Here is a 973,227-nt window from a genome sequence, read left to right on the forward strand (position 1 = left end):
AAAAAAGGAAGAGGGAGAAGAAGGAAAAAGAGATGGTTACTATGTGGATTTTAGGAGGTTTAAAAATAACTGACATTGATGGAGTGCCACCTGCCTCTGATATAATCATTGTTAGGTGTATGCACCTGAGGTGGTTAGAAATCCACACTTGAAGTCCTGACAACAGAAGCAACCACTCTTTTCTTCTTTCCCCTTTTAAAGAAGTTTACTTGTTCTCTGTCTCCTTCCTCCTAGTCTACTCCTGTTTGCCTCTTTTTCCTCAGCCTAAATACTCAGGCTTGTTGCAGAAGCAGAAGGAAAACGAGAGGGGGATGGCAGTGGCAGACTCACCATTAGTTTAATTGATGCTGCTTAGTTTCATATTCAGAATAAGTTTATTTTCCCAATTAAAAGATAACAGACCATTTTAGAGAGTGTAATCTTTCATTTGGATTTCAGACACATATAAAAATCCCACATGTAAAAATCATTTAAAGTTATGGAGAGGATTATTCTGGTGGATAATGAAAGGCAGTTAAAGAATAAAGTTGTTATCAGACGTAGTCAACATAGGTTCATCAAGGGGAACTCCTGCCTGAATAATCTGATCTTGTTTGATAAGGTCACCTGCTTGGTGGATGAAGGGAAGGCAGTGAACATAGCCTCTATGGATTTCAATAAGGCCTTTGAGCCCATGCATCCTTCTGGACAAATTGTCTACAAGTGAGGATGCATTCAACTCCTGCAAGTTTGCTGATGGTACTGAACTGGAAGGTGCTGTTGACTCCCTGGAGGGACAAGAGGCCTTGTAGAGGGATCTAGATAAATTGGAAAACTGGACAATCATCAATGGCATGAAGTTCAACAAAGGAAAATGCTGGGTTCTGCACCTGGGACACAGGTACAGACTGGGAGATGAGTGGCTGGATAGCTGCTCAGCAGAAAGGGATCTGGGGGTGCTGGTAGACAGCGGATTCAACATGAACCAGCAGCCAAAAGGGCAAATCATATTTTGGGTTACATTAAACACAACATAGCCAGCCGGTCAAAAGAGGTGATTCTCCTGCTGTATTTAGTGTTGGTGCAGTTTCACCTTGAATATTGTGTGCAGTTCTGGACTCCAGAATATAAAAAGGATGCTAAGGTCCTTGAAAGTGTCTAGCAGCGGGCAACAAAGCTGGTGAAAGGGCTGGAAGGCACAATACTGTGAAGAGAGGCTGAGTACACTTGGGTTGTTTGCTCTGGAGAAGAGGAGGCTGAGACGTGACCTCATTGCTTTCTACAATTTCCTGAGCACAGGAAGCAGAGAGAGAGGTGCCAGTCTCTTTTCCCTGGTCACCAATGACAGGATGTGCAGGAACAGCACAAAGCTGTGCTGGGAAGGTTCAGAATAGTTATAAGGAAAAATTGCTTTACCGTGAGGGTGCTCAAACACTGGAATAGGCTTCTTAGAGAGGTGGTTGATGTCCCATAACTTCAAAAGGCATTTGGACAATGCCCTTAATAATATGTTTTAACTTTCAGTTAGCCCTGAAGAGGTCAGAAAGTTGGACTAGATGATTTTTGAAGGTCCCTTCCAACTAAACTACTATATTCTAAATCTTGACAATTGCTGAGCACTGAACTCCTACTGAATTGTAGGAGCTTTTCTCTACCAAGAATTCACTGAAACAATTAAAGCCCAGCCTTCACAACAAGTGCTATTCTGATGTTTGATTCACAGAAGAAGGAAGGAATACACAAAGATACAAAATCAAATGAGTGCAATAAATAAACAAGATTCCCAAGCGAGCTTAAGGCCTGCAGAAATTTTGGGTTGCTTAATTTCTGACAGGCAAATGCAAGTAAGATGTTTCAAGATCTTATTTTACTCATTAAAAGCTGAACAAAACTTCCCTGAAGACAAAGGAGGTGGTAGCAGAAAAGGAACTGCATTTTTTTTAAATCAGCATTTCTTCCTGTGGCTTCATCAAGACTGATTGTTCTCTTGCTGTGATACACCATTTTGTTTGATCAAGATAATTTTACTGGCTACCATTTGCTCAGATACAGTGTATTAAAGAATTTAGACTGCTGTACCTAAGCAGTAACTGATTTGCACTGCTTTCATTTCAGTGAGGGAATGAACTTCAAAAGCATCTTGAATCGCTTGAGGTAAACCTTTTCTATCAATATAAATCAAGATCTAATGAACAACAATATGAAAAAGAAGTCAGCCCAAGAGAGAAGAGAGTTAGGATGTCACCAGAAATAAATAATTTTCCTTTCAGCAGTCAGCAGGTACTGAGAATTTTGTTTCTCCTTGTCAAGCTTATTACAATTTCCAACCCACTTCCTTCATCATTGCACTTTGTCTATTTTAAAATAATTTGCCCTCACACAGAGAAGCACTACGTGGTATGTCAGGTACAAACACATGTCCTGAGCGTGACTTAAGCAGGACACAAGACACCAGTCTCACAGGGCTTATTGTAAAAGAGTAGTTGGTGACAGATTGGCAGTGCCACGTTCTTGTTGGCTTCACCACAGTCCAGCAAGGGCAGAAGACCAGCCTCTTCCTGTGTTTGCCCACATACCTGCTACACCAAAAGCTGCTCCCACTGCTGGACAGAGTGCAGAGGATGAGGCAGACATCTTGCCTTCCAGCCATGGCACCTCAAAACACCCACCACAAAATAGCCGTGCCCTATCTCTGTCACTCATCAAACAGCCTGTAGAGAGACTCCATATGACTAATCCCATGCAAGCCCCTGTGAAAGGAGTTTTACAGTTAGTGAGATGATCAAGTAAAAGCTGGCGGTTGACTTGTAAAATGGGGAGTCCATTGATAGCCAACCAAGCTTATTTCACTCATACAATGACCTGAATTACATCCTTCTCCTTGCTCCAAGCCTATTAAATCTTATTGTTTCCTAACCTCTGACACATGCATAACCAGAAAGAATGTATATACTTCCTCTTGCTCTTCAATGAGACAAAATCCAAAACCTTTCCAAAAATAGGCATCAACAAAGGGATTCTAATCAGTTAGCACAGACCAGAGTAGGTCTTTGTGCAGAAAATTTTCTTCTTTGTAGGACACCCGCCCTTCCTTTCCCAAATCCTCTCTAAATCTTCCACAAGTAATAAGCCAAATTTACATTACACAATGACCAGGCTGAGATAAACCAAAGGGCTTTGTGGGCTGGAGCATCCCTGAGCTTTCAGTCCTGCAGGTTTACTCCTGTAAAACAGGCTGATGTTATGCTGCTCCAGTCCTTTCAGGTCAGGGCTGCATCTACTCCCAAACACGTAGGCTGGTTCAGTGTCAGGTTTACATAATGGGGTTATGAGAAACAACACTGAAACAGATCCTTAAGGGAATGAGAGAGAAACACAAACAAAAAGCTACCAGTGACATTCAGTCCTTACTGATTTTAGCCAGAGTTCAAAGGACTATCTAGCAGCTTCAAAAATCACAGTGAACCATATTCTGGCTCCACAGAGCTTTTCAGGTACAAAACGGGGCTGTAAGACCAGTGCTTAATACATAAGGCAGAGTTACAATTCCCAGTGTATACAAAGTGCCATTAAAAAAAGTATTGTCTAAGTCCTGAAAAAAATAAAAATCTCCCTAGATTAAACAGCTAACTGCAGATGACTAGGAGCTAGTCAGACACAAATCATTCTCTCTCATTATTCCTATTCCTTCCTCCCCTGGTTTTCATACTAATCTTACAATCTGTTGGATCATTAATTCCCTGTAGGCGGTCTACCTTCAGTAACCTCCAGAGAGCTGGCCTGCTCCAGAAACAGCTCAGAAGAGGGACCATTCTCACTCCTCCCACTGGAGCACATCCTGCCTTGCAGGCAGGCTCTTCCCACCTAGCCAGGCAGCTTTCCCAGCTCTCAGAAAGAAACAAAAAAGGTGTTCATGCAATGCCTCCTATGAGCCACATAGAAACAGCAAGGACATAGCCCAGTGCAGTCCCAAGCTGCAGCAGTCACCAAGGCATTTTTACCTCTGTCACCTTCTCATACAGGCTGAGACCAGAGTAGCACCTGAATCACTGCAGCTGCGGCCAGCGGAACCCACCCAGCTCCTTTGCTCCTGCACAGGGCTGTGGGCTCTTGCCTTCCCTTGGCCACTAGGAAATTGCTTCATCTTGGCCCCTTGAGCCACTGGGCACAACAACAGCACCCTCTCAGGTATGAACCAAGGCATGTACCCCAGTCTGTCAGGGTGAACCCTTCCTCTTGTGTGTGTCTCTGGCACAGCTAGACTGAAGACACAAATCCCCACTAAGGAACAATGAAGCAAAGGACAGCACTGACTACAACCTTGATGCTGTGAGACCACATTCTCTGTTTTTTAAAGCTGGAATCTACAGCTAGATTTACACACACATGTGGAAAAGTAGGAATTTGTTTGAAGGAAAGTTCACGCAGCTAATGAATTAGCTCTGAATTCAGCAATTCTTACACCCATGCCTATAATAATTGCTTTAAAAGTTATGTAAGTGCAAAAACACCTTGGCAAATCAGGAAGCTGCTTAAAAAAGTATTTAAAAACAAAAATATTAAAAATCAGTCCTTGAAAAATATCTCTCAGCAGCAGTGACTGAGTTTAATCCATGAAAAGGGACATCTTCCCGAAGAGAAAAGGTGAAAGGGAATGACCACGAAAGGAAGACATCATCTCCACTAAATGAGTGAAAGTAATTGTTAAACTTTGAATGCTAGGTTATATTTCCTTCTGTACAGAATAATACCTACAACTTGAAATCCTGCTTTGCATTTATTTCAATTGTTCTCAACAAGGTATTTCAGAAGACAGGTTCTGCCAGCCCAATCTCTGTTCCACATTAACATCACAACAGTGCTCAGGAGCACTAATGGTCAGATGCTTCCCTCCCTGTGCTAGGAGTGTCAACTGAGGCACCCCTTTTTTACCTACTTGTTGCAAACTATCATGCAAGAGATAACAGGCAGACACAAACACACAGGTGAAGTACATGTAAACAGATGACAAATGACCAGTTAGGACCACTGTCCTTCAACCTGCTTCTTTTCTCTCAGACCAGACTACCATCCTAAAAAATAAGTTTAGAACCTAACCAATCTAGCACTCCAAGCATGCTGCAAGAGATAATGTGGGGACTTCTGAGGAAAAATGTGCTTGAAAGTTATTATATACTTCAAGAATGTGCCTTGAACAAATATACTGAAGCAGATCTTCTGTTTGACTGACAGCTGGCTAGCACATACATCATGAACGTGGAACCCCTTTTGCTATTGCTTATGAACAAGTTTTCAAAAAAAAATCTAAAACAAACACACAAACACACCTATTTTTCCTGGTGGGAAGAAAGCAGTCCAAAGAGAAAGAGGACGTGCAAAGTTAGCCTCCAAGAGTAACCCAGAGATAAAGCAAACCGAACAGAAGGAGCTCAGTTATGTTCTTACATTGACATTAATGGCAGTTGAATTAGGTCCAGAAAAAAGTACAGAAAAAAGGTACAGAAAAAAGTAGTTCTTCAAAGCACTGGTAAAGCAAACACTGTTGCCATAACTACCTCTCTCCCAGAAGCATGCCATTCTAATTTCTACAGTTAAATATTTACAAAGTAGATTGCATATTTTCAGGAGTTGCAAGAACTGCTCATAGAATTTGAATGAGTCCTCACGGAGGGTTTCCAGAATCACACCCGGGTGCCCACAGCACCAGCTGGGAAGTGACCACATCAACACCTTGGTGCACTCAGGGTCTGGCACTACCCTTGCACCAAACTGCTCTGATGTGTGTCTGCTGTCACATCACTGAACGACTCTGTGAACTTTAGATCTACTTCAGCTATATGTGACTGCAGTAATTGATGTTTAACAGAGTCATACAAACATGTATATAACCACCAAATTCTTTCGTCCTGTTTTGGTTTTGTCCATCTCACAGCTCAGGCACTGAAGAAACTTGCACATAAAGAATCAAGACAAAACAGGCCTGTGAAGATCTTACATACCCATGGAAGGAAATTCTGTGCAATACCAGGTAGAAAAGCACATTTTGGATATCTAACCGGTTCCTGAAGACCTTCAGCAATGAGAAACAGCACAGGTTTGAAGAAAATCTGTTCTTCACTATCTATACCATTAAAATACATTTTGAATCTGAAACTGCTTATTGTACTTCCCCAGTACTTAGCTTTAAAAAGCTATGGATTCAGATGCATGTCTGCTTTAAATAAAAGCTATGGATTCAGATGCATGCCTGCTTCAAATAAGAGCCCATTCAGTTAACATGGCTCATTAGATGCACAGTTAACACCTGCAATGGTATGAAGTTGCACATTTCAGCCCTATATATAGTCTCTATCAACCTAACTGTGACAAGAATTATGCACATGTAAAATGTTTATTCAGCTTATTCTGCTTTGTCCCTTAGAAATAATGATATGCAGTCAATTTTATCAACATGAAGCCCTACAAAATTTTTCAGGGTAGAAACTTCCTAAATGGTCTAGTTCACATTTGTAAATAATGCAGCACAAAATCCATTAATTAAATTCTTAGGAAGGACTGAAGAGTATGAAATCAAGGTTCCTACCTAAGGCCTTTGCTCTCCACAGATCTCTACTTAAAGAAAGCACCCAAAAAACACAAAATCTCATCCACAATAAAAGTTCACTTTGGAATCATCAGTCAGAGGATATCACTCACAGCACCATGGGATTTAAGAGAGAAAACATATTTACTTTGACAGACAGTCATGTTACATTGAGGCGTATGGTAGTCTGACTCTTGTAAAGCTGCCATGTACTCCCTTGAATGTTGGGTGCTGACCATTCCAAATGGGTTCAGATGGAAGTTGTCCTAAATTAAAAATATGCTCAGTCCTACGAAACAAGTGTTGTTTATTAAAAAGTAAAATAACTTGACAATATTTTCACAAGCATACATGCAGATACAGACAGATACTACATCTTTACTATTTTGGTTTTAAAAATAGGCTTCTCTCTATAATCTTAGAAATAAAAAGGTAGTGTTTTAAATTAATCACACATCAGCAAAGTGACACATCAACAATAACATTTACATCATTACATTTGATGTAAATTTCAAGTGAACAAAAACAGTAAAACAGGCCTCAAAATTAGTTATTTTAAAATATATGCTCAAGTGAGAGGAAATAATAATCTTAGAAGGTTAAGATTGTTCTCTAAGAGGTTGAACACTATTTCAGAAAGTAAATTCGTCAAAGGAAACAGACTGACATGTTGGTTTTTGCTCCAGGATTGAGCTCGTATTTCCCCGAAATAATACTATAAATCTTACTCATCGCTAACTCCAGACATAACCCAAACTAGTACACTGATTATCTGAAACTAAAAAATTAATTTAATATTGCAGAAATGACAATGGTTCATTTATTTTGTTCTTGATTTCAACGAGACAGTGAAAACTAAGGGCCGTGGGGCTTGATCACTAAATGCTGGATTTAGATAATACTTTAGGCTAATATAAGAAAAAAAAAAAAAATCTCCATCATGTGCTTCTCTTGAAATGTTTGATCTGCCAGTGTATAATGTATTAGGGATACACTGAAACAACCAGAAGTTTCAGAACTTAATTCAGAAGTTCATTGCAAGATCCCAAGCAGGCTGTGCACAGCCACTGAAAAGAGTTTACATCTACTTAATGCTGTGCAAAGAAAATCCTTCCTTTAGATTGCCACATCCCCAAAAGAACTAATCCTACTACATATACTCACTGGTGGTCAGACAACATCTTTATTATAGGATAAGAGCAAACCCAACAGCTTTTACTCTTGACTTTTCCATCTGGGCTCAATTATGAATATTTTTTCCAACACAACTATCAGGTATATTCAATACATTTTACTGACAAGAATAAACTAAAACCTATAACTCCTTTGAGAGGTTAGGTAAGTCAGATTCTGTCCACTGAAAGAAAACTGAGGCGCAGTGCAGCTAAGTCCGTGTCACAGATTGAACTCAGTGCCTCCTCACAGTATTTTATTCTCATCAGCAGATCACACATAAAAATGGATGAAGTAATCACAGGTATACAAAGGGATCAGTATACCTATCAAAATATATAAGCTTCATCTGTAACAGTTTACTTCATTCTATTGAAACACTAGCCAAAAAAAAAAAAAACACAAACTCCAGTCCTGATACACCCAGCATGGGTCTGAAAAGGAAAACATTATGACTGTGGTTTTATAGGAACCTGACATGAATCCTTCTTGGACTTAATTCATTTGGCGAACAGAATCTCACAGTCAAAAACCAACCAACCAACCAACCAACACATGGAAAAGTAGATCATTCGGTAAGACAGACTGTGGCAGACGTTGCATTTGATAATGGGGCAGACTTGAAAGCAATTACTGTGCTGGCTGCAAAAATTCTGACGTGAACACAGCTTCTGCATAATCCTCACAAACATCCTGCAGCTCTGCTGCCACATCACATAGGGCTTCTTCTGTTAGTTCTTCTGCAAGACTGAGGGAGAAGGAAAGGAAAAAAAGACTCAGATCAGATTTCAAATTTCAGTCATTCATTCCATTGATATAAATGCTCTAATTTTAAAAGAACAATACTCTTTTTTTTTTTCTTTCTACTGCCTAGCTTAGGAAGAGATTCCACTACCACAGAAAAGTTATTTAGTAATATGTGTTGTATAAGATAGCCTAAATTCTTTCCTCAGTCTGCTTCATAGCAAAGGATAAACACTTCAGGCTTAGAGGTGTTAACAGATCTCTGTTGCTTCCTTTTTCTAACTATCAGATACTAATCCTGCTTTGGGAGTACAACAAAATACTACTGTGCTCATCCAAAGGCCGTTGAAGTAAATGGGAAGCTTCTTACTGATTTTAGCTGCTACCGAATCAGGCCTTACCGAGAACAATAGAATTTCAGGAAAAGTGAGATGAGAAATTTCCATTTTCAGAGATCTCTGGACCACAGTTGATGTCACAGAAAGGAAAATTATTTTAGTGTAAGAATACAGTTATTCACTGGTCTCTTGAAAACGTATCTTCAGAGTTTTGCAAATATTCTAAAATATCATAAAGTTAGCGTATCCAAGACCTTTTTAGCATAGTATGGGCATATTATAAACATTTTGTAATACTTATACAGCAAGATTTATAATGCCCTCTCGTGGTAAAAGTAAGTCAATGAAACATCTTGGATATCAGATTACATTTGTAGTTTGATTTCAAATAACATGCATCATAGGCAAAAGGCAGCAGTGGAATTCAGCTGTCAGAAGGGAAGATTCACTCCCATTTAATCCATGTGCCAGTCCCAAGAAAGAGCTGGTTTTTGAACTATCTATCCTCAATAGATGATTTCTGAAATAAATAATACAAATTTAAAACAAATTTAAAATGATTTGTAGAAAATCACTCAAGAAATGTGCAAGGAATGAAAACCAGTGATATCATTTAGTTGCTGTACCTCTTATTAAACAACGAAACACTTTTTCAACTGTGAATGCAAGGTGGGTATTCCATCTTTCACTGACGTGTTTGTTTAACAAACACTGAATGAATGTGAACCATTTTTTCTTTGCCAAGAAATGAAAAGCAATGTTTATTTCTTCTTCACCTCTTCTATTTCTACTAAGGGATGGTAAACCACCTATGTCACTCTTCTCATAGTGAGCTCCATGAAAGTGTCAAAATTTGTGGAAGAGGAAGCACTGAAATCTGCACTAAGGCCACTGGTCTCTTTAAGACTATCTATTGTTGTTCCATGAAACACTTCATAATCCCACACCACAAAGATTAAAGATTGCACAATAATTCCTAGTACTTTATTTCTTTCTTACTTAACAAAAAAAGTTGATTCTGTTTTCCTTCAATTTACCTGTTGATACTACTGACTTAATGAATGGACAAATGCAACTAGCTCCTTCTATCTTTAGATAAAACATCATGTTGTGTTCTGTGATACAATGAAAATGTCATGTTTAAGGCATTTTCAGAGTATGCTCACCAGCTAGATCTTTTACAAAGCCTCCCTACAGACTCATTCATGACTTCATTGTAGAAATGGATGAGGAAAGCTGTGTGGACAATTCTTTGCTGAGTTTTCTATAGCAATAGAATACCAATTTTTGCAAAATGAGGTCAAGTTAAAATTGACAATTTTCACTTCCACCGATTTAGACTTCCAAACGTAATTTACCTTATATTTCACACAGTTGCTCTGGTGGTAACACCATACAAAGATGTGAAAAATAATCACCCCTCCAGGACATTCTGCTTCCACATCCTTTAATTTTCTCTAAGTACCTTAAAAATCCATGAACACCAAGTACCAGTGGAAAAACAGTCCAATAGCTGACTGCTTCTGGCTTTCAATGTGGAATTTAAATGGCCCCTTCCCCACTCCCTTCCTAAATAAGGATAGAAAAAACTGTTCATCAGCCTATACATTCACTTCCAAAATACATGGATAGTTCATATACCTCTCAGCAATCTGCCATGGATTGAAACCACCTACTGCCTCATGAAAAATGAGCTTTAGGTGATGTTCATATCTGCTGTTATAATCCTTGATGCTCTGGAGCATATCCTTTGTAACAGGGAGAGAAATATAGCACTCCTTCTGTAGAGAATTCTGAGTCCAGGGATCCAGAATATCATTTCCAGTCGGCAATTTCTCCTTTGCTTCTTTGTTTTCATCAGTATCACTGGAAATATACAATAGTCATTAAATCAGAACTAGATTTCCAATTATCTTTTTGAAAGATCAGAATACCTCTTTAAATAGGAACCATAATTTCCTGCAATGAAAACGCTATAATGAAGATGCACAGCATAAATGCACCACAGTTTCTTTCATGTAGGGCCAAATATTCTACTTACTTGTCATCAAAAAGTTTTTCAATTAAAATGTCTGTTTCTGGCTCTACGTGCTGGGTTAATTTGGTTATGTGAATTGGATGAGGAGATGTAGGTGTTTTAGCTGTTAATGCACTTTGTTGATCTAGAAGGAAGAAAATAACATTAAAAGTGTTTTATTTGGAAAAGGAAAAACTACAGTTAATGCAATTAAGACTTTATAAAAACTTTTGCTTACTTTATAAGCAAATCCTTCAGGTAAGTGAAGTACTGAAGCTGACAACCCCCTAAAATGTAAACTCAAGATAGGATTTCCAAGAACTTGGTGTATTAAAGCTGAGCATTTTAGAAATCCTACCTTTAATATAGTTTGTTGTATCAGTGGATACTTCTAGAGAAGAGAGAAAATACCACTTGAAAACAAATGTAGGCTATTGAGCTTGGCAAGATATGGAAAAAACGCAACAAGATTTGGACTGTCTTCACCTGCCTTATTGTGAGACTTCTACCTGGTTTAAAACAACGTGGTTCCATTAAGGTTGGTATGTGATCAGAGCCTCAGCTTGGTAAATTGGTGTAGCTTCATTGTACTCAATCAAATAGTAGGATAAAGAACAAAGGTGTGCAGGGCAAATAACAAGAAAAGTTGTCTTTATTAGCATGTCACTGTGGCAAACAATACTAAAATGTGCAGGTTTATGTATGGGAAATATCAGCTATTGTTTGGAATGCTAGCTTTCACTAATGAACAACTTTCTTCTAACATTATTAGGGTCCCTCTCATTTAAAAAAAAAAAAAAGATCTGATGTAAAGTTAGGTATTATCTTTAGTCTGAGGGACTTTAAATTCCTCTACTTATTTTCCATCCAATAAAAACAAGTAGGTAAAATATGATTAATCCTAACTGGAAGCATCTGAGCTGTATTTTTTTTTTTAAGAATTAAATACTTACTGCTAAAACACATTGGATAATGAATTCTGTTCAAAAAAATCCAATTTTAAAAGAATTAAACTTGCATGTATGCTGGCAAGACCTAAAAACAGTATCAGCATCACTTGAAAGGAATAAGGAAAGAGAAAAAAACTTCTAAGCTTAATTAAATAATATTACCTTCTACATGCTGCCTTTCAGACTAGCCACTATATTAAAACTTAACTAACACTTACACTTGAACTTAAGTCATGTAAACTGATGATTTATTAAAGTACAGAAAAGAAAATGGGAGACACAAAAGCGTAACAAGAAAAAGAGTGAAGTGGTTTTAGGAAACCGCAAACTTAGAAAGTAAACTAACTTTCTTCTAGAGTAGAATCAAATAGCTCACAGATGAATTGCAGTGTACGTAATTCAGTTATAGACTGTAGAATATCATCTCCACTGCACTAAAATTACTACCTACAATTTGGTAGAAAAGAAAATATCTAAGTTAAGGAACGACAAGTGCCTAGAAAGGGACAGCAACATTCAAACTTAACATGATGATTGGTAGTATGTGTTAAACATTCAGCCAAGTTGCAGTAGCAGTCCTTTGCATACAAATACAAACCCAACAAAGGCAAACAGAAAATGACAGGCTTTTTACAGAAGAGACCTCTCCTCTTTTAAATACTGATTTTAGAACTGTATTTCAGAAACACTTCTCTGAAAGGAGCACCTATAATCAAAAATATGTCTGTATAGTGCTATTTGATCACACATAATCTAATAATTTTGATTTCAAAACATCTGAATTTAAAGTTACAGATTACAGGAAAAACAAGCTGCACTGAAAAAACACTTACCCATTTCCTGGGCCCAGAACTTTGAATCACTATACACAATCTGGGTGAATCTCCTGCATACAGCCGCCTGGTATCTCTGTTTTTAAAAAATACAAAAGTAATGAATCAACACATACTTAACGGTTCAGCTGTAGCAGTTATCACTCGATAGGAAACAGGTCACAGTCAAAGTAAGATTATTTCTCACAGTTAATATAACACAGAAAAGGGGTGGAGGGGTGAAATCACAGATAATAAATATTGTTCAAAATGCCATACCAGAAGACTCAACAAGTTGCCAGTACCATAGCAGCTCCTCCCATTTCAGATCAACAGCACTTAAAAAAAAAAAAAATGATGGGCCCTCATACCCTTCCTGTCTTACTGAAAGTGAATTCATATGCATGCTTAAGTGCCTCATATAGATACTGCACAATGTAAACTTCATGCTTCCAATTTATAAATAGATCTGTAGAAGTCAATGGCACGAAACTCAGTAGTTCTAATTTAGGAAAGATTTTACTGAACTGGAAATTCTGAAATGAGACTAGAACCAAAAATTCTGGAAAAGCTTATTAAAGAAAAGTTAAAAAAATAAATAAAAAAAAAATAAGCAACGTATGAGAAAGATCAAAGCAAGTAAATGACGAACTATATTTACATAGCAAGATGGATAATTAACTGCATTTATCTGACCTCCACATATTCCCCTGGAATACTTTTGATCACCGCTACGTTTTCCTGAGAAGCTTATGCTACTGGAATATTGGGATCACGTAAAAAAAAATAAATCACTGATGTTTACTTTCCAACTTGTGAGACAATCAACTACATTATCACCATACTGATTCTGATTCTTCTGCTCACATATGACGATCTAAGCCACAAGAGCTTTGTGGTTGTAAGCAAACTCAGGTCTACCAACTCTAAAGCTAGCAATAAGACCATTAGGCTAAACATCCTTCTATTCTTACACAATTTTTTGCTGAAGTGGAAACTTCTTCCAAGTCTTCCATTTCATACACAGATCCAGTCAGATCTTGCTTAATTGATACTGATATTATAATTTATGGTCAATAAACAAGAAATTGGCACTATTGAGACCAACCAAGAGATAAAAACTTACTTCAATTTCTTCCATTCTCTGCAACATTGTCTCTAGACTAGGACTGTCAGCCATGAACTCCTCAGCCTGGAGTTTCTTCTGCTGCTCCGTATTCCAGAGTTCTTGAGCAGTATCTTCTAAAAGATCATCCAATACTTTCTCACTCAGGATATCTGCATTTGCTGCAACCTGCTAAAACAAACAAACAAAAAAAAAGCAAAAATCACACAGCTGAGAGAAAGAGATAAAGAGAGAGAGATTCAGGAAAAAAAGAATGTTTATATATCTAACATTTCTTGTAGCAGCTCATGGTAATAATCTAAATGTCATTTCAACTTTTTCTTTTAATCAAAATCCAAATAATTTCCTATATTTTTTTCCCCACTCACACAATAAGCCAAATCAATAAAGACAGCCTGGTATGTTCCTAACAATAAAATCATTGAATATGGATAAAGCTTGCTACATAACTTCATTCCTAAACTGGGGCATCACAGGTTCAGAAATCACCCAGGATTCAAGGAAGTAAAGTGAAGGCCCTCACTTACAAAACAGTACACACACATTTAACTGAACATACAGGAAAAGTCCCACAGCAGCTCCAGGAAGTAATGAGTACATAAAGAGAAATACATAGCAGGTAAACCTAGGCCAAAGCTGTAGGTTTCAGTTGTGTACAATTTTACCGATTAGCCATGCTATGACATCACTGTTCATGTACCTGTACGATTTTATATGAAAACATTTTTTCCCCCTCCATCAACTTCATGCGTTCAAGGTCACATCAGACTCAACATATTAAAAATAAACGTTAGAAACAGGTTTCCCACGGTTTCATAATGTACATAGTTAAAACAGGAAAATACTTCAGAAGGCATGTGTGCCCACACAGTGACGTTGTTTTAAAGATGTATCGTATGCCAGTGGAAATGGCTAAGTTCAAGAAAACATTGTTACTTTTTTAGATGTATTCTGCCACATGTCAAAGATAAAAATTCATCATAAATTTCAAACACCTTTACTTTATAACATACAGATAGAATAAGCGTTCTCAGCTGCATGAGTTGAAAGATGGTTTACAAAAAAAGAATACTTCAGGTGACAGTTTGTTTCCAAGGAGAGATTGATCTGCTAACAAAACATAAATCTACTCATGATAATCGAGCTGTCTGTATTTTTAGTCATAAATATTACTAGTCAAAATACATTTAGTCATTAAATATGGTATTGTATAAATTATTAAAATAATCTTATCAAGTCCAGTCATGGATAGTGTAGAACTTTTTTGACTATATACTACTTGACAGGAAACTACCAAAAAAAAGATAAAAATAATTAATGCAGTTTTGCCAAACTTGGTTAAAATAACTCAAGACCCACATACTGAAATGGAAATACATTTGTCAAATGTCCAAAACCATAGTGACTACATAAATCATTTTAGATGTTTCTCCCCCAAACTGCTTACTTGCACTGTTGAAAAGAAATTTTGTATTGTCCCTTTACCCATGTATCCTTCAAATACTGCCATGAGCTTGAAAGTACTACCTGTGCCCTATCCAACAGAGGTTCTAGGCGTTTCTGTACTGCCTTCTCAACTTTGTCTACATACTGGGTTGGAGAAGCACCTTGTGACCTGCACATACACACACACAAAAAAGACAAAAACAAAAAACAACTAAATGACGATGTCATTCTGAAACTTGGTATGAAAATAATAATTTAAAAATATTTAAAAAAACAAACAAATAAACACATCAATCCAATTTTTCTGTAAGTGGGAAGATTGGAAGTTTTTAATATTAGTAGGGGGAATTAGGGGAAAGCCATATCAGATCTGATATTTATTAACTCTTCAAAGCAAGTCATTACCTTAACTTTTTTATTTTTTCCATTTCTCCTTTGCTGAGGTCAGTTAGAACCTTCATTCTTCTTGAAGTTCCTCCTTCAAGCCATGCTAGTCTTCAAAAATAATAATATACAGAGGGTTACAAAATTCACATTCTAACAACTGGAGAATGAAATCATCTGATTCTGGACATTAGGTTAGAAAATGCTGAAAAAACTTTAGAGAGAAAAGTGATACTGACTTTAAGATGGTATAAGTCAGGAAATTCATTTGAGAACAAGGGATCTTCATTTCTGCCTCTGCTACTGGCAAACAGGCAACTTCATGGCTGACCACAAATACTGCCTTGATAGACAAGCTCCTCATCTTACAATACACACTGCCCACTATAGATGCAACGTCTGGATCTGCTGGTTTCAAATATCAGAAACAGCAGTTTCAAGGCAAACTAAACCTGGGTAGCCCTGGTCAACAGGATGCTGAATATGATTTTAAATAAACAAACCTAGACTGTATTACCGACTAGGTCAAAAACATATATTTTGCTCTCATGGAACTGACTTTCTTTCTCAGTGCTGTACTGTGATAGTAGGTCAATCACATTTAAAAAACAGAGAACATTTAGCTGGAAATATTCATGCAAAATATAACAACAAACTGGCACTTTAAAAAACATAGGTAACATAAGTAATTAATGAAGTTAGTTTCACAAACAAGAACAAAATCTTGGGCAATGGAAGGAATATAGGTTGCTTCTCTGTTGCAATTCTAATAGTTCAAAACAACTTCTATAAAACAGAAAGCTTTCTACACACAAAAACATTAGTAAGTGACTCAAGTTATACATATAAAACGATTAGCCTTTTTTGAAATATTTTTCCTGTACCTTCAACAGTGCAGTGCCCAAATGCCTATCCTCATCATGACTATGATCTAATTTTATTTTTTTGTTAGATCTATGATCTACAACTATGATCTAATTGCTATCAAGGAAGCATGGTGGGACAAATCACACAAATGGAACATTGGAATGGAGGGCTAAAAGTTTTACAGGATAGATAGCCAAGCACGGAAAGGTGAGGGCATTGCCCTCTATGTTAAGAAATGGATAGATTGCGAAGAGTTGCCTCTGAGAAACACCCAAGAGCAGGTTGAGAGCCTGTGGGTAAAAATTAAGGACTAGACCAACAAAGGACACCTTGTGGTTGGGGTCTACACTGCAGGCCAACCGATCAAGGGGAGCCCACTGATGAAGCCTTCTTGCTCCAACTACAAGAAGCATCACACTCACAGGCTCTCATCCTCCTGCGGGATTTCAACCTCCTGGATGTTTGCTGGAAAAGCTATGTGGCAGGCAGTAAGCAAACCAGGAGAACCCTGGAGTGCACTGAGGACAACTTCCTCATTCAGGTATTAGACAAGCCAACTGGAGGAGAAGTGTTACTGGACCTGGTGCTCACCGATGTGGAAGAACTCATTGAAGAGGTTAAGACTGGAGAAAGCTTGGGTTGCAGTGACCATGAGTTGAGTTCGTGATCTCAAGGGATACAGGCCTCGCTAAGAGCAAAGTCAGGACCCTGAACTTTAGAAGAGCAAACTTCCAGCTGTTCAGAGAATTAGTGGATGAGATCCCGTGAGACATGGTCCCTAGGGACAGAGGAGCTGATCAGAACTGGCAACTCTTTAAGGATATTTTCCTTAGAGCACAAGAGCTCCCTATTCCTGTATGTAATAAACCAAGCAGGGAAGGCAGGAAACTGATATGGCTGAACAATGACCTTCTGGTCAAACTTAAGCAAAAGAAGGAAATGCACAGACAGGGGAAACAGGGCCATGTGCCCTGACAAGAATACAGAAACGCTGTCCGGATGTACAGGGATAGGATCAGGAAAGCCAAGGCACTGACAAAACTAAACTTAGCAAGGGATGCAAAAAATAATAGGGGATTCTACAGGTACATTGGCTGCAAAAGAAAGACCAAGAAGAATGTACTGCCTCTGACAAATGATGACGGTGAACTGATAACAACTGACATAGAGAAGGTTGAGGTACTTAACTTCTTTGCCTCGATCTTCACTAGTGGTCAGGCCTTCCACATCTCTACGTGGGGGCTGGGGAAGCAGAGTCCCTTCCACTCTAAGCGAAGAACAAGTTTGGGACTTCCTGATGCAGCTTAACAACTGCAAGTCTATGGGGCCTGGTAACATGCATCCCAGGGTCCTGAGGGAACTGACTGATATAGTCATCAAGCCACTCTTAATCATATTTGAAAAATCATGGCAGTCAGGTAAAGTCCCTGGTGACTTGAAAAAGGGAAACATCACTCCCATTTTCAAAATGGGTAGAAAGGAAGACCCAGTGAACTACAGACCGGTGAGCCTCACCTCTGTGCCTGGCAAGATCATGGAATGAATCCTCCTGGAGGCAGTGTTAAGGCACATTAATCATTTTTTTACTCACTGCAAAAACAGGAATGAGGACATCGGAGTAAAAGTAACCAGCAACTATAATAAAAGGAATAAGCATAAAGCAAGAGGAAATACATTATGAATATGGTCAGTTGTCATGTTTTAGCCAGGGAGATCTTGTTTTACTTCCACATTCCTGTTCTGCGAAAGGATCCTCTATCAATGAAGGGACATGAAATTGAACATGAAGGGGCATGGAAGTATTTAATCATCTGTAGCTCAGTTTAGCCATCACTAGAAGGACTCCATGAATCCTTCTTCACCTGTTCCTTGCTACTTATGCTGCTAGTTAATTTTCTGTATTTTTATACCACATGCAAATCAAGTGAACCAACCCCTAATGAAAGGAGTAGTCCCAAATGCTGGACAGGTTACACTTGGATTATAAGACTCCAAACCCTACAGAAGAGGAAGAGAGAAAGGAAAGTATCCCTCCATGGCCAAAAAAGGCTCAAATTTCTCTGAGAAAGGAAAGAGAGGTAGGAAAAAAAAAAAAGAAAAAAAAAAGCAAGCTTCATCTCATTAAACTAAGGGGACTTCATAGTTCCACATGAAGGGACGTGAAATAACTTAATCATCTGCAACTCAGTTTAGCCTTCACTAGCCTGGCCTTGATTCAACCCTTGCCTAACTACACAAAACACTGGCTATTTACCCTCAGAATCAAACCAGCTCCAAACAAGAGAAAAAAAAAAAAAGAAACACAAAAAATACTTAGTGTTTCCAATTGGAATATTCATGCCAACCTGAGAGCTTCTTTTTCCATGAGCCCTAGTCTTCTTTCTTCTGTATTCCCTTTCTGCAAAGCTGAATGCTTATGAATGAGCTTCTTGGAACTTGCAGTCCTGGATATCCTGTGAGCACTGTCAATGGTGGGAAAACACTAATGGCACAAAATACTATTTTCATAGCAAACATAATTATTGCACTAACCTTTGCTCAAATTATGCCTTTCAGACCATATTTAAGCTCTCAGTGGGTAACTCTTCTGATCTTAATTGGCTGAATTAGAGGCATAAAACTAAGCCCGTGTAAATGCAATGGTGGAAACATAAAGAGGAGGTCAATATGACATGTTTGGTAACGTTCACACTGAATTTCTTCCCTAGTCCTGCAAACGATCTTCCTAAGAGGTGTTGACAGGAGGATGTAGGGTCTAGCTATTTCCAGGTGTTTTAATTATTTCATTACCACATTATCTGTTTTTATTTTTTATTTCTTAAAAGATCTTAGAAGGAAGAGGGCAAATGATAACAAATATATTACTATGAGGAGACTTCCCTCCAGCATATAAGGATTAATTGGAACAGCCTTTCACTAATAACTCAATACTAATAATTATTTCAGATAACTCCATCCAATAAAAAGATCACTTTTAAAAGACATGTTCAGCCAATGTTGATTGAGATTTTTTCCCCTGATCTAGTTCTTTTAGCATTTATCCCTGAGCATTTTTCCACAGTGAAATAACCCTGAACACATTACTACAAATAATATTAAATGTGCACATCAGAAATGCTTACTTTTCTGACTGCAGGATTAATAAGTCTGATGTACTACAGATCAGAGATGCATGCCTAAAACAAAAATAAAGCCCCTAAAAACTTTCTTGTAGTGGTGCCATTTACAAAAGGCTTACAGGCTATATATATTCTCTGATCAGTAACACATTTTGATATGATCACATTACTCCCCACACAGAAGGCACTACTAGGAACTATTCATTTAGATGAATAATTAATTTCATGACACTTTACGGAACTGTCCTGGTTCCAGTTAGGACAGAGTTAAGTAGCTCATAGTAGCTGGTAGGGTGCTATGTTTTGGATTAGGATGAGAAGAGCGCTGATAACATGCTGATGTTTTAATTGTTGCAGAGCAGTGTTTACACCAGGCCAAGGACTTTTCGGCTTCTTGCTCTGTCCTGCCAGCGAGCAGGCTGGGGGTGCAGCAGGAGCTGGGAGGGGACAGACCCAGGACAGCTGACCCAAACTGGCCAAAGGGGTATTCCATACCATCTGACGTCATGCTAAACAATATATAGGGGTGGCTGGCCGGGGTGGGGGGGCCGGCTGCTCGGGAATAGGCTGGGCATCGGTCAGCGGGTGGTGAGCAATTGCATTGTGCATCACTTGTTTTCTTACACATTATTATTGTTAATACTATTACCATTATCACTATTATTATTATTATTGTTATTATTATTTTCCTGTCTTAATAAACCGTCTTTATCTCAACTCACAGGCTTCACTTTCCCGTTTCTCTCCCCCCATCCCAGAGAGGGAGGGGGGAGGGTGAGCGAACGGCTGTGTGGTGTTTAGCTGCCAGCCGGGTTAAACCACAACAGGAACATATTGCTGTTACTTTTACCTCTGTTAGTGTGAATTGAAATTAGCTTATGAGCTTGAAAACCATTATGGCAGGACCAACAGATACAAACAGCATAACAACATATTTTTTAGAGGAGAACTAAATCAGAGCCAGACCACAAGCACCAACATGGCATATGAACATCCATTCTGCATGCTATGTACACTGTCAGTGCACAGCACAGTTGCCTGCACAGTTTCAGCCTGACTCCCAGACAATATTGGGACGTAATCCAGGAAAAAGCATAAGGCAATGCCTTTTCCCAGGCTGTATGAATAGGGCCACTTTATGCTGAGTGAGAAAAGAATACAACCATCTGGTTGTGAGATATACTGTGCCACTTGCCTTCATGCTCTGAGAGCCAGACCCAATCCATCCTATTTACTATTTACACATACAGCAACATTTCCACAGAAAAGTAAGGTTAACACTAGACTGTGAACATACCGTTTCGGTGAAGCAGGTGGAGATGTAGGGTTTGGAGGCACCCAGGGTATTCTGCTCTCCTTAACAAGTCGTTTATTCTCTTTTAGCTGAAAAGCTATAGTTGTCTCTTGAAATTGGGCATGCTTTCCTTGAGGCTGTACCTGCCTTGGTTTTAGAGGTTTAAGCATTCCCTTAAAATTAACACAATCGTATTGAAAACATGCATCTTCTGTTGTTCACTTTTGAAAGTATTTTGTATTCTGCTTCAGAATTTGTCTTGAAGTCAGGTATGGTGGCTTTATTGCATAGTTAACATATGTGGAGGTTTTACAACTGATTTAAAGGGAAGTACAACTGTGCCCAAACAGAACGTGCTTAATTCTGCAAATACAATTTTTGCAAGGAGCTCTAATTTGTCCACTGTTGCTTTTAAGGGGAAAAAGCTTCTGTGGACTTTTTCATAATTAGACTCTGTGTTAACTCTGAGTAAATCCAAACAGAAGATTTCCAAGGTAACATTCCTCTCAGCAATAAAACTCTAATATTGCCATATCTGCATTTGTGGCAAAGACATTCAGACTAGTCCCTTCAGTATGAATTATTGAAATGTTTAGCCTTCCTTACACTGCTTACAGTTCTCACTGATATGGCAAGCAGTAAAATAGTTACATATGCATAAATCCACGTTACTAATACCAGAACTGGTTTTTCAAGCTGAAGGTGATATTTAGAGGAAGGTATTTAAAGGAACAAAGGAAGGATATAAACAAAGGAAGATATTTAAAGGAACAAAAAATGAACTATTCACAAAAATTAGCACTTGAAAATAGTTTTTAAACAACTCATTTGTTTGCAACACAGAAGCCTCCTGCTGACTGGAGGAAGGATTTATCAGAACCCAGAATTTGTCTTGCATAGTTTTATAATTTCTATAATCAATGAAGAAAATCTGCCTAAATTATATCCTCCAAAAGTTAGCACAACACTATCACAGAAGGCATCAGAGGATGACCAATAAGGGGAAAATACTTAATCTTTAATTCCAAGTTGAAAAATAACCATGTTAATTTCAAAAATGAAACTAGTTTTGGGCAAATATTTTTCCTTGTTCATTCTGTTACTCATTGTTCCTAGTTGTACAGTGCATTTTTAATGAGCAATAACATTACTTTCAAAAAACATTTGATAAAATAAAAACACCAGAAATAGTACAGGCACATGACAGAATTTATCCCCCTATGTCTCTGAGCTCAGAATAAAAAAAAAATGAGGAAGTACAAAGCTTGACTGTGCCTTACAATAAATAACAAATCCCAGGGGACAATTTGAAGAAAGCATAAAATTCTTTTATCACTTCCATACCTGTGATTTTGCAGGTAATATCACGTCTTTCTTTTTCAAAGGGCCACTTTCAAGGATGAGATCCTTTTTTACAGCTCTAGATCTCAACCGTGAATCTATACTTCCTTTTAAAACGGCATTTCTCTCTGGAGTAGGTAGATCATTTTCTTCTTGGAATTTATTGTGCAATATATGAGCATGACTGTTCACCTTCTGAACTGCTGAAATATTTGTAACACGTTGATGTTTATCTGTATCAAAAATAAAAAAGAAATTTTCAACTGGAAGTTCAAAGGGGCAAGAATCATGTTTGTCTGCATTTGACATTTCTGTTGTGCTAGGTATACCTAATAACAAAATTCAAAGCTTTACCATAATTCAAAAAAATCAAAATTAAAAACAAACAAACAAAAAAAAACCCGCTTGTATTTCCTGCCAACTATTAAGTAAACTGGCTTATTACATTGTTTCATTGAAAAGGAAATTTTGCTTTGTGTGTGTGTATATCTATGTGTACATGAAAATATACACACATTCTCTATATACATACACACACATGCAATCATTTGAAAGCCTTTGAACAGTCATTGCTATATGAGGTCTAGGCAATGATTTTAAAAAAACAACGTATTTTTCGCCACAAGATACATGAAAACCAAAAAATGCTTGTCAATATACTCTCTCTCTGGACTGCCAAAAAAAATTCATGTCATAGTAGTCTTCTCCCCCTTAACTTTACTCTTCTGATAAAAAGCAGCATAATGTATTTGAGAGACACCCCATATAAGAATAATCACAGAATCACCTAGGTTGGAAGAGATCTTCACGATCACTTAGTCCAACCTCTGACCTAACACTAACAAGTCCTCCACTAAACCATATCACATAAGGTCAATTACAGAGGCTATATAATAATGTAGTAATCTATAATGGTTTTCGTGAGGTGGCAAAATATGTCAGTTAGTAACCTTACTTCAAAAGATGGTGAGAAAGAATAAAGCTCATTTAATATCATATATGAGGTAAATGAACAATAAAGGAAACCAATTCCCAAAGGTTGCACGGCCATCTGGTAGTGAAAAACAAAGACTTCTATCAGTGAAAAACAAAGACAACTATCAATGTGTCTCTAGGTACTGAAAGTGTGACTACAGTGCAGAAGGGATGAATGCATTGTCAAGAACAAAATAAAGCCATGTCTCTCAAAACTCCTCAAAGGTAGAGAAACTGCACAAACTAATGAAACTCTGAGCCAAAGCTTCAGTATGCTATTCATTGTTAAAAGTCCTATAAACAATGATAGTTTTTTTGGAGACAGTCAATGACTCAGCATGTCAAAAGAATATATTTATACAGTCTTTTCCACATAGGCATTTGGATATGTTCTTTATGCACCATTAAAGTTAACTTCTAAACTGTCATTTAGGTATACACTGAAGAAAAGCAATCCAAGCATAGCCCACTGTAAAAGAAATGGACATGAGAATATGAAGACGATATAATTAGAAAGAGGCATATAAACCTGCAGGCCCATCATCTCATGGGAACTGCTGAAAAAAATGCCTACCAAGGCTATGTGTATCTGATGACTACATATGGGCTGTTATACACGTCTGTCCAGCAGTATGTAACATACTACAAAACTGAACTCCAGATGGTAAGTTAACTAATAAAGTTTATTTAAAAATGAAATATAAGCCAATCAAGAGACCTCTGGCAGCTGGAAATTTTCTAGGTTCTTGTCCATGTTTTCCCTTTAAGATGAGAGACTTTTTTTCTCCTTTTGGAGATGTCAGCTGCTTTCTGTCTGGAGATGTCTCAGTGTTCACTGGAGATTTGTGCTGAGATGCTGTAAGACATTTCTTTGATTTTTTGGCTGCTTGTTTCTTTTCCAGCAATGAATCCAGATCCTGCATGAAATATTTATAATTTTAATTACTCTCTCAGTAAACCCTATGAGATAATGAAGAATGATGAGAAGCAAATTAAAGAGAATCTAAGTAATTGGAACTTTTTAGTGTGGCTTTGTTTTTGTTTGTTTGTTTTCTTGTTGGTGTTTTTTTTTTTTGTAGTGACTATACTTGATAGCTTGATCATGCAGAAGCATCTTTGTGTAACGTGGAAAAGTTTTGCTTTTTTTTATTTACAGAAAACTCCAGCAAATTATCTGTTACAGCATATTCAAAAAGAAATGGACACAAAGACTACAGATAGTAAGAACACCCACATGACTACGATAAGACAGACGAACTCTTTTTCCAATGACAAGTCCAAACTTAATTCTACCTCCCGTCCTTTTCCAAGGCAATTTTCACTCGCTGTTAATGTGCTAATAAGCAGTTCAAAACAAAAATAACAACACAGCTCTTACAGTTAGAACAATATTTAAGTTAAATAAAATATCTTGTGGCTATTGTATCAGCTATTTTTATTCAAATGAATTAAATACTGGTTTCATAATAGTTCAGGTTATGTAGGTTCTTACTTAAAAAGAATCCTGGTAGTTAGAAACTGCATCAGGAAATGCAAATCAGAACTTTTCTATTATATCAACATGTTTTAAAACATCAGATATCACCGAAAGTTATTTGAAGGGCACAGAGCTTCAGTATCTCTTGTAGCTACAATTTTATCTTCTGCCTAGATAATTCTGCAGCCATGACTGTATGAAGCAGAGCCTCTACTAATCCTGATGACTAAAGCATGCATTTCAAAACAATCGACACGTAATGTACACCAATACATCAAATGCAATTCTTTCAATCCTGAAAATGGCAAATGAATCAGAAATTGGTGTTCTGTTACCACTATCACTACCAGTTTTCATTCTACCAGGACAGCCAATAAAGACAGGAAAAGCATTAACATGAACTACCACAGGTAGCTTCCGTGAATAGGACGCAACTTTATTTAGACCACCATTATTTTATGAACATTAGCAACATGCTAATATATTAGGAAAATGGCCTTTAAAAAAAAAAAGAAAATATAGATATTCTGCAATTTCATGAAGACACGATATAGCTTACACAGTCTTTTATTTCACTATTTCTCTTCTTCTTTAGCAGAAACAAAATGCTTATTCCTACCTCAATTTGCAGCAAAATATCTATGATAATGTCAGAAACTGAAGAATCCACTTCTAGTTTGGCAGAACAAAGAGACAGCTGTCGAATGAGACTGCCCAGTTCCTTGTAGTGGGTAGGAATAAGTTGCTCTGTTTGATCAGTAAACTGACTGGCAAATGCCTGCAAGGCTCGTATAGCTCCTCTGTGTGCTGCTGCCAATCTGGATACTGCTTGAGACTGAAAAAATGAAAAATAAATGCTTTAACAGCTATAATTTCTATGAATATGGACATAGAAACACTCAAGACTTGGGATAATTCTTCTGGAGATGAGGCCATTTTTGAAACAGAATAAAACAGGCGTTTATACAACCTACTAAAGGTACTTACACAGCAGTCCACATATCAAGAATCATGCTAGTGTCAGCTAAAATAGCATGGTTGTAACACTTTACAATGTTTCTACTATTCCATGCCTAGAGTCATAGGCTTGGCCCCAATGTACAACAGCACGACTGTAGAACATTCTACCTCCCCCAGAATTTGTGTTAGTGAAAAAAATACAGGTGATGGAAAAGTGCGAGAGAACCATGAGACAATACTCGCAGAACAGTAGGAATGATCGCAGCACTATCTTTCTGAAAGATAATGGATCGGCAAGAAAATCAGAAAAAATGGCTGATAAGAATGAGTAACATGAACAGGAAGTCAAAAATAATAGTCAAGAGTAGAACACAGTGTTACTCAGAAAAGGAAACAGAATGAAGGAGGAATTAGAAGCAACATTAAAGCACAAGACCAACAGCCTTCTCCTCTACAGTCTACTGCAGGCAGGCAAGAACTGAGGAGAGGAAAGCAGCAAAGGCAGCATGAAACCAAGTGAGACATATCTCTTTAAGAATAGAATGAAAGGTGCCAAGCACAAGGAAAATCATCCTTCTAGAGAGAATTCAGATGTACCTTAGACAAGGTGACATTTGGCAAACTGAATTAACTAAGAAGCTTTCTGTCAGTGAGTGACTGACAGCCTAAAGGATAATTCCATCTTACCTTTTTAGTGTGTTTGATTTCATGAGGACTCAGTTTCTCTAAATCATCCTGAATTTCTTTTACCTGTTTATCAAGAAAGGAGAGGGATTAGGGAAAGTCAGTTAGAATTAGCTCTATGTATATAAATGAACAATAAATCTTCACTGTAACATCTGAGTTAAAGTCCATATTTTCCAATAGCTTGTATCTCTAACCCGTCACGAGAAATTAGTCACCATTTCAGATCCAAACTAGAATGCCATGGAAATACAGACATATCCTGATCAAGTTCTCCTGTTTCAGTTCATTTCTGTCAAATTCATCATAATAAACATCCCAATTTGAAATGCTGGTTGTACCTGTTGCTGGAGTACATACAGCATCCGAGCTGACCGTGAAGCTTGTTTCTGTCTTCGAGTGCAAATCTGTTGCTCTTCATCACGATTTAAAATTTCTTCATCTCTCTCTAAAAAGCATGAAATGCAAAGTTATATATCTTAATTTAACCTGTGAAAACCCTGTTTAAGCCAAATGAATGAGCATAGGTTAGCAATAAGCCTCTTTCATGCAGGGCTCCCCTGAGCAGTAACGCAAGCTAGTTACTTTAATGCTACATCATATATCTACTTAGCATTTGACTAAATATTCTCATACAATATAGCTTATCAGATATAGTTTAGAAAATAACTCATGACTCCTTAATCTTATGACAAACTTGCAGGTAAAACACTCAGAGTTAGGAATGTTTAAACCACCAGATAGTTATTATAAAGGGATCAATACAATGTGTAGTGGAGTCTGGGTGGGATGGAGTTAGTTTTCTTCTTAGGAGCATGTATGGTGCTGTTTTGGATTGACTAAAACAGTGCTGATAACACAACCAACGGTGTTTTGGCTGTTGCTGAGGAACACTAGCACAGTGCCAAAGCTTTCTCTTTTTTCCAATTCTGACCACAAGTTAGTAAGCTGGGTGCAAGAAGTTTGGAGGGGACACAGCTGGAACAGCTGAACCAAACTGACCAAAGGGGATATTCCGTGCCATATAATGTCATGCTCAGCAATTAAAAAAAAAAAAAAAAAAGCTGTTTTGGTGGAAACAAATTTTTTTCCTTTTCTTCTTCATTTTTCCTTCACTTACTAAATTACCTTTACCTCAGCGCATGAATTTTCTTACTTTTGCTCCTCCAGTTCTCTCCCCTGTCCTGCTGGAGGAGGGAATGAGCATAAATGACTGTGTAGTGTTTTGCTGCTAACTGGACTTACCTCACAACACAGTGTCAGAAAGGACGCTAATCATGATACTGCACAGTTACAAATTAGGTGAGTCAGACTTGTGAAATGACGTTATCAACTGTTGGCCCATTTCTTATCACTGCTCAGGATGTAGTTAATTATGATACTGTTTTTTGCAGTCTGAAGATCGAGCCAATAGATCTACACCAATATCTTTCAACCAACTTATTAAATAGCCTATACTGTCATTGCAGGTTGGACTGGAACTCACTACAAACACTCAAATACATTAAACCTTATTATTGCCTAAGCTGGCTAGCCATTCTAGCTTTTTTCTATTTCAAGTATATCTCAAAAATTCCAGACTAAACACAGATTCTAATCCAAGCCAATAAACAAACAAATAAAAAAAAAAAAGAGAGAAAGAAGAACAAATTAACCAACTATCATATATTTATATAAAATAATTACTGTTCAGTCTTACACCTTTTTTAATCAGTTCTTCTATTTTCTGGATACAACTTCTCAATTCCTTTTGTAGCCGTTGGATTTCCTGCCTACTTTTATCTTCTTTTTTGTTAACATTTGGCTTGGGGTCTGGTCTCAAGTTATGAGCAGGTAAAGAGCCCAGAACAGCTGGTGTTAGCTTTCCCTCACTTGGTGTGTAGAGATAAACTTTTGCACCAGAGGTGGTAGTCTCCACACTGGAAGGCTGACCAAGTTTCCCTTGATATTTCAACTCAGTTTGAGACTTCAGCACATTTTTCTTTTCTGGACTTTCAAATACTTTATTCTTCTGCTGCTGTGACTTCTGAGTCAACAATGATTTATTGACAGCATCTGCTAATACTTTCTGTTTCACTTGCTCTTCAAGATGTTTTCGTTTTATGTCCCTTTTGGCTAGCTGAATGGCCAGTTTTAGTCTCTCTTCAGATATTATTGAAAACTTGCCAGAGCTTTTGATGCTGGAGTTGTCACTTCCAGATAGATTTCTCTGATCCTTGGATGACTTCAGTTTTTCTATTGTAATTGGACAGGGGTTAGAGAATCTGAGAGCCAAGTTCTCTGGAACTGCAGGAACATTTCTGTTAAACTGGAGCTGTTGCAAAGCGTAAACAGAAACTGATGTTATGGAGAACACTCTACATGGGTGATGCATCTCTAGTGTACAACAGTAAGGAAAACAAATCTTCATTCATATTAGAATGCATTCTGTCATGATGGTACTTCAACACATGAAAGGAGCCCCTCCAATCAGATAAATGCCAGTGCTCAAAAGTATTTTGAATTAAGCACATAGATCTTGTAAATAACATTATATATTTATCTGCACCCTAGTACGGGCACCCACAATGAAAAGTCTGCTCCAAAATGACTGGGTAATGGACAATGCCATTATAAAATTTTAAAGAGTTCTGACAATGAAATTAATGTTATAACAATTAAAATTAATAATATAAATTGCTCTTATTATATCACACTGATTTAAGTCAGCCATTATTAAACTTATAAATTATGAAGGAGGTGTACGGAGAAGAAGAAATGGAAAGCTAAACTACAGTAACAGAATAAAGTTTCTAGGTTCTGTTACCATGTGGTAAAGCAAAGGCTAAGGCAGGTAAATAGTATTTAAAGGCATAATTTCTGTTCTATACAGAAGAGAAGTGTTGTGATCATGTATGACAGCATCATGAAAACAAGTATGAAGATTTGACAGTCGCTCCTGTCTCAGGAAGTGCGTCATGATTATCTTTTTTGTAATGATCACAAATGAAAAGCAGTTCAGCATTGCTGCAAAAGTCAAACAATACCTGGGTTTGTAAAGTCTTTCCTTCATTCCTGTATAGCTGGGTAGTGGATGCAAATGGAGCACCAGACAAAGATGGTTTGCTTGGTCCCATCACATTGACTTGATGCTGAAAACTGAGTTATTTATTTTTTGCTTGCCATTACAGCTATGAGGATAACTGTAATTATAGACAAGTTATATGTTCTTTCTGCTTCTCAAAGGGAATCCCGGGTGTGATGTGAATAACAAGAGAACCAACCTGAGGAGACACAGAGAAATAGTAAATATATCATGTGCATTTATACAGGTGGTACACAGAATGGGAAGAATATTCCTACTGTTTAATGTGAAACTTACAGTTTGTATCCTTCTTTACACACTCCCAGGGAGAGCTGAGGAGCACCTTTACAGGCTCTGCGGCTCACACTATGATTCATAAGAACACCGCAGAACTTTTTTAGCTATTACTTACCCTAAAAAGAAATATTGTACTGTAAAAGTATGAAAACTGACCAGCAGGATAGACTAAGGTAGTGGTCATGACAGCAGCGCCCGTACATTTGTGTCAAAGAAACATTGATCAAGGGCACACTCACAAAGGATTCAAAATAGAAGTGATGTGCAGAGACGATCAGAAAATTTTCTCTCTTTCATTTGACTTCAAGAATTGAAAAACGAGGAGGATCTAGCGTCTAACGCTGTTGCTTCTTTCTTTAGCGACTGAATTAGGGACTTCGCCTCTGCTCCTTAACCCAGACCGCGTATTTCTTTCCTGTTTTCGCGCAACTCGAGAACCCCGACGCTTGTGTGCCCGCGCCCGTCCGGAGGTTTGGGTCGAGACGCGTGGGCACGAGGAGGGCTCCCCGCGGCGCAGGGCGGAGCGGGGCGGGGCGGCGCGGAGCAGCGCGACCTCCCGCCCGCCGCCCAGGGACGAGCGGCGGAAGGCGGCGGAACGCGGCGAGCCGCCCGAGCCGCCCGAGCCGCCCCCGCGCCCCAGCCCGCCAGACACAGCCCGCAGCGGCCCAGCTCCCTCCGCCGCGCCCTCACCTCACGGCACGCCCCGGGGCGGGCGGGCGAGACCAGCGCCGGCGGGAAGCCCCGCGACGCCCCGCGCGCATCGGCTGAGCCCAGGCCCCGGCCTACCGGGGTCGCGGTTCAAACCCGCTCCCGGCAACCGCCGCCGCAGAGGCCGTCGGGAAGCGGCGCGGCACTACGGCGTCCGGGGCGGGCCCCGCTCTCCGCCGCTCGCAGCTGCCGCCTGCTGCGGGCGCCATGGGCTGGGAGGAAAAGCAGGTCCGCGGGTACGGCGAGTTTGTGCAGACAGCGCAGCGCTACCACGGCCGGCCCATCTTCGCGCTCTTCTGCGGCGACAAAGATGCCGAGGGCAGGAGCTGGTGCCCGGACTGCGTGACGGGTGAGGCCGGGCGGGCACCCCGCGGCCCCCGGGGGCCGTGGCAGCGCGGGCGTGGCGCCGGGGGGCGGCCTCCTCCCCTCAGCCCTCGTGGGGCCGGTGCCGGCCGGGATGCGCCTGCCCGCGGGCGCTCGCGGTCGCTCCGGATTGTCTGAAGCGGCCGGAGCGGCCCCGGCTGCCCTTCCTGGGGTGAACGTGCCGGGGCGCCCAGCAGGTCCCGGTGCGGAGCTGTCGAGGGGCGTTCAGACAGCCCGAGTCCGCATCCTGCTCCGCGAGGGAGCTGGGAGGGGTTCGGGTCCCAAGCTCTAGCTGCAGATAACACCATGGTGAACCCAACTGGCGCTGCAGGCCGACGCGACTGGGAGCAGGCCAAAGCTGCTGCTTCAGAAACAAGCTGTCTGTGCTGGTCTTGGATTTGCCAGCCGTCCCACGGAATAGTGTGTAACGTTATATGCTGTTGAGTAGAGACTGGTATGAAGGATAGGTTTTTATCTGTCTTAGCAAACAATTTGATATGAATCTTACGATCAGTTAATTCACCTCTGCTTCACGTATCAAAAGGCAGAGATGACTCACCGGTGCCTAGCAGTAGAATGTGAAGGCAGCTTCTCAGTGCATTACAGTGAATTTTATGGATCATATATGCCAGATTACATATGACAACCACTTACTGCTGTTTTGCTGGGCTCTTATCCAGAGGAGACACTAATTAATTGTCTAGCTTGTTAAAGTTGAAATTGGCATTTTTGCAAAGGCCATTCCCTTTATTGTTGAACATCTAAGTTCTGCAAAGCTGGCGGATAACCAGATGAAACAAAATACAGATCTCTGCCTGAAACAAAGTGTTTATTAGCAACCTTGCTGGTTGTACTAGATCCACGTGATTCTATAGCACACTATTAACTACAAACATTTAAAAATTACTCTCTAGCTGAACCAGTTGTGAGGAAGGAACTTCATAACATGCCTGATGAGTCTGTGTTCATCTACTGCCTAGTAGGAGACAGAGCCTAGTAAGTAACTGTTTTAATGTCAACAACTGGTATTACCTTGCCACGTAAACCCACTACATGCTGTTCCTAGACTAGAGGTTAACTAACCTGTTGAAACTAATGACTGACTGTCCTTTTGTGAGTGTGGAGGTCTACACCATCCATAAAGTAACTATCTGCATGCTTGTTCTAAAGAGGAAGCTGGGGAGGTGGGAGGTAAAGATCTTCAAATCATCCTTTTGAAGTAATTTTAACAGAGTAATTTCAAACTGCACTTTTAACACATTTTTACAAGTTGTGTTTAACTACCATCTTCCTGAACAGCTGGAAAGATCCTAACAATGAATTCAGGAAGAATCTGAAACTAACAGGAGTGCCTACACTACTTAAATATGGAACAGTAAGTGATATATTGTATTGTATGGATCTACATGCATCCAACTGGGAAACTGGCAGGGGCTTATGGCTATAAATGAGTTTGCTATGCATGTTTTCTGATATCCTCTCTCTTGTTTTAAGGGAACAGACAATTAGGAACATCTCTTTGGCTCCCATCCATGCACTCTTCCTAGCTCTAATAGTTCCTTGAGAGAGAACCGATCTGCTTTTTGTAGAATATTCTCTGTAATAAAGAAAATATATACACGTAGCACATAGTGGTTTAGGGGTAGGCTAAGTTCTTAGCAATGTGGTGTTAGCTTCCTGATGTATGGCTCCTCAAATTTTAAGAAATCTAAATGCTGAATTATGGGAGTGGAACAGGATCATGTATAGTGTTATTTTTCATTGAAATACACTACAGCTCTCACTCCTGTAAACTCTTGCTTTATAGTTGAGGGCATTAAACATGTCACACCAAGTATTAACTTGTACACATTCTTTAACTTAACAATTACTTTCTCAGGAATGACTCTTCCCAGACCAGAAAACCCTCAGGCATTTTTCAGTTATCCTTACATTGCTCACGCTATCCTCCATCCCAACTCACACTTGCCATATAACAAAAAACAATTGCTGTAGTACAGCTAGTATTATGTGCAAATAGCTCTAGTCTAGAACAGATTTTTAATTGCTCCTAAAACATCTTAACTTCCTTTTTCAGCCTCAGAAGCTGGTTGAAGAAGAGTGTTTTAAAGCAGAGCTTGTGCGTATGTTGTTTACTGAAGACTAAATCCTCCAGTAGCCAATCATTTACGAAGATGTTCATCTCATTATTTTCATTGTCCTTTTAAGGAATCCTTACCTGTCGTGCCCTCCTATCCCTCCCCCCCCCTCCCCCCCCCCCCCCCGCCACAACGATCATGGTTAATTAATTCCAATTAGTTGAGGTAAATGTCATTATATTCTAAGTTCAAATCATCAACTAAAGTCTTGCAACAAAAAAATGTACTTCCTTGTTGAAATAAACTTGAATTTGCAAGCAGTATCTTTTCAAAGGAGCTGAGCTCATGTTATAAACCAAAACAACAGCCTACATTTACTGAAGAGTAAGACTTAATTGCCAAGTTATATTTTTAATAGTGAGTAAGTGTGTATTGGGGGGGTGGGGGGCAGGAGAAACAGAAAAAAATGTTTTTTCTTCCTAAAACTAATTTTATGCAGCTACTGAAGCTCTTATGGTAAATTTTCAATACTAAAGATGTTTAATAGTTTATCTGTTCAGCCTAAGCTAAAGGCTACCAGTCTGGTTCTGAACATGTTACAGTACCTCCTCCTACATGAACATGAAATATAGCGTGAATACAGCATGAACACAATCTAAATCATGAAAATTAAACCCCTGGCATCTGCCACAATCTGCATTCTTACAAAAAAACTATACAAGAATAAATGACAAATGCTTCTCCAGTTGTGCATTTATACCTTTTTTGTAACACAAACTGTTTTCAGTACACATACTGTAGAAAACAGTCTAAGAGCATCCTATATTTCACTGGAAGAACACCAAGATTAAAGTAAGCTGAGTTTAGAGGAATAGATACAGCTACAGCCTATTTCCTTTTTGGGTATTCACAAAGTTTATAACTTATCTCTGCTCTAATCTTGCAGCTCTTGTTTCTTCACACTTCAATTTTGGTCTCTAAAAAACGCTGCCAGGAAAGCCCTCTAAGAACCCCAGGAACAATGATTACCAGGTAAACAGAAATAACAAATAGTAACTCATCTCTGTTTCAAGGCAAAAATCCACAAATTTTGTGCAGCAATCACAATTATTTCAAATTTCTCTTCCTGCAGTTGTAGAAAGGGGTACATGAGGGAGCTCTTAGCCAAACTTCAAGACACATTGTTCTCCAGGGAACATGCCTACTAAGGAGAGACTGCTGAACTACACTTTTTGTTATGATACATACATGTTAGTGCCCTCAAAAACTGTTTTGTTTACAAAATCCATAGGAACAAATACCTAAAGTAAATGCATTTTCAAGATCTTCCACGATTCAAAATAAACTGCAGAAGTAGATATGTCAGTCTTCTATCTTTAAAAAGTCGGTACAGTAGGTGAAAGAAAAAAACTCATTTGACAAATACATACACACACAGCCAAACCTACAAAACCTACATTCCTCTCTTGTAAATACTTGAAGTACACCTTATCATCACTCTTCCAAGCATTTTTCATTTTACAGAGGTATTGTTTTGTTGCTGCTGCTCTGCCAGTGCCTGCTGGAGGCGCATTCTCTTCCGTGAATAGTGTTGCCAGTGAAGAATCTGTTGCTCATCAATAAACTTAGCACACTGAGCATTTACCAGTTCTTTGCGAAAGTGTTCATATTGAAGCAGCTCTAACATATGCAAACACTGGGGATACCTGGATAAAAAAAAAAAAAACCACAAATACTTTAATACAAGTTTTTACAAGTGACACTAGAAGTGGAGTCTCCAGTAACTCTGGAGTTCATTATTTTATTTATTTAGTGTTTTACTCAATATCAAACCACTTAAGACTGTCCATGTTCTACGCACTGCAACTTAATACCTTCGCTATTAGGCTAGGAAGCAAGGACTGTTATTAGCGCATATACGTACTTGCATAGAGTAACTTTTCTAATGGTTAGATTTCATTAAAACAAACACATTAACTAGAATGTCTGTTTCCAGGGCACATTTAAAATACACAGACAAAAACTGTTTTTCCAAAATGTGGAAGAGTATGAACACTAACAAAGAAATGCAAAATCATCCTTTACTTTGTATAGGCATCAACAAGGCAAAAAAGAGTTTAGCCCACTAACTACGTTAGAATGAAGTAGTTTTGTCCCATAATGCTAAACAGTTTTATTTTAAGCATATGTAAGGTAGAGATAAAGACTGCAAAATATAGATTCCGTGCACAACTTACTAACAACAAGTTCTATAATTTTGTCTATTACTGTTAAATCCAGGCTATTGGAAACAGGAAAATTTATATTACACATAAATACAGTGCAGGTTTTGGTTGCTTGCAGGGAAAAATCAAATTTTGAGATGCTGCCACACAGTGCATAATAGAAGATAAGTATCAAATCATTAAAATGCAGAAACCTAAGTGATTTTAATACTTACTTCAGGTATTTTGCATATTCAGGTTCTTTCCAGTATAGTAAATATTTAAGATAATTTACAAAAGCTTTGTCTTTGAAGTAGCCCCTTTGTGCAAGAACTGAAATAAAATGACAAACAAGGAATTGTCAGCTATAGAGGTATGAAGAAATCTGCCAAATTTGAACAATATGCATTCACAAAACTATACAGAGGAGACACTTCTGCAATAAATTTATAATTCCAAACATTTTTTTGCAACTCAGGACAAAATAAATACAAAGGACATAATATATATTTTATGTCAGCATTATAGGTATAATAAGCTAATCTCATTTCCCTTATAATGTTCCATTCGTACAGCAGCAAGGACGTGAACAGCTGTTTAAAACAAGAATTTTTGACTAGCATCAAAACGGGCGGTGAAAATCAGAGGTATTATGTTTAGTGCCTGAAACTATTATTAGCATTAGTTAAATTCTGGTTTCAGATAAACGAATAGTGTTAGCTTGAAATTATTATTTTCACTTGAACTTATTCTCTTCTGCACCAGATAGATGCATTTTATTTTATTTCAATAACATAAACATTTTGCATTTTAAAGGCTTCCTCCTCCTGCCATAAGAAATCTGGGTAAATGAAATTATTTAAAGACTACCTTTATGCTGGAAAAGGATCTATTCATCTTTCTTTGTTTAACCTTTTGGTCACTGTTTAGTCTAGTTACCAGTGATAATAAACACCATTAAATAATATTCATTCCTCAGGATCCTGACATTTAAGTACTTACAGTTGAGATAATTGGGATTTGCCAGACATTGAACAAATTCCAACTCCAGCTGGAACCTCAGTCGATTTCCTGTATCATCTGATATATACAAGAGAAACAGTAAGAACTGGACCCACGTGATAGACTCAAAAGTCAATTTCTCAATTTGAGTCATACAAATAGGAATAACATGTTTAAACAGGAGATGAAGCAGTAACTCCCCATAATAAATATGAACTCATTTGGCAAAGCCTTTTCCACAGATGAATCAGTGTTGGGCCTGCATTAATAAATAGGTGGGTGTTTGCTTTTTTTTTTTTTTTTAAACAGACAAAATGTAAAGAATGGAGGAATGCCCACTGACCCTTTGTTTAGTGAAGGAAAAGGTAAAAGCAAGGAACATGATTTATTTGTACAGGGAAAATTTAAGCAGGTTAAGAGAGAACAGCAAATGGCCCACCAAAATCCTAATTGAACATAACAATGCGACACACTGCACATTCAGCAAGACTGCATATGACAATATTGAGAGAAGTGACTGAAGCACCAGAAGGTTGCACTACCATTCAGAGTGACCTGACGGGAACCTCACAAAGTTCAGCCAAGAGAAACACATAGACCTGTATGTAGGGAGTAATAACCCCATGTGACAGTACAGACTGAGGGGCCAACCTTCTAGAAAACAGTTTTGTAGAGAACGACCTAAAAGTCATGGCAGACAAAGTCAAATATGACTTGCAACATACCTTTGTGGCAAAGAAGCTCAACAGCATCCTGAGCTGCGTTAGGAAAAGCATTGCTAGCAGATAAAGGGTGGTGATCCTTACCCTCTAATTACCACCAGTGAAACCCTATCTGGAGTGCTGCATCCAATTGTGGGGCTCCTCAGGACAAGGAAGATATGGATATACAGAAGCAAGCCCAACAAACCAACACAAAGATAAAGGATTACAGTATCTAATGTACAAGGAGACAAAGACAGCTGTGACTGTTCAGTTTTGAGAACAAAAGACTTGGGGGAAACTTACAAATGTGTATAAATACGTGACATAAGAGAATGAAGACGACAGAATCAAACTCTTCTCAGTAGTGCTGAGGAAAAAAGACTAGAAGCAATGGCTACAAACTGAAATACAGGGAAATCCTTTTAAAGTAAAGATTTTATTTTTTTTTAAATCCATAAAGGAATATGTTGCCCAGAAAAGCTGTGGAGTCTTCATCCCTGAGAGACACTGAAGACCTGACTAGACAAGACCCTTAGCAATCTGCTCTACCTGATCCTACGCTGAGGCATGCAGTAGCCTACGTGATCTCCAGAAGATCCTTTGAACGTTAACTATTCTGCAATTCTGCCAAATAGTCCCTTCCTGGGAGATGAAATGTGGAGGAACAGACTCACTTGAACACAATACCACATCAAAGCTCAGTAGTGCCAGTTTTCACTTGCTTAGCAATGATCATAAGAATTCCATGTAATTTCTCCATTTACACCCATGACAATATGTGGCAGGGCCTACCATACAGAAAAAGAGCAATGAGGAATCAACCTCCTTATTTTTAGAATCACTCCACCAAAGTACCTTCATTTTAAAAAGTATCTCTTTTTGAGTGTCACTGCATTGTTATTGGTATAAACTGTTACTTGATCCAGGTTGGTTATTACAGATTTATTCTCGCCTATTTTCACCATATCACCTATGTTTGTAAGCTATTAAATATTTCATTGAGAATATATGCTTAAGAGAATCCTGATAATCCGTGTACATTGTGATTATGCATATAAAACAATCTTTTACAAACTACTAAACAGATTTTAATCTGTTTAAAACAGCCCACACTGACCAAAGTTCTTTTAATTTCTTTGGCACCAACCGGGGCTAAATAGAACACTTTGAAATGTTAAAGTAGGTATAATTATTTGTGTAATATTTATAAAAACTTATAAAAATTCTGTGATAGTAATTTGATAAATTCTACTTGACATAGTATTTTCATGACAACTCTCTGATGGCTCCATCCTGCACCACTGAGCATTTCCATGCTATAGAGAAATGGCTATGTCCTTAAAAAAATAAGAAACTTGAACAGAGAATTCAAGAGCTGTGCAATGCAAATTGAGAACATAGGAAAAAAAAGGTATATAGAATGCTTAAATCTTAACAATAATGAACACATAGTAGACCCTTACTGATGGAAGACAGCTCAGTGCTCAGATGTCTGTTGTTATCACTAGAGATCACTCATTCACAGGACTGCGAGGCTTACTTTCAATTCCCAGCTGCGACCACCAACAGATTCTAACACCTGGATATACATGCCCCTGGAAAAGCTGCATCTAAGCACACGTTCATTTTTCTATAATGCTGTCAAGGCAGAGCTACTAGCCCAGGGCTCGTGCATCATTATGAAAACCAATGCATTCTATAGGAATAAAGACCAAGAACAGGATGCGCTTGACTGAAGACCCTGAGCTCCCCAACTTGCAGCTCAGACTCCTGAATTAAGGACAAACGTTAAACATGAAGTCGAGGCTGGCATCCGTGGCAAAAGGTGCAAAAACTATCCTAGAGTTTTGGGGTAGCGGGCTTTTGTTCTACGGCTATCCCCTCCCACGGCGTCTGAGAGGATGAGGGCCACAGACGCCTCCCCAGGAGCCAGCAGGGCGGCACCAGGGCAGGCCGGGTGCCGGGGGCGGCCTCACAAGGAGAGACCCGCGCAGCCCGGCGGGAGCAGCACGACTTTGCCCCTGGCCCCCTTCTTCCGGGGAAGAGCTCAGAGCACGCCCCCACAGGCACCCACTTCCGAGCCGGCCGCAGCTCTCCGCGCGGCCGGACTGCGGGCGGCCTCTCCCCGGCCCGCAGCCCGACCCCGGCCGCGCCGTCCCACCGCGGCAGCCCCTCACCTGCCTCCATGGCGGCCTGCCGGGCCCCACCCCGCCGAGGCACAAGATGGCGACAGGCACTCCCGGACGGGAGCCCAGCGGGGACGGTCACCGGGGCATCTTGGGAAGGTCGTGACGGTTGCCCGGCAACGGGCCGGGCGGCGCGGCTGCCCGCAGGGCCCGCCCCGAGGCCTGCGGGAACGCGCCCCGCCGCCGCCTGTTAGCGGGCGGGACCGCGCCAGCGCGGCGCCCGGCCCCGAGGCGCCGGCACGGCGAGCTCGGCCCGCCCGGCGGAGACACTCGGGCTGCTGCAGGGGGAGCCCGCTCCCGGCCGCACGCCTTCGCGGCGGCCCCCCCCCCGGAGAACAGCAGGGTTGGTGCCTGGGCACCGAACGGAGGAAACGGCCTCGTCGGCAGAGAGCGGGCGGGCGGGCCGGTCTGAGGCTGCGCTCGACTCATGCCGCGCAGCTCCCCCGTGGCAAAAAGGGCTCCCCACGTGGTAATTGTCATTCGTGGTCCTCAAACGTATGCTGACAGGATGCCTCATTCAGTATTAGTTTTTAAATACTGAGATAAATTCTCTGGGACAAGTTCCAATAAGTCATTTTTCAGGAAACAAAAAATTATGGCAGTTTCATGAGGGAAATGTACACTGGCAGAGGGAGATTTTTCCCCATAACAATATTACTCAGAAACACATACCCAGAATATAAATTCCTGCGTGTCTAATCTACTAGGCAGCCGTTCTCCTCCGTAGGTAAGCAGATACGTGCTACCGGTTTTTCAGTGGCAGAGCATGTAACAACCTGTGTGGCCAGAAAGAACATTTGGAGACTCCAAATAAAAACCCAGACTGAAGATAGTATTGGAAAAAATCCTCCCTTGCTGTCCTGTTGTGTTTTGTAGCTCACTTCAAACTTTTAAGTGCCAGAAGTCAAAGTACAAAGTCTGGTGTATTTTTCAAATAATCGAAATTCAGTTTCATAGCAATCATTTCACTCTGCAAACTTTGCCAGCAGAACAAACGGACTTCTGAAAACTTTGCTGCCACCTTCAGGTAGCAGTCGCAAAAAAATCTGCGAGCTTCTACCACATGGAAAAAAGGTCCCATATAAACTGTTTGAATGTGAAGCAGTGTAGGCATAAAGTTATGTATCATCCTGATGTCTAAGTCTTATATTTTTTTTTTCCTAATCAAAAGAGAGTATTCCTTCTAACAGCAATATGGCTGGAGAGGTTAACATTTTATTAATGTTAACCAGATAAAAATAAACCAGCCATGGTCAACCTATAGATGGGTGAGGAGGATATTTTAGGAGTGTATTCCCTATAGTTCTGTACTACCCCCAAAGCAATAGCAACAGAATTTCCGAAGAAGATCTGTAGATTAAATATAACAGATACTTCAAAAATAGTGGACTTGCTATAAAATGGGTGTAGAGGTCTTTTCCGAATGTGGAATCAGTTTGGACTGGGACATTGCAAAGCTGGTTAAAGAAAAAGACAGAACTACTAATTTCAGTAAGTAGTTTGGTGCTTATGATATAAAGAAAGTTCTCTGTACTTAAAATCAAGTGGAAATGATTTGCCATTTTGATTTCTACAGTCTACGTTAAGAGATTAATACTTACCTAACCGAACAAAGTATTTTAAGATGGAATTCAATAAAATCATTTTTAAATGCTTTATTAAAGTTAGGATGCTCCAACAGAAATGAAAATATACCATATAAACCTGTGAACAGCAGAACTTACACCATCTGGTTTCCTGTGGCTTCTGTGGAGGTTCTGTAACACCTGAGACTCTAGTTCAGTTTATGTTAGAGCCTCCCCCAAGTCGAACCATAGCAACACCTGCCTCTAGACAGAACCTTTGTCTAGAAAGCAGTATGCCTTAAATCTCAATGCTAGGATTTTTCATTCTATTTACCTGTGTTACCAATGTTCCATTTTTTTTTTTCCTTCCTCCCCCCAGATAGATGTAGGGTAACAGCTGGGAATGGTAAAAGAAGAGGACTGTGTTTGTATTTGCAAAACATTCATTTTAACTTTGCACTAGGCAAGCCGTTGATAAACATTTCCAAAGCTGAAGAAAATGGAAAGGAGAGACTCAAACCTAAAATATTGAACTACATTTTGATTTTTATTTTTATGTTCTTTCTTTCTGCATGTTGGACAGAAGTTTGAGCCTGGACCTTTTTTTGTCTGTTTGTTTTGTAGCAACTTTACAATGAGCCAAGTAGGTTTCAGACAACCTCTGCAGTTAATTCCTCATTCATTAAAAAGTTGTATCAGAGTGAAACCAGTTAATAAACAAACACTCCAAGAGTGCAAAGCAGAACTGCACTGTTGCATCAGCACCCTGGAAAGGAGTCCAGCTTTCAGGTTGTAAATTTATTCTAGAGGTTGCATTTTTGCCTGGGGTTACATCCTAGATTTTTAGAACTTTTTTAGAACAAAAGCCCCCATGGTTTAACACTGTCAAGTTAGCTTAGGTTCATTGCTACTACAATTGTATGATTAGGCACTTGTGTAACAGTACACTGTATACAGACTTACCTGAAACCTGACTGATTTTTATTTTTTAAATGCATGTGATTTGCTATTTTCATTTTTAAACTACTTTTAGTGTCTTACTTAGTGATTTTTCTATAATACCATCTCTTCCTATGCACTGTGATTCCTGCCCCCCCTCCCCCCCGAAATTGGGTTACAAAACAATCTAAACAGGATTTATGCATAGCTTTTCCTAATAAAATAGGGCTGTGCTTTTTTTTTTTAAAGCAAAAAAAAAAAGAAACCAAACAACAAAAAATCCAAGGTTTCAGTGGTTATGGAATACTACCATTACTACAACAAAATGTAACAAGTCACTCCCCAGTAAACACATACTTTGGGCTAAAAGCAGAGATCAAACAGATCCCATGCATCTGCACTGCTATTCTGGAATGCGATTTCTCTCCCAAAACTGACTTCAGAGGAGAGAATCCTAAGAAAGGCTTGGTCACGGGAAATAAATTACTATGTAGGTTTGCCAGAGAGTTAAGTCAAACAACTCAATTCTTGGCCATCAAAACTAGGAACAAAATTGAAAGTCAGGGTCATGCTAAAAAAAAAAAAAAAAAAAAAAAAAAAGAACTTTCTCTAGGAAAAGTTAGGTTTATTTATGCTTTTAAATATTAGCTTAGTCAAACTTCCAAACTTTTGGTTAATGACAGTTTTTAGCTGGATGTGCCTTCCACTGATTTAAGCTTCAGTTTTGCACTCATGGGTTTCAGAGAATATTAGAAGCTATAGGCTAGGTTCTGGCCTTTTTAATCATGCTGATTAGTACTGCATTAACAGTAATACTGTTTAGAAAGCAATATGGTTTATGATGTCAAGTACAATATAGCATCACTAGAATTGACAGGGAGACACAGTCATTAAATGAAACTATTTCTGGGATGTGAAGACACCAAGACTCCATTACACACAGGAGTCTTGTCTGAAGTGCTGTTAGCTCCTGAAGGTGGAAATGAGGGATGTGAAACATTTCTGAGTTTACCTATGACAAAGTACAATGCATTTCTGTGAGAAAGAAAAGTTTCAGCAAGGCTTCATAATTGATAACAGTGATCTTGTTAAACAAGAAGTACTTTATACACGATGCTTGGACCCCAAGAGATATGCTTTCATTTACCCATCTACTTCAGTATAGGATGCACTTAAATTGACATGGGTAATGACATCTTAAAGGATTTTAACCATAGAATGCAAGACAGAATTTTTCAGACTGGAGAGTAATCTGCTACAAATATGGTTAAATAACAGAGAACAGAGTATGCATTATGTTATAAATATACCAAGCCAGTACAGAGTCTGCAATTTTTTTACTCCAATGTTATAATTGTAATTGAATAGAAGCAAGATCATAGTTATCACTGACTGAAACAACTGTCAGAACATATTTAATTAAAGGCTTAACTGTTCAATTAAGTTTTTTTTTTTTTTTTAAGTTCAAGAAACTGGCAGGTAACACGCATTTCAAAAGCCAACCTATGATAATCATGGTAGAACAATCTTCATCTGAAGACTATTAAACACCATTCAGTGGAGCAGAAAATTTTGTGAAGGAGTGTAAAAAGACTTATAAGTCTGTGGCTTACAGACAGTGCAACATGTACTCATGTGACTACGATACTCGTCCAGGTTTAGATAACCATTAGGAAGTGAAGACAAATTTAAGATTAAATGTCAAAAGGTCACAAAGCATTTTATACTTTTCTTTAATAAGGTGGTTAAAAATATGTCAGTCTTCTGTTGTTAGGACACTGGGAACACAGCTGAGTTTGAGGATCAATATGCTTTGAACTTTAGAGTAACATTCCGGAAGGAATATCTTCACTAAGGTATTGCTTGTCATTTTAAGACATTTTTAAAGGTGCTTTAAAGAAAAAACTTTGAAGTGAGTCAATGGGCTTTATTTAGACTTCAAAGGATGCTTAGAACAAATGCTAAACCACATGCAATATTGAGTTAAAGTGTTATTAGGAGAAGCATTTCAGTTGTTCAATATTATTAGCCTGTCAGTCTCTTATTCCAGAGAGTAGGCTCTTTAATTCCATGACACATTTATATCTGCCACCAAGTCCATAATGCTAATAACCATGAGTATTAACATTTTGATAAAAATGAATCATGTTAGTGAAATCATTGGAGCTAAATATAAAAACAAGATTTTTTTTTGCCTTATCACCACATCAATTGCCTGACTTAAGAGAATTAGGCAAATTAGATTATCCTAGTCTTGTACAGGAACATATAACTGTACTTGAAATATCACTGCACTTACTTATGCAGCTGAAGAAAAGAGTGCTAGAATTGCAAGGCCCCTGGTAATGAAGATGTTATGATTAGTGAGATTCCTTCCTGCTGGCAAGTAAAACTTTAAATATCCTGTACAAACTCACCCACAAGCTCACCCACCCATGATGAAAATAACTTTAATTCTTGGTCATTGCAAAGGTGGTACACAAATAGTTATAGTTTCATGGATGCTTACATAAATATTTGGCAAAAATATGAACCTTCTCTTTAGTTGCATGCTAGCCAGTCTGTCAATGCATATAGTTAAGATTATATAGCATTCAGGCAAACAGAAGTGCTGAACTCCTTAGGAGGCAAATCTAAATATACCTTATGTAGACAAGTCTCTTAACCTCCAAATGTCAGTCCTACACTAGATTGTTTGGATTACGTCTAACATAGATACTTAAGTAACTTGAAGAAACCTAGAATTTATTGAATAATTACGCAACAGTGTAGAGCACAACTTGACATGTTCCTTGTGTTATATTCAACTTTTTTCTTGTTGTATTGCAGAGTTAATATCTTAATTCAAATATTTTGAGTAATTGCAATATTTTGAGCCTTTTCGTAGGCCACTTTATATACACTATAAATAAGAAATGTTAAACTACCTCTCACCATAATAATAATTGCTGAGCTGTCTGATCTTGCAGTCCTCCAGTTTAACCATTGCAAAAAACAATAACAAAAGAAGTCTCAGGATCAGATCCTAGATTAATTTTGCTTTCTCTTGAGATCAGTAATACTGGCTAGTACAGAACAGTACATAAAGCTATTTTTACCTCAACAGTACTACTGCACCTGGATTTCCTATTACGTGTCTGATAGTGAGACACAGAGAAAATCCCGATCACCTCTTAGATATTGGGTAGAAATCAAAAAATTGTTTCAGAGAAAAAATAATTACTGCAAATGAAATCCATGACTCCACAACCATGCTTAGAAAGTATATTATAAAAACAAACAACACCCCCCCCCAACCTGGATATTCTGATTTCTACAATCTATTCTTTCATGGAAATCTTTAGACTACCAAGCAGCCTTTTATGGAAATCTTTAACCACGAGCCACGTAATATGTACATGCTAACTACAAGGCAGATCATCATTCCAGTGTTTTAACCTCACATTTCCAAAGTTTGGAGGTCTTCTAATTATTTCTTTAGAGCTGACAAAAACACACAAAGCAGAGAAAATCACCCCTTTTGCTGAATATCAGGAACCTGTTTTCTTGGGAGTTATAGATCCCAGGATTCATGAATACCAGGATTCAGGAAATATTCAGACCTCAGCTTTTGTGAAAGGGCTACTTTTGCTATCAGTAGAAGCACAGAAGAAAAATAATAAGGAAGGCTATCTAAATGCACTCTCAGGGAAAAAAATAAAAAATAAAAATCCCCTAGACTCAAAGCTGAAAAAGTCTTTTGCTGGAAATGACAGTGTCATATCCATTCCTTGAGAACCTTACTTGAACAGAAAGGCTTATTTTCGGGAGGAAGACAAAGAAATCGTAACAAGCTTGATCTTAGATCACAAAACACTTGTGGCAGCCTCTCTGGCATTCTCTTGCATGCTATAACTATTCAGCAGCTTTTCCATGTTGTCTTTTACTTACACTTAATGAATGCCACCAAACAGTCCACGTGAAGCTGTAACAACTCCTGTGCAGAACAGCACAGCAGAGGGAAGATTTTATTCATAGAACATTTTTTCCATTCAGGTAACGTGCATCTCCTACACCAGGAACGTTCAACACTGACAACAAAAGACAGGAGGGTTCTGCCCACATTCTGGACAGCAGCATTCCTGGAATCTATTTCCAGTTCTGGAAGAATAGTCAGAATGGTCTTTGTTCCTAAAATTGCTCACCTTCTACTCCTGAGTGCAAGAGTTTCAACAGTAAGTATTAGCAGAGCTGTCCAGACATCATGCACATCTTTGCTTAATAAAGTTGAAAGGTTTCTAAATAGCTGAGTTAGCCTCTTTCTGTAGGAGCTTTACTTCAACGGCTCCAGCTCTTACTGCTCAAGTTTGTTATGTCAGGTAGTCTTCTACATATAGAGTGACCCTGCTAGACTGGCTTTATAAAGTATATGAACTTGGACCTCTCACCTGCATAACACTGATAAGGATAGGCATTCATGCCTCCCAGTACTTATTAGGGTCTTTTTCTGATCTTTTGGCTCCAGCTGCTACAGGGGACCAAGCCACAGAAGAAAAATGAAACACTTACCCATGTAATTTCCATTCCTTAAAGGTTTCTCAGGAGGCAGAGAATCCTGACCTTCTCCCTAACCTTACTTTATTGTGCAGACTCTAACCTACTGTGGGATCAATTAAAATACAGTACAGTGGAAGGACTCCACATAGCTAGGCTATGTATAGCTGCTGCAGGTCTTTGTATAAATTAGCAAAGACCTGAGAGGTGTTTCATGAAGGACACCTGCATCTAATTAACTCCTAGAATGCTGGCCATCACCAAGTTAAGTCTGTCCAAAATGAAAAACAAACAAACAAACAAAAAAGCACCAAATGCTAAGAGCTGGACCCAGATCACGTGCAAAAAAAAATTAAGATTTACTTATTTGAAGACCCTTTAGACAAGGGTGAATTTGTTTCCCAATATGGATTCCCCGATGGTTGATTTTAACTTGTGCATTTTCAGTATCCTGGGATACTATATTCATATTCGCTCTTATTGATTGGACTCACATCTGTAGTCAGTTATGAATGAAAGGAGTCAAAGGTGAGCTCTGAAATGAGGAACCATAAGACATTTGAGGGTAGGGGGCTGCCCTCAGGAAAGTTTTTTTTTTTTTCTTTTTCCTCAGCTTTTGTTATTAAGGAGATAAAACCTCCCCCACCTTGATAGAAATTCTATTTTTGACTGTGTAACCAAGACAAACTATTGAAGAAAAATAGATACTTGCTCCAGAAATAATCATTGCTTAATTGAAAAATTTATTAACTTTTTTTCTGATGGAAAATTTGATATTCAACCAGCCTGCTAAAATATTTGCAAAGACCCAACCTATATTATCGTTCACAAAGATTAGTTCACGCATGTATGTTGTTTTAGTATCCAGTACACTCAGTTCTGTCAAGTGTATGGTTTGCCTATAAAAATAATATTTTATGAAGTGCACATTCTGACCTGGAATGGTTTATGAAAACTCATTGAAAAGCTGTGTGCCAAATCAGGCCAGTGAATAATTTCATGTGGGTAAATAAAGTAGTGAAGTAAACACGGGAAAGATAAAACATTTTTTCTTACTTAAGAAATGGTCTCTTCCTTGTGACCAGAATCTACAATCCACATTTACACCACAACTAATAAGCAACTATTGATGTAGTGCTGCAGAAAAAAACCTAAATTAGCAAAAATACGTTCAGTATAATCAACTCATTTTCTAAAAAGCTAACAAACATCTTGTTAAGCAGTCCTTAATCACCTCTGAGCAGCGTGTTCTGCCTACCTTTTACTCTGTGCCTCCACATGGCTTGTGCTGCAGTTGCCTCTATTCCATATAAGACACTGGAATTCCTTAGAATTTGCCTTTGGAAGAAGCATGTTTTCCTTCCCCATAAAAAGTTACAAATATTGACTAGTCATGCAAAAGCACAGGATGAATAAGAAAATTGTTTTCAGTATATTGAGTTGACAGTTACTACACTGGAATGCTAAACCACTGATTAAATAACCAAGCAGTTGAGAAAAATCTACTACAAAGAAGAATTGTCTGTTGATAAATATAGTTTACTTTTTTATTAGGCTTACATTCAAGTGCAAATATAACAAAAGGAACTTAACAACATTTAACAACAAAGATTTAACAGCAAGGGGAAAAGCGGGGACCAACTGACATAATGGATAAGAAATACCACTTCCTGTCAGCATGGGCTCAGTTTTGCTATGCACTGCAAATTGCTGCACAAATTCACAAGCCAAACCCTCAAAATTGCAAGTCTGCATTTAAAACTAAGTAATTTAAAACTGAAACAGTGAGTTCCTGTTACTTGTTTTCATTTATTTTGAGCTAGAGTTGATATCCAAAGGCATTCCTGCCATTCTGTCACAGTTTCCAACAAAAGCTGGGATTCCCACATGACTGAAAGAGTTAGAACTTCAAGAATCACAGCAAATTTCATACAATTTGACTGAAATCAGAGCCTTCAGCAACATAACTTGTTCATTACTTAGGCAGATCACTTAATCTTTGTTTTCATGAATGAATTAGCAGGACATATTTCTAACCAGTGTTATAGGTTGATAAGCATTAAATACAACATTTAAAACTGAAAGAGAAAAGTTAAACAACTTGGTAGAAGTTTGAGTAGAGTCCAGAAAGAAGCTTTAATAAACCAGTCTCTGGCTTCTTGCTTTATACTTCCACTGTCTCTCTTTAACACACATACTTCCACAGTTTTCCTGACTCATTTACACACTCACTCTTAAGTAATCCTACAGCAGCCTAGACTCACATGAAAAAATGTGAACTTTTTGCTCTTTCTATATGTGTAACATATATATACATGCACATAAAATGCATACATACATACACACGCACACACACACATATATATATATAAACAAAGCCTGGCACACACAACTTGCTGGCAACAGAAAAGCAGTTGGCCTTAATAGCCCAAACCCAAGGATTGTCAGCTGATGTTAGTGTAATCCTACCAAAGAGTTCCTAGACATGAGGATTTCAATAGATCTCTGTCTGAAAAATAAAGGGGATGGTTGACCATTAAAACAAAACAGCTATGGGCACAAAGAAAGAAAGTCTTAAAAGCAAGCTTTCCTGTGAAATGAACGTTATTACTAGAGCTTAATACAGGGTCTTTTCATGCAGTCATTTACTAGCTACAACACAGTGCTGTAAAATACCAAGTCCAGGAATACTTTAAGCCAACTTTAGGTAACCACTGTCTAGATACAAATTTTTATGTAATGCTCATCAACCTTCTAGGAACTTTTTTTTTTTTTTTTCCTTGAGTAACTCAGTGTTCTGTTGATAAGCTGGATTTTCACAGCTGTCAGGATGAACATCCATGAAAAGTCTTCATACTAATTTTGCAGATAAAAGTTTTTGCAAGATAAAGTAAGACTATAGGATATAACTCTAATTGGACAGCAACAGAGTTATGCAGGAGATGTTTGAATCAAAATCTTCATAAACAATGAAACCTAATCGTGAATAAAACAGTGAAGGAAAAACTACCACCCTCCTCAACAATACCAACTTTTTACAATTTTCTCCTCTTTTCTATTATGGTTATTTAATGCAACTACATTATGATACCAGGTTTTCTAAGAAACTGTTTTTAGGCTTTGGATAACAATACTATTATCTGTTTTGCTTGTTTTGTCATTAATATTCACTTGTAGAAATAGGTGCTATCAAGTTGTTATATTCTGAAAATACTTCTGTGGAGTAAGCAACTGTGTATGATCGTCAGGCCCAGGGAGACTCAAGCGCTCTGCTCAAGGACAGGAACATCTTCTGTCATAGCTTGCAAAGCAGATGCAGTCTGTAGTGGATGACAGAGTCCTCTTTATACCACAAACTATGCACAAAGGGGCCAGCAGAGGTATATAAAAGTGAGGGTCCGATCTGATGCAGATCTTCCAGCCAGATGAAAAACAGCCTTTAAATCATGCAGGCAAATGCCAAGCCTTGCAAGTGCCCATTAGTGCATTGATGGGATTGTGCTCAAATGCACAGAAGTGTTGGGGACCTCACTGAGAAACAGACAGAGCACTGTCAGGAAGTCGTATGTTTATTCACCCACACTGGAAAACCAGTGTGAAAACAGTCTGTCACTAGATTCAAGTCACTTGATTTGCATCCACAGTAAGTTTGACTCTATTTCTGTCTGAGTGCTATTTTTAGCTTGGTGACTTCAAAATCACATAGGGAATGCTGAAAGTGGATGTAGATATAGATACAACATGGGCAAGAAATACACGATCATAAAATCATAGAATCATCTGGGTTGGAAAAGACCTTCAAACCATCAGATCCAACCAGCAATCTGACCAAGACCCATCACTAAACCATGTCTCTTGGTGCCACGTCCACACATTTCTTAAATACCTCTAGGGATGGAGACTCCACCACTTCCCTGCGCAGCCCATTCCAGTGCTTCACCGCTCTCTTAGTGAACAAATTCTTCCTAATGTCCAGCTTAAATCTCCTCTGGTGTAACTTGAGACTGTTTCCTCGCATCCTATCACTTGTCACCTGAGAAAAGAGACCTCCTCACTGCAACCTCCTTTAAGGTAGTTGTAGAGAGACATGAGGTCTCCCTCAGCATCCTCTCCTCCATGTTAAAGAACCCCAGTTTCCTCAGTTACTGCTAACTCTTGTTTTCTAGTCTCGTCACCAGCTTTGCTGTTTTTCTATGCACACACTTGAGAAACTCAATATCCTTCTTGTAGTGAGCGTCCCAGAATCGAATACAATATTCGAGCTGCAGTCTCAACAGTGCCATGTACAAGGGGATGATCACTTGCCTCATCCTGCTGGCCAGACTGTTTTTGATGCAGGCCAAGATGCCCTTGGTCTTCTTGGCCACCTGGGCACACTGCTGGCTCATGTTCACCTGACTATCAAACAGCACTCTCATTTTTTTTCTGTTGGGCAGTTTTCCAGCAACTCTTCCCTAAGCCTATACAGCTGCATGGGGTTGCTATGACCCAAATGCAGGACCTGGCGCTTGCCTTTGTTCAGTGGCACATGATTGGACTCTGTCCATCAATCCAGCCTACCCAGATCCTTCTGTAAACCCTTCCTACTCCGAAGCAGTTCAACCATCCCACTTAACTCAATATCATCCACAAACTTACTGAGGGTGCACTTGATACCCTCATCCAAATCACTGATAAAAATGTTAGACAAAACTGTCCCTAACACTGAACCCTGGGGGATGGAACTGGTGATCAGCCACCAACAGAATCAAACTCCATTGACTACTACTCAGAGCCTGTCCATCCACCTGGTTCTGTACTTGTCCAAGCCATCGGCAGCCAGTGTCTCCAGAAGAATACTGTGGGAGACAGTGTTAAATGCTCTACTAAAATCAAGGTAAACGACACACACAGCTTTTCCCTCTACTAAGTGGGTCATCTTGTTGTAGAAGATCAGGTTATTCAGGCAGGACTTGCCCTTCATAAACGCATGCTGGCTGCTTTTGATCACTTGATTGTCCCATATGTGCTGTGTGATGGCAGTCAAGAACAACCCTTTATCAGCCATATTGTAATTCTGCAGGTTTGAGACATTCACCATGTCAGTTCCAGCATTTGCAGACAGTATTAGCAATTTAGTATCCTGAGAGAAGAAAGGAAAAATCAAGGACCTTCTACAGAATGAAAAGAAAATAGGAAACCTTTAACTTTGCTCCTTACAGGCAGCTGTTATGCTAGCTGGACAACTGACATAGGCACTAGCAACTAAAAGTCATGCTCTGCTCACATACAATAACACAGGGATTATTTGCTTGTTCAACATGGCTGAGTAACCTGTCCTAACAAAGACCATGATAAGGATACTGCTGTGTTCTCTGTTGGCTTTGGTGGTACATGTTTTCATAGAATCATAGTTTTGAAGTGGGGGGGAAAAAGGGATTCATTTACGCTACAACCTAAAGACCATTTATATATAAAACTAAAACACTTTGATGAGAAGAAAAATAATGCCATACAAGATGAGTATCTCTAATGATACTTATCCTGTAGCGCTGTAAACGGATATAACCTAGCTCCTGTAACAAAGTAATTGTCCTTGCATTACCCAGTGTAAATAATACACTTATTTACTCAGTGCACAGGAACAGGACGACATGCATGCTTGATGCTGAAGAAAAGTCTGTTAGTGCCGATTATACTGGAGACTATGTACAAGACTGTTTCTTAAAAGCAAGTTGTGTTTGTTAGATTCCTATAATCTTTTACTCTGAAATGAACAAAATAGCTTGTAGAATTTGCCACCTGCTTTGGTCCTGCCTGAGCATTTTCAAAGATGGAAACTCACATTATCACATAGCTGAGGAAAGGAACCCTTGATATGTAGGTCTGAAGGTACTTAAAGCAGTGTCAAAATCTCTGCTTTGCACTGATTTTCTATGGTGTGTATCCACAAGGAGCTTCCTAGAACAGTACTATGCTACAGAGGAAGGTAATGCAGAAACAAGTGATTCACTGTGTCACACAGGAAACAATCCATGCCACAGAGACAAGTTTTTGATTTTGTCTTATATTTTATTTTCTTTTTATTTGCCAGGCTCTAATTCTGCAACTTTCCCATTTTAATTAAATATATATCACTTACAGGATGTCATGAAGGTACCTCAGAAGGAAATACTTGCAATTAACAGGACAGAGCAGTGACACATCAAATGCACCATATTTATAATAAAAACAGAGTTCTTTATTTCCCTATATATATGTTCCCCCGACCTGGCACTTCTGTCAATAAATCACCCAGTGTGACCATTCACGAAAATAGCATTTGTTTTCTACTTGCACAGCAACAGAGGAAAGCTCTTCTTTCTGCAAATGGGAGAGGGAACCGCCTGTCCTACAGCTTTTAGCTGAAACCATTTTTAAGGGAATTTGGATCTGCATGAATTGAGACAGGCAAGCTCAGTGTTACCCAGTCATGCGAGCACCATGCTTGATATACTGAAGAACAAGCAATACTGAAGAACAAGCACTGTGAAGTACCTGGCAATGGTGAAACGTCCTCCTATTGTGAAGTCCATCAGAAGGTAGAAAAAGTCCCTTTCTCAAGTACGTTTACATATATACAGATGCAAGTCGGCATTAAGTGGTGATTTCCAAAGCGTAGAAGGTGCTTAATGGTTTCTATTCCTTCAAACAAATACTGTGATAACCTTCAGGTGGTGACACGCCTGTGCCCAAGTCACTTCTTGGCACTAGAACTGGTCTCTTCCTTAGACATACTCTGCAAGCGGAATGGTGTTTATTCACATGCTCCATCATTCCACGGAAGAGGTATGAGGCTGCACCACATGCAACCAGCTGGCTAGACAGGGTGCTGTTGAAGGCACCAGAAACAACAGTTTATGGTTCCCAGCACCTTGAAAGAGCACTGAAGATAAAGGCACAGAAATCCAATCATTACTGAAGTAGTTTTCTGCTCAGAAAAATCACCTGGTGATTTTGTGGATATGTACATTACTCACTTTTAAAGGCAAAATGTGAATATTCTTCCAGTTCTGTAAAGAATATTCAAGTTAATGACAAAACTATTAAATATCCTACACATGTTACTGTGCTAGAGGCCAGATCGTGCACCCTTTTCCTTCACATTGGGAATCACTGAGGATGCAGAATTTGATCCTTACATCCTCACAACACCCTTGTGAGGTAGATAGGTACCATAACAACTTTTTTTCAGAATGGGAAAATGAGACAAAAAGAGGTGAATTGACTTGTCTGAGGCTGCACAGCAAATCTGGAAGCAGAACTCAGGTCATGGCTGTAGGTCTCTTCCCTGCAACACACTGCCTTCCCTCCCAACTTCATCTCCAGGGCTGAATAACCAGCATCCATGTACCACTGTCCATGCACCATGTCCAACAATACACCTAGTCCAACAAAAATCTTTCCATAGACTTTTTCTGCTTCAGAAATGACATGAACAGATGCTACAAAACACTTTTCTCATGGGACCTGAATTCCAAAGTACACAAGACAACTTCTGTTGCTATCAGCCAACACAAGCCCTACTATCTGGGCTATATTATTTACAAGGCCTTCGGTCAGAGCCTTTCTCATGCCTCGTCTCCACTTCAGAAGTCTAGAGTTAATTAACAACGTGCATCAGGGGCTACTCCAGGAGCTTCACCATAGGTGTGAAGTCCTATGGTTCACCAGTTGTTTCCAAGCTGTCAATAACAAAGTATTGTTTGGCATGTGAAACCACATCTACCTGCGGCCAAGAGATGGAAAGTCTCCTGGCCCTGCCAGTGCCACAGTGCAAGAAACACAAAGGCAACCTTAATTCATCATTGCCCAAGATATCATCAGAATCATGACCAGCATGGAGTTATGTTATTTCAACCCTCTAAAAGGGTGTCTAAATGCAGTGAGATTTGGGACTGAAAAGAAGGTGATGGAAAACATGGTTGGATGTTGACTTGGAAAGATTTCACCCCATGGCTGAGGCCAGACTAAAATATAATAAACCTTACACTAGATAAGTAACAACAGGTATTTCTCTGTACAGATGCTGACTTTTGGATATATATAGCTGCTAATGAATTGTCAGCCTTGTCTGGGTGCAGTGTTCAATTACAATGATTTAAAAGTACATACCAATGATAAAATAGTTCAAACCATCTGATATAACAGCTTGCCCTCTCTTTATTTAAATTTAGATGAATTCTAAATCTTGATGGTGATTGGAGGTACAATGGATCACTTGATCATACTTGTGAGCCAGACACATGATCCTTAGGGTTGTGAAATTAAACAGCACATTTGATGCCAGCATGATTGGAATGAGTTGGTTCATGCCCGATCTGATGTACGACTCCCAGAAGGTAGCAGACACCTAACACTGGATCTGAAGTGGTGACAAGACTTTATATAGGATTTCAGGCAATGCAGAGTAGGATTAAGGGTCCATTCCTCGTATAAAACATGAATTCTTCATTGCTCACTGGTTAGTTGTGCTGTTTGCCCAGGTTGGAAATGTGTCCAGCTCAAACAAAGGTCTTCCCCATGTGTTGATGGCCAGTGTGACACAGAAGACTCCAATGATGTTCATCACTATTCCAGATCTAACCTGTGAGGACAGAAGTCCAAGCCAACAATAACCAAATAGCAGCACAGCAAAATATGGAAGGACATTGTACACAAAGAAGAAAGAAACACAGTCAAATTAAAGCACAGAAATAGCCACTGCACCCACTACCCTATGTTCTTGCTTAGGTAGAAATACCAGGGAATACACTGTGAAAAGGTGAACAGTTTGCTATACAACAAATCTAGGAGCTGTAAGGGATTCAAAAAGAAGTTGCTCTTATTAGTTAAAGACCAGCTTCTGTGTCCTTCAAGTCTCCAGTTAGCAAACTGATAATATTTGGGTGTTCGGCACAGAACTTGGTACTGTGTGGTCTGGCAGGCAATCAATGGACCAGAGTCTAGGGCAACAGATTGTTACCTTCTGCTTTCAGCTCCAGTGGAAATAAGCCTTTAGCTATACTCACCAAAGCCCCAGAAGACACTGGAAAGCACTGGCTGCATTTTAACCCCTTGGCGTTTAAGAGGCTTTGACTTGTCAGTTTTTAATTTCAATTGGACTGGGCTGTATGTCTGCCAAAGCCTATGAGAAAGGTAATGTTGCTGCATAGATGCAAATCTTTACTACAATACTAATACCACATAAGAGAAGGATGTAAGGTGCTAGTTACTGCCCATATGAGCTTTATGATACTTTGGAAGTGTTAGGCTAAGAAAATTAAACTCTCATCATATTTCAGAATAAATGCAATGGAGAATTTTAGATAAGAGACCATCTTACCATATCCAAAACACGGATGTGGCCATAGGAAAACACTATTGCATTTGGAGGTGTTGCAACAGGTAGCATGAAGGCAAAGGAAGCACTGAGAGTACCAGGCAGCATAACATACAAAGGATGGATCTTGACAGATTCAGCCTGCAGTGTAATGAAGAGAATTATTATACTAGAAGTATAATATATACTAGAAGAAAAAAAGCAAAGAAAATTTTCCAGATCTTCGAGACACACAGGCTCAGTTCATTCCTTGGTATTACACCACCAGAGTAATTTTCAAGCATTTTATTCTGGAATCCACATGTGCTTAAACATAACTTTGGTCTCAATCTCCGTCCCACAGTACTGAAAACAATGCTTGATTTTTTCTTGTTGTTTGTTTTGCTCTATGGTATAATTTGGAGTTCTGGTCAAATTTATCCAGTGATCTTTTCTTTGACCTCAGACCACATTTTTGGAGTGCTTGCCAGGGTAACACAGAGATGGAACTATAATTACAAGACACGTGGAGTAACATTCTCAGACATTACATGAACTTTGTGGGACTCAGAACTGAAGTGACAAATAGATCAGCACCTTTATTGAGATAAATTGATATTTGCCCCCAGCACAAAAAAGGACATGGATGTATTAGAACGAGTCCAAAGGAGGGCCATGAAGATGATCAAAGGGAGGGAGTACCTCTCCTATGAAGAGAGGCTGAGGGAATTGGAGTTGTTCAGCCTGGAGGAGACTCCGGGCAGACCTTATAGTGGCCTTCCAGTACCTAAAGGGGGCCTACAAGAAAGCTGGGGAGGAACTCTTTGTCAGGGACCGTAGTGATAGAACAAGGAGTAATGATTTTAAACTAAAAAAGGGTAAATTTAGGTTAGTTGTTAGGAAGAAATTCTTCACTCAGACAGTGGTGAGGTGTGGGAACAGGTTGCCCAGAGAAGTTGTGGATGCCCCATCCCTGGAAGTGTTTAAGGCCAGGGTGGATGGGGCTTTGGGCAACCTGGTCTAGGATCCATGGCAAGGCGGTTTGAATTAGATGAACTTTAAAGTCCCTTCCAACCCAAACCATTCTATGATTCTATGATAATTTTACATTGATGAAATGATCTAGAATACAGTGGTTGTACTTTCCAAGTTACACAAGAGAATAGCCTGTTTTTTCCTTTGTGCTTCCATTTCAGTTCTGGTCAGAAAAGGTAGCTATTGCATCTGCTTTTAGAGAAGAACTTACCAGTTTTTTCTCCCTAAGGTCTAAAATTGTTCCATCTTAATATGGCAAATTACACATTTCTAATAATCAGGATTACCACTTTATGTATTCTAGTGTAAAATGATGAAGATAAAGGAACTGTCCAAAGGGATGAATAGAAAGTGGTGGATTTTTTGTTAATGTCTTGTTTTTGTGTTTCCAGTTCTGAGTTGATGGTTCAAATACAAAATGACTGGAAGTAATTGATGTTTGGTGATCTGTATTAAAAAAGTGACTCTCACTTCACTTTCTCTAGGGCCAAGGGACACTTCTCATGGCAGGCTTGAACTGGCTTCCTTTTCAGTGAGGTTGCTGTTGGATAGGCATCCTGAATTAGCTTCTTCCCCCAAGAAGTTGGTTTCTCCAGCTTCAGGCAAATGGATAGTGTAAATTGGATAAAATTTGCATTCCTACTGCCTATAAGTTTATGATGCTCTAAGCATAGCAGTGATGCTAGGGTCATAAATTTGATTTTGCCTACCAACACCAGATAAAGTCACTGTCCGTTATGGTACACTGTCAAATGGATTGCTTCATTACTGAGTTTCAGATTAACATTAGAGCAACACTCAAGACGGTAAATACGATATTGTTTTGCCACTAGAGACTGACAGTTTACCCCTAATCTCCCAGTTGATAGGATAGCAAGATGGAAGTAATCTTACCATGGATGAAAAGACAGGTAGGAAGAGGGCGGCTGTGGCAACATTACTGGTGCATTCGGTGAAGACAGCTATAATAAGCGAAAGTACTGTTGCAATGGCCCAGGGTGGAATAGATCCTAATGGAGTCATCTGATGACCCAGCCAAGCTGAGAGCCCAGAGTTCTGACAAGAAAAATGTTCTTTGATGAGGCTTAGAACCCATAGCTCATGAACAGAAAACTCATGTTATGTGTAATGTTCTTAACATATAATGCTAAATGATTACAAATGATTCCTGAATTATATAAATACCACCCACAAAAGTACAGAGTTCTGTCATAAACACTAAAGGGATTTCCTTGCCAACTACGCTAATACTCAGCCCCACTTTCCTGATTTTCCTGGAACACAAATACTTGCTCACACTTTGGTTACAAAATTAAATTTTCTGCTAAACAGAAACAATTATTGCTGAGACTACTGCAAATACTTAAATCAGTCACTCACAAGATTCCTAGCACGCGTTGCTAGTGTGTCTGAAGATAATAATGCTGTATGAGTGCTATATTATAAGAATACAGACAGCAATTGATTCAGACAGATTACAAAGCCTTCATGGCTTCTAATGCCCCAGAGCTTTAATAATGTATGCATGTATGATGAATGTAGATGAATGTAACAGTCCAGAGCTTTAATTTACCCCATGGCTTAAAAACTGCCTAGCCACAAAACTTAGATCTGAATACGACCTTCCTCAAAGCATGTCATTGTTGATATCTAAGGTTTTGATTTAGATAAGTCTTAGTAGCGATGAAGTAAAAAGCATGGCTTGACTCAAGATTTGTTCTTGTTTTTGGAATTCAGTCACCTTTACTATGAATTTATGAGCATAGGATCAAACCATGGGCTTATGGAGTGCAGTATATTGCCTGGCAACAGCCACTGACAAGAGACTGAAGAAACCCCACTGTATACAGTTTTGGAAAATATCTACTCACAATGATTTTTCCTAACCAGTTCAGAAATGGTTTGGTTTAAATCTGAAGTTATTTATCCTTTAAACAAACCTCAAATGGTTCTGGAAATCTTACAAGTGTTATTTATACTTCTATTTTTTCTAACCAGGGATGGGATTGGGATGACAACACAAATAAGAAGGACTGTTCTTCTGGTCTGTCCAGTCAACGAAGATCCCCAACGAACATCTTCATCTTGAGCCCTTTCAGGGCTCAGATAAATTAGAGAAACTTGGCCAATGCACACAAGTTCCTGAAAAAGAGGCACAAATATTCACCTTTCCTCCCATTTTTTGCTAATTTGGATCTACCTCCATATCTGAACATCTCCACTGGGTTTGGCTTTGGGTGCATGCCCAGTAATACATGACAAGATAACAAACCAGGGAAGTCCACCTTTGAGTCAGAGAAAAACAGATGTCAGAACATACTGCGCTTGCATCTGCCAAAGCAAAACCTCCTCCCAGCAACAGCACAATGCTCCAGGGCATCTTCCTCTGAACCACATTCCAATCCAGCAGCGGGGCTGGTAAAAATGGCTTTTTTATATCTAAAATGAGAAATCAAAAGCAGAATACGTTTCAGCAGAGTGAAGACATTTTGTCTCCAGTTCTATAAGATACTAGGGAAAGGTTCATCAGGCAGAGGTATATTACTGAGAAACCTACACAAGTCAGGGTAAGGGTAACATATATGAACAGTGAGCATGCTCCAGCCCTGCCCAAGAAGTGAGGGAGGTGAGCTACCCTGAAGAACTGCATGCAAATCCAATGTATGTTTCTGCCATGTTAGCTGGAGCTGGGTGACTTTCACAGTGTTACAACACCCCTTTTAAATACCTTCTTCAGTCTGTTCAGGGTCAGACATGCTTGAATTCCAGCCTACGAATTTGGGTTTGGTAGCAGGAAGGATGAACAATAGCAGGGCAATAAACACAGCAGGAACAGAATCAGTGATATACCTAAAGAAGAAAAGATAGCTTAGAAAATAAAACATCTTTCTTCTAGACTGTGGCTGCCTTCCAGCATTGCAATCACTGTTCCTTGCCATTCTGTTTGGGGTTTATACATTAGCAAAATACGTCATTAGTTCATGACTGAGGTGTCTCAGATCTATCACAGCACAAACGCAGTAATAAATGAAAACAGCTATAATACATACTAATAATCAAAATCATGATGAAATCAGATGAAAATGGCTCCTGGGGACAGGGTTCCTTCTTTGTGGGCAAGCCAAGATTCAAAGATTATGTTCTAATGACTTACAAGGAAATGGCCTGAATGATTATCCCATCACACATTTTATATTCTTAATTTGCCACATACTGTATGTGAAGAAGCTATTGAAAGCAACGAATCAATTTCCCAGTGGTTTCTACATATGCTGTTGTTTAGAGATAATAATGAATACTTATATAACACCACCGCTGATTGGAACTCATACAAACAAAATGCTAATGTGTGCTTGAAAATGACAGAGACCAGCACTGCAGAATTTCCTTTTCCTTTAGGAGGTTCAGCTTGCTCCATATCCCAGTCTCCAGCCTTCACTGCAGTACAAACTGTCAAGTGATATATCAGTTGATAGTCTTATGTGTGTGAGAGAGGATCCAGCCCAGCAAACATGAATTCAGATACAGTTGGAATCAATCAAAACGGTATCTAAGAGCAGGGGAATTTGATTCAAAACGGGGAGGGTACAGGGTGAAAAAAAAACCAGAACTTACTTTTCTCCATCTGGGAAGAGCCTGCTGGCCCAGCCTTTTACAAAGCCTGGGTGTCTGGAAAACCACAAGAGAACCAGCAAAACAAACATGATAAGGACATTGAATTCAGCATAAGAGATAGGGCCTAATTTCTTCATTTCTGCTTTCAGCACGTTGTATGCAGCTTTTTCTTTAGCAGTTCTCTCTGTCCCACAGCCCCAGCTTTTTTTAAAGCTTTAAGAAAAAGGAAGAAGAAAACATTGTAAGTATTAACACATTAGAAGGATTTAACATGCTTGCCACTCTGAAGCTGTTCCTTCTGGGGAGAGACACAGACTAAAGGAGAGGCCAGAAACAAAGAAGTGACAACGGTGTTGAAGTGTTTCATATGGACATGTCAGTTCTCACAGAACAATGGGGTGTATGAATGGATATGTCTCTGTCCAGTTTGGAGCAACCTAGTATAAAAAACTCAGTTTTGAATCAAGGGCAGCAAAACATAGGCTAGCTCTTCTAGGACCTAAATTCTCAGATTTTAAATTGAAAAAGGCAATTCTGCCTGAACATTAAGACTGCCTAGCACTTTTGGCTTAGCTTGAATCCCCCCAAACATAAAGGTTTCCAAATCTTAAAAGTTGCTGTGAAATGGAACTGCTCTCTTTTATAGCATGAATAACTTGTTGGTGCATTCATTTTATCCAGAAACTTTTCAGTGATCTGCATTAGCTAAGTGGTTTACACAATATCACATAGTTAAATACATACTTGAGTCCCATGAAGGAGCACTGTAGCCAAAGCCAAGCTAGTACCAACATCAGAATCATGTTTGGGAATGCAAACCCAAACCAGGAAGCAAAATTCACAATATCATTATTGTTGGGATATAACCTGAAAAAACAAATGCTTTCTGTATTAATACCAAAACATTTAGTACTCTACCCTCCCTCTAATATACCCTAGTGCTAATTAGACATGTAAATCCAGGACAACCATTACAAGTAATCATAGACAACATCCACAGCTTAACTGAAGTTAATAGGAAGGCAGACCTGGGTTTCAGAGCAGAACTTAAACAATCCTCTTAATTTTCTCTGCATTCTACTCTAAAGAAGACAGGAACAGATGTTGGTATTTTAGGTCTCAGTAAGACAAGCACTGCTGAAAGGTCTCCCGCATGTTCTGGGTATCTTTCACTTCCAAAATGTCTGCTCATTTATGCCATGACAGGATGTTTTTTCCTCCTCCCCATTAATAACTATAATAGGAGAGAAAGCATTGTCTTCTTCTGAAATTAATAGCTGCACTTCTGCCCACTTCAATAGAAGACAAAGTTGCTACTTAGCTTAAAAGACTGAAGCCAAAGTTTTAAGAACAGCAGCTTTTTGTTATTCCCTGCATCTACCAATAATGACTGCAGGACAAATAGCAAAAGCAAATTTCCAGCTGGTTGTTAAAATCAACAGATAATGAGAAGACTTAATGCTATGTTCTTCTCAAGCTCTTCACTGCAGTTGCCCTAATCATATGCTGCATTTTAATTGAAAAAGAGGAGGCAGAAGAACCACTATCTCATATCTCATAAGTTTCTCAGGAAACTTATAATACCAGCACGTACCTACCTAAAAAAGGGCGGAGCAGAAAAAAGATACCCTTCACTTCATACACATTTCTCACTTTCAGTTCATCAGTTGGTTATTGCTTAGAGTTTGCAACTGAAAGTGTCAACTATGACTTTAGTCTGTTGGCACAGAAACAGTAAAGTAGCAAAAGTAAAGAAACAGCAAGAACGACTTACTGATTCATCTGGCCTTTCAATACCATGTTTGGTCCTGTTCCAGTGAGTGTTGCAGTTCCTCCAATGCTGGCAGCGTAGCATACACAAAGTGTCATTCCCTTACATATACGTTTCTTCATTTTCTTTTCCTCAGAAGATCTGGGGTCATCAGGGACTTGTCCATTGCTTATGACTAGACACAAAGAACATGACTTGCTCAGGTACAGTTAGGGAGGCAGAAAGTTCAGGACCAGGTCTGCAGGCTCAGTGCTTCCAGTTTTCGTATGCCTCATTTTAATTGAAAAACAAAAAAACAAACAAAACAACAAACAAACAACACAGAGATATGTCCCTAAATATTTCAGACTTGAGTTCATGAGGGGCTGAGGAGAGAGGTTGACAATTTGGCTCCACATGACCCAAGGATGCTGTTTTTCATCTTGGTGCCACAGTTTCTCAAAAGCAATTCCCTACCTCACAGAGGGGCTTACCATCACCCAGATATTGTAGTCACTGGAACCCTTTCAACATCACAGTAAGAATTCAACTAGCTTTAACAGCTGTGAATATGGGTGAAAAAGCCCACCCCAAACAAAATTCTAGCCTGACACAACTGTTAAGGTTAATACATTACATCAGTTTACATCAAGTGTGAAATTTTGCTGCTGTGTTCATTATTCTCTGAGGTTAACAATCTAATCATGAAGTCTGACTGGACTAATTATGTGAGACAATGTATTTAGAACAATTACAACCAATTCAACAATACCAAAGGGTATTCTTCACATACATTTGTCACCTTTCTTGCATGTTAGGGATAAATTAGCAAAGCCAAGCAGTTCCTTCTAAGAGAACAGAAATCCATCAAAATTATTTTCTCTAGTCTTACCACAGAAGTTCATTTTTGAGACTCAAGAATCAACATTAAAAACAACATTTGTAAACATGAAATATTAACTTAATACAACTGTTTGGATGCTAGAAATGAGCAAACTTAGAGAGCACTGTGTGGCTGAGTAGCATTCTCTTGGGCTTGCAAGTCTTACATAAACACAGTGCCTGAGCTTTGCACAGTAATAGTGCATTGTCCCATCACTAGTGAGGTAAGAAATTAAACAACCAAAAGGCAGAGAGCACTGTTGTATCTAATTTACATTTCCGAAGTCCAGACAAATATGCCAGTTGTGAGTTAATATCTTAACAGGGCAATGACTGGCACATGTGAACTACCTTCTTCTACACTGGGTCTTCCACAGACATATAAGCTAGAAAATGGACATGATGTGTCCCAGGCAGAAGGCTTGAAGTGTGGGGACAGGCTTGAAGTGTGGGGACTACCAACATTTGCGCTCATGCTTGCACACAGTCACACAGGGAATCGTGGCAGATCAACATGCTAATTCAGTGAAATCACATCTCCAAGAAAATCCCCAAGAAAATCCTTCCTCCTCTGAAAGAGAAAGGTACCACAGATTTGATATTTAATAGCATTTCATAATATAGCCCTCTGTACCAGCACAATGGAACAGTCAGATCAGAGGAACTGAATATGTGTGTAAGTGTGTCAAATGAAACCTACAGCAGAAACACAGAAGTGATAGAAGAACCTTGTTGAGTCAAGCACCAGGGTAAGATCACACTAAAGTGTTCCAAAGAGTAGTTTGTCTACCAGGAGTCAAATGATGCCAGCTCTTTCCATGTATCTTTTCAAGTATTTCTCCTTTTTCTCCCTATCTCCACATTCAATCTGCTCAACAAATGAGTATTTATTACCCCACAACCAAAACAGATAGAGTTTGCACAATTTTTTTCAAACATTCCTACATGTCTTAGACTCTGAATACCACTGATAATTACAAGATTTAGAAAGTGTGATGCTGGGGTGGGTGGAAGATATTTCCCAGAAGGTATGCTTTTTACTTCCCTGAGCAGGCCATTAGTTCCAGGGAAACCACAGGTGGATGAGCCCAGCTTGAAGGAAAGAACATAACAGTCTGCACGGGATCTAGCACTAAGCATAACAAAATGACAGCCACCAAAATTGGTAAACATTTTGGAAAACCTGCATGTCATGCATTTAGAAGCTTTCAGTCATGTGAACATCCTCTTTCCTTGAAAAAGGTCCTTCTTGGACAGAGAGTTCTGAGTGTAACAAGTTAACTCATTCCTTAGCAGGCCCTTACCCTGCACTGAAGTGGGATCTGATACATTCTTTTCCTGCAGCTCAATCACTGTATTTGTTTGCCCGGTTGCTTGTTCCATCATGGTCACATCATATTCTGTGTTATCCATTTGCTCCAGGACAGCCTGGACAATGGGAACCATCATAGCAGTGGTGGCTGTGTTACTTATCCACATGGACAGGAAAGCAGTGACTATCATAAATCCCAACATGAGGCTGAAAGAGAAATAGGCAGATGAGAAAAGAGGAAAAAACTGAGACTGTTAGGCTCTGTAGTCACTGTAATTTTGAGAGCAGAGTCCAGACAGGGATGTGTGTAGCCTCCAATAATACAAAGCAGGGCTAGATTCCCTCCTAGCTCTGCCACCCTCAGTGAAGGAATCCCAGAAAGGCATTTAGTTCTCTGGTCTGTGCATGATTAAGTCTGAATCATCTTGTCTCCAGTGGCGAGCACCTAGAATTTATCCAGATTAAAAAATTTAAATGGCAGTTCTGTAAGAGTGAACCGTAAGTGTTGTTTCCCTGGTTATTGGTATTAGGATTGTAAAATGTGCTTTCGGATCTTGTAAAATTGGCTTTTGTATGTAGATGCAAAGTAATGGGTACTGGATGCTCTTCACCACCACCATCTTTGCTAGACTTATTGTAGCCACAGAACTGGCACCACTTAAGCATGCCAGAATGAGGATATGGCTTTTAGATGATGACCATGTCTCCATTCACAGAGATGGTGGTGGGGACCACAGATGGCTTGGGGTCATGATAAAAGGATTTCACATGAACTGTGAATGCCAGCACATACAATAATATGTCATATGGGTAACAATAGCACAGGTGCTCTTGGACTTACAGCTTCACGGCTTTACAGAGATTCTGACTAAAACAAGAAGCAAGGGTACGATTTATCTCACCTGACTGCAGACATGAACAACCCAGGTACTTTGATTCCACTCAAACACTTACTACTTTGCAGTTGATGGGCAATTCTTGGGCATGAATCATCTGCCCTACTGTAGATAACAGCTTCTCTCTTTTTGATGACAACAGCCACAGTCTAGCTATTTCAATAAGAAGTGAATGCCTGTTTTTGGAAAATTGAATTCCACCTGTACAGTGTCATCCAAGGATCAAACCATGGACTCAATGTGAAATGTAAGACACTATAGAGTCAGGGGCTGACATGGATATAGAAGTATTTTCAACCCATTCAAGTCATTTAGCAGTCTTGCAGTCACAGGTGTCCTCCCATGAGCCTGTGTTTTGGCTAAAGGACAAATAAACCATTCATGCAGACAGACTTCACCTCTGGAAACTCTACAAGTACAGCAAAAGAGGTTCTTGGAGCTTCCCTTCTCTGCTGACTCTTACACCATTCCTAGGTATCTGCTAAATTGACACAGGCAAGGAAGAGGTAATGTAATGTTCTTACAGTGCAGGCTTCACCCCAAGAATCAGCAGGACCCTTAGTGCAATCCTTTTGTGAAGATTCCACTGTTCAACAGAAATTGCAACAATCAGCCCTCCAACAAAGAGCATGTTTGTGTCATTTAGATACTGCAAGCACACCTGTAAGACAGAGAAGATAGGTCAGGGACCCAAATGTAGCCTATTGCTACTAGCTTCACTAGTACATGTTGCCTTCCACCCTCTCAAAGACATTTACTGCACCAGGCTCCATCCCAACATTGACAGAAAGAATAGTCACAGCGTCAGCTACCTCCAGTTTCTGGAAACCTTAATCCTCTGTTTCCCTCCCAGAAAGCTGTGCAGAGGAAAAGGATCTGGGGGTGTTGGTTGATGCTTGCCTGAACGTGAACCAGCAGTGTGCCCAGGCGGCCAAGAAGGCCAAGAACATCCTGGCTTGTATCAGGAATAGTGTAGCCAGCGGGACCAGGGAGGTGATCGTCCCCCTGTTCTCAACTCTGGTGAGGCCGCACCTTGAGTACTGTGTTCAGCTTTGGGTCCCTCAGTACAAGAAGGACATTGAAGCCCTGGAGCACGTCCACAGAAGGGCTACAAAACTGGTGAAGGGTTTGGATCACAAGTCCTATAAGGAGAAGCTGAGGGAACTGGGATTGTTCAGTCTGGAGAAGAGGAGGCTAAGGGGAGACCTCATTGCTCTCTACAACTACCTGAAAGGCAGGTGTGGGGAGCTGGGGGTCGGCCTCTTCTCACAGGTAATTAGTGATAGGACTAGAGGGAATGGCCTCAAGTTGTGCCAGGGGAGGTTTAGGTTGGAAATTGGGAGACATTTCTTGTCAGAAGGAGTAGTTAGGCATTGGATCACGTTTCCAGGGAGGTGGTGGAGTCACTGTCCCTGGGAGCATTTAAGGAAAGGTTGGATGTGACGTTTAGGGACGTGGTTTAGTAGGCAATACTGGTGGAAGGGGGATCGTTGGGCCAGATGATCTTGGAGGTATTTTCCAACCTTAATGATTCTATGATTCTAAGCGCTTAACTAGAAATAGCAGTTTCCTAAAAGACTGGTAGGGACTCAAAGTATTATGTAGACACCAGAGATACTAAACTCCAAAATAGGTTTACCAGCACCTTTAACACCCACACCCATCCTTACCAGCTGGCTGGCCAGTAGTAAACCTAAATACAGTCTCTCTGCCTTGGGCTAAAGCACCGCCCTTCTGCTAGCACAAACGGTCAATTATCCTTTCGCAGAATGAGCTTTGGAGGGGACACAGTGTACTTGCTGGCATTATGCTGTCTACCATCTCAGAGGAAGTTTGTTTCGTGCATTTCAAAATCTCCCAGAGGATATGTCAGGAACGCTCTCTAATGGGATGGATTATGAACACATAAGCTGCTGGTACTAGTGTGATGTTCTCCAGCAGGATCCAAGCCCAGAGAAGGACATTTCCCTCTACCATCCCCAGTCCCCCTCTCCCCGCCTTCTCCCCTTAACATCTTGGGCAAATATGTAGTTATTTCAGCATTTTCCCATACCAGAACCCAACTTCCTGCTTAACATGTTCAAAACCAGCATAACAGAAGTGGAGTGCTTTCCTATCAGGCTTGTTTGGTACATATCAATGGGGGATCAGAGCAATGGATTTCCCTTTTCCAGATATGGATTGAGCAGGAACTATTCCTTACTGATTTAGAGCTCTGAACTCCAAGCAGAGGGAAAAATACCACTGGCATGAGGGAAGTAACAGCCAGTGGGATAACTTCAGTGCACCAGTACACAGCCATGATGATGATGATATATGCACATTTGGCCTCCTGCAACACAATGGAAGATGTATTTAAGAAAAAAAAATACAAAAAAAACCAGCAATCCTAAACTTACAGATAAGAAAAACATTGCCATATTTTATAAGGGGACCAAACATTCCATTGTCTCTAGCCTAACAAGTTATGCAGAAATGGGTAGGAGGGACATGAGGATTTAAATTTGTACATTTTAAGTCTTGCTCAGAAGTCACTTGCATAAAAAGATCTTTTTGACTATGGTGTTTTTTATAATGCATCCACATAAAATGTTGGGCATGAAAAACAAACAAACAAACAAACAAACACCTTCTACAGCTAGGTACATAGTTTGCAGTGTGCAGTTACCTCTTGGCAGTTGAGGTAAGCAGATTTCACATCCAGGAGCCAAGAATTTTTAATAGTGTTTGGAGAACTGGGCATTTCTATTTTTAGTTAACTATTTTTAAATGTATGGCTGAATTTCCTAGTGTGGATGAGTAGATTTTCTGAAATTCACATTTATTTGAAGTGTGCCTAGTAACATGCCTGAGCCAAGAAACTATATCACTGAACAATTTAAAAGTTCTTAGGTAACTCTCTTACAATTTTTTTATTTTTTATTTTTTTTGGGGGGGGGGAGTGGTAGGAATGGCTAAGGACATATGAGGTATCAACTTGCTTTCCCAAGTCATACTGTTCCTATCTAGTAAGGGGATTCCCTAGCTTAGAAATGTTGTAACATTTTTTTATACAGTTGGTCAGGTATTTCCGTAACCTGGCTTTCCTTGTTTGTACTTTCGAAATTGTTAGGAGAAGTAAACATTCATAAGTCTACAGTAAACAGCATTGTAAAGCTTGAGTCAAAGTGTTCTGTTCAGAATTTGCTCATATTTAGAGTATGTGTTTATAGGATCCGATTCTAATGCACAAATGGGACTTTATTGCAAAAATAAATGAGGTTTCAGTGACATTTTAAAATTGCTGTAGGGTTATATTTATAAATATTATAAATAGGAGTGTGCTTTCCGCTTTCCTTTTTTTTTTTTTTTTTTTTTTTTTAAGGAAAGAACAGCTTAGGAACCAGAGAACAGTCTTTGCAGGCAATTTTCTTTTTTCTTTTTTTTTTTTTCAGATTTAGAGGAGATTAATTACAGCACAAGTTTTGAGAGAAATGTTTTTTTTCAGAGACTAGAAGCTATCAGATAGATCCTATTTAAGTCTCTTTCCTTAATGAATACAAAGTGAGCTCATGATACCATTTAAGCTGTACAACAGTAACTAAGTGCTAGAACTAACTGTGGTTAATTTGTTGCCAGTATGAAAGACATGTAAACAACCGTAAGAGAACATTACTTCGAATAAAACTCACAATACTGAAGAAACTGGTTTTGTACAGTGGACAGTAAATAATTTACATGAAGTTCAAAAACACAGCCATACTTATAAATTAACTTCCACACTTGCAGCCAATTCAAACAACTGAAGATTTGGAATTAAATAAGTATCTGTATCTACATCTATATATGTCTGTGATTTATGGGAATGGTCACAAAATGTTTCTTTGGTCTCTGGATAGTCCACAGCAAAAACAATGACCTGCCTTCTCACTGAGAGCTGGAAAAGCAGTCACTGATGGAAATGTTACTCTCCCATTGTGAAATATTGTACTTTTCCCAGATAAGACTTATGACACAATATTCCTACAATTACTGGAAAACTGAAAAGGAACTCTGTTTGGGGGGGAAATTATCTTTCCTAGTATTGATCATAGTAGAAATTCCTTTCTGTAAAGCACGGGCATTCAACTGAACCGCAGACCTGATACTGCTTAGACAGGTAAACCAGAAGTGCTGGCAATTTTGCTTATAAATGTGCATGATGTTTTTCCATATTTTAAAATACACTGAGCAATACAGATGACTCAGAAGAAAGACTGGTTTTAGCCCTGGAATAGACTCTATAGCTCTAGTAGGCTAGAATACTGTGAACAGAGGTTTCACATTTTGTCAAGAATGCTACAAGGTATTAAAGACAAAAGTCTTCAGTGGGTTATTCCAATTTTAGGCATGTGTAACTGCTCTGAAATCAAAGGAGTAGTGCCAACCCCATCGCTGGAGTAAGATGGATGTGAACTTCAGTATATTGTGTGTGAAACCGTCTTATGATCACTGCACATGGTGCATGGCTTCTTACTGCACCATTGGATGAAGAATGACACTCACCAACACTCCTTAGAGTATCTCTGAGCCTCAGCAGCAGAACTAGAAAACCCAGAAGTCCTGTATTTCAGTCCACTGCCAGTCATTTCTCGATAACCTGGGATGCAATTCTACTTGTCCAGGCCAGCTACTTATCTTTGGGCTGAAAAGAATTGCATCTAATTCGCAAGATGGGTTGGGTCTGTGGGAGGCCCAGGTCCTGGCCCTGGCCCATCCCTTTGGATGAATGGATTGGCACTGGGCTCCCATCTCAGGGCTTCTGCAATGAAGATCACTTGGGAGCAGAAGCTGTAAAACACGTCCCTGAGACCTACGGGTGGAGGACTGAGGTCCTTTCTGAGCTGCATTGAAATTCCTCTGGGGCAGGGTGGCATGAAGAAGATGTTTCAGCATACCGTCAGGGAGTAAAGTGCCCCGGTGGGCATCAGCCACTGCTCGCTCCGGGGGCGAGCGACGATGCATCGAGGGTAGACCTGGCGTGCAGCGCTGCACCGCTTGCCGGGTGCCGGGCCCCACACGAGCCGGGCAAGCAGGCTGGGCGCCCAGCACTCCTGGGCAGCGCCGGTGCGGCTGGCTGGGACGGGGCTCGGGGCAGCCCGGCCCGGACCTGGGGGCAGGAGGGCGGGCTCCGTCGGGCAGCAGGGCCCGGACCCGGGGGACCGCGCTCCCTGCCTGAGCCCCGCAGGCACTTACCCGTGTGGGCACAGTGACCGGCAGCGGCAGCAGCAGCAGCGGCGTGAAGAAGAGGATGGCGAAGGACCGGTACCTCAGCAGGGGCCGCAGGCACGTCGGGGCCATCTTCTGCGGGGAGACACGGTCAGGGCGCGAGCAGGAGCGGCGCCCGCCGCCGCCGCCTTAAGTACGGGGCGGCGGGGCCGCGGCGGGAGGGACATGGCGGGGGGCGACGCGACCCGCCCGCGCCCTGCCGGGGACACCGGGCCCGCCCGCGCCCTGCCGGGAGCCGCCTCCGCCCTGCCTGGGCCGGGCCTCCGCGTAGCGGTGCCGACGCGGATCCGGGGCGAGCGAGCCGGCGGATGAGAGCTGCCGGTCTGGCGCCAGCTCAGCACCCCCGGCCGGCGCCCGCCCTGCCGACCCGGGGGCGGCCCGGCCGTGCGGCGTCCCCGGCACCCCCGGGACAGCCGGCAGCAGCCCTGGAGGACGCGGGAGCAGGTGCCCGCGTCCCCGACCGACAGACACCTGGGAGATCTCGGCCCGGTCTAGAGCCAGGGGGCTCGCTCCACCCTACGGGCTCCGGTCCATAACAAGGGGCCTTTCCCCTTCCCTTGTTCCTCACGTCCATCTATCTCTGCACTGCTTCTTGCAGACACTGTGAACGAGGAGAGATACTCGATGGCCGCCTATCGCGTTTCCGCCCCAGCCGGGAAAAAGTTTTCTCCACGTTCATAGTGCTCACAGTGCTTGCCAGTGACCACAGATTCTCTTAACACACGTTAACCGTGGGACCAAAATGCTGACCCAGGCTTCTCTCAGGTGCTCTGGCTGGTGGTGCTGATGGCAAGGGAGGGTCATCTCTCACTCATTTACGTGGCGGGGAAGAACGGAGCTCCCTTGGGGAACTGGAGAGTTAAACCTGCAGGGGGGTCTCCCCAAAACATAGGTCTGTGAAGGCTTGCATGCATGGCTGTGTTTCACTGCCTATTATTTTGTGAGGGACTGTGTGTCTGTGATCCAAGTTAAAAATAACACAGACTGGTTAATTTGAAAGGTTATTTTCAATATGTGTCGTTTCAGAGATTTGGTCTGCAGTATAGCCACAGAATCGGAAGCGAGGGCACTTCTGAAAGGGTGGCAAGCACTGTTGACATGGCAGAAGGGAAAGACAGAAGTGGAGGACGGAGAGACTGGAAACCAGACTGAAGACAAAGAATTTTTTGATTTTTATGCTCTGCTTCTGTGATGTCAACAGCCACCTGAAACTGAAGACAGCAAAGACCACATCTTGACAATTTGATCCTGCAGACTTACCAGGCAGTGACCATGGAAATAAAGAATTTCAGATTCCACAGCAAGTAATGAGGGAGCTCTGACTACAACTTGCACTGTTTGTTCTATGTGGACCAGAGTATCTTGAGTGATAGAAGTTCAAAACAAGACACTCCAATGTTACTGTTCTGTTTGTAAAAGCAATGAATGTCCACTAAGGAAAACAGTAGCCAACCGGATCTGTACAGATTCCAAATCTTCAAACTTTTAGCAGCAATCCCTCTGGGTAACTTACCAACACAGAGGAAACTTCACAGCATCACAGAGCCTAGCAGAAAGTGGGGAATCAGCCAAAGCTTGCATTCCTGTGGCCAGTATCCAATGAAAAAATGCTTCCTAGTCAACAAAGAAAAAGCACTACAAGCACTTAAATAAGAAAATGCAAAGAGTTAGCTCCAGAGGATTTGTACTATGGTTCACTTTGTCTGACAGACCAGTGCAATATGATTTGCTATCTTTTGCTATTCATATAGCAACCGTCAAGCAGAGGGGGTGCTTTTGGGAGGAGAAAGGGACTGAAACACAGTGTTCCCTCGGGTTTCTAGAAATAAGTGATCTGGGTCAGGGATGGGAAGACAGTGCAGGCCTCCCAGGGGAGTAGAGAGCAGAAAGGAATGAGGAAAGGGGAAAACCAGGGAGGTGTCAAGACCAGCAAGTACCTGACCTTTAGAGATAAATACCCACTTTCCACCTCTTCCAGTGGAGCTGCTGGTCAGGACCAGTAGAATGAGAAAGGGAGATCCAGGAGGAACAACACTCAGTACCAATTTGAAAGAGGGCATGTCTAAATCTAAATCTCCTTTAAATCTGAGTGTGTCTTTATCTGATACCCCAGGCCCTAAAGAAGGCAGCTGTAAACTTTTCATGAATCAAGACCAGCAGTGGTAAACTGAGTTCAGAAGCCTAAATATAAGGCTGATCTCTCTCAGCAATATACTAAAGCAAAAGAAAAATGATAAATATGACCATACAAATGAAAGCAAGCAACTTTTTTTTTTTTTTTTTTCCCCCTAACTGGACTCCTTTTCTAGAGGTTTGCTTTAGGAAGAGAGCAGGTTGACTTGTATATTTGCGTGTGTGTGAAAAATGCCTGTGCTGACTCTGCTGAGAAAAAATTCAGCATATCAAGTTGAACATGAGACAGCAATGTAGCAGTGTGCTCTGGCAGCCAGGAGGGCCAACCATATCCTGGTGAACATCAAGCATGGCATTGCTAGTTGGTCGAGGGAAGTGATTGTCCTGCTCTGCTCTGCGTTGGTGTGGCCTCACCTCGAGCACTGTGTGCAGTTCTGGGCACCACGGTACTAAAAGGATGTGAAACTATTGGAGTGTCCAGAGAAGGGCTACAAAGATGGTGAAGGGCCGAGAGGGGAAGACGTACAAGGAGCGGCTGAGGTCACTTGGCCTGTTCAGCCTGGAAAAGAGGAGGCTGAGGGGAGACCTCATTGCGGTCTACAGCTTCCTTACAAGGGGGAGTAGAGGGGCAGGCGCCGATCTATTCTCTTTAGTGACCAGTGATAGGACCCAAGGGAATGGCGTCAAGCTGCGACAGGGAGGTTCATGCTGGATATCAGGAAGAGGTTCTTCACTGAGAGGGCTGTCGTGCACTGGAACACGCTCCTCAGGGATGTAGTTACTGCACCAAGCCTGTTGGAGTTTAAGAAGCATTTGAACTGTACTGTTAGTCCCATGGTCTGAATTTTTGTGTGGTGGCACCTGTGTGGTGCCAGGAGTTGGACTCGATGATCTTTGTGGGTCCCTTCCAACTCGGGATATGCTATGATTCTATAATTCTATGAAATTGAATTAGTGCCAACTACAGTCCCTTTGGAAGTCTGCTAGGAATTCAGCTAAAATCAAGCACAGCAGCCTGCTGTAGCAGAGTAGCAAGTCCTTCACTGATCTGAACCTGTAACACTGAAAGGTAAATTCTGACCTCATTCCCCCCCTTGCTCAAGACATCTTTCCACTGCACATTTCATATTTAAGATACCTCCATCACTATTTTATAATCCATTGAAGGTTTAAATGTGTCAATTCGTGCTCTACTCTAAGCACTGGGGGGGGCAAAAAATTGGACGAATCCAGATGTTAGAACTACACATTCACATGTCATCACAAACAGTAAAAACATGGACAAGATGAAGAATATTGAGTGAGAACAAGAGAGAAGATACCTACGTTCAGATAAGGAAACGCTTTGCAATGCATCACCAGGATGAAGGAAGGGGAGAGCATGATTGGATGAAAAGTGGGAGGAGAGCAGTTTACAATACAGGCCAAGGCTGGGCTCTGATCTCAAAGAGATCAGCATACACCAACAGAGAGAAGTACAGAGGCCCAAGTTTGGTTTGGCAAGTCTTCCAGCTGTTCTCTCTCTCCCTCAGTCTGTGCTCACAACTCAGATACATTTGGCACTGGCTGGATCAGAGAGTGCTACAGGAATGGCAGTTCTTTCACATAATTTGCTTCCTCATCAGTGTTCCAAGGGGAAGGACAAAGCTTTGGCTGCTTGCTTTACAGAACAAGTCTGACAGTGAGGCAAAGGAAGCTGCAAAGAGACCATCATACTTAAAAAACCTCCAGCAGGAGGGGTTATAGGTGGTTCAGAAAAGAGCAATCAACACCACCATCTTCCCCTTCCCCCCCACTCTTTCCCCCCAAAACCTACTCATCCACTCTCTCCTTGCAGCCTGAAATGCAATTCACGCTAATTAAGCACTAACTGCAGCCTTCAAGAAAAAAAAATACTTTACTACTCTGAACATAGTAGAAATTAGAGCAATACTGAGAAATGTATAAGTGATATGTATGGTTTCACAGTCTTAAACTATTGCTTTAAAGGCAGTAGGTAAAATCAGCTCTTTGTTGCAGACAGTCTAGAAAGTGGAGATTGTAGCAGCCTTTGGGCTAAATTTTGATACCTGAACATTGAATAATAATGTTGCTCTTGTTTTTCTTGGTAGTAAGTTTCAAATCAGTTTACAAAGGAACTCAAATCTTTATATTACAAAGGGACTTAGGCATGGGTGGTGGCAAGGAGTGGAACCAGGAGTTGAATAAGGTCTCTTGTATCTTAAACCCTTTCCATGGTTACCAGACATACTGCTCCCATTTACTGCCTTGTGCACTGTTTTCTACCCTGATAACCATGGGTATTTTAAAGCATATCAAGAACCAAGGGCATGATGTATTAACAGAGCCAAGCCCATCTAATGGCTCACAGCCACTGACCTGCCCTGACTCTCTTGCTGTTTCTTAGCCACTGGCACTAGGACTCGTTGGAGTCTTCCCTCTGATTGATCTAGCAGAAAACGAACTCAACAAAGAAAGCAGAACATTTTCTGCTGAGTTAGTGAGCTGAATAGATTCAATGAAGTGTTCAGTGACCTCCAGAGACAGCTCAAGGAACTAGGCCAGTTATGGCTGAGGTGGGAAGAGGAACAGCAGAGACAGTAACAGCTGGCTCTTTTCAAGACAGCAAGTTCATAGATGAGCTTAGCAGCATTGTCAACAACAAATAGAGCCTTTTGATCTTCCATTTTTTACTATAGATACCAGAATAAATGTATTTTCCATATGATGTGAGTCATTGTAAAGAGTTCCACTGAGAAGTGGGACACTACTGGAGACTTGTTAACAATCACTGACCTGCATTGTTTGGGTTAGTAGAAAGAGACTAGGAGTCCAGTCCTCTTGGGAGGTAAGAAGTCCAGGATCAGCAGTCTAAGCAGAAAAAAATGGAAAATTAAGATTCCAGTACAGCTTAATTTGTTCCCAATAAGCCACTTTTCTGATTTTTTCTTATCACTACAAGCCAATCATCCTAATTACTCTTGTTATTGCTGGATATGAATGGTTTGTGGCAAAGAGGCTTTGCAGGTACCAGTTGATTCACTGAATTTCAGAAAAACATACTGTCCTCCTCTAATTCAAATGCTGTCCAAGCACAAAAGTATAGTTTGCCTGTTTAAAAGCAGCCCATTTGACTTAGATAACTGTTACTCCTCTCAAAACAAAAACTCTTGTCAATTTCTTTTTAAAATTATTTCAGTGCTGCAGGCTCCACGCAACACCCAGAGGTACAAAAGTTTAACAAAATTATATTAAATGAGGAATGTAAGACCTCTGATACTTGACACTGAGAAACACAAATGAAAACAACTGACACTGAGGCATTCTAGGACTTAGCAGAAAAAGAACAGTCTTCTACCCAGGCTTTTGAAAGTCACATTTAAAAAAACAACCAGTTCAGAACTTACCTTTGTGTGATGCTTGCCTTAAAAAGATGTCTAGAAGAGGTCTTGTACAATAATATTAAGCACTGCAAGGTTTACACAGGATTTAAATGGAAAGAGTTATTACCAGCATTCAGAAAACATCACGGTCTCATTATTTTCTGTTTTCCCTTCAGTCACTACTTTCACAGCTACTGTCAGTCCACTGTGTTGCTTTAGGAATATCTTTCAACCAAGTTCCCAGTGGAGCATCTGATATTTTTCCAAGAAAAGCTTTTCAGACTCTGAACGAGCAGTCCTTTCAGTACAATCCCTGTGCCCAACAACTTTCTACAGAAAAGCCCTCATTATGAATTTTGAGTCAGTGGGGTTTTCTCAGTCAGCATGTGTTGCTGATCAGGCTTTCTTGAACTAGAATAGGTATTTCCTGTATAGTTTGCAGGAAACCCTAAAGCACATTAAAATGTGTTGCAGGCTAATGACTACAAAAGAAAAAAAATAAAGAAAATGACAATAAAAAACTTGATTTGGAATTGGCAACTCCGTAACCTTTCCCTTAGCTGCCATCTCATTAACATATTTGTTCAAAAGCCTTTTCTCTGCTTCATTACATAATTTGTGTTACAAAATCTAGATAAACACTCATTATTCCCAGTTCTAGATAATGACTTAATGGGCTTTTTTTTTTTTCCCCAGAGGGAAATAGGGGGACAGAAGGACAGAAGGTGTTTTTATTAGTGGGAAATGAACCACACCAATTTTTGAGTTAACATCTGGGACATCTGTTGCATATGGCATTACAATACATTATGCAATTACTAATGAATGATTCTTCCCAATACCTCTGCATAATAGACAAGTTAAATATTATTGTCCCATTTTACAGACTAAGAATATCTGTTCATATTTTCTGCATCTCCTGTACCTGCAGTTCCACACCTGGCAAGATGTATGACATCAGAGAAGAGCTCCTCACGTTGCACTGCTATAAGGGATCAGTTCTAGTAACAGGTATAAGAAATGCTAGGCCTTTATCAGAAAAGCCTGAAGATGTGGGTACTGGCATTGGAATAAAGATGTGATATTCTGTTCCTGTTTCTCTCTAACTTACATTTCGTCATAAGCTCCCCATGTAAAAATGTAGACCTGTATGACCCCCAGCTGAGATCTAGTGGCAGAACCTGCTGCACCTGTGGCTTCTTAATGCTGTCAGTCAGTCCTAGCCATGGTAAAATATCTCCAGGGACAAAAGATGAAATCAGTTAATGCAGGCTTTAGGTTTCACCTTGCACATTCTCGAATACTGAAGGGGTCCAAGGTTCACTGGGGGAACAGTAGGGCCTGGGAGGCTGCTGGAGCAGGGCTGAACAGCACTGCTGCAGGACTCAGTGAGGTGAGGCTGCAGGACCAATGCTGGGCTTCTACCCCATGGTGTCAGTGGGCAAATATTTCCCCTCCACTAGCTGGCAGTTCTCATTTGTGACATGAGCACTGCTCTGGCCTGGGTGAGCCAGCAGTGCCCCAGGGAGGTCAAGGTGGGTTCATGAGACTGGATGCTAGTGTAACCACTGCTCCAGAGGTGGAGGGGGACACAGTTCGCACCTGCCCTCCCTGCTCACTGCAAACCAGACATGCAGCAACAGCCCCACAGCCCTTCTGCCTGGGTGGGCTGTGAGAGCGATGGCCATGATGACACCAGCCAGGTGGTGGCAAGGGCTGGGGCCCATGGCAAGGGGTTGCTGTGGGCAGCCCTGTTTGCCAGGGGCTGCCCTCACTGACCGCAGAGCTTGAGGGTTTGTTTCATGGTGCTGCCTCTCCCTCTCTGCTGGCACCTGTTCGGACTGTGTCCTTGTAGACTGCAATGTCATGATTATCAGCAATATATTACCACGGGTGAGTTCACAGGTGGGCTGCTATGCTCCCTGCAGGTTTCTCTGCAGACAGGCGCTGGTGCTGCACCTGCTCTGCTGCCAGTGCAGCTGCTGGGCAGGAAGGGGCGATGTGGCCTGAGGGCTGCCCGTGGCTATTGCCACAGCAGGCACAAGGAGGAGATGCTGCCCTGCAGCCTTGTCTGCACTGGGCAGGAAGGGGAGGTGAGGCCTGAGGACCTCTCTCAGAAGCAGTGATGAAGAGAGCGTTCCGCTGCCCCTCTCATCCCTGAGGCACTGATGGTGGGTGTGTGGGCAGACTCCTGCTTGCCCCGAGCCACCAGCTTGCCCCGTGCCCTGTAGAGGGGCAGACATGCCTGGGTGTTGTGGGGTAGAGGCTGACCAGGATCAGCCCCCCACTGCACTGGGGCAGGGGAACACCCTGCCCCTGACTGCTTCAGGCATCCAGGCAGTGATCCTGCCTGCTGCATAAACCCAATATTGCAGATAAACTTATTTGGAAAAGAAGGAAAAAGAAACCTCATAGTTCCTCTAAGGACCACTGTATGTGGAACCCACACTAGAAACTCATGCTTGTCTAATAGTGCTGCAGTTTCTTCTTGAAAAATCTTTTGGGTAAGCAGCTGTTTGGGGTGGAGCTATTACAACAGATGCTTTCAGTTTGATTTCTTTTTCCCTTCTTCTCGTAGAAGAAAGGATACCCAGCAGAATAACAAGAAAAATCATGACAGAAGAGACCAGGTTCTGTGAAAACTGGTAAGAGATCTTTCTCGCTCTCCATTTTCTGTGAAAAGATTTTATATTAATTTTCACATTTCAAGGTTGCTGCTTTCTTGCTGCCTTCCTGTGGAGAGGTTTCTTCCATAGCCCTGTCCTATGCTGCAGGACAGCATCTGGCAGAAAAGTCATTGCACAGACACGCCAATCCGTGCAGTTGCCTCAGTTTTCCCTCATGTCTGATATTCCCTTCTGTTGCTATATTTGTAGATATGTGATACTATATATATATATTTTTAAAGATAAATAGCTATCTCTGGTAGGGCAGAAGGCTAAACGGGGCCATGAAGCATAGCTTGTTGTGTCTCTAGTAGTTGGGCCATTGGGTAGATTATGTGAATGAAGACTGTAAAGCACTGCGATTAAAAAGAGTCATACCTAACAAGGTCAAACGAGCTCAGCCTCAATTTTATTTGGCCACAAAGGAAACCCAACACTTAGCCTTGCATAAAGAGAGCCTGTGTATTTCATACTAAAGGGTTGTAGGGGATGCTTTGAATAAACTTTGTCTAAAACTTCTGATAGCTGTCTCTGTAACTTCTTAAAAGAACATTCTGACAGAAGATCCATTCCATTGTTCATCCATCTTGATCATGTGAAGCTCCTGCTGATGTCTAAAGCTGATTTCCTTGAGGAAACTTATCTTCCCTAAGAAAATTAGAAGAGCTGACCTTTTGCCTCTTCCTGGGGATTTTTATTTTATTTTACTTTTTTTTTTTGACTCCCCTGTTTTGATGTCATACTGTGCTAATTTATGTGCTCTTAACCTAGCCATTCCATCCATGCTAAGAAAACAGCATATGTGCTGGGTAGACTGGTTTTGTGGCCCAGGCTCGATGTCAGAGTTTGGAACGAGGGCCTGTGCAGAAATCCCAAATGGTATCAGCTACTCTGCCTCACATGCCTTCTATAAACAGCAGAACTGGAAGTATGCACACCCTTTCTGGCAGACTTCCTGCTCTTGTAGGCTAGAATGGTAGTGTGGGCTTGCCTTTAGCTGTTATGTCCCCATGACCATCACTATCTTGTGCCAGGCACCAGTACCTCCTGCCACAGGATCTGGGGCCCACTGCAGTGTGTACTGGGAAGCAAGCATGCAGCTGTGTGGGTGCTTGGCTGCTGGCCAGGGTCAACCCACCTCTCTCTTCCCCATTTTTGTTCTTGGTAGTAAACGAGGTGTGTCTGCTGCCAATTTCTCCCTCCACAAGACCCACTGCTTGCGGTTTTTCACTCTCTGTCCAGAATGTGATAAACCAGTTGCCCAAAATGATATGAAAAGTCATCAAACAGAAGCACACAAGCAGGTAAGGAATGCTATATTTTCTTCAGGGAAAGCAGCATAAAGCTCTGCCAGCCTAGACGTATGTTTATGGTACAGTGCTCTATATTAACTAGATTTGAACTTCTGTAATTGAACAGAAAATCTGTAAGGGTCTGAAATGACCCTTCAGTTTTGGTTACAGCACCTTTTGATCTCATTGCACATGCAGCTTAATGGAATACAGCTTACACTATGGTATCCCAGCTCTGCCAGCAATGCAAATTGCAGATCAGGTATCGATACATGCTCCTATTGCTCATGAATCAGCCAGAGCATGCAATACAAAGTTTATGCCTCCTGTAGGGTATTACACCAACATTATTTCAACCACAGAAGGATGAACAGTGCCTGCTCTAGCATAAAGCTAAATGATTTGAATAGAGGAAGACAGACAATAACTGATCTGATATAAACCTTGCTGGTACTAAGCTACATCAATAATCAACATTTTTTTTTATAAACAAAACCGAACTGGCAGGGTGAATATATCAGCTTTTCATATAACGAGGACATGACATGACATTTTTATATAGCGTTAAGAACCCTGTAGCTAGAGGTACCATGCTGACCAGTGAATACCCACGCATGACTTTTTATTCTGTCTTACTAGATTTATTGTTTTAGCACTTTCATTGATTTCAGTTGCATGGGAGAACACATGAGTAGCTTTCATGGCAAATTTCCAGAAAACTGGTATAATTCATATGTTTTCATAGGGACTGTTATAATTTAGACTAGCTGAATATCAGCACTATACTTTAAGTTAAACCTCAGTCAAAATTTTGAACACACACATGCATACAAACACACACAGACTTTGCATTTCATGTCACACTTTGCATTTCACATGGGGACCTTTGAGAACTGGATACCCACATAGAGTGACAGCTTCCTGCAGAATCACCAGGTATGTGTTCCTCAAAATCTCATCAACACAGCTCAGGCCTGAAGAGAAACAATAATTCACCAACAGCCTCTTGATGATGGGGATCAAAGTGACATGGAGATCATCTCAGCAGCTTGAAGTTGCATTGACATGTGAAAGCACTAACTATTGTCTTATGCTCCCAATGAACTGTTGTTTCACTTGCAGGTCAGATGTAATCTTTGCTGCCAAGGCATGCAGCAATATCAGCTGGAGCATCACATGGTAAGTATGGAGCGAAATACTTGTCACCCTCAAGGCTGACACCTTCGACCAGACACCAAGAATCACACTAATGGATTCAACAGCAAAAATGTATAAATCCCTGACTTAGTAATGGACTATGATAAAAACTTAAACCTCTCAGCAGTGGCAGTGTTTTGACCTACCTTTTTCTGCTTGTAAAAAAGTATATCCCATGGTAGTTGTTGTTGTGGTTTTACCTTGCTGGGCGGCTGAACTCCAACACAACTGCTCTCTCACTTGCCCTCAGAAGAAGACGGGGAGAAGAAAGTATGTTGGAAAGAAAAAAAGAAACAGTCACGTGTTGAGATAAGGATAATTGAATTAAAGAGAAAAGGAAGAGAGAAAAGACAAACGAACAAGCAAAGGCTTTGTGGAAGCAGAGAGAGAAAACAAAATTTCCCTACTTCCCATCAACAAGTGACGTTTCGCCACATCCTGGCAAGCTGGGCCTCAATACATGTAGCAGTTTTTTGGGAGGACAGACTATTCATAATGAGAGCCTCCCCTCTCCTTCCCCTTTCCCACCTTTTATTGCTGAGTGTAACATCATATGGTATGGAACATCCCTTTGGTTGGGTTAGGTCAGCTGCCCTGGTGATGTCCTGTCCCCATGTCTTGCCCACCCCCAGCCTGCTGGCTCTTGGAGGGGGTTGGAGGAAGTCTCGATGCTGTGCCAACGCTGCTCAGCAATAGACAAAGCATTGGTGTGATACCAATGCTGTTCCATCTAGAATTGCAGAGCACAGCATTATATGGACTGCTTCAGGGAAAGTTAACTCCATCCCAGCCAGACCCAGTACAGTTGTCTGCTCCAAGAGATAATGAGCCAGCAATACGCGCTTGCAGCCTAGAAGGCCAACTGCATCCTGGGCTCCATCAAGAGGCATGACCAGAAGGTGGAGGGAGGTGATTGTCCCCCTCTACTCTGCCCTTGTGAGGCTCAACCTGGAGTACCTGCTCCAGTAGTAGATGCTCAACCTGCATCTAGGTTTGGGGTCCCCAGCACAAGAAAGATGTGGACCTGTTAGAGCAAGTCCAGAGGAGGGCTACAAAGATGATCAGAGGGCTGGAGCACTTCTCCTGTGAAGAAAGGCTGAGAGAGATGGGGATGTTCAGCCTGGAGAAGAGAAGGCTCCGGGGAGACCTCACTGCAGCCTTTCAATACTTAAAGCGGTCTTATAAAAAAGATGGAGAGGGACTCTTTACTTGGGTAGAAAATGATGAGACAATGGGGCATGGTCTTACACTAAAAGAGAATAGATTTAGTTTAGACATTAGGAGGAAATTCTTCACTGTATGAGGCACTGGAATAGGGTGTCCAGAGAAGCTGTGGATGCTCCATCCCTGGAGGTGTTCAAGGCCAGGCTGGATGGAGCCTTGGCCAACCTGATCTAGTGGGTGGCATCCCTGCCTATGGCAGGGGCGGTTGGAGTTAGATGATCTTTAAGATCCGATCCAACCCAAGCCATTCTATGATTCTATGTCGATTCTATGATAATCTGTTACTTTCTCATTCTTGGCTATTCAGGCTGCTGTTCTTCAAGGGCCGCTTAAAGATATTTCTGCCCTACTCACACACTCATATTACCTGCTTGTCCAAAAGGGAGGCTGTACAAAGTGAGAATCTTTAGTCACACAGAAACTTTGCATTAAAACTGCATAAGGGTAAGGCCAAGGAAACAGCTAAGGATGAGATTCACAAAAGAATTGGCAGAGGCTGGGAGGTGAGAACAGCATGTCTATGCTAGCTTTAGTTTAACCATTTCATGGAAACAAATCAATGAAGACACAAAAGGCTTCCCTTAGTGGTGTTAGCTGAAGTATTAGAGTTTTCAGGGTAGGCTTGTGCTGTACTGACAACCTATACTGACATAGCACATGATTCATATTTTTCTTTCTAATGCCTAAATCCTCCTAAATTATAGCTAGCCTAGACAGGTGAACTCTTAATACAGCTATACCTTCATTTGCCTGTGTAGATACTCCTTAGGGAGGATATTCTTGAACAGTTTGTCACTGATGTCACCCAATGCCCCCTTTTGGTATTGATAGAAAGTTTGGAATAATTTCGTCTGTTTATGTGCAGGCCAAGCAATGCCACAAACGAGCAATGAAATGCAAAATCTGTGAGTTGGAAATGCCCTTCAGCAAGCTTCAGGAACACCTAAACACCTGTGCCAGTCGAACCGAATGGTGTTGGGAGTGTAACAATTATGTCATGTACAAAGACCAGAACAAACACAAAGATATTTGTCAGAACAGTGGTCTGTCCTGCCATAAGGACGTGAACTTTCAAATCAGTGAAGCATCTACTAATGCAAAATTTATTTACTCCACTGGTAAGCAAAATTCCTCATTGTTATGTACTGGGTCAACTCTGTTAAATGTTGATGAAAATCCTCCTGCCTTCTCTACAGTTCTCAGTAATGCAGGCTGAAGGATATTGTTGTTTAACTAACCACAGTGAAAGGGACAAATGTTGCTTTCTATTATGCTGGTTATTGTAAAGCCAGAATGATTCCACTCACTGCTGGCTTATCGGCCATGTTCTGTTATGCCGCCCTTATAGGCTGGAAGTGAAATTCCTTCTGTCAGAAAATAACTGGATCTTCCTCTTTCTACTTGTCACACAGAGCAAAAATGATTTAAAATTTCTGAATACTTCATATCTAAAGCCACTTATTTCTTGAAGTTGAGAACAGCTTTATTAGGCCTAAGGTATTGAACAGACTATGTCAAAACAAAACAAAACAAAATCATGAATCCTGTCAAAGGTTCCAGAAAAGAACAGAAACCACTTAGTGGTTGGTAAAATGAGCTGTAGAGAGCAAAACCCCTGGCTACAGGGATATACACAATCCTGGCCTAGAATAAGCTAGGCCAAGGCAGGAGTGAACCATCCTGAGCCACAAAACACGGTGCTGTAGTGGAATTTCAAATACTCTGAAGTATGTGAGAAGGGATGGTGGTTTAGTTTTGAGTGATGCCAAAAGCAAAATATAGTCACAGCTCTAATTCCTTCTTGGCTAATGGAATCAACATCATCTGTTTCTCTATCACCAGTGACCATACGTGGATCTGGGCAGCCTATGTAGATTACTTCTGTCTGCATTTTATTTCTCCCCTTTTACCCTTCTGAAGGTACCGCTGACAATCTTTGTGTGAGGTGCAATAAGTCATTCCCAGATGACCAGTACTCCCAACATCTGGTAAGCATATTTGAAACTGAACAAGAGAATGATCTGTGTTTAATTTCAGTCAGGTTATTTTTCCAAAAAGCTGTATATTAGATAAGAAAAGGCAGTGAATCTTGGCTCTTCAAATTATAGTTTCATGATACAACATATTCAGCTGCAGCTTCACTATGACATGGTCTCCACTGCCCTTCCCAAAGACTCATCTCTGTTGCAAACCACACGGTACCATGCAGTTGGGTGTAATGCAAATTTTTACTTCATTATTGTTTTCTTTTTAGCAGAATAAAACCAGTACAACTCATAAGCTGACAGAAGTTCTTGCTGGCCAGTCAACTTCAAAACCCAGCAGTGATCCACCACAGTCTTCTACCTCCCTGGCTCCTTCTTCCAGCTCTGAAAAGGCAATGGCATGGAAAGATCTCAGTCCCAAAGGGAAAGGAAGGTACCATCCATTGACCTCCAAAACCTTGCCCAAACCTTCAAAGAACAAAAAGATGGTTGGCTTTCCTTCTCCCACAAGAGGCAGACTTTCCACATCACCTCAAGCTCTTAAAGACACCTGGTCTTACGACTTGCTGGTGACCTGTGCCCACTGCAACATTCTTCTGCCACTTCCAACTCTTCAGAAACATGAGGTGAGAGGTGATGTATTGGACTCAGCCTCCTACATGCTTGAACGAAGAGCCACACCTACATATTAATAAGTATATGCTACTTATCCCCTCACTGCCCAGGGTCCATTTGCTCACATCTATACAAACAAGATCCATTGCCTATAGCCCACCTGATTTTTAGGGAAATACTAACCACAACTCAAGCCATTAATTTTAAGCTCAAATCCTGGAAAGTCTTCAGTGCCGCTCTTTTGTTCTGAAGGCTGGTATTGTTCCTGCTAATCAAACACTATATCTAAGCTGTATCAGAGATGGAGCTCTAGATAATTTTCCATCCCAACAAAGGGGCCTAGCTGCCTCACTACTGAATATGATTGTGGGTTGAATATAATGTTCTCCTCCAATATAACTATTATTTATATTTTAGATCAAATGTCTATGTTTGATGTCTTTGAGAAATGCTAAGATGAACCAAAAACCAAACAGTGGAACAAAAGGTATTGCAGAATTTCAGAAACCTAGAACAGGATCCATCATTCAGGATTATTCTGTACTGGGTTAATAGGAACAATTTTGCAGAGGAAGTGCATCTGGAAGATCTAATACTCGGAATATCACAAAGCTTTTTGGATTCCAACACACACTGGGTTCCCATGAGGACTGACTCAACAGAGAGTTTTAGTAACAATGTAATGCAAAAGGCTAGTTTTTCATTTTAGTACTGGAATTAAGAGGAAGCTAGTTCAGGTCAAGAGAAAGAAAAAAAGAATAATTTTGGGTTTCCTCAGCATTCTCTCCTACCCCCCCCCCACCCCCCCCGCCCCCGCCAGCAGAAAACATGTGTGAAGAATGCATTGTTGTGAAATAAAAAAGCTGATTTTGGCTTCTAAAAGTGTACATTTCACAAAATCACAAAATGGTTAAGGTTGGAAGGGGCCTCTGGAGGTCATTTGGTCCAACACTCCTGCTAAAGCAGAGATACCTAGAATAAGTTGCCCAGGACCATGTCCAGACAGCTTCTGAAGACCTCTGAGGAAGGAGACTCCACTACTTCTCTGGGCAAGCTAGTTTCCAGCAAGGTATTCACAAAATTCATGCCTGCTTGCACTTAATCCAAAAGTGCCTTTTTCAGTAAACTGTTTGAGCAAGCACTGCATCAGAGCCCTTATATTTTCAGTCTTTTGCCCCACACTTGCATATACATGTTGTACCTCTCAAATTATGCTACTCTGAATAGGGCTACTCTACTACAAGCGGAGATCTACACAAAGATTTCACAGAACAGATGTTCTGTCCCAGGTGTGTCTACTCCAACACTGAATGGAGCCTTAAAGAATTGTTTCAGAGACAAGAAGTAAAATTAATCTTTTCTCCATAGTAAAAATTGCATATTCAGTAGAAGCATTTATATAGTTATCCCAGACAATACCTCAAGCTGAGCTTGCACTGATCCATAGGTAGTGCATCTCTTTCCTTCTCCTGTCCCAGGTAGACTGTGAATCTTATTACTTATCTCTTTACTAACATCACTCTCTGCTTTTCAGTTCCTAAGCAGTATGATTTCCTTTCAGTCCAGTTAATTAAATGATCTTGTTCTTAGTCTGTCTCTTTCTGCTTTGTTCAGTAAATTAGGTATTATTTCTCCATCTAAAACTTTCCTCTCCTGTGAAATTAAAGAAAGTATCAAAGTGAGAGATAGGGAGTTTGTCTAGTTTTGAATTACAGGACATAAGTCTTGAAAAAAAAATCATGATAATTACATGGATTATTTGACTTGCACTGCATTTCTTTATATTGCGCTGCTGAGTGATGACTTAGAGACAGGAAGGCTGTAAAACTGTAACTTTAACAAGACTTATAACTGGGCTTTGTTTGTTTTACAGAAGACTCTTTCTAGAGTGCTCATGATTAAATTTGGAAATAGAGAAGCATCTTCAGACTGAAACTACAGCTCAGCTTTAGCAAAAGGTCTTGCAGGTGCAATAGGTTTATCAGTGAAGAATAGAAGTGTCTTGCTACACCAGATCAAGAAAAAAGAGTGACTCAGATTTTTATTCCTTTTTAAGAAAGGCACATCAAGGTTTCACCAGAAAACTCAAAAAGTGAATGGGGTTAAATGGTTGTTGTCTTTTCAAATATTTCTGTGTAAGCTTGCCTTAAAAATATACTTTTTCCACCCTGCATCAATAGGGAGAGTGCCTTATTTAAAAATGTTTGTTCTGGGAAAGCGGAGGAAATAAGACATTCAGAATTACTTGTCATGTTGAGTACCATCAATTCCTCTTGTACTCACTGAGGACTGAGACTTTAGTGTTTTCCAGGGTATGGCCCAGTGAAAATAAATAACATTAAATTCTGCTCTCCTTTACTTCAGTGAACCACTCACTGGACTTGGGCCCAAACAGCCTAGCCTTGGGAGATGTCAGATACATCCATAGATAACTGTCATTGTACACATTCTGACATGAAATGGTCCAAATGGAAACTGGTAAGAGGCCAATGATGGAAAGGTTAAACATGAAGAGTGAGTGGGTGTTTTATGCTAATCTCTGTGAACATTTGTGAAACAGCCTTCGTTGCTTTTTGTCTTCCATCAATAAACACATTAGCAGAACAGCTTTTATGACAAGGTTCCATTTTCTTCTCATCATATTTAGCAGTGTTTAATCTTAAATGCTGATGGCTGAAACTAATGTACATAAGCTTACCTATGATTTTAGTAACATCTCACTCTCAGATCCAAACTTCTTGATATCTGCATCATTTATGCACTAACAGACATAGGATGCAAAGTCAGGCTGAGTTTGTAAACTCTCTCAGCAATTCAACAAAGGCTCAAGCTCAGTTATGCATGTCCCAGGCATATCTACATGGTCAGGACTGAGCTGAAATGCAACAGCAGACATTCCAAAAGTAGACACTTCCAGTCAAATAACTACTGGGCTGGTGCCAGTATTGTGGATGGGACAGCAGCTGATCATGTGGCCTGGCAAGTGTTAGTGACTTCTGACTTAACCTTTGCAGCATGGGGACTGTTTGTAACAATCAATAACTTCTACATACATTTAGACCGCATTAATCTGAATCTGACTCTACTACTCAAAGGCCAGGAGTCCATAACTTCACTCCCTCTGCCATATATTTTGCTGATCAGTGTCTAGTGAATTGGGTTTAAAAGCTTGTGGGAGTACTCCAACCACATTTACAATGGGATTTTCAGACACAGTCTAATACAGTGCTCTCAGCGATGCTTACTTTAAGCTTTTAAAAATTGTTCTGAACTTCTGGTAACCGGATCTAAAGATAAACGTGATGTTACAAAAGAATTTTCTGTATTTGAGGACATAGGAAGGGCTATGAAAATATGTCTTAGAACCATACCATTCCATACACAAATTTAGCTTCTTTTGTTTTGCACTGGTTACACCTTCATATAGTTTACTATTCTTAATGTTCTTGGATATGTATCACAGCAATGGACCCATCTCCATACAAGCATAAGCTCTCTCTTAGTTTTTTGCTTTGGTGTCTCTACAGATTCCAGCAGTGCTGGACTTACCAGGCCTCCAAGGAACTCCTTCTTTATTGGTCTTTGAAGTCTGTTTGAGGACGGCTGGTAAACATAATATAGTCTGAAGAGAGTCCATGAATAAAACAAATTTGGAGAGGAACTGGGAAGGCAGCTCATGCTTCATAATGTAAATCTTTATACAGAGAAAGGAAAACATTTTCATCTCTTTTGAAAAGGATCTTCAAAAGCTTTGCTGCACACCTACAAAAAGTTCAATCAACCAGAGAGGGCAGCTGACAGGAAGGGGTTGCTGCTCACATGTGTGGTTGTCATCACAAGACAGCTGCAGACTGTTGTGCCCTGTCGTGCCCTGTCGTGGATCAGCCTGACAGCACAGGGGGTCACATCTTGTACTGCGAGACAGGAACCAAAGTCGTTATGTCTGAAAGTGTCATAAAACTGACGTTTGAGCTAAAGGACAGCTTTATCCTTGCAACAGTTTTATCTATCTGTCTAATCTATCTATCTATCTACATATTTGAGGGGGAGTGTGGAGGGAAGGCATAGCCTATTCAAAAAGCTGTATTTCCTTATTTCCTGTCCCTTAAAAAGCAACAGCTGGACTTATTTCGGGAAGCTTGTGCTGCAGTGTCACCTTGTGGCTGTTGATGGTACTGGCACGTGCTAAACGGATTTGGGACTGGAGACCTTGGCTGCAGAGAGAGGAGGACTAAGTGCTCCCACTCGCCTGTGTCCAGGTCCCAGGCTGCACAACGGCGCTGCGTGGGTTACTCTTCTGTTCTGAGGCGACAACGCTTTTGGCACGCTTATAATTCAGTAATAAATAACGTCAGGCTCCTAGCTAGGTTAAAGACAACAACATCTGGATGAACAAACCAGCAAGTTGAAGGACTGGAGCACTCCTAAAGTCTTACTGTGACATGCTTTGGGGAAGAGAATGTCCCTGTATGCAGATCTTAGTACCAGCTGCTAGGAAGTTGTCTCAGCAAAAAGAAGGCCACTTGTAAACCACCAGAAAATATGAGCCAAATGCAAATACTTCTCTGAAGGCTCTTGAAAACACCTGAAAACCTTCTGAATCCTTTCTCCCAGGGTGAGAGAATGGCTGTTACAACTACATTGAATGTTACCCTGCTTCTGGAGGTGCTGTGCTTACCCTATCCAGCACGGTGGTCACTTCAAAAATCACTGCAATGGTCACTTCAAAAGCTGTAAAAGTTTTTGTTTTTTTTTTGGTTTGTTTGTTTTCCACCTTTGTCCTCCCTTTCTCAGAAATGGTCGAGACTCAGTGAAAGAATGTTTTTACTACTCATGACACGAGCAGTAATCAGATAAATGGTGTTCTGCGCAAGCATGCCATCCTCTGATACCAGCGTGACAGTCTCAACTCTGGCAAGTGATGGCAGTGTTTTTCAGGTGCCCAGATGTTTTATTTTCAGCAAGCATTGAAAGCTTTCTGTGACTATGATGTTTTGGTGAAAGGTTCTGGTGCTCCATGTGAAGCAGAGGGTTTATCTGCCTGTGGACAACACTGGATCCTTGGTTAGGTGGAATCCCACAAACGGGTTATTGTATACTATTTTCTGTACTATTTTATGCATCAAAGGAAGCAAATTGTTCAGACTAAGCTGCTAAGAGACATCAGCACCATAATGTTAAGAGAAGCTCACCTAATTATTTTTTTTTCCTACCCCCAGGTAAGGTAGCTATAAATCAAAGGGCAACCATCATTCTTTTTAAACAGAAATATTACTCTAAACTCCATTGAGGATGGGTGGGTAGGATGTTTTCCAAAGTCTGTTATAGAATATACATAGATATATATATATTTAACCAATTACTCATCCTTAAATGACTGACTTTGTCACTGATGCCTGATGAAAGTATATAATATATTTAAACTTTGTCTCAGATATCAAAACCTGTAGGCATGCATTTCCAGTCTGGAGAGGGCAATGAAATGTGGCATAATAAAATTTTAAACTAAATTGCCTACATTTTTTTTTTGTCTTACTATACCAAGAAGATAAGTGTAAACAAACACCGTAACACATGAAAATGAATTCCATATTGAGTAGCTTATTGCTTCTGCAGTAAACCACACTAAAAATGATGAATGGCAAATATATTTTTATATAAACATTTATTTTAATGGCATTAGCAAATAGAAAAATATATAGAAATATGCAAATATATTCATGAAGACATTAAAATAAAATGAACATCAAGTTGCTCATCCTTCATGGAGATTTTATGCTTCAATATTGTGGGCATTATTAAAATACTTATAATGAGGTTGATGGAAACACTGGAAATAGTTTTAATTCTTCAAAAACCTGAGCTTTCACTACATTTCCATTTCCATGCTGAGTGCTGAAAATTTTTAAATGGGATAAATCTGCTTTATGCTCCTTTTATGACATACCTTTACATTTGCATATTTTATTATAAGAAGTGTAATTGGAACTTCTTTGTATATATTTTTATATGTATATATTTAAAAACTAAAAGAACTAGTATAAATTGTGATAACTAGAACCTTGTATTAAATAAATTTTGCCAAAGAATGATCGTTACCTACAGTGGGATTTTAAGCTGTTTATTATGCACTACTAAATACAAACAGAAAACCTTCCTGTTGCTGTCTGAATTTTTATTAGTTCTTAAACTTCTGTTTTGGAAAGGAGCTTGGAATTCTTCTGCAAATTTTGTGGGAATCTTTCCAATAGCGTATCTCTAATCAAACCTATTGGCTAGTTCTCTAGTCCTCTAACTTGTGTACTTATATACATGCTACTGAAATACATCTTCAGCTCATACAAGCCACTGCCATGCTATGTTTCTTCAGAATTTATCATTAGTTTGTGCAATCTTCACCTGACTCCTGGGAGAGGGCATGGATACAGGGCAAAGTGTCCTTAGTAGTGCAGCGGGATGGGGGAGTGGCTGAAGGCGAGCACTGTCTTGCACTAGGCAGAACAAGAAGGTCACCAGAGAAAAGGAGTGGGAAAGAGTCTACATGTAAAAGTGTGCTTGTTAATTGATGGGGATATAGTTTTGCATTATTCCAAGCTTAGGTTCAGTTTATTCTTAGAGGATTGCTTTAATGTTGAGATATTTATGTGCATGTAAGTACAGCGTTTTTGGTCTTTTATTAGACAGAAAATCAAATGTGATTAGCAAACTGAGGAGGAAAGTTTCTTCTTGTAGAAGTAATTATCAATCCTACAAGGCAAATCCAGCCTATCTGCCCATGTAAGGATCGGGAGGAATGAAAAATGAGTGATAACTGAGTGCCACAGAGTGAGGGAGTTAAGGATGGGAAGGGCCATAGTCTGGGGTGGTAGCTGGCATGCCATGCTTGGGGTTGGTGGCCAGTGGAACCCATGCTGTTGCCAGCATGGTAGCTGTGCCAGGCCCTCTCCTGAGCGCTGCTGGGAGCACATGAGCCTGGGCCACACCGTGTTGCTGCCTGTGGTGATAGCAATAGCTGCATGGTCAGTGGAGAAGAAAATGGAGCGTGACCAAAGGCATCACCTACTTGGGCTTTAGGATTCCTGGAAGGGGTCGGGGGGGTGGTGGTGGTGGGGGGGTGGTGCAGGATGGGGTCTAGCTTGGCCCATGGTGTGGGCTGCCTGTGCCACCACGGCGTACATGGGGCTGTCCAGCCTCAGCTGGGGTCATAACCACCCACAGTCCTCCACCCCGGGCCTTCTCCTCTCTGTATCTGGCAGTGACCCTGCTTAGGATGTGCCAACACAGTTGAGAAAGCAGCTGTATTGACAGCAGTGCTCAGGTGTCTCAGAAGAGGTGAGGGAGAGTGCAGGGAGTCACTCCAAACAATGATGAACAGTTAGAGTTTGGATGGAGACTTATTTCCTTTTGCCTGATGAGTTGTTCTTGCTGTGCTGTGACCCTTTTTAGACCATCTATTTATCATCCTTCAGGATTGAGTTCCCCTAGCTGGAAGTGAGAAGGATGGGATGGTTTGCTGTTTTATTAGCTTTTAGTATTCTGATTGCAATTAGTTCCAATGAGTTTGTTTACGTTTGTAGTTTACATTTTGACTCAGTGGAGAAAAATTAAAAATCTGTTTTATCAAGGCAGGATAACAATCCTGCCCAAGCAGGATTAAGGCAGGTGGAAGAGGCCATCTCCTCTGCTTTTCTTCCTTTAATTATCATTTAAAATGTAAAGGATAACTAATCTACCCTGTCATGCTGTTGGTGTGGATTATTTCACAGCTCTTCCCACTTGTGGTTTTAATAGTGGTATAAAATGCTAGCATTTCCTATTCAGTTAATTTGTGAGAAGAATCTTCATACCCATTTCTAGTTTGTCTTGGATGAATCTCACCAGATTGTCTCTCTCTGAAATCACCTATTTGATTTAATATTAGGCTCACACGACTGGATTGCACATAATTTACTAACTTGCTGTGGTGGGCTGCAGAGGAATGTTTACTCAAGCTAGGCTGTCAGTTATGAGTATCCCAGCCAGAGAGAGAAGTAAATGAGTCCTAATCTAGGAGATGCTACAGAAATCCTGTCACAGAGAAAGCTATTGAGGCATCAATGTTTATAAAATACATCCGAGAGTCAGTTTGGGTGATGGAAACAGTCATACAGCTTTGCCCAGAAGTTCAAAATAATAATTTGTTGCAGAATTATGATTTCCCTAGGAAAAAAAGGGCAGGTGAATATTGCATTCTATTCCTACAGAACTACGTACAGATAGATTTAAGTAAAAATCCTTCTTGTAAGTATCTAGATGTGACAGATTTTATTCTGGTGTCATTCATATACCAGATACTATTTCAGAATGAATGTTCACCTTGGAGAAACCATGATTAAACTTTTGAAAATGACATGTGACCAGAGGTTGTTGAAGTTCTTCCTGAAAATGTCATCATATAGCACTGTGTTGGCATTTGTGGCACAGTGACACTGAAAGGCAGATTTTGTGTTTTTTGAAACCTCTGCACTTATTATGCAATTATTTGTATATGTAAGTGTGTGCATGTATATATGAAATACTTACGTTGAAGAAGGAACATAGTCCATGATGGGCACACTTGTCGTTCAGAGACAGGGGAAAAGACTGCTTTTCTCAAGGTCTTGTCACTTACAGTGGCTGCTGCAAGTAGGTCACTAGTTATAAGGCCATTTGCATTAACAACCTGTGTATTTTGCAGGAGAGACATGCCAGCTTTTTCCATCCTCTTGACTATGAGAGTTTGGATATTGTGCAAGTTTATTTTTCAGTCTGTTCCCTGCTTCCCACAAGTCAAAACCAGCAGGATGCTCCCAAATGCTTAGTGATTGCACAGGATGTGGGGGTGAGGGTCTTGTTTTTGTTGTGTTTTTCAAAGACTTTAATTGCAACTGTGAGCAAAAGCCCTCTAAATTGGCCGAGAGGCTTCTCACCCTTCTGTAAATTTGATTTTTCATTGCTAATAATTCTTCAGCTTTATCTTGCAGTTTCTGTTCAAGCTGTATTTCTCTTTATACCACTATAATAATTAATTTATAAGCTCAGAAGTGACAGACAATATTTATTATGGAGATGACTTCCTTGAACAAGCTACTGGAAATAGCCCTCAAGGATTTGTAAGGAACCTTACATTTGATAATTAATTATGCATACTTACTTTTAACATATCTTTAGGTAATCAGAACAAAAGAAGACAGTTGTCTTTGTTAATTATCATGAAAATTTAGTTATGAATATTGTAATTATGCACATTAGTGTGTCTGCTGTCACTCACAGCTTGAATAACTTTAGGCAGTATTATTCTCCTCCCATTGTCACTGTAGCAAAGGGCTAATGAAAAGGGCTGAATTAGAGGTGCTGCTTTTTCATTTCAGAAAAGATTATTCTTCATGTGGCCTCATGTTTGTCTGTTTCAGGAAGTCAGATGAGTGTGACACAATTAATTATGGACTCAAATTCAGCTTCCTGGCACTTAAGGTGGCCAAGTGCCTTGCCCCTCAGCAAAAGCAAATGAACCACCAGAAAGAGCCAGCTCAACCTTTGGCCCTCATTTCTTTCCCATCAGATAGCTGGTGATTGGTGAAGGAAATTGTCATTAAATTAACCAAAGCTTAAAAGTCCACTTTAGAGTTGCCCTTTATAGCACAAAGAATGTCTTCGAATTTCTGTAACTTGACATTCATCTGAGGTCAATAATGTATCATTAAATATCTTTGTATGTGCTGCTAATATGCATTTCTCATCTTATCTAGTACTGGAAGCGTTAAATGTTTTTGATGCCTGATTACAGACATGCCCAAAGATCTAAGCTCTACCTTTACACTGTGCTTCCAAGACCCAGTTTTCAAAAATGCTCCTGAGTTAGCTTGGTTGAGTTAGCTTCAGTGACATAGTTAGCTGACGTTTTTTTTTTTCTTTTCATTATTTGTATGAATATTGTGCCTTCTGCTGAGTTGTGCTGATGGCCCTATCATTTTCAGGAATGAGTAAATGCAAGAGGAAAGTTATGCTGTAAAGTGTTTATCCAAATACATAAGGCAGGCAAAAGGTGAGAAGAGGGAAATTCTTTTCTAACTTTTGTAGAGGTTTAGAGCTGAGAGACACCAAGTTCACGTGCCTTTTCTGAGGTCAGTTAGAGGACCTGGCAGATAAGGCTTTTGGCTAATCTCTTTGTGCCAAAGGCAGAAAACAGTATGAGACCAGAGGTTAACAGTGAAACTGAAAACTGAATTTAATTGTCATGTCTGACATTTGTCTTGTGTTTCTACAATATGTTAATTTTTCAGAGATTTTGATGTGATGCTAACACATGCTGTTGAATTCAGTGTCTGGAGATGGGTAAGGCTCTCCTACCATGGAGCATGCCCATCCCTCTCACCTGTTTCAGATTGGCCTCAAGAAGCCAGTGTGGCTGCTCTGTGGAAAGGAATGGCCCAAGCAAGCAGAGTCCTTGACTATTCCAGCGGGGGAGCGGAGCTCACTGCAAGATGCAGGTAGGAGGCAGCTGCAGCTGCTCTTGCCGACCACTGATGGCGTGGTGGGGGATCCTGCCTGAGCTGGCCACAAGCATGGCTGGACGTCTGGTGGGCTAGGTGCAGCTGGGAGTAGTGGTGGCCAGGCTTATGCATAGGGAGAAAGCAGCAGAAGCACCATGAAGATTCCTTGGAGGCATCAAAAAGCTTAAGAGAGACTAAGTACTGTTAACTTTGCCAAGAGAGAAAGCTGTGAGATAGCCTTTTGAAATGCATGCTGTCTGTGATTCTTTGAATAATTAAAACAGGAATTATATCCTGCCTTGTGAGTCCTGCTGTGCTCAGGAAACAAGCTTTATATAAACTCTTTAGGCAGGAGCATATCCAAAAAAAAAAAAAAAAGGGCAAAAAGATAAGAAAAGAAAAAAGCTGGACTCCCTCATCGGTTGGTCCTCCTGATGGAAATAACCTGCAAGACCTCGAATTTTTAGTCACAGAAAGTAACATTCATCCAAATCACTACTCTGAATCTGTCACATAAATGTTTACCCTCATATTCTGTTCTCCAGCAGGAGGAAAACAAAACACAAAACACGGATAGCGTTGAAAGGAACACGGAACTCAAAAATCTAAAATTATGGTAGAGTGAACAGATAAATGTGTGGTACCTCTAACCTACATTAGATGTAAATGAAACTCTCCCTGTTTCTTGATGGTAATACCAACTGGTATTGGCTTCTTGACTTCAAGCCCATTCTCTTCTAATCCAGGTTCTGAGTCCAGTTATCTAATGGAAAGAAGGGTAGAGAGAGAGAACTGATAGAAATGCAAGAGCTGGTGCTGGTTCTTGATTTCAGAACCTGACCTAAATGACCTTGATCTCTGCTAGACAACCTGTTTTGCAGATATCTGCAAGTACAACTGCCATCCTGTACACACCATTTCACTGTCATGCAATTAGAAACTACAACTATGATGCCACTTCAGCTTTGTGGTTTGCCCTTTTAATTTTTTGTCTGTTGCTATGGTAGCAGCAAATGATTGCAATCACTGCTGTTTATATTGCAATCCAGGTCACATCAACAGAGATCTTGGAAACCAAACAAGAAAAATCTGACTTAACAGTATACTGCTTTTGTTATTGTACGTAATAGGTTGTTCACTATAATCGGAATTCATTGAAATCTTTTGTTACTGAAGCATTTGGAAAATTCTTTTAACTAGAGGGTTGTCAAATAATCACTTACTTTTGATACATGCTTAGCCAGTGCTCTTCACATGGCTGGACAATAATAATTTATTTTGCACTGTTTCATGAGTATATCCTTGAAAACAATTGTTTTAATAGCCTTTCTAGTGTTGAAATATTTACTCTTATTTTTTACCTTGTACCAATCATCGTAATATCTTAGGTCTAAAATACTACATCTTTAAAAAGAGAGTTCTGTACTTTCTCCCATGCTTTGTCCGCCTTGTCTATTTAGTCCATACAGGCTTTTTGAGCAAGGACTGCCTTTATTATATGCAAAGGCTTCTATAAAGGAACTTCTATGATCTGTAACATTAATAAGCCATAATATAAATTTCTGGTTTTGAATATTGTCTGCTGAGCTTTGAAGAAGTTGAGAACAGTAGAGGAGAGAGAAAGTGAGCACAGGTGTCTGTCCAGTGCTGCTCAGAGCAATGGGCAGCCTCAGTGCAGCTCTTCCTTTTGTCTGTGCTCACCCATTAGTATTGTGCTGCCTCAGAATTTGGTTTGGGGACACCAACACTGCCATTTGGAAAGCAATTTAGCTAATATTGTAGAGATACAGTATGAAATCCCATGTTTCTGAAGTCTTGGGTCTTTCTGCCTTTGATTTCAGCTGCCAAGTAGGGGCAGCAGTAGGCATGTGGGGCAGCATGGGTCTTGCATCTCTGCTATGCAGCGCCTGGGGAGAGAGCGCAGCCTCCTGGGCCCACCTGCAGTGATGGGCCAGGATGGAGAGTGGAGATTGAAGGATGTAAATTTTATTTTCTGTGTGGGTAAGCTCTAGTGCCTGTTTTTGTACACAGACCTGTAGCTGCCCTTCTCCTCAAGTCTGATGGCCAGACACAGAAGAGTCACTGGGGCTAATGTCTGATCTGAGCCCTGGGAAAGAGATCTGTGCTGAGACTTGTCTGCTGGGTGGTGCCTCTTTTGTTAAAGTTGAATCTAGACTGTCTAAATAGGAGACCAGTAAGGCAATTTTCTGTTTAACTGACCCAGTGCACATTGGGCATATTGAAGAAAAAAGCCATTTCCTAGTGACTAAATCTCATTAAAAAAACAATTTTCCAATCAATTACAATGCAATTTAGCTGTTAACTGTTAAATTATCAAAAAAGAACTATTTTGTTCTCTGTTCCTATATTTATGAGCTGTGCTTTAAAATTTCATCTAAGGAGTAGCCGTTTGGAGGAATATGACTGGTCTATTGATGCAATTATATTAAAGTTAAAATTTTCAGTTAATATATTGTGTTAGTTCAAGGGAATTTTTTGCACAGAAGCTTTTGGAATAGGAGAGACTTGTTGATTTCTACAAAAGCTCGAATCTTTATTGTTATTTTCATGCACTATAAAAATTGTGTTATGCAGATTTTATTACAGGAACATTATTTCTGTATGTTTTTAATCCTGTATGAGAATTGTACTCCTTGAAGCATATCCTGAAAATTGAGCAAAGTTCCTTTCAAAAGGGAGGCTTCTGCTTCCAAAGAGACTGTGAAACAGCTAAAATGCAGAGGTGATTTATAAGAGCCGGGAAGCTGGCGCCTGGCTGTGACTTCCTGCCTCAGGGTAAGCACAGTGGTGAAGGATGCACTATGGCTCAGTTCTGGGAAAGGAAGGCATTGAAACAGTAGTATGCTGGGTCTTGTAATTTTCATTAAAAATCTTGCAATACTCAGTGCTTCTTAAAGCCCCGGCTCCCAGTGTGATCCAAGACTTTCATGATTACTTTTCCTAATGCTGTTTCAAGCCCTTGTAGCTTAAAGGGAATGCCAAAAACAATTTTTTTCAGCCTTCAACACTGGATGAATATTTAAAAGACTGCAAACCTATTGCTTCTTCATAGTTGTGCTTTCTAATCTACTTTGGGTGTAGATCCTGCGTTGGTATAACTCATGTTATCTGGCCCTTTATTCAGGGACCCAGCTGGGTGCTCTGGGCTGAAAAAGTCCAGGCTCAGTTTAAATGCAGACCTTGGCAGCGCAATACTCACTCTTGCAAGCCTCAGGACACGAGCTATCAAGGACACATCTGAGACCCCTCAGCCTGCCCCAGCTGATGGGACAGGAGTGCTGACGGAAATGTTGGCAGCTCCTCATCTTTGTGCTGTGACCCGCCCTGGTAGAACAGGCATGGAGTGCTTGCTTTCCTCTTCTCCGACCACTGGGCGTCTTACCTGTTCCAGTGCACAATCAGCCTTGCCTCAAGCAGCAGACAAGCTGTCAGAGGGCCTGAGCTGCTCATCTTCCACTGAGCCTAGCAATGCTGGGAGGCTAAATGACAGTGGGAATCCCAGTCTGCCAGGAATACTTCTTACAAAACACCCAAGAGATGTCTGGTGAACTCCACGGAGTAGCTTAGCAAGCACCAGATTGTCTACTCTGAGCCCCAAAGTTCACTTTGGGGGGGGTGACAGCCTTCCTGCTGTTGGTGGATCCCCCGGCCTCAGTGCTTGCAGCCACCCAGCAGGTGACGTGTGAACTCCTTGGTGCTGTGCTGCTGCAGAGATGGATGGCTCCAGCTTGGTGCTGGCTCGCAGTGGCAGAGATGGTGATGTCCTGTTCCCAGGCGATCCTTAGCCTCACAAGTAAATTCCCACCCTGGTGAATTTATAATATTTGCTATATCCCCACTTGAAATAAATTTACATAATTGTTGAAACAATGCATCTTGTGCCCTTGAAAATGCCAATTACATCTTTGGAAATAGTTCCCAGTGCTCAGGCATGCTCAGCCTTTGATGAGTTCAGAGAATACCCCTGACCTTTTACAGAAAGCCTCTGAGACTACAGTAATAAGCACACATCCAAGCCATTATTCCACATTTTTCCATTTGTCTTCACCTAATGTGTTAGAACAGATGAAAACACATGGCTGAATAAAAGTATTCTGATCATTGACTCCCTTCCTGTCATGAGCATGGATATATTCCCCTTATCCATGCCTGTACAAGGAAACTGTGCAGAGCATCACATTTAGCTGTAATTTACCTCTCTGCTGCAAGGTGAAACCAGCCAAGGGCACGTGAAACATAGCCAGGTCCTGCCAAACACCAGCCTGCATTGTCTTGCCTGTGCATGTTGGGGCCACCTGCCCCTTCTGCTCGAGGGAGCTCAGGCTGGGGCAGCATCAAATGGGCTGATGTCTGGTGACACTTGCACAAGCAGGGAAGTAAGATGGACAGTGGACTTTGTTGCTGCTTGCATAGCACATCACATAATCTAGAAGGAGATGTCTTGTGAAGTCCATCCTCTGAACAGGGGGAACAGCACTGAGAGGTGAAGAAGTGGGGAGGACTCTTAATTAGTACATGATTAAGTAGTCATTCTCCAAGATGTCATGGGTACTAAAACGTAGACTAACGGTGATGGGGACTGGATGTCTACATTTTGTTTCTCCTTCTCTCATGACTCTTATTTTACTGCAAGGAAGTTGATACATAAAACTCCTAAATCGGTCAAGAGCCACTTCACTGCAGATTGGCCTGTAGTGATCACTTCGCTAATGTTCGCATGCCCTAGTGCATGTCCAATCAGTGTTTAAAATTATGGTGCAGAAATAATAGCAGATGAGGTGATTATGAGTCTGAGTTGATATAATGAAATTTTCAAAAGGTTATAGTAGATTTAGGAGGAAAGTATCAGTTTACAGCTCAGGAACTTTACAAATCTCGCTATGAACCATGTAGAAAAAAAAAATTGTTTGTTTGTTTGTAGAACAGCTGTTTTCTCTCTTGTATGGTTATTGTTCATTTCCAGTATGTTTAAGTCTGGAAAGTTCTGTTTATAAGCACAGTGGTATAGCACATATAATTATTTATTGATTTAGCTCAAGTGATTAATGATTCAGCTTTAACAGGTCTGCTTTATTGCTGTACATAAACAGTATTGAGGTAATTAAAACAGTTTGATTGCTTTGCAGGTTGGGTGAGACTTGGCACGCTGATACATAGTGCAGTGTCATCCTGGGGGAAAATGCCATGCAGTACAGCCGAGATACCTGGGAAACCACAGGGCTGGTACCGTGCTTTGAGAGTGATGCGGGGTGCGTGCACTGGCCTTTCCAAGGGGAGTTCTGTTAGCAAGTTTCTGAGTGAAACTCATTTGCTTGAGGTTTACATATTGACTAGGAAGACAACATGCTTTTGGTCACAATCCTATTAAGGCTTATCCTCAGGTTTTAGATTTCAATGTGGGAGTCCTGTGCTTAGCACAGAGATCAAGCATTGCAGATCAAAGATGTAGTGATTGGAGTGTTTGCCTTTCAAGCTGGAAGGAACAACTGTATGTGCTGATTCAGTTCGATAGCACTACACCTGCTTACAAGTGAGAGCAGGACTGTGGCTTGCAGGCTCAGACTCTGTCTCGGGTGAATGAGCTCCCCTTCCCCATGAAGCCTCTGCTTTGCAAGTGCTGAGTCCAGACCTGACCTGAGACAGGCAACAGTCGCTGTCCTCCCAGAGTGCGGGTGACACGCAGGCACTTGTTGGCTGCTTCTGGATCACCCCAGGCTTGACCTGTGCAGGGGTGAAGCCTGCAAGGACTGTGCCATGCTCCCCAGAAGCTCTTAGGGTGCTTTCTGATGTACAACTTGCAAAATACCAGAGTGTAATTATAAAGCTTTATGACTTGATCACTGTATGTGAAGACAGAGTTGGGAATCAGTTAGCACAGCAGAGATACAGCAGGCAGAAGGCTCAAAGTGTCTTTTCACTGAAATGCCATTCTGCTCAAGTTAAAAATGCAGGAAATATAATTTGTGATAAATACATACCTGAGTTAGATTTACAAAAACGTAGCTATTTTATGCATCGCTTAGGATGACTTTGATGAATTTGCTCATTTTTGCACTATCAATTTACAGAGGACAGGAGCCATTTGTTTATGAAAATTATCATAAACAAACAGTGAGACAAAACCTAGATTTATGGCTGAATATTGTAATTGGGTTTTGCTAAAGAAAAAAAAAAAGTATTTTGAAAGAGTGAGCTTATTGTTTGTGTACACAAAGGAAGTGTGGTTTACTGTAGAAAGCTTATAAACTGTCCATCGGCATATTTATGTGAGAACTGCATTCAGTGCCAAGCTTACCAGGGAGATATACAACTTTGCAAAAATCTACTGCAAATGATATAAAAAGATAGAATTTTGGAAAGGCTTCTGTATGCAGCTAAATACATGCATCCTCTGAGCCAGGTTTCCTGTAGAGGCCTCTGAATCTTGAGATGCAGACCTCCTGCTTTCCTGACCTGGCAATGTGGAGGAAATGACACTCCGATTCATGAAGGAGGCTTTTGTTTGTCTTGTTTTAAAGGCAAGTGCCCATACAAAGGGCCCTCTGTCTTGTGGCTTCCCAGCTTGGACCTTTGTGTTTATCTGGGCAAGCAGGTGTTCAACAATGGTAAAGCCTTTCTGAGGTCAGTGAAAGATGATTTTCAGTAAGTAGGGATGGCAGCAGAAAAGACAGAAAAATTGGGGTAACTGGATGGGAGATGGTCTTACAAGGAAATGATATTAATCTTGTCAGCTATCTCTGAGTAAACTCCACTTTTTATCCATTAAGTATGAAGAAGGAAGATATCTGTTGGACTGACAAGGAAATATTTAATTAAATGTTTAAATCATTACATATGCATCTCATAATGAAAACATTTTATCAGACTTTTTGAATCTAATGGATTTTTTCAGTTAGGCAAACAATACATTATTTGGAACATATCTTGGTAGATTTCTGATTTGCTATCAGGACAGAAAAATAAAATTCCCAGAGATTAATATTTGCTTTTAAGGTAATTTATCAATGATTAATGACCTAATGAATCCATTACATCTATTACTTTACTGGAGCAGGCATTAAAAAGACTGAGTTAGATAAACAGATAGTACTGTTCGAAGAAATTCAGTAGAAAATGAAAACAATTTTTAAGAGGACCTGCTTTGAAATTTACCTTGAAGCAAAAACTTTGTAGTCAAACTCCACTTCTGCACAGAAGTTATAAGATGATCTTGTAAGTCTGCCAAAGTGTCACATACTGGACACTGCAGATGGGTAACAGGAAAAGAGATTTGGAGACATTCAGAGTTTTAAGCTTCCCTTCCCTTCCCTTCCCTTCCCTTCCCTTCCCTTCCCTTCCCTTCCCTTCCCTTCCCTTCCCTTCCCTTCCCTTCCCTTCCCTTCCCTTCCCTTCCCTTCCCTTCCCTTCCCTTCCCTTCCCTTCCCTTCCCTTCCCTTCCCTTCCCTTCCCTTCCCTTCCCTTCCCTTCCCTTCCCTTCCCTTCCCTTCCCTTCCCTTCCCTTCCCTTCCCCTTGCAATCTCAGCTAGAGGTGAGTGCCTCCACAGCCAGAGAGTAGTACCCGGTGGTGGGTGCACAGTGGAAGTACAGCACTGGTGATGTGGTGTAACAATTGCTGGCATTAACACAGAAAGGGAGAAGTTGTGTGCTCAGCTACTGTATCTCACTGACAGGTTTGGGGTCCCTTAGGACAGAGACCATGAGCAGGGCCATGCTGAATCATCAGCAAGGATAGATCCTCTCTGGGTGGTAATGAGCATCTGATGATTGCTGCTTCAAAAGATATGTATCCAGCTTCATCTGCAAGGCACATGTATAACTGTCTGCAGGGTAGATGAAAATTAGTATTAATAGATTGGATCATGGACTCACACAAATGGGTGTTGTTCAGAGGAAGTCAAAAAATCTCCATAGATTTACATGGGCCAAAGATTTGGCTCAATATTTGTATTATTGTGTGGAGATTATATCAGCAGTGTGGGTATTAATTGTCCCATGACATATGCTAGGATGGGGACAGTGTTAGAGCACTTGGTGAGTGTTTTCAGTATTTTTGTCAGGTCACTGTTTTCTAAATTTAGCAAGTAACATGCACAATTCATCTTCATGAGCTGAAAATGTGGTCTTATTTTGTAACGTGACAGAAGGAATTTGTGTCCGCTACACGCTATGCTGTTGCAAAACTTTACATCCTCCTTCATGGATTTCTGTGCAATTACAGCCTACTGGGGAGCTAACCAAAGGAAGGATCTGACAAGTAGGCTGTAATCTGTGACTTAGATGAATGACAAAGTATAGAGTTTTTTCCTTTAAATTTATCCTTTATGAATTTTAATAAGGGCATAAGTTGCAATAAAAAGTGTGCTCTGTAATAAAAATCATGCCCTGGCTTTCATGGGAGGGTGATGTTTCAGGATAGGTATTTTGTACATGACAGTAATGGAAAGGTGTCCTGCATCTTAACTTTAGGGCAGAATCAGCATGAGTCGAGTTTTGGGGACAGATGGCATTGGGATCTGCTGGCAGCTAGTATTACCACAGGCTGCCTGCTGGGAGTGCAGTAAGTGGGTGGGTATGACCACAAAGGTAGGATTTTAAGGGTGCAAAAGTGAAATCGATTCTGATGTCAGGTAAATTAGAGATACTTGTAATTTTGTGGATCAGTAGTGTTGGTTGTATGAATGATACTTTGCACATCAGTGCCTATATATGGTATTTTCACCTGTGTATTAGGGCTTGATTCTGTGCTGTACCTCTTAAAGCCACACAGAAAAAGAGAACTTGCATGGTTTGTGCCAGTAACTCATTCTCTGGTTTCCAGGAGCTGCAGTAGCACTGTCTGGTCAATTTACAGGCAGGCATGTACATATGCTTCCTGGGCATCCATGTTTCAAATAGGTACACAACACAATAGGTTGGCTAGCTGGCACTGAAAAGGGTGTTTCAGGGGGTCCTACAGAGATGTAGTTGTGGACCACCCTGAACTCCAGAGCAGGACCATTGCTGATGCTGTCCTGTCCCAGTGACAGAGCTCAATCTGTATCGGGCATCCACTGTCCTTGCACAGCCCTCTAGCCATGGCAGTCACTGGAGCAGGGTCTGAGCATCATTAGCAGCTGCATCGCCTCTACTGGTGCAGCCACTCCTGAGTCTGTGGTCTGTTCCTCTGCCTCACCTGCTTGTGACATAATCCCTAGGGGACAATGGGATTTGGTCCTTCTCGCAAAAACGCCTGGAGCACCTTCTCTGGGGTGTGTCTGAGGAGCTGCCTGTGTGAGGATGGACCCCTGCCAGATGCAGTTCTCATACACAGCTGAGTCCTGAGCACCTGCTGGTGAAAAACAGAGGGTCTCAAGGGAGGCAAGCATCTGCAAAAGGACTTTGAAAATGTCCTTTAAAACTAGGAGAGGGGGAATCTTCTCAGAACAAATCCCTGCAAAACTTCATAACCTTTCTTAGCAGCTGAAAAAAGCTATTACTGTCTAGTGGTTACTGTATATTACAAATGTTATTTCCAAACACTTGGCTAGAACCTGGGGAGAAAATATAGGCCTTGTGGTTGACTAGCATCTGAGCACTTCCTTTCAGAAGATGTACAGCTCTAGTGTAATGAATACAGTAATCATCAGGTGCTGTGAGAAAAGGACAAATATTGTTACGATTAAATTTTGAAGGTTAAATGAATCATTTGGGAGGGCTGAGGTGTACTGATATAAGACCTACTGGGGAGCACAGAGGGAGGAAAATGCCTTTGTGAATTCTCTCTGTATATCTTATTGGTAGTGTTTTCTTCCACAAATAGAATGTCTGCTTTATGTATTTTGAAACTTTCTTAGCCCTTAAATTGAAAAGGATGTTGCTACATATGTGTTCCTCTGAAGGCTGACATTGCCCGTGGAGAGGAGCCCACGCAGGAGTAGGTGACCTGGCAGGAGCTGCTGCCCGCGGGGGACCCACGTTGGAGTAGTGTGATCCTGATGGATGGACCCTGTGGTACGGAGCCATATTTGATCAGTTCTTGAAGAGCTGCTGCCTGTGGGAAGCCCACACAGGATCAGTTCAGGAAGGACGGCATCCCATGGGAGGGACCACACGTTGGAGCAGGGGAAGAGAGTGACCGAGGAGCAGTGGAGATGAAGTGCTATAGACTGACCGCAACCCCCATTCCCCTGCGCTGCCCAGGGGGAGGAGGTGGAAGAGGTTAGATGGGGGGAAGGTGTTTTGGGTTTCTTTCCATTGTTTCTCACTTCTCTAGCTTATTAGTAATAGGCAATAAATTCTACTGTCTCCCTACTCTGGGTCTATTTTGCCTGTGATGATAATAGTTGACTGATCTCTCTGCCCTTATCTCAAACCTTGAGCCTTTTGAATTGTATTTTCTCCCCCTTTCCCTTTGAGGAGGCGGAGTGAGAAAGTGGTTGTGGTGGAGCTCAGCTGCCCACCTGAGTAAAACCACCACACGTTCATGGTTTGGCTTTCTAACGTGTTCTCTGTCACTGTCTCCTGGGTTACTTTGGGCAAAGCATTGTCCTGCGCGTTCCCCAGCTTTCCCAGCTGCAAAATGGAGATATCGAGACTGTTTAAAGCTTAGGGATGTATAAGTAGAAAGCAGTATAAAAGAACAGCACATTGTGACATACAAAGTTTCACCATGTCATGCAGTAAGGAAAATGGACCTACTAAATGTTTTTATGTTTCTACAGATTTCTCCAAGTTCAAGCTTATCTTTAACAGAGAAAGTGGCTATTTTACAAGCATGAGTTGCACTCCAGTGCACAGCTGTGCCTCTGAGAAGTAATTGGATTTGGTACTTAACTTCCTTTTGAGCCTTTAGAGTTATTGCCCCAGACATAGACCACAGGGGAAAAACTATTTTTAATCAGACTCAATCAGATCTCAATTCCACCTGCTTGAATTAAAAATTGTTTCACTGATCATACCTTGAAGTAAATCTGACAAACTGACCTTTTAATTCTCAGTTACCCTGCTGTCAACAGCAGGAAGACCAAAGCTTGTCTCTTATGGCCTAAGGAAAACCTCTCTGCCTTACCATGGACAGAGCCTGTATGAGCAGAATAGGGAAAGAAAAATTGCATCTGCTTAGAAATAGCTGGCCCACTTGTGTAGTCCAGTCTGCACTTGTAAGTAAAGCTACTGAGGCTCTGGGTCTTTTTCAGTCTGCACTTCATTCTTTTCTGCCAACTGGCTCTCTGCTGAGTTGCAAACTGTAATCTTCAAATTAGCTGGAAAACAAACACACAAACAACAACAACAAAAGTTATGGGAAAGCAACTACATGCAGTCTCTGTGATTTGGCTGAATCAGGTTTCTGTCATTTAAAGTCTAAGGTCTACCTTGAAAGATAGTTTCCCATGGTGCGAGAGACATCTTGATGTCTGCTGTTATGTTCCAGTAGATGAAATGTAGGCGGAGTGCTGCTGTGCTGGGCTCTTGCACTAACAAAAATCATTGTTTCAGTCATTCCCTGTTTTCCGCGTTGGACAAACTTGGCCATCCCTCTGGATGTTATTTTGTAAGCCCAGTGAAATTTTTCTTTCCTCCATGTATTCATTTTATTTTGTGTGGAAGATGTTAAGAAATCTCTCAAAGACCTTAAATCAAGCTCAGAATAATTTATGATGGGCTTTATGCCTGCATTTGCTTGAACTAGTCTCCTTTTTGAGCAGCTGGTAAACAGAAATGAACAAAGCTAGTGTACAACGCTTGCACAGGGTCCTGGCATATTGCTGCAGTTGTGTGTTGTTGCCTGACACCTTCAAGATGTTGCTGATGGTGGAACCTGAAATCCTGAGCATCTTTTCACTAGTGAATATACTTCTGCAGCCAGGTGGCATCAATACTAAAACCTATTGTCTTCTAGAAATTTGTGAGTTGGGTTATTTTTGAAGTGTTGCAGTAAGTCCTTAACCTCTAGCAGTTCTTGGGGGTTTCACTACAAATATCCTGCCTTCCTTATCTGCAAGAGCTTTACAGCTCAATCCTGACTTATTCTGCTGACACCCAATGAACAGAACCACTGTGATGTTTGGGAATAAGGCTCCATAAAGCAACATTTACTAGTGAAGTTATGGCATGGCGTTGCATGATGCAAATCTGAAACAATTTTTTGAAATCAGAAAGAAAGCATAGAAAGCAGGGGAGTGCAGAGAACAAGGAATTACATTTTGAAAGCATTCAGCCATCTATTCAGCTAATGCAAATTAGGGTTTGATTCACTTGCCTCAGTTGAAGATCTGGCTCTGAGTACTTTAGCATTCTTACTCTTTACCCAGAAAATGTAATAAGACTTTTAAGAAATAAAAAAGAAAGAAAGAAAACATTTTAAATTGCAGTTTTTCTTCTAGCTTTGCTAAAGTGACATTTCGTAAAGCAGATAATTGCAGAGGAGATAAAACATCTGGCATTTTTGAGAGGAGAGAGTGGGGATAATTTGCATATAGGTCAAGACATACCAACACTCATTGTTTAGTTTTTACAGAAGTGCCTTATTAACATCCAGTTGAATGCAGTAGCAAATCTGAAAGACACAGAGGGCAGAACTGACGTACTGCAGGTCTAATTAAATCATGACCTCTGGGGAATTTGGCCCAGTATAAATATCCCTACTGGATTTCTTTATTATTTTTTTTTAAATGATGCATTTAAAAAAAAAAAACCAACAAAAACACAATTCTGCCAAGACTTGTGTACAGTCAATCACACCTTACCAAAATGCCTCTTTCCAAATGAAATTATTGTATTGATTAGGGTTCTAGTTACTTTGTTGTCTGGGTCTCCTAAATGGATACAGAAAAAAAGAAAAAAATAAACCAACTCATGGGCTAATGACATTGGAGGAAGCAGACAAACACCTTTTCTTTTTTTAAGCTCATGCATGTAGTTTGTATTTCCTGACAGAATTAATAACTAAAATATATGGGCACTGGGAGCCCTACAAGTAGCATAGTTTTAATGATGACCCATGGAATGACTTCATTATCTGCTTACATTTTATTTCTTTTGCTTCTTTTGTGGACAGTTAAGAAATGGTTCCTTTATTAGCATCTAGGTATCATATATCCACACGGATATAAGCAAGGAAGAAAGTGTGTAAAGCCAGATACAGGATGGAGAAACACAAATGAGGAACGATCCTTCCCTACTAACAATGCGAGAATTGGAGGTGACTTAGGAAATGACTAGGCAGCAAGACTTTCCCCTCTGCCCTGGGCAAGGGACAATGAAGGTATGGTGCTCGCAGAGATCATAGAGAGCTGTAGAGTCCAAAATCATAAAAGCCCATCAGAGGAAGTAAGGGAAGCAATGTCTGTCACAGGCTCAAGAGTGCCTGGGCAGTTCCCAAAGTACTGCAGGGGTCCCAAGGGAGGGGCTGTGTCCTCCCTCCTGTCCCTGGTACTGCACTGGCCAGCCTTGCAGGAGCATTTGCTTGTTGGGACTACAGCCTGCTCTCAAACTCAGCTCTTGTTTAGTCTCTGAGTTGAGATCAAATGCCATGCACAAAGATTTATATGAGATTTCCAGAAAGGGGAAAATTAGGTACACTTATTCTCATTCATTGGAAGATTCAGCAATAAGTAAAAAATCATTCAGTCTGGATACTCATGTCTTCAGAATCTAGAATCATAGAATCATAGAATATCCTGAGTTGGAAGGGACCCACAAGGATCATCAAGTCCAACTCCTGGCACCACACAGGTCCGAACAAAAATTCAGACCATATGACTAAGAGCACAGTCCAAACGTTTCTTCAACTCCGACAGGCCCAATGTGACCAGAGCAATGGATTTGCTGCCTCGTGGCCCAGGTACTGTAGCAATGGCTACTGTTGTTTGTCTGTTTACTAACAATATCAAAAATATTTTATTCAAATGTTCCTAGATGTTCTTATGTAGTATCTGAGGCTTGTGCAAAAATTATATGCCAAGATGCCATAGTGTCCTCAATTACAGAAAAATATTGTATTTGGGACCTGCTGTGATTTCTCTTTCAAGTCGCTGGGAAATACCCATCTCCTGAAATTAATCTTTTTCTTGTTTTAGGAAGTGTAAAAAGTGAGCTACATTCACAAGCATATTAGCAGTTCTTTGATGGAAGGATTCCTCTGTGTGTGGAGTTTTTTTACATTTAGAAGTTACAGATGCAAAAAAAGCTAACAAGGAAATAAAGGAAAAAGGAAATGCGTGCTTGCAAACATAGAATAAGTGATGATAAACTGTCAAAGCAAATGCTGCCTACAGCACTGCCTCTTCTGTCCTCTTTTCAGTATTTACATAATCTCCATAATACACACACCTTAAGCACCTATGAGGAGACCAGTGTAAATTGTGAGATTGCAACATTAGAATACCTTGCCGTTCTTGGAGGCTGCTGGATTTCAATATGTTCTCCCATATGTTTTAACACTTCTGCATTTCTTCCATCTGTTTCTGGGAAATGTGAAGGAATTTAATGATCTTTTCTAGGGTTATTAAACCAACAGCTGTTGTCATTAATAGAGGACATTCTTTACAGCAGTGTGCAAATTCCAATGACAAATTGAGCCATGCCACCTTATATTTCTTTTTAATGACTACAGCATTTGTACTGAAACTGAGGTTATGAATACAGTGAGTTCTTAAACTATATTTTTATGATATAGCTCTGTCATAAGAATAGGACTTTTTTTTTTTTTTTTAATGCTGAGTGAAACAAAATCTTTGTTTCCATTTTCTTTCCTTCTTCCTCCCCTTTTTGTTCTTCCACCCAAAAATCAAACTGAAAAACTATGAAAAAGCTACTCAAAAGAATGGAAAACTTTACAGTAGAATAGACATTTTAAGTGATGTCTATTTGCAAAAAGAAATCAGCTTTCCCTGTTCATTTTAAAGGTTCCTCTGGTATGCAAAAATGATGGTGACTTTTTTATTTGGAGTTTACTTTTGCCTCCATTGACTTACTGTCCTACATAATAACAAATACTGTAAACATCTACATGGCTATACTTTATGTCTAACTACCTACTATCCAGTTTTTCAATACTGTCACTTAATAATGTATATCTTTTTTTTTTTTTGCTGGATCACTCTGATTTTCCTACTACTGTTCTTTTTTTTTTTTAAGGTATCCAGCATAGTACTTGTAATCTTGAGCAGAGTGAAATACATAATGTAGAGTCATTAAATTGTGTTTACTTGCATAGCAGCTCCATATCTAATGTTTCAATAACTTTTTTTGAATACGTATTATTCTCTGGTAGGCTGTAAGAGCAGTCTAGCACCTGCAAATGGGAAGAACAGAATATTCTAGGGCAGCAGAATCTTCTTTTTGCAGTCTTACTTTGTCATGTACCACTGTCATTTCAGACTTGTGAAATGTACCATGTATCCTTTGTCATCACTGACTTTTAAAGATGTTTTAGCCCTTGACAGTCTTCTTTCTGCATGCTTTGAATTATTGGGGGTGCTTCCAGTAATTCCAATTAGTGTGGGATCAAGCTCATAACTGGTTATTTTCTTGCCTTTCAGAAGGGTGTGATCAATCACTGACCTGTTGTATAGATGCAAATCTGATAGATGTAGAGCTTTTGACAGACTTTTCTTCTTAGGACACCAAGAAACAGAAGGACAATACAGAAGACATGATTCTGTGTGGTACACAGCATGATACTCTCTAGTATTTTATCTGGTAGTCCCAATTCATAAATGAAACCAAGCAGTTGTCTTAGATATCAAAAACAAACAGACAAGCAAAATGCCAGAATTTCTATTTTGCGCTGCTTACGGGCAGTGGGGTCCATTCTTCCAGTGACTTTCCTAAGCTGCTCCTACTGTGTTTGCAGGTGCCTCAGGTTGGACTCACAGAACTTACAGAAGCAAAATACAAAAAACAAAATGGGCTTCTGTGTGTGAAAATATGCATCCGAAAAGCTTGTAGAGCCATGCATGTTTCTGCATGCTGAGAGGGGGAAGGGAGCACTTGATGACTAAATCTCACATGGTGAACTCTGTTTTTCCCCATAATGGCCAGAAGTGAGACTCTGTCAGCAATTTGTCTGTCATTCAGTGATCGGGGTCTTATTCTTCCCCACCAACGCAGCAATAAAAAACAAACACCAGTTTTTGCAGCATTTTCATAGATTAAATATCTCATTGGTGGTCTGTTGGTCACCGAAGGTTTTTTGGAAGTTGCTGCACCTTCATGGACCAGGATATTTTGGACAATGAAGGCTACCCTGTGGGAGAGAGAAAAGTCCCGATTCACCCTGGTGTTTGAGTCCTCATTTTGAGTACCAGCCTTCCATTGCTTTCCTCTTACCATGGTGGTTGCTCTTTGTCTGATGGCTCTTCTCAAAAGCCAACGTGGGATTAGATCTTTCATAAAGAAAGGGTCCTCTGGGACATGCAACCTGCAGAATAGGTTTGCAGAAACAGTCCATAAATAGCCTTGAAAGAGTAGTGTAGGAGTGGGGATGAGGAAATTCACACCAAACTGCTTACCAAGTCAGTGGTGGACAACTGCTCTCTGTCAGGAGATGGACAGGGGTAAGGAGACAGAAATAGTTAATTTGCACATCCAGGTCTAGCTGAATATTAATACTGATGCTCAGTCAGTAAGCACCAAACACTGTCTTCTTGAGCTTGACATTTACAGCTGACCATTGGCAGAAGTTCTAAGGATGATTTTTTTATGGTATTGACATAAAACTGTGGGCTCAAAGTATTTCCAGTATGAGCCCTTAGTGTGTGAAATGTAGGATTGTTTTCTGAAGAGGCTAAAATTGAAATATCTCAATTTTCAAGTTACTTTCTTTTCCTGAAAGTATTTGATAGTTAATTTGAGACAGCTAGTCAAATTAAAGAGACATTTTCCTTCACGTGGTGGATTGACACATTCTGAAAACCTATCCATTATAGAATCTTCTTGTGATTAAATAAGAACATGGGAGAAAGCAAAAAGGCAATGGAAAACCTCTAAGTTCAAGCTCAGATTAAAGATCAAAAATTTCTATTTTATTTATTTATTTTTTTATTTTTTTCCCTTTATGAATCACTGGGAACATTTTTCCAAGCCAGATTTGACAGTAGTTTCCAGAAACATTTTATTCCTCTGGACTTGTTGTACTGCTGAAGTAGATGGTAGGACAGCTGAATGATACCTCTTATTACAGGCTTTGGGCACAGAGATGTTACTTGGGTCTCAGTGATATTGTTAATAAGCTTGCACCAGACAGCTGCTTCATTACTAGCCTGGAGTGAGTAAGTTTCTGATAATTTTTCTCACGGTATCTGTTCAAACATGGTTGGTAGAGGAACACTAGGTATCAAGTCACAAACTGCATCACAGGCACCAGGGTCACCATTACAAGCGGTAGTCAAACTTTCTGGTTAGAAAAGGCTGAAGGTAATTTTGCAAATTTCCATGAGGTAAGATTTGGTGTCCTTAAATCAGATTGAAAACTAGATGTGATTTGAACATATGTCCCACTTTGGATTCCCAGAGAATGAACATCTGGTTGTAGTACAGGAGAATAATTATGGTTTGACACTTCCATCTTGTTGGGGTGAAAATGTAAATGATTAAATAACAGTGAACAAGGAACTATAAATTGTACCTGTTTATTGTCAAATACTGTTTCCAACCAACTTTATTTCATGTTAGTGAAGGACAAATGGAGTCCTGATTTCTGCAGTTTGAGACTTCAGCAAAGACTATATAACACCCTGTCACCAAGGGACAAACAGTGGTTTCAGGTTGCTCCTGCATTGAGTCTGTGCTTGTAATTGGCTAAAAGTTATCTCTTAAAAACACTACCAGGGCTTTATACCTTTTCCCAATTTAGCTGAGTAACAATTCTTATTAAAACTGTATGCTGTATTTCTCATGGGTATGATTCTTGTATATTCTGAAACCCCTAGAGAAGAGGATAGAATCTCTAGTTTTATATTGCAATGATGTATTCCTCTGTGGATGATGCTTTAATGTGGGAAGTATTTGAATGAAAACAATTAACATTATACAAGTATTGTTTTTGACATTATTTTCAAACTATTTGAAATATTTAAACTAATGTTAAAGTCATATAGCCAGGAGAATTCTGATGAATTTCACTTGGGAGTAATCACTATATTTGTGTCATTAATAAATGAAAACAAGAAGGAAATATGTTTCTGTTGTCTTCTGTGACTTATTCAACCTGCACCTTAAAAAACAAAGCATAAAACAAAGCAATTTTTCATCTTGACTGAAATGCATTTTAAAATTAATTGTTTTACTGGCTTGAAAGCTTCATAAATCAGATTAGAATCCCATATATGTACCAGACATAGGTAATGGGTGATCTAGTCTGTTTGTTATCTTTCTAATGATTTTCTCACCTGGTGTTTTAATTAAAATAATCCCTGCACTGACATCATAAGCAGAGATGAGCAGGAGCTGAAATATTCTTCTGCTGTGGAAGAAGATTTGGGCTGAAATTATTAGTTTAAGGAGGATTTACCAAACTTGCACAAAATGCAGATATTGGAACCTGAATTAATTAGCATGGAAATGACTAAGCACAGTTAAATGCATATGTCTTATTAGTATTCAGCAATGCTACCATGAGAGGAAAGAAGAAGAAAGGGAAAAGAAAGGATAAAATGAGTGAAAACAGGAAAAGAAAAAATAGATGTTTCTTAATCTTTGGTAGTCCTTTCAGTAAACTTGCAGACCAATCCAAGGAAGTCATGCTAATGATTCATCATAAATAGTTTAATTGAAGGAAATCTATGTCCAAACACTTCTGGCTACATTTGAGATGATTAATATGATTATGCATCTATCAAAGGGCTTTATGCTGTCACTTAGCACAGCAGGACCTGCCCTCTGTGGGAAATAGAAAGCAACAACTGAAATTTATTGGTCTTCACAGAACCTTTAGTGTATACATATGTGTGTGTGTATATATATTTGTGTTGGGTCTGTCTAGGATGCAGTCACCTTTCCCTGCAGCAGCCCACACAGTGCTGTGCTCTGCACTCGTAGCTGGAGCAGCACTGGTATCACTCCAGCGTTGTGTCTATTGCTGCATAGTGCTGGCACAGCATCAGGACTGCCTCCAAGCCCCCAAGAGCCAGCAGGCTGGGGGTGGGCAAGTGATGGGGAGGGGACATCGCCAGGGCAGCTGACCTAAACCAACCAAAGGGATATTCCATAACACCTGATGTCACACTCAACAATAAAAAGGGGGGCTCTCGTGGGGGAGGGGGCTGTCCTCCTGAACAACTGCTACGTGTATTGAGGCACTGCTTCCCAGGACCTGGCCGAACATCGCTCATTGATGGGGAGTAGAGAATAACTTTTTTTTTCTTTCTCTCTGTGCTTCCGCGCAGCCTTATTGTTTCTTTTGTTTCTTTTTCTCCCCATTCCCTTTCCCATTAATTAAATCATTCTCACCTTAAACCTCGAGCTCTTTGTGTTGTATTTTCTCCCCCTTCCTCTTTGAGGAGGGGGGGGGAGTGAGAGAGCGGTTGTGGTGGAGCTCGGCTGCCCACCCGAGTAAACATATATATATATATATATAGGAGTCAAAACGCTGTGTTAAAGGTTGCAATCCATTTCCCAAAGAGCAGATGCTCAGATATTATGATTATGAACATCCTGTAACTTTACGTGTATGTAGATAATGGGACAGGTGTACAGTGACACTGATAGATGAATTAAACGCTTGACATTCACTGCTGCAGAGAAAGAACCTATTTTGATATATAAAATGCAACTGAAATAGAAGTAAGGCCTATGTGAAATCTCCACCCTGGTGTGCATAGATACTTTGAACAGAAATATTTGCCACTTTTTTGACAAGCTGGACTCTCCATCTGATTTTTTCAAAGTAGAGAGAAAGCAAAAGGAAAAATGCAATTTTTCTTAAAAGAGCAGTTGGAACTCTGGATCATTTATTGCTTGTGGTATTTCTTCTTGAACAGAACTCTTCTGTGTATGCTTCAGGCTGAACTTCTAAAGTTCTTCTGGGCCTTACGTTCTGCTTCCTGGTGAACTCATTTGGAGCAAGTTTTCTTTCCAGCTGAGCAACAGTTAGCTAAGAAGCATCTTTTGCATATGGAATTAAACAAATATCTTTGTTCAGGGGAAAATACAAGACAGATTAAAACTGTCAGCTCCAATGTGGAAAGAAAAAAGAAAGTGTCCATTGGGTGATCTGATTAGAGAAAACAGATCGATGAAGTTTCAGACTAATTTTTCTCTCTGATTAAAATCCTGACGTACAGAATATTATTGAGAAGTGCATTTCAGATCTCATCACGGTGAGTTAATCTCTTTTACCCCCTTCATACATCTGAAATGAGCGTGCAGCTCGAGAGACAATGAATATGAGAGAGAATCTGAAGGCGGGTGTTTAGAAAAGGAAAGTAATCAATGACGTGTTTTATCCCTTCTGACTTGCTGGTAACTGAGGGTGTGGAGGATGACAATTTGTGTGGCTTTTGGTGAGAAGACGTGGGGCTGAACCTCAAGTTTGGAGATTTTGATATCAATACATTTCAGATGGCTTCCATGTAGAGACAGAAAACAGAACTAGATTTGCCATCTGCAGGAGTAGACCAAAACATGCACTTTTTCTTGTCTATTTGGCTAAGAAGATCCTGTTAATCTAGTTGAAGTTCTCAATTAACCCTCTGGTCTCTCTCTGCCTGACCCTGTGTGCACCAAGAAGCGTTAATTGCCCTTATCAGCCTGCCCTGGGACCTGCGCCCATGGCCAAAAATTTCACATGCAGTCAGGCCAGTCCTCAGTCCTTGCTGAAGCTGTGCCACAGGTGCACCTGTGTCCAACCCTGTCCCCTGCTCATCCTTGCTGAGTCAACTTCTGGGGTTGACCTGGGCTCCAGTTTGTTGCCTTTCATGTCCTGGTGATGCCTGGATTGTCAATGGGACCTGCGAATGTCACAATCCTGTCTTGCTTTGGTGCTGTGGGACTGTCCTGTCTATGTGGCCGTTTCCTATCCAGTGTTGTGGGTACCCTTGGCTCCTGGCTTGTCCTCCCCCCAGCCAGCCCTGCTCCTGCTGCTCCCCAACATGCTGACAGTCCTCCTCTCCTTAAAGCTAGGCTTAATCTTCAATATCATGAGCACAGTGTGGAAAAGTTGCATAAAAATTATCGTATTTCAGAAATGAAGAATCCATCTTGAAAGGGGAGATTACATTTGAAATATATCTGGGCTTGGTAATGTTTTGAGTGTAAAGCCTCCAACATTTTTCACTTTCAAGGTGACAGTAATTGAAAGATGGATTTCTGCAGTTTTGATGTTTATAATTTGACTGAGAAAAGATCAACTTCTTCAGGAAACCTTGTTTAAATTGGTAGAAGAACAGCATAGAAATGTCACATCGTCTTTCTGATAGTGTCACCAGCACTTTGATTAATAATAGGTTCAATCTGTAATGCAGAATAAAACCCAAATGACACGAATAACTCAATGAGAGCGTAGTCCAAAGTCCTGAGAAATCAGTGGAAAGATTTCCCTTGATTCCACTAGTTTGGGGATCAGGTCTAAATTTAACACCGAAAAAAAGATAAATCAGGGACATTATTCAGTAACACATCAGTTGGCCCGGAGGAGTCAGGACCTCTTCCCTGTCTTTTTGTAGCCCAGGAGCTGGCTAGGAGCCCTCTGTGGAAAGACCCTTCAGGTGTCCTAGCCCTGGAGGTGCTAATGAGCCAGCTGGCCATGACCAGCCTCACCTGGACCCCCATGCCCTGTCATGGTCTCAGAGCATTATTTAAGCTCATCTCTGGGCTACATTCCCTTCCTTGTCTGTACTGCAGGAGCATTAATCCTAGCTCTGCTACAACCTTACTGTGGGGGTTATTGCTGCACTGCTAGCTCAGCCAGAGGTTTGCTATGATTGCCTGGTGAGTCACTAGGGTCTCCTACTGTTGATTTGTCATGTATTGGCTAATGTTTCCTCTAGTCAAAGTGGTACTGGGAGGATAAATCTCAAAGTAGCTTATTAAATCCTGTACTGGAGGTTAAAGAGGCCTATGGTCTAGAAAGCTGGTGCAATGGCCCCTGTGTGAGAAACCAATCATGGGGGTTGGGCTTCCATATAGAGGTCTTCAATGTTCATTTTAGCTTCATTGATTCTTCCCCCTGCTTTCCATTTCCTGTGAGGTTTCAGGCTCCATCTTTGTTTTTATGAGGAGAGTTCATGGAGGTGATTATACTTGCTGCCAGGTACCTCCACCACAAAAGACTTTTGGCCATACATACATTTCTTCAGATGTCTCAGTAAGCTTCTCCCCTGCAGCTCTTGCTTTGTCTGTATCCTCTGTGTCATTGCAACAGTGCTCTGGTCTTTCTTTATGCTGTCTGCCAATAGAATGCATGCTTGATTAACTCTTCCAGCTCATAATGATATTTGAAATGTGTCTCTACATTACTGGATGAAGAGTGTAGTGAAGTTGTTAAAGATTGTCTTGCTGTCTCTGAGATCAGAGATCTGATAAAATTCAATTGCTTGGATTTATATACTTATTTATTTTGGTGACTCTAGGAGGATGAGGCAGCTTGCTTTTCTTTGCTGTGTGTAACAGGCAGGCTGGAGGCTGTAAAGAGCAGTCTGTAAATTGGAGATGAACAAGACTTCCGTTGAAGAGCTGGGATCTGAGCCTGGGAAAGGGTTGGAGATTAATTGGTCAATAAAATGTGTTTCTTTCTCCTCATGGCACACCTTCTGCTACAGACCTGTCCTGGTTTCCCACTAGCCCTTGACCCTTAGGCACTGCAGATGGATGCTTGTTCTAGGGCTGATGGTGGTAGACAAGGGCATACAGATGGGGCTGATGCTGCTCCACACCTTCAGGATTTGCTCTTCCTCTGTTACTGGAAGCACAGCTTCCAGTCAGATGACCTGAATGGTGCCTTGCAATGCTATCACTGAAAGCAAGGGCTGAGGTTGGAACAGTTACTGGAAATGAGGGGAGATGTGAGTCTTTCTGGTCTTGAATGTGAACCAGGCACACAGGACTGTTCGGACAGTCTATTTAATCTGTAAGAGTGAGTGCTGAGAATGGGGAATAAATTACAGCTAACACTTGTGGAGGTGTTTCTAATCCCAGATTTTGTGTGCATGTAACTATTTCTTTCAATGCTGTCATCAGGACCTAGACATGGGACTGATAACTGAGCTGTCTCTACTGGGATTCATTGCATCCTAATGTATACCTTTACATTGGTCAAGTGACTTGTGCTCTTGTGTGGCTGTTTCTAATTATGCCCTTGGTTAGAAATCAAGTTGAGCTAACCAGCTTGGATGTAGGTTTGTCACATGTCTCTGAAGTCAAGTTTAACACCCCCACTCAAGGAGGAGCTTGGTGCAAAACTTACTGGTTAAAGGGGGATTCCTCTGGTGGGTCTTGGTGTTTGCTATGGCTCTAGTTCCTGCTCAGGTTCTTTTTAGAGACTTGTGGCAAGTGCATCAACAGTTAAAGGTGCAGTTTCTCCAAGAAAACTACTTGTGCATTTGCTAGCATTCACTTGAGAGTTTGAGGCTGTGAATCACTTCTAATGGTTTGGTGAACACAGAAATCTTTTAACATGCACTAAGTTATTGGTGAATGCTGTTGAAGTGGCTGGCAGTTGGTGCAGTGTGGGACTGACCAAAAAATTGCAGATACTAAAATAATGCTGAAATATAAACCTGTTTTCCTGTAATCATCCTAATTGCCAAATGTAATATTTATACACTTTAGTAATAGATGTGCTATGTAGACATGCCCATGTATTTCTGAACACTTTCTTACCAATCAGAAAAATAATGGTGTGTTGAGATGAGATACAAGAAGCTTGACCCTTGAAAGTTAATGTTTTTTGAATGAATTGGATGGTCTACTGGAGAATTTGAGAGGAAGGTAATTAAATATCTCTTTCAGTAAATTGTATGCTTCTCTAGTTAAGCAGAATTTTTTCCTAGGGAAATATATGGCAGAATTTGTTCTTTCACTGTTCCTATGAACAGAAGCTTGCTCCTTCTATTGAGATGCTTTAGAGCTTCTGGGAAAAGCTACTTTCTTGTATGGGCATTTAGACAATTTAAGACATACATTTTTCTTCAGTACTAGATTTTGTCTCAGAGCATTCTCTTGACAGTTTGATATTTATCAAGCATGAATGCCTTTAAAAAGACCTCTGCAATATTAAATGTTAGCTGTTTTTCCCTAAATACCTGTATGCTTGAGGAACAGTGTAAGATAAGAACTGTCTGAGAAAGCCAAGGTAGGAGTAAAGCTGTCTTTCATGGTACTGTTCCCATGGAAATTATTGGCAAAATGTTTTACATTTTACCAGTTAGCTTACATTTAGAATGGAAGGAATCATTTTGATTCATCATCAAGACTACCCTTGGAGATACTTGGTCTGAGTTATTGGTCTGGAAAAGATAGAGGGGACCATCTCATCCACTTCCATATTCTAATGGAGAACACCTGCACTGTTCTTGACAATGGATGTCCAACCTTAGACACTTATTAAAAAAACTTCTAAACTCCCCCACAATTGTTTATATTTTTACACTTTAAGTTTTTAACCAATATCTGTATAGAATTTCTGGTGTAATTGAAGCCCTGGCTTTAAGCTGGGGATGCATATTTATGCATGGACTCAGTAAAAAGACTGCTTCATTCCCCTTGCAAATTTATTTTCTATGTAATTTGTAGGATGTTAGCCTGTCCTCCTTAGTCTTATCTTTAGACTAAACTGTTCTTTCACTTGTCTTTCCCAACCAATGCTTTGAGAGCTTAGGTTATTCCTATTTTGACTCTGTTTTCACTCTGTGTGAATGAATAGCATATACATCTCTTCAGTTTGTTCCTTCCTCCAGGATAATGGATATTCAATTTTGATTTACTAGTAAGCAGTAAAAACTCTCATTGTGATGCAGAGTTTATGTATCTTCACAAGCTTATATAGCAGAATAATGTAGGCTCAGGGTATATGTCCCACGTATAGCATCATACACATCAATGAAGCAATTTTTTTAAAAAAAATCGCGTTCACTTCCAGCATCTGGCTTATTGTTGCTTTTCTGCATTTGTGAACAAGCAATCTGGGTAAGGTACTGCATGTATGTTTCTTCTGCAAAGTCAGGGGGCAGTGAAACACCACTTCTCTTGTTTCATGGCATCCCTATGATAACCTTAGTTTTTGCCTCTATGAAGGCAGAAACTGATGTTTGTGACTTGCATTTTAGGAAGCAGTTTTCCTTTTACAGCTCCAGAGAAGTGGGTTGGTTTTGGCTAAGCCTTCAGCTTGGAATCTTGCTGTGAAAACAGCCTTGGCAGCTGCTTCTCTTAGTAAAATGCTATGAGGTACCTCTCCGTGTATTAGGGTTGTAGCAGTATGTGAGCTTTTGCAGGGAATTGACTCTGATAAGCAAACCTTTTTTTTAAGCTAATCAATTGCATTGCTCTTTGCCTGGTAAGCTAAGTGTGATAAACAGAAGGACTACTGAAGCTGTCACTGACACCTGTGAAGAAATATTTTTGGTGACATTAACATGCAGTAGTAGGACAGAAGAAAAGGTCTGGAGATGGAGTTCCTCTGTCTTTGATCCAGCACTTTCCCATATGCAAAATGTGTGGAAATACTACCAGCTGGGAGGCTGGCATCTCCTTTTGCACTGAAGACCTGTAAAAGGATAAGTTAGACTATGGACAGAATTGGGAATTACATCTTTATCTCACCAGCTGTAGAGAAGAGATGATACAGCATGGAAGAGATAATATTGAAGAATACAAGGCCTGGTTAGTACTTTGAGTTTAATCAGGGATTTGCATTATTTGGTCTCTGCTGGCTGGGGACAGGTGTAACAGCAGTTTTTCCTGTATTTGATTTGTGGGCCTGGAACTGCAGCAATGTATTGGGCATTAGATTGCTCTGTTCAGTGAGCAGCTGGGTACATGAACAAAGAGGAGCCGAGCTATGTTCTGGACAGACAGATTTCTACATCCAGGCCAGAGGAATCATAGAACAGCTTGTATTGGAAAGGACCTTAAGATCACCTAGTTCTAACCCCCTTACATAGGCAGGGATGCCACTCATTAGACCAGGTTGGCCAGGGCCTTGTCCAACCTGGCCCTCCAACGCCGCCAGGGATGGGACATCCACAGCGTTAATCTGGGCAACCAGTTCCAGTGCCTCACCACTTTCTGACTGAAGATATTCTTCGTAACATCTAATTTAAATCTTGCCTCTTTTAGCTTAAAACCATTCCCCCTTGTTCTATCATCTGCCCAAACCAAAAAGCTGCTCTCCAGTTTTTTAAAAAGCCCCCTTAAGTATTTATGGGAAAGCTGCAGTGAGGTCTCCCTGGAGCCTTCTCTTCAGGCTGAGCTCTCTCAGCTGCTCTCAGCCTTTCTTCATAGAAGTGTTCTATCTGTCTGATCATCTTTGTGGTCCTCCATATCCTTGTGCTGGGGCCCCGGACCTGGATGCAGCACTCCAAGTAGGGCCTCACAGGGGGAGAGCAGCAGGGGACAGTCACCTCCCTCCACCTGGTGGCCACTGCTCTGTTGATGCAGCCCAGGGTGCTGTTGGCCTTCTAATATGCAAGCGCACTGTTGGTTCATGTCAAGCATTTGTCCACTAGAACACCCAAGTCTTTCTCTGCAGGGCTGCTTTCTATGAGTTCTTCACCCAGTCTGTAATCATGTCTGAGGTTACCTCAACCAAGGTGAATACATAGTCACTTAGAGTTAGTCTGCTGTGGAGTTCCTATTTCCCTGTAGATGAGAAATCTGAGTAAGTCAGCTGGGTTCCTGACACAGACCAGAGTCTTCGTTGTGAGAGTTCAGCTTGTCACATTCTTGAAGCAGATGGCCATTAAAATGTTGATATTCTTCACGGACTTCTTGTTTTAATAGTTAGTGTTTGAAGTTGTCATTGCTGGCCAAAGAGCTTGGATTTTTATTTAGGTGGGAGTTGAGACTATGTCCCTCTGCCTTTTCTTGCTATGAAATTGTTTAACTTGCAGGCTGACCTGCTGTCAGCAGGGTTGTCTGTGCTGATGCTCCCTGATCTCAAGGCAACTGCTACCACCTGGGCTTGCTTTCCCATGTTCTCACTGACTGCACTGCAGAATAAAGCTTGTAAAAGTTTCTTTTGTGGCTTTGGAAACAAATTCAAAACACTTGAAACATAACTGCAACCATAGAGACTAAGCACTGAATTTTATCATAAGAATATATTTGTATGGATTTCTGAAAGTGGAAAAAGGGCTGTTGGAAGTCTGGGAAAATGAAAAAACATCAGTTGTGCTGCTTAAGCCCATAGAGCCAGTCAACAAAATCAGTACCTCTGGCTCCTCCTTGGGCCTTTCCTTCTATTGTGCTCCACCCAGCAAAGAGGGAACACACCAGTCTTCAAAGCACATCAACCCTGATATGGAGACATGCCCCTGCATTGTAGGTGACTCAGGCTCTGCCAGAAGTGCAAAGATAAGATGGCAAAACACTCCAAGCGATGTGCTAGGAGCAAAATGCAGGTAAAGTCAGAATTTGGGCTTTCCACTGGATGTAAATCATGTCAAAAATTCATATTTTATTCCCATCACCTCTGCATAGTGCTGGCAATCTTTCTCTTTCCTTTATGGCACTATAAGGACATTAACCATTAACAGCCACTGATCATGGGCTGTCTTAGCCAACAAATAAAGCTGCAGCCAGTATTTTTTCTACAGTAGTCAAATTGTTTCTTTAGATAAATTAAGACCTTTGGCAATACATTAATATTGACTGCATAAATCTTTGAATGTCTGAATGGAAATAAAGTAATTGAATTTGGAAGTCCTAAGATGTATAGATCTCAAGTTTCTCATCAGAAGGACGATGATTCATTTTAATCTTTGGCTTAAGTCTCAGTCAATAATCAACAAAGTGAATTGGACATTGAACATAGCTAGTTTTGCCTATTTTATTATGCACAGATGTCTGATTCCATTTCAAGCCCCATTATGAGCCAGGTGCTAAATTGCCTTTGGCTGCCTTCATAGGCCTAAGGAGTTGTGGCTATCCCAAACTAATTAAATGCTTACAATCAATTAAATGAAAATTGTGTAGCTGCATCATGCTAAAAGCTGCTGCTACTTCCACTAAAATTCTGTTTCTTTATTCTTCAGACAAGTTTTAAAGTGGATATTCCATAACACTCAGGCATTTAGGTAGTAAGCACAAACTGAGGGAGGGAGTATATAAGTATGCCATGACTCCTTGAGTTGGTATTATTCTTAGTGCAAGATACAGCGATTAAAATACATTGAACTAAGAACTTTAAGCATATTCAGCTGTTCAGGAAATGAAGTCAAAAAACTGAGAGATAGCCCAGAGATTTCTGTTCAGATACATGCATTCAGTGAAGAAATCTTGGCTCTCAACACAATGGCAAAATTTCCTTTTCCTGAATAGCTACCTGAGCTTCATGTGGTTACTTCAGCCTCTGAACCTTCCAATAAAACAAATTCCTCTGCCTGTTTGGTATCTTAGCTCTCGTGACAGGATAGCACCTGTACAAGCTGTGTTTTGTGGTTCAGGGCAGCTCGGTGCATCCTGTGCTTCTTCCTCTGATTGGTACAATGGCATTCCTTTGCAATTAGGAATACCATGTACTCCTCACAATTAGTGGTCACAGTATGACTTAGCCATCATCCAGATGTGAATCATGCTTTGCTGATGTTGCTCTGTGAGTATGGTGAGAAATGTCTTCAGTTGAATTGGCAATTTCCTTCCTCTCAAAACCAAAGCACTTGTGCAGCTAATGTGTGAAGAGGAGTTCAGACTTCCAAACAAGCATGAGAAAACAGCAATCAAAAAGTTAAATAATGAAAAACAAGTTTTCTGGCACTTGGTCTTCTAAAGCTGCTTGGAACTAAGCCTTTTGTGGGCTTTTTCCTATGTCCTGAAATTTCACATTGCCCTTGCTGTTCAGTGGGGGAAGTCAGCTGAGCTCAGGGAGATGCTGTCACTACTTCTAAGGGGTAGAATGATAGAGTGTGCAATTAAACTCCTGTAGGAAGCTTTACAAGGATTTGCATGGGAAAAGAGCTAGAAATGATAGCACAACTGCACCTGGAAAATAAACTGGTCCAGTCATGTGAAAGGCTAAGAGGATATTATGAGAGCAGATGCCTTGGATGCAGATCTTCCACCTGGAAGGTGGCCTACATTTAACAGTTTGTTTAGGGAGCTGCTTGCACCTGTGCTACTGCATGGCACTGAAAATCTGCTATGGCAGGGATGTAGAAAGGCAGCAGCTGGCTGGGACTTGATGCCCTGTGGCAAGAGGAAATGGAAGCTTCATGTTCAAATAGGACAAGGCAGGCACCAGTACCTATGTTTGCATACAGACGGTTAGGAGTAACTGGCATTTGGAGGGCAGGGAGTCCAGAGGTGGGATGTCTAGGATTTGGGAGCAAAATTAGCCTGGTATATGGATGGCATTAGTTAAATACAATCCTTAGATTATATTTTTCATTTATTTATATGTTTGTCTGACATACTGTTGGTCTATCTTGGATTCCTTCAATGTGGAAAACTGCATGCGATCACAGAAGCAGTAAAGACTTAACTTTTTCTAATATCTAGGCAGTGACGCCTATAGTATGGGGGTCTGTGTGATGGACATCAAGATGATACCTTCATTTTTCTAAATTATAACGGCCAGGTGATAGCACAAAATGTTTACCCCAACATCTGTTTTGCAGTGTTGGCCAGTCCACAAATCAGTAGATTAAAGTGTTTCATATAATCTAGATTTTCCAATATCATGTAGATTTTCTAATAGCTGTTGGTGTGGGTTTTTTTTGGCTGAATGATTATCTAGCCATAGCTTACATGAGCATTTGCAATGTGTGCTGCTGTGTACAGCGGTGGCACCAGCAATTCTGAAAGTCTGAGAGAGGAGAGGCTGGTAGAGCACAGATCCTTGCTGATGGGGATTGGCTGTGCCAGTTGCTTCCACAGAAGGAAGGAAGAGTTAACACTTAGCCATTTGTTCACTTCTGCAAACAGAGATGCTTGGCAATGGAAGGACAACCAATTATTGTCTTCACTTCTGTGGAGAAGTGATATGAGGAGAGAGGTGAGAACTCACTGGAAGTCTGAGTGTTAGCACCAGTGTTAAAGCAATCTAGGTTTCCTCCAGATCACTTAGTGGGTGGATTGCTTTCTCTGGATGGGGTCTGAACTGTGCATACTAAGAGAGACTTTGCTGTTACTTCACATGACAGAGGCCTGCTTCTGTAATCTGTGTTAGCTTCACTGCTGCTATGAAGGTTTTGGCAACAATTATATCTAATGGACTGCCATGCTATACAGTACACATCTTTCTAGTATATTTTTTACTGATGTATTAGAGTATGTAGTCTGATTTCTTTACTGGACCTCACACCTAAGATATACTTCCATGCGTATCTACATAGTTATAAGCACTTAAGCCAGATTTATCTCTGGAGTATAATTCAATAGCTCTTTGAATTTATGCACAAATATTGCTCAGATGCTAACTGTTAGGGAAAAGATGCAAGGAAGTATGCAAACGCTCATTAAAATGTTTACCATTCTACATTATGCTTTATTTGCCTAAGTGCGAGAGGTTTAGCAGTATTTCCCTTAAATACACCTCGAAGAATTAAATAAGACCATACATCAACTGATGAGATCCAAACAAATCAAGAAGCACACAGATAATTGAATCATTTTTATTTTGACCAGTGCACATTTTGGGATTCTCTGAATAGCACTTCTGAGCACTGAATTTATTTAGAACTGATTTCATGTTTAGCTTTCTAGTCAAGAAGGATAGGTATGGGCTTGTTAGACACTTGGCTTTCCTACGTGACTCTTCCTTATTCCTAGACATTTTTCTGATGGTAGCAAGAAATCTTTCTCTAGGAAAAAAATAGTTTTGGTAATTTTGTTAGCAGAAAAGGTATTGAACAAAGCACAAGTGAGGTTTGTTTTCTTCATAGTTGTTATCTATGGTGTTATTGATGCTGCCCTAGTAAATGAAACCACATACTATGCCCTTCTGTTTTGTTGCCTACAGCTGTGTTCCATATCTGTGCTACTATGAACAAATGAGGTGTGATGCTACTGACTAAAAGTGTCTGAGACAGCAGCTGTTACCTGTTCCTTAATCAAAGGAAGTTTGATCTTAACCACCTGTTACAAGAGTAAGCCCATCTCCAACATTTGTATTGTTAACATCAAATTCAGTACTTGAAACTGTTAATGTACTCATTTTGCACTTATGAGATGAGAAGAATGCATGTTTCCAACTCTGAGGACTACAGAGGCATAGGGCATCGGAGAGCAAGGCAAGACTGTACAAGATAATCTTCTACATCTGGTGGCATGCACTCAGGTAAGGTCAGTGGTACTCCAGGAAGGAGGTGGGGAAGGAGGAAAGCTTGGGTCTGAGCTATGCTTAAATGTTGGTCTTTTTTATGTACACACTCTGCCTTTATCTTATTAGTCTTGTTTAGCTCATAGTTATTGGTGCTACTGACCAGAAGACAATTCCTAGATGAGCCTTGATTTTATGTACAGGAGTATGAGGTATGTATAGGCAGATTTAGCTACATGATCTGTATTTGCAAACAGTTGGCACCAACTGCAGACTTTCTGGAGCTTCCAGTATGCAGGCTTGAAGAAAGGTTGGTGTAGGTGAGAGAAGATTGAGGGGAGCATAGAAGTGAACCTGGGGCAAAGATATGCTGTCTTTTGCTATAAATGGACTGTTCTGTCTTGAAATAGCTCTTCCTATTAGTATTATTCCTATTAGTGTTCATAATTAACACTATGTGGAGAGGGAGTAATAAGTCTAACATCTTGCTCTCTGTACTGTACTGGGAAGCTGAAAGAACTTCCTAAGTAGCTGTAGGTATGCAAGAAGACTGCAAGCAGGTTTCAGCAGTGAGAAATAAGGGCCTGTCATGTCTTCCACTGTTGATAATTATTGAAGTTTTCCTCTTTTCAGTGCTTAATCAGAATGTATTTCAGTACATCTCTAGTGTGGTTGAAGCTGCCAAAATGAAACTCATCCAAGCTACTACTTCACAGCGCTGTTCCAGCTATGTTGTAGTGCACAGAAAAGGCTATGCAGAAATATTGCCTGTTGCTAACATAAAAATGCTATTCATAGATCAAGGAAATGTAATATGGCAGCTTCTTCACTTTTAATAGTGTAGTGTGAGAGGTGCTTTGTTCTTTTCCCAATATGGCAAGAAGCTTTACAAAACTAAACCTTGCAACCAAATGGCACCACTATTTTATAATGTCACTGGTGGTTAGGTGACGATACTCTTGGAGCTATCCCAGCTTGACTTTTTTCCAGTGTTTTTGGGAACAGCCTACATGGGATTAGCAAGTTTAAAAATGCTGAATAAGCACCATGAAGCTGCAGTTACTTAATGCCTTCATGGCCCTTAGGATATGAATGGAAGTGTGTTGAAAGGAGGTTTCTAAAAACTGTTGAATCGTGCTCTAATAAGAGGCTTCTTTGCTGATGTGTTTGGCTCCAGTATCACCATTGTTTTCTTTTTCCATGTGGTGATGTCATCTAGGTATATTGCTGCTGCACTCTCCACTCCCCCACCCTCCCCTGACTTTGTTCTGCCATGAAAGTAATGTTCTAGATATGGGCCACTGATCTTTAAACAGCAGAAAGGATATGCGAATGTTACATGTGAATGTCTGAAGCAGTAATTTAGCCAGTGTTCTTCAGAATGTCAACTGTGAAGAGTCAATGACCACCTGGTGGAGGACAGTGGTAATGTGCCAGTTATAGTATAACACGTTGTTTTCTTGGCTCTGTCCCAGAAAGGCTTGGTAGCCTAGGAGAAGGCTGACCAAAGGAAGCCAGTTGATGTAATATTGCTGGATTTCATTAAAGCTTTTGATACGGTCTCTCACAATATCCCTCTGGACAAAATGACCAGAATACAGTTAGATAAAAGCACAATAAGATGAGTGAACAATTGGCTGATGGGTTGGGCCCAGAGGGTTCTTGTAAATGAGGTTACATCAAGCTGGTGACCTGTCATTACTGAGGTTCCTCAGGGCTCCATTTTAGGACCAGTCCTCTTCAATGATTTCATAAATGATTTGGATTAAGGACTGGAAGTTTTTTTTGAACAAGTTCACAGATGATACCAAATTGATTGGAGCTGTTGAGTCTGTCGAGGGTGGTGAGGTCTTGCAGAGAGATCTGGACAAATTAGAGAGCTGGGCAATCACCAACAATATGAAGTTTAACAAGAGCAACTGATGGATTCTGCACCTGGGAAGGGGCAACTCTGGTTATATGTACAGACTGGGGGGACGAGATGCTGGAGGGCAGCCCTGCAGAAAGGGATCTGGGGGTTTTGATAAACAGCAAGCTGAACATGAGCCAGCAGTGTGCCCTGGCAGCCAGGAGGGCCAACTGTATCCTGGGGTACATCAAGAACAGCATTGCTAGTTGGTCAAGGGAAGTGATTGTCTCACTCTACTCTGCGGTGGTGTGGCCTTACCTTGAGTACTGTGTACAGCTTTGGGCGCCACAGTATAAGAAAGACATAAAGGTGTTAGAAAGTGCCCAAAGGAGGGCAACAAATATGTTAAAGGGTCTAGAGGGGAAGACACATGAGGTGCGACTGAAGTCACTTGGATTGGTTAGCTTGCGGAACAGGAGACTGAGGGGAGACCTCATCACGGTCAACAGCTTCCTCATGATGGGGAGCAGAGAGGTGGACACTCAGCTATTCTATGAATGCTTGCTAATTTGCTCAATTTTCTCCTCATGCTGGAGGGTCAGAAAAATGTGTGTGGCATCCAAGGAAGCTGTGTTTGTGTCTTATCTATACTGAGATCAGTTGCTTTACAGTGACAACACAATAAAAAGTCTTTTGTCAAATTCAAGTTTATCCTGTATCTGGTAATATATGTAACATAATCTGGTTTAAAAAAAAAAGAAATTAAACAGGGTGGCTTCAGGTGGTACATCTGTGGTATTGTTAGATCTGGGATTTGAGACCTTGTGTGGCTTGCATGATGCATATGCAGTAATATCATGATTGCTCTGGAAGATTGTATGCAAGCAAGAAGAGCTGTTTTCACAGCAGGGTTATACTGGTGCAGAAAAACGGGCACAGCAGGACTGCTAATAGCAGGCTCCAGTCTGTGCTGGTCCAGTGAATACCTCACAGCAGCACTTCTGCAACTAAGAAGTGAAGAAATAGGTGTGCCAACACTTGGAAACATCCAGATCTTGAGTGAACAAAGCTTTCTGGTCTTGGTTGCTGTCATTTATTTTTTTATGTGCTGGACTGTAAACCTCACACCACCCAAGAAGTATGCATGTCATCAGAAAGCTGTAAGGAGTCTGGGCATAGGCTTGACCATTCATTAGCAATATTACTGGTGCACTATTGTCAAAGGAGAAATAATTTTTCTCCCAGGAGAAGCTATTTCATGTTAAGGATTTTCATTTTTTTTGAGATTGCAGGAAATCAGTCTTAGAGAACTGTGCAAAAAACACTCAACCCATGGCTTGAAAAGCTGGTCCAAGCAATGTTTTAAAATACTCATTATGGTGCTCAAATGGATTTATGTAAAAGGTACATACCCGAAAGAAATGCAGTCTCTGGGAATCTCACTAGCAGCAGTTGAACCAGATGACAGTGACTGTTGTAAATTAAACAGCTGATCTTATGTTTCAATATCTTTATATCTTCAATGGTACCAGTTCTAATTCTATAAATTGAGAACTGAGGGTAAATAATGGGCTGTTATGGGTGGGTCCTGAGTTCTGGTCAGGTGTCATTACAAGAAACAGAACTTTGCCTTTAAGGTCACCTACTCCAAAAACTGTGTTCAAACTAAGTACTTTCAACTTGGTTCAGTTATCTTGGTTGGCACAGTGGGATAAAGCATGGTCTTAAATATATCGATTTCCTCACTGTCTGGCCACAGTTTTGCTATTCAGTAGTCTCCTGTGCCAACGTTATTTCAGTGCAGGTAATATCTCACACTTTGTCTTCTGATGGTTTCAAGACTTATTTTAAAAAAAAAGCAAACTTCTGTTTTGAGACCCAGACATTGTTGGTCTTTTAGAGCATAGTTATAGATGCAACAACAACAAAAAAGCTGGCTTCATGAACTGGAGAAGTTAACTAGAGATAATCCAGCTGTTGATTTTAAATGTTAGTCCCGCGTGGTTTAGAGACTGTGCACTTCCAGAGTACTCTTCCTCAGGATAAAATGAGATTTTCTTTTACTTGTTTGCTTTCCTTGTTTTCTTGATGCTCTTCCTCTTCAAGTCTTCCTAGAATGAGATTCAGCAGCCACAGCTTACAAATTTAATTGATCATTAAAATGTCCCTGAGGATATGTCAGTTGTGGAATAGACAGCCATTAAGTATACAGTGAGTCATTAATCTTGGTCAGCAGTGCTGCCTGAAAAGGTGGAAATGGGGGAGGATGGAATGCCTGATTTGATTGTGGCTTCTGCTTCTGAAAGCTGAAGTTCCCTTTTCATGGAAGGAAAGAATACAGGAGGACAAGAGTCTGTGTGTGTATGTGAGCATACATGCTTGCTTTTTCTGCTGGAGGCATTTGGATTTCAGATTATAATCTGTAACTTCAAAAAATTCCCTGGTAGGAATAATATAATAAGTTGAGAAATCAGTCCTGCTCATGGATTCTTAGGCATGTAACTCTCAGTAACAGAAACAAGAATCCAGTGTCCAAAATTACATCTGCTCTGGAGATGTCCCCTTTCTGTCAATTCACAGCACTTAATGAAATATCACACATGAAGGTTCATGTACAGCATGCATCTTTTTTCTGTTACATTTTTAGGACAATTTAAGACCAAGAGGATGTGGGTTGAATACTCTGGAAAATGCTTGCATGTACGTTTCCTTAAAATTCTATAAATTGAGGATAATTGAACACTAGGGTGTGTAATTTCATAAACAAATTCATTTCCCTTATGTAGAAGCTAAGCAGAAGTAGCAGTAATTACACTTTGAATCCAAGACTTCTTTCAAAAACCTCATTTTAAACATCTAATTTTTTTACCTGTAAGTAGGTCAATAAATATGTCAATCACATGTTCCTGGTTTAGCTGGTTAAATAATTGTTCTTTAAATTTGAAGGCAGGTGGTCATGCAATGATCCTATAATGAAAACATGCTGTAGCTCTAAATTATCTACTTTTTAATTCTGGAATGTGCCCTAAAGCCTTTGTTCAGTTTCAGTTCTCAGCTGAAACTGTTGCTGAATCTAGATGCCTGCACAGGACCTGGTAAAGATAGCATGGGATATGCTGGTGACAAGCACAGAAGTGGGCTTGGTGATTCTTTGCAATTCTTCTGAAAACAGTCTCTTTGGAAGCACTAACAAGACTAGCAATGTCTGTGGTGAGCGTGGGATGCAGAAGCTGTGTTTGTTGCCAGTGTGGCTCTTGACAAGCAACAGTGTCAAGACTCTTATGTTCTGTCCCTAAGCTATTCTCTGCCTCACTGTATGACTTGGTAAAACTCATGAGTGGGAAGATGATTTCCAGCTCTCTAGTGATGATCAAGGATTTTCGAGAAGGCAGGGAGAAGTGGCCTCTAGCTATTTATATAGGTAGATCTGCCTTCTCTTTCAGTAGTCACCATTGAGTCCTAAATTCAGAAATTTCAGTAACAATTATGTTTTCATTTGGATTAAAACTAGTTGCTAGCAGGAACTCTTCTCCTCTCATGTAGGCAAGTATTCTGAAACGGTTTGCAATGTTCGTAAAGCTTTTGGGATAAAAAGGACTTTCTCAACCTAACTTTTCTTAGTAATGACAAATGTTGCTAATGCATGAGGAATGAGGATAGAGATAATGCAGTGATAATTTAATAAATAAACATTCTTGCAGTCAGTGTGATGATTTTTCATATTTGTTTCATGATGTCGAAAATGCTAGAAAGCTGCTGAAATTCTCACTGCTTCATTTCTATGATGCAATTTACATTAGCTGAAGAACCAACACAGTTTTACTGAAACAAGATTTCCTGAGCTGACATATTTTTGCCAGTATTGCTGTCTTTAAATTTCATGAATGGTTAATGTTTTTTCTTTAGGAAAAGAAATGAAACAAAATGTGTGTATGTCAGGTAAACAGTGTGAAGGAACTGCATAGGTTGAGTGGTGAATGAGCTGATGCAGACTTTTCTCTTTACCTGTTCCTTCCTGATGTATTGCTGGAATGTAACTGTCATGAACATATTTGGAGTCACTTCCTGAACAGTCTTTTGGATAATGGGAAGTTGGAAAATTATTTGGGTCAACCAGTTGCTTTAAGTAGATATTACTTCTACATGACATTCAATCTTTAGGTCATTTCCCTAATGACCAAAAAACCCCACATTTTTCTAAGTATGAAGTATAACTCACATCAAGGCTAGTAAATGGGAGTACATCTGAAGTTCAGACTCAGTTTCAGAGAGCCCAGTTTTCACTGGGGTATTTAAGCAAGGAATGCTTTTTTTTCAGAAGTCCTCAGTACCCTCCTACTGTGTTAATTGACTTGAAAATTTGATGGCTTGACTTTGTGCTCAGCTGGGCATTGAGTGGTTCTGAAATCCCAGATTTCTTTTTATTCTTTGAAGCCCTGAGGAACAAAATCACAAAAAGCCCTAAGAAGATTAATAGCTTCCTCCATGGTTTAACAGATCTTGAACCATTGTATGCATCTGTAGCAAAGGCAGCTACCATCAGTTCTGACACTGTCACAGGCTCAGTAAATGACACAGCATCTGACTCTGGCAGACATGTTGTCAAGAAAGAGCAAAGGTAATCATTTTCAACTTGCATGTCTGTGTAAGCTGGAGAAACTGGTATTTACATTCTTATTTAGACCATATTGCATCAATGCCTTGCAGGGTGTTTAATGAGATGAATACTCTGTGGTGGGAGGAGGCAGGGAGTAGATACTAAGATGGCTCCAGCCTTCCAATGGCTTTCTTTTTCAACCATTAGCAAATGATTTGAGGTTGCTGTCAGCATAAGCAGGAAGCATATGATTTTCTTGTTAATATTTGCAGTAGACCAAAACACTTATAAATCTATCTGTGGTTGCATTTCCTTGCCTTCTCTCCCTTGGTTCTAGTTTCCTCCTCCTACTCTTGCCCAAGACAGGCAGGGAAGAATCTGTGGGACAGAGTAATGCATACAGAGGCCAGTAATTCAGAGTATTGCCTGGAAATAGATGTCTCGGCTCAGCCCAGTGAGGTCCTAGGACTTTCATTGATCTTGCTGGTCTTTGATTTGGGCTTCAAATTTCAAGAACTAAAAGTTGCTTCTATCTGCTGTCTCCCTGCTGACTACTTGGCTGATCCTTAGACCTGACCCTCACTTCTATGAACTAATTTTTCTTTTTCTTTTTCTTTTTTTTCTTTTGAGAGACTACTTGGCTTTGTGGAGAATTTGTTAGATTGCTTTTGTCATAGAGGCAGTTCAGTACTGCTATTGAAATATACCCAAGGCGTTAGTATATCTTTCCATAGATAACCATCTATGTTTTTTGTCCTTGCATCCATTAAGACATGCCTTTTTCTTTTTCTGGCATTTAAATCTAAACAACACTGCAAATCAGTAGATGAACCTGAGAAAGGACTGGTTTCTGCAATGGCATCTTATCCAGAAATATCTTCTGCCTTTGAATGATCTGTTTGTGCATATTCCAAGCAAAAAATGCTTCCTCCAACCATACCATGAATTAGAAGCATGAGGCAGAGCAATAAATCCTACACTCTGAGAAGCCAGTAGTGGGGGTATACCCATACCCATTTTACTTCATAAATTGAGATTCCTAACTATAGGAGAAAATAAGGCTTATACCTACTAATTTGAACATTGTCCTTTTTATTATTGGAAGGAGGCTCTACAATGTAGGTATTATCATTATATAATGCATACTGTGTGCTATTATGAGATTTATATGGCCACTGTGGGGTAATAATTCATACATTCCTGGGACTTCAAGTTGAACTCTAAGATGTAAGTTTTCTTCTGCAAATTAGAGAATTCGATGCCATATTCAGTTCTTGTGCTTAATGGATTGGTGTAAGAGGCAGATTATTGTGGTGTTCAGGCAGAGGACAGTCTTGTAAAGGCTGTACTACAGATCGGTACATGATCTTGAGCAAGACAATCTTGTCCTGTAAGGACGTTTTTCAATTCTTATGCATGCTGAACACAGGATAAGAGTTAGGATGGCTTCCTTCACCTGTGTTGTCATTGTCCAGGGCATGGACTAGCACTAATGGCAAAATTTGGACAGTGTGACCTCACCTAATTTAAGGTGTCCATGTTCTGACTGACTTCTAACAACCTTGAGAGGGTGCTCTTGCTGAGAGAGGGGAAAAAAAAAAAGCACCTTGCAAGTTATGACTTCTGAGCAGTGTAGGGGTATAAAACCATTTAATGCAGGTGTTTGCATTTTAGGAAAACAGAAGAAAAGAGATGACTATATCAGGAATGATTTCTTTCCCTTGCATGTTGCGTTTTCAAACTGAACTCTGAACTTCCTTAGGTATCTAAGCCAGAGCATATCACTGTATTCAATGCTTCCTACAAACCAAGCACCTAATTGTAGGCTATGTAATCAACAGTAATATATTTAATTGGCTTTGCACTAAGCAACAGGTGCTTTACTATGAAAGAGATAGAAAGGTTTTGATCTTGACTTTAAGTTAGACATCTGTACCCCACTCAGATGGTGATAAATAGCAAGTTCAAAGCTGACAGCTGGATAAAGTGCTGGAGTGAAAGCTCTTGTTAAGAAATGAATGGTTATGAAGTAAGAATTGCTATTAATATTCTTCCACTGATATAATTAACCAGAGTGTAGTGCTAAGATCTGACCCAGAAAGGTTCTTTACCAAAAGGGTTTCCAATGTAACAGTGCTTTTTGTGAGTAACAGACTATGCTTTCCAAATGAACCCCTTGCTGCTTCACATGGCTTATTTCCTGGAAGCATACTCAGTGGGCATGAGGCAGCTCATGACAGGTAGGGAAATATATATTAATCAGATGAAAAGCATTTTTTTTGTCTTCAGTTTCTCCTACTCTTTCACCTGCAGATCTTTTTTTTCTTTTAAGTAGCATCAGCTCTAACAATATTGTGACTTCAGCCAGCAAAGATAGACATTGATATTAGGTAGTCTGTTTCCAGCAAATTGGCACTTTTTTCCAAGGTATAAGGTTAGGGGAGAGATTTTATAAGTACCTTATGCATCTTGTATTGGCTGAGCAATCAAAATTGGGCTGTCTTGTTTTCTCAATGCTAGCTAAAGATTAGTTTTTTTTGCATGTTGCCTTAAAAGCAGCAGGTATACTTAGACAACGTCAACCCAAAGTAGTCTGCTCGATATCATGTCACAGCATTGAGATAATGTATATTGGACTATTATCAGGTAAATCTTGAACTTGCTTCTAGTAAACATGACTGACAGTTAATCTTTACCTTAATTAATAACAAAGGGCTTTGTTTGCAGAAGTAATTCTAATTGTCCTTTTGCAATTTCCTGTCCCACAGACAATCAGTACCATTGATTGTAATGCTGAATTCAATTACTTCTGAAAATTCATTAACATGTTAATTCTTAACTGCTATATAGCATTCAGCTTTTTCATCAAAGCATGGGCTTGAGTTTTAGTAGTTGCTAGTGGCTGGGGAAGCTGAAAGACAAATTATAGGAGAACTACTTGTCCCTCCTTACTGCCTTTCTGAAAAATGTTTGTGGATTCATATCAAAGGTTGGAAGAGAAAATCAAAACAAAGAGGTTTATTTTATTGGGCTATTGGCATTTAAAATCACTGACCCAGGGAAAGGTGAAAAATGTACCCACATGTTGTGCACAGATACGTGCTCAATGGTAGGGGTGTAAAACCAGAACAGTCTGGGAAGTGAAGACAAAAAATCCTTTGATTCTTTTATCTTTGCTCAAGCTGAATCCAGAATTACTTGATAGTAGACCACAATGAAGCCAGTGACATGCCTGAGAAAGTGAAGTGCACTTCATTGCAGGGCAACTTAGAAGATCCTTGACCATGATTGTTGGCATGTGGAGCAATTTATTAATTATTCTCACTTGCCATTTAGTTTTCCTTGTCATGCTTGATGTTTTCCTTGGATGCATGGATGTCTGTATGTAGAGTGTCTTGTGTAGTTTTCTGGAGAAAGTGCGAAAAGTTCCTCTTACCATGTTTAATGTCATTCTTCCTCATTTCTCTATGGTGGACTCTGACACCAGAAGGAAGATGTTAGCATTTTCTTTGTTTGATATAGTTTGTATTTGAAGATTCAAAGACGAGGAAGCCTTTGAGTATTATCTCTGCAAACAGCAGGTAGATGATGGGGCAGCACAGAATTAAGGAGTATTACCCAGATCTTGTGAGGATCTTTTGGGGTTAATTTTGAAGGTAGATTTTTGTCACTTCAGGAAATACTGAAGAGGTTCATAATAACGCTTTATGCTTGTATAAACAATGGCTCCCAACAAAACATGGATAAGCTCAAGCAGAGATGGGGAATCAGCAGTTAATTTTAGGAGTGCTTTGACTTTTATAAATTTTTGTTGACATAAAAGAACAGTGAGAATCAACACAGTTAAAGCAGAAAGTAGCTTCTACTACTTCTGTGAATTTAATGGCAGCATTTTTTTCTTTAGACATGTACTTCAGTTTTGTTATGTTGTGATTTCTTTATATTTTTTTTGGTGGAAGAGAGGGGTGTTTAGTTTCCTACCCACCAATATAAGATTTTTTTCTGGAGGAATCTTCTAGACTTACCTACCACCTGATCTGACTATGGCTTGCAGGTCATCTACTCTGTAATAGATCATTTGTACAATTTCAGACATATCTCCAGAAGGCAATGCAAAAAAGCAGCAATGTCTTTGTAAGACAATAACTAGAGCTTTCTTTAAAACAGCTTTTCCATTTTGCTTTAGTGGAACGAGCTCTGTACTCAAAATCTGTCTGGGAAGGGTGTTAACTAATTGTTAAAACACCATCCTGCTTTTCAGCCATTTACAGTTCCTTGGTAAATCTTGACTGCAGGAATTCAGCACTGTGACTTCTGGCTAGAGAGAATGAACACTATAGATAGTAAAATAGAGCCTGGCTGAGTTTCTGCTGAGTCAAGGGAATATGCAGTATACAGCTAGAAATTAGGAATCAAGCAACTTTCTATCTGCATCTTATATGCACCTCTTCATCTGTGTCTGAAACATCTTGTTATCTAGCAAGGGATCTGCAAATCAGTTATGCATCTTTGTGTCATGCTCACAAGCTACATCGGCTAACCTGCTTGTATATTACTAAAGTTTTTCCAAGATCTTGTAATGAATTGTTTGTGCAAAACAAAAAATAAACTCTATCTTATTTTTTTCTGGAGACTTTAAAAATTAAGTGTACGAATTCTTTTAAACATACAAGAGGTTTCTTACTCATTTTGTTCAGGAGAAGGAGTGAATACACTAAACTTCTAATATGAGAGAAATTCTTGGAGTTGAATTAATCAGAAGCAAATTTAAGTGCTTTTTTGCTTGATCTTTGCATTTATATATAATTGGAAAACTTTTTTTAAAAAAAAAAAAGGCAAAACTTCCCTGGGTACTTAGAGCTATGGAGGCTCATACAAATCTTTCATATAGTTGTGTTTTAAGCCTTGTGATTTTGTTATGCCAGCCCTCAAATCAGGTTATTGTAAGAGAACTGTAAATTTTACTTAAAACAGCATTGTCATAGCAAATGTCTAACCTCTAACCATGTTACTATAGTGAGTTTCTGTTGAGTTGGTTTCTAGTGATTGACTGCAGAAAATCCTGAAAATGACTTCAGAGTAGTTAGAAGGCATCAAAGCCAGAAGACAAGTTAAAATAGGCCTCAAATTTTACTTGCCAAAATCCCTCTTCTGTGACAGTTCACTATTTTACTATGTTCCTGATGAATGAGAAACTAAGTAAAATGTAATTGGCAAGCTTAACTTGCACTAAATTTTGTTGGCTCCTCTCTGTACATGCTGCTGTTCTCAGCCCTTCTAAAGTATGTCTGAGGATGAGCCACCTCCTCTGCAGCCCAAGCACCCAGCTTGTTGTGAGTGCAGTTAATGCTGGGTGTCATCCAGAAACTGCTGGGGTCTGCTCCTGGGTGAGCTTGAGTTAGCCTTGAGCATCATGTGAGCCTTGGGTGCTGTGGCAATCTGGAGGTAGTGCATTGCCTTCAGGCACCTGCTGCTTGGCAGATGTGTGCCTCACCTGTTTTTGATCTCTTCATCCTGTGAGTTAGAAAATGGCCCTGTTGTGCCATCATGTGCTCAGGTGTTTCATGACTCAGTTCCTATAAAAGAGCAGGGAACAGTCACTAGTGACTGAAGTACAAGCTAAACCTATTAAAATCAACAATGTTTTTAAGCTCAGAAGGAGCTTTACCATCCTCATCAGTGTTAGAATGGAGGTATTGTGTGTGCATGTGTCTCTGCTCTTTGCATCTTGCTTTATGCTGGGATGTCACAAAACTATCTGGAAATGGCTGTTTTCTATTCATGGATGTCTGATTTTAATCATGCTATGCTAGGAAAGATAAAAGTTCAGGAAAAATGGGATGCTAATTTATTTATGGGTGTGGGCGAAAGCATTTGCTGTTTTTTTCAAATGAGAGAAATATCTGTATTTTCTGTTGCCCCTCAAGTCAAGTAGTGGTGTTCTCTGTAGGTTCATGACCGGTGTGCCCCACCAATAAACACACAGTTGGAATCAACACAAAGGCCTTTTAATTAAATAATTATATGAACTTGGGACTATAGTGAGACACCTACTCTTGCATACTCTTTCCAGCCTAAATAGAAAACATAACTTCAGTAAGGCCATGTGTTGTCCTTGTTCTTTCTGTTGTGCCTTTCTAAAGCTTGTAAATAGTTGGTTAGGAAGATAAGGTAAAAACATTAAAGATTGCATCAGCTCCTTTTAGGATGCCAGCAGGTAAATAAAAATGTTTCTGTATACCAGTACTCAGACCAGGAGTGAAATTACAAGCAATAAACATTTGCAGCCTGCAAGTTAGGTACCATTATGCATTCTGTGCTTAACAAGGCTCTATGTCCTTCCTGTCTTGCTAAATCCATCTATTGTGGATTTGACTGGGAAGCAGTACAAATTTAAATAATAAAAAAGCACAGATTGTTGCCCTGAATTTTTAACATGCATTTGACAGCATCGTTAAAGTAAGAAAATATAAAGCTAGAAGAGAACTAATAAGCTTGGCTAGGACAGTAGGAAATACATAAATGCTTTTGAACAAGTCTTTTTAAAATTTTGGTTCCCTTCTGACCTGAAGAGCGTCTGTATAAACACCACAAATGAAGGCTTGGAAGGCATCTTGAAAAATTTAAAAACTTGATTGGCTGACTGCAACCAGTATGAAGCAAAATTCTCTTGATCAAGAATTGTCTCAATTTAAGCCTTTTAGAAATAAAACGTTATATTAGAGATCTTTGTTACTTATTTTCTCATGCCTTTTGGAAACAGAAAGGTGGGTGACAGAAGCTCTCTGGAAAATAAAATGCAAGGACTCTTGACACAGAAGACCAAAGGGCTTTTGCTCTGCCCTACATGAAATATATCACATCTGATTGTACCTCCTTGAAAGCATCCTTCTGGGAGAAGCTGCAGCTTCATCTATATATTTTTAACACTGCTTCAGACAGACCTCATCATAATGAGATTGGACTCCTCCAGCAATGTCAACTTCTGAATGGGATTGAAAAGCTTTGAGAAAGTGGAACATAATTTATTTACTATGTAATGGGAGAAACATAACTTTTTATGTTGAGTGGCTGCTGTACAGCTCTTGTACTAGATGTCTTAAAATATTACATTAGATGGAGAACTGTTGGATGGCAGGACTTGTAGGAAAACAGTGATCTGCGGAGTCGTTGGTGCTTAGCTGTATGGTGGCTGGCAACGGTGCTGGATGTTGATCCCCAGCCCACAGGGCTCAGCTGTGGTTGTGCAGGGAGCTGAAGGAAGTGCGCACCAGTCTGCTGCCAGTGCATGGCCTGGTGCTGGCTCTAAAGCCAATCCACTATGATGGGCTCGAACTTTTACCCACTTGTCTTGTTTTCTCTTGGTAACTTGTTAACCTGCTTGTCCAAAGCTGCCACTGTCAGCACAGAACCTGGATGAAAACCCAGGAGCATCTCTGCGTGTGAGCTGCACCACAAACTGGCTTTACAGTGTGCTGTGGTGCTGGGAACCAAACCCCAAAACAGCCTCAGATGAGTGTGCTTGACATTGAATTACGTCCATGTTAATAGAGCTTTAAAATGCTTTCTGTTGTAAAGACAAATGACTAGAGGTTGGTAGCACCACTTAAAATATTATAGAGAGTTATGGTTTGTTCAGGAGTGATGGTATGGACCACAAAACATGGAAATGAGTTGAGAAAACCGTTTTATAAACTTGAACCAGAAATCTAATGTTCAAAATCAAAAATGGTTGTAATTCACCTCAGTGTAATTTGGGAAAGGTTTTATTGTAAGTTTTGTGTATGTACAATCTTCTCCTTGAATTCCAGTGACTTCAAGCTTTCATTCACTTCTACTCTCCAGAAGGATACTGTGAGAGATGGTATCAAAAGCTTTAATGAAATCCAGAAAGATTACATCAACTGACTTTCTTTGGTCAACTGACTTGGTGATCTTGTCATAGAAGGAAATAAAGTAAACTTATTAAATGATCTAAAATCTTCTACTTTATGGTACAGAGTGTGAAAATACAGAAGATCTTTGCCAGACTGTAACATTTGAAGTTGTTGATGTCATATATTGGAAAATATTCAGTGGCCCATACTTTAGCTTTAAAATAGTGCATAGAAGGCATAATATTTTTGTTTTTAGTCCTGGTAATGAGATTTAATTATTGCTTTCAGGACATGATTTTTGTTGCTGCAGAAGGGCACTGTGTTATTATGCAATGTAATTGGTTTTAATTTCATGGTGATTCTCATGTGAATTTCAGGCACTTAATTATAGCCTGAAGGTTTTCAAAGTCATTGACCTACAAATCCTTGATTAACACAAATATCATGAATGCGTAAAGAATTTTCTGTAGAGGAATTGCCTTTACCAGATGCTTTGGAAAACTTACCTGCTTTTGCAAAGAAGAAGCTAAGATGAAGTTTGGCTTCTGTCTACATCTGAGTCCTACCTGGAGACAGCAGGTGGTTGTCTTGGTCTAAGATCTGTCAGCTTTCCAGACAACCCAGTTAGAGATAGAGAAGCAACTTAAGGATGAATATTTCAGTCGAAGAACAGCATCAAGAAGAGAGCATACCTCATTTCTACAGTCCTGGAAAGTCTTATTCATTGCCATTGCTCCTTTCCCCTCAGTGCTCACAGCGAGACAACTGAAAGTCCATACCTATGTTCAGAGGGTTTGACAGGTAACCCTGGAATCAATAGTTGAATTCAAGTATTCCAGCAAGAGAGTAAATCTGAGCCTCTTGGTAATCTGGCTTTCTAGATGATTAAAATTCTAGAGTAATTTCTGGTGGGACTTTTTTCCTTTGGGAATTATTTCATTAACACTGAAAATGAGTATTGTTATTAAGGAAAGTGCCAGGGTCAAAAGATATCGTCAAAATGTACATTTTAAAGTGTCATATTTCATATCGAAGTTTGTTTAGAGTTTGTACTGAAATGAAATTATGTAAAATGTCACTTTAAAAAAGGTAATTTCAGTGTAACGTACTTTTTTACCATTCTGATTTTGAATTAACTATCATTTGAAAATGCACAACATTCATAGAAATGGTAATTCTGATCTCTGTGCAGCTTTATTTTTACAGCTTAGATTCTATTTCCAATTTTTGTTTTACTTACTGAATCTTGCTGTACCATTCTGTGGACTATTCAGATATTCTTTTGTCAGATGTAATTCCTCTTATGTAGGTAGGGTTTGTGAATTAAATCTTTTTCTTCATTTTCCTTAACTGTAAGGGCAGCCTCTACATAATGGTGCTCATTTGGGCATTCTCAGCACAGAATAAATGCATGTTGTGAGTATGCTTAAACATCAGGCTCAGCTAGAGAAAAAGGAAAGTGGGAATGATGACAAACGTTCTGTGAGAAGTTACTTAGTTATCATACAGAGCAGATTGTCAAATGTGATTTGTGTTGGACTGAAAGTTTTTTCAAAGCTTTTCAAATGTTTAGGTTTAGGTAGAAGGTATTTTTAATCAAACCAAAGGTAAGATAAATAGTAGGAATGGTACTTGGGAAATGGCAAAGTGAAAGATACCAACCAGGTAATTTCAATTCAGAGCAATGTGCCAGTGAGTTCATGTGATCCCTGTAATTAGCCCTTTGTCTCTTGCATGCTGAACATTTCTACCCTCTCTCTCAGCTTGTCTGAGTGATGGATTCTGCATCCCAAATTCATGCCCATGGTGCAAGACATAATGACTCCATTTGTAATTCCATCTGCAGTTTGTAGATGATGAATGTACAAAGATCTTATTTAAACACAGCTGAGATAATTTGTGTAGTGCTTGTGTCAAAGGGATCATTTTCCAAGGCATCAAACTAATTTAACCTGCTAAAAGTCCTCTCTCCTTCCCCTTTATTTACAAAGGGGGGAAAAAAGTACAAACCTTAAAGTAGTGTGGAGCTGAATGAGAATTGAGAAAATTGAGAGATGTATTTCTTTGAAAAGGCAAGGTGGCACATATATGAAGGACATGCACCGTAGACTCCATATGCTCATAAACTCCCATGGATGGGTTCAATACAGAATTATAAAAACAAGCATGATTTCTGTTAATTTTGTTTGTAAAACATTACAATGAATGAAGCATGTGTAAATGTCTTGAAAGGATAAGAAATCTCACCTGCACAGGCAGGGTGAGAGAAGCTGGTGAGTTGGGTTTGCCAGGGAAACAGTGGCCCACAGACTGCCAAGCACAGTGTTTTCCTGGGTTGGAAAAAAATGAAGTGTTTGAACAGAAATTGTGTGTGCATATAAAAATAAAAATAGAACAAATAAGAAGAACCAAGGTAAGCTGGGATCAGTCTGCCAGGGAGGATAGATGCTTTTCCAAGTTATGGTCACTGTCTTCTGCTATTATCAGTCTTTCCAGGGACAGCAGTTTGTTCTCAGCCCAACAAGCAGATGTGCCAGGTTCCATGTCCAAAGTTTTGGCCAAACCTAGCAAATCTTCCCTGGGGAGGAGCTGTGGGAGGATTTGGTTATGTTAGTGACATGATGGACTGGAAAATAAACTACTGCTACTGTAAAACAACTATTGTTAGATTGCAGGCCATATTTTTTTTTCTCACAAGAATAGCTATCCAGAAAAACATGTGATTTAAGGCTCCTATCCTTCCGCTGGACAAGAACCAAAAATTCTCATGTTCTCTTAATTGCAAATATTGCCATGAATTTTCTCTTCCTTTTAACAGTTGGCATATAGTTATCTCTTATGTTGATGTTCATTTGTGACTGCAAATGAAAAACAGTTCAGCAACTTTTTTTGGTATATTTGGTGCTTGGGGAAAGATTGTTTCTTCAGTGTTAGCATCCAAGAGGATTTCCGTAAACTGTGCTGTGGTATCTCTTAGAGGCTTTCAGTACAATGCAATCCCTTTGCCCCCTTTTACTATCAGACTTAATTTCATGCTGAATTTAATTCATACCTTTTTAGGGGTATGAATTTGACAGCTAATTGAAATGGCTCCATTGTTTTTGCCATGGTTGTACAGTGAAGGTGTGTCACTGTTAATGTTCATTTCAGCTTTTCTAGGTCTTGAAAAAAATAGTCCTAGAAGCAAACCACAAATATATGATTTTGCATTCCAGTCATAACCCTGCAGAAATTACAGCTGTCAGAACTCATCACTGCAATTCTAACATAATTATTACAAATATAATCTATTTAATGCTGCAGGATGCCTGTTCTGACAGGCATTGAAATGACCCTATGGACATGCTATAGACTGCAATTTTGTGCCCCTCTTTTTCAGATATTGCTCTACAAAATCAAGAGGCCTGTCATTCAAAGCCATGCTTTGGGAATGTACTAAGGGTATAATTTTTCAAAATTAAATGGCATCGTTTGTGTCCACTAATGAGAAAAAAATGTGTATTCTGAATGCCTAATTGATCATCTTAAAAGAACATGTGCCACCATATTGGATACATGAAAAGTTTCTGTGTAAAGCTCTGATCATGGTGATGCATTTCCTCGTGGATTTTTATGAACAGACTATGATGATCAGCTATCAGATTGCACATGAAAGTGTTTTTAATTATAGCCAAAAAATGAAGTGCTTGAGATAATATTGGAGAAAGCAGCACACAGATGACACAAAAAAAGAGCTATAGTCCATGTTTAGTTGAAGTATTACTGGTAACGCTGATTTTCAATTGATATTCAGTGGTGACTGTTGCTATAAAGAAATACTGTAACACCAGCAACATACTGTAGTGGATTTGTTTCTTTAACAGGCCATTGATTTTTATTTATTGATTTTACTATGTGTGTGTTTTCCATTAATAAGGCGTACATGGAAATATTCTTCAAGGATTTGTTTCTCTCCAGTTCAAGGAGACAGTGTGTGAGAATCTATTTTCTCTGGAGATGTCCTATGCAACATGACATTATTTGTCTATTATGCACCACTCCAGTGTGCATAATACGTGCATTTACAGCATTGAATTTATTTAGTTTTTTTCATATTGGTGAAACAGCTGGACTCTCCAGTTTGCGGTGCTTTCAGGCTGTTGCAGATGTCTGTGTATGGTGAGAAGTTGGGCTGTTTTTTGGGCTCCCTTTTGGCCACTACCTTTGTCTGGCTAGTCCAGTTAGGTTGTTATGCCTGTAGTAAATACTTGTTATTAAGGTGGGAAATTAACAAAAAGTGTACTGTTAGAGGTCAGTCTGTAGCTGGCATATTTAAATAATTTGATGTAAGGAAACTTCATGTGATGCTCACAGAACAAATGGCTTTTTAGCTAGTCATATAAGGCTGTTTCAGAAAAGAAAACAATCTGAGATATAGGAGTACCATCCGATGCTTTTAATCCATTGAGAACAAGCAGTGTTCAGGTTGTATTCAGTGTTATGTTCTGACATGTTGAGATGCCAGGTAGGCTTCTTCTGACTATGAAAATACAAATCAATATATAGTGAAGAAAATCTTTATTGAATATGGTACTTTAAATGTTATTACAGGAACAGCTCTGGCAACGGCAAATCAGCACTTACAGTTTATTGCTAAATGCTGTAGGTCTCTCAGTGCTATGTTATAAAAATGATATTGTATTAAATGTATTGTAGCATGTGGCTTTTATAAAGCCCAAGAGTAATTCTTGGAAAAACTAGATCATTCTGTCCCTATAGAGACTACAATTTATGGCACTAGTACTGCAATTTTGTAGTGAGGGGGAATAACTGCACTGTTTGTCTTCATCATTTTCAGGTCTTTTACGGTATTCAGGCTGAGGAGAGCAACAGAGTAAGAAATCTGCAATGTTAAGTTATAGCCACTCCTGTGCTTCTCATTACACAACTACTCACATTATCACAACTCACCCAGGTCACTAACAAGAAGCTCAGAAGGCTCTTGTTCTTGTACATGCTTTTTGAAGGGCTGAAATGGTTCTATCCCCCTGCAAGCTTATGCTTCTTTGTTTGCTCATGAGTGGCTAGTTCTTTTTTCTGTGCTTACACACTTGCAAAAGACCTGAAGGAATTGTCAATGGTTGACCACGTATTTGGATGATTCATCTTCACTGGTGCCAGTAGATTTGCTTTGATTTATGCCAGTTTAAGATCTGGTTTTGTTTTGTTCATGTCCTGAAGGTATTGTGATTTTAAATCTTTTCATTCAACACTACCTTTGCCATAGAATTCTGCGACTAGATTTTAAAAAGGCTGTAACTTACTACTGTACTGCATAGGTTTTTACCGTAATTTATATGTATTCTATTCTATTGATTTCAAGTCTCTGCAGCTCATGAGCTCTGTCATGCTCGTGAAATGCTGGTGAGAAATGGCAATGTTTTGCATTGGTAAAAAGACAAGCTCACGTGGACAGGGGATGCCTGAGATTGGAGGGGAGGGATCCTTCCATTTACAGCCTCACCGTTGTATTGAAAAACTCTTCTAAAACATCTTTCTATATTTCCAGGATGGGGTTCATTTTTTTCGGAAGTGTTGCAGCTCATTGAAAGGAAATCACAATGAAAAAAAAGTTGACATAATTTTAAAAGTGAATATGACAATTACAGTATTTTTGGTAGTAGAGCAGGCATGGAATTTGAGGGTTACAGTCTCCTCCCATCATTTCTGTGGAGCAGCAATACTAGCTGCTAGCTCATATGTTTGGTAAATCAGCAGCTAATCACAACTGCTAGGCCCTCACGTGTTTTTAGGTTGAAACATCTCATCTTTGGAGGGAGCTTAGCAGTTCTGCAGCACTCAGAAGGAATTATATGGTGTTTGTATCTCTCACAATTAATTTGATTTCTTTATGCTATTTGATAGATCTGTGTCATGTGTTCTTTCTCCCCTCGCTGATGATTATATCTCGCATTCCCTCAGCAGTAACACATGCGATGCCTGACCTCAAATTGAGCCAGCGTCTTCCAGGCAATGTGTATTTGTGTCAGTCAGGAGGGTGCAGGAGCTCAGCTCACACATTCATGCTCCATTACTCACCCCTGCACTGTAAGAAGGAAAGTTGCTTCCCTCTGGGCAATTGTAATTCTTCAGCTCAATAGCTGAAATTCAGCTTTGAATTTATTCAGCCTAGCTGGATATTATCAGTTTATTTCCGTGTGGAGAAACGGAGCAAAGGAGAAAGAGGGAAGAGCAGAAACCCTATTGCTCTTGTAGGGCTCACAATGGGATTTACACTGAACCTCGATGTTTTTCATATAAATATTTCAAGACTCTTATCTCTATAAAGGTTAATCTGGGAAATGCAAGCTCTCTTGTTCTGCCTCTTCCTCCCCTCCTTCCCCAGGGAAGGAGAAAGCAGAGCTAAGAAAGGAGTGCAAAAACCATAGAAAAGAAGGTGCAGCCTACTTTCGTCTCTGAAGCATGACTGCTGTCAGTGAACTCGGTGCAGAAGAGTCAGTTATGCTGTGAAATGGTTCTCTTTTGGCATGCTGCACAGTAGCTCACTTGGTTTTCCTTGATCAGAAAAAGCTGTGCCCTTGTGCTGGGCTGCTGCAGCACTCTTGCTGTTTTTCTTTCCTGCTCTGGCACGAGGTCCTGTGTGCTTTTCTCACTGGGGGAAGGAGCTGGGTATCACTAGAAAGCATCTGCTTGTCCCTTGCAACTTCTTGGGGCAGGCTCTTTTGAGAACAGAAATTTTAAAATAGCCAGTGTTGGATCTGTGGTTTGCATCACAGGTACGGGAAGCTGCTTCAGTGAGCTGCTACCACAGTGGTGGGAGGCTCACCAGAGGGGGGAACATGGATTAACAGGAGGAGCCACAAAGGCTTCTCCTAGGGCTTTGTTGTCTTAACCCATTTCCTATGCTCTAGGGAGTACCTTTCTGGGAAGTGAGATGTTTGATCTCCTTCAAACCCCTACAGGTTATTTGTTTTGGGGCTGTTGGGAACAGAAACCTGTCAGCAGCACCGGTGAACTGCCTGTGGTGAAAGGCCCCTCTCCATCACTGCTGGTGAAATGATACCCCTGTAGCTCTGTATCAGGAAGGTCTTTCTCAGCTGTATTGGCTCCTTAGGCATGAATGTGGCACTGCTGGTGTCTGAATTGATATGTTACTTCCACAACTGGAAATGTAGCACTGAAATTTGAAAGGAAGTTTTAGCATTTAACAGAGCCTTATGGAAGCACCCTTGTGTGGAAATTCCACCTCAGGGTTATTGATGGTTCTGATTAATTCATGAATTCAATAATGTTGTCTGGGTCATACAATCAATCCAGCCACACCTCCAAGAATTCATGGTTCATGGCTGTATTCCTCACACTTTGTAAGAGGAGAAAAAGGAGCAGTGTGAGAAAGAAATCAAAAAATATTCAGGATTAGAATTTTTTAAGGTTTATTGAGTATTCAGAGCTTCAAGCCCTTCTTGCTTGAAAAGGAAAACTTTTGAGAGAGAAATGTAAAATGCCCTTTTGTACCCTCACAGTAGAATTAACAACTTGGATCAAAGAAATTTGGAAGTCAAGTGCTACAGTGTTTTGATGCTTTCTGTAAGAATCTTATTTCTAAACAAAAGGTAGAAGTTAAGATATAAGAGGATAAACAGAGTGAAGACCAATGCAGCAGATAACTGTATCACGAGGATCTGAGTTAGATGTGTTTATGTAGGATTCAAGTAATCTGATGGCAAATTGTAAAGGACCAAGGACAAACTCTTGTTTTTGCTGAAATAATGGTTTGTTCAGGATGGGTGCCTGGATTTCAGTGAAGCACTGCTGACTTGTATCAGCTGAGGATGAGAGGATTGGTTTCCTTTGTGTTATTAATACTTTCTGTTTAGAACTGTGCTGTTTAAGTATAAGCTCATTGCAAAGTACTGCAGTGCATGACAAATCTTACATCAAATTATCAAGATGACTTATATAAGTAGGATTAAAAGTCATTCATTCAGAAATTCAGACATTTCTTCCCCTGGGGCATATCAGCATACAGCACAACTTATTATTAACTCTGATAATGTTTGTAATGGAGAGGGAAATGTATGAGATATGAAGACCATGGAGTGCAGAACAATCATCTTCTGACTTCATAGTGGATGGGGTGGACAACCTGCAAGCACGCTTCTTGCATGTGTGGGAAATCTTGCCACAGAAGTCTTGCCCCTGGACTGTTCACTTAGTTGTCTGTCTTGGTTTCATCACAATCCCATCAACTGAAAGTGGGGAGTAAGAGGAAGGATGAAAAAGTAAAGAGATTAAAAAAAGTGGGAAAAGAGTCATGGGAGGAGGAATACTTAACAGATCTTAACAGGTCTCTCTTAACAGATTGAGTTTTGAGGGGTTTAAAGAAAAATAAAAAAGATTGTTGGCAAATGTCATTCAATTTTTATCATATTTTGGGTAGAACTTCATGAATTTTTGAATTTGTACTGATAATTTGAAGACATTCATTAACATTTTGAATGAAATGAAAGATAGATGTTTAATTCCCAAATATACTAACTGTGCTTAGGAAATTGCCTGGTCTTTGTTTGAGGCTGGAAGGTGCTGTTTACAGCTCTCAGTCACAGTAAACGTAGCAATTCTGTGCCATGATCAAGCAAGTCACATTTCCTGACATGAGAATGCAGGGGAATATTTGAAAGACTCTGACCTATTCCTACCCTGAGGCTGAAATCCTCTTTCCAGCTTGCCTCTGGAAAAGCTTTCTACCCTGGACTCCCAGTGGGTTGCAAACCAGGTTTATACATCTGCAACAATGGAGCATTAATGTTTGGCTGACGGCTTGCAAGACGAAAATGACTGCATTTCAGTGCAGAATTTCTCATGACAATAGTAATGTTGGATTAGTTTTTATGCTTTAAGTAATTAGGCTCTGACAGATGATGTAAAATTTATTTTCACTTATTTGTGTTAAACTGGATGATTTCTTTATTCAGATTATCAGTGCTGCAATATAAATTGAAAACCCATCCGTGCTACTGGGAAGTGGACATGGAACCTCAGATTTCTATTGGGGCTCCTCACTCAGGAGCTAGTCATTTCGTCTTTTGTGTTGGTCCATGGAAATCAGAAAGCTCCTTCAGTTTTAGATAGCCATTATAGTTCTATATAAACCTCTTGAAAAGGCACTGTATATATTGTTTTGTACGCTTAGGCAGAACAGATGCCCTCACTTAGGGAGAGCATAGCACTGAGATTAGTTAGCTGGAAAATACTGAACTTGGTGGTTCTTTACCATATGTTCTTTCAACAAGACCACTGACTTTGTGTGTGTCCATGTGTGAGATCCTATTATTTTAGTATGTGTAAGAAAATATTGGAAAATTGTTATTTTTAAATGTTGAGGCACTCTGTTTTGACCTTTTTATTACAAGAAGTTTGTCATTTTGTTTAGAAGCAATTTATTGTTTCAACACCTATTTCATCAGTTTTATAACAAAAAACCAAGCAAATATTTCAAATATACGGAAGTGTTCTGATTAACCCACCAAATGTATTTGAAGTGTCACTGAAAAATATTCTCTTAATGAAAATTTGTAATGGCTTTGCTTTTTAGTGTGATTCTGGATATTTTTAAAAATCTTATAGTCCAAATGAAATAGGAATCTATTTTCTAAGTAGCAAGAGAAGAAAAAAGGAGTGCAGCAGCTCTAAAGCTATTTGTGAAGGAAAAAGGCATTGTGACAGGAATTGGTCAAACTAAACAGAACTTTGGATGTTGCTCTACAAATTCACATTTTGAATATTGCAGGACAGTGATATGGTCAACATCCTTTGTATTTACAATGGCATAAGAGTCACAGTAGTCAGGACATATGTGCTTAGTAAAAACTTAATATGGTTTTATGCCCAGTTGATGCCCAGAGGATGGGGAGAACCCAACCTTACTGTCAGGTTCAACCCTGATCCTCACGCAGAGCAACTTGCCCTTATCAAGGCACTTATTCAATCTCTTGTCCTTATTCAAGGCATGTTATATCAGTCCAGTACGTGCAGTCATTAGTTTTCAAGTATACTCTTTACTATGGAAAATGTATATAAGAAGTGGTAAATACTATTAACAGTGTAGGAAAGCATGTGCTCTAGATTAAAGCTGATAGTGCTCATCAGTTTACTACAAACCTTGGCCCATATGATGCAGAGTATTGGTTTAAATTTGAGTTCATAATGCAAAAGCAAAGGATCAAGTGATAGGTTGTTTTTTTCTGAAGTAAACACTATAAATCAAACTGCAGGAGAACTATGATTTAATTCATTAACAGTTGGAAGATTAATTACAGTACTATTAAATATGTGATTAAATTAAAACTTAAGTATTTAAACATTGTTTTTTCAAATACCGTTTGCCCATTAATTAGATGGGCTAAATGTTTGAATTAATTAGAAGTGTAGGCTTGTAAGTTAGAAATAAATCCACATGCATTTCACTTCCTGGGGTGCTCTTGGCACTTTCCCACCATGCAACACAGTAGAATAATCACAGCTATTACCTTCCCCTGTCAGAGCTGGTTTTTGTCTCGGTCTGTATACACAGCTGGACTGAGAGGGCTGCATATGCCCTGGGTCTCTATCTCATCCTCAGATGCCCTACTCCCCTGTCCACTTGCTTATCAGTGATACTAAACACCTTCTGGAGTTAAAAGCCTGTTCTCATCGCTCCAGGAATTCTGTAGCACATGTATGAAGAGAGAATTCCTGACAGCAGTGTATTGGGTTTATATGGCAAGGTTTTGCTAGTGGGTGGCCTCTGTGAGCAGAGCCCAGCAGCTGCCCCATGTCAAAGAAGAGCCAACTCCAGTCAGCTCCAAAAGGGACCCACCACTGGCCAGAGTTGAAACGTGAGCGACGTTGTTTGCGTCTTTGAGAGCGTATTTAAGAAAGGGAGAAAACTGTGCAACAGCAGCTGGGAGAGAGCGGAGTGAGAAACAGCCTTGCAGACACCAAGGTCAGTGAAGGAGGAGGGGCAGGAGGTGCTCCAGGCGCTGGAGCAGCAGTTCCCCTGCAGCCTGTGGAGAGGCCCCTGGTGGAGCAGGCTGTCCCCCCGCAGCCCGTGGTGTACCACAGCGGAGCAGGTTTCCATGCTGCAGCCAGTGGAGAGGAGCGCAAGCAGGAGCAGGGAATCTGGGGGTAGCTGCTGCCTGTGGGGGACCCATGTTGGAGCAGTTTGCTCCTGATGGATGGCCCCTGTGATATGGACCCGCATGGGAGCAGTTCTTGAAGAGCTGATGAGTTTTTTGGTGTTGTAAACACTTCACAGTGCTCTAAAGAATCGTTAAAGTGGGATTAAATGCCACTTACACCTATTATTACCGACAGGATAAATGAGAACTCAGCGCATAAGGTGAAGTGCTGGTAAAGTTATGCGGGTAGACACTTTGCCCCATAATTTTTATTAGGAAGGGAGATATCCATCTTTCCCCAGGGACATGGAATTCCCAGTCATCTGAAATACCCTGTGGCGCAAGCCAGTAGTAATGAACATATTTGGGAAGCATTGCAGGTTACAGAAGGTAAATGTCAAGAAGAAAAGTTAAGAAAAAAATCTTAAACATCTCACATGTAGTGTTGTATGAAGCAAATAGGATTACCTTAGACCTGGTTCCATGATCTTAAAGTACAATTTTCAATGTAAGAAGGTAAGTGTGAAAATCTTAGTGATGGATACCTTCACAATAATCCAGAGCTCCCCTGCAGAAATCAAATGCAGGAGGTGGAAAACATTTCTCCACTTCTGTTGCATTATTTATCGTTATTATGACACCCTGCATCAAGAGTTAAGACTTGTATCTGTTCTGTCTGAACAGATGATCAAGAGCTAGACATGCATTTGCACATTTTGGGCTGAAGCAGTTTTTGAGCTCTGTGCTTGTTATCTGTAGGACTCCAAGCCTGCAACAGAGATGAAAGAGATAAATGCTCTTAAATTCTTTCCCCTTTTCCATTTATCAGATCCCTTCCTTCTGTCTCTCCACTGGCTTGCAACAGCAGGATAGCAAAGGCAGTCCTCTCCAAGGCATCAGGACAATGCAGCTCCCTGCCTGGATGTCCTCTCTGCTACCCTGATGCTGTGCAGCCACTGGAAGGGCATGGTTAAACCTTGAAACACAAAACATGTTGTTGTTCCATGTTACCAAATGAGTAACAAATGTTTGGATTTCTTTTGCATATATAAATATGGTCCCCAGGAAGAGCTCATTGCTCATGTAAATCTGAGTAAATGATTAAGTTTATTATATGATTAATTTTAATTCTAAATTTATTGTATGACTTACTAAAGATGACTGGAAGTACCAACTTCATTTCAGTTCCTTTCAAATGTCCTGTATTCAGTGATTGATGTGTTTGCCAGTGTGCTTCCTGCTACTGCTGTTATTTTTTAATCCCAGTACCAGGAGGACTTGTGGCACCTTAGATGTACTGCCAAGTCTTATCCCACAGGGGGATGGATTTCTTGTGTGAGCTTCTCTGTTCCTGAACACCAGCTTTGGATGTAGGACAGATCTGAAAGAGCAGCACACAAATATTCTGAAATGAATGCCCAGGGATTCTTCTACACTTTTCTAATCAGCGAGGGTTTCCTCATTTAAACTCCTATGCATCAGTCTAGATTGACCTATTATGACAGATTCCCTCCTAAGGCTTAAACATCTTGAGTTTATTCACCTCGCATAGCTGCAGGATAGGAATCCCCAGTCTGGCAACTGAAATGTTTTCTTTTTGTGTACTTTATCTGATACCCTCTACTGGTATGAAATTGTGGTTCCTGCTGTAACTCTGTGAAGACAACATGAAATAGTAATTGACTGGTGGAATTATGGATTTAACTGAGGGTAATGAAGAAATGCATGTGCCTAGATTACCAATCAGCTTTTCTTTGGTTTGAAATTAAACCAGTTTGATTAACCACCTCCTGCAAAAAGGTAGCAGCTCAATCTCTCCAAATGCCTCATGTAAATAACACATTAATCTTCATGGCAATGTGGTGACTCTTCTATGTACTCTGAAATAAAAGCAAGAAAAATAAGTTGGAGCTGGGGGTACACAACAGTTCTGAAAATCAGACAAACACATCCTTTTTAATTTCATCCATATATTTCAGTAGAATAGGTTTTACTGTCCGAAATGTTACTGAAGCCCATTAAGGAGGATGAGTTTTATGCATTATATGATCTGAATTCATGCCAGCAGTACACTAAAAAAAGGAAGAAATGAAAAAAGTATTTGAAAACCAAAAAGGAAGAAAGGCAACAGCATGCTTTGCCATGAAAAGTGTATTTCTTTTCTTTGACCCATTGTTCCTTCCTTGCTATGTCACTATGAAGTCGTGACAATAGCTATATTGAATTACACCATGTGTCACCAGGCATTTGGTTTTAATAGAATGAATTATTACCACATCATTTGGACTTTTCTGCTCTACTAATTTTGCTGCATCTTCTATTTTGGTCATTTGTCCTACATTTTAAAAAGCAAATTAGTGTCCCACATTTCATCTCCATTGGGTCAAAAGGGTTTGTACTGCTCTTCTCAGTGCTTCTACTGTAGGTATTCTATCTTGCTCTGTTCTATTAAGCAGCTAGACTGAGGGTCAAACAATAAACTATGTGAGGCTAGAATTCAATTCATTTTCACTTACATTTGTTAACTATTATTTATGTCTAGTAGTGTTTCCAGGCACCTCTTGATTAGATCTGCCAGCACCCAATGTACTTGTGGGACTAATATTGCAGTCCAGGTTGGGTCCTTGGAGGCAACCACATCTGTATCCATTCAGTAGCTACTTCTCTTAAACACCTCTGGAAAGTCCAGCTGGTGAAGTCTGTCTTGAAGAATTTGTCTTATAGAGAAAGTCTAAATATTTTGAGCTTTGTCTGTACCACGGAATACTACACTGAAACAGCAGAGCTAGCAAGCTGGAGCAAGCACAACAATTAATTGCTTTCACTCTTTCCACACTCACAAATTCAGCAGAAGTAAAATATACGGCTAAAAAACACAGCCAGTGGAAGTTCTTGCAGGAAAGGTGTAATGCAGTACTAATTGTAAATCTATTGAGAGACAGGAACCCTGGGGGATAAAAGGTTTCTATTTTACTAATGTATCCTAAAACATGGATATTTTAGTGTGATGCATTACACAACCTGAAGCCTAGATTTTCACTCAGTAATTCCTGCATCTAGTGCTGTTTAAACATCTTTTGAAAAGACAATGTGATCTTTGAAGAATCCAATGTTGATGAATTTACCATATCCCCTGCTTGTCAATTGCTACACTTAATTGCTTTCAGTGTTTCAAATTGGGTTTTGTTTCTATGCTTTTATCCATTAATGACATTTCACATAAACTGTCTATGAAGAAAACAGGTATTGTATATGTTATATTTGAAATATGTATATTATGTGCAGTGGGAATCACAGTAATGGGGGTTTCTGATTATAGAAGGGTGGGAAACTACTGTGAGCAGCTGGAATGTCTGAGGTGTACAAGCATGCTCATCCATAAATGTCAACCTCTGGCATATTAAAACGGCATTATTTTTAGCATTCAAAGAAAGTTCCCATGTAATTTATTCTAAAAGTTAAGACACAGTATGTTATTTTTTTAAGGGAAAAAAGGGATTTTTTTTCCAAGAAGGGTCAGTTCATCCCATTTCACTGGGCTTTCAGTGAACATGCAACACCAGGATGGCTGTGGTTTTTTGTCATGAGATGTCTCGGGTACTTTTTGTTTTGCTCTTTTTCTTTAGTAATTACATTTTATTTGTCTTAGATTTGCTCATTCCCAAATCCAAAGTCTTATAAGGGACTCAGGTTTGTCAGATATTTAAAAGCTTTTCAGGTTCTTCAGTGTCTGTGACTACTCTGTTATGCCCAGAGAACTCCAGCAGAATTGATGTGTTCCTTTCCAAAAGCTGTGTGTTTACTGTTTTTGGTTTCCTGATCAGCTAAATCTCAATAGTTCAGTTCTGATCATTAAAGTCCTAAGCATCTGTTCTGCAACTACTTAGGCCCTGGCTTCACCTAGCACTAGAATATGTGCTCAAATTCAGATTCTTCACAGTGTAATGATCAATAATGTAAAACTGCTAATGTTTTAGTGCTGTCCAAGAGACACCCCTGGCTGATAATGGCTTTGGTGAAGCCACCTCTGTGCTCATGTGATGATAATGGTGGATACCCATCACCTGTGGAGCTGGACTCTCACTGCAGCTGCTGCATTGCAGCAACTGACAAAGGGGCTTGTCTCTCTACATCTCTCCTTTATGAAATGAGTTATTAAGAGAGTGGTTTGGGGGGTGTGGTTGGACAATAAATAAACATGTACTTGGCTGAATTCCTTGTTGTGATTTCCCACAAACATAAGCTAATTGGCCACTTAACCCAGATTAGCAACTGTATACATGGATAAACCTGTAAAAAAAAAAAAAAAAAAAAAAAACCTGTGATGGTACCAAACAGGTTTGACTTTAAATTTTCATCTGCGCAACACAAATGCAATACAGCTGGGGTCTGTAGCAACACAAAGCTGCAATATAAAAATTTTCACTGTTTCTCACATTTGACTAAACCTCAACAGCAGTCATTACAGCTTTAACAGATTACATCTTCACTGACTCCCAGTCCTTTCAAAACAGGCAGAAAAGAAAACAGCAGAAGAGCAGAGCTGTACCCCACATAGTGCAGCATGCATTAGGATAGAAATGAAGCACAAACACGTTGGCATCTTCATTAGTGCTGCCTTGTACTAGTGGGGTGTTTTGCAGGATGCTGGGCTTTCTTCTCACCTTTCATGCATGTGCCCGCTCTCAGAGGTGAGGAGCTGTAGCACTGGTACAGGAAAGTTGTCTCCCTGGGAAAGTCTATGGGATCACTGTAAACTGGTTGACAAAACCAAGTCCTGGCTTTCACACTAACAAGTGGCAAATCTGTTTTTCTGTCAGGTCTGTGAATTATTTTTCCATCACCTTTCCGTAACTGCGTGCCCATATTGATTCGATGCAATAAGTCAGTTTAAAAAAAAACACTAAATGCTTAAGTGGTCTGTTCTGTTAAGGGCTATGGGGCTCTGCTGAAAGGAGCCGTTTCTCACAGACGGCTGTCTGTGATGGGCTTTGCTGAGAGGTGCCGCGTTCTCTTGGCATGGCGGGGGCTGTTGCATCCAGAGCCACTCTCCATGCAGCAATTCCACCAATGTCACTTCAGCTGTTCAGTGGCTGGGATCAGACGTTGGTCCTTGGAGAAATCTGATGGAAAGTTTCAATAAATAGCCCTGGAGCATTCCAATGTTTATCTTGTTTCAGAGTGATCTTGAAGGACAGGACAAGATTTCACGAGTGTGACTTTACATACCAGGTAGTTAAAGGCCATCTGATTTGTATTCAGAGTTTGCTTTTTCCTCAAGTGATTACATTGATTCATGCTTTTTCCTTTTATTTTAGTATTTTCTCTCAAAAAACAAACTCAGATTGAGCTTCATTATTCAGTCTTGCATGGACAACATTACATGATCTTGACAGAAACCCTTCGCATTTTAAAAAGAGTTGAAATGTTTATTTCCGTACCTTTTCTTAAGTGTCAAGGGTAAAAACGATTTTGGTTTCACTTAAAGAAAAACAGACACTCATACCTGAGCTGGTGAACAAGATGCTTCATTCAATATGAAATTATGCATTTTCCAACTTTTTGTGTTGCCTGGAAAAAAATGCTTGTTGTTACCATTTGGTTAGTGAGCCAGGAAATCAATTACTTGTACAGCTCCACTCTGTCGTTCTCTGGGGGAAATACTGGTCTCTCAGAAGTAATGGAATCAATGAAAACCTATGGCTTTTTATGGCACGTGTAGTCATTTTTCATTGTCTGGAGCTCCAGCAATCTGATTTCAGCCCCGGCACTTCCCTGTGAGAGCCTGAACCGGTGTCTCCAAACAGGAGGCTGGGGACAGCCAAAGGCTGGGTCTCATCGCCTCTCCTGGCACCTCAGTGGGAGCCCTGCTCTGTCCTAGCAAGTTGGGCTCTTGTCTGTGTTCATCATTTTCCCACACTTGTTATCTGTCTATCAGGGCTTTAGAAGTCTTAAATACTATTCTAATGGTATCTCTCAATGAAACAATTACTTCTGTGTCCATAACCCAGTTTGTATTTGATATGCCACTTCTAATAACTTGTAGACTTCTTCTTTTTGATACAAGAGACTATCTGTCACATTTCTAGCAGAAAAAATAAAATAAAATTTGTCACATTAAAAGCTGTCTTTCAGCGATTTAAAAATAGGAAATTGAATGAGCAAAAGAACAGAGTCTGTGCTGCTTGGCTCTGTTCAGCATAGTTGAGCTGAATGTAACATGATGGGCAGGACAGGCAGAGCCTGTTTTCCTGTCAGCTAGCTAAGGCTGGGAGCTGACAGCACCCAGGGCATGTCAGGTGGGTGTCTGGAGCCTCACGGGACATCAGCACGATGGGAGCCACCTGCACTGTTTTCTCAACGAGAGGTGTGGAGAAGCGTGAGAGCAGGACACCCTGGGATCAGTGAGGCCCAGGCAGGCTGGAAAGTCAGGTGGAGAGCCAGGTTTGATCATCCTGAATATGTGCTTCCAGAATGCACAACAAAAATGTATGCAAGTGTCTTGTTTTACGCTGCATTCACATTTGTTTAGAAATGTTGTGCACAGGTGAGTCAGAAGACTGCTGACGTGAGGGGGAGTATGGAAAAGCATGTATGACTAAGACATTTTCCATCTGTACTAGTGGATAATGTACTTATATGCAAAGTAACTTCCATGAAATAACAGTATCCAGATCATTTTGTGCACTCACGGCTTTCAGATCTGTTAATTCTGGGAATGGGTGAGGCTTGTAGAACCATTATGTAAAAATCAAGAGTGAATATTATGAACAGAAAACCATTAATGCAGGCGTTAAAAGAGGGGGAAATAGTTTTGGGTTTTGTGCATACCTTTTTATTGCTATCAGTGTCACTGAATATATAGCTTTTGAGAGAAGTAATGCATAGTAACTTTTGCTCTTAGCCTCTGGAGTTCCCAATACTTCTTTCCTGAGCTTGCAGACACACAGGCCACTGGTGCTCATGAACACTCGCCAATAACAAGGCTGAAAGGTGCTGAAAAACTCTCATACATGATGGTGCATGGTACCACGGTATATGCATAGCAGGGTAAGGGGCCTAGGGAAGAGAGGGCAGGATCTGTCTGCAGAGGGTGTAAATGCAGCATAACCATGTCCAGTTCTGCTCTTTTCCATACACACAAACGCTAGGTGGAATCTGGCCCTTACTCTTTCTGTGTTTCTCATTCATGCCAGCGGCTTTTGCATGAAAAAAGGAATGTTGTGTAATCATCTCTCATTGTTTGTTCCTTGTGGAATACCTAATCCTTTGGTTTTGATATCACAATTAGCAAAATAGAAATTATCGTGTCCCCAAACCAAAGACAGACAAGGGCAGGAAAAGAAAAACACATTGAAAACAACAACAACAAAACCATACCAGCTAGAACTAATAAATTCAGATGCATGGTTCTAGATTTATGCAAATGCACTAATTAAAGAAAGAATAGGACATGGTACCTGCAGGGCATAAATGCTACACAAGCAAAATTGTTATCAGACAGGCCCTTTTTTTCCCAGCCTTTCCTTATGGTACCAGTAGTTCTCAGAGTCCCTCAGGACGTGCAGCCTTTTCAGACTCAGCAAGTAGGCAGTGATGTATTCATGGTGGTAGTGGAACTGGCAGCGACACTGCAAAGAGTTGGAAATGTGTCTATCAAAGCTGCAAGGGCTTAAACAGAAACGATGAGAAACCTGTGTGTGGGAAGCTGGCTCAGCTGCTGTCCGTGTTGGGTCTGTCTCTAATAAATACACCAGTCCTTAGCTTTCATCTGCATCAAGCACCTACAAGGGACAAGTGCATATGCTGTCTAATTTCTACCAATTATCTCAGTGATTTATTCTGTCTTTACCAGTGTCCTAGTGGCACTAATTGCTGTGATGGTGATGATATAGTTTAGAGGCGATAGCGGTGACGTAAAGCCCTAAACAGAGGCAGTGCCTGCGCCAGGGAGCTTGCATTGCCAGCTCCTGCCGTGCGGAGACACAATGGCATTAACTCTGGGCTGCAGTGGCTCCTGAAGCATGAAGGGCTGCATGTTGGGTGAGATTTATCTCATTAAACTTTAGGTATCTGAAAGTAAACCAGTTACTCTAAACTAATTGTCAAGGGCTATAACCATTGCTAATGAGAGAACTCATTTGGAAGGAGATAGATCTGCATTGGAATGAGATGAATATGCAGCACTTTCTCAGGAGGGTATCATGAACTCTAAAATAAAATCAGGCACAGTAGAGAGCAAAGGCCACTGAAAGCCCTTAGGGTTGTCATATCTAAGATTTATTTTTGCATTTTTAAGTCACTATTCAATGCTCATCCCTTTCCTCTCCCATTTCCAATGAAACTAAAGGTCTGATTTAAAGAGAAAAGGAATTGCTGTAAAACCTGCTATGCTGAAAAAGACCAAAGGTGCTGCTACTCAATTTTTGTCATTCTGACACCTCACTAAATGTTGCAGTGCTGAACAGTGAGGGATTGGTACCCTGTTGCTTGCTAGAGACTGCCAGTGGAGTAATGGCACAAGAAACAGCAAGGAAGCATAGCTTCTACATCTACGTTTCTATCTTATGTTTTTCACTAAATTGTGCTGCCCCCACCAATTCAATGGAATTAGTAAAAGCAAGCAAAATAAAAGCTCAGTACAGTCCTATTTCTGTTCTCTTCCCTTTTTCCCTTTTTCCCTTTTTCCTTTGTCTTTTGTCCTTTGTCCTATTTTGTTTTTTCTTTTCTTCACATTTAGTGAATAGTCCCTTGGTCCTTTCAGCTGCAGGTCTCAACTTTATAAACTCCAAATCCACCTGCAGATGGGAGCTTATTTGCTATCGTTACAGTTTGTGAGCTCTGTAAGATGTGGGGGGGCTGGCTGTGGGTCTGCCGTCCCCTGCACCCAGGCACCCTCGTCTGCCCTGTTCCCTGCTGGTGCTGAGTCCACGGGTGTCTGCAGCATCCCTGATCTCCCCTAATTTTGAGTTACTGGCTTTTGCAGCATTTGTCCATGTAGTTTAGGGTACCATTTACCTCAGTGGGGGGTGCCTGCACTGTGAGAGTTTAGAGGTAACAGTGGGGACCTGGGCTACCAACCAGGTGGGACAGGGCAGCTCTGAGGGTCTGTGCATGTCCATGTTCCCATGTAGTGACAGTCACCTTAGCCTGAGACCTGTTGGGAGAGCCTGCAAGATTGGTGGCGGCTGGAATGCTTCAGTTGTGTATTGTGATCAGAAGAACTTGAAATACTGTATAACTGGTGGTCATCTGCACTAGATTTCTTTGGCTTTGGCATTTAGGGCCAGCTTTTCGCTATGCAAATCAGCCTGACATCAATTTCTCCCTGCAGAGTGATAGTAACTGGCAGCATTTCAGAACATGAGCTGCATTTACAGGGCCCTGCTGACCCTCTTTCAAGTGTGTATATATTTATTTAAATGATTTGTCTACTGATATATGGCAGCTTGGTAGAAAGAGTTGTTACCACATTAACCTTTAAAGCACTTAAGTCCAGTTTAAGTGATTATTAGATCAACTGTGACAGAGTATTGGCTATTATCACAGATTATCACACATCTGTAATACAGCATTTCATTTTTTTCCTGAAGAGCAACCAACATGCTACCATTACCATCAAAACCTCAGTTTTCTCACTCTGCTTTTAGAAATTTCTGCTCTCAAAACACTGCTATTATCAGACAGTCACTGAAATGTGTTTAAGAGCTTTCTAGCTCTAGAAGACTGCAGGTGCTGGCTGCAAAAATGTGAACCTAAATCTCTTCATGTAAGCTGCTAAATCTTTCTAGTGTTTGCCTTCCAGTGCTCTCCCCACCTGCTTCTTGTAAGTGATGTTTTCTGGAGGTGCAAAGTCTCCATGAATGCACATCCAATGCCCAGTGCTGAGTGCTATGGTGTCTGGCGCAGCCACTTGTGGAAATCAAGATTTGTGGTTGGTGGGGTGTAAATCTGCCAGGGGTTCACCCAGGGTGGCAGTGGGTGGCTGAGCACAGAGCTGCCCTTCTGCCTTGCTTCAGCAGCATCTTGCAGGCATGTGTCCAAGGAAACCTGTGATCAGAGGCTCACAGAAATATTTGTTGTCAGCATCTAAGGCTGAGGGACACCGTGTTTCTTCCAGATTGCTGACCTCAAGCTGCAAAGAATTAAAAAAAAAACAAAATCTAGCTTCAAATTAGTGGAAAAATAACAGATTCACCTGCTAAACTCCACCACATGAACATGATATAATGGTGTTAGACATAAACATTTGTCAATGTTGTTGTCCGTGCTAAGAAAACAATAATAATCTAGTGCACAGAACAAGGCTAGGTGCCAAGAAGTGTTTGATTAACAAAGGTATCTGCTCAAAACCTGCTCCGCAATGCCATATTCAATACGAGATGGGCATTTCGAAGAGGATATTCATCCCACTTAATTTAGTCCTCTTATTTATTTATTTATCATTTTTCCCTGTTTTCCTCTCTTGCCACTGACTGCAGTTACATGGAGGACCAGCTTACACAAGGCATTGAACTTCTGTCCTTCTGAAGGCTGGTATAGGCTCAGACTCACTTTGCATTCCCCTAAGCATTCTTGTCTGTGGCGGGTCGTGTTCCTGGCTGGTCACAGCATGCTGGTGGGGGACATGCAGCGGGGAGCGTTCACAGGCAGGAGCCTGTCAGGGTCTGGAGGTCAGTCTGCACATCCCCCGGACACACTGCTCCAGGCACTCGGATTCCTGGATCGGTAGACTCTCTTGGCTTATTTTTGTTAAATGATGCTGCACATACACCACAGCAGATGCTGGCAGCCTCTTGAAAGCAGCAGTACAGACTGCAGCAGGTCTGTTCAGCTCCTTGTTTTGCTACTGCAGTTGAAATGCTGAGACAGCAAGTATGCAGGGTAGGCAGCAAGTGGGGACAGTCATATGAACCCCAACATAGGAATCAAGAGCTGCCAGGGCTTTCCCTGATTTTGACCATGTTTTTAGGAAGAAGAAAAGTTTGAGAAGGTCTGCAGAGCATACCTGTCAGCAGGTGTTAGTCCCCTCCAGGGCAGACTGATCAGCTGCAGATGCAGCTGTGCTGTTAGAAAGTGTGACTACAGATGTCTGGAGTATCTTGTAGCTTTTTCTCCTCAGTGTGCAGCAGCCATGTGAAGTATTAGCTGGATGTGCATGAACCTTCCAGGTGCAGATAGGCAGCTGGGTTCGTCTGTGGTCTGCTTAGGGGTAGCATCTTCCAAGAAAGCAAAGGAACAAGCTGTTCTTGTGTGTGAAAGAGTCTGTGTGTAAATATGTACTAACGCAAACACCCCCAGCGTTAAGATTTTAACCAAAAGTTTCCTTTTTGAGGGTGGAGAATTAATTCTTTGACAAGGTAATGCACACTCTTCAATTTCTCTCTTTAGTTTCACCTCTTTCAGCGTAGACTCCTTTGCTTATTCATAGACTCTAAGGACGAAAGAAAACAGTAACAGTTTCTCTATGGTGGAAGAAACCACCTCTCCAAAAGGCACCCAACCATGGCAGGCACTGAGAGGTGGCTTGCCTCAGAGCCCGGGACTGCACTCCAGCCCTCCCTGCTAAAGGCACATGCCTCCGCGGGACACGCTGCTGATTCTTGTTGCTGTTTTCTTGGTTAGATTAAAAGTCATTCAGACCCTTGTATTTTTCTCCCTGTGAACATATTAATACCCTGTAATCAAATCACCTTTAGCCTTCTTTTTAATAAACTAAACTGATTGAGCTATTTAATCACCCACTGTAGAGCATTTCCTACAGATCTCAATAATTTTTTCAGGTCCTTGCTGAACTCCCTCCAGTATTTAAACCATTATCAAGCCTGAGCCTTTAAAATATATCTGACTATCATCTGAAAGCCTCAGCCACATTTCGTGAACTACACCTAGTGTTTAAGAGATGAAAAAATAAGAGAGAAAAAGATATGAAACTCCACACTTGCACATAGATAACATTAGCTAAGACATCTGGATGAATATCAGTGCTTGAAGCGATTTTCATACTATTGCTTCTGGTATCTGAGGAGCAAATAGCCTCTCATTTAATTTATACTGTAATAAAATCTACTATTGATTTTAATAAAATTGAAGGTGATCATTTTGAATGAAATCCCTAAGGCAGCTTTTCCATAAAAAGCTTCTCTTACTTTCTTTGCACATGTACACTGCAATTCACGTCTGATAACAGTGAAATGGGACTTTGTTTCTGGGAAGCAGGGACTATTTTTGAGTAAAAAGTGTGAGGAAGACCTTCATTAGAAAACAGGCGTTTGGAGAGTTTGGCATGAAGCCTAGCCCTGCCATTGTGATCACATGCTGCAGGGCTGACAGCGAAAATGCTGATTTTCCTCTTGTCCCCATAATGTTCCTTTTTGAGGTGACAGCATGAGGGTGACAAAAGGCAACAGAGGCACAGGCTGCCAGCTGGGGTGTTCTGCACTGTCCAGCCACCAGTGGGATGCAGTGCTGCTCCCCCGTGACAGGCACCACCACGTCCTACTGGGTACTGTGACAGGCACCACCACGTCCTACTGGGTACTGACAGGCACCACTATGTCCTACTGGGTACTGTGACAGGCACCACCACGTCCTACTGGGTACTGACAGGTGTGCGGGCAGCAGGCAGGCAGCCACCTCCTCAGCACGGTGCCACATGCCCGGCCCCAGCACCTCCTCCAGCAGGAGCCAAGCAGCGGGAGGCCTGGCCTGGAGGTCTGTAGGATGCTGGCTGGTGTGCACTGGTCAGCCTGACGGGAAGCAGGTGCCAAGATCCTCCATGGCACTTACAGAGGTGGTGGCAGCACCAACAGGACAGGGCCTGGGGACTCCGTGCCTTGCGGAGCAGGTCTGGCTGCAGCTGGATGCACAGCGGCTGCATGCCGGAGAAGGAGGAGAGCCTGAGGTGGCCGCAGGGCCTGGGCAGCTGTCATGCGGCAGGGCACAGGTGGCAGCACAAGAACCCCAGGGGCGCTGGGGAACCCTGCACAGAATCTGCACCCTGAGCCGCTGGCCAGGCTGGGCCTGCTGCTGAAACCAGGGTGCCCTGGACAGCCTCTGGGGTTCACATGTTACTTGTCAAACTGTCACAGGCTTTGCACTTCTCAGTTCTTCAGTATTTGCTACAGACCCCACACATGTAAAACTCATTTATGTTATTTTTCTGCTTGTACTTAGTTGTGCACAGGAATTTACAGAACTATGACTTAGAAAGGAGATTTGCTGAGGAAAAAAACAGCAGCAGCACAATTAATATTCACCTTGATGTTCAAGTTTAACTTTGAAATGCTCTTCTACAAGATGAACTGCTAAGCAGAATTAGGATTTCATTGTTGAATGAATATTCAATATGCATTTAATACTGTTTCCTTCTACTTCCCCAAACTGAAGTCTCTGATGAGACATCTCTAATTAGCTCTGTTTCTAAAGTGCTAAGTTGCAAAGAAAAAAGAAAAAAAAAAGCAACACAACAAGAGGAGGAATGGAATGCCACTTGGAAGTGGCAGCTGGAGCCCAGGCGACATGCTGAAAGCAGGCGGAAGCCCTGGGCAAGCGCCTGGGCGAGGCTAGAGGCACGGTGCTGTGGCTTTGTCCCCACAGTGGGGCAGGGTCTTCTGCAGCAGCGAGAGCACCTGGCCTCTGCTGAGCACAGGAAACACCCATGTTTTGCACATCTGTGCCTTTTGTAGCTGTTGGAGTTCAGGGGTGGGGAGATGGGAATTTCCAAATGAGATGTCTGCCACTGCCCAGGGGACTTGGCAAACTTTGGTGCCCTGCAGAGAGGAACCTCCAAAGGAGCAAACCACAATAATTGTTGTGATCACTAATCGTTACATTTTGGTACTTTCTAAACAGTTCCTTCTACAAGAAGTCTGTAGCATGTTCACCAGGGAGCTTTTTATCTTTAAATAATGAGCTGTGGTGTATAAAGTATTGAGGATGCCTATTGCTTTATAATATGGCTGTGGAAAGTCTCTGCATATGGCATGGTAAATGGAAAGGGAAAAGCATCTGCTGTCTGTGGGACTGGCACTTGCACTGGAAGCAGTGTGTTCAGGAGCAGGACTTGGCGTGGACAAAGGGAGTGGAAATGTTCAGACGTGCTCAGTGAATCACATTAGTAGTGTGTTGGGGTGCATTTGGATCACCCATCTAGGGCAGCTCTTTCAGTATCCGTTTTCTGCCTTTTCCTTCTGAATGTCCACTTTTTCTCCATGACTTACTGTGCTTCTGAAGCCTATTTGCGCATGTAATAAGCACTGGTAACAGTGGACTGAAAATGGCAATTTTTTCTCCCCCTTTCGCCTTCTTACCCACCTTCTCTGGCAGAGCTCTGTGCGGAGTTCTTGGCACGTTGTCAGGGACAGTGAAGCACAGTGAAGGCAGGATTTTTATATCAACTGCAGCATTGCCGTTGCAGGCAGGAAACAGTGTTCAAGAGATGTGAATGCTGGGTGATGTGAAGCACTGCAGGTTCCCAGTCCCTCCACGGAGCTGCCTCAGAACTGCCCACCTGGGGCAAGGTCCTGGCTTCGGGTGTGCTGGGTCCATTCCTCAGGCCTGGCACAGCCTGACACTTGCAGATGCACTTATAGAGATAGGGACCTACATGGCCAAGATATCTACAGGAATTCAGACCTATGGAATCTATAGGAAAACACATGCAATTCCCTTTGGCTCCTTGAAAATCTTGTCCTGAGCACACAGTGTCTCAAAGCCAGGGAAGGCTCTTCCTCATTTGCTGCACCTTCACCACCGAACCCCATGCGCCATGGTACAGCAGGGCCCTGGGCTTGTCCAAAAGTCACAAGATGTTTGAAGGTTGTTAGCTGTGAGTTAGGCACATGAAAATCAAAAGCGTTCCTTGTAAGCATGAGGGCAGCTGAAAATGTGCATCAATCACAGGAGAGACATGAAATGGGAGATGCAGATCACAGGGAGAGAAAGTTTAGGTACAGACTCCCATACCTTGTGGAGATGCACAAGGTCAGACTGCAGAGCACTGGACCTGCACTGGAGCAACAAAGCCTGGCTGATGGACTTCAGCCACCAGAGCAGTGCTGGCTGTGCAGCCCCTTGCATGTGTGGGAATGCTGCAGTCCACTGGCCCTATCCAGAGCAGAAACCCTAGCAGCTGCCATCACCTGGAAGCTGCTTGCAGTTCAGGGAGCACTGTTTGTTTCCTGCGCTTCTGCTCAGGAGAGCTGGGGCTGGTGCAGCTTTGGGTGGCCTCTTCAGAAAGCATTTGAATTAATGTACCACTTGCCTGAAAAGACACACACATACACACAAAATATCACTTAAAATTTTTGCTAGGACTGGCTGTTGTACAGGGTGTGCTATTTTCTCATTATGTTGCTATCTTAAGGGAAATATGGAATTATTTTCACATTAGATTTATACAGTCAATAAGATGTGAGTTGAATGGTGAATAAGCGCCCTGGAGGAAATTGCCTTGTCACAGCGTATAAGGATCTGGTGAGAGCATTGTATTATCTCTGCTGTGTGATTGCAAAACAGGGCAAGAAGAGGCTTTTCCCTCTCTCTCTCTCTCTCTCTCTTTCTTTCTTTCTTTCCTGCACTCTAGTTGGCTTTTTTCTTTCTCAATTTGTATGTTAATTATATATTAAAAAAAAACCACAAACATAATACAGAAACTGAAGCTATGATCTAATATGGTATTTAAATACATGCCTAACTTATGGCATGGAAATAGGTCAGCTGGCTTCCCTGGAACTGTATTTATTGGAAACCATATTTTTCCTGTGTAGGGTTCAATTGGAGAAAATCCATAGATCTCATCTGTGTTTATACAGATGAAGAATATCGAAAGAGGAGGGGAGACCCATCAGAGTAAACACATGGTCTGTTAGCTCTGACTATAATAGGAAGCCAGGATTGTGCTTTAAAATGAAATTTACCTCTCTTGAGAAAAATATCAAAATCAATTTACAACTTGGCTCTATTTTGAGAATTTTTTTCTGGAGCCTTCTGATGGCCTCTACCAAAGGAGGAAATTGACCCCTAAATAATATGTAAACTTCAGAGAAGATGCTCTACATAAAACATTAGCAGTTTGGTAAATATTTACAAGATTGAGATCAAAACAAGTACTTTTCTTAATTTTCATGAGAGGAAAAGTTTTAGGGCTCCCAAACCGAGTGGCTCCTACAGAGCTACCTAGTTGGAGAGCATTTGAGTACTCTGGGGTGCACTGTCTCCCTTGGGGTGCCTGCAGCACAGCTGCAGCCAGGCCCCCCTGCGGCAGCACTGCTGGAGCTCACGCAGCTGCAGTGCCAGCAGGTGAGTGGCTGGCAGGGGCAAGATGCCTGGCTCAGTGGAGGCACCCCTCTGCCTCCTGCAAAGTGAGTCCTGCCCGCAGGGAGGACACAGAGAGCAGAACAGTCTCAGGAAGAAATAGTGCTGTCAGGGGAAAGTACCTCTGTGAGCAGCGGAACCAGGGAGTGTGATTTCCTCCAATCCAGAATTGTTGGTCGGCCCATTCCACAGCCTTTCCACCAACAGGCTGATCTTGGGAGAACCTTGTAAGAACTTTGGCAACAGAGTCCTGGACTCCTTGTCCAACTCCATGGAAAATGGCCAACAGCTTAAAAAGTATTTAAAGACAAAGAGTTTGTGATGGAGGATGAAGAATTGAGGCTACAGGGTGATTAACCAACCAGCAAAGCTAAAGAAGAATTGTTTCCATGGGCTGAAAACTTGTAACATAATTGTTGAGAATTTGCACATCCCTCTCACGCTTGTCAAACCAGGAAAAGCTGTGCTAATTTGTGCCACTCAGCACCCCACTCTGGACACCCTCCCCAAGAATACCCCATGGCACCTTATGATGATGGCGAACAGTTTCTGCTAATAAAGACTTAGTTTTCTGAGTCAGGCTTTAATTCCTTGGAAATGTACTATCAGGTTGTTTGTCAGTGTGATGAACACTGAATGGGCAAGGTGATCATGTCCCTGTCCCCTGGCCTGTCTTGTAAATCAGGGAAGTGACAGGTTTTCCATCTCCAGGGTATAGTTTGTGGAACAGATGGAGGTTGTAGAGTACAGGTGACATTAAAAGACTTCTTTGAAAATCTCCCCCATATGAAGTTGGATGTTGATCCAGAGGTTGGCTGATTGTGCAACTGTGAGTGTCTCAGTGATTTAGGATCGTAAATGACAATTTAAAAATGCAGATATGGAGAATGCTACTTCACTGAGGCTCCTAAGAGACACATTTCCAGATGTCTGGAGTCACTGGAAAGGACTGCCAGATATTTTAGAAGTCTCATTCACAACCTGCTTGCACCTTTGCATATCAGTGAAGGAATGGCTGTAGATTAGAAATACTAAAAGATTTAGACTGGAAAATAAAGTTTAAGATCTGTAGCCACTTAGGCAGTCCTCCACACTTCACAATGAGTTTCAGCATGGTGAGATACCTGCACCTCCGTCTAGGTGTCTTCACCTCTGTTCTGCACCAAAGTGCTCCTCAGGCAGTGTGAAATGGGGCTGTCCCATGGCTCTCGTGGGACTGCCGTAGCTTTTCTGGACAAGAGCCTGGCTGCAAAACCATGCTCTCCCCTACAGTATGCACCACATGCAGCTCTGGGTTCTGCCTACCCCATGGAGCAGACAGCACTCTGCGGCGCTTGAGTGTTAACACAGGCATGACATCCGTGTCAGCTGAACAGCAAGTTTTATTGTGTTCCCAGAGCTGGGGTGATTTCATTTTGCTGAGATGCTCTGCAGGCTGCCTCTTCAACCCCAGCCACCCAGCCATTTCCACAAGCTGCATCTGTCACTTCTCCACATATGTATGATGTCCCATCTGGGTGCGATAAGCCCTGCTAACCACCAGCCAACAGGAACAAACGCCTTGTTTGGAGCTGCAAAGACGCTCTTGCTGCAGCCTGTAAGAGCAGCAAACCACACGCACAGCAATAAAAAGCACAGGGCAATGAATTAGCAAGTGCACCTTAGTGGAGCCATCCAGCCAACTGAAGAAGGCACAGACACACCTGACAGCTCCCAAACACATGCACAGCATCACTTTCGTCCATAGAGGCAAAGGTGCATTAAGAACAGAAATGGAAATTGATAACTTAAAAACAATGCATATAGTTACATACAGAAAGGAAGCATGAAATTCTGGCCTAAAGAATATCTTTGCTAGCCAGCTAGCTCAAGCAGGCAGTAATGCCCCACATCTATGGAAACAGCGTTCCTGAGAACTTGTCAGCATTTGTTTTTCACTGAGATTTGTCTGTGCGCAACCATGTTGTCATTGAATGCTGAGTAACCACAGTCAGTACTTTCTGCTCAAATTATGCGATCTTCCATTGGAGACCCCTCCGCGCTTTGCACAGGGAGAGGCTGCGGGTGAGGGGCCAGCAGCCCGTGGTGCAGGCAGGGCCGGGGTAGGTGTGCGTGGGACCGTGATGACACCAGCCTGCCTTCCAGTCAGACCCAGACCACAATGTCCCCAGTGCTCGTAGACATTGTGGAGACATCCTCAGAAGGAAGCATATGTCCTTCCTGGCTTTTGGATGACATGCTGATTTTAAAATATCCTTGAGTCTGTTTTTTAAAAATAAAGGTAAAGCTCTGACCAAGTTTCTTTTCCATATGTTGAGGAGCTAGAGGAAAGCTGGAGTGGTGCACGGTGCCCCTTCTTGGTCACTGAGAAATGTTGGACATCCCAAGAGTTCTGACAGAAGGTACATGAAAAATCCCTTTTAACAAAACTTGCTGTTACTGCACCTGATTTCCGTGGGGTACATGGTTGCATGTTGCTCTCATTCTAATATAAGCAACATCATTGTGGAAGCAGATGAAAAAAAAATGTGGCTTTGATGTGCACTAATTAGGATTTGTTTATTTATTTATTCTTTGGAAACCCATTCCCAGAGTCTGGCTGCCACCGAAATGGGGCCAGGGCTGGGCTGTGGCAGCTGGCACCAGGCAGAGCTGGAGGAGAGCTTCCATCTGAGGGAGAGAGTAGTTACGAGGGGAAATCATATATATGTAGAGACAGACAGAAGGGTGTGATTGGGAATGATAAACTGGAGTTGCACTCAGGGCAGGGGATTACCAAGAGACTGCTCTGTTTTAGGGTTGAGCAGAGTGTGGCTGATGCCGTGGTGTCCTGGCCGTGCCACCTCAGGTCCCAGGTGCCGCTGCTGTCTGAACAGGAAAGAGTGTGCAGGAAACAGGACAGAATTCACCCAAAGCTTTCATGGGAAATGCTCTGGGGCTGAGAGGCTGGTGTTCTCTGATGCAGAAAGGCACTGCTGGCAAATTTCTCATGGTGGCTTGGGAGGATGAGCACGCCAAAGCAGCTAAGGCCCCTCGGAGGCTGGGCTGCAGCTGCTGGCAGCTGGGTCCATCAGAGGCATGAAATGAAATATTGTCTTTTTTTTTTTCTCTTTCTTTTTTTTTTTTTTTTTTTGAGAGGGTTGGGGAGGGAGAGATTTAATTTTTCTGAAGAATGAGTTAGCTGTTTGGAAAGTGCCTTTCTTGGGCAGTGGTCCTGGCAAGGATACAGGTGTCTTGCAAGAAAACTAGGGAAATCCAGGCCACTTTCCATTTGTCTTATTCATGAAGGCCAATTTTCTTCTCTTCCATTATGTAATTGTCTTGTCCTCAATCTAATATTCCAGGTTTATGAGGAACAACAAATCAATACTCTCTCTTTTTAAAAAAAACCTGCTGATTAATTAATTGCTGGTATCTGCCTGCATGCTACAATTGTATTAGATGTCAGCGATAATTAATTTTAAACGGAAATTGTTCTTGCTGATTTTTGAACAGCGGGTCAGATCTCATCGTTACTGCATATTCATCTAAGGGAACATCAGGCTGCTTTGTGCAGGGGCACAGCTCCTGCCTGATGAGGTGAGGAATGGGCCCAGCTCACAGGACAGCAGGAAGGTGAAACATCTGCAATGCAGCTCCAGGGAGACTCTCACATTTTCAAATTAAGTGTGTTCTTTGGCTTCCAAGAAAGTTAAAATGCATGCTGAAAACTGAGACAGAGATGTATATCCCTTTGGAAGAAAAGTAACCATTTTAATCAAAATAGAAAAAAATCTGTAAGGTCCCCTTCTGCTGCTTTACAGAGACAATTGCTCTTGTATCATATATACTTTGAAGCAAAATCAAACCTCAGCTTTTCTGGCTGGCATACAAACTACTTCTTGTTAAAAAACAAACAGAGCCCAGCACTTGTAAGTTTTTTTGTTTGTTTTGGTTTTTTGAGAGAGACTACAGGATAAATAGGGAGGAAACAACCTGCCCTCACCAGTGATAAACATAATGTATTTCTGAAAGTTTTGCTCAGATCTCCTCTATCCCTTGAAGGTCAAGTGAGGCAGTTCACTTACAACTCACAGCCTTGTACCTTCTGGACCAGCTTCAAAATTATCTGTTTATTCTCCATAAAGGGGTCTTCAAGACTGAATTCTGTGCTATTAACGTTGCCTCTCCTTAACAGTACTGCTTGGAGCCATTCCCTCTCTTTTTGTTTATAACAGGTATACAATATAATTCTTCCATTTATATAACCTTTCATTCTGAAGCACATGCTTTAAGAAATCTCTGGTGGGTACATGAATGATCTATAGCCATCATTTCACCCACCACTGAAGTGCAGCCGCCCCCAGGACTAGGAGCTGCAGCTGCTCAGCAGTGCAGAGCTAGGTGAAAGCACAGTTACGAGCAGCTCATCCTCCCCAGCTAACAATGTGGGGTATTTGGGAACTCTAGGTTATAATTAAACAAAGTGGAATTAAGCCAGGACACCAGTGTTAATGCAAAGAGACAAAAATTCTCATATTCCAGGGGGTCCAAATTCACTGCAATTTTGCCAACTTTACAGCTTAATAAATGACACTAACAACCCAGAGGCATCCATACAGCACCAGCACGAGCTACAACCCAGCGAAACAGTTGCAGGTTGGCCTCATTATAAGCATGTGCTGAAGTCCTGTGGAATTTAAACAATGGCAGAAGGGGAGAATACTGCTTGTTGATTCACAATTATGCTTTAGAAATTGCCCTTAAGAAATAAGTTTAGAATGTACGTTGTTCAGAAATAAAGTAAAACACTTTAGGAAAAATTCTAGTGAAACCTCAGGTTTCTTAGTTGTTTCAGTGACATTGACTCAAATAGTTTCTTAATATGATAGGCTTTTTCCTCTTCCGTTACCTGTTGCCTCAGGGTTATTTCTGCAAAATCAGTAGAATTTCTTGGTGCATAAACATATCCTAATATTGCATTGCATTGATTTAGTACATTGTACTGAGAATTAATCGTTTGGCCTTAAGTTCCTGCTTCTTTCCCTGTACTTGCTTTTTTGTATACTTTTCTTCACCATGACCTTTTTGTGCTTTCAGCAGCATCTCTGCCACCCCATGAGGTGACAAGATGTCAGCTGAGCTAGCAGGTGCATCTCCTCAGGCTCTGGAAATGCATATCACCTGCTGCAGGAATATGAACACCACCGTTTACAGCTCCTGGAGGACTCCACAAAGTTCACCTCCATATTGAACCTCTGTCAAGGATGGAAGAAGGGAAAAGTCCCTAAATATTACAAGCAGCAGTCTCTCCTGATGTAGCAGTGTCCCTTTTATTCAAAGGGCTACCTCCACCCTGCCTGAATGTTCCTGTTGTCTGAGATGCTGGAGGTCTAGGAGTTTGGCAGATGGGGAGTGGGGTAAGCACAAGTAATCTATTCTGAGTTTTAGAGAATCTATAACGAAGGCAATTTGGGCTAAGTTTGTTTTCATCCAAGCTCTACTTGCAGCCACCTTTCTGCTCAAACCTTTGGAATGACAGAAATGTGAATCCCACTGCTGAAGGGGAAAATGCAGGATATTGATGTATGTGTATGGGATGGTGAATGTTGGTGATAAGTTTGCATTGGCAGATGGTCCTGGATTGTTGTCATTCTGCTGGGTGCCATATGACTATCCCATCAGGGACTGACACAGGCTCCTTGTGTGGCTAAGGTACCTCATCTCCTGTATTGCCCTTCTAGCCTTCAAGCTACACAAATACCTTCTATGTAAGCAGTAAGGCAACTCAGTCCTGCTGTGTGAGTGTCAGAGTAGTTTGGGCAGGATGCTCTAGTGCACCAGCCGGTTCCCTCCAAGCCTGGGTCATATGCGTCTAAGGATGGGTGGCTCTAGGGACTCATCCCTATAGCATTGCAGGTGTGACCACACCGAGTGTGGTGGCTTCTCCCTTGCTCAGTCTCCCAGCATGATTCTAGAAGACTTGCCTCCGTGTGCCCCATCCCTAACGTAGGCAGAGCTCTGTGGCCAGAGCAGTACCTTGCAGTGATGCAGGAGGGTGCAGGAAAGCAGCTTTTCCAGCAGATGCACGGGGTGGCTGCAGCAGCATTAGGAGCTTTAGGCATAAAGGAGCATTCAGGGTAACCATAGATCAGTTCTGCATGGTGTGAATGTCAGTTGGAGATCTGTCTCTCTATCAAAACCTTTTTGTACAGAGGAGGAGGGTAGAGTGGTGCTAACTGTTCTGGCCTATTGTTTAAAAGTATTTTGAATTGCAACATTCAAACAGGCTGGTGGAATATTTTTCAGTAAATTTTGAATGTGGCAGATACATTTTCTATACCATGGTGGGAAAAGGATTACGGTATTTGCTATGGAGACAGGAAGATTGATTCTCGCTTGGAAAATCTGCCAGATTTCTTGATTTAGAGAGCTGATGATTGGTTGACTGCTTAAACTTGATTTATATCAAGTTTTCTTTCTGTCTTTCTTTTTTTACCCCACATGTTCTTCTGATAACATCAGCTGGTCTTATTCAGAATGATTTTTTTTATTTGTTTGTTAATGAACATTATTTTCTTTGAGTGTTTTTGATATTCATGTCAAAACTCTTCTCTCTAATACCTGCTTGTTTGGAATAATGTGACTAAATTTCACTTGCATGAGGTCTGAATAAAGTCACCGTGCTTTAGAGAGAGACAACCCACATGTTTCTTGCTGAAGACAGAAGCACACTATTTCAAAAACATCGATCCCTCCTGAGGATCTAATCTGAAATCTTTAAAATTATGTAAGCAATCTAAGCTACTCAATACATTTCTTCTAAAGCACCTCATATTCATTCCTACTTTTCTGAATAACTTGGCACGAGAGGAGGCAAATAACCCTCTTACAGGGCTGTGTGAGCCCTGTGCAGCCCAGAGGTTTGCACTGCACAGCAGGAGGCAGGCAAATGGGAAATTCTGGTTCAGGTCTGCAAGCAGGCAACAGCTTCAGTCAGCTCCATGGGCAGCTAATCCCTCTCAGGAACTCCAAATTCATCTGAGTAATTTAAAATGGAGGCAAGGAAGCACAGAAAATGAACCCATCAGAGGCAAAGAAACTTAAAAGGATAATTGATGTCCTATTGTTATCGCTACTGCAAGCATCTCGTATCGTGAAAGTAATACATGACACTTCTATATTACAGCTAGTTCTGTGTCATTAATTATACTATGAGAAACTTCCGTGGTTTTTTTTTGTGTGCTTTACTTTCTGCCCTAGCCAGCCAGACTATTATTGCCTGTAAATAGCTTGAGCCAATGTGGATCTCTTCTACCCAACGCCTTTGCTGAGTACCCTGTGTGCTCTTTTGTCTACTCTCCTTCCCTTACTAATTAGTCTTCATTAAATTACTTAAAAATAAGATCTGTGACTTTCAAAAAATGATTTACTAAATCAAAATTTCATTAAAAAAAAAAAGTGATTGTTATTCCGCAGTACAATATTAACAATTAATAGTATTTACGAGGGGGTGCTCACAGTGATTAGAACAGTTGCAATTGTATCAATCCAAATTGTGACAAAGTAATACAGTTAGTTAAAAGTGAAAACAAGAGGGAGAGAAGGATTAAAGTAGTGGAGTATCTGCAGTAAGACTGGTTTTTTTCCTTTTTTTTTTTTTTTCTTCCCATCCTGCAGAGGGATGCTTTGTGAATGAAAAGACCAAATTCTTGCAATCCAGTTTTGGGCAAACTACAGCATCCTGGCCTGGGCTGTGCAGTCCTGCACCATTCCTTCCACTCTGTACCGTTGCATTGAGGTACTTCTTGCACAAAGCATCCCAAGCCAGCAAGACAAGGATTTAAATGTCTGTGGGATGGGAGCTCAAGGTTTTAGTCTGAAGCATGGGTGGTTACTTATTCCCCTGGCAGAAAAGTCTTCTTGGACCAGAGCGCTCTGAAATGGATTGTTTAGGGAGGGTGTGTTAATAGAAGTTGAGCCTAAAAAGTCAGGTTAAACAATATTTTCTGGGTTTAGCTATGGAAAGGAAGACAGATTATTGATCTGTGATTTCTCCAGCTCCTGTTCTTGTTTTCTGGGACTCTGAGCAAAGTCTGTCTTACAAGTGGTAATGTCTGATAAGCCTGTTTGCAAATGAACACACCTGTTAATGGTTTAAAAATGTCCCTCCACAAAATACCTGTTAAAACTTCACTCTTCATATTTTAAAGGGAAGTTTTGTTTTATGTTCTTCTGTTCAAACATCATGTGGCTGAGTAGCAGCAAAGTGAATAATAGTTGAGTGCATAATTTTGATCTAATTACATTGGTATTGAATTGCAGGTGAAGCATTAAATTGATTTGAAAAAAAATCTCTTTGCAAGTATCTGATATTGATGAAAAGGTCATTATGCATTTGTAGCGATTTTTGCTTTTGTGCAGTGAGGTCAGATCAAGACCAACATTGTACTTGTGCCTCCAGGGCTTTAGATAAATTCTGCATCGGTCTAACGCTGAGTGGCACAAGCATGAATTTCACCCTTACTTCATGTGGCTTTCAACTAACGAGAGAACATTTAGATTTATCTTATTAAATCTTTAGTGCTCTTTTAACAATAAATTGATATATAATTAACATAGACAATCTTATTAAATCTATATTAGGGAGCTTATTTCAGACAATTGAATTTTAAATTGAAGGTGATACAAAGCGCCTCTCCTCACAAGAATAATTGTGGTTCCTCACTAAATGTATCAGACCTGAAATGGGTAATACCCAACAGGGTGTTCCTTGGCTGGTGTGTCATCTGTGAAACCAAACGAGTAATTCATGTTGAATCATTTCACTTTTGAGTACCACTTGTGGTTTATCTACTAACGTGTCGAGTGTTTTGCAGATGTTTTTCCCATTTTCTGCAGGAATGGCCCCAGGGTGGGCAGTGGACTCTGCCTGGAGCCCGTGGGGCAGTGCCGAGCTGTCCGGCTGGCTGCGGGTGGGTGCAGGGGGATGCGCGGTGCTGGGCCGAGCAAAGACGGCAGTGCCCGTGGGCAGCCTGTGTGTGGCCTCGCACCGGGCAGCTGTGGGGGAGCACCGTGGACGTCCCCTGGGAGGCTGAATTCTCCCAGGGTCATTGTGGCTGTGTCAGTCCTCTCTGTTACTAATGAGGAAAGACTTGCTCCTCTTGCCAGCCTTAGTGGCTATTCTCACTTCTCCTGATTTAGACCTTCACTAGAGTCCCAAGACTGGAAATCTTGGTGTCATTTTGCTCTGAGCAGCTTGCTTTTACTCTTCTCTCTTGTATCTAAATCTGCCTCTCTCCATCTTCATTACTTTGACAGGATTTTGACTTAAATTGACCTTGTGCTGGCTGAATTTTTTTTTAAATCAGCTTTTTGTATCTAGTTAAGCTTTGGGACAACAACTCCTGCTGAGAGCAACATGGATGCCAGCCAGTCTTATTCTACATCTCTTCTCCCAGCACAGAGATTGCAGATATTCTCGGTTGTAGCTCTCTCTAAGTGCCTTATAAACGAGTCAAAGATTGGTAACTGCAGAAAAAGAAGTGCACAGAGAGGAGAAAATGTCTTTGTTCAAAGTCAACTGCTGGAATATTGACAAGTATGAGCAGACCTAGTGAACAAATCTCTCCATGGGAAAGATGTGTCCCTTACCTTCAACCAAGAACATCCTCCTCCGGCATAAAGTTCGTGTTACTAGGATCGCTAAACCAGGCGGTAGCTTGGTCCAAGAATTGTCCTGGTCCCTCAGCAGGAACACTCAGCACCATTTGCTCCTAGCCGCTGGTGATAGCGAAGCCTTAGGGGAGAGATGGTGCATAAGGCATTCAGAGAACAGAAGGACCTTTCCTCAGTGATACTTGAGGAAGCCATTGAATTGGCATGCACTGAAGTTCTCTGCTCCCTCGGTGGTGCCAGGCTTTGGCCTAAGGGTGATGTCGCCCCCCAGGACCTCTCAGCCACTGCTGGCGGAGTGGCACTGGAACCTCGGGGTGGGACCAAGAAGCAAAGGGAGGGGCTGGGGTGTGTGCGGCTGTCTGCAGCACACAGCTCTGGCTGCTGGCAGCCTGTGGCCGGTGCAGTGCTGCTGGGAGCACGTGCTGGGCGCTGTGTTGCGGCAGTGTGTATTGCCTGACACACCTCTCACCCTGCGCTGTGCTGCCTTGTTCTGCACTGGAGGGGCTGTGCGATTCTGGCACCCTGAATGATCTTGCCAGGACAACGACAGCTCAGGCAACAGGTCAGGGTAACTTGCTGCCTTCCGTGTTTTGCTTCATTTGCTTCTCTCTCCTTTCATTAATTCTGGAATGAGCAAAGCACAAAAAAAAAAAAAAGCTTGTCTAGGGCTTCAAGTGTTTATCCCAAAAGAAGGTTCCACGCTGACTTATTTTTTTTTCTTTGTGATGGCTGTGACTGAAACATTTAACCACCTATATTTGTTGTTGATGTTGTTGCTGCTGCTATTGTTGTGTTTGTAATTAATGTAATTTATTCTGTAAATATCAGAGTTATTTAGTAAACATGCCTATAGAGATTTGTCCTGAATAACAGTGTTTTATTAATATAATCCTTAGCTACTCAGCTCAAACAACTTCTCAGAGCTGGAAATCTCTCACAGAGAAACCAGTTGTGAATATTAAAAGGGATTTGGAGGAGGAGGAGGCAAGAATTACATTTTCAAATATTCCACCAAGCTGAAGATTTAACCTAGCAACATCACTGAATCCCTGCACAGGCTCACAACCTCATTTAGTTTTGTATTAGAAGACTTGGTTGCATTTTAATTGTGTACATAATATTATTGATATTTAGCAATTGTTTCTGTCACCTTCCACCTCAATCAGCATTGCAAAATACAGTTTGAACTAACTGGGAAGTAATTTCCTAGCTAATATTTCTTCTCATCTCATGAGAAAAGCTGATACAACAGCTAGCATATCATGGATCAAACAGCCCCCGTTTCATGGTTCTGCTCATTCTGTAGGCTCCATGTCAGCTCCACTTGAAATTGAAGCTATTTTATCTTGCATAATGACTGGACAGATTCTGAATTTTCCAAGCTAAGCAGATGTTCTCAGCAGTTTAAGCAAGACGTGCAATGTGACTCGTAATTAAGCATGAGACACACAGGAAGCAGCAAGATGCTGACCCAGCTTCAGAAAGACTGTTTTTTTGCCATGTGTTATTGCTCAGTTTTGGCTGCTCAGCACAGGCTGTCCCGCAGCCAGACTGAACCATGGTGCTGTGAGCTCCTGTTTTGCTGAGGGCAGAAAATGATGGGAGAGCTACAAGGGTGAGGCAGAGCCCTGTCCCTTTCATTTTATCTGTGGAGGTTTCCTTTTTAATTTGTTCCCAGGTAGTCAACACCTATGCTAAGGCAGCCTCTTGGCATGCAGAGGTCTTCATCATCTCACTCTTTTCTCCAGGATGTGTAAGCACAGTTGACAAGAGTGGAGAGATTTAGGTAAGCTCCTCCACTTTGCTTGGTGTGAATGAGAAGGAAAAATGTCCATTAAGGACTCCTGAAGTCAACCTTTATTCTCTGCCTCCATTTAGAAACCCGCCAGCCAGCCAGGCTTTCATCTCATCCTCTCATTTCACAGACGTGTTGAGGAAAGACGAGAAGCACCATCTCACTGATGGATTCCATTGCCTTGGAATTGCATTTTCCTCCCATTGAAATATACTAGCCCTTAATAAAAAATAAAATATTCCTGGGATTTAAATGGTCTTTACACACTGCTGCCCTATAACTTAGAGAGAAGCTAATTGTTTTGCAAGAAAATTACCTGCAGCTCAGTCCCTTCCACTACCACTTTATCCTTTTCCTGAAGCAGCCAAGAAATGTGTCAACTCTTTCAAACACAGATGATGTAACCATGTTGGAAAACATTCTGCCCTCTTGCAATTTTATTTTTTTTTTGTAATAGTGTTATCTTCACCTTAAATCAAACACACTCCACAACTCTTGCTAATTGATGCTATACTGTTCCAGGAGCAAATGTTGAAGCAAACAGCCTGAGTCTTTTATTTGCCTTTTTTTTTTTTTTTGTCTTCCTTATAGTACTTATATATGGCAAATTTTGTGGTTAATACAGTAATTGAATTGTCTGCTGGAATTCCCCAGTTGCCATTGATTTAATTACTTGGTTGGGAGCATGCTAATTGTTTATTGACACTGTTCAGATCCTATGCTGGGGTTAGACAAATCTTCAGACTGAGCTGTGCTGTGGGCTGACAGCTCAGACAAGTTTGTGCTCTGCAGACTATGAGAACGGTCCTTGCTGCTAAATGCCAACGAGGCTTGGCTGTGCTCACTTGTGGCACTGGATCTGCCCAGCCTATTATGCCAGTGCAGAACAGCAATGCATACAGTTGCTCTGCATAATCAGTATATAAATACCTACATTTTCTGAGTCCAGTTCATGTGTTGGGTCCATGAAATCTGTGTGCACCATGATGCATACTCAGCTGACACTGATCCTGACCCACACCCATGGGCTGCAGTGGCTGTGTGGTAAAGTGAGGGAAGTCAAGATTATCTCTGGAGGAGATTTGTAGTTATTGCTTGAGACACACAGCAGCCATACAGTTCTGCTTGTCTCCCTAAGTGCTCCTCCCTTTATTTTTGGCATCTGTTGCCATAGGTTCAGTCTGTCATGCTGAGCTGCACTTATGGTTATCAAACATAGAAAGTATAGAGTGGAGATGTTTCAAGGTTGGCCCTTGTATGGTTCTCAAAGCCTTTGCTCATTGCATTGGTCGATGGTGTCATATCCATGCCATAAATGGTATCTGTACTCTGTAACTGAAGAGATATGTCTTGAGGGCTTTTATTTTCCACCTTATTACCAGGCATTAGCTATCATTTTGCCAGTGTTCACAGTTGGACCTTCAGGGCCATCTGAAGCCTGTTTTTTGATATGAAAAGCACGGTTTCTTCAATGAGCTTTGAATCAAGCTCTAACAGTTTCAAATTCAGTCAGAAGTGGAAGAGAAGGCCATTTGGAGAGGGGAAGAGGCTCTATGTATTATAATATCTTTATGCCACACATAAAATCCACTGTGCTGTTCTAATTTAAGCATGCACAGCATGATAATGTAGCGACATTGCCCGGCCGTCTCCTGATTATACTGTAGCAGAGAAATTTTGATTTAACCTTTTGCTATTCTGAAGGTCTCAGAAGGACTGTTTCTGCTGGATACTGTAATAGTTTTCATATTGCTAAATTTTCCTAACAAGTCTGCACTTTAATAAGGAGCTAAGAGCTTCAGTCCCTCCTGGCTTTTAATAAAGTGTATCACTGCAAGTCAATAGCCTGTCAAGTGCTGCTCACTGTGTGCAGCTAAAACAACTGACTTGAGGCTGTGCTGGTCCGTAACTGAGGGCTGTATACAGAAAGGTTTATGTCCAGCCCTATGCAGCGAAGCTTTTGAAACAGACATGTGGAAGGGAGCAGCTTCTGTGTATGGTGCTGGGGCTGTTGGGCCAGGGCTGCGGCCAGGAGCTCTGCTCGGGGCAGCCCCTGCCACCTCCGTCACTCAGCTCTGGGTGGCCTGTAGTCAAGGAGGTCCTGCTGTCTGCGGGCAGCCTGTCCCAGCACTGATGTGGGAAAGGGAAATGCCAGAGGGGAGAAAGGAGCTGCTGGTTCTGAACATCTGCTGGCCCAAGGGGAAATATTGCCCAGCAGAAAGAAATCAATTTAATTTTGAAATTCACCACTGTCAGAATAAGTGAGCACACATGCCAGGAAATAATTTGAGATAACTGTAAATGAATAGGGAGATTTTCTCGTTGATAATGTTTATCTCCTACAACTCCTAGCACCAATCTCAAACTGTTTTGCAAGCACAGGGAGGTGGAAGAGAGGGAGATCAGCTGTGCATGAAAGCAAGAACAGCACAGATCCTACCCTGCCAAGCTCCTGCCTTCTGAAATGGTGCCGTGCCTGCTGGTCAGTGCTCTCTGAGGCATTGCTTCATACTTGCTTTATGCAAGAAACAATCTCTCATCCCCTTTAACTGTAAGCCCCATCTGGAAAGAAGAGGCAGCTGTGTTAACAGCACATAGCACCGTGGTCTATGGAAGAAGAGAGAGTTTAGAGTCTAATCAAAATTACAGGATAGCAAAACCTTCTTTCTCCTTTTCAACTGTCTTTCAGTTCATCAAGAGTGACACGTTCACAGAGCAAATGTTTATGCTCTACCACTCCTGCCCCACAGAAATGGGACCTTCTGGCATGGGCTGACTGTCCCTCATAAACACAACTGGCTGGCATTTTGAATGTCCTTCACCTTCTGGAAGTTTCTTTTCACTGAAATTAAAGCTTCTCTGAAATCACAGTTTCATCGCCTCTTGAAAGAGTCTACCTTTAATGTTTCTGATGTACAGCTTTTCAGCATTTCTACCTCTGAAGAGAATTTTCAGAATGTTAACTTCTCATTCCATCAAATGGATGTTGAATTTTCCCATGGAACTCTGAAAGGAGCCCAAAATTAAACAGATGATTTGACCTTGTGGTATTGACAATGCAAAACAAGATTTGCTGTAAAAGTGTACAAATCTGTCTAAAAGTGTTTTTTTTTTTAAAAAAAAACACTTTCTAATTAAGAGGTGTGAGAAGAGGATTATTTCCTGAAATCACTAGAAGCTTTCAAAACAACTTCTTGAGTTAATTGCTTGAAAAGGGCTTGGGGATATATACCCTTGAAATTGTAGTAAGAGCTATAGAATAAGCACATGACAAGTTTGTAGTTGTTTATTGTTACCAACGACCCAATATACGTAATATGCATTAGTATAAGGAATGTTTCTGTGTTCATCATGTTGTATCTGTAATTATAGCAGTGTTCACACATTCTGCTTTCTCAAAAGATTAGCTAAAGTAAAGCGTGGCTGCTCTCAATGGAAGGACATGTTCTGTCGTGGCAGATAGACAGACTGCCTGGCGAGCTTGACCTCTGCCAGGTGTTTTTCTGAGCCTCTGGTTTAGCAGCAGGTTTGGGCAGAGGATCTAATTATAAATCCTTTGGCAATTAAAACAACAGCTGTTATAATTAAAAGACTCCTCATTAAGTCACTATTAACTGCAGCTTAATGTGGGTTTTCAGTGAAATGAAAGCAGTGAAACCTTTTTTTTAAGCAAGCAAAGGTACTGGGGAACAACAGAATACTATTCAACAGAAGGTGAAACGTATTTAAAATTTGCTTTTCCCATTAGAATTTTTTTTAAAGTCCTCTATGGAAAAGTCAGACCAGGAATGCCAGGGCAGGAGCGTTTGCCTGGAACAGCTAAAGGCCCGGAGATGCAAGGAAGACACAAGAACCTTTGCTCTTGCAGGCCCTGTCTGTGGTGCTGGGGCAGCCGTCCCCACACCCAGCACCTCCCGCTGCCCCTGCGCAGTGGCACCACGGGCCACCCGCAGCCTGGCCCTGGGGAGCGCTCTGTTGCATCTCAGCTCTCGAGCCAATGAGCAGCACAGACCCAACTCACAGGCTGGAGTTTTTAGGAAAGCTTTGCTCTTCCTCAGCGTTCAGGGAACTGCTTCTTCTCTTCCTATGAAAACGAGCCCAGTGTGATACACTGAGCTCTATGTAGTGGAAAGCAACCCATAACTCTAGGGAGATAAAACCTTAACGGTGATGACTACATACGTGTGCAAGTGCTGTTACCATTCACTGCTGCAAGTGGAAGTCTTGGTTCATAATGAAGATTGTAATGTCTAATTAAAATAATGACTTTCAGCAATCTGATATCCTGGAATAGGTCATCAGGTGGTGGAAATTCCAGAGGGTGCCCCATAGAAAGGTACTGTTTTCCATGCCTGCTTGAAGATGAATTGCGCTCATCTCACAGATCCCCATGATTAATTGCAACTTCAGCCTTTTGAAATTGCAGTCACTGTCACTGGAAATTTTGTTGTGGTAGGGTCTCTTAGGTGAATCCTGTGAAGGGTTTCTTTGGCACTGCAATTCTTTTGGCTAGAGATGAGCTTTCTTTCTTCATTAACTACATTCATATTCTTATGTGAATGCTATAAAACCTGTTGTACTTCTGTGACGGGGGGCACAACTCCTGCATGCTGCCAAAACCAAGTGAAGCCCATCCCTGTCCAGAGAGTCAGTATAAGGAGCAGAGGAATATGTGTCGCTTGTCTTTGACATCTCATCATGGGAGGGTTTCAGCCTCTGTGATTTAATCAATTAGCCTTTCAGCTCTGTGATGTGCCAAGCAGTCTTAGTCCAAACCACCATCATTAAACAAAGCTGGGAGCATCCTTGTTCTTGCCAGGAATATATCTGGGGTCTACCTTTACAGAACCTACCTGGTACTGCATAGTCATGAGAATATGCTCCTGAATGTGTTTTTGTTTTCTTCCATTTCTGTAAAGATGTGGTTCTTGACATCAGCCCCTTGGATAGTGACCCAGAGGAAAAAAAAACACCGGGCTTCTCATCTCTCCCAGCTTCCACCAGCAGAGTGACATGCCTGCACAGCCAGTCTGATGGAAACCTAGGGCAATGTCAGCTTGTAAACCCGTTCAACCATAAGCAACCCAAAGAGGGCAGCAGCAAGGAAAATAAGCTAATCCTCCCAAGTTCATTCTAAGACAATGTAGCATTGAGTATCATAAAGCAAACAAGAAACCCAAATAAACAAAACATCAGGACCACTGTTGCAAGTTAGATTCACATTATTACAGTAACCTAAGAAATATTGTGAGTGGTCTAATAGATTTTTTAAGCTAATTCTCTGCTTTACAGGTGTGTATATATATATTTGCTGCTGATTAAACATTTTGCAGGAAGATGTACCACATAAGGGATTTTGCACTGGTATCCATGGAAACAATAGAATGTTTCCATCTAACATACATATTAATTTTTCCAAGCTGTTATTAGCTGTTCCTGCCAAAAGGGTTTAAAACAACATTAAGAAAGCAAAATAATGTGGCTAAAGATGTGAAACAGAATCATAGTTACAGGGATCATGAGGAAAGTATTTTTTTCAGTTATTTTTCAAACTATGCACATGTGCGACAATTTTAGGCCACATCCTTTATCTTCATGAGAGTTAAGTTTAAGTTTTTAGCATCAAAAACTGACAGTGGTTTAAGTCATATCTGAATTGGCAGAAGACTTATTTGTATTCTAAGAAAGAAAATCAATATCAGAGGAATTCCGTAAGGTGAATGAGAAAAAACAATTGTCTTGTTTGATTACATCTATGCCCCATCCTTTACATCTCCATAATATCAACTTTTGGATTTTGCTTTTAAGAAGAATTTAAAAAAAAAATCATAAAAAATCATAAATACTTCAGTTTCTAGTTGGCTTTATTCCTCAGTTACTCTTTCTAATAAACCATCCTAAATTATCCCTGTGCACAAAAGGTTGGTGTTCTTCCTATCTATTTTCTCCACCTTACAGAAGCCAGAAGTTCAAAGAGCAAGACCTTTCACTTTAGTGATGGTAAACTTAGAGGGGTCAAGTCAACACAGTTCTACAGACTGTAACATGGGCAGGTGGAAAGAGCTCTAAAGATGTATAGACTTTGATAAAGAACAATAGCTCTTTATTTTGTGACTTTTTAGCCATATTCTATAGCAGTGCTAAGAAGATACTTTGTGTAGAAAAGTTCTCTTTTTAAGAAAATTGTAGAATTTATTCCTTCATGGACCATTGTGGCACCTACCTACATTTTATGGATCTCTTTCATTTCCCTGCTGATACCTTCTTGTCTTGTCTTACACCTGATCCTAGGAACCCTGTAGTAGCATAGGGACAGCAAAGTATGCCAAGCAAATGCCCCTCCTTACAGCAAATCCTTGTCTTGATGAACCCATCAGTGGTGCTCAAGGGCTTGGGATGATCCTCAACATGTTTCCCTTTTAAACACTTCTTTATGAGGGCCTGGCAAGCTGGGATTCAACTGGGTGGTCTCAGAAGTGACTCTAGTTTTGCAGTTTTCAGGTATGCTTAACACAGTGTTTTTATTCACAAGCTTGCGTAGGAAATATGTATTAGTCATTTTTGGTTGCCTATCTTTTGTTTTATGAGACTGCTGTTAATTTCAGTGGGTGAACACACATGAATCTGGCTGATGTGCTCCAGCACAGAGCAAGGGACCCCTAAGGGGGCAGGTTTGGAAGGAGGATGGTTCCTTCTCATCCCAGGCTCAGTGGGTGTGTAGGAGCAGCAGTCAGCAACTCTCTCCAGCAGCCTCGTGTTAGCGGTGGGACACCCCGCTCACTCCACACTGGCAGCACCCAGCTCTTTGGGGAGCTTGGGGAGATACAGTGCCACAGATAAAACCTGATCACCTCCTCCAGCAATGTTTACATCTAAGTTTTGCCTTGGGACCATGCCTAGATGGTGGTATAGATGAGAGCTATCTGTCTGGAGAGAAACAGTGAGGAGTTGCAGGAGCAGAGGCAGGCTTGTGATCAGCAAAGACAAGCACTTCTCTCCTCTCCCTCTTCTCCAAATCTGCCTTTGTCTGTTGGCTGGTTTTGTTGACACTCATTACAGACCTAAGACTTCAGAAGGGACAAGAGGAACATGCTCATGTGCTGGTTGAGCTTATGAGAGCCAGTAACAATCCTCTGGAAGAAAGAGGAAAGACAGCAAAATCGACAAATGAAAAAGGACCTGGCATGATTTTTCAGCTGTTTTGCTTTCTGAAAAGATGTTAATCGACAAAGGCTTTAAGCTGTATGTTCACAGAAAAGCCATGAAGGTCTCATAAAAGTTAGACTTCAGTCAGAACGGTAATATGAGAGCAATGTCACATTGCCAGTGGTAGTAACTAATTCTTCGCTTTTGTAGAAAATAGGAAAGAGACCAAAATTACAGAGACAGGATTACGGCACAGTTGTAATATCATGATCATTACTTATTCCTTCAGCATTCGTTATTGTTAGATGAATCATAATGAACTCATCTGGCATTAATATAAATGTAAAAATGCAAATCCATGCAAATTCAGATGTAATTCAGCATTATTTAATGTACCGTTAAAGTTCTTCATGAGATTCCCCTGAAATGAGATCTTTCTTTGAAAGAGTCTAGCTATTACTGAAGAATAAAGAAGTGATAATTTGGCTATTGGGCACCTTATGGGACTAGCAGAGGTAACAGTTTATCATTGTGAGTGACTATTAAGAAGAGAGACTTCTTAATTTGGAAATTAAAGCTGAGCAATGTGAGGACACTGTAATTCCAACATCAATTAAAGGCCATTTATTTTCTTTTGCAGTTCAGTAATTGTGTCAGATCTGGGATGTTTTAATTAAGAGTCCATTTTATTGTTTCTCCTACTTCCTCAAGCTATTTATGCAACTTTGATCTACAATTTTTTAGGAAAAGGAGGCAGAAACTCTACAGGAGCTCCTCCAGCATGGCTAGCCTTCTTTCTTACACTGCTCCTCTTCCTGGGGAGCTGGCACTTCTGGAAGCCCCATGTCCTGTTCCTGGGACAGCGGGCACAGCCCTGCCACAGCGGGGAAGCTGGGCAAGCCTGTCAAGAGTTTTCAAGGGCTACAAGCTAAGCAGCTGAAGGAAGATCCACTCAAACATAATTTCAAATTGTCTCGTCTTCCCAAAGGTAGTGTGTTAGCATTTTAACTATTTTCCAGTTACCTTGCTCTAACAATCCATTCCAAAAGGCTTTGAAAAGCATCCTCTATCATGCTACCAGGGGTTAACAGGTTCAGCACTGACTTCTCTGGTCTTATTTCTGGTAGTATCTGCACATAACCCTACTTCGTGTTCCTTAGTATTTTAGCCACTCTTGCAGTTCTCCCTGGGTGGAGCCTCAAGCAGCTGTCATGGTTTAGACAAAATTCTCATTAAAGAAAAAACAACAAGCAGTGTGAGTGTCCTGTTTGCAGAAATCCAGAAAGTGTCTGCACTAAGAGAGGTGAGTAGAAAGAGCTTTTATGCCTTGCCTTTCACAGATGTACATAGGATACATTAATATATGATGGATGTGTAGCGTCCACTACACAGTAAGACTTAGCTGTGAAGAATGTCTTGAATTTGCCTAAGTTCAATTCAAAGGAAAACATAATGTTTTGTTCTTAATTGGAAGAACCTACATTAAAATTGTGGAAATACTTTTGCAATAGAATTTGCAGTTCTCACCCATGAGGCAAAGGTGCACTGATAAGTAGCTCTGCTTGGCTTTTCTTGCGTGGTTTAAGATCACTTCACTAATGAAACCATTCCCACTTCCATCTTCAAAATAGTGGAGCCACCTGCCTCAGAGGTTTGCCCAGGCCAGTCCCAGCTGTCCAGGAGGAACAGAAAGGGAGCCACAGGGAGAACCTGTCATTTTCTTAGAGCAATTTGCAGGTCTGCAATATTGCTGTAAGTAACTATTCACTGTCCTTCCAGTCAAAAGCTGTACAGAACAAAGGAATATACTCTTTTAGTAGGCAATGTCTTGAAAATCAAAATCCAACTTACAGCACACATGAGATTCCTGCATGATTATCATAATTAACTTAATTACAAGTATTTGCTCACTTTTGAAAGATGAAGAACATTAAATACCTGATGTCTCTTTCTTTAACAAAACATCACTAGCCACATTAAAGCAAGACATTTTGAAAGCAGATCAGTTCTTGTTTGAGCAGCCACCTTCATGCAGAGAGTGATGAATTCACTTCCTGCAACCTCTTCTGCATCAGTTCCAATTAACGTATTAAGCATGACAAAGAGCTGGACGTATGCGAGTGTCTCTGCCGTGGCTGTGGAAGGTGTCCACAACTAGCCAGAGTGGGATAGAGCTTAATCTGTCAAATGACTGCAAGCCATGCTCAGCAAACAAGTGTAATTTTTTCATGTTGAATGAGCAAAACTGGAACTTGAAGGCAATGAGTTCAGAAAGAGAAGTTTTTTTTCTGTTCTGATTTAAAAATAATAATAATAATAATAATTAAAAAAAAAGTTAAATTTTGCACAACCAGGGCCAAACTGACTCCTAGTACAGAAACACACTCCTGTGTCTCTTTCCACACCCGCACTGCTGATCCACAGCAGGGGCTGCCACGACACGGGCGGCGCCCACACAGCAGCCCCGCAGCAGCCGTATCTCTTCTCCAGAAAAGGAACCAGTCTCAGAGGGGCTGGAGCTCTGTACAGCTCTGTGTACAGCGCTGGGAGTTTTGTTCAACCCTGCAATGGATCATGAGAAAAAAAGTGTCTGTTTTACTTGGTGTCGGTGGTATTGATCTCTTCAAGCAGAAATTAATGGAAGTGTTTTCTTCTTTATTGCTTCAGGTCTTGCTGTCTAGAAATAAAAAGAATTTGCCTGTTTGTGATTCTCCTTGCAGTTACTTCTTACAACAATACATACCCAATGTTTCTCTGTCTTCCTTTCTTCCCATTTTTAAATGTACACATTTAAAGCATTTTGCCCACTGGGTATGGTTTAGAAAGAAAACTTCAGTACTTAATGCTGGGCAAAATGATTTCTGATAATACAGGCAAGCAGTGAAAGAATAAGGCTTAAATTAGCCTGCCCTCCAAGAAAGGGCACACATTTGCAATAGTAAGTAATGAATGAAAATTGTTGTTCTCAGTGTCTAGATATGATTCTCAACTAGTCTAACTTCTTTCAGACTGGAGAGATACATATCCTTTTGCTCAAAATGACAGGTTATGAAACTTATGAGCTTTTGGTGGCTGTTTTCGAAATGGAGTGCAACTTTTCATATTTAAGTGCTACCTATATAAATGTATAGTAAACATCTGGGAATATATATAGTGCGTGGTTTTTGGATCAACCCTGATTTGACATACTCAGCAGTTTTCTTGCCCTTACTCTATTTCCAGCTTTTGTTTAAATGCTTTCCCCTGATAATTGACTATGTAAAACTTCAACCTTGCAAGCAGCCAAGGATCAATGAGGGCTGACACTGAGCAGTGCAATATATGGGCTAATGGCTCCACTTTTATTGAACCAATTTAACACCCTGTGACAAGGGGCCCAGTCTTCCCCTTACTGGCACCCTACAAGTAAATCTGTCCCTGCTCCCCAGCAATATGTGCTTGATTTTAACATCAGCCATTAAGATTGTTTGTATGCTTATTCTTGCAGAGTTTGCTGAATCAGGGCCTCATCAAGGCGTATATCTAACAAAAGCAAGTACTAGGGGAAAAAAGGATAAAAGTCTAGCAGCAGAACCGTATGGAATATAATTGGCCACTTTCAGGGCCCTTTAATCAAACCGACACAGAGGAGGAGGATTTAGCCCAGCACTTCATGCAAACCCTTTAATTGCTCTGGATCCAAACCCACCATTGGTGTGGTGCCAGTGTCCCCCGCGGGACACCAGTGGTGGCCAAGGACAAGAAGCCAGCAGGTTCCCAGGCGCCTGCTCAGCAGGGTGGGACACTTCACAGAGATGTGGTTTAGGGCTGCATGAAGTTCCACCCTGCCTGGAACAGCTCCTGCAGCACCCACAGGGGATCGCCACAGGGCTGTCCTGACCCCCAACACCATCCTGCAGCATGGGGATGGAGCTGATGACCCTGAGGTCTGGGAGCACCAAGCCCATGTCCATTCACAGCCCTGAAAAAACTGGAACCCTCAAGTGGAAAGATTTAAAAAGTCAGTAGGTTAATATACAACTCCTGCTGTGTTAAGACAGCCCAGCTTTGTCAGCAGGATGTGCATGCTCTGCAGAACTCCTTCCCCTGCATCCATCTATTTTTCTGAGATAGCATTAAGTGGAGTTGTAATTTAATATTTAGGTTTGTTTGAGTTATGAGTTTGTTCTCATTTCTACCAACCGCAAACATATCACAGCTGCAGTCCTACCTTTCTAAATCCACCTGGTACTGTGCACACTGTGAAATTCTGGAAACTATTCTTTATTAATAGCATAAATCAAATCCTAATCTTTATTTCCTAACCCCTGGTGAGGTGTACATACTTCCAATATTTTTCCTGGCTATCTCCTGCACTTTTCAACCTCTCAACTGCAAGGACAGTGAGGCAGCAGCCACCCTGTGATGCTATCTAATTTTTAGCCATGTAGTTCAAGCCTTCCCTTGGCACAGAGCTCAGACCCTTAATCGTGTGGTACAACAGGCATTATGCAACTTTGATTTAGAGAGAACAAGGACGGTCTAGTACGTTACAAGCACTGACAAAAAGAGGCGTATTTTAGACTGGCTAAGTGCAGTCATACACAATCATGTATTTATAGTCATATTCAGTAAGGATTTGGTTCCTCTCCATTTTTTTCTGGCCTCCCTCCCAGACACCAGATCAAACTGATGCTCCAGGGTGCTCATGTGTAAAGCCTCATGGGATTTCTTGATGTTTTCTCCCAAAAGTGCATGGGGTTATTTTTTTTGTCCCAAGTTTTCCAGAAATTTGATCAAGTCTTGTATGCCCGTGCCATGTGTTTGTATGCATGTGTGTACACCACCTTGTTTTTCCAGATGTGGTAATTAAATTTGCCTCAGGCACTCAGAACAAGCCACTATGGATTTACAAAGAACTGTATGGCAGAGTTCAGGTTTTAGGTTTCACTTAATAAAGTTAATACGGGCTTCTCAATACAGTTTGGTGAAACTCTCACACTTGGGAGTAAGTTACCCTCCACTTGAGCATGAATTCACATAAATAAGTCAATGGAGATGGAGTACAAGTGTGGGAGTGATTTTAGATTTATAACTGAGACATATATTCATATGGTATCAAAATGTATGGACCTTGTGTTTCCCTGAGTTAGCTATATGCTAGTTTACATTGTAGGGTAGGTTGGCTATAAATTTTTGTGTCTGTTCAGTTACAGTCCTAACTCTTTCCTTTTGCATGCCTGTGTTCAAGTTACATTTCACATTTGTTCAGTTGTTCCCTTCCCAGCAATCCCTATGCAAATGTCAGAGCAGATTTTTTCAGCACTGCTCGTCAAGGACTTTGCCCAAGGGAGCAGAGTCCTTCTAAACACCTCTGGCCACCAACTACTCTTAGCTTAAATTTAGGCTCTTCAAAGACAAGATCACCTTGTTTATCATAGAATCATTAAGGTAGGAACCATCTGCATGTCTGAATGTGCAAGCTGAGGGTGCTTGGCTTGCCTTTTGTCTATTCACAGAGAGGCATCAATTATGGTGAGCTGAGTAATGTTTTCATTCCCAACCCTGCAATTATTGTGTGGCAGCTAGGATCTGGGCATGAGGAATGCACAGCCTGAATCATTTGGCGTGCAGAGGGTCTGTGTGAGAACAGCAGGCTAATAGCAATGATGCAGGGGATTGGGAAAGCCTGCCTCCCGGTTTTATGCAAAACAACTGGGAAATTACATGCTTTCCGCCTGCAGAGATTTTGAATGGTAAGAGGGTTTCACTGGGTGGCGATGAGGAAAGCTTTCCATCACTCAGCATTTTCCCTCCCAGCACAGCCTGGGATTTCGGGAGCAGTCACGGAACGGGCGCTGGGGCTGCCATACAGCAGAGAACTTGCAGCTGCTCCGCAGGGTTGCTCATCCACATTCACAGCAAGCAGCAGCAGCCAAATCTCAATCAGCAGGACCTGGCAGAGCTCCCCCAGTTTTGGAGCCATCGTGTCACCTGTCTGATGCCAAAATGGTGTCCTCGCCCTGGTCACTCCACCTTGTCCACTCTATCGAGGAACAGTGAGGAGAAACACCCCGGAGCTTCTCCATCTTCTTCCCTCCTGGACAAAGAAAAGTTTTCTTACTCAACTGTATTTTGTGACAACAAAACTTTCTCAGGAAGAACCTAGAGTTTTTCTGCAAGTGCTTGTGCACTGGGTTTGCCCCACAGTATCAAGTGAAAGGTTTTCTTCTAGCTTTCTTGTTGTCTGCTTGCTTGGCAGTCGAACTGAAGTAATGTGTTAAGTCCTTTCAAAAACCTCTTTTTTATCTGGGATTCTGATGGAGACAGAGATTATGGTCCACAAAAGTGTCTATGTGACTTAAAAGCAGAAATCCAGGACTTTCAGTAGGCTTTAGTTTGTTAATCATGTTTTGCTGCATTCTGGGAATAATAAGTGTTTACTTATTTATGCTGTCTTTCATTTGAGCTTCTCAAAACTACATGTAGAAATTCCTTGACAAATCTTCAAAACAGGCACAGAATTAGATAAAAAGAGTTCTAGCCTTATTTTACAGAAACAGTGATTAAAAATAACACTTCTGATGCATTTTTGTTGTTGTTTGTTTGTTTATTTGTTTGTTTGTTTTTGGTTTGGGGTTTGGTTTGGTTTTGGCTGAGTAGCCATTGAAGAGGAATCTCAGGCCTATTAGATATCAATCAGTGGCATGATCAGCACCTGGCTGTTATAAAAGCCAGCAGGCTCTAACACCAGCTGGTTTGTAGAGCTGTGGAAAGTTGGAGGGTGTCAGTCGTGGTACCCTCTTAACAAGGCTGGGGTCAGCTTGGTGGGTCACCTCTCCGTTTCTGGTATCACAGACCAGTACTCTCGAGGGCTTTCTGGATGGCACATATTTCTACTTTTTGCTTACTGTGGGGTTGGTTTTTTTTGGTGCTTAAAGCAAGAGCTAAGGATGCTAGCAAGAGAGGTCTGTGTTAGAGGTGGATGACCCAGTAGGTCCAGGTAAAGAGCAATAACTGATGGCTGTATTATGGCATGGTTTCCAGCCATCCTATAGGTGTTTTCTAGTCTGTTACTAGTTGCACAGAGTTTGCAGAAGCTTTTGGGAACTATGCTGCTTGCTCAGCTAGAAGGTATGTGGGGAGCTACGTGTGAGTCCTCCCATGATTTGGTATGGAATAGTCTGTTGCCATGAATTAATTGGATGAGGAAGATAGACCTGTGCAATGACTGTTCTGTGAAGGGCATAGATAATGCTTATGGCTTCGCTTGCATTAATTCAGGGTGTTTTAAACTCCCAGGGGCTCTAGGCTCAGGAAAGCGATGGAACAAAAGCCGCCTTGTTTTATTGCACTTAAGTACTTCTGTTAACTAATAAACCGCACTTCAGATGTGGCATGACCTCAAGTACTCTTATTCCTCCTTTGTCAATCCAAGCCCTACATCTGCAGCCTCATTAGATGGTAAAGCAGCTTCATTAAGCCCTGCATGTAGAAGCAGAGCTGGTAGGTTTGTGGGCGCTGTGCAGCAGCCACAGGAGTCGGGAAAACCTCACTGAAGAGCAAGGTGATTCTGCAGGTAGGTACTGGCTTCCGATATCATTAAAATGGGTGGTATCAGGCTTAATGAATTGAGGCTGGGGCCCTGCCCTGGCCTGCAGGACCTGTTCAGCTACTGAGCTCCATGTGCAGAAGATTTGTCATCCAAGGGATGGAGGTGCTGAACAATGGCCATGTGTTTTTTGGGCTGCACGGCTCAGGGGCTGGGTAGGCACTGCTCCCTACCACACTGGCAGGGGGCCCTGTGGCACCTGCCTGGGGTGCCCCAGCACACCTGAGTTGTTCTGCATCATACCTCAGTGCTCCCGTGGGACAGGAACCAGACTTCAAAGGTTCAGGGTGAAGAGCTGGGTAAATAACTGGGCACAACTTACTTTACTTCTTAGACCCCTAAGAAGGGCCTAGTATTCTCTGTTACCAGAGATGTTCAGGCAGATATGTGTCCTAGCCCCTAATTCACACCTGCAATTTGAAGCTCCAGCTCTTTTTGCTTGGTGCTTTTTGACCTCTTCAGGGCTGTCTAGTACTGAAACAAAAAGCTGACATGGGACTGGGTCCTGGTCACAGCACAACCTCTGTCAAGCTGCCTCCACTACTCTAGTGCTGTTAAAGTCACCAGGTGTCTTGGCAGCAAGTGTGAAAGGCTCGGCTGGTGCTTGAGTGTCTGGGTGCTGGGAGGTGGGCAGGGTCTACCCAGCTCAGCACATCCCTTGCAGCACGCTGCTGACCGCAGGCCTCTGCTGACGGGGCTGTGGCTGTTCCAGGGTCAGCAGCTCCTCCCTCCCTGCCCGCAGCGGCGAGGATGTGTACTTTGGGCAAAGCCCGTCTTTGACCGGCTGGGCTCATGCCCTGCTGTTGTACTGGCCCTGATGGCAGCTGTTCCTGCAGCCCTGCGCTGCCCTGGGACAGAGACGCCCTCCGGGAGAGGTGTGGCAGTTTGCCTGCCCTGCTGCTCCTGTGTGCCACAACCGTGCTTGGCAGGAGCCTTGTACTGCTCCGTCCTCCATGGGGAGGAAGATTTACCATCTGTGCAGAGCACGTCTGCTGTTACTGTTAATTTTCTTTTCCCTCAGGGAAGCGTGAGGGTATTTGAATGCATTCTGGACATTGCCAAATCATAGGCAAAGTACACTTTCAAACCCTGCCTCTCACAGACAAGGCTGGATCCTCAGCTGGCACAGGCACCCTTTTAAATTATACATGTAGAAACAGTCCCCCAAACTTCATCCGGTTTCCTTCATTTATGTCTAGAAACCTAGAATTATAATCAGCACTAAATTGTGGCTGGAATTGTATTACACAATAGCTTAGATCCTTGTTGCTGCTTTTGAATTTTCATTTTCTATTTTTTTTCCCACATAATGTTATATGTAGTCCTCAAATGTATTCCTATAGCTGGAAGGTGAATATCACCTTCTTTAATATAGTTTAATGGGACATTCTTTCCCCTTCTAATCCCATGGAAATAGGAGTTATACTGGATAAAACTGCACATGAATATTACCGTAATTTTGCTCTGTGTCAAAGATACGATCTCGTAAGAGTTTGACTGTACCACTAATTTGAGAAAAGGGCACAAGCATTAAAGCGGAGGTATGTAACCTTTAGGAGTCCTTCAGTTTGTATGGAAGGTATCTGGAATGCAAATTGTTGGGCATTATACTCTGAAATGTTCCAATAACTTTTGAACTGCAAAATTATGTAACTGTCACTACTGTGGTCACATATACCCCTCCTCCCCATGCTGCTCTTCTGTACCAGACTGCAAATCTGAAACACTGCTTGTAAGGGAAAGATGAATGCTATTAGTATTCAAATGTATTTCCTTGTCCATATGAAAAATGGAAGACTTCATTTCTAAAAGTAATTTTAGTGTTGTTACCTATTTATGGTGGATTCTGCACTCAGCTTGTATGAAGTAGAAGTATAAATATTCTCTCTAACCAATGGCTAAATCTTGGCCCTGGCTTTAAGACTGTGCACTGGGATAGGTCCATGTGAATAGATATATTTCTAAGAGGAATTTTGTCTTTCTTTGTTGGGTCCTAGGAGGTGCAAAATCATCTTCTGCAGTTGTTTGAGGCATGCACTGCTCTGTGCAGCTAATATATGACTGTTGAAACAAATTTCCCCCCTGCTATCTTGCATGCTTGAACACTCATGTGGGAAGAAAGGATGATTCTTCGTGTTTATGGAAGGCTGGGGTTGATCACAGAATGGCTTGGGTTGGTCACAGAATGACTTGGGTTGGAAAGGACCTTAAAGATCATCTAGTTCCACCCCACCGCAGGCAATGATGCCACCCACTAGACCAGATTCCCCAGGGCCTTGTCCAGTCTGGCCTTGAACGCCTCTGGGGATGGGGCATCCACAACTTCTCTGGGCAACCTGTTCCAGTGCCTCACCACCCTTACAGTGAAGAATTTCCTCCTAACCTCTAATCTAATTCTCCTCTCTTTTAGTTTAAAACCTTTCCCTATTGTTCTATCATTACCTGTCTGAGCAAAAAGTTGCTCTCCATTTTTTATAAGCCTTCCTTCAGTATTGAAAGGCTGCTGTGAAGTCTCCACGGACCTTTCTCTTCTCCAGGCTGAACATCCCTGGCTCTCTCAGCCTTTCTTCAGAGGAGAAGAAACCTAGCTGACTTCTGTTTTGCATCTTCTCTAGACTCTTTTGAGACTACTGTGAGCCCAAGAAAGTGTCACTTGACTTTTCTGTGTTTTTTAACCCCCTGAATTCAGTAAATGTGACAACTCATTACAACATGCTCATCTGGGCACTGGTGCCATATGCGAATGCTTTCATAGTACTTTGAGGAACCTGATGTCCATTTACAATGGAAGGGGTTATATGTAATTTCTTCAAAGGCATAATTTCAAATCTTAATTATTGGCTAGCTACAGTAAAATGCTTCTTCCACTCAGAGCACAGAAATTTTCTTCTTTGACATCCATCTTTTTAATTCACACTCTTTTCCAGTAAGTAACAGAACAGGCTCAGTGGTCAGAACTCACCAGAATACTCCTGCTGATTCCATTTCCAAAACTGCTGATGATTTGCGGTACCTAACTTCTGTCAACTTTAAAAGGGGGGCATTCTCAGGAACTGAATGGTGGAGCAGTACCAAACAATCCCTGGTACAGCATCTCCAGCTGGGTACTGAAAAAGTAGAGGGATCTGAAATTGTGACTCAGATTACATAGGCTATGTATTAATTTATTTAGGAGCTTGACTCTTAGTGGATAAAACCCTCTTTGGCTGTGACAGCTGCTGGGAGCAATTGGAGCTCTGCATCTCTCTGGCATGTGCTCTGGTCTAAGATGTTTGTTGCATAACATTGTCATCCCAGGGACTCCTAAGACATCTCTCCTAACTTCCATTTTGACCAAAGGAGTTGTTTTTTTTTTTTTTTTTTTCCCTGCAAAATCTCAGGCTTAACTTCATTGGAAATGCAAAAATGCCAGGAATAAATGCTTTTTACAAACCTTAATCCACCTTTTTATCACTTATCAGAGCCTGTCATTCTGCCCTCCTGATATATAAATCTGGCCAGGCACAACACAAAAGCTCATATGCCAGCTGTTCACCACTGCACATGCATCTTCTGTGCTGCTGTCTCTGATGCCTTGGGAAAATGCTAACATTACAATTATCTTATGGTGGGTTTTAATGGAATGGGCTTTAAATGCTGACAGGTTTACCAAGTATTACAGCTCACTTTGAATCCTCAGTAGCCAAATTCAGCTTGCAGATTGTCAAGCATGACACAATTTGCATTTTTCTTAAAGAAAAAAGAGCATGGAAGAGCATTTGTGCTTGGTTTACAGGTCCCGGTAGTCATACATGGCTGCAGCAGAGGAAGTTGCTGCGTCTGTGCAGGAGGCACCTGCCCCAGAGCTCTCTGCGCCCAGCACACACCGCATCCTTGTGGGCAAAAAGCTCCGACGTGCGGAAGGACTCGGGGACCAAATCCCACTGAGTGGCACAGGGTAGCTCCAGAACTGGTGGTGCTGTTGGCAGAAGTACTCCCCCCAACCATTCCAGGCAGATCTGGTCTCTGTCTCGTGGGAGCTGGATACCAGCCATTGCCCCTCTGCCTCCCTGTCCCACCAGGCAGGGCAGGAAGGTTTTTCTGCTTCTCTGTCTTCCCAGGAAAAACAGGACAAAAAGGCTATATGGAAATATAAACAAAGTTTATGAATGTGGCTAAATGTGATGGAAGAGATGCTTGTAAATGTGGATAGAACTTGTCAGTGGCTCCTTAAAAGTGAATAATACCATTTTAATTTTTATCCTTGCTGCTATAGATAACAATAAGGTTATGTTGATGGAACCATCAAGTATAGTAAATGTTATAAGTATGATATGTTACTGCTAATTGTAGGCTAATTTAATAACAATGCATATGAAGAGGGCAATATTGCACTTTAATTCCCCATAGTAAATTTAATTGTATGGAAGAAGTGGAAGGCAAAGTGTTCTCAATAGAGTAAAATGATAGATACTGGGTTGCTCTTTCGGTACTGATTGCATTTCTGACTCCTTATGAGTCACTGCCATTTCACCTAATTAAGCGTCTCATCTGATATTTGTATGTTTACAGGGCAGAAGAAATTGGGGACTGATTGCTGGACAACAGCTCTGACTCTTCTATGTCAAAACAAAAATAAGGTGTGTGTCCCCCCCCCCCCCCCACTGAGGGAGGTAAGTTGAGAGTTGTATTGATGTAAAATGTCAATGGGACCGTGCACAGGAATTACACTTCTGGAGGTCAGTGGAAAGATAAGCCCCTGGTTTTTCCTTTTCATCAGGTTGTGAGAAGTCAGAAGCTGCTACTCACTGAAACAATTTTTTTTAATAGCTTTTATTCCCACCCCCCGTAAATATTGTAATTTACAGACCTGAGAAAGGACCAAATTTAAGAGAAGTTTCATTGGTTTAAGTGAATTTCTATTGCTCTTTAATTCCAGTCTCAAATACTTTGTTCTTATTTGTACTGCAGTTGCCTTTAACAGTTCTGGGACGTTTGGGAATCTGCAAATGCCACTCGCGTTCCCCGCAAGGCCCCTCCAGGCTGTCGGGGCGTGGGGGTGCCCCAGTGCAGGTGAGCAGTCGGGCTGGGATGGGCTCCTGCCTCAGGGGGGGGACCGGGTGAGCCCCCTCCTCCCCAGACGTCGCGCCGGGGGTGCTCCGGGAGGTTATGAGCAAAAGTACCAAAATCCCACCAAGGGATCTTCCTGCCTGTTTTGAGGCCCAAAAAAACCTTTATGTTCAAACCTCATTTATGTTTGAATCTCTGTTGATGGGCACATCCTGTTGACACAGCCACTGCTCTGCGGTGGCACCTCAGCTGGCAGCACCCCAGCTGCTTTTGAGAAGACCTAAGTGACTACAAGAGAGCATTGTGGCTCAATAATATTTTGTTTATTCATTGATGATTCTGATTTTCTTCTAGCATGCTCTTTGGCTGTGTAAAAGAATTCAATTTGCAATTTTACATTATTTATATGACCATATTAAGCCATCTCTTCTGTGAAGGGAATTTTTCATCCTTTTGGAAAACCAAAAACTGATTTAGACTCTTAAATAGGAAAAAAATATTCATACTGACTGCCTTTCATCATTTGCATCAATTATAAATAGCAAAGGAGTTTTGAATACATTTATAATTTGATGAAAACACCTAACATAATTAGATTACTGTTAAATACAGCATGTGGAACACTTATTCATGTGTTTCTCTTTAAGCATGAGGTTGAATGCCACCTATTTTAACAGCATTTTTTCAAGCTGGAGCGTGGGAGATATTCCATTGTGCCCTGAAAAAGACACTGCTCTTGGATCAAGCCTCCTCCAGGGAGGAATGGCTCAACGCCCCATGCTGGGACCTGCAGGACTTCAAGTCTGGCTCTGCAGTTCTTGAGACACTAGCAATTGAACCTGTTTTTTACTTGCATATTCTTCCCAGAGGTGATTTTAACTTCCAGGTTCTGTAGAAAGAGATGAGGAAGTAATCAGACTCTGTACAGGATGGGGGACAGCCACTGGTAGATGTCTCCTTCTGGATGGAGCTTCCTGCTGGGAGCCCATGGGGAAGCCTCCCTCTCTGCTTTCTTCTCAGCTTGGGAAATGAGAGTGGAAACCAGTCCAGAAGGAAAGTAGCTCAGTGTTCCCAAAGCCTCTCCTTAAATTTATTTTATCCAAGAAACTCTTGGTTATTCTCCCCTTATCTCGCTCGTCTTACGTTCCACCACAAGCCATTTGGAAGAGATTTCCTCAGAGGCTACTAATTCTGACTGTTTCCTATTGTGTTTGCTAATTCTTCTAATGCCTTAAATCAATCTGATACAGATATTAGTGAGATAATGAGCATAGGCTCAAAAAACTTGGCTGCATCTCCAGTGACCGCAAGCATTTCATGGCCCTAATGGAGCATGCGTTCTATTGGGCACATCAGCTATTGCACATATACGTTTTTTTCTTGTTAAAGGTAATCTCATATGCTCCCTATTTGTTATAAAGAATGATTACAGAGAGGATTGCCTTTGAATAATGCAAATATTCCAGAGTCTTACAAAATGCAAAACTGTTGATAAATCAGTTGTAGCTGAAACAAAACTGAAACAAACTTAAAAATATGACTCCGGCCTTTTACCCAAGCTGAATAAATAATTTCTAGTAGAAAACATCGTAAGTGTATTTCCACTGAATGTCTGAGTTAATGCATGCAGTGGTGACTGTCCCTGACTAACGGGACAGTGCAGTGGCTGGCTGTGCTGGGGGTGAGGAGTGCGGGCGGGGGCGGCGCTGCCTGCCCTGGCGTTGCTGCATGCAGCTGGGGGGCAGCAGGTGGCCACGGCTCTGGGGGGGACTCCCTGGCTCCTGCAATGTGCAGCCCGTGCAAGTGGCTGAGCCGAAGGTAACTGGAGCACTAGAAGTTCCAACTCATAGATTTATTTTGAAAATACAACTTTGGAAAAGAAAAACAAAACAAAACACAGTGTTTTTAGAAGAAAATGGAATGTCTTGTGGATTTATACCTGGCAACTGCTGTTTACTTATTACACTCTAGTGACTGACAATGCTTTTCTTGGGTGCTATATGTCATCATCTTCAGAAAAAGAGTAAATTGTGCTTAAACCTCATTAAATTAGGCACAAACTGAAGAACTGATAAACAAAATGTTTCTGGAAAAAACAGGAGATTTTTCCTGGAAAAATTGAGAAAGTAGAATTGAAAGGAAGATTTTATTTTTTTATTTTTGAAATGTGGCAGAAACTCTACAGGCTCTTAGGTTCATCTGGAAATGTAAAAACTAATATATGAACAAAGTTATCCAGTCATTTATTATAGGTTTATTTCTCTCCTTTATATATACACTTGTGAACAAGACCACGTGTGCTTGTTTCGTAAGGGTGAAATGCAAGGGTTGTCGTTGCTAATTGGAAAACTATAGTTTCAGCTTAGTAACAATGAAAAAAGTGCACAACCCCACTTTTTCAATCAGACCAGTGTGTCTAATTAACACATGAGTGGGTTGCAGATTAGAAAACCACTTGTGTGTGTCTGTTTTCTTTCTCCAGCAACATGGCATTATGTCACTAGTAATGATTACTAGAATTTTTCAGGGTGCCAATGCTTATGCAGCAATATTAATATTCATTGTGTGGTTTATTTCTACCATTAAAATGGATCAGTGATGACAAGCCTGAGGATGCTGCACAGCTTGCATGTATTGGTAGCAATGAGCGCTCCTGTGCTGCTTAGATAATTCAGGAGCGTGCTGAGACTTGGGCAAACCTCCTGAGGATCCCTGACCCAAGGTAAAAGTAAAAATGTTTTCCTGTGGGACCTTTGCTATGACTTGGATGTATGTGACTGCTGAGAGCTTCAGAGTCTTGGAGTTAGCCTGGGTCATGATCATCATGTGCCTTGAAGATGGAGGCCAATGCCATCCCAAGACCAGAAATATAAATGAATTTTGGGTCTTAAGGACTTGAGAGCCTGCTGACTGCTTTTGCATGCTATATCATGGGGTGACAAAGTGATGCAGATATCCTCCTGTGGTTCAGGGGCCGTGGTCCCCCCTTTGAGCTCGAGCCAAGGACATTAACAGCCAGCATGGCCACAAGTGGAGGCTGCATCCCCTGGGCTGCAGGTGAGATGCACAGCCATGAGAGCCATGGCTTCCCCTGTAGCACCTGAGGTTTCCGAGGGCTGATGCTTTGCAACTCAAGAAATGACATTTAACGGCCCTCGAAAAGTAGGTTCACTGACTTCAGAGCCATGTAATGTGATGGCAGACTCATCTGAATTCAGTCCCATTTCAGAGGTTAAGACAGCTACTGTGTAATTTTTTCCCCATGAGGTGATAACTCTGCCCACCAGGTATACTGAGATTCACTCCTAAAGAAAGGTGTTTAAAAAAAAAAAAAAGGAAAAAAAAATGGCTTGGACTTGCAAAGCCTTCTGAGTAATCCCTGGTATGCTCTGCTCCTTGAGGGATTCCCGGTGTTTTGCAGAGGCAACAGCTCTCTTTCAGCAAAAGCAAAGTACTGCCAAATCCATGACATGTTGCTGTGGACAAGATTCCCTTCTGCTGCTGCTGGGGCTGGCAGTTAAAATTCTTGCTGAGCATCTTTGCCTTGAACCTGGTTCATCTCAGGCAACTTTGGTGACTGTCCTGCTGTCACCAACAACTCTGCATAAGCTTCCCAAAGGACAGTGGCAGCGGGGGCCCTGCCTGTGCCCCCAGCTACCACCTTGCTCCCTTCCCTCCCTGTGTTGCCCTGGAGCTTGGTGCTGATGCAGGTGTTCTCAAGTGACTTTGGAGCTGCAGCCAAGTGTTCCTGGCCAGCCAGGCATCCTTTGCAATGCATCCTTACAATTAACCTCACGGGGCAATGCTTGCCTCTCTCAGAGGGTGAGACTCCAGCCCAAGTTCTGCAGCCTTTTGTATTCTGTATCAGGCTTTCAAAGTTGCTGTTAGGATTCATTGTGGAAACTGTGCTAGGTTGTAAGGTAAAGCTGGACAAAATTTAAGTGTCAGGTGCAGAATCTGTAGAACAAAAAGCCTACAGAAGATAAAGGAGAACTAACAGTAGGCTTTTAGTTTAGTCAATTTCAGAGAAAACCGAAGAGACCATTTTTGGTCCTGGGAAGGTCAGGTTGTGTTTTTGCTTCTTTGATGTTGCCTATTAATGGCTGTTCCATTAGTTTAGTTCCAATAATGACTTGGTGCAGCTCTCCAGCTGGAGATTTCTTTCCCAGGAGTATTCTTCAAATGTGTTTCCAAATGCTCCTTCTACCCTTTAACGATCACTGGCTGCACCCTTGCACTTACCGTGGTGAAAATGGAGTTCCATGGCACCTTTGGACTAACGGAGTCACCATTTTGTAAGCTTTCTGGCTTCTTCCCAAAATCTATTTATGGACCACAGGATATTCAAAGTGCACGTGCCTGACTTGTAGGAAATCCAGCCTGATCATCTTGTGTGTTTGGAGTCTTTCCACAGTTCCAACAAGCTTGCTTTATCGATTGCTGGAGACACTTGTGACTTTTAAAAACCATTTATGGGTTTCATTAAAAGTTATTTCATTCAGGGGTTGACAGGATGATTCCTGGCTGTATTACCAGAAATCTAAGCACTGTACGGATAGGGAATAATAGGCACTATGGTAATGAAAAGCATCCTGCAAATATTCACATGTATGTAACTTTCACACTGCTAAACATGGTCCATTAGCTCTTGTGTGGATATACACATTACAGGGAGATGAAGATTCAGCAGGAAAGTGAAGGAGATAAAAATCTGCTGATTTGTGTCAGGAGACAGCCGCATACCCTGTCCCAGCACTACCAGGTACAGCAAGTGCTCTCAGCCACCCGAGGCAGTAGCTTGCAGTGGTGACATCTCCATCCATTCTGCAGCAAGCACATGCACGGTTTTAGGCCCAATTCTTGTGAAAAGAAAATACCACGTTCCCCTAAAACTGTGAAATGGTGAAGAAAATTGTTGCACATTAACACGAAATTAAGAGTTCTCAAAGATTTCATCAGGGAAGAATGTAATATTTTAAAGCAGCTTTCTCAACTGTGGTTTAAATTACATTTTAAAGATAAAGAGAAACATGATTAATTTTGGAAGCTGAAGAGGACGTGTGACCTTTTTTGTACAGTCTTGTTTATTTTGGGTAATAAACAGACATTCAGAAGATACACAGCACTACTTTATGAGGAAAACAGCGAGGAAGAAATCTGACTGGAGTGCAGATATAGGAGATTAGTCAATTAGCAGCACAAAGGAGAAATGCAAAGCGTGTACCAGTGCTGGAAAGAGACTGAATGGTCCCTTATCTGTCAGCTCATCAGATAGCAGTGCAGTTATTTCGAGACTGAGTTGTTAGAAAGAAAACGTTGTTCAGTAAAGAAAATATTCAGAAGGTTCTTTTTAATTTGGCAGAAAACGAGGCAATATGAGAAAGCTCTACCTGGCCTTATTACCTAAATTGGTACGTTTTCTTTCCTTAGGCTGGGGCTGTATTTTGTTTACGTTGCTGTTGAAAGCAGCTAACACTACGAGCTGTGTTTTGGCTTTGAGTCCCCTGGTTTGCAATGATTTTGGTGTGTGCACCCATGCCGGTGTGGGGCTGTTTCTCTCAGCCCCTCGGGGTGCCGGCAGGCTCCGCAGTTCTGTGGCTGTTGCCTGGCAGCTCTGCCCCCCACCAGCTGCACCCTGTCCCCCGGCAGTCAGCACAGTTGGGTATGTCCCAAAGGGCATTTGCTCGCAACTTGGCGGGATGTGTCATGGCTAAAAAATTAAATGCAGCAATGAAAGTGTCTGATCTATAACCATCGTGAGAGTATATGGCATCACCTCCCAGCTGATGTTAGTGCGCTTTGGCTTTTCGCTGAGAAGTTAACAGACTTGGCCACTGTCCTTTGGGTGAGTATGATGTAGCCAAGGGCTTTTCTTTGGCCCCAAGGCTCATCATCCTTAGTATCACAACCAAACTTGGTGTCGTTCCCGAAAGGGCCGCGTAACCTTAACAAAGCAGCGTCAGCATGAGTTACTCGTGTCAACAACACACCAAAAAGGAAGTCTTTTGTCTTCCCTTTCCCACCAGGGTTAACCAGCTTAGTTTAGAAAGGCTTCACCTGCCTGCTGGCACGTCAGCTGTGTCTCAGACAGGGTAATAAGGGGCTGGTGAGGGGGTGTTCCCGGGGGTGGGCAGAGTCTCCTCTCCTCAGTGAGGCGCTAGTTGTGCCCTGCCATGCTGGAGAGGTGCGTGAAGCGGTGGGCTCGGAGCCTGGCTCCCCTGACAGGAGGGAGTCCGGGCTGGTGGCCGGGGGGCAGAGGGGCTCTCAGCAGTGCTTCTGCTGTCGGCCTGTACTGAGGCTGAATGGCAACAGAGGAAATCCCTGACTGGATGAGAACTCTCAGCAGCTGCAGGCCTGCCCAGTCTTACAGGTTTATCAAATATCCATTTTTCTTGGTAAGTAAAATGCTCTCATTTGCTCTGCTTCGAGTTCTGGTAAAGGTTTCAGCTGGGGAAGGGGTTAAGATTCAGTAGGGGGAGCATACTGAGTTTTTTAATGGCTTTATCAAAAAGTGAAAACGTACTGTTTAGAAATCCAGCTGTCTTTGGGGGAAGTGCATTTACCTTAATGCATGTGCTGTGTCAGATGGCTTGCTGGCTGTTGAGCGTAGCCACCAGGCTGGTGAGGTGCTCAGCCCTGCGCATAACACCCCCGTACTCGGTGTTACCCTCCTTGAGAAAGCTGAGGCTGCCAGCCGAGCTGGGTCCCAGCCGCATGTTCTGCACGGCCCCTTCCCCTCTGACGTGCCCTGACGCTACGGGCCTGGTCTATCTTTACAGAAGAATGCGACAAGTCTGTTTAAATGTACCATAGACATTGCTTCTTCCTCCTCTGGTGAACGCAAATACCTGTATTTTTAATGTTTGCCTTGGTGTTAGTCGTGTTAGTGGTGTGGTATTGAAGGAATATGAAATGTGTTCGGTTAATATTGTATGTTCTCCTTTAAAACGCTTGAACCAGATGAGAACTAGGCAATGTGCAGCTGGGGCATTATTTAAATCGGTTTGGAAACCTCATGCTAATATTTAAATTACTTCTCAGTTTAATTGAAATATTTACTTCTGGGAAGGTAGAAGATAGAGTCAATACCATGAAGGTTTGGTTTGCAAGCAATGCCATTGCCACGTTGGGTGATAAATACCAACTTGCATAAAAAATAAATGTGTGGAAGCGTTTTCTCTAGAGGTTCAGCAATGAGAAAATAGTGAGTTAAAATGTTTCTTAGTTACGTGCTAGAAAAATTAGCAAAAGCCTGCATTAATTGAAATTCAGTTCTTTATGTATATTAGTTCCTTCTGGGATTCTTAGCAGTGAGAAAGAAACAGAGCAACAGATTAAACTAAATGTTGGCAATGACAGAGATAAATTGAGGGTTTAAAGCCTACATTGAGACAAATTACTAAAAACCTGCTTGCTCTTTTTTCTTGACTTCCTGTAAGAGCAAGTACTCGGTAACACAGCAGAACTGCTGTTTGTAAACTTGGCCGTGGTAGGTACAAAAGGGAATTTAAGCTTAGCGGATGCGACTCAGTGGCCCAGCTTTCCAGTGAGTGCATTAATGTTTTTTTCTGTAACTTGAAAGCAGGTGCTTTCAGCGTCCCTAGGCTGCCTCTTCTCGCAGTCTCTCCTCAGATTTCCTCTTTGCCCTGGTACCCTCCGTAACCCTGGGCAGGGCAGCGGTGCTTGTGGGCAGGGGCTGACCCGCAGCAGCCCTGGGTTGTGGTGCTGGGGCCGTGCTCTCACTGTGCATGGCAGAGCAGGGCTGCAACCCTGCGGGGCTCTGGGGCCTGGTGCAGTCACCAGGCTGAAAGCAGGAGATTTTCAGCATGTGTCAGCTTTGGGACTGGATCCAGAAAAGGTGTTCTTAAGGTCTTTGTGGTGCATTTGAAACAAAATGTGTATTTTATACATAGCTCAAGCAGAATAAGCCGATCTAGTATTTGGTAGTATAGTTCTGTTAGTGTCCATCCCCATTCCCCCTTACAGGTACTTAACTTAAGAATCTTCAACCGGATTAGTAGTAGTAGTAAATTTTAAATCAGCATAAATAATACAGAAATTAAAAATGAAGAAAGTTGGAATGGTTTGAAACATGGACACTATCAAAGTCTTTATCTGCCTTCTGAGGTTTCTGTATGTTGGTGATACACTGAAAATTATTTATAGAGCATGTGTGTACTATTGTTCCTAATTTAAATGTGTGCACTGACTGTTTTAAGACCCAGAGCCAGACCCACTGGAAGAGGATGGCTGTTCTGTGCTGTTAACAATGCTGATTGAAACGGGCATCTAGCCCAAATCATGCTGTTGTGGCACAGGAGAGTTCTTCATGGTCAGCACAGAGACATTTTTTACCACACACTGCAAAACAAGTGGAATTTACTTCTCTTGCTGGGTATGATTTTTCAGCAAGCTGTTCGGAAACTGTGTTATTGAGTTAGGATAAGCTAATTACTCCAAGATCTCAGCACTGATTAAGTTGTAGCTGTGGTATCCAGAAATTTAAGTGCAAGGTACAGTGAATTCAATGTCTGCAGTAGAGGGTGACTAATCTCTGGATGCTGTTGTTACTTCTGCACATTTTCTTGGTATTGGCTCAGCACCATCGATGTTCTCGTGGGATCAGTCCCCGCGCATAGAGAGCTGTCCGTGCGTCTCGATGGACGTGCAATGCTGGCAGCAGCCCTGGGTGGGCCAGGAGCTGGTCCTGCATTTGGGCTCAACATGTGGCTTCTGGGGTGAGCTTGGGCATCAGGTGTGGGGAAGGATGCTGGGGCTGGTGGCAGCTGCTCAGCAGTGCTGTGGCTGCACTGGGCCCCCACGCCTGGATCTCACCCACATGCTCCCTTCAAATTAAACAATGAGCACCTGCATTTATAAGAAAACAGTTGTTACTAAATTTGCTCAAATATTCAATTTGTTCCATTCCAAGGATTTCTAATCAATATTGCATTCTAGCAGAAAAATAATGTAATAAGCTGTTATTAGTATAATGTGTTTGTTGATGCTCACAACTGACAGTTAATCTTTATTTTAATTAATTCTCAGATTAGTTAAATAGAAAACATTCTGATTTTCCATTCTACTTTAAAAAAAAAAATTAAAAATTTACTATGCTTCCAGCACTGATAATGATGGGATAGACGAGACTTTTATGTTCTGATATATAGAGGAACAATTCTGGTTGCTCTAGTTCAAGCCATCCATAATCTAACAGCTTCTTGTAGAGGCTCAGTGGAAATGAGGTTTCTTGTGATGCCTTCCCAATATTTGCAGCTCCAGGCTGCAGGCATCAATCCCTGGTAGCTAGATTTCATTGAACAAAAAGCAAACACCTCTGTCCTGTCTTGTGCCATGTGATGTTTACTGAACGTTAGGTATCTGGGTTATCAATTTTTTCCACAGAGATAGTCTCAAACTTAACAAACAGGATTGTTACTTGCCCTAATTAAATGTATGCTTTTAAAATCAGTCCTCTGGTTTAAGTCCTCTACCTAAAACAACCTGAAATACTTTTATAGCTGATGAGAACTTGTTCTGCATTTTGAAGATGAGTTTGACAGGGGCACAGCAGAGCTTCTCTGAAGCTTTCTAAGTTGTTTGGTCTCCTGAATTTCTGTAAGGAGGTTAACAAAGTAGTTTTACACTACTAGTTAAACATTCTGTTCTACCGATGACTGGCCACATGTTTATGGTAATAACAAATAAAACGTTGTCAGCAATCCTTGGCAGAATAATGCAGAAGATACTTGGAAAATATTTTTGTTATACCTTCTGTATCTGGAGACTAAATAGAATTTCTGTAAGGGTTTGTAATGTTAAAAAACAAAAAAAATCAGAACTTATAGCTGTCGTGGATCTGAGTGGAAAACTTAGTTTGCTGTCCCAGAACAAATATGAGGTTTCAATTTGTTTATACTTCTTCATTTTCTTATATTGCTGTTACTTTAGATGAGAGATGAAAGGACAATTTGTGTGTGCATGAAAGTAATTAGTCTGAGCAAGAAAAGAGGCTGGTAAATGTTGCTTCACCTTCAGTCATTTCTCAAACAACCATAAGCTGAAATTGTAAACTTAACATACTTTGAACTAAAACAAAGCTTTTTTTTTTTTATAAATGCTACTTAGCAGTTGCATTCCCTGTCTCTCTCCTCCCCAGTCGACTTTCTTAATTTGGCACACTTTGCACGTTGCCTTTTTCCATAAGCAGCTTTTGACAAGGCAGGAGGAGTATGCAGCCAGAAATGTTCTTGTCAGCTTCTGATGTGAGGCACCACACCGCTGCCCAGTGTGCCTCAGTGACCTGCGCCAGGGAGCCAGAGGGTCCGTGAGATGTACTGACATTCCCTAGCAATGCAATTAGCTTGAGGTGCTACGTACTGGTTATGGGCATCAACACAAAACTCGAAGACAGCCTGAACAAAGCACTAGAAGCCTGGGGGAATATCCAGTGCTATCAAATTGCTGGACTGGATAGCCTAACAGGATTTCTGTCCCTGGCAATTAGGATTAATCCTGTTCACCCCTGGTAAAGAGTTGTCAAAGGCAGAACTTGCCTCTCCCCTTTCTGAATGAACCTAAGAAGAAATGAATGCATGCTGAAAGCCCAGGCCTGTTTCTGCCTTTGATAAAGCAGTTTAGTAATGACAGCAGTGGGTGAAATGGTATCTTCGACCAAAGAACACAGAATTTGCAGAGGCGTTAGGTATTTAGAATATTTGTCTAGTTGGTGTGTCACAGCATGAGGAAGACTTACCCTGATGAGTAATTTGTTTTTTGTTTGTTTGTTTGTTACAATCACATTTGAGAAAGCAACTTATTTTAGTTTCTATGAAACTTCAGAGTCTCTTTTCTCCACTGTATAGGTATTTAGCATTGGGAACTACTCCACCCACTCCAGGGACTTTAGGGACCTAGTATGTTGTGCAGCCTGCCATTACTACTCTGCTTTTCTACTGTGTTCCTGGCTTGCTTGCGTACAGTAGGAAACATGGACTCTCACGTTTAGTGTTTATCTACGTATTCTCCCTTGCAGACAATAGAGATTTTAATAGCAAGCCATTAGTGTTCCTCTTGCATGCTTCTCTCTTACACATGTTAGAGATCACTGGTGAGAACTATGTTGCTGTAGATAGAAAGGGTTAGAAAATGGCCATCAAATTTCATAGTGGAAGCTGAAAATTAGTCATGCTTAATTTTAATGTCATGTAATCTCCCAGTAAGCTCTTCTAGTTGAGGCAATTACAAGTGAACACCTTCACAGAAATCTCCTCCCGTGTGTGTCACTGCCAATGTTCCATGGTGTTTCTGCTATGTGAGTTGCTACAGGAACTTTTGGTTTAAAGGTGAGAGGCTTACTGGAGCCTCTCACAGCAGCCATTAAAATAAGCACATACGTAAGACTATCACTTTTTTGGAAAAGGCCCTTTAGGCAAGGAATGTTTGTGCTTGCTATGTCTCTCTCAGCTTGAGGTGCAATCTCTCCTTCAAGCAAGCCATGCACACTGGTGCTGTATCAGTTACTATGCTTGCTGCAGACTGTGGGGATGCTCACCTAGTTTCCATGCCTCCAGGCACTGCTGGTGGAACAGGTTCCAGCAATATATCCTGTAAGACAAGCGCTTCGGGTAATAAGGACTGTGCCTGCTTGACCATGTTGTTTGCTCTATGGAACCTTTCAGTAGCTCTGTTTCAAGGGGCTTGCCAGCAGCGTAACCTACAGCAACATCCCGGCCTGGCTGCAGCAGGAGCCCAGGTCCACCAGATGGGGATGGTTTAAAAAACAAAACAACAAAAAAAAGAAATTACTTTAATCATCACCTGATCTGCTCCTTGAGACAATTTTGTCTGAACTTCACAGTATCTCCAGATTTTTGTATGGTACATCAGGTCAGCAATAGAGGAGGACACAGCCTTAAGTTAGTCCAGACTAATGCATAATAGGTCCACTCCAGGTGCATCATATTTATTGTTGTAGTAATAAAACAGAGGCACTTAATTTGCTGTTTTCTAATTGGGATTAAATTGTCATAATTACGTCTAAAAACTAAAATGATACTCCTATTTGCTCCCCTCAGACTACTACTATGCCAGAAAAAAACTTGCAAGTAGACATTTTGGCAGACTGCATCCTTAGTCAATGACAAACCTGCAGCTACACAGTGTTAGGCAAAATTAAAATGCTTAACTTTTTTTTTTTTTGAAAAACCTGATGCGTGTTGTGGGTAATATTGGTGGTACGAAGGAGGTTGGGCTAGATGATCTTGGAGGTCTTTTCCAACTTTTATGATTCTGTGTTTGTGGTCTGGCAGATTTCTGAGTGATATGTACGTGTTCAATATTGAGGAGAAAAATACGTGTTTGTTTGGGGTCACTTTTTTTCCCTTCTCTGCTATTTAATATTTATGATGTAAGTTGCTCTATCAAAATGCTAAATAATTGTGACCTGTATAGGCAAGGAGTTTTATTTAACCTTTGAAAACTGTATTTACATGTTTTAATATATATATGAATAATGCATAAAGTTAGGCACTAAGGTTATTTTCAAAGCCAGTCATTTCAGAATCAAGCTGTAGGAAACAACAGAAGAGTGGTTTTTTTTTTTTTTTCCTTTTGTACTTTACCTTTTTTAATTCTCCAAGATTCAGGAAATAACATTGAAGTCTTATGCCATTGGGATTTCTCACTAAACTTCAAAGCTTAATTTAGTCTCTGCTAGAATGAAGAGAGGCATAAAACAGGCACAGTGGAATCTGTTTAACCGAGTGGCTGCAAAAGAAATATAGTTTAGAAGAAAACAAGTGTTCTGCACAATCGTTTAACAACAACAACAAAAAAAAAGGTGGAGTGCAGTTGCAGAGGTACCTGGGTCCCTTGGGAGGCTGCTCAGTGCAGGTACTGCTCCAGTGCGTGGAGGGGCGTGGGGCTGCCCTGGGGCTGGTCCCAGCCCTGCACACCCCGAGGCAGTGCGGTGGCCCCACACTGGCTTCTCCTTCCAGGGGACCAGAGGCAAGGCCAAACCTCCTGGTCCCTGCCTGAAGGACGGGACCCCGATGGTGCATGTGGCTATGTGCACACCTACCTGCATGTGTATAACAATTTTCTACAGCATCATTTTAATAGAGTATGTCAGCATGGAAGATTTGGCTTATTTTCCAGCATATTTGATGCTTCATGAAGGATGCAGTTTTACTTCAGACTGCTCCTTTATAAGCCCACTCGTCAAAGAAATGTTCTTGTCATTAGCAAGGTGTTTCTTTTAAATCATTCCCCTATCTGTATTTTTTATCCATTGTGACATGAATTTTCTTCTATGAAATGAGCTGTGTAATTTTGCTAAGGCAGTGCTAAGTGCTTTATTTTAGAAGCATTACAGGTTAATGCAGACTTTCAACCAATCTTACAAAAACAAAGGCTATGATCGTTTGTTCTGCCTCTGCAGTGGTTTTATGATAATTGCTTGTAATCCAGTCAATGCATATCTGCAGGAAGTGCTCTATTTACGCAGTATTTCTTCTGACACACCCCACTGATACAGAACTGACCTTGAAAAATCTCTCCACTATGGTCCACACGAGGAAATTATTCTCCCTTTCAATAATTTTAAGAGCTTGTGATTGCATAGCATCTCCAGTCTGAAAATATCGATGTTCCACACTTGGCACCACTGAAAGGCTGCAGCAGTAGCCAGGTGGGCAGCCAGATGTTACTCGCTGCACAAGGGCAGGACTTGAAGGATCACTGGCCAAGGCTTGGGTGAGCCTTGAACCTCAGCAAAATACCGAGTAGCGTCCCCAGGGTGGGCAGGAGATGGTTTCTGGCTGGGCTAAGTGATGCCACCCACTCCAGCCCTGGCTTTCTCCAGGGAATGGGGCTGTAGGATTTCTTGGCAAATGCCCTCACATGCAACTTGGTCGTACGGGAGGCACTTGGGTAGCAAGGAGGTCGTCCCCGCAGCGACTTGCGGCTGGCTGAGGTTCCCCAGATCTATTGCCAACCCACTCGTAACAGTGCAGCACTGCCGCAGCAGGCCCCTGCTCTGCTGTCTGTGAAGCGAAGTTAGCTTCGCTGGCAGGAATGAGCAGGCTTGATGCACGCCGCTGGCATGTCCTTATGCTTTAAAAGTAGGTTAAATATTGGCCTCTCCTGCCACTGGCTAGTTCCAAGGATCTGTCCTCTGCCTGGGGCAGCGGTAACTCTGAGATTCATGGCCCCTTCCTGTGCTGCTCATCTCCATGCTGGCTCTGCCTTTCTGGAGGTGCCGAGGGCTCGGTCCCCAGGCGAGGGCTGCTTCCTCTGCTGCTTCCATGGCTGGTCCTGGCGCGGGGCACAGAAAGGGATGGAGCCTTGGGCCATGGTCCGAGGAGCAGGCTCCAAAAATGGGGCTGAGACGAAGCTCTGCAGGGAATGGAGAGGGGAGGAAGTCTGGCTTGATGAAATGGGAGAGCATTAATGAGAATTAATTTCATTTAAAAATCTTTAGGCCTATCACAGCATTTTAACTGTTGCATAAAACATTTCATTTTAATAATGTACTTTAGTCATATTTCTTTTCATTTATGGGAGTGTTTGACACCATTTTATGTGACTAAGAGCAGGCTTTCTCTTTTTTTTCTTTGCTGCTGTTACAGATGGCTTGGTCCATACTGGATCCATTTACAACGCTTATGCCCCATGTGTGGAACTTCTGTAATTTCTGATAAGATTCTTGCATTTTCTTGAGCATGCGTGTGAGTTGCTGTATTTGTGAGAAGGTGCGCATTATGTCACCTTCTGAGAACCTGGTGGATTGGAACCAAACAGTGGCGTACAAGTGGCGGACTGAGTATTGCAATAAGAAAAACTTCTGAGCTAAGAGCTGTTAATTGAGAATAGAGATGCTATAAGGAAAAACAAATGCTGGGAAAAAGATGTTTGCTTGTCTGAGTATGAAGAAGGCTGAAAAAAAAATGCCTTTCTGTAAGACATTGTGGTTCAAAGGGCAAGAGCTGACTTATGGTCCTTTCTAATTTGTACATCTGCAAATTTGTTAGAGTAATTAAATGCTAATATAAAAATCAGATTAAAAGAGAAGCTTTCTTAAAGATTACTCTCAACTAACAAGGGTCAAAAGTAAATTATAAGTAACCCATAAATATCCAGCTTTTCAACTGTCTGCATAAATGTCACAACTGAAAAAAGCAGTAACTCAACCTTCTATATTTGAACATCTCATTATATTCAAGGCCATTGAAAGGCACATTAAGTTCCAGAGAGGTGACGCATAAGGTCTCTTGCTGAAAACCCATCCTTTAATTATTTTATGGAGGTTAATGTTGCTGTAGTAGAGTAGTAGCTTGGTCTTAGCAGTGAATAATAGGTTTCAGCAGAAATGGTTTTAATGGAAAATTAATAAAGCAATGCAGAATGGCTGAATTACATTTGAAGGCTGGTGATGATGTTTATGTTTTTAAGTGTTGCTTTAAAGGTTTTACCTTGCAGCTGGTTTCCAGGAAGCAAAGCCATTTCTCTCTCTCCTATTGTGTCCTCTTTTCCTGGGCAGGTTTACCTTTTTTTTTCTTTCTTTCCCTCCCTCTCTCTAGAAGAGTGCAAGTGCACTTGAGAGGTAAGCAGATCTTAAACAGATACCCACAAAATTCCTCTCTCTAGAGGGATTATCTCCCACCTCCGTGTAAAAGTTTTCCAGGATCTTGGCTTTGATGAAGGATGGTGGGGCATTCATTGCTTGTGTTTTCAAGTTAAGCCTTCCCAAAGTTATTAATGTTTTTGTGCTGTTACAGTGTGTTTATGGTAAGCTTATGCTTGTATGGATGTTTTATGTCGGGTCTGTTTGTTAGGGAACATGGCCATATGCCTATCATCTTTGGGGCTTTTAGCTTGAGCACCCACGGAACATTGCTCACTGACATAATGGACCTTGCACAGGTTGTAGCGGTGGGTGAGTGTCTGCAGATGTCTTGTCCTGTGGGTTCCAGCACTGGCTATTCTGGAAGGAGAGGGGGAATGCAGAGCATCAGTAACTTGTGTATTCAGAGAAGTAGGTTGAGCCCAGTGGGACAGCTGGAGGTTGATGAGCTCCCAAGACAATAGCCTGAGCATGAGAGCAGTCAGGGTCCAAGGGGGCTGCTCTGGGGGTAACCTGAACCCTGGTGGGCAGTGAGACAAAATGTAGCTGCAAGTTGATGGAGAGTCTTGATTCCAGCTTGTGTATCATGACAGTGGTTTCCTTGAAAAGTTCAAGTATTAAACTCCTTTAAAAAAAAAAAAAAACACAATTGCTTCAAATGTAGCATCTCGGCTTTGTTCTAGCTGCCTGCTTATGACTCATAGCTTTAACTCCTGAAGAAAGCTGAAAGCTTGGGGGAATTGCATGCATGTTTCTATTTCTAATATGCTACTGTTGAGTACAAAATAAAAATGTATGTGGAGTGAACATCAACATGGCTTTTAATGGCATGATAGCTTATTTTTTCTGATCAAAATATCCTGGTTAATTAAAGCTCAGTATGATAAGCATAGAGCTTGTTGAGTGTAGGAAAATTTGCCTTGCAGGGAAATTGCTTGTGTGTGTGTGGTTTTCTTCATCTGCTCCTATGTGTCATTAAAACAGATGCAGGGGGAGAAAAAAATCAATAAAACCTAACTTTCACTACTAGGCTTCTATTTGTGACAGACCTAGTTGCAAATGAATTAGACTGATTACAGTAGATTTGTTGCTAGTGTCATTCCCTGACCTGGCATAAAGCAGGGGGGTCCCAGTAAAATGCAGTCTGAAGTCTGCACTGGCTGTAGCAGCTTGCTTCTTTGGGGCCTTCTGTCCTCTCGAACCTGATGGGTTCGGGACTCAGAGCACCGCTTTGTCTGTCTGAATACATGAAGAGGTCCGCCTGGGCAACTTGCAGTGTACGAGGATCTGAAACATTCTGTTACTCTGGGGTATTCTCTATTTACAGGTAATCCCTTGGGAAGTGGAAAGGATGAGCAATCTCTAAATCAAGTTGTGGAAAGAATGGGAAAAATATATCTTTTTGTGTTGAGTTTTGCAAGTCTTAATCTGTCAGAAGTCCTTTGTGATCAGTGGTAGGTGGTCTTTTCGGGAAGGAAAAAAACCTTTCTTTATGACCTGGACAGCACTAGACACACGTGGTGCTTTGCTTTCTCCTTCTGTGTGTCTGACCAGAGTCCGTGCATCTATCAGTGACTAAGTGAAACTTGCACACTGTTTTTGTAAGAAATGCATATTTTCATATTGCATGGATTGGCGTAATACTTGTGTAAAATTCTTATGGTGCAGTGCAGCATGTGAGCATCAGTGTCTGCTGTGCAAACTTGCTGCAGTGCTGAGGTCAGCGGTGGCAAAGATCTCTGTCTTGCCAAATGCTGTTGAGCTGCTGACTTGGGATAACAGGCAAAAGCAAGGCAGGTTATTTACACCTGCAGTGCGGAGCCTGAGAGGCTATGTGATCAGTGTCTGTGAGCACACCTGGGGATAAATAAGAAGGGCGACTTAAACTGACAGATGATGCTGGGGAAAGAAGAAAAAAAGAGAAGCATGAGTTACAAATATGTATTAAGTTCTCAGTTTGTAGATGACTCCTAACCATTAGGTGACAAAAATTCTGCAGCCTTCGTAGGAGAGAAAGGGTTGAAAAATACTGCAATTCTTTTTAAGTTAGAAGTCAGTATATTTGTGAGTATAACTTACATGCGGTGGTGCAGGCAGCAGCAGGGATTGTGTGCAATGGCCCAAGAAGTCCTTGTCTACTCTTACATTCTGTGAGTATTCATTTAAGACAGTATAACAAACTAATACATACGTATTTTTTGTATACCTACGTATATAAAGTGAGTGTGTATGTGTTACATACAAAATGTAGATAAAGAGGCAGCCTCTGTACCTCGTTTATTGAGTATCGGTTAGCTACAATGAGCTGATTTTTGGCATGCACAGAGTTTATGAATATTCATGTTCTACAGTTCTAATTTTAGCCACCTGGAGCCTTCAATACAGGACATGCACATAATTACAAAGTCTTTTCGAGAGTTTGCAAGCTGTCTGTATCCTCACCAGTTACAGTGGTGAAACGACCTATGTATGTACTTAAATGATTCCATAAATTTAGACCAGGCTATGTAATGGCAATGTAATGTCTTTCTCACAATCCTCGTGTTTTGTGGTGGACCCACAGTTCTGGCCTGTGGTCTCGTGTGAAGAATTTGCACAACTGGCCTAGGCCTGGGCTCAAATTCCATGGGACATGGCCCAAATCCACTGACAGGAATTGGTGCCCAAGCATTTTAATGCCTATGTCCAAAAAGAATCTGCTCTTTTTTAAGTCACAGTAATGGTGGTGATAGACCTATTTTGCAGCTTCCAGATTTACCCGCTTTGTTGCTCGTTCTCCGCTACAAGGGGGCTGGCAGGGAGAACTCCGAAGGCGCGGGCCAGCAGCCCCAGGCAGGTGCCAGTGGGAAGACCTCACGCCGCCACCGCGTGTCCCGGTGCCTGAGTGCTGCGGTGCCCAGACGCTGCTCCCCAGTCAGTGAGAGCAAGCAAGGCTCAGGTTGGCTGAAATTTGTATTTGCTGATGTGAAGGCATTGTGCAGTGCGGTGTGCGTGTTGCTTTAGGAATATGAATGGTTATTCGCTATTTAAAGAAAGTGCTTTCCTCTCGTTGGATTTTAGGGATTCTACTTTTCTGTCAGTTGTCTGACTCTCAGTGATGTTTTACAACTACTTGGAGTGACATTCGTCAACGTTGCCTACTATTATCTTTTCTGTTAACGTTTTAGTGACAACCATTATATAGTGCAGCTTATGTGAAAAAGTAAAACGTTGGGTATTAAGTGGGGTCAGGTAATGGAAGCTGAATAAAGCTTTCCAAATCATTTGCCACAACCTCCTTTGTTCTGTTTTGTGTGTGTGTGTTTTGTTTTTAATTCTTCCCCACTTGCCTTTACCTGGATTTTCAGCATCAGAATCAAGCTGATTTTCTTCTGGCTGTGTTTGTCATGTAAATGGCAGAAGATTTTTGGCTTTCGTTGTAAATCTGCTCAGTTGTCTGTAACTGCAGCACTGTCAGGGTAGTTTGGTTGCTGGGGGAGAGGCTGGGGGGAAGTGCCCCAAGCACAAACAGGGAGCTGTGTGTGGAACGGGACTATTTACTTATTTTAAAGCACAAATGACACACGCAGAGGAAGCCCAGCTCCCTTTATACAAACTCCTTATTTTATTAAAACTACTGTTTTCAGGCAGGTTTTCAAGGAATCCTTTATTTCACACGAACAGAAGCATCTTGCAGTCCCTTAGGCTGTGCCGTTCGTAGGCTTCCACGCTGGTGGCTGCTGAGCACCGGGTACTCCCTGGCACAAAGCGGAGCAAGCGGCAGTAGCTGGGGCGAGCACCTTGCTGGCTGGCTCTGGAGAGTGGTGGCGCAGCCTTCAGCATCTGTCAAGACCACCTCGGTGCTCCCTGGGGGGCCTGATCCCCTCACCCTGCCTGGTAAGGGCTTGCTTCAGCTCCCACAGGGAGCCTGGAGCCCGTCCTGGCCAGCAAACCCGAAGAGGGAAGCCATGGACCATGCTGAGAAGAATAGAATTTATTGTCTTAAGTGCTCCGTTGAAAATCATTTGTCAGCGTTGAGACTTTTTTTCTCCCTTTACATATACCCATTTCCAACTCGGTAGCTGTGAAATCCCCAGCAACCCTGGTGGCAGATGCCTGCTGCAGGAGCAGCATCCCTTTGCTGCGGAGTTCTGGCCGTTTGTGCACAGAGGGGCACACGCAGGCAGACACTGGTAGCTTTGCCTTGGTTTCTATCCTTTGTTTTGTCTTTTGGAGCTCTTAGTGCCCTGAAGAACATCCAAGAGTAGAGAGAATTTGCACTACTCAGCAGATTCCACAAGTATCTTTGCTTTAGCTGCTATACAGGTCTTTTTTTTTAATGAAAAAAAATATATATTTCTAAACATAGCTGAGTGCTACCACGCTATCATCTTGGCACATACTCTCTGGGTAGCCCTGTGAAGTTTCTTCCCCTCAGGGCTTCATCCACTGTCAGGATGTATCTGTCGATAAGATCTTTCATTTCCTGGGTGAATGGCTCAAAATTCTTCTGCTTAGCACCAGACCGCTTGAAATTCCCATCCCTATTGTTCTCAACGCAGAGCAGCCGGTCCTCTGTCACTGTCATGTTGAGGAACTCCACCATCTCCTTCAGCTTGGGGATGAGGCTCTGTTTCAAGTCCTCATAGTGGATGACAAGGAGGCGTTTTCCATACTTCAGCCAGTCCAGGACGTGGGAGGCCCACCAGGAGGCATAGCTGTTCACAAAATCAGGCCACTCTAGATGATGGGAAAAGCAGAGAAATAAGACCATGTTAGCCGTGCTTTCCCCAGTTTTCTAAATTTTACCTTGGTGCAGGAGTAGAGGTGCTGGCCATGGAATGACACTGGTGGGCGGGTGTGCGCTGGAGAAGGCAGTGTGGCCAGCTGCAGAGGTACAGCAGCTCTGCTTCCAGCTTTGGGTATGGAGGCGGATGCTGTTCTTCCCCTGTTCAAAGTGGTGATGGGGTAGTGCTCCCAAATGTGGATGCCTAACCCTGCTGCCCCTCAGTCACCCGGACTGTGCAGGTTTGGGGCATTAACGGTGCTGGGAGAAACTCAGCTGTATGGGAAGTCCCTTGGGAGGGTCAGGACAAGGCCAGGCAGAGCTGCAACTTTGCATCTTTCATGTGTCTTGCATTTAGGGCTTGAGCTCTCCTCTGTGCATGCAAGCAGGCAGCTTTGTGCAGGGTCTGGGGAAGGGCAAAAAGAAGGGAGAAGTGACTGGAGGAAAGCAGTGAAGGGGCACCGAGCAGGTCCTGCTTGGACACTGGTTTGAGCAGTGCTTTGCCATATAACTTCAAGATTCTTTTGCCTCTGTAGTCTTCTACCCTTTAACCTCTATTTCAAATGTTGTTTGAGAAAGAGACAGGGCAATTCTATATTTACATATATGTGTATATAAAAATACACACGCATGCAGCATCAAAACCCTGATCCTCGCTGGGGCCTGAGGTGTTCCTCACTCACTTCCAGATTTGTTGAATAATATATCATTTTGATTGCTTCTGGGGAGATTGGATAAGAATATAGGATTAATTGGGAAGATTCTTGGGTTCCTGGCAAATGGGAGGGATTTATGGTCACTTACCAGGATCACCAGGACAAAATTTACTGAATTACTTTCCCGCTATTGCCTTGGGTGACACCTTAATCTCTTCTGGGTGGTTGTGATAATTTTCCGAGGCTCAGGATAGTCTGAGCTGAAGGTTTTGGGTTGGACAAAGAGCAATTGTGGCTGAAATATAACAGTTTGTAGTTCGTAGCACAGGAAAGCCATTCCCTCCAGTCTTTATTTTCTCTTTTCTACGGGCTATTTTGCCTGCTTTTTGATGAATCGGTCTTGAGTTGTGACTGATGAAAGGTGATATATGAACTTGGGAAAGAAACATGCTGTGACAAAGGACACTTCCCTGCCACCCCCAGAGCCCTGTTCTATGTGGTTTGCCAAGCCATATCTGTTATGTCTAAAACATACAAGAGGAGAAATGTGTGCTGAATCCTTTCTGTGCTGCAGAGTCTGTATGCAGCAGGGAAATCAGTCCTGCTATCCAGCTTGCTAGTCAGAGGCATGAAGTGTGGCAGTCATACTCTGAAGTCCTTTCATGTGTTCAAGGAATGCTGAATCTGAAGTCTCCTTATTGCTATTATCCTTATTTATCTGCAGCTCAGTAGCACCTGTGCAGTGCTGTAAAACTTCCTTCAGGAAAGTCATGCTCCATCAAATCCTCTAAATCTTAAATTAGATTTCTCTGGGTTATTACGTGCTGCAGGGGCAAACTTTCTTTGCGGCACGTAGCCTGGTGAATGGGCTGCGCAGCGGGCTCTTGTGCCTGGATGCGTTTTCTCTGCCACCCGGTACTTTGGTAGCAGTATTGCTGCTGCCTGCAGCCACAGTGCTGCTGCCACGCTGCCCTCCTCTCTGCAGCAGCAGAGGTATGGCCCCACAGTGTCCACTCCCAGAGTGCGGGTCTGAGCGCTTCAGGGCCTGTCCTGTGCTGTGGTGGGACTCAAGTCCCACTGAGCGTTTGCAGTGCTCTTTGAGGTTTCGGCATCCTGTCATGGCGTTACCCCTGTCAGAATGCCACAGCAGTAGGCTTCAGGCCCTGTCCACAGCAGCGCTGGGTGCCCCGACACACTACCTTTGCTCTTCCAGTTGCGGTCCGTGGCATAGCCTAGGTGCCCAGCGAATTTCCTGTTGAACTCAGCCATGAGCGACTTGTACGGGTTCCTTATCAACAGGATGGCAGAGTCAAACATTTCAATCTCTGTCTTGCCGCTTTCATGAGTTTTCACGCAGATGGTCCTTCTACTTCTCCAGTGGTCTTTTTCTCCTTTAAAACCTGTTTTACAAGACATGATATTTTTTGTTTTTGTTTACCCCACATGATCATATATCTGTGTCTTTTCATGTTCTTAAACCAATCCCTGCAGCGGTGTAAAACTGTTGTGAAAACACCAGTCAATTAAACCTGCCACCCAGTGCCTGAGACCAGGGCTGGCCACCTGCATGGCTAATTAACTTCACATGGGCTGGAGGAATTAGTAGGCACTCACGACAAAAGGGCTGCTCTCTGTGAAGCCAGTGCTCGGTGCATGATAAACATCAGGGTTACCCTCCTCAAGGTACTGGCCAGGGTTCTGGCCTCCCAGAAGAATTAGTGACATTTAAAACAAACAAAAAAAAAATAACCTCTTGTTTCATGTGCTACTGAAGTGTCTTGACCTCAGGGTTTAGTCAACTTTGTCTTTTGGACCATTCTTTTAAATGGGAGCGGCATGCTTGCAAGTACACAGCAACAAAACACGAGCCTGACTGCTGTTCAGGCCAGTATCTGCCCACTGAGCACGCTGCTGGAGCAGTCCCTGCTGCTGCCTGCACCACGAGGGACCACTTGTTCTAGGCACATGTTTAAATTGGACCAGATATGATGACAGTGACGCCCTTGTTGGCTCCAAGCAGAAGGACGCCGGAGCACGCAAGTAAAACCCTGTGCCTTGAAGCGCTTTGTGTGTCCCGTCCCCTGAAGCAGTACCTTTGTTGTAGAGGGCTCCATCGAAGTAATAGCTGCCTGTGTAGTAGCCCGTAGCATGCTCTATCAAATGGCGAGCCCATGTATTGCCAGCTCCAGGAAAACTTGACAAAGCAACAAACACTTTGGATTTAGTGGTTAAGAATTTTCTGTCTGTGCAGCGGGTGTCTGCAAGTATAGAAGATATTTCATTGTTAGCATTGTGGCTTTGTAGTAATTCCAATGGCAGCCCTTGATTACAGGGTTTATTGTTTCTTTCTCCCTTTCAAATATAGGATATCAATTTGAGTCCAGTTGTGAGTCAGCTACTTCCCAAAATTAATTCATCCATAAGAGGCCGAAGAGATTATCCTCAGAAAAGGTTTTCACTGGTTTTGTGTTAGGCAGTGCATTTTTGTTAGAGCTACAGCAAACCATTTTACTTGCCAGCAAGTTCTGATGAAAGTCCCTTGATGTCTGCCTGTTAATTGCTGTTCGCCTGGCAGGCTGGCTTTTCAGTGAAACCCTGAATGTGCCATTATACCTGAAAACTGCAAATTTTATAGCACAGGAAAAACCCCTCCTACTGAAAAGAGCTGGCACTCAGTTAAGCATCCAGACTATGATTCTTCTCCAGAAAAGGGCGTGAGGCTGTTAAGGTGCCTGTGCTGCTCTGATCTCTGGTGGGGCTAGAACCTAGCTCCTACATGTTTTTGTAAATACTGACTGTATTGCTTAACATGCCGGTAAAAGTAAGGGTAGGGGGTGAGAAGCAATCCCAGCCCTCTATGTCGGTACAAAAAGAAGCCAGGAAATAATTAGAAATCACTCCTTTTTCGTTCTTCAAAGTAGCCTACAGATGGATCCATGGCCTGAAAGTGCAGCATAGTCCAGAAAAAGTTGTCTTGTGCTACTCCTGATCTACACAGATGTGGTAGATGCTAGCAATTTCCTGAAAGTGAGTGTTCTTGAATGACCTTTTGACATGCTGTTACCTGCAGTATACCTCTGAATTGAAAGATGAAGGGGGGGAAAAAAAAGGTGTTGGGGGGAAAAAAACTGCACCAACCTAGCACAGAATTTAATTTTAAATTTGTGAATAGTTTTGCTGAACTTGGTGCAAATCACTGCATGGAAAAAGCTACAGGTTCTGCCGTGATAGTTTACAGGATTAGGGCCTCACTGTCTGCTTTGTTTTCTGGCTTTGACACACGTGAAGATTAATGTTTTGGAGGAAGGTGGGCAGAGAAAAATTAGAGTTTGCAGAGCTGTCTTGATGCCCCTGCTTAACAGGGGGCTGAGTGCGCACTCAATGAACAGGACTCAAGCCAGACTACAGGGTCCTTGTCCCCAGGTGTCTCGGGGTCTGGCTTCCCAGGCTCTACCTTCTCTCTCCATCTGCAAAATAATTTTTCCAGTGGGGAGGATGTACTGTTTAACAAGAGAACGGTTGGAAATAATACCTGGAAAGATGCATGTTTATGAACGTGACTACAAGAAGGGAATTTAGATTAGGGGTGTCTTCTAAATTCCTGGTGTGATGTTAGTCATAGAGGATAAGACTGCTGTAAACTGAACAATTCCAACCCGCTGCAGGAGGGAGAGGCAGAGGGGGTGCGGGGGGCTCTTTCCCGCAGTAGGGGGGTCCAGTCCTGGCATGGCAGGCCTGGAGCTGTACCTTGCACCGGCGTCTGGTAGACCAGGCAGTACTTCCCCCCGGCAGCAGTGCTGACGTTGAGCATCCCGCTGCAGAGCTGCCTGTCTGCGCCGCCGTGCAGCGAGAAGCGCCCAGTGGGGTAGCCGCAGTAGCACTCCCGCCCTCGGATGACTGCCAAGGGAAATTCCTATAAAGGAGAGAAAATAGATCAGTGCGTAAATGCCACGGCATCGACAGCCTGTGGGGAATGCTCCTGTTATGCAAAGGAAAAATAAATCTTTACGGGGCCACTGTCAAGATCAAAGCAGTGTTTGATGTATCATTGTAAATCTCGCTTCTTATATACTACTGCCTTTAACGTGGCAATTTCTTTAAAAATAGATTTCAGATCTTGTAAAGTTTGAAAAATCACGATATTATCTTTTCATTATTCTTAAATATATCATTTGATAATATTCCTGCAGTCTTAGTATGTAACTCCCCCTGAAACTTTAGTATGGGAAAAGGTGTTTACCCCCAAAATGAGCATTTTGAATTGTATCGTGTTCTGAACTTCCATTTATAGTCCTCCAAACTGAGGAGTCATCTGCTAAAAGGTTTGACACATTCAGTTGAATTTACCAGAGTTTGTACAGAAGAAACGTGACCTTAAAAAATCAAAAGGAAAAAGGAACTTAGACCCCCTAACTAACTGCTGCAGTCATGTTTAAAATAAAACAAAGCCATGAAGTATGCATCTTACTGTGACACCTTCACAGTTTGAAAAACGCTACTGTGTATAGAGGGGCTGGTGTAGGGCTTGAGTACTACTGTGTACATATTTTGGAAAAATTACTCGAACTGCCAAGTAACTTTTATGCCAAGTAACTACCACTTTCAGAGGGAAATGTGTGCTAGTTGCTTGCTGAAGAAATTTGGAAGTGTTTACATGCTCCATATGAAAAATTCATTCATTAGTTGGCAAAAATTTGCCCTAAAATTCAGTCTTCCTCCTGTTTACTGGGAAGACTGGGCTTGCGTTTTCGCAGACTTCGGAAGCCTCCCAGACAGCCCGCTGGGTGACATGCTGCGCATCAGCATGCAGGGAAGGGCCCAGCCTCGATGACAGTGGCTGAAGGAAGGTCAGGTTATTCGAGCACAGAGCATTCAATTCCACCTATTCCCTACCAACACTTTTTGCCTTTTAAAAGTCTCCTGGCCTCTGGAAGCACATGCCAGGACTGCTGAGCAGCTTATCTCTTGCTCTTCCCCACGTGTTCATTCTCTGATAAGGAGTCAAATACAACACACGTGCCATCTGTGCCCAAACAGCCAACATTTGCTTAGTGAATGAGATATGACATTGTCAAAAACTATTTACAGATTTGATCCAAGGGCAAGAGTTCTTTGCCTGCAAACAGATTTTTCCCTTTATTTTGAAGCAGCATCTCCATTGGAGAAATTAGTAAATGTCCTGGCCCTCAAGCACAGCCTAGAATAACAATGGGCCTTTTACCTCATGCCAAGTGGCACCTGCAAAGGATTTACTCTTCTGGAAGGTTGGAGATTTTTGACGGGACTTAAGCATGTGCATCTCTATACTTCTGCATCTTTGTGCAATCGTTTTTGTGAAGGCAAAAAAGCCTGGGACAATATAGTACTGTTTTGCAATCACTCTGCAACACAGTTTGTGACTAAATGTAGTTCAGGGAAGAGAGATTCGGGGCTAGCGTTTGGCCCTTGTAGAGGGCAGGGGTGGCCAGGCTAATCCCCCACGTGTGTGCAGCCCCTCTGCTGGTCAGGCAGTATTATGAGAGCAATCTCTTGCTGTTTTTCTATTTTGTGTTTCTTTGTGCGGGTCTTTCAATGTCTTTCCCAAGCTTTCCTGAAGCAGGGCTCTTGTTTTGGCCATAAACAGTAGCATCGACCTTTATCTGGATTCAGCTCCTGCTGTCTCCTGTAGCCTTACTACTGATGCTACGCCTCTTGCCTCCACTGTTTCTTCTTATCAGCGCCTAACTTCAAAGTCTGGTAATCCTAGTGCTATATAGCATATGAAGCATCTAGCAAAGAGTTATTTCTGGGATGGGGAAAGAAAAACATGGGTGTCTCCTACTTGTATCCCTCATTTAAATCAACCTTCAGGAAGAGGAACTGGAAAAGACCTCAAACAAATGAGTGTCCTGGTACCTGGCTGGCAGAGGGTGAAGGGCTCTCCTTACAAGCACAGATTAACCGAGAGAGAAGGATGTATTTGCCTCTGTCGTGTATTTGTGACCTAATGGAGCTGGCCGCGATATAAGTGGTGGGGGATGTTTCTTGCATCTCCTGCTGCTTGAGTCCCACGCAGCTGGAAGTGCTGACGCGATCTCACACCTGATGCCACCTCTGACACTTCTTTGCGGATACTTTGCTAACTGTGAGTGTTTAAGCACCCTGGTGTAAATTTAGCATAGGCAGTACGACCCTAACATGCAAACACAGGCACTAGCAAAACCTACTACCGATAAACTGGAAGAGTTCAGTCTATCTGCCTCCTGTTTCTGTGGTGTTAGGTGGCCTTTCAGACCCAAGGAAGGTCTGAAAATTGTCTTGAAAGGAAAAATCATGCTGTTAGCGCATTTCAGGAATTTTTTCTCCAGCAACATAAAATGTCATTGCTTAGGGTAAGAAGAACATTTTGGTCACTAATTTAGACTTAGGACACACGGTGCCTTTTTCCATTAAAGTGTCAAATCCTTGCATATTTGCCAACTGCAAACAGCAACCAACAACAACAAAGTTGCTTCTTTCACCTCTCTTTCCCTACTCCTTCAGTTCTGCTAGCTTTAATATGATAGCAATTTTTAAATCAAAAGATGATGATCTTACCTTCAGCAATTTGAATTGTTTTGTTTCATCAAGTATTTTAAACTGACATATCTGTACGTTTATGAAGTGACTGGAAAATTTCAGATGATAAAGTTGCTTTATTTACGACACTAAGGTTTCAGCAGCATGATTTGGCCCTGAAAAACAGGGCCTTTCTTGGTTCAGTAATGGACATTTACATTTATTTACATAAAAATTAACCACACAGGTGCCTTCTCTCTGAGCTTCAGCATGTGGTTGGGGAAAGGGGAGAAGCTGGGAGCTGGCGTGATGAGTAGCAGGTCTCAGATCATAGGGCGTGATGGAAGAAGTGTTATGGTATTTGCGGGGATCGTACCTGGACCCGCAGCATCAGTGCAAAGCACTGTATTCAGCAACTCAGTATTCATACTCTGCATCTAACTGAAGCAGCACACCGAATGATTGTAAAACAGTGTATTCAGCTTTGTCTTCCTGTCTGTGTTCAATCAGCAGCTACAAGTCATCAGCCGCACTCAGCCCCAAGTTGTGGTTGCTGCTTTAACCAACCACGCTTCTAAGTGCTTCTCTCTTCAAGACTTAGTGTACTTTCAGATTTTTTTATCATATATAACTATATACAGCATCTGAGAGTTAAAAGGAATGGTTATTTAAAAATATAAATTCAAGTGGGGATGGCTTATTTATTATGCATGTTGGCTTATAAAATAACATATATGAAAATTATGACTTCTGGCCGAGGGACCTGGCAAAGAAACACATTCATGGCTCTGTTACAGGGCAATAATAGGTTGCAGTTAAGACATGTCATCATTCTGTTAATTAAGAAAGAAATAGATAATTAAGGCTATTTAGCAGGTATCATCTAAAGTTGTTTCCTCAAATTCATATCTCATATGCTTCCAAAGGATGGAGCTACCATTTCATCTGCACAAAGCCATTTCTAAGGCTCACAAATTGATATGGTATGTCTGTTTGCTTTTATTCTGAGTCCCAAATAGCAAAAGACTTATTTATGTATTTAAATTTAGGCATCAAACTAGTCCTATTAAAAAGCCCAGTAGGTTTTCAGGTTGCATAGGACTTGGTGGGATTATTCTTTACAGCATAATAGCTTAGACTAAAAAGACAGAAATGACAGTGCTTTCCTAATTCCATAGAAGGCCTATAACAGCTGGGAAGTTGTCCAACTTATTTTGAAAGGAAAGGAACCAAAGTTGGGATGAATGTTTCCACTGTCATAATAGGACTTGCTTTGATAGCATTTAAAGCTGATACTGGTTTTTCGTGTTCCTTCACCAAAGGTGTAATTTGTTTTTTTTGTTGTTGTTGTGTAGTGTTTTGCTTGGGGATGAACAATCTCCTGCTGCTCTTCTGGTCCTGTTCAATTGCTAAGCTAACGAGGGACATTTGGTATTGGTCTTTTTCCTACACTTGTCAGCCAGCAGGAATTTCAGATGCTTCCACTTTTGGGCCAGAAAACTTTGAAGGAACATAAACTTCTGAAAATCCACTTCTTCAGAAAAGCCTTCTCCCAAAACCACAACATTATGACTATGCTTAAAAATTACTGACCTTGTGTATAAGCACATCTAGAAAAACTCATCCTGAGTTTTCGTATACTTTCGTAGGTAAAGAAGCCGTAATGGCACCTTATCAGTAAATATTAATAAAATGTTACCTGTGGGTAAACTTCAATACAGAAAGATTCAATGTTTTTTCCCCTGCAGTTACGGAACGCATCAGTGGCAGATCTTGGAAAGAATTGGTCACAAAGTCCTGCTTTACTAAATGTTTATGTGTATGGAGGGTGTGAGTGTGTGTGTATGCATGTTTGTGAGGCGCTGCGTGTAGGATATAAAGGTGATTAACTGCAGCTCACCGCGCAGCGTTAGTTCCGTGATGCATTCTCAAAACACTGTCCTGATGAGCTTTTATAGAGGATAGGTTGACTGGGAAAAGCTTTCCCACTCTGCACCATGGTATAAAAGCAACTAAAATTGCGTAGTAATTAAGAATTTTTGTTCTTGCCGTAATAGTTTTAATCAACTTTGTGATGCTAGAAGACAAAATAATTGAATGCTCAGCTTAGTACTAAGGCTGCACGTGGCTGCGGGCTAAGTCTGACCCCTGAGCAAACACTGCTCTGCACACACAAACAAGCCCAATGGGAGTTAGAGGGGGAGGGAACCCAACCACAGCAATAGCCACGGAGCAGAGACAGTCATGGGCCCAACGTTTCTTCCCACAGGGATACCCAAGTTCACCAAACTCCTCCTGTTTTCATGTCCGTGGTATAACACTGATAAATGGGAGCACAAACAAAGGTGATGCTGCAACCCCAGGGCGTGCACGAGGGCAGATGCTAGCATGTGCATTCACACCTGTCCAAAAGCCAATAGGCACCCAACTGAACTCATTAGTTGCTTTCTGGTGGTCTTGTATCTTGGAATGAAGCAGTTCTACAATGACTCCATTTTAAGTTAAAATAAATTAGATTTAAATTCTTTGGGTTACGGTGAAAGTGGCATAAATTCTTTTTGTGAGGAAAGAGATGTGCGTATTAAAGTACCTGGAAAGCCCACCTGCTCTTAGCTTATCTGCTTTTTTTTTCCTCCTCTGGCAGCTTTTTTTTTTTTTTTTTGTTAAATTAAGATTGTATCATTTTCCTAGCTGACACAGTTACACTGCTATAGAATACTGTGTGCTGATACCTCAAAACTAAAATCCTTGGTTTGCCCTCATAAGGGAGCAAATGGGGCTAGACTCCCACTGGGGGCACAGCGGGTGTCCTGCCTGCCTTGCACGTGTGCCTGGTGAGCCCCCCCCGAGCACTGGAGCCATGTTTCAGGTGCTGCTGGCCCACATCTGTCCGCTGGCAACGTATCTGCCACGCGAACCGCAGCTTCCAAAGCCTCTCTGGGGCCACATCCTGCTCTGGGCGTGGTTTGAATGGGACACGGGAATGGTACTGGTTTCCTTGGGGCTGAAAATTGTCACTTGGGATGGCTTCTCTGTGCATGATACAGAGTGGCATGGCTCTGCCGCTTGCCCTCCCACCTGCCCCACTCCAGAACGGTTGGACCAGATGCGTCACTGGGTATTTACCATGGTGAGCTTTGTCCTTTAGAAATTCATTCACAAATTCGGAGCTCTAAGGCACTAATCTTTGCTATTCTCTCAGTAGATCAAAAATTAAAATAACAGAAAGAAGAAAGGATGTGAAATGAGAACTGTTCTTACTTTCTTGGAGCAAAATTCAGAGCACATCTCCACCGTCAAATTGGGCTGTATCAAAGAGGCTGGAAAGGTGTCTGTTAAATTTTCTGGAGCTCTAAAACATCCTCGATAGATAACATTCCTCCCTGCAGGGATATGAAATAGGTTTCTCTTGAGAAAACAATGTCCATAGTATCCTGTCTCTATCACAAAGAACAATATTAGGTTCAGAAGCTAAAGAATAATGAAATAAATTTTATATTCCAACTGCTTTAGAAATAAGAGAAACCATGATATACACTAGAAAAATGTGTTGCAAATCCTGTGGTATTGAAAGGAGCACATGCCTTTAGCTTTGTACTAACCACTGAAAGTAGGGCTGCAGCAGAGTTTAAATTAAATTCCACCAGTGGAGGGCATTGCTATTGTTTGCAGCTGCCAGCTTTCTTTTGAAGACATGCTTTCCCCTGAAAGACTTAAAAGCCCTGATAAAAAGCTACAAAGCTTCACATCATCTGCACCAAAAAAGGAGAGGAATTTAAATGAATCCTGAAAGCCCCCACAGGGACTCACCTTCCTGCACATCTGCTCAGTTGCTGATATCCCTCTCGTCTTCCACTCACTCGCTCTCTTTTCAGGGCAAGGGAGTTTGCTGCAGTCTTCAGAATCTGAACTAGGCTTTTGTAAGCTGTTCAGGGAGAATAGCTTTCTTGAAGTCTTTAGCATCAGCCTCTGATCTGACCTGCTCCTGTATAAATGCCACAGAGCTTGGCAGAACTGCTCCAGTTTTTTTGCATCACTGTGAGTGAACTCAGGATTTGGCCCAAATACTTTTTACAAGCAGTAATACAATTTTCCCTCCTCTTAAGAGAGAAATGTCCCCTAAGGGAACCAAACAAAAACCCAAAGCTATCACTGTCTCAGGTGAGGCAATGCATTTGCACAGATGAACTAATGATAATGAAGAAAATAACATTGTGTGGCTGGGTTAGAAAATGGAAAATGTCTGCATGCACACATTTCTGTAATTCATTGGATTCTGTGCGGTTTACAAAGGTGGAAAATGTCTTTCTACCAACTCAACTCTATTTACATAATTTACTTAACAAGACTTAACAGGAAGAAAGGTCAATTTGGAAATGAATTTGGGTCTTCCAAATCCTGGTCCACACCCACTGGCTGCCCTAAATAACACTCACCAGAACTGATGCAGGAATGTATTGTGGTGGATGACAGGAGAGATGTAGTACAGTTTTGAGGGGAAAACTTGTGTATGAATTTTCAAGCAGAAGGGTCCAGGTTCTCTAGCATGCACCAAGAGCAAATCTATGGAGAAGCTGTCCAATAACTGTTGTAATAACTGTTCAAAGCAGTTACTAGAAGCAGTACTATATATTGGGATCACTTAGAAGATGTGCAAATAAAACAATTTAATGCAAGCTGGGGAAGGAACAGGAATCTCCCTGAGATCGATCAGGTCATTGCAAGCATGGCATCAAGGAATAAAAGAGCAGTTTTTCAGTTTTGCAGGATGCTGTTGGAAGACTTCCTGCTAAAATTCACACTAATATTTAATTTTGGACATATTTGTTTTATGAGCATAGAGTGATATCAGTTGGTCAGGCAGGTGACTTGACCTGCCCCCATCAACACGCAAGAGGGAGCAGGGCTCCTGGGGAACACGTGGCTCACGCTGGAAGCGGCTGCATTTGGGTCATCTCCCGCTTTCTGGTGGTGAGGACGGCCGTGTCCTGCCCCCAGGGAACGTCCCTGGGAGCTGCAGCCACTCCCAGCCTGCAGACGTGGAACTCTGTTGCGTTTAGGGTGAGGTGGAGCACGAGTCCCGCAGCACAGAGGCAGTGCAGCCCGTGGGGCCGGCTGGGGCAGGAGCCAGCAGAGCCCCTGTCTGCAGGAGGTTTGAACGGGGGCACCGCTGCATCTGCTCTGCGTTAGGAGCATCCGTGTGCCGGAACTGTTTTCTGTATTGCCTGTTGTAAATCACGGATGGTATCGGTTTCAGAGTTATTTTCCAATATATTTTCACAATTAATCATCATGATTAACGTTTTTGTTGGCCCCTCAGCTAACTTGTGTCAGTAGGATTCTTCAAACAGTCAAATATAAGGTATTACTAAGGGCAAACAAAATACAAATCTAGCTCCAGGCTAGACTAATTTGATGACTTATTCATTAATACTTGAAAAAAAAAAATGCCATTTACTCCTGTAAAATATATATATGTATTTTTACACTGAAGATTTAAACAGTGATGCATGTCCTGGGAAACTTGCCAATGTGCCTGTCAGTCTGACACTAGCAATTTAGGTCTGTGTGCCTTTGATATATAATTTATATGTAGCTGGGTAGGTGATTGTACAAACCTTGACTTGTCTTAAAGATGTGAAGTACCATCAATACTGGCACAACCTAAGGTCTTGGTGCTTGTTCTCAGCAAATAACAGCCGAAGGGTCTTGTGAGCCTGCCAAAAGACTGCTCAGCTGTTTGGGTATTTTATATGCCTTGTGTTGGCCCAAAGGTTTATCTATTGTGTCTCCCATGACAGCTAATTGAATGACAACCAGAGAGCAGATGACTATCGTAGAGAGTAGATGACAAGTATTGTCATCTAAAGATGAAACAAAAAATTCAGCTGCTGCCTGAAAGAAGTCCTTGGAGAAGCAGAACTCTGTGGTCTTGTTCCTGTCCCTTAAGAGAGGTACCGGTGCACTTCTCTCTCTGGCCTCTATTTGTTCTCCCGCTGCATTCACATAGTATTTACTTTGCTTAGGATCATGTCTGAGCTAAGGATGACATTGGTGGGTGTGATTTTCTGCCCTTCTGTTACGAGGCACCCCTTCTAGGGCTGCTTCTTAAACACGTGGTTTTGTGGCTTTGCAACAGGTGCAGAAGGGAGCAGTTTTTCCTCAGCTGAAATTCTGCTGCTCTCGCAGTCACTGCACTGCCCTTCCTCCCCTAGTGCCAGTAGCTTTCTGAGGTGGATGCTCCCAGGTGCTGAGCAGCACTGCTGTTTTGGGGAGGGAGCCAGGGACCGGGCCAACAGCAAGCGGGCACCGTGCCCAGCAGGCCCTTCATCCTCTGCTGCTTCCAGCGCTGGTGGCAAGTGGAACGAGGCGAGCCCAGGACATCACGCTCGCTCCAGCTGCAGTGCCAGCATCACCACCCAAGAGCAGCCTCACCCAGCGCCCACTTACGTCGTGGTGCCGCTGCCCACAGCTCCTCCACCCTGTAGACAGACAGCCGGTTCACCCCGCCACAGACGGAGCCCTTCTCGCCCTTGCACTCGCTGTTGCACTCCTCAGGCCTGGAGGCAGTGACGGGGAGCTTGTTCCCGCAGTAGCACTCTGCTCCGTACGCCAGGCCCGCGTAGGTGTAAGCTCTGCGGGTGGCAGAATGAGACACAGTCAGCATGGGCGCCCTGGGCTGTCCCCGGGCTCCTGCCTAACAAATGTGAGATCCTGCCCCTGTGCTCTGCCTGCCGCTGCTCCAGAGGTGCAGCCAGCCGCTGGGGACCAGCAGCAAGGAGCCCGTGCCACAAGTGATGGGCAGGGAGCAACGGTGGTCAAAGGGAGCCAGCCCGTGCCCTGGGGCGGCCTCATCCTCGGTTTAGCCGGGTGGCGTGGGCATCCACGTGGCAGCCCTGGCGTCTGTGGCAGTGACAAATTGGCGCTGCAGAGGTGACAGCCAGCCTTACCCCAAGCCACCACTTGGGGCTTTTGCCAGAAATATTTAGGACCGTTCAGAATGGCAGAGGAGAAAGGCCCATTTCAGAGGTTCCATTAACTGGCATTTAAATTTGGGCACTTTGGATACATTGGGCTGTTTTCAAGTGCTGAAAGTGAAGGCACGGCATGGGGCTCGCTGCCTCTCTTGGGGTGGTCAGGCCGTGGGCTGCCTCCCACCCGCCCTGACCCCAGCTAGCAGCTGCTGCCCGCCACCGCCACCCCCTGCTCCGGGGGGGGTCGGCTGGGGCCTGCCCCCAGCACCGCAGGACAGCTCCGGGCGGCTGCTGCTGAGGGGCTGGCATGGGGAGACCCAAGGTCGGGGGGGAGGCGGGGGTGTGAAGCTGCAGTGAAGCCCCCCGGAGCGGCAGGCTGCGTGGACGCTGCATTGCCTTGCAGAAGGAGGGAGGGAATGGTCACAGAAATAGCTCAGAATTGTGTTGCTGCTTCTGCTTCCTCTCATGCTTGGGAGTGACAGGAAGACATTTTCACGTGAGTATTCAGGCGGCTGTGCCCTGAGCGCCACTGTGGGTCCGTGGCCGATGGGCTGCTCCCTGGTGAGCCCCGCTGCCGGGGGCGGCCACCCTTTCAGCCGCGAGCCTGCTCCGCTGTGCAGCCCTGCTCTTGGGAATGCTGCGCTGCTCATGGGGTTATGGTTCAGACCAGGGGCCAAGGGGCAATAGCTAACAGCTGTCTAACAAAACACCAATTTTTGACCAGAACAGCAGAAAATACATTTAAATAGTCACGCTATAATAAAGAGCAATAGATAGGCAGCAGTGAAACAGTCTGCTTGAAGCAAGGTAGCAGAGCTGCTCCATGCCTGAAGGTACGAGATAATCACAGTTTTCACAGATGCTGGATGTTTAATATATGCACGCATTTCCATTTCAAATTCAGCCTCGCTTAGTGGCAGAAAAAAGTTGCAGTAAAAAGATATCACTCACCTCTCAGCACAAGCTTCCTGACAGTGAGATACTGTCATTTTTCTTAAGTCATAAAACACAGCACCCTTCAGTGTCCTCTCCCTCGAATCATCACTGAAGCATCCCATGTAGGTACCTGCGTGCATGCAAGACCAGAGTCAGCCAACGTGCACAGGCTACAGGAGAGGGGAGACTTCTGGTGGCGATTCACGGCCATAAATCGCAGGCAAGGCTGTGTTTGATCGAGTTGCAACCTGTCTGGAGCCCTGACTGCTCTGTTGACCTGTCTGCTGGTACTGATATGTGTATGCGCTGGAGAAGGGCAAGCTGGGCTGAGCGATGGAAAGGAAGGGCCGGGAAGCCAGGCTGCTCCCTGGGCTAGGTGCTGCCAGCACGCTGGGAAGCCTTCGCTGGCCCCGGTGCCCGCGGGCAGCTGCTACCTGCTAGGCTCCCTCCCTCTGGGGGTGAAAAATGGCCGATTTGTGCAGGGACAGAGCAGGCAATCTTTTAAAAAGAAACTTTGGGTAATCTTGATGTGTTTTTTCAAGAAAACCTGGGAAATCTCAAGTTGAGACTAAAATAGTGCAAGAAAATTGTTAAGAAAATCAATTTCCTTTGGGTATGTAGAGTTATATTAAAGCTATAATGGAAAGATAACTTCATCCTTAACTAGGCAGCACTGTCTAGCTATCGCATTAAACTATCTCTTTCTCTCTGGTGCAAGTGAATATTTTAGAATATGTCTTGCTTTAGTTAGCATATGAAAGGTAAGTATTTCTGTTAGACTGCATCCATGTTAAGCCTCTTTTTTGTTTTTTTTTTTTGTCTTGAACAAAACACAATAAAAACCTAGCTTTTTTTTTTTTTTTAGTATATGATTGGAAGGACAACGTGGCAGCCCACCGTTATACAGCAATTTTGTGTATATAAGTGCATGTTATCGTTAAAATATGAAGGAAAAGGGAAATTTGATTTTAGAAGTAGCAGTATTAAAGTAACAATGCTGGGAAATTAAATAATGTGAGCTGTGGGCAGAAAGAGAATATACAATGAAAACTGAAATTAAGAAGCATTATATTAAGAATAAAATAATCCACAAGAAAAAGAAAGTTCAAGCCATTCTAAGAGAGATTTTGCAGCTAGAAAAAAAAAGAAACAAAAAACAAAACCCAGACATTTAAACATCACAAACACAACAGAGGATTCAAAGAACAGCACATTGGTAATTTGCAAACATGCAATTAGAAAATTCAGAAGCTGTGAATATACACCCACAGTACTCTGTTAACGAGATGGGAGTTACACACCTGCAGTAAGGATGTTCTGCACTTTACTGGAGACTTGTGGTTTGGGGATGTCGATTCAGACCAGCGGCAGCTGAAAACTCAGTGCACGGGGCCAGGGTGCCTGGCCCAGGGGCAGGGGCACACCAGCTGGCACGGGACATCCTCCTCTGCCTGCATCCCCCGCCCGCTGCTGTCAGCGCACAGTCTTAGAGCCGAACGTCACATCAGTGGTTCCGTGACCAGAACCGGTGGTTCTGCCACCTCTGCCATCCTCTGCAATGGCATAGCTGCTTCTGGCCAGGTCAGGAGAAACAATATAAAATGCCCCACTAGCTGGACCATTCTTAACAGAATTATTCATTTTTTACCTCATGAAGTGCTACTTTTAGTTGTTTTACTGTTACTTGTTGCGCTGCTATTTGCCGCTGTATTTGCCAGTCGCCCTGGCAGGGTAAAATGTGATCCCTGCCCTAAGCGATTTGTGAAGTAAGCAAGCAAAATAGCTTAAAGTGAAGAAAATAAATAAAAAGTTGAATTTTCTCGCTCAAGGTCACTGGATGCTGGGTGAGCACGGGGCAAGGCAAAGGGAACTGGAGGTGATCACAGGGTGCTGGAGCAGATGTCGTCGTTTCTGTTTCGGGCTAAGGGTCTGCGCCCAGGGCTGGCCGCTGTACCCGTGTGGAAGTGGCGCGCTGGGGTGCTGCGCTGGGAGTCCCGCGCTGAGGAGCGGTGCCCAAGCACAGCTTCCATCGTAAGCACTGCCTTGCTCACCGCGCTGCCTTGCAGGGCGTGAATCGTAGGGCAATGCTGGAACTTCAGCAAGCATTACAGTCGCAGAGGAGTTCATTATATCTTGGAAGGGATCCATAATGAAATAACAAGCCTGTAAGTTTACTGGGAGAAGTGAGGGGAGGAAGATAACATGCTCTATGTAGGAAGTTAAAATTTTAATTGATCCTAATTTCCAAAGGCTTTCCAATGCTTGTTAACAATACCGTTATTAATAATGTCACTTCATGTTCAGTCAGATATTCAAATGATGCATATTTGAATCAACATAACTCAATGGCTTGTAGCAATAAATAGTCCTTCTGGCTCCCTTTCAGTCAGCAATTAGAACTTGAGCAAGGCACTAGCTTAATGACTGATATGGGCACTAGCCTTAACTAATTTTATGGATAGTTTTGAAAATTAATCCTTTTGTTTTTAATTGAAGCTTTAAAAGTCATTCATGAAATCCGTGGAAGAACAGGTTCATGCTCTGCCTCGTATTAGAGTAGCTCATAAACACACGCTGTGTTTCTCTACTTTTTATTTACTGTTACATTGACCACGGAAAAAATAATCCGAGCCCCAAGGGGGCTGAGAGCAGCCACAGGCAGTGAGAAGAGAAGCGGGCACACTGTCGTTGCACAGCCTTGAAGGGCTGCGAAGGCTCCCTTAAAGTAGGTGGTGGCCAGCACCAGGTGCATCTGCTGGGGGCGAGGCTGTGCCAGTGGTGCACGGTCAGATATCCCCATGGGAGCAGCACCGGGCTCCCCACAGCTTCCTGTGCCCCCACCCTGGGCTTGGGTTGGTGCCATCGCTCGTGTCAGCTTGGGGTGGCTGCGCCGTGCTTTCGTGCTGCCATCGGAGTCTGAGCACCCTGGCGGTGTGCTCAGGGCAAGCTAGGAAATGCAGCGGGGTTCTCTGAGACACCCCAGCTTTGCAGTCCTGGTTCTTTGCCTCCAGGCATGCTTTTTGCACAAGTAAAAAAAACATGCCTTTTGCATGTTTTTGGACAGGTAATTAAAAAACAAAACAAAACAAAACCCTCACTTTTAAAATTTTCTCTGTTCTGAGAAAGATAATCGGTGTTAAACAGCATTCATCTCTGCCTGCTGGAAGAGGAAATCCTTTAAATCAAGGAAGCAAATTCCACTGTCTAGGCATCCATTCAATCAACAGAAATATAGTTTTGGAGGAAGTTACAGCTCAGCGTGACTAGGGACATCAGAACGCTACTCTGGACTGTGTATGCATTTTAGGATTAGTTTGAAAGTGGTGCTGAGGCAGAAGGAAGGCGCTTCCACAGGCAGACTTTGTGATGCTCATGAGTCTGTGCCTGGAACAGACCTGGAAGGAGGTGGTTTACATGCACGCCAGAAAATGAGCCAGAGGGCAAATCCCTTACCTTTGTGTTCAGCAGTATGCTTCATCGCTTTGAGTCCTGCTGTCTGCATGGGCTCCTGATCGCTGATGAACCTGTGGAACCACCTTCTTCTCAGCTGCCTCAGCTCCGAGTTGCGGGACGTGAGCCAGTGCGGGCCGTGCCGCTGGGCCGGCGCCAGCTCCTGCAGCGTGGCCGTGCCCGCCGGCAGCCTGGGACGGGGGCTCTGTGCCGCCCGGGGGTCTGCCAGCCCAGCCCCCAGCACCTCCGGCACCAGCAGGGCCTGCCCGGCGGGGGTCCCGCGGGACCCCTGCTGGACCACCAGGCGGGTCCGCTGCAGCAGCAGGAGGCTGCCAGCCATTAGGTAAGCAGCTGTCAGGAAAAAGAGCAGAAATTGGGTCCGCCGAAGAAACTTCTGTAGCCTGAAGAAAGCTTTGGCCATGCCCTTACTGAAATGGGCCCTTCACGCTTCCCGGTGGGTCCCCAGACCCCTGCCTGGATAGGTGCTGGTTCCTCCCATCAGTTCAGCCCATCACTTCGGTGCCGTCTCCCGATGTGCAGTCTTCTCTCCGGCCGCCCGTGGCCGGACCCTTGTGGCCATCAGGCTCCCAGGCAGCCGCCAGGCTGGGCACAGCCCCGGGCTGGTGCCATCGCCAAGCTGCCCACGGCTGGCGCCCACACCTGCAACATCAAGGGGAAGAGGTTCAGAGCCGCACAGAAAATGCTGGTCTTCAGGGCGACTTCCTTCCCCCTGCGCCTTTTTCTTCAGCCGAGCATTTCTGCATCTGCTGTTTATAATTGTGCACTTTAATGACAACAATCCTGTGAGAATAATTGATTAAGCATAAGGTAGCTTCAGCTCTTCAGCATTACTTTTTTTTTTTTTTAAACTAGAAATGTGCAAGAAATACCTTTAAAATGAGGTTATTTCTCTTGGGGGTTTGGAAAAAAGTTCTTTATTTTCTTTTGTCAATTGCCGACATCACCATTCTTTGTCAGTGACTGGAACAGGCAGCCACAGTATAGGCATCTTTTTAGGAAAGTATTATCAAATTCTTTCCTTTCAGTTGAACAGTAGCTAGGCTACAAATGCAGGACAGAAGGAAGTGGGGGGGCAATTGCATCAACTCACAATAGATAAGATAATTATTAATCTCTTTCCAGCACAGTAAAGTCAGTCATTGTGTTGGAAGGCTATCTGAGGTTCTGCATGTGCATGCAGACCTGTGTGAGGTACTGTGTACATCACTTTAAAAGAAACCACAGAGATTCTGCTATGTTTAAAGTAATTTCTATTAACAAATATTGACATGTAGATGTGCATAGAAGAAAAAAATCAGTGAATGTCTGGAAAAAAATATAATTCAAGTATCACCAAATAGTCCTGGCTGTTTCTGAGCTTTGCAGGCTTTAGTTCTGCTGATGTATACCACGATGGGATTGTCTGGGCAAGAAAAGATCCTTTGTGCTCTAGGGAACCTTTAACCTCCGGTAACAAATACAAGCTGGCATCTCCCCATAAGTTCCCATTTTCCCAGTCAATCACTTCTCTGTGGAGCTAGGCAAGCATTGAGAAAAGATGCAATGTTTTCCAGAAAAGAAAATATTATGGCTTTTGCTTAACTTGCAATTGGGACACACTCTTGAAATTCCCAGTCCTGGCAAAGAAATATCTGTTCTCTGTATTCCTTGTTTCCACGTCTGATTTAATTTTTTGTGGATATTCACTTATACCTCTTTCTTAAATAGATGGCACCAATTAAAAGTCTGCACTCATTTTCTTTTTCATTTAGTTGTGCCATTTCTTTCTCACTTAAGCAGCAATCAGAAACAAAGCTCAGAAACTTCTAGGCCAAAAATACATTAAAGCCCAGCTGAATCTTTTGTCAGTTGAGCCTGAATTCCTTTTGTGTGACCTTTCAGCATTGATTGCTAGCGGAGTTGGCACAAGGCAGTTTGCAGTTCGGGTGGTCTTAAGGACCTGATTGAGGTTCCTTTTGTTGTTGTTGCTGTTGATTTATAGTGGTCTCAAATGTAGTATCAAAAAATATTTGATGTCTTTATCTCTGTTTCTACACTTTCTCCAAGAGCTCGGTCTGACAAGGACTTATTCTCCATCCACCATACCCGTGGATCTATCAGCAGCCGATAAACTCTAGGAAAGAGGCAGTACCAAAGGCTACGTGGCAGTAGTGTGCTTTAATAAATTAAGATCATTTTCTCCACTGTAAAAGTTACCACAGCTCCCTTCTGATCAGCTCCAAAGCCAAAGAAAATGAATTGATTTACACCAGCTGAAGAGCTGACCTGTAGATTTAAATTATTGAAAATCTCTGATCAACGTTGTGAGTGCTCAGGAATTACAGTAAAAGGGTCAGGAGTACCTAGACAGATGAACAGAAAATTAGCTATAATTAGACACTGCAGATTGTTACCGTGCTAATTTATCTGAAGAAGCAGTATCTATCAGCACAGGTACCATCTGACTCACTAGTTGCTCCTAACACAGGGCTACTGGAAACTTCAGAGCTACTCCCAGTAGAGCCTGTCTAATCTAAAAGAAAGATGGGTGCGTGTATCAGCCATTTGAGATTCTGATGGGAAATTATGGTGTTCCTGGAAGCATACAGTGTTTTGAAGTAAGGCTTGGCCAGTGGAGGAGGCAGCTGCATGCCTTGGTGGCTGGCGGCTGAGCGCACTCTTCTCATTTTGCCATCTACAATGCAGAAGTATGGTGCCTCTTAATCAAATGTTGCTGCAAAGTTTCATTGGGAGATAATGATGGCTGCAGTCACGCAGGTATTCAAAAGGTTTTTTTTTTCCCCCTAGCAGCAAGATGAGGGTAAAGTTAGCAGAGTTTCAATCATCTTTGCCCCATTGTAATTCCATATGTCTTAGCTCTTCTGGTTTACTCATAAAGTGATCGAGTTACAACATCAAGAAATGCTTACAGCCAAAGTTCCCAAGCGTGCCTAAGTCACTTGCATTAGAAAGGAAGTGCTGGAGCAGCAGGGCAGATTTTGTCTAAGAACTGGAGCTTGGCTGGAGAAGGACCATCAGAGCTGTGCGGTAGAGGTGGCAGTGTTACGCCTGAAACTGCATCAGCAGCCTGATTCAGACCCTTTTATAGCCACTGTGCACTCCAGTCTTTCAGCTGATTCCAGCCCAGTTTCTCCGTGTTCACAACGATGCACAGCCGAAGCAGCCTGAAGCTGCATCGTCCCCGTCAGGAGGGGGTTTGCTCAGCCGGGGCAGGCCGTGGCGCTGCCGCTGGGGCACTGCATCCCGGTGCCCAGGCAGGACCCGGCGCACGCCGCCCCCGCAGCGCGGGTGTGACGCCGCCTCGTGTGACCGGGGGGCTGGCGGCCCGCTGCGCGTCGGCATCGCTGGGTGACTGCCCGGGGCGTCGGACCTAGCTAAGGCACGAAGCAGGTTCTGTGTCCAGGCACCAAGAAATGTTTGGCGTAGCTCCTGCTGATCTGCCTGAAAGGAAGGGTTATTTATTTATTTACTTTCTAAGGAGAAACTGCCTCTGGGTCTCAAAAGGCTAACTTTGCCCTTGCCCAGTGGTTGAAAAAGTTTAAATGGTACAAGCCAATTTTACTGCAGTCAATATGACATATATAAATTACCTCCAGATGCATTCGCCCTCACTACAGTTGCCATGACAGTACATTGTAGTAAAAACCAACGAAATAAATAAGCAGAGTCTCCACCCACAGCAACTGCTGCAAATGTACAACTCAAAAATTAAATGTTGCTTTTTAGTGGTGAAATATCAAAGAGTGCTGCTGACATTTAAAAAAAAAAAAAAAAGTAATTTGATTTTTCCATAAACTACGTACTGCAGTATCATCAGAGTATGCCTGAAAGAATTCAAGTGCATCACTTTTGATGATGAGATTAAAAAGGAAAGAGTAAGGAGGACATGAAGTAGTATCTGGTTATAGAAAATGTATCATATTTCTTCTTTATACAAGTTTCACGTAAAACAAATGAAGTAAAATGGAAGAGAAGTAGAGTCTTCTATTCCTATTTATCAGTTCTTATAGCCAAAGGGTTTTTGAGGGCCATATTAATAGACAGTTAAGTTAAAGTCAGTAAAATAATGAAATGATTATAGGAAGGACTTTGAGCTGGGTAATGAGAACTGTTTTACAGCAGAAAAGACCTGTAGGTGAAGAGAGAAATGAATGGGTTAACACTGCAACAGGAGAAAATGGAAAATAATGAGCTGTGGAAAGGGTTGGTGGTTCGGCTGTGGAGGTGGCGAGCGCTGCTTCGGAAGGTATTTTGGGTGCTCTGCCTGTAGTGAGGGAAGGGTCCCACTAACGAAGTGGCGTGGCTCACAGTGAGGTGATGCCTGTTTGTGAAATGGATAATTACTTGCGGTAGCTCACTTCCATAAATTATTGAGGGCAAGAATCTGATGGAGTTCAGAGAAGCACTGAGTGATCTTATTTTATAAAATATGAATTTATTCACTTTACTAGCCACAGGTGAATTTTTAACCGTATGGAAGTCAGATAACCATTCATTTGTCTGAACGGTGGGTTTTAGCTATTTGTGCCTGGAAATTTTTGCCTGAAAACATCATTAGAAAGAATAGCATTTATGTTTTTCTGTGAGACCTCTAGTATTTCTTTTTATGGCACAGCTAGAAATACCCTGTGAGGAAACCTTACAGTGCTGTGTTTACCAGCAGGGCTAAATGCAGCGCTAAAAGATGTCTCTTACCCCAAATTCCAGAATCTCAAAATATGTATTTGTTCTGGTCCGTTTCCTAATACGGGCAATGCTCTGACTCCTTTCACTGTCTCTGGGACAGCCGACAACTTACCAGAAAGATTCCTCTAAATCTGATGGTTACCAGGGAGGCAGAAGGGAGGTGGCTGTGTCTGCTACTCACTGCAGACCGCTCTGGACATTCGCCCTCGCCTGGTGACTTTGCATGCCATTTTCCGGAGGCTCTGTTTGGAAAGTCAAGGCCAACATCGTACTGCACAAATGCACGTATGCGGGGCGGGAGGAAAAATGTTCAAGAAGACACGATTTAAAAGTTGGGATCCTGTCAAAAATTTGCAGTTTTCATTATTCCTAAAGTTAAAGGCACCTCAGTGCCTGCCAGTGCTGGTCCCCAGCAGGCCGGCCGCAACTGCTGATCATGGCTGTGCTTCTGTGCGTGGCCAACGCCACCTCAAGTTCTGGGGAGGCGGTTAGAAAAGCAGCCAGGGGTGAGCTATCTACAGTCTACACCCTGTACCTTGAATGGTCTCAGCAGAGAAATGCCACATTATCCCAGTTTCCAAATCACAAGGTATGAGAGCAAAATTAAGCTGCGTGTAAAGCAGCACGTGTTGAAAGTAAGGCTGAGGAGACATGTCCTGGTACTCTACTGTCTTAAGCCAAAATACACTCAGATCAAGATATACTTTGGTGTTGATGGATTTTGACTCAGCTCCATTGTTACTTTTTCTAGCTCCTTTAGGAAGCGTCATGCGGCATCATCTCACTAACTTAACAATGTAACTTAGAAATTTATGCGAGTGAAAGAAAAACAGGTAATTTCTGAATTCCATCACCCTTCTAAAGTTATTTTTCATGAAAAAAAAAAAGGATTCTTTCAATGAAAAGTTACTGTAATATTATTTTTTTCCTTTGCCAACTTAAAAACATTCTTTTCTGTGAGATAAGGTCTGTGGAGTACATAACCTGATCATTGATCTTTCTGGCAGCTACACTGCCTTGCTCAGATCAGCACCATCCAGAATCCAGTAATCCGCCCTGTGGCTTTAGACGAAGAGGCAGCAACGCCCCAGCCCTAGTACAGGCGGGCACACCTGTCCCAGCTCCACAGGGCCACGCAGGGGATGCTTGCCACCAGCCCCGGGAAACCACAGCCTGGCTGCCCAGCCTCACGCCTCTGCACCATGGCCAGAGGAAGCTTGGCCACCAGCTGCCGTGGGAGCAGGGTTGTGGGCTGAACTGCTCACGGAGGACGTGTGGCTGACTGGGCTCTAGGGTTGGGTCCAATCTTGCACAATCGTGTTGAAGGAAAACAAGCCGAATCTTGAGGATGCTTCTTTAACTCAAAAATTGCAGTTTAGGGATGTACCTGCCCAGCAGTATGGGAACAATCCCTTTCAGGGTCATTAGAGCCATGCAAAGGAGAGGACACCGCAGTGCTGCTGTGGAAAGGGACAGGCACTGTGCGGAGCGGAGGGTGCCGTGCCTTGGCCTTGCTCCCATGAGGCTGGGCTCCTGGCCAGGCACTTCTGCCAGGCCGAATGCGCGGTACCTGGCCAGCGACCGCTGAGGATGCGTCCCCGTCCCACACGGTAGCGTGCAGGCACCGTGACACCGCTCCCATGCACCCCACTCACCCCACTGTGGCTGCTCCTCACTCTTCTTGTTCCTGCCCTCCTGCCCATACAGCTGCGAAACTGGGGCGGCTTTTTTTCTTTTGTTCCAAGGCAGGACGTCTCACACACGGGAGGCAGAGGATGAGTCAGGGCCGATGCACATCCTGCATCGCCGTTCATGTGAAACCCGCCAAGTCATTCGGTTCTGCCTCTGCAGGACTTGCTGAGGGCTTGTATGAAACGCAGTGAAAGGGTTTCTTCCACATCTCTTCCCAATTGTCTGATTCAGAGCATAATTTGGCTTTTAAATATTTCTACGTACTACCCCTCCCACCCTTTCCCATCAAAATGAAGCTTATCCTCTTGGGATTTTCAGTAAAGTAATGAGGCGACCAATGAGGTTTTTCATGTTAACTTTCAGGCAGCATATCATATTTTAAAGGAATTTAACTCCTTTTATTAAAAATAAACAAAGAAACCACAAATACAAGAACACAGGTGAAGGGACCTTCAGCCTGTGCTGACCGCTGAGGCTCTCATGCGTCATGACATCTTCCCTAACGAGAGATCTGGCCTTGATATCTGGGCTTTCAGAAGCAATAAGAGCTTCTTCCAACCTAGGAAGTTTTACTTGCTGGAGGGTGGATCCATGCTGACCCTGTATCCACATGCCCCTGTTGTGACCAACTCTCTGCAGATGCAATGCTTCTTGAGCGTTGCTTCAAGCACAACGTAAGGTCTGTCAACAAACTGGAAGCAAGGAAGGAGCACCACAGTTTCTCCACAGGGTGTAGTGGCAAACATTGCAGCTTGAGAGGGCTTTCTAGCAAGTTTACTCTTTCTTCCCTCACCTGTCCTCTTTTCCTACACATGTGCTTACTACACGATTTATCAGATTGCAGAGTTGACTTTGATGCTGATACGGTGTTAAAACTGTTAAATAATGATGACTGTGATCAAGCAGAAAAAAATATTTATGCAGAAATGGCAGGGAGATGGCGAAAAATTGTGTAGTTCATAAACCATAGTCAAATCATGTTGAAAATATACACACCAACGTAGTATCCACTGCACACAGCAGCCTGTACAATAGAGGAGGTGTTCTACAGCTGATAGATAATTTGGCTTTGGAAATGAAAGGTGATACCACAGAACAGAGCTGCAGCCTGAGTGTGCTGGGTTGTCAGTGCTAACTTGTGCAAATTTGGTCACCGCATCTCTTTTACTAGATACGCCACTTGTTCAAGACCAATTTGCTAGCATATCTAGGTGTGAATCTAGAAAATAACATTGATGAACACTGTAGCCTATGGAGAGGGATGCAGAAGGGCCTGCAGGAGGCAGCTGGTCCAGGAACGTTTGTTGTGAGACAGCACTGACTTGGAAAGTACTCCAGTGACAGCTTGTAACAGCAAGCACATCACGGCGATATGGTATTTTTTCTGAGAGTCTAATACTTTTACCTAGCTCCATGATAAAATAATGAATCAGGAGGAGTGATTCCATGCCAGTATGGAAAAGATGCAAATATACACAAGCTTGCATTTTATCTGTATGTACATACACATGTATGCGTGTATGAGTTTTGTACATAGAGGGATGTGTACTCAAAAGATAACCGCAAGCACATGCAGTCTACTGTAATCATTCACTGACAATCTGAGCCTGATCAGCAAACAGTATTCTTGAACCCAGAATGTATTTTGAACAATGATAAACCATACATGTATAATGTACATCCCTTTGATATTAAGAACTCAAACACCCAGCAGATGATGCTGTGTGCACAATTAAAAACAAACAACAACAAACAGACAATATGGTTCTGTGGCTATAGGTTGAAGTTTTCCAAGAGCTTGTTGTAAAAAATATACTGTGTATTGATTTTTGCCTTATCCCATCGTAGCTAGAGATCTTATCCTGTGGGCAAGGTAATTATTGAAATTAAAATAACATGTAGATCTGTACCTAGAACATAGGTATTTAGGAAGTGTCTTTCATAAAACCCTCAGCCCCAAATCACTGCAACATCCACCCACTAAAAATCCTTAGTCTATTTAGCACAATGATGCTTCAGAAACTGTTTAGAGAAACAGCCTTCTAGTCTGCTTCAGCAGGCTCTGTGACACAAACACACACCTGCATCATCCGTTCCTACTTTTCAAGTCCAATATTTTGTGGATGCTCGGAAAAGGGCATCTCGACAGTAAACCGCAATCTTTACAAATAACGCAGCCAAGCCTCGTGTTCTTAGATGGCACGGGTACATGTAGCAGACCAGGCAGCCATTCAGACCGCAGCGTATGTTCACAGCCCAGCGCCTGCGAAAAGTTGTCCGGTTATCGCTCGCGTCAAGGCCGGCAGGCAAACGGCTCGCGGGAGCAGGTAACGCGACCGGGTACGAAAAAGAGGAGAAAGAAAAAAGCCTCACCTTTCTTTTGCGGCCAAGGAACTCCCGGCGTAGTGAGGCGAAGCCCCAGCCGATCCGGCGGAATATCCCCGGGAGCCGGGACGCGTGTCTGGGAGGCGGCCGAGCCCGGCCCCGCTCCTGCCCCGCGGCCGCGGCCCCGCCGGGCTCGGGGCTCCGGGGGCTCGCCCTTGGCCGGGCCGGGGCCGCCAGCCGCAGCCGGCCCCTGGCGCTCCGTGCGGCTGCCTTCCTTCCGTCTGCGGGAAGCGGCCCCTCTCCTACGCCTGCCTCGCGGAGGGGCTGTGCGGGCTGCGGCCGCTACGGGCGCTTGCGGCTCTCCCCGCAGAACGTGTCCGTGCGTCTGCCTGAACGCGCGGGTGGCCGCAGGGGCAGGGCGCTGAGCGGCGGCGCGACCCGCTGAGCGGAGCGGAACCGGTGTCGTTCCTCCGTGCCTCTTCCCGCTGGGGGCAGCCCCTGCCGGGGCCGCTCCTCCGAGCTCAGACCCCTTCCCCCAGGCCGGGGGGGGCCGGGCCACCCGTCCCGGCAGCTCCCGGCCCCGGCCGGCGGCCTCGGGCAGCGGCTCCTTAGGCTGGGCGCGGGCGGGGGGACGCGGATGGTTCGTAGGCGTGAGAGCAGAGCGGCGCTTCGCTCGCCGTCCTTAGGGCTGGCTCATCTGCCGCGTTCACGGCAAGGACGGGCTCCTTTCTGCTGCTGGTTCGCGTGGAGAGCTGTCGTTTTGTAATTAAAGCATCTGCACTTAAGCGGCAGTAGGCTACGCGCTTATATCTGCATGTGGTTTTTGAGGCACCTCGTAGTCTTTGTATGTTTAAATCCGACCTGCGGAGATACGTGTCTCCAAGCTAAATTCGGATGCAGTTATCTGGACCGTGGTTTACTTCCTGTGGTTAGGTCAGTCGTGTCACACTGAATGCCGGCGCTCTGCTTTGTTGGGATCTGAGAGGGAAGAGGGAGTTCAGATGCCTTGGGGGGCTGCTGCTGTTTCCCATCTGCATGCGGCACAGTGCTTACCTGTCCTGCCAGCCCGAGCATTTCAGTGACCGGTGGCTGGTGGAGTTGCTCAGATTGCTTTTCTCTCTCTCCTTGTTTGGAGGATGTCTTCTCTTACTTTCCTTCAAAAGCAAACAAATGCAGGAACTTCTATTTCTGGCTACAGAATGTGGGAGAATAATCTACAGTTGTAGTGGATGAAGGAATTTGCACTTCTGATGTGCTTTTTTTTTTGAGGGTCAGATCTGTGACGCCCACAGAAATACAGAAATCCCCTCTGGACGTGGCGTGGGACCAGGTGGCAGGCACTCAGCTGGGGCAGCGCCAGAGCCCGCGCCCGGCAGCGGGAGCAGAGCCCGGCTGCTGCCATGGGCCCAGCACCAGGCGGCCGCTGTCCGGGCATCGCCTCCTCGCAGGGCGAGCGGGGCGCTCCGTGCCTCGGCGCTGTTCCCGTTCCTCCTGGGCAGCGAGGGGAGCGGTGAGGCAGGGACCAGTGCCTCGGGCACACCCGGGCCGTGGGGGTCTCTTCCCAGCTCTGCCTGCAAGGCGCCAGCAGACCCCGGGAAGCCGCACGGTGCCTCGCACCGCGCACGCAGCCCTGCCCTGCGTGCCCCTCGTGTGCCCGCCTGCAGTGCGGCTCACGACAGAATTCGACAGTGTAAGATGCTAATGGTAGCTGCGAATACGTTTGGCCGCAAGCTATGCCTGTCTTTGCCTATGGAGAAAAAATGCCGGTTGCTGACAGAAGATCCTTCTGTGAACAAATTTGCAGTAGTTGCAAATAGTTGTCATATACAGAAATTCAGGAAGGAAATATAAAGAGTTTCAAGCTGTTACAGCATTCACGTAAATCTGATGATCCTTCAGACTTGATAAGATGTGAAAATGAATAGCTAAAATAGTTTTGCTCTTAGCAAACATTTTCTGGGACTTAATATGTTGATAGGACTTCAATTGTACAGTGATTTTTTATTGAATTATGAATAACAGAGAACCCTGGGATTTAGCAATGTAACACTGCAACCCATCCAACCTTTAAGTTGTGTATACAGCTTTAAGGTTGCAAAAGTCTGAAATTAATTTAATTTTACAGAAATAAAATTAATCAAATGCTTAATGTAATAGTATTTTTAAATGTTATGTTGGGTTGAGGCCTAAATCGATAGGACTACAGGAACCTGCCCAGGTGAAGCAGTGGCAGGAAATGAAGTTCAACATGATCAGTACAAATGAAACGATGCCAAAAATGTTCCAGACCCCAGATTTGCACTATGGAGTATCAGCAGCATGACACATGCCTCGAGGCAATGGCATTGGGCTGACCTTGAGCTGCATACAGCAGTGCTGTGCTAGTTTGTTCGAGACCCAAACCAGCACCATTGTTTTAGGATCTTCAAGGAAAGCCAAAGGAGGTAGGGCTGTAACCCAGGGCCGGAGGTAACACCCGTCTCCCTGGAGTCACTGCAGTGGAGCGTCAGGGAGCGTTCTGTGCCCCTGTTGGTGTTGCACCACGCCACCCACAGCAATATCCTGTGAGCTAAACAGCAAAATGCTTTCCCGGTGCTTTCCCTGAGCTCCCCAGCAGGACCCTTGTTGCTCTGTCATTCAAGTGCAGCCTTGGGTAGGTTTCCATTTGGCAAATGGCTCCCACAGCATAATTTTGGGAAAATTAATATTTTTATTTTTTTTTTCAGCAGACTTGCTTTTCAGTGTAAATATTTTCCCCCTTGTAGTCGAGAGCTGTCCTGCATGCAATGTTCTGCAGGCCCGGAGCTGGGCGTTCTGCTTTGCACCCACCCCAAATGCTGCTTACGCAAGACACATACAGCCACACCTTAATAGCATCCACTTTTTTTTTTCTTTTTTTTTTTTCCTAAAATATTTGACCTGGTCACAGCTAATTTCTGCAGCCTTTCCAAAGGTTTGTGATGCTCCACACGGCCCGATAGGAAGAGGCATAGGCAGTGCCCTGGGAGGTGGCTTAGGGATGGGCTCAACCACACTGCTCGCGCCGCTCAGGCGTGGTGCCCTGTGTGTGCAGGGGCTTTCTGTACACAGGTTCCTTGGTTAATTGAATTTAGTTACATGTGCAAAAGACAATTTCAAAGCTTATTTTATTGTTTCACTGTAGCTTACCTGTTGAGGGTAGACAAGCAGTTGGTAAACTCTTTGGAATTGGTGATGTTGATTGTCAGTGGGAGCCTTGAAATCTCAGTTCTGTGAAGATAGAAATTATAAAGTAGTTTCAGTTAAACAAAACAAGGCATTCATAACTTAAAGTGAGGTTGTCTACATAGGGCTTGCAAAAGGTTAATTAAGCCATCTGAATTGAACCAGTGTATGCTTTTTTTACAAGGCCACCAGATTAGATGCCACTGTGAAGTGCTTTCCGATCACCGTCCTCAGCACTGGGAAGACCTGCATTACATCGGACAACACTCTCGCTTGTTTTGGTTTTGGTTGTTTGTCTTTTTTTTACATAGAGTTGCTATTTTGTGAGCAGATAGTTAACAAATCTCTCAGTAATCTGCCTGGCAAATGACATTAATTCTACTCTCTTTTTGTACACGGGTAACGAATACAGATTAAATCCATGGCAGCTTTGGGGAGGCCATTTTAGCAAGAATGCTTTGCATCTTGCACAAAACATCTATATATCGAATCTGCAAGGTTTCCTCTACCCTTTGATGTGTTGGTACTTCATGTTTTCTGGAAGTCGCAATTATCTTTCATTCCACATTGCTCACGTCAGCTCTGTTTTGTTATTAATATGCTATTATATGGAAAAAATACTAATCAATAGAACATTCCAGTTGAGAAAAGAGCAGGACAGAATTCTGTGCTTTTTTTTCTATGCTCTGATGTAAATCTGAAGTGATTTCTATAAAGGTGGTGGGAACCACTCCAGATCTGCACCTTTGTATATGAGGAGAGCAGGCTGGTGAATTCAGGAATGTGGAGGTGGATGATGAAAAACATGAAGCTGTTTGAAAAAAATAAACAATCATAAGGTTAAATGTAATGGGAAAACGCTGTCTTTTCTGGTGGATGGAAAGGAAGCTGAGCCAATCAACTACAGAGTGAAAACTAGAGGTGGTCTTAGGAATTGAAAGTCTTTTGTAAACTCATCAACAGCACTTAGGTTTTCCTAACCTCAATTATGCTGGATACAAAGCCACCGACGTCTGAATTTCAGTTAAATCCTAAGAGAAGGTACTGTTTTTGGCTTCTTATCCTTGCACATGTAGCCTAAATCTTTATTTCTCACGGCTTCAATAAAAGGTAAGAGAGGACTTTCTGGGGCTGGGAACAGAGCTCTAACAGGGAAAAATTACTGTAGAAGACCTCTGCAGGAACCAGGAAAAGCATTTGAATTTTTATGAGGTGACTGGCTGAGATGAGCCTGTTTCTGCTGTTGATTATACTAAATTACACTCTCAAACATGGGTGAAAAAGACACACAGCATTTTGTCTGAGATGCTACCAGTAACTTGAGGGACCCAGGTTCAGATCTTAGCTTGACCACAAACTCATTATGTGATCCTTACGATAAGGAGTCTAAATGACTTCTAGCATCTTTTACAGATTTCAGAGAGAGAGGGAAGCCTAAATACCTTTTACAGTCGTAGTCATAATCTCTCCACTTCCTGTTTTCTCATCTGGTTAATAATACTGCTTTTCTCTCATTCCTGGGGATTTTTTTCGTGCTTTCAAGGAGCAAAGACAAATCTTGTGACTTGTTCTGCCTCAGAGTTGCAGAGGTGATCACCTCTGTTTTACTGCAGCTGGGTAATCCGTTGCGGCTGGAGGGATTGGTGGTTTTAACATTTTGTTTACAGGTACTGGTTAAATGCCTTAAAGGGAAATATCTGTTCTGTGCTAGCACAGTCTCGAGTATGGCAATGCAAACTCATCGCTCTAAAGAGTGAGCACTGAATAGCACGCCAGGCTTTAAGGTGATGGTGAATAATGGGCCTTCAGCATCCATCTGCATTAGCTCCGGTGTATTACCACCCTCTGCTCAGTCAAATAGGACTGCTGGGAATACATACTGTTCAGAAGAGCTTAAAAATATGACGTACTAAATGAGAAAAGGCATGTGTAGTGTTTATTATGAAGAATGATGTGTAAGATTGTTTCACGTGTTTTCAGGCTCAGATTTACAGTGCATTATTCTTGTGTTACTCACTATTTTCTCATCCCTGTCATCCCGTTGTCTATAGAAAAGTTGTACCCATGCAAATGCCTGTTGCGGCTCTTGTTAAATTAAGAGCGAAATGGATTGGGTCATAAATTCAAAACACAAACTGATGTTTTATAAGGGAAAAGTAGTGTGAAAAGGAGATTTAAAAAGCTAAGCAGGATGCACTCATGGGAAAAAAATGTTTAACAATGCTAAGAGAAAAGGAGCAAAAACTGGGAAAATAAAGCATATATCTGTTACGGTCACGCTGTAAAATCAGTCATTTGATGGAATGAGCAGAAGTTGGAGGCATTCTGCGTCTGAATAAAATCCTGAGCACTTTGCTTCTCTGCTTGATGGCTCTGCTTCATTGTTACACAAAATACAGCACAGAAATTGTGAAACAAGTGGCATTACTTTTAGAATCCTGTTGTGGAAGCAGTTCTTGTGCTAAATGACTCAAACTTTCAGTCACTTCAGAAAACAGTCTCAACTGTTCACGTAAGGATCAGTTCAGGGAAGACACATGTTTTGTTGGTGTCATTTCAAGAAATGATCTAAAACTTTGTGTGGTTTTGTAAATTAATATAATGTGAAAAATAATTTTCCTGTCCGTTTTATTTAATAATCATAAATGGTCAGGGATTAGGTATTCCATGGAATGCCTACATAGAATTTTCAGTTATTTCATGAAATGACTAAGCGAAACAGCCATTTATTGCAGTGGTTGACAATGTAATTCTTTTTCCAGAATAGTTGGTTTCATAATACAAATGCATTATTATGCATAGTATAGGGAAAACTATCAGGTTTAATAAAATTATTGGCAAACTTCCCAAAGATTTTGGAGCAATTGATATGACAACAGTCTTGCAAAGTATTTGTTGAAGACTGTGCAGATCAGAGAAGAATCTTACATTCCTAAGATGTCCGTCAGAATGTGTTTTAGATGTGAAGAGAAAGGCAGGTGCTACAATGGTGCTAATCTGTATAGCAATGCTGCATGGCTATAACGTGCAAAGCTGTAGCATAGGATGTTGTGCGGTTGCATCTGACCGAGGTCATGCTGCAGCGTGGTTCAGAATGGTGGCAGCTACTGGAAGATGCCGCACGAATCTGCCCATCTGGGTCCACAGTTTCCTCTTGCCTGCTATCCGTGCTGCTCAGGTGGGTCGCAGTTTTGGAAGCAGCTCTAACATTTGGGGTCTGAAAGGACAGATGCTGTGCCCAAAAACAAGTGCTGGAAGGAATGATCCCTTAACAGATACATGAATCATAGAAACACGGAATATCCTGAGTTGGAAGGGATCCAGAAAGATCATCAAGTCTGACTCTTGGGTCCCTGAAGGACCACACGAAAAATCAGACAATGTGTCTGAGGGTGTTGTCCAAACATTTCTTGAACTCCGGCAGGCTCGGTGCCATGACTGCTGCCCCATGGAGCCTGTTCCAGTGCCCAGCCACCGTTTTGGAGAAGAACCTTTTCCTGATATCCAAGCTGAACCTCCCCTGTCACAGCTTCAAGCCATTCCTGTGGCTCCTATCACTGGTCACCAGAGAGCAGAGATCGGTGCCTGCCCCTCTGCTTCCCCTCGTGAGGAAGCTGTAGACCATGACAAGGTCTCCCCTCAGTCTTTTCTCCAGGCTGAACAAAAAAAGTGACTTCAGCTGCTCCTCATACATCTTGCACTCCTCACACCTGTTGCAATGAACAGAACAAAAAGGATAAGACAAGGGTCTTGAATGTGTTCCTAGTGTCTAAGTGGAGGTGAAATAACATTGCAAATAGAAGAGATGTAATAAGGAATAGTCAAGTTAATTTCCAAATTCTGAAGGGATTTGAAAGGTGAAAGTAGACTTTCAGCATCAGTGAGGATTGCTGCAAATACAGCTGTTCCTATTGCTGCTCAATGTCCATTGAAAGACTGAAGTATGCCGTGAAAAATAAAAACAAACAGGAAAACATGATGATTTTTGTCAGGATGTTGCAGGACTAAAGGTCATTATTGTTTTGTTTCACAGCTTTAAAATGACATACCATAAAATAGCAAGAGGAAGCTTCAAAATAAACAAAAAGTGGTGGTGGTTCTTTGCGTGTGGTTAAGCTGTGCAGCTCCTTACTGCCTCAATGATCATCATCTAACACTAGCACAGAAACGTGGAACTGGTTTGGTTCAACTGAAAAGGGGAAAGATTTGTAGAAAGCAGCTACTTGTGTATATGGTTTAGGAGCAAATTTGCTTTGAAGCAAGCGGATGTGAGGCAATTGTAGCAGGCTGGTGGCAAGCTTTTGAAAATTAAGAGAGGGGGATTGTGTTGCACTTGTGAACTGGTTGATGTTCTCTTACTTCAGGCGTACATTATGTTGTGTTACGGTTTTTGTCATGTTTCATTTACACTCTTATAAGTTCCACAGATATTTAAATATTTTTTGATGAAGTGCCAACTACACAGATGGCAATTGCACATACGGCTGCACAAGGAAGCGATGGTGGTGTGGTTAGCATCCCTGGGAAGAGAAATACAACTGGTGGAACAAGAATGAGATGACTACATGGCTTTTCTGCAGCATTGACAAGGAACAAGACAGCTATGTGTTGTCGGTGGAGAGGAGAGGATTCAAGGGAATCAGCTGCAGGTGCAGTTTGGAGCAGATAGCCACATGAAGGTGATTTCTGGGATAGGACTTACTGTTAGCTTTGCAGTAAAAATCAACGTTTAGCCGATCTCTGCTGGTCTTCATGCTTGCAGCTTCATGCAAAAGCAACTAAATAGAGGGAATCACTTGAACTGACCTTTAAGAGACGATGGTGATGCAAAGGAATTATTTTTAAGTGGCTGTAAAAAGTAAATTTGCTAATAGCACTGCTCAAAGATTCAGACCCAAAGAACATAGCAATACTTCTGTTTTGGTAATCTATTGGACTTCGCAATATGTGCTTGGAAAACATATGTTTTTATGAACCCATAATCTTTGAGGTGATTTGAATGTGATTTTGGGGCTAACAACCTTAATCATAAGAGATTGTCTCTGGTGTAGCACAACCAAAGGGCAAACTATGAAGCAAGTTACTGGATTTAATGGTCTGTATCATACAGGAAGCCAGAATAAGTGGTCATCATTCTTCTGGGCCTCAAAATCTGTGCCACACTTCTGGTTACACCTCCTCTAGTCTTCTCTGTTCTGCCCACGTATTTCTGGTGGTTCATGACGTCCACCTCTCCTTGCCTCAGCAGAAGTGCTTTAACCTGGTAGGGTGGCCATGTGTCAGGGCAGCTGGGATGCACAGGGGCTGCGAGCCCCCTCCTGTATCGCAGCATCTCTGCACCGGGGCCAGCAGCACCAGCCACGCCTGAGCCCAGCAGGATCCCACTGCCGCTCTGCAGTGTGTGCCGGGGTCCTGACCATGCCTCGGCTCTGTGCTCAGCCCAGGTCATCCCGCTGTGGGCCAAGGAGCAGAGTGGGGGAGCTGAGGCAAAATGCAGGGCTCGGCTCGCTGGGAGTCCTGGTCTCGGATGGGTAAACACCCACGTTTGTGACCACACGTGGACTAGAAGAAAACCATGAATGTACATTTCTTCCTGGTGTTGTGTGTCTAACTGAAGGTTCCTTTGTGCTAGGCTCAAGGGAGATGGACAGTCCCTGCCCAAATCAGCGTACTGTCTTTGTCTGTCCTTGCAATTTGAGAGGTTTCCAGCCTCAGAAAAAAACATTTAGCTTAAAGTACTGAAATTTTCTTGAGTGGTTCCTTTTGATGTTCTTGACCTGTATTATCTTTTAAATGCAGCTGCTTGTTGAAAAGAGGAAAGGCCAAGGTACCTGCAGTTTCACCAGGAGCCTTACATCATTGCTGTCTTAGCTAGGTACGCAGTGGGTCCTGCACTGCCACCATGCTCTGGAGGTGTTGCTTCCCCTCTCCCACTCAGACCCAGAGCTGGATTTCAAAGGGGGCTATATTGGAGCTGTTCAGCCAGACTGTGTGAAGGAATAATGCGGATAAGACCTTACACTGTGGTAATCACAAAAGCAACAGCAGCTAAAGCCTTCAATCAAATAAGCCTGTTTTTATTTTCTGCCTGAGGGCTTGGTCTTTTTGACAAGTGTAAGTAATGTCTTGTTCTTTATTTTTAGTGGACGATAATAAACTTGAGTATATAGAAAGTCACCTGAGTAATAAACATTTGAATGTCCCAAATATCTGGCCGTATCATAAAATAACAGCATCAGCACGTCTCAGAAACCTTCATAGCCTCCCTTTACAGAGTCTATAGAGAAAAGTGAGATTGTTATAGCATTAGATCAGGGGGTTTTGACCCATGTTGACTCAATCATTCATTACCAGGAACTGACAGCAACAATTAGAGAGCCCTGAATGCCCAGTGCAACCATCACACTGATTCAGACTTTAAATGAGAGTCAGGATACTGTATGGTGCTCTTTGCAAACTGGCTTTGCAGTTAACACTCACCCCCTTTTTACAGCTCTGAAAAGAGAAATAGTTGAGTCATTGCAATTAGTCTGCTGTCTTTGGTGCCCATGAATTGGGTTGTCGTCTGGCAGCACTATTGAGTTGGCCAATTAGGTTTTCGGTGGCAAAAGCTGATCCCTCCCTTCAGTTTTAAGTGCATCACAAACAGCAGCTATGGCAAACCATCAGAGATAAATCCAAAGAGTTGGGGATCACAGAGGAAGGACAAGGGGCAGGATCACAGAGAAGTGTAGGAAGATGAATGAAAAAGGAATAGTGAGCTGGAGGTGCTTAGTTCATTTCTTCTGTAACATCAGAACAAGCAGGTGTTCAGTGATGCTCAAAGTGGGTTTCCAGACTGTTAAAGAGCTGTTTGCATAGCACTTTGCAGAGAGGGTGCAATGGATCTATGTAAGGAAATAACAACCCCATTACTAACAGCTAACAATGAAATAGAAGAGCGCTACTTAGGGGGGTGCAGCAAAGCCTTTCTTTTCCCAGTTATCCACCATACAATTTTCCTGGACCTCACAAAGTACCTGCAACTAATTAGCATCAGTGGTGGTAGGATACTGAATCCTGGACACCTCAGTTATGTCCCCATTCATCATTTTTTTATGTGATGAAGAGAGTGGATGTAGATGGGCAGTTTTTGGTATTGGTATCCTCAGTCATCTCATCGGACGTTCAATCACCATTCTTTTGCTAATGCTTCAGGCTAAGATGCTTGAACCCAGATGTCAGCTCCAGACCACTTGGGGTGTTGGGGATGCATGTTGCCAGGAAGATGCTTGGGGCAGTGTGAGGCTGTGGAGTCTGGGGGACAATTTTTGTCACCAAATGCATGGAAATAAAACCCCTCAGCCCTTTGTGTAGCTTGAACGTGAGCTTAGATTTTTGCCAGCTTAATTCAATTCAAGCTCTAAAATTAAGCACATGTTGTGCCTATTGTCATTTGGAATAGTAATGGAGGTAACAAAACAGCTAGTGGATTAGGTAACTGTAATGATTTCCTTCTCTGGAGTTACTGGGATGAAACAGCATGAAGCACTGGACCCAGCAGGAGCTGCGTGTTTTCAGCTGCTCACAGAATCAGCCTTGAAAAACAGGTCCCAGGAGAATCTGCTTTCTTCTTTCCATTGTTAGGTCCCTGAGCCCATGAAATCCTGAAGAAAGATATGCTTCAGTGTATCCGACACATGCGAGAACTCTTCACTCTAATTCAAAGTTGTTGGTTTTGGTAATACACATCAAGTTGTGCTTAGTTACACTCACTAGAAACTAGAGCTCTTCTGCTGCAGTTACAGGGTTTATTTCAGGTTTTCCTTTTGCCCGTGTTCCTCTGCCAGACTCTGTGAAATGCAACGCGTCGGTCAGTTTTCCATGCTCCTTACTCTCAGTGCCTCACTCTGCTTCTACCTCCCTGCGTGGAGGCTGGCCTGCTGCTGCTGCCTGGGCAGGGCTCAGATGGGCTCCCTGCACCGGGTGCTGCGTGCCTGAGCCTGCTCTCCCCACGGCCGCTTCCAGTGTTGGGGGGCAGAGCTGCCTGCTTTGCCCCCCCCTTTCCTCCCCGCTGTGCGGGCTCCCAGATTTGGAGGAGCGCGGCTGCTGGCAGCGGAGCCGGGGCTCAGCTGTTGCTTGGAAACTGGCAGCCACATTTCAGAAATGTACCCTTTTACAGCGAGCTTCCTAAACTAATGGCTTTGAAAGGAACAGTTGTTCTTTCAGGATCATTTTCATTTTGTTCTTTCTTTAAAAAAAAAAAAAAAAAAAAAAAGTCTTTCAGCTCCAGCTTTGCTTTTCTCCTCAGTTCTCTTTCCTCACATCTGGCCCCACAAAGGCGGGCAGTGTCACATGCCTTGGAGCAAAGCCCTTTCATCCTCTTCTCCTTCGGGTTTAGATGTTATTCCTGAATTTCACTCTGAGCGAAAGGAAACTGTGAGCAGTTCCCATCACGTCTGCATTGGTGTCGCCTCTGCTCTTCGCTGAGCAGAGTTTTCCTCTCCCATGCATTTCCTGCCCTTTGGAGACGAGGGGTCGGTGCGGCTGGCAGGCGCGGTGCCGCAGCAGCTCAGTGCCCGTCTCCCAGCTCTGGCGCTGCGCTGCCTCCTCCTGCAGCACCACCGCTTGCTCTGCGCCCCCGCTGCCCGCCCGCTGCCCGCCCGCTGCCCACCCGCTGCCCACCCGCGCTCCGGCCCGGGGCCTGGTGCAGCGCTGGGCTCCTCGCCGCCCCGCCGGGGGCTTCCAGCGCGACTGCGAGTCAGGCCCGCTGGGGGTGCGCCTGGAAAGGGGGGTTCAGTCGCAGACCTCTAGCAGACAGGAGGGTTAACTGCCCCGACACCAAACGTCGCTGTGCGGCTGTTGGCAGCCCTCTGGTCCCTCCTAGCCGAAGGGAGAGCTCTCAGCCCCGTGGGCCGTGTCCGTGCAAGCCACCACGTTGTGGATGGAGGCCAGCAGACCGACACGCGAGCCTCCACGGGCACGAATGGTCGGCGTGGCATCAGTCTTCACGTTCCTGCCTGCGAAGCACCTCCATCACAGGTGGTGCAAGGGCTTTGATCTAGTGGGAAGCTGAACAGCCAGTGTGTGTCACCCTCTGCAGTTATTCCCAAAGACACAGTAGAGAACTGTTGTTAGTAATTAGTTTCTACCCAATCTTAAGTTTTCACAGAATCACAGAATTGCAGGGGTTGGAAGGGACCTCAAGAGATCACCGGGTCCAACCCCCCTGCCAAAGCAGGTTCCCTAGGGCAGGCTGCCCAGGTAGGCGTCCAGACGGGCCTTGAATATCTCCAGAGAAGGAGACTCCACAGCCTCCCTGGGCAGCCTGTATGGCACTGATCCTCAGACATCTTCCACAAAATTACTTTTACAATATAATGCGGTAATAAAAACAAGGAAGATGATCCCTGTATCCTGATCTCTTTGTTAGGAAATAAGAAACTTTCCAAATTGTACACACACACAAGGGCACAAATTCTCAGACCCATTAAATTGCTGGGGGTGGAGAACTGGCTCTGCTAAATAACCAGAGTTCACGGGTTTAATGAAATATAAACTTTTATCACCAGAGGAGCAAGGAGGTCTGCTTGGTATTTTCATGCTTAGACAGGTTTTTCATGTTTTAATGGTAGTTCCACAAGCTGTAATGTTCCTTCGTTGTCCAAATGGCATTCTTCCTACCTCTGAAAACATCAAAGGCTGTTGCTGTTGTTTTGAATTTCCACCCAGCCTGTAGAACAGGATGTCACAGAGCAATAGGTGAGGAATCCAGCCACATTTCATGCAGAAGAAAATTGTTGTGAGTTATCTCCATGCTGCTAGTGGAACAGTCTCTAATTGTCTTGGCCAAATTCAGAGAGGCAAAGCAGGTTGTAAGCATCCTGATGAGCTGCACAGTGCCACAGCACCCTGTGACGGAGGTGTTAGCTATGCAATCGTATGGTGTAGGATGCCAGGACAATTGTGTTTGGGCCCCAGTCACTGCAGACTCTCGGCTGTGAGGGGGTGATCCCTTGCAGCGTGGGGACGGGTCAGGTTCTCCATGCAGATTCAGCGCCTGTTGCTCTGGGGAGGCGGGGGAAGAGCCCATGGTCATTGCTTGTATACGGGGCCACGCATCTCGCCAGGACACACAAGCAGCGGCGGTTCCAGTGTCAGTGCTGCGCAACTGAGCAGGCTCCTGAGAGCGGGTGCACAGCCCCCCCCGGCTGCAGCAGCACCCAGGTCACTGGCTGGCCGGCAGCGGTGTGAAGTGTTGGGTCGTCCCTTGTGTTTGAAACAACACTGCTACGTACTGGGCTCACAGGTCAGTTCCACCCATCGTGCTAAAGACATTTAGTGTGCCTGAAGAGCTGCATTCTGTGTGTGCCAACTCCAGCTCTTTAAAAAATGAAACAACAGCATCTTAAAAACACTCGGTGTGGACTGTCGCTTTATATTTCACAGCTGCTGTCCCAACACTTATAAATGTTCACAGCTGCAACGGAAGAAATGGCTAATAGTGCAGAGAACACATCTCTGAGCCATATCCCACCTTTGTAGTGCTCTGTAGACTAATTTAGTGCTGGAACCAGCGTTGCCCGGCTTCCTACATTCAGCCCACTGTGAGAATAGGAGATAATGCTGGCTTCAAATGTCTTTGTGAATCTGAGCACCAAGGTAGTTCCAGAAGGATGTCCCTCGTGGTTTGGGACCACCTGTGAGATGTTCTGAGTGCCATGAGCTGTCTTGGCTCTTTGGGAACTATTTCAGGGAGGAGGTGTAAGAGAGCCTTGTGCATCATGCCTCATCAGTCCTGCAGGAGGGCAGCCTCTCTTGGGAAATGCTGGGCTTGATGCTCTGGTGTTTGGCTGAATTGCGGTGGGTCAGGTTTCCACAGTGTTGGTGGGCAACAGAGTTTATTTTCTGTTTGTTGCCCTGCCTTTCTCCTGTTCGCCTCTTACAAGATACTCTGCTAATGTGCTGCTTGTGAAATATGCTTTAGACTCTCAAAGAAGGTAAAGTGAAATGAGAGATGAGATTTTCTAGAGTATGTTGCAGGAGAAGAAACATTTCCTTGGTAGTTTCCTTTCATTCATTTTGAATTTTATTTTTTTGGACTTTCACTGTGATAAACAACAAAACTATACAAAGTCTGTATACATCAAAAAAAAAATGCCAATAACTAAAACAAGTATGCAGTTCCATAACACAATTAAAAACAGGTATAATTCAAGAAATCAATATTCTTTCAGAAGATATTCCTGTGTTACAGGAGTAAGCATTACTCACGCATTTATAGACATCTGTCAGAATTATTTCCTGAGGTAAGTGAAAGCACAGGCTCTTTACTGAATTTATCTTAATTTTCACAGCTGTGTATGTGAATAGAAAATGCTTACAGCAAATATCATCTCTTACTGTAGTGCTTTGGTGGGAATTTGGCTGGAGGAAGGAGTGCTTACTTTGTCTTGACCCATGTGAAGGACTGTGATTAACCCCTCGTAGACCTCCTGTGGAACAGGTTGTTCTTCAGCCAAGCCTATTTTCTTGTGTCCCCTTCAGCTCTCAGTGAAGTCCCCAAGACCCTTCTACACTGGACCTTTGTGGTTCTTTATCAGATCTGGCTGGAGTATGATTCTTGAGGCAGAGGTGGCCTTTGCTTATGCCCCGAGCAGCACCGCATCTGCCTTTGAGATTATTATTCTTGATAATAATTATCATTATTTAGGTATCCTCACCTGGTTTTATATTACAGGATGGGACAAATAGATAGATCTCTGTATCCTTGGCAGCATTACTGACTCATATTTCCACCATACCATATTTATTCCAGAGCAGGTATTCAGGCAGCTGCTCATAGGCCATACTTCCCAGCTACCTTTTTTCACAGACATGTTAGCCATGGTCAGCTGGGTGGGGGAAAAAAAAACATAGTCTATATTACTCATGGGTTGCTTGCAGACATCCTCAGTCAAACAAACCAAATATTCAATGTCCTTGAAATGTTTAAAAAAAAAAGAGAGATTAGAAAACTACTTATCTTATTTTTGTCTAACAGTTGAAAACATCCAGAGAAAGGGGCTGTTTACACAGTGAGATTATACGACACAGAAAGAGCCAGGCAAGAAACCTGGCTGGACAAGTTGGGCAACATATGGGCACTGTGGAAGCTGGGCAGAGAAACTCAAAAGCTGTGATGATGAACATGGTGTGAAAACAGAGCTAGTGGAAATCACAAGGAGAGGAGTCAATGCTAATAAATATTGCATTAACAGCAAAACAGGATCACTCACATCATACGATGAATGTATGCTCACCTCCTCTTCTAATGGCAAGTTCAAACCCAGATTTTGTTTTTTTGTTCTGCCTGTTTGCTTTTAATTTCTGATTCTCTGTTCTGAATGGTTGCAGCCATCTGAACCTTTGGATGCATTAATATTTTAGCAAGATGGGCAACAGGAGGCTGTGAAATGTCAGTCGTCTTTGAAAAGCAGAAAGAATTTGGAAGTAGATGATGGACAGGTGGTTGTCTTAATTCAGCATTACAGCAGTGGTGGTAACGCTGACTCTCTCCTCTGTCTCCTCCCCCTCCCACACATACTCACACTGAAAGAAAAATAAAAGACATTTGCATTCATTGGCAAGCTGGTGATGCTCTCAGAAGGATCTTTATCCAGCCTGTAAGCAGAGTCATGATTTCCTCTCCTCTCCCTCCCCCAAATTCTGGGTTGATGACTAGTTTCCCCTTGCTTCTCAGATAGATAAGTCTATTCAAAACATAAGCATCAATGTAATCAATCAGAGAAAAGAAAACAACGCGCATAGCTATGTAGCTCAAAGGGCTTGCTCAAGGTAAGCAAAGATTAAATCAAACGACACACACCTCAAAGCTGGCATTTTCAGAAAGCTGGAGCCAGACTTTCCAAATTCACACTTAGCGTCCTTTTAGGAACTGTTCAGTCATCAGAATATTTCATATAACCTGACAGGAAATTATATTTACGATGCTTTTAGTTCCATTTGGGACATTTTTTAATACTGCCTCTGGGATGTAAATTATTTAAAAATAATCAATTTGGTCCTTTACACGATGGGATGAACGTTTAACCAAAAAGCTTTCCTGTTGATGGCAGTCTTAAATTCTGTGGGAGATCTGTGTATTTTTTTCTTAATTGAACACCTAAAGGAAAAAAAAAAAAAAAGAGCTTGGCCTCATAACATTTTTAGTGGAAATAAATGTTAGATTTATTTAGGCCTGTTGACTTTTGAAATACAACCACTAATAGCATCTGTTTAAATATTGTCCTCCAGAATGGATAAAGCGTTTTATCACTAGGCATTAAATTCACTAACGGAGCGTTTTATATACCTCTGCACCCCTTGTACTGTGTTTCTGGCCGCTCCGACAGCGTATTCCCAAGCGGTGGGTACAGGCAGGCTCCCTGAGGAAAAGGCGGTCGTGGTGCAGCCGCATGGGTGCAGCGGTGAGGCCCCAGGCCCCGGAGCCGGAGGGGCAGGCGGAGGGGCACGTTGGCGCTTGGAAAGCCCGTGTTACCGGAGACAGGGCAAGGCTCAGCAGAGGAGCCCTGGGGTCCACCTGCCTCGCCCCATCCGGGGACGGGAGGGACGCGAGGGTGTCACCTGGGCGCTTGCTGCTTGCGGAGCTGGGCATCCGGGACACGGGGGGCAGAGGTTCCCGACTCTCTGTTCTGGCCAGCTGGGCACGCCTGTCCTCTGATGCGTCCTTGAACTTGTGCTTTTGAGTGTGCCACAAGGAAGGATTTGTGCTAGCTCTGCGGCGTGCTTCTGACCCGTAACTGACCGACCTGCACATCAGTGGGCAGCCCTGTGCGTCACCTTCCACTCGCACACTGAGCTGCTCTTCCTTAGCTGATGTTTTGGTTCGTATCATTCTTTTGTCCTGGTATTTCTGTTAAAGAAATAATGGTAGCATTGTCTAATACTTCAGCTTGTGGCAGATACGTAGCACGTGTAAACAACATCAAAAGCTTAAATGTAATTGAAAAGTCTACGAACGAAAGATGTCTGTATAGAAACCATTTTGCTCTCTGAGCATTTCTAACCTCAAACTAATCCTCACTCAGGAAGTGGGTATGGGAGTCAGCTGCAAAACTAACTGCTCCTGGAACAGGGACTTTTCTAATTGCACAAGAGACATTCTTTTAAATCTGAAATACATCTGGCATGACTAAGAGTGTGAGAACTTGCTAAATATTCATGAAGCTGTGTTTTCTTTTGTGCCGGTTATGCATGGAGAGTATGGGATGTTTCCCCACCACCAATTATTGGCTGTCTGATCCCTGTCAGTGCAAATCTGAGGGCAGAAGGACACGTTTCATGTCAAGGTACTGTGCCTGATGTTAACCTTAAAATCAATATGTGAGAAGTCAGTGGTTGCAGGTGAATGTCACTACAGATGCAGCAGAGACACTGGGATTCCTCATCATAATTAGCATTGATTCCCATTTCATTTGGGGGCCGTGTTGTCTGTGAACTCATTAAATTGTGACCTGCATGTAAGACTAGCGTTTATGCTCTGCAAAAGTCAGCATATTTGCTATTTGTTATTATACTCCTGAGGCTGAAGTTGTTTAACGTGCGTGATGAGAAAACTGTTTAGAAATATTTCAAGTAAGAACTATAAAAACAGGTTCCAAGGGTACTTTTTTACAGCCAGAATCTGTTCTCTTGCCTAAATATGACATACTAAAAAGGCAGCACTCTATTTATGAATCCAGTGTGGAATCTCAATGCCCGCACTCATTGTTCCCGATGAATGGGCTGGGTGGCGACAGCACTGATGGAACCTACTTGGAGGTTGATTTGGCTCAGTTTTTGCTTTCTTTAGGAGGACTTGTCTCTTTTGTGATGCTTTCTCTTGCAAGTGATGCCAGAAAGCCTAGATCCAGCACACGAGTTTCAATACATCCAGTGGAGCTCTGCAGAAGCTTGGAGGAACCCTGACTGAATGCAGCCAGTGAGTGCTTGTCCTTGGTGAAGGCTGTCTTCAGACTGTACGCTCCCGTAACTGTGTATTTGGGAAGAAGCGCTGCTTGCACACAGCTCCGTATAAATAGGTGTCTTTGTCGGGAAGGAGTGAAAGTAAAGGTAGTTTTTATCAAATAATGGAGGTAAATAAGCTCATTTCTAAGACAAGAATCAATTTACAAGCCACCCAACATTTAGAAGCTCTTCTACACTGTAGGAGAGCAAGTGAAATATGTTTATTTTTAGAACACACTGCCTGGAAAGATATCTTCCAGCATATACTGCAAATAAATACACAAACAGAAAACATGTCTGAATGTGCCTAGAGATAGAATAGCACATACTGGCATTGCAACAAGAAATTTGTGGTCTGAGTATTTTCAATGGTACAGTGGACAGTGATAGCCCTGTGAGTAGCTATAGTAACACATAAAAATTTCCTTTGTAAGGAAGGCAGCAGTTTAGTGCAAAACCAGGTGAGCAACTCAGGGCATCTTATTCCCTGTGCTGAAAGGACACAGGGAATAATAATAATAATAATGAAGAATTAAAAGGGAGAAAAAGACAGAAAGCACAACAGGATTGTCTGAGAGCAGCAAGATGGTGATTAGGCAGTTGAAAAGTCTCCCCCTGAAAATAAGTATGATGTGAAAGTATAAATGACTTATGCAGAACAATTTCCTAATGCAAAATAAAAAGAAGCCCTTATTAAGAAGTGAATCTTGTTGTCCTTACATGTGTTAAGCTCCTGGGATATGACTGCCCTGTGTCTTCATTACCCTCCTGAACATCTTTATGTATATGCTTAACTTTCAGAATAGATGCAGTTCCACTGGGACCATAACTGCACTGTGCTGTATTAATCTACCCCATCCTCCTGTATCCTCTTTCCCCTCTCTTCATTATTAACCCTCGGTATTATGTTATTCTAGGATGATTTTTTTTTTCTGTAGAAGTCCTCCAATTTGTTTCAGTTGATGAATCAAGGACTCAAGCTTCCTTTTAAGCACTAATTGGGAATGTGCTTTGTCCTTAAAATGAAAAATGCACTGTACATCCTTGTGCTGCTGACTGGGCTAAAGATATTTACATGACTTGTGGTTATATTCCTTTATGTAGCTGCAGCACAAGTTTTGACCCAGTTGTCAGGGAGAGAGGGCAACAGCTACTAAACAAGCCAGTGCAATTTTAAATTAACCAAATGAGGGTCAGTTTTCATTACAATTATGGAGCCAGTTCCCTTGCTGCGGCCAACAAGCATCTCTCCATTCACTGCCTGGAGTGGGTCTATTCTGGTTCATGATAGCCACCTATCCCTGTTCTTTGTGCAGACTTCTTGCAGTGGTCTGGTGCTTTCCTGCACGATGCTTTCACTCTGCCAAAGAAATGGTCTATGTAGAAGCTAAAGTAATACCGTTTCCAAAAACTACTCGCATGAAAACTGGAGTGTTTTAGTCTTGAGCTCTCATACTTGATCACTGCTGCTTTTTTGACTGATAAGGCCAGTTGAGATTGCCTGCTGTGTGGCAGTTAGCAGTGCTATTTAGGCACGTGGTTGACTTTAAAGTATGGATGCTGTTCTCCCCGTGCCTCTGCTAAATATTCTACATTTTACAATTAATTGTGAATTTCAGAGCTGGACCAGATTTACCTGGTAGATTAGCTCCCCTTAGCACTGATCAGAGGAACAGGAGTTCTGTCTCACAGTTATGAAATTGCACAGAAAATATAACCCTGCACTAACTGTACCAGCATTACAAAAGGTGTAAGAGAGGAAAATTTTAATGCACCTGCATAAGAAAAGTCACTCTACCTGTGCATATGACCAGGGTCACCTTCCACCTGGACTACGCAGAATTGTCAGCTGGCATCTCCATCAGCAAGGTTGGGAAGAACATATCAGAGCAATAGGAAATACTGCATCTCAGAGTATTTGATTTCACCATGGATATTTTCCTGTTGTAAGAGAGGCACATGTACTGTGTCTGTTCTCAAATATTTCTACAACTCAATGAATGCAGCTCCAGAAGATCAAATGTGAGGAAGATGTAGAACTAGTGTGCAGAACTGGGGCTCATATAACATTAAAAACACCCCATAGTCTTACAGACATCAAAATTGTCATTGATGCTAATAATATTGTAACTTAATGAGGAGCTGCCGTACAGATATGGATTGTCATAGCATAGGTTGAGTTATTGCTGCATTGCTATGCAGACTGTTTCATCATCCATGGCATTGACACAAACGGCATCAGTAGATGGTGGGGTTTAGTATAAATAAGCACCTTTGACGGACTATGTCATTATCCTGATATCATACATTTTGATAATATTCACTTCCACTGATGTCTTAAACTCATAAGCTTAAATTTAAGTTAGTCCTGCTGCAATTCAGTCACAGCTGATTAGAGCATGGATTTTCAACTATGCAGACCACAGTAGGAAACTAAATAATTCATCAACATTTCTTTTCTTACAGTTTTTACACCATAAAAGCAATTAGCTAAGGTTCTGCTGGGATTTATCTGTTTACATGATGCCCATGAACTTTGTTCTAGACAAATTTAATTCTTCTTCATTAATAGTTTATTCTGAAGTGTAGCTTTTTGGTTGAGCAAAGTATGGAGTGCAGAACACCAGAGCCGTCACAAAGGCAGGTGCTGTAAATGCAGTTAAACTGGGACAGCTCTACACAAGATTCATGCCAAGGCTATCCTGTACTTGTTACTCTCTGACCATGAGAACTCTGAGCAGTTCTGTGAGCAATTTTAGCTTGAGCAGGGTGTAACTGCAGTAGCTTAATGTAACTCGCTCAAACTAGTAACAGCAAGGCAGGGACTATTACAGCAATCCACATGGAAGACACGCTACAGTATAAACTATTCCATATAAGCATACTGGGTTTGCTTAGTTCCTGGGCTTGCTGCAGCACCAGGGAACACCCTCAAATGCCAGGTTCTGCTGGAGAAACAGACCTGGTTAAAATAAATGTCATGCCAATGCCACAGAGTTGCCTGAATGAGGCCACGTATATCAGACAGCTGCCAAACAACCCATTACTGGAGTGTAAATGGCTTATATTTAATGTAAAGCTTCCATTCAGTCTCAAAAATATGAATTAGCCTATGCTGCAGGTCAAAGTTGGAATAAAAATATTTGGCATCAATTGCAACATTTTTTTCTTCTGTTTCCTAACCTAAATAGGAAACTGAATGAATGAAATTCAATTTTGTCCACATCAAAATAGCATGCACAAAGATTGACTCAAAAAAAACCAATAACATCTCTTCATCCTGATTCAGTTCCAGCTATCCATTGCATCCAGGGAGATTTGACTGTACCAATACTGGTAGCATTTTCACCAGTTTAGATGGGGGAAGTTAAAATCTCTAGGATTACACAATTTCCAATAGCATTTTTTTCTTTAATAGTGTTGTGGCTCTGTCTCTGTCTGTACCTTCCAGTACAACGCTTCCTGACTACAGCAGACTCCCAGCATCACTGCATTTACAGATTTTTGCCCCTAATCATTTTGATTGTTCTGTTGCCTTTTTACTTATTTAATTATTTTTTTTTTCAGTCTGTAGATTGCAGAAAACTTCAGATGTTTTTTTTCCAAACTAATGGCCTGGTTGCATGCCCTGGATTCATCCCCTCTGTCCTTGAAGGTGCCCTTTCCCTTCTCCTCCCTGACACCGAGCACGTGAGGGTGGCCCTGGCAAACAAGCCTTTTGCCCTACTTGCAGGAGCAGCTCAGCTGAGGCGTGTGGTTTCCATGCAGAGCACAGATCAGCCTGGGTTTTCCCAGACCTTGGCCTCTGCTCCGGATGCATCGGGACACCTGAGGAGGAAGGGGAACCACCACAGGAGTGCATAAATCCCTTTTCACTTACCCTGGCTAGAAAACAAGCATTGCTGGTTTGGTGACACAGAATTTAAATAGCATTGTTTTTTTTTGTTTGGTTTTTTTTTGGGTGGGGGGGCAGAGGGTGAAATTCAAAGCTGAACATTTTCATCTAAACTGGAGCTCTCAGGAACACTTGAATTAATTACACCTTGCTCTTCAAGATCTTCCTTTCAAACACAAGATGATGAACGACTTTGTTTCACTGTGTGAGCTCTGAGGGCTTCCCGAGTTCTGTGTCGGTGTAGTTGACAGGACGTCTGAAGAGCTCTCAACAGACCTGGTGTACTATCAGCTCTCCCCATGCGGTCTGAGAGAATATTATGCACGTTGGTGCTGTTTGTATCTTTTGGAGGCTTTTTTTACCGTTGAAGTCAAACAGAAATTTCACACAGTGAGGCAATTTAGTGTCCCCACTCTTAGGCCAGAATTCATCAGGGGGCCAATTAAAATAGTGCAGTGCTTGTTAATAATAATTCAAAGTAACTTTTCGCTTTGGCTTTGGTTTATTTAGTGGTGCATGCTGGGACATACCCAGCACGCTTCGAAGTACCGAGTGCGCTGCATGGCCCAGATGCAGCTCAAGTTTCTATGCTCTTTCACCATGACCTATCAGGGCACTGAAAGGCAGTTTTACTGACTCTGAGTGGAAATACTGAAAAGTTTAGGAGAAATTAGTACAGATTTTATATATTATGTCCCACTTAACTCCTGGGTGCTGAAGTGGAATTTCAGTTAAAATGTCGTTCTGGTTCTTTGCAGCTTGCGAACAGCATCTCTACGTAGTCATTACACTGCATAACAAACCTGTGGCATGATTTGGTAGATAAATGGCCACACGCCTATATGTCTCATAAACCAGCGAAGCTCCAGTGATTTCACTCCTACAGCTGCTGAGTTGCTGGAATTAATTACAAATTCGGTTGATGGTATTCACCTGCATATAGCTCTGTTTAACACACACCCTGAAAGTTAGCCTGTGCTTATGTTACTTGTCCTCAAGAAAACTGCGATGCGTTAAGTCTCGCCAGTCCCAGCACGCAGGGGGTTCCTTTGCTGAGGAGAGGCGTTGCCTTGAGGTACTTTTTAAGGTGTTTTCCTAACCGCGGGCCTCCGCGTATGGCGATATTTCTGTAGTAACCGTGTGGGATTAGAAAGGATGGAAGGGTTGGCGGCGGATCCGGCGTGCCCAGCCCCGCAGGTGCGGCTGGCTGCTGGGCGCCCTGGAGCCGCCGCCGCCCCTCTGCCTTCGGGGGGCCTCGCGCCCGCTCCGGGGGCTCCTGGAGGCTTCGCGCCGGCGGCGGGGCCGCGGGGCTCCCGGGCGGGCAGGTGAGGGGCGGGCAGGTGGGGGGCGGCCGCCGCGGGGCCGCGCCGGGGCCGCGCGCTGTGCTCGGGGGGCCTGCCTCCGCGTGGGCCTGCAGCGGGGGGTCCCCGCGACCAGAGAAGCGTTAACCGAGAAAATCCGCCGTGGTTTAAGGCAGGCGTGTGAGTCCCGAGGGTTCTAATTCGTTCCGCGTAACTCACGTGCAGTTGGTTTTCTGTCCTAAGCTCTGCTGCTGTTTCAAGTCCCTTAGGGAACACTGACCTCGTCAGTGTCCTGCCTTTCCTCGGCATCTGTGGCAGCGAATCTTCTCCTGGTTTTCTTATGCTTCCAGCAGGCCAGGGGAGCTGGGAATTTGGTGATACTGGTTTTGATTAGGCCTCGCTGGGTCACGGGGGCCATATGTTAACGTGAGAGCAGGCAGCGAGGGCTGCTCTGAGGTAACTGGCAGCTTCGCCTCACCCACGCTGAGCCGCGCGGCACCGCAGCACCGCGCACCGGGGCCTGCGGCTGTGGTGCTGCCCGGGGCTGCTTGGGCCGGGGGGCGAGGCACTGGGCCCAGGCTGGAGACCCCCAGCCCCCGCGGTCCGCCTGCGGTGCCCTGCGCAGCTGTGCCGTGTCAGCGGCTGCCTCCGCTCCTAGCAGGGGAGCCGTGCAGTGCAGAGGAGAGGAGCGACCAGGCGTTTCTAGAAATGGGTGCTTCCAAACCATTAGGCGGCCTTGCCGTGGGAAACCCCAGTGCCTGCCTGTCTGTGATGCTGCTGATGTCTGTGGGTACCCCCGAGGTGCTGGCTGCTGAACCTGCCCTGCCCTAACTGCAGGGTGTGGGGGGGAACCAACGCTTTATCGTCCTCTCACCCTTCCAATGCAAAGCACGGCTCTGCTCCCTGGAACCCCTCCCCTCCCATTTTTTTTGTTATCCAGGATTATCATTGCTTGATAAAATGAAAGCCGGTAGCAAGCGGTAGAATTATTGGGGGGGGGGGGGGGGGTATGACGCTTTGTTTTGTGCAGTGCCTTTTTTTTGGTGTTGTTGGTTGTCTACTCAAAAGTCAGAAAAGCAAAATGTAGTGTAAAAGAGACAGCAGGCTGGGTTCTGGCTACGGCTAAAGCAGCAGTGGAGATGTGTGGGCCTCTGGGTATCGACAGGTGCCCTTGTACCCAGGGACCTGAAGCGTGACGGTGAGCACTGCTGTCCCCGGCCCCTGGAGCCTCTGAACCCTTCCGCAGTGCGCGGGCAGAGCTTTGGGCACCCATCTCACGGGGTTAGCGCTAGTCCCATCCGTGGGACGCAGGCAAGGAGGGCTGCATGGGTCTGAGGTGCAGCGATGTGCTGGAAAAGCACAGGCAGACCCGCGTGCGCACAGGGGCAGCAAGGGCCTTGACTGGTGAAGCTGGGGGTGCTGATGAGCTAGACCTGACCGAGAAGTCAGCTGTGCAGCGGGAATTGTGCCCTCACATGTTAGGCCTGAGATTCAGATGAAACCTATGCCTAGTTTTTGCAGATCACAGAATTGCGGAATATCCAGAGTTGGAAGGGACCCGCGAGGATCATTGAGTCCAACTCTTTGCGTTCTGTGCTTTTGTGAAGGAAAGATAATATTTCTCTGTACCAGAGGAATCTCTGTATCAGGAGCATTTCTCTGTATTGGAGGAGTCTTGCTAAGATGGCTGTTCCCGCCTAGCGTTCAGGCAATAGAATTAAGATATGCAATAACTGGGTTCTATATCTATGAAATTCTGTGAGAAGAAAGTCAAGCTGAGTATATGCAACACACTGAAGTGTAATAAAGCCAACTTAAATGGATACAATATTGCAAAACAGACTGTTTAAATGCATAACATTTGTGCATCACCTGACAGTACAATCCTCTGAGAAATACAAGAATACCAGTCAAATATGACTTGCAAGAAGCGTGAATAAATTCCTCATCTCTTATCTGAAACCTGCAGTGGCTTGAAAAGACTCTGTGCATAAAAGGTCTGTCCTCCAGAGAACCTGCGATCGGCTCTCTGTGGTCTGTCTGTTGGTGTTGCAGGACTGCGTTCTGGACCTTGATGGTTGCATGGGGTGGTGTAGGCTGAGCGTGCGTGGCTGGCACGTTGCACCACTGGGCAGGAGCAGTGTGATGGACAGGAAACCGACGGTTTCCAAATCTAGAGACGGTAACACTTTGGGATAAAATTTCAGGTTTTTATGTTCCTGAAGAAAACTTGGGACTTTGCCGACACCCCAGCCTATTAAACTTTTAATACAAACAAAATACTGTTCTTGTATACTCAGTTATGACTATTTGATCAGCATGAGAAAGGAAAAGCAGTAGATTAGGATTTCCTTTCTTGTTTGTCCTACGTGCCCCTAAAATTTCTGTGCAGGTCAGATAGGTGTGTGTCATGTGTATATATGCACACACATATATGCTCTATCCAGTGTGTATTTGTGTATATGATAATATATATATTTCCCTCCCGCCTGCCATTGCCAGATGAAAGAGTCCTCGTGGTTCATTTGTTTGTGTCACACAGTGGCAGGCAGGTAAATGGAGCATAAAACAGTACTGTATAACCCATATACTTCCTAAAGCAGCCTCTGACTACAATTTCAGTGGATCAGTGTTTGAGGTGGATGAACTGAGATTGCACAGGAAGGTGACCATGTTTTTCATGGTGATCAGAATACTATCTAAACATGGCCTCTGGTAAGAAAAGTGGAGTATCCTGAAGATTTTCATTTTCTTTGCTAAACCATCTGTTGTCTAACAGAGCACACGAGGTCCATCATGGGAATAGTCTGCCCAGTGCGCATCAGCTTCTGTGGTTTTCTGCCTTCCAGGACTGAGAAATGCCAGGACACAAAGGTAATTATAGTGGTTCCAGCCCCTCTCTTCCCATGGAAGAAGTTCACGGTGAGAGAGCAGTCAGCCAAGTCCTAGACACTACATAAATTCTTATTTAACAGCATTCAGTATTTGGAATGCTGCGTGTGCTGAAAAAATTGTGGGCCATGGTTATGAGAGAGAGCTTCTGTGCACTTGCTATGCTGTATGACAATCAAAAAATAATCCCATCTTGATGTTTTTAGCTAAATATATTTCTTCCCTTCAGTGTGAATTTGTGAATACTTCATTTTTTCTTGTAGCTCTTTTTCAGATAGTTTGTCTCTATCAAAATAACGAGTTTTGTTTAGCTTCGTAGTCAGTTTTCTCATCAACACTGTGATTCAGACCCTTCAGAGGCCTGTGTTTGCAAGGCTAGCATTCCATTTACAGTAAGCTTGTGTTTAGTTAACTCCGTAAGGATGTATCATAAGCTCTACCGTTATGGTACAATGATAATTTTCTTTAAAAAGTAGCTGTAAGTGTGAATTTAGTCTACTTATTTCTGATGTCCAGTGGAGCTTTAGACAGCAATTTTATCATTGTTATTGCTATTGTACAGCTGCTCTCTGGAGGAGCTCAAACCTTGTCAAAAAAGGAACCAACATAATGAGTCTGATGGAATTTTTGGAAGGAACAATTAAATTTAGGATAATGAGTTCTCTTGAATTTTCAATGTTATTGTAACAATTCACTCTGCTGCAGCCTGTTCATGTCTGGGCTCAAAAGTGAAATGTGCAATTGGGAATTGGGCTGTACAGGTATGTCCTTTTCCAGGTCTATTCCTCTTTAAATAAATAAAATCAACAACAAAAAAACACCATCACCAAAAAAAAGAGAGACAAAAGGAAGCAGCAGCACCCCCAAGTTTTCTCTCCGTGTACAGTTTTCTCAGTCTAAAGGCTGTATCGCTGTTAGCCATCCTTCCCAAATTCAGTGCTTGTGATTTGCAAACTTCTAGCTCCAGGTGAAGTGAGGGTGTAGGTATCTCTGTCTTGTTTCTTTCCCAAAGCTGTAGAGAAGGTCCCAGACCAGTTGTCAGTTACATAGATTGTACTGCCTTTGATATATGGGAACTGAATGAGTAGAGGTAAATCAAATTTCATTGAATAGGCTTTTTTTTTTTTTACTGGATCTTTAGAAATACATAGTGGGAATTGAAATGTGACTAGCTGCAATGTCAGAAGGACAGTATTACTCAATTTTTATTTGCTCTGATGCATTCTGGGGTTTCTCACACTCCACTGCAGCTGCTGGAGTTTGCAGATTTGCAGGGAGAAGCTCTGATATCACGGTACTTACAGAACAAATTATCATCCAAGTCTTGTTGCTTTTGCTATGCTAGCTGTATTCTGAAGATTACAGCCTCAGTAAGCTGAGCAGGAGCCTTCTACTGTTGCAGTGCAAAATCATTGGTTAGAGGGATTTTGTTCTAGAGGTCAACAGATATTAAAAGATGTACTGATTTATTTATTTTTTAAATGCTGAAGAGCTGGAAATTTGTGCTGTTGCAGGCTGGTACCATTAAAAAAAAAAAAAAGACTTTCCAACACATGAACAAATACTTGAATTTGAGGTGCTCGTGTTCCACTCTGAGCTCTGCTGCATGCTTTAGAAAAGCTGCTTAAGCCTTACACCCTTGCTGCGCTCCTCTAAGTCACCATAATAAAAGGGCCTTCCCTCCTGTGTGTACGTGTGGCAGTCGGTGTTTGCTGCCAGAGCCAGGGCCCCCGCTGAACGTGGCGGGCGAACACCTGCATTTGCCTTGGGTGTTCTGGGCAGTGCAGCAGCAGCATCGGGGCTCAAAGACACCTCTAGCTCCTCCAGACGTGCTGCGGGTCCTACCTGCCTGCTTGACAATCTCTTCTCAGACATATTCAGGTTTCTGTATCTCCTTAGCAGCCTCTGAGCGTGACCTTTTATCTGTTCTTACTGGGGTTTGACTAAATTCAGACAACAACATACCAATTAGCTTTGCAAGTGCGTATCTGTGAATTTTTGAAACTCGATGGAGATTTTGAGACAGGAAAGCAATGGCTGTGTACGCTGATGTTGCAGGGAGAAATGGGTGTGAGTGAATACTTGCACATGTACATGCAGCATGGCAATGCCAGGATAGGAGTGGTGCCTGGGGAGACGCATTGCTTCTGCTGGTAGCAATGCATTATTTTATTGTCAGGGCTCTAAGCAGAGTTCAGAGCATAGAAGTGCTGATTAAAAAGGCATCTTTTACTGGCAAAGCCCCTGGTCTTGTTTATCTACTCCTCTCGGTCTCTCTTCTGATGAGAACTGTATCTACTTGTGTTTGGTACTGAGGACGGTAATCCCCTTATCTTGGGTGTTGAGCAATGTGATATAATTAATAAAAGTAATGACAGTTTCTTCACTGAATACCAACTGATGCTCAGCCTTCTAAGGGAACAAAGATTGGGAATGGAAAGCAGATGGGATGATACCACGTAAAGAAATGATTTCTTTGATGTAAAAGGCATTAAGAAAGTGTTTCATCCATGGCAGGATGAAAAATGAAGCAAGTTTCATAGAAACCATAAAAATGTTTAAATCTGTCAGTGGTTCATTCTTAAACTGAGCTCCCTCATGTCTCCATTAAACACAAACACCCCAGTGCCCATGGCCTTAAATGTCATTGCTTCATTCATGAGTTAACTGGGTTCTGGGGACAGTCACTGTAGCAGGATTTTTTTCCATCTGAAAAGATGCACTGGTGACAAAGGAGAAAGCACAAACTGTCTCAAACTTACAATGAAATGGAAAAAGCAGCCCCAAATGATGTTGTTACTCTGTTTTAATCAGCCCACCCTGCTGCTCCTGCCCACGCAGAACATCAATTGCTAAACCCATCTGTGAAACGCGGCTTTTGAGTTGCATTGGCTGAGAATGAGCAGTATATCTAATGGTTGCTTAATCTGTTGTGGTGGTGAGGTTGTTTTTTTTAATGGTGTGCTGAAGTTCCACAGTAAAATCTGAAATGCTCCATTTATTAGCTCAGTATTAGGAAAAATAAGGATGCAATTAGGATTTGGAAAAATTAGGTTAAATACTCATTTCCTCATACAAAGATGTTAAGGCTCCTCCTGTTTCACATTAAGCTCCGAACTGGAAGGCAGACTGGACGACAGCCCTGTAATTGGTGCAAATGGCATAGGGCATGCTTGGAAGCACCTTAAGAATCTGACTTCAGCTAATCTGATTCATAAAGATCTGCAGGAGAGTTGCATATTCTCATGCTCTTACTGCAGGCTGAATCGCCTTTGTCTTCGCTTCTCCTAGTTCAGCCTTGCTTCTCCTCGCAGTTTAAATCCTACCGACTTTTTGATAAAGGAGGTGATCTGCCAGTCCTGCCCTTAGGGTTTTCTGTTTCTTTTCCATCCCCCTTTCTCAGACTCTCACTTATGCCTCAAAACTATTCCTGTTCGTTCTCTGATACCTTGGCATGTAAAAAGAACTGGACATCTTGATGGAAGATGGCATACTGCTGAGAAATATCGGTTGTCTAACGCGCACCCTTCTCCCTACGCAGGGCTGGTTAAACTGAGTTGTTTCTGCATGTTTGCGTTCACTTTCCTGAAGACCCTGATTTTTGGAGATGCCATAACCTCTCTGGGCAGCAAATTGCATCGCTTGGCTCTCAGTCTTTGAACCTGCTTGGAAATGCATGTGCCTGGGATTAACAGAAACGTACAGGGCATAATTTCTTAAGCTGGTGCCACTAATGGTAGCCTGGTCGCTTCCAAGTGCTAAGATGAAATGGAACAACCCCCCAGTTCACCCGTACCTGTATTCCTCCCCACCTGTAGAATAGGGAAGTGGCTTTTAGGGTGGAGTCAGGTGCTACTGGTTTGCAACAGGTAGCAGCCTTTGTTAATCTATCTATACAGTTTGCTTTGAAATACTGATGGATTGACACGGCAAAGTCTCACTGATTAAATTCATTTAAATGGCCCCCAGATAAATGGCTTTTGCACAAGGTGAAGCTTTTGTGCTATTGTCCTAGATAGCACTCTTACAAAAACATTTTTTCTTGAAAAAATGAATTAAAAATATACTTACACCATGTGTGTCCCTGCCAAATGGAGCATGATGTTGTTTAAACGGTCTTTGAAAAGCTTTCTTGAGATAAAAACCATTAGTATATAAAAACGGTTTCTAAACAGAGGCAGCATTTGTTGGAAAAGATCTTCATTGGTGGTAGATTGGGAGTAATTAGGTGCAATGTAATTTAATGACTCAAAACAACAAACAAGCTTTGGCATAGCTGTTCAGGAACACACAGTTCTCCTGGGGAAACCTAATTTGAAATGAGTGGCAAAACGTGCATCGTTTTCAGGGGAGCTGCCACTCTGCCATGACAGAGACAGGAGGAGCGCTTCTGAACTGCAGAGTCGCTTCAGCTCGCAGGCAGGATCGGTTCTCTCCCCGACGTGTAAACCCTTCAGCGCCGCGCTCACAGACGGCCCGATGGCTTCACGTGCCCTCTGCGTCCCTGCTTTGCTCCTGTCCGTGTGGTTCCCAGTTGTCGCTCCCAGTCTGTAAGGTCAGTGGGACAGCGGCCTTCAGTTTGTTCTGGTTTTATGTATAGTTTTTGGTCTTAGTTGTTAGCCTGAGTTCTTGGTGTCATTAAAATTATATTTTCTCTGTGCACCTCCTGATCCTTTATATACTGCTCAATATGAACGGTGGAGTTTCTACACCGACGTGGAAAAACAGCGTGCAAATGAGACACAGGTTTTGCAATTATTTATACAGAAACTGAATCTCTACTGCACATTTCCTACTTCAACTGAGTCCTGGAGGTCAGTCAGTCCTGTGGTGATTTTTAGTATCTCTTAGAGACACATGAAGATCAGAAGTTAATTTTCATGCATCTTCTATAGCTGCTCTATAATTAATTTCTCTGAACCAGTTTGTTTTTCTGCTGCCAAGCACTTCAGTGCTTATATGTAAATTATCAACATCTAAAGTCTTCTTTCTTTAGAAAAGAATACAGGGCAATCATCAGATAAAAGTCATTACATATTCAGAGCTATTCTGCTCCGCTGATAATAAAACATTCTTAGGGGAAGGTGACCTTTTTACAATAGACTTATTAATGTCAGAACTTCAGAATTGTCTTTTTTCATTACAAGTCTTACCAAAAACATTAAAAAGAATGAAGTTTATGATCTTAAAGATGTGTCAAAGCACAACCATTAGAGAAATTTTCACAGAATGTTACTTATATAACCTATTTCTTGCATTTTATGTGGCAAGTATTCCGAGTCAGTCTTTGTTTGAAGAGAGCTCTACGTTCATGACTACTTCCCATTTCTGACCTTATTCTTGACGATTTCTGACAGGGTTTGTGACACCCATGTTCATAGCCTTGGAAGTCTCCCATGGCTGTGTGTGCAGTGTAAGGGAGCTGACCTCCAGATGAAGTGAGCTCCTCCAGACAGCTGCGCTCCTGTGAGGAGTAAGCATCAGGGGACAGGTCTCAGATGCGGATGCGCAGAACTCTTCTGCCAAGAGAAAAATTGTGTATTCCATTGTGTCATTTAAAACTAGATAAACAAAAAGTTGCTACTGCCAACTGTGAACGTGGGAGACGTGGGTAATTTCTGCTTGTTTAGTGCCCATCAACAGCTTCTGTCCATGGGCGCAGATACAGGGAGGCGGAGATGCATCATTCCAGCAAAGACTTAACTAAAAACCTTTCCTGCACGGCTGGCAGCGTAAGCCCGTTGGCCTAGGCTGAAGTTTTGCAAAACAGCAAAATCATATTTTCCTTGTGCTGGGAGCTTGTGTCTCCTCAGTTAGTCTCAGTGAAACCAAGAGGGCTCCAAGAGAAACGCGTTTAGTGACAATGAAATGCTGATGCAAAAAGTGTTTGACTTCTTTCTTTTCTTTCTTTCTTAAACGAACTAGTTCAGGAAAGGGTTGTGAAAGTGGAGAAGAAAATTTGAAACATTTTAACTGAAATGTGACAGGCTTTAGCAAAGGAGGAAAAAGAGGTAAAAAAAGAAAATCGGGCCTTAATTTCCTAAATGCTTTCAACATTCAGAAAGTTGAAAGGTGAGCTGATTTATCCAGTGGGTTACAGCAATAAGTGCAAGTGACAACTTGATAGGGCTCTGTCATCAAATACTCCTGTGCACAGGAGGAGAGCATCAACTCATTCAAATGTAATAACGTTTTTGTGCCATTCTGAATTTGTGCACTCAGCTGAGGGTGGGTGTACTGAAACACTAGCCTAGAATTTCCCTCTGCTCTTTCTGATCTCCATTGTGCCCTGGCATATCCAGTGATGCTCTCCTGAGCTGCTCTGACAGCAGGAATTGAGCCCCATATGCCTACGCTTTGGTATCTTTCCAAAATCAATATTTTAAAGAAAGTGAAATTATTCCTTCTACTAGAATCATGATTCACACAATGATAGCATCAATATTAATACAACAATCAAAGTTTAATTTCAGTGGCTAAGTAACCTGTCCTCCTGAGAGAGCAAACTGGACTTGAACCAAAACACCTGAAAAGGGGGGGGGGGACTCATGAAGAAGGAAAGGGGGGAGATCTTCCATCCAGTACCGTTTTTTGCAGAACCATCATCCTCTTGGCTGTTCTGAAGGCTGAGTTCTTCCTTCTGAAGTTTTTCTTGTCTTTTAGCCATGTCTCTCTACAGAAGCATGAGCCACATTCTCTCCTTGCTGCGTGCCAGCCATGGTCAGTGCTGGCGTGGAGGACTTGCAGCCAAGGTTTACAGCAAAGCTTCGTTCTTGGCTTTGTGGCTATTTAGATGTCCTACCACTTGGCATTGTAAAGGTAATCATTGTTAAGAAAAATAAATACAACCCATGAAGTTCATTCTTCTGCATCTGTATGTCTGTAAGGTTTTTCTGCTTGAGATGTGAGCCAGTAAGAATCTGAATCTGGAAAGGTCAAACGTTTCTCAGTCCAGGCAGCTTTCCCTTCAGAGGCGTTTAACTCCCAGCTCCCTTCTGCTGTGCTGCAGGCTCTGCTCCGAGCCCCGGGGGGAGCGGGCAGGGGCGCTGCCTGTGCTGTGGCGTCGTGCCCTGGGGGCTGCGGAGGTGAGCGCTCCCCAGGGGATGTCTCCTCCTGGAGGGCCAAGGTGAAAGAAGTGGGTCACTGTCCAGAAAAAGCTGAATTCAACTCTGTCAAAATTCAGTTGGCATAGAGAATCAAGAAAAAACAGTTAAAAGTCTGGTGTGGTTTTTTTTTTTGTGTGTGTGGTTTTTTTTTTGTTTTTCCCTGTATGTTTTTCAGAAGATTGATTCAGTGTTTTTATTCTGGTAAAAAATTTTTCATCAGAGAAATCCCACAGAGCCGCACTTCCCCCGTTTGAAGGTTATCTAATGGAATTCAGTGTGGCCAGTTTAGAAGGATGTGCAGAGAGATGGGATTAACAGAAGAGAGGAAAATGGTTTATTTCAATAGCTTTTGAAACAAAGGACTAAGTGCATTTAAAAGAGGAAAGGCCATGCAAAATATTTCCTTTATACTTTTTTTTCTAATTAAGCATTATCTCGAGAAACCCAAAGAAGTCTGTTTATCTAGGAAATAAGATTCTGTTTTAGCAGAGGATGCAGGCAGAGGTTGGGAAAGGGTATTGGAGCCAGCTGGTGCAGAAGGGAAAAAGAAAAGAGGTCATTCATTATAATTTTTCTCATGGTTGCCAGCAAAGCAGAGGAAGGAACATGTCCTCTGGGATTTCCCAGCTGGCAAGAACATCTTTGCAGGCTGACTTCCAAACACAGCAGCAAATGGAAAAGAAAATATAAATTCACTAGAGAACTGCAGCTTTGTGGATTGTATCAGTGTATTTGCTAGAGTTCTGTTTGTGTTTTTTTTAATCTGAAGAGTTGCATGATGATGTGAAGGAGAAAAAATAAGATCCCCATCTCTTGGAAGCTAGGAACATACTCAAGTTGCTTTAGTTTTTTGTTTTTGTTTTTTTTTTTTTGTTTTTTTGTGGGGGGGGCTTGTCAGTGTTTCTGTGCCTCTTCTGTTTCTGTCTTGCTGTGCTTTCCTCTTTCTAAAATTCAGTTCTACCTTCTGGCCTCATGTGATCCCTGTGCAGAGCAGGAGAAGCCTGGTGAGTCTGTCGTGGTCAACAGGATGTTTCTCCATTTCCAGACATCAGCTACCTCATTTTCCACTGACTGTAATTTCCTTCTTGTCTCTCTAATAAGCTCACCTAATGCGTTGGCCGCAAACAGCGACCCGGTCTGCTCTTTCTTCTCTTTACGTATTGATACATTATCTGCTCTGACTACTAATTTATGCAGACCCGACTGTCCTGCTCCCTTGTCTTTATATATACTCACTTGCTCGTTTATCCACCTGGGGTTTGGTGCTGCGAAGTGGGAAGCCTTCTGACAACAGGGCAATCTTCATGTGCTCGCTGTTAAATGCACATGTTCAGCTGGACCCAGAACAAGTACGTCTCTGGATGAGAAGCTGCTGAAGGGCATGAATCATCTCTGTGGCCTGCATTTGGGCAGTTCAGGCAATTCTCCACCATTCCTCTGAGTCCTCTGATGCTCCTGCAGAATTACTTTTAAATGATCATCATTTAGTCATTTCTTGGGAACCCTGACCCAGCTTGAATGCAGAGATCAGCAGGTTCTCTGCAATTTTCACTCAGATTTATTGCTGCTAAAACAAATAAAATCACGTTGAACTCTTCTCTCTCGCATACCATCATGTTGTTGATTAACTTTATGGGCGGCTGTCAATTTCAGGACTGTTTTGTGCTGATCATCAACAGATCTCACATGACTTTTTTCCCTAGTGCTTTTAAGCCTGTTCATACCATACAGGCACAGCATGGGCATTAGCTGGGGTGCTCAGTGTTGTCTCCTAGGTCAGAAACGAGGTCCCACAGCATGTGGAAATCAGCTATCAAGTGTGAATTCAGGGGGCTTGCCCCATTTCATATCCGTTCCCAGGTTGTTGAGGATGTTCTCCCTTTGAGCAACCACTGACAGGCTTTGCTTCATTACCTCACTGGCTCCCAAGCTGTTCCCCTGTTCTGATCTGATTTGATGTCTCCAGGTTGAGATGTGAGCTCAACAACAGGAGCTCATATTTTCTAGATCTAATTTATATTCTTTCCTTAAAGATGCAATGTATATTTTAGCACAGCAGAGGTGAGGTTATGAGTAGATGCTCCAAGCCCCCTCCCACCCTAAGGTGGTTAGTTGGGGTGGCACCTGATCTCAGTGGAGTGCCAGTACTTAACTGCAAATCCTAATCCTGTTTGTAACATCTGGTCCACAGAAGTGAGGACAGTTTGCAGAAATATATATTTTTTTAAATTTCTTTTTAACATCTTAAAATTCTGGAATTGAAATTGCAGCAGGAGGCAGGGGGTCTAAATCCACTTACTCTGGGCAGTGTCCTTTTATTTCTTTGTTTCACTTCATTTGGATGGTTTCTTTTCAAGGCATAGTCTGGGAGCACTGAAGTCAATGAATATTTCGCTGTTGACTTCAGCTGCAGAGAAATGATACCCTCGAGGCAAACTTTAGTTACTCAGGGCTGGAATGCAGAGCAGGGCTACTGTAGCACGCGCATCCTACTAGATAGCTGAGGAAGGGATTATCTCATGGCACTTGGGGGGGGTTTAAAGGGACTGTCTATTAAACGTGGTTGTTTAGGCAGGGGGACAGATCATTCTTCCTGTCAGAAGAGGAGCATCTCAGCTAAAATAGGTGGTGATGAAACGGGTGGCGGGGTGCTGACACCGCTGCCGAAGCAGTGCCGAAGGAGCCACCACCCCGCCTCAGCAGCAGCACTGAACGTATCGCGTCCTCGGTCGCAGAAGAGCCTGTTGTTATCTGAACCGGAAAGCTCACCGTCCTGCTGGGTGAGAGTTTAACTCGCTGAGCTTAATGTCACTGTTGTTAATCCTCTGATCGCTGTGTTTGTCCCGCAGTGATAAATGATGATGAAGTGAGCTGGGGAGCTCGCCCTGCGGTACCGGAGCCGCCTCAAGCTGCAGCGCAGGAAGCTCGCAGCCTGCAGAGGCCCCGGCAGCGGGCACGCGGGAGGTGCGGGGCTCTGCGGGTGCGCAGGCCCGCTCCTCTGGTGGAGCGATGCGCTGCAGTCTGCTGGCAGATCGCGCTCGTAGAAAGACTCATCTGAGGATCGTGTTAAACCCCAGGAGCCACGAGAAAGGCCAGGGTGTCTGGCCGTCCCGTGCCTCCCAGCTTTCTGTGCCCCACGGCTCCTCAGGGAGGGGTGGTCACTGCAGGGCACTCTGGGTGCACCATTCTCCACGCCGAGCCTCCGCACTGGGGGCTGCTGCTGGCAGCAGAGGCTCAGGGCCGTTCTGCAGCTTTTCTGGCAAGTGCAAGGGGACAGTTGAAGCTAGAAATGCGCTGGTGTTTCGAAATCCTCAACTACATCTGCTACCATGGATGAAACCAGCCGTCCACGCCTCCCAGAATCCCAAGAAGCGCGGGAAGTCGTAGCTTCAGCAGCGGAGCCTCTCCTTGCAGAGGGGGAACTCCTCGCTAACTGCCTGCAGCTAGATGTCAGTTTATGTCCCAAAGCTTGGGGCTGTATGAATTGTGTGAAGTCAGGTTCTCCAGTGCTTTGACTGCACCTTAATACAAGCACTTTTTTTTTTAATAAAAGGACCTTGATTAAAGCCATCGCAACAGAGAGTAAGCCAGGGCTTTGCAGTTGTAGGGAGATGACTTTGTCTTCTGAATATGCAAAGACTGAAGTTGAGGGCAAATTATCCATGGTAAATTGCTTTGATCGCTGCCTCCATTATTTAGTCTTAATCCTAACTCGATACCTTGAGGTAGACAATAAAACTGTCCCCCTGCAAATAAATTCTGCTTCCCAACCTCCCTCCTCCTGAGTTGGAGAGAGTTTTAGTTCTCACTGATGTGATTTCTTGGAGGTAAATTTCTCTCTCTGCTTTTCTGAAGTATGTATTTTTCATGCTTCCAATTTTTCTGCAGCTATTTTTTTTTTCCCTTTGAAGGAAGGTAGAAATCAGACCTGTAACTAATCTGCTTGATTTTTATCTGAGGCAGCTGTGCTGGGACAGAACCCATCATTCAGATCTGTTACCTTTTACACAAAAGAGATAAATTAATTACAGGGCTTTCCCCTGATGTCCAGGCTCTTGCCTGCAAATGTTCACATAAAAGACGAATGACAATGAGATTCTCATTACAGCCTGATGAATTAGCCTTTTCACTGCACTTACAGCAAAGCCTACTTCATGGTTAGCCATCTCGCTTAGGTTCTACCACTTTTTTTTCTCTTTGAATTCAAATCAAACCTTTCCTGTCAAACTACTTATCTTGGTGCAATCTATTGTTTTGCACTGCCCATTAGAATTACTCATTTTTCTGAGAAAATTGGCACACCGGGTGGCCAGAAAAAAATGTTATTCAGCAACAGCTTCTTCTTCCTTCTCTTTCGTGCAGCGTGTTGCGAACTTAAGACTGCTTTCAGAAGTGGAGACAGAAGTCATGTTTTTTAAAAAGCAAAGACTGACCTGACCAGAAGGCGTGCCTCTGTGGCCCCTCTGAGCTGAGCCGCGCCACCCCCAACTTCGTTCAGTGTCTCGGCAGAGAAAGCTGTCGAGGTGAGGTGGTGGCGGTGGCACTGGTGTCCCCAGCGTCACAGCGCTCCGGCGGCGCTCCCCAGACTGGCAGCGCAGATGCTGTGGGGCTGACAGCCCCGTTCCGTGTCCTGTAGCTCCACCTCTGCTGCTGGGCAGCCCGGGGGTAGGACTGAGCGGTGGGGCTGAGATGTGCTGAGATGACGAAAGGGTTCTGGAATCCTGCTCCCTTTTAGTACAGTCTCTCTCTCACCTCACAGGTTGCATTCGGGAAACACCCTTCACAGGCTTCAGGTGCCAAAGCCTGTTCTGCTTCATACCCTTGTTTCTGCACGTGGATGTTTTTATTCTGCTGGGTTTTATTTACTTATTTATTTGAAGTAGCAAAAGCTGAAAATAACAAACATTTGATTTGGCTAGAGGGGGTGTTGTAATACAAAAGCTAGAAGGGAAGAAGAACTACCCTTTGCTAAAGCAAAGTGCGGTAACAGCTGTGCTGTAGTAACCACCCTTCGGGTCCTCCCGATGGAGCAGAGGGCATGAGTCTTCAGCATGGTCCTGATCCCAGCGCGGCTGTAAGCGGTAAGAGCAATTTCTGCCTGTCTCTTCAAGGCTCTTGGGGCTGCGGTTTAATCAGGTGGATGTAGAATAAAGCACTGGGATTTGAGGGTAGGAAGGCCTTACGTGCTCACTGCGTACAAGCATTGGGAAGGAGTGAGTATAGATGCCTGGGGTCCCAAGGAACGCACGTGCTGGCATAAGGAAAAAGTGCATGAAGGAAATAGTTATTTTACATACCCTCTTTGCAGTATTCCGAGATAATAATCAGGAAGCGGACCTGGAAATGCTCGGTTCTTTCATACAAACCACGCATTTACACAAAATATGTTGAAGCATAATACAGTTCAGTTAAAATTGGAATATAAATGGGTTGGTCAACAATAGGAACAGTCTCTTCTGCTCTGATATCAAGGAGCTTTTACCTACCGCCTATCCGTGCCTTGGAAACATGCTAGTAAATGACACTCTTGTAACAGGAAACTTAAACATTTTGTTTTAGGAAAATATTTAAACACGTGAACTCCAGATATAATGACAAGTACCATTTTAAGTCACATCACATAGGTACTTAATCTGTGTTTAAGCTGAACTGTATTCCAGGCTACATTTAAGCACATTTCCTGAAATCAGGGTATTATCTGATATGGTCAATTTAAATCAATGATGTTCTTTTCATCGGCATTACTAGTCCCTGGATTGCCCACAATTGCAGAGTTGAATTAACTGTTATTACATCCGGATATCAGTCAGGCTGTGAAGTAGGATAATAACCATTATATCACATTGCTTTAAGTCCTAAGAGAAGCTAAGGGAAAAACACATTACTAAATATTCATTAAATTTGGGAAACCTCAAGTGAAAAAGCCTATTGCAATATTAAGAATGAACATTCAGATTGAAGAAAGAACCTTATCTTTGTTGATTCCATCATTGGAGTTGACTGGAGAGAAAGACCTAGTGTCTGAAAGGTTATTTTCAGTGCATGGTTGCTCTGAGACTGTTACACAAAACAGCCGTTAATAATAACTTCTCGTACAGATGGTTGTGTCCCCCCTTACCTGTCCAACTGGATGTGCAGAAAGTCAGAAGCCTGGACAATTCCAGAAGGACAGAGACAACAGTGGAAAGGGACTTGCAGCATGACAGAAAGGCACACCAGAGTGCTGCTGCTGCTTTTGCAACACCAGAAACTAGTGATCACGCCCAGGAAATAGTGACCACTGCATCGCACCTGCCAGGGGAAGTTTCCTGGAGCTGTGCTAAGCGCTTCCAAGTGGTTCTGGCATCTCATGCACAGCAAACTGACACGTGGCTGACAGGAGCGATTGAATGTTGCTTTGCATGAAATGAAACGTCAATACTATTATTTTTTTGGAGCAGCAGCCAAAATGCTTGTGATTTTCAAGGGCTTTTATAAAAGTTAATGTCTTTCTATCGATGGTAGTGGTGCGGAAAGGAATTTCAGTTGCTTACTTTTCAGTCTTAATTACATAAAATAATAATAATTTTATTTACAGTAAGTGCTTTCAAAAGCAGCTTTTGACATCTGTCAAAATTGGAAGTTTTTACTGAAATAGAAATTACATCAGAAAAATTGCTTCCTTCAAAAAGCATATAAAATATTTAAAATGTGTCAAAATTATAATTTACATCTGTTTTTAAATTATTCCTGAATATGTCAAAATCAAATGTAGAGTGGTATCATAAATGGATGGAAAGGATTATTACCTGTGGGGGTATCTGCTCCCCCCTCCTGCTTTTTTAGACTGGTGGTGTTCTGCTATATAGTCATCTTCAGTCTGAATTTGGAAATGCTTCGGTGTTGAGAAGCTGAGAGCCAGGGCTAGTACAAAGAAGAAGGGAAACAGAATCCCTTGAAGTTCAGCTGTTCAGCCCCGGAATGTATTTCCCCTTCCCACCCAAAGACAAAAGTGAAATTGGTGAAAATTTGTGTAGTATAGCACATTTGTCTTGTCTGTGTTTGGAGCTCTATTGTTCTTGTTTATTTGAAAGCCTTGGAGAATTGAGATTTAGTGGCACCAATGTTAATTAGAAGTCAGTTTTGGTAATCGCTCAAGAAGTGCTTGTATTCCCATCCAGACATGGAATGAAAGCAGTGCCATGTCACTTCGACAGCCAGTCTCAACAAGGTAATAACTGTTCTTATGCGGAATATTCAGAACAATTCCCAAGAGTACAATGTAAGAAAAAAAAAGTTGTAATTTGCTCTTGGGTTTTACACAAATTGGAAAATGAGCTGAATTTCAGAAACACCTTATTTTATGTGAATTCTTTACTGAGTAACAAGAACAAAACATTTATTTCAGCTTTAGATGTATCAGAGAAGTAAAAACCTCTGTCTTCGATGATAGTTTTGCCTACATAATGAGTGATAAACATAATTAAGTGTAACTAGGAAAGGGCCATCTTGCCCACAGCCTGTGTGCTGAGCAGGCAGTTAGCGCCTCTCCCCTGGACGAGGAGTTCTCCAAGCACGTCACTGGCTGAAAGACGTTTTTCCTCTGGGTCCTTAAACTGGAATATTTTCTGAAACCTATTACGTGGTTAATGTCTGCAAAGCTTCTGATTTCATTGTTTGATATAATTTTATTCAATAAAGCTGCCTCATTGCATAAAGGTCTTGGTATTTAATATTTAATAGCATAAATCCCACGTGAGTCCTAGGCAGAGGATGAAAATTACATTTTAAATTAATGTGCGCTCAAAGCCTTCTCTTGTTTCTTTCTGCATTTAAAGGCCAACAGCCATTTTCAAGCGTAACATCAGCTTCCAGAGATGATATCCATATTAGCCTCTTCCAAAATGGCTAGTTATCCTCAGAAGATCTGTGCTAGTAACTATTCACGTGCTGAAACAGAGAGCAAGTGGAAGGACAGCTTCTGGTGCCATTTGTGACATGCAGCCAGACGGACAGGCAGACAGACGGCTGCTCTGCGGGCCCAGGGCCCCGCCGCCCTGTCTCGCCCAGCGCGAGGCCCACTCCTTCGGCACCCGTGCCCCCTCGGCGCCGCGGGGGTGCTGCCCGCGTGAAGCTGCCCTTTAGCTGCTGACACCGGTAGCTTGTTGGTAGGACACCAGTGGGACTGCGTCCTTGGTGTGAGCGGGTCCAGCAAAGGCACTGTTATACAACGCCTTTGTATATACACGTTTGTATGCACACACGTACCTGACAGAATAAATACATGCACATACAGCCGAACTGCACGTACATGTAACACGTGACATTTTTAGTGTGAAAACTGTTCAGACAAGTTAGGATCCAGGCCGGACACAGCCCTTACAGGTCTCAGCCCATTTCGGTGACAGTTGTGGTGCCATGTGCTCTGGGGTGCTATCCACGGGCCTGCTGGCCCTGGAGACCCCGCAGGCGCTCCGAGAGCCTGTTGTGCAAGCTCGTCGCTGCTTCACCGTGCTGGCGAGAGGATGCGCCTGGTGCATGCCTGGCTGCTCCCAAGGCAGCGTGCAGGCACCTCCAGCTCCCCACAGACAAGGCTGGCAGGCTGCGGGTGGCACGTGTTCCCCGCCAGCGCGGTGGTGCCTGATGTGCTGCCCTGCGGGGCGCGGGGAGCCGCCGGCACCCCGGCACGCTCATGTCTCCTTGTGAACAAACAGGTCGTGTCGTGGGGTGACCAATAAGCCACGACAGGCTCGTTGCTGCCTAGGGCCATGGGGCTTCTGGGTCTGTGGCTTTTGAGTGATGTGATCCAGCTATTGGGCAAATCTTCAGCTGCTGCTATGCGTTATAACATACGTGGCTTTGGCGAACATGCTCAGCTCGCTCTGTTTTGGGTAACAGGTCAAACATCAGCACTGAAGTATGACATTTTTTCTGAAAGCATAGGTCAACATTGTTTTTTTCACGTATGAATTAAGACAGTTGCTTCCAGCTGGATGCCCCGAGTACCAAGCTGGCTTCAGCACGAACCTAAGATCCACGGTCCTATTGTTCTTCCTGGCAGTATATGACAAGAGACGCCAGCAGCAGCATCCAGGTTCTGCTCCTGGCCACCATGGATGCGGCGAACGCGCAACAGCAGGTTCCAAACAGTGCCCATCTCTCATCTCGGGCAGTACCTAACAGCTTACCCAGAACTGCAGCTACAGGTCTTCAGGCTAGGTTTTCAGAGCATCATCAACATCCATCAGGTTTGGCCACATTTTCCAAGGCATTCTGCGTGCAGTGGATACCTGGTATTTTGTACTCTTTTACAGATTTGGCTGTATGCATTGCTGCTTTCAAGAGAGCTCAACTCTGCAGTGATGCCTTACATCTGACCCCAGACATTTACTCATTGAAGTGTGCTATACGCTTACAAATGAAGCAAATGCTGTTTTATAGCCCAATCTGCCAAACACTCGGTGCATCACTAGGATTGTCCTAAAGGCTTTCAAAATAGTTTCCTGAGTAAGCTTCCTTTATCTGTTCTAAATAGCTGCTTGTGTCCAGGTCCTATAGAATTTCTTCTCTTCATCTCAGCGGCAGGGATAAAAGGTAAGGAAGGCAAGTGCTTGCTTTCTTGAAAGCCTGACGTGCTCCAAAAGGAAGGTCAAACAAAGCTTTTCTTCATGTTAATTCCTCGGAGTGGCATTTAGACCTAACCGACTGTGTTAAAGACTTTTATTAGAATAGCAGAGGCCACACTGGAAAGTTTGTGTCTCGCATGGTTTGTAGCTCTCGCACTACGCAGACCGTTTAAGAGCCGTGGAGCCGCCTAAGACAGTTACTGGATGTTCTCTGGGGCCTCCTCCTGCCGCGTGCCGTCGTCTCCTCTGGCGGTGGGGACGTGGCCGCGGTGTGGGTACTGCGTCCCGGGGAGGCTGGGCGGCGGGCAGCCCCACGGCCGCCTGCACGGCTGCAGGCCTGGCTGCGGCACCCGGAGCCGTGCCACGGGACTGGCTGCGGCGGTGCTGCCCGGCCCCTTCCCCGCACCTCTCTAGGGCAGGGCTGGCACCAGCCAGAGGTGCGGGTACTGGGAAAACCGCCGCGAAGCATTACAAGTGGGCCTGCAGCTGCTCTTGTAAAACTTCGTGAAACGCAGCGATAATGTCTTTGCTTTCCTTCTGATGAGCTTTAGCACAAATTATTTCCCTTTAGTTTCCACTGAGATAAGGTTCGAGAGCGAAATCTGCACCTAAGTTCTTTTGAGAGAGAGCATCCGGAAATACATTTAACTTGGTGCACAGTTCATAGACTCACACCGTAACTAGCAGTAGGCATTGTCCCTGCAATCTGATTTCCTATATCCTTGCTGAAGTTGATATATAAATATACATATGCATATATAACATCTAAGATTATGTAATTCCACCATCTGCTACTTTATATAAACAGTGCTCGTATTCCACCTCTGATGCTTCATGTAATGGTCTCCCCCATACAAATGACTATGTTCAGTGCGACACAGGGCAGCTGGTGAAGGGGTAGCTGGCCTTAACGTCCCCCTGTAACTAAACACTCCCAGTAAGGTCAAGGTAGAGAACTTGCAAGGCAAGAACACCCTGTGTTGTAATACTGCCCATTTGTTTCCCACTTAGCTGTCTTTGTTCTTACATATACAAACCAGGCAGATTGTGGTTACTTTGATGAGCAACTTTACAGAAGGCTCAAGTAGAAAAAGAAGGTTGACAGGAAAGGAGCAAATCTTCCTTAAACAAAAATGTCTGCAATAATTAGCAAACGTGGCAAGACAGAGTTGCTAAACAAGTGAGAGGTGAGAAGTGAAAGGTACGCTTCAGGGCAGTTCATTAATATGATAAGTGAAGAGCAAACCAAAATTTCTGTAAGCATTTGGCAGATGGAGGGTATTCTGGGAGCACATCATTTGTTCAAGCAGTGAGTAAAAAGCTAGAAATACATGGATTGGGACCATTTTTTAAAGGAATCTCAGGTTTATTTTTCGGGAACAAGCCACGAGGAAGGAAAGGCTGCATTTACATTTTCTTTGCCAGCATTTGTATTTCCTGCTGCTTAGGAAGCCTAAAAAATGGAAGTCTGCTTTTCACAAATGGTGACTCCAATCCCAGCTTTGCTTTTCAATCACAGATGCCAATGAAGTGATTTAATTAACCTGCAGCACAACACACGTGCAGCTGTTGTGGCCTGGGAGCTAACATGTCTCCTGGTGCACAGGGGTCCGTAACAGCCTTTACGGGAGCTCTTTCCACCTAACGTCAGCCCCCCAAAGGCAGATGCTGGTGACGTTGCTCCTTGTGTAACGGTGAAATCACGAGGCACCTCTCAGGGGCAAGTCTGAGCTCAGGTGGGCTCCGTTGCCCTCTGACGTGCCAGGGTCAGCAGGGTACTTGGGGTGAGGAGATGTGGGGGCGTGATGGATTTAGTGGGTGGGTAAAACGAAGGTGAGCGTGAAGGAGGTAGAAATGAAGGCGGGAGGTAAAATGAAGGAGCTGTCCTTGCCCCAGCACCTCCTGGGTTCCTGTAGCTGACTTCCCAGAGCTCAGTAGCTACAAGTGAGAGCTGGCTTCTGGCTGGTGACCTGGTTCTGCTTGGCAGTGGTGGGGGCTGTCTCATACCCTTTGGAGATCCTCTGAAGACTACTAAAAGGTTCGGCCTTGGGCTGCCTCCCGAGCATTCTTGCTCTTAATCTTAGAAGAAGAATTCCTTCTTTTAAAACTTCTTTGCATTGACATGTACTTGATGCCTTCAGGAGGGGCTGCTTTATAATAATTATTGTTAGTTTTCTCAGGCTGGGGGTTGGAGGGCTCCATAGAGACAGCATTGCCTTCCATATGTTTGATTCTTGGTGGTTTTATTTTTGATTAGGAGCAAGGGACTGATATATGTTATGAGGAAGTGATGAATTACCTGGCATATCTGGAGCACTGGGGATTTTCTCACATCAGAATGATAGTGATTGATTTTTTTTCTTTTTTTTTTTTTTTTAGATCTGCAGCAGAAGAATTTTTGGATGCCTGATTGCAGCTGACAGGTAAGCTGTGAAACTGGCTCACTGCTGACTGGGACAGGCCTTCCCAACTCATATCCCACACTAAATTTTAGACTTCAGTGGCTTGCTGAAGGCATGCTGTCAGGATGATGGAGGTGGTAAGATTATTAAATGTGGACTTCTACTTGCTAAATTGCTTTGAACTCAGAGGAGACTATATTAGCTCATTTTGCCCGTTCGTTTGTAGGTGTTAGAGGGGAAAAAAACAAAGAAAGATAGAGCAGGGATGGAGACTGGGGCAGGGGGGAGTGTGATTTCCTGAAAAGCTGCATCGCAGTCCAGGAAGCAAGGTGGGAATCACAGCCTTGCTTTTGCTGCACTGTTGTCACAATGCTGGTCAGAGAGGAGTTAGAAGATACATTTAATTTATCCCAGCATATGCTGGCTTCAAAGGACTATTATTAGATATGGTGTGTGTGAAGCACAGCACATCCAGCATCTTGTTCCTTGCTGGACATGGAAGTGGTGAAGAAGTTACTCTGTGTTTTTTACCTGTACTCTGCAATGTGGGTTTGTATCCTGCACAGAGGGTGAAGGCAGCGACGGCACGGGGGCTGGAATCTGGATTCAGAACTCGAGTATCTGTTTCTTTGGAAACTAGATTGCAGTTGTAATTTATATAAAATTGCTCTTTTCAAAAAGAAATGATGGAACTGGTTTGGACTAATTACAGAGTCACTCAGATATCTTGTTTGTGACAGCATGACTTGGAGTCACGTGCACTCCATTCGTTATCAGCTGGGGAGACAGAGGGCAGGAGGTGGAAAATATCAAAGGGAGCCAAACTAGGCTAAAGCAGGAAAGGAGAGAGCAAAGAAATGAAGTGAAACGGAAGGGGAAAGATCTATGTTACAGGGGATGGTAGGGGGCGAACCTTCCACTGTGCTGGGGCTGGTGTGCAAGCAGCAGCAGATGTACTTACCTGTCTCTGCCAGACCCGTACCTCAGATGGGTCTGCCCTCATTCGGGGGCGGGGGGCGAAACGGGGGAACAGGCCCTCTGGTAGGGGCCATGGGGGCAGTTCTGGTCTTCCCAAAGCGTGTCCAGGCCGCTGCAGCTGAAGAACTTGCCCACCAGAGCTGTTTTGGTGTTCAGCCACATAAGCATGAACACACGAGCATCCAGCTGGCTGTTGGGTGTGTTGCTCTGGGTTAAGGTAATCTCCCTGGTTATGCACAGCATTCAGTCGCGGTAAGCTGACTCATTTGTTTGCTGCTATCTGGCAATACTTTGACAGCTCGTGAATTGTGTAGGATCAGCTCTATCATTAATGCAGTTTGCTGTCGTCCAGCTGCATGGAGCTGTGCTCATCTGCCTCGCCTGAATTGTGGCTCAGGTAGCCACTAACATTCTGGTCCAGAGTGTATTTGCCAAGCCCAGGGAACTGACTGAGAGTTTCCTTAAAGCTTACAGATCCATTAAATTCTCTAAATCTGAGATTTCTGGCAAGACGGAGTGGTTACTACAGAAGTTTTCTTCCCTAACCACCTACCTCCCTTAGCTGTATGTCACTCAAAGCCGAGATAATTTTGTGTCACTGCAAGCAGATGTAGGAGGTAGACTGGCTTTTTAGCACTTAAAGCAGGTGTTTGCTTTATGCTGCTGTAGTTTTCCTTTCTGTGTAACATCTGGATGCAGTGGGCATGGTTATCATCATGGGGGGTTGTAGCCAGATCACTGAAGAGTGTTCTTTTGTCTTTCTTTACGTGGGTTTTAGGCCACATTTAATGTTCAGTAAATATTCTCACAAGAAAAAAAGGTAAATATTCTCAAAAAAAAAAAAAACCAACAAACAAGACCCTGCACAACACTGAACAACATTCTATAACTAGTCTGGAGTTAATCAAGCTGACTTTATTTAAGAAGATCTTAGCAACCAAATGAGCTGATTACCAGTAGGAAGAAACTTTGTTTATTATCTGATTTTTAAAAGCTTAAATAATTTTAGCCATTGACTATATTGTCAGCTGAAAGAACTATTCCAATTATTATCTTTAATAACTTTAGAGGACATCTTTAAAGTTCTTTAGCTTGACTCCTACTTCAAATGCTACTGCAGAGATGAAAGGAACAAGCTTAACCCAATGAATAACTGATAAAGCAGAAATATCACTGCCTTGCCTCGAAACATTACAGATCAGAGCTTGTCCCTTGAATATAATCATTGTGTATGCTATCTCTGGCCTTTATTGGAAGCGAAGCTCTTTTATGATATTCTGTCATTTATGACAGTTCCTCCAGAGAGTTCATTAGGATGAACATTAATGTGGCTGAATCTAGGAAACTGCTTTTCCTACATAATGCCAACATATATTACAATACTGTGCCAGTGCAGCAGGGGAGCTTTATGGTTGTTTTGTGTGTGTGTGAGTGTGTTGCAAATTGCATCACTTTTTAACTCTCTTTGTAAAGCTGTATCTTTTTTTCCTAAATTGCCACCACTATAAATATGTGTAATAGGGTGCCTGAACAGCTGTTTTGTTCAGCAGTTATCTATGATGATTATGTATTCAGGGGTTAGTTTTCAACACTGGAGAGCTGCAATTAATCTATACTGTGCTTCAAACCACCAGAGCAAGCAGTTGGGTTTTCCCTTCACTTTACTGGTGTTCCTTAGAGATCCTTATACATAAAAATCTATATTAGAAACCAAGGTAAAGGACAGAAGTAACGGCGAAGAAATAGCTGATGACTTCCCCTTCTGTCTGTTTCCACACCCCTACGTTATGCTGTATTAGCTAACTTAAGGTCCAAAGTTGTGTCGCTCCTTTCCCTACCCCACTGTTGTTCCCACCCCAAATCTGATATGGCATGATGGATAAATACAGAAGAAGGCTGGTTTCTTAAGTGGAGTAACATGGTAATTGTCCGTGGAATCATGAATGTATTTCTAGGACCCACTGAATGATACAAAGTTCAGCTACAGCGCGCTGTGACATTGCTTGGCTATTCTGAGGAGGTATCTGGGCTTAGACCACCTGAAATCACTGGGTCTGTCTGTGCTCACTTCAGCTTCTCCAACCGCAGAGGCAGGGAAGGGTGTTAAAGATGAGTGTCAAGAGCTCTTAGAAATCTAAATCTAATCTGAAAAATCTAACGCATGTATAGGAGAGAACACTATAAAATGCTGTTACTAAGAGGTTAAAAGGTTAGTTTTGTTTTGACTTATATAAGAAACGTACAAACAACACAAATAATTAGAGTTTCGTGTTGATTATCGCAGATTTGTCATCAAGTGCCTTCAGACACGGGTTTGTTAGCTTCTCAGTGTGACTAACAATCGCTGCACGCAAGTCTCCGTTTGATGTAATCCGGTGCCCGTAAGCTGTCAGCTGGTGGGGAGGGGCGAAGGCGAGCAACTACGTCTTCTGTATTGCTTTGTGCAGATGAGTGTGTTTGTTACTTGGTTTGGGATAAATGTCACCCAGATATAAATATTAGAAATGTTATCTAGATGTAAATATTAGCGCTGGGCATTCATAAAAGCACTAGACTGAATTCCCATATATGACAAGGACTTTTTACGTCATTCTGGCCCACTGAAAAGAGGGGTAAAGGATTCCTAAAATGACTGTATATCATATTGACAGCCAAGCAGCTAAGTGCCTGTCTTGTAAGTAAGATCTGTGCTTTCTCTGTCTAGTTTATCCTGCAGGGATGTACCAGAGGGAAAGGAAGGTTGTCAGTGCGGACAGCAACTTGCCCAACACAGTGGTGCAGTTTAAGCTCTCTCTCCAGAGCCACGGGGGCTGAGGTCAGGCCTCTGGAAAAGTAACTTCCAGTGGTGGGAGCAAGTAACAAACCAGAGGAGTGGAGCACTGGCTCTGGTACCTGGGGGTTGTGCTGCTGGTGTTGGCAGCTTCCTGGGGCTTGGCGCTTGGAGGGGTGGGATCAGTCTGAGGCTGAGCGTCTGTTCCCCACGTTTCATTCAGCTGGAGAACACTGAAGCTGTAAGCTGCCTTGTGCTTTTTGCTGTCTCCTTACTCTAATCTCCTTTCTGGGTCAATTCCCAGGTACAAGAGCCGTTCCGTTATGTTTTTAATTGTTTTTAGTTCAGTCTTCCGAACCGCCAGCAAGGGGCTGGCAGCGCTGACAGGACACACTGCGTCGCATCCTGCACAAGCATCTTATCTCGCTGGCGCTGCCGTGGGCAGCGTGCCTGGGAGACTTCCACAAGTAGGGGCACTTATCGTGGCTGTAATGAGCTCCTCGGCCCCCGGGAGGATGGCTGCTACAGGGCCAAATGGGCTTTGTCTCTGGCAGCAGCCCCCAGCCCCTTGGACTGAGCCGGGGGGGCCTGGGGAGCCTGGTCAGTGGGTGAGGATGCGGCTCTGGGGAAGGACTCCGAGGGCTGCAGGTAGGGTGCTGGGCTCGGGGGGACCCTGAGCCTGAAGTCCCGGCAGCTGTGTTCTGGGTGGGGGGGGAAGTATGGGGACATCCCATGCTTCGTGGAGCTGGTGTTACAGACTGCCGATCAGAAACTCCTCGTGTCCGCTGCAGCGGGAGGCAGGTGAACACAGTGAGTCCTGTAGGGTCGCCCAAGAAATGGGACTGGGAGGGAAAAGCTGCAAATCCCAGTGCAAGGCCATCAACCTGGGATGGCAGGATTATCCCCGCTCCTCAGCATCCTGGGTAAGATCACACATCTGCTGGAGGCAGCCCCTGTGTGGATGTGACTGCAGCTTGGACAGAGGCAGAGCAGCTGTGAATCTAGCATGGCAACAGACGGGGGAGTGAAAAACGGGGCAACATAGTTTTTCTGCCTGTATTTGGCAGAGCTGGGGCCTGAGACTTGGTTTCTGGTGTCACGAGATTCCTTGACTCTGGCAGCCCCTTGTTAACCCTGTTGCACACAAATCATGGCAGCAGAGCACTGCATGTGAACTGCTCTTCACAGGTGTGCCAAGTTAACGACCTGCGGTCGGGTTCCCTCCGCCTGCATCCGCTGGTGGCTCTTCTGGGAGGTCTGCAAGGTGTTCTGAGCTGACAGGACAGACGTCTTGCATGCTCAGGGCTAACTGATGTCAGAAGGAGGCAGACAGGTTATGACTCTATTCTTAATAATTGGGAAGATTGGAAACCCCTCCACAGTCCTGTACCAAATGGTTTTTAACAGCTAGTTATTTCCTTGAATAGCCTGCATTAGTATCCCATATAGCTGAGGAATATGCTGGAGTGGTGGGATTGATTGATGGTAATTTCAGGACGTGACTGGGAGTTCAATTGACTTTTAGAAAATGTTTAAACAAACAACCTAAAGAGAGTTGGTTTTGTGGAGGCTTAGCAGGCATGAAATTTTGTTCCGAACTAGAACAAAAGAAATGAAATATCAGATTTACAGAGCTATTAATGTTTTTAAATGATTTTGCTTTGCTGCAGTCAAGTCATTCTGTTCAATAAAATCAGTGCTTCATTGTATTTTGCTGTATTTTACATGAATATTGATATCTGACCAGAACACAGTACAGTTCAGTACCATCTTGTGTTCTCTAATGATACGAATGATAAATAACAGCATAATCAACTTCAAAATAATAAACTGCTTCAAGGCCAGTCCAAGCCCCCTCAGTTCTCCACTTCAATAAAGCCAAAGCAGAACAATTAGATTCAAGGATTTTATTTCCACTCTTTTTCAAAATACCATTTTTTATCAGTGTTAGTAATGTCAATGGATTTTTGTTTCCAGTAAGATGACATTTTCCAGCAGAAAATTTTTCATCGTTCTGATCAGTTGTAGTTGCCATCTTTCATTGCTGGCATCAGCTGCAGCTTAACGCTTGGCTCTGCAGGTGGCCTTGAGCCAGGCATAGCCCTACGTGGCCATCGTGTTTTGGGGTCCGTGGGGCAGCAGTGCCTGGTGAATCCTGTGCCCTGGAGCTGCTGACCTCCCGCCCCAGCCTTTCCCAGTGCGGTGCAAGAGGAACTCCACGTTTCTTAAATGATAAGCAGCAGTTGCTGACTGTGGCCTCAGGGTCTGAGAGGCACCTTGCTTGGTCTCCTCTGTGTGCCCTGCTTTTGGCAGCACTGGGGGTGTGCACATTTAGGTGTAACTCGCGTGCCGTCAGTGCTCACGGCTGTGCTGCAGGGGCGTGGGTGAGGAGGAGAGGTTCAGCCTTGCATTGCCCAGTGCGAAGTCCTTCCTATCCACGTGCTGAGCCCGCAGTTAACTGGAAGGCTGCTTAAAAGGGGAAGGGTGTGGGGGGGGAAATAAAGGAACTTTATTGGGTAATTGGTGAAAGCCTCTTTTTAGTTCGCTGTATTCATTTTGACAGGAGCCTCCCCCCCTTCTTCCCCTGAGTGCTCTGGCAAGTGAAACTCTTGCAAATAAAGCAGAGGATCTGCTGAATGCACAGCCATGCATAATTTAGTAATACTGGAGCCTTCTGCACGTCTCATCACAAACTTGCATTCAGCGAGTGCTAACACAACCCCTTTGTGGATAGGGATTTCTCTGTGTTTCTTCTTTTTGGTTAGATTTGGACATCAGACCTGCCAGGAATTAAAAATTGACCATCAGGAAGCTTGCTAGCAGGGATAGCACTTAATAGACGTGTCCATTCATATGTACATACATTTAAAATGAAGAAATGTTTGTGAATTCTTAAGTGGGTTGACTTTGAAGGATAGTGTGAATAAATAATGGAAGACTAGGTTTTCCTTGAATTCACGCTATTCACCCGTAAGTCATAAAAACAAACTTGATACTAAAGAAATAGCTCAGTGGAGAAAAAAAACAAAACACTTTAATTCTGAGCAAAAACGTTTTATGTCTCTGGACTAGGTGTTCTAGAGGAAAAAGCTATAACTTAGGTGTGTCTATCCCCGTGAGGTGGATGTTTCATGCAGGGGGGAAGACAAAAAAATTATTACAGCTAGTGTTAATATTTACTTGGATTAATAGAATGTTGGGCAACATCACCTGAATTAAAATCAAGATTGTAATTAGTAGGTGGCTCATCCTGTTCTAACAATGCAGAATATTTTTTTCACCTCGCAAATAGTAATTAAAGAGAAATATTACATAGCTGCACCTGTTTTTCATTATATGGTTGCCACAGTGAGTAAACCAAATATTTTATTGATGAGAACAGCCATAAGTTTGAAAACTGAGTGAAGAGCATGAAAAGCCCTCTGAGGCTCCCTGGAGACATGAGAAATCTGAAATTGTTAAAACATATGGTGGCACACACTGATTACCAATGGCTCCTACTGTGGTTGTGAGCCCTAATTTCTCTCTGACTTTCAGCTTTTCTAAGTATTCTCAACTTGGTTATTCCCTCATTTCCATGCTTCAGTAAATCTCTCGTGGCAGGGAATCAACACAACATTGCATAAATACCATTGCATGTTGCTTCACATCCACCTTTTGTCAATATTTTCACTCAATAAGGTATCTTTCATATTTTAATAGTCTAAAAAGTGATGCACCCAAAAAGAAATGTGAGCAATGTGCTGATGGCTTTTTTTTTTCTTGTGTCTGTACTTATTTGTCCTGATCTGGTGTAAATGTTACTCTGAAAGCAGATATATTTGATCAGCTGAGATTTTTTTGTGGCCGTCTGGGATGGATGCAGAACCAAGGGAAATAGCTCTAGGTAAGGAGTGGGTGATGGGAGATGACATGAGAAGTGAGGAACAGGTTTAGGTTACTGCCTTCTCCAGGATAGACAGACGCTTTGCAGGAGCCAGTAACGGAAAGGTATTCAATGACAGAGAAATGATAGAGGAAAGGTATTGTTTATTATGGTGAAAATAATCTTAAATTTAGAAAGCTGGTGGAAGCTTGAAGGTGCAAAAGGCAAATGTCCTACCAAGGGTATCACCAAAGGGTGGAGGGCGCTGGTGCCCTGTAGTAAACCTAAAGTACTGCCATGGCCATTCATTTGAAAGCAAGGAAAACAGAAAGTAACCCTTGGATATAGTTTTAATTAATAGTCAGAATAAGTTAAAGTGCATGTGTTTAATTGGATGCCCACTTCCATGCTTTGGAAGAACACGTACGACAGTGTTCCAGCAGGTGCCTGCACCGGTCTGCATGTGTTGGTCTGCAGGCACTTGTCGCAGCCCGCGCGAGCCGTCCCGGTCGCTCGGTTCCGTCGGGACTGTGGGAGCTGCCAGGATCTCCGGGGAGCCGCCACGCGCAGGGCGGCACAGCCTTGCTGTCCTGTGCCCCTCGTGTGCCACGGTGCTCGGGGTTGAGCCTCTCTTCTCCTGTCTGCGTGGGGCCGGCTGTTCTGGGTGCTGGAAACGCCGTGCTGCCCGCCCAGAGCAAGCCTGAAACTGCTCGGATGCAATTTCGGCAACGGCCCCCGAGGGCTTGGGGACAGGCAGCTGGTGCGGTGCCAGGGCGGCCGTGGGCAGCAGCGTGGGGGCTGGGCGGTGGGGAGCGGGAGCTGCTGCTGGGTGCCTGCACTCGATGGACCGGGCGGCTCGGAGCAACTGGTGGTGCTTGCCCGGAGCAGGCAGTTACGGGGATCAAAGATTCCTTGAACCTAGGGCAGGACTTTGGAAGCACTTTCTTCACGCTGGTAAAGAGCTTGAAAATTGCATTGTTGACAACTCAGTGTAAAAGGGCTGAACTTGTTTAGCTGATTGATTTGGTATAGGTGGACAAAACTGTAATCTGCTTTTCTTTGTTCCCTGTGGCATTTTATCTGGATGCCGCACTGTGCAAGTTTCACAGAACCCTTCGGTAATTACCAGAAAAACACTTGGCCTCCCTCCCCAGCGCGTAGAAGCAAGGGTCGTGCCGCGGCGGCCCAGGGGCCGTGGCCGGGTTCAGGAGGGGCTGCTCCCAGCCCACGTCACCCGTACCAGGGTGCAGAGAGGTTGTGCTAACCCTCCCTGAACTCGCCGCCGTCCGCGGTAATTGGGCAGTGATGACTAGAGCTGCTCTGCCTGAGGAGCAGCTCCTCGGGGAGTACTGATGCTCCTCGTATAATTTTGATTTGCAGCAAACAAAGACCGCGAGGTTATACACAAGTAAATATTTTTCTGTAGGAGGGTGAGACCTGGGCTGCACCAGCAGGGAAAAGCAGGTGAGGAGCTGCACCGCAGACCCCTGACGAACGGTGGCTGAGATCTGACCCCACAGCCCTGACCCAGCGGTGCCCCACAGCCCTGCCTGCAGGCGAGCACAGCCGGACCTACGGGCAGTCCCACTGCGGAGGAGCCCCTGCGTTGGTCCAGCGGCGTTCCCCGCACCCTGCCCCTGTTAGCTGTCAGAGGAAGTGGAAAATCCTGCTGCCTGAACAAACCTCGCAGTCACTAGGTTTTATTTCACTGTGGTTCTGAAAAACCATCGTCACGTAACTGATTCTAGCACTGAGTGTTTACACTTGGTGTTATATCTGGGCCCGAGAGAGAGAGTATATTTGTATACGTCTGGCTGACATATTTATACTGTTTGCCAAGTTCCCCAAGTGCAAGGTCATACTCTGTCACTTGTTGGCCATTATCTATTGCCATTCTCTTTTTATGTGTGCATGAATATTTATTGAAATTGATTAATATTTATTTCTCATAAATAATACATCATTTTGATTCTCTACGATCCATTGAAAACAATGCAGAAATACACCCAGCGTGCAATAAATACGGTAGAAAAACCTGCTCAGAATAATGCAGTGACCCAGGGGGTTTGCCCAGGGACCCCAGGAGCTCGGCTCAAAGGGGGCACGGCTACTGGTGCACTCGGCAAAGGTCTCAGCCAAGTGCAGCCCCAGCGGGTCGGGGCTCCAGCCCGGGGGGACCCGGCCCCCCCATCCCCAGGGGCAAGGGGCTTCCCGCGGTGGGGGCTGCCAGGAGGAGGCTGCGGCAGCGGCGAGGCTGGGCGCCGCAGCTGGGAGCACCCACGCGCAGCTGCTGCTTCCCCGCACGGCTCCGGTTCTTCACGTTGGTTGGTTTTGCCTCAGTAAAATCTGGAGAGTCTCGTCAGGTCCCACAGGCTCCTTGCACTAATCACAGCGCAGGTAAACAACATCAAAACGAAGCCGTGAGAGAGCCCGTTGTCCTAGGTTTAGTTAACTTGGGCGAGAGGGAAGGAAGAAAATAACGTTAGAGGCAAGAACAATTGCAGCTCCTCCACGGGCAAAAGTAGGTCATTTTGAAACACCAAACAGCTGAAACAAAGGAAAGAATAAACAGAGAGAAAAGAAAAGGGGGGTGGGAGTAGGTTAAAAATTCTGCTTTATGAAATTCCAGCTGAGCACCGTTCCCAGTTCTGGGAGCCCCATGGCAGATGATGGGCAGCATAGCCAGCGCTGCAGCGGGGAGGGGGCCCCTGCCTTCCCAGGGAGTGATTGTTTGTGTTGAGCTAGGAAATTCTGGAGAAAACAGGCTACAAATGGCCTTTTGGAGAGTTCACCTCCTCTAATGCTTCTAGCTAAGCCCTGTGCATCCCTGGAAAACGCTTAGATGATTTATTAGCTACCAACAAAACGCAGTCAGACAAACGCAACCCATCCCTCCACCCCAGTGTTTGTTACTGCAATGCAAACCTTGTCATTTATTGGAAGAGACTGATGCCGGAATGGTTGGCTCTCAAAAAAAATCCATCCCTGTTAATGGGACTTGCTCCCTTTTGGTGCAAAGGCAGGGCACAGAGGGTGGCACCCCCTGAGCCTTTCAGATCCCAGCAGCAAGGGAGGCTGACCTTTCTGCAAAGAGCAGGCTTGATTGCAGGCTCTTCTTTTCTGCCTTTTCCTTTGGTGAGCACACAAAGGGGTGGGGAACTGTATGTGAGAGCCGGGATGCTGAGCGTTGGGGAGTTCTGATTTCGGCCATGCAAAAATACTATTGATCTTTTTTTAAATATACGCTTTGATGTTCGAAAGGCAATTCTGTTATTCAACAGCACTTTGCTACCCTAGATCTCCAAGTGCATTTTAAAGAGGACAGTAACATGCACTGTGTCTTACAGCAGAGCCTTGGGGAGCTGAATTAATGCTAAAAGTCACAATGCAGACCTCAGGCAAAATGGGGTACTGAGCATGTACACGCAACAAACACGCTAAAATACCTTCTGGACTGGGGAGGAATAGGGTATTACAACAAAGGTTTTTTTCCTGGCGCAACCCAGGTACTGCACAATCCAGGTATTGTTAACATACAGTTACATGCAATAAACAGAGAGGGCCATACGTCCCTGCTTTTGGAAACATCTGTAATCCCCATTCTTGGAAACACCTATGGGGTCAACATACACTGACTGTCACTATCCTGTATTTATCGCATCTGATTATCTGCCACACCAACATGGGCTGGGAGGTTTGCCAGTATTTCCATTGCTTTTTGCAGTGATCTGCAGCATTCAGTCAAATTTTGTGGACCTAGATCAGTTTATACCAGCTGAGTACCTGGCCCACTGGCTGCTTGTCTGGGCACGTAAGTGCCCAGTAAAGTAAAACTTGGTGTTCCACTGAAGCCAAGCAAGGCAGTTGTATACCTTGCTCATCTAAAATAAAATGAAGGTTATAAAGGTGTAATGATGATTTTCTTCAGAGTCTGATTTTCAAAAAGAACGACGTGCCCAAGCTAAGCTAGGGAAATACATCATTTTCCCACTCCTGTTTGGAGGCAGCCCCCAGAGGACACCCACGGCCAGGCTGACGCTTCCTTGCCTTGGCTCCTCGCCCCAGCAGCCATGCACGTGGCTCCAAGATGGTCTCGGGCAAGTTTCTTAGTAGCATGGGGAGAAGTTCAGCATACCCAGATAATCTCAAGTATCTATAGTATAATCCCATACGACCCTATCTCTAATGCCTCTTTTTGAGATAGAGCTGTTGTCCCCTTTTTATGGGTATGAATTCAGCCACCCAGGCTCTCTCTTTGTAATGGTCAGACGGAAAGATTGTGGTGAGCCTTGATTTCTTCTGTTGCTTTTATTTCCCCTGATGCCTCAGCGTTTGGGATTTTGTCCATGTATACTCGTATTATGCTTTATAGCTAAGTAATCTGACCTAGTTTCCACTTTTTGTATATTTACTTCCTATGGCAAGGCTCTGAGTCCATAAGTCATCAAAGATGGTGCATATTCTCTTCCAAATTTATCTTGAAATGATTGTCTGGAGGCAAGTCATAATTTCCACAAAGACTACGAATGATTGAGAAAAATCCCTGTTTCAGATGGCAGCAACCTCCACGCTGAAATAATTGCTTTGTCTGGCTGCTCTTTACATGAGCTCCTAATGGTTTCTGCTTCTATAGTTTTTCTGAACCACTTGCTCGTAGTCACGGCGTGTCTGATCACATTATTATTTTGCAAGGGAAAAATGGGGTACACTTCTGCTTGTGTACAATGGATGTATGGTCGCGGTGGCGTGCCGGGGCAGGTACGTGATGTTTGCGTTCTGTCTCTGTCCCGTGGCCCCAGAGGGCAGATCCTGCCTTAGCAGAGGTGGGTGCAGAGCCCTCAGTGCTCCCTTGCCCAGCATTGAAAGCATTTTAATGGCTGGGTCAAGAGGGGTAACATTGAGTCGAATGAGTAAGAGGAAATTTTATTCCAGTGGGAGTCTCTTTACATATATGACATTATTTAGAAATGTATCCAGAGAAAGTTTCTTTGTCTTTAAATAGAGTGAAATATTTTATCTATCAAGAGAGAAAATCTGGTATGTAAGAATATGTACTTAACTTTGACGTGTTGGGTACCGCTGAGGCTGGCAAAAAAGATATTAAAAAAAAACAGAGATTTAAGTCTCTGGTTGTTTAATATCCTCTTTTGAGAGTCTCTTCCTCCTTATGAAATAAAACATATTTTGTAACATACTTAAAACTATCGCAGTTAAATCTAGGTTCAATACCTCTGGTGTCATGCTCCTGTATGTAATTTGGATGCTCTACATTTTCCTACTCATTACTTAGGAATGACAGTCTACAAAATCAAGACAAAAATCAATTTGAAAGTTGATTTTTTGCAACTTCTACAGCTTTATCTTTTCTTGTTAGCTCAAGTATTTTCCTGCAGGAAAAGTGCACTGACTGAATTGCTGTACTTCTTAGTTATTTCTTGTTTTGCAAATTCATAGCTGTTCCATGTTATAAGAGTAGAAATTTCATTAGGGAAATTTTGAGGGTTTTTCTTTTAATTAAAGGAGGTGTCATACGTATTTCGTCAAACTGCAGCTGCCGATTCCCAGATGTCATTGTGGCATTTGTTTAATTAAGAGCAAAATTATCTGCATGACTGCAGAACCATGAGATTGGCTCTTCCAGCATTTGCAGGGTAAGAGCTGTAGCTGGGTAAATCAGCAGAGTTCCTCTGCTGTCCACTGAAAACTAGCACTGTCTACTATCTGAAGACAGATTAGTGCAGAAGAGGATAGAAGCTATTGTGCATCTTCTTTAGCTCTGAGCTGCCACAGTTAAACATCGCTAATGATGCTGATAAGGACATTTTCCAACAGATCTCTCCCTTTCCAGGCTGCACTGTTCACCCTGCTCCCATTGTTCAAGACAAAAAGCAGCTGCCTGTCTTTTTTGCAGATATACTTTGCCATACTTCACACTTTTGCTGTCCGGTATACTCAACCTTTTTTTTTTTTTTCTTTTCTTTTTACAAAATCAGTTTTTAGGGGTTTACCTTACTTGCCTATCTTCTGGGGAACTAAATCTATGTGACTTACTAGCCTAGTATATGTGTTTGATGGACTTCTAGACATTAAAGTTCCCATCAAAAATGTATGCATTAAGACCAACTGTAATTCAGTTAATCAGAAAGATAGACTTCATTGTATTAGCTTTTTAAATCAGTATTATGGAGGGGAAAAATTCCCTGATGGAGATAAAACAGATCTCAGGCACTAGTGATCTTCTTGCTGACCTTCAAATGAGTTTGGAGCCCTAACCTATTATCATCCCAACGTGAATGAAATATCAAAGACATCTTTTAGCATCAGGCAGAATTAATGATTATTCGGCAAGGGAGCAATGTAAGGAATTTCTGTCTTCACAGAATGTAAGGATGGCTAATTTGTACAACAAAGATTAGAAGTAGAGAATTTATTATAGTTTGTTATAATAGTTTCATGATTTCCTTTTTAATTGGTTGAAGCAGCAAATGCTTGCGGGAGCACAGCAGAGACCCGGGGAACTCGCCCCTCGCGCTCCCTCCCGGGCGGGCGGGCGGCCGTGCGTTGGTCGCTGCTCTCGCCTTGCAGGTGGTCGGTGCTGGAGCGCTCTCGCTGCTTCCACCTCCTTTCACCGTGCTGTTTCTTCACGTGGGTTTGGCTCTGGTCCCTGCTGTGTGTCTGCTGCCCGCCCTGGCGGCAGCACTCGCTGCTCCAGCATCGGAGGGAACCAGAAAATGGGTGCACACGCACGCAGTCCTCTTGCTCTCGGGGTTGTGTACAGGGTGGCTGGCAGGTTTGGCTGCGCTGGTCAGGGTGCCGGGACAGTTGGGGATGTTCAACTAAGCCCTGTTAAATGGAAATTCATGAATGACCCTAGGTTACAATTTCCTGTAACCTTTCTTTTACTAGATGGATGAAATTGATGCATCTAAACCACATTTTCAAGCCTGCATCTGGGCAGAATGCTAAATTCACCTCGCAATACAGCTCACGTGTCGAGTTTGCCCAGACCTTCGTTCTCTAGTGCCTGAGTACAGTTTGACTTGAAATCCTCTCCAGTAAATTCAAGTCTGTAAAACTATAACAGGACCCCAGGGCAACCTCCAGTTTCTTGACCTAAAACACACAATTTCAACGATTTTCGGAAGATATTGATCTTTGGCATGTTTAATGATCATTATTAACTTCAGCATTGTGTAGGGAAAAAACAGGAAGTAAAAGGGAGGAGAGAGAAGGAGGCAGAAATTGTGCTGCTAGAGGGGAGAACTGGGTGCAGGCAAGGGGCAGCCCCTGCCCCGATCCAGCCTCAGGTCGAGCGGCAGTGGTGGCCGAGGGCCCCCCGGGGCTGGACCCGCTACGGAGGTAGCGGTGCTGCACACAGTGGGGACAACGGCTGGGAAGGCCAAGGGAGCCGCGCGGAGTCCCCTTTGCCTCTCCCTTTCCTCTCTTAGGCTTTGCTTCCCACCCAGCAGCCTGGGAACTGAAGCACGGGCCTGTCCTGTAAGCGCCAGCACGACGGCAGCAGCACAGCATCAAGGGTCAGGGTCCCTGGGAGGCTGTCTCCTCCTCCCTTAAAGAAATTTAAAAGCCTGGAAAGGTATAAATCCATTAAAAGTCTCGTAACAAGAGGTGGAAAATGGGGAGAAAATTTGACCTGTTAATAAAGGATTTAGTCAAACATTTATGTAAATATTTACACTGCACTATAGCGTTAGCTTTTCCAGTTAATCTGCTTTCTCTGTTAATGTCTCTGAGCAAAATATGTTCCTAGAGTAGTTTACAGTAAAAATTAGTGCCATATCTGGCCTATTACTCATCTCCCATAAATGATTAAAAAGGGGTAGATGCAAAAATCTATTTCTGAGAGGGCTTTTTTTTTTTTTTTTCCCTCTGACCACTGATCATTCTATTTTCTTATAGAAAATAAAGGAATTAAAAGATGACAGAAATTGCCGTTTTCTGGGAAGTCTGCTTTGCTTGTTTGTCATTTTGGAAGGCAACTTTTATTTGCAAATGGAAAAATGTTAAAAATTTAAAATGTCACTTACGGCATCTGCAGTTGCCCTGTGGAAGAGTTTGTTCACCCGTCAGCCTTTATAAGCATACACGCATGGATTTCTTTTACTCCTGGGAAATCTTGTCCAGTTCCTACACTTTTCAACACGGTTGGTGTAGGGGTAGCCTGGAGTTAAACACAAAAATATATTATTGCATTTGACAATTTTCACAAATGTGCTTAGTGTATTTTGAATATTGAACACAAACGATTGGCCCTTTAGCACCCTGGATAAGCCTGATCCATGCCAGAAGTCCAGTTACTACCAGGAGAGCAACATCTGGGTGAACATCTGCTGAGGACCAGCTCTAGGCTCCTGCATTTGAATAATACGATTTCACTTGGCGTGCCAAGAAGGCCTGCAAGACTGGAATTTTGACTTTTCTTCAGGTGCACACTCAGCTGTCTTATCAAGCCAATATTAACAGCCCTTCTGGTTTGTAAGCAGCTGCCCCGTACAGTAACGCTGACGATGAAACCTACTGAGGGCCAACATAAAACCCTTTCCTTTTCAAGATTCTGCTCTGTCAGCCTCGATTACTGGTTTAATGGGGGTAAATATTTTTAGAAATGCCAAGACGTAAGGAACACCCTGTATCACCAAGCAGCTTTAAATGGAGCGTGCCAGATCCCTGAAAGCCAAGGATGTTCACCAGGAGGAGACTGTGGCCCCAGGAGAGCAGGAGTGCCCTTGGGTGGCAGGGTGCACCCATGAGCACCCAAGAGCGAAGCAGGGGACCCCAAAACAAGAGGCAAGGACCTTTCTCCCCTTCCTGGCCAGCTGGAGGGACAGCCAGTGTAAGTGCAGGATGGACCTGGCCAGAAGGAAAGGTGCCTCTTGGTCTTCTCCTGCAGCTGAAGCATCTGGGGAGGGAGACAAGCAGGGAAGGATAAAGGCAGGGAGTCTGGGGACCTTCAGATTTTGTTCTGAATTGAAATGCGGAACTTTGAAATCTCTGAATATTCTCAGCAGCAATGCTGCCCTTCCCTTAGCTCTGCCTGCAGATGCAGTCAGGATCAGCTGTGCCCCTGTGTCTGAGCCTGGATTTTCTCTATAAACACCCACTGCAGACAGAAAGTGGCTTTCAATTAGACCTGTTGTTCCTGCAAAGGCTCAATCAGCAGATCTTAATGGCGAGAACACGCAGTAAAAACAAATGCTCAGCTTGAGTAGTCACTGAAAGTGAATATAAAAAGTCTGTATCTGACTGCAGAAAATACCCTTGCATGCTGTGCTGAAGGCATCCAGTTAGGAACCAGATAAACATGTAACTTAGCAACAAAGACCAAATTGTAAGTGTTTGCAGTGCAATGTCACTGTGATCTTTAGACCAGCTCATACTTGCACGAGCAAATACCCTGCCTTGCCAGCACCGAGCCCTCCTGCACGTGTGGCAGGGTTGGCCGTCTTCTGCGCCCCTTTAGCGGCCAGTTCCTGTAACTGCTGGTTTCCTGGGCCTGTCCAATCCATTCTGCTCTTCTGTGGGTCTTGTCAAAACCTGTTATGTCCATTTCCTGCCAAAGGGACCCCCTCATAGACAAACTAATCTGTGCTTTTATCCACCTCTTTCTCAAAGTGATAAACAGTTCGATGAGTCTGCAACATTACACCATATGTCTGCATGAATTCTTGTAACAGATGTGCTGAAGCTTGGAAAAACTTATTTTAGATAAGCCAAATAATCTTTTCAATTATCTTTTGCTGAAAATATTGTATTTTTGTAAGCATTCAAGAGCATTATGGCATAAAACGCTAGCCTAATTATCATTATCTTCTCTATTATGTTTGCTGAAATATTTTTTGGAGTTGTCAAATACACGTCTATTTTGTTATTTGGGAAGGGTTCTTTTAGACAGCTGTATACTTTGTTTCTCAATCATGCAATTTGATCTACTTGATTGCGAGAAGACATTCTCTGGAAGGATAGCTGCGGTGGCTCGCAGTGATGCAGGACCGCTGCGGTTGCAAGAGCAGGTACCTCGGGTCCTCCAGCGGTGTCCGTGGAGCAGCACTCCCGGCACAGCCCCGGGGCGTGCAGGCGTCCCCACGCAGAGCGCCGGCCGCCAGGGGACGGGTGGAGGGCAGGCTCGAGCATCCCACGGGGCTCTGCTGAGAGCTGAGCCCGTGATGGGTGGGAGAAGCTGCTGCCTTGCATCAAAGCGTGTGTTCGCATCTTTTACACGTTTGGGCTAATGCTCAGCTCCTGGCACGGATGAGCTGATAATGCTGAAATGCATTTATTTTTTTTCCCACAAGTTTGGTGATTAGGCCCAAGGTTGATGGAAAATCCCTCCAGCTGCTAATGTTGCAAAACACTATTTGTCTGAAATTAGGAGAAATTTTATTGCACCAGGGAGCCAGCAGAGGGGATACATTTACAGTTCATCTCAGTTCCCTCCAGAAAATGCTGTTTGGCTCCAGCAAGCTGCAGACGTGACAGTTCTCCTTGGCTGCTGAATAACCATGAGACAGGTGCTGGGAGTGCATGTGGTTACAGTCGAGCGGGGGGGGAGCATTGTGCTTCAAGCATCGGTATATCCATTTACTTAAATTATCGCTAAAGCTAATGTCACCCCGTCTACTCCACCACATATTATTGAGTGCTCCAGCTGAGTAATCTCATTAGAATTTGTCTCGTTTTCACCTCCGGCAGCAGCCCTGTACACAGCTTCTGAAAAGGTTATTCACACAATATTGCATGACCTTGATGAAAGGCTAATTTGATAAGAATTCAATTTAAAATTCCATTTGTACTGACAAACCAGGATTTTATTGATGTCACAAATTTTCAGCAGTGGAAACGACATTAGGTGTGAGACTGCATTGTTTGTAGGCCTGGAGGTGGAAAAGGCAGGGGATTTATAGGAGCTGCTTTGTCAAAGGGTCAACATACCTCCCAGCAGTTTAGTTTAAATGCTTCGGTAAACCGTTCTTAAGCTTTCTCTGCTTTATTATCTTATTTTTCTTTTTAGTTTACTTAAAGAGATCGTTACAGAGGCAGGGATGAAGCAGTGGGTGTTGAGCAGGGTTGTTTCCCAGTGCGTTGCCAAGTGCATTTTCTAGTCACCCTTTCATCCTGAGGTCTCTGTGAGGTTGAAACAAGACTGAACAGACAAACAGTGTGATTTGCCCTCTCGGACCTCAGTCTGTGCCGTGGGCAAGCGTCTGCTCCCTGCTGGCAGGAGCGCTGAGGCAGCTGCAGCGCTGCCCTTCGGTCCTGGCCCAGGTGCGGGGGCGTTTGCCGATGTTTGTGCCGGGGTGGCCCCTGCCCAGGGTGGCAGAGTGGTGGCTTTAATTATGTATGCAGGAGGAATTGCTTTTGTAATGGACTGACATCAACAAATGGGGAGTAAAGAAAAAATCCATGCTTGTTCAGCCACTTAAGTTGTTCACCAGTACGGCCTGAAGCTTGAAACCATTTTTAATGCCTCTGTGCCTGACCGGATGGGCGTGCAGACCACATCGTACCCGTGCGTCACACGCAGGAGCGGTCGCTTGCTAACCCCTCATAGCCAGAGTCTGCACGTACCGCATGGCAGCGCGAGGACACCGCTGCCGCACTCTGCAGGGGAAGGGCTGTGGCAGGGCGGTGAGAGCCCCGCAGGTGGCCAGAGGCAGTGGGAGTCAGCGTGCACAGAGGAAAATGGGGCTGAAGAGAGAGAAGCAGCATCCCATCGCTGTTTCTTCCAAATGAAAAGCTTAACAGCAACACAATCTGTTGTTTGTACAAAAACGTGTTAGAGTAAGGCAAGGAGCACCTGCCTAAAAAAGGCACTTGAAAAATAACCGTGCTCCATGGTGGAGAAACATCTGCAGGGACAGGGCGCTGTGGCCTCGCACGAGCAGCCCTCCGGCTCTGCACGCAGCGTGGTGGCCGGGCGGGGCCCCTCCTGGGCCCCCTCCTCTGAGATTTTCTATCTTCTTGGTTTTTTAGCCAAGTACAAGGAAGACAGGAATAGGTTGCTCCAAAAGACAGACTCCCAGTGGCTCGGGCCGCCTTGTTTTGACGGAAACGGGCCTCTCCCCCCGACCTCCTGAAGCTCACCCAGTCCTGCTGGTCACAAGGCCTGTGAGGCATCTGCCCGCGCCGCACGTGGTGTAGGCCTCCCGGTGCCGAGCAGCCAGAGCCTGCCTGTCTCTGTCAAGAGAGACATCTCTGAAAGCCGCTTTCCTGCTTGTTGTTGCTGACCTCTGTTAGAAGACCGAGACGTCATCCTGGAGATCCAGAGTATCAGTTACTTTGCTATTCTTCCAAATCTGATGTTCGCATGGATACTGCATTTCATCTTTTCCCCAACCAAGAGATCCTTCAGGTTCTCAGAAAACCCTCAGAGAAGCGTGTAATTACCGCTTCCCTGTGCATCTCCTCACGCTGTCGGTGATGGAGAAGGTGCTGCTGTGGTGTAGCCTGTCATTTTCCCCAGACAAAGCAGTAATCAAGAGGAGCTCAGGTTGAACAGGGGGTAGAGCAGTGTCATCTCTGTCCACATTTATAACTATTAATTTAACTCATCTTCTCCTATTGATTTCAGTCTGATCCTGCCGGCAAGGAACTTGGCTCTACAGCTCTCAATACACCTTCACTTTTTGCTTTTATCCATTCTAATCACGTACACTATTGCAGGTATTTGATTTTAAATTGCAAACTGATTACCATGGATCAGTTTGCTGACTGGATTTAGAAGCAGCTTGCTAAAATACCACAGGTTTCTGCCTGTTTTCTTAGATGGCTGCAGGATCCTGGGAGAACTCGGGAGTGATACAGAAGCTCTTCCGTGCGATGCTGAGGGTTGTTACTTAGGTACAGCAGGTGCTGGCTAAACGCTGTCGCTGCTGGAAGCTGCGCTTCAGAAGGCGGTGGGACGCAGGAGCGAGCGCGTCCAGCAGCCAAATCCCTGCACTGGCCCGGGACCCGCAGCCCCCTCCGGAGAGCCGCCTGCCCCAGCCCGCTGCGCGTGGGCGCTGGGCCGCGCTGTGCCGGTGAGGAGCCCCGCGCCCCCGGGGCTGGGCGCAGCGCACCCCGTGCCGAGCTGGGGTAGCATTGCTCGCGGCACGCAGCTGGGGCCTCGTGGGCTGTGCAGCTCAGCGAAGGTTGTCACCTGGAAAGCAGAGGGCTGGTTGTGGCCAGCATGAATAAAAAGGCAGTGGAGAAAGGGATGTGACAAATTGCTCTCTGAGTGTCAGGGATGACTGAACTGCTGTGGAGGTGCAAAGCAGAGCCAGGCCTCGCTCCAAGGCCCGAGCCCTTCTCGTAGACTTTACGAGAGTAGGAAGCGGTGCTGGTGGAGATATAAAATGGATTATACCCGGGAGTGGTGTCTGCTGGTACAGTTTCACCGACTTTGGTCTTGAGGGATTGTTTTGGGGGTGATATCAACCCTTTCGTCCAAAGACAATCATCCATAGCAAGCTCAACAGATTTTGGAGGGAAGTGCTAAAACAGCGGGGCTGTTTGAGGAGCTGAGCCAAGCATCGTGCAAGGCATTTCAGTACCTGCGCTAAACCCCTCTGTGCTCCAGCCCCCTGCCTCCGACCGCCTCATGCGCTGGGCATCGCTCTGCCTCCAGCCTGGGCTTGGCAGGCACCAGCCTGGCAGGGGGCAGCGGGGGACCCTCCTTCCCAGAGCCTCTGGCCCCAGGTCCCCCTGGTTTTGGGGTCAGAGATGACATGGCTCACAGCTGAGAACGACGATTATTGGCAATTATTACCATGAGCTGCTAATTAGCACGTGCCGCAGTTATTGCACCTGGAGTGTCACAGTGCTAAACCAGATCCAATAGTATAATTACTCTGAGCTAGTACCTTGGAAAAAATCAAATGTGCACTGAAAGTAATGATATCCTCTGCAAAATAAAACTGCAAAATAAAAAGCCAGCCTTATCTGACTTAATATCCTTTTGCTTTGATAGATTTTGCAATAAATTACTTACTTAATGGATAGCATGAAACATCACACAGTGATATTTCAAACATTCAGCTGCCTTGATCATTTAATACTATTTTCCCTTTTTTATTATGCCATAGGAAGAATTTTAATTATAATATTTATGCAAATTATGTTTGTATAATCGTATTTGAAAGACTGTGTGGATCAAATTTTCCGGCCAATTTATCTAAATACAAGCTTTAAACTTTCCTTTTATCACTGTCACAAATGCTCTTTCCATTAATTTATCATTTCAGGCACTTCCTATTACAGTATCATGTAAGGCTTGGTATCATTTGTGGCCTCCAAAAAAAGTAAGGTCTCTGGACCCAAGCACACATTTATGTATGCGGCGTGGAAAATCTCAGTGCTGTATTTAAGAGTATTTGTTTTTGAATGGCTGTGCTTTCTTTTTTCCCCCCGCTATGCAAGCGCGGCGCCGCTCCGTGTCCCTGCCGGCTGTGCTCCGTGCACCCAGCGGGGCCGTCCTGCAGCCGCGGCGGGCGCGGGGCAGCACAGCACGGGCACCACGAGTGACACGGCGCTGGGTTGGGCGCCGCGGAGCCGGGCGGCACTGCCCCTGACCGGTGCAGGTGGGTTTCATGTCTGCAGCTCGTTGTACCATGCTCAGAGAGGGATGGAGGCAGAGCCTACGGTCACGCCGAACTCTGTTCAGCGCTGAGCTTTGCATGGGGGCAGGAGGGCTTCCTTTAATTTTGCCCTGAACTCCCTCTGATGGGGCACCAAAATGCTTGCCCTAAATCATGCTTACTTATGGGTGTGATTGCTGTCCTTTGTATCCGTGGAACCTTGTGCGTTGTTTTTTCTGCTCTTCTGTGTCCGAACGTACTTGCCCCTTGTGCAGCTCTATAAACTGTGTGTGTACTGTGCAGGAGGAGCGAGTGCCCTTCTCCGAGTCAGCAAGCTCTGCAGCCTCTATCAGCACTTGCTGTTGTTGCATCTCTCCAGTTTATGTCACCCTCCTTGCACGTGAGTTTGAATGAGACCTTGTCTTGGAGCCTCTGGGATTTTCATTGACAAATAAGGCAGCCATCTCCTGAATTTAGCCTACAAGCTAGAGACATGAGCTTGGGCAGAATGAGTGCTCTGCTTGGAGTCTGGAAGCGTTTCAGTTTCCAGCAGAAGTTGTGTTTTTTGGGAAATCTTTTATACTGTGTATATCATACCAAATATTAGTAAAGGTTGACATGTGTTGCAATGATCTCCAAGGGACCTGCTGGCATGAAGGGAAGATGTGGAATATTCACAAATTCTTGAGGATTGGCAGAGTTTTAGATGTATTATGACAATATGAGAACAGAAGCCCAGAGTCAGAAAGAGATTAAATATTCTCAGCTTTCATCTTCCCTCAGAAAGCCTGATTTAGAGGGAGCAGAGCTTTCCCTTGTCCCTCTTGACCCCTGCCCTGGTGGGTGTGCGGCTGGAGGATAACTCACTGCTCTCCCAGGAGCGGGGGCTGCTTACGAGATGAAAGCCCCAGGCTGCAGCTGGCAGGAAACACTTGCAGCGAGGTTCTCTTGATTAAGGTGGATTTTTTTTTATCTGGACTTGCCTTCTTTTAAAAAACAGCCGGGTGATAAGACGCATGCCGGTGCATGTTGTGTCTCCTCCTGGGCAGTCTTGCTGCTTGTGGTGGAGGCGGTGTGGCACCGAGCTGCCTTCCTGGTGGGCTCACTGGCGTTACTCACTCTCCCTGTGCGCTTCCAAGGGATGTTAGGTCCGTGTCTCAGCAGTCACCTATTTCCCTGTCCCCGTGAGGCTTTGATTAAAGCATATCTCCTTGCAGGGGTTTCAGCAAGGAGAAGGTCACCGGTGCTCAGTGCTGCTACCAGGATGAGGGGTGGGTGCAGGGACGTACAGAAACCTTCCTGGTCTTCGCTGAGCCGCTCTCAAGCACTTCAGCCTGTCGCGGGAGAGATCTCCCTGCTCGAGCCACTCCTGCTCCCAGCCCCACGTCCTGGAGGCGCTGGACCTGGTGCGGGGCCCCGCAGGGCTGGGTGGCCGGGCGGCTGCAGGCCTTGGTGCCCCGCGGCTCTAAGCTGCTGAAGCCCTGGGAAGCAGCAGCTCTGCTCCCTGCGAGGGCAGGTCAGAGCCCGACAAATACACACGCTTCCTCCTGCCATCGGCTGAGCGGGGGGAAGCAGACCCCACTTGAGCAGCACTGGTGGCTGGCAGCTATCGCCAGGACATCTGGTGCTCCAGCTCTGCGTGCCACCAGCACGCAGCCCTGCTGTGGGAGAACGGCTTGCTGAGATAAATAGCTGTAAAGCCCCAGCTGAAAGCATTTGTCTCCGAACAAGGAGGCTGCAGACAAGCAGGAGATGGAGGGTGCGTGCCCTGGGTGAGCGGCTCAGCGCCCAGACGAGGTCTGGGGATGTTGCTGGGTGTCTGAACCTTGCTTTGAGAGGAGGCTGGGCACGGGTGTCGGGGGGAGGTGGCATCGCTGTTTGCAGGGAAGGGTCGGGGCGACCCGTGCCTAAGCCATCCCATCGCATAGGAATGCCGGTTCTTGGCCCGTGTGTTCCCAGCCCATCCCACCCCCACGGACGGCCCCAGGTGTGTGCGCAGCCCTGAGCCGAAAGGAGAGCTTCTTCCCACACCTAAACAGTCGCAAGGATCCAGCGGCCTGGCCACAGCCCGCATCTGCAGAACCTCAGGCCTGCGGCTGAGCTTGTAAGTGGACTGCTGCCACCGCTGGGCTTGAGAAGCTGCCTCGGTACAGCGGTGCTCTTGCTTTGGAGGCAACAGCAGCTTCTGCGTGGTGCGATTGGCACGGGGTTGGTGGGAAGTGGAGTCGGCCTTTAATTTCCAGGCCGCTATGCAGTAATTGTATGCTAATGGCTCAGGAAGGCTCCAGCACCTGTGATGACAAGCGCGGTGTCTTTCCCCTTCTCCTTCTAAATCTGCTTGGAGTGCCACATGTAAATCCTCCATGCCATATTAGTGTGACGATGTTCATTAGCAAATGACTCCAGCATTGTCTAAATGAGAAAAGCAATTAGGCAGATTTGTGGAAGACAAAATATGTATTGATTAATGTAATGATGACACATGCAGAATAATTTTGGACTCAAAGTAAAAATCAAAAGAAAAAAGGCAGGTGTCTTCCAATTAAGGCATAAATCAACAATTATGAGCTTTCTCTGACTGCCTTTGGAAACTGATGGTATTAATCACTAATGCTCAGTGCTTAACGCTCCAAAGAAAGGAAGCAACCAATATTTTCATATAATTAAAGGAAATTATATATCCAATACCTTTTAATGTGATTAACAACTATAGGGGGAAACTGTTTAAGAGCAGCAGTTAAGAGGAATATTAGAGTATCATTTAGACTGAGTTAAATAACCAAGGTTATATCTGCCCAACTGTGAATTTGGAGTGTCTGCCTTGTGGGTAAGATAAAACTGTTCACTCAGATAATGAAGCAAACACTACCTGGAAAAGATTATAATTGTGGCTGTGAAGCAGAGCCACAATGGTATTTATTTATTTGGCTTTCCCTGTGATGAATAGTGAATTTGCACAGAATCTCAGTACATCAAAAAGATGCCAGTATATAAAACAGGAATATTATTCCGCAATAAAAAATAGATACACTCCTAAATGCATTATGCAAAAGAGAAAAATTAATGTAGGGCTGAGCTTTTTACTTGGTCACAGCTCAGTGGTCTGCACTGATTTTTGAAAGCGGATGGAATGGAAGTGATTAAAACCAGCATGGAAGTGGTTTTCCAGCAAGGCCATCGCTCTGGGCAGTGTAGCTGCTAGCCCAGAAGCCCCGGGGACGAGGTGAGGAGCCAGGGATGGTGGGCAGGAAGGCACACGGGCGTACGGATGGACAGACGTCTGAGCTCCCGGGAGCATGGAGCTGCTTGCAGTGCTTGGGCACATCCCTGCGCCCCTTCCTGCCACCCGTGCCCCTGGTACAGGGCAGCCTGGGCATACTCGGGCACCCCGTGGCACGTCCCACTCGCAGCCTCTCCTGCTGCCACGCGCGGTGCAGCCCTGCACAGCCGCAGGTGCTTTGGCCCCCGCTGCAGAAAGCTGCAGAGAAGCTGGGAGCGGGGTTGGGCAGTGCCGCAGGTGCTTGCACCACGTGCTGCCAGCGGCTGCGGGGCTGGCAGGGCCCTGCTCAGCGCTGGGAGGCGTGCGCAGCTGACCGCTGGCAAATCTGGCTGCTCCCGTTGCCCTGAGCAGGCAGGAGAGGAAGCATTTCCCTAGATAAAAGCAGACTTCTCGAGGCTACATTTGTATTTACGTCTTAGCTGTCTACTTGAAATGACACATTACTTAGAGGAAATAGAGTACCAATATGCATAAGAATCTCTGTTAACGTAAAGCCCAAGACAGCATATATAAAGAGAGATGCTTTCATTACGCAGTGGGTATATTAAATGAAACAGTTATGTCCTGGCACCAGCTCAGTTTTCTCAAGGGATAATTTGTTTTGTGAACACAGGAACCTGTTAAATTAACTAAGACCCAGCAGATGAAGTATAAATTAAGACCTCTTCTACACCCTCCTGTTTTCTGTCTGCAGAAGGTACCAATGATCTGAAACAGGAAAGTGCTTTCAGAGCTCGTTACGCTTCAAAGTCAGGCAAGAGGACAAAAGTGCTGGGTAAATACCTGTTGGAGGCTAATCTCATTCCTGCCTCTAATGCTCAGCCATGTTATCAAAATCTTGGGTAACCAGCTATTCCCTGAGTGACCGGTGTGGAGCGTGCGAAAGGCTGGTCCTTAGCGCCGTAAAGGCAAGGAGGAGGTCTCTGTTGACTTATGGCAGCAACGGGATAAAGCCATGAACCTCCACGCTGGGAGGGCCGTGAGTTCAGGTCATCCCTGCCCTCCCGCTTGTGAACAAACCCATTGCTCCCTGAGCGTGGCTCTGCGTTGAGACACGGTCCTGCTGTGTGGGGGCTGCTGCCCAAGCAGCGGCGAGGCGCTGAGTCCTGCTGCTGCGAGCGGTCTGAAAGCGTGAGCAGCACTTGTGGTGTGCGCAGCGAGCAAGTCCTGCAGGAAAGAGAGGTGCAAAAAGCTAGCTCATGCAGAATTGCTTGTTAATGCTGCATCCTACTGACAGCAGCTTAAATATCGGTGTCTTTAGTTATTTCCTAGTTTAATTTAGCAGAACCAGACAGCTGATGCTTTTTATTTTTCTTCAAGCAGAAAGCCTGCCCCCATCCCTGAATTAACTGCTAGCACAGCAGGCTGTCCTCACAGATGCTGGAGTGCCTGTTTGTTTATCAGGACACAAAGCCTCCATATACTATCTATGGGTAATTAGCGACTGCAAATCTTCACTCTAAGAAGAGATCTGCTGTGCAATTTCCTGTTGTCCCCAAGAGTGCCTCTGACTCAGAGAGCCGTGGGGAGCTAGTGCCGGGCGCCAGCACCCCACGTCAGTAAACCTGCCTCGTGCCCCTGCCCGCTTACCCGTGGCACTCGTTCAGATGGATAACTGAGATGAGCAGCTGTGAGCATGGGATGTACAAACAATTTCCCTTCTGTTGATGAGAGAGGCATAAAGAAGGCTAATGCCTCAGTAAAAATCAAATGCGAATGACCTTGTATTCTCCATCTCTGGAATAGATGCAGACTTGCCCCTAAAATGTTATTAAGATTATGCATTGTAGTCTTACAGCAGTCACAAAGCACCTTGGCAGTTACCGACCCTGCCCAGGGACACCCTCTCCCCATAACACCTGTGCATGTGTATTTTCTATAAAGCTCTGTCTACAATGGCTAGATAGAAGAAAAGTGTCCGGTGTGAGGATGCTGTGCCAATTTTAAATGTTGTCAGTATAGTAGGGGGCCCCGAATGAGACATAAAGACAAAAAAAAAAATTCAGAGTGCTGAGGAGGGAAAGCAGTAAGAAGGAGGCCAGACCAGACTTCAGCTGCAGGCAAACAAGTGCTCTAGGCTTGTGCTTAAAATGTGAAAAGCACAGTTTGGGGAAGAAATGCTGGTAATGGCACAAGTTGCACACACAAGAGAACATGAAGCGGGGGTACGTGAAACAGGGCTCTGAAGGCGTCCTGCGGGCAGAAAGCCAGACTTGCACAGAGGGGAGCAGTGCGCGGCGCGTCTGGCTGCTCGCCCGGCTGGCAGAGCAGCGGGGAGCAGCGGGTGCAGGGGCTGACAGGGCAGGAACCTGCCGCCCCGCGCTCAGGGGTGCCTCAGCACGGCGCCCGGGCTGGGGAGGACGCTGTGGGTAACCTGCGGTCCCAAGTCGTGTGCGTCCTGCTGCAGCGCCAGGGAAAACGCCCGGAGCGCGGTGAGGAGAAATACCGGTTTTGTGATGGAGGTGGGGGTTGGAGGTGGAAGCGGTGTCCTTCGCTGTCACGGAGCATCCTTCCAGCCCTCCGACTCCACGTGCTGTGGGGTCCCTGTGCCCACAGTTCCCCGCAGCCAGAAGGGGCTGTCCCGGCTGCTGCCAGGGGACAACATGGGATTTTGAGGTTGCTGGGTCAAACCTGGTCCCAGCTCAGGGACTGTGGAGCTGCTGCCAGAGGGTGCAGGCTGTGTGTTGTGCACAGCCCGGGTCCCCATGGAAAACGCTAGTCTTGTCGGAACAGTTTCAGTCTGAGGGGAAGCTTCTGACTCCTGCAGGAGCAGGGCGTTGGTTGTCCCCAGTACCACCAGGCAGGGCCGCAGTGTGCAAGCACAGAGGGAGCCCGGGAACCCCACTTGGGGCAGAGTCCAGAAAACCTTGCCAGTGCACGTCGTGGATGAAAACCCATTACCCTGATTGAAAAAGGGTTCAATTGAAATGTTCCTGGCAGCCCTTGCCTTTGCGCACCGCCGCTGCCAGTGCTTGTGCACAGTGTGCCCAGCACGTCACCTCCATAGCTGGGGTGCTTCTGGCTGCCTGGCTGCAGGCTCTTTGGAACCGGGTGAGAAATTTCCGTGTTGGAAACAGTAAGGGAAGAATGGAGACAAATGGCCCAAGGCTCTACAAGATAAGCTTGGCACAAACATTGAAGCAAAAGGCTCGTTGCCTTCGGTTGTGCCTCAGCAGCTGCTGTAAGTCCCTGTGTCCCCTGGGCACTCGCAGGCAGCCGTGGCAGCTCACGGTGGGGCTCTGTGGCAGGGTTTGTGAGAGCAGCGGGGTCTGGGGGGGGGCAGAGGTGCTGGCAGTCCCAGAGAGAATCAGAGGGTGCCAACGCACAGAAACCTGGGCTGCTTCGCCTCCTTGTTCCCCAGATGCCCCAGGGACCCAGCCCCATGCAGGAACCGGTGCACCCAGAGGTGCCCACCTCTTGCCAACGTCTTGCACATCGCGGCCGCTGGCGCCCCACATCGCTGGGCTGGCTTTTAGGAGGGGTCCTGGGCTCTGCTGTCTCCATTGATTGGCTCCCGCAGCAGTGGTCCCGCTGCTTTGTGCTCAGGCAATGGCTTTGGCTTTGGTTTTATTCTTCCCTTCACCGTCTGAAACAATGCAGTTGTGCTTGCTTGCAGCAACTCAGCAACTGAAAAGAAAAAAAAGGGGGGGGGGGAGGAATACAGCTGCCATAAGCCTTCAAACACCTCTGGCTTTTCTAATGTGTTTTAAAGTACTGTGTCAGCTTAATGAACATTTTGATACATCCCACTAAATTACCTTAGCAAATCCTCCACTAAAACATAGCCTAAAAAGATGGAAATCAATGCCTCGATGGTGGAATTTGCCTGCTCCTCTTATTTCAAGCAGTTAAATGACTGAGTAATAGATCCATAAATGAACATCTTATTAGCCTAATCCTGAATGGAAGAATACACAAATCAGCCATTTGTTCAGTGGATATCATTTAAGCTTGCCATCCATCTTAGTCAAAGGAGATGCCTAGTTTAATTTATCAATGCCTAGACAAGAACTCCCGGAGAGGAAAGGGGGGGAGGGAGAAACAGCCTACAAGTAGCCTCTCCTGTTTCTGGTTAGCAAAGCTGCTGGCTAATTGCAGCACACCTCAGTGCAGCAGTGCCTGCAGCTGTGGGCTGTCCCATGTAGGCAAGGGAAGAGCCGGGGTCAGCGGGCACGCGTAGCCTCGCGGGGAAGCCAGCGCCAGGGCCTCTTCCACGCCTGCCCCGGGCCGGGAGCTGCAGCGGTGCCATGCTGCCCCGGGCCGGCTCCAGGCTTCCACTCCCATCGCAGACAGGTCCCCAGCACAGAAACATGTGGAGCCGCGTTCGTAAATGGTAGCAGGTGATGATATGCTGAGATAAGGCTAGGGAGGCAGCATGGAGTAAAAGGTCAGTCCCTCCTCCCCGAGACGGCTGGAGCCGGGGCACATCAGTACAGCCGGCAGACTGCCCAGGGCTTCCCTCCATGCACCGTGTTTGCCCCGCGGCTGCAGTGCCCAGCCCGGCTCCGTGCGCTCCCTGAGTTACTTGCCATGAGCGCCGGCTGAGCGTTCGGCCTTCTCCATGAAGAACGTGGAAGGGGACCAGCGGTCTTAGAGGCGGACAGTCTGCTGGTGGTGTGCTGGGTGTTCATTTAGCATTTCAGCCGATCTCCTCTCTGTGCCTTCGTTCCCTGACTTGGACAGCGAAGGTGAGACTTCACCCACAGGTAATGCCTTTACACTCCTTGCTAGCAAAACTGTATGAAACACAGCTGCCTGTTGTGCAGGAAACGTAACCAGTTTCAGCGTCAGCGGTGCCTAACGCTATAGAGTTTTGCTAACACTGTGGTTACAGAGCATTTGCCTTCATCACAGGGCTGTAGCATGCGTAAGTTCTAATCAGCTCAAAGTCAAACAGGACTGTTTTGTATTAATCTTACTGAAAACTTCACTCATTTATCCCTCCAGATCCGCTCAGTATGCAATCGTACAATCCCCAAGAAAACTTTGAGCACGGAAAGTCCTAGAACAAATTGCAGTGTTAATGCAATGCGAGTGCCGTAGGTCAGACACGTACGTCCCCAGTGAGACGCGGTGCTGCTGTGAGGAAGCGCTGATCTTCATCGCTTTCTCCCTGTGACAAGTCAGCCGCAGTGTCCCAGATTAACTGAGCCATGTGCCATAACATTGTGTTTAAGATTACTGTGACCTTTCAAAAATAAGTCAGTATCAACAGATTGATTCTGCTGTGGTTGGTGTTGGTGCACGGGATGCTGGGCGCTCTGGAGCTGTGCTTCCCAGCACTTCCCGGCAGATGCTGCTAGTTTCTTGCCACGTGCAATCTGCTGAGGTTGGGTGTAGAGGGGAGCAGGGTTTACACGGTGCTTGTACAGCAAGGCTGCACGCCCCTGGTGCCTCCTGTGCGTTCCAGAAAGGCCTTGCTGCCGTGGGCGCCTCTGGGCATGGCAGCAGCCCGCAGGACAGCAGCAGCACCTGGCGCAGGGGCTGAGCGGGCAGCGGGAGCTGCGGTGCCCGGCGGTGCCCGGCGGTGCCCGGCGGTGCCCAGCGGTGCGGGGTCGTGCTGCCTGCCTGCCCCAGCCCTCGGGCTCGGCTGCTGGGCAGCACTGTGGGGCCAGGCAGGAGACCAGCAAGCCCTGGCTTGAGCATGGTGGGTGCTGCCGCGCAAGGAGGCAAGATGCTGAGCTGTAGCTCCGGGAGGTGCTGCGGGACTGGCACCTTCCCCGCTCCCTTCTGAGACTCCAGGGAGGTGGGAGCTGCAGAGGGGTGGTTGCCTGAACCTTTACCTTGTCCTACAAGGAGCCTGAAGCTGGATAAGAGAGTTGTGCTCTTCTAAAAAGTGACTGATTAAGACATAATTTAGATGCAAAACTTGTCATCAGTATTCATGTCCTTTGTTCTCAGATGGCTTTTATTGAGCCAGATTTGAAATGATCGGAAATGGGAAATGGCAGATTTCTAGAAGAGACTTCTGAGGTCAGGCTGGGATTTTGCAGAGATCAACTGAAGATAACCTAAATAGTCACTCCAGACATATGGGAGGTTCCATGGTTTTCTGATTTCTGGGTCCCTATTAAGCTGTGTTGTCCTGCTTTCAGTTAGGACGGAGTTAATTTTCCTCCTAGTAGCTGGTAGGGTGCTATGTTTTGGATTAGGATGAGAAGAGCGCTGATAACATGCTGACGTTTTAATTGTTGCAGAGCAGTGTTTACACCAGGCCAAGGACTTTTCGGCTTCTTGCTCTGTCCTGCCAGTGAGCTGGCTGGGGGTGCAGCAGGAGCTGGGAGGGGACAGACCCAGGACAGCTGACCCAAACTGGCCAAAGGGGTATTCCATACCATCTGATGTCATGCTAAACAATATATAGGGGTGGCTGGCCGGGGTGGGGGGCCGGCTGCTCGGGGATAGGCTGGGCATCGGTCAGCGGGTGGTGAGCAATTGCATTGTGCATCACTTGTTTGTGCACATTATTAGTAGTAGTACTATTATCATCATTATTGTTATTATTATCATGTCTTAATCAGCTGTCTGTATCTCAACTCACGGGCTTCACTTTCCCGTTCTTCACTTCTCTCCCAGAGAGGGAGGGGGGAGGCTGAGCGAACGGCTGTGTGGTGTTCAGCTGCCGATCGGGTTAAACCACAGCACGTGTACTATAAGGAAACGTGGTACAAGATAGGAGGGAAAATCACCTTCAGTCAATGTTAGTTGCTCTGAGTAAATCAGCATGCAGTTGTTCTCCAGAATTAATATTTCGCTATGCATGATTTAAATGCTGCTGATTGATTTAACCCTAGAGCCGTTGCACTTAAAGACTGTTATCCTGTGAACAGGAGAGGCATCATTTTACAGCAATAAACATGACTGTGGGGCACTCCATGGCAAGAGCAGGCAATCAGCGGCTCCATAAAATCACGCACTCCTTTTATGAGGAGTTATTTCCGGAGCGTGCCCCCCTGCGAAGCGCAGCCGCAGCCCACCGGGCTGGGAGCAGCTCCGCGGAGGGCAGCGCAGCAGCGCCTGGCCGCGCCGCGGGCGGACGGAGCCTGCCGCGGGGCCGGGGCCGGGGCCGGGGCCGGGAGAGCTGCGGGAGGCGGCGCAGCGGGGCCGCGCTGCGGGTCGGCACCAGCCCCGTGCCCGGCGGTGGCGGCTGCTGCTCGGCTGCCTCGCGCCGCTTCCTCTGCTGCCCCCTCCCAGCCCGCGTGTTTCTCAGCACAGTCCTGAAGCATTTAAGGTTCGCGACGCAAAGTTGTGTTTCCCAATTCGTAGCGCTGGACAAAGCTACTGCTTGAAATGCGTGCTAGCCGTGGTTTTTACAAAGCTTTTGAAGTCGCGTGGTGCTAGTTAAGTTTGCATGCCCATTTAAAACCCAAATGAGAACAGCCTAACAAAACGCACTTCTGCAAAGGAACTGTGAGCTCTCTCCACGTACCGCCACGCAGTCTCACACGCAGTCTCACACGCAGACTGCCGTTCTGAAGCAGTGTAAATTGCTTCGGCTGTTAAAAACTGAGAGTCAAATTGAGCCTTCAGAGGTGTGTGCCGGTGGTCAGAGCCCATGCCCGTGCCTGGTTCCAGTAACTCTGCCTCCCAGCAGTAACGCCTGCGCTTCCTTGCTTGTTGTCACGCGGGGTTTCGTTCTGGTGTAGCTCAAATCATAGTACAGCTCCTTAATGTCGCTAACTGCGTGATTTAGGCTTTTGATCAGTAGAATATAGTGATCCAGGACACTTTTAATGAACTATGTATTTATCTAGGGAGTCATACCACTTTCATCCTAGACATAGCTAATAACCATAGCTCAAAAGAGGCCGCTGGCTCTGCATCTCATTTTCAACTCATGCCTTTTTAAAGGAGATAATCATGGAAAGAAAAATGCAGTAGCTGGGGGAAATGGGTTTGCTCTGTGCCACCACTTGTAAAAGAGGGGTGCGAGAGGCAGTGAGAGTGGACTGGGAAGAGCCTTTGAAGATCGGGCACATCTGTGTGCATCCTTGGCATGGGGGGAGCGCAGAGAGAGCAGATGATGGTGTTTGATACCCAGGCTCTTCATTGCATGAACCTTCACAGCTGTCAGCAGCAAAGTAATAGAGAACCAAGGGCAATTTATTTCCAAGTCCAAATACTGTGAAGAAGCTACTCAAGCAGGAGTGGAAAGGTCATTTCCTGAAGAAACAAACAAAAAAGCCCTGCCAGGGGAAACCTATCAGTGTAATGAATTGCTTTTTTGCATTAGCTTATCATATTTGTGGTGGATCTTATAGGCCTCTTCAAACATGAGGCAGCTCATTCTTTAAACATAAATTAGCTCTTGATTTTAACGCTTGTTTCCAGAAATTGATTAATTTCAGAAAATGAAGATATTAGATATCCATTTCTTATTTGGAAATACAGAGCAGCCCTGGCTTGTTGTTTTAGGTGCCCACTGTATGTTGTTACCACTGGAGACTTGGCAAATTGTCTCTTACAAAGAAGCATTAGACACAGTTATTCATTTGTGGCTTTATTAGCTATTTATAAGCATTCTCTAATACTGTAGGTGACAAGAATCGCCCTAGTTGTGCATAAATACACAGGCTTGGCTTGCTTCGTGAGTGTGCATGTACAAGTGCGCTAGGGCTGCGCTGTCTGTAGGCGGGTTCAAATGGACTTCTGAGTGTGTCAGCTGAGCACAGCCCAGGCATGGCCAGGACGGGCACTGGCGCTTTGTGCCTGGGTAAGGCAAGGCAAAGGAAAAGGCAGGAAGGCAAAATAGGTTCCTTTGTCAAAACTGATGCCCGATAAACAGAATCACAGAATGGCTGAGGTCGGAAGGGACCTCTGGAGATCACCTGTTCCACCCCCTGCCAAGCAGGGTCACCTAGAGCAAACAGTGCAAACTTTGCTGTGTTTTAGGCGTTGGACATCTCGGCTGAACGAGCAAAACTGAAGCACCTGGCTTGAAGCATACATACTCCAAGTTAAAACGAGGGAAGAAAAGTCTGCTTATGCACACGGTGTAGAAGCCTGTAAGTATTATTTCAGTACATTTACGTAGAAGAGAAGGGCCAGAGTATGAGTGCTACTGACTCATAGTAAGTGCAGCCACTGCCACAGCGATTGACCAGGAGCCAAAGTTTTGAGCTGTGTTTTCCCAGGGTTGCGGTGTCTGTGTGGGGCTTCAGCCCTTTACCATGCTGGGAGGTTCCCTCGTATTCCTCCGCCACTCCTGTGTAAGTGCTGGGGCAGACTGCTCCGGTGCCAGGCCGCTGCCGCTGGATTGCAGTGGAGATCGGTTCAGCCCATTTTTGTTTGGGTTTTAGTTTTTAATCTTGTCTTTATTTTCCTCTTTGCCGCTTATCAGTGCCATGTTCTTATGCTGTAAGAATAGGAATTCACAGAGCCACCGCAAGGCTTTTGGTTCATCAGTTTTTAATTAAATTTGAATTGAAGATTCTCTTTCCTCTAGGCTAATTTTCAAGTGACAAACAAAATCCCCTTAAGTGTCTTTTCTTTTCTACCATAAACTAGCAAAGCTGCTGTCAAATTCCCTCAGAAACCAAACTTCTCCAACCCCGTAAGTTTGGGTTATTGCTCCATCAGAAACAGAACGGTTCTGAGGAGCGCAGATGAAGCAGCAGCACTTCTCCCTTTGCCAAGCCTGGCTGCTGCAGCGTGTCCTGGGCGGGTGCCAGGCAGGGCACGTCCCCGGCGCAGGCAGCGCGGCGGGGACAGGGTTGCGCCGATGGCGTTGGACTGGCAGAGGCTGGGCTGCAGAAGGCAGTGCATGGAAGGAGTCTCAGCGCTGTCCTTACCACGCCTTCCGCTTTCCGTGTCCGTAAGATCTCAAGTCCTTTGGCAGCAACTGCGAATGTGCCAGCGGTGCGGCGGGTTCCGGTTTCTGCCTTTTTTCCCACTGGGAGCCGCAGCAGGGTACGGTGACCCGTCAGCCTGGCCAGAAGCAGCACGTTCCTTCTCTAGGAGCAAGAGCATCCCCGGGAAAACAAGCCGCAGTGCGGAGAGCGCGCGCTTGCCGCGGGCAGAGCTGCAGGCAGGGGCCGGGGAGTGCCCCGCGGGGTGCAGGCGTGGGGGGGGGCAGGCTTCCCACCCAGGAGGTCGGTGGCTGCTGCTGATCCAGGAAGCAGGCGTGGTGCTGTCAGGCCGAGAAGCCGAATTAGCAGAGCTGCCTTTAATGACACCGCGGGGCCCGGACGGCTCGGCGCTGCGGCCTGCAGGGACCTGGGGCTGCATTCAGGGCCTCCACGTGCTCCTTCTGCAGCGCCGCGGTCACGGGACCGACCCGGTGTTAATTGGCCACTCTGGCACGGCATCGTTCACTGGGTCCGTCTTCCTCTGACCAGTTTCCTATGATTAACTTCAATTAGAGAGAACAGGTTTGATTAGCCTGTGAGATTGACTTCTTGAGAGCTGCTCTCTATTCTTAATGGGGCAAGGGAAAAATACAGAGTTTAGTGAAGAAATCGGCTATGCAAAATTAACTTACCGTCTTTTCAAATGAATTTTCAGGCCCTTTAAAGCCCAGACTTGAAGTCTGCACTTCATCTGCACCACTTAACCTTTCTGAATGGATTCTGCAGCTCAGCTCTTGATTTTGGGTGAAGCATCCAATCAAACAAACAAACAAAACAAAAAAAGCAAAATGAAACAAACAAAAACATTTCACAGACTAGCCTTGCAGAGGGCACATTTAGGGGAGCCAAAGGTAATGACCAGACCCAACTTTCAGCCTTTTTTTTTAAGCTCTACCCTCTGTTGTTAAAAATTGCAGCCAATCTGGAAGCAAATTCATGTGCCACATTGCTCTCTTCCTTTTCTGTTTGTAATGCCACAAGGCTGATACCACGCAGCATCCTGGGCGGTGCATGATGTGCAGGTATCTCTGCGGGCCCTGGCGCATTATTTGTCAGCACATCTCCCTTGGAATTCATTCACAGAGTCTGAGGCTTTTGGAGGCAACTGCTCATCCTAGTAGGGTTGTCTTCCCATGTGCTCTTTTTGCCACTGCTGGCAAAGACAAGAGATGCTCAAAAGCCCTTCAGAAGTCTCCCTAGAAGAGGTACAGTTCAGCAGTGCCTATCAGCAGTGGTGCATTTCCTGCACTGTATGAAATAGTCTGCAGTTCTTTACATCAAACCATGAGGGGATGAATTGTTTTCTGATTAGTGTTATAAATTAATCCAGGATACTGTATAAAAAAAGGAGGGGACAGAGGGAAGGTATTACTTGGTTTTCATAGGGGTTTGCTAATAATAATGCTTCTGTAGCCTGTCCATGAAAAGTACAAAAATGAATTTTAGCCAATTCATGCTACTTGCTTTTATTCATAGGCCAGTCTTGTGGGCTTACAGTTAACTTTAAAGACTTTTTTTTTCCTTTCCCTGTGGTACCCGCATGGGAGCACCAACTGTCCTGCTTAAAAGCAGAGGCAATTTTTGCTTTCTTTTCCCTCAAACATGTTTTGTTTGTTTGTTTGTTTTTGTTCTTCAATTCTAAAAATAAGCAGCAGCTTTAGTCGGGGCATGGGCATGAGAAAGCGGTACTGCGTAGAGATGGCAGAAGTCAAACCACGTCAGAGTCAGGCTAGTTTAGGAGGTTGGATGCATCCATCTATGGTTTGTAAATCCTCCTGTCAGTTTACTCTGTGCAAAAGCTGTTAACAAATTTAGTCCCAGTCATGCAGCTGGTGGCGCAACAGGCGGGGAACCAAGCCCAGAGACAAAGGACCAGGACAGTCACCAGGCCGGGGGACTTCTCAGTGCCCCCAGCAGGTTCTGCCTTTCTCTCTCCCTCGCTGCAGAGATGCAGGTGCACCACCCCTCCATCCCTAGGTGTTGTTTCAGTACCATATGCCTGGAGCTGCGCCAGGGGCACAGGCACAGCGTGGCAGAGCTCCGCTGGAGCCTTGCCCGGCTCCCTTCCTCCCGCAGCTCCGCGCGTTGGGCAGGAGCGCCGCGGCGGAGCTCCCGGTCTGCTGCCGCGGTGGGCTCGGGGCTCGGTGCTGTGCCAGGCCGAGCGATGCACTTCACTGCGGCTCCAGTGGGAATTAGCGTAAGGATGAGTTCTGCATCCTTAAAGAGGAGTTCAGACCATGGTCACACCCTGCCTGGGAGGCTTGATTCTTCCGTATCGACCCCGATTTCCCTGTGCAAAGCAAGATAAAATGTCTTCATGGACTTGTGATCACCTTGCAAAAAGAGGCAGAGGAGGAGCCATCTACTCTCATTAATCCAACAAAAAAATTTCAGGGAGAGGTATCATGTCACTGTAAGTCCATTCTAGCTGTTTGTCCCTCGGATACCTTTTTTCCTATAATTTATTAAATGACCTAGAAAATTAATCTGCAGCCAGGAGATGGAGATCATTTGTCTCAGGATGTCACACACCCTAGTGATCCATCAAGCAGACAGTGTTTCAGTACATCATGTTCTGGTGCCATTCTGTCTTACAGTCCATCTCAATGTCAAAAAAAAGGATTTACAAAATATTTTGGGATGTGTTTCATGTGCTGACACAGACTTGATGTCCCCTTTTTGATCAGTCTGTACAAGTAGGGAGTTCCAGCCAAGGAGACTTGGGTTTTTGCTGGATAACTCTCCTCTGTGCTTTCTAAAATTCCTCCTGCTCCAGACTCGTCTCTTTCATCCCAGACAGCATTTTATTTGGATCCCTCAATGTGGAAGGTTTATTCCTTAAAGAGAGCTGGTGGAAGGGTACCTGGAAAGGTCTGCGGCAGATGGGAAGAACACAGATTTTTACATTTAGCACAAAAGTGCTTTTTTGTTTATTTTTTTAAATCAACTACTCTGACCGCCTTTTGTCTGTATTGAAGAGTTGCTAGCACCCATGTACTTCACTTTTTCTTCAAAATGTTGTCCTCTGAGCAGCTCTACATGGATCCTCTGAATGAAAAAATGAGTATACTTTTGTCTGAAAAACATGTTTAGTACTACATGTATCTCTTGCCCTCTTGAATGCAACGTTACAGCATTGCTGCATCTGGTATAGCAATGTTAAAATTACTCATAATTAAATTAATTTCATTGTGTTTTAGCCCCTGATAATAATGAGCAACTGTTTCATGTCATTTCCTTTCTTCTCTGTGCAAGACAATCTGTTAGATCCATATTTCCAGGGATACAAGTGAAAGATGATAAGTATAATTTACGATTCCCCTCTGGACTGGGGTTCATTATTAATAGCCATGTTCACTTAGACTGTCATCTAATCTTTCCTGTAAAGGGCTTATCGTTCTGCTTGTACGCAGAACATAAACTGTTTGCTGTATTCTTTGCTGATCATTGGAATGTCAGTGGGTGAAATGTATCGTGCAAAAATAGAAAACAGACTTTTAAGCTCCCATTTTGTTGTTCAAATTTGCAGTTTTGCTACAGACAAACAAAGCCAGACTTTCAAAACTCATTCTGTCAACATGGCCAATGACCCTTGCAGTTTCCGTGCCGGAGTCCACGCTTGTTTTTATGCTGCTCATACAGCCGATTCCACCACGGTGGCTGAGCACCTCCCAGGTTTCAGTTTGCGTTTCCTGAAGGGTGCCGCAAGGCTGGACAGCGCCGTCCTCCTCCGCTGCTGCGGGCAGCAGGCCGAGCACGGCGCTGCCCAGGGCTGAGGGTCGGAGCTGCAGCACGCCTGCGGCTGTGCAAGTGCCGCACCGCAGCGATGCAGCCGCCCCCGACATAAGGATCGCATTGCAAGTGCTGATCCTGTTCTGCACATCTCGCTCCTCACGGGTGTCTCCTATGGACACCGGTAGCTGCAGAAGCCTTGTTCAAGGGGAAGTCAGGGCCCGGCATCGTGCTGCGAGCCAGCCCCGTGTGCAGCAGCGTGGGCTGGGGCTGGGGGCTGGGGGCAGCGCGGGGCTGGCACACGTGGGGCAGAGGAGGCTGCAGCTGTGGGAGGCAGCGCCTCGCAGCACTGAAAAACAGGGAAGAAGCATGGGGAAGGCAGCTGGCCTTGAAATATTACTTGGTCAATACTTGAAAAAGAGCCCTCTTCCCCAGCAGCATCTATTCTTGATGTCTCTTTCAAATTGAACTGGTTAAGATTTTCTTTTTTAATCTGAGTTATTAAAGGAAAATTCTGTTTATCGGGGAAGAAATAAAACCAGAAGCATTTTTCCATGGAGAATATTGATATTTTTGTCACAGCTTTTCAGTGATCTGTCAGAAAAATGAATTCCCAAACCCTTTGCTGAGGCCGGCTTTGTAGCAAAGCCGTGCTTTGGTTTGCTGGAGCCGTGTGAGTGTTTAGGGCAGCGCTGGTGCACCGCCGGGTGGGCTCCTCCACTCAGCGCCTGCCCTCGGCTCTTCTGCCCCTCTGATCGCAGTGGCTCCAGGCTGACACCCACAGAGCAATGTTGAAATGTGTGAATAGCTGAGGCCCGGTTGCGTTTGCAGACATTTCCCAACACCTGCCGTAATAAATCTCCTTCCCTCCCTCCCCTTGCCCCTGCGAGAGGTTGTTCTTTTTATTTGCAAAGTAGAAAAGTGATTTTTAAAAGGTGAAAGAGTATTTCAAACTTTGATAGTGTGATTAGCTTGGCTCAGAATATTGTTATAGCTTATCTTGCTCCTCCGTGATAACTCAGAAAAACAATAAATGTCTTCTTACAGCAGACTGACATTCAGTATTGAAATTGGTCTCCTAATCTTTATGTGATTGCTTTCTCTGTGATAGAAATATTGCCTCTTGTAGAGTATTTATTGTCTAGTTCTTTCCAAAGTATTGACTTTATGTAACAGTTTGATATACATCAAATCCTTTATAGATTTAATAAACTCTTCTGGTCAGTCTTCTGTTGTAAACACATTGAGATTTATGGTCATCTTAGCGTAAAGCCCTTTTTCGCTGAAACTCTCTACTTCCAGATATCAAAAGATAAGAATGGGAGCATATATCACCGTGGAAATCTTACCCCTTGTCTGCCAAGCGTTAGTCAGAGGCTGTTGATGGTTAGGGAGCTGAAATACGAGCAATGGGCGACGGCAGGGCTGCCGAGCGTGGGGTGACGGCGCAGAGCCCCCCCTTGCCTCCCCCCCGAGCCGTGCTCCCCCGCAGTGAGTCACGGCAGGGCCAGGCCATCTGTCCACGCGGCAGCACAGCTCCCACAAAGAATCTATCACAGAGGAAAAATAAAAACGTACCATTATTCAGTTAGGCAAAAAAATAACGTATCGGAGCTACACAGGAGCGCTCGGAGTTGAAGCGCCCGCTAAGGCAGAAGGACGGAGCGCCGGCCCCGCGCTGCTGCGGCGTCCCTGCCCACGCCAGGGCTTCGGAGCCGGGTGGGCTTTGAGGTCCCTGCCAACCCGGGCTGCTCGGTGGTTCTGTGCACCCCTTCCTTTGGCACCTTCTTTCAGGGATGTGTTGGTCCTCACGCAGCGGTGCCCCGGCAGCCCTGCACAGCGGCGGCTGCGGCCGTGCCGCCGACCCTCGGCTCCGCGCGTCCTGCGCCCCCGTGCCCCCTGCAGCAGCGCTGAACCTCCTCAGGCCGGGAGCACGGCCATGGGCGTGCTGTGGAAGAGTCGGGTGCTTTGGGGGCCGGAGGAGGGAGCAGCGATCAGGAGACCGGGCTCCCTATAGCCAGCCCAACAGGGCTGCGTTACGCACGCTCATTTTTGAGAGGTAACTTCTCTCTGTACAGGAGTCAACTTTCTAGAAGCAGCCTTCAAGAAATCCAGCAGAGCTTTTACAAATCACTCATTAAATGCAAATACACTCTTTTTCATAATACGTTAACCTTCCTTTAGCAGCATGAAAGCATCTTTTCACTTCACTGCTAAGTTATTAAAAGACTGTACGGTGAGAGATTTTTTGAGTGACATAAATCAATACAAATCATGGAACACAGCAGATTCTTGTTTTCTTTGTGTTGGGGAGGGATTCATGTTTTTAAAAAGAATGCTTCATTTTTTTGAAACAGAAGCAATCAGTTCAGGCTGTGTGAAGTGCATGTGAATGCTGTGCTCTCACTGTCTGCTCAAACCTGCTCCTGGGGACTTTTTCTAGAAAAAAAAAAAAGTTCTGGATTAACGTTTTCCTCTTTTTCTGGGAGAGTGAGACGGGAGAGATGAATTTCCATTTCCCTTCTGATGATGTAAGTGGAGGAAAAATGAGTTTTGTGCACCTTTGAATGGACTTTGCATTTTTATTGTTGTTCTTTTTATTACTGCCCTTCAGATCTTAGACCAGGTGAGGATATTTGACAGTAGTCAAAGGTAAAGTGTTATTTTCTGCACACCCATTAAAGCATGTGCCTGTAGTGCTTCTCTAACTGCTTCATAGCTTGTGGGCAAGTCATTAGTTGGGTGGTGAAACTACAAATAAACTAGCGTGCCTCCCTCACCTCACTTCCAGTGGGAACACTTAATGGGAAACTTAATGGGAATGATAAAGTGCAATATTTAGGAACAGTGGAAGGAAAATGTGGGTCACATTTTGAGATAGGACGACAACGGACAGTCTGCTGGCATGTCCCTATTTCCCCACTCTGCAAACCTGTTCCTTAGAAATAAAGCACGGTGTGAGTGAATGGAATTGAGAATGGGCTTACGTCTTGTGTGCCGAGGGAAGGTCTTCCTGCCTACATATATTATTCATTATAGCTTATGTTCTATTTAAGATTACATTTTAAGTGCGGTGTTTTTTACAGTCATCTCAGAGGTACTTGAGCAAAGGCCGGGCTGGGATCTGCGCAGGGTTTGCAGCAGGTTTCACGGTGCCCCTGCCCCTTCAGCCTGGGTCAGACCCCTGCCCTTGCTGTGGCAGGGCATCGCTCTTGCCTCCTGTCTGTGCGCAGGGGGTGCCGAGGTCCAGGGGGTACCACAAAATGCAGCCCAGCGCAGCGCTGCTCTGCCGGGAGGTCCCACATCCACAGCCCCGGGGAGGTTATGCCGCTTGCCTCCTCTTCCCGTAGGACTGGTCTCTCCAAGCGCAGGCATGTGAGCGATGAAGATGGCTACCCAGTGCCAACAGAGGAAAGATAATTGCTTGCAGATTGCTCTCTCTATTACTGCAGGCAGTGTTGCACCAGGCTGGAATCCCCCTCGAAACACATTTCAGTAACAGCTTCCAGGCTAATTAGTGCTCGCAGCCACCACATTTGCTCCTTTTGTGGCACCAGGTTTGTTCCTAGCAGAGCATCAAGCAGAGCTTCCACATATAGCTGAAATCTTGCAGCATTATTTCATCTGTTATTTCCCCCTCCTGATCTATCAAGAAATAACCACTTAGTAAGACAGGGACATATTATGCTCATGGAAATGGCTTAGCTGGGACACAACTAGTCATTTTTCCTTGCTGATACTTTATTAATATCTGTTATTAACCTTGATTCTCCTTCCCCATCGTGCTTTATCATCTGAACTAATTAATTCTTCCTGCAAGATGTGCAGGGAAGGGCGGGCACGTCAGCGTTCGTACCCCAGCCCCGCTGCAGGTGGTGCTGCCTGGTGCCGGCCCACGGGTTGAGCCCGTCGTGGCAGGCAGGGCGCAGCTACCCACGGGGCAGCTGGATTCTCCTGCCCCTCGTAGGCCTGAGGCGCCGCCCTAAGAAATAATCGAGCTATTTTTCTCTTTTCTTCACGAGCGTGAAACGTCCGGGAAACCCCTGTTCGGTGCCTGGCCTCCTGCCGCGCTTGCTGCAGGTTCCCGGTGGCAGGAAGGGCAGGATGTGCCCGCGGCTGTGCCAAGCCCCCGTGCTCGTGCCCAGGCTCCGGCTGCTGCAGGCGGCGCTGCGGCTGCTCGTGCCCCAGCCCCTGGGCTCCACCATCCGCCCTGGGATTTTCCACAGCTGCCACTAACACTCCTCTCCCTTTTTTTATTTTTCTTTTCTTTTTCCCCTCTCTCGTTTTCTTTCTTTTATTTTTTTTTTTCTTCCCCACACCTTCGTGCTACAGGGCTGACATTTGCTAATAGCAGCAAGGTTGTGATAGAAGCAGTGAAAGTCTGGAACAAAATTCTGTGATTGGTACAGCCTGGCAGGGGAAAATGTAATCCTATTAGCAAGATGAAAACGCCATATGCCAGGGAGAGATGGAAGAAGATAAGAAGGGATGATTGTGCTTGGGGGGGGGGGGGGGGGGGGGGAAATATAGGAAAAACAAGTTCATTCAAAACTGAATGAAAATTGGCTGTATTTGTAAACAATGTCCAGAAAATTGCTCATCTGACTCATCTCTCCCAGATATCTCATTGCATTTGGTGACCTCTGCTTTACCACTGTGTTTTTGTTGCTGTTTATCTACATAGAGGATCGGTGCTGATTTGAAATGGCATTTCATAAAATGATGCATTCGCTTCTGAGTTGGGGCAGGGCTGTGAATGAGTCGTGTGGTCCCGTGGTCCTGCTGCCCAAGACCTGCTTGTTGGTTCCAGCACTGCTGGTAAACTCCAAATCTTGTGATTAACGAGATGTTTCTGAGGGGCAGACGTCATATACACAATTCCTTAGATCCCATTAAAAGATGAACATTGCGCATTTAGAAGACTACACACATTTTCCCTGTAGTAATGTGGAATTATGTAACCTTCAGCCATTACAGAGAACTTTAAATGCAGTGGTTTTGATCAGGTAGCATGCAGAAGTAGTAGAGTGCCTTGCAAAATTAAGGATTTCCATTGCCTTAGGGAATATTAGTATTGGGCACTAAGAAATACGATTCAGACAACCCTGTTGGGTGGGAAGGTTATGTTCCCTCTTACAGAGAGAAAAACAGTAAGACTAAACAGTTTATTAACAAAACGAAGACCCGTAGTTGTCAGAATTACAAAGATTTTAAGATGCTTGATTTTTCAAAAAGGAATACATTTCTATACTCAGCATAAAATGCTCTAATCATTTGTATGGATCGTTCTGAAAACCAAGCAAGGATATCATTTTGCTAAAATTCCTGGAAAGCGAGCATTGAATTCATCGTTTTGCCAGTTTCCTGACCTACCTTTCTGCAGTCAGAGGTAACGAGGCGCCCTGTGAGCTGTGTGCTCGGGGCGGATCGGAGGTGAGTACCTGTCACAAGTTGCTCCCTGAGAAGTGGTAATTGCAGCTTAGCGGGAGCTAAGCTGAGGGTGGAGGTGGACAGAAGCTGCAGCATATAACTTTAATTTCAAATGATTGCTGTACCAAGCTGGACTGCAGCATGTGGGACAGCAGAACATACAGCAATTAGGACACAGTTCTGAAACAAAAACCTTAATTGTATGAGCTGAAAGGGTTAATTCTAGCAGAGACGTTTGTCCTCTGTGTGACCAGCAGCTAGAAATGGAAAGCAGCAGTTTTATTCTCAGCCGTTATTGCTGTCCATATCCTACAGCAAGCAGTAAAAGAAATACATATATCTTTATTTATTTATTATGACTAAAAAGTCTGGTGCAGTAAAATAAACAAACAAAAAAAACCTCATTCAACAACCCAGAGTTTATGATGATGTCAGTCATTAGTCCTGTCCTGGGATTTTAGGGATATGGGTCTGCTATATTGTTTTCACACACTAAGAATGAAGTATCATTAACTGATTTTAACAAATGTTCACAAATTGCAAGACTTGTTTGTTGTATGTTGAGCCAGAGAATTTAAAAGGTGCTTAGATTCAATGGTGTGTGTCATTAAATTCAGTTTTATTATATTCACTTGGATACTTTTTACTGTGTGTTTTATGTGTGTTCATAATACAGGAGAACTCTAAGTAATAATGTCGACCAAAAAAAGTGTTTTTTTGCATAGTTCTTGCAGCTGCTCTGCGTGCTGCATTCCCCGGGGCTGGGGCTGGCAGGGTCCCTCCCAGGTGCAGGGACCGGGTGCTGTTGGGGACGACAGTAGGCTGGAAGCCCTCCTCGAGAAGAGCGCCCAGTCCAACTACAAAAGGTCTCTGCCTCCTGGGTACCAACAAGAAGCATCCGATTTTGCAGCGTACGCTGAGCATGCTGCCCGAAACTCACCTTCCCTCCCAGCGGGCGCTCCCCCCTCTGACGCAGAGCATCTCACAGCAATATGAAGAGGCAATTCAAAACCACAGTAAAGTGAGTTATGTGTTCACGTAAAGGAAAATGGATCTGGAGAACAAGAGGATCACAGCTGATGTACAACTCCGCCTGTGAATAACGGAACGGCACAGCCCTTGGGTGTGCAGCGTTGGTGCTGAGGCTGCTCCCGTGAAGGAAGCTCTGCTGGCGCGTTGCAGCACTGGCTGTGCCCCGACATTTTTGCCACCCAAGGGCTGCAGAGAGCCCTGCAGTTGCTGCAGGTTGCAGTCAGCACCGGCGGCTGTAACTTCTGCTCTCTGCTCCTTCAGAACCTGCGCAACACCGAAAGCCGCTTTGATGTGAGGTGCAAACGCAACTAGCATTCGCAAAGGAGAAGGCCGCCCTTGAAACTCCGGGCCCTGATGTCTTGGCTGCTGTCTTTTTCTGTCCCTCTGTTAATTTCTTTTTAGCTTAGAAATCAGTTAACTTCTTCTTAGCTATTTCTTCAAAAGTGACGTTGCTCGCTGGACAGGTTTTCCTGAGTTCCCTGCCTCTGTGTGAAATAGGGATGCGTTCCTTGTGAGTGAGCTGCCGGGTAGCCGCAGGGCCCCGTAGCCGATGCCGTGGCCGCTGGGCTGCCTGCGAGCGGGCTCGGCGAGCCGTCACGTCCCCAGGCTCCGCACCACGCGCCCCAGCTGCATCGGCCTTGGGCTCCCCCACGGCCACCCCCCGCTGCTTCGCTGGTGGTCCCAGTGCACCACAGAGAAACCCTGGCACGGCGAGGCGCCGGAAGGGGAACGCCACGCTTGGGTCCTCTTCTTTTCCTTTCTTCTTTCTGGCGAGAGGGAGTGAAGCGCGGCGTGGGGCGAGCGGTTCCTGGCGCGCTTCGAACTGGGCAGCACGCACATCGCTCCTGTTCGGTGCAGGTGCCGTGTTCTGAGGGTTTTAGCTCCCAGGTGTGAGGTCGTAGTGCTGTAAAGGAATGCACGCCTACTGTGGAAAGCAAATAGATAAGAAGCGTACTTTCAGCCACGCAGAAGCACGGGAGGGAGGGAAGGCCTGCACACCTGTGGTGCAGTGCTCGTTTGCAGTACTAATTACACTGATGAAGGGTGAGGAATGACGAGCCAGAAGCAGAGAAAAGTGCAAATCAGCATGGCATCCTCAAAGGGTAGGAGTCCAGTCTATGTTAGCCAAGTACCAAAAATTTCAAACTCCATTTAAGCTAATTAAGCAGTCAGCAGACCGCCAATGTATAGCTGATCCAAGTAGGAAGAACACAGTGCAAAACGCAGAGCACCTGGTGCAGATACCCCCAGCTGAAAGCAGAGGAGAAGGTGGGGCTTCGGATCCTGCCCCTCTGCTCTCCGGTGGGCTGCCAGCAACTGGGGGAGGCTCTGTCCAGGTTTCAGAAAGCAGGAATCTTGGAAGACGCACTGACTTTACGTTGATTTTACTTCTGAGGTAAGTTGATATGTTTGTGATATTAGATCATCTTTAATGACTTTAAAATAGCGCTGGGTTTTTGTGAACTTTTGAGTTAGCAAGGAGACTGGTGCAGGGAGAGGGTGATGCTTTGCAGCTGCTTACAGGTTTCTGCCTGCCTCTGCTGGTAGGCGGGTGCCTTCTGTGAGCACAGCGATGCTTTCTGTTGGACTCTCCTGTCAGTCGGGATCCTCAGATATTATTTTGCTTCTGCTTAGATTGAAGATCCTAGTAAATGGCCTGCAGGTGGGAGCACTGTGTTCCGAGTGTGTTGTTGATTTCTTCCTGGCCTTCAGCATTTGAAGAAAACTCATCAAATTAGCATAAAGAGATTTTCCCCCCCTTCCCTTTTTTTCTGAGTAATGTCTCCAGTTTTTTGTTACTTCTACAGTTGTGTTCTCAAACCTAAAGCAGTGTAAATCCAGTTCTTGCTGGTTCTCTTTGGTTTTGGAGTTACAAGTCAGTATAATCTTGTGCCAGGAAGCTGATGACTGTGTTCCCTTCTCCTGAGGGCTTAAATCCCAGGTCTGCTCAGAGTCACTGTTAAAACGAGCGTTTTGGGAACAAAAGCACAGCAGTGCCGTTTTCTTTCTGACTTTTTGGCACCTGTGCAGTTTCCAAGAGAACAAATATTAACAAGGTTAGTGCTCTGTATTTTCTTACCATAAGCTTGTGGCCTATTCATAAATTTATTGATAGGGCATGTGGGGGTTGAATGTCTTGGGGACTCTGAATTCCCAAGGTTCAATCTCGCGCCAGTTCCCTGGTGCTGGCCATATACTGTCCACAAAACCAGGCTCTTCTCCCAGCTCTGAGCCCAGTACTGCTGCAGGGGTTGGCTGGCGGGGCCGGGCTCTGGCAGCCTGAGCGTTTCATGCAGGGCTTGCGGTCGGTCCACGCGGAGCTCGGTGTTTGGTGGCTGGTGCTGGGGCAAGCAGCTGCGCTGTGGCTTCCTCTTGTGCCTGGCTGACTCCAGGGCTGGAGCAAGGACTGAAGTGGTCGAGAGCTGTCTCGGCCCTGGGTCCTGTGAGTGTCATCGAGCTTGGGAGGGGGCTACTGAGCAGGGTGAGTGCCTGGGCGTGGGGTTCAGCCCGTGCACGAAGATGAATGAAATCCTTGCAGTAGCCACCTCCAGTGCTTCTGGTGATGGTGCCCAAAGCATCGATGTTTCTGTGGTGGAGTTAACCTGCGTTCCTGGTCCTAGCGATGTTATCGGGAGCTTTTTCACCCTAATAGCCTGGGTGTTCCAGCCTTTGCTGTTCCGGGGTTGTATCCCTACTTTTATTCCAGGCGTTTCTGCCACCTGTGTGATTCAAATCAAACTAAAATAGATCTGGATTTCTATTAGCACAGTCATCTGTGCCAGAGGTACTCAGGGCATCTTACAGCACTGTATATAATCTACTTGGTATGCAGTAGTTAAACCTTCACTTAGACCAAGAAATGCGATAAGCTGTTCTAGGGGATGACTGGGGTGATGGGGCTGAGCGTGGCTGGCCGGTCCCAGCTCTGCCCCCGGCTGGGGACAGTGGCTGTCCCTCTCCCCGGTGCCTGGGGGCATCTGCGTGCAGCCAGCGAGCCAGTACAGCTGGAACGGGGGGAGTAGGAGAGTATTTCTCTTTATGCCAGGAAAGAGCTGAAAATCCAAATGTTGTTTCAGGAGATGGTTGCTGATAGCAGCCTGCAGTGTTTTACAGACATCTGAGCGCTCTTCCCTTTGAACTAAGCTGCAATTCATCTTTGTAGATGTCTCTAATACATTAATACAAATGGTGTAGTAGTAGGAAATGCATTATAATACTGCATGATGTTGCTCTTAGTAATTCTCCTCCTTCAGCAAGTGAACACTTCCTTGCTCGTTTGTATTCATTGTTTTGATGCTTAACTTGAAAAATGTGTATTATACAACAGGCTGAAATCCATGACAAATAAAAGAACCCAAGGGGATAATAAGCATCTCTGTGCTGCTGTGATGTCTCCTGCTGCTAACATCAAAGAAGCCAGAGACATCCCTGCTGCCCCAGCGGGGACAGGGCGCGGGGCGCGCTGAGGCCGAGGAGCGCGTTAGGCACCACACCTCGCCCTTCACACGTGGCACCCGTCCGGGGACTTGTGTGGCACTTGTGCTCCGGAGGGCAGCTCGAGTTGTAAGCTTCTTCAGGGAAGAATCGGACCTGTCAAACAGTGATGGAAATTCTCTGCTGTTTGTTTGCAAACAGAAGGGTTTTTTTTTTTTGTGAAAATAGTGAGCATTCCTCCATCCTTATGTGTAGATGTGGATACCACCTGGACGTGGGATCCAGCATCTTGATGGAAGTGGAAATCAAGTTGTTTTTGATTAGCAAGTGCAGGCTTTGACTCTTTGCATTCCCAGCATGTCGTATCTCACTGCGGCTGTTCGACAAGCCGTGGCACCAGTGAAACCTGGTTTCCTACGAAATCATCTTAGTGCTGTGCTGATGTGTCTTTAGTCTTTAAAAAGTGTCAAGCCTGTTCCTCAGGCTTCCTCTTAATAAAGGATTTCTGAACTCTCCAGCCACTTAGGGCCAGAAAACTTGCAGGAACTTCACCTCTTTGCCATCCCAGCCCTGGATTTCAGCCGGGGGAAGCAAAGTAGCGCAGATACGCGCAGGAGATGCACACGTACGTGGAGAGATCTCATGGGCTTTGTTTATGTACCAAATGAGACTAAAAATAAACGCTGAACTGGGTCAGGCCACAGCAGAAAGCAGTCTTTGGCAGGTTCCTCTGTATCATGTTTGGGTGTTTGTGCTAGCTGCTGTCTCAGCCTTTGCACCTCTGGGATAAACCTCTTCCCCTCCGAGAGTGCTGCATGAACGCTGCCTGCCAGCTGGGTCCCTGGAGCCTTCCTGCATACCTCCCGATTCTTTTTACTGCCCACCTCTACCACCACTTCCTACAGCTGCCTCTAGATAGCAGAGACTGGGAGCCTCAGGGGGCGGTCGTGTTGGGAGCAAAGGTACCCGGTGCCCTGCTCCTGGGGGGAGCAGCGGTGCCGGGGCTCCCACCGGGTCCCCTCGGCTGCGCCTCCCCGGCCCTGCCCTGGCGCCTGGTGGAGCTCTCGGGCTCCTCCTGAGCCCTGAAGGTGGAGGCCGGGCCGGGAGCTGGGCGTTGCTACCGAGCTCAGGCAGGAGCGTGCGTTGGCGAGGAAGGGTGAGGTGGTACCGGAGGGCCATGGAGTGCAGGAATATCGTGGCACTCGCTAAAAATATTCTGAAGTTCATAACCACGCTCCTGACGTCCTTCAGTCTCCTGTCGTTTGAGTTCATCTTTCTGACGCATCTCTTGACATATGCAATGAAGAGTTCCAGTCCAAACTGGGAAAAGCTCTCCGATCACTGTATGTATATACTGTAATGTATATTATTACATACACAGTTGTCTAGAATAACCTTACCCAAATTATGCCTTGTGATCGAAACTCGGGAATCCTCTAGTTCTGAGTTATCACCCTCATGGATTCTTACCGTGGAGGCATACCTGTAAAAACCATTAATATTCAAATAATTTTGCTAAATAAGCAACTATGCCAGAGTGGTTGTTTATTACTATTTGTGATGACAGATTTATCTTAGTGATTTTTCCAACACATTTCTCTAGAGGAAATTAGATAAGTACTTAGTTTAAGCTGTGCCAGGGAGAAAATGTTTCTATAAATGCTTAACAACTCATTTGGAGAGATGATAAATGCTGGTATGTCCTTCACAATGTCACGTTGGTCATTGAATCTGGTTTGAAATGCAGTTGTTTATTTTCTCCAGAAGGAAGGTGAGCTCATGGTTTAAAGCGGGGAAGAAAGTACAGGCAAAAATATCAGTCTTGAATTTGGAAACCTTGAATCTAAGGGGGGATTTTTTTTTTTTTTTTGTCCTTTTGGTAGAACGACTGGGGAACAAATTACCAGACCGGTTTTCAGACTTTAGAAATCTCTGTATTTGCATACGTGGGACTAGAGGACAAAGTGATCGTGCAGCCAAGGCGTATGTACTGCCAGTGTACAGTGAGACCATGCGTGCCCCGTGAGAGGCCAGCTGACCCCCCGCTGCATGCCTATAATGGTCAGGGCAGACTCTGTGTGGGAAGCTACAGCATCCTCCCGTTCTGAGGTCGGCACGTCACCTGTGCAGAAGAGGTGAGAAACACCCAGGCAGAAAAAGAGCGGTGACCGCAATGTTCAGTTCTGCACTCCCTGGCTCTGCCTTGGCTGCGTGTCGGGAGATGTTGGTGTTGTGTTCCCGGGCTTTTGATCTAGGCAACTGAGTTGGATGTATAAAATTAGACAGTAAATACCCTTCTGTATCTCCTAGGTTTTTAACAGGTCTGTTGGAATGAAATTAATTGCAGAATGTAAAATCCAGTATGCACACTTCTTGGATTTCACCAGAATCTTCTTCCAAAATATTGTGGTGGCTTTTATCTGGCGACTTGGTTTTATTTGGGCCCTCCGTAGAGATGCAATTTCATCTTTCATACACACAGTTCCATTTTTTTTCTCCTTGTTCTTTAAAGGCAACTCCTGAAAATGTCACTGCAAGTTGCACATCTGCATGGACTTGCCCGCAGCTCTCCCTGGAGCCTCATCCATCACTTCCTATCATGATGGGATGGCTTTCCCTTGGTTCCTATCCATGCTGGACAGGATTACCACAGGCAGATGTCAGTATATTGAACTCAGAGTGCAATCTTGGCTTTACCATGCGGTAGGAGATTGCCGTCGTAGCCCAGGTGTGCCCAACCTGGTCACTGCTGCCCCTCCCCTGGAGCAGCCGGGGTGATCCTCCCGCAGCTCGGTCTGCGTCGGCTCCCGGGCTGCTGCCGAGGGCTTCGGGGACAGGAAACCAGACGGAGCACAAGCAGCGGCATTTCCCTTGGTAGTGCAGCCCCTTTCTGGGAGGAACTAAACGACAAATGACTGGGGGAAAACTTAAATTATGTGGAAGCCTTGCTTGAGAAGCGAGATGAAGCACTTCATTAAAATACATTAGAATAGGCAAACAATCTGTTTAAATTTCACATTTTGCCAGCTATAAAACCTACTCTAGTTTACAGCAGGCCTGAGAAACTGAAACAGCTGGCAAAATAATGAAAAACATTCCTATTGCCTTCTGCTTAAATTGCAGGAGGGTTGTAGGGAAATTACATCCTGATTTACCTGAAATAATGCAAGAAAAACTGTAACGGGTGAGTTGTGTAGGAAGTAAAGCTTCCCCCCCCAGCACAGGGAGCTGTTCATTTCTGATGCTAGTTCTTGTTTAAGCTGACCCTTCAGGTTCCTTGCTGGTATTACTTGAGGCACCAAAGTGACCCAGAATCACCCAGGGCTCTCGTTTGCACATCGCTGATTGCTCAGAAGCGGGCTTGGATACCGCCAGGTGCTGGGTGGCTCAGTGCGGGCTGCCTGTGCTCCCGGAGTGAGCTGCAGGGCCCTTCTGGTGACATCTGGACTTGAAAAAATGATCCTTTCTGTTCACAGCTTAAGGTCCCTGGTTGGGGCAGCGAGCCGCCCCGCCTGCCCCGTGCAGCCGGCAGCGCCGTGTCTGTCCACACTCGCTCTGTCCGCCTGCTCCAGCGGGAAGGTGCAGAGGAGCGAGGCCATTGCTCGTGCAGATGACTTTGATTACGTGTTCATTTGAGTATCTTTCCTATCGATTTGTAAAGACAAGAATGTGAATGTTGCTTTGCTGCTGCAGACTCTGAAGTAATGTGGATTTTTTTGGCAGTTTACTTGAAGTTTGAGGTTGCATAGCAAGTTCTATACCTACCAACCCTTCCTTGGGTTACTAACTCCGTTACCACCTCTATCTGGTTTCAGAATAAACTCTAAAATTATGGCTAAACAAATAAATTACATCTAACCACTGAAGTCATCTGAGCTAATCCCTCCTTGTGCTTGGAAAAGTGTTTTCGCTGTAGCTCTCCTGACATGTCAGGTTATTTTTAGCCATAATTAAATCCTAACATACAATGTCATAGAGTCCACTCTATTAACTGATGTGCCAGCACTTTTTTTATTAAATAGACTATAAAAAGTTTTTAATTTTTAGTATTTGGAGTCTTCAAGGAGAAAGCACCCCTAACACTGATGCCTGATGACAGTTAGTCAATGAATTAAGAAAAAAACCCAGTGGTGGTTTTGTCTGTCTCCAAGCTCTTGCTAGCACTAAATTACAGAATTAATAGGCTTTTAGAAGAGACTGACACACAGTTACTGTGGAAAAGACAATTAAATGTGGAAAGCCACTTTTCTCACCGCATTTAATTTTAACTGGAGGCTTTGAGACTCAATAAATCTTTTTTCTTATTTCATCCTCACTTCTTCCGCAGGTATTCAGGTCTTCAAGGAAAGCACTAAGAAAGTACCTGTTATAAGTGACTTAAATTCTCCTTCCCCTGTATCTGTTTGGTTTTCTCAAACATTTTCCCCCCATACTCAACAAAGAGCAAGATGCTTTCCGACTGCCGGCATTTTGTGATTTTCAGGATCGCTGGTGCCGAAACAGGGGCTCGGGCATTGCGTGAAAGGGGTGGGCCAAGAGTCCAATCCCTCCTGGGTTTTCTTGCAGCCCAAAACAGGGCCAAGAGCAAATGGAGCCATTTCCCTGTAGAAGCTCGTGGGGCAGCAGGACCGGGGACTTCGGGTGTCTCCTCCATCAAGGGACATGGTGAGGGAGAAGTATGATTACTTGAAGATAGTGTGTGAACTGAAAAAGCGAACCTTTGGAGCTGTTTCTTGCAGCTCTCCACCCTGGTTTTCCTCACCCTCTCTGCCTCCCACCCATCTTCCTCACTGCACCGCGCCTCCAGCCCTGGGCGCCTGCGGCGGGCAGGGAAGAGGCGGTGTGGTGTCAGTCCCAGCATTTCTTCCTTCTCTTTCCTTACTTAAAATCCTGCTTATCCCAGTTCCTCACAGAGGGCTCTGGTCTGCTCACCTGCGCAGCTGTCAGTCACTATCCTTTGTCTAAATGACAGCAAGGAGTACATGATGTAGAATATTTTTTAATTAAAAAACGTGAATTCTATTTTTTTTTGATTCCTGATCCTTATTTGAAATGACAGCAAACTGTTTCATGTTTAGCTCAAAACCAAGCACACCTGAGCTGGAGACTGTGCTTATATTTGGATTATTGGGTTACCTTTCTCCAGATGTTGCTGGCTGTTGCCCGAGTGGTGTGGTGTGTGCTGCCCCCCCGCTCAGCCACGTTATTGTCAGGTGCATTGTGATGCCCTCCGCGAGGGTGAAATGAACTCTCAGCAGCTTAAAGCAAGATAGGTTAATTAAAAAAACCTTGATCAAAGCATCATAAACCACATAAAAGGTTCCATCTTTTAATTATTTTCAAATAGCCTTCCAGGCAATAAGGCCAAAAAAGAAGTCCCTGCTCGCCGGCCCCGTGAGCGGTGGCAGCCGTTGTCGCCCTTCAGGAGCCCCGCGGGTGTGCGCCCCATGCTGTGGCTTTGCCGCAGCCCCGCGGCAGGACGGCTGTCCCACGCGGCGCGTCCCCGTGCCGCTCCATCCCCCAGCTCGCTCTGCAGCTTCTGCCTACAACCGTACAACAAAAGCAGGCCCCCCTTGATTTCCAGGACCACGTCAACCAGCAGCACCCACAGCTCTATACAGAATGCCAGGGCAGGCAGCTCTGGAGCTGTCTACTGAGTCATCTTATTTCTGCCCTGTCGTATCTGTTGTGTCTGTCTGGAGAACGCGACAATAAGGGACGATTGAAAGAATGTCAGCCTGCAGAGGGGCGGGCTGAGGCCAAGGAGTCTGAAAGTACAGAAATTGCTCTTACAGGGAGGAAGAGAACAATGTGCTCCATGCTGATGTATTGTCTGGAACAAGAAATAAAGATCTCCGACTGGTGAGAAAGATTCAGGTTAGGCATTAACAAAAGCTGCCTTGCAGGGAAGCTGGTGAATGGCTGGCAGAGGTGACCTGCAGAGGAGATGAAACCTGAGGGCCTTTGAGGACCGCCTAGACAAACGTCTGCCAGCAGCGATGGGAACAGTTGGCCCTTCTTGGGATGGGGAAGGGGCTATGTGGCTTCCCAAAGTCCCTTCTTGCTCTTTCCGCAATGATGAGGTTACAGCTCCTGCTCTCTGTCCAGGGCTGCGAACGCTGCTGCAGTGTAGGCTGACCTCGGTTTGCCTGCTGTAAGCTGGCTGCCCGAGTGGCTGCGCTCCTGAGACCAGTCCAGCGGTCGGGAGCAGCCCAGGGAGCTGCACAAAAAACGCCCAAGCAGAAGAGCAGGAGCTGCGCCGCTCGGGGCGCCTTCCAGCTGAGCCGGGCTTCGTGGGCTTTGTTTCAAGCTGTGAATCTCACCTTTTAGGAATAAGGTTTCAGCACCTGCTGGATCTTTTACTTCTTGCAGATGTCTTCTGCTGTTGGATTAAAATCAAGCTGGTCAACCCTTGCTCTTTTCCAAACTTAAGGGCCCTCCCTGTTAATTAATTGACTTGATGAGAAATCATGTTAGTTGCTAAGCACGTGTGCTGCAAAAGCCAAATTGCAGAGCAGCTTGTGGGTTTATCTGTGATGCTGGGCCCAACCATGCAGCCAACACAATCAGCGCTGGGCTCCCTCTCCCCCATGCTCCAGCACACACACGCTCACACCCTTTTCCTTGTTTTCCTTACCCCTAAAGTCGTGCTTGTTTGGCTGCACCAGCACTCAGAACAGCTATCTCCGCTCCAGCTGTGAATCTGTGCAGCCCACTCACCTACCAGTTTTAGTATAATCTTTTATTACAGAGACGTCAAACATAGTATCCTCTGGAAAAAGGAGGGGAGAAAGGGTGGGAAGAAAATGTTTCAAATGTGCTGGCACGCAAGTTGTGGTTAGCCGCTTCCCGGAAAAATAATCTACCCAAACATGCGCTTAGCACTTAAATACAGTAGCGCACAGCAGGAACAGCTAAGGCTCTGTGCACAACATAATCTTATCATGGACTGTTTGGATTAGAAGCACAGCTTCATGCATTTCCCCTTCTACAGAAGAGATTTTTTATAAAAGTCGGCTCGCTGCTTCAAAGCACATCCATGTGCATAGGAAAACAGTTGGCTTCGTAACCCTGGGAAAAAAAATGGTAAATGAAGAATTCTCATGAGATACGTATGAGAACCCAGGAAGCATTAAAACATATGTTGGAACATATTGATCCCTGAAAGCTTCCTGCAGCAGATATGAATCTTCTTCGTTTCCAGCCACTCCGATACTTTAATGAGCACGCCGTGTGCCTCACCTGTGTAAATCACTTACGCAGGTTTTTGCAGAGCCCTGCCGCGGAGCTGCGGCGCAGCCTGCCCGAGGAGCGCGGCGTCACGCCTCGGAGCCGAGGAGCGGGGCTGCGGCCAGCGGTCTGGCAGCGAGCTCCGGGGCACGGCGCTGCTGCCCTCGGGGGGGCCCGGGGCCGGTGAGGGCCCCGAGCTGCATCTCACGTCCCTCTTCCCGGCGCTTGTCCCTCGTGTGATTTTGAGTGCTGCTTTCTCATGTGAGTAGCAAAGCACTAACCGTGTAAAATGGGCTGTGGTGGCAAATCCCAAGTGTGTTTCTGGGAGTGGCGCGTTCTGCGCGATGTTTCCCCGCGGTACAGGGGGAATTTGCCTCAGAAAATGCTAGAATTTAAAACCAGAGCAACTGTCTTCGACTGTGTTTGCATCCCTGTTATTTTCAATTCATCTGCCATCTAGCTAAGCGTTTTTGTACATGAGTCATTGAGGATATGATTAAGTTTTAAGTGGTAGCAGAAGAAGTATATTTAGAAATAGCAGAACCAGCCGTTCTAGGGAGAAAGATGCCTCAAAGACATCTGTGCACGGTGAGGAGCTGGGGCAGCTGGGCCTTCAGTCGGGCCCGCCGGCGGCCCCTGCCAGCCCTTCCCAGCCCAGAGGTGGGCCGCGAAGCATCGTGCGGCCGCGTGCGGGTGGCTCCTGCGGGCACGGAGCCGCGGCCTCCCCAGGGCCCTGGCGCGGCCGGTCCGGCCCCGCTCCCCCCGCTCTGCGCCCGCCGGCCCCCTCGTCCCACCTCATCGGCAGCAGGAGCGGAACGCCTCCGCTTGGCCCTTTTGTTCCTGTTTTGAATATATAAATCCATGTTCTTCTTCCTACCCCTGAAGGTTATTTGCAATAAACAGAGCACAGGCATAGGAAGATGAAAATATGAATCACAGCTATGAAAATATTTGGCTGCTTTAAATAAGACTCATAGCAGGTACGGTGGCAGCCGTCTACCATTGACACACTTCAGATGTATTAAAAGACTTTTTTTTTTCCACTGAGTTATCATTAATTATTCTTAAAATAAAGTGCTACCATGCAACATTAATTCAGGAGAACAAACTGTAACTTCCATCCTATTCTCCGAGGCCGGTTTTCACAATGAATTAATGGGAGTTAATTTAGCACCGCACAACAAACAGTACTGCTGAAAGAATACAAACTAGTTGCTTCCTAACTTCTTCCTCCTCTCCTTAGTGCCCTCTTTTGTGTTTTAATTCTGCATGATACAAAAGGTCTTAGTCTGGCAAATAGTAAATTTGCTGAAAAGGCGTGCGTCAGGAAGAAATAGTGTGTGATTTCCTCCTCTCATGAGTGCCAAGTTTCGTATGGATGCATAGCTCTCCCCATGGAAAAAGGGTGGCGGGGAACAGCCTGTGATTCCTTGCGCTTGGTTAGCATGAGCATTTGCAAACAGTTCGTGTCGCTCTGGCTGCGTCCTGCCCTTCGTCCAGGGCCGACGCGGGTGGCACGCAGCGAGCCCCAGGCAGCCTGTGGTGGTGGCCTGGCTGCGCTGCCAGGGTCCCCGCGAGCCGGGACGCGTCCCCCCGCCGGCCGTGAGCTCTGACCCGAGGGCCCGCTCCACGAAGCCGTGCTCCTGGGCTGTGCCTTGGCTGCTCTGCCTCGGGGCCGTTTCAGGCAGCAAATTTCCACGTGAGCGCTGCTCTGGTGGGGGTGACAGGCAGATGTGAGCAAGACAGCCGATGGGGAAAGGTAATATTTTTTCACGAGATTTCACACAGTTTGGATTTAGACATTAGCTTCTACAAGTTTGGGGAATACTCGTTCCAAAGTGGTTATTTTCCGTGTGTAACAAATTAGAAATAACGGAGCTAGCTGCAGATGCTCTGGCCTGTGCATGTAAGAAAGCGGTCTTTTCCTTCGGAGCTTTACCTGTACGTGAATACCCAAGTTTGTGAAGGACGGTTTGCTATTTCTGCAACCATTTCCACACTCCAATACAGCAGGCTACTGAGGTATTTTGGATACAAAGCAGTTTTCTGAATTGTGTGGATCCCTACATAAACGGAAGAAACAATACTGCTATAAAACATCTCTATTTTGTTCAGAAATGAGCATTTCATTCTGGTTGGGGGGTTCCTGTGCAGCTCTGCGGGCTGGGAGCCCCGTGGTTGTGCTTCAGGGCCAGGTGTCGCCGTGGCAGCACGGGGCTCGGTGCTTCTCCGTCACCTGCGTTTGCTTGCCTGGCCCAGAGGCCCTCAAATGTCCTTGTACTCGGTGGCCCGGGGCCCCTTGCAGGCTCGGTGGCTACGCGCAGCTCCTCAGCCCGGCTGGGGACCAGCCCGCAGCAGGGGTGGCACCGGCCGTGCCGCCCGCCGCACAGAGCCCGCCGCCGCTGTCACCACCCGCTGCCTGGCGCGCAGCCAGGGCTTCGGCTGTGCGAGCACAGTGCTTTCAGGGAAAATGGCTTTTAAATCGTAAGGGGGAACACAGCTTTCAGGGCTGCTGCTGTGCATCACACGGTCATTGAATTTGCATAATTTTCACAGTAATGTTATCAATGCTCTTTACAAACGCGACTTCTCCCTTGGAAAGTCACCACAATGTCTAAAAATGCAAGAGATTATGGCCCTCACTGAGACGGAAAACTAAAAGAGCCAATTTGGAAAACATCCTGAGTCATGGAGGAGCTTTATGTAATCCACTGAAATTCGGTTTGAGAAAGAAAAATGGTTTTACCTCAAATGTATTCAAAAATATGTAGTGCTAACACCCAGATTGCGTAGGAAAACAATCAGATCCCCCGAAGCTGGAGGTCAGCTGTGCTAAGGAAGGGCTCGCTTAGTGCTGCGGCTTCTGTGGGTGCTCGTGGGAGCCGTGTGCCGCTGCTGTGTGACTGCAGGGCTCTGAAGTCGTAGTTTCTGCAAAGCCTGGCCGCAATCTCCTGGGCTAGGCCAGAAGCTGGAGGGATTTGTATACGAGGGCAGCTTGAGAGCATTTTTCTTTATTCTGCACAAGGCAGGACACTTGTCATTTTTGTGTTGTTTCACTTTTTTATTATTTTTTTTTTCTATGGGAGAAAAGACCCTCTGCCAGGAGTATCAGGTGGGGAGATGCTCCCGTCCCTCGGAAGGATCGCAGATGGAGAAAGCTTTGGGTTTATTCGTATTGTGAAGAAAGCAAATCACTCCTGAAAATTACACCTAGTTAGTTCTAAAGATCTATACCAGCATTTAGTGGAGACTGGGGGTGGGGAAGAGCAGGGACGAGAAATGACACACAGAAAATTTCGTTCAAGCAATTAAAGAATCACTGCACTTCTGTGATTAACTTCGTGTTCACAGATTGAATGCAAAAGCTGTTATAGGGCATTGCTATTCCATACCTGACATGAACAATGGGAATATTTGTTCTGCCCGGGAGGATTACACCTTCCATTAATCTAAGTTTTATTGAAAGTTTAAATAACAGACAGACAAAATTTGATCAATTAGCAGTGTAATTCCAAGGAGATGTCACAGTGAAATTAAATCTCAGGCATTTTTAATGCAAAGAAGCCTAGCAGCTCCCTCCAGTTTTCTTTCTCAGTAATAATGTTTATATTTTAGTTGAAAGTTTATTCTGCTTTGTGCATCTTCTACTAAATTTTAATTTAACACTGTAATGAGAGCAGCTTTGTATTACAGTGTTCAGAGAGCTTCTCGGATAAGTCAAAAGGTGGCTCATAAGTGAAGGAAACAAATGGATTTGGGAGGATTCACAGACCTCGCCGTGGAAATCTGAAGAAAAGAGGTTTTGGTCGGACTTGAGGAAAAATTAGCAGGAACTGGTATTTGATAGAGAAAGAAGCCAAGGGGGCCGGCAGGCGGGCAGCTGCGTGAGCGTTCAGCCCGGTTGCACCGCGGCTGCTGTGTGGCCAGCAAGAGGAGCCCCGGGCAGGCTCGGGGCGAGGGCCCTGCCCCGGCAGCGCTGGCGCTCGTTCTCTGGAGCGCCGCGCGGTGCGTGTGTTTTCAGAAATACTGGTGTTGCTCGGGTGTCCTCAGCTCTGCTGATGAGAACAGCGTTGGCTGAGCTTCCTCCCGGGCTTCTAGCGGTTGGCACCTCAATTTCTACCCCGCTCCAGAGGACGCGCCTCGTGTTCTGGGCAGAGATAAAGGGGTTTTGTTGTGCGCGAGATGCAAGAGGGGAGGGAGCGTGGATTTCTGCTGCGTGTTGCTGAGGTTTGTCATTTGGTGTAAAAGCCAGGAGATCTCAGAGCTGCCGGATAAAGGCAAGGCAGAAAGCTACCCCGCGCCGTGAGGGCTGCCTGCGGGGCAGGGGCACGGTGCCTGCCCGCTCCGTGGGGCTCGCTGCGTGACAGGCCCGGGTCCCAGCGGCACGGCTGCATCAGCGGCGCCGCTCACGGCGCCCACGCGCCCCTTCCCTGCCCCGCGGCCTTGCTCTGTGCCCGAGGGCGTGGGGCAGGGACGTAGGCCGAGCCCCGCTCCCGTGCCACAGCAGGGCGCTCCTCCGCTCCTCCGCTCCTGCTCGAAGCGCCTGGCAGCGCTTCTGGTCCCTGGCGAAGCGTTACTGCTATCGCTGCTGTTCGGCAGTTCTGCCGTTTTTATTGCCAGAAATGTCATCCCTGTATGGTAAATACCAGCAGTGCCACAACCTTGCTGTGAATCTATTTCAGCTTTATCTCTGGAGAAATCCCTCCTCTGAAAAGGAGTCCTAAATATATATATATATGTGTGTGTGTGTGTGCGTGTCAGAGAGAGAGCTGCTTCCGTGGCTGAGGTGGCTTGGACCTACTGACACACACAATTCAGGCTTCGTTTACACAAGAGTTTCTGGGCAATGCTAGGCCTTGACACCCTTACAAAAAGTTCTCCAAAAAGGACAGTCACTCCAAATCTAACAGAAAATATTAATGGGAGTAGGATTGCTGGGGCTGTGGTCTCACAGGACAAAGCAGCAGGTACCTGAGTACCTGGTATGGAACACGTGGGCTTTGATGGTAAATCAGTTCAGAATATTCCCCTCCAAATTGCTATCAGAGAAGCAAATAGGAGGAGGAAGTGCTGCTTACTAAAACCACTAGATGTGGCTATGTGCGCCTCAGCATCTAATTATTTTTTAGCTGCATCTACAAGCGGACTGTTTGCCAAGTCCGCTTCATCAAGGTAATCGGGTCTGTTTTCCAGGGCATGCCAATTTCTTCTGCAGCATAAACCTGCTATTTGAGAGGGGTGAGGATTTCGATTTTTAGCTAGACTGCTTTTTAAGAAGCAATTTTGCTCAGTAAAAGCAGCAATACAATTAACCTCACTGCAGTCACGTTCAACAGTATTAAAAAAAAAAAAAAAGAAGAAGAAAAAAGGCAGCTTTCAGCTGCCTGTAGCTTGGCTCCAGAAGCCTCTCCTCCATATGGTGCGTTAAATGCCAGCGCATGAAATTAACTCTCATAAATAAGTAATAAGGGATGATTTGCCATGATCTGGATGGGCTGGCTTCCCGCTTACATAGCGTTTAACTCTCTCTGTACCGCGGCAGGAGGGATGTGGTGCATCTCAGAGCGTGTGCTGTTTTGCAAAGGCCACGAGAGCGTGGCCGCGCTCCTGGCAGTGGGGTCAGAGGGCTGCAGCACCACGAAGGGGCCCGCACCCCCTGGGCCAGATCCAGCCCTGCGCGTGCTCCCAGCCTGAAAGCGGCTGGTGTCGCTTGTTTTAATTCAGATCGGTGCTGTTTGGCACCACAGAAAATTAATCAACACTTTTGTGTGGTTTTACTGCTGGAGAGCAGCAGCCATCCTGCGGTCCTTTTTCTGTGTGTTCAGCACTCCTGGTGCTCAGCCAGCTCGGGCTGCCCAGCTCCGGGCACGGGGTCAGCACGCACCCCCAAAACCCGGTGGGTTCAGACACGCGAGCGCTGCAGCATGCAGGACGTGGCAGCGGCAAACCCGAGTGATTAAGGTGTTCTGCCTGACCTCCTGTCTTGCACCTGGCAGAGCTGCTGACAAAACAGAAGCGCCTGTAATTACAGGAGCCCAGAACAGTTCATTAAAACAATTAAGCATTAATGATGCTGCACCATAAAGGCTGGACTACAAAGAATACCAGTTCTAACTAAGGATGAGAGAAAACTGTGAGAAAATGCAGGGTATGGAAGCCCTGGGCATTCCTCATACTGAATATAAAACTCTGCAAATGAAAACTGGGAAGCGACCTTCGTGCTTCTGCATCTATTTGCGTTTTTAATTAGCCCCCGTCTGATTTATAATTCTGATAGGAAATGGGAATAAAATGCCTCAGCGCCACAGGAGGCCTCGGTGTTCTGCGTTCGTCCTCCTGAAGATCAAGGTCTGTCCAACCAGGAGAGCTTCCAGAAGCGCACCAAGGCATCCGCTCGTCCCTCCCGCACCGGTGGCCGCAGCAGCTCCGGTGGTGCAGCGCGGCCGCCAGGCGAAGCCGCCGCAGCCCTGCGGCTTCCCCGCCAGCACTCCCCGTGGCGGGGCGCTGCGCGCAGCAGCGCTGTGATCTGCGGCAGAGACGTGGGCACGGCGCTGAGCGTTTTTGGCTAGTGCCTGTCAGAATACTCAGCCAGTGATTTTTCCAATGGAGAACAACCGTGTAGCGCTAGATGTTTGAGGAAACACACTTCAACAAAAAATATTCTAGTAGTGCCTGGGAGAAAAAAGCACTTCAGGGAGGCTGAAGTGTTCAGGCGTGGTTACAGCTCGCTCAAGAAGCCATCCGGTTCTGTATTTCCAGAATCGGATGTTTCTGCTCTCTCAACATTTTCCAGGAACCAGGCTCAGGCCAAAAGTTGTTTTGTTCACACAGAACCTTTGAAATAACCTACATTTTCCCCCTTCCAGAGGACCTCTTTTACAGTAATTCTTTTTCATTTCATGGTGGTAAGAAAATCAAAATAATGAAACTTTCTCTGAAGTACAAGAACAATTTGTTGTACAGCACTCATCTGATTTTCTCTTTCACCGACAGTACGGGAGCTTCAGACTGAAGGTCCTGTCCGTGCTGGAACAGAAATTCAGCATCCAGAAGAAGGCAAGATTTTAAGCACAGCTCCAGGATACTCACCCAGTTCTTACGAAAATCAGCATAAAATTCCGAAAGACCCTCAAGATCAAGGACCGCAGTTTTTCAGTGCGTCTGCAGGGTGGCTTCCAAAGCAGCCTGGTGTCCGTCCACAGGTGTCAGTTCAAGCGTTGGCCCAACACAAAGGGCAAGGTGCTCACGTCTGAATCCCTGCTCCCGTCTCCTGCACCAGCCAGGGCTTGTAGCAGCCTGGCCGCTCTTTGTGCCAGTCTCTGACCCGATCTCCACAGGAAAGCAGCAGAAACAATTGGATTTTTCCTGTCACCATCAGTGCAAAGAAAGTGGCGTTTGTGCAAGTCATGGTGGATTGATGAACGTTATCTGAAGTGCAGCACGCAGTAGTGCGATGCGTCATAACTGAGGTTAATGAAGGAGAATGTTAAACAGCCTGTGACTGTATGTCCGACATAATTTGCTAAATTAACTGAAAATCAACTACCATTGTACTTCTAGCTACTCACTTAACTATCATTAACCCCAGTCACAAACTGCGGTGTGGTGATAGCAGCAACCTGGAGGAAGAACCAGGCAGCTGTCGGCACGGCTCGCGCTTGGCTGCAGCACGGCCTGGCCGCGGCCAGGCCCCGAGCTTCCCCCGGGCGGCACCGTCGGGTCTGTGTGAGCAGCAGGTGAGGCCAGGGGCTCTGCGTGACACCGAGCTTCGCTTCGGGACATCTGAACGTTTTGGCTCTGTGGTGCAATGCGATACAGATGGATGCAGGTTGGTTGGCCCCAGCTCTGCGGGACTGCCCTGACCAGGGGTCAGCGATCTGCGGTGAGGGTAGGGGAGAGGTGCGACGTGGCTGGAGAGATGTCGATTTGGACCTGGATTGCAGGTTTCCTGTCCTGTAGCAGCTGGAAGCCTGCTAAAGCAGCGTACAGACTCTGTGCTGTCGTGCACCTCTCGTTCAGCTCTTGCCTTTGGAACTGGGCTGGCACAGATGCCCAGCAGAGATCAATTCAAAAATACGAGGAGTGCATTTGCCACCTGACTGCAAAGTGACACCTGTGCTGGGGACCAAATGAAGCTGCAGCTGATAGGTGGGAAAGCCAGGCATTTAAGCTTTTAATAGCTTCAAATAACTTCCTACTAAATTCCTATTTGCAGCATAACCGCTGCAGGAAATCAAGTGATTTAAGAGCAAAAATAGATCCTAATTTCTACCAGTACCTTCTTGACTTGCTGGAAAGAAAGATGCACGTTTAGAGGCTGGGTTCTTTTCCAAAGGCCACTGTTCTTTGAAGGGATGTTCCAGCTCTTCCTGTTGGGGCCTACAATAATTCCCAGTTTTGAAAAGGTTTCTTCTTCCAGAAGTAAAATACAACATTAAAATTGCCAAGAGCAGTTTTCTTAGTTTGTGGTGACAGTGTGGTCTCTCCTGCCCTTTGGATGCTTGCCATCAATGCTTTAATCCCCAGCAAGAGTTTTATCTTAAGCAGATACCGTAAAGGATCTGAGAAGTAGGTCAGGAGACATTAAAAAGTATTTGATTCATCGTGAAGCGTGGGCACAGCACTGTTTTAAGCCTGAAATGTCATGACTCAGCTGCAGTAAGAGCTGCTCCTTTGCATTTTGTTTTAGAACAGTCAGACAAGTGGACTGATGGGTGAGAGAGGGGCGATGCGAGGGGCACTGCGATCCATCCCCTGTCACAGTAACTGCTCCCCAGCCACAGCCCCTGCCCGGCATCGCTCAGCTCTGGAGGTCGGCGCTGCCCCGTTACAGAGCCCGTGGCACCATCTCACCGCGGGCTGCAAGCTCTGGCTGTCCCTCAGCTGTCTTGCACCCCAGTGCAAGCTTTTTATGTATTTTCTTAAGTATAGGCAACATTTTTTTGCTCCTCCTCAAAGTGCTTTCCCTTCCTGTGTCTGTCCAGGGTATAGAGTTTTCATTTTTTTTAATGATTCTCAAGAAATTATTGAGAAATCAAAGTATCTTTCAGAGTTATCTTCAAGGCTTACTGTAGTTCAAATGGTTTCTATAAATCCACAGTGGAAATGCTATTTTTCAAAGCTTTACTGTTCCCTAAATGATTGTAATGGTGTGTTGACTGACTTTACTAGGGCCCTGGGAGTTTACCAAAGAAAAAACAGCTTAGTAAGCTGGAGCACTTAAAATATATATACAAAAGTTTTCAAAGTTCATCTAATCTATCTCTGTTTTGGGTATTTATAAACCAGACTCCATCATTAAGGCTAACAGCACTTTTCCACACGCAGGAACACTGCGGCTCTCGCCCAGCTGGAGCTCTGGCTGCCATGCCCAAGTGAGCCCCGAGGGTTTCTTTGTGAGCTGAGCCCGAGCACGACGCCTGCTGCACGCCACGCTGTGAGGAGCAAGCGCTCTGCCGTCCCACACTAGCTGGACGTTTTCAGGTAACAAATTATCTTCCAGCTCAGGGACCTCAAATCTTGAACTTCTCTGCAGTCTTCCTACAGCATTGCATCATTTTTATGGTGTTTTGCCCTTTTCCCCTTGTGCCCGCTCTTCGCTAGAGAGTCGTTGGGATGTTTTATGGCCTGTGCGGGCTGACCATGGATGTCCTCCAGTCTCTGGGCTGAGCATCTAAAACACATCTGTCCATGGTGCAGGCTTCTGACTCGGTGGCCCTCGCTCTGTTTTGCTGCACCTGGCATCGCACACGCGGCACGTGGAGGGAAGCCGCGTCTTCTCCTGTCGCCGCGTGCGGTTTGCAGGGTGAGCAGTGGGGGCTCTGCAGAAGGAGGGGGAGCATGCCCTGACCTGGGCCCCAACGCCCCCGTAGGTTTGTGGAGATGAGAGGCGCAGCCAGTGGGGTGATGGAGTGCCAGGATTTCTTTAGGAGTTAAGCAAAGGCACCTAACTTCATGTAAGAGATTGACTCGCTGAAACTTGCCAGACTGGAAGGAAAAAAAGTGCTATCAACCTGTCTTTTGTTACAGCTATTCTTTTCATTGATAATCCAGTAAAACTGTTCTTTATGGGAGACAGTGAAATCCTAAAGGCAGCCTTGATGGCAGAGGATATTACCCATTAAGGGCAGCAGATTGTAATTTGCTATTCAGAAAGCTGATTCAGTTGAAATTCTTTTTATATTTCTACAAAGAACTGAATGCCAGAAGATAAAGACAGAACTTCTATCTTTTGATAGAAAACAGAAGACATAATTGGTGCTTTTAGCACGTCTTCATCGTACCTTATACCAGACCCTATTACAGATACACTTAAGTATCATGGAGCAAGTCTGATTCCTCCGTGTGCGAGACGGCAGCACAGCCAGCCCGGCCGTGGTGACCCAGCCGCGTGAATTTGTTTTGCAAAGGCGAACAGATGGGTTGCATTTTGAGCATTCCCCGTGTCAGGCCCCACAGCGTGTGGGGAACCACCCCGGCAGAGGCTGCCCAGAGGGTCCCGTTTCTGCGAGCCCCAGAGCAGGAGGAGGGGGCAGGACGGCGCGCAGGGGTGCCCGTGCCCGAGGGGCACTGAGCAGCGAGTGGGGGCAGCCAGCCCGCAGGGAGGAGATCCTCTGGTTCTCTAGAAGCGCTGGTGGGGACGGGGCAGAGAGCGAGTGCGGAATGGAGACCAAGTGAGTGCTCATCACGGGCGCCCTGGTCCCATGGCACCTTATCGCTGATTTCCCTTGAAGTCAATGCACCTGGCAAATAAAAAGCTGTAGGGTTTATTCCTCTTCTGGTACTCAGTAACATTCAAGAGCAAATTCCCTAGAGCAGACATTCGCTATCCTGGTTCAACAAGCCTTTTTTTGATCTAGTGCCTGGTGCTACAATTTTCACAGATGACAAGCACATCAGCACCTACATTTTTAGTGTAACAAGGACAAACAGTGCTTTATTTTAACAAAATTCCTTGTGTGAGAGCACTTGCTGTTGCGTGCTGAGCAGGTATAAGCTGTAAACTTCCACTCAAGGACAAGTCTAAGGTAAAAGAGCATCCAGACCAAGGTGATCCCAGCACACACTGAAAGCACAGTGAGGAATAGCTCTTGGAATAGCTTTTGTCCAGAGAGGACAAAACCCTGCAATTTTTAGAAGACAGCACAGCACATATCATCCAGCCTCACCGCCCTCTTTTCCCTCCCTGTGCCCCCCCCAGCCCACAGCACCATGACAGCCCCATTGCCTGCAGGCTGCGGGCTGGGGGGTGCGAACAGCCTCTGCTCATCCTGTGGTTGCAGGAGCTCCTGGGATCCTAAAATGCCTGTGTAACTGCTCCAATGCAAGATGAATATAGCTCTATACCCTAGATATGTTTAACCTAATAAATAGTTTCAGTTAATGGACAGCAAAAGGAATGATGCTCAGTAAATTTGATTTTATGAGCCTTTCACTTATTTACTGTGCCCATTAGGTCGGAAGTTAGGTAATGGTAAGTGTCCATTAGTGCATTAGCTCAGTGATGAGGGAGTTGAATTTAAAAATAAATAAATAAAAAGTGGGGAGGAAAAAAAAAAGCCAAAGCCCCATCCATTTATTAAACCTTCAGTTTGTTAGCAGTGACTCAGTTAGCAGCCACCCACCTGGGAGGAGCAGAAGAGTTTGGACTTCATGGAGCACAGCTCCATAAGCAATGGGCCTCCTCCTGCCCTGCCATCGCAGCTGCTCTGGGGACCTCCCTGCCTGGGGCTGCTGCTGCCACCGCCAGCCAGGGACGTACCCGACCCTCGCCCACTCCCATGGACCGGGCACCCTGGTCCCTCCAAGTGGAGTGCCTGGGATTTCAAATGCTTCAGTTAATATTGAGTGAAAAGGTCAGGGCTGAGTGAATTCTGCAAAATGAAAGAATAGAAGCTCTGTTAAAATCTGGAAGGAGTGTTTTCGTCTCTCCAGAAATACTCTTTTTCTAATCACAAATACATGACCAAGCTCATAACTATCAAAATAACAATTTCATTGATAACGGGTCTTCTACTAATTTCCTTTTAAATTTTAACTCTACCCAGGCAAATTAGTTTTTAAAATGTCTTTTCCTAATTTCCTGGATACCCAGGGATTATTTACACACCCCACAAAGAGCTATTTACTGTTCTGGGTAATTCAGCGAACGTTCACTTGCTTTGAGTTAATATGCAGTCATTCCGAGTGCCAGCAATTTACTGATAATTGGAGCATTGGCTTACCCTGGAAAAAAATCCCGCCTTACAAGTTACTTTTCACAAGCCACATTATGCAGCAGAAGAGCCACATTTCCTCGTTTACGTGCTAGCAAGGAAACTTGTTCATTAGCAATTAGCAGGCAAATTTTCTTCCCTGCTGCTCTGACTGAACTTTCTGCATAGCTGCGATGCGGCAGGTTGGAGAGAAGCCCCCTACGCCCTCTGGCATTTCGGAGGCAGGCAGGTGACGTGCAGGTGGCTGCGGTGGCATCTGCAGCCTCTTGCACAGAGCAGTGCCAGGGAGTTCAGTGTGGCCCCAAAGTGGTGGGGGCAGCAGGCGTTGCAGCCCCCCGCCAGGTGCCTCCCCGTGCAGGAAGGTTGCTGAGCTCCAGGAGATGGCCCGGTCACCCCGTCTGGCTGCGGGTGGCGGCAGGGAGGTTGCTGCAGCCGTTGCAGGGTTACCCAGAGGTGCCTTGCAGACGCTGGAGCAGCCGTGGGTGGACGGGGACTTTGTGCAGGTGTGCTGCGGAGCGGTGCGGAGGCAGCCTCCAGCCGGGGGTGGCTGTGCCAGCACCCCCTCCCTCTCCCGCTCGCCTGTTGTCCGGTGTTGGGCTGCTCCCTATAAGCTGTTTGCAAACCAAATAGTCGTTATAGAGCACTTTTCTTCTGGTTTGCTTACAGGATCCAGTCAAAATATCTGTAAGAGTGGTACCTGATGAATTGCATTACACTTCACTCAGCTGGCGATTGATAGTTAAATCTAATAACAGTGTCAGCCTCATCAGCAGACACATTTCAATTCCAATTTGTCAAACGCACTCTGACCACGGACAAATGGTGGGTATAATAGAGACCTGCCTCTGAAACTAATAGACACTGATATATAGAAAATGATTCCTGTTTTCTCTGCTTGCATTGTCCGTTCGCTTTCCTAATCTGGTTCCACTTAGAATGGTTACTTGAGATGCTAACATTTCACCAGGGGGTTCTCAGATAATGAAAACAGCTTTGTTAGGGACTGCAAGACAGGAAAAAGACAGTAAGTTGCATTTGTTTGAGACAGTTCTGAGTCTCCAGCTGGAGCAGTTTCAGTCCATGCAGTCCAGAGAGGGTTGCCGTGAGTTCCGGAGTCTTCTTCCTTCCTGCAGTTTTCCATCTGCGTGTGTAACCTCCTGCCCAGCCACCAAACTTACTAACTAGAAGTTAAGCAAACTGTTCTGGGGTCAGTTAAAGTACTAGGGTATCATTTGCTGCTGAATTTGGGAAGCTGGGCCACTGTTCATCCTTGGCCTTTGCGTTTTGCTATTTCTGCCTCAGCAGGAAGCTTGTGCGCAATGCCAACCGCAGCTGTAACGCGGGGGTTTCTCGGTGCGTGGTAGATGCGTGTCACTGCTGGTTGCCAGAGGTCGTGTTTTTAGGATGTCGTGCAGTAACTCGGAGAGCATGCTCCCTGCTCCGGCCTCCCCCAGCAGCCTGGGCCAGAGCCCCCGCCCAGCAGCGCGAGCCTCAGGAGGAGGCCGGAGGGCTGCGTGCCGGGGCGCTGACCGAAGGGCACCGCGCTGGGTCCCCTCCCAGCGAGCGCCCGCACGGGGCCTGCGGACAGCACGGCCGTGCCTTTGCAGCACTGGCAGAGGGCGGGGAGCGAGGGCGAGGGGAATAGCGGTCATCATTCTGCTTCTTTCAACCTCCCCCCCGCTTTTTTTTCCTGATTGAATTTACCAGATGAAAATCTTCATGGTACAAACATTTTTGGTGATTTTCATGCTATGCTTTTGACCTGTGACAATGTGTTCACAGCAAAGATTGGGTAAACAGCTGTTGTAAATAAACAACTGCGAATATGAGACCAGTAGCGCTAGAACAAAAATTAACGTACGCAAATTTAACCACTTCTGAAGAATTTGATTTCATTGGGGAATTCGGTGCTCATGGAAGCTGGCAAACCGACAGGCCTAAGAGTTGAAAGTTTCTGGTGCTGTGGGAGAGGAGTGTTCAGGGCAGTGCTGCCGGCGTTCCCCGCCTCGCTGCCGCACCGAACCGGCTGGATTTTGTGGGGCTGAGCACGGCAGAGGACGGCTCTTCCCTTTGCAGTTACACTTCTAGCCGCTCCTTTCCTGTGTGAGTGAGTAGTAATGGGAGCCTGTGAGAGACAGTCTGCTAGGACCCAGCCTGGGACAATCACTCAGCTTTATTTCATGTGGGTCTCTAGATGGAAATAGCTTCCAGTCACTAGCACCAACCTGGGGACAATATAAACCCGTGATCTGGAGGAGAAATCCTTCACAGACAATTAGCGGTCTCTTGAGCTGTCACATACCCTTCAGCCTCCTTTGCATCTCCTCGCCGGGGCGCCGTGAGGACCTCGCTGTGCACAGCCGATGGCTCCGGGCCTGCAGCTCAGAGCAGCTCCCGCGCCGGGGGCTGCGAGGTGTCCCCGCGCCTCTGTGGACGCGGTGCCCGGCGGCATCGGCACCGCTGTGCCCGGGGGTGCCGCAGGCCTGGCTTCGGATGCAGGGGGACAGCGCGGGCTGACAGCCACGCCGCAGCCACTGCAGGGGTGGAGGTAGGAGCTGTGTCTTCCTTGGCCCCGACGTGGCCATGCATTCTTAAAGGGTGATTAATGTGGTGTTCAGGAGAGGACACTAAGCAAGACATCCTATTTACAAATGGCTTCCTGGTGGAGTGTTTTGAGAGAACAGGGATCCAGAGAGGGTGCAGCGTGTGTTACTGGTAATGTAAAGGGACACAGTTATTTGTATTGCATCACTGAACTCCATTAAGTCTTTTATTCACCTTGTTCTCAGGACAAACGCTATTTCATTTGGAGCCATCTACCAATCAGAACCTATCAGTAGATCGCTATTTCATTTTTTTATGCCTGAAAGGAAACGGGCTGCAGCTGAATCCTAAGGCTGTGCTGCTCGAGGAGCCCTGGGCTCAGTGGGGACGGGCGGAGGGAGCCGTGTGGGGCAGCTCCTTGAGCGGCTGCTGGCTGCCCGGCCTGCCCCACGGGGTCAGTGCCGCTGCTGCCCCTGCCCCTGCGAGCAGAGCGGGTGTCTGGGGGCACGGGGATGGGGATGGGGACGGGGACGGGCGGGCACAGCAGCGGGTGCGCCTGCAGGAACCAGGCCTCCTTGTGCTCAGGGCAGCCGACCCCGCCTGAGGATGGCTGCAGGCACGGCCCTTCCTGGAGGCCCCAGGTGCTCCTCTGCTCTCTGGCACCTCCACGTCTTGTCCCCAAACCACAGCACAGGTTGTCACCACGGAGGAGAGCGTGAGCAGAGCCAGCGCTGGGCTGCAGGGCAGGGGCTGGCTCAGCATCCCTTCTGCAGGTCCCCTACCCCTCGGTGAAACCCTGAGAGCAGCCTGCTTCCCTCTTTCCCTGCGCGAAGATTAATGTTTAAACAGCACTTGTCCTATAAATCTCTCTCAGAGGCTTTTCTCAGAACAAATAGCGGGAGAACAAGGCATCTATTCGAAAATGACAGGATTTCCAATCTATATATTAAGCAGGTAACCACTCTCTTGAAATGTCAGCGTGACTCTTCGTCGTCCACTGGATGCGGCTATGAGTACGATGTGACGGAAGGTGCCACCTCCTGTATTTATTTACAAGGAGAAAGAGTCATTGAGATTAATTGCAGAAAGGAATATGCAATATGGTAAACAGTTATTTAGAAATGATTGTTTGTGTTTAATTAAGACATACAGATGAGTTTAACAGTCATAAATTTTTCATTGGATTGTAAATGCAAATGCAGGCATTGAAATATGTCAACGAAATACATAACTTATGGGCCAGATTCTCTCTTCCTGCAATATAACACCCTTGATCCTTGCTAATACAAGTGCAAGATGCTGGTCTCTAGTTGGGAGCGGGTGCTGCAGGCGTAAGCCTGCTCTCTCCAGGCGAGCAGCGTCTGTGGGGCGCCCTGCCCTGCCCTCCCATCCGCAGCCCCTCGCCGGCGGCCGCCTCTCCTCCAGCCTGGGGCCGGTTGTGCTGCGCAGCCCCTCCGAGGTGACATCTCGCAGCTGCCCGGCTGCTGTGGCGCTCTGCAGGTGCCGTTGTGAGGGCGCGCTGGGACACCGGCTGCAGGGCAGGACTCGCTATCTCAGCAACCACCAGCCTGCGAGACAGGAGGCTGGAAGGTCTGGGCACGGCGGCTCCCCCGGGAATGTCGCCAGGGAGAGCACAGCCGCTTTCTCCCTTCCTCCTGCTCCAGGTTTCTGCCTGGAGGCTTGTGGTGCTCTTTGGGTGAGCTGCGGGGCGGCGGGCCCAGAATGGGGCTCGTGCTGCAGCCTCATGGAGCCGGCGGGTGCGGGAGCTGGCACATGCGCTCCTTGTCCTCCGGGCGCTGGCACCGCGCTCCTCGTCCTCGTCCCATCCGCCGCACGTGTCCTCTCGGGGGCTGATGCGGAGTTCGCAGACCAAGCACGTGGTTGACAGCACTTCTTCCCTTTCTCAGTGCGGCATCTGAAAATCTGTTACTGAAAGTAGCTTGAGAGTTGCTCAGAGAACAGAAATTACTTGGTTTTGCTTGTTTTCTTCTTGATAAAATAGGTCTTAATGCAGAGATGTGGCTTTAATTAGCGTCAAGGGATTAACTCCCTCTTAGACAGCAAGAGAGGAGAAAGGGCTTGTGCTTAGAATTGGTCCGTAGCAGATTCCCAACAAGACAGGACAAAAGAGGATTTTTATTTTTCATGGAAGTGACTTTTCAACCAATTTAGTTGGTCTTAGTGGTATGCTAAATTATCATTTTTTTAAGTCTATAATGAAACCCAGCATGTTTCCAGCAATTGCTCCTTATCAATGATTTTTCACACTTTTTCTATCTGTATTCTCTTCTGTTTCTCCTCTTTTCCTCATCGCTTCTTTCCCAACATATGCATACAGATACATGTTGCCCTTGGCAAACGAAGAAAATGAATAATAAATGTGTAGGGGAGAAAAAAGGTTAATAGTAGGAGAAAATGAGCCAGAAAGATGAAATAAAACAGAAGGTACTAATAAAGAGGAAATTTAATCAAAATGGAAAATTTCAATGGGAAAAAGGAAAGGGGGGGGGGGGGCAGGTGGGGGAGGTAGAACACTGTTTTCATCTAGTCTGCTCATTTGAGGAGTGAAGTTGTTTTTCCCTACTGTTAAAAACTGGTGTGGTAATGAAAGACGAGCGTTTTTCTGTCTGTGTGTTACTGAAGCAAATCTCTCATGGGACAAAACATATCACTCAGTGAATTTCATAATGTTTAATTTTGTATTAGGCAAAGAACAAACTGTTTCTGTGTTGTATAATCACATACTCAGGCTTCCTACGTGCCACTGAGTGATGACTTTTTTTTTTTTTTCACCATCTGCAATGCTGGAGAGAATGCTCCACTTCTGGTGAAAATTTTAAATGCGAAATATCTTTTTGACCAAGAAGATATAGGATAGATTTTCAGCAAAAAACAGAAGGATGTTCTTTTTAACATGGCCTCTTGGATGGTCTTGTGTTGGTGGATATCTTGTGTTTATGTATTGCAAAAACATACATGAAAAATGAAATGTGGCACAAGCCAATGCTGTGTTCAGTTTGCTGTGAGTACACAGCAGAGCACTTGCCGCCAGTCAGGGATGGTGCCTTTGTAAGATGATCCTAACTGTTTGCTCACATGGTTACAACAAAAAGCATCCTATTAAATTTCTGGTACTGGCTCCATTTCAGCAAAAGCACTTAGAGTTGGGTTTAATTAGAAATTGATAACGGCTGCTTGAAAGGCAGTCTGGTTTTAAAGGCTTGCAGTAATCTCGGGAAATGTTGTTCATTGTTCTGTTGTGGGTTTTTTTTTTTCTTTTTTCCCTGTGATAATTAACTAGCCTGAGTCATATAATTATATATGTAATTATTCTTGTTTGTCACATGCACTAACAGAATTAAGCAGTGCTGGCTGTAAAGTAGCTTTCAAGTGCTGTTCCTGTCACGCTGGGGCAGTCATCTCTGGTCAGAGCGGACAGAGGTCTCTGCAGGGGGACGTTCTTGGTGCCGTGCTCCTCAGCCTTTCCTAGTCAAAGGCTCACTGACATTGAAAAGGAAATATTTAGGACTGCCTTGTCTTTTTTGTTCTTATTTTTTGTATATCCTGCATCTTGGACTACTTCTTCTTAACTGTGATTTTTCTGCAGTAGACATCCAAATGTGGAAAACCATCTTCTAACCAAAGCAGTATGTCCGTGCCGGTAAGTGGTGGTGGTGGTGAGCGTTTCAGATGTTACAACTGAGGCATGCCTTGCAAGAAGTCAAGTAGCTTTATGTACATTGATTTTCCATTTACGTAAGAGGTGTGGTGTAACATGCTGTCTGACCTTGTTCTAAAATACACTTCTAATGTGGTACAAGAGCTGTCAGCTGGACTGCAGAGTTCAGGGCCCGATGCCCAGGCCAGCAGTATCCTCTGAAGGATTTCAAGACAGTGACCCTTTATGGGATGTTACACAGAAAACAAATCTGCCTGTGTTAGGCTCGGGGTCAGGGACTTACAAAGTGCTTTCTGCAGTGCAGGTGAGCACCAGACTCTCCTGCAGACACGTTGGTGTGCTGTGATTTAACGTGGTGGGCAGCTAAACGCCACATAGCCATTTGCTCGTTCCCCCCATAGTGAGATAGGGAAGAAAATTGAAAAGAAAAATGCCAGAACTCGTGGGTTGAGATAAGGACAGTTTAATAAGAATGAGGGGAAAAAAAAAAAAGGTAAGGTAAGAGGAAGGGGAAGGAGGGGAAAAAAAAAAAAACAAAACCCACAAGAATATGCAGAGCAAGCAATGCACAACCCAGTCGCTCACCACCCACTGACCGGTGCCCATCCCATCTCCAGGCAACGGCTGCCAACCCCCCCAGTTTTCCTGTTCAGCGTGAGGCCACATGGTGTGGGACATCCCTTTGGCCAGCTGGGGTCAGCTGTCCTGACTGTGTCCCCTCCCCACCCCTTGTGTACCCCCAGCCTCCTCGCTGGCAGGGCAGCAGGAGAAGCTGAGAAGTCCTTGGCTGTGCAAGCACTGCTCAGCAACAACTGAAACATCAGTGTGTTAACAGCATTATTCTCATTCTGAATCCAAAGCACAGCACCATACCAGCGAGTATGAAGAAAATACACTCTATCCCAGCTGAAACCAGGACACGGTGGTATTACAAAGTGGCATTTCAAGGCAATGCATGAATCCAGCAGGTCTTCAGGTGGCATTTCAAGGGCGCGGTGGGGCATGGAGGCTGGCAGTGGCAGGAGCAGTCATAAAACAGGACGCGCAGAAAGGATTGACCTGAGCTGAAGGATGCATTTAAGTGCTGCTGACCTTGTCATCAAGCCTTAAGATGAGACATCTGCCGAGATGAGCTCTGTTTATGGTATTTTCAAACTTTATTAATAGTGATACCGCTGCAAGTCCTGGCTGCGATTCACAGCCTCTGTCACAAAGGGTGTCATCTGGTAATTCGGCAGAACGGGCACTCTGCGCCAGGGAGCCAGCAGGCCGTGGAGCCGTGGGCCTTTCCCTGCAACTGCTTTATTGCCACCTGGGTGCTGGTGCCTGGGCTGCGGAGCAGGAACGGGCTCATTTAACCTTCGGGAGCGTGGTCACACGGACACACTGCGCTGTGGGGGGCGGGGGGAGCAGGGCATAAATTGCGTGGGGATGTTCATATTGCTGCATATTTGGCTCCATTTAGCTGTCATGTGCCCCACTGTTATTCTCAGAGACATATGCATTCATTCCTTTAGTCTGATTAATAAGATGTAAGGAGGAATGTATAGCCATTGTGAGGCAGTGAATCAGCTCTGAGGACAGCTAATTCGCCGGAGAGGAAATCCTGCACGGAAGAAGCAGTTTGGGGATGGGAGTGTTAAGCCAGAAGTGCTACTGCTTGAAATGTTTTCTGAGGCTCTACCTTTAGCTTACTCCTTGTTGTTTGTCGCTTCTCAGCTCTCTCCCAGTGTCCTGGTTGAAGGACACCTTTGAAATGAGGGATGAGCCATAATGAGAAAAGAGACAAAAATTAATCAAAGATGACACTAGAAATGATGTGAAATAATTTCTTTGGCATAGTATTCAGATATAAGGAAGTGTGTATATATGTGTGCGTGTATATGCACACACATATACACAAACTGTCATTGCTCATCACCGGTAATGCTCGTGAAGGACTACGCAAAGAAGAAAACTAATAAACGCTGAACAAAGGCAGAAGGTGACCTTCAGTTAAGGCTTTGGAGTCGGATTCAGAAGCCATGGATCCATGTGCTTGGTCTCTCGGGTTTCCTGGGGGATTTCAGGGCTCCCCTGGGCTGGCCCCTGGCCCCAGCTCCTCTTTTCTCCTCTCCTCAGGCAGTGGCCACCCCCAGCCCCAGTTTGCCCCAGCAGCACCGGTGCTTGCCCAGCACCAGGACCGCAGCCTGCTCCCAGAAGGGCAGAGCGAGACAATGATGGGTCACACCGGATGGGCTGGGGAAGAGAAAAGGAGAAAGACGACTTCCATCATCGTCCTGTCTGACTGGGACCATCGTGGAGACATCAGTGATGCCAAGCGACAGTCGGTCCCTGAGTTTACAGCACGCAGAGGCAATGAAGTTCTACACAGTGCCCAGCATCTCCTACTAAAATTGTGTCACCCTGATGATCACAGGAGTCCGGTGCACGTCTCGCTCGTCTGCGTGTCAGAAGGCAGACTGCTCACCGGCAGAGGGTGGATATCGGAATTTCCCTGTGAGGCCATTAAACAAGGCTGCTGATTTTTTTTATTTTTTTTTTTCCCTCAAGGAAAAGCTCGCAATGTATAGGTTTTAACTTGCTTAATGAAGCGTGAGAATTGAACGGTAATAGCTGTTCTTTGAAAGTCTGGAAAATGATGAAAATCTGTTAGGATCAATGTATTGTCTACTAGGAAATAATCTGTTTCTGAAAGAAGCTGGTGATTTGTTCTTATTGTCCTGTGAAATTAGAAAATATTACTATTTATGAAGTACATTTATAAAATGTGCACTCTACTTTTAAAGAGTTGGCTTAAGGGCATTTACTAAAAGCCAGATTTATCAAATAAGGCACATGTAGCTGCATTACAAACCAACTTCACTTAAAAACAGATTTGAGAAGTAATGTAGTATGTAGGTTGTAAAGCTCTACTGGAAGGGAAACATAGCTGCTTAAAGAACAAAATGCTGCTCTTAAGCCTGGGTGGGTGGTGGTTTAGCCTGTAATTCAATTGCGTTCCCATAAAATGTTGTATTGGAATGATGCTGGTCATGGAGGTGACTGACAGCGGTGGCTTTTGCAGAGACTCCCAAATTGTTGTTGTGATATCTGTCTTACAGTGCCATTCTGTGTAAGCGAAACAAGATAGGAAATTTTGTATTTTCTCTGCAGAGGAAGACAGCAGGATATTTCCCAAGCCTGTTGTGTGGTGCAAGAACAAGAGCAGGTATGAGTGTTTGGTTTTTGGGGGTGGGTGGTTTGCAGAACTGGAGGTTTTTTTCATAGTAAAATTCTGAATCAGTTTAGCGGAGGTGTTTACCTCTGAGCCTAGGTTTGCTTTCAGTGTTCTTCCATAGATACTCCTCCTCAGCTTGTTCCAGTGTCCCATGTGAGATCCTTCAAAAATCCTGGTTCTGGAACTGTGACTTCGCAGAATTTGGTCTGCTGCAAGTGAAGAGTGATAACTGAGCAGCTAAGCAGGAGCACACATTTTTTATGAGCGTTCAAAGGAGATCTATATCCTAATAGGAGATCAATGTTCAGGTCACAAGGTGGAACAGGACAATGGGATCTTAAATCACACGGGAAATAAAAATTAAAAGTCACAGTGGACAATGGGATATAATTTAGGATTTTGCTGCAGTCAGAGATGGTGTATCACAAAAATTGCTCACCATAGTCCTATGTCGTAGTGTCAAAATCCACGCCAAGCTCTTACATATCCAGTTGACTTCTATCAGGAGAAGAGTAAAATGGAAACGTTGTAATGGATTAGAGAAAGCCGAATAAGCTCATGCCTCTCAGTGTGAGCCTGTGACACGTCAGAGCTAGCAGAATATTTCACTGTGCAGGTTATTAAAAATGAGAAAATTGTATACAGTGTAAAGTTTGATCTTGATTGATTGTGTATGCTTAGAGCTAAGTCAGGTCGATCCGAGCCACTGCATTGAAAAAGCAGTGACTTGACAAGAATTGCGTGGATTGCCAACATGCTCAAAACTGTTTTCACTAGTTTACTAAAATAAATACCTCAGCCCTGCCAAAACGCATTAAAGGTGAAGTGAGTCAGCACTAAGGCAAATGCAATGAAAGCTGCCTCGCGGGCAGCGTGCGGCAGCCCTGGTGCAGCCGGGCGGTCGGCAGGCTTTGCCGTCCCCACGAAGGGGAAGCTCCGGCCAAGTGGCCGCAGCCCCGCAGCCGCCTGCCCCGCTCGGCCACCGCGCTGCCACCGCCGGGGCAGCCCGCAGAGCTGCCGGGGGTCTCTGCTGCTTCCCCGCACGCTGCCCTGAGCCGAGGTGGCAAAAGCACCGCACTTTCTCCTCCTCGGGTCGATTTGCTGTTTGCTTTTTTTTTTTCTTTTACTGAGTCAAGGCATCTGTGTCAAAATGATCCCGTTTGAAGTTTGTCGAATTTGCATCAGCTGCAGCTCCTGTGGGAAAATCACAGCTGCTTATATATGCGTATGCACACAGAGATATAAAAAATAATAGAAGTGCTGAGACACGGCAATGGGATTTTAATTCACTTGGATGGGGACCAAGATCTGTCCATGTCCATCTCCCCCTGATATGTCTATGTGTATTTAACGGGAAAGTGTGTCAGGGAGTCCTTTCATGGTTCAGCTGGGATTCTGCTTTGTACAAACACCTCTCATCACACAGAATACCGAACAATTTCTTAGAGAAACTCCCTCTTTGGAGAGGCAGGAAATAGCCAGTGTTGTATTTTAAATAACCTCCACTGAGGCTCTTTCTCACCTACGTGCTACAGATCTCTGAAGTGGAACAGATGGTGTCCAGTCCTGCAGTGTCATCTGCCTGCATGCACTCATCTTAAGTGGATTTGGGCTAGGCTTCTGTTTTCTTTTTTCCTTTCTTTGCATGCTGAGCAAGAAATGGGGAAGGGAGAAAAATGAAACATAAAAGGCAGATGCTGGTAACAGAGCAGAAGTGAGAGTTATAAAAATGTCACAGACATCTGCAGAACTGCACTTAGTGGAAAACTTCACCATTGCAGCAAAATTGCCCGCAAATGACCTGCGCAACAAGATGAAGTGCAAGGGGCTGCTCCCTGGAAGAGCAGCCCCATTACAGCCCCAGGACGCGGCGCTGTGTGTGTGGCAGGTCGGGATGCTGTCAAAGGGACCTCATGATGCAGGCGCTGAACTCCTACCAGGTCCAGGAGTATCAAATGGAGCAGGAGCAACAACCCTGCCCGTTCCTTGGTGCCGTTACGATTAAATCTGGTCAGGGCCTTTCTAGCTACTAGAGGGCAGGATTTCCATCAGGATTTGGTGGCATCGATAAAGCCATTTTTATGGTTGTATTTTGCTGCAGTTCTGACTCTGCAGCAGGGAAAAGAAAAAAATTCCTTGCTTCTAGAAAAGCTGATGAGCAGGAGTTAACTTGGGGTATCTACCTCCAATGAGACTAAATCCAAGGTAACTGTAAATACCTACAGGTCCTCAGGAAAAGAGAGGGATGTGAGGCTGCCCAAACGTCTCTAAAAAGTGAAGGGATCTGAAAAGGTCTATTTTTTTCTTTCAAGTTCTTTCCCCATATCAAATCAAGGAGAATAGAGAATGAATCTCTAAACCTCTAATCTCTGCTTTGTGAATACATTATTTTCATGTCTGAAAAGTTCAGTTATTTCCATTTCCAAGCTGGTCACAAACATAACTAAAATCTGTGGATTAAAGATTGAAATATAAAGTTAAATCCCACACGAGGAACAAGCTTTTCATTAGTAATTTTCCAGATGAAAGGCCCGTACACTGCATTCCTACCTGCACGAGCTGCCTTCTCCTCACAGCCCCTCCTGCGGCACAGCAACGATCCCGAGCTCACGCCCCCACCTTCCCACCCAGGGCTGTTGCAGACCCGAGGGAGGTTCGTGGGGGAGGCAGCAAAAACCTGTCACTGTAGTGTGCGGGCACTGTGCTGGCCCTTGCTCAGGCTCCCCAGGAGACCTCGGACAAGCCCGGTGATGCCTCTCGGTGGCAGCTGCCTGGCTGTGACCGTGGAACAAGAGCAGCTGCTCTGCACCGCGCTGCAGTGGCTGTGCCCAGCACCAAGCCCCCGTGCCTCGGCCCCGCAGAGCGAGGGCTGCCAGGCACGTGGGTGATGCCAGTGCCTGCAGCACTGCCCTTGTCCCCAGCCCTTGTCCCCAGCCCTTGTCCCCAGCCCTTCCTCTTGAGTTGCTCTTGTTTTTTGCCCTAATGCTGGAAACCCAGAACACCAGGGCACAAAACCACACAAAAAGCATTGATTTATTAGCTGCATTCCAAAGGGATGCGGCTGCGGCAGTAGCACAATAGCCACGCGTCTGGTGTGCAAAGTTGAGACCATTGTAACGGGCAGCTACAGCTGCTTTTGGCAAGAAAATAGTTCACAGAGCTTATTAAAGCCAGCAGGATATAATCAATGTGTTGGTTCATTTAAATGAGGAAGCAGAGTTGTACAGAATAGGTGGTAGATACAGCCAGCACATTGTGTATCGAGTTGCACAAAATAGTCTTTCTTTATCCCTGGTAAGAATCCCAGTACAAATTATATAGGGGACTAAACAGCATGTAAGCTTTTAAGTCTTGCTTGTTAAAGCTCGAACCACATTGCAGCCATCGCAGGATCCCAGCACGGGGCGTGATGAGCTGAGCATGCTGGAGCGCACGGTGCTGGTCACGAGCCTGCTGGGCCGGCCAGAGCCTGCGAGTGTGCGCGGCGGGGCAAGCAGCGCGAGGGCTGCGGCTGCTCTGCCAGCCCCTGGGGCCCTGCTGCCGCGGGGTCTTGCACGAGGTGCGCTGCCACTGCCCGCCGCAACGCTCTCACGGGTGCAGAGCAGAAACTTCGGTTACCTCGTTCATTGAGCCAAGGTGTCAGCCCGATCTGAGTCTGGGCGCTGTGGGCACTGCACCCCCCGCACAGTGGTGTGCACCGGGAGCACCTGCAGGACCCTTGGGCTGGGTACATGCAGAGCACCAAGAGCTACTGAGTCTTAGAAAAATGGTGTTACATCTTGAGCCAGCTAATCTTTGTCTGAAAGGACATCCGCTAATGATTTTAAATGAATTTTAACCAACTCAAAGCAAGTTTTAAAGCATTGGAAAGAATATGTGCAATCACAGCACTTGGGCAGCCAGATGCCACAATCTAATAATTTAATATAGTCTTAATTAGGTTTTGGTGATTTTTTTTTCTTATTTAAAAAAAAAAAAAAAGCAGTCTGTCCTTCACTGTTCAGAAGGCTGCTTCCTACAAACTGGGTCACGGTTTTGATGAGCCAAACCTGCGGCTGCCCGTCAGCTCCTCGCTCCTCAGCCAAGTTCTCGGTGCAGCACCCAGCGCACCGTGGTCAGGGGTGGCCCTCGGTGCCCTCCAGGGCCAGGCAGGTTTTTCATCTACTCCGAAGCCCATTTCTGGAAAACACATTTGAGCTTCAAAACCAGCTTTTTGGAGCATGAGTCTGTGCACTACCAATGCCAGTGTCTGTCCTGGGTCCATAACAGTGCAAATTCTTCTGATGATTTGTAATCCCAATTATCTGAAACTAATTCCGTCTGAGAGCCAAGAATACATCTGGAGGAGTTTAGCTCAGGTTCTTAGCCAGACAAACTAATCTCTCCTGAAATCCTGCTGGTTGCCCTGCTCTCTGCAGTGCTGGTACAGACACAGGTGAGTACTGTTTGACCCACAAAGGAGATTTAGGTAGGCTGGACAGAACAGGAGCTTTCTTTTCAGGCTTTGAAACATTTTGGTAGCTTCTAGAGGTGCTCAGGAATGAAAAAGCCGCAAGCTGAAGCTCGTAAGAAAAATGGTCAGCTATCTGTAATTGTCAGTGTCAGCTAAAAAAAATAGAATTGGCTCTTTTTATAGAGTTGTGCAGGTCCAGCAGTAATAAATCACTGCTGCAGACTGGTCCTCGGGATGGTGGTGACCTGTCACCAAGAGTAAGTGACAAAGTGACTTTGTGAAAGGATGAGAAGCGAGCAGAAAGTAAAGCTGGGGGCTGTTTGGAGGGGTAGCATCCTGCCGGGGGGGCTGACCTCAGCATCCCCCCGTGCCTGTGCAGGAGGCAGCCATCTGCACACAGGAGGAGGCGGCACCTGCCCCGAGAGAGCGTCCTGCGCGCACCTTGCAGCTGCTGTGCCCAGCTGCTGGCTGCCGGGGGGCTAAGGCGAGCTCACACCCAGACTGGAAACTGGTTTTGTGAAACAGAGGGCTGAAAAGCTTCGTTTGTTGCCAGATCTGCTAAGATTTCAGTGCTTGCATCACTGACAGAGGCAGGAGCTGTTGGTGGGTCTTGGTGCAAGGATGGCATTCCTAGTTTTGGATTAGACAAATAAAGATTTGGATTGGGACTGAATTTTATAAAAGAGAAGCTGAAGTATCCAAGCACTTTGTGCTTTTCAAAGTAGCTGAAACCGTCCTGTCCACTCCAGTGCTTGTCCAGAAGTGGTGGGAACATGTGTCATCTAGGGGAGAGAGCAGGGGACCAGGAAGGGTGGAGAGCAGCGGTTCTGAAATGACTGTGCCTTAGGTTTTAAAATCACACACGCAGTAGTCGTTTCCCACTCATTTCCAACTGGCTTTAAGCATCAGCTCATCAGGGCAATTCAATTTGATGTAACAAGTAATAAACATGATGTATTCCCTCTTTTATCTGTGGCATAGTCTTTTATGGATGTCCCATGCCTTCATTAAAACGTGTGCTGTGCTCGAGTTGTCCAGCACAACTACAATGGAAATCGTTTTGAAAAGAAAGAAAAGGAAGAGCCCATTAGAAAGAGCCACGGCACCAGAGGCAGGGCGCCGGCAGTGGCGCAGGCAGCAGCGTGCTGGCCCCGTGCTGCTGTGGGGCAGTGGCGCCTCGCACGTCCCAGGCACCTCCTGCCCAGAGGGCTCCGGGCGCACGGCAGCCGTTATTTAAGCGATGGCACCAACACGTCCCTGCCGGGTGGCAGAACAATGACGCTTCGTGCTTCTGGAGCACGTTTTCATCCTACGAGTGTTTTGCAAACAATTGCACCTCACAGATGAGTAAGTGGCAAAATTCCCTCGGACAGGATGATTTTTCCTTTATTTAAGGAGGACCTGGAGCCCCGGCAGTTGCCAGCCTGGCTCCGTGCCCTGCTGTGGCCCCGCTCAGTGCCCGCGTGCCCCCCCCGTGACGGGACGAGCCCACGGCCACCAGCACCGGCCCAGGGCTGACTGCACGTGGGAGGCAGCTGGGGCTTCGGTGGGGCCGGCATGTCTTGCTGAAACGGCTTCGGTGTTTCCTTCCGAGGGACAATTTTCAGCAGAGGGTGGCAATCCCTGCTTGCCAGAGCCAGCTTTTTATCTCCCTAGTTGATGAAGAAATTACATTTGTTCATATTTTAAAACCGGTCAAAGAATTATGTGTGTATTTTCCACCCAATGGCTTAAAAGCCCTTATCTACATTTTTTTCTGTGCTCATTCTAAAATGTGTTGGCCTTGGCAGTTGATTACTTTAATTTCCCCAGGCAGGCATTCATTATACTGCAGCACTCACATCTTTATGAAATAAGATGTTTTATGCAGCAAAATGACTCTGGTACAATTAGCAAGATATTGTTTCTAAAGAAGCCCTACACTTCTACTTAGGTAAAAGGGCATCCAGGGTAATCATTTAAAATAAAAGCAGATAAATCACTGAGGATTCAGTGCCTTGTCCCATAATATTTGCTTCTTGGCACTGATGATCCCAAGTGTTAAAAAACATGAGTCAGGCTTTAAAGACTAGCCTGAGCCTTCCTTCCCAGCAGTGAGCGTGGACAGCCGCCGGCGGCAGGGCCGTGAGCCCCAGCTGGGCTCGGTGCCCTCACCTCGCTGCGCTCAGCCAGGGCCGTGGGTTCTGCACCCCCCATCGGGCTCCCGGGGAGCCAGCCCTTTGGTTGTCCGCTTGCTAGCGAGGAACAGAAGAGGAAGAAAAACCTTTTATTTTTCCTCTTTTTTTTTTCTGCAAAAGCAAGAGACATTAATCATAGGAATGCTAAATACAGAGGTTGGTCTGTCTCATGCAAGGATTATTATGTAGCGACTGATTAAGGCAAGTCATTTTCTCTTATACAGCCTGTAATGGATAAGGGCCAGCACAGGGCTGCTGCAGCCCCGTTGTTCAGTGTGTGCAGCCTGTAAGGAAAGCCACCCACAGGGCTGTCTGCAGGCGGGGACCGGGCATCGCAGCCTCCTGGAGGCGGTGCTTTGCCTGCAGGTGCCCACGCATTTCCCCAGCCGCATTTCTCAGGTGTGACTTGCAGCACCCTCACCCACAGGTGAGGTAGAAAAGCCCAGTTGTTTGCTCTTCCCTGCTCGAAGCCCGCCTGTTGGTGAAAGCTCCCTGTTCGCTCTGGCTCAGGGGGACGGTGCCCTTTCCCCCCCCAGGAGGGAAGTGAGCCCTGACCGCGGTCACCGACAGCCGCAAGCAGCAGCCGCCACCGTGGTGCTCTGTGAGCTGGGGACAGCCCGCTGCTGAGCCTCTTCTAACAACAGCAACAAAAAGAGGTTTGCAATTCAAAATAAAACTTCAGAAGCGGGTTTGACAGCTTGTGTCAGCAGTGACTGTGGTGCAGGCGAACCAGCAGAAAGTCGCCAGCACCCTGCCTGTGCCGCCACGCCAGCACCGTCCCCGCTCCCCCCAGCAGCCAGGGACAAACCCACAGCCCCGCAGGCTGCTGGCAGAGCCCCGCCGCTCCCACCGAGGAGCTGTCTGTGTGCTCTGGGTTGTATATTTCGGACTTTTTCTGCTGTACTGCCGTAACTAAATGTTTGCCAGACGGAAGCTTTTTTTTTTTCCCCAATAAAGATTTATTTTCTTACTAGCCGATAAGTGTGCCGTAGCCTTTGTTCTGGTAGTCCCAGTGCTCAAAACCAGTGCCTGCTGCTGGGGCACGGGGACAAGGAGTGGTGGCTGTGGGGTGAGGGGACAGCTGCCCCAGCTCAGCCACGGGTTTCCCATCTGCTGGGTTTCATGGCAGGGCTCAGCAGCAGTGGGGGCTTGATCGTGCCAGGCAGTATGTATAGCCTGTGTGCGTATTTATATAGTGTCTGTGTATACATACACTGTGTGTAAGATGTTTGGTGTATATCTAGATACATGTTTTTGTGTATGTGTATATACTGTGTGCATATATGGTGTGAGCGTGCTGTGTGTATGTATATATAGTACGTGTATACTTACGCTGTGAGACTGTGTGTATATGCATGTACATCTGTGCGTACCTGTCTCTGTATATATTGCATATTGTTCGTGTATGTATATACGCTATATATAATTTAGACTATATTATATATAACTATATCCATAAAACTATATTTTTTTTAAATATATGTACATTTCTATAGCATATGTAAGCACGTCCGTCTGTCTGCGTGTACAGAAGTGTAGCTGTGCCTGTCTCTGCAGTTGGTGCACGTGCCCGCTCACTCGCCCCGTGCTCGCAGGGCCATGCGGGACACCCGCCGCATGGGCAGCCCCACAGCTCGGCACGGCTGGCGCCCGGCCAGCAGCACGCTTCTCGCTGCTGGCTGTCCCCTCGTCCCCACGCACGGTGACAGTGACAGGACGTCACCTCACCACCGCCACGGTGCTGGTGGGGTCGGCAGGCTGGCAAAAACACATATCACTCCTGCAAGACTGTGCTCTCTGGCCTTGTTACGCTATCCTGCTTAAGAAATTTCACATGCTTAGTCATTCTTTTTTGTGTAAATATCATGGTAAAAAGGCATGACATTTTCTGGGCCGTTCTTCAGTATTAATAAGATTCCAAGTAGAGGGTGACCTTTTCACAAAGGATTTGTAAATGCCAAAAACTGCATAAAAATCTCTCTTTCTGAGGCAGAGTGAGGCTTCATAATTTTGCATTTATTTCTTAAATGGTTTTCTTGCCTTTCCCCTTTGGTTTTTATCATCCCTTTCCACCGAATGGCCGTGATGAAACCTGTACCTCCAATAACAGCCACAAAAGAATGAGAAAATCCAGCAGTAAACCAACAGCTCACCAAGGCAATCATTTTGCTGCGGAGCAGAACGAATTAAAGCAAAGAAACAGGAAAAGGACGGGGCGCAGTGGGGAGGGTCCCACGGGGCTGCGCGCCCCTGGGGGAGGGACTGAGCACCACGCGGTGCAGCAGGGACCTGCGCCACCACAACGCCTGTCGTGCGTTCAGGACTGCATCAGCCGTGCCTGCGGGAGGGAAGATTTGGCTATGGCTTGGAGGTTGGATGCAGCATGCAGCATGTGTACAAAGAGGGCATATACTGCTTTTTAATCACTGAACCATTTACACACAGAGAGCACAGAAAACAAGCACAAAGCAAAGACTTGAGGGTTTTGTATTTCACTAAGGATACTTTATTTTTTCCTGCCTTTACAGAATGCTTTTTTAATCTCTGTACACATATTTCCAACAGGCCACAGCAGAGCTAAATACATCTAATTAAAAAAAAGGGCTGGTTTGTATTTCACCAGCAGCCAAGGCCTCACACCAGCACCATGCAGCATCTGTGAGCTGCGCCCAACACAGCGCGGCCCCAGGACCACAGGGCTGTAGCTGGAGGCTTGGGGTGTTCCTCATTCCAGCGGCCCCGGGAAGACATTTGCAGAGTGCCTCCTTACAGGTTTCATGCCCACATCATCTTTTTTTTTTTTTTTTTTTCTGGTACTTGCAGCAAAATACAGACCTTTTTGTAAACCTCAGTTCCTTTGAAGATAGACTCCAGGGGACGGTCCTCCACAGCCTCTTGGGACAACTTGAGTCAGCCTGGAAATTGGGTGAAGCTGGAGGACATGGGAAGGATCTGTATTGCTATTTTGTAAGTTCAAGACCTTCATATTAGAGCTAGTCTGTGCAGCAAACTGAGGGATGAATTTTTCCTTCACATCCACTTTTTTCTCGAAAAAAAGAGAATGGTATCTCAAAATCGTTATGTCCCCCCAGCTGGTGTGGCAGCAGGACCACCTAAGCCAAAGCTGCACTGTTGAGAATTTAGCTCTTCTGAAAGGCTGACTCTGTCAGAGAAACATTTGTAGGTGTCAGCGGGAGCCTATCAAAATGAATTCATTATCAAAGAGGCTGTAGCCGTCCCACTGCTTCCTCCTTGCTCAGTGACCCACTGCAGCATGGATAGCTACAACTACATCGCCTTAATTAACGTGTCATGTAAGTAGGCTTGCCTGCCGTTTTGTTTCAGCTACACTGCCACCTTCCCTGTCCTTTGACTTGTTTCAGCATTTTTCATTTCATCAAAATGTCACTGAGAAGCCCAACACCAGCACCATCAAATTTGTTCTCTTCTCCCTCTTGCAATATCCCAAAGACTTCACTCGTTACTGGCATAGAATCAGGCTTTTCATAAGCTACAGCTTAAAAAGGGAAAATTAAGTCTGGATCTGACTCAAATGCAAGTTCCATATTTTAATGTTTTATCACCTCAAAATATCATCCTCCTTTTAATTTCCTGAGTAATTCTTGTGCCCAGCTCACCAAATGCTAATGCACTCCATAGGATTCCTACCAAGATCTTCCAAAGGCTTCCACATTTTCACTTCCATTTCAGTGAGATGTCAGGTTTCTGATCAGAAGCAGCAGGAGCAACAGGCTGTAGCTTGGTGTCTAACGTGTCACTTGCATGTAATGAGGACGTATACAAGAACAAGAAAAATTTCCATAGTTGAATAGGAATCACCAGGTATACATGAACCCAGCAAAAAATTACCTCTAATGTACTGGTAAATTATCTGGAGTCTGGCCAGATGCTTACATTTTCCAGTTGTCTGAACTTTCCCAGGTTCTTCAGTCAAGGCCTCTGAAATCTGAATAGTTGCTTGCTTGGTAGGCTTATCATGTAATGATGCTTGGCAGGTTTAATTTTCTTCTTAAAAGCTCCATATTATGGCAAAAGAAACACTATACAGTTGTGACACGAGTTAATTGCTCGGTTATCAGACAATAAAAATGTTCTGCTGGTTGGTTTTCAAAGGTGCTAAGGGCATTTTCAGCCCTGCGATGGTCCAGTAGCAGCCAGTCTCTGTATTGCTTAAGGCTCGCGTTAGCACTGCTTCACTGGGATCCACAGCACGACTTCAGAGGCAGAGCTGGCAGCTCTCCCTCACAGGCAGGGTGCCTGGGCCCCAGCGGATCCTCTGCTGGCGATGGGAGTTGCCTTTCCACCTGATGCAGCTGCGGGCCTCTGGCAGACTCTGTCCTTTCTCCACTGCAGAGCTCACAGCTGCAGAGCGGGACCCACGAAGCGGCCCCTCCTCCCCGAAACTGCCTGCCCCTGCGGACTGCAGGTAACGAAGGCAAACAACAAAACTTGAAGCTTTTCTGCACCAGCACTAGGAAAAGAAGGAAAGGGAGCATTTAGCATTCGGAACCACACTTCCAAAATATTCGGCATCAACCTGCAGATGCAAGGCCGCTCTCTCACGTTGGTTTCTGTGCAAGTGGGACATCCAACATGCACGGCCACCGGAGAGCTCTCCAGGGACTGGGCCACCTCCAGAAAACCTCCTGGTGCAGCCTCAGGGAGGCAGGACCGATAACTCCCCTTGGCAGCTCGTTCCTTGGTGTTATCCTTACAACTTTTCTCTCATAATGTATACTTAGCTTCTGCAGGGTAAGCCATTACTTCTCGTTCAGTTCTCATTGACTAATGAAAGTAATTGGTCCCTGTCTTCTTTATTATGTCCCTCTAAGTATTTGTAAAGAGCTATCATGGCTCCCTTTAGTCCTCTTTTCTCTTCACTTGGAGAGTCCCAATTCACTTTAATCTGTCCTCCCTGACCCTCACTCCCACTCCCACCTTATACATCAAGTAACAAAGCCTAATTACTTTGCAGATGTGTCACGTCAGGATGATAAAATTAAGGGGGGAACAGCAAAATGCATTGTAAAAACAATCGTTTGTATTCCCTGCAGACCAAGAGCTTTCCCGGAGGGGTACCCACAGCTCGGGCAGGGGCAGGGAAGCTCTGCAGCTGCGTTCCACGTCCGCCAGACCCCCCCGGGACTGCAGCTTGCGCCAGGCATCGCCCCGCTGCGCCGGGCAGAGACGGGACGTGCCGGGCGGGGGGCGAGGCAGAGGTGCGAGCAGAGGCTCCGCGTTCCCTCTCATGCGCTATAGCATTAAGTCAGGGGTTGATTTGGATTTACAAAGTGAAAATGTCAAGCTTCATTTATATTCTGGCACCCAGCATTAATTACCTTTCCTTTTTTTAGCATCCATTCTTGTATTCTGTTTCTTCACTTAAAGCTGATAATAAGCTGTCCGTCTATATAACCATTCTGCTGACACAAATCATGATGGATATGAAAAGCAATAAAAAGCAAGTCTAATGAGACATTGCTCAGAACGAGAGAAAAAAATTGAACCACGTTCTTTAATCATCAATGTGCAAAGCCAACTGGAATAAATTTGTTTCAAGGAGGCTTCATTTCTATTTAAATGTAAAATACACTGAAGTGTTTTAAGAACCACAGAAAACTATGGATTTCTGATAAAGCATTATCCTTGTAATCCCAGCCAAATCAAAAAGAAAAGACAAACCAAAACAACCCTCCGGGCATTGCAAAGAGGCCAGTGGCTTCTCCTGCTTAGAGTTTCCAGAGTGAAGCATAGAAAACTGCAGGTACAATGAGGTCGCTGAAAACTTGAGTCACTCGTTTCCTCTGGAAGACAAAGGAAGCACTTCCTTACCGTGCAGGCGATGGGAGCCCTGGCACAGGTGGTGGCGTCTCCGTCTTTGGAGAGCTCCAGAAGCCACCTGGGCACCCTGCTCCGGTGTCCGGCTGGAGCAGGGCCTGGGCCAGATGGACCCAGAGATCCCTGCCAGCCTCAGCCCTTCTGTGATTCGGTGACTCGTAAAACTGCCGGCATCATCACAAACCTTGGCAGAAAAACCCTAGCGCTGAGCTGACATTATAAATAAGACTATCGCCACATAAAATCACGGAAAGATCACAAGCAGGTCAAAAGGTTCAGTCCTTTGCCCTCCCTCTGCAAAAGCAAACAAAAGACGAGATTTCAAACCACAAGCAAAGCGGGGGGGGGCATGAGGAAAGCCCCTCATCAGCCTCCCCCAGGCCCCCTGTGGTCCCGAGCCCCCCCAGCAGCACAAGGCTCAGCCCCGCACCCCGCCAGCAGCCGGCCCCGCTGCGGGGCTGGGCTGACCCCGCCGGAGTGAGCCCCCTGCAGCCGCCCGCAGTGGGGGCAGTGACCCCCTGCAGCGAGCCCCCTGCAGCCCCAGCACAGTGACCCCGGGGCAGCTGCAGCCCTCCTCAGAGCCGGGGAGCGGCGGGGGTCAGAGGGAGAGGACGAGCAGCCCTCCGGCAAAATGTTGGGGCACGGGGAGGGGGGGACTGGTCCTTCTGGCTCGAGGTTCTCTGCCTGCGGTCGTGCTCATCTGTTTACCTTTGCAAAGACGTTAAGCAGAACTCACGGCACCAGCCTATCCGCACGGCCTTGGAGCAGGCCACCGCGACAGATCAAACCCCTGTGCAAAGCCACTGCGAACAGTTCTGCACCTTCCCGCAGTGGGTACGTCTGAAATGGGTGTATGCCACAGAGCTAGCATGCCCTGAAGATTTCTGCTGGGCCTGCTGGAGGCAGTGAGCAAATTCCTCGTGATTTTGGCAATCCAATAAAAACTGATAATGGGCAGCAGTCCAATGTAATGAACAGGGAGGCTACAGGGACACAGACGAATGTGAGGAGTCTGCTACAGCAGCCAAACCAAAGGATGTGGTAATTCAGTCTCCCTCGAAGCCCCCGTTAACAGTGAGCTCCTCATGAAGAGCACCTTTGCCTTCCCAGAGGCCGCAGCCTGGATTTGGAGCCTGCTTTTTCCTTCCTGGAGCTGTGGCAAAGCCAAGCCATCCCTGTGACTGCAACCAGCTGACAGAGATGGGCTCAGAGCAGCCCAAGCTGCAATCTGTCTGCAAACCCCCTTCACCTTCAGCAGCCGCCCAGCCTGCCCCCGCTCCCCGCAGCGCAGTGCCAGCAGCTCCCCGCACCCTGCCCTGGTGCCTCCGGACCTGGGCACGGCTCCTGCTGAGCTCCAGACCAAGGCCCCAGCTGGAGGCCAAAGCAAAACCCCGCAGTGCCATTGCTGCCAGGCATTGCCCTCCCGAGGCTGCTGCCCGCATGGCTCCTCAGTCCTGCTTGCCGAGTCCTGAAGGGGCTCTGAGCAGCAGCTCCCACTGCTGTCTTGCAGCAAGCACTGTCCTAAAAGTGCCCCAGACAGACAGAACGCCCCATCTGGTGCACTCCAGATTTCATACCGATGAATTAGCCATCAGTCTTTTTCTTCTTAGACAAGCAGGCTCAGCTTCTAGTCAGTACTTTTTCTCTCCTCCCTCTTACCCTCCCAGTACTCATATTTTCCCACATCTAACGCTGAAGCTGTATCTCTAATTGCACCCATTGCAGAGTAAAACATAATGGCTAGCTATAACACCCAGCTCCGCTGCAATGATCCAAATGTTTCAGTGCAATATTCCAAATGCTGTGATCTTGAAGTGAGCTCTATATTAGGAAGAATTATGAAATTTAGAGTAATAATGCCAATCTTAGAGAAGAAAAAGTCAATTATACAGCTCAAGGCTTTTCCAATGATACCTTAAAATAAATCAAGATGCCAAAGTTTGTTCTATTTGCTCCTCCCCACACATCCACTCAGCACAGCATAGATCAAACCACTTTTACGTATCTGGCACCCACTCGTGTGGGCTGGGCAGAACTGGAATCTGCCCCTCAGGAGTTTCTCATTGCCATCGCCACAGCGGTCAAAGCACTGTTTGCAAACTGCTGTCGCTGCAAGCTGTGCCTTGTGCCAATGCCACCCCTCTAATCTGCGTACTGTTGCAGCTCGGGGTGTGCAGCTCCTAAGGCCAGTCCCGCCTAGGAGCAAACAGGTGGGCACTCCCCTCCTGAGCGCCCGCTACCCCAACTTTGTTAGGAACTGTTACACACTTCACCAACATAGAGGAGCTGTAATATACATAATAGTTCATAATCCCCCCCTTCATACAGAGTTCTCCCGTAACAAGTGACATCCCAAGCGTTTTAAACATGAAGCAGTCGGAGCAGTCACCAGCCCTACGGTGTGCTCTGCGCTGGAGCTTAGCAGAGCCCCCGCCCTGCTCTACCTCCACTAGCTCTGGTTTACGTGCCGCTAAACATGCAGTGCTTCAGTGAACAACTCCCTCCCCGCTGCCAAACTGTGTGAGATTAGTGTAAGAGTTGTAGGCCTTGAGAACAGAAATTCACCTGAGAGTCTTTGTTTACCTTCTAGATAGATCTTTTGGAACACGTTCTGAGCTCATTCTCCCCTGCTTTATGCACTAATAAAACCATTAAGAAAAAGAAACGAGATTCCTGACCAACATCTTCAGAAATCAAGGCATTAATAAGCATCGGATGGTGCAGAAACCTGCAGTGAGATTTTTGGATAAATGGTGTGAAGAAGGTGAGACTATGAATGGCCGTTTCTTATGCGCAGTACAATAGGAACAGGGCACCCAGTTAAATCATCAGGCACTGTGTAATTAAACTGTAAGAGGCATGACAGCCAGAAGGATAAATGGGTTCAAAAAGGATTCAATTAATTCAGAGAGGAGAAACCTATCTGTGGCTATTAACCCTTCAGTCCCAGTGCAACTTCTGGCTCAGGAAGTCACTAATCTGCTCATTACTAGAAACTGGGAGGCTTGTTTGCAGGCAGGGGGTCACTTGGTATTTGCCCAGTTCCTGCTGGAGACAGGGTACTGGCTAGATGATTTTGGATGCCCCAACATGCTTCATCTCTCATGTGGGTCTTCCAGCATCTTCTCACAAGACGTGCTGTGGTGCCCCCAGCCTCCAGCACCCCTCGTCCCAGAGGTGGCACTCGCGGGGAGCCGGGGGCCACCAGCTCGGTGCCAGGGACGCCCCCACGGCCGGGCCCTGCGGCTCCAGCCGCGCTCCCTCGGGGCAGCGGCCGGGCGTGCTGCAGGGCGCAGGCACGGGGTGCTCCGGCAGCCGGGCCCCCGCCGCGGGGCCATCGCTCACAGCCGCCGGCCCTGCAGCGGGCGCGGAGCACGGCCAGCACAGCACCCGCAGCGCTGCTCCCTGCAGCACTGCAGAGCACGGGCAGAGCAGGCGTTTCTGTAGGTCTGCAAGCCCTGTCTCGGGGGGCAGCCCGTGCCTCAGGAGCAGCAGCAGTCAGCACGTCAGAGCCACGATGGGACCGGCCAAGGGCAAGCCCTGGCACTGGCTTCTGTGTCTGATGCCACCAGAGCAGGATGAGGATAACCCCCTCCTGGAAGTGATGGCCTGAAACTCCCTCAGTGCCTGCACCACACGGGGTGCTCCATGTGCCCCAGTTCAGTTCTGAGTGGTTATGAATACAAAGCATCCCATGATCTGGGCCTCTGACACCGCAGAGACCCCCTGCTCCACTGCAGCCACAGCCACGACCCCACAACCTCCTGTAAAAAGCAGGCATTCGTGCTGTGGATACTTGAAATGCCACCCCTGAGCACTGTGCGCTTGCAGAACCCCCCAGGAGCCTCCCCAGGACGTCCCCTGCTGCCCACGTCCCCGTGGTGCCACCCCCGCGCCCAGCGTCTGCCCTGCAGACACCCGGAGTGTGCCAGCAGCATCCAGCACAGCTGCCCCTTCAGTGCTGTGGGCTCTTTTTCCCTTTGCATTCCTTAAATTTAGGTAATATTTTACTGTTCTAATAAAGTAACTGCATTGGCACAAGAACAACATTAACATTTGCAGTGGGGGGTTGAGAAAAAAACACCATCTTTAAACCTCCACACAGAAAATGATCCTGATCAACAAACGGTGGTGTCACAGCCACAGTTCCCTCTGCAGCACATATCATTGCTTCTCCTTCAGGTCTTCTGAACTTGAATGCCTCCGCTGCAAACAATAACAAACAACAAAATCAAACATTTTTTCCCCAACAAACACCCAGTCTTTGTGATTTCAGATGTTTTTGTTTCCTTGTTTTATCTGCATGAACAGTTTGAATGGTTTTATAATTTGCCTGCACTTCCATTTTATTATATCTGTCTTCCATCTGTTATTTTTATGGCTTATGTTACCATTCTCCTCTCTCTAATGCCAGCGGCTCTACTGTAAAATCGATGTTGCATCCTACAAACTTATCACCTCACTCCAAAAATATATCTTGTGCAAGAACTGCCTGGAGAAGAATGAATGGATCTTTTATTAATGATTTTCTTGTAGGAAGAGTTTACGCAATAGTTGTACTTGGTGCAAATACGTCTTCTCACTGCACTTTGCAAAATTCCCACTGAATGATACAGAGCTCATTCACCAAATGTGAAGAAAAATTTGGCTACATGGGAGTGTCTAGGCTTTAGATGACAATGCTTTCCACATTTTTAGTGTAAGCTCTTCACACGGAGGGAAAACCCTCTCCAAACAACACACCCTGGAAGCCCCAGCATTCCTGACACTGCTGTCACAGCAGGACATGCGCACCAATGCCAAGTTAGCGTCAGATGGGAGAATCAATATACTTATAAATATAGATACCCTTAATATTGCCTCCAGTACTAAAAGTTCTCAACTTCAATGAGATAATACAAGTACCTGAAGTGTCATAGTATATGACCAGTTCAAATTCTCACTTATTTGTGGGCAACACACTGTTTTTCTCCTTGTTTCATAATTTTCCAAGCACAGGTATAATTGACTCTGGCTTGCTACCAAGAGGTTTATTAAAATGGCAAGGGATTAAACTAATGATTGTTAGGAAGCTCTAATTTCAACTATATCAAGTTGTTCATTACACATTTATGGCTACTAACCAGCAGAGCTCAAATAAAGGCCTGTGGGTTTGTTTACCTTGCCAAGGCACTAAGATGCATCCAGTCACGAGAATTCAAAGGTTGAGAGCTACTACACACCTTGCTATGGAGCTGGAAGAGACTAAATTGATGATGAACCTGCAAGTCCAATAAATACGTGCGTAATTTAAAATGTATTAAAAAACAAAAACTACTAAAACATTAATATTTAAATTCCATCCCCTGCAGTGTCACCACAGATCTTGCTGGCAGAGCAAATATTTCTGAAGATGAGTGTGATGAAGTCACAAGAACTGCCTGAAACACTTCTTTGGCCAAATTCCTGACATGGATTGGAATAAAACTGTCACAGGCATAAATCTGGCCCCAGGTGTTCTCTCTCTCGCACTGTTAAGGAATACAGCAGTATGAGTTTCTAGCCCCCATGCAGGTGAAGTGGAACTCAGAGGACTGCAGGGAATTAATTTCAGTTGGAGACCTCAGCAAGGCGTTCATGCTGCTGCAAGCACCAGGAATGGCCTCGGAGCTGCAGCCAGTGGACACAAGAGGTTGGGTACCGCTTTGTGCTGCTGGATTATGGTCAGATAGGAATATCCTGCAGCAGGTCTTCCAAGCACCCAGCTGTGGGCTGTGGGGCAGAAGACTCAGGTTTTAACAGTCAGTGGAGGGAGGCTGATTTGCCCTCTGGCACTTACCTTTTCCAGTGGGACTCCTACTCAGAGCTTGAAGGTGAGGAGGTGAGGGATGCTCAGACCACTTCAAACGCACGTGTCACATCTAAACAGACTCAGGACTAGGTCACCTGAGCGACTCCGAAAGCTCCTGTTCCTGCTGATGGTCATATGTCAGTTCAAACACTGCTGGAGGGAACTGAAGGCTGCTTGAGAGAATGGGCTTTCAGTGGTCATTCCTAAATCATTTGCTTTTCAGCGTCACTTCATGCAAAAAGTGCTTCAAAACATCAGGATTACTGACAATGCAAAAAAAAATCCTGTGCATGGTCGCACCAGGAAACAGATGCTATGGCTGAGGAGTGTGTAGGGACAGCGTGAGCCTGAGTGCACGCAGAATTCCCACCTGTGATTTAGGGGGAGGGAGGCAGGTTTGCTTCTTACGAGGCTGGTACACACAGAACAGAGCTCCATGGACAGCAAGGGACTGAGGCTAGTGTTTTACTGACCGAGGACTTGGTTGAGGCATTCTCCGTTTTAGATGCTAGAACGCCGATCCTGCATCGCTCCCTAGTCACCTCTTCCAAAGCAGCCTTCCCTTCCAAAGGGGCACAGAGACCTCTTCCTAATGCTGCCAGGAACCACAGGAGGGTCAGTGAGTAGAAGTGCAAGCAGCAGAGCTGTATGCAAATGTTTTAACCCCCCCCCCCCCCAAACACACCAAATAGCAGAGCTCGTGGAGAACCGGATGCAGCACTAAGCTTGCCAAGAGCTGGCTCTGCAAAAGTGAAGATCTCAGTTCCCCATCTATTGATGATCCTGGGCTAAAGCACTTAGACACCCAGCACTTGTGCTGCCTCTGGCTAATTTGCACTTTAACTAGCTTACTGTTAGAGCGATCCTTGCATTAGTTAATCCAGAGGCCATCTGCTGAGGATAATGCATTTATTACCAAGAATCTACCTATCTCTGTTGTACTAAGCACGCACATGGTGAACCTCAATCATTTTAACTTAGACACTCTATTATACATACCATGAAATTTAACAAGGTATGTCCTATATGGGGCTGTAACATTGCAGCTGTGTGGACTAATTAGATAACACTCATTATTGTTCATTCAATTTGCGTTTGCAGATGCAGGGAGCTGAGTGCTGACTGCTCTCGAGTCTGATTGATTGCTCCCACTTTGCATTCATTAGGAAGGTGGCCTCAGCACAGTAGTTTTACAACATGTGTTTGCTACCACTTAACTGGTTGTGCCAGTCAAAAGCCTTGAACTGTGTCTCTTGATTAACAATATTTTGCAAATATGGTGCGGTCTATTTTAGCAGCTTGACAGGCAGACAGCGGAGCCAGCGTGCCTGGCGCACGCTACTCCCTGCAAAGCCGTCCCCTTCCCGCACGCCGAGTGGGAAGAAATACAGCTGTGACAGTAAAGGCTCGTGACAGCTAGCCAATACATCAGGTTCATAGGTGGCAGTGTCCATTGCTCATCTCCTCCAGTAGGACGTGAATTAAAGAAATAAATGGGCTTGTCAGAAGGTTTGACTTTGTCAGACAAGTACCAAACCCATAAAACTAGGACAAACATGGTTCACATTGACTGCTGCACTTTTTCCCTGATGTCTCTTCACAGCCGTCGGCTGGGCTTTTTGCTCTGCTTCTCAGCTCCTCCTGGCCACTGCCAGGCGCTGCTCAGGTGGACCGGCTCTCGCATGGCTCTGGCTCTGGCCAGCCCCACAGCACCCTGTGGTCCCCAGCCCAGGGAGCCTGAACCCGGCCCCAGGGGCTGACAGCCCCCAGCCCTCCCCTGCTCAGCCCTTTGCCTGGCTGGGAGCAGTGCTGTGTCCCTGCTGGGAGCAAGGAGCTCCCAGTCCAGGCCTTCCTTCAGATCATATTTTATATCAGCCGGGCAACCAAAGCTCTTTATGGAATCCTAAGTGTTCCACAGGGCTGAGATTCAGATTATGCCTATCTGTAAATTGTCAAGATTAGACTACATTTTGTCCAAGCCCATGATAAAGAAACAGTGCAAAAAGCAAATGACATTTGCTGAAAGTAAGTATCATCAGACTACCCCCACATCCAGGTGAAGCAGCAGACCAAGCAGTCAGACTGGAGCACCCCTGGGCGCCCACCCAGCCAGAAGAGCCCACCTCGGCAGCAGGCCGGCAGCGCTGCCGGAGGCTGCACCAGCCCGCACGGCACCATCAGTGCTGATACCGCGTGCACCCTCCCCTGCCCTTCTGGGAGGCCACGGTGGAGATGCTCCAGACGCAGGCCATCGCTGGCTCCGTGCACTGATTCCTTGCAGGAAGCTTTCACAGCTGTGCCTGCCAACCAGCCCTGCAGGGCACGGGGTGAATTCCAGAACAGCCTCAGCATGCAGTGCACAGGAGCAATCGATCTGCTGTTATCCCTCTACTTCTTTTGAAAACATTTATTCCAACTTTGCAGACATTAGTTTAGAGGGTAGAAGAAACTGGTTCAGAAGCATTTCATGCAGCCCAGGGGCTTGGTTTCCTGGGTATCTCCAGAGCAATTCATCAGCTCCATACACCAGCCCCGCTCCAGTGACTTCCAGCAGCGGGCATGAGGATCACTGCAGCGTTCTCCCATACATCAGGTGAGGGACTTAGGCATATGGTGGAGCATTGTGAAGTGGTGAATTTAGTGTGCTGCTGAAGAGGTAGGACTGGGTCAGCCCCGTTTGCAACTGGGTCAGCATTGGAGTACACATCCCCGAGGACCCAGCTCCCCACCGACCTGCTGCACTGCTAGCTCTAAAGCCTAAACCTGCCTTCAGCCCAAGTGTTAAGCCTTGCTGAACATGCAGGCAGTTCTCAGCCCCCAGGGGCCTCATGCTTTCTTTTTCAAAACAATGTAAACCCAAACCCAGGAAATAATTTTTTCTTGCAATTAAAGCTCCCCTGGCCCAGGGAGCTGCACAGCCCGCTGGTGCCTGGCCTTGGGGAACACCACGAGTGCCCTCACCAGAGCTGTTTGTCTAGCTGATGCAAGAAAAGCTGGCAAGGTGTCTGTGAGCTGATGTCTCACAGGCACTAGGAGTGGTAAAAGCACAGGGAGAAGAGAGGAACCCCACCGGGGATGGCTAAGAAACTTTAGCAGCCCTTTGTTAGGAGCTGGGATGCCCACACAGACGGGCACTGGCATCCTCCTGCGCCTGCTGTTCCTCCCCCAGCCAGCACACAGCTGGGCACCGCCGTCCCCTATCTGCACACTCCTGCGCCTGCTCCCAGGAGCTGCTCGGAGCGAGAGGCTTTGGTCCAACCTCACCACGCTTCTGCCTCGACCAAGAGACTTGTTCAATGTCACATCAAAGCCAGGCACAGGCTCTGAGTGGCAAGTGCAGTGTCACATTTATTAGCTGCAAAACCTGGATGTGACAGCACCTTTACACTGACGAGGATTGACTTTACTACCCTTTTCTCTCAATTTACCAAATTAGTAACTAAATTAACTCTTTACCTGTCTTTACCTTGAAGTTTTCTGTCTCTTTTAGATACTGAAGAATGGCACCTGTCTGACAGCTTGTATTTCTCTTCCATGCATTGTATCAATCTGTCTTAATTTAAAAAAGAAAAAAAGCTTTGCACACCGTACACCATCTTCCCTGAAAGCTTGTTTCAACTTCTGAGTGGAGTAAAGCCTCCTTGGTGCAAAGAAAAACATTTAAAGATGTTCCTGCAAGAAGTCACATATTACTACGAACAAACACAAGTGATGTCGGGAGACATTGGCATTTCCTCGACCAAATTAAGGTTGTGACTATGTGTTTTACAATCCAGAACGTGCTGCATGTCTCCTTCTATTTACAGCTTTGAAGGAGAGGCGCCTTGTATTTAAGATTTTGGATCAGCGTGTAATGGTCTTGAGTCAATGCCCTCTGAAATAAATTGGGAACTTGTCAACAGAGGTGGGTGGGTGGGCTTGGGATCAGAGCCACGTACCCCAAGCTAACTTCAAGGCTTTCACCGTGGGACCATCTAGGGGAGCAAGGCAGACCAAGAACAAGTAGTCCTGCCCAAGGACCACCCCTGCTGCCAGCCCACAGCAGGGCTCTGCCCCCGATCTGCGGCGGAGCAGCACGGGGTGCGGACGGAGGCTGGGGCACTGCGGGGCAGGGATGCTGCACCCCACGCAGGGGAGGGACGGATGCCTGCCAACAAAAGGAGGCTGCTCCATTCAGAGGGGAATCTCTCTATTGACACATCCCACATGACGTTTCACAGCTGGCTTCCCAGACCAGGCAAGTGCACTTTAACAGCAAGATGCTGCCATTCAGAGCTGAACTGATTCCAGAGGATTTTTTTCATCAAACTCAGTGTTGCTAGGCTGCTAACACAAGGCAGCTCCGCTGCCATCATGTTAGCCAGATGATCTGTCGCTTCAGCTCATTTCAGTGTGAAACACTGTCACTTTTTTCCTCTTTGCATATGCAATACTCACTGGATAGTTCAGGTCTACACATAACATATTTATTCAACAGTAATCGTTTCATTTCTGCAAAGGAAATATGTTCCACTATTCCTGCAGCTGATGGGCTCTGGCATAAGTAGGGAGCCAAGGCTCCAAAAGGAGGGAGAATATGTTTATAGGATGAACCACAGCTGTTTGCAGTATTCTTCTGCCCTAGCAGTTATTTTAATAGGAAGAATTCCTGGAGGGTTATTTGGCTTCTGCACAGTGCATGCTGTGTTCACAGTCTCTAGTTAGGGTATTAGACAAGTGAACCTCTGAAGGCACTCCTGTTCTTGTAAAGCATTTTTAAAAGAGAACAGGGTTCAATTCTGCAGCCTGCTCACACACCAGAAAATACTTGCTCCCATGGTAGCACAAGAAATGGTAGGAAAAATGGTACATTTACATAATCTGCATGATCACAATGCTCTTCATTAGCATTGCTGAACTGCCCCAACTCCCCCAAGGTACAAGAAGAAATTACCACCCAGCTTAAAGATGCAGAGCAAGGTGAGTAAGACACTTTCCTACAGACAGGGTGAATTGTCTGCCTTCATAGGTATTTACCTGAGGATGAAAAGCTGGAACACCTTGATCCTCTTGATCTCCATGTTGCACTGGGACTTTTGTGTGTGCATGCTCACACTGAGCCACAGAGCAGTTTCTGGAGGCAGCAACTCTGGCCAGGCTTTCTGCTGTGGTGCAACAGGGACTGTTTGCTCCATTGCCATACTTCAATAATAAACTGAAGTCTATTAAAAATTCAGCAGCTCCCTGTGAATCTGTTGCTGCTTTGCCTCAGAAATAGTCATTGTCAGGACAGTCCTCAGACAACACTGCTCACTAAATGCAAAACAAAACCAAAAAAAAAAAAAAAGGACAAAAAAAAATCCTTGCTGATGGGGAAAACCCCCTGGGGACTAGAATTATTTTAGCCTGCTTGTCACCCAAGGGTTTCAGAATGCTTATGAAGCACGTCTCATGACATGCCTATAGAGCAGAGGCTGTGTTTACAGAGCAGCAGGTAGCACCAGCACCTGCAGGCCCGTGGGGCTGCTGATGCTTTGGATCAGGTCTCTGTCAGTGCCAGCACAAGAGAGAAGGAAGCCCCCAGACCCCAAGGCTCCTGCAGCAGCCCTGGCTCGAGGCGATGCTGGCAACATGACAGAGCAGTGACAGCTTCGTCCCCCAGCAGAGGAGCAGCAGGTCCAGCCCACGCTGGCCTCGGCCACATCCTTGTCACCCAGCCAGAGCCAGGAGCCCCAGCCCGTGCTGCTTTGGTTGGAGCTGGCAAATGTTTGTGTCCGTCCCCGCAAGCCTCTTGCACAGCCATTGCGATTTGCTCTAGGTAGTTTAATGAGAAAATGAGTAAATCCCTCCCTGCATTTTTACTTTCAATTCAGCTGTCCAAAACACTGAATATTTGAATTTCTTGTAACTTAAAATGTTATGCTCTCATTTTTATTTTAAGAGGCACATGTGCTTCTACAGCATAGCAAATCTGTAGCAGTGCTTCCACCAAGAGGGCTTTATTCACAAACTTATGAATATGTATCACTGACTATTCATTTGGGGAGACTCATTTAATAGCCCTAGTTAGAAATGAAATCAAAGAGCAACAGAAGGACAGTGGCACGATGCAGCATTCGGCATGGCTCAGGCCCCTGCGGAAGGAGTGGCCCGGCTGAAGCCCCAGCTGAGCAGCCTACCTTGAGCCTGCTCGTCCCGCCTGAAGGATCGGCCTCCAGACCAGCTCCCGCTCAGGGCTGCCGATGGCAAACCATCAGTCTCACCTCACCCAGCCACTGCTGCCTGCCCTGTGAAGTTTGTTACTCTTGACCTTTCAGTTAATAATTGGCTATTTTGTAGAGATACTCCCTGTCATTTGTAACAGTTAATATGCTTGGGAAATCCACTACCATGCACAGACATCAAATGGCTCCTCTTATCCCAAAATTGCCCTGCACCCTCCTGTAAGACAGCCGAGGTAGACAGATGTGGCTTTTTTTTCCACAGACACGGTCGGGCAGTTCCCAACTTTAAGCACCAGCTATGGCGTGTTCCTCTTCAGCCAGAACCGTCAGCTTTGCCACTTTTGCAGAGAATTTGTTTTGCAAAGGTCTAGTTCATTTGCACGACGCAGAGGAAAATCACCTGTTCTCACCCTCTCAAAGACTGCAAACCATTTCATAACCGTGGCAACAATGACACCATGCTCTCAGGATGCTTCTTATCTTCCTGGGAAGAAAGTGCACATTGCTAACGGGGAAATCACAATGAGAAGAACTCCCCAGACTTTACCCCCAAATGAGACTTTTAGATTGCCTCGCAATGGAAGAAAACAGGTGCAAACACAACCAGGCCTGTGATTATAAACTCTAGATAACTATCTGGATGTTCCTAAACATCATGATTTGTGCGTGTCATGTTTAAGAAAGCTTAGAGCATCTGACAAGAGTTAAGTGATTTACATGCCTTGAAAATCTAAGCTTTTATGATCACACAACATAAAAATCAAGTCTCACCTCACATCCAACCCCATTTCTGGAAAAAGGTTGGATCCAACTTTTGACCGTGCTTCATCTCTCCAAAAGTGTCTGCTTGGGTAGATTTGCAAATCACATTCCAGATCAGAGGTTTCAGGTTTGGCACTCTTAGAGCCAGAAACTGCTGAAAAGCATCGCTGCCTGTCAGAGCTGAAATGTGCTGCAAACACTCTGTGCAGTAACCACAGTGCTGCAAGGATCAGCACAGAGACTCAGATCCTCCTAGGTATCCAGACGTGTTATTTCTAGCTGAAAGTAATGGAAAATCAGTGGCCTAAATGAAAGTTAAATGCCTTAATACTTCTGTGGAAAAAGATGTAAGAGACCAAAGCTTCGCTAAATAACATCTGCCAAATCGTGTTTCAGAAAGCTGGCCAGAAAAAAAAGAAAAGCCTAACAAATATCCTGTTACCCACACAGAAAAACAGATAACAGTTTGCTGTCACCAAATAACGTTTCTCACACACAGAAATGCCATCTTTTATCTAGATATTTAGATGAGAACAGAACTTCAGTGTTTCTTGTCAGTGCCATTAGTTTCTCTGGAGAGAATATTAGAGCGCTGCTACTGACAGAACATCAATAACATGGAGATAAATTCTTCTGAAGCATTAATTTTCTCAGCGTTGTGAAATCTAACTTATGCATCATCACTATACATCAGTGAGGGGATAATATGAGAAGGCACTGTAAGCACCCTGCTACAAATAAAACAATATAATTCAAGTGGAATTTGTTTTTGAAAGAGGTTTATGTTTGGTGCCAGACCCTGGGTTTCAACAGCTTCCAATTATAATGCTGCAGCCACACTCATTGCTGCCTCTATGTGCCCATTTCACAAAAACCTCTGCAATAAACACAAGTTAAAACAAGGGCCAGATCTGCTAGCTCTAAATCAGCACAGCCCTATGAATCCAGCAGTCCTGTAAGTGCCAGAAAGATAAAGAAAGGAGCAAGCGGGTAAACTAAATGTAATTTCATTATTATGGACAGTTACATGAAAATTCACCTTTAGTTTTGTTGAGTGCAATACCACGTGAAAGATCATTTTCCCTGCATTTCTCATGCAGGCTTGATCTTTTTCTCATCTGGGTGCCCCAATCATTTGGACTCTGTGAATATTTAACTCCCACATAGCTGATTCAGTGGCCAGCAGTTCTTCTCTTACTGTTTTCTGCACCCTGCAATGAGGTTTAAGAGAGAAAAGGACCTCTTGGACCATCAGTCGGCGTTCCCGTGAGCAAAGGACACAGGCTCCGTCAGGATAACACAGCTGGGTTTTGGCTCTCTGACAAGAACCGTGTATGAGATTGTGCCACTCTTTCCTTTTATCTGCTTTCCCTTGTGTTTACTTTATCTAGGCCATTACTAGCACCAGACAAATACCGCAAACATTTATGCATAAGTGTTCCTTAGACTTTTTTTAATTAGTCTCAACCATTTTCTCACTCCTTTTCTATGCTGTTCCTGTGACTTTATTCTAACAGATCTGTTTACTATCAGAGTATTCACCGAAGCAGCAAATTGCACATGATTATTGGAGATTGTTCACTGAGAGTGAAGTGATAAATTCATTATTAATTCTCATTATTACCTTCGCTGTCCTGCTGCCTAGGGACCTCACTGAAACCAGGACCCCATGCTTTTGGTGTTGTAGGAGCATATTTTAGGAGGCCTGGGTTTTAATGTCACTATCTGCAAATATCAAAAAAAAAAAAAAAAAACATTTTTCCACTCCCTAGGGGTCAACTCTAGGAATAAAATAACATATCCATACAACACGTGAGTGTGTTCAGAAAAGTGCTGCCACTTAAGCTCCTGACATCCTTTGCTAATGGCCAACTGTTTTTTTTGTTGTTGTTGTTGTTTGTTTTCCCTTCTAATACTAATCTTGAAATAAAAATGAAACCTGCTGTCTGCTCCTTTGCTACAACCCTTTAATGGTTTGCTTCTGCACTACAGACAGGCCTGGACTGAAGATGTTGCATCTTTGTACACGTACCTTAAATAGATGCTAGCGTATGTTCAGGCTAGGGGAGCATTTCAAAGCCTAGAAGATTCTGCAATGAAAAGGTGGCCACAAGTTTCCTCATTTATTGTGTTAGCTGAGTTGGAAGAATACTTCCTGGACACCTGGAGAACACACCATCCCTTCTTCAGTGCTCCTAAAATTACAACACCCAAATGACCACTCCCGATATTTCTGTCAGTAATAAACACCTCTTACAGCTCTATAGATTTAGGAGTGGTCATTTTATTTCTTTGGTATGTTCTGATCATTAGCTTAGAGGTTTTTTTGAGGCTCGTCTCCAACTTCCAGATCTGGAACCTGGAGAGCAGATGCTGAAACTGCTGAGGAAAGGGTAGGAAAGGAAAAAAGTACTGCAGAGGAACAGCTTCTAACACATCCACAGACTGCAGTTTGTAAAAATGGGATCAATACAATGTAAAAGTGCCAAAAAAACTCCATGCACACAAAAACAAAACAAAAAGGTGCTGTAAAATATGTTGGGTCAGGAAAATGAATGATCTCTGTCAGCTATTTAAAAGCAATCCAGTAATGTGAACAATCAGACGTGAAGAAAAATCAATACATTTCTCATGGTGCAGAAATGGAAAACAAGCTGGATCTTGCAAGAGCAAAATCCATGCAAACAAAAGAAAAACAATAGATTAATTTTTCTTATCAGTAGTGTGGTCATTTCTTCAGAGACAGAACCATGTTTAGAGCAGCACTGTTTAGATGCAATAACGCGTTTATCGATGTCAGTCAAAATCCCCACTGGGGTCAGTGGTACACAACCAAGTCTTTATACAGTAATTATGAATTATGAATAATTGTTTTATTCCCATCACATTTAACCGAAAGTCCACTAGGAAGACCTCAAGCAAAGATAGGAGAGAGCATGCCAAATTCAACCCACTCTCCACTCCTCTGCCTAATTTTCAGAAAGAGCAGGAGGGCAAAGAAGAAAAGTAATACTACTCCTATTAGAGAAACCAGACAATTAGGGGAATGATTGGAGTGTCCCAAAGCGGCCATTTCTGTATTCCAAACCGTAGCCAACTTCTAGCTTCAAGTAACAGAGGGAAAATTGCATCAGGAGGTGCAAGGAAGAAATTTCTGTAGGAATTGAGGTGATTGGCGGGGGAGCGGGGCAAGAAGGAGCTTGACTGAAACTGCAGAAGGGACTTGTTAATACAAGGGGAAAAACTCCAAGGGGAAACGGACTGGTGGACAGAGCAGAATGTAGCAGTCCAATTTTTCATGCTGTCCAGCACTCTACAGAGCTACACAATTTATCTCACAGGTCTCAGCACCATGTGTGCACAGAAAGACAGATCTATTAATTTTCCTTTCCAAACTTTCTTCTCCTATTGGACATATAGCTAGAAACATCATGGAAATTAAAGACTACAGAACCGTCTCTAAGACAATGGGAACTGCCAGACTTTAAGTCAGTTCTTGAACTTCAGCCAAACTTCTGTTTGTCGTTATTGGAGGTACACGATTATTCAAAGCTCTTCTCTCTGTATCTTTTGGTTGCAAATGCAGTGGCCAGCACTGCTTTTAATTCCTCTAGGCTTCTGAATGTGTTCACAGGCAGCCACCCTTGCCAGCAGAATTCAGGAAATCTGTACTTTCAGCAATCCAGGTTATATTTGGCCAGGACACCTAGCCCAGGCAGTGCAGGTGTCAAGTCCTCTAAAACGAGGAGGCAGCCTCTGTACATGACCCATACACCGTTTCCATTTGGTAACCCAACACAAGTTTACAAGCACAAAGACTGGGGATTTCTTGTCCCCTGCAGTTATCCCTGCACAGCACGTTTACTTTAACGCTGGTTTCCTGCAGGCAGGTTACAGCTGAGTGACCTCGTCTATCCCGGTGTGTTCCAGTTATTGCAACGGACGCTCCCACTTACTAACCTAAGTGATAGTAACTTCCAGAACAGCCCAGAACAGCTCCGTGCAACACAGGCCTTCGCAACACCCTCCACACTTCTGTGGTAGTGCTGCAACAGAAACTTTCCTTCCTTTCCTAACAGCTTACGTACAAACGCCTGTCTGGAAGGCGACAGAGCCGCAGCCCCGTGGTGGGCAGGGCTGGCAGGGCCCCAGCTGACCCCGCACGACCGTGGGGTCCCAGAACCCAAGCTCTTCCCTGAGCAGATTGTTTAAAAGAGTGACACAGAGGAATGGGTCTCACTGACATTAAAATGCAACACAGGACGTGAACGAGGGCCAGAGGGTATGCAAGCACTACAGGAACCAACCAAGGAACAAAATCACTACTGCCAAAGGGAATAAACTGGTCACTGCTCCCATTCCTGACCATGAAGGCACCACGTGTGCTGCTGGCAGATGCTCCCTCACTGCCCTGATTCTTCTGTACCTCGGGTGGGCCAGGGCATCCCTAGGAGAGCTGCAGGAAAGTTATCTGCCATACCAGCACTCAGCACAGCCCTTGGCCAGCACCACAGGATGACCCTGTTGTCCAGAATCTCAGCTCTCACTAATTCATTGGTTGCTGAAGTGGCAGAATAAAACTCCCCAAAAGGCCCATTTTGTCTTCATCACATGGTGCACAGGCACACAGGGCACCTGGATGCAAGCACAGAGCTCTTACTAGGAGAAAAGCATGGCTCTTGCCACAGTGTTACACAGAAAACTATGAAGCCATAAGGATCTCGACCACAATAAATACCTATCTTTTGCAGGAAATATGTTCCCAAGGTCCACTCTTCTGACCTCACCCCCATCACCTTTCTATTTTGCTGAGCTGCTTATGGGATCAGCCTCTAGATCAAACTCTTCAGGGGAAAAAAAAAAAAAATCTAAGTTCACACAAATCTGTCATCGATCTTATTCCAAACTGTGCGGGGGTGAAAAGCTTCATGAAACTACAAAGAGTTCTGCTCAGTTAATTGGCAGACAATGAAAAGAAATGCAAGGGGAGAAGGCTCTGGAAAGCTGTTTCAAAAAAAAAAAAAAAAAGTGAGATCAGAGCTTTAATCTTCACAGCACCACAGATGTTACACTCAAGAGTCAAGGCAGCTTTGCTGTTTTTTTTCTACAGTGGTTTAGGACTGTGTTGGCTCCAGTGGCCAAAGCAACCCCTTCGCCAGCAGACAGCTTCTCCAGGGCTCAGGGTGGCCCCCTTCAACCCCCTGACTTCAGCAAAGGCTCCAGGTCTTACCCAGCTAAGGGTGGGTGCAGGCACAGTCCCGCTCTTGGCCCTGCTGCCCTGTCCCACCACCAGGACAGAGATGCCACCGCGCTCCACACCGCCACCCCAACACAAATAGTTTCTTGCTCCCTTCAGCCTAACACAAACTGAGGCAGCCATCATAGGAAAACGTCAAGGATGGGCTTCCAGAAGCTCCCCGGTGCATAGAGGGGATGCAGGAACACCCCCCACACGCAAGCAGTTGTGGCTAGCTGTCCAGACACCTTTGAAAACCTGCCTTCCCTCTTCCAAAAGAGTCCCGGGGATGTCAGAACTTGCTTGACTCTAGCTGATTCCCAGCCCCAATTCACTCCTGAGGATTTAAGGCACTTCTGATAATACAGATCGAGTCATGAAAGTGCTTTTGCAAACACTGTGCCTTGTCCCCTGCTGTGGCAGGAGAGCAGAATTACTCCTTCACTTCTCTTCTGCAGGAGCACAGGGAAGGAATATGCATCACGAGCATGGTCACCATGGTGACAGCAGGGAAACAGTAGGAGCTTTCCTAGAAAACATTGGTTTGGGTCAGAATAAATGCAGGAAATGAAGCAGCTGCAGAAAAACCTTTTAAATTATTCAGCTGGAAGAAATTGTCAAAAGTGGTGTTTCTAAACCACCAGGCAGCAATCGGATCTTCCCTGGAAATCTCAGATAAGACACTGTCTCCTGAGGGCTGGCAGTGCCATAAGCAGTAGGGACCTGATTCTCTTTTAACGTAAAGACAACTTGTCCTTATGCTAATGACACAAACTGAAAGTACTAAGACTTCCACAAGTGTGCCATTTCCAAACCCACTGCGCTTTCTGATGTCACACCTCTCCACATATCCGCATCTTAATGTCATTCTGGAGCAGCAGAGACAGCAAAAATGGCAAGCACCATTTCTAGGAATAGAGCCAAACTCATTAAACTAAAAAAGTAGTGTAAATGGCATAACTACTGCTTTTTCTGCATATAACACCGAACTCCATAGCAACTCATCAATAACTATAAAACTGTCCTGCTTAGGACCTGTAAAGATGCAGTGTTATGGCACTGGAAACCTCACTTCAATTAAAGATAAAAAATTCTTTATCCAAGTATAGTTGCTAGCAGTACAACAGAATGAAAGCCATTATTTATCTCTTTCCTCACATTGCTGAAATCATTCATTGCATTATCAATTTTAATTTTATAGGAACTTCCTGCAGAAGGAACCCTCCATCATGCCACAAAAACGTAATGCATATGGAAAGCACAGGGAAGACAATTGATGCACGGCAGGAGAGACATCAAATTGCCACTTAAATGTTGCCCATGCAGACACATCGGGAGGTACTGTTGAACCACAGTCACTTCTGAATGTCTTTTCTCCTGAACTTTCAGAGCTATAACAATTTACATTATATCTAAATTAATCTCTGGAGCTCAGACATGTTTTTAAGATGCTGCGGTAATTTCCACTATTTTGTATTCGTTCTAAAGCTGTGTGCACATAGACTGGAGAAAAACAACCTTCCTTTTCACAACACAAGTCAGCTGTGCTGCTGCCTGAACGATCTGTGCAGATCATGCCAAATGAAAGTACTTAAGCCTAGAGCGAGTTGGGTGAGCCCGTCCCCAGCGACCTATTTCCAGGTCGGGACCCAAAGCACATCCCCTCCATTTTAAGTCTCTCTGAAGTCAGTACCAGTCAAATCATAGAGTGCGCCATTGCAAGAGGCTGAAGTGGACGCTTAACAGCCGCGCAGGGGACAATGCTCTCTTTCTGAAGGTGAGAATCGCCCTCCAACTCGTTATGCAAATGCGAGACTTGCAAAAGAAACCAGAGGATTGTGCTTTCATGCCCGTGCTTCCAGTGCCACCTGCTGTACGGAAGAGGCAGATTCAGAAGCTCCAAGGAAAGCCAGAAAATTCTTCCCCGCCCACCTGGGAGCACAGTAACTACCGAAATTAAACACTGAGACATTTACATTTTCAGTAGTTCAACAGCATACCGAGTTGTGTGTTAAAGACACCCACATGTGCCAAACACTTCTAATTTTACAAAGAAAGTACATCAGCTTCACTTTGAGTTTTCCATAAATTCATACAGCTTCTGGGATGACATTTAATGGATGAGAAAAACATCCATTGTTACAAAAAAAAACAGAATGGAAGTATAAAACAGGCTATAAATTTCAAAACATCTCATTAGATGAATTCACTGGACAATAATTAAAGTATTTGACCAGGCAAGTTATTCTTTTGTGTCATCCCAAACTCTTACCTAGGAAAGGTTTGATGGGATTTCCAGTTCCATTGGCCACCCTGCACTACAGTGCCACACGTCACGGCCACACCGCATGTGCCTGGGGGATGCACACCTTGCTCCCAAATAACTCTACCTTATCCAATAACACGTACAAATAACTGCTACAGACTCTTGCCAGGACTGTTTTTCTCATATTGTTTCAAGAGTTCACCGATATAAAATTCATAAAATGGATTTTCTTGTCCATAGGTCCAAACTCAAATGTTAAGACCAAATCTGCTTTTAATTAGCAGTCACCTTGATGGCTGCCAAAGTTACACAAAGCCATTGATCAGAGCTGAATTGGAACTGTTGACCTAGAAGAGATGCCTGGATTTCATTCTTCATTCTGTTTTCCAGCTATGGCTAGAAAGTTACTTGGTAAATTTCAGTTAGGGGGTTTCCAAGCGCTGCAAATCAGCATGATTATCTGGTACACGCAGACTTTCATTAGGCAGACAGACAAGGCCTTATCAGCGTCCCTAATAGATGTACAGCGCTGTTCTGCCAGATCTGATAAGCACTGCGGTGACAGAGAGGGGCCTCAAGTTTCAAGCAGCTTCCCCCTGCCGATGCCCGCACTGCTGGCCCCGACCTGTGCACGTGGAGAGCAGCTGCACCGAGCCAGGCCGGGCGGCCCTGCTCACCTTGCAGGCGGCTCTGGAAGGAGCCTTTGTCTAGCTTGACGGAAAATCGTGTTCCCAGGAAGGAGACGGTGCTCTGGTTTATCCCAGTCACATCCAGCAGCTGATCTCTGCTCCCTTCCCTGCTGTACCAGAGGCCAGCTGGAGCAGCAGAGCTGTTCTTCTGCTGGCTCTGCCACTTCCCCTCGTTGCACGTCCAGGTTTTGCTTAATTGTTTAGGTCAGGGGTTCCAAGCCAGGAGAAGCAGAATGTCAGCGTGGTGAGTTATGCTTGGCTATGGGCTCACCACAGTCAGCTGGCAGCCTGGAGGGCTGGCGGCTGACGTTTGCTTCTGCATTTGTGGTCAACCTGATTCAAAGTTTTAGGTATGATCTTGTGCTGCGGGTGTAGCATCAAAGCCAGCTTCCCATCTGCAGCTGCTTCTGTAACTGATCTCATTATTCTCTTCTGTGATCAGAACTAGAAGTCCATGACATAGTGAGCATACCTACAAGAAGCAGTGAAGGTGCTTGGACAGAAAAAATCCTTGATCATCTTTCCATCATTCCAGTCCTGCAACCAGGTGAGCAGCCCCGCAAAAGCCACAGTGTTCTCAGCTGTCTTTGTGCATCTGTACAGCCCAAAGGCAAGTCAAGTAACATGTCTTTGCTCTGCAGTCTGAGTTCCAAGGAACTTGTTAAAACTGAATTTTTCAACAAAATTTTCCTATTTGATGGAGGTTGCTGCTAAGAATTTTTGGACAGATATTCACCAAGAGAAGTTAAGCTAATCAGGCTAGCTTTCTGTTTTTCTTCAAATGAAACTATCTTTGAAACTAGGGAGATTAACAGGGAAGCTACCAAGGAATGAGATAAGTTATTCGTTGCATTCCTGATGTTTAATTTCAGTCTTCCTGGCTGATTTTCTCATATCAAACCCAAATCACTCAAGTCCATACAGGAACCCTTATGATGCTCTGTAGACTTTGTGGATAGTCACTCAAAGACAAAAATCTCACACATGGTTACATGAAATTTGCCTGCCTAGTGGCTGTGCATGAGATATTCCTATGTTTGGAGTAGTATAAGGAGATTTCTTGACTGTCGCTGTTGATGTGCTGTGTTATAACAGCAAGGGAGAGCCGGAACCAAATGAATTAAAGACCCAACCAAACCATTAATGCCTTCTGAAGAAGAGAAAAGGAAAGATCACTTCCAGGTGAGAAAACTAGTCAAGCCTATAAGCAGTTACATATGTAAAGAAAACAGCTTAATTTAGCAAAAAATCTAGTAATAAACTTCTAGGAGATAAAATGCTCTAATTACTATTTTTATTTTCCTCTTGTGCCTGGATTCATGTTTGATTAGATTTTCTGTAGTTCATAAGAAAAGGAAGAGCAACACAGTTTCCAAGTGCCATTCATCCTGTGCATCTCTGTCTATAGAGCCTAGAAAATTAGGATCCTGATTTGAGCAACTCAAGTTCAAAATTATATGGAGTAAGACTGAGCTGTAAATTTGTGTACACAGCTTATCATAATTGCAGCTACTTCTGGAATAAATTATGGCGAGTGTCTTAAACATGCTATGGCTGAACTGAAGAAGGTTCTTCAGCTAAAACTGGAAGAGCTTCCTGTCCAGAAAACACAACGCAAACTCGAGATCAGACTCAATGGCCTCTTGGGGAAAGGATTTGCAGTATTTGGTTTTACATTTCACCTCACGAGCAAGGCTTCCAGCAGTTGAACACTATGAAGCACATCATTTAAAGATTTGGTCAGTCTCAGCTGTAAAAGTGAACAATTGAGCTCAGTTGCTGCCCTCCAACTCCTGGACTTAAACGGTTGTTTCTACAGCCCTCACATTTTGAGCTATAAGAACTAGAGAAGCAGTTCTTGCAATGAGGTCTGTTATGAGAAGTTTTTCAAAGCTGTCTGGAAGTTGTTTCTCTCCCAACAGATTTTAGAGTCCAGATTCTTTGGGCAAGTTTCCAGATTCTGGCTGGAATATTCCTCCGTTAATTCAAAACTCACCCATCTGCTAGGTATACAAAATATTTATATACATCTTTAAAAGGTATACCTAAATTGCTTGTTTATCTTTAACTGTCATCATTGTCTCACACTACTTAAAGTTTAACTTTAAATCTCTTGGGGTTGATGCCTCTCTGTATGTGAGGAACTGTCAAGGATTTCACACTGCGTGAAAGACCTGTGCATAGATGGTGGGCTGCTTTTGCTGCACACTTAGTTTGGTCAGGACCATAACAAATCCATGCAAGTGTTTTCATACAGAGTCCTCAGTGGATATTCTGCAGCACACAAATAGGGTATCAACAAGTTCTACTGTGGAATCAGCCCTTACTTTACAGCAAACACTCAGATCGTCCACCCTGGGAGAGAAATCAGAGCCCATACCTTGGTGTCCTGGTTCACTTGCACCATAAAACACACAGCTAAGAAACACACAGCTACTGCCTTCCTTGTACAAGCCCGTGAAGAGAGCAAGACAAAAATCCACGACAGCTTTCTCAGGGCATCTCAGAGCAGTCTCATTTTAGGTAACAGAAAAAGAAACATTCTGCTAGGGAATCTCCTACGTCCCAAACGAAGCACAGAGGGGACAAGCAACAGTCAGGGTGCAGCTGCTGTCCAAAAAGGTAATTGGTGAGCAACTATCACTGTGATGTTCCAGTTGTATCCCAAACCACATCCCAAGCTTCAAGTCTGAGATATTAAAACAAACAAACAAAAAAAACACATCTCCAGCTGTGCTAGAGTGCTATGCGTTCACAATTTGGTTTTGTGTTGCACCAGTTGTTGCTTCATGTCACTTCCCAAATACTCATGAATTTGCAGATAGCTTAAACTAACTTTTTATCATACTGTAAGGCAAAATGCTTTTATTGAAAAGCATACATTCTCCCTTGTATTGAAGACTATGCATACATTGCAGAAAGTAGTAACTTTAAGCTTCCCAAAAGCATAATTGTTTTCTGTTTACCTAGTTCTGTGTTATCATCACTAAAAGCCCTAACAGCAAATACTTAAATCACCCAGGCTTTAATATAGCCACACACATTAAGACTTATCTCAGCTTTTCAGCAGGCGGAGCACTTGCACAGTATTTGCACTGAAGGGAAGCACCACAGCGTATGCTGCCTTTTCAAGGTCAGGGAGCAGTTTCAGGTGAAGAAACTGAAAGCAGTTGGTTAGCTGGCATCTGCAAGAATGCTACAAGCCAGCACCAGGTCAGGAAAATAAGTCTCCAGTTCCTGTCCGCAGGCCACAAACTTCTGTTACTGAACCCACAGCCCCGCCAGAACCTTGCCTTAACTAATGAGAAATACGCAGCTGCAGTGCTTAAAAATAGCAGGACCAGGGCTCCACGGTCACGCAGATGGGGCTGTGACTGCAGGGTACTGCAGGAAGGAGCAGGTACCCACGCGGGGCTGGTGACACCAGAGCAGGCAGCACCACACGTGTTAGAGGGAGCTGAGAGCACATCACAGGCACCCACCTTCCCAACATACACACCATGCTTACCAGGTTCTTCCACTGCCCTCGGCCTATATCAGCCTTCCCCCATCCCTCATGAAAAAACAAAACAAAACAGTTTTATGTTTATTGCTCACACCATCAGAAGGACTTCTCTGACACTGCTTCATCCAAGCAAATAAAATGCATGAGAAACTCAGTTGGGAAACCACGCCATCATTTGAGGAACAGCCCAACATAGCCCTTTCAGTCCAGCCTTTCTTCTGGCACCCGTCTGCCTCTCCTAGCCTCCCCAGCAGGTTAATCAGGCCATTCAGCTGACTTTGATTTGCCACCCAAAGCATGCAGATACTCCTTAGCTCTTCCCAGCTGGTGGCTGCCCTGTAGCCTATGTTGAGGTCACACAGTCCTGTGTACACGTTCCCTCTGCAGCTTTGAGGTTTGCAATGATTTCCAAAGCAACAGTCAGTGTGGTGGGAGAAGAAGCTGCTCCATTATATCTCCTGTTACAGTGAGAGTGACGGAGGGATTATGACTTCTGCTCTGTCACATAAGGCGAGGCGAGAACAGAGCTTACTACGACAATGGCTCAGAAGAAACGGAAGTTACAAAAAGGCCTGTTAGGCAGTAACAGAGCGCGGCCTTCCCGACCCAGCGGGCCCGCAGGGTGACAGCCCGGGGCCCTGCGGCTGCGCTGCGGGAAGGGCGAGGGGCTGCCGGGGGGGGACACGGCTCAGCGCCCCCGGCCACGTCCCGGCGGTGGCAGCAGGGCTGTGAGGCCAGAACCCACTCATGGCGGGTGGCACAGGCTGGGGGCACTGGGTGGCAGCCGGCACCCACTTGTGTCCCCCCCCCGTTGGCAGGGGGAATGGTGGGGAGTGCTCAGCCACCTAGCACACGGAACTGTGTTTAGTTATATTTGATGCTGGAGACAGAACTTATGTGTTGAGGAACTTAGCAGTGTAATAAATCTTCCCTCACCAGAAAAACAGCCAGCGGTGTGTCACCGTCAGTCCCCATCCCTAGTGGAAGGAGAGCAGCAGAAGCTGCTCTGTGGTGCCTGAAACTGCTGCCCCCGGACATCCAGGCTTAGTGGCTTCAGGGGCCGGAGGGCTGAAAGGGCCCTGTGTCATAACGCTGCCTGGGGCAGCCGCCAGCCGAGCAGCCGCGGCTCGTTCGGCTCCTCCAGACGCTTCCTGCTCGCCGTGTTCCCGAAGGACGCTGGCCACAAGCACACAGCTGGGTGAGCTACCAGAGCCCACAGTCCTCCGGCAGGAGAGGTGTGACCGTGGCACAGAGGCACACCGCTCGCCCCGCGGGGTAGTGCTGTCCCCTGAGGACCTAACCCCGAGGGAGAGCTGGTGGGAGGATTTCCCACTGATCCTTTTTCCTTTCTGTTTTCCCTTACACTGCTCCAATCAAAGAACAATCAATCAAACAAACAAAAATTAAATACAACTCAATATTAATTTTTATCAGAATTTTTAACATCTTGATGAAAAATAACAAAATAGATTCCTTGGCCCAAAATTGAATAAATGAGGCCACATTTTTTTGACCAGAATATTGATCTACCAGGGAAGAAATTTCTTGGCCAGTCCTAGCCCGTAACTAACAGTCTCTTTCCATACACAAAAGCAGTGTCCCTTTTGAAGCATCTGCCAGATGCCCTTAGCAAAACACGGAGAACTCCCTCAAGAAAACAAATTTGAAATGTGGTACTTTTTTTGTCCTGGGCAACAGAGGAGATAGTCTTTACAGGGGAGGTGGAATGAGGACATCATTTCAGACCAGGTGTCGATGGAAGCCTCGTGCTGGGGTGTTTGGGGTAAATCCAGCTTTGTCCTGTAACAGCTGTTGGCGAGCTCCAGGCGTGGTGGCTGCAGGATGGCTGCACACCCTTTTATTCAGTCTTTTTGTTTGTTTTTATCATTATCATTTATTTATTTTGCTTTTATTTTTTCCTCCTTTTTTGCGTGTCCTAGTGAGGAGCTCTACTAAGGCAGCTGTGCTTTATGCTTCCCATTTTTCAAGCATGGCTATTAGGAGCTTTCTGTCACACTCCACACTAACTCGCTGCCCTGTGCCTCCAGCCCAGACCTCGCTGGGGACAGAACCAGCTGCTGAAGCCAGGCGAGGAGCAGCACTGCCAGTCCCAGGGGGGCTCCGGGGGCAGCTGCAGGCTGCCAGGAGCCAGGTCAAGCCAGTGCAGCATATCCTGCAGTGCCAGCACTGCTGGTCTCTTCTGGCACACTAAAGCTTTCCTGACTCTGAGCAAGTCTCCACGTCCCCTGTGGAACCCAAGGGGAAGAGTGTGTGCCTGCACCTCCAGCTGCAGTGAGCTTCCACACAAAGCAGCTCCCAAGGTGCTTTCTGCTTCAGGCTATTTCCAGCTACTGTTAATAGAACAGCAGGGAAATAGTTGCTTCTCCCATTATGCTTTAATTTTCTGCTAGTCAGGTGATAATTTCACCTGCATTTTATGGACTAGATGCATATATGGTCTCTGTGCATGTACTAATGTAGGTAACATGTAAGAGGGGCTGTGTGGCCAAACCTCTGTTCACAGGAACCTCAATAAATGTTTCGTGCTCATTCATAACAACCCCCCTGCTCTTTTCTGTTAAATAAATGCACTTGAGTTTAGTTCTCATTTGAGTTCCCTGCTGTGAAAGCCCTCTGATTTCAAAAGCAGGTTGAGGAAACGTTTGGGGAGAGGCCAGCTTCTTGCCCACATTGCTCATGCTGAGCCGTTCAGGATGATGCTCGTGAGCCCCGAGATGCTGGCCAGGGACTGTGGGCAGACCGAGGCACCACTGGTGGCTGCTCCAGTTTGTGCTGGGCATGGCATGTTGTCCTTGGCCAAAAATAGGCTAAGTGGGAGGAATGAAATAGTATCTGTGTCTGACACGTGGAGAATGTCAACGGTTGTTCCCTGAGTTCAAAGCCGGGGCAGATCTGTCCCCTCTCCCAGTTTGGGCAGACAGTGGGGGCAGTGCTCAGAGGTCTCCCTGGCACCGACCCCCAAAGCCTCTTGCTCTCCCCAGTGACTTTGCAAAGTCACGCAAATTGCTCAGTTGTCATGTATTTAAATTCTGGCAGGAGGGAACCAAACCAAACCAACCAGGTTGAGCTTGTCTTGAAAAACATACATTTCCATCACATTTTTTTTTATAACAAACATAGATTTTTAGAAGGAAGGAAGAAGGGAGTGACTTCACCTTGGACTGCACTTTGTTTCAACCAGAGATGGGCTTTGGTGACACAGATACTGACTCAGGGCTGGCTCACCGCTTGCTGGATGAGAACAGAATTTCGGTCTGGTAGCTGCTCTGCACACTTCACAGCTGGCAGCAACCACCGTGGGGGGGGGAGGGGGGGCGCACATGTTTAACCAGAGAGCTGGCTGTTCTTGCATATTTTGCACAGATTTATTTCTTTTCAGTGGTGATGTGAAATAATAATCAGAGCTAACAACACTGCATGTACACAGGTCCAGTTAAAGCCACATAACGCATGTAGATAAAATCAGGAGAGAATCTGCCCTGTGACCGCAGAGTGCCTTACTGCCCCGAAAGTCATGTAATCACCTTTACCAGCAAACACCACTGTTCCCAGTGTCACCAGGGAGCCTCCTGGTGCTTGCTTCCCTGTGGCTCAGCTATGCTGCACCCAGAGCAGCTCAGTGCCCTGTGTCAGTGCTGCAGCCCTGGGGGCTGCCAGGCGCTCACCCAGCCCCAGCAGCCGTGGGCAGCCTCGGGCAGCCCCCCCGGGGAGCACCGCTGTGCGTGCGTTGCTCCGGCTGTCCCTGCATCCTCCCCCCCACCAGCTTTACCTCACCTTGTGATACCGTTCCTTAGGACACTTGGCACGCGGGCAGGAGCCACTCGTGTTCTGTGGTGCTTTGCCGTACGGTGCCGGCTTTTAGTGCTGGTAGGAGGTTGTTCACAATGCATTGCTGTGAGGTTTTGGTCCTGTTGGGGATGGGGGCACTGGGGAGGAAGGAAGGAAGAAGCTGGGAGGAATTAGTTTAGTAGTTATGCTTTTCAATAGCCTGTGGAGTACAACCACTGTCTTTGCAGCTATCCCAGATGTAAATGCCACGAGACCCCACAGCCGTGGTCAGAACGTGGCAGTTGTTTGGCCTCACATAGCAAGTCCAGTTGGCGTCCCACCTCCTGCAGCACAGATTCTCAGATCCCCCCTTAATGCAGGCTCACCTGAATGGTTTTGGATCTGGAAACTTTGCCTCGCTCCAAAGCAGCAAGTGGCTGTGGCTGAGGCTGGCTGCGGGGCTTTGGCTGGAGCTCGGGGCGCTGCACGAGATGTGGCCGGTGGCTGTGCACCCAGCAGCGCCACAGCTGTAACACAACCAAAGCAGGACAAAAGCAGGCTGCCAGGGTCCAGGCACCTTGCTGGTCGTGCACGGAAAGTCCTGGTGGGCAAGGGGACGCTCGAAGGTCTGAGGTTAGGGGGTGGGCAGAGAGAAGGGGCTTGAGCTGTGTCCACCTTGGTTCTCTGGAAATAGGCTCAGGGCAGGGGGCTATCATTTCATGCCAAAGTAAATGAAACTTGCCTTCCAGACTTCTTACTCTTGTTACTGACAAAGTGGGGAGCTGTGAGAATAATTTTTACAACAGTAAAGATGCATTAAGAGAACCTGAACTTTGTATGCTTTGTTTTGTTGCTCCTCTGCCACTCCTGGTGGAAGCAGGGGAGTCTGAGGAACAGCGCCTACGCTGCTCACCCATCGCTCCAGGGACCCCGCGCCCCTCTGCCGGGCTTGTTCCCTCCCCAGGACAAGCATTTTGTTCTCATGTGTGCCTGTTGATGGGTTTTCTCCCCTCATCACAAAATGTTAGGAAAATAACACTGGCGAATAGCTTTGTTTGTCATTCAGCCTGAGCTGTGGGGAAAAACGCACCAGACAGGCTTCCTCTGAACAATAATGGCTTTTTCTTAGTGTCCTGGGAGGAAGAGAGCTGGGAAATTAGAGGGATTTGAAATGGTGCCTGAGGAACTTGAGAGAGAAAATCCAATTTCATAGTTCACTCGGAGAGGATGTCCGTAAGGCAGCCAAGATGCCGGAGACTGAAGCTCTGTGGTAAACTAAGCTGTTTTAGAGAAACCAAATTGCTGCTTGTTCATTTTCATTTTATGAAATTGTTTATTTTCCACACCACACGTGGTCTGCGACTGACAGGAACAGGTTTTAGTTCTAACTCTGTCACTGCATGGCTTATATTAGGCATACACTGACTCCAACTCAGACAGCACAGGTCACTTGATGGAAACTCCGATGCATGGGGAACAGATGCTGGATCCTTGCCTGTTGACCTGGTCCTAGCGTCACTAAGACCAGCAGAGATGTCCTGATCTGCACCTTCTTACACTCTCGTACTCTTCTGCTTTGGATCGTAACTTTATTTGATTTTACCCTACTCGGTAACAGCTCAGCCCCGGCCTATGCCATTGCGTGGTTTTCACAGGGATATAAAGACCCCAGACTGTCCCCAAGGAGCTCAGCTAAAGCTGTCCCTTCATGGACATACACAACATAGTACACATACAGACACAAAATATGTTATTTATTGTGAATTTTGCAAAGACACATTTAAGCAACAAAATATACATTTGTGAACCTTTAGTTTTATACATAACAAATACAATCTGCTACCATAGCAATAAATTAAATGTACATTATTTACAACAGACATAGGCCACCAGGAACTACAAAGCACCGCCTCTCTACATAAAAAATAAACTTTTGTCAGATACATTTCTTCAAGATTTTTTTTTCACTCTATAAACTCTCTTCACATTCTAATGATATAAATTCAGCATTTTCCTTTGCAGGGTATACGCAGTGCTACATTCATTAAAACATAATGAAAGCATGCTCTAAGATTCAGAAATGAGAGCTTCTTGACCAGCTCTAGTGGACAGAGTTGGAACATAAGCAAAGCAGCATGAGTGCAAGGTGTGATCTGCAGAGGTGCTGAGCTCTGACACCAGCCACTGCCTTTAAGAGCAGTTATCAGTGCTAACCACCTCTTGCAGTCAAGACAAAGACAGCCGAGAAACCTCTGAGCCAGATCCTCAGTCGGGGTTAACAAGCCCAGTTATGTCAAGGAAGTAACCTGGCCCCTTCAGCTGCCATTCCTGAAGACCCCCAAAACCCTGGAAAGAAGCTGAATCTGTGCTTAGCACCCTCACTCTTTACCCAGAAAAAAAAAGCACTTTCACGTTGTGCTTGAGCGTAACTCTGTGCTTGGCTTGGGGGAGCCCTCAAGGAGGCTGGTGGTGCTGGCGCCTCCCGCGCACCCTCGCCCTTAGGACGGGCCCTGCAGTGCCCCGTGGGGCTGCGGGGTGGGCAGGGATGCGCACGAGGGACTGCGACACATCCCCGCAGGCTTGTGGCGTGCATGGCACAGCCCCGAGCCCCCACACTGGTCCTGGGAGGCAGACCTGGGCCTGGGCCTGGGCCTGGGCCTGGGCCTGCCCCTCAGCAGGGTAGCCAGCAAGTCTGTGCCAAGCAGGAGGCAGGGTGCAGCAGGAGTAACCAGGGCACCGAAACCCAGGGAAAAAGGGGAGCAAACACCCGGACAGCAGAGACCTGTCCTACAGAGCCGGGAACTCCCTCTGAGCCTCCCAGAGCTGCGGTCCTACCTCCGGCATTCGCTGTGCAGCATCATTTCTGAGTTTGGTATGAGCTGCGTGCATGTAAACAGTGCAGACGGGACAGGCAAACCGCTGCCCCGAGGCTCGGACACCGGGCATCCCCGCTGCAGCCCCGAGCCCCAGGCTGCAACTGCTGAGCCTGCGGAGCAGCGGCCCCGAGGCCTCCTGGGCAGCCCCCGGCAGCCCCATGCTGGGCTCCTCCGCGCCGCAGAGCACCAGCACCAGCAGCAGGCAGGAGCTGCCGAGCTCTGACGTGCATTGCCCCACCAGTTAGTGTCAGCGAGAGATCCTTTCTGTTATATATATATATATATGTATATGTATGGGTGTGTGTCACAGATAAGCACAAAACATTTTGCAATATATATGCAGGAACATCTTCACCCCCTGCTGGAGTGCAAATGCCTCCGAGGTTGAACACAACTGCTCAGCAGTCCCCAGCGCTGCTGCAGGGTGACCTAGGACAATCCCAGAACTGAAAGGGATGCTCAGGGCTGCAGGGCAGGGCAGATAGGCAGAAGCCGCACTAGAGCTTGGCTAGGACAGGAGCTTTAAAAGCCCATTGTTATTTAGGATCTTGCAGCTGGTTTTACAGCCAGTTCTGAGCAGCACTTTTGAAACTGTCCCAGGAAGAATAGGAGCAGCTGGCAGACCTTGTCTGCCCGGCCCTGCTGCCATCCCAGCCGGTTGGAATGGCTCAGGACACATCTAACACATTGCATCTCTCTCCCTGGAGCTTCAAACTGTCCTGCGTGCCTTTTAACCACCTTCTAATAATTCTACAAATTGACCTAGGTCAAAAAGGAAAGTCACAGTTTCAAGTGAGAAAAAAGAAAAAAAATCTCAAAAATGAAAAACCCAGACAAGAGTAGCCACTGCATCTTCTGCTGAAAGATCTCACAGAGATCAACACCCATGCGAATGATGACATCTATAGAATCAAGCAACTTCATAGGAGAAAAACAAACGAACAAACAAAAACAGACCCTCAAAACAAGGTTTTGCACCAGTCAGTATTTCACTGCAGGGCATAAGAAAACCAGACCAAAAGTTTCTAAGAGGAAGAACTGGGGATGGGCTTAAAAGTGCTACTGAAGCATCATCAGACAGCAGAACTGAACAGCAAAGTATCTGGAACCTGAGACATCCAGAGCTAGCTGCAGACCGGGCTAAATGCGTTGTGCTTTTCCTCTTTCAAAGAAAATCTCAAGATTTAAATGTTATTTAAAAGCAACTCACTGAAAGCAGGAGGGAGTGTCGCCATTGCTGGTTATTTGTATTTACTGATCCTCCACAGCACGCTCGATGCCCGTGAAAGCATTCTCTGCTTTTTCCACAATGTGGTTCCTTCTTTAACCTGATTCCTCTCCCATGAGGGCTACAGCCTTTTCTATTCAAATGTGCAAATCACACGCACAAGTGGGAGCACCCATTTGGAGGACACATTCCAGTTGTTTCCCAGTACCACGCAGAGCCTCATTCAGCACAGCCAGTTCGGATCAGCTCTGGCCCAGGTGGGAGGAGGTGGGGCAGGGGCGGTGGGTTTCTGCCACAAGCCCTTGCCCTGCGCATCACCGCAGCCACCAGCCCAGCTGCTCAGACACACTTGTGCCCCTCTGAGCTCCTGCTGTGTAAGATTAACTTTGGCACTCAAAGTTTTGTTTTCATTGGGAATCGTGAACTGACAAAACAGTTTTCACTTGAAATCAAGAACCTTATTTCATGGGGTGTTTTTTGCAAAGATTATGGATTATGGCAAGATGCAGTGCTGCACTTCTACAGCACTGCAGTGTATTATTTAAAAAAATCCATAAGGGAAATCTATGAGCATCCTGAAATTAGCGGACAGACTTCAGTAAACTTTAGACAAAGCTCCATAAGAGCAAAGGGAATTCTGTGGCATGATTAGAGAGGTATTTTTTGGAAAAGGGCGTTATAGGGAAGTCACCTTCCAGAATTCATAATCCTCTTCTTTTAAAGTAAACAAAAGCATGTTCAAAAGCAGAGGGACAAATTCTGCAAGGGGTAAAGCCCAATGCCATCAAAAATCACTGGCGCTTTATACATGTTTGCCTGGCAAGCTAACACACAGGATAAGGCAGAGCCCACAGGATAAATCCAATCCAAGTGCCAGTTTTAGTATTTAGTTATACTACAGCTTTAGCTTTGGTTAATCTTTTCCAGGCCCATGCTTGGAGTTTTGGTCAGGGAAAAAACACAGAGGCCACCTAAGCCATCTCCTGAGCTGCCAAGAGAGGACAAGTCAACCCCGGCTGCCTCCTGTGCCAGCACCTGAGGAGGCACGGGACACGAGGCTGCATTTGCCTTGAAAATTTGCAACCCAAGGAGCAGAGCTGGTCAGGAGGAGAAGAGAGGGCAGCTCATGAGGTCGCGTGCTGCTGCCCTGCCAGCCCTGTGCCAGGCAGCATTGCCCTGCTGCCTCCTGACCCTTGGCAGAGGAAAGCAACAATGGGGGGAAAGCCACCGCGACCGGCCGCCACTGAAACCCCTAACTGTGCCCTGACTGCCTGCCCTTCCAAAAGGAAAAATACAAAAAGAAAGTGTTTCCGCACTGATACTACACATACAGGGAGGAGACCCCCAAACCTCGTGGGGGGTCCGCCTGGCCTCCCTCCCGCACCCTGGGGTGGGCAGGCCAGCCTCAGGGGGGAGGCTAGTGCTGGTGCCCCAGCCACAGGGTGCGGGTCTCCCACTGGGGCAGAGGCATGGCACTCACCTGGCCCCAGTGCTGCAGCGCGCCCGGCACTGCAGGGGGGACGTGGGGTAGGTGGGCAGGAGTCTCCTGGGGCAGTGGGCAGGGTGCCCGCGAGCTAGCAACGCCATCGGCTGGGGCAGGGTGGCTGGGTCTCTGCCAGAGGACAGGAGCGGCTGCATGGTGATGGTGACGGTGACAGCTTCCTCCTGGCGCAGGGTTCAGCTGCAGCGGCGAGGGGACCTCGCTGTTAGTGCAGGGCGTGCGTGTTCCCACTGGGTGGTGAATAGTTTTCCCTTTACTGGAACAAAAATTCTCTGAAAACAAAGAAAAAGGATAAAAGCGTCAGAGGTTTTGAATATTCTCACTCTTAAAGATATCCCTGAAGTAGTGGCTATGATGTGCCAGCCCCAGGGAAGGAGCTAAAGCCATACAGTGGGGTGCCGGTGTGGCAGTGGCGTGGCAGTGCCCATCCTCTCAGAGGCACTAAGTGGCCCCAGGCAGGGAGAGGGGGAGACTCGGGTGATGGGTGAAAATTGGGGCTTTTTGAAACCAGTGCTTTTGGAAATGGAATTTCCTCTCCTTTTAAGTTTTGTGGGCACTTCTGCTCAGCTATGAACTTCCTAACAAATACCATGAATTGCATAACAAGACAGACTGCAGGAACCCAAGCCTGTGGGAGAACCAGGAAACAAACTTGTAAATGCCTCCAGGCACGAAAACTCGCACGGGCACTGGTGGAGCTGCAGGGTGGAAGCAAGGGGCTGGCTGCCCCTGTCCCTGGCAGGACTCAGGGCAGCCGCTGCAGCCATGCAGCAACGTCCCTGAAAGCAGGTGGCAGAACCGCCGTGGGGAACCAGAAGCACCCCAGAAAGAAATACATACTGCTACGTGGTGGCACTGAGGGGCACCAACCATTCCCATCATTAAACACTGCTGTTTTTCTCAGTCAGTGCTGCCTTCATCTTACAAAAGCATTTAGGATGCTTTAAGACATATTATTGATCACTTATTTAATAGAAAACACTGCAATTGGTCAATGTGGGCTATCACTAAAGGATACACATTTGACCACAGATGAGATGAATCACTGGGCACAACAGTGTTAGAAACACTTACCGCTGAAAAGTTCTTGACTTCTTTCTCCTGCTAGTGGCTCTAAATGAAAAACCAGAATACGGCTGAGTTGCAAAAAAAGGCACCAGAAGTCACCAAGCCCTCCTCCCCGCATCTCCTGTATTTATTCTCAGCAGGACGCACAGCAGCACCAGCGCCGCAGCAGGGGCAGGGGAGGTGGGACGCAGCACCCCAGGGGCTGCCACCGGCCGTGCCCTGCGCTGCACCCTGCCGGCACGGAGAGGCTGCCCCGTGCTGCACAGCCGTGCCCCACCGGCCTGGAGGAGCGGGGCTCTTCCTCCAGGGATGTCCCGTCTCTGTCACCCTCAGTGATCCCATGCAGACCTGCACGAGCCCGGCCCTGCCCCAGGCGGGCTCTGCCCCCGCCCCACGGCCGGGCAGGGCAGGATGCGGCCCTGCACACCCCCATGAGAGCCGCGGCACCTACCGTGCTGGAGCTGCCGTGGCTGAGCTTGTCGAAGCGGAACTTCAGATTTGACCTTGGAGAGTTTCTGTTCTTTATATCTGCTGAAGGGTGGGGAAAAGCAAAAATAGTACTAATCCACGAGCAAGCCCGTTTGTTGAAGCTGTAGTGCTGACTGCTGTGCTACCAGTGCAGCAGCCAGGCACTTTAATAGATTGTCACCAATGTTACAAATATTTAGTCTATCTTGGCTGAATGTTTGGCAAAATCTGTACATTAAGTGTTTTTGATGGAATAAATTGAGGCTTAATTACATTTCACAGTGTTTCGACTGGAAATGCCACTGAAAAGGCTACAACAAATGACTGATCCGTATAAGTATGGGTGGATTTCAATGCTCTTGGCAGGAAAAATGCAAAATAAACACTTTAAGCATTAAAAGAGGCTATTTTACTCATTCAGAAATTCTCTAATAAAATAAGGAGGAGGACTTGTGGGGTGCTGGGATACAAAAAGCAAGCAAGCCAGACGGCATTTTCCAGCTTAGTTTTTCTCCTGAGCTGTTCCCAGTTACTGAGCTGTTAACAGTGGATTTGCAGCTCTGTCTATTTCGCAAAGAGCTCCTAAATTTATGATGTGCTTTTTCATTTGAATCGTGGTTCCTTCCGGCAGGACCACAGTGCAGGGGGAAATTAAAGGGTTGTGATGCGCAGGCGAGGAGCAGACGAGACGCTGCAGACACCCCAGGGCTCCCGGAGCAGAGCGGTGTCATCACCGCCGCGCTGCACTAACAAAGGGCCTGATTTTGCTCATGTCGACTTGTGCCTCACTTTGCTAATTGTCTGACTAAAATGGATGGAATTAGTGCAGAGTTAAGTTAGCAGCAGGGGCAATAGAGCCAGGCCCAAGGAATGCTGTTCGTTTATTAAATAATTTGTGAGTCACGGCTCATTCCTTGGAGACAGCGAGTTTCCAAGACTACTGCAAATGTCTGTCAGGAGGGAGCGGAGTAAACAGAGCCACCGCAGAAGCCACCTCTGACTTGGCAGGGAAGCGAACTCCCCATGGAAGCACAGCACCCGCACCACAGCCATGTCCCCCGGCACGCCGGGCCGGGCTGCAGCCTGGGGGTGCTCAGCCACCCCTCGGTGTCCCGCAGCCGCTCCTGCTGCCCCTGCCCGGCAGCTGCTGCGATTCCGGAGCTGCCTCCCCACCCGGGGGGACGGCCCCCACACCCACCTGTGGGGCTCCTGCTCATGATGACCGGGGTGGCCGCGGCCCCCATGCTCGGGCTCTCGCTGCCGGGCGATGCGCTGTAGACAAACACGTCCTGCTTGAAGGGCGATGCCGTGGACGGCTGGCTTCCCTGCATGGGAGAGAGCGAGGCACAGCTCCATCTCCTGCAGCAAGCTTTTGTCCCAGGGCTCTGCTCACGTCTCGTTACAGCCGTGCTCATCAGAGAGCCCCCAGGAAGGCTTGTGCTCCGGAGCAGACCTCCTGCACGCCAGCCTCCTGCCCTGCCAGGCAGCACCCAGGGACCCAGGGCTGCCGAGGAACCCGCAGAGCTCCGGCTGTGCGAGCCCAGGAGCAGGAGGCGCAGGGGCTGGTGCCTACCACGCTGTCGTACTCCTCCAGCGTCTCGCTTTCCCCCGCCGTGCTGCTGAAGCTGCTGGTGCTCGAGGAGGAGCGCGAGATGTTTGACCTCCCGTTCTCCTTCAGCTTGATGAATGGCCTAGGAGACAAAGTGATGCGGAAGGAAATGACACGGCTGCTGCAGGCAGAGCTGAGCGCCTCGTGGGCACCGCAGGGACCAGCTGCTCGGGGTGCTGCCAGGAGCAAACCCCCCAGACGGTGGGACAAAGCAGCTGGCCAGTGTCACCCGCAGAAACACGAGGGCCTGGCTAACTCCACACCATGTGCCTGCTCCCGTGCCTGGTTTTGGACAACTCCTGTCAAATACCGTTCCTTGCTGCTGTTCTTTTTTAAAGATGGCTATTTTCAGACCATAAAGGAGCTGTGCGCATGAATCACCAGAATCTTTTTTTTATCCCTTAATATCAAACTTATTTATACTAAGACCTGAAGATTTTGTTCAACAGTCCCTGATGGCTGTTAGCTACACAGGGGCTTGCAGGAATTTGAGCTCAGAGGAGGACTGAGCTCTGTTCTGCTCACCTGTCTTTGTTGGGGCATATTTCAGGGGAGCTGGGGTTGGATGAGGTTTCAGATTTCATCTCTTGTGATGAATGTCCCATATCTGGTGTCTTCTGGGCTCCGGAAACACTGTCACTGAGGGCACAAAAAAACAGGCTGCGTGAGTTACACAAGAGACTTAAAATGGATGGTCAAATTATATTCCTAGCACCAAATGCTAAACTGTAAGAGTAACAGATGCTCTTTGGATACCAGTGCCTTGATATAAAACAGAGAGAAGGCATCCATGACACCATAGCTTTGAACATGGCAGAAGAAGCCCTTGTGGCTGGCTGGTGTGGAAAAGGGGGGTTACAACACCCCAGACACACTGCAAGGCCCCCAGCACCAGCCAACAGCTCCTGCAATGTTTAACACGTACTGGGCATTTCCGACCTCAGCAACCAGGACAATGTCGAACTTACCACCTTGTCCTGCTCTCCGACTGGCTCTCAGACCCCGTGTGCAGGCGGGGGAACAGCCCCGACCGGCGCTTGATGGGACTCCTCGACTGGTTCTTGGCTGTGGCTGCTGGAACGGGGGGCTGAAAGAAGGAAACAGCCCACGTTCAGGGAGCAGAGCTCCATCCTGGGAACTCCAGAGACCAAACATCCTACTACGAATTATGCTGCTCACAATTCTCAGCCTGCACATCTAGAAAATGTGTAATACCAGAATTTCTTTTACATCTTCTATGTACTTTGGGGCTAAAAAATAACAGGAAGCCAATCTTCTGGTTCTTCCACAAAACAAACCCGATTTGAACAACACACACAAACGCATGCTGTGCCCACATCCTCTCGCCCTTTTGTTCTCTGCCCGCTCAGGCGACTGCCACGCGACACCAGCAGGGTGCAGCGCCCTGCTGGGACCGGGACGGAGGGATGGACAGACAGACGGACAGCAGGACGTAGGGCCACGCGGCCGTGCTCACCGAGAAGGTGGTCTTGGTCACCTCGCCGCTGTTGTGCGCGATGCCCCCACTCAGGCTGCCCGGGATGCCACCGCCGTGGTGCTTCTTTTGGCTGCCCACCATCGTCTCCATGGAGTGGCTGCGCACCCGGATGGCTCTCTGTGGCCGCGAGGGACAGGGGACAGCGGGTCACCACCACCTGGGGGCCTGCTGCAGCCCAAAGCCCCCCCAGCCCCAGGCCCTGCCCCAGCAGAAGCACACCGGCGTGCAGCCTGCCTTCTGCTTCACCCCGCAGCGCCAGCACTGCCCGCAGCGCTGCCACGTGCCGGCACCGGCAGGAGCTGCGCGGGCACCGCGGTGGGGTTCATCCCGCAGTCACGGGCTGCCAGGGCTGAGTGCGGCGGCAGGGCCAGGACAAGCCCCGGAGCCCTGGCTCCTGCCCCACGCATGCACAACCTTCCAAAACTCCCCGAGGAACGGCAGCTGCAGCCCAGCTGTACAGCTGCATTCGGGTGCACACCCCAGCACCGCACCCTGGATTCGGAGCAGAAGGGTCTGCAAGGAGCCCCCAGCCCCCCCTGCTGCCTGCACTGCTGGCAGGTCCGTCTACCAGCCCCTAAACATCACAGTGGTGGAGGCTTCACATCCTCATCAGCACAAGTGTTTCTGGTCTTCAGCATGCTTATGCTTGATAAACACATCCCGCCCAAAGTGCTTCTGCTGCTCATTTGGCCCGCTCGTCTCTGCAGTGGTCATGGAGGAGAGCTGAGCCGTGTCCCTGTGGCAGCTGCCAGCAGCTGCAGCCTGTGGCTGCTCCTCAGCCTTCATCCCTCCAGACCCAGCAGTGCCCTTTCTGCGCTCCTTGCTCCCTGCAGCTCCAGACATGCTTTCTCCAGACATGTTTTTTAACCCGCTCTCGAGGCTGGGAGGCTGGCTGCATGATGATTAGCATGCAGCCTGCGGCACCATGCTGTTAGCAAACCACAGCCTTCCCCCAGCGCGCCTGAGACACCTGTGCCGATTTTGGTGTAGGCTGGTTATCAGGAAGAAGTTCCCAGGACAAGGTCTGGTGCCCTTGCTCTCTCCAGACCAGGTGCTGGCTTCAATCCGCTGACAGAGACCAGAGTGGTGCTGTGCTTGGTGTGAACACAAAGGGATGTGAAGAGTGTTCCAAGTCCGCCAGAAAAAGGACCAAAGGCACGGCTCTGTGAGCATGAACTGCACAAGCAGGGAATGAGGACAACTTTAATGTGTTTTGACTCAAAACTGTGGTAACCAGAGCTGCGCATACTGGAGGCAGAGACCTTTTGTAAATCTGAACACTCATTTTGGATGCTTAAACAGGACCTGAGCTATTTTTAAAGCCTTCTCTCAGTTGTTGTCCCAAGCACTTACAAATAAGACCACGAGATCTTTTGAAAGTCTGGCACACACTATGAAAAGCAACAGTGAAATGCACAAGTTAAAAAAAATCTATACACTTATTTTAATTACTGTAGTCACCATAGTAACTGGAGACCAAACTGGACTATGATACCAGTATGCCAATTACAGTGAAGTTTTCCTTTGCAGCTATTACCTTCTGAATTTCTGCTGTGCTATCTACCATGCCATGGCTACGTTCTTCTCCAACCCATTCAATGACAGCTCAAGGTAAAGAGACGTCAGAGGGAACTAGCCAGCACGGGGCATATTTCTGAAGGCATCCAGCACTGCATCCCATGGTGCACAGGCACCGCTTTGCCGCCAGCTTCAGCCAGTTGTAAAACCCCCCAGGTACCGAACTCCGCTGCACCCTGCAGAGCCCAGCTTGCACAGGGACCGCGGTGTCCCCAGCAGCCCCGCGCTCAGCCCCTCCTGCCCCTCGAGTAACGAACTGCAAGCAAGCGTCCATCAGACCGGATTTATTAGGATCAGCAACTCATACAAAATTTGTCAGTGTCTGCAGGTGAAAGCAGCAGGTCGTTCTGCTGCCAGCCGCCCTGGCTGCCCACGACATGCAGGCAGGAAGGTCCCTTCCTGGCACTGCCGATGCCACGGAGCCCTGTGGTGCTCCCAGCACCCACCTGCCGCCCAGCGCAGCCCCTCGCCCCGGCACCGCTTCGTGTACTGCGTGTCCCCAAGGGCCAGCACTCCGAGAGCCACGGTGCCCATGGAGAGGCCAGGAGGGAGCAGGCCAAGGGCTGGCTCACCGATGTGATGCAACAGGCAAACAGAAATGGAGCAGATCACGTCTTGCCCTGCTCCCAGCCCTCCGTGCTTGCCACTTCCCTGCCCCACGTTCACTCCAGGAACACCCTGTGCAGGAGGTAAGCTAGCAAGCAGCCCAGCAGTGCGGTCCCGACGCGGCGGGGCAAGCACAAGCCAGCTCCAGCAGCTGGATGCACCACACGCCGCAGGACACCCTGAAATGCCAAGAAAGCAAAGTGCACCTTCTCATACACAAGGGCGTGTGAGAAAACAATCATTTAACATCGATGTCTCAGACCGGGAAGTATGCTGTGACAGACGACTGCATGGTACCTCTGGTTCTGCAGCCCATCTCGTACCTACGCGGGACACAGCTGAGCCTCCACCCCCCTCCTCGGTGAGGGACCAGACAAAACCCCTCAGCACTGCTCATCCCACCTCCACAGCTGCCTGCGGTACGGTGAGGTTCGCCTCCTACAAGTGCCTCTTTCTCTATGATAAAGAGAAAGCTGTGCCTATAGCACAGCTCCAGGAGTTGTGTCCAGCACTGCACCTGTGCAGCCCTCCCTGCCCGCTGCAGCAAGGGACACCACGGCACCAGCGGCCATCCCTGCCGCAGCTGTGGCCAAAGCCACCTGGAGCGGGACAGGGAGAGGCGCGGAGGAGATGTGTGCCCAGAGCCAGGGCATGGGCATCACCCACCATGGGGACGGGGAGCCCCAGCCGGGCGCTCCATGCACCACCCCCTGTACACAGCCAGTTCAGGGGGCAAGTCCTTCCCAGCGACTCCCCATCACTGTCTTACAGAAGCCCTTGCAAGAGGCTTCTGGCCATGGCTCCTGCCCAGGGACATTGTTCAAAAGCCTTCCCTCCTTTACCAGGGCTGTTCCCTGCTAACCCACAGATCGGTGTCCGTACCTGGCACGGTCACCCAGAATTTCCTCCAGGTTGTTCATTTCTTTCTTCTCCTTTTTCCCAGTCCACTCTTCTGCTGTCCCCACTTACACCCATCCTACACCTTCACCCTGGCATGGCAGCACTTTCCCTCCCTCGGCACCCAGCACCTCTCACTGCGGCTCCTGTTGGGCTTGACACCAGCTGCCTCCCACCAGCTGCCCACCCGCAGCGCAGCACGCCCAGTGCTCAGCCCCGAAGATGTTTTGCCCATCCCCGGCACGTTTTAACCTTGCTTTTGGCTAGGGACTGGGGCTTACCTTGAACGATTCCAGAAAGCCTCCATGCCCTCCGTTCTCCAGTTTGTCCTCCTCGGGCCCCAGCCCCAGCATGGTCTGGGTGTGCCCGTGGAGCTCGTCGTGCAGGTTGTCCAGCAAGGCGGCACGCGTTCGGTCCTGGGGAGTGACAGCCGGCTCAGCCGGGGACCGGCCTCGGGCGCGAGGACGCCCGCCTGCTTGCGCTGCTGGCGAGTGCTGGCCTGGCTCAGTGCCAGGAAGAGCAGTTTGGGAGGAGAAATGGAGAGCCCTCTGCACCCTGCCGCACACCTCCCAGCCTTCGCACAGGGCACCGCGGGGTGGTAGGGGGTGGTTCGGGGTGGTACGGGGTGTTGCAGGGTGCTATAGGGCAGTTTGGGGTGGCACGAGGCAGAAGGCAGTGAGCGTTACCTCCAGCTTTGCAAACTTGTCTGACTTGCAGCAGGCGTTCTCAGCATTGATGAGCTTGGTCAGCAGGAACTCCCTGAACTCGGGGCTCTGGGGGAGCAAGAGAGGCAAGGCTGAATACCAGCCATCGTACTGCTCCTGGCAATTCTGGTAGCATAACCCTACGGACCCAACAACGAGCAGTGACCCGGGGAGCCGCAGCTGCCACCCTGCAGGGGTGATGCTGCACGATGATGCACCGTGCACGGCCTCCTGCCTTGCCACAGACCCACGGTCCTCCTACCAATAATGTGTAAAACTCACAAATCATGTTTCCCCCAACAGGGCACGCTTTGAAGCATCCTGGACACACATATACATTCCTCCTGACTTGGCACACGCTTTCAGACCTGTGTCTCACCTTCTGAAACACCGGCGGGCTCGGCAGCGGCGGGCCAAAGGAGGGGACGTCCTCGCGGGCCGTGACGGAGACCTGCAGGGCCAGGAGGAGCCGGTGGGGCAGGGGCACGAGGGCAGCACCCAGTGCGGCCCCTGCGCCCCGGGCGATGCTCCCAGCCTGGCAGAGGTGCCCCCGCTCGCCGACAGTGGCACCTAGAGCTGATGGGGCAGGACTGACTGCAGTGCTCTTTACATTTACTTCCTATAACTTTGTTTTCATTCGTGGCCCTAAGTGGTGTGCTTTCAGCTTGAAATATGATGTTCTACTGACCTGCTGATGGAAAGCGGAGGGAGAACAGGGTTTTTGCTACCCACACTTGAGTGCTGTGTTTAGGAGGGCATGAGCTGTCCTGAGGTTTATTCAAGTATTTAGTCAAAAAATCCTTTGTAAAAAGTCCAAAATTCTTAATAAATGAGCATGCTACTACATGTGCATATATTTTGTACATGCACTTGAGTATGTATACACACACTATGTAATAGTACATACATAAATATTTGTGTGTATACATATGTACATTCAATATATACATACTCCAGTTATGTATATATCACTGAGCACACATAAGTGAATGTGAAATTTGGAATTTAAATCTGTCCTACTACACAGTTACACACAAACAACACACATACAAGTGAGCTGGGCAAGAAGTGCTTGCAGATGAAGCAAAGACATCCGTGACAGTGAGCAGAGCTCCACGGGCAGCATCTCATGCCTGGGGCCAAAGCGAACATCGACATGTGCAAGTTGAGATTCCCCCTACCTTGTAGGATGTGTTATCTGCCTCGGGGTTTTCCACCTGTACAACAATGTAGGCGTGCAAGAAATTGGAGGCAATCATGTCTGGGACGAACGGCGTGTTCTCTTCTTGAAAGATAATTGCCACAATGTCATTGCCAATGTGTCTCTTCCTCTGCAGCTGAGCGGAAAGGGAAAACGTGGTTGGTAAAAGCAGGAAGCTCTGCCACATCAGTGCTGTGTGTGCAGGCTCCTGCAAATCGGGAGCACAGGCAGCCGCAGCCTTCACCAGGGGTCAGGGTGCTCTGGAGCACGGACTTCTGCGGTTGTGGCACTGGGTAGATCACAGCTCCTACACAGCTGTAGCACCTGCACATGACTGCTGGAAGGCGTCTGTACATCTCTTACCTGCTGCGTATCTCCTTCAGTAAAAGGCAGCTTTGTAGAGACGTGAAACATGATCTCCCTGTCCCTGAACACGGTGTACACGGACTCGGCCCCCGTCTGCCCGTGGCTGACATCCAGGCCTCCTCGAAAACTAGAAACGAAGACAAAGTCAGGGAGAAATGAAGAAATATTAATTGAAAGCTTACCAAAGCCTACAGGCGGTTTTCAGGGACAAGGTGATAGAACAAACCAGCTCATTTATCTTTATCTAGCAGCTAGCAAATGGGAAAGAACAAATCATGCGTCATATATTGTAACCGAGCATCCCAGTACCAGTCTGGAGCTCAGGGCAGGCAACGCGGTAACAGCGACGGGCTCAGAGCTGGCAGCAGCCGTGGGCATCCGCAGCGGCCATGAGGCCGAGCACCGTACGGCTGCTCCCAGCCCGAATCTGCTGACCCCGACCCCGCGGCACAGCGCTCAGCACGGCGTGTGCTTCCATGGAAGTCTCTCATTTACAGCTGAGTATCGCCAGATATCGCCTCCAAACTGCAGGAAAGGAAGATCTCTCATGGCAGTCCCAATTTTTCTGAAAAACTCCCCCAATTTTGAAAAACAAGCCAAGGCTATATTTGCTTCTTCTTTGTGCTGCTCATGAATAAGATGACTTCTGTTCTCGCATGAGAGGTACTTTACATACTATATGGTGTCTTGTTAAATTTATTTATAAAATCATTCTTTTTACTTACCCTTTAAAGTCCTGCAGCGTTATGGTGTCCCCCAACAAATTCAAGAAGTTCTTGAAGGCAGCGCTCTCCTCATTATTGCCAAACAACTCTTCCTCCTGGGTCTACAGGACACACGAGCCCATCTCAGGAGGGCAGCCAGCGCAAAAGGGCTGCGCTGCTCCCGGCAGCCCACACCTCCCAGCGAGGCAGGACAGGGCCGGGCTGCGGCCACACCGAGGGGGCTCCGGGGGCCGGGGACACTCCCACGCCGCCAGCACCCGCTCTGCACCACCGAACGTGCCATGTACCACCACTACGTGCTCAGCACCCGCTCTGCACCACCGAACGTGCCATGTACCACCACTACGTGCTCAGCACCCGCTCTGCACCACCGAACGTGCCATGTACCACCACTACGTGCTCAGCACCCGCTCTGCACCACCGAACGTGCCTCCCAGCTGCCAGCGCAGCATAAGCCACAGCGTGGGCAGGTTCAGAGCCCTTTCAGCCACCAAGAAATTCCAGCAGTAAAGCTGCTGAGAACAACTTCTGACCAAAAGAAAGAGACGTGAGGATAAAGCAGGGGTAATACTGGAACACAGATTAATATTTCATTGGAAAAATCTAAGTCTTAATCATCCTTTGTGTGGTATATTTCAAAACAACAAGACCGTAATTATGGTCTTCCATGAGTTACTCAATCCGAAATAAAATGCAATATGTAAGGATAATTAGGGTGCCTGTCAGAATAATCTTTGGTAAATTATAAGACTCAGCTGTCTCCGTGCTTCGCATCCAGTGTTCCTAGGCTAATGAAAGCATTTTCAGCAAACGCATGTCTGCATAGCCTACAGCCTTCCAAGACAAATGTAACGGTCTCACTGTCTAAACATACATCTGATTAAAACACCACGGCTGCTAAAATGCATTTTCACATCCATTTTTCCCTACAGCCGCTCGCAGGCTGATTTTAATTGATTTTTCTTCAGCTCATCATATTTTGAGTCAGGGAAACATCCAAGTAGTAAGAAATGCATTATTCGTAAGGACACCAGTGACACGGTGTGTCATACGTGCCAAAATTAACTACAGGGCCAAATTTCAGGCTCAGGGGTCCCACACGTCTCCTGACAAAGAAGCCCTGGTGCCGCAGGACACGCTCCGTGAGCACGATGCGGGGATTACTCACCTGCCTGAACTTCTGGTAGATCACACCAAACTTGAATGTGTTGTTGACTTCGTGTTCATCGTAAGACACTATCATCTGGGACGCCTGGAGTGAAACAAACCACAATTTCATTCAGTGGTCCAAACCAGCGACCACCACAGGGGCCCTGCCGCCATGAGCGCCGGCCCTGCCGAGGCCGCAGCAGGCAGCGACCCCGCTCTGCCGAACCGGTGCTTGCCGTGTGGGCACGCCTCTGAGGCGTCCGTCAGCCTCCCGCGGGCAGCGGCTGCTCTCAGACTTCCAGGTGATGGTTTGGTAGCAACACGAGTAATGAAAACGGATGAATGAATTGCCTTCATCTCGGCTACATCAAAGGGCGGTGAAACTGCCTCGTAACACACTGCTGGGCCTGCCACATAAAAAGTCTGCCACATAAAAGGTAGTTGAAAATGATGGATCTGCTGTATAACTTCCCCGTAATGGGTTTCTGTGGCAGCACAAGAGCACGCTCTAGGCCAAGCGATCCCGGAGTGGGGGGACGAGCTAGTCCCGGCCCCGTCACCAGCGAGGACAACCTGCTGTGCCCTGCAGGGACTGCTGATAAAACACCGTGCTGGTAAAACACCGCGTCCTGCCACGGAGCCAACCGTCCATCGCGGCTTCCCTTCCCACACAGCTTCTCAAGCACAAGCTCAACACTTTTCACTGGGTTTCAAGTCAACCTTAAGGCATCAAACCAAGGCTGTTTCACACCTCACAGCCTTTCCCTCCTTCTCCATGGCCTGGGGCAGGCGCTGTGATGCCTGGGAGGACAGCTCCCAAACAAGACCATGGTGGGTGCACGCAGGTCCTACTCCAGATCCTATAATGCTGAGCCCAGATAAAAACAGTATCTTACACCCTGCATCTGTACAAAGCACTGAGGGGAACTTTCTCAAAGGGACAGAGCTAGGAAGATGCAGTACAAGTGCCTATGCTCTGTATCAGAGCTTCTGGGTCATGGGAGAAAGGGAGAATTAACCCTACCTGTCCTTGGCTGAATGTGTAACCAACTTGGGTAAGATCCTCACCTTGGGATACAGAACTGGGTTAAACTTCAGTCCGGAGGCATCATCGCAGAAGGCCTGGGAGCAAGGGAGAAGTGTCATCAGCCCCTGCAGGAGCGCTGGGACCCTGCCTGGAGCCTTGCCAGCAGGCAGCCACGGGCAGCCCGGCCTGGGAAATCCAAAGGAATGGCTGCAAGTGTCTGATCAGGGAGCCAAACCCTGCACCGGACTGTGGGAGCTCCCCCTCTGCATCCCCCCTGCTTTGGGATGCCCTGTGGCCCATCGGCTGCCGAACTGCAGAAGTAGCAAGACAGCTCGCAGGTCTCCCCACGGGTGCCGCTTCTTCCTCCCCTTCCCCCTGAAATCACCCAGCCACCTGCCCGGGATCAGGCAGGAGCCAGGGGCAGGGCCGGCGGCACACCCCGGCAGCAGAGCCCAGGCCCCACAGGCCCAGCACCAGTGGCGCAGGCTTCGCCGAACGCTCCATGTCCGCACAGCAGGCACCCCGTGCCGGTTACCTTTGCAATCTGTGGGATGCTAGGCAGCTTGCTAAATCCTGCCAGAGGGATCCTTTCATGCAATGTCTTCACTTTGGACCTGGCAAAGAAAAAGAAATGAACGGATGCTAGGGAGGATCCTGCGATACCAGATGCACCGGAGCTTCCCCGCATGCCAGCCATGGCTGGCTCTGTGGCGTGCTCGCTGCAGGAGGCTCTGCCAGGCCCTGGGAGATGTTCTGCTGGACTTGCTGGGCTGGGTTAGCAAGCAAAGGGTCGTTTTTTCTTTTAATCTCTGCAGATCTTAAAATATTCATAGTTTGGAGGAGAAATGAGACAACAGTTCAGCCACCCTGGGCCTTGTCAGATTACAGGAAGGACAGTGACAGATATGACAGATATTACCCAGTGTCATGGAGAGTTCCACACTCAGTTTCAGCAGCATATCAAAGCCTTGTGTTCATTATCAGAAGTCAGGCAGTCACAACACAGGACGATGCCTCTGGCTTCCCACCCAACCCGAGCCCTTCCATGCAGGTGACACGTGTGTGCTGCCAGCACACCTACAGCATTTAGAGCGGAAACAAAGCAAGAGCCTTCCAAAGAGAAAACACTTTGCTAAGCACTGTGCTTCTTTTCTCCATACCTGAGTATAATCCTTAAGTATTCAGTGCCATCTGCCTCCTCACACTTAATAGAAAGAATCAGATTTCCCAGGCTGCTGGCCGTACAGTAAAAATTTAAATGGTCCTACAAATAGAGAAAGCAGGTTATGGTGGCTCAGCTTGCACACAGCAGGAGACTGCCCTGCACCCCCCGGGCTCCTGCAGGTGTCTGGGCACGGTGGCCGCTGCTGCACACCAGCCATCCCTTCTCCTTGCAAGAAGGCAAATTGTAAAATTTGCCTATTTTGCTCACAATTGTAGGATTACTTTTTTTCTCCTGGGCAGGGTGGGAGCATTTTTCAGCTGCCTCCTTGCTGCCTCTGGCACCTACCTTCCCCAGAAAATGCTTCCTGTAGGCTCTGGCCTCTCCTTTGCACTCCAGCTTGTACCCGTAGGTGCTGGGGCTGAGGTTTTCCTCCTCCTCCTCGCAGATGCTGCTGTCGGACGAGGTGGGCGTGCCAAGGTTTTCCGGGTCTTCGATCCAATATCCCCCAAACTGGGGCAGGATGATCAGTGGGTAGGGGCTGCCCTTCTCGAGGATCTGGGGAGGAATGGGGAAGCTGGGCAGCGCCGGGGTGCAGCCGTGCGGCCTCGTTGCCCCCACCCTGGCTGCCCCTCCCGCAGCAGCCCCTAGCCCCACGCTGCAGGGCAGATCCTGCCCCTCTCCAGTGCCTCTTCCCTCCCCTTGAAGAGGGCTCGTGTGCTGCCCGGGAAAAGCTCAGCCACACAGATGGAGCAAGGGGAGAGGAAATGGGGTTTGCACAGCTCCTGCTGGGAACAGGCTCTCTGCACGCTCCCCTTCTGTCGGCACTTCTGGAAAGGCATTGCCCCAGCGTGTTTCACAGCACCCACCTCATCGATGCTGGGGTACGGGATGTAGTCTTCCTGGAAAAAGGAATCACAACACCGCCTATGAGAGTTTGCTCCCTGCTAGCCGTCCCTTAAAACCACAGCCTTTCCCAGCACAATCGGGGAGCGCTGCCCAGCGAGCTGGTCCTGCCGATCCGCGCCCCAAACCTGACCCAGGCGCTGAGCGGCGAGGTCGGGAGAGGCGGCTGAGCCCCCAGCACGGCCCGGATCTGGCCTGTGAGCCCCCAGCATCCTGTCCTGCTGCACCCCGCTCCCCTGACCAGTTAATGGTACAAGCTTCTCCATGCCTCATACAAAACCCAACAATTTTAAATCACTCTCCACTGAAGTACACAGGTTTGGACACAAAGCTGGATTAGAGATTTACATGCACCACTCTCTTATCTTTGCAATTCAATCAGCGCCTTGCTTTTAGATAACACTTAAATCCTTTTTAGTCCTTACAGTGACTGTCTTTGGCTACAAACATTAAAGCCCAGATTTGTAGAGATAAGGGGGGGGGTGCTTGAAAAGATCCATGCAAGAAAAAAAAATTCAGCGAACCTTATGCTTTTGGCTTCCAGTTCTCTGTTCTTCAAGTTTTGGTGCCTGTTTGGAACAAAACCAACAGACAGAATAACAAAGATGTTTTCAGCAGCACCGGGGGTGCCGGCAGGGCAGGGCAGGACGTTTCACGACAGTCACCCTGAGGCAGCGGCAGGAGCGGAGCCGACTGCGGGGAGCCGGCACACCGCGAAACAGGGACGGACATGGGGAGGGCAAGCCTGGGAAACAGGCCTCGCTGACACACCGCTGCTCACCTGCATTTTCTCCAGCATTTCGAAGAATTCTGCAGACTGAAAAAGAAAAGAGAGACATCTCCTGTCCGACTGAAGCGGGCACGAGGTCAGGCAGCCCCAGCCCAGGCCGCGGCCGGCAGCCCCGGCGGTGCCCGGCGCCTCGGCGTGCCTCAGAGCCTGCCCTGCTCTCGTGCAGTTCAACCTGCAAATAACACTCACCCCGGACAAATTCCCAGCCTGCCTTGTGTAAAGTTTGATAAAGGCTCTTTAGTTATTTCTTTTTCTAATCACATCAGTGCTGGCACCACAGTTTGGACAACCTCTTTGGGTCCCTTTTGTTCCCAGTTTTTTCTCAGGCCGTTCAGTCCCACGTTTCCAGTTCCCTGCAGTGCCGACACGGGCTGGAGACGTGGTCCGGAGCGGCTCGGCTGTCCTGACCCCACGGCCAGGCAGCATATCCCGCTCTCGCAGCCTGTCACCAGCCCTGCCGCTGCCAGGGGCTTCCACGTCCCGCCAGCATCCCGCCCCCCCAGCACCTCTGGATGGGCTGAGAGCTTGGGGCAGGCTCGCGGGTGCACGACCACAGACAAGAGGGGGGATTTGAGGAAATGCTGCTCCTGTCTCGCCCTACGTGCACTTCTCAGAGCCCCTCACTCCTGTGCTGGTGCTGCCGGGGCAGCTGGGGCACAGCAGGCAAGGGCAGGACCGGGGCAAGGGCATGGGAAAACCCGCTCTCTGCGGCCAGCACCGGCTCCTCAACACACCGGCACCTGCGGGGCTGTCCCCTTGGCAGTACAGCCGCTGGGGACATCAGCTGCATGGTCCCCCACCCTCACACGGCCTGTCCTGCTCCTGGGTACGTGCAAATAGATTATCTAGGCAGACTCCAGCTGTCAATACTGGGGCACTCCCAGTAAACCAATATGTGGCTTTGCTGGAGATAGATACGGTGAAGCAGCTTCTTTCCTCCTCTCCCCAACCTCCTTTAATCCGCATTTGCTCCGGCTATCCATCGCTGCGTCTGCAGGAGGCTGGATGATGGTTCACACTGCTGAGAAGAGGCTGGGGTATGGCCTCCCTTCGGTCTGGGCAGGGAGAGCAGGAAGCAGGACCGGTAGCACCGGCACTGTTGGTTCTCAGAAGCTCTGTGCAGAAGAGGACTGCAGGACATAGGGCAGGACGTAGGGCAGGGGCGTCACGGCACCGCGCCAAAGAGCACGGCGCTGGGGTAAGTAACAGTGAACTCCAGACTAAACTGAATTTTTCAAAAGACAGAAAAGAGAGAAAAAAGAGAGGAGGAGGTGACGAAATGAAAAACACTGATTTTCTTTCCAATAAACATAGCAAGCCAAAGTGAGGCTTGCTGCATGAGCAGCCCAGTGGCTGCTCCAGTTCACAGCAGCTGTGGTGGAAGGAAGACACAGCAGCACAGCCAGGGACTAGCACACCCCAGCAGCAGCCTTGGCCATATTTCTACCCTTAGACTATGCCCCTTTTTTATCTCCTGCACCTGCAGCAGGAAAAAAATGAAACCAGGGTTCAAAAGAGCTCTGTGCCCAAACTAGTAGCACTTTAAAAAGGCTTTTCCTTATTTCAAGCTCCTTTTAAGGTCCACTTTATCTTCAGGTCTCTACAATGGACACATGCTCTTTGAGACAATTAAAATAGTTTTCAGGTCCCACTGCCAGCAGCTAGAACCAGGCAGGCAAAACCACAGGGCTAAACCTGATCCAACTTCTAAAGTGAGTTCCGGTAGAAAATGTGTACACACATTTAATAAACCAAACAGCAGTCTGTACCCATTAGGAATTTATGCATACTTGAAGCTAAGCTTTACTGGGCCACAAATATTTTGGTAATTACAGTTAAGACAATTATACCTTTGTGTTGCTCAGTCGGAAGTTATGTCACCTGCAGTGGATTTAGCCAACACAGAGTTTATCCTTACTCCAGTTGAGTCACCGAGCCTATCTGCTCCGAATTGCCATGACTGCATCTGCTTTTTAAATGCAAGCAAAGGCAACACGAGTGTGGAAAATCATTACCCCTGCCACCTTAGGCAGGGCAAACCTGTCCAGTAGCTTGTACTAATGACCTCAGGAACGCAAAATACTCAAGCCAAAAATGGTACAGTTGTTATTCCCTTCCTGCTCACATGTCCATGCTCCCTCACAGCTAAATGTGTTACCCTGACAGCACAGAGAAGGGATGCACAGCATCACATCCCAGCATTCCAGTACAGAAAAGTACATTTATTCCTCTCCTTCAGCACGGAGTCTGGCCCAAAGGCAGGTTAGCTGGGGCAGTGTCTGCAGAACCCCGCAGCACCCTGGAGGCACGTTTCAGCAAGCAGGTGCCTGTGGACTAGGAGCGACTCAGAGCAGAAGCAGCAGCACAGCCAGTAAATGCCCACGTTGAAGGTTTCCAAAGAAAATGACACCCAGAAAGAAAACTGAAAGAGATAAGTTAGAAGTTAGACTGCGCCAGGAGAGCGCGGCTGAGGACCAAGCACACGGAGGTGCTCGCAGCCAGGCGCCTGCCCTGCACCTCCTCCCTGCGCTCCCCGGGGGCGGCACGGCACTCACCAGCAGGCCCCGTAGGAAATCCATCATCTTCCCCACATCGCCCCTGCCGCATCAGCCAGGACAGCCGTCTTCACGCCCCGGGAGCTGCTGCTGCTATCACACGTCCTGACGGGAGCCCAGTGCGGAGCGGCAGAGGCTGAGTGCCAGCCTGGACACCATCCCCAGCCCCGACACCTCCCCTCGTTAATGTTTCTCCAAGCCAGAGGCACTGCAGGACTGCTGCTTTGTTATTTAAAAGGGTGGCTCCGCGGGGAAGTGCCTGAAACAGGTTGGGCAGGAAGCATGCAGAGGTTTGAACACTGGTGTGGCTCCAGGAGGGCCGGCAGGCATGCAGGAGATGCAGCAGGGGAGCCAAGGGGAGGGCAGGAGGTGATGGGAAGGGGAACGCTGGGTTTGCTCTCTCCAAGCCCACGTCCCCATCTCCCCAGTCCTGCTGCACAGCTACACCTGGCCCGTCTGGGCAACAGAGCAAGAAGAGCCCGGCACAGCCGGAGTTACCAGGCGGCAGGTACCCTGTCCCAACCACTGCCGTGGGGTCTGCCCCTCGCAGGGACCCCCCTCGCCCTGTAACAGCCACACTGTGATGCAGGGTCCTGGTGAGACCCCTCCGTGAGGCCACCGGGGCCGTGCCCCCGGGCTGCAGGATCAGCGCCAACGCTGCACGCACATCGAGCCACCACGGCCAAGAGCCATAAATAGCTTGGAGCAGCCTGAGCTGCAAGTGCAGATGAGCGGAGGACATTTTGCTTTTTCTTCCTCACCATTATTTATTTTCAAGCTGGCAAAGTTGCCACAGGCTGTCCCTTTGGAAGCGGGGTGCCCAAGCCGTGCTCCTACAGGCTCACAGCTCAGGACCCTCACCCCTTCCTGCAAAGCACTGGGTCTTTATCATTTAAATAAGCCAGGAGAGCGTGTGACCACTGGAGAAGGGCAGAGGGCTGCACAGATACAGCAGAACAGGCTGAAACACGTAACTGCATGCTAAGGATTCAGGAAAACCAACTCCGGTGACACTGCAGCCTCTGTAGGCAGCAAGGATGGCATCTCCACACCGCCCTGCATGATGCAGCACGTGCCCTGGTGACCAGGGCATCAGGAGCCAGCGGAGCCATCAGGCTCTGGCACACCTTGGTGCCTCCTGGGGGCAGCTGGCTCCACCTGCATGCAGCTGCGTTTGAGGAGGCTCAGCAGGTATTCACATCAGTCCGGGACCAGTTGGGTCTGGCATGTGGAGGAGAACCACACGGTATTTAACAGTCTCTGCAATTAGCTCGTATGTCCATAATTAGCGCAGGCAGCCGTGGTGTCGCAGGGCCCCTCTGGTACTCCGCAGCTCCTCGATCGGCAGCCCCGGCAGTTTGCTGACAGCGAACGGCGCTGCCTGCGAGGCACGGCGCGAAGCAGGAGGCTGCTGCCCTGACCCAGTGCCGCGGGGGCAACGTGTGTGGCAAGTCCTTGTGGTGCGAGGTCAAAGAGGGAAACAGGGACACCAGTGAAGGGGCTGGCAGGGGAAAAGGCCAAGGGAACACCAGAAAAAAAGTAATCCACCAGTTTTACACCGTCCACCAGGAAAACTGGTTTTGCAGGAGGAGCGAGCTATTGCTCACCGCCTCTGGGTGGCCAGCACCCAGCTGGACGGGCTCTGCCTGTGCCCAAATGGGTTTCAAATGCATTCCAAATACTTCCAAAACCCAAGCCCTCCTTTTAATGCTTACTCGAAGAAAGGTGACCCACAAAGCCTCAGGACACCCAGGACAAGTCAGGCCCATCGGTGCCTCGTCACTCACGTGCCTTTTCCCCTGTCCCCGATGGGAAGCAGCAAATGCCTGATGCAGAACACCCAGCCTCCCCAGCTTGGCATCTGCAAGCACAAAAAAGCCACAACTCTTCTGAGGGAGACAAACGAATCCCAACCATAAAACCTCACAGAATCAGCTATGGGCAACCCAGACTGCTGACCCAGAAGCTGCAGACTGGGCACTAGCACCAGCACCAGCAGGGCTTTCCTGCCCCAGAACCGCCCGGGGAGGAGGCAGCACACCACTGCTTTGGCCCAAACGCCCTTGTGGCTCCGCCAAAGAATGGACGTCTCAGCCACCAGGGACTCGCTCCTGTCCCTGCTCCCACCCCCTGCCTTTTATCCCTCGCTGTGACAAGGGACACCAGGTCTCACACAGCTCTCTGGGAAGCACTTTAAAATCCCTGAGGAACGGTGCCAGACCAGGATGAGCACCGAGGACACTGACTCGACTTACTCCTGCTTCCTAGCTTCTCAGCAGCAGCACGGCCAGATCAGCCCTGAGCGGCTGCCCAGCACCCCCTGTGCTGACCGTGGCGGTCACGGCGCCAAGCAAACACCTCTGGAAGGGCTGGGTGTCTGGCTCCCAGCCATGGAGTTACCCCACATTTCCCTTCCATAAGCTGAGGGCTCCCCAAATCTCCGGCATCTCCTCTCCCAAGCATCTCCCGCTCCATCTCTTAATTTTAAGCAGACACGGGTCCCAGCTCATGCCTTTCAGGTGCAAATGGCAGCTGAGACCAAAGCAGCAGCAGGGCCAGAGGCAAGTTCCAAACAGACACGTGCAGCCAGAACTCAGAGGCCCATGCACAGCCCCACAGCACAGGCCTGAGGACAATATGGTTTTTATTCGTGTTTGGCAACTCAGGGGCTCCCCTGCACTTGGCAAAGTGTCATCCATAGAAGAGCCCCAGCCCCACCACACCTTTCCAGAAGGACAATTTGTGCCACCTGTAAAAGATTTTGCAGCCCTTTAATCCTGCCATAGAGCAGAACAAGTCAGTAATCACCTTTTAATTGCTTTAATTACGTGATTATAAAGACGAAGAACAAGCAGTGAAGCAGGTGCTGCCAGCCTTGCCTGTGGAGCCTGGTCCCACAGACCGTCCTTCTCCAGCACCAGCCTCGTCCCCAAGGCCAGCATGAGCCAGGGCGGCGAGGTCCTGCGTGACGGAAGAAGGAACCCCCCACTGCCGAGATGCTGCCCCCGTAGCCCCCAGCCCAGCTCTGCTGGGAGGAGCAGACCCCTGCCAGCAGGCACCCCGCATCACCACAAGACAGCATTTCCATGTGGAACACCGTGAGGACAGAGCCAAAGGCAGAAGCTCTTCAGGACACAGGTGGTCCTGCACAGCGTGCGGATGCTCATGGCCCATCTGCCCCGTGGCTCCAAAATTAGGAAGCTGTGAGGGAGCTGCAGCAGAACAAGCACGAGGAGGCAGCAGGGGCTGCACGCTCACTGTCAGAGCATCCAACCTGAACTCCAGCAGCTGCTACCAGGCAGCTTAACACCTTCCTGCAAAACAACACAAACTGCACCAGCTCACTTCCCTGGCAGGGCAGAGGCCCGGCAGGACCGCGATGGAGCGGCAGCGCTGCCCGAGCATGGCACATGCAGGAAGCAGCCGCACGCTGCTGCCCATGGCACGGCTGGGCCCCTGGCTGCAGCAGGGCCAGGCTGTGGCTTGTCAGCTATGCAGCGGGTTTCAGTTTTGAGATAAGGTTCAATATGTTGAGGTCCTTCCACACATGGCAAGGCTGCAGTGGGGTCACCGTCTGTACCTGGCTGGTTTGTCAGGGCAGAGAAAGCTGCTCCCTCCTGCTGCCTGACCTCTGAGGATCCCCTGCGAGGAACAAGCAGGGCTCGAGCCGGGGGCTCGTTTCACAGTAAATGTCAAATATCTGAGAGCCGATAGGGAAATGGAGCAAACAGGTTTGGTCCCTTAGAGAGTCCACTCTCGTCTCACAAAAAGGAGAGAGAAAAGGAAAAGCACTGCCACTAAAAAGCTACCAAATTTAAAAAATAAACACTGGTAGATTTACAAAGAGAGTTAATTCCAGAAAGTTTAGGCAAAACTTCAGTACATCACCTGCAGTTTCCATGGTCAAATATCCATGCTGACCCTTCAAGCCTGCCTTCAGAGCCCCTGTGTAAGAAAGCTCCCAGCCTTTCCTTTCCTTCTCCAGAAGGAAAGCAGCCCTGATCCCTCAGAAGCCACACGATATTTTTTCTCCCTTAATTGCTCCGACATTCACTGGCCTCAGTTAAAACCTGGGATCAACACCTTACCCCTGTGGGACCAGCTGCTGCTGAGCCCAGGGTGAGCTCCTGCACAGCCACGCGGCAGGGCCAGGCACACGGGGCACGGGGCTGCCCTCAGCCGGGACCCACGGGGCACCACTGCTGCTGGAAACCCCCAAAACGGGACCGCTGCACTGCTCAGCGTCGAGCCACCCGGGGAAACGTGGTGTCCTCCGCGGATGGTAAACAACGCGGGGGCTTTGGCTTCCCCTTGCCGGGCGCCAGCCGAAGTCCAGCCAGGAAATCTGCTGGCTGTTCCTCTGCCTCGCTGGCACGAGGATGGGATGCACGCTCTGCTGCTGGCACGCGGCTCGGAGCGCGGGCGTTGAGCCGGCTGCACCCTGGGGGACGGCTGCCCCGTGCTGTGCCCCTGCCTGTCCCAACATGCTGGAAATGCCCGGCACGGCCACGGGGAGCAGGGCAGTGACCTGGCCACACGGGAGAGCCGGGGAGAGCCGTGCAGAGGGGACGCGGAGTTGGCTGCGGGGCCGCATCCCTGCCCGCCCCAGCTGGAGGGAACAAATACAGCACCGCAAACACCGAGCCCAGCAGCTGGAGCTGCATGCGCTGCCCCTCTCCTCTCCCCTCGAGACTCCAGGACCGACATCGGTGGAACGGGGAGAGCAGCAGGAGAGTCCCGGGAACAGATGGATTGCTTACCCCACAGCCGCTCAGTGCTGTGCCCTGCTGGCTCGGTCTGCGCGCAGTTTTGCTGCACAGCTATGCTGATTATGAGTGCAAGACAAATTCCTCCCTCCGAGGACTGATGGGAGGCAATCCTGACCATAGAATTACACCAGCAAAGGAGGTTTTTGCCATTGTAGCCTGCCTCATTCAGGGAATTTAAGCTACAACAGGAAAACACATTTTTGTTGGCAGAGCTTCCATGCTCTTAAGAGGAGTTTGCTCACACAGCTGCATTAGCAACGCATTGTACTGCAGGAAGACAGCATCTCCAGCAAGCTGTCTGCAGCCTGTGCCCGAAATTAAGCAGAAAGTACAAAGTGCACATAAGGATGAACCTTCTCGCACTGTACAGCTCAGCTGTGAAACTCGCAGCCGGGGGATGCTGCAGAGGCCTGAGGTGTCTCTGCCCTCGGGGAGGAGCGAGGCGAGCTGCCCCAGCTCTGCTCCCGCCCGGCTCCAGGCAGGACCCAGCTGCCAGGTCTCCGCCGTGCTGACGCTGGGCGAGCCGGTGTGAGGAGCAGCGGCACAAGGCACGTGCGTTGTGCGCTGCCTCCCTGTGCCTCTGCTGCGCCGTGGGCAGGGTCATGCCTCTGCCCCATGCCCTGAGGCCAATGTGCCCCACTGCCGCACCCCCATGTCCCGCTCCCCCCTGTCTCCCAGCACTGAGTCTTCTCCTCCTCTGCAATACCACCGAGGTGCCACACCTCGTGTCACCAGTGAACTTTGTCAGCTCGCTCCAACTTTGTGCACCCAGGTCATCAACGAAAGTACAAATGAACCAAAACTTGAGAAACTCTGCTAATACTCTCCTCCAGCTCAATATTCTATTTCCAAGCCCCCTTGCTCTTGACAACCATTTAACCAGGTTCTTAGCCATCACATAATCCTCTGATCGATCTCATCTTCTCCAGCTTAATGAGTAATTTCCCGGGTGGCAGCATATTGAATACTTTGCAGCAACCCAGGGAGAAGAGCTACCATTTCCTTTGTCTGGAAACTCTTATTGCACAGATTACTCAGGTTACTCCGACAGCAGCAGAAGAGTTGAGTCCCTTAACCCACCGGCTCCACTGCGGCCAAAGATCAGGGGCCAGCAGCCACGCTGGCTGGGTCCTGCAGGCACGGAGCTGGTGGTGGGCACGAAGCCAGCGGTGGGCACGCCACCAGCCCTGCCGTAGGGCCACGTGGTCCGCCTGGGCAAGCGGCCGCTCGAGCAGCACAGGGGAGCTTGGGGGGCTGATCAGAGGGGTAACAGCATTCAGGCTTTGCCCCCTGCCTGGCATCACTGCTCGGGATTGCATAACGTAACAGGCAGCGCAGGATCAGGCCCATTGGCACGCACGCCCCTCTGTAGCTGATGGTGTCTGAACATGCTGCAGGCTGATCTCCAGAAACCACCTACTTCTGCTCCGCTCGGAACAGCCCAGACTGGTACAGTTGCTGCGTTGGAAGTGCTGCTCTTCACTGGCTTCAGTTTCCAAAACCAGCACCCCGCCTGGACGGCGCACCCACGCGCCGGGGCCGCCAGCAGGAGGGTGCAGCGGCCCCCACGCGGCGCCCGTGCACTCACCTTCATGGTGGGGGGGGCGGTGAGCGGGGGGGACAGCGGCCGGTCCGGGAGGGTCACATCCGAGCTGTTCAGCAGCTCCTGTTTCCTGCAAAACAGAACAAGTGCCGGTCAGCTCTCCCTGCACCCGAAGTTTTGGGAGGCAAGTGAGCAGCAGAGGCAGGAGATAAGGAAACGCAGGGGACATTTTTGTTAAACCAAGAGGCCATAATGCTCTCTTTGAAAAATAATCTCACATCTGAGAAAAAAAAGGCGACTGCACAAAAAGGTGATACAAAAGTTCTCTGAAGAGCCCCGTGCCCTGCAGGGGCTGGGCTCCTCACACACAGCCCCACACCTCGGCACCACAGACCCCACGGACGGGGGAGCGGGCGCGCAGCTCCGTGGCGCTGGCATAAACCCGCCAGGCTCCACGAGACTGGGGCTTGGCGAGGGCCCACTGAAGGGACTGCCACAACAGAGCGGCACCAGGGCACTTTTGGGGGGTCTCACAAGGACTTGAGACACTGGGAAAGGCAGGGGAGAAGTACCTGTACCAAGATCCTGCCCAGAAATGCAACCCAAAACCCTCTTCAGCCTTGGTAAGGTGGACCCAAAGCCCTCCGCTGATTATTTGATAAAAATACACTGTGCCTTTTAAAAAAAAATCACTTCCCAGGCAGACAATCAAATCGTCACACGCAGTGGTAGTGCCAGATGCTACTCTGGGAGTCAGAAAATCTGAGATTTAATTTAGTTTCCTCTCATCCCTGCCAGGTTAGTCCTGCAGAAACTGGGCCAAAATGTCCAACTGTTTATCTCACAGTAACGAGGTTTGTTCCCATGGCAGCCCGCCCCGGGATGGCAGAGCGCGGCGCGTGGGGCGATGCTGCGTGGCGCCAGGCACCGGTGCACACCAGGCCCCTCCAAAACGCGACGGGGTGCCTGCACCCAGCACCGGTACATCAGCAGAGCCTCTTGCAAAAAAAAATGCTCAGAGAGCGCTCTGCAGTAGCCGTGCTTCACTCCCGGTGAAGAGCTGAAGGGCAGGCCCTGCCCTGCACTCCTGGCACAGCCGTGCCAGCCGCGGCATGGACAGGGCACCCCCGCACCCACAGAAGGTCCTGCTGGGGGTGAGGGGCCTGGAACAGCAGCTGCATTGCAGAAATCGCGCTTTTACCAAATCGGAACACGCTCACAGGTCGTTTGCAGGGTGCTACCAAATTGCTCCCAGAGCAGACCTGGTTTTCTACCAGACCCCTGAGGCAACAGCGAGTGCAAAGCCCTGCTGCCGCTGCGCAAGCACGGAGTGGCTGTCCAGATGTGTCCCTGCTAGTGAAAGAGACTGAGCCAGAGCTTGGCGAGGGCTGCTTTTTGCTCTTTCTGCCTGTATGTACAATTGCTTTTGCTAATAGACTTCTCCCAGTCTCGATGGACTTTAACTCCATCTGTTAAGACACATACATGTACACACGCACACACAAACGTGCACACAGAGAAGCGTTTAGCACCCAGCCTGTGCGTGCAGGGGTGGCAGGAATTACCACCTGCCTCCCCTCGGCCCAGCCCCCTGCCTCGGCATCGCCAGCACCCGCAGCGGGCTTTGCCCCGGCCCTGCCAGCACCCGGCCCTGCCAGCTGCCCCGCGCCTCCCTGCACCTGGGTCACGGCCCACACCTTTTTGCCCCCGTCACAACATAAATTAAAAGCCCCCACTCCAAATCTCCCATGCAAAAGACAAAGAGAAGCAGAGGATGCAAGGCAGTGGGTGAAGGCCTGTCCCTTGCGAGGCGAGCCGGAGCCCTCCGCCTGCCCTCATCCGGGTGGAGAAAGGGGAGCCAAGGAGCTGGAGTTACAGTGGCTGTGAACAGAGAGAGGGAGGGCACTAACAGGACGCAGATCAATAGTTCCCATTAGTTAACAACCAAGGAACAAGAAATAATGGACTTAAATTATAGCCAGGGACACGGCGGCTGGATATCAGGGGAAATTCAGGGCTCAGGTTCAAGCCCACAGCCCCGTCCCTGGAGGGGGTGGCACGGCCATGGACCATCACCGCGCGAGGCAGGGCGATGCTCGGCCGTCCCGGGGCAGTACTGCAGCCCAGCCCGGCCACCAGCACACGGGGACAGGGCCAGCTGAGCCCTGGGGGCCGGGGGACCAACCTCTGACACATCTAATTAATTGCTGGTTGCAGTCCTCAGAGCTCTTCCAAGAGCACCAGGTACCAGTGGCTGTGCCCAGGCTCGCCCCGCAGCCCCAGGTGGGACGCGCAGAGGCAGAGCCCCCCAGCAGGCTGCAGCAGAGCAGGGGCCCTCCTGCCCCGGGTGGCCGCTGCGAGATCAAGGCACAGCCCATCCCCATCTCTGCTGTGCTGCACAGCCATGTCTCTAGGCTGTTGGAGATCGTTTTAAAAATAAAATAACATTTTCCAGATTTGCAGGGCAAGAAACGAATTGAAATGCTGTAGGACTACATAGGGGCACCAGCAGAATTTATTCTCTGTCCGCCCGTATTGTCCATTGAGCTCCTTCCTAGTCTCCGCTCCAAAAACCCACCGTGACTCCACTGCTGAAAAAACACCCAGGATGACAGATTTTTACTATTTCCTCTTTGACTTTCTAGGGCACTACAGCACAGGCTGATCTGGAGGCAACCACTCATCTTTGCTCTCCTTCCTTTGAACCCTGTTCTCTGGCTGATTGCACCAATCTGTACAGTGACCTCAAAGGCATAAAACGTATCAGACCTCACAGAGATTAAAGTTACGGGGATGCATACAAATAATTTGACTTGATCTGGGATTTGTAACAGGTTGCCATAGCATCACATTTTAAGTATTATAAAATCACTCACACAACTTAACAACGTGTTCTTCTATCACATGTTGATTTCTTCTCTGGGGCCAAACTGCTGGAACTGCTATTGCACTTCCAGGGAGAGCAAAACAAACCCATTCACCAGCAGGCGTTTGTAATTAGCCTTGATGCTCTGGAAATACGTTATGTTAAATTGCAACCATTGGCCCACGATTCACTCTTCTGTCAGCTACAGGGTCAAGGGCCATCAGCCTAATTCCCGGGGAGATTACCCTCCGGGGATGACAAACGAACCATGAGGAAGATCAGCATGTCTTCATCTGTGCAGGGCGCACCTGCATGTCGAAGCGGCCCCCAGGAGCTCACATGAAGACTGCACCAGAGCGAGCGGGTGCTCGCCGCGGCCCCACCACAGCTGGCTGGGGGCTGGCAAAGGGCTCAGGTCCCTGCGGAGCCCCAGCTGCAGCACGGCTGGACCCGGACGAGGGATGCCGGGCAGCACACCAGCGCCCCACAGCCACCCAGGATGCTCATCCCCCAGGGATCCCTGCAGAGCTGGAGACCACAGGGTGGCCGGGGGATGCTGGCAGCCCCCCTGTCCCTGGGTGCTGCCTCACAGCTGGGCCCCATGTGCCCCTGAGCCCGGAGGGGCCAGGAGCCCCCCGCAGCACAGCACAGCCCGCTGCCACCCGGTTCTGCTCCAGGCCAGCACGAGAAAACATCTCCTGCCTGAAGCGCCTGCAGTCTGCAGCTGCAATTAGCAAACCGTGCAAGGATGGGGTGGGGAAGGACACAGTAATATGATTATGAGCTGAAGCCTGGGCTTGGCACGTCATGGCTGGAACAAATGGCCTCTGCAACCACTGCTGACCTGTCTCTCCTTCGCACAATGGGCACGCACACCCCGAGGGTCGAAGGTCGGTCACGCAACACGAGGTCTTGGAGGCAGCACCCGACTGGGGGGGGGGGGGCAGTGTGCGCCTCGCCCCGGCCTGGCACCCCTTGGCACTGGCATCATCGCAGGGTGGACGAAAGCATCCTCCGGAGCAGCACCTCCTGGACACGGGCTCCTCTGAGCCAGGCGGGCACAAGCTGAAGGACAGCCTGGGCGCCCCGCGGAGGGACAGCCTGCTGCAGGATGTGTCCCACCAGGGTGGCCCCGCGCCACTTGCTGCAGGGCGCACAGCGGGCAGGGCCTCGGCCGCGCCGCTCGCTGGCACCCTGCAGGGGCCGGGGCAAGCACCAGGCACAGCAGAGGCTTCCCGGAAAGCAATGCAGGCATGAGTTTAGTAATTCTATTTCTTCATTTTCCTCATTAGGCAAATTAAGAGAGAAGGCAAAAAGAAAAAAAAATAGAATCGTACGTACTTAGTAAATCTAATTAAGGAAATACCTTAATGCAGTTACACAGGCGCAACGGCAGGGATTCCTGACGAAGACGGGGATGAGCCCTGCCGCGCAGCTCTGGCCCCCTCCAGCTGGGGGTGCCAAGGGGGAGCAGGTGGGGACTTTTCCCCTCGTTCTGAGCGTTTGTGTATCGGCGAGTTCCCGGAGCAGTGATGACAGGTGAAGTCTCTCTGATCTTCAGAGCACTCCTTGTCACAGCCCTAAAGCACCTACAAATTCACGTCATGAACTTTGTAAACCCTGCTGATGTTCTGAAATTCTGATAAAGATGTCCCGTTCAGTGCCTCGATGTGTTGTGCTACCAATAACACAACCGCCCAGCAGTAGCCAAGCAGCCTGCGGTGCTGTGCCGTGAAGAGCGTTCTGGGAATCAAGCAGTCGGGAGGCCAGGCACAGAGCTTCACACGGCTCCTCTGCTGAGGAGAGCCCACAGCGTCTGTAAGGGGGAGAGCCCAGGAGCTCTACACCCTACATCTGTTTCATCAGCTCCCAGTTAAAGACGTCTCCACCCCACAGGGCAGCCAGGCACCCCTGCGGCGATGCTCTCCACCTCTCTGCGCCCTCCTGCAGCACCCAAAAGCACCTCGGAGCACAGGCTGACCGCTGGGCTGGAGCCCCTGGCTTGGGGCCGGGGGATGCGAGCACCCTGCAGAGGAGCAGCGGCCGAGCCAGGGCTGTGCGCACCCCGGCCCCACGCTGTGCTGGCCTCAGCGTGCACGTTTCCTCTCCTCTTCTCACTCTGAAGTGTAATGAAAGCTTGTAAATGCATCCCGCCTTTTTGTTTTGTTCGTCTGATTTACCAGACAGGTCCTAAACTGACACAGTGCATTCGTACGAATTACGCGTGGGAAGGGGAGATGTCAACATATTATCTGACACCGCGGCGTTCCGCGCTAAGTGGTGAGCTCTACCTTTTGTTATGCTGCGTAAACTAAACACTCGGAGCATCGCAGGTTACGTTTGTGCCTACGCTTAATTTTGCAGAAGAAACCTGGCCCAAGGAGACACAAATCTCTCGCAGCACACCCACTTGCAACAAGTTCAGCTGTCTAGATGCTTTATCCTTGAGAAGGACAGCAAAGATGTCCTGTAAATTAACAGCCTCTATATTTGGAACCGTCATTTTTTGTCCTTGATGGGCATCACCTTGCCAGCTGCTCCCTGTTTCTTTTATTTAATATTCAGTGCCCAGTGTCTGAAGTTTTCACAGGGGCCGGGCTCCTCTATTGCCTCTCATGCCCGCCCCAGCCCGACGCTCCCGGCAGCGCAGGCGCAGGCAGGCTCCTGCAGCCGGGGGGTGCCGGGCAGCTCCGGCCCCTGCCCCCTGTGCCGCACAGGAGCTGAGCCACCCGCACGGGCTGGGAACCCAGCACAGCGAACACATGAGGTGGAGCTGCAGTCCTGGACGTGAAAACTCCCCAGCATTTCAGCAGTAACTAAGGTCTGGGTTCCCACCTTAAGTTTGAGCCTCCCCTTTGGCGGGTCACAGAGGAGACACGGGGGAGCTCAGCACCCTCCAGCACAGGGCATGACCCTGCCCAGGTCCAGCTCCCAAGATGCTGGGGAGCTCCTGGCCGTGCCCAGACCTGTGGCCCTCAGTCGCCTGCTCAAAAGTCACCAAAAATAAAAAAAGAAAAAAAAAAAAAAGCTTTTTTTTGCAACAGCAGCAAGGACAATTCACTAAGATGTCACACCTGGAAATCGTCAGCAAGAGCTTAAGTGAGGCCCTGTAGCCTGACCGCACCACGCTCCATCCGTAGCCAGTGACCTGGCAGGGGTCCCCGCTGTGTCACTGCTCCCTGGGAGGGGACGGCCGCGGGCACGGCCGCTGTGGGGCTGCCTGGGCCCAGCTGCCACCCCAGGCACTCCCGCCACGTGCACACAGCTCTGCAAAGCTGCGGGTGCTCCGGGGCTTAGACCAGGTGCAGGCAGAGCCCCCGCAGTGCAACGCTTTCCCCAATAACCTGATTTACCTTGGCTGTATATTGGGCTAAGACTGGCCCTGACCTGAAACATTACTTTCTTTCACTGAAGTCTGAGAGTCAGCAAAGAAAAAGAATAGCATTTTCTGGTCTAGATTTCTTGCAATTAATTATGTATTTGTAAGTTACCAGCCCGCATCTGCGTGCACACAGAGGCTTCCCGACTGCACAGCTCACACAAGCAGGAACCAAAGCCCTGCTAAGAGCAAGGTGACATTTAACTGCAAATGAGTTTAACTTTAATTACTCCTCTGCACCAAGAATAAATATTGTTGAGAGTGTTTCAGGGCGTCCCGCACTGGTGCGGGCGCTGCCGTTGTGCTTGTTTCAGTAGGTCACGGCACGCTTCGCGCACCCGCCCGTCCTGCTCTGCGCTAAGGGAGAAGAGCAGCCTCCTGCCTGCAGCTGGATGGAATCTGGATCCTTTCCAACCCGCCAAGGACTTCCCAATTTGTCTCGTTAGGAAAGTAACGCTTGATATGCAAATAATGGTGGAAAGAGATTTTTATCGCTTACAAATTTTGTTCTCTGATCTCACTTCCAGGAGCAGAGAGGAAGCAGTGATTTCCAGCAGCAGTTGGATAAATGAGCCAAGGGACTCGCGGACTTTTTAAGACCAGAAGGATTGTCTGATCTGATTCCTGAAAACACACAAGCCAAGGAACCTTGGGCAGCCATTTCTGAGCTGATTCAATAATTTGTAAATTAAACAGAACAGCTCCCAGAAACCAGAGCCTCCAACCGCATGCAGAACCAGCTCCCAACAGCGGAGGGACACTGCTTCCGCCCAGGGCATCTGTGCCATGGGCGCACAGGGGACAGGAGCGCTTCTGAAGGTGGGGAGAGGCCAAAAACACGCGAGCTGCTGTCTTTGTGAACCCAAGCCCTGCTACCACCCAAAAAAATACGGGAATTTTAAAATTGACTTCACCAGTGCGAAGATTTCACTCCAAATGACTTCAGAGGAGGGAGTACCTAGGAGTATCCCTTGCTGAACTACCCAGTGAGCTGACAGCTGTGACAGCAAGCCTTTGCCTTATTTCTGGCTGCCTCTAACACCAGCAAAGGAGCGGCAGGGTGCACCCCGGCCTGAGGCTCCCAGCCCACCGGCTTTGCCCAGCGGGAGGGAACCACCATGGCATCACCTCACTGGCAGGGGAGCAGCTACGGGACCTGATCGGGTACGAGTGCCCTGAGCCGAGCCCGAGACTCCTGGAGCGGGGCTGGCGTCAGGAGCAGCCCCGTGCCCAGTGGGAGCTGCAGCCCCGCGCGCACCAGCTGCTGGTGCACACTGCTGCTCGTTCGCTTCAGCTCGAGTGAGCAGGGCAGGCATGGGGAGATTGATTGCCTGGGAAGGCTTGCGGAGGGAACAAGGTAAGCATCACCCCGCTCCTGCAAGGGGAGCTCGCTGAAGTCAATTTGTTGTGCTGCACTTTGCTGGGTTGCTAATAAGAAAGGGACATGGGCCACCAGGGACTCTGCAGCTGCCACTGATCCTGCCAGACTTGCATATGGCTCATGTAAAGCAAAATTCAATTGCAAACACAGAACAAAGACTGAATGTAGGAGGAAAAAAAGAAAATAAGAGCAGGTGGAGGAACAGAGTCCCTTTTGACTCTACCGCTAACAGTCCCTTCCTTTTCCTTCAGATTATGTCACTTTGATGGCCCTGGCAGCTTGCATAAGATGAAGCAGTCACCGTAAAGCACTGCCTGAATTCTCACAATCGCTCCCATGAAGGCTCCTCAGTCCACGGCAGACAGGAAAAAAAACTCCTCAGGGTCTCGTTCTCCCCTTAAGATGTCTATATGACTCTCACTGTCCTGAATAAACCCCACAGCAAGAACTACACTGGGAGGGTTTCTGCTCAACGTGATGGTGGGGAAAGAAAAAAAAAATCAGGCTCCCACATTACAGGCCAAATTCTGTGAGAGTTCAGAGCCAGATTTTTTTCTCAGCCTTCAAGTGTCATGCTGAGCTCATTCACAGAAATCTGGTACCTGGTGGAAAGGAGTCTCTTTGGGAAAAGCCTTCTCTGTATGACTGGTAAAGCACTATCTCCTTTTCCTGCCATATTTTGAGGTGAATGCAGGAATCACCAATGAGTTCCAGCAGAGACAGCCTTCAGAGGAGCAGTTCAGGACCTGGGTCCCTCCAGACCCCCGCTCGGGGACATGCCTGCTACAGGACACTCAGGGGCTGGCATTGCCTCTTCCTGCAGATAGCACAGCAAACAGCCCTCAGTCCCTCACCTCTGTGGAGGCGATGGGTTTGCTCCTCTTGCAAACGGCCCCGCTCCAGCCGGCAGAGCCCTCCTGCCTGCCGGGGCCAGACGGCCGGGCCGTGCTGGGGTGGGCACTGCTTGCCTCGCAGGGCGCCCGTGCCCTGAGCACCCGGTGCATGGCACAGCCTGCTGGAGGGCTCGGACCTCTCCTGCACAGGCATGGAAAAGCAGGAGAAGGGGCTCCAGAGCGTGGCAGCCCTGCAGCCCTGCTCCATGGCCAGGGCCTTCCACTGGTGACAGGCCAGTGCTGGGGAGGGCATGGGGACCCCGAGCGCACCAGCCCCTCCAAGACAGACAGCGAAGGCCTTTGGCCAACTGAGCCCAAACCCAAGAGGTGACCGTGGGAATGGGAAGCCAGCACCCGAAGGGGGCGGTTGGGCTGCTCACAGGGTTCAAATCCCACGATCCTGGCCCAAACTGACTCCGACACCCCTGACACAGCCAGCGCAGATGCCCACAGGACTCAGCTGAGCTCAGCAGAGCCCCTGTAAGCACGCTTTTCAAACCGCCCCACTACAGCACGCGGCTTCACCGCCGCCTCGCAGGGCAGCGAGGGGCCCCCACCAGGGGCAGGGACGGAGGGACGGGAGGGGGAGGACGGGGACTACACCTGCTCCACGGCTCAGTTCTGGCGAGCACCCTCCTGGGCTGTTCATTCACCACCAAAACCAGCGGGTTGTTTATTTCCATCCATTCAGCTTTGATGGTCTACCTAAGGCCCCAGCAATGGAGAAGAAAACGTCCTTGAACAGCAGCAACCACACAAGCTACGCAGAAAGCCCACCCGCAAAAGCATCATTGAAATCCTGCTCTCAACGCACCTGTTGTCCGAGGCAAAGCAACTACGGCAGCAGCACCAGAAAATGGGCCCCTGTGACCCAAAACTTATGGGTGAGACGGGGAACAACCAGGGCTTCTTGTTACGGGCTGTGTAGTTTACAACAAAGACTCCAAATAATCAATTCTTCGTTCATATGATTTTGTTACAAAATCACAACTTGAAAAAAATAAACAAAGAGAAGGAAGCCATCAACCTGCAGCAGTGCCCATGTTGTCTCCATCCCAAATCAGAAGTATGTATGCCTCTGAGATTTGGATGCATATTTCTTACTATTTTTAACAACAAAGTTGCCAGAGCAGCACAGTCCTGGAGGAGAGAGAAGTCCCTGACTGAGAACGCACAGAATAAATCAGAGCACGGTAAACCTTTGAAGCAAAGAGCCACTCACACTAATAAGTGCGGGGAGAAAGCAGGAGCCATGCAGAGCAGATGCCAGCTAACACAATATTGCAAACAGGCTATTTCCTCCAAACACAAAGTTGAACATAAAGTACAATCCGCGGCTTAGTCAATGAAAGATGAAACCATTTGTCAGCTGTTCCTCAGCAAAGAGACAAAGCTGTTAAGCTGAGTTAAAGCAGTTCTGCGAACACCACGATCCCCGAAAGAAAACAGTCTTCCTCGGTCTGGCGCAGCCACAGGAACGGGCGGTCAGGGTCCACCGGCGAGGCGGCGGCAGCACAAGCCGTGCGCCCGTCGGTGCGCCCGGCAGCGGCTCGAGAAGCGCCGCGGGCAGGCTGCGGTCACCCTGCGCCCGCCGTCCGGCTTCGGGGGAACCCTGCGGGCGCACCCCCCGGCTCTGTCCCAGGAACGGCGACGAGCAGGGCGCAGCCGACGCCCGCCCCGGCTCGCCCGGAGCCCTCTCCCCGGCGCCGGCACCTCGCCGGCGAGCGGCGAGGGCAGAGCGCGCCCCTCAGCCCGTCCGCGGGGAGCGGGAGGCACCGCGCTCGGGCTCTACCTTTTCTCCTTGTTCTGCCTCCTGGACTTGTGCAGCAGCCCGATGAGCACCACGGCCGCCCGGATCCCGGCCCGCCTGGAGTGCATCCTGCCGGCCGCCCGGGACATCGCCGCCCGCCGCCCGGCTCCCGGCCCCGCCGCGGCACCTGCGGGACGGCGGCGCGCCCGCGCCCGTGCCCGCGCCTCCCCGCGCCCGTGCCCGCGCCTCCCCGTGCCCGTGCCCGCGCCTCCCCGTGCCCGCGCCTCCCCCCGCGCTCCCCGCCCGCCGCGCCGCCCCCAGCGTCGGGCACGGCTGCGGGCGGCGGGTGCCGGCGGCCGCTGCCCGCTTTTCTCCTTTTTCCCCCTTTTTCCCCTTTTCCCCTTTTCCCCCCGGCCCGCCCGAGGCCACAGGCGCGGGACGAGCGCCCGAGGCAGCGGGGCGGGGACGCGCGGGGGGCGCCCCGGAGATGCCCCGAGGGACGGCGCCCGCTCGGCAGAACGGGCTCGGGGACCGCCGCCAGCGGGGCTCCGGCAGCGGGGCTCGGGGACACGCGGCGAGCGGGAGCCCTTTTCCTGGGGCCGAGCTCTAATGTCACAACTAGGCTGGATTATGCTGCTGCTGAGGTTTTGCTGAAAACAGCCCGTGTGGGCACCCGTACCGCGGGTTCCTCAGCATTTAGGGGGACGGAGTTACGTCACAGCCCCTTCAAAATCTGAATTGTGCGAAGGATTTTTTTCCTGCCTTACAAACTTTTCCTTCTGCCTTTTGCAGACATTATGTAGCCTTTCCCATATGGGACAGCTCCAGGCTGGTCCAAGCCAGGCTCCAGCCGTGCTCGTGCCAGGGATGAAGGTCCCTCTGCTGCAGAGCTGCTCAGAGCCAGGGCTGGGAGCAGTGCGACAGAGCACGAGCCCTCCAGCCTGTCTCTTATGTGGGGGAGCCGGCACACCACTTCTTCCAGGCAACACACATATATTTTTTTATTAAGTAAACTGTCGATGATCTACTTCACAAGCCCAGCACCTTTCCCTGGAAGTCTCTGTCACCATGGTGATGAAGCAGCCGGGTCTCTCTGCCCTCCTCCCCTTCACCTCCCGCCTCACCTTCCTCCTCGCTAGTGGGATTTTCATGGGAATTAGATGCAGGACCAGCTACAGCACTCTGAACGTGTTCCTTCTTAGAGGGATGAAAATGCAGTCCATGCTTTAGGCATATAGGGTACGAGAACACAGACACAAAACTCTAGTCCTCCACAGGACTGAAATATCAGCATCTGCCCAAAACCCACCGGTGCTCTGCATCTCTGCAGCCAGCCTCAGAGAAGTCATAATAATCCTATTGCACGTGTGGCCAAGCCCATGAAATCGTTCCTCTGGGTCTGTTCCTCAGCCTGGCCTTAAAGCAGGGAGAGCACAAATCTCCTGGTACCAGGGAGACCCGGACCCCCGGAGAGGAGTTCAGCAAATTGTCCCCAGCACAGGTCAGCACTTCTGCAGGGACCCTGCCACGGGCAGGCACGGCGTCCGATGGCCACCTCGACCAGGACACGGAGCACGAGCTGCCTGCAAACCTTCTCGGATGGGCAGTCAATTATTAACAGCACGTGGGGCTCTCCTGGAAGAGCCCCTGACAAATGTGTTTGCTCAGGAGCAAACAGCTCGCAAAGGCCATGGAGCACATCTGCCACTCTCGCTGCCTCCTCCTGCCTGCCACCTCCCTACCGCCGTGCTCCAGGTGATCAATACCACCTTAGCTCTGGCCTTTTCTATCTAAATATTTCTGCACAATCTCTAATCAGATGTGTTCTTTAAATTCAACAAAAATCCCCAACATCTTCATAGCCATTTCTTTATGCATTCCACTCTAAGGCAGATAAAAAGTACGTGGAACAATATTTCTGTCAGTATGCCACATCAATTCAACCCCAGAACAACCTGACTGCAGTACAGTCATGGCCACCCCATCTGTATTCACCTACACAGCACACAGCTCTGCAAAGCACTGAGATCTAAACTTATAGCAAAGATTAATACTTGAATATTTTAACAGATCTTGGGTGGGTCCCTGGGAAGGCTGGGGCAGCAGAACGGCCTCTCCTGCAGCAGCTGGAGATGCAGTGATTTCAACAGGTGTAGAGTTGTCCACTTTCCCAAAACGAAAAACCAACCGGTTCTCAAAGCACCCTGGAACGTGCGCCTCCTTGGGACAGCATCAGATGATGCCAAACCACGTGCAGTGGGTGAGAGGATGTGCATGGATAGGAGGAAAAAGGTACATTAAACCAGGATGCCGCCTTCATTCTCACTGAAAGAGCACTTAACTCGCACTGTGAAGCCTTTTAATAAAGTTTTTGTTGGACCAACAAATCCCTTTGTTCTTGCAGAAAATATCTGTCTGCTTCCTTTCAAGCAGAATCATCAGTCTGACAAATTTCTGAGACATAGTAAAAAAAAAAAAAAAAAAGAAAGAAAAGAAAATAGAACCCATTTCCCGTGCCAAATTATATCAATTCTGCCGCACCTCATTAGCTTTCATTTAATGGAGGGGGAGGGGTTTTAATTTTAAACCTTTTACCTCTCGCATTAAACAAGCAGCTTCAAATTTCATTGAGTCTCTCTCTGTCTCTGGAGACATCTTCCACTGTCTCTCTTCCCCATTTCCAGACAAGTTAAGTATTAATCTTCTCTTGTTTTATGCTGAAGTGGCTTTGTATTGATTTTTAAAGATGTTCAATTCTCTCATATTTGGAAATAGAGAATCACTTTAAGTAGACACACTTAGCCATATTTTCTTCTCCACCCAAATACTGCAAATGAGTCTTTGTTGTAATCAATTTCTTCTGGACTTTGTTTGCATCTGATCTGTAATTTATAGGAAAAGGGCAGGATAATTAATGGCAAGGGGCTAGACGGGGCTGCCTGGGGCAAAGGCTGGGGCAGGGAGGCAGCAGCTCACATCAAGCAGCTCACACCACAGCTTTGGCCGTGCCGGGGACTTGCGCTCCCTTGCGCAGCAGCAGCTGGGGTGGAGACCCTGGAGCCCCCCCTGCTGCCCTGCTACCCCAGGCAAAACAAGCTGCCAGTTAAAAGGTTAAAAAAGGTTAAACATTTTATTTCTAACTGGCTCTACCCTAAGAGCAGCAAAGGACCGGATCAGGAAGCAGCAGGTGCCACAAAGCCCCTTCCCCTGTGCCGGCAGCACAGAGCACAGCTCCGGCCGGGGCAGCCCCCACACCAGGAGGCGAAGGCACCCCCCAGCCAGCAGATTTATTTCCCAGAACAGCTTCTTTTACAAGGCTGAGTGAGCAAATGCCACAGTAAGCATCTTTAGGATGTGTCCTTGTGACCACAGCCAGGGGCAAAACATTAGCAAGAAAAAAGCGGCAGCACAGGCTCCCGACAGGAGCCAGGCAGCAAGGGAGCTGGACGCAGCCCCTGGGCTCCAATTCACCTCCAGCTCCATTCCCCAAGAGGGCTTCCAGTCATCCCTCCGGGCAGCGCACAGCACTTCACCTGCACAGCGCCTGGGATGCGCGTCCTTGGTAGCGATGGCCAGGGAAGCGAGACTGATGCACTCAGTGCTGCTCAGCCACGTGGATGATGCAGGTAAATGGGGACCGGGGAACGTCTCCCAAGAACAGCGCTTGTCCCTGTGGTGGCTGCGAAGCCGCCCTGTATGTCTTACATTCTGCTGTCTGATAAAAGGCTTCAGGACAGATTAGGGCAGGATAGCAGGGAAGCCTTCCTTCCCCAGTGCCTGCTGTTCTCACCCATCACCCCTGGCAGGTTGTCCTTGCAAAGAAATGGCACATCATGCACCCAGAGAACAGTTTCTGCTTGGCAAATGGGGGAGTAGCGGCAGGACCGGCATGGTGAGCCATGAGCACGGTGAGCTGCATGGCACGGGAGCCCCGGGGCACCCTGACCTGGGAGCAGAGCCAAGTCTCCTGCTGCCTCCAAAGCCGGAGCGTAGGCTCCTGCAGCGTACGGATGTGCTGTGTGTCCTCAGTTCATCCTTTACTCTTTTTAAGAGACGATCCCGTCAAACTGCCCTGATGGTGCTTCAGCCAGAGCTGCAGCAAGGGGCAAGTGCTCTGCCTGCATCCCGGTGAGATGCAGAAGCATTGCCTGCAGCTGGGGGCTCTATGGGGCCGGAGTGACTCCGGACACCTCTGTTTTATGTGCTGATGCAAAGACAGCATCACCCCCCTGAGGGTTTGGGACACCCAGTCAGGGCCAGCACCCAGAGAATACCCTCCGGCTGGTGTCTACACTACAACGAACAGACATCTTATAAAACGGGACGCTGCAGCTTGAGAGGCTTAGACTGGAAATTAGGAAAAGCGAGGAGGTTGCTTCAGCCCTGGAGCAGTCCTCAGGGAGGCTGCCAGCTCCCACCCACGGAGCTCCCCGGCCTTGGGTGGATGGAGCGGTGGCCGAGCTGACCTGGTGCTGGAGCTTGGAGCAGGGAGCTCGGGGATGCCTCCCAGCCCCAGCCGGCCGTTCTGGGCTCCCCCGAGCCTTTGTCCTTCCTGTAAGCATTCAATGTTACCTCGACAGCGACTAAATAACCTTTGAGTTAAGCAGCTGCCACTGTTTTATGAAGAAATAAATCTCTCTCTAAAATTGCCCTGACGTTTTTGCTTCAGAGAAAACAGTTTTGCAGCTAACTACAAAACTGAATCCCAAGGGGCTGGAGAGAACTCATTTCAGGTTGGAACAATTATACGCCATGATTAATAAATCACCTGGGTGGCCAGATCATTTATGCAACGCTTGGCATTTTATTCTGGACGCTTTGCTAAGAAAGAAGGATCTGAAAATACCAGACTGTGACAAGACCAAGCCTTCATTCCCAATATTACAGAACCTCCCCCTGAATAAGTTATATGATTAATATTATTGAAAAGCTGTACATTTACGGAATAGCTTTGGCTTTTGTGTTAATTCTTCAGTGAGATTGAATTGCCCAGGCTGCCCAGAGCCGCCTATCGACCTCCCGCAGCTGCTGATGAGCGCATTTGCAGCGGGGAACGCCGGCCAGGGCCCCGGCACCCGCGGCCTGAGCAGCCCAGCCCCGGTGACTCAGGGCTTCTGCAGGCAGGCCCGTGGCCAGGCGCTGCCCCGCCAGGCGACGCAGGATGCGGCCCGTGAGCCCTCTGCACCTCCCCAGCGAGGGATTTACGGCCGCCTCGCTCGCGAGGGGCAGCGCCATAAATACACGAGATGTGCCAAGCAGTGGTGGTGCCGCAGGAGGGCCGGGGGTCCCGGGCCCGAGCCTCCCCAGCACCCGCTGAGCCCCCAGCTGGGTGCTCGCCCCTGCCCATCGCGGGGAGCTGAGCGGGGGGTTGGAGAGCCAGGGAGGGGAGCGGTGGAGCAGCGGATGCCTGAGATCCTCACTGCCACACAGCTGCTACCCCTCAGCAAACAAGACGGCTTCATTTTACATCACGGTGTCAGAGCCTTCTCTTCCTCAAACGCGAAGCACAGCCTCTGCAAGCAAAGCCCCCTCAGCATCCCGGCCAGACCCTGCAAACACCCCCCTGCCCAGAGCCCCCCGGCCAGCCCTGCCCCGGGGCACGGCCACACAGCCGGGGCGCAGGACAGGGACCATGCACTGCCCCTGCCCTGCCCGCACCTCCAGCGCCACGGAGCAGAGGGACAAAAGGAGAGCACCAGCAGCGCAGACCGAAGGACAGGAATAGTAATCAATCTTCTGCAAAAGGGGCAGTCACATTCCTATTTTCCTGGCGTAAGAAGAAAAGATTTTGGAGCTTGCAAACTAGGGGGAAGGCGATTATAGCATTTCAAAATGTGCTGCAGAAAGAGGATAAGACTGCATCCAGGTTTAAGAGAAGTATCATGAGAAACAGAGCTTTAGATTATGTTACATCCAGCCCTAAGTAATCTGATTAGAGATTTATTTTATGGCTTCAGTTAGAAAGACATACGGAAAATACCAAGAAAACAGGAGGCAGATATATGTATTTTTCCCTTCAGATGAAGCATCCCTATGCATCCGGAGCTGACAAATCCCCAGAGCAACCATTCAGGCACTGACATATGCATCGAGAGCAGTAAAAGGTGACTTTGGGAAAGCTTAATTACTTTTCAAATTACAGCTGGATACAGAAAACCCACCAATTAGACAAGAAAACTTCCAACCTGTTTTTGTTCTGGGTATAGTCCCTGCCATTCTGATGCTCAATACCCTCTTCAAAAACCAGACGCGCATTGTTACACGAGGATCAAGGTCATCGAAGATCAAGACTTTTGCTGCAGCAGTCTTAGGCTGGCTGGAGCGTTTCACGTAGATGCCACGGCTGTAAAAGCACAGCCCCAGGATCTGCGAAGCAGCCCACGGGACTGGGGCAGCCGGACGGCATTGCACGGGGCACCGCGCGGCTCTTTCCGCGATTTTCCACCACTGGGGAAAAGATCTGCCCCAGTCCCTGGAGCAGGCGCAGGTGAGGCGCGGCCCAGATGAAGGCAAGGAGCTCCCCTTTGGCTCGTGCCAGCTGATGGAGCCCAAGGCCATGGTGCAGCCTGCACGCGAGTGTGACCAGCACCCACCCAGCACCCACCCAGCCCCGCCGCTCACAGCAGCCTGCACCAGAGACCGAGGCAACGCCATCCGGGAGTCACTGCTGAGCTCCGGGCCTGCGGGCGGCTCGGGCCGAGGCCTGCACCACCACCACACACCAGCCAGGCCGGTGTGCACCAGGCGCATCAAAACGCTGCCAAGTCTGCACAGCCCCTCGGCCCCCGGGAGGAGGCCGCTGCGCCCAACACCCAGCTGAGCCCTCTCCGAATGGAAAGATTTAATAAAAGCAGAAAACACAATTCAGTTGTTTTCTTGACACAAGGTCACCTGGTCAAAAGCAAGCAAAGAAAGCTGTGAGGGAGGGACCGCAGCCTCCGCGCCCTCCACTGCCTGCTGGTGAAAGGCAGCCCAGGCAGCGGGTGAAGACAAGGCGGCCTCGGCGTTTCAGCACGTGCGGTGCAAGCTAGCGTTTGCCCAGCTCAGAGCAGGGCACAGCCCGTGGCACCGGCAGCAGCCTGGGCCCGAGGGGCTGAGATGCCACCCGGCCCCCCTGTTCCACGGCTCCTGCACCGGGGCACCGCAGTGACGGGGAAACCAAACGCATCCGGCTGGCTGCAGCGGGAGCCGCGGGCAGCCCAGCACCCCCCCGTTACACGCGCACACGCGTTGACCTTTTGCCTGACTTCAGCTGAGCGGGACCCACGGTGTTTCATCTCCACAGCGCAATTATCAGCCTTCCCAGGAAATAAACAGGGAAAGCAATCAAAGCTGCAATGAAAGAACAAAAATTCATTACAAATGAACGACCTCTCATCTCGCAGGGAAGCCAAAGCCCGGTCAGATATCGGTACCCATTAAAAATAGAACAGGACTCGCATGAGCGCAGCGGCGGTGTTTGAAGATCAACAGAACTTCAGATAAGCTGTGCGTAAGTGCTAGGAAGCAGACAGGAGGCTAGATGGGCAGATAGCGACACTGGTGCACGCGGGCACCCGTTTGGTGGTTGCAGAGGCTTGGAGAGAAGAGACCTCAGTGGGAAAAGCAATCGCAAAAGACCTAAAACCAACGCGGGGATTAGAAGGACCCAGAGCTGGCATCGCTTTGCCCACACACCTCTGCACGCAAGCCACAGTTTCTCTAGATGTGGTGTACTTCTTTCACTGCACCTCATGAGACCCCTCTCCGTATTTGCAGGGCAAACAGGTGAGATGAGTGGTCGGTAGCACTGAAAGCACCTTCCTAACACCTCAGATCAGGCATCAGTTAAATAAATATAACAACAACAATAATAATAAAGAGCCATAGCAATGGCCAGCCCCCAGAGGTCTGCAACACCTGCATTTCCCTGCCCTGACCATCCGTGCAGGCTGGCTGGGCCCCAGCAGTGTCTGCCTGTCCCACGGCTGTGCAGCAGCCGGCCCGCGGAGGTGAGCTGAGCACCACGGAGGTGAGCTGAGCACCGGTGAGGTGGGCGCTGCTCCCGGCCGGGCACAGTGTGTTCCCATGCTGGCAGACACCCGAACTCACGCACAGACCCTTTGTGCCCTGCGGAGCAGAGTCAAGAAGCAATTTCAGCTTCAGCAAAGGACAAGAAATGGCACTTGATTAACCACAGGGGTGCAAATTGGTCCTTTCTGGGAACCCAGACGTTCAGCCCTCCTGGAAGTGCTGCTTTGTCTTTGTTTCTGCTCCACACAGAGAGCCAGGCAAGTCACTCGTTGGTGCTTTACTCAAGGCAATTAGCTGTTTTCTGCTGCTTGCAAAGAGATCCCAGCTCTTGCAAATCATGTAGCCATTTCCATGTGACCAGAGCAGGCACAGAGGAGCGGCAGCTGACAGCAGTGTCAGCAGCATCTCTGCCCTGTCCCATCCCTGCTCACGCCTGTACAGCCCCCAGCGCATCACGAGGAAGCGGATAATCGCTGCAGTGCGCAGAAGATTAGCAGCACCGTGCCACTGCTGCTACACTGCGCTATTAATCTGACTTTAAAATGCACCTGAAATGGGCTGTCATCTGCTGGAGCACTCAAACTGAGATAATCAGAACTGCTGGAACATGGGCCTGTATGCCAGGATGGGGTCCGACTGCCAGCACCAGGCAGGCTGGAAGGGGGATCAGCAGTTACGAAACCCAGCTGGATGCTTTCCCACAGGGGCGATCCCATGAGCCCTGTATGGTGGCTGCATATCACAAAGGCATGCAAAATACAAACTAAGATATATCTGTGTTAGCACAGCGATAAAAAATGAATTTGTCTTATCACCTTGGAATAAACTTTGAGCACAAAGGACGGGAAGTGGATTTCACAGCGTGTGGCTATCCGTGCCCAAGTAACACAACCCGTACCAGAGCCAGCAGGAGGTCGACTCGGTGGCTATTTGCCCAAGCACCGAGGTCGGTTCTGCGCCCGCTGCTCCAGTGCCAGCCACGACGTGCCACCTCCTGCTGTGCCACCCGCCGGCACCACGCCGCCAGGACACGTGCCAGGCCACGAGCAAATGCACCTCACTCGGTGCCGTGCTCTGGTCGCCCCGCTCGGACGCAGCCGCTGGCCACAGCTGCCAGTGGGGCCAGGGAGGCACCCGAGAAGCAAAAGCCGAGCGAGAAGGGCGATGGCTGCCAGCCCCCCCGGGCAGCCACGGCCCGTGCAATTAGTCCTGCGCAGGACGGAGCGTCACCCCAGGCACACGTTTCGCCTTTCTGGGGACTCATTAGTCACACGCAGCTGTTGTCTCTGCCCCAGGAGCCTCAGTGGCCTGTGGCGTGACAGGTTTGTGCAGCCCAGGAAGATTACCCAAATTACAATCACGACTTGCAAAGACAACCTTGCAGACTGAGCGAGGCCAAGCCAACGAGGGCAGAACTCTTCACCCATAGCTGCTGCAGCGACACTCTCCAGATCCGAACACCTCAGGGCTGGATGGGAGCATTCAGTTCTCCGGTCTGCCTTCAGTATAAAACCGTCCCTCAGAGTCCAGGGGCTGACAGCGGCGTCCGCTTTTATGTGAGAAGATCTATAGATAACTTTATATATCTGCAGATACCTGTATATTTTTATATATCTGCAGGTTCTCGTGACACTACTTTTGTAACCATTCCCTCTTCAGCAGCCTCCAGAAAGCCATGGCTTTGCTAAGAAGCTTTCAGAAGGCACCTTCCCACCACACATCCCAGGACCCGTGTTCTGGTGCCGAGGCCGCCTTCCAGCCTCTGCGAGCAGAGCCGAGCGCTGGCGCTGACTCCTCGGCACGTTGCAGTGCCAACCAGCACATCATAAATCAAAGCCACTCAGTGGACAGGGAAACGGCAGCACAGGGTGACAAAGCGAATTGCCGAGGGCCAGGCAGAGGATCAGCAGCAGAGAGGAGAAGGACCAGGTGCACAACGCGGGCTGGAGCCGAGACCCCGGGGCAGCGCCAGCCCCTGCCCGCTGCAGCGCCCGTGTGAGCGTGCCGCGTTAGCTCGGTGAAACGCAGCACAGCACTGTCATCCCCACAACAGCAGCGCAATTAAATGGAAATCATATTCTTGATAATTTGGGGTATTTTTTGCTATGAATGAAGGCTTTCTGAATAAACAAGTTTCAAGATTTCAGCGTTAAATTAAATTAGATCAGATTAGCAGAGGAAATAAGTCTTTACAGTACGAGCAGTTCCTTTGAATTTCACTACCAAATCAGTGAACTAAATGGCATCATTTATCATTAACATCATTAATAAAGCCAGATTCAGGATGCACAGCAAACAAACACCAGCAACGTGCCCAGTGCTTCCAGAGCCACCAGCACCCCTAGCCCTCGCGTCGGCCCTAGCCCCCTGGGCAGGACACGCACCCACCCTGGAGTCATTTTTCAGTCCCATCTCCGCAGCCCACGGGGGACCCTGGGAGACACGCGGGTGCTTGGTGATGGGGGGATTGCACCATGGGGAACGCAGCCAGCCCGAGCAGCGCTCCCCACTCCTCTGCGCCCCCCAAGGATCCCAGTAACTCAGTTACTGTCTCCATCTGACAATTTGTTTGATGTGAGCAAGTGAAAAGACGTAATTTGTGGAGGTAAAACACAGGTATTATCTCAATGACACATCCCCACAACAGGGAGTGCGCTCCAGTCAATCATGTTCAGAAACTGGTTTCTGTTGCTCTATGGCTTTTTCCTTGTCTCTTGCCCTGAATCAAAAAAAAAAAAAAAAAGAATATGATGTAGGTAGTAGCTAGAAAACTGCCATTTTCCTTGTTAAATGCCCTCACACTGCTCGACCTCATCAAACGGGAACAAGAGCCCTGGAGGAGGCATGCCTGGAGCACCGGGGGCAGCCCCAGGCACAGCCATACGTGGCAGGAGCTGCCCTTTCCCAAAGGAAGGAGCACGACTGCTGTACACCATTTCCCAGCCCGAGCACTGCCAGGGAGAGGAAAACGGACACAGACCCCCGGTTTGATCCTGGACTTGTTATCACCGCACCCCATTTCTCTTGCCTGGCAGTATACCTCCCTCTTGCTTAACACGCAGGTGAGGAGCAAACCATTCAGCTGGTACAGCTGCACTCGATTTTTGGAGCGCTGCTGAAGATCCGATGAACATTCTTCCCACTCCCGAGCTCCCAGTCAAGCCGAGACTGCTGGTCATTATTAACACGTCACCAAGAAGTACAACCCACGTCATCTCAGTGAAAAGAACATCGAGCTCAGCTTTCCAAATTGGAGAGGATTAACACCAAGTTGCTTCTATGAGGAAGGAGCTGTCGTAGTCCTTGGTGTGTGACACTGGTAACATTTGAGAGGAATAAGAGAGGACTGTGTTTGAAAGGAGTGACCTTTGAGTCTTCACAGAGGTTTCATAATACAACCCTAACCTATTCAAGTACCTGCCAAGCCTCTACATCTCTTCTAGGTAGGAGCCTGAGATGCCCCAGCCTTTTACAAGAGGCTTTAAAGATGTGAGGATCTCAAATATCATATGGGCTCAGCTGGCTGTTGCCTGTTTGCTAACTGAGGATAACACTGCACATTATGAGCCCCGCTGGAAATAACGCTCCGGAGATGGAGAGGGACATTTCCCGGCGTGGTGGCCACGGGGCCAGGCCCCGCGGGCTGCCAGAGGCTGGGATCCCACTCAGCAGAGGGAAGAGCAACGACCAGTGGGAGCAGTGCAGCAACTAACAAAATAATCGTCAGGAATAAGCCACACCTGCGTTCCCACACCCAGCGCTGCCCTAATCCTGCTCAGGACGCTGGGCACAGGAGGGCACCAGGCTTCCCGAAGTGCACCCACCCCAGCAGCCAAGCAGGCATGGGGGCACGGCCGCGGGGGCATGGCCGCGGGGACGTGGGGACACCGGTGGCGGTGCGAGGAAGCGGCGCCCCTGAGCCACGGGTGCAGAGCAGCAGGGCGAGGGTCCCCGCAGCACGCTGGGCAGGATGCTCAGCTCCTGCAGAACACCCTGTCCTTGTGCAAACCAGGACGCCTGGGAGCACACATCCGTAGCCAGATGGTGCCTTTATCGCTCCAGCCATTAAACATCCCTCCCCCCGTTACAACAATATTTGCTTTTAAAAGGCTGATACTCTTTCAATCCTTCTGATTGTCTGCAAACAGCTCCTATTTTGACAAGTTATAAATATAGCAGGAGGAAGGAGATATATAAACCAGCATGGTTTATTACTTCTGAAGCAGAGCTAAAAATAGACCCACGTGGGGTTGCTAAGTCCTCTGGGCAGATGTAATTGTGGATAATCTAGCTTTAAATATGTGAAGGTTGTTTTGATAGCAACAACAACATTTTAACATATGGGACTCGGCAGCACGCAGCAGCAGAGCACGCCACTGCGCCACGTCCGATGTCTCCTGCAAGCCGCATTCAAATCGCAGAATCCCAGCTGACTGCCTCCGCGTTATAGCTTGGGTTTTTGCATTAATAAACCCAAAAATAAACCCAAATATCTATGGCAAGCCACCAACAGGAAAACATCTAACCAAACACCAAGCCACGTCTCAGGAGCATCAGTGGAGCTGCGCTGGTTTCCCCACAGAAGACCTGCCCCTAACATTTTATACAAATTCAGCTTACCAGATTGAACAGCTGAAAAACCCCAAGTCCTTACAGCTGACAGCACCTCTCTCTTCCTGGGAAAGACTCCTCCGTCCCGAGCACGCTCTGAAACATGCTCAGAGGATTGCTGCGCGGGCGCAGGGCTGGGTGTCTCCGGGGGAGGCCGGCAGCGATAACCACCCTTCCCCGAAGGGGCGCACAGAGCCGTGTGCGCACCGCAGATAGGGAGCGGCGCTGGGGCCGGCTGGATTTGGTAAATCCGCTGCCAGCTCTGGGACCAGCCTGGCTGGCTTCTGCCCCGCTGCCGCCCTGCCTGGGACGGCCCTGGGGCGAGCACCCCCTGACTCGGCTGCACCCGCTCGCTGCCCGCCCACCCCCCTGGCTCGCCACCTCCCAGCCTCGGCGGTGCCACCCGCACAAGGCGCGTTGTGCAACACGACGCACAGCCCGCGGCTCTGCGATGCTGCTCGAGGCAGGGGACCCCGAGCCAGGCAACCAGCCCACGGAGAGATGACGAGCAGCGACCGACCCCTCCAGCCCGTCCTGCCCTGCAGCACCCACACACCAGCTGCTGGTCTCTGGCTGGCACGGGTTGGGACCACTCCAGCTACCAAGCAATGGTGGCAGCCCTGGGGCCAAGGGTGCAGCTCCCCACCTGCAAACACTTTGCTCTTGCACACGAAGTTGGTGCCCCCAGCCCGGGGGCAGCCCCCGCAGCCTTGCCCCATCCTCACTGCAGGGGCGAGGAGAACAAGGGGAGCACCGACCTCCGCCGAGCTGTGCCTCACCAACGCCCCTCAGACCCGTCTCGACTTTTCTTAAATTATAGGGTACCTCAGCAAGAGAGCAGCTCTTGTGCCCATTAGGAGTCATTTCTGTCCATAAAGAAAATAGGATATCATTAAGGCTCCCATCTCCCAGGTTGTTTTTCCCTTTAGAAAATGGATGTGATTTTTGACGGCGGCTCTGCTCTCAAACACGGTGTCAGCCAACGTGCCCATGCCCTCCCCGTGCTCCGTGGCACCGCGTGCTGGGCTCCGGCCGGGGGGGACACGCTGCCACGTTGAGCTGCCCCTGTCTGTCCCAGAGCCAGAGGTGAGGGCAGACGCTGCCTGCTCCAGCACAGGCCCTGCTCTGCCTTATCTTTAGGCACAAAAGAGAGAGAGCAAAGAAACAAACACACACACAATCCAAATCTATTTCTGGCTAAGGACATCCCGAGCACTGCTGGTGCTCGGACTCAGTGCAGCCCACCTGGGGCACCTGCTCGCCATCCCACCCGGCGCCGTGTGTGGAGTGGGCTTGGCAGCAGCGCCCAGCACGGCCCCAGCACGGCCGCGGGGAGCTGCAGCTCCCTGCTGGGGGACGGGGCCGTCCCTATCTCAGCCCCGCAGCCAGCGCTGCCGCGAGGGCAAAGCCCAGATTTCAGAGAAGCGACGGGCGGCTGGGACGGGCCATTTCCAACTACTGGCCCGCACAGCACGGGACCTGCGCCCACCCAGGCACGGCGCTGCCCTTTCCCTTTCCACAGCTCAGGGCACCCAAACTGGCAAGGAAAATGCAGCCGACACTAATTTCTTTGCATGAAAAGCAAATAAAGCAGCAGAAGTGAGAGTTGACTGATGATTCATTCGAGCCACCAGACGCTCTGTCCTACTTTCACCCCATTTTCACTGCTTTCTGCATTCCTCCCTTTAGATTACCAGCTCCCATCTCTGCTTCCTGGTGCTACACGAGCACTCCTCACCCTCGGAGGCAGGGCAGTGTGCACGCAGATACAGCCTGGCAGCACAGGGGCAGCGCTGGCCAGAAGGACGGGCAGGACCCCCAGCAGGAGCCGGAGCAAAGTCCCCACCTGGCTTCTCTTCTCCTAGAGGCCAAGGTGCTCATCCCCACCCGCCCTCTGCTAACATCCCCGAGCAGCCAGGACAGCGAGTGCTGGTGCACACAGCAGCGCAGGACGCGCAGCTGCCGGCTCCCGATGGGCAGAGATCCCCTGCGTGAGGAGGGACCCGGGTGGCCAAGCAGCAGCACCACCCACTGCCCGAGCTCGCTTTGCTTTTATCTGCTCGCAGTCAGAATAAACAGCAGAGAAAAGCCAAATGTTCATGTGTCTGCCGCTGGCCACACACGAGAGGAGGCACCGGGCACGGGCAGAGAGCCACGGCCTGGCCAAGCCTCACGGGCCGGCTCCTGTGGCTGGGCTCAGCCAACACCGCAGCAACCGCTGCATCTGGCTCTGCGTGCACCACGCACTGGGCAAGTACAGAAGGACATGCAAACATTTTCACACATGCCTATCTCCTCCCAGAATAAGAGGATTGAATCGTATTGCTTGGTTTTAGATACAAGCCCAAACCTGTTCAGAGTGGAGCTTTTTATTTTTTTTCTCTTCAAAATTTTGGTGGGTTTTTTGAAAGCACTCTGATTCAGCAAAGGACCCTGACCCTAACGCAGCCTCCCAGGAGCAAAGGCAGAGCAGCTTCTCCAGGGAAGTGTTAAACCAGGCACTGACAGCCAGGATGCTCGGAGCACGTTGCACCCGCTCCCCCACAGACAGCTATGGGCTGGAGACTCCGGGCCAGCACTTCACGTGCTGCGTCCTGAGGAAACGTGCAGGAGGGGAAGAGGGGAAGCACAAAGCTTGACAGAAAGCATCCGCCCCAGAAACCAGCTCCATCCTTTTTCCACAATCCTCATTAGAAAAAGATTCACTCAGATGCCGCGATCCCGAACACTTGGTTCCCAGCGACCAGACCCCATCCCCGAAGGTCCCAGATCTCACTTGTCAGCCGCTGTTAGCCCCGCAGCGGCCAGACCTGCTCGCAGCGGAGGACAGCAACACACAAGGGCTCCGACCCTGGGACTTGGGCCGCAGGCAGGGGCTGGCTCTGCCACCGACCCCAAGCAGCCACAGCCCAGGGGTGGGCGAGGGGACGGGCAGGTGTCTCGCCCACCCCGCAAGGGCAGGATGCGGCCCCTCCGCCGAGTTCCTCAGATTCAGCAGCAGCAATGGAAAGCAGCGATGCTGCATTCCCCCAAGGTTTACGCTGACATTTTTAAGGGATTGCTCCATTTCAGAGTGAAATCTGCTTCCTCACCCCTCGCTGCCATATGAGAGTGCACGAAACGCTGCAAGAACCAAACCAAACAATTGCAAGGGAAAACACAGATGAGTTATGGCTCTGCCGCAGACGGTTTAAGTTTCCAGTGAGACTTTACACAAAACCAGGGGCAAGATTACAGTGAGGTGACCAAAAGAGACGGCCCAGGAGAAGAGCTCGGAAGAGCTGGCCGTGCTGAGACGAGCCACGCGCACGCCAGCAGCACTTACAATAACGGCAGCGGGGCCGGCGGCAGCGGGGCCGAGACGAGCGCCCCGGCGGGACGAGGCGGTGCCCCCCGACCCGACCCGCCCCCGCCTGGCCGCGTGCCCCGTGCCCCGCCCCCCCCGCGCCCAGCGGGGAAGTTTGAGCCCCCCCCGCCCCAGCACGGACGGGAAGCCCGGGCACTGCCGCTGCCCCCGGGCCAGCAGCGGGGGGGCAGAGCCGGGGAGCGCCTGCACCGGGCGGCGGGGGGGGCCCGGCGGAGCCCAGCCCGGCGGAGCGGGGCCCGGCGCCACCTGGCGGCCGCTGCGGGCAGCGCCGCGGGACGGCCGCGGCTGAGCGCCCCCGGCCGGGCCCGGCCTCCCCCCGCCGCCCCTCTCGGAGCGCCCAGCGGCGCCGCCCGGCTCGGGGCCCGTCCGCCAGCCGCAGGCAGGGCCGGGGAGAGGCCGAAGGGCGAGCCCCGCGAGATTCCCGTGGAAATCCCAGCGATCTGGCGCTGAGGAGGGCGGATTTTGAAAACCACCGATCCAGCTGCGGCCGCCCCGCGGCGCACGGGCACCTGCCCCGGGTGGCCCGGGCTGCGCCGCCCCCGCACCGCCCAGCACCCCTCTCCTCAGCCGGCCACAGCAGAGCCAGAAGCCGCAGCAGACGCTGGGCAGCACGCCCGTGTGCGGAGCCCCCCGGGAGCAGGGCGCCCGGCCCGCGGCGTGCCACGAGCCAACGGGTGCTGCGCACACACGGCGGGGCGGGGACGCGTCCCCTTCTGCCTCGAGGCAGAGAAGAAGAAGATGTAAAAGGCCGACGGGCAAGTTGCAGAGGAGAGGAGGGCGGCAAAGCCGAGCCCTCGCGTGGCTCCTCGCCAGCCCCGGCGGCTGCTGCTGGCCCCGGCTGCCTGCCCGGCTCGGGGCAGGGTCCCCCCGCGGGGCCGTCGCCTCCTGCCGGGAGCCCGGCGGCTGGCTGCTGTATGCGAGACCTCGGTCCCGCCAGCAGGGACCGCACCGTGTGGGGAGGGGGACGGGGAGGAGCGGCAAAACGCAGAACAGAAATCGCCGGCGCCCTTTAAAGTCTGCCGCAAGCCCCGAGGCGCTGCCAGCCCCAGCGCCCCCAGCAATACCGGCCTCCCCCAGCTGGGCCCCGGCCCCGGCTTCCAAAGGCGTGGGACCTCCGGCAGAGCCCAGAGCAGCAGCACGGAGCTCATCCAGCGCCTTCCGCAAGCGCTCACCCCGGGCGCTGCAGAAACGCTTCGCGCACGCAGTTCGCACGCCAGCCCCACGTGATGGGTTTTTCTCTTTCATTTCCGCACCGCAGCTTTAATAATTTCCCCAGCAGCCAGGCTGCTGAGGGGATCACCTCTGGAAGCTTCACTCGGCAGATTCCGCAGCCCATAAGAGAAGCAGTTACAAAACAAAATGAAAAACAAAGCCTGCCTCTGTCTGCTGGAGACAGCTGCTTTTCAGGCACTGCTGGTAGTGTTTTTTTGCAGCGGAGTTGAGGCCCAGCTGTAATGCATGTACTACTACAGCCAGGGTGTAATTGCAAAGCATACATTTGCATGCAATTACCCGTCTTAAAGGTGGTAGTAAAATCAAAGGAATTTACTTGGACACAACCTGCTCTCCAGACCTTGTCCTCACAGGACCTAAGCACATACCTACAAGATTATTGCAATCATCAGTGCAGCTCCTGCCAAGAAACTAAATCACTGCCACATCTCCCCATTAACACAGCTCTGGCCCATCAAATATTAAAGAGCCTCAAGCTTGGACACAGCTCATTTTACGAAGGTCAGGGCAATCTCATCTCTTTGCACCTTCATATTCTGCCACCATTCCCATTATCAGATGAGCATCACATGCTCTTCCATGTGAGGTTTAGCTGTGCACGTGCTAACTCGCAGTGGTTGGTGTACAAGGCTCCTCTGTTCCACACAGACGTGATTGCATTGTGATTTTTGCTTTATAAGGATAAAGCAAGAAGTGATTCTTTGCCTGAAGGTGTAACTTAATTTATAGATTTTTTTTTTTTAAAATACTTGCTGGTTTCTCTTTACATCCTACTGATGATACCAAAGAAAAACTAATCAGAACCCAGAGGGCTGAGGAGAAACCAGCAGACGAAGGGTCTCTGAGTGAAGGACAGCCCCTGAGCAGCTCGTTGCTGCAGCCTTGGGAAGAACTGATGCTTATCCTCATCCTCATCCCACCGCAGCTCCCCACCCTGTGCTGGCCCCAGGATGTCCTGGTCCAGGGCAGCACCCAGACAAGGAGCTCGGGAGCCCTGGGGCTGGGGGGCATCTGCAGGAACCTGCCTGGCCCCTGGGAACCCTGCATTTAACCTGCACCTCAGGTGAGAGTGCAAATCAGCTGAGTAAGATCACCAGGCCCAGGGCTGCTTTTGGATATGCAAAGTTCCTTTGATATGGTTATTTTTTTGCCTGGGGTTACACTCAGGCTTCAGAAGTGGATTTATCTACAGTCTGGCTCTGCTCTCCCCTTCCTGGGAAGCATGACCTGCGCCGTGGAGCCTGAGCGTGTCCTACAAGCTCTGCTGGCAGCCGTACCCTGAGGGGCACCGACGGCAGCGCAGGTCTGGGAGCTGCTGCCTGCCCTCTGCAGGTACCGCAGGTGGCACGAGAAGAAACGGCAGCAGCGAGCCAACACACGGAGGGCTTCTTCTGGGCTCGACGCCCTTTTTGAGCTTTCACATGGAGTAGGTAAAGAGTAAAGAAAAAAAAATACAGAAAAAAAAGAGTGTGGTGGAATTGGCCTGTGCCAGAATCCCACGCCTGCACATGTCAAATCCTGCTCCCAGTCTCCATTTCGCAGCTCCTTGGTGCTGGTGCCGCTGCTGGCAGCCCCAGGCCCCGTCTCAGGCTCCCAGCAGCGCTCCCCTCCCCACGCTCCCCAGGGACAGGCGCCCCAACCCACACCCCAACACCTCCACAGCCCGCTCCTGCCCACCGCCAGGGCCGCCTCGCTCCCGCGCAGACTTCGCGGCACTTCGCAGACTTCCCGAGAGCAGCCCCTGGCCATGCACGGTGGGAATCTGAGCATCTGAGCTCCCTCCAGAGCAGCCCCCTGCTCGCCACAGAGCCACAAACCCCGCACTCCCCTTCCTCACCACGCCGAGCAGCCTTCGCAGAGCCGGGGCCCCGCTGCCAGGTGCGCTTTGCAGCGGGACCGCGGCACGAGGCGGGGGCACGGCGCGAGCTGAGCTGCCGGCCAGGAGGGCACAGCCATGCGGGCACGGGGCACGGCGAGACCCGGACTCACCAGAGCTTCCTGGGCATTGCGGAGGCCGAGCAGCAAAGGCGGCAGCTCAGAGCCCCCCCGCTGCACAGAGATGCTCGGTCTTCTGCGGCGCGTTTGCTCGCCAGTTGTACCTGCAGGTACGTCCCGGCGCTTCCTTCACCAGAATTAGGACGAGCGAATCCCTGGCCGAGATGCCAGGGCTATCAGTCTCCCTCCTCCTCCGATGCTCCCCCTCTGCAATGTCTACTCATGCTCTCCAGTTTCAAGTCCCTCAGACATATTCATGGTTGCCATAGGAACTAATGAAAACCAAATTAAAAAAAATAAAAGGGAGAGAGATAGAGGGAAGAACTGCTTTGAAGCTGCGGTGCCACCTGTGCGTTTGAGTTCATTATCACGACCAGCAGACGCAGCAGGCAGGCAGCAGCCCCGCAGCCCTGCTCCTTGCTCGCGCCCTCCTGCTGCCGCGCTCGGTTTCACCAGACGCCGGCGCCGCGGGGACGCAGGGACACGCAGCCGCCCTGGTGCTCCCCATGGGGGGCTCGCTGCCCCAGGAAGGCTGCCCGGGAGCCAGCAGTGAGGGGACCACGGTGGGGACCCTGCAGCGCCCCGCTGCACCGGGGTCCCCTCTGCAGCCAAAGGCTCCGGGCCACAACCAGCAGCCACTCGCTGTTCCGCCTCCGCCAGCTTTCCACAAGTCAATATTGATGTTTGCAGCACGCACGAGGCTTCTTGAAGTGCTCCTTGGCTTGTAGGAAGCAGCTTGTCTTTTTGTTAACAAGTTACAGAGCAGAGAAAATTGCCTACGCCTGGTATCCTAGCCAGAAGGCTGCAGTAATAAAAAGAGGGCGTTAGAAACCAAAACTACTTTTTTTATTTTAAGGGCTTTTACAAATATCTAATGTGGCTCTGGCTGGGCCCCAATTACAGAAACATTTAATGATGCAATCTGTCCACAAAGCAGAAGCGTTGAGAGGTTGTGGAAAGCATCAGCTGCAAATGCCGGGGATGGAACAACTCCAGGGGACGCTCAGCTGAGCAAACGCGCGGCTCGGGCTGGCAGGCGAGGCCGGGCAGCTGGCGGCCCTGCTCGCGACAGGGACCGGAGATGGGGGAAAGGAGCTCCTGCTCCACGGAAAAGCTTATCGCTTGGAGGGGTCACTGGTTTTGTGTAAGTGACAGCACTGGGACCAGAAGGGAAGACACAGCAGCCCAGGGCACGGCTCCCGGCTGCAAACTCACCCTCGCAGCAGGAGGCCAGGCCAAGCCAGGCTGTGCTGGGCTGTGCTGTGGGTCCCTCTGCAGCCACAGGCACCCCCCGCTCCCCAGGGGCTGCAGCTCAGCACGGCTCTGGCAGCATTTCATGAGCGTTTAAAATCATCTCTCAGCCATGCCTTTGAAGTAAGCGTTTTCATTCCTCTATCGTGCTCCGAGAGGCTTTGCAGGCACGCAAAAATCCATTTCCCCATGAGAAATTCATCTCCCCGCACTCCTGGGGGAGGAGAGAAGCACAGCTCCCGGGTCCTCTCGCTGCCGACAGCAGGAGCTGATGCGACCCCGGCCATAACTGAAGGCACCGGGAGAGGGGACTCTGGGCAGATGTCGCATTGCCGAGCGTGGAAAACAAAGCGAGTGCTGGAGCCTGCACAGACTTGTGTTATGTCATATCCGTGTTTGGGGGCAGGTGAGACACTTCAGCAGCAAAGATCTTTCTCTATCACCAAAAGTGCATTATGTAGGGAAAAAACTCAACATCAGCAGCTGCCCCAGATACCTGCTGGCCTCAGGCAGGAGCGATGCCGGCGGGGAGCAGCCGGGGCTGAGCATCACTGAGCTCACCGCGAGCTGCCCAGGCACAGCTCGCGGCGCAGCCCCAGCCCTGCAGCCCCCCAGAGCCACGGGTGCCCCCCAGCACCCCACACCTCGCCACCTCTCCCAGGGTTGGACCCCAGCACCCGCTGCGGGCAGGAGCTGTGGTGCACCACAGTCTGAGCAGGCAGCCGTGCATGGGCATTAATTGCCCCACACGGTTGGCAAAGAAGTTTAAACACATTTCTGCAGCAGAACTGCTGCACAGGCCCTGAAAAATAAGTAATAAATAAATAAAACAGGGCAGCAGCGTTCATGGCGCAGCTAAATCCTTCCCAGCACCATGGGAAAAAGAAAACTCACCAAGATGCCCCCCCCCATGCTCCTGAAAGCTGTAAACGTCGATTTAAACTTCTCATTAGTTCGGTGAAAACCTGAGCAATGAGCTTAGTAACAGCATTTCTGTTGTGCTATTTACAAAGGGCATTTTACAGGCTTATTCAAGCAGCAGGTTCCCCAAAGGCTTTCTGTATACTTTTCCATTAATGAATAATTTGCACAAGTAATGATTATAAAGGGAAACTGCATGAGCAGTTACCCACACGTATTACCTTGAACTCAAGGGAGGCTTGGCCAGAATATTTCTATATTAGCACACAGTAGCGTTAACAGTGCTGGGAGCCGCAGGAGTGCTTGCAATGGAAAATCCCTGGCTCGGGAAGCGGGAGGGAGGCACAGCATGGGCAGGGCCTGGCGTGAGAGGCATCCCTGGTGCCACAGGAGGAGGTTGTTTCCTTTAATGCTGAAACCTCCTGGAAAGCCACGGCTGCGCTGATAGAAGACAATTCCCCGGCAAAGCATCAAGTCACTGGGATGCTCAGGGGCTGTCTGGGTGGAGCTGGCTCAGACCCCCTGCTCTGAACAAATTCCATCTTCAAGCGTATTTTCTGGAACAAGCACAGCTTTCGCAGCCACGCTGCCCACTGCCCTCACACCTGCCGAGGGGCCGGGCAGCAGCCCCCTGCCGGGCGGGGGGTCCCGCACACCTCAGCCCACCTCCCTGCAGGCGCGGGATCTGCCCCGCGGCCGCTGTCCTGGGCAGCGCCACCCTCGTGCCGTCAGATCTCAGCAGGTCTGCGGCAAGCCCGAGGCAGCCCCGCAGAGAGGCACCACCACCCCGGGGACCCCCACGGACAGGGACAGCCGGCGCTCCCCCAGCAGCCCACGGGGAACAGCAGGGTAAGGGGCACCGCACACCCTATATCCCACCGGGAGCTGCCCCCTCCCAAAACTGTGAGATCCAAATCCCAACCAGAGCGAACCCAGACCTTGCTGACGTTACAGCCAGCAGCCTGCCCTGCCAGCTCCCATTCCCATCCCTCCAAGTCCAACGTTTTGTGAATTCCACCATGCGTGCCTTAAACCCGCTAAAAATACAGCATGCATATCATCCTGTTCACCATAACCACTCGCTGCATGCATCACCTCAGACTGTAAGGAGCAGGGGCTGTGTGACGCGCACAGAAACAGCCCCTCGAGCAGGCAGACAGGGAGGGGACAGACACACTGCCCTGCACGGCTCCGCTCTGCCCAGGCCGGTGCCGCGGGGACGGGCACAGGCACAGCGTGGGGCTGGCACCGAGAGCCCCCGGCCGTGGTACAGCCACCCTGACCTGCCCCGTGTATGGGGGTGGGTTCGGTTGGCTGCTTGGTTTTTAAGGGTAGGGCATCCTCCCTCTGCTCTAGGCCATCACTGGCCACCGTGCATGTCACAGGAGAGTGGCTTTATAAGAGAAAATTGTGGTACTCACTTCATCTTCAGGCTGGCGAGCATTGTCTTGTCGATCCTGGGGAGAGAGCAGAGCAGTGCGTTACTGGTGATGGTACAGCGACACGGGTTGTCCGGCCTCGGGACCCATCCTCCTCAGGTGTCCACGTTCACCTGAGGACCCGAGGAACGAAGTCCGTCCCTTGCCTCCCCGCCCAGCTTGTTCCTGTGTTTCCTCCTTAGCTCTACTCAAGGTCTGGCTCTCCCATCACACTCCCAAATTCATTTATCCACGTCCAAGCCCTTCCATGTAGCCCTGATCCCAAGCCTCCCAGAAAGCACGGATTTAATGAGGACAGACCCGAGACAACGCAGGTGCACCAGAACATCGCCCCTGACCCCGCAGCCCAGCCCTGCAGCCTTACAAGAAGCACAGTCCCACGGGTGAGGACTCCAGGCGCAGCAAGGCACACGACCTTTAGAGCTGACCGGGCTGCCCCACTGCGTGAGCACGGGTCCGTGCCTGGCCCCGCAGCGCTGCCCCGGCCCCGCACCTCGCCCAGCCCAGGTGCCCGCACTCGCTGCGAGCACCCGCAGCCGCCCCGAGCCCTGGAGCTGGAGCAGCGCAGGGCAGCCCGGCCGGCTGCTGCGGGGCTGGGATCCCGAGCCGCATCGCTTCTGTATTTAGCACTGGTAATAAGCGCCTGTCTCCACAGAATTATTATGGTTAAAAGCCATATTAATATTAATTAATGCAAATCATAGTAATGTCTCAAAATGCAAAATTATGTCTTTTGGCAGTAACTGCAAATTCTGTGTTGTCTGCTACATGGTGCACCAAAAAAAAAAAAAACACAACAAACCAAACCAAACCAAACCAACAGAACACTACTGGTTTCTGCATTGCGATCACAGAAAACACTGCAAGGCCGCAGAAATGCGTTTTCCCCTGCACCAGCAGCCGTACCTCCCCCTGCTCCCGGGCTGGGCGGGTGGCGCGGTGGGGCCAGGTCCCGCGCGCCCTGCCACAGGCTGGGCTGTGCCGGCACCGGGGGTCCCGCCTGGCACGCTCATGCTGCCCGTGGGCAAAGCCACCACGCTCCCCGTGCCTCCTGGCCCCTGCCCTGCTCTGTCTGCTGCAGGGGCAGAGCCCCAAACCTGTGGGAGCTCCTCTGTGGCTGAGGAGCACCGGGTGAGCCCGGAGGCACCCAGGTCAGCGGGGGGCTCTCTGGCCGCAGCACAGACTGAAGCTGTCGCCCCTTCCATCCTTGCGGGCCCCCCACCAGCATCTGCCCGTGCTCACGGCTTCCAGAGACCTGGCACGCTGCCGCTCGTACACAGACCCGGGTCAGCTGCTACTAGTGCTTAATATTTAACCAGCCTGCCTACAGATCTTGTTGAACATTAAGTCGGGCTGAACGCTGAAGCATGCTGCTGAGATATCTGCTGCTGAGCTCTGTAATGGGGCCAGCGAGCTGGGGGACGGGGGCACTGGGGATGGCTCCTGCAGGCCCGCGCCGGCAGCGGGGCTGTGCCCAGCGGTTTGGGTTCCGTCAGGAAGGAAGCATGAGAAGAAAAATCAGTTGCTGTTATTTTGCCTCACGGAGAGAGAAGGAAAAAAAAAAAAGAAAAAAAAAAAGAAGAAGAAAGAATACAAGAAAGAAAACCCTCAGCTGGGGAAACCGCAGTTGCGAGATGACTAAACTGAGCGAGCAGCGTGGTCAGGCCCTCGCAGCGCTCCCCTCCCGAGGTGGGGCGATGTGAAACAGCGCACGCCCCCGGCTCTCCTCCCCACAGCACAGACCTCGGGGCGTCTCTGCCCCCCGGACCCCGGAGCAGCGCCCAGGAGGACGGAGCTGCCGACGCAGCTGGGCCTCCCCGCAGAGGGGCTGAGGCCGTGCCGTGGCTGGGCACAGGGCCCGACGGCAGCCCCCCGCAGGCTCTGCGCTCCCCAGCCAGCGGCCCGGCACCTACCGGGGTGACACCGACCGCGGCACCACACCCCTGGCTGCCCGTCGCCACGTCCGCGCTGCGTTCAGCCCCGGCCACCCCGGGACAGGCATGCTGCTCCTGCGGCCCCGTGGGAACGGATGCAGCCGGCAGAGAGAAAAATAACAACAACTCACACGCAGCTCGGGGCTGGAAATAGCAACTACAGCCCATAGAAAGAGGTGCCTGGGTGTGCCCGGCCACCCCTCGTGCTTATTCACCAGGTTTCCACAGGAAGGGCGTGTCGGCCGCAAACCCGAAATGACTGTGAGAAGATGAAGAGATGCAGGTACACGGCCGCGGCAGGCTGCTGCCTTGCCAGTAAAAGTCCAGAAGGGCTGCGGGATGGCGCGGAGCTGGGGGACGCTGCAAGGAGAGGCTGGCACAGGCACACAGCATGCCCCTGCCGCGGCTGCAGGCCCTGCGCGCACTGAGGACGGCGGCGCTGCACGCACTGCGAGCCGGCCGGCTCCAGGCACCGCACGGGCACTCTGCAGGGAACACACGGCTGCGAGGGGCATCTTCCTGACGGGACCCCTGGGAATTTGTTTGCCAGCCTCACCTGGGACCTTCCCAGCAGCACATGGGGAATAGGGCTTCTCCCATACCCATAACCTTTATTTATCACTACACAGAACCCGATCCTGACATTTTTTTTAAAAAAAGTCAGCACCCTGCTTCCCCCATCAGCCAGCCCTCAGTACTCCAGCGGCAGCACAGCCGTGTAACAGCCAGCAGATGACACTTTTCCTGTGTTACTCTCTGGTTAGCTGTTATCTCTTCCCTGCAACTGCCACAGCAGAGAAGAACAAATAAGCGAAGCCTGGATTACCCCAAACTCCCTGCAAAGGTGAAGGTAAGGGCTCCAGTCTGCACTTGTGCCACTCGATTGCAGCTGAGGAAGTGGTCAGCAAACAGCAGCTCAAGGGATGAGCCCAGCGTGGTCAGGGCCCCAGAGCCGGCGCTCCGAAAGGCAGTGGCAAGGGGCCAGGCATCCCCAAAGCTGACGTTTCTTTGCACCACAAAACAAGCCCAAGTTTTACAAAACTGATTTACAAACAAGTTAATTAGCGTGCTTTCTTCCAATCTTTATACCAAGGAAAAAAAAACAGCAAAACGCTCAACTTAGGGCACACACATTGCCAGAAGACTTTGCTGACACTTGACAAGCTTGCTGCCGTCCCACATCACATCTCAGTTACTCAGCATTTCCCCCAGAACGTTTCGAGCAGCTCGGCTCAAAAGCCACCGGCACCAGCGCTCCTCCCAAAACCGCCGGTGCCTATCGGGCTGCCCAGCCCCGGAGCCAGCAGCAGCGGGCAGCCGCCAAACACAGCCTGCAGAGCCGCCGGGCACGGCGAGGTAGAACGTCCTCCTGCCCGACTGCAAACATCCAAATAACCTCCACGTTGTCAGTGCATCCTTCGGTTCCCAGGCCTGATCATACAGCGGAAAAGTGAAGGAAGGGCAGAGGAAGAAAAGTGCCATTTTCTTAAAATCTTTCCCTATAGATCAACACATCTCTGAGAAAAAGGGACACAAACACCAAACAGCCCTGCCGAGCTCAGGGTGCAGGTGGCCACCGCGGTGCTCTGTGCAAGGACGGGAGGTGCGGGGATGACCCAGGGAGGCACCGACAGCCCCGGCACCTGCCTTATGCCGGGTGAGAGCGCTCCATGGGCTGCAAGGTGCCGGAGGCGGCTGCAAGCACCGCTGCCTGGGCAGGGCAGGGTGGGCAGCGCGTCCCACGCAGCAAGGCAGGAGGAGAGGGAAGATCCCCGGGGTGCCCGTGGGGGTGCCGTGCCCACTGGTGCTCACCCACCACGAGTCCCACAGGTGCTTCCCCGGGCACCGCAGCACCCTCCCCTTGGCGCCGCGCTGGGCTCCCCAAGGGCACCAGGAGAAGCGCGTCCTGCCTGGCGTTCACGCGGTGTGCTCGGCCCCGCGCAGCGAGCAGGGCTGTGCCGGCAGGGCCCCGCAGTGCTTCCTCACCCAAATGGCCCCGGAGAAGCCAAAGAGGGAAGAAAAGCCGCGAGCGAGCAGGGTGCTGAAGCGAAAGCCACCCACCAGCCATAGCCGCCGAAGGAGACGCTGCGCTTTCTGTGGAACATGGTGGCTGCTCGGCGCCGCCGGGTGCCGCGGGCAGGGGGACGCAGCAGGGCGGGCAGCACGCCCGCACGGCACGGCCACCGCGGCGCTTCCCGGCAGCGCCTGCTGCGCCGGGGCGGGGGACCCCGACACCTCCAGGTCAGCCGCCTCTTGCCGAGGCGCATGCACACACACACCAAAAAAAGTCATTTCCTTTTTTTTTTTTTTTTTTTTGGCCTCAGGCTTTTCACAACCTTACGCTGCAAATATCGTATTTCTCCTAACGGCAGGAGCCGCACGGCACCACGCGGCGGGCCCCGGTGCAGGGCGTCCCGCTCACAGGCACCAACCAATGTCTCCCGACCACAGGCGGCTTTCGCACCTGCTGCCCCTGGAGCTGCAGGGCTGTCTCACTGGGGGATCCTGACCCACCTGTGCAGTTCATGGGAAATCCCACCAAAAACACTGAATCCGAAGAATTAAAAACCCCACTGCCTCTTCTCTTGCAGAAAAGAACTCCCCGGCAAATTCTGCTGCAGCTCCCACCCGGCAGCACCACCCATGGGGACTGTCCCAGCCCGTTCCACCTGGCCACCAGGCAGCTGCCACCTGGGTTTTCTCTCCTTGGGCTGCTCACCAGCTCCGGTACAACCGCAGCGTGCGTCTGCAGCCTGACCACTACCAAAAAAACACAGTCCTTGAACAACCAGGCTTTGGAAAAGCCATTTAAATGCAAATACTGACCTCTAGCTGGGTCGCAGCTTCCATAAATTACAAAGTCCCAAGAAAACAAGCGGCTGTCCTGACAGCACTCGGGCACGGCGGGCGCAGCACAGCCCGTGCTGGAGGCAAGACGGGTGGCTGTGCCACGGCCCCTGGGCACCCACAGCCCGCACGGTTGACGTGAGCACCCGCCCTGTACTGCAGTGAGGCAGCACAGCCCGATGCTCACAGAGAGCATCCCCTCGGCCTGGGGCGGCCGGGCAGTGGGGGCTGGCGTAGCTCCCAGGGACTGCCAGCAGTCAGGCTCTCCTCCGAGCACCCAAGAGCGTTACATCAAGAGGCATTTGGATTCTGTCTGATGTGTGAAAAAAGGGGGGGAACTAGAGGGCTGGAGAGAGAAATAACATCCAGGGAAAAAGCTATGATTGAAATCCAGCCATTCCAACTCCCACTTTCCTGCCCACAGCAATCTCTCCTGAAAGGGATGAAATATGATGGAAATCCTTTGCATTTTAGAGCTCTTAAGGACATTTACAAAAAAAAAATAATCCAAAATATGCTGCTTGCTTGAATGCTGCAATTTAGGTACCATGAAGCATTTGGAGAACACATTTGTGAGGAGCACATTCGCTTCCAACCTCATACCCCACATTAAACCTTTGCAACAGCAGCAGCAGCACGTTATCTGTTCCCTTCAGCTTCCCCTAGATCACGTCTCTTACACACACACCAGTGGATTTCTGCCCAGCTCTCCTCAGCTGCTCACAATTTCCACGCCTGAATATAACAGCAGGGAGCTTCCCCGCATGGCTGAGCTCTGCACTGCATCACAACAACACAGCTGCAGCAGCTCCAGCACACCCTGCAAATACCGGTGCAGCGGCAGGTAGTGACAGCAGCAGTAGGAAGCATCAACCTATAGCCGCGTCACACCAGAAGCAGCTTGGAAAGCAAGGGAAAGCAGGCAGCTCTTCATTTAAAAGCATGCTCTTGCAGTGCCGTAAGCACCAATTAGTGCATCTCGTCCTGCCACTTCAGTCCCCGTGTGAACTCGCTGGCTCAGAGCCGTAGGAGGCATCGCGTAAACAGCGAGGGCTGCAGGGAAGCGGTGCAGCGAGTGCCGGGCAGCCCAGGGGGGCCCGCAGCAGCCACATGTCATTTTTTTTTGAATATTAGTTTAGAGGCCTCTACATTCAGCAGTCAAACCAACGCCGGCAGGTCTTCGCCACACCTCCTCTGTGGGACAGCGCTCCCCCCGCACCCCCGGCACCGTGTCAGCCCCGGCCAGTGAGGACAGGGACAAGGAGAGCTCTGTGCAGGGCCCACCCCACCCCGCCTGCAGGGAGCCCCGGACCCCATGCTCCCACCCCAGGAGTCCTGTGAAAAATACAGATCCACGGAAATGGGCATTTGGGCCAAGCAGAGCTCAGAGTCATCCCAGCACGGCAATCCAAGCTGGCAGGGCTGCGCCAGCCGCTCTGTTCCAGCCACATCGCATCAGACCCGCGAGCATCCTGCGCCCCCACGGCACGCTACCCGTGCACGGAGCGGGGCCGCAGCAGCGCCTGCCCCAGGCAGGAGGCCACGAGGCACCTGCCAGCGCCGTGTCGCCTGCTGGAGCACGGCCAGAGCAGTTCGTCTGCAGTGACATTCATTCTCTTGCTTTGCCTCTTCCCTCCGAGGTATTTCACACAGTTGGGCTCAAACACCAGAGGAAAAGAAGGAAAACTCCTCCTTTCAGAGCAGATGCAGCCAAATCATAATTGATCAGCCAAACCTAGGAAACAAAAGCCTGGGGGAAGATGCCTCCTTGGTACCATCTGCATGAGACAAAATTAAAATTTCCCAAGGGGTCTCTGACAAAACCAGGAGAGCACATCGCGCCTGACTCACCACCGAGGCCCAGATCTGCTCCACTCCAGACTCGAGGCCGTGAGCGCTGCGTCCCTGCCCCCTGCCTTTGGAGAGGACGAGGGAGGTGCTGTGCAGCTGGCAGCAGTGAATCAAGTTGTTAACAAGCACACGAATAAAGCCAAGCTCTCCTGGCGCACCAGGCATCGCAGCTACCTGGCACGCACCCCGTCCTGCCCCCCCGAGCCGCTGCCATCTGCTCGGTGCCGCGGGGGCCTCGCAGGCAGGAGGTGCCCGAGGTCTGGGTGGCTCCATCGTGCACACCAAGCGTGCACAACAAAGGAGCAAGACAGGGGAGGGAGCAAGAGGCTGCAGTAATAACAGCATGCTGACAAGTGCGTGGCATTAAAGCTTTATGAGCACAAACTGCGGGGTTGCGGTGCTGTTTACAAGAGGCAGTACGCTGCCAGCGCGCGCTGGAGCCGATGGCCGCAGCAGGCAGCCCTCCCCGGGCCATGGAGCCGTGCCTCCCGTGCCCAGCTGCAGGCGGTGACGTGGAGGGGCTGCGCCGTTGAGGCTGAGACCTGTGGAGGGGGCAGCTCAGAGTGGCACCAGCCCCAAAACCTTCATGGATGGAGAGCCTGGGTCTGAGGGGCCTGGGGACAGCAGTACGGGGGCGCAGCAGCCAGGCCGCCTGGTTCCAGCGTGGCTGCAGCCTGCAGGGCGCTTTGCAGCGTGGGGCACAAACCCCACCAGCCGCTCCAGGCCCACAGAGAGGTGATCCGGCGGCTGCTGCAGGCTAGAGGCAGACCAGATTTTAGATACAAAAAATAGAAAAATAGGAACTGCGACTGCTGGTGAGATGCTCGGGAGGCAGCACAGGGTGCTCGTACGGCTCCTCAGCACGGACGGTGCTACCCGGGCGAGGGACGAGCACCCGGCGCGGGCAGGGCAGGGCTGGCACCGCGTCCCTGCAGGCATCGTCTCGGCAGCAAACAGCCCACGCAGCCAGAGACGAGTTCTGCCCAGGAAGGGCAGCATAATCCTTTCCTTTGTTGTTTGGGCTAAGAGAGACTGATTGCATCATTAGTGTTTTAATATTGTATGCGGTGCACTGAGGGTATTCATCTTTCCATTATGATTCTAAGGAAGGTTGTGGGCACCCAGAAATATTAGATTTTGCCCTGGCAGGAAGAACACGCTGTGCATATCATCAGCCTCGACATACACAGCAAAGGAAAACAGAGTCCGAATTAATTCTGACTCAGTACACGGAGTATTTTTAACAGTGTTTTCTCTCCTTTGTGATAAAGTAAAATGAAGAGAGGAACTCAAAGCCTAGAACAGCAGCTTCCCACAAGCCAGGGTTTTAAACCTTGCTTTCCAAGGTAGCTGTTTCCTGCTCGATAGCCCACAGGTCTGCACCATTAACCAGCTGCCACGGCGCTCTCGCTGCTGCTGAAACCAATGGCAAGCAGGGGGGGAGCGCTGCTCGTCCCCCCGAGGCGACCTCTGGTACCCGGCAGCCAGACACGGAGACCCCCGGGGGAGCACCGGCACCTGCGGCAGCCACGGGGCCGCTCGCTGCGGCCGTCAGGCGGAGCTGCCCTGTGCTCGTCGGGAGCAGAAGGCAGCGACCGGGGAGGGACGGAGCCGCGCAGCCTGTTTATCTAAAACCCGTTTGTTAAACTCATTAGAGAAGGCTCATTACGTCTGGGGTTTAACTGGGAGGACCAGCCTGCAAAACAGAGCAACAACTGCGCGCACACGCACACAGGAATGGAGAGCCGATTCCCAGCAAAATGCTCAACTGGCCGGAAAACAAAGAGGAAGTTCAGCATGTAAATTATTGGCTGCCTTTCTTACACGCTTAAAAGGCTGCTGTTTCGAGTACCCCCGGCCTAAGGAATAGACGACAGGGAGAAAACACCCGCTGGAAGTGCCCGGAGGGGGAGATGGAGGCCGTGCCGGCACCCCCCGGCCGTGCAGCCGGGGCCGCGTGGGCGCGCGAGCGGCCTGGCACAGGGCACCAGCCCCGGCACGGACGGAGGTGCCCAGGGCCGGGTTCGCGGAGCTCATTTTCCACCTGCACCATTCCCGTGTGGACAGCAGATGGAGTGCGGGGCGAGGCCCACGGGTCTCGCCCCTGCAGGCGCTGAGGCCCCACACAACTCGGCACAGCCCACGCTCCAGCACAGCTGCCACGTTTCTGAGGCCATTCTCTGCAGCTGACAGCTCAGAGGCTCGGCCCGGCACCCCGAGCGATGCGACTGCCTGTTGTCCGTTCTATCAAAGTGGCTTTGAAGTGCTCTTCGAAGCAGCCACCACCCAACGCATCGCCCTGCAGGCAGCTGCAGCAGCAGTGAGCTTGGCCTAGCCCAGAGCTTGCCCCAGGCACGTTCCCAGTGGCCCGGGCGGCTCCCCGGGCACTTGGCCGGTGCACCTCAGCAGCTGGTGTGTCCCAGCATCACCCGGCCCCGCTCTTCACTGCAGACGGGCGCTGCTCACAGCACCGTGATCAGACGAGACCCACACCATCGCACAGACCCCCGGTCTCTCAGTAATTAGTCCTGGTCCGCTATGAATTTGAACCTCTTGGCGCATGGAGTAGCTGGTTTTCTCAGGCTCATGCATTTCAGATCTCCATCTTGCTAGCGAGGAGATGAAATTCCCCACAGAAAGTCTCCCTTTAGGAAGGACCAGCTCAAGCACACGGACGTGCTGCGTGTCCGTCCCTACCCCAGCTGCAGCACCCCCCGCCCATCTCAGCCCCCAGGAGGATGCCTCAGACAAGCAGCAGCCCCCTGCGCCCACGGGCAGCGCCTCCCCGGGGCATCCAGCACAAAGCTTTCTGCGCCCGCACACGCAAGCATCGTGCGAGGGAAGCCCACGTGCAGGCTGCTGGCGGCGCCCGCCGGTCCCCGTGTAGGGCAGGGCAGGGCAGGGCAGGCACCGCTGCCACCACGTCCCCGCCGTGCAGCCACACAGTGGCCCCAGTGCCACAAGGAGCAGAGCTCCTCCATTTGCCCAGCGGTTCGTGGCCTTGCTGAGGGAGGAGGCGTTAGGGCAAAACCTGACAGACCCCAATTCCTGCTGTTCTCCCCCGAATTGTCCTGGTGCCCATAGCGCGGGGAGGGGCCGTGCAGCAGCACGAGAGCCGGCCGAGGGAAACCGTGAGCGTCCGGCCCCGTTCAGACAGCCGGCCAGGAGCGGGTGCGCCACCAGCCTGTGAAGAAACTGTGGCAAGACAGAAAACTGCTTACACTGAAAACCAGGACTGGCAAAATGCGGGGTGGGAGGGAAGCACAGGCTTAGATAGACCCGCGCGTGTTTTGGCTAGGAACGAGGAGGTTTATGAGCTTTAACACGAAGAACCTCTGGAACAGCTCCCTGCTAACAGAACTAAGGCAACGGCCCGCAGCAGCGCTCAGCACCCTCACGAAGCCGTCCCACGGGGCGCTGCCACAGCAGCGGGGAGTCTGCGGGTGCCCTCGCTCCGCACCGCCGGCCCTCGCAGCAGCCCCGCGCCTGCCGCGCTCCCCGAACCCCCCGAGCAGATGGTTAAGGAGCGACTGCCTGGAGCCAAGATGCGCTGGCACCGGGTCGGGTGTAGGCAGCAATCAGCACTCAGATTCAAGGCCAAACTTGTGCAGGGCTCCATCTAAACATTGCAAACAAGACACACCAGATTTGGACACAAGCTTGTCAAAACCTTGCTAGATCTTGCCAACATCACCTGTATTTTTCCACCATTTTGGGTGGGTTTTGCGATATCTGGGCTAGATTCAAATCAGAACCAAGAAACAGCTCTTTCTGGCTTGGCATCCAACTTGGAGGCAGATGTTAAGTCTGAGCAGGGATTCATCTACTCCCGTGAAACTGCAGAGAGGTCTGGGGAGAAGGAGCTGTTTTTAGCTCCTGGAAAAAATTCCTCTTGGTAGTGTTGCTGTTGAAGTCCTGTTCCTGTTTCCACAGCAGCCACTAATGACAAACAGAGCAGCCCGACGCCAGGTAGAGGAGAGGCAGCAGAAGCAGATGGGCTCTGAGCAGCCCCCAGGACCCTGCTACCACACAGATAGGCTTAGCGGTGAAGGAGGAAGGAAGGAAGGAAGGAAGGATGATAAAACAGATATCAGCAAAGGGGAGCAGCTTTGCTGCTACGGGCATTGTGAACTGCCCTTTGGGAAGAATCAGCAGCAAAGGGAGAAAGAAATATTTGTTAAAGCTGGTGCACGCCAAGAGTGAGCCTGCCGTCTGGAATCACACTTCTTGTTGAATCTGAATTTAGACTCACTGGCTCGTTTCCAACCCTCAATACATCACTCCGTGTGGACAGATATTATGTCCCTTGTGCTGCTAAAGCAACAAGCAATCTTTAATAAAACAGCAGAGGCTGGAGCCTGCAAAAGATGAGGAAATAAGACAGTAGCCAGCAGGATTCATCTCATGTCCTGCATACACCAGGGATGCAAACGACAGGCTCGCACAGCCCTTATCAGCCCCACTGTCAGCTCCCACACCGGGCTGCCACTCGCGCTCTGCCTGCAGAGATGAGCAGGATAAAGAGAAACGCGGTGCTCTGCCCCTGCCTGCTGAGCAGACATGGTGCTTTCTTGTCTGGCAGAGATAAGCAAGAGATCTTGCTCAAAAGCAGAGGGGAGGAGGGTTACCCCAGCAAAGGGTGCCCTGGGCTAACGAAGGGACGCGGTCAGAACAATCTCTTCCCATGTCCTATTTCTGTCAAATGTACAGAACATCGCGGGCTCCTTGGCAAATGAGGTGCCCTGCTGAAGGCAGGAGTGCAACCTTCCCCCCCAGCCCCACCAGCAGTGGGGCAAACACCAGCCATCACAATCCCCCGAAGACAGGTACAAGCAGAGCACTGGAAAGCTCTCTGGAGTTGCCTCCTTTGAATTTTCAGTATTTAACAAAAGCCCTGGCAGTCACCCCGCCGAGACACCGCCACACGCGGGCACACAGCTCGCACGTTCCTGATGAGCAGGATATTCCCCTGTCCCCATGCCTGACACAGAAAGTCTACGTGCCTGGAGTAGTCCTTACATATTTAAATGCGAACAGAAACCAAGAATTGTAAGGCATTTTAACAATAGATCTCCCAGCTGTGCCTCACATTTACATCCAGGCAAGCCCATCCAGGGTAAAAACAAGGACAAATACAGATTTAAATATTTTCTGTTACAGGCTCACCACGCTTGCCTATATTCCAGTCCCCACACGCTATTTAAACATTGCTGTACGTTGTGATGGCAGTTCAGATTTAGAGAGATTCAGAAGCATCTTACCTTGATTTTCTGGCTGGTCTCTCTGTGCAAGATTAACACGGCGAGCATCAGCGCCGGATAAACGCAGGGAAAGGGAATTTCTCCACCCCACGGCAGCCCCGAAGCGCAGCTGCAGCTATCGCAGCGCTGCTCCTGAGGACTGCGCCCAGCTCCGCTCACCTCGCGGCGAGGCACGGCCGCGGCCACGACCAGGAGGGGCTGGCGGCCGCGCTGCGCAGAGCGGGGTGCGGGGCACAGCTGCGCGCCCGCAGCCCCCCGGTGCCGCACGCCTCGCCCCCGCGGCACCGAGCTCGGGGCTGGGGCCCGGGGCCACGTCCCTGCCCCACGGGGAGGACGAGGTGCGGAGGCAGCGGGCTCTCGGCAGGGTTCGCAGCTGGCGCTCACCGGGGGCTTCTGCAGCGCCGCTGGGGTGACAGCCACCGGCGAAAGCTGGGGGTCGTACCATGCAGCCTCCCTGGGGCTTTCAGGGCAAAAGGGCTGGTGGGGGGGAGGTAGGGAGGTTACTGGAGGGGGAAGGAAAAAAAAAAAAAAAAAAAAGGAGAAAAAAACCTTTGGATTCAACTGCAAAACAGACTTCAGCCTTTATGCGTGAGCCCTTTCATCTGCTATGGCTGAATTGAAGACAGACACAGGCTGGGACCAGGCAAGAGTTTCCAGGGCTAAAATCTGGATCCACTGAACTGGAAGGCAGAATTCCTATTCCAGCCAATGGGGTCGGGTTTAGGGCCACCCTTCCTGCTTCGCAGGGCACTTGCCACAGCACCACATTCCTGTTACCCAGCAGAACCCATAGGATGCCCCTGGACCTTCATCACACGCTGCGTCACTCTGGTTCCACTGGGTTCTAAAGAGATTTAGTGAAGCCAATGGAAGTCCCATTTCTGGCACCACTGACATCTGTTTAACAGCAATAAATCCCAGGGAAGTGATTTCAGCTATGAGGCCGCTCAGCGCGGGGCTCGCAGCTCCCTGTGCCACATCCTGCCCCCGCCCCCCGCCGTGCCGGTTCCCACCGGGGCGCAGCAGCGACGTGTGGGGGGAGGCCCCTGCTGGCATCAGGTCAGCGAGAACCACGCCGCGCGTGGAAACCACAGCGGCCTCTGCCCCCCAGCTCTGCCCTCCGCTGCGAGCCCCATACCTAGCGTGGTGCCCCCCAGCAGCGGGCACAGGAACACGTCCAGCATCCCGGCCCAAATGAGCGCAAAAGATACAAGAGCGTGACATCAAAGCACAGCGTGGGCGTCCTGCAGCGTGCTGTTGGAGCAAAATGTCCCACAGGACCTGCCTGCAGGGCGCTGTGCTGCTGCTGCTCCGCACGGCGGTGTGTTTGTGGTACCAGGACAAGAAAAAAGCCCCCAGGGAACGGGCTGCATGCTCTCATCCCTCCTTAAGTGCTGCTCGAGTGAGACCGAGGAGCACACTAATTTGTACAAATAATAAAAATAATGAAACACCTGTTACATGAAGCCTTCCAATGGATCACCCATCCTCTCGTTCAGCTGTTCCACCATCATCATGCACGGAAAAAGAAGCAAATGCGACATAAAGACCCGGATCCGATTGACGTGACGATAACTAATGTGACAGCCTGCAGTGCGGCTGAGCACCCCGGCACCACTGTGCCACCCGGGGCACTGAGACACTCCCTGAGCGACGCCTCCACAGCAGTGCGTGGTGCACCGAGGCGAGCTTCTCGCTCCTGCCCACCAGAGAGGATGGCGGTGCCACCAGGCTTCAGCCGTGTCACAACCTCCCTCCCCTTCAGGGCGCTTTGCATGGCACTGCTGACTGCGTAACCTCAAACAAAACTTCTATTTCATCCTGCCAGAGACATCTCGAATCAGTAGCAGGCCCAATATCCCCAATAGGCAGCTGACTCCTCGCTCTTGTCCCAGAGCAGGCTCGCTGGGGCCACACCGTAAGCACTGCCCCGACGCAGGCTCGGGGTGGCCGCGGAGCAGCGCGGGACGCAGCGCAGTGAGCGGGTGGGTGGGGGGCAGAGTCCGGCACAAACGCTTTGGTACGTTGCCTCAGCCACCGTGGGAGCTCAGGCCAACGGGACGGGTATTTTGATTGTCAGTGTAATTGTTCGTTAACTGCTTATCGCTGGTGGGAACCTGCCTAAACCACTGCTCTAAGGGAGGAGCGCTGGACACGCCGTGCGTGGTTACCCTGCTCACCGTGGGCAGCCACCACCTCCTGCATTTCTCTGCCTTCCAGCTGACGTGACAGAGGAGAAGGTGAGAGCAAGCCCGAGCCCCACGGGCAGGTCACACTGGTGCCAGGGCAGCTCTGGCACCTGCTGCCCACGGCCCCCGCCCTGTACCCCCCACTCACCTCGCTGCCAGGGTGACGCTTTCCCTTGACAGGGACGCAGCCGCCACTTAGAGCTAGCCACTGGTGTCACAGCCACGGAATACCCCGAGCTGGAAGGGAGCCACGAGGTTCTCGAGTCCAACTCCTGGCTCCACGCAGCACCACCCGAAAATCAGACCCTGTGTCTGAGAGCGCTGTCCTAACACCTCCTGAACTCTGGCAGCTCGGGGCTGTGCCCACCACCCTGGGGAGCCTGTCCCAGAGCCGACCACCTCTGGGGGCAGAACCTCTCCCCAGCACCAGCCTGACCCTCCCCTGTCCCAGCTCCGTGCCGTTCCCTCGGGTCCTGTCCCCAGAGAGCAGAGCTCAGCGCCTGCCCCCCCTGCACCTCCCGAGCTCTCCAGGTAACTTCCCAGCCCACTGGGAAAATGAAACGGATCCGGTGGAATCAACTCCAGCAGCACTTAACACTAATTATAAATCACATTACACGCATTTAAGTTCCGCGTGATATACACACCTCAATGGTGAGATTAATGCGAACTTTGACAGCAATTTGCAAAAACCAGTTAAAAATCGATAGCCAGCACGGTAATTTGGATTTTTTTCACCAAGCAAAGGAATCACCACCTCAGGAGCCAGCTGGCAGCAGCAGCTCGCGCTGAGAGCCAGGCACCTCCTGCACCCCGTGCCCTGCTCCGCAAGGGCCCAGCCCTGCGAGGGGCCGAGGGAGCGGAGCCCGGGGGGCACCCACGGCCCCCCCGCTCCCCTCCGGCTGCTCTGGGCAGGTAAGTGCTTCGAGGCCCTTAAGGGCTCTGGTAGCAGAACTGCTGCTCAATACAGAGGGAAAAGCTTTCAGCCACGTAGCCACCCGGGGAGGTGGGTTGGATTTTTGTTTCTTTTTGTGTGTGTTTTCCAGTGCTCTTAACGAGCAGCAAAATAGGCGCTGCACTATAGGTTTCTGGAGGCCCACGAGGCTTTTATGTTAATGACGTTTTATCACCAAACACTCGGATCTAAGACGACAGCAACGCATATGCATCAGAGGCAGAAAAAGCCTTAGCACATACCCACAATGTGGCTCCAAGCCATATTTTCAATGAGTTTTGGAGGAAAGAGTTTAAGCACTGAATGAAATCGTAGTATCAGAACCGATATTTTTCAGAGGGGTCACTTACAGTCCAGAGCCCCTGGCTCCCAGTTGGTTTGTACAGTAACACCCAAGAGTGCTACATGCATAAAGCAGGTCCTCAGAAGGTGATGTGCCCGACCAAAGGCACGGGATTTGCAGAAGGGAGCCTGGGGAGGCAGTCAGCAGTTTGTCCTTTCCGCTGCTCCGAACCAGAGGTGTGCTCACACCAGGTTCCTAGCTCCTGTCTGCAACCTCCGCTCCCAGAGCCTTGTTTTGAAGCAGGCCCCAGCACATTCAGACACTTGCAGGGCCCCAGAACAGAGGCTGAGACCCAGGAGACCTCCGGCCGCGCTGCAGGAGCTTGCGGTGAGGGGCGGCCGGGGCCGTGCCCGTGCTTCCCGCGCCCCCGTTACCTGCTGGGCGAGCCCAGGTCCGCCCGGCTGACGATGCGGTGCTGCTGCGGCGAGTACAGCCACTGGAAAGCCGTCAGCGTCCTCTCCTCGATCCGAAACCGGCCCTCTCTCACGTACCTAAAAATAACAACAAGACAGACTGAAATATTCATTAGCGCAGGATGGTTGGGAGAGGGAGATGCAGGACACGGGGAGCAACTGGCTCAGAAATGCTGTTGAAGGATGCAAGTGAGACTATAATAGTAGTAATTGTGTGTTCCTTAATGAAAGCAGCAAAATTACTGCCCGTTTGACCACCTCCCTGTGGTGTCCCCCCCCAGCCCCGCAGCCGCTGTTCCCACGGGCACGCTGCCACGGCTCGGGCAGGGCTCTCCTCCCGGGCACCTTCAGGGACAGGGACCCCCCTGTCCTGGCCCTGCTGCCACCAGGAGCAGGGGCCCCAAGGGAAGCGGGGGCAGATGCAGCACGGGGCCTCGCAGGGGTTCCTGTGCCCCAAGCCAGGTGCCCATGGAGCTGCTGCCAGCTGCAGCCCCCCCCAGCGCCCCCCAGCCAGACCCCAGGCACACCTAACAGCCACGCACAGAAAAACAAAGAGCAAACAGCTCCAGAGCGGTGCAGGACATTTCACCAGGAAACCCTGGGAGGCCGAGGTGGTCTCAGCTCTCTCCGTGCTGCTCAGAGCCACCCGGCGCGGGGGCACGGCCGGCAGCCCCGGTACCACGCGTCCCCCCCGCCCTGCCCGCGGGCACGCCGAGCCCCTAGCGCCGTTACCAGCTCCCAGAGCAGACTAATGCCTTTCTAACATTGTTTTGAATGTCAGGCCAGATGTTGAAGCTTATTAAATAGTATTCAAGCGATGAATCAATGGTTATTATTTTGATTAAAGAAGTGTGGGTTCTCCATTACGTGAGCAAGATGTCTGTAACTGCAGTTGTTCCCATCTTTCAGTGGGAAACTCTGCTGCCTGCATCCCCACAGCCAGCTGCACCTCACACGCCTGCCTCTGAATATGAAATTTCATCAGCAAGTGATTAATTATTTAGAACCTCTGTAGCACTGGTTGGAGACACACACACACGCACACACACACACACACACTTGGAATTTCACTTCCTGTGCCCATTAATTGGGACAAACAGAAGCCGAGAGGAAAGGGCAATCAGGAGGGCGCAGCCCCAGCAGAAATAAGCCAGGGAGGCTCGCGGCGAGTCTCCAGGACAAGCTGACCTGCCGGGTTTCTTGGTATAAGGAACCAAGGGCAGTGCAGTCCCAGCACTCCCTGACAGCTCTTGCATGTAACAGTGCTGCAAAAAGCACTGACAGGAAAGCCAGAGGGATTTGGGGGAAGGAAGGAGAAGAAAAAGAGGGATGGCAGAACAGCCAAGCAAAGCAGCCATTACAATACTTTGTGTCTAAGTGTGCAAGAAGAGGCGTTCTGGACTGCCAAGGGGAGGAGAAAAAGAAAAAAAGAAAAAAAGAAAAAAAAAAAAACGCTTTAGAATAACCCTGCAATGACTCCCACTCTGGCTGTTGCCCAGGCTCGCGGGGCTCCCAGCCGCAGCTGGGACGTGGGGACAAGCCCTGGGCCCGCTCCCAGCTCCTGCGTCACCAGCAGGGCATTGTCACCCGAAGCCACTCCATTCACAGCCTGGCATGGCTACAGCGCCCTGCTCAAAAGTCACACGCTTTGGACGTCACAAACTACACAACTGAAAACAAAAAGACACAGAGAAAGCTTGTTTCCAATGTCAGCCTGTCCCAGCTGCTCCGAGCGCCCCGTCCCCAGCGGGAAGGAGCGGGGACCCACGCACCACGGCTGCCTCGGCACCCCTTCGGCCCCGCCACAGCAGCCGCGATGCTTCCCAAACGCCCGCGTGTGTCCCGAGACACCCCGGTGGCAGCCGCAACAGCCCGGTGTGCGTGGGACCAGGACGCTGCCGGTGTCCCCCACCTGCCCCGTGCCGGGCTGGGACGTTTCCGCAGGCAGCACACCTCGCCGGGGTGCGGCAGGTCCCCGACCCTCTTCCACCTCCGCCGCGCCCCAAACGCCGAGCGCCCCCCGCTGCAGCCCGGGGCTGCCCCTGCCCTGCCGGGGACGCGTCCCCGCCGCGAGCGCCCGGTGCCCCCCGCTCCTGGGGCTGCTCCGCGACCCCCGGCGTGCCGGGAGCGGCTGGGAGCCCCCCCCCAGCGGAGCGCCGGCCTGCCCCGCCCGTCCCAGCACCAGGAGCTGCCCCGCACACCCAAGCTGGGACCACCGCGCAAAGTGCCCCCCCCGCCGGCCGCGGGGACCCCCGGCCCGACCCGGCCCTGCGGGGACCCCGGGCACCTCCCGCGGCCCGCGGCCCGCCCCGGCCCGCACTCACCAGCGCACCAGCTCCCACCGCCGCTCCCCCGCCGCCTTGCCCGAGGCCATGCCGCCGCCGGGCCGCCCCGCGGGGCTCGGGGCTCGGCGCCGCACGGCGAGGCGGGGCGGGGAGCGGAGCCCCGGGGCGGTCCCGGTGCGGGTCCCGGTGCGGGTCCCGGCTGCGGGCAGCGCAGAGGCAGCGCCGGGCTGGGCTGGGCTGGGCTGGGCGGTGCGGAGCGGTGCGGAGCGGTGCGGAGCGGAGCGGTGCGGAGCGGAGCGGTGCGGAGCGGTGCGGAGCGGAGCGGAGCGGAGCGGTGCGGAGCGGAGCGGTGCGGAGCGGAGCGGTGCGGAGCGGTGCGGAGCGGTGCGGAGCGGAGCGGTGCGGAGCGGAGCGGTGCGGAGCGGTGCGGAGCGGAGCGGCCGGGCCCTGCGCGCTCCCCCTGGCGCCGCTCCCGGCACCCCGCGCCCGGCCCGGTGCCCCGGCGGGCGGCCCCGTTACGTAAAGCAGCCGCAGGGCCGCTCCCCGCCGGCCGCCCCGGGGCCGTGCGGGCACCTCGCGGTACCGGCAGCGGGCAGCGGGGGCGCGCACACGGCCCCCGGGGAACGGGCGCGTCCCGGCCCCGGCGCTCAGCGAGTCCCCAGCGAGCGCTGCAAAGCCCCGGGGGTCCCGGCTGTGCCCCCCCTCCCGGCCCCCCGAGCCCTCCGAGGAAGGGCTCCGTTCCTGTCCTAGTTCATCCTCGGAAACAAACGTGTGACCGACACAATTTGCATGTGTGAAGCCTGGGAACGCCAAAAGAAAATTACCCTCCCGTGGAATCAAGGCTAAAAACCTGCCCTGTGTCTGGTCCTGACGTGCTGCCTGAAGTCCCCGCGAGCTGCTGGGTTATGGATGGCCCCTGGTGCTTAGGAAACGAATTGGAACTATTTTTAGATATTATTTCAAGAAGATTGAAATCACACTAAAAGTGGTTTTACAAAAGGAGTGTTCTGGCCCTAAATCCTAACTTTTCTGATTTGTAAGAACAAAATTTTGCAAGTTATCATTTGCCAGGTGTTGTACATGATCCAGCAGCTTCATTTAAATTAAGCAACATTAGCAGCCCAAGTAAGTACCTTTTATTGGCAATTTCAGAGTCCCACTCCTGCAGGAGCTGAGCCCACCTGGAACACATTAACACCTTTGTCTCGGCTGACCCTCACTAAAGCAGTGCGGTGCGGCGCTCTGGTGGCTGCACAGGCTGTGGCTCTCCCAGGGTCACACACGGGGATTCAGCCGGGGTCTTGTGCACATGGGCAGTGACCCTCCCTCGGGGGGAGCCCAGAAGCAGCGCCCCCCGAGCAGGCTGCGTCCACCAGCCTGCAGTGAGAGGACAGCATTCAGCGGCTGGCAGCCTGCAGGGCTGCAGGGAGCAGCATCCGTGGCAGGGCCAAGAACTTTGTCCTGAGCTGGACGCTTTGGCTGAAATGATGACGAGGCAATTGTTTATACTGAAACCATCAGATTTTAATGAGCCCGGGAGCAAGCGAGCCCACTCCCACTCCCTCTGGCCTACGCAGCCCCCAGCAGGGCAGGGCCACAGCCTTCTCCGATCCCTTGGTGCTCCCTCGGCTTCTCTCCAATGCTCACTCCCTGGCAGGGGCCCAGCGGAGAAGCAGCGACGGGGCCATGTGGGACCAGAACGGGTGCAGGAGAGGCCAAGGCTCTCCCTGCTGCCCTGGAGCCAGGGAACCTGCCTGTCCTGGTTCAGCACACCTGGTTCAGCAGGCCTGGGAGATCCAAAGAGTTAAAACAAATTTTATTTTAGGAAAAAAAATCATTCTAAAATAATGAGGTTTAAAAATAAATAAATGGCACAATCTCACAGGAACCACACACTAACGTACCAGGCATCTTCCATTTGCCCCCTTGTGCTGCCAGCGCCATGCTGACCACAGGCGGGTCTCCCTTTGGGGCCAGCACACCCACGCGAGGCTGTTGGATTTGGCCCCGTTATTTCCCGACCCGAGGCCGCCCCAGGGAGCCCTGCTCAGCCCCGTGGCCGTCCTCAGCGAGCGGCGCAGAGCAGGAGCTCCTTGAGGGACAGCACATCGCGTTACATAGCTCGAGCAAATACCCCTGCAGGTGAGATACTTCCAAGCCCCCGTGGAAATGTTAGGCTAACGTTAAATGCACGGAAACCCTCTGGCTTTCAGCCCTCCGCCCCTCTGAGGCGCTCCTCGCTGGGTTGCTCAGAGCAGCAGGAGGCCCGCGGGTGCAGGCAGGCGGCACTGCGATGGGGCCGCAGGTAACGAGCACTGGGGGCAAGGGCAGCGCCGCCTTGGGGGGGAGCCGAAGCTCTCCCAGCGGGCCGGGCCGAGCCGCTGCCGCCCGCCGGGGAGCTCCCGGTGCCGGTGCCGGTGCCGCTAGGGGTCAGTGCAGGCCCGGCGCTGCCGCCGGCCGCCGCCCGCGGGGTCCGTCCCTGCCGCGGGGCCGGCGCTCGGCGCCCTCCTCGCCCCCGAGCGAGCGGAGGGGCCGGGGGCGTCCCGGGGGGGCGTCCCGGGGGGGCGTCCCGGGGGGGCGTCCCGCGCTCCCTCCGCCCGGGGCCGGGGGCTCGGTGCGGGCACCAGCGGGGGCTGCGCAGCCCGGGAGGTGAAACCCCCGCGGCGTGGCCGGGAGGCGCTGGGCAGCCCGGGGAGGCGCTGGGCAGCCCCGCTCCCCGCTCCCCGTCCCCGCCGCGCCCCCAGCACCGAGCTCGGCCAAGCAGGAGCTGGCTGCCCCCGAGCGCCCGACCTTGGTCGTTTGCAGGCTTGCGTTTTATCCGGCGGAAAATCGATGAAAGCTGTACAAATCTGGCGCAACACGACGCGCGCAGAATCTGCCTCCCCGTCTGTAACTCGGTACTACCAAAGCAAGCACATGAGCCAGGGGAAGTCGCAGTGAAATACACAAAGCAGCCCTGCCACACAGAGCAAACCACGCTGAGGTGCACCAAGGACATCGGGGCAAGTACTGACCTGCGGTTACGAATGGGGGCGAGATGACCCCAGCGAGACAGCACTTCCCTGAGCAAGCAAGTCTGCCCTCCTCAGCCAGACAAATATCCATCACCCCACAACAACCTGTCATTGCAGAATAACTCAGTTTTTTACGAGAAAAAAATATAGGAGGCCCACAGCAGTCAGTGTGAAAGGAGGAGTGCTAGGAAGCACCAAAGCTCTCAGCTGCACCCGCCGGGAGGCCTTAAGCAGAGATGTCTGAGTAGTTCATGGAAACCAGAAGCTTCTATGCACATTCATGTCTGCACGTGCAGACCTTCGGACCTCCCCGGTCAGCTTTTCTCCTGATTTGATGATTTTGGTCTTGGTGCGAATTAAGCTCACTCTCCATAGAGGAGTCCTAATTCCAAGCCCAGCTCCCCCTGCTAGCAGCTAGCACCAAGCCAGGCTGTGCCACAGCACTTTGCACCAGGTAAAGATCTGGTCTTCTGTCTGCTACAGCATGGGGACGTTACAACCCCGCCGTGTGGTACCTGGACGAGCATGTTTTCTGCCCGTGGGCAGCACGCAGGACTATTTTCCGTGGCAGGAAGCAGGACCGTTTCCTGTGGCACACCCCTGACCGCAGCGCATGGCACAGACGTTCGCTCAGAGGTCTGAAACATCCACGGAGGAGAAAGGATGCGGGATGACCGAGCGACACGGGGCCGCGTGCTGCGGGCTGCCTCACAACACGCTCGGTGCCGGCTGCGCGCTGCTGGCACGCTGAGGGCTCAGCGGCGGGCAGCAGCAGCTCAGGGGCAGCCCGGCCCAGCCGAGGGGCACCGCGCTCCCCGTCGCGGATTTCGGAGCGCGGGCCCTGCGACCAGCAGGCCGCCAGCTGACCGGGAGGGCGCTGCCGTGTCCCTGCTCCTTCCCCGCCGTGCGACACGGACAGGCCGCGCTCCGGCTGCGCTGCTGGAAGCACAACGAGCCCAGCCGTCCCCGCTGGGAGCCCCGAGCACACAACGAGCGGCGTGAGGGGTCAGCGACCGCACGAGCGGCCGGGGAGCCCTCCTGCGCCTTCCTGCCCCCGGGCTCCCCGCCGGGCCGCCCCACCTTTGACGTTCCCACCCCGGGCAGCCCGGGGGAGGCACGAAGGCTGCCGGCGCTCGGGCAGAGCCCCGAGGGCCCCCGGCTGCGCGGCTCCGGGCGCTCGGGGCCGGGGCCGGGCGGGCGCCGTCAGCACCGCGGACAGCGGCGGCGGGAGCGGGGCCGCGGCGGGGCCGGGGGGGGCGGGCGGGGTCCCGGAGCCCGGTCCCGGCCGCGAGGGGCGGCCCCGGCGCTGGGTCCGCTCCCCGGGGGCCCCGCGCGGCGCGGCCGGGCCCGGCGAGCCCCAGTTCCGGTCACGTTGCCGCCTGTTTACGGCGCGGCTGCGGGCGGGTGGCGGGGCCGGGCCGGGCCGGGCGAGGCGGGGCCGCCGCAGGCAGCGCGGGCGGCGCGGGGAGCCCGGCGCGGCCCCGGCCCGGCCCGGCCCGGCCCGGCGCGGCCGCCCCATGACGCCCAGCGGGCGCCCCGCGGGGCCGCGGCGCTCCCCAGAGGTAAGGCGGCGGCGGGGGGGGGGGTCCCGGGACGCCTCCCGGGGGGGGGGGGCGGCAGCGCGGAGCCGAGTGCCCGGGGGGGGCCCCGCGGAAACGCCGAGCGCGGCCCGCAGCGCGGGGACCGCCCGCCCCGCAGCGGGCCCGACCCCGCCGGCAGCGCCCGGGGCCAAGCACGGCCTGGCTTCCCGCAGCCCGGCGGGAGCCGCCGCTCGCAGCGGTTGCGTCTCGGCGGAGATGCCGTTAGGTAACGAGCAGCACAGCACTCGGTGTGCTTCTGCCTCCGCTGAGGTCAAGGAGAGCTCCCAGTGACTTTCCCAAGGCCAGGATTTCACCTCCGGTTTCTGTTCCCGGCGTCGTCACTCCTCTGTGACCTTCTGCAAGTTTCTTTGCTTCCCTTCGCCGCGTAGCCCTCACCTTCACAGCCATGCTTGCTTCACGGCATTATGGCAAAGTTTTACGTGCTTGCATTGAGACCATAAATTATCAGCAGCATACATTGCTGATATGTAGCAGTGAGCTTTCCTACGTACGTTGTACGTGATGGAGAGGGGGCTGCTGGCAGCCACAGCAGGATAAATTATCGACCTGTTCCTGCAAACCTTGTTTGTGCCCTCAGCCTCCCTAGGTAATTTGCCCTTTATGAGGAAAAATGATGTGAGTAGAGACTGGATCTTTGTATGATTGTGTTTGTGCTGGGGTATGCATATATGCGAAACCACATCTGCCTTTGGAAGGCATCCTCAGGAGCTGAGGTTGCTTTCTTAGGTCACAGTTCTGGGATTCTGACTGACGTGCACAGACTTCAGCACAGTTTTGCCTTGGAAGCAAATCCTCAGACAAGCTGTCCGTGCGATGGAGATCAGTTCTGAGCAGACTGGCAACTGAGTCGGCCATTGTAGTTATTTCAAGAGGTTAACTCATTTTGTTTTGCAAGAAATAAGAATTCTGATAAATTGGGATGAAATTGCAAACCTCACCAAGGTTTTCCAGCAGTACGTTGAAACATCCCAGTGAGATCAACATTCCCAATGCACTTTGTCCCAAAGACGGCAGCATAATGTTGAAGGGAAGGTAAAACATGCTCCATTTTGGAGGTGGAGGGCAGGACCACGAGAAGGCTCAGCTCTCAAGACCATACCCAGCTTGAGAAACTGATGGGGACTGAGCCCAGAGCCGCCGCACTCCCCGTCACCACCTTGCCCGGGCTTGGAGAGCTTTCTGAAAAGGCACGGGTTTGAGGTCCACAGGAAAGTTGCGGCAGGGTGGATGCACTCCAGTGGCACATTTTTCAGTGCAGTCCTGGGCGCACACGGAGCTGACTCCCCAACAAACCAGGGAGAGCTGCGCAGGCACAGCTCCACGGGGAAAGGGGCAGCTCGGGGGCGGCTGCCACTCCAGTGGGCTCAGCGAGTTGACGCCTCCTTTCCAGCTGTGCACTTGCATACAGCTATCAGAAACAAGGCACCGAGCATCCTTCAAACTAAAGGGGAGCATCGCCTACCCTTGGGCTTTTACAGCAAATGACTTCTGCTGGGGTTGCAATCTCTTACGTGACTCCTCCAAGCCCCGCAGTGCACGGCCCCGTGAGGCCTCCCACCACCAGGTGCTTTGGCAGCTTAGACCCAGCCTGGAAACACAAAGTCACGCTGAAGCCACGAGGGAGGGATCAGAGCGGCTCGCTCCCGGTCCCTCGCGTTGCTCGGAGCAGTGCAGCCGTCCCGCGGGGAGCTGTGCTCGCGAGGCCGGGCGAGGAGCTGGTGCTCAGCACCGCCGGTGACCGCGCTGGTCGCCACGCTCTGCCTCCCGTGTCAGGCGTGGGCTGAAGGCTCCTGCCGTGCTTCACCACAGAGCCGTGGTGCTCAGCACCTCCTGGGGGCTTCGAAGCCGTCAGCGCAGGGAGCCGCAGGACCATCAGCTGGCAGACAGGATGGCTCTGTGGCACGTTATTAAGTCAGCCAGCAGCAGCAGCAAATAACCCTTATTAACTCCCAACACCTCCCAAGTGATTTTGGTGTGTGAAACGACCAAAGGCACTGCAAGCTAAACACTCAAAATGCAGTTGCAATCTCCACGTAACTACAAAAGCAATGGAGGGAAAACAAGTTGCTGAGAGTTAGGTTTAGGAGTTCTTTTGGGAACTGAGTGGGGACCTCCCAGCAAGGCAAGGGTTCGTTCACAGCCGATAACATTGGAAATACTTGAACAGCTTACAGATGCTACTGAAACTCCACAACTAAATTGCAGCTTCGTTAATGGCTCTTGCATCATTACCTGTACCCTGCAGACACTGGGAGCTGCAGGGCGGCACCGTTGCTGCTCTCCATGGGGAGGCAGGGGCCGGAGGAGAGGCACCTCCTGCCCAGGGCACCAGCTCGCGCCTCGTGTCTGCGCTGCCTGCTGACGGCAGCTGGAGGGCCGCACGCACGTACCCCATGGCAGCCCCGCAGCTCCCCCAAGTCATGAAAGAAGCATTTAGGTGGACACTGAAGAAATTCCTGCCAAGGTATGGGCTCTGTAAAGCTCTGTAACTGGGGAAAACAGTCCACGGGAATTAGGATTTTCGAAGTTCAGGGCTCAAGATCCATGCGGAATGTTAAGTTAATAAAAGGATAATTTTCCACCTAAAGGAAGGGAGGAAAAGTTCAATGGAAAGATTCCAGCCATTTCTACCAAACACATCTCAACCAGACAGAACAAAGTGCTTGGAAATAGCACTACATATCCTCCAGGGCTTTGTCCAACCTACTTTCTGACACTCCCAGAGACAAGGGTCCACCACTTCCTTAAGGGAACTGCTCCAAAGCGGGGGCACACCTTCCCCAGCCCCTCCCCGCCACCAGGGCTGCAGAAGGGCACGCTGCGATGGCGTGAGCTGTCCCCAGGTAACTCTCACTGGCACAAGTAAGCTCCCCCTCCACCATCAGCTCCTGTCACTGCCCTCTCTCATCATAAAGAACAAATGCCAACTCTCTTGGAAGTCATCAGGATACAGACCTTTTAACTTTGTCTATTAATTAAGATGTCATCAGGAAAAGTCAGACGACCTACAAGGCTCCAAAATCATCACCTTGCCATTCAGAGGAATGGGAATGATTAGGATGTTAAGTCTAGAGCAATATTTTTTTCCCCAAAATCCACTTTGAAATGACAAATACTGAGGGACTACAAATCCCTTGAGGTCCCAGGAAATGCCCTGGTTGCTTTGAACAGAGCGCATGAACCTTACATCCAGACAGGCAGGAACAGGAGGGCCAGTTCAGGGCAATTTCCACTTACATAACATTGTTCCACAAGGAAGCTGTAAGCTGGTATAAATCATACCTCTCACAATAGGTGCTTAAATGGGGAGCAGGACCTCTGTATCTGTTGCTTTTATGTATCACATCAGCCTTTATGTGCTTTTCTATAGCATTCACGTGTTGAGCATTTGGAGCATTTCATTCCCTGAGGAGCAGATCCATCCTAAAACCAGGCATGTCATTGTTGTGCCACTAGAAACAGACCCCTGAGGCATAAAAATAGCCAATAACAATCCACCACATACGCCAAAGCCAGTTCACATTACAGTTTTCTTATGTCAGGCTTTAGCCAGATTCCTGCAGCCTCACAGACCACAGTGCGAGCCCCAAGCCCCTCACACAGCTCCGGTTTGACACCCTTACCCCCAAGGCAGGAGACAGCCACAGGAGAACCCAGCTTGTGCCACCTGCAGCTGGGTGTCGGAGCTGGCTCCAAGCACCCTGTCTGTACACCACCAGGACCCCGGCCCCGCAGCAGGCAGAGCAGCACCACTAGCAAGCCCAGGGCCAGCCGGATCCAGGCTGAGAAGCAGCCGGACACATGCAGGAGGTGCAGCACCCTGTGCAAGCAGAGCTTCCCCCCCAGCACCCCCAGGAACAAAGCAGCACTACTGTGCTGTGGGGTTTTTATACCAGGGCTGGGAGAAGGGGGCAGCTGCAGGACATCAGCACTGTTTCAGGCCCTGCAGCTGTTTCCTATAAATAAGGAATTTATAGGCCTGAATAAATTCAGCTGTAAATAAGCTAAAAATTCCCTGTGCATCTCTGGGTGGCTGTAGCTCTGTGCGGTGGGCTGGCAGTACATCACCTTCCGTGGGGGCAGGAGGAACAGGTCCAATGCCCCAGCAGCAGGGGGCGGTGGGGAAGGCGCTCCCAGCGCGCTGGTATTGCAGCCTCACTGCGGCCCCTTCCCTTCTCATGAAATACTGAGTGTGTGGAGACCTGATCCTAAGGTTTCCACAAACCTTTGGAGGCCTTGGCAAGAATAAAGCTTTGAGCTAGGACCACTGCTAAGATTGCTTACTTTAGAATCAAGCTTAAATGGGGTTTGATTTGGTTTAGGTTGTGGGAATTAGCTTAAAATGTGCTACATTAAAGGACTGGGTGTGCTTATAAACGTGAGCTAAAGCGCTTGCTTAGTTCTCAAGTTTGTATTGAGAGAAACATGAAATCAGATGCGAGTGAATGAGGAAGTGGAAGTAGCTTCCCAGTGGCAGGATGGTGTGTGCTGTCCTTAGGCTTCCTGGCAAAAAAATCCCAGCCTTTCCAGCAGCTTGCTGCAGGTTCCCCTTCCCCTAGGCTCAGTGCATGGGCTAAGGACAGATTCCACATCCGCACAAAATGGCATTTCCCAGAATTAAGGATTCTTCCAGAGGTTTATTTTTATCTCCCCGGTGCAGTAGCACAGGTAGGCAGCTCACGCAGCTGCTTCACCGGAGCAATCACCGCGCGATGAACTCCTGCACCCGGGGCCGAGCCTCCGGGCACAGAGCTGGCAGCGGCACGTCTGTCGGGTGAACTACCAGTGAAGGTGTTCCTTCTGCTGTAAGGCGACGCAAAGCTCCTTGCCACGTAACGCTGATTGGATTAGACTGAGCATATTGTATTTTTCATGTGCTAGGTCTCCTGCCGCAGTTGCTGCTTTGTAATATGTGCCTTGCCAAGTGACAGCCGAAGTCAGCGCTGGTGTGGCTCCCACCTGGGGACTGCGGGGGGAGCAGGGAGCAATCCTGTCCCAGATGTAATCCTGCTCAGCGATAAAACAGATTTCCCGGGGCCAAATTTAAAATAGAAACGAGCCGTTTCAACACGCGTCTGTACAGCAGCGCTTTCTGTTTATGCAGTATCAGAGCTCTCCAGCCCCAGCCCGCAGCGGGAGCTGGCAGCAGGGATGGGGCAGTGCGGGGACTCGGGGGCTGCTCCCGCGGGACCCCCGGTGGGGTCACGTCCCCTGCACGGAGCCGCCTTGCCTGCAGCCACGTCCCCGGGGAGGGACGGGGGAGAGCAGGCGCCCGTGGTGCCCGGTGGCTCTGCCTCGCGCTGGGGCTCCGGGACCGGCTCCGCTCCCGGGGTGCCGCGGTGCCGCTGCTGTCTGACAGCAGGCCGTCTCCTCTCCCCGCAGGCGTGGAGCGCGAGCTCGGTTGCGATGGAGACCGTGTCCCTGGAGCACCAGATCCAGAGCGTGCAGCGGCACATCGCTTTCCTGAAGAAGGAGCAAATGGAGTTGCTCCACGGCCTGCACCTGGAGATCCTCCGCTTGCAGAAGCACTGCTCAGGTGAGCGCCTGGTGCCCACGGGCAGGCAGCGAGCCCGGCACAGCCTCCCCTCCTGCCAGGCACCGTCTGCCCCCGTGTCAGGAAAGCCCTGACAGCATCCCCCTGCCAACGGGCACCGGCAGCTTCCTGTAGCTGCAGCGCTCTGAAGAACCGGAGCAATTCTTATTCTGGGCATCAGCTGGACGAGCGGGCAATAGGAGAGGAGTCCGTGTTCATAATCCATAATTAAGACCCTCTTCCTTAGTTTTAACTCAGTGCTTGGGGCAGGCTTCTGAAAGGGGATCAGCCCCACCAGCTCAGCGCTCTCCCCAGGCTGTGCACCCACACCCTGCAGTAGTTTGACTGCAGTGATCACTACCCTGGAGGGATTCACTGGTCTAAGGAAAGGAAAAAAAGCCCAAGCGTCAGCCAGCAAGGTGGTCCTGCCTTTTCTTTCCATGATTTGTGCCCTCAAAGATATTTTGGTTCTTAAAATGTAAAAGTAGTTCATCCTTTCTCCCAGATGCTGGTAGATGAAGGGAAGGAAAAGGGCTGAACTCCACCGATGATGGGGGTGCACGGGACTGTGCCAAAGTCACTTTCAGAACCGGGGGAATGTGATTTTCTTGTTTATATTCTGTTACTGTGCATTAGTGTCTGTTATTTGGAGCTGCGAAATCCACTCTTCCCTGCCAGCCCGGCCCGGAGCAGCTCAGCACTGGTGCTGTCGGCAGTGCCCGTGTCTGCTGCCCGGTGCTGTGTGAGCGCTAAAGCCACGGCACCAGCGCGTCCGCTCCCTGCCAGGAGCAGCTGCCGCCCTCCTGGCCCCCGGGGAGCCTGGGCTGGGGGCAGGTCCCCGCAGTGTGGGGGCTCTCCCATCACACCGCCTCGCCCAGCAGTGGCCCCGCTCTGCCTGCCACTGAAATCCATCCCGGCGCTCTCATCAATAATTCAGCTGCAGCGAATTACTCACTGTCTTCCAGCGTCTCATCCTCACTGATTCCTGGGAAAGAGACATGACGGCATTTCTAAAATTGTCGGTTTATTCCCCGTCCTTCCCCAGCTTTTTCTGTTGTGTTTCGTTTCTTTTAATATCTGAGAGGCTGTAGATGAGGCAATGTGGGACAGCAGGGTTCTCAGGCTTGAATCACGCTGCGAGGTTCAGAGCCACCCGCGGCAGAGGTGGCCCCGTCCGTGCTTCTTGTTTGCGATCAGCTCTTCCCAGCTGGGCCGACTGGCAGCACCGCGGGGCCAGACGGGTGTTGTGCCATTGGCACGGTGTGTAGTTCTGCGGTGCCTTTCTGCTAGGAGCGATGGGGGCAAACCTCCTGTCCAGCTCTGGGATGACTTTGGTCATGTTTTCCCTGCCATCACCTGAGATGCTGTTTGCATGAGAGGTGACTTGGTCACTCAGCACTTCCCCGTCTGCTCCAGGTGCGTAGCTCGTTGCTGCACCTGGATCTGCTGCTTTAGACCTTGGATTTTTGCATCGTGACCTCGGTGTCCGAGCAGCATCGCTGCCAGCCCATCCCCCTGTGGATTTCTGCATTGCTGCTGCCTTCTGACAAAGCCCTGGCAGCGTCAGGGTGCTGGGGCCCTGGGGGTGCCTCCCTGGGGAGGGAGCCGAGCGGTGCCACACGAGGTGGGGGTGCGCAGGGCACACAGCACCAGACCGGGCTGGATCTGGCAGCAGAATGGCTGTCCTCCTAAGAGACCTTCTCCAGGTAGATAAACACACAGCTTTTCTGCCCCAGGACCCAGGCTGGCACAGGCTGTGCTGTGTCCTCGGCAGCCTCCGCCACCCAGCACCGCTGCGGGGCAGCGGGACGAAGGCAAGCTGGGGAGGGGGCCCCGGCACCCGCTGAGCTCCGCACCGCTCCGCCAGCAGCACGGGCGGGAGGAAGGGGCCGGCAGGACTGCGAACACTGCAGCCTGTGCAGGGGGGCAGCTGGGAAGCTGGCCCTAGCGAAGCCCTGCAGTCCAACATCTACAGTTGTAGCGCTTACAGGAAGATAAATGCAGTGAAGAACAGCGTGGTATGATTCATTTATTGGAATAAACTTCACGTTACAGAGCAGAGTTGGCTTTCCTCCCACTCCCATTTTATTTGCGAAGCATAAACACAGCAGAAATAGCAATAGATTCTTTCAGACTCTTATGTTTCTCTTTTACTGGAAGATGAGCTCAACTCTTGTGGCAATAATTAGCATGTTCCCCAGTGTTAGCAGAACAACAGGAGGGGAAGCTCGTGCAGGAAGCAGAGCCGGGTTTCCAGGAGGGAATCCGTGGAGGCAGCGTGATGGATCAGCAAAGTGCAGCAGAGAAGGTGCTGGCAGCCCCTCCGCTCTCCCCCGCGTCTGTCCGAGCGCAGGAGCAACCTGGTGTCCAGAGGGCAGCGGAGGCCCTGCGGGCCCCGGCTGCTCCCGAGGGCGTGGATGGTGTCCCACGGCTGGGACCGCGTGGCCCCGGGTGCAGCGAGGGCGTCCTGGCCGCTGCAGAGCGCAACCGCAGCGCCCGGTGGGGTGCCAGGGCCCGGCCAGCCCAGGCGGCGGGGGGAGCCCCATGGAGATGTGCAAGGGGAGAGGAACACGGAGCTGGAGCGGGCTGCGGCCCCTCCGAGGCACGGCCACGTCCCACTGTGGCAAGGCCAGGGCAGAGCAGCCGGGGCAGGGCTGCCGCCGCACACATCCAGCCCGCAGCTGGGGGGGGTTTGCAGCACCCCCGCGGCTGGCACAGCAGCAAGGAGCCCGCTCTGCGCGTTATTCAGCAGAGCATCGCTGTCTTTCCAAACGGGAGACTGCTTTAGATCTCATTTGGAATATCTCTGAGACTCCAAACCCATTATTTTAGCTTCAGAAAAATAACGCAGCTGCCATTGATTTCCAATGGGGCAGTCAGGAGTGCTGAAAGCTTTCCAGAAATTGCATTACGTTCTCAGTTACTTCTGCATTCTCACTACAGATTTGTTTTCTAAGACAGACGGGCAGAGGAGCCTGAGCCAAGCGTTTCGCTTCAGAAGGATGGCAGTGATGAGGATTAGAGTCAACACGAAAGCAGATTAAAAGAAAAATGTAGGGCAAAGATTAACCATTTGAATTCATATTCAGAAAGAAAAGAGCTCCAAAATGACTGACTACTGCTGTTAGCTCTTTCCTTCTCCTCTCTTAGCTGCTGGTAGTCTAGTAGTCTGTGGTATTAATTCAAAAGAAATTGTAAATGTTCGCAGGTTAAAGGCGAGCTCCAGCAGGTCCCTGAGCTCGCCCTGTCGCTGTCCCTGGCGGGCTCGGCAGGGTGCTGTGGGCGCACGGGGGCCGTGGCCACGCAGTGTGCGCATCCCGTGGGGTGCTTCGGTGCCCGTTTGTCCGCGGGAACGCTCCGGCGGTTTGTTCCCGAGGTAGGGGGTGAAGTGCTTTCTGCACTGCAGCCACCCCGCTGTGGTGCCCCGGGGGCTGTGGGGGGCCCTCCCTGCTGTACGAGCCCTGAAGGGCTGGGTGCTGGGGAGCTGGGGGCCCTGGGGGAGCCTCGGCCCTTTGGCAGGAGAGCCGTGGGCCACCGGGCCGCGCACAGTGACAGGTTTGAAGAGGCTTTTGGAGGGTACGTAGTGCTGCAACAGTGCAGCAGCGTCCTGCTCCAGGCACAGCGCAGGGACAAGGACGTCCCACTTGCGTAATGTGCAGAGGCAGGGAGCGCAGGCTGGAAGCAGTACATTATGAAATACTTCAGGCAGCAGTTTACACTTTGGTCTATTTTCAGTCCCTTGCTTTGCTCTTTGTCCTGATTTAAAGCACCGAAAATGGTTCCAAAAAAAGAAGTCCCCATGGGTGTGAGGGAGCCTCTCCTGCCTGCGGTGGGGCAGGACCTGCGACTGCACCAGTCACATCCCAGGGGCAGGGGCTGCTGCAGGTCCCGAGGCTGCCTAATAACTCACGGATTGCCAGGCACCGGGCTCTGGACCAGCCGCGGCTGGGAGCGCTGGGGCGGGCGCCGTGGCCGGGCAGAGGAGCCAGGGCTCAGCCCCGGCAGGTGCCGGGCGAGCGGCAGCCTGGGCAGCAGGAAAGGGGAAGCAGCGAAGGCGCCGGGCAGGGGCAGGGGCTTGGGCTCATCCCTGTTTGATTTCTCTCCTAGAGCTGACCCACGACCTTGAAATGAAAGAGCTGGAAGCCCGCCAGCAAGGTAGGATCTCGCGGTTTGCATGCGCTAAGTGGGGTGTGTGGGGTGCGGGCTGCCCGCACGGGGCCTGGGGGCACGGGGTCCCCTTGCCCTCAGGGGTGGTGGGGCTGGGAAGCCCACGTGCACAGTTCACAGCCTCTTAGCACCGAGGTTAAAGGGCCTCAAATGCCTGTGCAAAAAAAAAAAGGGTTTTGCATGTGAAAGCAGGGATCCATAGGGTTTGCTTTGCTAATCCCCTTACACAGAGCCTTAGGGGTAGTCCACAGACCCCCAGGGAGCATCTCAAAGCCTGCAAAGCCTTGAGCCACAGGAAAAAGCAAACAAGGGGGTTATCGGTTACCCCCTGAGCTCCTCTCACCCCTGCAGACCATCCTGAAGGCACCACCAGTTCCTCACTATGACCCGCAAAATAATCTTCCACGTTCCAAAATAAGGGGGAGAGGATTGCTGGTGCACCCAGAATGTCTGCAAGCTGCTGGCATGAGCCTCGTGGGCCGGGATCAGCGCTGCAGAGCTGGCCAAGGCGCATTTCTCAATGTGCTGACCCCCAGGTCCCGGTGTGGATCGGTGGCGAGGGAGGTGCCCGTGCTGCCCCTGCCCAGGCCCTGCAGAAATGCATCCCCCAGAACCACCCTGGGCTCCCCTGCCCGGCGTTACTGCCCCATCCTCACGGCCACCGCCTCTCCCGGGGCCTGGCCGCTGACCCGAGCCCAGCCCCGCGTCCCTGCCTGTGCTGCAGGGACCGTCTGCAGTGAGCACTGCCCGCAGGCCTCTGCCCATCGTTCAGCCTTTTAACAGCTTAGGAGTACGAGCACATTTGCTACATTTATGGGGCAACAACCTAAATTAAGATGCCATCAAATGATCGCTCTTCAAATGCCACTCATGTAATAATTACCGTGTGCAGCTGCCTCCCTTAAGATCTCATTAGAAAGCATTTTTCCTCTGCAGAAGACACTTAAGAGCTGAAGCTATAAAGTGGTTGCAAAGCGTATCATAAAAAGCAGAGCTTTTTCACAGCCACGGGAGCGCGCCTGGGCATGCCATGTGCGCTGCGCTGGTCCCCAGTGACGGGCGCTGCCCTCCTCGGCCCCACGGGAGGGCTGCGTGGGGGGCTCGCGGCCCGGCCTGCCGGGGGCACCTCGCCTGGCACAGAGGTGGGTCCCCACAGGGACACACGTGGCCGTGGGGCAGGACTTGTCCTCATACTGGGCACCCTCGGTGGGCCGGTGCGTTTCCACAGCAGGCTGAAGGCTGCCTGGAGGAGCCCCGAGAGATGGGCCGCTGTGGCTGCCGTGCTCCCCAAAGCCCTGTCCCCAGCCCCTCCGCCCTTTCAGGATCATTGGGCAGAAGGGAGTAGGGAAATGCAAAGTTTTGTTACCCAAATTGCTCTACAGATGGACAATTAAAAAATGCAGTCTCTCGATGCTACTACGGCGGGGTAGAAGGCAGGATGGGTGCGTGGCTCGGTGGCCGGTGCCGTGCCCCCGCAGGCAGGTGAGGGAGCCGTGGCTGGAGCTGCCACAGGGCCCACGCAGGCTGGCTGGAGCGGTGCAGGGTGCTCGGGAGCAGCGTGCAGGGCTGGTGTGAAATCACGCGTTTTTGGGTGCCACCGGCGTGACTCAGCAGGGCCGGGGCAGGGAGGGCACCCGTCACTTGCGGGGTGTAGGGAGAGGTGGCGGGTGGGAGCCGCGGGGAACCTGCCACTCGGAGCAGCGCCTCTGCTTAAACAAGTCCTGTCAGCGCCCTGTCGCTGGCAGCCAGCTGCTGCCGGGAGCAGAAAGAAGACGAACAGGTCAGGCGTCAGCAACCAGGGGTGACGGCGTGGTGAGTACATCGCAGCCGCGAGAGGTGCTGGCCGCCTGCCGCCGCGCTGGGCGGTGCTGCCGCAGCCCCGGCTCAGGAGCCCCGCTGCTGGGGGGCTGCCAGGGGGCGCCCCCGACCTCCGGGGCAGCGGTGAGCCCGCGGCCCCTGTGGGGGGTGGGCAGCCAGAGGCGGCGCAGCAGTTCCCTCTGAGCACACGCCGCCCTTCTTGGGAGCTCTTCTTGGGAAAGGTTTTCCTTCCTGAGAAAGGCTGCGACACGGGGAGGAACTGGGCGTAGCACAGCAGCGGCAGGGTCCCTCTCCTCCTGTCCTCTGCCTCACGCCCAGCCTGGGGCTGCACCCCAGCTCCCGACCCCACGGCTGCCTGTAGGCAGCTGCGGCCGCATCCTTGTGCTGCTGGTGCCGCCAGCGCCGGGGTGCTGCGTGCCAGAGGGATCGCTGCTGCTCACCGGCGCTCTCACTCGCACCTGGAACCGGGCCGCCCCTGCAGGGCCCTGGCGTCACCAGGCGGAGGCCAAGGCGCGCGGCTCAGGCGAGGGTGGGACAGCGAGGCGAGGCGCTGGGGACGCTGGGGCAGTGCCTGTGCGGGGAGCACCCGGGGCAGCCTGGTCCCACCCGCACCTGCACCGTGGTGCAACGAGAGCAGCTTCAGCTGCAGCGCCTGGCTTCTCTTGGGTGTCCGTAAATAAATGAACACATTTACGTGCCCCTAAATAAATAGCCACATGCATGTACGTCCATTTCTCCCTAGGCCCTCAGCTGAGCATGGCTCGACTGCCTGGTAATCCTGGATTAGTATTCTCTATCCTCTCTAATCTGGCTCTGCAGTCTCTTGGCATGAGGGCAACAGCACTCGATAAATTGGGTTGATTGCTTTGCTGTTGGGTTTTTCTCCTCTGTCCCAGCCTGTACACTAGCCCCATCGAGAGGGGATCCCGTGCCTTGCCCCAGAACACAGGGAAGGGTTGCATGTGCTGGTGGGCAGCCCATGGGGAGTTTTTGGGTCACGGTTTCCAAAAGCACTTGAGCAGCCCGGTGGCACAGCATGGACGTGCCAGCATCCCGCTGAACCATGCCCCTGAGTCTGGTGCCCTCATGGTCACCTCCACGTGCGGAACTGCTCTGTCTGCTGGGCAGAGCCACTCCTGCCTCTTCCTAACCCCCCGTGCCTTGCCCTGCAGACGTGCTGGACCGGGAGCTGGAGGAGAGGTGCCGGGCGATGGAGGCCCAGCTGCAGGAGAAGGAGAAGGACAACCTGGAGCTGCGCAAGGAGCTGCGCCACAAGGAGACTCTGGTGGCCGCGCTGCGCTCCAGCCTCCGCAACAAGGAGCGCAGGTTCCTGGAGGAGCTGAAGCGGCGGAGCCACCGCGTCACCATCCTCGACACTGAGCTGCAGAAGCAGACGGAGGCAGCCGCCTACCTCTCCCTGCAGCTGCACGCCACTGCCCAGCGGCTGCCGGGACCCCGGGCCAGCGGGCGGCCACCCCCTGAGCAGCCCCCGTCCGAGGGCAGGCCCCGGCGCCGTGGCCACCGGGCGCACCCACGGCGCCCACCCGGGGACGGTGCCCGCCCCAGGGACCCCACACGTGAGGAGCACGACGCCATGCCCGACCCGGCCCTCTTCCTCTACACGACACGGCCGCCCGCCCCGCAGCGCCCACCGGAGCCCCCCGCCGAGGCCCGGGGCACGCCCAGCACTGCTGCGGCCCCCCGGGCGCAGAAGTCCCCCCGGCCGCCCCCACAGGAGCCCGCAGCCAGGGCCCGGCCACCCAAGGGCGAGCCCAGCAAGCGGCCAGGGTCTGGGCCCCACGGAGCCCGGGCCCGGGAGTAAAGTGGCCAGGGGTGGGCACGGCCCGAGCGGCCGGGAAGGCGCTGAGCCCGGCGGCACTGAGGTGGGCGCCGGCCGAGGTTGCTGCCCCTGTCCCCCGGGAGGGGAAGGAGGCAGCGGAAGGTGGGTGCCCTGCCCGCACCCCCTCCCCGCTGAGCAGCCCGCGGTGCTGGGGCACGGAGAGCGCGGTGTGGTGATGCTGCATGAGGCTTGCCAAGGGGGAACGGCTGAGCAGCTGTCCAGAGCTTCCAGAGGAAGAAAGGCAGAAAAATAGTGTTTCCAAGACGAGCAGATCCTCCTGTTCGTGCTGCTGCTGTTCCTTGGAGAAGACGCCGGTCATGTTCCCCAGGCCTGGGGTACCAGGTGCACAGCAGAAAGACTCGTGGCTTGGCACAGGGCTCAGCACAGCCCTGCCTCGGGCACCCCCGGCTGGGCTGGGCTGGGCTGGAGGGGCCCAGACACCACCAGCACAGTCCTCGGTGCCCAGGGGTTGCCAGCGGCCAAGTGACGGTCGGCCCCGTCGGCACCGGAGGGGTTTTCCCCCTCCACAGGGCAGTGCAGCTGTGCCAGCCGTGTCCCAAGTCACCACTCCCCTCTGCGGGATTTGTCTGGGTGTCACACGGATTTCCCCCACGTTATATGCACGTGGCAGGCTGGGACAAGGCCAATGGAGATGACCCACAAGCTGGAAGGCGCCCGCTCGCAGCACCCGGCGCTGCTCCTCACATGCTGCTGGAGCAGGTTCCTGACTCGCGTCACCCGTGATGGGCAGGCTCTGTCCGTGCACCAGCGTTGTATTTGTTGCTTGCACCCATGGCCAGGTGTTGGTGTTTCACCACAGACAATAACCACGTCAGCAAGGCAGTGGTGAAGGTGGGATCTCATGCACCGCCACCCTGCTGGGGCAGGACCAGCCGCAGGGGCGGCCCCACGAGGAGAGGAGGCTGCACAATCCGCTTCGCCCGTCTCCCTGGGGGTGCCGCAGCTCCCCGAGCTGGGCTCTGGGGAGCAGCTGGAAGAGGCACCGTGGGGCTGCCGACTGTCCTCCCACACTGCGCGTCCCTCCCTCCCAGCACCACGGCGTGTGCCAGCGCCCGGCGTTGGCCCCTTCCGCCCTGCCTGACTTCAGACCAAACCAACGGCTTCAGCTGCTCTGAAGCAAAGATGTACCCTAAATGTTGTGGAAGAGCAGCAACTGGGACAGGAAGAAGCGGGGCAGGGGGCAGGTCTGGCCTGGGGGCTCCAGGGGAACTAAGGAGCCCCACAGGTAACCGGGAGCCAGGCGGTTTGGGTGCCAGCCCTCCCTTCCCCCAGTCCTCGTGCTGTCGGGACACCAGGGCTGTGTCTGCGAGCAAAGCACCCCGAGGCTGCGCAGCCCCGCCGGGCCCAGGGCCCAGCACGGCCCCACGGCCCGCAGGGCGATGCCTGGTGCGGGCAGGAGGAAGCCGTGTGCCGCCATCGGACCCCATCCCCTCTGAGTTCAGTTTGAAACCCCCAGGAAAGCACCACCATCCTGCAGCAGCCGGGCTGAACCTGCCTCGAGCTCGCCCGCAGAGCACTCACGCAGTCAGAGGTCTCTATTTTTGTAGTTCAGTGTTTATATATTAAAATGCTTTTACGAGATTCTCAGTAGCAGTCCCCAGGCCAGCTCTTTGGATGGTTAAAACAACCCCCCAAGCATACCATCTGCACCGGCAGGACAGGGATGAGCAGCTTTTGTACCTTTTCTTTGCCTGTGACGTGAACCCGCTCGGTGAAGCACCAGGCTTCGGAGGCGAGGCACCCCCCGGCGCTGCCCCCCGGCCGTTACTGACCGCGGCCTCTAAGCACACCCCCGAATTTGCGAGGAGCCCCCTGACACCTCAGCTGCACGGCCCCAACGCGGGGACAGCTCAGGGCCGAGCCGTGCCCGCGGGGTCTGTGCCCGGCCGGGTGGGACGGGGCGGCCGCTCCCCGGCGCCGGCAGCGGGGTGCCGCAGTGCGGCCTGCCCCGGGAGGCCGAGCGGGCAGCGCGGGGGTCGCGGTGCGGCGCCTCGTGGCCTTCCGACGTGGGAGCGTGCCGCAGGCTCAGGGAGGTTCTGCTGAGAGTACAGCTCGATTTTATTTTAATGTGAGAGAGGGTAAAGAAATCTCCGTGCCGTTCGGCCGAGCGTTACTTTGGCTGTGGTTTGCACAGCGGCTTTCCCCCTCGTTTCTAGACAATCCTGATACACAGAGTGTGTTGCGTTTTTATTATAAAATCATTGATAAAATCATGGTGGTCATGACTGACCTGAGCATTAAAAAGGGGAGGGAGTGTAAATACCTTCCTATTCTCTGTAAATACCTTCCTAGCAATCAGCATTTTTAGTGCCTAGCAATGTAAATGAAGCAACCCTGTGGGAGCTGCAGGATCCTTCCCCCTTCACCAGTAATTAGCAGCTCGCTGGAGGAGTTTATCTCATCTCATCCCAGTGCCCCCATGACTTCTGCCCTTCCCAGCACCCCAGCAGCGTGGATGAAGGGGAGAAAGGCAGCGGGGCCCTGAGCGGGGCGCTGCGGGTCCCTGCCAGCAGCCCTCAGGTGCGCAGAGCCTCCCGGTCCCCCCACAGGCCTAAATGCGCCTGGAAGCGAGGTGGTGGAGGTGTCTGGGGCTAGCCCTGCGCTTCCCAGGGGATCCTCCCCTCCGAGCCTGGGGGGCCAGCTCTGTGTGCTGCACCTACTTCAGTCACTGCTGCTGCTGCTGCTGGGGGGGAAGCTCTAGAGTACTATATATACACAAATATATATACATATATACATACGTGCACTTGCTTTGAGGGGAAAACACTGTATGATTGTAATAGAAATTATGTTGAAATAAATTATTTTAATCTTTGTATTTATATAAAATGATCAAAGAGATCAAAAAAATGATCAAAAAAAGAAAAAAAAACAAGCAAGGAGGCAGTGTTCCTATTTTTAGTAAGTCGGCCGCTGTTAGATGCAGCGAGCCCCGGGGAGCAGCAGGGACGCGGGCAGCCTCTTGCCAACCCCCGGGTCCCTGGCTGGGGGACAAAGCAGCGACCTGCAGGCTGCATTTGTCCCGTGCTGTCAGACTCCCTGGGAGTCAAAATGGTTAACGTAGCTTAAACCTGCGCTGTATAGCTCTGTGCATAGACACGTATAGACCGAGGAGTGTAACTGCTGACACCTACATGCTTTGTATGGAACAAGCAATGTGTAATGTTGACTCGTAAAGCTTAATGATTAGACTGGAAATGGATGCATAGCAATAACGCTCAGTTGTTAAACAATATCTTATATATATATAAAACACAATGTGCTGACAAGTCTCTGTGTGCAGACTAACAGCCGGGCACTGCTCCTGTACCCGCTGGTTTTGTTCTGCAGCTGTGTAAACCCTAATGGTTTTGATGTGTTGGATTTGTTAATCTCCTTTTCTTTGCATTATTACTCTTCCGAAATCTCTCTGAGGAAGGGATGCCTCGCGTTGCACAACCCCGCAGCACAGGCGGAGGAGCTGCGCTGAGCCCTGGCAGGCAGAGCCAGTCCTGGTGACTCGCACGCTCCCCTCGCCTGGCTCTAGCCCCGGGCAGGCTGGTCGGGAAGCTCTCCCTCTTGACCCTGTTAATTAAAAAGCCATATTTTCTGAATGTGCTTGCTAGGGCTAATCTAAGCGCTCCTGGCTATATCCTTCCCCTCTCCGCTTTGAAGGTGTGGTTTTGAGGGCCCAAATAGCGCAGAGGCTCCCCGGCCCCAGAGGCTGTGCTAGGCCAGGAGGAACCAGCACCTCGAGGGGGCCGGGACTGCCACCGGACTTGGGTGGGGGGCCCCAGTGCGGCTGAGAAAAATAATTAGGGTCAAAGCAGCTAGGGCAAGATGTGCATCAGCAGGGCTGTGCGGGTGGGCCGGCCGGCGCTGAGGCCGCGCTGGGGACATGCCACCCACCAGTGGTGCCAGTGCCGTCCTGCGCAGCAAAGCCCAGCACACCTCCGCTGCCGGTGCCCTGCTTGCTCCCCGGTGAGGCAGTGAGCCTGCACGGGCTCGGCTCCTAACCTGCCGTGCTGCAAACCGCCTGGTAGAGCACTCCCTGATGACATCTGCCCCGCTGGCATGGGGACCTGCCCCTCTCCTGCACTGCACTGTGCAGAGCTGTGGTGGCTGGGCCTAATCCTATTGCCCTGGAGAATTTTCAGCCTGAGGCAGAGCTTGAGGCCTTCCACAAACTGCCTTACTGCACAGGAAATCACACGCAGGGCACAGCTGATACATGGGGATCTGCAGTGTGGGAGCATGGGGGTGACTTCTCCTGGTTGCCCTGAAAAGCTGAAGGCGCAGCAAGAAATGTGATCTCTGAAGAGAGAGCGATGGTCAGGGATTACTCTCCTCTGCACAACGCGTCTCAATGCACGAGTTACCCAAAACGAGCTGCCGGGAGGCAGAAGCGTGAAACTGTGGTGGTGCTGCCCTGGCTGACGCTCCCCACTGGGAAGCTTAATGGGCAGCACACCAACAAACTTCCATTTTGGGGCGTAGGTGAACATCTCAGGGGCCCTGCTCTGCTCGGTGCCCAGAGGCCACCCACCAGACGCAATGAGCCAATTTGGCAGTAATGACGCTGCCGCCTCCTCTCTGCACGCCTGCTCTTGTTGCTCCGCTGCGCTGCCTGTTGCTGAGCGCCGCTGGGGAGGTGAACAAGGGGAGAGAAAACCTCCTCCTGTCCGCAGGCTGCCTCGCTCCCGCTGGGTGCCATCAGCCACGCCGGGCTGCGGGGCCTCCCCGCCGGGCCGAGCAGGAGCAGCCCCGAGCTGATCGGCGCGGAGCGCTCACGTGCAGGCTCTCCTCCGCCCCATGCGCTCCGTAAAAGCACAGAGATGAAAGTGCCGCGTCTCCTCACCAGTTAAAACCTGCCCTTTGCTCCCAAACGCCAAGTTTCTCTGTTTGCTCCCTCTCCAATGGCGCTGCGCAGGGCTGGCGCTGCAGCGATGCCCTTCACATGCCAGCCGAGAGCCCCCGGCCCGGCGAAGCTGCCCGGAGCCCCCAGCAGTGCCCCGAGGGGCCGGTGCCCGTGGGCAGGGGACACAGAGCACGGCACTTTGTGTCTGCACCGTAACGAGTCCCCGCATCTCACCCCCTTCGTTCACCTTTGGGTCAGAACGGGGCAGCAGAGCTGCAGGCGTGAGCATGGCGGTGCAACCAGCACAAAAACAAACGTCATTTAAAATCCTAAGGGTGCAGTGAGGCCTCCTGCCTCTTTCCTAGGAATTTCAGCTTCCAAAACACGATCCGCTTCCCTGTCCTTGCAATTAGAGCAGTAACGCGACCACAAAGCCCTGGGAACCCCCTGGATCTCTCTGTGTCTGCGTGCCCCGACACTTGCTCCCCCGGGGCAGGTGCTGAGCTGCAGCCTCAGCCCCGCTGGCCTCAGCGGGGGCATCGGGGCCCTGCGGGGCCGAGCCCCGGCCCTGCTCCCGGAGCGTTTCGAGGCCGTGCAGGGGCTGCCGGCGTCCCGGCCCCCGCTGGGGCTGCAGCAGGCTGCGGGGCGGCGGGCGAAGGGCCGGGCCCCTGGGCTCGGCACCCCTCGGCTCGGCACCCCCGGGCCCAGCACCCCCGGGCCCAGCACCCCCGGGCCCAGCACCCCGGCGCAGCTGCGGTCTGGCCGGAGCAGAGCCGTTCTCCGTGTGCGGCTCGGCGGCGAACAGCAGCGGGCTGTGCTCGCGCTGGGGTGAGCCGCTGTGCGGGACGGACGCCAGCGGTCTGACAAGCGCCGCTTTATTTGGGCGCGCGGTTTACTACACGACCCCATTACTCCCCAGGCCGACGTCCGCGGCTTTATTTTTTAACCCGGCGCCTCCCAGAACGCCTGCTCGGGGCGCCCGGAGGCCGCAGCGCGGGGCCGCACCGCACGGCTCGCGGCAGGAACCTGCCCCTTCCCTCGCGCACAGCCCCAAACCCGGCCGCAGCCGCGCTTCCCTCCGGCGGCAGCGCCGCGCCACGGGGCCTGACCGTGCTGCCGGGGCACGGGCCGGGGGGGGGCTCAGGGGCCCTGCCCGCCGCCCGCTCCCGGCCGGGCCCGGGCCGGGGCCTGCGCGGGGGCCGGGGCCGGGCCCGGGCCCGTGGCGTTTCGCGGCGCGGCCCCTTTAAGGCGCGGCGGCGCGGGGCCGGGCCGCACGGCGCGGCGGGGCCGCGGCACCACGTGGGCCGAGCGGCGCTGTCCTTCGCGGCGGGCGCGGCGGGCACGGCGCGGGGCGCCCATGGTGATCAAGGCGGACGAGATGCCGCCGGCCGCCGTGCCGGCCGCGCAGGGCGCCGAGCAGCAGGAACCGGGGCCCCGCGGCAGGAGGCCGGCCGAGGCCGAGCAGCGCCCCGGTAAGGGGGCGCCGGGCCGGGCCTGGCGGGGGCGCGGGGCCGCGGGGCCGGGCCTGGCGGCGCCGGGACGGGACGGGACGGGACGGGACGGGACGGGACGGGGGCGCCGCTCCCCCCGCGGCCGGGGCGGGCGCGGGGAAGGGGCCCGGGGCTGTGGCGGCCCGGCCCGGCCGGCCCCGCTCGGTGCGGGCGGGGGGCGCAGTGCCCGCCCCGCCGTGTCCCGGCCGCCGGCTCCGCTCCCCGCGGCGGGGCCGGGTCCCGGGGCCGCCCCGGCGGCGGCTGCGAGCGAGCGGCCCCGGGGGCGGCGGGGGGCGAGGCCCGGGCCGCTGCGGGGCCGCCGCGCCGCGGGGGGGGGCGCTCGGGGCCGGGGGCCGCGGCGGGGCCGCGCGGCGGGGCTCGGCGCTGCCGGGCTCGGGCCCGGGCGGGCCGCGGGGGCCGGGCGGCGGCGGGGGCGGCCGGGCCCTGCCCGCGGCGGCGCGGGGAGCCCCGGCCCCGTGAAGGTCACCTTCAGCGGGACGCGGCGCGGCGCGGCCGCGGGGGGGCCGGGGGCGGCCGCTGAGGGCCCCGCGCTCCGGCCGGGGGAGGCCGCGGGGCCGGGCGGGCCCTGCTCGGGCGCTCCCCGGGGCCCCGCCGCGGAGGAGCCCGGGCCGGGGCCGGCCCCGCTCGGGGGAGGCCGCCGGGGCCCGTCCGGCAGCGCCCGGCCCCGGCCTGCCCGCGGCCCTGCTGCCGGCCGGGGCCCGGGGCCTGGCTCGGCCGCACCGGGCTGCTGCAGCCTCGCCTCCCGCCTGGGCCGCGGCACCGGCGGCCTCCGTCTGCCGGAGGGAGCTTCTCCGGGCGGCTCTCTGCGGGCCGCCAGCCACGGGCACGGTGCGTGCACCTCCGGCCTGCTCGCTGGTGCCCGCGTTCCCAGGCACCGGCAGCCGCTTCGGCGATGGGCGAGGGGCAGGGGAGGCCTTGTGGAAACTGAAATGCAAGAATCGCCAGCGCAGCAGGGAACGCTCAAGCACGAGCGCTTGTTTTTTCCTGGGAAGGGCAGACGGCGCACGGGAGGCTTTGCCTGAAAGCAACGTGTTTTAACTCCTGGCAGGCTGCTGTAGCTTGACATCAGGGAGGCCGGGTGGCCGCGTGTGGGATGAGGCGCGGCCCTCCTGGCCCTGTCCTGTGTCCTGCTCCTGTCCCAGGTCCTGTGCCCTGTCCCCGCGGGGGCTGCGGGCCCGGCTGTGTCGGGCTCCGGGGGGTCTGGGATTTCCTGAGCGTGGTGCGGTTTGTCTCCAAGGAGTTACTGTCCTGAGCACTGCTCTCGGGCTCAGCCTGTTTCTCTGATCTTGTATCTTACAAGAGAAGGGTAAAAACCCGGTGCTCCGGGGCTGCCCTTCGTCGTGGCTGAGAGAGCCCCTCACACTGACCGAGCGAGTGACCTGCCGAGTGACCTGCCGCTTCCTCCCTCCCCTGTTTTTATGGTGGCGAGGTGAATTTTTGAAGTTTGTCACCTAAAGCAAAGTTCATTGGCGTTTGAGCAGGCTGGCAGTAATTCAAGTGTGTGGGGAATGCAGCGCTGAGAGCCTCCCCCCCCCCCCCGCACTGTTTTTTTTTTGTTTTTTAATGGGTGCCAAGTGTGCAGCTCCAGCAACTGGGTTAAAAAGTTACGCCGCGTAATCCCTGCTGTTCAAAGTGTGAGCTGATTGCTGGGGGAGGGAGGGAGGGAGGCGGAAAAATCCTCCCCGTGTTAGCGCGATGAAGCTGGCAGGCGCCCGGGGTTCTGTGGGGAGGGGGGGCCTGCAGCCGGTCGCCCCCACCCTGGTGCAGGGGGCTGTCGGCATCGGCAGTGCCGGCTCGTGCTTCCCAGGCCTCTCCGCAGGGGCCGGCCAGCGCCCGGTTCTGCGCGCCCACCGCTGCCTGCCCGCGGCTCCGGTCCGGGCGTGCTGCGCTGCCCGAAGGAGGCACTCGCTGCGGCCTTGCTGTGGGCAGGCTCCTCGCGGGCTCCTCGCTGAGGAAACGCGTTCTGTGATGGTAGGCATCGAGACCCGAGGAGTGCCCTCGCCTCTTAAAGGGCGAGAGGGCTGCCGGCTGCTTCTCTCCACCTCCAAGCTAGACACCAGTGCCGGGGCTGCTCTCTCCTTCTGAGAGCAGAAACACAGAAGCGTGAACGCTTTAGCTACCTGTAGGGACTGCTGTCAGGGGCAGTTACGGGTTAAGTTACCTTTCTTGTTAACTAGCACAAGATCAAAAGGCAGCAGTTGTGTGCAGCGTTTTTGGATTATTTCTGTTTCTGCAGTTGTCATTGCCTTAGAACAAGCTCGTCTTGTGCAGGTTCAGTGGTGTGTCTGCTTGGTGTAAAATCCTTTTCATCATTGCCTCGCCTGAAGATCTGCTGTTTCTAACTAGGTCCCTCTGTCTCTGTTCTTCCCCGTCCCCCCATGTATTTGTCCACCTTTTCTGTTGCAGGGGTGGAGAACGAAGGTATTGATGGGAAAGCTGCTGTGGAGGCGAGCGTAGTTGTCCGTTGGTGACAAGGTCAGAGCGCTGATTGTTAATCTGGGGATCTGCTGTGGCTGTCAGGTCGCTTGACCTTGGAGGTTTGCTGGTGTTTTGGGAAGGACTGAACTGCTGGCGGCTGGGTTTTCTAACGTGCGGTTGTAACAGACTTCAGAGGGAGAGCTGGAGGAAGAAATCTGCAAGAATCTCCTGCAAGAGAAATCTGCTCAGCGCTGCAGGGTTAAGGAAAGGCCCATGACAAACACGGCACCCGAGCGGCAGGCTGGGGAGGGACCCCCGAGGGGATGATGCCCGGAGCCGCTCTGCCCGCGGGATGGCTGTCGAGGTGCCCCTTGCAGACCTGGAAGCTCGCTGCCCTGCCCAGGCAGCCTTGCTCCTGGGTTTCCTAGCTGAAGAGTGGAAGTAGGTCAGGAACATGCACGCAGAGAAATGCAGCCGCGTACCTGCCTTATGCCCAGTGACAACAGCTTTGCGTTGCGGAGAGCTGTTTGTCTTAGCCGTCTGTAAATGACTAAACTTGGCAGCGCTCCGTTTGCCTCCTCGCGTTGCGCTCTGTCGGTTGTACTAGAAAGCTGTTGTTTCTAGAAGCTTTGAAAGGTCTGAAGTTCATGCGTTTTTCTATTTGCATTTGAGAAGTAAAACCAGTCCACGGGAGCAGGACTCGCACGGAGCGCGGCTGTTCCCAGGGCGGCGGTGCCGATGCCTCTTGGAAGCGGGCGGCTCTCCTGCTGCTGCTGGGCTCCTGCTGCTGCTGGGCTCCGGCTGGGGCAGCCCCGAGGGGAAGGGCCGGTGGGGCAGTGCAGCAACTGGTTCCGTACGTCCCAGTAACGTTGAAGTTAATGGGGCCTTTCTGAAACAAAGCGTTGCTGCCCAGCTCGGTGCTTCTGTCTTGGAGCCCGATGATCTGTTGGTCGGCTGCATGCAGAGTTTATTGGGGTAGTTACCTGTCCTGGGCTCCTGGTGTTTCAGTAGTTTCCTGAAACTAAGGTACACACCAGAATAAAATACACGTGCTTGGGGAAATACTGACTTACTCCTGGCATGTCTGAAATGGGGTTGCTTTGACCAGCTCTTCTCTCTGGGAATCCAGCAGGCGGTTTCACAGCGCTACGGACGGTTTGGTTGGTGTCGATCTTTGCCCTTTGTCCAGTCTTTGCTCCCGGTTCCTGTGGTGCTTGAGGAGCACGTTGCTGCAGCAGTCACCTCACCAGCTAGTTTCAGAACTAAGTTTCCAAAGCTTTGGCTGGACAGAAGGCATACGAATGGGCTTAAGCCTAGTTCCCAGGCGCGGAGAGCGAGCGCGGGTACTGCAGCTGCCAGATGCAGGGCACGAGGTCCTGCTGGCTTGGAGCGCCCGAGCCAGCCGCTGGGGGACCCCGGGAGCGCCCTGGGGCGCAGCTGCAGTGCAGATGTCCCAGCTTCAGGAGAATACAAAAAGCCACAGACTCTTGAGTAGACTGGAATGTGGCTGATGTTGTTTAGGTCTATGCAGCCAGACTTGGCTGTGGGTGCGCAGGGCTGAGCAGTGTCCCCGCTTACTCCCCGTGGGGCGGGTGGTCCCCGTGGGGCCGCAGAGCAGCGGGGCCGGGGCCATCGTCGAAGGCAGCCACAAAGTGCAGCCTGCTGCTGTCCCCGTGCCAGCCAAACCTGGGTGTTGAGAAGCCGCTGAAAAATAAGGGCAGTGCTTACAGCTCTTCCCACAGGTGGGTTAAAGCCAATTTGAGTTTAATGACGGCTGGAGAGCAGCTATAAGCTTCACTGTGGGCTCTTATTAAAAGAAGTGCTTGTTGTGCTAAAGGAGCACCGAAAGTTTCTGGGAAGCTGTGGTTTCCTCTGCGGGGATGTGGGAGGCACATCTGTGCCGTGTCCCATCTCCCTGGCAGGCTGTCCTACCGAGACCTTTCCACTAGGGCTCTCTGCGATGCTAACGGCTATTAATTTAGTCAATTTATTTGGGTTCAGGAAGCTATTTGTTTAATTTATTGTTAGGCTAAAATTTAATTTGCATTCGCTAGACCAGCAGCGGCCTTCGCGTGCTGAAGCTAGCACGTGCTGCGCTGCGCTTCCTTCGGCTTAGGTGGAGGCAGTGCCGCTCAGCTGCGTGGCACCCGAACGCGCCTCCTGCCCTGCTCGCAGCGCTGCCCAGCAGAAGCCCCGCGTGCTGGCCTCGCCACGCTCCTGCAGCTGCTGCAGCCTGCGCTCGGCGCTCCTGGCAGTGTCAGCACTCCGCAGGAGGTGGGAAGATGGGAGTGGGAGGGGTGCGTGTAATCCCGTCTGAGTATGGGTGGCTTAGCTTTTCTGCCTGGTGTGCCTCCCAAGCACAGGGCATGCTGGCAGTCTTATTTCCACATCCTAAAATCCCATTGCGCCACTAGTGCAGGCTGGTGCTGTATTGCTTTTTCTTAATTTCTTTTATCGCTGCAGATCATCGCATGTGAACCATTGCACAGCGTCAGCCACCCATCTGACCCGGCCTCCTCCTCGGAGAAACGGGTGTCTCCAGCTGATGAGCACAATAGCTGCTTCATTAGGCTGGGTTTATGTGACTATTAAAGGGAAAAGTAAACTTTGTTTAAGCATAAATAGCGCCATTAAACTTAGTGATCTAATTAATTGCAGCAAATTGTACTTCAGTTGATCTGCTTTAAAACGAAACTGAATTTGGGCTCGTCTTCACTCGAACCTCAGCTGCTGCTCCAAGGGGAGCCGAGGCTGCCGGGCACCTGGATGGTGCTGCGGTCTGCAGGTGAGGAGAGGGTTGAAGCTGTCAGAGCATTAAACTCCTTCAAAAACCATCAGGAGAAACTTTTGGTTTAGATGCCGATGTAACCTGACACCCGATCCTCGCTCCCGAGGACAGGAGAGACCTCTTGCTACCAGGGATTTCAAGGTTACCCTTCTCCTGCGCTGTGAAATTGGCAGAGAGCAGCTCTAACGAGAAGAGAACACCAGCCCTAACCGGGACTCTGCTGTTTTCTGGGATGGTAACTCCCCGCGCTCACGTGAATTCGAGTGGGAGAGATTCTTCTTCTGTTTCCTCTCTCTGTTCTTTAAAGAGAAGAACAGAAGCTAGCCAGGGGTTTGGCTTGCACCGGAGAGCTCTCGGTCTGCTTTTCAACCCTTGGCAGGTTGGCTGCCGGAGCACGAGGCTCTGGGGCAGCTTCCAGCCTTCCCAGGGCCTCCTTCGGAGACGAGTCTCCTTGTCCGGGTGTTGGCGCTGGGCAGGTGGTTACGCGGGCTCTGTAGTCCTGATTTCATTCTGGTTTTGAGTTTTTTTTTCTTTTTCTACTCGGGCTGTGGCACTTTTCTTCCTCTCGGTGGAGATGTGGGCTCCTTCCCGCACGTGCAGCGCCGCCGTGCGCACGGCAGGCTTGTGCGTGATGGTGGCGGTGCTGGCTGGGTGCGCGCAGGGGCCGCGGGTTTCACCAGCGCTTGTCGCTTGCACAAGTCTCGGGCTCTGTAATCCCTGCACCGGTTGTTGGATTTACTGAAATAACAGAGAGGAGTGGTTTGAGGGGAGCTGTCCGTGTGGTTTTTTGGCTTGTTTGGTACAATGGAGCAGCGTGAGAGGACAGAAAATGTGTCTGGGAACGCCTTGGTAGTTGCTGCCCAGGCCCTTTATGCCTGCCTGCTCAGTATGGGCGGCCGTGCCCAGCCGAGGCGGCCACAGAGAGTGCCCTCCTTGTAATTCAACGCGTCTCGCCTCCCTACGAGTTTGGCAGAGCTGGGGAGCTCTAACGCTTGTCCCATGCTGCACTGGTTCAGCACTTGATACCGGCCGTCTATTTATAACGAGCTCGGGGACCGAAGCGATCGGGCGAGCGTCTGCTCTTAGAGAGCGCCTGCAGCGCCTGGGGGGTGCGTGCACGGCCGGAGGCTCGCGGGCTCGCTGCCGGGGCGCCGGGCAGAGCCGGGAGCGTTCAGCGGCTGCCGCGGGGCGAAGATGTGCGGCGGGTGAAGGTCACTGAGCGGGACGTCGGGAGAGCTGCTGCCAGGCCAGCAGCAGAGCCTGCGCAGGAGGCGCGGGCGTGTGCTCCGGCACCCCCGGGATGCGGAGCTGAGCCCCGCACTGGTCCTGTGCCCCCTCTCACCTCGGGACCACGTAAGAAGGTTCTTCGGAGAGTCTGCAAACGTGAACGGACCCGAACCAGGGAGGGTGAGCAAGAATTCGCCTTGTGGGGACTTAAATATATGTGTGCAAAAAGGCATTTGCAGACAAAACTAACTTTTCCGATCCAGTGTTGTGTGAGCCAGGCTGCTTATAATCATGGGGAACAGCGTTTTTGTGAACTGCTGCAGGCATGTCACCGACCTCATCTTCCAGACACGCAGCTTTAGCTCGCCCGATGAGCGGTCGCCGCTCTTACCAAAGCCTCCCACGAGCCGCGCCGGCTCCCCCGACGTGCCGGAAGCTTCCCGGGGCGCCGTGCCATACCCCGACGTCATCCCCAGTGCGGCGGCGGTGGGAAGCCTGCAGAAACGTGCCGAACGCATCCAGGACTCGCCCGAGGCCAAGGGCGAAGAAGCAGCAGTGACGGCCTGCGATAACAGCTGCTGGGAAGCTGGCGGTGGTGCTGCCGGCCCGCCCCGGCGGCCAGGGGCGTCGCGTGCCGCAGCCGTCCTTCCAGCCGACCTTGAGGAAGGGCCGGCGGGGCCGTTAGATCGCGCCGCGCCGCTTGAGGCCTGCCAGAGCCACGTGAAACCTGAGGACGGCGGCTCGGCCGCGGGGCCCGGCGCGGCCCGTGCTGTGCTTCCCCCCGGCCCGCGGCCTGGCCCCGGCCGCTGCGCGGAGCCAGCAGGCGGGGGGAGAAGCCCCCGCGTCCGGCAGACGGTCACACCGCCCGGGCTCTGCGGGGAGAAGGCGTCCGGGAGCAGGGACGCGAGCGCTGGCGCTGCGCAGAGTGACCGCGCCGCAGGCCCCGGCGGCGGGCTGAGCGGGGGCCCCGGCCCTGTGGAGCTCGTGCTGCCCTGCAGGCAGCCCCAGAAGAGGAGGAAGAAGAGGAAGCTCCCGCCTCTAGGTGCTCGCTGGAGTGGTGCTCTGCTGGGCTTCGTGTAGCTGGAGCCCCTCCACACCCGTGGCGGTGTCAGGGTGGCTGCGTACGGTCGTGGGATGGGGGGGGAGGAAGGAGGGAGGGGACACAGGTTCTGTTTTCACTCGCAGCAGGATGAGGGTGAGGAAGGGGGCCGGGGCCCAGCTGGGCCGGCTGTTGTCCCTTCCCCGGCTTCCTGGGCACAAGCAGCTGGGCTCGCTGCTGCTTGGGTCTCAAGGTTAAAGCCTGGCCTCCGTGGCACTGCGGTGTCGCTCAGTCCCTGTGTGGCGGCCGAGCTGGGTCTCAGTCGCTGGCTCTCGGCGTAGCTGGTGGCTTGCCGGGGGTGCTGCAGTGACGCTGACGTGGGGCTGCCCGGCTGCTGTTTCGGTGCCTCGTTTGCTGTTTGTGCCTCTGCCGTGCCGCCGGAGGCGTTCAGGCCTCGCAGCAAGGAGGCCGTGTGGGGCTCTCGGCGCCTCGAAGTGCCTGTGGGGAGGGAAGGGCAGGACCTGTGCCCGTGAATGGAACCGGAGCTCACAGGCAGAAACACATTCCCTTGGTACTGTCACTTCTCCCACCCTCTGTGCCAGGCTGCTTTGCTGCAACATCTGTCATCAGGAAGCTAGTGACTGACTTTGGTTTAGAAGATTTATGTGACCACTAATTAGTTATTAACAAAAACTCCCCACGGTCCGTCATACTGACCCCGTCCCGTTGTGTGCAGTCAGCAATATTCAGACGCAGATGCAAATCCCGGTTCGTGCCGGGGCTGTCTGCCTGGCTCACGAGGTGCCCACCACATCTGTAGGCTCCCTATAAATAGGAAGCGTGACTGTCACCTTGGCACGTACTCGCCGTGCAGGTGCAAGGATGAAACGTAATCCTCCTGCTCAGCCTTTGCACCGGGCTGAATGCAGCTCAGGCGAGTGCACGTTTGTTGCTCCCCATGAAGCAGTGCCCGGGCCACCTCCTCCTCTCCTGGGCTTAGCCCGTTCTCCTGACACTTTAATCTTGTGTGCGCTCGGGAGCAGGGATGAGAACACGGCGTTACGGCTCAGTGCTCGCTGCCCGCAGCACGGCCCTGGGGCACCGAGCGTCGCCGCGTGCTGCGGGCACGCTCACCTGGCTGCTGCGAGTTGGGGTTGAAACAAAACATGCTGTTTTCATCAAAATGTGTCTGATCTGTAAAACCCAACTGAAAAAGCATCGCTGGTGTTAAAGCAGAGTGTTTACCTGCCAGACGACCGCTCTTCCTTTGGTTCAGGTTTGGCTTCTTGTTCCCAGACTTGGGGCAGCGCTGGCTGTCAGAGCTGGCAGGAGGGCGGCGCGGCGCGCCCCGCAGCCTCGGGCGCTCCCCCGGCTCCGGGCAGCGCTGACCCCAGGAGCCTCTCGAGGCCGTTCCCACGGCTGTACTCGGGGGGGGGCGGCTGTGCTGAGACCTGCGCGGGTCGGAGGGGCCCTGCTCCCCGGGCCATAGCGGGCAGCCCTCCCATGGCACCAGCTGGAGCTCGCCCTGCCCGCACCTCGGCGCAGCGACGTGCTGGTCCCTGCCCAGCTCGGTGGGTCCGGGCTGTGCCAGGAGACCTGCGGCTTCCTAGACCGTATCTGCTCCCTGCTGCTCTCCACCTGGCTGACAAAGAGAGCAAACCCTCGTGGGAGTGGGCAGGGAGGTGTGGGGTGCTCCCCATCCCGGGGGTGCATCCGTCTAAACGCGTGCTGGGGATGTCGTCACCTGCCTCGACTACAAGTGCTGAGGCAGAGCCTCGCTGGCGCCCCGGGGCCGCTGTGAGGCGTTCTGGGGGCACAGGGCGGCTGGGCGCGGGGGGTGGGAGCGCCTGGTGCCGGGGAGCAGCCCGGCAGCCCCCCCCCGCCGAGCAGCGCGCCAGGAGGAGCGCTGGGAGCTGCGCGACGTGTTGGTGCAGGGGTTACAGCTGCCTGCGGGCTGCAGGGCGCCACACCCCCGCTTCTTTTAATTAAGAGGCTTCTTAAGACTAAGCCGAACGCGTTGTACACTGACCCATCCTTCCTGCTTTCCTTCCCGCCCCTCCGCACGGGGTTTGTGGAAGATGCAAACCCTGCAGGGAGCGAGAGCGCGCTAATTGTGCTGAGGGGCAGGAGGGCAGGGCCCGGCACACCTACCTCTAGTAAACACCACTTGCAGGATGAAACGTTTGCGTGGCCGGAGCACGGCGGTGTCATTGGAACCGGTCTCCCCCGCGTGCTCTAAACCCCCCTCTCCCCGCAGAGCACCCGTCTGGCACGGCACTCATGAACGGCAGTGCGCCGCACGAGAGCCTCAGGGGCGAGAAGGACGCCAGGCAGAACGGCCACGAGGAGCCCGACGCGGGGGAAGATGGGAACGACCAGGAGGTCATTGTCATACAGGACACGGGATTCACCGTCAAGATCTGCGCGCCGGGGATAGAGCCCTTCTCGCTGCAGGTACCGGCCTCCCTTCAGCCGGCTGGGGGGGGGGTACGGGAGGCGACGGGGGCAGGGGCAGCTCGGCAAGGGGGAGCTGCCCCTCATCGTTCTCCACGGGGCTCGGATCCGAGCACAGGGGAAGTGGCGTTCCCACTGCTGGGCTGTTCTGAAGGAGGGAGGTGTAAACATGACTTCTGGGCCTGACTCCGGAAGGGGAAACCTCTCGCCTCTCAGAGGTTTTGGCACGATGCACCTCCTGGCTGCGCTGGGTTTGGCACAGCGACACGCGCTCGCGCTGCTCGGGGAGCTCGGGCACCTGCCTGGGGCTCACGGAGCGATGCAGCCTCCCCTTCCCCTCCCCTTCCCCTCCCCGAGAGCTCTGCTGGATGCGGCACGGCATCACGTGGGCGGCAACACGTGCTGCCAGATGAGGACAGGCTTTGACATGCCTGGCCGATACTCTGATTTAGCTCGATACTGCACTGAAAACCACTTGGACGAAGCATTTTTCATTCCAGGGGGAGGCATTTTGAGCCTAAACCCGGGGGGAAGCTCCCCAAGACCAGCAGAGAGTGCAGTGAAGTGACGTTCCCTCTGGAACTAGCTGTGTTTCAGCCCAGCTTCTTTCTTTCTCTAAATCTCTTCGGCTGTTAGTTTTAATAGGCTAATAATAGCAGCCCATGCTGTTTACAGCAGCTTATGTAAACTGCCCTGAGTCCTCATAGCTCAAGAGCAGCGTCGGTGGTGCTGGAGCCAGAGCAGGCGGCAGGAGCGCAGCCCTGGCGCGTGAGCCGGGGCGGTTCCTGTGTGTCAGGAGCCGCGTGCCCGGGGGCAGACCGAGCGGAGGAAGCGGTCTGTCCTCCGCTTGTGTCGTTCAGAGCCTCGCCACAAACACGCGGTGGGGATGGCTGAGGGACGAGCCCCTGGGTTCCCCCCGCGTTCGGTTCCTTGGCTGCGCTCCAGCCCTGCCCTGTGCTCAGCGCAGCACCAGGCTGCGACGCCTCTGGGTGCCCAGCCTGGGGGTTGGAGCTGGGGCGGCTCGCCCTGCCACAGGGGTCTGCGTCCTCCGGCAGGGATGGAAGCAGCCTTCCGACAGCTGGCTGACAATAACTGCCTGCGTTGTTGCCTTCTTAAGGTCTCTCCTCAAGAGATGGTGCAAGAGATCCACCAAGTCTTGATGGACCGAGAAGATACCTGCCACCGGACCTGCTTCTCTCTGCAGCTTGATGGCAACGTCCTCGATAACTTCGCTGAGCTGAAAACTATTGAGGGACTGCAGGAGGGCTCGCTGCTAAAGGTGGTGGAAGGCAAGTTCCTTCAGACTTCGGGAGGGAACAAGCAGGGAGTGGTTTTGGCTACCTGGCAGCGCTTCCCTGTTGTTCCTTTTTGAGACTTGTCTGCTACAGTAGTAAGCAACTGTGTAATTCCAGTTCATTTCCTCCCTTTCTGTTTATCAGAGCCGTACACAGTGCGAGAAGCCAGGATACATGTGCGTCACATACGGGACCTTCTGAAGAGTCTTGACCCATCAGATGCTTTCAATGGCGTGGACTGTAACTCACTGTCATTCCTGAGCGTCTTCACTGAAGGAGACCTGGGAGGTAAGGGGCAAAAAGGCTTCCCTAGTGCGGTCAGTTTTCATTCCCCTGACTCCTTGCTTCATTAAAACACGTTGTGACGATCAGCTGTCCCGCCTCATTCGGGAGTGCAGAGAAACTCTCTGAGCACTTCTTTACTCCTGCTTGAATAATTACTGGAGGATGAAGTGTTGTCTTGCAGCACTGACTTTCTGTGTGTCTCTGCTCCAGACAGTGGAAAACGGAAGAAAAAAGGTACCGAAATGGAACAAATTGACTGCACCCCTCCTGAACATATCCTGCCAGGTAGCAAAGAGAGACCCCTGTGTGCCCTTCAGCCCCAGAACAGAGACTGGAAGGTAGAGTTCTCCTGTGTGCTCGAAATGGCTATCAACACGTACCTCGCAGCAAAGTGGTGTTCAGGAATTGGGAGCTGCACTGAAGGTGGACTTTGGGATTTGCTCTGCTTGATGCTTAATGAGTGCTGGAATAGCACTGCTTAGCCAAGAGAATAAAGTCCAGGAGCTTGTGTGCAAAGCACTGGACACGGTCTGGACATCCGCAGAGCACAAAGTGGCCGGCCGTGTTGGGGAGGGGTGGCAGGGAAGGGAGGGCTGCGTTCCTCTGTAGAGTCGTGGAGGCAGGATCTGCAGATCGCTGTGAATTACGCTTAGGTTTCCCATGCCCTTGCACTTGGATTCCAGTTTTAGAAGCTGCCATTTGAAAACCAGTACAGCAAGAAATCCATGTGTTGTGCAGCCCAAAGGCCCAGGATGTCTGTTTTTACCTGTCTTATTTGTGAAAGGCAGCAAACTCAGCAGCGTAGTAGTGGACTGCAAGTAGCCTGGGGAAGGCTATGCTCTTGAGACCAATTCTTTTGTAAGCTCTGTTTCTGGAACCAAGAGGGGCAGCAGGTAAAAGGACTTTGGCTTGTATATCAGATGTCTCTGTAACACAGGGGTATTAATTTCTACTGACAGGAAATGTTTCTGTTGTGTTCTGTAGCCTTTGCAGTGCCTAAAGGTATTGACGATGAGTGGCTGGAACCCTCCACCTGGCAACAGGAAAATGCATGGGGACCTCATGTATTTATACGTGATCACAGTGGAGGATCGACACGTCAGTATCACTGCATCCACTAGAGGATTTTACTTGAATCAGTGAGTAACTAGGATTTCTCTTGTCAGGCCCTGCAAGAGGGAGCTTGCAATACCAAACTGGAAAAGAACCTGCAAAGAAACATGCTGCTGCTTTTTTTTCTTTTTTCTTCCCTGTGGAAAATGGCCTATTTGAATTCACTGCTCACATGGGGTTTGTAGGAGTTGTTATACTGGATTGGGCTCTTTAGTTATGCCCGGTACCATTTTTCCACAGTGGATAAATGCCTGATGCTTTAGGGAAAGTTGAAACATCCCATAATGTCATCAACTAGTTAAAGTATTTTAAGTCGGGAGGGAATTCCTTCCCGACCATTGTAACTAGCTCATTTTGCCCTCAAGGAGAAGAACAGTCCGCCAGCACCTTGTAACCTCGGCACGGATTTGACTAGCAATTTTTTTTGTAGTGTCTATGAGAGACTGTTAAAGCTGACCGTACAGTGCCTGGGAGCGTAACAGTGGCCGTATTTGAAAAGAAGATGAAGATAAAGCACTTTCCTTTCATAATGGGGCAGAATGTAGGAAAGTGCTGTGTGTTGAGCTGGCTTGTAGAAGGCAGTTTCTATTCTATGGTTTTCTCCCAGATCTGTTAATAAGTAAATAAAGTGTGTCAAAAATAACAAGTCAAGAGATGCACATCTAAGTATGGGTCCATGGAGAGCAAGTGGCACGAAGAACATGGAACAAGTGGCCTGCTTGGGCTTGGCAAAATGTGAGCTGGGGAGGGGAGCCTGTGCTTGTGGCCCTGGCAGGTCAGTGCTCAGCCCTCCGGCAGGGAGATTCGGTATCCTAAGAGGGTTCTGGCTGCCTGGTGTTGTTGGTGCCATTCCAGTTGGGTTCTCTGTTAAGCAGAGGCCCTTGTGATGCGTTTGGGAAGCTCTTTTGTGAAATCAGTCCTTCCTTCCTGTAAAAATATGAGCCTCTCTTAAACCTAGTGGTGGCTGAAGAAAGGTCCGAATGAAATTTGCTGCCCACTGCATTCGGGTCCAGGTACTGAATTCCTGATTGCATCTCCACTGGTGAGAGCCGGGCAGGAGGGGGGCCTGCAGTCCTTCTGCCTGTGTGCCACTTGGTCTCCGTTTTACAGACAGCAACGTGTTACGCAGGCCTTTAATGCAGTGCTTATTTGGGAAGGCTCTCACTCGTATAGCAAGTTCCTGGGGGGTGGCAAGTCTCAGCTATGACAACAGCTCGTTTCTTTCCTCTTGCAGGTCTACTGCATACAACTTCAATCCCAAACCTGCAAACCCCAGCTTTCTCAGTCATTCCTTGGTGGAACTACTTAACCAGATCAGCCCTACCTTCAAAAAAAACTTCTCCGCTCTGCAGAAGAAACGGTAGCAAACGTTTTCCTCTCTATCCCCTTGGGTAGCGTGATGTTAAGCTGCTTGGTGAGGCCCCGGTACCTGGCTGGTTCTGTGGAGCTGGGTGCCGCGCTCGTACAGCAGGGATTGTAACGCCCTCTTCCTCCGTGTGTGCACGTGGTGGGTGGGTGGTCGGGGGGTGCTTGGTGGAACACGAGTCTGTGCGGCAAGGGACTGCCCAGTGCCTGACGGGGCCTCGTGGCAGCGCCCTGATCTCACTGGCTTTCCCCTGCTCGAAACGGGGAGCTGCCTGAGCTGATGGGACTCGGCCCATGCTAGTAGGCCTTCTGTGCGGAAGTTATGAAAGTGTGTGGGCCTGTAGCGCACTAACTGCTGCTGGAAAATTCCTGTATAAGTCATCTTGAGCAGTAAGAGCTGCTTGTTGTTGTGGTGTGTGTAAGTGAGCTTCGTCTGCTCACTCACAGCCTTCGTGCAAGGGCAAATCCTGGTGCGCTGACCAGCTCCTGCGGTGGGTCTGCTCACCGAGTCAGCGCGTTGGCTGCGTGCCTTGTGGGGGACTGGATGATGTCCTGGCTAGCCAGGCAGCAAGGAGCTGATGTGAAGCGGGCCATGGGCTGCAGCAGGGTATGACTGATGACCTGGTCAGTAGGTGCTTCTCCCTGAACACAAATAAAAGCTGAAGCATAAAATATCTGGAAAAGTAACGCGTGAGGGCTTTGCACAGGCTTACAGTGGAGAAGGAATAATTATCTTAAACATGTTCATGCATGCTTGTTTTCCTCTAGTTCCTCTAACAGTAATAATAAGGAACAATAATAGATTGTTTTATTTTCCTGCCCTTGCTAGAGGGACCATTTATTCTACTCCAGGACAGTGGATCCTGTGCAAAAGCCTGTCATTCTTTAGAGTCCACTTAATGAACTGCCTTAGCTCAGCAGGATGCAAATTGACAGGCACATTGTGTGGCTTTCAAAAGTGCTGCTTCTGTTCTCATTAGGAAGATGAAAGTGACACTATACAAGGGCTGGAAATTAGCAGTGGCCTCCCAGCCACCAGTGTGACTATCTGGCCATTTAAAAATGATTATATTGTATTGCTTGTTGGGCCAGAAGTAAATACAGATGAGACTCCGGCACCTGCTGAGAGCAGACAGATTACACCAAAGGCCATTAGGTGAAGCTTGCTTTTTCACTTCGTTAGTGGATGTGTGCTACGGGCCTGTTTTACAATACAATGCTTAGGGACCGCAATGAAAGCTGAGAGCCAGTAACAGAGGTGGCTGGCTGGGAGTGGCGATTCCCTGCCTCTGCTCCTGGTTTGTGGTGAGTGGAGAACACGGTGGGGATTTCTGGAGGTGCAGCTGAGGAAACAGGAATGAGGAGAGCCCAGTGCATTCCCTGGACTGCTGCTGGGAGGCGCTGCCAATCCGGTCGGTCAGTAAGGGCTGTCAGACTTGGTGAACGAAAGCCCGCTGCGCTGCCTGTGAGACCTGGTCTTGTTCTGTGCTTTGTTAGAAGCTGGTGTTGCAGCAGAGGGAAAACTCTTTTACAAATCTTCCTTCGGAAAATATCTAATTGTTTTCACTCCCAAATCAGGGTTCAGAGACATCCGTTTGAAAGGATAGCAACTCCTTTCCAAGTGTACAGCTGGACAGCTCCACAAGCAGAACACGCCATGGACTGTGTGCGGGCAGAAGACGCTTACACCTCTAGACTGGGCTACGAAGAGCACATCCCCGGACAGGTAGCACTCTCGCTTTGGGTGGGAACCCTGGCAATAGGTTGCCACCCGTCGCGCTGGGAACCAGCTGACTTTACTGACAAGTAGACCTTTGGTATTTGTGGAGGGGTTTTGCTCATCGAGGTACGCTTGCATTAGTCCTTGTTTCCTACAGCCTCTTTAACTACAGAGGGCTGAGCTGCTGAGGCTGCAGCTTCCCTGAGTACCTAAGGGTCTGAGAGGAGCAATTTCTGCTCAAGTATTTATAACTCCTATGTCCGTACTCTGACTAGCTCTGCTGCACTGCACAGACAGCACAGTGTTCCTTCTTGCTGCCTAGGCCTGGAACATCTCAACAGACTATTCTAAGGGTTTCAGTCACAGCCTCATAACCTAAAATGTTCCAGGCCGTGTGTGGAAGGGCTGCCTGCAGAGTGACAACGTCACAGTGTGCTGGTTAACCAGATCTGCACTGAGTTACTCTGGAGCTAGCAATCTGGCATTTCAGATTAACTGCATTGTGTAAGCTGGACTAATTCAACAGCCGTTTGGGATAGATCTGTAAAGTCAGCTCGTAAGGAGTGATCCTGCTGCTAACTCACTTCCTCTGGATGTCATGACAGCCTTGAGTTCTTCCCTTCTCTCACAAAATGCCTTGTAAATCAGAAACGCTGGGTTGCCAGCCCCTGCCTACACAGTGTAGTGCTTCCCATAAGTTTTTGACTCTTTCAGACCAGAGACTGGAACGAGGAGCTGCAGACCACACGAGAGCTACCACGCAAGAACCTGCCTGAGAGGCTGCTGAGAGAACGAGCCATTTTCAAGGTAACTTTGGGATCTGCAGGCAGCTACTTACACACACCCTTCTCTGCCGCCTGTGTCACATCTAGACATTTCACCTGGGCCTGCCTTTTAGAAACTGCGAGCTGAGGGTCCCTGTTTGTGAGCTAAGGGGTCTTGTCTTCTCTCGCATGTCATAGAATCATCTAGGTTGGAAAAGACCTCCAAGGTCAAGTCCAGCCATCAGCCTGACCTACCAAGTCCCATCACCAAACCACGTGTCTTAGCGCCACATCCAAGCATCTCTTAAATAACTCCAGGGATGGGCCCTCCACCACTTCCCTGGGGAGCCTGTTCCAGTGCTTGACCAATGTCTGCCTTCTGCTCCCAGCCTCGCAGGGAAGAATTGTGCTCCTTGACCTTGTGTCTCTCAGTCCTCTGCTGTTCTGTTTGATCAGCCTTCTTTCAAGTGGGTGGGAGGGGTGGATGCGCTTTAACCTAAACCTCCTCTGCAGAGAGCTAATGAGTCTGAGCCATGGTGATCCCTAATGCTTTGGCTCCTGGAGCTTGTATCCAAGCCACTGGCCAGGCTCACAAAAGCAAAAGCCAGCTGACCTGCCTGCCTGCTGGAGGCCATCAGGAGGTGAGGAGTGAAGGAGAAATTTGCAGAGAGTTTTGAGAACGAGGTGCTGGGAGGGGGTGATCCCTTCCTTACCTAGTTTTCTCTCCGACTGTCTCCAGGTTCACAGCGACTTCACTGCAGCAGCAACAAGAGGTGCCATGGCTGTCATTGATGGCAATGTCATGGCCATCAACCCCAGTGAAGAGACCAAGATGCAGATGTTCATCTGGAACAACATTTTCTTCAGTCTGGGCTTTGACGTCCGTGACCACTACAAGGACTTTGGCGGGGACGTTGCTGCTTACGTGGCACCTACCAACGATCTCAATGGTGTGCGGACCTATAATGCTGTGGATGTAGAAGGGCTGTACACGCTGGGGACTGTAGTGGTGGATTACAGAGGTTACAGGGTGACAGCTCAGTCTATTATTCCTGGGATCTTGGAACGGGAGCAGGAACAGAGTGTCATCTATGGGTCAATAGACTTTGGCAAGACGGTTGTCTCGCATCCCAAGTATCTGGAGCTGCTGGAGAAGACCAGCAGGCCGCTTAAGATCCAGAAGCACAAAGTCCTGAATGACAAGAATGAGGAGGTGGAGCTGTGCTCCTCAGTGGAGTGCAAAGGCATTATTGGCAATGATGGGCGTCACTACATCCTGGACCTGCTCCGCACTTTCCCTCCAGATCTAAACTTCCTGCCTGTTGAAGGGGAGGAGATGCCAGAGGAATGTAAGAAAATGGGGTTTCCCAAGCAGCACAGACACAAGCTTTGCTGTCTCCGGCAAGAGCTTGTTGATGCCTTTGTAGAGCACAGGTGAGCTGAGCTCCCCCCTTCCTCCACTCACAACTGGTAATGGCCAAGTCAGGACCACGCTGTGTCACCTCACAGCTCCCAGGGGTGGGCAGCTGGCTTCCCCACCCTTTGGCCCTGCAGATGCAATGATAGAAGCTTATTTAATGAGAGATGAAAACAGGAATTCTAACAGGGTTACAGGGAGCCGGGGGGAGAGGTGCCTTCTGCAGTCTCCAGGTCTCTCTTTGTTGTTTCCTGTCCTTTCCCTGCAGATATCATTTTCACCTGCCATCTAGGGAATGGGAAGGATTTATGCTTATCTTTAAGGCTCTCCAGGCATCCTGAATGCTACTTTTTCCCCCCCCTCCCAGACATTGGAAAAAAAACCTTCCTGTGGGAACTGCTGTAGGCACTTCTGTGGTGGGGTGTGTTGGTGCTGGGCTGGCTCAGTGCAGGCGAGGAAGCGGGAGCTCCGGGAGCAGGCAGGCAGAGTCATGTGGGGCTGGTGGTGTTAACGCTCCCGCTTCCGTGTGAAGGGCTGCAGGGCACTCTGCTTCCACCGCTGGTCAGAGTCTGCTCTGCTTGCAGAGAGGAGCCCTCAGTCGCTGGCAGCGGGGCCCTGCCCGCTGAGCAACCAGTTCTGCAGCCAGCGCCCTGCCCAGTCCTGCTGCGTGCCTGCAGGCGCCTCGGCTGCTCCCTGGGAGAGCTTCCAGACCAGCAGCGTGCAGGACTGTGGCCGTAGGGTGCTGCTGCTGCTCCATGGCTAGCAGAGGTTGGGCCTCCCCGTGCTCAGGTCTCCTGGCAGAATTACTGCCTGGTGAACGCAACTAGAGACAAACAAAAACCAGCAGCAAGAATCTCCCTGAGCTGTCTGCTGGTGCTGCGTGTGGAAAGCTACTTGTAACCACTGCAAGGAGCTGAGTTTCCCATTGTGATGGGTAACAAAAACCCACCTTTTTCGTCCCTTCTGTTATGCTAATGACAAATATTAGAATAATGTAAACTCCTTCAATTCCAGAAAGCTCATTGGTAGAGGGGCGTACATTATGCCTTTGCACTGGAAAACTGGATACATTACCTGAGATACAAAACTGAGGTTTTTTCCTTGTAGAGGAGTGACACTCCTGGTGGATTCTCCTGCTGTGCTGAATTTCTCTCTTCCTTCACTGTAGGTATCTCTTATTCATGAAGCTGGCTGCACTGCAGCTGATGCAGCAGAAAGCCAACAAGCAGGAGAGCTCAGGTGCATTGGAAAATGGTGCCTCTCCGGAGAATGGTACAGCAGAAAGTGAGAAGTCTGAGTCAGATGATGGTAAAATAGACGACAACGTGACTGGACTTGATCAGGTTAAAGAGCTTGCTGAGACCATTGCATCTGATGATGGAACAGGTATTTAATCCTCTGCACCAGAAGCAGCCCAGGCCTGCTGCCGTACTGGTGGGCTGTGTCTCTGGTCGGAGCGCTGCCAAACTGGGGGTGCTCAGGGTGATTATTCATTGTTAAACAGGACAAGTACTGGCGTCTGTTGTCAATGATGTTTTAGCTCTTTTGATAGAGCTGTTCGTGCACTAATACATTAATCACCCTGGCTGCCTGGGGGCAGGTTGGGTAGGTGGACTGTGTGTCTCTGAAATGGGGCAAGCCCATCAGCTCTGACGCAGGAAGAAGCCTGGCCAGCAAGCTGGTCTGCATGGTCAGCAGCCAGGGCTGAGCTCTAAGAGCCTTAGTGCAGGCAGAGAGGAACGGGCTGTGTCATAGCAGGGAAGTGTGCAATGCTCAAACACCTTCAGAAATCTCAGACTTGAATTTCTGAGTATCTGTGGTTGGGGAGAGGGTCTGTTTTCTAGGTCATCTTAGGTGCTTTTGCTCAGAGTTTGCACTTCTGCAACTGTTCTTTCCACATATCTTATGTTTGTCTGTTTTTATAATGGATTCCTGCAGAATGTGCCATCATTACTGCTTTTAGTAACAAAACTTTTCTCTTTAATAGCTAGGCTTGTCATTTTCTGAAATCCACATTCACTTCTGTTCTATTTTTCTTCCTGCTCCAGTGGATCCGAAAAGCAGAGAAGTGATTCGAAATGCTTGCAAGGCTGTAGGCTCCATTAGTGACACATCATTTGACATTCGGTTTAACCCAGATATTTTCTCACCAGGTATGTGCACAGAGTTTGTTCTGGTCTTTCTTCAGAGGATTGCTATGTGCAGCCTGCTACAGACAAAAGTATGTTCTAAAACCACTGGCTTTTGGCTAGTTGGCATAATGTAGGGTTCTCCATGCAGCACAAAGATACAGAGAAGAATAAAATTAAATTGATTGTAATGCTCTAACTATGAAAGGCAGGCAGTAAGCTGTCTCCCACTGCTGCACTTGGGGGAGTCTGCAGAGTGTTGCCAAGAATCTTGTGATTCTCCATCATTCCAGCTGCTAGACCACATGAAAAGAGGCTGGGGGGAGGGCAGTAAATTTGATCCTAATGTAGTAGTTGACACAAAAAAACAACAGTTGCAGTTGAATCAGTGATGTTGGATCCACAGTGAAGGGCAGGGGCTGTTTTAGCAACATGTGGTCGGCGGGTCACAGTACCCTTTGAAATGCATACATGGGTTGCAGGCATCGGATGCATTTTTCAGTGCCTGGAATCAGCGTGCTTTATTTGGAAATACAGTAAAACTGTGTGTTTATGGGGGTGAACAGAGAGGCTGTGTGCATGTAAATTGCAGGGGAATGGTCATGTAGTTGAATTCATCTTGGAATAAATGTGTCAAAAGGAGCATGTGTTTTGAAATGCACAAACATCTCTTGAGGCTGGTAAAGATCAGTGTTTTGGCACTGACTGTGCAGCTAGCACTTAAAACTTTGTTTTAATTTTGGAGTGCCAAAGCAAAAGCCTCTGAGCTTCTAGTACCCTCAGTATATGCTGGCCCATCTTCTGAGATGCGCCGCCCTGGTCTAGCCAGTTCTCTTTTTGCACTGGAATTGTACGCAGTACTTGTTGGTAGGTAGAATGGACCAGATAAAGAGCAGGATTGGGGCCTTTAAAAGCTGCATTAGAAAAGAACAATTGGGCACAGAGCAGCACAGCCAGGAGCCAGGCGGAGCAGGTAACGCTCTTCCTATCAAAACATGTTGCCAAGTAGATGAGTTCTGGAGAAGCATTTCTGCTTCCAGCGATGCAGAATGTCTGTAGCTTGTTACCTGTTCTTACCGTACGTCTTCTGTACGTGAGTTAGTTTTCCTTTGAGTTAATGTTCTGTGTTTTCCTCTTCTACCCTCCTAGGTGTTCGTTTTCCTGAGTCTAGCAAAGAGGAGGTGCAGGATCAGAAGCAGCTACTGAAGGACGCTGCTGCATTCTTGCTCTCATGCCAGATCCCAGGCTTGGTAAGGAACTGAGGGCGAGCAGTAATGTCCTCTCTGAAAGCTTACCTCAAGTCTGTCCACTGCGAGCAAGCATTGAGATGGTGGTACATCAACTTCACCTCCCGAGCAAATGCTGCACTCTCCTGCTGGCAGCCAAGTTACGGTAGTGGGGGTGAAGTACAGCGAACCGCGCCAGTATCACTAGTACAAACACAAGAGGGGTTTTCCATTTCCTGTCTTGCATCACAGCACGGTTTTCCCACTTCACTCCAACAAAGAATTTTTGGCATTAGTGATTAACCTTATTGCTGAGAGTTTGTGACAGTAAAGACCAAAAAAGTCATCCTCCCTAGCCCTGGGCATCGTACACAGCTTAGTGTATTATCTGACCTCGATCATGACTCAATGGGTGACGAATGATTTGGAGTGAACTGGGAAACTGTTCTTGCTCATATCTATTCTAAAAACTTCTCAAAGTCTGGAGCATTTTGAGTGCTAACCCATGTGCCTGGCTAGATAAGAAGGGAACAGCTGGTGTTTCTTAAGACACTGTCTAAAGTGACTGCTAATGTGTATATTACAGCTGGCATTGGAAGTAGGAGGGTGGAATTGCTTGTCTTCACTCCAAGAGGCCCAGGAGTTGTTGGTGTTACCTAGGAAGGGCTTTTCCTTGCTGGAAAACTTCTGAGCTGTACCTCCCTGCAAATCCACTAGTGCTGCGGTCAGCATAAGCTTTTAAGGCCAGCTATTCAGTCTTTAAATAAAAAGGGAAGGGGAGTGAATCAGAAAAGGACCTGATGAGTGTTGTTTTGTAAGGTTCTTGATACACTAGTTTGTAAATGCAGAATGCTTCACAGGCATGTATGTGAGGGCAGGCTACAGGCCAGCTGCTGTACGTAGGCAGTCCTCCTTGCTCAGTGTATCAGAAAGTAACTGGTGTTACTCCATGACGTGAATTAAATGACTCTTATCAGCACTGCAACATAACTTAGCAAGTGCCATTTCCCCTTATCAGCAAAGTGTGTACGACTCCATGTAGCCTTTTAACTGGAAATGGTTTTAGTTAGCGACTGTATGGCCCTTAAAGAAGGGATAGCCTGTTAGTTCCACAAACCTCAGTTAAACAGCCCATGCCAAAGGGAAAGAGGTCCTCATTGCCCGAGACAGGAGTCCTCTGCATCCTTGCTCTGCTCCACTTGTGTGTGGCCTCGGGCACACTGCTGGAAGGTGTGCGCTGAAGGCTGCCCCTGCCTCCACTGGTCTCCTCGTGCTGCTTGAGACGCCGGGAGGATGCTGTTAGTCCTGCGGGCCCTGCCGGGCTGTCGCCTCTGCTGGGTCTGCACAGGGAGCTGGGTGGTGTCTGAGCTGTTTTATTACAGCAGGTGATCTCTCTGCGCCTCAGTTTCCCAGTGTTTATTGGGAGTGTATAGTGCTCACTCAGCACTGAGATGCGAGAGTAAAGGCGCTAAAAGCGGCAAGGAGCTTGTGCAGACTGCTTTGGGCTGCCTGCGAGCCTTCCCCTCGCTTGTGCTCTGCAGCTGTCTCTTGTTTTAAACTTAAATACCGTCTTTGGAAATTGCCTTCCTCTTTTAGTGAGCACATTTTCCCCTCCCCAGTCCAATCTTTTTTTTTTTTTAACGGAAGTTCTTCCCTTCATGTTTGTGTAACCAGAGCTTGCATGTACCCTGCAGGTCAAAGACTGCCTGGACCACACGGTGCTCCCGATGGACGGGGCTACCTTAGCAGAGGCCATGCACCAGAGGGGCATCAACATGCGATATCTAGGCAAAGTGATCAACTTCATCACAAAGACCCCTGGCCGTGCTCAGCTGGATCACATTTTTGTAAGCATCAGGCTTAACTTCGGGCTGGCATTTCCAACTGCCTTTGGCATAATTCGCCCTGTGTAGATGCCAACTTGGCTAATAGTTTTCTCTGTGAAAAATAAACAGCTTCAATAAGAGGAGGAGGAGGAAGTACTCATCAGTGGTGGATGGGGAGTTTTACTTCCAGTTCCTTAGTTACTTTCATAATGTTAGGGTGTATGAGTGTCCTTTTGGGATAGAAAAATGCTTCAGGGATTCCCAAGTGTAATAGCAGGTAGCACACAGTTGGATTTTTAAGCCATGCATTTTTTTAAGCCTCTAATATCCGACAAGGCTTTGGATTAAGGTGGAATGTGGTGTTGAGATGTGGCTGCCTGGCGGCTCTGCAGCGTGGGGTGGCTGGTGGGCACCTCGTCCACGGGCGAGCAGAGGGCTCTTCTCCAGCCCTGGGAGCGTTGTCGAATACAGAGCAGGTCTGTGCCGTAGCGTCAGAACTGGCGAACGTGCCTTCTGCAAATCTTGGTAAAAGCCCACTTCAAAGCAAAAGTGTGTTTTTCATTGTTACTGTTGACTGACTCTTAGTCTCTTTCTTGTATTCCTTGGGGTAGAAAATTGGCATCAGTGAATTGATCACCCGATCGGCTAAACACATCTTCAAGACGTACCTCCAGGTATGACCTGCAGTCTAACCTCTTGCCTTGTGTGTTCTCTCTAATGATTTTTTTTTACAAAGGGAGAGCTGTTTGAGTTTCTTTCATTAGAGAGTTCATGGGTGTCTCCTAGCAACAGGAAGTACAACCTTATTAGAGCTAAAATAGGCATAGGCCTGCGTGCAAGGGAAAACAAGTTCCCACTTGAAGATAGTTTTCCCAGAGAATAATCATTCATGCTGTTCTTCCCCAGATTTTCACTCATTACGTTGAAGGCTTTTAAATGTGAAATCACAGCTTGTCTTCCTTGTAATGCCTTTTCTGTTGCTTTTGCCCTTCTAAGAAGCTTTTCTTAATTAAATGTGCAGTAATACATCTTTATACCTGTACATATATAGCATAGCAATGCACCTGGTTTTATTCCAGTGACAAATCTTTACACTCTCTAGTTTTTCTGTCCCAAGTAGCAGCCCAAAGTAGAACTGTATATTGTGCGTGTGTGTGTACCTTTATATCTACATAATTCTGTCTGTGCTAGTTCCCCTTGCAAATATTTGCCTCTTCCTTGCTTCTCTTCTCTACCTCGCCTGGAAGATTTCCCTGTTTCTGGCAGGACGGGATTTGTGCAAGGCTCAGGGTCAGAGTAGTGCCTCTGTGATGACAGGTGTATTCCATGACTGATTTCAGTGTCTCGCTGTAGGGTGTGGAGCTGTCGGGTTTATCAGCAGCCATCAGCCACTTCCTCAATTGCTTTCTAAGCTCCTTTCCAAATCCCATTGCCCATCTTCCAGCTGATGAGCTGGTCTCCAAGAAAAAGAATAAGAAAAGGAAAAATAGGAACCTTGGAAATGCTGATAACACTGCTTGGGCCAGCATGACCCCTCAGGAGCTTTGGAAGAATATTTGTTCAGAAGCAAAGAACTACTTTGATTTTAGTCTTGAATGGTAAGCAAAGCAAACTGCCCTGACTTGCGCCTGAACTCTCACCAAACGTCGGTAGCTCTTACTACTCTCTAATAAGACCCGCCTTTTTGTTTTGTTTTCTGTTTGGATATAAATTTCTACTCTTGAGGAAATACTATGGCCTTAAAATGGAAATAAATCAGCCAAAGAGCAGCAAGGGGAGGCGTAGCTGAAATCTGAAGTGAGATGAAGCCTATGAGGCAAAGGCAGCTAGGAAACCAGGGGAGAAGGGGAAAGCTCTCCTTAGCGGTGCGGGGGGGGGCACAAAGCAAGAAGGTAAGAGTGTAGGCAAAATATATTTGTATATATGAAAGATGATTTAAGCTGAAAGCGGCTTATATTCCTAAGAAACAAGGACAGCTTCTCCTGGACTTGAAATGGAGAAGGCCAGTAAGGCTGCTGGCAGGTGCAAACAGCAAATGTTCAGCTGAAGTTGCAAGCAAACAGGGCCCTACGAGGGAAATGATGACTAGCTGGCTAAGTCGGTGATCGCCCCTTTCGTGTCAGGGACAGCTTAGTGTTTACCGGGAGCTGAAGACGTACAGACCTGCACCCAGACCCTGCAGTGAGCTGTGGAGAGAAGACAGAGGGTTTCAGTCAGAAGTAGTGACGTGCAGCTCTGTAAGCTGTAATACACCACTGGCATCCAATATAATGTCACTGGTCTCAGTTAGCAGCTAGGTGCCAAGGGAGTTATGTTTGGTACACTGCTGCGTGGGGAAGGTCTTGAGGAGCAAATTCCCTGGGAGCTCAAGCCTCTGTGTGTGCTTCTTGCAGTGAGAATGCTGACCAAGCAGCTGAGGTGTATAATCTACAGAAAATCACCCTCCTTCGTGAAATCTCCCTCAAAACTGGAGTCCAAGTAAGATGCATTTATTTTCTCCCCTCCCATCGTGTTCTGTTCTGAGAAGCATGAAGCGCAGACAGCTTTGCAGGGGCAGCCCTTCAGGCAGACAGTGCAAGCCCCTAAAGGTCTTTGTGGTATTAATGCTGGAATACAGGGGCCAGTCCTGCGAAAAGAGACTTAAAATCCAGTCGCCTTTTAGGGTGAACTGGCTGTGCATCTCCCTTGGAAGATTAGCTGGTCTGAATACGATTCCTGGCGCGAACTCTAACAAACCAAACCGTCACACCTTGCTCTCCCCATCCAAAGAGCAGAGCAGAGCTTCAGGGTTGTCCTCGTTTGAGGAGCAGGGTGTTTCCCTCCCTGCAGCCGTGCCTTCTCCCTCCTCTGAGGGGTGTGTAAGGGGGTGCATGTAAGTTAGGCTGGATGGGCTTCCCCTGGTACTGGCATGACCTTGGCTTTGCAGTGTGGAACTCTTGCCACAAGTATGTGGTGGTGCACACCTACGTTACCTTTCAAAGCACTGTGCCCAGGTAGTGATACAGCAGATGTTTTGACTGAATCCATATGCAGAATTTGAGACTCGTTCTCCTGTCTTCTTGCTAAGTACCCATGAAGTGGTGACTGTGACCTCCTCCCGTCTTTTTTTTGTTCCTCCAGATACTGCTGAAAGAATACAACTTCGACAACAGGCACAAGCCCACCTTCACAGAGGAGGACATTCTCAACATCTTCCCTGTAGTGAAGCACGTAAACCCCAAAGCCTCAGATGCTTTCCACTTCTTCCAGAGCGGGCAAGCAAAGGTTCAGCAAGGTACAGACCCAGCATGCCTTTGCCTCTTGAGGCTACTGCTGATAAAAGGAGGAGTGGGGTATGTGTGGCATGGCCTGCTGCCCTCCACCAGTATGTCCCCCACCTACCCTGTTTCAGCTGAGAGTCATGGTCTCCAAGAACATCTGAAGCACTCAGCTGCTATAAGGTTACCAGCTGTGAGCAAGGATGGATGTAGGACAGCAACTTTTCTCCTAGGTCTCAGCCCTTACACAGGGCAGTGACCTATAGCTCCATAGCCCACTACTGTTGTTGCCGGCCACACGTATCTCGCTCCACGTGCGTGGCTTCTCCAGTAGTATTAGGGGTTATTTAATACATATGCATAGAGGAATATGTATTTTTTCAGGTTTCTTGAAGGAGGGCTGTGAGCTCATCAATGAAGCCTTAAACTTGTTCAACAATGTGTATGGTGCTATGCATGTAGAAATCTGTGCCTGCCTGAGGCTGCTAGCTCGTCTCAATTATATCATGGGAGATTATTCAGAGGTAAGCAAAGGTCTCAGTCAGGGTCTGTTTGTCTTCCTGTTCCTTCCCCGTGCTTGCTTGCTCAAGTGCACGACATCTGCGTGACTTGCTTTTGGATCTTCTGTTTAGGCCTTAAGTAATCAGCAGAAAGCGGTGCTAATGAGTGAGAGGGTCCTGGGTATCGAACATCCCAACACAATTCAAGAATACGTAAGTACACAGGATACTGGGGGAGAAGCAGCACCCTGGGTATGCGCTTATTCTGAGAGCCTTAATTGATGTCTGAATCTAAAAAACAGTTGCAGTTTCTTCTGTGCTGTTCTTACCAGAATCCTCCACTTTCATGATTTTGATTTTGTAAAGTGTATATGAAATTGTTTGCATTATAAGCATCCCATATGATCAGTGTTTGTCCTACTCAGTTTAGACTTCTGGGATTGTGTCTGTTGAATGCTTATATATATCTTCATTAATTCTGCTGGCTTTTACCCTGGGCCTATGTTAAGAGAAAAAAAAAAAAAAGGCAAGAACCCTCCCGAAGAGCACAATCAGAATACCACGTAAATATAGGTCAACTTTGAAATATTTTTTGAGGTGCATAAGAGATGCTGCAATTAAACGGTTCGGCTGTTTTTCACTGCTGTATCTTATGTGGATCCCTTAGTGTAGCTGTAAGTCAACCAGTAGACTTGCAACCTTTCTGGGTAGTTGAAATCTTTTTAACTATAAAGGAAAATACTTATATTTGTGTGCAACTGAGGAAAGGAGTAGAAAGGAGAGATCAATCTGTTTTACAAAGTGATAAAAGAACGTTAATGCTGTATTATTTTTGTTGTAGATGCACCTTGCTTTGTACTGCTTTGCAAACAGCCAACTCTCTACAGCATTAAACTTACTGTACCGTGCACGCTACCTCATGCTATTGGTATTTGGGGAGGATCACCCAGAAATGGCACTCTTAGATGTAAGTAATCTTCTAGAGTCAATGTCTTTGAGTCTAATCCTTAAGAAACCTCTTGAATTTCAAAACACCCAGGCTATTTGAATTGTACATTTAGGCACTTCTTCATCCCTGGGTTACAAGCCATTAGTACTATTAGAAGAAAGGGAAAAAAAAAGTTTGACTGTTTAGCTGGGGAGGTGGGAGGTCAGCCTTCTGTTGCTGGAGCTCTCTCCTGGGACACTGGAGACGTAGACTTGAGCACCTGTAATGCTTGGCCTATTTTAGCCTGTTCCTTGTTTCCCTTACATAAAATGGAGAGGGTTCACGGAACCTCAGAATGGCTGAGATCAGAAGGGACTGCTGGGTCCATCTGGTCCAACCCCCCTGCTCGAGCAGGGTGCCCAGGACCATGTCCAGGCAGCTCTTGAATATTTCCAAGGACGGGAAGGCTCCTTATATTTCTTCTGTCTGGCTTGTTTGGACTGAGTCCCCAAGGGAGAGTGGTCTCCAGTCATACATTATGTACTGGAGATCTCCACTGGGGACTTCTGTCTGCTCGAGCCTTTTCAAGCAGCAAATACCTGTGCGGTCCTGGTATTCCTGAAGCAGTAAATGCATGTTTTGGTTGGGCCTTAATGAATGCCTACTTGACTACTTGTGCGTGGTGGATCTGTGCAGAACAACATCGGCTTGGTGCTCCACGGGGTTATGGAGTATGACCTGTCCCTCCGGTTCCTGGAGAACGCGCTGGCCATCAGCTCCAAGTATCATGGCTCCAAGTCTTTGAAAGTTGCACTAAGGTGAGGCAGGTGGAGTGCTGGGCTGGGTCACCGTGCTGTTAAAGAGCGAGTACAGTCACTGTACACTCACATGGGAGGGCTCTGGTCTGTCTCTGTCCAGCCATGTGCTGTTAAATTAGAGTCAGTCTAGTTCCAGCTGTCATACTCCTTGGGACTGGTGGGCTGCATGCAGTCAAGATAATGCTGCAACATCCAAGTCGATCTAGAAGGACAGAGATCCCTTGTTCTTGAAGTTAATTGTGGGATCTGCTTAATGCTGGTTGCCCCAAAAATATGTCAGGATGACCTTGGTACTCACAGGCTAGAGTGAGAAAAAAGCACGTGGCAATTGAAGGTTAGAGAGCAAGGCTAATGTAATTATACTGGGAGACTGGGATGCAATGTAAACACGTGTAGTTAATTGTTTCAGCCCTCAGGGAGCTACCTTTGAGGAAACATTTCATTTGCTTTTGTCCTTCACCATTAAACCCTTGCATTTGAGTAAAATACTGAGCGGCATTTTGTTTCCAAGGGAGCTATGAGTGGTTGGCACCTTTAGGATCTATTCTAAATGCCCACTGCTCTGCAGTGCTGCATGCTCTGTCCTTGAATGCAGAACTGGCTCACAAACAACCAAGCAGTGGCCCACTCCTAATTACTACCACATTGTAACCCATCTGTTCTTCGTCAGGGTGAAAATAAATCTTATTAAGCACCCACAAGAATCTGATTTGTTTTCTAGCAGTTGATGGATATTATTCTGGAGAGAGACTCTTTCCTTCCCTCGGTAGCACTGGGATGCTTGATGAGGTCCATCACTTCCCACAGAGTAAAACTGCCAAAAATAGAAGTCTTTTTTTCATTCCAGAAGCGTTAAGGAAGCGAAGTCCAAGCCAAGTCAACTCTCCAGACTGGAGAGAAACCAGGTGACTTGGATCCCAGCTTTGCCACTGTTTGCTGTGCTGGAAGACTTCTTGATTTTTTTTTTTTGTCTGGACTAATCAAGTTATTAACACATTTGCTTTCCAAGAAACAAAAAGCCCTTTTTGAAAGGGAAAGGGCTTATAGCTGCTTCCTCCTTCTCCAGTTAACAAGATATTCTTGTAGATGTCTCGCCTTTATTCAATGCACTGCTGCAACCTTCAGCTTTCTTGGATGCAGCAGGAAAAAAAATCCCAAGTTCAGTCCCGTCTTCTGTAGGTCACTTCTCAGCATTTCAATAACAATCAAGCCTACATCAGTGTAGTGTGCCAAACCCCAGCTGGGGTGGGGAAAAGTAGCTACCAAGGTGCAGTATGCAGCAATGTCAAAGGCAACGAATACAGGACTGTTAAGACTTCTAGCCTACATTTTGCTTTGCTAAAGCCATCCTCTCTGTAGCACAGAAACGTTTCTTCATTACGTCGCCTCTAAACCCTTTTATTTCCCTCAGCCACCACTTGGTAGCCCGAGTGTATGAGAGCAAAGCAGAATTCCGGTCAGCGCTGCAGCACGAGAAGGAAGGCTACACGATCTACAAAAACCAGGTAACAAGTGTGCATGCTGCTAACTTCTTGCGTTGCTTTCCTGCCCCAAACAAGTACTACCACTGCAAAGGGATGCTGCAACTTAAACTCAGGGAGACCTTTCTTGTAAACAGCTCTGAGCAGATGCCAGGGAGCTGCTGTCTTTCTAGGGATGGGACAGAATTGCTGCCCTGTGCTGTAGTTGATTGCTTTTTTATTCTGAAAGTCTTTGAATGGACTTTCCTGTTAATCTGTTCTTGCTGTGCCCCTGCCATTGGGCAGAAGCTTCTGTTAGTGCCCTAGCCCCATGTTCTGGTAGGGCATGGAAAGAGCTGGGCTGTTCTTTCTGCTATGTGCATCACATGTCTTTCAAATGCCAGATCCAAAGTAGTTTGGTGGTTGAGCTGTTCTGTGGGTAGTACCCTCTCGCTTGGAGCCCTTGCTGATGCACAGTGAAACTTCTGCATCAGCCTGGGGTCTGTCTGAACACGTCTGCAGTTGCACACTGTGATTCTGTGCCATCTCGCTGGCTGAAAGCACAGTCTGGTGGAGGGAATGCCTCTCACCCTGCAAACATGCTTCTACTTGATAGAAAGTTGTACTTTTGACAACAAGGTTCCTGCAGGAATGATTTCTGTTTGGTTTTTAATGCCAATGTAGGTCGAATACAATTCTGATGGTTTTCTATAAGGATGTTGAGCTGGCAAAGACTAGGAGTGCACCCTGATTTATAACGCAACTTTTTTCTTCCTTTCCTGGTTAGCTTGGAGAACACCATGAAAAGACCAAAGAGAGCTCTGAGTACTTGAAATACCTGACTCAGCAAGCAGTCGCTCTTCAACGCACAATGAATGAGATCTACAAGAATGGCTCCAATGCGAACATCATGCCACTTAAGGTAACCTTATGCGATGAAAACAGTTGAGAGTACTTGCCATGAATGCAGAGATTTGTATTCAGCTGCTACTGAAGGCCATGTGAGCATAAGCATGCAGCCTTCTGCCTGTGCAGGAAGCAGTAACAGCTGTGCCAGTTGCAGACACAGACAGGAGGTCCCTGAGAAAGGCAGAGGCTCAGGTAGAAACAGGAAAGTGTTACTGCTGTGGACTGAGCACTTGCCTCCTCTGCTTCTGCATACAGCTCTTCTGGGCTTGGGCTCTTTCTCTTGAGCTTAAGCAGGCAAGCCAAGCTGGCTGCTGTGCAGGGTGCTCACACTGGGAAGCCCACATGGGGCAGCCTGTGCTATGGGAGACTGGGACACCTACGCACAAACCTGCCCCTGCTGCTGACTCACTGGCTGTAGGCACATTACTCAATACAAAAGCACCTCAGTTTCCTCATCCTTTAAAAAAAAAAAAGAGGCACCTTTCACCAAGTGCTTTGTTCTCCGTCCAAGGACTTTGTGGTTTGGGAAGGCTGGACAGCAGAGCGTGGGGTGCCTGCTTTGCTCTGCCTTCCACGCAGCAGGAACCAACTGCTGTTATCTGCATGTGCACCTGGCAAGTCACACCAGCCTGTCTGTGGCATATCTAGGCAAGTGTGCAGCCACCTGTGTGCTGGGTGTTCTTCCTGCTATGCCGTGCACAAGTGGCTGCCAGAGGACTGCTAGCCGGCAGGCTGAGGAAGGGGCTTCCAGCTGCACAGGCAGCTCCCAGTAGAAAGGGCAGAGAAGGACAGCTCTCTGTGGGAGTGTTGGGGTTTTCTTCTCACTGCAAAGAACTGGATACAGAACTGAGGAGTTTGTGGCGGAGCAATCTGAGTGTAAGGACCTTGAATCGGGTAAATGGTCAAGTCTAAGTGTTGCGCTAGGAGGCTCAAACCCATTGAAGAGTAATGAAGAGTTTACCCATGTTATAACACTTGGAGGGGGTGGAGGGGAAAGCAGGCAAGTTGAGGTTTGATGTCACAGCTGATACAGCAGGACAGTCCCGGAAGCAGCAGTATTACTGAGAGTCCATCTGTCCTGGAAATTCATTTGCAGCCTCATCCAGAATACTTCACTGTAGTTGTGTCCCAGGACTATTTGTGGTAGTGCACAGGGGCCTAGGGACTCTGTGTAACCATATAAGAAAGCGCTGTGCTGGCCTCTGTCCCAAAAACAAGGTAAGGGAATTATTCCTTGCCTGTAACAAGAACAATATATGTGCAGATAAGTGAAAGGCAGTGTTATGAAACTGAGGTATCTGAGACTAGCATCAGCCTTATTGACCACCTGTCTTAACTGTGAGCATAGCATGTTCCTGTTAACATGCCAGGAGAAATAAAATCCCTAATCCTGTTTGCTGTAATAGAGCAAGGGATTTTGAGCTTGTATAAACATTCTGTTTAACTAAACTCTGACTGTGCTCATAGTGAAAGTCTCCTACAGTGACGGAGATCTATAGATGCCTCTTTAACATGGGGCTGTAAAGATATGCAAAAATATGAGCTGTAAAGTCACTGCTGCTAGACCTAGCTTTTTCTCAACTGTTGGTAAATAGTGCCCCTTTTATAGTTGGAGGGGGAAGGAGGGATATTGCCTAATCTGGATTTGTTCAGTTGTTCAGTCTGGATTTTGACTTTTAAACTTGTGCTGTAGTTCACAGCTCCCAGTATGGCCAGCATCCTGGAGCAGCTCAACATTATCAATGGAATTCTCTTCATTCCGCTAAGGTAGAGTGATAACTATGTACATTGTACCTTTGTGTCCTAACTCATGGCTGTAGAAGTCAAGCAGTGTCTCGCGCTTTGTTCCTGAGATAGCATGAGCCCCATGTTTCCCTTTACATGGAGTCACTCTGACCCGAAATGTGGAGTTTCCAGAGGTTACGTACTTTTTATCTTCTGCCAGCACTAGGCAAATTGTCACTCCTGCAGGAAAAAAACTGCTTTAGAAGGTGCCACAGTCACCTGAAGGTACTCCTGAACCCTTGTAAAGGGATTGTTCTCTGAGATCCCTCAGCAAGCTGTAACAGTGCTAGAAAAGCTCCTGGTTGGAGGAGTATTGCATGAATTGTCAGTGTCTATTACAGGACTGTAACCGTGACCTTGTAGCAGCTTTCTGCTCTCATAAAACCGCTCCATGCATCTTAAGGAAACTGGGAACCTTCCTTGAGAAGTGATGCTTATGTGGGCAAGACCACTATGGTGCAGCTTCTCCCTGGGCTGCTCTGCAAGCAGCCAGGGAGCTGGTATTTCCCATTGTCTCCTGTTCTCAGCCCGTCCCCCTGGTAGCAAAAGGTTTGTTTTTCTTTAGCTCTGTTTGGAAGAGCAGGAGGTAGCTGAAGTACAGTCAGTGGTCTCTACCTGTAAGAAATGAAGTGAGTAGTGCTGGCCTAACTGTAGAGAACAGCAGTGGCTACCTTTTGTCCCTGTGCTTCACTCCATTCTTTGTATTTGCTAATATTTGCTACCCTTCCTGGTTTTCCCCTCAGCCAAAAAGACTTGGAGAACCTTAAAGCAGAGGTGCAGAGACGCCAGCAGCTCCAGGAAAGCATAAAAAGTGGTGAACAGCTGGAACCAGAGGACAAAGCTGTGGAGGAGAAAGAAGCTGAGCCAAGCATGCCTTCCACTGCGATCCCCTTAACACAGAGCTCTGCTTAATGTGTACCTCGCTTTAAAAAAAAAAAAGTTAAACCACCCTTTTCTGAATCTGAACCAGGGTCTTGGACTCCCCTGGAGCAGCTCCTCCTTTTTTTTGACAATGTTATTGCACTGGTACAATTAATACACAATGCAAAGAACTAATCTGAGAAATGTAATCTGTCTGACTGAGCTTGTATCTGCCACGTGAAGGGGGAAGGTGGCCAGGATGCAGCAGCATATGAAAGACCCATCCTAGGTGAGCACAGCCAGAGGCTGTTGTGCCTGTGTGTGTGTATGTGTGTGTGTGTGCACATATCATCAGTTATTTCTACTTTGTACATATGAATTCCAAATGAATTGTCTTGAGGTATATAACATTTCTCAGGTCATTTTTATGTTGACTAAGGACACTGCTTTGCTAAAACCAGTACAAAAACATCCCCTATCCACTGCTCAGCATTCTTGTAAGATGTGGATTCCAAGCCAAAAGATTTATTCCCCCCCCGCCCCCCCCCAGTCACTATCCTAATTTGTGCTAAGGAAAATTAAGCAGCCATATTTGTATTGCTCAGATAATTGAAGCCTGTAAGGTGTGTAAGTAAGTGGGGAAATGTACAGCATTTTCTACATCAGGATATAGCCATTGGATTCCTTTAACCATTTTTTCTACTTTTGGTTGGCAGTTTGGCAAGTCAGTTTTTTTGTAAGTAACATTCATGTTCTAATTTTCAAGATATAGAGAAAAATATATATAAATATATATGATACTTACAGTTCCACCTCTGCTCTGCTTGTAGCTGAGTAACTTAGGATATTGTATCCAAAGAGTGAGGGCTTGATAATTAAAGCGCACAAACTTCCATTACAGTGGAAACCCCAGTGCCTAGACGAGATTGATAATGGCATCGAACAAGGTCTGAACTGAAGTGATTTATTGGGCCGCAGTTGCCTACTTAACAGAGGGGAGGAAAAGTAAGAAACGGGGACTTGATCTGATTTGAAATAGCAGCTGTACCACAGAGCTGATCAACGTTAACCTGGTTGCCAAATTTAACTAAATTGGAATCGTGAGTTTCATACAACACGAAATTAGTAGGCTTTGGGGCAGGGAGGGGGGTTAAGTAAAACCACTCTTCCCCCGGCACTGAAACCTCTGGCTGATGTCTTCATAACTAACGTTTTGCACATGGGGTTTGAGATTGTTCCCAGGGGAGCTTCCATTGCTGGCAATGGATGTTGCTGAAGTGGCAGATGCCACGAACTGCCTCTGTCTTTCCCCCCTCCCACCACACACACATCCCATCGTCACTTTAAAGGACGAGCACAGGCTCCCCTGGTAGTGCAAGTCATGAAGCAGGTAAGACTTAGCCACTGCAGGCCATGGTATGCCGACAGTTGAATGTCCTTTTTTCCCAAACAGATCAAGCTGTAGAGCAACTTCTGATTGCTAGTCCAAAACCACCCTGTGCTGACAAAGGAGTCCAGTCTCTTTCTCATTTTGTCTGTCATGGCTAGTACCCTATGCTAATTTGCATTGCTGCTTTTACTGACCTTCTGGAGAAACAAGTGCTGTCACTGTGCTCTGTACCCTTGGGTTCCTGTACTACATTACAGGTATTTGTAACTTTGGTGGGGGGGGAAGGGAAGTTGGGGAGCAGCCTCCGAGTTGTTAGAGGTGGCAAAGCAGGAGGAGTCTTTACTGCAAAAGACCTTGCTCCTACTGGAAAAAAAAATATCTGAATTTCATGGAAAGCAATCAATAAATGACTACAGTGCATCTTTCCTATAAGAACTTTCTTTTGCTAGTGTCTTTTAGTCCATTAAAAGCTTTTGAAACTATTTTAGACACTACTTATCAGTTTCTTTAAAAACTGCTCTAAGGTGGTGGCTAACATTCAGCTGAGCACCTTCACAGAGCCCCCGGCTTCTGTTCTGAGCAAGAGCCCCTAGGACAGACCAGGTCACGTTAGTGGGCAGCCTTAAAGCGTGCACCTCTACTGCAGCTGCTGTGGGGGAACTGAGGCCCCTTCCAGCGCTCCTCTGCCGGCACTGAGGTGGGCGCTGGGGCTGCCACCCGCAGCGCCCTGGGCAGGGTGATGTTCAGAAGGGAGCGGAATGGGGGCGTGCTGAGGGTTGGGCTCCCAGCTGCAGGCTTGGCAGGCCCAGCAGTGGGTGCCTCCTGCGGGGCAGAAGCTCCGCCACCTTTTTAGAGGTGTGGGGGCTGCTTGAACACGTCAGTAAATTGCACTGTTCACGAATTTGTGCAGCCTGATACTCGCTCCTCTCTGTGTACCCCCTGCCTCCCCCATTATCCAAGTGCCACGAGGGGCTGTCCCAGGACTTGATTCCAAAAGATCAGTAATAACACTAATACCAGAGTCATAACCCCAGCAAGACAAAACCACAGAGAAGCAAGAGCTACTCTCATCTGTTAACAGCCACCTCAGAAGCACGTCCCCCCGGGGCGAGCAGGGGCTGAGCAGAGGCTCAGGTGCTCTCCTGGTAAACAAGGGAAATGAAGCAGAAGCACACAAAGTCTCACTAACAAAGCTAAGCAGCTTGAATGCTATAATTTGTTCAATAACTGCATTGAAGAAGAGTTCCATAATCCTCTTTACCTCTCTTTGGCTTTGGGTGTTCTCAGGTATTGAGTTCACAAGTCTGAGAAGACAAATGATCGTGGAAGCCCTGACCCAAACCGAGGACACAGCAGACCAAGAAGAGGGTAGAAGTTCAGGAACCTGCACATAGCTCTCCCAAATCTAGCCCAGCTTAGGTCTGTTAGGCCAAATTTATTATTACTTTATGCAACTACATATAGTGCACCTTCTCCTGAGGCGCTGCATCAAACACACCAGCACTCCGCGTGTCGGGGCACGTAGGCCCCTGCAGTGCCCCGGTGCCAGAGCTAGCAGTAACCGTGTGCCACTGCCTGGCAAAATAACTGCAGAGAAATAAATTGAGACATACTGAAACCATCAGCAGTTCTGAAGATGGCATATAGAAAGCAACCCACTATTTTTATCCTCCCTACTTGTTTTCCATACAATGGGATTTCAGCATTTACCATAAGCCAACTCCTACACCCTGACACAACCTCCCTGCGCGGCACCAGTCGCCTCGCGGCACTCAGCAGCCACGTTACCTGTACAGAGCCGCCCACTCGGCTGAACCCATTCTCTTACCAGTGTAATGTCTCGTCATATTCAGCCCTGGCTGCTGGGACATTTTAGTACCAGTCGTTTCTACAGGCAAGCAAACCACCCAAGGAGGTGCCTCTCCACACCACGGCTGCTGGCGGCAGCGGTTTGGGGGCTGGGAAATGCTTCAACTGCACAGATACCTCATGGCAACTCACAGTTTAGTAGGCCTTATCTCTTCCGTTTGATAAGCTTACTGTGTTTTTCATATGGCTTTCTTTGAAATCTACATCTTAATTCATCAGTTCAAAGGCCTTTTCTGGCTCACCCAGACATTCATCGCAGCCAGAAGCGGGACTTGAGCTGGACGTTCAGTAAGTGGGTCACAAACGAACGTCTCCAACAGATCGTCAACAGAGCAGCCCCAGCTCAGCTGCTACTAGGTAACACCATGCAAGAAGCTTACAGGGACAATAGCTGGTAGGGTGGCTTTACTTCATTCTTTCCCCACATCATGGTCAAGGTTACAGCCTTGTCCTTCTACCGCTGAAGAAATGAGCATTTCCACGTTAGTTACTGAGCCATTTATAAACAGCACTCAAGGCAACGAAGGCCAGAGCAGAAGGAAAAAACTACACACCAACTGCAAGACAGCAACATTAAAATAAAATTTAAGCCCTGCTTCAGTGCCTCAGCTTTGCATACACGCACCTCCAACCACACAAGGCTTTTGGTGCCTAAGAGAGCAAATTACTCCCACACCGAAATGCTTGGGAGGATTCGCCCCAGCGTGCACCTTTCAGTGTTAATAGCTCCAATGGTACTGACCAAAGAGCTAGCGAAAAGCGAAAGGTGGTTCTATTAGGCCAACAGTAAATTAAGGCTCAAGGTAAGGAAAAAAAACACAAAGGCTCACCATCTGACGCTGCGGGAGGACAGCAGTAGGCAGCCGGCTGAACACGATGCAGAAAGGCAGCAAGGGCAACTGAAGACACTCAGACTCGCCACCAACACCACCAGCTCTTACTGTTGGCCTCACTGACGCTGCGTTTTGCCAGGAATGGTGAGGCAGTGCCCGCGCCTGCGGCAGAGCGTGCAAGGGCACCGTGGCGTGCGTGTGCTGCAGGAGGCTGTGCTGCGCTACGCCTCCCTGACACCTGCAGTACGAGACATGGGGGTTTCTACCCAACAACTTCAGTAAATTCTGCTCCAAATGTACTTCATCACAGAAAATCTTACTATGCCGAAAAGTCAAAGCGGCCTCCTAGCACGGTGCCCACGGCGCGCGCCTCCTCCTGTGGGCTCAGCACTGCGGCGTTAGGGAGCGCGAAACCACTCGGTACAGCATTAAAAACAACAACCTTCAGATCAGAGAGGAAACTGGCTTTTTAAGTTTGCATACATTTTAATAAAATCTCACTTTACCATATTCACCAACAAAACCTCAGAATAGCCTAACTGCAACCATCTGCCTTAAAAATGCCTTACATTTCCTTACTCATGTACAATTTGAATTAAAATCAGGTTACAAGAAAAAGCAGTGTGGAGCAAAATCTGATGGGTGGAACACCGGTAACTTGTTTTCAAAATAGTTTTAATTCTTGCATCCAAGGAAACAAAAACACATCTAGTTTTATATGCATTTAATAGTTTACCAATTGGTACAATAAGATTTTTTTAATATGCAGAAAACATGAATAAATTTTGTTTTACACAGTCTGAGAGCAACAAATCTTACTGTAAAACACAGAGCAGTATTATATACATTCCTTTACTGTTTTTTTGTTTTTTGTTTTTAATTGTGTCATATCTTCAGTTAACTCCTACAGTCTGGGAACTGTTTTCTCCAATTGCAACCTCTAACATAGTTCTTACGAAAAATTCAACGTTTGCCTTCATGTCAATGTCAGGATCAACTTCTAAAACTTGAAGATTTTGCTCGCTTATCTTCAGAATGAACTTGGGGAAGCCTGAGGGATAGGTAGGACAAGAAAGCAGCTACTTACATGACACAGTGGAAAGATATAAAGGCCAGTTAAATCCAGTTGTGACTTGTAAATCCAACCCAACCTTTCCCACTCCTAATATGTTTATCCCTACCGTTTTATGCACGTATTCTTTGCTAGAAGATTCTTGGTATTGACTTTTCAAAAATACACTGGACTTTATGTACAGCTGGACAGCAAATAACTCATTCTAAGTGCGTTTTTCCTTCACTCACCTTAGTATTTTTTTCTTTATACTCAAATCATTAAAAGGATTATCAAGCCACCACTGTCTACAAAAAAAAAAGTATCTTTTTCTTTTAAATAGCTTTCATACGAGTCAAAAGCCATTTAAGAGTGATATTATCAGGCAGTTCACATAAAAACAGGAGGAGGCAAACAGGAGAAGCAGGGTACTGACAGTAAGACTGGGCTTGGTGAGTCTATAGCCAAAGCTTTCAAAATACTACAGTGCTCCACAGCCCTTGGACAACTTGCTAGCAACTAGGTTTTTTTTTTTTTTCTTTTTAATTAGTGCCCCGGGCACATCATTGGTCACACCATACACAAAAGCAGGACGGTATTTTTTTTTTTAAATCTTCTAAAGTGCAAGATGCTATAAAACATCAACTTCCAGATTATGTCTAAACCACAATAAATGTTGCACTTTTTAGAATGCATCTAAGACTTCCTGGGCACATTATGTCAGTGTGGCACTGGAATGTCTGTCTGTTTTTAACCCCCCAAAAAAGTCTGTATTGTCTATTTGGTAACACAGTCTATATATAGTTATTTTTTTTAAGAAATGCCAATTCTAGTACGGAAAGTGACAAAGCAGTGAACCTCTTAAATGCTCTAATAGATTTATTTTGTTATCCAAACCAGTAACCTCATTATTGTACTTGTTATCACAGGAAAGGCACAGGATTAGACAGCTGACAGAAAACGTTGCAAACAGTGAAAAAGTTCAACACAGTGTAATATCAAGGAGCAACACTGCAGGAAACCCTCACAAACCCAACTCCTGTGTTGTGGCTTTCACTTTTTTGTCTAAACAGGGCTTTAACTTTTGATCCATTCAGGACCATCCCTGAGATTATTCACTGCTTATTAAAGGAGAAGGTTGCAAACTGCACTACAGAAGTACTTGGCAGGGTGTTTCACACAAGCAATTAGATGCTGCTTACATGACTTTAGTTAGTTGTTTGCCCTTGTGTATAGTTGTATACTACAGGGAAAAAAATGCAGTAGACAATTTCCACTTAATAGGTACCTTTAATTTCTCAGTTATGTTTACGAGTTATGTACATGAGTGTGGTCTTTTGTTATACTTAAATAAAGTTTCTAGGTCCTATCAGGAATTAAACGGACTTATTACTTAACAATTGCAGATGCACTGAGGAATTTTAAGATGCACTACTTGTGTATCTGGAATTCTTGAATAGACAAAGAGCAGCAAATTTTTCCAGTCCAAGCAGCTAACAAAGAAAGAAATACTTTATCTGTGCATGCTTAAGTGCAGAAACACACACTGAAAATTACGTAAACCACTGGATTTAAGAAGTTAGCCTGAATCTTAAACTGGCTCAAAAAAACCCACACATCAGAACTCCATTTCCTCCACCCCTTCCCAAAGGCAAGTCTATGCAGGGAAACAATACTGAAATCCATCTCCTCCATGCAGAAGAAAGGATCCTTCTTGGGGGCGACTGTAGGAAATTAACCACTATACCCCTCACCAATTTCTTAGTGTGTACACCCTCCAGACAACCCTATGTTGGTCAAGGATTTTTATTTTTAAAAGGGACAGTTTAAAAAGCCATGTATTAAACAAAATGAATAAAAAAGCACAATTTCATCTGTTAAAATATCAGACTGGTACTTCAGTATACTGGAAATTTTAAAGTGGATTTTTAAAAAGACCTGGTTAGTTCAGTAAGTATTGGAATTCTTAGTTATCTATAATGAAATTTGTCACAAAATGGTGATTAAAACATTAATTTATAATATTTTCATTCACTGCAGGTCAAAATTTATAACTTTAGGGATATGCAAGTTAAAAATTGTATACACCAGACAATGCAAATACTAATAACCAAGTTGGGCTAGTTTTGTTGATATGATTTATTTTTTCATTTTTAAAAGTTTACTTGATAGGATCATTCCAACAGATGGACTTGGTTTTGTTGATGGTGTTTTCTTTTTCTTTTAGAAGCCTGTATCAATTTGTATCTGCCATTATAATCTGATCCTCAAGGTATTTAGTGCTTTCTTTAAAGCATTTAAATACTGTATCCCAAGATTTCTCAGTATGCGAACCACTAAGTTTTTATTCAAGCCACATTGTCTTGTCAAGGTAAATATAACCTCATATTCAAAAGGGTTTCCAAGGAGGCACTAAAGAAAACAAGAAACCTTTGCATACCCCAAACCTCCTGCATGTGAATATAAGGGAAGTGTACTTTGATACTGTTGTGTAATAGGAATTGCACATCTCTAACAAACATTGAAAGCAAACAGCAAGTTGTACCATGGCAGTCATTTGGGAGATTAAGCTCTATTGGAAATTAGATCACTAAGTTCTAGTGGGATGGACAACTCCTCCTGGAAGTTCGTCTAGCATTAAAAAAAAAAACATTTAAACTTAGTTTAACAGCACAGCTTAACCATTGAATGACCAAATAAAAAATAAATACATTTATCACATCAGCTGCTACTAAGATTTGTTGTCTTATTTCAGGTTTACAGTTATATAAATATACCAACCCTTGTGTGATAGGAGGCCAAAACAAGTGTATTCTGTTGATTTGGCAAATGTTTCATGACAAATATTCCAAAGTTTAATTAATTTCCATTAGTTACATATAAGGTTCAGAAGATTCTGAATTGCAGCCATATTATCTAGTATTCTTAGAGAAGATTTATTAAGCACACTTAAGTGATGTTACATAGATACACATTTCTGAAAGAGCCCTACAAAACTTTTCCCAAATGAGGTCACCAATTCAGGCACCAACAGACAGCAGAAAGAAAAACAGGTATAATTATCCGACATAGAACGACACTGTCAACTATTCAGTTAAGTGCCCTATTTTCAATTATCCAACTTCTGCCTTCTTAGGTCTGATGTGACCAATGCCAGCCCATGTTCTTAAACCTATGGTACTTCTAGACAACGTATGTAAATTTACAGTATACAATTTGGATTCACCATGCATGAATACTTTGTGTGTAACATTTAATAAGCTCAATCTACATCCAGAATAATTTACATGAAAGGACAATATTTATTTAAACAGAGCTCAATGGGTAACCATGGTATCTGAGTGCATCCAGAGGAAAAAGGGGTCAAATGTGAATTCAATCAACGGCACTCCCACACTTTTACTGTTTGATCTACACTTCCAGTAACCACATATGGTGCCGTCTTGTGGAAATCTGTGAGGAAAGAAAAGTGTATGTTAACAATGAATGCAATTTAGTATTTCCCTCTCTCACTGAATGCCATTACTTTTCCCCCCAAAATGACACCGTTTCAAAGACTAAATTTCAAAGTTCTGCATATCCAGTTTTGAAGGCAAATTCTCTAATGTAAAGTTTTGTGAAGCAAGAAAATCTATTTTCAGTTCAGTTATAAAGGAGCTTCCATGGAAAAGAAATCTGATCACGTTATAACAGAGACAAGTCTGAAATACCTCAAAAGTGATAAAGCCCTTGAACATTACCGGAAGACAACATCATTATTTACATATAAGTTTAGAATCAGAAGTCAAGAAACTTTTGCTTTTTGCTGTAGACAGTAGAGCTGATGTTTAAAAAAAAGTGTAGTGTTGCTCACGAGATCCCAAATTATGTCATATATGCAAGTAAGTTTTGGACTGGGTGGGTCAGCAGACAGTACTCAAGTTTATCCATGAAGAGTCAAGAGTCAAAAGGCTGGGGGAAAAATGGCTGGAAAGCTGCCAATTGGAAAGGGACCTGGGGGTATTGGTTGATAGTCGGCTGAATATGAGGCAGCAGTGTGCCCAGGTGGCCAAGAAGGCCAATGGCATCCTGGCTTGGATCCGAATCAGCACGACTAGGGAACTTATCGTTCCCCTGTACTCAGCTCTGGTGAGGCCGCACCTCAAGTACTGTGTTCAGTTCTGGGACCCTCACTACAAGAAGGACATCGAGGCCCTGGAGCATGCCCAAAGAAGGGCAATGAAGCTGGTGAAGGGTCTAGAGAACAAGTCTTGTGAGGAGTGACTGAAGGAGCTGGCGTTGTTTAACTTGGAGAGAAGACGTTTCAGGGGAGACCTTATCACACTCTACAATTACCTTACAGCAAGCTATAAGCAAGGTGGGGATTGGTCTCTTCTTCCAAGCACTAAGTGAAAGACAGAAGGAATTGGCTTTGAAATGCACCAGGGGAGGTTTAGGTTGGATATCTGGAAAAATTTTCTTCACTGAAAGGGTTGTGAAGTATTGGAACAGACTGCCCAGGGAAGAAGTTGAGTCACCAACCCCGAAAGTCTTCAAAAAAACATGTACACGTACTACTTAGTGACATGGTTTAATGTTGGACTTGGCAGTGCTAGATTAAAGGATGGACCAGATATCTTAAGAGGTCTTTTCCAACCTAAATGATTCTATGATTCGGAACACCTAATTGTACAGAAAAGGTTCAGCAAATAAATCCATGAACTGAAACAGACAATTCCAAGGATCTAATGTTAACACTTTTATGTTCTTTAACCTTTCTTTAGCCCTTGTTGATCAGCTGCTTTCAATAAATTAAGAGTGAAGTTGAGTCAGAAACCCCGAATCTTGATTAGAACTACTAGTTTTATTAGAAAACCTTAGTAGCCAATTCCAGGTCCACTGCTAACCTAGCATACACAGCTTTAATGAAGAAACTAGAAACTGCCCAAGGAGTACAGAGAAAGAAACAATACAGAAGATTCCACAGTAAAGCTAGTTTTGTTGAGTGAGGAGTGTTTTTGCTAGGGTAGGGGGGGGGGAACTGACATCTATCAAGTTCTGGTAATACTAAACTGGAATGCCCAGTAATTACAATTAACATTATTTCCTGACTCTTTTACCTCGTCCCCTGCCTTTTTTGTTGTTGGCAAGCATTTGTAATACAGCGCTGCCCCAAATCCCTGCACACTCAGCAATGAAGGGTTCCAGAACACCTTGACAGTTAATGTCTTCGTCCAACGTGCAACACTGGCAGCAGAAGTGGAAAAAAACTTAACACTCTAAATTCCTATCTGTCCTTATATGACTAAGATACATATAGCACAAAACTTCACTGGAATCCCAAAATGTGAATGCCTAGCTTGGTACTCAACTTCAGCTGGTGAAGATGTAGAAAAATTTGTATCTCTGGTTCTGAATGTCTCAATAAGTACTGTGGAACAATACATACCCAAAGAGGTAACAAAGTGTTCGTGCGCATTGAGGGTTTTCATGCATCGTTTGTTCTTGAAGTCCCAGACACGTAGAGTCTTGTCATCAGCACAGCTCAAAATAAACTTCCCCCCAGAATGGAACAGAACGCCACGTACCCAGTTATCATGGCCCACCTTAAGCACAAAGAGACATTAGTGAGCAGATGCATGTTTTAAGGCTGAATACTCTACAATTTACGCTGTGACAAACTGAGCAATTCTTTGCTCTGCTCCTGCAAGGAGATCATTTATTTTTCTAAAACCTATTAGAATTCGAGGTTTACCTTCAGTTTCTATTATTACATTTATTATATCAGCACTATCAACAATGTGAGTTCCTGTCCTTGAAGGCAAACAAACAGCGGTTCTCATGTGATCTCCACCAATCCTGCTCCCCACCCCAGCGCTGACATCTAGTCCAACCTGAATACAGGCAGGAAAACAACAGCCCATAGCCCACGGGAAGACCACCACATTGAAAGAATACGACATTCCACTGAAGACAAAATTCAGCTGATTATCAGCATTTCCACTGACAAATCAAGCTACTAATTATAACAACTACACCACCATGCTCCTGCATTTATACTACGTATTTTGAAATTCTTAGTATTTCTTAGCAACAAGAGCTGAAATACAGAAGCCATTGAAATTGTCTATTTCCAGTGTGCGCCTTATTACAACAACTTTGTCTTTTCTACAAAAAAAAAAGAAGATAATTCACTACATTAAAGTTGGAGTTAAGTACACAGCTATCACCACCAGAAAAACACCAATAAACTTACAAGTGTCATAAGGCACATGCCAGTGCTAATGTCCCACATCTTAATGGTCTTATCTCTGGATCCAGACAGCAGAAAAGGCCCAGGCTTGCCACTCTTCTTAGTCTGCAGAAAATTATGTTTTAAGTTATGGCATATACAGGGGGGAAAGAAGAGGGAGAAAGCAGATCCTTTGAGTGCTATTTCTTAGTAGAAAAATTAGATTATAGGACAGCTTACAACTAATAAACACACAATGCTAAAGCTAGGATTCACAGGCATTTTGTTGCTAACACTAGGAGAAATAAACAAAAAATGAAAGGAATTAATCTGTTGAAAGAATTAATTTTATGTCCTACTCATATACCAAAAATACTTTGAATCCAAACTTGCCTACTGCAAGACATTGAATACAGTGGTAGGTGCGGTTCAAATAGAGTTACACATCTCAGGACAAACGAGTATGAAGTTCAGACATACCTTTGTGTCCACATTCTTCATAAAAATGAATGAAGCAATTTAAGAATTTTTGGAAAGTCCCTACTCTGAGCTTATTGCCATTCGATACCAAGCAAAGTATGAATGAAACACTTAATTCTCAGAACTTGAAATGCTTCAATTGTGAATTTAATATTAACTTGCTTCTTGCTCAAAGCTAACTACTGTAATGTGACATGTATAGTTGATCAGACCAGCAGAGGGCAGTGGAGACACCACTTCAGATAATTATCACTGCAAGACGAAGTGAACATTCGGAATTTAGCTTTAATTACTCTTAATTAAAAGATTGTAAGAATCTTTTAAGGATGCAAGTAAAATTTGACTGAAATAATCTGTAAGATCCATCAGTAGATAAGTTCCTGCCTTCAGCGTATCTGCTTTTCTCCTGGGGTATTCAGGTTCTTTATGGGCAGGGTAGAAATGTTTGTTGTGTTCTTTAAACTAGAAATAAAAGTTAATTTCTTCTACACTTTGTCATCCTTAAAAGGAAAATTTTTGCTGACCTTTAGTAAGCCTTTCTTAAAGATTTAATGGCCAAACGACAGAATATGTATCCATGATCATACAAATGCTTTTTTTAAAAAAGAATGTTTTCTCATTTCATTAACTCTGCACACTAGGAAACTGAGGTCAAAGCTTAATTCAAATGCAATAACATTTTCAATTACATCCAAGGTAGCTTCATTTCTAACTTGCTACTCCCCCTACACCTTTCATTTGCCTAGGATCCTTATAAACTTCATGTTATGCTAGATAAGCTACCTTCCACGTTTCTTTGTACAGGTATGTGAACACGGTTCCACTCTCTACCTCAGAAATAGCCTCTCTCTAAACTTCACTTTCGTTAGTGCATCTTACTGTTAAAGCACAAAAGCACTGAGCCTATGAAGCCAAGAGGGGGGATTAATGTATATCAAGTATAACCAGCAAAAACCCCTCATATACCTGCTGTACCTGCAGATATTTTGAGAACAAAGCATAGTAGTTTCACATTTATTAGCATTGGAAACATTACCTCTGATCCCGTAGCTTCTGATATGGTGGAGTATGAGCTCTCAGGAGCCCAGGAAATGCATTCTACCACATGCTCATGTTCTCGGAGCTCAGCTTTGCATTCCTTTGTCGCTACCACCCAAACACGCACTGTCTGGTCATTAGAACAACTGGCAATTAAGGTGCCATCCTGGTTAGGCCGCACCATGCGCACCCATTCTCTGTGACCCGTGAAAGTCTTCACACAGTAACTATTTAAAACAGAGAAACAGAAAGTAATTAACACTGCAGTAAAACCACTATACATGCCTTTGAAATTTAAGGGCAGTTGACCTACTCCTAGAAGTTAAGCTAAGCTATTTTAGCATGCATGTCAGTTCTGGCTGATGTACAAGGCCATAAAAACAGTTTATGGTAAGAAGTTCATATGAGAAAGAAGCAACAGTTAAGAACAAGCAAATACTTATTAAGCTAAAAAACAGGAAGCTGGGGGGCTAAAAATAAAATTGACACCCCAGTTTGCATTAAATACGTATTTTAAGAACACAGATTTACAAGTCATTCAGATAGCCTTCACCCACAACCTTGAGCCAATGGATGAATTAAAGAGACTACTGAAGAATGAAATAAGCAATAAGGCTAAAAAAAATTTAAAATTCAAATTCTTCCTCTGTGGCAAGAAAGGTAACAGATTTCTCCTCCCTCCTGTCATATTCTTTAAACTTGCAGTTAACCACTGTATTTATATTCCTACCTGGTCCTGAGTTAGTGTTATACCTCCATAGCTCCCAGAAAGATAAAGCCGGTTACCTTTAATTAGCAGCTATGAAAACCCTGTACTTAAAAGATTTAAGGCAGAAGCCTTCAGTTTATAACTGAAAAGAGCATAATACCATATCTCAATTAAAAAAAAAGTCTTGCTGACATTCAAGATGCATGTTGGCCCACTTCCTTTTAAAAAGTGCTTTTTTTGTGTGTTTTCTTTAGGTAGTTATGTTTAACTACAATTGCACTTACCCTGTTTGGACTTCCCACATTTTGATAGTTTTATCCCTTGAGGCAGAAACTATATGATCTCCATTGGGCATGATGGCTACTGAAGAAACATTATGATCATGACCTAAAAACAAAAACAAACTTTTATTAAGTGGTACCGTAATATTGTTTTTACAGAGCATATAGGACTTGCTATTCATTTATCTTGAGCAAGTAGCTATAGCAGTAGCCTTTAGCACATTTTATGGAATAATCTTTAAATGTAAATTTACCATACAGTCCAGGTATTGAGCAACCTTTAGGATTGTTTCAAAAAAAATTTTAAGATGTTTTAAAAATAGACATTCACCACTGCAAGCAAAATTTCCTTTGTAACAGTTACAAAGCTTGGCAGTTTAGAAGAGAGCTGCTATGGTGACTATATTTGAAATTATCAATTAGGTCTGCTTACAGTATTCTGATGCACTATGCAGAAGATGTCTCAAAGGAAAAGAGGTCTTCAGCAAGAAAGCATGCCAAACCTCACTGTATGTGCATAATTCTAGAAGACTGAATGTTTCCAGCATCTGATATTAGATATTAGTAAGATACCATACTGCACTGATTCAAGAGCCAAGTAAGAACCAGTTGTACATACATGAAAGCAACTTTTACTGTTGAGACTGCTGGACTCGAACTACAAAGCAGCTACACTGGTAACCAAGTATCTGAAGTTCTAAAGTGTCAGAGAATACTAGTTTCAGTGCATGTACTGTACAATTTCCCCTTGAAAATATAATTTATTTCATTTTACTTGAAATTGACCTACATGGAACTATTTCACCCATGCTCACATTATAACATCCAGTTCATAAAATTATACCTGCTGCATGTGTGTTCATATAGAGATGCTTAAAGACTGCAAAAAAAAAAAAAGAACTGGAACACTACTTTATTTTCTCACCATCACCCAGCTGTGTACCATGTTCCACTGCAACATCTGTTCTTTATCTACAATAGTGTTCTGTGGTGTTTGAAGAACTGTACGCATAAAAAGTCAACAGCTTTCTGTTTTTCTTTGGTGTGTGTGTTTATTCTTATACAAGTCTCAAACATTCTTTATTCCTACTCACCACTTCTACAAGATGACATTAGAAGCATATGAGACAAGCAGCAGTATAAAAATGTTTTCATATTAAGACTATAAAATGAGGAGTTACTGTTAATACCTGGATCTCTGTTGTGGTTGCTTTACTTTCCCATTTTTTTGTCCATGTTTTTTGAGACTAATGCACTAGGCACATTCATATGAAATCAGACAAATATGAAGCAAAAGACTGCACAGTACATATAGAACACTTTTCACCTTACCTGTTTCCTTCCTGAATCAGCACTTTAGGGAAATAGCAGACAAAGATAACAAAAACTGTACCTTCAAATCAGTAGAGAGTTATCTGGTAAACATTTAATTTTCGTAACTAATCTGCTCCAACTGCCACTTCCATATCATTATGGGGAGTTACCCACAGCATCACGCATAGCAGATTTGAGATGCTATTTCGTTCCATAGACACTGAACATATACTTCATTTACAGAGCACTCGAAGCATTATAACATCCCCTTCTTTCTTTTGGACAATACTGTGGTTTATATCCTCTTTCCACATCAGCAGTTTTCCTGGATCAAGAAAATCTCTTCACTTTACAGACCGCTAAATGAGTTCCCTTTATACCTTACCGTGCATAGTTCTGATGCACTCAAAGCCCTGGAAATCCCATAGCTTAATGGTCATATCAGCAGAACAGGAGGCCAATAGTTTGCCAGTGTGGTCAAAGGAAATATCTTGCACAGAGTCTGTATGCCCCTTAAGGGTTCGTTCAAAGTCTCCTGTCTCATAATCCCACACCTGACAAGTGAACAGAAAATCTGTTAGCAGCAACCTATTACTCGTTGTGATCTCCAGCCTTACATTTGCACTCTGCAGGCTAGTCTGGCACCTTATTCAATAATTAAATTGAGAAAGAGACAAAGAAAGACCAGTAAAAGCCTAATAACATTAAAAAAGCATTATTTTAATATGATTTTGTTACCTATAGATCTATTCCTTTCTATATTGTTTCCTTAACTCTAGTGACACAGCCTGTTTCTAGGTGGTGCAGAAAGCACCTTCTTTAACAATTCCCCCCTCCTTTTTCTTGTCTTTACTGTGGCTCCAGAACTAAACAGCTAGCATTCTGTCTAAAAGAAGAACAACATTTAGAATGCAGTGGTTTAGTAATAATCCAAACCACTCTTAGGAGTTTGATTTATACGCATTAGCTAAATCACAGAATTTGTCAGAGATTAAACAGATGTTTGCACAGTTAGTAACTGGAGGATACCATTCTCACCTCCTAATTAAGTCAGTCTTCTATCACCTAACCTTAAACAAAGCCTTTGAAACAAAACAAGCTCCTACAGATTTTATTGTGGGGTCTCTCTCAATCACAAAATTAGACATTTAATTTTAAATTGTATTCCAAATGAAACAAAAGAAAACAAAAAACACCCAACAGCAAAAGAATCCATCATCCCCAACAGATGTCAATCACTGGGAATGCAACAGTCAAAAATCATGCTATGCAGCTTGGTTTCCAGCATAAGGAAATTCATCCACTGTATCCATAAGAAGGAGTAAAGAATAACCAAAGCTAATTAGGCTCCTGTATAACATCTAACAAACGCAGAGCTGTCACTGTTTCAGTTGACCCAGTCTGCTTGAAGAACAAAAGACCAGTCTTTGATGCTCAAGCCTGCCACAGAAACAAGAACGAGTTAAAAGTTTCTCATGAACTAGATCTGATATGTGTTTTAATCTTCTCCAGTAAGTAGCCACTATTAGAAAAACTTGTATTTTTTAAGCACATTATTTAATATGCTACTGAACCTTTTTCAGAACAGCACTTTTCCAAATAGTTCTCAAAACAGCACAGATGGCAGCCATGAGAAATATTCTTTATCTGGCAATTTGTCTTAAACCGTGACATTCAAAGAAAAACAAAATGCACAATTTTGTTCTTAGAGGATGTTAAAATAAGAAGCTACTTGCCTACTATAACAAATTTGTTTGTGTCACTGTACATTGCAATAAACGTCTATGAAAACCATTTAGAGTTACTGAAAGTCTCTCCTGAAAGTCAGGGGGAATTCATGGGACTTGCATGTCCCACTTAAAAATAAGTGGGAAGAAACATTCTTCAGTTAAGAACTCATCTGTGGAACCACTAACTTAGCTTTAAAAATAATTTCTTCAGATGACTTGAGGCAATTCTTCCTCCCCTCTCATCACATCTCTATACACTCTGTATGACACTCCTCCTCACTGAGCAGTCAAACTGCATTCTTCCCTCACCAACCATTTATCTTTCCAGTTCCTAAATCCACATTAGCTTATTATTTCTTCACAAGCCAAAGGAAAGTCTTCTTAAGTTAAAGGAAATTAAATACTCTTGCAGATATTAACAGGACCAGCATAGAACTATAATTTGTAGATTACACATGGAATCATATTCGAAAGAACCGTCCCTACTGATGCTAAAGCAGAATCTGAAACAATCTTTCACTGGTAGAAAACATGTTCACCCTGAAATACTGACGTTACATATTATTCATCCTCAGACGTCCTTATTTTAATTTTCTGTAGCAAGCACGTACCTTTATTGTGGCATCCTCTGAAGCAGAGACCATAACACTGAAAACTGGATGGAAAATTACTCGAGTGACAGGACTCCTGTGTCCACTCAATGCATACTTCTCTGGAGGACGAGGAATCCACTCTTTAGGGTCTCGTTTTTGACCAAGAGGTCCACCTGATGTAAATTCTTCCTTAGCTTCATTCAGCTTTGATTCTAATTCCATTACCTATGTTTATGGGTTTTAAAGAGACCATTTATTTCTACTCTTACACCAAGATCTAAATCAGCTATAGTGATACCCCAAACACCAACTGGCTCCCAAATCCACAGAAAAGCAAAAATCCACACCAATTACCAACGCTCAATAGCACTGATGTTACTAAAAAAAATCAGACCTAAATCAACCACTAATTCCCCTCTCACTTTCGCAAGAGAAGTTCTACCAAATCATATTCATCCAAACACTGTACAAAGTTGCACTAGCAACTAACTCAAAGTTTTGTTTTTTCTTTACTAATTTTGACGAACGATTGCAGGAAGTTTTGTTAAGCAAAAGGGATCTGACTACTGCAGTATTTTTTTGTATCCTTGAGATGGCACGTGTTAGCCAACAGCAGAGAAACTGAAGGTGTAATAACATCCTAGGTATATTAACCTCTAGGACAGATAGGCCTTTATTATTAGTACACTGATTTTTAAGGCTTTTAATACTCTCTAAACCCACTGAAGCATTACTAAAAAGAGTTTTGTACTGTCCATTTGCAGAAGAATCACTTGCTCTAATGCACTGGAGTTAATGGTATCTCCCCTTTAATGTAACAGCCAAAAACCCCAGCAGCATAGGTTTTTACCTTCTTTCTAAACCAGTTAAGCTGTCTGGAGAAGCTATCCAATCTTTCTATTCACAAATTGCCTTCAGGCACCTTTTTCCTTTCCAGCTTCAGAAATTGTACATACAATCCATAAACTGAAGTCAAGAAATGTTTATAAATAGGCTGTGAGGATGTTTCTACTAGTACTAAGATGGACAAAACATTTTCTACGACACTGAATTAGCTATTTTCCCCTACACAAGTCATCCAAATTAATTTTTGAAGTGTTTTCTAAACTCCACGCTTGTCTGAGAAGGAAAACATGTACCACTCTGTTTAGTGATGAGTGTTTGGTTTTAGTTATAACTTTTTATACAAGTAAATCTATCAGACATCTACTTACCTTCTTTTGTAATCTTATAACTGATGTCCATTTCTTCTCCAGAAGTCCGGCGTACTTCTTATCTAACTCTTCATTCTAGGGGGGAGGAATGTTTAAATAAATAAATTCTAGGTCCAAAGCCTCCAGAGGTATTTCTTCAAAAGTAACAAACAGGTCATTTTAACAAAAATCTCTTCACCACAGAAAAAGAAATTGAAGCAAATTAAAAATACAGCAGCAGCAGAGATTAATGATGCAAGATCCTGCAAATAAAATCTAAAAACTAGGACTGATCTTCATTACTTGAAGTCTTTTTAAGTGTTATGCATTTCTGTGTAAGTTGGGTCCTGTTTTATTACAGGTTTTCCCCTTCTCCTGCCCCAACTAACCCTCATAAAAACAACAGTATATAGCACACATTGACTGCAAGGACCAAGGCATACAAGACTGGTAATTAGCTTCTAAAAGACAATCTTCTTTTCACATCCACCAACTAGAGCGTTATGAGCTAATGAACTCCTACCTACAACCGTTAAGACCGTGTTAGCTGCGTTACTTGTTAGCACAATGCATTTTATTTCTCACAGAAACACACACTGTTTGAGTGGCAACCAGCTGCCAGAGCAGGATTACATATATTCCATCTCACTTGAAAACCATTTATCCCAAACTAATTCTGAACTTTTTTGAAGACTTAATCATAGTTAACCTCAAATAACCACCGTAACATTGCACTGTTTTGTGCCCAAATCTCAAAGACAAGCTTGAACTTCTCCCAGCACCTTTACCTTTGTACCTGCAGCATAGAGCAGACTACTAAACCTACTCCACAGAACAACACCTCTGATACTGGAAAAATCAACAGTGATTTTGTAACTCTAATGAAATTTTAATGATGGATAATTTTCTTCCTCTAAATATTTTTCTCCTTTGGGCTCTAGGGAATAACTGGGGAGCTACAACGAACAACTGATGTTATTGCAAAAGCAAAAGCTCTATTTTTTTTTCCCTCTCACCTGTTAACACAAGGAAAAAAGCAACACAAAAACAAGCAGCATCATCAGAAGCACAGAATAGTGTGTGAAATGCTGCACTGCTTCATTCTATGTACAAAGTGAAAATCTCATACCAGAATAATTCTATTTTGTCATTTTATAATCCCACCTAATTCAGAATTTTCATCTAAGAAAGTCATATGCAACTTTTAGTAACTGCATTTTCTATTTCCCTCAAGACAATCTAGCCTATTTAGATCACCTTTTTAACTTTTGGGAAGAGAAAACTTAATTAGGTTGATAGATAAAGCAGATAAGGGAATGGTATTAGGATTTTCAATTATAAGTACGGTATTCCAATTTGTAATTTCTACTTGTTTATTAGATGCTAGAAGCAGACTGGAGAGATTAACTTATACTTCAACCAAGCATTTGGGAAAAAGAACAACACAATAATTATGATAGAGGGGAGGCAAGGATTTATCAAAAGTCATCTCATTGAGGCTTACGATACATTCCAGGTGTCTCCAGAGAAACAAATTAAAATGAAATGCACAGCCCTAATAAATGACAACCTAAAAATCATACCAAGGAAGAATCATCCGTTACAAAGGCAAATCAACAGAATTAAGTTGCATGAAATGACTGGTCCAAGTCAATAGCATCCGTACAGCCTGACAAAGTGAACTGTGTACCAGAGCTGACCACCTTCTATTAACTGTTTAGATCTGCCCTCCTAGTACACCGTTAACCAACTAGTATGCAGCAGTCCCAGGCAATGATTTAACTACTGACCCAACTGCCATCACAAAACGGACCTCCACCATGCGCTCTGTCTGATAAATACAAAAGACAAAAGCAATCCTGTTTTGTCTTCCTGTTCCCAAAACATGACCATGAGAAATCAGCTTCCAAAGTTGCAATCTTATACCATTTCAAGTCTGGTGACAAGAGAACAGTCTTCAGTTTTATTAGTTTGTACTGCAGGAAGTTTATGCTTTTATGCAGAATTCCAAGATAAGAATAAGCACAGTCAAGGAAATGAGTTAGTTACAGGGAGGGGAGGATGGATGTACGCAACAGCAGGAAACAAATCAAACGTGAAAACTAAATGCATTCTTCTGATCATTACGAACAAAATAGGTGATCTCAAAAGGCCCTTTCCAAGCTGAACAGACTCCAAAGCTCCCTGCTCAAAGCAACATCACCTCGAACAGATTGCTCAGGACCACATCCAACGATTATTTTTTAATTTTATGTTAAGACAATAAGCTGTATGAGTATCACCTCCAATTCTGATGGCATGAGCTAATAGGTAGATAAAGCGCATACATATTCAGAAGTGACACATTTCAATATTATAAACTCTTTACTTAGAATATAGATGAATCATTTTGTTTGAACTCACCACATCTAACTCAGCTTCCTTTTTAAAAACTGAATATGCCTCTTCATAGCCATTAGAACGAAGGTAGTCTGCTATTGCTCGATTTCTAAAAAAAACAAAACCAGTAACAGTATCTTTAGCCATAGTTCTGGATAAGAGCGCAAGGATTGTTTTTTTTTTTATCATTACAAAAGCATGATCAACATCTTATGTCTTCAGTGCAGTACATCATCTAGAATTATAAGGCTTGTTAAAAACCCAAGCAAATTTCTACAATACATTCGGTAAACATTTTGCTTCAAGATGTAAACAGCAATACACTTATATCTTAGAATGTATTTCTTATTTCAGGATTGATGAAGGTGTTGTTTCTTTTCTTTTACATTACCAAGCATTGGAGTATTGCAATGTCTGTATGTATATGTCTGTATTGCACATAAAACCTAAAGCAGGTACAAAAAAAGATGACCATGTCTACACATTAACTTTGTAGCTTCATCACTTCATCACAGTACTTAAGAGTACTCACAAAATTTCGCTTCAGTTAAACTCAAATAAAACCACTCAGCTTAAGAGAAAAAATTCTAGTTTTGTTTTTCATAATGATACAATAACATTTAGCTAGATTACAAGAAAGGATAGTGCCTGTGACCAAAACGCAGTGCTTCAAATTTTATATTTCTTCAAACTACCCTTCACTTCAACAAAAGATAATTACTAAATCTGTTTTGAACCTCTCTCTCAATATAGTTCACATTTGTTTTAGACCTGCTCGTAACACGAAAGAACAAAGTTTCAATAGTATTCCAAGACTTCAACAAGCAGACAGCATCTTTTGTTTGTTTTATGATGACAAGACTAAAGGAAACCCTGCATTTTCAAAATGTACTTCAGATGTGGAAGTATTTTCAAATTACACAGCAAAGTTTGCTTAAGAGAAGAAAGCTTAATGTTCTGAAGAGACTTAAAGGTAAAATTACTTTCAGGTACTTTATTAGCCTCCAGAAGGAAGCCTGGTTTTGCCTTCTTGGTATCCCTCACTTTCTTGAGAGGTAGGGGTGTGTGTGGGTGGGTGTTAACCAGATGACCTCCAGAGCTCCCTTGCAACCTCAACTATTCTGTGCACGTGCATGCACGCATGGATGTACACACGGAACACGTGCAGCAACTACAATATTTAAGTACGCTGACATACGGATACCTTTTAAAAACAAGACATCAGAGTATCATCTGTGCAAGGCATTTAAGAAAGATTAAAACACTGATAGCTGAAGAAAGAAACAATAATGGCAGTGCCCTTAGAGGAATAAAAAGGCTACTTTTAATTCTGGTTCAAGTATGTCTTGAGCACGTAATTAAGCCATCTGTTTCTGGGTTACAGAAAGCAATATCAAGCTAGGGTAGAAGAGTCAGGCCAAGTTCTCAGCAACTCAAATGCAACCATTCCCTCACAGTACCCCCCCAACTCCACCAGCTCAAGTCCTCCACATACTGACTTGTCAGTACACTTTGGGAACATGTTCTACACTACTATGAAGACATCGCTTTGGTCTTTGTTCTCCACATTATGCTACCTATAAGAAATGTCACACACGGAAGACAGACCTTGCTCAGCAAAGTCAGAGTGCAGGCTCTAGCGGACATCTGAAAATAGACAGCCGACATCTGAAGCATACAGAAAATACCATTTGGAAAGATAGAGCATCTGTCAAATACGCTGTATATATCGCAGTCAATGCTACTGGATATAATCTTGTTGTGGACAAGAGCCAACGCGTTAACTGACATTTGTTCTGAGAAAAATTGCTTTTCACATGAAAATTCTTCCTGTGGCTTTAAGCACATTCTTCCTTCCTACTTATTCAGTCTCTCCTCAGACAATCAACTCTACAATTCTACATTCTAGCAGAAATTCCAAATTTCTCCCCATAAACCAAGTATGAGAAAATGTATTGCCTTCTTCTCTGGAGGTAATCATGGTCTCTGGTCATTCCCCATTTCCACTCATAAAGGTCATTACTTCCATCTCCCCATTAACGTATGTACTCTTTGAAGTTTTGCCAGAAAACTTCAGAGAATTGCTAAAAAATTGTAATGTTGAATGTGTTAAAACCCCAGAGCTTATCCAAATTCAACGAACAGTCGTGAAAATCAAAAGTTGAAGAGAGCTTCTAACTCTAAGAAGCTTTATTAAGAAGTACAGCTCACCTAGGACAAGAGACACAAAAGCTAAGTGACAGCTGGTCTGTACTTTTACAAAAGAAAACAAAGCCAAACCACAATCTCTAAGTAAATCTATGAAACTGCATAACATGCAAGACATTCCCATTCTGACTGCTACCCACCACCTGCTCTATCGTGATTTATTACAGAAGAGAAAGCAAACTAAAGCATGGAATTTGACAGCTTATTCCTAGCCTTAAAATCTGGAAAGAATTCCATATTTCAATTGAATTAGTTTTTTTTTTTTTTTTTTAATTATACCATTATTTTAAACACAACATAAGCAGGCAAAGATAGATTGTAATCACAGTGCAGCACATTCTCATTAGGTCCTTGTCTTCGTTAAGGAATAAAAAAACCAAAAGCGTCATAATTTACACAAGATAAAAGTAGAATTCACAAATAAGTTTGGAGCAAATATTGTAATGCATTTATTATAACCCTTTCATAATTTTGTGGATGAAGTTGAAACAAAAGAACAGATAATAAATTATAACAAAAATTAAGAATCCATTTTTGATGCCACTTCCCATCTCTATTATCAAATGCCTGAGCTTGTATAATAAGAGCACAGAGATCAAAACCATAGTACATGGTACTTGATCAGACTGTGAGCAGAGCCATTCTGTAAAATACAGATGGAAACAAAAGTTTATTTTTAAAGCTTAATGAGACACACACTTAAAAAATAACTACTGCTTACAGTTCATCTCGTTGCCTTTGTGACAGCACCATTGTGGCTGTGATGTCAGGTTAACGTGATTCAGCAGTGGCTGCCTCCTCAGGATCTAAAGTCTTAGGAACCCTGGATCCACAACTCAGTCTGCCACAGAGTGGCTCAAATCAGAAATATTTCTCCAGATGTGAAATCCAATAGGAAAACCCAGAGGCATTCAACACAGAAGATTCAATCCATCTAGAAGGAAGAGAAAGAGATAGCGTTAATTTCATTTAAATAAGCATTCGGTCACTCTGGGCTGACGAGAAGATTTAGGTACCCAGATCACAACACTATGGACAGAGTAAACTGACTGAATTTTTAAATGCCATTTTATTTTGCTACTCTGAATTGTGCCCTTATAGCACATTTGCAATCTGGATTGAGTAGCCTGGAGAGCCTTGCACCCTTTTATTATTCCTCTTCGTACCATTGTTCCCTCAAGAAACGGGGAGCTGAAGACATCCTCAGACACAGCCCAGTCCTAGGTTATAGGCTACCATGTAATTCTCTTGCGACGAAAAGAACTCGGCCCTACCTTAAACAACCTACTTTTTGCACTCACTACCCCCATCAAAGATCTGCCTCCCCAAATGCTCTATCCTTAGGGTAGACTTTTATCTTCTCTAGATCTATATAGCCTCACCAAATCAAACGCAGCAAGGTTTGTTTCAGTTAATTTTCAACATGCTCTTGCATCTTTCAAGCTAGGGGTACAGCTTAGGCAAAGAAGAGAATGTTCCCAAAGGGCCCCACAGATGCTGCCACAGCACGCTTCAGGCCATAACCAACACCACGGCACCCGCAGTTTGCTCCTGCGGCTCACTGCTGGCACTATATTGGGCAGCTCTCTAGGATTTACCCAGCGTCTTTAAAGACTATGGCTATAATTCAGCAGATGAACTTTACAGGTAGGTTGTTACACATTTATATTAGACAAATTATTCTTCTGTCCTGCTAACACTACATGAAAAAGTTCCCAAGAACACTGTTCTAAAAAGAGTATTTGCTCTCTTTTTAGTCATGCGTTAATAGAGCTTAGCTTATACACACACAATTATTTATACAAATAAAATCTAGCCCAGGTTTGGAGCACAGCAATTTTTTAAACAGATCTTCAATCTTAACAGAGCAGCACAAATTCCATGGTACAGAGTTCAGAGTCTGTCAGAAATTGTGCCTTTCTCAAACGACTTATTTTCCCCCCATTATACGGTATCTTCTGATTCAGTAACAAATTTACTCTTAACGTGAACAATTACTAGTAACTAACTATTCTTAGTGTGCAGACTACTTCAAATTCCCTGTTTTAATCTTAGTCAAGAATGTAGCATTAAAATCATTTTAGCAGCTTTGCTTTTTGATTTCTGCATTGCAGGTACTCTTTTGTAAGAAGCACGATTATGAGAAATGCTGAAGTTGGCATTTCTTGCATGCTGGTCAAGAATCTGTACATACAATCATTTACTGAAGCTGTTAAGAAAGTTTCACTGAGCAGCTTTTAGCAATGAGATAAAGTGATCACGACAGCGTAACAAAGACTTCAGGAAATATTAGTTAGGTTTCTACCAACTACTTCAGAACACACATGTTCCCACTGCCTCTCCCCTACTGTTTTTCCACTAGACATACACGAGAGCTGTTGTACACAAAAGCCTTTCTTGTATTAAAATGTTAAAGAAAATACTAAGCTAATATCATTAACATCTGCTTATCCATCACAGGAGACCAAGAGTTGGTTTCTAAACCTGTCTAGGCTCTGCTGTCTGCTTCCAAATTGCAGCTGCCACTTGCATGTATTTCCCTCGCTGGTGGGTTTTCCACATCAAATGCTGTCCACCCTAATAGTGCACTGCAAGCTGTTTAGGGTAGCAGCACTCTAAACAGGCAAGACATCATTTAATTACTTTGACCTCTTCCCTAACAGCTCTTTCAGAAACAATCCAGATGAAAACCAATAGCACAGGTTCCATCCTTTCAGATAACAGAAGCAAACATTTCACTTTTTCTTGTCCCCTATCTTGCTTCCTGACAGGTAAAGTGGCAACTGGTTTTCCATAGATGCATCTTTTCACTACAAGGTAGGAGTACAGCACACAAATTCATGGAAATTTAGCTAATATATAAAAAAAATAATACACAAATGATCAGAATAAGTGCCCTCTAGTGGGCAATGCTGCTATAAATTTAAGTACTGAAAAAAGAGGCTTATAATGGCTGAATCTCTGTAGTTCAGGATGAGCATAGCAACTCTTTGATAAGCACTGAGAAGGCCAGAACGAGGCACTTCTCTGTACAGAGGCACTGTCTGAAGCACTGAGCAGCAGAACGCAAACATGAACATCCAAAAATTGCTTGCAGTTCTACACACAGCAGTAAAAACAACGGGTGTTTTTTGTATTATGAACCACCTCCAACCAGCAAACGCCCTGCACACCCCGCATTGGTGCAATAACCCCAGTAAAAACGATACCCCCAAGATTTCATCGTTTTGTCATTGCATCTAGCAGATGCAACAATAATTCATGCCTAAAACCAACAGCAACTAGGTTTACAAGGTGGCCCTTGACATGCCATCGAGTTAAAGGAATTCTGCCCGAAACAGAAAGGAACCCTAAACTTCCTGCTACATTCCCAACACTGATACTTTGTTGGCTCAAAGCTGAACCGCAACAGGGTTTTACCTACTTCCACTAGCTGCCTTATGAAACGTTTGTCATTTGACTAGGATTGTGGCACCGCAGTAGTGAAAAGGAAGTCACGTGGCCGTTAATGCAAATGTATATTAATACATGCAAAATCCTTTCATGAAAAGTAAATTCCAAAGTCTGGTATTCCATGAAATACAGCAATGCATCCTAGCCACAAGTTTGCCAAAGTAACAGTCAAAGGTAAAATAAGAGATTGTTTGTATCAAATCGAGTTTCATTACCAGCCTGGGGCAAATGACTGAATCGACTCCACCCACCGTGTTTATCCTGCAGCTTACAAATAATGGCTACTTAATCTGCTAAAGCCTTAGAATCCAGAGGATGTCTTGAATGCAGCATTAATTCTTTTTCTTCAGACCAAATTGGTGAATCACAGCACTTCTCTGCAAATATGAGCCTAAAGAGAAGATGAATTAAAAACTGGAAGTCCTATGAATATGGTAAGTATTTAGAAAGCAATGAATCTTCGAACCTTTTTATCTAAAGCCAAGTTGCACAGCTAGCAGTCTACAGGGAAAGCAATTCTTATCTGGCTTAGCTGGTAGTCAACAGGCACTGACAGTAAACAACTGTTATTTCTTAACTACTTTTGAAATATTGCCCGTGTAAAATAGGAAAGTGAGCAGAGATTATGGGACACGTTTACTTCAATGGATGGATGTGGATGAACAAGGTTGGGACAGGGTGCAACTGAGCTGCGAGCAGCTGAAGCCTACCTTAGTCCATCCCCCCCAAAACTGGCACTCATTTAACCAATGATCATGCTTTCTTCCAGCATCTTCCAACACTACCTACAGACGCCTAGCCCCCCTCATGGAGTGCAGTGTTACAATATGCCCAACGACTGTCCTGAGAACAAACATCGAGTCCGCACTATGAGGCTGCTCTGGAGCAGTCCCACCTCGCAGATTTCATGCACAACTAGACGATGGTGCAGCCACCTGCAAGCACTAGAAGGACACTAGGACACAGATCATCCTTGTTTGTTTAGAAGTTACTGCTGCGATGTAAACACGTCTATTTTATACACAACAGAGAGCAGACGAATATTGTCCACGTGCACTGCCTTCTTCCTTAGCCAGTGAGGGCTGTGACATACAAAGTTCCGTGGAGCAAGACTAACCAGTCTTCCTCCACTGCCTATCGAGGTTTATAGTCACCCCAGCATTACACACACACCCGCAGCCTTAGTAACGAGAGGAAGCAAGCGTTCAACAGAGAGAACCCTTGGGAAAAGCACCTATGCGTTACATCTTGTCTGACATCTGTGATTTTTAGCATCAATCATTTACTGTGAATAAGGTGGTGTCGACACAGAACCAGATCTTCTTTGAAAAAGATGAGTTTTAAATTTGTTCTGTATTATTAAGTACAGTAGAAAAAAAGAAAAAATGATTGAGCCTAAATAGAGCCATTCATGGAGTAATAACTACTAATTAAATGCAAAACAGGATGCACCTCCTTTTAATAGCCCCACCTGTATTGCAAAAGTTTTAGCTTCTAACTTACTGATATTTTTATTTCATATGATTCCATACTGATAGTCTGCATATAAAGCAAACTTCTGAAGACATACGACCTTGCAAAAAATGTGAGCTACAAGTGTTTTCAGCAACATCAGTTGTCTTTATAATCATTTTAAACTTAGGAGCTAGACCCAGCTAAACCCATAACACCAGAACAGGAATGACATCAAATGTTTGCCTTTCTGTTCAGTTTTCTGGAATGCACAGGTACCTGGCAGGAAAAGAAACACAGACATTACCCACTGAAATTTAAGTAACTACTTCTTTATGAAACTTCACAACACAAACCAAGCAAAAACTGCACGCAGCATCCCGCTCAGCTCCATTAACAGTAGTGTATCCTCAGCAGACAGCTCCGTTTTGTCTCAACTACTAACATTTCAGTAAAGATCACCTTTTATACTAAGGAAAAGACTCAGGAATGTCTGAGCAATACAGATAGAAGACCTAATTCAACCCTTAAGTGCTGTAGGACTGAAGAGTGGCACACTGAAGCACCACCCTTCAAAAACCAGAAACAAGAGCCAACTGTCATCCCAGGCCAGAAATGTTTCCCTACGTGAGTTTATCAATAGTGGTTTTTTTTTTTTTTTTTTTGAAAGAGCAACAAATTCAGAAGAAAAACCTGAAAAGCAGAAGAAGCCTTCCTTGTAAGAGAATATGGAATCAGCACAGCAGAGGTTCTTTGTTCTCATTAAAAACGAGCGGAAGACCCTCTGCTTCTTCATGTTGAAGCATCACCTCCCATTTCCCTTTCTCAATTAGGATCCGGAGATTCCTCAGCTTCACCACATGCAGCCTTAGCTGGAGCCCACTGCGCTCCCCCAGGACTCACCCAGGAGGCCCAAGGGACACCTTTACTCCTGCCGAAACTGCTGAGGCTGAGATTCTGCCTGACACGCACTTAGAGAGGGGCCCACCCTGAAGGTGACTACAGGCGTACCTTGTGCAACTGGGGAGCGCCAAGCACTGAGTCCCAGTCTACTTCAAGTGCGAATTTAACCCGAAGATCTGGTATCGTACAGGAACCACTCTCTTCCTAGGAGTGACTGATATATCCAATAGTCCTTGTACTAACGTATACCAGTGTGGCTCAAGCATTTCCTAGATAACTGGAAAACTGCAAGAACTTAACAAGAAAGACCTGCTAAGCGCTCCTAAAACGCACCAATAGCAAGACGAAGCAGGTTCAGCAACACTTGTCGGCCCTTTGAGAGCGTTACGTAGCAGGGAGTCAGAGCACAGTAACCGAACAGATACAGGCAACGCAACGAAGCAGAAACAAATCGCTTTCAGGCGAGGGATACTCACAATTCCCCTCACTTCATGATACGTCCTGTCAACAAGTCACAGTTCATGGTATTTCTATGACAGTGTTTATTCTTGCTTTAGAAGACACTTGGATATTATTTTCCATAAGTATTCTCCAAATATAATTGCGAAAAAGACTGTGGAGTCAAATTAACCCTTGAGTTTTATAATCTTAACTTGCCAAAAATATATATTCATTTGCCTAAACTAGCATCAAGCAAGAGCAAAGTTATTGCAATTAAGATTCCTACAATTGCCCATTCTGCACTCCTAAAAATCAAATTTAGTCTGTAAATTACTTCCAACAAATCATTACATTTTCACTTATCAAAGTACATGGGATACTAAACAGTACTAAGATTTGTTTTGAATATATACGTCTGATAAAGACGCTGTGCCCTGGATTTGGCATATTCAGCTTTGATCTACTTCAAGCTGATCGCCCACTTTACAAAGCCACAAAAACTACACAGAACCATTGAAGCGTGCTTTAAGACAGATTTTTTTTTTTTTTTTTAAATCAAAACCAGCCTGTCACCTTAGTTTTATCTATTAAAACAGTGTCTCTGGTCTGAACCCCTGACTTACTGTTTGCTGCTATTAATTACTGCATAGATATCCCAGCTCAAACTAAACTGATCTCCCAAGTATCTTAGGGAAGATGAAAGTTGTCTTATTTTTCTGTTTCACCTAAACCATTTGTTTTATTATTACAACTTTGTTTAGCAACAGTAATAATTTAGTGTTACATCTTTGATCTGAAGGTTTTATCTCTACACAGTAGGGCACCATTCAACTCTTCCAACGCATATATTTATTGTACTACAACAAAATTGGAGCTGCAGAGGTCAAAGAAACCATCAGTGACTTGTTATTAACTCATGATGTAAATTATATCCTCACTAGGATGCTGCATTGGTCCCTGCAAGGTGTTAGTTTGGTCAGGGATTTAGCATCCCAGGGAGACTGAAGGCTTTTTTCCTCTCGGCTGCGTTGCCTGAAGGGTGGCACCAGAGGAGGAACTGCGCTCACCGTGCAGCAGCTGCCAGCCCGCAGCCCCCCAGCCTGGGGGCTCCTCCACAACGCTGTCACAAGCCAGGTGTTTCACATCAGGTTCCTGGGAAGTCCTTCCACATTCAAGCATTTTCACAAGTGTAGCACAAGATGTATTTGTGTGCAGATACCAAACAGTGAAATTGCAACCAACCTTATCATCTTCCTTAGTATTTCATTAGCAAGATCAGCTCAAAGTTCTCCACTGTCCTTTCTTTACTTGCACCAAGAGTGTCAAAAGTACTGCTTACGATCAAACAAACCAGTGAAATGCCTCAATTGCCTGACAACATCCATTTCTGCTCTTCAGAAAAAGTTACAGGAAAAATTACTCCAGACTGAGATATGATCCACCTACACTACAGATTAGCACTGTAAGAAAAAGTGATTGTTTAAGTTAGAAACAACATATACACCAGTAAACATTAAATATGTAAATAGCAAATAACAGCTGTCAAGCGCCCCTTCTATTCCGGAGACACGCGTGTTTTGCTAGAATCACAAGCATGCCTCGGCAGCAGGAGCAAGACCCAGCCTTCCACGCCCTACGACACGATCCCCTCTCCCCGCAGCGACTGACTGCGCTAGCAGCACAACCACCTGCATCAACGCCTCGTCAGGTGGCAGGGCCCTGACACCGCTGCAATAAGCTCTAACAAAATCCAGACAAGCACTAGGGAGTGACATACAGACAGCAGGAAAGCTATTCCAAGTTCATCACAAATCCGTACTTCTTGCATACATTTGTAGGCTCTAACCAGATCTTTTTCAAAAACAAATACCAACACCTCACTAGAGCCGCAAAGAGTAATGTAGAGAAAAACCTCTTCTGAGGCCTTTTTAACTCTCGGAAGTGTAATTTTATAGGCTTCTTTCATGGCCTGAGTTACTCTGATGAAGATTTTCTCGACAATGGAAGGTGGCTTAACCAGCCCCCACGATGAACGCCTCCAGAAACACTGCTTATCCGCAATGGAAGAAGCGATCGGCCTGCACAAGTTCGCAAACACTTCTCCTGCCTCCTGCAAGTCCCACAGGCACATTGATCCCTGCTGTATTTTATGGTTTCTCTCATCTATTTCTGAATTTTTACAAGTTAAATTGTGAAAGTCAGTTTCAGCATCATCTCTCGGTTCCTATCAGCAGCAGCACACAGCTACACGGGTCGGCTCCCCCAGCTCACCCTGCTGCTGTCTGGCAACCGAGCAACTGACGCAGGTCTTGGCATACAGCTTCAGAGCTCCTCCAGAAACTTACACTGAATTAAAGTTCTGCAGTTTTAATGAGACTTGCATATAATTTTTTTAAGTATTGTTATGACAAAATCATGTATTTAATAATCCACAAGAATTTTTCTTTGAAGAGACAACACCAAGATGGTGTCCTCAGGAGGGCAGGCCAGCCGTGCCTCCCCGTACTTATTCCTGCGTTAGGAAGGCACACAAGCCATTACTAACTAGGGACACGGAACCAGGTTCACGTTGGGAAATCAATTAAAGACTTTTAGATTGTTCACATTTAAATGACTGCAAATTAAGGTTTCAATTCAAAGCTAAATTTCCAACAACCTGTGTAAACCTTCAACTAGTCTTATGTCCAGCTACATGCTCTCGACTTGCAAGCAGTTTCTCTAACACTGCCTACTGTCCTTAAAAGATGTGTTAGCCGGAGGAAAACTCCTTGTTTTCTTCTGAGTTTGTTAATGTATCTAAAATCCTACTTTGTCTGGCTAGCTTCCTCTCTTTGGCTATTTTTCCAATCCTGGTGAAAGGCAAGTTACTTATAAAGTGGTAGAAGAGATGAGAACTACCAAAAGACTAATTTAATTGATAGAATGAGATATAAATTCGGTAATTCTTTCTAGTTGGGACTAACTATTTATGCATTATTAAAATAGAAGCTCTCCTTGCATTGTCAACTTACTACATGGCAGGCACATCAGATACTTACAAAGCTTTTCAACAGTGTATCCCGTGTGATAACACATTAACAAAAAGGGGTTATTTGTGAGTTTTTGCTGGCAACTAGTTACAATCTCTTACCGAGATCCTTAATTGTTCTTGTATACCTCTGTATTATACTGCTGGGTTATGCTAACAAGTATATAAAAACATTTCCTTTTAATCTAGACCAGCTCTAATGGGCTGGTTTTGTTCTAAAACCAGTAAGCAAAAAGCTGCTTTATCAAACTCAAGCCACGGAGTACTCCCCACAAATGAACTCTAGGAACAAACTCCATCGACCCTGATGTTTAAATACTGACCTAATTAAAAGTGAGGTAATAACCGTATTTCTTGGGCATAACAATTATGACCTGAAAAAGGTTTCTTAGAAGAAACCGCCTTCTGTCTCCACCTCTTGAGAGGAAAGAAAAACGGCAACTGTAAGCATCCAGTTCCATTTCCCCCCTTAACTCTCACCCCAGTTCCAGCAGAAAAGCACACGTACAGTATATCACAAGAGAATAGCCAGACGGTTGTTCCTACAGTGTGGCAAACACACCTTATCCTAGAAAATGTTAGAATTAATCACCCGCTAAGCCGACCAGGATGAGCATAAGAACACAAAAAAGCTACTCCTTTATAAGCTGGGCTGATCTTTTTTCTACTTTTCACCCTACAGCTGCATAACTAGCTGAAGGATCATCTCTTCATCGTCTTCAAGCTTCGTCTATGTCACAGCTCAAGTTTATAGTCTACATGTAGACTTAGGTAGAAGACATGGTAGGGGATTGTATAAGGATGATAGAAACCATTCTATTTCTAGCTTGCCTGCTCAGTCCTGCTTGAAAATTCAGGTAAATTTAGCTATCAATAAATGAACAACCTTGGGAGAAAAAAAAAGGGGGGGGGAGGGGGCAGGATACAGTTGAAAAAGTAAACTTCAAAATACGTGGAAAGGTTTTGGAGCTAGAACGCTATGGTGTTATGCAGCGTATTATAGTGATAGCAAGGAATTATGTCACAAAATGAGTTTTAAACTTGTATTATTCCCCCCCGGGTTTTCATTGAATATCAATGGAAACCTGAAAGGCTTTTAGGTCAGAGAAAGGTTAGTGAAATTTTCAGGCTGGAGGGGGAAGAGAGGAGGAGAGCTGAAGAATTACAGTTGGCTGAAGTACTGCAAGCTGTTCCACTAAATTTAATAGAGGAACCCACAACACATAATGTGGTTTATCTGGATGACTCTAGCAAAAAAAAAAAAATCTAAATTTTTTGTTTGGTCAAGCAATACATACACACTGAAGGATAACAATTCTGCAACGCTGCATTTAAGCTACTTGGTCTTAGCCCCCGAGAGAAGAGCGTATGTACTCAGAACCATTTTTCACAGTTGGGCAGCAATCGTGCACTGGATGTGAATTGTTCTTTTCAATTCTCCCCCCCACCCATTTCTTAAAGAACTGAGTAGCAGACTTGCAACTGTCAAGCAGTTTACAGAAATATATCCAAATTCTAAAATTTCGTTATTAACCTGCCTGTTATACTAGAAATGTGATGCTAAGAAAAATGATTGTGAAGTGATTAAATTTATACATAAGCATCTGGAAGGAAAGTTGAAGGAACACTCATGTTAAAGCTTTAGAAGCAGCAGAAGGTCAAAACCGCAAAAAAAAATCCAAAATAAATGCAGACCAAACATCCAATCTTCCAATCACGAGAATGCGCTCTTCCATCCGTTAGCCATTTGCCAAGCTTATCGACCAAGAACGGCTTCACTTGACAAGTAAAGAGAAAAGAAACACAAACCTAGCTGTCATGCACACCTCGTACCCCGTTACGAGGAAGAGTTTAATCTGTCGTGACACCGGTACCTAACGTAACGAAAACGAGGTTCTTCCAGAAGGCGCCTGACCGTTCCTACAGCCCATCTCCCCCCACACCTCTCCTGGGAGCGGAGCCGGCCTCCCGCGAGCCCACCCTCAGAACCCCACGAGCCCCACTGCACGCGCTCTCCCACGGAGCTGCCTCACCTCAGCTACGACAGCAGAGCGCCACAAAAACACTTCTCTTACCGATGGAACCCAACCCAGGGCCAAGCCATGCACGACCACAACGTTTGCAGGGACACGCTGTGCTACTGGCAAATGACCTACCGTTAGGACTCACCCAACTCTTCTTAGTGCAACAAGAAAAGAAACCAATCCCAAGCTTTTATTACAAACGTGGCACGCGTGACAGAACCTTAATCCCATCCTCACTGCTGAGGATGAATACCAGGGCCAGAGCTCCTCTCTTAAGCTTTCCCCAATCTAGTCTCTGCTCGTTGCCTACAAATCCAGCTGAGTGAGAACCAAAGACTTCCACCACTACTGATTTGATAGACACCACCTGTTTCAAAACATATACACGCACTCGTGTTAATGACACCCTCCTCTTAATAGACTGTAAAGACACTAGCATTTAAATAAACCAAATTGTTTATCAGATCTTTTTTTGTCACCCCCCAAAAGCCCCACAGGTGAATTAAGCACAAGGCGAGCCGTCAACGCTTTCTTTAAGGAAGAAACACTCACGTACCTACAGCCTAGAGTTTTCTAACTGATTTTCCTCCAGACTTGAAGAGGGATAAACTTAACACCTCTGCTTTAGCATTAAGAAAAACAGCGCAACCAATGAAAGCACAGGCAATCTGGAGAGAGGGAGAAAAGACTCATCTAATTAAGCCAAGAGAACGTAGATTTTCCAGAACAATAGGAACAATTAACGCTGCCAGGAGAGGGAAGGTATAAGTGATCTCAGTCATGAAGGCCACTGCTATCTCAGAGGTAAGGCAGGCCGGCATAAAACCTGTTACCTTTAGCCCTGCCTCAGCTGACTCACCGGCAAGCACCGAGACCGAGAGGTGCTTCAGAAAAGCCTGCCTATGAACTCACTGAGCAGGGACCTGTTTAACAACAGATCTGAGAAAATTACAGGACGGACGTTTGCTGCAGCACCACCTATAAACCTCAAGCACAATGGATTGTCCCGTAACTGGAAATATCTTTTGAGGACTGCAGCAGATAGTTACTGGTTACAAATAGCTCTTCCAGAATCAACGGAATCACAACCACTAAGATATGCTTATTACACTTATTTAATCACAATCCTTACCCAAAAGTCCATAAGCAGCCAAATCAAACTACTGGGCTCTCTAAGAACCGTACTAGTAAGGAAGAAATGACTAAAATACTTCCAAAGCTATTAACTAACAAGTGCTTTGAATTTAAAATGTTGATTTTTCTATATATAGCTATGCATGCCTAAGCGCACTTGCTGCTGCTCAGGATGACAATGCTGTGCACGCTCTGCTTTGAAGAGGACCCTATGTTTACAGCACTGACAAAATGGATCAGCGCAGATACAAATACACTTACCTTGTAAGCAACATTTCCCTTTGAAATTGAACAGTCCACGCCAGCACAAAGCCCTACGATAGTTTACTGGCACGGAAAACACCTAAGAGCAAGGCAGACTAAGTCATCACATCCACGTAATCCCCTAACGAGAACGCGTAAGGATGCAGCACAGAATGAGCCTTTAAATGTGCTGAATTAGACAGGCATTGATAGTCAAGACTGAGCCCTGCCTTAATGAGTGTTAAGAAAAACCCTTCTTTAAACAAGTTAGATAAGCACATTTGCTGGGGTAGACGTGCAGTACCTAGCAAGTATTAGACTAAAACTAGATCTAAAGTTACTCATTTCACACTGAACACATGACTTGCAGGCTGAAACGCCTTGTTCAGACACACAGATGAAGTGAGATGATTTGCCTAGCAGAAGGTAAAAAATCCTGGTTCTTTCAAACGTTTCTGGTATGTGATACTCATCAGGAAGGCTCAAAACATTGTAGGAATGAAGAAGAACATTGTTCTGAAATAACTGGAGCTGTATTATGTCAGCTGGTGCCCTCAGCTTAAGTGTCTATTTTTCGTGTATTACAGTTCAGATCCAACCACTGGATTTTCAGCAATGGCACAAACCGTCCACGGGCACTCCTGCTAACTCAGACAGCAGTTACGGCAAGAATTCTGAAGAAATAACTTCACGTACTTGAAAACTAGTTTTAGGTGGGTCAAGATTATTTATTAGTGTAAATGTCCATTTTATAGAATGTAAACTGAGGTGTAGCCTACTCTGTCAAGCAGATCAAAAGACAAAGTAACATCAGCCATTAATAAACACCTATACTCACAACACCCAAAAGCCCCATTACGAACCTCATTCCCCTTCCGCCACATAATGAAGTAGCTCCCAAGAAAGCCATTCAACCTAGGCAATGCTTAATCAACTGATTTTTTTTTTTTTTAGAGCAGACAGGTTCTTCTGTCAGTGACAACTATGGTTTACAGAAAGGAAAAGCAGGAGAATGAAGAGAACAGTAGTAACTTTATTAATAATCTGCATTTATAGACAGCACATAGCTTACCACATCTCTACAATAAACCTGGCAGAAGAAACCCAGGAGCATTTTGATTAGCACATGGCTCTGGTACTTGGGAAAGGCCTTCAACTGCTATCACAAGTTACATACTATAGGCTGGGGGGGGGGGGTGTGGAAATCACACCTTATATGAAACCTGATATTGTTATTTGTTAATAATAACTGATTTTTTATTCTCCTCTTGATTTCATATATTTAAGCATAAGCAGCTCTTATTTTCAGGCTGGGTACGATTTCACTCTTCAGTTCAAAGGGGTTTCAACACACAACTCCCACAGTCTTTGCCTTCAGTTTGGAAGACTGGCCTGAAGTTCAAAAAGTAGGGGAAAGCTGACCGAAACAGACCATTTAAAAGCTGCTCCCTTTCATACTACAGTAACTCCAGCCATTCTTGGTCATGAATACTAGAAGCAGCTACAGACGTTTGTGAATAAACTTTGTAACATGCATGCCCAGTATAGTTCAGAGCTATAGAGAAGCAGGGGTTCTCCAGCTATTGTTTGCCCAGAATATTTTACAATTAGCCCCAGAGTTCGTGAATAAAGACAAGGTTTAAGGGTCGGTAGGACAATCAACAGAAGTTAATTCAGAAGTTGCCCCATCTCTAGCAGGCTCTGTAGACAAAAAAGTTGAGAGCAGACAAACAATACAACCGAACACTCAAGGCTGGGTGGAGCACAGGAAATAGTATAGGCTGAAGAGTCAGCCATACAGGCAGGACAGATCTCTCGGAGTCACAAAGGTAAGTATTAATGTCTTTTTCTTTTGTAGAAGAGAAATTAACCAGTTACTCCCATAGAAGAAAGTAACTGCCATCATTTCAAGGACAAAAAAATCACCCAAAGTTCTAAGGAGGCAAGTGTTCTATTGCATTCTTCATTGTTCTTACCTTGGATTCATTCAGAGACGCAGGCATTTAGTGAATGCATCCATTAAACCCTGTAACACCTACTCCTCTAAGTAAATGAACTTACAAAAAGCCACTATCCCTTAATTTAATTTGGGGCAAGTTAAAGCCAAAAGCAGTTATCAGCTGTGACAACCTACCAGCAAAAACTGGACTCTAGAACTGAGACAGACCCAAGAAAAACAAAACCTCAACCTGCTTCCTAATCGTCACCTTCACTGTTGTACTCGTTCTGATCAACGCTGGATCCAGGTGGGAATGCCACCAGCCACATCTAGAACAGCAGAGCGCTTCTAAAAGCAGTCCTTTCTAGGTGCTTCATCTGATCCTTATTGTATTCCCCAAATCCTTTGTTCTAATGCCTTTCCGACACAACTTTAAGTCTAAGCATTAGTATTACCCCCATGATGCAACGCCAGCTGAGCAGCACAGCACGGGTCTTACAGAGCCGGCTTGTTCACAAGGGCTTCCAAAACCCTGAGATGTCATTTTGTATGAGCTTGGGACATGAAGAAGGGCAGTGTAATCAAGTCCGTATGCTAGCAGGGGTTGCCTGCCCTACTGTGGGCACCAGAGAGAGCAGGGATGCTTTTTTTTTTTTTTGTGTGTCCACCCGAAACCAAATCTAACCAAGAAGTTATGTGAACACCACCACTAAGCAACAATACAAGGGTTCTCTATAACCGAGGGAACGTCATGTGTAAAACACTCATGCAAAAATTACAATCCTTATCTAGAGTGTAAATAATAAAAAAAAATCAACAAGTGAATATCTAAATTGATATATTGAAACGGATACCAGACAAAAAATCTGGCTTTGCAACAGTGACTGGTCACTTCTCACTGCCAGCCAAATCAAGATACACCCTGCAGAAAAATAAGCCTCAAAACAGAATGTGAGATTTGTTTCGTTTCAGAAGGTTCCTGCACCATTAGATTCTTCCCTAAAGAGACTTCATTGTTACGGCAATTAGTATTCCTCCACCCCAGCAAAACGCAAGCAAAGGGAAAAAAAAAAAAGCTATGAAAGGGTAATCTAGCCATTTCGCAGCTTTGCCTCCTTACTCCACCCAGTCTCTTCTCTGCTCAATGGCTGCACACAGCATCCATAAACATGGCCAAATCAAAAGAAACACACAAAAATGGGAAGCCTGAGAACAAGCTGGATATTTGCAATAAATCCTTCTGTTAGAAAACATTTTCTTTGTTTAGTTCCCTAACATAATTCTCCTATTTAATAAAATGACTCTATGGGCAAATAACATTTTGATAGCAGACCCTCCCTCTTCTGAAAACGAGCCGAATGCTGCACAATCATTTACCGAACGATCACCACCGAACAGAGGTTCTTTAACCCCCACCTCCTCACACTATATAAACAATACCGCCACAGAAATACATATGTAAAGGGGTCTCTGCATCAATACAGAATTCAGCCAGGACCATATGCCCAAACGTTTATTTACAGTAAAATAGCGTTTATTAACGATTTTAAATATACCTTCAGTAACCTTCCAGCACCCCCTGGTCAGGTAATTCGTTATGAATTGACTTGACCTGCAGCGACCAAGCCCTCTGCTGCAGCACTACCAGCAAGGCAATTTTACCAGGGATACTACGGCAAAGAAAGGGAAGGTATCGCCTCGTTGTTGGTATTAAAGGTCAAGTTTAATCACATCCACCTTGAACAACAAAAAAAAACCCACCCACAGGACAGAGCAACCCTAAACTTTTTTCAGGGAGGCACCACTCCCACCCCCCAACTTCCACCAAAAGCCTGCCTGCGCAGAGCCTCCTGCTGAACAAAAACTCAAGCGGAGCCACGAACGGAGCGATGCGGCCAACCCGGCTGCCAGCAGAAGGTTTTCAGGGCGGCTCGATGCGACTCCAGGCAGCCGGGCAGCGATATGACCCCAAGAAGGAGATTAGACCTCCCTCCCCCGTTTTACTGCAGCTGGCTCTGAAGGTCTGAGCCACCTCCTATCGACGCGCTCCCTGCTAGATCGCTGCAGGAAAACAGGATGGATGCGAACGGCTCTTCCAATAACACCGGCTCCTTTCTGCTCCGCTATCAATTCTTGTTTTGTTTTCCCTGCCGCAGCCGGTCCGGGAGATGTGGGCCATCGTCTGACAAACGCCCGCCGTGCCCTCGGAGGGGCCGGGAGACAAGAATAGGAGGAAACCCTGGGAGAGGAATTCGGGGAAGGACGTTCAGCATCCTCCCGGCGCGCACCCGCCGGGCTCCTCGCCCCACGTTATTTTTTCCTTATTTTTCTCGCCCGGCCCATCGCCTCTCCCCGGGATCTTGCTAAGTCACCCGGGGAAGCGCGGCGGCCTGAAGGCGGGGCGGGGAAGGACAAGGGAGCCGCGGGCGGGGGCACCGGGGCCCCTCTGGCCCCCCCGCCCGGCCGCCGCCCCCCCGCGCCCCGCTTTCCTGCCAAGTCACCGGCAGCGCGGCCGCCGCGAGCCCCGGGAGCGGCCGGCGGGGCCGGGCGGGCCGCAGGGCGGGCAGCGAGGGCAGCGAGAGCAGGGAGCCGCGCCCGCCGCCCCCCCCGGTCCCCGTCCCCGTCCCCGCCGTGCCCAGGGCCCGGCCCCCGCCCGGCCGCCCCCCGCCGCCGGCCTCCCCCCGCCTCCTCCCCGCCGCCTCCTCACCGCCGGGCGCGGCCGCCATTTTGAGAGCGAGCTGAGAGAAGGAGGGCGGGCGGCAGGCAAGGAGGGAGGGAGGAAGGGAGGGGGCAGCGGCGGCGGCGGGGGGCGGGGGGAGGCGGGCGGCCCGCCGGGCCCCACCGCGCCGGGCGGCCTCGGGCCGGGACAGCGCGGCCGGGACGGGCCCGCGGGGCGGTGGCGGCGGGCGGGGGGGTGCGGGGGGGGGGGGAGCCGCGGCGCCGGCCTTACCCGAGCCGCCGCTCCGCTCCGCTGTGCTGCGTGGGGCCGGCGCCGCCCGCCTCTCCCATGCACGGCGGCGGGCGGGGGTCGCTGGGCGCTGGCTCCGCTCCGCGTCTGTCAGAGCCGCCCCGGCCGCCAGGAGGGAGGGAGGGAGCGGCGCGGCCCGCCGCGTCTCTGCGCATGTGCGGGGCGGGGGCGGGGGCAGCCGCCCGCCTCCATCTTGGGCGGTGGAGGCGCAGGGCGTCCGGACCGGCATGCCCCGCGCCGCGCCGCTCCCGGCACGCTCCGCGCCCGCCCCGCCGCGGCCTGCTCGGGGCACCGGCCCCGGTACCGGCCCGGCCCCGGCCCCCGCCGCAGCCCTGCTCAGCGGTGCCGTTGTGCCCGAACTGGGGCAGCGGCCCAGGAGCGCCCGCTGAGCGGTGCTGCCCGCGGCGGCTGCGTTTGGTCGCGCCGCGCGCGCACAGACAGACACAGACACACACGGACAGGCAGACGCGGCCGTGGCGTGCCCTGCCCTGTGCGGGGTCTGCTCCCGGGGCAGCAGTGCGCAGTGAGCCGCCCTGCCCCGCGGCGCTGCGCTTACCGCGTTTGGAGCAGGGCGCGTGTCGCTTCTGAGCCGTGTCTCTGTGGGACTGGGCAGCCGTGCCCCCTGCGCCTTGCTAGTGCACCTTTACCGGATCGTTTCCGAAGAATCGTATTCTGCGCCTGGAGTAGAGTGTTTTCATAACCTTCAACAAACCCTGGTTAGGTAAATCTCGAAATACCTTTGACTTAATTTATCACTGTCCACAATGGTATGCTGAGGCATCTTGCATAGGCCGCTGGTGATTTAACCCACGTGCCTACAAGAAGTGACTGACAGAAAAAAACACAGAATCACAGATAAATCGCCTGCCACCTCCCTCAGCCGCCATCTGACAATGCATAGTTAAATAACTGTGTACATCAGAAGCCAAATTCTTCTCTCAGTTTTTCATTTTGTAGTACTTGGGGTTTTCAGAGGTTTCTGTGTCGGTAAGAACAGTCCTTGCGCAGGTGCTTTGCAAAATCTTCGGTGTTTGGCAAATGAGAGATGAGCTGGCAATAGACCCAACCGGTATAGCTGCTTAATCGCAGTAAATCCAGGTGCAAAATAAAGAGCCCTGCTGTTACAGGAAGCAGTTACATGTGTCACTATCAAAGACCAGTGACCAAAGTCACCTCTAACGTTGGCAGGCATAGCAGCATAATACAAGGTTTAATGCGGGCCATAAAATTTTCTGGAGCGTTGATTTGGGGAAATCAGTATTTTCACATGTAAAATTATCCACGTAGCAAAAAACTTTAAGAAACTTCAAGTGAAAATTTCACAATCCAAGGCTGTATAGTTTTATCTGCTTCTATTGCAAGTAACAACAGATTACTAATACGAACGAATCTCCATTTGTCGGCTAGTTTGAAAGTGCTCTGTCAGCTTCGCTGCTAACCTGTGGCGTGTGCTCAGTCACTGCCTTGTTTATGCTGTTAGTTCATAGCAGTAGGGTAAAGAAGGCTTTTAAAACCCAATCCGCAATGCAGAACTACAAATGGATCCAGGACAAATTTTGAGTATGAACATGCATTTAAGTATTTTTTTTTCACTAGATTGCAAGTTTTGGACTCATTTAGGCCTTGAAGACTTCTTAAAGTTTACACACACACGATGATATCCCAGACGTTCCCAAATACACTGATTGACTGATGACATTGAAAGCAATAAAAACATATACAGTATTAAATGTACCAATCAGTAGAATTAATAAACAAATCAGTAGGCCAAATTTCCAGTGAGGAGACAACACAGTGTGGATCTGATCCTTTTGTTAATGAAAAACAATTAACATGGAGCAGAATCTGTCAGTATCCCACAACAACATTTCAGGGATGTGTTCAGATAGTTTCCAAAAAGAGAGGAATGCATCTAATCACACTGGCCCTTTTTTCCACCCAGTATTTCTAAATTCCTGTGCTGACCACTGGCAAGAGCACTTGTCTTCTTGGCAGAGATAACATTCCCAGTTCCCACTTACAGCACATGACAGTGGTATTTCAGAAACATGTCAACAGGATAAGGACGGTGGATCTTCAGTTCTGTGTGATGCTTCCTTTCACTCAGTTATATGGGAAAGTAACATGTCCAACCGAAAATCATGACTCTCCACATTCTGAATCCTCGGGGGTATTAGCCATTGTTGACCAATTTTCACCTCTTAAATTGTTCTCTGGCAATTAACATACTTTTAATTTTTAAATGTGCTATGTAAATTTTCTTATCTCTTAAGAGAGGTACAGTCATTGGCTCGGGTTTTTTTTAATGTGCTGATTATAAACGGGCAGGCCTGGAAGTGACCGGGAGCCTGCCCCTCTTGTTGTATGGTAAAGGATATTAAGGCTTTTCACATTCGAGTTAATTATCTATGAACGTTTTCTCAGTTGTATGGTTGTGCATGCCGCTTACATCCTGGAGCTTTGTGGACTCCGAACTGCTGATTACACCCCTCTGAGCCCCGTGGCTCAGCCATTTTTACCCCTCTGAACTGTCTACCTGTCTAGTCCATACCTCACCAGTTTGGCTATAAGGATACACCGGGAGGCCACACAAAAGCCTTGCTAAATTCAAAGTACGTAACATCCACTGCTCTCGCCTTGTCCGTTGAGCTGCTCATCGCACTGCAGAGTATCGGGCTACTCCAGCACATTATGCACACTCTGCCCTTGGTAAATCAGTGCTGGCTGCTCCAGTCATCTCCTTGTTCCATGGTCCTGAGCATGCCCCCAGGAGGGGCTGAGGAACTGAGATCAGAGCAGCCAGCGTGCAGTTCTCCGGAAGCGTCCATTAACTGCAAGCAGGATGTCTGCAAAAAGTCTGAAATTTAGGATAAGACTTTAAAATGCATGACAAAATTATATCTGCATTAGTTCAGTTTGCAAAGCAGGCTAAACTCAAAATTGTAACGTATCGAGTATTTTGGGGTGCATACGCCAAGTGATAATTAGTGTTTACCCACATAATTCAATCAAGTTTACAGAAACTGATGAATTTTCCCAGTACTTTTATGAGATATTTTTGTCTCCTTTTACAGCTGGCCTTCCTTGCAATATTATCATTTGATACTGGGATGAAAAATAAAATCCCAGCTCCCAGGACATCTGAACTACAAGTAGCCTCAGAGCAGGATTTTTCTTGATAGCTTCCTTGATTGCTGCAGAGTACCTTGGCAACAGAAAGAACATACTCGGAGATAACCTCAGCGGGGATGTGTAGATCCAAATTGCGTAGCTCATTCTGACGCCAGCCTCAGTTTTTCCTTCAGGATATTCCTAAAGTAAACGTTTACAACGTGCACAGCTGCACTTCAGAGCAAGCCAGCCTTCTTCAAGGTACTTTTTACTGTATGGGGACCCTGGTGATTACATATTTCAAAATGCTACATCAAACCTTGGGAGGCAGTATTCTACTAAACACTGAAAACTTCATTCATTGGCAATTTACATTGTCTGTGAGTGAAAGTTGTGATTAATATTCTACCTGTGTAAGTATTTGTGTAACAAAACATCTGTAGTGACTATTCTCCTGCAATGAACTAATTTACATGTTGCAAGTTTGTCTCTGTGCCTGACCTACAGAAGGTGCGATCTGTTACAGCTGCAGAGCTTTGGAAGACAGAAAGTTGCACAAAAATGCCTCCACAGGTCTGAACCGAAAGATTGGCTCAGCTTTTGGTTGGGAATAAATTCTGGTGACACAAATACTGTGGTGACTAGGTGCCAAAGCATACCAAAGGAAAATTAACTTTTAGCTGTGTCTTGCCATTCAATTTGATGAGTCAATGGGCACGTGTGCCTGTGTCATTACCCTGTCGTTGAAATAAATCGCAAGAAGTGAGTATTTTCTCACCTTTTTGTTCAATAGTAAATAGAGACTTCTCTGTGGCTGAAGCAAGACCTCTTCCTGAAACTTCAAATTTTTCCACTCCATTGTTTTTATGGAGGGAACTACACGCAGAAGTTTCTGCCATTGTATTTTTTGAATTTTAACATCACTTGGGAATCAATAAAAGATACTGAAAAAATTACTATTTTTGCAACCAAAACAGAGAGGAAATACCTATATGTGGATTTTTTTTTGTTCCCAGAGCAAAGCATAGCCCAAAAGCATTCAGATTCATTTCTAATATATATTCGGTTTTGAGAAATCCTGCTTCCAGTACTCATGTGGCCTTACCTATATATTACCAACATAAGGAAGAGGACAATCTGTAACTGTGTCCCTCTCTACCCGACCTTCTTAATAGCATTAAAAAGAAGAGAAGATCAACAAATCCTGGCTCTCTGTGTTTCAGTGCTGAGAACCTTGGCCTTGCGCAAAGGCTGCACCCATCCCAGTAGAATTTTTTACTGAAGTGAGCTGAGCTCCATTACAGATTTATTCTAACGAATGCGATGATTTTTTCAGCTAGTCTTCCATTTCTACAACTAGATGTTTACACGCCTATATTTATTCCATTTTGCTTGTTAACATAACTGGTCATCTTGTATAGGTTAGAAATTGCTCATGCTACTGTCAGTGACAGTGTTATCTTTCTATACCTTGATTCACCAGTCTGTATTTCTGCGGTTATTATTTTCACATGATTTCTTTTTTAAAGTCACATGTTAGTCCGGCAACTACTTCTCCTAGGGCCAAAGGATGAAAGTCCAGGTACAAGGAGCATTTCATCAGCTTATCGGTTTTGTTTTTCCTGGCTGTACCCTGACAGAGGACCTTGTATAAACTTTATTGTTCACCTTTGAAGTACAGCTTTATCTAACAGCTGTAGGCCTGGCTCATTTGTTAAGTCACAACTTGTCTGCTGGCTCTTTTGCATTTTAGTGGGGGTATAGTCAACTTCTGCCATGCCTGACATTCAACCATGTCTATTCCAATACAGTGAGATATTAAAAGTTTCATTTTTGTGATGCTATGAAAACAAGTATTGCGTATAATTCACAGTGTTTTTAATGTTATATAATAATTGCAGGTAGTTATTGTCATACCTGAAGATGTTTTCTGTTCCCACATGTTTAAGAAAAATATACAAAGTACACTTACTCAAAGGATAAATACACTTAATTTTAAAACTTGTATTTAATATTTTCAGCATATGGTTCCTTATATATTCAAAACATTTTTCCAAGTTAAAGTGAAAACTCTACCAGTAACATGTAAATTTCAATTAAAAGTATAGTAAAGCAGTTCAGAGATAGTAAAAGATCTTCTCAATCTAATTGGGTGTGCGCTTTTGTATGCAAAAGATGCACACAGTTATCATGCTAATTTAGAGGTGTACTATAGCTGAACATGCAGATCAGGTCATCACAGACTCCTGTAGTTAACTGGAATAATTTGTGTGCATAAGCACCTGATTTGCATAGAAAACTGCTGCAAATGCATATGCAGATATCTTAAATCAGATAAATAATCAATCTTACAGAAATGTTTCTAAGCATATTGCAACTGAAATTAAAAATTGACGTACTCTAAGTGCAAGTCTTTGTTGTACTTCAGCGTCACATTTTCATTTACATCTATAACCTTTAGAATGAAATAAGTATGTGAGCTATTGGAGTGGCTGGTTTAATGATGCTTCACAAATTTGTATATCAAAGCAAAAAAAGCAACTATACCATGACAGTTTGTCAGTATAAAGATTGTGGAAAGTAGTCCAGAGCATATTAGTATGAGGTAGTAGTATTAAAGGAGGGGAGGACAAACTACCGTCAATGTACTCTTAATCCATAGTTATCCCAGCTTTGGATTAAACTGCCTTCTGAAGTTTTTTTAAGGCCCCTTTTATATTGGAGTGTTTACCTTCGGTCACGATGTTTCCCCTTTTAATGAGTTCATATTTTAAAAAGACCAAGATAAACTCTTCTGCTGAGGATAGCAATGGTATTGCTGCTGAGTCAAAAACAGAGCTAAAACAAAGCAAATATGTTGCTTTTATAATTCTTTAAATTCCATTGCTAATTATAGTAACGTGTAATCACGTATGCTGTTACTGCTGACACTATCCAACTCCCCTTCTAAATTCCTTTCACTATATTCCTTTTCACTTAAAATAATAAAGCACTGCTGACAAAATTAAGTGACATTGCTTGCATTTTATGTAATCATCATACAGCAAAGGCTAGTTTCATTGCACTCAACCTAATTTTAAAAGATGTTCTCATGTTATTTTTCACTCCTTTGTAATCCTGTTGCTTATATATAACCCACAGAAACCTAAAATTTACTTCTAATTTAAGAGTTTCTTTCCTCTAAATCACTTTTAGCCATGCATATTAGTTTGCTATTGCAGAATCACCGAAGTCTCTTTAAAGTTCTGCTTTTACAGCAGAAATCTGTTGCTCAAGATACTGTAAAACAACAGGGAAATACGCTCTCTGTCCTGACTGTGCTTCTGTCTTCTAAACACAGCTTTGATGTTACAAGTATCTTTACTTAGGTCATCCAAGAAAATCAGAGACAGACATTATTCACAATGTATTTTTCATTATAGATATGGGAAATGAAAAGAACTGTGTGCAGCTGTAACTTGTGACTGTTATAAAGGCAACTTAGTAATAGTTACTGAGTTTGTATTCTTTGTATATCTGATTGACATAACATCTTTTTGTTCGCGTCAGGTGCAGCAGTAAGCTGAGCAGACTTGAGGACTGAGTTGCTTCTTCTCCAGAAGGATGATGAATTTTGCAGCTGAAGTTATTAGCAAGCTAACAGAGGAGATTTGTAATATATAGGCTAAGGTATGCAAGAAACCTTGTCAATAGCTACCTGAAGGACAAGTTTTAGTTGTACATGTCTTCTAAGCAAAAATATCTTCCTGAGCAGAAATATTGATCTCTTAAAAATAAAATGAATGTCCTTTTCCTGACATAGTATCTATTTAACTAATAGACTTGTTTCAGAGTAATAAATTGATAATCTATTACCATATAAATAAGCAACATTTTACAAAAAAAAAAAATAGAGCTATTTAGAATCTGTTGCTTTGACAAAACATGATTGTAAATGCCGTGCTGATGCCACAATTTTTTAATTTTGAAATATTTATTTCTCCTGGGAAATTCCAATTCTCTTTTAGATTAAAAAATTCCTAACTATTATTCCTCAGTAACATCATGAATGTTACTGGTCTAACTAGAAGGCTTAGGAATTAAAATAGATGCATGTTGGGACTGCTGTCAGCTTTTATTAAGAAGGTGGTCCAGCTGGACAATTTTTCTTCCTAATAGGAAGGAATATTGCAGCTTCCCAGCTACCAGGAGGTAGGTCATTCGTAATGCGTTATGATTCACATACATAAGAATGTACCATGATCAACCCATGCACAAATACTCACACGCCCTAATGAAATTATATGGTTGACACGTTCTTAAAATGAAACTTTCTGAATGCAATTATACTCATTAGTTGTGCTGTGATTCAGTATTATGCTAGCTAGTAATGAAATGCTTCAGTGGAGTTGGACTATTCTTCATACTGTATCTCATAAGGAAACAGTAACCTTAGCTTGCCTTTTTCCCACTTTTTTTTGTCTGATGAACAGCTATAATTAATACAATGTTACATAAAATGGATGGTGAAGAAGGACCACATTGGCTGTGGTAGTAGGTATTTGCTAGTAAATGCACTGAAAATTGTAAATGGAAGAAAAAAATCTGAGATTTGAAATTTTGTCAAACAGCAAATATACAGACAGAAAACAGTGGGGTAGAATACTTATTGTTACTCTTGGGATGCTACACTTCTAAGATGAGAAACAGGACTATAAGAGTTTATTATAAAAAAAAAAAAAAGGCTGCAGAGGCAAATAAAGTTGGCTGCCTGGGAGAAGCTGAGATAAAGATTAAAAAAAATGTTTAAGTGTATTAGAGAAATGTTTCTCCTAAGGCGACAAGGGGAATTATTAGCTTATGTTTATTGTAATTCCATTGTCCTCCAGAAATATTTCCCAGCATTCTTATCAAAGAACAAACTGGGGTGGGAGAACAACAAAAAAGGTTTTATGATTGCATTCATCTGAATTTGAAAATATAAATAAAGGAGAAACATTTTCCTAGTTGTGTAAATTATCTGAGATTTTATTGAAGATGGGATAATAATTTGATAGCATTGTGAAGGTTTACTGCTTCGGTACATCATTGTGTGGTCTTGTGCTTTAAAAAGAAATGTGCTTTAGATCTTTCTATAGATAACATAATTTTACTAGAGTTTTTAGATTTATTTACATAGAATGTAGAGCAATGCATACCTTACCCATGTGGAAGTTAATGCTGAAAACTCTAAATGACAGAGGCAGTAAAATGATTTATTCTGTAGTATCTGCATTTTTTAAGTTAATATCTTCTGGTTGAAACTATAATTCTGAATAGTGAGTAAAACAGTAGAAAGAGAGAACATCTGTTCATTTTTGGAAAAGTTACAAATGATTATTACTGATATGCTACGATGTTGTCCTGTGCTTTGTTTTGTCAATAACATATCTTCTTTTGGGAAAACCATTTACCTTCTTCTGAAAACTCCTTCAAACATTTAAAATGGCTGCATTATTAACTCATGTCTATGAGGTTTATTTATACTTATTCTTTAATAGAAGTCACTACAAAAATAATATGAACATGTATCGGAAAAATTCTCTGTAGAAAATCAGTAGTAAAGCTCTCAGTGACTGTGATAGAATAATCATAACTGGTCTGTAATTTTTACAGCAGAAGGTTAATGTTCATTCACACTCTACTGGCTCAAGTGCTTTCTCAGACCTTGGGTATACTCCTATTATTTGTTCCAAGTATAATTTAGTGACCTCAGTGACCATATTACATTTACGTATATCATTAGAAGAAGATAAACTTCAGGATGTGGGATCTCTTAGCCAGGTTAGAAAACATTTAATTAAAAATGCTTTGGAAGGGTTGAATTGTCGCTGACTCTCTACTGTATTTTCTGCATTCATTCTGAATAGGAAACTCTAAGCAAATGTTGCTAAATTAATGTATGTTACCTAAAAATGTATAAAGAGTGTCCTATTCTTTTAGGAGCTCTCTATGAAAAAAAAAGAAGTAGAATTCTATCTGAAAGGAAAAAATTAGCATTCAACTTTGACATAACCTTTGGTAGACAAAACTTACATTGGTTTCAGTTAGAGCTGTACTAAAATAAGATCATATGTAGTAGTATGTTTTACAGAGTAGTTTCATAGCTCAATAAATTATTACATGACTGAAAGAGACATGGGACAGGGTGATCTCAGAGGATGTCAGAACACGATTTCCGTAGTGTTTGCCTTTTATTTTACATAAGTTATTACAAGTGTTATTTTACTCACTCTGGCTTATCCAGTAAAGGTTTACGACTTTTAACTGGGAAAAAGGTGTGAGACTAATTATAAAAAATATAATTGTGAGGTTCAGTTTGTTACCATTTTAATGCATGGTTAGAAATCAACAATTCTTATTTGGAATTGAAAAGGAATTCTAATTGAGACTCATTTACTAATTCTTAAAAAAAAGGGAATGAACACCTCTTTGGTTCATTTACAGAATCCCAGTAGATTTCCATTGGGCCTGGAGAGTTTTCTCTGTCCCCGTTTTCAGGCTTCATTGTTACCTGTATTCACTTTTTTATCTTGTATGGCAGCTTTTTCATTATTAAGTAGGCTCAGTGAAGGGTACACTAAATTAGAACATTTTTGTCATTTTACAGTACAAGACAACAAAAAGTCTCCCCTAAGCTTTCTGATGTACTGATAAAGCAGAAGACTTATGTGAATCATATCTAACATCTAATCTGTAGTCTTCTGAAATGTTGTATTTACAAAGTTACCTCGGAATTTTTCAAGAACAAACAATTTGCCTCTTTTAAGAATGTGTTCAGAAGGATGTAAAACAGCCAAAGATTCTGACAAGTTAGCAGAGGCTGACTTGAATTACGTAAGTAAGAAGTTTGAATTGCAAAGTTGTTTCTTCCCATAGCAATATTTCTTAGGATTCTTATTTCTTAGGACTTAGAATTCATCAGGTTAATGGCATGTAGTACAACTGAAATAAATACCTTTTGTTTTGTACTAAGCTGGCAATGTAACTTTAATTAAAACAAAACAGAGGAGTAGGGGAATGGGCAAGTGATTGACATGTTATGCCAGAATAATTGAGTTAGATAAGGCTGATAAAATTTTAATTATTATAAGACAGGAATAACTGGTGTGGGATTTTGGACTTTCAGATTTTCAGCTGTGATAGATCAATAGTCAGTTCTGTAAAATTCACCTTTCTGTAGTCACCTACACATCTGTAGGAAAAGGCATTTTCACAGCTGATAAATACCAGTCCAAGAGCTTGATTCTGAGGCAAGAATACATCCAATTGCCGCCAACCATTTGTCACACAGGCTGTTGTAGTTGCAAAGAGAAAAAAGTTAAGCACCCCAGAAACTGCTGAATTACTTCAGTGAGTTGAAAAGATAAAGTAAGTATGAGGAAAAACCTGAATCAGTTAGAAGTGATTTGATTTTTGGAGGGCCTGATATGTGTTAGTATAGCTTTCAGAAACATTATTTGAATGTAGAGAAATATCTTTAGACAATTCCAGCAACATAGCTTTATTTTCATTTTCTTGAGAGAGATAGACCAAATGCTGAAAGCAACGATCACATTTTCATATCTGGAAAATAATGTAATCTGTTTTAAAAGTCTACAAACAAATGTTCAAGAAAAAACAAAAATCTTTTCACCTTGAACCTAAGACATAATTCTTCAGAGTGTATAACCTGCCAGATTCTTCTATTTTCACTGGTAGGTACTTTGTCCAAACTACCGTTTTATTTCAGGTTGTTTTTCCACGAGGGAATCTTTCCATGCTCCAAGTTAATTGTTTCTCTCAAGGTTCTTTACTACATAGAAATTGAAGCTAATGCAGTCTATTTTAGCCTTTTAAAAGCACTCAGTGCTATGATATCTATGTGCAAATCTAAAAAGATTATATAAATCAGCATACAGGGAAGTTAGAGGACAGCTAGGGATCATCTTAGTTCTCAGAGAGCATAATATCTTTTGGCTGACTTCAGTAGTTGTCCTGAAGTAGTACTACGTCGTGCTATGTAGAATGGGCACATTTTAATGAGGTGAGTTAATCCCTATATTCTAGGAAAAGACCTTGATAGCATTATCTGCCTTTACTTACAATACTGTATGTATTAGAGCGCACAGAGCTATTCCTGGACTGCCAGTCCAGTTAAAAAAAAAAAAAAACAGCCTCTTACAGGGAACTAAAATTTAGTTGCTTACAGGCTACTAATCAGCCGCTGCAGTGAGTATCAGAAACAAGAAATGACTGGTGCATTTGCTGTGGGCACTAAGATGGAGAGCAATGGAGGCACTGGTAAGGTCCTAAGGAAGAACTTGCTGGCTGCTGCAAGTTGCAGAGGCTTAGCAGCACTTGGCTCCAATACTGAGGACGATATTATCAGTGAAAGCTAAATAACAGAAAAAGGGCTGAAGACATTACTAAGATAATGCTAAATGTTAACGTTTTCTAATAAATTCCTTGCCCTATGGTAGCTATTGTCCTTGTCTACAGCAAGTCTCCAAAGCCTGTTAGCAGACAGCAACAAGTATTTCACTGACACCTAGAATGAGGGAAATAAAAACGCCAACAGTGCTGAATATCATGCTTTAAAATGACAATTGTACTCATTCAGAAGCCCTTTTCCAGTTGAAGACTGAAAAATAATGTGGGTCCTTGCTGACAGGATGCTTTGCCAACCAGAAAAATGGAAAGAACTCTCTGATCAAAAAGCGCTGAGCCAGCTGATTGTGTTGGAAGCAGCTCTGTGCCAAGAGCTGTTACTTCGTAACAGCTGGTAGTTCAATCTCTGGTACAGAGAGCACAGGAGAGCCTCTTGTAGCTTGGTATTTAGACACCTGAAGCTGAAAGTCAACTAGAATCACTGGATTATTATTTTTTTATTCCATTTAATATGAAAAGTCCAGTGTTTGTGTGAGCAGTGAGACGTAAAAGGGAAAAATGTGAAATCACATGGGGCTGTAAAGCCAATTTGGAGAAATGGTATCAAAGAAGCAAGCAGGAGCCTCTCCAATGTTAACTCTGAGATGAATAGTGAGGGCTCCGCATCCTCTGCAGTATGATGAGCAACTGTTACCAAGAGCAGGTGGGATACCAAAAGCAGATACCAATACTGACGGAAAATGATGGAAATACAGAGAAGTTTGCAGGTACACTAAAAGCAAAATGTACCGCAATCCTTTTTTTCCCCAGTTTCCAAGAGAGGACTGGTGTGATTTGAGAGGCAACCGGTATGATGATTGCGAAGGGGAGTGATGCTGCTCTGCAGGAGGAGGCTTCTGAAGGACAGGCACATTCATTCAGAGGCCAGGAATGATTGTTGTTTGGTGTGTGTGTTCCTTACTCGCCTTTAAATTCTTACAAAAAATGCCACTAGTTTTATTGATGGAGATTCACTAGGTAAAGGAGAGTAAAAAGATGGTCAAAGGTGATGGTCATGCTGATAAAGGCTCTCTGAGCAAGAGTTTCCTGATACCTTCAGGAAAATCAGCTGTCCAGCTTACAGAAAGTTAGAAATAATGTGAAGACAGCAACTTGATTAGTTTAACTTTAATTCGTCTCTTTATGAATATCTAAAATACTTTCTTCCACCTTCAAGCCATAGAGAAATACTCTTCCTATAATTATAGGTCTTTTATGAAAACTGAAAGAAAAAAAAGCTATGAAAAATAAGTAGGTTCATGTCAGGAAAGTTCAGAGACGTGTAGCTGCTGTACTTTTAAAAAGGTCCTAGCAGTTTGTCTGAATGTCTGCTTCTGACTGACAGATTTCCCCAAACTCAATATTGGAACTGAATTAAAACATTAACATTTTGTCCCAGCTGTTGTTGAGTTGCTCTGGGCAACTTTTTTCTTTAAGATCTTAAAGTAATACAATTGATTTTCACAGCTGAACTTGCAGTGTTTTGCTGTAACACTGACAGTACTCTAGAATCCTTTATTGATGTATTTTTGTGCACTTCAGTCTTCATTTTCAACTGCCGTGTTCCATGTGAAGTAATTTACATATATGCAAAATGAATGTTAAAAAAATCTAAATTGTGGCCTTTCTCACTGAGGTTTTGCATGTGCTAACAGTAACGCAGGGTGCAAGGCAAGTGTAGAATCTAGCCTTCAGGCATGGATCGAATTTCACGTAATTCTTGTCCTGTTCCTCGTTTTGATATTATTCTTAATTTATATCAGCATTTCTACTGATTAAAAGTTAGACAGCAAACTACACCATTCAAAAATTATTGTGAAAGTCATTGGCAAATACAAATTTTAGTCTGTAGTGTTGAGAATGATAGTGAGAAGCAGATCAGGATGGAATGGGGGTAGGGAGCTTGGAATAATTTAAAGGAATTGGAGGAGGAGGATAGAAGCTTATTTTATTCCCATTTAGCAATTAAGGAAGGAATCTGTCTTTATCTGCCATAGCAGACAGAGGAAAGTAAAGAGAGGAGGGGGTCATGAGCTGGGTGCTCCTTTGTGAACACACAACTTGTGGTGAGAAAGATGAGTAGAGGAATCATGAGAAGTAACTGTCAGTATCCACAATAAAAAAATGCCTTAGCAGGTTGGCAATCAGCTCGTCAGAAATTCTGTAGCCCTCGTATTAGCCAGGTGGCCAGTTCCCCACTTAGCCTGCCAAGTGAGTTGATCATCAGCTAGGAGCCAGACAGAGTGCCAGGTGGCCAGCTCCATCACTCAGCATCCAATTAACAATGACACTGGTTCGAAGCCAAGTAGAAAGGCAGCTCGGAAACAGGGAGAGGGAGCGTTGCTGTACCACCGGTCCAGTCCCTATGTCGTATCCAGCTGCCTTGAATTTTTCTAGAAAGCTTGATTTTTTTTGAATCTTTTTTTTTTTTTGCTTGCTTGTTTATAAGCAATAAAGCTGTCTAAATATTCTGGATGTCTCCACTATTCTTCTTTTACAGCACCTAAGAGCAGAACTGTGCCACACTATGAATGTTCTGTCCATACTGGAAAGAAACTGCCCAATTCATTTAACTTCTGAACCGTGTTTGAGTACTAACCCAGCTAAGGGAATACGAGCTAAGTGTGATGCTGGTGTTATGGCACAGGTGGATCTCACTTGATTATGCTTGAATTACTTGGCAAGAAATTATCCTCCACTCAGCCCTCATCAAGAATTTAAAATGTAAGGGCAGTTTTTGAGCTCTGCTTTTTCTACTGTTTCAACATTTGATAAAGGTAATTGTATTTCAAAGGCTTTTTCACTTTAGTGGTTTTTGTAGGGTGCTTTGTATTAAATAAACACTACTAAAAGGGCCTACTGCCCCCTCACAACTCAAAATCAGTTAAAAATTTTCCGTAGGTTTTAATGGAAATATGGGATTTAAGTTTATTATTACTATGTGGATATAATCATAGATTTACTAAGAAAGCTCTGGAAAACAATCAGAATTTGTGAGATGGGATAGCCCAATGAATCCTATAGCTCAGATAGTCCTCTGGCTGTTAGATTTAGTTGTTATTCACGTTGGAGACTGTCCCGAGGTCCCTGCGTGGTCTTTTACTAGGCCTTGTTTGTCCTCCGTAGGAGTGGAGCAAAAATTGAAAACGTTTGAACTCTTTTCCACTCCCTAGCAATCAGTTTGAGACAAGCAAGTAAATTCTTGTCAGTTTTGTACACATATTGTGAATAAATAAAGGGTTTCAATTTGTAGCATCTTGTGTGATATTTTGAAAATGAGGGAAAGGAGAGTGTTTAAAAATTCAGCTTTCTTTAAGCTCCACTCATAGTCTGAAAATCGTGTTCCATCTTTAGGCTGCCGGTTAGGGCAAGATAAACAGTTATGAATGAAGCAAGCTGACTGGCCAAAAGTGAGATAATAGTTTGTAGGAATAGATCTATATATAGCTCGAAGGATACAGCAGTCTGAACTGCAGTATCCAGTGACTCACGAACGGCTCAGGAAAGGTGTGCTCAGGGTAGAGTCTTGTCTGAAATCTCAGCACTGCTGCTGCAGTGAGTGTGAATGAAAAACTCCGGCGGAGAACAGGTTGCAGGGTTTTGTGGCTGTACCTAGGCGGCTACAATTAATAACGTAAAACTCAGTTCCACAGGGCAGGTATCAGATTTGTCACATCCGACTGCTTCCTTGTGTATTGGCACAAGAGTAGGGATGTACGAAGAGTTGGTTACATCACACAGAAATACCAGCTCCTATAGAGAGTAGGTGGTTATCTCACCTGGCAGATGAAAAATAAAGGCGAGTGTTCATTTCCGGCTCTCAAAGACTTGATTCAGATCATGCAATTACCACTATGTATGAGATTTCTCAGTGATAATACAGGAATAGCAGTTTTGATGTATAACTCCTTGGAATTAACAAAAACATCCCAACATTTTTGGGTGAAAGAGTTAGTAACTGGTGTATTATTGTCCGGAGTTGACTCAGAGTAGCCCCGTGACCTTGCATTAGCCTCTCTCACCAGTTTCCATAGATGCAAAACGGAGCTAACAATGCCTAATTATCCACTTCATCTACTAAAAAGGGTTAAGGCTGGGGATGCTACGACCATTTAATTACCCTTTTTAATGAGCTCTGAAAATAAGTGACTGGGAACCGGTATTGCTGGCGTAAATCATGCAGCGGCTGGACACAGTGGGCGCAGGCGGGCTGCCGAGGCTGGGAGCTTCTAGAGGAAGAGCAGAGGCCGGCCCAGCACCCAGGCCTGCTCCCAGGCCCAGCACCCAGGCCCAGCGCCCAGGCCTGCTCCCAGGCCCGCGCCCAGGCCGGCCGCCTCGCCTCTTTGGAAAGCGAGCAGCCGTGCGCCTGCTGAGTGCGATGCCAAGCTCCTTGCATCATCCGCTCTCCTCCCCCTCTCCCCACCACAGCTGTGGTAGCAACAATTATGCGGGGAGGAGTGTGTCTATCTGTGGCATTTCCACCCGTTTGATCCCTCTCAGGCAATCACGTGGAGGTGGGGTTTCTGCCTTGCTTACGTGTCTGTGTTTTTAAATCAGCCTCTCGTGTTGCCGATCCGCAGTCAGCACACCGCCAGCCCGCCTCTGTACGACGCAGCGCCGTGTGATCAGCCGGCGGCTGCCATAACTACCTGCGGCTTGCGAAGTGTGGGCAGCGTTTCGCAGATGCTGCCCGCAAAGAGCAAAGACGCGGGCACCCCGCTCGCCTCCCGACACCCACTGCCCGTCTCGCCCCCATGTCTGCCTGGCCCTGTGCAGGAAGGGAAATGTTCTTTCAGTGCGAGGCAGCTCAGCGAGAGAAAGGCTTTATCAGGTCGAGTTTCTGCTTGTCGGTGCCAGGATGCAGACTCCCAGTTCAGGGCTTGGTAGCGCTGCCTGGCACTGCTGCCCCTGCCACCCACCCGCGGGGCACCCAGGGGTGCACATCGCTCCTGCCCCTGCCCGCTGCGGGCTCATGCAGCTCCCCCAGCAGAGCTAGGGACAGCCGTAATCTCTGCGTGGTGCACAGAGAATAAGCTGGGCAATTTTAGTCCATGACATTTATTTATTTTGAAAAACAAAATAAGCTTTTTTTTGCTGGCTAGGTCTAGAAATGCCTTTGTCTTTTCTTCAAATGTTTGTGAAATATACAGGGATCAGGACTCTGTGCCTTCTTCTTGTATTTTAATGTGGCTGCTTTTAGAACGCTGCCATCAGAAGGTGTTTTTCTGTAACCTTCCTAAGGGCAGTCAATGAATGCAGTGGTATGCACGGATGAAGACAGTGCCCAAAGAGGGGGGGGAGAGGAGGGAAGGCGAAGAAAAGAATGGTCAGCTTTACGTATTTCAAAACAAAATATCTAAGATAGGTCCTTCCCCAGAGATTTTTTTGCCATTTTAATTGTCTTCAATCTCTATTGATGTTTTTGCCAGCATTGTCAGCATTGTTCAGCTAGGGAGTATTTACATTTGTTTATTTTGATTTTAGAGTGTTGATGAACAGCATGTGAAAGAAACAAACCCAAATGAGTTCAAAGATATTATCACTTTGTCATTAATGTACTTTGAGGCTTTTTTTTTATCAACAATCTCACATTCTCAGATGCCACTGGCAAAGCTGCTGAGGGAACATACAATTGGAACGCACTGCCTGTAACTGAGCCCAGCCAGGTGCCATCAGGGGTGTCATATAATCCGGTTCCTAAACGTCTGTAACACTGTAGAGGTTGGTTGGTTGGTTGGTTTGCTGTTTATGACAAGAAGATGGGAGCCTTCTCTGTGTTGTAGGGGCCTCTCCTCACCCTCTGTTCTCTGATGGTTAGAAACCCTGACAGCAGACAGGTGACTATCTCCTGGTTAGGCAAAGGGAGTGTTTTATAAGACTTTTTAAGGGTAAAACTAACAATTTACTTCAATTGCAGTGGCTTTCACTGGCAGCACGACCAAATTCATGTTAATTTCAGTGTACGTCATGTTATGTCCTGTGTATTTCTAAACAGTAGCCAGTGATTTCAGATTTCCTTCAGTCAGTCCTTCCACTGCCCCCCTCGGCAGCCACATTTCCATTTTCTGCTGGGATAGATGTACCACTGCACATACGATCACTAATGCAGCGGGTGCAGCTTTACGTGCCTGGCAGTGTGCTCATAAAGGGCCTGATGAAATACAGAAAGCCCTTGCCAGTCACCATAAACAATGGTGCCCCAAGGAAATGAAAAATTGCCTGCCTGTTTTACACCCATGTGCTTTACAGATTAGAATGTGGCTTTAGGTATTTAGGTGCTTTAAGCCTGACTGTAAGATTTTTTTATTCCCATAATAATGATGTGGAACTAAATGATCTATTTTCCAGTATGCCACAAGGCTGATTAAATAGGAGGCTGGAAAAGGGGTTTTAGAGTCAACATTCAGCTTTGGGTATTCTTTTCTTTGTTTGTTATTTTTTAACAGTGGATTGGAGAAGATTACAAAGCCTGAAATGAATATAAATAGTTTCCTGATTTAATAAATAATAATAAAAAAAAGCAGAAGAGGATTTGATTTAAATCTTGCCCTGAGGAGCTGGCAGCTCAGTGGCAACGTTATGGACTTGTGTAGTAGAACTGCAATGAGTAATTCCTCACCAAAAGAAAATAAAAGTTGTCTAGATGGTTTTGCTTCAAGATCTTCTTCTAGCCTAGCTAGAATTCATACAAGGAATTAGGAAACTATTATTTAAAATAGTATCTTCTGCATAGCTCCTCTTGGCTTCAGAATACTTTGGTAGCATCAAATAAATGATTTTTGCAGCACTCCTGAAATGAAAAAATATTCCTCATAATCTTAGTAGTACTTAAGTGGGAAATACGAGTGACTGCTTTCCCCCAGCACACCTGGGCCTAGGCAGCCTCCCGGTATACACTTCCATATACGAGTAATGTACAGAGGTACCCAGCACTTCATACACACAAGCGCACTCTCACGTTGAGGACCTTGCAGTCCAAAGCCCTTATCTTCATTCAGCTCTGCGCTGAGCTGCATGACTGGAGTCAACTGTAAGGCCTGTCCCAGCGGGTTAAGTAGAGAATTCATCAGGAGAGAGGAGAAAGGAAAAAAGAAAAAAAAAAAAGAGGGGAAGGAGAGGCAAAGATGAAAAAGACAAAGGTATGTGGGAGTACTGCTGCTAACAGGGTAAGCAGGGAATGGGGGAGATAAATAGGGGAAAAAAAAAAAAAAAAGAAAAGAAAAACTGTGCAGCTCAGAATTGCTGAAGGATGAGAAGTAAATTTTTTGGAGCAAGGAAGGGCAGGAGAAATTCCCTCTGGGTAGTTCTGAATTGTGAGGAAGAGATTGAATTTGGGAAAAATATTACAAATTTGGTGTGGAAAACAGCTGTTACTCTGGGTCCTATTACTTGAATTTGAACAATTATATAATTTAAGAATTTCAACTCTGTCTTCAGCTACGTCACACATCACTGGAAGTCCCAGTCCATTTGGGGTCCTTCATTTGTTTCTAGCATTAGCATTAGATAATAACGCTGTGTAGTAGCGCTGTAAGGGTTGCACAGCGCAGGAGCTGGGATGCCCACGCCGGTAGATGGGCAGAAGAAGGCAGGAAGGGCCCAGTAAGGGTCAGGGCAAGTCAGGAGAGGGACGCCAGCTTGCTGCTTCCCAGCTCCCACGGTGTAACCTCCAGACAAGCGCTTCCCGTTCTTCCTAGTATGCAGGTTTTTTTCTGAAGAAATCTGGCAAAGCATCAGGCAAAGCAAAAGGAAAAGCTGTTGCATACTGCAAGTGACAAACCCCAAAGCATTTTGCATTAATTTTTGCTGCATTTGGAGACATGGACTGCATAATCTAATGTCTTTTATGTCTTGTATTGTTTCTAGCAAGATTGTTTAGTGAGCGTGCCACCTTTAGGCATTATTGATGAAAAACATTTGAAAATGGAACCTCAACAGGCTGCTTCTTAAGAAATACGAAAGCACAGACAATGCTTACAGAGAATCTAGGGCTATGCTCCCAGCCAGCACAAATAGCCGTGCTTTACTACCTGCTGAGTGACACTTACTGAAAATGTAGTCCACTAAAGGCACGCTGTGCTTAAATTTTCTTAATTTAAGATTTTACATAGGAACATATGGGAGAAATACAATAAAGCAGTTTGGAAATATTGGTGAAAAATAGTATACCTTTACTTACCTCTGTTAGGTTATTTACAGATCTGTGCAACCATAAATAACATCTAGATGTGTATATTTACGTCTGTATTGCATCTGATACTCATTAACTAATAGGCAAAAAATATCCCGTCGCTGCCTAGTGCATTAGGAATTGTGGAGGTTTTTGGGGATCGCTAATTAGTATAGATTCTTCATCTATTGAGAACAGGGATGAAAGTGGACTTAGCGGAAAATGCCCTGTGGTTGGTGTTCTTACTTTTGTTCTTTGGTGAGTACCGTGCAAAGTGGATTCAGCATTTACTATGCTTTGCCATCTCTGCTATGTAGAGTAAAAAATTATGTCTGAGTATATATTAATTTAAATATATATACACTTAAATGTGGTTTTACAGCACTTTGGGGAAGATGGGGATAACTCTGACCTATTTTTTCACTGCAGTGATTAGTGGTTCTGTATGCCTCGGATTGAAATACATTAAAAAGTGCCCTGTTGTTAAAGTTTCATCTCTGGTGATCAAGTTTCTTTGAGAAGTCTGTAGTTAACCACTCAAAAATAGATGCATTAATAGTCACTAAGTAATTTCTGAGTATTTAGGTCAGTCATTCTCATTTCTAGTTTCAGCTTTTGAGACGGGACCTGGTGCAGGTAGTTATCTGATCTGAACTCACTTCTCTTTCCACTGAATTGTGAATTTTGCCATGAACTCCAGTGGACAGAAGTGTTTGTAATGGCTTTCTCTGTAGTTATTTTTTAAAAAATCTGTTTCCTCTGATCTGGGGACAGTGTCTGCAGAATGGGGAGTTCCCAGGTGTTCTGCTCTGAAACTCGCCGCTGCGTTTCCAACACACCTGCTGGTACCAGGGCTCGCGCAGCTCCGCCATGCCTGCGAGTCCCCTGCGTGACTTAAGCACCAGCGAGCGGCGATGGGGTGAAGCAAGCTCAAATTCCCACCACGTGGTAATCCGGGGCTAACCGCGGGGTTTTGATTCCAAGAAGTGCTTGTGTCCTGTAATTTCTCTTTTTCTTGACCAGTTCACGTGCACCCTTTGCTGCAGGTTTAGCTAAAGGGCAGGCATCTAATTGTCACGCGAAGCCTTTGTGTTGCCATGAGCTGCGCAAGCGCCGCTGTGTGCTGGGGAAGCTCCTGCAGGGCCCTGCAGGCCAGCTGCCCTGTGCTCAGCACAGGCACCCCTCGGCGCCCCGGCTGCAGGAGGGCGGTGGTCCTGGCGCTGCAAAGCCTCCCCGTGTCCCAGTCTCCCGCTCCCCAGTCCCTGTGCAACCTGCAGGAAGGCACCGTTAAGTGGCAACGTGAACGGCGCTTGCTCAGATTCTCTTTCAAGCTTAAGTGTAGCAAAATTTCAGCACTGCTTCCATGGCAGTTTTGTGGTCTGGGCTGTGTATACCTTGCTTCTGCACAAGCCCAGTTGTTTTGGTTAGATATGAAATAGCTACGTCAGGGTAAACCCGATATGTTTTAGGCTTTCTGGTGTAACTTCCCTTCCTTTCTGTCAACCATACCTGGACTTGGGGATTTGCTCAGCGTCAACTATCCCATTATGATTAGAGCAATGCAATTTGCCTGTAGACAAGCTCTTAATGTCATTTGCAGTGATTATACGTGTGTTAAAATTACAGCGTTGGTTCAGAGCAATCTAATTATATTAAATAATTATTTCAAAAGAATTGTAAAACAAATCGGTCATCCTTTTTAAGAAAATTGTTTCAAATACCTTTTCTTCTCCTCTTTGATGATGTGTTGGTATTATGAGACCTCCTCTTGTTCTGCCTCAGTGACCATAAAGCGCAGCCAAAGTCAGCTCACTTGGGCGTCAGGGCTGTGCTGTGCACATCTGGCTAAGCAGAGCCGTAATCGATCTGCTCTGAGCTGCTGCGAGATCCGTTTGATGCTCAGTCTTTCCTGGAGCCTGAGGAGCACGGAGCTGCAATCAGGCCGTTCACAGCAGAGCAAATTGAAGGGCAGCACACCGGCTGCGGCGGGTGTAAGCCCAGTACATCAGCACAATGACGTCTGAAAGGTGACCTTGCAGTGGTCTCCTGCCCTGGCCTGGAGTCCCTTTTATGAGAGCTGCTCTCAGAGGATCTTGTTCTCTGAGATAAAGAGCTTCTGAAGAAATGGTTTCATATAAGTCACTTGGATAATTATCTGGTTTTGTATTTTAGGTTGAAGAAGTGTTGGAAACTCATGCTATTACTTTTACAGTAGGAAATAATTGCACAGAAGTAGAGACTGTCAGGAAAGGGACCTGATCTTCATCTTATTTATTCTAGTTGTGTACCACTGACTTAAAAGCAGTTCCCACCATTTTTTTCCTTGTTTTTTAGTTTTAATGGCTAGTGAGAATCAGACTGGTGTTTTCAATTTCAAAGTTGTTTTCTAATGTTTATCTTCATTTCCAAAAACAATTTTAAATTTATATGTTGAAAAGCTTTGTCTAGATTTTTTTAATATGGGATTTTCTCACCAGGTGTTTTATTGCCTTTGGTGGGACATTCAAGAGAGATTTTGTTTTGTTTTGTTTTGTTTTGGTCCTGAACATCCATACCTAATGTTTCAGTATTTCCTTACAGCAGACTTCCACCCTAGGCAAAATGAATTCCAGTCAGTTTTTGCCCCAAGACAGCTACCGTGTCAGTGTGCAGGAAGGGATTCGGGGCTGCCATTTCAGGTCTCTGCTTTGTACTGCCTGAAGCTGCCTCTCCCTGCAGTATAGTTAGGACCTTGCTAAAATGAAGCTTTATGAAAGTAAGATTCATATAATCTAACGGGTAGAGTTGGGTTATTAGTATTATTATTTTCTGTATTTTCCATTTTCATTTCTTTCTTATGCTCCTTGGCTCGGATTCTCCATTGCCTTGCACCTTGTTCAATGATTTAATACTTATTCTGTCTCATTCTACTTTGCCTGTGCAACTTTTCTCACCCTCTGGAGAACCAGATCATCTGGTTTTTAACCCTACAAAGAACATTAGTTTAGCTTAGTTTCCTCTAATTTGGCACTTGAAGATATTAGAAGAAGCAGAATAAAAGATTCCCTTTCTCCCTCCTAATTCACAGGTGTATCTGGATGGCTCCTGAATTTGGCACATTTTGTGTAGCTGTGACTTTGGACACATTTCCATCAGTCAGAATCAAATTTGGGGTTGAAGACTTGAAGGCATCTGTTGTCTGCACTGTCCATGGGAGGGAGACAGCGAGCTATGCCAGAGGTATGAAGAAGGTACTTTTTATCCCTAGGAAAAGCCAGCAACATAGCTGGTGCTAGTGGAGGAACATTTTGCAGGATGCTGGATTCTGATGCTGGTTCTCCACAGAAATTAGCACATGGCACAGGAGACGAAGTTGCTGTCAGGAGAGCAGTGAAATTGAGAACATGTGAGTTGCTGTCAGATTTGTACAGGAATCACCAAAAAATGAAAAAAAGAATATTAAATCAGGCATTCTTATACCATATAGTTGAAACAAACGAGAGACTTCAGCAAATGCTTTCAGCATCTTTAAATATTATCGTTATTTATTGTGCTCAGATTCACCTTGTCCTTAAAAATTTTCTAATGCCAAACAAATGCTATTTGGGTTTATATATTTAGACTAATAGTGACATCCAGTGGTTGATCAACCCAACCACAGGAATAGTAACAGTCATATCAAATGGAAGATCCAAAAATGATGATGTTATGTTGGTTTAGATCAGGTGGAATTTGTAGCAAATGTATATAATATGCTAACTATTGTAGACTTGTGACCGGCACAAACTTGCCAACTTTGCACTTGTTCTCCCAGGATGATGGCAGGGAAATCACACAGTGTCTAGAAGAATTGCTTCATATTCTCCTATGGTGATGGACAGCTTTCGACACAAATTGACACCTCGTTTAAAATCTTATTTTGTTTTTCTAAATGAGTCTCACTAAGGACACTTTGGGTGCCGGTGGAGCCCTCTGTTGCTAGACAGACATTTGTAACAGAGGCTAAGTCTTAAGAGCAGAAAATGGAATCATAGAATGGCTTGGGTTGGAAGGGACCTTAAAGATCACCTAGTTCCAACCCCCCTGCCATAGGCAGGGATGCCACCTGCTAGATCAGGTTGGCCAAGGCCCCATCCAGCCTGGTCTTGAACACCTCCAGGGATGGGGCATCCACAGCTTCTCTGGGCAACCTATTCCAATGCCTCACCACCCTCTGAGTGAAGAATTTCTTCCTAATGTCTGATCTAAACCTATCCTCTTTTAGTTTAAGACCATTCCCCCTTGTCCTGTCATTATCTACCTGAGTGAAGAGTCCCCCTCCATCGTTTTTATAAGCATCCTTGAAGTATTGAAAGGCTGCAGTGAGGTGTCCCCGGATCCTTCTCTCCTCCAGGCTGAATGGAGGGAGGTTTGTGTCAAATGCTTGTTGGGTTTGATCAGCCTAGTTCTGGTGAAGTCAGCAACTGAGACTGGAAATCGTTCGTCTCTTAACTTATGGCTCATTTTACTATACCTATTTATTAAGAGTCAGTTAATTTGAGCGTGGAATTAATTACACCGCAGATGCTCATTGCCTGCTCCTGTTGCAGTGACGGCACTGGGTGTTTGGGGCGTGCAGGGAGGGTGACCCCCTCCGCGGGAGGGAAGGTCGGCGTGCGCCGTGCCGGCCGGAGGGGAGCTTGGTGCGACGTGGGAGGCGGCGGCGTGCCCCCGGGGTCCTCCACGGCCTTAAATTGGGAACTGCAAACGTGAGGTGCAGACCTGGTAGTGCCGTGTCACGGGCAGGGCCAGGGCTCCTCTGTGCTCGCAAGGCGTCTGACCGGAGCGTGTGCTCGCTGCGGAGCTGGCTGGCCAGGGCTGAGCAGGGAGCAGCTGGAGCTGCCACTGCAGGGGCTGTGCTGCTGGTGAAGAAGCTGTGGCTCATTTGTGATGACTGTGGCACCCTTCTGCTTTCAAATTGCAATCGTGGGGTCAAGGCTTGGCACTTCCTAAACCAACCGTCCTTTTATCTTACTGCTTAGTTACCTGAGAGCTGGTCTGCCACTCTGATTCCCACGGCGATCTGCAGGTTAACAGGAGCTTTAACAATGTACCACTCACAAGGCTCTAGGATGCTGGTTATAATAGCAGAACGTTCCAGGAACTAGTCGGGGTATTGCAGAGAAACCTCGCGCAACCAGTGCAACGTCTCCCAGAAGAAGCCTTCCCATATTAAGCGTGCAAATTGTGTGGTAGAATAAATGGTTGCTTCCAGCACGAACAGAACTAATTTTAGACAGGAGTGCCTAATGTGCCTGTCAGTGCTTCAGAATGAATGATGAGAGATAAAAATAGATTTATTACATTTCCACTGGTGTCGGGCCTCAGATCTGCAGGAAATAAGGTACCTACTTGCTGAAAACACCCATGTAGGACTGTCCTAATGTATTCTGAAAATGATTTCGCAGCGTCTGTTTAGCACAACTAATTGCATTGTCACGACCGTAAATGTTTGCGTTGGTTACGGTTACAAGAAGCACCTGGTAAATCTGTTTTGACTTAAATGTCTTCTGGTTAACTGAAGGGTGCCTGGTGATGTAAGTCATGCTTTTTTTTTTTTTTCCTTTATTTGCTGTACATATGATTTCATGATGATAGTACCCATTTAGAAAAAAAAATCTAAAATAACTCTATTTCACTTGCCTCTCTGTCTTGTGCCTTAATTTCTAAAAAATATAACCAGAAATATAAATATTTTTTTCATAGTACCAGTAGCATAAAAATATTGGCAGAACAGTATTGGGAGCCTTAAACATGTATATTTGTAAATGCTATACTCTTCACAAGGCTAAAGCATGCCCTTGGCAGTTCTACTGTGAGCATCCTCAAGGCTCAGCAAAAAATATCTTGCAAAATACCTGAGGAGGAGATACCTCCATCGCACCTGCTCAAAGGGCCAAACGTTTCCATTCTATTTATAGACACATAATTTATCCAAAGAGCACTGAAGAGTTAACAGATCTTGTAGTTAAGTGCTTAATTAACAACTAAGGAGTAAAGTCAGAAAAATTCAGTTCATTATTTGTCATGGATACAGAGTACATTTCACTTTACTCTTTGTAGAGTAATACATTTAGATTAAGACTTTACACTTTCAAGGTTCACAGGTCAAGATTAATCCGTTGTGACCTTGGAACACAGCTCTTCTCTTCACGAAGTAAAAGCTGAGTAAGGGAATCTGAAACAAGAGTCCATACGTTTATATATAGCTCAATCTGACTGAATGGTTAAACGTAATTGAACAGCAAAAGTAACATTCCTTTTCAGAGGAAGAAGACCTTTGGAAAAAGGGAGGTGAAATAAATACGAGTAATTTTTCAGTGCAAGTGGCATCATGAATTAATCTCTAGCATGACTGAGGTTGATTGTTATCGTGTTCCTTTTCTACTACAGTTCTTTCTCCAGAGCAGTTCCTTCTGCTTAAAATATTCAGTATTTTATTCGAGAAAGATACAAATAACAAAATTTAAAATTGCCAGGTGTTTTGATAACAAGTGTTATTTACTGCCAAACAGAACATAACATGTTTATTTCTTCATGGCATCTTTATTTCCAGTAACTTTATTTATCTAGCTCGTGTATTTCCTAGCAGCAAAATAGAGTATGACCTGGTAACGGGTTGTTGCAGCCACCCTTGCAACGTTAACCAACCCGCAAAGAAGCCTGAAAGCAAAGAGCAGGATCTCTGTATCTGAGCTCCTTCGGACTTTGCAGGAGAGCAAGGTCATTTAAAAGCTGTCTCAGCTTCTTGGCCCTGAGTTTACGGATGTCTGTCTGCATTAAACTTGAAGAGGAACAGCTTTGATTTATATGCTGGCAGTGGCTTTTCAGTATTTTATTTTATTTTTGGATGTAAATGAACTCTCTCTTCTCCCCTTCTCTTTATACCCACCAGAGCATCCTAGACCTCTACCATCAGGCCCCAGTACAGTTTCCCTTCACAAGGGGAATTCCTCACTCACTGCTTCTGGCTGGTTTAAGGTTATTTCATGCTATTTGTCAGGCCTGGCACACCAGAGGTTCTTGACCTGATAGTTTGGATGATTTTCATTTGTGAATCTGGAAACAAAAAGCTTTTTTTTAGTTCCATGCATAATACTGGCATGACAGTCTGTGGTCTGCCTGCGTGCTATTCAAATTGTTGCACTCAGCTGTCTTTACAATCATTTCAAAATGGTCCACTCTACAGTTTAGCCAGTCTTCACCTATTTCCACATATATAGAAGTAATTCCAAAAAAACAGCATTTTGCTTACTTACGTAGTTTTCCCTGCCCTGCTCTATTCTACACATTATCCGTTAAAGTTTACACATGCCTGCATAGAAAATGCATGACTGTTACCATAAAGAATAATTCTTTTGAGCCACAGCCTTTTTCCCTATTCCCTTCTGTTTTTGCGAGTGTCTCTTCCAAGACTAATCAATATGTAAACCTCAGCGTGTTTGTAGCTAGCCTCATCTTTTCATATTTTAAGTTGTATTTCCTGGCTTCCAGGTCTCATGATTTCATCACAGCTTTCATGGTATCTGCTTTTTCCTTAACTCCTGCAGGCAAGAGTTTTGTTAGTTTAAATATCCTTTTTGTTTTTGCAGTTGTTGATAAAAGCTTGCAAATATGACCCTACAGGCTCAAAGATTTGTAGGGACATTACAAAACGCGAAAGCGTAACCGCTGAAAATGAGGTATTATTTCAAAGCTTAACTCAAGAGAGTCTTCATCCTGATTCACGGCTTTGGAGCTGCAGGACTGCGTCTGATCTGCTGTCCGTTCTCTCTGTTATTTTATACTGATGTTCAAACCCACGAAGGGATCAGGAGGCGATACCCTCTCCTGGTTACCGGTAGCACCAGCACGCGGTCTGCTGCCGAGGGGCGTGGGTCACGGAGCTGCCTTGGCACGCGGCGGCTGGCAGCACCCGCCTCGGCCGGTCGAAGTGTCGCGTACAGCTGCACCAGTTCCAGCTCCCATTGCTTACGCCTAGCGCCACGCGTTACCTCCTGATTTGCCGTTCCCCTGATGAGTATTGTCTGAACCCAAACTAGTACTCCTACTGTCCTTTTATAAATTCACTGAATCATTTATAGTTGTATTAAGGTTTATAATCTTGGTTTTGAAAAAGGAGTGCTGACCTTTGGCCTGTGTCGTTTGCTAGGCTCCCTCTAAGCCATGCCGTCAGGTATTACAGGGATAATGAGGTGGAACAATTTATTAATCTGTCATCTCCGAGCAAATGAGTTACATTTGTTTTGAAGCCTTAATGTAGTGGTCATAGGTTAACCATCGTGTAAAATCCCTTAGGCCTTTCTTTTCAGGTATGAATAAACTAGGATCTTGCAGACTTACCATATATCAAGGGAAATAACGGGTGAAACCTATAATTAGTGTCAGAACTTTGTGGGTTTTTCATAGGGTCAAGAATTCACTGACGGCCTCGGTGCTGCAATTCATTGCAGCTACAGAGCTCTGTGCCGACTTCAGAGGAGCTCCATCCAGCACCACAGTTTGTAGGTTCATGATCTATATTGACAAATATCTCCACCTGGCTTTGACCATACAGCAGTCAGAATTTTCAGACATTGTACCCATACTTTAGACAATTATTGAACTGTTGATTTTTTAACTATATTTTTTATAACTTTTTGTCTCTTAACAGCAAAATTTATTGTAATCCACATTAAAGTGTCTGTGACATTGGCTTGCAGCTGCTTAGTGTTAGTCTTCAGTTTGTAAATTATCTCTCAGAAAGAATAGGGGTTGATTCGAGCACAGGATCAGTCAATACAACGCAATTCATCCTAATATACATTATAATATTTATGCTATGTACAAGAGGTTAACAATTATGTGGTGGTGGCTAGCAAACTCTGGAAAGTGTAGTTTGCCTCAATCATGTAGCATATTTGTTCAAATTATTATTTTCAGTATTTCATATTTTGTTATAAAAGAGCACTGATGACCCAGTGACTTTTTTTGTATTAATAATCATGAATAATTTCATTTGTGGTGGACATCTGTGGACAAGTCTAATTCTTACTGCCCTCTTCAGGACTAAATTTTTCTAGTAGGCATTAGATCTACTTGAATGCTGTGAATTTAGCTAATAATCCCTACAGAACCATTGGCATAAGATTACTATCGTGCAGAATACTTCTGGTCACCTAACATACATCTTAAGAGCTTATAGGTTGTGCTTCTGGTGGGTGTAAGGATGAATTTCTGCAGGAACAGCTATTCCAGAGTAAGTGTTCCCAGCTGGAGCATAGGAGCTGCTTGTATGTGAGGTCAGTGAGAAACTGTTACTTTGCAACTAGAATACAACAGCAAATACAAAATCAGCAAACTTGATTTTGAATCAATTAAGTCTCTGGTTAAATCTGCCTAGCAGTTCCGCGTGTATTCATTCTGCATAGAAATGAAGAAATACCACTAGAAAAATGCGAGTATTTTCAGATGAATCAAACCACCACTGTACTTCATTTCTGAAGTTCCGCTGCTCTCTTTCACCGTCCATCACACACACTTGTTTCTATTGAGCATTTTCAACTAGGATGTGTGTAAAGGAAATTTCGTCGGGAAAACACCTGCTACAAGTGTGTCCTGTTGCTCTCAAAGCGTGTGCAGTTTGAACAATATGTTATAATCCTGGATTAGCTTCTCTCCCAGCAGATGCTCTCTAAACTGCTGTGTGCAGTCTAGACCTCATGTCCCACATGTTCTTGGCTTGCTGAATCTGCACAGAAACATTGTCTGGCTGGCTCTGGGCCCCTTGTCGTACGCTCCAGATGCAAACCAAGTGCCTGATACTGCTTTTGGCAGTGAGAGCTGCAGAGTCTGTTTGCTTAGGCACTGTTGTTAGTCCCTGCCTTCTAAATCTTTAATAATAGGTATTAAGTACACTCATAACATTTCAAAACTGTGCAGCCTCTACCTCACTGTTTTCTTTGAAATCCTAGTAAAGGAGAACACTAACAAATCGAAATACTAACAGTCCACATAGCACACGTGACAAACAAAAACCTGCAGAAAAATTAACACAGATCTTATTTTGTTTTTCTTGTGTCTCCAAAAATCAGCTCAGATTTTGTCAGTGTCTTCTGACCTTCTGCTGTACCTAGTTTCCTTTTAGTCTAGAACTGCTGCCTTTCCCTTCCCTCTCCCTAAGGCTTCTTTCCAGAGGACCGCTTGTGTAGTTTTTACCTCCTGTGGTAGCTTGGCTGCTGTGAGGATGCAGCCTCATAGACGAATAACTTCCGTGGGGAATTATGCTCCCTAATGCCTGCAGATATTCACATTTGGAGAGGTGATTATCCCGTAATAGCCTCCGACAAGCCTACATTTGCTATCCGTTGACAGTGCTGTAGGGATCATAGTTAAGGACACAGCAAATGATACGGCATAATTTTACAATCTCACCCGCCCTTTTAAAACCAAAACACCTTGTGCAGCTAGAAGCTGACGCATCCAGCCACGCGCTCATTTGTCACGTCACGCAATGTAATTCCTTCTTTCAGATTTGCATTTTGGAAAATAAATCTAAGGATCTCCTCGTCTGCATTGGTGTATAAACCTGCCTGGCTCCAGAGAGCAGCTGTAGCAAGTCAGTAACGTACTTTTAGTCTCACTTACTATTTTTCCATTTGTTCTGTCTGTCTTCTGTTGTGCCGTGTCAGTTTTGGTGGTCTGTTCTTTTATTATTTCTGACAAGATGAAGAGCCAAAAGGTCACTGTCCTGCACTGTACTTGTGTCCATCTCTCGTCCTAAAGAAAATGAAGTCTTCAGCAGTTCATCTGCATCCTTGTCTTTCCCATCAGACCTGCAGAGAGTGCGGGGCTCACACCCCTTGCAGTCCTCAGCCTTTAGCGAGCGCTCTGTGGGCCTGTATTTCCCACACGAGCTGTCATCTGCCTTGCCCACATGCATGCAGTTGTCCATCTCAGCAGGACTTTTTTTCAGATGCTCTGAATCTGAAGCAGATCTGATGCAGCTGCTCCTTTGCCAACATTCAGCCACCGCCTGTGTCACAGTTGATGCTGTGGCGATGTAAAATTAGTGCTTTACCCACCCCGCTGTCAGCAGCGGTGAGTCCTCTGCCGTGCAAACGGCTATTTCTTTTTTTGGCAGTTTATGGAGTTATTGTGAACCAACCCTTCAGGCTGGACCCGATGATCTCTTGAGGTCCCTTCCAACCCCTACAATTCTGTGATTCTGTGATTCTGTAAAACTGTCTGTGGTATCCACTGACATCTGATGTCGGGGTGCCTGCGCAACAAATCCTCCCCATTTCAGATCCAAATGAAGTATTTTCTACCCAGGTCCTACCCATCATAATCCATGTTGTTTCTCTTCAGCCCTCCCAGGCTAAGCCAAACAGCTTGAAACTTGAGATTCTTCCTCATTTCCCCTGGACTGGTTCTTGTAGTGTTTGCCCAGATTTAGCATGAACCGTGCCCGAGTTTTTGGAAAGAAACCGAAAGAGACAGTTTGCAAACTTGCTTGGTAATTTGAGTGTATACCTCCTATCTGGTTTCTGTAGATTTTATTGACCTTCATTTGCAGAAAGAAATAGAAAGCATTGTTGCATTTTGCATGATTTTTTCGGTTGCCAAGTATCCGATTAGAATATGTTATGTATGTTCTAACGTCAAAACTAAAAGGACTGTGTTTTCATCAATCATTTGAGGGAATTCTTGAAGAGAGCATGCTGCCCTGTACTCAGCAAATTATCGTTCGTTTTTCCATAGGCTTCCCCTTGAATTCCCCAGCTGCACAGAGAGAAGTCTCCAAGCCTGCAGCCTTCTCTAGGCAGAAGCCCAGCATGCATGGGCTGCCTGGTGTTCTACGAAGCTGCAGTTCTGTTAATTCCTCTGGCATCACCTGAGCTGAGGTGAGCGTTCATAGACCTTAGTCAGCTGTAAATTTTGTTGGGGAAGGCAATATATTTTACATTGCAGGGATAAGTAATTGGAAACTTAAGCTATTGTTTGATTCATCACATTATTTCCACCTCGATATAATTTAGTATCATATTTTCAGTGATTGATGCAATAGAAACGGAATGCCACGCTGGATCGCACCACCCAATTCGGTATTCTACAGCTATTTTATTTATTAAATGTTTTGCTGTTTTTCTTACAATGGGAGTGCATCTGTTAAAATGCAAGGCCTGAAATTTCACTTGGAGAAAAAAAACACATCACACTGGTGAACAGAATGGCTGCTAGAGATGTAGTTCAGTCCTTCGGGAACATTTTCTGTTCCTGCCTTACTCATTGTACAGCTTCCAGCTTCCTAAACAAATGAAGTATGCAGTGCTGGTGAAAACAAAGCATGCCATGTATCTGGAATCTGAAGGTTTTGTTTATGTCGAAAGCATGCAGGAAGAGGAGCCATCTGCAGAGAGCGCAGAGCTGAGTTCGTTGTTGCAGTTAAATGATAAAAAGGTGGGATGATACAGGCCAAGGTCTTACCTGGAATTAAAAATAAATTTATAAAAAAGAAGGTACAAGCTTCCAGGTTAAGCCTGTAGGTAAAAAATGCCTGAAGACGCAGCCCAGTGCAAACAGATGGATTAACTCCAGTATACAACTGCCTGACTAGCAGAGTACTTGCATTTTAAGTATCTAATTCAAATTAATATAGCTTAAACGAAGAGTACTACCTATCTATCACGTTTAGGGCAGAGAGAAAGTCTTAAGTTACGATATCACTGACTCCACTATTATACCATGGTTAAAATATGGCTTTTGATTAGTAAACAGATGGATTTTGATCTGCATCACGAGCCTGAATGAATTCGTTGCCAATTCTTGAAGCGATTTGTGTTCTTGGAATCGAACTACCAAACAGTAACAGATGTGAGTACATTGAGCTGTCAGGAGCTTAATGAAGTAAAACCGAGATCACTAACCAGTTTTAGAGAAGGGTTAAGGGGATCCCTTTTGGAAAGCTAATTATTTAGGACAGCACACCTGTCATTAGGCAGCAGAAGATACCAAAAATTAACTATTGTCTCACGTGAATTCTTGCTCTGCCACATGTGGTTGAAATGATAGACAGAGCTGTAGCACAGAATTAATTGAGCTTTCAAATCTGGAGAAAGTGGGGGAAAAAAATGATCTAGGTTTATTAAAAACATTTGGAATCACTAGCACAGCATGCCTTCCATTATTATAAAACATTTCCTTTTAATTCTTGATATCATGAAGACATCGTGGCGCCCAGAGCACTGACGGGTAAGGCAGCACCGTAGGTGCACCCACACAGACACAGCTGCTCTCAGCAGGGCGTGGAGGCAGGCAGAAAGCACAGCCTTGCGGGTAAGGCAGTGCGCGCTTCGGGGAAAAAGCAGGTTTCGGGCCTGGTCAGGTCTCTGTTTGGCCTTGGGTAAGTCTTTTACGGCAGCGCTTCTGTTGTCTGCCTGGTCCGTGCAGCGCAGGCTGTCGACTCCTCGGCCAACGCTGTCTTAAGTGTGGCCGGTGCCCAGCACCGCCGGGCCTTCGGCCACCTGCAGGCATCCCCTTGGTGCTGGGGCACCAGGCCGGCGAGCAGCGGTCACTTCTTGTAGAATGCCTTTGTTCCGCTAGTCTGAACGGAGTGCCAACCACACCGGTAATTATATCCCAGCTTTGGCAGTGCTTTAATGACCCAGGCCATACTGCTCGATGAAGGCAGAGGTTGCTTCTCGCCCTGACCCAGGAAGGTGAACGTGGGGCCACGGGTCCAGCGCCGCTCCTTGTGCCCAGCGAGGGTGCTTTGGCAGCTGGCCCGCGGGCAGCCCCGTCCCGCCGTGCTCTGCCTTTCCCTCCCGTCGGCAGCGCTCGTTTGGTCCTTCTGGTGAGAGCCCTTCAGGTCGGTCTCCCACCCGGGTTAATCTCTCTGCCGTTGCAGAAATGGCCGTGTGAGAAGCGGCCGTCTGCTGGATCTAAGGCACCTCCCTGGAGCATGGCCCAGCTCATGGCCCTGCGGGGGACGCGCGGTCCCGTCCGGCTCCGAGTCCCCGCGGGGCGCTGGGCCCCGAGCCATCCGGGAGGATTCACAGCTGCGATAAACTCCTTTGTGAATCAGGATTCTTCCGACAGAAAGCAGGTTCACTGCAGCATCACAAAGGAGCCGCGTTTCTGACGCCCTTCACAGGAAAGCAGGTTTATACATCTTGCTGCATTTTTACGGGAGATGTGGATGAATGGAAAACCACCTCCATAGGAGTTTTTTATCATTTAGCTTCCTACTGTTAGCTGGTTTTCCTCTCCACAGGAATCCTGCCCCAAACTGACTGTAAATTACCAGGCAGAAATCTTTGATCACTCACCAATTATCTCTCTTCCTTGTAACACAGAAAACACTCTATATGAGATAGCTCCTGGAATTTTGGTAAAAAAGAAAAAACGTTTAAAATTGGCATGTTGAGAAGTTGGTTGCCTGTTACCTATCCTCGTACAGAGAATTTCCTCCATAGTTCTTCTTTTTTTTTTTTCCCCCCCGTAAACACAAACCTAATGCGTATGCTTGAATAGTGTTACTTTCTAGATATGCTGTTACAATGACTTAAATCTTCTTGCTGAACTTGCGTCTTTGGACTTCGTAGATTATTTTGGTGAGAAGTGATCTCTTTAGCAGAGATCTTGAGATGGAGTGAGCTCTCACTTCCTACCTTCAGCTCTGCGAAGCAAACTTCAGTGCTTTTCTTATTTTTCTTGGATGAAGCTGGGAAGCAATAAAGTGATCAGGATCTACTTCAGCTTAGCGAGTAAGCATGGGCTCAGCTTTAGCACTGCTGCTGACCTGAGGATCACAGTCCTGTGCACTAAGCGTAGGCTCCTTGCTCAGCTGTAGGTTACGGTATCAAGGGGACCATATCCGCCCATAGTTTTTAGAACTGCGAACAGAAATATTTGGTTTTGCTTTGAACTAAGGACTTTTTCAGTAGTAATTCTGTGGAATTTTATATTTTTAAAGATTTAATGACACTTTGCAAATGGCAAACTCCATGTTTATGATTGAGATGTCAGTATGATTTCAGCCTAGGTTCATTAAGTGACTGAAGTCACTCATGAGTTGCCCCTTGAAATGAAGTAGGGCAGCAAATCGATATGCATGGCTGTTTGCAGGATTAGGTTTTACATTTGCAAAATTTTGACCTTCTTGGCTCAAAAGAATTCATCAGATTCACAGCACCTCGTCAGCAGCGGCTGCCGGACGGGAAGGCAGCTGTGGTTGGACCGAGCTCTGGCGTGGAGTGGGGAGCAGCCTGCGAGCTGCTTCCCCTGGCAGGGGGCTGGAGCTGCGTCGTCACTAGAGAACACGGGGCAGTGGCATCGCTCCGACGTGCGTTTCCTGCTGCTCCAGAGATTGGGCACTAAAAGGGCTGCCTGGCAAAGGTCCAGCCTGGGGAAAAAGCTGGTGTGGGGCTGCCTGTGTTGCGTCGTGCTTTGGTTCATACTGCATTTACTTTCTCAAACTTCCCATAATCTGAAAATAGTTTAACATTATGATAGAAACCGGAAGAAATGTGTTCTTCAGTATTGTAATTGTATGCTTTTGAAGAACATTCCTCCATAAACTATCATAGAGCTTTATTGTACTCCGAAGTTCTCATCTTGTAGTAAATGTAGGACTTCTAGTTTTTAACTCTACATTATCTTCCTTCCCAGAGGGAAGTGTCCCACATACTGAATCAGGCAGAGCGGCAGACACAGAATTAGACTCTTCCTTCCCCTGTGAAAACATCGCAAAGTTTGTCTTGAATTTTGTTCTACTTTTGTTAAACCTACACGGTGAATGGTACCTCTAAATTTTACTGACTCTTCCGCTCCCACTGCAGATACATGAAAAAAGCAGTGACCAGTAACTGCTTGTACTGCAGTAAGTATGAAGAAACAAGGTACTGCTGAAATAGGCAAATCTTGCTACAGAAAACAAGCAGTTGAAATAGAAAAAAATAAGCAACAGACCGAAGGGTGGCAGGGTGAGCAGAGCAGAGCAGGATAAGAAGACTCTTGCAGCAGTGGTGAAGGCCAGGTGCTGCGCTCCGGGCAGGGGCGTGCGGGGCCTGCGGTGCTTGGAGCGCCCGGCGAGGTGGGCAGCAGGGACACGGCGCGTGGCACGGCTCAGCTGCGGCGCTGGGCAGCAGAGCAACGTCGGGCGCGATGAGCCCTGCTCGTCGTGTCTTCAGACTGGGGAATTCGGCGTATGTGGAGCTACCAGTTGCCGCTCCAGTGGCAACGTTTGCACTTGACTTGTGGTTTACATTTCAAAATCACTGTTAGCGTTTTTATAGTGGGACGAGTACTCAGACTGGATCAGTTACAGGGCACGAGCGAAATACATTTGGAAGTGGGAACCAGTGGATTCTTTCCGAGGCAGTAATGCCAGCGCTGTTATAAGAGTGTTGCTTCGGTTTACGCCCTCACCAAGGGTCGAGCCCATGCCAGCATCACTTCACACAGCTCTCAGTGCGGCAGGAGGGCTCTGTGCTGCTGCAGACTGCTACTGCTCAAAGAGTAAAGCAGTCCCATTAGTTCTTTGGTCTTATTTCACTCATAATTTCAGAGCAAAAAGAAAACTTTTCTCTCAAGATTCTCTTGAAGTAAATGTGTTGTAGGAGTTGGTTTTTAGGGATATTTCTTCACTCACAATCAGTGGGTAATTGCATTAAGCTGTCTTTACCCAGAGGGGTTTGAAAGTGGTATTAAACCTAGCAGTCACATCACTGCTCAGGTGGCATAGATCGCTCACAGACTGAGATCTCCTCCTGCCCCCGGACCAAAGAATCCCTTTGGAAGGGAGGAGTTAGCAGCAGCCACCTGTCCCTCCGGCTGTCAGACCCCGGGTCGGTCCATCACCAGCGGGCGGCTCTTTGCCTTACGCACCTGCTCCCGTGCTTTCTGGGGGCTGTCGGACGGGGCAGAAAAGTACGTCTCTGGGCTTTTGGTGGCTGGGCAGGCGTCCTGCTGTGGAGCTGTGTGCTTCCTCCGTCATTTCAGTCGCTGTCCGTGAAGTACCCCTGTTTCCGAGGATCGCAGTTAGGGCACAGCGCTTCCCTGGTGGGGCTGCCAGGGGAGGAGGGGAGCGGGACCCCTGCTGCAGCTGCTGCTCTCCTGCCGCACCGGGACTGCCCGGGAGGGTCTTGGTGCCCAAGGCGGGGGCGCAGAACTGCAGCGGGGAGGAGAGCTGTTGGTTTAGATGAGAGGCAGCCGCAGCAACCCCACGGGAACCTTCCGTTCCTCACCCTCTGCCTGTCCCCTGCCGTGCCCGCAGTGTGACCGCGGCGGAGCTGCCGCTTGGTGCTGCCAGCGGTGCCGTGCTCCCGGCGCTCCAGCAGCTGAGCCCGCCGCGGGCAGCCGGGCTCCTGCTTCGCAGCAACACCGCCACGGCCCCTTGGCGCGGCCTCGGCCAGTGTGTGTGTGTGTGCGTGTGTCTGTGAGTGTCTGTGCGCGTTGTGTGCATGCACACACACCTGTGCACACGCAGAGCAGCAGCTTTCCAAGGCGGTGGGGGCACGGGCGCTTCTCAGCGGGGGGCAAACCAAATCCGGGTTGTTAACGCAGCCCTGGGATCCAGGCGGGCCGAGTAGCAGACCGAGAACAGGAGCCAGCTAAGCAGAAATATTGGCCTACATTTTTTTCTCCTCCTGGTGGAAGGCATGAGAGTTTCTATGGCAACTCGTGTTTTCTGTTCCGTCAGGCCTACTGACTCATTGCTGGGGGAGCTGCGCAGCGAGAAGGGATTGTTTTATTTCCCTGGCAAGTCAAGTGGCTCCGTTTCTGTAGCCCATTGCTCGGAGCCCGTCTGAGCGGTGCTTGCGGCTGGCGCAGCTTTGCAGAATCAGTTCAGGGCGACGACAAAAGACGGTTAAACGCTACGGCATCCTCCTCCCCTTGAAAACCCACTGGGGAGAAGTTCGGTTTGTCTGCCCCGCAGGAGGGTGGCGGCCCAGCCGAACGCGGGCTGGGGGCGAGGCTGTGCCGGCGGGCAGCGCTCCCCTCGAGGCCACCATGTGCGGGCTGCAGCCACCAGGCCCTGCTCGGGGAGGCAGGGCAGCAGGCGGGCAGCACGTGCACCGCAGGCGCCCTCGCTCACGCCAGCAGGAGCCTGGCCGTGGTCCCGAGCCCTCCCGCCCGCCTCAACACCGTGCTCCGGGGCTGCGGCAGCAGGAGGTGGTGGGGAGCGCCCTGAAGGAGAAGGGCACGGGTGTAGCGATGATAGAATACGTGTCCGATGCTGAAATATTTGTCTTAAGGCTTTGCGGTGACACCTCGAGTGTCCTGGATCAAATCTGCCATGGGAAAGGACCTTCCGCGATCTCGCCATAGCGCTGCATTTCTTCTGATTGGGAAGCGTCCGCAGATACACAGGCTTGATGCCCTCAGCAGGTCCCGGGGATGCTGAGTAACCATTTTTTCTTGAAATAGTGGGGGAGTTTTGCATCTATTTCTCTAGGCTCTGCTGAAAATTTCAGCTATTATACCCCAGAGAACACTGTAAACACTCGCAGGACCAGCCATTCTGAAGCTTTTTCCTTTGCCTAATCACAACCATATGGCACACTTTAAGGGAGATTATCTTTACATTGTTAGCTTTAAACGCAGCCTTCTTGTAGCTTTACAAGGTCATAGCAGCTATCCAGTTAAATGGTAAGCAGAAAGGAAATGTTAACGCAGCATGACCTTGGCCAATCAGTTAATCTTCCTCTACCCTATTTTCTCCAGCAAAATAAAAATCTTTCCCCACACGCTGCAAAGTGCTTTGAGATCCCGGGGTGAAAGGTACATGATAAGCCCAGAGCATTAATTATTTAAGCCCTGATCGTATGCTCGGTCCTGGAGGGAATGCAGATGAATTTACTATCTATTATTGTCTGTTTGTTTATGTACAGCTACTATTTAGGTTGATTGCAGCGATGCCACTGTCAGTAATCTGTGCAGGTCGGAGTTTGCCGGCGCTGTCTATCGCTTCTCCCTTTCTGTGATTCATGCCACCAAAACTTAGAAACAACAGCGAGGTGTGCGAGGGCTTGAGCGGTAACAGAATTACTACTTCAGGGAGCACGGACATTTAAAAAGACTCACGTCAGCATTTTATGTAGAGCTCCTTATTAATTGCACTGCGAGGGGGAGGAGGGTTCGGGTGGAGCCAGCTCCGAGCAGCACGGTGCATGCTGTCGACCCAGCGTGTATCCTAGAAAACGGTACAGGCGTCTGGTGTAGGAGAGGCAAGGGCTCGTTTCTCGTGCTCTGTCTTGTAATTTCAGTTCCTGAGGCTTTGTGGGGAAACCTAACCTAGAATTGCTCATAAATTGGCTTTTTGGTTGTCACATTAAGCAGGATTACACAGCGTAAAGCATCGATTTTTAGACTTCAGAATGCTGAATAATTAATGGGTACACCGCCTGCTAAACTGGATGGTGGCAGTGCGATTGCTTCGGCCCTCTTCAGAACAGCTCCGGACAATGACTCTTTTAAGATACAGGCGAACTTTGAGTTCTCTTGCTTTTTAGTGTCTGTTTTTGAAAAGGGGGGTATTTTCAAACATTATTTTATGTTACTGAGGTTTCATTTTGTGGCGTCTAATAATGTTATCCTGCCGCAAGCACAAAGGATGATTTTTAGAGCTGTTGTTCCTTAAAATCTGCTTTTGCTACCATCCCATTTTAACATGGCCATATATTATGGCATACAAATGTTCAGTACAAGCATGAGCACATACAGACAGAAAGGGAAGACTGTATTTTTAAGAACCGTGCAGATGTTGATCATAAATCTAAATAAAATCCTTTTTCAGAACTTTTATCAAATTGGATTGGTTTGAGCTCTTCAGAAACTTTAATTTTCATACCTGTGTATTAAGGAATACATTTAAATATAAAATAGCCTCTTGATGCATAAATTATCTGACTGTTTGCACTATCATTGTGCAGAGACTTTGTCTCTGAAGAGCTTAATACACTCCTGTATGGGTTTAAGCCATGCACAGATGTTGATGCTAGGTATGTAATTTCTGTAACAACTTCATTATATTTTTAATACTCTTCCTCTTTACTGGCTGCAGCAAAGCAGGCCAGGATGTGTTGACCGTGCTCTCGTGCTGGGTCAGCTTTGGTTAAATCATCAAAAATGAGAAGCATCTATTAAGTGTTCTTTTGCTGAGTCCTCAGCAAATGAACTTGCAGGGAGCAGCAAATATTTTTCTTCCCATTTTCTCCAGACCAGTTCCTGCATCCCTCAGAGGTCACAGCCTCCCCGGAGAGGCCAGCCTGGTGTCTGAGAAGCGCTGCTCTGAACAACTCCAAACGCCGCCATTCAGCAACGCCGTAATGATCTCACCTAAATGCACCGGCTTCCATCCATCAAGTGACTGACCCTATGTATGAAAAACCCCGTGGTTCTGATCACACAATGCTGGCTAGCAAACTGGTCTTGACGCTGGCCTTTACCGAGACGGTGCATTATCCTCACACAATGCGATATTGACACCATGTCAGAGGCTGACATTTGCGGTGGGGTTATTGACAGGGATTGTTCGGCGCTGCAGATAGATGGCTGCGTGTGGCTCCTCGCACCCTGCCTCAGCCGCGCCTGCTTACCCCCAGCGTTACCAACACCCGCGCTTGGAGACCACCGCCCAGCGCGGCGGCTGCGCGACGGAGGCGGCAGTGAGGGCTCTGCGGCTCAGGGCGCAACGCGGGGCTGGGCCGCGTGAGCTGTGAAAAACACTGCGCATCCTCTCCAAACGAGTGGCACTCGCTGGCTGGGCGCTGGCACCTCGCTCAGCAAATCAGGACCTATTTACGCTTACACACCCCTCTCCATCACCAGGCAGATGAGATTCACTCGCCCAGACTCTTGCATCCCCATTTCTTACTGGGCTTGGATGGTGTTAAGGAGAAAGTAGCCGGGAAGGGAGCTTGTAGGGATGATGTCCCTGCGGAGCTGCAGCAAGCCATACAAAAGGCTGCCTGGGTGTATGTAAGGCTGGTGTAGCAGTAAGAGAGATTTGGCTAATGTATATGGTATTGATGTGATTGACATTAATATGTTGCATAGAGCTTTTAGAGCTTTGGTGTCCACAAGAGTGGTTTAAAAATGGAGAGAGTGAAAAAAAAACAAAAAACAAACAAACAAACAAACAAAAAAAAAACAAAACAAAAAAACCCCTACCTTTAATGCTTCTGGAGGTTTCATAATAATACATTTTACAGTCAACGAGTCAGTCCGTTTGGTTTCCCAGAAGACTGCAAGATGATTGCATTGCAAAATATCAGAAGTTTCTGGTAGAGGAACACGAGGTACTGATCAGTCCCCTGAGCCAGCAGAGATCGCTGCAGCAAGGCCAAGCGGCTGGAAGCTGAACTCGGTCATCTTCACAGGGAAAGCGAAGCACAGCTCGTTGTTGGAGCAGGTAATTAACCACGGGGACGAGTTACCTGCAGACACGCTGACTTCTGCTTGTGATATTTCCAGCTCACAGCTAGAGATTTTTTGGAAGGCGTGTCGTAGCATAATATAAGCTGTCCTTATGCCTTGCCAGAGTTACCGGACACACGATGGAGATGACTGGGTAAAGCCCGGAGAAACCTGGAGGGTTTCCGAGACGCTGCGAAGCCGGTGCCGGCACTTCCCCGCGCTGCCCGAGGGTGGCATGTCGGGGACGGACAGACCATGTCTGCGCACAGCAGCGGGGAGGTTTCCAGCCAGACCCGCAGACCTGTGCGAGACACACTCATCCCCTCAGCTCTGCCTAGCTGCTCCTCAAGGTTAAATAGTTACAGTAAGAATTTATTCATCATTAAAACCATAAATAAAAGGACTGCACAGAATGTCAGAATGCTTCCGCCAGGAAAGAGTGCTGATCGTTTTCACCCTTGTGGGTTTTTTCTATGTAACGCAAATTTCAGAATGAGAATACTGAGATAAACTCCAGCTTTCGTGTGAGTGCGGTTGGTGTAGTTTCTGATCCAGTGTGAATCCTGAAAAAAGGAGAAAAAAGACTCATGCAATCATTTACGTTCAGTGATAATTTGGGCCCTGAGCAGCAAAGTATTTAAGCAGACAATGAAACTTCCAGCAGTACTGACTCCAGAAGGATTATTCAGAGGCCCGAAGTGAGAGGCTGTTCCTTCACTGCATGGGAGGAGCAGAGCGCAGCAGATTCACGAGCGCTGAGCAGAGCCGCAGGTCCCGAGCTGGGCAGGTGATGAGGGTTCAGGGTCTGGAGCACAGAAAGCAGAGCTGAGTCCCGGTGCTGCCACCGGCGCTCAGGGTCACTCCCCATTTAGCAGAGGTTTTGGCAAGACCTAGGCTGCAGAGCTAAGTAACAGACAAGCGTGTGAGAACAAATAGTGCTAAAATGAGGGAGACGAGCGGTAGACGACGGAGAACCTGAGAACGTGAGCTTTTAGCTGAAGTGGCAGAAGGTCCATTATCTGAATTGCTCATAACTTCTTACAGAAGTTTAGAAATAGTGTGAGTAGAGAGGATTATTTAACTTCAGAAAGTAATTTAGCTAGGGTTTAAAAAGACATTTAACGAGCTTACATTACCCAAATGCTCTAAAGCCAACTATATTTCAAATTAAAGAAAACTCATTTTGGCTGGGATACGACTTCATCGTGGCAGTAAAAAAGCTCCCACTCAGGCATTATTCTTTCTGCCAGAAGGCACAGCTAGGATGGGATGTTCCATAAAGCTTCTTCCCGATGAGACAAAACCCACGAAATCGCCGTGTGAAGCCCGCGGAGCAGTCACCGCTCTGTGATCGCAGGGACTCGGTGGGATGTCCCAGGCTGCAGAGGGGCGGCGAGGGTCGGGACGGGAGCACCAGGCACAGAGATTCGGGGAGCGGGCCGCTCCTCAGCCGCAGCGCGCGGGCAGCGCCTTCTCCCCGTCCCCAGGGCGGTCGGACGCCGCCAGCAGCCTCCTCGTGCCAGCAGCGCAAGCACCCCGCAGCTGCTCTCGCAGCCTCGCGCCGCCTCCTGCTCCAGGCGCCTCCCGCCAGGAAATGAAGCGAGTCACTTCGGAGCTGGGGGACGTCTTGGCGGTGAGCGCTGCGAGCAAGCCGAATGCACCAACGGTCACGTGGTGCCGAAATTCGGAGGATGGTTTCGTGCAGGGAGAAGCTGTTTGCTGTACAGGAAGAAGGGAAATAAGCAGAGTAACAGGAAGAAGGAGACGGTCAAGTCTTCAGCCGTGTAGCAGTTGTTCCTCCAGAGCTGCACAGCCGAAGTTGTTGTTCTTTAAACGTCCGGCATATCCCCAGTACGGTGTACGACGTCTGGGACATGAGGAGATCTCGTGGCGTTTCGTGTATAGGTGGCACTGTACGACAGGGTCATGCTGGGGAAGAGTGGACATAAGGAAAGGCAGTGGGGCCTGTAACCACTGCTTGTTCTCCCTGGATTGTCAATGTCTGTATATCACGATCATAAATACATCTAAATGAATCAAAAGCCGTTCAGATGATATAATGCCATCAATAACCCTGAAAATAAAGAACATGGGAATAATGAATATGGGAAGAGTTTTCATTCGTGCTCAACTCCATTGATTTTAAACTTACTTCTGCTGGATTGCCGAATGTTAATATCCGTACCACCTGAATACCATCCGGTATTTTCGAAAGGACTGACTAAACAGAAAATACTAAACAAATAAGAATTCCCAGCATTTTCAAACCACATATACTTGTAAAGGGAGCTCCTGAAGAGAGCTTGAAACTCTCATTTTGTAAATTACAGCTGGGCTTTGAAGATGAGAAAAAGCGAGAGTGAAAGGATTTGACTGAAAGTATCAGAACTGTGGATGGGGACTGTGGAGTACTTCTGTCCCCGTCGGACGGCGTGGTGGGCGGCTGTAGCTCCCGGAGGCCGGCGGAGCGGCACGGAGGCCCGGGAGAAGCAGCAGTGCCGCAGGCTGCGCAGCAAGAGCCTCGGTGGCTCTCTCTGGGAAGGCTCCGGCAGCCTGCGAGTATTTCCTGCCCGCGCCTTGTCTCCAGGAGCAGCCCGATGAGGAGGAGCAGAGTAAGCCAGACCAGCGGCCGCGGGGCCGTGCAGCCTGTGGGGAAGGCCGACTCTGACTTCACAGCTAACCGCTATCGTTGTGGGTGTCCTCAGCCCTGGAACTGCCTGGGCTCCGTGTACTGCTGCACACACAGCCCGTGTCTTCTCCTTACAAGCGTGGGGCGTAACGGGGTAGAAGTTGGACCTCTTTGTACTTTTAGCACGTACGCAAGGTTTTAAAAACTCTCCCTGAGCGTTCACAAAGTCAATCCAAATGGTCTGAGTGTGCTGCTTTGCTGCTGTCCCTGGTAACAGGGTCCAAGGGCTCAGTGAAACCCTTCCTCAGCGCGCTCCTCCAGAGGTAGATGGATGCACAGCTGATGGAGTTTGGCCATGCTGCCAAGCTGCTGCATCGGGTGGTTCCAAAAGCGCCAATAAATGAATTTAATCAGGAAACGTCACTCTGATATGAATGTTTAATGGCACTGATTTATACTTTCAGCTGCCAAAGTCAGGAGCTAGCTTAGCAGTCGAGAGCCCGCTGAGCTCAAGGTTTCAGAACAAACAACTCTCCGTGGAGATTAATGTGTTGCACAAGATGTTACTGGACAGCCAGAAGGAAAGTTGTCTCCTAGAACAGTGAGCACAGCTCCCCTCCCAACTATGCAAAAGGATCTGAAAATGTTTCTTGCAAGAGCTGTTTGTTTTTAACGTCTGTCTCCTTTAGACCATTGGCTGCTGTGTTTTCAGTGAGCTTCTCTGACATTGTGGGTGGGTTTTTTCTGAGGTTGGTTGTTGGTTTTTGTTTTGTTTTGTTCGTGACCTGCTGAACAGTTTGTAACACTTGCAGGAGCTGCAGGCGGTGTCTGGGCAGCTGCCTGCAAAGCTGCAGGCGGGTACCGCGCGAGCGCTGCTGTTAGAGGCATTTTTTGTAAATCCAGCTGGACAGCAGAAGGGCAATTCTTAAAACCGGGGCCCTCAGGAAGGACGTTCTGTGGACCTGTGTGGTTTGTAGGACTACGTGTGGTACGAAAGAAAAGAGAGCAGTGGTTAAAGAAAGAATCTGTGGGCTGCTGTGCTTCTAACCCACACGGACCTGGTCTGCGAGCTGCCCCTCACCGCCAGCTTCGGCTGCACGACGTTAGCCTCCGCTGCGGCCTTCCTGCCGGCCCTCTCGGCCAGCCCGAGCCAGCTGGTTTTTATTTTTTCCTTCTGTTACCTTGCCTGGACGCCCCGCCGTTTGGGGTGCCAGAAGCCTGGCAGCCCGCAGCGCACAGCGCGACGGCAGCCGCCCGCCCGCCCTGCCCAGCCTGGCCCGGCCGCCCTCAGCCCGCGGCTGCCGGGTGCCGCTCGCCCCTCGGCGCCCCGCTCCGCTCCGCTCCGCCGCCGCGGGGTCTGGGTGCGGCGTGTGCCGGCCCGTCCGAAATACGTCCGAGTGCGGCCGGGGCACGGAGCGGGGCACCGGGGAAACGTCAGCTCAAGGCTCCCCGCGCGGCTCTGCTCAGCTCCCCGGGACAGCCGCGTGCCGCCCGCCGTGCTGCGCCGACACGGGGCTGCTGCCGAGCGGCACGGCCCGGCCCGGCCCCGCCGGGGGAGCGCGGCTCGTGGGCAGGGCCGGCGGGCAGGGCCGTTTGTGCGGCCCCAGCCCTCCCCGTGTGCCGCAGGCGTTGCGGGCAGCGCGCGGCGGGGCCCTGCAGAGGCGGCCGGAGCTCTGAGGCCCCGGCGGCGGAGCGGTCCCCGGGGACGCCCCCGGCAGCCGCCCCGGGCGGGCACAGGGGCGCGGCCTGCGGGTCCCGCCCGGCGCTGCCGGGACGCCCCTGGGCGCTGCCGGGTGACAGCGGGGGGCCGGGGAGGGGCCCGGGAGGAGACGCCCGGAGCCCGCCCGGGGCCCGCCGGGGCCTGCGGGACGGCGCTGAGCGCGGCGGGCGGCAGCTCCCCGGGGACCGCACGCGGGGCCGGGCCCGAGGCGCTTCCCCCGCGGCGGGCGCGGAGCGGCCGCGTCCGGCTGTGGCCGGGCCCCGCCGCGCGCCTCCCCCCGGGCGCCCGCCCCGCCCCGCCGCTCCCCCGGCCCCGCTCCCGCCGCGGTGGGGCCGGGCCGGTGCGGGCGGGGCGCGGCGCGGCCCCTTTAAGGCGGGCGGCGGCGGCGCGGGGCGCCCATGTGGCGGTGCAGCACGCCGTGTTGTGCTGCGCGCCCATTGGCCGCCGCCGCGCTGACAGCTCGCCGCGTGCCGCCGGCGCACTGCGGGGGGAGGGCGGCCCGCAAAGCCCGGCGCGGATCGCCCGCCGCGCGGCCCGGCCCCGCTCCGCCCCGCCGCCGCGCCCGCCGCCCCCCCAAGCCGCGGGGCTCGGCCCGCCGCCCGCCCGCCGCCCCGCGGCCGTCCCCGCGGCGCCGCCGGGCCCGCGCCCCGCCCGCCGCCCCCTCCCCGCCCCGCGCCGCCCGCCCCGCCCCGCCCCGTCCGGGCGGAGCCGCCGCTCCGCGCCGCGTTTTGCCGCCGCCCGGCGCGTAGTAGCGGGGCCGCGCCAGCGCCCGCCCGTTGTGTTGCTGTTGCCGCCCGCCATCTTGTCGCCAGCGCTGCTGCCGGCGGGGCTGAGCCGCGGGGCGGCGCGGCGCCTGCGGCCGGGCCGAGGAGCGGGCGGGCGGCGGCGGCGGCGGCCGGGGCCCGCGCCATGAGCATCGAGACGCTGCTGGAGGCGGCGCGGTTCCTGGAGTGGCAGGCGCAGCAGCAGCAGCGGGACGCACGTGGTAAGGGCCCGGGGCCCGCCGCGGAGCCGGCGCCGGGGGCGGCGGGCGGGGTGGGGGGGAGCGGGGCCGGGGCCGGGGTCGAGGGGGGGGGCGCCGGGGGGGGGGGAGCACGCGGGGCCGCCCCCGCCCCTCCCCTCCCGCCGGGCGCGCCGCCGCTGCGTGACGCCGCAGGCCCCGCCCCCCTCCACGTGCGCGCGGGGGAGGCCCCGCCCCTTCCCGCGGGGCCTCGTGCCGCCGGGTCACGTGGGGGCGGTGCCGGGGCCGCCCCGCCGGGCCCCGGGCGCTGCCGCGCGTTGGGGGGCCCCGGGAGGGGGCCCCGGGGCGGGATCCCCAGCGCGGCCCCCCCCGGCCTGGGCGGGCCCCGAGCGGGCGGCGGCGAGGCACGGCCCCGGGGGAGCCGCGGTTCGGTGCGGCCGCAGCCCCCGCCCCTGCCCGGGGGCGCCTCCAGCCGGGAGCGCTCCGCGTGGGGCCCCCCGGCAGCCCCGCGGGCCCGGGCGGGGCGGCGCGGCTCGGGGCCGGGCACCCGGCGGGGCACCGGGGCGGCGCGGGGCCCGCAGCCGTGCGGGGCGGCCGGGCGCGGGGCCCGGGGGGGAGCGAAAGCGAAACCGCCGCGGTCGCCTGGTGCTGGGCGGGCCGTTCCTGCGGGCGGTGGCGGCCGTGCCGTGAGCGGTCGCCCCGGCGGTGACGGCGGCTGGGTGCCGTGAACCTGCGGGGGACCCCGGCAGCAGGCCGGGGAGGTGGGGGCAGGCGGGCGTTACGCGCCCGGTGCTGTAGCGGTGAAGCCCCGGGGCACAGCCCCCGCCGGCCGCCCCGTGCCGGCCGCCTGCTGCAGCGCCTCCGGCCGAGGGCTCCGGGCTGGGGCTCCGAAGCCCTGCTCCGTGCCCCGTGCCCGCAGCCCCGCGGCGCTGCTGCCGGCGGCCCCTTCCTCTGTAAGCGCGCAGCTTCCACGCCCGTAGGTACAGCGGGACGGGCGTGCGCGGGGCCCCGCGCTGGGGGCGTTTTTCTGTTGTTTGCAAGCACGGGGACAGTTGGTGTGGATCAGAGGCGCCTGGCTGCTCCAGGTCCGGGTTAGCATTTTAGTCTGAGAAGAATGTTTTACGCTCTGAGAAAACCCATTTATTCATAATCACCAGTAGCCAGTACTCATTTTCTCAGGGCTTTTTCCCATGCCTATTGGTCTGCAACCCGCTAAGCTCGGGCTCTCTGCATCGCTTCGTGCTGCTCACTTACCCCGTAAGCCTTGCCCTTTTCCCAGCTTTGCCAGTGCAGGCAGTGACCCCCTGGTGCGCCCCGGTCTGGTCCCTTCCCATCTCGTCTAACTGCCTGTCTAACGGCCTGGGGGGCCCCGCAGCCCCCCTGAAGCTCTGAGCCACAAGCAGAGCGCTGGCGGAGCTGGGGACCGAAGGCAGCACTCGTGGCTGTCCGGCAGCAGCCCCGGGCTCCCGTCCAGCATCCGTGTCGGCAGCGTGGCGCCGTGCTCCGTGACGGGCTCAATGCCGGGCCGCGGGGCGTGAGGCTGCAGCAGGGCCCCCAGGACGCGATGCGCTCCGTGCTGGTCCTTCCCCCCACGTCACCGCCTCGCCGGGCAGAGCGGCACGGTGGGACCTGCCAAAGCTAACACCAGGAGCTGCTTTTGTGAAAACTGATCGGAGCTCTGATCTCGCGGCGGGAGTCCCACGGTGTAATCCTGTTCAACATGCGAAGGGTTTCCATGTGGCTTGTTTGAAACTTGGTGCTTTCGGGTATTTTAGAAGGCCTGTTGATTTTCGGGGGGTCGAGGGGGTGTGAAAAGCAGGAATCCCGGCTGGTGCAGCGCTGGCCCTGGGCCGTGCCTGCTCCCAGTCTCCCCACTGGTGCTGCTCTCCTGTGTTGAGCCCATCGCGTCCCCACTAGAATGAGAAGCGGTCCGTTGCGGAAGGTCCTCTGGTGGGTGACAGGCACTGCACACACAGTGTCTTCGCTCCAGGCTCCGGTGCTGCTGACAGCCACAGGCGGCTGCTGGAGGAGCGCAGGGCGGCCGTTCGGCAGCGGTCGCTGCCCCCTCGCCACCGCTGCAGGCAGGACGCTGCGGTCCCGGTGTCGGGGCAGCGTGCTGGTGCAGGGGGAACTTCCATTGGGCTGCAGCTGAGTTCCCTTCCCGTACACGCAGCAGCTCCGGTGACTGCCGAGAAGTTCTCCCCGTGGCACCAGGGGACAGGGGCGCTGAGCCGCCAGCAGGGATGGTGTCGGGGCGGTGGCGCGGCCGCTGGGGGCTGCGAGGGTCGGGGTGTTCCTGGGGAAACCTCGGCTCCGGGCAAACCTTCCTGCGGCCGCTTCGGCTCCGTGGTGCCTGGAGCCACTGCTCCCACAGGCACGGCCGGCCGCCGAGGCAGAGCGAGCCGCGGTCAGAGGGGAGCTGTGGGGCTGCCCACCAGCGGCACTTCGCTTCTGGCCTCGTCCCGCCTTCCCCGTGCTTACGGGCATGCGGGGCGGCACGGCTGGGGGCGGTGGTACAAACACAAAGCCCTGCCTGCGGCTTGCAGCTGCTCCCTGCCAAAGGCAGGCACATCTCCCGCTCGTTTGTTGACGCCTCGTGTTTCACCGCTGGGCTTCGCAGTGCTTCCAGTCCTCGGCTGCGGTTTGCGGCCACGCTGAGGGGTCACAGGTGGGAGGGCCGAGGTGCCCGACCCACAGCTGCCCCCGCTCGGGCAACAAGCGCCGTGGGGCTGCCTGGTGCCCGCGTCCTGCCCGGGTGCGTGCGGGGTGCAGGGTGGGAAGCCGCAGGCTGCAGCACAGAGCTGCTCCTCTGCCTGTGTACCTCGGCTGGTTTCGCTCGTGCCATGTGTGGTCCCTGCAAAGAGGAACAACCTCCCTCTGTGTGCGTTTATCCCTCCAGAGCCCGGGACCCCCTCCTGCTTTCTCAGTCCTTCTGTTTCTGGTCTTCTTGGTGTGCCTGGCAGGGCTGGTGAGGTCGTTCCCCCGTGTCTGTGCGCTCAGGGTCGGCTGTGAGGCACGGCGCGGGTCTGGTGGTTCCTCCCGAGAGCCGACACGGCAGCGGCAGCCCTGCAGCCGTGGCTGTGCCGTGTGCCGGCGCGTGTGTCGTGCACCGGAGCCCTGGTGCTGGTGGGGGCATTCCCGGTGTCCCGGGGCAGGGCGAGATAAAAGCGAGCGCGCTGGCGTTTCTGGGGGCAGGTGAGGGGGTTGGTGCTCGAGGCCGGCGGCGGGTGCCGTGACAGGGATGAAGCTCAGCGCCCCTCTGTAGCCCTCCTGCCTTTCCAAACGGGGTGTGGACGGGGCCGTCTGAATTCCTTGCCCGCCCCGTGGCTGGTTCGCAGCAGCGTTGCTCTGCGGTAGGGCCGCGGTGTGCAGCGCCCCGCGGTAGCGCCGTGCTCGTGGCGGGCAGCGTGCCGCCGCTCTGCCTGTGGCCTGGCTCCAGCTCCTGGCCCTTGTCACGCAGCCAGGCACACGCGGAGCGCGCCGCGCCTTCTGCAGGTGCCCCTGGACTTCTCCTGTTCTGTGACGGAGGTGGGACCTGCAGGGTGACTGGTTCGGTCCTTCCGCTGCGGACAGCCGGCTGGTGTCAGCTCCTGCGGAGGCGCCCCCGGTGCGGCCCCAGCGCAGAGCACAGCGGCTGGGGTTGCAGGGCCCAGGGCTGTTACGGGAGCTCCTGTCCCGCAGGTGGGCAGTGACCGACAGGTCCGGTTTGGCCGTGACTCAGCGCGTGACACGGAGTCGCCTAGCCCGTGTCTGCCTCAGTCCTGCGTGGTAGGTGTGAGACACGAGCGGGGCTCTGCTCAGCGCGCAGCTGTGTCCCGCGGGGCTGCGGTCAGCTCTCGGAGCTCTGCGCGGCTGCGGGGGCACAGCAAGCGGTGGGCGCGTCTTCCTTCCACGAGCACAGGTTTGCCCTTGTCTGGCTGGCCCGCCGGAGGCACGCTGTTGGTCCTGTGTGGGTCTGCAGGCTGGCAGTGGTTTCTCTGGTTTCTCTCGTGCGTTGGAGAAGATGGGGTGGGACCCTGGCTGCCTTCGTGCCACGTCCTGCTCCGAACATAGAAGCTGCTCAGCTTGAAAATCACCGCTTATCAGAGTACACAACTTGGTCTTTGTGTTTCTTAAAACTGCGGATGCACGGTGGAGAAGCACCGAGGTAACGTCCCGCATCGAGAGCGCTCTGCCGATTGCCTGCCCAGGCAGAGCTCCTGGGGCAGCGCAGCGGGCAGGAGGCAGCCCCGCGCTCTGCGAGCTGCTCCTGCCTGCCAGAGCCGCTGCCCTTCCGTGCGCCTCCCCGAGCTCAGCGCGGGCACGAGCCGTGCCCCTGGGCAGCCTGCTGGGCGTTGGTGCTGCCGCAGAGAAAGCGTGGCGAGCTCTGCGCCCTCGCTGCTCGAAGGCGATGCAGGTGGCTGCGTATAGACGAGGCTGCCCAAGGTGGTTTTTTAGTGGCCTCGATCCACTTTCTTTTCCCTTGTAGTAATGCAAAATCCTTTCTTTCTTTCTTCTTTCCACCAGGAGCTGGTTGTAACTAAGACGCAGCTGAAATGACCACCTGGGGCTGAACCAGGGTTTCAGTTAGGCACCGGAATAGCAAACTTAGGCATGAGACAAACTATCCCTAGAGATTTGGGTGGTTGTTGTGCTGAGAAACATCCGTAAGGTGTTACTCCGTTATGGTTGATTCTTTGCTGGGGCTTGGAAATGAACCACAAGATTTCTTGGGGGTCTTTCCAGCCTTCCTTCCCGTGTTCCAGGAGCCTCGATGGCTTTGGGGGGGGGAAATGCTCACTGCTTGGTAAGCCCTCTGTCTCGGTGAAGTAGGGATGAAGTATGTCTGCTCCCCGCCTTCTCTTACCAGCGTCATCTTGTCATTTCTCTAATCTACCTCAGGCTTGGGTACCGGGGTCCTTGTGGTTTCTAGAGTTAGAGCTAAAGCCGTCGCGCTGCAGCCACCGACGGTCCGTGCTGTTGGTACTGAGGAGGGGCGGTGTATGCGAGCGCTGGTTTTCCTTTGCTTTTACAGGTAGGGCATAAATGTGTCATAAGCCTCTGGCTGAGAAAACGCAGATCAAAGGTTTTCTGTTGTTACCACTGGTTGGTGGCGCCTTCTGCAGATAAGGCCTGAGAAGCGCGCGGCGTCAGCGCACCGAGGTGGCTCACCAGTCAGTCTCAGGTGGGCCTGAGACCAGGAAATACTTAAACCATGAGTTTTACCAAAACTTAAAAGCCACAGAATTGAAATCTTGGGAAAGCTGACGAGCTCTTACTCCCCAGCAGTACATCGCCAGCTTCTGAATCCTTTGCCAGTAGCACGCTTTAAAATACGACCTAGTCTTCCTGGAAGAGCGCAGGACTGGTGCGCCAGCCTCTGGTGGTGGGAAGGAAGATGGGGCACCGGGCCCAGGCCGACACCCGAACGCGGCCCCCGGGTCAGCAGCAGCCGGCCGGGGGAGTCTTGCTGAAGGGAGGAGGGTTTTGGGGACGCTGTGTGTGGCTGGCGGAGGAGCAGCGGTGCGGAGGCGCGGGCTGATTTCACCACGCCGCGGCCGAGCGCGGCAGCGCCCAGCGGCAGCCTCCAGACTCAGCGCCGGGCACGTCCTCGCAGCGAGACTCCTGAGCTGGGAGAGGGGTAAGAAAACAGGGGTTCTGGCAGGGATGGGAGAGAGGAACGGGGCTCGTGTTCTGCCAATGCCAGCCACGGTTCAGAGGCACCCAGGTAAAGGGGTCACAGCTTTGTCACGGCTCCAGCTCGTTTCCAGGCACTTGGAAGTGCCACGGCTGTTCCCTGGCGTGTCCTCTTATGTCAGCACCATCTGAGTGACTCAGCCCTGAGTCAGACTGCGCCTTCTCTAGCGTGGCTGGCCTCCCCTACAAGTGCAGCCCAGAGAACAGCCTCGGTTGTACGTAGGAATGAGGAAATAGGAGCCTTATTTATTTGATAATGAGCAATCAAACGAATTGTGCTGCACCACGCGGGGATGGGGCGAGAGTGGGAAGAGGAACGGCGGTTCCGCATCTTCCCCCCCTCGCTTCTGCAGAGTCCCTTCTTCCCCTTTTCTGCAGGGGAATCTCCCGTCGGAAGGAGCTGGTAGGAGCAGGTATTTCTCTGGGCAGTCGCCGCTGGCTCCCCCACAGGCGTGCCCAGGCGCTGCCAAGCGGCGCTCGTCCCTGCGGCATCGTCCCCGGGCCCCTGGCTGCGCCTCCAGTGCCCGCGGCGTGCCGGGGAGGTGCTGGCTGCTGGCACGCGCCGTGCAGGAGCTGAGCTGGAACACCAGATCGCAAAAATGTGTCTGTGCAGGTACGGCCAGAAAGTTGGGCTAAGATCTGGTCGTGACACTCAACAGGATCTCTTTTGACTTCTCCTCCTCCCCTCTGCAGACCGCCGGGCTGTGTGGAAAGGAGCCACTGACCTGCGTGCATCGGTGACCTTTCCGAGCAGCGCCGGGGGAGGCGTTTGTAGTCAGAAGTGCTCAGCATCCGCAGTTGGTGACGGAGATCATCAAAGGCCCCAAAGACACTTGGGCCGCTCTAATTTTGATGGAGATCACCGTGCTGCCACGGGCGGGCAGCTCGCCCCTGGTCCCCAGCGTGGCTGCCAGGAGCCTGCACCGCGGCCCCGTTACGGCCGCGCGGGTGGGAGGCGTTCCCAGGGCAGGCCGAGGCAGGAGATAAATTTAAACCTGGCAGATTATTAGATGACGAAGTTAAGAGTCCCTGGCACTGTATTCCTGGATCATCAGGGCCCCAGAATAGCAGCAGTCCGCCGGTCAGGGATTGTTGACCCTGTTTCTTTGCCCTCCTGTGCCAAGATCTGCCGTTGCCTCCCGCTGCTGCTGGCACCGCTGTCACTGCTGTGCTACGCGCGGCCCGGGCGGTCTGGCAGCACCCTGCCGCCCGCAGCCTCTCGCAGGAGCTGCGCTGTGGGCGCGGGGAGAGCCCCGCTCCCGCCCGTCTCGGCTGCACTTCAGACCCCCAAGGATATGCGGGGCTGTTGGGCTGCCTTGAGCCATTCAGTCCTCAGTCCCTTTGCTGAGGGTGTCAAGGAGGAGCTGAAATCGCACTTAATTATGTGTGCACCTGCCAGCCCAGCTGCCCCTCCGAGCCCCTGACCCCCCGCAGCACCGCGGGCTGGACCCCGCGCTGGTCGCTCGAGCTGCCGGTCCTCACTCTGGTCTGCGGCTCGGAAGGAAAGCTGGGGAGCTTGCTTTCGATGGGAAGATCAAGAGCTCTGAGGGGCCTTTGTGAAGGGTGTCTTCAGTTTGTTTGCAGGCTGTGGGTACAGGCGAGCAGCGGACGCTTTCCCAGCCCGGGGCAGCGCGTGGAAGTGCTGCTGGGGGGTGGAGGCCGCCCAGGGACGCCCGAATGCCCTCGGTGCGGGGAGTTGAGAGCTGGGCTCCTTTTGCCAGTGAACGAGTCAAATGCAGGGGCAGCGGCATCAGATTTTGGCTAACACAACCCTTGAAATGAACTCTTTAGCTTAAGGGAGCTCAAGATTTGCAACACCAAAGGCCTTGCTGGCAGCTCGTCAGCAGCCTGAGGGCTGCACCTGCTTCGCAGAGACATTTACATAAACATCTCTGGGCAGTCATGCTCGCTCGTAACCTTTCTTTCCTGTTCTCTTGGCTTCCCCAGTGAACAAAAAACGGTTTGTTGCAGGAATTTCACTGCCGGCCCCCGCTGATGCCCTGGGAAGCCTTGCCATCGGCACGCACCCCGGCCGAACGGGCCCTGCGCTCCGCTGGGGTGAGGCTGCTGCCAGAGGCCGGTGCAGGATGAGTTCAGCACGGGGCAGTCAGAGCTCGGGCAGAGCCAGCACTCCACTGATTCCCCGTGCTGCTGCTGTCTCGGTCTTGTAACTCAAGCTGGGCCCGAGTGCTTTAACCAAGGCTGGGGACGTGCGAGGGTGTGCTGCAGAAGCCTGGGCTGAAGGCAACTTGAGGAAACGTCTGCGAGTTCTTTGAATTGCCTGCCGTTGCCCACTGCGTAAGAGCACGGTGCGCCGCGTGCCTTGTTTCTCTCCGCCCGTGCTTGGTGAAGTCAGTCACGTTTTCCCCCCAAGTCTTTGTACATTCCTACGAAGAGGTCACGGCTCGAAGCCCGCTGTTAGCGTACCAGCGATTCTTGCAGCTCCCCGCCAGCTGTCGGGGTTGGCGTGCACTGAGCTTCGTGGGCAGCGCGCGGGGAGGTGTCTGGATGCCGGGGCCCTTGGCGCCACAGGACTTGTATAAATAAATTTCGTTTGTGCCATGTTCACACAATTAAAGCCAGAGACCTGGATCACATTAATGAGGTTTATTTTGCTAGTCGGGCCACACGGGTTTCATTTACTTTGTCTGGTGTTCTAGAAACACATAGGAACAGCTACATCACAGGGAAGTTTAGGAGCTCGAGTAAAGTCCACAGCAGCAGAAAAATGCCCGCACGGGTTCGTATTGATGGAAAGCCTGCCGAGTTACCCTGTCCACCTGAGGGCACAAGATGCGGTATTGCAGCCCAAGGAGCCCACCGGCCCCACGGGTGGCTGCGGGGCCTGGCCTCTGTGCCCGGGGTGCTGTCGGGCCCTGCTCCGGGCCCTTCCTCGACGCCCCGGGAGGGGACGGCCCCGTCCGTGTGGTGCCGGCAGGGCCAGGGTTGGCTCCTTTGCAAAAGGTCTGGTGTAAGCACCGAAGAGGAGGAGCAGAAATGTTTTGCTGGGTGTTGGTTCCCCGTGCCGTTCGTACGCGGATGTAAGTGGGGGCTCCGGGCGGGGTTGTGGAAGGGAGCGGTGCCGGGGGCTGCAGCCGTCACTGCGCGCTCCTGTGGGGACCGGGACAGCCCAGCTCCCACTGGCATCCGTTCCTTTTTCTCCCTATTCCTCCCCACTTCGCACATGTATGGGCTGTTGGGGAGAAGCGTGGAATAAAATAAACAAATTCTCTCTGCTTTTGTCAGTACCGGCACTGCGGATTTCTGCCCGCGCCCCAGAACCGAGGGGGGGCAGGGTGGAGGTGCTGCCTTTGGCCCCCCATGCCAGCAGCGCGCCCTCCTGTGCCGCGGGCACACCGTGTCTCAGGGCTGTGGGGCCTCGTTTGGCGTGGTCGTTTTTTCCTCTTGCCTTGCAGTTTGGGCGCTGGGGTGGGGCGGCCAGCTCCTTTCCTCCTGCCAGTAGCAGGGGAGCCAGGAGTCACCCCGGCCGGTGGCTCTGAGGGCGGAAATCGGGGGCAGCACCTGTGGCGTGTGTAAGATGTGTGCTGGAGCAAAAGGGACGTGAGTGGGAGGTGAAGCCCGGCCGGAGCACAGGGCTGATCCCCAGCTCCCGCAGCCGCCGTGCGGTGTGCCTGGGGCGAGGCCTCGGCTCGCCGCTCGGTGGTGGAGCCGTTACGTGACAGCTCCCCGGAGAGGCCAGGGTGGGAGATGCGGGGTGGGAGAGGCCGTGCGGGGAGTCCCGTTGCTCACTGGCGGTGTCCCCTTTCTCTTCCAGACGAGAATGAGAAGCACGAGAAGCTCCGCCTGGAGCGAGAGCAGGAGCAGCGGAAGGCCAGCGCGCCGCGGGCCAACCACGCCGTCCCCCTGGAGGAGCCGCGGGGCGAGCTGCTGGTGCCCATCTCGCCCCCCGCCCCGGCCCCGCCGCCGCCCCCGCCGCTGGCAGCCCCCATCTCCGTCATCCCCATCCCGGTCGTTACCAGCCCCCCGCAGGCGGCAGCCCAGGCCGCGCTGTCCCCGCCGCTCGTGCAGCGCCACCAGGCCCTCGTAAGCACTCCCGGCGTCACCAAGGAAGCGCCTTCGGTGGCGCCGGTCATCCAGCGGCCGCCGGGCCCGCTCCTCGCGGACGGGAAGGCGGCCACCCCGCCGTCGGGCAGCCCCAAGCAGCTCCAGCACTACGCGGCGCCGGTCCTGGCCATCTCCCAGCACCATGTGGTTCAGCAGCCGATCCAGCCCCAGCCTCACCAGCCCCTGCAGCACCCGGGAGCCGCCCCGCAGCTCGGCGCCCTGAAGCTGGCTCCGGCGGAAGACGTGAAGCCAAACGAGCAGAAGAAGCGGCCCGGAGGGTGAGTGTGTGCCGCGTGCGGAGCCTTCCGAGCAGGGGCAGGCAGCGGCGGTGCCCGAACGCTGCAGCGACCCCGAGCAGCTGCTGCTTTTGCAAAGAGCTGTCAGATCAGAAATACCGAGACCCAGGGATGTTTGGGTGGCTGTTTGGTTTTTTTTGATTGCACAGTTTCTTAGCTTGGTTTTTTATCCCCCCCCCCAACTATAGTATACAAGGGTTTTTTTGTTTGTTTGTTTCCTCCCCCAAGCCAGAAGTGCGTTAGGAAGCACGGCCCAGCACTGCCTGCCTGACCTCAGGCAGCACCTGGTGATCGGCTTTGGGCAAAAGAGCTCTGCCTATGGTGGTCAGGGAAGTCGCGCAGCAGCCCTGGCAGGAACTTTCGTGAACGCTGGACTGTGCTCTGGGAAGTTGTCTCCCAGGACAGAGATCACATGAGTTGCCGAGGGCCTCCTGGAGCTGGAAGGGACTCAAGGCTGTTTACTCTGTCCCCACCCTCAGACAGGGCTTGTGACTCTGGTGTTGCTCCTGGTCAGCGTCTAGCTTGTTCTTAAGGACTTTGGCTCCAGAGCACAGCATGCTAGTGCGGAGCCTGGTGTTATTTCTTGTGCTGTTTCCAATGGGCTGGGAGAAGAAATGCTTCCCTTCCTCTTTGTAGCAACCTTTTACCTCTTTCCTTTGCCCCCTGCAGTCTTCCTTTCTGCAGGATAAATGACCTGGATCTCTTCGGTCTTTCTCCTGGGCCCCGTTACCAGACCTCTGACCATTATCCCGCTGCCTGCAGCTGATGGTGTTTCTTTGGGACTGCCCAGAACCGGGGGGCTAACCCCGCGGGGCTCTCGGGGCGCTGGGTGGGACATCGCTGCGTGCCGTGCCCTGCCTTGGGGGGCTCTGCTCGGGGGCCCAGAGGAGGTGCTGGGGACCGGTGCCACCTCCTGCCAAGCCACGTTGTGGCGGCCAGCTCGTCCTGTGGGGCAGGGCCCGAGCTGCTTCTCGTCTCTCTGGTCCTCCCCACCCAAACTAGTGCCGGTGGGAGCTGGGCAAAGCGCAGTCCTCTCTCCAAAGCCGCCTGCTCGGGAGGGATGTTTTGGCCAGGTCAAAATCTGGCCTTGCCGTTTTCCCCCTGCCCGCTGGAGCTGAGTGGGCTGGAACGTGGCAGCTCGCTCGCTTTTCCTGGGGCCCCCCGCGTTCGCTCCGATCCCCTGTAAGGCAGCACGGGAGGAGCGCGAGCCGTGAGGTGGCTCCGGCCTGTCCCCGAGCAGCGGTGCCGCTGTCATCCTGCGGGACCAGGAGACGGACGATGCAGCGGGCAAGAAAAGGGTTCCTAGTGTCTTCCGGAGAGTAGAGACCCTACAGCGTGGAAGGAGACGGTGGAAATAATGCAGATAAAACTTTGCAAAGATAAAAGCCTGTGTGAAATGCCACTACAACTCCTCGTAGAAAGTTGGTGATCTTTAGCCCTTGTCTATAAACGGCTCGGCTGCAGGGCTGGCGCGTGGACGCGTGCTTTGGTCAGGGTGAGTGGGGCCCCGGGGGCCGGGCCGGGCTCTGGCCCCAGGCGCGCAGCGGCGCCGTGCCCCCAGCTGGGGCAGCCCTCGCCCCGCGGGGTCGCTGGGGCCGGGGCGGGTTGCAGGGGTCGCTGACAGCGCTGCGCCGGGGTGCCCCAGGGGGGTGCGCCTCGTCTCCCCGCTCCTCTGAGAAGAGCTGTTTCTGGGTGTAAGCGCTGGAAAGGCGCTTTTTCCAGCTTGTAAATGTTTCATGGGAAAAGGCTGTCAAATATTTATTTTTAAACACCTGAACAGTTATTAAATATTAACCCACCTCCTGAAATGCTCACCTCGCTGTCGGTGCGTTTTCAACCAAAAGCACCAAAAGCAAGTAATCACTTTGTGGAAGATACTCCAACTCTCCATCAGCCTGCTCATGTACTTTATCACCACTGTAGCTCCAGAACTAAGGCAGCGTGAATTTGGCCTTTCTAGGAGTTCTCCTGTGATCTGGGGAGGTAGGGACAGAGCAGAACCCCCAGAAACAGAGGTCGACCCTGGTTTCCCTCGAGCAGTGACTGGAGGATTCCTGGATTACTTCACTTCGTACTTATGTTTGGCTGTGTTACTTCAGGCACAATAAAAATGAAAGAGGTTTGAAGTATGTCTGCCAAGTCATGTATACTTTAATTTGCAACCGGATAAATCTCACCCCGCTGGAGTGTAGGCGTAGATCAGAAATGGGTCAGAATCTGGGCTATCCAGGACTGTACAAACACGTACAATTCATACTTGGCGTCTCTTCCTGTTGCTGGTAGTGGCCCTGTCTGCGTACACATGGACGCGTTATACCCGTACCTCCTTGTAGCTCGTGTGCAGCCTATGGGTAATGCTTATCCCACCTAAATGCATGTGAAGTATGGATTTTATCTTGATAGAACACAGGTAGATTATGTATGCAAATAATACTAAACCAGTGATATCTCAACTACACTATTGTTCTTTAATATTTACCTCTATATCCTAGACACACACACGCTGCTGAACGTAGAGGTTGAATGGCAATAGTTTTAAACCTGACACTGAGTTTATCTTTGTTCTGTTTGGGTTACAGGGTTGGGACCAGGGAAGTACATAATAAATTGGAGAAGAACAGGTGCGTAGAAAGCCAGGGTTTTGCTTTTTTTCAATTATAATTCCCTTTCACTTTTTATTTATTTTTTGGCCTATAGTCTGTCAATATTTGTTTGGCTTGGGTTTTTTGCTTTTGTTTTTAACAAATGACTTGAACGAAATTCTTAGTTACTTTTAATGAATCTTGCAATATTGCTTTGCTTTCTTATAGCTCAATTCTGCATCTCTTGCTTCCCAGTATGTTTTATTTAGCTGCATAATTGCATTACGATAACCCTGCAAAGCCCTGATCCTGCAAAGTAAATCCCCACGTGCATAACGGTGTAATTTCTTACTTGACTTGAAGTAATAAACTAACCAAGTGTGCAGCGAGAATACAGAATAAAGACCAGTTCCTGATCTGACGCTCTTGTAGCCCCAATAGCCAAATCAGAAATGTGGTGAAAGTGAAAAGAACAGCACAGGGAGACGTGATATTTTATTTAAGATCGCACGATGGTTTCCTGACAAAGCTAGGACTAGGAGCCAAGCCGCACAAGGCACAACCCATAGCCTGTCTGCTGGACTGAGGTGGTGCAGTGTGAAGCATGCAGGTAGTCCCGGTGACTGCTATGCACATGTGTAAGTGCTTTGCTGGATTAAGGCCCAAATTAAGCTTTAGCCCTCTGTGAAATTGATTTCTGGTGTGTGCTCACAAGCTGACAAACCACCTGTGTTTTCTTTAGACGTGCACATTTGAAAGAATGCTTTGAGACATTAAAACGCAACATCCCCAACGTAGACGACAAGAAGACCTCAAACCTCAGCGTCCTAAGGAGTGCCTTGCGATACATCCAGGTACCGATGGCGTTCGGGTGGCTGCTGCTTGCTGTTGGCCGTTGTCGTACGGCGCTTTGTCTGCTGAAACAGAGAGAGAGAGTGGCTTAAACCGAGCTAAATATCTGTTTCTGTAATGAAAAGGAGAAAAGTGAACCCACCCTGCTCTACCCCCATGCAAGTGTAGTCACGTAAACTCCAGATTTCCAGAACTTGTAGGTCTTCTAGGAATGCTTGCTTCATGCAGTCTCCTTATACTTGAAATTCCCAGCTAACTGTAAGTCGTCGGTACCATCAGTAGTGGTGGACCAGGTGGCTTTCACCTTAGCGCGACAGATAATCTAGATGATCCTAAAAAGGGACATCTAGTCCAGTATATGCTACTTCTTTTTCACTCGGGGGAATTTTAATCCGTGTGATTTGGGGGGGTTTCTGTTTGCTTAACCAAAACAGGCAGGTTTGTTCTGAATGTCTCCAATTTTTGATGAGGTGGAGATGTAAATACATGTCACTTACGTGGAGGTAGGGAAAGACTGGAGCTTAGGGTTAAGTGAAGTGTTAATGTTTGCTTAATTGTTGTTCGTCATACTGACACGGTCTGCAGTCTTGTCAACTGGCTTTGTCCATTGCGTTGTTCTTACCCAGTATGTTTTCTGCATTGATTGTGTGGGAAAATGGTTGATAGTTGCCCAGAAGTAGTTCTCAGAGGTGTCCTCTGTGATTGTGAAATCAGTAGCGTGTAATGCAATCAAACTCATTCTAGAAAATGGAAAATTTGCTAAATTCATAGCATTCTCTTGCAAGTGAAGACGGCCAGTAGACCTCCAGCATTTTGGCTGGAATAAAGGGTGCTGAGGGCTGCTCACAGGCGGGCTTGTCCACAGTGATGTGTTGTCTGCTTTCTTCTCTTTCTTCCCATATTTCTCAGTATCTCTCAGATGCCATTTTAATTGTATATTCAGAGGTACCGGACACTCACTGCCCACATTACCTTTTCTGTGGAGCGTCAGTAAGTACTCGCCGACTTGGAGAACTGGGCCAGCTCGCCCCTTCTCAACGGCCTTAACCCGTGACGTCCCTTGCAGAGCGTTTGGCTGGGGCATGGAAACCAGACAGATTTTAATGGTACCCAGCCACTAGAGAGTAGCAAACAAGAAGAAAAATCTGTGTTGTTTAAAAAGGTCACTTCTGGAGAAGTGGTTGTATTATGGTTAATAGGCATCAGAGAAGATAAGAGCATTTCATTTGATTTCGGGCAGCCTGGTGTCAGTGAAGAGATGAGCTTTCATTAGTGCTAACAGAGATGGAGTGATCGCATCACCTGTTCTTGCACTTGGGACTCGAGTCCAGTCGTGATGTCACGAACAGAGCTGTTCCCAGCCTAGCCTGCTGACACTCTGTGAATACTGATGCAAGTGCAGATCTGTCCGTGAGCAGACACTGCTCTCTGGCAGAATTTTTGCTCTGTGCTTCTGCGAGACAGCTTAAAATGCTCTTCGAGGCTGTCGGTGGGGGTGGCCGATTCTTTTTCTCCTTCCCCTCTAGATCTGTTGTGAAATACATTGACTCTGGTGCTTAGGTGCGACGCACTCCTGTGCTCCCTACACGCATGCGTACAAACAGCTCTGTAAACTGCTGGGAATGAAACTCCTGTCGTGTTTTCTTAGGAAGCATAAACTACTTTTTGATGGTCCACTGTGTGCCCATGGATTCAGAAAAACATTTAAGTTTCTTCCACATGGGATGCGGTGCAGTGCCACCTCTGAACTGCTGTCACCAGTATGGATCCTTTGTCTGAGTTCTGTCTCTCTGGCTGGCCACCTGCAAGTAGCAAAGGGCAATTGGGGCAATTGAGCCAGGGTTGGTTGGTCGGTTTTGGTTTTACTTCCTATGAAATCTCTGTGTTTTGGTACAGGGGCGTCTGCCCTTCTGCCCACCCCTAGAGCTTTGCACAGGTGAAGGGAGCTCTGACTCCAGGGCATTTGCCCTTGGGTGAGCGGCTGCAGGTAGGGCTCGGAGGGACGTGAAGACGCAGTGACGGGGTGCTCTGAGACCTGCGCAGTGTTTTCACTTGGGGTTTGAGGGGGGCATGAAGATGCGGAAGACATGTCTGGTGACTGTTGTGGTTCACTGGTGCATAACTGCTGCTGACAGGTTAGGTTAGAAGTTAGCTGTTCTCCTGGAGAGTCAACGTACCTTCCTCGTAAGCTGCTTTGAATTTCATAGCAAGAAAGGGAACGGGAAATTCTGAGCTGCCCTTCATGGGGGGCAGATGTCTACAGGCAGCGCGTGCCCGTGGCTGAGCAGGGACGCCTGGGCAGGCCGACGACAGAGCAGTGCGGTAAGGCCCCGGGCTCGGGGACTTTGCTGCAGGATCCCGAGGGGACCAGTGCCTCCCTGGCAGGCACGGCGGGCTGCTCGTCCCTGGCGGGGGCACCGCCGCCCTCGCCCAGCCCCAGTACTGGGCACTCGCGCGCTGCCCGGCGAGCCGTGCTGCCCCTCGGCTGGCAGAGGGGGCCGGAGGGGCGCCGCAGGCCGCGTGGGAAGCGCGTGCCTCAGCAAAGAGCCGGCTCCAAAGTGCTGGGGCCGGAGGCCACGGGCTTGCTGCCAGCTGCCTCGCCGGGAGGCTGCGCAGACGCGCTGCAAACGAGAGCGGCCTCGGACCTGCGTCGGGGCACGGCTGCACAGCCGGGTCAGGGCCAGCGCAGGGCCCGCTGCTGCCGGTGGGTGGAGGCTGGAGACGGAGCCCGGCCTGCGCGGCGATGGCGACGAAGGTCGTGCTGATGCCGTCCATCCCAGCCCCCCCTCCTTCCTTCCCGGCCGGGAGCTCCCTGGCCAGCACCCCCGGCTGCCAGCATCCCGGCCGCGTGCGCGGCGTGCACGTGGTGGCCCCGGGCTGCCCGCCCGCAGCGCTGCACGCCGGGCCCGCCGCCCGCACCGCCTGCACCACCCGCGGGCCCTGGGCACGGCCGAGCCGCCGCCACCTGCGTGAGCTCCGTGCCGATGGCAGCGCCTGCCCCTCGCGGGGCTGCCCCCAACACCGGGCGAGAGCGTCGCCGGGGGCTGAGCGGAGGTGCCACCCCCGGCATGTGCAGAGAGCAGCGGGCAGCACCTCGTTGTAAGGCTGGGCGAGGCGAATCCCAGCCTCCTCTTCAAACAGGAGCACGGAGCCGGTTCCAAGAACAAACAAAAGAACCGTTCTATTCTTGGCAGCAGAAATACGGAGCTAGCACCCCCACACGTGGAACGTCTCCGTCTCCTCAGCCTCTGCAGCCTTCCAGGTTTCTGCAGACAGCCACAGGTACCACGAGTCCCGCGCCGAGCTCGGCACGTCTCGCTGACGGGCTTGGAGCTGGCCTCTGCCTTGTGAAGAGAACATGGGCATTGTACAAAAGGGGTTTAAAAATCAAGACTCAACATGGCAAAGTGTTTTTTCACAAAAGAAACAAGCCTTCCGCAGGAGGAGTGCAGCATGCCAGCCCCGAGGCTCTGCCTGGCTGATGATCTGTGCCCGCAGGAGTATGGCAGTGCACTAATTGCTGCAGCCTCTCTTCCTATGAAATCCTTTTTCCCCATTCCAGCTGGAACTTCTTAGAAACAGGCTGTTTGGTTCCTTGGCTGGATTTGAATATTTGTATCTGCATCAAATCAGATAAGTCAAGAAGTTAAATTCCAAACTTCCCATGGAGCTGTCATTCTAATTTATCCTTCGAGCTGGGTCTGCGCTCTACAAGAGCAAATTAGAATCTCTGCAATTAAGCACACTGTTGCACAAAGGAAATTAGGCTGAACACAGCTGGAAGTTAATAATCCTTTTAAATGGCGATTCGGTTTTAGGCAGTGCAGGCTGTTGTGTTGCGGACCAGCTTTGTGGCTTTCGGGTGAGGGAGTTTTGTCCCCTGCAGGTGGCAGTTGCTTGGGCTCCGTGCCTGTGACAAAGTGCGTGGTTGTGCAAGCTACCTGCCCTTTGTTCCTCGCCTTCCTCCCTGCAAGGCAGGAGGGACAGTGCTGCAGGCCTCCTCAAAGTTCTCCTAGGTCCTAAAGTGCCACGGGAAAAATGCAGCGGGAGGAAAATGCTGGCGTCTGCTTGTGGGGAGCAGTGCCCGGGTGCCCGTGGCTGGGTCGGGACCTGGTCAGAGAGCAGCTGGCCGAGGCCATCCCCTCCCCGGGCAGCGAGCGGGGGCCGCAGCGTGCTCTGCGTGCCTGGGGAGGGTGCTGCTGGCGTGGCCGGGGAGCGAAACTCGGAGCAGAAGGCTGCAGACGCAGTTCATAGCCAGGACTTCAGTGCAGCTGGGTGTTTTGATTTAATTCTCTTTGAAGGATTCCTTGCCCCCTAGGAAATGTTGTAATCATCATAGTTGGAAGCTAATTGAAGCCCTTAAGCAAGGCTGTTTTCTCCTCTGTGTTCTCACACTGTGGCTGTCGCTATGGTACCTGAACACCTTCCAGTTTCAGGGGTTATTTCCTATTGCATACTTAGTGTGAAACAACATCCAGGCGATGAGCTCACCGGGTAACACCAGGACAGCCAAAAGCAGGCAGCCTGCGAACAGCTCCGAGCCGCAGCCTGATGGCCCTGCGCTCACACTGCAAGTCCCGTTTGTCTGCCAGAGCCTCCCCCTACAACCAGAGTCAAATGCTGATCGAACAATAGCGTGCTTACAAAATATTAGGCAAAGCTGAGCTCCCCGAAGCTTGCAAGGGGCAAAGAGGAGAATCCTTGGAAGCCCTTTGTGGAGCAGGACACGCTTGATCCACGGGACTGCACGTGCTGCTTAGCGCAAGGCTTGGAAGAGCGGGGAGAAAAAAAGGTGCTGTGATAACAAACATCGGCTCCCGTTGTGCCAGAGGAATGTTTGCTCTGTATAGCAATGGACTTCCCTTACAGATTCACAGAGCTCATCTTCCAGTCCTACTCGCTGCTTTTGTAGTATTGGAGGTAGGAAATAACTACGAAATGAACTTGGGGTTTATAGCATGACCCATACGTCATGTGTTGCCAAGGAAAGGAGCAGGAAGGGTGCAGTTTCTCCCTACCTCAGGAGCCAGGGTTTAAATCATGCCCAGCATCCTGCTGATGGAATGATACCGGAGCAAAGCCACGGACACCAGCCCAAGCCTTGCCTCCTGGTCTTTCTGCAGCCTTCCCAGTAATCGCAGAGAAATTCTTGTTGCTGAACAGTCTTCTGATTTTTCTGGATATAGATGCAGTATAGAACAGTCTTCTGATTTTTCTGCATGTAGAGGCACTTAAATAAATCTATAAATGAGTGACAAAGCCTTTAGAAGTTACACAGCTGCTGGTGTGAGCCGGCTGCAGCCTCTTGTTCTCACTCAGGCTGTCCACCAGCTAGCCCAACAAGTGTGTTAGCGCAGCAAAACCTTCACAGCCGACATCTTCCCGTGGTCCGGGTTCTGGGAACGGGGTGCTGCATCAGAGCAGCTGAGGTGCTGCATCAAAGCCGCTCTTGGGAGCAGCCAGCTCCTGGGGATGCCAGCACTGAAGCAGCCCGGAGCCCCGTCCCGCGGCGCGGGGACAGCCCCTGTGCACCTCTCGACGCCTCCCCTGCAGGAGGGCGAAAGCAGCGCCTGTCAGTTTGTGTGGCCCTCGGTCCGGTGCCCCCTCAGGGGCTGAGTTTATGCTAAAAACACAAAATGAAGTAGTGTTGTACTGGACTCGAGGTAATTGACATCTCTTTAGATTCGCAAATAAACAACCACATGGTTCATTTTGAAGGAAATGTGCCCAATTTCCTCGTCTGATTGCAAATGCAGGCCTCCTCCGCTGACCTCCCTTTGCATCGCTGCCGTGTCCTCAGCTGACCTGCTGACAAGGCCACCGCTGCCCGGATCAGTGTCATTGCCCTCTGTCAGATGTGACTGCTTTAGACTGAAGCTAAAGCAAGGACAGTGTCCGTCAGTCCCAGATCACTGCCAGATGGAAAGAAAAATAGTTTGGCAAACTCAAACCAGTGGACAGGGATGTGAAATAGGAATAAAGCGGGGAGTGATTATCCTAGGAAGTAAAAGGGACTTTGTCCTTTCCTAAACAAAAAAACAGCAACATAATCCTGCAGTAGAGAGTGTGTCAACATCAACATCAGTCACTGGATTTTGATGCAGGAGACCTTGTATGATTTTATTCTCATTAGCACGCTGGTTCCTTCCGTTTTCCTTGTGCCTGCTTCCTCCTTTGTCACCTCTGTTTGCAGCATGAGCTCTTCTGCCACCTCTCCTCAAGTCACCATCTAAGCTGAGAGCACCGGATGCTCTTGTAAGGTGAACAACAAATTACAGAGCTGATTCCTGACCTCCTGCCGGGAGTAGAAACCCATCACAAACTGATTTATCTGTGCTAATCAGTAATGCTAATTGTTTGCGTGAAACATTTAAAATATCCTCGCCTGGTCTCTTTGGCTCAAACTGCGTGAAGTGACACATCGTGCACCTAAAAATGGTGCAGTTTCCCATCTATGCTAACAAAAACAGAACAAGACGAGTGGATTTTTAAAGTCCTTTGGTAATGCTTAAGTTAGGGTTTACACGTTTCATAGATAAAAGAGGACGCTGCCAACGGAGCGATTTGTGGCGCAGAGAGGTGCCGCACCGCAGACAAAGCCCACGTATCTGAAGTGAGAAGTTGGTCTGCCTGTACTCTTGAATAAAAAAATAGAGCTCCTTTACATTCCAGCCCTGTAGTGGCCGGATTATTGATCAGAATGCATAAAACCAAGCTGTGATGCCGAATCTGATCAAGTCCCTCACCTTGAAAAGTGTGCCTGTAACTTGTTTTGTTGTTGGGTTGTTTTAATTCAGTGCCAGCTACCTTCTGTAAAACTTGCCCGGTAAGAACCTGAGTCCATCACTAGTCTCCGTGTCTCCATGTGAGCAGCACTCACATGCAAAGCAGAGCTGCTTCGCATTGTTTACCTGACCCGATCAATTGATTCTATCTTGTCTAATTAGCCTGAATTTCATTGCGAGTAATAAAGGCTCCCAGCAGCAATAGGCTGTGGTCATGGAACAAGGGTATGGTATCATCTGTGGGCGTCAGAAAGAGGTGAGAAATCGGACTTAAAAAAAAAAAAAAAGGTGTTCAGTAAGTAAAGCAAATTGGAACCTGCTTAAAAGTGTGAAAGATTAAATTGGAGCACAGGGCTGGTCTCCACTGCAGTCAGTGGGAGCTGCACATGCACAGCAAGTGCAGTTCCTGCTCCTCATGGAGCCACTGAAGGATTGATTTTAGCTTCAGGGCCGTGACGGCAGGCTGCATCCGTCCAGGAGGAGGGGTTCTGAGCCTGAGAAGCTGGGGGAGGCTCCGAGCTCCCTGTCCCTCGGCATGCTGCCTGAGGCATGAACGCTCGAGTTCCCGCTGCTGGGCATCTTTCAGTAGCTTCCAGCACGTAGCGCAGGGCTGTGCCTCGCGTGCACTGGCACTGACGGATTGTTATCCCTTTGGATAGCTTGCACAGTCATCGAGTACAAGGAACTTGGGATTCTCTTCTTGAATCAGAGAGTGTAGCGCTCCGGCTGGCACGTCTGCCGAGAGTGATGTGGGCCCCGGGCGGCTGCGGACATCTGAAATCAGATCCCTTACCATCCCTCACCTCCTGGGGTGAGACGTACCCGAAGGGAGGCTCTATCTAGAGAGCAGTCGGTGGATTAGCTTCCTTTGCAGCAGTAGCCACAAAACGTGTCATGCAATAGAAATAAAAAAAGCCAGTGTTTGAACCTTGTTGAGTGACTGGAAGCCGTCCCCTTGCCAGAAGGGACAGTGATTTTCTTGACCACTGTCTCGCTTGTGACTCGCACACAGGAGTTTGGAAAGGGTAAACAAAATTATAAATCTTTTACATATTTTTTAGTTGCTAGAAAACCCACAACTATCACCCTGCTATCATTTAAGTAATAGCTTTAGGAAGCACTTAAGGTTCTAAAACACAAACCAAACCTAGCGGAGCGTAGCACAGGGTTTTGAAATGGCAGCTGTGTTGTAGTCGAGTACCATTGCTCGTACTCTGGGTGTGCTGTCAGAGAGCAGGCACGGGAGAGGAGTGCACGGGACGTGACAAAAGCAGTGATGTGTACAACCTGATTGCATGGGCTTTATTTCATAACTGTTTTGTTTTGTGATTTTGCTTTTCTCTGAGAGCCTGATAGGAAGAGGTTAGGAGCCCAGTGGCCTCTGTTACCTGGGGAGCTTGGGTTCCTGTTCTTGTTCGCAGATAGCAAAGGTGTGTGCTGATACTCTTTACAATTATAGGGAAGTAGGCTCTGACCTCATAGCACTGCAGACAAATAGTCACAAGAAAACAAAATTGCTGTGTGTGCCTCAGCGCAGCAGAGTTCAGCCCATGTTACACAATGCTTTGCAGCCACAGGTGCCAGGGGCAGTCCTGCTAGACGTTCAGTCAACTACAAAATAATAAATGAGGGGGATTTTGAAATTATAATAAAGCAGCAGGAAGTTGGTATCAGCTTCATCTCCTGTTGTCATGTTAGTGTCACTATGATGTGATAGAAATACTGATAAAGTGTACATTGGAGATAGTGGAAATACAAGTAAAATTGTACAAGGCTCCCTGTCTCAGCTGTTATTTATATAAACTGAATAGTGATGCTGATCCTGCTTGTGCCTTGGTTTTCCCTTCCAATTCTTACCGTTCTACCCAAACACTTTTCTGTGGGCACCTGTGACTTCTTTTCTGTCTCTTTCTCTTTGCTGTTACTGCCAGGAAAGACACAGGCCATGGGAAACCGGGTGACTGTAAGAGGTGGGTGCCATCTGTTGGGCATGATTGTTCCCTGTGTCTGTACTTTAAGAAAACGGGAACTGGCCCCTGAGGGTGGTCAGGCGATTTTCTGCAGCGCTAGTAAGACCAGCTTGTATTTTGGTCCACATCCCAAAAGGTCTGAGATACTCCTAGCGGCACTTTCCGCTCAAGTGTTGGTTCATTCTGCAAACAGACTTACGCAGGCAAAATGCTTCGTCAGGTTTTGACCACGTCGGGTGTTCCCAGGTAGCTCACAGCCTTGTGTTAATCCCGGGGCATTGTCTTTAATTAGGTGACCCGGCGCCGTCAGGGCCTGGCTGTCAGCTGCTGTTACGAGATTAGGCTCCAGGATGTGTTGGAATTGGTTGCTGAGATACTGCATTTTTCTCTGCAAATTGCTACGCCAGGGAGAAAAGGAATCTGCTAGATACTAATTTGTGTGGTCCTATAGGAATGCTCTGTGAACCTCGCAGCTTATAGTGTGTCTTAGCCAGTCAGCATCGCAGTCACATTCAGTTTTGATAGATTTCAATAGTAGCTAATATATTTAGTAACACAAAAGCTGTTGAGTGTCAATAGGCTAGTCTAAAAAGGGGATAGTTTTAAGACCAGTTTGGAAATATTACCCTTTGTTCCCCTCCCCGCTCCCCCATCATCTTGGGGGCAAAGCATGGCTTCCATGTTGGGGGGCCAGAAACACGTTGTGGCTGCTCAGGGCCTATGTAAGATTTAGCAAAAGCAGAGCCCACTTCTCGTAACCCCTTCTTCTGTGTTGCTCAGTTTCTGCACAGGTCGGTGATACTGAATTTGTACAGGTTGGGTGGGTTGGCAGCATACCGATCAGCTGAGAATTACGAAAACTTCCAGAAAGGATTGAACCATACATAAAACTTTTAGTTTAGAATTCTTGCTGTGCTCCACTCTTCTGGTTTCGTATTTGTTGTGATTCACAACTCGGCGTCCCCAGTAGCTGGCACCATCCTGTCGCGTTGTGGTAAGGGTTTCAGGGGGCTCTGGGGGCAGCCCAGCGGGGCGTGCTGGGGCCTGCAGGGCTGCCCCCGCCTCAGGGCCGCCTCGGAGAGCGGCGGGGGGATTCCGAGCGCCGGCCGTGCGGGGACGGCGGGCACGGGTCAGCCGCGGAGCCGCCGGCGCTGGCAGTCGTAAACCCTCTCCCGTGCACGTTTGTGGCATTGATTTGTGGCCTCGCGCAGGTGCAGGCGGTGGTTTGTGTTTAACCACGGGCTTTTTCATGCTGCCCGGAGATCTGTTCTGTTTCCTCCGCGGCCGAAGCAGTGAGGGAGGTAGGTCGACAGAAATCCTCTGGTGACCCAGATCTGATCTGTGGGCCGTAGGTGGAGCTACCGCAGCGTGAGTAACTAGCGCTGACCTCCTTACCGCAGTGGAGAAACAGGGGAGAGAGGCGGTGCGGGAGGATCGGCGCCTTCCCGAGCCACCAGGAGCTCGGTCTCCTGAGACCCGAGGCCGAGGTTTGCGGTGGGTGGGAAGGCGCCGCCCAGCTCTGCTCAGGCAGGGCCCCCGGCCCCGGGGAGGTCAGGCCGTCAGCGGGGCTCCCTTCGCCTCGCTGCTGCCTCCGAGACGTGTGGGATGGCCGCTGGGGATGGCCGGGGCGGCGTGCCGCTCCTGCCGGGCGGCGGGCCTCCGTCACAGCTCCCCCACGGGCACGTGGCTGTCAGGGCTGCCAGCATCCGCCAAAACGCGCTGTTAGGAAGCGCGCTCCCGTCACGGGGAAGCCCTCGCCTGCGTGGCAGCCGCTCGGAGCCCCGGGAAGCCGTGTGTGCCCACGGGGAGCTCCTGAGCGCGTCCTGCCTGGGGGCTGAGCCGAACTCGCAGAGATAGTCACAGAGGGAGGGCCGTAGCCAGGGCCCATCCAAAACCGTGCTTTGTCTCACGCAGCAGCCGCAGCGAGATGCCTCCAAGAAAGATACAAGAATACTGCAGCACGTAGATGCAGCGATAATGTCTCCGCATTTATCTCCTCCTCGTCTCTAACGGTGAGAGATTCGGCTGTAGCTCCGGAGCGTAACTGCGGGTTGCCTCCCAGAGCTGCCGTCTGTACGTCCTCACGTAGGCTCAGGAAAGGCTTAGGAGCCTCACATCCACTGATCTTGACACTAATAATAATCGCTCCTTGAAATGCAGTGTGATTGATTTTAGCTTGCAGAAAATTATTAGTTCTACCACAGACATATTTGCCGTGTGAAGCAAATTAAAATTATTTGGTCAGTATAATTTTCCAAATAACAGACACCACATTTCAGGGTATTTGGGGCATCCAGTATCTACTAGCATCATTGAAAATGTCTCACGTTTCCTGAATGACAGAGATTATTTAAAAAAAAAAAACAAACAACGAAACCACACAACCACACTTAACACATTGTCATTGCAGACAATGCTTCAGTATTTTTTTTAACGTTGGATTTTTCTTAACCTTGAAAGTCATGTCAAAGAATAGAGCAGATCTGCAGAACTGGTGAAAGCCAGCATGGTTTTGGTGATCGCCACTGGGAGCTGCTGTGCCTTGCCTTGGTTTGTGTTCGCACTCTGTGTTCCAGTCATTTGCTGCTTCTCTCTCTCTTTTTTTTTTTTTTTTAAAGTCCTTTATTCTTTGTCTTCCCGATTTGGATTCTTGCTACCCTCTATCCTAGTAACTATTTATACTTCATTCAGAGAGCTGTGCTCGCGGGAGGCTCGATCCTCTCGGAGTTGCAGGGCCAGTGCAAATAGCCGTTTTTCAAGTATATTTTTGTTCCAGAGATTGTGGCCCACTGCGTTTTTTATCAGGAGTCTTATGTGCTAACAGTGTGCAAATAATGACTAGTAATAATAATACATGTTCTCATTCTCTCATGATTCTGTTCTCCAGACAGATTCCCTATTCTGTGGAGTATTTCTGTCTGGATATTTATCTCTTCCTCTGCAAACCAGAGGGAGCAGTGCTGGGTGCCCAGAAATGTGATGGTCACAAGCCCCTCACCAGCACAGCTCTTGTCACGTGCAGGAAAGCCGGGACAGCAAGCGGCTCGCTCGTTTCCTGAAAGCACAGTGCTTGCTGCGTGCGTGTGAGGGTGAAGTCACATCCTAGAATATAACAGCTCTCCGTGGCTGTCGTCCTTGTCTGGGGGTTAAACAAACGGAAACGCCAGGTCACGGGGCCGCTGGCAAACGGCCCGGCAGGTCTGTGGGCCTGCAGAGGCCGTTGGCACCGCTCTGCACACTGCGTCTCCTCCTCTGAGGTGTCTGCGAGGCAGCAGCCGTGCGTGTGAGGGGCTGGCTGCCGCAGGGTGCTGGTGGTCAGGCCTCGGAGCAGGGCAGCGTGGTCCCCGCTTCGTACTGCGAGGTGTGTCTTGGTTTCGGTGTTTGTATGAAGTGTTAGTTTTGAGAGCTTAGGAGACTGGAAATAATGCAAAGCCAGTGGTAAACAGCCCGAAATCCTTGCTCTGCACCTCCTCCTTCCTCTCCTCCCTCCGCAGACAAACTCTCACCTTCCCACAGTCAGCTGGGAAGGGAGCACCTGCAAGACCCCCGCGGTGGGAAGCAAGGCGTGAGATGTGAGACGTGCCGTGGGCCGCAGCCTCCCCGCGGGGCGCTCGGGCCGGCCTGGCGGGGCTGTGTTGGACGTGCCCCATGGGCTGGTGCTGCCCGGGGCCTTCAGGGATGTGGCTGCTCGGCGTGTGGGCACCAGCAAACAGCGGCTCTCGTTGGATAGCCACAGACAGATGCTGTTGTGCGTGTGAGACCAAGTGGTGGTCAGATAAAAGGTGCTGAGCCTGTCGGTGCTTGCAGTGAAATGCAGTGTCTGCTGCCGCCGCAGGCTGCGCCTCCCTTGGCAGAGACGCGCTGCAGCCTGGGCCAGGGCAGGTGAGCCTTTGCCCTAGGGCCCCAGAGCTCTGCACATCGTCCCGAGGTTCCCTTGCCTCTGGGTAAGCGAGACTGGAGCCCTCTGCTGAGCAAAGGCTCCCAGCAAAACGCGTGAGGGATGGCGGCGGTTCGGTGCCCGGCCGTACCTGCTCCCGGCTGTGCGGCCGTGGGCAGCGACGGGGCAGCAGCTGCTTCGGCTGCTGGCGGCGCTGCGCCTGTGTTCTGCGGTCCGTGGCACAAGAGCATGCGGGAGCCTGCGCGGCCCCGCTGCGAGATGGCATCTGTAAGAGCCAGCCGAGATGCAGTTGCCATGGAAACGAGGGATTTTGTTCCTGTGGCAACCAGCCGGGGCTTTCCCACCAGCCAAGCGAGCTCCCGGAGAACAAGCGCCACCCTCACCTCCGCTGCGGGGCCTCATCCTGCCCGGCGCTGCTCTCTGCACCTCCCGCAGGCCCGGGCCGTGCTGCCGGGGGCAGCCGAGGCCGACGTGTATGGAGGCCGCGGGCACGGCCTGACGCCACGCGGGACAGCCGCGCGGGAGGCAGGCACTTGGATTTCAGGCTTGCTCTGGTTCTCCTCCATCACTGTGGGCTCGGTCCGGTTGGGCACGCGGTTGCTTCAGATGCTGAGTTTTAGAGAAACCGTTCCTTGCACCTGAAGAACTTCATAGAAGATGTAGCAAGATACGAAGCAGTAATGTCCAAAATTGATATAACTCATTAACATCCCAAAAGTACCGCAGGTGGGTGTAACAGCTCTGCCAACAGCCTTGGGGACTTAGGCTGTTTGGGGACTGCACTTTCCACAGCGAGCCCCCTTCCTTGAGGCGTTTCAAGAGGCAGGCTGGTGTCATCCCGCAGCTCTGCTGCGGCGTGGCAGTCCCTGCGAGGGTAAGAGCCTTTTCTTAGGATTTAGCTGTTTTCGTTATACACAGGCGTCAGAGTGGTGTATGGCACCGCACAGCCCGCACTGACCGGTCGTCTTCTGCTGGAGTCTGCGGGGGTGCCGCACGCGGGATGGCGGCACGGGGGGCTCCTGGGGGCCGAGAGCTCCTCAGGGTCTGCTCCGGCACGTGCAGTCACGGTAGCCAAGAGTTAAGGAATCTGGTTCAAAATTACAAATTACTTTCATGATTGCTCATTGATGGGGAATTTTTAATCAGTGAATGCTGTGTAATAGAGCACAGCGACTGAAACATACTTCTGGAAAAGCTTATAATTGAAAGTGAGTTTTTAAATTGCTAATATAATGCCTATAAGGGGAGCTTTTTAATAAGACCTTTTAAGCCTCACTGATGCCAACTACAGGGTTAGCATTATTCTTGAGGCAAGCGCAGAGAGCATTGGGAGCATTATTTTCCATCTTGACATAAGAATAAGCAATTTAATTACAGCCAGCTATAAAATGGAAAATTCTTTACAGTGACAAATGAGTGTTGCAGTGTAGTGACAACAGTAGTTTGTTTCTGGTTTGTTTACCAAATAATGGCAAGTGGGATGCGCACAAGGACCAAATAATGGCTCTGCAGTGAGAAGAATGGGCACAAAGGCGCAAAATGTTACAGCTCGTATTGCGTCGTGTGCTTGCTGTCACTGCGGTTGTGCTGGTTTGCTTTAATAATCCGTGTGGGAAAAGGCTGCTTTGAAGCTGGCAGCTGCATGTATAGGAGGAAAAGCGGATCCCATGGGTAGCAAAAGCAAACCCCCGTATGGATTTCGATTTGGTCACTGCTGTTGCAATAAAAGATGAGAGACCTCACCGTGCCCTCCCTTCCTCGTCACCATCTCCACGTGTGCGGGGCGGGTTTGAGGTCAGGCAGCGCCGCAGCAGATACGTGCAGCTCCCCAGCGTTGCCTGGCTCGCTCCCAGCCTCAGAACAGGCGTGTTTTCCCTGGGACTGCTCTTGTACTTTGCATCAAGGCATGCTGACGTGCGTGGCTGAATGACCTTGTAAATACAGCCTTCACTTTCAGAATTGTTCCGCCCTTCTGGGAAATGGAAGAAACTGCCAAACAAGAGGGATACTCGTCCCTGCAGCAGACTGTTCCTGGGCGCTTTATGTGGCCTCTGCTCCCGGTTTCACGTGTGGTTAGGAGTTAAACTGCAAGAACTCTAAATGCTCGGAGTGGAGTCACCAACTCCTTTTCGCTAGAGCTGGCAGCTGGTGTGCACAACTTCTCAACCGCCAAAAGCCACGGACGCATCCGCATGAAAAGCAGGAAATCCGTGATATCTTCCTGGGGTAGACAGATTGGCTTCTCCCACAGCACTGTCAGGGTTCACGATGTGTTTGTAGATTTTTTTCAAGTGCCTAAGAAGTAAAACAAAAGCCAAGTTTAACGTTGTGACTGTCACAGTACCTTCTTCATGCTGCAGAGTAAGAGTTTCCAGAGCAACCAAGGCTTCCGATTTCTTAACGTCAAAAGAAGCAGTCCTGCAGTGGTGCTGGCACAGGTGTAGGGAGGAGGGTCGGGGCCGAACTTTGGTGCTTGGGAAGAGCTGTGCCGGCGGAGCCGCACGGCGTTGCCTCATGCCAGGCTCGTGCCCTCGGCCCAGCTCCGCAGCACGGCTGGAGGCCTCGCTGCGGGTCAGCGCCGTGGCAGGGACGGGGCCTGCAGGCGTTGCGGTGACACAGGGGTTGCCGGCCGTGGCTGCTGCTCCACCAGCCCCCCTCCAGCACGGGATGTCCCTGTGAGCGCTCCTCCTGCCACCCGGTGCTGGCTGAGCTGCCTGGTGCCCGGCAGGGATTTCTGGCTTGCTGAACGCAGCGGCAGGGCTGGGCGGCCTCGTAGTTCAGTGTTTGGGGTTCACCTAATTTGGGTGCAGTCGTCCTTAAAGCAGTGATTTCCAGGCGTCGCTGGGGGACTCCAGCCTGGTGCTCGGCTGCGGGCAGGGAGCTCCTGCTGTGGGACCACGGCCCAGAAGAAACTGCAAGGCGGTGCAGAGGAAAGCAGCATCTTCTGGGCAGTAACGGTCTGAGTCTTCGGGCCTGGATCAAACCCGGGGTGTGCATCCTTCTGTGTCTTGGCTGGCGGCTCAGTCTTTGTCCCAGTTACAAGCACTTTATCAAAGCCTTCGCTGTTGCCTTCCCGGCAGTTCCCAGTGGGAGCGGTGCTGGAGAAGTGGGTCAGATAGCAGCTACAGACCTGCAGCTGTCCCGGATACATGCCTCGGCTGAATGAAATTTCAGACCTGGAAAGACAGGTGGTTGGCCATTTGTATGAATTCCTTTTGTTGATGTTTCATTCTTAATTACTTATTTTATGGAGTTTCAGGGTCTCCTCTGCCCGTTTCAGTTCTAGCTTTACGTGCTAATTCTGTTGGAAGATCGCAAGGGTTTGGATTTGGTGAAAGGAGTGTCAGTGTGGTTGCTGCTTATTTTAAAAATAAATATAACTGCCGTGACTTACGTTTCTTTTTTTGTATAGAGTAGGATCTGTTGTGATAATACTGCTGCAGCAAGAAATTCCTGTTTCAGAAAAAAGGTACAGGAGACCAGTGCGTGTCTCTGAAGGTGTTTGCTGTTTGAGAACATACAGGGAAGCGCAGTCAGAACGACTAAGGTTTGGCTGACCCTGTGGAGTTTCTGATGTGTGACTGGAAAACCTGGCACCTGACGTGGGCAGGATGATTTGCAAAAATTAACCCATCAGCAGGCAGGTGCCAGGTGGCAGTCTGTCCAGGGGGGCCGCCGATGACGCCGCTCAGGGAGGAGCACAGGCAGATGATGACCCCCCATCAGTACCAGGCCCCCAGTGGCACCGATGGGAAGAAACACAGAGGCAGGAGGGGGTCTGCTCCCTGTCCCGCCAGCCCTTCTGGGCTGCATCAGCCCCTTTTACCCAGCCCGGCTTGCAGGGCGTCCTCTAGCCCTGGTACAGGAGATCCAGGCGTGGGAGATGGCAGAAACACCAAGCTCCTACTGGAGACACGAGCTTTGTGCTGCAGGGGCTGGGGGGCTGGGGACAGCTCTGTTGGAGCCTCCCGGGCTCCCCTTGGAGGGTAGCACACACGTGCAGCTCCTGCAGAGCCCATGGGACTGCGCCTGCGGTGGGGTGCTGCTGGCACAGAGCAAGGGGAGCTACTGGAGAGGGAGGCAGGCTCTTGGTAATTACACCAGGTTCGTTACTAAGCCGAGTAGCGGCTCAGCCGGGAACTCCGTCTTTACACGGCAAGCTACAACAAAACGCGTCCCAGAATAGTTCCTGAAAGATGACTGGGGCCAGCAGACTCCAGCCACCTGCTCTGCCGCCTCCCCGGCACCTTCCCCTGGAGTGCGCCGGGCCGCTGCTGCCACGGCCCGGGAGCAAGGTCAGAAGTGGAGAGAGGAAGAACTGTGGAGGTCAGGAGAGAGAAAGAATGCAGGAAGAAGGTTTAATTTTCTGTCCGCAGAGTGGCAGAAATACTTTTTTTTCAGAGAAAAAGCTTTACAACTTTTCCTAAGGAGCTTTAGGCTGTTACCCCTGGAGCTGAAGTGCCTCACACCGGGCTTGGTTAACCATTTCAGTTTCGGACGCTCATCGGTTTTCCTTCAGAAAACAGAAAGTGGTTGGCCAAAGTAACCCTTCAGGTTTTCATGGCCAGGTCTCGTCCTTTCCCCTTCTGCATGAATTTGAAGGGCATAACTACATCTGAACAAGTCTCCACCAGTATAGCTGGTAGTAGAAGAAAACCAGCAATGGATGTGGGAATGACCAGGTTGGCATAGATTACATTTGTCTTTTTTCTCCTTAGATTTTTGTTTTATTTCTTCCTGTCTTTAGACTTTAAAGAGAAAGGAAAAAGAATATGAACACGAGATGGAGCGGCTGGCAAGAGAGAAGATCGCTACCCAGCAGCGACTGGCAGAAGTAAAGAACGAGTTGAGCCAGTGGATGGACATCATGGAGATTGACAGAATTATTCGACAGACAGTTCAGCCAGAGGATGACCAGGCATCTACCTCGACAGCATCAGGTATCTGCCATTTCTCTCTTCTTTTATCATCACTGTACATCACTGACACAGCTATGTAGTGGTGGTGGTGTTGGGAGTCTTCATTTAGCACTATCACGGTTTCTTTGCATTCAGAATTAAGTAAAAGGTTTTCAAGAGTTTTCTAATCATTGATGCTGGTCTAATAAAATACTTCTACTTGTGTAAAGTATACTGAAAATCATGCATCAACAATGTTAGGTAAACACTAAGTGCAGGTTTGCACAGTCAGTCTGCTAGTATCTCACGTGAAGCTCCCTGCTCTCAAAATGTAGTTTCCCTCTTGCACAGCTGTGCACTGCTGCTCAGTAGAACTGATTGGTGTATAAGCATCTCGATGTATTTGTGCATGGAGGTGGGAAGGTGTTCAGCCATGCAGAGAAGAAGGAATTGGTACAGGAGAGATCACCAGAGCATTTGACCAACTTAATGAGCCTTCACGTTGCACGAGAAGGATTCACTATGAAGATAAAATGATACTAACGAAAATCGAGTGTGCTGTTCCCAGTAAGAAGTTCCTGTGAGGTAGGAGAGTGCATGCTTTTCTCCGTACCAGTGATCTGCAGCAGGAAGAATAGGCAGTCGTGGATGGACAGTGCTTTGCTTTCCAGGGATCGGGAGGGGGTAGCAGTTCATAACTATTTGCAGCAACTCCTTTGAATCATAACAGCATTTGCTCTTGGTGCTCCAGGCAGGCGATACAGCAGGTTCCAGAAAGGGAAAACATGAACTTTCTGGTTCATTCAGAGTCCTCTATTGGGTTCGTCACCTTTGAACATGCTCTCAACCATCTCCAGGTGGAAGCTGAGAGTAGGGGTGCTTTGTAAACAGGGGCATCAGCCGGCCTCAGCTGAAAATGTTGTCTTCAAGCTACTACTAACCACAGCGCTTGCAAAAGGGAAGTACGTTCCCTGGTTTTCCTGCTGCTTCCATATCTTCTGAGATTTTTAGTCTACTGCATGGCTGTCTTCAGAGCATGCAGTGCAAGATGCCCTGCTCACGATCCTCATCTCCTTAGGGTCAGTATTGCCTCATTAATTTGTGGGCTGAATGAAGACTCCTTTTTCCAGAACCAGGCTGAGGAACTTGCTGCCGTGTTTCTTCATCGGTGTTTCCTTCCTGCTCTGGGAGCAGAAGGGGTAGTTCCAAGTGGTAGAACAACTTGCCAGGATAAGAAGTCCTGTTCTCTTTGCGCACAGAGCACTCCTAATCCCAGGTTGTCTGTCTGCCTCTGCTCAAGTTGCTTCCCTTGCCTGCCAAGTGAGATCTCTCAGCCTTCTGTGGGCACCCCTCTCTGGGCTGAGAGCCTGGCTCCGTGTCCTTGGCCCACACGCAGAGAAGAGAGGGGTGTGCCACCCCACTGGGGCTCAGTGGAGCCTGCTGTGCTGTGCTGCCCTTCCGTAGCTCAGCATCTCCTCCTGCTGCCATCTCTTCTGCTTGTGCTGCCATGTAGGAGAGGCTGGTTAGCCCAGTTCATGCTCTGCTTTCTTTTTTATGGGAGTTTCTTCCTTTCATTTTTTTCCAGAGGGTGAAGACAACATGGATGAAGACATGGAAGATGACAGGCCAGTGAACTCATTACCAAAACTAACCCAGCGCCAGCACCCAGAGCTCCTGAAAGCCGTCCCTTCAAATGCTGCTTCCCATCACCCAGCAGTTTTGCCTCAGCACCTGTCTATCCAGCAGAAGCAAACCCCGGCCCACGCACAGCCTCCCATCCAGACACAAGCACTGGTCCAGCCGCAGGCGATCGTCCCAGCACAGACTCACATCGTGGCGGCTTCGACAGTGCAATCGACTGTTATTGCCCACACCGCCACTACCCACGCTTCGGTCATTCAGACTGTCAACCACGTGATTCAGGGTCCACAGACCAAGCACATTGCTCACATTGCACCTTCCACGTCCAGCCCTGTGCAACTTACCACTGCTGCTCAGCCTATCGGCCACATCACTGTGCACCCAGCCACCATCAACCACATGGCCCACCTTGGCCAGCAGCTGCCCATCTACCCTCAGCCCGTGGCCGTCAGCCAGCCTGTGGTGAGCCACATTGCTCACACTATCTCTCACCAGCAAGTGAATGGAACCACAAGCCTTGGCCAGCAAGCGGTGATGGCCAAGCCTGCTGTAGGAACCCAAGTTGTCCATCACCCGCAGCTGGTGGGGCAGACGGTCCTAAACCCGGTGACTATGGTAACCATGCCGTCATTCCCAGTGAGCACACTGAAGCTGGCCTAGAGAGGATCGTCCGACGGCAAAGTCGTTGTTGGGAACCTTTCCTAAACTCCATACATTCCAACCACGTCCGACTCCGCGGGAGGGAAGTGCAGAAAACTCAGAGTGGCGGGGTGCGCGGGGCTGGGGCTGGCTCAGCCGCCCAGCCACGAGCCTGCCGGTGATAGCGAGACGGGGCCGCTCTGCACTTGAGTTTTGCTAATCCGAGAAAACTTCAAAGACAGTTGTTCATGGTGATTTTTTTTCCTTTTATGTGTAATCAGTGAAATATGGATATGATGTTCTTAAGACTTTAATTTTCCCCTTTTATGTGTTGCTTCTTTGTAGAATAAAATTGCTGATCTCTTTATTGAGACATTGCGTAGAATGGGAAAAAATCATAGAAGTCTATATTTATATATATGTGTGTATGTGTGTGTATATATATGTATATACATATATATATAAATATAACATTTGAAGAAGGCCTTTTGTAAGGTTGATTATTTTGCAGGATTATTAGACAAAATTCATTTTTGGAGGAAGAAGACAGAGTGTCCTCTCTAAACAAGAAACTTTAAGGTAGATGGTTTGGTGGACCAGGGTACATATACAGTGACAAAAAAAAATGCGTTAAAGGTATTTCCCGTCAATATATTATATTTCAAAAAAACATCTAAAATCACTGTGACTTGTTATGGCATTTCAAGGAAATTCTCTGTCCTGCCTACTGAAAGGAAAAAGGCAAAGACGCCAGGAGGCCTGCATGGATGAACAAGAAGCTCCTGGACAAACTCGAACGTAAAAAGGAAGCCTACAGAGGGTGGAAGGAAGGAAGGACGGACAGGTAGTCTGGGAGGAATACAGAGAAATTGTCTGAGCAGCCGGAGATCAGTTTAGGAGAGCTAAAGCCCTGATAGAATTAAATCTGGCCAGGGACATTAAGGGCAACAAGAAAAGTTCTGTAGATACAATGGTGATAAAAGGAAGACGAGGGAAAATGTGGGCCCTCTCCAGAAGGAATCGGGAGACCTTGTTACCCAGGATATGGAGAAGGTTGAGGCACTCAGTGACTTTTTTGCCTCAGTCTTCACCGGCAGGAGCTCTAGCCATGCTGCCCAAGTCCCAGAAGGCAAAGGCAGGGACTGGGAGGATGAAGAATTGCCCAGTGTAGGAGAAGATCAGGTTCGAGACCAGCTAAGGAACCTGAAGGTGCACAAGTCCTGGGACTTGATGAGATACATCCATGAGTCCTGAGGGAACTGGCAGATGAAGTTGCTAAGCCACTATCCATCATATTTGAGAAGCTGTGGGAGTCTGGTGAAGTTCCCACTGACTGGAAGAGGGGGAACATTACCCCCATTTTTAAAATGGGAAAAAGGAAGACCCAGGGAGCTACAGGCCAGTCAGTCTCACCTCTGTGCCCAGCAAGATCATGGAGCAGATCCTCCTGGAAATAATGCTAAGGCACATGGAAAACAAGGAGGTGATTGGTGACAGCCAGCGTGGCTTCACTAGGGGCTAATTGTGCCTGACAAACCTGGTGGCCTTCTATAATGGGGTTACAGCGTTGGTGGATAAGGGAAGAGCAACTGACATCATCTACCTGGACTTGTGCAAAGCGTTTGGCACTGTCCCACACAATGTCCTTGTCTATAAACTGGAGAGACGTAGCTTTGATGGCTGGATCACTTGGTGATGAAGGAGTTGGATATGGATGGGCATGCTCAAGGAGTTGTGGTGAGCAGCTTGATGTCCAAGCTGAGAACAGCAATGAGTGGTGTTCCTCGGGGGGAGTACTAGGACTGGTGCTGTCTAACGTCTTTGTCGGCAACATGGACAGTGGGACCGAGTGCACCCTCAGCAAGTCTGCCAACAGCCCCAAGCTGAGTGGTGCGGCCGACACGCTGCAGGGAAGGGATGGCATCCAGAGGGACCTGGGTAGGCTGAGAGGTGGGCCTGGGGGAACCTCGTGAGGTTCAACAAGGCCGAGCGCAAGGTCCTGCACTTGGTTTAGGGCAGTCCTAAGCACAAACACAGGCTGGGTGGAGAATGGATTGAGATCAGCCCTGAGGAGAAGGACCTGGGGGTTCTGGTGGACGAGAAACTTGACATGAGCTGGCAATGTGCACTTGCAGCCCAGAAAGCCAGCCGTACCCTGGGCTGCACCAAAAGCAATGTGGGCAGCAGGGCGAGGGAGGGAATTGTCCCCCTCTGCTCTGCTCTCGTGAGACCCCACCTGGAGCCTGCGTTCAGCTCAGGCCCCCAGCACGAGAAGGACATGGACCTGTTGGAGCGGGTCCAGAGGAAGGACACGAAGATGATCAAGGGGCTGGAGCCCCTCTCCTGCGAAGACAGGCTGAGGGAGTGGCGTTGTTCAGCCTGGAGAAGAGGAGGCTCCGGGGGGACCTCATAGCACCCTTTCAGGGGGCCTACAAGAAAGCTGGAGAGGGACTTTTTACAAGGGCATGTAGTGATAGGATGGGGTAACGTCTTTAAGCTGAAAGAGGATAGATTTAGATGAGATACGAGAAGAAATTCTGCGCTGGGTGGGTGGCGAGGCACTGGAACAGGTTGCCCAGAGAAGCTGTGGATGCCCCATCCCTGGAGGTGTTCAGTGGGTTGGATGGAGCTGTGGGCAACCTGATCTAGTGGGGCATGTCCCTGGCCATGGCAGGGGGGTTGGAACCGGATGATCTTTAAGGCCCCTTCCAACCCAAACCGTTCTATGGTTCTTTGAATACACAACCGGACTTCATTTGTTGCAGTTTTATAAATGACTTGATTTTTATAGCTATGTCAAAACAACAAAAAAAAGTTTTTTATTATTTTAATGGATGACAGTGTTTTGTTCGGACGTTTTTGGTGGGGTTTGTTTTCTGGTTTGGCTTGGTTTTGCTAATGCAATAATTGGTTTTGCAGAACTCCTGCTTGGCCCTCCCAGTTTCAGGATTCCTTGTGCCAGTCCCAAGCCCCAGGTTTCTTTTTTTTTTTTTTTTTTTTTTTACAGTGGCAGACACTTTGTGCTAGCAACTTGCAATGTGTTCATCTGGCCTGATAGAATGGAACTTGGGACAAGAAGACCAACAGAAATTGAACTGATTTGCTGCATGGGTTACTTTTCTTTGTTAGTTTGTTCCTGAACTGACCACACTTTAGTGTGGAAGTTAATGGATTAGAGAAGGGATAAATGTGCATGTGATATCTTCCAAAGTGCAAGCAATTTTGACATCTTTTTTTCTTTTGGGGAAAAAAATAGTCTTGTGTAGGATAACAGTATAGTCCACAAGCTCAGTATGCATATCCTGACAGTGAGTCTTACAGACTACAGTGAGACGTGCACCAAAGAAACCCCACATCCTAAGTAACCATCTTGTTCCATCTTTTCTGGTAGTGAGGTCAGATCTCGTTGCAGTTAACGGCAAACTCCCAATGAGAGTGAGGGATACTGAGTGCTGGTCCCTGCCAGGCTGCCTGGGAGGTTGCTTTGGATGTGTTTTATTGCTGACTGAATATTCTGCTTCTTGCACTGTTCTGTCTGTATTGCTGCTGTTCATGATCTTTCTGTTCCTCGCACCATTTTGCATGTAGTATTACTATTAACGTTCTATTTTCCATCTTCCTCTCTTCCTAAAAACAAAAACTCTGCAGTCCTTAATGCAGGTAAAATTCCTGTTGTAGCCAGGGGACGTTCTCCGTGAGGCAGGATGAGAGGATGGTCCCTCCTAGCATCCAACCGGTTACACTTCGGAAATGACACCCATTCAGAGGAGGAGGTAAGATGGGGTTGAGCAGTCATGAGACCACCTTCACTGTGCTAGCCAGCTAAATCTAGTTTTGAGTTAAGATCTTCCACAGGAGAACTTGATCTGTAGTCTGTCCAAAATGCCTGTCAGCTCCAGCAGGACTTTAGCTTGGTTGTGGGCTGCTGTTAACAGTGGCAGGGATAAATTAAAAAAAGCTTGCCAGTTCTAGACTGTCCATACTATAGTTGAAACTGTGCTGGAGGTGGCAGAAATTACTGCAAACATAAATCAAGTGTGATTGTGCCTTCTGAGCAGTCATGGCTGAAAATTGCATTAAATCTGTATTTATTAAGCTGTGGGTTGCTCAGTAGTTAGTACTGGTTTTGTTTGTTTTTTTCTTTCCTTTCATCCTCAAGTCCAGGAAGCTTTTGCTCATGTTGCTAGCACAGTTTCTACAGCAGAATGGACAAATCTTTAAGGATTCCTTATCCTTGAACCACATTTAAATAGGTTGTTCATTCTCACATTTAGTCTGCCATTAATGCTATGGGGAAAAGGGAGTCACCAGAGCTTTATTGTCTCCGTTGTACATTCAGGTGCTTGGCCAAGAGAGCTGTGTTTTGTGTGCCAGTGGGAGCCTTTAGGTGGTATTTCTGGAGATGGGTGTTTGAAACCAGGACAGTTATTCTTCATCAGAGACACTTGAAAAAGGAGTATTTGCAGCAGGGTCATCTCCCTTCCTAGGCAGAACTGCATGGCTTTGTCTTCTGCAGCTGTGTTAGGAGGAGGAGGAAGCAGCTCTCTGTCATTCTTCTTTCCTGTTCCAAATCATGGAGCCATGCAAAATAACAAAATCAAGGCAGAAAGTCTAATTTCTGGCCAACAATGGCTGAGCTTATTGAAGAAGAAGAATCCCTGCTTGGGAAGCGGAGCTCAGCAGTGCATGGCTGCTGCGAGCGCAACAGCAAATGGGCACCGAGAGTGAGCCCCCTCCTCCCCAGGACATCGTTCCCCTTTTGGAGGTGTTGACAGGGAGGTACGGCAGCAATATTTACACATTTGTCCTGCACTTTTTACATGCAGTTTTGAATGACGGCCTGCTTTCTGCATTGAAAACTTAGCTCCCACCTTAATTCCATTGGCTTCTTATCCCAGGAGAGCTGGTACTGGGTCACTAGCACTGACACAGACACACAGTTACTCCTAAATTGTGCAGAGTACCCTGTCAGTGTTTCCACAGTAAAATATGTAGGAGATTGAGAGAAGGGTTCCCATTTTATTTGATACAGACAGAAGAGCTTTCTGGTGGATTAATGGCCTTTACCTTACGGACACGTGATCCCACTGACCTCTTCATCTTTTACTCCCTTATGGTTTGAAGGTATCAGTGTCACTAGCCCTGCTCACACGTAAGTCCTGCTTTTACCACTTTTCCTCTCTCCCTTGGCTTTCTGTGACTAGTTAAAGTCTGAACCTTTCCTCAGTGTTAAACTCCACCTGAAGAAAGGCTTGTCCTTCCACCCAGCCAGCCCGTGAGCTTGTCCAGATGTCACTGGTCATCCCTGCTCGCGTTTGCCTTCTCCACAGCTACCAGAAACATTTCTTTGGTTTTGTTTGTTTGTGTTTTACAGTCAGCAAACTTCTTTCTGTTCTGTGGGGAAAAGAACAAACCCCAGCCCTTCTTTCCTCACAGCTGTCATTCCTGCTCAGAAACTTCAGATTTATGCTAATGCTCTTAGAAATCATGTTCAGTACTGTATAACAAGGGGCACTTTAGAAATGTCTCTCCTCCTTTGATATATGTGTTTTCCCTATGGAGAAAGCTATATATAAATATATATATATGTACACTTTGGGATTCAGAAGATCTAATTTGTCCCAAAAAAATCAATAAATATGAAGTTTACAAGAAATCTTTTCTGTTGTTGAATAATATTAGTTACTGGTAACCATACCACAGGAAAAAAAAAAAGAAAAAAAGAAAATGAGTTCTCAATGTAGTAGTTTTGAGAAGACTTTTCTGTCCTTTTCAAGCCTGACTCAGCCTGTAAGTTGGTGGAAATGTTTCCAGCACTTTGGCAGGCTTTGGCCAGTCACCTGCAGCGCTGTTTCCTGACCCTGCAGCCTGTGCGCTCGCCATGGTTCATCTAACGCCACTGCTAGCAAAAATGTGCTCAGAAGCTTGATCTGTGCTTAAACCTTCAGTCAGCACAGCCATGTTCATTTGAAATGCACACCAACAGGCCTGTGCGAGCGAAAACTGTGGGACAGCTGCAGTTGCACATAAAAATACTCTTTTGCTTCCATAGCTTGCCCTGGCTGGGGAGCAGATGGTGTGGTCCCAGTGGGAGAGCTGTGCCTGCGCTGAGGAGCTCCCGGGGAGCCCCTGCACTGAGCTGGAGTGGGTGGCCAAGAGCAGTCCGCAGGTCAGGCACCTCCAGGTCTTTGGTTCAGTCTGATTTCTGGCTTTCACCTGCCAAGTGAATGCAGACAAAGGGGAATAAAACCAGACGGTTACTTCAGAATTATTCTGGAAAGAGTTCTTACAGCTGACACTTTAGATACAGGAAGGCGTTCCTGACCTCTCCAGTAAGAACCAGCTAGAACCCCTGTAGTTTAATTTAGGAAGATGAACGACCTGATTTTCCACCATTGCCTGCAGTTGCTTGAGTCGTGTCTGAGACACGGAGGGGTGGGCATCCTCGTGCATGTGTGTGTTGGCGTGCATGGTTGATGGCAGGTGGCACTTTGCTCTCCTGCAGTAGAATTGTGAAAGGAGTTGTGAGACTGGTGAGACTGCCCTGTTTCTAAAATTCTCGGTGTGGTGACGTGACCAGTGCTGGTGGCAGTGGTGGCCTCTCACTGGTGAAGCATTTGCTGGGGCCCTGGCTGGAGCGGTGGCTGTCCCTTTTGGTCACCCTCAGGTTGCTCAGGATTTTTAAAAAAGATTAAAGCAAAACAGGCAGGGAAGTTGAGGGAAGGGGGAGAGTTAAAAAAGGCAGACAGATTTACAGAAAGTAATTACAACCATTTTTACATGATATCAAGCAAACACCAGGAATCTTTAAACTCCTAGTTCACTAGCTACGTTTTAATGCCCTATTCAGGATTATTCTAGCAGAGACAGAGGGCTTGTCTTGGCCACAGAAACGCTCAAGCTATTCAGTGCGGTGTCTGCCGCGGTTCTGTCAGCGCTGCCATGGAGGCAGTGACTCGCGGGGCCCCATGGCTCCTGCAGAGCCTCCCCCCCTGGCTGCGTCCTGAAGTCTCAGCTCTGAACTTCCTGGGGCCAAACCCGTGCTGATCTCAGGGAGGACTGAGAAGAGACTTCAAGACACCGGGCCGGGCTGCAGGGACCCGCTGCTCTCTGGGCCACGTCCCGTGTCCCTTCAGGCCAGAGCACGAGCATGGTACTGTGTGGGCGGTCAAGTTCCCAGAGTTGCAGCTGGCGTGCAAACTGCATCGTTCTGTAAAACAAAGATAGACCATTTTTATTGGAGGCTAAACCAGATCGTTGGCTTTGGCCTTCCTGTTGAACAAGACCATTTTTCTGCTGGTGTTTGATTTGCAAAGAGCGCAGGAGGGAAAGAGCAATGCGGAGCAGCGCTGCTCCTGCCAGCCCCACTGCTGGGTGGGTTGGGTGGCTTTGGAAGCTAGTTTTGACCAAAAACATTTCTTGTACATTTCACAGTATTGAAAACAAAAGATAATTGGTACTAATAATGGCATGCTTTTATGAAGATGACCCAGAGAAGGCATCGCACGCGTTGTGGTTTGTGCTCAGGAGCGCTGTGCCCTGCGGGGCGACGCTGAGGGGAGCACGGCGGGGCCGGAGGAGGGGCGGCTGTGCTCCCGCCTCAGCCGGGCCCTGTCAGCGCAGTGGGGGCCGCGGGGCAGCTCCCGCCGAGCCCTCTTCCTGCGCGTGTGTGGGCCCAGTCAGACACTGGGTGCCCGAGGAAGCAAAGTTCAGGTATTAAATCCCTGTGGGGGAGCCCTGGTGCTGGGGGGAGCTCATCAGGGCAGCGGGAGCACGGCGAGTCTGTCACGCCCCAGTCGCCGGCGAGCCACACGTCCCGCCGGGGACGCGGCCCCTCAGACCACCGTGTGCCCCGGGCAGGGCTGGGTTTGTGTTCGTCTTGGCTGGGCTGGTGCGGGGCCACTGCCGGGTGGACAAGGAGGAGGGGGTGATCGGTCAAAACCGCTGCAGGGATCCAGGATCCGGTCCTGCATCGCTCCCAGCCACGCAGGCATCCAGCTGCCTCCTGCGGAGGTGGGACTGGGCCCAAACAGAGCAGGGAAAGGTGAATTAATTGTGCTTTGCTTTGCCTGCCTGCCGGGGAGTGTGGCGGGGGCGGTGGGCCTCCTGCAGAGCCTTTGGCTTCTTCAGAGTCGAGTGCCCGGGTCGGGACGGCCCCACCAGCAGCTGGGTTTTGGCTCGCTACCGTGCTGGAAAGGCGGCGGGCCCAGGGCCGCGACAGGCTACGGTGCTCTGGTGTTGGCCTACTGGTCTCTTTTTCTTTTCTTTTAATTAAAAGTGGCCTTCTGTAACAAAAGAACAAAAGAAACAAACAAAAAACATAAAATGCCTTTGAGTGGTTTAGATGGAGGTGAGACTTGCTGCTTTTGTCAGTATTGGTGTGGTTGTCTGTATGCACGCCTGTTTATATACGTATAGAACTTCAAGACTCTATTGTGTCTCCGATTTTTGTATGTAGCCTGTGTCTCTTTTGGACTGATTTGCATCTTGAGTGGATTTTTTGCATTTAAAAAAAAAAAGGTGTGAAAATTGTTTCTGGTTGGGTGGGGACAAGGGGTATTTGAAGACCTCACTTGTGTGATTTTGGGAGGGAGGGAGGGACAGAGGGAGGGAGGGCGTGGGAAGAAGACGTAATTTGCCTGGTGTGAAGACGCATTTGATGCTTGTTTGGCCCCCCCTTGCTTTCTGTGATGTGTATTGAAATGTCTCCTGGGTGAAGGTAAACGTCCTGGTGCGTGTGCGGGCAGCCTGAGCTGCCAGATCCTCCCCGTCCTGCAGGAACGGGGGCTTTCCTGTCTCCTCGGGGGCTTTCCTGTCTCCTCGGGGGCTTGGGATCAGATTCAAAGCCCAGATAAATCACCCAACTTCTGCTGACCTGCGCAAGACGCTTGCTTGGTCCCGTGGAGTTACAGGCACTTGCTTTAGCTCAGTTACACCTGTGCTTTGCTGGGCTGCGACCCGAATGCCTTAAATCTCTCGGGAGTGGCGCAGAGGTGTGTGGCTGCTGATCGCCTCGCGGGTGAGGCTCCCAGGGCTTTGCATCCCATTTTTCTTGTGTGATTGAGCAGCTGTTCATTTAAATTTTATTTTAATTCTGAAAAATTGGCATTAGCAGAAAAAAAAATTCTAATGTTTCTGACCTATTTTCCATCCTTTGTTATCATTCTGAGAACTGATTATAACACTATTTTTAGATTTTTTTTCTCCTTTAGTCAAACATCAGTTGCTAGGACCAGATGTTTAGAGTTAAGGAAAATACATTGTGTAGTTTCACGGCATCCTTCTCTTCCTGATTTGTAGAGCTGAAAAATAATAATTCAAAACTTGAATTATCAAAATATTAGCATAAATGCAGCATCAGAGAAGTGCAGCTTCAGCAAATGCTGTGTTTGGGTGTTTGCAGGCAGTGTTGCAGGGCCAGCGATCCACCTCCATGGGAGCTGTGTAGGGGTTTGTGTGCAGCAAATACTAAGGACCTGTTCTTATTTACTAGCACAGCTGCTCTGCGCTGCCGGTGCAGGGTGGAGGTGTTGAACTGTAATTGGAATTGGTATTTATGCCTCCCGTGGGATGCCATTTTGGTCCCTCAGAGGTATTGCATGGTTCTTCTGTAAAACAGAATGAGGCCCCTTAATTTGACCCCTTTCTTTATGCTGAGAAAATGAATTTGAGTTTGAAGAAGCGTTTCTGGCAGGAGGCAGAGCACGCCGCTGCCCGCCGCAGAGGGGCCACCTGCTTCCAGGGAAGCACCCGAACTCCCTTCCCTGTGTCTGCATGGGGATCGTGCCCCCTGGCTGCCGGCACCCCCGCCCGTGTGTGTGTCTGTTTGTGCTCTGGAAGGCCCCAAACCATGGGTGCTCGGCAGTGCTGCGCGGTGAGAAGCCGGAGAGCACCACCCGCCCGGCGCGAGCTGCCGGTGCCGTCATGAGGCAGCCTGCACGGGTTGCAGGTAGCGAAGCCTGAACGAATGCCTTACAGATACGCCTTAAGGATCTGATCCAAAAGAGTGTTTCTTCACAGAGTAAGAATTGAATAAGTCAATTGAATCCACCGATATGAATTTGCTTGATTTAAGCACTCACCGAGGTGTTTTGTGAAGTGAACAGAACCCTCCCATCCCTGCTGCCAGCGCTTCTAACCGAGGTCCCCCCACTGCTGGCATAGCATGCAACCAGCCTTGTGGCTAAGGGTTGTTACCTGTGTCACTGCTGAGCTCTCTGCATTAGGGATGTTTCAGTGAAGATCCTGATTGTAAGTGCAAAATTGCATCCAATGCTTGCCACTGATTCAAAGCCCTGGAAATCTATTTGACTCCCACTGCACATCACAGGAAAGCCACAAATTGGCAAACAATCACACTGGGCAAATGCAGTCTTTGTTTACAGTGAGGACTTGTCACTGTGTTATCAATTTATTGAGATATTAAATATTGAAAAACCTAGACTGTAAAGATTTTTATGTGTTTGGATACATCTGCTACGTGAAAAAAAACAACTAATTTTGTACATATTGTATTTTTACTATTCAGCTGTATTATACTGGCTCTTCATGCTCCAGAATTTAGGTATCCAACATGAATAATATCCATGTAATAAGCACTTGCCTGAAATAAATATAAAACTGAAATAAACATGCACTGAAATCTGAAACAGGATTCTGCATTTTCATCCTCGTGTTTTGCATGCAGATATTTCACTTTGTCATTTTCCAATTATTAGGGCCGTGTTTTCTCTCTGTGCATGGCTGTAGCTTTCCCTCCAAGTAGGCGTTGTTGAGCAGCAGGTCTGTGAGCGCTCCCTAGGCTGAGCCCGGAGCTGCTCCTGTGTGCTCCCGGATGCGCCTGTGCCGTGCTCAAGAGGAAGCAAGCCCTCCTTCCGGAGCCCAGAATTTATCAAAACTTGGAAAATGGATATTACTCGGCCATCCATCAGCAAAGCACCTTTAATTCACTGGTATCCTTTAGAGAAGATCGAAATGTGTTACCTGTCAAAAGTGCGAATGGGGGGAGCTGGCCGTTGGTGCTGGCAGCACTGTGAGAGCTTTGCAGTGTGCCGTCCCTCAGCCAGCGCCGAGGCTGGGTGCTGAGGAGCCAAGCAGGCTCTTTTTCTGGTTCACATCCACCATTCCTGGCTATTGTTAGTCATCTTCGTTTAGGCACAGGATTGTGGCGCCCTGAAATTGATACCCGTGTCTATAGGAGCAGCAGTACTATGGTGGGAGACCCGAGGCACCTCCTGACCTGCAGGCTGTTCCTAACCTGTGTGGGATTTGGGGTCGTTCCTGGGCAGAGCCCCATAGTTTTGACGCTATGGGGGGGTCCAGCTCTGCTCCCAAGCATGTAAGCTTTGCCCCGAGGCAGTCTGCTCATTATTGTCAGAAGCTGAGACCACTTCTGGCCAGGAATGTCAGGGACAGTCACTCTAACATGTTTTGGCATTGTTAACACTGTTAAATAGCAGTTTAATTAATTTTAGTTAGCTGTTATAAGATGTAATAAAACAGTCTCCATGCTGTACAGCTGCTGCTCTCCCAGCCTGTGGTTCCGAGGAGGGTGTCACGCACAGGCTGGGGCCCGTAACCGCACCTTCTCTCCGGTCAGCCAGGAGGACTCAGAAACCGCCGGACTCATGCCAGCGCTGTTCCTGTCTGGGGGATGCTTTGGGGCGCTGGGAGTGCCCAGCCAGGCCCCGCGTCTCCGATGCTCCCCAGCGTGGCACCGTGACCGCGTGTGCCAGGTGAGGAGCCCCCAGCCGGGGTGTGCCCCCCTGCAGCGGGACGTCGGGGCGTCCTTCCTGCGAGGTGGGTGCGAGGAGAGGGATCTGCAGTGTCCGTGCCGGTAAGATGAGGAGCTGGAAATACAGCCTGAATAAATCTGCTTCACCTAACTCTGATTTGAATGCTCTGTCCTACAGATCGCAAAGTTGGATGTCTCAGTTTTTCAGAAAATCCGCCTGGTTTCCCTGCCTCTGGTGTGTGGAGTCAGAGCCAGGTAAGCTGGAGGGAGCTGCAGGAATTTAGGAAAAGCACAGGCAGAGTGAGTGCCCTGGGCACCCTTGCAGTCAGCCCCGGTGCTGTCATGCCCCAGCTCATCCCTGTGTAACCCTCTGCTTGAAAATCGGCTGGGCCAGGGCTCACAGCTGTAGCTGAGCCAAAAACCTTCACAGTGTGGTGGTGCTGGGTCTTTGTGCAAGCTCGGGGCTGGGGGAGGTCTGGTCACACCTCTCAGGTGGAACAGGGCTGCCAAAACGAACTCAGCCTGCGCATCCTGTTGCAGCTGTGTATTTGGCTCTCCCCAGGCATGCAGGAGCCACCAGCGAGAAGTGTTTCGTTCTGGACATCAGGGAGTGAGCCTGAAGTGGAGGACAGCAGAGGAGCGTCAGACCAGGTGCCTTTTTCCTTGCCTTTCCTTCCCACGCAGCTAAGCAAGCTGGCATGGCAGAAAGAGCAGGGCTGTGCCAGGTCGGGGAGAAACTCGTGAGCACCCCAGGAGTGGGGCTTGGCCCCGACCAGCCAGAGAGCGCCGGAGCCGGTGGCGAGCGGGGCCCGGGGGGGGCTGTGCAGCCGCCGGGTGCCGGTGAGTACATCCAAGCCTCCCCGCTTGTACCGGGAAGGCATCTGGAGGTGTCTTGCTCCTCCCGGTGGCCAGGTTAACGCTGAGGCTCGGGCTCGTTGTGCAGTGAGCTCGCTGCAGCGCTGCCCTTGGCGTTTTTAACGGGCTGTAGGTATCCCCGCTCCTGCCTGCCGGCCTCGGAAGCACCCTCGGTTATGCCCAACTTGATTTCCAAACTGCTAACGAAGGCCTTTTGCTGAAACGTCGTTACGCTATTTTTCAGTCTGCCCTGTCAGCCCCAGCAGATTGGGTTTGGTTAATTAGTTACATAGTCAAGGTAGTCCAGTAATTTGCTCTCATTGGTATGCAAATGACTTGTCCTCTCTTTTGTCCACACTCTTGATGTGCAAGATACTGTTCGTTTCGTCTCAGTGTTTGTAATCAGTTGTCTAGTTAGACTTTGCAGTGGATTCATAAAACATTCTGAAAAGGGAAACAATGGCTTTTTAGGCTGAAAGGGCAAATGCCGTGGGACTCAGACTCGTGCTAGTGCCAGTGATTGCCCAGCTGTGCCTCTGATGCTGCCTCAGCTACACCTGGGCAGGCACCAGGCAGGGTGGGATCGCTGTGTGCAAACTGGTGGGTTGAATTGCCGGGACACTTGAGGAGCAGCACCTGTGAAGGAAATCTTCTGCTTTCCCCATTTCCTAAGAGTTAGTTTGGATTCTCCACTCCCCATCAGAGGTTTGCAAGAGTACTACGGGATGGTCAGTAAGCTCAGCAAACGTGGATGAATGGATTGGGGTGGCAGCGGTGCATGTTTCAGGCTGAGACACAGGAAGCGCATTTCAGTGCGACTGTACAACACAACTGGTAAGTTGCAAGGTGGTGGAACCTGTGTCTTGGTGGGGCAAAAAAACAGTGGGCATGGTGCAGGTTTAGTAAGTCATTAAAAGTGTCACTGAGCTGTAGCAAAAGTTATGTCCAAGCATGCATCAAAAAAAAAAAAAGTAAACCAGAGGCTTAAAAATAAAGCAAACTTAAGACTCTGTTATATTGAAAACAGGATTGCTAAGGTGTAGTGCAAAGTGTTTGTCTGGGCTTTCATTTTTCCGTGTAATTATGCTATGCCTACACTGTCTTCTTGACTGTACACGCAGTGTGCTTGCCTACACAGTCTCCTACTTCAGTACCGACCTGCTAGGCAAGGCAAAGCACTCAGCTCTTTTATCACTGCTTGTTTCATAGCCTGCTTTCTTACTGCCAGGATTTTTGAAAAGAAGTTGTTGTGGAGGCAGAATGTTAACTATTAGAAGTGCTTGGCTATTGCTTGAGACTTACAGCTTTGTTTTTTGTTTTGCTTGTTTCTGCTGATTTGCCTGGGCAGGCTGATGTGCCAGGCTGTTGTTACGAGCAGTATCAGGTCCGTGCCTGACGGGAGTGAAAAGCACATGGGCATCGAAAGGGACAAAGTCAGAGCTGGAAAGTTTTATGGAGCATAAACAGTGATGAAGCCTTTGAACACCCCACAGTGCCAACTTGCTCAGACTCCTCTTCCTGAGCTATTTAGGAGGCACGGGGGAGATCCCTCATAAACATCCCAACTAGGGGATGTCTGGATCAGGCAGGTGGGGGTCTGGGGAGGTTGGAAGCGAAGGCACCTGGACTTCCCTGGGCTGAGCACATCTCCAAGCAGCCGCCAGCTTTGCTGCCTTCCCTCTGCCCCTGAGCAGTGCCCGGTGGCAGCAGCGAAGCAGAAGGCACCGCTCACTGCTCAGCAAGGCTTCTGGCAGTGCGTGTAACAGCTAGGGAGGGGTGGGGTGGTACCTTCCAAAAAACAAATCCAAACCAGTGCTGTCAGCATGGTTTGGGGGGCTGAGTTTTTATTATTGTTGTTGTATTTTCTTTATGAAACTGTAAAGCATTTCTAGGTGAGGTAGAGCTTCTGAAGACAGAAGGCAGTCAGTCCTTGGAATAATAAATAAATAGACTGCTGTAAGATGTGGCACTGATAAACTCTGAGTGCCAAAGTTGTTGTGTTTGGCAAAATTGGTGGTAGACTGGAGAAAACACGTGAAACCTAACCAAGCACGCTGTTAGAGCTGTTCTGGGTTGCAGAAAAGGGGGCAGGAAGCAGGGGAGATTTCTTTTGGTTTATTTTTTCTGCTGGCACTGGGTAGAGGTGAGAATTTTGGGGTGATGAAACTTCACTGGGACGTTGCATCTTGCTGAAATAAATTCCTGTTGCTGCAGGGACTCTGCAGCTTTGGGGGACAGCTGTCTAAGGTAGAATATCTTGTTTAGAAGTTTCTTAGAGCTTGCTAAAAGAAGAATGCTGAGGGATGGGGGGGTGTTGGTTATAAGAAAGAAGGTCCCGTAGAAGAGAAAGCAAATGTGTAGTTGTAGCTGTGCTACACACGTCTCCCATCCCAATCCAAGCTCCCACCATGTTACAAGATGAAGGCAAAGGACAGAGTGGCACCAGATACACTTCGTAAAGAGCTTATCCTCTTTTATAGGGATCAATACATGATTAAGAGCTCTAACAGTCACGAGTAGCGGCTGAGGGATGGCTGCATGCTCTCCAGTACAGAGAGCCATTATACTTGGGTGTTTTTACAGCCAGTAGACTAGGGAAATGCTCCACTGCCCCTCAGGAACCACCTCTGGGCAGAGCTCTCCTGCAGAAACACAAATGAGGCTTACCTAAAAACTTGGAAAAGCCATCTCTGCAAAAGCTAACAATGGCAAAAAAACACAAAAAACAAAAAAACAAAACAAAAAAAAAAAACCACAAAAAAAGGCAAGTAAGATAGCAAGTTCTGGAAGAGGGAGAGTCACTGCTCTAGAAGAGGAGCAGCAGGAGGATTTTTTATAGGTTTGGAGGACAAACTGGGAGTGCTGGAGGAGGATCTATCCTGGAAGCCCAGCAGTTCTGCTAGATTTTAATGTTAGCTGCAGCACGATCAGGCCTAAAAATGTAGGATGAAACTTTATTTTTTAACACTTGTCATAGGCCTACTTCTGTTCCCACTCCTCCTCTGAAGCTGAACTGCCAGCAGGTTCAGCATGTGACGATAGGTGTTCTTAGGCATGCACGTATATAATTTAAATCTCTGCTTAAAGTCATCTAAGGGACATCAGCAGTCTATTTGGTGATGACCTATTTACTTTAAAACTACTGCTTAGTACAAAACCCATGCACGCTCATCATTGAAACGTTAATTACATATCAAGCTCTCTTCCCAGACAGCCCGGTCCTTAGGGCTCTGTGTTCTGTCTCTGAAATTACCTTGGAGGGAGAGAAATTATTTCCAAATTGCTCCACAGAATGCCTTGACAATCAGTATTTATTCATATGTTACATTTAAACATAAATAATTGAGCAATAAAGAGAATAGTCTGCTCTTGACAAAAATAAATAAGTTAATACACAATATTCATAAAATACAATTAGACAGAACATTTTAACAAGTACAACAAAGTTTGCGGAGGGTTTTTTTTAAACAGAGTAGAGTGGTATAGTACATTCCCAACAAAGAAAAATAGTGCAGTTTTTTTATTTTTTACATCACTTTCTCAGGCTCTGTGAATTGGAGGGCTTTTTCGCTCATCTTTTTTTTTTTTAAATACTATTTCACTTTTCAAGTGAACAGACAAACACACAAACTGAAGCGCTTTGGAGACCTTTCAGCAGCCATGCACTGGCCTACAAAACAGTTTGATACACAGCTATAAGTAATGACGAGTTCAGGCTGTGAGCGTGCCTGCAGTACAACTCCTTGGCTTCTAACCCTGAGCACACCCTAACTGTGGGAGCACGTGGCGGGTGGGGAGTAAAGCTTATCGCAACTTTCTTCCTTCTGTAACTCCCACTGCTATTATTTTAGCACTGTTCTGTGTAGAAAGGGGGTTTCCTTCGAAACCTCCTCCTCCACAGCACCTTTTCCACAATTATGTAGGCTCATCTGTTGTCACTTGGTTTGTGACCATGATGCTTGTGAGTGTGGCGAACAACAGGCTTGGTCCCACAACAGCAGCGAAGGCGCGTGTGCCTACACCAGGGGCCTTACGCCCCGGTCTGGGGAGCAGGGCCGAAGTGACGCAGGCTGCGTGACGACGGACAGAGGGATGGATTGGGCTGTTTTTCTTTACCTTCCCATCAAATTTTCAGAGACCAGTTTAAGGACTTGGTCTTTGAGCTGAAAAAGCGCTTTGTGTCCATTTGGACTACGATTTATAATTTTTATTTTCCTGCAATCATAGAAAGAGATCTAAGCACAGATAATTGTTCTAGAACCAAATCCCTCTTGCATGTGCAAGTAATGCTCAGCTCATGAGCCCCAAAGGCAGTACAAATGTAGTGCAAAAAGCAAGAGGAAACTGTTCACTGTTTGTGCAATAACAAGAGCAGAGTCACCTCTCAGGATTTAAATCTTCAGAGTAATTTGATTTCCTACACCCATTTTGCTAACAATCTGATTTTAGAAGCTCATGTGAGCTGATCTAATCAATATAAACTTCTTAAAAGCAGAGTTGATAACTTTTCTCTGTGAGGCTCAACGGAAACAAAGCTGTGTAACCCTGCGTGCTCTGAATGGTTAAAAAAAAAAATCAGATTCTTTTCTCTCTCTTTTTTCTTCTTCTAAATCACTGAGGTTCTAATAGCCAAGGGTGGAATAGTTAAAGTGCTTAAGCTAAATCACTAGGATTTCTAGGAGCACAGGTCACATGTATCTATGAAATCTACAGTTAACTTTATTTGCAACAAAACTGCTCCCTCCCTTCATCTCTTGTGCTAATACAGAGATACACTTTTACTTAGAAACAACACCTACCCTGGGAAAGTAGCTAAGAGTATACATGATAAATGTTATTTAGTGTGATGAAGTGCTAAGATGGCAATAGAGTTGTTTAAAGCTCCACGGCAGAGCCCCAGCTAACTCTAATTCACCTTCGATCTCTATAGAGCATGGATTAAAGCCTATGCTGCTACTTAAAGCATGCAGCCAAGCACAAGAAAGAAGTGGCACAGAACTGCCATGGGGTGCATGGATGGCTCGACAAACCAGCACAGTGCTGCAGCAAAATGGAGCCTGTGCAACAATTTGAACTGCTTAATCTAGCAAGTACTGACACCTGCTTGACTTAATGCGTGCCTGGTTTGTGTTTGCAGGATCCCAAGGAAAGTCCTCCCAGAAAGCTTTGCAGAGCAGGGAGGAGGAGGCTAGTAGTGAGCAGTGACTAAACCGGAGGAGGTGAGGCTCTGTGGTGTCTGCTCCGTAAGTAGGACTGAACTTCATGGGATTCCACACAGATGCAGAGCGTGGGACTTGCTAACATGAGCAAGGAACCTGTTTCTGTATGCTCAGCTTGTGTTAACCTGAACTATATTGGGCAGATTTGTCATTTGGGAATACTTGCAGAGTAAGTTTGCAAAGTAAAGCGAGGGCATGTTTGTGGCATCTGTAGGCCATGAAGACTCAACAGCATGAGCTGTCAGCAACGGCTAACCCACGTTTCTAGCCCATGCTGCCAGATCTTCACTGCTCATCTTAATTATGTTATTTACTATGAGGCTGTTCTCCCAGTTGGTAACCTTATTTATTTTACTTGCTGCTAAATACTCTGGTGAATATAAATTCAAATGTTTTAGTAACCGGAGCTGCATATGCATTCTCTTCCACTTTCAAGGCATAGTCCACAAACTGTGTCCATATATGTGCTCTTCCAAGGACCCAGTTCAATGCTTGCGACACTTGAGTACTGGATAGGGGCTTACCTCCTTGAAAAGCTCTGTCAGAGCACAAAATGTGCTATTAAGGGTGCAGTAAGTCAAAATATAAGTGTTCCAGTATGTCACCCCCCCCTTTTTAGTATCTCAAATATGTAGGTAGACAGTCTTCTAGAGAGAGGGAAATACAAGAATGAAAAAAGATTCCATCTTGAAATACAAAGTTGAGTGTAACAAGGACTATCAAACACAAACCTTATCTGGTGAAGGAAAAGTTCAATTTTTAAAAGTATTACAAATCTGTTAGATATTTATTACATTACATGGAAGATGCAATTAAAACACCATTTTGAAGTTACAGTGCAAGAAATGCTCCATCCAATAGCTCACAACAAGGCCCACAATGACAGTCTGTTCATTATCACTTATTTTCAATCAATGTCTGCACTTTGTAGACAAGGTCTCTCGCTATCCTCAGTATTTCCTGGGCATTATGATGCTCTGCCATTTCTAAAAGACACAGACAAACATTCTTAACTGTCAGCGACAGGAACTTTTGTGCCCCAGCATTGATAGTACTATAACATTAGCATTGATTAGTTAGTGTAACACGAGCAGCAATCCAGAGGTATTGCTGGGCTTTAGGTTTGTAGAATTAACAATAGAATAAACGAACAAATCCCTTAGTGCTATAGGTCCTTGCATGAAGATCTAATCCTTCAGGTGTCAGTTCTCTTGCTCCAGAAAACCCCAGTGCCTTATGACAGAACAGGAATGGGAGGTCTGCACCCACATGTCTGTGAACAACCCTTCTGGACTCTAAAATATGTAAAGCTGCAGAACCAGAACCCAACTTGATCAAAAGATGTCCCTCCAGGGAGGGACCATTGCTGGATTGACTGGGATGCAAGTGATAATACAGTTAAGAAGGGCTTCACGTACCTGGAGCAATGTGGCTAAACAGTTCCACATAGAGAGGTCTGTAGTAAAGTAAGATAGCTAAAGTAGCTCTTGACATCTTGACAGACCAGAATCTTTAGTGTGTTTTTGTTTGTTTGTTTTTGAGGGAAGCAGGAATGCTGCTGTTTGTGTGCCAAGTAAGATCTTCAGGAAGTATTTGAAAATCTGGGCTCTTCACTTACATGAAAAGCAACGTGACTGAAGGGGTAAGAGATTTGCAGCTTAAACTGAAATGGGGCTTTTCATGTCAGCAACAACGCTGCACAACTGCAGGTGGTTTGTCAGAATAAGGGAGAAGCAGCAAACTCTGGATACTTCCTTCTTATCAAAATGACTCTCTTAAAAATGTCTCTTACCGTTAAAAAACTTGATGATATCAGTGAAGTCCATGTTGTTATCACGGATAATCTCTCGATAAACTTCCACAAGTGCTAAGGCAATGAAAAGGACAAAATGTTCTGAAGAGATGTGCTTTGCTGCCCAAATAACTTCCCACACTGTAAATACATCCTCGTACAACAATTCTGAATGGGAATAAACATTACAAGAGCATCTGATTATTCAAATTGACCTTTTTAGCCCCTCTAACTAATGTCTTGCAGGCCTTATGCAGAAAAGAATAGAATTTGATGAATCCTCCCTTTCCCTCTCCCCTTCTCCAGCCAACATCATACCAATGGTAGTTAATCTCTGAGAACTCTAGTGAGCCTAGCTGCTGCTCATCATCCAGACGTTTATATCAAAACAGATCTATTCAGTTTTGCACAACTCTAACTATAGGCATAGAACATTATTACCTCTTTTAAAGTCGAGCAGGAACCAGCGATAGCAGAAGTAAAAGTGAGTGTAATCTCCGTTCTGGTGCATCAATTCAAAAAGCTCTGAGTCTAGAATCTAAAATGCAAAGCATAAGATGTTAAACATTATCTTGTCTGAAAGTAGCCAAAATCAAAGGTGTTAGAGGCTGGTGAAGACAACTTCTTTGCTACTCTTTATCAGCTGACCCTATGGTTATTCTGAGCAGCTGCTTAGCACAGATCCGCCCTTTGGTTATGCATTTGCAAAATGCTGATGGTGTGGGTGCCCTGACAGACTGACAGGGTGAAGGCTTACTGTCTGTGCAGCTATGACGTGACGAGATTTTAATGTGATTTCTCCCTGACTTCAGTTGAAGCTGGACTGAGCCATAAATGCGAGACATTACATGGGGTAGCTGGTGTACTGAAGGCAGAAGTTTTGGGAATTTGTTTTGTCAAGTTAATATGAGCTGACCTGCCCTAACGCATAGTCTATTGTGACAGCAAATATTGTTCCCTAAAAAGCAGGAAATCATTCTGGGGCTGCATAAATATCCTCCACAGCTCTGAAGTACCAGATGGCTAGGAAACCCAGACACTGGAGTCCTTGCCCTTCAAGCTAGTCCTGAGCCTCTGAAACAATTTCATCTTCTTTCAAATAGGATTCAAGAAGACTCACTTGGATTAGGGACCGCATGTTGGCAAAGTGTGTGTCCATAGCACCTCCATTGGGGAAGTTCTGGCTCATCCTCTTCATCAAGTGGCTGAAGCAGCTGTAAGCCAGCTGATCTGCAGGTATAATGCAGAACACTTAGTGTTCCAAGTCTTCTGATGTCCTTGAACCAAAGTAACGTACAGCAGGGCAAAGAAAAAAAAAAAAAGAGGGTTTTCCCCTTTGCTGTTCCCTATCCCCATCATCAGTATTAAGGTGAAACAAAAGACAGTACCTGACTCTGGACCATTTTAATTATGTTTCAAAACAACACAGCTTGAGGTTGAGTTTTCAGCATCAGCAACTGCAGGAACACAGCTGCTTTGAAAATGTAGTAAAATTTAATCTGGAGTTGGTCAGTAGACAGGGAATCTCTGAGATACTAATGCTGGTCATTTCAACAGCCACATTTAGAGAAAATATGGATCAAGAGCTGCAAGCTTGTTTTTCCTAGTGAGCTAACCTTGATTAATGCGTACAAGTTCTTCTAAAACAGCATTTATAGAGAACTCCCTAAAGATACCAACATGTTCCAAAAGAAAACCCTTCCTACCGTTGTCAAGTATAACCATCAAAGGAGCCAGGAGGTCACACATGCCTTGAACATAACCAACTTCTAGGTGCTCCCAAACATAACTGCACAAAGAAGAAAGCACAAGAGATAATAGGATTAAATAATCCTCTTGTCTACCTAGTAGATGTCCTGCAACACTGTATCTGGGCACCTCACAATTATTAATTGCCATTTATAGCACCCCATTACAGCAAAGATATATTATCCTCATGTGGAGGAAACCAAAGCTAATAGTACATTAAGAGAACAGTTCAAGGTGAACGATGGAGTCTGTTTCTTGAGGTAAAAAGAGACTCTCTCAAGTCCACATTCCAAACGTGGACCACCTATCATATCTGTACTTTCTAACCTTCCATACTAGGGACTACTATTCCTTCTTTTAAGTTCATTATTGAGTTTTTTTTGTACAATTATTATTTTCATATTATTATAGTTTATGGTTTATGACAGTTATGTGAGAAGTGATTCAGTTTACAAGCTGTATTACCTGCACATGACATTACGGAGTTTCTCCAGATTATCAGCAGTAAAATACCAGTAATTCCGATCACATCTCTGGACATCTTTATCAATTCTGTGCAAATTTAAGGCAACAGTGTCCAATAATTCTATCTAGAAGAGAAAAGCTTAAGCTAGATCTGCTGTTCAGTCAAAAGAGAGGCAGGCTGCTAAATCATTTTTAGGCAGACATTTAGTTTAGATAGATATTATCAGCAAGGAGCATGTAGCTGTAAACAGAGCTCATATCTTTTTTCCTCTCTCCACAGCTCAGAGTTGATGCCAACCTTATGACTACCTTAGGTGGCACTAACAAGAGAATATCCGTCAGTAGTGGGTACAGACTGAATTAGAGCATTCCCAGGTGCAGATTGAGTCTAAGAATCAACAAAACAGAAATAGTAAAATTATGCTTTGGACTCACAAGAGCACTGAACTACTCAATTACTGTCAAAAATCCCAAGTAAACAGTGCACAGTTTCTCTGACAAATGTTCCAAGCCTGTCCTCTTTACAAAGGGTTATGTCCAGATGAGCAACTCCAACTGAGAAATGGAAGCAAAAACTCCATCTGTTAACAGCAACACTAATAGACGTGGTGAAGTCTTGGATCTTCATTTAGGTTGGGTTCAATTTGATTAAATGGGGATTTCAGCTTGAATTAAATGACACTGAAATCTTACAATTGGTGTCCTATCCTCTCTTAAAATTTTTAGCTACTAAATTCAATTTTCATTTATCTTTACCACGTTATTTTCACTCTAAAAAGACTCAAAATTTTATTGCTGTCTTATAATCTATCTCAAAATCCAAATGAAATGATTTGGATGCAAAGATCCTCAATTATCCTCCCACCACCTGTAGTTCTAGTTTGGGATTGTCTCTCACTAAATCCTATCTGAAATCCAGTACAAGTCTTTGCCAGAAAAAGATTATGATAAATAAGTTGTGACCTACCGTGTAGGATGCAGCACAGACAGAAGCAACATCCATTAAATAATCCACCTGGGAACACAGCTGCTCTTCTGATACAGAATCCTGAGACTGCAGTACAACTGACTTGGCTTTCTGCACATGTGGTACGTCTGGATCAGTCTTTTCCAAGTCAGTACTAGTTTCTTCTTCAGCCCCATCTTCAAAGGAGACACTCTGCCCATCATCAATACTGGACAGGATGCCTGAGGCCACAGAGTAGTTCCGTGAGGATGGCAGCCCAGAGTCAGGGGAGTCAAACTCTACAGACTGTTGCTCTACGGCAGCTACTGCTGCTGGTGTGTCGACAGACACCACAGTGAAAGTAGGGTCATCTTGACCTTTTGAGTCTCGTTCTGCTGAATCCGCTTCATCTACAGATATAAAGACCTTGGGGTGGGCAAGGAGGGGTTAAAAAAAAGATTCAGATAAAGCAGGGGAGAACAGAGAAGCAGGAAACATTAATGTAGCAAACCAACCTCCAACCGCAAGAGACAACTACGTTGCTGCAGTGAACAAGATCACTGATTAATGGAGTTTCCCTGCAAGCAAACAGTTGAGAATTGCTCAGTCTTTATATTGAAACTCTCTAAAAATAATACCAATTTATGATCTTATATCTGTCTCCTATGATCATGTCTTCCTCCTTCACAATCATCAATTAGAAATACTTTGGAAAGCAGTGAAGCTTCCCTACCTGCAACACCAACTCTAAAAGCACCTGCTCTTTTAAAGTTATCTTTGAAGGGGACTAACCTACCTCTGGCTTCAGACAATTCAGTTCAGATACTGTTGTTTAAAGTCAAGACTGGCCTTCAGATTCTTTTAACAGTGCAACCACTTTACCTCTTCTCTTGCTAAAAACTTCTTCGAACTACTGCAAGTTGTATTCTTACCTGCCCTGAGTTAGCTAACTGAAGTCTGCATAAGTAAGAAACACAGACACTTTTGTAACACAAACACCAGCTCTCCTGTCCAATTGTGACTATAATCAAGAAACCCTTTTATTGGTTATTCAATTTACCAAGATGTTAATTCAATCTGCCTTTCTACTGCTTAGCATCTTAACTTAGATTGACAAAGATCCCCTCTCCCAAAATAAAATTACACACAACCTCTCAATCAGGGACAGGACGGAATCAAAAATACGCTTTAATAGTAGTGATCTCTTGCTCCTATGCTGGATTTGAGTGAAGGACCTATAAATAGACTTAGGAACCTATTCCACTTACCGAGAGAATGAGGTGAACCTTAAAGTCTTTAGGCAGGTCCTGCTCAGAACAGCTGTAGACTACCCAAAATATAGACTGGCTCTTGGCTGTATCGTGGAAGGGCTACAGCTTCAATTTCCATACAGGATTTAAGTAGCTCCAGACTGATAGAGCTGTGTCTACTGGTAACCTAAATCTCTGCTTCCTTGTGCTGTACCCGTGCCAGCGCTAAGCCTCCTGCGCTGCCTCCATCAGTTGAGTGAGAGGGAAGGTAGTACTTACATCATTGCTGATGGTGGAGTCCCTGTGTATCAGTCGCTGGACGTGGCTGTCAATGCTGCTACCTGACGAAAACTTTGCCAATGTGGCAGAATGTGATTCTTTCTCTCGCTGCTTTACAATGACCTCACAGGCCTTCCACTCAGCCATGACCTTCTGATACCGGAGAGCAATGTCTTCATCCACCTGCAGACAGACGGATAGATATTAAAATGCTGGTTCTCCTTGAAAGACAGCATTAAAAATGAATGGAAACCAGAAGGGAAGAACTAAAGCAAAAGTAATGTATCAAATCAGAAGCCTGAAGGCTCCTGAAGTCCTCTTGCTAGAGCACAAATGACTGTAAAATGCAATGACTGGAACAGTAAGATGTTGCACAGGAAGGGCCAATTAGGTATTTACTGCGGGGAATAACCTATCACTGTAGATGCCAGAAAAGATTCATATAGATATCTGTATATGCTATCAACAGTGCCTTGATGCTGTTCAGGAAAGAACCACAGATGTCACTGACTGTGAAACCTCACACAGTTGTCAGATGCAATCTGATGGAGCAATAGCTGGATTAATCTTAATTTCATTACACTTCCTTCCCAACTCCTTCTCTATTCCATCTCTAACACAGCTCTTGCAATGAATTCCAGGACACAGGTTTATTGACATCAGCCTATATAGAATTAGATGCTGGAACAGAGTCTTGAATAGTAGAAATTCCAGCTCACATAGCCTAGTATACTGCACATGGCCAGATCCAACCACCCTGGTTACCATAGTAATAAAACAGATTTTTGCCATTTCTGGCTTCCTCCATTGAAAGATGGACACAGAACCCCGAGCCGTTAAGGGACATGTAGTAATTTCACTACTCTGTCACTTGTCAGGAGCTGAAGAGAAACCACAATTGTGAGTTGGCTCCAGGCTCTGGACTCTCCTGGCTGGAGTTGCTACCAGAGCATTCATGCTAAGAGCTGCAGGCTATTTGTCACTTGAGATAGCTGCGGAGTCATAAATCACAAAATACAACAGTTAGTGGAAGGCTGGAGGACAGCCATGTTTCGAAGTCCCCCAGATGTTGATGGATGACTGCAAAAATATCACCAGAAGGCAATGATGATAAATTACCCGTGATGACTTCAGTTAAGGACAGAAGAAGTTTCCCATACGTGCTGATGTTATGACTGTTCCCATCTTTTTCATTTAATAGACTGTTAGATTCAATGGTAAGCTTTATTTAGAGTCCAACAGCACATTTCTTTTAGGAGTCAGTTATTACTGTTACTTACTGATGATGTTGAGTTAGCTCATAGGATTTCCAGGTAAGGTTTCAAGTACCGTTGTGTTCCTATGGTACAAACTCATGGAAAAGAACTGGCTATAGGAGCTTATATTCTGCTTATCAATTCCTTTATGCTGTGCAACATGTTTTTTTTTTCTGAATTTGCTGAAATCCTTATTTTACGAATTGACTCAAGTAGTCCTCTCTTCTTGCCAAATCTCTGATGTTGTAGCTGTATAAATACATGTGCTCTTTGAAGTGGGGGCTAGAATCCATGAGTTGCAACTCCAGATTTCCTGATCTAAGAACTAAGTATCTGAGTTCTTTTTCTGGTTCCAGGCATACCTTCTATTCCTACACATGGATCATCAATCTCATGGGTCATATAACTGTGGAGAACAGAGGCAGCAAAATGCAATCTACGCAAGGAAGCTCCCATATTCAGTATCTTTTGGTGGCATGAGTTTAAAAACAAAGCAAACCTTTGCTGAAATCCCAAAAGATTACATCTACTGGCTTCCCTTGGTCAACTAGGTGAGTAACCTTTTCATAAAAGGAAATTAAACTAATTAAACAGGATTTTCTCCTCGTGAACCCGTGTTGGCTGTGACCAGTGACTGTGTTGTCTTTCAGCTGTTTTTCAATAGCTCTCAGGATAATATTCTCCTTAATAAAGTAATAAAGACTAACGCTTGCTATTTGAAAAACAAAGCCTACTCTGCAAGTGTAATTCAAATCCCCAGAAAGTTGTACTTACCTGGTCCATTTCCTTTTTGGCCATGCCGAATTTGTAGTGACCTAACAAGAATGGCCAGACTTCCTTTCGAATCTCATGCTGTACCCCACCATAATAAACTCTTCTTAGCAACTCCAGTTCCTTGTAATTCTGCAGCAGTTGTGAGAAAGAGGTATTGAAAGTAATACACCTTTATTTTCCTCAGGCATGCTCATATACACTTATTCAAAGTACAACGACAGTGAAATGCACCCAAGGCACTAAGCAGATTTTGCAACTTGATGCATGCCTTTAGTGCCCTAGTTCAAATCCAATCAAATAAAAGTTGTCATGTCTCCCATGAAAATAATCTAATTTTTAATAGATCAGAGTCATCATGAGATCAGTTGCTTTGATGTTCATTGACAGCTTTGCCATCATCAAAGAAGCAAAAGATAAAGAAGTGTAAGGATCAACTGTCTTTCACTAGAAAGAGAAGTCACCCTGGTAAGACCAGAAAGCTTTAATACTTCCTGCGGACAATTCTAAGGGATACCACGCTCACCACAGCAGCGTACAGGAGTTAGTTTAATGATCATAGAGGTATTCTGTTACTTACTTTTCTGTCCTTCTGATACTTGCTCCAAACCTCTTTAGTCAGACCTCCTGCAGCACTGGATGGCTTGTCAGGTGGGATAATTGTGTGGTTCACTAGGGCAGACAGATGTGTTCGCACTGTTGACAAATGGCGGCAGTAGGCAAGCCCTGTGATTGGGGAAGGAGATAAACATAAACGAGCAACCTATACAATATCAGCAGCCTTTTTCAAGATCAAGTTGTGACATTTTAAACTTGCCACTAATAATCCTATACAAAGTAACCTCACACTTGTACTATACAAAAATGAGGAACTGCAACAGAGCCAAAGATTAAATCCATTTTACACAGACAAGTAAAACCCAAGCAGAGTACTGCATTGCAGTGTAAAATTACGTTCTGTCTTCACTATGCATCAGTTTTCCCAGAGCTGTATTAAAACCTACAAATAATAGAATTACGAAGCTGTGATACTTGGGTCACGACCACACTAGTGCCCTGAGCTGATCTGACTTGCAACGATAAATTTGGTTTTAGACTACTTTCTAAAACAAGTGTTACATGTTTTTTAGGTAAGCATACAGATACCACAAGGGCTGGATCTAAGAAGCTTCACTTACATCCATAAAAGGCTCTGGAAACTATCTGCCTCTTCATGCTTTCACACAGCATCTTTAATGGAGTTCTGTGGAGACATATTATCGGGAACATGATAGGTCACAGGGACAGAAATCATCATGAACTTTAGGCTGATCCCTATGATCTACACATAGCAATTCTTTCTCTGCATCAAGATTTATTTACCTAAGGGACAACAGTAATCAGAAATTATACTTTTAAAGCATTTTCCCACCAGCATTTTGGCCCAAAACAGATTAATCTGGTGCATTTAGCTACAACTGCTTCAGGAGCATTGTAAAGGTCCTTGTCAAATTAGATGAGTTGTTGTCCTTCATTATAATTGTTAATTACTTGTTAAATAACATGCTTCCAGACCTGAATTGCACTAAACTAAACTAACAAACAAAAAAAATAAACTGCAAGTTTTCTTTCAAAATGTGACTTGAGATTAGTTTAATAGGCTAGTTTTAATAAACTAAGTGCCTTGCTATAAAACTCCATCTTTTCATGTTAGAAGCTATTTGAAAATTACTATTATTTGTCTCTGGTGCTGCAACCAATAAAATACCCTTGCTTTCAACTGTGGCACAAATTTTCCCACCTAAGCTGTCTGCACAACTTGCTTACCTATCGTGGATGCAGTTGCAGCAGCTGGGTATGTCATAGGGAGAGCTGCCCGTTGAACAGGAGACGCATGAGGAGCCTTGGCTACAATGCTCCAGCTGCCACGAAAGCAAGTTTGCCCCAAAACCTTGCATCTCTATCATTTCACTCGTGTCTAGGGAAAATAAAAAACAAAAAAACAAAAACAAAAACAGCAGGCCATCAAATTTTTTTCTTCTTTCCCTTTCTTCTTTCTGTGCATCCTGATGGCTTCATGCTTTACTTCTCAGCAGGCTTTGAACCTTGATTGCAAAAAGGGGAGAGCACTGTCTTAGTTAACCTCAGAAATACTGCTCTCACCATAACCTAAACCCGCAGCATGCTGTGCACATTCACCTGAGTGAAATCCCTTCACCATTTCCCCCCCTTTCTTGCCCATGCACATCCCAGCCCGTATTTCAAGATAACAGAGAAAAGGGTGCCGTAGAAACAACTAAAACTGGTTATTGTGCAATGTTATGATATTATTTAAAGCTAGAAGAGATAATCTAAGCTGACCTTCTTTTTAATTCAGGTCTTAGAATTTCATTTTGCAGTTCCTGGAATCAGCCATGTAACTGCTAGTCCAGCTAGAGTGGAAGTTTGAGCATAAAAGAAATAAAAATTGGTTCAGTCATTTTTAGAAGATGCTTCTTTCCCCCTACTTACACTAGCTCCTAAATTATTTAGCATGGGATAGTTCAAGTCCTACTAACATCAACATTATGTTTGTAAAGTAGGATTCTCTGCAGGAAAATGTGATCCAACAGTACAGTGCAGCTTCTAGAGTTATCCTTGCTCACCAAAATATAACTGCTTTTTTTTTAACCAGCTTCATTAAGGCGACACCAAAAATCACCAGTTGCCTTTAAAAGCTTGCTTCGTCTCTTTAGCTTTTCCAGCTGGCCTTTGAGCTTGTGGGTTTTTTGTTTTTGTAATAAATAACTGGCCTTTCAGCTCACCCATGATTAAAATTAAGGCAAATGCCATAATACTATATGCCAGTGAATTAACATTTGTAAGCAAAATCCAGTCCCCTGGGCCGTGCTTTTAAAACATACATTTATTGGGTGGTGGTAGGGGCAATTCCAAACCATCTCATGCATTTTAAATCAAGGTAGCATAAAGCATTTTAGTAGTGCCTATTAGAAAGTGGGCATAGGTGAGGAAGGAGTGGAGTAGAAACATTTGTTAACAGAAAAAGCACAGGCTCATGCGGAAGCAGTCATGTGTATTTCACTTCACAAAACAAAGTGTGATGAAAAAATGCTCTTCACCTTAATTCTTCAAGGAAGGAGCTGAATGACCCAGTATTTATTGCAGCTTCTCATTTGGTTCAAATAAAAACCATTGGGCAAACATTTTTAGATCATTATTTTTTGCCTCCCCTCTACAGACAAGAAAAGTGGGTTTTTCAGTTATTTTATATATATATATATGTTTTTAGAGAAAGAAGGAAAGAACCCCACAGAACCTAAATATTCAGATGAAAGGTACCTGAATTAGTGAAGAATTAGAGTGAACAGCATCTTTTATTTAATTGTAGTATCATCTGTAACTTCAGCTACATGCAAAAGTTGAGCATGTTGCAAAATGTAAAAGCAAATGGCTAGCAAACCTGCTACAACAGTGTTGTCATTATTTAAAAGGGATGTTGCTTGACAGACAACAGCAAGTCCAATCTAGTTCAGCAAGAATCACTACTCAAACAGCAGACATAACCCTAGCTATACCATTACCATTAATCCTAGCTATACCATTATACGAAGATTAAAAAAAGTAAAATAAAAAAATTACCTGACAGCCATTCTAGTAGCATAATTTAAAACTACCATCACCTGACTAAAGACTAAATTTTGTTTCTTATGTTTTTGATCACAGCATTAGCTTCTTAACATGTGCATTTGTCAGCGTTAGACCTCCTTCCTTTCTGTTATCACCCATATCCAGAAGTGATTAGTTAAGACACAGAGCGACATTCTGAAACAGCACAACGATGTATACCAGAGTTTCTCCCCATCCATACATTCTAAGAAATCTCCATTAACTTGGGCTGGGCTTTATCAGTTTTAGGTGTTACTATCTTGGGATGTGTGTGAGGGCAACCTACCAGGAGAATCTCTCTGAATAAACGTTCATATCCTACCTAAACAAATCTTAGGCACTGTATAGATGCAGGCAATTGCACTCTCCTGCAGGTGGTTCCATCAGACCAGGGCAATCATCCTTCTAGAACTAAACTCATGACTCTGCTATTCAAAGGGGTGAGTGTCTTATCTAAAGATATATTGTGTTTTTCTGAGGGAGCAGAAACACCAGAAGAAACATGTTCACGCTAACACAACAAATGAAAAATATAGACAAGAATCAAATTTGCAAGCTGCTGCTCTCCTTCCGACTTCCTCTGCGGATGTTCAGCTTTTGACAGCTACTTTACAGCCTGATAACAGAGAAGCTTCCGTTCTTGCTGATAAACTCCAGTTATCAGCAAGAGACAGAGGCTGTTGTTTTGATTATAACAGGAGCATGCCAGAGTTGGCATGTGCCTTCAAGAGGTACCAAGGCCAAAAGTCTGGTGGTATTGAAGCTGTTCAGTAACTGGTAAGCCTAGAGGAGTGAGAGATTTCGCATGAACTAGTGGACAGGCTGGGATGACATCTGTCTGTCCTTTGAACAACTGCAAGCTTTAGAATTCTAGCTGTGCGGGAGACATTTGGCCTTGGGAATGGATTTTGTACACCATTCAGCTTCCTCCTTTGAGGAAGTAAGGACTTTTCAAGTCTCCAGAACTATACTACTACATCCTGAATGCTTGATAATACCTATACTTTTTGAAAATACTAACTTTATACATCTGTTATGAATGGCATTAGGAAAAGAACAAGATGACACATTTTGGGAGGGTAGAGGGTCTTGCAACTGATCACCTAGCCTACAAATGCAAGAGATGGAATGAAAGCACCTGACCACAAAAAGGCTTTGATCCCAATCTTCTCTGCATTCTTCTGCTACCTTACAGAGTTATCCAGAGTGTGGGTGGGAGCATGCATACTTGTACCACCACTGGGGCTCAAACTCACTGCACTTTTGTTCTCCCTATTCTGTCTACACAGGCACTCTCCATTTCTGACTCTGCCCAGCACAAACCATACTGTTACTGCTTTAACAGTGCACCTCTGATCTCCTATATAAGGCTGCCCTCCACAGTCTGTTATGCTGTACATGAGTAATACATGGTGGGAGAAAACAAAGACCTGTTATACTCCCTCTCTCTCGTGAGAACATGCTCTAGAATTCAGTTTTTATGAAGGTGGGGCAGGAGGCCTCTGGAAGGAAAGATTTGTTTGTTTAGCAGCACAGATGCTCAAAGGAGATGGAAGATGCTGCTGTTCCCCCTTCCCATAGGTTGTAAGCATATTCCCAGCCTCTCCACAGTCAACTTAATCTCCAGGTCTCATGGTGTGAGTGAAATGTTTTGCCCTGTAATAATGCCAACACTGTTGTATGCATCAGTGGAACGAGCTGCAATAGAGCTCTGGGACACAGGGGGAGGAGGATAAAAACCTTTCATCCTATTAGGAGCTGTGAGGTTCCGAGAGCAGATCATTGATAGCATTGCGTGTAGCTTATCTTCCTCCTCCTCATCATCGTCAACAGAGGCAGAGCGGCTGGCAGCTAAGTGGTGGTAGTTAATAGTTACTGCTCAAAGAAAATAGTGAAAGAGGAGCATAAGAAGAGAGAACTTGATTCTGCGGGAAAGCTCAAAAGGACATGTTCAGCAAAGACAAAGGATTTGAATCCTGCCCTCTTTCTGAGGGCACAAGCTCCTGTGTGAGTGGGCATGAAAAATGAAGTTCTTACAAAGAAAAGCATGCTCCACCAAACACAGGCCAGCTTCTGATCGTGCATAGGCTGTTCCCCGATAACACACAGATCATGGCAGTGGAGGAAGGTCCCAATGCCAGCCTGCAGTGGGTGAGTATGCTCCTTAGCAAAACTCCATGGGAATTCAAGGCTCCAACTAGCTCACCTCCTTCACCATGCCAAATCGATACTGTGGCCTCCTTTCCACTGTGATACCCATGTCAGATGCATCTGGGCAGCACACAGTCTGCTCCCCAGCTCTGCCTGGCACTGCAAACGTGCAAGGTACGGGCCTACCTCTAAGGAAACATGAGGCAGGAGCCAGCTCTCTCTGCCTTGCACTCAACAAGCAGGTCTGTGCTGATTGTGCCCACAGAATCTGCAGTCCCTTTGATTCACGCAAAGGGAGAACATGCTTTTGCTGGTGTGCGGGTGCATGAACTTACCTGTGCAAATTCAGAGGCCCTAATAAAGCATAACCACTACTGCGGTTCAGTCCCCTAGGGTAAGGAGGGGTCACAATTGAGATTCCTGCTTTCTCAGCTGCAGTCCCAATACAAACAATAAATCCAAATTCCCTGTAAACTTTAGGGTCTTATTTTTTACTGGGAAATTCTTGCTTCTTTGCCATGGGGAATAAAACTGAATGCGCTGTTTGAGAACTAGCTCAAAAGCTTTCTTGCATGTAAGGAGTTTGTATTCACTGATGACATGAGGTGGTTTGGTGCTTGGGAATTCATTTAGTTTCCTCAGAAGGGCATTTATTTATCCATTGTTAAGTTCTTGCTTCCAAGCCAGGAAAACTCAGCCCAGGGAGTTCTTGGGGGTACTTTAAGAGTTGAGTTTATGTTTTGTTTGTTTGTTTTCCTAATAGCAACATTATGAGCAAGCAGCATGGCCAATAAAAATATCCTCACTTAAGGAGCAAAACTGCTCCTGGATAGTAAAACAATCTTTTTGGTTTTGGTCTCAGTTTGCAAGCCCAGGGGAGTATTTTGAAAACTTCCTCTGCAAAACACAGAGTAGATGTAAGTTAGATCTCCCACCTCCACTCCATTTCCATGAAGAAATTTCACTTTGTTAAGGAAACCTACAGTAAGCTGTACCTGTTGATCACAATTATCAACCAATGAAACTTTGTGGTAGATTTCCCCAACACCGCTCCACTTCCCTCCACCCCCAAACAGCTTTTCTGTTACCTTCAGTTATTTCCCAGGATATTACTTCAAGATTTTCTTAGCTGTGTTTGGTTTTTGTTGTTGTTTGGTTGGTTGTTTTTGTCTGTTTTTAAACAAAGCAGAACAAAGGCACTTACTGTTATCATGCTTGTGTCCTGGATAGATAATTCTGAACACATAGTCTGTAGAAGTGTCTTCAGTTGGCATTTCTTCTAGGTCCACTGATTTGTTGCTGTTTCGTTTTCGAAGCTTTGGAAATACCTTACCCTAGAGAAAGTAATGATCCCATACATTCATTCAGCTACAAATACTAACAGAGCACAACAAACTAAGTACTTTGGACCTTTGGCATATTAAGTCCTAAAATAAAACTTTCAGCTTTGGGAAGGGGTGAGGGAAAAAAACACTACAATCATAAACAGATGGTGGTTTAGAGATACACAACTTTTCTGTGTACTTAAAACACAACTTTTTCTTGTAATCCATGGGAGCTGGGCACCAGCTTCCTCAGTAATGCAAGCCTCTGACAGCAAGTATATCCCAGACTCTTGGAATCTCAGTCCCTATTGTTTGGGACTGATACTAATGCATCATGTTTTGATACAACAGCAGATTCCAGTGCAATGCCCAATGCAGCAATGAAGGTATACACAATTTTTATGGACAATCTTTATAAATGAAATGGGACTAAATGGAGTTATTTTGCCTCCCACTTTGATTTCCAGCTGCTTTATAATAATGCCCGGACTCTGTGGGGCAAGTTGCTGTTGCAAAGATGGTAAGATCAGCCCTACTACAAGCAGCTCATCAGAAAAGGCAGTACCTTGCCCTGTTGGGACCAAAGTGGTGGTTCCAGCTGACCACGAGGCAGAAGACCATTTTCCAGACAGGAAAGAAATGCAAGGAGGTGACCTCCTTGGGGGAAGTGCAGTGGAGGTCTCTGAGTTCCATCCTGACTCACCAAGACTAATGTCCATCTGCTTTCTGCTGCAAAGGAGGACAATGGGAGTCCACACTGTTACATCGGAATCTCTATTTGTTGCTCTTACCTTCTAAGCAAGTTTCATTTGTGACCACCTCTAAGTAGATAAATAAACCTCTGTAAGTCACAGCATAATCTAGGGGTGACCTCAGTCCTTTAGTCCTAAAGAAGCTCAGGATTCAAACAAACCATGACAGGCCTCATGCAGAAACATTTAAAGCGATTCTGAACATTAATATAATAAATAACAAAGGAATAAGTAAACTAAGTGTTTGGTGTGTGGCGTAATTTACAAAGGACACAATTTAGAATGAAGGCTAGCCTCATGGATACAACCAAAAGCTTTATTCTTGTGAGAATTAGCAAGTTACATTCCCTGCTGTAAATATTCTTCTCATCTATCTTCACTGTCGCTAGAAATTTAGCACAAATAACAAAACCCACCCTGGGCTCTGGGTACTCTTTTAAGTGTAATGATACGAATCTTGAGTAGAATTTTGAAAAGCATATAAGTAAATCAGGTTCTTCATTTTCCTTTTCTAAAACTTACTGAATGAAGAACATAACTCACCAGAGTGCTTTTGAAACTTTCACCTCTGGTATTTCTCCCTCTACGGCATCTAGAGCCACCTGGTAAATGGGAAATGTCTCAAGAGCAGGATGTGTGCCATAGCGTGGCTGTACAAGTCCCAGTCTGGTAGCTAGGTGCTGTGGCAGGACCGCCAAGTGTCTGTCATCTTGTGCAAACAACAAAAATCATGCTGTGTATATACCCGCACCTGTTGCTGAAACAGTCTTCTCAATGAACAACAACAAAGGCTATCACGTTTCACGTCTGTTATCCAATTCCCCTTTTTCTAAGAAACTGCCACAAAGCAGAGTGGTGACGCACCTGACCAGTCAGTGCAACCCTGGACAGGCACAAAGTGTTCTGGGAAAGCTGATCCAAGTGAGGCAAATAAACCTGCACTAGCATTGCAGCTGTCCTCTGCCAGCTAGGACTGTATGTTTTAACACGTCCCCATATGCCTGGGCTGGCATGGGATAACTAGTTCTAAGTGTTAACAACACGGAGGGAAAGTGATCAGTCAAGTGGCTCTTCCACTTGCATATTTTAAAGCAGCACATATATAAGCTGTCTTTTCAAATAGGCACTTAGTTCGAAAGTTCTGTTAGTCCAACTGCAGTTCCAATCTGAATGCAAATAAAATTTCTGTATGTTCATTGTCTTTGCTCTGTGATTTTGGTTTAAGGCTTGTGGTAAGGAAAGCAGTCGGATACATCTTGTTCAGATCCCTCTCTCTACACTGAGCACAACGGGCTCATCAGAACTCGATGGTCAGACGCACTCCATTTCTGCAGGTTGATGATGTCACTGACAGACCTGCTTTTTTTTTTTTTTTTGTAAAGGTCAATGGATTGAGGCCCATGCTTAGCGAACCAAAGCTTCTGTGTTTAATACCTGCTGCTAACAGTTTCCAGAAGTACTGTTCTGCACAGATGACTCAGAAAAAACAAAGCGCACAGGAAAAAACAACATAGAAAGCAAGTAACAACTGAAGCATTGCTTGGCAAAGAAGTTCTTACCAGGTCTTTCAGTGAAGACATCTGAAGAAGAAAAATGGTCTGCCTTCTTTTGCATTAACCCCCTAACGGGCACCATATGAAATGGTAGCAGCATTAGCAGCATTAAAATTCACCTGGCAGACAGGGGCTTTGGGGGTACCCCCACGTGAAGAAGGTTTATGCTTACGTTGTTGATGGCAGTGAATGCAGACGATCTGGCAGAGTGGCACTATTAATGCGTAGTCCCAGTAAACGCTAATAGGGAAGGAAAAAGTGCAGGAGAATTTATTTATTTATTTATTTTTACATTCAGGAGTGCTTGTGGTTCCAAGCACCCCAAAAAAAGACTTTGCTAAGTTAATAACTGCTTTTTAAATTTGTCCAATTAAGGTGCATTAATAGTCAAGTAAAAGGCAAAGGAATTAGTTCTCCACAGAAGCTACATCTGACGCCAGCCTTTTCATAAACTCCCTCCCTCTTTTCCCCCTCTCCTCGCTCTTCCCACCCCCACCTCCACCCCCCCAGGTTAGAACAATGTTTCAGCTAAGATTAAAATGCTTATGACAGACTTCATGGTGGTCTTGTAGCTGGGTTTCACAACAGGCAGATTCACTTATGTCTTCTTGCACACGGGATTTTTGAGCAGAAGCATGTAAATCCACTGGGGCTGAAGCTTACAGATTAAACACTGGAAACAGCTCTGAACCCATCTGAGAACAACCTCAACGATTTAGCATTATAAGCAAGGACCCAAGGCTTCAATAACACTCTATTAAAAGTACATATATGTATGAAGTTAAAAAATAAAAACAAAAATCCCAGGGTGGATTAAGCATTAGAGAGCACTGTTCTGGGATTGAAGGAGGCATTCTCTGAGGAAACCTACTAGCCTGGTTCAGGACTTTACCTGATCTTCCACTGAAGCAGAATGCCACATTAAATGAGTAACTGATCTAACGAAAGAGAATGACATTACAGGTCTCTCTTTTGAGGTTGAAATTAGCCATGCTTGTCAAGTGATTCATGACCCTCTGAAGGGAGGTACTAGAATTGTAATGACGGAAGGTAGTGTTGAGTCCCTTCTCCAGAACATGTGGAAAAGTGGGCTTTTGTTTTCCATTTGAAAAGGCCCTGTATCCAACTCATACTTTGCAACATCCTGTTTGTGATGTATATTACTGTATCACTAATCCAGAGGGGCCTTTTTAGAATAAACACTCTGGAATCAATCTTTTTTTTTTTTTTTTTTTAAACAACCACCCTAAGTGAGTTTTGAAAAGTTCATTAGACGATTAGTGTGTTACTTAATTTTGAGTTTTACCATGCTATCATCCAGAGGTCCCCTGCAGGGTCCCAATTCATTCCAGTAGTTATGTATTTGAACTCCCTTGTGGGCCTGCATCTGGGCCTTGTCTACACATTTGTTCCTTTCCTGTTTTGTTGTTCTAAGACAAAGTGCACTACAGGACATTTGGAAAGTCACTTAATCTGTGGCAAAACAGGAACAGAACTCAAGCTGCCTGACACCTCAACCTCTGAGTTATTCAGAAGCCCTTAGATTAAATCAGTTCTGTTACACTTACGCCATATTACCAAGTATATGAGAAATAAGCACCATGAATGCTTCCAATCTTCTCCTGAATGCAATGACTACCTTTTCTCCAGCTCCGAATCTCCGAGGGTTCCATTCATCAGCTGATTTGGAGTCCATTTTAGTGTCAAACTATCTGCTGACTGATGAAGGGAGAGATACCCAGGAATTGCCTCCAAGTCATCTTTCTGTTCACAGAAACAACAAACAGAAAATGAAGGTGATTCAAGTGCATGCATGCTTTTTTCTTCTCCTTTATCCACCCCTTCACAATTCTGAGATCTTAATTCCAGCCCCCTCAATGTTGCACACCCCGTCAGCCCAGTAGGATTGGCCACAGTCAGAACATGCCAAGCTATTTTTATCTGGCCTAATCACACTTCAACTTCCAGGTCCTGCACAACTCCATCATCCATCCACTTAAGTCTTCAGTTCAAGAAACCTATTTTTACATTAACACAGCTTACAAGATTTAGCATGACATAGTGATGGAGCACTGAAGTACCCTCCTCAGAGACATGAAGATCCTGAAAGTAAGAACTATCAACCTTCTTCTCAATGTTACATTAAGATATTTAAAACTTTTTGGCAACGAGGACGAAGCCTGTTTCACAAATTCAGTAACAAGAATAATACCCAATCACATGTAAAAATACAAGAGAAAAATGGGAAATTTGGCCCACCCTATGCATCACTGCATTATATATACTTTGTTTCTCTGATGGCCAGATAACACAGGTTTCTGTAAGTATCAGTGTACTTACTGGCTGGACTAAGACATTGTTTTTCCCATACAGGAGGTGTGTTCGGGAATTCTGGTGCAAAGACTCTACATACTCTCTTGCTGAAGCAGCAAAGCGATCTTCTGATGTGCTCCCACTTGAATGCCGTTTCCGGATCTAGCATGCACACACACACACACAAAAACAGTCAAGGCAAATCAAGCAGCATGGGAATGACTGTAATGACAGTCCAGTAAAACAGGAGCACAGTTCCATTCAGACCAATCTCTGTAGAATGCAACTTCTTCTGGAGCCAAGAGACCTTGCAGAGAAACGATCTGGGCTTTTCCTCATCCCAGGCCAAGGCAGCTCGTAATTTCTTGTGAACTACCTGAAGAAATCACACATCAAAAGCCACAGAATTTGGCCCTGGATCTCAAACTTTTTTTAAACAGACAGAATATTTGGGTCCAAATGGACTTTTAACCTGTGATAGAGGCTCCATTACAGAAGAGAAAAAAAGGGTTCTTCTTATTCTTCTGGGGTTGTATTTATTGTCAACATAAAGAATCATAGAATGGCTTGCTTTGGAAGGGACCTTGAAGATCATCTAGTTCCAACACCCTTGCCATGGGCAGGGACGCCACCCACTAGATCAGGTTGCTCAGGGCCTCGTCCAACCTGGTCTTGAACACCTCCAGGGATGGGGCATCCACAGCTTCTCTGGGCAATCTGTTCCAATGTCTCACCACACTCTGAGTGAAGAATTTCCTCCTGACATCTAATATAAATCTCCCCTCTTTTAGTTTAAGACCATTCCCCCTTGTCCTGTCATTATCTGCCTGAGCAAAATACTGCTCTCCATCTTTTTTTATAAGCCCCCCTTAAGTATTGAAAAGCTGCAATGAGGTCTCCCCAGAGCCTTCTCTTCTCCAGGCTGAACATTCCCAGCTCTCTCTGCCTTTCTTTATAGGAGAAGTGCTCCAGCCCTCTGATCATCTTTGTGGCCCTCCTCTGGACTTGCTCTAACTGGTCCATGTCCTTTTTGTGCTGGGGGCCTCAGACCTGGAGGCAATACTCCAGGTGGGGCCTCACAAGGGCAGAGTAGAGAGGGACAATCACCTCCCTCCCCTGCTGGCCACTCCTCTTCTGATGCCCTGTAACTCTGAAATAGCTGCATAGTAAATACCTACTCCCAGCGCTGGGCGCTTTGAAGGTGAGTCTTGGCGACCATGAACTCCGTGAATTCGGTGTCGTTGAACAAGTTCATCTGCTGAAGGGTCTGTCCAGTAGTGATCAGCTGTTTTTAGCTTGGTGTACTCCAGTGCACATGGTCCAACTAAGAAAACAGCCCAGGAAAGAAAACTGAGTCTGTCTGCAAACATACGTAGTCTTACCCTGCTGGTCAAGTACCAAAAGTATGATTTTCCTCTCAAGCCAGGTGAATATTAATGATCACTTAGTGATCCTACAGGATCAGCACATAATATAGACAGTACATATAATATCATATCCTCTTATCTAGGGCTGCGTAAAAAATATTTCTGTAGGACACAATACCCTGCCAAAGCAGCATTAACAATTCCAATCTGCTAGCAAGCATGCTGTAAAAATACAATTTTCTTTCTATTCTCTGATCTAACCGATAATTAATAGGACTGGTCTCCACTGGTCTTGGAGGCAACAAAACATCATCTCCTTTATTACTCTACTACAGCTAGCCAAACTATGTGCTAGAGATAAAAATCACCTTTTGTAACAGTTATAAAATAAAATGGCTTAAGAAACAGTTTGTTTTCTTTAGCATAATAAGAAATAACTTTGCAAGAACTTACCTAGGAGAGAAGCAAGTATTGGGCCACAAACAGGATCTGCCAGTAAAGCTTCTTTTTCATAATATTTACTAGGAATAAAAGATTAGAGCCCAGTTAAAAACACTGGCTGTTATTTTTAAAAGCTCTTATGTCTCCCAGTAGTATTAGTCCATTGACTTTAAAAATATTACATTATTGCTTAACAAAAAGTAAGCCAAAGAAAGCAAAACAGATAATGGCAGTCATATACCAGGTCAGACTTAAAACAAAATAAAAACTCAGGCCAAATGCTCATTTCAAGTGTGAATTCAGACAATTAAATTACCTACATAAAAGGGAAGATTTAAGAGTTTAGAGTTCTAAGAGCTTTACCAAGGCTGAAAATTGAATCTAGGCTGTATATCTGTAGTGCTTTCCAAGCTTGGTTTTAGTTTCAGTTCTAATGCAAAAGGAATTCCAGCAACAGAATTTAGCTGTGATTATCAAATACACTCTCTCACACAATGGGCAATAAGAAAATTGACTACCAAAACCACCAGAAATGGGACCAAAGGGATCCAAAACCCATACATTTCCTGAGCTAGACAGGTAGAGGAAAAGCAGTTGCTAGGAATATCTAGAAATCACCGATGCATGCATCTCCTCTGAAAGCTCTACTAGGGATTGACTGGCTCACAGACTAATCTCCAAAGAAGAAATGTTGTGCTGGGTTTGCAGGTAGATAGAAGGCTTTTACTACATGGTGCGTCATAAATGGAGGCACTAAGCGACACGGTTTAGTGACGGCACTCTGTAGGTCAAGTTAATGGCTGGACTTGGTGATCTTGAAGGTCTTTTCCAATCTAGATGATACTATGATTCTACCTATTCTTAAAGTGTATTAAAATATATTGCAAGAAAGCTATGAAGAAATTAACTTGGCCTATTTTAGACACTTCCTTTAGTAGTAGATCATTTCCCAAACTCTATCAGTAACATTGACTAGATCTCAGTGGAGCATAAAGGGAGCCTAGAAAAACCAGTTCAATAAACCTACCCTCCAGACTTCTGTATTTAATAAGATGACCACCATCCCTACTTTTGATCCATATTCTGCCACTCATCAGCTGTATAATCTCAGGCAAGTCACTTCCTCTCAGTATGCTCCTTCTGCCTCATCTATTTTTGACACTGAGCTCAAGAGGCAGGAGCTTGCCTTTTGCTAAATGTGTTTACCCAGTATATTTGATTTGAGGCTTTAGACACTAATGCAATACGGAGACAAATAAGAACTCTCTGTAAGCAATTTTGCCAGTTTTCCACAGAGACCGAGAGATCCACACATTCTTAAAACATCTTGTTCATCTGTAAGGAATGTTCTTGAAACGCTGTCAGGAACAATTCACAGATTCACAGATTTCTCTAGGTTGGAAGAGACCTCAAGATCATCGAGTCCAACCTCCGACCTAACACTAAGTACTCCACTAAACCATATCCCTAAGCTCTACATCTAAACGTCTTTTAAAGACCTCCAGGGATGGTGACTCCACCACCTCCCTGGGCAGCCCGTTCCAATGCTTAATAACCCTTTCGGTAAAGAAGTTCTTCCTAACATCCAACCTAAAACTCCCCTGTCGCAACTTTAGCCCATTCCCCCTCGTCCTGTCACTAGGCACGTGGGAGAATAGACCAACCCCCACCTCTCTACAGCCTCCTTTCAGGTAACTGTAGAGAGCGATGAGGTCGCCCCTGAGCCTCCTCTTCTCCAGGCTGAACAAGCCCAGCTCCCTCAGCCGCTCCTCGTAAGACTTGTTCTCCAGACCCCTCACCAGCTTGGTTGCCCTTCTCTGGACTCGCTCGAGCACGTCCATGTCCTTCCTGTAGCGAGGGGCCCAGAACTGAACACAGTACTCGAGGTGCGGCCTCACCAGAGCCGAGTACAGGGGCACAATCACTTCCCTCGACCTGCTGGCCACACTGCTTCTTATACAGGCCAGGATGCCGTTGGCCTTCTTGGCCACCTGAGCACACTGCTGGCTCATATTCAGCCGACTATCCACCAATACTCCCAGGTCCTTCTCGGCCAGGCAGCTTTCCAGCCACTCATCTCCCAGCCTGTAGCTCTGCTTGGGGTTGTTGCAGCCCAGGTGCAGGACCCGGCACTTGGCCTTGTTGAACTTCATGCAGTTGACCTCAGCCCATCGCTCCAGCCTATCCAGATCCTCCTGCAGAGCCTTCCTGCCCTCGAGCAGATCGACACACGCACTTAGCTTGGTGTCGTCTGCAAACTTACTGAGGGTGCACTGGACGCCCTCATCCAGATCATCAATAAAGATATTAAAGAGGACCGGCCCCAGTACCGAGCCCTGGGGGACTCCACTAGTGACCGGCCTCCAACCAGATTTGACTCCATTCACCACAACTCTCTGGGCCCGGCCATCCAGCCAGTTTCTAACCCAGCGAAGCGTACGCCAGTCCAAGCCCCGAGCAGCCAGTTTCTCGAGGAGAATGTTGTGGGGAACGGTGTCAAAAGCCTTACTGAGGTCAAGGTAGACCACGTCCACAGCCTTTCCCTCATCCACCAAGCGCGTCACTTGGTCATAGAAGGAGATCAGGTTCGTCAAGCAGGACCTGCCTTTCATAAACCCATGCTGACTGGGCCTGATCGCCTGCTTGCCCTGCAAGTGCCGCGTGATGACCCTCAAGATAATCTGCTCCATGAGCTTCCCCGGCACTGAGGTCAAACTGACAGGCCTATAGTTCCCCGGGTCTGCCCTCCGGCCCTTCTTATAGATGGGCGTCACATTGGCTAGCCGCCAGTCAACCGGGACCTCCCCCGATAGCCAGGACTGCTAATAAATGATGGAAAGCGGCTCGGCCAGCTCCTCCGCCAGTTCTCTCAGTACCCTTGGGTGGATCCCATCCGGCCCCATCGACTTGCGCACATCCAAGCTCCGTAGCAGGTCGCCAACCATTTCCTCATGGATAGCGAAGGCCACATCCTGCTCCCCATCCCCTTCCACCAGCTCAGGGCACTGGGTGTCCGGAGAACAACCGGTATTGCCGCTAAAGACTAAGGCAAAGGCGGCATTAAGCACCTCAGCCTTTTCCTCATCCTTAGTAACTAGGTTTCCCCTCGCATCCAGTAAAGGATGGAGATCCTACAATGAACAATGAACTACTACAAATAGTAGCTCTTGCAGTGACCCAAAAGTCTTCCCATCACAGCAGGCAAAGCTGACTTAAAAAAAAGTCAAAACATCTAAACACCCAAATATCTCAAAATGTCATTATCTGCCATTTCTTCCACTAGATGGGGCTCAAACTCTAAATCATCTCTTCCTCAAGAACAGAGAAGCTGAAGAACTTAAAACGTAGTATTTGAGCAGTTATATCACAAAAATGCATGAGAACAAGCCTTATTCACTGTGAGTGAGGTTCTCAAAATCAGACACCTACAATTAAGGACATGGCCCTAAACCCATCTGCATGAATGGAGAAGCCAGTAAGGGAACACCTACAATACATGGCAATGAAACAATTGTGACCTAATTCTCTTGTCACATATCAAGTGAATTATGTGGAAGAAAATGTAAAAAAATTCTTGTATCCATTTATCAGCAAATATCCTGACTCACTGGATACAAAATACTTTCATTAACTATGTCTGTGGGACACAGCCAACCCTCTCAGTTTCTTTTACACACAGCTCTTGAAATTGTTCTCAGAGGAACGGTTTTCTTTGAACAGCAGAAAGACCTTTCTTCCATTCTCTTTCTTTTTAATGGCCAAATAGATCATGAAAATAAAGCTGATGACAAAGAAAACAATAATGCAAACAAAAAATACTGTGAGAGTAAGTTCCTCTGCCCTAGCTCTCTCCCTTGTTCAGACCCTTAGGTGCTGGACAGCCAAGAATGTGTCCCGCTAGTGCAGAAAGACTTACAAGAGCAGCACTGTGAACAAACTGCAACGGTAATTGCGAACTGGGTAGATATACTTTTCTGGGACCAGATATAACTTTAGGGTTCCTACCTTTCTCTTCTCATGGGAAATTGTCCCCAGGGTGCTCCATAATTCTTCTTAATCACTTATGGGAGAATGGGAAGGCACAGAGGGGAGTTCAGAACCACCTCTTGGGAAACCAAAGCTAATGCTGGACAGTAGGAAATGACAGAATAGAGGACTTCTCTTTTCCTCTTAAAGAGTCCCTGTGGATTACATCCATAAAGCATTGATACTGTTCTCTAGTTTTGCAAGGGAAGTTTCACTTTACACAAAGCCCAAATTTTTGAAGAAGGAAATATGATTCAAAGAACCTTTTTGCAAAATTCTAAGGTTTTACATCATTAACTCCCCCTGTTCTAATCTCATTTCCCTTCTTCCTGACATGCTAAAATTCCAAAGGGTTACTTTCAAACAAATGTAAGTGAATTAAGCATTCCTGACCTACTAGAATACATTTATATTCCACTAAGTCACTGAGGTCTAGGTCCCATTAGAATTTGGGCACCTAAATAACTACTGAAGCCTAAAGTGCCTTAGTGAGTGGAAAGGATCAGGGCTTCACATACTTCTGAATGCATTACTCTTTCTGCTAGCATTGTTAATATTTTGCCAACTTTAAAAAAAAAAATAAAAAAACACCTTTACTAAATTGATAGTTTTTTATCTGATTTCTGGAGAGCTGTATGGCTGTTAGCATTTTTGTATGTCTGTAACATTGTCAAGGATTCAAAACAAGTGTTTTTTTTTCTAAATGACTGAATGACTTTGTATCTGGTTTTCTCCCTACCAGATCTATTCAGTATCAAAGAAGTTTGCAAAAGACTTCTGATGAAATCAAAAGACACCTAAACACATCACTCTAACAAACCTCTGTGCTTCTGATTCTTTCCTTACCTGCAGTTATCAACAATATACTGCACAATCTTGTCAAGCACTTTCTCAATCAATGCTGTCCGAACCCATATGTGTTTGATGGCCTGAGGTGTCAGTACAGGTGTTTTACTAGTGGTTGATCCCTGCCTCTTGAGGGGTTCCTGTCCATTTGGCTGATTTTTCCTGCAAAAGGAGATAAAGTAAAAGTTGTCAGAATTCAGACTCTCTTCCCCTCACTGGAAACCTTCCAGTGAAAAGAATGCTGTTAGAACACACACCATGTATCTGACAAATGCATACCTGTATATATTATGTTAGCACTCACCACTACTGGGATGTGGAGTCTTAGTCAGTCCCTCATCAGGGATTTTCTGAAAGTCATGGCTCTGACTACTGATTCAGAATGCTTCTGTTCTGGGCTATCAATCTGAGAAGTCTGTAAGGACTATCTAATTGAAGAAGAGATGCTAAACAACTTCTAAAAAAAGCCCCCAAACAGGTCAGTATTAGGTATGTCAGTCGTCCCTAACAAAAATATCTTTTTGCTATTGAAGCTTTAGAAAAAGCCCAACATTTGAGCTCCTCCAAAACTTCCACATACGATAGGCTAAAAAGAGCAGGCAGCAAATCTCTTGCAGACCATAGGCCCCAAAAGAATGAAAACACAACAAAATGCGAACTATAACGTAAAGTAAGTTGCACTTGAACAGAAATTTGCTTCTTATCAAATAAAGCTTCATACTTATTTGGGAAAGCTATATGGAGGATGGTAAAAAAGATTCTTGTCTCCCAGCTTTCTTTTGTACCTTCAGGCTCAAGCTAGCCATGAGCCCACGAGGACACAAAGCTGCTTCAGCATGAGATATTCCCACTGAGATCACGAGCACGGAGTAGGATTTGAGATTAACACAGGCAGAGCTGTTCCAGGGAGCTCCACACACAATTGTCAGGCAGTCCTTGGGCACAGGCCCATCTTTTTATTCTCTGTAAAGCACCATGTATAGCTAGCTACAGCACAGTCTGTGCTAGTGTCTTGGCAGTGAGATCTTCTCTCTTACCACCTACAGAATGACAACAAGACAACTAAGAGATAAGCAACATCAAACTGAGAAACCAGGACTAAAGCAAATGAGCATCCAAAGCCAGCTGGGAGCTTGCTTGCAGCCAAGCCCCCTGCTTGCTCCGACAGCATAAGGCAGCACTGCAACAGGCCCACTGCAGAAACGGGGAGTTCAATGCTGTCTTTTAGTGACAGGATGGCAAGCTGGTTATACAAAGCAGAATCACTTCCCAAGTTCGGCTGTAAACAAGAACGTGGGCACTGCTCAGCAAGGTGGGCTCTGAACCACGCAGGAGGTTGTCACCCCTTCCTGCGGAGTTACCTGCTACCCAGCAAACCTGTCTGAGGCCAGCCCAGGGGGCAGCTGTGCCTCAGGCATGCTGTGAGGAAGTGTTCTGCCGCAGGAACAGGATGGTACTGCTTTCTGTAGATCCTATATACTGTGCCTCCTGCCATGCCACTGCACAGCTTCACATGGTGGAAATGCAATTTCCAAGGAGCAACAATAGCTGGGCTCTGTTTTGGGTGAAGCCCGTAGTTCTTTGCATTTACACAGCCCCTAGTCCTCCATTAGGCCATGACAAAACCTCTGCAAGGCAACACACACGTGCAGTGATGATCCCAAGCAAAGAAATAGACAACATCACTGATATCCTTCTTCCCAATATTTAAAAAACTAACTTGAATAAAATACCAGTCTAAATCAGTAGTCATGTAAATAAAAATATATTAAAAAACACGTATGTACTTGCTAAAAACTACATAAGGTCTGATAATTAGAAGAAGCTTAATAAAGATAGGTGCCAGAAAATTACACAGATATTTCTAAGTGCTAATTTAAACAACTGTCAATTATTGAAGACTTCAGTGCAACACAAACAAGCAGTCGCTCTCTTGACAAATCCATTTTTACAGCAAGTTGATCAAAAGGCTAAAAAGTTCCTACAATCCACAAAGATGTCTTAAGGCTTAGCAGTGCCACTGTACAACAGTCTGTACAAATGTTCCTGTCTGAAAAATGAAATCTGAAAAAATGTTCCTGTCCTGTGTAGAATACAAAACACTCTTCCCACAGGCTCATGCGCTGTGATTTTGGAGCACCTCTCCTGCAAAGAAAGGCTGAGAGAGCTGGGGATGTTAAGCCTGGAGAAGAGTAGGCTCTGGGGTGACCTCACCGCAATCTCAAGTCCTCGACTCCAATACAAATTCAGTTGTGCTCAAGCCCAGTGTGTGCCTAAATGCGCTCCTCCGATCACTCTCATTGCTGTCCACGTCTTCTTGAGTTCATCCTTTCACCAACTGTTCTTTGTATCCATTAACTCAACTATTTCTGCTGTGATACCCACAAATCAAATCTTCTGTTACTGGTTTGGCAAGAAGCATGCCAAAGCAGCTTTTCCAGTAAGTCTGTTCTATCAGTTAAAACAGCTTTTCCAGTGAGTCTGTTCTATCAGTTCCTCTTGCCACCCACATCCCTTCCCACTAACAGTCCAAACTGGTCCATCAAACCCTGGCTGTGAGCGCTCTGTCAAATCACCAGTTATTATTAACTTTTGTTGTTTTGTGTGGGCTGGACACCCTGATCCTCTACACTACAAGAAACCACACAAAACACCAAAGACCCAGTTCCCAAGCTCTGTCTCTTTGCTAACTATCAGCTTGATGACACAAAAACATTTGTCTTACAGTTACAGACACTGAAAAGTCAAAGCTACAACAAATTTGGCTAATAAAGAACTCTCTGCATGAACCAACAAGTCCGTAACCTCTCCAGGCTGCATACACATTGCGGGAATTTTGCTGGTAAACAGACATCAGCCTCACCTGCTTTCCACCTGCTGCTGCAGTTCCTGCACTTTCTTGCATATGTCTCCTGCTACTGCGTACGTCTTGCCAACTTTGGTGAACAGCGCAGCAACCTTGTCGGTCCGCAGGAAGCCAGCAGCCCTGCGCTTCAGCATGTGCAGGAGACATGCTTCCACAACACCTGCAAGAAAGGGAAGGAGATAAATGTATGGGTACTCCTGTCCTTCAGGCTTCTGTTTGGTGATTGCCGTCTGCTAACACCCACTGGTCAGGTGTGGAGACAAAAGAACAGGGAGGTGCAGAGAGAGAAAGATAGACTAGATCTCAAAATCAGATGATGCAAGTATATACCTCATCTGCAACAATAAGCACCTTGTAAGTTACAGACAGTGGAAGAATTCCTGATTCTACTGAAAATAAACCCTGAAAACTAACCCAAGTCCCAGGCAAAACTAAATGGCATGTGGAAACACCACTTGCATGTAGCTAGCCTAGAAGCTCCAGCAGCTGAAGGACTACAGCATGTGTCTGTATTGAGCAGCATTAGTAGAGATGTCCCCTTGATTTTCAGCACTGCTACCCTACTGCTTCACTTTGCAAGACTGAGCAACTCCCTGCTGAATGACTAAATAAATAAGAAGCATTTATGAGGTATTAATAACTTCACATTTTGTGTCTTATAACTCTGGAAAAAAAAAAAAGAAATCTCTAATTGGCTTCCTGCTAACACATCCCTACTACACAAATTAACCTAATGTGTGTTCTGAAAACACTACCATTTGCTCTTACAGTGCTGAAAACAGCACTAGAAAAGCACTTGGGAAATGCATCGTGGGATAACAATGACACTATTTTGCTTTCAACTTTGAAGGCAGATATGTCTTTAAGCTAAGCAGCAATGGATAAATCTGACAGAAGGTAAGCTTTCCATGGGAATCCCTAATTTGCCTGTGGAAGAGCCAGTAGAATTAAATACTGATGGTTTGTGGATTTTAGACTGTTCATCTTAATATATTTTTTTTTCAAGATACAACTAACTTGATTTAGCAAAGCCAAGTCTTCTAATTGTACACCCTGAATTGTTGCAGCCGGCCCCGAGCTACTCTGCAATAACTGTCCCAGCATTTCTTACTGCCGTTAGCAAGAGGCTCCTGGCTGAGGCTGAACCCCAAGAAGTCCTAGCCCAGGAGAAGCAACAACCAAAAACCCACTGGGAATTGGTGTGGCAACAAAGCAACAGCGCAAATGGTCTCAGCTTCTGCAGAGCCCTGCTCTGCATCTTGTAGGAAACGCGCTTGGACTGCGTTTCACAAGGCTACTGAGCAGCAAGCCTGACCCTGCTTCCACGCGGCTGTACTGCCCAACCCTAAATGCAGCCTCAGAAGACAGCCACCCCTTTGCTTTTTCACCCCTGCCATGTGCAAAAGCTAAAGAGCAGCACTATTCCGCGAAAGAAAGGCCAGGAGACACAGGCACATCCCTGCCCGACCCCTCTCAGCATCAGCTTATGCCAGGAAACATCTGCTGCAATCAAAGGACATCCGCAGGTGGCAGAGGCAGTGCCTGCCTGCCTGCAGCCTTACAAGCGGGAGCCCAGCGCTGACGCCATCCCTGCAAGCAAGGCTGTTCCTGCTCGGATGAAGAGGGAGCATCTGTGCATCTCCTACAGAAGCAGCGGCGGGGGCGAGCGAGTTTGGCTGCCCACAGGTTGTGCGAGGCCAGGCAGAGCGGCACAGGAAGAACAAAGAGCGATGACAGCACGGGGATGTTCTTCACAGCACAGCCCTAGATCCCGTCTAGCAACCATCACAACGACTCTTAACTCAGCTACTGTTTTGCTCTGTCTTTCAATTAGAAATAAAGAAAACGTAAAGAAAAGCAGCTTTCCGGATGCCTGAAGCAATGCACTAATAATTGGTACCAAATCTTAAATGAAGCAACCTGCCTTTAAAAATAACTGCAAAGCAGCGCATTGCTGTTGCTTAGGAAACAGGCTCTCTTCCCACCTTCACTGTATTTTTTTTTCTTTCTTTAAAACAATAAAATATTGATGAAGCAAATTTAGTGAAAAGCATAGCAGGCACAGCTTTAATTATTAACAAACGCTGCAGCTGCCATGGAGGGCATTTCCACAGCGACTGCCCCTAAAGCTCCAATATTTAATTATTCCATCGTGACATTTCTCATCACAAGGACTTGGCGTAACATCAGTACCTGATGGTCTGTAACACACGCGTAGTGGCTATTTGCAAGGGGAGAGACACTGGAATTCACTCCTGGATTGCCTCAAAATATATGTTCCACGGGATGAGAGATTAATGCAGTACGTCCAGCTTTACGTGTAAGGTACCCTGAGATCCGGGTTTAGGTTTTAGTCCCAGCTGTAACTTGTGTGACCTTCAAGTCACTTCATTCGCCTCTACTTCACCACTAGACTGAGGCTAACACTACTATCTCTCTTCAACTTCTCTCTCAGAGCTCCTCTATGCAGAGAAAATATTGCAGGACAGCTAACTGAATTTGATTTCACACCAGACTTAATGTGCATTGGGTTCCAAACACAGTGGCTTTTATCCAGCTAAGGACAGAGATGTTAGGAGGAGAGAGGAAGAGGCAGGAGATGTCAGATGCGTTCCCATTCCAACACTGGGGAACAGGTGACGGATGTCACCTCTTCGGCGCAGGGCAGCAGAAAGGCGCCCTCTGACACAGCAAGCTGCACAAGAGCTTCACAGCACACCGGGGGGCAGCCGCCTGGAAGATTCGAGGACTTTTGTCTTCTGCGTGCCCAGCGGCAGATGCTCTCATCTCACTGCGCTGCACCTTGTCAGCATCGCCCACAACAGCAGCATGCGTGCACATGCTCCACTTACCTTGTCTCTTTTTTTCCCCCTTTTTTAAAACCAACCACAAAAACTAAATTTATATTTTCTAAACATTGGATTGAATCAGTAAAAGCACACTTTTTACAGGGAAATATATCAGCAATTACAAACTCTTCTTCCTGAAAACCTCCGTGCCTCTCCTTCTCTGTGCAGAAAGGCCTCCACAAGTCCGCTGCTCTGCAGTTAGGCTGCTTGTGCCTCTTGCTTTCTGTTAATCTGCAAGAGAATTAGCTTTTTTCTTGACCACCTCTTGGATTTACATCAGTTCTCCACAGCACGCTCTTGACATTCATCTTGTAGGCTTGTGGGAATAGGTGAAAACAAACAGAACATAACATACCCCCTTCCTATTGTTATGCTGGACAGTGTCAGAAATCACAAATTTTAACTGAAGACACAAAAGGGCATGGTGTGCACAAACACTCCCCTTCCTCATTTCCACAGTTCCTCAGCATACATTTTCAACCAGCTGAAATTCATGCAGATTGTGTATTACAAAGACACACACAAACCCAACCGCCAAGCAATGGAGACAACGTCAAAAATGCACGAAGGAGCTGGGCCACAGAAATCGTGACAGAATTATTTTGGGAGAAGAAAGCTGGAGGCTTAGGCAAATCAGGTTTCTGCAAGCTTCTGCAAGTTTCCTACTTTTCCTTATTTACTAAGAAACCAGAAAAAGGTAATTGTCCTGCAGTTGCAAAGTGCAGAACACAGAGATCACTGCCTGCAAATATAACACAAAGAACATTTTAGGGGGTATAGTTAGAAGAACCTTTCCTTATTTAAAGAAAATGAGCAATTTTTCCCCTTTTGGAATCTACCAGTCTTGAAAAACATAAAAAGAGATAAAGATGTAGCTGTTTCTGGGGGACCTGGTAAAATCCCAAAAACATCAACAGGTAGTTTTGCATACAAACAGGTAGCTTCTACACACAAACATATGCCTTTATTTATTCGTCTGCAGGCACACAGGTAAATAACTATTGTAGGCTTTCTAAGCACAGCATAATGCAATCTCGAGCCTGCCTACTGTCGTTGTAGCTACAACAATATATACAAGCAAAAACTGACTACAGAAAAACACAGCTACCCATTATGTGCCCACTGGAGGAGCAGCACTGTGCTTGGAAGAAAATCAACACAGCTCAGGTAATTCTTTTCTATCATTCAGCTGACAGCAGCCATCTAAAAATTCATTAACTTCAGCCAATTTTGAGGAACATCCCCCGCAGTATCCACTGCTGAATTTAATTAAGTGCAGATATGTTATTGATTTACAACAAAAATAATCTCTGTCCCCAACAGCTTTAATGAATGTCACATTTTTATGACTTCAGCAAGGATACTTCTTGCAGGGTCAGACTGACAACTTCGCTTTTCTCCTTTTTTGCCTCTATCAAAATCCCGACAAGAGTTAATGGACCGTGTAATAACAGAGCTCTAGGGATGGGCTTGGAAGGGTGGTAAGCAGAGAAAAGGCCTGTGGAAGGATTATTTACGGGATTTATTTAGCAGATGAGATTTTCCTTAGACAGGAAGAAACACCACAGCTAAATGCCTTGTTTTCATGGAAACTGTGTACAGGGAATAGAATTCATGAGGCTCAAGAAAATAGGAACAAGAGAAAAGAGGAGGATGACAAAGAAGCAATAAGATGCTCACGATCTCCAGCTGCTCTTGCTGTACCTAACTCATCACAGATCTGCCCAGCTTGAAACCAATCTTATCCCCAAGTTACAGCATGCCGTGTCATCGAGAAATGCGTGCAGAGCAGGTGAGACACCCAGAGGTACCACGTTCTGACCAAGAAGCAAGTGACTGCAGAGGAGATACCCAAATATGCTCCTTTGTCCCACGGGTACTGCTTTGTGCATTTTAAAGAAGAGGAGAAAACAGAGTATCGTGTGTGCTTAAGTCTCAATCCCCTTTTAACATCCTGTTAAAAAGAAACAAATTGTTTCATAGAACAGAAGAAAAGCAAGATTGTAGCAAGCAAAGTTCGATTAAACATTTTCTTTATAATTACAACCTCAAGATAATGCCTCAGTAGTTATGTACAACCCCTGCTTTGTTACCGGGCATTCCTTAATATGGACACGCATCAGAGTTATCTGTGCTGATGTGTTGCTTCAATTCCTGATGTATTCCTCCAACACTCTCTTTTAGCATATATCCATTTTTCATTTCACCACAAGGTTTTGGCAACTGAAGCTCGCAGCTTCTCTGCAAGTCTGGTACATTTTAACATGCTCTTATTTACAGCGGCCCCATCACGGTTATACTGGAACAACACCAGCACTGCTGAGAGAGAGATTTAGCGAGGCAGTTAGAGGCGCTCTTTCTGCTGTAGCTCTTACTCTGGCTGCTCAGCTGAGAAGTCACGATGCCTGATGTTAGACCAATCGGGAGGGCATAAACATGTTTCCATATTTAATTTCATTTTCATTTCAAGCTGCAAAAGGTAGACTTTTAAAAACACTTTTTATTACTTTTATTAGCATTTACTAAAGCATTAATGTAGCAAATCACTCATTTAAGAGGTGCTTTTCACCTCTTTTCACCTTTTCACTCTCCAAAGCCCACCTCAAACTTGAAGCAGGCCTTGCTACGCCCTGCCAAGTTCACTGGACATTACACTTTACAAACATCCAAGTCAGATGCAACAACCAGCTCCTGAGCTACTAATGGCATGAAATACACAATCCTCATAGATAATCGAAATATTAGCCTGAAAAGTTCCCCTAGCAACAGTCAGGCCACAATCAGCACTTCAGACACATGCACACCCATCCTTCAGGGCGATGTCAATTCTCACTCTCAGGCCTACCCGCTTTACCAGTTACTTGCAGCAAGGGGGTACATAGGCAGCTTGGAGCTCGGTTACCACCTCCCTTGACTGCTGGTGCCATTTCTTCAATACTGACGATTATTTCATTTCCCTCTGGAAGCACAGTGAAAGCAGCAGCTAGTGGGAACTAAGCGTGCACGGCTGTGAGGTTTAATGGTTATGTTGACCTGGACTAAAACTACTTTTGTTTTGCTCTACCACACAGACACCTCCTTTGCAATAAACCCCAGGGGAAGTATCTGAACAGACAATCCTCAGTTCTAAAGATAACTCTGGCTAGGACACATCAGGGCTGGAATTTGGTGACCATTCCTCTTTAAAATCTTGAGCACTAAGCCTCAAGAACCTCAATACTCTTCAGAAAATGGAAGTGTTTCCATTAAACACTATTACAGGCAAATCAAAATAACTGAGGTTTCTCTAAATAATTGAATATGATCCAATTTGATGGCCCATGACTAACATAAAATGTTTAGCAGAGTGCTGTAAAAAGCATAAGAAATTATATTTCACTTCTCAAGCTAAAAGCACGTGCAGTTTAAAAAATGATTTCACATCAGAGCTAATATTCACTCTTTTCTCCCCTTCTGTAACACTCTGCTCATTACTTATAAGTGGTCACCTTTGGGGCACAATCAAAAAGCTTTCAAATTTGTGTGAAACAGTATTTGCCTCCCGTCAATTATGATAATCTCTGGCACTCTCTTTGGGCTAATGTGTTTATGAAGTGAGGTAGAACCACTGTAAACTATTTCATAGGCATTATTCATCACTGAAAATGTTCCATTTGTTTTCCAAATAGGAACAGAAATACAGGAAAGCTCATACTTTGTTTACAAGAGACCTGCATTTCCATAGCTGATTAACTGCACTTTTTAAAATACCAACGCCAAGGATAGAAAGCTAAAAGAATTAAAATAATAAAATGTCCATTTGGACAACGGTTATTTACATCTATTTCTATGTAAGTTACATCTCTGCAAGCTAAGAAAAAAAAGAAAGAGGGTAACAGATTTCTTAATTTTTTGTCAGACCCCAGGAATATGGTGCTATTTAGAAGCCTTGAGGCGATTTCCTATAAACCCCAAAGCATAAAGCATCTGTTCCTAACGGAACTGATTTTCAGAGGAACTGCAAACCTGCAACTCCAACTGAACTGGATGGGAACAGCTTGTTGTGCAGACAGACACACAGGACAGTTCAAAAACGAGGTCCAGGCAAGCTCCAAATCAATTTCCTGTTCTTTCATGGAACATCTGTTAATAATTTGTTGCCATGCTTTAAAGAGGAGGCAGAGAAAGGGTTTCTATCAGGAATTTATTTCTCACCTTAAAAATGAACAAAGAGGGGTTTCCCACATTGCTACCTTCCATGATTTTACTGCAAGTTTGTGGATATTTGATATTCTTCTGAAAGCTTTATTATCTTGAAGAATATCACTGGATAGGAATTTCTGCATAAGAACTTATTTAAGAATACATTTCTATTCCTCAGTTGATTCTATTTTCCCGTCATAACCTTTAATCCAGTCCTGTAACTTAGGACCATGAAGGAAAGTATTTCTGACTCATGATTTTTCATTACTCGGGGCTGGCAATCATGACGCTTGGTGACTCTGATAATTGCTCGGATTTCAGGTCCTGAACGAGAAAAAACAGAACACAAGCTCCAGCATCATAGAGTCATTGGTTCCTAATTAGATCTTCTCTTTCAAACACAATTAACTTTGTGCAAAATGGGATAACAAGTCATCATAAAACTAATGAGGAAAACAGTCCCACAACTAACTGCATTTTTGTTGTTAACCCTTACGCATGTTACCGGCTTGCACTCCTAACTAGCACCGCCAGGCACCCCCGCAGCTCAGGCACGCTGCTAACCCCGAGCTACCCCAGGCTCCCGGCCTGGAGCAGTCACCAGCCATAGTCATGTTCAAAGGCTTCCTGGCCTGCCTTTGCCAGCTTTGACAGAGACATTCTGCGGGATTTCAATTAAAACTATTTGATTGCATTCCTACAAACATTCGCAGACCCTGAAACTTAAGCACTTAACCAATCTCAGCCTAAGCATCTGGTGGTGTGCTCCAGAAAATGCAGCCACACAGCTGCTGCCCTGCTGTCTGCCAGCTCCAAAAGGAAGGGGATACTAACCTCCCTTACCAAACTGAGGTGACACCTAATTAAAAAAACTGAAATAACTGTTAAAAGGTTTGAGAAAAAGTCTCTCTGAAATAAAAGTGAGAGGACTTCACGTCTCACAGCCACCAGCCCCACACACAGGCACCAAGTCATGGCGCACACGCTGCCCTGACTGGGAACACTGGGGTTGTGCCTAACACGCACACCGGTTAAAGAAGGTGCGTTTGTGTTGCTCCACCTGAAGGAGAGTACTGACACCAGCCAGCAAGTACTTCACAGAAGAAGCCATTTTCATTCCCTTCAGTCTGGAGCCCAGCTCTGATGTAACACAACCTGTCCAGAGTCAAAAACAGATATTCTAGTCTTGCTGCACTGAAGCATACACATGGAACCTGGACGAGCTACTGCACCTCTCAGAGAAGAATATGAGAGAATTTATATTGAGAAGTACGATAACATTTACCTATCGGCTGGGCGTTACGCTATGGACCTGGAGGTCACCCCCAGAGTAAAACAGCCTCTCGCTGCAGTGCCCTGAAGAGAGCTTGCTTCGTGCATCTCCTTCTCTATCATCACCCAGGCAAAAGAGAAGAAATTTGGCTGCTATCAAAACTAACTAACTAACTAACTAAATAACACTTAATACTCATAATGGTCTAAGAAGGAATATCATCAGGAATGAGGGGGCCACTTTTGGAAGCTGTGCAGTGGTATTACGCTGCCTCCTTTGGCTCCAGGGTCAACTAGACACGCGACAAGCACAGCCACGAGGGATGTGAGTGCTGCAGCTGTCGCCTCTCCCGCAGCATAAGGAGCTCCAAAGGAAAGTGAGCACCAAGCACCGCGGGAGAAAAGGAACGGAGAGCGGCAGTGACCTTGTGGTAAGCCTGTCCAGTCCCCAGCACAGCTCCCGTGCAAAGCCCAAAAGGTCCCAGATGAGGTCCGGCAGACAGCAGGGGAACCCCTCCACCACTCTCGTCTCCTCACGTCTCTGAGGCTCACGTGGTGCAAACGTGCAACCCTCAAAGAGGGTTTGAAGGAAGCCTCAGCACAGCATTAAGTACCGCTCTACAGCTCAAAATCAGAACTGGCCTCTGCAATTCAGCCGCATGGGGATTCTGCACTTTTTAATTAATGGATTTAATTACTGGTAGCAGAGTTATTATTCAGGCCAAAAAAATGCTTTTCATGCTGTTCAAACCTCCTCTGATTCAACTAAAAATCTCACTGAAAAGCCAAGCCCTGCATGCCTTGCAGTGACCACGTTACCTTTTCTACTTGTGTGCACTGCTAACCTTCCTCCACAGCGCAGCAGCTACGTTCACTGGGACAAGCAGGTACGCTGGATTTACACCCACACAACGCACGCGTTGATTCTGGCACATCCCAGCTCTCGGTAATCCACCTGATGTTTATGGCTATTATTTCACAGCACGAGAATTAAGGATTATTTCAATTAATACACTCAAAATATTTATTCAAAGAGAACAAACTACCACGACTTATTTTAAACAATATAAGAACACCTTTAAATTATAAACTAGGTAAAGCACAAATACATTCAATAAACAGTAATTTAATTACAAGGTGATTCAAAGTTCACATCTCCTTTAAAACAAATATGAAGTCAATGTTAAACATTTTGTACAATGCCAGTTTTTGTCAGCATCCTTGCTACACTTAAGTATTAATTACACCAAGCAGAGCAATACAGTTAACTTCACTGAGGAAGTATTGTCTGTTCAAAGTTTGTTTTGAGCTGGAGCAGTTATCAATTTACCTTTAAAAACAAGGCACATTTACTACATTTAATTACTATTATTACAGGAGCAATATAATTTCTGGCTACATAACCCATTCATAAAGCATCAAGTACGCACCGTGCACATGGATTGCCTTAAGAGTTTTCCAGCAGCAGGCTCCCCCCGCCCCTTTCTTTTTCCTCCTCCACCGAATAACGCACACAAATGCAGCACAGTGTTTGGGCAATCGGGGCAGTTATTGCAGCTCTGCAGACGCAGTAAACAAGCAAAATATGAAGTGCATTAAACAAACACCACAATGATAACGCAGCAGAGGCCAGGGCAATAAATCTCCCTTTATCTACTAGTCAGATAGGTGATTTAGCTGCAAAGCAGCTCGGCTATCACACCCGCCTCAGAGCTGGGGCTGCCTTCCTGCACAGGGGGCTTGGCATTCACCCAGGGTGGCAGGGAGCTCGGCCAGGCAGGCGGCACCGCTCAGCACCGCGCACACAGCGCTCAGCACCGCGCACACAGCGTGCGCTCACACCTCCGCGCTCGCTGCAGGCGCAGCAGGGCGCTTCTGCACTGCCCTGCCCTGCCCTGCCACCCAGGGTGCTGATCAGACCTCGGCCCCAGAAGTCACTTTCCACATTTGCCAAGTTCACCAGAGAAAAAGAACAACAGCTGACAGCTGCTCTGCCGAGACCTGTGTAGGTACTGGCTGCTGCTGTCCACCCTCTTTCCAAGGCTCCAGTTAGTACAGACATCTCATGCTTCTCGCAAGAAGTCACAGCGTGCTGGACTGCGGAAGGAATTTAAGAAGCTAAATACTGGAACTGAATATTGGGACTGATTCATAACAACAAGAAAATAGCGATATTTGAAACTAATGCAATCTTCAGGCAGAGGCTGAAGATTTCCCAATGAGTTAGGTTTCTATCTCGATCAGTTTAAATGAAATTGAGTTAATCTTCAAATCTCTTATTTCCTTCAAAAATCCTAAACTAATATAATTCATCCTATAAAACAATAACAACAACAACAAAAAACTCCCCCCACACTCTTTATAATTTAATACAGCAATAAAACTGGGAAAAGAGAGTGAAGAAAGGATAACAGAAGAGTTAACACTACCTATGTAAGGTCACAGGAAAAACTTTCTAGACACCTACAAAGTTCTGCTTTTAAGTCACAGATTTTTTCTTCTTTTTTTTCTTTTGACAAGATAAGGCAGTCTTGTCAAGCACAATTTGACCTGGGTTTGTAGATCTGGAGTAAAGACATCCTAACCTCCTATGTTTCTAGCTTCTGGAAAGCCTTCTGTACATCTTTTCTTTGTGAGTTTCTTTATTTATTTATTAATGAGAGGTGAAAAGGAGGAAAAAGAGAAAATATATTAAAAGCTGAGCTAATGAGATATCTTGACTGGATATAGTATAAAAGAGACCACTTGGAGGAAACAGCCCTGTGAGATTCACATCAGCTACATGTTCTCGAAGGGAGCAAGAACAACATTCAGGCAACCTTGTCTTTGGATTCATTCACAAATAAGACATTATGTTTGCTGTATAAAACCGATTTAAACAGATTTCTAATTCTTTGTTTACAGCAGCCTGTTGCTGTCAGATCTAAAGACAGGCAACCATGCAGAATAAGACTTAGAGCTGCAGGCAGCTCACAGACAAGCACAGTAAATGCCATATGCTGAACTGGAAAGCCCTGCTTGCCGATTACTGGTAAACACACATCAGATAACTACAGCGATAGATACAAGAAACGCTTCCTTCTTCTTCCCTCTTTCCCTCAGAAATGTAAAAGCTGGGAAGGGCTTGTACTTCAGGTGACAATGCGGCCATCCACAAATCCTTTAGGGCAGCTTGTGCAAGGAAGGGTGCGGGAGGAGAGGAGCAGTGTTTTTTCTCTGGCCTGCAGGGATGGCACTCAGCTGAACGAGTCACGGTCCACACGTAACACGATGTCAGCTGCCATTACCAAGGCAACGGCACCAGATAACCCAAGCTGAAAACATCCACATCCAGTTCCTAACAGAAACGCCATCCACAAAAAATATAAAAATTGAAACAGAGCCTGCATCATCTCATTACGCTTCTGATTGGCAGCACAGTATGGGTGAAATTCACCCAAGAGCAACCTGTTGCCCACATTAATGAATAAACAGTAATTTGGGAAGATGGAAAGTGCAAGTTGTTTTCTCCTCTCACACAGGGCAGTTGCTGAAAGCTTGAGCAAAACGGACAGAACAGCACCCGACCGGTCCATATGTAAGCAGGGTCCAACATCAGGGGGGAAAGTTGTTCAACATCCCTGCCCAAGCTGAGAACTGGTCAAAAAAAGCTTATGCAAAGCCCATGTCAATATGCACAAATCCACAGAACCACTATCTAAAATCCTGATCTTGTGCTCATTTTCCCCTAAACATCCATGAAAGCTACTGGGAATTCTGCCTGAGCAAGGTGCTCGAGGCTTGTCTGTATAAATCTCCACGTGTGCTGTAAATCACACACGGCAGCGTGGTTACTCAGCAGCCCGGCGCGGTCTCCCCTTGCCGACACACAGGCAGTTGCCGTAACAGCAGTGTGTCTGAAGCAGTCGAGCCATAAACTATCCATTCAGCTCGCTCTGCAGCTGCACTGCTTCTGAGACACAGATTGAGCCCCAGCCTCCAAATGTATTAAAAAAGGCCTGAAAATGAAGATCTGTGCAAGGCCATCTGATCCCCAGCTGCCCTCACAAGACCGAAGCATACCTGCTGCAGAAGGATTAAAGGATTTCCTGCCCTTACAAACCCATGCGTACTGTAACAAAGACAGACTTGAGGACATGGGGAAAGTGGCAAGCGCTATTTAAGTCCTAGTGGTACCTTTAGCCATTTAGGAGAGCTAGGAAATTTTCACATACTGGTGCAAACAGGCCCTGAGAATCAACTACACCCTGTATTGAAGTGGCTCTTGCTAAACTCAGCCTTGCAGAGAGTAAAATGATTCACAAGAACTCTATATTTATAACAAAGATTCGCTGAAAATGACTCATGTACTGAGCCAACCTAATTTTAAACAAAGGGAAAAACCTCCTGAAGCACACAAAACTGGAATGGGGGAAGAGAACTGCACACACAAAGAACCCCAGCCAGGAGCAGTTGGCCAAACCTACTGGGAACAGCCTCTCCGTTCAATTAGCCGAAGTGACGGCGGCAGACTCAGCTTCACCTACTTCTGTTTTAAAGTTAATTAAGTCGTACGTTCAAAGCAGCAACCTTTCTGCAGGTTGGAATACTTCCTTAGGATAGGTAGGACTGCTAGGCAATAATGAGGCAGCTGATGGAGAGTTCTAAGTTCTTCAGACCCTACCAAATTCAGAACGCAAACCCAAATGGAGTCACGGCAGGAGAGAGAGAGAAGTATTAAGATTTTACAGCATTCCTAATTTTGGACAAGCAGATTCTAACAGAAATAGCTGCCACCCCACTCCCCCTTACATCAGCATTGCAGCACATCTTACAGGATATCATTTCAAAGAGAGAACAGACACACAGCACTAAGAGCAATCCAGAACAAACAGGCAGCCTGCAGCAAGGACACAGAACAAGGGTTTCTTCACCTGCTCCTACCTCAGGACCATTTCCCTGAGTTACTCCTTCTCCTCTCTATGATATAAACACACAGTAGATTACAGGAAAGCACTTAACATAATGACAAATGCAAAACACCGTATATGCAGAGCACATATATGACAAAGAACATGGTCATTCACGTAGTAAATCTGGGATTTCTTGTTTCAAACAGAATTGATACACGAGCCTGTTTATGCCAAGTTCCTCACGCATCCAGGAAAGCCCTGAGCAAGTGTGCAATACTGATGAACGGTATCAACAGGAAAAGGTCACTATTCTCAGAATTCTGTGTTCAGTAGTGTGCCAATACTTATTGCTCTAAACAGTCCACTTATCTTCAACGCCAAATCTAACTTCCACTCTTCTTAACCTCTCCACTGTCATTACCATAGAACTGGGTATGTTTGGCTGCAAATGCTCCATTCTGTGAAACCCAGAAGCGTTTAGATGGTGCCCATTCTCCAATTATTCTTAAGCATCGCTCTGAGTTAGGTCTTTGATTTGAAGCATGAAGAGAGAGCAGCCAAGAGTTCACAGATGAACACGCCTCTAGAACTGTACATAGCTTTAATTCTCAGTGATACCTTTTTGTGGTATTTTTCCACACACTGAAGTCAGATAGTGTTAAATTTTTATTGGCCCCAGTAAATAATGGGCTGGATTACAGCAGTGTTGGACCAACATTCAACGGTTCCTTTTCAGGCACCTGAACGAAGTGACTAAGTCTCCAAAGGAGTACTTGGTATGAACTCCTGGGAGCTGACCTCTACTGAGAATCCTGCAGCAGACCATTCTTTATCCACCAGCCCACACAGGGTCTGCTTCACTTCATCATCACAATACACACGCACACAAATCAGTCTGCAGGAACCAGGAGAACAACAGCCAAGTTTTGTAATTTATTCAGCCTTTGATCTTTTCGCAGAGAGTTCTGGAACACCAGCTGTCTTTGATGGATGCGATATTATCTCCGAAGAAGTTTTATTTTCTTGTTAATTCTTGGTAAGTTCCAAAATACAGCCATGAAGAAAAGTCACCAGCACAATGGCTCGCTGATTATATTTAAAAATATACAAGAATATCCACAGTGACAAAGCCTAGACCCTCAACCTCTCAAATGCACCATTTTTGTAATGTAGCATTCAGGTCCCAGTGGAGAGCAGACAAGTGTTGTGAAGAACTAAAACATGCCAATTACCCAGTGTGGTGATGCTGGCTAGAAAAGTCACTGGGGATCACACAGATTTCTGTTGTTGCTCTTCTTTTAAAAGAGGGCAACGGCTCTTCCAGTGACTTTCTGGGATGGATTCTGCCACCTTTACTCAAAATGGGACACCTTATTCTTTAAATACATTGAGAGAACTTACAGAACAATGTGCCTTCACCTGGAAGATAGCTGCCAAACTGTAACCCACAACTGCGAAAACTTCATCTTTTGCAAGTTATTCTCTGGGTTGTAGCTTAATAGTCACTTATCTCCAAATACATACTTTTAACCTATTAGTGCTTCCTAGTAAATCACCTTGTTGTTTTGGCTTGGTACTGGTTTTGGATAATGCCATTTTAAAAAGTTTCTTATTTGTAATGTACACATGGATGTAGCAAATGTAAAGGGAAGCGGCATGGGCCTGAGCTCCATGTTCTCCTAATACTGAAATCCCTGTATTTACCCCTGTCAGCAGAATAAATATATTTCTATAAGAAAAGTAAGACTATGCAGTGTTAATTCTTCTGTGTGCCATTTACCACATAAGGCGATGATGTGACTGCTGTCTTCATGTACAAATTTCCTGGTGACTGCTTCTTCCATGATCTGCTTTACCTAAAAGAGAAAAGGAAAAAGAAGTGATTGTAAGATCCCAACGTAAACAAGCACAGCACTAGGGAGTTTCAGTTTGTTTCAACAGCTGCTTGCCTCTTCCCCATCACCAGAAGACCGATAACTCACGTAAGTTAATCTTTGCAGGGAAGAAAATATAAAAGCATTTAAGAAGGGGAACAGAAAGACAAAACTCGGCACCTTTTTGTGTGATGGGGTAAACCAGTGGGAGAACAAGGACAAGTCTGTTTGGAGCAGACCTCTCGAAAAGCCTGAATTATTTCAGGGCACCCAGAACGCCCTCAGCAGAAGTTCCAAAGGACTAGCAAGGCTTTTTATATGATGTGTCCTTGGCCTTCCTGTGCACAGTTACTTCCACTCATTAAACGAGACTATGCATTGCTACATGCTCTTTCCACTTGAGGCATTGTGCTCTTTTTCAAGCAAAAAGAACCTCCGAGCTACACTGGCATACATCCTAAGCAAGGTTTACGGCAACCTTTCTCCCATTCTGGCTGGGAAGAGAACCAAAGAGCAGACAGACCACAAAAGGCCCGTGGGGAGGTACGAGGCAGCGACATTTTGCAGCCAGTCACACAAATGTTTCCTGACACCGTATCTCTGAGTGGGTTAGAGCAGAAAAAATAGCACATTTTCGAAGAAATCATGATCAGTTTCATCTGTGCCAATCTGGCAAACCAGAAGGAAAACCCATAAGCATAGACACATACTCTGCTGTTTTCTCATCCACACCTGCTAGAAGCGAGGCATCTTGCTCAATTTGAAAGGATGTGATAAGACAGAATACCTCTGGAAACAGTCACACCTCTGATTGCCTGTACTTACATCTATAAAGTACACGTTTTAATAGATGGATGTTGTTAATAACTGGGGACTTTAGATGTCAGAGTAATTACAAAGGATGTTCTCAAAGCTCTACTGTGCCAGACACTACACAAAACTAATACAGTACCCATAAAGAAGACAGTGCCTTCAGTTAGAGCTTCTAGACAAAATTTAACAATTATGGCAACTAAAATAACATTTATCACACTTCTTACTGATTTAAAACAAAGTTCCCCTACAATTTCAAGGCTGATGTGTCAAGCTCCAGGGGGAATTCGTTACAGATTACTGACTTTCAAAAATTAAGGAAGAATACAGACAAATCTTCCAGTTGGGCCCTTTAAAGAGAGGCTGCAGTTACCCTCGACTCATCTGCTAGCTCGTTCCTCCCCCAGTGGCTTTCTTAGCCCGATGCCAGATGAAACCTATTTGCCTCAGTCAACTCATTTATCAGACCCTCATCCCTTTCTGGCCATGGAGCACCTGCTTCTCTAGAACCGAATCCACAATCATTTTTGGCTTCTCTCATTGTGAGCTATAATTACAGGGTCAGGACATTCTGCCTAAATAAATGCCACATCACTTTTAATATACGGAAGTAAGTGCTTCTGTGGCATAAGATTTAACAAGATACTCTCTGCTACCAACACAAACTTTTTTTTTTTTTTTTAACTTGAAAACAATTTTTATGGCAGCCCTGGAGTCCGACAAGAATCATCTGGCAGGTAATCAGTGTCTCCCCACAAGGAACTCTTTACCAACAAGCTCAGCAGCTCGGCCCGTCCATCACTCAGCTCAGCGTGACCCGAGTGCCAGTGCAAGCTGCACAGCGATGCCTGCCCCTGGGGCTAGGTTTTAGTGCCTAGGAGACATCGATCCGTGCTTCTCAGCAGGGCTGGCAGCCGTGCGCTGAGCTCTCATCAGGCTGCACCTGGTACCTGCCATAACCAGTTCGAAGTTAGCTGGGTTACCGCTTCTTCGTAGCGTCGACAGGTCCAAAGGTTGCAAGCCTTCCCTCTCGGTGCTGGCAGCGGGAGCTGCAGGTGCAGTGCTTCACCAGCAGCTGGGCTCAGCACCTGCTCCGCTCTGACGAGGAGGTGGCCGCTGCCCACGAAGGTGCTCTCTTCAGAGCCCCACATCCTGGACCAAGCTGATCCAAGAGAACTAGTACTTATCGCACAGGAGCCCTCTGGGTTGCAAAGAAACATTGGAAAAAACAAAGCAAATGTGTAAGAGGCTTTGAAAGCAGGAATGTTTTATATCTGAGGACTTCAAGTATCTTGCGCTTCATAAAACCTGCCTCGCTGTTCACACGCTGAGGCTTGACAACATCAGCTCCCAGCAAGGCAAAGTGTTTCTTTCCTGTGGCATTGCTGGCATGACGGTAAGAACCTTGGACTTACTGGGAGGTGGAGGAGTAACGGGATACCAAGAAAGAAGCAATGGTATGAGAAGGGCTCATGGGTGGGCGCTCTCACGGGAAGCGCCCTAATTACCCAAGAAGAAAAAAAAAAAACCTGTAGCAACAGCTAGAAAGAAAAAGGTTTGGGATGCAACAACCAACACGACTTTCAGCAGATTTTGGATCCGGGCCCTCCAGAGCTAAGCAGTGCAGAGCAGGCAAGCAATCCTCGTCTGTTCCCAACCGCCGTTGAATACAGAGCAACGTTTTCCAATTTTTCCAGGAGAGTCGGTGCATGCCAGTAGAACGCATTTTCGGAGCGTCGACAGTGGAGGTGAAGATTCAAAAGCTGGAATGCACTGTTCTTCAATCCCGCGTCATTCCTCACTGCCACGTAATTCAGGGGCGCTCCAGGCAAGCGGCTGAAGCAAACAGCTCTGCTCAAGCGGAACACCAACCCCCCCCTGCCCTCCCGCTCTGTGCAGGGAGTCGTGCTGGTGGGGCTCTGCTGCCTGTTCCAGGGAGGCTCCTGGCAGCGAGGCTTTCTGAGCACAAGCCTACACAAACACCCACCCGCAGACACTAGCGGTCCCGACCAAACTGCCGATTAATCTCATTGAAAGAAACATGAGCACACACCACACTGACACCCCCCGCACAGGTACGCAGACCTAGTAAAGCTACCGGACTGCTTTCAGCACGCCAGATTTGTTGCAGGGGCGGAAAGGCTGCCTCCTGCAGCTGTGCCCGCATCGCCTCCTGCGTGCCTCACCTCTCCGTCCATGAACCACAGGGAGCAGCGCGGCAGCAGAACCACGGAAAGCTGTACTTTACCAGCCTGCTACGACAGCCTCCAAAGACACTCTGCTCTCCCTGGTAAAGGACTGCGTACACCAGAAGTTTAGCAACCCTTAGAAAGCAAGGATGGAGAAAGGACTAACTACCTGAGTAAAAATCTTGGCATTTGAGGAGCAAAGACCTTCACGACGGGATGCTGGAGGAGCACCACTGTGACAATGCAGTGTCAGAGGCACTGAACAATGCTCACAAACCACGGGAACAACCAGAACCACAGTTAAAACGCACGGCATTTTTTCCTCAAAGAAGAAAACCTTATCTCCAACAACCCTTGCCCTCTTTGGCTTGTGCAGCTACTGTTTCATTTATTGATTGCTCCTGCTGTACTTTTTGTTACTCGTGATGAAGAACTGGGTGGTGTAAATACAAGCATTTAAACGAGTCCCATGTTTCTCTTCAGAACTTGTTGCGTTCTGGTTGTAAGATGACCAACTGCATTTCTGAAGTGCTCTGAAACCTTTTATGGCGGAACTGCTAAGGTTATTGTTATCCTATTTGTTTCACAGCAAGAAAGAATGCTGGTTTTAAATCCAGAAAATGCAAAAAACTTCATTTCAGTAGGTAAATGAAATGGCTAAAGAAAGCTTGTTTTATGAGCCTACTTGTCACAACAAATTTTCCTGCAGAGAGAGATAAATGTTTGAAATGTGAACTTACAAGCAGCCTCAGCATGAATCCCAGTAGAGTCAAATTTTGAAAACACATTACATGTTCTCCTTCCTACTAGAGTCAACAAAATACATTCTTTACCAGTGGGGAATGGAAAGTCCATTTGAGATAAAGCAAAAAGCATTGCATTTCCCCAAAGGAAAAATGCAAAAGTTTTTGCGGAGAGGGAGAGACAAAAAAACAAAAATAAAAAAAAACACTTTGCACCAAATGACTTTTAGAGATTGCCCGTTTACATTTTGCAAAGACAAGTGAATTTTAATGGGATTGGTGTAAACAACATACCGAAAAAATAAGCTGAACTCCAGTAGATATTGAGCCGATGTGAAAATAAAGCAAGATGAAGAGCCTGCGTTTAAAGGACAAAGGGAGGGAACGCAGCTTTGAGAACGTACACAGACTACTCAAGTTTCCAGCGCAAGGAGGCCAACACACAGAATACAAACAGGCAGGTACAAAAGGCTGTGTGAAAAGTCATGCAGGAAAAAAAGGAGGCGGAAAATTCTACAGGATAAATTTATTTACCGTCATTAAGGGTGGCATAATCTGTTGGCTGTTACACTAGAGATTTGCATTCAATTCCTGGTTCCATTGACCGATTGTTTAAAAAAAGGTCTCCATCTCAGTATCTCCAGCTGCCTCTTGATACCATTTATCTTAATGGCAGCAGAACAGGCAGGATCCCCCACGACAAGTCTGTGCAGTGCACAGCCAAGGGCTGTTACCTTGACACAAGCACAATCATCAAAAAAACTCCTGTTACTATTTTACGCTGGAAAGTTCTGGGCAACCTCCAAAAAGCCAAGCCAATATAAATCCTCTTAGAGAGCATTTTTGCAGAGTTAGAGAAAAAAAAAAAAAAAACAAGCCAAAACCAAAACAGATATGCAGATAACAGAGAGTGTATGAATAACAGTTTCAAGTAATTTAAAAGCCAGAGTCCAATTAAAACCACTTTAGAGACTTTAAAAACAAATTAGCTTCAGATTTTTTAATTATATACGCTACTTGTTCTCAGTTCAAGCTGGCTTGGGTCACGAAAACCCATTTCACTTTTGCTCTCACGCATTAGCACAATATTGCAACGTTCAGACTGGGAGAACATTTCTCAGATTTATTTATATATTTAAACGTTAGCCCAGGAGAGCAAGCGCATGCAACTCTGAACTGAGCTTTATGCTACCTTGCCTCAGAGCTCTAAGTTTAAGCTATAATTTCCAAACGAAGCGGCTGCGCCAGCCCGCAGCGCTCGGTGACACCGCTCGCTGCCCCGCGGGCTGGGTCACGCTGGGACGCGGCCCCACAGCTTCGTGTTCAGACCGTTCGTTACGTGTCCACCCCTGCTCTGCCACTTCCAGGCAACCTACAGGGGCTGAAACATCAGCTACTTCCCAGCTTCAGCGCCGGGGAATATTAGGGCACCGGCCCCAGGAACCTCGGCTCTTGCAACACCTTTTTAGGTCAGCCTTAACGAACGCAGCTCTCCTGCCACGTCCGATTTCCCCAGCCATGAACTGCACGTACGAAGAGGCGAGGGTACAGGAGGATAATCAGCTTTCAGAAACACTTCAGTGCTGTGACGGACAAGCGTTACCCCTGCACTTCGCTCCGTGCAGGAGCAAGCAGCTAGCACAGGTGTTACTGGATGTTACTGAACGCCGCACAGGCGAAAACGCGGCGGCTGGGGGTGCCGGAGGGCTCTCGGGCAGGCGCTCCGCAGCCGCAGGCTCATGCCGGCGGGCACCCCGCGCCTCGGGCCGGGACCTCGCCGCCCTCAGCGGGGCCCCTCGCGGCCCAGCGGGGAGCGGGGCAGCGCAGAGCCCGGCCGCGAGCGGCGACCTCGGCTGAGGCGCGGCTGTGACCGGCGGGGCGGCGGCGCGGGGGTCCGGACACCGGTGCCCGCCGGCCGCCCGCCCGCTTCTCCTCTCGGAGTCACCTCAGGAGGAGCCGCTGAGAGCCGAGCGGGAGCCGGGGGCTGCGGGAGGGCACCGAGGGCCCAGCGCCGCTCACGGGGAGGCCCCGCGGCAGCCCCGCCGCTCCTCGCTCGCTGCCTCCCGGAGGGCACGGGGCTTTAACTCAGCGCGGCCGCCCCGCTGCTCCGGTTGCCCTGGGCCGGCCCGCAGCCGTCAGCCCGCCGCGGGGGCGTTAAGGTAGCGCACGGCAGGCTCGGCTTTCCGTCACCGGACCGGCCCCGCAGCCCTCCGGAGGAGCCCCCGGGACCCGCCGCCCGCCCTCACCTCCTTCTTCACGTTCCACAGCAGCTTCTCCTTCGCGGCGTCCGCCGAGCAGCTCATGGCGGCGCGGGGCCGGCCGCCCTCAGGGCCGCCCTCAGAGCCGCCCGCCCGCGCCGCCGGGGGAGCGCCCGCGGGGAGAAGCCTCGGTCCCGCTCCCGGCGCGCGCCGCCGCCGCCATCTTCCGCGGCTCCGCTGACGTCACCGCCCGGCCCTCCCGCGGCGGGGCGGCGCTGAGGGGACGCTGAGGGCCCGGGGCCGCCCGCGGGACGCGGCGCCCCCTGGAGGAGCCGAGCCCGGGGCTGCCGGCCCTCAGCGCGGCGGCCGAGGCGGCAGGGCTGTCGGTCACCTGCGTCAGGCCCGGCTCTTCCGTTCTTCGTTCCGCGGGGCAGATCACTCCCTCAGTGGAGGGGCTGCCCAGAGCCCCGCCGCGGTCGGGGCTGCGAGGGAGAGCCGGCCCCAGGCGGCGCCCGGCTGACGGAGAGGTCCCCAGGAGGCAGCGAGGATGAGAGGCGGCAGGCAGCAGGAGCCGAACCGCACCGAGAACAGGCCCCCGTCAGTGCAGGCAGAGAAAGAAAAGGTAAGGGTGATTCCACCTGCTGCTCAGCTCCGTGCAAATCTGAGAGGCAGCAGATACAGGAGACTGAAGCACGTTACCCAGTCACGAGGAGCAAACGTCCTGTCCCAGTGAATAAAAGTAGGCCGTTTGTACGAGCTCTCAAACACCATAAAGTCAGGGTAAGAGCACCTAGCTTACAGGTAAGCCAATTCTCAGCAGGACGGCTGTGGGAAAGAACAGCAGGTATGCACTAGGAACCAATTACACGACAAGTTTCTCAACCTTTCCACACAGGCCTACCTCTCTTTTTCAGAGAGGCTCAGATACTTGGTGGAATAGCGTTTGTAATGTTTTCGTTTTGCTGTGAGCAACAATCACTGTGATTTTTTCCTCTACCCCATTTTGGTTACCTGGGGAAATAAGTCCTTTTTTGCAATTATTTCATCAGTCTATCCCACAGTACGGACATCACAGCTTTAGAAGTAGTGAGTCTGTAACTAACCAGCGTAAATCAAGGGCAAGAGAAGCAAGGATTATTTCTTCACTTCACTGAATTAACTACAAATCTTGGCTTAGACAGCTAAGAAAGCAGGGTAACAGCAGCAAAGAAAACAGCTAAATAGAACACAGATAAGATTACATTGGCCACCTCAAAAGCACACCTACTGCAGAACAGAGACTGAACCTCTGAATCTAACTCCCTGCTAGGCTGCTGGGTCAGCCAAGAAAGGTTAAAGACTTCCAAAATACAGGTTAGGTTACTTTTGAGGTAATGTAAGATCGATTTTTTCTCTGTTATTCTTATTAAAAACTCAAGTTTATTCCATGAACGTGAAAAAACAATGTTGCTAACCCATGGTTTTACAATTAAAGGAAAAGCCCACAGAAAGTCAAGCCTGTTACCTGCAGGGCACCTCTAAGCACACTGATGCCTCCTGTAAAACTACAGCCTGCAGGGCACGGGTGAAAGGTAGCAGTAGATCCATACAATACAAAAGCCATTTGCAGATCCAGTATTTCTGTGTTCCAGGAATCCTAACTGCTTGGTGAGGATCAATAAATAAAATGCAGAACAAAAGTGCAGAGACCAATATGACAAATAAATTTCTTACGCTGGAGAAAAATCAAGGAAGACAAAATATAACACTTTATTAAAAATTGGTGTTCCATTTCCATTTACTGCACTGATAAAACACCTTATTCAATAGTTAATAATGGTTAACTGCATTAATTATTTTATTCATAAGACTGACCTTTAAAAGTTAGACAAAAATAAAGCCTGATGCTATAAGAAAACAGCTTGGTCACAGAATGAGTTTGAACAACAATAGTATTTACCACCCTCTGGATACAAAATATTATAGAAATCCAAAGTGCTATATTATTATGAAACAAACTAAGCTTCAGCATCCCTCTGAGGTCTGAGGAGGGTCTTACCCCCATTTTATTACAGAGGAGGAAAAATTATGCACATACAGAAAAATTGACTCGCTGTATGTCATCAAGTTAGTGGCAAAGCTGGAAACAGAGGTCGTGCCCCCGCATCTCTTAATAAAACCTCAGTTATCCTAACAGAACGGATGGTATGAGATTTGGCTGTTAAGGTTTCATGCCAAGGATTGTCAGAGGATATAATCTAATTGTGTAAGAAGGGCTCCTGGGCCAGGCACATTCAGTTAAGGTATACCTCATCAGTATTTCTAAGAGTGAATTATGTCTGAAAATTTGAAACCAAATAAAATCTAACCAAAACCACAATGAGCATTGCCTGTTCCAAGCAGAAGGCTGTTTTTCAATAAGAGCATGTTATCAGTCTCTTCAATGTCCTCCAAGCTTGGGTCAGCTTTTTTTTTCCCCTTAATTTTTAACCAAGAATTGTAAGAGATAAAAAGTCATCAGAATGGAATGTTACAATAGGATAAATGTCTCCCATTCCAAAAACTAAATGTCAAGGTGAAGGTTAAACATTTAGTTTTGTCTTGGCATTTATCAAGCAGTTGGAGACTGCTACCCTGCAGAGCTCTCTTTTTTGACGTTATTGCCTAATTAACACTGATATTGAAGAACTGTTTAACATAAGATACTCACTCAAGGCACCAAGTCTCCTTCTCTGTTGAAAGGCTGAGGCTGTTTTTCAATATGTTAGGACCCCATTAGAGAAACACGCAACCCTTTATTACAGTGCTTGTGTACAGATGTCAGTTACTGTTTTCCATTCATACTCTCAGGCTGCTAATACTATATTTGAATGTGCAAAAGTTCACTTAAATTCAAAGCAAAGAGGACAGTGAGGTTACTGATGAGGCAAAAAGGCATTTCTTCCTCCTAAAGGCTACTTGAAATTCACAGTCACATCAGTAAACACATCCACTGGTGATGGTTTATGTAGGAGGCCATTAGAAGTCTCTTAATTTGCAGACATAAATGCATATAATTAGAAATCTATATTGTCTTAATAGTGATCATAATTTATGATATTTAAAGCCAGCAGAGAAGATTCTTAGGAAGCACAGCTGTTGGCTCTAGAAGCGGACAGCTTACTACAAATAAGCAAATGCTGCATTAGCCTTTTCAGTGCTGTGTTTTCTCCATTCTGTGAGGTTGTAAAAATGAATGTGTTCTTGTCAAAACAACGTATACCCTGCAACTAGGTAAGGGAAGATTAAGATGAGAATACAAAGCACATGTTACATCAAAACTGCAGTGTTAAACGTTATCTGAACCTGGCAGTCAGACTGTGCAATCGATATGCCATGATTTTGGTGGAACGGACATTCAATTAACATTCAGTATGAGAGCAGTTTCAGATAAGCAGGACTCTTAAGAGAACAAAGTGGTCTGTATTACTTGCATTAGAAAAAAAAAGTTTGACCTATGAACTGTGTTAAGTGACGGCAGCATCCATGTCTACATTTAGACTTTGAGATGTCATGCAACTTATCCAATTCTGTAACCAATCAGGTAAGAAATAACCCAGGGCATTCCACATTGTATCAGGAACACACAAGCACAGCAGCACTACTTAGGAAGGGGATCTCTAATAGTACATTTAGCCGTGTGCAGGTGTCCCAGAACATACCTATGCAGAGGATTTCCTGATGTTCTCCTATTCCTGATCTGTCCACCAGTGGAGGGAACTATAGGACTGTTAGTAAAATCCAACCACAAGTATTTATCTAGGATCTCTTAGCCACATCCCGAAAATCTTATCAGGACAAAAACCAAGATCGTGGTTTTAAAATGTCTTTTAAATAGACAAAGCTTCAGTGTTTATAAAATTAGATTATTACTGAGTAAAGCTTACAGCCTGTCAGTGTTCTGGCTACAGTGGCCAAACATTATTTAAAATCATTCCAGTTTTATTCATAACTTCATCTAAAAGCAGATGTTTTGCAACCAGTACTAACTGGGGGTAGAAAAGGAAGAATGAATGGCAATGAGGGAAGGTGGTGAAATGAAAAGGATATCTGTATACATTTAAAAAAATTCATAACTGCTTAAAGTTCTGATATTCTACATTCCTCAAATGGGAAGAAGTTACTTTACAGTTTTTAAGAGGGTTCTCACAACACAAGATGGTTCTCAAAAAGGTTTGTTTTAAAAATTAATATAAATTCAAACCAGAAATTAATACTTGTTGGCTATGGGATACAGGGAAAAGAAAACTTGCTAAATCAAAACACAAGCTTTTCTCTGCCGCTTGTAGCATACTCTTTCACAATTCGAATCAATCTCTTACGGAATACTGGGAGTACAGAACTCTGAATGAAAGCATCTGGACCTGCAGACTGATTGGGCACTCCCATTCTTTCACATCCTCCTTGCCAAACCTGAACTTCCAAGAGAAAAGAGGTGCAAAGATGACACTTTTCTGCTTATAACTTCTTTTAAACAATTTTGCAAGGCTACCAGCATCACTTACTTAGCCTGCTAACATTCACTACTACAGTAACATGAACAAAATAATATAAATCATTTGCCAAGAAATAGAATGCCATTTAAAATTCGTATTTATGGCACGTCTTATTTGTTGCAAGATGGGGAAAAAAGTACAAGAGAAAAAAATAAAGCTGTTAAGTACAGAAAAAAGACCTATCAGTACAGCGTCTGCTGGTAGCTTCAGAGCACCCATCACAATTTAATTTAAATAGTATCAGTAGAAGAAAAAAACAACAACAAAAAAGGGAAAAAAACAAATCCACACCACACTTCAGCACAATTAAAGAAAAAAAAGTCTTTGTCAAAACTAATCTCAGCAGCTGTATTTTCACAGGCACAATAGAAAAATGAGCTGGAAAGCAACAATTTGCAGAAAGCAATATAAAAAGAAAAGAGGTTTTTAGAGTTTTAGAGAGGCCTTTCACAAAAAGGCAGGTGCATTACTGTGGCAACACTGCTTCCTGAATGCAAGGAGAATTGAGCGAGTGCCTTTCACAGAGTCCCAGCTAGGCAATAAAAATCCTGGAAGCTTGCAGCCGTGTTTTCTTACCAAGCCCCAACAATTTCATTTTCAAAAGCCTAATTGAATGGAAATCACTGTTTGGTTCCCTCTCCTGCTTCTATTACTACCAAGCCATCTACCAGCCTAGTTTTAGTTATGACTTCACTGTATTCGCTTGACTTTTGCATTAATTTGCTTTAAAACTTATATAAACATTTGGCACCGGTCAAAGGAGTTCAAGACTAACCATTGTAGAATCTGAAGCTTCCAGATTCACATACAACAGAAAGAAATAAAAGCAGCTGTGGAGCATGCTCCACCACTGTCACATATCCATAGGTGCCCAATGAGCAAGCACCAAGTAATACCATTTATGACAGTGGTAAAATTTGAATCTGCCACCTACACCTGAAACATACAATCAAACATTTAAGACATTAGCGACTTTCCATACTAAACTTGAAACTCTTTCCAGAGACCCAATCTACAGAACAGCCTTGACCCCAATTGCCTAAGCAGTCCTTTAAAATTAGCACCCAGCCAAGCACTCAGAATAAAGCTGACATTTCAGTTTAAAATTCAGTACAAACCATCTCTCTCCTTTGTACACAACCTCTTGCAGTTTTATGCTAGAAAAAGATTTTTATGATTATTCTTCCCTCTCCATTTCAACTTCTATAGTCTAGAAGCGATACAGAGAACAAAACTTAAATTCACTCTTCAGTACGTGAATATTACCTAGCATTACAAATATTTAGTCAGTACTTCCCCAGTCACTGCAATTTTTTTCCCTGTTGCTTGAGAAATTGAACATCAAATAGCACTTTTGGGCTACAGGAGGAAACTGATTCCGCAGACTGACATTGTTTCCATAAACAGGGTTACGGCATCACAGTCCTCAACACTGCCAACCCTTCCACAATCTATTCTTGAAGTTTTCTAACTGGATAAAGTTTCTTCCTTCACCATACCTATTTCTCCAGCTCCCATGACAAGTTATTCCATATATATTTAAGTCTTCTAGTTTCTCATTTTCACATGACTCAACTCTTACCTTTTCAGAAGAGCTTGCCTTAGAATTCATGAGTTTTTAAGACAGCTATTTTGGAACACAATCTTTTGTATGTGAATTGGGGGAAAAAACAGGTGGAAGATATTGCACATGCAGTGCATCTGACTATTGGATAGCTAGACATTTCATCCGAGGGTTATCAGATGTAGTGTTTATTAAAAGTAGTCACGTTTGAGTTCTGTCCACCCCCTCTTCAGTATCTTGATTTAGGAACAGGAAGTTCCATTACACTAAACCCTAAGACGACAGATATCTGGAAAGATTTTCAAATCACACCATCTCACTCGGAAAAAAGAGTACTTCTCACAGGAAGTAAGATATCTGGCAAGTCATCAGATTTAAAAGAGCAACCACAAACTGTCAGAATCAGTGTTTCAGATTCCATTCCTCATGTCGCATGAAAAGGGGGGCCAGTCTGTATTTAAAAAACATGGTGCAAAACAAACATTTTAGTTCTCAAAGCCCTTGGCCTTTAGTGTTGCTTTGTGTGTACAAATGCCCATTTGCTTCTCTAGGGAGACAAGAAGCCAAATGAAGATCAGTCCACAGAGTCCAACCGTCCCCTCCCTACTTCCTGATCTCCCTCAAAGAATATTGATACGAGCCTTGAAACCAAACCCTTTCTCCTTGACTGATATGCTAGTGGCCCAACTGACGGTCATCATAGGTGCTGTATCTCTTCACATGGATTCGGCGCACTCGGTCACGAAGTTCAAAACCGTCATCGTCCTCACTATGAGAGGCCTGGCTTCGGCTCCTGCTCGTTGCTTCCAGCAGAGAGTTATCAGGAACCCGTGGTGTTTCATACAGTAAGACATTTAGAGTTTCTTCATAAATTCGTGCCTCGGGGAATTCAACCTACAAAAAAACAACAGATGTCCTTTTCCTGATCTATACACGGTAATGTGACTGGAACACATGCCCATAAGTAAAAAGATACATATACACAACAAAAAAAAAGGCACGCACTTTGAAAAGAGTAAAATAATTGTAAATGGGAAAGATGAGCAAAGCAGTCTTATCCCAAACCAGTACCTTGGTTTGCTTCTTTTCTGTGGCATACACTATAGAGGTGCAACAGACTTCAGCAAGTTTCCGACCCTGTCCGTAGAAAGACCAGCAGCAGATTTCATCCCCTATGACATCCTTAATGAAAAGAACTCTGCCGTTGAATCGGAGAGAGAGCTTGTCAAACAGTTCTATGTTCTTCAGTAAGTTGTCATCTGAATTACTAAAACAAACAAAAAAAAGGAATAAGTTTTTTTTATTTTTTCAACTGGCTATCTACGAAATTTATATGCCTATTCCACCAGAGTTTTAAGCATTGATCTAACTGCAGAATACAAGCAGTGACTCACTGCCATATGCTGCCAAGAAAAGAGAGGGTAACAGCCAACTTCAGATACAAATAAGATGCTCCTGATCCCCAAGAGCAAGCATATCAGCCTTTAGAGGTTAAGCTATATAATCAATAACAACAGCAGTTTTCCCAATCATTACACCAACTTTCTCTTGACTTAATGCTGAAGGTGATCAGATCAAATGCTAACTGCAGTTCTGTTTAGCTTAGTAACAGCAAAAGTCCAAAGAGTCAATGTGTTCCAAGGCCAGCTAAAAAGGATGGTATTCTGCATGTAAGACAAGTGATACCTTATACAAATTTATAGGGTGAATAAATTATTTAGGAAATGAAGTTTTGTTGACAATCAGCAAAATTTAGGATCTTATGTACTTTTCAAAGCAAGATCTAGATGTTCTGAAGAAAATAAAATAGTGTTGTAGCTTTAAAAATAAAGCTATCAGAATGCTATCCTTAAAATTTGAACTATTACTCAAATAATAACATCGTGACCAATGTCCAATCTGAACAAGTGAAAAAAATTAAAAGCATTACTCCTCTGATATTAGCTTGAATCCAGCTCTACCAAAAGTTTGTACTCTGTGCCCCTTTCTGTCTCATTTTATAGGTGACTGGGAATTACGTGCAGATATGTGGAAGCTATTGAGCATATTGTCTAGACAACAAAGCTAACTTCACTAGCTTTAACAGTAAAATTCCTTACTCATTGGACCCAGAAGCTCAAGGTTTGCACCTTGCTGCTAAGGATTTACCCAGAGGAATGAAATCATGCTGTTTTGTGCAGTATCTTAACTTTTGCAAGCAGTTCTGGAAGGCTAGGAGATACTCGTGAAACCAGACACTGTTAATATGAACAGCCAACTGGGCTCTCCATAAAATACTTAGTCTGAGATGTACTTCTGTTCAGATCTAAATCAAACAAGCACAATGTACAACCCAACACAATCTTCAGCTCTCAAGAATCACTTGATAAAGCAATCTGGGATTCCACCAATAACAAATCCCAGGTTTTATCAAGTGCAGTGCTGCGAGAAGAACTTAGAAGTCTTCATCCATTTATGTTATTAGACTACACTAACAAAGTAACTAAGAAAACTCATAATGCTGATTAGGAAGAACAGAAGGAGAAAACTTTTGCTTGCTAGCCACCAGCATAGAATTTTAAATAACGATTCCTCATTTAAACACCATCAAGGCATGAAGATTCATGTGGAAGGAATAATTAGAACCCTAGAGCTAGTTGAGAAACCAGCACCTCCTGGTATCGGTTCTGTTGCTCTCATTGCTAGCATGTTTACATTTCCAGACCCACGGTGACTAATATGCTATTCTGCACTTGCTTAGCATCACTGCCATAAACTAAAGGGTAACACCGTGAGGAACGCAGAATGACTGGCAGATACAGAATGCAGTTTGCTGAAAAACAGGCTGCTCTTCAGCACTCCCTCAGGTAGCATTTCCTGACTACCTGAAATTTCATGATTAGAATCCATCTCTCTGACAGACAGACAATCAGTTTGTCCAGAGAAAAAATGTTCCAAGATTGCACGTTAGATTGAAAAGGCTGAAATTGAGGATTCTGCATAGCATAAAGAATTACTCACATCACTTCAATGACTGGTTTGGGAAAATCCAGATCCATTCCAATAGCATCATAACAAAGGGATCATGATAGTTAAACCATAAAACTAAATAAATAATGTTACTTAATACAGGAGGAAATCCAGTAAATTCTTGCACTGTCCCCATCTGGGTTGTTCTTGAACAGAACTGATGCTTTACTTTGTAGCCAAATAATTAACTCATCTAGAGGCACTGGAGGAGATGGAACATCAAGAATTTCTGTAGTTCAGGGTAAAAGAGTGCTGGCAAAGGTCTGTGCAGACTCAAAAGTAAAGCTAAACTGAAGAGCTAGGGATCGCAGCTGCATTAGCTGTGCACTGCAGAGGTAACACCCTGGTAACAGCTTGCATTGCATTACCTAATTTACACCTAGTTTCAGCCAGTATTAGTAGTCTCATCATTCTCATCTCTTGTCCCTCCTCTCTGTTCGTTTTCAGGCACACACCTCCAGCACAACTGACCTTTACGCTACATTTTGTCATCTCCCCACCAGCCCCATTTTAGATTAATTTCAACCAAAATAATTGCACTCAAATTCACAGAACAGCACAGTTGTGAGCTAAATAAACAAAAAAAATCAAGTTCAGCTGTATCACATCTTCCTCCACTCCCATAGTTAAAGGTAAAATTTCCCTTAACAGCGGGGGAAAAAAGTGACATACCTGGTGTAAGAGTATTTGTTGTTGCTTCTATTATAGAGCAGCTTAACAACGGGCTATTGGGAGAGGGAGGAAAAAAAGCAGAAAATATAAGTTTTGTGTTTGAATAAATCTAGCAAGCATTCGGTTTCTCAGTGGACAGTTGTGGAAAAGCAATTACTTTCATTGATGATTCTATCAGTCTTTCTTCTTCTTTTGGAGATGTGATAATAGGGATGTTACAGACAGGTTCATACAAGTCTTTCTTGTCCTGTTTAAAAAAAAAAAGAGAGAGGAAATAAAGAGATAAATGCTAAAACTAACATCTGCTGCTGCTCTCCCTTCCAAACCCTCCAGCCATGTTCCTAAACCCTGTGATGCAAAGGAAAAGCTCTGTGTTGCCATAGGAACCACACAGCATTACCTTGATCTGCAACCCAGAAATACAGCTGAGAGGTTTCCTAGTCCCAGAAGGCAACAATAATTGAAATATTGGGATGCAGGTGGATGTCCTTCTTAGCTATAGCAAGGACTCTGAGCTCAAGTCATATCTGGTTTAAGTGGGTTTATTATTCTACCCTTTTTGGAAGAAAAGGATAGTATGAGTTTGCAGTAGTTTTAATCAACTCAAAACACTGCGGTATGTAAGAGTATCGCCCATTATGAACTGAACATTTGGCAAGAACAGCATGTCACCAAAACGGACTTCAGCCCCCTGTGATACAAAAGCAACAATCAAGAGCGTGTGGTACAGCCTGTGACTCCAGATTCCTCATGTAGCAAATTAAAGAGAGCTCAATAGCTAATAGGAAAGCTTTAGAACATTTTGTTTTTAGACAAAACATTTTAAATTCCAAACCAAAAGGAAAATTGTCAGTGAACCTTTGCATTTATTTCAGCGGATACAAGAAGCATATTGAACATAATATGAGAGATTTTTGTTGTGCAAAAAATATTACTGATCTTAAGATTATGAAATAAGATCTATTATATCTGGGCTAACCTTATTAAAAAGTTGGCAGAACAAGCTGATTTCAGTCAGCTGAACTTCAGCTTCAAGAGACTAGTAAAGTGAATAAAGCCAACGTGGGCTTACGTATTTGCTATGCCTAGTAATAAAATGATAGAAAGCAAAGTCCTTAAAGTAATGAGTGCTTGCCATATCAATCTTTTTCTCCATTAAGATTTAAACTTAGAAAAAACAAGAAGTTACAATATTTTCAGATTTGAACAGGTGCTGCTTATAAACATTATCTAATTGGAAGTGACATAACTTGCAGGACTTTTAGACAAATCCCTAAGATCTTTTAAAACATACATTCAGAACAGTCGTTTATTCTCAAGATCTGATGACTGTTGTTTCATTTTTGCTCTGCTACTTTGTCTATCTAAGACTTGATTCCTCTCTAAGGCCATGAAACACTCTCGTGTTGTCTACAGGAATTTTTATAAGCAATACACACACCAAAAACTTTACAGGCTACTTCGGCTTCTTACCTGCAGGGCTGCTTGGCACATGTCCACTAAGCCCTGAATGAGATAATACTTGGCTTCTGCCATCAGCTCTTTGATCTCCTGTCTGTGTTTTGGAAGTGCAATTGTGTCATCTCGGAGATAGTTTAAAATCGTTCCAAAGTGCTTCCCACAGCGGTCTATAAGGATCCAACCTGAAAAATAACCATCACGACATTTCAATGACCTCAACACTAAGAGGCAAGGAAAAGCTGCTCAGAAAGGTTAAATAAGCCTACTGTTTCCTGAACTACACAATATTCTTCCCATTTCATTCAGTGGAAGTCCTTATTGACTTTCAGCAAATTGAAGTTGGTTACGGAACAGAAACTGACCGTGGAACCACTCTTTTGGTACCTCCCATGTTCTCACTTCTTTCCAGCACACCAGAAGGAAAGCCTCAAGCTAAAACTACTTAGCTTGCTATCACTAGACGTTAAAAAATGCAGCAGGACCATGACTATCGATCAGGCAGTGTGCTGCCAGACCAAAATTATTTTCTGTGCTTCATCTTTTCTGTATTATGTTTTGATTAAAGGAGTGGACCTTTACAACTACTGAAGGAAGTCATTAGTTTACATCTATTTAACTGACAGTCTGAGCAGTTCAAGCCTTAAAACCCCTATTTATTGTTAGGTAGGTAGCTAGTTTTATTTAGACACTTGTCATATTCCTAGCAAAATGGAGGTGTGCTGTATTTGGGAATAGATGTAATAACTGTTGCTACAGTGTACTGCTGAGCAATTAGAAACTTACCACTAAGAAAGCCAAGGAAGGACTAGAATAGAGAACTCAAGAGTGTTTGCAGCAAATTAGATTGGGGCTAAGTTTTGTGGCCTAATTAGAAGGATTTGGCAGTTTTCCCACCATATCTTCTCCTGCTCAGAGTTAAAGAGAAGTGTTCCAAAGATATTAAAAGGTAGGCTAGCCCAAAAAAACCACCGTTCTAGTTTCCAAACAGAAGGAAAGAACAGGATAGAGATGGTTCAGGAGGGAGCAGAGGGGGGATGCAGCACAGGAAACAGCAGTAGCAGTTTTTGCAGTTCCAAACATCCCTGAAGTCACACTCACTAGGAAACAGGATGTCTGTCTTGCTGGCAAACAATAGCAGTGGAGGACATACGTAGGCAGAGGTCTTAATACAGTGCCAAATCCTTTTCCATAGTGTGGAAGGCAGGCAAAAAAAAATATTATTTGGGGACCTAGGCGTAGAAGGCAACACAGGGAAGAGGGCTAAACCACCACTAGTCTCCAGCTGCAGCTGTCTGAAGACGAGCAGAAGAGCTTTCACCAATGAGCATGCGGAAACCACTAGAGGTTAAATACTTGACATCCTCTCTGAACTTCTCCACAATGCCCCGATTCCTAAGATATCATTTTTCCCTGGACTACTAATGAGAGGGAAGTTAAAACATTCATATCCACTGCTGACAAGTATTACTTTTCTTAATTGTTCTACTCTCTATTATGAATTTTTCTGCTGCCAATACTCAGTGTCCAGCAGGAGGTAACATACTATTTGCCTGATGGCCAAATACCATTGCAGCCTTGTCAGCCACAAGCAGAACATGCTGCTGGGAAGGTTAAAAAAAAATCTTCAACACAGCAAGCAAGGCTGTCCTGAGTTCTAATGCTGAAAATTGAATCTCCCCTCCCTAAAGACATTTCGATTAATGCCACTGCACAACGCCACGTAAATGACAACCCACATGCTGTCTGTTCAGTCCTGATAACAACATCAACAATCTGCATACCAACTGCAATTGCAGGAAAGAGAACCAGTCCTTCCGCTCGTTAATTTTAGTAACGAAAGAACACGTTTTTATAAAGCACACAGGCTCGTTACAGCCAACGAGATATGGCCGCCTAATGTTCCAAGTTATTTTTGGAATACATCTTTACATCTTTCACCAAGTATAGTCCTAACATATCTGAAAAACAAAAACCAGTTGTTCTACAGAATTCTCAATAACAAAAGACATTCCTGTACCTTCCTTGTCCGTGAGCACTTCCATTCTGCCGCTGAACATGGCCTTCAGCATGGTGTCATGCCTGGTCAGTACCTGCACTGTAGTGTAGTACAAGGAGCCCCCGACGTTTAGCCGCACGTACTTGTTACCGAGGCTGCCCCCTTTGAAGCTGCAAGCTTTGGGCTTGGGCCCTGCAGCTGGACAAAGGGTGGTGGTTAGGCACGTGTCCCCCGACATCTCCTTCTGTAGGTAGATGACGACCCTGCAGAGCGTGGGCTTGATGGACTCCGCCGTGATTGGTGACGAGTCACAAGTCACTAGGCGAGGACGGTGAGGCCACAACGGTCACGACCACCGGACCCCTGAAACACAAACATAAGATCAACACAGAAGCCCACAGTTTCTGTGAAGAAACAAAACCACATGAAAGAAGAGACAAATTCAGGAGATTCCTAAAGACACATCCACACGCATTCTGACAAAACAAGATTTAGGCGTTTTTCAAACAGCTCACACAGCAATGCAGTGGTTGCTCAGCACCACGCAGTCAAGTTACGGCTGCATTACTGTGAGCGAGGTAAGGTTAACTCTTCTGGACTTCCTGTTGTTCAGTCTCCAGCCAACACCACGATCACTATACAATACTGCAGCCCAGGCTGAAATGCTAGATGGAATTCAGCTCCCTCTCAGCTTCCTGAGAGAATGTAACTTTTTTCTGCAGATCTGAAACACAATGGAAGAACTCGTGGCAATGCCTTCAGCTGGAGCGGATATCAGAAGTGCTTAACTGGAGGCATTTGCAGAGGCTGCAGCAGCCTCTTCTTCAAACGCCTTGCCAGTGAAACGCTCCAATATAACTTTCTGCTCCCTGACAACTCCTTTTGTTCAAAGCTTTTTTCCTCCGTCCTGGAAAATCAATATAATCAATATAATATTCAAGTCAATATAATTTTAAGTTTTTATTTTTATAATTATTTTTCAAGCCCACCCCACCCTCAAAGCATGCCCAGTATTTGGAATATTTGTTTCAGTTAAAAGCTAGATACTCACTGCTTCTGTCTCTCCCCTGTCTCACTACACTTATTGTTCCATCAAAGACAAGCTCAGATTGGAAACAAACAGAATAAAATTCAGTCTAACAGGTGGGAGCTGAAGTTCTTTAACTGGGAAAGTAAAAATACAACTTCCTCATCTGTCCTTCTTTTAGTAATTCTTGCTCTCAAAAGCATTTTGCTGTTTGTTTTTTGTTTTATTTTTATTAAAACTATTTCAGACTACAAATATTTCCTCCCTTCTCTGTTCCATGACTGTAGGACATGAGTAATTTTTTATAAATATAATAACCTGCTCATTTGCTAATCTGCTAAGGATGTTACTGTTCTTCCCACATCCTTCTTCCTTCTCGCCCCACCTCAGCTTTCAGTGTGGAACAAACCCCACGACTTGCTACCATCCGTGCAGCAAGTTATTTATCAGCTGCAGGTGGTATCTTAAAATTGCTAGAGATCTTCATAACTACTGAACTTGGAATAATATCTAAAATAGCATTATTCTGCAATTCCCAATTCAGTTATTGTAATGAAGAAAACACCACAGACAAAATACGCCGTACAACAACAAGCAATACAACCACCGAGCAGACCATCAGCACACAACGACACTACGAATTTTAGTGCCAAGCGAGGACAGTTCGTCTGTAAGTGCTTTAACTGGGCTCCCGCTAGCTGCCATCATCTTTACATCGACCGACCACACAAAACACAAGAGCAAGCTCCATCCTACAACTGAGGCAGACAAGGCTTTGTCTAGTCACATCAAGCGGGCCTGCACCAAGGGAGCCAAAGCCAACAGCATGCTGTGCGGGGAGTCGGCCAGAGGAGTACCTCCCGAGCAGCGAGCAAGCAGCAGCGACCAAAGCTCGTTTACTGCAGTTGTGGCGTTGGGTGAGGAGCTAATTACAGAACAGAGAAGCCCGTCGGAGACTGCCGGCAGCAGAGGCACTGACCATGGGTTGTGCCGCCGCCTTCTCCAGCCGTCAGCCGGAGCCGGGGTGAGCTCGCAGCGCCTCCCGGTAACAGCGGGCACCCGGCCGGGCTCTGCCAGCGGCCCCGCGCTGCCTCGGGCCGCAGCGAAACTTCCTCACGGCCGGCGCGTGCCCTGCAACAGACGGACAGACGGACGGACGGACGGACGGACGGACACCGTGAGGGCTTCAATGCCCGGCGCGGCGGCAGCGCTCCGGTACCGCGGGCACGGGGCGGCCTGCGCCCGCCCGGCCTGACCGGGGGCGGCGGGCAGGGAGCGCTCCGCGCCGGAGGGGCCCCGCGGGGGGAACGGGAGGGGAGGGCAAGGCAGGGCGAGCCGCTCGGACCGCGCCGCGCACACGGGAGCCCCGCCGCCAACCGGGGGCTGGGCGGCCGCACCCAGCGGGCACTGCCCGGCCCGGCCCGAGGCCGCGCAGGGCCCCGAGCGCCGCCGCCTCCCCGCCGCGCTGAGGGGGCCCCGCCGGGCCCGGTCCCCGCCGCTCACCCGCCCGCGGCCGCCCCGCGCCGCGCCCCGCTCAGTTCCGCCGGCGGCCCGGAAACGCGTCCGGCAGCGCCACGGCCCCGCCACCGCCCCCAGCTCCCGGCGGGCCCCGCGGCCGGCGCGCGCTGTCGCCGTGGCAGCCGGGGCCGCGAGGGGCCGCGAGGGGCCGCGAGGGGCCATGGCGCAGGCGGCGCTGGGCGCGGCGGGGCTGCACTTCGACGAGCTGAACAAGCTGCGCGTCCTGGACCCCGAGGTGGCGCAGCAGACGGCGCAGCTCCGCGAGGAGTGCAAGGCCTTCGTGGACAGTAAGTGCCCCGCCCGCGCCCCCCCCCGCAGCCGCGGGGCGCCGCGCTCCCCTCACGGCCCGCCCGCCTTGTCCTTGGCAGGGATCGTGGAGTTCCAGAAAATAGTGGGCAGCCTCATCGAACTCGTGGACCAGCTGGCAAAAGCTGCCGAAAGCGAGAAGATGAAGGTACCGTGCGGTTACCGCTGCCCTGTCACGGACTGTGCGGGAGCTGAGCCAGCCTGCCCCCCTCCCGCACGGCCACCGGCCGCCCTGCCCCGGCCCCGGCCCCGGCCCCTGTCCTGTCACACGGCTGTCACCGCCTGTCTGCACCGTGAAGGCAGGCAGGCTCCGGGCAGCTGCTGTAAACATCTGAAAACTTTCACAGAGTACCGCAGTACTCCCCATTTAACAATCCCGCCGTTGCTGCTCACCTAAATGTCTGCACATAACTAGGTAGCGTGTTCCAGTCGCTTCCTACTAGCAGAACGCAGTCACTGAGGCACGAGGGGCTCAGTGAGGAGAAGGAAGTAGGCTGCCTAAAGATCAAATCAATAAAAATCTCAGTAACTACCTCTGAATTTTTCGTTCCGTATTTCTACGTGTCACCAAGCGTTATTTTTTTCCTCATGTTACTGCGGAAGCAGAAATGAAGTCTCAAATGCCTTGATCTGCCCAGCCGCTACAGGGACTGTCTGCCTGCTCCACCGGCCATTTATTGTTAAGATGATGCCCTCTTTTTTGCTAGCATGGCTGAAACACTTCAACCTGCTGGTAGTGAAAGGGGTTAAAAAAAAATCCATGTACAACAGCATCACTGAACGTCTGTTTTGACAGGCCATTGGTGCACGAAATTTGCTGAAGTCTATAGCAAAGCAAAGAGAAGCTCAGGAGCAGCAACTTCAGGCCCTAATAGCTGAGAAAAAGATGCAGTTGGAAAGGTAAGCGTTCTATTAAATACTTCTTAGGCATTGATTTAATGGTTTGAAAAGAAAGTAGTGTAGCGTACGAGAGAAATCGCGCACTTACACAGACTGGAAAGTTGTTCTTGCTGTCTGTGCTTGGCTGCAGGATGCTGTCTGAAAACAGCCTGCCTACAGCTAAGGTGCGTCCTGCACAGAGCACACACAGAACAAAGCGGAGCCGTTCGCATGGCAAACATAAGGCCCTGACTGCCACTTATTGAGAGTTCGTTTCTAATTGACTTTTTACAGCTAAAAGAACAAAGGTGGCCTGAGCTCATGAAGTTGAAGAAATGAATAAAAGTAACAGAGTGACATGTGTGTGACTTCTAAAGACAGTTTAGAACTGCAAAGTCTTAATTCATGCTACCATTGCTTTAAAGATGACTTATATGCCTAGCCTAAGCTTCCTTTACCTCAGACAAATGAGCGTTGTGCTAAATCATCAGCTGGTAACCTTTTTTTTTCTCTTTCAGGTACCGAATAGAGTATGAGACTCTGTGTAAGATTGAAGCAGACCAGAACGAGTTCATTGACCAATTCATTTTTCAGAAGTAGAAGACTTTTTAAAAAATAATAATTTGGAGCATTCCAGAATCCTGAGAATTTAAAAAATATGCAATTTTTCACTGTGTATGAATGAATAGATGGTTTGTACAAATGAAAGTGTCTCTTAACGCAGTGTGAAATACACTAAAAGTGGCAATAAGGAGGGCTTTCTAACAGATGTAAAGACTGTTCTGTCCTTTGATTTTTATAAAAATTTTTGTACAGTTAGTAGTTCAAATTATAGTTGAATTAATACTACTGTTCCTATGTTAATGTCTCACTTTTTGAAGTGTACAGCTCTTTCAAAGAAATCAAGAAATAAATTATTGTTTTCGGACTTTCTGGATATACCAGAATTAGTTGTTCCTGCTATGTGATTTCTGAGCTGAACAGTTTACAACTCCCTGGATAGTCATCGTGAAGAATTTCCTATACGTAGTAATTTTCATGTTTATAACAACACACAACAGAGAGAAACAGCAGTAACTTTGCCCGTATTGACCAGATTATTTTTCTATCTAGTTAGAAAAAAAAAACAACTTACACATAACAGAAGTGATCTATTACAGATACACAAAAAATAATTAGAAAATATAGCAGAATTAAGAAGATTAAACTCTGAAATCCATCCATACAGGTAGCAATATTAGAGTAGAATTCTTTCATGAGTGTTTCAACTATAGAACGTCAAGCTGATGTGACAAACCCTTCTAAGTGTATAGCGGCACCAGCAGCATGTAAAAAATATAAATATGAATATGACATTTAAAAACTGAATGCCCATGATTTAAATGTGATCTAAAATCAAGCCTCATGTTGCAGTGCCAGTAGATGCATTTAGTTTCTTGTATTTAGGCAACCAGCTATGGGAATGTTGCCCTTCTCAAAATTTGTGGAGGGTTTAAATTATACACCAGTAAAATCCTGAAATATATAATGACCGAAAAGCCTGCTCAGTGACCTATAATTTTTGCAAGAGTCTCCAAATGTCACTTAGAGATCAGATTAAGAACTTAAATAAAACCTAAGTTCCTTTTAGTCATTTCCTTCAGAAGATTAAATGCAATGTGGCTGCATTTAGTTCTTTCCATACTAGAAGTGATTTCACAGAAAAGTTTACAAATCCTTGTTTACAATTAGTGAAGTACTTGAAAATCCTCTATGAAGAAATATGCCTCATTGTCAAACAAAATTAATTTTAATTCAGAAATCCAGATTTTGGCACATTTATCGCTGGCCAGACGTTTACAATTAATCAAAATTAGAGCAGAGGAAGAGAAGGTGAAATTTTAAATGAAGGGATGAGAAAGGTAAGGATTATTACATGATTTGAAATGCTTCAAAAGTAGCAGAGAAAAAGATTTTAGCTTTGCAAATTTGTATGTAATCAGTTATGGATTTTGCTGCGTATGTTCTTAGAAGACAGATTTCTTACTGAAGTCATCTTGGAGAAAGGCAAGTTGAAAGCAAAGTGTCAGCTGCAGTTTCCACCCCCCACAGGTCCCCATCACACGGTTACACATCAAATGGTTAAAAGTTCGTTTTCCCAGTACAGAAGGACTGCACAAAATCGATACTGGGAGCAGAGCTGCTGGGTCCCTTAAGCTACGTACAGCCCAGGCACCACAAGGAGCTGCCAGTTCAGGCTTCTGCCAAAGCTGTTCCTGATTGAAGGAGACGTGTAAACTCAAGCCAATTCGAACTTTTCTTGCGGGAGCCTGATGCTCTGGTGAGAGGCGTTGCACTGACAACACGAGACAGGTGTTTGTCCCAGAGGACTAGGGGCTGAATCAAAACAAATACGAATGTTGTGCTTACAACTTTCACAGCAGACTACTTCCTCTTCCTTTTCTCCACTTGGTTGTACTGGGGGCTGTACAGCATGGTGAAAAGAATCAGAAGTGGTATCAGCAAGTAAGGTATGTATATCGATAACAGCATTAGGCGTTCGTGTTGTGTCTGAGGACCCAAATGCTCAGACTTTGAGAAATCATGGAAAAGGATGTGAGCAAGGATAGCAACCAAAGATGTAGCTACATGTGTGGAGTATATAATTGCAGGAGTCCTTATCCATTTGCAACCACCTGTATGGAAGCAAAAAAGAAAACTATTTAAAAGTTCTGAAACAAGCTGAATTTGGTGACTTTAAAATTAACAATATTATCTGTATCTATCACAGGACAACCATAAGCCATATCAAAAATGTACCAGAAAATAAGTACTCGTAGCAACCCAGAGAAATAATTAAAGCTTTCACAATTAAAACCTCACATGCTCATTCTAAATTTCCACAAAGTTAGAAGTGGGGAGTACACAGGCACGATCCAGAGCTTCACTGTCATTGGTAGCTTGCCAGATGTTAACTGTTGATGCTGGTTTCACATAAGTGACTGCTGTTGTAAAGGGTCTGTAGTAACCGTTTTTATTTCTGACAGGGCTGCTTCTACTCTTTCTCAGATGAAACTTGCCATGAAAATAGCACTCCATGGGGTATGTCCCTATAATCACTTAAGACTGATAAAAACTGTCTCTGCAGCCAAAAAGCACTACGCAGAAATGCCGCACAGGACGTTTTCTTACACTTTTATACCAACCTTTTATGAAGGCATACGCTGCAATGGGAAAGAAAGGCAGTTGTAAGAAGGCTTCACAATACATAAATGCCTTAAACCACTCTGGAGGCTGGATCATCATGGGATCTCGAAAGGTGACTGCATACCACTCTAACAACTCCGTCAGCTTAAGAAAAAAGAACACAGCTGCAGATTAATACACTGAATATCAATGGCACAAGGTGAAAAATAATTTTTGGAAAGCAATTTCCTACCAAAACAAGACCAAAATCACAACAAATCTGCATGTTGGCATCAGCAGATACGAATGAACTCTCGCCTCTCCCTCCTCCTGCCCCTGCTGGTGCCCATCCAGGGGGCTCAGCGCCCCGGGGGCAGCTGCCCCAGCCGGGCCCCCCAGCGCCTGGCAGTGCGCGGGGCTGGCGGCTCGCTGCACTGCCCGAGTCTGACGGAAGGATTTGGGATTGGGGAGCTGCGGTTAGTTTCCATGACAGAAATGTAAGCTCCAGCACGGCTTAAGTTCAAAGTTGGACTTTGAACAGAGAGATATGTATTGAGGCTTGCTAGTTAACTATTAATTAGAAATGGCTTCTCTAATGAAATAATTGTACAGAATGGCAAAAATCAAATGCTCTAAATGTAAAGCTAGTGTGAAGGTACCGATCTCATCCTGATAGCACGAGTCGAACCGATCATCTTCTATTCATCTACCATTTTAATTGTCTTCCACAATTTTATTCGAAGCCCAGCAAAGTAGAAATTTTCACTAATAAAGGTGGCTGTTGGTCTGCCTGCTCCCACGTGGCAGTGACAGTTCCTGCTCCTGTCTTCTGCAGGCCAGCTGCGTGACCAGAGCCTGGCAGCCCCCAGTGACAGGAGCCCAGCAGCCCCAGTGACGGGTGACAGGAGCGCAGCAGCCCCCGTGATGGGTGACCCGACCCAGCAGCCCCGGTGCCGGGTGCCGCAGGTAGGTTCGCCGCGGGCGGCTCTTGCCGGGCCGCTGTGGTTCCCCGCACTGCGAGACGCGCGGCCCACGCCCCGCACGCAGCGGGGAGGCTGCCGTCCACAGCACGGATTTATCGGGGGCTTTTCTTGCCCGAGCTCGTTGCTGGAGGCGTCCGCGCTGGAAGGAGCAACCTGCGCGCCCAACCAGCTGCTGAGCGTACCGGTAAACTGCATTTGTTCGCGTCCCTAGGTGGGCGGCGAGACGCAAAACACAAATCTTACAATAGCTCTGCGAGAGCAACCTGAGCGCTGCTGCCGAAGCGCACCGCGCTTCCCACCAGCGCCGCCGCCATCCCCCCCCCCACCCGCCCGGCCAGGCCCCCGCGGCCCCGACTCACGCTGCGCGGGTGGAGGCCGGCGGCGGGCAGCAGCGGCTGCAGGTCGATGAGCAGCGTGATGGGGACGTGCGACACGAAGTACAGCGCGAACAGCCGCTCCAGCCACCGCGTCCACGCCGCCATCGCCGCACGGCCCCGCCCCGCCCCGCCCCGCGGCGGAAGCGGCGAGCGGAGGCCGGGGGCCGGGGGGAGGCCGGGGGGTGCCGGCCGGAGGCCGCCTGGGCGCTGCGAGGCCCGGCCGGGGCCTCCCCCAGCAGCGGCCCGCCCGGAGCGGGACCAGCCGAGCCCCGCAGGCTGAAGGCTTCCTCCCGCCCCCCGGCTTCTGGCAGGCTGGGCCAGCTGCAGGCTGCACAGCTACGGGAGCTGGAGCTGCCTTTGGCTTAATGTCGCATCTGGCTTGAGCCCGGCTGGACGAAGCGCCCTGGGAAGACAAAGCGTTGGTACCGGCCCAGAGAGCCCTCCCGATCAGAGCCCGGAGCTCGCGGAGCAGGGTGCTGTGCCGGCAGGCAGCGCAGGGCTGAGCCCGTCCTTACGGAGCAGAGAAGGTGGAGGTGCAGCTCGTACAGCTCTTACTGCCTGGAGTCCCGCCTTCCCAGTTATGAATGTCGCAAATGGTTTTAATCATTCCCAAGATGGATTGCAAAAGTATGCAATTTTCCATGAAATTATACCTGACAGAAGAATTTTTAAAAATGATAAAGAACAAACAGATACTCTGTTACCAAAACAAATAAAGCACAAATAAGATTATTACAAAAATTGCTACCCAGTAAACATTAAAATTATCTGTTCAGTCTGGTAAACAGTCGTAGGCTCCTGGCAGGCCAAACAGCAAAGTCCCAAACCCACCACTAAATTGGCTACAGGAGAAAAGCAGGTTCTTGCTTTTGTCATTTAACTGATTTGCCCTATTCAGTAGTGTACTTCCCAGGAAGTTGATTTTGGCAACTTACTTTTCCATAGCAGATCTTGTTTAGTTCCTTTGCATCACCATCAAGATGTATACATAAATACGTTAGGCCTTCTAACAGTAGGACATTTCTCTGGCAATCCGTGGATAATTTTGAAAAGTTGTATTTTGCACTTACTGCGCTCTTCTCAAGGCACAATTAATAAAAGGAGATGCAGAAGCTATACTTAAAGTGGTTAAAACTTGATTACAATCTAGTTCATTTGACAATAGTATCAACAAAGCTTAAAACTGATAAAAATTGAACTCTGAAAACTGCAGTCTACAGTGGATGCTAGATTTTAACCTCACTGAGAAACAAGCTCTCTCACCAAGCTCATGCTAGGAGTACGTGCAGAGACGCATGTGTTCGCTTTAGAAGCTGGACTGTCTTTGGCAGAAGCAGCTCTTAAGAGCTCTCACTTTCATTGGAATCGACTTACATTAAAAATGTAAAATGGAGTAGAGGCTACTGAAAACATTATCATAGCTTTTTTTTTTTTAAGCTATGTGCACACAATTTTACTTACCCATTTGTGCTAATTGTGCCAGTTTTAAACTACTCATTCTGCACAGTGCCTTGCCTACGTTAATATCAAGACACCGTGGAAGGTTAATGTTCAAAAAGACATTTTACTCTTAATACATTTAAGAACAAAATTAACTCATGAGCCTCTAGCAGTGAGCTCAGAAAATACACTGATGCATAAAGTGAACTTTGCTAATTGTACCATTCATCTGCTCATACCCCGACAAAACTGTGTATCAAAATGAGAAGACCCAGCAAATGAACCGCACCTTTGTTTTCTAGTCTTATGCTGAAGGAGAATCTAACAAATAAAAAATGGCAGTGAATGAATAGAAAATAGTTCAGCAATTGACAGCCATGAAGCAATAATGACACCAGCATCAGCAGTTCTGAAACATGTTAAAACTTATCTCGTCAGAGTATGAAGACTTGGAAGAAGAGGCATATACCTGAGTCACAGACAGTATCTGTGGCAGCTCTGGGAAGACAGCCCATGCTAAGCTAAGACGACTTATACTCTTTATATCACTTCAGTTCTTATGAGGTCTTGAGGCTTTAACTACACAGTTCAATTTGTTTAAACAAGTCATACGCATAAAACATGAACATTTTTATTCATATTGTTGCAACACCACTGCATGTTGGATTGTTTCCATTACGAGTATAGAAAAGATAAAAGCATTTGCACTGTAAAAAATGACACAAACTTGGCAAACAGAGTAAGATCTACACTTGCATGGATGGCTTTCAACCTCTCAAGTGCAAGTCAGCTGCTTGTTTTGATTTAATCAGAAAGTTTTGCCTTTATCCAGGATCAATTTTAAAGAGTAAATGAATATCATTTAAGTCACATATATGTGCATATATATGCCTTTACGCAGATGCGTGTGTAAAGAAATCAAAACCATGCCCGAAAGATGTTATAAACTCTTTTTACTTGTATTCTTTTAGACAGCATTTAATCAAGATTGTAACAATCGAATCTTAAATAAAGGTAGGAGATGAGACAGGAAATAAAGATAACACACTTCTTTTTCAAATGTCACATTTAATGTTTTCACCACTGTACTTCAAATCTACATTTTACAAAGTGACCAGCAAGTGTGCCACATTAACTGACCAACCTCTGAGATTTTACCTTTCATACCAGTGTCTTCTTGGGCTCTTTTAATTAAACACGTTTCTCATTCAAGTGAATTGAAATGCTTCAGTTGGTTTTATTCTCAGGAGCCTCATAAAAAACAAAGATATTGCACCATCTTTGTTCAGTTATTCAATGTTTGTCTCTTTCACAGCAAATAATTACTTCATTGAAGTTAAAACTTCCAAACATAACTTACTAATAGTCTCCAATTTCAGCTCAGATCACTCGTTGAAAATACTCTGCTAAATACAGATAACTTACAATAACTTTAACAGTTAATTGTCCATAACAAACACCATGGTTTTTCTCCAGACCAATGTTCAAATTTTAAGACCACCCTTTAATATTTCTTTGTACAGGTGAAAAACAGTCTTCAATTTTCTAGTCTTGTTTTAAATATAAAAGTTGGAAGGGACATTCAAGTTTCAAGTCTCCACACTGAACTTAAAAAAAAAAAAATCATGTGGAGGTAAACAAACCAAGTTGTATACTCCAGGAGGTAGAGGCCTTCAATTTGTGTTCATATATACATATGCACAGAATTCAGTGTTCCAACAGAAAAAGAATTAGCCAAAAAGTAATAAAAGTTATTTACTACTGTGACATTTCAAGACTTCCACAGCTTTGCCTAAAGACACAAACACAATTAACATAATTCCCTATGTGCTTTTTTTTCCTTTCCTTTTTTTTCTCTCAACTGTCCAGTGCAGGAAAAAATTCTCACAAAATTTCACAGACCTAAAATGTGCAAGCTAGTTTCTCTCTATACAGCAATGATGTCAGGGATCTCTGAAATTAGCCCATAAATGGAATTATTTACACACATAGAAGATGCATGCTGGGGGGTTTTTATGTAAGAAAGAGCAGAAAAAACTTCTAATAAAAATAGATTAAATATATATATATATTTATACTGGGTAAGGAAACAGAAGTTTAGTCTCTCCTAGTCACAAACTCATTCTCTCTACTCACAACATCTGATTTTAGAACAGCACACATCACCATCACAGCTCTAGTGAGAAGCTATTTATAGATTGGATCACCAGGTGACATGCCCACCTACCGTGGTCACTGTCATCTGACATGACTTCATGATTGGTCGCAGTCAAGTTTTCTGTATTCCTTAGTTTTAGAAAACCCCAAATCTTCAGGAATGGCTCAATATCAAAATGTCTATCTTTTTGTACAATCTCTCTTTGATTAAAAAAAAAAAAAAAAGAAAAAAAAAAGAAAAAAATCCTTCCCAAATTTGGTTCAATTCTGTTTGTTCTGAGCTGAGCCATCACAGCTGCACTAGAATTCATAAAACACGTGCAACTCTGGGTAAAATATTTTCTTCTAAAAGCACAACCACTTTACAAGATTAAAAGTCTAGTACATTTCTAAATATTATTCATATTGTACAAGTAGTGGTTGTTAATTTAAAACTTCATTAGTAAAATTACAGTACAAGCATGATTAACCTCCAGAATTGCAAATCCCAGACTCCAGTGGAAAGCTACATTACATCTTCAGTAGTATATTATCTTCCACTTTACTCCCAAACCAGTGGAGATGGCGGCATCTCAGACGGTTGAGCAACTGTGGAACTAGAATGCAAGTGACACAGAAAATCAGTGTTCATTTGCAAAAGCTAATAGACAAGAAAGTTAATGCTTGACCAGTAAGCAAACATTTCATCCCCCCCAAAAAGAACAAAACAAAACAAAAAAGATCAACAGGTAACAACACTGATGACTATTTCAGTATACTTTATCTACTTATTTTCTTAACAATTCTTTATCTATAGTTGCCATTCACTTCAATGTTTTTACAGTGCAATTTTACAATCAGAACTCAACTTTTCAATCCCAATTTTTAGACTTAGTCTTGACTACTGTACTTTTCCATATTTACAAAAATATTACTCAAAATTTTTGCACATTTTACTTGAATTCTAAGTATTCATATTCTAAGTATTCGTAAAATTTAAGTGTTCGTATAACTACTTTAAAAATGTAACTACACATATGCTTAAGGCATTTTTTGCAGAATTTATCTATGGACCCCTCTTATCCTCGGAAACTCAAAACAAAAACATTATGGATGTATGAATTCTGTATTAATAATAAATGTGAATTAATATCAGATGTGATTACATACAGTTACCTAATAAAGCTCTTAAAAGCAGCAGACTGAGGGTTGATGCAGAGAGGTACTCTGTTTCCTTTCTGCTGTTCCAAAATGAACTGATGAATTATTTCTGTGAATAGGAGAAAAATAAAAAACAGACAATTAGATTAAAGCTTTGTGCTTCAGTTAATTGAAATGCAGACTGGAGGAAAATAAAGCTTCCTTCACCAAAAGTACATGTTAGTAAGGATAAAAGAACTCCAGTTTACCTAGCTCTGATCTGATAGCATACCTCTTACCATGAATTCACACAGAAATTTATGTGCACACTGAAATTCACAGATTCACAGATTCACAGATTTTCTAGGTTGGAAGAGACCTCAAGATCATCGAGTCCAACCTCCGACCTAACACTAAGTACTCCACTAAACCATATCCCCAAGCTCTACATCTAAACGTCTTTTAAAGACCTCCAGGGATGGTGACTCCACCACCTCCCTGGGCAGCCCGTTCCAATGCTTAATAACCCTTTCGGTAAAGAAGTACTTCCTAACATCCAACCTAAAACTCCCCTGTCGCAACTTTAGCCCATTCCCCCTCGTCCTGTCACCAGGCACGTGGGAGAATAGACCAACCCCCACCTCTCTACAGCCTCCTTTCAGGTAACTGTAGAGAGCGATGAGGTCGCCCCTGAGCCTCCTCTTCTCCAGGCTGAACAAGCCCAGCTCCCTCAGCCGCTCCTCGTAAGACTTGTTCTCCAGACCCCTCACCAGCTTGGTCGCCCTTCTCTGGACTCGCTCGAGCACGTCCATGTCCTTCCTGTAGCGAGGGGCCCAAAACTGAACACAGTACTCGAGGTGCGGCCTCACCAGAGCCGAGTACAGGGGCACAATCACTTCCCTCGACCTGCTGGCCACACTGCTTCTTATACAGGCCAGGATGCCGTTGGCCTTCTTGGCCACCTGGGCACACTGCTGGCTCATATTCAGCCGACTATCCACCAATACTCCCAGGTCCTTCTCGGCCAGGCAGCTTTCCAGCCACTCATCTCCCAGCCTGTAGCGCTGCTTGGGGTTGTTGCAGCCCAGGTGCAGGACCCGGCACTTGGCCTTGTTGAACTTCATAATAAATAAATGCATACAAAATAAAACTGTCAGTCAATACTATAGTACTGAATTGATGATAACCAGTTATAGATTAAATCCCAATTTAAATTATTTCCATCATCTTTTCCAGAAAAGTACCAGAAATCAGAAAAAAAAAAAAACACCTTGCATTGTATATGCATCCAGATTGCATATCCTAACTACATACTACTGAAGGATGGAGCAGGAGGATAAAAGCATATGCAAAGATTAACTACTACTCACCTTTAACCTGACGAACAGAACTGAGGTTCTTTTCAAAAGTGTCATCAAATTTGGGATTAGTGATGGGTTCAAAATCACTAGTATAAACTCTTCCAGTAGATGTGGAAAAACAGCATTTGCACATACAAGTGTGGTATCGCAACCGCCCTTCATCGAGATATGGGTGAGCTAAGGCATCCTTAGCAGATATTCTTTTGGACTGGAACAATGCATTTAAAGAAAATTAAAAAAAAAAAAGAAGTTAGGGTATCTCCTGAGGTACTGAAACAGCGTAAAGACTCAACATTGTTTTATAAACCCCAGATCATGGTAAAGGACTAGTTCATGTCAGGAGAAGTTCTAGCTTTGCAAACACTCTGCCACTAGGGGGAACATTTTACTTAAAAACAAGCAGCATCGCTAAGATGACATTGACCTTTCTGTACCAGAGCTAATGATAGAAAATGCTGCTAAAGATGATTTCTATAAATACATTTTTCAATAATTACTTTTTTTGTATAACCTTAAAGTTAGGACTCTTGCAATAAATCAAAATAAAACCCATATTTATTTTTTGTAATGCTAGCAAATACGGTATTTTGTAAATCCATATTCTGCAAAACATTTTAATGTGCCCTTAAGTACATACTAAAAGTAAAACATAAATTTCAGCATTACTGAGGCCAGTATAATTCAGCATATGGCACCCAGAGTTTTTAGAAACACCTTACGTGTCATGTTTCAGAAAACAAGTGGTGAAGGAAGAGAAGGGAGGAAGACAGTCATAGTAAGGGATTAAATTACAGTCTATTTTCACATTAATGTGACTTTTTTGTGTCTAACCCGAGTACTCAGGCTTTAAGTGTACAACACCATCCCATTGAAAAAATGGGAACATTCTCCATTTCTAAAGAACTGCAGACATCAGTGCTATTGCATTTTCAAGGTGAAATCCATTGTTATAGGCAGATTTAAAAAAAAAAATCCAGGAAAAAAGTTACTTGCTCAAAAACACAGAGCAAAAACAGTGGCAAAGCTTGAACTAGAACCCGAGTGTCCCAATTCCCTGGACATTTTTTGGATGAAATTAAAATCAACTCTTCTAAAGGATTACCCGGGTTCTTAAAAAAAAAACAAACACAAAAAACATTTGTTCATTTATTGAAATGTGATTTGGGAATAAATAGTGTTCTGAATGTTGGGGGAGATAGAAAGGCAAAAAAAAAATCTTGCATATAAGTTATGTTATAACATGTCTGTGTTTTTGTCCAGTAAAGCAATCTTAAGACTTTTTTATTTTTATTTTTTATTCAAGAGGTACTGTACTGCCTTCTGAAAACTTTACCAGTTACAAGCTTCGTCCTTTGCCGTTCAGTCAATTTTCTATTTTTCATTTAAAAATTCAGGGATTTCCTCTAAAGAATAACTAAGGTCACCTGATTCAGGTATCAGATTTTCCTGTAACTTTTTTTTTCCCGTAAGCTCAAAGACATGAGATCTAATAAATCCAAAGCAGCAAATTTCTATTAGAAAAACAGATGCTCAGTGGAAAAAAAGATCCTGCTTTGTGACTGTGTAGATGCAGAAGGATTTTTTTTTGTGTTGCAAGACCATGAACACCCACGTGTCTCTAATTAGAACTGCATCAAAGTATCTGATGTTCTGCTACCTACACCTAGCTAGGAAAAGATAGCGTGATTCATGAACACCCTCATCTCTCACTCCATCAGAGCTTTCTTCAAAAGACAGATTTTAATTGTGAAATACCCATTCCAGGGGGAAATTAATCGACCAATTATAAGATGATACTTTTATGTCTTTTACAGAATCAGAAGTTCTGAAATGCAATCTAGAAGAAAATCAGTTAAAGCAACTCTTTACTAACAATATTCATTTAAATAGCAGACAACTAAAATTTTTAGAACAAAACGTATTCAATTTATTTTAAAGCATACTTACTGGATCGAAGACCAACATTCTGCAAAGGAGATGAACTGCTTCATGAGTAGCTTGACTGGAAAGTGTATATAGGACAGGAAGGGATGGCTGTAAGGGAATATGGGAAAGAAAAGCACAGATAGTTGTCCCAGCAGATCAATCAGCCAGAAAACACCTCTATAGCATGCACTATCTTATAGTTACCGGGGTCAAACTTTGTGCTACGAAGGACATGCACTAGCTAAAGCTACCCAACAAGAGCGTAATCACTAACTCAGCAACTGTAACAGAAACCTAACTGATGATTTTTTCCTTAGTTGAGATGTCAACCCTGGACACGTCCATATTTCAAACACAACATTTATCAGAGAATAGTTGCTGCTTTGACCACAATACAAACCTACAGGGTACTAGTTTTTTTTCTCTCAAACAAATTTGGTAATACCAGCATCTGCTCTATGTCAACAGTTATTCCTCAGCTACAAGACAAATTTCAATTCTTGGTGAACTACTGATGTAACTGATGCTGAAAAAGCTTTAAGCAATTTTCTAAGATCATTATAAAAGAGTAACTACCAAATTTTGTACTGCTTTCTTTAATTATAATCATAAAAACTTGGCAAGATGGAATGATAAGTCATCCATGTGTAGTCTTATGCCTTAATCAGAAACATTTCAGCGCTTTTACCAGGAAGGTTACTGTCATTTCCACTTTACATCCGAGGTATGTGGCAGACCAATACCATAATCCAGTGCTCCCAGTCCCCAAATGTTCCATGCACATTATGCCATTTTTCACCTAGCACTTCTGAAGCCTCTTGAAGGGTCATCTGTAACTTTCACTTGCTATAAAATGGCCTTCTGCCTAGTTCTTAAGTATTTATTTTCAACATTTAGTGCAAATGCAGAGTCCTTTTTCTAGGGAAGATATTTATTTCCCTCTGTAAACACTACTTGAAGCTGTGCTGCTGAGAGGTTTGATTACCCACGTCACTTCCAGTATTTCATTGTTCTGATCTCAGTCACTGCCAAATGATGGATTATTTTGCTTTTCTTTACGCAGCCGATCCATATCTAACTGACAGTGTCATCTAGTACAATTAAAACGACCTTCAGGCATACAGTGCTTTGCGCAGAAAGAAACAGGCCAACTCCCCACGTTTGAAGGGAAAGGGAAGGGGGGTTCAGCGAACTGCGCCTCGGGGTCACAGAGGCTGCAGGAACGCGGGAGGCGACGTGCCGGGAGGGAGCGCGCCTGCCTGGGAGCAGCAGCACGATGCTGGCCCCAGTTAAGCGCCACGTCCTGACTGCACGGAGCTCCAGCACTGCAGACCCGTTCCCTGCTGTGCCTCCTCAGCTTGTTCAGGCACACAGAAGCACGTCAGCCTGTCCCTTCTGAACGTTTCCAGCTTTAGTTGAGGGTGCAAAACCCTTGCGGCACAAATGCCCAAGTTAGAGCAGATTTTAGCTACACCCACCGTTGTCGGGACCAGGAGGACAAAGCCTGCCTCCCAGCTACGGGCCTGGGGCAAGCTCTCAGGGGCTGCCAAGCAGCCGCGAGGCCGAGGCCGAGGCCGGCTGCTCTTCCCGTCTCAGCTAGGGCCCCGCTAGTTCGACAGGCAGGTAATATTTTAACGAGGTTTTACTTAACATACTAGGTTGCCATTTGACAGCTTTCACATATTCTCTGGTACGAAAGTCTGAAACTGACTCTGAAACTGAATGTTAACACAAGGACAGTAACATGCAAAGACAACCCACGCCAATTCCTAACATGTGGGAAGAAATCACTGCTTGAAGATCTCCAGAGTGAAAAAACAAATCAACAATCAAAACTTACTTTACGGTTATATGCCATTTGCTTGAAAGCATTAGCTACATCAGGGACACTCTGGTATGAGCTTCCAAGGTATTTTTTTTAAAGCCACAACAAGGTCATTTGCCAAAACCAAGCACCATATTTTTCTGCTTCATTTCCATTATTCATATTCCCAAATCAATGCACAGAAAATATAATAAACAAGAAGTAAAATAAGAATTTCCTAAAAAATTCTAAGTAAATTAAATTTTATTAACAGAAAATAAAGTTTTAATCCTTTCACACTATAATCTTGTTGAATATGTATCAAGAATTCAGTTGAAAAGGCTTTCACTGCTTCATAAAGGGTGCATTAAGGCCAGTGCTTATAGTCACTGCAGTACAATGCACTACAGTAAACCTTCAAAATAAATGAAGTGTCGCCAAACAACTGCACAGTTACTCCTTCAGAGTGAAAAAGGCAGTACTGGGTTGGAGGAGAGTCTCAATTTTCACACTTAGAAGAAAATGAGAACAGAATCCTGCCAGAAACAAAACCAAAAACCCAACCAAGCAAAACCCGGCCCCTTGGATTTAGGCCAGGCACTACTCCAAAGAGAATTCCAACCATGGAGTCTGTTACTGTTCAAGCTCCAAAATTCTTAAAATTTACCCCCAAACTCCTAAAATTTCCTTCTTTTTTTTTTTTTCTTTTGAAAAGGAAATAAACCAATGCACATACACACAACCACCCACACATACACCTTGGTTCTCCTCCCATGAAAACTGAAATAGCATTCACACCAGCAAGTGAATGATTAATTGCAGTTGAGGTGGGGGCAGAATACACCAGCCTACGGACAGAAATGACTACAGCATTCTGCAAAAAAATATAACGTCAACTGAAAGCTAGCTAGTGTACTTATGGGGTGATATTCACTGCCAAACTTAGGCCATGTATTACAGCTGCGTGGATCTGCAGGACTTCCAGAATTGCATGAACTCTACACAGACTTTCAACCGGTATGCTGTGTTAATATTTGGCAGGCATCTATTGCTTCTATCTGTTCAGCAAAGCTAATAAATACGAGTTGTTCAGTTTTTGTAGATTTGTCAGTACATATAAAGATTAACTTATAACAGTATCACTGCGGAGGTATAAATCTGAAACACCGAATACAGCACCATGCGTTTCTCCGTATTTGGTGCAGTCTATAGCATATCTTTATATGTAATATTTGGTAACTTCATATGATTTTCTCAGTAGTAAATACCATCTATGCAAAACAGTACGGTCATCCAGGCTTTGTGATTAAGTAGATTTCACCCACATACTGGGGCAGAAAAATATGACAGCATTCATCATTTATAGAATCTGCTGCATCCAGTACAAACAAGGATGCATTTTTCCACTACACGTATGCCCCTTAATGGCAGCTTGTCTGTCATTCCAGGAGCATCTGGTCATGTCCAGCATCAGGGAACAGCATTTTCTTTGGAAACTGCAACCAAGCCCATTGCTAGAGATAAAAAACAGTCCTGATAAGAGAGTACTAGCCAGGTAGGAAGAAACTGCTAACCTCTGAATTACCGTTAAGATTTGGTTATCATAGAATCGACACTCAGGTGTTTCAGCAAATAAGGTGCATCTATACTGGTTTCCTTCCTCTGTAACAGAATGAAAGGAGCACAGCAAAGGGAATGAACTCCAGCACGTTTTACTTTTAGAAGTGGGTCAGCACATTACTGGCAGTGAATATGGTAAGGAAATCTGAATCCCTGCTCACGGTACTCCATGAGTGCAGTAGGAGATGCTCTAACTAGTGCTGCTAGTCAAGCGACTTCAGTTCGCTTAGAACTTAGTTTGAGGTACAATTTTTAAATACAAAACCAAAAAAGTAGTCTGTACAGTATGTAAATTTTTATGATGACAACATACAGGGCTTTGTTGTTGTTGCTGAAATCAGAAACTTCACGCATTAATCTGTTTGTACATAAAGCAGCCAAATACTTTACCCCTTAACTCCTATTCTCACCTACATTGATTAAAAATAGTTTGTGCAAGAAAGCAATTGTCTGTTTCAAACTTGTTTTTCTCTTCCCGTTAATTCCTTTCTAATTAAGAAACTGGTAACATTTAGCTATTTATAATTAGCGTAATCTCCATTTTTAAAGATCAAAAGCCATGAATTTGCATTCAAACATGAAGTGTGCTTGACACAGTAAACAGAAATATCAGTAAAGAAATCAACTAGATGCGCTGTAACCCCTATTTCCAAGTTGCAAATGAGACACCAACTCCAAAGACTGTTCAACTTCTGTAGCATTCCATGAAGAATGTTGTTTTCCTCAACAGACATGGACCTAATTGGTTATGGTTTATTTCCTATGACTAATAGACCAATATATCTCTGTTAGAAACATTTTATACCATTTCAACATACTTGTTTTTTCATTTTCCTGTAATTCAGTGGGTAAAAGACAGTTTCAGTGGCTTGTAGGAGAACAGCCTTAGCACTGGGATTAGAAAAATCAGAAGACATTCTTGTATCCATTTCAATTCTTGATAAAACATCCAGGCTTAACAAACTGAAGAAGTCTAGCAAATAAATTCTAAAGTTCTTGCTTGCTCCTACCTAGAGGACAACTACTGCACTTTGGAAATGTCAAGTGATTATCAAATCATCAGGATTTAAAAAGAACGTATTCCATAAAGTATCTGGATGTATTCATATACTGTTAGATATTTGTATATATAAAGTGCAGTGGATGCATTTCTCCCAGTTCCAGGTACTATCAAACTTTTTTTTTTTTTTTAAATCAACTCAAATACTGAAAGTGCAAGACTACAGGCTTAAAACTTAGAACTCTTCCAGCATGTGACAGCAAAAACAATTAGATTTGATTAGCTTTAAAACCGGCAGAGAAAGTCTTAAGGAAATCCTCCTATTATTAATGTTAAAAGAAAAAACACACATCATAACATAGAATACAGACCACAATGTAGTGAATCAAGATTGCCTAGGAGGCAGAACTCCCACATTAATAATACAGCAGAATATATATTCAATGCTCATTTCTATGGTAACTTCCATTGTGGTGAGTAGACATTTGAGAAATTGCTTCAACATGGAGAAAATAAATATGCAAACTTTCCTGGAAAGATCTCCTGTATTAACATGTACAGGTTACTCATTTTGTTAATTTTTACTATCTAACAATCACATAAATGGCTAAATTGGGTGGACATACTGCTTTATTACTGAACTAAGCATTCCTGCCTAAGCATTTCTTTGTGTCTGTTAACAGCACGTTTCATTTGCTCTTTTCATTGTCCAGTCAGTATAATGATACCACCCCATTTTTTCCTGTTGTTTTTTGTTTGTTGTTGGGTTTGTGAGTGTTTTTTGTTTGTTTTTTAATTAAATTCTACATCAGTTATGTTGAATGTTGTATCTCAGTTTTCAGTATCGTGTTAAACCTTTCACAAACAGCTCAGGTCACTGAACAGATGTCTGAGGGGACCTTTGGTGATGAGTTACTGGACTATTCTGTTACAGATCTGGATAATGGGCGATTTCCACTTCTAACACTCTTGCTCCTGTCAGTAAAGGAGTCCCTCTGGGGCTTTCTGAACTATTGTGCCAGTTTTAATTTATGTCTCTTGCCAACATTATCACTTACATTTAATATCTTCATTCGAAAAGCTACGAAAACACTGCCTCTTCAAAAAATGGGGAGATGGTCGCTTGTATCAGCAAGTCAAGCAATACATACAAGACAAAAGCCAGAAACGTACTTTACTGGTGAAAAAAAACATCTTGTCTGAATTGAATAACTCACTGTTAAGTATTGCCACTGCAACAACACAACCACCTTCAGAAAACTTAACTCAGTTTACAGGCAGAGACAACTCTGAGATTAGAGATCCAAACAAAGTATTTACGAACATACATGCCATGCCAACAACCTTTTCTTCTTCTCAGCCTGAGAATATAATCAAGATGTAAAACACAGTGACAATGCAGCAGTAGCATCCTGCACAGAGGAAATCCTACGCTGTGAAGGCTAAATGAAGGATAGTCTAGACCCAGTGCTAAGAAGGCCAGTAACCTCCAGTGGTACCTGTTTATGAGGACCCCTGAGTATGTGTGCCTTGGCGCCTTCACAAGCTGTCCTCATCGCTTCCAGTGATGGTGTTCCCAACAGGTCTGTGATCAAATCCAACTGCAGGTACAGAACACAGAAATTTGAGATCTTAGACACATATTAATATATTTCACTATGATAGTATATTCTTAATCTACAGTAACTTAAAGTACGAATCAATTTGAAACACTATTTCACAGATAGCAAACTAAAGATTAACGTATACATTTAGTAGATAGCAAATGCAAACACTTGTAACTTCACTGAAAAAAAAAGAAAGATGATTTTCAAGTTTGGAAGCTTTGTTTTGTTTACTGGTTTAGTAATGTATTTTATTGCAATTTCAAAAGTCAACTTTATACCATCAAGAAAACTGAGAAGTACTGTTAACGATGTGTTATTCATTCTAAAAACCAAACGTTCTCAACTGAACATCAGCATTGCATACCAAGATACCACACAAAGTTACCCCAAACCAGGTCAACTTCTACTTTCCACAAATATTTTGCACTTTTCACAAAATATCAACACGAATAATTCCATAGAAGATGAAAAAAATGTACAAATGTCTTATATAAAAAAATCCAATATATGGGGAAAATAATTAAAACAAAAACAAACAGTATCTATCTATCTATATCCATCCAGCACTAAAGGAAAGAAAAGGAGTGGTGCTGGTTATAAGGAACATAAAAACTACCTAAAAAAGAACTAAGATGATGCTGTGCTTAAAACTGCTATCAGCTTTAAATGAAATGACATTTCATTCACCTTTTTAATTTTTAAAAGCAACAGACAAGCATTCACCTTATTTCTGCAAAAGCATGTGCATACACTCCTATACTGAATAAAAAAACCAACCCCGCAGGAGTCAAACAAACAAAATAAAAAACTCCTACCAGTGGTGAGCTCAGCTCCCTGGCTCCAAGTGTTCCCTCATGACCACATCTACTCATGCTAACGAGCAACTGCCTACCTCTCCTCTGAGAATAAACCCATTATCATCATTACACAGCCCTTGTATGCATGAAAAATCACTCATTGACTGTTGGTCTCAACTTGTGAAATGTGATTACTGTCTACACACCAAATGTGTTACCCTTCCCTTGGTGTGAACAGAAACCCTAGAGGTTGCGAGGGGCCTCCAGGTACGTGCAACTTCCTAATCCTGTACTGACCACGTCCTCGCTGTGGCTATCATTGCTTCAGAGAGGAGTGACAGCAAAATACCTGCATTTGTAAGGAGAGGTAGAACTAGAGAGGAAAAAAAAAGTCCTAGACCTTGAGTTTTTTAGATATGGGAAAAATATAATTTTGAAATACACACATGGAGGGGATATCATAAAAGCCTGGTATATTCACAAAATATAGGAAGTAATTATACCAGCATACCAGGGAACGTGGACTGCACCTAAACACCTGTATTTTTCAGCCAACTACTCCTGAAGTATGCAGCAATGATGTTAATATATGTTTATATCTATAGATACAGATATAGCTATAAATACACACACTTCATTCTATTGATTACAAAAAAAAAAACAACAAAAAAACCAACCACTGGAAAAAAAAATCATAATGATCTCCTGGAGGTTCATGTTTAATGTCTCTAAAAATATAAGTTGTCTTGTCATAGCCCATACATTTCCAATAAACTCACAGAAGTCTTCTATTAAGCATTTATCTAGATGCATGTCAGTCATTAAACATTTTTTCTGAAGTATTACAAAATTTATTTTAAAATTTTATTGTAAAAAATAGAAAAAAGATTACAAAACATTAGTTTTTAATTTAACCTCAGTTACATGGGTTTCATGCCTGTGAATCTACACTGTTGTTTTAGGTCAGAATGAGAAGCGCACTTCCAAAGCCAGCTTCTCAGCTGCTCCCACCTGGGCTCTGGTTTGCACCCAGCCTCTGGAGCACAGGTGCTGGATGCCTTTTAGATTGAGCTACCTGGGAGATGTGCTTCACAAGAACATCTCAAGGTATTTCATCTGCTGGTGGGCACTCAGACTGTGCAACCAAAGCAAATCTCCTCTCTGAACTGTGGTAAACGAAGATGTCAGGTCCTCAATCCCAGTCCCCTTGCCCTACAAACCCGCTCCTACTGGTAGGCTCTTGCTCACCTGAAAGTCACTGATGTCAGAAAGGCCAAAGCAGGACCCAGCAACAATCCCACTGTTCGTACACCAACGTGTGACAGTGAGCATTCCCTGTCTGCACACAGCTGTGCTGATAAGTCAGGCGGGCTACACAGTCCCCCAGAAATGCAGCACCACACACTTGCTGGGCTTACTGGAAACGGCTGCGCTGGATCGGCTGATCTGCCCCAGTCGCCTTTCTTCCTGACAAACAGATCCTTCCAAATGGATTCTGCTTGTCGTCTCAGGCACGTGAATGGTTATTTTTAAGGATAAATGCTAACTATTCCAAATAGCATTGATAAAAAGCAAAAATAGGAGGTGCTAGATAATCAGAAACATTTTCAAATACGGTATTCCCTCATTCTCACGGTAGGTTATCTCATGTCCTAGTTTTTTGTAAGAAATCCCGTAACATTCTTATTTGCAGTTAGCTATTGTAACTTGAGTAAGTAACCTAGATCTATTCATTTATTTCAATATTTTACTATCCAAACTTTAAAATACCAAAATTACCAGTTCCAGTCTGCTTTTATAATGCAACTCTTTATTAACTTGATCACAGTTAGGAACTGCAGCACAGTCAGTTTTAGAACTCTTCCCTTTCTTCTACCAGGAAAACTTAGTAACACTTCTATGGTGACAATGATAAGAGCCACTGGACATGACACAGCATTGAAAAATATATATATGCACAATGCAAAAACATTGTAAATATATGAATGTTTAAAATAGCATACCAGTGTGAATAATGTCTCTCAAGCCCATGAGAATACTTTGTGCATAAACAAACAAGAAAAGTATAGGGTTTGGAATGTCCCTTTTAACAAAGGGTTTGGAATGTGTTTTTATTTCTTGCCAGTCAATGTAAGTAATCTCACAATTTTGCTGCTATGTAGTTTCTAATCTACTGATGAATACTAAGGACATAAAACATTTTTATGACAGCACATCTTGTTCCTGCTCTTAGATAAATGAATAAAAGCATCCATCTCTAATACCTTACTGCAGACATCATTTTGGATCTACTTTAAAAATAATACTTCAAGAGTAGTAGAGATACAGGCATGTTGCGTTAGTTTGCTTACTGCTGGAGCGGTGATGAAGTATTCCAGAAAATCGAATGATTTTACACCTCGTAGTAGCTATATAAGATGAAGAAATACTGAACATTTCCTTACATACTTGACCACTACTACAATGAAGCAGTCTGAGCAAAACTACCTACTGGTGTGTTTTGAATAGTTCAAGTGCCAATACTGTATCTTCAGTTATATATTGATAGAAACTTGTTACCTTCTCATATTAGCTGTTACGAAAACCTTGATCCCAGTTACATCACCTTTACCGTATCTCAGTAGACTACAGTAGACTTTAGTAATGCAGCAGATTCCAGAGGAATATAAGAAATACACATTTCAAAAGCTAATGTTAATAACCACTTTTAATACTGTCTAGAAGCTGTCATTTCAGTGTTTCAAAGTAGTTCTTTTTTTTGCCTGCGTGTAAACCAAGCAAAACAAAAGCAAGTTTGAGATTCAAAATGCATCAGTAATAATTGACTCCACGAAATTATGCAGTAGATTTTTAAAGGGAAATTTAATTATACCTGCTGAATGGGACTCTGTGCCTGAAACAATATTCTTCGCCCAAGTAATTCTGCAAAGATACAGCCTACAGACCAGATGTCAATAGCATTGCTGTAGTGACGGCTGCCCATCAGGATTTCTGGAGCTCGATAATACTGAGTGACAACTTCCTGAGTCATGTGACGAGATTCATCTAATTCTTCCACCCTGGCCAATCCAAAATCACAAATCTAAATTGAGAAGGTAAATAAAAAAATTAAAATAACCAAAACACTTAATGCATTTCAAATAGGTAACCTTGTGGTAACGAAGTAGGAAATTCCAAGCCAGCATTTAAATAAATCAGATAATCTGTTGTAACTGCATAAGCAAAGGGAAAAGGGAATAGGAAGAAATTATACTACTTTGTTCCACATCCATTTATACTTTCTATAATTTATTTGAAATCACAGTATATTTTTATTTGGCATTACAATATTCATAATCTAAAAGAGTACAAAAAATTGCAGTAAAAATAATTACATTGGCAACCTCTTGGGTTCAGAATATTTCATCCCAAAGCAGATTTCATTTGTTCATGATACGCCTCAAAAAGTTACAGAAAGGTTCAACCTTCTCTCACTTTGGCTACCTCTGAGGATTTTTTTAAATTTCCTTAACCAGAAGGGTTAAGAAAACAGACCAAAATTTTCACAATTAGAATGCTTAGCAAATCAATGTAAACAAAGCTTAATTTATTGGTATTTAGCATCACTATTCAACATGTCTCAGCCCTCCAAAGTTTCATACACCCAAGAATACAATGAAAGAATCTCAAGCATACTGCATTGCCTCTATTTTATGTAGCACGCTGAACACTAACACATACCTGGAGAAACTGCCTGCCTTTCTAAACTGCTGAGGGCATGAGATATCCCACTCAAGTCAGACAAAATAATCATGTCTGCTTTGCTTTCATAGATTTGGGGAGAGGTAGAGAGAAAAGGGAAATGGAAGATGTTCCTTTATATTTATTTTTAAGAATCTGTTAGGATTTTTTTTTCTTTTACAATGACTTCACAGGAAAAGTGTTTATATTAAATGGTTTTGTTTAAAAAATTAAACACATCTGATTGATAATGAACAGCATATACATATGTACATTTTCAATAAATTTAAGTAGCACCTTAAGAACACAGTTGCTGTTCACAAGTAGGTTCCCTGGTTTAATGTCTCGATGTAAAATGCCAGCAGAATGTAGATATTTCAGACCTGAAATATTAAACAAAATTAAAATAAGTACCTCTTTTTCCTTTTCAAAAGAAGTTTAAGGCTGACAACACTTTCCTGAAAGGTCCTGCAACTCCGGATGAGCAAAGACTTCACCATTAGCTCATTATTACACAATTCTCACTTCAATTATCTAGTACATATTTAACCTCTCAATGAACATAAAAAAACTTCTGGAGTATACAAACTAGACACAGAGTTGATTGAAGCAGTCTTTTTTGTCTTCCCCCAAAACAAAACCAAACCTAAACATGACCTCTCTGGTTATGATATGGATGCTCTGGTAATCACAACCCTGGAATACCGACACGGCTCTTACCGCTCTGTTTCCCAGTGAGAATTTTAATTTCTGCAGCTCTAAAATTTGACTTAAAAATTTCCTAGTTAAGAGCTACACTTCAGAAGTAAATTCAGGTTAAATCCAAGCTAATCTGCGTATATAAATGAGCATACAGATACAGAGCAAATAAATTATAGCATTAAACTGGGCAACACAGCTCTCAGGTCAAATGCCTGGGCAAAATGAATGAGAAGTAAAGTAATTCTTGAAGAAACTTCAACTGACAATTTTGCATTGCCATCTGGATAACAAATTGAGTTTTGAGCATTCCCCCAGCCATAATAAACCCAGTAATCACACAGGCACAAATGCCTTTTTGTCCTTTAGGTGGGTAAATCTTTTCTCTAGCACAACATCAGTACTATCAGTAGCCTATATTCACTGGATACCATTTAGATTCCTTTGCTCTGCTCTTTACACATTTACTACCAGATAAGACTGACTGCTTACTGTCAGCTTACTCCAGTGAAACTATGCAAATAAAGCCAATCGAAACACAATTGGACTGACAATGATCAGATGTTCAAAAGGCAAGCAAAATAATCTAATTTCTTGGATAGAAGTTTCCAAATTAAACTAGAAAAGACCAAAACAATCATGTTTAAAATGACCGTTGTAGTAACTTGTTTTAGATAAAATTACACTTTAGCGGTCAGTTCCCTAACAATTTAAACTAGCGTTCTGAAAAATGCATTAAGTGTGCATAGTTATATATTCACCAGTTTGGTTCAGCCTAGGTGTCCTTTCTGTACCTTGATTCAACAAGCACCAGAGGACTGTTAAAACACACATCCCTCCTGAACTTCACTCTTTCGTAGACCATTAAAAAATCCTTTGTGGATGAAGCCTTGCCATCTGAACCCATGTACTATAACAGAAGGCAGCAGGGCTGCCATATTCTTATAACTCGAATAATTAATGCTTGCTTAATTCATAATATGAAATTTAAAAAAAAATAAATAGAGTTTCCAAAGGAAACTTATTTAAGATGAGGATGTCTTGAAAACAAACATTAAGAAACAGAAAAAGAAATATAACAGTACTACATAACTTACATTCATTTTCAAAGAAAAAAATTACCTCTTAAAATCTGGTAAAGAAAAACTTTGACATGATCCGAGCTGAGTGGCTGAGGAGAGACGATAATCTTATGGAGGTCACTCTGCATCAATTCAGTGACAACATATCTTCAATTTATTAGTTAAGGCAAAAGCAGAAAGTCCAGCATGTAATCTCTTGAAACATTTACTCTAATTTAGGAATTCGAGCTCTTACAGGTCAGAGCTATAGAGTAACAAACAATAAAGCTTCTTTACAAAACAGAGGTCAGTCTCCAAACTCTTAAAAGAATGAAAATAAATAATAGGTTGTGAAAGAGAAAAGATTATTCAATAAAATACCATTTACATTAAGGTAGTTGTTACAAAATTATCCCCAACTCAAATCACGACTCAGAAAACAAAATAAAATTCTTAACGTAATTAATGGCATGTTGAAATCTTTAATTTTTCCCTTACAATGCTTAAGCCACAAATTACGAGCAACAGAAGTAGCATCGTTAGAGTGGATATATATCAACATGACACGCGCAAGCCTGTGAAAATCTGTCATCAGAAGTACTTTGCAGGTTGCTACATGTCCAGTTACGCAGACTTTTAGAAACACACACACTTCCCCACATCTGCCCAGTATCTGCTATTTCACCCTTGCAAGCATCACGTACACATGCATCCAAATCCCAGCCATAAAACCTCTTCTGAGTTATAACAGGAGAGGAGAAACTAAAACCAACAAAATATTTTCTGTCTGAAGGAAAAATGAAAAAACAGACAAATAGAACCCACCAGCTGATGTGCCCGCAGACATGGCCATAGTCGGGCCCGCTGAAAATTTACAGAAACAGTTGAAGGTACAAAGGGATACAAAATGCTGTGGCTTATCCTGAGGTAAGGTGTAGATTAAGAAGGGCATTACATTTACTCAGGAGACACTGAAAATACTAAAAATAAAATGTGTCAAAAATGGAGGAATATGGAAGACACAAGGAGCACATCTTAACCCACAAAATCAATACCACTGGGCCAATTTCCTGAACATGTTACAGTAATAAACACTTGCAAAAGTTCAAAGCAAAACCACAGCACCTCAACTTCCAGGAAGAATTCAACTTGCAACACTGAGAATTTTGAAAACGCTTATTTCAACTTTTACATCAAACAAGCTGGATAAGATGACTAAAAAATATTACTGCTTTAAAAGTTACCTTTAGCAGTCACAATTGAGACAAAAAAGAACATCTCTGGTACTACATTCAAGGCCGAATAAGGTAAAAACTCAGTTGCCATACGTTAATTAACTCTACTTCTAGCAACACAAACACCTCACAGACTGCTGCGGTGAGCACGGAGCCACACCAAGCCCTGCAACGTTCGAAGCAGACAAAACCGAGGCGGAGAGGTGGCGCACGCTGCCAAGGTCGTGCAGAAGATCAAGGAGAGAGTTAGAAATGAAGCTCCGTCTCCTGGGCCCCAGCCTCCTCTCCCCCCTGGCGTACCAGGTTCGCTCACAGTTCAAGGCAGAGCGGTAGGCCGCAGGCACAGCCTTCCACAAGCACAAACGGATCACCTGAAGGAATCAGGAACGCCTCAGCCACCCTCCTCACACTGGCTGCCACCTAACACTGATGTGTTCACATGTTGGCCTACTGCTCTATAGAAAGGAACGGGATTTTGCTTTGCGTGAGCAAGTCACAGGCTCCAGCGTTACCTGTCCTACACATCTGCTGTGCAGAAGCTCCGGTGACTTCACGACCTAGCAATGGCATTTTTAAGTGTGCCCTGGCCTCCTCTCTGAAACCAACGGAAGGTAACTAGGTCAGCCCCGAGGCTTGGGTTTGGTTTTGCTTTTAAATCTCACCATATCCTGTAGGAGCCTTATCAGTTGGTTCAATGCTCTTCATAACCAGCTCTGTTACATATCACGCCTGAAATATAATAGCAAACCCTGACTTCTGTTGAGATATTTATCTCTGGGTAACACAGTAAGCAAGTCAGCTTCAGCAGAAACTTCTTCTTCCCATTATCTGCAATTAATCAGCACAGGTTAAACCGCACTTACAACCATCTAGAGAAAACTTAAACTTTCTTTCATCTCTACCTAATCAACGTTCTCCTTCCATCTGTTGCTCTGCATAACCTATCTGATTGAAAAAAAAAGCAGCCAAATTGCGCACCTGTCACTAGCACACCACACAAAAATTCATTTTAGAAAATAAATATTGCCAACTTTCTGACCCAAAATCCCAAGTACAACTGCATTCCTATAAAAGTTATTAGCATTACTTTGTAAAGAAAAAAACCTAACCCTGTAGCACCGTACTTTCCAGTCCTCTAATTTTTCTTCTCCTTTTGCAAAGGCCCTCTTAAATATTTATACCAGCCTTTTTAAATTCGTTGTTTTACCTTATGGCTGCAATACATCTTTGCATTTCATTTTTAATGTAAAGTATTAAAAAAAAAAATCCAAAAGCATTACTCTGCATTTTATTATGATAAGATTTCTGTTTTGCTACACCACAAATCCTCCTAAACCTCAATCCTGAGCATAATGTCTCCCAGATGTCTCAACTAGTTGCCATGCCAACTAAAGCAGCTTAAATTAAATGAGAGCCTGAAATGGCACCTGCACCACTCCAGGTCTGCTGCGCATTAAATAAAGCTCTCTTGACAGGGGCTCAGAGGTGCCATTAACTTGAACAGCAGCTATCTGATTATTGTCTCTAGATAATTTAATGAGGGTCTCTAAACAAGAGCAAAAGCAGCACTTGCTTGATGTTCCCTCCTTTTATAAATGTGGCAGCTTCTTAAACAGCTGGTGCCCAAGTGGGTCAATGACTTTACTCCGGCCACTACTATAAATGTTTAACAAAAACAAACTGCACAAGCCCTGTGGGATTTCTGTCAACTACTCAGACAGGTATCTGCACTTTTTTTTTTTTAACACACGCAGTATGCTGGCTATGAGGTGGTCACTGGAGCTGTAACATACAGCTAAGCTGAACATCACTACCAGATAAAAATTGCAACTGACAGCAGTAATTAGTTAAGTAGCTGTACAAAATTAGAACTACAAATGTACCAATTCGCTTCAGAATAATTACCAAGGCAAATGCACAGCACAGAAAAACGTCACTTACTCGGACTGGGAGACTGCTGAGTTGGTAAGTTTTACACAGTGACAAGCAAACTTTAACAAAGAATAGAGTACTGTGATGCAATATTCTCATAATGACTCAGATTCTTCTTCACTATGTCTCCACATACTACAAAATTTAATTTTACAAATATTCTTTCCTGGGATGAGGCCAGCATTTTGTGAACAAGTTCTGGGTTAGGTGGATTAGCAGGATGCCACCAGTGGAGGGGAAGTGTGTATCTGCAGGACACTAAGAAAGAACTGTAAAAAAAACAGCTCAAAGAAACATGCTTTCTTTTAAAAAACAGATATTTCTAACATATTTCAATATTTTCTATAAAACGTGGACAAAGGATTTACTCATATTTTAGTAGGTTATAATTATTTTTACATTTGGATCATATAAAGCTTTGCTTCTGATGCCATCTCTGTTCTGTTCTAACTCTCTACACACCTTATAGCTTCTTCATAGAAAAAGTTCTGTCACATCTTCATTTCATATCAATGTCCAAATCACACCCCGCAAAAAGATCTGGTCCATGTAAAAAACAGCATAAGAATTATTAAGTTAATTAATCTAATGCTTATCTAAACTCATTTTATGTTTAAAATATGTTTTCCTCCCTACAGAAAATTACTAATGGCAGTGTGTTTGCTATGGAGTCACCTCTAATTATGCGAGGTAGAAATGGCAATCTGTGGCACATGTCAAAGACTACAGACGAGCAATAGCACAAGGTTTTTGGAAGGACGTGGTTTTGGAGGCAGAAAAACCCCCCCTACCCCCACCAAATCAATCAATCAATAAATGAATTAAAAGGTCAGTTCTCCACACTAGGAAGAAAACGCTAGAACTCTGTCTGAATCTTACTTCTGTGTAAGATCAGGGCTTTAAGCTCTTGCCAATTTCCTGATACAGAGAAAATTCAGCCTTTCAACCAAATTCAGCCAGGGCACAATGAGAGAAGCATCATCTTCGTGTCCCTCTTCCAGGCCCACTCCAACAGGTCCATGTCCTTCTTGTGCCGGGGGCCTGAGCTGAAGGCAGGGCTCCAGATGGGGTCTCACGAGAGTGGAGCAGAAGGGGACAATCCCCTCCCTCGCCCTGCTGCCCACGCTGCATTTGGTGCAGCCCAGGATACAGGTGGCTCATGTTGAGCATCTCATCAGCTTGCACTCCCAACTCCTTCTCCTCAGGGTTGCTATCAAAGATGTTAAATAGTGCCAGTCCCAGTTTATTACTATCACTAATAATTTATTCTACAAATATCTTTTAAACAGATTTAAAAAGATGCAACACCAACTATCGGTGCACACAGTGAAGAATTCTTACTCAAAGTTAGCAGTTTAAAACCTTCTCTCAGGTTGTCATTCCAGGTTCTTCAAAAACCAAGTCAAAATCCCTAAGATAGAAATTAAGATAATTTATCAAGTACCTACAAAAGGTTTAAAATTAACAAGACAGAGGGGGAAAATATCAGTCTATTTTTACTGAGTCATTGACAGCCAGACACATCCTGCTAGCAGATTCTGCTTAAAAGATAACTGCTAACAATACACGATATTCAACTTGAAAACCTCTCCGCTTTTTTCCCATGAGTACACTATCTTCTCAATAGAAATAATTTCACATTGATGCATTCCAGGGAAAAATCACTGTAATACCAGTATACTCAGATTCAGTAAGTTCCATGAGTAGTTCGTTCTCTTATTAAATGATAATTAAACGGAGCAGACAGCTCTGGATTGAACTAACAGCCTATTTTTTTTTTTTTTTTTTAAAAAAAAAAGTCTGTAGTGTCAGCTGGTAATGCTGTACAGTCCCCAGATATGGACTACAGTTACCTAATCTTCTTAAAACGAATCTGAAGTAAGTTTGTATGCTACAGTAAGCAGAAGCAGATACAATTAAAAATGTGTATAGAAATTGAAACACCTATACATTCATTTTTCTTGTGAATTTAACAATCCTAAGTGTACTTACTGCAATTATTGCAACAGAAAGGAGAACGATGACTACAAAGCAAAGTTTTTTTTATAACCAATATTAGAGTCAGGAAACTCAACAAATAATAACAAGAACACAGCCCCATAACATACTAGTCAGAATGACTTAAAAATCAGTTAACCATAAAAGAAACTACCATTTCTGGTTTTATATACAAAACTTGGCAGTAGCTAAGCTTATCCCAGGGCAGACAACCCTTATTACAATTCCTGATCTGTAGCTAGTGAAGTCTGCAGAGAACAGAATCACTCCAATTTTAAATAAATAAATAAATATGTTCTAAATCAATCTCACAATATTCCAATATTCCCAGACACTTTCTGTACCACAAAAATCTGTACTTAATTCATTGCATTAAAATAATTTCTAGCGATGTAACAGGCTAAGTACTAACACAATCTGCTCTGAGTCCCAGAACTTCTCTTCCAACTAGTCAGTAAGAACGCTATCCAGCTTAACGAATCACTTCTCAGGATTTTACAGTGCAGAAATTCCCAGCCCCAAAACAGTTTACCCAAACAAAGATTGGAAAAGGAAACAAACCAAAACATAACATTCTCATGTCATGTCATGATGAACAAACAATCTAACTTTTAACATGGTTACCCGCAGATAGCATGTAACTTCGTACCAGTGACACATCCAACAGCACACACTGTGAAATCTGTCTTCTTGATCAAGATAGGAGCTGAACAAAGAAAGCCACAACCCAACTAACCTGCTGAAGCATCCCCAAAAAGTCATGATTTCAAAGCATGTGTGACAGCAGTGCTTTCTGAAAGCACTTTTTTAAGGTACTGATAGGAAGATAATTACTGGATATAGTTTTCAGATAAATATTTTGGAGGATTCACAATAGGTAGCAGCACTATAAGCTGGTAAATATCACAATGCACTGCATTTACTGGTTCATATATATTGAGAGTTTCATGTTCTAGCGCTTCTCCAATGCTAACATTAATCAAGACTTCTTAAAAGTAGATTCCCTTCTTCTAATAAAACTGTTCAGATACAGGCTCAAGGTTTTTGTACTTCTATTAGATAAGTTCCACCAGCTAATTGCAGTTTCTAAGCTAATGAAAATTACACCTACCTCAATTAGGAAGCTCTATTTTATATTTAGGATACATTTCTTCAAAATAGTCAATGTGTGGAGGCTGGAGTATGTCGAGGGCTGAGAGTACCTAGGAAACACCACACAAGATCAAGACCTACCCCAATCAAACAAAAAAAAATCCCTTTCAAAAAGACAGTCAGACTGCACCTTTCTTTTAGAACACAGTTTTATGTTACCCCACACCGACAGACCAATATTCTATCTCAGTAGTGTGTGAATTTAATAGTCCATCTAGTCAGATTTTTTGTTCTGTACGTTCAGGTCTCTCTGTTTTCTTTCCTTCTCTCCCCCCCCCCCGACCTTTGTTTTTAATTTAAGAAAAAAAATCCAGCTGTTCTGGTACTAGTTTGTAAGCATAAATTCATCTACCCAGTATATTTTTTTAATCTCAAAAATATATAACCATAAAATATTGGAAAGAAGTAATTCTAACAGAGAAATGCAAAAGAAAAAGATACTACACTTTTTTGTCATTCATCTTCAACAGTTCTTTGATACACTGCTTCCACATAGAAATTACAAAAAGCAAAGCTGTTTACATACTGAACCAGAAGCTCAGACCTAACTTCTCTGTGAAGGGCAAAAAGGCAGAAAAGCAGCAGCACAAAATTTACATCCTCTCACAGGAAAAAAATACTACCTGCATGTAGTCTTTTAGGTCCTGTCCTATGCATATCATCTGGGTGAAGTTCACAGACTTCAGTGGTTATCAAGCGTGAATTTTGGCTGCTTACACAGATGTTTTTATTCAATTTTAGCCCTCAGTAACAACTCCCCCATAATAAAAATCCTGGTAAGAAGCAGTTTAAGATCCCAGTTCAAAAGAAGTCTTGTCCCAGAGCATCTCCCAGGGACAGGCGATAGCGTGGAGGAGGAACTCCTTGCAATCTGGCACTAGCTCATGAGCCAGTCCATCTCTTTTGCATCCCCACTAACAACACTTATCTGAATCCAGGGCTTAGTCATAAATAAAATCTTTCTTGGAATAGAATACCCTCAGGTTAAAAAAAAAAAAGAGCTATTTTGAGAAAGGAGGAAAAGCAGTGAAATAAAGTTCTAAAACAGATTCCCACTTCCTGAACCAGTTCCAGCAGGAGAAGACAGCACTCCCAAGATGCTTGTTACTGCGCACCGAAGGGAGAGGTTACCACATCCACAGTTGCAACTGTGGCACAGTTACTGCAAGTGCTTTTCTTATTCACTTCAGACACAACCGTAAGGGAAATTCAATTCATTTTTAAATGGTTTAACTTAATCTAGCTGATTTAACCTAAAGAAGATTTAGGACTGCTTGCACAGCCACTCTGCTAGAAGAACTGAGAGCACAATAAACTCTGACAAAGGGGAGAGGAAGATGGAGTGAGAAACAGCTTGGAAGCAAAAGCGTTTCCAGCTGGCATAGCTTTGTGCAGATTGAAATGTATCTAGAGCCTAAAAATTAGGTTGAAGTGTATTGCCTATTTGTAACCATTTTGGAAGGAAAAGTACGAATACCCCTAGATTCTTGACAATCAAGTTTTTAATTTTTTACAGTTTACAACAGCAGCGTCTGAGTCTCCAGGAAATTTGGTGAATATAAAATTAAAGACCTTTTAAAGAATTTTTGATATTCTATAACTTAAAATAATAATAATAAAGAACCTTCAGCTACAGCTAGCACCATTTTACAATTAGGCTTTATAATATACTTCAAAGTTACTTTGAAATACATTAAAACTACTTACATTGTCATGCTTAAAAAAACACAACATCTTCAACTCCCGGAAGACCCTTTTACAAGAGACCAAATTTTGGAAGACGTTGGGCATCTTTTTGAGTGCAACTCTCTTTCCATCTCGTGGATCTGTTACTGACCTACAGAATAAAAGATTCAGAACATCACATACGACTGTTAGTCAACTTCTCTACATCACAAAAGAATATTTAAGAGTTCTTATCATTGTCAACTTAGACGGTGAGTCAAAACAACGCGAAATACATTGCAGAGGGAAAAAAGGATTAAGCTAGGGTGCTGTGCACCGTATTTTAGAGTCTAAAAAATGCAGCGTGATCATTCTTTGATTAGAGTACATATACACATACGCAGGCAAGCTTGGTAACTTCTAAGTGACTCGACGCACATCCATCCATGCGTATGCTGCCTGCCACTGGCATACACTGCAGCTGAAGACCAACACCTCGAGCTGAGGAGATGTGACCACAGATATCTCCTTCACCTCTCAAGGCAAACCTTATTATGAGTAAAACATGTCTGAGCTACAGAGATTTGATTTTGTCAGGACTACTGCTTTCTTCTTCCTCCCAAAACAGGGTGAAAATTTTATAATCCCATTCAGACGGCACAATGGCAAGTATAAGGCTATTACTTGATCCATCACTAAATCACTTTGCATCTGGAGATGCAACAGCACACAGAATCTAAGTTTCCACAAGTGTAAGATGGGCATGACACCTGTCTTTCTCCCAAAGAGCTTATGGGATGTAAGTATAGTAGTTCAGAAATTATAAGGTGCTTTGCACATGGCAAGCATTTTAATTTAAAGTAATTAGATTCTGAAAATAGAATTTTATAATGAGAACCACAGAACTAGAGCAAGGAGATTATGGTGCCTCAACTCCCTATCACTGTTTTTAAGGTGAGGTTGCACAAATCTCACTACAAAACAGGGTTTCTAGATCTTCAGTCATTAGGAAGCCTTCTTTTTTTTTTTTCCCTGCATATTTTTACTGGGATGGCCAAAATAACTTTCTTCTCAGCAGAATGCTGTAACCACGTAAGAATCTACATCCAGCCATGTATCCCGATGACCACATTTGACCTTAAGAAGTTGCTGTCTTTTCTATCTGTCCTGTGAATCTCATGCAGACATCACAGAAAGCTCTCTCTCTTTTGTCCCAGGTCTCCGCTGTTTTAAGCGCTTAAATACAAAATTAGAATTGGCTATACAAATAGATCCTATCTCCAAGTAGCACATCTGTCTTCAAAATACAAACCAATGAAGTCCAAAAAGTCGGAAGTAGCCCCTGACACTAGTGTCTGGGAGTCAACGGGGAACTATCCCAGCGCACTCAGCTACACCACTTCCAGAACAGCCACTATGTATTTACACTTTAAATAGGGAGGGATAACTTGGGAAAGTTGATGCCAGACTACTTCTGTGTCAGGAAACACAAAGCTGAAAAGAATCTGAAAAAGTCTTTTAATTCACAGCCTGCTTCCTGTTTTGTGCAGGACCTTTGCCTCTTGCCTCTGGCAAGAAAGGGAATGAAAACTGCAAGAGCTACAGAAAATCCACTGCTAACACAAGTCCGCACTCACCACGGGCCAGAGTGAAAATCCTCCCTCACACCGTGTAGGAACTTCATCCACCGATTACGGTGAACCTGTGCGAGCCCACGTGCAAAGCCCGGTACTATTCATCGGGTGTAGGTGACATTTCAGCTGGCCTGCGCCTTCAGGATTAGAGCAGAGGCAGGTTCTAAATGACACCCAGCAGGGCCGCTGCGAAGCAGTGGCTCCCAGGTTCATAGAGATCTGATCCCAGCACGAGCTGAGAGCTCCCAGTGCTCACAAGGTCAGGCACCACTGAGCAGCTAATTACTGGGGGCCTCGCTTTAAGAGGCAGCCTTTCTGGCCCACCCCACCTTTCTAAAAGTTAAAAAAAAAAAAAAAAAAAAAAAAAAAAAAAAAAGAAGCACCAATCCTCTAACCTGTAAAAGAAAACTTAAAGGCTCATTCCTGGGAATTAAATGGATATATTCTTGCTCCAATAAAAAAGGCATAAAATTACATTAGGAAAGATCTGCACTGATCATGCTACAAATGCTCCCGAACTGCTAGTTTTTTCCTTTGGAGTTCCGACAGCTGCTGACCGCTGCACACACACAAGACACTGCCATCAGGAGGACCAGCAGGGCTAGGGAAGAAATTCCCTAGTGGATCACGAGGATGAAAAGCTTCAGTATTGCACAGACGCAGGACCTGAGACCTTAGGCAATCTGAACATATCTTTTGACATATCTGACAAACGACCGCTACTATTTAGGCGGTCTACAAGCACCTTCCTCAGCTGTGTTACATTCAACAGCACAGTTAAAGTTACAGTTAAACAGCTGTCCTGGCTATGAAAAATATCCAACTGAAAACTGTCACAGTAACATTTCGTAGTAGTTTTATATTGTGCTATATTACAGCATGCTAAGAACATGCTCTACAACTATTTTTGAGTCAGGGGAAGAAAATGACAATGTGTGGTTTTGTTTCATTATTTTTCATTAGAAAACATAAGTATTCTAAAAGCATAACTACAAAAAAATCTGTAAATGAGCAGTAAACAAATCAACTTCCCTAAAACAGTTTCAATTTAAGAGAGAAGAAACCAATGCTTGTCAGATAAAACCCTTAGAAAGATATAAGAAAAGCAAATGTACTAACAGAAGCTGAAATGGGCTGTGGTGAAGCCATCAGGAGAAGTCACCGAGAAGTACTTTTTGACCAATACCTAGAGGAGTGATGCTACCTTCCATCACTGATAAGAATCTCCTGTCTGAAACTTGGGCATCATGGTGACTATTTACAGCGAGAGGAAGGCCATTTCCATAGAACTACAGAGAGCTCGTCCTTTTGTTAATCACTCTCTCTTGTTATGGGGATTGGATGCTTTAGGACAGAGAATCCGCGGTGTATGTTTAGGCTGTATCTACAGCAATCAGTTTCTGAACTTCAATGCTATCACAACAGAGAGACACCCTTCCAACTAGTCATGGAAGAAGGAACCATTTGTAAATGTTAACAAGCAAATAACTCATCACATCAGAATCAACTTTGAATTTTTAGTCATTTTTGACATAATACAATTTTATAAATGGGTCAGAGATGCAATTCACATAGCTATGTGAAACATACAAGACATTGAAAAAGCATCTGAACAACACGCAATTATCTATCAACAAAAACAGCATTATTAAAAAACAGCAAGAACGTTTTGACTTTTTGGTCTTCGAGGCTAATAACAACCAAAACACCTGTTGACAAAAGGCACTGGAGACAACTCTGCACCGCTGGGCTGGCGGCGCTTGCATTACAGCAGTGTCGGCCCATCAGGTGCTCTGTTATCGCTGATATCCCGAAGGGCTTTTGGACTGAACGCACCATGGGTTGCGTGCACGGGGACAAAAAGCAGCCCCACTACGGCTACGCACACGGCGGGTTCTGAGCCACGTTCGGGTCTCACACTTGCAGCAGCACCAAGAAGCAGCCACGGAAATTACAGCAGCCGACAGAGCTGTTTCTGAAATGCAACCTGTCAGTCGGCAGGATGAAACTGATCTGCTGGGAGAGGAATAAATACCAAAGCAAGTTTCCACTTGCTTGCCGGCTCATTCCCAATTGAGCAAGGGGGAGCACTCCATCTGTGCTGAGGGCCGCATCCTGCTCTGCCCGTGACCAGCACCTCGCAGGCTGCACACTTACCAGCAGCACAGCCCTGGGAACCTACCCCCGGGGCCTCCAGGGGTTAGTTTTACCAGCTACCCTTTAACCACATTTCCTCTCAGAAACCTCCTATCTGCCTTCTTCCAGACGCTGCGAGAACAAAGATTGTCCCGGCGCGTGCCAAGAATGGGACAGCACTGGCATGGACCACCCATACACCTGGTTTCAAGTCCCCGCTGTATCCTATCCATATTTTAAGGTAAAACTCACCAAGTAGCATTTGGTGTTATTCATGCAAAGACCAGCCATGCCTGTAGCTGGTAACAATATAACTAATGAAGGGGAATGGCAGCGCAGTAATTTCACGCCGCGTTGCGTTTGTTCCCGCTGCACGCGGGGCAGCAGCTGCTGTCGCTCAGCACAAACAGCCCCAACGCAGGAGATGGGCGCTGAGGCGGCTCACGGAGGAGTGCTTGTAGGCCTCTGCTGCTGAGCTGGGCTGCTCTGCTCCCGCAGCACGCGGCCGTCCCACCGCTAGCAGCTAACGAACCTCCGCTGCCAGCTAGCCACCGGCTCGGCCAGCTCCGTCAAAGCGCCTGTCCTCATGAGCGGCGACTTTTCAAGCCAAACTTCACGTATTGCAGAAATTGGTGCATGTGAATGCCTTCTCCTAACACTCCTGTTGCAGGCTGTGATAAAAGGAGATAAACGGGGTTGCTCATGCGTATGTATTTAAGGCTGGTTTCTTTTTTCTTTTAAATAACCCACTTCTACAACCTAGTAATGATCACCTGCAGCACCCCACAGGAAAGCAGCTCCTCAGCCTCTTCCCCTCAGCTGCAACCCGATGCCAGCTGCTCCTCACCCCTCGCCCTGGCTCGGGAGCTCTGCGCCACTCACAGCAGCTGTACTTCAAGGGGCAGCACAAAACCAACAACCGAAGTTATGGAGATCAGAAACATTATTCCAAAGAGGAAAAGAAAAAGAAAGAAAGAAGCCTCTGAAAAACTGGTATTTACATCCAATAAAGATGCTGAAAATGTTGCTTTGTGTTTGTATACAGTACCTACTTTGGTACTAGTAAAATAATTATTTATAGCAATAAGCTATCAGGTCACATATCCCCAAGAGGAACTAGAAAAGCACGAAAATCTCCTAGGAGCTAATTGAGAGAACAACTAGAAAGGCAGCTTTGCTTACTGCTGTTCTCAGAAGAACACATTTCAATTCCCTCCTCTGCTTTGTTAGGATATTCACCCTAGGTGAATCCAGCAGTGAAGTGAACAGCAGGCAGGGAACCTGTCCATCACTCAGCACACAGTCAATGGGGTGCTCCTGCAAGCTACTACTGACGTCTGCAAAGGCTTCACTTACTAAGCATCAACTGTAGCTGGGTCTAAAGAGATGAGAGACCAAGATTTAAACCAAAAATAACAAGAAGTGCTATATAGGCGTGGGGCAAAAACTGAAGTCATAAATATAATCTGGAGGGAAAAAAAGTCAAGGAAGACTTGGTTCAGCTTTCACCACGCCTTTAAGGCGTGTTATTCCGGGTGATACTGTGAGAACACCCAGCTGTTTAGGAATTTTTTTATTATACTGCACAAACCGTGGCAAAAAAGTTCTATTAAAACGAGTCAAACATTTTGCTTTCAGAGCAGTTACAAGTCCTTCGGGGCATCCCCCACCAGCTCACGGCAGTATCCTGGATGCCCCGGAGGAGCAGGCTGCCGGCTGTGCTCACACAGCTCCGACCTGTGCCACGGGAGCCCCCGGCCGCTGCCTCCACTCCACTTCACCGGCACCGCAGTGGTAGGACAGGAAGCTGCAAAAACTGTCAAACCACACATTTGGTAACACTCAAAAAGTTTTTTTGCAAGATCAAGATGCTCTCCGTTACCTTACCAGTTCGTTAGTACACAGGAGTGCTGTCCCCAGTGCAAACACTAATTTCCACTTCCACTAATTGGCTTCGTGACTCAGCCACTTAAAAATGGTGAGCAACCGCAACAACTATTTGTTGTAGCGCTACCACCTACTGCTACAGGTAGCAGCAAGACTACTATAGCCAAAATATTACAGAAAGTTCTCTCTCTTTTCTCGTTTTCCCAATGTATTTGATACCATGTTATTCTGAGCAGCTTGCTTCCTCTGTAACATCAGTTTGATCAGTTCTGCCTTTTTGTAAACATGACAGAAATTATCCCTCTGGCCAAAAAGGGGGAAGAGAAACACAAATACGAAAGCAGTAGAAAGATTAAGATACAGGTAAGCAATACAAGGCTATTTGTCTTACTTTAGGAAGCATCAAGGTATAATCCATGATCCCTTAAAATACATACCTTAGACAGGCAACCTGGCATATTTAACATAAAACAGCTGATTGCAATCATTGGCAAAAAAAATTATTAGTTTTGCTGAGTTCAGCAAAATAAGCTTTTATCAAGCATATATTTTAAGGTTATAAAAGTTCTTGAAACAATACTAACTTTGAGCATTCACATAAACCAATACACAGCAGAATATGTCCACATACACTATAATCCAAACACCCACAATAGCATCATTATAATATGCTTCAGAATTGTCAGCTTTCAATTTGTACTATTTGCATCCACAGCTAAAGCTTCCTAATAATCCATCATTTTTCTCCCTATTTCTAAAGTACACATATATACAGAAGATTAAATAAACTATGAGTAATAGCAATCACTGTCCATAATTTTACAGATTTCTCAACTACTCCCTGCTTGTCGAATGGCAGAGTCTTTAACCTCTCCTTCAGTGGAAAGGACAATGCCAGATGCACATAATCAAATACTTCAGACAAAATAGTGAGAAATGTTACACAAAAAAGAAAGACCCATAACAAGCAAACGGTTCCTTTCACGTACAAGGGCTGCGTGCCTACCAAATAAGCCAAACCTCTGTGCCTTGTGTGTTACAGTGAGCCCTGTCAGCACAGATGCCGACAACTCCAGCCGCAGCCCTGGACCCAGCACCCGCCTCCGGCCAGCCAGGCCCGCGGGCAGCTGCCCCGCCGGTTGGCGCTGATCGACCTCCAGCCTTCTCGGGCGCACAGCAGTAAAAATATTTTCTGAATATTGCTTTTTTTTTTTTTTCCACGTTCCCTCATTACATAGTCTCAAACAGAAAACACAGTCTAAAAACTGCCAAAAAGATGTAGTCTTATAACTCTTATTTCACTAGAGCAAACTGGGGCGAGGAAGTCCACGAACTTTCTGTCACACAAGCCCTTGCTCTGCCCGTGGCTTCCAGCCACCGCAGACACCACAGCAGTATCCCAAAGCAGATTTTGCTCCTTATAACAGCCCAGTCAGGTAAGGACGTAGTCGTCCAGGTGCTTCACTGGCATTGCAGTTTCACACCACGCCGCCTGCTATGACCACAAGCTGCAGCGGCCTTGGCCCTCCTGCTGGCGCGGGGGCGGCCATTTCCCGGCCGTGCTCCCGGGGAGGCTGGAGGCCCATGGGGGCGTCGGGCGGGCAGCTGCCTGCGGGCACCGCGGGTGCTGGATCCAGGGGTGCGTTTGGGGTTGTTGGCATCTGTGCTGACAGTGCGCATCGTAACAAGCAAAGCACGGAGGTTTATTTGGCAGGCACGCAGCCACGAGGTGAGCCAGCTCAGCTGAGCAGCCCAGTGCGGGCAGGCGGGTATTAAACGCGTCGCACGCGGGACGGAGGCATCCCAAGGCCGGGCCACGAGGGAGGCCATGCGAGCACATGGCTGGGGCACGGTGCAAGACGGCGACTTTCTGGTAGCGGCTCCCAGCTACGCAGGGTTAGGTGCAGCACAAAACCGGGCCCTCAGCCATGCTGGGAGCCTATGGACAGCGCCAGGAACGAGGACCGCACCTCCTGAATTACAGCCCCATGCTGAGGGGGCACTCTTCTCTCCATAAGAAACCTTTTTTTGCTGATTATAAGTAATACACATATATATGTCTTATTATATTTAAGAACTACAGAGAAAGTAAAAATCTGACATAAAAGGTACTAAGAAAACAGACACTTAACACAAATTGTAGCTGCTATTTACATTATAGGCTACTCACTCCGGAAATAGTACAATTTCATTAGTAACAGAGCACAATCCAGAGCACTACTTGCCAAAGCCAATGCTTATCGAACAGAATTCTTTTAGGCATGTGGCCTTTTCAATTACCCTTTATAAGTCTTTAGCAACTCTCTGCCTTGTTGATGGCAAGTTTTCAAGGTAGAGATTATGCCAACTGTAACTTTTCCTCTCCAAATCCAGGTCAACGCATACGCACTGTTCCGTAGTCTCAACTGCTAGAAAAACAAGTCTGTGACTACTGCACGGCAATTATTACACAGCAACAAGATAATGAAAGAATGTTCTCAGAGGGCGTTGTGGGAAAATCGCTGATTGAGTTTGTTCTATGAGGGAAGCAAACCTTCCCTCATGTTTACAGGGAATGCCCACAAATTTATATCAGGACTTATTAGAAGGTGGCAGGAGGGCTTCACATGATTACATTCCAAGTTCTCTTTGCTAGTCAAAGAACTTTTTTCCTCAGTTGCTCAACTCTTTTAATCATAAATACCTTCTCCAGAAAGCCTTATCCTAAGACGCATAACAAACATGGTCCCACAAGCATTTCACCTGCTCACCCAAGCATACTGGATACAACACTTTTAAGCAAATAATGCAACTTGCATTCAAGGGCATGTGATACCTGATATACTGCTTTTTGAGTACACAGCACTACAACAAATCCATGACGCTACAAACAGTTTTATATTAAACTATTGAGGTTAATAGGTAAAAGAGCTCTGCTTTAGTCTGCCTAATGCTTAGAGGCATCTTACACACTTACTATAACAAAGACTCTCAAAATATATTTGAAAATGGAACAAAACAAAAAAATACAACAAAACAAAAGATTTCCAAGACTAATCAAATAGCTGGGAGGTGTGTGGTTATCACATCACTTATCTGGGAAATGTTTCATTGGGTACATAAAGTTTATGTACAGGAATAGGCCATTAGATTCAGAATATCTGGTCCCTGTGCAGAATTATTGACAGATAATAAGCCCTACTAAAGCACTACAAAAACTGATCAGCAAAATTTAATGGTTAGTGGAGAGGAGAGGCAGGGGAGGTATGTAGATAGTGCGTGAAATCATTACAAAAATAAAACATATACACACATATATATTTATTAACAGATTTCTTATTTCAAGAAAAAAAAGGAAATTACATCGGGTTAATTAATTTCCAAGCATATACTGAATTTTTAAGCAAAAGCAAAGTAGCTGCTTTACCAAGTCTCTTCTTACTGTCTCCTAGGGGGCCCGCCCTGGACATGAGCTGCCCCCCCAGCAATGCCTCCCCTTGCCAGTTCATGGCAGGGTAAGCTGAGGTCTAGCTGAAAACAAACTCCTGCTTCTGGATAACCAAAGCTCACTGATTTGATTTCACCCTCCTTTCTAAATTTTACTTGACTTTACTTTACTTTAAATTTTTACTTCTTCCTGTATGCCAAGTCCAAATTCAAAGTGGTTGTAACCCACAGCACTGACGTTAACTCCTGTCCTGGCCGTGGAGCGACTTCGCCTCCCATTGCAAGGAGAAGTGGGAGTGGTGGCTAACTGCGTGGTGCCATCAGAAGAGAGGTTTTGTTTTTGTTGGATTTTTTGCAACAAGAGAAGCTTAGCATACACACTCACACAATTAGCATGGTATTATAATGTCTTTTACCCTCTGGCTGTACATACATTGTTTAAGAGATGCAAAAGCTGATAGATTCCAGTTTAAAGGAGATATTCATAATCATTTTAATTATTCTGTTTAAAGGAAAAGCCACACACAGATACGTTAGGAGAAGGAGGAAAGTATTACAGCAGTGCCATGTCATTGTCTTCACTTTACTTTCACCACCACAGAAATATGAACAGATGGAAATCAACAGATCAGACAGTTTTAGCATCGTCAGAGATGAAGAACCTGAGGTTAGGGAAGTACGCAGTACCTGAGTGCGACTACCACCAGAGCAAGGAAGGGCTCTGATGAAAGGAGGATCCTGGACTCATGCAGTGGCCAGAGATCAAAGTCTAGGGATAAATTAAGTAATTTCTTATTGTCCTACTTGCAAGCTATATTAAATATCTGCTCATACTAAGCAGCTACTCAGGGCCCACAAGATGGGCACATGTACGACACAAACACTGACACTTACAAGTGTACCCTCATATTTTCACCAGCTGCTCATGGACTTAAAAAAAGGTTTCCACAAAATCTGTTTATACTCCTGATGCAAATCATTGCCTACAAAGAGCTCCGAGTAGCTGCAGCACAGAAGATTAACCCATTTCTAAAAGAGTTTGAAAGAGAACACCAAGTGAAAGTCACTGCTGATACCAGCACATGGGCACAGAAAAAATAAAGAAAAGGCTTCATTGTTAAAAGACACATTATCAAAAAGAACAGCTGTTATTTTTGGAGATATTTAAGAAACTGATGTGCTGATAATGACTTTCAGGCCATCATTGCTATGCAGCAGTCTCCTCCAGTTGGCAATACTTCAAAGATGCTGAAATGAAATATTAATAGTGGGTAAAAAAATCTTTAAGAGATATGGTATGAAAGCAAACTGAAGACGACAGCTGAGAAGATACTACTGAGCAAAACTTTGCTTTTGCTTACACTTAACTTCGAGACACAGGCAACTGAGACCCGTCAGTGTGAAAGCAATAAGGGACCATGTAGGCAGTGCAAATGACAGTCAGAGGCAAGAGCTCAGATCTATCAGAGGATGCAACAGCTTGGCCACCACTAGAAGACACAGCACCTGTTGCCATCTCTTGGATGCATAATCGACTCCTCCAAAATACACCTTTGCAACATAAAACAGCAGCTTGCTTTGTTGTCATTTGGTAATGGCATATGCTGCCCTTAAGCTTGCCTGAAATCTACAAAAATATATTCTACCAGCTAAGTATTTTCCTGAAACTTATGCATGTAAAAATAAGTTTTACATCCAGGAATTTGCATCTGAATGCTGTTTTATTTGTGTTTTAAGAACACTGAACGTAAGACAAATTCCTTAAGGTAATTAAAAAAGACAACACTAATATCTACATTAGTAATTACTACAGATGTGTACTTCAGCATCTCATTAAATTACCTCAAAGTGCAGAATACTGCAAGGTAGCCCACCGTCAGGTGTCCCAAAAAACCCCGCACCCGAAGTTCTCCGAGCAGCCGGGTTTGCCTAGCACAGCCCCGGGACAGGCGTTCTGGTCTCTGCTGTGGTGCGGGACTCCTTCAGGGGGAGAAAAGACTGGACACGAGCTAACAGATTTCACGGGTAACTTTGAGATGAGCCCAAAGAAAACACCTAGATTTAACTCTCACCAGAAGGTATTTCATGTGAAAGGGTTAAGCAACTCGTTCTTCATATCACACTTCAAAGGTATGCTTTATTCCCGTCTTGCTCAGCTGCCAAATGCAGACCTCTCCAGAGCTCCTTTTTCAGCTGTAGATGTCCTAAAAAGCCTTTTAACGTTGCGCTCTAATCACGCCCTCGAGCATGTGCGCCATTATCACTTATTCTTTAAAAATCAGAGCTAAAAGCAAAACTGATTACTGCAAAAAATGTCTCCTTGAACAAAAATTGCTTTAGAGTATCTTACTTAAAAGAAAAGGATAGAAAATTAAAGGGATACTGTTATGGTTAATATATTTAAAAATGTTTAATTTGTCTTCCTTCATGGAAGCTTAAAATTGAAGCTGCTTTTCAAATCAAATTTATTTCCCCGTTTACACTAAATTTTCTGGCTATGCTTGAGATCTTTTTATTTACTTCCCAAATGCCTACATGAACTATAGCTACAGTAACTACTGCACTATACAGGACATTCATTCTGTGTTTTTTTATTTTTATATGTTCTTTTTTTTTCAGTCAATATCACGGCTCTGTAAAGTCTGTGATGCTAATAAACATGCCCAATAGATGTATAAATCTCCATGTATTTTTGTTCTTTTTTTCTTCCTTTTTTCCTTTTTTTTTTTTCCTCCAAACATATACCATAACTACATGACCTACTACATTGCTGTCCCAATTCACTGACCTCCATTCCCATTCCCACCAGCCAACCAAAGAAAATCCAAATGTCAAACCTTCTTCTCCATGTCCAACAAGCCTCTAGGCTTTGGCACAGTTCCTAGAACATTTTTGTACCTCCACAGGAAAGTAGGTTAATAAAAGCTCTGGTCATATCCTCTAGATAGATACCTAGCTTCCAGCACTAATCATCCACAGCGTCTCAGATCTCCCTACAAGCTTTCCCTTGTACCTCTCGTCCCCCCTGCCATCCTCTCCTGGGGGCGGGGGGGACCAAAACAACAAAAAAAATGCAGCGATTAATTCCTCTTGCCTCATTACTCTAACGAGGCTCAAGCATAATCACCGTGAGCCACTGCCACACCTCACTATTTCAGTACTTCACCTTCCCAGCTAAGTCCCCCTATTGCAGCCATCCTGATTTTTCACTGCCACCACGTTTGGCTGTTTGCCAGCACACGAAAAATCAGCAGAGTATTCAAATCCAAGTCTGCAACAAATATTTGAAATGCAGGAATTGGCTCCAAAATAAGCACAATCCTGTGTTCTGTGCTACAACCAAGGGAAATAGTGTCTCTTGGTGTACTGAGCCTCCGGACTTGGACACCTTTGTTGCATGAGGCTGACAGTGCCTTTTAATTTTCTGAAATACTGCTTTTTATGTTCACCCCCAAAATTTGGTAGGAGTGAGGAATCTATGAACGTACACCAAAATTTTATCTGTAAGAGGCAAATCTTATTTACTGTCTTTCCAAGTTTCAGCTTGTACCCTGTCCATTATCATAATGCAGAACATTCATTATAAAAATGCAGAACGCTGCATTACAACACAGAGTACTTATTAGTTGCCACTCTCCCTTCCATTCCTCTTGCCAGAAATTATTTTAGACAACAATATTTGTTATCTATCTGCCCTGTGTGGCAATAGACTTTAGAATCATAGACCTTAACATTAAAGTCTCACTTAAATGTAAAACTTGTGCGGCACCGTAATTGCCAACACCACCGCTTCACAATGGACCAAGCAAACACTGATCCAATTCTTCCTCTGCTGAATAAACCAAAACTAAGAGGAGAGAAACAAAACGAACAGTGCTGTCTGTTCTGTCAGGAACACTATCTGACAAAAGCTCTTTTACTGCTACCTCTTTCACAGACAATACAGTTTCTTTTCATAGTGGCAACTCTAACTGAAGATAATCCTTTATATATTTTGACAGTAGTGGTAAAGAGCACAACTACATTAATGGCAGTTTCCTTGTCCCTTTGCACAAGGCAAGAGGACAACAGATTTCTGAAGCTTCCTCTGCACATTTTACTCATGTAAAGTATTGAAAACTGCTCTGTTTTTTCCTTTCTCCCATGTAAAGATTTCTGTGTGACCAAAATTGCACAGCCATTCTTTGAATTACTGCAGGAGCAGAAGGGACATGTCAAAACACAAGTGAGAAACAAACTTATAGCCAGTACAACCCAAAAGCCTGGAAGATGCTTTAGGGTTGTGGGATATATTTGGAACATGGAAGGTTTTCTTCTTTATTTTTTCTCCTTTTTAATATATATTAATGAAGATTTAAGAAAGACCCACGACATCGTAAATATATAAATATTGCACAAACTACAAGGAAATTGTATTTCTTTCTTCTAAAAACAAACAAAAAAACAACAAAAAAAAAACACAATAAAGCCCTGAATTGTTATAAACCAAATTAATTTATATCCTACACAGTAGCAATTTCAGTTTCACAACTTCATCTGAAGAAACACCAAAGACAGACCTGCAGGGCTCTTGTCTAACCTATTAGTTTCAAAGCCATATTGAGTTTTAAATGATTTCCCGTGAACTGACCTGAAAATCCTAATACGTGTTTCTCTATTCTGAAAGAGTCAGAAGCCTTGTGATAACGTAAATCACCATCATGGCTGCAATTCCAGTCTTCTCAGGTCTCTAAGGTGGAATACAGACTCTTGGAAGAAAACATGAAGTTTCAAAGGGGAATTAAGTAAATGGCTCGAAAACACTTTTGACCCAAAGTTTAAAGAGCAGTTCAGTATGAAATAAAAATTATTACAGAAGGATTCCTTTTACCAGGTCATATGAAGATGGCAAAATCTTCTTGGCAACAATTGTGGGACTGGTAATATTACATAGATTTAATGTCCAAATTACCAAACATGTTGGTTCTTAGCATTTTAGGTGAGTCTTCAGATGAGTAAACAGTAGCATAAAAATGATAATGTGACATACCCAAGACAGATCAGAGAAAAAGCCACAAGTAGGTCAAGGCTGGTCCCGATTCTGTCAACATTCACCTACTTTTCAAATCCTTTAGAAAACAAAAAACAATCCAAACCTAAATAACCTAAGTCATCTTCACCTTTAGCAGGGGCAAAAGGAAAGTTGCAGTGCAGATTCTGGGCTCGCTAAGTATGTCAATGCCCCACGGTCAAAAGCGGAATGGAAGACCTTAATCCTCACTTTCCAAATACAATCACTGTGCAAATACGAACCTCACCAGAAAAGCACTTCACTACCTTAAGTCATCTTTAATAACTTAATAAATAAGTAAATAAAACGTACTTTCCATTTCATAATTAAACCATGCTTTCAGTTAAGCTGTTAGGTAGAACTGTGACTTTGTCGTTTGAATTAAATCAAATGATATATGGGAAAATAGATATATATTTTAAATATTTTTGCCAGTTAGTATTGCTTTATTACCTTCTCTATCAGGATATTAATGCATAAAGACCGGTCCCATGCAGGATTTGTGCTGTGCCTATGGTAGCCACTGACACAGAAGCACTTCACAGAAGACGCACTCAGGCACTTTTCGAGAAGCGATCTGGAGCTGAATGGGGAAGATAAATGCCTTTCTTGCTCTGCCAGATCACAAATGGCAATTGATAATGGCATTAAGATTTAAACCTGAGAATAATTTTTCCAGGTCTTAATTTCACATTCTTTTGTTCCAATTCATAATCTGAATATTCACTTCTGAAGCAGCACTAAATAAAAGACGAACAATTTAGGACACTGTCACACGAGTGCTAGTTCAGGCACACTGGTGGGCTGCCACTTACTTGGCTGTGAAACTGCATCCTTAACCAAACTCAGCTCCTAAATTAAAACTGAATCTTTCAACTCCCATATTTACTATACTTGTCAAAAAAGATTAGGCACTATCATAGAAAAATATAGAAAATATCGTGGACAGTCACAAGTGAATTCATTAGGCCAATTCCAAACAGTGGAAGGAATAAGGGATGAGGAAAAGCAGAGTTCTCCCTGTTTTTGCAAGGACTTAAATTAACAGCAATTATTATGTGGGAACTTCTCTCCCCACTGTCCTTTAACTGTACCTCATGTTAATGAGATTAGCTTCCAGAATGATGACTTAGAGGAGACGTGTGGTTAAGAAAACTATTGTTAGATCTTCATTTTCCAAGATGTCACTTTCAGCCTGTGTATATTCTTGTTTGTTCTGGATATGTCCTTGTAATTAGAAAAGGAATCGTGACTCAAAAAATGCTAATTGACTGTAAGACTCCTCACTTTTGTTAAGAAAGAGCATCTCAATTTTTCTTGTAGTGTTTTGACTATTTTCACTTTTTTTTTTTTATTTTTTAATATGCACGTGATGAGTTAGCAGCTAGTTTGCAGATGCACCTTTCTAAGCATTAGCCATGGTTCAAGCCAGCTGCAGTAGCTGTTGAAGTCAGGGCACGCTTGCATGCCAAGGATGCAGAGTATTCTATGCAGTCCGCATTCGTAACCTTGTGCAGTATTACATTATGCATATTAATTTTATCAATATCACACGTATTCCCATGACCTATTTGATCCATGCCCACTCAGTCAGTCAGAACAATAACAAAAGGGATAATTTTGCTTCATCAACATACCCGCTAGCTACAAATCAACATCAAGGAGGTCTGGCCTAGAGGATTTCAAAGGCACTCAGGGAAAGCATAGGGGATTCAGAAGCATTATGATATTCAGAAAATTCTCCTGCTTGTCTTATGTAAAAGTGCTAGCCAAGGAACTTATGAAATTATGAGAGACGGATTGCAAGCAGCCTGGGAATAGCTGCTACACTGCCTCCATTCTTCCCTAAATACCTACCTGCGAGATAATCTCCCTCTGAATCAGAAATGTGAAGCGAACAAGCCAACAAGAATTTACAGAAACATCAAAGAAAAGTTACATTGCCCTATTAGAAAGCCCTTTTAACAGCGCTTCTGTTCTGCTTGCTATATGACCTCTGGGGAGAGAAAGCTCTCACGTAGTGCTCTCAGATAGTTTCAGATGGGTTGTCTCGGGCCTTTAGAAACAAACCAAGGCGGGGAAGCCAAAAGGCTCGCTGCGAAGGGCAGCCCCTCTGTGCTGGGCAGCCCCGCGGCCGCCTCTGACCCGAGGGCAGTGCTGGGAGCTGCGCCCGTCAGCGGTGCTGGACCTAAACGAGAAGGGCTCGGGAGGGCCTGCGGGACAACCTTCCCGGCACTTCTTCCAACCGTAGTAAACCTCAATGTTTTAACTAGCAACCAAAACGCTTAAAGAAAAATTAAATGGTTTTCAGGGAAAGAGTCCGCTGAGCTAGGCCACAGGCCAGCCTCTCTCCTTCCTAAGCTGCAGCTTGCTGGCCTCGCAAGTCGCACCCGGGGAAACCAACAAGTGCCAGCACAGACCAGCAACCGCTGCACAAAGATTACCCATGCCTGGAAAATGCTGCTATGTTTATGAAATGAGTTTTGTCTATTCATTGACAAGTATTCTTCAATGGTTGCAAGCATTTATATTAAGTAATAAAATGTACTAACTGAAATAAAAAGAAACGCTATAAACACATTCAAGAGGGAAAAGAAAGTCAGTAGCTTCTCAGAAAAAAAAATAAACGATGGAGAACAAAACCAAGTAACTGCCTGACTGTCAGGTCAACACCATCCTCAGCCTTACTGCTCCCATTAAGCAAAGGCTCTATTCTGCCCCTGCATTTAGCTAGCAAAATGAAGAAAACTATAAGAGCACCGCCTGGTGGTGCCTGAATAAGGAAAAAACATACTATTGTAAAACTAGGAATAGATTTAGGATTGAAATTTGGAATAGCACCATTCCAAAATGACAAGGAAACTAAACTACCACATTCTCCAGTAGGTGCATTTTTTTTTGCACCTACTAAACCATATTTGCGTATGAAAGAGAATGGTGGAAAGAAAATCATTCACTAGAGTCCAAGGATTCCCACATTTCCCAATATATTTTAATTTTCCATAAAATTTCCTGCAACTATTCTTCAACAGAAAGCTCAATTTATTTTTTCGTAATTCCACAAGAAATACCTTCAGACCACGTTCCAAGAAAATTAAGGAAATAACAGAAGATAACTTATCAAAACGTCTATTCTTTGAAATGATTCTGCTATCACCATTCTGGTGTTATAAACAACATCAAAACCAGCATAGAAATTCCACTCACACACGCACGCGATTCCAAGCCTTCACAGAAAAAAACACAACAGGAAATTAAAGCAAGATACGACTAGGACATGCTGATCCCGCTACAGCCCTCGCGATGAAGGCTCAAGCTCTTACTGAGTACTTCTAAACACGGTACAGGGCCACGGGCCACGGCCACGAAGTCAGGTAGCATCGCGGCTGACCTACGGCTGCCCTTACTTCTCCACCGCTCTCACGTAACAAGAGAAAAGCAATACGATTTTAAACAGCGTAACGAAGCTCAGACTGTTCTAACACCAACTTTAAACCTGTCAGGATGAAGAGAAATCTTTATTTTAGAGAACGAGGCTTCCATGAACATTTATCCTTGTTCAGCTGCCTGCAAGCCCTGCACAACACGCATTTTGGTGCGCTGATGGGAGCGCATTTTGGCAACGGGCTGCGCTCACCTCGGGCGGTCTGCGGCGCGCCCGCTGCCGTGGCACTGCTGTACCCGTACCGCCGCCCGGCACCCACGCGCCACGCACCTCCGCGTATTTCTCCTTGATCACAGAAACTCTCCGCAGGCAATCTGTAGCAAAATTACTGTCACAACCCTGGAAAAACGTGCTGCCAATCTAACCGACCGAGGCTATCGGATTGGTCTACAACATCAGCAGGTGCCAACTACTAACAGTATCAGCACCATAGTGGTTTGAACACATCGTGCTTTGGCCAAGTCAGGGCACCGCAGACCACGGGCAAGGCGGGCTGCCCCTGCCCGCTGCCCCCGCAGCAGACAGAGCTCAAGAGCCTTCCACAGAGGAGTGGCTGGCATTGTCCACACTGAGCCCCGTACCCAAACGCTGCTGTCGACGTTTAAACTTGCTGCTGGCGAGCTGCACTTCAGAAAGTACCACAGCCAACACTGGAAAGTAAGAAAAAGGGGTGGAGGAGAGGAAAAGGAGCAGTTAGAACAAAGGGAATAAATGTATTTTAAGGAAAAGGTTACTTGTGGCATTTTTTAAAAAGCATGGCCTACTGACACAACGCTAATTTTTATAGCCTCTCCATATCTAGATAGCAGGTAATCGCCATGGTTCGCACCACCTTCAGCTACTACCCATTCACTCCCCATCCCATCCACTTCCACTCGCATTCACTTTTTCCTTGTTACTGCTTATTACAGTTAAATACTATTATCAATAAATAAATGCATTAACAACATAAGCCTCTGTCCTTTACATACGTATTTGTACTGCCTGTCATAAGCCACTTTCATTTAAGCATCTACTACCTCACCCGGGGGTCTACTTTACAGAATTGGACGTAATAGTTGGTTTGACTCACAATACGGCGAAATTTGCAGCCTCTACTACACGATGTACTTTCAAATTACAATGCTAGGACTCTGCCTACACCTACTGCACTTAAAGCTTCGTAGAGCAGCCGAACACATCCACACGAGACAACTTCAGGAGCGCGCGACAGGGCCTGTTCCTGGGCTCAAAAACCAACCCGCGCTGCTCCGGCCCAGGCAAGAGAACCGCCAGCCCCGAGCCAGGGCGCCGCGATAGACACGAGCGAGCGATGGCAGCGGCTGCTGCACGCAGCACAGTGCTGTGTCCCCACCTAACCCGTCCCCGTCCCATCCTCTGCAGGCTGCCCCCGCCGCCCCCTGGCACACGCGTGGGACACCCTCGCCCCCCTAACCCTTAACGGGGCTCAGTGGGCCCAGCACCTCGAAACCTGCCCGCCCGCAGCAGCGCTAACGAGCCTGGCTGCCGGCGCAGCGCTGAAGCTCCGACACCAAAGGCCGTTATTTACTTCCTAAAGAACTTCCCAGCTGCGCAGGTAAGTCGGGACAGGCTCGAACTGGTGAGTCCAAGCGCAGGCTGGACAGTCAGCCTGCTGTTTGTTTACAGGGCGTGCTTACAGCTCCGTAAAGTTGGTACTGAGCAAGAGAGCTTACTCACTGCTTACAGTCATTAAATAATCCGTAACAGGAATTTTAAATGGACATCGACTGTCAAGCAATAGTACCAGGCACACCACATACTTGCGTTGCAGAAACGAAAGCCAAACATTTTCGGACAGATTACTCTTGTAATAATATTTATAACTTAAGCTTGGACCAAGCGCTTACCCCTGAATTCTAAATGTTACAGTGGAAATCGCAGTAACTGAGCCCAGTTTCTTTTTATTGAATTCTTTTGACCAGAAATAAATGGGCTTTCAGTAAACCCTGCAAGTTGTTTTGAATATAGATCCTGCTTTTTACATTACTCCTGATATTCCATTTACAAACACCAGAGGCATCTGTTTGCTGGCTGCTGAGAGGGACAACTTAAACTCTCTTTAAAAGAAGTGAAAAAGTACGTGAGGAGAGAGGGGGAAAGAACATCTGAAACACGTCTGAAAAATCAGTATTGGATTGTCGCTCCAGTTACAGGCTGTTCTGCCGTAACATTTGTGGAGCTGAGAGGGAAGAGAAGACACGGAGCGGCACCACGACCTGCCCTGCCAGCGGGCGGCTTCACGTGGGCACCAACAGCACGACCGGCAGGTGCTGCGGCAGAATGGGTGCTGCGAGTGACCTGTAAAACGCTGACCTGGGCGTAAACTACAGCGAACTGATTTACTTCACGTGGTCCTTGCCCAACTTTGAGGAAAAAATATCATCCACGTTCCTTCCCCCTTGCATCATCCTACAAGACAATAACGGACAACCTGGTGCATCACTTGGATAGAATTCCGCCCAGTTCCCAGCGCCTCGTTTACGCCCAAGAAGTTATTGGATGGGTTTCTTTTACCTCAGCACCCTGGGGGCACGGTTGTTTCAATCTTACTACACCAAAAATCAACACATCGTGCCACACACGGATGTTTTCTACCCTTACAAAAACCCCCACGTTATACAGGTGAATAGTACTGTTGTCACATCTTAGCCAGGCGTAACACCAGTAAGTTAAAGTGCTCTTTGGATTTGTCTTGCATTTGCTTAGCTGGAATGTTTTGTAGGGACCTTCTTCTCCCGGATACCAGCACTGGCCCAGGTGACTGCTCCCAGGGGCTCTTCATCCGATTGCTGGTGGATACGTACATCGATCGGGGATACCACTGCCCACCTACAGTTCTTTTGTCCTCAGCCCCATTCACAACGAAAATACCACGGTTAATTTCAGACTCCTTCTGTAGGTTGCTTTTTGTTTAATCAATAATTTAAAAAGTCAATTTAGATTAACACAAAACGGCAGACGAAATAGTTTACAGCAACAAAATTGTCCATCCAAGTGCTAATACTAAACCAGGGTATTTTTTCCCCAACGTTCACAAAACTCCACTAGCAGGTGAGTTCTGAGGGACTGGAAAAAGACTATGATACAAACAACTTTAACTTGGAAAAAAATCTCTCACACCCACAAGACTTTAAAGGTTTCATAAACCAGATTTTACTAATTGAACTTTCCGTAAGCTTTCCACAATTACCAGACCGGACTTTTGCATTATCATTTGCATTAACCATGCAAAACATCACCTGGGTTCGCAGCACCATCACACCTCAGAGGGGAACTTCTCCTGCAGTTACTCATATGCTTTTTGAAGCTGTAACCTCTTTTTTTTTTTTTTCTAATACATATTCCAGCAATTTTGTCCCGAACAAATGAGCTACATTGCTTACTTGCTCAGCACGAGGCATTCCCTCCCAGTATCGGTCGGGAGGTTAGCGGTTCGTCCTAACAATGACTGTCCTACTGCTCTGCTTAGGATCAGCACCATGATAAAGCTCGCATTAAATTGTTCTAGGGTACACACATGGATCAATTATATGCAGTATTTTTTTCAATTTTTACTTAGCATTGACCGTAGTGATTTCAGGCCTTTGAAGGCCAGGAACTAAGTATAAAATTAAACTAAATTATTTCTGCCATTAAAAACAGCCTGTACATATTGTACTATCTTAAAATCAAGAGCCAAACTATTTGCAACATTATACTGCTATTTGCCTTTCTGGATAAAAAGCATTAGAAACAAATACATTGAAAACCACACTGCAAATTAAAATCACATAAATCAGGCCTTTTTAAAAAACAAACTTACATCTTTTTTCTGTTGTCATTTGTACCCCAGAGATGTGTGTCTTCTGACACAGTTTTTGTAGTAATAAAGCAGATTGCCTGATTTCATAATCTTTGATGATAACTTTTCGCAATTAGAGACACGTACATGACAAACCCCATCCCCACACACCTTACAGAGGCGCAGGTTCTTACCCTCAGGGAATGGACGTACCCCAACCAGCGAGACCTTCCCATACAATCCCAGCAGCTTGAACCAGCAACAAAAGTAATCCTTCCCCGCCTGCCTCCACGGGAGCTGCAGCTTTCCTCTGCTCTCGGCACCTGGCGTGAAAGCAGCACGAGCTCCTCTTGCAGATGTATCGAGTCTTCGCCCCTCACTCCCGAGCCAGGTTCAAGGCATTTTTTTTAATCGCTCTTATTTTTAAGGATCCCACCAGATGGCAGTAGCATGTCTGCCCAGCAAAACAGGGAGCACTTCTGCAAAGGACAGCTCCTCATTCCTAGGATATACACAAGGCTTCCCAACACCAGATACGCGTTTTGAAACGTGGGGCACGGAGCTTTCACTGAAACTAAAATCTGGATTTATTTCCCCAGTATTTTCAGATGTTGTCAGCAGGACAGGTACACAGCTCAGCTCTCGGCCCTCCGCCAGAGCAGAACTCCACTCAGCAAACCCGCAGGAGCTGGTGGGAGGCCCCCGTACGCCTCCTGCCTCAGCACCTCCCCTGCCACCCCCACGCTGCTGCGTGTGCAGGAGCAGCGAGGCGACAGCACACGCAATGCCAGCTTCAAACCCTCGCTCTATCAAGGCAGCAATTTAACGGTGACTGTTGAAGAGACTCCTTTCTACTTCGCCAGTTTGGGTGAAGTTCACGTTAAAATCAACACTCAGTCACAGGAGAGGTGCCCAGGACAGTTCATTTGGGACCTACTGGTGTCTAGATAACCACGGACACAGCCTGTGTACGCCACTGAGAGTGCAGGAGTTAATCATGAAAATGCTGAAGCACGATGCTTCAGCTCTTCGTGAGTGACAAACTCCAGCAGCACATTAGCAACCCCAACACATCATAAAGCACCAGACAAACGAGCTAATGACGAACGCGAACTCAACGCCAAGACAAAATCTCTCCCAGTAACCTAACGGGAAACTCGGTACCGCTCCCTGCCGATGGCTTCTCTGAGGAGCTAAGCCTAACTGCAGGACAAGCTGCATCTTTCTAGACAACACGGTGACACATCACAGCAGTGAGATGAAAGACTACTCGTTCAAATACTTAACTGCCCGTCGAACAACACCAGTTTCCCTCAGCAATACATATATGAACTTTTCAGTTATTTATCAGTGCCGGTAAGTGCTCAGGAAGAGAGACAGACACGCAACAGAATCCTTATTCACAAGCAGCTTAGGCCTTATCTTGCTGAAAATTTTACGTTACATTTGCACCAAAGTATGCATTTTTTCATGTCTAAGTTAACCCGAAGTGTAAATACCCAACTCAATGTTTATGTTCAGTTCCATTATCTTATACGGCCGGAATTAAATTACACAGGCATGCTTTCACGGTTTGAATGAAATCTAAAATTCAGCTTAACTCTTGCTGACACACAGACTCCCAAATGCAGTACCCATTCACTTGCAGAAGTTAATACGAGATGCCAAAAACCTAACAGTGACCGCAGAACTCAAACACACGTGAGCAAAGAGGAACTGGATTTCAGCCAATTATGTTCTCAGTCTGTACAGAGTTACAACTTTACCAAGGAGATCTGACCTCCAGGCTTCTGCTTTTAGTTCATTTAACACCCCCACGGCCTTTAAAAAAATAAAAAGGCCACAAAATTATTATTATCTTGAAGTAAAAGCTGTAGTTACAACTTTGCAAACACAGTCTCACCAGTGGCAATTCCTGTTTGTGTGGGTGCAGCTGGACAGCCGGGGGTCTGGGGACCAAGGGGCACTTCTGGCAGCATCCTGCCCGGCCTCAGTCCCTGCAGACCCTCCTTACTTCTACACTTTTTTTCCTCAGCATTCTTAATGATATGATATTTAAATATGCAAACATAACCTTTTATTCTACTGAATATTACAAAAGAGATCTCTCTTGGCAAAGATCTTTTTTGGCAAATAAAATTGAGAAAAATAAAGATCCCCAGGAAATATGTAGAGGTAAACAAAATGTTAGAAACCAACGACAGCGAGGTCTGATCTTACATAACACCCTACATTTAAGCCAGCCTGTAACAATTAAGATTAAAGAGAAAAAAACACTTTATCCAGAAATAAATACACAAGCAGATGGAAATAATCTTTAGATACATATTTTAAAGATTTCTTCTCAGTTTCCGTTCTTTCATAGACTTCTGTACGCTATCGCAGCGAGAGCAGCGCAGCGCCGGCTGCACAACAGCACCCCCCGACTTTGAAAAGTCGGCGCTCAGCTGAACTTCCTGGACCTGCTGAGTTCAGGGGCACAGGATCAGCTCTAACACCAAGCTACGCCTAGCCCTCGCTTCTCCTAGGAAAGACGGTTTATTGCAAATACTGCCGCGACCCGTGCCAGGGCAGGGGCGAGGAACTACCGTGCCGTGCTCCCAGCCCCGTACCACGAAGCTCTCTGCGCTGCACGCCGCCAGCGGCCACGACCCCAGGCGCACGGCACTTCTGCCTCGGTACAGTCCAAGCACGGGCAGTACCTGAAGCAGAACTCCTCAAGCAACACAAAGTCACACCGACCGAGCGCCGAGGCAAGCTCTGCAGGGACGCGCCACAGTTACCCACTTCAGACTTGGTGTTCCCTGCACAGGAAGCGCGCTGCAGTACGCTTGCTCTCAAAAACAAAACCCGGGCATCTCCTACGGTTCCACAGAGCTTTACAGAACGGGGTAAATCTGGCAACGGCTTATAAAAAACTACTCAAAAATCACTCTAGCTTCGCCTCAGTGATCCTGAAGGGCAATAATTGCATACATTACATTAAGGTGGTCACAAAATATATTAGAAGAGATTACGATCCACTGACAAAATCCTCTGAAACAGCAGCTGGGGGAATAAAAGAGCTGTAGGCAGTAGTACAGTAGACAGAAAATCCCATTTACATTTATGAGAGGAGAGCAAAGTTCAGATATTCTGTTGTAGGCAGCATATAGCATACCACTGCAGGTCAAGCCGTCTCCTAGACAAAGATCTTGACAGGTGACTGAAGGAGGAAGACATTTTCATACGCTTTCAATTTCCAGCTCTTATGTCAGGTCAAAACATATATTCTAATACTCATTTGTTAACCTGAAATTTTAGGAAGTACAGCTTAGCTAAACAGAATACATATTCTAATTAAATGCACAGAAGGCATGTAAACACGCTGCGTTCATCTTAAAGAAGACTGGCGGTGTGGCCTGTTAACGGGAGGTTGCTCTTCACCACTCTAAGCCTCGTTCTGCCAAGAGAAACAAGCGAAGCCAACTTTCTAAGAAGAGAGAAGAACCAGTACAAAAAATCTGTGGTAAGCAGCTTTCTCGTATTCTGGATCAAATGGCAAAACCAAGAATGAATTATGATTTGGTTAAAAAAAAAATAAAAATGGAAAGATCGGTTCAGTTTTTTTCTTTACTCACCAAACAACACCAAAGGCTCCGTATCCAATAGGTCTGTCCGGCTCAATATCCAGTTGCTGTTGTGGATGTTGTGAGTGCTGATGATGGTGCGCTTTAACTGCAGCAGCTGCTGCAGCTTGTACCTGAGCTGGGGCTGCTGCAGCTGGTCCAGGGGCCTGACCCGGTGCCGGTGATGGGAAATATGGCTGCTGCTGCCCTGGGTTTAACATCGCCGCGGCCGCGGCCGCAGCCGCCGCGGCCGCAGCCGCCGAAGAGGCATGCTGCTGTACGGGGTGTACCGCAGCCGCAGAGCCTGGATGCAAGTGATGCTGCGGGTGGTGGTGGTGATGGAGGTGAGGAGGAGGGAGGTGAGGAAGGTGGTGGTGATGGTGGTGGTGGTGACCTGCCGCTGCTGCGGACGTACCGCCATTGTAAGCCGCCATCATTTTTGCGTTGGCCGTCGTGCCACAAAGAGACATTCAACAAAATGCCCCCGGCTTGGACAACAACTGGGTCAAGCTGTCATTTGGCCATAAAACCGAGATTCGCCACACTTCACCAGAAGTTGGGTCTCACCACACGCGGCCCACCTTGCGGAACATCGAGCCCCTCGGGCCTTATCTCCTGGTGCTGCCGGGCGCTCGCGGGGTCTTCATGTGCGCGCGGCCCCCAGCGAACCCCTGTGCCCCCCGGCCGGCTACTGGAGCTCCATCCTCGGGCGGCGGGCCGGGGCGGGTCTGCTTTGTCCGCACGTCTTTTATTTTTATTTTTTCCTCTCTTTTTTTTTTTTTTTAAAGCAACCGCGCTCGGCGCCCCTTCCCCGCGGGGGGAGGGCTCGGAGCCGCTGCCCTGGAAGCCGGTGCGCGCCGTGCCGAGCCTACCCGCGCCATGCCCACATCCCCACTTATCTCCTCGGGCCTCCCGCGCCTCCTACATCGCTGCCTCCTGCCGGGCACCTGCCGCCGGCCGCGGGGCGGGCCACTCGCCACTTCGCAACTTTTTCCTCGAAGGCCTGCAACACATACACACACACACACAACGGCGCGGCGTCAGGGGGCGGCCCGGAGGGGACGGGGGGGCCGAGGGGCGGCGGCGCCCTGACAGCACGGCCCGGCCCGGCCCGGCCCGGCGGGGGCTGGGGGCGTGCGGGGGGGCGGGGGGGGGGGGCTCGGTGCGCGGCGGGGGCGGCGGGCGGTGGGGCCCCGCCGCTCAGCGCCGCTCCGCCCCCCGGCCGCGCGCGCCCCCCCCCGCTCCCCCCCCCCCGGCGGCGGCACCCCCGGCACTCACCTCCTGCCGGAGCCCCAGCGCGCAGCGCACGGCGGGCACGCGCACCCGGCCTGCCCTCCCCCCGCCGGGCCCCCCCGCCCCCATGCGGGGCGCGCGCCCGACGCCCGCCCGCAGCCAATGGGGCCCGGCCCGCCAGGCTCCGCGAGAGCCGCCCCCACCCAATCACCGAGCGGGACCCGGCTCGGCCGGCCCATAGGGCTCGGCCGCCGCGGAGACTCCCTGACTCAGTCCCGCCCCCGTGACCCCCGCCGCCCAATCACCGCGCGCCTCCGCGCCCGGCGCTGGCGAGACCCCGCGAGATTCCCTCACCTCATACAACCCTCACCCCGGGCGGCCCCGCCTTCTCCGCCTCTCCCGCCAATCGCGGGGCGCCGCTCCGGCCCGCCGGCCAATCGGCTCTCGCTCCGGGCCGCGTCCCGCCCCCGAGACCCGCTTTTCGCCCAACCGCGGCTCCCTATCCGATCCCCTCAGCCAATGAGGGCAGGCGAAAGCCCGAAAAGGGGTTACTGGGCCAATGGAGCTCGGGGGCCGGGCGGCGCCGTGACTGACAGCTCTGCTCGCCAGTGCCCGGCGGCGGCGCCGGCCGAGGGGCCGCGTCCCGCGAATGGCAGCGCGAGGCGCCGGGCGGCGGCCGGGGGAAGCCTCTGGGGCGCCCGGCCGCAGGTGGGCAGCGGCCAATGGGAGGCGGGGGAGCCGCTGACGGGCGGCGGGAGGGGCCAATGGCGCCGGGGGGGCGGGGTCAGCTGAGGACGCGGCAGGGCGCGGAGGTCGCGGCGGGCGCGGGGGGGGAGGGGCGGCCCCGTACCTCAGGCGCTGCCCCGCGGGCCCAGAGCCGCTTCCCGCGCACGGCCGGGCCGCCTCACGGCGCCTCACGGCGGGGCTGGGCCCGTCCCTGTCCCCGTGCCCCCGGGGCCGAGCGGAGCGGGCCCGTTGCAGCCGCAGCCGCTGGGAGCGGCGGGGCTGAGCTCGGCGGGGACCCCGCGGCTGAGCAGCCCCGGGCCGGGCCGGGTCGCGCAGGGCCCCGGCGGCGCCCCCGGGCTCCCGTCAGGCGCCGGCCCCGTGCCGGGCGCTGCTTCCCGCCCAGCCGCCGCCTCAGCGCCGAAGTCCGTGCTGGTGAGGGGCGGTGCGGATCCGCTGGGTTCGGCTCCCTCGTGCCGTTAGTCCGTGCAGTGCCGGTACCGTTCCCGAAAACATAGAGGTTATTAAAAAAAAAAAGAAAAAAAAAAACACCATAAACTCAGCTTTGCCAGTTCCCCCTTAGCTGTATAAATACGCATCGCATCTGATCGGTAGCGGTATTTATAGCCTGGCGTTCTCAGAGCCGTGCCCGTGCCGGCGGCTGGAGCGGTAGGGGCTTGGCGCGCCTCAGCGGGGCGAGCGGCTCCGCAGGAGGGAAACGGCGGGCACTGACCTGGGGGGTGTGTGTGTGTCTGTGTGTGTATACCTGTGTATGTGTTTGTGTATCTGTGTGCGTGTATCTGTGTGCGTGTGCCCCTGCTGCGGGCCAGCCGCGGTGCTCCGGGTGCGTTGGCGACACCCCGCCCAGTCCCCGCTGGTGCCGTGCCCCCTGCTGCGATGCCTCCCCTGAGCTCCCCTCCGAAAGGCGAACGAAGCCATTGGGGTTCTGTACAGCGTGGAGGAAAGGAGTCTAAATGCGACAGGCCGTCGCGGTTCCTAAAACTGGAGTGCGAAACGTTCCTAAGAACGGGTTTGGGTACTCCTTGTCTTCAGAGAAAGTAGGCAAGAAAAGTTGCAGGAATTAAGATTGTTAAAACTTTTTGTTGTATTTTTAGATGTTTGTAGCTAATATTGCAGCCTGGGATTGTAGTGGAGTTTTGCTACCGTGTTTGCTTTCAAAACACAAACTTTATGGATATATAAAAAAAGGTAGGTTTAGGTTTAGTTTACACCCTTTTATAATAGCAGGGTCTAGGCATAGGAAAGTGGTGTGAGGCCTGGAAGGCTTCTGAAATCCTCCGGCACATTTTCAATATGAACTCATTGTTCTGTTATGGCTCAATTTTATTACTTGGAAAATTTTTGCGACATCCTAATAAGCATTAGTGTACTGAAATCTAGATTCTAAATGCGTTTGCCAATCAATTTATCAGTGGCATTATTCGAGTCTAAAGATAAATAGTGTCTTCATTTCTTTTTTCTTCTGAAGTTAGGGGACCTGCTGAGCTAATTGGATCGCATGTCTTGAAACAATTAATTTTAAGTAGAGTTCAATTTCTACGGGTGTATTTGCTGAAAGTCTGTTATTTTCAGCTGCACTGCTGGGAAGGAAAGAAGAAATCCTCTGCCTTGTTTTTGCTGCCAGACTCTTGTTGAATTTATGGTCATAAACAAAGTGTTTGGTGATGTGGAAAAGCTCGACCTTTTCCTAGCATAAACTGAGAGTTTTGTAACGGCAGCGTGTTGGGAGGTGTTCATAGATGTGCATTTTGGTGCCTAATCTCTGCAGGCTCCTTATAGGTGAAGGGTAAAGAGGCATGCTGCATTGCTGTCTGAAGGAGTCTAGTCCAGGTGTGTCTGGACATCACCTCAGCATTTCTTTTTGGCGCCTATATGGAGCTTATAGAGAGAAGCTGCTGAAGGTAAGCGTTTAATACTAAACAGTGTGTCCTTACGTGTGTGTTTCCCCAATGGATGGGGAATAATTCAGGCCTAGGCCTTTGGGAGCAGGTGTACCAGCTCAGACAGCCTCCAATCCGGCTGCTGGTTTATGTATTGCCACGAGGTGGTCGAGGGTAACTCCTAGGTCTGCTGTTTGAAGAGCAGGGTTCGTTGCCTGAACCAGAACACCGTAAGCGTGAAGACATTTCCCCCATACCTTTATCTAGTTACTGACTTTCTATTGTCAAAATCTTTTCCTAGTAGTTCTAGTGAATCAAATCCATGGTGACTATTTTTAGTTGGACATAAATGTCTTGTCCTAGAAATACTTCAAAAGTTTTGTTAGGTACTGTCATGTGGATGGATTTTCAGCAGTAAGAGCAAAGGAAGTTACCTGGGTTACAGTCCTGGCATTGGCAGTGATTCTCCTGACAGCTTTTGACAGGGCTACTGCAAGCCATAATTCCCAATTTCCATGTCTGTAAAGTGTAAATAAAATGTGAGACCCCCATTTTTTTTGGTTTGGCTAAGTGTCACAACCACGTTATCCCCCCGCCCCCCCCTTTTTTTTCCCTTTGAAGTTGAAGCAGCTCTTTTCAATGCAGTAGAAGACCGGTGAGATAGCAGCTGAAGGGATACACTTATCTTACGTGTCCATAAAGAATTATGTCAGATGCCAGTGTTGAAGGACCCACCCTAACAAGTATATCGTCCTTCTACACTGAGTTTATAAACCCTTTTATTGGTGTCCTTGGGCTCTGTCATGCTGTGAAGCTTAAATTTGTCAGCTCAGCTGCTTTTTAGGTGCTTCATGCTATGGAAGGTAAGGGGGACAAGATCAAAACTGATTCGTGCTGGGGTATGTTTAAGGAAGATAAACTTTTAAAAGAATATTAAGGAAATGTGAAGTTTGCAGACAAAAACAAGGTGCTGAAAATCTCTAGTAGAGCTTTTGTTTCCTCAGTACAGATCTGAGGTGGAAACCTGTTACATGAAGTAGTGTTAAATATTAATTGTATGAATCACTTTGCCTTAGAACACAGCTGCAGAACGGACGCATTATGTACGCTGTTAAGTCAGTGCTTCCTTGTCATTTCATGCCTCTGTGAGAGAAGCATAAGTCAGCTGAGGGGAGCTCGTCAGGGCTGGCGCACAGCTTTGGGCAGGAGTGCTTTGTGAGTAGTCCAGTGAGCTGAGCTGCTTGTTGAGTGACTTGGCAAAATCTAATCGTAGTTCCTTGAACAAGGCAGGTGGAAGCACTGCCCTAGATCCTGCCAAAACCTAGTTTGATTGTGACTAATTTGTCATCCTCATCCCCAGCGATGCATGGAGATATGCAATTGGTGACTGCTGCTGATGAAACATGACAGATCGATTCTAACCTCTTACTGGTGAAGATAGTTATTCATGGGGACGTGCATCTGTCTGTCCCTTGCGATTTTATTCACAGTACGAGTGCTGTAGAGCGGTAGCAAGCCTGCTTTTTGAGTAGCAAACACTGAACACTGTATCTGTATTTGTTGGACACTTAGCTAACCCCATTTAAACTGCATGTAAAAATAAATACTGTACACTGAAAATCTGCTGTGCTGAGTTTAGTATTTCCTCCTGACTCGTGGGAGACTCACTCTCCCCTTGAATTTGCCACTCGTTTTGCAGAAGTGTAATCTTTTTGACAGCACTCCACATAAGGTTAGGTAGTGGGAGACAATGCGTAATCATCCCGTTCAACTTTCTGGTGCTCCTCAACAGCGTTTTAACTTGAAAATTCTTCACAAAAGATGGCGTTATATTGTACTGTGTGAAATGCTACAGTCCAGTTCCAGATGGAATGCTTTTTTGTACCCCAGGAGCTAGTTGTGAAAACAGGATTTTATGTAGTAGAATGAGTCTTTTTCATTTCATGGCTGAGTATTGCCCATAAGTGTCCTTCGGCACGTGTGTAGTTCTTTTTCTTATGGCTGCTTAACGCAGGAAAAGTAATATTAAATGGAACAAAGCATAATAAAATGCTTGCATAGATTTCTCTGATGCACAAAAGGGGTACTCTGAGCTGCACTATTGATAATTTATAATGTGGGTGTTTGACAAGCCCACACATACCTCACTATACAACTCTGTAGATACATTCTTCAGTATTCTGTAACACCCTGTTAATATTTTATTCATAAAACCTACTACTGAGGCCATTAAAGTGTCAGACGGTGTTAGTGCCTGCGAATTTGAGGGGTTTTGGCTAGTCAGGTAGATACCATCTTGTATGTTAGGACCACAATTTGTTTACAGCAAAGTAATAATATATGTTGATGTGTATTAGTCTTTTCTTTTGTGAAGAACAATTTTTTGGAGTCTCTGTCTTTGAAATCTTTTCCCTCTTTACAAAATTGGAAATGAATAAATTAATCTGTCTGCTTGTCCCAAGATTAGCTTTTGTTCTGTCATCGATTCCAGTGACGACAAGTTGAAGAAAACAATTGAATTGGCGGTGTGCTTCCGTTCTTATGCCTTTTGCTAAGCATTTTGTTTACAGCATCATGGCTAACGGTCATGATTATTTCTTGTCCTGCTCTCAGTTGTACCAAAGCCAAGTGCACGCTAAAACTCGCTGAGTCAGGATAGCCGTGTTTTGACCCAGTACTCTGCAGGTCTGATTCTGTGAAGTGCCGGGTGGGAGATTAAACCTGTAGGCTGTTAAGTTCTTGCAGATGATGATGCCTCAGCAAATACCAGTTAGTTTTGTTTATTCTGCCTTTGTAATGATAGCCCAAAGTCCAGCCTGTTCTGTTTTTTGTTTTATTTTTTTTTCCCTCTCATTTTGAGTTTGGATGGCTTCTTAGTGCTTGTTCATGTAATGACTAATGTCGTCTAGCATAATGGCTCAAAAATCCTTCACCACGTCAAAGTTCCTTAAGTGTTGTAGTGGACCGTGCTCATTCAGTATCAAAACAGAGCAGTGTGTTATGGAAACGCTTAAAACCAGTAATTTTTAAATTGAGGTCTTTGTAGCAGGCACACCTATCCACTGTAGCAGGGCAGTTCTGAGAATGCAACTTAAACAGACTGGGTTTTCACTGAGGTATGAAGAAGTGGTTATTCCTTGCGGTCTTGCAAGTCTTACAGTATCTCTTTGTCATACATAAATGTCAAGATGGAATATGTAGAAGGCCAAAACATCTGGAAAATAATAGGAAATGACAAACTTGCAGCCTGGTTCGTGACATTTCATTCCAGCGTTGTCTTTGGAATGTGACTGCTATAAACTGCAATAATGTAATGCTAATTAAACTTGTTTGCATAGGAGATTTGTTATAATTGGTGCAACTCAGAGCCTGTGCTTTATTAGATCATTATGGATACAGAAAAACAAGTTTCATGTTGTCTACAGACTTATGTCCATACATCTGACAGTAGACTTTGGTCCATAAAGTCCATTTGGAACGGACTGTGTGAAGCCAAATCCTCAGTCCGTGTAAGCTGGGGTTGCTTCTTTCAAGTGGACCCCCATGTTTGTTTTAATTTCAGAACCAAGATTCCTTGTCAACCTTCCTTTAATTGGAGGTGCTTTGTATTTATGCAAGGATAATTATGATATGCAGCGAGGAATACGTCTTCTACATTTGATAGACTTGGTAAAAAGAGGTTGTATTTGTATTCTTACTGCCCCGTAACTCTGAATACAGCATTCAGCAGCTTTGGAGTTTTCATGTGTTGCTTTCTTCCTGAAGCATGTTAACAGGTGAAGAGGATGGCCTTCAGGCGGACTCAGCAAATACATATGGCACGTTGCTTCAGGAGGGGATGGGAGGAAACATTTAAACTAGCCACTACTTTATGCACATGCAGGTATATAACTGGTAGTGATGAAATTATTCTTGACATAATAGCAAGGAGTTGTGCTTGCATAACAGCCAACAATCATTACGTTGTGTTATGGAGGAGTCTTTTAGTTTAAGAGCTCTTGCTGGTATGTTTCCACGTGAATTACTATGTGGCTTCTGGTGTTTGATTTGTTGATGGCCTCAGGAGAGCTCCTGTCAGTGTTCAGTATTAGCAGGAGAACACAGCAGGTATAGCAGGAGCTACTTTGGCTAAAACATCTTGTGAAGTTTAGTTAATTGTTTGCTTTACATCGTCCTATACTGAAAATCAGATATTTTTGTTGACGAAAATTCATTATGTGTGCTTGGGAGCAAAAAACGTGGGTCTTAGATGTAACATACCATACAACATAGCACATTGATATGTAAGTCACTAGGAACTTTCACCAGTTTCTTTGTGAACATAGCCGAGATAGGTTATAACCAAGGAATTAAGTAATGGTGTAGGAGTGGGAAGTAAAATTAATCAGGAAAAAAATGATACAAAGTTTTGCCAGGAATGTGAAGACAATCCTTCATTCAGTGGAAGGGGGAATTGAAAAGTACCAGATGCAAAACCAGAATTGATAACTGAGGAACATGGGTGCTTTGTAGCAAATAGCTTCCTAATCATACATGTGTCCTAAGTTTAGATGGGAGAAATACTCAATGTCTTTGATTTTTTTCATGTTTTATGAAAGATTGGAAATAGTATTGCTTACAGAAAAATGTTTTCTAGGTTATTTTAAGACTTTTAATGCTTTCCATAATTGTGCTTTTGTCGTGATAGTATCACTTTAAGGGCTTTTCTTCACCAAAACAATTCATTTCCTACTGGAAGAACTAAAGCTTTTCAGCTGTCTGTCCAGCTTATCCTTCTGAACTAAATTTCTCGTATCAAGATAACCAGCAGCAATACTTCCCTCAGGAGGTTTATATTAATTAGTTATGGATCACTAATTTTTGTGGCGTTGGTGCACCAGTCAGTCTTCAGAAAGCTGTCTTGTAGCCAGATCTGGCTGTTGGGGGTAGGGTGGGGAGGGATGGTGTTGTAGAGGGAGGATTTATGTTTTAAAAACACCTTTTACATGGCAGCAATTAAACTTGCACATTTACATTTTTGCATGAAGAGCTATGGGGGTAACTTTACCTTTGCACAGGTCCTTCTGGGAAGTTAGCTGCTTGTGGATTTCATGTAGTGTTAACAAGGGGCCATATTGTACACCGCTGAGCATATTTCTTCCAAAAATACCAATGCCGAGGAGAATATGTCATCCAAGAGCGATAGGGTGCTCAAATTGCGAGTCCATAAATCTCTTACATCTATGGGGTGTGTGTGCTTGCTGCACTGCTGGCGCTGCCTGAAGTGTCGCAGTTCGCATTGCCGTTGTCCAAAGGCTGCTGGTAGCTTTTCTTTTTCCCTGTGCTCCTAATGACAATCAATTTAATCCGCTATAAAGGGAAGTGGGATTGAAAGAGTCAGTAAATGAGACCCCGAGGTGATACAGTAGCCGTCTGTGGCCTTGAAAAGAAGAGTGCGCATCTGAAGAGAAACTGTATCTGAACTGACAGCTGCGGCTCGGAAGCCACCATTGCAGCGCTGCGTACCAGTGCACGTCAGCAAAAAGGGGGCTCTTGTCCCAGCCTCGGTTTGCCTCTGTGTGGCTGTGCAGCTCAGCAGATTCCAGAGGATTTATCAGCATCCGAATTTTCACATCTGCCTCATGCAAGCTTTTCTGGATCACTTCTGTTAACTAGTTGGTGGTTGCGTGGCTTCCTGTCCGTTGGCAGGGGAGCGCTTGGCTGCTCCCAGCGACAGCTCTGTCTGTTGGGTGACTGCTTGGCCTTCTCGCGCTCAGCTCCTGCGGCCCTTGCCTTGCCCGTGTGTGTCACTGCATAGCTGTGTGCGTGTGTGCATTTCTGTCTCTTGGTGCTACGCGTGGAGAGATGGGCATGGTGAGAACAAGAGGCGGGAGCTAAGCATGCATTTGTTGCATTTTCTACTCTGCAGCCACAGCACTGGCCTCACTCAGTCCCTGATGGCCTTCCGTCTCCTCAACATCACTGGCTGGGTTTAAGGGAGTGGAAAGAAAATAAGGTGCTGTGTTGATCGTGTATCCCCAGCTGGAGCGTGGCTCAGGCTCCATTTAGTCTCTCCCTTCGCCAGAGAAAGGTGGTTTAAATTTATCTGTTGTGCATTTTTGTTTGTTTTCTGTAGCACTGAGTTGTCTGCAAGTGCCATAGCACTGTTACAGCCTTTGAAGAACCATTTGCCTTACAAGCAGGTGAGAAGGACATGAAGCTGTTGAGTCACTTTAGTCTGATCCCAAGTAGTGCCATAGGAGCTTGGGAATGGCTTTGGGTTTGTACAGAAATAAATGACAGGATAGCGTTGTTTTAAAGAACCTCCTAGCAGCCATCTTAGGCAGCTGAACTTCTTTTCACTGTTGCTTAAGACAAAACTGATTTCATATTACTATTAGAGAAGGAAAATTATAAGGATAGAGTCATGCAGGAAGCTCATTAAAATGTAAACACTGAAATAACTGGGTGATTGGGCATTGATTCCATCCTCACCCCCTCACTCACTTTATGAGCTGCTTTGTATTAAAAGTAACATGTCTGCAGGATGATGCACCAACATCTGTTATTGCTGAAACAAAATGATTTGCTTTTTCTTTCTGCATTCTTCCAACATCTGCATGTGGAGATCTCCTGTATATTAATAATTTGTAGCAGTGATTGCTCATTTGCAGGAAAAATGCATCTAAGGGTAAGGAGATCTATCTTTGTTGTTACAGGGAAAGTTCTGGTGTGGAATTTTGTCTTGCTATTCACTTTTATTAGGTAGTAGGTGACTGTTCACCATGAAAAGGACTAATGTTAAGACACTTACAGGCTATGGCCTGTCTGTCTGTATGGCCCATCTTACACAATTAAAACTATGCAAATAACTTACCCCATTTCCCATTCATGGAATGCTTGCAGACAAATTACTACTTTTTAAAAAGCATTTAACCTTGAAAATGCTCTTTTGTTGTTGTTGTTGGGACTTTGAGTTCTAACTTTATGCATTGACCCAAGAAATTGATTATAAATGTATATTACTGCCTGCTTGCTAGTTTCAATCGCTCTGGCTGTGATTGTTCTGGTAAGAAGCAGTATGTCGTATGTTTGTTTTCTGGTTTGGGTGATCGCTGAAGTATTTGTAGTCATAAGTATCCATTTTAAAGTTCAGTGTGTTTAGGAATGTGACTTTATCACTTTCTCAGTACTTGAACTAGAAAAGCACAACTGCAGAAATGTTCATCACAAGCAAATAAAAAAGACTGGACAAAAGATTTGAGGAGAACGTCTAGAAATCTTTCCTCTTCTCTGATCGTGTCATTAATTCTATCTTCCAGTCTTCAATCTGCTTTCTAGTTGGGAAGGTGCATGCTTAAATCTTTCACATCCTGGAAAATGCTTGAGCTTAATTTTAAGCATGTGTGTAAGTTACATTAGTTAATTGACTCAGAACTATTTGCTGAAATCCTGCGCGGTGTCTGGCTGAATTGGAATTGCAATGTCAATGCTGCGGTAAATAAGGTAAACACGGCTTTGTCTGGCTTTGCTCTCAACTTACCGCTGCTTTTGACTTTTAGTCATTTTCTGGTATACAATTGAAATCAGAACTATTTTTTTTTAATGTGCCAAAATGTATTAAGTTACACAAAAGAATCTATGTTATAGTAATCCTGCATATATACAGGAAAGGAGCACCGAGCGTGTGTGGCAGATGGTTTCAAAGGAAATCCTCGAGAGCTAGGATTAAAAAGCAATTTTCAGCAAGTTTAAAATGGGTCTCCATATTTGGGTCACGGATGTTAACTCTTTCATTGCAAACAAATGAGGAATAAATCTTGTAGGTTTATTATGGAAGTGTTTCTCTTGATTAAAGCTGACCGGTGTGCTGTGCCGAAGGAGGAAATGAGAACGTCAGTTGCTTCTGTTCCTAGCGCTGTTGTTCTAACCACGGTGGGAAGCAGAGGTGCAGCGTACAGAGACAATGGCATGTTGCAAGTTCATGGGACTGGTGCAGCTAGCAAACATTGGCAGCTTGTTTGAAAATAATGTATATGTGGCTTCTTCAATTTTTTCTGCCCACCCACACAAATTTATATAAAGACAAACATATATTGTGGACTGAAAATACTCAGTGGGTTTTTTTTGTTGTTCAGAAATTGGAATTTTCCAGGACACCCAAGGTATAAAGATTAAGGTACCTCAGTGCTATTATGCTTCAAATTTCTGAACTCTGTTCCTGGCAAGTTTTATTAATTTCATTGGTCTCTAGATCCAAATTTTGTATTTTTATGCCTCTTGGGGGTAATCCTGTTTCTTTCTCCTACCCATCATTTTTCATTTTAAACTTTGTGATACATAATTTTTGGTATGTTAGAAATATCAGGTTTCTGCCTGGTTTCATACAACAAATTGTACTTGCTTTTGAAATTTGAAACACTGAATATTGAAATCCTAATATAATTTCAATATAGTATTTTTCTATTTCTTTTGGATAAGTTTGATCTATTATAAATAAACAACTGAACAGCAATACAAGAATATTTTGTTCAGTCCTACACAGAAGTGAACATGTGCTCAGAGTTTTGCTTGGAAGTATGTCTGTGCTTACAAATACAAACAAGCCTGTGTTTTCTCAGACATTGTTTTAGGGAGCACATTATTTATTTTTAAAATCAAGCTACATTTGGTTATATTCTAATGTCAACAACACCATGCAAGCAGTGTTCCAGCTGCAGCTGTTTACATCGGTGGTGTTTGAATAACCAGAAATATTGCCAATATGATGCATAAAAACGAGCACTTTGTATCCTGAGATCAGGATGAGACACTGGGTTTGTAGCTGGTATAAAAAGCGCAGCAAGTTGGAGATTACTGGCTTTAGCCAACTTACACCAGCTAGTAAACATATTAGGAGCGTAGTTCGCATGTCGGTGCTCCTTTACACACTTCTCACAATGTAAAGGAAAGTTGTTTGATATGAAATAACTTCTTTTAAAGGCTTTTATATTTTCAAGGCAGAAATTAAGGTTAAACTGTAAGCAATATTTGTCACTAAACGTGACGTGCAGTAACTGCGATTATTTTGTGTTCCCAAAGCTAAACAGGGTGTATTTTGAATAGACTTGGACAGCTTTCTGAACGGAAGTGCCTGATGCTCTGCTAAGTGAATTATAGAATTAATTGCTGGTTTAAATTTCAGCCCATGGAGAAGTTAATTGCGTTCCTCTTTGGCTATTATATTAGCCACATGTTAACAGCAAAGGACAATGTGCTTCTGAAAGGGCATCATAAATGTCCTACTGGGATAACTAACTGCAGATATATCTACAAACTGTTAATTAACAATGCTAAATAAGAGGTTTTCTACAGCACACATCTAAGATACATCGAAGTTTCTATCTGCTATTTAGAAAGGGAAATTCAGCTGATGGATGAAAATAATGTCACCAGGTATCTGTCAGTGCTCCGTTCTAGAAGAACTGGAAGACCTCAGTGGACTCACCACTGGCTTTTAACTGAAGTTGAATCTGTTCTTCTAGGTCCTTGTTTTTGATCATCTCCTATGAGAAATTTATCTGTGTACATCTTGAGTGAAGCTGTCTCGTCATATCAATCTTACCAGGTGTTTTTATTTGTTGTATTTATTAGTTCAGATGATTATTCCAGCAAAAGAGAAATTTAGTCTTTTTTTTTTTTTAGGGGTAATGATTGGCTCTTCAAATTCTTGAGGCATCAAGGCAAGGACTAAGCATAAATAATATGTGCAATATTGAATAAGAATATGAATTTGCAAATTAGAGGCAAAATTCTGCATCTCTGGTAAGACAAAGAGGGTGAGAGAGGCTATGAGGAAGTTGAAAATGAAAGCAGTTGATCTTGTATTTATGTAACGTAAGGGAAAGGCAGAATGGGAATGTGAAGAGAAGACTGACAGACAAGGCAGTGGGTTAGGAACGTGTTTTTATGGCATGGGTGAACAATAATAGGGCAACATTGAGCCCAGAGAAAGGGGCACTGGCTGCTAATGATGCAGACTGAGAATATGGGTGGCGGCAGTTGCTGTGTGGGTGGATGGCAAAGGCTTTGCTCAGATGCCTTGTAAGAAGGGATGCATAGGTCTTGGCTGCAAACAAAGCATCTCCCATAATCATAACTAAAGTGCAATTTTGAATGCTTTAATCCTTGGAACTGACATTTTTCCAATTTATGTTCCTTCAGAGAGTAATTATGGGTGCCTAAATTAGATTCTAAAAAATAAGTATCCCAAGCTGTTGTCAGCCATTATGTGACCAAGTTATGATATTCTTAATTGGAAAAAAATCTGGATTTTCACCTTTGCCAGTCTTTGATCTAAATTCTGTAAATGTCTGCATCTGTAAATCAGATTTTTCAAAAACTTCTGCCTTTCATGGGAAGGCATAAAAGATCAATTCAGGTTCTGCTGTCACTGGTATCCTCAGGACTGGACTTTTGTTTCAAGTTGTTCTGTGAAAGTCTGTGGAGTAGCAGATAACCTGAGTAATTCTTGATCCTCTTGTCTTTGGATAGTCAGTACAGCCCACTCTCTCAACTTCAGTGAAGTTAACTTCTAAATAAAAGAATTAGTGTTGACTTCAGAGAATTTGCCTCCTTGATTCTCTTACGGTGCAATCAAATATTTGATAAAGCAGGAGTTTCTTGTAGAGCCAAATGTCCATACGCAGTGGAAGGGGGAGTGAGTTAATGCAGACAACTAAAATGTTACAGAGGCAGGTGGAAAAGAGGCCGGAATTCTCCTGTTAGGACTGAATGTGAGTCATCCAGCAACTACAGCAAGGTGCAACTCCAAAGCAATATGGCATACTGTTAAAATGTTTAAAAATAGTATGAAAGGGAAGATTCTCAGATGCTGTTTGACTGATGTAATGTAGAACATTTATGCAGCTCTGTTTGTTGTGCATTGCTTGTTTTCAGTTAAAATAGCAACTGTCAAGGAAGTCATTTCTAGTTTTCTGCAGCCTTCTGGGAGCTAACTTCTAAAAGCAAAGGCTGGTGCTGCAAGTCGGGTATTCATGAAGTTATTCCTGTGCTCCTTCCTGCAGAAGGGCACTTGGGCGTTTTGAGATGAGATTGCAGCGCGCCGGCAGTGGGAGTGGAATGCCAAATGACTGTCTAGGCCTAGTAGTTCTCAAATTTTACTCAGAAGCTGTTGGGTTGTCTCCTTGTTGAAGCATGCTTTTTTCCAAAGCAGTGTTCTGCTGTTACAAATATGTAATTCTCTGTGAAATCGTCATTTTACAGAGTTCTGAGTACTAGAAACTGTGGTTCTTTAAAATAGTTAATAGTTTCTGCAGGTAAGAAAGTATTTAACAGGAAATATTGAAGGTTTGGTTCCACTGAATGCTTTGGAATTACTCTTCTTATATTTTGTAGTATATATTTATTAAAAAGTGTTTTGAGTAGATTACTGAAAGCAATAACCTATTCATCTCAAGGCCATGAATTCATGGTTAATGTAACTAGTTAAGTGAAAGCTTACATGCTGATAAATTTGAAATGTGTGCTGTGGATGGGCTTCTCTGCACTTCTTTATTGATGGTACTTTAAGTAGTGAGTTGGGGAGAACCAGGTAATGAAAATTGATTCTTCTCTGCAGGTCTCTTGCTTACTGTTGGACTTCGACAGACCTAATCCGTGAAGATAATTAAAGTTCCTTTGCTCTGAATGCTGTAAGTGATTATTTTTTTTTCTTTTGGTTTTATGGAAATCATTAGGAGCCTATTTGCCCCATGTAGGGAGAAAGGCGAAAATGCCAAATCACGAACAAATGGTAGAAATGGAGTTGATGCAATTTGTTAAAGCTGTGCGTGTTTGCAGGATTGATTTCCAAACAGCGTTTTGTATTCAGGAACACCCCTATTTTCCTTCCAGCCGTGATGACAAATACAGTAGCAGATCCCCAATTCTAAATTGTCAGTAAAGATGCCAAATGCAGCAATATTTTGGTATGTTTATCAAGATTACAACTGGATCAGTAATTTCAGCATCTTGGAGGGAATCTGCTCTTCCTGAGTGTATTGTATTTAGTTGAGAATAAACACCTGGAATATTGGTATTGTGCCTTAGTCAGAAAATTAACATAGAGTAGTCAGAGGGGGGATAAAACTTGAATGGAAAAACTTTGTTAATGACACAGGGTGGTGGCCCTCGCTGTTATTTAGCATAACAGTTGTTTGAGCTTCAGGTGCTGTGATAACATAGCAGAAGACATTTGAAATACGTCTTTACCATTTAAGACTTCTCGCAGTAGTAGACTTGCCTGCTTCAAACCCTGTAAATGTGGAAGCATGGCTTCTGGAGCATCTGGGGTGTACCCTCTGTACTATATGGGATCCAGCAATTGTCCGGTGCGCTATTGCAGGGAGGCAGCATATGGGTGGGAGGCTGGAAACAGAACGTCATGTTTTTGACCTTGTTTCAGCATCGCTTTAGTATTTTTAGGGTACAGCTCTCTGCTGATTCGATCACTTACGTATGTTGCTAATGACGTGTGTTATTTCTATGAGAGTATTCCTACAGATTTTTGGGAAAAAATAGGGGTATGAAGAGCTCTTTGCATGTGTTTTTTGGTACAAGAATAATAAGTGTTCTACATGCCAGAAAATTGTCTTTAAAACAAAGTTGGAACAAATTACATAGCCAACGTCTGCACCTGGCTTAGTTATTAAGAGAATATTTGGCATAGATGCTGAACTATTTTCTGCCAAGAGAGCTTGCCGATACAGTTGTTCAGGGATGAAGATGAGATGATGGCTTTTCCTTTTTGGTTCACTAAAACCATTTCCTTGATCAGTTAAAGTCAGTATCTTGTTAGCAAGGAAAATATTTGATTTTTAAATATCAGAGTTTACTTAATGGTTAATCAGACTATTTATAACCAGCCACACTGAGGTTATTCTAGCATATCACTTCGGTTCCAATGGCAGACACATTGCATATGGGTTGCCATTTTGATGGCTTTGAATGGTAATATGACCCATAAAAACTGAAGCATAATATGCAAACTGATTTTTCTGGCCTACTCTGTTCTTGATGCCATCTGCTTTAGGATGGAAATGAGCCTGTTCAAAATGTGGTCTGCCAGTTTTAAGCAGAGTGGTTGTGCCAGTCACAGATGGATTTAAAAGAATAGCCTCATGTAAACAAGAAAAGAAAGGAAGATTCTCCTGAGAGCAGGAAGCTCCACTTTAAAGTATGTCTGTTAAATCCTGTGGCCTGTGGAACATCCATCAGACCTTTCCGTGAATTCTTCATAAGGATTAAGTAAACTCAAGTGATTTTCTAAAATCAAGAATAACCCTCAGTTTCTGAATGCTGCTATCCTACCACCACTGCCTTCTATTGCTGTTACCTGTAATGGAGGAAACTGCAGGAAGCTGACAGTAGCTGATCCTGTCAAGTATATGCAGTGCATCCACGCAGCAAAATCAATTACGGTATTTATTTTGTAAGTTTTGAAGAAATGTGTTTTTAATCTGCTATATGAATCCTGCTGAAGTTGTTGCATTCAGAACCCTGGACCACTATTTCTGAGTTCCTGTCTTTGGCAATTAACAAAAATCTGCTGTAGGTGAAGGTGAGTGTCTGTCTGCTGCTGATGCATCTCAACTCAAAACTAAGGTGTTTCAGTTCCTAATTTTCACTGTAGTCAATGAGATCTCGGTCTTCTACTCAATTTGAGAGCCTGAGCTTTGTAGTTTCAGATTCGATGACCTTGTCTTATGTGTAACCACAAGTGTGTCTTGGTACTATTTATAATTCAGAGAAATACATCAAATGATTTTCACTGGTGAGGAATATAGACTATATAAGCCTCTCTTTTTTTTTCCCTCTTTAAATAGATTACATTGTTTGAGCTACAGTTTGCTTTTGCAGTAGGAAAGAATGTAAAAGGAGGCACTCATCAATGAATTTCATGTTCTTGACACTTGAACATCCCTCTCAAGTCCTCTTTAAGTCTTTTATTTGCAGGCTAAGTAAACACCAATTTCAGTGATGTTTCATCTACTCCCTTTAATTACTGCTGTTGAGAGAAAGTTTCTGCCGATGCAAATGTGCTATTTTGTCATGTCACATCAAACTGCATCAGCCTTATATTTAGGAACAGAAAGAGGGGGAGGCAGAGACAGGATGTGGCTACAAATGGAACCGAAGGGTTTTCTTAAATACAGGCTGAAAATAGACAATTGAGGCAGTGATGCTTTTTCAAGCATAAATCCATGAAAGGGAAAATCAAGCCTGTGACGACAGAAAGGAAAAGCAGGCTAGGGGTGTGGGAAGAGGGAGCTCTAGATAGAGGCATGGGCTGGTGTCAGGAAAAAGCTGATGAACTCATGCAAGCACCCTTTGCATTGATGGATGGATGTGAAGTGGCTTTAGAATGTTAGACCGCATACAGCTGCTCTTCTTCCTTCTGTGCTGGCTAAAAAAGTTCTGGCTGTGCTTCTTTCCAGCTTGTTGCGGGGCATGCTACCTGCCCTTTCCTTTGTAATCCTCCCTCCTTCAGTTCTCAGAGCTGGACTGGTTGATTGCTTCTCAATTTCACTTATTTTGATTGGAGAGGGGAGAAAAAAATAACGCCTGGTCTTCACTAACTCGGCTGTCTCAGCTGAAGCCAGTCACTTGCAGGAACAGGCCTACATAAACACGGCTGGATTCTCATTACCCGATTATTTTATCGATCTGTTATTACATGCTGCTTTGATCTCCTCCAGGGATTATTCATTAGATTTCTTTTCTCAAAGCATTATCACATTCCCAAACCTAAAACCAGCATGGTACACAATGGCTCAGCTTTATTCAATTCTTTGTGCCTGTTTACGTGATAGCTGGATTTACTAATATTAGAAGTATTTCTTCTGGCTCTTGAGTCCACCCACAGAATTCCAAATGTTTTCTGTGGCAGCTCAATATGAAGAAATTGAATGGTTTATTCATCACTATTTTTGTATGCATCTTTTAGGGCTTGTATCTTACTAGATTGTTATTTTATATATATGTATATTTATATTTTTATATATAAATATATATATTTCCAGTGGGGTAACTGAACCAAGCAAATAGTAGCAAAGATAAAGGAAAAAATTTGCTTAATTAACCAGAAGGAAATGGAAGGAAAAACTGAGAGGAGGCAAATAAAATTTGTGAATAATAATATATTGCATTTCAGTTAAACCACAGTGCAATTATATTAAATCATTATTTTTAAAGTGCATCTCAGAAGCAACTGGTGATTTTGGAGGTAATATTTTTGTCCCCAAGGATAGTCGAAATGCAGTAGAAGTTGAGAAATCTGTATACTTACAATGTTAACAGATGTGAAACAAGCAGGATTTCAAACTGAAGCAAGGCAAGCTGAGATACAACACTCTTCATAGTTAAATATTTTCAGTCCTCCCAGTCTGTAAAAATATCAAATATATTGATGCTGTAATCCAAACTCTTAATTTTTAAATTCTTTACAGCAGGAAAATAACCACCCATGGTGCTCAATCCATACACGCAGAGAAGCCTGATGGAAGCAAGGCAATGAGAGGTTTGCCTCAGGCAGTTTATGTACAAGTCTGGGGACATGTGGGTGGCATACTCTAGGCACTCAAGGTGGACAGGCTCAGGAATGGGAAAAGGCACATACTACTGATCACTTGTAGTCTGAGACGTAAGAGGTTTATATCTTCGACTTGGTTGCAATATTAGGTGTTCTGTCTCGTGAATTTTGTATTGGTAAATGCACCCTCGGTCCGTGGCATTTGACCAGACTGTAAATGGAAGTGGAACAGCAGCTTGGGTGCGCATCCTCCAGTAATGGAGGGAGGAGGTGAGAAAGTCCTGTAGAGATTCTGGTAATGCTTAAAGCAGTAATTTGCATATTATTTCTTATTTTTCTTTTTCTATTTTTTTCCCAACACCTAAGACAATCACACCTAATTATTTTCTTCTCATGACTTTAACTCATGAGAAAATTAAAAAAGCCACAGTAAGCTGTATATTTTCACAACAAAAAAATGCAGTTCTATTGTACTTTTTCAAAGCAAATCACAAATATTGAATGGGGAAGCAGAAAGATAGCTGTTTGTTTTATAGTTGGTATGTTTATTTTGAACTGAATAAGTCTGGAAAGTACTGGATAAAACTGCAGATCAAATGAAAAGACTCCATAAGCTTTCTCCAGATTGTTCATCAAAAAGCACCCAATTGACAACACTGCAACAAGAAAATGTTTTTAATTAATGTCTTCAGTTAAAGGCAAAGCATTGTGGCTCTGTTAAATATATTATTAAATCTGTATTGTTTAGATAATAGGATGGGGAAAGACGCTTGCACTGAGTGCTGTGTCAAATTCGTCAGGGCGTGTTTTAATTCTAGTTCACTTGCTGGATTTCACAGCTATTTGTCTGGGTATTGGGGTAATTTGGAGGGTTGAGTAAAGCTAGATGACTGTAATGAACTCATTTTGTCTTTGACTCATTCTGGCAAAAAAAAGCGCTATTTACGGGGTATTTTGTATTGTTAAGACTTCTGTTCCTCCTGTCTCTCAAACTTTCTCTGGGCCACTGTCTTTGTGCCATCACCAATAATTACATAAAATTAATTCAGCATAATTGAGTTAATTATTAGCACTGAAGGTTAGCAACATGACTTCAATTGAACTGAAGCTTTTATCCCCTTTTCCTGAGGTTTCACAAAATGTAAACAAATCTGAATCATGGCTGAAACCTAAGGCAGCTCCCTCTCCACGAGGTGCTTTTGTCAGTCTGAAGAGCTGGCCTGCCATGTGCTGTCTGCTGCGACGGCAGAAGCATACTCTGGCATTCTGTATCAACACCCAAATACTTCAGAAAAAAGGAAGTATATGAATCGCCTCAGAACCATTCAGTCAAAATCCAGACAGATCAATCACTAACAGAAATCCAGATACATAGAGGATATTGAAACTGGTTTAGCCAGCAAGCATCAAAAGAATTAGGACATAGGTTCCAAAGATTCAGGGGATCGTTTTCTGCGTTAGGGATGCTAGGGATGAATCACTTCAGAGGCATAGTCAATAGCATGATTCCCTGTATAAGGTACTAGTGTGAGAATCAGAGGATACGATTCCTGTTCGCAGCACAAGCCGCTCCATTTCCTGGAGCACAGTTGTTTTTTTCAGATGTCTTTCCTCATACAGATCCAAGAGGCTAGGGTTGGCTGTTTACACATCCATGGTCTAGGCGTAATGCAACGGGATATTTGAATTCTCAGCATTTGCTGTTCTCAACATTTGCTTTCTGATCTCATCTAAACAAAGTGCAGGACTTTGCCATGACGATGGATGGCAAACAGCCTTCTTCCACATGGGGTGGGCAGATGCTCTTCTAGCACCGCGAGAGCTACGCTGCCAATGGGGCTTGAGCCTGTACTGCAGATTTCTTCAAGTCAATGTTGCTGTGCCAGCCTGTTGACATCATTGCAGGTCTGATCAGTGGACTTAGGAAGCCTATTCAGAATGAACAAAACTGTCTCCTTCCAGCATGCAGTGTTTGCTTCCCTTTTGGAAGCCCATCTTAAACCAGAGTAGGAGAGAAGCAGCAAGGACTGAGCTAATGTAGACAACAACACATTTAATCCTGTGCTCAAGTAATGTTTAGGCCTGCATTTCAAATGTATTACACTAGCTAACATCTGCCACCACTATGTCAGCTGCGGATTTTCATTTCTTCTCTAATAGGGTCAAATCATGAAGCACAAGAATCAATTGTCAGATAGCCTGTTCTGCAGCCAGGTACTGATCTCCTGAATGATGGAGTCCTTCAACATTGTTATTGCAAAAGAATGCCTCATAATTTTTGAAAATAAAAATATCTTATGTACAGAGGTGAATCAGCCCCTGGAGGAATAGGGAACCCATGAGTCTTTCATCCGAAGCATGGAGAATGTGCAAGTCTCACACAGCATCTGGCTTTGTGAGGAGCTCTCCTGTGGAATCCCGCTGCAGCCTTGTCCCAGAATGAAAAGCCACTTGCTGAGCTGGGATCCCTTTCTTTGCAACAAGCTTATTGCAAGCCATAATTTTCCTTGTTTTTCTTACAAAGCAGGTGGTCTTTCAACTAGGCCTTGGAAAGTGACAGTAAAATTTCTAGGAAAGCTTGAGATATGGCTTTAGGACCTCACGAATATTCCTAAGATATGGCGGGCATTGGGCCACGTGATTAACTGTTGGTATGGTAACAATCCCTGATTAGTGAACTGTGCAAATTAAAATCCCCCTTAAGAGGCTAAACACTCTCAGACTTAAATGTTCTGTAACACTGCTGCTTATAAGCATTTCACTCATGAACAGGCCTGTATTTTGCTCAAGGTGCAGTGGGTCAAGTTCATCTGTAGTACGACTCTGCCACTGGCAGGGTTTACACCAGGGAAGGTTTGGGCCCAGGTAATCGCTTGGATTGAGGGCAAAGGACTGGAAGATGCTGAATTGCAGCAGGTGTGGCTTTGGGATAATGAGATGGCAAGTTGGTCTTGGTGCTGCTGTGAAGGATAATATAAATTGGGAAGGACGATTACAGGGCAAACTGCAGATACCAGGGCATTGTCCAAGCACTGTTGTGATTAGTTTGGGATTGTGTGTGCGGTTAGGATGAGAAAGGTGGTGCTGCGATAAATCAGTAAAATAAGAAGTTACTCTGCAAAGCCCTGCTGTACTGTAGATTTTATTCCCTTGTAGGCTGGGTGTGATACTTGCACTGAAGGAATGCTCAGAGGCCTACTTTGGGCATTCTTGGTTTAAAGTAAAAAGCTTATATTAATATTTGGTCTATAGTGAGGGTCACGGTGACTTTTTTGCTTTTTCTTAAAACCTGACTTTGACAAAGTGATGGCCCTGTCATCATTTTGTCCTTCTATTGAACTTGTGTACTTTTGTTTTCCCAGTTAGAGTCCTTTCTGCACTAAGTTGTAGCAGCTTGTTTGAATTACATGTTTTTACTCTTTTGCTAAAAAAAAAATAAAATAAAAAAAGATAAAGCAGGATTGCTTGGGCAAAATTAGCCTATCTTAAAACAAAATTAAAATTAATTTTGTGCTGGGTTCAGTCCTTAATTGCATCGGGAAGCATGACAAAAGCGTATGGAAAATTTACTGATTCTTGAGGACCTTCTATAAGGTACTTCATCCATACTTACATGACCCATACTTTGTAAAACCAGTGCTTCAGTTAAAGACAACATGCATTCATTTGCACCCTTCTAAAGAACTTTCATACCTTATGCTGCTAACTGGGTATCCTTTTATTGTGTTTAATTGGAGGCTTCAAAAATCTGAAGATTCAAAAAGCATTAGAAGGGAGGAATGAACAGGCAGTTTTGTTTTAAAGCTGATGGTAGCAAGATCCAATTCAATTCATATTCAGGCATGATCTTGCCTATAAATACTTACAAATTTGGGCAGTAAGAGCAAAATGCGTGTTGACAGCACTTCACTGAGCAGTTTACAGCTGGGAGGATAAAGTTCTTACAAGACTGCCTTTCAGAATTTTCTTTGCACTTGGAAAAGTCACTTTTGGGAGAAAAAAGTAGAGAAGTTTGAATTGCACCTAAGCCAGAGAGATTCCTATCTGTTCCTCCATTGCTGCCCTAACTTGGCATTTGGTGAGCATGCTACAAAGAATATTTCTTCAATTAGTCTAAGCACACTCATTAATTATCCCCAGCTGGGTAATCTGGCCTAAGGAAGCGTGTTTCCTCCCTGGTGTTGGATTGGAAAAGTCTCTGCCCAGTAGTGTTCAATAGCGTTAAGCCTAATGCTGATGCTGTCAAACTGCCCGAGGCATGTCCAACTGCTGGCGATTCCTTGTCAAAAACCAGGTCCTCGGGATGTGTTGTTTAGCCAGCTGGTAATCTTCCTGTATTGTCTGCTGATATTCCGTAATGCCACCTTTACAGCGCTGTCCTGAGCCCCCAGAACGTGCTGCCAGTGCACTCTCCTTTGACATTGCTTGATGTGCGACGCAGAGAAGCAAAGCACAGAGCGGAGGAGAACAGGAATAGAAGTGAACAGAACAAAAATGTCTAGCTATCATCAGTCATGCAATAAGACATTACAGGTCATATTTAGAAAGGACAGAATTCACAATAATGACAGGCCACAGCTCGTCAGAAACAATCACATCAAACCAGCAGATCTTAATAAAAGCTCAGCATGCTGGAGAGACGTGTTTATTACAATGGGATTTCAGCATTGTACATGCTCACCCATACAAGAGAGTATATCTACAGGGCAGGCTGCTGCCCAGAGCTGCAAGACATTCAATAACGCTGTGAGTGAATGTGATTTGGTAGGGACGGACGTTTGCTGGTTTGCCTAGGGCAGCAGGACCCATAGAGCTGGCCTTGAACACAGTGCAGTAGTCCCTCTCCTGTGACCTTCTAGGGAATAAAGAAAACACATTACAGTGTAATAACCAGAGAAGAAGGCAGTTATTTCACTGAAGCAGGACAGCTCTGCCACTCTGCTGCAGGAAGTTGTAAATGTATTTTAACAAGGAAGCTGTGAAATGTGGAAGGGAAGACTAAAGTAGCCACGTACAAAGACCAAAAAAAGAGTAAGGATCCTAGCGAGTAGCAGCAGTCTACTCGGGTGTCGTCCTGGACTAATGTCAGATCCTGAGCCAAGATGTTTTGTGGTTAAAGAGGTTTCAAGAGGCTTCCAATTTAATTCTTATTTTGGCAGCTTGATTATTACTTCCCTGCACAGAAAATTTTTCCCATTGCATTTTGCACAAACACCAATTCTGGAATCAGTATTCGTACCGCTATAAGCGGGCCCAGCAATGGCATGATGAGTCAGGTTACAGAGCTGGGCTATGAATCTATAATATTAGGTTCACTATTTCTTTTCAGTTTCTTTTTTCTTTTACAGTCTATTATTGGGCACTTAAATTTATATTTTCAAGGAGGACAAATAAGTTTGACAGCTTAGATAATTGTAGAAGATGTTCCAAGTTCAACACTGAATTCTCAAGATACCTAAAATCACTAAAAAATACTTTTTGGAAAAAAGAAAACAAAACAAGCTACTTCTGTGCTGCTTTGTCAGTATTCATGCAGCTGTAAATATTCTGAAGCATTTTCCTAACTAAAACTAAACTAATACTGCTGAATAGATGCTTTGCATTAGTTTTTCCTTTTTTTTTTTTTTAACAAGGTTTGATTACTCAATCCTATTTTGCAAAATCCACTGTGTACATCTCAGCAATTTTTGATTGAGTTCAACCAAAGCCTACTAACACCTGGGGAGACAGTGTGGTTTCCTTGAACACGCAGTGGGATCAACTCGTAACAGAATCTGCAGCGAGAGCATCAACACTGGTACCAGCTTTTGGACCACAGGCACCTTCAGTAACTTAGAGCCAACCGAGAGAAATAGAATCAAATGGGTCTCTATTTCCAATTTTTGTTCCCTCCAACTTCTGTTTTGTGTGCTTGGTTTTGAGAGATGGCAGCGGTCAATGGCGATGCGTTCCCCAGCACAGATCATGAAAGACGGGTCGCTGGTCAGAATGTGGGGCTGTCTGGGGGAACCCAGCGCCGTTCTGGTGAACGCTGCTTCATGGTTGGGGTTCCGCAGCGTAGGACCCTCTCTGCCCTGTGGATCTGCGTGTTCCGGACTAGCTTTATGTCAACTAAGTGGCCAAATTAAGTGGGTGTCTCAGTTCCTCGTTGTTAAAAGTAGACATAATACAATACTGCTGTGCTACTTTTCAAGGGTACTGTAAAATCAGTACGTTAAAGACCATGAGGTTTGACTAGGGCAGAGAGTCGTACATTCCCAAGTTACAATGCTAAAGCCACGATACTCTGAAGGAGTAAGGAAACACATACCCAGCCTGTGTATGTGGGGTGGAGCACGGTGGGAACAACCTTGAAACAGCAGCAGCTCAGGTAGTTCTTGAAGCCCTTTGACTCATATTTGAAGTCTCTGAAGCCCAGTTTTGGTGGCTGTTTAACTAGTCTGGAGGGATTGAGATTGCAATTGTTGGGCCATAGAGATTTGCTTGAAAAACAGTCACAGTAGCAGGAAAAAAAATCTGAGAGCAGTGGCACAGTGTCATATCGGTATCGTGGGTTCAGGTATACACAGGGTCAATTGACAGGCGTGCTAATGCAGAGTGTAAGATTAATTGGCTTTGGTCAGCTTTTGCTTCACTATCTGAATATCATTATCAGGAATGTAAATGATTATGCTATGCAGCGAAATGCCACAATAGTCTCAGTGTCTCCTTTTATACTTGTCTCTTTTTAAACAGGGCTTTATCTAAATGCAAATGTGATTTCAGCCTTCTGATTAGGGCATTATACAGTCATCCATTCCAGAAAAGCACAATTAGTGGATTATTTTGTTTCTGACTCAACAGTCAGTTTGTTTGTTATACTATGCATGAAATTTAAGTTATCAGAAGGAGATTTACAGTATTAGTCACAATTACAGCCAGATTTTCTGAGGTTGAAGTTTTTATTTTTCATGGCAGATAAAAATTGTAACATTTGTGGAGTGTTTTTGGAACAAAAGCATTAATGCAGACTCTTACTATGCCTTATTGTCCTTTTTGTGCAAAGTGAGGGGCAAATTAACTATGCAAATTCCGTGATGTCGTGGAGTGTACAAGTACAGAATTTAGTTGTACCTCTTCTCAGGATTTATTCAGCGTTGAATTGTGCTAAGATACTATAGCACTGTACAAGAACCTAATGGTGGGTCAACTCATAAGATTATTTCTGATTAAACAACAGTTTTAGTAAAATTGCCATCAGTTTTTCCATGTCCTGTGGTAGATTTCCAGTGAAGTGAGATAAGAAAGATAATGGTCCAGTTCCCCAAGGCGGTTGTCTTCCAGCTGTGATAACATGGCAATACTTAGTTGATGTGGAGTTGGCTGAGGCAGGAACGTGCAAAATCCTAGTTGGTGGGACAGAGTACTTCAAAAGCAGTTAAAGCTGTGTATGCCATTTGGAAGAGAAGGAGAACTGTATTGCACAGTAGAGCTAGGATGTTGGAGGCAGCTCAGAAAGGTTAAAAGGGGGAAAATAAGAAACGAAGGAAAGAGAAAGACCTGGCCAGATGACATTTCAATATGTCAGATCATAAGAAGAATTTGATTTGATTTCGTGGAAGCTGGATGCACATGTAGAGAGGAAAAGAAAGAGTATTAGGTTCTAATATAGTATCAAATGTATTACTGCTTTAGGGTTTTATACAGCTTTTCCAGCCAGTAGGCTCTGAAATCATGTTAGATGTTGTACGTGGAGCTCACAGTTGAGCATTATAGTACATAAAAAATTCTAATTATCTTTTTACAGTTGCAGACTGAGGCACTGAATACACTGAAGTGTATTCTTGAAATTACGACAATGTTGCAAGATTGTGGTGGTCCTAAAGTGAGCAAAGGTTCCAAGAATGCCAAGAAGATGACTAACATACAGGAGAACTTAATCCAGACTCAAAAATTAGCCAAATGGTGGTTTTTTTTGAATGTACACAATCAACAGTGGCTGTCACAACTTAGGTAACTGAGGTGACGATAGGAAGAATGCCTTTCAGTACTCTTTGAAACACAACTTCTGGTACCCCAGCAAGGTAGCAGTGGCTCAGTGCCGCTGGTGAGGTGCGGTGGGTCCCTGGGAGGTGCCGTGGCTGCAGGGAGCAGGTGGAGCCTGCTGGAATTACGGCACCCTTCACAGTCTGCTCAGGGTCGTACAAACACGGGGACGCTGCGTGCTCAGAAAAATACAGGTTTTTGGTGGTAAACTTCCCCGTGAAGATAACTCATGTCACAAACTTGTAAAATTTGTGAAGCTATGGATGTATGGCAGAATTCAGGATTGGTTTTTCTTTCAGTGTAGGGCCTTTCTGTAGTAAAGGTTTGATAACTAGAACTGGTGAAAATTTCAAATCCATTACAAAGTCCAGTATTTGGGGGAAAGTAGAAATTTTTCTGAAATTCATCATTATAAATGTTTTGGTCACATGATTTGAATTTAACAGTTCATTGTGTTCCTATGAAAAATACTGCACTGGAAAAATCATAATTATCTAAAGTGAAACACATTTGCAATTCCATCGATCAGCTTAATCATTCCGTATTCGTATGTTTATGAGACTTTGGTTTCCTGCTCTCTCCCGTAGATTAGTTTCTTTATGCTGAAGCAGGCTGTCCTCTACATTCCCAACACATAAAGAATCTTTGCTTTTGCGACAGGAAATCTATAGCACCACTTAGGTTTAATTAGAGCACAGTGACAGATAGGACTTCAAAGCCTAGAAACAACTCAACCAATTGGCCTTACTCCCAAAGCATGTTTTGAGATGTGCCTTGAACTGGGATTCAGTGGGAATATGGGAAATACAGGGTTAGGAGCTGAAGGTCAGTGGAACCGTCCCAGTTCTTACCAGCTAAGGATCAAACCAAATAAACCTGTGTGTAAAGTTAAGCTCGCGTTCAGATGAACAAAAACCTTTTTCTATTAAAGCCTGAATGTCAGTGTTACAGAACATCCACAACTGCCTCTGAAGGAAGGAGGAAAGGGAGAACAGTGCCTGGAGCCAAAGATGTGCTGTATGAAGCTGGTCTAGTCCTTTAATCTCTGCCACTCGCTGTCCTGTAGACAAGCAGGCCCTGTCTCAGAGTGGTGTTCTGGTATGTCCGCTAGACATGGGGAGACACTCCGGGTACGGTAATAGAACATACTCAGAAATACACTTCAAAAATGTCTGGCTGTAACACCTCTAAATAGTCATCCTTAAGCTCCAGTAACTCCAAGGTCTTGCTTACCCTGCATAGTTTCACATGGCTAAAAAAACCTTAAGACTGCCAAAGAAAGTCAGTGTGTATGCTGCTGGACTTCTTGACTTCTTGTTATGAAAGAGAAGTGAAGCTAGATTTTGGTCCAAAACGTAAAATCCTTATCTTCTCAGTTCTTCTGAAACAGAAACATTGACATCTTCTTTAAATTGAATGGTGTTGTGACAGAATCCCTTAAAATCACAGTACGTGTCAGGAATGTTGCTCAGTCTAAATATATTGTTCTCAGTTTTGTCACCTGCAGTACAAAATGTAAAGGGAAAACTGAAGCGAGGGGATTCAGCATGATGCTTGTGCAGTAAATGTTTATTACAATATATGATGTGAATTAGTAGCCCCAAAATACTTTAAGTAAAAAGATAACAAACACCAGGTGAACTATTTAAATTATATTATTTAAATAGTTGGGGGGAAAGAGCCAGGTGTTGGGGGAAACTAAATTTCCTGAACAGGAAAGGAAAGCAAAGGCATTTGCATAATAAAGCAAGCTTTGTCCAAGATGGTTTTCCTGAAGTTTCATTTGCATTTTCACTGATACCTGGCAGGGGAACACAGTGATATCACTGAATTGAGTGCTAGGAAGAAACTGAAGGAGGGTACCAGAATCTTCTTTGAAGGTCCGTTCATATTAGAAGGGTCCCAGATTTGTTAAGAAAACAACTTCAGAGGAGAAGTCAAGAAAGGAAGCCAGTGCTGAGAGTGATACCGAGGGTGGAGCGAAAGGTGTATGCTGGCAGCATGCCCTCAGCTCTGACTGCTGGGAGCCAGGCCCCAGGACTGACTGACCCCCCTCTGGCGGCTGGGAAAATGATTCTCAGGGATATGCACAGGCTGCTCTGTGTTCACTTTAACTTCTCGTTTTTCGTAAATACAAACTCTTTGCTAAAAAGCTTGATGTGATTACATATCAAATCAGCGGTCTCAGGGTAAACTGATTAGAACTGACTATATCTATTGCCAGTGGAGCTGCAGGTCTGCACACACCAGCAGCTTACTCTCAAATTGCTTAGCTCCCGGAGCCTGCCTGCTTAAGCTCATTGCAAAAAGTTTAATTTGGGATGCAAAGCAAATGAGGACTTCAACACTTGGAAAGTAAATATATCAGCTGGAGTATTATACAATGAGGTAGGTGCCCAGTATGCCCAAACAAAACTGAGGCCCTACTCTGGATTAAGTTCTCTTCCTATATTTCTGTTTTCATAATAGATCATGGACATGGAATCATTCTACTTAATTTAAGCATGTAACTGTAGGCTCTGTATCATAACGTTTGGTTTGCTACTCCTGCATTCAGTGAGAGAAGGGTAGGGAGGGATTCAGTCTGTGTTTTATCTGAGCCACATTTTGGTGTTTATCTTTCTTCTGGTTGGAGGGGTGATACAGGGATCCCTTTACTGACCTTGGAGTATAATCACCTTATTTTACTCAAATGACAAAGTGAAATGAATTCAAACCAAAAACTGCATGGAACTGATGTCCGGCATAGGTTTCATTGCAAAGAGAAAGTGATGTTTTAGAGAAAAGATTGGAAGAGAATGAGATGAACATTCCTAAGCCTGGGGGAGTTCTGATCTGTATTTTAAGCTGAACTTTTTAGGGCAAAGCCAGAATTAGCAAATCTCATGTGCTTGGACAATGGGCTGGCAAGTGGGGTAGTCAGACTGAAACCATTTTGAAAAGCCAGCTCTTGGTCTCTGTTTCTGAAGTTTTGTAAAATCTTTCTGCCCTATATGTGTTTTGTTTTTGTTTTTCCTGGACAGTAGAAATCCTGTAGTGTGTGAGGATGAATGACTTTTGTTACACAAATACGAGAGAACAGAAGTGGAATCAAGCAAGCAGAATGAAAAGATTGCAGTGGCAGTATAGAGCCAACTTATTGTCCTCATGATGGAAGAATAGTTTTCTAATTGTTCACGAAACCTAATGGAAGCCATATTTTGGCTGTAAATAATTCTCAGGAGGGACCATTGTGAAGTCTTACCTCATCTCTCTTACTTTACTAATAGAACATATCAAATATTCAAAAGCAGGCACGCCCTAGGAAGCTCAAAGCGCACTAAACCACTTGTCAGTTTTGGATACTAGAGAAAGATGGGACTGTCCAGAGGTTTTTTTGGCGCATCACTGACCTGTTGGAAGCCAGTGCAGCTTTATCTTTGTTACGTGTCAGTTGTGAGAGGAGAGGATAACTGGCAGAAGGTAAAGATTATGAGGACAGAATCCAAGAGCCAAATAATTAAGGTTTTCTTACCCACAAGACATCATGATATTACACCCAACCATGGTGAGAGAGAGGGGTTTGAAAATTAACTCCAGTTAGCATCTGCTTCTGAGTGACCTGTAACTAAAAAAAAAAAAAAATGGAAATACCACGTCTTGCATTTTGTCCATGGAATCTCTCCTAAGTGGTGTAACCATTTCAGTCCCGGAGATCTGTATTCTAGAATCCAGTAATACCACCCAAATCAGAGTTACCATCTTAAATGTCAAATTCAGCCCGCCTTTTGTCTCTTTGATGTGCGTTAGTTCTGACACCCGGTGGGGCACTCCCAGCACAGGACTTCTTGTTGCCGCATTTGGCATTGGCATCACCCATCTCTCTGCCTGGGGAACGTTCCCTGTCTCCTCTCTTTCCTAGATCCCCCGAGTGACAGTGCTTTCCCTAGGGTTAATTAAGGGAGTGTCCAAGCTGAGCCTCGTGCAGGTCATTGGCAAGCTGCGTTGCATTAGCTATGAAGGGAAGTTACCCCAGCCATTACAGTGGCTTACAGATCAGGGGATTCAACTGTCTTTTTTTAAGTGCTTTTTTTTTGTGATGTTAATAGTAGGGTCATGGTAAACAGCACTATACATTTACCTTTCATCTCTCTGCAATCAAAAAATCATATGGCATATTGGTATCAAAGGCCAGTCTGGGGTTTTTAAGGGGAAAAAAAAAAAGCCTGTAGCCTAGGTTTCCAACTCTTAAGGGTGTTTTTCACTAGAGGGTTAATCATTGTGTTCTATTGTATATCTTTAAATTAGTTTTAATAAGTTACGTCACATGATTTACATCAGCTCATGAGGTAGTAACTCTGTAAAGTACTCCCCTGAAACAGTCGTCTTTTTCTCTTGAAGGCTAGAAAAAGGTTTTCTTTCTGAAGTGTCATCAGAGCCTTTCTTTGGGGCTTCCATAGCACCCATCATTAGCCATGACTCACTATTTTTCAAGGACCTGCAGAAACAGTGTTATAAAACTTGCCTGTTGATAGCAGCTAAGCAGGTGGTGAGCTATACTGTGCGCTCTATTAGGCTCCACAAAAACATGTTCGTATTACTGTCACCTCCTCCCCATTCCCATCCCACCTGTTTGGCTCATCTGCTTCATTCTGCCTCATCTTATGACTTGTCATTAGTCTGCCTTGTAAATTCTTTGTGGCAGAAACTTTTTCTTTAGACATATATGTATGTGTGTATAGAGAGGGGGAGTACCTACCACGATCAAGCCCAAGTTCTTTGCTGAAGAGTATGGGCCCGATCCCAATACAGAAAATAACGCTAATATTGCAAGGCTTTTTCTTATGCATCTTTTGTTGACAAGAAGCTCTGCCACAGGAACAGCTCTGTCTCATTTTACAGGATGTTTCCTTTTTTTGAACCTACCTACCTTTTGTCTAATTATGGTAGCATGAATTTCACCCAGTCTTCCCCTAATGAGCAGAAGCAGCAATGCCATGAGTTGCTCAGCTATAACCTTGTACTGTGGCTTGGTGCCATGAGTAAAGCAACATTGTAGAGGCCCACCCTTCAAGAATAGAGCACATAATGTGTTTTTCTCGTAGAATTGTTTAATTTTCTTCACACAGAAGAATCATACATAACCAGCATGAGTGTACACTAAAACCAGGGTATGAGTAGAACACACAGAAGAAACTCCCGGGGCCAGAGCACTGATCATATGTTTTTCTCTCTCCCCTTTTATCATAGAATCATTCAGGTTGGAAAAGACCTCTAAAATCATCTAGTCCAACCTTTAACCTAATATTACTTGCTGTTTTAATTTTAATTTACTGGCCCTGTTTTTATTGTTGTAAAATTACTTTACACTTTTATTACTGTTTTTAATAAAATTCAGTGGATATCTTGATTTGTGTTCTTTGTTTTCAACAGTTAAAAAACGTGACAATGGCTCCACTACCCAATGCTGAATTAGTTCAGAATTCTTTGCAATTACTTGCTTTTCAAATGTGCTTTGCAGTGAAGGTGCTATATCAGAGCTGACTGATGCTCGGGAGTTAAGTACATCAGCTCTGAGCACTGCAAGGTCAGCAGAATATTTTGTTGTCTTAAGAAGAAAACTAGTATTTATTTCTTTATGGCTGTGAAATTTACATATTGGTCAATTCAGAGACATAATTTTTTGCTTTATTTCTGTCCAGATCTGCATGGCTGATGCCTGGCATTTTGCTTATGTTACTCAGGGGAAGTGAGCAGAGCAGCTGGTATGTATGTGCCTATTGGGCAAGTCTGGAAATTCCGGACATCTTGCAGCCCAGCAAGACTTAGAGATTTCTGGAGGTCTTGACCTAACATTTTCAAATTCCATTGAATACAACATTGTAGGCAGTAAAAGAACATATGTAGGGATATTCAGATTCGTGTGTAACGGTCCCATGCATTAGCTTTAGAAATTCCATCGAAGAAGGCCTATGCCTTGTACTATCTCTCACTTGTTACTGCAATTCTTCTTGTGTTTAAATCGAGCATTGCTCCTGTCTGGGTACTCCTGGGCAGGCAGTGAGAAAGCAGAGCTGTGGCTGCACGGGTGGGATGCTTGGGCTGTTAGCTTGGAGGTGTTGAACCTGGTAGCCAGTGCAGTCTGTGAGATGTAATTAACTTCAGGTAAAAAAACATAAATGTCTCATCTGGAGCCTCAGCAGCCCATGCATGAGATGCTTATTGTGTTATTCTACTTGGAACTAAATTTGGCCAAAGAAATTACTTAAACGAAGAAAACAGAAAAAAAAATCCAAGTGATAAGTATGTATCATAACGGGTGCTAAAATAATGGCTTACACCTACTTCTTTATTTAGTTACTTATGTATTATCTTTATTCTTAAGAGTAATGATGTAAAAGTGCTTTTTTCCAAATGTTAATTTAGTTCTCTGCAGATGGTAACCATCTGTTAAATGACAAGTCATTTACAGTATTTGATTAGCACTTCATATAGCTTGGATGGACTTACTGTTACAATGTGTAAGTATAGTTATTGAGGTGAAACTTGCTAGATTTGTTCTTTTCCTGTTGCTGTTCCAAAAATGAAAAATTTCAAAGCTAATGTTAAGCCACAAACCTCAGGCTCATACAAGTAAACAGATCTCTTGGGGGCTGCCAATACTCTTTTGTTTACTGTAGTGTTTTTTTTTCTTCTTAAGTAAAAAAAAAAAAAAGTATTAAATTGCAATGCAGCTTAATATTACTATTTTAAAGTGATTTTCTCTGCATGAACTGCACACTGTTTTTTCTAGTTTGATCGCTGACAAATAACCACAATTTGTCCATAAACTAAGCAAGTTCTGATGTATTTCATGTTGTTTTCTTCTAAAGATTTTTTTCAAGTTATGCTGCTAAATTTTAATGTACTGGCCCTGTTTTTATTGTTGTAAAATTACTTTACACTTTTATTACTGTTTTTTAATAAAATTCAGTAGATATCTTGATTTGTGTTCTTTGTTTTCAACAGCTAAAAAACGTGACAATGGCTCCACTACCCAATGCTGAATTAGTTCAGAACTCTTTGCAATTATATCGTTACCTGCTTCGATGCTGTAAGCAACTTCCCGAAGAGAATATTCGTCAGCATTACAGACATGCAATCAGGCAGGTGAGAAACATATTTCTTTTCATTGGTGGAATTCAGAGTTGTGTGGTAGTTTCTTTTTTGTTTATTTTCCCCCTACAGTTTGGACCAGCTTCTTAAAACTTTGGGCATGTAAAATTTTCTGTAAGCTTGAAACCTTTGTGGATTCAAAGGGTTATGCTGGGAGTGTGTGAAGGTGCATTTCCTTTTGTCTGCTTTGAGTCTGAAACCTTCAATTTTTCCTTTGCTTTCATCTCTACTTCTTGTGTTAGTTCAGAGTGAACAACAATTCCTTATTCACCTAAACACATCTTTTATGGTAACACTTGCTAGTTCCTTGTCTGTTACTTTTTTTTTTTCAGGACGGGTAAATCTCATCTAACTGTTTATATGGAAGTCATTTCATGCCTTTGATGTCCTGTGTCATTTGTAGTTTTACTGTACCAGACAACTTCAAGGAAACTTCACTATTCAGCATTTTACTTAGGTGCTGTTGAATTCAGTAGGATGTGAGATGCTTATTAAATTTGGTCATGTACTTTGCATTTCCACGTAATGAAAGGTATCCTAGAATCATAGAATGGCTTGGGTTGGAAAGGACCTTAAAGATCACCTAGTTCCAACCCCCCTGCCATAGGCAGGGATGCCACCCGCTAGATCAGGTTGGCCAAGGCCCCATCCAGCCTCGTCTTGAACACCTCCAGGGATGGGGCATCCACAGCCTCTCTGGGCAGCCTGTGCCAGTGCCTCACCACCCTCTGAGTGAAGAATTTCCTCTTAATGAAGAATTTCCTCTTAAATCCTAAATTCTTGAGGTTCCTCCTAAATTCCTGAGATACCTTTACCTCCTAAAGGTACCTCAATTGTTGTCCTGAATTGAAGTTCTCAATAGTCTGTGATCATCTTCTTGGTATTTTTGCTGATGGTGTTTGAAAGGAATAAAATACTTAATATGAAATTGCATTTACTAAGCCTTGTTATGGAAATAGCATAGTCAGGTGCTATGATGTATATTTTTACCTTTTCAGATAAAAAGTATGTGTGTACCAAATTTTCTTTAGCATTTAAAAGGGATCCTTATTTTGACAATTGTTGGTCGTCAGTGTAACACTGATCAAATGTTGCAGAGTTTCAAAGTTCATGCGGATGAAGACAATCCTGAAAGGATCCAGCAAATTATCAAGAGAGCCATTGAAGATGCCGACTGGGTCATGAATAAAGTAAGTGCATCAGATTGTTGAAGTTTTGCTCTGACTTAGTTCAAATCAAAGAATAAAACATTGCAAAGTGAGTTAGGAACAGCAAACTGTTCTACTGTCCTGGACATTGAAGCACCTGAGTGAAAGGCAATAACCTAGCTGCTAGGGGTTTATGAATTTGATGGTTCTTGTTTAAAAATTCTTCTTTGTCAATATAAATTTAAGTGTATGTTTTAGAACCAATGATGCTTTAAATTGATCTCTGTATAATTTTTTTTTGTTTCCTTTAAAAATTATATTAAATTTCAGCAGTGGTGACTAATAAGTTTATCACAGAGGAACAACACAAGTCACAGTTCATTGTTACACACTGGCTTTTTTCCTAACAGGAATCTGTCCTCTGTTGATCAGTTTACATAAATTCCCTGAATGCTCTTTTCTCGGGTCTTACCTGTGACTGCATGGATCAGGGTTAGACGACATAGTGGCAAAATCGTGGTTATCAGTTCACTTGTGCCGCAGTTATCACCAAGTGGAAATGCCTCTACTGTCACAGCACTGAAATGTATCACTCAAACTGTCAGTGCCGCAAGGTCCACGTCAAAATATTATACTAGCAGAGGAGAAGTAGATTGACAAACTGGATTCTTAAATAAAAGAATGCCATTGGACATCTGAGAGTTGCATGGAGTTTGGATTTCTCAGAGTATAATGAAACAAGTCAAAAATTTAGCTTGCTCTAAGTGTCTGTGACTTAATTTACTAAATGACTGCTAAATCCCTATCTCTGCTAGTCCATGAAATCCAAATAAGAATTGTTACAGGAGCGAGCACAGATTAGTCATAGATTATAAATTTATAGCAGTAGCTAAATCCCAGCAGTTACAGTCTAGTAAATAACTGTCTGTGCCTGAATCTGATTTTGTTCTCCCTACAATTATGAAAAGCCTCATCCTGATTCTGCAGCAGATTATATTGTACTTAGTTATATTGCCAGTTTTCCAATGGTGCAAGATGAGGATCCAATTCGGTGTCCATCAAAAAGCAAATGGCTCCATTATTTCATATCGCAGAGGGAAAGCCTATCGCATCTCAATCTAAATTAAAGGAAACTGAGACAATTTTGTGTAGATCATGAATGGGATTGTAAATTCTTGTCGTTATAAATCATTAATTTTAGTTATGTATTTTTTCCCACTTTTTTTTTCTTTTTTTTTCATTGCAGTATAAAAAACAGAAGTAGAAGAAGGATGAAGACAGAAATGTCATTGGTAAACATCGTTAGAGGATTTGCAGTCAAATAAGTCCAGTGCTATGTTATTGTCTGCTATTTTCCTTTATATAATGCAAATAAAATAATATTTCTGAAGTTATTTGAGATAGTAGATAAAATGATACAGTCTAGGTTCAAAGTATTTAGCATGCATAATCACAAACCTTAGCATAAAGCTCAAACTTCCCTAAGATTTGCATAGCACAGAACACTTCTTGGGAAAACTTACTGAGCGTGACAATATAATGCAGTACAAGTCATTACCAAACAATAAATAGTGCTCTGTCTTTTGTTCATATCTGGTGAATTAGAGTCTCATCTGAAAGAATTTAACCAGTATCTGAGCATAAAGGTCTGTCCTGAGAGCCTGCAAACTTGTGAAATGCTCGTTTAGGTTCAGAGCAAATTTCTATTTCCTTGATTATGGATTAGATTATACTGTTAGTTAGGCCTGGAGAAAGGCATAGCCTACTCAGTGGAGAACGTTCCCCTGAGGATTTTAAGCCCATCTAAAATTTGAACTACAGTATTTACACTCCTGTTGATAGCAAGGCTGATTTAGTCTCTTCTCTTGCTTTTCCTTGCTTATGGATATCTTCATTCTACTTTGTAGGTTTGCACTTGAACTGATTTCTGTCTTTTTGTATTTAAATATAGGTGCCTGCCCCCTGTGACCCTAGGCTCTAAAATCCCATGAAAACAGATGCCATTCAGACGGGTTCTGTGCACTCCATGGATCACTGGAAATATGTAGTCTTGTGCAGATATAAAGGCTTTCACAGCTTTTTGCAATGTGTAATAAATGGCATTTAAAAACGTGAGTCTGTGTCCTTTTTAAGAAGACCATCTTTTTGCTGCCTTAATAGATTTCCACCAGGAAAAACTCAAAAGAAACACTAGGTATCTTAACTAAAATTAATTTAGGGGTGAAAGTTTCCTTTTGAAGCATTAGCTGTAGTTTTGAAGCTTTTAGCTGTACTTGGAGCTTTCTGCCTCCAGGTGGCAGTGCATGCTGCTATGCATACCTGAAGTCCTAAGCGTTTGGGGGTTGGATTTGTTTGCTTTTACTGTTTCTGAATTGTTGAGCTTCTTCACCTGCCAAAAAGGAACTCAGGTGCTAAGCCAGATCTGTTCTGGGCAGATTTTATTTTTTCATGCAGCCATGAAAGAAACAAAATTCCAGCTCCAAGTAGTTAAGCAGAATTTCAGACAAGTGCTATAAAAGAAATGAAGGCCATATGTGAAAGTTTATACAGTAAAGTACTGTATCAGAAATTTTCCTTTGTATTTGCTCATCCTAGGCCCTACTCTTCAAACATTCCTTCACTTGTTATTCTTTTCTCTGCCATCCCTGCTATTGTCCTCTCTCTAGTCCTTCATCTTTTCACCTCATCTTATACACCTTCAGCTTCTGTAGCTTTTGTCCCAGATTTTCTTTAATTCTGGTCTTTCTCGTCTGGTCCCCTTCCACACTTCTTTCTCCTTCACAAATCCCTTTCTGATAATTTGTAGAAGCATTAGAAGATACTAAGGTATTTTTCTGGGGCCACCCTTCTACTTAATTTCAAATAATAAAGCATGAAGGTAATAGAGTATCTCAAGAAAATAGGAACAAGCTTTTCTTCATATGGGCAAAATTACTTATCTTTCTGTGTAAATTTTTGGAAAGTGCATCTGTTTTAGTTTATCCTTCCAAAATAATTTGATGCAAGGTACAACACAGAAAATTTCAGCCATGGCATTTGGAAAGGAATATACAGTATGAAACCAAACACTAATAAAAAAGCTCAAACAGATTTGATGATAAACATATGAATGTGCTACCTTTAATCAAGAGCAAAAAAACAGCTGACCCGTGCTGTATTCCAATTCTATTATATATATTCTGTCGTAGTGTGGAGATGCACCGACAGCTTTATATTGTTGCAATAGTGAAAACATTAAGACCCAGTAGCAGTAGCAGTGTATGGAAACATGGTAGTTTCCTGAACTTTAAGTGTAGTGTGCTCAACAACACTCCGTTGCTTTCATTATCTAGCTTTATGTAGTGAGAAGCATATTGATTTGCTTAGTTACTTAATAAGATAATTGCATGTGTTTATATCATTCTTACATGCATGTTATTTAATTTGTCGATAGTTCGACAGGGAATACGCCATGGAGCTGGAAGATGCAACTATGGCATGTCTGCAGCTCCAAATGTCTGAGGTGCCAGCTGAGAGATGGGAACATCAGACCCAGAGGTATGAGAGCTCTAACTGGTATGGCAGGACCAGGATGTGTGAATTTTAGTCTTTGGCAACTGGTAGAGCGTGCAGTTCTTTGTAGGGTGAAGAGGGGGAACACAGTTGCTGAGGCAGGAGACATGACTAAATGTTTTGACAGTAGTGATTCAGGGCATGATGAGATGCCTGAGTCATTTTCTTTTATACAAACATAATCTCATTTTCAAAATAAAAAACCTTTTAATAGAATGGGAATATGATGTAAAGATAACTTTATTTACTCTGTTACAGAACAGTTAATTTCCTTGGTAGTGGGGAGAAATGATGCAAACAATTTTTTACTTCCTTGTGATAGTGAAAGTAACCCTGCTTTCTGTCTAAGACAGACATGTTTCTCTGATGACTGGACATTCATCTGCATAGCTGAGGCTTTCCTCCTTTCAACACACAAAACACATTCTGTTCTTCAGCAGCATAATTTGGGATGAAAGATGTTGTTTTAGCCTAAATATAGATGACAATCTGAACTCTAAAACAGGATTTAAGCGGAGATTCAATACTTTAGACCAAAATTATTATCCGCAAAAACCTCTACTCAGAAGTCATTTGATCCTGGATGTGCCCAAATTTACCTGTCACTCTCCTGTTTGACCTGAGAGTTTGTGCAGTAAATAGAGTTCTCTTCATCAACTCTGTGCCTTTCTGCCACCCAGCCTTGCTGAGACTGAAGGACTGTTCTCTGTTTCACCAATGTCTTAATTTGGTGTTAATCCCACTGTGCATTAACTGTCAATTATTACTGTGCATTATCTGTCAATCACTGTAACAGGGCCCAGTGTGGGAAAGACTTGTACAGTCATAGGCATAACTTGATTTCTGCTGCTCACATGGGAATACTTAATTGGTAAACCTCCTCGAGGGCTCTGATGGCAGTTGCAAAAAAGCTATCAACCCCCAATAGATTGGTGTATTCATGTTTCCCCATTAATCATTTAGAATTTTTGAAAATAAAGATGTTGGGTGCAAAATAAGTAATATAGGATAAAAGACTGTGTTGAATCAACAGTTGAATGAGTAGTGTAAACTTTTATCACTTTGCAATACTTTTTGTCACTTTTTATCACTTTGCAATACCGGTTAGCGAATATAATACAAAGGATAATGTCAGTAAAAAGGGATAGGCGTATTCCATTTACGAGTTCCTTATTTCAGTAAAAAGAAACCAAAATCTATTTCTGTAACTGTACATCATGCCAGTTCTGGTAAGTAAAGGATGGTTGATAGGTATATGAAATAATTGGATAACTAATGGCTCGCCAGGAGGTCATGTCAAAGCCTCAGGTTTTGTTGGCCCCAGTGATAGGTATTAACAAAGTAAATATTCAGTTACCAATGCTGCTTTCAGTATGGAATGTTATCACTGGCCATTCATCAGCCCGAGAGTTTTTATTGTGTTTACAAATTAACAGCTACATTCTGGAAACAACAATTTTGCAGCTTGTTACTGTAAGACCTTAGGTCAATAACTTCTCCTAAGTACTCCTGTACAAGTTTCCTTAAGTAGCTTTAACTGTACAAAGGTTGTGCATGGGCAACTCTGTCAGTTAAGCTATAGATAGGGTTTCACAGGAGACTTGTCCAAAACAAACATTAAAATAAAGGAAAAGACAGTTGAGAGACTTCTGCTTAATAGGTTGGGTAAATTACTTTTAATTTTTGAAGTATGGAGAAAGATTATTTGTATCCCATTTCAGCTGTGGAAAATGAGAAACAATTTCTAAGCCGTTAGCTCCAGGTTATAGACTTATCAAAATGGAGTCTGAGGCTAGAACCAAATCTGGTGCTTTATTTTCTGTATGTGTAAACATTGGGAACATAAAACTGGAATTTTATGGAAATGACTCATGCAGTACAAATATGGAAGTGACAAGTCTGGAAAGACTGGAACAATGACAATTTACTAGGGAGTTAGTTGATGCATTTTGTTTAGTGTATAGGTTCTTGCTCTTAAACCTGCAAATGTGTTAAGGGGTCGACTTCTATTATTACCAGCCTCAGAGCCTCATGTAGAAGCTTTCTGTTTAGTAAAAATCTTTCTTTTTTTAATTTGCTCATATCAGGTTTTGCTATTTGCAATTAGGTTTGTTAATGTGTGGCTTATCTAAAATACAGGAAAGCATTCTGCACTTGCCATTCGTAAAGAGATGTATATTTATCTGATCACACTGTTATGCCAGAGATGTTACTGATTTCAGTTTATTCTCGCCACTGAAAGTCATTTGAGCCTTGTGGATACTGAGTAAATACTTCCATCCCAAGCCAGGCTTTGCTTAACATCATTTGTCAATAACTGAGTATTCTTTAAATCATTCTTTGAATTCTAGCACTTTGTAAACTTTTCATTTGCTTTGTTATGTCACAGATGTAGTTTTTTGTTTAGAGACACATGAGCTTAGGAATATAATGCTAAACAAAAACATCTTGTCTGTGGCGTTTGGCTTATTTTCAAATGTCATGAGGAAATGGTCCTTACTGTGATAGTATAAAGAGCAAGTGTACACACTATTTCTGAGAGAAATAATATTCACTGTGATCTTTGCTAAGGGTAATAGTTCCTTATTTGTAGGTAGCTTTTAACTTGGCGCAACAAAGGGTGCCTTCGCAAAAAGCTGTGATTAGATGCAAACTGAACAAGTATCTCAGTGGCTGAGTCTTAGATGCTCAGTATCTCTTTGAAATACAGATAACATTCATTATCAGAGTCCTTGTCTTCTAAACTGTAAGCAGTAATCTTTATATGCCCCACAATGTAATGTCACTTGGTATTACAAAATCACAGAATGGCCGAGGTTGGAAGGGACCTCTGAAGATCATCTAGTCCAACCCCCCTGCCGAGCAGGATCACCTAGAGCACCTTGTGCAGGATGGCATCCAGACGGGTTTTGAATATCTCCAGAGAAGGAGACTCCACAACCTCTCTGGGCGGCCTGTTCCAGTGCTGTGACCCCCTCACAGTAAAGAAGTGCCCTCTCATATTCAGATGGAACCTCCTGTGCTTCAGTTTGTGCCCATTGCCTCTTGTCCTGTTGCTGGGCACAACAGAAAAGAGTCTGGTTCCATCCTCTTGACACCCTCCTTTCGCATATTTATATGCATTGATGAGGTCTCCCCTCAGTCTTCTCTTTTCCAGGCTAAGCAGGCCCAGCTCTGTCAGCCTGTCCTTGTACGACAGGTGCTCCAATCCTCTCATCATCTTCGTAGCCCTCCTCTGGACTCACTCCAGCAGCTCTGTGTCCCTCTTGTACCAGGGAGCCCAGAACTGGGTATAATACTCCAGGTGTGGCCTTACCAGGGCTGAGCTGGGGGAAGATCACCTCCCTTGACCTGCTGGCAACACTCCTCCGAATGCAGCCCAGGATACCGTTGGGCTTCTTGGCCACAAGGGCTCATTGCGGACTCATGGTCAGCCTGCAGTCCACCAGGACTCCCAGATCCCTCTCTGCAGAGCTGCTCTCCAGCAGGTCACCCCCCAGCCTGTACTGGAGCCTGGGGTTATTCCTCCCTACGTGCAGGACCCTGCACTTGCCCTTGTTGAATTTCATGAGGTTCCTCTCGGCCCAACCCTCCAGCCTGTCGAGGTCCCTCTGAATGGCAGCACAGCCCTCTGGGGTATCAGCCAGCACAACCCTCTGAGCTCTGCCATGCAGCCAGTTGCCAATCCACCTCACTGTCCACTCATGTAACCCACACTTCCTGAGCTTGTCTATGAGGATGTTCTAGGAGACAGTGTCAAAAGCCTTGCTGAAGCCAGGGTTGACCACATCCACCACTCTCCCCTCATCTACCCAGCTAGTCATCCCATCGCAGAAGGCTATCAGATTGGTTAAGTATGATTTCCCCTTGGTGAATCCATGCTGACTATTCCTGATCACCTTCTTATCCTCCCCATGCTTGGAGGTGTCATCCAAAATCACATACATTTACCTGAGAAGTCTCTTTGTCAAGAACTGTGTTTTAAAGCAAGTCAATAACGCATGGAAATGGCTTTACGCTGTGCTACCCACTTGGTCAGTTGCTTTGCTGTGGTGTTTCCTACTGCCGAGGGGCTGTGTATTTCTTCTTGAGCATAAGCCAGCTGGTGTGTCTTTCAACTTTTGTATTATTTGATTTAATTTATCTTATACTTCTGTCAAGCCAGATTTTATGAAATAGTGTTAACTGAAATACACAGTAGTCATCAAGTATTCCTTTCAGCTCGTGATTAATCAGGGCAGACATTAAATTAAAAAAAAAAAAATCTTTGAAGAATACTTTCTGTTTTGCTCATAACTGTTTGCTGATATTTAAAATAGTTTTTTAAAGTTCAGAAGCAGATGGAGGCATCTGCCACTTGCAGGTAACTGTTTAACAATGTTTGGTTTTGTTCTTAGTCGGAGAGGTCCCATCACTCCACACTTAAACAAAGGGGGAAACCCTGTGTGCTTAAGTAACCTGGGAGAGTCTGAAGAGAATTCTGGACCTGGTGTTTGTTGTCCTGACCTAGGACCTGGGAGGCATAAGAAGTTAAGTTCCCTGTTCTGTCATTATTAACCTGGGTGCCTTTTTCCCTAGAAGAATCATATTCTACATTAATCCATTTAGAAAAGGATAAACTTGTGTTTTGAGTCAATAACATCTGAGCAAAATTTGGCTGGATGCTTAACTGCCTCATATATAGTGCTGTATCAGCTGCTGCCCCCCAGCATTAGGTTGAACCTCTTTGTTACATGGGCTTCCTTCTGCTTGTGTTAAGCTTCATCTGGTTAAAAACTAGTGCGCTGTATGTCCTTCTATTATTGCAGCTTATTTTTTGCAGAGTCTGTGGTATCCTTCCATGCTTCTTGGAAGAATTTTTAAAATAGTGTTTTGATTAAGATTTCCTGCTATTCCACAGAACATTTTAAAATATTTTAAAAGTAGTTTTTAAAAGACATAAAGTTGACAAATTCTTGTAACTATTAGATTGACGTATGTTCTGTATTAGGTAACATCACACAGGATCAGGGATTTTCTCAGTTTTACCTTCATTTTCTCTGTAGTCATTTAATCCTCAGAAAGTCAGCTGTATCTCAGATGGTATGAAACAAGGAACAAGGAAAACAGTGTGTTTCAAAACATCAAACAGAAGTTAGTAGCCTGGAAAATATTATATCATGATGGCAGACGGCTATAGACTGTGTTTGCTGGTGACACCTCCCTGATACTCACTGATCTGAGGACTGATTTTCATGCCTAAAAATAAAGCATTGGTTTTCCACAATTGTGCAACTGCAAGGGCTCTCTTTTATTTTCTTTTTTCTTTTCTTTTTTTTTTTCTTCTTTTTAGAGATCACAAAGTAGTGTTTAATTGTTGTTTACAGTAGAGAATGCAGAAACCTGTTGAGTCTTGGAGAGACTTTTCTCCCCGAGGAGATCTGCGGAGTTTATCTTCTGTTAGCTGAAAGCATATCACATAGAAGGTTGCAGCTTTATAGCCAAGATTTTCAAAAGTAATTCTCATATTGCTTGTAGATACTTAACTTGGAAGACCTTAAAAATTATGCTTGGTGTTACTTTGCTGTTTCACTGTGTTGCCATATAAGATCAGGAAAATAAGATCACTTTTCTGGACTGCTGTTTCATATTCTGTTGTGTCCTTTTGGATTACATGGAAGGGTCTCTCTTTTACTATTTGTGTAACGTTGCATAATTGTAACTGCAACCAACAATTAGGGTGTCACGATCAAGACAGTAAGCAACAACTCGTAGTGGATCTGGATACTGTTTTTGTTGTGGTGGGTTTTATTTTCATTTTGGTTTGGTTTTCTTTGTTTTTAGTTTTCGTTGTTTGCTTTGGTGGGTTTTGTTTTGCTGTTGTTGCTTGTTTGTTTGTTTGTTTGTTGCATTTAAGAACCAAGGGAATTAGAGCTTTTACCTCTCTGACTGTTTAGGACTTTGTTGACAAGTGACCAAATGACAGTTAAATGGTTATTCCCCTGCTAACATGATACTGAATTGGGAAGATACTAGAATGGTCACAGTCATTTTAAGAAGCATTATTTAAGAAGCATCAGCCTAAAAATAGAGAGAAATCAAAATTCTGCTCCCAACTGACATAATTTTCCAACCAATAGTATTTCACACAGTTACATGCTACTGAGTCTGGTAATTTCTCATTGATTAAATGCAGATCTTCTGAAAAGACACCTGGTGTGTATTATGAAATTTAAGAAATAGTTAATCCCTGCCCTGTGTTTGTTCATTATCCTTCAAGTTCCGTCATAAGCAATAGTGCAGGTTTTACAGCTGATTTAATAATACAAAGAATGTATACAATATGAATGGTAGCATGAAAAGTAACTTGAATGAAAATCCATGTCTAGCTGAGGGAGGAACGGAACCCTAAACTCTAATCTAACAAAGGCACTTTGGTAGGAGCAGATCAGGTAACAAACTGAACCTATAATCAGCTGACTTTACGGTATGCTGTGCTTGTGTGATTTTATTTATTATTTATTTACTACTAAGAATTTATTTTCTGATTTGTGTCTGAAAGAAATCACAGGTCATAATGGTACAGCTTTGGTCTGTAGAACTCTGTAAAATTCTAAGAACCTGGAGTTCATAGAGTGCTTGTTAAAAGAAAAGCCAAGATTAATCTTGCCATTATGCATTACCGAGTTCTGCCTTGGTCTATAAGATCAAAGATATTCTGAATAATTACTTCTCTGGTTGTTTACTTCTCATACTGTTAATTGGTGACCTGATCCAAATCCTCTGAAGTAAAAGGTAAGACCTCTGTGTACTTCAGTGAGCATTCAGTCAGGTTTTACACCATTTTTCACTGCCTTGGAATACTTACAGAAATATACCATGCTTAATCATGTTTACCAGAATTAAACGTGAAATGCTTTTGTTTATCTAATTTTACAAAATTTAGTTTCTGCAGTAGACCAAAAGCAAGTACATTCCTCCTTGTTACAATGGCTAAATATGGGGAAGACATAAGGAGGATTTTAAAGTTTCTTTGACCACTGATTAATTGCCTTCATTTGCCATGCCACATACAATGTTTTGGAAAAGTAAACATTACAGAAGACAGCAGCATGTCTTTTACTGAGGAACTACACTCCCTTTTTTCTCATTTTTGACTTTGTCAATATTAACGCCTGCAGTCTGTTCAAAATTTAGTTGATGGATTGCTGATCATTAAGTTTATACTGTGCTTATCTGTGTTTATCAACATGCACCTGCAGTCTTCCTCCTTGATGACAATGGTCACCAATTCTCCATGGTGCATTCAATTCTGTCAATTATTGGAGGTGGGGTGGTGGGTTTGTTTGGTTTGTGTTGTTGTGGTTTTTTTCTTTCCAAAATTATCATCTAACTGGGTAGGAGTTGGTCTGAGATGAGGAACGTAGTGCAAAAAAACTACCAAAAGTATTCATGAGCTATCACTTAATTTCTTATCCAGAACTTTCAGACATTGCATGGGCAGAAAGTGTGGATACGTCATTATGTGCTTGGAAAGTCATCGTTACTGATACAGTCGTTCTACCAAATCAAGACATTTGTTAACCGTGAGAATTTGTCTTTTCATTATGAAGTCATTTCAGGATGTCAGTCATCTGTCTTACGTTCAGATTTGCACTTCTGTTGATAAGAAATGCGATTTCAAAACCAGAAGCATGGGAGGAAGTAGAATTAGAGATGGTATATTGGATGATGGCTTTGACACTTCATGGTAATACAGGGAATACTGATCCCCAAAAGCACCACTGGGAAGAATCCTCAGTTTGTAATTAAGTCTTAGAAACTATCTGTTAGTACTGGATTGGCTCAAGCTTGTACAGGAGAAGAAAGGAGGAAATAATATAGTGGTTTTCAGCTTGTGCTGGTCATAGAGCTATCCTGAACTACTTTAACTTTATGGACAGTGTTGTAAAGACACAGAAAATTCCCCTTTACAGTCCCTTCTGCCAAGTATCAGATGACTAAGCCAAAACTAATCATAAAAATAAGATGAGGCAAGAACATGCCAGAAGTAGTATTTCTGTCACTCAGGAACCTTTAAGCCTTGTAAACAGTGAAGTACAGTCTACATCAGCTCCTTTTGCTTAGGTGGCTGTGGCCCAAATATACCCTTACTGCAATAATTAGATGAAACATTTAGACTGCATTACATGATTATTTTACAGCCTATCCTTTTAGGAATAGAGACAAAAAAAAATCTTATGGATAATCAGAGCACCTCCTAATTAATTTGTAGTACTCCTTTCTTTTTATTAGGACTGTTTATTATAGATTAAACCCTACGACTTAGCCCATTTCATAATTAAGTCCATAACTTTCTAGAATCTAACCTTACTAAATTTCAACACAGTTTTTTCCACATTGTTTTTTTTCTTTTCTTCTTCTTTTTAATAAGTGACTTGTCTAACTCCCAGGTGGTGTTCCCTCTTCCAAGCTTAGATTCGCAGGCTAGTTTTCCTGTCAGGAACTGGGGGAATAAGCGGCGTTTGTCCCAGACCAAACTAAATAGTACAGTGCTAGCCTGGAACCTTTAAAGAAAGAAGGTGGGTTGGGAAAAGCAGCACAATCAGAATATCTGCATCCTTTTCTGCTGGAATACTGTTTCTAGCTTGTGCCCCAATACAAGAAAGACATTGAGAAATGAGAGTGAGTTCAGTGGAGGGACACCAAGGTGGCCAGGGACTAAGGCACATGCCTCAAGAGCGGAGGCTGAAGGAACTGGGCTTATTCACCTGGAGGAGACCCAAGGGACCTAGTAGCAGCTTCCAAGACCTATGAGGAGGTTGCCGAGGAGATGGAGCCAAGTTCTTCACAGCGGCACATGGTGGGAGCATGAGAAGCAATGGGCAGAAACTGAAATAAATTCAGACTGGGTATAGGGAAAAACTTTTTTTGCCATGAGGACATTTTAGCAGTGAAGTAGGTTGCACAGAGATGTTGTGCACTCTCCTTCCTTGGAAGTTTTCAAGACCAGCCTGGATCAAGCCCTGAGCCACCTGCTCTGACCTCATTGCTGACCCTGGTTTGAGCAGGAGGTTAGACTAGATGAACTACTAAGGGAAGGATAACAAAGACATTATGCTGTGAGGAAAAAAAAAAGTACTTGAAAGCACTTTTTTTGATTGTTTCCCGCTACAGGTAATGATCTTTAATCATTTTCTAATGAATTAACTTCCTGCTCTCTTAATCCACGATGGAACAATGTTCCTTCTGTTTGCATCTAAAGTTAACCTGAGTGTATTACCCACTTTAGTATTAAGCAAAAATGTGATTTTCAGTATTTTAAAAGTGTGCCTATGTGCTTCCAAAACAGAACATAGCAAAAATAGATTTCAGGCTTTGGGGATTTTGGTAGAGTTCCCAGTAGACTTAATAATAACCTTTCTGAGAGCTCATTAAACACTGAAGAAAGATTCTCTGTTAGTATTTCATAAAAAGAATGCAATATATTTTGCAATTGCAGCATTAAAAACATATGAAGTCATTCATTTAGGAGAAAGTTATGTGGAAAAGTAAGAAACAACCACATTTCAGAACTCAGTGATGGGACACTGGATTGAGAGAACTCACTTAATGCTCAGACTGACCTTAAACATTAATTTGGTGTGAGTGGTGGGTAAGTTTTCATGTCCTACTAAGCTGAAGAACATGACCCACCTTCCATGATAAAACAGAATTATAACCATACTTTTTTATAGAGTGGCTAAATCAGCCTTCAAAACTATATCATTCTCTATTCAACTTCAGTTTTCTGAGCAATTTCTGTGGAAGTGAATTGTTTTCATGATATTTCTAGTATATTCCCATGAGAAATAATAGAGCATTTGGCTGTTTTTCCCTTATATTGTGAGGGGACTGTGCAGTGAGATCAAAATTATGTGTATTTTTTAATGATATTTTCATACCTTTGGATGAAAAACAGCACAGAAATGCAGAATGTAGTTATGCCACAAAAAAAGTAGTCCTTGTGATTTCTTAGGCTGAATTTTAGCTTGTGTTCCATTCTGGTTTAGGTATTTTTAGTTTTTTTTAAGGGTTGCTTCTATACTTTTATACTTCAATATTCTGTTCTTAATTTCAGTGCAGATATTTATGGATTTTATTTCTCGTAACCAGTATTCAAATCTTTTATGGTCTGACCTTGACTAGAAGTTCCGTATCGCTCTGATATCAAGCAGCTGTCGGTTACTTCAGACCACGCTATTACTAAATGAAAGCACACCTGCCGTTCTGTAGCCCACTGTTAATTCTTGAGACAAAAACAATCTTGGTAGACATGGTAGTCTTAATGTCACCTTTCTTTACACTACAGCTGTGACAAGCGTGAACTGCAGGTCCCAAGTAGTTTTGTAGTTCTGTTTTTCTCATCCACAAGCAAGCTTTTCCTTACTCTCCAGACAGTGAAGTCTTCAATAGTCTCAATATAATGCAGTTATGTCATGGAGCGTAGGATGTGCAACCCAGCGTGCACAGAGCCCAGCAAGCAGCCACACACAGGCTACTGGGCAACTGCCAGGTTTTGTTTTACCTTCTTGCTTTAATCTGCTAGCAGCCAGCCTCTGCTGCTGCAGCTGGGGCTGAGGATCCTGCGGGACTGACTCACCCAGTCAGTACTTCTGAGAAGTCACTTCAGTTTGTGCCTGGGTGCACGTTGTCTCAAAAATCTGATTATTGGTTGTCTGGTTGCTGTCTCCCTTCTTTACTTCCCCGTCAATGTTCGTGACGTGCACAAATGGAAATTTTGAAAAAGACGGATGATGAAGGGATTTTATGTTATTACTCCACTTCTGTATTTGGCCTGACTCTTACAGCTTGCGGACAGGAAGGGATGGGTTTACGGGCACAGCACTGTAACTTTTAACACTCTCCCTCACTTTCATTTTCACTCTCAGACGTTCACACCATGAAATTTTCCACCCTGCCCTGTCAGCTGATATACAATTTTAGACTTCCTAGATCAGGATGTGGCAGATGAAACATCACACTTATTACCTTAAAATGCATTTTAGTAAACTTTAAGCGTGCACAAAATAAAAAGTGGGAGTCCAGACAGTAGATTTGGGATCATACTCAAATTTGCATATTTTAAAGTGCCGATACCTGAGTCTGTTTTCAATTTTGATAGAAAGTTGCTATCCCCGCTTTATAAGTACATTCCAAAATAATGAAGAACCTAATGAAGATGCTACTGTTAATGATAAATACATTAAAATCCTTTGAAATGGCATGGATGGTCCTTAAAGATGCAATAAGCAAGCAAAACACTAGACCAAACAAATGGGTTTGCAATATTGCAAATTTTAAGGCTGCATTCAAAGCAAACAAATTTTCTTTGGGAAGTGAAAATCCAAACCAGTGGAATAGAAGATGATTAACGATAGTCACTATGAGGAGATATTTGGGAGCCCATTTTTAACAATAGTTGTTAGCAGTATTGATCATATGTTTCATTGTCAGAACCTGGTACTGTAAGGAAGCTTCCAATAAAAACAGAGCATTTATTGCGGTTCCAAAGCACAAAGGCAGAAAAGGATTGGAGAGAAACTCGATTGTATCACTGCATAGATCTTCATCTGAAGACGTACAGTGTCTAAGAGCTAGCTGCCATGGACCGGCTTTTTTGTGGTTGAGGGTGGGATGTCATAAAGAAAGAAAGTGTTCTAAGAAAACCTGTTACATTTTTTCAGCTTCTAAATTAAATGCAGCAAACTGATCAATTTGAAGTCTCACATCTTGATAAAAATTACCAGTTTCATTTTCCATGTCTCCATTAGACATTTAAAGAAGTAGCGAGTTAGAAAGTAAAAAATTCTAGTCTATATTACCGTGTTATTGTCTGTGATGTGCATTTGCACTTGTCACTGTTTCTGTCTCCATCCTGTAGTACAGGGGCATTTGCACCATACTCCACCCAGAAGAGTGGTAAAGCCAGTGACTGAAACAGACCCAAGTGAGATTAGCAAGCAGTGAAAAACAAGGCAAAGAAAAGGTCACCTGTAACCTTTAAGAACTTCTCAGCCTACCATTCCTAGATTCTTCACGATCCATGTGTTGCAAGCTTCCTCTTCCATTTCTGGTACATTTGGCATTCAGTGTAGGAATTTTGGAACTTTTTTTTTTTAGGAAACATTTTTGTATGAGAAGTGCAAAGTTGCTAGTGAAGGGATTGTAGACTCTGTCCCAAGGTGATATGGCACCCAGTCAACGACACAAATCCTCACTGTTATCATTATTCAGGTATTCATTTACCTCTGAGTTGAAAAAGTAAAGCGAGGCTTTCCAGTGGCTCAGTGTCCCGTTGTGTCAGAAACGATACTGCACAACCAAAGAGAATATTCTTGTCTTCAGATAACTTCTCGTGCATGTAATACGTAGTGAGGAGTTGCCAGGGAAGTGATGTCTTTCCTACAGTTAAGTGATGATAACGAGATGGAAAATGTGAATGAAGAGTCATAGCTAATAGATAAAACAGAACGTCAGACCAGAAAAAGAACAGAAAGTGAATGAATGTTCATTAGCCAAATGAGCTAAATTGTTTGTACCATGAAGTAGTCAAGTGTGTAATGAGCATTTTACTGAAGAGCATGAGTCCATTTTCTTAATGTAAACGGTCTTTGATGATGATCTTTGATGATGATTTTTATCTAACCATCTTAATCTTTGGTATGTTATCTCAGTAACTAGGCAGCTTTTTTTTTTTCTTTCTTTTTTTTTTTCTCTGTGAGTTTTGCCCCTCATACTGACCTGTATGTGTTTTCTGGTGGTTCAGAAATACGTTGGTTACAGGTATCCTGCTGACAGGGCAGGGAGATGGACCAGGTGTCATGTGGAGGTCCTTTGCAACCCTTTTCTAACACTCCTGTGTTACCGGTGCTCTAAGCACCAATTGCCTGGTCAGCCAGTGAAGGGGGCAAACGGCGTGAAGCAGGAAGCAAAGTGCAGGTTTCCTCAGGAAAAGGAAAAGCATAAGGGACAGAGCCAGCAGTTTGTAAATGCAAATAGAGAGCTTCCACCCTGTCAGAGGTGGAGCATTTGAAGTCAGATCTCCTGAAGTGACAGGTGGCTGCAGTGTTACGTGTCTCGTTTGTGATGTGGTACGGAACGTTTCTGGAAGACCGTCACAGGACGTCTTGGATTAGATAGGTAAAGAACATTAGAAGAAAATCCCTAGTGATTTAGGATGAGTTGGGACAACTGAAAATCTTTTCTGTGGGGTTACATGAAGTTAGGAAAATAAGCTTTTGTTATCATCAGCGTCCCCTCAGTGTAATAGTTCATTTAGGGCACAAGTTTGCAGGATCTCGGAGGAGCAACCTTACAAGCATAGCTCCTTACAGCTTCTTGAGCTCATGCAGAATATTGCAATCAGACAAAGAATGTGACTTGGTTTTGAATGAAACTGAAGAAAGCCTGTTGTTGAGGCTACAAACTATAGTTTTGTTTGTGTTTGAAGAAACAAAACCAAATTTGATTAAAAATTGCTGCATGCTTCGAATGCCATTGAATAGGTCAAACATTCTGCTCTGAAAGGATACCTCTTTTGTCAAAGGTAATGCAAGAAAAGCAACCAGATCTTGCGTTTTGATATGGCAGAGGCAGAAGTGGCTTGGGTAGGAAAAGGAATCAGTGCGGAACAGGTTTTCTAAAGGAGGAACTCTCCATGCAGAGTAAGGTATTTGTGGAAGGAGTGCACGGTGAGCTTGTTTAGCTAATCTCTAACTCCACCTAAGAAATGAGTGGTGCTGTCTTGTTCTTGTAATAGTGTTTTGTCATTGATTTGGGTGAGTAAAAGAGCAGATCCTTTTTGAAAAACTGGAGTGATTAAGCAGTTTGCTGAATGGCTGTGTGTCTGCCAATCCTATAAACAGTGCTTATGAGGAAAGAAGATGTTTCTCCTCTTCTGGTCATTCCAAACCTGATCTTTCCTACCTAATCCCGATGTAACCTTTCCTTGTTCCCAGCAGTCTCAAAGCAAGAAGTGGGGATGGTGAGTAATAAAAGCTTAGAAATAATTAAGCATCGCTGAATTCATTTAAATCTCTACTAAGATCTGTCCCTTTTTTAAGGTACTATATTAAGATTCCTTGTGATCTATAGAAAAGTGAGGTCAGATTTTAGAAGAAGGGGAAGGATTGAAACAATTTTTAAACATTGACAAAACAGCAAATGCCAAGATGGGTGTAACCTTGTTTTTTGATTTCTCAAGTTTCCTTCAGTTCAGACACTTTCAATTTGACTAGTGAGATGCAGTTAATAAAAACAAAACAAAACAAATCAAAAAGCTGTGTTAAAAAATGTATGGAATATTGATGAGCAGTGAGTGCAAAGAGGCACAAGCACGATACAGTCAAGCAGATGAATGCTCAAACTGCAGCAAACCCAGGACCATTTTGCAAGAGGTTCTTCTCTACAGTCCTGGCTGTGATATATATACAGGTGTATTCATGCATGAACACATGTAGTCATAACACTACGTCTAAGAGTGCTTTACACAAGCACATAATGTTCATTTTTAAATAGACAAACTGAGATACAGAAAAAAAATGTATTGCCTAAGCTTGTCCAGTAGAAAAGTGACAAATGAAAGAGAACCTGGGATTCTTTGTTTCTCTTATAGCCCTGTGCAGATCTACAGATCCTTGATTAGCACTTGTAAATCTTTCTCTCTTTGTCATTGTAATTTGAAAACAGATCTAAAATGTTTCTTCAACATAGTGTTATTCAGTCATACATAATGCTCACAAACAAACAGCTCAGGCTAAAATCCTTGAGACCATACTGGCACACCACAGTATTTCTGAGCCTGCAGTTGCCTGGGAGCACTTTGTTCTGCATGCCACTGTTGGCTCCTGGATTGCTTGTGGCCTCAAGGAGAAACAAGTAGACCTCAAGTAGAAACATAACTTTGTGCTATATTTAGATCCACATTTTGTCTTAAATTTAAAATCAGCTCAATAGTCCCATCTTCATCATTTATTTGTCCTTCTGGCATTTACACATAAATTATGTGAATAGTTTATGCTTTCAGGGAGTTGCAGTTTCCTTCCAGTTTGTCTAATATGTTGGAAAAGCACGAAAGAGCAAACCTCACAGGCAGCAATAGCTCGAATAGGGTTTGGAGAGGAAGCAACTCTACAAATACTATACTGAGAAGTGTTCTTTAAAATGGTATCAAAAATTAGGAAATAATACATTACTAAGTGTAAATTCATGTTAAAATACCTGTGTTTAGTTATAAGCACCTGTTTAAATGATTTACTGATACATTCCATAGAGCTCTCTGATACTGTTCAATTTATATAAACTTCTTTATGAAAGTCACAGACTTAGGCTTTCTACAGCCCCTGGCTGAGTGTAGAACAGCCAACCACTGATCTGATCAGTAAGAGTTACTTCAGGATTCTTTTTTTGCATTTTAACATTGCCTGCAAGATTGCAAAAACTGCTCACTGTAATCTATTGCCCTTATCACTGAGCATTTGCAGGAATCAGAACTGCAGCACCCTGTACAGGAAGGAAGGGATGCTTGTAACATCAGGAATTAGTCACAGCTCCGTCTCCAGGCGCTGCAGGTTATGTAATGCAGTAGCAGGACATCAGCTACACACCCTCCCACACAGAAAGAAACAGTGGGAACCTTTAGGGATTCCCCTTTTGTCCACTGTCCATGTGTAGTCTTACTGTGCTATTTTGCATACGTAGCCCTGGAGTATAAAATGCTTGTGCCTCACAGGACGGGTGCAGAGCAGGAGAGGTTAAAGGGAAGCAACTTCCATAGAGAAGACCATCTCCTTGCAGATTTGGAAGAATCTCTCACAAAAACACGGTAAGACAACACTGTGTAATTGTTCAACTGACTGTTGATTTACTACAGCTTGCAAAGGGAAATAATTGTATGGCAAACTATTTTTTCCTTACTAGGAGCAAAGTGTTGGAATCAGTTTTCCTCTCATTTCCAAGCTATCCTGCAGTTCTGAAAACTTTATCCCCCTTCCAGCTGTCTTTAAAGGTTTGTGCATGTAACACTTAACATTATAAATGTTCTTTGAACATTTGTTCCTCATTTGAACATCTGTTGTGAAAGCGTAACAAGCAAGCAAGTTATTGCTCTAATTGCCAATGAATGGAAAATGACTCTTCCTTCTCTTTTATTTTTTCTTTCTTACTCTTTCCCTCTTTTCTCTCTTTCTCCTCTCTTTTTTCTCTCTTGCACGGTTTTCTTTTACTCTTTTGTCCTTTCTTTTCCTCTTTCTCTCTTTTCCTCCCTATTTTCTATTTTCTATATTCTTTTTCTTCCCTTTCCTTTACTTTCTTACTTCCCCTCTTTTCCCCCCTTTCTATCTCTCTACTTCTCCTTTCCTTCTCTCTTCATTTATGCATGCTATACAATAATATACAGTATGCTTTGTAATAATAAGCACTCACATTGCATCATTTTTTATTTCAGGGTAGTGGTCTAGATTTGTTCCTACTTTGTAACTGTTAAGAAATGCTTATTACACACTATTTCTTTTACTGGTGTTAACAGACAAGTTTTAGCACATTACAGCTCCTGCACAGATAGTTGCATTCATTTCTTTTCCTGTGTGATTTTACAGCAGACAGCATCCTTGTAGACTAGTATATGACTGTTACGTTATGCATACAAACTTTGAGGCTAATTCTTCTTTACCTAGCAATTTTCTAGTTTGCTCTCTTTCTCCTTGTCACACAAGTTTGCTATATTTGTCCTGGCACAAGAATATCCTTTACAGTCAGAAATTAGCAGAAAATCTATGTTAAAATGAATAACAATAAAATCTAACATTTATATAAGAATTATATACAATCTATATTCAAATATATGCTATGTATATATATTACAAAATACAGAATTTGGGATCTCACAATTCTATTTGGCTCAGGCAACTGAATATATTGCAAATGCTCTGGTTTAATAACAAAGCATTATTTTTTTTCTGATGAGAATCATTATAATGTGAATAAAACAGCAAAATTTTACATCCCTTTTCCTTGCAAAAGTATAATGATGAGAATTAACAAAAAAATTAGTAACACTTAACAAACTATTGAAAAACAAAGAACTTAAAAAATACAAGTTTCAAAGTGTCTTTTTTGGAGAAGTTGAGCCTGCATGTGTTTTTCAGAGATACAGATATTGGCTATTTATGCAACCGGGAGACATTTGAAATACCCTTCCCTGTAGTTTAGAATAAAGTATGGTTGCAGCATTACTAAAATTAACATTTCTCCTTGTCAGTGTATCATTACTCTAAGAGTCAAGTAATTTTCATTTTTAAACACAGGAAGTTAATTAGATCAAATCTGTTAGTCTGCTGAGTTTCTGCATCCTTTTAAAGGGAGTTACCTTCTTAGTCAAAAACTGACCTTGTTTTTTTTTTCCTCCTCTCTGAAGTGTTCCAACATCACTCAAAACAAGAGTTCAGCACTGTGAAGTACAATTGTAAATAAAGTATACAAAATGCTGTGCCCATGGCAGTTTGCATTCAAACCTCATGCTGCTAAGAACCAGTCCTCCAAAGAGAAGGATATCAATAATAACGTGGAGAAAGATATGAAGATCCATGGGTAAGATCTTTGTCCTTTAATGGTTTCATAGTTTCTCTTTTGTTTGAAAAGTAAAGATATTAACTAACATGGGGATCTGGAGAAACTAGTAGTGTGTTTCCACTGCAGTAATTTTAACAAAAGAACAGTTGTCCCTGGTGGTCACTGGGTGGTGTTGACTTAGTAAGGTACATTTCAGCTATTGTGTCTAAGTTATACAATTATTGAGGAAACAAATCTTCATGGTTTATCTTTCATACTTCTAAATTTATTTAGTGTGCTCTAATGGTTACATGTATGCTAGGACTTAAGAGGCATATGCATACAATAAAAATTAGCAAAGTATTTAAGTTGATGTAGTATTTCTGTGATACAATTCATACATGGTACTGTATAAAATAAATTGTACATGCATATTAAATTTCCCAGTTTTCAGTCTTCTGCTTATTTCAGTTCTCTAATGCATATAGTTTATTTCTCTGCCTGTCCCCTACCCTTTACTACCATTGCTTAAAGCAGTTCATGTTCAAATGTGAAGATAAGTGAAACCAACTTATTTTGGAAGTGAAAATGGGTGATCACATACTCTTGTCTAGATAAAACCTATAACATATAACTCTCTGAATTAAGGGGTTTGGAGGTCGTGGGCTGGATGTCTCTTGGGTGTTTATGAACACCTTCTGAAATTTGGATACCAGTATCCAAATTCAAAAACGGGAGTGCAGAAAGTCAGAGTTAATATTGAAAACAAGGGAAATTAATATAAAATAATACTATTTGCTTAATGAGCTGGAGACTTGAGCTTTCTGAAATTTTCAGAAATTTTCTCTGAAGCTTTCACCCTCTTTGTTTAATTCCTCTGAGTATTTTCTGGTCAGATCATGATCATACAGATGTCCTCTGCTTAGCTTACAGCAATGTTACTCAATCTTTACCATTCTGGGCCCTCTCCATTGCTTTCCTTCCCACACAGAGATGTGGAAAGGGTGTTTGTTGTTTTACTATTGACTTCTAGTCCACTCCATCCCTCATGCTGCTGAGAATGTTTGGCTTATTGACTCAGTGCCACTTCCAGAGACAACTCTGAGCATCAATTTAGTGATGCTACAGGATAACCTAACAAATAAAAACTAAGTATGTTACCTTATACTGAGTTGTCTTTGTCTCTTTTAAAGCTTAGTGAAAGATGATGCCAAATTGCACGATCTAATCAAGAAGCAGAAAGAGAAGCTGCCTATCATAACTTCAGCAGAGGTCAGTGGTGGGAGAGAGCTGTGTTTAGCTTCATTGACTGATACTGACAGTTCACACAGGTTGTATTTACTGCTTGAAACTTCTCAAAGGTCTCATACAAGGAGTCACTCTGGTTACAGGAGGTTAGGACTGCTGTGAGGTCTTTGGATGAAAGATCTTTTCTGAATAAAAAGATGCTTTGGTAAGCCTTAAAGGAAAGAGATACCAAGGACCTGGACTGGAGTGCCAAACTCCTTTATTTGCCTTTACACCTAAAACCCAGCCTTTAGTAACAAACATGTCCTTTCTCTAATTTTGTTTGAATCACTGTTTTCCTGAGACTGTGACTGTTATGTTAAGAAGCCTTAATGAAATTAAAAAGATGTTTGCAGTGGCAAATATTGTTTGGTTAGTAGAAAAATACTTAACATTTTGGCTATTTCATATCAAACTGTGGATCGGATCAATAGTTTTGTAATCAAATGAATGTACTCATGTTGGAAAAGATCACATTTCTGCCTAGTTCATTGTAGTTAATTTTTGCATCCAATGGTCAAAAAAATAAAAATCAAGCATTAAGATATTTGATAGGTCCGAAGACAGTGTGTATTTTTATCTTTTCTTTGGCCAGAAACCCCCAGTAAATGGTATCAAAGCTTCAAACCAAATATCAAGATGTCCAAGACATCTCAAAGTAAGAAACTTGGAAAATGGATCCAGCTTTCTTGACACACTACACCTGACAGCAAAGGAGGTAAGATGCAGAAACCTGAACAGTGATTTTTCATACCTTTGAAAAGATCCATAGTGCAACATTGCTTTTAACATTTGATTGTTTTCCAGGTTATCAATTGCCGCACCAAAGCATGCCAAGGGGCACTCATGACCCCAAAGGGCTTGGTGAGGGGCACTAGAGATGGGCCAGTTCCTCTGGAAGAGCTTTTACCTCAGGCAGTAGACTTTGTCAAGCAGTACTACACTTCATTTAAAGAGTAAGCCAACTTTATCCTCATTTTTGGTATAAAAATCCTCTACCTAACTACCTACCTGTGTGTGAGACTAGGCTGCTTGATTTCTTCACAGCTATTGGCAGCTATTCCATTACATAGTATGCATTCCAAAAATGGATATGGATTATTACAAAAGGCAAACAGAACTATTACTGCACATCATATGCTCTGTCTGCCAATCTCAGTTCTGGGGAATACAGGCATGGACACTTTACAGCACATTCCTCAGCCCTATCTCTTCTGAGTGTGTTGCATTATAGCACATCATAACAAGCAGCTTGGTTTGGACTCTTTCAAAATGTTACCTTCTGTTTTCTTAACATTGGATGCTAATGGGATTAGCTCCTACTCATACTAGTCTTAGACATATAGATAACGTGGATAATGCTTTTGGTTTGTGCTGTTCCAAGCATCTTTTCTCTGTGTTCTTTTATTGTATGTTTTGTCTCTGAAGGCTTTGGCCACAGGGTGGAAGAACGCTGTCTTGCTTCTCAACCTTGCTTTGTGCTATCGTCAACATAAGCTTACTGAGCATGCTGAGAGAGATGCTCTAGCTTCAGAATAGGTTTGTGTTTTTGCAAATATGGAGATGGTGCAGAGAGATGTCACAGGAAAAGCTGGAACATCTGGTTTAGGTCCAAGAATTTGCAGTGACAAAGTTTTCAAGTGACAAGCTTTCAAATCACAATTCAGTGTTTGCTCATTTCATTATAAAACAGTATTGAATTTTCAAAGGGACTCAGCCACATATTGGCTTCTTCTTTAGACACTTTGATCTCTTCTACAAGGCTTTCTACCAGACAAATCTTTCTGAAAATCCCCATCTTACACACAGGCTGTGCTCACATGCCAGAGTATTGCATTTGCACATCTCTGTGTTTCTGCCCATGGCTGTTTGATCACATTGAGTTACACTATCTTATATGCTTGCCCTTTATCTTTCATCTTGTTGAAAATGTGAAAACTCTCAGACAGTGCAGGCTATTTTCATTCTGTCTGTAGGCCAACAAAACAATTTTTGTCTGTTCTGTGATAAATATTTCCAAATGTTTTGACTTCATTCTCTATTATCAAACGAAAGAATTTTAGAGTTGGTTTCCCTGACAAAGGAACTGCTCAGCACTTCCTTTTTGGTATCAACTTACTTTGCTCAGAAGACCTATGTCCCTGTGAATAGAACTTTGAGAGTGCAGTCACTGTACTTACACTTTTAGGCTGAAGCTAACCTGTTCTCTAATTTTTATTTGTTTGTGTTTTGACACTTTTTACCAAGCTAATCTAGAAATTTTAAATTTAAACTGAAAATTTGTACAGAAAAACTTTTGATCAATCCATGTACATACTGGGTGGTGAAAGGACAGTGTTATTACTGAATTTCTAGTATGTTACTTTCATTAGGCCAGTAAGCTCTGTCATTTGCACTCAGTAAGGCCAGTTCCTAAATTATGAAGCCAAGAAAAAATATCCTGATTAGACTTCAGTAAGAGTCATATGTACTTAAGTCATACTTTTAGGGTCTTTTTTGGTAAAAATCTCAGAGCCTGGACTATTGCAGTAGATAACAGCTATGCTTTGGGGACAAAAGTGTGGTGCAGTAGAGGACATAGGGAGCAGATGATGGTAACTTTTCACACCTGAAACTGACTTTTTGAGGTAATGGATGCTTTCATAAATGATAGAGTATTTTTTGTCTACTTGATTCATATCCAGACAGTGTAGATTTATAACAAGGACAGATTTCTCAGTGTATATCCAAACTTGCCATATCTCAACCAACGTAGATACCCATCCCCTCCCTGGAAATGGGCTCTACCTACATCCAGGCAGATAAAATCATCAGTGAAAATGGAAGTCTCTTGCAAAAGGATGGCTTGTACTCTAAAGCTTTCTGGCTTCAGCAATGCTTGGGCTCTTCTTCACCCAGAACATAAGGAGAGTCTGCAGTTTAAATTAGTTTTCTAAGTAGTGATATTCTTATTGTTTCTTTTCATGGCTGTTTCCTGTTCAACAGGTCAAAAATAGAAGAACACCTGGCCCGACTGGAAGCAGTGACCAAAGAAATAGAAACAACAGGAACCTACCATCTGACACAGGATGAACTGATCTTTGCTGCCAAACAGGCCTGGAGGAATGCTCCGAGATGTATTGGGAGAATCCAGTGGTCCAATCTACAGGTAACCTATGAGTCTAGAAATTAAGGCCCAAATAGCTGTCTGCTGTAAATCAGAATGTCCTTTACTTTGGTAAAATTTGCCAGTTGCTTCAGCTAAGGACTGCTCCCTCCTGTACATATTGTAAAATCAACATTTTTTTGTACTTCTCTACTCCATACTTGAATAAAAGCCTGCGTAGGGATGCTAGTTAGGAACCAATTAAGTCATGGAAACATGTGCATGTCTTGGACCTTGAAGGATTATTATGTGTGAAAATAGTACATATAAGTACATACAAGAAGAGTAAAAATAAACTTTCCCTAGTGGAACTACAAGTAAACTGAGAAATTGTTCATTTTTCATGTTTTACTTAATCTTTTCCTTTTTCGTTTTTTCCTTAAAGTGTTTTACTTAATCTTTCCTTTCTGTAGCTGTGTTAGAAAAATAATAAGCTTACATTACTCTTTCAAAATCATTTTTTTCTTCACCTTTATTTGGGAAACATATAGGTATTCGATGCACGTGACTGTAAAACAGCCAAGGAAATGTTTGAGCATATCTGTCGTCATGTTCAGTATGCAACAAACAATGGAAACATAAGGTATGCCTGTATTTAATTTGAATTTTAAATAACGAGTATCACTTCCAGGTCTGAATTCAAAACTCCACAATAGGCCTGAAATGATCTATCTAAATATTTTGACTACTTGTCTCTGCTCTTAAGTCTTCTGGTATTCACACGTTCCTCCCATATGTACCATCAACTATTTTGAAAGTTATAGCTTTTATGGCTGAAATTGCAAAAACTTTCATAATCCTGGGGAAAAAAGATGATTTGAAGATTTGGGGAGGTGGGTGGAAAGAATGGATGACTTTATTTCTACAGATGTTTATTTTAGAAATATAAAATAATTTCAGCTGGCAACAATTTATGTCTTAATAATTAGAATGTGTTTGATGTGCTGCTTTTACGTAACGGGATTTGATCATCTCTCTGGGCAGGTCAGCCATCACTGTCTTCCCACAGAGGACTGATGGGAAACATGATTTCCGTGTTTGGAACAGCCAGCTCATCCGATACGCTGGATATCAAATGCCAGATGGGTCTATCCTGGGAGACCCTGCAAGTGTGGAGTTCACAAAGGTATAGTTCCAAATACAGAATCGTAACTGTTTTCCATCTTGCCTAACCTATCTGTGTTTCATTTATTTTTCTTGCATGTTTATGCAGAGTGGGAGGGAAGATTGGGTGTAAGAAGCAAATGGGGTATCCAGCCCCACAGGTTCTAGGTGCAGGCTGAAGCAGTAATTCCTAACTTTCCAATAAAATACTCCCCTCTATCTCAGAACAAGGAGAGCTAAATCTCCCCGTAAGTGAGTTACACAATCTTTACTTGAACGACATGTCTTGGTGCTGTTTGAATGGAAAAGACATCCTTTACCACTGAGAATTTACCTCAGAGGGTTCACATTCTTTTTTCTTCAAATCTGGGGGCAGAGGGACTTCAGAAAATGAAACCCACTTTCTTTACTTACAGTTGTGCATTGAGCTTGGGTGGAAGCCGAAATATGGCCGCTTTGATGTAGTTCCACTCATTCTCCAAGCGAACGGCCAAGATCCAGAAATATTTGAATTCCCTCCAGAAATTATCCTTGAAGTGCCAATGGAGCATCCAAAGTAAGCACACCAGATTTAGATAATTGCATTTTTGCCTCTGCCTCACCTTGGCAAGTTATTAACCTTTGCTTGTGGCAGTCATTTTATGAGTTCTTTGTTAGGATGAAATTATGGTAAATTGTCCTAAAAGATAAAATGCCTGTTAGAACAATGAAATCAGATTTAAATTAAGGAAGCCAATAGCATTTCTGTTGGAAATCTTTTTTTTTTCTAATCTCTATTTCACTCATATCACAAAGTAAAAAAACATAGCTTCTTATGCCAGTGTAATACATATGTGAAACATGGCTGCACTCATAACATAATGCTTTATTGCCTTTCTCTCTTTGTTTCTTTCTTCATCTTTGCATTGGGAGTGGCCTGCAGATAGCAGAACTCTATTATACTGTTCTGCAATCTCTTTAGCAGGCAATTCCCGGTTACCACATTGTAAATGAAAACTTTGCTACAAGCTTTTGCAGATGGGTCATTCTCCCTACAGATAGTACTCTTTCACTTCTTGGACTTTCTGCTTGCTGCCTAAAGGAGGAAAAGATACATAAAGTAATAAATCAAAATGCTTGTTTAACAGGTATGAGTGGTTTAAGGAGTTAGATCTGAAGTGGTACGCGCTGCCTGCTGTTGCCAACATGCTCCTTGAGGTGGGAGGCCTGGAATTTACTGCATGTCCTTTCAATGGCTGGTACATGGGGACAGAGATAGGAGTGCGAGACTTCTGTGACGTGCAGCGGTACAATATCCTGAAGGTAATCTTCTGAAGTAGAAGGATTGTGTAGATCTGAGAAGAAGATGGACTCAGTGGGTGAAATGTTTCTGAAAGAAGAGGCGCTATCAGCCTTTACTGGGATGAGTGTTGTATTTACTTCCCACTAACACATCAGTGCTAATTTGACAGTCTCCTGACTGTTAAGGGCATCTTTAATTGCTGTCAGGATTATGACTGCCAGATTGCATGATTGCTTTTGCAGTGTTCTGCTATATCCGTTCCAAATACCTATCCAGAAAGGTGAAACCACACCTGTAAAAAAATACAGAAATTGCTGTCCTAAAGCAATTTTCTTCCCCATTTTTAACCTGAATAGTGTTGATTCAGGACTTCTGGTCTTTAACTGTACATTTCTCAGAGATGTATTTGCTAGTTCCAGTCTGCTGTTGATAAGGCAGTGGGGTCCTAGTTGTTAGCTGCAGGTCTTGGACATCTTGCCACTACAAATTAATGATGATGACTTACAACCAGATGCTGCTACTTTTTAACCATTTAGTCCCAGAGAGCCCTCCCTCCACTTCCCCAAACTGGAATAGCTTCAAGAACCATAACTTCATAATACAAGCTTACCTCTAGTATCAAGTGTGTACTACCATCGCTTTTGCTGGCATAGGATTGACTCGTCCCCCTTCTGTAATATTCTTTTCTGCATATTAATGTGATGAGGTGGAGAAATTATGAGGTCTAAGTCTAGCATAGTAAGTTTGTTTTTCCATTTTCTCTCTCTTTTTCACTTGTAGGAGGTAGGAAGAAGAATGGGACTGGAAACAAACAAACTTTCATCACTATGGAAAGACCGAGCTGTTGTAGAGATAAATGTGGCTGTGCTTTATAGCTTCCAAGTAAGTTGACGAGCCTGGTATCTGGAGAGACATTGAATAATGTGTATCTCTTTTTCCTTTCACTTACAACAGCTTCATACAAATATATTGCCAGTGTACACTCAGTGTACGGGAGGTTATCAATGTAATTCCAATTGAGTCATTCTTCATCTACACCTGGAAAAGCAAAGGAAACCATATTTCCTGTTGTTTCCAGAAAAAAATCTCAGGTGGAGGCAAAAGGGAGAGAAAAAGAAAAGGAAGTAAAGGGCAAGATTGTTCACCCTTATAGCACAGATGTCTAAGTGTCAAAATCTATGTAAAGCCACTGGATTAATTTATTTCATTTGCATTTACAGTTTATTTAAGATATCACAATAATATGAAAGACAGGAAAAATGAATCAAAGGCTTTTCATTCTCCCAGTGCTGGGGAGGTAAAAAGCTGATGTAAAAAAAAATTAAATAAATAAAAGGGACTTAATAAGAGTCCTTTGTCCAAGGTCCACCTAGATCTTTATGTAATAGTTGCCAATACTAACTATTTCCCAGCATTGTGTAAAGTCCTTGAAATATTAACCAAAGCAAAAAGAGTACTCTATGTCAAGAACAAAATCAGAATGGGTTTTTTAATATATCTGTCTTTTTGCAATTATTCTAGAAACAAAACGTTACTATCATGGATCACCACTCAGCTGCTGAATCCTTCATGAAATATATGCAGAATGAGTACCGTGTGCGAGGAGGCTGCCCAGCTGACTGGGTGTGGATTGTACCTCCTATGTCAGGGAGCATAACTCCCGTGTTCCACCAGGAGATGCTGAACTACGTCCTCACTCCCTTCTTTTACTACCAGGTACGCATTGTCAAAAAAAATAGAAATAAAGATTCTATTAGATAACTTCAGAAGTTCAGATGCTAATATGAAGCATGGAAAAGTCTGAATAAAAAGCCCCTGTTCCTCATACCACTCTTAGTCATGGTATATGCAAATGAAAGTTCACTAGGAAGATTCATAAAATAGCAGGAAATTTCTATTATACTGTGGAAGGTAATATTAGTTTTGTTGAATTCCTAAGCTGCGAGTAAAATGCAATTTACTGCTAGAGACTGATCCAGTATTTGTACAGACAGTGAATTATATAAACAGATTCTGTCAAGTCCGTCTCTTTCAAAGATACAGAAACTATATTTGTTGTTTTGCATTTTACCTGTAAATTAATTTCCTTTCCCTTTTCCCTTTTCCCTTTCCCTTGCCCGTTCCTTTCCTAGGTGGATGCATGGAAAACACACATCTGGCATGATGAGTCCCGGAGGCCAAAGAAAAGAGAAATAAAATTGAGTGTCTTGGCAAAGTAAGTTGTTCATCTTCATGATTTTGTCCAACTATTCTTTTTTTTCCGGATGATTCTGTTACACATTTTTTGGATAATTATTACAGTAGGGACCACCTGAATTGTTTGAATCACAGACTTACATCTCTACATTTAGGTAATACTCATATCTAAGGTTCTTATTTGGGGCTATCTATAGCATATTGCCCCTAAACAAGCTTCCAAGCAAAAGCCATGCTCAATATGAGCCTTATCTAGGAAATTGTTTGGGAATCAATCAGAAGTACTATATAGGTATATCCAAGATGATATGTAATTTTTTTTTCTCAGGGCTGTACTGTTTGCATCTTCACTCATGCAAAAAGCAATGGCAATGAGGTCCAAGGTCACTGTGATCTATGCAACAGAGACTGGGAAATCTGAAACACTAGCCAACAATCTGTGCAGTTTGTTCAGCTGTGCCTTCAACACTAAGGTAAGAAAGTATAGAGCACTCACACCAAATGGAGGATGAAGTTTGCTTAGTTTTATTAGCTTCTGCAAGATTCTTCATTCTCTAAACCTGTATTTAGAATGTCTGCTAAAAGTAAGTTGGACTAGATTTTGATTTTTTATTCATATGGAATAATGCTTGTAAATTTGGTCACACCTGACAATCACAGAGATATCTAACGCTAGTTCTTATGTCTGCTAGCAATTTCTCATGAGCTTTATACCTTCCAGATTCTGTGCATGGATGAATACAACATCACTGACCTGGAAAAAGAAACGCTTCTTTTAGTGGTTACTAGTACTTTTGGAAATGGAGATTCTCCAAATAATGGAAAGGTAATACTTGCCTCAGAAGCATATATGAGGCTCAACTCAAAGACCACTGAGATCAGCACTGAGGTGCTCATCTATTCTCCCTGGTCACCAGTGATAGGATCTAAGGGAACAGTATGAAGCTGCATCAGGGGAAGTTCAGACTGAATATTGAGAAAAAGTTTTTCTCTGAGAGAGTGGTCGGGCACTGGAACAGGCTCCCCAGGGAAGTGATCATGGCATCAAGCGTCCCAGAGTTCAAGAATCATTTAGGCAACAATCTTAAATGTATGGTTTACTTCTTAGGTAGCCCCTTTTGGAGTCAGGAGTTGGACTCTGTGATCCTTGTGCGTCCTTTCCAACTCAGGATATTTTGTGTTTCAAAGATAACATTTCATTTTTCCCGTGTACATGAGTAAGAAATGGATCAGGGACTCACTTCTGTTTTAAATCAATCAAAGAGTGTTTTTCTAACCTTAAATATTTTATGAATTTTTATACAGACATTGAAGAATTCCTTGCTCACCCTGAAATTGCTGAGAAAGAAAATTAGGTAAAATGTTTTGTTATTTGGTTTGCATACAATTGAGTCCTTTTGCATTTCATTCAGCATAACATAGTGATCTTATTTGTATCTCATTCTGCAGATATGCCGTGTTTGGTTTGGGATCTACCATGTATCCTGAATTCTGTGCCTTTGCTCATGCCATTGACCGAAAACTGGCCCAGCTAGGGGCTTCACAGCTCACTCCAATAGGTGAAGGAGATGAACTCAATGGGCAAGAAGAAGCCTTTCGCACGTGGGCAGTCAGTGCATTCAAGGTGACTATATAAAAGCTAATTTATGGATTAGTTCATTCAATCATTCATTTCCTTTATTCCAGTCTTCACTAACATCCCAGAAAAATGGGGAATAATGAAGGAAAACAAACATGGATTTATATCTGAATTTTGGACTCCCCTCTCTTCTGCTGCTTGCCTAAGTTGAAGAGGAAACTGGGCCCCTTTTCTATTATTTTTTAATATTCACATAAAGTTCCATAAAGCCTTTGGGATAGGGGGATGTCCAGTATGAGTAGACCTCATAATTTTGCTAAGTAGATCATTTTTTTATTTGTATTGGTGTAGAAGTGGAACCTTGTTGAACTTCTGTAACATCACTGAACTCAACAGACTGAATAAATAACAGCAGTGAGTGAAACTGGAATCTCCCCCCTAGGATTAAATAAGAACATAACTAACACTAACTCCGCATTCTGGTGTCATTGTTATTATTGAAATAAAGATAACACCAGCAAACTGACAACAGTAAGAATATTTATTTACCATTAATATATATATTTTATTCTTTTTTTCTAGACTGCCTGTGACATTTTTAACATCCGTGGGAAAAACAGTATTCAGTTGCCTAAGATGTATACCTCAGATGAAATCTGGAATCCTAAGAAATATAGGATACTGCACGAGTCTCAAACCATGGACTTGGCTAAAGGTATTATCTGCAACCTTCCACTTCCTCTGTCAATTTTGCTTCAAATAGGTCTGAATTGTAAAGGCTGTCTGAGATTTATAATGATCCCGCTACAGTGCTAGATGATAGAATTCGTATAATGAAATAGAGTGGTCAGAGAGAAAAAGACATTGATTTACACTGAATAAATCATTATGTCTTCCAGCGTAAACACATTAGAACACCAGAGCTAGCATACATTTTGACAATCCCAGAAGAACAAGAGCTGAGATGAACTACTTTAGTCAGGGAAGGCATACATAGAAGACACATGATTGACTAGAAGTATCTTGCATTCTAGGACAAGCACTGTTCAGTTCTTTTCTGTGTAGTTTTTGAAGACATATTAAACAAACCTAATCACAATTTTTTTCTTGAGTCATATCTTCTTTTCTCAACAGCACTTACTGACATTCATGGAAAGGATATAATTCCCATGAAGCTGAAATTCAGACAGAATCTTCAGAGTTTAAAATCTAGGTATGATACCTTATTCTTTTTGATATTTCAATACATTCTACTAGAATCTTAAACAACTGAAATACCTGGAAATAAGCATCTCCTCCCTGTAGTTATTAAGAAATGTATTTGAATTTTTACCATCCTTAATAGAAGTAAATCATTATCACCAGAGCACAACAATACCTAGGGACTTAGCCTCTATTTAGTTAGTAGCTGACTTCCCAGTGGAGTCTCTGGGAGTGCAGGGAACAAAATAACTTGGTGAAAATAGCCCTTTGATGCCTACTACATGTGTAGTAGGCATCAGATGTGTGGTCCTTCTCCCTTGCTTGGTATGCTACATGCCGGGCAAATACTTACTTTGTTTAGGAAAAACTTGACCATTAGCAAAGGGTAAAAAAAAAGAAAAGTTATAGTGCAAGAAGCTGCTGCTTTCAGTTGTACTACAAAGCAAACTGAAACAAGACAATATAATAGTGCCAACATCTGTCTTAAAAATAACATCCATGAGTGGCTCTTCAACATCCTTCAGTAAGTCTCTTTTATCCCTGTTCTAAATAAAGTCGTCTTATAGGATGTACTCTGAGATGGTTTAAGATGTGAGCTATTCAGTTTTCAGTAAGCTACTCTTCCTTCCATTGGCTGATTACAAGCACACTTACTCTATACTGGACAGATCAGGCAGCACTTCAGCATCTTATTTGTTCTGGTAGAATTACTTCACGTCTCTAGACTGTTATTTAAGTCTCCATGAATTACTTAGCTGGTCTGATAATTTGATAATGAACACAAGTAAGCCCTTGGCAATTGTCAGTTCTGATTTATTCTTTTTCTGTGTAATTCAAGGGAAATCCTGTCAACGTAACCAAGATCTATCTGATCTCTTTTTTCTATATCTAGTCGTGTTACCATTCTAGTTAAGCTTTCCTGTGAGACTAATCAGGAAGTGCGCTACCTGCCCGGAGAACATATTGGGATTTTCCCAGGCAACCAGCCAGAATTAGTCCATGGCCTCATTGCACATGTTAAGGATGCCCCTCCAGCTGATCAGACTATCAGACTTCAAACCTGCACTGAAGGTATGCTGGTTCCCTTCAGATAAAGTAACAGAAAATATTTGACATTTTTTTCTAAAACTTCTTAGAATTTTTATAGGCTGAATTTGATTCTATTATCCTCTTCTTAAGTTTCAGTAGGTTTTTGTTGATGGTTTTAGGTATACTTCTTATTCTAGATTCTGCTTTTACATTGTCATGCAGTCCATGGTAACCTTGTCAATGTTGGCAGAGTTATCTTAGGCTGACACTGTTTGTAATTCAGTTCCTAAATTGGCTATCAACTGCAATTAAATTAGTCAACAGAGTTTGCTTATTGTTGTTACATATCAGTGTTCTAAAATAGGTTTATATCTCATGACCATTTTTTCCATCTTAATAGCCACAATCTGTGAAATCATGGGATTCTGACACATATATAGATGATTTCCATTTTTCTTTTGTTTAAATGTGGTGTTTTGTTATCATACAGTTTTATACATTAGATTCTCCAATTACAAAAAGCTTGAAACCTCACATTAACCTATTTTCAGTAAGGTCCTGTGGTCAAGACCTGTGTGCAACCTAATCTGAAGTCATATTTTAAAGGATACTGCTTGCAAAGCTCTACAGCTGTCAAATGCCTTGGGAATTGCCAAGTGATCTTTTATTTCCCTTATTTCCAGGTGGCTACTGGACAAGTGACAAAAAGATTCCAGCCTGCACACTCTCCCAAGCTTTGACATATTTGCTTGATATCACTACTCCACCCTCCCAACAACTGCTAAGAAAGATTTCCCAGCTGGTAACAGCAGAAGGAGACAAACAGAGACTGGAAGTTCTATGTCATGTAAGTTAGGGCTGGAGTTATGCTAAAAGTACTGTATGCTGGGCCATCCAGTGCCCTTTTACTATACAGTGGAAACTAGAAATTTTTGTAGTGGTGGTGCTTGATTGTCATCCCTCTGTTACATGTTCTGTGTGCTTATAAAACCAACCACAGTGAGAGAAACGATGGTCTTGTGGCTCAACTCAGGCGTGGGAATTGAGAGAGATTTCCTGTGTGGTTGTGGGTGGGTCATTTTGTCTGCCTGTTTCGCTTGGCAGCCTCGTGATGGTTTCTGATGATACACCATTAAAAAAATATTTCAGTTAAAAAAAATCAGTTTACAGGTGGAGAGGTTGTAAGGGAGCTGTTAGATATTTTTGTCACAGAATTTGGTACCATGAAAGTAAGAGGGATGTCACTTTAAGTAACCAAAGACTCATAGGTGTGGTAGGTGCTTGCTTCTCCTAGTGGGTTCAACAAGAACTCAGTAGGTATCAGGACCTGAGCCTACACAACTTGGTGTATATCCCATAGCAGAGGACTGAGAAACAGATTCTGCTTGAGTTTATACATCCTCTCTCTGAGAGCTTATATGTTAGAAAAATTATATTGGGTATTTCTGTTTACAAAAATTAAACAACTTTTTAGGAAACCCCAGTCTAGGCAAAGTTTTGAGAATTCTCTGTTGATTTGCTGTTTACTGCTTATTTAATTGAATGTAAAGCAGGAATCTTACTTTTAAAGTTACATTTCAAACATCTTTGCTCTCCTGAACTCAAAATGACCTGGTAACATTGTAATGGTGGCCTTTGGCTTTTAGAACACAGAAGAATACAATAAATGGAAGTTTTACAACAGCCCAAACATCCTGGAGGTCCTGGAAGAGTTTCCTTCTGCTGAAGTCTCAACAGCTTTCTTGTTGACTCAGCTGCCATATCTGAAACCCAGGTACTATTCCGTCAGTTCTTCCTGTGACATGACACCCAGAGAGATTCATCTGACAGTTGCAGTAGTCAATTACAGGACAAGAGGTAACAAATTCTTGTTTAAATTTCTCTCTTAATTTAAGTGATATTTAGTCTGTATTGTGGTTCAGGAAAAACTGTATGCTATATGGCATGAAGCATATCTGTAACAGAACGTTTATATTGTGATACATGCAGAAAACTACATAGCAGTACAGATGTTCATACCGTATCAGGATATGTTAAAGTACTGTACCATCAGTGTATCCTTGTTTTATACATGATTACTAGATAATTTTAAGTATAAATCATTTTAAGTATAAACTGCTTTTTGAAAAACAGCTTTTGAATACTTACTTACAGATTTTCCTTTCCTCTGATTAGATGGACAAGGGCCTTTGCATCATGGAGTTTGCAGCACATGGCTGAATAAAATAAGTCTCAATGAAGTAGTGCCATGTTTTGTGCGCAGGTGAGTGTATGCCAGAAGAAAACAAACAAACAAACAAACAAACAAACACCAATTCTTATTTAAGCTTCTTAAGTATTTTCTTTTCAATGTTTGCATATGATTTTCAAGTAACTGCTGATTACACGTTGGAATATCTGAGTTTGTGAGGAGAGAGAACCTCTGTCTTCCAGAGATGAGGCCCTTTACCATGTCTTATGTTGAGTAAAATCATAAATCATTAGAAAATTCTGAAAATGTGACACAATTCCAACTAGACAGGTTGGAGACAAGGGAGGGGACAAAGGAAGGAGGTGATCATGTACTTTTTTCTACCACATATTTCAACTATACCTTGTGGCTTTGGGTAAGGGCTTAAGACATCTGGTGTTTCCACAAAATCATTGATAGTTACTCTCCTACATCACTGCGTACTTATCAGTGTTAATATTTATCGTATACCTGAAAAAATAGTCTGATTCTTCACTGTTTCAAGATAAATTTATCCTCATATATTTAAGCATAATAAGAGAAGATTCAGAACACCAGAGATGATCACTAGGTATCATTCTGTCAGCTTTGTAGGAATAGTTTTATTCTGAGTTTTACTTTACTTATTTAACGTATTTTTGCATGTTAGTGGCAATGGATTCCAGCTCCCAAAGGAGCCAACCAAGCCCTGCATTCTGATCGGCCCAGGAACAGGAATTGCTCCATTCAGAAGTTTCTGGCTGCAACGTCTCTATGACTTGGAAAAGAAAGGTACTTACAGGGATTGCCACATGGGGGAGGTCAGAACTCATGCAGCCACAAGGGACATCTCTAGTCCTCCAAATAAAATCTCTGCACATCAGCCAAGTAAACCATGTAGAGATTTGTCATCCCAAGACCGATTAAACACTGCACTGGAACAGCTAATAATTCTATCCCACTTGAGACCATTCTGGTGGTCTTGAGCTTTTCGGTCACTCAGAGGGAACAGCCTATGTGTGTCCTGGTAAATACTGTATATTCAGCGACTGCCCTGCTCTCACAAAGGGGCTACAATGCAGAGAAGAAAGCTTAGGCCTGTCTGTATTAGCCTCTTTGGGGAACGTGCTTCAATAGGTATTTCCACATACTTCTTCAAAGATTCACGTAGATTCAATCCTACTGCAGACCCTAAAATCATAATCTGTCAGGCGCACACACACACACACACGCACACCTTCTCAGATGTTTAGTGAGAAAGGCTAATTAGAAATAACAGTTGCATTGCCTCACTAGTTGCTGTGACAACAGGGCCCTCTGTGGGGATGGTAATAGGAAATAATAGGCCTTACTAGGAAAGACAAAAAACCTTTCCAATGTTGGTTTCAGGGATCAAAGGTGGTGACATGACATTATTGTTTGGCTGCCGGCAGCCAGACATGGATCATATCTACAGAGACGAAACAGAAGAAATGAAGAGGAAAGGAGTTCTGAAAGAAGTTTTTACAGCTTACTCCAGGCAACCTGGCCAAGCTAAAGTAAGGCTAGTTCCTTTGTTCTTTAAGGGTTGGCTTCTTTGGGAATGGTCCCTCAAGTTAAGATTTGGGCTTGATTTAGCAATTTTCTTTTTTAAAACAAAAAACAACAACAACAAAATAAACTGTTAGCATTTTGCTTCAGTGTATTGTGATCAGGTGACAAAGGCCCCATTCCTTCAAAACAATCTCACTATTTGCTTCTGTAGGAGCAAGATGTATTTTTAAAACCCTCACTGCCATATCAATAGGTGTAATAGACATACAATTAAACCTTTGAGTGCAAACAGTCTTTGAAACTAGATGTTGGAAAATTTTTGGAAAACTTAAATTTTGCAGGTTATGATTAGCCCATGAGTTAGAAACGAGTTGACTCCAGTCATTTGTCACCATTTCAATGACACAGTGACCCTGGAAATTACTTTTGTTTATAAGTAATCTTGATTGGAGAAGAGAACAGTCCTCCTACCCTGGCAAGTTAGGAATCTTTGGCAGTGACAATTAGTTCTAAGTAAAAGAGTCTTAATCTGCTCTAGTTTAATCAAGAGACAAGTCCAGCCTTCAAATCTGGGGCTTGTAAAGACAGCACAAAGACATTTTTCTTCTCCTTTGCTGTGGTACAGTACCTGGAATAGTTAGGGCATTTTGAACCTTACTCTACTGTGTAGGCCCAAATTGAATTTAGAAAAGCCAATAGCCAAAGTAGCATCAAAAAGACCTTGTCTGATGATCCTTTTTTCTTTTTCTAAGGTCTATGTTCAAGACATTCTCCAAAACAAGTTGGAAGCCAAAGTGTGCAATCTCTTGCATAAAGAGGGTGGACATCTGTATGTCTGTGGAGATATACGCATGGCCAGGGATGTTGCTCAGACTTTGAAGGGGATACTTGTAAAAAAACTGAACCTCACGGAGCAGCAGGCAGAAGAGTATTTCTTCGAGCTAAAGGTATGCTGTGATGTACAAGGGATTCTTTCCATTCAGACAGTGCTCTAGTGTGGGTTACAGAAGACTTCAAAGTTACTCTCAAGATCTTACAGGCTGCAATGAGCTTCTTTTCAACAACATGCTAAAGAAAATAGCTTAAGTGATCAGCTTAGTCTAACCACCATTATTTAAAATGCATAGCTTCTCCTTGGTTAGGTTGTATGAATGATATGTCATATTCCTCTCTCTTATGCCTACCATTTTGTCCAGTGTCTTTCTTTGGACCCTGGACATGAGCTTTGCAATGTATCTGGAACACCAAAAGTTTGAGACTTTATTGTATCAAAGGAGGAATGGGAGTTTAAGAAATTGATGGGGCACTTGCTGAAAGCAGAGTGCCTGAGTATGCTGGCTTTTTAGGACCATTTTGTTAGCAGAACTTGTCCTGAAGCATGTGTGTCTGAGATTTGGATAGATTCCTTTTATTGACAGCAAAAGTCCACCATCACAGAGTTGGTCATAATGCAAAAAAAATTTTAGTTACTCAACTGTTACATAAAGAGATGCTAGCAGGATTTAATTCACCTCTTGGTGTTTTGTTTTTGTTTTTATTTTTGCAGAGCCAAAAACGTTACCATGAAGATATATTTGGGGCTGTGTTCCCACATGAAGTCAAAAGAGATGTAAGAGCTTTGCAACCCATCAGTCCAAGCATGAATCAACAGACATTTTAAACCATATTTGCACATTTGATGTTATTTTCAAAGATCAAGGGGTCAAATTCTCTTCCTTATTCATGTTAAAAAAACACACATCTGATTGTAGGATTTGACTTCTAAATCTTAGCCTTAAGTAAGAAAAATATGAAATATAACTTTTTTTGCTATTTATTCTGGGACTTCTTTTAATTATCTGAATAGTGAAGATGCAAATTATTTTTTTAATTCTGTCTAGGCTAGTACACATCTACTGTCTTTTGTAAATACAAAAAAATGTAAAACCTGCTCATGAGGAAAATTTAGTTTTTTACTATGAACTAGAAGTAATGTTTTTTGTTTGTTTGTTTGTTTGTTTTTTAATGGACTATTTATCTGTGTGGATTTATTTATATTGTTTTACTGTTTTATGTTCACTTTAAAGCAAGAAAATGAACGGTTGTGTCACTTGGAAATATCTAGTGACACCTCTTGTTGAATCTGAAGCAGTACTTGCAAATGTGGTAATAATATAATGGCTTATAAGTGGAAATATCTTCTGCATACACTTCAGATGTATACACATGAAGAGGCAGTTTTGATTTCTGCTTTATGTGATTCAGATGTATCAACCTGAATTGTCATTGTTACAGGGTCTGTGGCAGTGAGACTCAGAAAATTCAAAAGCACTTTGTACATTTGAATTCTATGCTCTGACTTACTTGATTTGTTTGCAATAAAAGATACCTTTATGTTGAGACAAACAAGTTGGTGTAGTTTAAATGTACTTTGTGCTATTGCCTTCAGCCTGAAAAAGTGGAGGCAGGTAAGTTCTCGGGTTCCATTAGAGTGGGTTTGAGCTCCAGCCAGCACTCCCTCCATACGCAAAGAGCCCGTCTCCGTGAATTATACAGTCCACCGAAGACTAGTTACATATTTTTGTTACTGCCTGGAAAGAGTGAATCTGTCCCTAGTGAGATTGGCTTGTGAACTAAAGAATATAAAATAACAATTAGAGCAATGTATTTTGCCGTAGTTATATTTTGACTTTGTCTCTTTCTATGCCTTGCAGTTATGTCACAACTTATAGTTCTTTCTCTAAAATTACCAGGGTTTTATGATGATATTAAAAAGCTAAAGGTGAGATTTTCCTGTCATCCTTTGTCTCCAGGAGCTAGAATCTGATGGAGCTGACACTCAGAAGTCAACAATGTCATGTACATGCAGTGTTTCACGTGTACTTCAGGACAGCCTTAAACATAAGATGAAAAATACAGCATAATTGAAAGAATGTAGACAGTGATGGCAGAGAACAGGAAGTATCAGACAGCAGATACAGAGAGTAAAGGACAGAGGTTCATAGCAAGTATGGGGTCCTGATGGGCACCTAGTGTGCACTGTAAGTGTTATTTCATATTTCGTTTAACAAATGTTCTCTGATACTAGTTTTGGGGTGGGATGGAAGTAGAACAAGGCAATTTCACTTTCCATTAAGAAAGTTCTCAATAAGTACAGGGCTCACTGAGTGCCGGAGTTCAAACACCACAAAGGCAGGAAACAGAAGTAAGTTCTGCATTTTAAAAGTCTGATGTGTTCCTTGCTGTTTTGGGAGGTACATTACAGCACAACCCATTTTTCACGCACATAACAAACTAGGTAAATTTTCTTGCCAGGATCCTTTCTTTACATCTCACGTTATTCTTCTACGTAATCACTTACTTTTAAGTATTACCATAATACTTTACAAATGCTTGCGCATATTTCACTTTCATTTGGAAAAGTGGAAATTCACATAAACCTCTGACAGGTCAGAGCAAGAGAACCAAGTGTTTGTGTATTGGTTCTGAAATTGCATGACTTTCCATTGATACATTCTAAGTTGATGAAGCAAGTTTTACTTGGGGATTTTTTCATCTTAATTCCACCATTGCAGAAATTTCCCCCAACAGACAGGTTCTAAGGCAGTTAAGGGAAAGGATTAAAAATAAAAAGAGAGATCTGTTTTAACTCTGTGAATTTATTTAAACTGGCCCCAATTGTAAGTTAACTTCAATTGCAGCACTGATTTGAAGCTGTGTATAATCGCCTTTTTTTTTTTTTTAAATAAATGGGGAATAAAGGAGGAAGATAAAGTGCAGATGTTAAGGTCAGTGCATAATTATTCTATTCCAACACAAGAACTGAAACTTCATTTAAGAAACCAGATACAATATATATATTTTAAAATCCCAAAGATGATCAAAAAGCCTGCTCTGCAGTTATTAAAGTGTTCATTACAGCCCCAGGTCAGTAACAGATTGAAGCATGTGCATTAGTTTAAGCACTTGAGTAATTCTGCTAGAAGCAGAGGAATTGTTCAAGGCTATAAGTTAGGGAGATGATTATGCATCGCACTGATTTCAGACCAAACTTGAAATTACAGATCAACACTTTCTGAAGCAATTAGTGGACTGTTTCATTAATGCCCAACTTAGGCGGCCTTAATGGTAATCAGTATTCAAAAAAAGCTGAATGCCATGGCACTGAAATGCAGACCTTTTTCTTCCCCCAGTTCTCTAGCCACTTTTGATTGTTGGCAGAGTTCCCCGGCCTCTCAAATACACAGAGTAAGTTGGTCCAGCTAAACTGAAAGTGGACACAGAGAGTTACCAGTCCTCATGCCAGTTTGGTATGTCACTGGGCTTGCAGTATAGATACACCGTTTGCTTCCCTATACCCCGTAAATCTGTAGGGCTCTGCCATATGAATGCATTTCCTAATGCAAAAGCAGTGGTACATGGATGGGATCCATTAGTACATTATCGTATAGCTGAGAGCTAACGGAAGTCCAAGCCTAGCATCAGGGTAAATGCTGGGATAACTTCAGTACCTCCAGTTTAAGTGGCTGCCCAGCCTCACAGTGGTTTTGCCGTGCTGTTTGGCATGCTGCAGGGGCGTGAGGTTCAGAGGAGACAGCCAGGTGTGACTGATGAGCTACTGCCAAGCAGGCTAACGAGGAACAGCTGAGCCCCATGGGGCAGAGCAGTGGAAGAAGATGGCTGGCACAGTATTGAGGTGCAGGCTGTGCTGACAAACTCCAGTGCAAGGAAGGAGTGGCTTCAGGTAGGTAAAATGTGTTTTTTGTTTTGTTTTCAATTGTTGTGTTGTTTTATAACTGTGTAGAGGTGTTCCCTTCTCTGAATGTGTGCTCAGAAGTGCATAGAAGGCTCCTCTGCTCCAGTAACCCTGCTGGGCAGCCAGGGCTGGGTGCAGGCTGAGGGCTGAACTGCTGCCTTTTGTGTGTAGGAGCAGGCTGAGCTCTGAGTGTGAAAGTGGTGTGTCCGCCTCTCCTAGGTCCTGCTCCAGTCGCTTCATCTGTAGCTTGATCTATTTATGCCCTGTGGGCAGTTATTTGGTGCCCTTTCTGAATAAGCCACCATGGCCTTGTTTGCGCCGAGATGTTTTATCCGCGCTGTGAGGTGTGTTGAATAGCCGGGATCGTGCAGCAGCACTGGTGAAATGGTCCCCTCTGGTGCTGAGGTTTAAAATGCATTGGAAGGTTCCACTGCAGCAGTCTGGAGCCACAAATGGTCTCTGTGCTCGAATTTGTCTTCATTGAGATGAGAGTGTGGGTTACGTCAGGAAAAAAAGAAGGGGAGGAAGCTTTTGTCATCCTTCAGAGAAAACAGATTATTGGATTTTTACTGCTTGCATATGAAAGATCTAGCTAAGATGGATGAAACGTGAAATTGTGCTCCTAAAATGTGCTGGCATTCTGCCGGCAGGACAGGGCAACGCTGCCGTTATTTTTGGCATAAAGCTGTTTGGCAGCAGCGCAACAGTCCAGGGATTAATTAACGCATGGCCGTGCCCAGCCCCTTGCAGAGCAGAGCAGAGCGTTCCGGGTGTCCCTGGCAGAGTTGCTTCCCCCAGCCTGCAGGGCAAGGCCGGGGCCGGGGCAGCTCCAGCGAGCCAGGGCTGAGGCCGGGAGCTCCGGCAGCACAGGAGGGAGCTGGGGGAGGCCCGAGAAAAGGTCGGGGTGCGGCCACCGCACGTGGACAGCAGGCAGTTCCCGCTGCCGTGACAGTGTGCAGATAGCAAGGGAGACTTTTCCCAGCACTTATTTCTTCCTGGTTAATGGGAGCGTAACCCTAACGGTGCAAAGGGTGCTTCTGCCGCTTCGTGCCCCACATGCGGCGGGGCTGTCCCCTACCTACATGGTGGTGTTGGGTCAATTCCTCCAGAAACCGAAACTGAGGAGGGCACAGTCTGTGCGATGCTTTGCAAGCTCTCCTCTCTCTCAGTTCACAAGATACTTTTAGGTTAATTTTTGCTGAAGCTCACCACGTGCTATGTGGAGAACTAAACGTGGCCACCCCTGTTACAAGGCGGCCCCACTGAGTGCTCGGCCATAACACGCTTTGGCAGGCCTCAGTCTGCCAGGTAACAAAAGGCTTTTGAACAGCGTTTTGCAGAGCACTTCCTTGTCCCTCTGCCTGCCTTTGTGCCCCTGCTCTGGGCTCAGCGCTTCCCCTGGGCCGGGAGCCGTGGCCGCAGCCCCCGGGGCCGAGCTGCCCCCCGCGCCCGGCTGCGCTCACGGCCCGAGGCGCTGAGCGGGGCTAAGCTTGCTTCCCACACAGTCTAACGCTTCAACAAAACGAAATGCTGGCGTTCTTAAAGCACTGAGTAACCCGGCCCGTTGTGTCCAGGAGGGAAAAATTTCTCTGTGTGAGGAAGGCTCCGCGCCTCCGGCGGGGACGGGATGGCTGCGGCTACCGGCAGCAGCCACGAGGAGGCGATGAAGCCCCGGGGAAGGAAGGATTCGTGCCCGGGGCTGCGGAAACTTGGCGGCTCGCGAGACAGCCGAGCCCGGGTTCTCCTCTCTCCTTCGCGGTAATGCCCCAGGCACACTTAGTTTGATAGGATTTGTTGCAAGAATCCGAGCAGTTACAGCCAAAAAAACGCGAACGGCCTCTTGGCTCCACCTATTAAACTAGTTGAAGAATAGGTTTGCCAGCTGCTGAAGGCCCCTTAAATTTGATTCTGCCACGAGTACAGAAAAGACAGAGTATCATCTGTGGGAAGGGTGGCAGTGATTGATAGCTAATATCATGAGAAAGGAAATAGTTCAAAGGCTGTGCGCTAACAGGTCTATCTAGTGAAAGAAGCCTATAGGATGTAGCGCTCCTCTCTGTAGCCCTTGCTCTCATAGGCTCTAACACTGCTTTTTATTTTTCCCTGGCTGGGGTTTTGGAGGGTTACAATACCACAGGGAAACAAAGGTTTGCCAATTCTGCTGCAGGGAATGGCGTGCTCAAAGTGCAGGGTGCCCACCTGCCACCTGCTTGGAGGCCACCTCCCGTCAGCCAGCGCCTTATCCCGAAGCCCACCGGGGATCACGCTGGTGAATGGGGTGCCCCAAAGTCGGGGAAGGTGTTTGGTGCTTAACTGAGCTCGCAGGTACACGGGTCAGGGGGCTTCAGGTGGGACAGGGGCTGGGGGTGCCCCTTGGCTCCACGGCCAGCCTGCCTTGCTGGGGCAGGGTCAGCAGCGTTGGGCTCACGGGACAATGTGGGGACCTCCAGGGCTCACCCAGCCCTGGGGGGAGACCTCTGGAGGGGGCTGCGGGGCTGCCCTGTGGGGCTCTGGCTGCCACCCACCTCCACGGGGCTTGGCAGTGCAGGAAGGTACAAGTCAACGGGGGGAAAAAGCTCAAACCACAATTCTGTAACACTTGCTTTATCCAGAGCAAAGATTTATTCACTGAAAAGATTCCTACATACCCAGAATTTTATTAGCATAGAGTGCACTTCTGTCTTTTATTTTTTTTTGCTGGTTGCATAAACTAATACAGAAACTGTTATTAATACTAACAATTTTTAATTAATTTAATAGCAATTCTGGAAGACACTCAGTTGATAGAAAATATAAAAAAAAATTTTTTACTGTACAAAGTTTACATCACATTTGAAAAGAAAACGTGTCCATTTTCACCATATTACAGACTCCATTTACATTCACTACTGACATGTGGCTATTGTAGCAGCATTGTACAGCCAGCTTCACATTTACAACTCTAAAATGGTACAGGCTTACCGTGCTTCACGCCCTTACACCAGCACACGAGGAGACAGTACATGTGACAGTACAATGCGACCGAGACCGAATGACTGTCGCTTGGTTTGCAACATAGTAAGGGATAAGAGCTTGACTTTCTTCACAGCTGTACAACTCCACTGGTTTTGTTTGACTTTCGTGTGTATCACACCAGCTGATTAAAACAAATATTATCCCAGAGACAGTAATCGGTCCCTGCTCTCTGAATACTGGGTTCAGGAGGCTGGGTTTTGCTTTCAAGGGCAATTTGTGGGAGTTGAATGCAAATCCAAGGAAGGGTTGAATTTGGATCTCAAATCTCATGATTTAAAGACACATTTTGAAACCCTTCCCTGGAGCAGCAGGACAGGAGTCCCACCACCGGGCACTGCTCGGCCGGTGTGCAGGGATAAGCCTCCTGTTGGCATTCCGCACGCCTCAAAGCGCAGCACGAAAGGACGTGAGGTTTTAGGCAAGTGGCTGTGCTGAAAGCAGGGGACCAGTGCTGCTCTTGAACTACACCTGCAGGCAGTCATAGGAAAAACAAGTTTTCTGTATGTCTTTTAATACTATTGTTTTGTTTTAAGCTGGCTAGTCATCAGTGCTGGCTGTCCTTCCAGCCAGTCACCTTATTAAGAGTGAGGAGGATATATTGCTTTCTCAGCAGTGCGCTTGCACGTGGCCGCAGCAGCGCTACCACTGCTGAACAGGCGAGGAAAGGCCGCGTGTTTGGGAACGGGGCTGCTGCAGCCAAGGGAGGGCTTCAGCCCGGGGGTCTGCCTCTCAGTGTCGCTATGATGCGCGTTCCTCCCCACTTTTGGGGGTGTCGTGCCGTTGTTACTTCAGCAGCACTTGCTGGGAAAACAACCTCTGTTTAAGCCTGTGACACAGTATTATTGTGAGAGAGCAAACAGCAAATCTTGACGAGAAGCAGGTGGTGTAGGTTAGATGCACAGGGCACATGGAAGGGGTTGAGTTGCTTTACAGTGTGGTAGGGAGGAAGGAGGTTGAGTACCACAATGCCACACCTGGCTACCACCAAACCGACTTTTTGTTTTAATTTGAGACACATCTTAAAAGTCACTGTAGCACAATATTTCTAAGAGAATATAACTGGCTTACGCATATAGCAGGAGTGAAGCTCTCTGCTCAACAGAACTCAGAAGTTTTTTGCCACTTAATTTTCTATGAAAGTCAGCCATCTGTAAAATAGCCAAATTGAGGGCCTGCTACTTTGCATGCTTTATGGAGGACTTCAGAGCTCTTCTCCCTGCAATCTTCATTTCAAATCCTTGTAATGATGGCGAACGGTATAGAGGAGGTGTGTAACGTACTAGTGCTAAGTGGGATAATGCATCAGTCACCTTAAATGCGGTAATAATCTGTATCCTTTATAAGCTGCATATTACACACTGGAGCATGTGTTTTGTTTTATGTCTTAAAATTTACTTTTGAAACAAGTCTGAGCTGTTGGGTTGTAAGGTTTGTGTTGTGCTTAGTTTTCCCCAAAACTACGGTTTAGTCCTAAATGCCTTAAAACCAACAGCTTGCAAACTTACATGACCACCTCCAGGAGTCAGTCAGAGAGGACACAGGGGAGAGAAATGGATAGCTTTTACTCGTGTCTTTCTTGCCTCTCCCTGGAGCTCTGGAAAACATCACTTGTTCTGCAAATGAGGTGGTGATTGGGACAGTAAGCATCTAGTCTGGCTGAGCAGCGTTACATTTCCAACAGTGCTGTTAGTTCAGGGGACTAGAATTTGCTGCGCCTGAAACTTGGGAAGAGGAATTTGGCAGCTGGGAGCTTGCCTTCCCCGCGTGCATGGAGCTAAACCCGGTCTTGGCAGCATGTCAGCACCCTGCTCTGGGGGGCGTGATAACCAACTCCCCTGTAAGAAGTAGATTTGTATTAGTGTAACTTAATTCAAGGTAACCCAGAGCTTGAACCAACCCTGCTGAAACAAATCACAGAGTAATCACAAACTGAATAATCAGTTTGGCAAAATCACAACGCAATGGATCAATTTTGCCTTAGTGAAAGGAAAACATAATTTAAAACTTCAACACCTTGTACGAGATGCATAGCTGTTCTGAAAGAAGCCAGTTCCACCTGTCTTCGGGAAAACAAATATTTTGAAGGCAAAAGATAGCTCTTATTTACACCACAGACGCAAGAAGGAACTAGAAATAGGTTGGTTTCTTTTCAGTGCTTTTTGAATGGCTGTAGTTAAACTTGATTCACTGTTTATTATGTTTTAAAAAATATAGTTCACACAAAAGTATCATGTAAACATTCTTTAAATAACTGCTGGTGCTCAGGCAGAATTCAGACTTTGCAAACAACACAGGCCTGTGAACTGATGGTCATGTGGCTTTCAGCTGTGGCTGCACCAGTTTCGTAGCTTGGAAGATTCAGTGAAGGTTTCTGATGCTTTGTGTAAGTAGGTAGACAACATTATCACAAGACAATTAAACACCACGCTATATCTTTTGATTACTTGGTTCCAGGATTCCCAAGCCAAATCTTTCAAAACGCAGGACAACTTTGCTACTGTTAATGCTGAAAAGAGGGGGGAGGGAAAGGGAAAGAGCTGTTTATTTTTGGTTCCTTGTTGTTTTTCCCCCATAAAGCTACAGTCATATAAAAAGAAATTAAATGGGTTGGATTCTGGTCTCATACAACTTCAGATCATCCAGCAAAGCGTTTTAAGAAATTAAGCAGCAAACCTGTGAACTTAGTTATGCTAACCTCATTAGTGAAAAAACAACTCAAATGGGAGAAGCAGGAGACTTTCATAAATACCTAAGGTGGGTAGAAGCCTGACACCTGTTTTCAACACGCTTTTGCTTTCCTTGAAATAAAGAGGGAAGGAAAAAAATTACTTAGCTTTTGTTTTGGTTTGACTGGGTTTTTTTTGTTGGTTTTTTTTCTTGTTTTTTTAAGGGAAAGGAAGGGTTTTGACAAGGTACATCAATCATTTCAAAAAACCCATTTGCTCCTCTTTATAGACTGTAGCAAGTGAATAAAGATGTCTTTTCCTTCACCCTTAAGCTGTTAGCATAGCTATAAACATTTTCACTTCAAAATGCCTTCTTACACGTATGCACTCAGGTGACAGCAAAGCAGACAGCCTGAATACATTCTTTTCAGCGTTGTGTGCAAGCATCTGACTTTCTAAGAGAATAAATATGTGCATGTATTTGTCCTCACTGAGGACAGTAAAAACCTCTCTGGTTCCTGGTGCTTACCCTCCTCTGTCCCTATCCTTTCCCCTCAAAAAAAAAAAATTCAAAATCATGAATTAGTAAGGAATGAAAAAAGATCTTTTCCAAAAAGGCACATAAGTGTGTTACCTGCAATTCTGCAAAGCTCCTAATGCGAAGTCAGGCATTTTGCTGAACAGAGGATGTAAACATGAGCAAACCATAGAATTCAAAACTGGATTTGCAAGGGGAGGAGAAAGAGGGAAAGAAGGGCTTTCCTCCTCTTTTGCACAGCACTGTAGCTGATCTCAGCCAACCCCCGTGGGCCAGTTTTGGGCACCGCTGGGGGCCTGTTCCCAAGTAGGCTAGGGGACTGCAATCTGCCCCAAGCAGAGCAAGGACCATCTTTCTTTTCACGCAAGAACTACCCTTGCGCCCCCTGAAAAGAACTGCCCCTCAGGTCAATGCAATGCTGGGTCTCATCCCACAGGAGGACCAGCGCAATCTGGCCCTTGAGTCAGGGTGGTTTGCAACACAAGTGAAGTGTTCACTTGTCAGCTGTGCCTTTGAAAAATGCACCTGCTCTGTTTGGTCACAAACCCCAGCCCTGCACTAAGGCTGACACGCACCACCTCAGACTGCAGCTAGGAAAATGCACCCTTCTGCCTCGCAAGACCTGGGGGACCTGCACATCCCGCCCGTGTCGGCAAACCCCCGGCCTGCTGGGCAGGACGCCCGGCCCTCCGCTGCGTGCACCTGGTTAGTCAGAGAGCAGATCACTAGGCCCTCTGCAGGAGGGAGCTACAGCCCGATGAAATGCTTCAGAAGTGAGAGATGGCCACGTTGTTAGACAGTAACTTCTTACAGACAGTTGTTGTTATTCAAGCTAACAGCCCACACCAAGCAGAAAAAGGCAGAAAAGGAGAATTCGGATAAAGTGTTGATTATGTCCATGGGTTAATTTCGTGGTTTGTTTTCGCTTTTTTAAATGGAAGGTGATTGTCCAAGTTGCCGGTTAGGATGCAACAGATGGAAGCATGCAAGGTGGAACCCATTATTGCACCAGTAGCTACAACCTACAGAGAAATATGGGAGGGAAGGGAAAAAGACACCGTGAGAGTTAGTCTTCAGTTATTTAAAGCAAGCCCTTGTGAACTATTATAAAGCTTACATCAGAATAAAGCGTGGGGTTAGTGCAATATTTCTCAAAAGATTGGTTGGAGGAGATGTGAACGTGTCTTTACTGGGTTTTGAATCTGGTCTCTGGCTGACGTGGCTGTGGAGAGCCTTCCAAGTGTGACCTGAATGTGATGTACTTTGCAGGGACTAAAAAGCAACTGAGCTGCCTGCATTTTCATTTCACTGAGCACTACTTCAGCTGTCAGTGTTGATATGTAATGCTGACGCTTAAAGTAATTCTCCCGTTACATGCTTTGAGCAGAGAAAAAGTAGTAATATATGCAAATGTACAGGAAGCAGTTGCAGTAGGAGGGGGAGGGTCTGCGTCTACCCAGGCAAAAATAATTAGGGTAGCTGCTCTGTAAGGCACAGTTCCACAAGCTGTTCAAGAAGAACTCCCTATGGAAACACTAATCCAAAATAATCACTTGGCAAATTACTCTGGAAATGAGCACTCTCATGAACTGACTGCCCAAATGGGAAGCATTACTTCAAGTTAATTTCCAATGTGCTGTTAGAGGACAATGCAGGGTTGTGTGACTGCCTGCATGGGAATGTGCAGACACCTTGGGCTCTGTCTGGTCAGCCCTGTCTGGTTAGGTAGGAGAAAAGATGCCAAACAGCCAGAGTTAATGATCCAGCGTAAGTGGATCTGATAGTATGGAGAAATGAGGGCACGAAAGCGTTGCCACACAGAACCATCGTGTTGGAGGGCACTGTGTTTCTGTAGAAAGGGAAAAAAAATTAACAAAGGACACTGCGATATCATGCAAATCTCCTGGCAAAGAAACGGTTGTTATAACACCATTTGAACACCGTGATCCTCCTTTGAGACAGGGGAGAATTAGTTTTAAAGAAATATAAACGTTTCTTTTTTTTAAAAAAAAAAAAAAAAAAAAGAGAAACTGTCACAGCTGCAGCAGGATGATTGAAGGGAATGGGCAGTAGAGCTGAAACGTGCACACCTGAGGTAGCCGGTATAGACCTGGCCACCACAAGCTGTGCCTGGAAGTAGTTTGGCAAGCGCGTGGGTTTTGTGGAATGAGCGTTCCTAGGGGAAGCATGAGGCCATGTTCCCATTTCTGCCAACTGGAGTTTGTTTGCAGACCCTGCTGCGTGCCCAAAGCGAGGCTGTACAGCACTGGAGATTAGGCAACGGACATAAACAATCAGTTTGGTGTCTGAGGTGGGAATTTCAGTCTCTGGGCTCCAGAAATTGTATCTGTTTTGCTTCCACTAGTAGAAGTGGAGCTGGGATCCGTTTTTGTCTGACTGACAGGTTATTCGTGACAAGGGAGACTGAAAGTTTTAGGCCCCATGGCTTTATGCCCATCTATTCTGAACTGGAATGAGTTTTAAATTCTGGTCTCGTCTATAATGACAGATGTCACAGGATGTTCAATCAGGTATTTTTGAGGAATCTCTCCCAATTTTGACAGTTTACAGACGCTTGATCTTATAACACTTTTCTTCCCCAATTGCAACATCGATCCTGACTTTGAAAATATCATGATCTGACAAGGATTTATCTGTCAGCTCTTGACTTATCTTTCCTTGGTCCAAACCTTGACATGAATCCAACCTGGAGATTCAGTCCAAACACAACTTGTTCCTAGCTGTCAGTTCACTGCACGTGCCAAGCAATTTAGAGATACTCGGGATGATTAGCACGTACTTTGTTTTTTCTCCAGGAATCAATTACACTGATGCTGTAATTACTAATGCTGCATTTCTTTATCTGCCTGTGCGAACTGGGGAGTCTTCCATAAAGGGGAAGGAAAGGGAGGGAAGTCTGTTTTTTTCCTATACGTCCCTTTAGGAGGGTTACAAGGTGGTGACCTTTCTCAGTCAGTACCAGCCATTATGGAGGAAATTCTAATCACTTTTTGGTCAGTGTGGGCCCTTTCCGATGATGTTGGTTGATACTTTCTGAAACCAAACAAAGCTGGATAAATGATCTACAGGAGGAGGGAGGTGAATATGTTGAAGTAGGAAATTATCTGTCTGAAGTGCATGCAAATTTCATTGCATAATACCCTAGGTAACTAGAAAAGCAGAACAGCATGCAGTCACTCTGCTACTGAAGGGCTGACAGACCCCAGGAAGGCAAAATAAAGCACAGGAATTACCAGTTAGCAGTTTCTGAGCAGCACAAGTATTCTCAACAACAGCAGATACTCACTCAGCAGACTTCCAGAAATGCCCTGGATGGGAGAGACGACGATTCAGTTTTGGCAGTTTTTCAAGCATATCCATGAGGACAGTGAAGCTAGGTCTCTCACTGAGATCAAATGACCAGCATGCTGAGAGAATTTCCTGCAAAGGATATTTCAGGCTCATTATCTCCTCTTAGTTCACATGTCAACTGTTCAGACCAAGCAACCGACTGAGCAGTGTGATTTGTGGGAGCCCAGCTAGAGCTGCTTTTTAACAGACGTTTTGGACATTCTAATAATCAAACAGTATCCTGTGTACCAGTGGATGCCCACTTCTGTATGACAATAATGGGAAGAGACTTGGAATCCAACCAGCCTCATTCTAACCTGTTCTCTCTTCTGCCCTTTATCTTTAGAGTTATAATAAGAGTAAAATAGATCCCTTTAAGCAGCTCCCTCTCTTCCAGCATCCCCAGTGAACAGCTGTTTGGAAGGACTCCTGCAACTGATGTACTTACATTCACTTCTTTCCCCAAACTGACAGTTGCAAGGACTTGTTTCACTCCTTCGCCACTTCCAATCTGCCAGATGAGTGCCTCTGCAGGCTGGTTCTTGAAGGGCCATTCTCTTGCTTGGAGCTCATACCACACAGTCCTGCAACATCAACAGACAAATCAAGGCTTTGCCCGCTCTTAAAGAGAATGATGCAAAACCCTGACACAGTCCCAATTACTTCAGATAAGCTCTGGAAGGTGTATAAAGCTGTGCAGCAAATCCCTCCCAGCCTACCCACCTCCCTATCAAACTGTCCTGCCCACGTCTTTTGTAGTGGGTGAGGAAAACGCATCCTAGCTACAATCCCCAGTCTGAGAGAAGAGGACCACTGACTGGCAGGGCTCAGGTCTGTGCCGTATCTCGTTTTGCATGCTCCCATGGTACTCTCAGGTATTCCTCTCTTACCCAAAGGCATAGATATCTGCAGCTTTGGAGAAAGGTAGCTTGTCTTCATCTTTGCCAGGGGCCATCTCACGAACAATTTCAGGGGCCAGGTAGCACAACCAGTCATGAGGCAGCTTCAATTCATTCTCCCTCCTGAGTTCAAAAGAAAGAAGCCATAGTGAAACACTTATGTAAAGCAAGAAGCAGCACATGGCTCATATCTGTGCTTTGCCTAATGCCTTTATTTACTGAAATGTTTTGTTTTGGCTAACACTTTCTATTTTTCTAGACATATTAAAAAAACATGCAAGTGTTGGCCTGACTCTACAGATCACTGTTGGGCTTGAAGTTATTTTTGTTCAGAGTCTTAGTTCATATATAACTTTCTAGCTGTGTGCTACTGGATGCGTAGAAAGGACTCTGCTTGCAAAAAAAGAAGTGCAAAACATTTTTAAGTACTAAAGCAATCAACACTCCTCATTTGTACTGTGTAATGCATCAAAATGTTTCCTTATTTGATCATTACTTATCACTCTAGAAGTGGACCAAAGCATTGAAACCTCCACCTACCTTCCTTCCTGAACCACACCTGAAATCCCAAATAATCCAAAGTCAGTGATCACAACTTTTCCATTATCATAGAAAACATTCTTGGATTTCAGATCCTTATGTACAATCCCCTTGGCGTGAAGATAGCCCATGCCCTAGGAAAAAGTTTATATTCAGAGATGTCATTTTTTTTTCTTATTTACAAGCCTCTAACTGGGCATGCTTTGCTTTCTAACACACATTTACTCCAGAATAAATAATGAATTTTAAGTGGGGACACAGCAACTGTCTGACTTATGCAGGAAGGGTGCAGGGAAAGTCTGCAAGGAGATTTTAGCTCCGTGCTCATCCTCTGAAATGCTTTTCATCCTCTACATAGTAGGGCTGCTGGAAGGGTACTCTTACTTGAAGAGCATTAAGCACCTGTGGACTCACAATTCTGAAGAAGTCTGTATGCGTAAGAACAATGAGCAACTGACACAAGCTTGCTCACTAAAATCACAGGATACTTCTTCCAGGAAGAAAAACAGCAGAAATGCTGCTCAGTTCAGCAGAAACACTGAAACAGCTTTAGAAATGTTACTTCAATTGAGCAATACTGAATGCAAGCACTGGAAGACTGTGCAACTCTGGGGGAAAATAACGTTTACCTCAGAATGCATTAACTTAGGAAATGTGTCATGCATTTCTTCATGGTTCCCCTTACCAAAATTCTCCCTCCCCTTACTAGCAAGCAAAAGGTCTATTTCTATCCTTTCAGGTCCTTAGCTTACTGCCCACTTCTCTTTATCCAATTTCAAGTTTTTCCTGCCACAACACGCTGTGGCAAGTTACAGGCGTGGATACTGAGATCTACTGAACGACCCCAGCTGGGCGTTCTCTAGGCTCTTGCTGAGGCACTACTCACAAAGCAGATGGCTCTGTTAGCAGGATGTACACGCTTACCTTAATGATCTCCTGTGCTATCTGCCTGGTTTTATTAATATCCAGGGATATCTTGGGGTCCCTTACAAACGAATGAAGTGTCCTTCCTTTGCAGAAGCTACAGAAAAGAGGAACAGTCCTGAAAAATGCCTTTAAAACATTGGAGGCAAACAAAAATCAACACTGAATGCTCAACTGGTTTTCATATGTTGATAGAATCCCACTCCTACTTGAACTGCCGGGAAATGCCATTTCAAAGAATTTTAAGGGCCCAATTGATTTACAGCTGTATGGGTGTACACACGTACAGGTGAGCCACTGTTAAAGCACATTCAAACATATACAACAAATGCTTACGTATTTCTTCAGAGGCCCAGTTCTTGCTATGCTATTCTGACAGCTGCAGTCCAGTTTTCAAAACCTGAGCACCTGCTTCTGCTGGGGCTATTGCTCAATTAAGCAGGAAACTTCCTTTGGAATTGACAACTAGAAATGAGTAAGTACCTCCTTGCCAAACTATGAGTGGCATCCTGTTGGCCTGACATAAATTCAGCCTTCATATGAACATCCCCAAAAGCTGTTATCTAGGGGCTAAATAATCCTAATATCAACAAAATACTGAAAACAGAAGAGGAGAGAAAAATAGTAATATTCTTGCCTAATCGGCAAGTGTCTCTAAAAGGAACAGAAAAGATCAATACCTGTTGTATTATCAACCTCACATACTGTTTTATTGCCACTGTGCTGAATTGGATGCATCTGGAAGTAGATGACAGAGGAACAGCTTGTTCCAGATTTTTTATATATAATTATTTTAAACTATAATATATTCATATAATACCATAAATACTTTATTTGTTATGCAAATATATAATTTATATAATTATAGAAATGTATTCTATATTATTACTATTAGCAGTAAATAAATATGTATAGTAATACTGAAATACGGTGCTATATCCTCACCTGGTGATGATTGCTAAATGAGGAGGGTTCATGCATGCTCCCATGAAAAGCACCACATTCTCATGCCGGGTCTGTCTGTAATTCATCACCTCCTTTTTAAAGAGCTTGAGATGATCCTGATTGTTCCCATCTATCTCCAACAGCCTGATGGCTACTTCTCCATGCCATTTCCCCTTGTGAACCTTCCCCCATCGCCCTTGGCCGATAGGATCCCCTAGTTCAATCTGTTCAAAGGGAATGTCCCATTCTTGCAGGTAGACGCTGGTCTGGCTAGGTTTGCGATAAATCATCCCTTGCAAGCGTGGCCGCCTGTTTGGCAGATCTTCCACCTCATCCTCATCATCTTCGGGTTCTGATTTATTACTCTCTGGTTCTTCCACCTGTGTATAAAAAGAAAAGAAACCTGTGCTGAGAGTCCCACCTGAGGGACAAAGCAGCCTACCAGCCAGTGACAGAGGCTCTTCTGAGAGGACTTCACGGGGTTGGACGTACATACTCGACTACGGCTCAAAGATGTGCTTCATAGGACAAAGCCATTTCAGAAAGCTACAAAAGACATCTTCTGTATGTCCGTGTGCTGGTGAAGACACGAAAGGCTTTATCCCATTGAGTTAAACTTCTAGAACCAGCACCAACATCTAGGGGCTCAACGTCACTCAGGATTTGGCCCTTCAGTAAATGAAAAAAAGCTAGAGACCATTCCAAAAGGAAGCCTCGAAAACCACTTCACTCTCCAAATAAATGTGGGGTGGTGATTTTTGAGTTTGTGGTGTTTCTTCTTTTTTCTTATGTTGCTGTTGGTGGTCGTGGTGTGATTTTTGTTTGGTTGTTGTTTTGTGTTTTTTCTGAGATTACTAAAATTCTCTTGTTAGACTTGCTCCAAAAAAATCAGTAAGCTTGACACAGAATCCAGTAATTTGAGCTGAAATCATTGATTCTATCTCTATTGGTTTACCCATCCCCAAAGAAGCCCATTTCAGTGTCCATACTGCCAGTGGAACGTGTGCTTAGGCACTAAAGAAATCACACAATCTCATGGATTGTGCTTGCAGGATTTACCATGAGCTAACCTGAACACTGGAAACACCTACACATGCAGTACTTCCAGATTTGAGGTCTGCAGAGTACTTAGACCTCGTAACTCCAGCAGCAGGCCTGCAGCTCTTGTAACATAAAAGCAGCTGCACCAAATTGAGTGAACCAGACATTTGAAAAATATTGTCTTAGCCCAACTAGAAAAAAGTTGTTTTTTGTTACGAATACTTCATTGTTTCAGCCTAGCTACAGAAATCATGAGTTTTCAGTTGAGATCTTTGCAGTACAGACAGATCGGTGGAACTGAGGTAAGGCCCAGCTAGTCTACACCTGCAGTTCCACAGCCACAAATTTTACATTGTACTTCAACGTGCCATCTCTGATTGTACACAAGGGCAAACCAGAAAACCTACCTCTGCTTCACATTCAACTCCATCTGTGTCTGGCTGTTCCTCAGCTCTAGCAAGAGAAGACAGATTTACAATGACAGTAACGTTTGCATATCCACCTGAATTAGAAAAGTGGGCTGCTACCTATGCCATTAGTGGAATAAGTAGTGAGAAGTAGTAAATAGAAAACAGATCTTGATAGCACTATAGTAGGCCAAAGGAAAATAGAATTACCGCTCCACTTAAAAGGTAAGGACTGTCTAAGCTTACTGTGGCAAGTAAGAGAGTAAAATCTGAAGATTATCAGGTAAACAGTACAGAAGTAAAAGAATTAGAAACAATACTTACTTAGTGTCTGCAGCTGTTTCTGAAGGCTGTGCTACTTGTGCAGGACTGGGAATTTCTGGGAAAACAAAAAAATGCTACATATTTTACACTTAGATCTCTTATTGATCTGAAATTTTAACATTACAATAACAGGTATTTGCTTCTGATTTAGGAATTAGAAAATAAATTCAACCTCTGACCATAGGATTTTATACATCTACTCATTAAAAACCATCCTAATCTTTTCTAGTACTTACACAGCTGTGTATTACCAGCTCGTCTCCTTCACGTTCACTTACCTATATATCCTCACATAACTGGGGCATTTGGTTTCATCTTTTCCTGCAGGTCATGCGTTCCAACTGCACCCAGTACAACCAGTGTCACCAACGCACAGGAAACTCAACTTGGGTTGCAAATCCTTCACAAATGTCGAGTATACCTGGCATCCTACATTACCAACTCTCACTCTGGAAACAAACAAGCTGTTTCTAAGGGTTTATGAACTAAGTGACTAAGAAAACAGTTTGCACATGTAAATCCAAATATGAATTCTGTTGCATCATTCTTAAATCCCATAGGCAAGAAAATCTGTTCATAAAGGTGAACTCAAGCACTCTTGAACTTTGGGCCCATTTATACTAAGCATATAACTCTAAAAGTTATCCTTTTTGGAAGAAAAAACACAGCTGTGTATAGAATCCCATAGTAGAAATCTGTTGTTTTACAACTGAATATTAGAAGTTGTACCTAAATACAAGGACAGAGTGCCTGAACTATATATTGAGATAAGAAAAATTTTTAATTGTATTGCATACTTTTTTTTCTTTTCCCAAAAGCAGAATTATCATTCTTGGGTAGCATGCAGAATTTTACAAAAAAGTTACTTTTTGGCAGCAGAAGCTGGTTAGTAGAATTAAAACAATCAACTCACCTGGGAAGATAAATTGTTGTCTATGCTGAATGTAGTAGGCAGCTTTTTTTTTTTTTAATAAAAGGACAGCAAAAAAAATTATGAGGAAGGGAAAAAAACAACAAAACAAGTTAGAGGATCATCAGCAAGTGTCCCGTATGCATTCAATGAATTAGTCCCAAGTCATTGTTTAACAGATTAGTAGATTATCAATCAGCCTGCTTGAGGGGGGTGAATTTTAGCACATGCATCTTTCAAAGACTAAGACAGATGGTACCTATCAAGTCAAAGCTATGTTACCAATAAGCTTACAGTCTGGTGGGAAAACAATACATTTGGACTTGAAGTGGCAGAAGCAAACTTAAGAGAACCTAGGGATGCAGAAAGGCAGGCCTGGATAAAAGCTGGTGCTTCAATCTTTTCTTATTTCTTCAGCTTCAGCTTTTCCAAGATGCGTGCAGAGAGGTGAAGCTCTGAGCCATTTGCAAGCATTTATTTTTTTAATCTCAGTGAATTTGAATTATATGTCCTAATACAAAGTAGTTGCAGTAGAATCCTTGCACTAAACTGGCACTGCTTCTGCTCCTTACGAGTAGGCAAGAACAGCAACTTTCACTCACAGATCAAAAGTTTGATGCAAAATACAGCAGTATTAAAGGCTAGATGCAGCAGCTACTGAGCAGCATGTGACTTCATTTACAGATAGATGAATTAGGTTTGTTCTCACTATGTAAGTCTTGCCTCTATCAGCTTTGGTAAGGACTACAGACTAAGGACCCAAATGTACAAAGTATGTGGAATAAATTATTTTCACCATACACATCTGACAGATGTTCTAAAAACGCGTGTTGACTGTTGGTTATCTTTTGGAAGGTAGTGATAAAAGTAATTCATCCCAGTTCTCATTTTCATGTTTTGTTCTAGCAATCAGCTTACTTATGTGTTCACCAGAGGCTTTAAATCACAAAGCAGGCAGCATGCATTTTACAATACAATAAAAAAAAGGAAGAAAAAAGAGCATTGTTGGTTTTTTTAGTACTCTTCAAAGAAAAGGAAAGCAGAAAGACTGTATCAGGTAAGAAAGGTACCGGCACTCCTCAATAATTTGTCTTCTGCAAAGGTATCTTGTTGATACAACTTTAAAACTTCTAAAAGCAGAGCATTTCCTTTTATCAGGTATCAGAACACACTTTCAAACTTTGCATAAGACAACTATATATTCAGAAAACTGAAACTACTTAAAAAGTTGTGGTTAGCCTCTGCTTGCATAGATGCCTTTTTCATCTCCGCAGAGTTTTTCTCCTGAAAGAGATGGGCTTACCTGGGAAGTTAAACCGTCCATCCCTCTGGCCCATGGGAGACGGGTTTGGGGGAGGTGTTGCACTAGGAGGATTGGAAGACTGGAAAGGTGCTGGAGAAGATGGTGTGGAAGAGGTTGTAGAAGAGGGATTACTGCTGGAGTCCAGATGATTTATTGCTGTTGGATGCTCCTGGAAAGCAAGAAAAATTGCTACTGAGAAAACAACAGAAATACAGAATTCCCCTCAATGTTTACTGAACGACAGAGAAAGGAAAGCTGTCCCCAGCCTCAATCATTGCATGGTTTCTTTAAGTGAGTAGGGGGCTGGAGCTGTGCGCATCCAATGTTTTACATGCTGGAAACGTCACATCCCAAAGTCTCTTTGCATCAAGGTGCCATTCTTGCTCCAACCAGCAAGGTACTACTGTGACCTCTCTTTATTGTAGCTCCCCAGTGACTTACAGACAGAAGACTCACTTTTGTCACCACGTACCTTTTTAGTTAGTGCTTTGGGAAGAGTTCCGAACTGTGGTTCTGTTGGTCTGTCTACTGGATTATTGATATCAGAAGGAACAGACTCTGTTCTCCTTATTTTGGTTACTGAAAAACAGATTGGAGAAGGGAGGAAAAAAAGCTTTAAATCAGACTTGTCCTCATGATACCACCAGTTACACTGAAGTGGTAAGAATCTGTAGAAAACTTACTGGGGAGGAAGGATATTCTGCAAGCAGGTGCCTCTTTAGTACATTTGTTGTGACATTTTAACCTAAAAGAGAAACATTAAATGTTAAATAGCAATTTGTTCTTTCCCCAAAAGAGGAAGCCTACCCTTAATTTGTACTACTTATGCTAATCTCAGAGAGAGTTCTGGAAAGCTCTGGGCCCCAAAGCAGGCGATACATTTATATGAAGAATCCTGTTATGTATACCATTAGGCTAATGAAAGGTACGTAGACATCTTAGTATCTAAGAAATCATATCTATCATATCTAGAAATCATTTATTTCTAATTTAGTTATCTTCACTGACTCCCGTCCTACGACAGGGAACTGCTGAAATTTCAACATTCTGGACTTTCAGAATTTGACAGAGAATCAAAACCAAGGCCTTGCTGTTATTTAGGTATCTAGTTCCCACTACAAGATTTGCCCATTATCAGGTACGAATCCTGTGGCAGGGAACTAAATTTGATTCCTCCACGTCAGGCTCCCAACCTAAGTATAAGTCATGCAAAGCATCCTATTGCCAGTTTGACTGAAACAAAAAGCGATGCCACAGTTAATACTGCTTCACATCTTGAGATACTTGTTACGTTAGAGATCATCTCTGTGTGCTTACCTGCAGTACTTACACTTCACCCCAAACATCATGCTTTTCTGACAGACTTGGCAAATCTGAGATAACCAAGACTTTGTAGAGAACCTAATCAGAGAGAAGAGGGGAAAAATTATGTTAACTAGTATCTAAAGGAACCTATGTTTGTCGGTAGTTATGGACAGGCCACACTCCTTTAGTCTCTTCTGAAAGGGGTAAATAGTATTATGTAAAAGACTTCTTAAGTTTTCTGATCAAGAGCAACTGAAAGAAGGCTGGCATCAATTCTGCTGAACTGTTGCTAGCCCTTTATTATTGAAACAGGGCTGAGAGGTGCTCAGGGGTGTCCCTGACTATGGAGACAGGGTGTACATGCACACATGTATCGAAAGGTCCTCAAAATCCCAGCTTAGCAAGACATGGCAGATTGCAGTTCTGCAGCTCCATACAAAGACACCCAAGCGATAGAATCTCACCTCTTTCCATAAAAGCAGCTCAAACTGTGAGCTTTGCCTTGTGAAACAAGCAGGTGCTCAGAGAGGGCAGCCAGCACACTCCATGTGTAAGTCCAGCCTGCAGGCACGCACTGCCCACCAGGTGCTGACCCCTTTCAGGTCAGTGGGACGTCACATTGCGCTGGTTAAATGCACCTTCCTAGAACTGGGACCCAGCCTATGGTGCGTGCGGTGGTGGCTCTGAGAGCATTATTCCCTTTACCAAAAAACCAAACAGATAGGTTTGTTTGGCATTAGTACCAGCTGGCCCAGTTTCACTTTGGATTTGGGAAGGGGGAACGGAGGAAGCTACTAGGAAGAAAAAAGGAAATGCTCTTTCCACACAGGGAGGAAGAATAAGCTTACCTTTCATTTGTAAAGGTAGAAGTGTTTTAGAAAAGGCATTGTTACATATTTCTCTTACTTACTCCTATCACCCTGGACATGACCCCCCCCCCCCCCCCCAAACACTACTGCTGCTGGTACATTAGCCACTGTGGAACCGCAAGTCAATTGGTTTTGTAAAAAAGATTTCCGGGGCTGGACACATCAGAGACATTAAAAACAGATGGATCTGAAGTACAGAGTAACGGCTGAACTTGAGAAATGAGGTGTCCAACCCAACTTCAAGCCCATCTAATAACAGTCCTCCCTTCTACAAACACGTTATATAGGAAGCTGGCCTGGTCTGACCCCTTCCCTTTGTGGCTTCCACAGCGTGTGTTGCTTACCTGTGTGTTACAGCTAAGCCAAAATCTCTTCGTACTGTCTGAGGGGATCCTTGGGAGAGTTCTGATGGAGAATAAAAGGATGTTTTAGGGACGTATTAGTCACCAGCATGCCTACAAGTCTGGATGTAAACACTCATAGGTAAGAACTAGTAGCCAGGACTCCACTAGGAGTACAGCTGAGATCGGTTTGCCTACTGTGGTAAAACTACCAGCTACTACTCTTTTATTTTGTTTCACATGAGGCAATTTAAGGTAAGATTTGGTGGTGGAATCATAATTCTTCCTTCCTTTTGTTAAATCAGTGTGTTTTATATTTAGGGATTACAGAAGTCCATCTGATTAGGTCTAGCCCATTCTCAAAACAAAGTGGACAATAGCGTACTTTCAATTGGTTTACCACAAATACTATCACCCACTTTTCATGCGGTGTCGGAGTATTCTTTTACACTGAAAATTATTATCACCATTTCATAGACAGAGCCAGTGTGACCCAGAAGAATAAAATGATCTAGGTCGGATCACTTAGCTAGCCAATAAATGCAGAAAAGGAGACCTAGACTCCAAAATCCCAGTCCAGTGCTCCAGTGGATATACCACAAAGCTTCTTAAGACCTCTCAAATATTAAGACTCTGGCATATTTCCTGAATTAAATCTATAGCCATGTTACAAATCTGGAGAAAACTCAATCTGTAGCCAGCAACACAGCTTCCAGACTGGACACTGTCAAGGCTTACAAAAAGACACTTTCTCTCTTTGGCCCTAGATGGCACCAAATTCTCTTTTATCATCACTCCAGTGAACTTTTTAAGGCATCTGTGGTCTTCTGCATCTTAAGAAAAGGCTGGAATCACTAGCTGTTTTTCCAAGGAATATTGCTGAGCTAGCGTGAACATCCAAACCACAATTAATTAATCGTGCATTAATCATCATATCAGTTAAGATGTCTAAACCATTACTTAAGAGTTCAAGGAATGTAACAAAGTTTGGAATTTAATGGGACTTAAAAGAGCCTAAAGCGTAATTTTTAAAACTGACAACATGACTACATGCACAGAAGCAGCAAAGTCTTAATTTCTGTTTGAATTGTTTCTTATGCCTTTTTTTATTTATTGCATAAATTCCATCAGTCTCCACAGAGAAATGCTCAGACTTCTGCTTACATCTTCATTTTAGAATTTTCTCTTTATGCTTTTTCATTTCTAAAAGTAATTCCTGGGATTTTTGTTTTAAAGGCCATTAGATAAATGCATGCAGTCTCAACAGGATCAAAAAATCAGCAAATGAGATGCATGCAGTCTCATCAGGAGAGACAAAACACCAAATGGCATTGATACGTTACAGGATAAAAGCACAAGTCCTAGTCCTGTAGACCTTTAAATGTGTTAATAGACTCATCAACATCAGAGGAAGTGTTCTACGTTTAGGAACGTGTTGGAGCGTTTCTCAAAAAGTTGCACACAAATGTCTAATTTCAATACAGAGATACTTGGCAGTGAATATCCAAAGACACTATCCAAAGACAAATGGTTAGATATGAAGTTATTTCTAGTACCAAGGGACACCAGTATCTGTTCTGAGGTCACAGACAAGCAATTACACACAAACCCCTTGCTTTAACCCTCTAAACATCAGCATTCCCTTTCCTTGCTTTTGTTATCTGAAGAAGTACCAGATACAAAGACCCTGTAAGCATCCTGCAGTTCTTCAGCTGGCCAAGCTCCTGTTAACGTTAACAGAAACTCTGGGATACAAGGCCCTCATGAGGACCTCCAAAGGCTGCACAGAGATGGTCATACTGCAGGTAGTTGGCAAGGACAGGTTCTTCTCTCCCAGTCAATGAAATGAAGACAACCCTGTAAAAATCTCTTACCGAACCTAGAGAACAGAAAAGAAATTTGTTTTTTTAAGACATCTATATTCACATGACAGGATACACACTTTGCTAGAGCAGAAACACTTTCCTGCAACCTTTGACATCGGATTTACAAACAACTCTGGTTTTGCACCCCTTCTTGAAGTCACTCCACAGCCAGTATTTGCCTGCCTACAAATATTAGACTTTGCTAGGCAGAGCCCCAGCTCCAGCCCAGGAGCAGACCATACAAGAGTGCACCTGAATTTTGGCTTGCAGATGTGACATGTGAATGGGACTGTACAACTCAGACAGCTGGAAGGCTCCACATGGCAGGGTCCAAATCAATAAAGTGCCATATTTTGCACCTCCTATCACTCTTACCAATAGGACCTGTATCACAGCAGAAACAGGTTCTTACAACTGACTTTCAAAACAAAGCAGTGTGTTGGCCACAGGTCTTTTCAGTTCAAGGTCACACTTCACCCATTCTTAAATGGAAACCACTTACTTGCTACGTTTAGAGGCCTGGCAATTTGCATTTTAGTGTATACTTCATATGCACTCAAAACGTGAAAGAGTACTGTACTGCTTACTAGGCCCCACATTTACAATGAATTCCTTCGTGTCAGTCAGCCAGCAGTCCAGTACTGCAGCATCAGAAGAACACACTTTGTCCACCCAAAATCTCAGCTCCATTCTGACTAGGCTAGTTTCCCCTATCTAAAAGTGTACTTTTGGCAAGGAGGTCAGGAGTAGGACAGGTTCTCTGAACTCTTCCAGGAGGTCAGTGTTATTTAAGTCATAGTGGTCCACTGCCAGCTGGAGAATTTGGATGCTGATCTAAGTTTCTACAATGTTTAGAGATAGCCAGAGTCTCTGGAAGGCATATTTGTTTCCTGGTTTCAACTATTAGTTAAATTAAATTAGATAAATACCTTTCATCCCACCTGCCCCCCAACAAAGTGCATCTCAAAGCCTGGATCAGTCCAAAAAAAAATATATATATGTATATTAATATATAGCCTAAGACCATTTGTCTTTTTGTGGAGGTATAGTTGTCATATAGACAGATGTTTTAAAGCTCACACTAGCAGCTAAAACACATCTTAAGATAAAACATAAAAGGACACTAGCCACCTGAACTGTGAGGAACATTTAAGGTCAAAAAAGAATGATAGGATGTGGAATTAGCTATTAGATACCTGAGGATATTTGGCAGGGCCCTTTAATAGCAGCAGTCATCCCAACGTCCCCAGCAGGTGAAATTTCAAATAAAGTACAGTTAAGATGGTTTTTTGGTTATCTTAGAATATCCCACTGATACAGATTGTAAGACCACAGTGAAACTGCAGTCAGGTAACTGGACACCAGATCTTTTACACAGCATCACACCTGCAGCACTGAATGCCCTTTGGGATGAATACAGCCCAGCAATGCCTGTGGGGAAGGAAGTATCACACTTACTTTATTGGGGGAACATCATCTATCCTGTTTCCCAACTGTGATTCGTGGGACTTGCTCCTTGTGAGGGCTGGAAAGTTAGGTAGCAGTTGAAAAACCTTCCGGCAAGGAGGAGGAGGAGTCCGTGGTGGCTTCAACTTATGTCGCCTCTTCGCTTGAGGCGTGGTTGGGGGAGTGATGGTGATGCTATGAGGAGTCCTTGGTGTTAACCTTCCACTGTGTGCAGGGAAGGCAAAAGGGTCCAGGAGGTTATCTGCATAGATTGAAGGTCCGTGACTGGAGGAGAGAGAATCTGAAGACGTGATTGTAGACACTGACACAGACCGTGCCTGCTGGCTATTGCCCTTGGGAAGGTTCAGTGCAGCGTGAGTCCGTGCGGGTGCAGAGGAGCCAGGGGACTCAGTCGTGTTTGTAGCGCTGTTCTCTCGGCGTGCCTCAGGAAGATTGATCAGCACATCGTCTTTTAACTCCCCACCTGTGGATGTCCAGCAACCACAGCAATGTTAGTTTTGGAATAAAAATAAAAAAGCTGGTAAATGTATACAGTGACTTTAAACTATGAGCAGCTGTTTCCTAACTGTATCTCAAAGCTTAAAGGAGGTCTTATGTTGTAAGATGGGCTGAGTTTTAACAGATTGGGGCACCACTGAAGAACGTGGGATATACATACCTGCATGAAACAGACACCCGCATCCCACTACAAACCTATTTGGATTTGGTACCAACCTGCTTACACAAATCTGTACATCCAACCTAGCACCCTGACATCTTTCAGATTGGCTTCTGGGAAAGAGAGGAAACCATTTTCTGTTAGATAACAGAACTGCCAAATAACACTGAAACTGAGAAAAGCTGTTAGATTGAAAAAAAGGGTATTGAGATGTTCCTAATACTCATTTGGCCAACTCTCTCTCTGGCGTGTAACCACTGGCAGAACTTACCTGACAGCTGGAATACCGAGGCACTGCTGTTCAGTTACAGGCAGCAGCAGCACTCAGCACAGAATTGGCGTGTTTGCCCTGACTATTAGCTAGAATTTTACCAGGGACCTACAGATGGACAAAAAGGAACCATTGCAACCTGCTGGATCGCTGGTGGAGCTCAGCCCTGCCTTCTGCAGTGCTTGCCACTGTAATTCAGAATAGTCCAGTACAGCTCACAGACCAATTCTAGGTATAAATGGCAAAAACAAGCACAGAGGCCTGCAGGCGGCAAAGCATGAAGGCATAGATTATTGGGATAATTTCAGGGGCAGAACTCAGCAGAATAACTCTCTGGCTTAATTTATGTATGTCTTTAATATCTTAAATCAAGGCAAGAAGTCAAAACTTCAAGCCCGGATGTCCTATTGACCGCTAGGTGTTTGAAAAAAAGATCATATACCTGGGATTAAAAAAAAAAAAAAACCTCTCTCTCAAAACGCACTTTTTTTTTAATTAAAAGAGAGGAACGTTAATACAAGTATACTAAAATTTGGGCTAGATGCCATTTCTGTATGAGTGGATGTCATGCCTTCTGAACAATGGCTGTTTTTGTCACAGTATGGATGGGAAATATTTGACAATGCAGGATAAGAAAGATTAGAAAAAAGGAAATATGGAACTGAGCTGTTTGTTGGCTTTTCCATTAACTAATCTTTATGATTCGCGAATGGTATGAACTGTCATAATACCAACAGGAAACAACACCTTTCAGTGACAGAGTGATAACTGTTACAAAGAAAGATCTGATGCACACTGGTACCAGTATGCTGTGAGAAACGCTCTCATACCAACCAAATTCACAGTGCTTTCAAAGTAGCCTGGGACAGGTGACAGGGGAAGACGGTGAAACAGAAATCTGGGAGTCTTGTGTTTGTCTGTTCTTAAATAACTTGGTCAGATCAACTTGCACACTGAACACACATTCCTAATTACACAGTATCCTTCTATACATAATTTCAATGTAAATCAAGGTTCTTTCTAGCTCTTACATCTGCTACTGCTATTTGGCTAATGATTCTATCAACTCCAGCAGAAAAATAGCAGGAAGCAAGGGTTTTAAAGAGAAGTGAATCAACTGGCAGACTACAAGCTATGCGGTGATAAAGGGCTGTCAGAGGAATGTTCTGCTCTTGCAAAGCATTGAGCTGAAAAACACTCAGGCTTCTGAGCTACATCACACCAAACAGAATTGGACCTTCTCTCCGAGCTGGCAGTATCTGGGGAGGGGATTACCTAAAGGAAATCTGTTTGCAATCATTAGGTCAAGGATACTGAATGATGGAGGACAACTGGAGCATCAAACTCAACTCTGAACACAGAGGGAATAATCATAGTTTCTATTGAGTCGGAGAGGGTATTTCCACGTACCTTTATTTCCATAGCTGAACATGATGTCAAAAACAAATCCGTTCCATAGCTCTAGATGTGTTTGATCACTGCAATTTCATCCAAGAACCACAACCTGACACTGTTTACAGCATATACCCAAAGACCCAAAGGTTTCTGTAGATTGTCTTACATAAAAGGAAGCAGGATGTGATCTGGGTTGCTGAGAAACTAATTCCACAGAACAAAAAAGGCAGTCTATACCTGATTCAGTCACCTTCCTTAAGCAGCTCAGTGCCCCATTGAGTCTGGAGCACTCTTCATCTCTGGCACCACATCTCTTCATTGTTTCTTTCACCTTTGACTCATTCATTTCGAGTAAGGCATCTAAGGTTAGTTCCTCTGGTATTCTCTGCGGGGGAGGAAAAAATAAAAATCAATGCACATTTTTTAATATACATATCTAAATAAGACCGTCATTTGTTTTTCTGATGAAAAGTAGTGCCACTGTCTTACTACCAGGTCTGGCTCATGATTTACTCGTTTCGTAGTGCATTTCTCTTAAGGACCTCTGGGTCAGTAATGATCACGCAGCAGCAGCGCTCTAAAGCTGCTCTCTCTTCTCTCTACACCATAAGAGACCAGGCGTGTGCCTGAGTGTGCTCTGCATCATTAGGATGTTATTGTCCGTCTCCAGTATTGAAGTTAGGATTACAGCTGATTGAAATATTCTTTCCTCCCCTTGTGGAAAGTTTTCACTCAGTATTTTTGAAAAGCTACCAACTGAAGTTCATCTTTTTCATCAAAAACAAAGCAAGCAAAAACCTGAAAACTTTTCAGATAAAGTTATTTGGCTTTTTGGCAAGGAAATGAAAAGTACAAGCAGTGTGGAAAATGGCTTTTTTTTCATTAACAAAAATAATGTTCTGACACAGAGATAGTGACCTCTTCCTTGAGTAATTTTTCCTTCACTAGAGGACCAGCCTTACCAATACCTTGCTTAGAATGATATTTATGCAGAGCTCATTGTACCCCTTAATATGCTAACGCCCCCAAAATAATAAGGTTTAAATCAGGCAGACACAAATGATACAGGGAACTGGAAAGCATGAAATCATCCGATGTTTCCTTACAAAACTGAGCTGTATTGCCTCTCTCTTCCATCAAATGTTTCCACTGTAAGTCTGCAGCAATTGTGGTTAACAAACAAAACCAGGATACTCAGTGCAGATACCCAGGAATTTCCCTGAACGTTTTGCCTAAACAAACCTTACTGCTGCCTACTCTCACAATGACATCACAAATTTCACAATATTTGGCCTCTTTCCTAAAAGCTTCATTTCAACTCCTGGAATCACGATACATAACAATATTTCAATTTTTATTTAAACAGGAAACTTATGTGTATCTGTTTGACAACAAAAAGCTTGAAATCCTCTAGAGACTTAACCCACCCACCAACCCTTCAAACCCTAAAAAACTACAAACCAAATTTGAATGTCTTTTCAAGATCACATCTTTCTTAATCCAGGCTAAAGATAGAAGTTAGTCTGGTTCCTAAAATTAAGCGATGAATCAGAACTGCTTCCATTGCTTTAATACAGGTAACTGGTCTGAACGTTCTGAAATGCTCAAATTGTTGTACTGAGAGCACTTAGCTAATCACACCACATTCTAAAGTGGCTAAGAGATAAAGGTTACCTGCCCTACTTTAGGCATCTCAATGTTAAACATCTTAGGTTTGAACTAATTGCCCTAAAATCCACAACTCAAATATCCCAGCAGGAAGCCAGCACAGGTTTGTTCCCAAAATGCCCCATCCAAACTGGGCTAATGACAACAGCATTAAACAAAGCCTGACTCTTAGTTACTTCCCCAGCACCCTCTGAATTCCAGCCCCCTGCACGCAGAGGAGCAGTCCACAGAGGCATCTTTGTTCAGCTGCATCACAAGGCCAGTTCTGCAATGCAGGGCACCGGCCACACGCCGCTCTGAAAGGGAGAGTTACGGGGGCAGACAGCCATGGCACGAACACAGCGGGGAGAAAGCTTTCGACACCACCATGGGTACCCCAAGCTCTAAAGCAAAGAAGCTAATGCTTCCACCAAGCATAAAAGAAAGCCAGTGTCTCTTACAAAAAAAGATTTAGCCCCTGTCATGCTTTTACACAGTCTTTTACACGGGACTACAGCAATGGCATTCCTGTGTTATCTTGAAACATTTCCTCACTGCCACCACTCCCTGCTAAGAAAACAACCTAGATTACCCAGCCACTGTTTTAAGTAACCGTGTCATGCCAGATCCCAGTATAAACTACTAAGTCACGTTACCCAGCATCACCTCACTTCCCCATCCTTTGCACGACACAAAAGTAACCAGTAACTTATTAGAGCTATTAGCAAGTCAATCAGTAAAGTGAAAGAGACTACGATTTCCCCAGGAAAGCAGAGCACTTCCTTCATAGCCCGGTCCCTAGCCCAGGCTTCAACAGCCAGCACGAGCAGACGCGAGCAGGGCCAGGTGGGCTGGATGCCCCCTGGGGATCCGACTTCCTCAGCACCGCTCTGTGGCAGGCCCCAGCACCGCCGAGCACCGCTGACCTGCAGCGCTAACGCTCGGGTTAACGGCTGGCACCGGGTATCGAGGCTCAGCAGCTGGTGGTGTTTGGACTGCCACAAATGACAGGTGAGCCTCAATGCTTTGTAAAAGCAGGTGTGGCATCAGATACTGAAAAGGGTTCTCTCTGCCCAGTTTAGAAATCACAGGAAAGCAAATCCCAACTTTATATATGCTTTAAACACACGGAGGGTAGAAGAAAGAAGGAAGTCAGTTTGTTCTGCAAGCCTGTGTCCACTCAAGTAGCCGTGATGCAGTCAGGTTTTGTCTGCTCTCCTTCCCCAAGAAGGGCAAAGTACAGGAGTTACCTAGGACCTGTGCTACAGCACCTGTGACAAGAGCCTTACACCCATGCAGTTAGTCCTCAACGGAGTAAGGAATGGCCCATTAGGCCTTTATACTGAAAAAACTGAGCACATATTGAAAGTGAACTTCAAGTTGTATCAATGAGGAGGAGCTGACTATTTTTACTTACCCCAAATTAGCTCTCCTGGTTGTGCAAGTATCGACAAGGCTTAACTGGGGAATTCCCATTCCCTGCTGTAAGAGGTATGTGGAATGGCATCTCGGCTTAGCTCCTGGCTTTCCGAGCACAGCACTCACGCCCAAGGGACAACTCACAAGCACAGAATTGTTGTCACAAGCACTACAGATGCGGGAGGGTGGTGGGGAGGTGTGGCTGCAATATTCATGGAGTGGCCGTGGTCCTGCACAGCGTCGTTCAGAGCCTCACAGGCCCTTCTCTCCTTCCCAGAGGAGCACAATTGACATTTACTGGCACAGAGAACTTGACGTTTTTGTCCCACCGCAGCTTCATGGTTAAACTCCAGGATTGCCTGTTCTTGCAAGTCTGACAGCGTTTAGTGCTTTTCTTTTTTAAAGATCAACCCCCTGCAACAAGGAATCTCCAGCTTTCACTTTAGTTTCCAAGCCTTCCTAGTTGTACAGAAAAAAATTAAGATCAATTTTCAAAAAACAAAACAATCCAAACTATCGATCTTCTTTGAAGTGTCGGGGCATTTTTTTCCCTTTCCCTTACTCATCTGCAGTACACAACCACTAGGGAGGGCTTGAACTCGATCACCCCAAGCTGCCTGGTTTCACTTCCTCAGCAGGTCTGTGCCCTGCAGCCCAACGCGTGGCCACGAGCAGTCACCAGTCACCGGCAGCCCTGGCTCTGCGCTGCCCACGTTGCTCCCTGTCCCAGGCAGTTTCACACAGACACACACCCCGGCGAACAGCCCAGCCTGCTGCTGGCTTGTCCCTGTCCTGGGCCAGCATATAAAGCCCAATTTACTCTTTTGCTTGATAGTTTAATTTTGGAAAAACAGACCAGCAAGTTGTAGGAAAGTATAAGCACAGAAAAGGAGATTATAGTTAAACAATCCCAATGACCTTGAGCTGGGAGCTCAGACTTTCTGAACCTGCTGCCAGTCCCCATGACACGCGACAAAAGAAATAAGCTTTTGAAGAGGGGGAGGGAGGGGAAGTAAGAGGCTTTCATTAAAGAGCCACTCATGTGCTGCACACATACGGTGGCTTAATATAAAACTGGTCAACCTGAGCCCTGCAAGATTGGCCTTATATAATTTATCTCTGTGTTAGCCCCCCCAGCCTCTGTGAAAATGATGAGGGTCACTGGTTCAAGACGGATCTTACAACAGAGCCGATCGGTGCCAGTGCCTTGGCTGAGCGGGTGAGCTGGGAGGGAGGAGGCCCTGGGAGGTGGGCTCCAGCCCCCTCGGTGCAAGGCAATTCTGAGCACCTGGAAAGCAGTCGCTGCCCATCTGCAGCACTGAGGACCAATGTGTATCCAACAGAGAAATGTGGGTCTCCACCTGCCTCTTCATGGGTGCTGCAGCTTTAAAAATATGCATCTTTAAAAAAAAACAACCATGCAGCTTACAGGCTTGCTTTAGGGCCGACAGAGGTACCATCTCCCTCAGCACACTTGCCTTGACTACAGAATGACATGTCAAGCTGTGAGACATTCACATGCTACTCTAATAGGGCCAAACTGAGAGAAAAAAAAAAAAAAAGGCAGGAGACAGAACCTGCTTTCAATCTTTCCGCACCTAGAAGCGGCAACAGCAAAACCTGAAGCCTTACTCACCACACACCGCTCAGCCCAAACCAGGAAATCAGCCCTCTCTACAGCAGGTGAGAGGACTTTTCTACAAAGCCTGCCTGCTTGTCAGACACACAGACTGTGCACTTCACAGTGTGCATGTTTAAAAGGGAGAAAAGCAAACCAGAGTGTCCAAGAGGCCACCCAACCTATTCTAAATTAGCAAGGGTGAAGAGTTCAAGATAGTGTAAGGAGGTCTTTAATCTTGTCTACTGTCCAACTTAAATCCTTGAAACATGGCAAAAAAGCTGATATCTAACACAGTGGATGAGGTATTTTTGGTAAAGACTCTTTCTTCCCTGCAGATAAGCCTACAGAGCTAATGCTGCTGTTAGCACTTGGAAAAATCAGTCTGACCTGCCCCTCAACCTAGTAGACATGGCTCTTCCTATAAAGCCAGACAGCTGACGAGGCCTGAAGTGCTGCCTCTTAAATCAATACGTTCCCTCACCAGTCATCCTCCCCTAAAGCAGCAGATGCTAGGAGGGAAAGCCCATTACATAAGGTGCTTAAATTCCCACTGATAGCTCTAAGCAAAGCGTGTAAGGATGCTCTTAAGAACATCTTGCTCTGTTTTTCTGGTGTCCGGTGAAGTAGGTACTGAAAAATTGTTCTATTATTAGGTCTCTGGAGATTTTATAGGCATTCTGGAAAGCCTCTCACGTTAAATTTCTAGCTTGCATTAAGTTTTGAGTATACACAGGCTATGGTTTTGCATAACATCATCACTGTTTCAGCTCACACAAGAGGTGGGGTGCTCTTTGACAGGGTAGCTGCTGCTTTTCTGGGGGAAGGCAGACGTAGCGGCTGCAGTGTGAGCCTCACACTGACCTCGTGTGACACACGGCGCACGGTGACCAGGTCTGCACGGGGAGCCTGGCTCCCATGGCAGGGCAAGCGAGCCCGGCAGTAGCACAGACTATCTGCTCATACTGGGGATGGGCCCTCAGCTGAACACGGTGATGGAGTTATAGGTGCAGGAAGCCTGCAGGACAGAGTTAACTTGCATACATCCAGTTAGCACCTTCAAGATCTCTGCCATCTAGCAGTCTGATCAGAGCCTCTGCTGTCAGAGCCATGGAAATCCCCAGCAAATGGCCGAAGTCCTCACAGTCTGCTCACGCTGGTATCCTTACAGGAGACAAGAGGATGCATCTGTGGAAACTTGCTGGGCGTAGGCAGATCTTCCTCTTGTACCCCCCCCAACCAAAGTAAGGGTGCACGCACACACAAATACCATGCTTTTCCTGTAACAAGTGATCGGCATAATCTGCTACAAGCTAGATCACACTCCAACCAAGCCAAACCATCTGCCATGATCTACCAGCATCTCTACTTAATTACAAGAAAGTGGGTCTTTCGCAGAAACGGTAAATGTGGGGCAAGGCAAGTTTCACACGCAAACAGGAGTTATTACAAACCCCCCCTACACACTGGGAGTCTGATACTTTCCCCAGCAGAACGGCTGTAAGCCAGAACCCGACAAGAGCGCATTGTTCCGTCGGCTCCCACACAGCCGCCGTGGTGGCAGAGCTCTGCTTGCAGCCAGCAATCACAAGGCCAGGATTTGCCCCTCCCTGTGCACGACAGTTATCTACACTAAAAACAGCTTTCCGAACTTGATTGACTGGAACCCCTGCGACATGGTGAGCAGGGCTGGTTCGGACACGTTCCAGAAGATGATAAGGAGATGACTATGTTCCTAAATTGCTTTTTAGGACGATGGCAAATTATCTGTGGGAACAAACAGAATACTGAAGTTTCTGGAAAGAACATGGGTAGAGAAGATTTTTTTCTGCATTGAAGAAAATAAGCCAGTGGAGATTAAAAAAATCCTTTTTCTTTTTTTTAAATGTATTTTTTGGTAGATACATCCCAAGCCCAGAAACCAGTAAGTAACTCTGCAAGAGGCTCTTTCAATCAGCCTGAGTGGGGACAGTGCTCTGTTCACATTGTCTTCTCCTTCCACCTCCTTCTCAATTCCTGACTCCAGCTCTCAAGGGGAGCATGACAATCCAGAACGGTGTATTTTCCTAGGTACACTTACAGAGCAACTTTCACCCACTGAGGATGACTACATAGCTTAAGTATACCTCTCCATATGTTTCCTTGTTCCACATTTTCTAATTTTCAGCTCAAACATCTCTTTCCCCGGTTTCAATCCACAATATTTAGCCATGCGCCGTTTTTGGTAGTAATTTACACACACATAGTGCTAATCCATCTCCAGAATTTCTAGCCAAAGCCAAGGATTCCAGCATTTCCTAGAAAAATACTTAAAAAGAAAATTACAGAACAATATTCGGCCAGCTCCACAGCAGAGTCTGCTCCACACTAGCCACTGTTTCCTATGATAAAAATCTGTCTGGCAACTGATTAGAGGCACACTAACAAAGAAACAGAAATAGCATGAGTTGGGGTGGGGGTTCAAATTTTCCTTACCCCTCCAAATCGTGTATTCACAGAGAGCAAACAGGATCACAAAGTCGAAGCTTGTATTCACCACCTACCTCCAAGTTTGCTAGGTCCACACAGAACAGCCCTTTCACTCGGCGCAGCGTGACTCGCTGACTGTTGTCCATGTTCACAGGAGTTTTAGCTGTCGCCCAGTGCCATAAACAGTGCATTGTTATTACTATAATCCCTTCCAGAACTAAAGGATTTTACAAGCAGTCATTATTCTCGTTTTAAATATAGGTTTTCAAAAAAAGAAAGGAGCCCAACAAGAAGACAGCAATTTTAACAGCAAGAGCTTTCAAGCTTCACAATGTCTACAGCAAGTCACTAGGCAAAAATAGGTTCAGTCTGGACGAGAGGAGTCAGCAGATATTCTAAATTAGAGCCGGTGCTCTATTTCTGACGGAGAGCCTGGGAGCTTCTGTGCTTCCCTGCGCGGCAGCTTTATTTGGGAGAGGGCCGGGGGGGACAGAAAGGGGAGGGAAAAGGGGGAGGGAGAACAAGAGCATTGTTTCTCTAGCTGTTGAGCTAAAAAACTGCTTGCAATTAGGCTGTTTTCCAAAGGTGTTATGTCACAGATTAGCACAATCTCGCAATGTCTCCAGCAACAGTAGAAGTGCGAAGGGAGTCAAAACCATTTCAAAAAGCCAAAAACAAACAAACAAAAAACAACCATGAACTCAGGCCTCTCTCCTGATTTGGCCTTGACAAGCAGTGGGCCACAGGAAAGCCCTTCACCTGCGCACACCTCCCGTGCTGTGCGTCTCGAGCCGAGGTGGCCATGGCAGGGCCTTGCCGCAGCTGGAGGCCTGAGGATCACCGAGGGGACACGTTGTACAAGACTCTACGGGTGCTGGCAACTTCTCCAGTCAGTTTCAGAGCCTAAATTCTCAGAGAAGAGAGGACTACGTGCCTAATGTGAAAAGGTGGTTACAACTCATGTGAGGTTTTCCTCCCCCCGTAGGGCTTTTTGGAAGCATTAAGAAGGAAACCCAGTATGATTATTTCAGTTTTACAGACAAGCTAACAGTATCTTCGAGATGTTAAGTCACTCCCCAGTGCACTATGTAGAGCAGCAGCAGCACCAGGTGCGGGACCCAGGTATCCCCATTTGCCGTCTGACCCGCTCAGCCACCTCTTCCCAAGGCTCCCCAGTCACGGCGCAGGCAGTGTACATAAGGCTAAGGCAGCCATTTAATAGCTCGTAAGGGCTAACCTGTTAAAGCTCCTTCTGTCAGCGACTGCCATTTTCAAGTCATTCAGCCGAAATACGGTTCACATGCTATATGAAATCTAAGCAACAGCAGGAACAATCCCATGGTACCTGTAACACTTTTGAAGGACATCATCATGGACAAACACGCTGCTATTGTCCACGCCACCAACACCAACTGTGGCTGCAGGGCTGTTTTCTAAGCAGTGCAGTAACAGGACACACACACACAAACAACAACAAAGAACACTTCCCGAGCTACAAATCCAATTGCTCTTTGGAGCATTTTTTTTTTTATTATTATTAGCCCAGATATTTCAGTTTCTCAAAAATCATTTTTAAGACCGTGTTGCAGCTCTCCTGCTTGGCTAATCTAAATGCTACAGAAGCTCTCTGCAGCTGCATGAAATGGATGCAGAACTTCCACAAAATAGCCCCACATTTGGGATCATGGAGCAATTTCAGGAGATGCTTCATGCACCCCATATTTTAGAACCAGGGAACAGAAGGAACATAGTTCATTACCTTGGTCATTGCTTAGGAGATGGTAATAAGAGAGCACAAATAAAAACAAGAAACAGTTGGAAAATGATCTCTCCTGACTTGGACCAAAATCAAATTTGCTCACATTCTTTGGTGACCGCACATAGGGAAGGGCAGTCTTGACAGTGTGAAAATGAAATCTGGTATTTTGTGATTCCTGAAAATACCAGATGTGGCAGACTTGAATTGTCCACCTCCGTTCCCCCTGCTCCACTCCTCCTCTTCATCTCTTCCCTACCCCCAGTTATACAGGCATCACAAAAGATTTCAAAAAGAGCTACAAAGACATTCTTTTAGGCTCAAGCAATTCCAGTAACCCTAGAAACCAACAACAGTTGTGAGCCTGGCAGTTTGGCCACAGCAACAGGCTGTTTTTCTGTTCTCTCATTGTCACTGCTGCACCTTCAGCTGTGCTATCCAAACCCTTGCTGGGCTGGAAGGCAATATCCATTATAAAGCATCATGTTCAAAATGAATAGTAGTAAATAAAAAGAACAGCTCAGTCCTGAACTCATCCTATTTCACCAGAACCCGTTCAGTTACATCTTGACCTATCTGGAATAACTTCCATAGAAACCTGCTGAATTTCTCATTCAGACTTTGACTTCATCAGGAATCTGCCTGTAAAGAAAGTCTTTGCTTGTGTGAGGATCAAAGAAAATTGAGTGAGAATGCTGTGATCTGGCCTGCAGAGCCAAAAATGTCAAAAAAAAAAAGTGGAAAAAAGCCTTTTCTGCTTTGTTAAGCCACCAGGAGACCAAGCTCTACTTCTATTGCCATTAACGTTACACTGAACTGAATTGTTCCCAGTACAGAACATCATGGATAAATCATGCACGGAGCGAAGCCAAGGGAACAATCTGATGCCAGTTCCCTGCAATACTGGAAGTCCTAGTTATCATCTAAACATAGCCAGGATCTCAGGCTCTAAAAAAAATGTGTCCAGACAACAGCTAGGGGCACTGACTTGTCATTTCTGATTCCAGCAAAAGTGTCAGATTACTCTGCAGTAAAGAGGCTTCTAGAAATCTACATGTTAAGAATTAAGCGATAAGGAATCTGTAAATATCAGAAGCAGCCACGGCCTGTGAGCATGAACAGCTGATGCTGGCCACCGCAGCAGAGTTATTCATTCCATTCTTTTACACTGATGCGATGTTCTTAGGTATCAGTTTGAACCAGACTTTACTCACGGGAGCGGGTGTTTGTGTAATGAAAAAACATATATATATATATATATATGTTTCTGAGTAAAGACTCCTTATCAAATCCAAACCACAGCTTCACACCTGCCCGTTACTGAGGATACTGGCTTGCAGCCTACTTTGTTTTTCAGTCTGAGCACTGTGAGAGCCTATGTTTCAGAACTCTTCTGTCAGTCTGAGTTTAGAGGGATGCAGTGCTAGTGGCTGTCTTTGGATATTCACTGATTTATAATTGTGGCTTATATGCTTTTAGAAACAATAAAACTCTAAGCTTTAACAACTTGACATTTTCGTTCATTTGTTGAGTATATCAGTGTACTCTAGGTCTTCTTTCTGCTAGTACTGGACATAGAAAATAGCGCAGTACATCATTATTATATAAAAACTATTGAGTAAGTCATGGTGTCATTCTTGGATTTAGCAGGCAGGAGAGAAGGTGATGATACCACAGGACCTCTGTCTCATACGGAATAGTAGATGTGAGGCTTTGCTTCAAATGCTGTTATGAGAAGATCCCTACTAACTCTGAGGAGGACAAAGGGATTTCAGCATTCCCCCTGGGTGATCTCTGCTCCAGGGAGAGACGGAAGCACCCTTTCCACCAAAGGTCCCCGTGGGTACCCACACACTCCCACCTTGCCTGAAAGTTCAGGAAACTAACTCAAACCCAGCAGGCAGCTGTCAGATGTGTCAGCTGTGAAAGGGCAGGAAGGCTCTGTGCTGATGGTTGTCTTCCCCTTACCTGTACAACTTCTTTCCTCACGTTGACAATGTCTAACCAGTCATTGAATCTTGGGTAGCTGTTGAGCTCTGCTGTCCTGTCGTTCAGGGGCACACTCAGCTTACACTGCCGTTGTCTGTGGATGTAGTCGATTAGTTTCACCTGTTGGGATCCAGAAACAAACAGTTAAGTTTCCTGGGATATGTTGTCACCTTCATAGGCAATGCTTGTACAGTACCTAGTCAACAGAGATGCTGCTTTGTGACTGGGGCTCTTAAATGATCTTAAAAGAACAAGAAATTAAGTTTTATTCCAAAACTTCTGTCACCAATCTCATGCCTAATGTACTACACAGAAACTGTCATGCCAGGCACAGAAAAATAAAACAAGAAGGAACATAATTTGTGCTTTATGTTTACTTATCAAAAAGAAAATACTCTCAGAAGATTTCTGACTATGTCACACATTCCCATGGGGCAGACTTCAGCTTCAAAACCTTCCTAACAAAACAATGCCTCAAAGCAAGTTAGCTGATCCATGATTTATAAACCAAAACATGTCCTTAGTCAACAAAATATAACATTTGAGACAAGATCAGACTACAAATGAAAAGGAAAAAAAAACAAATATATTCTTTGTCCACTATAATCTCTCTCCTCTTAAGTTTCTGCTCAAAATGTTTTGGCCTATGTACCTGAACAATGCTACACATGACTTGCATGCACAAAGTTACACGGGGGAAAGACAATTAGCTCATTTCCTCCTTTCCCAGACAAAGGATGTGTAAGAAATGAGATGGAAAATGGATATCGCACTTGATCTCAGCTAAATGACCCCCATATGGAGAATGCTGCTTTTGGCCTGCTCCTCAGTTTGGCAGTATACCGACAGCATGGCAGGAGATACTCTTGGATGCACAGGCTGATGACAGGCATGTGAGAAGATCTGAGAACCCGATCAGCAGTAAAGTACAGGACACATCCCTGAAATCTTGGAGCCAAAACCCCAGGCAACAGGATTAACTACCTCAGAAAGGGGATTTGGCTCTTGAGTTAAGCCCACTTCCCCTCCCCACCTATACTTGTTTTACTGAGAGGCGAAAATTCCTTTTTTCCCTCTTGACTTCTTTGTTGTGATCCAGTCCTGCAAACATATAATCATGGGGTTGATCCATGTGGTCTCGCACTGGAATCAGCTGTTAATAACAGATTTCTAGCTTGTGCTTTCCTGTAAACTCACCTCAGGGTTTTACGAGCAATCCGACTACCAGCAACTATCGCACTTCTGAGTTCAGACAGCAGTGCCATGAAGTACAAGGTTTATCAAAAAGTGGATTGATACAAACAAAAGTAAGTGATTCAAACTCTTCATGCAGCAAACAGAGAAATGCAAAGCAATGCCACTCTGAGGTGAGGCAGTTGTGCAACAAAAGAAGTGCTGTGTCCTAGAAGACACGGCCACTGCCCTGCATTTAGCCTGGCCACCCAGCCAAAACCAGGGGGAACCTTTTAACCCTGACTTCCTCACACGGCTTTGAAGCATAAGACCAAACAGAAATTACCTTGGAAATCCCATTCAATCTTTCTCAGTACCCCTTTTTGTTAAAAAGGGGATGATAGCACTTCCTTTTTTCCACCCCTTGCCTGCTTTCCCCGGTCAGTCCCCACGCGGCAGCGCGGCCCAGCCCACAGGGGCTGCCGGTGGGCTACGGGCAGCCAGGCACTGCCACACCAAGCAGGGACAAGTTAGCTCGCTCCCTCAATAGTGCCATGTGCCAGCGGACCAATGTGACTTCTAAACACTGCTGCTGCTCGGTCTGCATGTACCTGCTCTCAGGCTCGCTGCCAGCTGCACCCTCCTACACAGCCGCACCGTCAGGGGAGCGCAGCCCCGAGTTCGGACGTCCCTGCAACACGCGTGCCCTGCTCCTGCAGAGCGAGCTCAGTGCAGCCGAGGGGCACGCAGGATGTCTTGCCTGGCTAAGTTGTGACCTTCTGCTTTCTCACTGTCATAGGTATTTTCACCTCCCGGTGAGCTCTCCGATCTTCAGTCAGGTGAGAAGTGCGCCTGGAGATGCGGTTCGTGGTATTTTCCTGCTAGCTGCTTGGTTTCATTTTTTGTCTGCTGCTCATTGTACTTTTCCCCCACCTCACACTTTGGCTTTGTGTCATACACACTCTGACAGGCTACAGCCGGCTGGCCCGCATTAGACATGGTGTGACTTTGCAGACCTCCGTAGCAATTAAAAACAAGGCTGTGCATATTGCGTGCGTGCACACATGTTAGCAAGACCAACCGGCATTCTCATCTGTAGGGTCTCATTCTACTCAAGATACTTGGTCCTGCTCTTATTGCCTCCAAACGTACCATGTTTGCATCCTAACTCCTTCCTTCAGAAGATATTGGGGCAGAAGAGATTAGGATGAGAAGGAGGACTTAGCTGCGGGTAAAGACAGGAGCAGAATAAGCAGAGCCCTGACAGCAGATGTGAGGGGAGCACACCTTGCCCTTCGGGAAGAAGAGGGGATCTTGGCAGCCCATGGGCTAGAAGTCAGGTTAACAAATGGCACCATGTAGGAACGGAGGCAATAGGAACAAAGAAGAACTGGTATGGATACAGAGGGAAGGTCTCCTAATAAGGGTCAGAGAGGAGCTTGCAGGAAGTTTGAGGACTACGCAGTAGCGCCCAGTATGCCAAAAGTCAGCCTACATAAATAAAAAAGAGCGCGGCTTCCCGTCTGTGCAATAGACATGTCATGGAGAGGAGAGGGAAGACAGAAATCACCCAAGCATTCTCTTTTCTGGAGGCCATTCCAAGTAAGGCTCAATGACTATATGCACTTTGATATACAAACTGCAACCACAAAATCCAGCCAAAGGCAAACAAGTCAGCTGCGCGTCTGCAAGCCGCAGTATGCAGAATTCCCGGGGAGCTGTTTTATGTTACTGCTTCTTCCCACAGGTCACCTCACCCCTTCCCCATTCCTGGCCAAATCTCAAGGTTGCTGAGCACCTCGGGAAAGGTTGCTTGAGCAGGGATTTTGGACTGTCAGTGCCAGCCACAACAGGCCTATGTGTAAAAGTAGAAGCTTGGCTCCTCAGTCTGATTGTGATCTGGTGTTTTAGTGTAGGACCTTGCATCAGGCAAGATTTGTCTTCCTCGAAGAAGTATGAGATATCAGCATGGTCTCTAAAGCTAGAGCGCCATATCTAGTTATATGTAGCACTAATGATATGCAAACGCTTAAAAGTCGCACATGACCCAGCATAAAGCCGGGAACTGCAAGCACTGACTGGGGTAAGAAGAGGTGTGGGAATTCATTCCAAAAACCATGATGGAAGGCAGGATGGACTTAACACCTATTTATAAAACAAAAATCACAAATTAAGTCAAAGAAATTATCCAAAAAAATATACGAACCCACATTATCTTATTGCAATCTCTGCAGTATCACGAGGACAGCATGCTGCCTAAAGGAAGCATATTCTTGAGGCACAGTCACTTTTCTCGCATCCCCCACAAAAGCTTTCCTCGCCAATTTCAGCGTAACACCAGAACATCACGTTTAAAGAGTAAGAGACTGGACCTTGACTCTGGGGAGTTGGACTCCCCTCCCAGCTCTGCCACTGACCTGCTGTGTGACTGGGAGCAAATTAAATAATCCATCTTCTCTCCCATCCTGCACGGGGCTCTGCCTGCACAAACTGCCTGGAGCAGGCACCATCTTCAATTATTTTAACACTGCTTAAAAAAGATGGCTTCAAATATTTTCATTTGACAAGGTTCATCCATGGCATAAACTAGAAGGACACTGCAGGAAGGTGCTCTGTGCTACACAGATTTCAGTGTTGAAAGTTTCCTTCTTCACTGGGATAAACCAAAAATGTAATCCTCAAAAATGGAAAAGTGGTCTGACAGCACAGAGCTGAGTGTCTCAGATTGCCAAGTCTGGTTTTCCCATGACAACTCCTTCACATTTACTCTGTGAGTCCAGAATTGTTTTCCCCCATTCCTATAAATAGTATATTTGCACTCTCTTCCCACCCTACGTGCACCACGCTTCTCCCCTAGGATGGGTTTCATTTTGTTATTTCCTGCCCAGACTTTTAACTCGACTACATGGTTTGGCTTTAATAGCTGAGCTGTTGCAAAACCCTTTTCTGAGAACATAATAAAACTTCTGGGTTCAGTGACGCACATAAAAACCCACAAACAACATGCAGGTCTCCAACCACGAACTAGACAGAGAGATAAAGCCAATAGTAACTTATTCACTGCTTGCTTGCCAAACAGCACGTCCTACTCATCACAAATGGCAAATCCCACAACAGAGGCAGTGATATTCCAACTGCCCCTAACCCACAGAGGTGGGGAAGAACCAGAGCAGAGACAGGACACGGAGCGCTGGGGTACGTGGCTGGTTAGGGCGTGCTCCATCAGATCCCTCGTGCCCTCGGCAGCAGCCTGCAGCTGACGGCCAGGATACCCCGTTCTCATTTGCCATGAGAATTACACTTCTTCCAAGGTGTGGTCCTGGATGCACATTTATCTCCTCCTGACAGGTTGGTTTTTGTTTTTGTTTTTTTTTTTGTTATTTTTAAATGAATGTCCATTTACAGCATATCTGAGAATCAGGCCCAAGATGTTTAGGAAAAATATGCCAAGCTTGAATTTTTATCTATTTATACAAAATAAACAGTCAGAAATCTTGAGATACAAGTTTGCCTGTGTTCATGACCTCAAGTCAATAGTTGGAAGTGTCATGGAATAGGAACAAAACAAAAATAAAACCAAACACATAGCCATAGACGGGCGCGCACACGCACAAGTTCTTCAGTTGTACTGCTGCAGACATGGCACATGAAAGCAATGGCATCTGTAGAGCTAAAAATTACACATTAAAGAAACTTGGGACACTCAAAGGTACTCTGCTAGGGACTCTGCTATACCAAAGTACCAGCCAAGATTCCTTCAGAATATCAACAGTTTGTTGAGAAGATGTTTTCATGTTTTCACAATACCTATCATGTTCTCCTCACCGATGCCTATAACTTCTCTAGGCGACTTGAAACTTACGCAACGTTTAGAAGATTTTTTTTGCAACATTCAAGATAGACAATTGACATTATTTAATCAACAAATCAAGGACATTTTCTAAAGCATGTCATGCTTCTCCTGTCCCAGGCGATGAAATCTCACGGAGTCTGGCAGCACTTGAAAGGACAGTTAATATGAGCTTCCACCAATACTTCCAAGCCCACAACCACTTACTGCCTTGCAATTTAACAAGCTGGTGGCTGAAAACAGATGACCCGGCTCTTAAATGTGGCTAAGAGAAATGCAAATCACCTGTATTCCTTCAGGCAGGAGTTAACCAGGAAAGAACTCCTCTGTTAACCTCCTGCCAAGAACAGGACCCAGAGGGCAAAGGCGCGCTCTCTGAAGTGGCAGACAGCAGCTGCTGCAGCAGGGCATCACACCTGGGGATCGGTGTCTCATACAGTAGGGAGGTTCTGCACTTCTACCTTCTGAAACAGAAGACAAAATTTCTGATCTCGGGGTTTATCTGTGTGTGGACGCTGGGGGAAATAAAGTGAGTCATCTTAAGGCATCCAGTGAAAGTGGATTCACTTCACACCTTTACCTGACTCTTACCTATTTTCCCCAGTGCCATTACACAGACAAACCCTAAGTCAGACCAAAAAAAAAAAAAATCTTGAGCAACCTGAGCACTGAAGAGAACATAAAAAGGTCAGAATCTGACTTGCCAAATTTGTCTCAGAAGCCTTGCTCAGAAACCATGTGAGAAACTGATAGAGATCTCTACAATCATCCAGAGACCAGCTGCGCTGTGAGTGTACTTCAGGACACCTTTTTCAAAGTCACCCCAACTGAAAGAGAAAAAAGGTGCAACCGAGTCGATCCAAGGAACTGAAAGAACCAGCACTTTATTTTTATAGAGCAAGCTACGTTGTATGAAGGCTGCTTATTTTGAGGTATGAAAGCTGGGGAAGAACCTGTGACATGAACAAGAGCTCAGCACAGCCCCGTGCAGGCGGCTGACCCAACGAACCTACCCCGTGCTGACTGGCCCGGAACAGCAGCTGTGATGAAGGGATCTGGCCGGCACTTGTGGGACACCGCTGCCACCGTCCGCACTGCCTCATGCTCCCCTCCTCAGAACGGCCCCAGCGCAGGCGATCACAACAAAGCTAAGGAGACACCTGCACGCCAGAGTAACAGAGAGGGGATGCCAAGCAGTAGTTCACCTTCAGTGAACTTGCCTCAAGCAGCTGACTCATTTGAATGCCTCCTGGTTATCTCAATTCTTACCGTCATCTGATCATGGTATCACCAAGCAGCAACCGAAGTCTCAGAGGTCCTCATTTCCCCTTTGTGTTCAGTGGAGTAGCTTGTCGTGAGTATAGGAATATGGACTGTTCCCTTTCTAGTATCGGGAGAACTAAAACAATGCCTACTTTTGACTGGCTTAACCACATCTGCCTGGTGAAGTAGAGTGTAAAAACTGTACTTTGTAGAAGTAAAGTCTATAGCCTTTTCACATGACATATGTTCATTTTGCAGTGAAAACTGATCCAGACCTGTTCATAGAAAATTTTGTTCGACTGCAGAGAAAACCATCCTTCCCATCTGTGCTTTCCTTAGGAGCACTCAGATGATGCAGGGTTCAGCTGGTGACTCCTAGGATCTTACAAACCTCAAAGCTGCTTCAAATCCAGCATGGATTTCAAACAGCTCTTTTCAAGGCTAGCACAAGAGCTGCACAGGAGCAAAACACACAACAAAATAAGAAGAGATGGAAAAAAAAACATTTCAGGAATTGTTTGTATCCTACAAAATGAGGTCACTCAGTTTCTCACCCACATGATTTTGCCCTCAAGAACAACAAAACCAAATACACTAAAGGATAATATTTTGTCATGTATCTTCACCAGACATATAGGAGGAAGGCCAAGCTCGCAGATAAAACATTACAAAGAAAGAACTGGTAGCAGAATCATTTATTTATTTGAGATGATACCTGAAAAAAGGAACGCATGTACATGTCAGACGCGGACCTGCAGTCAGGGGAACTCACGTTCCCTCGCACCCAGCTGACTCGTTCAGTGCAGAAGCGTGGCGGGGTGAGCAGCACTCCTGTCCGAGAGAGGCCGGGTCCTCATTCTAGCTCTGCTACCACAGCAGCCAGACCACTTACTTCTTGGTGTCTGTCTCTTATCCACGTCTTTACTGATTACAGAAGTGCAATCAGAGGCACTGGGTATATAAGTTCCTGCTGTGCTGGACCACAAGCACAGCCCCCTTTGAAAAAGACAGCCTGCAGAACAGTGCTACTGTTTTGAATGCCAAAACCAACTTATGAACATTAACACACTCACAAGAAGGATTAAAGATGGTTTGATTAAAAACAATCTGCACAAAGTCAAGGAGCAGTTTTAGAAACAGGCCATGAAACACCCATCTTTCAGTCCTCTGCCCTAACCGCTAGAGCATGGCAGCAGTAACTGCTGTGGGGCTTCCAAAAAGCAGAGGGAATAGGAATGATGGCAAGGACAGGAGTAAGCGCTGAGTGACTGCAGCTCTACAGTCACACCATGCTGCGGCGAGGAAGCTGTGGTGATTTACATCAGCTGAGGATCTGTGCTTGGAGTCTCCATGCCAGCCTTACTTGCAGCATTTACAGAGCAGGAACATTGGACCGCCTCCTGCTGCTGCAGAACCCGGGTGTCTGGCCTGGCTTAAGGACTTTTGGTTTTGCTTATAAAAGAAAAGGAAGTAGTTTCTCAATGCATTGCTAAACAAACCCAGCAAAACAGGACCCAGCGCAAGCCAGCAGAAAAGTGTATGCACAAGGTACACTCAGGGAAAAAAAAAGCCTAAGAAAAATGAGTAAATAAAAGCACAGAGAGGTAGAGGAATAGGGAGAGATGAAACACCAGATGGATGGATTTTCCTTTGAACCTTCAGTCACGCCCGAGGCTGACACAATACCCACCGCCCAAACACTACAGTATGTTATTTCTGCTTTGTCAGATGATGCAGACAGCATCATTTCTGGGTCACTTGGAGGCCACGTACCACCCTCTCTCCTCTCCCCTCCTTTCTTTTTCCACAGTCCCAGCAACCAAGAGCTGCAAAGGCACAGCTGAGGCCTCCCTGGCTACAGGTGGGAGTGGGAGGACGACACTGCACAATTGAGCGGTTGCCTGTACATAACACAATTTTCTTCACAGATTTCACCCCAGGGAGGCATATGAACCTAATGCAGCCCCAGGCACAGTCCTCTATTCAAATACCAAAGGTTTCACACCCAGTGCACACTAAAAATGAAAGCCCTCCCCCTTCCTCTATAACCCGATGCAACTGCAGCACAACGATTAGGAGTGCTCCGCAAGACTAAGAACTGTACTTGCTGTATGCTGAGCACAAGCCTGCTTGCTGCCACATCAGATCTGCAGCTCAACCTTCCCTCAGCTCCCACTTCTTTCCAGCACCCACCTAACCACTTTATCTCAGCCATGCTTCATTAGGCTGAGCTGTATTTCCATACGGAGCACAGGAAGAACAACCCCTTCCCTGCAAAAAGGGGATACTGAAGGATATCATTACCCCAAACTAACCTGAAGACCTGTTAAGGTTTCCCATCCACTCTTGAAATTAGCATATGTGCCACTCAGAAGGCTTATGGTTTTATCGTGCCACGCACAAAAATTCTGTCCAAACACAGAGTATCTCCTGTTCTCACTCATTTGGTTCCATCCCCAGGGTCCCAGATCCTGTACCTGCCCACCTGCAGCCAGATCTCAAACAGCTCCCGCAGGCTGGGTGACAACCTGGGAACAGCATCACTGTCACCGTGGTTCTCAGCAGCCAAGGCTTCGAAGGGAGGGAGTCTTGGCCCTCAACCAAGGTCTTTAACAATAAGATAACAAATACCTGTAAGAAATGGACTAGGCAGAGCTAATCATGCCTTTGGCAAGAAAGCAGAAAGGATCTCCAGAGATCACTTTTGGGCCTGTACAACTCAAAGGCAGAGCAGTCCCGTGGCTGACTCTGACCCTTGTCGTAACGGCTCTGAAAGAAATCTGGAAAGCCTCAAGAAATCAGAGACTTCCATCTCCTGCCCCAAGAAAAGACCAGCCCTGAGTAAATCTTTCTTGACAGCTGGGGAAACCTAGGTCCAGATCCTTGCCCTCCTCCCCATTTCCTGCGGGCTGCCGGGTGAGGCCTGGCAGGCCGGGCACCCTGCGGACGTGCGCATGGGGCTGACAGCGGTGGTCCTGTGCCGTGCGGGCTTCGAGGCTCGCCTCTGGGTCTGCCCGAGCACACGTCGCGCTGCCCTGCCTTGCTGAGCCGGGGGAAAGGGAGGTCGTGAGGTGCCCACACATACGACACAGACTTCCCAAAGTACTGAGATAAACCACGCCTTGTCCAACCTATCTGCTGTAGCCCGTCAAGCTATACAAAGGTGAATGCAGCTTGAAAATAATACTAATACTATGCTTCTCCCTGTGATTGTTCAGTCCCTTGGCAAATCTATTGTCTCTCTCCTCCCTTAAAGAAAACAACGACTCCAAACCCCCTGCCAGTTTTACAATGACCACAGCCAGAAAGCAGCAAGCGTCAGGGAGAAAGACTACAAACATTTCTTAAAATTAAGAGGAAACAACAGGTCATCTTCAGGGGGAGGGGGAAGTTACAACTCACGGACCTCTGTAAAACTCAAAACTCACAGTGCCTTTAAAGCTGATGTCCCCTGTCATTTTTAACATAACACCAACCATTCTTACACATCTGTAGAAATAACTCTCGAGTGTACTTGATTCGACACCGGGGGAGGTGGGCATACAGAAACCAACAACCTGTGAACGTGTACATTTCCAGCATAAATAAAGGAGTAGAGTTTACAGCAAAAAATATAAAGCCAGGCATTTCCTTCAGAAAGGTCAGGAAGGGAATGACTAATTCTAGGCCCCCGTCATATTCCTGCGCTTCCCTTTCCTCCTCACTGGACACCTCATCCTGCAAGGTGCTGAGCACCCCCAGCTCTCACCAGACGGCGAGGGACCAAGGCACCTTGCACGGCTAGCCCGAAAGCTCCCACTGTTCTGTCTCGAAAGGTCTCTAAGGAAATGAGCTCCCTTAATGGAGAGTTTACTGCCCAGGATGCTGTCCATAACCCCCAAGGTTTTTTCACCTTTCTCTTCCAAGCAATGATACTTTGCAAAATGCTCCGGATGATTAGCTCTCCACTCGAGAGAACAGAGCTATTTTGGCAAGGACTAGGGTCACGTTTCTCTGTTCAGACACTGCGTGAGAAAGCTGCTGTGCCTCACTGCTCGCATTTTCTTTGCCCGAAAATCTCTTTGGGGCTCTGTGGCTAACATTCGCCTATAGCAATCAAGTGGTGTTTCAATCATTATTCAGGTACAAATACAGCATTCAGACAGGAGACACCTGGATCCAGCCGGATTCCCAACCCACAAAAAATTTTTCTTCTTTGGACCAAGGCTTTCATTTAGGCCATGTTGTGTCCACTTAGAAAAGCGGAGGAAAATGTAGTTGCTGACCTAGCAATAGTTGTGTGAGAAAAAATGCTCAAGAGACTGATAAGCAGCAACTGGCTACACAACAGACAATGCTGAAACAGCTATTGGCACCATGCAGCAGCCTGGAAAGATTTTAATCGGCACTTGAAAAATGATCACACACGTATGCAGAGACAACAAGCTCCAAGTTCAGGATCCTCTTGTGCTTGTAGGCCAGATACAACATCCATTACTGTTGTGAATTTCCACAGAAACTCCACACAGCAAATCTGTGTCTGTGCCTAGTCAAAAAGGTTTTGTTGTTGTCGGTTTGTTTTGACCATTTGTTAAGACAACTATATAGTCAAAAGCAGTTTGTTAAAACCAGGACTTTTCCATGAAAGTGATTTTGGTAAGCTTCCCATTTTGAAAGTGTTCTACGGAAACAGATTAAAGTTGTCAAAACATGTTTTTGTAATACAGAAAACTTAATTTAAAAGATTTCACTTCTGAATTAAACGTACAATAAAAGGAAGTGTGCCAGTGCAAGATCAGAATTTAAGCACTGTGTATGTGTGTCACCCACATTTTTTTTATGCAGAACTTATGAAAAATATGAGCCTGACTTTTCTCTCCAATTTCGGATCAAAAAAAAAGCTTTAGGAACAGGAAAGTTCTCACACTTGCCCTTACCTCTACCCACAACTCCTGATCACTCCAAGATTCAGAAAACTACCTCGGATCATTGGCCTGTAGCAATAATTCTCTAAAGTGACTTGCACACTTGGTCTCCTTCTCTGCACTCACCTACTGAGCTTTCCTTGAGCACACACACAGTCATCTCAACCCAGTCACCAGGTGACGTGCTGAGATGAATATCGGGAGTTACAAAGCACAGAGGACATCCCAGCCATCCTGCATCCACTGCGCAGCTCTGGATAGTACTACAGGATAGAAGTACTGTCTTTGCTTTTGTCCCTTCCTTTCAGAAATCATTTAAAACAGCTTTATTTGGGGATAAGACAGACAAAAATAAAAATATAAAAACAACAACCAAGTAATACGTGTTAGGAAGCCCTCTGAAATTGCTTCTTCCAGCTCGTTTTTGTGGTTTCTGAATCAGTTATGTGTATGTACTCACAAACTGGTGCGGTTCAAATTGACGCAGCCTTTTAGAATGGGCAATGATGGCAACACGGCACTGATTCCATGTGAATACCTCATTGACATAAATTATGTTTCTTAAAAAAATGCACGAGCACCAACCAAAGCTGAAAGAGAATTAAAAATAACACCTGATCACTGCTTGGCCTAAACAAGAGATCTGCCGCTTAAACCAAAAAAAAGTTACAGAAAACACAAACGACGTCCATAGGAATCACCTGGCAATTTTCTGTTACAGCAGTTATTCCACCAGTGATGAACCCTGAGTTCAATGCAATAATTTCTAAGTCCAGGACATTATTCTGAAAGCTGGCAATTTCATGGGTTAGTGTGCTCACCTAGGCCATAGGCCCAAGCATTTGTTTGTTAGATTCAGGACCTAGAATGCCAGTTGCCTGCCCAATCACCAGTTCATTGCCTGGGCACTTCGGTATAAATGCTGTACCTCTGAAAAAGAGCTTCTTTTGCCTCCTGAACAGGAAACAGGATATATACTCTCATGTATCTACATATAATAAGCTTTATATATATATATATATATAGTTTATATATATAAACTTTTGGTTGATACACCTGTGTCGACAGGACCAGTTACACTAGCACAATTACACCAATACTAAAAAAGTCAATCTCTAGCTTCCTAATGCTGTACTGGTTTAGGTTCAGATTTGCACTGAGGGAACCTTTGACAAAGGTCCACATCATCAAGCCCACAGTCCTTTTTCTAAAAGCGTTTGCAATTTTTACATCTTTCACTTTTCATGCTCTACATTCTTCTTAGGAAACATTCTTCATAGTAGTCCTTTGTCACTCCCTTCACATGACATATGCTTCATTATATCCCTTTCATCTTAACGTATCTCCTCTGACTATCCACTGAAGAGTAAGTTCAGCAGCCTCTTGGGTTCAGGATTTCTGCTCAATCTCTTGTTCAGATGACTGCATCAGAGGAAGGACTCCACTGAGTGACAGTGATCAGAAAGGAGAAAAAACCATGCCCGCTTACAAGAAAATAAAAAGCCATTGTTACTAGCCTGCATGCTATTCTGTAACAGAAATATCCCCCTCCTAAGGAGCAGAGGGAAGACAAAGGGATCCTGTGTTGTATTTTTCTGCCTGTGAACTGACAATTCTGAGCACTGGATACAAATTCATTCCTTAGGCTTTGAGACTTTCCACAGCAGCCAACCAACACTTCGTAGTTACCCAAAGATCACTCACATTTTTCTCAGACTCCTTTCATTTACAGTATTTCATCTCGATCTTTCCAAGAGGAACATGAACATGACAGCCATAGCTCTAAATACGAGCTTCCCCAGGAAGCTTCTGAGAACCAACACACCACACCTGGGCTATGAAAGGCACCAAATGCCGCCGGTACCCTACTACACCTGTCACTATGTGTGCTATAAAACACCGCCGGGTTAATTCTTTGTGCAGCACTCCTCCAGAGTAACAAGGTCAGAAACACGGCGAAGGCCTACAAGTGTCCGAGGGATCCAGCTGTGCTGCAGGTAGTTCCTTGCTTCTCTCAGAGGCACCGCTCAGTGCCCACGCAGCTCTCCTAACATTTCGCTTACGCGGTAGTTTGAAGATGGGAGCACGAGCTCTCCTCCCAAAGCTCAGCTGTTCTGAGGACCTCCACAGATACAAAACTTGGCCCCGCTCAGCCACCACCTGGTGAGTAAACAACAGAGCATGCCAAATTCCCTAAGTATCAGCAGTCTCTTTAGCATCCAGCCGCTGAATCCAAAATACCTTAAAACAGGAAAAGCCCTCTACCTTCATCCTCTCTTCATAGTCGTTTCTCTTGTGTTTTGGCAAAGGGAAATGATAAATGTAACTAGACTGTTTACTCTTGGAAGTGCAAATAACGAGCAGCAGACTATTACTAGCCTTTCAGCTGCGACCTGATTCAAACAATACTGAAATTATCAGAGATTTTCACAGATTTCCCAGAGTGGTGGGTTAGGTCCTGCCTGTTGTCTGGGCTGGCATTAGGGCCTCACCCTTGGTTAAAACACAGGCGTTTGGGAGCCCAACACAAGCACTGCAGCTGCCCAAGCTGGTTGGCAGGCTGGCACTTCATGTTCTGAGTCCACTTCCATAGTCTGCCTGCAAAAGCCCTGCACACTGAATCTCATCTCTACAGCACTGCCACCTGCCAGTCCTTTTCGTCAATTGATAACAGAAAGGGAGAGGATCAAGCACTGTCACCCCAAAGTAGGAAGCTATAGCATTACTCACAATGTCGAGGACTCGCCTGCCTTTCTTCCTGATTACTCAGCAGATGTTCTTAAATCAGTCCTTAAGGCAGTTACTCAGCTCTTAAACGCACCTGCCAAAACCTGATTTCTCAGGACATGCATCTACCAGCTGTGCTCAGGAAGGCATTGCTGCTATTCCCTTGCTTCAGTGAGAAAGTGCAAGACATTTTAAGCAAGACTCGAAACTGTATGATAGCATCAGATACTGCACTGCTGCTGTATATGTGGTTAAAGTACTGTCCCTTATTTTCCCTATCGCAAGCTCAAATCTGTAAGGGCAGGATTCCCAAGAACTGTGTTAGTGAGTTTCTTTTGAGGTCTGCTGAGGAAATAAAAGGCAAATCTATCCTCATGAAAGAAAAGACGATTTCTAAAAAACCCTCAGTTCTTAAAACTTTGTTTGCCATACATGTTACAAATCACCAGTGCCAAGGCTCTGGGTTCTGTTCTAATGATGAAAAAGCAAAGGTTGCTCTGAGCTGCTGCTACCAGCCCTGCTTCCACAGAGACTTCTCAGCAAAAAGCAGTGGGCTCTCTGAATGCATCTGAATGCCCTTGGAGGACAACAGCAGAGGAGCTGTAAGGAAGGGAGAAAGAGAAAAAAAAGGATCCCATAAAAGTTTTTTTTCTTTATGTACAGATGTTTGTACTGCCAACAATTTTAAGTCTAAGAATAACTTAGTGCCATACAGCTGGACGGACTTCGGCTCCTGGGAGTGGGTTCTCTTTTGCTGTAGACATCTTTCGTCCACCATGTGCATTTTATGCTAGCATGTAATAACACATCAGCAGCACTTTTCTCCAAAGCAACTAAAAACTTCAGGCTCCGCAGTGTAACCAGTTTCTAAATATGCAGCCCATTCAGAAAGAGAGAAAGAAACGTTAAGAGAAAGTATTTTTTATTTACAAAATTCACTTTATGAAATATTCCCTACCATTCCGTATTATCAGTTGTTTTTACGAGATGTTTATGATCAGAAAATGTTTACACTATGCAATGAACAAAAACATAAAAGGATGCTGCTGATAGACACTGGCCTTCCATAGTTTCCCAAAGAACAGGCACCTCAAATGCAAGTATTAAAAAAGTGGTTGGGACTTGCGTTGTGTTTCTTCTTGTTTTTTGGGGGGTTGCATTTTGCAGTGAAAATGGAGGAGAGAGATGGCTGAGAAAACCACATGCTTTTTTTTTTTTTTTTAAAAAAAAAGCCAACTATAGGAAATTGCTTAACTGGAATGTGGCAACTTGCCATATTCTCTGAAAGTATCTTTTAAAACAGCAAAACAACCTAATTTTAACAAGCTGCTATGAAACTGCAGTTTGAGATTGTCAAAAAGAACAAAATACACTAAAAGCCCCTCTGTTCAGAATGTTTTTGACCTATAAAACATGTCTCCTCATCACAGATTTTAGGAGGAAAAAACAAAAACGCTGGTATGCTCTGCCATGCAGTAGGAATCAGAGATTTTCAATTTGCTCATCAGCTTTACAGCGTGCTTCCTGAGTGCTCTGCACAATGCACTGAGGCACAAAGCAGGAAATATAGGAATGAAAAATTTTCTCTGGAAACATAACTGAGATTTGGATGCCAAGTAGAAAGCTGATCACCCACAGCTCAGCTCTAGCAAAAGCTCCTAAAACAAATCAAGAGTAAAGTGGACTGTATGAGTTTTCTTTTTCTTTCCTCCGGGTCTGGGTATACCATTATTAAGTGGGAATCATACTGAGCTCGTTTCCCTGGTCAGCTTTCTTTCCTTCCCAGAAAAAAAAGCACGTAAACTCATAGAGCTTATCCTTCCAATTCCCCCTTTTTCTGCAATCCCAAGTGTCCGCAGGTTAGCCGTTCTGCTGTCTCAAACCAGGAACATTACAGTTGCTGGCAAACTTCTGTGTAGCTGACTTACAGTCAGGAGACAAGGTAAAGGGACACAAGCCCAGGAGACCTGATGGGAGGCACGCCTTCAACAAGTATTTCCAAACCAACTGTCATGGAGCATGGCAAGTGTGTCTTGCAATTATGCTACAGCACGTCGAGTACAGAAATTCAAGCTGTGCCTGAGGTATCCTGCGTTCAAGCATCACTTCTCCTGCAAAGCGCTCCTGATTTCCTAGTACAGAAGTATTCACAGACGCCTAGCATATTCACTTAACTGTTGTTTGCAGAAGGCTGAGGATTTGTGAGATTTAACGCAGTTTGAGACATTTACTTCTGTGCAGTTGGGAACAAGGGGGAACCATCATCCTGGATAGCCAATCACCCAGACGCACAGGAGGGACTTCCCTGCAGTGGATTACAGCTAGAAACTGCTTTCTAAAACCCCAGGACCATCCCTCTGAAGGGGTGAGTGTTCAAACGAGGAAGAAGGGCTACTTGAAGATGTTTGGGTTTAATGTGAGATGTGGGGAAGAGCTATGAAACAGAAGAATGGTGTTGCAGGAAGGCTTTACTTGTTGCTTTTCTCCTGATTCTTTTTTAAACTTACTGAGGTGAGCTACGCACAAAACTCTACCGTTTAACTGTGCTGTAAGATTGCTGTTCAGTTGCTGGCTTTCTGTGACTGTGTTTTGAATGAAGTTTTGTACTGGACTGGTTCTCCTTCCTTCCTACTCCCCCTGCTACTCTGCAAGGGAATGAGCAGAAAGAGTGAGGCAACAGGAAGAGTAGGAGTCAGCTCTATAGAGGCAAAGCAGGATGTGACCTCTGTTCCCTAAATAGGGCAGAAACGGTTGGAACATGATATCCAAGCTGGTGTCTCCCTAAAGCAAGGGAAGACTGTATCAAGGACCAAAAGTGAAGCGGTTTATTATGGGTTAGAAACTCTGCATTTAATGACATCAGTAGTGCTTTGAAGGTGGAACTGCAAAGAACTTAATGACTGTTCTGGTGGATTCTTGCTAAAGAAAACCTGAACACTGGAGTATTCAATGAAGCCTCAACTCTGCTAACCTTTGGTCCTGCTCCTACCTGAGAGCATCCAGCTCCTGCAGCCTTGGTGCCCTGCCTTCATAGGGACAAGGTTTCTGGAAACCCGTGTGAGCTGCTCGTTCAGCTGAGAGGCAGCCCTTTCCCACTCCAGCTGTGTCGCCCTGTTAGACCTGGCCTTTGAATTTAACAGCCTCTTATGACCATGGTTTTCATGAGCTGCCTGATCCCCAGCTTTCCAGGGGCAGCATACAGATTACCACCTGGAACAAGGCAATGAGAGTTAATTACCATAAGGTAGTCTCATCTCCAGCTACAAATACAAAGCTATGCAAAGTGTCTTTTCAGTCTCAAATCTAAAATTACTGCATTAGCGCGCAAAAGAGGCTTTACTGTTTAAGTAACCCAGCTCCCCTACTACTTCAGTGCTTCCGTGCTGGCTACAGTTCCAATCAGCTTACTGGTGTTGGGGCTGCACAGACAGGGAAGGTGGTACCCCGATGCTAGAAGTTCATGCTTTGCAGGTAGTGATTCACCTAGTTCAACCTCTTAATCTGCAGCCCAGGAGACCACACCAACTTCTGAACATGCCTGCCTTCAAAGACAGGGCCTTGTCTGTGAAGGATTTCTAGTCCTAGATAAACAAACAAACAAAGCGTTGCAATTAAGATGACTAGCTGGGTTAGTGGCAGCTAGGATGACTGAACCCCAGAGCAGCTACACCCACATACCAGAACAGGGTTGTGACAGCAGGCATAATTGCTCAGGCCATTAAAGTCAGAAATAGACACATCTGCTAGGGCCACTGAAGTCTGACCCCCAGCTTGGGGAGGTAATTCTGCATGTTTCATGCGTGTATGCCCCAACGCAGGAGTTTAAACACATACTGAGGCAAAGGTAAGACCTGTACTCAATACATCTCCAGAGATTAAAAAGGAAAACTCACACCGCTGCTTTAGAGATTAGTGCTCCTTCTATCTCCCTTCTACTGGAAGGGGCCCTCCGTAGTTCCCTATGGATGACTGTTGGACCAGCTTCTTGCAATGCCTCGACTTTATCTTGCTTTTCCTGTTTAGCTGAAGCACTTCTGTACGAAGCTAAGAAAAACTGACCTGGAGTTTGTTTATGCTTTCAAAGGGTATGTGTTTTGTGCTGGAAATTAGTACCTCTAACCAGACTGACTCTGTACTACAATAATAACTGGAAATGAACTCTGGACCATCATCTCCTAGACACTCTGGGTTAGATCACGTTGCGTAAATAATAGTCAGCTCTGGGGGTGGGGAAAGGACAGACTGCAGCACTTCCAGTGACATGGAGCAGCCTGCCTTCTGCTGCAAAGGCAAATACTCTCTCAGCAGCTGCACAAAGCTTCAGAGCAGTGATCATATATGTGAAACCGACAGACACAGCAATGGGAGGAGAGGAAAAAGCTTTGGGGTTACACAGAGGCTGAAGGGAAGGACCAGGCTATAAAGCAAGGTACTATACAGTTTCACTTGAGTTTTAACATTGAGACTAGCAGATAGCCTGTCAGGAGCGTGCTTCAGATATCAGCCCCAGGTAAGCAACACTAAGGCTCCATTTGTCTCGTAACCGTACCATCTGTGATATCTGTGCCATTTCCATGTAAGAATTACTGTGTGATAACAAAGTGCAGTGAAGTCACTTCTTGTCCTGCTTCCACCTTTGTCCTGTCTCCCAAATACCAGGAGCATCAGGACTACAAGCACTTTCTCTGAAATGTGTCTGCCCTACTTACTTGTCAAAAGAGGTTAGAAAAACTGGCTAGTAGAAATGGTCTCGTGAGTAGGTGGACTGCTTTCAGCTCCTGTTCAAGTGAGACTATAATGTGCTCAGCTTTCATTTCGGAATGTTAGTAAGGCTCCCTTCTTGAATTTGACCATTCTGGAGAATGAGGAACAGAAAAAAGGCATAGGTTCAGAGTAGGCAGTCCTCCCTCTTACTGCAGGGGGAATCGCAGAGTACACAACTCCTCACCTCAATAGTCCTTTCTGAGTAACCTTCAAACACACGGGCACATCCTACCTATCTACACAAAAAGACAACAGAGTAGTCTTCATTCACAAAAGGATCATGATAAATGATGACCTCCAAGGAGATACTGGATTTGTTCCTCTAACGTGCTTATGGAGAAGTAAAATTAGGGTAAAGACATGGTTCTGATGTCAGATACGGCCTTCCATAGTGTATATCCTTTCTCCATATATGCAGCTGAGCTTTGTGCTTCAAAATTAAGATATATTACTGCTTTGGGATCTGACCCAGAACAAACTGAGTCGTATTTCCTCTACCTCAGCAAGGAATCAAGCGAGGTAAGACACCATCAAGAATCTGCAAAACTACTCCTTTAATTCCAACACTGGAAGGAATTTAACAGAGGCCAGAAAGATAAAACCATCTTTAAAAGTACTTAGTCATTTTCCAATAAAAAATGGAGCTTGAATTGCATCTACAGCCTGCAGACTAAACACTAAAAAAACCACCCAAGCTTAGACTCATTGCAAATACTGAATGAGCAAGTCGCCTACCTGGAATAAAGATAGTATTATTCATATAGTCACTGCTACAGAACTATCACAACTTCTAATGGACATATATATAAAAAAAACAGTACTTAAATATCTGCGCTGGGAAAAAATATCCTGAACTGGGCCAAAACCCAGGAAGCCTTTGCTACCTTTCCTTGAAAGCCACTAATAAATAGCGTCTTCAGCTTGGGGAACAAATGGTCGTGGATTTAGAGTAATGCCATGTTCTTGGCAAATATAATACTGAGAGCATTCCCTGCCTAGAACAGGATGGGAAATGTATGAATATTCATATAAATATACTAACATTTTTCTTGTCCTTAAATCAAATTCTACTGAAGTGGAAAGAAATCTGTGTGGACTCTGAAACGGTCCCTGGTCACAACAGAGAGGTGACACAGTAATGTGCTCTTATAGGAACCTGGAACTTGGTACAGGTTGATCTCCATATATTATTGGCCACCCAGAGGCCATTCAATGAGCTAGGAAATTTGGTAGGATGAGTCAGATCAATGCACGTAACACTATTATTCACGTGGGTAATGAAGAACAGCATTCATTTTTTGAACTCTACGTTAACAAGCCCACCTGATCATCCACCTCTTATTAGTTCATACAAGACTTGGATTGGACATTGTTTCTGCGAGTTAGTAGTTACCTTTAACAACTCCTGGTACTGCCTTCCTTCAATAAGGCAGAGAAAGAATCCTTTTGCATTCTAAAAATATCCACTTTCTCAGTTTGTTATCCTTTGGTATTTGAGTGTTGTTTTTCATTACCTTGCCCCTTCAAAAAACACTTACTTTGCATCAGACCAAGTGAAGACAGTACGAACAACACTTCTGTTGAAATAGCTGGATCTTCGAGTGAGGGTGAAGGCCACACTGTTCAGGGTATTCAACCTTGAAAGGCACTTAAAAAAGAACTGAGCAGGCATAGACTAAAGCTAAATTCAGCTCTTACTCTCATTTTAAACTGTTTCAACTCCAATGTCTTCAGCACAGCCACATTCAGTAACTACTACTGTAAATGAAAAATAGGCTCGCATAACCTGGCATTCATTGAATGCCAACTGGATAACCCCAAGGAGCGCAAGTGAGGTCCTAAGCTAAAGCCAGCTGTACTCTTTGCTAAAGATATGTCACTTACGTGATAGCTTTAGCAGACCAAGTGTTCCATCAAGTGATATGGCTGTAAATAATTTACCAGCAGCCCCATAATACTTGATTAAAACCTACTGAAAGAAAATCTAATTAAATTGCCTCAGAAAGAACAGATAATTGTATGACAGCTGCGTAAAGGGCAGATGGTGAGTGGAAGCTCATCAGAACATGAAGAAATATTTCAGAAAAGGGTACCTTTATCTGTACTGTGTTGTGATGACCTCCACCTGTGTGATGCTGACTGTTCTGGGGATCATTCCTCCTTTCTGCCTCTGGGCATCTGAACTGACAGCAAGCGTTCTGGCTCTCCTCATGACTGGCATTTGGGCACCTGTGGAGTAAGTACCTAATCTCTTAGGCAGCCAGGTTAGAAAGTGCTTACTGCATCTTTTAGTGATGAGCAGCAGACGGCAGGTAAGTTACGAACCACATGAGTCACAGAACCGGCACTTTTTTTTTTTAATAAAGGCTGTATAGAGGAATATTAATGAGTACAGTACTTCATAGAATGGCTTGAATTGCAGGGACCTTACAGATCATCCCGTTCCATCTCCCCTATCCTGGGCAGGGATGCCACGTACCACACCAGGTGGTCCAGGGCCTCGTCCAACCTGGCCTTGAACACCTCCACGGATGGGGCATCCACTGCTTCTTTGTGCCAACCTGAGTGGAAACCGCTGCAACAGAATATTCAATACTTTTTTAAAAGGTAGCAATCCAGGCACCCAGAAAAATAACTCTTACCCACATTAGAAGATGCAATACCCAAAATAAATCATCCCTTTGTTCAGACCAGCCCTCAGCTGCAAATATATATTTATAGCCCGATTTGTCAGCACCTGGAAACAGGTTTGAGGATGTATTGCTAACTGCCCTCTCCACATCCCAGCAGTGAAGGCCAAAAAAAAAAAAAAAACCAACCCACCAAAGCACACCAAAAAAGGAAATGAAAAATACTAAAATCAAAATTTGACAAGTCCCCAAACACACCATTTCTAGACAGATTTAGAAGACAGGCTTTCAAGCGGACAATAGTCATTAAGGAAAAAGATTTTTCCAGACTCGTTCACCTGGGAGTTCACTACTGCACATACAATTGCAACTGCAAGCAGCAGGGGCATTGTGATCCCCAGATCGCCAGACACCAAACAGGAAGGGCTTCCTGCTTTGGGGTCAGACTCTCGGCCTAAGCAAATAGGTCCTATTTCATGTGAATCTATACATGAAAAGGATTTGAACACCCTAAAAATCAACTCCAACAATTTGTGCATACTAACCCTAAGGTTTTTCCATCCTGAGTGAAAGTGCGTACTGTGTCACCGGCACGGTGGGTGAAGGAGGGCTGGTAGCATTAAGTGCCATTGTTCTCATTTTACAAATAATCTTCGTGTACCCCAGCAATTTTCCAAGGGACTTGGAAAGCTCATGAGCACCGAACCAGCACTCCTTCCTGAGCTGGGACACTGGTCTCCGGATAAACCTGCCTCTTTCTGCCCACGTCTCAACTGGCCAGTTTTAAGCTGAGGATGGTCTCCCCATCATTTGGTAACCTGACAAGAACAAAGACAACAGTAACCCTTCCAACAATTGCAGAAACGAGGGTTCAGCTTGGTCTCTGAGTTTGTCTGTCCCAGCTGGGATAAGAGAACCTACTGCCCAGAGACAGGCTCTCAGCGGAATTACACATGCTGCTGGTGCAGCTACATGAGACCAAAGTACAGCTTTGATCAAACTACCATCCCGATACAAACACCACGTTATCCACACGGATCTCATGGAAGCTGCCATCTATTTGCAGTTAGTTACACAGATGTCGGGTACACGAAGTTTTTGGTTATGAGGGGAAATCGCTAGGCTATCTCACAGTTTGAAAATAAACACTGCAAACTCACCCCTCTCCTTGGTGGTTCCCCCAGCTGCCACCACGCAGGCTAACTTGTCAGGCACCTTTCCCAGAAAGGAGAATTGCCAGCCCAAATGCTCGTGATTTAAGGACAAGAAGGCCACGCACTTCAGAAAGGCTTATCCTCAGAAAACTTGGCAACTACCTGCACAGCAGCATGGAAACCGTACTGCTCTCTGCTGTGAGAAGAAGGTACTTAAGAGGTGGTACAGGACCTCCTTGAGGAAAAACCCTTAACATCATTTTTCCCAAAGAAATGAGCCATTCTCACTGGTAAATTTCAAAATCCCTCACCCATTAGGGTGGCTCTCCAGTTTTCCCCATGTCCTCTGCCCCAGAATTTGAAGCTAGATAAATCTTAGAGCCACAGCAACTTGCATTAAGTGGCTGGAGGTCAGGCTCAGCATTTAGAAGAACTCCAAAGAATTCTAGCAATGCAGAGACTTGCAGTGCTTGCTGATACTGTTCCCACAGCTCAGACGCTTTGTCAAGAGAGACCATGCTGCTAACCCACCCTGCAAAGCAGTCTGAATGTGCAGATTATTCTCTGCAGCACATGGGGGCCATGCCCGGTACGGAAGAGACCTCACACCACGCTCCTCTCACCAGGAAGAGGGGATCACAAAAAAGGCCAGGCCAGCCTACCTACGTACAGGGCCAACGGTGAGCGAAGGGGAGAGGCAGGGATCAGGCCACGCACCGGCTCGTGTTCTCCCCCTCCCTCTGCCCGCTGCTTTCACAGCTGCAGACACAGCCAAGGCAGGAACATGCAGGAGAGCCGGGTCGGGCCCTCTCTGCAGGAGGTGTCTGCACCACCGAGGCCAGAGGACAAAGCCCTGTGAGAAAGCAAAAAGCAAAGCAGCTGGAAAGACACCGCAAGGTGGAGACAGCCAAGGGGAAGCTCTTGGAGGGACTGAACCATTCCTGAGGGACCAGGCTTGCCATCAGAAAGGCACCTCGGCCACCAGCACTGGTCACTGCTGCTCCTCCTCAGCCTTCCTCGCCCCGTCCCAAACAGCTCTTAGTGGCTACACGGCATCACAAAGTCAACTGCCACAGCAACTACCTGCGTAACTTGCTGCCTTTAGAAAGAAAGGCATCTGGCCGTTGTCAGCTCTGCCTTCTCCTCCCAGTGCTGCCATGAGAAACCAGAGGTTCAAAGCCAGATGTTAAGGCTCTCTCGAGTCACCCTTCTTGGTGGAAGCGTTCACAGTAACACCAAGATCTGTTAGCAAAGCTCCCCTGCCAGGCCAGAGAACCTGCTCCTTCACCAGGGAACGGGGCAAAGGCAGCGCGCCTCAGGCTACGAGGAGGGGCTATAAGGAGCACTGCCGCCACACGGGACTTCACCCGCGAGCAGGGCTGCGCCACGCTGCACTGCTGCTGCTGAAGTGCTTGTGTCTCACCCAGATGAATGGATAGATGCTACTACAGTTTGAAATCTTACGTTGTCAGGACTCCGCTAACTTCAAAGCTCCTAGCTTCAGAGCACAAACTAGTTATTCTTGGCAACTGAGGCAATTTGAATAACACAGAAGAAAAAAGGAAAGAACACATCAGTGGAGCTGCAGCACGCCTTGGCAGCAGGATGTTGTTGCAGATTGTTTCCATAAGAATCAAAAACTAAATATTAGTGTCACACCAGCAGAAGTATTCAGCCACGCCTCCAGTCACCGAGTGGCAGCCGGTAACAGATGAGGCCCGTTCAGTCAGATGCAAATAGGTAGCTACTGCCACAAAGGTGCACTGAGCATCACTGTAAAAAAACCCTCCCAAGGAGCTGGATTGTATTTCCTCCACACACAGCCTCAGCAGAACCCCAGCCAGAGTTTCAGTGCAGCAGCTGAAGACCTGTGCTTCTAGCAGCTCTCCTTTCCCCCTCCAAACCCTTCTTTCACAGACACCGCCCAGGTCGCTAGCCGTGACTGCGGGTGGCCCAGGGACCCGGGGTGCGCTGACCGAAACTCTGCCCCATTGTACCCACACAGACCGTCACCAACACAGCAGTGGTTAAACCAGGCCCGCGGCACGCAGCCAGTGGTTTTATGAATATTATGTTTGACCCACAAAGCAAGACCAAACCAGTTTTAACACACATAATATCCTGGCCTAATACAACTGGGGTTGACAAGCCCTTTGACTTCCACTCTGAGATTTCTCCCACCTTAGCTGTGTAAGCAAATGCTGCAAGTCTTTGGCTTACTTCAATGCTATCATCGCCTTCCTCTTCCGAAGAGCTTAAATACATCCCTGTGTTTCGCAGGAAAAACAGAAAAAGAAACCTTCATTTTTTCAAAGGGAGCAGGTTGAAAGTCTATGCAAATCTCCCCAAAGGGGTCAGTTCCATGACACCAATACCTGTTTTTTTCAGTTGTTTCCTTAAACCAAGGGAGAACAGGCAAAGATACAGCTTCCAGCATTCACTAAAATGCTCTCTGATCCACACGTGCACTAAGAGTGTCTAATATTATTAGCTGGCACTGCTCTGAGGCACTCAGAACTGTCTCTACTGAAATTGTGGGAGAGTTAAAGTTGGAAATTTTATTATGTGGAAAGTTTCAGTTTTGGTCAGAAAGACAAAAGGCCCGTAAACTGAAATGTTCTGCTTGGCAGATGAAGAACAGCTTTTAAAAGGGAGACGTCTGAAAATCAGGAGTCTTCTGTGGAAAGTTCAGTCTAAAACAGTTTTCTCTTCCCTGAAGCTTTAAGCAACAAAAACTTACCACTTCTGCTTATTTCAGTGCAGCTATGCAGCTATAGCCATACACAGGATTTAACCCTCTAGCTTACTAAAAAGGTAAGAAGAAGAAAACATTGCTCTGGACAATGAAAACTGTTGCTAGAAAATTCTCTGTGCTTTAAAGATGGGTAGGGAAACAGAGAGAAGTCCTCCTTGAGCACTCTGAGGCAGCACGGACGACACTGATGCGCATCTTCCAGTAACTACTTTCATTTGCATCGTCTGATACCTTAAAGAGGTTACACCTGGTTGAGGTTTTCAATCTGGAAAAAAGTATTAATTTCTTCTTTCCAGTTTATTCAGCATCACCAAGAACTAAAAATAAAACCTCACGCTAGAATCTGCAAGCCTCAACAATAGCCCCCCCCAGCAGCAGCGAGAAGCTCGAGACTTCCTTTCTAAATTTAGATTGCTTCAGACAGAAGTGAAAGTTCTTTGATAAACCCCACGTTTTAGAAGCAAATAATCAGGGCAGGAAAGTGCTTGCCCACTCTTCTTTTAAGCCTCCCTGCACAAGGCTTCTGGGAAGTGCAGGTACGGCCGCCCAGGAGGTCCCGACAGCCCTCGCCCAGCTCCACGCAGCCCAGGGGAGGGCCTGGGCCCACTGCGCCCGAGCAGGATTCCTCAGCGCCATGCCAGTCACTGCTCTGTACATCTCACGGCTTCCGTTATTAGAGCCATTCCCCTTGGGATAACCAATAATCATCAGATCAGAGGCACTCCACAGCCCCTGATCCAAGCGTGACTCCTTATTCGACTGACCACGTGCCCCGAGATGCACACGATGCGAATTAGATTTCCTCTCTACGCACAAAAAAAGTGATGGAGGCCTGGCCTTTGTTGTGTTCAGAACACATTCCCAGGAGAAAAGACAACTAGATTTTAGCTTTAAAGCCAAATCTAAAACTACCAAGAGCAAGATGGAGGCACCGCGTCCAATTCCAGATCCCAGGAATGGGTAGGGAACGGCTGCTGAGCGTGGAGCTGCTCCACTGCAGCGGCTCTCAGACTTACACCAACAAGTATCCAGGGGGTGCTACAGAGGACTTCTGTAACCCCATTTCCAAAGCCATTAAAAGGGTAACTGCTGTTTTACTGCCTGCTGAAGAGCCACTGCCTTAACTTAGGGCAAGCTAACGTCTGCCTACAGCCACGTGCCAACATGGGGCAGAGCCTGTGGTGAGTCTTGGCAGACAGAATCAGTCCTCTAAAACGCAGAGCGCCACGACAGACCCTCCCTACTGCAACGTAAAATAGGACATCCTGGTCAGCGGCTTATTTCACACTGTGATGGGCCAGGGCACCCTTCTTTGTCTCGCAGGGCAGGGGACGGAAGATGACACACACACAAACCGTTTCGAGGCAATGAGCAGCACTGACCACTTTTATTCTCAGGGGGTTTTTGCAACTGGACGGAGAATGCCCTCGGCCTGCAACAGAGCTCAGCCTCCAGCCCTCAGTACTGTCCCCCCAACAACTTCCTGAAGTGTAACCTAAAGAAACACACGAAACCTTTTGTTTTCTCCTTTTAGGAAAATCACTAAGAAAATAGGAAGCTGCTTCTTTTTTCCCCTCGCTAATTAAAAATGTATTTGAGTCAGTCATCTAACCACACGTTCTGCGGGCACCATCTGCTGCACCTCCCTCCCCGCGTCACTTCTGGCTGACCAAAAGTAGTAGCGAGTTGAGCTACAAAATTCTTAGCCCGTATTTAGGTGGGAAGGTTTCTATTGGAAAGCTGTCTGCTGTTACCTGCCATCACGGCTTTAGTTTGTAGGAAACAAGTGATTTTAGGTATTGCTGAACAATGTCCCAAATAACACCTGAAAAGCCTCAAACAGAGCCCACGCAGGTAAATATTCCATCTTTGAGTCCCGTTTTATTCAGTCTATTCCATACAAACACTAAAACCTTTCTGGTGTCACTGCTTTTCCCACTATGCTGAACGTCCCTCTGCCAGGCTAAACTTGTACTCTTCTGCAGCCAGCTGCAAGCTATTTCCATCTAGTATCTCATTTTTCCTTTTTTTAAAAACAAAAACAAAAAACACTCGCTTCTTGGAAGCAACAACTCTAGGCAGCTCCTCCTCTGCTGCGTACTTGCATAACCACACCGGTTTCTACAGCAATTTAGAGCATCATGGTACAGGCTTCTGTTGTTATTTGAACAGCCTCAAGTCCAACGAGATTTGCATCTTCCACCTACCTACAGCCCCTACAGCCCAGGCTTCCACAAGATGTGCTGCACAACAGACACCTATTAGCAGACTGGACTGTGATCCACACAAGCCCAAAGAAATCAGGCCACATGCTAAGGTTTTGGTTTCAACCTCAAGAATGCTCCAGGGTTCAGTTTAAAGCTAACTCGTGCAGAAAGGTTTACAGTGCAGACAGTGGGCTGCGGCAGAGGTGGTGAATGTCAACCAGCCCAGGCTGCAGGGAATGCTACAGCTGCACCAGTGAGCGCTCCATGGGAGCGTGCATGGGGCAGCACAGCTGGGCTGGGACATCCCCCTGGGGTCTGCAGGTGGCACAGGAACTCTGTACAGCTCCAGCTCACGGCAAAGGACACCTGTGAGCACCTGTATACTTAGTGGCTCTCAGCGGTCCTTCTACTCATCAGCATTACAGAATATCTCTAGTTTAACTTGGGACTGACCCTCTCTGAGATTCTGGGGGCACGGACCACAGCCCCCAGCCGCCCTCACTCAAGTTGTGCCCACAGGGAACAGCTGCAGTCAGAGCCAAGCCAGACTGCCAAATTTTCTTAACCACGCTGCGCTAGTCCTTGGCTGCGTTCAGACTCCCACCGAGAAGCAAGAGTGCCCGCAACACTCCCATGCACAACTGCTCACACGTTGTATCTTGGAAGGGCTGTTCCTTTCTTGTGGAACAGGCGCGTTTCCAGGTGTGTTTCCAGACTCAAAGACCCCCAGTTCCTCACACTTCTTAGCTGTGGCAACTGAGCCACCGTGCTGCTGTAGCAGTCGGATGTGTGGGACTGCTCCATGGGAGGGAAAAACGAGCTGGGAGGGAAGTCTCTACGAGATGTCTGAGTCAGTATCCCTGGGTGGTGCCACCTATATACATCATTCTGTGCCTTTCACCACAGCAGTAATCGAGCCAATACATTCTCCAATCCCCCAAACAGTGGGAAATAGCCAAACATGATTTCACTATAATTTATCTTTTGGAAAGAGAAAGTTCTGCTATTGGCTGAAAACAAGGATGGGCAATCATAGCCATAAAGGAATGGTGAGGGTTTTATCCCTCAAGCATCCAAAGGATTACACAGTCTATGCTGGAAATATAATTTTAAGCATAACTATTCCCTAAATAATTCTGTGTGTCACGTGACTTCTTTTGTTGTGTTCCTATTTATGAACAACACCAGGTGATAAATGTATGTAGCACCACACCGACTCATATCTGTAAATCTGTCACTTGTATGCAGCTGTAACGTTCCTTGGGGTTTTCCTTGCGTAAAATGCAGTTACAAGCTAGTGTTTGAACTTCAGTAGCAGACCCAGTTCTGCTCAGGTGCTACCTGTCCAAGCCTCGTTACATCCACAGGCTTAGCTAGATACAGCTGGAGTTCAAGTTGGGCTACTTGACTGATTAAATCAATTCTGAACCTGCAATACACATCAGAATTCATATGTGGAGACTGAGGCTTGTCTAGCACACCAGACTGCGGGTTCCTGTTAGTGTGTGTAGGCACGCACGTACAGAGGTCTCAGCTCCAGGCTCTGCTGAACTTTCCTGAAGTTCAGTTGCTGTAAGGATCTCCAAGCTGACTCTGCACAAAAATGAGCAGGAATAATTCTTTGTGTGGCCACTGAATTATGTCAAAGCAGTCTCGGAGAGACAAAGGCACTGTAAGGCCTTACTCTGATTCTTTCTTGCTTCCCAATTAGCGCTTCACAGAATCCAGCCAAGGAGCAAACTACATATAAACCTTGAAAAGTGAAGAGAAGCCTTTTTCATATCTTCATCTTTATGGTAATCTTCTCATCGCCACTTATCCTGGAAGCTCCAGGTAAATTAAAACATTGCTGCCTTTTTTTTTTTTTGTGTCAACTTTTATATAGAATCAATGGTAGGAGATAAGCCAAATTCCATTATGATGTGCAAATCCTGATCATATACAGAGACACTGCCGCAAAGAAAAGACGAATGCTACAGACTTTGTAATGTGGCTTTCCGTCCATCCAAGTCAAACAGATTCTCTGTTGAAACTTCTCTTAGATAAGTGCACAAGTTTAGGAAAAAAAAAGAAAAGTCCTACAGAAAATAACAATCACCTTTGAGAAAAAAAAAATGTCTTGCATATATACAAATAGTAAGATGAAGTAAGAGAAGGAGGTCTCTTACATAAGACCTGCTGGAAAAGGAAGTTTTTTTCAGCTGAGCAAGGCTCATAAACATGTGGCTACAGGTTGCAGCTTGGCCTGAAAAATTCACTACTCCCACTACTTACAATTTACAAACACAGTCTTCCTTTCCTTATGCATACCACATGTCCAACTTCCAGTCTGCAAGTTTGGATGATTACGATTCCTCTTCCTCTCCTCTCGTTTCTTCACCCATTTTCAAAGCATTTCTTTCTTCTCAGAGATTGGTAAGAGACAAGCCTTTCCTAGTCAAATTGCCAAGTGCATCAAGATTATGCTAAAGCAAGCTCGAACGTATCTAATCCACAGGTATCATTCAGCCAACTTGAAAGACTGATTTGCGAAGCTGTAGACTCATTTGTGACACAGCACAGCCGGAATCAGACTTTCTCCTCTGGCATTACATTTTTTGGTGGTGCTGAACGGAAGACGTACCGGAGGGAGAGGTCAAAGCGATCTCTGCACACTGGTCCAAGAACATCTCTATCACAGACACAGTCCAGCCAAAGAGCAGTGACAGTTTTCCTCAAAGAGCAGACAGATCTTCACAACACACGCTACCTCCCCGCCCCGACACTCCCACCATGAGCAGTTTGGAGGCAGCTTCATTGCCAGAAACACTGGAGCTAGCTCTTACGATGTAAGAACCACAGTAGAAAAAAATACATCTGCAATCTAAACAGTCTAGGTCTCGGTTCAGCCAGGTCCTGCCTCATCTTCGCTGCAATCAGGCTAAAGGAAAAAAATAATAAATAAAGGTGTCCTTAGCCTGGCAATTCCCACAGTTTACTGAACCACCTATGCTGTTTCCACACAAGAGATTGAGAAACCGTAGGAACTCTCCTTGCAGTCAGCACATGGGACCGTATCCTCCTCCGCACTTCCAACAGAGTGGCTTGAGTTGCAGTGGTAGAGGTTTCACGTGCCTCACTACGGATCGTCAAGTCTGGTCCTGTTATCAGCTTCGTAGCCAGAGACAGAGATCCACAAAGATCTAATTTTCCCAAAGAAATACAGCTAAAAATGATATGCTTCTAACTTTGCAAAACCAATTTAAGAGTGATGCAAGGGATTAGCATAGAGACAGAGTTAAAAACTGTGTATTTTTTTTCCAGAGACACCTGGGGTAACATTGGGTGCTTACCATATGGTAAGACAAATTTTGCTCTCTTAGGTACGGCTTAGAATTACCATTATTTTCCATTTCAGTTTTGCAGTCTAGTTGAGAAGTGAGTAACCTGCGAGGACAGAACTGAAAGAAAGCCATATACCAAAGCGTCGGGTAAGAAGAAAAACACTCACGCACTTATTCGGCTAAATACACAAAAATTTAAAAAAAAATACAAGACCTTGTGGTATCAGAGAACCTACTCTGCTAATAACTAAACTAACACAATCTACTTTGCACTACAGGGAAACTCCCTGCCCTTCTAAGAAACAGCCTTCATGCATGTGAAACGGGCAGCTCATGTAACACATCTACACTGACGCGTTATTTGCCAGTAATTCCCACAGCCCTTTCTTCCCTCCTCTCCCTTCTGTATTACAGAAAGCTCTCCCTGCAGTCTTTAGACCATGAGTGCTTATTTTTTCCTGTCAGGGTCCCACTTTGACATCCTTATCTGCTGTGTGCTTCGGTTGGAGACCTCATGAGCAAGAGGAATGAGGAAGGACTTGAAGCACTTCAGTAAGCTGGGAGGGACGTAAGCACGCACAGCCTAACCCTCAGTTAGGGGGATGTTCTCCGCTGAGGCACACGCACGTTATGAATCACGCGGCATACCTGATGGCTATCTGAGCTGCGAATAGACTTGGAGGAAAGCAGTGCAAAAAGGACCAAGAGAGCAGATCTTGGGTAAAAAAAACAACACACATTTATGTTCATTTTCACTGGTGTTTTAGGCTAGTAAGCCCATTCACGTTACAGCTGCCTTCAGAACGTTACCTCAGGGCCGGGAGGCCGAGGCGGCAGTGGCCACACGCAGCTCCCTGGCTGCACGACGCAGGGCAGCCGCGTCCACCTGCCTCCCTCCTACGTGCAGGTGGTCAGGATGCCTGCGGCTGACAGGTACCAAAGACTGTGTTCAGGGAGGCATCCTGTTAAGTTCACGCTTCTGACACCAAAACTAGACACTGCAAAACTTGTCAAAATATGAGCTATATACAGATTGCATTACAGACGCTTCCCTGCTTTTCCGTTCCTTATCAATGTAAGTTCTTTGTTTTTATTCCAAACTGATTTTTGACTTCGTACATTGGACTGTCCTCAGAAGACACACGTGCAGCCTCGCATTTGGCCTCGGGAGCTACTTCTTCAACTTCAGAGTCAGGTCCCCTCCCTTCCCAAATGAGTACTTCCCACTTCCAGTTTGCTCCCCGTACCTATCTTGCGTTTCATCTCAGCCCTGTGGCTTTGCTATACAGTTTACCAGTTACACTAATGCAGCTAAGTTTTCATAATAATTCTTCCACGAAGAAGTTTCCACGTAAGAACAGAACCAAAGCACAGATGAGGCTCACAGGCCCAGCAACCATACCACTACCTCATCGTGGCCCACGAAGCCATCCAGCTCACCAAGGCCAGCGAGGGAAGCCAGCAGGCGCTGGAGATCTCCAGGTGCTTCGCTTCACCACGGGAGTGCCTGGCGAGGAGCTGCCCTCAGCGCGCACAGTCACTGCACGCTGCAGCCAGCTTATCGGCAACACCGGCTCCAGGCACCATCAGAGCACCTGTCTGGGCTGCCTCGATCTGGTAGGCAAATGCGTACGGCCACACATGCGTGCGTTTCTGACACATTAACCATAGCACAGTAGTCACGCGGGGCAGTGCCCCAGGCGGGCCACCTGTCACTTGAGGCAGCCCACCACCCCGGTGTCCCTGCGGCACGCCACGGGAAATTACAGCTTAGAGAAGTAAACACAGACCCTCGTCTCCTCAGCCTGGGCCCTGCATCTGCAGACAAAGCCACGTCGGGCTGGCGCAGGGCTGCTGAGCGCCATGCCTGACAACAGGCCGTGCCCGGCAGCATGTACCACGGCACAGGCAACGGCACGGAGCAAAGGGCAGAGCCCGTGCCCCTTCCTGGAGCTTCATGGGCTGGCAGAGATCCAGTTCTTGGTTCAGTTCCCAGAGAAATCATACACTGGACAGTGCATCAGAGGATTTTTTTTCTGATGAGGGACAAATTTTACGACCACTATTGAATGTGGAACCCGTTTATTTAAGCAGATAAACGTTCAAAAGGAACGCGCACACACACTTGGCAGCCATCAGCAGAAGCTGTTTTTGTTGCTTTAAGAACAACCTGAAGATGACAGCAGGCCTTTAAACTTTTTAAATAAAGGTTTCCTTTTAGAATGGGCCCACCAGCAAAATACTAATGATCATTTTCCAAACTGATGGTGATTTACATTGTGTAAGCATTGAAAAGACAGTCAGTAGGGTTGCCAAAAGCCTACATAAATATTGTTTCAGAAAGAATAGCCTTTTGAAGGCTATTTGGAGGTGGCAGGGGGAAAAAGAGCACTCCAAATTAAAAAAATAAAAAATAAGGCAGAGGAAGAAGAGAAGGAAGAATGATAGATTTCTAAGAGGCAGTACCAAGAGCTACCACCTATTGTTTCACAAATTTTTTCCAGCCTTCATTTCTTAAGCGATGGGTTTTACAGCACGTGTGTTTGTTAGAGCTATGCGGTTGTAAGGATTTTCCTTCCTTGAGCCTGATGCTCTAGCTCGATGGCCCCCAGCGTCAGGCTAGAGGAAGGGACCACGGGCCTTCACGTGAGGCTCCTGCTCAAGGACGGCGCTGGGTGGGAACCGCTTGCTCTGCCCAGAGCAGCATCACCTGCACACGAGGCGAAAGACGGGGGGTTATTAAGTACCTAAAGCTCAAACGAACCAAACAAAACCAAATCCAAATTCCCTTTCTAAATACTCGCGCAGACCCGTGTGCAGACTCAGCCCTCATCCGGGAGCACCGCGCGTCTGGTGCACGAACAGTGTCACAGAACCTCCCCGAGCAGCACGACCTCTCTCCCACACGGGCCGCGACGCTGCTCGCCCGCCGCACCGGGGCGAACAGGGCGGGCTCCGATCGGCAAACCGCGCCGGGGCCGAGCGGCGGGCCTGGAAGGGCGCCCCGGGAGCACACCCAGCGACCTGGGCACACCTCGGCCCGCCCGGGGCAGCCCCCGGCCTCCGCCGGTCCCCCCGCCCCGCGCCCGCCCCGCGGGGAGGCCGAGCGCCGCCGGAGGGCCGCGGGGCCGCGCAGCGCGCGCACGGCAGCGAAACGCGGCCCCCCCCACCCTCCCTCCCCGCGGGCCCGGCGCTCCCCGCACCTGTCCCCGGCTGCCGGCCCCCGCCTCCGCCCTCCCGGCACCGGCAGCCCGCGGGATGCCCCCGGCCGGGGGTCCCTGGCAGCGCCCGCCGGGCCCCGCGGCCGCCCCCCCGCCGCCCCCGTCCGGCGGGGCAGGGGCAAGGAGCGCCCCGGGGCCGGGGGAGGCGGCGGGGAGGGGGCAGGCCTCGGGCCCCCGCTGCGGACACCCCCCCCCCCCCCCGCACCCCGGCCCCGTACCTCCAGGGTGCGGATCTCCTGCTGGGTGAGGTCGTTGGAGGCGGCGCACTTGGTGCGGAGCCCGCGCAGGTTGGACAGCGAGATGTCGATGAGGTCCTGGAGCAGCCCGCACTGCTGCAGCGTGCTCCGCACGGCCGGCAAGCCCCGCGCCGCCGGACACGGACCCGCACCCGCACCCGCCCGGGGCCCCGCGCCGCCGCCGGCCGCCGCCGCCTCGCCGCCGCTCCGCTCCTTCCTCTCCAGCATGCCGGCGGCTCGCAGGGCAGCCGCTCTATCCATTCCTCGGCATCGGGAGGCCGGCGAGGAGAGGCGGCGGCGGCGGGGGGAGCGGCGGGCGGGCTGAGAGGGAAGGCGGGCGGCAGGGAGGGAGGGAAGGCGGGAAGGCGGCGGCTCGCCCCGCCCCGCCCCGCCCCGCCTCGCCTCAGCGCGGCTCTCCCCGGGCTGTCGCCGCGCACTGACAGGCACGGGGCCCAGCTTCGCCTGCGGCCCGCCTCAGCTCCCCGCTGCCCTCTCGGTCCCCCGCAGAGCCCCTCGGCCCCGCCGCCGTGCCGGCCTCACGCTGAGGGAGCCGTGAGCGAGCCCTGAGGGGGCCCTGGCGCAGGCCCGCCCGAGCGGGAGGCACCGGCGCGGGGCGGCCCCTTCACCTCAGCACCTGAGGGGCGGTGCCGGGCGGCCGCAGCGCCCTGCCGTGGGCCAGGGCTCCGGCCATTCCTGCACCTGCGGGTGCCAAACGCTGTGAGGAGGTTAGCGAAGGTTAAAAACGGCATCAGAAGTGTGTTTTCAGCCTGTCACGGTGTGAGGAGAGGAGCCGGGCCCTCACTGACAGGGCTCTGCCGTTACACCACGGTGTAAAATACGGTGTAAAACGCTACACCACGGTGTAAAATAAATACCAGCCACGTTCTCGCCATAACCAAGTTGCCTACTAAGGCCATAGAGTGCTCTCCTGAAGTAGCCTTTCCCAGATGTTCTATAAATCGGCCAGATACATGTTTTATTTGACATAAACGTCTACCTAGTAAAGAATAAGTGCAGGTCTAGCACATGAAGTGGGCATTATTATAAACATCTTGTAGTGAATATAAACACTCGAGTGCAGGAGTTGTACGGGTTCACTCATATCATCAATAGGAGGAAAATTTATTATGGCCTTGTGGAACCGCCGTGGACAAAGCTTTCAGCACAGGACCTCGAGGAAGCCGGTGCGGGGAGCTGCGAGTCCTGGCTGCCTGGAGACCTGCACAGGGCCGATGTATTGTGGTAGGTAGGAGATGTCACTGCAGGAATAATGCCTCCCCGCTGTTAGCAGGGTGAGGGCTGTTCGTCTCATGTGAGGGATCCAGAAGGACAATTTAGTTGCACCCTGCTGGCAGAAGATTGCCTCTTTAATTTGTGAGAGATTGACACCAGATTTTAAAAGCTAAAATGATACCCGAGCCACATGTGGCAATACAGTAAAGAGTTTTATGCAAAAAAGGAGGGAATACACTATGAATATAGGGCATGAGGCAGTGGAGCAGGGCAAATCTGTTGACACAGCTGTTTTTCTCATGATTGGATGGGTATTGGTATATCTGTTAGCTTGGCTGCATTTGCATCGAGTAGTGTGGCATAAACTGTTCAGTAATTTTCTTAAGCAGGTGGATCAGGCTAAGTATTTGATTCCATTGCCATTATTCACATGCTCATGTAAATTTTATATATACTAAGGGCTTTGCTGGATTAGGGTTTAATTAGTTTGCCATGTGATACGTCCTGTGGTTTTGGGAAAGTCACTTATTTTGTTTATTACCTCCATCATTCCAACCTTATGAAAAAGTCTGTATCTGCTCCCCTCCTCTTAGGAACGCTGGAAATTTAGCACTGGAAATTATAGTTTAGAAGTCTGACAGACTGAAATCCTCAAGTACAGGTGCCTGTGCATCTAAGCAATGTTATTAACAAGGGTATTATTCTCACAGGCATTCTTTGTATACCTGCCTGAGAACATCCATTTGCCAATAGACAGTAAGCAAGGTTTATTGCATAAGAAAGCAAACCAGGAAAAATGTGGGCTGTGCATCACAAGATATTTGGCATTCTCTGCAAGAGTTTACTGCGTTGGGAGTGCCGGCCTCATTAACTGGCTGCCATAAGTGGGCAGCATTCCAGTCCCGGCGTACAAGACTGCCCTCCAGGGCTGTATGGAAAAATGTGCTGACTAAACACTGCACTCGCCGTGCCTTCGTGTCCCTGCTCAGCATCGCTTGCTGGCTCGCGTGTTCATGAGGCTGGTGCGTGCATGGGGGAAATGGAGAATCTCTTGAGTGCTCCTCTGCGGAAGCAGGTTACACGCAAGTGAGCTGTTCTCTCCCTAGCTAGCTGCTCTGACTCCAGCAGCAAGGCGGAAAGAACAGACACGGAGATGCACACCTACACCAGGGAACCACTGTCAGGCCGAGGCGAACCCCAGAGCTGCAGTAGCGCAGGACTGCAACCTCGGGCGTGCTGCAGAGCTGCAGCGTGCATCACACGGGGTGGGCGCTGAGCAGACGTGATGCTGAGGTGCCAGGAGCAGGGTGCTTGGGAACGTGGGGGTGGGAAGGGAGTGTAATTTTTGAGATTTCATGGATGAGGCCAGCAGGAATTCACAAGAGGCGTATCCCTTATTCCAGCCCCACAAAATCAAGCATGACAGAGCAGTTCTTATGGGACACAGATTCCATTCCTCACACACCCACACACACATACATTTTGAGGCCTTTATTTAATTCCTTAAACACACTGTTTTCAAGAGGTCTATATTGAAAGTGTGAATGGGAGAATGCAACTCAGAGTCGGGGAAAAAAGGTGATTTCAGCTTCATTTGTACTTGTGCCTTGTGAGAAGTGTTTCCCAGCATCTTGCATCTTGTACAATTTAAAATTCTAGTGTTATTCCTGCTGTTTTTTTTTTCATGGTCTTTGCCTTGAAGATACAGAAAGAAATGGGAAGAAAGCATGTCTATTGGCAACTAAATTCAGATTGCTGTTTCACCACAGATTTCATGTGTAATCTTGATAATTTGTCTGTCTATAAGAAAAAGTGGGATAAAAATACTTAGTTTTCTTAGAGGGTGTGAAAAGAGAAATACAATGGCTGAACATTGGTGGAAGGGCCATATTAGCACGCTGAACTCTTTTGCCCAAACGTTCGTGGAGGTGACCTTTTTAATGCCGTATGTTATGCATTTATTGAGGCACTTGCTAGGACTTGAATGTACAGTATAGAGGGTGGGGAGGATAGACATAAGACCTGCATCCTACAGAGGAAAACCACCATATTTTCTCTTGAATCAGGGGAGCCGCACATTGTGTACTTCGGTCTGATGTGTACAGTGGTCTTTATTGCATATCAAAAACCAACAATAGTTTTGAAAACAACAATAAAATGAGGAGTACCTAAACTGGGTCAGAGAGAACTGTTAAAAGCTTGTTTCAGCCACTGACCTAAGAACTAAAAGGATTTGTCTTCCTCCCTGTTCCCCATCTCTTGCCTGCACAGACTAAGTTTTGTGGGACAAGGATTTTCCCTTACTGACTGCCACAGTAAAGTCCTAATCTTGCTAATCACCTCCAGCGAATGCTGCCCCATAGACTTTATCAAGGGTCTTCACCTCAGTAACATAAGCTCACGGGAGAAAAGCAGAGAGGTTTTTTTCAAAGGAAGAAAAGCGCTGATGCATTTCACATGCTGCTTTTATCAAAGGCTTCTATTACCTTTTTAGCTAGCTTGTCCCAGTTTCATTCAGCTATCACAACACTGAATTTAGATGATGAGACTGAATTACTCAGTTTGATGTGTTTAACACAGGTAATAGAAACCTGTTTGAAGAAAATGCAGTGTTGGGATTTGAAGAGCTGAAATGTTAGGTGTTTCAGATAAAAGAGGCCTTTATTATCAATGATTTTCCCCTCAAAGGCTTCCTCCTACACAGGCAGTATGAGTATTCCTTTCTCTTTGCTGCACAGCACAATAATACTCGGTGGTTCTGGCATGCTTGTCTGCTGTGAAGTTAAGAAACTTTGGTCCTATTTTTAGACATGCTGCTGGATTTTCTTTTTAGGATTTACAGAGAAAATGAAGGTGGTGAGGTAGTGTTCATGGGACAAATCCTCACCGTTTTCCTCAGTTTAAACATCTCCATTGCCTGTAACCGAACCAAACCAATTCATACCAGTTCAAGATTTGGCCCTACACCTCTAATAAAATGCTTAGCATAGGTCCACTTCTCCCACAAACTTTTTCCTGTTCAGCTGCCTGTTTGGTGGGTTCAATGCACTAATTACAATAAAGGCCAAGTTAGAGCAGGCAAAGCACCCATTTCTTTTTGCCTACATATTTTTTTCCTTCTTTTGTATCAACTGTCATCAGAAAACCCAGGAATTTGTAGGGATCTTCTGCCACTTAAAATAGCAAGGCCAAAAGCAAGGGATGGAACAGTCAATATTCAGGTTTGACAGTAATATTTACCAATGAGACCATGGGTGGATACAGGTATCTGAACTGTACACTGAGAATAACGGAGAAAGGGATGTGAAAATTAAATTACTGTTATTCTTAAAACTTAGTTGTACTGGTGGGAGAAAACTCTTGTGCTTGGGCAATATAATAAAAACAATTCTTGCTCCACAAAAAGAAGACAAGGGAGTCCAGCTGTGTAGCTGCAATCAATGTTTTCTTTACACAGGTCAGCAGAAGGGAACTTTGAAATAGGATTGGAAGGAAATCATTGGGATGATGTGTTCCATCTTAAAAGACCTCACCTCCTGGAGTCATGTGAGTAAGCAAGAGTCGTAGCTGTTACAGCAAACAAAAAATGTCTAGCTTTAAGGACTAAGAAAGCTTGAAAATACGAATTTGAATAGTCTGGAATACAAATACAAAGACTTAACATTTATTTTTAGAAAAATCTCATGGTTTTTGCAGACCTAGCTGTGTTGCAATAATACTGCCTTTTCTCTGCTATTTAGTACCAGACTCTTCTGTTTAGACTATAAGCTGTTTGGGGCAGGAAGTGTCTTACTGTCTGCTTGCACAGCAACGCCTGAATCTCGGCTATAAGCCTCTAAGCTCTGCTGTAATGTAAATACTCAATAACGATAGTCACAGAGGATTTAGCCCCCACCCCACTTGGAGGCCTGCCAGTCTGCAGGGTTTGTTATAGCAGCAGATATGCCAGCAGTGAAAAGTGACAAATTTTGTTGGCGAGAGATATTCATAGGTCTAACAAGGATAAGTAACACCCGCCTCTAAAAACAGAGGGTTGTGTCTCTCCACGGATAAACACACCCAAGATTGACTCATGCTGGCATAATCCTCTTGTGCAATTTGTATATTGGCATTAGATGTTTGTGTGAGGCAAAAAGACAAATATTTGGTTAACAAAACAACACATGGATAATCAAAAATGATTAGGCAGGTTTACCTCTCAAAACACTGCAGCAGGTGATCTGCTGTGCTTCACATCAGACAGGCATACCCACCCCTCTGCAAGCAGAGCTTCCCCATGTTTGTTTTATCTGCATCAGAAGAACCAGCTTATTTTGTAAAATGTTACAGGAATAAAAATAAAAAATAAAGAGATAAAGCTCAATAACCCACAGTATGTCAAGGGAGGGGGTATATGCTGTGGTGGAAAAAGCAGGCTCATGTTCCACAAGGGAGCTTTGTCAAGTGTATTGCATAAGGAGATTACGGCTCTGAGTCTCGGCCCCAGCTGAAGGTTTTAGTTGTTTTTGCCACTGCCTCTGTCATTAGCGCATTTTACTGAGCTACATCACAACAGCCCCTCTTACACCTTTTTGTAAAAGTCCCAAAGCCCATGATATTTTTCAGAGCTGTTACCCCACATGACTGTTAGCTTCATTCCCCCAAGGCCTTTCTTCTTGTTCTAAGCAAAGGGAAAAGAGTTTGACACATTAATCATCTATTCATGTTGTACCCTGCACTCTTGTGTTTGTTTCATATGAGAAGCCTATAGAAGGGACATGAGTCGAGGGTCTGCTGTGTACACCCCGAGTAAGGCTGATCCTGTACTTCAGTGTTTTGGCAGCGTAGTTATGTTGATAAGCAAAATGAAAAAAAAAACAAAAACCAACTCTTCACACCCCTGTATGCCATATTCCTACCCGCAAAACTCTGTCTCCATGACAGTTTTAATGGCAAAAGGAAAATTAATAATAATAATAAATTGTCCTTTCCTGCTGCAGCCCCTTCTTTGTGGAAAGACATCTTACCACTAATTCTTACACTGTTCTGTGGGAGGCCTCACTTCCAGTTCTGCAACTCTGCTTCTACATCTGTATGTGCAATGCCTCAGAAGTGGGGTGGCCACATACATTTCTCAAATCATTCATTAAGTCTCTCATCACATAGCTAGCAAGAAGGCTGTACTGGGAGCAGCAGGGCCTGCTGGCTAGTCCACATCCCATTCCATGGGTGGAGAAGGACCACAGAGACCGACGTTTGACGTCTGCATTCTTCCCAAGATTCATCTGCACATCTGAAGTAGCTGTGTCCCTCCATTGTGCATGGTGTGACCTTGGAGAAATTACTGCTGTCTTCCACTTGTGAAGTAGCCGTGAAGTCTCATTGCCCTAAGCATTCTGGCGCATGTGTCTTTTAGCTCAGGTAGACACCTCTGGGGAGAGCTTGGATAGATCAACATCTCTGCTTTAGGAGAGCTGCTAGAACCCTGTGGCAGGTAGACATGGAAGGAGCTGGCTTTCAGAGTTTTCTAAAAGTTCAACTAGGGAAGAATGACTCTTCTTACACAAGTGATATGTATTCACATATATTCATTCTAGTCTCTTTTGGATACTCTCAATATTCTGGTAAATATCTATGATTACAGTATATTTTCCTTATTTTAACCTATAGTGCTGTGTGTGTAGCTGAAGGCATGGCATAATTTACCTACCTCATCAGTTACTTCTGCCAGGGTAAAACAGATTAGATCGACTTACATTAGTAGAGGATGAGCCCAAATGCATCCAGTAGGCGTTGCCTATTGAGTCCTTTCTTCTGGAAGGCAGAATTCTGCAAGCACCGCCTGCGTGTCCTAGGGCTCCTCCTGGCCTCACAGCACGCTCCTGCTCCCTGAGGCAGGCTCTTGGAGACTAGGTCTATGAAAAACCTGTGGATAGTCTAAAGAAAGCTTATAACATTATTGTGAATATTTAAAAACTCAAACCTGTCCCCCGGAAATTAAAAATGGTTCAGCTCAGAATGGTTCAAGTCATTACAGTGATGATAATAGAAAGGACATTATATTCACCTATCAATTATTCTACCCCTTGGTGAGCTGAGGATTAATCTGCAGAAGGAAAAACAAACACAGATGTTTGTTCTTTCTGATTCAAAGTCCTTTGAAATCAGTGTCTTCCCAGTCAGTGTGTTTTGGATGAGGTCCTCATTCTGCCTTCCTTTCCACTGTCCCTACAGTACCATGAAAATTCAGGCTGTTTCTCTTTACTTCCTTCCTCTTCATAAAATGTCTAATAATCAGCCATCTGGTGTCCAAGATGCCTTGAGTATTAGGGCATTTCCTTTATCCAGGGGAGGCTTGTGAGAGGAAAGATAAACGTGTTCATGACCTATCCCTGCAGTGGGCTGATTAGGGTCTGGCATTTTTTCTTTTTTTGCATGGATTATTGTAGCGCTAAGAGGCACATATTTACAGGGAGAATCGTGGTTTCTGGTGTAGCAGATTTTATGATGTTACTTGAATGTTCTTAATTAGAATTCTATGTCATGGTATAACAACTATAATATATGTTAGAAACCAAGTGGGATTTTGAAGGGAAAAGGCAATGGGAGATCTACAGAAAATGTATGTCCTAAACAACTGCGTTCTGGTTCTTTCTCACTTTAATTTTGGATCACACTGGCACCCTACTTTTCAGAACTAACAAGAAAACTTAACCCCTTCCTTTCATTCTGTATGGCAGACTAGTACCGAGAGACTCAAAGCTGCGATGTAAACAGTGTGCAGGGCTCTGTTCAAGTCCGTGGTGGTCACTAAGGAATAAGGGTTCTGTGCGCCGTGCTGTACAAAACTGGGTCAGGGCTCAAGGTAGCCAATGGACTGAGATTCAAGCGTAAGAGGAAAATATTGAAGGGCACATAGAAACCACGAAAGAGCATCCACTGGACCACTGCATTAAAAAAAAAAAAAAAGCCTAGAGGGAGAGGATAAGTCAGACTCAAATGAAAATGAAAATAAAAGCAGTATGAAGAAACTTTCTTCTTAACTAGAATTAAGAGAACTTCTCAGTTTACTCTGTGATGATTTGCAGGCCAAATGCTTGATGTGAGGGAGGTTTATGTCTTGATTTGTGAGCCACTGGGAGTTGCAAATTATTTGTTGTCTTGATTGTGGTAGCATGAAGAGAAGCCAGTACGGTACTGTTCATATTCGCAGAATGACGCTCCCTTCCCATTCAGGTGTGAGCAGTCACTAGACATTTGTACAAGGGGTCTTCACCTGATAGAAGATTTATATATAGCAAACAATTCTGGTCAAATGGGAGTTGGTGAGGTGAAAGCAAAATGAAAAGAGACATCCTTAAAATCCCTTAAGGCTATTTTGGTACATCTCAGTTCTAAGCAAACATTTATAATTCTTTTTTTTTTTATTTTTTCTTCTGAAAGTCACCTTAAAGGGCATGTACTACCCAAATCCCTGCTTGAACTCTGCATACAGTTCAGACTTCGGATTAGAGTAGTCATACCATATTTAAGCTACTTAGTACATCCACAAATTAACCAGCTAACACCCTACATTAGCATGAGTGCACGAAGTAATGATAGCCTAAACTTTCTGTACAAGACTATGCAAAACTTCTTTGAATGGAAACATTTGTCTCAGTGTAAAGAGCCAAGGCTTTGTGCATATACTTAACTTTTCAACCCCCAAATAGTCCCTACCCAAACTACTCACCAAGCACAAATGTACATGCAGATAAATCTTTTTCTGATGATGTTGCAGGAAATAGTGAAACACATGTTCTACTCAGACACAGTAGAAGTCTATAAAATCCAATAAGCATGTTTTTTACATTTACATTTAAGTTTCTGATTTTGAAGGATACCATAATAAAAATGTTCTCTGTTCTGGTTCTGTAGTTATCATGTATGATATTCCTAAACCTTTAGTCATGATAGGAATAAAGTCTCACACAACAGAGCATTTCAGACAAAAAGAGACAATTTGAAACCATACACCTAGAAAGGTGAATTTTGATCCCTTGGTTTTTTTTAGTGCCAAAAAGCTTTGGACTTGTGTGGACTCTTTTACTAACCTTAGCGTTTTATGTATCTTTTTCCTGCAACAGACACTAGCAGACAGTGCAGGGCACATATACAACAAGGGGACTGAGAAAGCTAGCCCTGAACAATCTGTCACTTCTCTGTGGACAGGCTTTATTCCCAACCTGCATTCTGAAGCCTTGGTCTGTGTCTGGTGCGGGCACGCTGCAGTTCCACCACAATCTCAGTCCTGCAGCCCTGCTCTTCTGCCTGCTTCCCAGCAGAGCAGAGTTTGTACAGATACCTGGGATGACTGGCAGCGCTCTGATTTTAGAAAAAAAAAAAAACAAAAAAACAAAAAACGCTTTAGACAAAGTGCTAGAAAGCACAGCCCGTCTCACTACCCTATTTCTGTCAGTAGCCGCTAGTGGTAGGGCTCAGCTGCCCCGTTTCTGCTCAAAGGCACACTCTAATCTTGGTAGTAATTTCTGGAGAGAGAAAGGTCCTGGCTAGTACTTATCAGCATTTGAATTCAGTCTGTTGGTTTTCTGGTAACTCTTCTTCCTCAGTTTCCATCACAATCATCAACTTTCACAGTAACTCTCTCTCTGGAAATGGTTTGCCCCGGAAGCAAGATAAGCAGAACATGAACACTAGCAGGAACTGAGCCAAAGTTTTGAAAATTCTGGCTCTCGCTCCGCAGCACCAAGTAGGAAACTGTTTGCATTCATGGAAGACGAATGTACAGGAAAGGTCAAAGTAAACTCCTACCACTTTCCCTCATATCTGAGCCTAGTTTTTCCTGATCCAGCAGCAAGTTTATTTACCTCTGCTCTCACTGCAGAACTGAAGAATTCATCCAGCTGAGAAATAATCAGCTTCTGCTTGCTTCTGCAGTTCACAAGGTAAAAGTCCCCATTGTTTTCTGATGGGGAATACCACCTGATGAGGCCTGAGCATTGGATCACAATAGGGACAGAGGTCCCAGCACAGGAAAGTGTTTTCTTCAGGACGTTGCATAAGCACAAAGTTAATTTTAAGTCCATATTACAGTGCCATAGCAGTCAATACAACAGAAGCATTTACGCTGAAGTCAAGTTAGTACCTGTTTTTAATTGCCACTGCACAGGCTTTGCCTAAGCACATTTTCAGGTGCTGCCTTGGAAAGGAACACGTATCTGCAGAGGGTGAAGTGTTTTGCTAAATCAGAGTATGTTGCAGTACATTTTATCTCTCTGTGTAGTCTCCATTACAGTAAGAAAGGTGGCAGAAGCCCAGCTTTTGACATTGGAATGATCCTTCTGCACCCCTAACAGTGGG

General features: G+C 46.0%; 20 protein-coding genes and 10 long non-coding RNA genes across 115 annotated transcripts; 16 read left to right on the plus strand and 14 right to left on the minus strand.

Annotated features, from left to right (window-relative positions):
• Positions 1 to 6,687: 6,687 nt before the first annotated feature.
• KIAA0753 lies at positions 6,688 to 30,458 on the minus strand. Of its 3 annotated transcripts, none has more exons than XM_083805970.1 (17): positions 30,321 to 30,458; positions 29,296 to 29,532; positions 27,971 to 28,583; positions 26,611 to 26,717; positions 26,273 to 26,335; positions 25,245 to 25,460; positions 23,867 to 24,065; positions 22,177 to 22,406; positions 20,836 to 21,005; positions 18,765 to 18,881; positions 15,574 to 15,663; positions 15,250 to 15,337; positions 13,723 to 13,890; positions 12,618 to 12,693; positions 10,859 to 10,979; positions 10,459 to 10,683; positions 6,688 to 8,483 (listed from the first exon to the last, which is right to left on the minus strand). In XM_083805970.1, exons 2-17 carry the CDS (start codon positions 29,383 to 29,385, stop codon positions 8,366 to 8,368), a joined length of 2,691 nt encoding a protein of 896 aa, XP_083662096.1. In that variant the 5' UTR covers positions 29,386 to 29,532; positions 30,321 to 30,458; the 3' UTR covers positions 6,688 to 8,365. The 3 variants fall into 3 exon arrangements, 2 of the variants coding, with proteins under 2 accessions (XP_083662096.1, XP_083662095.1); XM_083805969.1 differs by having other exon boundaries at positions 13,723 to 13,893; XR_014574163.1 differs by lacking the exon at positions 10,859 to 10,979 and having other exon boundaries at positions 13,723 to 13,893.
• An 86-nt stretch (positions 30,459 to 30,544) lies between these two features.
• TXNDC17 (thioredoxin domain containing 17) lies at positions 30,545 to 33,102 on the plus strand. The gene is made up of 4 exons (XM_083805987.1): positions 30,545 to 30,687; positions 31,616 to 31,697; positions 32,001 to 32,076; positions 32,779 to 33,102. The coding sequence occupies exons 1-4, from the start codon at positions 30,546 to 30,548 to the stop codon at positions 32,845 to 32,847; spliced, it is 369 nt and encodes a 122-aa protein (XP_083662113.1). The 5' UTR covers position 30,545; the 3' UTR covers positions 32,848 to 33,102.
• Positions 33,103 to 33,174: 72 nt separating this feature from the next.
• Positions 33,175 to 45,949, minus strand: MED31 (mediator complex subunit 31). 2 transcript variants are annotated; one of them, XM_083805977.1, is made up of 4 exons: positions 45,928 to 45,949; positions 35,986 to 36,063; positions 35,220 to 35,316; positions 33,175 to 34,485 (listed from the first exon to the last, which is right to left on the minus strand). In XM_083805977.1, the coding sequence occupies exons 1-4, from the start codon at positions 45,929 to 45,931 to the stop codon at positions 34,293 to 34,295; spliced, it is 372 nt and encodes a 123-aa protein (XP_083662103.1). In that variant the 5' UTR covers positions 45,932 to 45,949; the 3' UTR covers positions 33,175 to 34,292. The 2 variants fall into 2 exon arrangements, with proteins under 2 accessions (XP_083662103.1, XP_083662102.1); XM_083805976.1 differs by lacking the exon at positions 45,928 to 45,949 and adding an exon at positions 38,867 to 39,097.
• Positions 45,950 to 51,942: 5,993 nt separating this feature from the next.
• Positions 51,943 to 70,390, minus strand: SLC13A5 (solute carrier family 13 member 5). 3 transcript variants are annotated; one of them, XM_083805971.1, is made up of 12 exons: positions 69,936 to 70,390; positions 66,925 to 67,053; positions 65,246 to 65,382; positions 63,818 to 64,032; positions 61,656 to 61,827; positions 60,626 to 60,748; positions 59,882 to 60,094; positions 58,995 to 59,116; positions 58,587 to 58,705; positions 57,161 to 57,322; positions 55,256 to 55,393; positions 51,943 to 54,517 (listed from the first exon to the last, which is right to left on the minus strand). In XM_083805971.1, the coding sequence occupies exons 1-12, from the start codon at positions 70,038 to 70,040 to the stop codon at positions 54,389 to 54,391; spliced, it is 1,764 nt and encodes a 587-aa protein (XP_083662097.1). In that variant the 5' UTR covers positions 70,041 to 70,390; the 3' UTR covers positions 51,943 to 54,388. The 3 variants fall into 3 exon arrangements, with proteins under 3 accessions (XP_083662097.1, XP_083662099.1, XP_083662098.1); XM_083805973.1 differs by lacking the exon at positions 66,925 to 67,053 and having other exon boundaries at positions 69,936 to 70,193; XM_083805972.1 differs by lacking the exon at positions 60,626 to 60,748 and having other exon boundaries at positions 69,936 to 70,193.
• Positions 70,391 to 76,275: 5,885 nt separating this feature from the next.
• On the plus strand, positions 76,276 to 85,256 carry XAF1 (XIAP associated factor 1; the record flags this gene model as incomplete). 2 transcript variants are annotated; one of them, XM_083805974.1, is made up of 7 exons in its annotated part: positions 76,276 to 76,495; positions 78,063 to 78,129; positions 79,319 to 79,454; positions 80,565 to 80,621; positions 82,729 to 82,981; positions 83,784 to 83,851; positions 84,118 to 85,256. In XM_083805974.1, 7 exons carry the CDS (start codon positions 76,276 to 76,278, stop codon positions 84,538 to 84,540), a joined length of 1,224 nt encoding a protein of 407 aa, XP_083662100.1. In that variant the 3' UTR covers positions 84,541 to 85,256. The 2 variants fall into 2 exon arrangements, with proteins under 2 accessions (XP_083662100.1, XP_083662101.1); XM_083805975.1 differs by having other exon boundaries at positions 84,121 to 85,256.
• A 31,502-nt stretch (positions 85,257 to 116,758) lies between these two features.
• On the plus strand, positions 116,759 to 150,797 carry LOC310884338. 6 transcript variants are annotated; one of them, XR_014574174.1, is made up of 4 exons: positions 116,759 to 116,904; positions 126,089 to 126,215; positions 126,298 to 126,406; positions 149,687 to 150,797. It is a non-coding gene; the product is annotated as an uncharacterized lncRNA (long non-coding RNA). The 6 variants fall into 6 exon arrangements; XR_014574175.1 differs by lacking the exon at positions 149,687 to 150,797 and adding an exon at positions 149,436 to 149,665; XR_014574176.1 differs by lacking the exon at positions 149,687 to 150,797 and adding an exon at positions 145,549 to 149,426.
• Positions 150,798 to 172,658: 21,861 nt separating this feature from the next.
• LOC310884340 lies at positions 172,659 to 180,696 on the plus strand. Its single transcript, XR_014574181.1, has 4 exons — positions 172,659 to 173,586; positions 177,538 to 178,406; positions 179,523 to 179,630; positions 179,723 to 180,696. It is a non-coding gene; the product is annotated as an uncharacterized lncRNA (long non-coding RNA).
• A 12,396-nt stretch (positions 180,697 to 193,092) lies between these two features.
• Positions 193,093 to 379,751, plus strand: LOC310884337. Of its 10 annotated transcripts, XR_014574165.1 has the most exons (11): positions 193,098 to 193,591; positions 194,203 to 194,343; positions 198,928 to 198,995; positions 199,327 to 199,428; positions 292,463 to 292,506; positions 355,649 to 356,483; positions 357,983 to 358,138; positions 367,022 to 367,075; positions 367,954 to 368,237; positions 369,215 to 370,304; positions 370,449 to 379,751. It is a non-coding gene; the product is annotated as an uncharacterized lncRNA (long non-coding RNA). The 10 variants fall into 10 exon arrangements; XR_014574164.1 differs by having other exon boundaries at positions 193,093 to 193,613; positions 369,215 to 379,751; XR_014574166.1 differs by having other exon boundaries at positions 193,100 to 193,591; positions 369,215 to 379,751.
• Positions 218,632 to 248,809, minus strand: WSCD1 (WSC domain containing 1). 2 transcript variants are annotated; one of them, XM_083805989.1, is made up of 10 exons: positions 247,141 to 248,809; positions 244,731 to 247,030; positions 238,372 to 239,028; positions 234,934 to 235,048; positions 233,459 to 233,643; positions 230,270 to 230,391; positions 224,219 to 224,384; positions 222,565 to 222,729; positions 221,671 to 221,871; positions 218,632 to 219,769 (listed from the first exon to the last, which is right to left on the minus strand). In XM_083805989.1, the coding sequence occupies exons 3-10, from the start codon at positions 238,787 to 238,789 to the stop codon at positions 219,417 to 219,419; spliced, it is 1,725 nt and encodes a 574-aa protein (XP_083662115.1). In that variant the 5' UTR covers positions 238,790 to 239,028; positions 244,731 to 247,030; positions 247,141 to 248,809; the 3' UTR covers positions 218,632 to 219,416. The 2 variants fall into 2 exon arrangements, with proteins under 2 accessions (XP_083662115.1, XP_083662114.1); XM_083805988.1 differs by lacking the exon at positions 244,731 to 247,030.
• LOC310884339 lies at positions 268,256 to 289,489 on the plus strand. Its single transcript, XR_014574180.1, has 3 exons — positions 268,256 to 270,254; positions 283,328 to 285,559; positions 286,577 to 289,489. It is a non-coding gene; the product is annotated as an uncharacterized lncRNA (long non-coding RNA).
• Positions 324,982 to 335,997, plus strand: LOC310884343. Its single transcript, XR_014574185.1, has 3 exons — positions 324,982 to 325,179; positions 326,841 to 326,953; positions 330,573 to 335,997. It is a non-coding gene; the product is annotated as an uncharacterized lncRNA (long non-coding RNA).
• Positions 379,752 to 386,791: 7,040 nt separating the features above from the next.
• Positions 386,792 to 389,291, minus strand: LOC310884341. 2 transcript variants are annotated; one of them, XR_014574182.1, is made up of 3 exons: positions 388,621 to 389,291; positions 387,963 to 388,063; positions 386,792 to 387,008 (listed from the first exon to the last, which is right to left on the minus strand). It is a non-coding gene; the product is annotated as an uncharacterized lncRNA (long non-coding RNA). The 2 variants fall into 2 exon arrangements; XR_014574183.1 differs by having other exon boundaries at positions 386,792 to 388,063.
• Positions 389,292 to 389,335: 44 nt separating this feature from the next.
• Positions 389,336 to 394,955, minus strand: LOC310884342. Its single transcript, XR_014574184.1, has 3 exons — positions 393,649 to 394,955; positions 392,089 to 392,185; positions 389,336 to 391,277 (listed from the first exon to the last, which is right to left on the minus strand). It is a non-coding gene; the product is annotated as an uncharacterized lncRNA (long non-coding RNA).
• A 17,860-nt stretch (positions 394,956 to 412,815) lies between these two features.
• On the minus strand, positions 412,816 to 495,530 carry RAP1GAP2 (RAP1 GTPase activating protein 2). 19 transcript variants are annotated; one of them, XM_083805889.1, is made up of 29 exons: positions 495,500 to 495,530; positions 495,276 to 495,385; positions 494,390 to 494,477; positions 493,619 to 494,272; positions 490,162 to 490,278; positions 474,390 to 474,425; positions 441,354 to 441,438; positions 432,433 to 432,468; positions 432,176 to 432,220; positions 431,615 to 431,647; positions 431,094 to 431,303; positions 430,744 to 430,847; positions 430,119 to 430,197; positions 429,625 to 429,678; positions 428,576 to 428,659; positions 427,408 to 427,508; positions 426,680 to 426,809; positions 426,297 to 426,452; positions 425,495 to 425,566; positions 425,098 to 425,184; positions 424,693 to 424,827; positions 421,310 to 421,447; positions 420,801 to 420,919; positions 420,358 to 420,471; positions 419,797 to 419,914; positions 419,422 to 419,548; positions 418,207 to 418,286; positions 417,762 to 417,800; positions 412,816 to 416,959 (listed from the first exon to the last, which is right to left on the minus strand). In XM_083805889.1, the coding sequence occupies exons 4-28, from the start codon at positions 493,675 to 493,677 to the stop codon at positions 417,792 to 417,794; spliced, it is 2,328 nt and encodes a 775-aa protein (XP_083662015.1). In that variant the 5' UTR covers positions 493,678 to 494,272; positions 494,390 to 494,477; positions 495,276 to 495,385; positions 495,500 to 495,530; the 3' UTR covers positions 412,816 to 416,959; positions 417,762 to 417,791. The 19 variants fall into 19 exon arrangements, with proteins under 19 accessions (XP_083662015.1, XP_083662016.1, XP_083662017.1 ...); XM_083805890.1 differs by lacking the exon at positions 495,500 to 495,530 and having other exon boundaries at positions 494,390 to 494,577; positions 495,276 to 495,384; XM_083805891.1 differs by lacking the exons at positions 494,390 to 494,477; positions 495,500 to 495,530 and having other exon boundaries at positions 495,276 to 495,383.
• An 879-nt stretch (positions 495,531 to 496,409) lies between these two features.
• CCDC92B (coiled-coil domain containing 92B) lies at positions 496,410 to 513,748 on the plus strand. Of its 9 annotated transcripts, none has more exons than XM_083805910.1 (5): positions 496,410 to 496,504; positions 502,483 to 502,636; positions 506,741 to 506,788; positions 509,361 to 509,390; positions 509,791 to 513,748. In XM_083805910.1, the coding sequence occupies exons 2-5, from the start codon at positions 502,507 to 502,509 to the stop codon at positions 510,438 to 510,440; spliced, it is 858 nt and encodes a 285-aa protein (XP_083662036.1). In that variant the 5' UTR covers positions 496,410 to 496,504; positions 502,483 to 502,506; the 3' UTR covers positions 510,441 to 513,748. The 9 variants fall into 9 exon arrangements, with proteins under 9 accessions (XP_083662036.1, XP_083662030.1, XP_083662031.1 ...); XM_083805904.1 differs by lacking the exon at positions 496,410 to 496,504 and adding an exon at positions 496,934 to 497,061; XM_083805909.1 differs by lacking the exon at positions 496,410 to 496,504 and adding an exon at positions 501,103 to 501,192.
• On the minus strand, positions 497,443 to 500,516 carry LOC310884312. The gene is made up of 2 exons (XR_014574140.1): positions 500,383 to 500,516; positions 497,443 to 499,682 (listed from the first exon to the last, which is right to left on the minus strand). It is a non-coding gene; the product is annotated as an uncharacterized lncRNA (long non-coding RNA).
• A 2,833-nt stretch (positions 513,749 to 516,581) lies between the features above and the next one.
• Positions 516,582 to 552,233, plus strand: CLUH (clustered mitochondria homolog). The gene is made up of 26 exons (XM_083805874.1): positions 516,582 to 516,788; positions 526,557 to 526,753; positions 527,871 to 528,042; positions 528,193 to 528,336; positions 528,544 to 528,671; positions 529,318 to 529,472; positions 530,681 to 530,806; positions 532,390 to 532,537; positions 533,246 to 533,338; positions 534,035 to 534,729; positions 535,881 to 536,098; positions 536,761 to 536,865; positions 537,991 to 538,091; positions 539,762 to 539,914; positions 540,505 to 540,567; positions 541,247 to 541,491; positions 542,287 to 542,371; positions 543,014 to 543,167; positions 543,535 to 543,674; positions 543,783 to 543,863; positions 544,492 to 544,617; positions 545,275 to 545,396; positions 546,808 to 546,901; positions 547,644 to 547,778; positions 549,459 to 549,532; positions 550,294 to 552,233. Exons 1-26 carry the CDS (start codon positions 516,674 to 516,676, stop codon positions 550,460 to 550,462), a joined length of 4,038 nt encoding a protein of 1,345 aa, XP_083662000.1. The 5' UTR covers positions 516,582 to 516,673; the 3' UTR covers positions 550,463 to 552,233.
• LOC310884309 (uncharacterized protein) lies at positions 517,472 to 524,762 on the plus strand. 5 transcript variants are annotated; one of them, XM_083805915.1, is made up of 5 exons: positions 517,472 to 519,690; positions 519,921 to 520,271; positions 520,375 to 520,987; positions 521,300 to 521,519; positions 521,709 to 524,762. In XM_083805915.1, the coding sequence occupies exon 5, from the start codon at positions 523,552 to 523,554 to the stop codon at positions 524,338 to 524,340; it is 789 nt and encodes a 262-aa protein (XP_083662041.1). In that variant the 5' UTR covers positions 517,472 to 519,690; positions 519,921 to 520,271; positions 520,375 to 520,987; positions 521,300 to 521,519; positions 521,709 to 523,551; the 3' UTR covers positions 524,341 to 524,762. The 5 variants fall into 5 exon arrangements, with proteins under 5 accessions (XP_083662041.1, XP_083662039.1, XP_083662040.1 ...); XM_083805913.1 differs by having other exon boundaries at positions 517,472 to 520,271; XM_083805914.1 differs by having other exon boundaries at positions 520,375 to 521,519.
• A 2,979-nt stretch (positions 552,234 to 555,212) lies between the features above and the next one.
• Positions 555,213 to 591,445, minus strand: PAFAH1B1 (platelet activating factor acetylhydrolase 1b regulatory subunit 1). 2 transcript variants are annotated; one of them, XM_083805900.1, is made up of 11 exons: positions 591,258 to 591,445; positions 574,412 to 574,624; positions 571,507 to 571,591; positions 569,125 to 569,199; positions 567,929 to 568,135; positions 565,973 to 566,141; positions 564,277 to 564,379; positions 563,282 to 563,510; positions 561,790 to 561,891; positions 560,983 to 561,139; positions 555,213 to 559,007 (listed from the first exon to the last, which is right to left on the minus strand). In XM_083805900.1, the coding sequence occupies exons 2-11, from the start codon at positions 574,441 to 574,443 to the stop codon at positions 558,934 to 558,936; spliced, it is 1,233 nt and encodes a 410-aa protein (XP_083662026.1). In that variant the 5' UTR covers positions 574,444 to 574,624; positions 591,258 to 591,445; the 3' UTR covers positions 555,213 to 558,933. The 2 variants fall into 2 exon arrangements, with proteins under 2 accessions (XP_083662026.1, XP_083662027.1); XM_083805901.1 differs by lacking the exon at positions 591,258 to 591,445 and adding an exon at positions 591,015 to 591,180.
• On the plus strand, positions 591,031 to 676,671 carry MNT (MAX network transcriptional repressor). 7 transcript variants are annotated; one of them, XM_083805897.1, is made up of 9 exons: positions 591,031 to 591,070; positions 594,350 to 594,647; positions 597,936 to 598,055; positions 614,051 to 614,202; positions 647,165 to 647,732; positions 650,330 to 650,371; positions 651,075 to 651,186; positions 668,585 to 668,777; positions 670,321 to 676,671. In XM_083805897.1, exons 4-9 carry the CDS (start codon positions 614,061 to 614,063, stop codon positions 671,034 to 671,036), a joined length of 1,773 nt encoding a protein of 590 aa, XP_083662023.1. In that variant the 5' UTR covers positions 591,031 to 591,070; positions 594,350 to 594,647; positions 597,936 to 598,055; positions 614,051 to 614,060; the 3' UTR covers positions 671,037 to 676,671. The 7 variants fall into 7 exon arrangements, 6 of the variants coding, with proteins under 6 accessions (XP_083662023.1, XP_083662021.1, XP_083662024.1 ...); XM_083805895.1 differs by lacking the exon at positions 591,031 to 591,070 and adding an exon at positions 591,572 to 591,996; XM_083805898.1 differs by lacking the exons at positions 591,031 to 591,070; positions 594,350 to 594,647 and adding an exon at positions 591,572 to 591,996.
• On the plus strand, positions 643,195 to 644,217 carry LOC310884311. Its single transcript, XR_014574139.1, has 3 exons — positions 643,195 to 643,333; positions 643,768 to 644,002; positions 644,083 to 644,217. It is a non-coding gene; the product is annotated as an uncharacterized lncRNA (long non-coding RNA).
• A 2,940-nt stretch (positions 676,672 to 679,611) lies between the features above and the next one.
• Positions 679,612 to 693,790, plus strand: LOC310884322. Of its 6 annotated transcripts, XR_014574153.1 has the most exons (6): positions 679,612 to 683,400; positions 684,278 to 684,438; positions 688,742 to 688,823; positions 690,366 to 690,465; positions 691,719 to 691,851; positions 693,110 to 693,790. It is a non-coding gene; the product is annotated as an uncharacterized lncRNA (long non-coding RNA). The 6 variants fall into 6 exon arrangements; XR_014574156.1 differs by lacking the exons at positions 690,366 to 690,465; positions 691,719 to 691,851; positions 693,110 to 693,790 and having other exon boundaries at positions 679,612 to 683,004; positions 683,312 to 683,400; positions 688,742 to 688,855; XR_014574154.1 differs by lacking the exons at positions 690,366 to 690,465; positions 691,719 to 691,851; positions 693,110 to 693,790 and having other exon boundaries at positions 688,742 to 688,855.
• Positions 686,900 to 739,886, minus strand: SGSM2 (small G protein signaling modulator 2). Of its 7 annotated transcripts, none has more exons than XM_083805922.1 (24): positions 739,677 to 739,884; positions 733,592 to 733,667; positions 718,614 to 718,776; positions 715,751 to 715,912; positions 710,891 to 710,958; positions 710,249 to 710,394; positions 709,098 to 709,232; positions 708,397 to 708,521; positions 706,930 to 706,997; positions 705,018 to 705,178; positions 704,332 to 704,461; positions 702,717 to 702,851; positions 699,138 to 699,288; positions 698,510 to 698,574; positions 697,912 to 698,057; positions 697,335 to 697,463; positions 695,305 to 695,487; positions 693,797 to 694,201; positions 692,830 to 692,954; positions 692,322 to 692,404; positions 691,736 to 691,845; positions 691,057 to 691,153; positions 690,616 to 690,783; positions 686,900 to 689,809 (listed from the first exon to the last, which is right to left on the minus strand). In XM_083805922.1, exons 1-24 carry the CDS (start codon positions 739,731 to 739,733, stop codon positions 689,721 to 689,723), a joined length of 3,177 nt encoding a protein of 1,058 aa, XP_083662048.1. In that variant the 5' UTR covers positions 739,734 to 739,884; the 3' UTR covers positions 686,900 to 689,720. The 7 variants fall into 7 exon arrangements, with proteins under 7 accessions (XP_083662048.1, XP_083662050.1, XP_083662047.1 ...); XM_083805924.1 differs by having other exon boundaries at positions 690,616 to 690,690; positions 705,018 to 705,181; positions 739,677 to 739,875; XM_083805921.1 differs by having other exon boundaries at positions 705,018 to 705,181; positions 739,677 to 739,875.
• Positions 739,887 to 741,353: 1,467 nt separating this feature from the next.
• Positions 741,354 to 755,433, minus strand: TNFAIP1 (TNF alpha induced protein 1). 2 transcript variants are annotated; one of them, XM_083805930.1, is made up of 8 exons: positions 755,375 to 755,408; positions 754,851 to 755,002; positions 752,866 to 753,207; positions 750,861 to 751,030; positions 749,545 to 749,634; positions 749,388 to 749,440; positions 746,778 to 746,973; positions 741,354 to 746,600 (listed from the first exon to the last, which is right to left on the minus strand). In XM_083805930.1, the coding sequence occupies exons 3-8, from the start codon at positions 753,080 to 753,082 to the stop codon at positions 746,382 to 746,384; spliced, it is 945 nt and encodes a 314-aa protein (XP_083662056.1). In that variant the 5' UTR covers positions 753,083 to 753,207; positions 754,851 to 755,002; positions 755,375 to 755,408; the 3' UTR covers positions 741,354 to 746,381. The 2 variants fall into 2 exon arrangements, with proteins under 2 accessions (XP_083662056.1, XP_083662057.1); XM_083805931.1 differs by lacking the exon at positions 754,851 to 755,002 and having other exon boundaries at positions 755,375 to 755,433.
• Positions 755,434 to 755,474: 41 nt separating this feature from the next.
• On the plus strand, positions 755,475 to 757,521 carry IFT20 (intraflagellar transport 20). The gene is made up of 4 exons (XM_083805933.1): positions 755,475 to 755,676; positions 755,758 to 755,843; positions 756,492 to 756,595; positions 757,093 to 757,521. The coding sequence occupies exons 1-4, from the start codon at positions 755,550 to 755,552 to the stop codon at positions 757,172 to 757,174; spliced, it is 399 nt and encodes a 132-aa protein (XP_083662059.1). The 5' UTR covers positions 755,475 to 755,549; the 3' UTR covers positions 757,175 to 757,521.
• Positions 757,522 to 758,344: 823 nt separating this feature from the next.
• TMEM97 (transmembrane protein 97) lies at positions 758,345 to 761,657 on the minus strand. Its single transcript, XM_083805932.1, has 3 exons — positions 761,082 to 761,657; positions 759,760 to 759,904; positions 758,345 to 759,249 (listed from the first exon to the last, which is right to left on the minus strand). The coding sequence occupies exons 1-3, from the start codon at positions 761,202 to 761,204 to the stop codon at positions 758,999 to 759,001; spliced, it is 519 nt and encodes a 172-aa protein (XP_083662058.1). The 5' UTR covers positions 761,205 to 761,657; the 3' UTR covers positions 758,345 to 758,998.
• Positions 761,658 to 763,489: 1,832 nt separating this feature from the next.
• NLK (nemo like kinase) lies at positions 763,490 to 815,811 on the minus strand. 2 transcript variants are annotated; one of them, XM_083805928.1, is made up of 12 exons: positions 815,659 to 815,811; positions 814,393 to 815,383; positions 789,435 to 789,564; positions 787,722 to 787,777; positions 781,472 to 781,578; positions 779,948 to 780,033; positions 778,803 to 779,012; positions 775,026 to 775,127; positions 769,124 to 769,210; positions 767,186 to 767,384; positions 765,852 to 765,945; positions 763,490 to 765,292 (listed from the first exon to the last, which is right to left on the minus strand). In XM_083805928.1, the coding sequence occupies exons 2-12, from the start codon at positions 814,848 to 814,850 to the stop codon at positions 765,238 to 765,240; spliced, it is 1,584 nt and encodes a 527-aa protein (XP_083662054.1). In that variant the 5' UTR covers positions 814,851 to 815,383; positions 815,659 to 815,811; the 3' UTR covers positions 763,490 to 765,237. The 2 variants fall into 2 exon arrangements, with proteins under 2 accessions (XP_083662054.1, XP_083662055.1); XM_083805929.1 differs by having other exon boundaries at positions 765,846 to 765,945.
• Positions 815,812 to 816,182: 371 nt separating this feature from the next.
• On the plus strand, positions 816,183 to 852,209 carry LYRM9 (LYR motif containing 9). Of its 11 annotated transcripts, none has more exons than XM_083805937.1 (7): positions 816,187 to 816,321; positions 829,837 to 829,909; positions 847,494 to 847,556; positions 848,800 to 848,940; positions 850,044 to 850,136; positions 851,341 to 851,386; positions 852,046 to 852,205. In XM_083805937.1, exons 4-6 carry the CDS (start codon positions 848,815 to 848,817, stop codon positions 851,356 to 851,358), a joined length of 237 nt encoding a protein of 78 aa, XP_083662063.1. In that variant the 5' UTR covers positions 816,187 to 816,321; positions 829,837 to 829,909; positions 847,494 to 847,556; positions 848,800 to 848,814; the 3' UTR covers positions 851,359 to 851,386; positions 852,046 to 852,205. The 11 variants fall into 11 exon arrangements, with proteins under 11 accessions (XP_083662067.1, XP_083662063.1, XP_083662062.1 ...); XM_083805940.1 differs by lacking the exon at positions 816,187 to 816,321 and adding an exon at positions 816,634 to 816,771 and having other exon boundaries at positions 852,046 to 852,209; XM_083805934.1 differs by lacking the exon at positions 816,187 to 816,321 and adding an exon at positions 816,728 to 816,856.
• Positions 852,173 to 890,169, plus strand: NOS2 (nitric oxide synthase 2). Of its 4 annotated transcripts, XM_083805920.1 has the most exons (30): positions 852,173 to 852,205; positions 853,528 to 853,631; positions 869,398 to 869,490; positions 869,586 to 869,673; positions 871,081 to 871,253; positions 872,408 to 872,486; positions 873,097 to 873,219; positions 873,309 to 873,457; positions 875,487 to 875,649; positions 876,138 to 876,229; positions 876,631 to 876,772; positions 877,167 to 877,306; positions 877,878 to 878,052; positions 878,813 to 878,914; positions 879,554 to 879,748; positions 880,165 to 880,247; positions 880,557 to 880,701; positions 880,950 to 881,054; positions 881,534 to 881,583; positions 881,678 to 881,852; positions 882,390 to 882,522; positions 882,942 to 883,020; positions 883,903 to 884,081; positions 884,723 to 884,886; positions 885,686 to 885,896; positions 886,215 to 886,302; positions 886,919 to 887,040; positions 887,638 to 887,786; positions 888,534 to 888,728; positions 889,328 to 890,169. In XM_083805920.1, exons 5-30 carry the CDS (start codon positions 871,147 to 871,149, stop codon positions 889,439 to 889,441), a joined length of 3,459 nt encoding a protein of 1,152 aa, XP_083662046.1. In that variant the 5' UTR covers positions 852,173 to 852,205; positions 853,528 to 853,631; positions 869,398 to 869,490; positions 869,586 to 869,673; positions 871,081 to 871,146; the 3' UTR covers positions 889,442 to 890,169. The 4 variants fall into 4 exon arrangements, with proteins under 4 accessions (XP_083662046.1, XP_083662044.1, XP_083662045.1 ...); XM_083805918.1 differs by lacking the exon at positions 869,586 to 869,673; XM_083805919.1 differs by lacking the exons at positions 852,173 to 852,205; positions 853,528 to 853,631 and having other exon boundaries at positions 858,066 to 869,490.
• A 4,935-nt stretch (positions 890,170 to 895,104) lies between these two features.
• Positions 895,105 to 963,004, minus strand: KSR1 (kinase suppressor of ras 1). The gene is given in 20 exon segments (XM_083805945.1): positions 895,105 to 898,037; positions 902,043 to 902,176; positions 902,535 to 902,670; positions 902,977 to 903,108; positions 903,526 to 903,659; positions 904,450 to 904,546; positions 905,395 to 905,774; positions 906,843 to 906,888; positions 907,167 to 907,221; positions 908,080 to 908,121; positions 909,380 to 909,548; positions 909,852 to 909,958; positions 910,063 to 910,124; positions 910,697 to 910,780; positions 911,898 to 911,958; positions 915,214 to 915,216; positions 915,219 to 915,689; positions 917,788 to 917,935; positions 928,428 to 928,568; positions 962,638 to 963,004. Coding segments are annotated over 20 exon segments (2,760 nt in total). The 5' UTR covers positions 962,917 to 963,004; the 3' UTR covers positions 895,105 to 897,958.
• Between the last annotated feature and the right edge of the window lie 10,223 nt (positions 963,005 to 973,227).

Source organism: Anser anser (genome assembly GCF_964211835.1).
Source record: "Anser anser genome assembly, chromosome: 20".
Taxonomy (NCBI): domain Eukaryota; kingdom Metazoa; phylum Chordata; class Aves; order Anseriformes; family Anatidae; genus Anser; species Anser anser.

Excerpts from the sequence above, each read along its gene's own strand:
- NOS2 (XM_083805920.1), top strand. The coding sequence starts at position 871,147 with ATGCTGTGCCCATGGCAGTTTGCATTCAAACCTCATGCTGCTAAGAAC. Across the intron at positions 880,248-880,556 it reads AAATTGAGTGTCTTGGCAAA|GGCTGTACTGTTTGCATCTT; the intron begins GTAAGTTGTTCA and ends TTTTTTTCTCAG. Across the intron at positions 882,523-882,941 it reads AACCATGGACTTGGCTAAAG|CACTTACTGACATTCATGGA; the intron begins GTATTATCTGCA and ends TTTTCTCAACAG.
- PAFAH1B1 (XM_083805900.1), bottom strand. The coding sequence starts at position 574,443 with ATGGTGCTGTCACAAAGGCAACGAGATGAACT. Across the intron at positions 566,142-567,928 it reads CAGAGGATGCCACAATAAAG|GTGTGGGATTATGAGACAGG; the intron begins GTACGTGCTTGC and ends TTCACTTGTCAG. Across the intron at positions 561,892-563,281 it reads CAGAAGCTACGGGATCAGAG|ACTAAGAAGAGTGGCAAGCC; the intron begins GTAATGTTTCCA and ends AATTTTCTGCAG.
- RAP1GAP2 (XM_083805875.1), bottom strand. The coding sequence starts at position 469,072 with ATGCAAATGTATGCTTTGCAATTACACCCTGGCTGTAGTAGTACATGC. Across the intron at positions 425,567-426,296 it reads CAGATAACACATCCTACAAG|GTCTCCGTCACGGCCCGCGA; the intron begins GTAGGGGGAATC and ends CTGGCCCTGCAG. Across the intron at positions 420,920-421,309 it reads TGACCAAGACCACCTTCTCG|CCCCCCGTTCCAGCAGCCAC; the intron begins GTGAGCACGGCC and ends TCCTTCTTTCAG.
- MED31 (XM_083805976.1), bottom strand. Across the intron at positions 35,317-35,985 it reads AAATCCCAATTATCTCAACT|TTCTTGCACAAAGGGGCTAC; the intron begins GTAAGTACTTAA and ends ATTTTATTTCAG. Across the intron at positions 34,486-35,219 it reads GAATATGCAAAATACCTGAA|GTATCCCCAGTGTTTGCATA; the intron begins GTAAGTATTAAA and ends TTTTTTATCCAG.
- WSCD1 (XM_083805988.1), bottom strand. The coding sequence starts at position 238,789 with ATGGCCAAAGCTTTCTTCAGGCTACAGAAGTTTCTTCGGCGGACCCAA. Across the intron at positions 230,392-233,458 it reads GTGGGCAGCGGCACCACGAC|GGAGGAATGTTATCTATCGA; the intron begins GTAAGTGGGCGC and ends ATATCCCTGCAG. Across the intron at positions 224,385-230,269 it reads CTGAATTTTGCTCCAAGAAA|GAATTTCCCTTGGCAGTCAT; the intron begins GTAAGAACAGTT and ends TCTCCTTTATAG.
- IFT20 (XM_083805933.1), top strand. The coding sequence starts at position 755,550 with ATGGCGCAGGCGGCGCTGGGCGCGGCGGGGCTGCACTTCGACGAGCTG. Across the intron at positions 755,677-755,757 it reads GTGCAAGGCCTTCGTGGACA|GGATCGTGGAGTTCCAGAAA; the intron begins GTAAGTGCCCCG and ends TGTCCTTGGCAG. Across the intron at positions 755,844-756,491 it reads CCGAAAGCGAGAAGATGAAG|GCCATTGGTGCACGAAATTT; the intron begins GTACCGTGCGGT and ends CTGTTTTGACAG.
- TNFAIP1 (XM_083805931.1), bottom strand. The coding sequence starts at position 753,082 with ATGTCGGGGGACACGTGCCTAACCACCACCCTTTGTCCAGCTGCAGGG. Across the intron at positions 749,635-750,860 it reads TGTGCCAAGCAGCCCTGCAG|GACAAGAAAGACTTGTATGA; the intron begins GTAAGAAGCCGA and ends TTTTTTAAACAG. Across the intron at positions 746,974-749,387 it reads AACAAATACTCTTACACCAG|TAATTCAGATGACAACTTAC; the intron begins GTATGTCACTTT and ends TGTTTGTTTTAG.
- TMEM97 (XM_083805932.1), bottom strand. The coding sequence starts at position 761,204 with ATGGCGGCGTGGACGCGGTGGCTGGAGCGGCTGTTCGCGCTGTACTTC. Across the intron at positions 759,905-761,081 it reads CCGGCCTCCACCCGCGCAGC|CTGACGGAGTTGTTAGAGTG; the intron begins GTGAGTCGGGGC and ends TTTTTTCTTAAG. Across the intron at positions 759,250-759,759 it reads AGCGTATGCCTTCATAAAAG|GTGGTTGCAAATGGATAAGG; the intron begins GTTGGTATAAAA and ends GCTTCCATACAG.
- KIAA0753 (XM_083805969.1), bottom strand. The coding sequence starts at position 29,385 with ATGGGACCAAGCAAACCATCTTTGTCTGGTGCTCCATTTGCATCCACT. Across the intron at positions 24,066-25,244 it reads ATATTTTGCTGCAAATTGAG|GATCTGGATTCATTGCTGGA; the intron begins GTAGGAATAAGC and ends TATTTCATGCAG. Across the intron at positions 10,980-12,617 it reads GTTCTGGGCCCAGGAAATGG|ATCAACAAAGTGCATTAACA; the intron begins GTAAGTGTTTTT and ends TCTTCCTTCTAG.
- SGSM2 (XM_083805921.1), bottom strand. The coding sequence starts at position 739,733 with ATGAGCTGCTCGGCGGACGCCGCGAAGGAGAAGCTGCTGTGGAACGTG. Across the intron at positions 704,462-705,017 it reads TTTGGTCCCAACAGGGCAAG|GGTAAGGTATTTCCAAAGCT; the intron begins GTACTGCCTTTT and ends TACTTTCTCTAG. Across the intron at positions 691,154-691,735 it reads ACATGCGGTCCCTAATCCAA|ATTCTAGACTCAGAGCTTTT; the intron begins GTGAGTCTTCTT and ends TTTGCATTTTAG.
- LYRM9 (XM_083805941.1), top strand. The coding sequence starts at position 848,815 with ATGGCTCCACTACCCAATGCTGAATTAGTTCAGAACTCTTTGCAATTA. Across the intron at positions 848,941-850,043 it reads ACAGACATGCAATCAGGCAG|AGTTTCAAAGTTCATGCGGA; the intron begins GTGAGAAACATA and ends CAAATGTTGCAG.
- CCDC92B (XM_083805902.1), top strand. The coding sequence starts at position 502,252 with ATGGGGCAGTGCGGGGACTCGGGGGCTGCTCCCGCGGGACCCCCGGTG. Across the intron at positions 506,789-509,360 it reads GCTGGAAGCCCGCCAGCAAG|GCCCTCAGCTGAGCATGGCT; the intron begins GTAGGATCTCGC and ends ATTTCTCCCTAG. Across the intron at positions 509,391-509,790 it reads GAGCATGGCTCGACTGCCTG|ACGTGCTGGACCGGGAGCTG; the intron begins GTAATCCTGGAT and ends CTTGCCCTGCAG.
- LOC310884309 (XM_083805911.1), top strand. The coding sequence starts at position 523,552 with ATGGGGAACAGCGTTTTTGTGAACTGCTGCAGGCATGTCACCGACCTC.
- SLC13A5 (XM_083805971.1), bottom strand. The coding sequence starts at position 70,040 with ATGGCCCCGACGTGCCTGCGGCCCCTGCTGAGGTACCGGTCCTTCGCC. Across the intron at positions 61,828-63,817 it reads AGATCCCACTTCAGTGCAGG|TCATAAGCAATGGACAAGTC; the intron begins GTAAGGGCCTGC and ends CTTTGTGTCTAG. Across the intron at positions 57,323-58,586 it reads CTTTGGCAGATGCAAGCGCA|AACTCTGGGCTCTCAGCTTG; the intron begins GTATGTTCTGAC and ends TTTTCTTGTCAG.
- MNT (XM_083805894.1), top strand. The coding sequence starts at position 646,118 with ATGCCCGCACGGGTTCGTATTGATGGAAAGCCTGCCGAGTTACCCTGT. Across the intron at positions 647,733-650,329 it reads CAGAAGAAGCGGCCCGGAGG|GGTTGGGACCAGGGAAGTAC; the intron begins GTGAGTGTGTGC and ends TTTGGGTTACAG. Across the intron at positions 650,372-651,074 it reads AATAAATTGGAGAAGAACAG|ACGTGCACATTTGAAAGAAT; the intron begins GTGCGTAGAAAG and ends TGTTTTCTTTAG.
- CLUH (XM_083805874.1), top strand. The coding sequence starts at position 516,674 with ATGGTGATCAAGGCGGACGAGATGCCGCCGGCCGCCGTGCCGGCCGCG. Across the intron at positions 536,866-537,990 it reads CCCAGATATTTTCTCACCAG|GTGTTCGTTTTCCTGAGTCT; the intron begins GTATGTGCACAG and ends CTACCCTCCTAG. Across the intron at positions 545,397-546,807 it reads TCTTTGAAAGTTGCACTAAG|CCACCACTTGGTAGCCCGAG; the intron begins GTGAGGCAGGTG and ends TATTTCCCTCAG.
- TXNDC17 (XM_083805987.1), top strand. The coding sequence starts at position 30,546 with ATGGGCTGGGAGGAAAAGCAGGTCCGCGGGTACGGCGAGTTTGTGCAG. Across the intron at positions 31,698-32,000 it reads CTAGTAGGAGACAGAGCCTA|CTGGAAAGATCCTAACAATG; the intron begins GTAAGTAACTGT and ends CTTCCTGAACAG. Across the intron at positions 32,077-32,778 it reads CACTACTTAAATATGGAACA|CCTCAGAAGCTGGTTGAAGA; the intron begins GTAAGTGATATA and ends TTCCTTTTTCAG.
- NLK (XM_083805928.1), bottom strand. The coding sequence starts at position 814,850 with ATGTCTCTTTGTGGCACGACGGCCAACGCAAAAATGATGGCGGCTTAC. Across the intron at positions 775,128-778,802 it reads CACAGAGTCCCATTCAGCAG|TTGGATTTGATCACAGACCT; the intron begins GTATAATTAAAT and ends CTGTACCTGCAG. Across the intron at positions 765,946-767,185 it reads TTCTGTTCGTCAGGTTAAAG|AAATAATTCATCAGTTCATT; the intron begins GTGAGTAGTAGT and ends TCCTATTCACAG.